The following is a 1153433-nucleotide window of genomic DNA, read 5'->3' on the forward strand; positions in this document are numbered from 1 at the left end:
CTAGTTCAGTAGAAGAGCAATACGGAGAAGTTGTGTCGGATACAGTTTTAACACTTTGCGTGATTAGCGTATACGTTAATTAAAAATATGGCAGATCGTAAAAATTCCAGATAGTGTATAGCTTTATTTTCGGAAAATATAAGGCAATGCTTCACTTGCTTTTATACTTCCACCTGTAGGGCTACGTTTCTCCAGACAAAAGAACTGAAACTATACAATTAGAACTCAACGTAAAATGCTCGTAATTGAAAGAAAAATACAGATACTACTTCTAAAAAGCGGAAAATATATTTCATGTATTTTATCCAGAAATTTTCAACGGTGGTCTGCTAAAACAGGTCTAACGTTTAAAGAAAGTCCAAGTTCACTTTTTCAGATTAGGACACGTCATGGGCTGATAGGTTAATAGGTAATTGCTAGATTGCGAAACGGTAGTTTCAAACGTTATGGGGGCCATACTTACTGTGATGAAATATTTTATATAGGCGACAATGCGATGTGAACGGAACCACGCAACCCAGTATCTAAATTATATTCAGCGATACTTTCGTTAAAACATATCTGTCACTCCATCTCTACTGTGCGCTATGCGCAACGAAAATTCTGGGTATTACATGACTTTTACGAAAATTAAATCTTGGTACTATGTGAAAACAGCCCCGATATTCCTTAGGCTATCGTTCTTATTGGGGGATTAAACTACTTCTACTTGACAAACTGAAAATAGCGAAAAGTAAGTAAGTAGTTCACAAAATATTACGAAGTAGAAGTAGAGAAAAAAAAAAAGATCTACTTGAGTAAGTACCAGTAGTAGAGGAAAACTACTTGAGTACTTCGAAAAAGTAGTACTGACTAGTAGGTACTGACCACCTCTGATATTTACATATCAGTGGTAAACCGGTTAATGCAATAATGCAATAATATTATGGTTGGGACGTTTAGAATAACCCTGGCAACAGAAATATGGACATCGATTTAGAACAGTGGTCGGGAACCTATGGCTCGCGAGCCATATATGGCTCTTTTGCGTATAAGATATGGCTCTTTGACATATTTACAATTTTGTACTTAATTTTATCGATATTGCAGCAATTTGTTAGTAAATTTTCTTAACGGCTAGAATAATTATACTCGTGGCAGCATAAACATGTATTTGAGAGGTCAAGACAGTGGCGTATCCAGGGTTACGGACTAGGACCCCTTTACAAAATCCTCAAATTTAAGTTGCTGTAGCGCATGCGACTAATATCACTCGCAAACTCGATGTACCCGCGCTGCGCGCTGCATCGCGCGATGCGTAATCTTGGACGGCACCACACGTTGGTTGATCAAAGAGAATAGCATGACATGGGGACGCCTATATCTAGTTTTCAAATGCACATTGTCTTCCTGATCTACGCCGAGAAATGAGCTGCCTTGGAAGTGACATTCCAATTATAAATCCAAATTACGAACAACGCTTTGTCATCCACGTTCGTCATTGATAAGTAGCTTTCTAGTAATGCCGTTAAAATGCAGGCGTGTAGTGCAACGTTTCTGTTACCGCCGAATTGAGAACTTGATCAATATTTAGATTTGTGGAATCAGTGCTGCAGTTATATTAGATTAAAATCAATTATTATAAATACTCGGCTATATACGATGAATTGCGCTACCACAGGATGATTAGTAGCCTACCTGTTTTTACAAGAGAAATATGGTGGCCACGATTAATCCCATGTAAGAAGCTGGAATTTGTACTACCATTTTCAATTGTGACGTAACAATTGATTGACATGTATGGCTCTTTTTGAGTTAATAATGGAAAATATAGGGCAAACATGGCTCTTCAGACGAAAAAGGTTCCCGATCACTGATATAGAAGCATGAAAAATCGTTGACCTGAAGTACCGCGACCGTGATTCCACAACAGACTAATATAAAGGTTTCTGGTGAAAAGTCGCCATGAGATATCTTGGGAAGTTTTAGACTCGATAAGATTAATATTCAATATGTTCCCGACGTCAACTGTACTAAAGATATACACTATTTATAAATATATCGCAAGATGAAAACGAAACATTGAACAACCCACATAATTGATATTACACTGGATATCATACACCAACTACATTTATCTTTAACAAAATTTTATCTTTTTTTTCAGTTTTTTTCGTGTATTTGGATTCTATCATAATCCACCATTCGAAATGTAAAGACATTACACACGATACATCTAAGATTAATAATATTTTTTCCCTTTTCCACATTTCGTATTTTGTTTTAAAACTTTTTGTTCTATTCAATTATTATTTATAGCTAAAACCTCATAATCACTAACAAATATTGAGATTTTAGTATACACATAACAACCTTCTACAATAATCGTGAAAGTTTGCAGGAATTGTATATTGATGTCGAGAAAGTAACATCATGAATATTCATGATAGCGTATGTAAAAGCTTAGCGAAATTATTGATCAAAGTTGGACAACCATTGCTGATTTTACAAATCAATTCGAGCAGAATTATTCTGACATGTGGATTTAGAAAGAGAATATCGGTTGCTACAACGAAATATAAAACAATACAACTACTCGTCATATAAGACAAATGATATATATTTTGAAATGATGCTATTCCATTCGAATAGCAAATTATCCTGCATGATGACGGCTTCAACTCTACTACTGTAAAATTTGGCTTTGGTAAAATCCAATACATCAGTAATTTACGCTGTAAATCAGCGAGAATCGAAGTGACGTCTTTGGTATGACCATCATTTTCTTCGAGTTGTTGAAATTAGCGCAATTCGCTTCGGTACGATATCGTAGGGCTCTTCAACCGGGTGTATCATACACCCTGGGCCCTAGGGTATAACAAAATGTTAAAAGAGTGTACCACTCAGATAGGGGTGTACTGGATTGTACCAGATCCCCATTAGAATGGACCAATGACTAGCTATCACAATAAAATATCCAAGTTTATGCTTCAGAACATGTTGACCGGGTGTGCAATATCGTACAATTTTCATATCATCTGTATGCAGCTTGTAAATTGCATTCCAATTGCATTCCATTTGTAATGTAATAAGCAAATGCGTCCGTACGCTATATATATCTAATCCAAATATGGCCGTGAATCGCAAAAAGGTTGAACAATGGACACCCCTGTATTAGGCTTAATACGGAATTAGCGTGTTATGTGATCAGAGGTGTACGAGTTTCGAGTAAACGTGAAAATGGTGTACCAAGAACAAAAAGGTTGACGAGCACTGTCATATCGTATCATGAAATTGATCCCGTTTCAATTGCATCAATCGCACCCGAGATCGTCAGGTTGAATTGTGGAATGCAACGGATTCATTCTCCTCGCAAAATCTCGAATATGTTGCGAATATATTTGCCGCTTTCTCTCCCATTCGCTGAAAAATAAGTGCCTCCGAATAAATCAATATCCTAGCTTATCAAACACGTTTGCTAACAACAATTCAGACTAAGAACTGGAGATGCACCGATTGCGCGTGTACATCATTACACCGTACAAAATGTAATTCGATGCATTGTAGGGATTTAATCTACCTTTGGACTTTGGATTTATATTTTCGCAAGATTTTTTCAAATAACCCCGGATCACAATCCAATATACGGCAAAATGTCGATCCAGTACACGCAATTCATTAAAATTAACTGCTCGGGCAGCAAATAGTATATCAGGCAGCGGCATTGACCAGGACGTTGTAGGCTACATGCGAGGGGACTTTGTTGACACTTTGCCTTTCGCTTAGGGAAATTGCCGTGTAGTTACAATATCGAGCATCAATGACACTTGAAAAAAGGAGCTCAACAATTTGTTTGTTAGAAAGTGCGCTTAAGTGCCACTACAGCAGTGGTCGGGAACCTATGACTCGCGAGTCATATATGGCTCTTTTGGGTATAATATATGGCGCATGCCAAATATTTATTTTTGTTCTGAATTGATCAATATTGCAGCAACTTGTTAGTAAATTTCATGGCGGCCAGAATAATTATTCTCGTGGTAGCATTAACATGTCTTTGAGAAGCAAAGATAATGCCGTCTTCAGGTTTAGGGGCTTGGACCCCCCCCTTTTCAAAATCCTCAAATTAAAGTTACTGTCGCGCCGGTTACCAATATCACTCGTGAATTCGATGTACACGACTCGAAATCTTGGATTGCACGATACGCTGATTCATCAAAGAGAATAGAAGCCATGCTGATGCCCTTATGACAACGCAGTTTTCAAATACACATTGTATTCCTGATCTACGGCACGAAATGAACTGCCGTGGACGTTGCATTCACAATTACAAGCTCGAATTACAAACAACGTCATAGCTATCCACGTTTGTGATTGGTAAGTAGCTCAGTAGTACCGGCGATAAAATGTAGGCGTGAATAGCGCAATGTTACATGATACCGACGAATACTTTGAGAATTGAGAAGTTGATCAGATTTTAGATTTCCACAATCGTTGCAGTTACATTCGTTTAATATCAGTTATAATAAATTATAAAGCTATTTATGATGAATTGCGTTATTGATGCTGAAGCTTGGCCCGCCCGTCTGTGCCTCACTTCTCGTTTAGCGCTATATTTTCAAACAATAAATATGCAAATTGTGTGATTTTTGGAGAAAATTTTTTCAAAATCTGGTCATTTGTGAATATCGATAAAAAATACCACTATAATTGAATAGTATATTTACATTGAAATGAACCCGAATATTTTCGGCTGACACTCGTCAGGGGTAATCGTCAGCAACTAGTAGAGAATTCCAAATAACATCGTATATCAACAATCGTATCACAAAATATGACGGCACCATATGAATATACTATTCAATTGTATATTGAAGTTCTGTACCTCCAAGAAGCTGTTAAAATACCAATAGTAATTAACGGTTTCACAATTTTCGTTCACTCGTCCTGACGACAGGCGAGGTACTGCCTCACTTGCCTCCCCTGACACGACGTCACTGATGTATCACAGCTTGAAGTGGGTAGGCATGTGTACTGCTGTAGTGACCATGTTTTGCTCCATGCACCTACGCGTGTGATCATGGGTTCTCACATTTAAAAGGAGCATCACGACGAACCTACGTTTTCGTAACTCAAGTTTCGCGTGCTTAAAGGAGGCAACGAGCATGATTAGTACGAGTTTTTACAGAGAAAATGTGACGCACACGACGATTCCCATGTAGTGAGTTCGAATTAGTGCTATGACATCACGAATTTCCCATTGTGACGTAACATTTAATTGACATGTATGGCTCTTTATGTGTTAAAATGGAAAGATATGACCAATATGGCTCCCAGGACAAAAAAGTTTCGCGACCGCTGCACTATAGAATGATCTGTATGAGTGTAATCGTCATAAAATAGTGAAGAGCGTTTCTACATCAATGTAACTCGAATTGGTGACGATAAGCTTACTGGTATCAGCCTTAGACAATTAGATTTTTCTAGTTGTCTAATCAGAATAAATAGAGCGAAATGACGCCAATCTAATTGGAATCGAATTTGTGAAATGATTCTTTGCTCTCATACTAATTCTAACCTAATTTGTGAAATGTGTCTATGCTCTCATTATAATTATAATCTAATTGCTGGTTGCCTGCAAATGATACTGATAGAACTGTATAGGGCAGTGGTTCCAACCTTTTTGTCTTCGTTCCCCACTTCATATTTATTCCAAGTCTTCATTTCCCACTACCCAAAACTATCGTTGTATTTTCTTTAACTTTGGTCATTACGGAACAGCTATTTGCTTGTTTGAGTAACCAAGACACACAACTACACCAGTACGCAAGACATTCGCCTATAACTGCAACATAAAACGTATTATGAAACGATACCGTTAACCCTAAAAATTTAGCGGTAGCGTTATTTCACGTCATGCTGGTCGTGCTGGATGCGTTTGTGACGCCATCATTGGTTATCCAGAGTTAAACATGAGTTTTTGTGAACAACACGCAATATAATTTTCGGTACATATACGATACATTCGGATACATTTCGATACATTCCGGAGCAGTTAACTGGTAACGGTAATCGCGCATGTGTCTCCGTGAATATGTAGACCATCCTGTTTAGTGTATATAATGTTTATAAATGCCTCTATTTCCGACCAGAAACCACCGGTTTGGAACCACTGGTGTAGGGCGAATCGAGTAAACCTTGCTTTTCAGACATTTGCTATTATCATGTTCATAAGAATAAATCATGATTTGATATTAACAGAAGTTGATTCAAACTCCAAGTTTTCGCAGATACAATAGTTATAATTTTAATCAAATTTGGAAAAACTGTGAAGCTATCATTCTAATTCATTCTATCTATAATTTTAATACTACTCTAATTTGAAAAGGCTGAAAATTGGTTAGTTGTCCAAGTCTGAATGGTATTATTTCCGAAATTGCGTCTGTTTGCGGTCCGATTCTTGAAAACACGTTGTTGGAAGTGATGCGTACGTAAATTTTCAAGTTGTCATTTGCGATTATCTAATATAAGTATGCGATAACCAGTCCCAGTGAAAATATTTTAAATTCACAAACTTCAGTACTTTTGAAACCTTCAGTCACAATTATTTGCCTCTACCCGGGTAAAAAATGACGAAATCACCCTATCTTCGGTACGAGTTGAATCAATGACTACTTTGAGAGTTTCTACAAATTATGGGACTACATATTCCGACCATCAATTGTATTCTTTTCCAACCCAGTAGCAAAACAATACGGACGGATTATTTATCGACTTTATGCGTATCCACGAATCAATGCTCCGACTATCTCGTCAAATCTCCGTTTTATAATCCAATTTCTCACAAGAAAATGAGATCTACGGCAGCTGAATGCAACAAGTAATCATGAATTGAAGTGACACATTACAGCCGAAGATCTACTTCAGCATTATACACCGGCAAAGGTGTCCAGTAATGATTTACTTCTACCTTTTCAAGTAAAAAGGTACGTTTAGCCCACTTTCTCTAATTAGTGAAGTAGTTATTACTTTAGATAACTTTTACTTGTACTTATCAATTTTCAGTAAGGTGACAAGTATGTCGTGACACGATATAAAATTATGCATGACAGCGCTATTATATTCTTGCAGAATGAACAAAGTCTGTTTTCAATGAAGCTTAAGTTGGTGCACTGTGTGACGTCACTATCTGACACCACAATAATAATATTTATTGGATAATAATTTAATTAATGCATAGATCTCGTCCCAATATATCTATGCTGTTGTTTGAAACTTACTGTATATGACAATGGATCGAACTTGAAATGGAAGCATAGATCTCAACTTTTATTATATGGTCGGACTTCTACTCACCGGTCATAAAATGCTTTGTCGAGTTCCTTCCAGACATCTGTTTCTCGAAAGTCTAAAATGGAGAATAATTTACAAAGTGTAAAATACTTGTCAGTGAAAGATGTACACATTGTGCTCTATCGCAGAACATATTGCATAATATCGGAAACAGTCATCTGGTTCAGAGCGAGTTCAAAGAAGCATACATACGAAGGAACGGTTTAGGCGTATGAGGCCCGCACTTATCTAATAATTTGAAATCCTGTTTCGGATTGGAGACTCCAAATATAAGTCCAATTTCAAATCCATATTAAATTTTGTATCGCCTCAACATCCGCGTCCAATCCGGTAATGGCTGAAACTTCATCCAAAAGTCACATTAATATGGAAAGATGCAAAAATGTTATGTACAACACCAGATCTCGATCCATCATCGAATTAATCATACATCCACCTTCAATCCAGATTCAGCCAAAGTCTTCAAAATCGTTTTTATTTTAAAATTCTAATACAAATTCATATTTACAGTTATCGAACCGCTCACCGCTGTCGCTCTTAGACAAAGTGCCTTCATACTACCCACTGAAAACGATATGAAATTTATTCTCTGCCACGATAGCGTCGAGGAAGTGTAACAATGAAGACGTGTCAACATTGTACAGTGTTTAGAACCGATGACGGGTGACCCTCATAGCATAGACATATATGGATTGTAATTATACAGCTGGTGACAATATTTTATGTAGTTTCGGTTCAAATACGGTGGCTTTCTAAGGGAAATTGCTGCTGCATGAATTTCTTTCACACTCCAACTTCCATTTCAGATAACATCGTATTTTGAGTGTAGTGCCTTATGTGTTATAGTTATGTTGTTGGGCACTGAAATGGGAAATTGAATACAATATGATGCCCCAGGAGTTAGAATGCATATTGCATATATCTAATCCAGTTAGACATGTGAAAGAGTTGAAAATAACTTTGATCCATTTGAATAAAATTTCTACGATATGCTACTAATAATTAACGTATTTTCAAATCGATTTAAATTATTTAAATTTATTTTCGATGAATACTTTCACCCTTTCCACGTTCTGTACGACACTGTGACAAAACGAATAATAACCAGAGGTGGTCAATGTAGTCACCATCGCTACTCAAGTAGAAGTAGGAGTGGTGGTTCACAAGTAAGTAGGTATTCTACGCTTATTTTTGCCTACAAAACTGAAAACTGTCAAGTAGAAGTAGAAGTAGTAGTCTAAAATCATAACTACTTAAAAAGGTAGTGTGAGTAGGAAAAATCTACTTCAAGTACTTAAAAAAGTAGAAGTACTTCGTTACTGACCACCTCTGATAATAACTAGAATATTCGTTTTCACATCAAAAGTAAAACGGACAAAGTAATCCTGGATGCTTTTTCAAGAATAATGGTACTTGATTAGATTGAACAAAACCATTTCTGTATCGTTTCACTGTTGCTGATTATAATTCAGTTATACGTACATCAACTTACATTCTGGTTGTAAAAATTATAAGGACGTCACTACCCGATAATAAAATGATACGTATCACTGCCAATACAATAAGTGGGATGCTGTATGACAGAAAAACACAGATCATTCAGAGATTGTGGTCAGCAACGAGGTACTATATCAGAGTACTCAAGTAGACTACTTCCATTTCTACTTGTTGTATTAGTTGTCAGTAAAACCACTTACTTAATACAATTTGGATTTTAAAAACTATCGAGCAGTTCCGGAATGAGTTTCTGTCATTATTTCGCGAAAGTGTCATGAGCATTGTCAAATAGCCCTTGTATCACGGAAACTGCATAAATATATTTTCGAAGATTCCGCTAAATTGCAGTGACATTAGTCATTTTGCTTTAGCCGCGAAGGTAGGCTAAATCTTGCAATTTCGCAAGTAGATAGCTCATATTAACTGGCAAAAAGGATGCGACCCCTCGATCAAATCCACTTTTGGAAATTATACAATTGAGTACATTACAGAACATTACATTTTCTGCTTCCACTTGAAGTAATTTTGTTATTTTTTGGAAATTGCTACTTCTACTTGTAATTTGTAATGAACTCACGTCACTACTTGTATTTATACTTGAGTATTACCACTGACTCACCATCTTTTTTGGCTCACCGACTACTTATCCAGCTCGATATCTTCATCACATCCCGAATGTGATATTTAATTAGGTTAAAGCGACGCGTTCACTTACTCGAGTATAGTTTTGCTTGTATACTACTTCTATGTCAACAGTTTTTAAATGCTGAAATATTGATTTTTGCATCTGTGATATTGTCAGGTGGGGAGTATATTTTCGACGCACTTGAACGACGTCTTGCTCCGACATTTTAGAATACATGAACAAGTCACAATCAGCAACGTATGAGAAATCATGCTTGAATTTCGAACATCAAATAATCGTATTACTGGTATTAGGTATAGGATATCGAATTAAACTAATACTCACTAATACGGTACGTTATCAGGTAACCGTGGTAACGATGCTACGTCATGCATAGAACTGCAGTCACAAGATTTCTAGTCGCGTTAGTACCGCATTAGGCCCGTTGCGTGAAATCAGCATTTCATGCAATAAAATCGCGCTTCAAAATAGCTTCATCGATATGGTTTAGGACCCGGAGTATTTGGACCATGATGAAACTGGTTTTGATTCTGTGATGTTTCTGTCATTCGATCCAAGTACAGATGCCGTTTAAAAAAAAACGAATATAAATCTCTCTCATACAGGGCCGTGGAGCCGGAGCCCCGGAGCCGTGCAATCTCAGCGGAGCCGGAGCAGGAGCTCTACATACAATTCAAGAGGAGCCGGAGCTGGAACCGGTTCTATGAACAGTAGCTCCAGTTCCAATGTATTGAATAAGATGCTATGCCTTTACTGATGGGTGAATTCCCATAATTTTACGATAATCGTTCAAAAAATTGAGAATTGTTGCCTGGTTGGCACCACCTTTTCTGACTAACCAGAAACCATGTTTAATTGTTTATACACATGCGCCAAACCTGGGTAGGCTGGATTTGCCGCGCAAAATCTGTAATTACTGCATTATAGGTATACCCTCAAATTCGTATTCAGCACTACACCGATGGTCAATTGTGTGGTTCGAAAAATAATGAAAACCAAGCATGTCACAAAACGGAATTGATGCTTATGTGAGATGAGCAATATACCTAATTAGTATTGAGATGAATATATAACCGACTCCATAGAATATAACCAGGGTTATAACCAAGTTATAAGGATTCGAGTCACAAGTCAATCTCACTTTTATAGATTTGACTCAAGTCCAGTCGAGTAATTTTCAATTTACGACCGAGTCAAGTCCGAGTGCAAGTCAGTGAGCAGAGGGTCGAGTCCGAGTCACGGTAATATGACTCGAGTACGAGTCCAAGTCATTGTGTTGACTGCTCAGTTTCCAGTTAAAGTCTTGTTAAACTCACTTTTCATGATATGACTCTGTGTGGTGATATCGAATGGTAACTTTATAATATACTAATTTTCCTCACTTTTAGCATTTTCTGATCGCATTTTCAAGTGTCTGTACCGATGGACGAAATCCCAATACTGTGGTTACTTTACTATTCTTCGAAATTCTATTGAAATTTTGGTATTGGCCGTCTGAGTTTCGAGTCATATGACTATGTTCGAGTCATGCGCAATGACTTGTGTCCAAGTCGAGTCAATACACAGATTGACTCGAGTCTAGTCGAGTATTTTCCGTATTTTGAAAAATTGACTCGAGTCAAGTCGAGTCATCAGGATATCGTGACTCGAGTCGGACTCGAGTCGAGTCATTACAACCCTGGATATAACCATGACATTGCTGCACAGTGCACATGTTGATTTAGAGGCGCGCATGCCGCACGCCGAGAAACATTGTCTCATTTCTGAATTGGACTAGCAAATGGACGTTCTGCGTTGATAGCATTTTAATCGTAGCGCCAAATTGGACAGTGTGTTATCATTCTTGCCTATGAATAGAAAATTCATTAAAGCGCACGATCATTTACTCCAGTAACGATTTGCGAACCTAAAAAGGGAAAGACATCGAAGCAGCCCAGGTCATTATTATATTCCGCATAACCTATAATTGCCGCGATGCGAGCTAGTAAATGCGGTGTCCGAACCCTGCTCTGGTGTTGAATATAAGAGAGCAATTAATGGTTGGATGCGCGCCTTCGAATTTATAATCATCAATTATGTGTATTTATTCTTGTCTGCTTTATACCCTCGTAATTTTGAATTGTCGCGCAATGTCACTTGGGAGCTTACAGTGTAATTGGTTAGAGTTGTACAGTGCACGACGTTAAATTATGTTCTCAATTATTGATGCACTACCAGGTTGTCAGTGACGCTAATTTCGAGTTTATTTGATTCGTTTGAAAGGGAACCATCTATACTCCACTAAACTTAATCGACAACGAACGGACTGGTAACGAGCGCACCAATATTGAATTTGAAGAGATTGGCAAAAAGTGGATTTCTGCTGATAAGGTCGCATCATACGTTAATTTCTGCAGTTACGTCTGAACAAATCGCACCATTTCAAGCTTAAATTGGACCTATGACTTGATATTAACGAGCGCATTACCGGTATCAAAACATCACGTCACTGTATTAATGCTGTATCATGTGTATAATGTAGATTAGTAGTTCCCAAAGTGGGCACCAGCGCCCCCTCGGGGCATTCGCGAGCTTAAAGGGGGCGCTGGCTATGAAATGGTACGATCGGGGGGCGCTGAGAACAGATGGGGCGGTGTAGGTTTAGAAGGCAACTGCTGCGTATATAGTATTGAAACGAATGATTATTAAAGCAGCTAGATTCGCAGTAAAATGCATAATAAATTCAGTAAGGGCAATTTTGAGTCGTCAGTCTATTCATTAAAATGTACCGGAAAAGTCCATTGCTACTTGACAATGGACTAATTGAACAGTCGGCAGAATCCCCGAACAGCGTGGTTCATGGAATTGCTCATTACAAGGTGTGATGGCTTTTTACGAGAACTGTCTTGCGTGATTTTATTCTCTGTCTCAAACGATCGTGGGTTTTCTACAACGCTGCGTTCTGGTTGCGAGAAACGAAATCGCTCCTACTTGACGGGCGTATTTTCCAAAATTTCTGAGTAGAATATATCCGCTCTTAACAATGATGAAACCTGATAAAGGAGAAAATGGCACTGCGCGGATTCAGTGACAAGCCCGTGATATTTTACCGAAATTTTGCGACACGTCAACTGTTCCAATTCTCAAGCTTGCATGAGCTACCGGTCCAGCTTCGATACCCGATTTTTATGAAGTAACATAATTCAATCATCTCACAAAATTACACGAGGATGGTGATTTGGTTCCAGGATATATTCCGATTAGAAATACCTCACCGGATAATCAATCCATTCTGTGAAGTTTCCGGGTATGAAATGATTGAGGAGCTGATTATATTGTAGTGTAGAACAATTTTGAGTTCAACCCAACGTTTAATATCTCCAATCAATCGTTCTGGATACACAATTGAATAAAAAAGAAGCCCTCTCACTGGAGTCGAGTAGCGTTTTCGTCCTTGCCCTTCCCCGCTCATATTTGATAGAATGTGTTTTCAGTGCCGTGACCAAAGCAGAAACCGACTTGGCAGTAGGCCTACATGAAGTGGACACTAGGAGATTTTAGGCTGAGATTGTTCCTATCAAAACTCAATACCCAATATGACGAGGATGATGATAATAATAATACACCAGCTTCATCCGTCTCATTATTAGTTATATTAAATGCGGAACAACTTTCGTTTTATGATTAGGCGTGGTGAGGGGGGTGTCGGGGGCGGTGTCGACAGACGACACGAAGTAATTATTACGTCACATGAATTTGCATACCTCAACAAAATGATGGTTCCTTGCAACGGCTACCACCGACCATAGTTGCCGGAGGAGGAGCCGGAGCAATGGTATCAATGAGCTCTGGAGCATAGAGCCGGAGCTACTGCATCATAGAAGAGAGCTCCGAAGCCGGAGCTGGAGCAGTTTAAAATTTACGACTGCTCTAAAGCACTGCTTTCAGCCCACGTACGACGACGGAATTCAAAATAATTCTGGTAGCTCAGCGACATATACAGACTGGGTCGTACAATATGAGATTGTGTCAGTGTTGGGATCAAGTCACTACCTTCGAGTCACGAGTCATCTCGAGTCATTGCACATTTTGACTCGAGTCAAGTCAAGTCAATCGATTTTCGTAGGTGACTCTTGTCAAGTCAAGTCACTCGTTTTTTCGAGGTGACTCGAGTCAAGTCAAGTCAAGTCACGAGTCAAGTCACAATTCAAGTCAAATTGAATTTTCGCAGTATCAGTGACGATTCAAACTCATTACATTTTGCTAGCTGTGTGATAAACAGAATAATTGGCCATTTATCTTGAATAAAATAACGAATATAAAGTTAAATATGCATGCAAGAAGGCGTTTTATCGCTCACGCACACGTAGAACTGCAAATAAAATGTGTGAGTAACTGTATAGTAGGCCTATAGTTACTGCTACATGCTACAGTATGTTATTATCAACCAAGATGGTTGAATACGAAGCCTCGAGGAGTTGAAACAAATTGATATGGTACAATACACTTCCCATCTACACATCCGTGACACTATAAACGCATAAACTATATTCGCTCGATTTTTAAATCATACGAGAGGGTTGGTTAAGGTGATCACTGTAATCAATGTAAGCACTGGGCCGCCTAAAGAAACACCTGAGATAGTTGCTATAGGATTAATCTACTGCTACTACGACAACGTAAGCTGTGATCATTTCGTTTGTGGTCAATCTATTTGTGATGTAACAATAGAGGATCAGCGAACGTACAATCAGTGAATGTGTGGTTACTAGGGACGGTGTGAACCTCTGAAAGGTTCGGGTTCGTGTGAACGCGAACCTTTTTGAAAGGCTCTGTGTGAACACGAACGTGAACCTCGTGACGTCATATTGCAAATTCCTACCCTATCTTTCAATGGAATGATAGCCCATATTAATGTAGCCTACTTGTACACGATACCCAGCGAAGACTCGGGCCACATAATGTCGCATTGCTGAAGTACATATTGGCGTTTTAAACGTCGCTAAATGTATCAACCGCGGTTATCAAAGGATATAATAATCTCATAAAATCAATACATTCCGTCGCTTTGCCAACAATTGCGACGAGGACTTACCAGGGAATATAAGCATACGCCTTAACGGTCTTAGCCAGACCGGACAATGTGTTCGGAATCTGAGTATTGCTACATTGATATTGAGCAGAGTGTAAAATGGGGTTTTATACTCGCTACCGATAACATAAACAACAAGTTATATAGCAGTAGCCAGCACCTTAATCCCACGGATTTGGTTTTATTGATACAGTAAAGACATGAAGTCGAGATTGACCCGTACGCCCGCTCGATTTTTTACATTAGAAAACGATATCAATGTCATTGATTGGTTGAATAACCATCATTCGCTGACTACGTATATCGCTCGTGATGTTGTGTGATTGCGGGTCAAGCTCACAGCAGAGAGTCACTAAATATTCACAAACGGAAATCTGGATATTTCGAGAAATTTTTGGTAACAAAAAAGCCAGTAAAACTTTTAAGGTTGTCAGGGTGCATGCTCGTTTAGTGTTGATTTTTTATGCTGCCAGCGCCATCCATCGAGTGACCCGCAGTTGAAATGCAATAAATTTGAACCAAAGATCTTATAATGAAGTGCAAATTACAATTTACCAAAAAGGTTCACAGTGCAGAACCTACCAAGGTTCTGTTGTGAACGCGAACCTCTAAATTTCCGAGGTTCACACACAGAACGCGAACGTGAACCTCACGTTCACACCATCCCTAGTGGTTACTCTCACAAATGACACAGGCGTATCGCGAACGATACGAACAAACACAAAATACAGTGATTTAATCGACATCGTTTACTTGATGACTTGAAATTGACTCGTAAATTTTTCTCCGAGTCACGAGTCAATCCACATTTTTGAAGAGCCGAGTCAAGTCAAGTCAAGTCATTTTTGCAAAGTGACCCGAGTCAAGTCAAGTCATAGGAAAAAGTGACTCGAGTCTGACTCCAGTCAAGTCATGACTCGAGTCATCCCAACACTGGATTGTGTATTTTCAACTTGATGTAGCCTATAGCTTGTCTAAATTGAATTTGCTCGTTTCCATAGTATGTCTAATATTGTGTGAGAGTAGATTGCGAGATTATTTATTGACATTGCAAACATTGATATTTGATATACCTTTTGTAACGTATCTAAGATACGCTGCAACGAAGCAATGACTCACAGCATAAAAGTTCGAAATCAGTATCGAGATCATTAGCGATCTGGGGTTTCTTCAATGCGTATCTTCTCCACATATCACTTTCCCAGTATATCCATGTTATTTTCTTCAAATTAGAGTTGTTGACGAGAGACGAAACCTTCTCGAGTGAAATATAACATCCACGCGTGAATATGCATCTAATGTATTCGATCTGTGGTGAGAGATTATTACTATTATTAGTATACTTTGTTGCGCCGATAGCAGACGACATATATAAACGTAAGACCTTGGTAGCTTTCACACTCTATTTAACGTCCACTTGCGAATGAATATAACTAAAAGTTATACTAATAATAAACGTAAGACCTATAGGTAGCTTTCACACTCTATTTAACGTTAGAGTTATACTCATTCGCAAGTGGACGTTAAATAGAGTGTGAAAGCTACCTAGGTCTTACGTTTATTATTAGTATATATCATATTGATATTGTTGGCGTCTCCACTAGAGCAGTGGTTCCCAACCGGTGGATAATTCCCCGCTGTTATGGAATTCAATGGTTTCTGGTGGGAAATAGACGCATTTGTTGAACATTATATACCGGATAGTCTACATATTTACGGAGACACGTGCGCGATTACCGTTACCAATTAACTGCTCTGGAATGAACTTATTAAATGAAAGTGTCCTCGGAGGACGCCTAATGCCTAAATATCATCTTTTGTGGGAATTTTTCCTCTTGTTCTCTGAAAAGGATTTGAATGCCACGAAAAAATGCGACTCCAATCCAGCGAACGTCAGAGTTTCGTAATAAATCGGGAGCCGGGTCAAAGTGATGACATTTTTTGTAATCACCAGTTTTCTTGGAGCTTTCAGACTTTATAAATATTGAAAAATATAGTAACCCCATTTTTAAAGGTATATAGGAGTTTTGGGTAGTGGGAGATGAAGACTCGAAATAAATCTGAAGGGAGGAATGAAAACTAAAAGGTTGAGAACCACTGCACTAGAGGCTACAGTTTGTTTGTCACAAGGTCGTTCACATCAACTTATTACAAGGAATCACGACTCCGCAACTACGTTGGATATCCCAGACGATGACATTAGGTTAATTCATTCGAATGGGACTGCACGGCAGAATTCGATGATAGAAAAGTACGTTTAAAATATGCCAAGGATAACGTATTATAGGTACTACCTTCTTTTGGTGACAAAATTCCACGATTTTTTCGAAGTCATACTCGTTCTCAACAGTGAACATCGCTTGAATATTGCCAAAAACACTCCCGCGCTCCAAAATTCTGTTGTAATCATCGACTAATATCTGACCACTCACAGCAATATCCAAGATGTCGACCTTATATGAGAAAGACAGATGTTAGTCGGCTTCAACGTAAGACTCGTAAATTTTACTGAAACCATCATTCCCGGACATCAGTCGACATTTGCTGCCGAAGCGATTACAGACTAATGCCCAATGAAATGATAGGAAAATATGAAATCATTTACAAACATTTCGTGAATCGAATGAAGAATCTTACCTGATAGCTTTTCAATGAAGTTTCAATTAACGACCAATCGATATCTTCCTCTTGTGTACAATCGAGCAATATCTTGCATATCTGAATAGAACATCGGTTTCATGCGGTAAAATGACGGTAATCATTGTAATCATTCTTTATATAGTTACCGTACAATAGTGATTCGTTAGAATTAGTCGATTCAACATAATGCGTAGGTGTTAGTCGTATTCCTGATATGATTTCTTGTTAAAGTCTACCTATGAATATGTTATATCTTGTACAAACGTATGATATAGTCATAACTGGTCAAACTAGTCTTCGTTGGTACTCGAGTAAAAGTGGAAACAACTCAGACAGTTTCTACTCACGTAGAAGTAAGAGTAGCGTTATACAACTAAATAAAAAAGTATGTATTCCGCGCGTAGTTTTGTCTAAAAATGAAAACTGTCAAATAAAAGTAGAAGTAGTATAAAATCAGAACCACTTGAATGAGTACACTCGAAATCAGCAAGGCCGTATTGAACACTTCAGGACACACTATTTCACGTAAAAAAACACTTTTTGGCTAGCTATTATCGAGCTATTATCGTCGCAACACTTCCGCGTATTTTCCCATTTATATGTAACACCTTCAGATTTTATTCACCCAGTAGTGTTGCAACGGACAAGACATATATAACGGATATGGAAACCATCATATTCAGTGGTGTTGCAAAGTGCGAAAGGGTAACCCTAAATTTGCGATGTATGCTGGTGTCCGTGACGTCGATCATTGCTAATCTCATGCGCCTTTTTAGGCTACGTTTCACGCAATACAGCATATTGGTGACGCGCCCTGTTCGTGAATTATGCTTCTAACTTCAAGCCCCGAATGAGTCACAACAAAGACTTTAAATTAAAGCTGTTCAAAAAAACTTTTTCCTCAGATTTCACTGGTTATGTGATAAAATTGTTAGGTTGCTTGAAACAACGCTGCATTAAATTGGGATCAATACCAACCATGCAGGAGAAGCGAGATTCTTGCAGCAGAAAGTTTTGGATTTATCATTGAAAAATAAAAGATAAAATTTCAAAATTTTTCTCTCAACCCCATAAAATTGTTAGGTTGCCAGTAGAGATGATGCACACCAAATCAAATCAGGTCACGGGCCACGGGCCACTTTTCAAATTTCTTTTAGCAACCGAATTTTAAAACTTTACTTCAGTACAACACTTTGCTCTCCAACATAGGACATGGGCATAGTGACCACAAGAAAGTCATATATGTTATTAAAGGAATCCAAACACAACAAAAATCATGATCATCAATTTCATTTTATTTGGGACTCTGAACTGTGCACGATACCTGGCAACGCTTTCCATCGACTATTGATATCGATATTGGCGCTAGCGAGATGCGTTACTAGTTGAAAGACCATGTCCAAGTAAAGCTGGGTCTTGTGGAGAAGCCATAAGCCGTTTTCTAAGCGTCTCGGTACTGGTAGTGTTTATGCCATTGCATATCAAGGCAATATGCCCAGTGGTCCCAGTGCATGGTCCGTCCATGTCAGCTGATTATCCCTCGATAGAATATGATGTTGCGATCGCCGAAGCCGTTTTGCTATTGACGAATAGCGATGTTGGGCACAGGAGAATAGCTTATTTGAAACAACAACAACAACAATATGTTGAAACTGTAGTAAATTGCAGCATTTTAGTCGTGCCCATTGAAATCTCAAATCAAGTCGCGGGCCGCAAAATATGACCTCGCGGACCGCGTGTTGGTGACCCTTGATCTAATTTGACCCGTGGGTTACTTACAAGATTAAATGCGGTAATTAAATTTATTCAGATAAGGAAGGATTTTAAAAGATTGATAACATACAATTACTGCAATGATGGGAAAGTACTCGACACCTTCGATAAGATGTCACAAAGTTTTAATACTTAAGGATCGATATTTTTCTTTTGTCTGATATATTTGCAGCTACAGAATCTTAGATTAAACTCATATCTGGAATAGTCTATGTAAATTATTATAATAAAAATCTGAACCCATAGCGACAAGGCTTCTTTCTAGCATTGCTCGAGATGCGTATTTCTTTCATCAAATTAACTCAATCTATAGAATTTATTTTACTATATGTGGTCTTGTTTTCAAGTAATTTTATTTTCAGCAACATGAAGTTTTTCAGGTATTCATGGTGTTTGTCGACTACGGTCATTTACGGCAGGCCGATATTCCTCATCTTCATTCCGTAACTGCTCACTTATAGCACTGACTACTTCTATGTTTTTGTAAGACATAGGCTTACGCTGATGATATGGCGAGGAGGTGCCTATAGATAAACCTTTAACACTTGGGTATAGGAATTCTGAAGTCGACCAAGGTCGGACTCGAACCCGTAATCCATTGGTGTTGCAGCCGCGGATTATATCACGCCCCACCGACATGCGAGAACCACTGGCTTAGCCTATATTGTAATTCACAAATTTTTCTGTTGCTACTGAAGTATGAGAAACACTTTAGGATGGCTGAATTATCTAGTTATAACGCGGCACGCATAGAACACCGATGTAAATAGGCTAATTATTACAGGTGGCGACTGTGTACTAAGGCCTTGCAGTCCCTCGTTGTCATCCTGGTCCATACCGGATTTTCATTGGTGTGACGAATAAATGATTGATTGATTGATTATTTTATGTTGTGATTGTCAGGTTTCCATGAAAATGTAATTGAAATTGTAATTGAGCAAAATTTTTATCAAATTACAATTACAATTACAATTACACAAAATGGTAATGCTTCAATTACAATTACAATTACAATTAAATGAAAAAATGTAATTAATTACATGAAAAAATGTAATATATTACATGAAAAAATGTGGGTGCATCTGATTGCAAAGACATTAAAAAATGCTTCATTAGATGGAGTATTCGGAATGATTGTTGACTTTTTGAGCTGTAATGATTTTGATTTGTCATACCCTAAATAAGTAGTTCTCAAGCTGAGGGACGTGAAAGGATCTGAAGGGGGTGGAGCGAAGCCGCAGTCAACTCAATTTTTTTCGCGCACGGCGCGATTTACCTCCAGGGCATAGTTAGTGCTCTGTGCATAGTCCGAATTTCATATTTGAGTATTCTTTCATCAACAGCCATTACCTCCCATGACACCAAACTATATGTTGGGATTTCTAGCATTCAGCTTGCTCAAATTATTTTTTAATATGACGATAAAGCGTGCGCGAATTTTTTACTATCAGAAAGGGGAGCGTATCTAAAAAATATTTCCAGATTTTATTTTTTGCAGCAGTTTGTTGTAAAGTACAACAAAAATATTTTCTACAAATCTGCGAAATTTATATGGACTCGACTTTGTTTTTTAAACCAAAAGTGAATGACATTACCTTGGTATGAATGCTTGTAATGCACTAGAATATTTTTGATGCCTGGTTAGGAGGCCCAATTTAAGTCACAAAATGATAGTTTATTATCACAATCCAAATGCATTCGCTGCCACTTGTGAGTTTGCTCTAAATCATTTGTGATGATCGCGATTTTATGGAATATTGCGGAAGCGGTTTCAAATGCTGATTTGAATTTATAAAACCCCACCACAGCAACTAATGGAAAGTTGAATGTTTGCACGTATTTATTCACCAGATTGGGTATTCTAAGTGTCATCTATTGAGAGAATCAATGAAATCTGATTTTATTTCAGCCCTACGTTCCTATGATAGGTCAACCAGCCAGTTTGTGACTGAACACTTGTTAGGACAACTCTTTAAATTTAAACACTTCGCAACACTTATTGGTGTTCACTGTTCAACTTTTGGTTCACGTTTTGTGTTCAATTCTCCGGGTTGAGAAACACTTCTGATTAGTGCAAACAGTACTACATGTAGAAGTACTTCGTTACTGGCCACGTCTAGATATAAGTTGTACAGAGCGCAGGATATGTAACGATGTCGCTTCTGTTTACGCGAAGACTGAATCTTATCGGAACAGTAAAACATATATAAAACTGCACAAAAACTGGGCACGGACAGAAGCATACCTTATTTTAAATTTTAACTACCTGGTTTCCTAAACTACGATTTGGAGGAGGCATTGTTTCTTTGCCCGTCGTCATAAGAAATCGATATCGTCAACAACCTAACTGCTGAATCTATTTTCCAAGATTGTTCCTACTAGTAACAATAATCCCAATTTAAAAAGTCGCCATGACAGATAAAATGACAAATACTTGCGGTCCTCCACCAAAACTACTTTCGAAACTACTTACTCCTGTACTCTTCAGACCTCTCATTTGCTACTCCCACTCAAAATAGTTTTAAAAACTCTTGGAAACACAATGACTCGGAATTTTCCTTTCTCACCGACGTCATTCTGTCAGATTCAGGCTTAAACGTTTCTTTGTCGCGAGCCGTTTCAAAATATACCGAAAATGGAAGCCACTCATAATTAAATGAGGTAAAGGCAGTGAGCCTCGTTATCAATCAATACATATGTATATACAGACGTTTATTCCGCGACTGAAAGCGGCCGATGGGTGCATGAGTTCGTCACAACAACTTCTTGGGTTCGGCAAATCAATGATTCAATGATAACACTGGTCAACACATATTTTTAGGCAGGCAAAGTAAGAATGGTTTTGGGGGTTCTGAAGGGCACTGATTCCGGAAATGACCTTAGTTTTTTGATGTGTTGTTGTTGTACATGGCATCATTTGTCGAAATAATGAGTTATAGACACCATGCGACAGGACAAATGCAATTCCATCCTAAACGAAGTCGCGATATAAATTTGCAGCTAGCTGACATTTGACGTGCCACAACCATAGGTAGAATATTTTAGAATGTAACAAATATTGATATGACATCAGATCATTTGAGCAGCGTAGCCTAGAGTCCGGGTTTCGGGCATATTTCTTCCGAGTAGGCTATTGATCATGCCATTGCCAAAGACAAATTAAGTCAGCGTTCGAATATTGAAACAGATCAATAACAACTTGAATATAATGATTGTGCGTTTTAACATAAATGTCCAATCGCCCAAAAATGCATTGGTGTTACAGCTGTGAAGCGAGAAGCGTACACCTACTCCCTTTCCACCGCGTGGTAGCTTTTGAACGTGATGTGGTATCGAAGTTTCATGAGTATAGCTTCACGTTTTGAAGTAATTTTATAATGTATTTCAAATTCTCAAATCAGAAATAAAATATGTGACAGTTAAATATTGTCGAATACTTGAAAATTAAAAAATGCCGACGCAGGCCGCACAAAATGTCCTCGCGGGCCGCGTGTTTGAGAGCATTGCTCTAGATCAGTTGTTATTAACCCTTTTTCCTCCAGCGCCCCTTTCAAAAATGATCGTGCTCCAGCGCCCCCACCTCATACTGTAAGAACTGTATTAAAGACAATGAGTAAGAGGGAGGGCCGTAATAGCACTTCGGCAGTCCCCTAAAAAACGGTTGTCTCGCGCACCCATATAGCGTGATAAACCAAACTTCTGAGGGCTTCGCCCCCAAAAACCCCGTTGCGTGATTTCGATGGTCAGCAAAGTTTGTGAGGCCTGGTCGCCCTACTCCTAGGCACCAAAATTTTCTAGAATGCATGAATGAAATAGGTGGTAATTGCATGTATATGTCGCTATAAACTCTTTATCTTCTCAGCTCACGTAATCACATTTACCAGTAGCGCTGATTGAGCTGTTGTATTGAAAAATGAAGGTCACATAATTAATAATTGAACATATTCAGGCGTGTCCGTTAGTACAAGTAATTAGTCACATATTGTTATTTTGTTACCTCTTGTTCGCTATAGTCAAGAATTCTTGATACGCATAAACTTGTTAAACTAAAGTAAGCACACGATTCAAAATTGGTATTTCTTCACTGGCAAATTATTTTCTCTGATGGATGTTATTTGTCCTGTGGGGTGCAGATTGCGACGACATGATACTTTGGCACGAACGATTTAAGCACCTATGGACGATTAGGTTTTTATCCATCTAAGTGTACGCTCGACATAAGGACAATCCTCGTCGGCTGAGGTTTTCTCGCTTACGATCTGTTTGACACACCTCTCGGAGCCCGATATTGACCGGTATACTTCATATGTCTTCGTGCATCGTGGCGTGGTAATGGCCGACGCCGAAATGCCTATTTCCAATTTCTAAAAATATGCTTATTCTTCCGTGGGGGAGTCGTCAAACATGATGTTTAATTTATGTTCAGTCACCGAAACAATTTAGGGCACCCTTCGAGATCACCGATTGTGGGTTTGGGTTGCAGCAGTTTCGGTGCTGGTAAGATGTCAAAGTCCAGTCGGTATTTTTGGGACTTTGGTATTGGAAATATTTCACGCTTTAATCGCGTTCGAGAACCATTCGACCATAACAAACCATATAATCATTGTGTGTGGTAAATTTAGGGTCAACTCAAGGTTGTTATTACAACAATCGGGTACGGTCTCACATCCTGTGGTTCGAACCATCCCGAATTCACATATGCGATTGGCAATACGGGAAATTAAGGGTATTGGATTTTGTCTTAGTGCTTTGTGTAACTATAAATAAGTCAACTGAGAATGGGATGCATATATCTGCTCACATTGAATTGAGTACTGCACCCAGTCAATAATTTTAACATGAATGTATTCCAAAGAAATCAACTCATATTATATAACGTTCATGTGAGGTTGTGAACCACATCACTGGATATCCTCCTTTATGATACGACGAATAAATATTCTGACGATTTAATTTTGTAGCTCTCAGATACAAGTATATTTAGTTATTCATTTCGTACACAAAGCTTCAAAACTTATTTTATGTACAAGGGGCTCTCACTCTCAAAAGTGATCTACAGCAGTGGTTCTCAACCTTTTTCACCTCGCGGTCCGGTGAAATTTCAAAAAATGTCCTGGCGGACCGGTTAACTTTCAAAATTGAAATGAAGCTGAAATTTAGAGTATGCAACCGTTTTTGTTATTATATGGTGCTAGCGAGTGACATTTAGCTGGTTTTGATTGTAATTAATTATCTTCATGATGGCATTTATATGATGTTATGGTGGTCATTCTGTTGAGTCGAGGTGAAATTGCCTTGTCCAGATAAACGTGCTACCGCCAAGAGTCGTCTACAGTCTGTCGCGCCGAATGCCGTGTGTTTAACCGACCACGCCAACTCGAATATTTTTCTCTTTGACAATATCGAGAGAAGAAGCGTTTCGGAGTCGAACCTAGCACCTTGTCGTGCTGCCTTGCTTATGGCCCACTGCCACCGTAGACATAGGCTATTCTGGCAACTACGAATACAATGAGTGCCGCAAGAAAACACCATACAGCAACTATACCGACAATCCGACAATCCGTGCCGAAAAAGCACTTCGTCAGCCCCCCCCCCCCAAAAAAACGTAGGTCTTGGGCCCCAACAGGACGACAAGACAAACTTCAGGGGGCTTCGACCACAGGGTTAGGGGGGATGTTTCACCTTTGCTTGTCAGCACCTTCATTCTGCTCAGTGTAAGCAGAGAGTTTCTGTAGCTTCATCGTGCCAATAGCGAAAATTTTCGATCATTCACGACTGAATCGGTTTTCTCGCTGCCGAATTTTTAGCACACCTTTCAAAGTCCCATGTTAGCCTGAACTTCATTATGTGTTGGTACGTCGTGGCGCGGTAATGGCTGACGCCGAAATGCCTATTTCTATGAATCATGCACATTTCTCGGAGTAGGGCACCTAATAAACAAGACATTTAGTGTCACTAAATCGCGCAAAGCGCGAAAAGAAATTGAAAAATGTCGGAAAAAGTTTCAAAAGAATACGCTATGAATTATGTTAATTTGCAAAATGATCTTGGGCTCTTTTCAAGTTCAGTCTCTCTTCAATTGGGCGGTTTGGGGTGCCTCAGTTACGGTCCTGCCCAAAATGAATGAATCGAAAACGAATGATCGCGCAAACTGCGCCGTTCAGCGATGAGTCAGCTCGTACCTCTTCTGTATTTGTCGTTTTCATGTTGTCAAATGACCTGTCCTGAACTTTAAATGAAGATGAACATGTTACCAGCCTTAATGTTACCTTACGAAGTTCTGCATCAGTTTAAAATTTGATGTTTTATTTATTTTATCAATGGACAAGAAATTAAGGTAGGCTACAGAATTGTAAGATACCTGGCGGACCGGCAGGAATGTCATCGCGGACCGGCACCGGTCCGCGGACCAGCGGTTGAGAACCACTGATCTACAGTGTCTCCTTCTTCGATTTTCACACGCTGTGTGCTGCGGGATATAATACCTAATTCGAAACATTTTGTTGAAAATAACCATAGCAAGCGTGACGGCAGTGTTTTAACAGGAAATTGGCGATCTACAAGTACGCACAATTCGTTTTACATGAATTATAATTACCCACTACATCTATGAAAACATATGTAGCAAACATCGTCGCGCAGCGCGACCAAAAATTTCGGGATTTGACATGTTTTGTAGAATATTAATTTGTTCTCTATACTCATTAAGGATATGTCCTACTACCACGTCATCTACTGCGAAGCCATTTTTCTTCAGCGCATCCCATATCGCCCCCTGAGTCCAGCACCCCCCATATCGCCCCCTGAGCATTTCCGCCCCTTAAAAATCGCCAGCGCCACCTGGGGGGCGCTGGTGGCAAGGTTAAGAACCGCTGCTCTAGATCAGAGGTCTCAAACACGCGGCCCGCGGGCCGCATGCGGCCCCCGAGACCATTTTGTGCGGCCCGCGACGGCATTTTGGTTTTCGCTGTATTCGACAATATTTAACTACCAATCTCTTTTTTAATTTGAGAACTTAAAATTCGCTCTGAAACTACTCCAGAAGCCTGAAACTACTCATCAAACTTCATTATTGCATCACTTTCAAAAGTTACCACGCAGTGGAAGATCAACAATTACGTGACATTACTTGTTCATGATGATAAAACATGACCCGTTGATGATTCGTGACTGAAAATTGTGATTTGGACTTGGCCGCGACCTTCTGTAGAATTACTCGAACTCGTACTCGTCGCGCCAAACGTTACAATCGGAGAAAAACTTTTGTGACTTAGAATGCCGTGACTTGGTATAACCACGGACGCAACAAACTATCAAACTGGTATGAGAAACAGCAAAATATCAAAAGTTTGTAGCTTGCGTTGCGTAGCTTATTTAAATATCTACGCAGGTCGGTATGGCAACCAGGGCTTTGGAGCCGGAGCCGGAGCCCGGAGCCGGAGCCCCGGAGCAGTGCATTTTTGCCGGTTCCGGAGCCGGAGCTCTAAATAAAATTCAGCCGGAGTCGGAGCCGGAGCTGGAGCCAGTTATTTGAGGAGTAGCTTCGGCTCCGACGTATTTCATAAGATGTTATTATATATGCAACAACCACATCTGCTGATTTATCTTAATTGAACAGCAGGCCTGAATTTTAATGCTGTGCACAGCAATGGCATATAGAGTAAGTGCGTTCTAGTGCAACTATGATGTTATTGACAACTGACAAGTATGATGTCACAAGCCAGCACGGCGGCACCTATGTCTTTGTTGCTACATCGGATGTTACTGACGGCTGACAGACTCTAGATTACTATAGATAACTAACTTAGGGGTAGATTAGTAATCTATATAGACTAAGAATGGCGAACCTTTTCGGCTAAAGGGGCACATGCAATTGACGAACGAGTGCGCAGTCCACTAGCCGCGCCAAGCGGGTAAAAGTATTCAAAGTTTATAAATAAACTAGGTCAATAATATTATTACTTGAGTATATTGCGGGTCAACTGTAATCCGCCCGCTAGGCTCAGTTTGCAAGGACACAACTATTCGGCGTCTAGCCACATCGATATCGAAGGTCTCCGATAATATGCGACAATCATTTTGTGCCTATATTTCACCGTCGACGATCTTTATGCGAGCGCAAACGCGAAGACTTTCTCCCGTAATTGCGAATTAAGTTAGACTCAATCGGGTAAATTAGACGTTTTTTGCATTTTCAGTAGGGGTAGGCTACCAAGCAAGAAATCGTAAGACAATTATAAACGCGAAGCGTGAAGAAAAATTTCACCACTATTTTAGTTTATTGTAATGTACAACGATTTACTGAAAATGTGACTGGACCCTGGATCTGCCAATGCCTCGGAACTGATATTTTAGTCATCAACATCCCAAGTGTTGCAGCCAGACTTGTAATTTTGGTTGGCATTGCAAGTTCACAATTTGAGCAATTCATTTTTGATAATATAATAGGAAATTACCTCGCTGGCCACGCAAAACCCTCTCGCGGGCCACATTTGGCTCGCAGGTTGACCACCTCTGATATAGACAGGCCCATTCGATAATTTCAAAGCCGGAGCCGGAGCAGTGGTAATAATGCGGCTCCGGAGCTGGAGCCGGAGCTAATGTATGATAGAATAAAGCTCCGGAGCCGGAGCTGGAGCAGTTTAAATTTACGGCTGCTCCAAAGCCCTGATGGCAACCGCCATTGACATTGTGTTGCCCGTTAGATGTATAGTTGGTTACATTCTGTGTCATATTGGCTATCTTTTATATGTTATTATCGCCAATTAAATGTGGCGAGTATTAAGTAGTCGTAGCCTATGCTTCACAGCTGTAACACCAATGGATTCTTCGGCGCTTGCACATTTCTACTGCTACGGCACAGTATTCATTATGTTCAAGTTGTTATTGATCTGTTCCATTTCGAAGGTAAATCTAACGCTGATTATATTTGACTTTGGTAATATCATGATCAATATAGCCCATCAGGAGTAGGCCTATGCCCGAAACCCGGATTAGGCTGTACTGTTCCGATGCTCTGATATCAGATCAATCTTTGTAAAATTCTTAAATTCTACCTATAATTGTGGCACGTCAAATGTCCACTAGCTGCAAAATTATAACGCGACAGCTTTTACGATGTCCTGATGCATTTGTACTGTCGCATGGGGTCTACAACTAAATATTTTGACAAACTATGCCTAGTACAGCAACAATCTCATTCAAATATTTAAAAATGTGATTTTTGTCGGGCCAGGCGTGTATTCACAATAGTAAATCACATTTTCACGATGCGTGTGGAATGTGCGTCTGCAAGGTCCCGTCAAATATAAGGCCTACTTGAAAATACATTGAATTCCCCTATTATTGGTGCTGCGGCCCGCGGCGCCATCAAAAAGCAGGAAATTGGCCCGCGAGCACATTTGAGTTTGAGACCTTTGCTCTAGATCAATGATAAAACTTTTGCAAAATTCAAGTTATTCTTTAAATCGGAACATGCGTCTTTCTGCGCTGCCCAGTGCCAACCCCTTCTTGGTGAATATACCGAATTTAGCATTTAGCAATATAGAATTATTAAAATTGTTAATCCCAAACATCATATCCACTCTACCTTAATTTCAACAGCTAGAAACCAAGAGAGTCAATGAAGCCCTCAAAACTATAATAGGACACATGCGCACTAGACACCCCCATCCCGATTTATTCGTAATTCGGGCGCGGACAATAATTCGTTGTGTTTCTTATTTCCGTTTTATATTTTGAAATCGATTGTTTACATAGTATCAGATAAAGTATGGATTAAAGTATAGACGAAAATCTAATAGTGGTGGAATCGACCAACCACGATTAATCATTCAAGTTTACAGCAAACTTGAAACTATATGACCATGAAAAGAAATATAGCCGTAACTGACCTTTTCTACTTTATATTCTGGCATCTTCCGCAAATCATCCTGCTTGACAAACAGTTCAATCAATTTGACAAATCTCGCATCAAAAAGTTTCTTGGCAAATTCCACTGTTGCTACTTCTCGGAAATGAACCATCTCGAATGATAGACTGGAATCCTGTGAAGAGAAAATGTCAGTTTCGTTGTAATCTACGAACGACCAACTATCAGAGCTGCGTTCGAGCAAGATAGATTAATGTAGGGTTACCATACGTCCTCCTTTAGGAGGATATTTCCTCTTTTTTCAGATTTTTGAAAATGTCATCCGAGGACGCCTAAATGTCCTCCTTTTTGAGATTTTGTCGACTTTTTTGAGAATTTTGGTCATGTGTGGAGCAAAATTCGACTGAGATACAGTAAACCAGCACTGAAGTAACGCTCCGGTGACTATTTCGGGTACTGAGCCGGAAAGTTGACCGTTTTATGTTAACCAATCGATAATGTGAAAGAAAAACTGTATTTTGGGAGCTGAGCCCGACCACGAAGTGTGAAAAATTTACCATTTTTTCAAGATTTTGCTCCGGTATTCTACCTTTGAAAATTTTGAAATATTGTCATACTTCCCGATTCCAAAATATGGTGGTAACCCCAGATTAATGTCACTATACTCATGGCCACTGCGGTAAAGGTGACTTGATCGCGGAATCTAAATATAGCAAGCTGAACGAGTCTTTCAACAGCACCAGAGGATTCGTCATTTCGTCATAGACAAATAGATGTAAACGTACAAAGATCATAGTATGGAACTTGGTTACACAGGTCATTTTGTTACTCATTTCTTGTAACAGTCGGCGACCGATACAGTGTATTGTGACGTAGTTTGATAAGATATATTGCAAACTTTCTACAACATGGTGACTACTTACCGAATCACAAATACTGTTACAATGTCCAAGTCCATCGCCATTTCAATAATACTGTAATGGCATATATAATTTGATCGAGGAAAGGACGCTTTTCTAGAACCTAACGAGATTGCCATATAACCAGAGGTGTCCAGTAGAGTGGAGTGAAAAAAAATTGAATTTAATAAGAGGTCTTGATATGTGGTGCCAAATAGCAAATAAATGAATCCTATCATAATTTTGGGTTCGTAACCCTCTAGTGCACGTGCATTTTCACCGAGCGAGCCGGAAATAGTGGATTTCGCCATATATTGATAACCGTTTACACCAGAAAGCTAGTTTTGGACTGAAAAGATGCAGAAGCAACATGTTTCTATCTCACGTTCATAGAACTTACTCTTAAAAATAAACAGAAAACAGTTACAAACAAATTACTGATATTTTAGGTACCATTAAAATCTGAAGCAGTCAAAAGCATGTGGTGATTGATCTTATGACTTAGCAACATGCCCCGTCAATTAGAACTACTTTTTAAAACTTGCTAAAGCAAATTAACCCCCCTACAAGTATCGAATAGTGACTTCTAAAACTGTATTTGAAAACGGCGTCCAACGGGTAGTTCGACCTCCCGATATCGATAAGTTTAAAACAGCGACCGTCACTAGAATTCTTACCAACCAGGGCTTTGGAGCCGGAGCCCCGGAGCCGTGCATTTACAGCGGAGCCGAAGCTCAGCATAAAATTCAGGTGGAACCGGAGCCGGAGCTGGAGCGGGTTGTTTGAAATGTAGCTCTGGCTCCGATGTATTCCATAAGATGCTATGCTACTACTTTTGGCTCAATTCACCTAATTTTACGGTAATTGGTCACAAAATTAAGAATTGCTGCTTCGTTGGCAACAGGGCTGTGGAGTCGGTACATTTAACCACTGACTCCGGCGCCGACTCCGACTCCACACATTTTCAATATACCGACTCTGACTCCTGAGTCTACGTACCGACTCCGACTATGAATCCCACTTCTGAGTCGTTAAACGTATCGACTACGACTCCTACTCTAACAGTATTACCGAATTATATGCCACACTGTCGGTTGAATGACTATCATACAACCATTAAACATATGTAAACATATGATTAACGGTGGCATGCAAAATTGTTTCATTGTGGCACAGCTCGAGTTATCCACTTTGCAATTAACATTAAAGAATGATTTGCTAAATATCCTTCATTTATCATATTTTATAGGTTTTTATAACATGGACTTTCTAATATCCTATAATATGTATGAATCATTCAAATATGACATATATCCAATCTTGTATAATTAAATTGTAGATAAAAAATCAAAGTGTAGCTCTTGTACATGTGTATGAGTCAGCAACTATTACAGAGATTGAAATAACTAATTTTCATCTTACGCACCATACTGATTACAAGCACACGCACTCTTACTACTAATAGACATTGGGCATCAATGAAATTTAGTAAGTTGTCAAATGTATTTTTCTGTAGCAGGTTCTCCTTGCTTATGCAGGAATGCTGGAAATCTTTTGCAAGGACTTGACAATAAAATGACTGCGAGAGAAGCAGCATTCAAGGCATTTCGAGATGTAGATGAAAAACAATATGACCAGATATATGAAAAAAGAAATCTGGGTATGTCCTTAAAATCGCATTATCTGACTTGTTTTTATCAGTTCAAATATGGGTAATGTAAGCGAGGAACATAGTGACGTGTTTCAGCAGGATGTATGATTTAGAAAGAAGATACTAAGGATGGTGAAGTTGCATCATGATGGGCGATTATTTGAGGTCGATAATACCAGTAGATTTCTTAGTTTATAGAACCAAATCACGCAAACAAAACGACTTCGGAAATTTTCTGAAATGTTTCCATCATTTATAATCTATGGTAGTCAACATTTGTGCATATTCCTTTTTTGTTTTGTTAGTGTGCTTGTACGTCCAATAAAGAATTATGCGTATTATTATGGGGCAATTCTGAGTAAAACGAGAAATCAGAACAAGTGACATTTCTCAAAGACTAGGGACACGTCAGAAGAAATTTTTGTATTTTATTGATTGGATTGGAAAAGCATAGCAAAACAAAATACTTAAAAATTTTTACTCAACTAAAATCTTGCAAAATTTTGTTACTTGCTGTAATTCAACAAAAATTATAAATGCAACTTTTTACTGCAACTTTTGTCGAAATTAACTGCAACTTTCTCGCGGTTTTAGAGCAACAAAAATTGCCTTACTAATTAGTAATCAGACGAATATATAGGCGAGGCCAGAAAATAAAAACGTGACCTTGCTCCACATGTCGATTTGAAGGCGCACACGCCGCGAAACACCTTCTCCACTCTGAATTAAACGATCAAATGAACGTTCTTTGATGATTATTTTTCAATCGTGGCGCGAAATTCGATTATGTGTTGTTGTATAAGTATATGCCTACGAATTGAAATTCACTCCAGCGTATGATCGTTTAATCCAGTAATAAATTCCAAACTTCAAAAGGGAAATGCATAAAAGCAGGCCACAACGCCACTATAGTCCGTATACAATTCTTGCAATGCGGGCTAATCAATCCGACGTCCGCATCCCTACTGTCGGATATAAGAATTATAACACTGGTCAACACATATTTTTAGGCAGACAAAGTAAGAGTGGTTCTGGGGGTTCTGAAAGGCACTGATTCCGAATATGACCTTGATTTTTTCAAAATGACTCTTGTTGTGGAGATAAAGCATGGGGCTATTTTGACCAAAATCTCCCATTTTCGCGGTAATGACTAGATATAAAATCGGCTCAGTCATACTATAAAGTTTATAAATTCAATCTGCTTGTTATTTTTACACACAGAAGACTCTTTTAAATCAAAATACAGCAACAGCACTATATTTAGGGGTAATTAATTTATCATAGTAAGTTACTATTAGTAACAGACTTTAACGGATATCATGTACATGAATACAATCCAGTCTTAATTCAATCAGTTTTACGTCAGTAGTATATAGGATCGGTCGCGAACTAGCGTGGGGCTCTTATGGGCGGGGTGGCGATTCGCCTGGAAACCCGGGGTGGCGATTCGCCTTTTTAGACCCCCCTCTGGGCCGCGATTCGCCATGTGTTCTTATGGGTGCGGTCGTGATTCGCCTTTTTTGCTATAGGCCGCGGTCGTGATTCGCCGTGAAAACCCGGGGTGGTGACTAGGGCTGGGCACAATGATTCGAGTACTCGAATCTGAATCGAGTATTAATTTTAATGATTCGAGTCGAGTAGTAAATTACGATTTTTTCGAGTAGTTAAATTATACGCTTCTCGCCACTGAAAGTTAATTTATCAACGAGAATTCTAGTTTCGATAATAATTTTCACTGCTGAAGCCTTGAAACCTTGATTGGCGGTATTGTAGCTTACGAAATATAGTACAAACCTACGAAGGTTACAGGACGTAGCGCATTTACGAAGTAATGATAATCCCACAACATTTTCACCAAGTGAAATGAAATCGGTATGGTCGATAAAATACCAAAGTATCTTTTACGAGATGGATAACCGGCATTATATTCTTTGTGGTAGCAAAAACGGTGCAAATTTGAACTTTGACGTAATACATTCTGTTATGACGTCATAATGTGTGATACTCGATTACTCGACTCGACTCGAAGCATATTACGTGATTCAGAATCGAATCACTCAGGTACTCGATTTTGCCCAGCCCTAGTGGTGACTCGCCTTTTTTGCTATAGGTGGTGGCGGCGATTCGCCTGTCGTGTATTCTTACGGGTTCTGTGGTGATTCACCGTGTGTTCTTATGGGCGCGGTCGTGATTCGCACTTTCGGCCATCTCTCGCGTGGTGTTGAATATGTACGAGTCACCAACAATAACCGCACAAACGGAAACGTGGCTTGTTGTGAGGATTAAGCAGTGCGACCTATATTTCGAATGACCTGCGCGCTGAATTGTTGCCCGTGCAGCTGTTTTGTGCTACTATCGTATCGATTATTACACTAATCCAGTCAGTGCGAAATAGTTTGCTAAATCTAGGAATCACTTCCAAGGTAATATTTTGGTAATTAGTTTACCGCAGAGCCGGCGTAGTCGGCGATTCGAATATCAACAATAACCGCGTTCACAAACTAACACTTCAAAAATGTGTGAAATAGTTTGCAAAACCCCGCGATCTCTGACAAGATAATGACTCGGGTGACATGATAACGTTACAGGTATAGGCTGAGGTGGTGATTCGCCATGTGTTCTTATGGGTGCGCTCGCACGTCGTACTTTCAAGTATAGGTATCTCTCGCATGTCGTATTGGAAACTCGTGTTGGCTCGCTCACGCGGTGAAATTGTAGTAATCAGTTTGTCGCAGAACTTGATTTCACTCATAAGATTTAATAAGTAACGAATAACAGACCGCCAGTGTCGGTAACTTGAATAGCGACAAATTGTCACTTATTTCCGCTCTAAGCCTAATCCTTTATGAAGTGAACGCTTATTCAAAAGGTTGTGATATAATTTTAAAATCCAACGACCACTCACCGGATAATGCTGCAGACATATAGCACTCTCTCATGCCCGCTCACAAGGTAATATTTCGGTAATTAGTTTGTCACAGAACCGTCGCAGACGGTGATTCAAAACCAGCAATTTGTCACTTGCCCGCGATCGCTATATGTTTTGACACTTCAGAAGAGTGGTTGACTTTAGTTGCGTGATACAAATCATGAGAATATTCAATCAATGCGTCAATTTGTCAACTCGAAATGAAACTTACTACACAAACCAAGTTGATTCGTATCTGAATGTGTTAATTCGGTACAATTCTAATTATTTTGAGAAATCTTTTCGTGATCTTTTGATTCGACCATAACCCGAATATTACTGACGCCGACTTTCAGCTACATCGAATTATTCGCACATTCCACACCGCTGTTTTCACACTTATAGAATCAATACCAACTATAATTCTACAAGAATCAAGAATCGCAAGTATTATTAACTTGAAATCAAACTCTTAACAAAAACACACATCTTATCACTCATCAACTCTATCATGAAAATCCTCGAGTCCTTATCATCAAAAATGTTATAGCGCGGCGGCGGAATCTATTCGCGGGGTGTACTAAAGTTAAATCCAGATAATCCAAAATGAAATATTTGGACTTTGACATAATCTGAATTGAAATATATTGACAAACATGACTACCAACTTTGATCCAGTCACATTTCAAGATCATACTTTGAAACAATCCTTGAAACTTACAACTCTATTCACGATCCTGCTTTCCGTTTGTCAAAGAGATATTTCAACATCGTACCATACTCAAAAGAATTATTCACAACATTAACAATTGTTAAAAATCTAGTTTTCACTTACTTGATTATATCACTACAACTCATAAATTTGAAATAATTCATCCTGGTTGTACTCGTATGATCGGTCTTTTTTTATTCGATTGTAAAGATCGTTACTATTCTGAAGACAAAGTATTTACTAATCGGTGCATATACGATTTGACTTGAACATATTATATTTTGAGTATACGAGATTTGAATGTCTGAACAATAACTGAGAAATAATTTATCACAATTAAATCCGTATATTACACCGTAAAAGATATTTGAATGTCAGCAACTCGGTAAGGTCATAGTTACTACCACATTACCTAATTTACCCGACCAACTCGTCATGATCATTCCTGAAATCAACACAAACATGACTACTGACTTGAGTTAACCACAAAACAGCATCAATTTTTAAATCCACTTGTAGCTTACGGCTTATTTGAATGCTGGTTATGTTTTGTTGTAATTTAGTGTACGGAAATAGTAGTACGTCTCGACATCTCACCATCTTACCATATTCAAAGAGTCAACCACGAAAACATTGTCAAGTAAATCCGTTTGTAACTTACCCGACCAACTCAAACAGTATCAGTATGAAAAACAGCCAAACATACACGAATCCATACAATCACTAAAACCTAAAATTCATAACAAGCTTGGTTGCATTCATATCCATACACATCTTTTTTTATTCAACTTGAAAAGTCGTTACTATTCTGTAAGATAGAGGAATTACTACGCGGTATATTCTGCAAGACAAACTAATTACTACTCGGTATATTTTGTAAGACAAAAGTAATTACTTCTCAGCGTCGGTGACTTGAGATTAACATAATATGTTTGAGTATACGAGATTTGAAAGTCCGACCAACGTAGTTGAGAATTCATTTCTTACAATCGAACGATGGTGTTATATCCAAAGTTATCATGCTGTGAACATAAGGATTGACACATTGATTTGACATATGAGATTTTGTAATAGTTGATCATTACTTTATTATTAAATTATTTGCGTTAATTGGACCCGGCGTTGTGGTAAATGTTATGACAGCAACAAACTTTTCAGTACCAATGTTATTAACATATTAAGCTGTAAAACTATGTGTCTGAAATGTTCTTGATAGGAAAATTACTCCACCTTGGTAAAAATCACTCTGCGTATCGCGGATATCAGAAAATATTTCCAGTAACCAAGACTAAAGATGAAACGACAATATCGGTATTATTACATTCAACAATCAGCACAATTATTAAAATCTATCGTTTGCGATAAACAGCACTAAAGATGTAATAATTCCAGTATTCATACATTGAACATTCGATACAAAATGCTTTATTATCCCGATTCCCAACGGGTAATTGAAACGACTAAGTGTAGAATCAGTATATCACAATATCGTTACTATTGAATCCAACGATTTATTGTCGGAATTTGTGACAGAGAATTGAAACATATACACTTTACAGAGTGTGAAAATATCACTTTGAGTATCGAGTACCGTTCGAAGCTGGCGATCAATTCTTAATCATTTCAGTAACTCCCCATTGTGCGTGCTAAATGTAAAATATCGCGAGGTTATACACTCTAAGACTTTGATCATTACAAAAGTAAATTGTGATATGTTTGTTAGATGCATCCAATTCAGTTAGAAATGTCTGGTGCACAACAATCGTAATATCAAAAAAGTACTTGCTACACTGTTATTTGCTAAACGTGTTTTGCATTGTTGTTCATTTGTAGTATTGATTGAAATTGTTCTTGAACCCTCAAATAATAATTCCTGACATGAAACCAAGCCGCTGAAAGTCGTTACCATCACGAAGATACAATGTGTACGATGTTTGTCAAATGTGTCCTACCTGGCCAACAGAAAACAATTTTCACTCACTTGAAATGAAACCAATGTGATGGTCTCCATTCGATATTTTGTTTGTGTCAAATACTTTGCGATGAACACATTTGCGTGGTTGAGCTTTACATCATCAAGCTGTTATTTGTAAATCAAGATTTCGGTAAACTTGTAAATGTATCGTTTAACTCAGGGCTGGCCAACCTTTTCAGCCAAAGGGCCACATTCGATCGACGAAATATTGCGCGGGCCACTTACCGCGCCTAGCGCGAAAATTTTTTGAAGTTCATAGGTCAATAATATTGTCACTTGACTATATTGCTGGGCTAAGTTTGCGAGGACTGGGCTATTCGGCGCATGGACATATCGATATCGAAAGCTGCGACCAACATGCGTCAATCATTCCGTGCCTAGGTTTCATAGTCAACGATCTTACTGCGAGCGCAAACGCAAGGTCGCATATGTTGAACGACACTTTGTCTCGTAATCGCGAATATAGTTAGACTCAATCTTATACATTAGGCGTTCTTCCATTTTCACAAAAAGGGCAACAATATTAAAAACAAGGAATCGAGTGACAACACGTTGCGCTAAGCTTGTAGAAAATTTTTACTTTTGATAAATCTATCGCAAATTATTCTGCTTTATTGTAGTGTACGAAGATATACCAATATGTGACTGGTTGATGGATCTGTCAATGCGTCGGAACTGATATTTTAATCATCACGTCTCAAGTGTTGCGGCCAAACCACTCAAATTTTTGGTTGGCCTTGCAAGTTCACAATAATCTGTGCAATCCATTTTTGATATTAGAAATTTCGGAAATTACCTCGCGGGCCACTCAAAACCTTCTCGCGGGCCACATGTGGCCCGCGGGCCACGGGTTGGCCGGCCCTGGTTTAACTAACCGGCATTTAGTGATTGGGGAACATACCAGACGATACACATCCATCTCCGAAATACTGCGTTGATCTTAATTTCCATCATCGTGATAATCGAAGTACATTTCTTTCGAATTCGTAACAACCGACTATGACATGATAAATTTTTGACATGTTATGCTTAGAAGATTGGTTGCATATCGCGAAAAAAAAAATAATATACCACTCATGTTGATACTGTTACTCCATTGATCGATATTTTCAAACGAGTAAAATTTATTACTTGAGTTTCCCCGCTTAATGTAAATGAAAACTCAACCGTCTTTTAACATCACAAAGACATTGATAAAAAGTAGGCAATCAAACACAACACTTTGTACGACACTAATTATTGTTCCACACATCTCATTTCATACTAAGTGTATACGAAAGATATTCATGACACATGAAAATATTCCCATGCTACAAACCTGTACAATGATTGGTGGTGCTTTCAAACTGTTTCGATATCACAAGAACTTTATTGTCGGAATGGGTGTTCATGTATCTTAATAATCAAATAGTTCAACACAGAACTAGTACGAACAGAAACATCAGAGTTGTTTACACAAAAGTTTGTATGTGCACAGTATGCGAATACCATGTGTAAGTCCAGCACAATTGTGGTATCCATCCGATTTAGTTAACACAATTTACGACACCGAGGTCGCCTCATCTTTCGTAAGACAACAAACCAAGGCTTCAGGATATGTCCATGTCATAGCAATAAATCAGCTACTCCAACAACCGAGTACATATGTTTTCTAGTTACGGTGCTTACATCTTACACACAAATCAATCTGCTTTGCTAACGAAAAGTGCTGAGTCATCGCGTGGTTGTCCTCACAATAATACAGCTAAAACATACTAGCAAAAAATTGCCGTTATAGTCACCAACGGTACATCGTACAAGTACCAAGTCTCGAGAATCCAGTTATTCAAAAAAAGTGAAAGTGTTTCTACGCCAAGTTGTTATGTTGACGAAAGCGTATATTGTAATATCATGATCGATTTGTATTCGTTGGTCACAAAATGTCACTACTCTAAATAATTATTTTTCCGTCAATCACGGTACATTGTACAAGTAAAAAGTCTTGAGGATCGAGTTATTGAAAAAAAAAACTTCAAAGTGTGTCTCCTGCATCAAGTCGTTATGTTGACGGAAGCGTATATTGTAATATCATGGTCGATTTACATTCGCTGGTCAGTGGTCACAAACTGTCACTACTCTAAATAATTATTTTTCACTCAAACACAAAAGCATACTTGTGGCCATTCGTTTTCATCAAGCACGAGTTCTAGAAACTTACTGCGACATGAATTGTTATTTTTATGTAGTGTAAATACATAATAATTAATTTTAGTAACACTATATCAACATCATCGAGTTGTGCGAATATATTTACATGTAGTCTTGTGGTTTTAATCGAAGCACACATCGTGTTCTAATGTAGAGTCATCTCTATTGTACAACAACTCGGTAATCGAAATGCATTAAAATTTAAACAGCGATCTTGTTTCGTCACGCGAAAAATATGTTCACTATCGCGATACTCTGCACAGGGAGTGCAAATCCTTTTCACACTCGTAATAGTATACCAACGGCTACTGGCGACAACGTTTAACAATACCAACGACACTAAACATACGATACCTACCCAAGTAAAATTACCATTTTCACCTGGAGGTCAGGCGATACCAGATTAAAAAATATCATTGTCCTTTGGGGATTTATCGTTTACTCAGAGTAGCAATACATTTTCACTTGAGGGTCTATCGTTTCCCAGAGTAACAAACCCCTTTTCCTTTGGAAATATACTTTTTCCCTGGGTTACAAACCTTTTTCACTTGGAAATATATTTTTTCACCGGGTAACAAACTTTTTTCACTTGGTAATATATTTTTTCCCTGAACAACAAACCTTTTTCACTTGGAAATATATTTTTTCTCTGGGTAACAAACCTTTTTAACTTGGAAATATATTTTTTCCCTGAGCAACAAACCATTTTCACTTGGTGATCCACCGTTTACCTGAGTAAAAATATCATTTTCCTTTGGAGATCTGGCGTTTACCCAGTGTAACAATACATTTTCTCTTGGCCATCTAGCTTTTCCTAGAGTAACAAAACCATTTTCATTTTGAAATCTGACAAACACACCTGACAATTTGGTATTTGTTGTATTGACGATAGTTTGAAATAGATTACAACGAACAGTGACGGAAATATACACGGATCACCGGTTTCAGAGTATACCCCCATCAGTCGTATCACATCAATATCATCGGTTAACTACATACAATATGCTCTTGTACACCGAAATGCATGTTTTTGGAAAATTGGACAATAGGCTTCGATAGTTCTGTGATGTCCGGGTTCGTGCTTTGGATTTTCCAGAGTCAAAATGTCTGAATAAAACACCTCCTTGACGATGGTTGGTATGTGGATAACGGTGTTCGGAAAACGGTTGGATTTATGTCACCCATCGCGATAACAATTCCAGGTCGAGATTTCCCCCGCGTGTTTACTATATTGTGTCTTTATTGGTCATGTATGTCTCGACATTCAGTTTGAAATCGGAAACCCTGATAAAGTATGTAACCGGATCCGGATATCAACTCTGAATTGATAAACCAATGAACAATATTCAAAGTAAACATGTTACACCCTGTGTTTCCACGAAAAAATACCACCCAGACATACGTCGCGCTTGTTTGCCCACATCAGTATACGCGTAAATGGAGGTGTGTGACATTGCATGCAATGTGTTGGTATACAAACATCGATCCACAGACATTATCATAGCCGGTAGTTTTGATGTAGATCGAATGTCATCACACCCGATAACAATGTCATACCAATAAGCCACATTGCAATGACTCTGAGTCAATCTGAAGCGTGACATACAGACACACAAACATCGAACCGTAACATGGGTTATTCGCACGACGGTGAAAGTGAACTACACAGCATATACCAATAGAGCGTTCACAGTCGAATATGCGAACCACGCACAATCACATACCCTGGTTTTTGTTGGATATGTACGAAACCAATAAATCGATACATTTCTGTTCCTTCTACGTCAATAATACAAGCGTCATTCCAATGCATCGCTCGAATGTAAGGTTCGTCGGGTGTAAAATCCATGTCAAATAACACCAAAGTGTGCTTTCCGTGTTTTATTATTTCCACCGACGCTTCTTGTCTGTGTCGTAACACTATGGTGCGGGGAGTTGAAAAACGGTGGATTGTGAAACGGATTGACATGACCAACAGAATCGACGTCAATAGACTTGTGACGATGTCGTTTCAAAATGATACCGATCTCTTGTGGCGACGACGGTCTCGAAATGTCACCGGACGAACTGGACCCTTACGATGATGTGTTTTATGATTGCGTGTGAAATCGCGAGGTAGTGTTCTATTGTGGTGTATGATTGCAGTCTTCATTCCACAGAAACACACCTTATTGGATCACAGTATCAGTCCGAGATTTGCAGAATCACTGTTCACGATATTTATCTGGAGTCGTTATGTGGGAGTAGTGACATCCATGCATCGTGATTTAGTGAAAGACTGATCGCAATCATTTCGAGCACCCGTGATTCGATAGTTCACCTTGGTCAAACGCTGCAGTCTCAACAGAAAACTTCGGTGTCGACAACACGATGGATATTGATCGATGTATCCAATTGGTCTGGGTGGTCTGTCCGGAGATAGGGACATGACTATCTTGTAATGTTACAACACGATAACACCATCGAGTAAATCAGTGAACGGTGCCGAAATATCGATGTAATAGCGCGGACTCAGAGTCATTGCAATGTGGCTTATTGGTATGACATTGTTATCGGATGTGATGACATTCGATCTACATCAAAACTACCGGCTATGATAATGTCTGTGGATCGATGTTTGTATACCAACACATTGCATGCAATGTCACACACCTCCATTTACGCGTATACTGATGTGGGCAAACAAGCGCGACGTATGTCTGGGTGGTATTTTTTCGTGGAAACACAGGGTGTAACATGTTTACTTTGAATATTGTTCATTGGTTTATCAATTCAGAGTTGATATCCGGATCCGGTTACATACTTTATCAGGGTTTCCGATTTCAAACTGAATGTCGAGACATACATGACCAATAAAGACACAATATAGTAAACACGCGGGGGAAATCTCGACCTGGAATTGTTATCGCGATGGGTGACATAAATCCAACCGTTTTCCGAACACCGTTATCCACATACCAACCATCGTCAAGGAGGTGTTTTATTCAGACATTTTGACTCTGGAAAATCCAAAGCACGAACCCGGACATCACAGAACTATCGAAGCCTATTGTCCAATTTTCCAAAAACATGCATTTCGGTGTACAAGAGCATATTGTATGTAGTTAACCGATGATATTGATGTGATACGACTGATGGGGGTATACTCTGAAACCGGTGATCCGTGTATATTTCCGTCACTGTTCGTTGTAATCTATTTCAAACTATCGTCAATACAACAAATACCAAATTGTCAGGTGTGTTTGTCAGATTTCAAAATGAAAATGGTTTTGTTACTCTAGGAAAAGCTAGATGGCCAAGAGAAAATGTATTGTTACACTGGGTAAACGCCAGATCTCCAAAGGAAAATGATATTTTTACTCAGGTAAACGGTGGATCACCAAGTGAAAATGGTTTGTTGCTCAGGGAAAAAATATATTTCCAAGTTAAAAAGGTTTGTTACCCAGAGAAAAAATATATTTCCAAGTGAAAAAGGTTTGTTGTTCAGGGAAAAAATATATTACCAAGTGAAAAAAGTTTGTTACCCGGTGAAAAAATATATTTCCAAGTGAAAAAGGTTTGTAACCCAGGGAAAAAGTATATTTCCAAAGGAAAAGGGGTTTGTTACTCTGGGAAACGATAGACCCTCAAGTGAAAATGTATTGCTACTCTGAGTAAACGATAAATCCCCAAAGGACAATGATATTTTTTAATCTGGTATCGCCTGACCTCCAGGTGAAAATGGTAATTTTACTTGGGTAGGTATCGTATGTTTAGTGTCGTTGGTATTGTTAAACGTTGTCGCCAGTAGCCGTTGGTATACTATTACGAGTGTGAAAAGGATTTGCACTCCCTGTGCAGAGTATCGCGATAGTGAACATATTTTTCGCGTGACGAAACAAGATCGCTGTTTAAATTTTAATGCATTTCGATTACCGAGTTGTTGTACAATAGAGATGACTCTACATTAGAACACGATGTGTGCTTCGATTAAAACCACAAGACTACATGTAAATATATTCGCACAACTCGATGATGTTGATATAGTGTTACTAAAATTAATTATTATGTATTTACACTACATAAAAATAACAATTCATGTCGCAGTAAGTTTCTAGAACTCGTGCTTGATGAAAACGAATGGCCACAAGTATGCTTTTGTGTTTGAGTGAAAAATAATTATTTAGAGTAGTGACAGTTTGTGACCACTGACCAGCGAATGTAAATCGACCATGATATTACAATATACGCTTCCGTCAACATAACGACTTGATGCAGGAGACACACTTTGAAGTTTTTTTTTTCAATAACTCGATCCTCAAGACTTTTTACTTGTACAATGTACCGTGATTGACGGAAAAATAATTATTTAGAGTAGTGACATTTTGTGACCAACGAATACAAATCGATCATGATATTACAATATACGCTTTCGTCAACATAACAACTTGGCGTAGAAACACTTTCACTTTTTTTGAATAACTGGATTCTCGAGACTTGGTACTTGTACGATGTACCGTTGGTGACTATAACGGCAATTTTTTGCTAGTATGTTTTAGCTGTATTATTGTGAGGACAACCACGCGATGACTCAGCACTTTTCGTTAGCAAAGCAGATTGATTTGTGTGTAAGATGTAAGCACCGTAACTAGAAAACATATGTACTCGGTTGTTGGAGTAGCTGATTTATTGCTATGACATGGACATATCCTGAAGCCTTGGTTTGTTGTCTTACGAAAGATGAGGCGACCTCGGTGTCGTAAATTGTGTTAACTAAATCGGATGGATACCACAATTGTGCTGGACTTACACATGGTATTCGCATACTGTGCACATACAAACTTTTGTGTAAACAACTCTGATGTTTCTGTTCGTACTAGTTCTGTGTTGAACTATTTGATTATTAAGATACATGAACACCCATTCCGACAATAAAGTTCTTGTGATATCGAAACAGTTTGAAAGCACCACCAATCATTGTACAGGTTTGTAGCATGGGAATATTTTCATGTGTCATGAATATCTTTCGTATACACTTAGTATGAAATGAGATGTGTGGAACAATAATTAGTGTCGTACAAAGTGTTGTGTTTGATTGCCTACTTTTTATCAATGTCTTTGTGATGTTAAAAGACGGTTGAGTTTTCATTTACATTAAGCGGGGAAACTCAAGTAATAAATTTTACTCGTTTGAAAATATCGATCAATGGAGTAACAGTATCAATATGAGTGGTATATTATTTTTTTTTCGCGATATGCAACCAATCTTCTAAGCATAACATGTCAAAAATTTATCATGTCATAGTCGGTTGTTACGAATTCGAAAGAAATGTACTTCGATTATCACGATGATGGAAATTAAGATCAACGCAGTATTTCGGAGATGGATGTGTATCGTCTGGTATGTTCCCCAATCACTAAATGCCGGTTAGTTAAACGATACATTTACAAGTTTACCGAAATCTTGATTTACAAATAACAGCTTGATGATGTAAAGCTCAACCACGCAAATGTGTTCATCGCAAAGTATTTGACACAAACAAAATATCGAATGGAGACCATCACATTGGTTTCATTTCAAGTGAGTGAAAATTGTTTTCTGTTGGCCAGGTAGGACACATTTGACAAACATCGTACACATTGTATCTTCGTGATGGTAACGACTTTCAGCGGCTTGGTTTCATGTCAGGAATTATTATTTGAGGGTTCAAGAACAATTTCAATCAATACTACAAATGAACAACAATGCAAAACACGTTTAGCAAATAACAGTGTAGCAAGTACTTTTTTGATATTACGATTGTTGTGCACCAGACATTTCTAACTGAATTGGATGCATCTAACAAACATATCACAATTTACTTTTGTAATGATCAAAGTCTTAGAGTGTATAACCTCGCGATATTTTACATTTAGCACGCACAATGGGGAGTTACTGAAATGATTAAGAATTGATCGCCAGCTTCGAACGGTACTCGATACTCAAAGTGATATTTTCACACTCTGTAAAGTGTATATGTTTCAATTCTCTGTCACAAATTCCGACAATAAATCGTTGGATTCAATAGTAACGATATTGTGATATACTGATTCTACACTTAGTCGTTTCAATTACCCGTTGGGAATCGTCATAATAAAGCATTTTGTATCGAATGTTCAATGTATGAATACTGGAATTATTACATCTTTAGTGCTGTTTATCGCAAACGATAGATTTTAATAATTGTGCTGATTGTTGAATGTAATAATACCGATATTGTCGTTTCATCTTTAGTCTTGGTTACTGGAAATATTTTCTGATATCCGCGATACGCAGAGTGATTTTTACCAAGGTGGAGTAATTTTCCTATCAAGAACATTTCAGACACATAGTTTTACAGCTTAATATGTTAATAACATTGGTACTGAAAAGTTTGTTGCTGTCATAACATTTACCACAACGCCGGGTCCAATTAACGCAAATAATTTAATAATAAAGTAATGATCAACTATTACAAAATCTCATATGTCAAATCAATGTGTCAATCCTTATGTTCACAGCATGATAACTTTGGATATAACACCATCGTTCGATTGTAAGAAATGAATTCTCAACTACGTTGGTCGGACTTTCAAATCTCGTATACTCAAACATATTATGTTAATCTCAAGTCACCGACGCTGAGAAGTAATTACTTTTGTCTTACAAAATATACCGAGTAGTAATTAGTTTGTCTTGCAGAATATACCGCGTAGTAATTCCTCTATCTTACAGAATAGTAACGACTTTTCAAGTTGAATAAAAAAAGATGTGTATGGATATGAATGCAACCAAGCTTGTTATGAATTTTAGGTTTTAGTGATTGTATGGATTCGTGTATGTTTGGCTGTTTTTCATACTGATACTGTTTGAGTTGGTCGGGTAAGTTACAAACGGATTTACTTGACAATGTTTTCGTGGTTGACTCTTTGAATATGGTAAGATGGTGAGATGTCGAGACGTACTACTATTTCCGTACACTAAATTACAACAAAACATAACCAGCATTCAAATAAGCCGTAAGCTACAAGTGGATTTAAAACTTGATGCTGTTTTGTGGTTAACTCAAGTCAGTAGTCATGTTTGTGTTGATTTCAGGAATGATCATGACGAGTTGGTCGGGTAAATTAGGTAATGTGGTAGTAACTATGACCTTACCGAGTTGCTGACATTCAAATATCTTTTACGGTGTAATATACGGATTTAATTGTGATAAATTATTTCTCAGTTATTGTTCAGACATTCAAATCTCGTATACTCAAAATATAATATGTTCAAGTCAAATCGTATATGCACCGATTAGTAAATACTTTGTCTTCAGAATAGTAACGATCTTTACAATCGAATAAAAAAAGACCGATCATACGAGTACAACCAGGATGAATTATTTCAAATTTATGAGTTGTAGTGATATAATCAAGTAAGTGAAAACTAGATTTTTAACAATTGTTAATGTTGTGAATAATTCTTTTGAGTATGGTACGATGTTGAAATATCTCTTTGACAAACGGAAAGCAGGATCGTGAATAGAGTTGTAAGTTTCAAGGATTGTTTCAAAGTATGATCTTGAAATGTGACTGGATCAAAGTTGGTAGTCATGTTTGTCAATATATTTCAATTCAGATTATGTCAAAGTCCAAATATTTCATTTTGGATTATCTGGATTTAACTTTAGTACACCCCGCGAATAGATTCCGCCGCCGCGCTATAACATTTTTGATGATAAGGACTCGAGGATTTTCATGATAGAGTTGATGAGTGATAAGATGTGTGTTTTTGTTAAGAGTTTGATTTCAAGTTAATAATACTTGCGATTCTTGATTCTTGTAGAATTATAGTTGGTATTGATTCTATAAGTGTGAAAACAGCGGTGTGGAATGTGCGAATAATTCGATGTAGCTGAAAGTCGGCGTCAGTAATATTCGGGTTATGGTCGAATCAAAAGATCACGAAAAGATTTCTCAAAATAATTAGAATTGTACCGAATTAACACATTCAGATACGAATCAACTTGGTTTGTGTAGTAAGTTTCATTTCGAGTTGACAAATTGACGCATTGATTGAATATTCTCATGATTTGTATCACGCAACTAAAGTCAACCACTCTTCTGAAGTGTCAAAACATATAGCGATCGCGGGCAAGTGACAAATTGCTGGTTTTGAATCACCGTCTGCGACGGTTCTGTGACAAACTAATTACCGAAATATTACCTTGTGAGCGGGCATGAGAGAGTGCTATATGTCTGCAGCATTATCCGGTGAGTGGTCGTTGGATTTTAAAATTATATCACAACCTTTTGAATAAGCGTTCACTTCATAAAGGATTAGGCTTAGAGCGGAAATAAGTGACAATTTGTCGCTATTCAAGTTACCGACACTGGCGGTCTGTTATTCGTTACTTATTAAATCTTATGAGTGAAATCAAGTTCTGCGACAAACTGATTACTACAATTTCACCGCGTGAGCGAGCCAACACGAGTTTCCAATACGACATGCGAGAGATACCTATACTTGAAAGTACGACGTGCGAGCGCACCCATAAGAACACATGGCGAATCACCACCTCAGCCTATACCTGTAACGTTATCATGTCACCCGAGTCATTATCTTGTCAGAGATCGCGGGGTTTTGCAAACTATTTCACACATTTTTGAAGTGTTAGTTTGTGAACGCGGTTATTGTTGATATTCGAATCGCCGACTACGCCGGCTCTGCGGTAAACTAATTACCAAAATATTACCTTGGAAGTGATTCCTAGATTTAGCAAACTATTTCGCACTGACTGGATTAGTGTAATAATCGATACGATAGTAGCACAAAACAGCTGCACGGGCAACAATTCAGCGCGCAGGTCATTCGAAATATAGGTCGCACTGCTTAATCCTCACAACAAGCCACGTTTCCGTTTGTGCGGTTATTGTTGGTGACTCGTACATATTCAACACCACGCGAGAGATGGCCGAAAGTGCGAATCACGACCGCGCCCATAAGAACACACGGTGAATCACCACAGAACCCGTAAGAATACACGACAGGCGAATCGCCGCCACCACCTATAGCAAAAAAGGCGAGTCACCACCCCGGGTTTTCACGGCGAATCACGACCGCGGCCTATAGCAAAAAAGGCGAATCACGACCGCACCCATAAGAACACATGGCGAATCGCGGCCCAGAGGGGGGTCTAAAAAGGCGAATCGCCACCCCGGGTTTCCAGGCGAATCGCCACCCCGCCCATAAGAGCCCCACGCTAGTTCGCGACCGATCATATATACTACTTACGTCAACCACCTATTGTAAATTTGAACTAATCAGTAGGAATATAATATTATTGATATATTTTAAATCACAATTGTTTTTTGTTCGATTTTCGCCTGTAAGCTATTTAGTGCAGTTTCTCGAAAAGTACCGGCAATCATCTGGCATAACATGTTCAATTGTTCATCTCATCTCCGGTGATACCTTTCTTTTGTTGTTTTGATGTCTTGGTAGAACCTATCCCCTTGCTAATCAACAAGATGATCAGTAAATATATGAAGATGGCTGAACAGGAAGTGAACTTTTATGGTCATGTTTGTGCTCAAATTTCCGATATGCAGATACGAATTTTCGGACCTACTGATTGTAGTTGGGTGCTTTGTGATCATCTAAAAAGTTTTATTTACTACATCTTAGGGAAAATTACATGCAGAGAACTATTTCCTAATGTGAGATTGGAATCTTCCATCGGTATTCGAATATACCAGATACCAGATTTAAGCTTTTCGTTTCATAGAGTTACTAGGTATACCATATTGTTGACTCAGCGGAAAATGATCCATTTACTAGTCAAAAGAAATGAGACGCATATGAGTATTGTAGTCAGGCCTTTCAAGTACAAATTTTATAGTTTTATACTCCTCTTCAATCTTGGTAGAATGACCAATTGATACAGGAGAATATGTATTTCCTTTGTGCAAAAGTATAATTTTTAGGCTTGACAAACCGCTGTTTTGACAAACAAATATTTCGCAACACGTCTTGTTAATATTGATAGAATGACATGAGTGTTCTTTATAGTCAATTAGCTATTTATGCGCAGTATAAAATGAGAAAAAACGACGTTTTTCTCCCTACCAAGCGAAATATTTAAAGGTAGCTACAGCACAGTGGCGGCTCGTGACAATATCGGGTGGTGGGGCAAGGACCGCAAGTGACTTTTTATAAAGATGACGTCACAATGGCGCTTTCTAACGTAAACAAGTAACTTAATGATGGTACGCTAACATGAATTTCCCGACAACAGTGATTTTAACGTGTGTGCCCCGAGAGGTCTGCCGGTGAGCTGTGGCTTGAAGTGTGGTAACTGCGTAAACGGCGTACGGAACAAAGATTCAACACGGTTCATGTTCGCACTTGACCTTACTAATTATCTTCACTCTGCAGAAATGGAAATTACTATAACTCGAGAGATTGCGTAAGCCTAACTGGAAAGGTCAACGAGTTCGGACACGTACGCAATTGTTATCTCATAGATTGGGCCTGTCATATTGAACCCAAAACATTCTGAAGAACTAAGAATAGCAGCCTCGGAAATTCGGTCTCGGTACAGCATAGGAGATTTTGGCCTTGAAACTGGAGACTGTAACACGATACATAAAGCTTTATTACTGTCTATAGGTCTGCTGCGAAATCGCCTTTGAAAAATATATTACCGAATAAATGCGTGTATGAAAGCCGTAAACTTAGTACACTGTTACATGACATCATCGAGAAGTAGCCTCATGACCCTTTTCGGTATAGTACACTATCAAAATTAATACGAACAGAACAACACCGAATTTTGCGGAAAATTTACTGAGGAATAGGCTGATCAAGTGAGCCATCGAAAACGAAATACCTATCGCGCTTGACAGAGGGTTGTAAGCAAATGGCTTGAAGGCCACAATTTCACGGTGAAATTGACATTGGAGAATATAATATAAAAGTAAATATTTGAATGCAAACCGAGAATGTTAGTAAACTGTTTCATGATATCCATGATATCATCATCTCATCATCATCACCTATCTCAGTATGGAACACAGTTAACGTTTGCACAGATACACCGTCTTTTGCGTGAAATCCGCAATGCGTTGCAGGCTAAAGTGTCAGATCAGCGCACATCTCTACCTTACTCGACCTTGAAAACGAAATTACTGCCCTAATCATTGAGTGTCAACCTTGAGACTTGGCACAGCGTTCGATACTAAAATCAAGACATACCGTACAAAGGCTTATGACGGATCTAGGTAAGGAGCATCGTTAAAATCAATAGAAACCAATACCGGCTTTGCGTAAAATCTGTTGGCGATAAATGACGAGTCAGCTCTCACTCGACTTAGGAAACGAAATTTCCACTAACATAGTTCAGTGACAAACTTAAAACTTGGTACAGCGTTCGATACCGTGCCAAATGTCATGACCGATCTCGGTATGGAACATCGTCAAAATCAATGGATACCAACACCAGCTTTTGAGTAAAATCTGTTTGCGATACATGACGGATCAGCACACAGCCAACTTCGGAAACAGAATTACTACCCTAAACTTCGAGTAGAAACCCTGAAACTTGGGGCAGTGTTAAATACCACCATCACGACATGACATACCACGTTTCAAGAATTATCATGGTGTGAAACACCATCAAAATCGACCTATGCCAGCAAAGGTCGACTGAACGCATATGACGGTAACCGAGTTCAGATATAGATACGATCGTTCATCACACCTTAGGGCAGGGGCGGGCAACATACGGCCCGCGGGCCGGAAGATACGGGCCGCGAAGGGATTTTGTCCGGTCCGCGGACAGTTTTCCGTCTTACATGATAATGTGGCCCGCGGCCCCAAGTCTGTCGAGATTCCCCACTACTTGCTTACTACGTCAAATTTTAGTGACTTTATGTTATTATATACGTGCATGCGTAGCATGCAAGAGTGGAGCTTACGCGAGAAGACTTGCGTTATCGGCATTTACGATGTACCCAGCCCTAATGTCGTTTGTGTTAATCATGGTGTTTGTCGAAAGCAATGTTCATTTACACCAGACTGTTATTTCTTATTTTTGATTCCGTAACCGCCGACTTGTAGGACGACACTCTTCTAGGCTTTTGTAAGACACCCCTTATGCCAGGTGTCGCCAACTCAAAACGGGTCGTGGGCCACTTTTAAAATTTCGTAGAGGACGGAGGCCGCATGAACCCAATATCGAGATTAACTCGGCCACGCACAGTTGAACAACGACGCTATCTCGTCACCTACTCAACCCTAATGAATTGATATCTTGGTAAATTTTGGGTATCGGGCTTATCGAACGCCTTGAAATCCTAATTAAGGATTGGACCGTGTGTTGATTGATCAGACAGAAGCAGACATGGCGACGCCTTTATGACAATGCTACTCTCAAATCCACATTGTCTTCGACACTATCGGCGAGAAATGGCTTTGAAGTGACATTGCTGTCGGTAAAATACATTCGTTAAATACGATATATTCCTTGTATATGTGAATAAATGGGTGAATCATGTATCGATTCAGCAATCCGGCCCGCCAAGTACTTAATTTTCTTATATCCGGCCCGCCGACTAGAGAAGTTGCCCGCCCCTGCCTTAGGGGCACATACCTATTTTCCATACTTGTTCGGTAATTTTATGAATAGGAGAGAGTAAATCACCGTTTCTTTATTGTGCGCGGCTTTGAGAGAATAGACAGTTTAAGCTTGTTATGAGCGCTACCGGGCTGGGGCATGCGATTTTCGCAGAGACTTCGCTATATAACGGCATTTACAAGCGAAAAGAACAAGAAGAATACGATTTTCGCTGTGATTTCGGTATATATAGATTGCTGTGCGTCTATAAATGGTAAACAATTGTTATTGAACAGAATTTTAGGTGGGGCAATGCCCCAGTTGCCCTATAGGACAAGCCGCCACTTCTACCGTAATTTGGGGCTTATTTAGGGGTGTAAATAACTTCTGACAAAGAGCCAATCGGACAAAACTAATGTGATATTCGTAATCAGCAGTCTCAAAAACCCCAGAAACGGCTCTCAGAGGTTCGGCTTAATTTTTTTTTCATTTTGTTGACCAGTGTAATTGGTGATTGGATGCGCGCTTTCCAGTTTTTAATCATAAGTTTTGTGTATTCATTATTGTCTCCTTAATACACTCGTAATATTGAATTGTCACACAATGTCACTTATGAATAACGGGAAACAATAACTTCGTATTGTTAATTTATTCGCTGAAACCTTTTCGACTGACTGTCATCAGTAGCGAATGTCAGTCACTATGTCACTTTTGGGCATGTATAGTTAAATTTTTTACTGACATGGTGCATTGTGCTGTTGTATACTATAATGTACATACAGTGCACGCTGCATGACATTGTTGCCAAATAGTTATGCAACACCAGACTCAGACACTAATTCTGTGTTTATTCGACTCGCTTGAATCGGGAAGCTTCTATATTCTAGTTAACTTGATAGATACTGGACGGACTGAAAACGAGCGCACCAACATCGAATTTCAAACCGTTGACTCTTCAGTAGACAGCGAATGTGTAATGATAAGGCCGCAACATGCGTTCATATTGCTATTGCTGCAGCTACGCTTGAATAATATTTAATCGCACCAGATTAAATTCGAGGGTAGGATTTGATATTGACGAGTGCAGTACCGGTATTAAAATGCTACATCGGTGTTTTACTCACACACATCAATATACCTGCGATAGCATGGAGCAGTGGTTCTCGAACTTTTTCTAGACAGTGAAAAAATTTTGCACATATGCTATAAAGCCCTCCAAGGGATGCGCGCCGCCAGTTTGAGAACCACTGACATGGAGTAAAGTACGTAGCCTATTCTTGACGTCATCGACAGACGACAATGAGAAATTTTCACGTCACAGGACTTCGCATACCCACACAAGAAGACTACGGACTGAACCATGCAATAATTGTCGGAGCGAAGAATTATGGGAGATGATATCTATGTATGTATTTAAAACAAATCAAATAGAAATTCAATGATAACTTACACGCGTCAGAAACATTGGCACGATTTTTATAAGCTGGTCATCATGAATAACCAATCTGGTAAAATTTGGGATGAGAGGCGCCTGTGTCGATTCTTGGAAGTGGATGTAAATTTGAATCTGTGAGGAACGATCTGTTCATAGATTTGCTGATTCTACTTTTGGTTTACCTCGGGACATAGAATGCTGACAGCATCATAACCGTCGTTCGCTTCTGCGATATAAAGTTCATAAAAATATCAAATAATTCTACACACATCGAGGACAAATCTATACCTAACACACGCGCGAATAGGTGTCCCAAATACAGTCACAAAAGTATTATATTTGCCAATTTTAAATCGCATGATCCGCATTATGTTATATCCGTTTTGAATTTCTGTGATGTTTACCAACTGAAACATTTGACAATGCGTGGGCCTTGAGATCAGGCTACTAACGTCAGCAATCGAATGAACATCATATTAAGAATATAACTTATCATTGTCATGGGGAAATATATTACGAAAAAGTATTGCCAAGTCGCTGCAAAATTACATTTTAGTACACATTATATTTTCTTGAGACTTTCGCGGGCCGCACAAAACGGTGTTTCGGGCCGCATGTGGCCCGCGGGCCCTAGTTTGCATTATATTTTCTTGAGACTTTCGCGGGCCGCACAAAACGGTGTTTCGGGCCGCATGTGGCCCGCGGGCCCTAGTTTGCCCAACCCTGCCATAGGTGCTCGCGCTGCAGCCAAAATAATCAAAGCCATCTAAGAATCAAAGAATCAAACAACAAAGAATCAAAGCCAACTACCTACTATACTTCACGCCGTAACTGCCTATTACTACAACTACTTCATGCTCATGCGCCCGACTACTGCAGTTGAAAACACCGTTAAGACCACATACAACGTCAGCTCAGGCTAGGTAAGTAGCTATCACATACCACAATTTAGCTTGTGGATTGAAAATACAAAAGCATCACGTTTTGTTAATTCTCATAGTTACGTCATAAGCTACAGCCTGCCCATACTCCACCACAAAGCCATTGCTACTCTACTTGTCTAGTTTTGTCGAGTCAGTAAATGAGCGAAGGTCGATTCCCATCATTCCAACCTTGATGTTGAAGTGACCTTGAAATTTGCCTTGATTTAGAAGTGGTCCTATCTTGATGCCATCTTTTTCGTTCTCCAATACACCTTCCCACTTTCTCGCATTGTTCAGCATGGCAACCTGTTTCAGAAATTTGAGCCTTATCATTAGGGCTGGGCACAATGATTCGAGTACTCGAATCTGAATCGAGTATTAATTTTAATGATTCGAGTCGAAAATAAAAGACGAATTTTTCGAGTACTGAAATTATACGCTCCTCGCCACTGACAGTTAATTATCAACGAGAATTATAATTTCGATACTAATTTTCACTGTTGAAGCCTTGAAACTTAAATTGGCCGTATAGTAGCATACGAAACATATAGTACAAAGCTACGAACGTTACTGGAAATAACACATTTCCGAAGTCATGATCATCCCACAACATTGTCACGAAGTGCAATGAAATCTGTATGGTCGAAAGAATACCTAAGTATCTTTAATATGATGGATAACATATCTTATGTTTTTTGTTGTCGCATAAAAGGTACATATTTGAACTTTGACATATCACATTCTGTTATGACGTCGTAACCAGTGATACTCGATTACTCGACTCGACTCGAAGCATATTACGTGATTCAGAATCGAATCACTCAGGTTCTCGATTTTGCCCAGCCCTACTTATCATCCAACAAATATCGTGACGTCATATCACACATACACAGGAGACCGCAGCATCAAGTGCTATACGTCATCGGCACGGATCACTGATTTTTGAATGCGTTTTTGCGGCAATGAATTTATACCCGATATGTAGCTACCAGTTGTTATAAGTTGATATAAGTTCGTTAATTAGTCGAGTGGTCATCGGCCGGGCGCGATTCAGGCGCGAAATAGTCCAATAGTCAAGTCCAAACCATGAAACCATGATTTGATCCCGAATATAGTGCACAAAATTAATTACTAGATAGTCGAATGATCATCAGGCGCGATAGTATAACAGTCATCTCCAAACACCCGAAAAAATTGATCTGACTTAGATCTCTGCCCCATCGTCTTGAGTACAGTAAGTGATTGCTGTCGAGCACACCCGCACAGAATTTTAAACAACTGGGTGTTTGCCAGAAAGCTGATTTCTATTGTTGAGGTTGCGCCATGCGCTCAGGGCTAGTAGTGCTTGTAACGATAGCGTACCATCGTTGTTTAGAAGTACCAATCCATGCGTGGGATTATAGATAACTAACCTACGGATAGATGGGCAACACGTGATTCACGGCCGAGAGACCGGAAGCTCGTCAGATTTGTTGTCGCTTCATAGCATGAAGCGGGCAAAGCGGCCGGTTGTCGGCCAGATTGACTGTTAAAAATGCAGGTATGTTTTGTGCGGAAAGGATATAGGGCAATCAGAACAGGTTATTTAGTGATACAGTACATAGCCACTGGCGCGGCTATCAAAGCATTAATATCAGGAGTATATTTAAGGAGCCAAAGAAGTCATGATATTCACTCTTATTATTCAGGTTATCAATTGGTTTCAATATTGAATCCAGCTGCATGAGGTTTCCTTGAAATAGTTTGGTTTGTATAATCATAGATTGGTTTTGGTATGTATTGATAAATAAAGAGAAAAAGTTACTCGATGTGTCTGCTTTACCTGAACATTATTATGTGACAGACTTGTTGGATATCAACAGGAATATTTTTTTCAGTTACAGTATGTCAAAATTAAGGTTTAGTTTGGCTGACTAGAGCCGTCTTATGACTCTTGTAAGTGCAAAGCTGGATGTACTTCGATAAAAGAAATGATGAAGTTCTATCCAAAGGAAAAATGGTGCATGGGAAGATCTTGCCATTCAATACAATTCCTTCCCGGATGCTCGAAAGGTATCATCCAAGCAGCTTGAAAAATGTTAGACTAACATGAAGACGAGGTAAGCTTTTTGATGGAATTCTAGGAATGTGCCAGGCCAGTTCTAATGCGTATGCATTTCATCAGATTGAAAGAAGATATTACAGAGGAACGGGCCCACATGGCGGCAACTGGAGGCCCTCCAACCAAGGCAGTACCATATATGTCACAGATGATCCATAGCATGATACCAGAACAATTCGAGCCACATCTTCATCAACATCTTCGGGTACGGTATGCCATAATAATGGACACTTCATGGATAAAAGCACCATATCAAGCAGTGATCCCCACAAATTAGTATAGTCAACGGTATTCGCTGTTGATATTTGAGCATCTCTGACTCTGGTTATGTAGGTTTTGCTGCGTGTTGGGTTACCGCTCAGCTGTAAAACCTCCAAAATCGCTCCATCTAAATAACTGTAAAACCATATGTTCGCAAACCCGAAAGCTAACACTGACCAGAATTAGCAAAGCACAGTGATTGATAGTCGTGAGGACCATAGCCAGTCAATGGTGATCACGGTCTAGGACATATCCTCGATGTGGTGTGGTCATCGATACTGTTTATTATTAATGAGCGTTAACTAAAATCTGTGTAAATATATACAGATACATGACTAACATGAGCATAGCTTCATAAGCATACCGTATAGAAGTTATTAGAATTTATACACATTTGCTATGCAATGAGGGCTTTCTATATCATATGTCCCTATTTCAGATGTGACTTTCACGACTGCAACTCCGGTGGTAAAAGAAACGGAAAAGACAGGGTTGCCAAGAAAGAAACTAAAAAGAGCTGAAGTTAATTACTTCATATCGGATACCATGTTCTTGGAGCATGAGCTGAAAGTGGAAAAGATTGAATTAGAAATTGACTGCTTGCAACAGCAAAGGCTCTTAGTGGAGGAGCAGCAGTCCCTTGCTGATCCGCAGTTGGTACTTGTGACCGAGCACCTGGTGATAGCAGATGCAAGGCAAAAGCGTGAAGGCTCGCCTTCACCAGATCTAGTAGAAACTAGTCTACCTACTTCATAAAAGCTTTCAATTTAAGATTCATTGCTTCTGCTTGGAGCACCGTGATGTAAACTCTTTTTGTGGTATTCCCATTATTGATAGTTACTATGCCTCTAATTGCAGCACCAAGACATGAATACGTTTCTTTTGCTATGCCCATTTAACTGCATAAGCCTCGACTTGCAACACCGCACCGCGATATTAATGCTTTTTTTTTGCTATGGCCATGGCCATGTAACTGTGCATTATTGATAGGTACTGTTCCACTTCATTTCTTTCTACGCTGTTCCATTTCGCTCGGTTTTATACAAGTTTCACTGCATTTTCTTTATTTATGATAACAAATTGAATTGTATTCCTAAAGTGGGTTTCTACGATCCAGCGTCTCTGAGCTAGGTAGGCCTCTCAGGGATCCTCGTACATCTCTTGGTGCCTCTACAACTTCTTGCGGGATGACAGGGACATCAGTTTCATTGTTGATAATGCACCTAAATTTGAAGGGAGTTAAGCGCTTGATATTAAAAAAATCAAGAAATATATTACCTGTGTTTTCTGGCATAGCTCTCTCATTCGAAATTTCATGCTGGTGACGTCATATTTTGTGATACGATTGTTGATATACAATGTTCTTTCCAATTCACTACTAGTTGCTGACGATTACCCCTGACGAGTGTCAGCCGAAAATATTCGGGTTCATTTCAATATGAATATACTATTTAATTGTATATTGAAGTTCTGTACCTCCAAGAAGCTCTTCTGGCATAGTTGTATAACACTGCTGTTGCAACAATCAAAGCCATTGCTGTGTCGACATTTATCCGTTGACCCAGTGATAAGCAGGGAAACACGCTCTTCCACACTCCGAAAAATCCGTTCTATAGTTATTCTGGAGGATATTTGAACCTTGTTATATCGACGTTCAGCAGCTATTTGTCATAAAATCGTGAGGCCCCATTGGCTGCAACTTCACCTTGTGGGAATTTGATGTATGTTGAGCTTTTATGAGCTATGGCAATACTGTCCAGGTTCATGTTCCAGCTCCCCAGCAACAACTTGAAAGCTTCCTGTGGCGTAAGAGTGCAAAACAACAAGGAACTTCAACAACGGGGGCAGGGGTAGACCTTTGTTGGATGGGTTGGTAAGGTCACACTGTAGGACCTCCATAAATCCACTAACACCGGCTTTCGTTAGGCCTATAGCGATCAGAACACAGTTCCTCAGTGAGGTATTCCAAGGGATTATCAAAATTTGTAAGGTACTTCTGTACTTACTGCAGCCTGTTTCCATCCACTTGCATGTAATATTCTAACATATCTATGTCAATATCCATTTTATCTGAAAGGAATGAAACACGTACCGTATGCCTGTCTGCCGATATGGAATCGGTGCCTCGTGCACACCAAATATATTACGCTAAACATACCGGGATTCCAACCCTGGAGGGTATCTTAACATTTTATATCGAGCGAACGCACAGTAGCGAATAATGCCAGACATGTCGAATATGTCTTTGAATATGAAGCCTCTACTCCAATGGAGTTCAACGAAGCCTTTACTCCGGTGCGCAAGACTTGAGTTTGAGGCGTCTCTGATTACTGGCCTTATAGTCAGTAATTCGAAATCTAATTTTCCCATCTTAATTATGCCTGGTTATGAAAACGTCTTCTCTTCATTTATCAATATATAATAAAACCTATCTATGAATATACAAACCAAACTATTTCAAGGAAACCTCATGCAGCTGGATTCAATATTGAAACCAATTGATAACCTGAATAATAAGAGTGAATATCATGACTTCTTTTGCTCCTTAAATATACTCCTGATATTAATGCTTTGATAGCCGCGCCAGTGGCTATATACTGTATCACTAAATAACCTGTTCTGATTGCCCTATATCCTATTCGCACCAAACATACCTGCATTTTTAACAGTCAATCTGGCCGACAACCGACCGCTTTGCCCGCTTCATGCTATGAAGCAGACTTGGACAACTAGAAAATTTTCAGCTTTTCCAAATTAGATTAGAATTAGATTACCGGCATTTCGATCTAATTTAGTGAAATTAGACAACTAGAATTATCTAGTTGTCCAGGCATATATACTTGGACAACTAGAAAATTGTTGGCTTTTATGAATTAGATTAGAATTAGATTACTGGCATTTCGCTCTAATTTAGTGAAATTAGACAACTAGAATTATCTAGTTGTCCAAGTCTGCTATGAAGCGACAACAAATCTGACGAGCATCCGGTCTCTCGACCGTGAATTACGTGTTGCCCATCTATCCGTAGGTTAGTTATCTATAGTGTGATCCTGATGTAAGCCATGCTCTTGGTCTGCTGTGTTTCTTATTTAATTGGCATATTTAGTAATTGTTTACCTTTTTACAGGCATAATTAGTAATTAAGATCAATGATGTTAGTGTAGGATTGTTGCCGGCATAAATTGGTAAGATTTGCATTGTTAGGTAGGACTCAGTAGACTAGTATTGATTCTGTTTTTGTGTAACATTTAGTTCACCGTATCACTGTTGAAAATGGTGATTTTCATGTTACATGAGACATTGTTAAACTGTTGTATATATTGTACATATTGTGTATTCGTTGTATACTGTACTAGTGTTTGGAATATTCTGGAACTTTGTTAGCTAACCGCTGGTCTCCCTGCAGAAGTGTGAATGACTCATATTGAAAGTGTTCTGGTTTCTCGTGTACGTTCGAGTTAATGTTTTGATACTCGGGTATAATTGGTTTGATTCAAAGTTACCTCGTGGTAGTACGATACGTCGCTCGCTGTATGAACAGGTCCGCTGTAATATACTCTGCTGTGTGTGTTGGACTGATGTTTGTCAAGTGTAAGAAATAGGGAATCTCAAGCCGTAGGTAGAACGGAGTAGATCCTGAATTTCATCAAAGGTTATGCGCCCTTGCTAATCTGCTCAACAGCAACGATGTCATCTGCTATCAATATGGAAAAGTTGAAGTGCGGTAGGATCAGTAATTGGCCTACGTGGAAGATACAAGTTAAAGGTGAATTAATGGCCAACGATTTATGGGAATATGTTGCAGAAGGAGACGTACAGAATGCATCCAGGTCTAAGAAGACTAAGGCCGCTGGTATATTATTGCGTAGCCTTGATGGTTCCGTGTTGCCGGCTGTACCGGAAGACCATCATAGCGATCCGAAGAAAATATGGGAGGATCTGGAAAAGAAGTTTGAGCCGAAGAATTCGATGATGTTTCTATCACTAAAACGGCAGATTGAAATGATGCCGACTTTTACGGATACGAATATTATTGAAAAGATTCAAGAATGTCAATTGCTGTTTCAAAGAATGGCTTGTATGGGTCATGCCGTTAGCGGTAGTGATCAGGTTTTCGAAGTGATAAAGCATTTGCCGTCCAGTTTTGAAGTGACGCGTTCGTATCTTGTGAATGAAATGCAAAGTAAACCGGATTATTCGTTGGAAGATTTGTTGTTGAGAGTGCAAACAGTGATTTCGGTTTCTCCGCCGCAAAGTGTTCAAGCCTACCAGGCGAAGGGGGAGTACGGTAAGCCGAAATTTACTGGTACGTGTGATCATTGTGGTAGAGTTGGTCATAAAAGGTCCATGTGTTGGGATCTGAAAAGAGATGTTAATCCACGTGATCGGGAATTCGAGCCTCGTGGTTACGGGCGTGGAAGTGTTTCTGGTGAAGGCAGAGGACGTTTTGAGCGTCGGACTGCTCATTATGCTGAGTGTGGAAGTGATAATTCTCGAGAAAATAAATCGACTCGTGTAGGAGAGAGACATTCGTTGTTTTATTCGTCTGCTGTGTTACCCGTGGAAAGTAGAAATCTGGGTATGCCGCATCGTGGTAATAGCGATTGTTTTCGTGTGAGTAAGCAATATCTGATGCTTACGTCTGTTTTCCTGTCTCGTCACAGACTGTCTGTTATCTGTGATAGTGGTGCAACCAGTCATATGAGTTGCAATTCTGATATGTTTATTGAAATGAGACCTTTTCGTGCGGAAATCGAATTGGGTGATGGTAAAGTCATATATGCTGAGGGTATTGGGACCCTTCGTATGGTCATGTATGAAAATGGAAAGAGAACTGGTATTGCCGATTTACAAAACGCACTTTATGTTCCCGACTTGTCGACAACACTGTTTTCCGTAACAGCTGCTGTTGCCAATCCGAAATATGCAGTCGCTTTTAATTCGGATGGTATTCGGATTTTTGATAGAGTTGCTGGGCACAATGTTGCTACTGGCAGTATCGTGAACAATGTGTATGTGCTGAATTGTCGTTCTTGTACTGAAAACGACATGTGGGAGCCTTTGTCACGCCCCGTCGAAAGGGAGCGTCGTTCTCTTGAAGATGATAATAATGCGAACGAAGTTGATAAACCATGTGTTATGACATTGAAAAGTGAAGTCGGTGATGCAGGGTCAGCCGATGACTCTCAAATCCCGCGTGGTTCAGAAGGAGTGTCTTCCGAATTGTCAATGGTCGACACGAAGTGTAATAATGTCGATAAAGCGGATGTCTTACCGCTTGATACTGTTGGGGAATTTGTGAATGTTACTGAAAATTGTCTGGCTGGAGACGTTTCAGCTGAGTTGTGGCCTCATCGTATTGGCCACGTTGGACGAGAAGTGATTGTACAACGTGATGTTCGTGTCGATGAAACACGACTTGGTCAGGAAGGAGAAGTGGCTGAATCTCAGCCTGAATTGCCTGCGTCGAGTTTCATCTATCCTGGAATGGATGACGATCAGGAAGTACGTGATGATGAGAGAAGTGGAAACGAAGAAGAAATTGCAGAATTGCGGAGGTCTGCACGTTTGACTGATGGTCAGCCGCCTCCGAGACTTACATGCAATGAAAGTTTGCGACAGACTGTAGAACAAGTTGAAGTTGGAGTTGAAGTTGAACCTTCAGTCTCATTATTGTCGCATGCAGTACCTGCTACTGGTGTGCGCTTGGCAGAGTCAAAAAGTCTTAAAGATGTATTGAACTCCGAGCATTCTGATTTGTTGAGAAAATCTGCATCAAAAGAAATGAAATCAATGTGTGATTTGAAAGTGTGCGAGTTGGTTAAATGTCCTGTCGATGCAGATGGAATTGAAGTTCGTTACGCGACAACTTATGGTGAATTTGCCGACATTTTGACAAAACCGTTACGTCGACAACCTGCTGTTACTTGAGAGTTGAGATTGGTGTAAAATCATTGCCGTTGTGTTGAACGTTTAAAAATGTCTCAAGAGAAGGAGTGTTGAAAATGGTGATTTTCATGTTACATGAGACATTGTTAAACTGTTGTATATATTGTACATATTGTGTATTCGTTGTATACTGTACTAGTGTTTGGAATATTCTGGAACTTTGTTAGCTAACCGCTGGTCTCCCTGCAGGAGTGTGAATGACTCATATTGAAAGTGTTCTGGTTTCTCGTGTACGTTCGAGTTAATGTTTTGATACTCGGGTATAATTGGTTTGATTCAAAGTTACCTCGTGGTAGTACGATACGTCGCTCGCTGTATGAACAGGTCCGCTGTAATATACTCTGCTGTGTGTGTTGGACTGATGTTTGTCAAGTGTAAGAAATAGGGAATCTCAAGCCGTAGGTAGAACGGAGTAGATCCTGAATTTCATCAATCACTTCCGTATTTCCACTGCAAAAGGAAGATTCATGTGCCTTGGCTTTAGTCAACGAATATATTGAAGGATATACAAGTGTGGATTTGGTTGTGGTACGCGTTGACTACCGGGAGCCTTGCTACGTAATTCAAGTTTGATCTTAAAGAGCCATAATAGTGCTGTCGCTACGCTATATAATCCACCATTTCACTAAATTCGCTTGCATATCTCGATATTAATGAGACAGTGCAGATATTAAAACATCAAATCAGACGTCAGGTGACATGTAGTAGCCTAATATGCCTTCTCTCGCGTCAATAACGTCACCTATCACGAGCGACTGTTGTAAGGACACAAGTCTCATAGAATCGAACTCACTCCCCAATCCAAATTTCCTGATAGCGATACAATCCGACGATGTCCAATAAATGAGCGTAGTGCTGTTGCTGATAATTTGTTGCCACGTAAATCCACTTCCTTCGCCTGAAACGATGGAAATGAAGTTATGATATGCTAAACATAACCGAAATCAAATCGTCAGTGCCGAAATACAAAATCGGTGAGCCGTAATCTATTGACGTTACTTTCGAATGATCTTCAATATGGCCTACATTACAAAGCGATATCTCGACAGTGGTGACATCACCGATTGTCAGTGAACAAAATAATACGAAGCGATGTGATGCAAATGTATTAACGTTTTCTATAATAGGCTACTAACAAAATTCATATTCGACGCGCATTTGGTTTCAAGAGTACGAGTCCTATATAGATTTACATAATTGGCCTTATGCGCTCAACGATCCAGGAGAATTCGTCATATTAAAAATAACTTGAGACTTTCTGACAATCGTCCATGCGAAAATGATTCCACAAGAGCAGTGTTATTGTGAGGTAACGATGCACCCTGAAAATGCCGACACGACAATGTGACGATCAAAATCCCATCCTCACCCACATATCGACGCCAGCAAAATAATATAAAATACGTTGAAGGGATGATAATACATATTCGATCCACGTTGCGATTTTAGTCGACGAATACTACGTTTTAGTCAATTTTAGTACCGATGAAATCCTTGTAGTTGACGACCTTGATTATGGTGACCACAGGCCATGTGAGCATGAGCATGCGACACCTTAACGCGTGCATTAAAGATAAGGTTTGGATTGTGTTAGGTTAGGGTTAGGGATTGACCAGTGTTCGCGCTACCGCGTTACGAGTTAAGGGTAAGCATAAAGTCACATGCTCATTGCTCATGCGTCTAATAAAATGTGTTGCATATGCTGGGCGACGTTCATTGCGTAGCTACGATTGTGATATCGCTATGTGTTGCGCACTTGTATAGTTGGCGTATACACTGTAAATGAGATAAAGCGCAATCGCCAAATCTGCCGCTTGTGGCAGCACAATATCGTGCTAAAGCGCCACGACCGGGAGTGACCTTTAGTGCTGTTCTTAAACTTCCTCTTTTTTCGGCCGTTTCTCGCTCTTTTGCGATGTGGTGTGATCGCGATTACAGGTTATCAGCATGCGGATTTTGAAGCTTTCTTGGCGAGTAACGGTGTTGCATGGCAGCACATCCAGAAATTGGAAGGTAAGTATATAAGTAATATAGCTTCAGCAATGTGCCCTGTTAACTAGCTAATCGAGACAGCTTGTGCAGTTGTATTCAGTACATCTTGTGTGGAGTTGGTTGAATGCTGGTGTCAATTGTGATCTATTAGAATGGTTACTATGCAGCTTAGGTTATTATTAGCGTGTACATTTGATAAATGTCTAACGGACAGTCTTGTTATTGGTTGTGCCCCTTTGTTGGGAGTTCAGATCGGCTTACAAAACATTTGCTGAAACGTCAAGTCTGATTTATACATGCAAGCTCTGTCAATTAATGTTATGTTCAAAATTATTTCATATCTCAGAGAATGACGTAGATTCGGATATTTTCACCAAGCTTCGTGATAAAGACCTTTGGCAAATGACGTACCGTCTGGCGTCTGTTGAAACTGCAAGAAGTACCAGCTAATTAACTATGGAAGCTCCGTTCATGCAACTAAATCTTGTTGTTACAGTTATGGGATAAACTAGCAACTAATGGAGGTCCAGACAATACACGCCATGAATCTTTCTCAGTCGCAGACCCAAACAATCTGTGCGGTGAATCAGCGTCACTCGCAGAGTCGGACACCACGTTGCCTGTGGATGAGTCGACTCCGTATTGATGTAGAATCACTCGCGCAGTCAGATACCACCCTACCCATAGAGCCATCAGTCCGGGAGGATATAGGACCTTCAGCCACGCCAATACCGGTAATCATTATTTTGTAATATTTTGCTATGAATTGAGCTAAACTGTCTGTGTCTGCTGCTCATATCTCGGGAAGATGCCGGAGCAACCAATGCAGATCTCCATGTGGATGTTATGGTATTTATCCGCATAATTCTAGTAAGATTTTATCTTATATTTGCATCAATATTGCAGCCGTCGTGCAGTCCCAAAGACCCTGAACTCATTGCTCCGATGCCCTTGCTGGTATTCAGCTTCAAAGTTCGGAAAGCGCTCGAATCACGTACACTCGTACAGCTTATGTAGACCGCAATTGGCACAAAGGCTTGTCTCTATTCAAGCATCAATACGGACTCCGGCGTTCTCAGCTAACGAAGAAAGAGATTTCTTGGAACGTTCCCTACCATGGGCGACATCAGACTAGTGAGTATGCATGCAACTATGACAACTTCTTATTGCTTTGTTATAGAGATTATGTGCCAAGGCTGTTTCTTCACTGTATGTGTATGACAGGGTTGTAACCAAGTCACAAGGCTCCGAGTCGCAAGTCAATGTCACTTTTTTAGTTTTGACTCGAGTCCAGTCGAGTCATTTTCAATTGCCACCACCGAGTCAAAGTCATCAAGCAGAGGTTCGAGTCCGAGTCATGGGAATTATGACTCAAGTTCGAGTCTGAGTCATTGTGTGGACTGCTCAGTTTCCAGATAAAGTCTTGTTAAACCCACTGTTATATCTCTGTTTGGTGATATCGAATGGTTCGCATTTATGATATACTAATTTTCCTCACTTTTAATAGTATCTTGCAGTGTTGGGATGACTAGAGTCATGACTTGCCAAAATGACTTGACTTGACTCGGCGTATCAGAAATGCGGATTGACTCGTGACTCGTGAGCAAAATTCACTAGCCAATTTCAAATCATCAAGTAATCGGTGTCAATATTTATCACTGTATCTTGCATATGCTCGGATGGTTCGCGAAACGCTGGTGTAACCCTTGAAAGTGACCAATCATTCAATGGTCGAGCGTTTCACTTAGCCTCGATTGTTCTCTCACAAATAGATTGACCGCAAACAAAGTGATCGAAGCTTACAGCTACATTGTCGTAAACTCTAGTAGTAAACCAATAAAATAGAAAAATGTCTATTTCTGTTCTCTGTTCATACCTTTACCAAACCTCTTGTTTTATTGAAATAGTTTATATTGTCCTCAACCATTAGCGCATGCTCGAATTGTATCATATCTATTTGTAAATGGGTAATGTATTGCATCTTATCAATTCGTTTCTCTATTTTTGCTGTTAACTTTATAAACTGAGGCTATGCAATTATCTACGTAGTTCAACAGTTCTACGTTTATGCGAGCGATACAGCGCCTTATTGCGTGCATATTTAACTTAATATTCGTTCATCGGTTCAGAATCAATGACCACTCAATCTGTATTTCAGACAGCTAGCAAAATGCAATGATGTAATCATGCATCATACTTCGAAAAGGCGACTTGACTTGAAATGTGACTTGAGTCGAGGCACCGCCAAAAATCGAGTGCCTTGACTTAACTCGAGTCACCTTTGAAAATCGATTGACTTGACTTGACTCGAGTCAAAATCTGCAATGACTCGTGACTTGAAGGTAGTGACTTGATCCCAACACTGGTATCTATCTGGTTACATTTTCATATACCAGTACCAATAGATGAACTCTCAATTGGGTGGTTATACTTTACTACTCTCGAGATTATATGGAAACGTCGCTCTTGGCCGTCGGAGTCTCTAGTAATATGACTTGGTTCGAGTCATGCGTAATGACTCGAGTCCAAGTCAAGTCGATACACATATTGACTCGAGTCAAGTCGAGTCATCAGAAAATCGTGACTTGAGTCCGACTCGAATCGAGTCATTACAACCCCGTTGTATGAATATATTGATAGATCTGATCATATTCTAATCATTCTTTTAGATACATACATTCTCTTACAGGTAAGGGAAGATAACTGGAATTTGATCGCACCAACAACAGTTGAAGAGATCAGAACATACTACGAAAGAATGATGCTCATATTGGATAAGATATTTGAGGTAAATGCGGACTCGCAATTCCATTCTGAATTAAATTTGATTGATAATAACCCCTCAATTATTCAATGTTTTCAGTCCAATACTAATGAAGTGAAGCTGCAACAATTACAATCACAAGTTAACCGATCTGAGAATAAACTCGAAAAAGAAACCGTAATATCTGCGTTATAAGTACAACAGGTACTTGTTTATAAGATTAATATAACTTTCAGTTTATAACGAATGTATGATTGGAAAATCATGGAATAGCTTGATAACTATGATGACCTTAAGAAGGTTTTTTACTGTGAGCATTATTGTTGTAATGTCAATGAGTTTCGTAGCACCTTCTGTTAACACAGTTGATTGTGCAGACCAGGGGCGGTAAACCCGTGGCCCTCGAAATGGTTTGGAGTTGTTACAATAAAAAATTTGCCTACATTTCAGGCCCATGACATTCACATCAACAGCAAAACGTCCGAAGCTCCGCATTTGGTGGTTTCAAAGCATGGAAATGGAAAGATACAGGGATGGATTCTGGCTGATGGCCAAACGAGCAAAGGCCTGAGGCGCAACAAGACGGCTACATTGCCTCTTCCACTCAAGTACCTCAGCTCAAGACCCGCATTTTCCGTGCCACTGTCGAGCAGGCTCTTCTCTACGGAATAGAAGCACTCACGCTGACAGAAAAGCTGGCTAAGACGCTCAACGCCAACTACGATGTACTCCTCCGCTACGCACTCGGCATCCACCACCCGGAGCACATATCCACCAATGCACTGCGCAAACTCACAAAAACGGTCCCATGCCGTTTGCTGGCTGCTGAACGACGCTTCCGCCTAATCGGTCCTCTAGTGCGGCATCAATACGATCAACAAGTTGCCGCCATCATCAACCACATTCCGACGGAGCCATGGCGCAGAGGTGGCTGGAATAGAACCACATGGCGCTCGACAATAGAAAACGAGCTAGCGCAACGTGGGCTATCGCCCGAAGACGCCCACGATCGTCCACGCCGGAGGCGCTTCACAAGGGCCCAAAACTGATTATCTTTATGTTCTTTTGCCCTTTTATTTAATTGAAAGTCGATATATCTATATTGGGACCTGTCTTAGCCCAAAGAATTCCAGCTCCTGGAGTTCGTGCAGTATGTCGTTGTCGGTGACAAGAATAATCAATATGTATCCACCAAACTTTCTGAGTTTTTTCATAAATTCGAACAGTCTGCTGCAGCAGAAGACCTGTGTTAGCATTCCATTAGGTTTTACAATCGTTCGTTGGTCCATTCGCATTTGAAGTTGGCAATTCTACTCATGTCTTGTCATATAATGTTCAAGTAATCTGACATTGCAAATATTCCAGCAGTGTCGCTTATCTTTTCGTTTTGCTAGATTGCTAGTTCCTACTTTTAGCTTGGCATCTAACTGTGAAGGCAGTCAATACTTTTGAATTTGCACCACCTCGTACTTATTGAAGTTCTAGTGCTGGCTTGTACAAGCAATCTAGTATGGAAAGTATCCCAGGAACTTGATCGTTCGGTGTCCCTTATCTTTTGTCTATACTTGTTCCCACTTTGGCCATGACATCTAGATATCAGTAAGTGGCCATGACATCTAGATATCAGTAAGTAGTAAGTACTATCACTTATTTGCACCTCTGAAGTTTAACGTCTGGCATGACTTGACATGACATAATGGAAGTATTGTCAAATAGTTCAGGGCTGCTTAGCCCGTTAATTTACAAGTTTGTTCTTCAATCTTGGCCTCTATGCTATACATTCAGGTATATGTGCAAGATTTGTAAATTTCGTTTAATGTCTACAAGTGCATTTTTTTGATAACATGTTTACTTGAAAGCATGCACATCACTTGTTTCGTTTATAGTAAAATGTTCATATATTGCTGGTTTCGAACAGGATAAGTCGTCGAGTACGCCAGATTATTTAGTAATCCATATCAAGCCGTAGCACAGCTCAGATAGCGCTTGAATCATGAAGCACTATATATATAGCACATAAATCTTAAATCACAATATACACAGCATCAAGCACATTTTATTGTGATATCTTTCTGAACATGAAACGTGCGTCTTTTATGCTTTTAAAGACACTAAAATATTTACAGTGTAGTTGCGTTGACACACTCGAGGTATTATTATGTTAATAATACCAGCTGTCCGCAATGTTAGGCTCGCCAGCTGTTTCGGTCCGGCTGGGTCTTAGCTGAACCTGCAGAAATCTAATCCCATATGTGACGAGATGCGCTACTTGGTGGAACTATAATAATTAATCACTTATTGATTGACAAGTCTCGATGACTTGTTATCCTTTTACTGAACCAATAAGAATCACCAATACTGAAGTAGGCTACTGTATTTTGTCGCTCCTGATTTGTCTCGGTGTACATACTGCACATAACGGGTCATTCCCAACCTGGACAACAAAAGTTGGAAACATCACATTCCCAAATCTTCTGAAATTTGGTACATGCATAGATGAGTTAATTTCGAACCCAATAAAGTTTATTTGAGGAAAATCGATCTTCGTGGTCAAAGTTACGTCGTTTTGAAAAATCGACGATTTTCTGCTCATTGCAGCTCTGCAGCATTCAGGTTTTATCAATGTAAAAATTCCGAAAACGTGTAAACAGATGTTGGATCACAGTTCAGATTTAGCACTGGGTTTTCTGAGTAGCTAGCCTATTGGTCTATATCTCCATGTGGTATTAAATGTTATAGGTTAAATTGAGGCGTCATGTCATTTCCAACAACCTATTTGAAACCAAGAGCTGTTCCTTGGATATATATTGATGAGAATAGCTACTAGGGATGGTGTGAACGTGAGGTTCACGTTCGCGTTCTGTGTGTGAACCTCGGAAATTTAGAGGTTCGCGTTCACAACAGAACCTTGGTAGGTTCTGCACTGTGAACCTTTTTCATATATTACAATTTTCACTTCATTATAACATCTTTGGTTCATATTTATTGCATTTCAACTGCGGGTAACTCTATGCATGGCGCTGGCAGCAATAAAAATTAACACTAAACGAGCATGCACCTTGACACCTGTCAAAAGTATTACTTGCTTTGTTACAAAAGTTTGCTGGAAATATCCAGCTTTCCGTTTGTGAATATTTAGTGACTCTCTGCTATGACTTTGACCCGCAATCACGCAACATCACGAGCGAAATACGTAGTCGGCGAATGATGCTTATTCAATCAATCAATGAGATTGATATCGTTTTCTCGTGCAAAAAGTCTAGCTGGCGTACGGGGTCAATCTAGACTTCATATCTTTACTCAGTTTACTGCATCATTAAAACCAAATCCTTGCGATTGAGATGTTGGCTACTGCTGCATAACTTATAAATGGGGTAATATCGGTAGCAAGTATAGAAACCAGAGACGAGCGGATTTCCAAATTTCGGGATCCCAATCTCTCCGGATCCGGCTGGCAATTGGAAATTCAGAGTCCAGAATAATCCGGCTGGTGAAGGTCCAGTTCGGAATCCGAAAAAAATCCTGGTAGAACAATGCTAATTGATCATATTGCAGCAAAAAAATCCGGCTAAAATCCTACCGTACCGCAAATTCAAAATCCGGATCCAGTCCAGCCAGGTAAAAAATCAATGAAATCCTGCTCCGGCTCCGGCTCCTGAACCGGACTGTGACCATCTCTGATAGAAACCCGCTTCACACTCTGCTCAATATCAATGTAGCGATACTCAAACGCCGAATACATTGTCCGGTCTGGCCTATATTTCCTGGTAAGTCCTCGTTGACATTGTTGGCTAAGCGACGGAAGATATTGATTTGATAGGAGTATTATATCCTTTGATTGCCTCAGTTGATACGTTTAGCGATGTTTAAAACGCCAACATGGAGTTCGATGTGACCTGAGTCGTCGCTAGGTATCGTGTACATTAATACAGACTATCACTTCATTGAAAGATAGGCTTGGAATTAGCAATATGACGTCGCGTGACGTCATGAGGTTCACGTTCGTGTTCACACAGAACTTTTCAAAAATGTTCACGTTCACACGAACCTGAACCTTTCAGAGGTTCACACCATCCCTAATAGCTACCCAATGCTCCCACCGTTTAGCCTTCCGTTGCTAATTTCCCAACTTTGACATTAAGAGGTATATTTTTCAGCAGAAACTCTACCGATCGTGCACTAAATGTCAAAGTAAGGAAATTCAACATCGGTGCGGGTTAACGACGGGAGTAACGGGTAACCCAGCGGGGCCGCCATCTCAAAATGGGTCGCAGGGCACTTTTCAAAATTTGTAGAGGCCGCTTGCTTCAATATCGTGATAAAAATAGGCAACGCAGTTTAACAACCGCGTTTGGATAACTCTATGTCAGCACAACGCTGTGCTAACATGGGAGACGGGCATAGTTACCACAAAAGTAATAATATGTTATTGAAGATATACAAATACAACAAAAAATATGATCATCACTTTCATTCTATTTTGAAGTATGGGCTGCGCACGATACCTGACAAAACTTTTCAGCAACTAAAGCAGGGATGACCAACCTTTTTGCTATTCACGGCTGTATTTCGATGACTTATGTAGGCTGGTAGCATTCACATGCATAGTCGTAACGAACTAACTGGAGGCCCAATACCAGGAAAAATCATCTCGCGTGCCACAAATGCCAAGCGTGCCGGGGTTTGCCGACCCCTGGGCTACGCACTGTCTTGCCTTCTCGAAATTGGGTGTCAATGTCAGCGACCTGCTCCTAATGGTGTCTATGGAAATCACAACACCGCAGTCGGATGGTTATGTGGCCTGTAAACATGCTCGACATGTGCTCTCTTGAGGAAATATTTAATGGAAGTATTTATTACTGAAAATCTCAACATGTGTTAGAAATGCGCTGAATAGCCTAATACACGCATTTTCGAATGTGCTCAGAATTGCCTCGTGGGCCCGATGAAATCATCTGGTGCGCCGGATGCGGCCCGCGGGCCGTATGTTTGACACCCCTGTTATAAACGAAGATAAAAGAGTGTGTAGCATATGCGTTGCTGAATTGTCGGCATTACGCTATAAAATAGGATTAGTGGTGCGCGCGATGGGATACGCGAATCGCAAACATCGACCCAGCCAATATATAATCGTTGAATAAAGTCGCTGATAAACAAGCACTGCGATGCAGGGATGCTGATTCTATCTTCTAGCACGATCAAGAGTTGATCCGGCTTATGAGTCTGATAACGTGAGGTGTCACGCTGGTCACACAGTCTTACAGATGTGACTGCGTCGGTGTGAAGTGAAAGTGAAACCGAAGTTTTCAAAATGTACAAAGCTCGTATATAGGCGATTCAAAATTATTTCGTAAATAAACATAAAATAGAGTCTTTTAGGGCATATTTTTCTTATCTAAATTATTTTCCGCGCTTCGCGCGATTTATTGGAGCGTCATGTCTTGATTATACTGTGGGAACCCCCAATTAATATATATATATATGTGTGTGTGTGTATATAGAAAATGTTTTTAAAAGCTATGCATAACGTACAGAAGTGAGTCGACCGTATTAGCAGTTATGAAAGAACGTCAATCGAATATCGTATGAAACCATTCGGATGTTTTATTCTAGGAGTGTTCACTATGCACGACCTAGACATAAAGTTTCGGACAACATGCGACTCCCGTGCGGTGTATGCGATGCCAAAATGATTGGCGACGATAAAAGCTTGAAACCAAATAACTGCCGCATGCTAGCCAAAACGTTCGGCATTGATATGTCTCCGGTCAAGGCCCCGAAGTGACCAGCACCGAATAGACCAGCACCTGCAGCTTGAGCCGCACGAATCAAATGAGACCTCCCGAGGAAAATAATGAGTCCTGTATCGAGATGTGAATTTGGAATCGTGTTCGTCTCTCGGAAGGAGATATTCTTTTAATTCCGTCTGGTGTGCAAGCGATTCCAATTTATCTGGAGCAACGACAATCTTTACCGCTTTGTCGCGACCTTTGCAGACAAATGTAGTGTCACACCAACCTCAATGTGACACCAAACCGACTTGAATGATACAGAGGTAGGCACATTTTTCATCATTATCAGACCATAGCATCGTAGCAACACTGCTTTGCCTGTCACTTACCCGATATGGTACCGAACACAGTGGACTAGGAAGCGACCAAATCAAGCAAAGAAGCTCGATCATGGCACGACTGAAAATAAATTATGTAAAGATTACGTTCATGTAAGGTCTGGGTGCGGTAGCGACGGAAATTTATTCCCTTCGTGATCAATAATTCAAGAATCACTGGCGTAACGGATGCCGTGCCAGCTGCAGTTTGTGGTATTCCTTGCTTGAAACTTTAGATAGTAATAAATTGAATGTTTGGCACGCAAGCTGGTAACAATTTGACATTTTTGACACTTTGGCACGCTGCACACAAAAGGTTGCCGGCCCTTGGCGTAGCCTATTCTTTCAGTCTTTTATAGAAAAACTGACTAAAAACTATTTATTCACAGAAGCGAAAATGCCAATGCGAAACCGTTACATGCAGTCTACAGAGCCTCGGGAGAAACCCGAATCGCGATATCATAATATGAAGCAAATTTCAACGCCCGCGTTTCCACAGTTAAATCTTTTGCATTCCTCACAACGCATACGTAGGGTTGATGCCAGTATACCACTAAAACAAAGGAAGCATAGACAAATGCCAACTGATGTCACTGTTAGAGCCACTGTTTTATCGGTTTATAACTGAATTTAGCCACCCAATCATCGTATTATTGCCAATTCTACTGTCTGCGAATAAAGGTGCAGCTAAAATAGAACCCCATATGATTCGTAATACATTGTAATATACTACTGTGTATATGGTTATGGGCTGGTTAATGATGTATTCAAATGAAAAACAAAAGCATGAATTTTTAGGTATTTTGGGATTAAGGATTTTCATGAAGTGTTGAATCCGGCCCGCGACGTCAGTTGAGTTTGACACTCTGGTTTACAAACAATGATTAGGAAGAAAACTGATTACCGTGAATTACACTGGGCTCATTCGTCTTTAGTTTACTTTAATATATTTCTAATGCCAAGGAACAACTGTTAGTATGATCTGTCACTGGCATCCTGGTAAACTAATCTTGCGATTTACAGAAACTAATTTGTATTTGCGGAAGAATTGAAGTGCCGCCCACAGAGTTAACATTTGTACTGTATCAATCGCAGAGATTAGAGAATACGATAAAAATATTGAGATGTCTACTAGCTCATATATCATATATGAAAAGGTTGTATTTCCTCGTTCCAATCAACTACGATTTTAAAAATTGCTGTTCTTCATGCAGTAGGTCTACTTGAAATTAGGACATCGATATATATACTACGGGCAGTGCAGCGCGGGGAAAAGTTGCAAATTGTGCACGATATTCTCTTCCAAGTACGCATAGGAATGTTTTTTATTGATTGCAAAACAGTGTAAGAGACAGCCAGTCATATAGGCTATGGTTCAATATCAGTCGGAAAGAAAATCTGTTTCATTCGCGGGTCCTCTGCATCCGAATAGGATCGTATAGTCGAGTCTGGATAGGCCTAACACTGGTCCATAACGCTTTATCTAAATGTCCTATTTGTTTTCTTACGAAAACTACGATTTAATTAGGTGACTCACGTAAATTCGATTTTTCAGACATCTTACAATGATGCCCAATACCTCTTCGTCGATACTGCAGTTGTATAACTTCAAAGAATCGAGGCTCTGATTCCTTGCTGCAAGCGATCCAACGATATGAGCTTGATCGCGACTCAATGAGATGCGAGATACATCGATGACGGAAAGATTTTTCATGAGATTTTCATTGTCCGATTCGTAGATCGCTGTATACAATTCAATGCGAATGGCGCTCTCATTGTATTCAGTCTTCCTCTTGAGTTGCGAACGAATCGATCGAACGAAAACTTGTTGCTTCTTAGTTTGATGTGAGACTGTGACGTAACAAGCAGCAACGTTGTAATTCTATTTGTCTAATTTCACTAAATTAGAGCGAAATGCCAGTAATCTGATTCTAATCTAATTTAAAAAAGCTTAAAATTTTATAGTTATCCAAGTAAGTATATGCTTCGACTACTAGATAATCCTAGTTATCTAATTTCACTAAATTAGATCGAGATGCCAGTAATATAATTCTTATCTAATTCAGAAAATCAAATTTTTTAGTTGTTCAAGTCTGGTTCGTTGCCTTGCGGCAGTGTTGCCCAACGTGGGCCCTCTTTGGACCCCCGCGTACCCCCCATATTTTTGTTCAAATTTAGCTCTATTACCTTGCAACCGTCATATGTCTTGTGCAAATGATAACTGTAGGCTAGTGATAAACACCAATAAAATGACTTTTCTTGAAATTAACATCTTATTATTTATGTAGAAATTGGGAAGACTTATATTTTTCAAGGTAAAATTCTGAGGCGATATTTCTTGGAATACACTGCCGTGACTCGAAAATCCGCGCCGTCGATTTGACATGAATGAGTGCCGAAAATCCATTAATTTCCACAAAGATAGGTGGCAGCGAATGTAATAATAACCTGTAACGCTTCCGACGACACCAGGGCTCTAATCGCAACATACATTGTACCAATAAAACGTCCAGCCTGGTCATTTCTATACAACAGCTCATCTTGAAGTTATTCTTGAATAGTGGTTATGTATATCACGGAAGAAAATGGATATTTTTGCAAGCGAATTTATTACGAAACCCCAACAAAATTCCTCTAAACAGCAATATGATTGTATCAGTAGGCTATTGGCATTTTGACGATTAAAATAAGTTTTCATAGCAGAAGTTAGATACGCACTTTATTAGTCATAGGTAGTCATAGTAATAAATACACATATAGAATATCTGAGGAAAGTGTCAGCTAACGTATATTACGTGAAAACTCGATCTATCACGGAATAGTTACTAGGGATGGTGTGAACCTCTAAAAGGTTCGGGTTCGTGTGAACGCGAACCTTTTTGAAAGGTTCTGTGTGAACACGAACGTGAACCTCGTGACGTCACGGGACGTCATATGGCTAATTCCAACCTAGCGATACCTAGCGATACCTAGCGACGACTCGGGCAACATTACGTCATAATGCGGAAATACATATCGACGTTTTAAACGTCGCCAAATGTATCAACTGGGGCGATCAAATGATATAATAATCTCATAAAATCAATATCTTCCGTCGCTTTGCCAACAATTTTGACGAGGACTTACCAGGGAATATAAGGGAAGCAAGGGACGTAGTTTATTTTTGTCCTTGATGTTCTTGCGGCATATACACCGACTCATGATACATACACACGATCTGCGTATATGCGTACCGTGAGTACATGATGTGCATATGCCGTCGGGCAAGGAAGATGCAGATATAGCCTTGTAGCAGTTTTGGGATGACTCGAGTCATGACTTGACTCAAGTCAGACTCGAGTCACCTTTTTCGTATGACAGGTCGGAAAATCTATTCGACGTCTGAGTATTGCTACATTGATATTGAGCAGAGTGTGAAACGGGTTTCTATACTTGCTACCGATATTACCCCATTAACAAGTTATACAGCAGTAGCCAACACCTCAATCGCACCGATTTGGTTTTAATGATCCAGTAAACATATGAAGTCAAGATTGACCCCATACGCCTGCTAGATTGATTAGTTGAATAAGCATCATTCGCTGACCACGTAGCATATTTCGATCCCGATGTTTTGTGATTGTGGGTCAAGCTCGCAGCAGAGAGTCAATAAATATTTACAAACGGAAAGTTGGATATTTCGAGAAAACTGTTGCAACAGACCAAGTAAAACTTTTAAGATTGTCAAGGTACATGCTCGTTTAGTGTTGATTTTTTTTTATGCCTATAGCGCCATGTATAGAGTGGCCTGCAGTTGAAATGCAATAAATTTGAACCAACGATGTTGTAATGAAGTGAAAATTGTAATATATGAAAAAGGTTCACAGTGCAGAACCTACCAAGGTTCTGTTGTGAACGCGAACCTCTAAATTTCCGAGGTTCACACACAGAACGCGAACGTGAACCTCACGTTCACCCCATCCCTAATAGTTACGTTATGGAAAAATACGGATGATGTGGAAAACGAACCTATAACCTACTGCAAGATAGTCGCCTGAGATAAAGTTCCCTGTCAGCGTAAGACGTCATATACCGTACGTAGTTCAACGTTGAGTATATTATGTAAGAGTTTATATTCTCAAAAGCAGCGGTGATCACTGTGCCATAGTTTAGCGGTGATCACCGTGAAATTATGGTCCGTGGACATATGAGCATGCGACACTTCGACATGCGACTATTTGGCATGGGACACATGAGCATGTGGGTTAAATTTCTGGTTAGGGGTAGGTCAGGGTTGGATTTATGGTTACCTTTAGGTTAGGATATATATAAGGGTTAATTTCAGCGTTATGTTTCGGGTTAGGGCAGTGGTTCCCAACCTTTTTGTCTTCATTCCCCACTTCAGATATATTCCGAGCCTTCATTCCCCACCTCGACCGTAACAGCTCTTTGTCAGCCCCGCCAAAAAAAACGTTGATCTTAGGCCCCCATAAACCCTCAGCCCAGCTGAGCCTGTACGCTTTTTCCCTGCAATTTATCAGCTACATTTGGTCTACTGTTTAGTGCGTCATCTGACTGTGACTAAACGCGCGAGGCGCGAAAAATTTATATAATTCGTTTTTAAATCGGTCAATATGATCAAGAGTTGCATATATTTTGCTATCAATTTTTTTATACCCTCTCTGCTCACGTAATCGGATTTACCAGTAGAGCTGAGTGAGGTGTGTTGGAAAAGGTGGGACCTCTAAATAAGAATTGAACATCTTCGGGTGGACCCGCTGGTATATTGACTTCGTTACATTATGCTATTTCGGACCTCCTATATCTGCTATGTCAAAAGATATGGAAATCGCCAAAACCAAAAGGCACATACGATTTCAAATTGGTATTGCATTACTGGCAACTAATTTGTCCTTGCGGGATGGCATTTATCCTGTGGGGTTCTGATCACTAGGACAGGAACATTCAGCGCAAGCCATTTAGCCAATTAAACGTATATGTATATTGTATATATATCGTAGTTTTGGGTCGCCTCAAGAGTATTCCTTCTCGGCCAAGGTCTTCTCGCTGTTGATCGTTCTGGCACAATTGCCGGAGCTGCATGTTACATGGACTATAACTTCATATGCATTCGTGCGTCGTGGCGCAGTAATGGCCGACGCCAAAGTCTCCATTTCTATAAATGATGCGTATTTTCGTGGGGGAAGCGCGCATCCAATAATCGAATATACGGCAATATTAAATCGCGCACCCAGAGCGAATTTTTTTGAAAAAGTGGTATAAATTTCAAAGAAATACGTTAATATATGTTAATTCACGAAATAATTTTGGGCCCCTTCGAGCTTTTGGGGTGCGGCAGTTATGGTCCTGTTCCCCACTACCCAACACTTTTGTCATCACAGAGCAGATAATTGCTGGTTAGTCTACACAAGACACACAACCACACCAGTACGCAAGACAATCGCCCATAACTGCAACATAAAACGTATTGTGAACCGATTCCAGTAACGCTCAAAATTTCGCGAAAGCGTTATTTGACGTCAAACTAGTTGTGCTAGATGCGTTTGTGATGCCATTATTGGCCCTCCAGAGTTAAAAATGCGGTTTTTTGAACAGCAGGCAATATAATTTTCGATACCAACGTTCCAGAGAAGTTAACTGGTAATGATAATTGCGCATGTGTGTCCGTGAATATGTATAGATTGTCCTGTATATAATTTTTAGTAAATGCGTCTATTCCCCACCAGAAACCATTGAATTCCCCACCAGTGGGGAATTCCCCACCATTTGGGAACCACTGGGTTAGGATAAGTTTTTGGGTTATACAGTCATATGCTGAAGTTAAGCACGCTGATGTGTTCCATGCTGAACTGTCGTTTTCCATTGTGTCGCATGCTCGTATGTCGGGCAACCTGAAATTAAACCCAACCAAAGTTAGTTCTAATCCAACAAAGGTCTCTTTTAGAAAATGTACTATTAAGGTGTGAAAATGGGCGTGGCAATTAGGATGACGTGGCGTTATCAGATTGGTGCGGTAGTGATAGGAGAATCGTTTGGTACCGCCCATTCAGAGAGCGCCACGTTGTCCAAATTGCCACGCCCATATAACGTCTATGATTTCCATAACCAAGATACATTTTCTAAAAGTGACCTTCGTTGGATTTGAACTGACTTTGTTGGGTACAGGGATATCTAGAACTACCACTACTAGACTATCGCGCAAACTTGATATAGCGTGCTTTTTGAGAATATCAACATCGATTCTCTCTAGAATTTCGCGAATGCGACTTCATATTATTAATGCGCACGATTCAGAGAAACTATGTATGTTAGCGCAAGCTGTGATAGCGCTTGGGTAAATGCATCATCGCTAATTAATTACTCAAAAATGTGATTTTGAGCGTTTAAATTCAGCACATGAATCATATACTACTGAGTATTCCACTAACTACGTAACTCTCATTTCAATACTGAGAACGCCCGATAAGTAGTCAAGTACAGCTACACTTTAATCAATCAATATGCTGTCTGACTGGCACCTTTTGAGCGTGCTAGTCAGAGTGGTACGAATGTATCAGAAGGCTAATATTCGAACGGTAACGCGCCAGGAATAAACGTAATACATTTGCTTGGATGTAGTTTTGTAGGTGTATTGTGCAGCTACATGGAGCTGTTTCGAGACTATGAATACGGACCGATTCTCACAACTTCCTCGAATGTAACTAATATTTGTGATTTTCAAGATAGTCACAGCCGAGCAATCGCAAGACGTCAAAACGTAAACATTCAATTTAAATAAAGTTTATTGAGATCTACTCAGTTGCGCAAACAATGAAAGCATAGTAGTATTCGGAATCACATTCGATGGACATTTCGAAAGTAGTTTCCACGAGTTCCATTTTGTATCTAGATAGCAGCAACCATCTCTGAAAATCTGGAGCTTACATAACTGTGACTCTTGTATGCTATTAAAATTATAGACAGTCGTTCGACAATATTCAACTACCATTAAAGCTTTCGATACAGTGTAGTATGTATAACGGCACGCTGATCAACTCAAATTCAACAATGGTGCAAAATGATGCCCAGTTTTAGGAAAGATTGAGGATTTCCAAGGCAATGTGCAACATGAAAATGGTGTCCTGAACTCGGAAAAATATCTACAACAGCTGCTTAAACCATAGCATATTTGGCATGTTAGTAGGCTAGATAAAATCGTGGCACTCAAATTTTAGGGGAATCGACCATTTTCAGCCGATATTCATTCTTCCATCTCAACATGCACACAGATGCAAGGGATGAGTTTCAGAAAAAATAGCTAGAATACCTTTTTAGGGCAGTGGTTCTCAACAGAGTTGGATCAATTGTAATTTGTAATGTAATTGAATGTAATCAATTACATATTTCAATGTAATTGTAATGTAATTGTAATTGAAGCATTTTTATTTTGTGTAATTGTAATTGTAATTGTAATTTGACAAAAATTTTGCTCAATTACAATTTCAATTACATTAAATTGCTATTGAGACCTGACAAGCACAACATAAAATAATTGACTTATAATACATTCTCTTTAAATGTCGACAAGGAATTTGGTGGATCCATTCGCGGAAGCCCTTGACTGCGACCTTGCGGGCGAAGTTTTTTTTATTTTTACCGCTATGCTGGCCTCGGCTGCCATTGTATACAATTATTAGATTACTAACCAACGGATGGATTCGCAACACGTGACTCACGTTTGAATACGCCGAGAAGCGAACTGCTGAGCCGACTAAAAGCAGCAGAATTGATAGTCCCATAGCTGACGATCCAAGCGTCGAAATTTGATATGTATGGTCCTAATCGAAAGCTAGTGTCGCACTGATTCCGCAATAAAAGTATATTTCCAGGCAATGATACCATACCAAAATAGTCGTGAAAGTCTGGGAATCGGCATTGTTCTGAACAATCGCTGGGAGTAATTGGTCATTGCTGTGGTCATGCTGCTGCGGCGCTCTCACTTTTCAGAACAGTCGGCCTTAAACGGCTATTTTGGAGCAGTTACATTGCCCTGACGAGATTTTAATTTGTATTTTCGGAATTAGTGCATCAATAGCTTACGATAAAGACCAGATGCATCAAATTTGGACGCCTGAATCGCCAGCTCTAGGACTACAAAGTTTGCTGCTTTTAGCCGGCTCTGCAATACGTTTGTCGGTGCATTCATCCGTTACTCACATCTTGCGCACCTATCCGTGGGTTGGCAATCTACAATACGATTTCAGATCACGATGCTGCATTGTTACTTCGTCTGGGTAACTAACCAGACCACTGGATATTATATAACGTCTTATCTGACAAAGCACGGTTTTGTTTTCACCCCTCATCCTAATTCCTACGTCCCTCGATAAAAATAATATTATTTCTTTACTATATACGCAAATCCAACCCGTGCATGATTATAATACTTTTTTCAACGACATACTGCATACTGGAATAGTTCGAAAACGTTTTTCTTTTATTAATTACCGGGTATTTGCGTATCATGAATGAAACATGAATACTTGAATTGTTGTTAATTACGACGCCACGGTTGTCAAGGAGCACGGTTGAATTTATCATTATTCAATTACATGTTCAACAGCAGCAATTGTAATTGTAATTGTAATGTAATTGAAGCATGCAAGGAGTAATTGTAATTGTAATTGTAATTTGATATTTTTAGCATGGAGTAATTGGAATTGTAATGTAATTGAAACATGCATGAAAGTAATTGTAATTGTAATTGTAATTGAACTGAAATAATGTAATTGATCCAACTCTGGTTCTCAACCGGGGGTCCGTGAAGCATTTTCGGTAGGTTAGCGAAGCCTCTAAATTTGAAAAATGATATATAACCTGATTTTTAATTATAAGGAGATCACGACCATGATGCAGTTTCGGTTCATACCCGCTAAAACTAAAACCGGACTCATATTACCAGCATGGCCGTCTGAGATGAAATATCCCACAAACGCATAGTCAAAGTCAAAGTCCCAATAGCCTACTGATACAAACATATCGTCGTTGATGGGTGTTTTGATGGAGGTTGTCGAAGAAAATAGCAAGTTGCAGAAGTAAGGTCAATCAGGGTGACTACGAAATGTCTGCAAATCCACATGGATTTGAAGTTGTCATTGTCAGCAAATTAATGAACAGTAGTTTAAAATAGAAATTCCTGAAGTTTATATTCCTAATACAGCCCAGTAACGGGATTGAAACCTCGTTACGGAATCCATTTTCATATGCAGGCTAATATACATTACCACTATTTAGTATAAATTCAAGCTGAGCTGCTACATAACGTAGTGGTAAAATCCACGGCTGCAACACCTGCGGGTTCGAGTCCGACCGAGGTCGACTCCAGAATTCCTACCAACGTGTTGGAGGTTTATCTAGGCTCCTCTTCGCCACGCGACCCGCATAAGCGGTGTCTTACAAAAAGCCTGTTAGAAGTGGGTCGTGCTGAAAGTTGGCAGTTGCGGAGCAAAAATGAAGAATATCGGCCTGGTGTAAATGACCATTGTAGTCGACAAATACCATGAATACTACAAACAAACAAACATTAAATTTCAGTTTCTCATTTTGGTGCTATATATGCTGCGATCATACCCAAAGGTGGCGTCGAAAGCGTTACGCGTTCATATTACATTCGGCACCGCCTATCTTTATGGAACGAGATTTGGGCAATCGTTTATATCAAATCGAAGGCGCGGATTTCCAAGACACGACTGCGTACTTATACCGAGTTTTTACACCTATAGTATGATGTTATTTCCACGAAAAGTAATCTTGTTCCTGTTTATCACTAGCCTGTAGATAATATTTGCACAAGACAGATGACGGTAACATGATAATTGAGCTAAATTTCAACTGAAACTTAAGGGGGTCCGTGACGGTCTAAAAGGGGTCCGCGACGACAAGAAGGTTGAGAACCACTGGCATAGGGCATGGGAAACGGACAGAAAACCACGACTTTTTGAAAGTTGACCAATTCTGAACAACCCTAATGGAGGTGTAGGTGAGAGTACGAATGAGAATTTCGTAAATGAATTAGAAAGAATCGCGGCGTGGATTGAATTCGCAAATTCAGACAAGAGTGGGTCGTGTGTAACAGTCGGACTTGTGCAATTGAAACGTGCAAGTCGCAAGTTAGAGTCGCGGAACATTTTCCCGGTTCATAAACTGGGAAAATAGCCAATTGCATCTTGTATGGAGGACAGTGGTCAGTGACGGTTGTTTGATAGACAGTCTGAGTCACAAAGCGTTTCGTATAATTGTCAGGGTTGGTGTCGGGCTCACTATAGGATACTTCACAAACAATTGTATCGTATATCGTTAATCCGAGTATGAGCCGCAATTTGGAATGGAACGGAAGTGGAGTCGCACGTAAAGTCATGGCTTCTTTTTAGCAGCGTAACTATAGTTGAATGAAAATGGTTGCTGCGTAGCCGCACATCATTTTGGGAAATCGCGTATTGGATTTTCTATGGAGACAAAATTTATACTGAGCCCACATATAGTCGGCTGCTGTTATACCTCAGGGTCTTTTGACGATAAAATATCTATGGTATCTTCGCACAGCACTCAACAAATTTAACGTATCTGTGGCGTCTCTGACAGCCGAAAAATATCTCCATATTCAAGAGGCTGGGTAACAAAAGAAAGAAAATGATGCGATATTCGCATTAATCAAAAACGTCGATGTGGCATGCATCATTTTTATATGTTTGTAGCAAACGCAAAGGAAAATTTTGTGAATGGTGTTGACATACGGGACAACAACGGCTCGCTTCAATCTAAGATAGCTTGTATTCTATTACGAAATGATGCAGGCTTGCAGCATAGTGTCCTATATGGTGTGGACACAAGCAAATCTCACGGTTCAGTGAGATTGGTCCAAGTCACATTTCCCATTTGGTTAAAGGCAATTTGACGGTAATTTTGGACCGGCTTGCCGAGCATTAAATTTATTTTGCATCGTCACATTTTGTCCCATTCCACTTTGAGGTCTGCGTATTTGGATTGTTTTTCTGATTCTTTTTGTAGTATGTTGTGACTGATTCTTTTTGTAGTATGTTTTGATCAGCTGAGACAGTCAGTTCAATGTTCAATGAATAAGCATTCTCTTTTCTTTTATAGTTTGATGATCATATCCGGGCGATTGCTCTTGATTTCGCGGTCAGTTATAACTGGTACATTCCACAGAATTTTTAGTTGGTCGTTTTCTGTCACTGGTGCTGGGCTGTAATCGTACCATTTTTGTCGAAGTGGTGATGTCAAAATGTTTGCATAATTGAAGATGAATGTAGTGCAGAGGTGGTCAGTAACGAAGTACTTCTACTTTTTCGAAGTACTTAATTATTTTTCCTCTACTTCTGGTACTTACTCAGGTAGATCTGATTTTCGCTACTTCTACTTCAACTTGGTAATATTTTGTGATCTACTTACTTAGTTTTCGCTATTTTCATTTTGTCAAGTAGAAGTAGTTCAATCCTTCATTCAGGAAGATAGCCTGAGGATTTTCGGGGCTGTTTTCACGGAGTATAAACATTAAATTTTCATAAAAGTTGAGTAAAGCTCAGAATTTTCGTCGAGCTTCGCGAGCAGTGGATACGGTGATACCAGTATGATTACACGAAAGTATCGTTGAATATAATTTAGGTAGCGGGTTGGCGTGGCTCCGTTCACACCACATTGTCTCTCTTCGCCCATATGAAATATTTCATCACAGTATATATGGATCATCAGAACGTTTGAAACTGATGTTTCGCAAACTAGCATTTACTTATCATATCGTAATCCAGCATGTCCATGGCGTGTCCTAATCTGAAAAAGTGGACTCTGAATCTTTTTTAGTTTTAGAGCAGTTTTACCATACCACGTCACCACGTTTGAAACTTTCTGGACAAAAGACTTTTCTTAGAAGTAGTATTTATAATTCACTTTCAATTCCCAGTATCATATACTTTGAGTTCTAATCAATATCAGTTCTTTTGATTGGATAACATACATGTTGAAGTATAAAAGCAAGTGTTGTAATGCCGTTAATTTCCGGAAATAAAACTACACAATATGGCATTTTTTCGGTTCACCATATTTTTTTTATTAACGTTTACTAATCGCGCAAAGTATTTACACAGTACAACTTAACCGTATTGCTCCACGACTAAACTACGAGCCTTATAATATGGGTGAGGGCGCCTTACCATGATATTTTCTGAAACGTGCTGTTCGAGAAAACAGAGAATTAATATCGCATTTCCATATCAATACTCTCATTTTTATCCCATGATGCGGACGAATGCTTATGTTGTCGAAAATTGGATACCTCTTGGTATGCATCAATATGAATCGACACCTTTCGCATAGTTCAATTTGCACCTGTCCATGTGAACGAATTATAGGAATGTTTTCAAAACTACTTACTTACTTGAGTAGACTTAAAGTCGGTCAATTTTACTTCTACTTCAAGTAGTTTTAGGTTGTTTGTGGATGAAGTACTTCTACTCGTACTTGAGTAAATTTTTTCGTCGTTACTTCTACTTCTACTTGAGTAGCTTTATTGACTACTTTGACCACCTCTGATGTAGTGACCAATTCTATTGTGTCTCCTTGTGTATTCGCTAGCTGCAAGTGCACCACAGCCGGAAATGAGATGTGCTACAGCAGGGGTCGCCAACTCAAAATGGGTCGCGGGCCACTTTTCAAAATTTCTAGAGGCCGCAGGCCGCATGACATCAATATCGAGATTAATGTAGGCAACGCAGTTTAACGACCACGTCTGATAACTCTACGTTAGTGCAATGCTGTGCTCTCTAGCATGGGCGACGGGCATAGTCTCCACAAAAGAAATAATATTTTATTGAACAAACACAAATCCAACAAAAAATATCAAGATCAGCAATTTCATCATATTTTGAACTATGAGCTGTGCACGATACCTGACAACACTCTGCAGCGCAAATAAAACAGGGGTGGGGAACCTATTTCCTATTCACGGCCGCATTTCAATTACTCAAATAGCCTGCGGCCGCATTCCGGTGCATATTCGTAGTGAACTAACAGGGGCCAAATGGAAAAGACCCACGTTAGACTGTTCAGTCCATGTCCATCGCCGGTACACTCCGGACTAATATATTTACGCATATCGACTTACTGTGCGCACCGAAATCGTCATAATAAAAAGAATGACACGGATTAGATATGTAGTCACGCGAAGCGCGAAAAATTTTTCTAGTTCATGAGTAAATTTCGTCATTAAATATTGGTATAGTTTCATATATCACTATCAAATATTTATCCTTTTTCGGCCAATGTGATCTGATTCACCGCTAGAGCTGATGCAGGGGTTGTCTTCGAAAACTTAGGGAAGTTATTAATGCTGTGCTGCATCTTTGGTTGGGTCAATTCTTATTAGTCCCCTTTGTTGCATGCAGGTATTTCTTGACCTCCCATCAGATTTGTCGAGAGTCAATTCGTAAATTCAAGTTGCATATTGACGGCCGCCAACACATCCTAATTGAATTAAATGTCGGCAGCCGCATAATTTTCCTTTTACTGTCACAGATTGGCCACCCCTGGATTAAAGAATCGATATTTGGGTTAGCTAGACACGGTAGTCTACTTGCCGGAAAACGATCTCCTCGTAAAGCATGGTCTTTTGGAGAGCCCGAAGTCGTTTTTCACGGGTCTAGGTCCCGGCAGTGGTGGACCATTGCACGTCAAGGCAATATGCCCATTCATACCAGCTAATTCTTCCTCCATGGAATGATATTATCATGCCGAAGCCGTATATCAGCTAGTGGGGAATAGTGATATTGGCACAGTAGATTGGCTTACTTTGAACAACAACAAAAATATCAATTTCAGCATTTCAAAATGCTTCACTAAGCGTTCTTCGAATTTTTTCCAAATCAGGCCGCGGGCCGCAAAACATGATCTCGCGGGCCGCGTGTTGGTGACCCCTGTGCTACAGTTTCATTTTGGTTGTGGCACATTCTGCATTTTTGCCGTCGGTGTTTTGCTTCAGAATTCTTTTGCGAAAGTATTTTGTAGGAAGCGATTGGTCTTGTGCTGCGAAAATTATCCCTTCGCTTGCCGGTGTCAGGCCAGAGATGGATAGCCAGGTTCACGAAAGCTCGACTACATGGGGCTGTGAAGTTAACAGTGAAGTTATTATTAATATTATTATTAATGACGAGTTTTAAGTGGCGCGTGTCGCCGTTTCCGGCCTTGTGCAACACGGACAAAATATGTTATCAAGGATCGAATATTCGTGCAAGGTTTATAATAACTTTCAAACTATATATACAAGTTACATGCAATGCAATAATAAACTCGGCGACCTGGGTAAATAATTGCGGCAGAGTAAGTAAATTGGTCAAAGTAAGCGGTATATTGAGCGTGGTGCATGCGTCGGCAAAAATGTTCTGTGAAAGTCATATTTTGCGCAATGCAAGAGTATTATGTGCTCAACCGTGTCGGGGACGTAACTTCAGTCATCACGTCACAATTTTTCGCAAAAATCGAATATGATACAAAACACATCCTACAAAGCTCTCAACTTACTTTATTGGATTTTAGGTGTTATTATTTTAAACTAAATAAACCCTCCAAATAATCAGGATCCTTAGTATTTCCAAGAAATTTAGACGCAAATTCAATGAAAGAGAGTCATGTATTTTTTTCTAAATCCGCCTTCCTAACAAGAAATAGGGGGCTTTGGTGAGTGTTCGGATTTGAGGTCCTACAAATACACCCTCTATTTTATTTACTGAAGTTAGGAAACCTTTCGCGAATGCATTTAGAACATGCACTCTCTTTGATCAGAGCTTTTAAAAACTTTTTCATGAGATCCAGTTTAATATATTATGTTGGAAATACAACATTAGATCTGTCGATAAGAGCAGGCTCTGAAACATTTTAAAGCCTGGTGTAAGATACTTCCTCGTCGGCCACTCACGTTTAATTCACACATAAAACAAGGATGTCTTGTAGTTCTAGAGTTCTAGACCAGTGGTTCCCAACCTTTTTCGTCTCATCGCCCCCTTTTGAAGCTCCATGCCGATCATCGCCCCCCCCCCAAATATTGGGAACCGAAAAATGGACATACAATCTGGGATCAACGGCGAGTTGACTAATAGAAAGAGGTCAACATTTCGGCTCTACCTCGAAATCACACTTCTACCCCTAAATGTTCGTGAATTGACTAAAAAAGGTCATTTCCCCGACTTGACTCCCATCAGGACCGTAACAGCACTTCGTCAGCCCCACCCCCCAAAAAAAAACGTTGGTCTTGGGCCCGATAGGGTGATAAACCAAACCCTAGCCCCTCTCCACAAGTGGGCTTTTTGTCGTTAAATATCAGCTATACCCTATTTCATGTACTGTCTGGTGAGTCACCGTACTTCGCCTGAACGCGCGAATCGCGACAAATTTATATAATTCATGTTTGAATCGGTCAATATGGTCGGGAATTGCATATATATTTCCATCAATTTTTTATCCTCTCTCTGCTCAAGTAATCACATTTATCGGTAGAGCTGAGTGTGGTGTGTTGGAAAAGGTAGTAACCCTAAATATTAATTAAGCATCTTCGGGTGGACACTTTGTTATATTGACTTCGTTACATGATGCTATTTTGTGACCTCCTATATCTGCTATATGTCAAGAGATACGGATATCACCAACACGTACCAAACTAAAATACGCATATTGTTTCAAATGGGTTTTTCCTTAGTGGCATATAATTTTCCCTGCGGGGTGGCATTGGTCTTGTAGGGTTCAGATCAGGGTTGTAATGACTCGAGTCACGATTTTTTTGTGACTCGACTTGACTCGAGTCATTTTCTTGAAATGGGAAAATGACTCGACTCGACTCGAGTCAATATTTTGATTGACTCGACTTGTACTCGAGTCATTACGCATGACTCGACTCAAGTCATTGACTCGGCTTATTTTATATGACTTGAAGGTGAAGAAAGTTGCGAATCACAATGGTTAGATCAACGCATGTGACGAATTCTGTCGACATCGCTATTTGTCACCACTGCTTTCGTTGTACTCGTCTGATATCAGATATGCGCCGCCGTAAAAGCAAAAGACAATGGTACATAGTAGCAAAGAGCAATGCATTGTGCAAAATCATCCAGTGATGAAGAGGTAATAGATCCTCCGCCATCAAAGTACTCAAGACATTTCAATTATACAAGCAAACAATCGAAGCAAAGTCACATTAGCGCCAAAGAAATGACTCAGATGGTCAAGTAGCCTACTTGGAAGAGACTGATAAGCTCATGTGTAGATATGAAGGCGATGATTCTTTGCATTTTTGGCCGACTAGAATGGATGAGTTTCTAATGCTCTTCAGTGTGGTTCAAAATTCCTGCATCTAATGCGCCAGAGGAACGTGTATCCAGTGGATGTGGATTATTCTAAGGCAGGCCCGGCCAACCGGTGGCGCGCGGGCCACATGTGGCCCGCGAGAAGGTTTTGAGTGGCCCGCGAGGTAATTTCCAAAATTTCCAATATCATCAAAAAATGGAGTGTTTAGATTTTGAGCTTGCAAGGCCAACCAAAAATTTGATTAGTCTGGCCGCAATACTTGAGATGTGATGACTAAAATATCAGTTCCGACGCATTGACAGATCCATCAGCCATTCACATATTGGTACATCTTCGTACACTACAATAAAGCAGAATAATTTGCGATAGATTTATCAGAGGTAAACATTTTCTCAGGCTTAGCGCAGTATGTTGTCACTCGATTTCTTGTTTTTAATATTGTTGCCCTTTTGTGAAAATGGAAGAACACCTAATTTATCAGATTGAGTCTAACTATATTCGCGATTACGAGACAAAAGTGTCGTTCAACATATGCGACCTTGCGTTTGCGCTCGCAGTAAGACCGTCCACCGTGAAACCTAGGCACGGAATGATTGACGCATGTTGGTCACAGCTTTCGATATCGATATGTCCATGCGCCGCATAGCCCAGTCCTCGCAAACGTAGCCCAGCGAGATACAGCAGGCCCACAATATAGTAAATTGACAATATTATTGACCTATTACCTTCAAGAAATTTGCGCGCTTCGCCCGGATAGTGGCCCGCGCAAAAGCTCGTCAATCGAATGTGGCCCTTTATCCGAAAAGGTTGGCCAGCCCTGTTCTAAGGCCATGCCGCCTCAACATATATGAGAATCTCCTTTCCACTTTTGTATTTTTCAAGTGTAACTCACTGATTTGATCTGCTGTCTGTGAAAACACACAATACCATCCGTCCGTTTGACGTTTTGTTAGGTGTGTGCATTGTGCACGTGATAATAATGAATGGCTAATGTTGTGTGATGTTTGTACAATAGGGCCGATCAAAAATACCTTCTTTTTTATTCTACTTGGTGGCTACTTGATAAAATTGCTACGTTGCATAAAAAGAACACTGAATCAGGCCTAATTTGAAAAAGTGGAATCAATGAAATGAGAGGAGAAAATTTTGGATTTGAAAATACATGGAGTATTTTTAGTAAGAAATGATTTCATATAATATAATTACATACTAGCAGTAAGTCGACTATTTTTTTCATATCCAAAATATTCCACTCTAATAACTCCGCTTCTTCTAGTTGGAATTGAGCCAAATTTTCTATGAATCATATTTTTACACAATCTAACAATATCATGAGGTAGCGTGTATTTTTAGAAAGTCTCTATTTGTAATTAATCCAAAATATTTTCTCTTAGCATTGCTTTCTACTGGTTGGAATTAAGCCAAATTTAAGTTCTTTTAGATAATCTAACAATTTTAAGAAATAGCCTCTTTTTTGAGTTTCTGTCCTCATTTTTGGGAATTTTGTTGGTAAATGTAGGGCAAATTCGACTAAGACAACAGTAAATCAGCACTAAAGTAACGCTCCGGCGACTATTTCGGCAGCTGAGCAGGAAAGTTGACCTTTTTTCTGGTCAACCACCTGATATGATGTGAAAGCAAAACTCAGGGATATCTTGAACTGTACCTCTACATATGCGTTTATCTGTTGATTCTTTACCAGCTTGTATCTGGCTGATGACGTGAATTCGTAGGTTCGCTATCAGATAGTATGTAGACGTGAACTCGTTTATTCTCTATAAGATATTCGTGAGCGGTCGTCGATGTGCTCGTAATAAAAACTGAATGCTTTTATTTGTGAAATATGAGACTGACAAGACAGATATTTGATTTAAAGTTCTAAGATTAGTAACGTTATCTTATTGGCGGCCTGTCTCGTCTATCTGTAGCATCGGTATATGAGGCCAGGAACTGCCTGTTATCTGCCTAACTAAATAAACTTGTGCCAAGACTATGATAGGGACAAAATAAGCATGTTTGGCAAGCAAGGAATTCGATATCACCCAAGCAGGATTGAAAACATAAGTTGAACATGACTTCAATACTGTGACTTGGACTCGACTCGAGTCATAACACTATGACTCGGACTTGACCCTTAAAACGGTGACTTGGACTCGGACTCGAGTCAGTGATGAATTGAAAATGACTCGACTCGACTCGAGTCAAAACCACAAAAGTCAGATTGACTCGTGACTCGGAACCATGTGACTTGGTTACAACCCTGGTTCAGATCAGGGCATTCCTTCTCGTCCAAGGTCTTTTCGCTGCTGATCGTTCTGGCACACTTCTCGGAGTTGCATGTTACATGGCCTATAACTTCATATGCATTGGTGCGTCGCGGCGCAGTAATGGCCGACGCCGAAGTCTCCATTTCCTTAAATCATGCGTATTTTTGTTGGGATAAGGGTACCCCGAAATCAAGATATATGACAATATTAAATCGCGCGCAGTACTAAAATTTTTTAAAATGGTTGCATGAATTTCTAATAAAATACTCTATAATTTATGTTAATTCACGAAATAATTTTGGGCCCCCTTCGAGTTCGGTCCCCCAATTGAGGGTTTTGGGTGCGGCAGTTACGGTCCTGATTCCAATATAGCCGTTTTAACGCGCCATCGCCCCCTATCGCCCCCTCTGTTGTTTTCGCCCCCTATCGCGCCCTTCGTTATTTTCGCCCCCCTAGACCGCCAAATCGCCCCCTGGGGGGCGATATCACCCACGTTGGGAACCACTGTTCTAGGCAGTTGAACCAGTAGCATATTTATGAATTCAAAATCAACTGAAACTTTATACGTTTGGGTAGTTTGAGTACTATATTCCAAATTTGAAATCAAAAGTTTCATATTCTCGTAAGACCCCTTGATGCCAGTTGTACCATCTACCAGTGTTGGGATGACTCGAGTCAACTTTTTCTTATGACTTGACTTGACTTGACTCGGCGCCTCAGAAATGTGGTTTGACTCGTGACTCGGAGCAAAATATACGAGTCAATTTCAAGTCATTAAGTAAACGATGTCGATTAAATCAACCTATCTTGTGTACGTTTGGTTTGTTCGCGATACGCCGGTGTCACTTGTGAGAGCAACCAGTCATTCACTGCTTGTACGTTTCACTGATCCTCCATTGTTACATCACAAATAAATTGACCGCAAACGCAACGATCACAGTTTACGTTGTCGTAGTAGCAGTAGAAATCTAATAGCAACGTATCCTTGTTTCTTATACAGCTCAGTTCTTACATTGCGCAGTGCTTACCTTTATCAACACTCGTGTATGATTTAAATCAGACGAATATAGTTTATGCGTTTATATTCTCATGAATGTTTTGGCGCGATGGTAGTGTATTGTACCACATAAATTTGCTCAACTTCTCGAGGCTTCGTATTCGATCCTCTATATTGGCTGCTCCTCATAATAGCAGACTGTAGCATGAAACTATATAGTCACTCAAGTATTTTATTAGCAGTTCAATACCTTTTTGCGTGTATATTTAACTTTATATTCGTTATTTGATTCAAGATAAAGGCCACTTCGTCTGTCCTTCACCTATTTAGCAAAATGTAATGACTTTGCATCATCCCTCTTACTTCGAAATTTCGATTTGACTTGAATCGTGACTTGACTCGTGACTTCACTTGACTTGACTTGACTTGACTTGACTCGAGTCACCTTTGAAAATCGATTGACTTGACTTGACTCGAGTCAAAATGTGCAATGACTCGAGATGACTCGTGACTCGAAGGTAATAGTGACTTGATTCCAACACTGCCATCTACCTACAGGGATAGAAGCACATTGATTTGTATTATGCGACAAAACAGATTTTAGGCTTGATGCATAAATAAAATGGCGCAATTGACAGATGCCAATGTCTCTATGAGACCTTAAACCTCGACACAATAGACTAAAGAGTGTTCGGAGGCAAAGAAGCGAATGTATTCACTATCACTATCACCCTGGCCAAAAAAAAACAAAAATCATGTCGACCAGTGTAATTGATGTGGAGGTATCCCGCGGTACTTTACCAAAGTGTGATGCAGTCCGCATTCGACATAGTTTGGGCATGCATATCTGAATATATCTGGGCATATATTGATCAGTCAACAAATGGTTGTGCGTTAAAAGCACCATTTTTAGTCAGCGGGCCCCTTTTTCATAGTGGGGAATTTAGACTCAAATATCGGCCAAGGGTCCACGAGACGAAAGAGGTTGGAAACCACTGTACTATACTGTCGCAGTGGTCCAATGGTATGTCATCCGCTGGAGTTGCGTCGGAAGGAGCAGGGTACATGGAGAATGCATCAGATGCAGGAATGAGTTTGCCAGGAACATAGACGACACGGAAGCGCCATGACAATGTGTGCTGCTTCAGACGAAAAATCCGTGCGTTAGTAATTTCATCAAGGGAGCGGTCCCCAAAGATTTTCACTAAAGGTTTGTGGTCAGTGCAGACGATGAGGTCGTCACATAGGGTGAAGAGCTTCGTATCTTCCAATGCTACTGCAAGCGCCTCGCCCTATACAGGAGCATAACGTTGTTCGGTGGACCGAAGGAACCTTGAACCAGCAAGAGTAATTTTCCACCCATGGTCGCAACAGTCAGGAGTTAAGGAGACGCAGTTGCAGTGCTGCTGTAGCAGCCAGTAGCCAATGCCGGACTTCGACCAGTTCGAGGTCAAGCACGTTCTTCTATGGGGGTCAAAGATCCGTAGCCTACCCCGTCTTTGATAGCGTTGATGAGCTCGAACTTTGAGTTGGCGAATGCGTCATCGAGTTCTGAAGTCCAGCAAAATGGAGTTTTGGTGCTTAGTAACGGTGTGAATGGTGCCATAATGGCAGAAAGCCGGCGATAATGCTGTGGAAACCCGAGGTTTCCAGAATGTTCTGTATTTTCCGTTTGGAATATTGTTGCGCGTGGTATGGCTGGAGACCGCGTGTTGAGTGATGTTGAGTAGAGAGTTGGCTGAGAGCGTGGCTGAAGATGGATGCGAGTGAGTATGTCTCTGTGTTTGGTAGCGTGAAGTATTAGTAGTTTGGGGCAGCAGCGTGAAGTAGTGGTGGTATTAGGCAGTTAGGGCGTGAAGTAGGTAGTTGGTCTTGTATTGGCGGGCTTGAGTTGGACGTACCGGTCGGAATCTCTGCGCGGATAGGCTGGGGCACGGCCTAGTCACTGACGGTGCTGCGCGAGCACCTAGGGAGTGATGTTGCCCCGTTGGTAGTTCGTACTCGCTTGTGACAAGGCTGCTGCTTGGCTAGGTAGGCTGATGGGTAGGCTATGTGTGCGTGAGGCTTGTGTGGAGATTTGTTATAGTTTCCTGTGCGTTGGGCAGTGTGTATTGTATAGGAGTTAGCCTATAGATCGTCTTGGTTGCGTTATATGTGTCCGTGAGTATCGTTTATCATGAGTGTCTTGTGTCGTATTAATATAATCTTATACCGCATAGACTTGTGGTGTTTGTGTTGTTGGTTGTGCCGTGATTGCAAGTGTCGTTTGATCAGGCGGCAGTCGCAAAGAGACGAGGTCCCGAGCCCAGTAACACACCCGCGATTCCCGTTATTGCTACCGGTATACGCCGTAACGGGGTCGCTACAAATTTTGGCGAGCACGCCAGGACCTTGTTTATCTTTGTGATTGCCGCTGCTGTGCATGCATATAATATGTCGACTATCGAGTGCCGGTATATCGTATATTCGTATTTGAGAGATGAAGCTTTTTTGGGCGGAACGTTTGGAATAGCTATTTGTTATTGTGTCTGCGGTGGCCGAGTGTTCTGTGGATTCTTTATGACGTGAACAATGGGAACGAGCGTTCGTACTGGTTTGGCTACTACGAAGTACGAAGCGGAGGCCAATTATAGTGAGTGGATTGGCTGTGAAGAAATTGTAACCAGTGCCTGCAGTGCATGTGCGTGCACTTGAACTGAAGATGTTACAGAGCCTGGGGTTATGTGCTGGCGGAGTGCAGTATAGAGGCGGATGGCTGAAGATAACTGGGCGAGTGACGTTGATTGCGGATTGCGGAAGCTTCAATAAATGTGTATGCTGGATTGCTGGTCAAGCGGAGCATCGGGTCGTAACTGATAGCCCTGGCGTGGGCCGTGTCGAAGCGCAGGGTTGGCTCAGGAACTGATGAAGTGACAAGTTCGTCAGTGTGTGTCGGCGGCAGAGAATCAGGCGTCTCCTTCCGGGAACCGTGATTAGTTGATGGTGGATTCGCATTCACCCGAGGGCAGCTTGGACGGTGGCCATGGCAAGCTGTGGAATGCAGTCGGAACTAGTGCGGCGGACTTTGATGTCGAGGAGCAGTCTGTGAGGCCAAGCGTATTCATGTTATTGTAAGCTGTTTGTGGACTTGAGCGTACTGTTTTGGAATTGGGCAATAGTGATTTCGATTTTGTTTGAGAAAATCTCAATCAAAATAGGCCGGGGTAGTGTGGAAACCCGAGGTTTCCAGAATGTTCTGTATTTTCCGTTTGGAATATTGTTGCGCGTGGTATGGCTGGAGACCGCGTGTTGAGTGATGTTGAGTAGAGAGTTGGCTGAGAGCGTGGCTGAAGATGGATGCGAGTGAGTATGTCTCTGTGTTTGGTAGCGTGAAGTATTAGTAGTTTGGGGCAGCAGCGTGAAGTAGTGGTGGTATTAGGCAGTTAGGGCGTGAAGTAGGTAGTTGGTCTTGTATTGGCGGGCTTGAGTTGGACGTACCGGTCGGAATCTCTGCGCGGATAGGCTGGGGCACGGCCTAGTCACTGACGGTGCTGCGCGAGCACCTAGGGAGTGATGTTGCCCCGTTGGTAGTTCGTACTCGCTTGTGACAAGGCTGCTGCTTGGCTAGGTAGGCTGATGGGTAGGCTATGTGTGCGTGAGGCTTGTGTGGAGATTTGTTATAGTTTCCTGTGCGTTGGGCAGTGTGTATTGTATAGGAGTTAGCCTATAGATCGTCTTGGTTGCGTTATATGTGTCCGTGAGTATCGTTTATCATGAGTGTCTTGTGTCGTATTAATATAATCTTATACCGCATAGACTTGTGGTGTTTGTGTTGTTGGTTGTGCCGTGATTGCAAGTGTCGTTTGATCAGGCGGCAGTCGCAAAGAGACGAGGTCCCGAGCCCAGTAACACACCCGCGATTCCCGTTATTGCTACCGGTATACGCCGTAACGGGGTCGCTACAATGCGATAACATGCACGGATATCTGCTATTTTCGTTGGCCGTGGGAAGCACTGCATTGCTTCTAAATATTTGGGCAGAGGGCGAATATTTTCAGCAGTAATTTCGAAATTCGACGTGTTTGCGGCAGAACTGTAAATTCCCGGCGTTTGAGATGATACCTTCACGGCCCATCAATTCTGGATATTCAATCATTCACCACCAGTGTGTGACAAGGTCATCGTCCCAGATGACCGTGTCGTCCACGCACTTGGTTTTGCGTGGTGTGTCGGCAATGATGCTGTCGTAGTGGTAAGCGTACCCGTCGCCACTGGCCAGGTATCCTTGCGGGGTCACTCTATACCAGGGGTGGGCAAACTTTTGAGTTCCGAGCCACATTGAACATCTGAATCCATTCGCGGGCCCGCACTATATATAATTGGGATTATAAACCAAAACGAAATATTGGTATTTGATTACATAGTGAGGACACGGAGATAATATATGTGCTTATTTAAAACAAAACAAACATTGCTTTGATGATATCGCACACGCTTCAGAAACATAGTGGCGAGATTTCATTGGCTGGTCGACCTCGAGCAATTTGTCAAAACTATAGAGATGGACGTCCCGATTCTTAGAACAATAAGCCCATTTACATGGTCAAGTCGTCTTGAAGCCAAGTCGTCTTGGAGCGACGTCATGAGACGGCTTGCCAAAGTGATCGAGTTTACATGGTCATGTTTATCGCAGCTCGAGTGATACACAGCACTGTGGGATTCAGCTCGGGAATATGCTACGGCAGTTGAGATATCCAGAAATACCTTCAATACAATTCTAGAATGACCAAATACGCCGTGTTTATATTCTTTCTGATTGTGAGTTGTGCAAGTTATATTGTTGGCTGTACTCGCTTCATAAGTTGTAACGCTGAACAAATAAGACCACGTGCATATTATAAAAGCAGTATCATGTATTGATAGAGCTTTCATATTCACCCATTTGAAATACGTGCCGGTTTCGTGAAATATGAACATGAAATGTTGGTATGTTGCTGTAGTCTGGATTCGTTTTCAAGTACCGGTACTGTTCAAGTCGTCTCCAAGCGACTCTGCGGAACGGATTGAGCTCAAGACGGATTGAAGCCGTCTGCCTTTTTCTCTTTTTCAAAAACGAGAGAGTCGGATTGACGGGTCAGCTTCGAAGCTGACCCAAACGGCCATGTAAATGGGCTTATTGTCGAAATTTAAATCTGTGAGAAGCGATCTGCTCATAGATTTACTAATTCCAGTTTTGGTTCAGTTCCATGACACACAATGCTCACAGCATCATAACCATATTAGCTTCAAACACGCTTCTGATATAATATATTAATGCCCCAGTTCTACGCATACAGAGAACGAACCTACTTAAAACACTCGCGAATCGTTTTTATAAGCACATCATCGAAATAATTAAAACTGGAGTGGCCAATTTGAAATCTCACTCGTGTTCCGAATTATGTCAATCTCGTTTAGGATTTCTGTGATGTTTAGCAGTTGAAACCTTTCAAACTGCGTGGGTCTTGAGATCGAGCTGTCGCGCCAGAAATTAAACATAGAAGAACATATGAATTATTTACCTTAGAACAGTGGTTCCCCATTTTTAAAGACACGCCCTTCCTCCTTATGATGGTGAAAGATTTCGCGCCCCCTTATCGTCACATCACAATACGCAACCAGGATGCTAGCAGACCTAACGGATAGTTCAATGGGATGGGAGGTTACAACAGTGGATGAGATATTTTGAAATATGAAATTCAGACTAAACACAGAGCAACAATTATGAATTTGATGTAAATCGCGGCGAGCGCGAATTTTTTTTTCAGTTTAGCCCAGCTTTGCGCCCCCCTTCAGATGCTTTCACGCCCCCAAGTAGGGCGTGCCGCCCAGTTTGAGAACCATCATGGTGAAATATACTAAGAAAAAGTTTAATCAAGTCCCTGCATTAATTCGATTTTTGGTACACATTTTATCAATAAAAGTTTCTTTTGACTCTCGCGGGACGCATGCGGCCCGCGGGCCGTAGTTTGCCCACCCCTGCTCTATACCGATATCTCCCGATCTCGGTGATGAATGTCACGATCTCAGTGATGAATGTCAGAAGGTGTCTACCCCGCAAACAGTTAGCGTTTGAGGTTTGACACGGCTTTCAAACGTTTACAAAAGTTTCCAAAAGATGTTAAAAATAACTAGGGTAAATTGGGTTATGTATTTTCATGATCAAGTTAAGCTGCTAGGCATGGGAGTTGAAATAACACGAACTATCCTGCAGAGCGAGTGTTATTTTGTCTTATCATCGCTTATCTTCCGGATGTGGCCAAATATGTGATTCGCTACTGCCCGACTGCGAGGCATGCAGCATAATCATCCTGACGATACACGCATCATCGTGTCATTTTATTGCAATTGTAGCATTCAGACCCAGTTAACTGTTTACCGACAACGAAAATACTACATGCTCATATTGCTCACATATATCCTCTTCACGCACGGGCACGGAGCTATGACCATTCCAGGCGTCTGTGACAGACCTGTAAGTGTTAGGAGGTATCGAGCGTGCTTGTTTGAAAGAAGGCACAACATGGTGTGTGTCCCCAGAGCATAAGCGGTTCAGCGATTGGAAGTCAACAACTCTCCTTGGGCTGCCATCTGCCATGCGGACTCATATGGCCCTATGACACGAGGTCGTTGGCGTGTTCGGCTCCACTTTTTCAATCACCCCTAATTTTACTTCCGCCTCCAACTGCTTCTCAATTTCCTCTTTCCAATGAAGTAGAATGGGATCCAGTGTTGGGATGACTCGAGTCACCTTTTTCGTATGACTTGACTTGACTCAAATGACCTGACTTGTCTTGACTCGGCGTATCAGAAATGTGGATTGACTCGAGACTCGGAGCAAAATTTACTAGTCAATTTCAAGTCAAGTAGCCTAATCGGTGTCGGTAAAATTAACTATATCTTCCATAAGTTCGGATTGTTTGCGAAACGCTGATGAGCGACTACCGGTAATCATTCAATGAAGGTGTGGTTCACTGGGCCCCCTTTGTTCTCTCTCAAATTAATTGACCACAAACGAAGTGATCGAAGCTTACAGCTAACGTTGTCGTAAGCTATAGTAATATAGTAATTTAATAGCAAAATATCCATTTCTGTTCTCTGTTCTTACCTTAGCCAAACCTCTTGTTCTGTTGAAATTACAATGTGTTTGCACTTGTTGAATGTGGTCTAAAGCGTCAAACAGGGGGCGACCCCGTATGTTATTTCTTTGTCTCCAGGAAAAATCGAGGGCATTAAAATCCCCAAAGATTTTATTTAACGATGTGACTGCGATTCCAAGAAGACAGAAGCACTCTCTTCGGAAACTGCGGTAGGGCTCATATAAACGTTGCGTAGGTAGCCAATGGATATACATAACACTTCAATGCAAGATGGGAAGTCAAGTTCGATCCCCGTCGCGGGGAGAGACTCTCGCACAAAAATGGCCAGGCCATCGGAATATAGTGATTTGTCTTTACTTATCGATGACATGAGTCTCTTGCAGCAATATCACGTCAGGGATATTTGGTAGGATGAGGATGAATTGTTTCAGCTCAGATAGTTGACGATAAATACCTCTACAATTCCATTGGACGAAATGAAGGGCGTGATCAGACATTTACTTTTGCAACAGGAACCGAAAACCATGCTTAAGGCATGCTTTGGAAATGATTTCAAGCGCATCGCATTGACCAGATTTGACAGCTTCCATCGTAAAATCAATGATTCCTATAAGTAAGGAAAGTAACTGCGAGAGATCCATTCCGATCCGACCTTCGTCGAGTGAGGACGTCTCAAGGTAGCTCTGATTGATGCACAGGATTTGCGCTCGACTTGAAGAATCAGCGGTGAGATCGTTTCGCTGTACTGTAGGCTAGTTACTAGACTCTAGTACGCAGTGTAGTGTACAACAGTGCTATTCATACAGGTGTTACATAACAAATCGGATTGATAGGTCCATATACATAGTGCGTTCAAGAGGTAGCTCACTCTCTACCACAGCGTGGTAGATGGAGGGCATACAACATACCAAGGCGCCGGTAAAGCGTAACACAACCGATCCGATATCATCGGATAGTGACGAGCCTAGCGATTGCCTTGGTGACCGGCTTCAACAGAGTGGGAACAAAATTTCCGCTTGAAGTTATGCAGTAGCGGATCAGAACTCTGTATTAAAAACTAGTACCACAAATGTAATGCAAATATTGTTTATTCTCCCACGTCTGGAAGTGTCTCCCGACCTCCTACAAACACAGTTTCTCCGCCAGCGGCACAAACCAGAATCGTTTCCGATAACAACGAAAATAACATAGACCGGAAAGCGGTGATTTCCGAAGAACAAAGGCCTATTCTGCGCTATCACCCAAGAGTGGTGAACAGGGCGTTGTCCGCGTTAATCACCAATTATCAAAACATCAAACCACTTCACAAATCCGGTACTTCTCTCATCACTTGTCACAATCACAAGCAGGTTACGCAGTTGTGGTCATGCGGTAGTCCAAGCGACCCAGTGACGCATACCGATATCCCAATAGAAACGTCGAAATTTACACCAAGGCCGTTCGCCAGCAGAGCTGTTATTACGGGTGTTCCATTAGACGCAACGGAAGCCGAGTCTAAAGAAACTAATTAAAAATATTGATAAAATCAGTACTAAAAATCGAATTAATGCAGGGACTTGATTAAACTTTTTCTTAGTAAATTTCACCATGATATTTCTAAGACAATAGTTCTCAAACTCGGGGGCGCATCCCCTTGGGGGCGTGAAAGCATCTGAAGAGGGGCGCGAAGCTGATCTCTACTAAAAAAAATTCGCGCCCGCACGATTTACATCCCGTTCATAATTGTTGCTCTGTACTTAGTCTGAATTTTATATTTTAAAATCACTCACCGACAATCTTAACCTTCCATGCCAACAAACTATCCGTTGCATTTTGTGATATGATGATGAGGGGGGCGCGAAATCTTTTACCATCATAAGAGGGGGGGGTGTCTTAAAAAGTTTGAGAACCACTGCTCTAAGGTAAATACTTTCCATATTATTTTTTATGTTTCATTTCTGAATCGACTGTCCGATTTCAAGGCCACCGCAGTTTAAAAGGTTTCAACTGCTAAACATCACAGAAATCCTAAACGAGATTGACATAATTCAGATCACGAGTGCGATTTCAGATTGGCCACTCCAGTTTTAATTATTCAGTGATGTGCTTATAGAAAACGATCCGCGCGTGTATTCGGTAGATTCGTTCTCTGCATGGAGTTAGTAAATCTGTGAACAGATCGCTGCTCACAGATTTAAATTTCAATTCTGTTAGCAGAATCGGGATAACCGACTTTCATCTCTATAGTTTGACAAATTGGTTATTGAGGTTGACCACTGACCAGCCTATGAAATTTCGCCACTGTTTCTGACGGGTGTACGATATCATCAAAGCATTGTTTGGATTGTTTTAAATAAGCATGTATCCCCATGTCCTCACTGTATATAATCAAATACCAACATTGCGTTTTGGTTTATAATTCCAATCTTATATAGTGTGGCCCGCGAATGGATTCAGGTGTTGAATGCGGCCCGCGAGCTCAAAAGTTTGCCCACCCCTGATATAGAGTATCTCGTGAAGAAATGTAGCAACAGATTGAACGTTTTGCGTCTTCTGACTGGAACCTCGTGGGCGCTTGCAAGAGTTCGCTACTGATAATCTATAGGACAATGATACGATCACTTATCGATCATGGAATGCCAGCATACTTCTTTCGCCCCGAAATCCCACCTGGTGAAGGTGGAGAAAATCCAAAACAAGGCGCCTTGAATTATTTGCGGAGCTATGCATAGTACACCGATTTGCGCACTGCAAGCATCCTGTTGCGAAAGGCATCCGTACATTCGCCATAGGGACCTAAGGCTTCACTACCGATGTCTTCTGCTTAGTCATCCAGCGAGCAGCCACTCATCTCGGCACATTATCGAAGATTCGTGGCATGAAATATATCGTGTTATTAATCCGAGATTCAATACTTTCAACACGCTAACGAAGTCAGCTTGTTTTGAAAACACGGCGATCGAACGATTCGACCCCCCTTGCCCTTCGTGGGATTTACCGATTCCATGCGTCGATATTGGCCTATCTAGGTTAGTCTCGAAACAGGACGTACCCCAGTACATCAAATGTAGGTGTATCGACTTATCTTCGAAAGATACGACGGATACGTCCAGATATTTACTGATGGTTCAAAAACTGAAGACTACATCTCAGAATATTCGTATTGCTGTAGTCGGGTTTGCCCGACTCTATCGTCCTCATTCTCAGCCGAATTGAAAGCTATAGTCTTCGCGCTGATCTGGATATTACAACACCGCATTTCTACGAATCGACGCTATGTGATCTTTTCCGACTGCCTTGCGGCCCGAAGGGCCTTGTCAGCCCCGCATACACGTAAGCCGCATAAGGAAATCTCATACATTTGATATTCTTTCACAGATAAACACCGCGGGTGGCATGGTAACATTTGCCTGCTGGATACAGGTCACACCGGAATAGACGGAAACGAGAAGGCTGACCTACTAGCTCGGGCTGCGTCAAGTCCATCGCTGGGACCCGGTATCGATGTCGCGACCGTAACATTATCAGAGGCAAGAGCGGTCACCCGTCAGCTGTGCACAGACCAGTGGAAGGCTGAGTTCACTGCAGAGGGCTCTGCAGAGACCAGTGGAAGGCTGAGTTCACTGCAGAGGAGGGAGGGCACCACTAAAGTAGGGTTGCCATACGTCCGGAATTTCCCGGACATGTCCGGAATTTCACTGTTCAAACTAGCGTCCGGGAGGAATTTCTAAAATATGCCAAATGTCCGGAATTTTGAAAATTTGACGACGTAGGCTCATAATTTTTTCGTAAATCAACATAAAAACATTATTTTTGGGAATATTTGTGTTGATGCATGATATTTTTCTTCGCGCTGCGCGCGATTTACCATCACATTTGTTGATTTTAGTATGAAGACTACCACACCCTCGCAAAAACTGCAATAAAATATCAATAAAAACAACCTTCATTTACTGGAATAAGCCTAATTGTAGTCGCAATTATGGGAGAACGGTATATTCCTAGAGATGGTTAAGGCCGTTTAAATGCTTTATTCAAAGATAGTGGTTCCAAACGTGGGGGTCGTTTGCCTTCATTCTGGGGTTCGCGAATATGTTTAACGTAATCAGCTTCCAATATAGCCCGTGAGTAAGTCCGGGCAAAGGTGCTAACTTCTTCTAGTAATCAGCTCGTTAAATTTTGATCTGGGCCACGGAACATTTTCAAATTGGAGATGGAGTTGCGACCATAAAAGATTGGAAACCACTGGATGTGGGGTGTTTATAAAGCTCCGTGGTGCGCACTAGTATAAGACTGATAAACGATCTTATCGGACTTAACGATGTACAATTACGCTCCCTGTATTTTCATCATCATCCTCCACCACCAGCTCTACCGCTAACTCATGCGGGCGGGCGGAGAGTATAGTAACTATCTATAGTAATATATGGAACAAGCGAACAACCAATATTATTGACAGAATTCATTCAAAAAATTTACCGACATGATGCACATAGAAACCAGATTCATATAGCAAGCCACCCCCCCTCAGAAGTTGCATCGATTACCCTATGGTGGGCTCAAAATCATTGTTGATTTGGGCGGGAAAGGACTGAAAACATGTGCTTTCGGTCCCGGTTACACAACACACAGCCACATAGGCCTACTCCTGAACCGGATCGTGACCACCTCTGGTCTAACAGCAAAGCTTTGCTACTGTGACGTCATAGCTCATTTTTAAATCCACTAGTGGGCGCTAAAGGGTGTCCGGAATTTGTATCACAGAAATATGGTAACCCTACAATAAAGGATGTTGCGACCATCTATATCAGTGGTTCTTAACCTTGCCTCCAGCGCCCCCCCCCAGGGGCGCTGGCGATTTTGAAGGGGGCGGAAACGCTCAGGGGGCGATATAGGGGCGCTGAAGAAAAATGGCTTCGCAGTGGATGATGTAGTAGTAGGACATATCTTTAATGAGTATTCAGAGCAAATTAACATTCCGCAAAACAGGTCAAATCTTGAAATTTTTGGTCGTGCTACGCGACGATATTTCCTACATATGTTTTCATGAATGTAGTGGGTTATTATAATTCATGTAAAATGAATTGCGCGTACTTTTAGATCGCCAATTTCGCGTTGAAACACTGCCGTCACGCTTGCTATTTCAACAAAACGTTTCGAACTAGGTATTATATCCTGTAGCGCACAGCGTGTGGAAATCGAAGAAGGAGGCACTGTATATCACTTTTGAGAGTGAAAGCTCCTTGTACATAAATATGTTTTGAAGCTTTGTGAACGAAATGAATAACGAAATAAACTTGTATTTGAGAGCTACAAAATTAAATCGTCACAATATTTCTTCATCGTATCATAAAAGGATGATACTATCTAGTGTTGTGGTCCAAAACTTTACATAAATGACATATAATATGAGTTGCTTTGTTTGGACAACATTCATGTTAAAATTAATATCTGGGTACAGTACTAAATCCAATAAGAGCAGATATATGAATTTCATTCTCAGTTGACTGACTTAGTCACATAGAGCATTAAAACAAAATCATATACCAGTAGTGAGGGAAAGCAATTTTGTTACGCACCAATCACAGAAGGCCACGTCACCTTAATTACCACGCCTACATTGCCACATCATCCATCCATTGCTATATCATCGCTGCATTGATTGCCGCATCTTGATACTTTTCTCAGATATTGTATTATGTGTATTTAGGACTAATATCATCCGTCCATATTTTTTAAACTTGATTTTATGTGTACAAGTTACGGTTTCTGCAGTTTCCACATTTTACGACTTATGATTGCTGCGTCAAAACTTACCTTGGCTAGAATCGACAGATTTTCTATTATGTGTATTTAGGACTATGTATTTAAATTCCTATTCAGATTATACATAAATGCGAAAACTATGATGTCTATGTAAGGTTATATTCTCCGGATAATATTATTAATATCAAAATTCTACACATCATCACTAATTACTTAATATAAAATGCGATTTTGAGCGCTGCGACTTGATAATATGAACCCCTACGCTTCTGATGCATGATTTTTTGTGATAAGGACCTAGGTAACATTCAGAGTCTGCAACGATTGTTTGGATATACATTATAGCAATACCCCACTAAACTATAGGCGGTTATATTACTCTATTGGTCAGAGATAACTCATCCGTCCATATTTTTAAACTTGATTTTATGTATACAAGTTACTGTCTCTGCAGCCTCCACATTTTACGACTTATTTTCATTAGACGCAGGCAAGCGATTCTCCAGTTCGGAGCTACGGAAACAAATCACTCGCATGTGCGCGTTCCGAATAGTCTTGTAGAATTTTCTAAAGTCGTAACAGCTTAGTAGCATATACGCGAATCCCAAGGTGAAAATAATCGAACGAACTATAGCCGTAGGCGTGCGATTCGCAGGGCTTTATTTATACAAACTCTATCGATGCCTGTACGCGAACCCCAGCGTTAAAACGATTAGGTCTAATTAACACGTTCTGAAGCCGAAAATTTAGTCAACATCATTGAGATAGCCATGATTTGAAGATGGTGATCGAGTATGACAATAGCACTCGCCAAGGTTAGACAAACATAACCTTAAACTACTCTCTACTTCACAAAATATAAAGTTATAAAAGTAAGCAGATTTCTATGAAAACCCGTGAAATAGAAGTAAAAGTAGCCTAGAAACATAACTACTTAATGAAAAATCGTGATTCTTGAAGTGACCACATTTCATACGATTCAGTCCTTTTCATGTCACTAGAATAAGGTGATTAAACTGACAGTGAAACGCCGCCGGCGTCTTATAACGTAATAATGTAAGCTGCGTCGGGTGCTGCTATAATGTTAGGAGCGAATATAGTAGAAAGTTCACGTCTGGACATCTGTAAGCAGGTGCGCATACTACCGTAGTAAAACGCATAACAGAATTCACGCAAAAGTCGATATTGCTTTGTGATGCTTTTGATGTTGTTCCATACCGATTGGGAAGATAGGACTCCTAATTTCCTAACTAACTACATAATCCCTAGTAACGTAGTCAGACGCATAACGGAATTTACGCAAAATCGGTATTGCTCTGCGATAATTTTGACCACTATGTTTTGATAATAACTTGCTTCCGAGAAATAAATAACATTCATTATACGTTAGATGATACTTTTCCTCGATATTCTATTATGTGTATTTAGGGCTAATGCGACATCACTATATTGGCGACAGGCCTGATTTGAACACACTAATTTTGCGAATTAAACTTATCGCCCAACACGGACACTCAATGAAGAGCACCCCGGAGACCCGCATAAATGCTCCACAATTCTCGACATATAATATACTGAGCATATAATAAGCTAACAAAACCTATACTTGAGTACTCCGAAATGTACAAGTACTTTAACTTTACACGACGTTTTTGTAAAATGAATACTAATTTTAATGGAAAATAAAAATTATGTACTCAAGTAGGTTTTTGTCTACACGCACCAACTACTCAAGTGTTTATGACACAGGAATGATTCATTAAGTATACCGCAAGCAGGCCAAACCTATACTTGAGTACTCCAAAATGTACTTCGCTATGTACTCCCTCCACGTAAAAAGTATCTAGGTTTTAGACTACTTTATCGATTTTCGATGTTGCGCAAATACCACAAACTTTGCTTTCTTTCAGAGCTGGCAACTAAATGCAAGACAGACTTTACGCAAAAGTCTCTATTCTGAAAATTTTATCAAGTTAATACATTAAAAACTTATACTTGAGCACTACGAAATGTACAAGTACTTTATCTTTACACGACGTTTTTTGTAAAATGAATACTAATTTTATTGAAAAAATAAAAAAATAAAAAAAGAGAGAAAAATTACATTTTATCCCGGAACGCAAAAAGAAAAATCGTATGAATTTGTAAACTACTTATCCATGACATAGTAATAATTCTACTTGTACACTTTTTCACATTTTATAACACTTTAAGTAGTACTTAACAGTTTCAGTTTTAAATAAAATACGGAATATAAACTAATCGAAAAATTCGGTAACCAATTGCGCGTAGGCTATGCATACAAATGAGGAAAGTTACATCAACGCGCGTTAACTAGTTGTATCGAGTTATCGAATGATTTTTTCCTTACATCAAAACAACTAGAACGTGAAACTACATTAAAACGTATCTAAATGAGCTCCAGGGCATTGTGATTATGCAGCATACCAAATTTCATCAATCATTTCATGATGGAACAACTTTAAAACTAACGCAGTTCTATAGCAACTTTTGCCTAAATCTGTTTTCGGTAGCGTATACATATACATAGTCAGCTTTAATAACAGAATTACCAAGCTAATATGTGACTCCTCACCTTGCAACTTGGTACGTAGTTGTAGGACATTGTGATTATGTAGCATACCAAATTTCCTCACGCATTTCATAATGGAACAACTTTAAAACTAACGCGGCTCTACATCGACTTTTTGCGTACATCTGTTTTGCTGGAGCGTATAGAACGTACCTATACATAGTTAACTTTAATAACGGAATTACCATGCTTAACATTGAATCCCAACTCTAAACTTGATACGTAGTTGTAGGACATTATGGCAATGCACCATGCTAAATTTCATCACACATCTAATGATGGAACACCTTTGAAACTATCGCAGTCGAATATCGACTTTTACGCATATCTGTTTTTCGTGAACATAGCATATACCGATACATAGTCAATTTTAGTAACAGAATTGGCATGTTAAACATTAAATTCTCACCTTGAACGTTGGTACGCAGTTGTAGGACATAATAACAATGCACCATACCAAATTTCGTCAGGCATTCCATGATGTAACACCTTTAAAACCAACACAGTTCTATACAGACTTTTGGCTAAATCTGTTTTTCCGTAGCGTAGCACGTACCTATGCATACTCAACTTTAATAACGGAATTACCGAGCTAAACATTGAATGCGCAACTTGAAGATTGGTTCACAGGTGTAGGACATTATGACAATGGAACATATCAAATACCGTGTTTCCATGAAAATAACAAGACATTACACATCCAGTATACTTCCAATCGACATCGCGCTGGTTGATGCGGCGCTGTGCACCATATATATGCGGCAATCAATGCGGTGATGATGTGGCAATGGATGATGTGGCACTATAGCCGTGGCACTTGATGATGTGGCGCAGATGATGTGGCAATGGGTGTGCTGTAGGTGCGGCAATGGGTGAATGATGTGGCAAGGGGGCGTCCTATAGGTGCGACAGAAAAACACACATATTTGACCGTAACATGGTCTTAGTATGAACCGACATGCATTCGACTTGTGGAAAAATGTGTCGCACACTATTTCACCGAGATTACAACCCTTTCACGGATATTCGTTGGTGCTATCGATACGGTGAACAGCACGTTATAAATAGCGATATCTCCACAGTCAAATACGCGAACCATGCACAACCATATACCCCGACTTTCGTTGAATATTCACGACACCAACAAATCTGTACATCTCCTTTCCCTCGACATCAATGATAGAATCCTCATCCCAATGCGCAGTACGAATGGTGGGTTCATCGGGTGTAAAATCCAAATCAAATGACACCAAGGTCTGCTTTCTCATTTTCAATATTTTCACCACCGCATCTTGTCTGTGTCTTAGCACTACCGTGTGAGGATGGCGAAATCTGTGGGTGGTAACACGGATGGACATGATATTCTTCGATATGATCAACTGAAACCACGGATGTGGTGGGTTAGAGTCTTGTCGTGATGGTCCGTTTCGAAATGCAAGCGGATGAACCAGACCAAAAGTTTCGAAGATGCGTTTTATAATTGCTCTAGGTGTGAAATAGACATCACACTCTTGCGGGGAAACAACACGAATTCAGTCTTCACACCGCAGAAACACAGCCGCTTGGTTAACATCACAAAACCGCAATTGAACTCAAGATTGCCATACACGGAATCGCTGTTAACGATGTCTGACTGCGGCGTTTCGACGAGTAACGAATTCTCGTATTTAGTATTGATTGTGACACATAGTCAAAACAGCGACAGTTTTCACAACCCGGTACATACATTGAACCAACTGATGTAAGGTGAAACACTACGTTCACACCAAAAAATAAAAAGTTTGCAGGGTATGACCACCACCAACATATAGAGTAGTGAGTGAGTAATTAAACTACATACCCCGATTTTACTATATTCCGAGATCCGGATCACGATTCAAGTCTACCTGAGAATCCGAACTACCCTGTGAAGTTGATATATCAAGTTGTGAACCGTGAAAGGGTTGTAATCTCGGTGAAATAGTGTGCGACACATTTTTCCACAAGTCGAATGCATGTCGGTTCATAATAAGACCATGTTACGGTCAAAGATGTGTGTTTTTCTGTCTCCAAGTCAGCTACCCCCACATTGAATGTACAGAGTCGGTGCATGTATGAGACTTCAGAACATGAATTTGTAATCCATGATGCTTGTAGTGCCGGCCATGATGTTATCCATGATGTATGTAATGTCACACACCTCCTTTACGCGAATACTTGGTATCTATGAACAATCGTGAAGTATACTGGATGTGTAATGTCTTGTTATTTTCATGGAAACACGGGGGTGTAACATGTTTGAATATTGTTCATTGGTTTGTCGATTCAGAGTTGATATCCGGATCCGGTTAATACTTTCTCGGGTTTCCGATTTCAAACTGAACGGTGGGATATGTATTGACCAATAAAGAGTGACACAATATAGTAAACATGTGTGAGAAAACTCACAAGTAACCCGGATTTGTTAGCGCGACGGGGACATAAATTCAACCATTATCCGTGTACCAAGCAGTTACCAAAGTCATGGAGGTTGCTAATTTCAACATATTGACTCTGTGGGAGGCTAAAGCACGAACCGGGACACACAATATCCGTCGATTTCCAAAGCATACATTTCGATATACAAGAGCATATTGTTATTTCATGTGGTTAACCGTTGATATAGATGCGATGCGATCGAGGCGGGTATACTCTGAAACCGGTTGTCCGTTTATATGAGAAAAGATGCTGTGAAGGACTTTAAAAAGCGGCAGTTGAGCATAGTTGTGTCGAGTTACCGAATGATTTTTTTCCTTACATCAAAACAACTAGAATGTGTAACTACATTAAACACGTATCTAAATGAGCTCCAGGGCATTGTGATTATGCAGCATACCAAATTGCATCACACATTTACATTTCATGATGGAATAACTTTAAAACTAACGCAGTTCTATAGCAACTTTTGCCTACATCTGTTTCGCTAGCGTGTACATGTACATATACATAGTCAGCTTTAATACCAGAATTACCATGCTAATATGTGAATCCTCACCTTGAAACTTGGTACGTAGTTGTAGGACATTGTGATTATGCGGCATACGAAATTTCCTCACGCATTTCATAATGGAACAACTTTAAAACTAACGCGGCTCTACATCGACATTTTGCGTACATCTGTTTTGTGGGGGCGTATAGTACGTACCCATACATAGCCAACTTTAATAACGGAATTACCATGCTTAACATTGAATCCCAACTCTAAACTTGATACGTAGTTGTAGGACATTATGGCAATGCACCATGCTAGATTTCATCATCACACATCTAACGATGGAACACCTTTGAAACTGTCGCAGTCGAATACCGACTTTTACGCATATCTGCTTTTCGTGAACACAGCATATACCCATACATAGTCAATTTTAATAACAGAATTAGTATGCTAAACATCAATTTCTCACCTTGAACGTTGGTACGCAGTTGTAGGACATAATAAGAATGAACCATACCAAATTTCGTCACACATTTCATGATGTAACACCTTTAAAACCAACGCAGTTCTATACAGACTTTTGGCTAAGTCTGTTTTTCCGTAGCGTAGCACGTACCTATGCATAGTCAACTTTAATAACGGAATTACCATGTTAATAATCGACTCCCAACCTTGAAACTCGCTACACCGTTGTAAGACATTATGACAATGCACCATGTCAAATTTTGTTACGCATTTCATGATTGAACAACTTTAAAACTAATCCAGTTCCATGCCGACTTTTGCGGGGGCGTAGCACGTACCTATGCATACTCAACTTTAATAACGGAATTACCGAGCTTAACATTGAATGCGCAACTTGAAGATCGGTTCACAGGTGTAGGACATTATGACAATGGAACATACCACTGCGCTAACTTTCAGAATTGTTAAGTATAGTACTCGCACTTTGTGAGAATACCCAAGTAGGTTTTTTGCCTACATGCACCAAATACTCTCAAGTCCTTATGATATTGGAGTACATCAATTTCATGATAGCTAGAGTATTGAACAGAAATGGACCTAGAGTACTAACGTTTTACTTACTCGGAAATGACTACTTCTACCTTATTTTAAAGGATACCTCGTTCGAAGCGAAATTTATGTGGTTTTGGATAATATCCAAGATGTAGGCTCACTTTGAAGGGTACTTCCTAAAACTCAAATATTGCGCAAAAGTACAATTAGGGATCTAAAAGTAACTAATATAGATGGTTATTTCCGTAGATAACTTACCCTCTACTCAAGAGGTTTTTCAGGTGGAACTACCTACTTTTAGGACTGTGTATGTCAAAGTAGTTTGAGCTTACGTTTATATCACCTTGACAAGTGGCATTATCAGACATGAAAATGATATTATCACGTAATACCAGAAGTTAACACACGTCAATGTGTTTCGGAATTCACGAGAAATTGGTTACTAAGAGAAGTATATTCTTGTGTACACAATAGCGGAGAGAATATTTAAAATGTAGTAAGCAGGCCGATGGGTATTCATTGAGTTGTATAAGCATAAAAAACATTCCCGCGCGCTCCTAAACCCTGCCTAACCCTACCACCTAATCCTAAGACGTGCGCGGGAATGTTTTTTATGCTTATACAACTCAATGAATACCCATCGGCCTGCTTACATTTTAAATATTCTCTCCGCTATTGTGTACACAAGAATATACTTCTCTTAGTAACCAATTTCTCGTGAATTCCGAAACACATTGACGTGTGTTAACTTCTGGTATTACGTGATAATATCATTTTCATGTCTGATAATGCCACTTGTCAAGGTGATATAAACGTAAGCTCAAACTACTTTGACATACACAGTCCTAAAAGTAGGTAGTTCCACCTGAAAAACCTCTTGAGTAGAGGGTAAGTTATCTACGGAAATAACCATCTATATTAGTTACTTTTAGATCCCTAATTGTACTTTTGCGCAATATTTGAGTTTTAGGAAGTACCCTTCAAATTGAGCCTACATCTTGGATATTATCCAAAACCACATAAATTTCGCTTCGAACGAGGTATCCTTTAAAATAAGGTAGAAGTAGTCATTTCCGAGTAAGTAAAACGTTAGTACTCTAGGTCCATTTCTGTTCAATACTCTAGCTATCATGAAGTTGATGTACTCCAATATCATAAGGACTTGAGAGTATTTGGTGCATGTAGGCAAAAAACCTACTTGGGTATTCTCACAAAGTGCGAGTACTATACTTAACAATTCTGAAAGTTAGCGCAGTGGTATGTTCCATTGTCATAATGTCCTACACCTGTGAACCGATCTTCAAGTTGCGCATTCAATGTTAAGCTCGGTAATTCCGTTATTAAAGTTGAGTATGCATAGGTACGTGCTACGCCCCCGCAAAAGTCGGCATAGAACTGGATTAGTTTTAAAGTTGTTCAATCATGAAATGCGTAACAAAATTTGACATGGTGCATTGTCATAATGTCTTACAACGGTGTAGCGAGTTTCAAGGTTGGGAGTCGATTATTAACATGGTAATTCCGTTATTAAAGTTGACTATGCATAGGTACGTGCTACGCTACGGAAAAACAGACTTAGCCAAAAGTCTGTATAGAACTGCGTTGGTTTTAAAGGTGTTACATCATGAAATGTGTGACGAAATTTGGTATGGTTCATTCTTATTATGTCCTACAACTGCGTACCAACGTTCAAGGTGAGAAATTGATGTTTAGCATACTAATTCTGTTATTAAAATTGACTATGTATGGGTATATGCTGTGTTCACGAAAAGCAGATATGCGTAAAAGTCGGTATTCGACTGCGACAGTTTCAAAGGTGTTCCATCATTAGATGTGTGATGATGAAATCTAGCATGGTGCATTGCCATAATGTCCTACAACTACGTATCAAGTTTAGAGTTGGGATTCAATGTTAAGCATGGTAATTCCGTTATTAAAGTTGGCTATGTATGGGTACGTACTATACGCCCCCACAAAACAGATGTACGCAAAATGTCGATGTAGAGCCGCGTTAGTTTTAAAGTTGTTCCATTATGAAATGCGTGAGGAAATTTCGTATGCCGCATAATCACAATGTCCTACAACTACGTACCAAGTTTCAAGGTGAGGATTCACATATTAGCATGGTAATTCTGGTATTAAAGCTGACTATGTATATGTACATGTACACGCTAGCGAAACAGATGTAGGCAAAAGTTGCTATAGAACTGCGTTAGTTTTAAAGTTATTCCATCATGAAATGTAAATGTGTGATGCAATTTGGTATGCTGCATAATCACAATGCCCTGGAGCTCATTTAGATACGTGTTTAATGTAGTTACACATTCTAGTTGTTTTGATGTAAGGAAAAAAATCATTCGGTAACTCGACACAACTATGCTCAACTGCCGCTTTTTAAAGTCCTTCACAGCATCTTTTCTCATATAAACGGACAACCGGTTTCAGAGTATACCCGCCTCGATCGCATCGCATCTATATCAACGGTTAACCACATGAAATAACAATATGCTCTTGTATATCGAAATGTATGCTTTGGAAATCGACGGATATTGTGTGTCCTGGTGTGTGTCCCGGTTCGTGCTTTAGCCTCCCACAGAGTCAATATGTTGAAATTAGCAACCTCCATGACTTTGGTAACTGCTTGGTACACGGATAATGGTTGAATTTATGTCCCCGTCGCGCTAACAAATCCGGGTTACTTGTGAGTTTTCTCACACATGTTTACTATATTGTGTCACTCTTTATTGGTCAATACATATCCCACCGTTCAGTTTGAAATCGGAAACCCGAGAAAGTATTAACCGGATCCGGATATCAACTCTGAATCGACAAACCAATGAACAATATTCAAACATGTTACACCCCCGTGTTTCCATGAAAATAACAAGACATTACACATCCAGTATACTTCACGATTGTTCATAGATACCAAGTATTCGCGTAAAGGAGGTGTGTGACATTACATACATCATGGATAACATCATGGCCGGCACTACAAGCATCATGGATTACAAATTCATGTTCTGAAGTCTCATACATGCACCGACTCTGTACATTCAATGTGGGGGTAGCTGACTTGGAGACAGAAAAACACACATCTTTGACCGTAACATGGTCTTATTATGAACCGACATGCATTCGACTTGTGGAAAAATGTGTCGCACACTATTTCACCGAGATTACAACCCTTTCACGGTTCACAACTTGATATATCAACTTCACAGGGTAGTTCGGATTCTCAGGTAGACTTGAATCGTGATCCGGATCTCGGAATATAGTAAAATCGGGGTATGTAGTTTAATTACTCACTCACTACTCTATATGTTGGTGGTGGTCATACCCTGCAAACTTTTTTTTTTGGTGTGAACGTAGTGTTTCACCTTACATCAGTTGGTTCAATGTATGTACCGGGTTGTGAAAACTGTCGCTGTTTTGACTATGTGTCACAATCAATACTAAATACGAGAATTCGTTACTCGTCGAAACGCCGCAGTCAGACATCGTTAACAGCGATTCCGTGTATGGCAATCTTGAGTTCAATTGCGGTTTTGTGATGTTAACCAAGCGGCTGTGTTTCTGCGGTGTGAAGACTGAATTCGTGTTGTTTCCCCGCAAGAGTGCGATGTCTATTTCACACCTAGAGCAATTATAAAACGCATCTTCGAAACTTTTGGTCTGGTTCATCCGCTTGCATTTCGAAACGGACCATCACGACAAGACTCTAACCCACCACATCCGTGGTTTCAGTTGATCATATCGAAGAATATCATGTCCATCCGTGTTACCACCCACAGATTTCGCCATCCTCACACGGTAGTGCTAAGACACAGACAAGATGCGGTGGTGGAAATATTGAAAATGAGAAAGCAGACCTTGGTGTCATTTGATTTGGATTTTACACCCGATGAACCCACCATTCGTACTGCGCATTGGGATGAGGATTCTATCATTGATGTCGAGGGAAAGGAGATGTACAGATTTGTTGGTGTCGTGAATATTCAACGAAAGTCGGGGTATATGGTTGTGCATGGTTCGCGTATTTGACTGTGGAGATATCGCTATACATAACGTGCTGTTCACCGTATCGATAGCACCAACGAATATCCGTGAAAGGGTTGTAATCTCGGTGAAATAGTGTGCGACACATTTTTCCACAAGTCGAATGCATGTCGGTTCATACTAAGACCATGTTACGGTCAAATATGTGTGTTTTTCTGTCGCACCTATAGGACGCCCCCTTGCCACATCATTCACCCATTGCCGCACCTATAGCACACCCATTGCCACATCATCTGCGCCACATCATCAAGTGCCACGGCTATAGTGCCACATCATCCATTGCCACATCATCACCGCATTGATTGCCGCATCTATATGGTGCACAGCGCCGCATCAACCAGCGCGATGTCGATTGGAAGTATACTGGATGTGTAATGTCTTGTTATTTTCATGGAAACACGGTATTTGATATGTTCCATTGTCATAATGTCCTACACCTGTGAACCAATCTTCAAGTTGCGCATTCAATGTTTAGCTCGGTAATTCCGTTATTAAAGTTGAGTATGCATAGGTACGTGCTACGCTACGGAAAAACAGATTTAGCCAAAAGTCTGTATAGAACTGTGTTGGTTTTAAAGGTGTTACATCATGGAATGCCTGACGAAATTTGGTATGGTGCATTGTTATTATGTCCTACAACTGCGTACCAACGTTCAAGGTGAGAATTTAATGTTTAACATGCCAATTCTGTTACTAAAATTGACTATGTATCGGTATATGCTATGTTCACGAAAAACAGATATGCGTAAAAGTCGATATTCGACTGCGATAGTTTCAAAGGTGTTCCATCATTAGATGTGTGATGAAATTTAGCATGGTGCATTGCCATAATGTCCTACAACTACGTATCAAGTTTAGAGTTGGGATTCAATGTTAAGCATGGTAATTCCGTTATTAAAGTTAACTATGTATAGGTACGTTCTATACGCTCCAGCAAAACAGATGTACGCAAAAAGTCGATGTAGAGCCGCGTTAGTTTTAAAGTTGTTCCATTATGAAATGCGTGAGGAAATTTGGTATGCTACATAATCACAATGTCCTACAACTACGTACCAAGTTGCAAGGTGAGGAGTCACATATTAGCTTGGTAATTCTGTTATTAAAGCTGACTATGTATATGTATACGCTACCGAAAACAGATTTAGGCAAAAGTTGCTATAGAACTGCGTTAGTTTTAAAGTTGTTCCATCATGAAATGATTGATGAAATTTGGTATGCTGCATAATCACAATGCCCTGGAGCTCATTTAGATACGTTTTTAATGTAGTTTCACGTTCTAGTTGTTTTGATGTAAGGAAAAAATCATTCGTTAACGCGCGTTGATGTAACTTTCCTCATTTGTATGCATAGCCTACGCGCAATTGGTTACCGAATTTTTCGATTAGTTTATATTCCGTATTTTATTTAAAACTGAAACTGTTAAGTACTACTTAAAGTGTTATAAAATGTGAAAAAGTGTACAAGTAGAATTATTACTATGTCATGAATAAGTAGTTTACAAATTCATACGATTTTTCTTTTTGCGTTCCGGGATAAAATGTAATTTTTCTCTCTTTTTTTATTTTTTTTATTTTTTCAATAAAATTAGTATTCATTTTACAAAAAACGTCGTGTAAAGATAAAGTACTTGTACATTTCGTAGTGCTCAAGTATAAGTTTTTAATGTATTAACTTGATAAAATTTTCAGAATAGAGACTTTTGCGTAAAGTCTGTCTTGCATTTAGTTGCCAGCTCTGAAAGAAAGCAAAGTTTGTGGTATTTGCGCAACATCGAAAATCGATAAAGTAGTCTAAAACCTAGATACTTTTTACGTGGAGGGAGTACATAGCGAAGTACATTTTGGAGTACTCAAGTATAGGTTTGGCCTGCTTGCGGTATACTTAATGAATCATTCCTGTGTCATAAACACTTGAGTAGTTGGTGCGTGTAGACAAAAACCTACTTGAGTACATAATTTTTATTTTCCATTAAAATTAGTATTCATTTTACAAAAACGTCGTGTAAAGTTAAAGTACTTGTACATTTCGGAGTACTCAAGTATAGGTTTTGTTAGCTTATTATATGCTCAGTATATTATATGTCGAGAATTGTGGAGCATTTATGCGGGTCTCCGGGGTGCTCTTCATTGAGTGTCCGTGTTGGGCGATAAGTTTAATTCGCAAAATTAGTGTGTTCAAATCAGGCCTGTCGCCAATATAGTGATGTCGCATTAGCCCTAAATACACATAATAGAATATCAAGGAAAAGTATCATCTAACGTATAATGAATGTTATTTATTTCTCGGAAGCAAGTTATTATCAAAACATAGTGGTCAAAATTATCGCAGAGCAATACCGATTTTGCGTAAATTCCGTTATGCGTCTGACTACGTTACTAGGGATTATGTAGTTAGTTAGGAAATTAGGAGTCCTATCTTCCCAATCGGTATGGAACAACATCAAAAGCATCACAAAGCAATATCGACTTTTGCGTGAATTCTGTTATGCGTTTTACTACGGTAGTATGCGCACCTGCTTACAGATGTCCAGACGTGAACTTTCTACTATATTCGCTCCTAACATTATAGCAGCACCCGACGCAGCTTACATTATTACGTTATAAGACGCCGGCGGCGTTTCACTGTCAGTTTAATCACCTTATTCTAGTGACATGAAAAGGACTGAATCGTATGAAATGTGGTCACTTCAAGAATCACGATTTTTCATTAAGTAGTTATGTTTTCAGGCTACTTTTACTTCTATTTCACGGGTTTTCATAGAAATCTGCTTACTTTTATAACTTTATATTTTGTGAAGTAGAGAGTAGTTTAAGGTTATGTTTGTCTAACCTTGGCGAGTGCTATTGTCATACTCGATCACCATCTTCAAATCATGGCTATCTCAATGATGTTGACTAAATTTTCGGCTTCAGAACGTGTTAATTAGACCTAATCGTTTTAACGCTGGGGTTCGCGTACAGGCATCGATAGAGTTTGTATAAATAAAGCCCTGCGAATCGCACGCCTACGGCTATAGTTCGTTCGATTATTTTCACCTTGGGATTCGCGTATATGCTACTAAGCTGTTACGACTTTAGAAAATTCTACAAGACTATTCGGAACGCGCACATGCGAGTGATTTGTTTCCGTAGCTCCGAACTGGAGAATCGCTTGCCTGCGTCTAATGAAAATAAGTCGTAAAATGTGGAGGCTGCAGAGACAGTAACTTGTATACATAAAATCAAGTTTAAAAATATGGACGGATGAGTTATCTCTGACCAATAGAGTAATATAACCGCCTATAGTTTAGTGGGGTATTGCTATAATGTATATCCAAACAATCGTTGCAGACTCTGAATGTTACCTAGGTCCTTATCACAAAAAATCATGCATCAGAAGCGTAGGGGTTCATATTATCAAGTCGCAGCGCTCAAAATCGCATTTTATATTAAGTAATTAGTGATGATGTGTAGAATTTTGATATTAATAATATTATCCGGAGAATATAACCTTACATAGACATCATAGTTTTCGCATTTATGTATAATCTGAATAGGAATTTAAATACATAGTCCTAAATACACATAATAGAAAATCTGTCGATTCTAGCCAAGGTAAGTTTTGACGCAGCAATCATAAGTCGTAAAATGTGGAAACTGCAGAAACCGTAACTTGTACACATAAAATCAAGTTTAAAAAATATGGACGGATGATATTAGTCCTAAATACACATAATACAATATCTGAGAAAAGTATCAAGATGCGGCAATCAATGCAGCGATGATATAGCAATGGATGGATGATGTGGCACTATAGGCGTGACGCTTGATGATGTGGCACAGATGACGTAGCAGATGAATGTTCCCTTCCGTAGGTGTGGCAATAGGCGGATGATGTGGCAATGTAGGCGTGGTAATTAAGGTGACGTGGCCTTCTGTGATTGGTGCGTAACAAAATTGCTTTCCCTCACTACTAATACCAATAATTCCGCGTATTGCCAATCGCAGATGTGAATTCGGGATGGTTCGAACCACAGGGTATGTGACCGTAAGCGATTGTTGTTATAGCAACCTTGATTTGACCCTGAATATACCACATACAATTATTATATGGTGTATTATAGTCGAGGGATTCTCAACCGCGAATAACGCGCAAAATATAAGTCCCGAAAAGACCGACTGGACTTTGACTTCTTACCTAGGACCGAGACTGCTGCAACCAAAACCTCCAATCGGGGAGGAGGGTGCTCGAAGGGTGCAATTATTTCGGTGAATGAACGTAAATTACATCTCATGTTTTGACGAATCTCCCACGAAAAAATACGCATAACTATAGAAAATAGAAATAGGCATTTGGGCGTCGGCCATTACCACGCCACGATGCACGAAAACACATGATGTTCAGGACAATATGGGACTCAGAGAAGTGTGCTAAAAAGATCGTCAGCGAGGAAACCTTATAGCCGAATAGGATTGCCCTTATATGTTGACCGTAAAATCCGATGTATATAAGTGTGATTGTCCATAGGTGCTTAAATCGCTCGTGCTAGAATTATCATGTCAACGCAATTTGCACCCCTCAGCACAAATAACGTCCATCAGAAAAAAATATTTGCCAGTAAAAAAAAAACAAATATGAATCGTGTGCTACGCGTTTCAATATATTTTGTCTATATAGCGAACAAGATGTAACAAAATAACAACATGTAACGAAGTAATTGTACCAACGAGCACGCCCGAATATATTTAATTATTAATTACGTGGCCTTCATTTACCATGACAACAGCTCACTCAGCGCTACTGGAAAATCTGATTACGTGGCAGAGAGAATAAAAAGTTTATAGCGACATATGTATGCAATTACCACCTTCTCATTCATGCAATATAGAAAATTTTGGCGCCTAGGGTGACCAGGCCACACAAACTTTGCTGACCTTCGAAATCACGCACCGGATTTGGTTTATCACGCTACGGGTGCGCCAGACAATCGTTATTTTAGGGGTCTGACGAAGTGGTAATACGCCCCCCTCTTAACCATTGTCTTTATTATATTCCTTAGAATATGGGGTGGGGGTCGCTAGAGTTCGATAATTTTTGAAAGGGGGCGCTGGAGGAAAAAAGGTCAAGAACCACTGATCTATATATCAACAGTGACTCCAGATTCCTGCCCAAATCGCCCATTTGAAAGAATCCTGTTTCGCCTCCAAACCAGTCACTGTCGCCTGGCGGCACACCTGTTCAAAATCGGTTGCGGCGACTCCCCCTTTGTAATGTGTGTTACGTCCCTAACACGGCTGACCACATACTGTTGCATTGCGAAAAATATGACTTTCACCGAACATTTCTTGCCGACGCATGTCCAGTTGTCCACACTCAATATACCGCTTACTTTAACCAATTTACTGACTACGCCGCAATTGTTTAGCCCGGTCGCCGAGTTTATTATTTCATGTAACTTGTGTTTATAGTTTGAAAGTTATTATAAGTTCGATCCTTGATAACATATTTTGTCCTTGGTGCACAAGGCCGGAAACGGCGACACTCGCCACTTCAAACTCGTCATTAATAATAAAAATAACTGCGAGAGATCTGGGATGTACAGATAAGACGGGGGACACGAACTCATAGCGATATTCTCTTTCAGTTCAGTATGGCTAGCAACATGGCTTACACCATTTTCTTTCGATTAGGTCTGACTGAGATGTCGCAAATCCCCCTGGTTGGGAGCAGAAGCGGAAATGGTATGTTTGCTGCGGACCGAGCTGATTTTGCTGCGACGAGGTTGTGTCCGTCGGGAAGATGTGGAGGAGTCGCTAGCGAAGACTGCACTGAAAGTCCTTTGAATATGGGGTGTACCCAATGAGGTATCGACGGTCGCTGAGTTCAACATAACCTTTGCATCGGAATAACTAATTTTAGTGCGTTCTTTGGTAATTTGCAGTTTAGCTTCGGTTCTATATATGCTACATCCACCGTATGCGGCGCTGTGACGTTTTTTTGCAGTCGACGCCAAATTTGACCGTGGTGCAAGAGATAGATAGACCTACTCGTGATCCCGACTACCGCATTTGCTACAGCATGCAGGACCACTGCGCAAGGCCTGAGCAGTGTTGGGATGACTCAAGTCAACTTTTTCGCATGACTTGACTTGACTCGAGTCACTTTGCAAAATTGAATTGACTTGACTTGACTCGGCGCTTCAGAAATGTGGATTGACTCTTGACTCAGAGCAAAATTTACGAGTCAATTTCAAGTCATCTAGTAAACGGTGTCGATTAAATCACTGCATCTTTTTGATGTTCGGATTGTTCGCGATACGCCGGTGTGACTTGTGAGAGCAATCAGTCATTCACTGATTGTACTTTTCACTGATCATTCATTGTTACATCACAAAAAATGGACCGAAAACGAAATTATCACAGATGACGTTTATGTACTAGCTGTAGAATAATCTAATAGCAACGTATCTCTGTTTGTTAGACGACTCTTGTATGATTTGAATCGAACGAATATAGTTTATGCGTTTGAAATCTCACGGATGTGTGGATGGGTAGTGTATTGCACCATATCAATTGGTTTCAACTTCTCGGCGCTCCGTATTCGAACCTCTATTTTGACTCACGTATTTTATTTGCAGCTCTAAGCGTGCCAGAGCGATACAACGTTTTTTTGCACGTATATTTAACTTAATACTCGTAATTTGATTCAAGGTATATCACCAATCAATCTGTCATTCACACAGCTAGCAAAATGTAATGACTTTGAATCATCACTCATACTTCGAAAATTCAATTTGACTTGAATTGTTACTTGACTCGTGACTTGACTTGACTTGACTCGACTTGACTCGAGTCACCTCCAAAAAACGAGTGACTTGACTTGACTCGAGTCACCTTCGAAAATCGATTGACTTGACTTGACTCGAGTGAAAATGTGCAATGACTCGAGATGAATCGTGACTCGAAGGTAGTGACTTGATCCCAACACTGGGCCTGAGGGTGACCAAACCGGTTACATCGGAAACAGCAAATTATAAAATCTGTCAGTCGAACATATCATCCACAATTTTGTCAATTTAATCCAGCTTCGCCATCTAAGCAACCTAATGTGGTTTATTAAAATTAACCTACTAGTTTTAAGATGTATTGATACATAGCATATTTCCACGCCGGAATAATGCTCAACTCGTGAGCTAATACTAAGGGTCGGTTGCATAGATCGTGATCAGAAACGATCCGCCGATAGACATGATCGTCGATCTTTGGATCCGCGATCGACACTATAGCATGATCACGGCTCACTGATGCGGATCCAGTGGCGAGTCGAATGATCTCCGATCGGTGACGCAAACTGACGCAAATGACGTCAGATAATCCGCGAAATATCAGCTGATGGCGAAGGCGGGAATGGTGTAGGCATCTTTCAAGGGGACGTTGCATGTGTTGTGTAGTGTGTACTTGAGTGCACAGCTGAAAATGGATTTGTACCGATACGTTGACGTGTTAGAGACACTGCGGAGCCTGAGAGAAGAAAGAATACCCAGGAGGATGCTTAAAGACCGTTTGAATCCTCTGGAATACCTTGACGACGCAAAATTCGCGAAACGGTATAGGCTGTCCAAGTCATCAACTTTGGATCTTTTGGACATGGTGAAAGAGGAACTTTCATTCCCTAGTCGCCGCTGCCATGCAATTCCACCTCATTTCAGACTGCTGGCTGCCCTGCGTTTCTTTGCTTCCGGTCACCACCAAATGACTGATGGTGACCTTCTGCATATGAACAAAAGCACTGTGTGCAGAATAGTACATCAAGTTTCCAGGGCTATAGCAGGCAGGAGGAAGGAATTTATGAAATTCCCGACAACGCCTCAAGAAATAGCTGCACAAATGAATGCATTTTATGCGGAGCACCAGTTTCCAGGAGTCATCGGTCTTGTCGATGGCACCCACATACGCATTTCAAATCCCGGAGGGGATGATGGAGAACTTTACCGCAACAGGAAAGGATTCTTCTCCATAAACGCACAGGTTGTGTGCAATGCAGATATGGAATTTACCCATATAGTAGCCAGATGGTCTGGCTCTACGCACGATAGCAGAGTCATGGATAACAGCACTGTACCAATCCTGATGAGCAACAATAATGGTGTGCTACTAGGAGACAGCGGCTACCCTTGTGTTCCATATTTGATGACGCCAATTTTGAACCCCTCATCACCAGCTGAGAAGAGGTATAACAAATCTCACATTGGCACCAGGATCAAAATTGAAAGATCGTTTGGGGTATGGAAACAAAGATATCTTTGCCTCCAACTAGGCCTACGCACCAAGCTTGATAACACCTTGCCCATCATAGTGGCAACTGCCTGCCTGCACAATTACGCCATCAGGCGCGGGGAAGTGGATATGGAGGAGGAGTATGAAACTGGTGAGGCAGATGACATTGTATCACCAGACTTTGATATGCCTCAAAGTTCTAGTTGTGGACTTGTGAAACGCAGAGATATCATCAACAATCATTTTAGTTGAGCGATGTTTTGCAACGAGCTCACTGGTGTGGAATTTACAATAACAAAATAACAAGCCTCTATACACAGCTTGTTTCATTGGTTCTTATTTTGGTTGTCATAGCACTCACCAGAGAATGTATTCTTGATATTTCAATATTTTTTCACAGTACCCACCGTTCATACAAATGCATTACACCCTCATACGAACTGTCGATGTATTGTTACTTTTGCAGAAAAAAATGCAGACAGGTGGATTAGGTTGTTCAAAAATGACTTCAAATTTTACTGGTTACTCGTATCAGGAAAGAACAAGACAGGCGTAGGTTGGAAGTTTTGAAAAATAACTTCAAATTTTACTGGTTACTCATAGCAGAAAGAAAAACAGGGCAGGTTGATCACGTGTTCACAGAAATGTCCTTTCCACTGATACCTGTTACATAATAGGGGAGAGGTGGCAAAGATGAGACACGGGGCAAGATGATCCTACGGATTTGACGTTATGCATCAAAATGCTAAAAAAAATATTTTTGTACTTTGTGTAAGCAGAAGCACACATTATATTATTTATCTAGTAGTTGGCCGACCAGATATGACATTGCATGAAATTTGAGTGAGGATTTTTGAGGGCATAGAAGGATATTGTTCAATATAACTCAAGACGATAGTCATAAATAGCACAGATCACAGGCTTTTCATTGGTACTAAAATTAATCCTCAGAAGGCATTACTCTATAAGTGGCATTAAAATATCAGAAAAGTGTTTGAACTTGGCCTACTCTCCCCTATGCTGCGAATGTGCCAATCAACGTTTGAAGGCTTCCAGAGTTGATAATACTGACCCGTGTAGAGTCACAGAACGGTTGGTCAAATTCAAATAAGAATTAATACTCGACGCAGATTCAAGTACTGCTTCAGATTGCTGCGAATAAACCAATCAAGGGTTGAGGCTCATGAAGTTGAAAATACTGACTGTTTTAGAGCCACAGAACGAATTAGAGTTATAATTAACACTCAATTCAGATTCGAGTACTCGAATCATAGTGTCCCGACCTACTGATGAGCAGTGGCAAGCAATAGAGCTTGAGCAAAACCAGCAAGCAAAAAATGAAGACTGAAGAGTCAGATCAGGCGGTCGTTCAAAACAGTGTGTCATCCGGTGGCAAGTTCTTCTGATGAATGTTCAAAATGGTTTTTTACTGGTACTTCATCATTTTTGCAGCATGTAATTCTTCAGCCATTTCTTGCTTTCTCCTCTTCAAGGCAATCTTCATATTTTTTTGGGCCATTTTGATTTCAAAATATTTCAAATGTAGGTCATGCTTCTCCTTTGCCATTGCCAGCATGTCATCTGGAATAAGTTGGTTGAAAAGAATCAGCTTCAAAGATTCATGGTTTCTTTAATGGTGTACTCATTTATTTATTGGAATATTCTATGCATTAGTCATCAAACCTTGCTTTGTACTGGACCCCTGTCCTGCTGTCTTCTTGACAACCGTAGTGCTGTTTTTATTTGGTGCATGGTTTGAAGATCCTGTTTTTACTTTAGCTGCGACAGGGGTGCTCTGAAGTGTGTTACCTGTAACAGTATCTGTAGATGAATTGTATTATAAGATCTATTTGATAATATAATATAGGTATTATGTATAAACTACTAACCTTTGTTGGCATCAAATGCAGCGAATTCAGAGAGTGATACCGGTATTGCAGTGGATGTCATGCTGATATCCACTAACAGGCTATCATCTGCAATGTAACAGATCAGTTATTTCTCCACAATATAATTCAAGATATTACTAATTTACCATCGTTGATTTCTGTAGTCTCAGTGGGTGGAGAATCTGCAAAGACAATTGAATGACGATATGAGCTTATGTTGTAGACTTGTAGCAATCTATCTATAGCAATGCATTACCGCACTTCAAACTGCTCATTGTTCATATCTCTTTTGCATGCATAATTTGACTCGGAATAAATGCGGTAGCGACTCAATCTGTACTTCAATCATCTTGCAAAAATGCAACTTGAATCATGCCTCGTATTTCAAACTGTGCAATGACTTGCAACTCGAAGATAGTGGAAAAGCATATCGGTGGCTATCCGAAAGTTGTCGAGGATGATCACATTCAAGTTAAATTGTTGAATACATACTAGTCAGCCCTCCAGATTACCGGACCTCTATCTGACATATCAATCTCGCCTATCAACACATGCTTCATTCATTTTCATCACTACTCGTTTCATGTTATCCCATATTTCCTTCCATCTGGTGTGCATATTTACATCGCCTAGGGCCAGGTGGGTATCTGACTTCAAAGACTACTGCCAGACGTTTCGGCATCTTCCTCTCTTGTGTGTTTTGAAATGATGAAATTATTAATAAACTGATACCGACACTGTAAACACCTACATATAATAGAATCTACTCACTGATAGCTGGCTCTTCATAATTGTCTAGTGCAGAATCACAGTCATATTCATTTTGTAACGACTCTATTTGAGACGGGATGAGGCCTGGAAAGTATGCAAACATATTTTAGGTGCCCTGGCACAAGTGTATTGCAAAACAGAACCTTGCTGTTTAGATGTAATTGAAGGTATATCTCACTTCGTGATACCTGCTACTATTCAATAACTTTATCTGATCAATGAAAATACTACTACGGTACTTACTGTGAACTTTCTCAAACAAAGCATCAATCTCTGATGGAGGAGGTCCTCCACCCGTTTTGGCACGTTCTCTCCGCTGATTAGAATAAGCTTTTTTTGTCCTCTGCTTCAGATTTTTCCAGAGGTTTTGAATTTGACCAACCGTTCTGTGGTCACCAGTATTTGTGGCTCTATACTGTTCAAATACTGTCTGCCAAGCTTTTTCTTTTTGTTTTGTGGTGACCCCGTCAGTTTTCTTATTTTCAATGATATTCAGGTTCTCTTCAACAAGTTCAATGACTTTATATTTCTCCAGTTTACTAAAATTCTCTCTCATTTTGTAATCCGTCTCTGTAATTAAAAAAAATGACCACCAATAATAAGAACTTATTCGCATCACATTCAAATGAGACACCGACACTGTACATCTGCAAAACCTTCAAGACATCAAGTAAACTACTGTATAAGTGAGGCATGTGCAGGTATATTGTTATTGCATCATTTTTCAAGTTACTGTGATTATGAGTAAAAAAATCAACGATGCCGGTACTCAAAACCAGAAAACACGGAATGCAAAATCTCAACGTCAATACACGAACAAGGTACCGGTATACCTACACAAGCAACGCATGTTTCTCTTACATTGATTTTTGCTCATGAATGCCTCATTTTACAACAGTTACCTAGGTACCTTGTAGTTATTTTACATGTATTACAGTGTCTCATGCAAAATAGACCAAAACGACATACCAAAAAAATACTTATTGCCACCAGTGATATTGAAACATACGAACTGTATTGGTAATTCCTATTGACAGCACCGGTACACGAACCTTCAGTACTCCAATACGATCTATTTATACGACAAAATCCATTTATAAAACAATCTAAGCTCTCACTACTGATATCTTTTGCGGTAACAACAGCAAAGCACACCGCCGATCAAGTCCTTGAACCACCCATCCAGATGGATCAAATCTCGCCGATCAAATTTCACCGATAATGGCCTGATCGTCATCTATACCACAGAACTCCGACGATCTGTTACGCACGATCGGCGATCATGCTTCGATCGCGATCTATGCAACCGACCCTAAAAATGCACTAACGATTCATAGTTACTGCGTGATTTCCCATCCCGTTGCCAGTGTTTCGACATCTATGGTCAATTGGACAATGATTCACTGGTCAACACATATTTTTGGGCAGACAATGTAAGAGTGGTTTTTGGGGTTCTGATGGGCACTGATTCCGAATACAACCTTGTTTTTTTTTCAAATTGGCTCTATTGTTGGAGATAATCCATGGGGATATTTTTACTAAAATCTCATATTTTCGCTGTATGGACTAGATAAAAAATTGACTAAGTCGTATGTAAGAGTGTTTTTTGGGGTTCTGATGGGCACTGATTCCGAATATAACCTTGGTTTTTCTCAAATTGGCTCTATTGTTGGAGATAATCCATGGGGATATTTTGACTAAAATCTCATATTTTCGCTGTATGGACTGGATAAAAAATTGACTAAGTCGTACTATAAAGTTCAGAAATTCAATTTACTTGTTATTTTGATACGATGAAGACTGTTTTAAATCAAAATAATTCAACTGAATTATATTTTAAGGTTTCAGATTTATCATAATTGGAGACTTTGGCGGATATCACATACATAAAAAAAAACTTCAATCATGTACATAAGTAATTACCTAGATACTCAAATAACGTTGCGTTAATTGAGTCAGTTTTATGCCAACAACCTATTTTAAATTCAAAATATTTGGTTGGAATATAATTTTACTAACTCATCTTAAAGCGAAATTGGTTATTGTGCTATTTTCGGCTGCTAGTAATTTTGTGCAGTTTTTGTGAGGTTTCAGCAATAGTCTCCCATGATATGCTCGTCGCATCTGCACTGATATCTTCCTTTTGTTTTGATAAAATTGGTGGAACCTTTGCCCTTTCTACTCCCTCTAATCAATGCTATCATCGGAAAATATGGCAAGATGACTGAACAGGAAGTGAGATTTAATGTTCATGTTTTCTCCAAGGTTTCCCTATACAGATACCAATTCTCGGACCAACTGTTTGTATAGTTATGTGCTTTGTGATCTTCCAATAAGTTTTATTTACTACATCCTAGAAGGGATTCCATGCAGTGAGCACCTTTCTTAATATGGAATTGTAATCCTTAGTCTGTATTCGAATCTGAGATCCATCGAAGATTCCACATTTGAGCTTCTCGTTTGATATGGATACCAGGTATACCCACTTTGTTGGATTTACAGAAAATTATTTATTTAAAAGTGAAAAGAGATGAAAAGCATATGAGAATTTTCGATAAGCTTTCCAGGAAAAAATTTGATAGCTTCATATCCTCTTTCATCTCGCTAGAATAACCAATAGGTACGGGAGAAAAAATATTTCCATTGTGCATATGTACAATTTTTAGGCTTGACAAACTGCATTCTTAACAAACAAAGTTCTAGCATCAGGTCGTGATAATTATAATGGAATAACTGGGAACGACTTGAGTGTTCATCATAGTCAATTTATCTATTAATGCTCAGTATAAAAGTAGAAAAATCTAAGATTTACTGCCTACCAGTCAAATATTCAAGGGTAAATACAGTGATTTTAAGCTTTTTTACGTTTTTTTTTCTAGAGCCAATCTGTCAAAACTAATGTGATATTTGTAATCAGTAACCTTGAAAACCTCAAAAACGGCTCCTAGATGTTCTGCCAAATTTCTTTCTTTCATTTTGTTGACCATTGTTATTTATGCCTGGACGCTATTCATTTGAATCACTAATTCATTGATTATTGAAATGCCGACTAAAAGCAGGGTCCACCCTAGCCCACTTTCATTAATCACCGCCTTCGTTGACGGGATGGCCTAGCTCCAACACTCAGTGCGGAGTTGTGAAGTCATCATCTTTTTACTGAGTCACATGTATGATATCTGACCTGTGTAAAGATCATTTTGTGATTTTGAGAAGAGAATGCCTGCCACGAATCTTCGTACGACGGACCATCGTTCTCTATAGAGCTGTTCTACGCCGAACCGAGTGAATTCGTTGAACTCCATTTCTGTTACGAAGACCGCTGCCAGATATTCTTGAAGGCTTTGATGGCAGAAGAAGAATGTGAAATCTCCTTGCATCAAATGCCGACTCAGTAGATTGTTACCAGGAACTTTCGTCATTAAATCCTGGACTTCCTCTGCAGAAACTCCAAATAGTTTCAAGTCCGTCTCTTTGAATACCACCCGCCCTTCATTCATGCCTTGAAATGCCAGTGCTTTCAACTTGTTGACTATCGATAAAATTTGTTCCCGGTTTCGAATGTTTTCGACGCTTTGTAGAGCTGATATGATCCTGTTGTATAGTTCTGTGACCGTTGTCGGAGGAGGTCTACTTGGATCTCTACCCATTACAACTGCCGTTAGAATCAGGAAAACGGGTACGGAGACTAAATTTAGCAATCTTGGTGACATTGTTTCAATTTTCTGCCAGAGAACCTGTCCTTCCTCTTTGAGTAGAAAGACGAACAGCCTATGCGCGTCTTCCAAAGTAAGACCATTCAGCGTAACGATGGTTTCGGGTCGTGCCAGTGCTGGTAACTCCGAAACCTTGAACTCACGTGATGCTATATATATTTTGACCTGGCGAAGGATATTACGGGATAGAATATTGTACATGACTGTCCAGGAGTTTGCCTTTTCATGCTTCCTTATTTTTCGGATACTTTCCTGATCAAAATCCCACCTTGCTTGATCAAGCCCGTCAAATATTACAACTGCCTCGGATTGATGTTTGTCCAGCCATTCAAATGCCCGATCTATCTCCTCTTCGGTTTGGTACAGCCCCCCAAATAAAAAATATGACGGTTTTATATCACTCATATCTGCAACATCCTTCAATTCAATATAATGAACCATCTTTTGATTGCAAGAGGGCGAATCTTTAACTTCCTGTTTTGCAGATATACCGAGAGCTTGTCTAGCTATTCGACGTGTAAGTGTGGATTTTCCAGATCCAGCGGATGCGACAATAGCGGTTATACCAAGTGGTTTGGACGAGCTTGCTTCTTCTCTCTGCCATGTGGACGCCACAACGTCGTCAATTGCGATCATTTTCGTTTCACTATTGTCTTGGTCAAAAAAACCGACTTCTTTTGTTAGCTGATTGTAGCTTTGGAAGCTGATTTTGCCATAGTGACCTTTGTAATAATTTTTGACATCAACCTTTCGCATTTGCGGATAAACTTCAAAGTTAGGCTCCCGTAGATCTTCAAGTCTGAAGTCCTCAAGGATGTCAATGGCGGTTAGATCCTCGGTATTTTCATTGCAAATTTGTATGACTTTTCCATAACTGATATCTGAAAAAACAGGCAGTGAAAATAATAAATATACGAATAGATCCTGTTTACAAAGAAATCGTTATTCTAGGTTAATTCGATTTAATTTTTAATTCGAACTTTCGGGGGAACCAGTAGTGATGATTTGGTTATTGTACAATGAATGCTCACTGTGAACACAAAATTATTACGTCACAAGCCTAATTAAAATGAAACCCGTTTCGTTGACACTATAACATACTGTACCATCGTTTTTGAGAAGTTGTATTGGGCCATGCGTATACTCACCAAGTCACTCGATTGGATTGTTTTTATTCTTGGCTAATTGGTATAATTACTATTCATCTACCTTTCTACAGGCATTATGAATAATTGACACTGATATAGCTCGAAATTAGTCAACTTCATTGAAACAGCAACGCTAAAACAATTTTACTAAAATTACTTTTCCCCCTGAAATCATCGAACACGAAAATCTAATCCTCCGCTGCCTCTACTTCTATTTGGTAATATCTTGTAAGATAACGAACTCTAGGCTTACCATATTTTGGAAATCTAAAAAGAGGACACTTTTTTCAGAAATTTAAGACTTGCAAAACCGTAGAAGAATTCTCAAAAATCGGTGAATTTTTCCCACTTTGTGACCGGTTGACCAAAAAAAAGGTCATCTCCCCGCTCAGAGCTCAAATCACCGTTTTTCACTCCGATATACCCGCCGGAGCGTCACTTCTGTGCTAATTTACGGCCAATGATATATATACAATGATTGGAAACTAGAAACTACCGTGAGCTCTGCGTTTCAGCGTGTACCAGGTCACGCTTCATCGCATACACAGTTGTGCTGTAAACAAAAGCTTCCTCAGCAATACTTCTTTAAGGAACTAGCAATGATATATGATACATTGGGTATATTTATCAGTGAAATACAACGTTAACGTGTTGAATAGTTTTAGAAACGCATTTCTTTCTCGCGGCTGGGATTTTTTTCTGATTAAGCTAGCGGACTACTGCCATATAAACGCGGTCAAGTTAGGTTGAATTTCGCGCGTCATGCACGTATTGCAAATCCAATTCACACATTGACGACTAACGGTTATACGCAATCACAACGCTATAGCCTTGTGATGGCCAACGCGGCGTACATTCACACAGCCGCGGACGTTCAACCACTGTTGCAAGTGACACAACCTTCATTCCAAATTGAGGTGTCGCTTTTCCATGATATTGGTACATCAATAATATCATATATGAATAAATATCAAGTGGAGGTGGTTTTTAGAGAAGTAATTCTAGTTTTTCTGAGTACCCGGGTAGGTTTGCCTACTTCCTTGGGTAATTGTTGTGCTTCCATACCACTCACCAAACAACAGCATCACAACTTGGTTTTTGCCAGGGGTATCTAGATATCCCTGGGTTTTGAATGTATTTGAAAATAGCACCCACATATTCATTGGATGGTCATTTTGCGGTAATCATAAAAGCTTCACCCTCCAATTTCAAAAGTGACTATTTCCAACTAACTGCGTACTTCACATATTTCTATTTTCGCTACTTCTATTTGAACCTGAGTAAATCATTGCAGCAATACTTCAGTAGCAACGCTGTATACATCAATCTTCTTTGACAAAACGTTGCCTATCCATGATCATTCCACAAAATCCCGGTCGAATTTTCAGGATCCCATCATGTTATGCAAAGAAATGAGGAATGATAAAACAAAATACATACACTTCACAGATGTAACAGTTACGAATACAGTATTGAATTTTCAAATCCCTAATTCATGCGTATAAAAACGAAATGATGCATGCATTTGAAAAACAAACATTAATATGCAACGGTACGGAAAAAGATCGATGCAAAAGTAACAATGTGGACAACAAAAACAGTTTATGTGTGATCTTTTAAGCAATAACAGTGCTAGATATCAATTTTTGTCATCTTCAACTTGGGAAAATTTCCTTCAAAAATGCAACAGTACACTCGCTTTCGTTAGCTCAAAAGTGGCCAATTACGACCTGAATGATGCCGTATCTACTTGTGATGAAATCTCCTGCCTTGTTTAGATGTTAGCTTGCTCTTGCCCGAATCATTGGTAGGAAGGGGAACATTTTCTGTGACCTTATATGATAAAGGTTAAAAGAGCCAGGAGGAGATAACGATGAATTGAATACTAAAACCTTCAATAAATGTCAGTATGTCCACACACGTTGGGGGAGGAACTGTAAGCATTTCCCCTGAGCAAACATATGATATTCCTTTAGTGCGTGATAATACCAGTATATTTTGAACTATAATTGTCACAGATGTGATTCCCCGGCAAACACAGATATTATTCCAGCAATAGTGGTTTTCCCGCATCAATCGATCCGATGGCAGTTCCAGACTGGGAATGAATTGTACAGTTTTCAATATCCTTCAACTTCTTGTAGTATGCAGCCACTTGCTCCCAGTTGGAGGTGGTATCTGCGTGTTTCATACGAGCACTCTTTTCTGGTAAATTCAAGGTTGGAATTGCTCTAATTTTCAAATTGTTCAATATGCGCCCTGTCAACAAATACATTATAAAACATTAAATACGAAACTCGTTTTGTCAGTTTTGCCAGTCAACCATACCATTGGATCAAAATAAATAGTCACTATATGGTACCAAGTAACTTCTCAACTAACACGTGTGTGCACAATGTATACATTTAGACAAATCTTGCCGGCTTTCCTGGAAGCTTCTTTCAGGCCCAATATCGTTTTTTAACAATAATCTACACAAGAAGTCATGGATACGCAGTATTCCAAACATTTTCCGAATTTTGAACAACCCTAGTGTACATGTAAAATATGTGCAAATATATTCCAGTGAAAGATTTTTGCAGAGGGGTGTTATATTGCTTGAAAAATAACTTACATGAAACGGAACATCATGCTGACTACCGGACACCAGTATTATTGCTGCAATATTTCACTCATGCACTTTGTTCTTCGAAATGCCAATTTTCCTTTTCAATGATGATTTAAGAGAAGCGAAGAGGTTCCATTCCCCTGACCCGGGAAAGAGTTATAAAGTAGCTTGATTGCTTTCTATTAGAATGGGTCTCATCGAATTCTAAAATTGGCCACCCACCAGCAATAAGATCACTCATATAAGTATCTGAATCAGTCATAATTTTTCAAGCTTTTTCCGCTCATATACAAATGCAAAAACATAAACAGCTAGTCAGTACCTGAACATTGTGCATTGGCGGAAGTTTGATTAGACCTTAGTATGTAGTAGGCCTGCGGTCTCACAATGCTCGCAAAACTTATTTACAATCAACCAACAACGAGAAAACAGTGAAATATCTGCCAGCAAAGGTGATAGCAGCAATCCACCACAGTCAACATTACTCAATGAAGTGTAGCCTACACAGTCAACCTTATCCGCGCACACGCTGATTTCGGCGGGAGTAAACCTTACAGCGTTAGGGGGCGTGGCAGTTTCCAATCATTGTATATATATCATTGTTTACGGCATATCACTCGCATTTTGCTCTAAAATTTTCAAAAAAGAGGACAAAAGGTCGTCCTCCGAGGACATTTTTAAAAAAGTCAAAAAAGAGGACAAATCCTCTTAAAAGAGGACGTATGGTAACCCTAACGAACTCCCTTTTCGCTATTTACAGTTAGACGAGTTGAAGTATTAGATCCTTCCTGTGCGTGGTCTTTGCGATCCCTTCGGTTTGATGGAGCTGTATATTTCCGCCGTCCACACATCGTTATTCTTCACGCATGTATCGACTGCCAAAAACTCACAAAGAGAATGTCACAGTGAGACCTATACTTTCCATGATCCGGTCTGCTCAACATCAGCTGGCAAATGACTTATTGACATCTTGGAACCTATTCGTGAATTGTAGTCCTAGGGCACGGAATGTGTTTGCGATTCGTTCACTTTCGCTAGTGAAACACGAAGCCTGGACTTGGCGAATTCAGACGTGTTCCTCAGCTCATTTGATATTTCTAGTGTCTTTACGAACGTTCCGCTACAAGAGACTATTGGTATTTGTGCCAACGCGCTTTACGGTGGCAAGGTACAACCACCACCAATCACGCGCAACGTCATTTTCGTTGAACTCTTACAGACCGCAACCTGTTTCATTGAATTTATCTTTAACGATGTTATGTTTAGAGTAGGGGTGTCAAACTCAACTTGCGCCGCGGGCAGGATTCAAACCTTCAGATCGCTCGCGGGACGGATTCGTCAAATAATTCTAAACTGTTAGCTCAAAATCCATGCCCATTGCCCAAGTCTATACCTATACACATGATATTATATTACTTCAATGAGCTCCATTCTAGCCACACCTTTATTTGCAAACAAGGGAATTGATAGAACTTGGATGATTGGCCGGATGAATACAGTTTTACACCCCTTAAACAGTGACTCTAGCGACTATATAAGTTTGCAAATTTCTATGCCTCCTTTGCTATAGTCGTAATCTGGCATTAACCCTGTGTATGTGTCGTGAGGAATACAAGAGATTCAACTGTAAACGCAGACGTTGGAATTTGGTTCATCAGGATTAAATCACTATTCAGGTTTCTATGCAGCAGTGTGACATCAAATATTTGAATTATATTACGTGACTATTTTATTCTTCATGTAACCGGCGTATAACAGTTTCGAATTGGTGTTTTCGCTTCTGTGAATAATTACTTTTTGGTCCATTTCCCCCCACACTTATAACCTCAGTTTGCACATATTGCCTTGGTGGAATTGGATGCGACTTGGTTCCTAATAGTGACTAGAGTGAAACCATAACACCGCTGTCGGATGATTATAATGTGGCCTATGAATAATGTCCCCTCTAATTTTGGACGAGTCTGCGCACACTCACCAAGTTACTGCGCAGACCCTTGGACAACAGTGCCTAACGACTGAAAAAAGGGTAATCACTTCGGATTTTTTGTGCGCAAGTTGGATTGTCTGTGCTCAGAGACCGTGTCATCACTGCGCATTGGCGCACGTGTGCATATTGGAGGGAACATTGCCTAAGAACATGAACATACTCGACAATTGCTGTCTTGTGAGGGATTAATTGATCAAAGTATTTCTTCCTAAAAATCTAAGCATTTGTTACATATGTGCTGAATAAATACAAGAATATTTCTCATTGACTCAAAATTGCTCCGCGGGCCGGATGAAATCGTCTGGAGCGCCAGATGCGGCCGCGGGCCGTATGTTTGACACCACTGGTTTAGACAAATTGACGGCGAGACCATGTGCTCGCCTCTGGGACCTATTTTGGCTAACATTTTCGTAGGATATGATGAGGGCGAGCTTTTCGCCCAGCGTGAGTCCATCAAGCAATTGTTGTTCCGCCGATATGTAGATGATACCTTTGTCATATTCAGGAATGAGTCGGAGAGTGATCAATTTCACATTCGGTTAAACTCACTTCACCCGGCCCTGCGATTCGCAATCGAAAATGAAATCAATATCTGTTGGACGTTTTAGTCGAAAAGCATAATACCAACCAATTTGAAACATCTTTCTTCAGGAAACCGACATTCACAATACCTTCGTTGGAATTTATTTCGTCTTCGACGCAAAAAAATCAATCTCATAAGCATCCTCGTGCAGAGAGCGTTTATGATATCTTAGATCCATCTACCTTGGATTGGTCCTATTTCCACCCGCTTTGAGAAAACAATTGATTTCTGCGATTTTTAGGACATCGCAACTACTCCCTTCATCACGTAAAGACGGGCTTCCTGCACTTCGACAAAGTAATGTAGTTTACGAAACGAAGATAAGTGCCACTGTGATTGTAGTCACGTAGGAAGAAAGTCGAAGCGATTGCAGAATCGCATAAACCATGTCCCTAGATTTATAAAAACACGTAGCCTACATCACGCTCGATGAAAAGCTCGCCCTTGACTCACCCGCTCAAGCTTGAGACAGAGCGTTTAAAGGCCATAAATTCTGCAATTGGCAAACATCTGTTGGATAATCCTGCTCGTGCGAAAAATTATCAAAACGACAGATTTTGCGCCATCGGGAGGGGCCGCTCACACTTTCATTTGTGTACCTTGGAGTCGACCTTTATCAAAATACATCAGTCCAAGCTTTGTTTACAAAAGGCGTTCGTGTACCATCTTAAAATTGTACATTGGACGCTCTCTTATTTCAGATCTCATTTCATGCTGGTGACGTTATATTTTGTGATACGATGGTTGATACAATGTTTTTCTTTACTAGTTGCGATTACCCCTGACAAGGGTCAGCCGACAATATTCGGATTCATTTCAATATGAATATACTGTTCAATTGTTTACTGAAGTTCCGTACCTTCAAGAAGCTATCTAAACAATAGTCAGGATGAACCACTGTTCCATAAAAAACTATCATATGCATCCCTTGACCCAGTCGAGCTCTTATGCTGTGAAAAATCTCTAAATTGTGTGTGTGTGAGAGAGAGAGAGAGAGAGGGATAGTATTCTTTTTCGCCTGCACCATCGCGATTAGGGTTGCATTTATAACAAACGCTGTTTTGAAAAAAGGTCTTGTAAAAAAATTGTTTTTTTTAAGTTGTAAAATTATGCCATAAATGTCTAAATAGATGTTGTATGAGCCTACGGACAATTACCACCGGATATAGCCGACGTATATCGATATGGGATGGGTGGAACTCTCAAAATAGTTGGTTCAACAGTAATGGTACAGATATTTTACAGATATATTTACTCTATATTTTCAATTGCCAATGTCAATCCACTATGACGTCACAATTGAATATTAGTGACGTTATGGCTTTACAAAAACAATAAAAAAAATGTTTTAAATCAGGGCCTTGTTTCAAACATGATTGTTTTGAATTGATTTATGTTTTTCGAATGCAACCCTAATCGCGATAGTTTGACGACGGGGATGTGATGTAGCAGCACGAACCCGACTCCATCCACCTTTCGCATAGCTCAATGTGCATCTTTGGACTCTCCCCGAGAGCGTATAATTTTCAAAACTACTTACGTACATAGGTATGTTTTAATCCAGCAAAATCTTATTGTATCTGAAATAATTTTGAGTGGCTTAAAAGCCCTATTTCTAGTCGTGCTTGAGTGTATTTCTGCTTCGCTATAGTTCTAATTCTACGTGACTGGCTTTCTTGAATATTGACCACATTGACTGCAATGAGTAGGCTATAACTGATTTCGAAATCTGGATCCGGTGTGTGAATGCGGGGATTCTTTAGCAACGGCATTTAGGTGACCGCGTTTTATGTCCCATGCCAGATCATGACTTATGAACTTTCAGCAATTATGCGACGATATGACTATGTGAGGTACGCTGCCAACTATGAACAGCGATAAAACAATGGACCAAAATGCCCCATTGCAATATTGATATACCCAGATGCCGAAATGGCGGCGCCGAATAATTCTGTCGGTGCAGTCTGAACGTCGCTGTAAAAGTGATACCCTACAAGGAATATGCTGCGCGCTCCCTAAAGAATGGAATTTTGAATTAGAATTTGTGGTCGCGTGCGTCCGAGGAGTTTCTTTTTTTGTGTGGTTGGTGATAGTCATTCCAATACTTTTGAGTAACTACAAAAATTTCATGAGCTCGCGACATAAAAATTCTTCAGCATTGCAAATATTAACAAATGTCCCAGTGAAAGCTAACCAACGAAAAATGCACGGATACTCTTGCAGGGTTGTAACCATGTCACATGGCTCCGAGTCCCAAGTCAATCTCACTTCTATAGGTTTGACTCGAGCCAAGTCGATTCATTTTCACTTCACCACCGAGTCAAGTCCGAGTCCAAGTCATCGAGCAGCGGGTCGAGTCCGAGTCATGGTATTATGACTCGAGTCCGAGTCCAAGTCATTGTGTTGACTGCTCAGTGTCCAGTTAAAGTCTTGTTAAACCCACTTTTTATGATCTGTTTGGTGATATCGAATACTTCGCATTTATAATATGCTAATTTTCCTCACTTTTCGCAGTTTCTGGTCGCATTTTCAAGTACCAGTACCAATAGACGAAATCCGAAGAGTGTGGTTACTTTACTTCATTTCGAAATTACAATGAAAAGTCGGCCTTGGCCGTCTGATTCTCGAGTCTTATGACTTGGTTCGAGTCATGCGCAATGACTCGAGTCTAAGTCGAGTCAATACACGGACTGTCTCGAGTCGAGTCGAGTCATTTCCGTATTTTCGCTAACAGTGTATGTTGCATACACTGTTAGCGAAAAGAATGTGTATTCACCATTCGCATCCGAACGGCAGTACACGAAAACATAACCTAACTCAGAATTATACCACGGTCATCAATCCTACGTGCATACGTGCATATACCTTCCTACGTGCATACGTTTACATGAAAATGATTTAATCGATTTATGTCGAGGTAGAAGTCTGGGTATAGGTTCTGGTTTCGCGTGCTATGAGCGTGTATTCACTATTCGGCACGGTTTATGGGGGTGGTTCATGGGTGGAAATACGCACTCTTTTCGATAAGAGTGATGGCTGATGTGAAATTAGGTGCCATAAATCATTTGAGATACACCCACCATCAGCTGTACCGGTAACTCTGATCACATGGGCCGAGACCACGTCTGTTGATTTAACCATCGACTGTAACTTCGTCATTATACATTCTCAACATACCGATTCTGAACAACTCGCCGACAGCGACTTCAACATTCCAGTAAAGCTACTCGCGGTATACTCTTATATATTAATATATATTTTCATAATATACTCATTGCAGAAATATATTAAAACCCGAAGCTTTTCGAGCTGACACTGTTCAAGGGCAATCGTCAGCAAATGGAGAATTTCAGAAACATGCATCTAGCTACATTGCATACAACCAATCATGACGTCATAGAAACATCCAACATGAAATACAGGCAAACCGCGAGCGCAGCTAGTGGCCAATTTTGAGATTGACTAAAAATTCCTTCTGCTGACACAAGCGCGGTCGGTGTATTTTAATATAAGTTTTTACGTTATCGTGACAGCGATTTACAGCAGAAATCAATTGCTTTTCAAAACGGGAAGAGATGGGCCCCAGCCGCGGTAAATGTATATATACATTCTTCTCAGACCGTGGGTTCGTGTTTTGTGATTTGCTGGGATTGAAATAACTGAGTTTTCTGTCCATAGAACTCTTGATGATGTGTTCGGGGTAGGCCTAACCGTTATCGATTAGAATTTTGCGGATGTATTCTTGCTCCGCATTTAATTTTACATCCGAACATATCATCAAGGCTCTGTGCACCAACGTGCCAATCAAATTTAGTTTACGGCGATTCGGGCTAAACGAATTCCAGCGTATATATTGTCCTGTAAACGTTGGCTTCTGGTAAACCGAAGTGACAAAGCTATTACCCCGTTTTTCCACTAGAACGTCCAAGAATGGTAACGAGTTGGCACGCTCTTTTTCAATTGTGAATTTTAAAGACGAGTGTAGAGAATTCAAGTTATCAAAAAAGCCATCGAACTCCGTCTCATTTTGACAGATAACGAAGGTGCCATCGACATAGCGACGGTACAATGGGTACATGAATGGAGGCTTGGTTGTATCTGCGGCGAAAAGTCAGTCTTCATGGAATCCCATAAATATATATTAGCTAAAATCGGGCCAAGAGGGCTGCCCATAGCTACACCGTCGGTTTGCATGTATATGGTATCGTTAAAACAATAAACTCAACAGAGCAAGTAGCCGTATTAAGATGTTCAACGAACACTTTACGCGAGAAGGAAGATGGTGCTGAATCACCACCACCATATAGTGCGTCCGCACAAATATCAATGGTCTCCTTCAGCGGCACGTTCGTGAAGAGGCTAACGATATCATTAGAACCGAGAAACATATTCGAGTGTGGAAGGTCGGTTGTAAACGAATCAGCGACACAATGCGAACCATACATGGAACGCACGGGTTCCAATATGCCGATAAGCCACTTCGCGAGCTTGTCTTGAGCCGATCCAATCATATAAAACCAACGTTCCCGTCCGACCAATTTTTTTCTGAGTTTTCGGCAGTCCACATTCGTGGCCTCTGTGCCCCGACCGGTGTGATGGACGCGTAGACCTCAGGTGTTATGATGATCGAAGTGAAATAATATATTCGAGAGGGTCTGCCTACGTCAAAACTATTACCTTCTGTAACTGCAACGGCACTGGATAGCAGACATGGGGTAATCGCGATTAGTAATCGTAATCGATTACGACGATTACAGCATTTCCAAGTAATCGTAATCGCAATCGATTACATTCGACAAAATCCCGAAGTAATCGTAATCGTAATCGACTACTTCCCATATTTAATCGATTTCTCTGTGAAAGAACGATTACTTTTCATTTTTGCAAGGACTATGACATAAACTGTACATTCGTGAGCAAGGAAGAGATATTATACCAGGCTCGTGACAGCACAAACGTCTGATTTTCAAACGCCACAGCTCATTATTACGTCAGAAGCAGCCTATTAGCTTTGCGCGTCATTGCGTAAGAAGTATCCACACTAAATAGATATTCGATGTACATAACATACGTCGCACATTATAGTGTCATTTAAGAACAACCGTCGTGCTATATATCTGGTTATCAACACCTTCCACACGCCGCTACCTCGCAGCAGGATAATTTATCTCCGCTCTGCCTAGTTTAAAATAGTAACTTATGGTTGATGTTTGGTTATGCTTATGCTCAGTTAGACGCAATTTGACGGTAGCTGCTTGGCTAGCAGTAGGCCTATCTAGTACGTACGTACATCAAGATTTGAAATTTTGTACTCGTCAAATAAAACATTGCGATTTCCACAACGAAGCAGTAAAAATCAACAGCTGGTGATATATATATATCAAAACCGCGCCGTTTCTCGTAACGGCGGCTTGCAGTACAATATCTGTATTAAGTTGAAGGCAGAATTGTATGTTCGCTTCGTCTTATTCTCATATGACTCTACTTGAAACGGGCGCCAATCTTTACTCAACATTGGGACCTGCCGCCATGGTCATGGGCCTAAATATCATGTTAGCATGGGCTGTAGCTGGAATTAGGACCAAAACAGCAGTTCGTCCCCCATAGGGTGGTAATAGCAGGTTGAAGACTGAATTTCGTCAATAATTGCATTCTATTACTATTGATTTTTAATCCTCTATCAGCTCCCGATGGTCAGATTCACCTGTAAGAGTTGGCTTGTTTGAGGTAATCTTGGTGTTTGTCCACTACAACGGTCAGTTACACCAGGCCGATTTTCTTCATTTTTGATTCCGTATCTGCCGACTTGTAGCACGGCCCACTTCTAGGCTTATTGTAAGACACCGCTTACGCGGATGAGTCGGCGAGGAGGAGCCTAGATAAACCTCCAACACTTAGAAAGGATTTCTGAAGTCGACCTCGGTCGGACTCGAACCGGCATACAATGGCGTTGCAGCCGTGGATTATACCAGTGGTTCTCAACCTTTTTCGCCTCGCGCACCGGTAAAATTTCAAAAAATGTCTGGCGGACCGGTGAACTGTCAAAATTGAAATGAAGCCAAAATGTAAAGTATGCAACCGTTTTTTTGCAATTATATGATGCTAGAGAGTGACATTTGGAGGGTTTTGATCGTATTTAATTATATTCATGATGGCATCCATGTGATTTTATGGTAGTGAGTCTGCCGACTCGAGGTAAAATTGCCTTGTCCAGATAAACGTGCTATCGCCGAGAGTCGTTTACAGTCTTTCGCGCCGAAGGCCGTGGGTTTAAACGGCCACGTCCACTCCAATGATATTCTTCTCTTTGACAATATCAAGAGAAGAAGCGTATCGGAGTCAAACCAAGCACCTTGTCGTGCTACCTTGCTTATTGCCCGCTGCCACCAGACGCAGGCTACTCTGGCAACTACGAATACAATGCGTGCCGCAAGAAAACGCATTACAGCAGCTATACCGGCCATCCGCAAATCCGGGCCGAAAAAGCACTTCGTCAGTCCACCGCCAAAATCGTTGGTCTTGGATCCCCACAGGGCAATAAGCCAAATTTCCGGGGGCTTCGCCCCAAGACCCTACACTTGGGTGGATGTTTTCACCTGTACTGGTGATCACATCCATTCTACTCACCGTAAGCAGAGAGTTTACGTAGCTTATCGCGACAATAGCGAAAATTTTCGATCATTCACGACTGAAGCGGTTTTCTCGCGGTCGAATTTTTGCCCAAAATTTCGGAGTCCCATATGTTAACCTAAACTTCATTATGTGTGGATACGTCGTGGTGCGGTAATGGCTGACGCCGAAATGCCTATAAATCATGCGTATTTCTCGGAGAAGGGCACCTAATAAGCAAGACATTTAGGGACACTAAATCGTGCAAAGCCTGAAAAGAAATTTAAAAATGTTGGAAAAAGTTTCAAATATAACGTTATGATTCATGTTCATTTGCGAAATAATTTTGGGCCCTTTTCAAGCTCGGCCCCTCTCCAATTGAGCGGTTTGGGGTGCCCCAGTTACGGTCCTGCACAAAATAAATGAATCGAAAACCAATGATCAAACTGCGCTGTTTAGCGATGCGAGTGAGCTCGTATCTGTTCTGTATTTGTCGCTCTCATGTCGTCAAATGAAACGTCTTGAACCTTAAGTCAACTCGAACATGTTTTCAGCCCTAATGTTACCTCACGAAGTATTGAATCAGTTTAAAATTAGATGTTTTATTTATTTTATCGAAGGACAAGCCTTCAGCATTGCATCTTGAAATTAAAGTATAAAATTGTAATATACCTCGCGGACCGGCAGGAATGTCGTCGCGGACCGGCAGTTGAGAACCACTGGATTATACCACTGCGCTATCTCGCCACAGAATTAGGCTACCTACATGTAGAGCTGGGACACGTAATTCATAATTATAACCTCTGTTATCTAGGTATAATTACTTTAGTGTATGTTGTTATTTCGTGATTTCCGATTTGTTATATAATCAAACGATATTGTAGTGGCTCAAGCGTAGCAGACTAGAAAAAAAAACTTTCGTGAGACGCACAAACAAATTGTCATGTCTTATCTGACAGCATGTCTAGCAACTCAAGTTGTAAATTAACAGGGTCAGTGGCCACATTAACTACAATAGGACTTGAAAACATTTTCATCACGGGGAAAAAGCATTAATTCCGTCAATGCGGCCGTTGAACTTAACAATCAAGTCAAATGATTCATTGGTTTGATGACACCACCTGCACTTAATTAAGTCTGATGATGAGCAGACTTAAATTTGAGTGACGATCCAAACGCATTTGAGTGTGAGCATACTTTTTGACGTGAGTTGAGTAACGAAATCGTTGCCGAGTAGAGAATCGCTACTCGACAGCAAAGGAATTGGTCTCCACCCTTAATTATAAACTCCAGATTCCAAGCCAAGCAAGTGTAATTTTTGAAAATCAATTTTTTTGTTTGTTCTAAATTGATTTTATAATGTTTTTGTTGGGTTTTCCAACGTCAATGGGAGCCGCAAGTAGGCTAGCTCGAAGCCGCTTGTGGCTCTCAGAGCCGCGGTTTGGAATCACTGATCTAGAGAGGATTTTCAAATTAATTAGATCTCTCAAAATAGAAAATACTCTATAACTTATATTGGTTTACGAAATACTTTGTGAGCCCCCTTCGAGCTCGATCCCCACCATATTGGGATATTTGGGGTGCGGTAATTAGGGCCCTGGCAAGAATGCAAATCATTGAGCGCGATAAATTGACCCCTATAAAAATAGACAATGGGTACATTATGACGTAACAAGCAAATGACGCATCTCTTTTAAAGGGAGTTTGTTATCTCATTAGGCCTCTTCAGCGCAATTCATATATTGTCTTCCAACATAGCTTCTAAGATGCAAAATAAATGTAATCGTGAGTAATCGTGATTACTTTTCCAATGTAATCGTAATCGTAATCGACTACTTCCTGATGTTGCTGTAATCGTAATCGTAATCGTAATCGCGTCATTCATAAGTAATCGTAATCGCAATCGATTACAATCATAAAGTAATCACCCCATGTCTGCTGGATAGTATCATTTGAGAGTATTAGATTCTATTTCAAAGTAGTTGGAGTCACAGTAGGATTCAAAGCATTTTAACAAACTCATATTCCAGCCAGTAGCAAATTCCTTGTCTCCGACTTCATAAAGAGAAAGTTTACCGAAACTAAGACTACTACTCCAGGACTGCGACTACACGGCCCTGCATCTAAGAGGATCAAAACGATATTAGGAATATATTCAAGTAACGTTACCATATTCTGATATCCAAAAAATATGTCCCTTTTTACTAGTATTCAATTGAATAGTATATTCATATTGAAATGAGCCCGAATATATATTCGACTGACAATCGTCAGTAACTATAAGAGAGAATTGGAAATATAATCCCATGGCATTTTGTGTTGTCCGTGTACACTGTACAATCGTCTGATTCTCAAAGTCGGGAGGACGTGTATACGAAATCTATGCAATTACTAATATCATTGACGAAATTCCTTCATGAGCTATAGAAAGAATCTTCACGCTCTGCGCGACTGTGTATAAACATAGTTTCTTTTCATAACATAAATACTCGTAATTCCAATGCGTAATAGGTATATAGCATATATATACCAGTGTTGGGATGACTCGAGTCACCTTTTTCGCATGACTTGACTTGACTCGAGTGACTTTGCTAAAATGACTTGACTTGACTCGGAGTATCAGAAATGTGGATTGACTCGTGACTCGGAGCAAAATTCACTAGTCAATTTCAAGTCATCAAGTAATCGGTGTCGATAACAATCACTGTATCTTGCATATTTTCGGATTGTTCGCGAAACGCTGGTGTAACCCGTGACAGCGACCAATCATTCAATGATCGTGCGTTTCACTGAGCCTGGATTGTTCTCTCACAAATAGATTGACCGCAAACGAAGTGATCGATGCTTACAGCTTACGTTGTCGTAAATCTGGTAGTAAAGTGATAAAATAGCAAAATGTCTATTTCCGTTCTCTGTTCTTACCTTAACCAATAAACCTATTGTTTTATCGAAATTGCTTTCGAATATAATTTATATAGTCATCAACCATTGGCGCAAGCTCGAATTGTATCATATCTATTTGTAAATGGGTAATGTATTGCATATTATCAGTTCGTTTCTCTATTCTATATTTTGGCTGGTAACTATAAACTGTGGCTAGGCAACTACGTGATTTAACAGTTCTACGTATATGTGAGTGATACAGCGCCTTCTTGCGTGTATATTTAACTCTATATTCGTTCATCGGTTCGGAATCAATGACCACTCAAACTGTATTTCAGACAGCTAGCAAATTGCAATGACGTAATCATACCTCATACATACTCCGAAAAGGCAATTTGACTTGAAATGTGACTTGACTCGTGACTTGACTTGACTTGACTCGACTTGACTCGAGTCAACTGCAAAAATCGAGTGACTTGACTTGACTCGAGTCACCTTTGACAATGGATTGACTTGACTTGACTCGAGTCAAAATGTGCAATGACTCTAAATGACTCGTGACTCGAAGGTAGTGACTTGATCCCAACACTGATATATACATATATTGGTAATACAATAAATCATTCATTGGTATATGTGGACTCTGCGTTTTTTCGTTCGATTCGAGTCTCTGGCGGATCGTATTATCGTTAGCTTTAACCCAGATGATTTAGGAATCATATTATGTCGCAGAAAGCCGTCGGCATCGGATTAGGATAACGGTAAGTGTAAGGGTTTGGATTAGGGTACGTATTGGGGTTACGGTTAAATTAAGGGTTAGTTTGGGGTTATGTAGTCCCATGTCGAAATTCCCCATGCTGATGATTCTTCCGCTAAACTATTTCCTTTCTTCGTGCAGCATGCTTTAGTATCGGGCTACTGGTACCACTCACATAACGCTGTGGGTTTCATGGCGCATAAATGATGTATCAACATACTGATACCAGGAAAAAATAAAAAATTCTTGACTAGTAGGCCCATGCAGTATATTTTTTCACATATTTTACTATTCAGCGAAAAGGTGCCTGTAAACAGACCGTTCGCCCCAATTGCGAGACCGCATACGAATGAAAACGAATTGCACTCACCGTGGTTCGTGGAAGTCGCTTCTCTATCAGCAACGGTAATGTTAAAGACGACCTTGTTTGCATTGATCTGATCTCCGGTTACGACATTAACAGTGCTCTTTGCGAACTTTAGATTGACATTATCGCCTTCAGCCAAGATTGCGGATCCTAAGACACACGTGATTATTGTAATGTGCGTGAGGTTCCATACATAGCAATATATCATAAAGTATTATGGATTCCATTATGTTCTTCGAATCCTATCGGTATCTTCTTTACACAACGAGTGAAATGCGCTGCATTTAAATAACTCTACATACGTTTGATATGGATTATAATATGAATTTTAAGTTATCTGAGATCAAATACTACAGGCATTACATACTGCTTGTTCCGGATGATAATGATGTAGGAATGACTTCGGCGACACCAAAATTTCGATCTTGACCGCCTTCTGCCATTGTATCGATAACGTGTTGCTAATTAGCCAGCGTATATCACAATACTGAAAATATATATATCAATTAGATTCCATGTCGCATCTTATCTATAAAACAGGCCGACGCTATCAATCTTGATCACTGAGCTATATGACATAGATCTGATAGTCATATTCGAGCAATATGACTTGTCAGCAGTCAGTCAGTGGGTATGGGGTATTATGTAGGGATGGTGTGAATATGAGGTTCACGTTCGCGTTCTGTAACCTCAGAAATTTAGAGGTTCACAAACGAGCCTTGGTATGTTCTGCGCTGTGAACTTTTTTCATATATTACAATTTTCACGTCATTATAAATAACATCGTTGGTCGAAATTTATAGCATTTCAACTGCGGGCCACTCTATGCAAGGCGCTGGCAGCATAAAAATCAACACTAAGCGGGCGTACAACTTGATTTCATATCTTTATTGTATCATAAAAACCAAATCAGTGCGATTGGGGCTTGGGCTACAGCTCATTAACTTGTTAATGGGGTTATATCGGTCAAAAGTAGGGATGGTGTGAATGTGAGGTTCACGTTCGCGTTCTGTGTGTGAACCTCGGAAATGTAAAGGTTCACGTTCAAGAACGAACCTCGGTACGTTCTGCACTGTGAATCTTTTTCATATATTCCAATTTCCACGTCATTATTACGTTTGGTTGAAATTTATTTCATTTCAACTGTGAGTCACTCTATGCGCTAGCAGCATAAAAATCAACACTAAACGAGCCTGCACCTTGACAATCTCAAAATTTTCCCATGCTTGTTACAAAAGTTTACTCGAAATATCCAACTTTCTGTTTGTGAATATTTGGTGACTCTCTGCTGTGAGCTTGACCCGCAATCAAACAACGTCAAGAGCAAAATACGCTAGATGTAGGTAGTCAGCGAATGATGCTTATTCAACCAATCAAAGAAATTGATATCGTTGTCTGATTTAAAAAATCTCTAGCAAGCGTATGCGGTCCATCTCGATTTCACATGTTTATTGTATCATAAAAACCAAATCCGTGCGATAGGGGTGTTGGCTACTGCTGTACGCTACTGCTGTAGGCTATAACCTGGTAATGGGGAGAATCCGGTTTTACACTCTGCTCAAATCATCGTAGCAAACACTCAGACGCCGGATTGTCCGGCCTGGCCTATAGACACAGTTAAGGCGTAAGCTTGTATTCCCTTGCAAGTCCTCATCGAAATTGTTGGCAAAGCAACGAGAGATTACGATTTTATGGGATTATTATATCATTTTATTGTTCCAGTTGATACATTTGTATGAAGTACATTCAGTATGTACTTCAGCATTGTGGCATTATGGTGCCTGAGTCGTCGCTAGGTATCGTGTACATTAATATCTATCACTTCACCGAAATGTAGGGTTGGAATTAGCAATATGACGTCACGTGACGTCATGAGGTTCACGTTCGTGTGAACGCGAAAGGTTCACACCACCCGTAGTGAAAAGTATAGAAACCCGTTTTACACTTTGCTTAATATCAACGCAGCAACAATCAGACGCTGAATACATTGTCTGGTCTGGCCTAGACCGTTCACGCGTAAAAGCTTATATCCCCTTGCAAATTCTCGTCGAAATTTTTGGCAAAGCGACGGAAGATATTGATTTTATCGGAGTATTTTATCATTTGATTGCCCCAGTTGAAACATATGGCGACATTTGAAAAGTCAGTATGTAATTTAGCATTGTGGCATATGTGACCCGAGTCGGACACTCTCCATCAGATCAAATGTTGTTCAGTGCTTGCAACAGCATACGCATACACGGTGGATGACGATGCTTTGTCATTGCGTGACAGGTTTTATCACTTCCGGGTGCAGCACCCTTTCGCTGACGCACAACCCTCGTTAGTTCCTCCATTGTGAAATGAGAATTAAATTCAATGCTGTGCGTAGTTTCTTGTAGAATCGATGGTAGATTCTCAGATTCGAATGTTGCTCGTCTGGTCTCAAACGACTCTTCCAAATGTCGATTTCCACAGACTGAGGCAAAATGACTAGCAAGCTCGTCGGCTATTTGTTTTCTGTCGGTAGCTACGTCACGACCGCATTTGAGTGACTTGATGTTGTTTCACGTCCGATCTCCTGACATCGCTCGAATAACGTGCGAGATCTTTGATACACTTGCGGTTCGATCGAGTGAGCTGCAAAAGGACTGACAATAGTTTCTTTTGTCGATTTGGATTGTCTTTCTAGTGGCGGCGCGGCGACGTTTCAAGTTGACAACATCGTGCATATCGAATGTACAATTCATTTTAAGGAACACTGCCCGTTTTAGCCTGACTGCTTTATAGCACTCCGAGTTCCACCAGGGGAGTCTTGGTTTTCTGAAGGGTCTGGTTAGCGGGATGCTAGCGCTTGCTGCTGCTATTATGGATCGTGAAAGTTCTTCGATCGAAGTCGGCGACTTTTCTCTTTCGGAGACCAACATTTGTTCACATATTTGACTGAAGTGGCCCCAGTTTGCTCTCAAGGGACCGGGTCCTGTGGTAATCGTCTGTATGGCTGATCGCGTGATCAAGATGACTCAAGATCACGTAATGGTCGCTGCCAAAAAGATTTTCCGTGACTACGGTTGTTACTTTCGCTGCCAGGCATTTTGAGGTCACGACTAGATCCAATGAGGTCCGACCCGGCTTCGGAAGAGATAGGTTTATTCTAGTTGGCGACGTCGTGTTTAACACGACCATATCATATCGTTCATATCGATGTAGTAATGGAGATGTCTTCGACACGTGTTCATAGAGCTGCTTTCCCAGAGAGGATGGTGGGCATTGAAATCCCCGCCCAATATAAATTTGATACCGAGTTAGGTAAAACATCATGCATCAGCGAACGAGAGATGTTTCTATTCGGAGGGATATATACGGTCATGATTGTTAGACCTTGGATGGTCAGCGCTTGTGTCTCCATTCGTCTTATCTATTCTATTGGTAATTCAACGTACGGTAGGCCCTATACCATTTCTAATAAAAAAAAACATTTCCAATAAAAAAGCATATGCCACCGCCGTGTATGTTTCGGTCTTTTTTCGGTCCGTGAATTTTCGGTGAATATTTAGTGATGGGTCTCCTGCAGTGCATTCAGATCTGGTTTTGCAAGTATGTCAAAAACATATTTTTTCAGCTCGTTCAATTTTCGGTAAATCTCGCGGCAGTTCCATTGCAAGATTTTCAACTTTTCGAATTTTGATGGTTACAGTCACATTGTGTTAGGTCCATGCCGATTTCACGTTGTGTCAGATTCATGGGTGATGTATTCTCTACTGCAGTCATGACGGTGACGGTGACGTGACAGTGCGGGTAACTGCGAAGTCAACTTCGTTCGCGTGTTGTCCAGCGACGGCATTGCAAGAATTGAGCATGGAAACGCCCAGTTTTGCTTTGGCAGACTGTGTTACGATTGCTTCGATGTCGATTTCTCTATTTTCCGTGACACACATTAATGCATTTTTTATAACTTCTCCGATAAATAGTAAAAAATCTGAAGTGGTGACTGTGATTTATTCTGGATTGCTGGTAGATTGGAAAGGAGTTTTTGTGACCTGGCTGTGCCCAAGTTGGGGCACGAAAGTGTTGCTGTCCTGCGTTACGTTAGCGATGCGTGTCATTTGCGTATGGATAAATGTCGGCGAAGGTGCTAAGACTGGGAATTCGTTATACCATCTTACATCAGGAGGTGTCGAGTTTTGCATGATATGTTTTCTGGCTTCCCAATAATTGATTCCTTGATTAGCTGTTGGCGAGTTGATCTGACTTTCCTATCTGTATCGCTTACAACCTCCATAGCCTGCAGAATGAGATTCACCACGGTTGACGCCTCTATGTATAGCCTATCAGTACAATCTTTGTAATTTAACGATCTCCGCACTTGGTGCACTGTAAGCACTTCGGCCGGCAAAATTTCGACCTGTGACCATACCGATTACAATTGAAACATCTTGAAGGCGGAGTGTTTTACGTCCTGTTCCGAGAGCATGAACCCGATTTTAACCACGGTAGGAATGATTATTGGCGCGAAACAAATCGAAACGGATCGACTCGGTACCGTATCACCATTTGATTTGTAGGAAAACCGACATACAAATACAACGTTTTGGTTAGACAGCTCCTCTTTAATATCGTTATCGGATAAGTCGGTAGGCTACATCAGTTACGACAGCGCATTATTGCATATCAACCAATGCATGCATGTATTGCATGTCAACCAATATCTATCTGGATTGCTAAAAGAACAGAGTGCGGGCGTGTCATAAACAAATATGACCAAAATGAGTTGAAGCCGCGGTTCTTAAAGTATCGGTAGCGAATGGCGAAGGGTGTAATATGTATTGTATATTTATATGTATATAATACTGCTGAACTTCTTGCAGCAAACACTTTTTTTCGCGGTTCAAGCGATATCCTGTGGATATTTTGTGCATATCCGAGTCCACTATGTAGGCTACTAACCAGCAGACGACATGATGCGCAGAAAAGTTGTCACGACATGATTACAATATGACTCGATCTTGAAAATGTGTCGAGCACTGCATTACAAAAGTCGATTTCACGTTGTACCAGGATTTACCTGAGAATCGGTTTATCTGAAAAGTTCAAACTAACATGAAATGTCTGGATAACCTAGTGAAAGGAGAAAAAACTGAGGCCGTTACTGCCACACCCCGACTCATCGTTGGATGGGAAGCAGGATCGAATTGGGAAGAAATTTATTTCGTAAATCAACACAAAGCAGAATCTTTTAGGGCCTATTTGTCCAACTTCGAATTTTTCGCGGTTCGCGCTATATGTTTGTCGCTCAATTTATCAATTTTAATGTGGGCTTCCATCCCCTCCCCCAAAATTTCAGAAATAAAACTAGTTTACAGCAACGAATCTAATTGCATTCACAATTACGAAATAAGGATATATTTGTAGTACCACTTTACGCTGTCGGATACCGTTGCACTGTAAAAAATCTGGTAGATTTACTGGGAAATCTCTGTAAATTTTACCACGAATTACCGGTCGCAGCCAATTACTGTGCGTAGCTTGTCATTTTACATTTTGATATGTAATATTACCTTAATATAGCTGTAAAGTAAGTTACCAGAATTTCTTCGCAAAATTACTGACAGTTACTCGTTACTGCAGTTTACCGGGCTATTGGCAAAATTGATTAGCTTCAAAATCGCCGCAGCCAATGTATACGTAGAACTGAATGTTACTGATATATCATTCTAGAGGTGATTTGACCTGATTGAACCTCGTTTGCGAGACTGGGGTTTGTCATACCAAAATTGTTGGCCCTAGTATCAATTTAAGCTTAGTAGGGTACAAGAAATAACTGACAATCGTAGCTAATGTGGTACACCGTAGCCATATTATATTATAAGGCAATGGCTGTACGGCCAGTCTCGCTGGTTACATTCGTTGTCGCGGATAAGGCTGAAAAGTTGGAAAATTAGTTCAGGATGTATAGTATAATATTGCTCGGGGAAACTAGAAATATCAGCACTGCATGCTCAGCTGACCATTTGTTAATGGCGGACAAGGCGACCTGTAATAGGTTACATTATGTGACTGCTTTTTCTGAGATTCGTAGTAAACAACCAACGCACAACTGTGACATCACAAGCAGCGTCTGGTTAGGTAAGTACAGTAAGTAGTGAAAAACACGTGGAATATATATCAATTTATGCAAAATTAGATGAAAAAAGGGACTATATGCAATGATAAATGTTTCTGTATGGAAAAAAACGACCCAGATCAAACATTGTAACGTGGCCAGTAAATATTATTGGTGTCATGTGTCAGCGGATGAACACCATTTATTTCGAAATCGTTCGAGTGTCGTCTGGCCAGTGGCCATTAGTGAGATTTGAGCAAAGGGTGGAGCGAAGCTTGTTGTGCTTGAAGAAAGTGGACACGATCGTTGAAGATTCCTAGGAATGCTGAATGGAATACGCATCTTAAAAGGTAATACAGTACTACATAGTATTTGTTACCGTGAATATCTGACTCTGCACACCAGCCCTCGATGACTTGGATTTCATGATTGATATATTTCATTCGCCGCATTCTCTGTTCTATTTTGGGATATTTGTCGACATATATAGTGACCACATACTCCGCTGCGGAGGAGTTGTAACTGTTGGCTTGGTAATGTCATATTCGGGCCATAGCATACATATGTTTTCATCCACTGCTGGAATTGTTTGCCACATATGCCACCTTAAATTAGGAACCTTTTGCTTCAATACAGAGATAAAGTCATGAATCTCTGCTATGCCATGTAAAAGGCGGAGCCGTCATCACACAATGTGCCAGTACCGGTACTTCAAAACATGTTATATTTTTGTTAGCCTATTTGTCTTCGTCTTTATAATGTCATGTCCACTGTCCAGGTTAGGAACTTTGCTTTATATAGCGACTTACGCATGAATTCTTTTTAGTGGAACTGCAAGATACTACTTATACAGAAGGAATGAGAACGAGAAAAAGAAACAATTGGAAGTTTGGCCGGTGGTGGAATTAATTCACGTTTTCTTGAGACCACTCGTGTTACTGCATGTCTCCTACTGAAGAATTAGACCTCCACCAGCAATATTTTTCCATCGATAACCACTTCATCGTGATATCATGAATGAATATACAGTTTGTTCCAATGTCGTTTTTGGGATGTGAAGAAAATGTTGCGATATTTTTGCATCGGGTTGCTTTGCGATAGGTATGGATGTACGTGAATTTACAAGCTGGTATGTAATCCTGATTTACAGGGACAGCATGTAGGTTAGGGTTGTTCAGAATTGACCGACTTTCAAAAAGTCCAGGTTTTCAGTCCGATTCCCATGCCTTATACCTTAAAAACATATTCTGGCTACTTTTTTTTGTAACTCATCCCCTGCATCCGTGTGCACATTGAGCTGGAAGAATAGCAGCTGAAAACAGGGGATTCCCCTAAAATCTGAGTGTCACGATTTTACCTAGCCTAGTTAAAGTGACATATAACATGGATTTATGCACCTGTTGCGGTTTGGAGTGCTACAAAACCCCACTATATAAGGCATTCCTAGTTCAGGATATCATTTCCCTGTCCCACACTGCCTTAGAACTGCTCAAAACTACCTAAAACTGATAGTCATTTTGTCGGATCACATATCCTACACCCCTCAAACCTACCCGGCACTGTTCATCAATTTCCTGGAACCCCATATGCAAGAATACAACTGTAAATGTGACATCCACTCACAGCCACATAATAAACATCACAGGAAACGAAAAAATAAGGCAAAGAAAGAGATCAACTTGGCAAAATATTACATAAATCAGGTGGATGAAATGGTTGCTTTCGAGAAATCTGCATATCTGTTCCGGTGATCTTCCACAGCTTGTAGGAGGCTCGCTCGCTGTTTTTTGTCATCCGTTATGAACGCAGCATAGTCGGTATTCAATTTTACCATACACTCTGCTGCATCATTAACTACTTCAACAGTATTCACAAATTCTTGAGCAGTCACGAAATCCGGATCAGTATGCCATTCCGAAACTGGAAGACTCAACCAATCATGTTCCACATGTATAGCATCAAATAGAAACCACGATTCTGGCCCAATCAAATCGACCATACTCATTGACTCTAGAGACAGAGTCAGAGATCAGACTGAGAGGCATACCTCTGCGAAATTTTTCAGGGATTGACATTTTCAGCAATTTAGCAGCCATCGCTTCCTTCAGTTTGTCAGGAATCTTTGGATTAGCCGAGAACATGGTGAATACCACCATTTCCTCAGTTAGATACCAATGATGTTTTCGCAATTTCTTGTATGCCACATCAGCAACAGTGAGATCGCATAATGAAAAGTTTTTCATGTCATGAAGGAATTTGAGATCATTCCAAGATGCGTCACATGCAATACCAGTTTTCAACCAAGCTGGAACATAAAACAAAGCAATGAATGTATTGATTCGTTCCAACTTTTCAATGAACCCTTCAGAATAGTCCATTTGCTCACTCCACATGAACATTTTTTGACAGTACAGGACTTGACTCATCCATCTAGCGCTATGAGTAGCACCAGGCTTGCGAAAACGATGATCAACATATTTGTCATCCAAAATCGCCAAGGTGCCTGTTGCACATTCTCTGTAGTCATCTCTTATCAAGACTTCTTTCTGCTTTCCATCATTGGGTTTCGTCAGTGGAATTATTTCTTGCTTTGCTTCATCAGCTTTCATCGCCGACCAGCTGCCTTCAATAAACTTCAGCGTTTTATAGCTTCTTGATTTATCAATATATATCCACTTCTTCTTGAAGGTATTAAAATCCGTGTTTTCAGGGCCTGTGGTTGTCGATCCAAACAAACACTTCCAAACCTCTCAAATGACCAGTTCATAAATATGATGGCGCCAGCATTGTAGAAAACTTTCCTGTTAATCAATTCTTCAAGTAACGGAACCGCACCTTTGTTTTTACCAGTGTTTGAGGATGTTGTGTCAAACACAAGAGCTCTAACAGATTTTGTTAAATTCCAAAGTTCCAGCAGTTCAAATAATGCATCAGCCTGTGCTCTTCCTGTAGCACTTTCCAGAGTTTCAATGCCAAGAGGTTTCCCTTTCTTAAATCCGCCGGAATACGCAGACGATGCGAGCACTGCCAAGGCCTCAAATTGATATCCTAGACGATTCTTAGTGAGCTTTCCATCCCAGTGCAATGCAATGTGCCCTGGTGGATTGGTGGATATTTTTTCAAAGATAGATTCGGAAATTTTCAGACGATTTGCAATGCGTCGTCGATAGGTCCCAGATCTTGAAAGATGGAAGTCATTAGGGTTGCCATCGCAAGCTTTAATCAGTGCTGCAGTTATCATGGTAGCGGCATTATCACTGACTTTCAAGCGATCAAAAACCTGGCATAGGTCTTCGTCGCTGAATAGGTTTACAGGAGCTTTTAGAGTCACAAATTTAGCGGAATGACCAGATGTCGACTGTGCAAGTTCAAATTCAGTGCTGTGAGAAGTGTCAGCTACCTGTGAAGATATAGATGAGCTCTCTGTAAATTCACCGTCGCTACTTGATGCTGGTGCAGACTCTCTTGCACTCATGGTCCGTCTCTTTTGTTGCAGGATTTTCGCTTTCAACACTTTATCTTTGCCACCGATCGTTGCTAATCTCGGACCCCTTTGATCCTGATAAAATGCTATGTCTTCACGTTTTTTATCGTCAGAAAGAAGTCTACTTGCTTCAATTGTCGCTATCGCGTCAGGTGCTCCTATATCCCATAGCTTACTCAGTTTGGCTTCAAAGTCTCTTTGTTTTTTTGATACATATTGCCGCCTGCAGTTTTCTTTAGTGACAGCCATTGTTTCCATACTGTTTCCAATCTTTTAGTGGCATTGATAGTCTTTATGCCAGCAAGTAACCAAAAACCGATCACTTCATCTACTGCGATCTGGATGTGTCAAGACTGGTTCATTTAAAAAAAATGAATGCTCTCTCAGGTGTAGCACATATTGCATAACTCGCCTCAGAGTGGGCAACTTCGATCCCGTAATGGCTTCCTCAGATGGCCGAACTAAGAAATGCTGTGTCTGCGATCGTGTTCTTCTAGTTTTCTTCGGTACTGCTGCACTAGATGACGATTTTCTTTTTTTTCAGACATTTCGCACTACAGCTAATCCTAGAAAAACAGATATACATAAACTCAGTCAAGCAACAAAGAATAGTGGAAATCATTTCAGTTCTTTTAGAGTTTTAGGTCGAACACATACTATATAACTTGCACAGGAGTAGCCAGATTAGATCCAGTTATAGATTATCGAAGATAGTTATTCCTAAATTGTAAAAACTCATACTAGTACATTGATATCTTGGGATACAACAAAAAATTTAGAGCAACCGACTGGCGGTTTTCCCCAGTCACTGGAATAGACATTTGCAAGCTTTGTTTCTATCCCAGTAGAAAGGAAAAGAGGATCAGGTCTATTATATCAAATAGTTGTATACTGCTATAATACTATGTTCACTAATCACGCGCTAAACTCGCTAATAGCATGAGTCAAAACGCCGCCTGATAAGTCCTGCACCTCAATCGTAAACAGAGTCCATCAACAACAAAGCAGCAAGGCACCTGACTAATCAATGATCCCCGTTTCACAGCCGTGCTCAGCGCTTCATCAGCGCTAGAACATACGCGTCACGTCAATGAGAACACAAGCTATTCCTGTCGAGTCACTGACAACGGGGGAGTCCCCTAATTCCGGAGAAATCTTTAGGTGCATGAGAAAACGGCAATGTGCACACGGATGCGGGGGATGAATTACAAAAAAAGTTGCCAGAATTTGTTTTTAAGGTATAAGGCATGGGAAACGGACTGAAAACCTAGACTTTTTGAAAGTCGGTCAATTCTGAACAACCCTAATGTAGGTAGGTAGGCGGTAAAATGACAGTCTCGATCGCAAATGTACAGGAGAACATGTAGATTAGATATACCGGAGGTGACTGTAGCATTACAGTCTGGCGTGTAAAGTGAGATTACTGGACGAGTGTAAGTTCAATTTACATTGACTAACGGTAATGTTAGATTACCACGAAATGTCTGGCTACCGTGCTTCCAAACATTTCGCGGTAAATCGAGGTTTTTATTTTTTACAGTGTGGATTTATTTGGTTTAGGCGTGTGCAATCTGTGGGTAAGGGACTATTAGATGAAGGAATTTTGGCACCGACATTTGCCATGCCGGACACGGAAAGATCGGCAGCGATAACACCTCGGATCAAAAAGTCACATGTAATTCGAAGTCTTAGATATTGATATGTCCTGACACCGAATTGGACAGCTCCGGATATTCCTGTCCTTAGTATTCGAGCTTCCCGGTACAAAAGGGAATCTCAAGGATAGCGCAACCCTAATTTGAAATTGCATGTAGGCCTATCCACAAAATTAGTTTTTCTTGTATTTCGATCTGATACGCATAAGCGATTCCAATATATTTCGAGTAGCGACAATTTGAACCGGAGGTCACGACACAACAATAAACAACAATGTAGCCACCCGAATCGAACCCTTTGAAAAGCGGTGCTTCCTTCGGTCCTGGGAAAGGGCGTGAGTGTCCGACTGGCTAATGTTAGACCGCCGATATTACGGTAAAACCTCACCATTTGTTCTCAGTTGGTAACGCCGCTAATAGGAAAAGGACGTAGAACAAAGAAATTTGATAGAATTTTTGATCAAAGTCATATCAACAAAGCGCAAGCCAAGGGCGTCAATTGGGTTTCGCCCATGTCGCCTGATCTCAAGAAGGTTATTGAGATCTTGCAAATTCTTGCAACAGATACGGTCTGTTATCGAAAATATGTATTTAAATTTTGTTCAAATGCCATAAACAAATCATTTATAGGCAGGTTAGAGTGGTGGTAAATTCTATTGATTTAGGCTTTAACTCCTCATAATTATTGTATCATTATCTATAAAACTCGTATACGACTCTCACATTCAATTACCAGCGTGACTTGTAATTCGATTCACTCATGAGACCTAACAACGATGTGACTTTATATTATGAGTTTTTAAAGTGAGTGGCCCAGCCCCCCTCCCTACCCCCCAGTCTATACGCTTTTTACCGCTACTTATCACCTACATTTGATGTACTGTATTGTAAGTTAACTGCTATCGACTAAACGCGACTTGCGCGAAAAAATCTATAATTTATGATTGAATCGGACAATATGACCGGGAATTGCATGTATATATTGCTATCAGTTTTTTTTATCTTTTTTTATCTCCCTGTTCACGTAATCCGATTTACCGGTTATAGAGCTGGGTCAGGTGTTTGGTTTGGTTTGAGGTATGCATGGTGTTTGTCGACTACTATGGTTATTTACATCAAGCCGATATTCTTCATTTTCATTCCGTAGCTGCCGACTTATAGCACGACCCGCACTTCTAGGCTTTTTGTAAGACACCGCTCACGCGGATGAGGGGCGAGGAGGAGGTGAGGGTGGTGTGCGGGTGAGGTGTGTTGGAAAAGGTCGGGCCACTAAATAATAATTAAACATCTTCGGGCGGACCCGTTGGTATAATGACTTCGTCACATGATGCTATTTCGTGACCTTTATGCCATGTCAAAAGATATTGAAATCGCCCGAACTTACTAAACTAAAAGACGCGCACGGTTTCAAGTTGGTATTTCGTTACTGGCAAATAATTTTTCTATGCGGGGTGGCATTTGTCTTGTAAGGTTCAGATCGCCAGGACAGGAACATTCGGCGCCAACCATTTAGGCGCCTATGGACAATTGCATATTTATCGAAGTTTACGGTCAACACAAGAGCAGTCTTTTTAAGTCAAAGTCCTTTCGCTGCTGATCGTTGTGGAACACTTCTCGCAGTCTCATATAACATAGCCTATAACTTCATATGTCTTGGTGCGTTGTGGCGCTGTGATGGCCTACACCTAAGTGCCCATTTCTGTGAATCATGCGTATTTTGTGTTGGGGGAAGGGTATCCAATAATCAATATATGCGGTAACAGTAAATCACGCGCAACGCCCAAAAATTTTGCAAAAGTTGCATAAACTTCCAAAGACATACCTAATAATTTATGTTAATTCACGAGATAATTTGGGGCTCGTTTGAGCCTGTCCCCAATTGGGGGGTTGGGGATGCGGCAGAAAAATATGTTTTCCAATACTTTGTTTACATATCAATATTTCGGAAATTAAATAAATTGTTCCGGGTGAATTTGTTTCACGAATTGCACAATTTTCCTCCAAGCATGACAGTTCGATATACAATTTTGCCGAGAAGAGCCACCATCACCGCTACCAATTTTTGTTATGATGTGGTTAGACTTGTACCTAGCCTAGAAATTCGTCCTGGATCCCGCGCTGTCTCGGCGATTCTAAGTCAGGGCTGTTTGTAAAAAAAGGTTTCACGATCTTGGTGGTAAACTCCACCAAAATCAAACAGATCATACGCAGTCATAAAAATCTAACAAAGGTATTTGTCAGAAACAATACCGTAATAGGTATAAGTAGTGTGGGTTGAATCGTTATACGCAGGCCAATCACAGAGCGCCACGTCATCCTAATTGCCACGCCTATATGACGCCCATTGTCACGCCTACAGGATGCCCATTGCCACGTCACCTGCCACTGCAACATCGTGTGTATTTATGAGCAAATTTCATTGTTTTGTGAATTTCAATACCGATTTTCCATGTATATTTAGCAATATGTATTGAATAACTTGAAATGTATCATCACTAATTAATTAATATAAAATGCGATTTTAAGCGCTGCGACTTGAAAATATTAATCCCTACGCTTCTGATGAATGATTTTATGTGATAAGGACCTTGATAACATTCAGATTCTGCAACGATTGTTCGGATATACATTTTAGCAATACCCCACTAAACTATAGGCCAGGCCCGGCCAATCCGTGGCCCGCGGGCCACATGTGGCCCGCGAGAAGGTTTTGAGTGGCCCGCGAGGTAATTTCCAAAATTTCTAATATCATCAAAAAATGGAGTGTTTAGATTTTGAGCTTGCAAGGCCAACCAAAAATTTGATTAGTCTGGCCGCAATACTTGAGATGTGATGACTAAAATATCAGTTCCGACGCATTGACAGATCCATCAGCCATTCACATATTGGTACATCTTCGTACACTACAATAAAGCAGAATAATTTGCGATAGATTTATCAGAGGTAAAAAATTTCTCAGGCTTAGCGCAGTATGTTGTCACTCGATTTCTTGTTTTTAATATTGTTGCCCTTTTGTGAAAATGGAAGAACACCTAATTTATCAGATTGAGTCTAACTATATTCGCGATTACGAGACAAAAGTGTCGTTCAACATATGCGACCTTGCGTTTGCGCTCGCAGTAAGACCGTCCACCGTGAAACCTAGGCACGGAATGATTGACGCATGTTGGTCACAGCTTTCGATATCGATATGTCCATGCGCCGCATAGCCCAGTCCTCGCAAACGTAGCCCAGCGATATACAGCAGGCCCACAATATAGTAAATTGACAATATTATTGACCTATTACCTTCAAGAAATTTTCGCGCTTCGCCCGGATAGTGGCCCGCGCAAAAGTTCGTCAATCGAATGTGGCCCTTTATCCGAAAAGGTTGGCCAGCCCTGCTATAGGCGGTTATATTACTCTATTGGTTGGAGATAACTCATCCGTCCATATTTTTAAACTTGATTTTATGTGTACAAGGTACGGTTTCTGCGGTCTCCACATTTACGACTTATTTTGATTAGACGCAGGTAAGCGATTCTCAAGTTCGGAGCTATGGAAACAAATCAGTCGCATGTGCTCGTTCCGAAGTCGCAACACCTTACTGAGCTTAGTAGCATATACGCGAATCCCAAGGCGAAAATAATCGAACGAACTATAGCCGCAGGCGCGCGATTCTCAGGGCTGTAATTATACAAACACTTTATCTGCATATACGCGAACCCCAGCGTTATAACGACAGGGACTAATTAACGCGTTCTGAAGCCGTAAATTTAGTCAACTTCAATGAGATAGCCATGACTAAAGATGGTAATATCTCTTAATGACTTTAATACTCTGAATTTTAAATTATCCACACCTATGAGTTGAAATGTTGTTAAGTAACTAATGTTTTCAACATGACCTAAACGCAAAGTGCACGAATTTCCATGTTGATCAAATACCACAAACTTTGCTTGCTTTTTGAGTTAGTAACTAAGCGCATAACAGAATTTACCCAAAATAGTCGGTACTCTGAAAATTTTGTGTAGTAGAACTTTTTAAATTTATTTTACACTCGCGCTTTTATTGTTATATATTAAAATTATACGTACATTTCGCGCAATCAACTACGCATGATTTTATGTGAATTTCATCGATAGTGTCCGAGTTCTATGTGACATAAGTACAATTTCAGCATCGGTATTTGCAATAAAGCCTAAAAATTAGAGTCGCACCTTTTCGCAATTTATGCAGCTATTCGCGCAGATTTGCCGCATTTGCTATATCTGAAGTAGAATTTCATGCAAGGACGTCACATAGAATTGTGGAGTTTTCTGTTAACTATAATCTAGTGATCTATTTTCAATCACTATATTTTTCATTAATCTAAACTAAGTACTGTTAGTCGGCAAACCCTAGGAAAGTATCCTCTGATAAAAGCAGGAGTAAGTTGTTATCCGTGAAATAAATAGATGGTGCGCAATATGAGCGGTGCAGCGATGACTGACAAATACTTTGAATCAATGTATAGAAGTAGCGATTTCGAACTACGTAAAAAGTTAGTTCAGCTCACGCATCTTCCATTTTCAAAAGTCAAAACACGACGTTTATTTGTAAAATGAATACTAATTTTAATTAAAAATAAAAAAAAAGAGCGAAAAATTACATTTTATCCCGGAACGCAACTAGAAAAATCGTATGAATTTGTAAACTACTTATTCATGACGTAATATTAATTCTACTTGTACACTTTTTCACATTTTATAACACTTTTAGTAGTACTTAACAGTTTCAGTTTTAAATAAAATTCAGAATATAAACTAATCGAAAATTTCGGTAACCAATTTCGCGTAGGCTATGCATACAAATGAGGAACGTTACATCAACGCGTGTTAACTAGTTGTATTATGTAGCTTGTAATTCATGCAAGTAAGTCGGACAAATTCGTCGCATGAACACGACTCTAATGAACATAAAGAAATGAAAATTTTGTAAAGTAGATATTTTTCGGTATGCTAAATTCGGCTACGCGGTGCTAGTCTTCTTGGCCGCATGAAATAGGATGTTTTAGCTTCAACCTCAACGCATTAGCACACCGAATTTAAATATAGGCGATAAATAATATACAGTAGCTCCAATTTTAATGAAAAAATAAAAATAAATAAGCGCGAAAAAATTGCATTTATCCTGGAACGCACCAAGAAAAACCGTATGAATTTGTAAAGTAGTTAGAAAACTACACTATTCCGCTACACTAAAGACTTTGACTATCCGGATTTTGTATGGTGTATACTAATTTTACATTGCGGAGTATTCATTATTATGTAGCTTGTATACGGTACTCTACAAAATTTTCTGATAATTCTCCCTATGTTAATTTACCATAAGAAAGAAAATTTGACTCCTAATGTCCGAAATACTTGTTCACTTGAGCTAAGTCGCAGCGCCTGGACTGGAATTTTATAGTTCTTGTAAAAAGTTGTTTGTACACAATATATGTTTAAGGTAAGTCCTACGCATTCATGATTTCGTCCGAGTTTGTATTTTAGTAGTATTCTATATACTAATTTACGATATCGCGTTTGTAACTTATGCAAGTACAGGAATATCATAGTTCTTGAACCGTGCTCAATGCTTAATAGACCATTTTTGCTATTTTTCATCGCCATAAGTCATTCTGGACCGCGTAAACGCATTGTACGATATAGATGAAACTTATGCAAATCCTAGGATCCTCATTTTCAAAGTAGCTTAGATCTCGAAATAAGCTCTGATTCGCTATTCTCCTCAAAGCATGGAATTATCACGAGTATCACCTTCGATCACTGAAGAAAAGGATGAAATACTTTAAGTAGTACTTAACAGTTTCGGAATATAAACTAATCGAAAAATTCGGTAACCAATTTCGCGTAGGCTATGCATACAAATGAGGAAAGTTACATCAACGCGTGTTGACTAGTTGTATCGAGTTATCGAATGATTTTTTCCTTACATCAAAATAACTAGAATGTGTAACTACATTAAAAACGTATCTGAATGAGCTCCAGGGCATTGTGATTATGCAGCATACCAAATTGCATCACACATTTCATGATGGAACAACTTTAAAACTAACGCGGTTCTATAGCAACTTTTGCCTAAATCTGTTTTCGGTAGCGTGTACATATACATAGTCAGCTTTAATAACCGAATTACCATGCTAATATGTGACTCCTCACCTTGAAACTTGGTACGTAGTTGTAGGACATTGTGTTTATGCAGCATACCAAATTTCCTCACGCATTTCATAATGGAACAACTTTAAAACTATCGCGGCTCTACATCGACTTTTTGCGTACATCTTTTTTGCGGTAGCGTATAGCACCTACCTATACATAGTCAACTTTAATAACGGAATTGCCATGCTTAACATTGCATCCCAACTCTAAACTTGATACGTAGTTGTAGGACATTATGGCAATGCACCATGCTAAATTTCATCACACATCTAATGATGGAACACCTTTAAAACTAACGCAGTCGAATACCGACTTTTGCGCATATCTGTTTTGCGTGAACATAGCTTATACCTATACATATTCAATTTTAATAGCAGAATTACCGTGTTAAACATCGAATTCCCACCTTGGAAGTTGGTACGCGGTTATAGGACATTATAACAATGCACCATACCAAATCCCATCACACATTTCATGATGGAACAACTTTAAGACTAACGCGGCTCTACATTGACTTTTTGCGTACATCTGTTTTCCGAGGGCGTATAGCACGTACCCATACATTGCCAACTTTAATAACGGAATTACCATGCTTAACATTGAATCCCAACTCTAAACTTGATACGTAGTTGTAGGACATTATGGCAATGCACCATGCTAAATTTCATCACACATCTAATGATGGAACACCTTTGAAACTATCGCAGTCGAATACCGACTTTTACGCATATCTGTTTTTCGTGAACAAAGCATATACCCATACATAGTCCATTTTAATAACAGAATTAGCATACTAAACATTAATTTCTCACCTTGAACGTTGGTACGCAGTTGTATGACATGATAACAATTCACTATATCAAATTTCGTCAGACATTTCATGATGTAACACCTTTAAAACCAACGCAGTTCTATACAGACTTTTGGCTAAATCTGTTTTTCCGTAGCGTAGCACGTACCTATGCATAGTCAACTTTAATAACGGAATTACCATGTTAATAATCGAGTGATTAACTATTTACACTGCATCTACTTCTATTTCAGAGTATTCGGTTTTCAGGTAAACTATACCTGCAATACTTACTTTTTAACTCACTCGGAAATCATCACTTCTTGTACTTTACTAGATATTTACTGCTACTAAATGTTGAAATGTACTGTTTTCAGCGGTCTTGATGAGTGGTGCTAGTTTCATCTATATCCTACGACGCATTTTCGCGCTGCAGAATGACTTATCGCAATAAAAATAACAAATATACTTCGAGAATTTGCGAACTCTCACTGCGCAATATTTGAGTTTAACGAAGTACCCTTCAAAGTGAGCCTACATCTTCGATATTATCCAAAACCACATAAAATTTCGCTTCGAACGAGGTATCCTTTAAAATAAGGTAGAAGTAGTAATTTCCGAGTAAGTAAAACGTTAGTACTCTAGGTCTATTTCTGTTAGTTACTCTAGCTATCATGAAGTTGATGTACTCCAATGTCATAAGGACTTGAGAGTATTTGGTGCATGTAGGTGAAAAACCTACTTGGGTATTCTCAAGAAGTACGAGTACTATACTTAACAACTCTGAAAGTTAGTGCAGTTTGTGGCATTTGTATGCAATCGAAATTTGCGTGCTTCTCACTTACCTTATGTTAATAGTTTTCCTTTTCTATCTACTTTACAAGATTCAGTGTGGAAGTTTAGTGAAAGTGAAAGAGTTTAGCAAAAGCAGTTTTTGATAATAGCACTTGTCAAGGTGATACAAACGTAACCTCAAACTACTTTAAAATATGAAGTCCTAAAAGTAGGTAGTTTCTCCTGAAAAACCGGTAAGTAGAAGTGTAAATATCCTACAAACATAACCACCTATAACAGTTAATTTTCAATTCCTAATTGTACTTGTATTCCAGCAAAATTACGAATCGTTGAGTATCGAGCGATAGCCTCTATCATACTTGCGTGAAATAGGGATTTGGTACACGAGTATCAAATTAGAGTAAATTGAGTAAACTTGAGAGGTTATTAGTGATTCTGCTTGAGTTTATATGAAGGGAAGTCCTGATAAAACCTTGATTATTTCAGAAAATAATAGAGGGCTTCTTTCGATATTTTGATAGTCTCTATCGTACTGTCGGATGTCATGAAATTGTATACATGCCATCTAGTACTACGGAAAATGTCAAGGCTGGTACTCAATGGTTCTGTTAGTAATTATATGGAATGTGTGGGAATCGAATTGGAGCCTAAAGTATGCTCCTATGGCATAGAGCCCTACGAAATGAGTCCACATACCCCGTAAAATTCCACTCCAAGCGCTGCGGCTTAGCTCAAGCGAACAATTATTTCGTACTCTAGGTGTCAAATGATCTTTCTTATGAAAAATAAGCATATGGAGAATTAATCAGAAAATTTTGTAGAGTACCGTAGGCATCGATACATTGAGTGAAATGGGCTTCCTTATCTTAAATTGAAACGGACAGAATATATCGAAACAATTTGCAGAGTCCCGTAGGCTTCAGGACATAGATCAGGCTGAGATTACAGCCTAATAACGAGGGCATCGCGTGGGATGTTATAAGAAGCAAGACGAATCATTGTAAAAGTGTGGAAACTTAATTATATCTGTAATTCCATCACTAAAGTTGATCACGCATAGGTAGGCCTACATGCTACGCTCCCGCAAACAGATTCGCGCGAAGTTGGTATAGAACTGCGTTAGTTTCAAAAGTGTTCCATCATGAAATGTGTGATGAAATTTGATATGTTCCATTGTCATAATGTCCTACACCTGTGAACCAATCCTCAAGTTGCGCATTCAATGTTTAGCTCGGTAATTCCGTTATTATAGTTGAGTATGCAGGTACGTGCTACGCTCCCGCAAAAGTCGGTATGGAACTGCGTTAGTTTTAAAGTTGTTCAATCATGAAATGCGTAAAAAAAATTTGACATGGTGCATTGTCATAATGTCTTACAACTGCGTAGCGAGTTTCAAGGCGGGGAGTAGATTATTAACATGGTAATTCCGTTATTAAAGTTGACTATGTATAGGTACGTGCTACGCCACGAAAAAAAAACAGATTTAGCCAAAAGTCTGTATAGAACTGCGTTGGTTTTAAAGGTGTTACATCATGAAATGTCTGACGAAATTTGATATAGTGAATTGTTATCATGTCATACAACTGCGTACCAACGTTCAAGGTGAGAAATTAATGTTTAGTATGCTAATTCTGTTATTAAAATGGACTATGTATGGGTATATGCTTTGTTCACGAAAAACAGATATGCGTAAAAGTCGGTATTCGACTGCGATAGTTTCAAAGGTGTTCCATCATTAGATGTGTGATGAAATTTAGCATGGTGCATTGCCATAATGTCCTACAACTACGTATCAAGTTTAGAGTTGGGATTCAATGTTAAGCATGGTAATTCCGTTATTAAAGTTGGCAATGTATGGGTACGTGCTATACGCCCTCGGAAAACAGATGTACGCAAAAAGTCAATGTAGAGCCGCGTTAGTCTTAAAGTTGTTCCATCATGAAATGTGTGATGGGATTTGGTATGGTGCATTGTTATAATGTCCTATAACCGCGTACCAACTTCCAAGGTGGGAATTCGATGTTTAACACGGTAATTCTGCTATTAAAATTGAATATGTATAGGTATAAGCTATGTTCACGCAAAACAGATATGCGCAAAAGTCGGTATTCGACTGCGTTAGTTTTAAAGGTGTTCCATCATTAGATGTGTGTTGAAATTTAGCATGGTGCATTGCCATAATGTCCTACAACTACGTATCAAGTTTAGAGTTGGGATGCAATGTTAAGCATGGCAATTCCGTTATTAAAGTTGACTATGTATAGGTACGTGCTATACGCTACCGCAAAAAAGATGTACGCAAAAAGTCGATGTAGAGCCGCGATAGTTTTAAAGTTGTTCCATTATGAAATGCGTGAGGAAATTTGGTATGCTGCATAAACACAATGTCCTACAACTACGTACCAAGTTTCAAGGTGAGGAGTCACATATTAGCATGGTAATTCGGTTATTAAAGCTGACTATGTATATGTACACGCTACCGAAAACAGATTTAGGCAAAAGTTGCTATAGAACCGCGTTAGTTTTAAAGTTGTTCCATCATGAAATGTGTGATGCAATTTGGTATGCTGCATAATCACAATGCCCTGGAGCTCATTCAGATACGTTTTTAATGTAGTTACACATTCTAGTTATTTTGATGTAAGGAAAAAATCATTCGATAACTCGATACAACTAGTTAACGCGCGTTGATGTAACTTTCCTCATTTGTATGCATAGCCTACGCGAAATTGGTTACCGAATTTTTCGATTAGTTTATATTCTGAATTTTATTTAAAACTGAAACTGTTAAGTACTACTAAAAGTGTTATAAAATGTGAAAAAGTGTACAAGTAGAATTAATATTACGTCATGAATAAGTAGTTTACAAATTCATACGATTTTTCTTGTTGCGTTCCGGGATAAAATGTAATTTTTCGCTCTTTTTTTCTTTTTTTTAATTAAAATTAGTATTCATTTTACAAAAAAGCGTCGTGTTTTGACGTTTGAAAATGGAAGATGCGTGAGCTGGACTAACTTTTTACGTAGTTCGAAATCGCTACTTCCATACATTAATTCAAAGTATTTGTCAGTCATCGCTGCACCGCTCATATTGCGCACCATCTATTTATTTCACGGATAACAACTTACTCCTGCTTTTATCAGAGGATACTTTCCTAGGGTTTGCCGACTAACAGTACTTAGTTTAGATTAATGAAAAATATAGTGATTGAAAATAGATTACTAGATTATAGTTAACAGAAAACTCCACAATTCTATGTGACGTCCTTGCATGAAATTCTACTTCAGATATAGCAAATGCGGCAAATCTGCGCGAATAGCTGCATAAATTGCGAAAAGGTGCGACTCTAATTTTTAGGCTTTATTGCAAATACCGATGCTGAAATTGTACTTATGTCACATAGAACTCGGACACTATCGATGAAATTCACATAAAATCATGCGTAGTTGATCGCGCGAAATGTACGTATAATTTTAATATATAACAATAAAACCGCGAGTGTAAAATAAATTTAAAAAGTTCTACTACACAAAATTTTGGTCATGTTGAAAACATTAGTTACTTAACAACATTTCAACTCATAGGTGTCGATAATTTAAAATTCAGAGTATTAAAGTCATTAAGAGATATTACCATCTTTAAGTCATGGCTATCTCATTGAAGTTGACTAAATTTACGGCTTGAGAACGCGTTAATTAGTCCCTGTCGTTATAACGCTGGGGTTCGCGTATATGCAGATAAAGTGTTTGTATAATTACAGCCCTGAGAATCGCGCGCCTGCGGCTATAGTTCGTTCGATTATTTTCGCCTTGGGATTCGCGTATATGCTACTAAGCTCAGTAAGCTGTTGCGACTTCGGAACGAGCACATGCGACTGATTTGTTTCCATAGCTCTGAACTTGAGAATCGCTTACCTGCGTCTAATCAAAATAAGTCGTAAATGTGGAGACCGCAGAAACCGTAACTTGTACACATAAAATCAAGTTTAAAAATAAGGACGGATGAGTTATCTCCAACCAATAGAGTAATATAACCGCCTATAGTTTAGTGGGGTATTGCTAAAATGTATATCCGAACAATCGTTGCAGAATCTGAATGTTACCAAGGTCCTTATCACATAAAATCATTCATCAGAAGCGTAGGGATTAATATTTTCAAGTCGCAGCGCTTAAAATCGTATTTTATATTAATTAATTAGTGATGATACATTTCAAGTTATTCAATACATATTGCTAAATATACATGGAAAATCGGTATTGAAATTCACAAAACAATGAAATTTGCTCATAAATACACACGATGTGGCAGTGGTAGGTGACGTGGCAATGGGCATCCTGTAGGCGTGACAATGGGCGTCATATAGGCGTGGCAATTAGGATGACGTGGCGCTCTGTGATTGGCCTGCGTATAACGATTCAACCCACACTACTGGTATTCCAACATCAATATATATTGTGCACTTTCTTCGTGAAATACTGTGCTGAAAAAATTTCTCTAGGCTGACAACCAAATCATTTCTTACTCGAAGGAAATCTGATAACCGACCAACCGTCACATTTTTTCTGGTTGACCTCTGCTAACTTGGGGTTACCATATATTAAAATCGGGATAAGGGACCACTTTTGCCAAATCGTGAAGTTATTTGATCGAAACTGCCAACAGCCCATTTCGCAATATTTACTGGAAATTTTGTTAAGTCGACTAAAAAAAGGAAAGAGGTTGTCACTCTCATTCGACTTCCAGAATACCCACTTTTCACATGAATTTAGTGGTGTGGACTAACAAAATTAAGAAAAACACTTTTGTTCAACTCCCAGATGAACCGCTCAAGCTTCTATATTACCTATTTCCCGTCATTTATGCAGATTTGCAGTTGAACCTGGCGATTCTCCTGGATGTAAAAGCAATATAGCATGACGAATTGCCAAAAAGGAGAACATTTAGGCGTCCTCAGAGAACATTTTGGAAAACCTGAAAAGGAGTACAGATCCTCCTAAATGGGGACGTATGGTAACCCTGTACTAATCGACGTTTCGCTGATACATATTGTCAGTCTACCAAAGCGCAACTTAGCTTATGCTCTACAGATGCGATGAATGTTAGATTGCACCGTCATCAGCAATATCGCAATGTGATTGTCAGGTGGTTCATCGGTCGCATTTCAAATCGCAAGTTGACCGTTATTAATTTACTATCTAGCAAACATTCCGTGCTCTAATAAACTATGGGAGAATGACAGTCTGCTGTTATGGCTTGCGAAACAAACCAATCACGTGACACGTATAGCTCATCTCAAAACTATCCAGCGTTTCGTGATATTTCACGTAAACTTTTACAAAATCTCTCACCAATGGGTCGACTACAAAATCTCTCATCAATGGGTTGACTATGTAAAAATATGGCAGTCTATTTTCATGTAGCCTACCTTTAACACCAATTGCAGCTACTATTACGACAACGTGTCAGCTAGCTAACACCTAATTTCATTTCATTTCACGATATTTTCTTGTTACGTCAAAATATATCCATTGCCCAACAATTTAGCTGACATTCTCTCGCTCATCGATCATTCCAGCTACATCCACACAGCCCATGTTTATATTGCGTATATGAGGAAGGCTGTGGCGGCATATTCCAATGTTGAGTAAACAATTTTGAAACGAAGATTGCTAAGCTATCCGTTTTAAATAGGTCTATATGAGAATAAGATCAACTGAACATAAAATCCTGTCATGAAGAATGAGGCTTCTCATAGTTTAACACGTTTATGCCTATTATCTGCAATCCCCCTTATATGGATATTACGAGCTGTCGTTACTCAGAACAGCTTGGCTATGATTTATTTCAGCAGTATATGGTTTTATTGATTTGATGTGGAAATCGAAACGTTTTATTTGATGTGTACACATTCTCCAGTCTATGTCCGGTGCACAACCGTACGATGTAGAATGCTCAGTACATGTAGGCATACTACATACTTACCGGTAACGGTCAAACTGCGTTCAACTAAGCACAGGCAAACACCAATAATTACGTTACAATTTTAAACTGAGCAAAAGGAGTGATTTCAATCCTCTTTCTGTGCCGTAGTGGTCCCTGGTGTTATTTATACCCGGGGATATTGGATGGTGGTGATTATTTAAATCGTACTACTGATACGTGTGGATATAATTCGTTACGCAATGACGAGCAATGAAATTGTTATTCACCCAAACCAGTGGTTCTTAACCTTTCTGTTTTCTCCAGCGCCCCCTTTCAACAATCGCTTGGGTCTGGTGACCTATATTTTAAGGACTGTGGTAGAAAACAATCGGTTAGTGGTCAAAGTCCAGTCTCGGGTTGGGACTTCACTATTAGGCCACTCGACTAATTAACGGTGAAATTGTATGTGCTATTTGGGGATCAAATCCCTGTTGTTATAAACAAGCATCGCATAAGGCCTACGGACTCATAGCATTTGATTTGAGATCGATGTAGGCCTACACATCCCAAATTCTCCTTTGAGATTGGCAATACGGGGAGGTTAATTGTGTTGGATTTTGTTTCATTGCTCTGTGTCACTATACCAAATCAACTGAGAATGTGGTAGAGATTTGCTCACATTAAATTTAGTACTGCACCAAGCTCTTAGCTGTAACATGAATTGGGGTATAACAACACTAAGCAGTTCAGTGTTGGGATGACTCGAGTCAACTTTTTCGTGTGACTTGACTTGACTAGAGTCACTTTGCAAAAATGACTTGACTTGACTTGACTTGACTCGTTGCTTCAGAAATGTGGATTGACTCGTGACTCGGAGCAAAATTTACGAGTCAATTACAAGTCATTAAGTAATAAACAGTGCCGATTAAGTCACCCTATCTTATGTATGTTGATTGATGGGTTTGTTCGCGATACGCCTGTGTCACTTGTGAGAGCAACCAGTCATTCACTGATTGTACGTTTCAGTGATCCTTCATTGTTACATTACAAATAAATTGACCGCAAACGAAACGATCACAGCTTACGTTGTCGTAGTAGCAGTAGCTTAATCTAATAACAACGTATCTCTGTTTCTTAGACGGCTCAGTGCTTACATTGCGCAGTGCTCACCGTTACCAACACTCTTGTACGATTTAAGTCGAACAATTACAGGTTATGTGTTTATATTCTCACGGATGCGTGGATGGGTAGTGTATTGTACCGCATCAATTTGTACAACTTCTCGAGGCTTCGTATTCGATCCTCTATATTGGCTGATAATAACGAACTGTAGTTATGTAGCGATGTATAGTAGTATACGGTTACTCACGTATTTTATTAGCAGTTCTACGTGTTCGTGAGTGATACAGCACCTTTTCTCATGTATATTTAACTTTATATTCGTTATTTGTTTCCAGATGGCCTAAATGGCCAATTAATCTGTCCTTCACCCAGTTAGCAAAATGTGATAATTTTGCATCATCACTCATACTTCGAAAATTCAATTTGATTTGAATCGTGACTTGACTTGACTTGACTTGACTCGAGTCACATTTGAAAATCGATTGTTATCTATCGGACGACTAAAAAAGGTTATCAACATTACAGTTGCCTGCGCAATGGTTCGTAGATCTCATGAGTCCCTTTGGCCCAAAAAGTTGCCCACCCCTGATATAGATAAAATTAGACATTACTTGCAAATTACAAGTGAGTTGCACATGGGAAGAAAATCGCAATGTGCGTTTTCGCGATGCAGTCAAAATTGATGCATTTTTTGGAATTATACCATGATACTGTGACAGAGCAAATGCATCGGCTGGTTTTGTAAAATTGTAAAATGATGTAAATATGACCAAACGATGCTTCCCACTTGACAAAATTAAAAATGATCGTAGTATGGCTTAGCTGTTTGGGTCGAACAAATGATTAAGAAAGACTGCAAGTCCCAATCCTTGAATACTTGATTAAGTAGGCCTACATGTAGACTAGACATAGGCTATGGTCCTTGACTACTTAACTAAATTCCATTTATGACCAATGGCTATCAATAGTAAGAGTGTGAGTGCTTGTAATCAGGATAGTGTGCAATGACAAAATTAGTAAGTTCAATCTCTTTATTAGTTGTTGACTCATACACAAGAGCTACACTTGGATTTTTTATCTACATTTTTATTATACAGGATTGGATATCTGCCATATTTGAATGATTCATACATTCCAAGATATTAGAGAGTCCATGCTATAAAAACTTGAAAAAGGAAGGATATTTAGCAAATCTTTCTTTCATTTTAATAGCATAGTTCGAGCTGTGCCACAATGAAACAATTTAGCATGCCACCGTTAATCATATGTTTGCATATGTTTAATGGTTGTAGGATAATCATTCAACCGACAATGTGGCATATAAATTTCGAAGCAAATTGGTAATATTGCTGGAGTCGGAGTCGGTACGTTTAAAGACTCGGGAGTCGGAGTCGGAGTCGGAGTCGGTATATTGAAAATGTGTGGAGTCGGAGTCGGAGCCGGAGTCGGTGGTAAAATTTACCGACTCCACAGCCCTGGTGACTTGATCCCCACACTGAAGCAGTATCATCCTTTATGATACCATGAAGAAATATTATGACGATTTAATTTTGTAGTAAATATACAAGTGTATATTTAGTTAATCATTTTGACCTAAAAGTTTCAAAATATCTTTAATGTACAGAGCATCACTCTTAAAAGTTGAACAGTAGCCTACAAGGCCTTTTCGATTTCGAAACGTACTGCGCTGCAAAATAAAATACATAATTCAAAACGTTTCGTGGAAAATAACCCGAGTTATCAGTATAAATATCAGTTTATTTTTGTTTTTATCATTTCAAAACACCACGAAACTGTGATACAACGGAAAGATAGGAAGGTGTCGAAACAAATTGAAGTAGCTAGCGTGATGGGAGTGTTTTAACAGGGAATTGACAATACAAAAGTACGCCAAATTCATTTTACGTGAATTAAAATAAACCAGTGCATTCATAGAAACATCGTCGGCGGACATTTTGCAATGAGCGCAACGAAAAACGTGATTTGACACATTTTGTCGAATGTTAGTTTGCAATGGAGATATATAGAACTATTGTACTGCTACACAGTGTTGGGATGACTCGAGTCATGACTCGAGTCACATTTTTCGAATATCTTGACTTGACTCGAGTCACTTTGCTAAAATGACTGACTTGACTCGGCGTATCAGAAATTTGGATTGACTTGTGACTCGGAGCAAAATTCACGAGTCAATTTCAAGTTGTCAAGTAATCGATGTCGATGAAAATCACTGAATCTTGCATATGTTCGGATTGTTCGCGAAACGCTGGTTGAACTGTGAGAGCGACCAATCATTTAATGATCGTGCGTTTTACTGAGCCGCCATTGTTCCCTCACAAATAAATTGACCGCAAACGAAGTGATCGAAGCTTACAGCTCACGTCGTCGTAAACTAGTACAGTAAAGTAATTAATCTCTGTTTTTACCTTAACCAAACTTCTTGTTTTATTGAAATTGAATTCGAATATAGTTTATATTGTACTCAACCATTGGCGCAGGCTCGAATTGTATCATATCGATTTGCAAATGGGTAATGTATTGCTTCCTATCAATTCGTATCTATTCTCTATTTTGGCTGGTAACTATAAACTGTGGTTTAGCAGTTCTACGTATATGTGAGCGATACAGCGCCTTCATACGTGTATATTTAACTGTGTATTCGTTCATCTGTTCTAAATCAATGACCACTCACTCTGTATTTCAGACAGCTAGTAAAATGCAATGACGTTATCAAGCCCCATACTTTGAAAAGGCAACTTGACTTGAATTGTGACTTGACTCGTGACTTGACTTGACTTGACTTGACTTGACTTGACTTGACTTGACTCGACTTGACTCGAATCACCTCCAAAAATGGAGTGACTTGACTTGACTCGCGTCACCTTTGAAAATCGATTGACTTGACTTGACTCGAGTCAAAATGTGAAATGACTCGAAATGACTCGTGACTCGAAGGTAGTGACTTGATCCCAACAGCGCTGCTACATAATCACATGTCCTTACTACATCATCTACTGCGAGGCCATTGTTCTTTATCGCCCCCCCCCATACCGCCCCCTGAGCCCAGTGTCCCCCATTTCGTTCCATTAAAAATCGAAATCATCCCCTGTGGGGCCCTGGAGACAAGGTTAAGAGCCACTGACTTTAACCAACGGTACATATTTGATTTCCATCGATAAGGTGGTAATGGGAGATTCCTTTCGGTCGTATAGTAGACACGCGCGACGAGGATAGCAAAATTAGGTTCTAGCAATGTAGCAAATATGATACAAAATATCAGGTATCGTTAGTATCCCCTTCCCTCGCGACGGAACTGACGTCGTTTCTGTGGATGGAAGTCGGCAAATATTCCAGGAACGACGTGAAAATGCCAAATATCGGTACACACAGGTATAAATTTTTACTGCGATAAGGTGAAACTTCTGCTCGACAGATATTGTACACCAACATCAGTTCACCATATAGCCGATACATTTGGCCAGGTATCTTTAAGCATGAGTCGCTAAACCTACGATTCTGTTTACTGCCACCAAGTTAAAACGAGCCTCTGAATATTTTTGTGATTCTGATTAAAACTGTTGATCCAGTCATGAATTGTGTAACGAACTGATATCGCAGAAATCTCATGAAAGTGGCATTGACTGCCAAATATTACATGTATCGATGTGTGCAAGTAATAAGAATGGCAGTGCTCACTAAGTCAAAATTTGGTCTACAAAAGTGTAGTGTGATCCAGACATTAATTAATTTACTACATATCATTAAATTTGATAGATGCACGTGAATACCAAGGTAGAACTCGTCAACCATCATAAATTGTGGTTATCAAACTTAGATACCAAGTACAGGCTTGATTCAATTCAAGATTCAAGAATGTTACAAGCTGATTGACGAACTTTTTTAAGTGGATATTGTGGATATTGATTATTTGCCAAAATAGAGGATGGAAGACGAAACTTCAGAGAGCTGAAACAAATTGATATATATCACAGCAAATAATCCATCGACACAGCAATAATATAAAATATGACCTGCATCAATGATTGACGTGTACTATACAATATAAAATATGTCCGTTCGAATGAAATATTACAAGGCGTACGTTCCGACATCAATATATAAAATGGATTTCTAAAAGACAACCATGATTTTTGATACTCGAAGGATGTTTGACAATAATTTATCACGACTAAGCCCGTGACCTATCTATACTAAGGGTCAATGTTCAACAAGACCCATATTTTAAACACATTAGTATTATGTTGATCTTCTGTGCTTTAAAGGCAACTCTTCGTGGTTCATCATATGGAGTGACAAATTTAACAAATTAGAACTTTGATCTCTTTCTGTTGCAAACCGATTTTACTCTCTTTTACAAACAATCGTGAAATTTTCACAGAGCCGTAACCCTGACTTTGTCATAGCGAGAAAAAATATCGCTAACTTGGCTGGCCTATTGTCATTATTTAATGAGTCGAAGAATACGTTATTGGTGTTGATGTCAATCTGAATGAGTTGAATCTGTAAATTATAAATTTTTTAAATCGCGAAAGAGATGAAGTTTTCTAAATTTTGTGATGGCACGAGCTTAGTACCCGTAACTTATAGCCCTCGCTCAAACAAACGTAATTTTCTAATAACTAGGACATCGACCTTTAGTTCGCTATAGAGACTACAGTGCAAACAAATGTTATATTTGCACACTGCACCGTTACATTTGATGTTTGCACGATCGCGAGCGAAACGTAATCGACCACAAAGCATGTGGTCAAGGCCATTTCATGACATGTACTAACATTTACAGTGAAAATGGTTCAGACTATCCTTGAATCTGACAGTTAATATCTCAATATTCACAACAAGACGTGCGTAAGAGGATCGGCGTTATAAACGTGGATATCCCCTCGTAAATTATTTGTATGATTCGGTGTCATCTTAGGATGTGGAAACATCGAAGGCAAGCAGACACACTTTCGTAATGTACGAGTTACATATGTAATAGAGCAGGGCCGGCAAACCCGTGGCCCGCGAGAAGGTTTTGAGTGGCCCGCGAGGTAATTTCCGAAAATTCGAATATCATCAAAAATGGATTGCACAGATTGTGAACTTGAAAGGCCGACCAAAAATTTGATTAGTCTGGCCGCAACACTTGAGATGTGATGACTAAAATATCAGTTCCGACGCATGGACAGATCAATCAGCCATTCACATATTGGTATATCTTCGTACACTACAATGAAGCAGAATAATTTGCGATAGATTTATCAAAGGTAAAAAATTTCTACAAACTTGGCGCAACATGTTGTCACTCGATTTCTTGTTTTTAATATTGTTACCCTTATGTGAAAATGGAAAAACACCTGATGTATCAGATTGAGTCTAACTATATTCGCGATTACGAGACAAAATGTCGTTCAACATATGCGTCATCGCGTTTGCGCGCGCAGTAAGACCGTCGACTATGAAACCTTGGCACGAAATGATTGACGCATGTTGGTCGCATCTTTCCATATCGATATGTCCATGCGCCGAATAGCTCAGTCCTCGCAAACTTAGCCCAGTCCTCGCAAACTTGGCCCAGCGATATACAACAGGCCCGCAATATAGTTAAGTGACAATATTATTGACCTATGAACTTCAAAAAATTTACGCGCTTCGCGCGGCTACTGGCCCGCGCAATAATTCGTCAATCGAATGTGGCCCGTTGGCTGAAAAGGTTGGCCAGCCCTGTAATAGAGGAAATAGACGTGGCGAGATAGCGTAGTGGTATAATCCTCAGATGCAACACCAATGGGTTGCGGGTTCGTGTCCGACGGAGGTCGACTCCAGAATTCCCATACCTGAGTGTTTATCTAGGCTCCTGCTCTCCTTCTCGTCAATGTAAACGGTGTCTTCAAAGAGCCTAGATATGGGCCGTGCTACAAGTCGACAGCTAAGCAACTAAAATAAAGAAATTTGGCCAAGTGTAAATTACCATAGTAGTCGTCAAACACTATGAGAACCAGAAACAACAACAACATTTGTAATTGCCTACATATATACATACTAGGGATGGTGTGAACCTCTGAAAGGTTCAGGTTCGTGTGAACGCGAACCTTTTTGAAAGTTTCTGTGTGAACCCGAACGTGAACCTCGTGACGTCACGTGACGTCAGATTGCTAATTCCAACCCTACCTTTCAGTGAAGTGATAGCCTATATTGATGTACACGTGCCCTGCGACGACTCCAGTCACATAATGCGATAATGCTGAAGTACATATTGACGTTTTGATCGTCACCAAATGTATCAACTGGGACAATCAAATGATATAATAATCTCATAAAATCAATATCTTCTATCGCTTTGCCAAAAATTTTGACGAGGACTTGCAAAGGAATACAAGCTTACGCCATAGCGGTCTAGGCAAGACCAGACAATGTATTCATCGTCTGAGTATTGCTACGCTGTTATTGAGCAGAGTGTAAAACGGGTTTGGGGTTTCTATACTTTTACCGATATTACCCCATTAACAAGTTATACAGCAGTAGCAAACACCCCAGTCGCACGGATTTGTTTTGTCATGATACAATTAACATATGAATTCAAGATTGACCCCTTACGCCTGCTGCATTTTCTGCATCAGACAACGATATCAATTTCATCATTCCTCGATTACCTATACACAGGACCGTAACTGCCGCACCCCAAACCCCCCAATTGGGGGGGGCGAGCTCAAAGGGGGCCCAAAATTATTTGGCGAATTAGCATAAATTATAGAGTATTTTTCAAAAGATTATGCAACTTTTTCAAAAAATTTTCGCGCTGCGCGCGATTTAAAGTTGCCGACTTTCTTCATTATTTAGTAGCCTACTCTTCCCCAAGACAAAATACGCAAGATTTATCGAAATGGTCATATCGGCGAGACATTCAAGGTTTTAGGACATGTAACATGCGACTCCAAGAAGTGTGCCAGAACGATCGGCAGTGAGAAAACCTGGGCCAAAAAGGACTGCCGTCTTACGCTGACCGAAAACTTCGTTATATATGCAAAATACATATAGGTTTGATTGTCCATATGCGCCTAATTGACTGGCGCCGAATGTTCATGTCTTGGCAATCTGAACCTCACAAGACAAATACCATTCCGCAGGGAAAAATTATATGCCAGTGAAGAAATACCAATTTGAAATCGTGTGCTTCGTTAGTTTAGTACATTTGGGAGATTCTGTATTTTTTGATATAACAGACAGGAGATCACGAAATGACATCAAGAAACGAAGTCATATCAACGGGTCCGCCCGCCCGAATACGTTTAATTATTATTTACGGGCCCTACAGTTTTCAAGCCACCTCATTCAGCTCTACCGGTAAATCTGATAACGTGAACAGAGAGGACAAGAAATTGATAGCAATATATATGCAATTCCCAATATTATTGACCGATTTTATCATGAATTATCGAAAATTTTCGCGCATAGCGCTGGCTCGCTAAACTGTGACCCTTATTTCGTGACAAAAGTGAACAACGTGATGGGGGGGGGGTCGGTTTATCACCCTATGGGAGCCCAAGACCCAAGCTTTATTGGGGGGCCTGGCCAAGTGCTGTTTCGTTCCTGCGAACGGGTATACGCCCGAAGATGTTTAATTGTTATTGAGGGGTCCTACCATTTCAAACACACCTCACTCAGCTGTACCGGTAAATCTGATTACGTGGACAGAGAGAGGATAAAAATTGATAACAATTTCCCGATCATATTGACCGATTCAATCATGACTTTTGAAATTTTTCGCGTTTATCACCCTATGGGGGGCCAAAGACCAACGTTTTGGGGGTCCTGGCGAAGTGCTGTTAAGGCCCTGCCTATACATGTGGTGTATTTCGTTCTTGATATTGTCTGATTGCGGGTCAAGCTCATAGCAGATAGTCACTAAATATTCTAAAACGGAGAGCTGAATATTTCGAGCAAACGTTTGTAACAAAGCAAGCGACTTTTTGAGATTGGCAAGGTCCATGCTCGTTTAGTGTAGGGTTGCCATACGTCCGGAATTTCCCGGACATGTCCGGAATTTCACTGTTAAAACTGCGTCCGGGAGGAATTTCTAAAATATACCTAAATGTCCGGAATTTTGAAGTAAGCTCATAATTTTTTCCTAAATCAACATGAACATTGTTATTTTTGATCAGATTTATGCTACATGAAATGTTTCTTCGCGCAGGGCGCGATTTAGTATCTCATGTATTGGTTTTAATATGGAGACAACGATCCGCGCAGAAACTGCGATCAAAAATAAATAAAAATAACATTCATTTACAGAAATAAGTCTAATTGTAATCGCAATTCCAGGATAACTGTATATTTGTAGAGTCGGTTTAGGCCGCTTGGATGCTTTATTCAAACATAGTGGTTCTAAACCGGAGGTGGTTTGCCTTTATTCTGGGGTTCGCGAATATGTGGAACGTAATTCAAAAATAGTAAGTATGGGCAAATGTTCCGAACTTTAATTAGTTATCAGCTTATCAAATTTTGAGCTGGGCTACGCAACATTTTCAAATTGGAAATGGAGTCACGACCATAAAAGGTTGGAATCCACCGGATGTGCGGTGTTTATATAGCTCACTGGTGCAGGGCGCACCGGCATTAGGCTGATAAATAATATTATTGGTGTGACATGAACATGACTTAACGATGTATAATTACTAGGGCAAGTTTTTGCAACTTGTGCAACTTTAAGTTACAGCTTCCGACATCTTACTCACAATATATGTACGTACAATGATGTTTTAGGCTGTTTGGAGTGATTTTATAGTGCAACTATATGCAACTTTTGTCTCCTTTTCATTCCGATTTTTACTGCAGCTTTGATCAAATATTTCGTCAAAATGTAAGGAGTGATTTATAACATGCTATAAACTATTTCTAGTATGGTTCTATTCTCTTTGATTTGCATAACATAGAGCTGTATGATAGTTAGCTGCATCTCAATGTCTTGCAAGCAAGAAATTTAACTAACCCTGCCAAGCACAACCGTCTCCGAACAACATGTAAATAGATCGCTTTAATTTCAGATAGTTCCCCATTTCACGAACGCCTTGGCGAGACCGCCGAAAATTACACTTCCACTGCTTCACCTTATTCAGGCTATTGATTTTGTTAAAGTCGCCAAGAGTGAGTTTTTCTACAACGCCATGGGTCAAGGTTGCAGACCTAAGAGGGTTGTGGTGTGTTATTTGACTTGTTTTAGAGGGAGGGTTATCGCTACGCTGTTTGGCTTTTTTTGGGAAGATTATTCTTGCATTGAGTAATTTTCTTGCTGCGTACCTGGATGACATGTAATTTTCGCGGTCTCGCCAGAATTTTCGGCTTGCCAGAATGTCCGTGAAATGGCAAAGTAATACATTTGACAGTTCTGCAGGAGCTAGGTTGTACAAGGGAACCTTTGGTACTAATTCAACAAAAATTATGAATGCAACTTTTTACTGCAAAATTTTTCAAAATTAAGTGCAACTTTCTCGCGATTTCAATTCAACAAGAACTTGCCCTGATAATTACGCTACTTGCATTTTAGAAGTCATACTTCCTCCACCAGCTCTATACCGCTAACTCTAGTCGTGTGGGCAGAGAGAGGATCAAATTATGTAGCAATATTAATGACATAATTCATTCAAGTCATTTAACGACCAGATGCATACAGAAACCAGATGCATATAATAAGCCCCTAGAAGTTGTATCGATGACCCTACGATGGGCCAAAGATCAGTGTTTATTTGGGCGGGAGGGGGGGGGCTGAAAAAAATGTGGTTTCGGCCCTGGTTACAACTTGCACCACACAACCACATACTCCTGAACCGAATCGTGACTACCTCTAGTCAATAGACAAAGCTTTGCTGGTGTGGCGTCATATTGATCGACAATTTGCTCACAACTCATTCTGAAATCCGCTAGTGGGCGCTAAGGAGCGTCCGGAATTTGTGTTACAAAAATATGGTAACCCTAGTTTAGTGTCGATATTTTATGCCGCCAGCGCCATGCATAGAGTGGTCCGAAGTTGAAATGCAAAGAATTTCAATCAAAGATGCTACAATGTCAAGAAAATTGTCATATATATGAAAAGGGTTCACAGTGCAGAACCTACCAAGGTTCGTTTGTGAACGAGAACCTTTAAATTTCCGAGGTTCACACACAGAACGCGAACGTGAACCTAACGTTCACACCATCCCTAATACATACCATGCATATATGATAACAATTTACATCTTGATCTTTAACAATATAGGATTAGTGCGATGGTTCGTCTTTAGCATGCGAAACCCCATCATGTTCGGAAAACAACCTTTGTAAGTTTACCGTGGGAAGATTAATCTAAATTACTCGAATATACAGTAAGCTTAACTATCAATATTGATTGAATTTTAAAATCCCATCACTCGCTGTATCACGGTGACATCACATCCGTGTTCATTCGAACCGGAACCGTAGTGTTCGTCAGTAATCGGTGTTCAAACAAACCCCAGGGGTTTCATGAGCCAATCTCAGAGATTCGACGGAGGACAGATCTAATTCGTGATAACATGACCGTGGCCGTCGCTCATTTGGACCATCATTGGCTGTTGGTGGGCAGCCAGTAAAACTGCAATCGAGCCACTGCAAAAATACAATATAACGTACTCCGTATCATAGCTAGGGCGCCAAAGGGGTCTGGTTGTCCATCCAACAAGTCGCTGCTGAAGAGATCAGAAGTCCTGAACAAGGAATATATGCGGAAACTAGAAATCGCCAAGTTCATGTATCAGTTCCACTGCGGTCATTGCCCCGAATATTTCAATGACTTCTTTAGCTCGGAATCAAAAGCGCACTAGTAGGCCTACACCGCGCGTCCACGTCGTCCAAATATCCTATGATTGACCGAAAAGATCATGGCTCCATCAAATATGCAGGACCTGGCGTGTGGAACGGTATCCCGCCGGCCATCCGACAGCCGACGACCATGTACACATTCAAGTCGAAATACAAACTATTACTACTAAATAAATACTAGTTCGTTCTCAAGATTACCGGACCACGACCTGACCTATCGATCTCGCCTTCCATAACATGCCACTCCAGTTTTTGTCACTTGTTTTTTTTCATACTATCTTCTTTTACTTTTCATTCAGTGTGTCTGCCTCCTGTTTACATCGTCTAGGCCAGTGGCTCCCAACGTGGGCGATTTGGCGTCCTAGGGGGGCGAAAATGACGAAGGGGGCGATAGGGGGGCGAAAATGGACAAAGGGGGCGACGGGGGGCGAAAAGAGCGAAGGGGGCGATGACGCGTCAAAACAGCTGACCTTTTTTTTGGTCAACCCACGGAAATAATTTAGTTACAAAAGTGTCAAATTAGGCTGCGAGCCGGAAAGTTGACTTTTTTTTTAGTCAACCCGCCGGTGATTACAGTTTGCGTGCCCAATTTTCGGTACACAAAATTTGGGGGGCGATGATCGGTGTTGAGCTTGAAAAGGGGGCGATGGGTCGAAAAAGGTTGGGAACCACTGGTCTAGGCCAAGGTGGGTGTAAGATTCCTAAGACTACTCCAAGTCGTTTCGACACCTTCCGATCTTTTCATTGCATCGCATTTTTCGTGCTGTATTGAACTGATAATAATTGTTAATAAACCGAACTGAACTGAGACACGATCAGCCGCTGGAATTATGGCTGTTGTGTAGGTAATCGTGTGCAGTGGCTTACGCGGGCGGAATTGGGGCTCCAAATCAAAATCAAATCTTTATTAGCTCATTTACAATCTCCCAATCTTTTCAGGCTGTTACGAGACAACTGTGAGGGTGTTGCCTCATTTGCCGATAAATTAAAATTCGATGTATGCGATACCTCTTGCGGCTGTACGGAGTACAAGAGCTTAACTAATATGAAGCAAATCATCATTTACAATCAACATTCCCATATATATGTGATTTCCATACGGTAAGGTTGAAAGGGGAAATTGGTTTCGGTGGTAAAGTTGAGGGGAACATACTAGGGAGCAAAAATATATTCTACCAATTAATACATTGAATTTGACTCGAAGTTAGTAAAATATGCCTACGGCAACCGAACAGCCCAGGTTTATGGTGAGCAAAAGACTCTAAGCAAGCCAGGGCTGCGGTAAAATGGTCGAATAACGGTCCTTGTAATTCTAAAAGTCTGCTTCGGAATAGGGAGACTTCCTCTCTATTAATATCGTACGCACATATTTGTTGACCACAGATCAACACATTTCGGCATGTGACTTTTATCATGTGACAGAAAAACTATAGCGCGTCTGTTTACTCTCACCAAGTTGTAACGGACCTCTGGATGTTCTAGTAATTCCAATCGAAACTGTTTATCCAGTCATTAATTATGTAAAGAATTGATATCGCATGATCTACTAGAAAATGGCATTTACAACTGTTTGTCACCGATCAGCGTGTACACTGGCATCTCTGTTTGGCAATTTATAAAAACAGTTTTATCACAAATTGTTGTACACTGGCACCTCTGCCTGACAATTTATAAGTGATATCAAAGGTATAGGTGACCCGTCTAGAGGGCATTGCGTCTTTGCAATCTATACGCTCTCATAGCTATATTTAGGTGCAAACCCTGAGTAGTATCTACATACGACGGAAGAATCGAACACTGAATTATCACTAATTGTTGTACACTGGCATCTCTGCCTGACAATTTACAAATGGTAGCTATACATGCGACGCAAAACTAGGACACTGCATTACCACAAATTGTTGTACACTGGCATCTCTGCTTGACAATTTATAAAGACTCTGTATTATCACAAATTGTTGTACACTGGCACTTCTGCCTGACCATTTACAAGTGATATCAACGGTATAGGTGACCCGCATAGCAGGCATTGCGTCTTCGCAATCTATACGCTGTCATAGCTATATTCAGGTGCCTACCCTGAGTCAGCGTGTTCACATTATGAACAAGGAAGTGCTGTTTTTGTAGTTGCATGACAGGTACATATTTGATCCTCCCGCAACATCCACACTATGTGAGAATGACCGTCTTATATACTTTTGTTTCGTATATATATATATAATTCTAATATTCATTTCGTCACCACGCCTTTCTAGCATTTTCTAATCCCGGATAATCAAGAAGTGGGACGCATCATCATTACACTATATCGTTGGGTTCATTCGCTTGATTGATCATATCATTATTTCGAAACATAACGCTGTCATGCAAAGGTATTACAACAGGCACACACCAACCATTGGCGTGGCGAAGAGGGGGCCATGGCCCAAATTTATCGAACTTTTTCGTAAATTAATATAAGGTGGAGTATTTGTTAGCAGATGTATTCAGCATGAAATTTTCCTTCAAGTAGGCTACTCGTCTCTCCATAAATCAAAATACCAAAAGGCCTAAATAAAAATACGCCGGATGTGCAGAATTGAATCTCTAACTATATGCGTGTGGGCTGCCGGTGGTTGCGGAACTATTCGGCACCAGCTTTTCGGTGCCAAAAGACACCGAAGGCAAATTGGTGTAGCTAACACGAAGTGCAATACCAGAAATTACGCCAGTGATAGAACTTTTGTCGAACATCGCGCGGGATGGCCCTGTCTTTGCAACCTGACTCTTACCGTGCGAATGCGACGAGGCAGATGCAATAAATATTGCGCAACGTGAATAAATGCAAATTGGAAATAGTGCGTATCCCACCAAATACATTTCCCTTTCAAATGGTTGTGGTACGTGTGACGACGACTTTCTCCGGAGGTCACGAAATAACAGCATGCTTCAACGAAGTAAGTAATTACAAGTGACCCGCCGACGCCCACACTCCAGAAACTCGTGAATAGTCTTATTGTGTGGTATGAAAATATAGCTCAATATGAGTCATTGCGTGCCTTATAAATCTTTGAAGTCACCACTTCTATCAGCAGATTACACTATACAGCGTTTTACATCGTTAATTCGAGTATACAAATATGAATTCCTGGCGATGCCAAAACTGCTAAAATTAAATCGGAATAATGCCCGAAATAACACGGCCTCCACAAAGTGGGCAATGTGATCTCCCAGCTCATTCGTTTTTGTTACATCAGTCACATGCAGCAGCTTTTCGCAATCAATTAAAAACTATGGTTCAGAAAATGAATGGCGTCCCATTCGACGATAAGATTTTACTGCAGTTCACAACAGTCGTAATAATTCTCATCATTCAACAATTCCCATATCGTACCGGGTTCTAATACCTACAGATTGATCGTATCCGGCTACTCTGGAAATGTATCCAGCGATTCTTTCTCATATCACAATAATGGACATTCCCAACGGAAAAACGCAGATCACTGTACTTAGCCTATTCGTCATCGAATCGAAGTTCTCAATACGAAGGCAGCCGTTGGTAGCACAACTGTACCCACAGCAGTGTTTGGCTCAAGTCACTATACCTTCGAGTCACGAGTCATCTCGAGTCCTTTCACATTTCGACTCGAGTCAACTCAAGTCAATCGATTTTTGAAGGTGACTGGAGTCAAGTCAAGTCAAGTCAAACCAAGTCAAGTCAAGTCAAGTCACGAGTCAAGTCACAATTCAAGTCAAATTAAATTTTCGAAGTATGAGTGATGATTCAAAGTCATTAAGTATTGGTTCCAAACGTGGGGGTTGTTTGCCTTTATTCTGGCGTTTGCGAAGATGTTGTGCGTAATCAGCTTCCAAAATAACCTGTGAATAAGTCTGGGCAAAGGTGCTGATTTCTTTTAGTAATGAGCTCGTCAAATTTCGATCTGGGGCACGGAGCATTTTAAAATTGGAGATAAAGTCAGTGGGGGTCTCAGCTTTCCCGTGGCCACTTACTGGCCACAGATTTTTTTGTGGCCGACCACGAATATCTCGTGGCCGGCCATGAAAATGCGTTGTCTCGTGGCCGGCCACACTGAATTTCATGGCCGGCCATAGGAATTCATCGTGGCCGGCCACGAGTTCATGGCCAGTTCGTGATTTTCGCACATCTAGTTGGATCAAAATCGGCCCTTTGCATCCAATTTGACAATAGTCAAGTAGATCTTCTTCATTTGCAATGCGAACATGCTGGCGGCAAAGTTTGTATAAACGACTTTCCACTATTATTGCACGTACCTAAGTTACATTACCACTTTAGTGAGTAGTTTAGTGATGGGTTCATAATTTGCACGGCTTTACACGTGTTTACCTTCTGTAGCAATAAATTCAATTCCCACAAACTATTGAAAAAGTACTCTGGGGCGGTGCGTTGTAAACCAACACCGAAACATACGTTCCTTGAACTTCCTAGAATCTAGATAAATATTTGATAGAGTGATGTATAAGCGTACATCTTATTGCTCAGTCAGACAAACGCCTTTACATTAAAACTGGTTTCCACACAGCTTCCACGCCAGGCGATCAACGCAATGGGATTGCGTGGAAAGATAAAACCGTGGTGCAGACTCGATAGCCTTGCAGTTGCTTCGCATCTCTATCGTCCAATCCCATTAGTGTTGCAAACGTAGATAATCTGACTCCCTGCCCCCCCCTTTCCTTTTCTACACAAAGAAACCGTCATACAAAAAGTTTGTTTATTCCGTTACCAATTTCACAAAATCTGAAGCAATTGAAGATATGATTACAATCATTCACAATTCATATATAAGTAGTTGCATGAATGCAATGTGTCCAATGCGTGCTTTTCACAGAAAATACGCAGGGGCACGAGAGATCAGATGCACTTTACACGGCGATAAGTATTCGCACTGCATTCAAATGTCGAATTATAATGAACGATTTGGACTTGTCTGTGTCATCAAGATTGTTCCCTGAACATTGATCGGGGAACATTCCATTGTTCCCTGCATCAACCACAAATATATCATGTCTATTGGCAAATTCGCAGACTTGGCATGGGCATTTTTTCATCGATCGATGGCGCTGCATTTGATGTCGCATCGATCGATGGTGCTGCATTAGATGACGCAAAGTATCTGGAGTTATCTATTATTATAACTAGAGCCCGACCGATTATCGGCTCGCCGATAATATCGAGTCGATATCACGCTTGGAGAGAAATATCGGTATCGGCCATTGAAGGTAAAAAAATATCGGCCATTTTCGTGACGTCACAACATGGTGGCATGGAGTCGGAGAAGTCGATAGAAGACGTCAGGACGGTAAATTATAAAAATAAATGGCCAAGCTGCATATAGTGCATACTGCATACAGGGCAGTAGGCGTGCCAATCTGAAAAATATTATAGATAACGAACCACCGTTATGCCCCACTGACTTCGTGGGAATCCCCCTGCAGTAATCGATCACCAAAGCCAGAGAGCAGCTGGATGGATACTTATCTGCAGAAGATTTCAATCAGTAAGAGAAATGAGAACTTCAATCGTGCTGGACTGACCCTCGTGATGATAGAGAAAAGAGTCGCGTCGAAACATTTCTCTATAGGTTTGGTACCAACAGAGCTAATTATACCAGTGATGTCTGACTGAGGCCTGCGAGGCCACCATGATAGGAAATATGCGAGCATAGAGGGGAAGAAAATCAAGCAAACGTGGAGTAAAGTCAATAATTGATACGAAAATTTCTGATTCCATGATGACATTGGTCAATTCTGACAAAAAAGCGTAAAATATTGATCAATTGGTTGTTGAAATGCTGGTCATGGTCAACTCAATGCCCAAGGGGGATGGGTGAAGCAGTTGCAGACGTGGACAATTTGAGTTGTTTGCACATTCTATTCAGCTATTTTTACCGATGTGCTGAAGGCTCCAGGTGCACTGCCAAAAGAATATCAATATTAATATCAATATTTGGTGAAACCATTTAAGGAAAGATCCCCTGCAAGGGAGCGGTGGAACCGAAATGAAGAAAGATTTCCAATTCTTGCTGTGCCAATAACTATGGTACCAAGTGAAAGACTGCTCACTGTGTTTAGTACTATATACATCATTTATGGAAGACCACGGAAGTTTACTCCATGGAGAAAGGGCCGAAAAATTGTGGTTCGTGAACTGTAATCTGCAACTGCTGGACTGGTGCTTTTGATATATTTTTATAGCCCCTAGATAATTTATTTTATGTTCATGCATATCAATGGCTGTAAAGTTGTTGTAATAAATGCTCTGAGGTGTTAAACATGGGCCTTGAGCTAGATTCCATATCTTTTGAATATCGGCTGAATATATCGGGGTTATCGGTGGAGGCACTGGATATCGGTCTTATCGGTATCGGCTCAGAAATCCAATATCGGTCGAGCTCTAATTATAACAGTAATTTAATTATATGGCAGGCACATTTACGTCCTGTGTCCACCACATCGGCTAGCAGCTTGATCTAACAACGACATGCGATACAAACCGATCCTTGCACCCAAGTAATCAAGTATCCTCTGGCATACGCGGCATCGTTAGTGACTGCAACATGCATCTCATTCGTACATTATTTGTTTGAACCTGGAAGAACGGCACCTAGGTGAATATACATACAAATTATATAGGATCGGAAACGTGACCAAAATCAAATTTGTGGGAACAAAGCCCCACATTTTACCAATATTACCGTTAGGTTAGGCTACATCGTTGCCTTTATTCTACATCTACAGCACATCTGCAGTGTTTCAAGTTCAAGTGCTGCTACAGCATAGAAATATTCATAGATTCATCGACACAATTCTCATCGTGCAAATGAGTGCAAGCTCCATTGATGTTGCGGATCTCGAACGTCATATGTATTGTATAGCAGTACGATAATCAAATATGTATATAACCGTATATCGAGGTCTCATCATAGACCTGATACAGAAAGGAACGATTGTATCAGCTTGGCATTATCCAATTCACAGCTATTCAGCTATACGAAAGATAACAATCTATGGGATTGTTTGCAACTACATGTCCTATACCGTTGAAAAGACATATCAGATCGGGGGAAGCACCGGCCACAGCGAGCTGCGAGCTGTTCTGTGGCCGGCCACAGAATATTATGTGGGTTTCACAGCTTTTCTGGAACTTGAAAGAGTATTTTCCACATATTCTTGGTTCTTTGATTCCCTAATTGTTTCGTTCGGGTACTTTGATTACGGTATTTAGTATTTAAAACAAGAAGACGGGTAAAATGACCGCATATTGACCGATCCAGTATCTCGATGAAACATAGATTATGTATTCCAGGAGGTATATAGTCGAGTCTACTTAAGCGTAAATCGAAAAAATCTGCAGTGAATTAAGATAAATTTCCAGTACAGTATTGTATTATTCATTAACTCATCAGGGCAATCCACGAAATATTTTAAACTGCCCCTACACCCTTAAACTATACATGATCAAAGGCCTATTACTTATTCGCATCGCAGACTCATTACAAACGATAAACATGGTTGAAAATTGAAGGATATTGTTTAATCGTAGGTTTGCATATTTACAAAATAAAACTATATACAATCGATTGCAACTGCACAATGCACATTGCACATCTTACGGTTGAAAATCAATATCAGAACGGGGGAAGCACCGGCCACAGCGAGCTCTGATTTGTTGTGTGGCCGGCCACAGAATGTCATGTGAATCTCACAGCTTTTCGGGAACTTATAGAGATTTTCTGACAGATATCTGGTATACATTGGTTTTTCAAGTCTATGCAGTTGCATACGATTAGCTATGACGAGTGTCAGCCGAATATTTAGGTCTATTTCTATAACAGAAGATACAAATCAACACTTACCAGTTACCAGTTTTGATAATGTCTTCATCGCTTCTAGCTTTCTATACCATTATCTCCTGTTTCATTTAGCGGATATCCCCCTTTATAATGCATTCTTTACATCATTTTGTGTGTTTTTAATTGATATATAGAGACTATTCCAGATCGTTTCATTTTCTTCCTATCGTTTCATTGTATCGCTATTCGCTGGTATTTCGGGTGAAAATGCATATAAACTGAGCTAAACTCTCGCTCTCACCTAGTTCTATTTACTGTACGCCCATAATAGAACATGATCATGCATTTGACCACGATTGGGCCACGTACAGTACTTAATATCAATGCCAACTTGATATATTTCAGCCGGCCATGAAATTTGGCTATGGCCTGCCATGAAATTTAGTCATGGCCGGCCATGAAAATGAGTTTGACATGGCCGGCCACAGAAATTTCATGGTCGGCCATACTGAAATTTCATGGCCGGCCATGAAAATCACCATGGCCGGCCACAGAATAGCACTTTTCATGGCCGGCCACGGAATATCTGTGGCCGGCCACGAAATTATGCGTGGCCAGTAAGTGGCCACGGGAATGCTGAAAGTCCGTCTCGATAAAGTCGCAACCATAAAAGGTTGGAAGCCACGGGATATGGCGTGTATATACAACTCCGCGGTGCGCACCGGCAGAAGGCTGATAAACAATCTTTTCTGTGTGACAGGAACATGACTAAACGATTACAATTACGATCTCTGTATTGTCGAAGTCATCTTCCTCCACCAGCTCTACCGCTAACTCTGATCATGTATAGGCGGAGAGAGTATCAAACTATATATTATTTGGAAGAATCAATATTATTGACAGAATTCATTCAAAATATTGAACGACCAGATGCATAGAGAAATCAGATGCATATAGCAAATCCCCCAGAAGTTGCATAGTTTACCCTATGGTGGGCCCAAAATAATTTTTTATTTGGGCGGGAAGGGGGTGACAAAATGTGGTTTCGGTCCCGGTTACACAACACACAGCCAAATACTCCTGCTGAACCGGATCGTGACCATTTCATGTCTATAAGCAAATCTTTGCTAGTGTGACGTGATATTGACAGACGATGTGCTCATAACTCATTTTGAAATCCACTAGTGGGCGCTAAAAGTGTCCGGAATTCGGGTCACAGAAATATGGTAACCCTATTATAGACATCATGCAAGAGGGTGCATCATGATTCATGATATCGTAAAACTGTCGGGTTATAATATTGAAGCTATAGTGCAATGTTCCCTCGAATTTTTGACTAGTGTTCGCACGATCACCAACTTACTGCGCAGACCCTTGGACAACAGTGCGTACCGACTAAAAAAAAGTCATCACTTCGGTTTTTTTGTGCGCAACGGAGATTTTCTGTGCGCAGAGAACGTTTCAGCACTGCGCATTTGCGCACGTGCGCAGCTTAGAGGGAACATTGCTATAGTGGATCTTTGACGTGTCACAATTTTATGTAGAATATTTTAAAATCTACTCAAGATTGATCTGATATCAGAGCATTTGAGCGGTGTAGCCTAATCCGGGTTTTTATATAGTCGTGATAAGTAGGCTACCGTTACTGTCATTGCCAAAGTCAAATTAAATCAGCGTTGGATTTGGCGTTCGTTTAATAATGGAACATATCAATAACAAATCTAAATATAGTCATTACTGAGCATAATAAAAGCATTGTTTCTTGAGGTTTTTAGCGATCATACCCCTTGTGCTTCTAATAAGATTTCTCGCTCCTGTCCAATTTCAATACAATTTCTGATAGTACCTATATTCAAATCAGAAATCCCATTCCCATAAAATCGCACGTAGCGCGAAGACTATTTCCCGGTAGAATAAATTGGCGAAGAAAATATTCCACATCATAGACCTAATTCCACAATTCATCTCGTACCGCATGATGTGCTGCTTCGTACCATGAAGACAGTGTTGGGATCAAGTCACTACCTTCGAGTCACGAGTCATCTCGAGTCAAGTCAAGTTAATCGATTTTCAAAGGTGACTCGAGTCAAGTCAAGTCACTAATTTTTTGGAGGTGACTCGAGTCAAGTCAAGTCACGAGTCAAGTCACAATTCAAGTCAAATTGAATTTTCGAAGTATGAGTTATGATTCAAAGTCATTACATTTGCTAGCTGTATGAAAGACAGATTATTTAATCAATCATTTATTTTAATCAAATAACGAATATCTATTTAAATATACATGCAAAAAGAAGGTGTATCCCTCACGCACACGTAGAACTGCTAATAAAGTACTTGAGTAACTGTACAGATACATACTACAGTCAGTTCTTATCAGTCAAAATATAGGACCTAATACGAAGCTTCGAGAACTTGAAACAAATTGATATGGTACAATAGCGTACACTACCCATCTATACACCTCCCTGAGAATATAAACGCACGCAATATATTCGTTTGATTTAAATGATACAAGAGGATTGGCAAATGTGAACACTGGGCAATGTAAGCATTGAGCCGCCTAAGAATCAGATACACATTGCTATTTAGATTAATTTTCTACTTTGCGCTCAATTTATTTGTGATCTAACAATTGAGGAACCTTGTAACATACAATCATTGAATGACTCGTTGTTATCACAAGTGACACCGGCGTATCTCGAACAACCCGAACATACACAAGATGCAGTGATATAATCGACACCGCTTACTTAATGACTTGAAATTGACTCGTAAATTTTGCTCCGAGTCACGAGTCAATGCACATTTTTGAAGCTCCGAGTCAAGTCAAGTCAAGTCATTTTTCAAAAGTGACTCGAGTCAAGTCAAGTCATACGAAAAAGTTGACTCGAGTCTGACTCGAGTCAAGTCATGACTCGAGTCATCCCAACACTGTGAAGATGTCTACGGACCCTGGTTAAGAACCCCTGGAATAGAGATCTCCAATCGCCGGAGAATTCATTGGTGTAACAGCTGTGGAGCGTAGCCTACTTCTACCCTACTCACCACCGATAATAACATGGATAAAGAGAACAAACAACACCTAGCATGTAACTAACTATACGTCACGGGGGTCACAGAATGCCAATGGTTGCCATATGACCTGATTAGATAGCTATATAGGCCTACCCTATGCAACACAAGCTATGACTTTTTGATATATTGTTATCCCATGGCAGTTTATTAGATTGTTGCGTCCGTAGGATTACCAACTCACCGTTCCGAGTCGCAAGTCCTTCTCTGATTTCAACGTTTGACTCGCCTCAACTCGAGTGATTTTTATTTAATCCTCCCGTCAATCCGAAATCGACTAATTTTACGAAAGGGCGCACCAAACCAAATCCCAATTTCCAGTCACGAATCATCAATGGGTCATGTTTTATCATCATGAATTAGAAATGTAACGTAATAGCTGATCTTCTACCGCATGGTAGTGAAGTGATAGCGACGTTTGATGAGATTTCAGTGATTTTTATGGTAGTTTTAGGGTGAACTTCAACTTGTTAAATCTAAAAAAGATATAGATCTCCTAAATATACTATCATATTCTTGAAATTCCAAAATGCCGTCTCGGGCCGCACAAAATGCTATCGCGGGCCGCGTGTTTGAGACCTCTGCTATAGAAGTTGATAAAAATCGATATGGTACGACACAGTACCCATTTACACATCCACGAGAATGTAAACGCATAATCTATATTCGCTCGATTCAAACTATATAAGAGGGTTGGTAAAGAGCAGCATTGCCCAATGTATGTAAGCACCGAGCCGTCTAAGAAACAGAAATACGTTGCTAATAGATTAATCTACTAATACCATATACGACAAAGTGCACAGTGATTATTGCGTTGCGGTCAATTTATTTGTGATGTAACAATGGTGGTCCAGTGAAGAGTACTATCACGGAATGGCTGGTTGCTCTCACAAGTGGCACGGCCGTATCGCGAACAATCATATCATACTTAAGATTAAGGGATTTAATCGGCAATGGGTACTTGATAGTGCGGAGCATGGACCGGAGCCGGATTGGATATCCGGCCGGATTTTTTCAATTTTGGCCGGACCGGATCGGAGCCGGATCAGTACTTTTTCTGGAAAAAGTGATGACAAGTAGTATAATATAAATGCGTTTTGATATCACCAAACAGAGTTTTAAAAAAAGTGGATTTAACAAGAATTTAAATGGAAACTGAGCAGTCAACACAGTGACTTGGACTAGGACCCGAGTCATAATACCATGACTCGGACTCGAACCTGTACTAGCTGACTTGGACTCGGACTTGACTCGGCGGTGAATTGAAAATGACTCGACTTGACTCGATTCAAAACTATAAAATGAAATTGCCTTGTGACTCAGAACCATGTGACTAAGTTACAACCCTGCGCAGAACAGTGATGAGCGGATAGTGCTTTTCGTGACTCCGAATCCCTCCGACAACTTTAGTGTCTGAAGAAAACTCCTTCCGACTCCGAAGAGCTCAATCCCACACTCCGGGATACTCCGATTAATCCCGTCAAGTATCCGAAACAGTGGCTAGCATGGTACATGGTACACATGGTACAACATGGCACATCTGATAATATGGTTGGCCTCATAGTATTGTTTACACTCCAGTCGCCAATTGCAGTGCAGATGGCTGATTTTTATGCACTTGGCAATCATTTTTGCATGTTACCCGTCATATTACAACTTTACAAGGTGTCAACTGTCTGTGTTTTGGTTTGTAATCATATACTCAATAATGTATTCTGGTCAGAGCTATCCAAAGATATCGGAGACAAAAGTTACAATACTCCGAAATTCTCCGAAAAAATATCTGTAGTAAACTCCGACTCCGCTCCGACTGTCACAAAATCGACAAAACTCCGCTCCGAATCCACTCCGACTCCGCTCCGATGCTCGTCACTGGCGCAGAAGTTTGTTAAGAGCAATAAACACTTTAAAATGCGTGAAAAGCGGTTTATTTTTAGCGTGTTGTTGGTCAGATACTTATTTGGTTTGACCGAACCTTTCATTATAAATATTTCCTATTATTGTTGCTAGAATGCCTTCCAACAGAGGCTGATCGGCCTAAGCACGTTAATGGCAATGTCTGTACAACGATATTGGCTCGTTTCCCACTATACAGTTCTCCTGTAACATTTTCAGGAAAATATCATTTCGATTAGAATTAAATTGCAAGCGTGGAAACATTTCAAAAGTAGATTATAATAAGATGATTGTCATTTCGTTATAATTGTCGAAATAGGCATCTATAAATCTTTAGTCGTTCAAGTCTGACTACACACGTGTGCGTGATAGAATAATATCCGCTAAGTGACGCTAGCGGATTGAAGTCAGCAAGGCCTCCTTCACGAATCCTTACAAATCCTTTGAGTACATGAATACTTAGACTTGCAAACGGGGCTTTGGACATCCGTAAATTTTAAACTGCTCCTGCTCCAGCTCCGGCTCCGAGCTCTCTTCTATGATGAATTAGCTCCAGCTCCAAACTCCGGAGACCATTGATACCACTGCTCCGGCTCTAGCTCCGGCTCCAGCTCCGGCTCCGGCAACTATGGTTCGGTTGTAGCCGTCGCAAGGAACCGTCATTTTGTGGCGGACATATGCCACTATTGGGTTTTTCCACCCAGATCTGTTTTTTTTTTTCAACATCATGTTCGTCAGGTCAGTTTACGCTCGAAAATTCAATATCAGATTAGTAAAATCACTATATCATAAAATGGACACACTTCTGTTCGTCATTGTCGATGGATTTCGCCGTTATTGTAACGGCATGGTCTTGAGAGAGTGTTTCAGTACTTAAATTAGAGGTCTCATCGTGATGCGACTAAGCTTTACCTGAATGGAATCGGTGTCCTGTGCTCACACTATTCTTTATTTTATTATCTTCATTTTTTTACTTTTTTTTATTTAATTGCTGTAACTAGGAGAATCATCGCTGCTCACCTGTTATGATAGGCAAAACGTACCGAGATTCCAGTAGGGGAGCTTTTTTGAATAGTACCTTACAGGTCGAATAAAGTCATCTTCATAGGGCAACTCACTGGAAACGTTGTCTTTTTTTAAACCGATCTATATGACTTGAATGCTTGTATCACTCCAACAAATTCGTTGTTTATCGATAAATATCCAAGATAATAGCATGTAACTTTATGGTATGCAAATGAACATGGGTAGACAAGGTGATGATCCGACTAATATATCATATTGGTATCTGATTCTATTTAGTTCCAACAGGGACACTCGGAGAGATAGAGATAGTTGGACAGTGGACACACCCAGCAAGCTAGTCAGAGGCTGCGTTGGTTATCAGCACTTTCGAATATACCCTGAATTTCATGAATTGGCAGTTATTTTTTCAACTAAAAATGGGTCTGTGTCATTGAAAATATACGAAAATCACCCTCAGAAATAGGGAATGGATGGCATTCTGACGAACTTTCTGAGCGCAATGATATAATTACCACACTACCGTATTAAGTATTAAAGACGTGCACTAATTGCTTCATAGCAATACGTCGAGAAATAAAATTGTGCTATTTGCAGTGTTAACCGAGCAAAATGTATGGCATGAGCTGTTGGTAATTCAATATCAATGGCGCCTATGACTGTATGGCTGAATTGATGACTCTCAGGTCCCAGTTTCACAGCTACTTTATATCAATTTGAATGAAATATCGGATCTGAGTTTTTCAGTTTATTTTTTACCATCTGAGTTTTTCTGAAATATCCCAATGGCATCTCTGTTTTGTGGGGTATGCAAAGTCTTGTGACGTGATAATGACTTCATGTCGTCTGTCGATGACGTCACATCCGCACGAGAACGCAATTTACTCCATGCCATTGCATGTACTGTACATTGTACACATGATACAGATCTTCTTGGAGGTACAGAACATCAATATACAATTGAATAGTGTATTCATATTGAAAGAAACCCGAATATTTTCGGCTGACACTCGTCAGGGGTAATCGTCAGTATGACACAGCATTAAAACAGTAACGTGGTGTTTTAATACCGGTACTGCGCTCGTTAATATCAAGCAATGCAGTCCAATTTAATCTTGCAATGGTGTGATTTGTTCAGATGTAACTACAGAAATGAGAGCATGTCGCGACCTTATCAGCAGAAATCCACTTTTTACCAAATGTACCTAATAGCTTCAAGTTCGATATTTGTGCGCTCATTGCCAGTCCCTTCGGTCGCCGGTCAAGTTTAGCGGAGTATAGTAGGTTCCCATTTAAACGAGCAACTCTCCAAACGGCGGACCGCGAAACAGGGGAACATGTAATATTAAACGGCAGACCGATCGGAACTGCGGACCGAGCGAACCATAAGAAAATAGCTCAAATCCAAACGGCGTAACGGGCGGACCGCGGAACAGGCGGAACTCGCAATACTAAACGGCGGACCAAGCGGAACTGCGGACCAAGTGGACAATTACAAAGACCACAATGTAAACGGCGGACCGCGGCAGGCGCAACTTGTAAATATCGTAATTTCTCAGAGGATGCCTTTCATGTGGAGAATAAGGAGCATACTGATTACAGATTACAATTTAATGACAATTAAAAGTTTATTGCATAATGATACAAAACAGGGATATCTAGTTCTAGATATCCCTGTAAGTTGCCCGACATGTGACCATGCGATACAATGGAAAACGACAGTTGAGCATGTGACACTCTAGCATGCGTCACTTCAGCGTGTGACTCATAACCCAAAAACTGACCCTAATTCGAAATATAACCTGAAATTAACCTATATATATCCAGGACCATAACAGCACTTCGTCAAAAAGGTCATCACTTCGGATTTTTTGTGCGCAAGTTAGATTTTCTGTGCGCAGAGACCATGTCAGCACTGCACATTTGCGCGCGCACGTGCGCAGCTTAGAGGGAGCGTTGATAACAAGGTATCATACTATAGATAACTAACCTACGGATAGATACGTAACACCCGTCGTCACGCTTGCTTGCCCGGAGGAAATTACTGCTCTGCAATCTGAACGCAGTATAATTGCTAATCCCATAGCCGATGACCTGAGCGCTCAAAATAAATAAAGTTGATCTTATTTGAAAGCTACTGTCGCACTGATTTCGAAAATATACATTAAAATCTGATCAGGGCAGCGGAACCCATTCAAAATACACCTCAAAGTCTGAAAATCTGCATTGTTGTAAACAATTGCAACCATGCAAGGGCCATATACAGTAATTTCCTCCGGGCCAGAGAGCGTGGCGAGGGATGTTGCGTATCTATCCGTAGGTTAGTTATCTATACTATATCTCTGTTCTATAAACTGGTCATTGGCGCGAAATCAGTGGTGGTCCTCAACGTGGGCGATATCGCCCCCTAGTGGACGATATTCAGAAACAAGGGGTTGAAATACCAAAGGGGGCGACTATGGGGGCGAAAATGTTAGAACGTTCAGTGACATATATTTAATTACCACAGTTACAAAATGCACGTGTAGACGGCTTATTCTGAATGTTGACCGAAAAGAAGTTGACTCAACGTGAAGTAGACACGGAAATCGATTTTTCTAGTACCTACTCGGAAAAATGATCTTTCTTTTTTAGTAAATTCACCATTGATCAGATTTTGGCGAATAAATTTCCTGTTTATATTTCCCGTTTTTCGGGTCCGTTAATATGGGGGGTCGAAACTTTGTGTCGAGCTTGAGGGCGATGAGTCGAAATAGGTTGTGAACCACAGCGCTAGATGATCACCTTCACTCAATCTCTTGTATGATCTAACTAAATCGAGTTGGAATATTGTTTACAACTTTATATTACTAGTCAAGCATTGGCAGTTTGCACAGGCTTTAATTGTATCCCATGAATGTGTAGATGGGCAATGTATCATATCAATTCGTTTCCGCTATCTGGTTTAGGTTTCGTGTTCTATTCTCTATTTAGGCGGATAATTAAAGACTGATGGTATAAAACGAACCTATACGTATAGGTTAGTAGTACTACGCCTTCGTGAGCTAAACGCATTTTGCATGCATTAACTCTATATTCATCCCTGGATTTAAAAATATATGGCGACTCAATCTGAATTTTAAACAGCTGACAAAATGCAATGACCCAATAATGCCTCGTACTGCGAAAACACAACTTGACTGGATTGTGATGTGACTCGACTTGAGTCGAGTCACCTCCTACAATCGAGTGACTTGACATGTCTCGAGTCACTTTCAAAAATCGATTGACTTAACTCGAGTCAAAATGTGCAATGACTCAAGATGACTCGTGACTCGAAGGTAGTGACTTGATTCCAACACTGATGTCTATTCATGGGTTTTCCTCGAAAGGTCACGACAATTAAATTCACTAAATCTGAAGATCATGGCTGGTTCTCAGGAAAAGTATATTCGAGTGCCAATACTGAAAATCCTCCCAAGTTCTCAGGATTCCCTGAAGGTCTTCAATCACTGGGAAGAGATGCTCAACGATTTCATCACTGAAGTTGAGACTTCGACTACGCCGGTTCCTAACTCTGGCGAAAACCATTCTGCACTTATCATCGATAAGTTGGCGATCCTTACAGGATATATGTCGCCCGACGTCTATGCATTGCTCGAGGAGCAGGATTCCTTCACGGCAGCAATGGACCTGCTTAGATCCAGTTATCGTCGTGATTCGAAACAATGTTAAACATGATACATTTTAACTCTCTTTAAACCCCTATCCACGTTCTTCTGTTAAGACACTAAACAGTGATTCTCAAACCTTTTTGATAGTGAAAAATTTCGCGCCCAACCCCCCTATCATGATATCACAACATATTGAAAAGAACAACCAGAATGCTAGCAATCCCGACGGATAGTTTGATGGCATGTAAGGTTATGGTTGTTGATGAGAGAATTCTGTAATATCAAAGTCGGGCAATACACAGAGCCATAAACTCTGAGCTGGGGTTAAATCACGCGTAACGCGCAAAAATTTTCCTTTTAACATCGGCTTCGCGCCTCTCTTAAGATGCATTCACGCCCCCCAGTTCGAGAACCAGTGCACTGAAATGTATATGGGATAGTACAAAGCTTGTCTTGGTTGCTGCATTCCGAGCAGTGTGTAGCTCAAATAGCCTTGTTGTTGAGCGAAGTTTGCAGATTTTCTGAAATTCACCCTCCCTTGACCGAGTGTTTCGTTTTTTTGTCATAATTAAAACCTTAACAAATAAATAAATAAATAAATAAATAAAAATAATGAACAATCTCAGCACCATGCAAAGGCAAAAACTAAAAAGACGGATTTAACCCTAACTCCATAGTATGGAAATATTTACTCACTTTACTGCCCTAAACCTTCTTTGAATTTCAGCTTTCGGCTTTCTCTTTTTGACATGTCCGTTCATCCTTTATGGGTGATAGATATGATGAGTCATATAATCACGAGCACTGATAGACATGTTTCTCGAATTAGGGATTTGGAAACGCCTCACGTAACAATTTGAAACACGTACGCGTGGCGAGATAGCGCAGTGGGTATTTCCGCGGCTGCAACACCAATGGGTTGCGGGTTCGAGTCCGACCGAGGTCGACTTCTGAATACTTATACCGAAGTGTTGGAGGTTTATCTAATAGGGTCCTCCTCACCACCTCATTCGTGTAAACGGTGTCTTACAAAAAGCCTAGAAGTGGGCCGTGCTATAAGTCGGCAGCACCGAATAAAATAGAAAATATCGGTTCGGTGTAAACGACCACAGTATAGTCGACAAGCACCATGAATACCTCAAAACCAGCCAACCAACGTACCCTTATAATGCGAAATGGGACAATGGCAACCTCGAAGAAGGTTTGACCTAAACTATATGGAAATAGTAGTGATTTCCTGTGAATTTACTTGTTACTCATAGCCACATTGCCTTTATTTTGAATCTGCATTACGCATGCGAGGTACGTTGACAGCGTAATCGTTGCATATTAATGAACAGGCTTCAACGTAAACGAATTTCCTGTTCAGTTGATACAGCCTGTTCAGTTTATTCAAAAAGCAGGTTTAATGTTATGAATTCCAAGCTCCTTTCGTGGGCCGCACAGAATGGCTTCGCGGGCCGCACTTTGCCCAGGACTGGTCTACACTCATCAGCTATTCGTCCGCGCTTACTCGAACATGACAATTTGACGCTGGAAAAGGCCATCAAAATTGCGGAGTCTCTAGAACAGGTGCATAAATTTTCTAGTTTTTATGAGCCACCAAAGCAACCTGTTCTGAATCTCAATAGCGAGCAATTCTTCGATGATTCCAGTTTAGCAGCTTTCAAGAAAAATGCACCAGCAGCTAATAAATTACCGAAGAGTTGTATATTCTGCGCAGGCATGTTTAAAACAAAGTGTTTTAAACCAGGGCTCTTCAACCTGGTGTATCGTACACGCTAGGGCAGGGGTGGGCAAACTTTTTAGCTCGAGGGCCGCACTCGAAATCTGAATCCATTCGCGGGCCGCACAATATAAAATTGGGTTACTAAGTCAACGTTTAATATTGGTATTTCCAGGGTTGTAACCAAGTCACAAGTCAATCTCACTTATTTAGTTTTGACTCGAGTCATTTTCAATTCATCACCGAGACAAGTTCGAGACCAAGTCAGTGAGTAGAGGGTCGAGTGCGAGTCATAGTGTTGTGAATCGAGTCCGAGTCCAAGTCATTGTGTACACCAGTGGTTCCCAAACTTTTTCGGTGTGAGGGCCAAATTTAGAATTTCAGAGTACGGTCGGGGCCGCACGAATACTACGGCTATATGAAACGGACCCAAACAGTCATCATGGGTATTTCGAAGTAGTTTTATTGCCCTGGCGAGATTTCGAAACCGTACACTGTTTACCGCTACTTATCTGCTGCATTGGGTGTCCGTTGAGTAAATCAGCTTTTCTCGTCTAAACGCGCGAAGCGCGAGAAATTTCTTTAGTTTCATGACTGAATCGGTCAATATGTTCAGGAATTGCATGTTTGGCTATCAATTTTCATCTTGTCTCTGTTCACGTAATCTGATTTATCGGTAGAGCTGAGTGAGGTGTGTTTGTAAAGGTATATGCCCCCTCAATAGGAATTAAACATATCCGGGGGTATACCCGTTGGCAGGAACGTAACGGCACTTCGTCAGGACCCCGGGCTCCCATAGGGTGATTAACTGACCCCGCATGACGTTGTTCGCTTTTGCCACGAAATTAAAATCGTACTGTTTATTGAGACAGCGCGACCCCCGAATATTTAGATAATTCATGATAAAATCGGGGAATCGCGTGGTTCTCCTCTTTGCCCTCGTAATCCAATTTGCTGGTAGAGCTGAGCGAGAGGTGTCTTGAAACTGCAGACCCCGTAAAATTAAACATCTTCGGGCGGGCAGACCCCTAGGTATGACTTCTTCACATGATGTTATTTCGTGACATCCTGATGTCTGCTATATCAAAAAATGTAGAATTGTCCAAACTTACTAAACTGGAAGATAACACGATTTCAGGTTGGTATTTCTTCACAGGCATATAATTTTCATTCCTGCAGGATGGTATTTGTCTTGTGGGGTTCAGATTGCCAAGACAAGAACATTTGGCACCAGTCATTTAGGTGCCTATATGGACAAATAAACCTATATGCAGTTTGTATATATAACGAAGCTTTGGTATTTCGAAGTCTTTGGTCAGCATAAAAGCAGTCCTTTACGGCTAAGGCTTTCTCGCTGCCGATCGTTCACACTTCTTGGAGTCACATGTTACATGGCCTAAAACTTTATATGTCTTGGTGCGTTGCGGTGCGGTCATGGCCAACGCTGATAGGCCCATTTCTATAAATCTTGCGTGTTTTTTCTTGGGGGAGAGTACCCAATAATCAAGATATGCGGCGAATTGAAATCGCGCCCAGCGCGAAAATTTTTTGTAGAAGTTGCATAAATTTTCAAAAAATAGTCTATAATTTATGCCAATTCACGAAATAATTTTGGTCCCCCTTCGAGCTCGGCCCCCTAAATTGTGGGGTTTGGGGGCGGCAGTTACGGCCCTGAATATAGGTCTACCAATTATGCTGCTTTTAGCCGACTAAGCAGTATGCCTCTCGGCGTATTCAACCGTCAGTCACGTGATGCACATCTATAGTTATAGGGTTACCATATGTCCTCTTTTAAGATGATTTGTCCTCTTTTTTGATTGTTTTTAAAGTGTCCTCGGAGGACGCCCAAATGTCTTCTTTTTTGAGATTTTGTGTTCTTTTTTGAGGGTTTTGGTTACATATAGGGCCAAATTCGACTGATATACATTAAGTCAGCACTGTAGGAACGCTACGGCGGCTATTTCATAGCTGGACAGGGAATATTTTTTTTTTCAATGTTAAAGAAAAACTGTATTTTCCGGGAGTTGAGCCTCATTATTTTAGTCAAGCGACCACGAGGGAGAGATTATCCTCCGGTTTTGTAAGTTATCATTACCTATTTATATCTATAGCTACTGCTCGTTCAACTGGAAAGTTAGGTCACATTGCATTGAAACAGCAGTGACATAACGTTAGTAGTCCATACGCACAACTTTCCTGCAATTCTATAATTAAAAACCACAGAGGTCAAGTCAAGTAAGAGTATTTTATAAATATATATTTTATTTATGTCAATAACCGATTTCCTAATATATTTTTGGGGCCGCAAGAAGACTCTCTGGGGGCCGCATGCGGCCCTCAGGGCCGCACTTGGGAATCACTGGTGTACACCGTTAAGTTTTGAGTTCAATCCGGTTCAACCTACTCTTTCCAACTATGCTCGAGTGATATACAATGGCCGGCATTCATAATATCGTGATTTTCCGAATATTAGGACGGATCGATGACATACCAATAATGTTGTGACTTTACAATTCTTCGAAGTTACAATGACATGTCTGTCTTGGCCGTCCTAGTTTCGAGTCATATGACTTGGTCCGAGTCATGCACAATGACACGACTATAAGTCGACTCATCACACAAATTGACTCCAGTCCAGTCATTTTACGGATTTGAAAAAGTAATTCGAGTCAACTCGAGTCATCAAATAATCGTGACTCAAGTCGGAATCGAGACGAGTCATGACCCGAGTCATTACAATCTTGGGTATTTCTTTATTTGCATACATAGAGACCAACGACATGGAAATAATATATTAATGTTTTTGTATATTGAAAACAAACCAAACATTGACTTGATGATAACGTATATATACACACGTCAGAAACATTAGCGAGAATTTATAAGCTGGCCGTGCTCATTGTTAAAATTAGGGATGAAAGTCGGTTGTCCCGATTCTTAGAACTGGATGTAAATTTGAGTCTATGAGCAGCGATCTGTCCATAGATTTGCGGATTGTACCTTTGGCTTAACTCCAGGACACACAATGCCGACAGCATCATAACCTTGTAACCTGTAAATACGTTTCTACAATATATAAATATTATAAATTAATACCTCTACACTATAGAAAGGTGTGGGTCGTCTGATAACCTGCTAGAGTCGTAACCTGAGTCCCACGTAATGTGTGGCTGGGTAGATATACTTAGCTCAGGGTAGTAAGACGCACGTTCCTGCGTTAAGTTCTTGATCTGACAACTTCAACGTGAATGCAACGACAGTATTGCCTCAGATAGATATATTGGTCGAATATGCATGGAATATACAGTAGGATATCGCAGATGAGTCTGGTTATGTAATTGAAATGCACGAGCTGATAAATGGTAAGTCACATGGTAGCGAGAAGAAAGATATAAGTCACGTGATATACAGATATGGGCGATGTACCATAATGATGTTGTATCTTACAAAGTGTATGAACCGTGAGAGGGCGCAGGGCGTTCCACAACACATAGAAAGAACGAATCTATCTAACACACTCCTGAATCAATTTCTCTAAATACAGCACTAAAGTAATAAACAGGCTCGTGTTGCCAATCTAAAATCATACTCGTGGTCCGAAGCAAGTCATTTACGTTTCACTTCCTGTGATGTTTAGCAATTGAAACCTTTCAAAATGCATTGGCCTCGGGGTCGCGCTTTCGCGCCATCAATGGAATAAAAATATACTATAATAAGAATATACCTTATCATCATCATTTTGATATATATTAAGTAAACTTTAATCAAGTATACCTACAGTAGTTTGATTTTTAGTACGCATTTTATCAAAATTTTTATAACGTTTCTTTAGGCTTTTGCGGGCCGCACAATACGGTGTTGAGATGCGCTGGCCGTAGTTTGCCCCCCCCCTCCTGCCCTAGGGTGTAACAAATGGTGTACCACTCAGATGGGGTGTACAGGGGTGTACCAGATCCGCATTAAAATTGAATGATGACTAGCTATCACAATGAACAGGCAAGTTTATGCCTCAGAACATGTTGACCGTGTGTGCAATATCGTACAATTTTCATAACAGCTGTACGTAGCTTGTTACATTCATTTTGTAATATCATAAGCAAATATTTATCCGCATCATTTAAACGTTGGTAATGGACTAATTGACTCTTGTTGGAGCAGAACAGGATGGAGTTGATGTATGATGTATCCGTCCATAATGATTCTTGAGGAAGCCATGCACCACGAGAGCTCAGAAATATTTAATTGGTACTTACTGCAAGATGCTTATAAATAGCGCAGCGTAAATCATTGCCGCGACGTAGACAGGTTGTATCGGGTGGTCGAGTTTGAGCACCACTGTGCTAGAAGGTGGTCCGATAACCTCGAGCCCTGATTAGTATTTGGTATTTTAAAGAAGTTGCAGCCTTAAGGCTTGTTTCAACAGCCAGAGGTAGCCACCAGTAGACGTACGGTCGCAAGTATAGCTGGTAAGCATTAATTATGCGGCGTGTGTTAGCGAATTGGTTCCCAGATTGTTGAGAGATTTTAAACTTGATTTTATTCGGGCTTTGCGCGATTCAGGGTGACTTGGATGTTTTGTTTTTAATATAATAGTTAGGGATGGTGCGAACGTGAGGTTCGCGTTCGCGTTCTGTGTGTGAACCAGTGGTGGCGAGATAGCGTATATAGTGGGTGGTATAAACCAATGCTGCAACATTAATGGGTTGCGGGTTCGAGTACGACCGAGGTCGACTCAAGAATTCCTACCAAAGTGTTGGAGGTTTATCTAGGCTCCTCTTCGCCATCTCATCCGCGCAAGCGGTGTCTTATAAAAAGCCTAGCAATGGCCGTGCTACAAGTCGGCAGCTACGGAATAAAAAATGAAGAATATCGGTCTGGTGTCATTGACCATAGTAGTCGACAAACACCATGAACAACACAAACAAACCTGCGTGTGAACCTCAATAATTTAGAGGTTCACCTTCATAAACGAACAGTGGTAGGTTCTGCACTGTGAACTTGTTCATATATTACAATTTTCACGTCATTAGAACATCTTTGGTTGAAATTTATTTAATTTCAACAGCTGGCCACTCTGCATGGTGCTGGCAGCATGAAAAAATCAATACTAAACAAGCATGAACCTCGATAATCTAAAAAAAAATACTTGCTTTGTTACAAAAGTTTGCTCGAAATATCCAGCTTTCCGTTTGTGAATATCAAGTGAGTCTCTGCATTGAGGTTGACCCGCAACCACACAACATCAAGAGCAAAATACGCTACATGTAGGTGGTCAGTTAATGATGCTTATTCAACCAATCAATGAAAATGATATCGTTGTCTGATGTAAAAAATCTACGAAGGTGGTCAAAGTAGTCAAGAAAGCTACTCAAGTACAAGTAGAAGCAGCCACGAAAAAATCTACTCAAGTACGAGTAGAAGTACTTCTTCAATAAGTCACCCAAAACTACTTGAAGTAGAAGTAGAATTCACTGACTTTAAATCTACTCAAGGAAGTAAGTAGTTTTGAAAGATTTAAATCTACTCAAGTAAGTAAGCAGTTTTGGAAACAGTCTTAATTCGCTCGCATGGACTGTCAAAAGCTGCGAATTGAGCTATGCGGAAGGTGCAGAGAGCTTGATTCGTATTGATATCAATTTACGACAGCATAAGCACTTTTTGGTATCATGGGATGCAAATTATAGTATTGATATGAAAATGTGATACCAATCCTTTGTTTACTGGAAGACCCCGTTTTAGAGAATATCGTGGCATGGCGCCCTATCCCATATTATAAGGCCCCAAGTTTAGGCGAACAGCAATACATAGCAGTTTTATCGGATACGATTTCATCACTTTGCGCGATTAGTACACGTTAATAACAAATATTGTGGGTCATAAAAGTTATATCTAGTGTAGCTTTTATTCTGAAAATAGAGGCATTACTACACTTATGCTTCAACATGTATGTTCTGCAGACAAAAGAACTGCAAGTAATTAGAACTCATGATACTCGCAATTGAAAGTGAAATACAAATACCACTTCTAAAAATCGGAAATTATATTTCATGTCTTTTATCCATAAAGCTTCATAGGTGATCTGCTAAAACAGGTGTAATGTTCGAAAAAGCTGGATTTTCCAGATTAGCAAGACCCGTAATGGGCTACTAGATTACGATATGATTGGTAATTGCTAGATTGCGAAACGGTAGTTTCAAACGTTATGGTGGGCAATATTTACTGTGATGAAATATTTGATATGGGCGACAATGCGGTGTGAGCGGAACCAAGCAATCTGGTACCTAAATTATATTCACTGATACTTTCGTGAAAACATATTTGTCACTCCAAAACTACTGTGCGCGATGCGCAACAAAATTTCTGGGCTTTAGTTCAATTTTTTGAATATTAAATTTTGTACTCCGTGAAAACAGCCCCGAAATTCCTCAGGCTATCTTTCGTATTGAGGGCTTAAACTACTTCTACTTGACAAACTGAAAATAGCCAAAAATAAATATGTAGATCACAAAATATTACGAAGTAGAAGTAGAGAAAATCAGATCCACTTGAGTTTACCAGAAGTAGACGAAAACTACTTGAGTACTTCAAAAAAAAGTAGAAGTACTTCGTTACTGACCACCTCTGAAAATCTAGCAGGCGCCGGCGGTCAATCTTGATTTCATCATATGTTTATTGTATCATAAAAACCAAATCGGTTGGATTGGGGTATTGGCTACCGCTGTATCTCCGTGAGGTCATGACGTTCACGTTCGCGTTCACACAGAACGTTTCAAAAAGGATCTCGTTCACTCGAACCTGAACCTTTCAGAGGTTGACACCATCCCTAATAATAGAGTGTAATCTGAGTCCCACCGTCCAAATGCGAACCGCAGAGGGAAATGATGTACGCCAACAAGAAATACCATGTCGAAATCGTGAACGCCTCACGAATGACGATTTTTCTCGTACGGTTTGCCGATTCCAATGTATATTTCGATTATGCCTACAATCCTGATAGGTCAAAAAACAACAACATTCAACAAAGTGATTAATAAAAACCGAAAGATGCATCACCGTTAGTTTTAAATGCAACCCGAATTATATGTATTGAATCGAATCACGGCCGTGAATAACAAGGGGGTTGAACTCCCCTGAATACGGAATCAGTGCGTTATGTATAGTCATTGGTCTGGTCATGCATGGTCATGGGTGTACGATTTTCGAGTTAACGTTGAAAGGGTGTACCAATACGAAAAAGGTTATGAAAAGCACTGTTTTAAACAACCATTGTTTTAAATGCAACCCTAGACATATCAATCGAGTTGATTTGATTTATCGAAATCAAGTCGTTGCAACCGTACCAGTATTTTCTTTTTCTATTTGTCTTTTAGAATGCGTCTTCAGCGATATCTAAAATAATTATGCACACGAATCGTACCCGAGACCACAATGCAGACTGCATAAAGATGTACGACGATCCACATCTGGGAGTTGTAGTGTTTACCGAATCTCGGTGATTTTACGTACCTCGCTATCTCGCGATTCTCCCGTATGCATGCTTTTATCGGTGGGACGGATGCGCATATAGTGTCAAGCACGAGTAAGGCTTCGACAATCATAAACAAAGTAGGAGAATTTTTTGGTAATGCGCTCTTTGTAAAACAGGTTTGATCGACGAGGCAATCACTTTAGCTGGTGCCGAACCCTGAAAAAAGCATCATTTACCGACTATATGTGTTCTCGCCAACATCAAACTGTTAACGAGCACGGCTTGGTCGTACATCTCGATACACAAATCGCTACTTACGGGGATGAATCGCCTTCAGAACTCATTTGAAGAAACTCCGTTGCGGCCAGCTATTGCGGCTTGAACCAAAATCGTTACTTTCCGATTAGCTCATCTCCGTACGGTATCGTGAAATCTTTTTACGATAACATCTGTCCGCCGGTGACGATATCTGCCGATCTCTGGAGATCACATCTTCAATTAACGATTGGGCTTCTAGATTTCGTAGACTGCCGAGCATAGGGCCAGGGAAAGTACATTGACACCCAAAGACATTGTTTCGATGAGTGCAGAAGCTCCTAGAAGGAGTACTGAAGCCATGCAATTGTACAGGTTAAAACAAACAACGTCATTTCGCTTCGCAATGTAACTCGTATCGAACAGTCTCCATATTTCACAGCGGTCAACAGTAACTCCCGGAATACTCCGATTCGTTTCTACAGGGCAGAATAATAAAGTTTCGCACGCGTCCTACATTTTACTTGAATGTGGTCAATAATTACAACAATGGTGCCATTCAGCTATTCTATACTGGAAAAGAATGTCACATTCCTGGTAACCTGACAATCTTGATGAAAATTACAACTCTTCCTCCACTTCAATAATTGATTTTTAGGGTATATTATCATAATATAGATGATAATTATACCACGCAGTTTGTATGAATCATATACGGTAAAGTAAAACTTTTCAAAATCGTATTGTTCTTGTTCAGTGTTTGCGACTTTAACAAAATCAATAGCCTGAAATAGAGATCATGTAAAAATGTAATTTTCGGCAGTTTCGAGTGATAATACCGTGGTCCCCAGTCGGCTAGCTGCACACGCGTGGGCTATACTGGCCGTATTGTTCATCTCTTTATTCTTAATCAGTATTTCCTAAGCTTTACCAACGGAACACTTACGCTAATCAGCTAGCATTCGAGAAACGCCAAATGTTCGCTGAGTCGTAAAAACAAAAATCCACCATGAATACCATCGAATACATTACTATAGGTTACTCGTGCACAGATGGACGGTGCGTCGAAAGACCGTTAAAAGAACAAAGCCAATAAAATATAATTTCCACGCAAAACAATAACCTTATAATGAAAAATGAATTGCACATCGGTGTGCCTTATGCCATCCCCTTTCACTCTCAGAAATGGAAGACTTTACCTCAGAAAGTGTCATCGTATTGTTCGGTCAAAATGCGACAATGTAACAGCAATTGCCTAATTAAAGATGAGTTTATAAATATTGGCGATAATAGAATTGATATTTAAGAAGGGCGGGGTTTCGCTTTTTGAACCACTGCCCAAGACGTACCACCACAACAGTCCCAATTCGACTACTGGTCGGGCCTAACTACCGAAACCAATGATGGCCAAGACGGGCGAATCATCACAAATCATGTGCGATGTGCATGAGTTGACTGTGTATGTGTTCACCTCCATAGAACCCCTGAGACTGGATCGCGGAAAGCAAAGTCTTCCATGAAACACCGGTTTAGAACCACTGTACAAAATACTATGAATCAAAATATTACCATGCACGTAAGCGATAGGCTATACTCACATGGACAGGTATCGTGATCTATTCAGGTGAGCGCTTTTTCAGCAATTTTCTTTTGATACAAATTATCTAAAATAGCCCGAATCTATGATAGTTTATATATGTTTGCCTCTTTCATTGTTAATAGTTATTCATCCGGCATGGTGTTACGCAGCGGTCGCCGCGTGATTGCGGCATGAAGTAGCTAAGAAGTTTATCCCGATTTAGTAATTAGGATAAGTGTAGGCTCTTTCAACGACCAATTTTCTCGAGATTGGGAAACTACAAATGCCACTCAATATGGTCAAACGGCTTGTATCGCGTGGAGTATGTCTTTGCTTTACATACAAATTAATAGTTGTTGGTCAATTTATTCACTTGATGCGGTCATTTCGTATTTATGCATTTATTCATTTGCATACGGAGTGGCGACCTTTGGGATATCGGACTTCCATTACGTGACATGACTTTCGGATGTGAAGGGTTTCAACAAGTAGCATAGGATATTGTATCGTTGCAATCCACTGATAAATTGATTAATGCGATTAAATTAAACAAGCGATCAATTCATAAAAGTCAAAGCGCTGGTGAAGTGAAAGCCCTGGATTCGAATTCATTTTCTGGGCTAGACAGATCCCCAATAGTAAGGGTGATACATACTTAGAAATCCTACTACATCTGATTAAACATGATAGTCGACAATGTAAACGTCATCTAATGATCCTTGTTAATAAGTAGGTTAGTTAGTAAATCCCAGGGATGTAACCTAAGCACAAATCAATGTTGACTTTTATAATTTTGAATCGTGTCAAGTAGAGTCATTTTTCATTCACCACTAAAAACAAGTCCGAGTGCAAATCATGGCGCAGCGGATCGAGTCCGAATCATACTGTTTACTGTTCATGTCACATAGAATATGTCGAGTCGAGTCATGCGCAATGACTCAAGTCAAGTAACGTCAATAAACAAAGGGACTTGATTCATTTCGAGTCCATTCATGACTCGAGTCATTATAACCCTGCTTGCAGAGGATTATATGAAGTTACAGTCCAAGGAATTTTGATCATAGATGCTCAGATTACTGAAAAACCAGAAATTTCACGAACATGTTCCCTGATACCTACTGAGGTCAGCTATACTGAAGTTATTCTGTGAACGTGCTCCGAACGTGCTCAGAAGACGAACGTGAACTGAACCTTCGCGCCACCTCTAGTACCAAACTTCGGAGGGCTCGAGTTCGCAATAGCCTACGTCCAAAATCAAGCATTTTCAAGACGTTCGCTCTTTGGTAGTTCTAAATATCACATATTCAAAATCTATATACTGAGAGGACAACTTATGGGTCGGTGCATCGTTCGTAAATGATGACGCCATAAGCAGTAATCCGAAACTGCTATAGGCATGAGTAGGCCTACCTTTCGATTTTTATTTCACTTGAAGATACATTGCGTTACTGCCGTTCAAGAGAACGGTTTGCTTCAAAGGTCAACTCATGCAAACTTAATATACGTACGTCACCTGCAGGAAAGAAATATAAAGATGTTGTCGATATTGGGAAGTCACTCACATTTGATCAGCATTTCGACGCCGCGATCTCGATATGAAAGAAACAAGACGGCGGTGATGAGATCGACAGACATCCTCATTATTTGATTATATGTAATGCTCATAGAGTAGAAATATTAATCATATGTGCTTCCAATCCGCGCATGAGCCTATTTAGCTACAATAGCTTGCAAAAATAAAGTACTAGAATAGCAATGTTAGCGGAAATTCATTCAAGTAATTACACATTGTATTTACATATATTGTCTCCGGATTGATCCATTCTATGTCAAAGACATTAGCCCTGAATGCCATGAAGGTTATAGTAGGTAGCTATCCAAAATGTGGAACGAAAACTCTCCACAAGTGCCTCGAAATACTAGGCTATTCTGTTGCAGACTTTGATCATCATTGCACCGACTAGAGAGAGGATTGGAAGAAGATTCTTTTGTATGGAAGTACCAAAGATCAGATACTCAGATTGTACAAAGACATAGATGTTGTATGTGATTTTCCAGTGGGATACTACTGGGAAGAAATAGCGAAAGCATTTCCCGATGCAAAGGTGTGTTGGCCCTTTCACATGCGTCATTTGACAGGTTTACAACTCAATTTGGGTCGCAAGCCGGATTCACTTTTTCAACACTTACGGGCCGAACCAGTCGCATGAATTTAGGGTTGCATTATAAACAGATGGTTGTTTAACACACTTTGTTTAAAACATGTTTTAAACAGCGTTTTTATCAAAGGCGTTTTAAATTTTTTTAGGTTGTATAATTCGACGATTTACACCCGATATAGTCGACATATACGATATGGAATGATGGTTGGAACTCTCGACATCGTCGTTGTTTCAACAGTTCAACAGTTGAACAGTCATTGCTACGAAATGAATGTTATTATGATGATGACCGACCGTAAAAATGCTGCATAACGATGTAGTCCTGGCTATTTTTGTCCGTTTAGGACAGGGATCGGAAGCCTTTTTAGTCAACGGAGCCATATTTAGCCTATATTTTCAATTGTCAATGACAATGACGTCAGATTTAAAGATTCGCGACGTCATGGTTATAAAAAGCCATGTTTTAAAGATGATAGTTCTAAACTGATTTTTAAGTTAAATGCAACCCTAATGCTATATGATTAAGGAAGCAGTCACATGCAATTCAGACTATGTTTACAAAACCCAGATCATTCTAACAACAAGACGGAACGAGAACGAGTGGCTCTGCAGTTTTAGGAATCAAATGAAATTGGTTGACGATTCGTGGCTACTTGGGCTGTGCTATGTTTTCACGCCTACCGGAAGAAAAGTAAGGGAACACTTTCGAAGACTTGGTAAGATATTCCTTAATTTATTGGGTGCGGTGAGGTTTATGTGTGTGGACATTGTATTTGTCTTACTGTACCAGACACCTTTGAGACTCCTGTTTGGTCTATTGCACTGTCATGACGATGGCGGCTTAACCAACTGCGCCACTCGCTTCCCTATCTCAACAGGTAGACGCAGATCTATGATCCAATCGTGACTGTCTTACATTTCCTATATGTATTTCGTACGTGTTGTCAGGTCGAGTCGCGTATGGTTGTCCACAACAAGGAGTATTTACAACCATGCAGCAGCCTAATGCGCAACTCATGAAGAGAAGATATCGAGAGTACAACGCATCAGTGCTTTCGGTGAGACAATTTCGTGCTGCGTGTGGTGATCAGCTTCGGCCTGACTTGGTCTTAACTGTTAACTGTTATCATCATGGCATCGACTGGCAATAAAATTAGAGCCCTATATATCATGACTTCACCGACAATATGGGTATCGATCAACAGAGGTAAAACATACCAGCTATTTTCATGGCGTCACAGCATGGTCGGGTATACTATAGAACAGTGGTTCCCAAACTTTTTCGGTGTGAGGGCCAAATTTAGAATTTCAGACTACGGTCGGGGCCGCACGAATACTACGGCTATGAAACGGACCCAAACAGTCATCATGGGTATTTCGAAGTAGTTTTATTGCACTGGCGAGATTTCGAAACTGTACACTGTTTACCGCTACTTATCTGCTGCATTGGGTGTCCGTTGAGTGAATCAGCTTTTCTCGTCTAAACGCGCGAAGCGCGAGAAATTTCTTTAGTTTCATGACTGAATCGGTCAATATGATCGGGAATTGCATGTTTTGCTATCAATTTTCATCTTGTCTCTGTTCACGTAATCTGATTTACCGGTAGAGCTGAGTGAGGTGTGTTTGTAAAGGTATATGCCCCCTCAATAGGAATTAAACATATCCGGGGGTATACCCGTTGGCAGGAACGTAACGGCACTTCGTCAGGACCCCGGGCTCCCATAGGGTGATAAACTGACCCCGCATGACGTTGTTCGCTTTGCCACGAAATTAAAATCGTACTGTTTATTGAGACAGCGCGACGCCCGAATATTTAGATAATTCATGATAAAATCGGTGAATAAGATCGGGAATCGCGTGGTTCTCCTCTTTGCCCACGTAATCCAATTTGCTGGTAGAGATGAGTGAGAGGTGTCTTGAAACTGCAGACCCCGTAAAATCAAACATCTTCGGGCGGGCAGACCCCTATGTATGACTTCTTCACATGATGTTATTTCATGACATCCTGATGTCTGCTACATCAAAAAATGTAGAATTGTCCAAACTTACTAAACTGGAAGATCACACGATTTCAGGTTGGTATTTCTTCACTGGCATATAATTTTATTTCCTGCAGGATGGTATTTGTCTTGTGGGGTTCAGATTGCCAAGACAGGAACATTCGGCGCCAGTCATTTAGGCGCCTATATGGACAAATAAGCCTATATGTAGTTTGTATATATAGCGAAGCTTTGGTATTTCGAAGTTTTTGGTCAGCATAAAAGCAGTCCTTTACGGCTAAGGCTTTCTCGCTGCCGATCGTTCACACTTCTTGGAGTCACATGTTACATGGCCTAAAACTTTATATGTCTTGGTGCGTTGTGGTGCGGTCATGGCCAACGCTGATAGGCCCATTTCTATAAATCTTGCGTGTTTTTTCTTGGGGGAGAGTACCCAATAATCAAGATATGCGGCGAATTGAAATCGCGCCCAGCGCGAAAATTTTTTGTAGAAGTTGCATAAATTTTCAAAAAATAGTCTATAATTTATGCCAATTCACGTAATAATTTTGGTCCCCCTTCGAGCTCGGCCCCCTAAATTGGGGGGTTTGGGGGGCGGCAGTTACGGCCCTGAATATATGACTACCAATTATGCTGCTTTTAGCCGACTAAGCAGTATGCATCTCGGCGTATTCAACCGTCAGTCACGTGATACACATCTATAGTTATAGGGTTACCATACGTCCTCATGATTTGTCCTCTTTTTTGATTGTTTTTAAAGTGTCCTCGGAGGACGCCCAAATGTCTTCTTTTTTGAGATTTTGTGTTCTTTTTTGAGGGTTTTGGTTACATATAGGGCCAAATTTGACTGATATACATTAAGTCAGCACTGTAGGAACGCTACGGCGGCTATTTCATAGCTGGACCGGTAATATATTTTTTTCAATGTTAAAGAAAAACTGTATTTTCCGGGAGTTGAGCCTCTTTATTTTAGTCAAGCGACCACGAGGGAGAGATTTTCCTCCGGTTTTGTAAGTTATCAATACCTATTTATATCTATAGGTACTGCTCGTTCAACTGGAAAGTTAGGGCACATTGCATTAAAACAGCAGTGACATAACGTTAGCAGTCCATACGCACAACTTTCCTGCAATTTTATAATTAAAAACCACAGAGGTCAAGTCAAGCAAGACTATTTTATAAATATATGTATATTTTTTCAATAACCGATTTCCTAATATATTTTGGGGGCCGCAAGAAGACTCTCTGGGGGCCGCACTTGGGAATCACTGCTATAGAAGCAAGGTATAGAACTGTAATCCGTGATTTCTAAACGGGGAATTCAAACTTTTAAAATCTTAAAAATAAGATATGTGGCACCTAAATATCGTGAAATTATTGAAAATCCAAAATTTCCATGCGGAATCCTTTGTGTTTGAGACCCTTGGTGCATAATGAGATGCCCTAAATTTTCGTAGACACCTCTCCATCAGATCCACCGGCAAGTCGGATCGGGCTATGAGAAGATCGAAAGTTCAAAGTATAAGTTTAGCGAGGTCTAACCAATATCCCAACTCAATGTGCCAGGGTAGAGATCCCGTATCATTCATAGGCAGCAGTATGGAACGATGGGAAGAAAGGATAGCGAAATTGACCTTCCCCAGCAGCAATGATAAATTAATGGCATGACTACGAACAATTAAACTTGTGTTTTATCATTTTAAATTTCAGAGCTGCCACAAACAGAGGCTTCTTCATTTTCATTTTTCTGATGCCTGGGAGCCGCTTTGCAGGTTCTTACAAAAAGAAGTTCCAGAACAAGAGTTTCCGCATGAAAACAAAAAGGGAGCGCTTGCATCTTCTCAGTGGGACTTGTATGTGTTTGCAAAAATGAGAAGAGAGTTATTCATAATAATTGTGGGAATGCTAGTCTTTGTGGGCTACTGTTTGCAATTATTTTTGCATTGGTTATTGACCTTGGATTGTCGTGGGCTCTGATGGACGTTTGAGCTCCTGACAGCTATTTGATTCGATTATTTGATATATTATACGTAGAACACGTTTCGTAATTCAATTTGTTTCGAGTTGACTTTGTATTAGTGACTTGGATCCTGGGGTGGTTAAGTCTGTACCTATATATTTTGTCAAACATCAATCTCTAGATTTCAATCATTGAACTCAATATATCTATGCACCAAGTGATGTTACTCTGACATTGTACCTTCACCTTCCTGCTGCGAATCTTACGTATGATCATAAATCATTTTGGTATGTAAATTCAAAAATTCTAATTCTGTCTTAACGGACATGAGTTTGAGTATAGAAAACGCAAAGGAAAGACTAAGCCGAGCAACGCCCCATGTTCATGATCGAAAAATGAGTTCGCATGTTCCTTACGGTCACCTGACCCATCCTGTTTTCACATTGAGCCCTTCTCCACTTCGACCTTTACAGCTCTCATTTGAATATTTGCTACTGCCACCAATGGCGACTCATCCGGTTTATATGGGCGAGCTGGTGCCCGCGGGCACCGCGTTTATGAATCTTGCAGAACACTGATTGCATCAAATGAATCATACCCATCCAAAAAGTAATCACTGAATATTTCCGGAATATCGCCGTATACGTATATAACCTGAAACAGATAAAATATTGTGCTGAATTCCCTAAACTAATTATATCATTTTAACGCGATTGCCAGCGATTTTATTCACGACAGAAAGGAACAACAGACTTCATCGATGTAGACATTGAATCCTCCCGTAAAAATTAAAAATGAGTGATATGTAATAAGCATGTTCGCTATTACTGTAATTCGCTTGATGATCTATCTTGCTGTTTTATCGACATAACTTACCGCGTCATGAGTCGGACTAACATAACGTCTTTGACACTGACATATACTGCTTGGTTAGAAAAAAAAAGTAATTGGGCAGATTTCTCCTCACGTGGCCTACAAATAGAAGCTTTGAGACATGCCAGAAAACGAAAGATCTGAGAAGGTCTCCTCTTATATATAGTAGGGATGGTGCGAGCACCTACAAGGTGGTTCAGGTTCGCGTGAGTACGAACTTAAATAAACGCATATTCTCGGTGAGCAAGTACGTTAACACGAACCGACTACACCACAGGAAGTAAAAATGGTGGTTCAAAGCAACTGCACTCAATATCCGGATGTATGTTTATTTACAATTTTAGATTGACACATCTTATGATTTCGATCCCCGTTATCGGAATTAGCATGAATTGGAGTGGTCTTGAAAAGCGCGCTGCCTTTTCTTACCGGAGCCGTCTGTATAAGATTTTGCAGAAGTAATAATGTTCACATGGTTTCAAATTAGGCCTATATGCTTTCAAGCCGCGCATGTGTCAATTTAGCTAGAACAAAATACCACAACCCGTCAATAGAGTACTAGAATACCAATGTTAGCGGAAATTCATGCAAGTAATTGCACATTCGACTTCCATATAAAGTCTCCGTATTGATCCAGAATGCTATGGTAAAAATATTAGCCTGGGAGCCATGAAGGTTATAGTAGCTAGCATGCCAAAATGTGGAACGAAAACTCTCCACAAATGTCTCGAAATACTCGGCTATTCTGTTGCTGACTATGATCATCATTGCACTGATTATAGAGAGGAATGGAAGAAGATACTTTTGTATGGAAGTACCAAAAATCAGATGTACAGATTGTACAAAAACATAGACGCTGTATGTAATATTCCAGCAGGATATTACTGGGAAGAAATAGCGGAAGCATTTCCCGATGCAAAGGTATGTTGCCTCCTATGACATGCGTTGTTTGACAGTTTTATAAGCAAAACAGTGTAAAGTGTAATGAAACCTTGATCGCGGGCCGGATTTACATTGTTAACGCAAATAATGCCAAAATGCTAACTCCAAATCAAGTATTTTGTCTTTCAGTGAAATGTTCTATTCTCATGCCTGTACAGCCGACCATTGAAACAGGGGCTCTTATTGTCACGGCGATATAAGTTGGTATATTTTTATGCTCCCTCTGCTTATTCGGGAGGTGGTCTTGGCAATGTGCATGTGCATATGTCGTGGGGATTACAAAATATAACTGCTAACAAGGATTCTTCGAAGTAGGTTCGTTGCGCAAAAAATTATCATCACGTTTCCATGTTTCCACGGTCACGTCAAATACGATATGGAACACTGGAACTAAAGAAAGTGGGCTATGTGAAGAAATTATATTCACTGTACCTCGCATAGCTATTTCTTGTAATGCTGGACTACTGCTATTGAATCAGCAGATGTATTTATATATCAGAGCGACGACAAATATTTGCATTTTAGCCTATTCTTCAGAATGAAACTTACATACAAAGGGGATTAGCCTTAGACTACAAAGTATAGAGTTTTCTCTCCTCCTTTCAGATCATTATTCCTTGAAAAATTTGTCCTCCGTGTTAAGCGCACTTCTGGCCCTTCTTCAAATTTGGGGTTGATGTCATAGACTTGTCACTAATGGTCAACACCCTGCCATACATCTTTAATGTGGCCTATGAATAAGTTTGATGTTATCTCCTGATTTCTTATTAAACTCGTAACATGTGATAGAAATATGCTGAATAATACAATCCTATTCTCATTTACTCAACATTTCTTCATTTATGGCCGAATTAAATCGTCGGGTGGGGCAGATCTGACCCGTGGACCGCATTTGTTTGAGATGCCTGATATAGGTTATGTGATTATATTGAGACAGTAGCGTGCACACTGCACAGTGCACATATTATGTTTTCAACACCCAGATCATTCTAACGACAAGACGGGACGAGAATGAATGGCTATATGTAGTTTTAGGAATCAAATGAAACTGTTTGACGATTCGTGACTTCTTGGGCTGTGCAATATTTTCACGCCTACTGGAAGAAAAATAAGGGAGCACTTTCGAAGAAATGGTAATGGCGCATTGTGGTTTACGTGCACGTGCATGCACGGGAATTGTATTTGCCTTGCGGTATCCGATATCTATGCAACGGTGATTCGAGCTATTGAACTGTAACTCAACGGGCAGAACATATCTATGAACCAATCGTATCAATCGTGAGCGCCATGCGTTTCTTAGATGTAGTTATTCCATATTGTCAGGTCGAGTCTTGTTTGGCTGTCCAGAGCAAGGAGTATTTACTGCCATGCACCAGCCTAATGGACAACTCATGTAGAGAAGATACCGAGAGTACAACGCATCAGTGCTTTCGGTAAGACAACTTTGAGCTGTTGACGTGAGAACTGCATCGTGTGCTGCGCGTGAAGAAAAGTCTCGGTAGGCGTTGGCCAATTTGCATGATATTGTAATTATGTCGACAATGTCAAGAGGATATCACACTTTGAAAAAAATATTGGTTATTAGAGATAAAAACATATCGTCAATTTTCGTGAGCTTGGTAGTAGGAAGTAAGAGAATTATAATCTGCGACTTCTGCAATGGGAATATTGATGTTGGTGTTGTTTGTGGTATTCATGGTGTTCATGGTGTGTGTGTGTGTGTGTTTGTGTGTGTGTGTGTGTTTTTTTTTTTTTTTTTGTGTGTGTGTGTGTGTGTGTGTGTGTGCGTGTGTGTGTATGTGTGTGTGTGTAGCGATGGTGTGCGTCTCAGCAAAAAAGTTTTTACATTGGTTTGGTCTGGTATGCGTGGCGAATTCAAATATCTTTCGAGTTATTATTATGTATTCTTTATTCACACCAAAACTGATAAATACACACATAATGCGGCGATCAACCTGCATGCCCCCTATAAGGAAAATGGCGAGATTGAAGTAAACTTTAAAAATTTCAGTAATCAAGTCAAATTGTTCTTTTATGCAGTACATGAAAAAGTCAGATTACAAAATTGTGGTAGATTAAGAATTGGTTAAATCATTTCACAGGTTTTGTGCGCCACTTCTATAACAGTTATTACAAGGAATTTGCATCACACAAATATTTACAACACATCTCGGTCTTACTGGCACGCCAACATACACATTGCACAACCAATACACGGAATTACCCATAAGATACAAGATACGTAATTAACACAAACGTACTCATTTAGTTATACAAATAATGTATATCAGTGGTTCCCAAAGTGGGCGCCAGCGCCCCCCTGGGGGCGTTCGCGAGCGTGAAGGGGGCGCTGGCCATGAAATGGGCGATTGGGGGGCGCTGGCCAGAAAATTGGGCGGTAAGGGGGCGCTGAGAGCAAATGCGGGCGGTGTAGGTTTAGAAGGCAACTGCTGCGTATAGTGTTGAAACGATTGATTAATAAAGCAGATAGGTTATCAGTAAAAATGCATAATAGATTCAGTAAGGGCAATTCAGGGTCGCCATCTATTTATTCAGCTGTGCCGGAAAAGTCCATTGTTACTTGCCAATGTTATTCCTGCTCATCAATAGACTAATTAGGCAGTCGGCAGCATCTCCAAAAAGTGAGGTTCATTGTGTGCTGCTGTGAGAACTACAAAGTATATTTGAGCAGCTATTGCTCACTGCAAGATGTGATGGCTTTTTAAGAGAAGCTGTCTTGCGTGATTTTATGATCTGTTTCAAACGATCGTTCATTTTCCACAGCGCTGTCACCGTGGCCTTCGACACGGCGTTCTGGTTGCGAGAAACGAGATCACTCATACTTGACGGTTGTATTTCTCAAAATTTAAGGGTAGATTATATCCGTTCTTAGGAAAAATGAAACCTGATAAAGGTGAACATGGAGCTGCTTCAATCATCTCACAAAATTACACGAGGATGGTGATTTGGATCCAGGATATATTCCAATTAGAAATTCCTCACCGGATAATCAATCCATTCCGTGTAGTTTCCAGGCATGAAATGTTTGAGCAGCTCTTTACATTGCAGTTATAGGGTTACCATAGGCTACGTCCTCTTTTACTTTTACTTTTACTTTTACTATATGGCCGATCATCGAATTCGCGATTTCAAGTGGCAGGGATATATAAAGAATTGTAATTCCTTCAGAGAGTACAGGAGTATTTATCGCCAGATATCGTCCTGGGGCAAAAAGCCGAGTAGCTAAGCCCCATTACCCCCCTCATACCTACCTACCTACCTTACCTACGTCCTCTGAGGATTTGTCCTCTTATTTGCCTTTTTTGAAAGTGTCCTCGGAGGACGCTTAAATGTCCTCTTTTTTGAGAATTTGTCCTATTTTTTAAAAATATTGGTTAAATATATGTGGTAATTGGACTGATATAAAGGAAATCAGCGCTCGAGTAACGGTCTGGCAGATTTTTTCGGGACGTGAGCCAGAAAAAATCATTTTTTAGTCAACCAGCCGCTAACTCGGAAAATTACGATTTTTTCCGGATTTTACATCAGTATTGTAAGTCTGAAAGTTTTGAAATATCGTCCTCTTTTCAGATTCCCAAAATATGGTAACCCTAGTTGTAGTAGAGTTCAACCAAAAGTTCAATATGTCCAATCAATCGTTCTGAATACACAATTGAATAAAAAATAAACACTCTCACTGGAGTCGGGTTAGCTTTTTCGTCATTGCCCTTCCCCGCTCATATTTGATAGAACATGTTCTCAGCGCCGTGACCAAGTTCCTGACTACTTACAGCAGAAACCGACTGCCAGTAGGCACCCATGAAGTGAACACGGGAGATTTTAGAGTGATATTGTTTCTATCAAAACTCAAACTCAATATGACGAGAATGATGATGATGATACACCAGCTTCATTCGGCTCATTATTAGCTGTATTAAATGCAGAACAAATTTCGTTTTATGATCAGGCGTGGTGAGGGGGTGTCGGGGGGCGGTGGCACTTCATTCGTTGTCCAGGGGGCGGTAGCTCAAAAAAGTTTGGGAGACACTGATTGTATATGAATGTATTATCTATTATATACTATATAAATCGTCCTGGAGATATTTCGAGCTCTGTAACATTATCCAATATCTTTGGATCTGTTAGAACACCTTTCAAGTTCAAATTAATCCGGTTCAATTGCCAGTATAAAGTACTTGTCTTCTTTGGTGTTGGTATTTTACACAAACAAAGAGTCTTCTACAGGTTCTTCCGCATTGCACTCCTGACATAGTGGAGTGTGACAACAATCAATCTTAGGCCAATGTTGGTTCAGTCTACAATGGCCGCTTCTTAATCTACGGTGAATCACGTCTCTTCGCCGTGTCCCAATTTTGCTATATCGTCGGTAATTGAATCTTTCAAGTTGCGACAACATACTTCAACATAATTAACAAAGGCCGCCTGGAGCTAACGCGCGAGAGCGAGAATGGCACGAACATGGCTTATAATGGCGTGCTCTAAATTTTCAAAGACACCATCTCCATTACATCTGATCGGGCTGTGAGAGGATAGAAATTGATAGTTCCAATATGTTCATCTGAATCTGCATATTAAATCTGATAGTACGCACTGTAAATATTTAATGACTTGAAATTAACTCCAAATTTAAAAATTTGAGTTGGCCTACTTGACTCACGTCACTTCCAAACTTTAGATTACTTGACTTGAAATGGCTTGAGTCGTCCATGCACGGCAGACGATACATGAACAAGAATTGCTTGACTTTCGTGCAATGTCTTCACTCTACACTGGTATCTGTGAACACGTCATCTTGTGTCATGACCGGATTCGCAAAATCAGGCATAATGTTTAGCTTTAGCCATTCACAATGTGACAATGATCATCTTTCTGAGAACGCAACGCAGGTGCATCAGAAATTCGCCGAGGTAAACTACATGCACCGGTATTGGTTGGTTGGTTGGTTTGATTGATAAGGGCCAAACTACATCTGATGACCAACTCAATGTGTCAGGGTAAAGATTTGTTAGCATTCATAGGCAGCTATATTTAACCAGTTGATGTAATGTCTTAAATTTCAGCTTCAAGTAGAATATTACCACTGATGTCGCTAAGATTAGCGAAAGTGACTTGCCCGGCAATGATAAATTGATTACATATCCATCAACAATTTAACTGCATTTTATCATTTCATTTTTCTGTAATTTCAGAGCTGCCACAAACAGAGGGTTCTTCATTTTCATTTATCTGATGGATGGGAGCCGCTTTGCAGCTTTCTACAGAAAGAAGTTCCAGAACAAGAATTTCCGCATGAAAACATAAAGGGAGCGCTTGCATCCTCTCAGTGGGACTTGTATGTGTTTGCGAAAATGAGGAGAGAGTTATTCATAATAGCAGCGGGAATGCTACTCCTCGTGGGCTACTGTTTACAGATATTTTTGCGTTGGTAATTGACCTTGCACTGTCGTGGAAACTGATGGACGTTGGAGTTGCTGATTGTCATTTGATTAAATTAATTGACATATTATTCGAATACACGTTGCAGAATTAGATTAAGGCTGTACCTATATATACATTTGTTCAGACAAGGAAGTCTATATTTCATTCACTGAGCTCCATATAAGTATCCATCAATTGACATGACTTTGATACTATACCTTCACAAATAACAGTAACCAAGCAGATCCCATGCTTGGTAAATTTCATGATTAAATAGATTTTGATGAATTTAATTTGGGTAGAACTACAATTTATTTCCCAGTAACTATCATATCATGTTCATATTAGGCATTCACACCCCTGGCAGACGAATAGGTTTCATTCTTTCAGTTTACGAACCTACGATACGGTCCTACACATTATGTCAGTGATGCACAATCTTTACACTGCCAACGCACCCTCTAAAATGTAAAACAGTTCCCAGCACCCTAGCACTTATACTACCCTGAATGCAATATTTTGTAAGCTGGTAACTAAAAAGAAAAAAAGTTCATTGCCAAGAATCATCTTAATATCACAGTCTCACATGTGCATTACCCCAGTATTCTAGGTTAGAGAATCTTAGGAGTCCGGGAACTATTTTGCACCAAGGATCCAAATCCGCTTCGACACAAATATCGCAATGATTTGATGGCTAAGCCTAAGATGATAGCAATCAATAACATAATACTATGGGAGGATGATGGACAATACACTCAACAAAACGAGATTTTTCAAATATTCAAATACCAAGCTAAGATTGTAAATCCTTACTATGTAAATACAACCTACCACATTCCGCGGACCAAGTCCTACCCTTGCAAGTAAAAGAAAAGATGTTGGTAATGTTTGCTCGCTCCTTCCCGATGACCCGAAAAAAAGTATCGATACCGGCCATCAACAGGACACCGTTTCTCTGCGAAGCGATTGCACTTCGACCACCACACGCGCATTACTCAGTTTGCCGCGCCACCAATTGAGCAACGTCGATGTCGCCACTGCTTACTTCAGGGGTTCTCAGCCCTTTCTTGGCCATGGCCCATTTTCCGATTTAAAAATGTGCTGTGGCCCACCTGATATCTTGGAGTCATAATCCTGTTTAATTCGTCGTCACGGACAGCGCCGATATGCCTATTTCTCTAATATATGCGCATTTTGCTCTAACTGATGATATTTAAATCTCGATCTCTCGGGATATGAAATCGCGCGAAGCGCGAAAAAAAATATCAAGATGAATAAATATCGTTCAACAAACGATCAACGAAATAATCTTGGGCCCCTTCGAGCTCCCCCAATTGGGGATGTGGGTGCCGCAGTTACGGCCCTGGTAGATCATAAGCTAAAACTCCTAAGTATAGATTAATTTCGTCCGCTGCTCCATTCGCGTCGCGAAACACAATGACCAGATCCCCGCACTATGTGATTGTGACTTTAGTGATACTATTGTCGGGAATATTATATTCATTCTGGGCCAGCATCGAACAAGTCATCGGTGAATGGGGTACTACAGAGAAGTGGAGAAAGATTTTTCAATATGCATGATGTACTTTGCATGTCTTGTAGCAAAACAACTGACGTTGCGATGTCAGAATATTCAATCCAATGATGCAATCAGTTCCCGTGACTCTCTCAGTATGTACAATGATTTCCAGGCAGGACATTTTAAACCGACTTCAAATATTAATGCGCTCCGATAAATCCTCAATCCATTAAGATTCGTTGTTGCGGTGGTGCAGTATACCTCCGCCAGAAGTTGCTAATAATTTGCAATTATGGTTATGTTTAGCTTGCAATAATACGGCCTGCCGAAGTACAGTAAATCTATACATCAATTGCACTTCATTGCGAGTTCATTGCATACCCCTTTCAACGGGATACGACATATGACCCTGCCAGAATACTCGGTTACTTCAGCATTATCTTCCAGTTATTATAGGCTTGAAATTATTTTAGTTGCTGTTAGCCGTAGGTTGTCATAGCCGGTAGAAAAAGCCACCGTTTCTCCCTAACGTTGTCGATTTGTACATGCTGACTTCATGCGTGCCACTACGTCTAATCAGAGTCGGATGAAAAGCTTTATGTAGCCTACGTATAATTAGATAATACGAATATAAGCGAATAACATAAGAAATATAACTAAACTTACATTAATTCTAAAATTTTCTAAATGGCTCTGTGGCCCACCTCAAAATGCTCTGTGGCCCACCAGTGGGCCATGGCCCACCCTTTGAGAACCCCTGGCTTACTTGCTGTTGCTCATGAGAATGCTTCGTCATTCTTTCAACTCCGACACAATCCAACATTCGAGGCTGATATTAGGGGGGTTCCCGGGACATGTTCGGAATAACATGTATATTTTCTATAGTACACTATGATATTTTCGGTAATTATAGCAACGCAGCAGGTTTCGATTGATTTCGCGCTTGCCAATGCCAGTCTAAATATTGCCGTAAATTGACTTCGGTCAAATGGAGAAAGTGATGAAAACAATCGCAGTGAGCAGTTCGATTTATTTGTGTCTACACCACTTTAGGACGCTATGGTTCTATATTGCACATATTTAAAACCTATGCAGACAAGATGACATCATGGATTGGCGCATCGCTCGAAAATGAGGCCGACGCAAGTTTGCTCAAATATGTTCAGCATTTCAACCTTGCGATCTCGATAGGAAAGAGTCAAGATAGCGATGAGACGGACATACGCCTACATCTTTAATTCGTGGTTATCTGTAATGTTCATAGAATTATAGTGTCGCAAATTAAGCCTATGCTTTCAACTCGCACACGAGGCTATTTAGCGACAATGGCTTGCAAAAAATAAAGTACTAGAATATCAATGTTAGCGGAAATTCATTCAAGTAATTGCACATTGAACTTTTATATATGTCTCCCTATTGATCCATACTATCCCAAAGATATTTGTATGGAAGCCATGAAGGTTATAGTAGCTAGCTTTCCAAAATGTGGAACGAAAACTCTCCACAAATGCCTTGAAATACTAGGCTATTCTGTTGCGGACTTTGATCACCATTGCACTGACTATAGAGAGGAATGGAAGAAGATACTTTTATATGGAAGTATCAAAGATCAGATACACAGATTGTACAAAGACATAGACGTTGTTTGTGATTTTCCAGCAGGATACTACTGGGAAGAAATAGCGGAAGCATTTCCCGACGCAAAGGTGTGTTGCTCCCATGACATTGTCATTTTACAGGTTTACAAAGAGTCAAACTCAATTTAGGTCGAGTGCCGGATTCACTTCCATAACACTTACGGGTCGAACCTAGGGTTACATTTAAAATAAACGGTGTTTTAAAACACCTTTCTAAAAAAAACGTTTTTTTTTTCAAACGTATAATAATGTCGTAATTGCTTAAATGCTTTCAAAAAACATATAGTATGAGCCTACAGACGATTTGCACCCGATATATTCGACTTATACAGCAACATGGAGTGGCTGCAACCCTCGAAATCGTCGTCGGTTCAGAAGTTATACCAAGTAGATATAGATCATTGGTAAGTTATGGGTGTTCTGATGATAATGACCACCGACCGTAAAAATGCTGCAGAACGATGTAGTCCTTGTTAAAGACATTCTTGGTTTGTTTTTCACAATGGTCGGAAGCCCTTTTCGCAGAAGGAGCCATATTTACCCTATTTCCAATTGTCAATGACAATCCAATATCACGTCAGATTCAAAGATTCGTGACGTCACGGCTACAAAAAAAGCCATGTTTTAAAGATGTTTGTTTTAATTTGATTTTTGATTTAAATGCTACCCTAGGGCTATATGAACATTGACCAAGGAAGCAGCCACATACAATTCAGACTGTGTTTTCAAATCCCAGATCATTCTAACGACAAGACGGAACGAGAACGAATGGCTCTGCAGTTTTAGGAATCAAATGAAATTGTTTGACGATTCCTGGCTTCTTGGGCTGTGCTATGTTTTCACGCCTACCGGAAGAAAAGTAAGGGAACACTTTCGAAGACTTGGTAAGATATTGTCTGATCGCGTCGACGCGTAGTGGTTCACGTGCACGGTAATAGCATTACCCTTACTTTATCTGACATCGATGGGTCTCTGATTTGAGCTATCGCATTGTAACTAACCGGGAACTGTGAAACAATCGTGCCAATAGTGACCTCCATTCCTTTCCTATATGTCTTTTGTACATCATACCAGGTCGAGTCGTGTATGGTTGTCCAGAGCAAGGATTATTTACAACCGTGCAGCAGCCTAATTCGCAACTCATGAAGAGAAGATACCAGCAGTACAACGCATCAGTGCTTTCGGTAAGATATACCGAACTGTTGACTTGATGATGCATGGTGACTGGTGAGCCAAGCATTGTTATTGGTCATTGGCAGGCCGTGTTATTTTTGGCATTTCAGGAGGCAGATGCCAAAACTGCCAAAAATAAAAATTTGAAAATGCCAAAAATAAGCAATTTTTGGCATATGCCAAAAATAACACGGCCTGCAAAATAGTGTATTTCGTTCATGGTGTTGTGTTAACAGGACCGCGTTACAAGCGAGAAGAGCGTTTGTGAAAGGCATGTTTCTTAATCTGGGTCCAGTCCACCCATTAGGGGTGAAAGCATGGTGTCCTAAATGGTGTGGGCACAGCGAGATTGAACGGCTGACTGCATTTGGTTTACGTCATACTTTCCATTTGTCCAAAGGCAATTTTACGACCATTTTTGACCGGCTTGTCGAGCACTAAATTTGATAAAACGGGTATCAATGAGAAGCTGCCGCAGTACTGATTATTAAAATATAAATTATCTTTTGCTCACGGAGCTGGAACCCCCAAAATCAAACACGATTTTTGCATTGTGATCGAGTTGAACATTGTGACGCAACAAACTGTCTGGCTATTTCTGAGCTGCATAGTCTCGTTTTGCCAGAGCGTCTTGTGCGTCAATGTTTTTAAACAAGTTAATCTTCCCAGGACTCTTCCATGCGAGTTGGTAATATTAAAGCCACCTGAAGTGACAGAAGTCCTCCGAAAATATATCGGTAGACTGAAGGAGAAATGATAGTCGGGCTACTAAATAGAATGTGTTGAGAGACAACACAGAAAACTCCTGGAAAAGGATCGAGAAGAAAATTCATTCCGCGATGAGATCGATGGCACTGGCGAAGTGATCTCTTTTCATGATGCATGGAAGCCGGTTCGGCCCTCCAAAGATTTTGAAGCTCTGAAAACCTTTTGTGGATGACTGGCAACATTCTTTCCCTCAACGGCTACTGTTGAAGCCGATATTTCCCAGATTCGCTGGGCGAGAAATGAATTTAGGAGAAGCTTAGCTGACCTGAGTTTGGAAGCACTGTTACAGTGCAAAGTCTATTCAACAGCTGTAAGAATCAGCTGTTGAGCGTGTTTGTTAGGCTTTTCTTTCTTTTTTTTTGCTTATTGGCACCGATTCCGATGGATACTGCACATTTTGAGGTTTTGTTTGATACTATCAACCTATGAAATCGTTAGGTTTTTTCTTTTTCTTATTGTTTGTTGGCACTGATTATACGTGGATGCTGCACATTTTGTGGTGTCTTTTGACAAACTAGTCCAAATAAAGCGTTTTTGTGACTAATTCGAGGCTGAAACTATCTATTTAGATGACGATGCCAAAACTGCCAAAAATAAAAATTGAAAAATGCCAAAAATAAGTTGTTTTTGGCAGTTTTGGCATATGCCAAAAATAACACGGCCTGGTCATTGGTCAGTCAGCAGCTTCGACATGCCTTGAGCCGTCATCAAGGCTTTGACTGGCGTTATATTTACAGCCCGGCCGACCGACTATCGTTTCGCCAAAAATATCGAGTCGATATTACACTTTCAAAGAAATATCGGTATCGGTCATTAGAGATCAAACATATCGAATATTTTCGTGACGTGGCAACATCATAGTATGGAGTGAGAGAACTATTATCCGCGACTTCTAAACTGGGAATATCGATGTATTTTTTATAACTTACAGGTGTCCAGATTAAGTATTTCTAGTATATTTCATGTTTAAGCATAGTCATGTAGGCAGGTACAGGTGTTCAAATAAACGAAGGCTCTGAAGTTCCGGTAATGCGCATATGAAGCTAGATGCCATATCTTTTAAATGTCGGCTGAATATATCGGAGTTATCGATGAAGGTGCTATTAATCGGCTTTATCGGCTTAAACCCGATATCGGTCAGACTCTAATTATTATATAATTATAGCTGGCATATAGGTCTGCACGGGGCCTACGATATTCATATATCGTAGGCCCCGGTCTGCATAATTTCCTTTCGTTGAGTAGCGTTTGGTTGGAGCTAGCTGAGGCTTTTTCAGACAACATGTTTTCCATAACGCACTCGAAGCTCAAAGAGGGCCCAGAATTATTTCATGAATTTTGTCTTCCCGGTTTATGCGATTTACTGTGACTTGTCACTTTTTTAATATAATATGAGTACCAGACATGGGGTGATTACTTCACGAATGTAATCGATTGCGATTACGATTACTTGTGAATCCCGCGATTACGATTACGATTACGATTACAGCAAAATCAGGAAGTAGTCGATTACGATTACGATTACATTTCAAAAGTAATCACGATTACTCACGATTACATTTGTTTGGCTTCTAATATATTGGAGATATTGGAAGACAATATAAGGCTTGCGATGAAGATAAGGTCTAATGAGATACCAACTTTCTTTATAAATGATACGTCATTTGCTTGTTACGTCATAATGCACCCATTGCCCAACTATATGCAGGACTATTCGTCGCAGCCAACGATTTGCATTCTTGTCAGGTCCGTAACTGCCACACCCCGAACTCCCCAATACGACCGGGAGCGAGTTCTAAGGGGACTCAAAAGTATTTCGTAAATCAACATAAATTATAATAGAGTATTTGCAAGAGAGTTAATTAACTTGAAAATTTTCTTCGAGATAATGTCTCTAAATAGCTCGATTTTGAAATGCATACCTCTCAAGCCCCAAGAAAAAAAGCATGCATAATTCATAAGAATATGCATTTAGGTGGCCGTCATTACCCCGGTACGACACACCAAAAGACGTATGCAATTTCGGCCAACATGCGACTCCACAACGTGTGCTACAAAAGAATGACCTTGGCCAAAACTTTGGGTATGTGTCCATTGTCAGTAGCCGCGCTCTGTGGGCGTGACGAATAATCCGGTCTCTCCAATCTGATCCCCAACCATGCAAATGCTAGCAGGGGTACTCACAGAAGAATGATGACATGACAATTTGTGTGTGCATCTCACGAACATTTTCTTACGTTTGGGCGAGTGCAGTATCTTTTGATTACATAAAAGGCGGGAGGTCACGAATTAACAACATACAATAAAGTAATTATAACAACATACCAGATGCTATAATTATGAATTACGTGCCCCCAGCTCTACCGGTAAATCTGAATGTATAGCAATATAATGCAATTACCCATATTAAGACGAAATTCAGTGATCAACTTGAAAACTGACCACCATGGGGCCCCAATACCCAGGGTTGTAATGACTCGAGTCGCGATTTTTTGGTGACTAGACTTGACTCGAGTCAATTTTTGTATTGACTCGACTTGTACTCGAGTCATTTTGCATGACTCAAACCAAGTCATAGGACTCGAGACTAGAACGGCCAAGACGGACATTCCATGTAACTTCGAAGAATAGTAAAGTTACCACATTATTTGTATTTCGTCTATCATCATGCAGTCCTGGTACATGGAAATAGGGCCGCATACTGATAAAACTGATAAAAATTACTATATTATGAATACGATCCATTCGATATCACTCGAGCAGAGTTGAAAAAAGTGGCTAAAACCGGATTGATCTGAAAACTGATCTGTGAACATAACGACTTGTACTCGTAGTCGAGTCAAACACTATGACTCGGACTCGACCCTATACTAGCTGACTTGGACTCGGACTTGACTCGGGGGTGAATTGAAAATGACTCGACCTGACTCGTGTCAAAACTATAAAAGTGAGATCGACTTGTGACTCGTAACATTGTGACTTGGTTACAACCCTGCCAATACCAACGATTGGAGTGGGGGACGAATTGCTGTTTTGATCCTGATTGTACCTAGAACCCACGCTAACATGGTGTATAAGCGGATGGCTATGGCGACAGGTGTAAATGTCGAGTGAAGAATTGTGAAATAACGATTGGCGCCCGTTTTAAGTAGAGTCATATGAGAATAAGATAAAGTGAAGTTAAAATTCTACCTTCCACTTAACACTTTGACTGCCAACAATCCTAAATATAGGATTTTACTCAATCCCATAAACTGCCAGCGATCCTATATTTAGGATATTTTTGAAATGAGTACAGTAAAGTCCGGAATTGGTTCTATCCCCGGATTACGGTTGTATCCGAGGCTACTGAATAGGCTTGTTGTCATAAATCCCCATTTTCGTTGCCGGAAGTATTTTTTTTAAATCACATTTGCATACAATAGGTCAACCTTTTTTTGGTTTGAACACTAGGTGGCTTTTCATAAAATGAGCAGCAAAAAAATATAATTATTTTTATAATTCCTTAATGTTGAAAAAAAAAATTTTTTTCATAAGTTGCGCAAGGTTTGCACTTACCAGCACGCCCGATTCCAGCGAAATATCCAACTAGTCGAAAATTCATTGTTCGCTGGCGTTTACTGGCAATTTCCATAATAGGCCTTGGCAGCTAAAGTGTTAATACAGATACTGCAAGGTGCCGTTACGAGAAACGGCAAAGAACGGCACGGTTATGATATGTATCAGCAGCTGTTGCTTTTAACCATCGTAATGTTTTATTTGACGTACGTAGCCTATATTACATAGATAGGCCTACTGCTCGCCAAGCAGCAACGGTCAAACTGTGTATATCTAAGCATACCCAAACATCAATACATAAGTTACTATTAGAAACTAGGCCGAGTGGTGATTATTATCTTGCTGCGAGGTAGTGCCGTCTGGAGCGTATTGATAACCTGATATACGTCATGGCTTACACCAGTGATTCCCAAGTGCGGCCCCGAGGGCCGCATGCGGCCCTCAGATAGCCTTCTTGCGGCCCTCAAAATATATTAAGAAATCGGTTTATGACAAAAAATAAAATTTATATTTATAAAATACTCTTGCTTGGCTTGGCTTCTGTAGTTTTTAATAATAGAATTGCAGGAAAGTTGTGAGTATAGACTGCTAACGTTACGTCACTGCTGTTTCAATGCAATGTGCCCTAACTTTCCAGTTGAACGAGTAGTAGCTATAGATATAAATAGGTACCGTATTGATAACTTTCAAAACCGGAGGAAAATCTTGAAAAAATGGTAAACTTTTCATACCTCGTGGTCGCTTGACTAAAAATAAAAAAGAGGCTCAACTCCCGGAAAATACAGTTTTTCTTCCACATTAACAGGTGGTTGACTGAAAAAAAGGTAAACTTTCCGGTCCAGCTCTCGAAATAGCCGCCGTGGCGTTCCTACAGTGCTGACTTAATGTGTATCAGTCGAATTTGACCCTATATGTAACCAAAATCCTCAAAAAAGAAGACAAAATCTCAAAAACAAAAAAGAGGACAAATCATCTTAAAAGAGGACGCATGGTAACACTATGGTAACTAGATGTGCAACACGTGACTCACGGTTGAATACGCCGAGATGCATACTGCTTAGCCGGCTAAAAGCAGCATAATTCGTAGTTCTATAGTCAGGGCCATAACTGCCGCACCCCAAACCCCCCAATTGAGGGGGGCCGAGCTCGAAGGGGGCCCAAAATTATTTCGTAAATTAGCATAAATTATAGAGTAATTTTTGAAAATTTATGCAAGTTTTTCAAAAAAGTTTCGCGCTATGCGCGATTTCAATTCGCCACATATTGTGATTATTGGGTACTCTTCCCCAAGAAAAAATACGCAAGATTTATAGGAATGGGCATATCAGCGTTGGCCATGACCGCACCACAACGCACCAAGACATGTGACTCCAAGAAGTGTGTCAGAACGATCAGCAGCGAGAAAGTCTTGGCCGTGAAGGACTGCTTTTATGCTGACCAAAGACTTCAAAATACCAAAAACTTCGTTATATATACAAAACACATATAGGATTAATCGTCCATATAGGCGCCTAAATGACTGGCGCCGAATGTTCTTGTCTTGGCAATCTGAACCTCACAAGACAAAGGCTACCATCCCGCAGGAAAGAAAATTATATGCCAGTGAAGAAATACCAATCTGAAATCGTGTGATCTTTCAGTTTAGTAGGTTTGGGCAATTGTACATTTTTTAATATAGCAGACAGGCGGTCACGAAATAATATCATGTAAAGAAGTCATACCTAGGGGTCCGCCAGCCCGAAGATGTTTAATTTTATGGGGTCTGCAGTTTCAAAGATACGTCTCACTCAGCTCTACCGGTAAATCTGATTACGTGGGCAAAGAGGACAACCATGCAATTCCCGATTTTATTCACCGATTTTATCATGAATTATCGAAATATTCGCGTGTCGCGCTGTCTCACTAAACAGTAGGCTACAGCTTTAATTTCGTGGCAAAAGCGATCAACGTGATGCGGGGTCAGTTCATCACCCTATGGGAGCCCGGGGTCCTGACGAAGTGCTGTTACGTTCCTGCCAACGGGTATACCCCCAGAGATGTTTAATTACTATTGATTACTATCAGATTACTTGAACAGAGACAGGATGAAAATTGATAGCAACGCATGCAATTCCCGATCATATTGACTGATTCAGTCATGAAACTAAAGAAATTTCTCGCTTCGCGCGTTTAGGCTAGAAAAGCTTATTAACTCAACGGACACCCAATGCAGCAGATAAGTAGCGGTAAACAGTGTACAGTTTTGAAATCTCGCCAGGGCAATAAAACTACTCCGAAATAGGCATGGTCACTGTTTGGGTCCGTTCCATAGCCGTAGTATTCGTGCGGCCCCGACCGTACTCTGAAATTCTAAATTTGGCCCTCACACCGAAAAAGTTTGGGAACCACTGGCTTACACTGTTCTAACAATACGGCCGTAAACCAAACTTTACGCTGATTGGTCGAGAGACAATGGCCATGGATACGACGCAGCAACGGAGGACGCTGCATTTACTTCAACATGTAGTCGGCACTACGATGTATTCCTATAGCCGTGTAGACTTATAAAAACGACAAGATTACAGTTAAATGTTTATTTCTTCATCAATAATGAAATTAACATATACTGAAATATAATGCCGAAATACTACTGTGTTTAAGAATGCAGTGCCACCAATGGCAATGAACTGGGGAAGAACAGATTTTCCATTCATTTCCTTCCAACGCAAAGGTCAGGAAGGCTTGGGAATGCAGAGTAAGAAGGCAGGATTTCAAGCCTACTTCCACAAGCTTCATTTACTCCTCATCGCCGACCTCACTGCAGTTGCACTGACTTAAAAAGCCCAGAAATCACAGTGAGGCGAGCTACAAGTCGGCAGCTAAAGAGCCATTGAATCGCGAGCCGATGCATGAAAGAGTGGAAAGAATGTCAAAGACAAGAATAAATGCATTGATCAGTTCGAATACTGTCATGTCGTGGAGCACAAAGCCTTAAACAGGCTAAAAGCACCACAGTTGTGTACAATAATATTAAGAAATTAATAATTAATTAATTACTTTAAATTAACCTAACTTCTGAACTGACGCACCACTGCTGTGGATGCCTGCGAAACGATCTGGATATATTGCACCTGGACGTACCCGCCGTGGGACCAAGCGGATGACCCCAGAGGACTCCTCAACTCCGACCACACAGGAACACCAAAGAGAAGATATTTCTCAACATGGCGCCTGTGCAACACCGAACTGTGGCTCACAAAACAGCTCTGCTGCAGAAGAAAAAAAGAAGAGACACAGATGGAGTAAAGAAGAGTATAAAGAAATAATGAGATGTTACTTCTTAGCCAAACTTGAAAACTCGGCAGGAGTAACCGAAGGAACTTTTCAAAAATGGAAAGAGAGAACAAACAACTCTCCAACCATGACTGCCAATACCCTGGCAACTATGAGACGCTGTGTAATGAAAAAATTATCAGAACAAGAACTCGCAGAAATCGAGAGCGAAATTTGTAACAAAAACACAGAAAACTCTGAGGCACTAGAACTTCAATTCGGCCAAGATGACCTGTATCCGCAACAACCACTTGAAGACCTGAACATACCAGAGGTAGAATCACAAAACACCATCCCAGCAAACACAAAACCGTAAAAGGATCATCCGGGATCATCTCGATTAGGTTCTGATTTTCTAAGTGTCGAGGGAATGTCTAAAATACGTAGTAGGATGGTCTTGTGGTTATATTCAATCAGAATAAATTCATACTCGGTGTTGTTCCATCTAATGCATTAGGCTTCGTTATATCCGGTAGTTAACCTAATAATGCAAATTTTCTATCTCTCGCGGGTACGACTAAAATACGTAGAAAGGATGACTTTTTCGGTACATTCAATAACGATGAATTCTATCCGGTTTTGTTCGATCTCATGCGGTAGCTTCGTTCTATCCATTAGAAAACAATGTTCTTCCTTCGTTTTATTGCGTGAGGATGTCACCGGTGTTGTATGTTCGTGTTGTTGCTCTAAGGTCGAATAGTTTTGTTTTCCTCTGATATATATGATCTTCATTATATATATATTCGCTCTTTCGGTAATCTCGCATGCTCAACGAGTATGGTTAATAGTTTTATTCAGAGAATAACTAAATAAGTGATATGTTGTACGTTTAGGAATATAATTATCGATGCGTGACTTCTAGAATATTTCGGCGATTCAAATTTTACGTCATCGCGCCATACAAAGATTTGAAGCGCAACAGGTCGCAGCCAGGCATAGTTCGCTCTTTCTGTATGGTAAATGCCGTAAATATATAGGAATTGTGACTGACCGAGGTAGCGGGTTAAAGGTATATATGCAGTAGCATATAGCTTATGGGGTATTTCGAATTGCCTGTAGTATATGACGCCTAGAGCTGTTTGACTTTCTGCAAAACAGGTGTAGACAACTATAGAAAAGTTTCAGCTTTTCCAGGTTAGAATTAGAGCTAAACCGTTTTTCCGAATTAGATTACAATTATATTGCTGGCATTTCGCTCTAATTTAGTGAAATTAGACCACTATAATTCGCTTCAAACATCTGAATTACCGGTACCTATACCTACGGTATATCATAATATTTATGCTTGAATTTTCTAGATATATAAGTCATATAGATACATTCCTGTAGAACACTGATTCATGATTTTATAAAAGTTGGTGCAAGAATGGACATTTTCAACTTGATGTTGATTAATGGAGCAAAATTTGATATTTAAGTGCAATTATACCTCGAATCCAGTAACAAGATTATTAATCGTTGAAACCAAACGCAGCTTGATTATGTTGGCCCAGAGAATTTGGCTAGCCAGACCATATTGATGGAATATGGTCACAGTAAGATAATATTTTGGGCTATTTTACATGAACTTTCCAACATTTGATTTGATATGTCCACTAAAACAGTTGTTATTCTGCTTTCGAATAAGACCTTAATTGCTGGTTTCAATGGTAACTGTGTTTGTCAAAGGCTGCAAAGGTAATTTCTTTTCCTTGTTAGATGTTTATTTGTTAGTTTGTGGTGTTCATGGTGGTGGTTCGACTACACTGGTCATTTTACACCAGGCCGGTTCTTCTTCTTATTATTCCATATCTGCCCGATTACCAGTGAACTCGGCACTTAGTGAATTCGGCCGCACAAACTCGGCACTTGGTGAATTCGGCCGTGGTAGATCTCGTAGCGGTACCGGTCACCATGATTGGTTACTGGAATGTTTGCCGGTGAACTTGGCACTTTGAGTGGTTGTCAATGTTGTACGGCGGTCAGGGCATGCGTAGATCACACAGTCACGGCGTGATTAGATCACAGATTGCGTAATTGCGGGAAATAACGCGACGCTCTTCACTTGGTGAACTCGGCCCTTGGAGGAATTGGCACTAGAACACCTTCGCATCAGAAATGCATTAAGTATGAATGAACAGTATCAAAAAGGAAATTTAAACGTGTCGTGGCTCGTGGTAGATCTCGTAATCTTGGGATCCTTCAACCGTGTTATCGAGACACCCTAATCCCAGAGTGGAATCGTCTCTCCAAAGGCGAAAAATAATTTATTTTGACGTGATCATGCGAAACATTTGTTGATGAGGAACACTGGCTTGTCGTGATCGATAAACGAAGAAGCGCCGCTTGATGTTCCACAGTGTTGATCTCACATACAACGCCAAGATCCATCTTCTCAAAACTTACACGACACAGGCCCGTGACTCACGCCATCGATTCCAAGCAGATCGCGCGTGGTCGGCATATGAGCGCTGTGTTATTTCCCGTGGCTACGCAATCCGTGATCTAATCACGCCGTGACTGCGCGATCTACGGATGCCCTGACCTCCTTACAAGATTGACGAATCACTTGATAATACTATTATTAGTTTGATAATTCATATTAATAGCTGTAAATACACTTCATTTCAAAATTTCCCGAGGGCCGAATTCACCAAGTGCCGAGTTTGTGCGGTCGAATTCACCAAGTGCCGGGTGCATCGGCAACCATCTGCCCACTTACAGCACGGCCCACTCCTAGGCTTTTTAAGACATGGCTATGCGAATCAGATGGCGAGGAGGAGCCTAGATAAACGGCGAACACTTCGGTAGGAATTATGGAGTCGACGTGTCACGCTCGAACCCGCAATTCATTAGTGTTTAGCTATAATGGAACGTACCACTACGTTTCCTCGCCATACCTTGTAAAATGAGACCGTAGCATTTGGCATTTCGTGTGGCAATTGACTTTTGTGTGGAAAATTGTGTTCGTTTTAGAACTTATCCGAAACTTTTATTCCGCCATAGATTGTATATGATAAAACAATATCGGAATTGATCCTAGAAGAATTCCAAAGCAACTCACCACAAAGGAGGATTTAAAGAAGTTTGATGGAAAATTGAATGAAAGCAAAAGCCTTTGCAAGAGATGTGGTATGTTGAATCTGTTTTGGTATTTTTAAATAGGCCTACTTTGTTGTGCCGATAGCAGACAGTATATATAAACGTAAGATGTGGAAGCTATCAAGGTGTTTTTAGAAATTCAGTCAGTCAAAGTGGACGATCGTATTGCTTGGATTATATTTAGGCTTATTTTAGCATCTTTGAGATGCAACTCTAAACGTGGACGGTCATGAACAGTAGGGCTCTTCAAAAATGACTTTTTTCCTCAAATCGTACTGGCTACTTGATAAAATTGTTAGGTTTCCTCATTTAAGCCTACAAACAAAATATGGTTCAAATCCAGCCAGTATCCGCTTTGCTACAAGAGAAGAAAGTTCCTATTTATTATATAAAAATGAATAATAAAAAATTTGAAGATTTTCTGTTAACCCCATGAAAGTGTTAGGCTGTCTATAGAAACGATGCTCACCAAATTTGGTTCAATTCCAACCAGTGGAAGCGGAGTTATTGCTGTCGAAAAATTTGGATTTTAATAAAATAGTACTTACGGTGAGCACAACTTTAATAAGTAAACAAAGAATCGGTCACCGTAAATACTATTTTATTCAAATCCAAATTTTTCGACGGCAATATCTCCGCTTCCACTGGTTGGAATTGAACCAAATTTGGTGAGCATCGTTTCTATAGACAGCCTAACACTTTCATGGGGTGAACAGAAAATTCTCAAATTTTTATTACCTATTTATTTTTATATAATAAATAGAAACTTTCTTCTCCTGTAGCAAAGCGGTTACTGGCTGGAATTGAACCAAATTTTGTGTTTAGGCTTAAATTAGGTAACCTAACAATTTTATCAAGTAGCCAGAACGATTTGTGAAAAAAAGTCATATTTTAAGAGCCCTAATGTCCATGTCAGAGAAACGTTTTAGGGTAGGCCTACTCATATGTCTCGCAGCGTTCTCTACATAATTGTCAATTGCGTTACAAACTGTTTGCTTGTATTGGTAAAGCCATCCAACTTCGAATTGTAAAATGTTGGGAGTCTTGATATCAAATTTTTGAAAGGTGCACTTTGAGAAGATTTCGGAATCTGTCAAATTATACAAAAATTTAGCAAATTCTTTGACATATTTCATCTATTTGGGACTCGATCAACGTAAAAGAATTGGTAATCATTTTATACAATATAGGGCCCTATTGTATTTGTAGTTGAAGTATAGTAATAATTCTTATGGTTACCGCACTTGTAACGATTCACGGCCATAACTGGAATAATTAGAATGATGTAACTTTCAAATTGTCATGCATTTTGCAACAACATTGTTCTCAATTTTCAAGGTGCTGACCATTCGAGGAAGAATCACCCACCGGGAATTCACGATCCGTAAACGCGGCCGACTGTTTCTCTCCTCAAGCGGAAGCGACAGAGAAAAGGAACGAAGAGAAAAAAGGAGCAGAAATAGCAAGAGTGTGACAAGTCGCGTCCGTTCGCTTTAATGCGTATTTCCATCCGCGAAGTAGTAGGTGGGAAAACTAATGGGCGTTTGGTTAGGGCTTATATAAGCAGGGTTGCCATCGACATGGACCCAAAAATAAGGACAGTCGAAAAATTAGATTATCATGAAAAAGCGTTTTTGTACATACTTTGTATCTATACGAGCCGTGGCATATCACTTTCCATACTTTTCACCAGAAATAACCTGCTCCAGCAACTCCTTTTTATTAGAAAGTGCTTCATGAATCTCACGACAGCTCAGGTCTAGGTTTACCTTTATTCAGGGCCGAAACAGCACTTCGTCAGCCCCCCCCCCCCCCCCGCAAAAAAAACACCGTTGGTCTTGCCCCCTCCCCCTAGGGTGATAAACCAAATTTCTTCACCTCGCTAGAGGCGTCAACCAAGATGGAAAAAGGCCGTACACTAAGTTTAGACAAAATCATTTTTGTGCGTATGGAGCAAAAACTCCAGTAACAATGCTTGCAGTCTTGGTCCTGGCCGAAGAAAACTTATTTGCAATATTGGCATCGGGGAATATTGCTTTGAACAATTGCGATGTGCAATCGATGGTGATGAATGATTGCTGGTGTTCGACAGTATGGAATGCCAAGGTACGTGAGGTACTCTCAGCAGCAGCTGCCTTGTAGTCTGTGGTCGTTGGTGCTGATCGACTTGTGGAAAAATTATTCATCGACTGTCTCAAATTAATCATCATGACACACTTCTTGTGTTTCGGGGTATCAATGTGAGTTGAAATAGCAGTCTTTCCTATGGCCTCCAGGTTAATGTCACAATTGCAGATATTGCTATGTGCGAAACACTTGTCCTTCAAGTTTCGTTAGAAACCTTTAGATTCTCTCTCATAATCGTCACGAGAAACGTTTTTACACCTGTTCATTCAAACTAATCAGATTTAGCCTTATTTGTAGCAAAAACTATATGCGCAAGTGCAATATAATTTAGAAAAATTGATCAATCATTTATACCGTTACTACTTTTTAACCAATGTGTCGACTGCGCTGCGCCTTTTTTCACCACACAATAAATGCTGCCTTCCCCACAGCTTAAGCTTATTCTGCTGTAGACCAAACAGCAAAAACCTGGTACTGCTGTTTACTGCCAAATTGACGTCTGCTGCGGTAGCTTGGTACAGACAAAACCGCGATACTGCCACTGACTGCCCTAGCTATCTCACCACTTAGAAATCAAGTCTTGTGGTGTGTACTGTGTTCGTCACGAGAGTTCCTTTCATTTATGATGTCATAAATCTCGGCGAAAAAACATAATATTATGCAACACAGATACCAGAGGAAAACGATCGAAGTTCTGTAGCGGTTGAAAATAAGACAAAATAAGGACGCAAGTCGAAAATAAGGACATTTCTTAGAAATAAGGACAGATGAGTTTTCTAAGACGTGGCCCTTCAAAATAAAGACAAATCTTAGAAATAAGGACGGTATGGCAACCCTGTATATAAGGTTGACTCCAGCGCTGTATTTGCTAAATGTTGCTATGAAATAGGTGTGGTGTCATTTGGTATCAATATTGACTATTGAAAGACCATTTGTTAGTGGTCATGGATTTGTTCGGCCAGTATGCAGTAATTTCTGATGGTCACTTCCCGGGCTTCTGTTCTCTAACCCCTCATGATTGTTACTCTGCTTCTAGTAAGACTGTCGATTCTAATGTTTTATCGTATCATTTGTCGGAGGTTTCGCTCGCTTTATTTACAACGTTTTGCTCTCTGCTAGGTCAATTACTGGCTGAGTATCACTACAGCCTAAGAAACTGCACTAATTCTCATTTTAATGTCTTGCTGGTTATCTTGCTGTCAATTCTAATAATTTATTAATGTCTATACCAGTGCCGCCACTCAAATGTTTTGTTCTCTGTACACAATATTGTTAGGTCTTAAGCTTTCCAGGCAGAGTATCATTCCACTTTCTAGACTTGAGTATATATCTCTCCAACTAGCTGCCAAATAACTGATTCATTTGGATTGTTGAATTGATCATTTTGGACAGAATGTGAAGAAATTTTAGTCAAGAATTCTTTTTGTGTTAGTGGCTGTTTTCAAAGAGTGCTGAAGTAGTCATCGTTGATCTTGATAATCAAGTAGAAGTGACGATTGAAGTCAGTTCTCTAGTCATATAATATTAAAAAATATAATAATAAAACTTGAAAACTTGAGTGGAAATAGTTCAGAATCGAATCCATTTTAGTAAGTATGGGCGAAAAAAATGTAGGAGTCATTCGTTAGTCGCTACCTCTGCCATTTTCGCAGTACGAATGTCTTAGCTATTAATCATCATTTTCATTTTATTTCTGCAGGGTGTTGAAAAAAAAAGGCCGCATGCTGGTTATTTAACTGGCTCATCAGAAGATGAAACCTGATGATAAGGACTGTTTTCACTTTCTTTCTAAAGACATTCGTTCGTTTGTTCGTTTTATTTTTTACAACGGCATTATTGCCAATTCGTTTGAAATTAAATTATCACAAATGTGATTAATATGTAGTAAATAATGTGGTGTGTGTACGCAGCCGTGATCAGGTTAAGCCCATAGTGGTAGAAAACAGGTTATTATATCAGGATCTTCTTCTTCTAACGTAGAATCTACATTCTACTCACCATGTTTAAAGGCTGTAGCATCTGCATAATATTTACATTATTGAAGGACATGGAAAAGACGTTGAATTGAGTCGACACAAAATCCCCCTTTCTACGACCTGCCGAGATCTAATATCTACTATATCGGCTCGGCTTTTCTACATCTTTGGTCTGTACTGTGTTTGCTGGGATCGGGCACCCGAATGAACCAACATCACCTAACGTTGATGACATGGACACGGAATTAGAATTGGAGATCAAAAATCAAATTATCGACCGAATGAACTCCACATTGGATATAAATGACAGAGTGAATTTACCTGACCTACAAATTACAAAGAAACTGAAAACTGATATTGCAGTAGCGAACAAAATTTTGACAGAAACCATACTACCTGCAATAAATGACAAAAAAGGAGAAAGACCACAATGTCCCTTAACGACAATCAACAACCTCATTTACAGCACTGCGGCAGTTATCTCGGAAAGGCACTGCAAAATACCAAGACCTGTCAACAAAAAAAGGGGAAGTCACACGCCAGCTTGGCAACGCAGAATTGAAAACAAAATCGCAAAACTAAGGTGTGATGTTGCGATACTCTCAGAACTAAAAAAAGGAAATGTTTCCCGCAAAGTAAAAAATAAAGTAAAAAAAATAGAACTGGAAAGTAAAAAAAATAGAACTGGAGCACCAAACAAAACTGCAGTCAACAGAAAAAGTGACAATGTTGCAAGAGGAATTAAAAATGAGAATATGCGCCAAAGCACAACGATTGAAACGATATAAAAAACGAGAAACACAGTATCGCCAAAACTTGTTATTTACTCGCAAACCTGGCCAATTTTTCCTAATGATGAAACAAAAGTCAAACCACAAAATTACCAGCAGCAGAATTCCAGCCACTGCAGATCTGGAATCATTTTGGAAAGAAATATGGGAAACCGAAAAATTGCACAACTCAAATGCAACTTGGATACAAGACCTCCACACTGACCACCTACAAACACCAGAACAACAATGGTCAGAAATCACAAAACAAGAAATCAAGGAGGCCCTAAAAAGTTCACTGAACTGGAAAGCAGCTGGTCCTGACCAGATCAAAAACTTTTGGCTAAAAAAACTAACTGCAACACATAATCACCTAGCGGCGATCTACAATGAGCTTTTATCCTCAACCAACTCGCACGAGATCCCAGCCTGGTTCACACAAGGGATCACCTATCTTATTCCAAAAAATGAAAACACCAGGGACCCCAAGAACTACAGGCCGATAACATGCCTGACAACCATGTACAAAACACTGACCAAAATCCTGGCAAAACGAAGCTACAAACACCTAGAAAACCCTCTTCCGCCTGAGCAGAAAGGATGCAAGGAAGGTGCCCTTGGCTGTAAGGACCACCTGCTCCTTGACAAAACCATTCTTGAAAACTGCAAGAGGAGACACACTAACCTCAGCATGGCATGGATAGACTACAAAAAAGCTTTCGATTCAGTCCCTCACATATGGATACTGAAAACAATGCGTATTTACAAAATGAATCCGATCATCATCAGATTTATTGAAGATTCAATGAAAAATTGGCATACCAAACTGTTGATCAAACATGACCAAGGCAAAACAGAAACCTGTACAATTCAGACACGGAATGGTATCTTTCAAGGCGACTCATTCTCACCACTTCTATTCTGCCTCAGTTTAGCTCCACTCAGTGAGTTGCTGAGAAAAAATGAAACAGGATACGTGATGAAAAAAGCAGCAAACTCTGAAGGTCAAAAGATTCATCACCTTTTGTTCATGGATGATCTGAAACTGTACGCGAAATCCGATGCAGACCTGAATAACCAAATGAAAATTGTTCATGAGTTTTCGGAAGATATAAAAATGAAATTTGGCTTGGATAAATGCTAAAAACTTACCATACGACGTGGAAGAGTCACCAGCACTGGCGACATGAGCTTCAAACTGGGTGAAACCATAACAGAATTGAATGCCGAAGATCACTATAAATATCTAGGGATCTGTGAAAGCGACAACATTAAACATGCTGCAATGAAATCAAGTCTGAAAAAGGAATACATTAGCAGGCTCAAGTCAATTCTCAAAACTGAACTCAATTCCAAAAACAAAATCAATGCCATAAACAGTCTTGCAGTGCCTGTCTTGAGATATAGCTTTGGTGTGGTGAACTGGCGCAAAGATGAAATTAAAAAATTGGATACAAAGACGAGAAAATTGATGACAATGCACCACATGCATCACCCAAAATCTGATACACAAAGACTGTACATCCCCAGAAAAAAAGGTGGTCGAGGACTACAAGAAATTGAACAAACTTTCAAAACAGAAATCATCGGCTTGTCACAGTACATCAACAACAGCGAAAACATTTACTGCATACTCATTGCACAGGAAGACAAACAGCGCAAAACAAAATCTCTGAGCTATCGTCACGACAAGTACGTCAGAGAAGTCAACATGGAATCAGCTAACCTGTACACTGCTGAAAACACTGTTGCCAAACCCACAACAATAGCAAAAGCAGCACGAGTCCAGTACAAAAATGCAATGCTCAAAATGAGAGAAACGATATGGGAATCGATGCCTCTTCATGGACAGCACAAGAAGTTAACTTCACAGCCCCATGTAGACGAGCTTTCATGGACCTGGCTATCCAGCTCTGGCCTGAAACCGGCAAGCGAAGGATTCATTTTCGCAGCACAAGACCAATCGCTTCCTACAAAATACTATCGCAAAAGAATTCTGAAGCAAAACACGGACGGCAAATGCAGAATGTGCCACAACCAAAATGAAACTGTAGCACATCTCATGTCCGGCTGTGGTGCACTTGCAGCTACCGAATACACATGGAGACACAATAGGATTGGTCACTACATTCATCTTGAATTATGCAAACATTTTAACATCACCACTTCGACAAAAAATTGGTATGATTACAACCCAGCATCAGTGACAGAAAACGAACATATAAAAATTCTGTGGGATGTACCAGTTATAACTGGCCGCGAAATCAGGAGCAACCGCCCGGATATAATCGTCAAACTAAAAAAGAAAAGAGAATGCTTATTCATTGAACTGGCTGTCCCAGCTGATCACAACCTACTGCAAAAAGAATCAGAAAAATACTCCAAATACGCAGACCTCAAAATGGAATGTGAGAAAATGTGGCGATGCAAAATAAACATTGTACCGATAGTCATTGGTGCTACAGGGGTCGTGAGCAAAAAACTCATGAGGCATATCCAACAAATTCCGGGTAACGTTCGATTCGACATGATCCAGAAAATCACATTATTTGGCACTGTGCAGTGTGCACATTCTTCGGAAGGCCTTGAATGCACCACTGGACTAAAATTACACTTGTTAATCACAGCATAATTTCTGTAATTTCGATTCTTCGTCTTCGATCATCTCTACCTCTGCTCTGTAACCCTTGCCAATTCTTCATCTGCTGCAATTCTGTAATCTGACTTCTCCGTGTATTGCATAGGAATAACAATTTGAATGTATTACTGAAATTTTAAAAATTTACTCCAATCTCGCCATTTTCCTTTGGGGGCAGGTTGCTCCCCGGATTATGTGTGTATCTACCAGTTTTACTGTGAATAAAGAATATAATAATAATTTGCTCCTACCAATTTTGCAAGGAAGATTATGCTGCTAGTGCATTATAGATATACCAATACAGTCACGTCTAAAGAGAGGTGCGATTCCCAGTCGCAATCTCCGTGGTGAAGCAGAAGATTATGCGCATTGCAAAGAGGCGGACCCTGAACTCCATGCCGTGTCAACTGTCTTCCTGCAATGTTGTGGATGCTGCACAGTGCACATGCAAATCTTACATTGTCATCTGGTGATCCTGATCTAGAATCGTCATCGTGTAGCCTTGAAATGGAATCTTCAAATCCATCACCTGAATCTTAGGGTGAGAAGCCAACGAAGTCAGTCATATGCAGATTAGCTACCTAAGCCCACAGAACATCAGAACAGAGAGAATGTGCAGAATGGGGTAAATACATAGGGCTCTTCGACTCACAAGTAGCAATTTTGGTAGGGTTTTGGACTGCTTTGAGGGGAACAAGACAGCAGGTACTCCATATGCAACATCTCTTTTCAAATCACTTCAATGACAGTACAGTATGAACAGGTATTCAATATTGTGGGGGTTATTGCATGAAGAAAGCGCCATTCAAGACTACTAAGCATCACGCATGTGAATGTAGCAAAGATTGGTCATGTTCTTTTTCCATATGGAAATCTGGGTGCTTCACATAATAGAGTGATTCTAGCTGAGCAGACCTCATCTGCACTGGTGTGCTTGAGGTATCGTAACAGCACATGCAATGAGTTCATGAAATTTGAACTTGGGCAGAAATCACAGGAAAGGAGTTTTTATTTGACTGCTGCTAGATAATTACAAGTAAATCACTCTTATTGGCATCAAATTCAGGCCAAATTTATGCCACAAATAGTCCCTGCCTTCTTATACTCTGCCTTCCCAAGCCTTTCTGTCCTTTGCGTTGGAAGAAAATGAATGGAAAGATCTGTTCTTCCCCAGTTCATTGCCATTGGTGGCACTGCATTCATAAACACAGTAGTAGGCTATTTCGGCATTATATTTCAGTATATGTTATTAAATATTTTATTTCCATTCCTAATTTCATTATTGATGAAGAAATAAACATTTAACTGTAATCTTGTCGTTTTTATACAGTCTACACGGCTATAGGCTAGGAATACATCGTAGTGCCGACTATATGTTGAAGTAAATGCAGCGTCCTCCGTTGCTGCGTCGTATCCATGGCCATTTTCTCTCAACCAATCAGCGTAAAGTTTGGTTTACGGCCGTATAACACAACAATGTACATCGAATATATATTTACTACGTGTGGATACTTCTTACGCAAGGACGAGCAAAGCTAATGCTTCTGACGTAATAATGAGAAGTGGCGTTTGAAAATCAACCGTTTCAATAACCTGGTAGAATATCTCTTCCTTGTTCACGAATGTTCGGTTATGTCATATTCATTATACAAATAAAAAGTAATCGTCCTTTCACAAAAACATCGATTAGATATGTGAAGTAGTCGATTACGATTACGATTACTTTGGATTTTTTTCGAATGTAATCGATTGCGATTACGATTACTTGAAAATGCTGTAATCGTCGTAATCGATTACGATTACTAATCGCGATTACCCCATGTCTGATGAGTACCCCGCCTCAAATTACTACCTGTTTTTAGAGACATGAGTCGAACTGTATTCGAAATCATGAGACAACGTTATATTTCTAGTATCACATGAGGCCGTTGGGTTTATTTAGTCTCGTGGTGCGAACTGTGCAGTAGGGGTGTCAAAAATTACTTTTTTTTTCTCAAATTGTACTGGCTATACTTGATAAAATTGTTAGGTTGGTTAAAAAACTCTGCAAACCAAATTTGGTTCAATTCCCACCAGTAGCCGCATTGCTACAGGAGAAGAATACCAAGTTGGGTGAGCTTCGTCTCTATAGACAACCTAACAATTTCATTGGGTGAACAGAAAATTTTGAATTTTATTTATTTATCTTACATAATAAATAAATAACTTTTTTGTGTTGTAACAATGCGGCTACTGGTTGGAATTGAACCAAATTTAGTGTGCAGCCTATAAATTAGGTAACCTAACAATTTTATCGAGTAGCCAGTACAATTTGAGAAAAAAGTCATTTTTGAACACCCCTACTGTGCAGCCTGCGGGTACGGCACTTTTAGGCACCGAGATTTTGGCGTCGGCTACCTCCGTGCCAGGACACACCAAGATTCGGCGAACATGCGACCCCGTGCAGTGCCCTGCAAAAATCAGAGGCGATGAAAGCGTTGCCAAATATGAACGCTGCATGTTGACAGAAATGTTTGATATTGGCTTGAGAAATACGGGCCAAACTGCATCTGATGACCATTGACCAATTTATTGTGTCAGGGTAGATGTTCGGTGGCATTCATAGAAAGCTATATTTAACCATTGGTGATCAAATCTCATTTCACTTCTAATATTACCAATGACGTCGCCAGGGCTGGCGAAAATGGCTTGCCCAAGCAATGATCAATCAATCAATCAATCAATCAGGTTTATTAATATTTTCATCGTTTCAAAACATCACAAGACTGCGATACAATGAAAAGATAGGAAGGTGTCGAAACAACTTGGAGTAGCCTTTAAGATCAGACACCCACCTTAGCCTAGGCGAAGTAAATAAGCGGCATGCACACTGAATGAAAAGTAATGCAGAGAATATAAGACGCAAGCGACAAAATGAGGTGGCCCATCCATGAACAATTAATTCGTTGAGTTAGCGTTGAGTAGATGCGTTTAAGCATCTATATTTTTGTTGTGATTTCAGAGCCGTCACAAGCACAGACTTCTTCTTTTTCATTTATCTGATGGATGGGAGCCGCTTTGCAGGTTTCTACAGAAAGAAGTTCCAGAACAAGAATTTCCACATGAGAACATAAAAGGAGCCCTAGCATCCTCTCAGTGGGACATATATGTGTTTGCAAAAATGAAGAGAGAGTTATTCATAATAGTTGCGGGAATGCTCGTCTTGGTGGGCTACTGTTTGCAATTATTTTTGCGTTGGTAATTGAACTTGCTGCACTGTCGTGGAAACTGATGGACGTTCGGATTACTGATAGTTATATGAATAGGCCTACCTGAGCTGATGTGAACATTATGTAACGAATGCACCCTATACGTAAAAATATAGACGAATAACAACTTTCGAAATTCGACATAGGTAGCGAATGGTCTAAATTTGGGTAGTGACCGCACCAGAGCTGTCCGTAACACTATTCTGGCATGACTGCGAGAAGTTGCTTGTAATTCAAAACATAAAACCTACTGTGATATGTTAATGCGTGGGTGAACTATGCCGTTAAAACTGAGCCCGAGATGAATTTACTAGGTATGGCGTGAACCTCTGAAAGGTTCAGGCTCGTGTGAACGCGAACCTTTTCGAAAGGTTCTGTGTGATGTGAACGAGAACATGAAACTTGTGACGTCATATTGCTACTTCCAACCCTACGCTTATATTAATGTACACTGATGGTACACCATAGTGTCCTATATGGTGTCGACACAGGCAAATCTCACACCTCGGTGAAATTGTATCACGTCACAATTTCCATTTGGCTACAGGCAATTTGACGGTCATTTTTTACCGGCTTGCCGAGCATTTAATTTGTTAAAACGGGTATCAATCGAAAGCTGACTCTGCACTGATTACCAAAGTATAAATTTTATTCCGCTCGTGTCCCTGGAACTCCCACAATCAGCCTTGAATTTTTCATTGTTATGGAGATTGGCATTGAGACGCAACGATGGTGTCTGGTTCTTTTTCTCTTGATCTACTCTCTCGTTTCGCCAGACAGCATTGTTACGTCCTGAGCTACTCTCTCGTTTCGCCAGACAGCATTGTTGCGTCCCAATGCCAATCTCCATAACAATGAAATATTCGAGGCTGATTGTGGGAGTTCCAGGGCCACGAGCGGAATAAAATTTCACACACAGAACACCATCCCTAGAATTTACCTTGAAGCCTGTATATTTGTGTGCGGTAATTATGTAGGCGACAAACGCGATAGCGTAATAGCGATGTGTCCGGCTTCCTGATCAGTAGGTCGTGGGTTAATTCCCCTGCCTGTTCAGACCAAAGACTCAAAAACTGATATTCGCCGCTCTCCCGCTATATAGGCGCCCAGCATCCACGACTTGCATGGAAGAGAAAAGAATACTTATGCAGACTAAATAATCTCAAGTCGTATTCATCTCAACTCCATCGTGAAAGCATTGCGATGGGGCAGGCCAAAATAATCCGGATCTTTCTCTCTCTCTCTCTCTCTCTCTCTCTGCCATGCGCAATCCAGGTGCAAAGTAAAACCTATATAGCAAAGTGTGCCGTCACAACACAGTAGTTTATTCCATACACAGTAAATTGGTTCAAACCTCTTTCTTTCCATTCTTACATTAGCCTACTTATTACAAGAGCGATTTTTACCTAAAAACAAATGATTTTGACCAAATTTGACCCAACGTATGCATATTAGGTGTCTTCCCATATAATGTTAGAATTTTACTACGTATCTTCATTTCTGGCTGGGACAGTCTGTCATTACGAAGTAATTTGACCAAAACTTTTCTGCCTCAGAAACTGACAAATTTTTACATGAAAAGACATTATTTTACCGGAATATGGCCTATGAAGAATTCCAGTAATTACATCACGCATTATGGTGGAAATGATTAAAATTTATGTAGTACAACTAAAGATACTTTCCTATATCCTCGGGTAGAACGTGTCTGCCCTTACTAAGTAGCTTGCCAAGAGTGGAGAAAGAACGTTCAACAAAAGCAGTTGTTGGCTGACAGCACTGAAGTTGTGCGTACACTGCTGGCGCCAAACCGTGTTGCTTCTTCCTGGCAATGTTGTCTACATCACAATTTTTCATCATGCGCTTCTTGATATAAGAACCATGCAATGACCACGCAGTCTTGCTTCAGTTGGGATATTGCGGTACGTTGATCATAACACCGCGTGTCAACTTATTTGCTTCATATGAATGTTTATTATTCACAATGAGCAGACAATGGTCCGTCTACAACGGTAGGCCCATAAGGTAGGCTACAAGCTGTAAAATGCCGAATGATGAAAATCTTCAACTTTGTAAACAATTTCGACATTTTTTGACCTAATTTTGACTTTTTTTGACATGTCAAAAAAAAATTCGACCTACTTATTAAACGGTCTCTGCATCAAATAGTTGCATTTACAAATCCCTAATTCGTTAAACAAGTTAGGTCATCGTCATTAGCAGTAACCATCGCCCATAACTGATGAACGGGCATGTCAAAAAGGTGAGGGCCGAATGCCGCACTTTCAAGAAGATTGTGGAGCACTAAATATTTGTTTACTGAAGCCAGACATGAACCTGTCTTTTTAGTTTGTGTCGAGCAGATCGCCGCGTTTAAGGTGTACAATAGAAAACACACTGCGACAGAGACATTCAGACGACTCGGCTGAGGTTGATGGAGGGCGAATTTCGGAAGACCAGCTATAGCGAAGTTACCAAAATAACAAGGCTTTTTCATCAAGCCACACACTGCTCTGGAGACAGCGACCAAGACAAGTTTCTTAATATTCCATGCGTCTGGGGTTAATGTGAATAAAATAGTGTTGAAAATATTACATGATACCATTCTTTTTAACCATTAAACCAAACAAGTATTATTTTGTTGTTAATAACACTTATTTTCTTATACTTAATACAGTGGTCTTCAACCTATTTTGTCGTGGTGCGAGCGTCTAACGTTTACTCAGAACTTGCACACCCCGGATCACATAATACACCGATTCCGTAATAAGCTGCATTTCGATAACATAGCATATACGGCCGCCTCATCCGAGCGGAGAGTCGTAATGACTCATGTGGGCGACAAATAGTTATGTCAAATTGGCTACTGCGAACTTCACACCGCAAAAATACCTTGTGGTGTTCTGTGCCATCACCGACTTCTGGAGATATACCATATGCGTTAAAGTTTCTAATTATAGATCCAGGACATCCCCGCAGGCTTACTATATCTTCACCAAAATCGCGAGTGCAAATGTAAGGAAAAGTCATTGGAATTTGGTTTCTATAGTTGCGCCTTGCGCGAAAAACCTCTTGAATAAATTTCAAATAAATGTTGGTAGTTTCTCATATCACTGTCTCAGCTCTCGTGATCAGATTAACTGATAGAACTGAGAGAGGGGTTATCCTCGAAACATTTGAGTATAAAATTAATGATGATTCATCTTCCGGTTTAGTAATAACTTATTGCATGTTGTTATTTCATGATCTCCCATCAGGATTGTAGGAATAGTGAAACTCTATTAGAATCGCCCAAACATACCAGAAAAACCTTTGTTCGTGAGACGCATCACAGGATTGCAACTTGGTATTTTATGGGGCGCATAATTTTCCTTTGCGATTCGCATTTGTATGGTGGGGCTCGGATTGCAAGGACACTATATAATGATATATTGAAAACGAAAAATCCAAGTCTCCCTGAATCGCACTCTTCGTGAAAAAATTTTTCGGGTGGAATTGAAATCTCTCAGAAATTTGGGAAGCAATTCGTTAATTCAAATTATTGCATATCGACGACGTATCCAAGTGTGACGGTATCCCCTGATGAGTGTCAGCCGAAAAGCTTCGGGAATAAATATGAATATATTATTCAAATGTGTTATGAAGTTGTGTAGTCCAAAGCGTCTCTTTTGTGTCCAAGTGTCTTCACTAGGGATGGTGTGAACCTGTGAAAGGTTCAGGTTCGTGTGAACGCGAACCTTTTTGAAAGGTTCTGTGTGAACGCGAACGTGAACCTCATGACCTCATGTGACGTCATATTGCTATTTCCAACCCTACATTTCAGTGAAGTGATAGCTTATTTATACACGATACCTAGTGACAACTCTGGCCACATAATGCCACAATGCTGAATGAAATATTGACGGTTTAAACGTCGCCAAATGTATCAACTATAGGACAATCAAAAGAAAAAATAATTAATTATATAAAATCAATATCTCCCGTCGGTTTGTCAACAATTTCGACGAGGACTTGCAAGGGAATACATATGCTTACGGTCTAGGCCAGACCGGGCAAGGTATTCGCCGTCTGAGTATTGCTACGTTGATATTGAGCATAGTGTGAAACGGGTTTCTCTAGGCCTACTTGCAACCGATATTAATAAGTTATAGCCTACAGCAGTAGTCAACACTCCAATCACACGGATTTGGTTTTTATGATACAATAAACCTATGAAATCAAGATTGACCCTGTTCGACTGCTAGACAACGATATCAATTTCATTGATTGGTTAAATATAAGCATCATTCGCTGACTACCTACAAGTAGGGCATTTCGTTCTTGATGCTGTATGATTGCGGGTAAAGCTCGCAGCAGAGAGTCAATAAATACTCGAGCAAACTTTTGTAACTAAGCAAGTAAAATTTTTGAGATTGTCAGGGTGCATGCTCGTTTAGTGTTGATTTTTTAAGCTGCCAGCGCCATGCATATAGTGGCCCGCAGTTGAACTGCAATAACTTTCAATCAAAGGTGTTATAATGACGTGAAAAATTGTAATATAAAAAAAGGTTCACAGTGCAGAACTTACCAAGGTTGGTTTGTGAACGTGAACCTCCAAATTTCTGAGGTTCACACACAGAACGCGAACGTGAACCTCACGTTCACACCATCCCTAGTCTTCACCCGAGGCAATATTTTTTCTGCGCGTCGTCAATTGACACGGTATATCCGTACCTTCACCATCAGATAAATATTTCGCTCCTCTTACGTGGAGCATATTATTTACCTGTCGGACTCAATCGCCGCATCCAGTATAGCAGTTCATATACTGGTCAAGTGGTCATATGAGTTGAATTGTTAAAATCACTCGGCGGTATTGTCCCGTAGCTTCTTCTACATAGCACATATTTTAGGAATTGCCATTTTAACACCATAAGCAGTTTTGCGCTGTAGTCTCGGTGATCAACGCTGTGGAACCGCGATATACGTAGGAACTAATTAATCTTAAGTGTAATGGATGGTGATGTATATAATTCTTAGAATCTCGCATTTTGTAATATAGTTCCATGGTTGAAATTCGCATATAAATGCCCCTGTGTTTATGGTCTTTAGCTCTGTCTGTTTCGGTTTTGATGTCACTTGTAACTGATCAAGTGGTCATGTATCTCAGATATCTGATAGCGTATATTGGCTTATTTGAGGTATATGACCTTATCTCATAATATATTTGAATTCTTCACTCTGGAGCGCATACCAGGTTCATATTTAAGAATATGATTGAATATTGTCAGGAGGCAGGCCGTGGTAGCGCTGGTGCTAAAGTGTTGAGTGAACTGAACAATCGCCCTGCTGTTGTCATCAAGTGAAGTCTTGGGGTGCGAGATGGCATTTTGTGATGGTTTCCATATTCATAAAAAAAAACTATTGTAGACATTGACAATATTTACAGCCATCCTAGAACCTTCCTTCATTTATATCAGTGGTCGGCAACCTATAGGTCTCGATTCCATGTCAGGTCGCCTTAGGTTTTTTGGGGGTCGCCACAACTACCAGTCTACAAATTATTACCGTAAAGAAGATGATGGTTTCTAGTTCGGAACATTTAATTATGCTTTTGCGTAATGCTTGCTTCATCATGTCACACCGCGGCGCAAGCACCAAATCCTAATAGTTTTGCGACGAGGCACGAGCCGCGCCTTAACTTTGTAAAAGTTTGTAGCATATGACCTTTCACGATGATGGTTTATAAACAATACACTGTACAGTTTTACTTTTCAAGGCACTGGCGGGCGCTGATGCTCAGGATCGGGAGTCCGATTTCCTGAGCATTACATTCGTAAAGATATAAATTCTAAAATTTGACTGATGCAATTAACGACGTCTTGCTTCCTTAGCACACTCCTCACAGGAAACGTAAGAAAGTAGCCTATACTATACGCATCCAATATTGATTGTAGGTATGCGAAATACATAACAGCTACATCTACAAGAGCTGAAGGAGTTTGCTCTGAACTAGCCTACCTGTTGACCGTCGCAACTTCACTATTCGTACTACATATTCGGTTCTCATAATATCATTCTCGGACAAATGCAGACACCTTCAACAGCAAAAGATTTGCGCACTATCTCTGTATGGGTGGTAGTATGATTATATTGAAAACCAAACATCGCATTGACAGTGCAAATTAGATTGCGACAATCAAGTTCATATATGGAAACAATGGAAATTTATCAATACAGTTATTTTCAAATACTTTTCTCTAGTTACATTTCTCTATAATTGTGACTACGTAACCCTTTCCGCATTTCTTCAAATTCTTTCCTCCATAACGGAAGACAAAGTGTGGTCGCGTGAGTCTATTTTCCTTTAAATTGGAGTCGTGTCCGATACAAAGGTTGCCGGCCACCGATCTAGATGTAGGATTGGGCTCAGTGATTCGAGTACTCGAATCTGAATCGAGTATTAATTTTAATGCTTCGGGTGCAGTAGTAAAAAAAAGATTTTTTCGAGTACTGGAATTATACGCTTCTTACCACTCAGATTTAATTTATCAACGAGAATTATAATTTCTATACTGTACCAATTTTCACTATTGTAGCCTTGAAACCTTGCTTGACGGTATCGTAGCATACGAATCCTACAGTACAAAGCTACGAAGGTTACTGGACGTAGCTCATTTTCGAAGTGACGATTATCCCACAACATTTGTCACCAAGTGGAATGAAATCGGTATGGTCGGAAAAATACCAAAGTATATTTTATGAGATGGATAATAGGCATTATATTCTTTGTGGTGGCATAAACGGTACATATTTGAACTTTGACGTATTACATTCTACTATGACGTCATAATGAGTGATACTCGATCACTCTACTCCACTCGAAGGATATTGCGTGATTCAGAATCGAATCACTCACGATGTTGCCCAGCCCTATTTATATGACCTTCGTTATTATTCATCACCCGGGGCAATGTCACTTCAGCAGCTTGTGACTTGACATGTACCATCAAGTAACTATCTCGATGTTGGAAATATTACCTGTTTGAATCGGTCGTATACCATCAATTTACGCTGCTCAATTGAGTGAAACTGTATAACGCTGACGGGGTATACGTTTTAAATTTCAGCTACATTAAAGGGGCACTGCTCTCTAAAAATGATGTTGTCTCAAATTGCAGCGCAGATTGAAAAATAAATTCTCGACCGTAGTCATTTTATTCAGGCAGCCACCGTAATGGAACTGATATCAAATAAATTTTGTATAAAAGGTACTGACGCGGTTGCGCTCCATCGATTCTTAACCCGTTGGGAAATTTCTGGCGCGATGTTTTCACCGTCGAGTTTGCTCGACGCGACCTTCATATTGTAGCTCAAGCTCTTTATGTATTACTATTATATGATAGATAAAAATATGCTGCGACACTCAGTTTACTTCCGAATGATACAACAGCACAGACTCGCAATGCCACTTGCAACATATGCATAATCTAGGGTTTAAGAGGATTTGTCCTCTTTTTTGACTTTTTTGAAAGCGTCCTCGGAGAAGCCCGTCCTCTTTTTGGAGATTTTGTCCTTTGTTTTGAGAATTATAGTCAAATTTACTGCCAAATTCGACTGAGATGCCGTAAATTAGCACCTAAGTACGCTCCGGCGGGTATTTCGGGGAGCTGAGCCGGAAAGTTGGCCTTTTTTAGTCAACCACTTGACAATGTGAAAGAAAAACCGTAATTCGGGCACTGAGCGAGAAAGTTGACCTTTTTGTTGGTCAACCGACCACGAAGTGTGAAAAATTTAACATTTTTTCAGGATTTTACTCTGGTTTTGCGTGCATGAAATTCTGAAAAAGTGTTCTCTTTTCAAATTTCCAAAATATGGTATCCCTAGCATAATCACCATATTGTCGACGCTCCGTTGTACACTGCCGGTATCCTGCTTTGCCAATGGCCCCCGATCGAATTCATTTGATGCAATTGTAAACTGATACCCTTTTGTAGTGCATACGGTAAAGTAATACGGCAATATCCGTTGGTGAAAAACGTATTCGGTGGCTGTGACTTCATTCGGATGATTCCCTGTAGAGGGCAGCTGCTTCTAATATTTATAGTGATTTTGAACGTGTCCTTGATAATGTTCATTGTTCAATCCTGGCTGGTGTCAGATCAAAAGTCACTAGCATAGCACAGCACAGTATACCTGTAGCGTGCAACCGGGCCTCGACCAGTATGGTGATTATACAAATACATACATAAGTTGCAACTTGCAAGTGCCATTGACAGTCCGTGCTGTTGCGTCATATGAAGTGTGGAAGCAAAGTGAGCGACACATCATATGTTTTCCACGCACTGCGTAAAGAAATGAAGCTATAGTATGGACGTAAGTGCGGCGGTGAAAATATCGCACCAGAAATTTCGCAACGGGTTAAGAAATCGGTCGCTAGTGCGTAACGGCTCTTATGCAAAATTCATTTAATTGCAGCTCCATTACGGTGGCTTTCTGAAGAAAACAGCTGCGGCCAAATTTTATTTTTAGATCTGCGCTTCAATTTGACACCACATCATTTTTAGAGCGCATTGCCCCTTAAAACTATTTTAGTCATCGGCTATAGTCGACTAGGTGTAGTGATCAACCCTGCGGAACTTTTCAGACGTGAGTACGGACTGATCAGCGAAGGTGAGCAGTTTGTATACAACACATGCATACATAATTGCTTGAACTTCATTTTTAAATTGATTTATTGATATCGACTGCATGTTATTGTCTTAGCGTTTACAATTCGATGAGACAAATGATTACTAATATTTTCCAATAGAAGAAATATGCCCGAAACCAGTGTTTCTTAACCGGGGCTTACGATATCGACACCCCGTCAAAGCCTTTTTGACTTTGCGGACCAGCGAACTTTCAATAATCGAAATTAGCCCGAATTGCAACTATACGACAAATGTAGCTATACGACTAAAAAGTAAAAATGGACACTTCATTCAATGCTGCCGTCTTATATTAGACAAGCTCTAAGTGCATGTCTCTATTATTGTTTCTGTAAGTCGTGATGCTGTTAGAAAGACACCAAATTCAGTTTAACTGACAAGATGGCGTAATGGGGAAGCGTCCGTGGGTTCGATCCTAGGGCGGGTCAGCCCAAGGATCTGATTAGTAACACTGGAATCCATGAATTCCCTGCTTGGCGCTCATGCATTATTGGGATAGCATGGGGGAAGGGTGCAAGACTTGAAAGCCTTAAAATGGCTATATCTGCACCTTCCTTGTCCAGTGGCATATGCACATTATACACCCATGCGTATGCATATGCGCAGATCGTGAATATCATGAGTCGGTGTATATGCGGCAAAAACACCAAGGACAAAGATATATTACGCCCTTTCCTTTCCTGTTCAGTTTGCTCGTTTGCTGTTTGTTAGCCTTTATTCTACTGTTAAATGTTGCTAAACTGTGCTTTCGCAATTTAACAAACTTTGTTTAAGAGTCTTCTTGGAGCTTTCACCTATATAAACGTTCCTAAACGAGGTGTAGGCTACTTTTAAGCATTGTGACGTATACGCTAAGTCCAAAGCAGACCGTGAACTCTATATTACGACGCTATACAGAAGAATAGGCTTCGCTGCAAATTTCGCAATCCATTAAAAAAATTATCTTCTATTTCTGTAATTAATGGACAAACGTTCAACTTCTAGCAGTTTGAAATTGAAATATAAAGGTCTGATATATTTGAATGACCGACAGGAAACTCACCACGGGACGATATCGGTTCGCGGACCGGCGACTGAAAACCACTGCCCTGAACTAAAAGTCCTAAAAGTCTATATTTGTTGATTCAAAAAAGATTCTGGACACCTTTGTGTCACACCACTGTTGCACGAATCCAGGTCCAGAAATATCGCTTCCGTTCAAACATCTACGGTCTTCAACAATAGCAATAGCCCAATGACACCTTCTCGAGATATGAATAGACCAGTGTTCTTCAACCTTTTTCGTCGTAGTGCACCCTTTTGACAGTAGTAGAGAAATGGTGGATATAGCCGCATATCGTCTTTTAACTTAAAGAAACTAACTTCTCTAATATAATAAAGAAACAAAGGATAACCGACTTACGCATTTTGCAGAAATGCAGAGGGTAGTTCCCCCCGTGACGGATTGCTGCAGAGGTTTGATCAATAATTTCTGTAGCTGAAGGTGTGATGTCGCTACGGCTAGTGATTTTCGGTTTAAATGAGGGTGATATATGTGTATTCTTGGTATCATTTTCAAGGCTGCTTGCAAAATTACGTCACTCACTATCGGGCGATGAGTGGATTCCTAAACTAGAAGTAGTCCTGCCTGGCGATTTAAAACTCGGCTGACCTATCATGTCGATCAATGATTTCCGGTTCAATTGAGTACGGGTGCCATCTGCGTATAATGAAAAGTCGTTTGTGTTGAATAAAGTTTTATTATTAAACGAGTTTTCTCAAGGTTATTGTAATCTTTGCTGTAATTTTCCGTGTATGACGATCGAATCATTCTGGATCTCTATGGTGTGTAACCCGACGACACGGAAAAGTTCGCCTGGCGTGACTCGGCGTGTAATGGCGGGTTTGATTGACTGATGATGACAACTTATGCTGTGTTTCAAGCGTATGGTCAAGGTCACAGGAATCGGTGTAAAGTCCCGCTTGGTTGAATTGTCGTTCTTCGATGGGGGTCGGGGACAGTTGGTTGTTTTTAAGGGATACATTCAAAACTACTACCGTAACCCGCTGTCAGTCAGGCGCAGAGACGCGCGGACGTAAAGATTTGGTATTATGAAACCATCCTGCTCCTGTTTATATTTTAAAACTCAACTGGCGTATGATTTCTTTTGGATCTCTCGATCGATGATTTCCGGTTCAATCGAGTGTGACTGCAAGCTATCTGTGTGGTGCACGTGTTATCAAATCAAACTCGTTTGTGTCATTGAGTCCATGGTATATCACATTGATATGATTGTAAGCAGACAGTTTTGAATAACCATATGGGGTTCGATTGCTGCTACTTGCTAGCCGTCATGTTCAAGCGGTTGTTGACGACGTCCAAAGCTACTTGCCGCAGCTCAGGACAGTAGATGGCGTATGTGCCAGCAGCGAGCCTCGTATACGGTACAAACGAACGTCAATTTGCATGGAAAAGCAACGCGTTGGAGGATCTTTACTGGATTATTTTTGGATTTACGTTTATCCGGACCCGGATTTGTGGATTTTACATGCTACTCGCCAAATAATTTCGCTGCCAAATGATGTCCATTGTCCATGAATCAGCCGTGGTCGATCAAGCGTGATGCGATGATGTCAGTCGGAGTTCAAAATACTCGTTTGTATCAATTACATCAAAGTAGTCATTTTTCTTCTGACTCGTGACTCTTGCACCGATGTGGTTCCTGTATCGAGAACTACGATACTCGATTCCATTGTACGCCGACGAATCGGGGCTCGTATACTATACATATAAGCGTGAATTCGGATGGGAGTACAGCGTATTGGATGATTTTTACTGGATTACATTTGGATTTACGCATATCCGGACCCAGATGTTTTAAATTTTACATGCTACTGGCGGATTAATTGCGCTAGCAAGTGATGGCCATAAATCAGCCGTGATCGATCTAGCGTGATACGATGATGTCAGTCGGGCTTTAAAATACTTGTTTGGATTAATTATATCAACGTAGTCATTTTCTTCTGACTCGTGACTCTTCCGTCGATGTGGTTCCTGTATTGAGAACTATACGATACTCGATTCCATTGTACGCTGACGTATCGGAAAAGTTCGCCTCGTTTCGTAGGATACTGGTGGAATGGCTTAATTTCGCTGAATATGAGTTTGGGAATATTTGGCGTTATATTCGAGTGATAAAAAAAACTTATCTCTAGGCAAATAGACGTACTTGCTGAGTGATTATAGCCTGCGACCCAAATTCCCATTGTCTCTGTCCACAATCGCTTGTGAAGTGGTGCAATGAATCGGTGATCCGGCTCCTATTTTTCATATAATCCGTGTAAGCGACGCCTTCTAGAAGCTCAGAAGTGGGCAGTGTTACAAGTCGGTAGCTAAGGGACACAAATGACGAAAATCATCCTGGTGTAAATGACCGTATTAGTAGTCTACAAGCCCCATGAATATAACAAACAACGAATCAAACTCTACCCGCCATGCTATCAGCTCCAGTAGGACGTATTTTCAATATATTGAGATATGTAAATTTCATTGCTAATATTTTCAATCTTGCAAGCGAACCATCTTTTAAGGCGGCAATAATACAAGATTTGTCGTTATCGGCTAACGCTCTCAAGGGCGATTTGGTGTATGGAAATGTGAATATTGATTACGACGGTGCGATCTTGGACGGTTCGCCGCGGTAAACAATCCTTCATATCAGGAAACAATCATGCGCAGTCTGAAAATATAGTCGAACATTCGTACCATGCTACAATACCAAGCACAAAGCGTTATTGGAAAAAACATTGCGATGAAGCAGCGATCGACATGCATTGTACAAAGACATAACAATAGTCACGCACACATACACACTAGAATACTAGTCAGATTATCGGACCACGACCTAACATATCGATTTGGCTTTCCGCCCCATGCCACCTCATTTTGTCGCTTGCCTTTCATATTCTTTGCTTTAGTTTTCATTCGGTGTGCATTCCTCTTTTCTACTTTACCTATGCCAAGGTGGGTGTCTGATTTCAATGACTACTCCAAGCTCCAACTCGTTTCGACACCTTATGTCTTTCATTTTATCGCAGTTTTGTATAGTGTTTTGAAACGATGAAAATATTAATAAACTGACAATGATACACTAAATTCTCCCAAGAACAGCTACAATACAGTAACGGTCAGAGGTGGTCAGTAACGAAGTACTTCTACTTTTGGAAGTACTCAAGCAGTTCTGCTCTACTTCTGGTACTTACTCAAGTAGATATTATTTTCTCTACTTCTATTTCTACTTCGTAATATTTTGTGATCTACTTACTTACTTTTTCGCTATTTCCAGTTTATCAAGTAGAAGTAGTTTTATCCCCCAATACGAAAGCTAGCCTGAGGAGTTTCGGGGCTGTTTTCACGGAGGAACAAGATTCAATATTTATAAAAGTCAAGTAAAGCCCAGAAATTTTGTTGCACTTCGCGCATAGTAGTGATGAAGTGACAAATATGTTTTGATGAAAGTATCAGTGAATATAATTTAGATACCGGATTGTTTGGTTCCTATCACACCGCATTGTCGCCATTCAAATATTTCATCACAGTAAATATGACCCACCATAACGTTTAAAACTACCGATTCGCAATCTAGCAATTACCTGTGCTAATCTGGAAAATCCAGCTTTTTTGAACGCTACACCTGATTTAGCAGATCACCTTTGAAGTTTTATGGACAAAAGACATGCAATATATTTTCCGATTTTAAGAAGTGGTATTTGTATTTCACTGCAAGTATCATACTTTAAGTTCGAATTACTTTTAGTTCTTTTGTCTGCAGAAGATACATGTTGAAGCATATAAGCAAGTGTAGTAATGCCTCTATTTTCCGAAAATAAAGCTACACTAAATATAACTTTAACGATCCATAATATTTGTTATTACCGTATACTAATCACGTAAAAGTGATGAAACCGTATCCGATACAACTTCCACGTGTTGCTGTTCGCCTAAACTTGGGGCCTTATAATATAGGGCAGGGCGCCATGCCATGATATTCTCTAAAAACGGGGTCTTCTGGAAAACAAAGTGTTAGTGTCGCCTTTTCATATCAATACTATAAATTGCATGCCCATGATGCGAAACAATGCTTATTCTGTCGGGAATTGATACCTCCCATGATGCATTAATACGAATCAAGCTCTCTGCCCCTGCCGCATAGCTCGATTCGCAGATTTTGACAGTCCATGCGAACAGATTAAGTCTGTTTTCAAAACTACTTACTTACTTGAGTAAATGCAAAGGCAGTCAATTCTACTTCCACTTCAAGTAGTTTTAGGGGATCATTTTCGTTGAGCATTAAAATACGGTCTCTTGCAGAGCGTGACGGTCAAAAAAAAATGTGTGTCTCAAATATTCAGCGGAAACCGCCGTGCATTATTATACGAGACTCTTATATATGGCTTGGAATACATGCAGCACCGATGCCTTGTAATTCAGAGGCTGGTGTATCGAGAGCGTCCATGGCAGTTGATCGAATAACCATATGAGAAGATGGTCAAATATGATTGTTTACCTCTCTATTATAAATATTCTTTTTCGGAGTGTTTCCTTGTATATTCCCGAAAGCGACGACATAGAGCCGATTATTACTGATCTCCCGATGTGAGAATGAAACTCGTGAAAAGAAGCTTGTGATCTATAATGGATTACAGAATATTCCGATGTCAACGCTGACGTTCGTGAAAATGGTGCGATTCGTTATAGTTCTGATCTTGTGTGACTACCCCAAACAGTAGATTCTCGACTATAAAACGTTTGTGTAGCTATAATTCGTAACCAAGTTGTTGAACTAAGACATATGACAGTAGAATCGAATGCCATACATAAAAACTTATTCAAATACCTATACTAAGAGTGAGCATTACAACGTTGAGTCACTTGAAAAGTTGTCGTGGTAGCAGAATATTGTTTATGAATCGATATGGCCAGTAACAGTTGCATTGTTCGCACATTTAATGCTATTTATCGATATCGGGTTTCCTTATGAAATATCAGTGTGATAACCAAGTGCGTGCCAACTGCTCTTTGTCGATGCAAATAAACACCTGTCTCCCATATTGCTGTCTGAAAACAATCTGTTTTCATGCAATACGCATATTTGCACGCCAAGTCCTGCTAATTATGTTGTCCGTTCGATTTTGTATTGACATTAAGTGTCTTGTATCGCTCCTTTGGCGATGGTAATTTGCCGGAAAAAGTCAGCACCTAAGATTAAAAATTACCCAGAGAACGAGCTCTGTCTTCGTGACCTTTCAATATTCACCTATGGTTTTGAATTCACAGCAAATGACATTATTGTTGCCAATATGTGAATTGCTATCGAAGATTCGTAGTAATGGTTTTGTGTGTTTTTAGGATGATATATTTCTCAAATAGTTTCCCAAAATGAGAGACTGTTATGGAAAAACACTTCGATCCGGATCCGCCAGTATAAGGATGTGTATATATCGCGTCGGGCTCTCACCGCTCCGAATTATATAGACTCGCAACGTTCGCCAGGTTTTCGAGATTATCATACCCAAAACGTGCAGATTTAGCATCTGACGGATATTACTGGCTAGGGTTCGAAGACAAAATTAAATGTTTCGGATGCAGTATTTCACTCGAAAAATGGGTTGAAAAGGATTCGAATGTAAGTTGTCATGAAGCGAGTTGTGTTCGACACGTATTCAATATTCCCGTTGAAAGATCGAATTTCAGGAGTCTATTACGGGAGTTTAAATTCCAAATCGAGACACCGCAAGTCAATAACAGCGACATAAAACTTGCGAATATCATTGACCGAGAACACGCGTGTTTGATTAAGAACCTCGACTTGAAAAGGGAATCGAAGCGACGCGAAACCTTCAAGAAATGGCCTAGCTATCCAATACCCCCCACGCAGTAGGCGAGTTGGCGAAACAAGGGTTTTTCTATCTCGGTAACTTAGACAGAACGCAGTGCTTTAGCTGCTTCGGTGTTCTTCGCAATTGGAAACCCATAGACGACGTATCTGAAATACACCTTACACATTTTCCAAAATGTACTTTCGCGCGTGGTAGCTTTTCAGGAAATATCGCACTAGCTGAGCACGACCGCGGCAATTTGGACGACTTGCTTCACGAGAAAATACGACGGCTCACTATGAATGTGAAAGAACCAGATGAGCCCTCCGAGGATGAAAAACACTATCTTGCTGAACTATTCCCTTGCCTAAACCCCGCGAATCCTGTAATGTCGTCCTTGTCACGAAGAATAGCAGCCTTCGACGAAGGTTGGGATCCCGCTAAAATCAATGCTAGCGTTGAGCAACTAGCAAATGCGGGGTTTTATTACATCGATTCGGACAAGACAAAATGTTTTTACTGCAATGGCGGACTTCGGTGGGACCGGACAGACGAGGTTTGGACGGAACATGCTAAATGGTTTCCGCAATGCGAGTACGTACTTCGTATGAAAGGTATCGAATTCGGGCGACGCATCGAAAACACATATCCAAATCTCAATCGTCCGATTATTAGAAACCCCATCACGAAGTTGGAGTTGACTAAACGCCAAAATGTTCTGCGGAGTCGTCAATCAAACGATGGATCACCGTTGAATTGCATCGAAAATGGGAGAGGCCGTGACGTGTAAACGATGTGAAATAAACATAAATGAATATGACTATAGCATGTGGACATCTTTGCATTGTTTCTAGACTTGTGGGACTGACGTAGAACGCAGTGGTGGCAGTCATGAAGTACTTCTATTTTTTCTCAGAATTGTGGTAGGTTTTAATATGTGAGTTGCTATCGAAGATTCGTAGTAATAGTCCTGTAGAATTTGGGTTCAACCTATAGAAAAAATTCTTATGCAGACGTATTATATACCGTTGGAAGGATAATTTTATCAGCTTTTCAATGATGGGTTTTGTCATTTTTTTTACCTTGGGGAAAACGTTATGACCAAAAACGTGCCAGGGGATAAAGCACGATTTTGCCTAACATTATAATACAATTATAAGCTAAAATACGATGAATACGATACCTTAATAACAGAATACAACATTGTAAATTGAAACATTACTATCAGCAAAGCAAACTAACAATCGGACAGCAAAAACAATGAAACATAACTTTATTAGGAAGTATTTATCACACGTTTAAGGGGTAAAAGTTGACCGATACGGAGGTAATAGGCGAGATTTCAGCGAAACAAAGGGTTTTTCTTCTATAAGCAAGGTCATGGTTAAACCAAGTATAAAGATGTAAAAACGATATTTACAAGTTTTACCTAATTACACTACATACTCAAGTGCCTTGTGTTGGACTACTTCTATTTCTATCAGTTGGATTGACGGGACATTCTAACTATGGTAGTAAAACTGATAGAAATAGAAGTAGTCCAACACAAGGCACTTGAGTATGTAGTGTAATTAGGTAAAACTTGTAAATATCGTTTTTACATCTTTATACTTGGTTTAACCATGACCTTGCTTATAGAAGAAAAACCCTTTGTTTCGCTGAAATCTCGCCTATTACCTCCGTATCGGTCAACTTTTACCCCTTAAACGTGTGATAAATACTTCCTAATAAAGTTATGTTTCATTGTTTTTGCTGTCCGATTGTTAGTTTGCTTTGCTGATAGTAATGTTTCAATTTACAATGTTGTATTCTGTTATTAAGGTATCGTATTCATCGTATTTTAGCTTATAATTGTATTATAATGTTAGGCAAAATCGTGCATTATCCCCTGGCACGTTTTTGGTCATAACGTTTTCCCCAAGGTAAAAAAAATGACAAAACCCATCATTGAAAAGCTGATAAAATTATCCTTCCAACGGTATATAATACGTCTGCATAAGAATTTTTTCTATAGGTTGAACCCAAATTCTACAGGACTATTACTACGAATCTTCGATAGCAACTCACATATTAAAACCTACCACAATTCTGAGAAAAAATAGAAGTACTTCATGACTGCCACCACTGCGTTCTACGTCAGTCCCACAAGTCTAGAAACAATGCAAAGATGTCCACATGCTATAGTCATATTCATTTATGTTTATTTCACATCGTTTACACGTCACGGCCTCTCCCATTTTCGATGCAATTCAACGGTGATCCATCGTTTGATTGACGACTCCGCAGAACATTTTGGCGTTTAGTCAACTCCAAATTCGTGATGGGGTTTCTAATAATCGGACGATTGAGATTTGGATATGTGTTTTCGATGCGTCGCCCGAATTCGATACCTTTCATACGAAGTACGTACTCGCATTGCGGAAACCATTTAGCATGTTCCGTCCAAACCTCGTCTGTCCGGTCCCACCGAAGTCCGCCATTGCAGTAAAAACATTTTGTCTTGTCCGAATCGATGTAATAAAACCCCGCATTTGCTAGTTGCTCAACGCTAGCATTGATTTTAGCGGGATCCCAACCTTCGTCGAAGGCTGCTATTCTTCGTGACAAGGACGACATTACAGGATTCGCGGGGTTTAGGCAAGGGAATAGTTCAGCAAGATAGTGTTTTTCATCCTCGGAGGGCTCATCTGGTTCTTTCACATTCATAGTGAGCCGTCGTATTTTCTCGTGAAGCAAGTCGTCCAAATTGCCGCGGTCGTGCTCAGCTAGTGCGATATTTCCTGAAAAGCTACCACGCGCGAAAGTACATTTTGGAAAATGTGTAAGGTGTATTTCAGATACGTCGTCTATGGGTTTCCAATTGCGAAGAACACCGAAGCAGCTAAAGCACTGCGTTCTGTCTAAGTTACCGAGATAGAAAAACCCTTGTTTCGCCAACTCGCCTACTGCGTGGGGGGTATTGGATAGCTAGGCCATTTCTTGAAGGTTTCGCGTCGCTTCGATTCCCTTTTCAAGTCGAGGTTCTTAATCAAACACGCGTGTTCTCGGTCAATGATATTCGCAAGTTTTATGTCGCTGTTATTGACTTGCGGTGTCTCGATTTGGAATTTAAACTCCCGTAATAGACTCCTGAAATTCGATCTTTCAACGGGAATATTGAATACGTGTCGAACACAACTCGCTTCATGACAACTTACATTCGAATCCTTTTCAACCCATTTTTCGAGTGAAATACTGCATCCGAAACATTTAATTTTGTCTTCGAACCCTAGCCAGTAATATCCGTCAGATGCTAAATCTGCACGTTTTGGGTATGATAATCTCGAAAACCTGGCGAACGTTGCGAGTCTATATAATTCGGAGCGGTGAGAGCCCGACGCGATATATACACATCCTTATACTGGCGGATCCGGATCGAAGTGTTTTTCCATAACAGTCTCTCATTTTGGGAAACTATTTGAGAAATATATCATCCTAAAAACACACAAAACCATTACTACGAATCTTCGATAGCAATTCACATATTGGCAACAATAATGTCATTTGCTGTGAATTCAAAACCATAGGTGAATATTGAAAGGTCACGAAGACAGAGCTCGTTCTCTGGGTAATTTTTAATCTTAGGTGCTGACTTTTTCCGGCAAATTACCATCGCCAAAGGAGCGATACAAGACACTTAATGTCAATACAAAATCGAACGGACAACATAATTAGCAGGACTTGGCGTGCAAATATGCGTATTGCATGAAAACAGATTGTTTTCAGACAGCAATATGGGAGACAGGTGTTTATTTGCATCGACAAAGAGCAGTTGGCACGCACTTGGTTATCACACTGATATTTCATAAGGAAACCCGATATCGATAAATAGCATTAAATGTGCGAACAATGCCACTGTTACTGGCCATATCGATTCATAAACAATATTCTGCTACCACGACAACTTTTCAAGTGACTCAACGTTGTAATGCTCACTCTTAGTATAGGTATTTGAATAAGTTTTTATGTATGGCATTCGATTCTACTGTCATATGTCTTAGTTCAACAACTTGGTTACGAATTATAGCTACACAAACGTTTTATAGTCGAGAATCTACTGTTTGGGGTAGTCACACAAGATCAGAACTATAACGAATCGCACCATTTTCACGAACGTCAGCGTTGACATCGGAATATTCTGTAATCCATTATAGATCACAAGCTTCTTTTCACGAGTTTCATTCTCACATCGGGAGATCAGTAATAATCGGCTCTATGTCGTCGCTTTCGGGAATATACAAGGAAACACTCCGAAAAAGAATATTTATAATAGAGAGGTAAACAATCATATTTGACCATCTTCTCATATGGTTATTCGATCAACTGCCATGGACGCTCTCGATACACCAGCCTCTGAATTACAAGGCATCGGTGCTGCATGTATTCCAAGCCATATATAAGAGTCTCGTATAATAATGCACGGCGGTTTCCGCTGAATATTTGAGACACACATTTTTTTTTGACCATCACGCTCTGCAAGAGACCGTATTTTAATGCTCAACGAAAATGATCCCCTAAAACTACTTGAAGTGGAAGTAGAATTGACTGCCTTTGCATTTACTCAAGTAAGTAAGTAGTTTTGAAAACAGACTTAATCTGTTCGCATGGACTGTCAAAATCTGCGAATCGAGCTATGCGGCAGGGGCAGAGAGCTTGATTCGTATTAATGCATCATGGGAGGTATCAATTCCCGACAGAATAAGCATTGTTTCGCATCATGGGCATGCAATTTATAGTATTGATATGAAAAGGCGACACTAACACTTTGTTTTCCAGAAGACCCCGTTTTTAGAGAATATCATGGCATGGCGCCCTGCCCTATATTATAAGGCCCCAAGTTTAGGCGAACAGCAACACGTGGAAGTTGTATCGGATACGGTTTCATCACTTTTACGTGATTAGTATACGGTAATAACAAATATTATGGATCGTTAAAGTTATATTTAGTGTAGCTTTATTTTCGGAAAATAGAGGCATTACTACACTTGCTTATATGCTTCAACATGTATCTTCTGCAGACAAAAGAACTAAAAGTAATTCGAACTTAAAGTATGATACTTGCAGTGAAATACAAATACCACTTCTTAAAATCGGAAAATATATTGCATGTCTTTTGTCCATAAAACTTCAAAGGTGATCTGCTAAATCAGGTGTAGCGTTCAAAAAAGCTGGATTTTCCAGATTAGCACAGGTAATTGCTAGATTGCGAATCGGTAGTTTTAAACGTTATGGTGGGTCATATTTACTGTGATGAAATATTTGAATGGCGACAATGCGGTGTGATAGGAACCAAACAATCCGGTATCTAAATTATATTCACTGATACTTTCATCAAAACATATTTGTCACTTCATCACTACTATGCGCGAAGTGCAACAAAATTTCTGGGCTTTACTTGACTTTTATAAATATTGAATCTTGTTCCTCCGTGAAAACAGCCCCGAAACTCCTCAGGCTAGCTTTCGTATTGGGGGATAAAACTACTTCTACTTGATAAACTGGAAATAGCGAAAAAGTAAGTAAGTAGATCACAAAATATTACGAAGTAGAAATAGAAGTAGAGAAAATAATATCTACTTGAGTAAGTACCAGAAGTAGAGCAGAACTGCTTGAGTACTTCCAAAAGTAGAAGTACTTCGTTACTGACCACCTCTGACCGTTACTGTATTGTAGCTGTTCTTGGGAGAATTTAGTGTATCATTGTCAGTTTATTAATATTTTCATCGTTTCAAAACACTATACAAAACTGCGATAAAATGAAAGACATAAGGTGTCGAAACGAGTTGGAGCTTGGAGTAGTCATTGAAATCAGACACCCACCTTGGCATAGGTAAAGTAGAAAAGAGGAATGCACACCGAATGAAAACTAAAGCAAAGAATATGAAAGGCAAGCGACAAAATGAGGTGGCATGGGGCGGAAAGCCAAATCGATATGTTAGGTCGTGGTCCGATAATCTGACTAGTATTCTAGTGTGTATGTGTGCGTGACTATTGTTATGTCTTTGTACAATGCATGTCGATCGCTGCTTCATCGCAATGTTTTTTCCAATAACGCTTTGTGCTTGGTATTGTAGCATGGTACGAATGTTCGACTATATTTTCAGACTGCGCATGATTGTTTCCTGATATGAAGGATTGTTTACCGCGGCGAACCGTCCAAGATCGCACCGTCGTAATCAATATTCACATTTCCATACACCAAATCGCCCTTGAGAGCGTTAGCCGATAACGACAAATCTTGTATTATTGCCGCCTTAAAAGATGGTTCGCTTGCAAGATTGAAAATATTAGCAATGAAATTTACATATCTCAATATATTGAAAATACGTCCTACTGGAGCTGATAGCATGGCGGGTAGAGTTTGATTCGTTGTTTGTTATATTCATGGGGCTTGTAGACTACTAATACGGTCATTTACACCAGGATGATTTTCGTCATTTGTGTCCCTTAGCTACCGACTTGTAACACTGCCCACTTCTGAGCTTCTAGAAGGCGTCGCTTACACGGATTATATGAAAAATAGGAGCCGGATCACCGATTCATTGCACCACTTCACAAGCGATTGTGGACAGAGACAATGGGAATTTGGGTCGCAGGCTATAATCACTCAGCAAGTACGTCTATTTGCCTAGAGATAAGTTTTTTTTATCACTCGAATATAACGCCAAATATTCCCAAACTCATATTCAGCGAAATTAAGCCATTCCACCAGTATCCTACGAAACGAGGCGAACTTTTCCGATACGTCAGCGTACAATGGAATCGAGTATCGTATAGTTCTCAATACAGGAACCACATCGACGGAAGAGTCACGAGTCAGAAGAAAATGACTACGTTGATATAATTAATCCAAACAAGTATTTTAAAGCCCGACTGACATCATCGTATCACGCTAGATCGATCACGGCTGATTTATGGCCATCACTTGCTAGCGCAATTAATCCGCCAGTAGCATGTAAAATTTAAAACATCTGGGTCCGGATATGCGTAAATCCAAATGTAATCCAGTAAAAATCATCCAATACGCTGTACTCCCATCCGAATTCACGCTTATATGTATAGTATACGAGCCCCGATTCGTCGGCGTACAATGGAATCGAGTATCGTAGTTCTCGATACAGGAACCACATCGGTGCAAGAGTCACGAGTCAGAAGAAAAATGACTACTTTGATGTAATTGATACAAACGAGTATTTTGAACTCCGACTGACATCATCGCATCACGCTTGATCGACCACGGCTGATTCATGGACAATGGACATCATTTGGCAGCGAAATTATTTGGCGAGTAGCATGTAAAATCCACAAATCCGGGTCCGGATAAACGTAAATCCAAAAATAATCCAGTAAAGATCCTCCAACGCGTTGCTTTTCCATGCAAATTGACGTTCGTTTGTACCGTATACGAGGCTCGCTGCTGGCACATACGCCATCTACTGTCCTGAGCTGCGGCAAGTAGCTTTGGACGTCGTCAACAACCGCTTGAACATGACGGCTAGCAAGTAGCAGCAATCGAACCCCATATGGTTATTCAAAACTGTCTGCTTACAATCATATCAATGTGATATACCATGGACTCAATGACACAAACGAGTTTGATTTGATAACACGTGCACCACACAGATAGCTTGCAGTCACACTCGATTGAACCGGAAATCATCGATCGAGAGATCCAAAAGAAATCATACGCCAGTTGAGTTTTAAAATATAAACAGGAGCAGGATGGTTTCATAATACCAAATCTTTACGTCCGCGCGTCTCTGCGCCTGACTGACAGCGGGTTACGGTAGTAGTTTTGAATGTATCCCTTAAAAACAACCAACTGTCCCCGACCCCCATCGAAGAACGACAATTCAACCAAGCGGGACTTTACACCGATTCCTGTGACCTTGACCATACGCTTGAAACACAGCATAAGTTGTCATCATCAGTCAATCAAACCCGCCATTACACGCCGAGTCACGCCAGGCGAACTTTTCCGTGTCGTCGGGTTACACACCATAGAGATCCAGAATGATTCGATCGTCATACACGGAAAATTACAGCAAAGATTACAATAACCTTGAGAAAACTCGTTTAATAATAAAACTTTATTCAACACAAACGACTTTTCATTATACGCAGATGGCACCCGTACTCAATTGAACCGGAAATCATTGATCGACATGATAGGTCAGCCGAGTTTTAAATCGCCAGGCAGGACTACTTCTAGTTTAGGAATCCACTCATCGCCCGATAGTGAGTGACGTAATTTTGCAAGCAGCCTTGAAAATGATACCAAGAATACACATATATCACCCTCATTTAAACCGAAAATCACTAGCCGTAGCGACATCACACCTTCAGCTACAGAAATTATTGATCAAACCTCTGCAGCAATCCGTCACGGGGGGAACTACCCTCTGCATTTCTGCAAAATGCGTAAGTCGGTTATCCTTTGTTTCTTTATTATATTAGAGAAGTTAGTTTCTTTAAGTTAAAAGACGATATGCGGCTATATCCACCATTTCTCTACTACTTTTGACGTCTACTCAAAACCAGAGGTGGTCAGTAACGAAGTACTTCTACTTTTTCGAAGTGCTCAAGTAGTTTTCCCCTACTTCTGGTACTTACTCAAGTAGATCTGAATTTCACTACTTCTACTTCTACTTCATAATATTGTGTGATCTACTTACTTACTTCTCGCTATTTTCAGTTTGTCAAGTAGAAGTAGTTTAACCCTCCAATCAGGAAGATAGCCTGAGAAATTTCGGTGCTGTTTTCACGGAGTATCGACATTTAATTTTCATAAAAGTTGAGTTAAGCCCAGAATTTTCGTCGCGCTTCGCGCTCAGTGAATATGGAGTAACCAGTATGATTTCACGAAAGTATCAGTGAATAAAATTTCGGTAGCGTGTTGGCGCATTTCCGTTAACACCGCATTGTCGCCCTTCGCCATTTCAATATTTTCATCACAGTATATGTGGCTTATCATAACGTTTGAAACTGATGTTTCGCTATCTAGCATTTACTTATCATATTGTAATCAAGCTGTCCATGGCGCGTCCTAATCTGGAAAAGTGGACTCTGACTTTTTTTAGTTTAGAGCTGTTTTAGCATACCAACCTTCGTAACTTTCTGGACTAAAGACATTAAATTCCAGTTCCGTTTTTAGATTTAGATTTCACTTTCAATTCCCAGTACGATATATTTTGATTTCTAATTTATATCAGTTCTTTTGTCTGGATAATATACATGTTGAAGCATAAAAACAAGTGTAGTAAAGTCTTCAATTTCCAGAAATAAAGCTGCACAATATAGCTTACGGTCCACCATATATTTTATTAACGTTTAATAAACGCACAAAGCGTTTACACCGTATCCAACACAACATCTCCGTATTGCTCTTCGATCAAACTAAAGGCCTTATAATATGGGGGAGTGCGCAGTACCATGATATTTTCTAAAACGTGCTGTTTGAGTAAACAGAGAATTAGTATCGCATTTCCATATCAATACTATCATTTTCATCCCATGATATCGACGAATGCCTACATGCTATCGAAAATTGGAGACCTGCTGGTATGCCTCAATATGAATCAAGCTAGGCACCTTTCGCCTTTTGACCTCAATTTGACCTCAATTTGCACCTTTTTACAATTTATGTGAACGAATTAGGATCATTTTCACAACTACTTACTTACTTGAGTACTTTTAAAGTCAGTCAATTCTACTTCTACTTCAAGTAGTTTTAGGTTGCTCATGTAAGAAGTACTTCTACTCCTACTTGAGTAGATTTTGTCGTCGCTACTTCTACTTCTACTTGAGTAGCTTTCTTGACTACTTTGACCACCTCTGCTCAAAACTCGTACAGCCCTGACAACATAATACACCGATTATGCAGTAAGCCTTATACGGGGTGTCCAACCTTTTTGCTATCCACGGCCGCATACCAGCGTAGGGTCGTCATGGCCCATCCGGACTACAAATACTCATGTTGAATTGCTGGCTATCGGGAATTTCGCACCGCGGAGAGATCTAGTGTTGGTCTGTGGTATCACTGTTTTCTTGAGATATGTCTTGCGTTTTTAATTGTAGAAGCAGAACACCTGGACAGGCGTACTATGCAAATCGCCAGTATTATTGTTGGCAAAAAATATTGCCAGTCGTTTTATAGTCAACCTCATGAATGAATTTCGTCGATAATATTGGCATGGTTTCACATATAATCGGGGTTGCAATGTCTCGAATCATGATTTTTCGTGACTCGACTTGAATCGAGTCATTTTTTTGAAAGTGAAAAATGACTCGACTCGATTCGAGTCAATTTTTTTATTGACTCGACTTGTACTCGAGTCATTGCGCATGACTCGGATCAAGCCATATGACTCGGGACTGGGTTTATCAAGACAGACATTTCATTATAATTTCGAAGAATAGTAAAGTTATCACACTATTATTATTATTTTGTCTATCAGCACTGGTACTTGAAAATGTTATCAGAAACTGTTAAAATTGAGGAAAATAAGTAAATTATGAATGCGAAGCATTCGATATCCCCGAGCAGAGTTGTAAAAATTGGGTTTCACATGACAATAACACGGAACTGAACAGTCAACACAATGACTCGGACTCGGACTCTAGTCAAAACACTATGACTCGGACTTGACTCGGTGGTCAATAGAAAATGACTCGACTTGACTCGAGTCAAAACTATAAAAGTGAGATTGGCTTGTGACTCGGAACCTTGTGACTTGATTACAACCCTGCATATAATACTGTCAAATATTTAAGCGGCAGAGCAGATATAGAGGGGGTGCTTTCGAAATTTTGGGTCACGAAATCAATGACGACTGGGGAGTTTTTTTTCACCTAAAAACGAAAGATTTGGACCAGATTTGACCCAACGTATGCAAATTAGGTGTTTTCCCATATAATGTTAGAATTTTACTCCTTATCTTCATTTCTGGCTGGGACTGTCTGTCCTTACGAAGTAGTTTGACCCGAAAAACTTTTATGCCTCGAAAACTGACTCAAAAATTTTTACATGAAAAAACATTATTTTAACGAAATATGGCCTATGGAGAATTACAGTAGTTACATTACGCATTATGGTGGAAATGAATAAAATTTGTTGTAGTACAACTAAAGATATTTTCCTATATTCTCGGGTAGAAAGTGTCTGTCCTTACTAAGTCGCTTGCCAAGAATGGAGAAAGAACGTTCAACAGAAGCAGTTGTTGGCTGACAACACTGAAGTTGTGAGTACACTGCTGGCGCCAAACCGTGTTGCTTCATTCTGGCAATAGTGTCTACATCACAATTTTTCGCGCTTCTTTATTTAAGAACCATGCAATGCTCACGCAGTCTTGCTTCAGTTGGAATATTGCGGTACGTTGAACTCAACACGATGTCAACCTATGTGCTTCATTTGAATGTTTATGATTCACAATGAGCAGCCAATGGGCCGTCTACAACGGTAGGCCCATAAAGTAGGCTACAAGCTGTAAAATGTCAAAAGATAAGTTCACTGACAGTGCAAAATCTACGATACAAACGAAATGCAGGCTAAAAAAAGTTTTAACTTTTTAAACAATTTTGACATTTTTCACCTGACGCTACAATTTTGACCAAATTTTGACTTTTTTGACTTGTCAAAAAAATCGCCCTAATGATAAGGCATCGGATTGGTTGATCACTTTGTTGCATGTGGTTATTTCTTGACCACCCATCAGGATTGTCGGTATAGCGAAAATTTATTCGAATCGCTCGAACGAAGTATAAAGACAATCATTCGTGAGACGCACACGATTCTAACTTAGTATTTATTTATGGAGCGCATCTCGTTCGTATGCGTTTCGCATTTGTACGGTGGGGCTCTGATTGCAAGGACACTATTATAATAAAACCGAAAAATCCAAGTCACCCTGAATCGCACTAAGCGTGAAGAAAATTATCAATTTGATTTAAAATCTCGCAGAGATTTGGGTACAAATTTAAATTGCATATAGACGGCCGTCACACATGCTAATATAAATAGGTGTGGACGGCCCGCGACTGTTTAATTATAATTACTGTTTTACGGCTGCATGCGGCCGTACGTCCGCAGGTTGGCCACCTCTGCCTAAACGAAATAAGAATGAGCAAACTCTACCCCGAGACCCCCTGGCTATGCCTCTGCAATTACGTAGACTGCGCTATTTTATAACCATTTGGAAGGAAGTAGCAATTCAAAATGTATGAGCCATCCCGGTGGATTCCTCGAGAATCATGGTAGACAGTTATCGCGTGCTAAACACATGTTAACTACATCCTGTTCTACTCCAAAAGGAGCCAATAAGTCCATTACCAACGGTTAAATCAGTGGTTTCCAACGTGGGCGATATTGCCCAAGGTGAGCGATTCTCAGAAACAAGGGGGCGAAAATAGCAAATGGGAGCGTAAACAAAATTGACGTGAACGCTGCTTATTTTGCATATGACGCTTAAAAAAAGTCAACTCAACGAGAAGCACGGAAACCGGTTTTCCGAGCACCTACCACCTCCGAAAAATAGCCTCATTGTAGTAAATTCACCAGCGATCACAGTTAGGTGAATAAATTTCCCGATTATGTGTCCTCTTTTTGGGATCCGTAAATATGCAGGGCGAAGATTCATGTCGAGATAGATAAGGGGGCGATGAGTCGAAAAAGGTTGGGAGCTACTGTGTTCAATAACGAGGAGAAACATTTGCTGATGACATCACAAAAGGAATGTAATTTACACGCTGCGTTTAGTAAATATGAACATAGTACGATATTGAACATCCGGTCAACTTGTTCTGAAGCATGAACTTGCTTATTTATTGTGATAGCGAGTTATAGATTGAATCTGGTACACCCCAGTACACCCCATCCGAATGGTACACCTTTAAACAATGTTGTACACCCCAGGGTGTACGAAACACCCGGTTAAAGAGCAGTGGAATATACGAATGTGAATTTCTGCAAGTCTGTCGTCTATTTTTTTCGTCTGATATTATTGACTATATCCACGGTTAGCTCGTGGATAACTTAGAAGGCCACACTTCTAAATAAAAACTTGAATTGCTAACTTTACCATAACGTAGCATCTACATTTTATACATGGCTGGGAACAGGACCAGCGCTGACTGATATCTCTATACGTAAAAATATCGGTACCGGTCCAGTTTGATCAATATTTATCGATATGTTCAATGGCGTCGTCATTTCTACAATGATAAAAGAAAGAGTAAACTGTATGTTGGGGTTTGGGAACCATAGCGAAGTACACTTCTTCCTGAAATATTGAAAAGTTGTGTTTCCTGTTGAACCACAAAAACATCTGATGACGTGGGTATTTCCATGATTCACCCGATCACCGATTTTCGATAAAAATTCTAATAGAATCACAGTGGTGTCGTCGCATCAGTCACACAGACATCAACTCAGATTCAAATGCCAGAAGCACGCGCCGTCGCGCTGCACTGAGCAGGTATCACGTGACGGAGAAGGAAGAAGGCTGTCTGGGCCGCGATTGTAGAGATACCAGACTTGACGTGTTGTGTGCTACGAATGGTCAATTGGTCATGGCGTATCATGCTTACTGAATCACGTTGTGATGCCGCCACATGCATCACAATTTCACCTTGATGCTCACATTTGTTCTTGTATTTCACCATATTGGGATAGTATACATATTCAGAACACGTATTTCGCCATGATGTACATTGTACACTGTGCAGTTGTGCAGGTGCAGGTGCACGCCTGGGTCCTGCTATATGCCTCTTTAGGCCGATAGTTCAGCTTATTAACAATTTCATTAAATCAATACAAAGCAGGATTGCGATATATTGAAAAAAAAAAACAGTACACCAATAAATGGGTATATAGCCTATATGTCTTACGATTTCGTCCGCGAGATGTGCATGTGCATCCCACGTGGGGATGAATAATGATAATATGCCATTTTGAACAGAGAGAGAGAGAGAGTCTTTATTTTGAACAAGCCAGCTGGACTCCATGAAAACGATATCCAAGTACGGGCATCCTGATGAACTCCCATGTACGTGGCATCCAGGTGACTTGACTACGGCCCTTTTCATACCGGGGTTCCGGGAATAACATTTCTCGAAAATGTTTACCGGAACCCCTCTATGTGAACATAACACTGGTGTTTCGGGGCGGTATGAACGCGCTTATTTTCGGAGATTTTTACGGGACCGACTGAGTATGAACACGAATGGCGCAGCTGGGTTCCCGGAACGCTGTCAATCAAACTTTTAGTTACGGTAACGCGCTGTTCATTCAGGCTGCTTGTATTTCGAGGTCAGCTACCTGCGGCATTTTGATGTTCTTGTGTAATGGTGTTGGGAATGCATTATTCTTGGATATATATTCTGTATGCTCACAATACGTAGTCACTGACTACTAGTCAGTTTCTTTTTTCTGTGGTTTTGTAAACAGAGCACAGCTAAAAAGGTACAACACCATCTCCAAATGATGCAGCATTGGGTGAGTTGCTTGAAAACTTTAGGACTTCAACACTAATTTGGTAGGTGATCTCTACCCGTACCAAATTTGTTATATCAAAGGCAAGTTTCTAACCACGGATATGCTGTGTGTAGGTCAGTCACCGTCATATATACGCCTACTGAAAAGGGGATTTAGTAACATCTGCTTTGATAGTGGTAGCACAGCAGAGAATGATGTCCTTAGCTCTGACTCACTAACCAAAATTCAAATTGTACCAACGGGCTGGTAAGCCATCGTACATCATCCAAGCCATAATTTGGTTTTCACCTATGCCTTCATTCAAATCATTCCTTTGTTATGCAATGTTAGGCAAGTGTAACTTAATCTGATCTTTTCGCAGGTCTAGATGGAGGATACTGATGAAAAAGGTGGAACTGTGCAAGTGTGCATAAAGTTATAGTTTCTCTCATGAATAAAATGAAACAGCACAAACACATCTGGTTAAGCAAGAGCATTGTTTATTTAGAAAGTCACACAGGGCATTTCCGAAGTCTGGGCCAGCGATACTTGGATCACCACCAGGTCTTGTCTTCATTGCGTATACCATCCTCAGTATCATTCTGGCCTTAGCGGATTGCAGTTTCTGAGCAAAGCCAAACACCGCGCCTTCAGTCGACCGCTAAGTTTCTGAAAAAGCAATTGTGAATTTTAAGGCCAGCAGAAAGGAAATATATATTACATATTTGAAATTAGCTTTAGCTTATGCTCTGTTTGTGTTTCAGGGAAAAGGCTTCATGAGCCGGGGCTGAAAAGGATAGGCTGCGACATCAGTTATGTAGGCTAGTACGGAACCCTCTGGCTCCCAATCATGACGTCATCCTGAAAAACTTGAATGCAGCAAATGGATGTTTGGTACAAATGTTGCTGTGGTAATTTTTTATCCACAAAGCGCGAAAATGTTTTGAAGTTGATAAATTATTAATATTGTTACTTGACTATATTGCAAGCCTGCTGTATATCGCTGGGCTCAGTTTGCAAGGACTGGACTATTCGGCACCTGGACATATCGATATCGAAAGCTTCGTCCAACATGCGTCAATCATTTTGTGCCTAGGTTTCATAGTCGACGGTCTTTCTGCAAGCGCAAACGGAAGGTCGTAAATATATTATAGTTAGACTCAATCTGATACATTAGGCGTTCTCTCATTTTCACAAAGGGGTAACAAAAAAACAAGAAATCAAGTGACAAGATGTTGCGCTAAGCGTGTAGAAATTTCTACTTTTGATAAATCTATCGCAAATTATTCTGCTTTATTGTAGTGTACGAAGATCTACCAAAATGTGACTGGCTCATAGATCTACCAATGCGTCGGAACTGATATTTCAGTCATCACAACTCAAGTGTTGCGGCCAAACTAATCAAATTTTGATTGGCCTTGCAAGTTCACAATCTGTGCAATCCATTTTTGATAATACTACTAATTTCGGAAATTAACTCGCGGGCCATGGGTTGGCCGGCCCTGGACTAGAACTATCAACTTTTCAAAATCTGCAATTAGAACTAGAACTACTCATTTTCACTTTCAAATATCCGCAACTAGAACCAGAAACTATTCACTTTTTCAAATCCACAACTAGAACTACTTAGTTTTAGTAACTAAAACTAACTAAATGAGTAGGTTGATGTACATTAGGGCTGTTCAAAAATAACTTTTTCTTCTGGATTCCAGCCATTCAGGCATTAAATTGTCAGGTTACCCTAAAAAAATTGTCAGGTTACCCCGGATCCGCGGATTTTCTACGAAAAACTCCAATAACTCCGCTTCTACTAGTTAGAATTGAGTCAAATTTGTTTTGCATCGTCTCTGTAGACAGTTCAACAATTTCATGGGGCTGACGGAAAAATTTGAAATTTGTTTTTTTAATTTTCCATTATAAATTAAAGATTTTCATTGGATCAGCGGAGCCTTATACTTGATAGAATTGAACCAAATTTAGTGCGCAGAGTTTTTTAGGGTAACCTGACAATTTAATGCCTGAATGGCTGGAATCCAGAAGAAAAAGTTATTTTTGAACAGCCCTAATGTACATGTCTGACTACACTACAAAATATATACAAATTTGGTCTCATTTTCAGCAATTTCAGTCTTAATAAGTGAGCAGGGTTGTAACCAAGTCGATCCCACTTTAATAGTTTTGACTAGATTCAAGTCGAGTCATTTTCAATTCACCACAGAGTCAAATCGGAGTCCAACTCATCGAGCAGAGGGTCGAGTCCAAGTCAGTTTAAGTTTAAGTTTATTTTCCATCAATTTGGGTCTTACTTTTGAGACAGAAAGTAGCCTACTTGGCAAGAACAATTGGCATTTCAGACTTCTTTTTCTAACATAATGATTCAAGACCAAATTAGCCTGACCTTTTTGTAGTGGTATGCTACGCAAAAACTGGCTGACATTCCGCCATGACAAATATTACTATGCACTAGGGCAGGGCAAAATCGAGTACCTGAGTGATTCGATTCTGAATCACTTATTACGCTTCGAGTTGAGTCGAGTTCATCATGATGACATCACAACACAATGTAGGCTACTATGCCAAAATTCAAATGTGTAGGCTACCTTTTATGCCACCATAAAGAACATAACGCCTATTGTCCGTCACATTGGAAATACTTTGATGTTTTTTCGACCATATCGTTTTCATTGCAATGCCTAACAGGGTTATGGGCCTGATTGGAATCGCTAGCCTTTTTGCCTGATATATCAGGTGAGCAGCGATGATTTTCCAAGTTAATTTAATAAAAAATAATTAAAAATGAAATATAGTGTGAGCACAGGACACCGATTCATGGGATGATCATGACTTCGGAAATGCGTTATTTCCAGCAACGTTCGTAGCTTTGTACTATGTCTCGTATGTTTCGACACGGCCAATCAAGGTTTCAAGGCTTACTCAGTGGAAAATAGTATCAAAACTACAGTATAATTCTCGTTAGTAAATCAACTTTCAGTATAATTTCAGTACTGGAAAAGTAGTATTTTATTACTCGACTCGATTCGCTAGCGCCCTACTAGACACCAGCAATTATTTTTATTGAAACAAACTTGTGACAGTTGCCTTCTTAAAATACATCTGACATCTGATGTTTACCTGGATCTATAAACGATTGGCTTCATTGGCTAGCCTCCAAAGAGCGACATCAGCTACTCAGCAAGCAAGAGAAATTGAGTTCGTATAATTTGCTGGCTGCTTTTCGTTATGGTCTCGAAGCTCGTCGCAGAGTATACCAAATGTTCCTCCGATCACGGATTTCTCGAATTCCCTGGTTTCCCTGTACAGTGTACATAAGATTAGATTTACCCAAACCATTATACAGCAATCACAAAGATAAACTGACTTTGTCGTACGCAGATGTGATCGGTGGTTCTTTTCATTCCAGGACTCTATCCTTTTTGCTGGCTTTCAGTTTCTGCTCTCAGCTTCGGTTGATAATATACAAGCCAGAAACATGCTCGGGCTCTATTACTGATACTGGTATATTGAGTATAGAGCCCCATACACATCGAGAAGGCATATCTGCAACATCCCATAGCTAAAAGTTGGAGCCAACTTCTCCGCATCTCACGAATATGCCTCTCCCACATCGTTTTCCACAAGCATATTGCAACTGGAACACCCCGCAGACATGGTTTCGTAACTATCAACACTTACGCAGAATCGCGTTCATACTGGCCATAATTTCCCGCGAATTTACCGAAAAAACGACCTGTATGAACAATTGAACATAAGTTCGCGGTAACTCTAAATAGGTATGAACGCGCTCTTGTCCCGGAACTGTTTCGGTAATTTTTTCTCTATGTGAACATCGCCTGTTTCGGAACGTGTTCCCGAAAGAGTTTCGTAATTCCGGTATGAAAAGGGCCTACCATGACATCCTCTGGAATATTCATTGGTGACGGGAAGAGGAAGATTCTAAAAATTTCTTCCACTGGAAGTCACCTGGAGTTACATAACTGGACGTCCAATTTGTGACAAACTGAGCAAGTCCTCAGTAACTAACCTTGGGAGGTAGGACGAGTTGGAACAATTGTGGACATACCAGTAAATCCATGGGATATCGGGTGTTTGCTGGGTTACTTTGAAATCTCTACTTGTACTTGTATTCGAGCGGAATTGCGACCGATGCATTAATGACTTTAATACTCTGTATTTTATATTATCATCGCAAAGTGCACGAATTTCCATGTTGATCAAATACCACAAACTTTGCTTGCTTCCAGAGTTAGTAACTAAGCGCATAACAGAATTTACCCAAAAAATCGATACTCCGAAAATTTTGTAAAGTGGAGCTTTCTGGTGTTGGACTCAAGTTCCAATGAACAAGTGTTCACGTAGCTTCGAGGTCTGAATGAGTCTTTTAAAGTAGATAAAAACGACAAAAACTAACCGAAAAAATTTACGAAGTTCGGATGCGCCATATTTAGGTTTTTAAAAATTATTCATACCCATGATTCGAAATATTGTTAACTAACTTATGTTTTCGACATAAGATAAGCGTGAAGTGTACAAATTTCGATGTTGCGCAAATACCACAAACTTTGCTTGCTTTCAGAGCCGGCAACTATATGCAAGACAGACTTTACGCAAAAAGTTGATATTCTGAAAATTTTATCAAGTTAATAGTTTAAAAACTTATACTTGAGCACTACGAAATGTACAAGTACTTTACCTTTACACGACGTTTTTTGTAAAATAAATAGTAATTTTGTTAAAAAAAAACTATGGGAATGAGGTATTAGAAAATACCAATTCGAGAGGTTCTCTACTAGATAGTGCCTAGCTTTCTCCATCGCCAATACCTGATGCTGTCGGATAAGTTTATGAAACTGACACCTCTCATCCAGAGCAACGAAAAAAGTACATTCCAACCTTTTATTATCACTAAATTTCTACTAAAGTACAGGAAGTGCAGATCTCCAACAAGTGAAAAAGTACGTATTAAAGGTATAGTTTGCCAGATAACTGAAAATAATAAATAAAATTAAAAAATTAAAAAACGCGAAATATTACATTTTATCCCGGAACGCAACAAGAAAAATCGTATGAGTTTTGTAAAGTAGATAGAAAACTATGCCTGATAGCTGAAAATAATAAATAATAAAATTAAAAAGCGCGAAAATTACATTTTATCCCGGAACGCAACACGAAAAATCATATGACTTTTTTAAAGTAGAAAGAAAACTACACTATTCCGATGCACTAAAGACTTTTACACTCCGGATTTTGTATAGTATATAATAATTTTACATTGCGGGGTATTCAGTAAACTTTAATCCAGTGATCGTCCGTCTATTTTCAATCACGCTCCTCTTATTAGTCTAGGTTTCGAACCACGCATCCAGTACGTTTTATGGGGATTAATATTTTTAGACTCAACTACATTTCCAATGTACTAAAGTCTTACAGTACGGATTTTGTAGAGTAGTTAGAAAACAACCTTTTGAGTCGATAGCGAAGTACTTGTTCATTTTAGAGTACTCAAGTATTGGTTTGGCCTTGGTAGCAATATACTCAATCAAGTGATTATCTATTTACAGCGCATCTACTTCTATTTCAGAGTTTTCGGCTTTCAGACAAACTATACCTTCAATACTTACTGATTTACTCGTTCGGAAATCATCACTTCTTGCACTTTACTAAAAATTTACTGATACTAAAATGTTAAACTGTACTTTTTCAATGCCCTCGATGAGCAGCGCCAGTTTCAACTATATCCTATCATGCACTTTCGCGCTGCAGAATGACTTATCGCAACGAAAAATAGCAAAAATACATCGAGAATCTGCAAACTCTCACTGCGAAATATTTGAGTTTTACGAATTATCCTTCAAAGTGAGCTTACATATTGGATATTATCAAAACCCTCTCCATATCGAAATAATTGTACATTTGGAGTACTCAAGTATAAGTTTCGCCTGCTTGCGCTATACTTAATCAAGTGATTATCAATTTAGACTTCATCTACTTTTATTTCTATTTCAGAGTTTTCAGTTATCAGACAAATAATACATTCAATACTTACTTTGTTACTCGTTCGGAAATCAGCACTTCATGTACTTCAGAAGAAATTTACTGGTAATAGAATGTTGAAATGTACTTTTCCATTTGCCTTGATGAGCATGCCCAGTTTCATCTATATTCTACAATGCATTTTCACACTTCAGAATGACTTATCGCAATGAAAAATAGCACAAATACATCGAGAATTCGCGAACCATCACTATACGATAATTGAGTTTTACAAATTACCCTTCAAAGTGAACCTACATGTTGGGTATTATCCAAAACCTCGTAGAATTTTGCTCCGAGCGACAAATCCTTTGAATTAAGGTGGAAGTACCTATTTCCGACTAAGTAAAACGTCAGTATTCTAGGTCTATTTCTGCTTAATTCTGAAACTATAACGGATTTGAAGCAGTACAATATCATAAACACTTGAGAGTATTTGTTGCATGTAGGCAAAAACGTACTTGAGTACTCGGAAGAAGTCAATACTTACTTGTTTAGCCGCTCGGACATCGTCACTTCTTGTACTTTATTAGAAATTTACTGCTGATAAATGAGTAATCGACTTTACTCGATATTCGCGTACTATGAAACTGAAGAATGAATAGACGCGTTTCCAAACTATAGAATGATATAGTCTCTACAAAATGTGTTTGATATCAAGATAACTTTTTACATGAATGGTCACGTATCCTAATATTCAAATAACCCAACACAGAGCTCGTACCTACAGGAATATCGTAGTTCTTGTAACAAAGTTGTATGTGCACAATATATGTTTAAGGTAAAGTCCTACATATTCATGATTTCGCCCGAGTTTGTATTTTAGAAAATATTATACAACAATTTACTTTACTAACGAGAAGTGTCGAGTTATCGAATGATTTTCCCTTCCGTCAAAACAAATAGAATGTGAAACTATATTTCTAACGTTTCTAACCCTTTGCACACGAGTGGTAAATCACACAAGCAACAAGTTTCGAGAATCGAGTTATTGAATAACGTGAAAGCGTTTTTCCAGTGTCAAGTCGTTATGTTGATTAAAGCGTATATTTTAATACCCCGAAGTGAGACTTCGAAACTATCGTCAGTTCTCCAAGAGCAAATATCGTGTTCTACAAGTGTTAAAATGTTGTATTATGTAGCTGGCAATTGGTGCACGTAAGCCAAGGATCGAACCAACTTGTGTTAACTTGCGTTATTATGTACCTAGTGATTGGTGCGAGTAATCCCGCAACTGCTGCTGTTCAATGGCTTTACCGCGTTCTTACCAAGTACCTTAATAAGTATAGACAGCCCCAAGCAGATAATGTAAGTATGTATGTATGAATGATGGGTCTTATGGTGCTTGATGATAGAAGCTGTTCTTCTATTCTATATTCCGAAATAATCAAGCTGGTAGTTTTACCAGCACCGCGCCACACAGAAACTTTAGTAGAATCACTTATTATAACTCCTCACGTTCACTCAAGTAAATCTAATTTGATACTCGAGTACTGAACCTTAATTTTCCAGCAGTGTGATAAACGCCGTCAGATGGTACTCAACATCGCGCAATTCCGCTCAAATACAAGTAAAAGTACAGATTTCAAAGTAAGTAAGTGAGTAACTGGTTATGTTTGTAGACTATATATATCTCCACTTCTATCGTTCAGAGATGTTGAGCAGAGAAGTACATGTATTTCTTCAAAGTACCCAAGTAGTTTTTTTGCCTACATGCACCAACTACTCAAGTGTTTATGATATAGGCCTGTTTCAAATTCAAGACAGTTTCAGTATTAAACAAAAATGGACCTTGAATACTAACTTTTACAATGTGAAATTTTATATGCATAAACTAAGAAACGTCACTTTTACAATGGTTCGGTATGATTTCTATATTATTCCACTCTCGTTATTGGACCGCGGTGTGACGCCGAGCTATATCTCGATGCCTAGGCTTCCGCATTTTTTTTCGATTTATTCTGTCCTATGTAGATTTAACATAAGGAAGGTTATTTCACTCATAAAATTCGGAGTACGTATTTGCTCGAGTTAAAGCCATAACGCTTGCAGTTAAATTTACGTGGTTTTCGTTGATATCCAACTGGGCTATTTTCGAAATGTAAATTGAAAAACTCAAATATCGCATAGTAGGACTTCCCAAATTTTCGGTATATTTTTGCTATTTTTTCACGGTGATGATAACAGCGACAGCGAAATGCATTGTAGGAAATAGATGAAACTGGTACAATTCATCAAGACCCCTGAAAAAAAAGCACATTACATTTCAACATTTTATTAGCAGGTAATCGAAATACCACAAACTGTGCTAACCTTTGGAGTTGTTAAGTAAAGAAGTACTCGTAATATTTCAGAGTATACCAAGTAGGTTTTTTGCCTACATGCACCAAATACTCTGAAGTCCTTATGATATCGGAGTACTTCAACTTCATGATAGTTATAGTATTAAGCAGAAATATATCTGGAGTACTAACGTTTTACTTACTCGGAAATGACTACTTCTATTTTATTTTGAAGGATTCCTCGCTCGACGCGTAATTTTATGAGGTTTTGAATAATATCCAACATATAGGCTCACTTTGAAGGGTACTTCGTAAAACTCAAATATTGCACAGTGAGAGTTCGCAAACTCTCGATGTATTTTTGGTATTTTTATTGCGGTAAGTCATTCTGCGGCGCGATAATGCATCGTAGGATATAGATGAAACTGACACCGCTCATCAAGGCCACTGAAAAGAAGTACATTTCAACATTTTAGTAGCAGTAAATTCCTAGTAAAGGACAAGAAGTGATGATTTCCGAGTGAGTTAAAAAGTAAGTATTGAAGGTATAGTTTGCTCGAAAAACCGACAACTCTGAAATAGAAGTAGATGCAGTGTAAATAGTTAATCACTTGATTAAGTATAGCGCAAGCAGGCCAAACCTATACTTGAGTACTCCAAAATGTGCAAGTACTTCGCTATCGACTCCCTCCACGTAAACAGTGACTAGGTTTTAGAGTACTTTATCAGTTCTTGACAGTTTCAGTTTTAGACTAAATTTGGAATAAAAAACTAGCTCATTCACCCATTCGGAAATCTTTTCTTTAACCTGTACTTGAGTGTAGCAAGTAAATCTCATTTATTATTAATTCTACATGTACTTGTACACTTGACCATGTGTTATGACTTACATAATTACTTTTCGCTATATTTGAAGTCTGTCAAATAGCAGCATATGTTACGGTGAGCTTCTATTCGTTCTGTTTGATCATCTTGACTAACGATATTCATTCGACGAGCTCTTCAGTGATAGTCCTGGGACTTGTAACAGTGTTATATGACATCATATAGCGATACGAAGTTACGACAGTTTAAAATTATCTACCACGACACCAAATTTCGTTAGCTCATCTCCACCTTCAAATATCGTGTAATACAAATATTGTGTATACGGGATAAATACATATATGGCTATGTTGTTGCAATCTTCAAAAAAGTACCTCCCTCAGTAAGCAATTTCTCGTAGGCTATGCATACAAATGAGGACAGTTACATCAACGAGTGGTAACTTGTTGTATTATGTAGCTAGTAATTAGTGCAAGTAAGTCCGCAACTACTGTTCAAGGCCTTTTCCTCGTTTTTACCAAGCATCCTCGTAAGGATAGACAGCCCCAATCAGCTAATGTAAGTGTGTACTGTGTATGTATGTATGAGGGGTCTTATGGCGCTTGACGAATGAAGTTGATCGTCTATTCTATTCCGAAATGATCAAGTTAGTGGTTTTTGACAGGACCTCACCCCGTAGAAACTTCAGTAGAATAACTTATAACTCCTCACGTTTACTCAAGTAAATCTAATTTGATAATCAAGTACGCCTACTGAATCTTATTTTTCCAACGAGCTCAAATTTAGCTCTAACTTATGAGATTAATTATAATAACTTTTCACGTTGCAGTGTAATTTACAGCGTGAGCCAAGTGATTTCATAATTAACACAAGATAAAAAATGAATTACTAGAGTATTATAAGATATTCGTGTCATCCTCCTTCGTATATCATAAAAGAATACCTACTGCAGGCGATTTGTAATTATTTGCGCTGTGTTTGATTAACTCAATCATGTTGCAGTGTTTTTTGATAGCGAAACTCAGCATAATCCAAGTAATTTCATGATAAACACAAGCTAATTGAATGAATTAACATTAAAGTAGCTTGAGCTTACGTTTGTATCACCTTGACAAGTGGCATTATCAGACATGAAAATGATATTATCACCTAATACCAGAAGTTAACACACGTCAATGTGGTTCGGAATTCACGATAAATTGGTTACTAAGAGAAGTATATTCTTGTATACACAATAGCGGAGAGAATCTTTAAAATGTAGTAAGCAGACCGATGGGTATTTGTTGAGTTGTACAAGCATAAAAAACATTCCCGCGCGCTCATAAACCTAATTCTTTCTAACCCTACCACCTAATCCTAAGACGCGCGCGGGAATGTTTTTTATGCTTGTACTGTCATTATTAATATAGCGTTTCAGATTTGCACGTTGCCGTACATACTTCAAACAGTTCATTAGATAATGATCGACGGTTTCGGGCAACGCACATTGTTCACATAGAGGAGAATCATTGCATCCAATCTTATGCAGGTGGTAGTTGAGCCGACAATGGCCTGATCGCAACCGAAACAGAATGATTTGCTCTTTTCTCGATGCTAAACTTGGTAACCTCTTGTAAATCGTTTCTTTGATGAGCTTGTACTGACTTCCGGTGTCGCTTGTCCTGTACAGTTGATCCCAGTTGTTTCTGCACGAGTTCCTAAGGAGCGATACAGAGGCATCTCCCTCATGCAGACCGCGGCCAAGCTGTTCGACCGAGTACTGCTCCTTCGCATACGTGAGCAAGTATCTACCAAGCTCCTGAATGTCCAGAATGGATTTCGACCATCCCGCGGTACAACAGAGCATATCCTGGCACTGCGCACAATCATTGACACCTGCCGCTCACACAAAAAGAATGTTGTGGCTGTCTTTGTTGACTTTGCGAAAGCCTTCGACTCGGTCTCGCGCCCAGCCATGGCGAAGATCCTCAGATTCTATGGAATTCCTGAGGTGATAAGGTACGCCATTATGGCCCTCTACATTGACACACGAGCGCGAGTCCGAACAGACGACGGTCCAAGCGGATATTTTACCACTTCGGCTGGCGTGCTTCAAGGTGACACCTTGGCACCATTCTTGTTCGTGATAATGCTTGACTTCGTGCTACGAACGGCCTTCCCGGACAACTCGGACTTCTTTGAATGGCGGCCACGGCAAGGAACGCGTACGCGTACGACTCGCGAGGCTATCCACGTAGGTATTCTTGCCTACGCGGACGACCTCGCCTTGCTTGCCCCGAATACCGCGTCGGCACAGCGCCTCATCAACCAACTAGAGGCCACCGCCGCTCTTATTGGGCTCCAGATCAATGCCAAGAAGACTGAGGTTCTGGCCATACCAGCTCTGCCGGAGAACGCGACACCAATTCAACTGGGAGAAGTCAGGCTCAAGAATGTCAAGAGTTTTATATACCTCGGTATTGACGTCGCGGACTCTGGAAAAGCACTGACGGCGAGGCGAGCAAAGGCCTGGGGCGCGGCAAGACGGCTACATTGCCTCTTCCACTCAAGTGCCTCACCTCAACTCAAGACCCGCATTTTCCGTGCCACTGTCGAGCAGGTTCTTCTTTACGGAATAGAAGCACTCACGCTGACAGGAAAGCTGGCTAAGACACTCAACGCCAACTACGATGCACTCCTCCGCTACGCACTCGGCATCCACCACCCGGAGCACATATCCACCAATGCTCTGCGCAAACTCACAAAAACAGTCCCATGCCGTTTGCTGGCTGCTGAACGACGCTTACGCTTAATCGGTCATCTAGTGCGGCATCAAGACGATCAACCAGCCGCCGCCATCATCAACCACATTCCGACAGAGCCATGGCGCAGAGGTGGCTGGAATAGAACCACATGGCGCTCAACAATAGAGACCGAGCTAGCTCAACGCGGGCTATCGCTCGAAGACGCCCACGACCGCCCACGCTGGAGGCGCTTGATAAGGGCCCAAAACTGATATCTTGATGTTCCTTTGTTTCCTGTTTTCTTTTGCCCTTTTATTTAATTGAAAGCCGATATATATATATAAGGAGCGAGTACGCATCCCCTACGGAGACGAAGTCCAATTGTTGACGGGGCGGTGTTTCTGATGCTGTAGCGCTTCTTGCAAATTGGTCGGCGATTTCATTGTGCTGAATACCACAGTGTGATGGAATCCACACAAGTGATACTGGTGACCTCGCGTTGTTTCAATTGGTGTATCTTCTCGACTATCTCGGTAATGAGGAGAGGAGCTGCGAAATTGAAATTTGCTATACACGTTAATGCGCTCAAGCAATCACTGAGTATTGCCACTCTACTGTGGGTGTTATTCAGCACCCAAGATAGGGAATCTGAAATAGCGATTAGTTCGGCTGAGAATACTGAAAAATAGGGCGGCAATGAATTTGCAGACGTAGTAATATTTGGAATATGATAAGCGTATCCACACCCTGTCTCAGTCTTGGATCCATCTGTGAAAATCTGAGTGTAGCCATGATATGTAGAGAATATATGATATAATGATACAGATTTTCTGACATCGGGGGGATATATCTTGCGTATTGAGTGGCACAAAGAAAGGTCCACATTTGCTGTTAAAATTGTCCATGGAGGAGTCGTCGGGATTTCGCTTCCACAAATCCGTAGTTGGTCGATATCAGCAACCCTAGATAGGATATTAAAGGTGACGAACCGTCTATTTAGCAGACTGTATGTTTCTTCCCACGAGCTTTCGAGTATATCATTGGCCAGATTGAAAATGCTGTAATCGTCGTAATCGATTACGATTACTAATCGCGATTACCCCATGTCTGCCCCCAAGGTCATATTTTGAGGCCCGCGACTAGATTTTTAGATTTCGGAAGAAAGCTAGGAAAACCAATTTGAAATGCTGAAATTGATTACAGTTTCCACATATCGTTGTTGATGTTTCAAAATAAGCTATTCTCCTGTGCCCAACATCATTATTCGCCACTAGCTAAAATGGCTTTGGTGATGGCAACAGCATTCCATCGAGGAAGAATCAGTTGATATGAATAGGCATTAGGCATATTGCCTTGGTCATTGTGCTGCGTCGTTGCGATTGTTTAGAACAATGCAGATTTTTAGACTTTGAAGACTATTTCCGGGTGGTTCCATTGCCTTGATGAAAATTGAATGTATATTATCAGAATCAGCACGACTGTAGCTTTCGAATAATATCAACGGTAATAAATTCGAGCCTTTGGCTCGTCATCTATGAGATAAACAATTTTTTCATGCTATGACAATTCTGCGACTGTAACATCCTTCGACCATGAATCATGTGATGCCCATCTATTCGTAGGCCAGTTATCTATAGTGAAATCATAGTGTCCTATATGGTGTCGACACGGGCAAATCTCACGCCTCAGTGAAATTGTATCACGTCACTATTTCCATTTGGCTACAGGGAATTTGACGGTCATTTTTGACCGGCTTGCCGAGCATTAAATTTGGTGAAACAGGTGTCAATCGAAAGGTGACTTTGCACTGATTACGAAAATATAAATTTTATTCCGCTCGTGGCCCTGGAACTCCCACAATCAGCCTCGAATTTTTCATTCTTATTGAGATTGGCATTGGGACGCAACAATGCTGCGGGTCAGGCCGTTTAATCCACATCAATGACAAGAATCGGCATTGTACCAAACAATATACAATCGGCAAAACAGTGCACTGATAATCACTCCATTAGTCGGTATTGTTCACATCGACCTGGCGTGATCTGTCGTACTCCTCTCAATATTTGAATCTTTCACACCAGGGTGTCCGAAAACGTCTACCAATGCCCATTTATTCAAAATATACCTGGTAAACGTTTTGGCACTTCTTCGATATAAACTACACGTTGTGAAGTGTTCCCCATGAATTGCCTATAAACCTTGAAAATTAACAAGGAGTACTCGTTAAGATTGATCATCATCATCATTGGTTTATTAGCAATTTTATCAGTTCAATACACCACAAAAATGCGATACAATGAAAAGACAGGAAGATGTCGAAGCGACAAGGAGTAGTCTATAGAATCTGACACCCACCTTGGCCTAGGCGATGTAAAGAGGAGGCAAGCACACTGAATGAAAGTAAAGAAGATAGTATAGAAAAAAGAATGCGACAAGAAATAGGGCGGCATGTCATGGGAAGCGAGATCGATAGGTCAGTCGTGGTCCGGTAATCTTGAGGATGGACTGTATTTATTTAGTAGTAATTGCGTGTATTTCGACTTGAATGTGGACATTGGGGTTGTCCAAAATTTGGAAAATCTCAAAAAGTCTCCGTGATTGTGTCTCATTCTATAGATTATTGATAAAAAACAACAATTAGCCTGAAAGAAACTTACAGGAAAGCCGTTAAGATTTCGGTCAAAGCGTTTGAAAGTAGCTGCTCAAGAATGGGCGTGCCACTGACCATAGAACGGCGAGAAGACTAGTAATCAAATAACCACGGCTCTTGATTGGCTAATCGGCTATGCTTCAACGACCACGGCAGCAGCAGCTTGCTGATCAGGTATTCAAGAAGTCTGCTACCGGCGAGGATTCTGAGTGCGCATTGTTAGTAATTTGGCAGGTGATGATTTAAGATTAATTCGGGACATGTTGAGGTACGAAATACATGATGAACAAACAACACCTGCTTCACAGAAGCTTTTACAGCATGACTGCTTCATTGTGAAGGAAACGGCTGAAGCCTACATGTCGTGTTTTCATCGAGAGAAAGCAAAGGCGCTTATGCAAGTGTTGAGCGAATTCACCGTTTCAGTACGGATCCACCATCAGTGAATACAAATATATAAAGCTTATCAATGACACTATACGTTGTGTGATCTTATTGGGCTGAAGCTGTAGTATATAGGTGACGTTTTGAATGCTCTAGGGATCGGCGGAATCAGCCGGTTATGCTTGGCCCTTATCAGATGCTTACAACAAATTGAATGCACTTGTAGGCGTTAATGTCCTTAATGATAACTCAGAAAAGAGGTGGTAATGTACGCACACTCGCACAGGCTCTGCTGGATATGGTATGTCAAAGTCCTTATTGATCCCGCAGAAAAGAGGTGTAAAGAAAAGCACAGACTATGCTGCATATAGTATCCAGCATAGTTTCGATATCATATCCAGCATAGCCTGTGCTTACCTTAAACCTCTTTTCTGCAGCATCATTAAGGACTTTGACAACTCTTATAAGTGAATTCAATTTGCTGTAAGTATGATTGCCAAGCATAACCGGCCGATTCAGTCGATCCCTAGAACCTTCAATACTTCACTATATACTACAACTTGGATCCAATAAAATCACACAAAGTATAGTGTCATTGTTAAGCTTTATATATTTGTATTCACTGATGGTGGATCCGTATTGAAACGGTGAATTCGCTCAACACTTGCATAAGCGCCTTTGCTTTCTCTCGATGAAAACACGACATGTAGGCTTCAGCCGTTTCCTTCACAATGAAGCAGTCATGCTGTAAAAGCTTCTGTGAAGCAGGTGTTGTTTGTTCATCATGTATTTCGTACCTCAACATGTCCTAAATTAATCTTAAATCATCACCTGCCAAACTACTAACAATGCGCACTCAGAATCCCCGCCGGTAGCAGTCTTCTTGAACACCTGATCAGCAAGCTGCTGCTGCCGTGGTCATTGAAGCATAGCCGATTAGCCAATCAAGAGCCGTGGTTATTTGATTACTAGTCTACTCGCCGTTCTATGGTCGGTGGCACGCCCATTCTTGAGCAGCTACTTTCAAACGCTTTGACCGAAATCTTAACGGCTTTCCTGTAAGCTTCTTTCAGGCTAATTGTTGTTTTTTATCAATAATCTATAGAATGAGACACAATCACGGAGACTTTTTGAGATTTTTCCAAATTTTGGACAACCCTAGTGGACATGCTCGTCGACTGTCGGATGGCCGGCGGGATACTGTTCCACACATCAGGTCCGGCATATTTGATGGAGCGATGATCTTTTCGGTCGATCATATGATATTTGGACGACGTGGACGCGCGTGTGTTGTACTTGTGTCGTACTCTGCTTCAGACATTGAGATATTTCCAAAGATTGTAGTCAAAATGAATAATACTTTGACGATTGGTGCCGGATTGGATTGATACTCATTGGATCGATTGATGCAGAGAAAAATAGTCTTGCTGAAAGACTATGCATATTATTCGAGTGCGAGAGGTGAGGAGATGGACACTACAATGATGCAATCTGTGGATAATTTCGTGTGCCTTGTTAATATGACAACCAAGTTCAGCTACAACTGCCATTTAAAGCCATATTGCATTACAGAAAATATTGCTTCACTTGTACTAGCTGGAAAAAGAGATGCCGCTACTGCTAAACTGAAGATATTCTTATGCCGCAGAAACACCAACGAAATTCGTGAGCAGGGAAGCTTATCAAAGAGACAACAAAACAACAACAATGATAAATTTGATACGGACATTTTTGCCAATCCATCGAGCAGACTACCTCATTATCACCAAGAGATTGAGTCTTGATCAGTTATTGGAATCATTTTAGCCTGATCAGGAAATCTGGCCGCACCTGCGATATGGTAATTTTCAAAGAATAATTGATTTCCAAAGAGGCTTGAAACATCCTAGTGTTCAAATGCCATGGTACTTGATGCTTCAATGCCCTCCGATGCTCAACGTCATGTAAAATCGCTGCTCTACCATCCAACTGCAGTCCTGTTATTGTCATTAAGAAAGAAAAAGAAAGCTCGAAAAAATAACATTTGAGAATATATATTTTTGTTACGTGACAAGAAACATTGACGCTATCAACTAATAGGCACAGTTATTCGATTGTTCATAATAGCACAGCACAGTTTCATAAATTACAACAAAAATAGATGCACACAGTAGATTTATCGAATGGCTTAAACATAGGTATATCTGATATTGTAATTTGCATAAACATGAAAATCCCTTTTTGCTACATATTGACTTGACTTAAATGCTTTCCGTTGCCTAGGATTTTGGTTCTTGTTATTCTGAATTTAGATGACAACAAGTCTGACATAATAACAAAAGTTGTTTATGCAGTTTTCAAGTGTTATAGTAAATGAAATATCTATACCCTGTATAAAATTCTCAATGATATTATGGTGTTGGTATACTCATTGAAATTTAGTCACGACTAGTATCAGTGCATTTAGGAGTCCATGGAGAGGTGAGGTATTTAAGCTGTTCAAAATCCTGCTTCTGTAATACCCATACGATGACACATTGTTATGACGCTCGGATTCGATCAACTTCTTCCATGATCACCTCGACCGTTGAGGGAATAAATGGTGATGTGTAAGTTCGGAAATTTGTTGAGTGAAGGGGATTGTTGGACAGTCTCTATTCCGTCCCATTCTTCGAAGTCACCCTCTTGCAAGTCAACTAAGATTGTAAGAGTTGACAAACTGGACATGGACAATATTACAATTAAATAACCATACAAAGTTTATGCTGCGAACAATCATATTTGTATCATTGGCTGTGCATAAGTCTACATAGCCTGAAATGGACAGTGGCAGGAACTTTCTACCTATTGTACGTCGCTCTTCGGCACACATACACTTGTAAGATATACCATCATATCATGGGAAATTGTACACATGAAGTAGTTTGAAAAAGTAGGGTAAGACCAGATTTTGCAGACGTTTGTTAGTCAATTGGATATTGAAATCGATTTGTTGAAGCAGAAAATGAACGGTCTGAAAAGTACTCGAGTAGTGTGAAGTAATGAGTTAGACTATACATTGTATACATCCGTTATTCAATTGTATACTGTATCTACAAGCTGATAACGATAACTTGCAAGCATATTTTCTGTACCACCATCACTCTCATGTGTTATGTACTTTGGTTGGATGAAAATAAAGACTCTCTGCTCCTGATAACTATCAAACAAAAATATTTCTATTTATTCAATTGTATATAGCAGCATTCGAATCACAAGATGAATCTCTGTAACAAAGGAATAATGACTAATATTACTTCAATAACGTGATGCTTTTTGCGATATCCTCAAGTAGGTTTTGCCTACTTTCACAACTTCAGAGTCAGTTTTAGAACCTGCCTGAATTGACTTGAAAAATTTAGAAATGACTTCGTGACTTGATTAAAACTTTGCAATGACTTGAAGATAGTGACCTGATCCCAACTCTACCTCGTACTATGAAGTATCCACCGTTATTTGATACTGCAAGACCACCCACGATCACAATGTTCATCACGTAGGCACACTTGTACATCAGTTTCGTCTGAATATTAAGCCATGCTACTGGTATTGGCCAAAACCTGTACAGTATGAACACATTTCACCTGCAACAGAGGTCTAGATAAAAAAACTTTTCACGACGTTAACGCCAGTTCCTGAAGAAAGATTGCTGGCGAACCGTTTGTTTAGATCGATTTCATACCGCTGGTGAAGCATGACTCGCGACGCGATCAAACTGTAGATCAGTGCTCTTCAACCTTTTTCGTCGTGGTACACCCTTTTAACATTTTCTCAAAACTCGTACACCCCTGACCGTATAATACACCGATAACGCAGAAAGCCGCATTTTGATTACATATACAATACGTCCGGATTCCAGCGGGGAATCGCCATGGTGCATATGGACGACAAATACTCATATGAAATTTGAGACTGGTAACACACTGGTAACTTAACACCGCGGAGAGCCCTTGTGGTGTTCTGTGCCTATTATTTCTTGAGATATGCAATGCGCAAATTTTCTTATGAAGCAAAACATCCCAGCATGCTTACAATATATAATATCTGTGCCAAAATCGCAAGTATAAATGTCAAGAAAAGACACTAGAATTAATTGTGTAGTCGCGCAGAGCGCAAAAATTTTGCCCCTCGAATAGATTTCATCGAAATCGTTGGTAGTTTCACATATTATTGTCAAAAATTTATTCATTCTCAGCTCACGTGATCAGATTAACCCGTAGAGCTGGTGGAGGGTGTCTTCGTAAATATTGGGTACAATATTAATGATGATGCATCTCCCGGTTCCTATTAATCACATAGTTGCATGTTGTTATTTCTTGACCTTCCACCAGGATTGTTTGTATTGTTATTAATGATATTTTTATTTCACATCAATGACAGTGGCGATAATCGCCTGTTTAGAATTTGAATGAATTTGTGCGCCACGACAGTGCATTTCTTAAAGTTTAGTGTCTTTGCTTTGGGTAATGAGGACGACTTTCGCTTGCACGCGCACTTCCATTCTTCATTCTCTCTCGCTAACGTGCGTCCACTTTCAGGACTCTGCTGCTGACTTTGGATCTCGGCTCACTCTTCTTCTAGGCTTTTCAAGACGTTACGTTAACAGGGGGTCGGCGACGAGGAGCCTAGATAAACCTCCGACACTTAGAAACATGGCAGAGCCGAGACTCGAACCAGCAACAATTGGTTGCATAATGACGGCCGCCAACACACGCCAATTTAAATATGTGTAGAAGGTCGCAAAATTGCGGCTGAATGAGGCCGTATACGTCCGCAGGTCAAGCACCCCTGGCCTAGCCGAAATAAGGATGAACAATGAGCAAGGCTGCAACGTATAGGAAATGCTAAATACGAATCAGGGCTCGACGTTACTGGACCACCATCTTACGCAGTGGTTCGCAAACTCGACCCCCTGGCCGCGCAAGCATGTATTCTGCGCTATTCATAAGCTGGCCGCAGGAAGCACCAATTCAAAATGTCCGAGCTGTAGCGGTGGTTTCCTCGAGAATCATCAGACAGATATCGCAAGCTGAACTGAACACATGCTAACTCAGGGGTCGCCAACTCAAAACGGGTCGCGGGCCACTTTTCAAATTTCGTAGCGGCCGCGGGCCGCATGAATTCAATATAGATATAAAGTAGGCAACCACGTTTAAAAACTCTATGTCAGTACAACACTGTGCTACCTAACATAGGCGATGGGCACAGTGATCACAAAAGAAGTAACATTTTATTAAAGGAATAAAAATAGAACAGAATATCCCCGTCATCAATTTCATTTTATTTTGAACTCTGAGCTGTGCATGATACCTTGAAACGCTTTTTGGGGCTAGCGAGATACGTTACTAGATGAAAGACTCTCCACGTAAAGCTTGATCTTGTGAAGAAGCCCTAAGCCAGTGGTTCTCAAACCTTTTTAGACATGTCCCGCTTTATGATACTGAAAATTGTCGTCCCCCCTTATTGTCACATAACAAAATGCATCCATAAAGCTAGCAATCCGACGGATAGTTTATTGGCATGAATGGTTATGGATGTTGATGAGAGAATTCTGTAATATGAATTCGGGACTGTACACAGAGCAATAACTATAAGTATGAACTGGAGGTAAATCGCGCGGAGCGCGAGAAATTTTTCAGTTGACTGCAGCTCCGCGCCCCCTTCAGATGCTTTCACGCCCCCACAAGGGGACGCGCCCCACAGTTTCAGAACCACTGCCCTAAGCCGTTTTCTAAGCGTCTCGGTCTTGGCAGTATTTCGGCCACTGCAGGTCAATTTCAGCATTTGCAAAATGTGTTCTTAGCTTTCTTCCGAAATCTCAAATCAAGTCGCGGGCAGCAAAATATGACCTCGTGGGCCGCGTGTTGGTGACCCCTGTGCTAACTCCACCCTACGCTACTCGAAAAGGAAGTAATAAGTCCATTACCAAAGGTTAAATGATTAGAAACATTTGCTTATGACATCACATTGTACGATATTACACATACAGTCAATCTGTTTTGAAGCATAAACTGGCGTATTTATTGTGATAGCTATAGTCATCGTATCATCGGTTCATCATAATGTGGATCTAGTACACCCATGTAGACCCAATCCGAGTGGTACACCCTTTACAAATTATGATACACCGTGGGGTGTACGAAACATCCGGTTGAAGAGCACTGCCATATTTCTCATTAACAAGTGCGTCAACTTGTACTGACGCATAAACCTGCCTTTGTGATAGCTAGCCATCGGCTCATTGTAATTCAGATCTGGTACACCCCTGTACACCCCATCCGAGTGGTACACCCTTTGAAAATTCTGATACACCCTAGGCCGTGTACGAAAACCCCGGTTGAAGAGCACTGCTATGGATTACTAACCTACGGATAGATACGCAGGTCCAGCCGTCACGCTTGGGCAAGCAGTTACGCTGAGCACTTCGGCGGGCGTCATGCAGCAGTTTAGTATGTAAATATGGTGATGTTATTAACACTTGTAATTCACTTCAATTTCGTTTCCACAGTTGTATGACAATTTTAGGAAGTAAATAAGTATTCATACTATAGTACTACCGGATTTATTGTTGAATGGTATCGTGAAATGGGGAATATTCAGAACGCAAGTAGCGGCTTCTGAAGATCTTCATGATGATGTAATACTTATCCAAATATATAACATATCCGAAGCAGAGCGCACGCCGTTACATTTTGGGTGTCCTAATTGTCGATTGAAACTGACCGAAAATCAAATTTGACGAAAAGTCGTATTTGACGCAAAATCATGCATTTTGATCTTCAAAAAGTAGGCTACGTAAAACCACGATGAAATACTTTTGCGAATATACAAAATATCTGAAGCAGAAGCAACGCTATTGCATTATTTTGTTTTTATTGTTTATTGAATAACTTATAAATTGCTGCATTACAGTTTACCTATACCAAACATGAACATGACGTTGATCGCAATAATCGTAATCATTTATATTCTGATGTGCTCAAGACACATAGTGTGCAATGCGATGTAGGTAACCGACAAGATGATGTTGCATTTACCTATTATGGTATTTTAATCAAACAACGACTAAAGCCAATTGGCCGATGTAACGGTGTGGGATGATAGGCTGTCTTCGTTAAACGTTATTATTTGGTTTTTTTTTCTGCTCGATATCACATATAATCTTTTGTGGAGTCTTTCTTCGGGCGTCTTGACGCCGTAAGAAATAGTCAAACATGGGGGGAGTAGCACAAATAAACCTCCTATGCTTAGGCAACAGGCGAGAATCGAAGTAGCTTCGCCTGCGCAGATTACGTAATGGTCAGTCAGTCAGGTTTTTTAATATTTTCATCGTTTCAAAACATCACAAGACTGCGATACAATGAAAAGATAGGAGGGTGTGGAAACAACTTGGAGTAGCCATTAAGATCAGACACCCACCTTAGCCTAGGCGAAGTAAATAAGAGGCATGCACACTGAATGAAAAGTAATGCAGAGAATATAAGATGCAAGCGACAAAATGGGGTGGCATGTGGCGGAGGGCGAGGTCGATGTTAGGTCGTGGTCCGGTAATCCTGAATACTGGCTAGTATTGATTTAGAAGAAATTGCTTGTATTTCGACTTGAATGCGGACATGCTCGACGACTAACGTATAGCCGGCGAGATGCTGTTCCACAATTGGTTGAAAATTTAGATGCCATAACTACTACTTGACGGTTGTAAAATGAAGCACTCCTTCAAGTTTCGATAACATATTGTATTGATGATACCTTTTGCGCCATTTATTGATAAAACTCGTGTGTTTCAGTTCGTTTGCACTTCAAATCTGTCGCGAAATTGTTTTTCCGGTAATAATATTTGATGTTAGCGCAAGTGAATCATTGCGACAAGGATGACTCAACAATTTCGGAAATATGACGTAAGCATTTTCTGGCAGAATCACAGTGGTATTGTGAGCTACACTGCTAGGCCTATTACAAGCCTGCACCGCTGCACGGGAAATCATGAAAGACGGCGCTTTCGGCACTTCTTCGATAGTAGGTAGACATCGAAAAATGTTCACCATGATCACCAATGAATGTTTTCCATGAACACGAACAAAAATTTATAAACGTCAAATAAATTGTTTTTGCGTTTGGAGAGGGTTAGGGTCAAAGTTCGGTTTAGGGTATCCCAAGATTAGGGTTGGAGTATTAGGGTGGGAGGGGGATATTACGGTTGAGGTTAGGGGGATATTAGGGTTGTGGGAGGGGGATATTAGGGTTGTGGGAGGGGGGATATTAGGGTTGGGGTTAGGGGGATATTAGGGTTGCGGGAGGGGGATATTAGGGTTGGGGTTAGGGGTATATTAGGGTTGTGGGAGGGGGGATATTAGGGTTGGGGTTAGGGGTATATTAGGGTTGTGGGAGGGGCCAGGGGGGATATTAGGGTTAGGGGGATATTAGGTTTGCGGGAGGGGGATATTAGGGTTGGGGTTAGGGGGATATTAGGGTTGTGGGAGGGGGATATTAGGGTTGTGGGAGGGGGATATTAGGGTTGCGGGAGGGGGGATATTTGGGTTGTGGGAGGGGGATGGTGGGGTTAGGGCTGTGGGAGAGGGGATATTAGGGTTGGGTGAAAGGGAGATTTGAGGTGGCTAGACACCGGTTAGTGGTAATCTAACCCCAACCCTAATATCCCCCTAACTCCAACCTCATATCTCCCTCCCGCAACCCTAATATCCCCCTAACCCCAACCCTAATATCCCCCCTCCCACAACCCTAATATCCTCCCTCCCGCAACCCTAATATCCCCCTTCCTAATCTTGGGATACCTAACCCCAACTTTGACCCTAATCCACCTCCAATCCCCCTTTCCTCAAACCTTAATATCCCTCTTTTCCAAACCCTAATATCCCCCTTCCCATAACCCTAACATCCCCTCTCCCAAGCCTTAATATCCCTCTTTCCCCAATCCTAATACCCCCCAACCCTCTCCAAAGACACAAAAAACAACAATTCATTTTGACGTTTATAAATTTTTATTCGTGTTCATGGGAAACATTTATGGGTGATCATGGTGAACACTTTTCGATGTCTACCTACTATCGAAGAAGTGCCGCGCTTTCTTTGGACTAATTATGAATATTATAGTACAGGGTCAGTCAAAACCAAATTCATTCGTCATAATGCTATTACATTGTTCATTCAGAGTTGTATTACTGCAATTGTTCAAATTTGAATGAAAATGTGTACACCACTCTGTAGTAGACTAGTATCCAAGATTCCTTTTACTGTAAGAGCAAAGCTATCCTGCAAGTTGGCCAATCCAAGAACGGCATTTTCTGCAATTCACACTAGAGTTGCACAGTTCTCTTCATGTATTGATCGTGAGTTCAAAGTTCATATTTAGTTGTAAAAATCGATTAATTTGCTTTTGATGTCTTGTAAATACAGCTTCGATCGGACTTAATGATGAGCAGAAGGAATATCAAAAACTAGCATATGATTTTGCTGAACGGGAATTGAGTCCGAACATGCAGAAATGGGATGAGGAGGTGAATGCGTGATATGATATTGGCAACCTACCTGTATTATCATAATAAGTCATGATTCCAGTGAAGAGCAAGCAATTTTGAGTAGGCCCTACCTATTGCGACATCACCATGCCCAACTTTTAGATCCTAAATTTGTTGCTGTGTTTTCCAAGACTCAAACATATTATCGGTCTTGTCACAACCTGGCAATTTGTGTCCCAGTTTCGGTCATTGTCATTGCTGTCGACTCAACTGAATCGTCGTATTGAAGCACTTTACAATATCATTGCATTATTTGCATCATAAATTATTTTCGAGCAAATTTGTATTGCGTCAAAAAGATAAGTATCCTGACCACAGGTGTCAAATTTAAGGCCACAGCCAGATAATGAATCCAATTTTAGTGTCAAGGAGGGGGGTTATGAACCACCGCTGTGTCACAGTGTAGTGATAGACAAAAAAGTAAAAATGTAGGTCTATATCACGTTATAGGAATCCAATTGTGAAAAGAATTGAGCGCTAAGTTCGTAACGTACACGTCATTCTCATATACACCGCACAGGCCTTGCAGAATGACAGATATCCGATTGTTATGCTGTTGACATGCTCACCAGCTCTTTTCTTTCAGTACCACTTTCCTATCGACGAAATGAAGCGGTCAGCTGCCCTTGGTTTTGGCGGGTTATATTGCTCCCCTGATTATGGCGGGATGGGTCTTTCCAGACTAGATTCTTCTGTAATTTTTGAGGCCCTTGCATCCGGTTGTGTTACGACTACGGCATATATCAGCATTCACAAGTATGTGCAATTAAAAGAGCAGTCTAGTGTCGTAAGCCTCGGTATGCTTTTTGACATCTATATTTTGCAGTATGGTGGCGTGGATGATCGACACTTTTGGAAATGAGGAGCAAAGGGCGAAGTATGTTCCGATGCTGACTTCCATGGAGAAGCTATCATCCTACTGCTTGACTGAGCCTGGTACAAATTAACTTATGCCTTTTGTTCTTGTTGTATACGCAGCATCGATGGTGTTATAGTGATGCTTTATTTTCAAAGGGGAGTATCTAGGGGGGGGGGTATTATTAGCAATGAGATGATTGGAAATAGTGACTCTACAAACGCGATGCCCCAAAGTTACTTTTTATACCTCGACTTTTAGATTGCACAATGCACATGAATCACATTGCTAGTTGTTGTAAGAGCAGTTGTTGTCACATGCTAATAGTAGGAACATTGTCCACCAGTGCTTCTGCCCATGTCCATGTCATGCTAAATTATGAGATGAAGCCAAGTTACCATGAGAATTTCAACGATAAAATAGTTGCAAATCTATCCAAATACTACTTTCTACCTTTGCAATCTAAAAATTGAAAGTTTCTGTCTTCGAAAACTGTGGAAGTGTGAGTAGCCTACAGAGACAACTACTTCATCGCGGCATACTTGGTGCTTGTAGAAATACTTCGTTACTGACCACCTTTGCTCTTGAACCCTGACCTGAAGCACTCTGTATGGAATCAACATTCAAGTATAGCATCAACATTAGCATTATTTTTATAGGTTCCGGAAGTGATGCAGCCGCACTTTCGACAACAGCGAAAAAGAACGGCGACCACTACTTGATATCCGGCTCTAAGGTAGGCTTGCGTGCAACGGAGGGTAACCACCTAATCTCTCAGTCACGTTTTCGCAATCCGCCAGGCTTTTATCAGTGGCGCAGGCTCCACCGATGTGTACTTGGTGATGTGCAGGACGTCTGATGACGGGCCGAAAGGAATTTCCACTTTTATCATCGAAAAGGACACAGAAGGATTTTCGTTCGCGAAAGCAGAAAATAAAGTAGGATTGATCAGTGCAGTAGTATAGTGATAGGCTTTAAACAAAACCGATACGGTATATTTATATACCAGTACTGTGGTCAGTGTCAAAATAATTGTAGTTTTTTAGGTTTTTCCCACTTGCACTACCTGTACTTACTCAAGTGCTAATGTTTTTAGACTAGGCTACTCCTACTTGACAATTATGAGGCAAAATATGTACAAAAACCTTCCCACCAATTACCCACCGAAGTTGTAGTTACGGAGGAATATGCCTAATGAATTGAAATCTTACCTAAAATGCACACCATAATCCCTGAATAATTTCAGCGAGGAAGCTTGCATAACTACTAAAGCCACTTTCATTTTATCATGGAATTTGGCCCGGCCCAAACATAGTTCAGTTTTGATCCACCCTCTCGAAAAAAAGTGCTCCGCATCGCTTGGATGTCATATCAGTCATATAAATTAATGACATTACTTCTACTTGAGTACAATGCTAACTAGTTTGACCAACTCTGAGTGTAGGACAATGTGAAAGTTTGATTGATTGAATTCACGAAGTTGTTGTGAGTCCTTCTTTTCGTTTTGTTGAAATTCCAGAGTTATCTCAACTTGATATAAATGGCACTAAAATAATAGTGATACTGACCGCGATGTCCCTCGTGCAAAAATATGTTTGTTGCCAGATGTCTTGAAGACGATTAAAAGTCCTGTGAATCAGATTATTATAAAATATAGCTCGTATTGAACTTGACTCCTAGTCGGTATATTATCAAAACCCATCGTCATGAATCGAGCTCAATTGGCAACTCCGTATTTTTCAGTTGGGTTGGAACAATCAACCTACCAGAGTGATAACCTTCGATGACTGCGTAGTACCGAAAGAAAACAGGCTGGGAGAAGAGGGTTTCGGTTTTAATATTGCCATGAAGGGTTTGAACGGCGGTCGGATCAATATCGGTAACAAGGAGGATTGTGAAGTTATCAATAGTGGTCGCTATTTTACTCCTTTTTAAAAGCTTCAACTTCATTGGGAGGTGCATACTCATCTCTGACGGCTGCCCGGGAACATCTGACGATAAGGAAGGCATTCGGGAAACCATTGTGCAGCAATCAGGTTTGCTTGTAGTGTCGCTGCATGGAGTGCTACGATTACTCACTAGCAGAGGTGGTTATTAATGAAGTACTGCACTTCTACTTTTTTATAGTACAAGTAGGTTTTTCCTGCTTGCACTACTTACTGAAGCAGTTATGTTATGTTTTACACCACTATGTAATAGTTTCTATGAAAGTTGCTACTCCACGTCATAAGTTTGACCAGCAATACTTCACAGTTCATTCCGACGCATCTGATTATGTAGGTTTCATCTCCAATTCTTGCTCAACTCTCAGTCACAATAATAAACTGCGATATTGTCGTCCCCTTGCAGCAACTGTTCCCTGTCTCACTATGCTATCCTTTTTCAGTACTTGCAATTCATGATGGCAGAAATGGCCACGCAATTAGTCACATCGCGGCTCATCGTTCGTGAGGCAGCCAAAGCCCTAGATGCTAATTTACCAACTGCACCATCTCTCTGTGCCATGGCCAAATTACACGCCACAGATAATTGTTTTGAGGTGAGTTGAGTATCTGTGTTAACCGAGCTGATTCGTTCGAGCAGCATGTCTTGGAGGTAAAGGATGCGTCGTGAAAGTTTGCGAGTTGCTTTAGTTTTACAGCGAAAACGTAATTTGACACCCTTTTCACAAAGCTGCATGGTAGAGTACTTATCTTCGGTAGACATATCCATGTATGACTGCGAACAGCAGTCTGAAGTATGTGCTATTTGTTGAATTTCATTACGTAACCTTTGTGCGTTTGTACAGGTTTGCAACAGAGCGTTGCAAATGTTTGGAGGATATGGCTATTTGAAAGACTATCCAGTGCAACAATTTATGAGAGATGTCCGCGTCAATCAAATTTTGGAGGGGACTAACGAAATAATGCGATTGCTTATTTCGAGAGACCTTTTCAAGGAGATGTGAAAGATTCGCTCAACTTCAAGTCAACTTGAGACATTGCGCAAATTATCAGTGAAGCTCCAACCGCGATTATCATGGAAACACTATTGCACTTATCTGCTAGTTAGCATGCGGCAGTCACTAAGTCTCAATCATTTGGTCTTCGGTTTCATGAATCACTGTATATCTGAACTGTTGTCTTAGATCGGATTTTGTTCCATATTTTTGTTCTCCTGGATTGTAAGTAGAATCAGCCCTTGTATCACACCGTCAAATTATGAGAATTCGGCATGTGTTGCAGGTGGGAGCTTGTCCAAGGGTTTTCAAGTCATCAGGAAAGCATCTATGATAGCTTGATTGTAGTCATTTTCATAACTTATCAATCGAAGAAATAACTTGCTGCGGTGAGTTTCATAGAAATTATGTGCTTGACAAGGATGCTACAAGCATAGTAAAAATGTAGTTATATCAAGTAAGATTGCGTTGGATCTTGAGGTGGTAACCTGCAATATAGCAATTGCGGTGAAGGTTTATTTGCGCGGCGTAGGCTTGGAGTGGGCGGCACAACCCGGCCATTCTGATGGCATTCGTGCTCACTTCGTAACGTCCGTATTTGAAAATTCTCCCACCAAAATTTTTATCATAGCTGCGCCTACCGTCAACACTCTTTCTTTATTGGTCGAGCTGGGATTCCGGTTTATCGCTTGTACTTCTAATCTTGGACTGATGCATGTGGTGAGAAGTTTTCCAGGGGACATTTGGTTGTGGCAGAGGACTAAGCATCAGTGCTGGAGGACTCGGTCACTTTGCAAAAATGCCTCGACGTTTCAGAATTGCAGATTGACTCGTGACTCAGAAAATTTACGAGTCAATTTCAAGTAATCGACGTCGACTATATCGCTGTATCTTGTATAGGTTCGGATTGTTAACGATACACTCGTGTGAGATGTGAGAGCAACAAATCACTTAATGATTATGCGTAGGGTTGCATTTAAAACAAACGGTGTTTTAAAAAAAGGCCTTTTAAGAAAAAACAAAATTGTTTTTTTTTTAAGTTGTAAAATTATACCGTAATTGTGTAAATACTTTACAAAAAACACCCGATTTAGCCGACGTATATCGATATGGGATGGTTGCAACCCTCAAAATATAGTCGGTTAAACAGCAATCAATCAGGTTTATTAATATTTTCATCGTTTCAAAACATCACAAGACTGCGATACAATGAAAAGATAGGAAGGTGTCGAAACAACTTGGAGTAACCATTAAGATCAGACACCCACCTTAGCCTGGGCGAAGTAAATAAGAGGCATGCACATTGCACACTGAATGAAAAGTAATGCGGAGAATATAAGACGCAAGCGACAAAATGAGGTGGCGGAGGGCGAGGTCGATGTTGGTCCGGTAATCCTGAAGACTGGCTGGTATTGATTTAGAAAAAATTGCTTGTATTTCGACTTGAATGCGGACATGCTCGACGACTGTCGGATAGCCGGCGAGATGCTGTTCCACAATTGGGGTCCGGCATACTTGATAGAGCAATGCGTTTTCTTGTATTTAGCAATAGTACATATATTTCGCCTAAGGAGCTATTTTTACCCTATATTTTCATTTGTCAATCCCCTAAGACGTCACAATTGAATATTCGTGACGTCATGGCTTTAAAAAAACAGAAAACATGCATGTTCGATTTAAATTGATTTTTGTTTTAAATGCAACCCTAATTATGCGTTTTACCGAGCCTCCTGTTACATCAAAAATAAATAAATCGCAAACGCGGCAGTGATCGGAGAATACAGCTTACGTCGTGAGCTAGTAATAAAGTGATATACTAGCAATGCATCTCTGCTCACCTTGACTAGGATTACCACACGTCCTCCATTACGAGGATTTTTCCTCCTTTTTCAGGTTTTTGAAGATGTCCTCCGAGGACGCCTAAATGTCCTATTTTTTGGCAATTCGTCCTCCTTTCAGCTTTTAGAGCTAAGACAATGTATGGATCGAGTGAAAATGGGCACAAATGACGCAAATAGGAAATTCGTGGTTCGAACGAAAGCGACGACCTTTTTTTAGTCAACCGACCACAATGTCCTGGGAAATTTCCCATTTTTCCGGATTTGACTCCAGTATTGTGAGTCTGAAAATTTTGAAAAAGTGTCCTCCTTTCCGGATTCCAAAATCTGATAACCCTTACCTTGACCAGACCCTCTTGTATGATTTAAATCGAACGAATATCGTCCATACGTTTATAATTGCTTATCATGGATATGTAGTTGGGTGGGGTATTGCACCATATCATTTTTCAACTTTCTTAGATTTCGCATTCTATCCTGTATTTTGACTGATGAAATTGTAGACTGGAGCTATACCGCTACTTGCGTGAGTTATGCGTATGCGTGAGCGATACAGCGCCTTTTGCGTATATAATATCTACTCTTTTTTCGTTAAGAATTAAGAATAAATGAGGACTCCATCTGTATTTAAATCAGTTATTAGCAAAATGCAATGACTCGTACTTTGAAAATTCAACTTGACTCGACTCGAGTCACCTCCAAAAATCGGGTGACTTGACTTGACTTGAATCGTGAGTCGAAGGTAGTGACTTGATTCCAACACTGATAAGCACTGAGTTAGGTCATCCGTAAAATTTCGGATACTGTAATGAAGGATCTCAATGTGAAGGTGTTCTGCATCGAAAGTACCCATTCCGTTTCAAATAGAAGAGGTGAGGACATCCTTCGTCGGATGAAGATCATATCTGGTGCTTTATACGATGGTCTAGCTTACTGACGCTAAAAGAGAAGGTTCAGAACCTGGGAACAATCTGTTTACCGGTCACTGCATGGGCAGTGGGCTTCTGACAGAGACAGTCCCTCCCTTGTATCATCATCAGATTGGGAATAGCTTGATAATATCATATGATAGTATCTTCTAGTCATTTTACATCATTAGCATAAATCCTCTTGTCTAATCTTCTCTAATTATAATGGTACAATGAATTTTTATGACCGGTAGCAAATACGTCATGAATCACTGCTTTCTTTCCTATCTGTAACAAATATACTTCAGTGGTTATTTGGAGTAGAAAATAAAATAACCAATAAGTTGATCGTCAAGCTTAAGCTTTGGTCCGGGCGAACACGGTATTAGTTAGGATTGGATCATTTATTTTGGAAAATTCAGTGAAGATCTTGGCCATGGGGGAGGAACGAGAAATCAGAAAAATTGATTGGATGTATGAGGGCAAAAATTCCTCTGTCGATCATGAACAGTATCTCCTCGGAAAGCGTATAACAACTCTCGCCAATGACGAAGAAGAAAAGGGTGATTTTTTAGTAAAGACAGAGTCGTCGGTTGCCACGGGCAATGTCACCGTCTTAGAGCGTTTGGATTATGAAAGTAAAGTACGCGAAGATCCCTTATTTCAAATCAGAAAAAATGATTACGAGCACAGAAAAGAGCTGCTGAGCAATCCGTTGAAGAAAAAGAGAATACGGAATATGTTGAAAGAAGCATTGGTTAAAGACTTACGTAAAAGTGGACTGCAAGGAAGTAACTCCACCTCAGATGAAGATACTAGTAGCAGCTCTTCATCAAGTGAAGATGAGCGGTCACGCCGAAAGTCACATAAAAAGAAACACAAAGGCAATTATTCGGATTATAAAAAGTCTTTGAAGCATAAGAAATCTCATTCGTCATCAGATCTAGACCGTAATGAAAAGTCTGAAAAAACTAAACACCGAAGGCAGTCTGATGAAAGTAGCGATGACGATGATTATAGACGGAGAAATCAAGATAAACCTGCGGGATTTGGGTTAATATGTGTACAAGATGGCAAACACGTATCGGTAACGACAAAAAGGCGGCGAAAACGAACCCCCTCACCGGAAAAACCTAAAGAACGTTACCGAAGAGTGAATCGTTCTGGTTTTTCTCAAGGTTTGTCGAAGGAAGAAAAGGAGAAAAAATTACGAGAGATGATGGACAACGCTTCGTGGAGAGATAGCCAACGGAAAGTAAACGTCAAAAAATTCAAAATCGAGGAGCAACGAGAAGACGAAAAAGAGAGGAAACAAGAAATGGATCGGAAAAAAGACAAGTACAGCCAATCCAGAGACTTCCTTCACAACATGAAATTGAAGACTGCGTCGTCGGGATCTGTGGAGGATAGTGTCAAAAGAAAAAGACACACGCTGAACCATAAGTTCTAGCGGTTCTGGATTATACCATTGGCTAACGGGGATTTGGCGAGGCATATCCCGGATGTTGGACCAGGCCGGCTTCCCTCCGTTCGAGCTTCAAGATATTGGATACACAATAGCGCCGTTCGTAGCTTTGAGTATGGCTGGGGTGGGCACGACGATTCGCTCGATTCAAGTAGCAAGAGTTGATTTTTCCGAGTAACAAAAATATACATTTTTCCGAGTAACGAAAATATACATCACATCTTCGATCAAGTGTTATATGTTATCGGTGAAAAATATATTTCTAATGCTTCATGACACCGCTGGAGTCTCGAAACCTCGTTTAACCACGGTGTCCATTGGGGTTGTTAAAAAAAAACTTTTTCCGGATTCCACAAATTCATTGATTATATTGTTAGATTGCCTAAAAACTCACTGTACACCAAATTTGACTCGATTCCAACCAGTAAAAGCCCGCAGAGCCAATTGAAATTTATTATAAAAAATTCAAATTGTACTGTCAACCCCATAAAATTGTTAAGTTGCCTAAAAGAATGATGCATAACAATTTTTCTCAATTCCAACCGGTAACAGCAAAGTTACTGCAGATGAAAGTTTTAAATTTGCAAAAATAGCATCGACGGTGGGAAAACCCAGAATTATTAGTGAGTAACTGAAATAACTTCGCTTCTACGGGTTGGAATTGCGTCAAATTTGTTTTGCATCGTTGTCGTAGACAGCTCAACAATTTCATGAGATTGACAGTTAAAATTTGGTAAAAAAATTCAATTTTTTTAATAATAAATTTCAATTGACTCCGTGTCGGCTTCTCCTGGTAGGAATTGAGCCAAATTTGATGTGCAGCATTTTTTTAGGCAACCTAACGAATTAACCGGTGGATCCGGAAAAAAGTTATTTTTGAAATTATTTTTGCCCATATCTCATTATCTAAAAACATTGCATAAGGCTACGAATAGTCAAGGTAGTGAATGAACCTCGCAATGGCCACAAAACGCTCCAAATAGTCATGGTTCGGGATTTTGAAATTATTTTGGATGGTGTGTAACCAGCAACCTTTTCCTTGTGTCCTGGAAAAAGATATCTATTTTTACTTTTAAAGTCATTATTACTGTTGTGAAAATGATTGGTAATCGAGTCGAGTCGAGTAGAGCTTATTGCTCTACTTGAGATCGTATCACCCAGATGCTCAATTTTTCCCAACCCCGCGTTCGAAACTTTGCGAGAGTGGTTTGCCAACAAAACCAGCTTGTGTCAAATTGCCCCTTCATGAGCTGAATAGCAACCTAGCAAAAGAAAGAATTTTCAATTGTCGATACTATTATTTTTCTTATCCAAAACTTCGCTTCTACAGGTTGGAATTGCGCCAAATTTGTTATCCATTGTATTTTTAGACAGCCTAACAATATCATGGAGTATCCAGTAAAATTTGAAAACTTATTTTTATTTATTATATCCTAAATTTTGTTCACTCATAGCAGTGCTTCTGCCGGTTGGAAGCAAGACCATAACTGCCGCACCCAAACCCCCCAATTGGGGGGGGGGCGAGCTCGAAGGGCCCCACAATTATTTCATAAATTAGCTTCAAGTTTTTTTTATAAATTTATGCAACTTTAAAAATCAATTCAATGTTACCCCCATAAAGATATGCATGATTCATACAAATGGTCGTTTCGACGTTGGCCATTACCGCGCCACGCCGCACCAAGACGTATACAGTTTTAGGCCATGTAACATGCGACTCCCAGAAGTGTGCCAGAACGATCGGCGGCGATAAAGCCTGGGCCGAAAAGGACTGCCCTTGTGCTGATCCGAAAACTTCGATATATATACATTACATTATACATAGGCTTATATGTGTCACTGTCCAATGTCCATACGTGCCTAAATGGCTGGCGCCGAATGTTCCTTTGCGAGCAATCTGAACCCCACGAGACAGATGCCTACCCGTAAGGAAAATTTAATTGCCAGTAAAGAAATACCAATTTGAAATCGTGCGCGTCTTTTGGTTGAGTACGCTTGGGTGATTTCACTATCTTTGGATACAGCAGACTCGAGGTCACGAAACAACATCATGTAATGAGGTTGTTATACCGCCCGAATATGTTTAATTATTATTTACGGGCGCTACAGTTTCCAAGACACCTCATTCAGCTCTGCCAGGAAATCTGATTCTACGTGAGCAGGGAGGATAAAAAATAGATAGCAACACATATGCAATTCCCGATCATATTGAGCGAATCAATCATGAAATGTTGAAAATTTTCGCGCTTGGCGCGTTTAGCCGAAGTAAGGCGTCTCACTAAATAGTACAAACACGACTAGTAGCCAATTCACCCTAGCACAGGCTGGGGGCCACTCCGCAAGAACAGTAATTAGTAGGGCAAATTTCTGTTGCAGTCAAATTCGTGGAAAGTTGCACTTATTTTTCATAAAAGTTGCATTTATTTTTCACAAAAGTTGCATTTATGGACAAGTTACTTGAAAATCTTCTTTTTTCAATAGCCTATGGAAAAATTGACCCAGTGAAAATATTATATTCGGCGGTCTGGCCTGAATGCACGTCAAATCAGAAAGGGCCTCAAATTTAAACGACAGTGAAATAATCAAGCGATCTATTTACACATAGTTCCATATATTTCCAGTAAAAAGTTAGTTGCATAAATTTTCAAAAATGACTATAATTTATGCTAATTCACGAAAAAATGTTGGCCCCGTTCGAGCTCACCCCTCAATTAGGGAGTTTGGGGGTGCGGCAGTTACGGTTCTTGACATCGGATAGGTAATTCCGATAAGGTGAAAAGGTAGTGCATATATGCGAAAGCTAAACCGTTGCATGCAAGTTACGTTTTACTCAACAGATTGTAATGGCTCGAGTCGCGATGTTTCGGTAACTCGACTTGAGTCAATTTGTGTATTATTGGCTCTACTTGTCCTCCAGTCATTGCTCATGACTCTAGGCTCGGACGGCCAAGACACTGCATTTCATTGTAATTTCGAAGAATAATGTAGAACGTATGGTAGCCATACTGAAACTGTTAACACTTTAGCTGCCAAGGCCTATTATGGAAATTACCAGTAAATGCCAGCAAACAATGAATTTTCGACTTGTTGGATATTTAGCTGGAATTGGGAGTGCTGATAAGTGTAAACCTTGTGCATCTTCTGAAAAAAAAAATGTTTTCAATACCAAGGAATATCAAAAATATTGCAATTTTTTGGCTGCTCATTTTATGAAAAGCCACCTAGTGGTCAAACTAAAAAAAGGTTGACCTATTGTATACATATGTGATTTTTTTTAAATACCTTCGGTGATGAAAATGGTTGTTTCTGACAACAAGCCTATTGAGTAGCCTCGAATACACCCGTAATCCGGAGATAGAACCAATTACGGACTTCACTGTACGCATTTGAAAAATATCCTAGATAATATAGGATCGCTGGCACTTTATGGGATTGAGTGAAATCCTAAATTTAGGATTGCTGGCAGTCAAAGTGTTGAGAATGAGGAAGAATAATTTATTATGAATGCGAGACATTTGATATCACCCAAGCAGAGTTGTGAAAAAGTGTATTTTTAAGATTACTTGAACTCGACGCTGAACAGTGAAGCATATTGAATCTGGTTCTAGTCTTAATACTATGACTCGGACTCGACCATCCACACGACCACACCGCTTTTTCTCGGACTTGACTCAGTGATAAATTGAAAATAACTGGACTAACTGACTCAAATCTATAAAAATATAATAGACTTGTGACTTGGTTACAACCATAATGCAAATTTCTGCGGCGATGCTGCCGCAGCAGTAGGCCTATGACTTCTGATGCAAAATCTACTTGGCCGCACAAAAGTCGTTTTGTCGATTCTATCCATCAAATGTCCCTTTCAAGGTAAGTTAATTGCCGTAAAAAATTCTTTATTCGATCACTTCTTTAGATTTGTGAGTTGGTTCAGTATGATGGTTCAATAACCTCCTTTTGTGTCATGACCCTCAACTGTAACTGTTGACACCAGATCAGTTATTTAATAATAATTTAATAGTAATTCGGATTAGCAGTTGAATCTGTTGTATTCCTCACAATGCATACGCAGGGCCAACGCCATATACAATTCAATTTATTGCTAAATATTTCATCATTCCAATACACCACAAGACTGCGATACAATGAAAGATGAGAAGGTGTCAAAAAGACTTGGAGTAGTCTTCGAAATCAGACACCCGCCTGGCCTAGGCGATGTGACAAAGGAGGCATGCACACTGAATGAAAAGTAAAAGAAGATAATATAAAATGACAGGGGACAAAAAGTTGGTATGTTTCGGAAGGCGAGATCGATATGTCAGGTCGTGGTCCGGCCAAAGCAAAGGAGGTATTGAAATACGCCAACTATCGTCGTGACCCATCGGTTACAGTCACTGTTTTAATGGTTTATAGCAGCAGTATACAATCTATATTGCTTGAATATTTCTCAGACCTTTCATTTTCCACTTATTCCTGTAAGTGAGTAGAAATCTATGACATTATATTTACTTTCACATAGGCGTACCAACAATGATGACACCACGGACGCAGCATGCTGGTCTGCTAAAAAGTAGGTCTACCCCCATTCTGACTTCATTGTAGTGGTCAATTTTGTACACAGATTCAAAAAAGGCTTAATTACGGAATGTGCGACCTGCCCATAACAAGTTACCCAACTAATATGTATTTTTTTAGTAATAATCTCGAATGTAGGTGTCTGATTTCGATGGCAAAGCTAGGCCTACTCCAAGTCGTTTCGACACCGTCCTATCTTTTGGTCGTATCGCAATCTTGTGGTGTTTTTGAGGGGATCAAATTTTAAATCAACCGATTATAAATGCACCAAAAACCATATTAAAGCTATCCGTTTATCAACGTAGAATACAACATGCTATATATGTTCTGTAAATGCTGCTATATAATCATACGTGTCGCGTTGTTGCGGTATACGAACCGCAAGACACCCTATCATAGCAGATTAATTTATCGTCTCCCTCTAATGAGCGGTGGAAGCGGAAGGAATTGTAACCTCCAGCACCAGACAGATTTAATTGCTACGTCTTTTCGAGTGATGTTAACCGACCTTGACGCAGGTAAAGCTTAATTCCTGCCAAAATTGTATCGAACTTATTTCGGAGGCATCTAATTAGCGAATGGATATACCTTCTAGCCGACAGGATTTGAGCCATGCTTACACCTTGGCGTCGACTTCACCTCATAGTCTGTCTCTCGCATGACGAATTCAATTCAAGGCAATTGCGACTTCCTATTTAAGACACTCCCTTCCTAGCTGGGTGTAATTGGGTACGCTGTGTCCTGGACTCTTTCGTCCTTTACCGGTGCATGAAATACAGGGAAGGGCAATAGTATGCAAATTTCACCTAGTATAATATAAAATAGAGCTCTTTAACAATTATGACTTTATCGGAGAATTCTCTGCAACGTTGATAACGTACTGTACGGTAAAGTAGAGAGCAACATCACGTGTAGGTGAAGTGCTGCTGCGCAATGCGCGTTCATCCGCAGAAAATGATCTATATTCATAGCTAAGCACTATAATGGACTGGTCTGTCATATACAGATAATAATCGCTAAGGCATCGGCGTCACAATCAAATTACTGCGAGACAATCAGAAAACCTTTTAGGAAATCTCATTTACATGTACGGACTAATATTAGTTTCTAGAGCATCAGATCCATGAGTGCTGTGCATGGATACCAGAGGTGGTCAAAGTAGTCAAGAAAGCTACTCAAGTAGAAGTAGAAGTAGCGAAGAAAAAATCTACTCAAATACGAGTGGAAGTACTTCTTACATAAGCAACATAAAACTACTTGAAGTTAAAGTATAATTTTACTGACTTTAAATCTACTCAAGTACGTAAGTAATTGTGAAAACGGTCGTAATTCGTACGCATGGACTGTCAAAAGCTGCAAATGGAGCTATGCGGAAGGTGTAGTGAACTTGATTCTTATTGATGCATCCCAGGAGGTGTCAATTTTTGACAGAATAAGCAGTCGTCCACGGTTGCCCGACATATGAGCATGCGACACAATGAAAAACGACAGTTGAGCATGCTACGCTATAGCATGAGGACACATTAGCATGGTAACACATGCGCATAGGGACACATGAGCATGGGGACACACGCGCATGGGGACATATCAGCATGGTGAAACATGAGCAAGGGGACACATGGGCATGGAAACATATTTGCATGCGACACTTGAGCATGGTTATTGGTTACACATTAGCATGGGGACTAATCAACATGGTTACAGATGGGCATGGTACCAAGTGAGCATGGGGGCACATAACCATTGGGACATTTCAGCATGTTGACACTTGTGCATGGTGATATATGAGCATGGTGACATATTAGCATGGTGACAAATGAGCATGCGGACACTTGCGCATGCGACACTTGAGCATGCGACACTTGAGCATGCGACAGTTGAGCATGCGACAGTTGAGCATGCGACAGTTGAGCATGCGACAGTTGAGCATGTGACAGTTGCGAATGTGACATTTGAGCATGCGACACTTGAGCATGCGACACTTGAGCATGCGACACTTGAGCATTTGTCATTTATTAGTGTGTATAGTTAACTAGCGTCAAAATCATGGATTTATATCAGTCCGAAAATGATATATCTCCCCTCCTCCAACCCTAATATCCCCCCTCCCAACTTTGATATCCATCACCCAACCCTAATCTTGGGATTCCGTAACCCTAACGCAAAGCCTAACCCTGACCCTAATCTTGGAATACCTTAACCTTAACCCTAACCCTAACCAACCCTAATACCCCCTCCCAACCCTAATACTCATCACCCCCAACCACTAATCTTGGGATACCTTAACTCTAACCCTAACCAACCCTAATATCCATCCCCCCAACCCTAATCTTGGAACCTTAACCCCAACATGGACCCTAACCCACCTCAAACCCCAATGTTTCCCCTACCCACCCACGGCACGTAAAACCAAAATAAAATAACAAGTCCCGTGTCCAAATGCGAATTTGCAATCGCTTTCGTCTCACAAAAGGATATACTCTTTTAGTTCGTCTGATACGTGTAAACGATTCCAATATATGTGGAGCAATGACATCCTTTATCGCTTTACCGCGATATTTGGAGCTTTTCAGACAAATCTATATGGTCACATGCTCAAGTGTCGCATGCTCAAAAGTCGCACACTTACGTGTAACATGCGCAAGTGTCGCATGCGCAAGTGTCGGATGCTCAAATGGCACATGCGCAAGTGTCGCATGCTCAAATGTCGCATGCTCAAGTGTCGCATGCTCAAATGTCGCATGCTCCAGTGTTGCGTGCTCAAGTTTCACATGCTCAAGTGTCGCATGCTCAAGTGTCGCATGCTCAAGCGTCGCGTGCTCAAGTTTCACATGCTCAAATGTCGCATGCGCAAGTGTCTGCATATCCACGTGTCGCATGTTAAAGTGTCTGCATGTAGACCTGTCGCATGCTCAAGTGTCGCATGCGTGTGTGAACCCATGCTCATGTGCACATTTGCTCTTATGTACCCATGCCCATGTGTCCATATGCGCATGTGTGCTCACTGCTCATGCTCTTGTGTACCCATGCTTTTGTGTCGTCAAGGCTCATGTATCGCATGCTCATGTGTCACCATGCTCAAGTGGCACTTACTAAGTTGTCACCATGTTGATGTGTCCCTATGCTCACGTGTATCCATGCTCGTGTGTCCCTATACTCATGTGTCCCCATGCTAATATGTCCTCATGTTAGTTTGTCCCTGTGCTGATGTGTCTACATGCCCACGAGTCGCCATGACCAGAAGTCGCTATGCTCAAGTGTCGCATGCTTAAGTGTCGCTTGCTATTGTGTCGCATGCTAATATGTCCACCACGGACCGTCGTCCACATCATGGTATGTAAAGGATAGTATTGATATGGAAATTCGATACTAATCCTTTGTTTATTCGAACACCCCATTTAGAGAATATCATGGCATGGCGCCCTCTCCCATATTATAAGGCCCCTAGTTCAGTCGAAGAGCAATACAGAGAAGTTGCGTCGGATACGGCTTTAGTATACGGTAATAAAAAATATGGCAGATCGTAAAAATGCCATATAGTGTATAGCTTTATTTTCGGAAAATATAAGGCATTACTACACTTGCTATTATACTTCAACATGTATGTTCTCCAGACAAAAGATCTGAAAATATAATTAGAACTCAAAGTATAATACTCGTAATTGAAAGAAAAATACAAATACTACTTCTACAATGCGGAAAACATATTTCATGTCTTTTGTCCAGAAAATTTCAACGGTGGTCTGCTAAAACAGGTCTAACGTTAAAAAATTCAAAGTCCACTTTTCCAGATTAGGACACGTCGTGGGCTGCTAGGTATAATAGGTAATTGCTGGATTGCGAAACATTAGTTTCAAGCGTTATGGGGGCCATACTTACTGTGATGAAATATTTGATATAGGCAACAATGCTGTGTGAACGGAACCACGCAACCCTGTATCTAAATTATATTTAGCGATACTTTCGTTAAAACAGATTTGTCACTCCATATCTACTGTGCGCGAAGCTCAACAAAAATTCTGGGTATTACATGACTTTTATGAAATTAAATGTTGGTACTACGTGAAAACATCCCCGAAATTCCTTCGGCTGTCTTTCATATTGGGGAATTAAACTACTTCTACTTGACAAACTGAAAATAGCGAGAAGAAAGTAAGTAGTTCACAAAATATTACGAAGTAGAAGTAGCGAAAACAAGATATACTTGAGTAATTACCAAAAGTAGAGGAAAACAACTTGAGTACTTCGAAAAAGTAGAAGTACTTCATTACTGACCATACCTCTGATGGTGACGCCCAGAATTAATCGTGCTTGGTAATGTTTTTTTATTTCAGTCTTGATATTGATATGGATAAGACACACTCTGTACGCTATATTAGTGCGGAGCATGGACCGGAGCCGGATTGGATATCCGGTCGGATTTTTTCAATTTTGGCCCGACCGGATCGGAACCGGATCAGTACTTTTTGATATGGCCAGGACCTTTATGGATAAGCATGACGTTTGTAACTAAATACCTATACCAACCAACAACTCGCAAATAACCGCCAAGCCAGTGCGAAAAGAAACGAGCCATATTTTTAAATTCACGGAACCACCGTATCGTGTTGGGCTGGATTTTCGGCAGGACTTTTTCATTTTTGACCGGAGCCGGATCGGAGCCGGACCAGAGAGTTGGCAAATCGGATCGGAGCCGGACCAGAGAGTTGGCAAATCGGATCGGAGCCGGACCAGAGAATTTGTCGATCCGCTCCGCACTACGCTATATGCGTGTCTCTTAAAGAATTCCGTGTATCACGCTCGAAACCCGGTTGCGGTTATTATGGGGTGACCATCTCTGGCCTTGTCCTTGTGCCCTGCATATCCATAGCAACCCAGTAATACTGGGTGCTGATAACGGATTATTGTGTGGCGAAAACTAACCACGCAGACATTTGCCATTGAGTTGTTATGATCATGATATGACATTTCGCTTGCTATTGCACATGCTATGCTACTAGCACTACGTTGATCGAATAAACTCAATTTTCTTATTTCACTTCAGTTTCATTAAACATTATCTCACCGTTTGTGACACGAGGTATGGACTTTGTCACCTTCACTAATTTGTTCGTCGGATTCGGAGTATTTCAGTTGTGCGGAATCGACACATTTGAGATAGGCTGTTGCGATTATCTGGGTGCGTGACATAGTTCCCCTATACACGATGCATCAGGGATGGTGCGAGTTCAGATTTTCATTGTGCCGCTCTAAAATATGATGGTGTCACCACGACTACGTCCAAAATCTGGATTGAACTCGTTGGAATCATTATATCAGATCTGATGTCGCTTTTATTGGGCTGCAAAAGCCTCTCAATCCACCTGGAGAGAGTCTTCGGAGCCGAGGATCAATGTTGCACAACGGAAAATGAAGTTCATGGAATTTTAGAGTCATTTTAAAACCAAGGAATTTTATTACAGATGTTGACATGACGGGAGCTTGATTTCATTCCACTGAAATGCTCACGAGGTACAACCAATGTTCCGCCTAAGCTGCGAGCGTGCGCGGTGGCGCACTGTTGACAAAGTCGCCGCGCACAGAAAAATATGTGCCGCACACAAGAAAGCCGAAGAGATGACCATTTTTTAGTCGTTACGCACTATTTTCCAAGGGACCGCGCAGTGAGTTGGTGAGTGCGCGCAGACTCGTGAAAATTAGACGAAACATTGGGTACAACCTACCATAGTTCGTTTGCTAACGCCCATTTCTGATTTATAGAGATTCGTATACCGAACGCGAACGTGAAAGGAAAGGAAAGGACGTAGTTTATTTTTGTCCTTGGTGTTTTTGCGGCATATACACCGACTAGTGAACCGAACAATGGGGAATATTTATATTATTAGGTACAGGTATAGGATAGTTGGGAATTAGTAAACTTCTATACCCAAATCTAAGAACACATCAAAATTTTGACAGAGATTACGGGATGTCAGTTATCTTTGATCATGAATTTACATTCACAATGTGTCTGGACTCTGGAGCATTATGCTTCATCTCTTGATTACCGTTATGGTCGGGCTATGTCGCATTTGATATAATATCTATTAGCCATATACAGGCCTATACGTTCGAAAAGTTGACTAATTCAGCGCAGTTACACGGCGCCACTAATGGTTCATTTTTGAACTCATGCTAATTTAAGTATTACCGTGGCAATTATCGGCACCTTATTTCCGTCGAAAATGGAAAATCAGCCAGAGAAAAAATATATAAAAGCAGCGTCAAGTTCAAAATTACAGTCAACTTCATATAAGTAGCGAATGACTGGTTCGTTATGTAGTGTCGTTGCGAGGTTTCACAGCACGGCCTTAACTGATTGCAAGCTATAGCTGTATAATCACGAATCATAGCAGCTAAGAAATTCCGCCTCGTGAAGTGTACCAATCCTATAACTGCCAATTATATTGTTACAGGTGTAGCAGCTCAGTCCACTGAGATACGTGATAAAACCCAGCAAATGTATGCCTTGGTCTGAGGGTCTTGACGTGAACGTTGTGTATAGCGTGGCTTTGTGAATACGGTTATTAGAGTTTTCGGGATACGATGATACTTCGTAACTAAGCACATTTATAACAGGAATTCAATACGATATATGAAGGAACGATTGGTATTGGTATTACTATTTAATCTATATAGTCATACCACATCGCCATGAAAGAAAGGTACAAGAGCTGAGAACACGTCATAGCCGAAGATAAGTCCAGTCCGATGTCTGTCTGTTGACGGCGGGGATGTTAGTATTGTGCAAAGTGACTGTGCTTTTGCAGCCTTGACTAACATGATCGTCGTCTTCTGGTTGATGTTTGGAGATCCCACGGACTGTACAGTACATAGAACATAGTCCCTTATCTTTGACGTGGAAATTGTGTATATTATACACCTTGCGCAACACATACATACAGCTTTCAGTAGTAATGTGATTTTGTGACGAAAACGTGATATAGCACGACTTAAATCAAAGGTATAGATAGATAGAGGATTAATCAACTGCTAGATTTCGCTTGGGAACAATTTTTCCTGCATGTAATAGACTCATGCTAATAATTGCATTTGCAAGGAACAATATTTTCCGTGGCGTTGAGTCACCTCCTACTCAACGCTTCAGTAAGAACACGCCTACAGCGATTTAAACTGATTGGAATCCCGAATACGAACGTCACGTGTAATTATTCAAAGCAGCAGGTAATTCATGTAGCCATAGCCATCCTTCGGCGAAGTAATTATATTGAGAAACGCAAAGTCAGTGCCCAGATGTTGCATATGGACACGCAGCGCAGACAAAATGTGGTATACCGTTACAATGACGATGCCATATCTCAGTCTCGTACGGCGGAATACTCAAGGTACTTATTCGATACTAATTTGTCCGCGCGCTATATCTGAAACTTTTTCATCTCTGCGGAGCAAACGTGCAATTATCTCAAGTTGCGACGCCATCTCGGCGTCAAAATGGAATCACGGAAATGTACCACTCAAGTGTAATTGAGCGCAATTAACCAGTTACAAGGCAAGCGCATGCTGAGCAATGAATCCTCCATATTAACGTCGTATGAAAGTGTGGGCGTTAGACCATGTAGTTTATTCTTGTAGTTTATTCTTGTAAGTGTGCAGTGATTGGTCTGAAAATGGATGAATCACACTTAATCGAGTGAATTCATTACTCCGGCACGCGTCTGTGGCAAGGGATAATCTGAAAATACCCGCGATCGTTTCCTTTTCTTTTGTTCAACATCGAAATACATAATGAGAAAGGTGGAGGGGAAAAATATGGTGTTTCGATATGCTGCATAATAATTCAATTCATACACGTTCCGTCGACTTCAGTTCTGGGCTTTCATATGTCGATTTGCTACTAAGCCATTTTGAGTGGTTTCGGGAACAACAATTCGGCAGGAATGACTGCAAGAAATTAAAACGCGAAAATCTATCCATGAAAATGAAAAAAAATATTAATGCAAAAAAAGTATTCATAACACCGTGCTGCGTTTGAAAATTAATTTTCAAAGACCAAAGATGTTTTAACTGTTTTTGGAACAATTTTTTGCGCTGAATTCAAAAAAATACAACCATTTTTTTTCAATCAGGTCAAGTTTTTTCTTCATGACGTATTCAATTATATGGTAGCTTTTGGTCATTATTGTATGCACAAAGAAACTAATTTTTGTGGTAGCTTAATTGGTCATGCATGTTGTCAATTTTCGCAAGACGGTATTTTTATTTGAATTCACGGTTTTTGCAATGATAGCCGTTTTAAATAATACTAACACATAATAACACAAATAATCATAATTTTGTTCAATAGCGCTCAACCCAACAGAAGAAGGTGGAAGGTAATATGTTACACTATAGATACGTAAACAATACAAAATACAAATGATCTATGCTGACAAAAAATGTCGCTTCAAAGATTCTCTTCCATGTTTGGAGTTATGTGCGGATCTCTCTTTAAGCACCAACGGCAATCTGCAAACATGTTTACGTCCGGGTATCCTTGATACATTTCTTCCATCTGGCGAAGGTCTTGGCGGAATCCAGGGATATCTAGAACTTCTAGATACCCCTGACGGAATCTCTCTCCTTGTTCTTCGCTGCAATGAAAGTTTTCAAGCAGGTCTTTGTCATGTGCTTCGTAATCGGGGCTTCTATGCTTTCCAGGAAAGTTTAAATTACTACTCGAAAAGCTGTCCATGGTATATTTTCTACTGCACCCATGTGTGCAGTGAAACCTTTGTCTTTGATCAGTTCACAGATATGTGGCCTATCAAAGAATCCTCTGTTCGTAGCTTCACTTCAGAGATACGGGTTATCTTTATCAAGTGTCCAGGTATAGTTTTTTTATGGGGCCAAGCTTAATGTGGAGAGGTGGCAAAATAATATTTTGGGGATCAACTAAGTAAGCAAATTTGACATTTTCAAAACCAGGTGTAACACCTGCAGCCGTCGAGTTCCACAGACACAAAAAATGGATGTTTGGTGTAACCAGCTGTGACCCTGTGAAGAAGTATCGAAATAAGTTTTAAGACACCAAATATTTTCTATTTGTGTTGGCTATACTGAAGAGGCTTCAAACGAAATTTCATGTCTTCGTAGCATTCAGTGAGCTTCACTGAATGTCCATTGTCCAATTGTTCAACAGCAACAGAACCATTATATAATTATGTAGCAATACTGCCTTCAAACTCTTCAGAGGTGAGTCCAAAAACAATCGCCGATCTGTAGACTGCCCAAAGCTGACATTAATCCTGAAAAATCTTTACGGTGTACTATGGGGAATGGTCTTCGTCATAATTGCAATATTTTCTACACTTTTAATCAAAACTTCATTGCGAAATCTGTTTTATGACGTCACAAATCTTAATCGCATGACGCTAAAATCTGCAGTTTGCGAAAATTCAAATGCAATTTGCCACAAAATTAGACCTGATTGAAGAAATCGGATAACAGTTTTGGATTCAGCATCAAAAAGTACATCCATAACCATAATAACCATCCATAATTTAGTAACCTCAAAATTAACGCAGCACAGAGTAATTGTTCAAAAGTGGTGAAAGCGACTCGAACATGCGCCTTGGCAGACATACGAAACTGTAATACTGTTATGCGACACGCCCAATTGCTGATTGCACACTGCTGAATCATAAATATTCTCTATTTTGATATTTTGCGTAGCATTATTCCGAACTATAGACTCAAGACTCTGAAATTTCTGTTATTTCTGTTTATTGACAGCAGTATTCGCACTTGACTAACATATAAGGTTTGTGTTTGGGGAGGGATATTCCTTTAGAATCCGATTTGTAACTATATAAGACCTTCAGCTGACTCCGCTGACCACTTGTTCCCTATGACATTAGTACTATTCACAAACGAGCTAAGAAGATATACCGATGTATCTATGAAAGTATATGTGTGGAATATACTACAGAGCAGCTACATCAGTAATCAGAATGCAATTGCTCTGCACTGTGCCACGTTGACCGTCGCAACCACGAAATTCATACTATCAGCGTAACAATAGAATTCGATTGATACCGGTAATTGTGATCAGCTTTGTTCATCGTGAATTACATCATTACTAATAGGTGAGGCGTTGCTTGGCTTGTCTCTGTCGCACCTCTCGTTTAGCCCACTTCCTGAACGATAAACATGCGTATTGCGTAATTTTGAGTGTAAAAATGTTCAGTAGTCCTAGTCATTCATTTGCGCATCATCGGACCAGTAACTCACTGAGGGTTCTCACTATATTTTTCACCAATCCTTTCTACAGTTGAGGCACTGCCTCACTTGCCTGAACTGACCGCACGTCCACGGTGCTTTTTGTCTCAAACCGCTTAGGAATAATGATTAATAAGTTTTCATGCAGTAGGCTTAGATGCCAGTATTTCTTGATTTCGGTCGAAATCAGCGCTTCAATTTCCCAAATAGCCTAGGTAAGAATGGATATGGGATTTCCATAGCATTTGTTCCTTGCCGACCACATTCATGTCGTCATGATTTTGCATTTTGGCGGTATATAAGAGTTGCATATGGGTCTTTCCAACTCGTAAGAAACGGAAGAGAAGCACGCAAGTTTTAATTTCAGCGCTTCGTTTTGCCCGTAACAAACCGATACCAGACCGGCACCGAGAATGACTCGTGGACGATGCGGGTTTTCAGTAGCAATGGTGTTTCGGTATAATTATAGGTAATCTTTTATAATGCCTCTCAATTTTTGCGAGGATAAGATTTCGCAATATAGACCTCACAGTCCCTTATATAGGCACGGTACCTTCCCTAACCTGTGAGAGATACTTTGCGTTTTTGACACACGTGGCTATTAACATTTGCAGTGCGACAGCTCAATTGCCATATTTATTGAAGGGTAGCGAATAGGATATGTATATTGTATATAGTATTGAATACTTATAATGATCAGTATCTTAGGCTTGTCGTATACATAATCGAGGCTCTCGCAGCTGTTACCAAGCAGACATTCAACAATAAAACTGTTTAGCTGGTTTAACTGGATTTTAAAACTGATTAGCCTACACATCGGCCATCTCATTGCCCATTTTTTCCCGAATTATATGAAAACTGCCAGAGTTATCTCGGTTTACAAAGCCGGAGATAGAACTAATGTTACCAATTACCGACCTATATCTGTCCTACCGTGTATTGGAATTGTGTTCGAAAAATTGCTCCTGTCCCGCCTAACTTCGTTCGTCACCAAGATGTCTATCATTTCTCCACGACAATTCGGCTTCCGCAAAAAGCATCAAACCTCGCATGCCCTGCTAACAGTGGCTTAGCAGTACTATGACATCTTGGAGAAACGAAGTGTGGGATGTAGCATTTTTCTTGATCTAAAAAAAGCGTTTGACTGCGTCGATCACAGTATTCTTCTCTCGAAATTGGCGCGCTACGGGTTCCGGGGTCTACAACTAGAGCTCATGAAAAAATACCTGACTGGGACATATCAAATGGTTTCGATATCCAACACTTTGTCCTCCCCCCACCTTGTTACCTGTGGTGTTCCGCAAGGTTCTGTTCTGTATTTCAAGACTATATACGGCGTATTACTATGTTTGAGTACGGATTTCACGTATTAAAAACCCGGAGATGTTGCAGTTCGTGTTTGGAAAGGCACTGAAAACTGGCGCTCCTATGAATTACGGACACGCATCAATTGGTATAAATCGCAAATTTTCATGGGAATTCAGAAGTGGAGCTAGACTCGTTGCTCGCGTATTCATCTCAATTTAGACAAGAAAAAAACCAATGGGCAGACATATCTATCAATTTCATGGTATTGTTTCTATATATTTTTTATAATTACATTTGAAGAGATTCGGCTATCCCTTACTAGCGTCCCCTTGCCGAGCGTTATTGTGGTAACCATGAGTTTCAGGTTTCACGAAATCGCAATTACTAACAGTGACTTTCTGCAGTTTCGATTATACTAAGGAAGTAACCGGCGTTCCGAACTTAGACTTCGTTCTCAAGAAAAGTCGAAACGAGTTTTTAGCTTTTCTTCCGATTGAATTTACCACATTAATATTGCTTCCATCAATCCAAGTTATAATTCTCACTAATTATGACTTGATGACCTAATGGTCGTATCGTATCGCTTGTCACCATTTCACCAGATTATTTTCTGTCATTTTGGAAATACATGCAGATAATCCTATAAGGTGCGCAGTCACGAAAAGTTTGAGAACCCTTATTGCTATATACGGTCATTGACATATGTTATAATATGGGCATAATCGCTACTGTTGAACGTTCTTTCTTCATTCTTGGCAAGCGACTAGTAAGGACAAACACTTTCTACCCGAGAATGTAGGAAAGTATCTGTCGTGGCACTACAACAAATTTTATTTATTTCCACCATAATACGTGATGTAACTACTGGAATTCTTCTAGGGCCAGATTTCGTTAAAAAAAGTTTTTCATGAGAAAATTTGTCAGTTTTTTTTAATTAAAAAAAGTTATTTCGGGCCGAACTACTTCGTAAGGATTGACAGTTCGAACCAGAAATGAAAATAAGTATTACAATTCTAACATTATGTGGGAAACACCCAATTTGCATTTGCATATGGTCAAAATTAAGCTTTTTAAGGTAAAAAAAGTGTTTAAATTTTGATTTTTCAGGTCAAAATCTTCCGTTTTTAGGTCAAAAAAATTGACCTAGGTATAACCTTCTTTAGAACTTAATACGCTATTTCATATCATTATTTGAAATACTGAAACGTTAGTAAGTAGAGCCACTGACGAGGTGCCGCAAGCTATGTATTTCTTTGATAGGGTGACGCAAAGTTGAAAATGTTTAATGCAGGGGTCCCAAACTCATATTTACTAGAGGGCGAATTTTCTAGTTTTGATGACACCGCGGGCCGCATCATTAACAATAGGGGTATAAAATGTATTTCCAAAAAGGCAAGTACGCCGTATTTGACCGGACGTTGTAGAATGACATTCCACCTACACCTACACCCGTGATAAAAATATGATCTATTGTGTAACAATTCACGCCCGGCACGAAAAAATCACAGTTTTATGTATTTGAATGAAATTGTATTTGCACTTGCTTTCGACGCGGGACTCAGAAAATGCTGTCGCGGGCGCGTGTTTGAGACACCATCCGCAGGGTTAGAGCGACCGTATTAGCATATTAGGCACACTTCAAAGATCATAGTTGACACTTGACAGTACGATCTCTTCACATTAACACGAAATGCATGGTATGAAGTTCTCAGAAAATCTATTATGGTCTAACACAGCGTATGTATTTACTGTCCATTTAATGTAACACGTACGTGTGCTGGTATTTAAAATAAAAAGTTAAAGCCTCGCCTAGGATATTGATCAATATGTCGTATAGCTTTCGTTCATGATGCCGCCCTAATTAGACTATCGCTTTATAACAATACTGCCTTCAAATGAATACAGCGACATCCATTGTTGATAAAGCGACATCTGCCAATGACCTTTGTCATGACAAATGGTTGAGTTAAGAATGCTTTCTCAAAGCTAATTAAATGCAACCGCGTTTTCTGTTGATTGTATTTGCTTTGATAACGTGACTCGGTCTGATTCATTTGCTCGACTGCTTTCAGTAAGAGGATCTAGTTTGGATGGGCAGTGGGTCTTCGTAAGCAGAGGCCGTGTTTTCGATGTGTGAGGTAGCGATTTAGAGCCAATGCCTGGAGTGTACATTTTACTGCCTGTGACAGTACTTGGAGTTAGGTTTAGTTAGGAATAAAAACGTAAATCCTAGGACTGCGCGTCGAAATTGTGTACGGTGGGTGATATGGTGAGAACAAATTACGTGCTCTAGTTGGAAGTATATAACATGCGTATGGCATATGGTGTTTGCAGAGGTCTTACTGCGAAGGAAAAGTCTCTCAAACGCTGCATGACAGCATTCTTTTTTTCGGAGAGAAGCCAATAGCTTCGAAAATATCAATGGCGAAGTCATTAGGTGAGTTAGGAAAGGGCATCTTCATTGCAAATGGTAATCTCATGTGGATTTCGTTTTAGCGAATGATCGATCGGAATCGAAGCAGCCATCCCGGTGCGATGATGATACGGGTCTAAATATTACTCGCGAGGTTTTGAGTAAGGCCGATGCACACGGTTTGAACAAGCCAACTTTGAAAGGCAGCCAACGTGTAAGAGTGGAGACCAAAGTTACGTACGCAAATCAGGCTTCTGGGGTCTCGAATGAGTTCTGCGAAAACGCAGAAGGTCCGCTCGCGATGAGTGTATGTACTGTGGTGGAAAATTGGGTCCCTCCTTTTGTTAGAGATGGGTGCTGTCAATGTGGACAACATAACACCCTTAACGAAAGATGGTCCGTGGATGAAGGAGATGGTGATAACAACAACAACAACAACCTCTGCGTGGCAAACTGTTCATCAATGGTGTCAGACGCTACTGTTGAAAGTACCATTGCGTTGGACGAAAGTTGCGACAGTCCGAGTTCGGATAGTGACACTAGCACGAGTGGCAGTAGCGCTAGTAGTGCTGAAGAGGATAGCAGTGATGAAACGATCGAGTACCGTGATCAGAATTCTGCTGGTGTCGAGAGTGAAACTGACAGTGAGTCTTCTGGTCGGTCATCAGAAACGGAGACTTCTGACAGTAGCAAGAGCACGACTTCTAGCAGCCGATCCGATTCCTCCATCGATGAGATACTAGAGGAAGCGATGGTGAAATGTAGTACAGATAACGAAGACAACCGATATCCCTTGGATGGAAAAACATCAAACGTACCCCGCCCTCATCTGGCAACTGACGCTGCTGGTTCCGAACCGCGAGGTTGCGCAAGAAAACTTACAAGAGAAGGTATTTCTGCGCTGGCCCGTGATGACTGTGATCTGTCCCAACGTGAAAGTATCGTTACAGGTGATCCGCGCACAGCTAGGAATGGGGAGTCTGTGGAACACGGTCTTCCGTTTGAACTCCACCCTAATCAGGATTACGACCATGTCGAATACTATCACATAATGCGACGCAAAGAACTGCTGTCGCGACCTGAACGCTGTATGGAGAAACACCCAGAGGTAAATGTGTAAGGGCGGGTCGAGGTAGTTCATCAGTGTGATGCACTGCACAGATGCACAACTGCGTCTAATCACCGTTATAAAAATCAGATATGAATTTCAATGACTTGTCGACCGGTACCGAGGTAAAAGCATGCCCATTGTTCAAGTTTCCTGAGCCACGACCAATGATGTATAAGTTCGCTTTATTCTATGTCAGTCGCTTCTTAGTGATATTTGCATTTACAAAAATCAACACAAGACTTCGATACAATGAAAAAATGGTGTCTAAACGACCTGGAGTAGTGTTTTAATCGGACACCCACCTTGGCCTAGCTAGAGCATGTAAAGAAGAGGCACGCACTCCGAATGAAAAGTAATGGAAAATTACATAAAATGGCAAGCAATGAAAATGAATGTGTATCGAAACTACTATGCATTTTTTACAGCTTTCCGAGGGCATGCGTAAAATCCTGGTAGAATGGCTGAAGAGAGTCGCCCATCACTATAAGCTGGGCTGTCAAAGTCTACATCTGTCGGTTAACATTTTGGACAGGTACCTGGAACGTGAAGAAGGTATATGCAGGCGAAACTACCAACTCGTTGGGGTAACAAGTTTGCTTTTAGCCACAAAGCAGGTGGGTATGAGAAAATCACTCTGATGATCTTAACATCAAGTTCCCAAAATATTTCAGATCGAAGTAGATATACCGACAGTTCACACTTGCGTCATGCTGTGCCGAAGCTTGTACACAAGAACGCATCTGCTGTCTGTTGAGCGGGGTATTTTGCGGAAACTTCGTTTCGAACTGAACGTGCCGACCTCGCATGACTTTCTGGAATACTACATCGTGCACGGAAATATCGCAGGCATTTCAGTGTTTCGGGACGAATCGGGTTGTGTCGCTTCTAATCAATATAGCAATGCGAAGGTTTTAAGGTAAGATGAAGGATAAATGCCCAGTTGTGCGAGAATTCACTTTCAATCTCGAATAAATATGAATATTGATATTTCCTGCTGGCAGATCGATTCCAATCGTACGTATTACCGTTTCGGCGCCAATGCGTATTCGCGAGGAAATGTAATTACATTCGTTCGGTTTGTTTGAATATGATACGGATTTACGAATGCCTTAATACCAGTTGATCGACTTGTATCTAATATATTCTAATAATATATCCAATAATGCCAATAATCTTGAGAGATAAATGAGCCGGATGATGGAACAGATGTGCTTCCTTTGAAGATTATATATGCAATATACATCGACATGAATGATGTCTTACACTGTGATTTATAACTGCATTCATTTCCCTTTATACCTGAAATCGCGGGAGTTCGCCAGTAGGACAATGTTAGTGGCTTCTAAATATTTTGAGGTCGTAAAGTGACGAATTGACAATGAGAACAGTACCACCATCCGCAGGAGAGAGTCCGACTAATCTGCTATGCCTGTATTGAAATAACACTGTAATACTCCGATGCCCAGCTGTAAGACATGAAGGGGTGCATATATATATTCGTGGATAGGACATTCGAAAGTATTATTTGGTGTGTATTCTCACATTTTCTCCTATTATTCGCCCTATTGTCCTCACTTGATATATTTCCATAGTTCCACAGCGCCCCCTATAATGATTCCGTTCTTTCAGCAAAGTACTATGCTTGGCGCGGGAACTTCTCGATATCGGCATCGCAGATTACAACTTCAGTCAATACCTGCCTTCCGTTGCGGCCGAGGCTTCCCTTTGCATCATACAGGATTTGCTGCAGCTAACGTATCTGTCCCGACAGTTGAAACCCGCAATTTCCAGGTAAGATTTTCATTGGTAGTCGAAGCCACCAGCGTTGGTACTCAAGTAGAAGTAGAAGTCGCGCCGTAACGTCCCATTCGATTACAAGTGGAAGTAAAATCTAGAAGGCACGTAAAAACTACTTCAAGTAGAAAATGAAGATCTGGAAAGTACTGGAATAAGTAGTTATTAACTCATTGTTCGCATACTCATAGCAGTGAACGCGGGTGGTGGCTATATACTTCTGTAATTGCGCGGTGCTTCGTTTTGACTAACACAGGGGTGACAAACATGCGACCCACGGGCCGCATCCGGCCCGCCAGACCATTTCATCCGGCTCGCGAAGCTATTTTGTGAAATGACTTTATTATCCAGTACATTTCTTACAAATGTTGAGATTTCTTGTACGAATTATTATCATCAAATAATCCCTAAAGATAGCAAATGTCGAGTATGTTCAATTGTTCATAGGTCACATTATGAGCATCCGACAGTGGTGTTGTGGTTTCACTGTAGTCGCCATCAGCAAGGAAGAGCCGTCATTCACGTCCAATTCCAAGTTTTACGGAAAATGGACCAAAAAGTAGTTATTCACAGCAGTGAAACCGCCATAGTGAGAAACCGGTGTTGGCAGGTTACATGGAAAATATAATTGTTACACGAAAATATAATTCAAATATCTGTGGACGCACTGCCAGTTTCGTTTATGACTTAACAGAACCTCTGCATACGGAGAAACCCGAATCGCAATATAATAGTAATGATCCAGCTTCAATATATCTCTCGTATTCCTCGTAACACATACACATGATGTAGAATTGTAGATCGTCCCCAAAGCTACTCTTTTCGCAGCTTGTATTACCGTATGTAACCAGTCATATTCTTAATTTTGCTGATTCCATTGTTCGCTAACAAAGGTGTTGCTAGAGTATAACCCTATCCGTTATAATGCAATATATTATTGTGTTTGCTTGATAATTGACTATTCAAGCAAAAAACAAGGGTATGGAATTTCAGTCATTTGAACGGTCCGTCCCGCGAGCAATCAGAAGGTTTGAATCCAGCCCGCGACGTAATTTGAGTTTGACACACCTGGACTAACATAACGACCAATCAAACTACAAATAGGTGCAAGTTTTGAAAATACATTCACAGTTACCGTGAAGCAGGGCTCTTTCGGTCAGGTTTCGTAACAATTTCACTCGCATAATCGATGTAAGCATAGCGTAAAACCACCGTCTACTTTTAAAAATCCAAAGTGCCAAAAAGTGTGTTTATGCCCAAAAAGATTGTTTAGTAGAAGTGGAAGTAGCCTAAAACAGGACCGCTTTGATACGAGTAGGCACAACCTACTTGAGTACTCGGACAGCCTTTGAATTTACAGTCATATGATCCATTGTAGATCAACCAGAGCTCGGGAGTTTACTCGCCGACCATACGGTCCTAATCGAAATGAAGATGCGATTCTAGAGCGGTCGAAGGCCGTTTCGAGCTGTTCAACCACACTTCGTGCTGTTGCTGGGGTAATGGTATTGTCGAAAATGCAAGCATCGATTGCTAACGTCGTGGAACCGTGTCCGTTGGGGTAGACACCGTCCCGACGCTTGTTGCCAGTTCCTAGGATTGTCGCCGCCCCAATTAGGTAGGAACCTGATAATGTAATTCGATTCAATCCTGTCAGGTTTTAGATGCTCAAGTTAAATATATATAGGTTCCGTTATTTCGCTCTTTAGTGTGACGCTGTGTATACAGGGTGTTGGGACGTTTTATTTTCATTTGCTCGATCGGCTAATTTTCATATGCGTCGTCTATTTTTGTACATGTCTCGGAAATAATATATTTTGAGTTGCTATTTTTGTCTTGAGCGCGGCCTAGATCTCTGTCATTCAACATGACTGACAGCGAATAGTCCGTGCGCATCAATCGAGTTGACATGTTTGAAATCATGTTGATTGTCAGTGTTCACCATATTTTTCATGTTTTGTGTCGAATAAATTTGTTCATGTACAGTACGGTTGGTGGGTGGTTTGGTCGGATAAAGAACCTGAATGCGCAACACCGGGGTGTAGGGACTGGTCAATTGGTCATGTAAAGTAGTTTGGAGCATATACTGTTATAATAAAGTCATCCGGTGAAATGGTGGCCTCTCGAAATCAAATGAAAATGTGGAAGCGAACCGAATCAATAAAGCTATTTTAGAGCTGTGTACTTTCCAGTAATGTCAAGTGTTCAACGACGCTGGACTGCTCTGACTGAGCTATGGAAAAGTGTCATCTATAACCCTACAAGAACTATGTGGTTATCGTTGACTTATTACCTCTTTCGAATGTTCGCGCTGCGGTATAGCACATGTAATGCTATATGCAACTCGGTCAGCTTTAGCGTTTGGACTCATTGGCGCTACACGCGGCTAAATTTTAATCGTCAGTTCGTGTTTGCCCATGACAACAATTGTAGAAGGATTGTATATACAAGTGACCTACTTCGAAAAAGTATAAATATAATATAGCTGTTTGTTGATCAACTCTGCTGTTCCGATTTAGCCGTGCATTCAGAAAATTTCAAAAACTATGTATCTTTTAATCCGACTTGAAAGAAGACGGAAACTGAGTCGTTTCCTGGTTAAAGTCTTCGAATCGTAGTTCACGGTGCCATCATTTAGCCAGACTCGCTGGGTCTAAAGTCACCTCAGCTTGATTCTCTGAAGTTTGAACGATTGTAATTTTGAAATACCATTTCCATGTGTACTAATATATATCACTGTATTGTTGCTTACATTCGAAATGCGGCCGCTGTAAATTATTTATCCTGTCCCTCGAAGTGACGTGTACCTACGCATTCTAACGCGCTTAGACAAAGTACAAATAATAATTAGTTACATCAGCAATAGTTTTCCTGTACTGCAATGTATATCATTCCGTCTAAGCGTTGGCATAAAAGTGCGTTAATCTTCAATATTTCTCCAAATACAAATTTATAACTGTCGTTTTTATAACCGTACGACGAATGAATGAATCGTCGTAAATGTGGCAAGTCTGCACCAACGGCCATCTCGCTGTGTTTTAAGAAGAGTTTGATCTAGTGAACGACAGCGGATAGTTTATAATCGCCGTAAATTTTACATGGTGTAGACTTCCACATTATATGGACGCAGTGTGGGTCCTTGATAAACATTGGTAGAGTTGATCATATTTCAAGTTCCGCATCAGTCAAACGTAATCCTGATTTGAACAAGACGCGCTTCTCAGATCCGTCGCAGCACTTCCGTTTGGTTACCAAGCCATAATCTGCGCTACACAATGGAGGTAAGGCATTTAATGATCGTGTGTGATTCTCAATAATTCGGACATATGTGGGTCGCGGAGTGGTCTCTCTGATGTAGTTTGAATTTATGAATCATCTGTGATACTCGCGAGGTTATTTATGGGAGCATATTGGATAAGGTTGGGCGTATTTGTGGAATAAAACTGGTGTTTTCGTCTTCGAAACCGCAGACAACGGAAGAGGATTGGTCTGAAGAATATGCTAGGGAGGCGGGAGACGTACTGAAAGCGTTGCGCAGCAGCGAGCTGATAAGGACGCGCTCTATGAGCCCTAATTTCGTTCGTAGGTAGGTTGTTGCAGAATTGCGGTATTCATTCACAAATGCGCAGCATTGTAATCGGTACGCTAACATCTCTAGAAGGATACGACGTGGGGCAGCAGCAATCGAAGATAGTGACACGCAACAAGACTCCCAAAAGGTTCGTAATGCTATTCGCCAGCGTACATGACCGACAATAAAAATTTGCGATACCGTATATATAGATTAGTGAGAGGCAAACTTTCTGTACACGGAGTTTTCTAACAACTCGGAGAAATATTGGCTTGCATCTCGTATCGCTTTGAATTGTCGGACGGTGTTTATATGCAAGTTGCAGGTTGCAGTTTAGTTCAAAGTATGTTAATTACGTTGTCTTGAGCAGCATGGCAGGGTCCGTATAGATGACAATATAACTTACGCGCATGGGCCGGACTTCGTTATAGTGACGACAAAAATCCAGCAAAGTCAGGTATAGTCAGTAAAAAATTACTTCTCAAGTAGATTTTGCCTGCTCGTAGTACTTATACTCAAGTGCTTGTGTTTTTAAATTATATACTTCTATATATACTTAAACAGTGTTCAAGGAAAAATACTTACTTTTTTACAGTTTGGATTATGAAAAGTTAGTTTTGGGGCAAGTTTGCATCACTTTGGCTCGTGGGATTCTCATATAAATCGCATGAAACAGCCTCTGTATCACGGTAACTGATCATATTTCGCAAATTGCACCTATTTCGATTACAATTAGTCATTTTGTGTCAGACGCGAATATGCATCTCGCAACGTCGGATGTAGTTAGTAGTTACCTCCGCAATCTGCTAAACGTATGCGACCCACGATCAAATTGACTTTTTGAAACCACTTAAACGACTAATTTTCTGAGCTTTCGTCCACGCTAAATTGACTCCCGAAGTATTTTTCAACATATAATAATTACAGGCCGTCGTGCACCAGTCTCTTGTATGTGATAAGCGCTACTAAACTTTTATAATGCTATACTTATAATAATAATATCGATCTTTCATCTTCTATTTCCACTCAAAGTAATCGCTTTCTAGATGTGATTGAGTGTACATGTACATGTATGGCCTTACTCTTGGTTCTACTTGAAGATCATCGTTGACTGCTTCGATCCCCTCACTATATCATATACATACAGGACAGTTTTCATAACTTTTTCGATGCTGGCAAAGCGATATAACCCGGATTTCATACGCAGAGCACCGATCCCATACATCTAGAAGATTTACCCGTACAAGAATTGGAAGGCGCGCCGGCCGGATGGGGAAGAAATCGCTCTCGTAACTCCCTATCGACCAGTGTCCAAGAGCCCAATCGAAATCGTCGCAACAGCGCGTTCCCGACCGCGGGACCGAGAACGGAAATGCGCAGGAGTTCAGCCGCCGGCCGCAGGCGCGAGAGTCAGATGACTTTCGACGAATGGTGTCAGCTGAAGAAATTTCAAGAACTTCACGAGTCGGCGTTGAAGGAGCATGAGGAGTCCACGAATGACTTGGAACATGTGAAGAACATGAAAAGAAACATAAGCTTTGACGAATGGAGCAAGGCGACGGAAGTAAGTCTGAGACGAATTGGGTTCCTTCATTTCTACATCTTTAGATCAGCTTAACTAACCTTGCGCACCAATACGCTAATCTATACAAGCCTTGGTCGAACCCCAAATGTTCGCTTCTTATTGTCACAAATAACACATAAAACATATGTTTCACATAAAACTAATATGTTACGATGAAAATTTGCGGTCAATCGGTGTGACTTATGCTGTGTGAGTCGGGTGTGAGTCAGTCTCGAACCACGAGACTAGCTCAACAAGCCCCTGGAATTCGTGTGAATCCCGGTAAATGACCAGTGACCACTGCTTTAGCCATATAGCAGAAGGGGTTATGGTGGCGTTGTACTTTTACTTTTTCTGAGTATTCAAGTAAGTTTAGACTCTTGCATAATGCTTACTCACGTGGTTATGTCTTTTTTTAATATTTCCTCTTCTAGTTGATAATTTGCAGGAAAATAGCCCTTGTATCACGGTAACTGACTATATTTTCGATAATTGCATCGATTTGTATTTGAATTGGTCATTTTGTGTTGGTCGTGAAGATGTGCCCTGTTGTTTCAGAGCTATATAGCCACATTTGATCGATGATATACTAAAGTATGCGACGTCTCAGCTAAATCTACTTTATTTACGAGTACTTTTCAAATATTCATTTGCTACTTTTACTTAAAGGGGTTTTGATAGGTCTTAGAAATCGTTAATTCTACTTCGTAATTGAGTAGAAATTTACCGCGTTACTCCTAGTTCTATTTAAGTACTATAACTGTGACTATATTTCCGTTGGGTATAGACGAGCCGATTTAAATTTTTCAATCTTCCGCTCATTTTTTGATACAATCCTAGTTTTAAATAAATTTTCCATAATAAATACATTGCTTTATCCTCCGTTACTCACTGGATTTTAACAAAATTAACGCGATGCTTCTTGCGACCTCAAGTTAATTATTAGCGGATCTTGTGCATGACTCAATTCAATGTGCTACATTGTGTATTTTTACACAAGCCAAATACATTACAAAAAGGCATAGATCTGTATGGGGGTATATCAGTGACGCAGAGACAGAAAATACCATTACTTTTGCTGAATTGACTCCTGTTTTGAAATATTGCTTCTTCCTATATACGCGACGAAAATTTAGATATGCATGAGTGAGTTTCATAGACCAATAAAATTGAAGCCGTGAGAGAGAGAGAGAGAGAGAATTTGATAATAACAAATCAAATATGGAATGCAGCACAAGAAATGAAGTACATAACAGAATGAGACATGAATGAGAATGCACATTATATAGCTAAAATATTTGCGAGATATGGCGGTAGCGCAGTGATCTGGTGATATTAAGGGTAATCGATTCTCGACCTTATGTAAATTTTAGATATAACGGTGACTAGTGAAAGTAAACAATACAACGTAGGCCTACTATAGGAATAGAATCTAATACTATAAGAAATATAAATGATTAGGTATAAATCACAACATAAATATACCGTGGTCGAAGCCACCTAATAAGTAACGAATATGGAGTATATAAACCTCCACAACATCTTGCTCTGACAGCTTCCAAAAAGCTATGTTTGATGTGGCAATATTATGAGCTATAAACGACAACTGCGTACATACCATTTTTAAGTTTACAATGTTGAAGTAGGCATATGATGCAGCTATATTTATTTAGGGTGAATAACGAATATTGGAACTTTTCGACTAAAAAATTACTACTTGATAAATCCATATCGACTGTTGGATTGTCAGTTCGAATCTGGCGAAGTGAAAGCTTTGCATCATTAAACACGTGGCCTATAGGCCTAACGCGCGTTTGGGCTCTTGCGCAAACAGTTTGGTGACAAGCAAAACTACAAATAATCTGTTTATGATGACAAATATACATACCCTTAAGATACAGCGTCAACATAGATAGATTATAGAATGACCAGTCGAGATGCACCGCCGCTGTGCTTTCGAATTGCATGATTTTCGAGCAGGAATATTAATTCGTGAAGTTCGCTTGGTTATTGATGAGTTAGTTTCCAGGCTCATATTTCATGCAACATTGCCGTAACACGGAAACTAGTACGATCACGACTAAATTGCGGCCGGCTCCGATACCGGTACGTTCAGGATCTATAAGAAACGACTTTGGAATGATATTGTCCGCAACATTGTACACACAGAAACTCTCATACCTAGGGCTGCATTAAAAATAAAAATCAGTTTAAAACAAACACGCTTAAAACAAGGCGCTTGTTTAAAACATGTTTTTTATTGTTGTTGTTTTGTTTTTGTTTTTTGTTTTCAAGCCATGACGCCACGAATATTCAATTGTGATATCATAGGGGATTGACATTGACAATTGAAAATATAGGGTAAATATAGCTCCTTTGAGGAAATATCCAAGTAGTATAGCTGTTGAACCGACTGTTTTGAGGGTTCTAACCATCCCATCTCGTATACGTCAGCTTCATCGGGTGTTAATTTTCCGTAGGCTCATACAACATGTTTTTTGGAAAGTATTTAGACAATTTTGGCATAATTTTGCAACTTGAAAATCACAATTTTTTTAAGGCCTTTGTTTAAAACACTGTTTAAAACATGTTTTAAACAAAGTGTTTTAAATAATCATTTGTTTCAAATGCAACCCTCCCCATACCCATATAGACAGACTAGAATCACTAGATATATGGATAAATTTACGGATATAGGATTTCAGCAGACGTCCGTGACTTTATGTATGAAGTAGTCTTGTGTTGCTTTTTTTCATATTTATAGATGCGATAACCTCGCCGAAATCCATCTATGCATCGCAAACTATCGTTTCAACAAAATATACCTTAAAATTATGTACAATTGCAATTGCAATCTTGTAACTGAGACAAACGGTTTCGCTTGTGAAAAGATCTACGTATCGAATGCTTTTCCTCTCAAGTGAAGGCATTCGCTATTACCGACATATGAATAAGATTAAGAACACGATATTAAATCCGTAAGATTTTATAGCCGCTTCGGCTACACTGGACTTATGTGAATTTAAATGCACAGCAAAGGGACAATATTTAGAGAGACGTTAAGTAACCAACCAAACAGCCTGCATTTTGTTACGGCGTCAGCTGTATAACGTCTCATTCAATTCACGTCACGCTCGAATCAAAATTGATGGACCGTTCAACTGTGATCCATTTCTAATGCCGTAAAAACGGCTACTAACATCGACCCACAACGCGTATAGTATAGTGCCGAATGCATGCGCTCTCCTACTTAATAATCTCAATACTTGCCAGTCCAGAAATGTTAGACCACAATTAAATATATTGGCGCTTTTGCGTCTAGTCCCTTCTATAATGCAATGGTTTTGCTAGACAGGGACGCGATGCCGATGAGATATCTGGAGCGTTTTGAAAATCCTAATTTTGAAATATTTTGTAGATTACAGCCTCATCAGTGATTGACACGATGGCAGCCTGCAAGTTAAGCGTAGCGGCAGAAGTAATCTTACTATGCATTATTGACGCTGTGAAAGTGTTGAAATTGTTTTTCCGTATTTTATGGTCAGTGGTCACTGGTGATTGACTCTTTTCAACCACAGTCCGCACTAGTACAGGAAGGGCTCAAAAACGCTTTCAAATTATTTTTTCGAATCGTGCGACGACACCGCGTTTATGACGTCACTAACCTGGAGAAAAGGCGGCGCTGTAACTACAATCTCTATAACTCTCACATAAAATACGATTCACATAGGCTACATCTAAAACGGTGGTTCTTGACTTTTACTAAAACGGGTAGCGCTTACGCTGATCTACAGGCGTTCGGGAACTTCAAATTCCCCCTCTCTCAGAAAACATATATCTACCACAATAAATACCTTAATACACATCTAATATGTTACTATAGAATAGATTACTGGTGCATAAAATGAACTGTGCATCAACAAAGATAGCCATTAAAATATGATATCCCCCCAAAACGAAAACATAATGCATATTTATTGCAGTATGACTTCTGCTGAACCCGTTCATGATACCATTTCAGAAATGCGTGGATTCACCTTGGAAAGTGTCATCGTATTGTACGGTCGAAACGCAACAACGTGATACCGATTGCTTAATTGCAGTTGGGCTTATAGATATTGTGGAATTGTGTCGATTTCAATTACAAATCAACTTGTCGAACGCATTTCTATTATGCAGCCGTGGCATCGCTGTACTTGAGAACTTCAATTTTCCATCGCATTCCTTTCATCTTGTTACTAACTGAAGCCGAAAATATCTGCTTAAACCAGCCTTTATTCGGTTGAAATCCTTTCAACAGGAAAGGCAGAAACGGACAACAGAAGAGTTGGAGAAACTAAAAATTAAGGAGGAGCGGGAGAAGGAATCCATGGAAATGGCAAAGTTTAGAAGAAAAATCAGCTTCGACCGCTGGGTGGAAGACAAGAGGAAGATAACCGGCGACAGGCAGCGAAAAATTTCCGACATCGGACCGCCGACAGTCCTCATGGAAGAGGACAGGAAGAAGAAATCCGACGAGGCTCACCGGAAATGGCTGCTGAAAAAGGAACTGACTCAATTACAACAAGACCGGAAAGAGATGTTGAGAAAATCGAGTATAAAAACATCCGAGCACCCGAATATCACAAACTGACATTATCGCTATGTGCATGTCCGGTACATTACAATAACATTCCGACGCACCTTCGCCAGAAAAACAAAACATTGGTGCCAATTATGTTTCCGGCATGCTCAAACCAGGGATATGTGGAACTATACCTTCTGTATATCCCTGACTCAAACGCCCTCTTTACATGACGACAAGTTATTGCAATGCTAAATCTCGATTTTGGGGGAATAGCACCTTCCCCGTTCTGATTAAGCATTAAGCCTATGGAAGCACATACGCGGTAGTACAGTAAGAGTAGATGAAGAGATAGTAGATATACAGTTCTGATCGATACTACAGAGATATCTAACTTCGAACCAAGTTGAATGATTGGTCCGAAATGTATCTTATAAATATAAGACTGCAGCTACGCTGCTACAGCGCTTTAGAAGATTCAAAATCACGCAATGCCTTTTTGTTGCCGGTACTAATTGCAAAAAGTGACTTGAAGGGACTTGAGTTCAATAATATTTACTGTTTGCATGATACTGGCGCAGAATCACTCACTGTTTTATCCGTGCACTAGTGGTGATAGGACAAATCTATCAATAAGATAGGTCTACATCGTGAACATATAGGGTTAATAAGACAATCTGTTAAGAATGTTGCCGGATATATCCTTAAATTGAATATTTTAAACCGGACTATATCACTGAAATCCTATGCACATCACATAGTGCCTGCGACGGGCACAATATCAGCATCGCAATGAATCGACAATAAAATTGTTTGTTCGCGTTTTGCGTGCAGATCTGACCCAATAGTTCGCAAGTTTGGTATATGAGTGTTTCATTAAAGTCTATTTTACGATGACATCTTCGAGCGTGTTTGGAGCACAAGAGTGGACGACTGTTAGTATACGATCAATAAACTCGCTTATTTGTGTTCGTCATTTAATGATCTTCCATATTCTATTATTCAAAATCGTGACCAAGTCAGGTGACACTACAATATTAATGAAGTAAATATGTTTATTCCATTTAATAGATTACCGACGACACTAACATATATAATTATATATACTGATTACAATATTGCAGATAACCCAAAGCCACTCGGTCCGTATCACCTATCTGCTGCAATGTTTCATGACTTCATGTTAGTAACTTTATGGTCGGAATAAGCGACTCCCACTCCCAATATTACTTGTGGGGGTGTTACGGAGATCCGTGCTGTGGTTACAAATACCTGTTGACGTACATTTGGACTACTGCAGAAAGAGATGCTGTTCGGAGTAATTACAAGTCAGCAGTCGTATTAGAATTAATGTTCGAGATATAGTATGATATTATTCCTTTTCTTTCATACATTAAATGGATGACAATCGTTTGAAATGTTCATATCTCAAGAAGAAATTGCTCTACCCCTATAATCTCCCGTCAAATCGAGATAACTCAGAACGCCGTGTTGATTTTGAACAAGTGTCACTGATGTACGCTGAAAAACAAAATGCCAGCGTTGGGATTCGAATTTCGAACCCACGCCACGTAAGTGACTGGTGCCTAAAGCCAACGCCTTAGTAAGACCACTCGGCCACACTGCAACGATTAGGCGCCGATTGTACCCTATTATGATAGTAAGACCACTCGGCCACACTGCAACGATTAGGCGCCGATTGTACCCTATTATGATCATAGATAATTACTTGGTCTAGTACAGTGGTTCCCAAACGGTGGGGAATTTCGGGATTTCTGGTGGGGAATGGAATCACTTTTGAAAAAATCTTTACAGTAATATTCTCCTTTATTAAATGTCGTTTTGAAATGCCGGCCGAATATTTCGTAGCCATTTGCAATTCAGCGATTTATATTATCAGTGCCTCCAATTAGCGAGAATCGCCTGGATAGCGACACGTATAGGCCTACTCTCCAGAAATGTATTTATTCATTTGTACACCATCATCGGTCACGAAACGTAGTGATAGAAAAATTCTGATTCGTTGTAATAAGAGCTCATCTTGAAGAACATGCATTTAAGGGAGATCGTGGAATCGCTAATTGATAGCACATACAAATGAAATTACATATTTATGTTATTTCAAGTTATTTTAGTATTGTGCGAAAGTGTAGTTTACGGTGGCTTATATATATATATATCGCACGCATGAGTTCGTCAACATCAGGAAGTTTATCTGACCCGTGTAATATTCGGCACTTACGTATGTAAATTGATGCTATCCCGCAACAGTTGGACAATTTTCAAACCCCTCCTATAATTCTGTTGGCTGCGCGCCGGGGTAGATACATAAATCTACGGAGGTGCGTTTTCGGTTACTAGTTCACCGCTACGTTAATTTTATTGTGTGTTGATCAATTCCGGGGATCTTAACAATCACCAATAGCACGTACTATTTACTAAGCATAGTCTAGCAAAATTTTATTGGAGGTAGCACTTTAAAGGGTAGATATGGATAATTGGATACAGAGATTTTAGGTGGGGAATGAAGGCTCGGAATAAATCGGAAGTGGGGAATTACGATAAAAAGGTTGGGAACCACTGGTCTAGTATGACATTCTTCTGTAAGACAGGATTCTTTTCATAGTGAGAACGAGGTTGCTTCTATGACGATCTTCAGCGTCCTTACATCTGTCATTCCGAGGAGTAGCTAGGCGTTGGCGAGAAACTGCTAGCGCCACCATATGCTCGTAAAGTATAATCGTGACACGGCTACGCCTTTTACTATATTATGATGGATAATGTTCATTCCATCCATGCGTTTTCGAAGTAGTCATTTTTGATAGTCAATTACACATAGAAATGGCGAATTCTGAGACTTTCTGAAACTACTTGGAATAGAAGAACGAAAAGATTTGAAACAAACAAGTTTGAGGAAGTAGATTTGGTCATCGCATTATTGTATAATTGTGTAGGTCAACGGCGGGCGACAGTTTTCAAATTTGTGACATGCATATCACCTTCGCAGCTGGCTACGATTTTTTTTAACACGCCTTGTCATTTTATTGAATCAAATCAGACTCTGCTGCTTACAGAAACAATCCAGTATCAGTTTTATCAATAATTTAAATCATTTCAAAACACCACAACATTACGACCCAACGAAAAGATAGGATGGTGCCGAAACGACTTGGAGTATAGTCTTTGAAATCAGACAACCCACTTTGGCCTAGGCGAAGTAGAGAATAGGCATGCACACTGAATGAAAAGTAAAGTAGAGAATATAAAACGCAAGCGACAAAATGAGATGACATTTGGCGAGATCGATATGTTAGGTCGTGGTCCGGTAATCCTAAAGGCTAACTAGTTTTCATTTAGAAGAAATTGCTTGTATTTCGACTTGAATGCGGGCATGCTCGACGACTGTGCGATAGCCGGCGAGATGCTGTCCCGTCCTAATCATATCGTTGTTTTTCTTTGTTGACGCGCGTGCGAATTTATGAGTCTCTCATTTCAAAGTCACAAATTAGAATAATATTAAATATTGCTATCTGCAGATATGAGTTATGACTTCATGCCATTACATTCATACTTGCGCGCTTTTGACTCCGAGGTGAAGTAGTCGTTGCAATTTGAGGGACAGTGACCGCAATGGAACTGATGCATACACTTGGCAAATTCTAGTGTCCTCATATCTTCTATGTTCAGAATACCAAATCTTTTAAGTAGCAATTTATCAGTAGCACATCCAGGCCCCCGTGGGGCTTTCGCAATGATACGGATGATCCGACGTTGTAGAGACAAGATGGCGTGATGGTTAAGCGTCCGGCGTCTTGATCGGTAGGTCGGTATTCGATTCCCGGCCGGGTCAGACCAAAGACCTGATTAGTAACACTGGTATCCATGGCTTCCCTGCTTGGCGCTCATGCATAACTGGGATAGCATGGAGGGGTGGTGACTTAGAAAGCCGTAAAAGGCTATATCTATACTTCCTTGTCCAGCGGCATATGCACATCATGCACGCATGGTATGCATATGCGCAGATCGTGTGTATGTCTATCATGAGTCGGTGTATATGCCGCAAAAAACATCAAGGACAAAAATAAACTACGTCCTTTCCTTCCTTCCTTCCTTTGCGGTGGGCGAATCGTATTCTTGCAGGCAACACGCCAGCAAAGATTTCCGTGGTGTAACTTTCATAGGAATATAGTGTTGAAGAGTATCAATCAATCCATAATTATAAATTCAAGTGTCAGCGGTATAGAATATATTTCGTAACATGTCAGCGTTATATTCTTAAATACAATCAAACACAGTAAATACAAACAAAATAACGTTGTAAATCACATATCTTCAGTCCACACAACACCGACTGGTGTAGGGTCTTCGCTGTCATCAGACTACACAGATAACGTACGTAGACAGCGGTAGGGCGTATTCATTCATAACCGGATATTAGTGCAGTACTATTGAATTTATCGCAATAACCTAAAGTCCTTAATGAACCAGTCTGGTGGAATTTCAGAAAAGAGCTTTGGAAGGTGAAGTTGTACCGCGTAACAGCATCTTCAGTTCGGACTCGGCAAGCAATTTCTCCTTAGTTGATCGCCTGGATAAGGCTGCGTACTTTAAGCAGAAGCTCCCGCCCTATCGACGACGTGCTTGGCGATTGAGCCTGCTCGTACAAACGTTTGTATAGGATTCGCGATGTCGTACGTAATCGTTCAGGCATACAATGCTTTAAATGATGGCCCTATTCTACATTGAGTTCGCGCAGTTCTGCTTAAACGCATCGAATTTCTAGACAGGTGACAAGGTTTAGTTAGTTATTATAAGTAGCAGTAAGCATACGTGAATGAAGAAATTTATAGCTATGCAAGTTCGTTAAATAAGGGCAACCGAAAGGCTGATTTAACCTGGCGATTCCGGTGACATAGGTCATCTCCGATGGCTTTCTACGGGACGAGAATTCAAAATATTCACTATACTCGCATCACCGATAGTTACGTTATCGTTGAAGCTATCTTTATTATGTTTATGGCAACAAGTGGTAAGCTACCTCTATGACGGTTTATTATCCTCATTTTGTATGGTTGTTTATTTTTTAGTTCATTCACAGGGGGATTCGTCTTTCACATTCCCGAATTTCTCACCAGTTATTGCAGGTAGGTATTAATTATTATCGCTGAGACAGTATAACTGAAACATGTCAGATGTTCAAATGTCTCCAATCCCCATTGATAAGCTATACCGACTCAGATATACTATAAATCCATCGGTAAAAATTGCGATAGCATATGTGATAGTGATTTTCCTTTAGAATACCTCACCCCTGTCGAAAGGTGATTTTCTATCATCTGTCGCGTTGAGCTATTCATTGCTAGTAATATAGTAACTATTCGTCATCCTTGAGTATGTCTGAACCTACTCGATGAGGAATGTGTTGATTTTATTCTAGCACTTGAGTTACGAGTCTTGAACATATGAGTCTCTCGTTCAAATTCACAAATAAGAATAATATTAAATATTGCTATCTACACATATGATTTATGACTTTTAATCCCAATACATTCATAGTCTATGTGACGTTGCGCTTGGTACTAAATCTTGCTGACATGCAGGGTAATATTTGCCGGCTGTTTATAATTAAGCCGCGTGATATCATGCAAAAAATGGTGCGGTATGGTTACATCTCAGCATGATTTACCTTTCTTCCAAAAGGTTCACTGGATAAAATCTTCTCAACGTCACTGGTCGTAGTCACCGCCAATCAAAGTCAGACTTTCAACGAAACCATCTTCACGAATGCGGTTAGCAAAATGAATTATTCATACAGTGTTTCCTCGGCTAACAAGTAGTATTCACATTTGCTTTGTGGAAATTTAGGCCAATTCATTCTACACACAAGCATTCGATGGATTCGAGTCTATCAACATCATCGCACGGGAGCTGAAGACAAACACAACAAATGAGGTGAATGGAATCACTTGAAGCCTATTAACTTGTACACTGTACAGTTTATTTGATCTCCGAGTACCGTAACGCCAACGTTTGCTGCATATTCCCACCGTTATACCTTCAGGTGTCGTACCGTGTGGAATATAATATATCATACAGTTATCCACTACTCAACGTGAGCAGTGATTCAACTGTTTTGACAACTATCGGTACTGTATCGGCCGTGAAGACTGGCCTCGAATCGAATGCACTGTTCAGCGAAGAATATTCCGTATTGGAGGATCAGTCCAACTTTTCCTTAGCAGGTAAGGAACGAAGGACTGCGATGCAAATACAGATAAAGGTAGTCAAAGCAGTCAACTTTGCTTCTCAAGTAGAAGTAGAAGTAACGCCGCAATCTTAAAGATATGTCGAAACATAAGCCAAGTAGAAAAGGAAGATCTAACAAGCCCTGGAGTAAATAGTTTGAAAAAATATATTTTCTCGATCGTTCGCGTTAGAGCGGGGCATGGATCGGGACCGGATTATCTCATTTGGACCAGAGCCTGATCGGTGTCGGATCAGTACTTTTTATGATACGGTCAGAATTGTTATTGGTGAGCATGACTGTTGTAACTAGTAACCACCAACCGCGCGCCAGTAGCCGCCAATCCAGTGCGAAAATAAATTAGCCATATATATCTTGACTACACAAGACACACAACCACACCAGTACGCCGCAAGATAATCGCCTATAACTGCAACATAAAACGTATTGTGAACCGATATTTGTAACGCTCAAAATTTCGCGAAAGCGTAATTTCACGTCGAACTAGTCGTGCTGGATGCGATTGTGACGCCGTGATTGGTCAATGGTCATCCAGAGTTAAAATGAGGTTCTGTGAGCAACACGCAATATAATTTTCGAAACTAGAAATCGCCAAGTTTATGTATCAGTTTCACTGCGGTCGTTGCCCCGAATACTTCAATGACTTCGTTACCTCTGAATCAAAAGCGCACAAGTACAACACACGCGCGTCCACGTCGTCCAAATATCATATGATCGACCGAAAAGATCATCGCTCTATCAAATATGCCGGACCTGATGTGTGGAACAGTATCCCGCCGGCCATCCGACAGTCGACGAGCATGTCCAGTGTCCACATTCAAGTCGAAATACAAGCAATTACTACTAAATAAATACAGTCCATCCTCAAGATTACCGGACCACGACTGACCTACCGATCTCGCTTCCCCTGACATGCCGTCCTATTTCTTGTCGCTTCCTTTTTCTATACTATCTTCTTTACTTTCATTCAGTGTGCATGCCTCCTCTTTACATCGCCTAGGCCAAGGTGGGTGTCCGATTCCATAGACAACTCCTAGTCGCTTCTACATCTTCCTTTCTTTTCATTGTATCGCATTTTTGTGGTGTATTGAACTGATAAAATTGCTAATAAACCAATGATGATCTGCATCACCAATCATCATACATACATTCTAGAGCAGTTAACCGGTAACGGCAATTGCCAATTGCGCATGTGTCTCCGGGAATATGTAGACTGTCCTGTGGGGATGGTGTGAACCTCTGAAAGGTTCAGGTTCGTGTGAACGTGAACCTTTTTGAAAGGTTCTGTGTGAACACGAACGTGAACCTCATGACGTCACGTGACGTCATATTGCTAATTTCAACCCCATATTTCAATTAGGTGATTGCCTACATTAATCTACTGTACACGAAACCGAGCGACGGCTCGGGGCCTCATAATAGCTCAGTACTTAAGTATACATATTGACGTTTTAAACGTCGCCAAATCTATCAACTGAGGCAATCAAATGATATAATAATCCCATAAAATCAGTATCTTGCGTCGCTTTGCCATAAATTTCGACCTGATCGGACAATGTATTCGGCGTCTGAGTATTGCCACACGGATATTGAGCAGAGTGTAAAATGGGTTTCTATACTTGCTACCGATATTACCCCATTAGTTATACAGCAGTATAGCCAACACCCCAGTCGCACGGATCTGGTTTTTATGATACAGTATACATATGTAGTCAAGATTGATCTCGTACGCCTGCTAGATTTTTACATCAGAAGACGATATCAATCTCATTGATTGGTTGAATTAGGATCATTCGCTGACAAAATACAGTGTATTTCGCTCTTGATGTCATGTGATTGCGGGTCAAGCTCTCAGCACAGAGACACTAAATATGCACAAACGGGATATTTCGAGCAAACTTTTGTAACAATATTTTTTGAGATTGTCAAGGGCATGCTCGTTTAGTGTTGAATGTTTATGCTGCCAGCTCCATGCATAGCGAGTGGCCCGCAGTTGAAAGTCAATAAATTTGAACCAAAGATGTTATAATGAAGTGAAAATTGCAATATATGAAAAAGGTTCACGGTGCAGAACCTACCAAGGTTCTGTTGTGAACGCGAACCTCAAATTTTCCGAGGTTCACACACAGAACGCGAACGTGAACCTCACGTTCACACCATCCCTTGTCCTGTATTTAATTTTGAACAAATGCGTCTATTATATTACTGGCATTTCGCTCTAATTAGTTTAATTAGACAACTGGAATTAACAAGTTGTCCAATTCTGCCTCTGATTACAGAAATATTTGGACTTTTTTTGCATTTCAGGAAACGCACTTTGCAACTTGGTCAGTTGCGGTTCTTCCCAAGTGTTCTGTAATGAAACCGAACTTGGGCTGTCGCCAACATGCATCAGTATCTGCTTTAATAAGACTGTTTGTCAGAACGGGGCGTCCTGCGTACACAGCATTCCGGCTCAAGCACCGTCATGCAAGTGAGTATCAATCATGTCTAGGGCTGGGCGAAATCGAGTAGGCCTACTTGAGTGATTAGATTCTTAATCACGCATTATGCTTCGAGTCGAGCATTCGAGTATCACTAATTATGACGTAACAAGAGTATTAAGATGTCCATGTTCAAATATGTTCTTTTCATCCATCCACAAAGAACATAATGCCCGTTCTCCATCACCTTAAAGATACTTTGGTATTTTTTTCGACCATACCGATTTCATCGCGCTTTGTGACAATGTTGAGGGTTGATCATAACTTCAGAAATATGTTATTTCCAGTAACGCTAGTAGCTTGTACTATGTGTTTCGTATGCTGCGATACGGCCAATCACGGTTTCAAGGCTTCCTCAGTGAAAAATAGTACGAAACTATAATTCTCGTTGATAAATTAACTTTCAGTGGCGTGGAGCGTATATTTTCAGTACTCGAAAAAATCGCATTTTAATACTCGACTCGAATCATTAGAATTTTTACTCGATTCAGATTCGAGTACTCGAATCATTGCGCCCAGCCCTACCTAATCATGCCCAACGCGTGTAATTGCAAACCATCGGAAAGTTGAGTTCTATGGAAGAGCGGCTATGTACAGCAGCTATGTTCAGTGACGAAGTATTTCGCCTACATACATTACTTACTCGAGAGATTATATTTTTTCGCTACTACTTCCGCTTCTGCTTAACAATATTTAGGCATAACTTACTTGTCACACTTTTATTTTGCAAAGTGAAAAGTAGCTTGGGGATACGTTTTCATCACTTCGATGTGTGGAATTATCATAAAATCTGATGGATATAGCACCTGTAACACGGTAACAGAATATATTTTCAAAAATTGCAGCTATTGTAGTGAAATTATTCGCGAATATGTACCCTATAACTTCGAAAGTACTTTTCATATCTTCATTTTAGACTTTTGGTTGAAGCAGTTTTGAAATTGCTACTTCTACTTATAAATGAGTAGAAATTCCTGGCGTTACTTCTGCATCCTTGAGTAGCAAAGCTGACTACTTTGTCCACCTTTGTATATAACGGACAGTATATTTTTCAATGAGATCATTTGTGAAACCAGAATATTGTAGATGCGTAGGTACTGCTTGCACGTGTTAGATAGGTCAATGCAGCATCGAATACGAATCGAGCGCACTGTTCCAGCCACCCATATCTGCCGTCCGTCCGATCACCCTTTTGTGATACGAGCCAACTCTTATGCGATCTTCGCTTGGTAGGTTTTTACGTCAATGGTTGATGATTATAATTTTGTCATACGACCACGACTGGAATAAGGCTGGCAATATTTTTCTGATGGGTTGACATCAGTTTTCCTCGATGAAATCTTGAGATCCACTGAGATGCATAGGACATAGTATAAATCATTGTCAATATTATATTAATTTAATTATGCATAGAATTCATGAGCATCATCACCATGTGCTCTGTTGTTGGTATCATAAGTTTCGCATGGCGACTACTATTTCTACGTGCATGCAGACAGCACCATATTGCGTTTAGTATTTGCATGTGACAACTAATAAATGATATAGCTGCATTTAATTAGCAGGTTGTCCGCATGAAAAATGGTTTTAGTGATATAATTGGGGTAATAAGGGGTATCCTGTCCCTTATTTACAAATAAATGTCACACTTATTCATTGTGACGAACATACCGTCACAAAAAGTGCGACGGATTGCTTTTCCGGTGGCTATCAAAGGAAATCGGTCTTCATTTTTTCAGCTGCGTCGGCGCAATGTCAGTCTGGTATATCGGACAATATTGCGAGTATAAAGTCGAAGTATGGATGGTAGCCGTATTTGTGCTTTGTTACCTGCTTGTGATCGCCGTCATTCTGGTTATCGGGTGCTTGTGTTGGCGAAAAGTGGGAAAACCAAAGTGAGACAAGTTGAAAACAGTATTCTCAGTGCTTCGCGCTTCAAGGTGCAGTTTCTCTAGAAAACAAAGTTACCCAGTTATGGTGCCAGCGAAACCGTCAGGACCACGAAATGAAAAGACTCCGGTTGGTAGAGAAGATGCCAGACAGGTAAGAGTCAGCGCAATTTCTGTTTACACCTTTTAGTTAAAGGCCTGCAACAAGTGAAAACATGCACACAGCGCTTCGGGTACTCAACTAATTCCAAGGTCCACGATATTAATTCGAAAACATTACCTATCTGGTATATAGACATATACTAGGGTTACCATACGTCCTCCTTTGCGAGGATTTGTCGTCCTTCTTCAGGTTTTTGAAAATTCCATCCGAGGACAGCTAAATGTCCTCTTTTTTTGGCAATTCGTCCTCCTTTACAGCTTTTACAGCTAGTATAATGGACAGGTTCAACTGAAAATCGACATAAGTGACGGGAAATAGCCAAATAGGTAATACGGACGTTCGAGCGGGTCATCCGAAAGTCGAATGAAAGTGATGACCTTTTTTTATTTTAGTAAATTCAACAAAATTTCCAGTAAATATTGCAATTCGGGTTTTACGATTCGGTAAAAGTGTCCTCCTTTCTCGATTCCAAAATATGGTAACCCTAACATATACGCCACAACCACTACTAGTCAACCTTCGGGATTACCGGACCACGACCTAACATCGATCTCGTCTTCCGCCACATACCACATCATTTTGTCGCTTGCCTTTTTATCATCCTCTGCTTTACTTTTCATTCAGTATGCATGCCTCTTCTCTACTTCGCCTATAGGCCAAAGTTGATGTCTGGTCTCAAAGACTATTCCAAGCCGTTTCGGCACCTTCCTATCTTTTCATTGTATCGCAGTATTGTGATGTTTTGAAATTATGAAAATAATAATAAACTGATACTGATACCGATTCCCCCATCAATCTTACGTTCCAAACAGACTAACTAGGCCAACGATTTCCGTTTCAAAAAAACATGTTCATTGTCGAGTAGTAAACGAAACTTTTGTGTTTCGCCAATTTTCACCATGCGAATCGGCTAAACCAGTGGTTTTTAACCTTTTTTCCTCCAGTGCCCCTTTCAAAAATTATCGTGCTCCAGCGCCCCCCACCTCATATTGTAAGGACTGTAATAAAGACAATGGGTAACAGGGAGCACTTCGTCAGCCCCCCTAAAAAACGATTGTCTTGAGCACCCATAGCGTGATAAACCAAACTCATGAGAGGGCTTGGCCACCAAGAACCCAGTCGCGTGATTTCGATGGTCAGCAAAGTTTATGTGGCCTGGTTGCCCTAGGAGCCAAAATTTTCTATAATGCATGAATGAAATAGGTTGTAATTGCATATATATGTCACTATAAACTTTTTATTCTCTCAGCCGACGTAATCAGATTTAGCAGTAGCGCTGAGTGAGCTGTTGCATTGGAAAATGAAGGCCACGTAATTAATAATTGAACATATTTGGGCGTGCCCGTTGGTACAATTAAATCGTTACATGTTATTTTGTTTCCTCTTGTCCGCTATATAGTCGAAAGTTATTGAAACGCATAAACGTTTTAAACTGAAGTAAGCACGTGATTCAAAATTGGTATTTCGTCACTGGCAAATAATTTTCTCTGACGGATGTTATTTGTCCTGTGGGGAGCAGTTTGCGATGACATGATAAGATAATTCGGCACGAGCGATTTAAGCACCTATGGACAATTAGACTTATATACATCGAAGTTTACGCTCAACATAAGGGCAATCCTCTTCAGTCAAGGTTTTCTCGCTGATGATCTTTTGACACACTTCTCGGAGTCCCATATTCACCGGAACGTCATATGCCTTTGTGCATCGTGGCGTGGTAATGGCCAAAGCCGAAATGTTTATTTCTATTTTCTCTAATTATGCGTTTTCTTCCGTGGGGGAGTCGTAAAAACGTGATGTTCAATTTATGTTCATTCACCGAAATAATTTAGGGTACACTTCGAGCTAACCGATTGGGGGTTTGGGTTGCAGCAGTTTCGGTCTTGGTAAGAGGTCAGAGTTCAGTCGGCCTTTTTGGGACTTTGGTATAGGAAATATTTCGCGCTTCAATCGCGCTCGAGCACCATTCGACTATAGTAAACAATATAATATTTGTGTGTGGTATATTCAGGGTCAAATCCTGGTTGTTAAATCAACAATCAGGAGCAGTCTCATACCCTGTGGTTCGAACCCTCCCGAATTCACATCGGCGATTGGCAATACGGGGAAATTAATGGTATTGGATTTTGTCTTAGTGCTTTGTGTAACTATAAGTAAGTCAACGGAGAATTGAATGCATATATCTGCACACATTGAATTTTGTACTCTACCCAGTTATTAATTTTAACATGAATGTATTCCAGACAAAGCAATTCAGATTATCTAACGTTCATCTGAGGTTGTGAACCACAACACGAGATAGTATCATCCTTTATGATACGATGAAGAAATATTTTGACGATTTAATTGGCGATCTAAAAGTACGCGCAATTCGTTTTATATGAATTATAATAACCCGCTACATTTATGAAAACATATGTAGCAAACACCGTCACGCAGCGCGACCAAAAATTTCGGGATTGGACATGTTTTGTTGGATGTTAATTTGTTCTGAATACTCATTAAGGATATGTCCTACTACCACATAATCTACGGCGAAGCCATTTTTCTTCAGCGCCCCCCTGAGCCCAGCGCCCCCATATCGCCCCCTGAGCGTTTCCACCCCCTTCAAAATCGCCAGCGCCCCTTGGGGGACGCTGGTGGCAAGGTTAAGAACCACTGGGCTAAACCATACTTTTACACTCATTCCAATGAGTGAAAACGAATCAAATGCATCAATTATTATTACGACAGCGATGGGCAAACTACGGCCCGCAACACCGTTCTGTGCGACCCCCAACCTGCAACCTTCTAGTGGTACACAACGGAATGCAATTTGTGCCACAACAGAAGTTAACGACATTCTGTCAAATAAACATCTGGATAAGAAAAAAATCGTCTATAGAGACACAATGCGCATAATTCGCGCCCGTCTCTACTTACTTCACAGCGCGTTTACAACTAATTTCAGCCTGGAGAAAACGCAGCGAACGGCAACAGAACCCAGAGAAAGCCAGAGGCACGCTCGCCGCTATCCAGCATATTAGAAGAACGCTCCGCTGTTCAGATATCAGACGAAGGACTCGACGCTCGCGCACGAAGAGCTTCTAGCGACGAGGAAGGGTCGGACGAAAGGCTTACTTCATCCCTATCGTCGTCGGGTAGCGAAGAACAAGAAGGAAAGCCCTACAACGTGCTACATTACGACACAGATTCACAGGTAAAAGTAAATGGAGGCCGTTATGGTATTAAAAGAAGGTGTCAGCGGTCATATAGTGTATACCACAGCTGGACTGCAGACATGATTTCTGAGTCAATGCCAATGCAGCCATCGTAGTGCGGAGCATGGACCGGAGCCGGATTGGATATCCGGCTGGATTTTTTCAATTTTGGCCGGACCGGATCGGAGCCGGATCAGTACTTTTTTGATAAGGCCAGAATCTTCATGGATAAGCATGCCGTTTGTTACTAAAAAACTACCAACCAAACACACGCAAATACACGCCAAACCAGTGCGAAAATAAACGAGCCATATTTATAAATTCACGAAACCACCGTACCGTGTTGGGCCGGATTTTTGGCCGGACTTTTTCATTTTTGGCCAGAGCCGGATCGGAGCCGGATCAGTACTTTTTCCTGATACGGCCGGAGCCGGACCGGAGAATTGAAAAACCGGATCGGAGTCGGACCAGAGAATTTGTCGATCCGCTCCGCCGGGGCCTACGATACTTGCTACGATACTTACTACGATGCTAAATACTTAAGTATCGTAGGCCCCGGCTCCGCACTATCCATCGCTTGCCTGGCGTTCCGTTATTAAAGCTAGTGCTCACATACAATATAATATTGACCGGCTGTTAATAGTGCTGCCGCATGATAGCATGTAGAATATGATGCGGCATGGTGATAACTCAGAGTGAATTATATTTCTTCCGAAAGGTTCACTGGATAAAACGTTTCAACAACGTTGGTCATAGTCACCGCCAATCATAGTCAGACTTTTAACGAAACCATCTCCACGAATGCGGTTAGCAAAATGAATTATTCGGACAGTGTGTCCTAGGCGAACAAATAGTATTCGCATTTGCTTTGTGGAATTTACTTCATACTTTGAGTGATTCGTTTTCATTAGGATCTCTGTTTATGTGCTTGTTATTGTGTCGTTAACTGTTTCTATATGTTATAAATTGGATTTGATAGTAGTACGACGAGTCAATTTTTCATGTCGGATTCAAATCGAATATTATCGCTGATGAAATAATTCTCACTTGCGAGAGATGAAATTTCAGTACTAAAAACGACTGTCTCTATTGTACTCGAATTATTGCAATCAGCACTTGTTTCGGATTCGAATATGCTTTAATCGTTGTGTCCAGTCATAATCTCAGGGAGCAACACGTTTTGCATCAAGCCTACCTGTCATTTACAGCAGTGATTCTCAACCTTTTTCAGTTCGCGACCCACCAGACGCCCTTTCGCGACTAACGTTCAAACCACTGCTCCTAGGCGCCAGTTTTTATGTTGTCAGTGCTTTACAGTTATCTGGTCGCGCCTATAGCGTGAATATATTCCCGAATTCATGATGGCATTCGGTCAATGATATCGGCAATTACTATAAATTTTTGGCGACAGCAATATTTGGAAACAGCCATTTAGGCGCCTATAGTCAATGGACAATTCGGTATATATATACCGAAGGTCTCGATCCTTTCGGCAGAGCCTGTCGATCTTTTTGGCAGCACATTTCGCAGAGTCGCATGTTGGCCGAAACTTCATATGTATTGGTTCGGGCTCTTCAAAAATGACTTTTTTTCTCAAATCGTACTGGCTACTTGATAAAATTGTTAGGTTACCTAATTCAAGCCTACACACAAAATTTGGTTCAATTTCAGCCAGTAACCGCTTTGCTACAGGAGAAGAAATTGTCTATTTATTATATAAAAATAAATAATGAAAAATTTGAAAATTTTCTGTTCGCCCCATGAAAGTGTTAGGCTGTCTATAGAAACGATCCTCACCAAATTTGGTTCACATCCAACCAGTGGAAGCGGAGTTATTGCCGTCGAAAAATTTTGATTTGAATAAAATAGTATTTACGGTGAGCACAACTATAATAAATAAACAAAGAATCGGTCACCGTAAATACTATTTTATTCAAATGAAAATTTTTTCGACGACAATAACTCCGCTTCCACTGATTGGAATTGAACCAAATTTGATGAGCATCGTTTCTATATACAGCCTAACACTTTCATGGGGTGAACAGAAAATTTTCAATTTTTTCATTATTTATTTTTATATAATAAATAGAAACTTTCTTCTCCTGTAGCAAAGCGGTTACTGGCTGGAATTGGACCAAATTTTGTGTGTAAGCTTAAATAAGGTAACCTAACAATTTTGTCAAGTAGCCAGTACGGTTTGAGAAAAATAGTCATTTTTGAAGAGCCCTAGTGTTGGTATGTCGTGGCGTGGTAATGACCGACACCGAAAGGCCTATTTCAATAAATTATGCGTATTATATTATTAGACCACTATCAACACCAAGACATCTAACGATATCGAATCGCGCATTGCGTGAAGAAAATTTGATAGAATACCCCTTGATTGATGTTGATTCATGAGATAATTTTAGCCCCTCTTCAAGCTCGATGCACCAATTGGGGGTCGGGGTGCGGCAGTTAGGGTCCTGCCTGTAACAGACAATTAAAGACGTGAAAGGCTTATATATAGATAAGCTCCTCGCCATCGTATATGCTTAAGGTTTTTTTTATTAAGTCTGAAATTGGACCGTGCTCAAAGTCGTCAGAGGCGGAATCACAATAAAGAAAATATCGGCCTGGTGTAAATGACCATTGTATAAGACATCATGAATGCCACAAACAACAACAGACGAGAAAGCGCGTATCCAATCACCAATTCATCTATTGCGTTGAACACAAAGGGGTTATGAGTAGCTCGCGTTGCGGCAAATGTTTACAGATTATAACGACTAATCGGGCTGGATTGCTGCATTTCCCGATCAACGTTCGCAAAGCCTTTGGGGGAAAGTATGAATTTGAATACCACGCACACGCAATAAAGCACTGTAGGATTTCACGCTCCAATCAATATGACTGTGACGAAAATCTGGATCACGAACTATTGTGAGCACGGCAACGTGACTTGTGGCGCTTATGGGCGCAAAACAATTTGATTTGGAGGAAGAGACTGTGTATTAACTCTTCCAATCTTGAAAATTTAAAGTATTTGGAATATTTGGACAATTGAATACGAAACTTAGAACTTCTTCGCGGCCCACCTGAAATAGCTTCGTGGCGCACTGATTTACAGCATATAGCAGCAATTAACTCATCCAATAGGATATGCTAATTTGTCGGTGTCATTACGTTACACGCCATTTCAGGTCGCTGAAAGTCGATACGACAATCTGGAAACAACGGGAAGCAAATCTACGCAAACAAAAACTCGAATTGATGTCCATCTCCCAGATTCAATTCTGGCTAGAAATATTACATAATGCGCGCTCGAGAAGCTGACAAGCTATTGCAATTCATCCTGGCAGCAGTATACGTTCGACACCACGTATAACAGAGTCATGTCCGAGACAGAAAGCGGTGGTAATGGAATCCGAAGTCGTTCAACAGCCCAACAATATTGTACGAAGTCGTTTACTATGTTTTTCTACGCCACGATTATACTAAATATGGTATATTTTCCAATCAAAGGATCGGTAGAATTGAAGGAATGCAGACGGGAATACTTGTATAGCATTGCCCTCTTAAGAAATGTTATTGCCTAACAAAAATTTTGGTTCGTAGTTAACGTGGGCGCTCGCTTGCCAATCTAATCATTTTATTTTTGACCTTGCCCGCCTATATACTTGATAGCGTCGAATGATTGATATAAGTTTTATCTTGATTAATTAATATTTTATATGGTACAGAGAGTTTTGCGATGATTCTACAAATTCACTTTTAACTTTAAAATCGATGCTAACTAACGATCGTGGATGTTCCAACTTTATCGCGGCTCCGTTTGCAGATAGTCTTATTTAAAATTACCGTTTTGGGATGCAAAGAAAGGAAATGTATATCGGTGTTGCAATGTACAAAGCTGTAAAAATCTCGATAGCGTTATCCATCTATGACACTGTTACTGGCGAATCAACTTTCATTAGTGTCTTATCAGAGATGGTCAGTTATGAAGTACTGAATTCTGTTTTTTGGAGTACTGAAGCAGATTTTGCCAACTTGCTGGACTTGCATGCACGTACAAATTTCGGAAGTCGCCATACCCCCGTATTAAACTACTAAAAGGATTGACCCAACCTGCGTTTTGAAATTACTTGAGTACTTTTGAGATTCTTCTACTTCAGGAGTTCTCAACCTGTGGGCCACTTCAGGACAATATAAAATCAAAATCCGGAAACGTGATATCTGGATATAGAGTTTTAGATACGCATATCTGATCTTACCAACCAAGCTCTGTCAAACATTCCGACGCCACCAGTTGCAATGATATAGAAATTTAATCCATGAAAGAAGAACAACAAAATTCGCAAATTGCATAATATGATTTCATTAGAAAATGCGTTCGTATACGTTACGTTCTTCACCGCGCGTTCTACCAAAAGACAGCGGTATCTTTCAAGGCCGCGGCATATGCGAGCGCCGTAAGACTCAAGAGTTATGCGTAAACGTGCGCCGACAGCACTTTACAAGCAAGATACAGACAAGGTCTACATTTGATTTTCGACAGTGACATTAGGCAGAAAGGTGTCATGTCTAAATCGAAATGTCGACCTTGGTACGCTTTCGGGTTGTAATTCGCGACAGCGCTGCGTCTCACATACTTGGATATAATAAATAAAGCACAAAACAACTCTTTCACAATAACGCAGACAGGACGGAGTTCAAAATGAGGAACTTATCAAGGCCGTCTACCCCTTTTGAACAGTGCTGGGGATAACAGAGGGTTAAACAAATAATGTTCAAAACATATCTTCCGCATCTAGCAGCTTTAATGTACTTGTGATATTTCAGAAAAGGGGCGAATAAAGTCGTGCATTATCCAAAGCAACACTCATTGTGGAAGTCGCGAAGAAAATTCGATTCGAGAATGTATTGCTCGAGCACACCACCTACCGACGAATTCTATTGTTGCGAAAAACCATAGATGTCCGCAAGCCAAAAGATTCCCACCATCGAATTTGTCTGTTTGCAAGTATTTTGCTAGCCAGCACGATTGCCTTCGTATGGGTAGCAACGGACTCGCGTTCCTCCAGTATACAAGCTACGGGCAACATTTTCCGAAAAGAACACGTCACGAATACGACGTGACGTCACAAAAGTCGAATGCGTTCGATATATGATTGTTTGGAGCTAAAATAAGTCCTATAAAGACGACGCTAATATTAGTCAAACCGCAATAAGACTAAGGGAGTGCAATTCTTATCGTCCGTGCAACAGTACAAATTAATGAAAAGCGGAAGGTCTAGGCTGCAAATATATGTGCGGAAAATAAATGTATTTACGAGATTTCCGACATAGCGTAGGGTGAAAATCAAGCCATTGGCACTTTCTAGTACAAACTTTTCTTTCACGCGCGATATAACGGGGGAAAACTAGTCAAATGCAGCAATACTTCAGTAGATATAAACCTTGGATGGAGTAAGTCTGTTTACGTCTATCAACCTTTTGAGTATTCTTGGGGTCGGACACGAAAACACAACCTACTACAGCCACCCGTGGGATTTATTTATGGAATTGTTTCTTAAACCTATTAGAATGGGCATGAGATAAACGTTTGGTAGACCACCTTTTGCAAATTCTTGTGGTGGTAAACGAGAACAACCACTCCATCCGTACGATAAATATCCATATTATTTGGCGCATTTGACTCGTTTTCACCCATTATACAATGGGTGTGAAAGCGAAATTTTGTACAAGAAAATGCCGACGGCTTGATTTGCACTGTATGGTAGGCTGGAGATCGGCGAAGTACGCGTTTCTCGGTTGCGGCGTAGAGAACAAGTCAGGCTGGGCGTAAGAAAGTATCGGTATTCAGAATACGGTTCTGGCACTGGCTTTACCAGCTGGTAATATCACCCCGTTAGCAAATTGTTGTGATTAATTGTGCCCGGGGCGGTGTCGCAGGAAGCCTTTATCATCATCAACCGGCCCTTTCGGCCGCCTGGCCGCTCTGACCGGCACCCCGTCTACGAAATTCTTCTCCAACCTATTACAAAACTGCGCGGACTTCGAGACTTCATCTGGAGTCGTCGAATCAGGTTTCGATTTAGCCGGAGACGAGGAGGAATCGACCTCGTCGCTACTGCTGGACTGGCTGTACCCGCTGTCCGTGGACTTAACATTCCCGGTTTGATGCGGTGTTTGAGCGCTATCTATACTGCGCCTGCAGTACTCGTTGTCGGATCCGGTATCGGATCCGGATATGCTTGCGTCGTAGTGGAAGGCGTCTTCGGGTTTTCCGGCTTTGTTGTCCGGGGTATTCGCCGAAGCTGTGTCGGCGACTAGGGTGGGGCCTTCCGTGCTGGAATCGCTTGTGGTGCGGGCCCGTTGTCCGGGGAGGGTAAGGTGGGAGTCTTTGGGGTCGGTGGTACTGACAGTGTCGTTGGATTCGTCGCTACCTTCAGCTGGTTCGTCTGCGTGGAGAATAGAGCACACGGTTACTATTACCCATCAGTTTTAACAACGAAGAAAATCGTACAGACGGGATGTCATACGCGCTAACGCAGTGGGATTTTCATATCGAACTTGGTCCTAGTGGAAAATGCGTGGTTGTAAAAACACTTTAGGTAAGCCGCTCCTTAAATAGCCTATATAGTTAGACCTGTGCGCCTACAGTCCGCCTGAGCTCTCAAAGAAAAAGTCAGAGGCGGTCAGTAACGGCGGGCTTGTACTTTTAGAAGTACTGTAATCAAGTAGTTATACATACTTACATTACTTCCAATCTACTTCCACTTGAGGTAGTTTTGTGATATTTGAATGTCGTTATTTGAATTTCTTGAGTACCATCGATGGATACTCGGCAACCCCTACCGACTACATGTTACCAGTGACTGAATATGTATTCTTCACCGCGGGACAACTATATTGCAATAGGATAATCGAATTTATATAGTTACAATACTTGGATTTGGTTCACAAGGCCATAGTTGCTAAGCACCAAAATCCTCCACATACAACTCATACATACGAACAAGCAGACATACATACATACATACATAGTTACTTTGATAACTTGTGGCGTTACCTTTATATTTCCTGTATAGGGTTCGCCGTATCCTGGCACCAGGTTTGAGCAGCGCGACGCGAAGGCTGTTCTCGCCCCTGTTCTGCATGTTGATCTCCCTGCAAGCCTTTTGCGCCTCGTCTTGATCTTCAAACTCGATCACAGCGCACACCTTCGTGCCTAGATCGGCAACCCACTGTACAGGGAAATCGGACGCTCAAATTAATACGCCGGTAATCCGACGAAGGAAGATGAAGAATCATTGGAAGCACATATCAAATTTAAATCGGTAGCTGGAGCTAGTACAGTTACTTCCCAGGAAGGTATACTGCTTGGAGCAGAAGTGGAAATCAGGGCTCGAAAATCATCTCACAGTTAGTGGCCTATCAACGTGGTCAAGGATATTATTCAGCCGTTGTCAATATAGTCAACGACGTTGACTCAACGTAACACCGTAACATCGTAATTTTCTACTCAATTACAAGCACAAGTATAGCAAATTCTAAGGCATGCTATATCACGCGGTTTTTACGAGAATTTCACTCGTAAACGGAGCTAACTTATCCAAAAAGTTTCTTAAGTAATTTTCCATAACAAACTGGTAACTGGAAGTTGTCCAAAAACATAACCACTTAAGTATGTAGTGAAATTAGTCAATACATACTTCAGTAATCCGAAAAGGTCGAAGTACTTCGTTACTGCGTGACCAACTCCGTGAATAATCATACTTGTCAGTAGTTCGAGAGATGAATATCCGTAGCAAGCGAATTAAGTGACTCGCGTCCTATAGACTTGTGTGATTTCAAAACTAAATAATGCGATCGTGATACAGTTCTATAGTGACTACATCGTGTAGATTTCGTTATAATTGAAGTGAACAAAATTGGTCCGTGAACTAAATTTAATTTTTAATTTTTAATGTAAAAAATAGCAATTTCAGCTTTAAAAATTGTTGATTTAGTTGTCAAAGTAAAGTATGGGTTAGAACAGTAAGAGTCAGTCGTGGCGACAAGCTATATGTTTACTAAAATGTAGAAATACAACGCCATCGAACAGCTACGGCAGATCAGCAATCATAGAACGAAATATAAGCGTGGTGTGAATGTATATATATCGAAAATAACAACAACAATAACAGCCCAGTATGGCGTATCAAATACAGCGTTAGGTGCATCCAAAAATTGCCAAACACCATATTTGCTGCCGCAAAACTAAAACGTTCGCTGGATACACGCTGCGAAGCTGAAAAGAGTTAAAATACAGCCGAAACCACTCCGATCCTGGAACTAACACAGCATCAAAACTTGACATTGCAATGGGTAACTTTCATTCTCAATTCAAGCTTAGCATCAAAACACTCACGGCCGTGTAATCTTTCAAGTAGGAAGGTATGGCCTTGCCGGGTCGCAGCACCCGCACTTGAGTCAGCATGCCGTATCTCTGAAACAGTGACGTCACGTTTTCGACAGTGGGCGCGTCAATCGGCAGGTTGATGGCTACCACGCTTCTGATGAACCTCGGAGCTTCGATGTTTTCGGGGAGAGGCCGCTTCCTGCGGATCTGTGGCGTAACAACGCGTCTGATCAGAGTGACATTCGCACTAGTCGTAGTTGTCGCGCGCCAAAGAACACAGTGATGTTCATCGGATAATTTGTGGGGCTTGGCAAATCGAGTTCTTGAGGGATTCCATTCTGAATCGAGTATTTGGTATCACTCATTTTGACGTCATAACTGTATGACTCATGTGACAATTCAAATATATATCCTACGTTTTATGCGACCGCAAAGAATATAATACATGTTTTACATAACGATAAAGATAATTTTGTATTTTTCGGGTAATTTGTTGTGTTGCTCACGGTTTTACAGATATGTCATCTCCACTATCGTGCGTGGCTTTGAATTAAATGTTTCGTATCCCGCGACGTATCCACCACAGATTAAACGCCAAAAGAATGCGTCCCCCTCGACCAAATTCATTTTTTGAGACTATTTATATTTCGGTATTCAGATCATCCATTTTCTACTTCCAGCAATATACGGCGTTACTTCTACTTCTACTCCAGCAGAAAGACGTGGCACTGACTGCTACCGTTTTGCACGCCTGGTGGTAATGAAGCCGATGATCTACGACCAGGATGAAAATGATATCATCCACTTTAGCGTCGTAATATAGCGAAGGCGATCATGCTGTTTGGCGCAAGATGATACGGAGTAGCGATTCCTATGTTAATTCGATCCGACACAATGCGAAAATAGCAGGGATGTGACCGCGTAGATGTAATTTAACTAGCGCCGAAGTAGATGCTTAGACAAAGTGAGATAATAATAAGGGAATTGTCAATCCGTTCTTGTCGCCTGTCACGTATTCAGCACAGGACATAACAAGTAAGCGAATAGTGCCTATACCTCTCCTCTGACACTGGGAAGTCATATATGTCCACATAGTTATTTCATCAACAAGAATAGTAGTTTCGATACTTTTTTCCAATTCTGGAAGCATTGAAACCTCGATTGGTCGTATCACAGTGTCCAAGACGTGTAGTACAAATATATATGCATGCCAAGTGGAACATAATTTTCTGTGGAGTCATTGGTAACCCACAGCATTGATTATTATGCCATATTTAGGTTTGTTCGACAAAATAGGAAATATATTTATTGTGGTGTATAGCTTGCAATATTTCTGTGGTGGCATAAAAGGTACATACTTGAGCTTTCTATGTCATCCAATGGCGCCATAGTGAGTGATACGCGACTATTCGACACAATACGAAGCCTAATACTTCATTCGGGTAAGCCCTACTTGGTTTTCTTTCCAGTTAGCAGTGGTCTTCTTTATATTCCAGGCTATAAGTCTGCGAATCCGAATCTTACCATCATCCCTTCTTTGTCCAACTCCAACTTCGATGACTGGTCGACCGCGTACGCCACCATCCGCAAATCCCTCGTCTGCGCTTTGACTCGCTTCAGCGCAGCCACGCGTCGTATCGAGATGTAACCGTCGCTGTCTCCGTTGTTCAACTGGAGTGAACGCAGTATTTAGCAGGCATACACACATTCTCTAGTAGCCACTAGGCAGAGGTGGTCATTACCCAAATAGTTCTACTTTTTCGGAGTACACAATAAATTTTTACCTATTTGCACTAAATTTAATCAAGTGGTTGTGTTTCTGGATTACTTACGCTTCTCTAGGATAAGTTTGTGCAACTGTACTGACTGAAATTGCCATAAGAACAGCGTTAAATAGCCCCTGTAAATAGATTTTCGAAGATTTTACCAATCTGTAATGGTATTGTGAATATACGTTGGTCGCGACCATAAATCTTTGCGATTTAGAAAATACCCACCTCCGACTAACTGCTAACATTATCGACCAAATATGCTTTTAGAACCTACATCCTTGAAAAAACTTTTCCGACCTTAAAATTTTCTGCATCTACTTGAAGTACTGTTGACATGCCCTTTAAATCGCTACTTCTACTTGTAATTTAGAAAGTCACTGCTCTACTTCTGCTTCTACTGGAGTAGCAACGCTTACTACTTTTTAAAGCTCTGGTATCATTAATTAATTTGAAAACGCCTTTGGACGTAGGCTTTTTTTCCGCGAGAGCACAAATTTCAGCTCCTCACCTGTTTCAACATGTAGCCGTTCTTCGACAGACACTCGTCCGAAAAGTAATACTCGATGATATCGACTAGCTTCCGTAACTGCCTCGGATCGGAGGACCTCAAAAGCGATTTGCAGTTTTCCGCGGTCGCCAACGCCGAGGCAATTCTTTTGTGCGGCAACGGGCTTCCTGTGAGCGTTAAATTCGCGTGATTATATGATTGGGTTTAATGGATATACGGAATCGGTCTGTAACGATTCAAACGTGACTCAACATGGGAGTGTAACGGGCACGGAAGATTGAAAGACTGTAGAATCGTGTGTAAATATACAATTGTCGGTGGTTAGCAAGTAGTCAGTAAGACGGCTAACATCAACAATGCGTGTGATTTGAGACATGGCGATAAACAAAATAGAAAAATTACGACGCGCGTAATATCATTACGAATGGTATTCATCTGCAAAGAAGTCTTGATGAATCCACAGTTGGTGATATCATTTGACAAAAAATAATTCATTCGAATTGTCGATTCGACACGTTTACACGGTAGGATTATAGCTGATACATACACGCCAAGAGTAAAGTATATTGTGTGTGGAACAGAAAAATGTATACACGAATCAAGTGCAAAATGACGATTGCAGCTGTATCACGCAAATACCTCTTTATGCTGCTATAAGTTTAGCACGGATTGAGGACCGCGATTTTTTGCAAATTCTCCGAATTAGGATTTAATTTATTCAGCACTTAATTCAGAATGACACTAATCTCCCACGAGATTCTTGAACAAATTTGAGTCAACGGATTTCCTTTCGGATTTTGAGCCGAATTGATAACATTATATTCGCTTCTCTCCAATTTGCATTGTGCATATCCGGTGAACACAATCAACGAAAAGCGATTAGAATAACAGGGACGTACGTCGTATACGTACGTAGGCCTACATGCACTAGGAAATTATACCATCTGTGACGTGAAAATGTTAGTCATGGCATGCTAAACTTAGTTTAGTAGGCCATGGTTCAGTGTTTTAACAAGTCCGATATTTCGGGAGGTTGATATTGTAAACTCTACTATTTAGTCCTCGCATGGTGCTTTAGAACGGATGTCCGACATTTTAGTTTGCGACACTTTATCATTCGACGTTTGAACATGTGACTTCACAACGCCAAAATTAGCTCTGACCCTAACCAAACCCGAAACCTATCCCAGCGATATATAGAGCTACATAGAACTATAGAATTATACATCCCAGGCCTATCCGTAACCCATTTCTAACTTTAACCCATATGCTAGTTTCGCATGTTTAAGTGTTCTCAGTCCAGTGTCCACAGACCCTTCATCGAACACAGTGCTCAATTCCCTCACCCGAAGATTTTGGATTGGTCGCGGCATTGCTGTCCTCATCCGCAGATTGGCTTCTCCGCCTTTGCGCGGTGTTCATACCGCTTAGCGTCCTATCGTCGTAAGTATTATTCCTCCAGTTCACTGCCGTGTCTAAAATTCAAACACACGTTACCGTTTGCCAGAGGTGGTGAAAATTATCTGCGTTATTACGCAAGTAGTAGACATAACGCCGTAAATTTGTACTCCACTACAAGTAGAAGTAACGGTTCCAAAGACGTTTCAAAACTACATTAAGTGCAAGTAGGAAATGAAGGTGTTAAGGTACTGACGTAATTGATGGGTATAGCATACTTTTGACGGGTTTCTTTGTTTCTTTGATATTCATGGCTTTTTCGACGACATGGGTCATTTTATACCAGGTCAACACTGCTGGAATGGGGTAAAATCGAGTATTTCAGGAGTCGAGTCGGAAGGGTGACCTATTTTTAGTCAACACAATGCTATTGGTATAAAATTCTTCAAAATCACCAGTTTTCTTTTCCGGTACTACATCTTTCAGAATTTTTGAAAGTATCCTATTTACAGATCTCAAAATAGGGTAAGCCTAAGCCCTAATATTATGATTCTGCCGACTTATTCAGGCCTTCTTCAGGCCTTCTTATTCTTACCGCAAGGACTGATAGCACACCCATTTCGTCTCTTCGGGGTCAGCCTCGGCCGCATGTAAGCTTGGCTGTCCTGTACAGACACTGCGTGGCGATAGTCCTGTTGCAGCGATTGTATTTGATGAGCGTGTGGCACGCTATGGTTGACCCCGTTGATGTTTACTAAGTGCACTGCTTCGTGAGATTGCCTGTCGGTGGCGACTTGACAAAACGCAGGCTGTTGTTGCGGTGAGATCTGATGTACGGGCTGGTTCACCACCAGTCTTTGACCATTTACTGTCATAAGTACCGGTACGATGTTGGGCTGAGATTGGTGAAATTGCATCGCGCCGGGCGAATACACTTGGGACAACAGCACTTGGTTAGCGTCTGTATCGTCTTGGGCGATTACATTCGGCTGTTGTATCCACACAATGTTTTGCATTTCTTGCGTTTTCGGCATAGCACCGCCGGGGTACACATGCTGGATGTTTTCGGGACGGTACGACTGTTGCGGGACAACCACAGGATATCCCGCGGACGGTAACATATGTTGCTGTATGTCGTGGGAGTGGATTGGTATTCCGAGCGTTGAAGGTTCCCATACCATGAGCTGCGGTGAGACGGCGTGCATGCTGTTTAGTCAGTTGCAGGCAGTATCCGAAATATTCTGAGGATATGCTCCCCTCTAACGTATGATAAGGTAAGAGCTTGAAACCACACTTTCGCATGGATTCAAGTAATCCTGTTAACGGTAAATAAATATTTCAATTCCATCGCCAAGGTGAAATTAAGTACGTACAAAATAGCTGAATCTCTAGCTGTTGACAAAACAAAGTCGTGAATACGACTTAGGCTGAATATTGCTAATATTCCCGGTTGTCGTTTTGACTGCGTAGCACTTTTCTGAATCTTTCAAGTGGTTAAACGCAAAGTGGTGGGCGCAGTGCTGTATTTTCATTGATTAATAAGTGTGCCAAATTTCATAAACATCCTCATTATAGCTCGGCCCACTTCCGCGGGCGCGTTTAAGAGCGTCTGGCGCAGCCGTAAGGACTATTTAAAGGCTCAATATACGCACTCTGGATGATGGAATATTATCGGTGTGATCTGACTGCATGCGATATAATGGATGGGTAACTCGCGGATTATAGATGTGGCGTATATCTACATTAAAATTTGGTTATGGCTTGTCGGCGGATATTGATCCGACTTATCAGTGCGACATACGATATCAGATATTTACAAAAGGTATTGAAGAGTGAGAAATAATGATCAATTAGTATCCAAATTATGTCACAGTTGCTGAAATAAGCAGGGTTGTAACCAAATCACAATGCTCCGAGTCACAAGTCAATCTCACTTTTATAGTTTTGACTCGAGTCAAGTCGAGTTATTTTCAGTTCACCTCCGAGTCAAGTCCGAGTTCAAGTCAGAGAGCAGAGGGTCGAGTCCAAGTCATGGTATTATGACTCGAGTCCGACTCCAAGTCATTGCATTGACTGCTCAGTTTCCAGTTACATTATTGTTTAACCCACTTTTTATAACTCTGTTCGGTAATATCGAGTGGTTCGCATGTATAATATACTAATTTTGTCACTTTTAACAGTTTCTGGTCACATTTTCAAGTACCGCTACCAATAGACAAATACCAATACCGTGGTTACTTCACTATTCTTCGAAATTACAATGAAATGCCGGCATTGACCGTCTGTGTCTCGAGTCATATGACTTGGCACGAGTCATGCGCAATGATTCGAGTTCACGCCGAGACAATACACAAATTGACTCGAGTCGAGTCGAGTCATTTCTGTATTTTAAGAAAATGACTCGAGTCAAGTCGAGTGATCAGAAAATCGCGACTCGAGTCATTACTACCCTGGAAATAAGTGTGGAAATTGTTCAGAATTCCACAGTACTGTAAAGCTTGCACGATTCAATTACGTTCCAACGTATTCTATGTATGATATATAGATAGTGAATTCACAAATATATTAATTACTGATGGCGCGAGGTCGCGTGAGGAAACATCAGTGGAAAATAATATGCATTTTTAAAATTTAAGATTCTTAACAAAAGATGTCGAAAGATCGGATAGATTCAACTTTTGGCGGTTCGCCGTGCTCTGAAATGGGAGAGCACTAAGCAGCATTGTATTTTCGCGCAGTATCACCAATCACACTACACAGTTATTCTGAGAGCTGAAAGTTGAAATATCCTTCACTCCAGTTAATAGCCCACCTAAAGTTGGTCTCTATTTTTTTTGACGAGAAAGTTTTAGGGCTTACCGAAAAAGTTTGACGGATTTATCTAATCTTTCTCGATCTGTTATTATTGCTACACTTGTCGCTAACGCCTTCGTTTGAAAATCTGCTGGTACGCTACGATCTTGCCTGCAGTGAAATCGGATTACCACTATACGGTAGAGATACGATCCAGATAACGCAAACGGAAGACAAAATCTTCGTTTCGCTTTTATCATGCTGTGGCCCGGCGCAGCGCTGTCTCGAAATTGAAATGAGATCGCTGGCTATTACGCTGAAGTTCATAAAATCATTGACCAAGCTTGGCGTAAAAAACCTTGAAAAAGAAATATCTTTATCAAAACTAACTATAGCTGTAACGTGGGAGAGTATAGTACAAGCTCTGCACTATATTAAAGATGTTGGACTGCAGACATTCGTTCATCGATAAAATCGTTAACTGAAACGACGAGATGCTTTTTCATAGCTACGAAATCACAAGAGAAAAGATGTACCTTTATTACCGAAGGTGGTCTTATACTTCAGAAATGCATCTCTGACTGCACGTCCGGAAGCGTAAATAGTTCTACTAATGGACAACGCCGCCTATATTACGAAGATAACCTCATATTCGCATGTCACGAAAAATCGAACCATAGTACGATTGAGTGCTAACCAATTCGTACCGACATCTCGTAAAATCGTTCCCGTCATTCAACTGTCTATATCGCTTATCTAACCAAAGTCAAGGTATGTGCGTGACACATTACCGATACTGTCTCCGTAATACGGAGCCGGGCAAACTCGCAATTGTAAACCAGAATTAATACGGCAGCAGCGCTCTTGGCGGGCGCACCACACACCTGCAATATTTCGTCGATACAAGCGAAGGATCCGAGATTTTGTTATGTGCGCAGTATCATTTGATTGAATCGCTCATATGCTCATATCAAATCTCACCAATTTTAAGATGTCACTGCGGTAACTTTATATTTCCTGATCTTGAGTCACCGCCTCGGCCATCTGCAAATTAACGCCGACGCTAGAGCCCACAGCGTCGTTCAACACCGAAAACGTTACAGGTACTGTTTTATCTATAGTGAGATTTTAAGCCATTCGGAATGTGTTGATAAATTCATTTGTCGTGTTCGCGTCTCGACCTGATCTGTCGGCAAATCCGATGGCTGAATGAGATAAAGGCACGTGATCGGCTCGCCTGAAGCGCATACTCTGCTAAAAACGAAACGACAACGCATGGAATGCGGATTCAGTAACAATACATATCATGATGAGTGTAAACTTGTTGCTGTCTTTTACTTGGAATACTGTATACGTTACGAAAACGACACAAGGCGGCCGTTGTTGCGGTGAGGAAGTATGTTGATGATGTGAACGCGCAAAGGAATAATAACAGATGAATACGTGTGCGAGGAATTTGGATGTTCATGATCCTGATAGATTCTGATGATTCCAAACTGTAAATACATGGGTGGAAAATAGGTGTATTTATCAAATTTCCGCTGTAGCGTTGAGTGCAACCTAGGTAATCGGATCTTTCTGGCACCAAATCTTACTTTCATGCCCATACCAATGGGTGAAAACGAGTCAACTACTCGTATGGGGCTATATCCTGGGGTAGCAGTGGGTGTGCCACATTCTTTTGCACCTTCCTGGAGCGTTACATGAAAACAGAACCCATACTGTATCCTGGAATATATCTCTATAAGAATAGGCGTATTCGAAAATTATTGTACCAAAAAGTGCCGTTTCCCTGATTTGCATTCTACGCTATCGTGAAAATCGGAGAAATACACGATCTTCGTACACAGTGTACGCGTCAAAAAGACTGAAGACATTCAGGTCAACAACTATCTCTGTAATCCTGAAGCTTGGCAATATAGTTTTAGTCTATAGGCATATTTTGCCGCTATACCTTCTGCCTTCGCGCGTATATCTGGATTAATCTGTCACGTTAGTAGCGTACACCTATGACCCCTATGACTATCTATCGAGTAAAATCCAAGCAACATGTTGACAAGAAAAACAGAAATATATATGTGCTGCCTGTGGCGGTGTGGTCGTAGGTCAGCCGAGATCCTGCAATCGCGAGGGCATATGGATATTTAGATAAGAGCACCCCATCCTATATTTTACATACCGACCCTCTCCACATCAAACTTTTAACGCTACTTCGTGGCTAATAAATTTGCTCGTCAGCTTTTTTGCTTGCATTTCATACTGAAGTATGCATTAATATTAGAGACTACTCTGAAACAATACCTCTGACGTAATCGATAAGCGGAATATGAGAGTTAATTCCGTGGCTTTTCCCACCAAAGTGACCGAGCTTATGACTCAAGGAAGGTAGGACAATAATTCCTTAGCATTTCGAGGTGGATGATACGGCCGCATAAAAACGTAATAAATGACACGCATTAGAACAGAAAACGGCGTGAGGTTTATCGCATTGTAAAATCCGGCTAGGAATGTTATGACCACAATCAAGCTATACATTTATGTTGTGCCATGTCTCCTGCTTAATCCTAGCGTATTGTTTTCGTTCCACCAATTACGTGTTCCGATACGAAATGGATTATTTATATCAGTGCAGCGACTGATGGATGGATATTCCTCGACCAGTGACCACGTGAGTATAAATCCAGTTTGTGTATCTTACGATGGAATATCCTCGATAAAACACCTGTACACGTCGCGCGTCCTTTTAGATGCTGCATTGTGCGAAGTGCGCTCAAAACAACCAATTTTCGCCCGCGGGGTATATCTCTTATATTCGATTCATATTTGGAGACGTAATTAGATCAATGCTATCAATTGCTAATTGGAGCATGATATCATCTGGTGACATATAGTAAAGCGCTATTAAGCAAATCGCGAGCAGATTGCGAACGCCTTTGCAACGCTTACCGGTACTTAGAGATTTGCGTGTTTTCTTAGCGATTTTGGCGACGAGATCAGCCGCGACCTTTCGCGCCAAAATATTAATTAGTTGATTAGTGATGATGTCAAATCAACTCGTGATCCCAGTATAGTTAACAATGGCTTGCTGAATATTCGATCGGCAGGCAGTTCTAAAAATTGTACACCATTACGAGCCACAATAGTCCTTTTTTCGAAGTGGCGGTTAGTGTGGAGCATAAGAGAATGGATTTTGTACACTTTCAAATCGGAAAAAATTTCAAATGTGAACTTCAAATCCGAATTCATACCCGGTATATTCGAATTCATTCATAAACCGCGCGTAAATACAATACGATTCATATGCCGTGTTCAAAACGAATCCTTAATCAAATTACGTCAAATTTTAAATCTCAAACTGATCCAGCCAGAATCTTCAAATACTATTTTTTTACTGAAATTCCGAATAATGCTCATTTCTGGCATGCAGCATGTAGCCATAAGACAATTTTGATCTGAAATTCTCGATTCAGAATGAAACATTAACTGCATTTGTCGAAAGTATAGTATGCTATTCAATTCACATGCATATTCGAACCAGACAACTTAATCGTGTCAGGTTTTGAAAATACGAGTGGCATTTCTTGAGAGGTATTGCCGAAATTAAATTCGACTCGAAGAATATATTTTCTCAATCATCACGTAATTACTCACTGTGCTCTGCACAATAATCTTGGTCGACGACTTCATCGAAATATCAGTTCTGCATAAGTTATGACGCAAGAGTATGTGAATAATCTACACCTTGCAATATATACGCGCAACAATATGCAATATGCATATTCAAATGTTTTCTTTGTCCGTATAGTGAAATTATTGTCAGCATGGACGCGGAGTTAGGATTGTGATACCACAATGCAATTGTGACGAATGTGCGGGAGGAATTCTCCGTAGTTTTTCGAAGACCTACCTTATTAATATTCCGCGTGATACCCTATTAAAGTTATACATCAATCAGTTCATATTCAGAGGTCATGCATTATTTGTGACACATCCGAACGGTTATTGACAGTCAATCATAGAGGGTTATTATTCGAGGATCGCGTCAATTCCCACAGTATCGCGCACTTGCGGCGTTACACTAGATTTTAGAAGTAAAATTTCAATAGACATTGCCTGGAAGAGGCGTCCGTATCAATATTTTAAACGAAATTCACCATGTGTCTGGCACCGACCCTCATCAATAATGACATACGCGCGTCCGCGTTAAGGAAAGATTCTTCTCAAATTGCCGGGCGTAGTCCAAATGGAAACCGCTTGAATTCGTGAATAGCGCACCCCTTCACACGTGTAGGCTACGGGATTATGAGCGCTACTTGGCAACGTGCAATCAAAGACTAACCCATGCATGTTTTTCGTGGACAAGAAAGGACATATCACGAGACGTCACAACCGTGAGTCGCCAAGCTATTTCGGATAACCAGACTATCAAGCTTTAGTCGATTTAAGCATAGTAATCAGGTCCGAATGTATTTTATGTAACATCTGAATTCGAGTCCCCGTACAACTGCGCCTGGGAATATCAAGCATAGGTGGAGTCAAACTTCGAATTCCTGCCTGAATCCATATCCCGAATGTATTGCATAACATCCCAGTTCAACTTCAAATGCAACTATACCTGGATATATGGGTTTAAAAGTGCCACGTCGATACAAAATTGATTTCAAATCCCGAATCTAAATTTCTAATCTGATGTCCGAACTCTCGCATATGCAAAGTGAAAACCTGGTCCGAAATTCAGCCAATATCTGTATGTACGTTTATTTGTTCATTTCCTTACCCAAGTTTATCCCCAATTGGTCCTCCCTGGTACCGATACGCTAAGTAGTGTTTATTTAATTAAAGAAATAAAATTCCTGTGTTAAATATAAAGTAACAGACATAATGCTACATATTACCAAACTTTGGCGCGTCAGCTCATTCGACACTATGCTCAACACGACAACCCGACTACGACACATAATGCTGAGAGTCCTTACCATTTCTATAGGCATTCTAATCGAAAAGGTGGCGAGTTGCAATCTCATGGAACGCGGAAACGTGGGCGGATTATTCTTGCGGAAGCCTCTTATTCGTGAGCATTATGTATAGACGAGAGAGAATCACTCTGCCTGTCCAATCACAGGTTTCGATGAAAAGCCCACGCGGGATGCGTGCATTTGCCTACGTATAGATGCTGTTCCCAAATTACCAGACTTGATGCAGATGCGAACCATGACTGAGTTGGAAGTCCAATTCAGACTCTTCTCCATTAAACCTCATAGATTTCTTTTAGTGTTGATGCAGGACATTTTTCCGATTTAGCGTGACTTTTAGGATTTCTCTGAAATCACACCACGCCTTGTATTTGCGCACGTTGATATGATGTGGCATTGGTGATGTTATGGATCGAACCATGGAACCTCGATTGGTTGTATCGTAGCATCATACAAAACATGCAGTACAAAGTTATCCACGTTTGTGGAATGACATATCTGTGACGTATAGTGCGGATCAACCCATAGCATTGTCACAACGTGCAATGAGATATGTAAGGCGGTAAAAAAGTTAGCTTCAATGTGATGTAAAACTGGCATTGTATTTTTTGTTGCCGCGTAAGAGTTGTACATTTGAACTTTCCGCATCATTCATACTGTTATGACGTCATAATAAGTGACTCTCGAATGCTCGACTCGATACCAATGCGATCTGGTTCAGATAGTTAGAGTTACTTGATACTTACTACGTGCTTAACACTGATTTGTCACAACCCCGTAGCATATGCATGTAGCGTTAAAAATGCCAGCTACCTCGCCGGAAACGTATTTCACATTAGTTTTGTAAATGCCACTTTATAATGCTTGATCGTCCACAAATGGGATATAAGTCATTTTGGATCACATCCATTATTTATCCGATGGTTTACATCTGCCAACCTCGCTCAAACACCGCATCTCGCTCACTGTTTATTAGCGGCACCGCCAAGCAACATGTCCCTACAAATTCATTTAATACGAATGGAAGCCGCGATGCGTAGTCCAAGACTGAATAATGAATATGGCCACGTAACTCCTCGAAATGACTAGCCACCAGTGGTGGCTTTTGGGGTGGGCGAGGTGGGCGGTCGCCCGGGCCCCCCCTGGTCGAAGGCCCCCCCCTCCCAATTTGGATTTTGCGCTTTTTTCAAGGAGAATGACGAATAAACATGGAAATCCATGCACCAAGCAAGAATATGATTCCGTACAGATGTGTCAATCATCATCAAATCACTGCATTTGTTAGAAAAGTCCCGTATCCCGATAATGATCACGTCTCTGCACGCGGTAGAATTACTTAGTTTTGATGTAGTCTATCCTTGCACACATATAAAAAAAGACATGGCCGAATCCAGCACGTGAGCAACCCTTTGCGGTGGTGAAAGATAGATAATAGTAACCGATGCGGAAGGGGGGTCTGGGGGGCGGAGCCCCCCAGAAGTTACGGATAGATACTTATAGGGGGCCCCCCCGGTAAGTCTCGCCCAGGGCCCCCCCGTTCGTAGGGCCACCACTGCTCGCCACGGAGGATCGAGTTCGCATATACCACACGTACACGTATGTTACAATCTGCATCAATGCAGTTCACACAAATGCGCAGAAACTTTTATTCTATAACTGTGCGGAGGAATCGAAAATCCGCTCATGCTAATAAATGTCCGTATGCGAACTGAACGTGGGTATGGGTAACATACAGCGGAATGCGAGAAAATCTATAGAAATAGATATATAGTCTCCAAGGACTTACCATGCAATTATATCCAATCGTCAAGTTCCCTTATGTAGATTCACAAATGGAATGCCCGATCAAAGGTGTAATTAAACAATGCAAATCCGTGACCCTTAAATGATATTCCCGTAACTTGATTTTCCAATTTGCAAAACAAATCGATGTCGACAACAATTGTAAATGGAGGCGTTGCTAAATTCCATCTCTACCCCGTTGACGGTTGCATCAAAATAACTTCGTTCGTGAATAGCCAGCGCGTAACAGACCAATCCAGTGGTTCCCAACCTTTTTCGGTGGCAGGGCCAAATTTAGAATGTCAGAGTACGGTCGGGGCCGCACGAATACCAGGGCAATGAAATGAACCCAAAATAGTCACCAAAATATGAAAATTCGCATTGTTCCGATCATTCGCTTGAAGCCATTGGCAATTGTGTTGCCGCTCTCCCGTTGTTCAGAATAATCAACCTTTGCTGGCTATTCCGGAGTAGTTTTATTGCCCTGGCGAGATTTCAATTCGTATTTATGGAATCAGTGCGACACCTCCTTTCGATAAACACCGTCACATCAAATTATTCGGACGCTTGGTTCGCGAGCTATAGGACTGCTCTTTTTTTGCCGGCTAAGCAGTTCGCATCTCGGCGTATTCAATCGTGAGTCACTTGTTGCACATCTATACGTAAATTAGTTATCAATACCCAGGGCCGTAACAGCACTTCGTCAGCCCCCCCCACACCCCCCCAACGTTGCTCTCGGCCCCCTCAGGCTAGATGGCTGTTTACCGCTATTTATCATATAACTCGGGTGTCCGTTTCAGGCAGCTTCTCCCAACTAATCGCGCGAAGCGCGGCAAATTTCTGAATCGGTCAATATAATCGGGAATTGAAAATATATTGGTATCAATTTTTATCCTCTCTCTCTCCTCACGTAATAAGATTGACCGGTTGAGCCGAGTGAGTTGTGTTTGAAAAGGTAGGACCAATCAATAATAATTACACCTCTTCGGGCGTATACCCGCTGGCAGGAACGAAACAGCACCGGGTCAGGCCCCTCAAAACACTTAGGTCTTGAGCTCCCATAGGGTGGTAAACCGACCCCCCGTCCCGTTGCTCGCTTCTGCCACGAAATCAGGATCACCGTTTAGTGAGCCAGCGTGCAGCGCGAAAATTTTCGATAATTCAAAATAAAATAGGTCAATAAGATCAGGAATTGCATATGTATTACTATCAATTACTTGTCCTCTCTGCTCACGTAATTAGATTTACCGGTAGAGCTGAGAGAGGTGTCTTGGAAACTGTAGGGCGCGTAAATAATAAACAAACAAATCGGACGGGCGGACCCGTTGGTACGACTTCGTTACATGATGTTATTCCGTGACCTCCAGTCTGCTATATCAAAAAATATAGAATCCCCCAAACGTACTAAACTAAAAGATGCACACGATTTCAAATTGGTAGTTCTTCACTGGCATATAATTCATCCCTGCGGGATGGTAGCCTATTTGTCTCGTAAGGTTCAGATTGCCAAGATAGGAATATTCGGCGCCAGTCATTTAGGCGCCTATGGTCGATTATGCCTATATGTATTTTGTATATACATAACGAAGTTTCCGGTCAGCGTAAGGGCAGTCCTTTTCGGCCAAGGTTTTCTCGCTGTCGATCGTTCTGGCACACTTCTTGGAGTCACATGTTATATGGCCTAAAACTTTATATACCTACGTGCGTCGTGACGCGGTAATGGCCAACGCCGATATGCCCAGTTCTATAAATCTTGCGTATTTTATCTTGGTGGAAGAGTATCCAATAATGAAGGTGCTCGGAGACATGAAATCGCGCGCAGCGTGAAAAATTTTTGAAATAGTTGCATAAAATACTCTATAATTCATGCTAATTCACTAAATGATTTTGGGCCCCCTTCGAGCTCGTTCCCGCAATTGGGGGACTTGGGGTGTGGCAGTTACGGTCTTGTCAATACCTATATCTATACCTATATCTATAGGTACTGCTCGTTCAACTGGAAAGTTCGGGCACATTGCATTGAAACAGCAGTGACGTAATCTTAGCAGTCTACTCACAACTTTCCTGCAATCCTAATTGAAAACTCCAGACTCCAAGCCAAGCAAGAGTATTTTTATAAATATAATTTTTTTTCATAAATCGATTTCTCAATATTTTTGTGGGGGCCGCAGAAAGGCTAGCTGGGGGCCGCATGCGGCCCTCGGGGCCGCGGTTGGGAATCACTGGACCAATCTGAATTATGTACCGACTATATCAATAGAGCTTGCGCGGAAATTTGTTATCATTAACTCTTTCTGTACCTGTGCCAGTGTACTGACTTTTACCATCGTTCTATACACTACATTGCTTGAAAGTTGAAACCCCTCGTTCTTGGAAGGTCAAGAACAGTTCATTAAGGGCAGATTTTGACAGTTATACCGAGGGAGTATCAAGTATAAATTGTAAGCTTTCATCGGTGAGACATATCAGCTTATTAGGGATTGTTCCTGTATGTATCTCAAAATTAATCGGGAAACTGCCATTAACGGACACGTCGTCATAACAAAGACACTTTAGAATTATTATAGCAATCACTCTTACATGCGTCTTGGCAGGTACACTTCAAAATGCTATGATCTTGCATTCTTGATACAAACCATTTACAACCCAAATATGAGAATGACTAGTCTCAGGCTAGATGCGTAATTGAGAATAAGGCGCATTCGACATCAAAAATATGCCCCTTTCTCTCGACTATAGTCGGCGGTTTATAGTTAGCATTTTCATATTGATACCCGCTATAAGGAAGCTTTAAATTCATACAGCCATTTAATAATACTAATATACAACAATCATTCGTATTTCTCACCAAGTTATACATACCTGTAACCATAGGCCTATTATAACAATCACTGTGCTAGTGTCCTACTACGAGTACTATACCCCGCTTCTGAGATCGATGTAGCTGTTCCTACAAGACCTAAATGTCAAATCGGCATTCCGCTGCGATATGAGTTAGGGGTCAATAAATCACCTGTCTCTCTGTCTGTCACATTTGCCACAAAACCCCAATCCGGTGCCTTCCAATAACCAATCCCCTTGGTTGAATTAACGCCGCTGTTAATTTGCGAGCCTTGGTCAGTATTGGGGCGTGATACTATAGTAATAAATAGACTTCTGTCAACGTTTAGGTTTTATACCAAGAGAGATATATCATGGTAATTCAAGTAAGATACACTTTTTTACTAGCCTGCTTGCTTAATCTCATGCTCGGCTAATACTGTGTCATACAAAGTATTCATCGCATGTAACTGAAGTGAAGTCAAGGTTGCGAAACGCTCTGAAAGTCGACTTTATCACAGATATAAATTTGTATGCCAGGCTACATTTACTATATGCTGCGGCGTTCGCACAATCCCTTAAAAAGTCTACAGCAGAGAGATTCATATATAGTTTGACTTCTTTTTGGCAATAAAACCTAATTTATTTTAATAAAATAAATTAAACCACCCTTCGTACATTGACGCGCGAGGATAGCAAAATCAATACCAACGGGACACAATATCGCCGTGTCGAAAAGGCGTGATGCACAAAGACCTCTGTATTTCGTTACATCGTCCCAAGGGACGCAAATTGATTTTGCGTTGTACCTAACTTATAATTGAAATCTAAGGTATCTGCTTACCAACAGGTAAAACTATTTATAAATCGGCCGTAACATTAACACTGGTTGGATGATGAACGACATATACGTCATTGTGAGATGCTGTATATTGGAACGAATCGAAAGAAGAGAATTGATTTGAGCTGGACTATGGGTATCAGAATTGAAATCGAAACACAAATAATTCCTTATATCTACTTCGAAATCTCGGGAATAGGAATGTGGCAAAAGATGTTGGATTGTGGGTGAGGGTGAGAGCCAACTGTACCAAACACACGAGACACGTAAGCAGCCTAGATTGAAGACAGATATGTCAACCGCTGCTGATTTGTTTATACAAGACTGATCGCTGGAATCTCAGATGCGGTGACAGCAAAACGATTTATTCTGCCAATAAAATAGTCTGGCGTTCTGAATTACGAGATGTGATAGTGGTTACGAGGCCACGCCGCTAGAATTGCGGCGTCAGTACGCCGTCGCCAAATTTGCCTTTTTCCAGGCTGGAACATTTCAGCGTGTAGTTCTGTTGCTGAAAGTAGTAAGGCGGGCTTGCGGGCTGGCTCGCTTGGTGCTTGGTGCGGAGTGCCGCGCCATCAACACTGGTGAATACGTATTCCAGAAATTACTATTTTCGCTATTTGGAAGTTACCAGGCGTGTCATCAAGATACGCGCCTTGTTCGAGTCGGAATTGAGGCGGACTAGTAACTCTGAGCGCTAAAAATATGATTGGATCTTATTACAATCTCGCCTAGGATCCTGCGGTACGCACTAGCTTTTCCCGGAGAGTATTCCCGGAGTGAATAGCTCGACTCCGTATAAGACTAATACGAGGCTTCTTCGAGGACACGGCATTCTTGAGCTAACTATATCATCAGATAAAAGCGAACATATAGTTAGACAGAATGAAGGAATACCACCATACCGATATGCAATATACATCCGAGGTTTTCGCTTCTTCCGGTCAGAATTCTCAAACTGACTCTGGCTTAAACTCAAATATTATATTGGTTTGGATATCAACTGGTGACTGCGGAAGAAGAACCATAATTACGAACGCTCTCTAACTTCTCAATCATTATATAAATCAAAGACTTCACGATCGCGGTCCAATAGTAATTCTCGAAGAAAATATATAAAGAGATGTGCGTCTTGTGATTGGTTATTGGCATATATTTGCAACAGCAGGCTGAATGTAAAACTAACCCAAACTCACTAACCTTACAACGTATACGTCAACTGTTTGACGCGACGATGCGATGTCCGCACAATTTAAATTTATACACGTACTTTCTCCGCATTGAATTATTCATGCCTCCTCAAGTTCAAGGTATTTACTCCTGTCCATGATTTGTGTTATGAAAACTTTTTAAAATTGGAAATTCGAAGCAGTTTAAATTGGATTCAAAGATTACTACGCGGGTCTACGCGGGTGATCGCGATGAAAAGTATGCTGCCCATGAATTATTTGGATGATCGCCAGCTATAAGTGTCCTAAAATCACGGTGGCTAAGGGCTAATCTGGTTTTATCGTGGCAGCTCAAGAGGATATATATCAGTAGGGTTTACGAGAAAATGCTAATATCCATAATTTTTCAAGTCGCAGAGTTTTAAAACAATTAAGAAACGATTAAATGAACATTACAAACGAAGAATTATCAAATAACAATTAGCAATTTTATTCATGACTCGTAATATCCATCAAGCTGCGTGAATTAACGGGAATAATCAAAATAGTAAATTCTACCTTATTGAGAGTTTGGAACTATCGTTCCAGTAATACATTCATCCAGAACGGTATACGCTCTGAGCAACCGCGACTTTCATAGTTACGCATTGAAAAGGCCCGTAATTTTCGTTACACTTCTCCCCTATATGGTAAATCAATAGATTGACACCTTCTCAGCGCCAATACGGTTTCACACAATACATTTACTCCACACAACGATATGTGTTACACCAATCCAGATGCGCTGCACGATATACCCACAGGTTTATTTCTTTCGGCGTGTCTATCGCTGACATATTTTAACAATATATTTACATTTCGAGGATAATTCGCTCGATTCGGCTTATAGTCGGCCCAGAGCGAGAATATGTGTATGAGAGCCATTGCTAAGACGAGCAATTCTAATCTCCACTGCAACTCTTCACACGGCAATGTAATTTACATGCCATTGCTTATTAGTGAATCACCGATCGGTATCATTTCCAGAATCGCGATCGGTTTAGAAAGGTTTCGGGGCTATGCATTATGACGCAATCATCGCGGATAATCGTAACAAATAATTAACATTAAATCGATTCGGCGATGAAGATCGGACTAATGAAGCGGAAAGAAAGGCGACTAGTAAAGGGCTTGCAAAGATGTTTCTATGAAAGTCGGATGAGAGTTTTAAAGACAACAATAGGGACATTTGCGTATCGAAGCATTTCTAAGAGACTATTAACATTGTTGTTCTGTCTGATAAACATCAACTGTACGAGATAATCGACTAGGATTTCGTATTTGCCAGCATTCCGTTCAAAAATATCCTTTGGTATAGTAATCATACGCCAAATATATATCTTACGAACAATATCTACCACTTCCGTAATATCCAACTTATGCATTTGCGGGATATAAGAGTCGCAACAGACCTTACATAGCTTTGTTTTTGCGCGTAACCTTTCGGATATAATCAACTTGTGACATTTGCGGGTGATTACAATCAAGTATATTTGAAAGTGGGATAGGAATGACATTATATCTGGACGTGGACATAAGAGGCACTGGTTTGTTCAAAATAAAAGGCGCTGCTTTCAGAGATACAAATCAACGATTACAAGCAATATGATGTCATTTTGACGTGACATTAAAATCCTAGTTCATAATTGCCATTGCAAAAGTTAAGCCCTCATCGTTTTCGATAGGCTGATATCATGTTCCGAGTGTACTTCACGTGTTCAGCGGCGGTAATTTTAAATCTCTCGTATCTACACGTTTATCGCGCATCCTTACTCGAGATGAACTGTTGACTTATGCTTGTTAAATAAGTTCAATTGGTGATGTTTCGAGCAAATTATATAGTATTATCCAGTTACACTGCGTTTCAAGTGGATATATTTCAACACAAATCTGCGATGCAGTCAATAGGTGCGCTGGCACACAACGTAATCATAAAGAGGTGCTAAGAGATTTTGGTACCAGTAAGTAAGACAGTAAAGGATTAGATGGGTCCTATATTACAACCTGACGGGGCTGGCTAAGATTCTTGAATTAGCGAAACCGTTACGGCATTGGCGAGAAATAGTAAATTATTCATGGTACCGCGAAGAGGAACTGGAACTTTCGGAGCAGTTAAAAATTATATATCAAGCCGTTTACTGCAAACAGATTGCGGGCCATGTCGGCCGAAGCAAGTTTGCTCTAGACTCCTAATTAGATCTTTTCCCACCAAGGCGCGGTGTTAAGCAATTTACTATTGATCCCTCGACAAGAAGCGGAGCATAGAAAAAGAAATTTCGCTTCTAAAAATCGAGTGCAATCTGTCGCGAAAAGTTGATGAAATCTCCATCGTGAAAAACAACGGAGATACATCTCTAATATAAAAGTTAACAACATTTTCTGATTGAACTTGGTGACAATAGACTGTCAAGTTTGACGGTTTGGAGTATCAAATACCATGGCATGCTATGAACCTTGGCAGTAATGCGAAATTAAATTCGACAACGCTCAGTGCTTGTTTCTTTCTGCGACATACGATTACAGAAAAGATATTTTGTATAGGCCTACTTATGCATATGCATTAGGGCTGTTTAAAAACTTTCTTTCCAAATTTAATTGGAATAGTAAGACTGTTGATTTTGCTCAGTTCCAGCCAATAAAAGCGAAGTTACTAGCAAGTTTTGTCACTTCGCCACGACCATATTATTTCACTTCATTGCGTAAGAACACCATTTCAAATGGCGTTATGATACAACTGTGCAGAGGTAGTCATCATAGTATCCTATTTCTAAATTAAGTGAATACAATGGTCTTTGTTTCGAAAAATCTTCATTATCGCGGAAAAGGCAGCAGGAAAATTATATATCGCATGTCTTGTCGACTGTCATATGAAAGCCGTCACGTCCGTATACACCATACATACATTTGGAGTTACAGGATTGAGATATGCAATCATAGTCCTACAAGGGACTACGCAACTTCCGCTGACAAAATTGCTCAATTATAGTCAACTACAGTCACAGTTCGATGCGAAAGCTACAATGGGAATAAATATAACTATTCACGTTCATATTCCTGTAAAGAAGCTTCCAAGCGTCACTAGGTGCCACCTATTTCGCATGAGTGAAACTTTTCTTCGGATAAAGAGACGCAACGGAGCGGTACTCACTCACGACAAGATAACCGCCTCTGAAGTTTGCAGAGTTTTTCCGCAACAATCTCAAGCATCTTCTACTACCCAGCCGGTGTAAAATTGCGACTTCGCAAACAGTGGCTTGCAACGTCGTTGGAGTTCTCGAAACGTAACTACGGTATCGCGAAACATGAATTGATTCGTCATTGTCGCTGTGTCGTAATTTTCAAGTTGCTAGTTATTCGCCCTTGATAAGATGACAATTACTCTGTAGTAATAGTAATAAACTAGATAGTAAAATGTCGTTGATGTATCTATGGCTATTATTGAGGTGTCATATAGAAATGCCTTATCGAAATTTAGGTCGCGTTGAAGTTTGAGATGCCCTGAATTAAAATATCTGCTGAAGTTTACTATACTGAATTTGGAGCAGCACGAAGTCGCAACTCTATCTTTTGATAAATAGACCCAATTGGTCTATAATCCTAAATTCTAGAATATTCCCTGTCCAAAAACTGGCTTTGCAAACGTCTGCGTATATTGGAGAGAATACTAATATCTAATTTCGGTTGGCATTTATGTAACATTCAGAACTCCCTCGCAGATACTATAAATCATCTTGATTTGGTCGCTCATTGTCCGCATTTCTTTTGCTGCGATACAGCAATGACTCATGACTCTGTGTGACTCCCATTTGTCTCCGCAAGGCATACGAAGTCGGTTACGCTATATTTGTTTGTCAAGTACAGCCGCTATATAGCATACGATCATTGCGATAAAAATAGAAGTCTTAAATTCCGCGAGCAACTCTGTAATAAACATTTATCACTCAGCTAAGGAGCGATTTTGAATTTTTAAACGACAAATCATTGCCGCTTTACAGTCTGACTGTTGACATTTCTTGCTTGCTTATACGAAGCACAATGCGAGGATTTTATCCCCCGTTGAATGTAAAAATGCAGTTACATATAGTATTCTATGTATCTCGTTGAATGACTCCTGTCCACTTAAGACTTAAGTTGAATAATCCTGCTCATAGACTGAAAGCAAACCTCAAGTTCAGTATGACAACATCAGGCTCGATGTGCAAGTGCATACCTTCGTAGCATGATATATTACACTTTGTAACGACGATAGTGCATCTATACACTCTGTAACAACGATAGAGCATCTAGCGCCCACCTGATGCGTTTTCGCAACTATCACCACCATTGCGATGTTCAACTGAATTTATGAGCTTAATAACTCACTGCAACACGCAGAAGAGTTATTATAAATAAATAATGCTCCTGGGCAATATGTTCCCAAGTAACTAATAACGTGTATAAAATTCCTTTTTCCAAGAGATAAAGCTGTTCACACAAAATAGCACTTCTAAAACAGAGATATTCCTAGTTATCTTAATAGTTACATTCGTGTGATTGAGCTGCTTCCGCAATGGAACAACAATTAATTTCGTCATTAATACGTCATAAAGGGGTTTCTAAGACACGGGCGCGTGTCGTGTACGGTGCGATAATGAGCCCGGTGTTTTATGGAATGTTTACTTAGCTTATGAATGCACCCGTTTGATTCGTATCTTGCAAAGTTGCAATAAAACACAGTCAACCTTGATATTAGCCAAATCATATAAAAGCGTGACGCAACACTCCCGGGCCCACGTACGTCACACGTCCGAAACTAAAGTTCATACGTTTTCAAGTTGATATCTGCATTCATATGTAATTGCTACATATTGTTTATTGACAACAAATGCCTCATTCATTGCGGTCATTAATTCGTTTTCATCGGTCCGGCCATATAGTCAATATGATGCGTTACATTCAACTCTAGTGTTCTATCTTTTCATATGGTTAGATAGAGACGAGATGACGTTAAATGGAGCACCTCGATGGCGCATCCGAACACGACTCATCCGTCCTTATGAGCAAAGCAAAGTAAGAACAACTGCGGGTTCCAATGAAACCCTTAACGCTTGTAAACAAGATATATTGGTATAAATAATTTGTCGTTAGAGACACAAAAACACGGTGCTAACATTTGTGTTCATGAACAAAGAGACATTACGTAAACTGTTGCCGTATGAGTCGTCTCTTCATCGTCTTCGCTTCGTGTATTGTATTGTACATTGTACAGTTCAAAATCCGTTGATAAATCAGTAAATCATAATAGGCCTACTGTATATAGATCTGGACTACTAATCAATGCGCTCTAATTAGCATTCATAGATAAAATGCTAGGAAATAACTGCGGTAGCTACCCCACGATCAAAATCTGCTTTCCCTCTTTGCTATAGTGGATAGTATATTTAGCAATAGGAAACGCATGAGTCGTCGACGATACAGGCCAAATCTACTTTCTTTAATGAGGGAAGGGCCATGATAGGCAAGTTGACACGCCTTATTCACCATCAATACATACTTAGCTGAGGATCCTCGCTTGAATGAAACCTAGCCTTTGAAGGGTCGTTTCATCCGTTCGTCATAATATAACGCATACAACATTACCAACTGTTGTGAGTGAAAGTCTAAATGATTACGAAATCGGGTGAATTAGAGTTGCCATGTACAAGTTGTTGTTTTAATTGTCACAGTTAATAATAAGAAATATCAAAAGCAGTTATAGTATACCAAATTGAATTCTATGGTATCTCATGACAAGATACAGCATCCATCCGCTCAAAATCTTATACATATGCGACAAAGCAGGGAGATTGTTATTGATTACGAATAGCTAAGGAAACGATGCACATATATCTAGAATTCCCCGTGCCACAGTATCTAGGTTTCCCCAGTAAAATTTTCAAATGCACGCAAATGTGATTTGAGGATAAAACTTATTGCTGATAGCAACGTGCCTGACGCATGTTCACGGTAAGTGGAACCCCGTTACCCCATCCTCAAATGCTAAATCCACCTCCAATACTTTTATGCTCATTTCTAAATAAGCAATTGTCATCACGCTGCTGCGTTTCCACCTAACAATACTATGACCCGTTTCAAGGTGCAGCCTCGCATTTTTGAACTGGTACCTAAAAGGGCACAGCTGAAGCCACTCTGATTAGCGATAAATATTCATTTTAACGTTTTCGTTATGAATGAAAATTATACTTTGGTAATGTTCTTATAACACCTAGTTGATACACAATTCATTTTCTGCACCACTAATCTACAGTAATGTATGGGATTATTATTTGTCAGATTTGTTGTGCGGTCGATTTTAGTACTTATGACTCGGCGAAAATGTGGGGTTCCGCGAAGCTTGCAGATTAGGGCAAGTGTTCCGCGGCTTGGTGAAGGTTAAAAACCACTGTTCTAATAGATTGAAACCCACATACGCCATTAAGGTTTAGCTCTCGAAGCGTATCCCTTTAATGCACGGCACAAAGATTCCATATGAAGACTGCACAGTTGTGTTTTCCAACCTTTACGGATTTTGGACCGGTAAAATTTGAAAACTGATTTTGAGAACCGGTGAAATTTCCAAAAATCAAAATTAACCCAGGACAGAATTACGACAAAAGCATGCAACTCAAAACAGAGAATAGGAAACTTAATACAAAAAGGATTTTGCCGCTGTCTCTTTCGTACTCTTGAAACCACCAACTCTATTTTGACTGCCCGGTTTTGAAAGAACAGCAACTTTCTGTCTGCAAGTCTGCAACTTTCCTTTGCTAGATTATATTTCAATGTCAAATTTCGCCAAATTGTCATCGCGAATTTGTTTAGAAAATCTTTTCAGCTTTCACATATTGTAGGGTTACCATCCGTCCTTTAGGAGGATTTGTACTCCATTATCGCGTTTTTTAAAATGTCCTCCGAGGTCGCCTAAATGTCCTCCATTTTGAGATTTTATTTCCCTCCGTTAGAATTTTGGGTTAAACACAGGGCAAAATTCGACCGAGATACCATAAAATAGCACTGAACTGACGACGCTCAGGCGGAACTGGCGGGTATGTCGGGAGCTAAGCGAAAGTTGACCTTTTTTTAGTCAACCGACTACGATGTGGGAAAAATTGTTTCAGGATTTTCCACCGGTATTGTAAGTTTGAAAATTTTGACAGTGTCCTCCGCTCCCGATTCCAAAATATGGTGGGATAAGTCGAAAGTTGGCCATGTGTTCTAAATCACGTCGAAAATCGTTCAAAATTACGATTTTATAAATAATCGACAAGCCTCCAACCTCTTACATTTTGCAATTTGGAATAAAATTGCTGCATATTTGGCGGACCGACCGGAAAGTTGACAAGGTCCGGCGTTGCTCAGAACCATTGCTGTGAAGTACAATCTGCAGCGTTCGCTAAATAGCGCCACTATGCGAGTGAAAATTTTCATTCATAAAACTTGAACTGGAACAAGTTTGAAAATCAGTTTCTACAAAACTGATATCATAGTGGCCTATTAAATATTATAGACGATTAGCCATCCTACACTGATCAGTTGTGTGCTCATTGTGCTTAGGACTCAACAATAGGGTAACTATAATTATGTCCTCCTTTAGGAGGATTTGTCCTCCGATTTCAAGAAATCTAAAATGTCCTACGAGGACGCCCAAATGCTCTCCTTTTTCGCAATTCGATCGTACAGAGACAACTAAAAAATGCCATAATGGATGTGAAATCTGGATTTCGACAACAGGGTTTGCTGAAAAAATGGTCAACTCTAACTGAGTACACTGGTCAACACATATTTTTAGGCAGACAAAGTAAGAGTGGTGTTGGGGGTTCTGAAAGGCACTGATTCCGAATATGCATCGACAAGCTACAAAAGATCCAAAACATCGCTGCTCGTTTGGTAACTCGGTCAAGGAAGCGTGATCACATAACACCGATTCTTAGATCCCTTCATTGGTTACCCGTGAAATTTAGGTCTGAATACAAGCTTCTTCTCTACGTCTTAAAATGCATGGAGGGAAGTGCACCAGCGTATCTTCGTGAGCTAGTGACAATGTATAATCCCGGAAGAGCGCTACGTTCTCAGTCGCCCAAGCTCTTGTCCGTTCCAAGAGTCAGAACATCGACCTACGGCGAGAGAACCTTTTCTTCCTCGGCCGCCATTATGTGGAACAATCTTCCAATTTCTATCAGACTATGTGACTCGTTATATGTTTTCAAACGCAAAATCAAGACCGTTTTATTCACACGAGCGTTCGAACTAGAGTAGTGTTCATTCCGCCCTACAACTATGCACTTCGTCTTTTATACATATCATTTACTTTTATATTTTATTGTCTTTTATGTACAGCGCCCTAGTGTAGTAATGATATATTGTTATATTCGGCACTCTATAAATTATTATATCATTATTATTATATGACCATAGTTTTTTTTTCAAATTGGCTCTTGTTCTGGAGATAACCCATGGGGCTATTTTGACCAAAATCTCCCATTTTCGCTGTAATGGCTGGATAGAAAATCGGCTCAGTCGTACTATAAAGCAGTGTTGGGATCAAGTCACTACCTTCGAGTCACGGTCATCTCGAGTCATTGTACGTACATCTTGACTCGAGTCAAGTCAAGTCACTCGATTTTCAAAGGTGACTCGAGTCAAGTCAAGTCACCCGATTTATTTATGTGACTCGAGTCAATTCAAGTCAAGTCAAGTCAAGTCAAGTCAAGTCAAGTCAAGTCAAGTCAAGTCAAGTCAAGTCAAGTCAAGTCAAGTCAAGTCAAGTCAATTCAAGTCAAGTCAAGTCAAGTCAAGTTGAATTTTCAAAGTAGGCCTACGAGACATGATTCAAAGTCATTGCATTTTGCTAACTGTTTTAAATACAGATGGATTCCCCATTAATTCTTAATCGAGGAACGAAAAGAGAGTTGATTATACACGCGAAAAGGCGATGTATCACTCACCCATACGCATTTTAAACTACGCAAATAGCGGTATAGCCCCAGTCTACAATTATCAGCCAAAATACAGGATGACATACGAAACCTCAGAAAGTTCAAAAATGATATGCTGAAATACACTGCCCACCTACATATCCACGATATGCAATTATAAACGTATGGACCATATTCGTTAGATTTAAATAATACAAGAGGGTTGGTGAAAGTGAACCCGAGACACTGTGAGCAGTGTATAGAGCAGAGATGCATTGTTAGTATATTACTTTATTACTAGCTTACAACAGCGTATAAGCTGTAAGCTCCGATCACTGCGTTTGTGATCAATTTATTTTTGATATAACAATGGAGGCTCGGTAAAACGCACAATCATTGAGTGATTGGTTGCTCTCACAGGTCACACCAGCGTATCGTTAACAATCCGAACTTATACAAGATACAGCGATTTAGTCGACACCGATTACTTGAAATTGACTCGTAAATTTTGCTTCGAGTCACGAGTCAATCCGTATTTCTGAAACGTCGAGTCAAGTCAAGTAAAGTCATATTTGCAAAGACGATGAGTCAAGTCAAGTCATACGAATAGGGTGACTCGAGTCATCCCAACACTGCTACATAGTTGATAAATTCTATCTACTTGTTATTTTTACACACGGAAGACCCTTTTAGATCAAAATAAAGCAACAACACTATATTTAGGGGTATTCGTTTTATCATAGGTACAGACTTTCACGGATATCATGTACATAAATAAGTAGGCCTATTTACCTAGATGCTCAAATAACGTGGCATTGATTCAATCAGTTTTACGTCAACCATTTATTGCAAATTTTAAATAATCCGTCGGAATGTGGTATTATTAATTTATTTTAAAGCATGATTGTTTTTTGTACGATTTTCGCCTGTAAGCAGTGTATTGCAGTTTCTCGAAAGGTTCCAGCAGTAGTCTGCCATAATCTGTTCATCTCATCCGCCCTGATATTTTTCTTTTGTTGTTTTCATGTCTTGGTGGAACCTCTCCCCTTGCTAATCGACAAGATGGTTAGGAAATATATCAAGATGACTGAATGTTTGCCCAAATTCTTTTTCATTTTGTTGACCAGTGTTATACTTGGTACGGGTCTTACGAAAATCGAGTCGAAAATGACCTATTTTTAGTCAACCCATCAATATTAGCAATGACATTTCCAAATTTACCATATTACTGAATGCTACTTCATCTTCTGTGACTTGTAAAAAGTGTATTTTTCGGATCTCAGAATATGGTAACCCTATTCAACAATATCTCCATTTCCTTTTACAACGGTTTCCATCGGAAGCTACTGCGCTGTTCGTCCCTTGATAAGTACCTATGTTTGAATAACGTGCGGCTCGGCTCGAGACATTGGTTTTTAATTTATCTGATGGTGATACGTTTGAACCCAAGTTCAAGTCGCGCAATAAAAAGTATTGGGCACCGAAATCGCTGGAGTACGTATATGCCATCAACCACCGCTGCGCACATGACTTATATTTGACATTATATTAACCTGAAAATTATTTCGCGGGATTTACCACCACCTCATTACTTTTGCTATGTGTAGACTCCGAATGTCATATTTGAGAATGCTCTCAACAGTCATAAACTATACCATGTCATAAAAGTATCCGTTGGGATTGCAAGCATTCCGGGTGCTCGTTCTCGTATTTTTCATCATCTTAAGGGGGGAGGAGAAGGTCTAAAAACGTTTGAGAATTCCCGGTCTACACCATGTAATGTAGACCACCCCCAACATCGCCAACACTTCCTCATATCAGAACAAAATCGAAAACGAATTTTGCTCACAAAAATTTTATTCAACGTCGATTGCATATACACACTACCGCGGTATGATCAATGCGTGCAGAGAGACAAAATAATTGTACACCAGGATGTCACCAACGACAAATCACGACCGCTAATACCGCATCTGGACAGCGAATGATACTGAAGGTGCCAGTGCTCATGACGCTATTCGTGTGCTAAGCCTCAGCAGGCTGCAGAGCGCACACTGGTCTATCACTGGCCCCATACACATTCAACAGCAAGATATCTCAACCCAGAAAATATTAATTGAGAACAGCACAGGGGTAATTAGCACCAGCGTGACCAGACGCGGAACAAATAATGCTCTCATTCCAAATTTTCGACTCCATCTGCCAGACGCCAAGATCATCAAACTGGTCAAAGGGAAACCTAAAAACTATCAGATCACGCCTCATTCATTTCCGTACCAATTGAAGATGGCACAAGTTACGACCAACTGAATACAAGCGAGTCGTTTAAAATCTTGCATAGACATAGTTTTATGAATTAGGGACACACAATAATTGGAGAAGACACAGTATCATATCAAACAAAAAGAGAGATAGCACGAAACGACGCACGCAGTACGTCATAGATTAATGACGTGTCTGTGTTTGATTGTATATTGATATCATGATGCCATTGTGTAAGTTATTTGCGTCTAGACCACGTTTTCAAACTCGACCGCGTCAAAATCAAGTGTTGAGTAGTGGAGCTTGCTTGAATTTATCTGTAGAATTAGCGCAAAAATAAACCTGCTACGATACCAGGAAATAGCTGGATGAGCACGTGTTTTGAACAATACATTCCAGTGCAGTTGAAGAATTGAAGGAAACGAGGTAATTTTTAAAAAATCAAACAAACACGCACAATGTAAAGCTACCACGCTTATATCGGTTACCCTGCAGCATATATAGATCAAAACGGCCTATTACATACTGAAAATTTCCAGCGTACCGTTCAGTGCATTGTGATTTGCTTGGGAACTCATTCACGAACGGAAGACAACGGGGCATATATCACTACCGCACGGTTGAGAAACAAACAAGGCAAAAAATGAAGGTTATTGAAATCGCAATTGGATTGAAAAGGAATTACGCTTCAAGAAAATAAATTACCAACGGGAAAGAGCTGTTATCATTCACATAGTCGGTTACGTATTGACGCTCGACAATCAAAAATGCGCTAATTTTCAGATTATGCTCCGTAACAAATAATTGAATTCAAATGAGGATTATACACCTATCTCGGTGGGTACGCGCACTGGACATAAGAGCATGCGACGCATCAGCCTGTGGGTTGAAGTTGGAATACATTTAGGTTAGATTTAGGGTTAGGGTAAGGGTTCATTTTGGGTTCATAAATTCAGATGCTCAAGTGTCGTTTTTCCATGTGTCACATGCTAAATGTCGGTGAACCATCTTGATTATCATAAGCATATCCCATATTTTCACAGAGAAAATCCAGCGTTGCCAGCATCCATTATTCACCCAATTTGAGCTCTGCATTCAGGTCCAGGTTAGTCAGAAAAAAGTAATGACACCAATACACCCCAACTTTAAAATGGACACTACCAAAAACTTATGCTATCAGACTAAAATTTCAGCGCAAACGCTTACTGCGCCGCATCGACAAGGATACAAAAAATACAATCAGCCCAATCAACTCCAAAAGAGCAGCTATTACCTAGCGATGAAAACATGAAAAACACGGGTGAAGAATTAGCCCTGAAATGCTCGTAACATTAACAACTGGCTTACATAAAAAAAATTTGGGCGCCCGCATTCAATAAATACCGCCGTCGGATGATCGGAAACGTTAATACGTGAAGTAAGTGCTGGATAGTGGGAAGGAATTATAACAAATATTTCATACGCTACTAAATCACTGTACCAAATAACCAAAATAAAATCATTCGCTCGAATAGGAAAAGTAAATATATGCTCTCGAAAAGATTAAATGCGACGACAAAGACAGCTGATTCGCGAAGAGACGTCAATCACTGGATATGACATAGATTTTGAGATTGGGAAAAAAAAATTAAAATTTGACGCCTTCCTCAGAATTCTGCCTGGCCACCCCGTTACCGTTGCTCTGCTGGGCGTCTTTCTTTTTGCCGCCGGTGACAATGTTCAAACGGGTCTGGGCCGAGTGCATTCGAAAGTGGAGTTTGGATTCGTGCGAGTAGTGCTTGTAGTCTTGCCTGCAACGTGCGGAAGACGAGATGAAAATTTACGATGAGGTGAATTTCATCATAATGGGTGGTGTGCTATTACAGCTCCCTACTCGGTCAGCTCTCCTGGCCGGGTCAAACCAAAGACCGGATTAGTAACGCTGGTATTCAAGACTTCCCGGCTTGCCGCTCAGCATTATCGGGTTAACATGGAGGGTGGTACGAGTCTCAGAAGTCCTTACAAGGTTATTTCTGCCCCTTCCTTATCCAGAAGTAAATTCGCAACATGCACTGATGGTATGCGTATGCACAGATAGTGTGTATGTATATCATGAGTCGGTGTCTATGCCGCGAAACATCGCGGACAAAAATAAACAAAGTCCTAATCCTACACTGCGAATGCTTTCACGAGTACCAACGATAGCTAAAACAAATTAACAACTGATAACTAGGGCAAGTTTTTGCCAGTGTTGGGATGACTCGAGTCATGACTTGACAGACTCGAGTCAACTTTTCCGTATGACTTGACTTGACTCGAGTCACTTTGCTAAAATGAATTGACTTGACTCGGCCTATCAGAAATGTGGATTGACTCGTGACTAGGAGCAAAATTCACGAGTCAATTTCAAGTCATCAAGTAATCGGTGTCGATCAAAATCACTGTATCTTGCATATATTCGGATTGTTCGCTAAACACTGGTGTAACCCGTGAGAGCGACCAATCATTTAATGATCATGCGTTTTACTGAGACTCCATTGTTCTCTCACAAATAAATTGACCGCAAACGAAGTTATCGAAGCTTACGGCTTACGTTGTCGTTAACTGGTATAGTAAAGTAAATTCTGTTCTCTGTTTTTACCTTAACCAAACCTATTGTTATATTGAAATTGAATTCGAATATAGTTTATATAGTCCTCAACCATTGGCGCAGGCTTGCATTGTATCATATCGATTTGTAAATGTGTAATGTATTGCATCTTATCAATTCGTATCTATTCTCTATCTTGGTTGGTAACTATAAACTGAGGTTTTTCGGTTCTACTTATATGTGAGCGATACAGCGCCTTTTGCGTATATATTTAACTCTATATTCGTTCTGATCGGTTCAAAATCAATGACCACTCCATCTGTATTTCAGACAGCTAGCAAAATGCAATGACCTTATCATGCCTCATACTTCGAAAAGGCAACTTGACTTGAATTGTGACTTGACTCGTGACTTGACTTGACTCGAGTCCCCTCCAAAAGTCGAGTGACTTGACTTGACTCGAGTCACCTTTGAAAATCGACTGACTTGACTTGACTCGAGTTAAAATGTGCAATGACTCGAAATGACTCGTGACTCGAAGGTAGTGACTTGATCCCAACACTGGTTTTTGCTGCAGTTAAATCCGTGGAAAGTTGCATTTATTTTTGACAAAAGTTGCAAAAGACTACATTTTGCTGGGTTGACTAAAAAAACGTCAATTTTCCGGCTGAGCTCCCGAAATACCCGTAAAAGCGTTACTTCGGTGCTAATCGACGGTGTTTCAGTCGAATTTGGCCGTGTATTTCACCAAAATCGAAAATACTTTCATGAAAAATCGAAAAAGTTGCAAAAAGTTGCATGAAAATAAATGGACAAAAGTTGCAAAAAGTTGCACTATATGATTCCTTCAAACACCCTAAAACAGCATTCTAAAAAATTCTGTAAAAAAAGTTGCCCTACTGATAATAGGCTACAGCGCATTCCTCAACGGAACATTTGTAGTGCTAACTAGAGGTGGCCAGTAACTAAGTAATTCTACTTATTTAGAGTACACTAAACCTACTTGCACTACTTTATCTAGGGGTTGTTTACTACTTTCACTTCTCCACTTCTCTTCGGTAACCGAATTTATTTTGATAATTTCACCTATTTGTGGTGCCAATATTCAATTTACGTTGGTGGCTAAGATGCACAATTGCACAACCACTTTGCGATTTCGGAAGTCGAAATCTCCCATTGACTGCTAACAGCAGGGTTGTAACCAAGTCACAAGGTTCCGAGTTACAAGTCAATCTCACTTTTATAGTTTTGACTGGAGTCAAGTCAAGTCACTTTCAATTCACCGAGTCAAGACCGAGTCCAAGTCAGTGAGTAGAGGGTCGAGTCCGAGTCATAGTGTTTTGACTCGAATCCGAGTCCAAGTTATTGTGTTCACTGTTCAGTTTTGAGTTCAATCCAGTTCAACCCACTTTTTTCAACTCTGCTCTAGTGATATAGAATGGCTTGCATTCATAATATCGTTATTTTCCTCCGTCTTAATCGTTTCTGGCCCAATTTTCCAAGAATCAGGACTGATAGACGAAGTACCAATTATGTCGCGACTTTACTATTCTTCAAAGTTACAATGAAATGCCAGTCTTGGCCGTCCTAGTCTTGAGTCATAAAACTTGGTGCGAGTTATGAACAATGCAGTTGTGAACAATGCGAAAACCTTTTTCAAAAAGATTTGAAAAGCCACGCATTAAATCAAGGTCAGAATCTTATGAGGAGAACACAGATTGGCACTGTTACATGTTCAGAGTATCTCAAAGAGTCAGACACAGCATCAATCGAATTGGAATACTAATGGTGATACTGAAAAGTAATAACCCAAACGCGAACACATCTAACCTAACCGAATGTACTTACTTTGCACTCTTCAACGCTGTTCTGGCTTCATCGAACCTTTTTTGGTCCATAAACATCCAGACCAACTCGATACAAGCAAACGGTGTGACATAATGGTCCTTCTTGATGCCTTTATGACTGAAACAAGATGCGTTGAAGCGGTCAGCATTTCTTTAAATCAATCGCTCTTCAATTCTAGCAATCCTTGTATCAGTCTCAGCGGATATAACACGAGGTGTTTCTCTGGAACATAACATTCTACACCACTGGCCCAATTAACACGAAAAGTTGTTTTTCTGCTGTTTGTAAATTTCAATGCACTCACCGATTGTAAAACACTTCCACCATACTGGGAGTTTACAAGTATAATTTAGCTTATGTTAGAGTCTGCATCAGTATACGAGTGAATATGTCACAATTGCCAAACAAAATAGTCAATGTGTCACATGCGGGGAATCGAATTTTCAAACTTCCGCTTCCCATAGACAAGACAATATCTGGACACAATTTGAATAAGTTAGGCAGCGCGGTAACCGGGGACATCTTGCCTCCAGGAATTTTCCGTTTTAAACGACGTGACATAATTTTCCATCGATACTGAACAACGTAATCGAAGAGACACAGAACTTCAATGTACAAGTCGAAGAACATATTCATTTTGAAATAAACCCAAATATTATCTGCTGACACGCGTCAGTGATATCACCAATTATGATGTCACCTGCAAAAGTTTGTATATTCGTGGCGAATAGATGGCGTAAGATCCATGCGTTCTTTTTAGATAATACACACTTCTCCATCAGAGAGAGTTTTTGTATAATCTAAAAATAGTACATAGAGCGTAACCAATGTATTCGCCTCGATTACATCGAATCTTTATGCCGGTGACGTCATATTTGATGATACAACTGTTGATATTCCAGCAAACAGTACGTTCATGTGGCCAAATTTATTCCACTCGAAGGTTTTTGAATTCTTTTCAAGGATATTTGCTTCACTCCAAATTGGTACCATTGTAAACGGGCCTCCACCCCAAACCAAGACAACTTACTTTTCCTTCACGTCGGCGAAACACAGCTCAGCCTGCAAGGGCTGGCCGCCGTACTTCAGACACACGCCCTTCAAGAGTTGCAGCAGGCCGTAATCGTCGAAATAATTGAATTCAGGATCGCAGGAACCTTTTTTCGTATCTAGACAGCAAGCGGAGGAATGCAACAACCTTAAGGCGCCATAAATTATACGTGCAACGATCTTGAAAGACCCTTACCTTTGCCTTTCTCTTGCTCGTTCCTCTTCTCTAACTTCGATTTCTCTCTCTCGATAATTTCAAGATGCTTTTTACGAAATTCCGCCCCGCCGGCGAGCATGGCCATGCCGTTCCAAACGTACAGCATCTCCTGTTGACGGTAATTTTGCTGGCATGAGTATCTACACAAAACTCGCTCACTCGATACAACGCAGACTTATCGTCCGTGGTACAGAACTTGTAGTCGCTCTCATTGCAACAAAACATGCGTAAACCATTTTGCAAAAATAGGTTTATATGACAATTTCACAGCACACACTTAGTAGACAGGTCAGAATTTGAGTGAGAATCTTTCTCGAACACCTAACTATAATGATGACATGGTCACCATCATTGCAAGGGGTACTTCCTGTTCAATTCAAGGGTGTTGGAATCAACAATTATTTAGTTGGCTGATCTCAGTTTATGTAAACAAAAAGAATTCCTACATAACCTACAAATCTCCCATTAGTTTGTTTCGTATATGTCATCTGTGGCTTTTACCTTTATCATGGCTGCTAATATTACACCACATGCTTTGAAGCGTTTTGTTGCCATTGTTACAATCCCCATTTCATTGCCCCTAATTCTGATTCTTACTGCCGCAATGGTTTCCCTTTTGAATCAGTTAAATGCCTTTAGTGTGCCGATAGCTCCTGATAAAAGGCGCCCTGAAAGATCTTGGACTTACAAAAAATGTGTTCTCGCAATGGATGTTGTGATGAATTGAAAATTTTGACAGGAGAATCAGAATTTTCTGCTTACTTTGAAGAATTTGACATATTTCAGTATTTCTCGAGAGTTTAGCTCCGGAAAACTCGAGCTTATCTACGTATCAATGTTTCATCTAGCTGCGAAAACAATCATCAGCTTCAACACCTCGAACTGTGTATGCACACATGCAAATCGACGTCAGCCACGCATATGTTAAATGCGTGTGCTAACATTACATGTGCAAACGATAAACGATTATGAGATCCGTAGTCTATACAGTCGCGAGAAAGCAATACAGGACTACAGCTAGATTGCGTAAAAAATTATTGCTATCGGTTAATTAAACAATACTTTGTGTGGTTGTGCGCAATACGTCATTTGAAATTTAGCCGAGATTAAACATAAATTCACGTTTTGGCCATGCGTATTTTACGAAGTAAACGATATCGATATATTATATAGACAGGGACATTAAACCCTTGTGACATGTATGTAAAGCAAATTGAAAGAAGCCTGATACTCAATTCACAATCGAATCACTTAGTTAGGTACATGATTTTGCCCAGGCCTGCTAATATCATCAAAGAATTCGTATCAACACTTACCAGCGCCGGAACCATAAGAAACTTTCCCTGCTCGAAATACTTCCGCGCTTTCCTGCACACGAATTTCTCCATGGGAATGCTCTTGCCCGCGATTCTCTGCTTCATTTTCGGCACTTCCCTATGATGCAAGGGGATCTTATTTTGTGGAGTTGGCTAGCATTTGGCTGTTACATTTACGAGGAAGCCAAAATTAAACATTCGCGAACACGGAAATGCAATCCTGCGAGCGTCTAAGATGCAATTCGAGGAGCTTTATTTTTATACAGCATTCAGTAATAACGTACTTCTACTTTTCAGAGAGCTCCCGTAGGATCTGTCCGATCTGGTTTCTTAAGGGGTTACGGTTTTGCAATACTCCCACATCTACTTGATAATTTTCAGTTTTTAGGAAAAACTAGACCTAGAATACTTACATTTGCACTTACTTGCAAATTACTACTTTTACTTGGGTAGAAATTCATGAGGTTACTTTACTATCAACACTTGAAATAAATTCAGCTGTCACTATCGGATTGCGAGAACACGGCCACACAGGGCATGAAATAACTCAAATATTGTATCTTACAATTACCTTTTCATCATTTGGCATGTACCGTCAAAGTCTTTCCCAACATACAAATATAACCTAAGGCCATTCCGAGAAACTGTACAGAGTGTACACTGTCTAGCAAGTGCCAACAGGATTTAGGAAGTTTTTCCATATTACCATCAGTTACTATAAGCGCTATATGACAGAGAGAAAGAATTCATATTGCGCATCGCAGATATTTTCATGACGCCTGAAATTCAGATGCAACACACCATGTCTATCCTGCGTTTCGAATGCATACAAAATTTGCAAACACTCGGAAATGCCAATTGTTACCATACGTTACATCGAATACGATAAAGGCACCTACTTCAGAAGCTCGTCGATCTTGGCTAGCGTTTCGTCGTTTTTGTCTTCCTGCATGATTAGAAAAACCGCACACAAATACGCGTAGATACATTTCGACCAGTTGCTTTCCGCCCTGCAATCAGCAGGCAAAACACAGAGTTAACAGCAGAAATGTTTTTCGATTTTGTCACGCGGTAACTCACGCAGTATAGACCTTAGGAAAGAGATTGATTTGTACAACCTGTACACCTTGGAAAATGGCAGATTGTAGTGCACCGTAGTCATAAGGCTAGAGATACCACAGTACCAGCATAGAATGGTATTCGCACCTAATCGTGGTGTCATTGGTCATTGCGTTATCTGCCATGATCCGTCCTGCAATTTTGGACGCTTCTTCGATGTACCCCCGAGATTGAACATATCAAAATTTATAAACAGAAAAATAATTCTTTTTTCGTTTTGGGTACGCAATATTAGGGTTATAAGTGGGTTAGGGTTATGGTTGGGGTATCCCGATATTAGGGTTGTGGGTGAGAGATATTAGGTTTGTGGGTGAGATATATTAGGCTTAGGGGATGACAGATATAAGGGTTGTGTGAATGACGTATATTAGGGTTAGGGGTGATAAAATCCCAGATCTAGCGTCCAAAACCCCCGACCCTAACATCCGCCATAATCCAACCCTAATATCCCCCACTCAAAACCCTAATATCCCTCCCCAACAACCCTAATATCTCACACTCACAACTCTAATATCCCTCCCCAACAACCCTAATATCTCCCACTCACAACTCTAATATCCCTCCCCAACAACCCTAATATCTCCCACCCACAACCCTAATATTAGGATACCCAAACCGAAACCCTAACCCTAATATCCAGCACCCACAACTCCAATTCCATCCCAATCCCAACACGAATAAGAATTTATTTTTCCGTTTATAAATTTTGATCTCGAGGGTATATCGAAGAAGCGCCCAATTTTGAATGTACCCCATCCGATGAATGGCTAAACCCCGTGACCCCTCGACCAAATCTACCGGTCCGGACTGCTCACTTGCATACTTTTCTGATCATCATATTCTACTCCCAATTGAAGAAGTTTTTGAAGTCGCTGCTACTTGTAATTGAGTAGAGATTTTCGGCTTCACTTTCACATCAACTAGAGCAGTGGTTCTCAACCCCCGGTCTGTGACGAGTTTTCAGCTGGTTCCCCAAATATAGGCCTATTCGACATTTATGTCCCAGTTCCAAAATGCATGAAGTTGGACGCTTGCTTGTCATCAATTTGAGAAATGAAACTTAGAATTTTGAATAGATTTTGAAATTTTAGACATATGTTTCCGCATTTTGTAATAATATAGAGTTCAGAGTCTGCTTTAGACTAAACGTGCGCCACAATGCTGCTGCAAGTGTTGTATATCTGTACGACAATGATTAAAAGTAGTCTGCAACTCGTTTAGGAACAGTTAATATGCGAAAGCTAGAAGACGTTTGAACAAAGTTCATTAAATTTCGACGCTCCAATTTAGCAGTAGAATATAGGCTACAAAACAGCAAACTTGTATTCCTTTCAAAATAAACAGAGCAATCCAACTCAAGTTAGTGTTTTTTAACACCGCTTTTCCCAGCAGAAACTTCAACAGAACCAAGTATAACGTGTCTAATATCGAAAGGCAGCATTAAATGAAGTTTCCAACATTTACTTTTTAGTTATTTTTCATTATTGAAGGTGTGCGAGTCCGCAGCATTTATTTTGATGTTTACCATTCCGTGAGATCAAAAAGGTTGAGAATCCCTATACTAGAGTACTACAAGTGACTAATGACCACCAGTGCGAGTACTCCTACAGCTGCACTGAAAAGTCTGCAGAGCTTTGCAAATTACAGAAATCAACCGCATAATGATAGCATGATACATGATACAATCTCAAACTACCACAAGCCAATCAAACCAATCAGTAGTTCGAACATAATACACGAATCAATACATATTATCACAGGGGTATTGCCATTGATTTCATACCGTAGTAATTGCGCACACTCATACGCTTTTTCCCAATCCAGCTTGAAAGCATGACACCACATCAGCTCCCAGTAGCAGATATGAGAGAAGTTTTTCCATTCGGTTTGCGTCTTGCTGGATTTTTCCAGCCACGTCACGGCCTGCGAAACGCAATCATAAAAAATCCTGCCAATAATTTCCAAGAGGCCCGCCGTCATACCTCTGTGAAATTCCCTCTGATTTCCTCTAATTTTCCCTTGAACATGAGAAAATAGACGCCATTCGGATATATTTTGAGCATCCTATCGACGAGAACGGACGCGACCTCGAGGTCTTCGTCGTGAGCAGCTGAAAGAAAAATAAAGCGGCATGACGGCTGACATGCATATCATCATTCTGGACGAGCACAATGAATCCAAATCCCACTATAAATTGTAATGTAATGTAATTCGAGTCAGGTGAAGTCGTGATTAATCAACAGCACCGACGCAAAGTGCAATGAAATAGGTACCGGTATGGTCAAAAAACCAAATCTTTGACTCATCCCCTCAAGTTGGATGTGAAGCAAACTAAGGCCATATATTCCGCCATCGGCAAGCATAAGTGGATAATCCGGCTTGTGCGAAAAATTATCAAGACGACAGATTTCGCGTCGTCGGAAGGGGGCGTTCACGCTTTCATATGTGTGTCATGAAGTCGACTTTTATCAAAATACACCAGCCAAGGCCGTGTCAACAAAAGGAGTTCGTGCACCATCTAAAAATAGTACATTGAACACTCTCTTATTCAAAATTTCATGCTGGTGACGTCATATTTTGTGAGACGATTGTTGATATGCTATGTTCTTTCCAATTCTCTACTAGTTGCTGACAATTACCCCTGACGAGTGTAAGCCGAAAATATTCGAGCTCATTTCAATACGAATATACCATTCAATTGTACATTGAAGTTTTGTACCGCCAAGAAGAGAAGAGAACTGGCATTATTTCCTTTGTGCTCACATAAAAGGTATATATTTGAACTTTCCACATTATCCATACTGTTACAAATCAATAATAAATGATACTCGAATACTCAATGCCTCACACTCGATTCAAAATCGAATCATTAGGGACTTGGGGCGAACCTACTCGATTTTTCTTAGCTCTAATTATGTTTGACACCAATTTATAACAAACTTTGTGAGAAAGTCAATGGCTATCGACTCAAATTGAAGCTGAGGCAAGGTTGTTATAGACCAGGGGTCACCAACCCGGTGCCCGCGGGCACCAGGTAGCCCGCGAGGACTAGATGAGTAGCCCGCGAGCCCATTCTAAAAATAGGTGGAATAGCAGCATTTACCAATATTCGTCAGATTATTACTCGTGAGCTATTAAATCTATAGATTTATTTATTCAGCTCTTCTTGTTTAAAACACACTAACATGTAACTTACATATATAAACACTTGAAAATATTTTCAATTAGAATTAGTAATATATAGATGTATATATGTGATAGAATCACCAGAAACTCAAGATACGGCGCATTGCCTATAAAGGTGACATGACGGAATGCCGTCCACAGTCTTCTTGAATTGGTGGGGGGTTCCGTTATGATAGCTCGACGATCAGGACAATGCCAAATTAGTAAACAATATTACTATTCGAAGTCAGATAACCGTGAAGTAATAGCAGATTTTCAATATCTGTATACCCAATACGTATTGCATCTTTTGGCACAGCTTGTTTCTGTTACACTCAACGCAGTTTAATATACCATGTTTCTAGCGTTCTGTAATCGTTGCTGCTGTCCGGTATAATGATATCTTTTCATTTCTGGATGCTGAACAGTTGGAGATTGAAATTGTAACACTGCAAAATGAGACCCACCTAAGTCTGCAGCAAACGTTTGGTGCATTGTTGATACGGAAAAGTAGAGTGGTGTATGCGCAGCAGCTATGAAGGCTGCAAGCGTCTATGGTTCAACTTATCGTTGTGAATCAGCCTTTTCGGACATGAACTTCATCAAAAACAAACACAAAACACCATTAGGCCTAATTAATGCACATCTGGTACACTCACTCAGAATTCCAGTGTCAAGTTAAATACCAGAGTACAGCGCACTAGTTGATATCATAGAATGCCAGGCTTCCCACTGACTGCTATAGAAACAGATAACATGATGTCCAGTCCTGCCCAGTGCTATGAATATCAAAGCGGAAATTCAGTGTGTTGTGGGTGAACGGCGGGAGTAAATGGTAGCCCGCCGCTTCAATCATTACCCAAAAGTAGCCCTGGTTGGTGACCCCTGTTATAGACTGTCTCCCTCCAGAGATAGGTTATGAGGAGCATTATTTTATTGTGTCAATGTATATTTAATATTATTGTACCGACTCGGAGATTGAGACGTGGCGTGACGCAAATGAAATGCAAGATTCGGTTATGAAAATATTTAATTTGAAAATCCGGGAACGATAATGAAAACATCTAATCTAATCATAAGATTCGCGATCAGCAGCATGGATTTAACCAGAAATAAATTTTACATGAATTCCGATAAAGCAATGCCAATTGAATGACTCAAACGTAGATTAAAATGCCATCGACACAGCAACAGGCGCCACCAAGCCAGAACATTACTTATGCTGTATTGCTGAAGAAAGCTCTGCGCGGTCAGATCAATAATTCAGAAGAAAAGGTGTGACAGTATAGTAGGAAATAGGAATGATGGGACACTTGCACATTTCAACATAACATTCGAAAAGTTAAATTTTAGAAAATATTTTATCATTAAAAGACCAGTGTACATACAATTACCATTGACAGACCTCTAAAATTACTAAGCTTATTAATGGCCAAGTCTCCTGGTGTTGTAGTGGTAGATTGCTATCTCAGCGATTTAGTATATAAATTTCCATAGTCATGTGGGGAAGCTGCTTAATAGTCTCAGACAAACACACCCATTAGCCATGACTTGCATAATATCTAGTCTGCAGGATGTAGCAAACCAAGATAGATGCATATTACGGTATAATGTGAAACTAAAAGGCAGTATCAACGATTGCCACACGATTGTACATTGCCGGTGACACTGTAACACGGTTATCACGTCCAAACATGAAACCAATATCCTATAATTAAACCCTGATATCTAGAGCAAATAGGACAACGCAGCAGATTATGAAGAGACCGTGAAAAAATTCGTAATACCAAAGGAGGGATGATAGTTAAGTGACGCCAAAATGCTAACCACACAAAAGGAAATTGTGTCTTCTTTCAATTACTATTCTGAGTGATAACAATACTGTCAAAGGATATCATGGAAGAAGATAATATAGGTACAGCAACAATACCGCAGTGAAAAGTCAAGCCTAAATGAATGTAGCTCGGTATAAATTAACCTTGCGCCGTTAGCTAACAATCGGAGACCTTACTTGGTGAAACATTAACAAATTGGATCTAAAACAAACTCGTTATTTGCAGCCATTCATAGCATGCTGAAATTTAACGGGCAATTAGAAATTCATTTTGTTGTCAGTGACCGTCATCACACGCTATGTTCAAACCATAAATACAGGTTATTAAAACAGGCAGTACTCCAAGGCAGTGGCTGCCCCCATGCCAACATATTCATGCAACCTAATCCAATCCTGTTTACTTGCCAACGTAATGTTATACATAGAAAATTTGACACAAGGTTCAACAATTCTAACATAAGCAATCAAATCCAGTCCCATCAATCGACAACTAGGTTAAGGGAAGAAAATTTGACATGCCAAACCGTTTTTCAACTTAGATACAGGGTGAAGAAAGAGCACTCTTTAGGCACAACTAGGTATGAAGTTGCAGCTTAGCTCGAAGCAAATAGACCACAGAAACAGTTATGTATCTGGAATGACGCCGGGATGCCCGACGGGATCGAGAAACAAAACAAAATGAATTCCTCGCGTACAGGGCGACAATTTACCGGATACAACAGATGAACACTGTAATAAAAGTAGTTGCCGAAACAACTCCGCAAAGCATTACAAGTCGAGACAACCCTATTTGACTGTTCAGTAAATGACCTTTTCGATAGAAACAACGGCTGCCAGTGAATTCGGCCCTTGATGAATTTGGCATTAAAAATGTAGTAAGTATTGTTATTATGAAAGCGTTGCATCACTATTTTATTAATTAATTCTAATACGAATGCTTCACTGAATGTAAGCGTGAATTGTGATGTACCAGTATGGCACTTGGTGCATCGGCATTCCGTAATTCGTATGTATGTATTCCTATTAGGGGATAGGAGGAAAGGACGTAGTTTATTTTTGTCCTTGATGTTTTTGCGGCATATACACCGACTCATGATACACATACACACGATCTGTGCATATGCATACCATGAGTGCATGATGTGCATATGCCGCTGGACAAGGAAGTGCAGATATAGCCTTTACGGCTTTCTAAGGCATGCACCACCCCTCCATGCTATCCCAGTAATGCATGAGCGCCAAGCAGGGAAGTCATTGATACCAGTGTTACTAATCAGATCTTTGGTCTGATCCGGCCGGGAATCGAACCCACGACCTACCGATCAAGAAGCCGGACGCTTCACCATTACGCTACCTTGTTGGTATAGCCATAGGTTAGCGTTACAGTTCGGCTAGGGTTACGATTAAGGGCCGCCAAGTACCGAATTCATTTCTAACCACGACAACACATTATCCCAGCCAAATAGTGTACTATATCATACCGGTCTGCTGGGCAATAAAAAGATGATAAGCGAGCAGGTACAGCGCTCCCAAATCGCTCCGCAAGTTGTCCAACTGATAAGCCTTGTCCAGCTGCACGAAACCTTCTTTCTTGTTAGTCACGAATCCCACCCATTCCAACAGCGACAGCACCCGCGGCGGTAAGACGGACATATACTGTAACGAGCGGGCGAACATTGGTAACTTCTACAGCGCGCACGCAACACAGAGCACACGTACCACGTTGAACGCCCCGCATCCGAGGTAGATGCCGCCGGCGAAATGAGTCAGCATTTCGTCGGCGCCCCAATCGATTTTCTTCAGTATCTTGTGACAAGAGTTGTAAGTCTGGTAAGACTGTCGTATCTTCATGCCGCCTTTTATAAAATTGATGAGATTTTCGTCCTGAAATGCAAGCGACAGCGGAGTTGGCGACAATCGCATCCATTGCAGTGTTTCCCGGGATGATTAGAGACATCTGCTGTCAGCAACAAAGAGCCATAGTGTAAAATCACCATCGAGCATCTCAAAGATGTGGACGTTGCTCAAGTGTCTGGAAACACGCATTTGTCACATAGGGCTGTGCAGTGTACTTACAATATCGAGTGTCAGACCAATTCGATTCCGAATTTAATATTACGCGTCAAGCCTAGTAGAGTATTCGAGTGCCCATTCATTACGACATCATATATAGTAGGAATAAATCACGATGTTCAAATTCGTACCTATCACACAATCAGATTGAAAACAATGCCAGTTACATGTACCAAAATAAATATTATCATATTTGTACGCTACACCTATGACTTTAGCGCTTCAGTACAATGTCGCTACACAAGAAGGACCATTTTTAGGAACATGGGTGCCACCCAAACTACATGATTTTGATACTGTGATAAAAGTCAATCGTGGTTTCACGTCCTCTGTGATGGTAAGACAGTGTCAAATGGTAATCCCTGGTAATCATCAAATGATTTCTCGTCATGAAGTGAGCTTGGTTTCGGTATTCAACTCTTAAGATTCGACAATGTGAAATTTTACGCATGCGGATAAGTTTTTATGAAGCAAGATACAGCCTACTTTCAATGAAACCAGAATCCACATAAAATCCGTATTTGCTATCATTATTTTCATGCATGCCTGCATTATTCCAACATCAGTGCCATTGATGCCAGTCTAACCGGCACAGTACATTGAAAATTGCTTTCAACTATGCTTTTAAGTCATAAGATGAGTTGAAATCACTTCATAATTCAGCCATAACCATGTCAGTCTTTGATTATTTCGTCATTGAGTTACTTGCATTTGCTAGCAACAAACAACACACTGAGGAAATAGAGCTGGTCATTCGGGTGAGGCATAGTAGAGATTAGAACAACTCTAAAACACACAATGAAAGGATCTTCAATTATTGAAAACTATCATACGAATCAATGTCCACAAAACAGAGGAAAAAATAAGTCAAAATTACAAGTTGAAATTTCAACGGAATTCATAATTTTGGCGGCAATGTTTGGAATCAGAAATTTGACGTGAAAAGATGTACCGCGTCTGAGGATAATTTGGCAAATAGCAAACTCTAAAGTCTAAGCACCGGAAACAGTGGACTAACAAGGGTCAACGAAAAAATTGCCAACAAAACTTCATTCGTTAAAGGATCGATTACCTGGATGACAGTCAACGTAGACCGGAAAAATAGACATTCGGCAAATATAAGCTCTGAGTGAAGCTCCTCTAGAACAACAAGTCGCGCATGAAATGTTGACACTCGTTGGAAAAGTCAAAAGCCTGCTACCTTCGGTCAGTTCAGCAGACTCTGTCAAACCAAGCGCCTTTCCAATGCTGGTGGTAATAGCTTCTTTTCTTCGGTACCTGCAACATATTTACAAATGAAAAACGAACCAGATACAGCAATTGAACAATATATTTTGTGAATGATTGGAGAGTAGATATATGGAAGCATTTAAACTTGCGACTTGCAGGCACCACCACAATACCATACATGGAGTTGTTAATTAAGGCGATTTCCAAAATAGTTTTCTGTAGTTCATAGGAATCATTACGCCCGGTTTATTATCACGGCGGCCCCATAGCCTAATTTGTAGCAGAGTTACCCCTTCCAGGTTGGTAAAGCCCCCAGAGAACCACTGGTTTACACCGATTCACTCACCAAATCGATACATGAGCAAATCAAATGAATTAATTCTCAAAAGGATAATTCAAAAAATATTTTCACGGCCATCATCACACAATCGCACAAAAGGAAATCAATGTACCAGTGACGTTTTCCTGAATTTCACGATTAAGGTCAGACCGGAACTGTTAGGAGCAGCATTAATTCCTAAATTATTCATCGATTCCATGAATATTGACGATGCTGCTCACAAAAGCATTCCGTAGTTTAGAAGAAAAATTTTGACATTACGTCAAAAACAACGACAGCATCAGAATGCACTTGAAAATCATAGACATCGGGCCGTTGCATAATTGGGAAACGAGTCTGATAAGTCGTACTTTTGAAGCAATGATGATGTCTCCTTTAAGCTTTGCATGGCCGCTGCGATGTCATCCTGAAATATAAACTGAATGCTAAGTTTTCATTTTAGAACACTCAATTGCTTACGTCAAGATGTGGAGCGGGAAGTCAGAATACTTCAGTCACGGAATATGATTATATTATTATATTTAAAATTCATTTCAACTGAGATGAGGGTGGGAGATCAGAATAGTTGATCTGGCTGACCTTTTGTCAGTATGTCTACCATAACCAACACTAAGAAAATACTAGTTCAGCTGCAATCTGGTCATGAAATTTATGGGGATCAGACAAATACTGCCTCCAGCTCCGGCTATCACGCAAGCTCATCATCCCAACAATCAAACGGTGGAGAATCGAAAAGTTTTGAAGGTATATGCTGCCACGCAGTATTACACAATTTCGGTGCAATTATAAATATGCTGCATGCTGCAGCTAAACACACTGATGAAATTTGAGAGAACCCTTGTTTGTTTTGTCTACGAGTTTTCAAGCTCAACACAGTGATTGCTTTGTACCAACACGAGGCAAAAAATATCATCCCCACTACATTGACTGCCCAGTTGTTGAAATACTGTCATCATAATTTCTCCTGCATACATAGTGTGATTTGACTACCGTACCATAAACTCATAAATAAATCCATACCAAAAGTAGGCTGCTGTGCCTAATGGGAATATAGGCTAATGATATTTCACAACAATTGGGTCACTCACAGCCTCAAATGTCATCAACGCCTCCAAAAACTTTATTACAGCAGTTCCATGGGTGCTATATAAATTCTTCCCATATCTGAAATATAGAAAAGATGATGGAAACAATTTACTGTTCAAGTGGCGACAGTTCAGCTTGAAATCATATGGTGATCTAGTAAATGGACTGCATCAAGCAGCATTTGAGAGCCAATGCAGTATCCCAGGTTAAAAGTTTAGCTGCACGGTTTAACAAAAACTGATTAGCCAATTGAACTGATTCCAATGAAAAATCTTTTATGATCACAAAAGACACAACATCACACAAAATGTTACAGAAATATAAAATATTTCAACAACCATAGTCTGCCAAAACTCAAGTACTGTTACCTTGTCAATAATACTTTTACTACTTCCACTAATTGCTCAAGTAATTTTACATTGATAGCATCCTTGCTACGACAACTTATTTGGGACAAAGTAAAGTATGAATTCCTATTTCAATGAATTGATCGCCCCTGAAATTATCATAATAAACCATGTCTACATCCCCCTTATAGAATCTAGGTTTGAAATTCGCCGTGCCATATGTACTGTAATCATACACACACACACCCACACACAATACTTTCGAGAATACACATCTATGCAGCACTGTTCGGTCTTCCGCAGAAATTATGACATAAAGAAATCTCAATTTCAAGAGTAAAATATGCAACATGCAGTCTTAAACCGCTGGTTATGTCTGTCTGTCATAACCAGTTCCGTACATTTCAAGGCACCCATTCTTCATTTGTATTGAATTAGTTTCGCAGAGTAGAGAAACTCAATGTTTCTACTTGAACTTGAGTTGAGTCGAATCGAAGTAATTTCAGTGTGAGAGAGTCAGTCGAATAGCTTGGAATATATTTGGTAAGGTAATATGAACATATCCATTATCCATATATGTATATATCTATATTGCTACGATATTGAAGTTTTGTGCTGCACAGATGAATTTTAGATAAGTATGTGTATCCGACCAGCCCTCCACAGTGTTGCTACACTTTTGGCCAATGGATTTTAATCAAAATTTACATATAATTATAGTAGTATTATTAAAGATAAAAATATACATGATATAATTATGGCAATAGTTCTAATAACCATTAGGGCTCAATATATTTTAGTTCACATGAGCCACGCTCATTCCTCATACAGGATATCTGAAGTTTGTATTCAACATTATGCTCACTCCTTAGAAAGTAGCTCTTTTGCTTGACTAAACTCATTGCTCAAGAATAGATGAAGAGCTTTTCTTGCAAGTTCAATGCCTTTTTTAATCTCCGTGTCACCTTCGGCATGACGAATCTTCAGGTCAACCAAGGCATCCTCAAACTGAAAAGAAATAGTTTGAGGTCAAGCTAAAGCCCACTCCCATTTGGATTTGCCATATCAGTATGATTAGCATGCCACCATTAACTGTGTCATTTTGTATCTGAAAGTATCGACTTCCATTTGAACTGTATACCAATGACGTTATCTCATAAACCCACGTTCTCATGATTTTGATTTGTAAGTATTGACAGCTAGCGAGCAGTGACAACATGACAACACTAACACAGAGCAATCCTAGCCCGTACCTTGTTTGTTTGAATACCGGTACCTGTTATCCTGGTAATTTCCTGCACACTGGACATGGACAATGGACATAGACAGTGACCTCAATGACTGCTCAAAAAAGTAGGCACCAGGATCCTATTTGTGAGCGTTGTATCATATGACATTACTACTGCGACGGTGTTGGATTGTGGCGCGGATTCAGAAAATAATTTGGTTCGTGATAAAAAATACATTAACTGCAAAGGATGCAGTGGAATCATACCTCATCATCAGATGTCTTGTCAACTGCGCAATCTGCATCTTCGCTGCTCATTATGTTCAAGAAAGTGCACCCACGGGCTTTGATGAATCTCGAAAGGTTGTATTTATGAATCTCAATCCACGAGACGCGCAAGAGCAAGTTCAACTGCGGTACACTCCACAGACCCCAAGCTATACAGTAACCGGCAAATGACCGGTACGGCGGTACTAAATGTATTGCGTTGACAACCTGTATTCGAGGACAGAATACACTCATCAAAACAAAACACAAAGCCTTGCATGGCATCAAAAGGTGTGAAAAGAAACTACAGCAGATCTACATCCTCTACACAGCCACAGCCGTCAAACAGCGAAATATACACTGCCATTGGGCATTGGCTAGTACTGGAGTACATAATCTTATGTTATATCCCAGCCCTGTGTTCTGTTCTGTGTAGTATACACTGAGCTATAGTATATTTATTTCATTAGAGCCCGTAAAAATTCGATCAAGCGTGACAGAAACAGTGGATTGATGTTTGCAAATCTCTTCTTTGCCTTATTGGTGGTGTCATATTACTTACTTTTCAGAACGGATATCTTCGAGTCGATCGTATCTAAACTGGGCTCGCTGGGATAGTATTAACGTAATCGTTATAAACTTCAGAAAACAGCATCTGATCTGACTCATAACGCGCCAACCGTGACAAAACATGCGCTTTCGCTTCCCTGCCGCCAAGCCCGAGAATTCAATCGAGCAGTGCACAATATGCATCAGACGTCGTGACATGTGAATTTCCGCAATACGGCTAGTAGAAGCGGTAGCAGTAACGGGATCGGAAAGGTCGTTCATACCACGGTTTGGAAACAACAAACGAATATTCTTGTTGCTTGGTGTTATGCTTAATATTGGTATCAGCTGATCGGCAATTCGCACCGCGGAAAGCAGGTTTTATTCGTTTCCAGTCGGTTACATGACTTTAGATAAGCTGACATAAGTGACATTTTGGTGTCGATTGCTCTCGAAAATGACTCGGTAGTTGAATTTGTGGTAGGCGAGGCCACTGGCAATTGTTTTGTTTTTATGTGTGTGTCTGGAGTTTTCGTCACAAACATGGTTAATTGGTTATTGTTAACGGTTATACAAATTTCCTTCCTGACCTCTCTATCTGCAGTGAGTGGGCCAGTCATCGGGTTATATAGTGTCACACACCTTTTTCAACAGTGTAACAATATCAAAACTTGAAGAATGTATAATAACAGCTCCTTCGCCAGAAGAAAGGCAATGTTGTCGTCCAATACGGGATACTACATGCGCGGAAGTATCAGCTCCTGTGGTGCGAGTGTGGACGGGTCAGAAGATGGAGACGCCTCGTCGATTTCCACAAAAAGCACGAGGAGCACGAAAAGTTTCCGTAGTTGGAAAAAAGCGCAAATACAAAGACGGAAATTACAGAAGGCTGAGAGTCTTTGTGAATTCTCAAGCACAGCCGTCGGAGTAAATCGATCAAAGTAGGATATAGTTATTGAAGTTGTCAATTTTTAACCTATTACCCACATCATCCACATAACGCTGGACAGGGTCAAAACTCTGTGAAAATATCTGGTGTTAATTCCATACAGGTCTGTAATTTTCCCAATACTATGTAAATATCATAGGCATGATCGCATTAAGCGCATTTTAGCTATTCGTTAAAGAACTTTCTTCCCGTCACGTTTCGACAACTAATTGCGTCGATCGACTAAATTTCTGGGAATGTTTTTAATTGCTGTAGTCTCCCGTTTGCTATATCCATACGATATTCTGTGCATCCTTACTTGCCAAGGAAGCCGCACTATGCTCTACTGTGGCATTTATGTAGTGTAGCTCAACAATCTTCAGTAACAAAACGAATCACCGTAATTCATGTTTGTAACAGAAGCATCGGTTAGTATGCTAATCGTTTAATGTACAATAGACGCGTCTATTGTTGGCGAAAATCGGAGTATTTGACAACATTTCATTGGAACTAAACTGAATATCAAGCTTATCCATACAGTTGATATAACGACAGAGTGCAAGCTCATGACAATGGTTCCGATACAAAATCTGGTTTCGTGACATCCCGCACATCGCCAGCGTTGATTTCCAAATCCATGGTTATCTTGGTTCATAGGTTTGTGTCATTGAAAGTCTGCTTCGGCAGGCACATTCAAGGATGATAGGAACAGAGGCACACGACGCTTTTCAATCGTCAACGTTCGCGACTTCGTGATAAATTTGTAATAGATATATATATCGTGTTCGGTTTAAATTCCTTTGGAATGATCATGATCATGATAGAAAAAAGCAGACTTGCGGTGATAATTAATCAAAAGATTTCTCGATTCACAATCACGATGACACTGAATGTCGTAACATTGAAAGAGTCTATGCATGAAGTCGTGTGTTCACTTCGCGGCCGTCCAGAATCCAGATTGCAGCAATAGCATGCGCTGCTTCGTCTTGTACTCATTCAGTTTGGCGTTGAACTGCCCGCATCGTGCATATGATTTAATCACCTTCGCTTTTAGATAGTTAACCTAGTATCGTAAACAGATCCTGATAAAGTTGAAGTTGAACCACAGGTCAAGGACTCGCGAGCTAATTTCAAATCGGAAATCAACTTTCCATCACAGTACGGTACGGTTCCGTTGCGTGGTTTAATGCAACTTCGAGGTATCGTAGAATTGCCATTATTATCGATAATCTGCTAAGCAGTGCAGAAAGACGTTACGATTACATTCCTCTGGCCGTTAGAAGTTCCGATGCTGCTAATTAGTAGAGATACAGTGGAATTGTTGATGAATTAATTAGTCCTGAGGAGCGTTGCTGTCTAGCCCAGAGGTTCTCAAACTCCGTTACGTGTCAACTTTCTTGTCTGTCCGCCAGATCGATTACAAGTTTATGTATCAATTGCAAAATACAAGAAGTTTGGCGCTTGTCCATTAATTAGAGAAATGAAATGTTTAATTGATTTAGAAATGTGATGCGTACTTTTCTGCATGGTGTCGTCACAGTGCTGTAAGTGTTGCAGTACTGCAACTCATTTAACTAGGGTTACCATACGTCCTCCTTTTTCAGGTTTTTGAAAATGTCCTCCTTTTTGAGATTTTGTCCTCTTTTTGAGAATTTTGGTCAAATGTACCGTCAGATTGGAGCTACCGTAAATCAGCACCTAAGTAAAGCTCCGGCGGGTATTTCGGGAGCTGAGCCGGAAAAATGACCTTTTTTTAGTCAACCACCCAGGTGAAGGAAAAAACTGTATTTTGAGGGCTGAGTGAGAAAGTTGACATTTTATTTAGTCAACCGACCACAAAGTGAAAAAAATTTGCCATTTTCTCGAGATTTTTCTCCGGAATTCTGGGTTTGAAGATTTTGAAAAATGCCGATTCCAAAATATGGTAACCATATTTCAAGACCACTTGTATGTGAAAGATAAGAAGACTTCGTAAGCAAAATTCGTTAAATGCGGACAGTACAATTTAGCTACATTTATCAGTACAATAGAGGCTAATAAACAACAAAGTCGCAGTTCTTTCATAAGAAACTGAACAATCGAAATGAAGCTATAGAGAAGCTATATTTCTATAGAACACAATTTCTAGGACACTTGTAATATTGAAAAGACAGCAGATATTTTCTGACTGAATTGTTTCCAATATTTGCATTTAAGTTACGCATATTTGTTGTAATTACATGGACAGTTAATTTTTGTTTTTGAGGGTTCACCGGTCCGAAAAATGTGTATTGGAATTCTACCGGTCCCAAAACTTAACAGGTTGGGAAGCACGGATCTAACCTATATCATGTGTTCACACCCCGTTTCATTCGAACTTACAGAAAAATAAGAGGAGTAATTACATGATAGTTTGTACTTTTAGTCTAAAATTGTAACTACCACGGTAATGACTTTATTCCACGACTTATATTAATGATCAAATTTTAATAACATTCATAAAGCGAACGCGATAGGGAAGATGCTCTTATTTCGTGCCCGCGCAAATTCAGGATGCAATGCTGAGGTGGCGTTCTTGTAGCCGTGTTTTGAAGTACAATCCCATTGAGGCGATATCTGATTCGAGTAGATATTGAACACCACACGAACTGCTGGTTCCGCATACATGACCTGTGGTGAATTGGATTTTATGCGCTAGGCCAAACCCGATTTGAATGGAAACCATTTGATTAATACTGCTCCTCGTAACCATAGCCCCGTGAAACACTTCTGGTTGATCATTCTCAACGCTGATTTAATTTGTAGGAGTCACAAGAAGGTCTCCGGGTACGAGTTGAAGAGCCGCATGACAGAACAAGGTTTGATGTTATTTTTATCAGTTGAACGCAGTATTTATGCTCAATGCTGATGTTACTCATTCCTCTAAATTGCGTTTAAAATGATGTCTTACTTTCAACATACAAATGTTTGCCGATATCGAGAACAGCATTTGGTATATCAATACGAGATAAGCCATATTTTTCACGGGTTATGTAGTGAAATTGCATGAATAGCGTGACCCACTCACTAGCATGTCTGTGTTTCGTGAAATTTTCCGAAGACTCGTGAGTGAGAACGATATAATTTTAATAATGCCGCATATAAACATGTCCCGGATATACGCACTAAAATGGGAGGTGCTAAAAATTCTTCTGGCGGGCCAAATACAGATGAATTATGTTAACGCCTTGGCCTCAAACTATATAGGTGAATATTTGTATGCGATTCTTGTGTGTACCACCGTATCCTAACTTTTTCGAATACCATACCAAATTGTGGGTGTCGGGCGGATAAATTCTACAACACCATGACCAATGCTTGCCATTATCCGTTCATGCTGTTCTTTCATTTCTAGTGACAGCAGGAAATCCAATAGAAATTTAGATTTAGGCAAACTTTTTGGCTCGGGGCCGTACTTTCGTAAATAAAGATTATTAGCCAAAACGCAATATTTTATCTAATTATACATAGTGACCGCGGACATATGGAGATAATATAATTGTGTATTTAAAACGAATTAAATATGCGGGTCAGAAACATTGACAAGATCTTATAAGCTGGTCGTCCACAATAACTAATTTGTCAAAATTAGCGATGAAAATCGCTCGTGTAACAGGATGGAAATTTTAGTCTGTGGACAACAACCTGCTCAGTGCTCAGCTGTACTGATTCTACTGTTGCCTTACCTCCACGACACACAATGCTGACAGCATCATACCATGCTACCTTTAAATACGTTTATATTGATAACACTGTGCTGCGCTGGAAAATTATTGTTCAAAGTTCAAACATGTTTCAACTGGTTTCGTATCCATTTTTTTGCGCTGAAGTCAAAAGTCAAAAATGAAACCAGTATTTTTCAATCAGGTCAAGTTTTTCTTCATCACATATTCAATTATGCTAGCTTTGGTCGTTATTGTACACAAAGAAATTTTAAGTTCTGTGGTAGCTTAAATTGGTCATGGTCATTGGTCATACCTGTATATATCTGCAAGATGGTATTTTTATTTGAATTAAAGGTTTTGCAATGACGGCCGTTTTAAATACTACTAAAATATAATAACACCTGTAGTTGAAATAAAAGCACTTACAACCAACCAAGAAAGCATAATTTTGTTCAATGACGCTCAGCCTAACAGAAGAAGGTAAAACTTAATATGTTACACTATAGACACGTAAACACTTAACACAAATGTGTTTTAAATGCGAAATCCTTGCCTATATCAATGTGTGAAGTGTGAAATGAAAACGAAATAACCGTTGTGCGGAGAAACGAAGAAACCGTTGTGCGGAACATGATGATAAATTATACTGATACTGATATTCCGACGATAAATGCAATAACAATATATGATGTAAATGATTTATGCTGACAATAAATGTTGCTTCAAAGATTTCCTTCCATGTGGAGTTATTGGGATCTCTCTTTAAACACCAACGGTAATCTGCAAACATGTTAAAGTTCCTGTATCCTTGATACCTTTCTTCCATCTGGCGAAAGTCTTGGCGGAATCTCTCTCCTTGTTATTCACTGTAATAATCATCACTGGGGCAAGTTTTTGCAACTTTATTTTACAGCTTCCGGCAGCTTCCTAAATACTCGGAACATATGTAGAATGCTGTTTAAGCTGTTTGGAGGAATCTTATAGTGCAACTTTTTGCAACTTTTGTCCATTTTTTTCATGCAACTTTTTGCAACATTTTGCAACTTTTTCGATATCCCATGAAAATATTTCCTATTTCGGTCAAATACACGGCCACATTCGACTGAAATACCGTAAGTCAGTCGTATTGTCATCAGGTATCCTTCTGTTCGCTTTTCTTTATAGTAACGCAGTGTAGCTCGGATGTTGTTGAGGATGTATTCCAGGCGCATGTTGCTGGGTCGGGTTCGGTTCGTATTCTGCTATGTATCCGGCCTGCTGTTCGGTGTTGTCTATCCGGTGGCGCGTCCAGAGCTCTGAGTAAAAGGATTTGACATGGTTAGCGATCTTGGACTTTGTCTGTTGTTATTGTCCCGTCGTCTATTTGTAGCTCCTTCATGTCGGTTTGTTTCGTTCTTTTTCGGAACTGCGCCCACAGCGATCGATGCGAGTTTCTTTCTCCTTCAAGATTATCAGAGCGGGTTAGCATCGTAAGTTTTCCTCTTACTTTTTGGTATTTTAGGCTCGGGTCGGTCTTTTTTCTCTTATCTATTTCATACCTTTTGCTTAGGTTAGCGATCTTTCTTTTTAGTTCGTCCCACCACTCTTGGAGTGATTCACGCTTGTCTAGATTGGCTTCCTCCGTATTGATAAAATTGGCTATGATTTCTCTGTATATCTTGTCTGATAACAGATCTTTATTACATTTCCATTTTTTCTTGTTCCATTTGGTTGCTGGTTGGAGTCTGAGGGTCATGGAGGGGCTTATGTGATCTGCTACGTTGTTATTTTCGTGACCCGAATGTGTGACGTCATCAGCTATTTCTTCTGTTACATAAATTCTGTCAATTCTTCTGGCGCTTTTGGCAGTCACGTGGGTGAATATTTCGACTTTGGGATATTTTAGTCTAAAGATGTCTACCATATTGGATTGGGATACTATTTCTTGGAGTATTCTTGTGTCATTTCTAATTTCGAAGCTCCTTTTTTCTTTCGTATCTTTTTTGTCTAATATGGTATTAAAGTCACCTCCCATAATTATGGAGTCATCGATTTCATTGATATATTCTTTTAGCGCGGTCAGGAAGTCAGTTCTATTTTTTCGGGTTGGGCCTGATTGTCCGGATGGGACATGAACGTTCAGGACAGCTATTGGACATTGGTCTAGTCTGATTAGGAGGCATTGGGCCCTGTTTTCTATGATAATAGTATGTGAAAGGATTTTACCTTGGCAGTCCTTCCTCATCATTGTGGCTGTGCCGTCGAATTGCCTTCTTTTGCTTTTCGAGTTGAGGTGTATAGTGAATCCCAGTTTTTCAGCCCATTCCATCGCGGCTGTTTTGTCGATTCTGTGGGTTTCTTGTATGAGCAGTACATCCGGACTCGATTTGAGTATGTACTGTTCTAAATCGTTCAGTCTATTTGAAAGTCCGTTTACGTTGATCGAGGCTACTTTGATTTTCATTATTTCTTTGAGTTGTCTGGCGATAGCGATAGGTCGGTATCGTAGCCGTCTGTGCTGTCATGTTTTGTTTTCTTCTCTGATATTGTTTCAGCACTGGTGTTGCCGGACGACCCTCGTGCTCTTTTGTTAGATTCTGATACCAGCGAGTCTTGGTCTATAATCGTTTCGTTATGGTCATCAAAAGGTTCGGTTTCTGAGCTGACTCGTGGATTCGAGTCTCCTTGCCTTTCCTGTATGTGTGACGAGGCAGGGCTATCTTCTATGTCCGTTGGTGCTCTTGTTTGGTCTACCTTCGGTTTTGGTAGTTGGTTCCCGGGTTTCGAAGTTATCTCCGTTTTTTTGCTGTTTTTGAGCGCATGAACACGCTTGTTTTCCTTCGCTCTGGCTTTTCCGACTTGTACGAACCAGTCGCATATCGCCCCGTTGTTTTGGCTATCGTTACTAGGTTGCTCAAGTCTGACGTCATTCGTAGTGCCGAGTCTGATTCTGTTTTCTTCTGGTAATTTTTTGGCTTCTGTGTTTTTGCCTGCATCTGTTTCGATGTTTTCTTCGTTTTTGTTTTCCTCGTTTTTTCTCTGACATTCTCTTGCCACGTGGCCTTCCTCGTTACAGAGGTAGCATCTCTTTTTATAGACGTCTTCAGCGGTTCTGATTTGGCATGGGTAACCGTCGATTTAGATAATCGATGGCATTTTATCCTTATCGAAGGATTCGACCCATATGTTGGTTCGCCCATTGTAGATTCGAGTGTTTTTTCTGTATACTCTGGTTAGAGCGACTACTGTGCCGAAGCCTTGGCTGTTTATATCTCGTCTTACGGATGGTGGTTCCGTTTCTGTCGGTTTTCCGCTTGCTATGAGATGGGTGGCTGGTGGTCTTGGAAGTTCCATCCGTATATATCTGAAGCTATGGCCTTCTAGCCCTTGTTTCTCTATTTGTGCGTATAGAGCGTCTCTGGTTTTTGAGCCGTTTTTGTCTTTGAAGAAGGACATGATGTACATTCCCCTTCTCATTTCCCAGAGGGATTCGATTTTGTCGATGTAGCGTTTGGCTATCTCGTTTTCGCAGAGATCGTCCCATATTTCTTCATATTTTGCATCCTCAGGCACTCTAAGAAATAGTGATCTCGGCCTGTGGTGATGTACTGCTGGTCTAGGAGTGTTTCTCCTAGTGATATTACGAAATATTAAAGAGAGAGAGAGAAATCAGATTGCTAGCAATCCCAACGGATAATTTGATGGCATTGAAGGTTATGGCTATTTATAAGAGAATTCCAAAATATTAAATTCGGACAAGAGACAATAGATATACCATGAGCCAGTGTTGGGATGACTCGAGTCACCTTTTTTGTATGACTTGACTTGACTCGACGTTTCAAAAATGCAGATTGACTCGTGACTCGAAAAATAATTTATGAGTCAATTTCAAGTCATCAAGTAATCGATGTCGACTAAATCGCTGTATTTTGTATAAGTTCGGATTGTTAACGATACGCCGGTGTGACCTGTGAGAGCAATCAATTATTTGATGATTGTGCGTTTTACACAATTAAATCACAAATAAATTGATCTCAAGCGCAGTGATCGGAGCTTACTTTCTCGTAAGCTAGTATGATAAAGTAATATACTAGCAATACATCTGTGCTCTATAGACTGCTCACGGTGCCCAGTGCTCACCTCAACCAACCCTCTTGTATGATTTAAATCGAACGAATATCGTCCATACGTATATAATTGCATATCATGGATATGTAGCTGGGTAGGGTATTGCACCATATCATTTTCAACTTCCTGAGGTTTCGTATTGCATCCTATATTTTGGATGATAATTGTAGACGCAATGTCGTTATACTTGCGTAGTTCGGATGTTTTGCTTATTCGTGAGCTATACAGTGTCTTTTTTAAACTATCTTTTCATTCCTCGATTCAGAATATATAGGGACTCCATCTGTATGCAAAACAGCTGGCAAAAGCAATCACTTTGAATAATATCTCGTACTTTCAAAATTCAACTTGACTCGACTAGTGACTTGACTCGTGACTTGACTTGACTTGACTCGACTTGACTCGAGTCACCTCCAAAAATTGGGTGATTGACTTGACTCGAGTCAAAATGTGCAATGACTTGAGATGACTCGTGACTCGAAGGTAATGACTTGATCCCAACACTGCCATGAGCTTGAGGTAAATGGCGCCAAGTGCGAAAATTTTTTCAGGTAACAGCGGCTTCTCGTCCCCCTCAGATGCTTTCGCGCCCCCACTTTGAGAAACACTGCTATAGGGAATGGTCTTCGTCATAATGGAAATATTTTCTAAACTTTTCATCAAAACGTCATTGCTAAATTCTTTTTATGACGTCACAAATCTTGATCGCATAACGCTGAAAGCTGCAGTTTTCGAAAATTCATATGCAATTTCAAAAATCTAGACCTGATTGAAGAAAACGGTTTTGGATTCAGCATCAAAGGGTACACTTAGAACCGCCTATACTTCAGTAACGTCAAAATTAAGGCAGCACAGTGTAATATACTTCTACACATTTCGAGGACGAATCTACCTAACACGCGCGCGAATCGGGTTTTCCAAGCTTAGTACTAAAAGTAATAAACTAGCTGAAGTTTCTAATTCAAAATCGCTCTCTTGAACAGAATGCCATTTCTGTTTTGACTTTCTGTGATGCTTAGCAAGTCAGTCATTTAAAAATACGTGGACCTTGAGGTCAGACTATTGCGGCAGCAACAAAAATAAGAAGTGAGTATCATAGCAATAGTATAACTTATCATTGTCATGGTGAAATAGATTAAGAAAAAGTTTAATCAAGTCGCCGCAACAAATCGGTTTTTAGTACGCATTTTTCTTGAGGGTTTCGGGGGCCGTACAAAACGGTGTTGCGGCCCACGGGCCGTAGTTTGCCCACCCCTGCCATACACTATGATAAACGCCACAAGTATTTTATCGACGAATCTTATATTATTAATTGCCCGATAACGAAGTGACTGATTGATATCAAATTCGTGCGTGTTGACTGCTGATATGTCCCGTCTGTTGACTGCTTTCATTATTGTTATGTAAGACTGCGTGAGAGTGTGTGTCACCTTCGGGCTGGTCGCCATACGAGTTCTAATGCAGTTACCAGCGATCGATAAGTTATTCGTGTCCCGTGAACTAATGACCCGTCTCTTTAATTAAATCATCGTGACAACGCGACAACAGTTAGCGGTTAAGACATCTGACCCGTTCATGTCAATTAACTAGGACCAGGAAAATTCGATTCTGAAGAGTATCAAGTCTCGAGTCGAGCACCTTTCATAATGAAGCCAGAAAAGAACATTCATTCGACCTAAATATAAGTCCACTTACACTATATTCATTCAGATAATCAGACCACGTCTTGCCATATTTCATATCGCATTTATGATAGGGTTACCATCCTATAGCCAAAACGGACGTTCGAGCGGGTCATTCGGGAGTCGAATGAAAGTGATGACCTTTTTTTTAGTCAACTCAACAAAATTTCCAGTAAATATTGCAAAATCGGCTGTTTTCATTTTCGATCAACTAACTTTTATGATTTGGTGAAAGTGCCCTCCTTCCCGATTCTAAAATATGGTGGCCCTAGTTTACGACAATGCTTCGGGTCGAAGCACTTCGTTACTGACTACTTCTGTACGAAAGCGTGCCGGTTCTCAAACTGCACTGTGTACCAACAACAATGTTGAAATACCAAAACCATTTAAATAGTATTTTCACGCAAAACAGAAAGATTGTAATGAATATTCACCGCAAATCAGCGTGAACTCTATGAGTCGGGTGTGTGTCTTGGACTCCGCCGAACCAATTTTTGGTGGCTCGATTTGAATCGATTTCACTCGAGGCAATTTGTGTATTGCCTCGACTTTAGGGTTATCATATGTCTTCTTTTAGGAGGAATTGTTTCCAGAATTTCTTCCCAAGTGTTGGAGGTTTATCTAGGCTCCCCTTCGCCATCCAATCCGCGTAAGCGGTGTCTCGAAAAAGCCTAGAAGTGGGCTGTGCCACAAGTCGGCAGATCAGGAATCAATATAAAGAATATCGGCCTGGTGTAAATGACCATAGTAGTGGAAAAACACCATGAAAACCACAAATTTTGGTTAAATGTATCTGAAAATTAGACTGAGATATAGGAAATCAGCACTCAAGTAACGGTCCGGCGGTCTTTCGGAAGTTAGCCAGAAAGATGACCTTTTTTTAGTCAACCAACGATAAACTAGGAGTAAATCTACCAATTTTCCCGAATTTTTTTCCGATATTGTAAGTCTGAAAATTTTGAAATAGTGTCCTCTTTTCAGACTCCCAAATTATGGTAAAACGACTTGTACTCTAGTCGTTGACTCAACCACGTCATAGAACACGACGCAGGCATTTAATTGTAACTGCGAATAATAGTAAGCTATACTTCATCATAGGTGTTTCGACTATTAGTACTGGTGTTTGGAAAATAGGGTCAAAAACTGTAAACTCAGGAAAATTATTACATGATATATGCGAGGCATTCAACATCACCCAAACAGAGTCGTATAAAAGTGAGTTGAATAGGATTGAACTTGAAAATGAACAGTGGACACAATGACTTGGACTCGGACTCGAACCTTTGAATCCTGGCTTGACTCGGTGGTGAATTGAAATTGACCCGACTATAGACTCGAGTCAAAACTATAAAAGTATGATTGACTTGTGACTCGAGACCATGTGACTTGGTTATAGAACCCTGCTCGTCGCGCTCCTGGGGTTAGCATGAACCAGATTAAGAACCACCGTGTAACATGTTTCTGATGCGGAGATGTTTTTTTATGCTTCCGGTGCTAGAAGCAGGTATGGAAACTATAATTCTCGGTGATGAAATAATTTGGCCTAAAAAGCTAAGTGTAGTCGCACTGTCTGTCACGCATGCAATAAATATCTTGTGATCGCAAATGCATCATACAGCTCGAACATACAAATATCCGTATCATATCCACAAGAAGGCTACCGGTAGAACTGCAGTTAATGAATCCGTAAACGACAAGGAACAATCGTTCGAACTTTTGCATCTGGGCTTTTGGATAGGGTTATAGCATGAGCGCTGAGTAAGCAAACATTGCTTAAGAGCCATGTTAGCTTCGTAACTATAGGAGTGTTCTTGAAAATAAAAACATAAGTATGCAAATATGTTGGATTTCGATAACTCGTCTCACGCCAAAAGGAATCCTAACATGCCTAGTTGCCCGTCATCACTCGAGAATGAAAAAAAATTTGAAAAAATTCGTTGCTCGTAGGTTTTCTGCTCGTAAATATATGACAAGCCGCCGCACAAACCCAAGTCGACAACTTGCAATCCTGCATAGATCGTAAAATCATGTGGATTCCCTATTCTGGAACAAAACCACAAACATTTAGGAATGAGCGATATGATTCGGATCTTAATCGAGTATTAATTCTTATGAGTTAAGTCAAGTAGAGAGAGATGGTTTTATTCAGTGCGGAAATTATACGCTCCATGCAGCTAAGAGTTAAGTTATCAACAAAAATTATATTTATTTTTCACTGTGGAAGTTTCGAAGCCTCGATGGGTCGTAACGCAGCATACGGAAAAATTAGTACAAAGCTAAGCACGTTAGGGAAATACGTGATCAACCCGCAGCATTGTCACAATGTGCAATGAAAATGAAATAGGCCTATAGTCCTATACGGATGGTCGGAAAATACCACATTATTCTTACTGTGACGTGATAGCCAGCCCTGTACAAACAACAATTATGCAATGATGAATATGTGCCGCAGAGAAGGGTTGAAGTGATAATGAACAGCACTTTCTGCATTGACCAACTTTTAATCAATGAGGCAATGAATCAAAACGAATGCTCAAACTCGGTGTGGTTCGGACAGTCATCATACGACGGCCAGTAAATCCGTGACCAGACAAACATGGGCGATAAACGTTCAATCCGAAAGCGTTTTGACAATCAATATTCAACATTACCTCTTTCAGCAACGACACCATTATTCATAATTGGCATCTCGTTCATTGTCAAATGCAACACACGGGAATCATCGATCAACAGTTGATTTAATCACGAACCGTACTGGCGATCGTCAACCGTACCAATGCAATAACAACTGAACCACAGCGCATCTCCAAGTCATAGCCTTCTCTCGGCTCTAATTGACTTCAATATCTCACGAAAATATAATGGACAGTCGACAGTCATAGCCATTTGTTGTTTGTTGGTTTGTTGTTAGTTCTCGTCAATTTATGTATACCAATGCTACCGTAACGGATATTAGTTATGTCTAAGCCTTACAAATGGCCGCAATCCTGCTGATTAGCGTTAAACGTATGGATGAATAGTGAATACACGTCACATAAAGATATATTGAGTGCTACTCGCGATGGAACTCTGTAGATTGTTTTTGTGAAGAGCACATGCCAAAACAATTTTACTAATAAGCTAATGGTCAAGTATAAATCGCATCAAGTCCAATATTACTCAGCGGATATCCCCCCCCCCTCGCCCCCGCCAACATGTGTAATTGTGCTTATTTATGTATGATGAGCTATCACATAACAGCATATAAATTACGTTGTCGTAATGGTGTGCATTTGCAGTGTGTTTCAACGAATAGCACTCGCCAATCTGCGTCTATCAATGCTAAATTAACCGATATAGAATCTACAACAATCTGTGTACTTGTACATGTACTGTACATTATACGTAGAGGGTTGCATTTTAAATAAAAACCAATTTAAAACAAACATGTTTAAAACAAGGCCCTTTTTTGTGTTTTTCAAAGCCATGACGTCACGAAAAACGAATATTCAATACTGACGTCATAATGGATTGACATTGACAATTGAAAATATAGGGTAAATATAGCTCCTTTAACGAAATATGTACGACTGTACAGTGTACGTACTATAACTGTTGAACCGACTATTTTGAGGGTTCCAACCATCTCATATCGTATACGGCGACTATATCGTGTGGTACTTGTCCGTAGGCTCATACAACGTATTTACACAATTATGGGATGATTTTACACAACTTGAAAAAACACAATTTAAAAAAAAAAGACCTGTGTTTAAAACAGTTATTTGTTTTACATGCAACCTATATCTACATGCTTTTGAATTTGCCGGATGGTGGTATCCTGAGGCAGGTTACATACATTCTTTAAATTTTCGTTATGAGCACTTGAGTATTTTTATACGGCTCCAAACGTACTTTTCAAGTTTGAGATGCGGCCCCGACACCAAAAAAGGTTAGGAACCACTGCTTTATCATAATTTGTTGTTCTACGAGTTATACTACTCCGCGTTTCATTAAACGGGACTTGAAAGTGAGATTATCTCGTCCCATTCCCAGGAGACGAGCACGCGATTGCTGACGGTATCAGCGCAGGAAGTGCCGGTAAAGAGATAGGCTCCGTGCACCGCTCGACAACCGAAGAATGTTTGCTGCAGCCTTACTATTCGTCTTCGCCGTTGACAACTTCGGACAGCGACTCTGACGAGGCGGGTTCGCAGGCTAAATCTTTAGCGCGAGCCACTTCTGCCAGCGCGGATTACGCAGGCCGCGTCTTGCCCAAGAATACCGTAAAGGGCGGTGCGGCTAAAGATCCATTGCAGAGGCGGGCTTACCCGTTCGCGTCGAAGAGTCTCGAAAACGCGAGGTAGGCGATTTTGAATCTTCAAAACGATGTCCATTATCAGGCTATGTCTTAAGATACCGTTTCAGATATATAGATAGAGTTCAAAATCATATCACAACTTCAATTTCACGCTGCTGTATGATGTCTTTAGGTCAGACAGACGAGAGATAACTCTTTATTGGAGTATTTGGTTGTAATAAGTGTACCAGGGACAGGGTTATCTAGAACTCTTCTGCATATCCCTGAAGTAGAGGCCTACTAAGGTACTGATATACGATATACAGATTACACATGGAATGAATACGAATATTTCCGGCTGACACTCGTCAGAGGTAATCGTCAGCAACTAGAGATCCCATTACCAAAATATGAATTTACCGACATGAAAGTTTGAGTGATCGTGAGATTCGTGACGATAACCCCTGTCGAGTGACAGCCGAAAATATAGTCAGGTTTATTTCAATATGAATATATTACTCAATTCTATACTGAAGCTCATTACCTGCAAGCTGCAAAAGTCTCTCCAGATATACACATATTGCAATGACCCTCCATCGCGGAGAGTGGTAGTACCTTGGTATACTTGATGTCGCAAACTAATCCAACAAATGGAAATCATGTAGTATTGCGTGCTGGGATTATTTCATCTTATAGCCCAACTTGACTCCGGCGTCATAAATTAGTGTGCATGTAGTGTATATATGCTTCATTTACTAATGTCTGATAATTTCCCTCGCGAATTACAACTGGAATGTTATAGGAAGGTTTTCGTGATGAGGAGCAAAGTATTCCCTGGTGTAATTTCAGCGATCGCCGTGCGTGTGAACTTGAAAGTTACACCAGACAAAATGATCAGTAGGATCTTAGCACCGATTATTCAAGTGACTTGAACATTATTATTCGATATGAACTGTACGCTGCGTCTTGTCTACTTTGTAAAAATGGCGAACAGGATATGTATTTGTTTGAGCGCTTATGCTTGCTTTGGTTTTTATACGCGCTTGCGTACTGTATAATGTTATCATTAGGGATGGTGCGAACAACTGAAAGGTTCGGGTTCGTTTAAACGCGAACCTTTTTGAAAAGTTCTATGTGAACGCGAACCTATGACATCACGTGAAGTCATATTGCTAATTCTAACTCTACGTTTCCATAAAGTAATATATTAATGTACGTACAGTACACCATATACCTGGCGACGCTCCGCGCGATTTGCCTCCAATTCGTAGTATTGCTCTGTGTCTATTTGCGAATGCTCTCATCAAAAATCTAACATTCTATAATCTATGCCATCAAACTATCCGTTGGGACTACTAGCATTCTGGTTGCATTTTGCGATATGACGATAAGGGACGCGCGAAATTTTTCACTTTCATAAAGGGGGTGTGTCTCAAAAAGTTTGAGAACCACCGTACCAGAGCAATCAAATGCTATTTAGATCAATCTTTTCCGTCGCTTTGTCACCTATTTCGACGATGACTTGCAAGGGAATATAAGCTTACGCCTTTAACGGTCTAGGCTCGACCGGACAATGTGTTCTGCGGCGTCAGACTATTGCTGCATTGATATTGATCAGAGTGAAATACCGGTTCTATACTTTCTACAGATATTAGATCAAAATTAAGTTCTACAGCAGCCAACACCCCAATCGGGCGGATTTGGTTTTTATGATACCATAAACATATCAAATTAAGAAAGATCCCGTTAAACATATCAAATTAAGAAAGATCCCGTAAGCCTGATATAGTACTGTATGCACTTTTCGTTGATATCAATCATTGATAATAATTGTTACTGCGGACCAACCTAACAGCAGAGAGTCACTGAATATTCACAAACGGAAAGCTGGATATTTCGAGCAGGCTTTTTCAAACAAACCAAATAAAATAGCCTCACGTTCACATCATCCCTGGTTATCATACAAGATGCTACCGATCATTTACGCCACCAAAGGCTGTAGCGCAGCTAATGATGCCGTATGGGACTTCTAATGATCAATTCAAAATATATTTTCAATATTATAATATAACAGCGATGACGCTTCACGCCTCTCCTAAATTGTTATCTCGACTATAGTTCCTCGCTCCTAGGGATACAAGTGCTGACGTTCTATACTAGTTCAATCCGTTTTCTCTAGATCGGCATCGAGCGAAGACACGCAAGCGGGTCTGAACGACGGGTCACTCTTGCGGGAGATTTCTGCCCCGAAAAGTCGCCGATCGCTTCTCAAACTAGCGAGCACCAGAGTGAGTCGGCACGTGTAATGGTATTGATCGATTGCATAAAACTTGACGTAAGAAACTGATGTAGAGCTGTTGCTCGCAAGCGCCGGACTGTATATGGTCTTTCCTGCCGGTCGGAGAAATACATTACTATTACAAAGTGTTGTACCAAACTGCTCAGAGGTAGGCTAAAACTCGTTTGGACCAGGTATATGCGGAAACTAAAATACTCTCTGAGCAAAATCCGTTAAATTCGTTAAATTTCGACATCACAGAAAAAATGTTCGTGTCGAGTCCAACTATACGTTCAGAGGCTCCTAATTAATCGCCACGCTAGTTTAATTGCGCAGCATCGATTGTGGGCTGGATACTCGTCAAGTATGTGAACGCCTAACTGGTTAATGATAGACAGTAGCCACAGGTGCGATCGCAAAGATACTGTCGCTGGCTTACCGTTTATCCAACCTACATCGTTTGCATCTTACCATGATTATGAGCACGGAACTATATAGGCAATAGGCATGCTAATCCTTCAATATACAATAGGCCACCTGAAAGTGGCGCCTAGTTTCTATCATGTTGTGTGATGTTCTGCTACTAATAGTAATAGTCTATTCATGGCCGGAACTGCCGCACCCCAAATCCCCAATTTGTGGGGAGGGGCGAGCTCGGAGGGGGCTCAAAATTATTTCACAAATCATCATAAATTATAGAGTACTTTGTGAGGGATTTCGTACAACTTCATCAAATTTATTGGAGTGAGATGTCAACTTTTTAATATGGGTACGCGCAGCGCCCCAAGAACAAAATACGCATCATTTGCAAAAGAAAATTGGCATTTCAGCGCCCACCATTACCTCTCCACGACACACCAAGACTTCCGAAGGTTCGGCCAACATGCGAATTCGCGAAGTGTATTACCAAATAAACCTTGGCCAAAAATGACGTCCGTATGTTAGCCGACACCATCAACATATACAGGAATACAGCGCATTGTCAATTGTCCACTGTCCAGTGTCCATATGCGCGGAATAGTCCTGGCCTTGCTATCTGTGCTATCTGAATTTACCACCTCCCTGAGACCTACTAGTTATATCGGATCAGGTTGGCCGGGAGACGATGAAAAATTATCAGCAATATATGCAATTACCAAAATTACAGAGAAAATTCAATTCTTAGTATGAACTTTTGTCGCGCATGGCGCGACTACACACATCATATATAGACATATATCTTATAATGGGAATATGTGCTTTTCTGTTAGTGGTCAAAAGCCCCGTCGCGAAGTTTGGTTTATGATCACATGGAGGCGCAAGACTAATGTTTGGGGGGCTGACGAAGTACTGGTTCGGCCCTGAGTCCATTGTTCTAGCACACTTTGCGATTTTCTGGAATGGTTTGGCAAATTTTATTGTTCATGTTCATCGCATCACGCAATATATGAAATAGATTTTGGATCATAGCGCTATGTGAAAATAACATTTCCCTGCCAATCACCTGTTGAGCCCTTGGTTCGATTTTACATATAATATCATTTGAGACGTTTTTTGTCGAATATACTCTTTTTTTGAGAAATTCACGTTTAGACCCGTTAGTGGAAACAAGTCCAGTCGTTCGCATACTGGTATTTCATTGAAATTCGGCAGCCTACAACGAAAAACTATACTGCTCTGTTGGTGATGAATTGTTCGCTGGCGTATGCGCCTTGGAGCTGTTTCTTATTTAATTTTAAGTCTGAATCCTGCAATCAGTTGGCGTAATGCCAATCATGTCTGGTATTGGCTCCAATTCATCGAAATATAGGAATAGATTTCAAGATTACGTGAAATATTAATGACGTAACCCAACCCCAAACGCAGTGAGCTGTTCGACTTCACTGTTTCCACGCCGTTGTAGGGCACTATGTTGAATCGAATAGCTTCTCTCGGCAATTGCATTGATAAACCCCGACGCCGATTGAGTAAGACCGAGATTTCAGTCCGCAAACACACACCGCGTCCTCTCTTTCCAGTCAGACACGACGATCAGCGATAACATCGAGTCTGAAGAACCTCCGTCACCGGTGTTCCGTTCCGGGACTCGCAGTTTCACAGTCACGGTTCCGATGAGTTCTCCGACAGTGGCTGCGCACGCGGTCGACCCGATAACTGAAGAGGATGATAATGCACACGGCGCCGAACAACAAGACAAAATATATAAAGCGCTTGATAGCAGTAATAAAAGAAAGAAGGAATGGCGCAGACAATACGGCGTCGATAAGCCAAGCCTTGAATCGCAACCGGGTTTATACAGGCAGGCCGCGTCTCAAATCGAGTCTGGGATTAGCTATCTCCCGCCGTTAACGGTGTCGGCTGCCCGAAACGAACAGTCCGCCGTCGAGGGCGGGTTACAGAAACCGAGTTTGAGAGAACTGTACGAAAACGATCGGGCCCGACGCGAAGACGTTGATAAATTTGTCGAACACTGCCGAGAGGAGAATTGGGTTCCTGCCGAGTTGGCCTTGCCCGAATCTGGTGAGTGGTTTGTGGTTGCCCGGCGCTTTTACGCTTTTAAAGCGAGTTGCGATCGTTCAGATACGGGCAGTGCGGGCAGCGGGGAGGTTGGGGAATTGGATACCTCGGATAATCGACGGCTTTCTACGACTGAGGATGATGTCCAGGTACGGTTTTGCCATTTTTTCGATTGTAATATACGCTCGTTGCACTCTTATACACTGTGGAAAATAGGTGTATTCATCAGATTATCCCGTAGCGTAGGGTGAAATCAGGCCAACGACAGTTTCTGGTACCAAATTTTGCTATCTGGCCCATTCCAATTATTCAGATTCACATTACGCATTATATATATTACCTGGGCATGCGCTCTGAATACATAGGTAGGTGCTAACAGGCGACCGACACTTTCTGGTGCCGAATTTTGCTAAAATCCTAATGAAGATATATTTTTACGGCATCTATATCGAGTCGTGATATACACATACATACACACGATCTGTGTATATGCATACCTTGAGTGGATGATGCGAATATGGGGCTGCGGACAAGGAAGGTACAGAAATAGCGTTGTAACGCATTCTAAGTCTTGCACCACCCCTCCATGCTATCCCGGTAATGATGAGAGCCAAACGGGGAAGCCATGGATATCAGTGTTGCTAAGCAGGTTTTTGGTCTGACCCGGCTGGCGATAGCTGACAGGAGATATAGCATTCGGTGGTAAAATTGAAATCGAATATTTATACCGTGCAGACCATGTTTTGTGCTATCGTTTAAGCTCGTTTTAGTCAAAGGATTTTGGGCCCGCCTTCTAAATGATTTGAATGTAAGGTGTCCATTATATGTACTCCACTGGATTTAGGTCGCTGTTGCGGTACCAGAGGAATCGGCCCCGGACGGTCCGGAAGACATTTTTATTCAAAGTCCCACTCCCGACGCGTCGGAAAGTTGCGAGAAAACAACACTAACGCCGGCCGTCGAAAACCAATCGGACACTACGCGCTCCCATAAAGTTACAGAGCATTGCCCCGAGTGCACCTCGAATGGTCGCAAGAATAAGGTTAGCTTGTACGGATTGCGAACGTCGTGCTGGGGCGACGACGACATTACAAAAATGCGGGATGCTTGATAGTCTACATAACATCTCGATACGGATCGAGCTGTCCCTCGTGAATTGAGTTGTATTGAGATGCATTTAGGATATTGATTGTAATATTACGAAAGCGATTCCGGAAAGACCTATAGAACTGTACCCTGGACTGCAGATTCAAAGTAGTTTACTCTACGATACTACATTAATCTGTTATAGAGACTTATTACATCAATTGAATATGGTCAAAGTAGTTCAGATACTCGGGTGTAAGTAGTCCCGTACATTCCTACTCAACCGCAAGTAGATTTCCAAGACATGTCAAAACTACTTCAAGCAGAAATAAAAATATACGTAAGAAAAGAACTTCAAAAAGTAGATTTGTAGAGGGTTCGCATACTTCCAGCACCTCATTGGGGGTGAGCCCACCAAACCTACTTTGGCCTAAAAATCGGAAGTAGAAGTAGTCTAAAAACATAAGCACTTGAGTAAGTAGTGGACGTAAGAAGAAACATACTTGAGTATAACTCCGAAAAACTAGAAGTACTTCGTTACTGACCACTTCTGATGATGATAGCGGTGAGAAATTTGCGGGATAAGTCATACTGTGGTTATTGTTAAACTTTCAAGTCAAATAAATATACCGCGCAATATTCTACTTCATGGTCATAAACCAGACCTGGCCAAATGCGGCCCGCGAAGCTATTCCGTGCGGCCCGCGAAAGGTTGCTTGGAATTCAAACATAAAAACTGCTTTTTGAATGTTGATGCGTGCACTAAAACCATAGGCTGTATCAACTGGACAGGAAATTCGTTTACTTTGAACCCTGTTCATTAATACGCCACGATTACGCTGCCTACTTACCTCCAGGGTTGTAATGACTCAAGTCATGACTCGACTCGAGTCAGACTCGAGCCACGATTTCCTGATGACTCGACTCGACTCGAGTCAATCTGTGTATTGACTCGAATTGGACTCGAGTCATTGCGCATGACTCGAACCAAGTCATATGACTCGCGACTCAGACGGCCAAGACCGACATTTCATTGTAATTTCGAGGAATAGTAAAGTAACCACACTATTGGGATTTCATCTATTGGTACTGGTACTTGAAGATGCGACCAGAAACTGCTAAAAGTGATGGAAATTAGTATATTATAAATGCGAACCATTCGATATCGCCAAACAGAGTTATAAAAATTGGGTATTAAAGACTTTAACTGGAAACTGAGCAGTCGGCACAATGACTTGGACTCGGAGTTGAGACATAATACCATGACTCGGACTCGACCCTCTGCTTACTGACTTGGACTCAAACTTGACTTGGTGGTGAGTTGAAAATGACTCGACTTGACTCAAGTCAAAACGATAAAAGTGAGATTGACTTGTGACTCGGAGCCTTGTGACTGGGTTACAACACTGCGTACTTCGTACGCGTAATCTGAATTCAAAATAAAGTCAATGTAGCAAAGTATGAGTAGCAATTAAAGTCATATGAAATCACTCTTTCCATATAATGTAGTTCAAACCTTCTTTGTGGCCATTGTCACATTATGCATTACGCGGCCTGTGTTTCAATTGTTACGTGACACAGGCATGTCAAAAAAGGAAGCGGTAAACTGAAATTCAAAGAAGGTTTAGAGCACTAAATATTTGTCTACTAGGGTCAAAGGTAAACCTTTTAGTTTGAGCCGAGCACGCTGCCGAGCTTAAGGATTTCAATTAAAGCCGGTCTTATGACAAAAACACGAAGACAGACATGACTATTCAAGCTTCACACTGCTCGGATAGCAGCGACCAAGACAATAAGCTTTTTACTCTTCCAAATACATTTCAGTGTAGTGGTTCTCGAACCGGGGGGGGGGGCGTATAAGCATCTGAAGTGGCGCGAAACCGAGGTCAAATAAAAAAAATTTCGCGCCCGGCGCGATTTACCCCAGCTCATTGTTATTGCTCAGTATTGTCCGACTTTCATATGTCAGAATTCCCTCATCAACAGCCATCACCTTCCACGCCATCAAAAGATCCGTTGGGCTTGCTTGCATTTTGGTTGCTCTTTTTAATATTTTTTGATATCATGATAAGGGGGCGCGAAAATTTTCACTATCATAAATGAACGGGGCGTGCCTAAAAAAGTTTGTGAACCATTTTTTAGTGTCTTAATAGTAGAAAGTGGATACGGGTTTAAAGAGAGTTGAAAATGTATCATGTTTAACATTGTTTCGAATCATAACAGCAAATATATAGCTTTTTGATTAATCGTCACTTTCTCATTACCTAACATCTACACATTCACCGAGCAGCAGATAAAATTAAAATACGCTGCAGAATTTAGCTAAAATAAATTCACTCGGCCCGCCAACGTATTTCCCACTTCTCATTTGGCCCGCGGAGAAAAATAATTGCCCACCCCTGTCATAAACGAAGATCTACGTAAATGTGGCTGGCCCCTGGCTACGCTAATGTGTCGAAACTGATATTTTAGCCATCAACCTTCCAAATTGCACTGTTTGGCTAATCAAATTTTTGGTTGGCCTTGTAAGTTCACAATAATTACATGGGTATAATTATTTCTTTGATAATATAACTAGTTTTGAAAATTACCTCAGCGGCCACTCAAAACCTTCTCGCGGGACACGGGTTGGCCGCCCCTGGTCTATTCATACAATCCGATGCAACTCATATATTTGACATAATCATAATCATCATAATATCTTCCCACATCATCCAAGATGCATCGTACAGTATCCGTTTTGATATTCATGGATGTTTCGACTAAATTGGTCATTTTACACCAGGCTGATATTCCTTGTTTTTGATTCCGTATTTACCGACTTGTAGCACGGCCCACTTCTGGACTTTTTATAAGACAACGATTATGCGGATCATGTATCTATGAGAAGCCCAGCTAAACTACAGCGCTTTGGTAGGAAGTCTGGAGCTCCTTCCTAATAGTTAGAGGTTTATCTAGGCTCCTCCTCGATTACTCAGTGAACATCAATTCAAATCTCTTCGTAGTAAGAGCATGTTCTTGACGGCAATGAAACATAAACGTCTGAGTTTATTGGTTTTCAGCCTACGTCCAAGACGGACGGGCCAAGTGCTGAACAATGGAATGAAGAAACGAAAAATAACGAATGGCTCGCAAACGGGATATACTCGCATAAAGTAACCAAGGATCGAAAATGTCCTGTTTGTAACGAGAATGACGATTCTGAGAAGGTAAGATCATTCCGTGGTATACTGAGCGGGCTATGTTATGGGCAATCGTTAAGGTGTTTGTGTTTTGACCCATTACTGAGTTGTTTGTTGGTGTTAAAATCTGTTCAACGTTTTAACGATGCGTCTGTCAACATGTGTGCTAATTTGGCCTTGAAAGCAGTGAACAGCTCACCAATTGCCGTATGTTTCAGCGTCTATTAATTGTAGGCCCGCGATTGCGGGTTATCCGTGTAGAGCAGGGGCGGGCAACTTCTCCAGTCGGCGGGCCGGATATGGGAAAATGAAGTACTTGGCGGGCCGGAATCCTGAATCGATACATTAAACGTGTATCTATCCACCTATACATGGATTGTTCGTGTTTAGTGTCAACTTTAAGTTTGAAATATAGAGACCAAAACAGTATCCAATGAATTTATTTACGTTATGTACTTCAATAACGGTTGAAGTCAATGAGACATGTGTGGTCGATCACAGTTGTGAACAGGTTCTTTGAAGTCTGGCTGCATACCGGACACGAAGAAAACAAATAACTTAAGAATAACTAACAATCCCTACAGTTGACGTTTAATCGAGTAGTGGAGAATTGCGGCAGACTGTGACAGCTGGCTAGTGGCCATATTATCACGTAAGACTGAAAACTGTCTGCGGGCCACTCAAAATCCCTTGCGCGCCCCTGGTATAATGTATTATATACGAACGAGGGGTTTGGATTTTTTTCAAATTTACCAAGATATCAGTTCATTAGGGTTGAGTACATGCGTAAATGCCAGTAAGGCAAGCCTTCTTGTGCTTTAGTAAGCAAGGGTAGCGAGCCACATTATCATTTACGACCAGAAACTGTCTGCAGTCCGCTCAAAATCACGTCGCGGGTCGGATCCGGCCCGTCCTTGCTGTAGAGAATGTACTTCCCGAGATTGCTTAAGTGTTGGATTATTTACTACTGCTTCCTCTTCAACAGTTTTTGACACCAAATCACCATGTTCAATACTTTTCAAGGTGAACTGTTTAGATACATCTTAATCTTCCGGTGAGTCCAGATCCTTTACCTGTACTTTACCGAGAGGTTGTCTGTCGTAATTATTAACCCGATCGTCACCGGGGATAACAGACAGACGCCCTAGTATTACACCTAACGATGGGTACATGCTTTTTCCCAGAATTTGCATGCCATTTTAAGGGTGCGTATTATACATGGGGGCGTACTATACTTGGAAAATTACGGTACTACTTCTAGCTGTATCAGGTGAAAATTTACAGCTTTACGTCTATTTCTACTTTAGCAGTAATGCTGACTAGTATGACCATTGCTTATGAGCATCATAGTAGGCTACTAATTTACCATTTCATTACAATTTATTCTCGTTTGACATTCCCCGTTTATTCCATCACAGGCGACCAACCCCAACTCGGAAGTTGAAACCGAAACAAAACTCCACGAAGAGACGTCCTCCTTCCTTAGCAACGGGGCGCACTCTCACAGAGTCGGAGACTACAAAGGATGTCCCGAGTGTGCCTCTAAATATGCGAAACAAACCAATGCCGCGTTTTCAGATTTGTGTTGCATCATATTATAAAGCTGATATCTATATACTGTTTATACAGTTCAGTTTGTACTATACGTCCTAGGAGTCTGATTTCCTGAGGGTTTATTGGGTATTTGTTGAACTGGCGAGCTAGGATGTAGGGTAGAGTGGGGCAAAACGCCTATCGTAAGGGAGAAACGCCCTAAAATCCTCCGTGTTATTCGAGTTGGCCTAAATTTCATAGTATCAACGCGAGATGTTGTACCTTATCCAATATGAATGTATGGAAAGCTTATGTATCGTTTATCAGCAGTAAAATCATGATTCATCCATGTTCGTCAAAATGCCGTTTTGCCCCATGGGTGGGGCAAAACGCACACGAAGGCGTTTTGCCCTACTAGGTCTTACAATTTACTCACTGATACTCTGTTAAGGATTTCTTTTTCATTCGTATACATTTATACATGCTTACTAGCCCACTATAAATTGGATCCTGTACAAATGTTGCAACCCAAACATGTATTGAACACAAAACAAGCTAATGAACGAATATCTAAAATCAGACGTGCCAAGGCAAATATTGTGCTGAAGTCAGTCAGAAAGGTCGTTGTCCTCAGAATCACAATTTTGACAAATGAAATGGCGATCTCCAAGCGTACACTCTTGATGTGCCCATAAATGGCAAATCAGACACTGAATCCATTTTTCCCCGGGCCTACTATTACGGAACGGCTCAACGCAAATCAAGCAAGGCCATTCTTCGTCATCTCTTTTGTTTTTGGGTGGACATTTATCCTTAGGCACCTTCTCCTTTTTCGATCTCTTTGTAACCGGCTTCGGTGATTTAATTTTTTTTTTGCAGAGCGTTTTTATAAGGTGATGACGTAAGAACTTCTGAGTTTTCTGCTTTCCTGGATCTTTTTCGTTTTGTGGCAGATTTAACAGGCGAACATAACTCGTCTATAGCTTCCCTTGCCTCTGAATGTTTTGAAGTTGAAGCCATGGTAGTTGATTTAACTACCTCACAATCCGTGTTATTGGTGGTTCCTCCCACTTCAACTATACTTGGGTCGGTAGTGGAGGAATTATCTTGGCAGTTGTCAGCATTTCCGGCATGGGGGTCTGGCTCATCGGTCATTTCGGACGCGATGAAGTCTTCGTCCGAGAATATATCTTTATTGAATGGCCAAAGTCCACAGGCCCTGAAGCCATTGACGGATTTCTCTACCGTGGCACATCTGTTGTAAGCAACAGCAAAAATCTCGGCCATATCGAAAAATTGGACCCTCTTTCCTGGATTTGTTACCATCCAATTGTCCACCGATGAATTATAACTAGATTTTAAAGCTTTAAAAAACGTTTTATCGAGTGGTTGCATTTTGTGGGTGCAGTGAGGTGGTAACGTCAAAAGTTCGATTCCGTTCGAACGGGCATAGTCGATTGCAGAAAGGGTTTTATGGCTATGATGACCATCCAAGATGATTAAATGTTTTTCATCAATTGTGGGTTTTGCAATTGAAACGAAATGTTTTAGCCAAACTAAGAAACTTCCTTCATCGGTCCAGCCGTTTGCTGTGCAGTGGCCAATTGATCCAATGGGTGCATTTCTCATTAGCCCGTCCGCCATTCGTTTTCTTGGAAATATAATCATAGGTGGTATGTATGCTCCCGCCGCATTCGTTGCGCAAATTATCGTGACTGTTTTCCCCCTTTCCCCGCTCGTCATTTTCCCAACTTCCCGTGCACCTTTCGTCGCAATGATGTTGTCAGGCTTTTGGACATTGGTAATTCCGGTTTCGTCCATATTCCAAATACGAGTTGGCACGTAACAGTGTGAGTTTAAAACGCCCCGATAAGCCGTGTAAAACTTTTCCACTTGAGGCTTATTAAATCCCACTGCCCGTGCTATACTGGTAGCTTCCGGCTTTCGAATTGATAATTCTTGATGACGTGATAAGAAACCACGTAGCCAGTCTTTGCCAGCCATTTTAACGTCGTCATTGAACCTATGTTTCATTCCCATCTTTGTGGCAAAGTCATAAGCCAGACGGCGTACGTCCTTCGTAGTCAAGCCAAATAAGGCCTTTTCCATGTCCTTAATCTTCGATACTATTTCAATTTCATATTGAAGATTTATGTCTGGTCTAAACCTCCCCAGTGAAATAGAACCCGGGTTGGATACTTCTTTATTCGTATGTCGACGGAGCGTTCTAGGAGGTATCCCGTAATATATTGCCGTTGTCTTCAACGCCGCGCCGCCTTGCACGGCGTCCATAGCTTTGCGCAAATTTTCTTCAGAGTATGACGCCCTGGATGTTTTCCTTTTATAAGTCCTCACCATGTTTTTGTTCTGCAGGTAAATAATAATTGTATGTTTTGATTAGACTGATCAGTGAACACATTTAGTTGATTCTTGATCAAACTCGCCAGAGTTCCTGTTTGAGATTTCAGTATTTCACACTCATCTCGCGTCTTTGCATGCCATTTAAATAAAGAGTGATTCATTTACAGACCATAACCATTTAAAAAAACACCTTACCGGTACTGTATTGGATATTATTGGAAATTCCTTATCAAATAACATGATTTTGATCTCCTGGGTAATGATACGAATGCGAATCACTTCAAGGGGTAAAACGCCCACTAGCGGCGTTTTACCCCGCGTATGGGGTGGGCGTTTTAGCCATGAGGCCGCCATTACTTTCGAAACACTAACAAGGTGGTTATTTTGTGTATCTGACGATGAAATTACACTAAAATCACATCGAACATAGTAGGATCCTACATAAAATAAGAAATATTCATTCGGCGACCTCAATAGTCACGTTTCATCCAGTTATATTACGGTTATTTTTGTAAGAAACAAGTCAAAAAGTAATAAATTATCGTAAAACTCACCAAGTCCTCTTTCAACTTCAGAAATTGAGGTGACAGCTCCGTCTGACCATTAGGCATACTTTAGTTAGGCTATTGTGACTCATTCAACAATCACTTTGTTTGGCAATAGCGATGGTGGGCGTCTTACCTCACAGGGGCGTTTTACCCCACTCTACCCTACCAACAGTCCGTTTATTCGAGGATAAAATGTAGGAATAATGCCACCAATAATAGTAATATGAGGTATAACCATGTGAGAATTCTAGCAACGTAGTAACCTATGTCGTCCATGTTAACGGCAAGGCATAAACGACGAGATAAATCTAATTTACCGCAGGGTGCGCATCTCGCTCAGAGCTGTATAATTCAGCGAATAACAGGACCCTGAGATTCCAGTTTGGTTAGAAGTAATACAGCACCGGACTGCAGATGAAATGTCCGTGAATGATGATTTCGTTGCGGTATGGATCTTGATCTCCGATTGATATTGAACGGGATTAAAACTTCTGGGCAGGAGATTGGGTAGGTGGAACTTCGAAATTCATCGCTCTACGTTACTAACAAGTTTGATATACATGCAATTATATACATATATATAGGTCCTATGCTATATGTAAAATATTACTGTAGCGGTCGCTGCAACGACTTGTTGTAAGACACGCTGCTATAGTGCTTGATTGGACTCGACGCTACAGCTACAGTTCCCGTTGTACGCGCTAGTCGACTGACTAATGACCGCTCTGAGTACTCTTGCAATTCCTGATCACACACGCACATCCAAGGAGCTTTCTTTAATAGCACAGAACAGCCAAATAGTAGTAATTAGTGGTCAGAAACTTGTAGATTTACCAGGATCAAATCATACTGCAACATATTAACGAATATAGAAAGAACAAAGTTAGATGTATCTAATTGTCTGTATACGAATCTGCGGTTGAAGCGCGAGCACCTCACGCTCGCTATCTCTCAAACCATGTGGCATGTGCTTCGCAGACTACTTCATCAATAAGATTAAGGTCGCGGGATATGAGGTTAGTTGAAGGGGTGCGTGAGAAGATTACTGGCACCCTGCTGCGACAGATGTTACAATTACAGTAGAAAGTCATCTCAAAGTATAAGTAAAAGCTGATCTCACCTTGACACGCGTGCGAGAGAAATGGCTAAGATAAAAACGCGAATAAAATATTCGTTCGCTCTGAAGTTGTTTGATAAATGTTATATTTTACTAGTCTCCTCTATACTTTTGAAGGCGTGTTGAAAACAATGAATTATAAATCCGATTTGGAAGAGTTGCTAACAGACCTCGGCAAGCAATACACCTATCCATAGCAAAAAAAAAGCTATACAACCAACTTGGCGTATAGAAGTATTGTTGCGTCATACAGCATCTATCGGGCACAGCATTTGCTTTCTATCAGAGAGGAAAAATTGCGTTCACCATTATTTCCTCGCGAGCATAAGCACGAAATGGCTGCCAACATCGACGCGACAGCGAAGACACAAGGTTTGGGGTTGCTTTCCGTGCTTCGAAAGACAACCGCAGATTTCAAGAAGTATTTACACTTGACCGAGTTGTTGGAAGAAGAAGTTGACGAACAAGATAACAAAGTATCCGAGCTTTCCGAAAATGAACGTCACCGCCGCGGTGAACGGCCGAATGCCTTCAAGGATATGGAACAAGGGGATTCACCGGATAGCCAGAAAACATTGCAAGGGCGAATTCCGATTCAGCCGATGCGCAGCCGTGCATACAGTACTGCTGGCCGTTCTGAAGATACTGCGTCGTCGGTCACTGATTTTAATTCGGTTTCCTCGTATGGATCTATAGCCGGTACTACATCAATTTCATCGATTTACTTACCGCAGAGGAGAGCGGTGTCGTCGAAATTGAAGGATGAGATAAATCGGTGTAGGGCCGAGGAATCAAGCACCATTTCGGACACAACATACTCCCATTGTTCATCGGAGTCAACAAATGGTTCGGATAACCTCGCATACAAATCACCAAGGAACATGAAAACTCAGATAATGCAGAAACGATATGCTCGCGAGGCAAGTGCTACGATTTCCGATTCCAGCAACGGGAAAGAACCGGATAAAACGGCAAATACAACATGTTTGGAGCAGGTGAAAGAGGACGAGCTGTTGACTTTGCAAGTAGCTCCTCACGTAGACGCTGGAACTATGTATCCTGAAACTGTTGAGGAAAAGGTGGAACCGTCTGAAGCACCAGCGAAATATCTGCCATTTACAAACTTCTTCTTTGCCAATGCGAATGTTGAGGACAACGCTGTCAAGCAATCTGATGGCAGCGATTCGAAGAAACTGCCAAACCCGAGATTGCACGTAGACGTGTCGGCTCAGTGCGTTTCTCCACTTTTGCCGTATAACACTGGGGCCACGGAAGGCAAATGCCAGTATGCGCACCGTCCACGGATCCATACTCAGGAAGCCGAAACCCAGCTGGATGAAGGAAGTTTAACAGATTTAAGAGAAAATGATGTTTCCGACAATTTCTCTTCTGAACGGCTCGAACGTGGGTATTTATGTAACAGTAGGGTTACCATATTTTGTGATTCGAGAAATAGGACAGCAGTTGAACATTAATAGACATTAAAACGAGATATTTTTTCCAATTTACGTTGGGTTGACCTTTTTTGGTCGTCAACTTTCGCATCAATGACATTACAACCCATTTTTCACATGTATTTTTGTGCGATATGACCTTTTTGGGATGACTGTGTGCACTCGCCTAACAATCATCGTAAGGACGAATTGCGAAAAAAGAGAACATTTGGGCTTCCTCGCGCCGGACATTTCGGTTTTCTAGATAAAAGAAGACAAATCCTCCGAAAAGAGGCCATATCGTATCCGTACGTAACAGTCGCTTGCCGTTGTATTTTTATGTAAAGTGAAACGGAAAAGAGCGTTCTTTCCCTATACTCAGATTTTCAATTTCGAATATAATTGTGGTCCTCTACAGTCCACTCCAGTGCTCCTAAACCTTTTCTGGTGGGGTGCACACTTAACATACTGTGACGAGCCCTCGTACCCTTTTCAGTGCGGCCCTAATAAAGGTTACTGTCAAGGTGAGCTGATGACATATCGGTCTAGTTCCCACTTAATTTCCATGTCTACTTAAAAAAAATAGGTCAATTGCGAGTGCTTGACAGCGGCCTATTTCATATGCTGATTACTAAAAAACGTCACTGCAGGATATAAACCGCTGCTTTAGTAGAGTGTCACGCACGTTTGTATACCCTTTCGGACTGGTACACCCATGCAAATGCATGCATATTTTGGCGTCCTACAACGCCAGGCCACTGCCAAATTATTTCGCTCCTCTCATAATTTCACCATGGTTAAGCCTATATACTCCATTACCATAAACGAAATGTCTATTCTTATTTCGATGTGGGTAAAGCCAGCAAGGATGGGCATGAGCAATGCTGATTGCTGGGATATTTTGACAAGATTACGATAGAATTTGAATTCAGGCTTTTTTAATGCTGGATTTCGATTTTATTGATGGATTCTAATCAATCACAATTTTCATGCTAGTTTCGAAACAATTTCATTGCAGGATTTTGAAAACTTGGATTTGGATTTTTCGTTCGCCTCTGTTTATTGGAATATACAATGTATGCGCGTAATGGCTCCGTGACAGTATATTAAGTCGTGGGGTGGGATATTTCGCATCCCGTTTTCAGGTAATTTGTTATCTAGATATTATCGAAGACGAAGATATCATTCGCTCGCAAAAGTGCTACAAAAGAGCTGCGAAGATTCTCATGGCTTTGAATATCATTCTTCTGATTGGAGTTTTGGCTTCGAGTATCTACGCAGGTGCGTTGACATCGTTCAGTTTAACCAAGATCAGTGATTCTTGCCAAGCCTTGCTCTACAACTTAATATCAAGTTTCAAATCACGTCCATCAGACTCACGTACACTTACATTACATGCAGAATTCATATCATATTAAAGTTGCCTGCTCTTGCATCGTGTTGTAATAGGGTTGCCATAAGTCCGGAATTTCCCGGACATGTCCGGAATTTCACTGTTTAAACCGCGCCCGGGAGGAAAAGTTGAAATATGCCTGAATGTCCGGAATTTTGAAGGCTTGAATGGAGCTGAAAATTCTTTGGTCAATCAACATAACCAATTTCTTATTTTGAGAAAGTTTATGCTTCTTGTGATTTTTCTTCGCGCTCGGCGCGATTTCGTGTCACGTATATTGATTTTAATATGGGTACTCCTGTCCTCGCAAAAACTACAATAAAAAAATTAATCAACACAACTATCATTTACTGTAATAAGACTAATTGCAATCGAACTTTTAGAGAACCTTATCTTCCTGGTGTCGATAAGATCGTTTGGATGCTTTAGTCAAAGATAGTGGTTCTAAAGCTATATAGGGGTCGTATGCCCTTTTCTGGGGATCGCTAAGATGTTGAACTTAATCAGCTTCCAACATAGGCCGTGAGTAAGTCTAGGCAAAGGTGCTGACCAGTCCTTTTTAGTTTTTTTTAGTAATCAGCTTGCCAAATTTTGAGGTGGGCCACGGAAAATTTCAAATTGGAATTGGAGTTGCGACGATATAAAAGGTTGGAAACCACAGGATGTGCAACCTGCTGGTGCGCACCGGCATTTCGACTCAATAAATAGTCCTATCAGTCAACATCAAGATGAACATGACTTTGCGATGTACTGTACAATTACGTACCCTGCATTTTCAAAGTCATGATCTCCACCAGCTCTACCGCTAACTATGATCACGTGGCATGAGAGAAGATAAAAATTGTTATAGTGATATATGGAAGAACCAATATTATTGACAGCATTCATTCACAAAATTTAAAACCAGGTGCACGTAGAAAACTGATGCATATAATGAGCCCACCAGAAGTTGCATCGATCACCCTATGATGGGCCCCGGGCCGGTGTTTGTTTGGGCGGGGGTTGGCTTAAGAGTGTTGTTTCGGTCCTGGTTACAACACACAAACACATATCGGCACCGACTCAACAATGAGATAGCCCAATCGTCTATAGTTAATTCACGACCTGTGTTAAAAAACACTCCTGCAGACCTGCATACATCGTCAGTGTGACGACATGGGTGTTCTAACCTCATTTCAAACCCCGCTCGGAGGCGCTAAAGAGTGTCCGGAATCGGGGTCACGAAAATATGGCAACCCTAGTTGTAAGAGTATCGGAACCCAGGAAAATGAAATGAGTTGAGGGAGAATAACGTTCATTTGCTGGATTTGAACCCCGTATGAAGGATTCGGTCACAAGAAAGCAATGTCTCCCATCAGATAAATTGGTTAGGGTCTATAAATGTTTTACGCGAGGCATTGTACACTGTACCTGTACAGTTGTCTCCATCCATTTTGAGGAGAGATGATGGGGGGACGAAAAGTACGGATAGTTAAGGGGGCACCTAGGAGAACGCGTTAAGAGTCACTGTGGCCCACAGAAACCCCGATTACAACATTACTCTCGTTACTCATCATGTACTATGCTTCATTACAGTTCTACAGTATAACGATTTGAAGAATATGCTCGAAGATACTCAAAAGCAAATATCAATATGTGATAACGGAGTGTGAGAAGTCCTGCCTGTCGACAATTGAATAGCTATGATATGCGTTGGTAGCCTATCCATTGACAGGAAAACAGCGTGTGAATAAGACTTCTGGAAACAGGACGGGATCTTGCATGGAACCCAGAGTGACCACAGTTCTATATATAGCATGGATCATTTTACATAGGGTCCGTGAAAGGCCAGTCGAAATTGTATGGAATCGGATAAAATTTACGGCAAATCCGTTCATGGATCAATCCGACGATTAGGTTGTAGATGCGCCAAGAAGTCGCAAAATTTGGATTCCGTGAATTAGAACCTACCGACTCTCGGTGCCACTCTATCGTGTGGCATGAGCATGGCACGATTTGTACAAGTAGGTGCCATATATATTCGAAGTCTCAAAGCCATCAGATCTACGGGTAAATCGGTCCACAAGGATTGGGAGAGGATGAAATTTATAATAATGTATGCCAGTGTTGGGATGACTGGAGAGTCGAGCCACCTTTTTCTGACTTGACTCGAGTCACTTTGCAAAAATGACTTGATTTGACGTATCAGAAATGTGGGTTGACTATCGTGACTCGGAGCATATTTTACGAGTTAATCTCAAGTAATCGGTGTCGATAAAAATCAATGTATCTTGCATATGTTCGGATTGTTCGCGATGCGCTTCGATCAATGTATAGTGTCAGTAGGTTTTTCATTGTTGATTACGCGCCTCCCAGGATTGTAACCAAGTCACAAGTCAATCTCACTTTTTTGTTTTGACTCGAGTCAAGTCGAGTCGTTTTCAATTCACCGCCGAGTCAGGTCGAGTCCAAGTCGGTGAGTAGAGGGTCTTTTTGTCCGAGTCGTTGCGTTCACTGTTCATTTTTGAGATCAATCCGGGACCACTCACTTTTTTCAACTCTGCTCGAGTGATATAGAATGGCTCACATTCATAATATCGTAATTTTTGTCAGTTCTAACAGTTTCTGCTTCTGTTTTCAAAGTATCAGGACTGATAGACGAAATACCGATAATGTGGTAACTTCATTCTTCGAATGCAATGAAATGCCTGTCTTGGTAGTCCCGGTCTCGAGTAATATGATGTGGTTCGAGTCATGCACAATGACTTGAGCACAATGTCGAGTCAATACAGAAATTGACTTGAGTCGAGTCATTTTACGGATTTGAAAAAAAATGACTCTGGTCAAGTCAAAGTCACCGAAAAATCGTGACTCGAGTCATTACAACCTTGGTGCCTCCCGATAAATAAGCATGGAAAATAGGCCTAAATAAAAATACGCATGATGTAAAGCAGTGGTTCTTAACCTTTTTTCCTCCAGCGCCCCCAACCTCATATTGTAAGGAATGTAACAAAGACAATGAGTAAGAGGGAGGGCTGTAACAGCACTTCGTCAACCCCCTTAAAACGATTGCCTTGCGCACCCATAGCGTGATAAACCAAACTTCTGAGGGCTTCGCCCCCAAGGATCCCGTAGCGTGATTGCGATGGTCAGTAAAGTTTGTGTGGCCTGGTCGTCCTAGGTGCCAAACTTTTCTATAATGCATGAATGAATAGGTGGTAATTACATGTATATGTCGCTATAAACTTTTTATCCTCTCAGCCCACGTAATCAGATTTACCAGTAGCGCTGAGCGAGCTGTTGTATTGGAAAATAAAGGGCACGTAAGTAATAATTGGACATATTCGGACGTGCCCATAGGTACAATCAATTCGTTACCAGGGCCGTAGCAGCACTTCGTCAGCTCCCCCGAAAAACGTTGGTCTCGGGCCCTCCGTAGGGTGATAAACCAAACTTCCGGGGGGGGGGTTCGCCTCCAGATCCTCCTTCGGCTATCCACTATTTGCTGATACTGGTCATTTACATTGGGTGTCCATTTATAGAGCCAGCTATTTTCGCCTTGACACGCCAAGCGCGAAAAATTTCAATAGTTATTGATTGAATTGGTCAATATGATCGGGAAATGCATATTGATATAAATTTTAATCCTCTCTCTGCTCACGTAAACAGATTTACCGATAGAGCTGAGTGATGTGTGATTGACAAGGTAGCAGGGCTTTGGAGCCGGAGCCCGGAGCCGGAGCCCCGGAGCCGTGCATTTTCACCGGAGCTGGAGCCGGAGCCGGACCTCTACATAAAATTCAGCCGGAGCCGGAGCTGGAGCCCGTTATTTGAGGAGTAGCTCCGGCTCCGACCTGAATCATAAGATGCTATTATATATGCAACAACCACATCTGCTAAGTCATCATAATTGGCCAGCTGGCCTGAATTTTAATGTTGTGCACAGCAATGGCATAGAGTAAAGTGTGCTCTAGTGCAACGGGTGCAACTATGTTGTCGACAATTGACAAGTATTCAGTATGACGTCACAAGCCGGCACGGCGGCACCTATATGTCTTCGTTGCTACATCGGATGTTACTGACGCCTGACCGTCTCTAGACTACTATAGATAACTAACCTATGGGTAGATTAGTAATCTATATAGACCAGGAATGGCCAACCTTTTCGGCTAAAGAGGCACATGCAATTGACGAACGAGTGCGCGGTTTACTAGCCGCGCCAAGCGGGTAAAATTTTATAAATAAACTAGGTCAATAACATTATTACTTGAGTATTGCGGGTCTATTGTATAGCGCCCGCTAGGCTCAGTTTGCAAGGACCCGACTATTCGGCGTCTGGCCACATCGATTTCGAAGGTCTCCGATAATATGCGACAATCATGTTGTGCCTACATTTCACCGTCGGCGATCTTTATGCGAGCGCAAACGCGAAAAGACTTTCTGCCGTAATTGCGAATACAGTTACACTCAATCGGGTAAATTAGGCGTTTTGTCATTTTCAGTAGGGGGTAGGCTACCAAGCAAGAAATCGTGTGACAATTAAACACGCGTGGAGTGAAGAAAAATTTCGCTACTATTTTAGTTTATTGTAATGTACGACGATTTACTGAAAATGTGACTGGACTGTGGATCCGTCAATTCGTCGAAACTGATATTTTACTCATCAACATCCCAAGTGCCGCAGCCAGAATTGTAATTTTTGGTTGGCATTGCAAGCTCACAATCTGAGCAATTCATTTTCGATAATATAATATGAAATTACCTCGCGGGCCACGCAAAACTATAGGCTTACCATATTTTGGAAATCTAAAAAGAGGACACTTTTTCAGAAATTTGCGACTTGCAAAACTGGAGTAGAATTCTCAAAAACCGGTGAATTTTTTCCACTTTGTGACCGGCTGACTAAAAAAAAAGGTCATCACTCCGCGCTCAGAGCTCAAAATACCGTTTTTTTCTCCGCATTGCTAGGTGGATGACTAGACAAGAAAAAGGTCATCTTTCCGCTAGGAGCTCAATATAGCGTTTTTCGCTCCGAAATACCCTCCGGGGCGTCACTTCTGTACTAATTTACGGCATATCACTCCCAATTTGCTCTAAATCTGGCCTAAATTTTCAAAAAAGAGGACAAAATCTCAAAAAAGAGGACAAAAGGCCGTCCTCTGAGGACACTTTTAAAAAAGTCAAAAAAGAGGACGTATGGTAAGCCTACGCAAAACCCTCTTGCGGGCCAAATGTGGCCCGCGGGTAGCCCCCTTGATATAGACAGGCCCATTCGATAATTTCAGAGCCGGAGCAGCGGTAATAATGCGGCTCCGGAGCTGGAGCCGGAGCTAATGTATGATAGAAGAGAGCTCCGGAGCTGGAGCAGTTAAAATTTACGGCTGCTCCAAAGCCCTGCAAGGTAGGACCCCTCAATAATAATTATACATCGTTGGGCGTATACCCGTTGGCAGGAACGAAACGACACTTCGTCAGGCCCGCCGAAAAAACTTGGGTCTTGGGCTCCCATAGGATGATAAACCGACCGCCCCCCATCACGTTGTTCGCTTTTGCCACGAAATCAGCTGTACTGTTCAGCGAGCCAGTGCGAAGCGCGAACATTTTCGATAATTCATGATAAAATCGGTCAATAAGATTGGGAATTGCATAAATATTGCTATCAATTTCTCGTCCTCTCTGCTCACGTTACCAGATTTACCGGTACAGCTGAGTGAGCTGCAATGTTCCCCCTAAGCTGCGCACGTGCGCAGTGCTCACACGGTCTCTACGCACAGAAAATCTACGTTGCGCACAACAAATCCGAAGTTACGAGTTTTTTTGTAGTCGTTACGCACTATGACCCTTTTTAGTCGTTACGCACTGTTGTCCACGGGTCTGCGCAGTGAGTTTGTGAGTCAAAACGTAGAGGGAACATTGTGAGGTGTCTTGGAAACTGTAGGGCCCGTAACTAATAATTAAACATAGTCGGACGGGCGGACCCGTTGGTATGACTTCGTTGCATGATGTTATTTTGTGACCTCCTGTCTGCTATATCAAAAAATATAGAATCGCCCAACAGGGATATCTAGTTCTATATATCCCTGTCGCCCAGTCGTACTAAGCAAAAAGACTCACACGATTTCAAATTGGTATTTCTTCACTGGCATATAGTTTTCTCCCGTCAGATGGAATATCGTGAACGCGAAGGTAAGTCCGTATGAACATTATGGTAAAACCTATAATTGTGCAAAAAGAACGCCACAACATACAACATAAATATTTGAGGCGATGCGAATTTACATCAAGATATGTAAAACAATGAGGCCACGTGGTCAATGAGGCCACCGTGGTCTTTGTTTGTAATAAGCATTTTCCTTGCAATGCACTCCATTTTCTGTGAGTACCACAGAAAATCGAAGTACAGTTTTTCGATCTTTTTGATGTCTTCTTTGAGTGGTGGTTTTACTCTTGCGTTAAATAATATCTGACTTGATGCGAGGGAATTTAAGATCGTGAGTTTTCCCGTCCATGTTAAGTTTCTGTTCTTGTATGCGTGAAATATGCGTTTTAGCTTAGCTATTCTTTCCTTCCAGGTTTCCGTGTTTTGGTTTTTTCCGTAGTATTGTCCAAGTATCTTTATCGTGTCTTTTTTTTTTGTTTTCTATCTCCGGGGTTCGTGTTCGGTGTTTTTTGGGGTTAATGTGTAAAATCTCAGTTTTTCCAGTGTTTAGTTTTTGCCCCGTTGCGCGTTCGAATTTGCCGAATTCATTTAATATGTGCTTCACGTCTTTTTCGCTGGTCAAGTAACAGGTTACATCGTCAGCGTATTGTTGTATTTTTATTTTCGCTTTGCCGATGGTAAAGGGCTTTATTTTATTATCGTTTTCAATTTTTCTTGACAGGGGGTCACTGCTGATGGCGTAGAGTGCCATACTCAGTGGGCACCCCTGTCTGATTCCGCGCTCTATTTTGATGTTGTGTGTGAGTGCGCCGTTGATCTGGATCTTGCTGGAGGCATTTTTGTAGATCCTCCGTATTATGCGTATTATATTTGTGGGTAGTTCGTATTTTTCCAGGATTTTGAAAAGGTATTCGTGATGTAGCCTGTCGAATGCCTTTTCCTGGTCTAAATTCATAACTAGTAGTTCTTTCTGTTTTTCTTGGGCATAGTCAATCACCGCTTGGGTGTTTCGCAAGACGTCAGTTATTTGCCGATCTTTTATGGCACATTTTTGGGTGTGGAGGATTAGATTTGGTAATATGGGTTTTAGCCTGTTCGAGATAATTCCGGTTAATATTTTGTAGTCTGTATTTAAGAGCGTTATCGGTCGCCAGTTTTTTAGATTCTTCGGTTCTCCTTTTTTATACAATAGTGTTGTTATGCCTATTGTCCAGGATTTGCATAATCCTCCAAACATATATGCGTTATTTATAACTTCAGTCAATTCTTTTTTAAGAATATCCCAGTAGGTCGCATAATATTCTTTTGAAAGCCCGTCGGAGCCGGGCGTCTTTCTGTTCTCCATGTTTTGGATTGCGCATCGAACCTCGGACTCTTCTATCTGGCTCTCTAGTTGCGCTCGTTCTTCTTCGTTTATGTTAAGGCCATTTATATTTTCTAGGTACTCATCTTGGAGTCTAGGATCTTCTTGCGCTGATTTTCCCCATAAGTTTTTGTAGAATTCTTCCACTGCACGCATGGTTTCGATGTTATTTTGCGTTTCTACTCCCGTTTCATTAGCTATAGTTGTAAAGATTTTACTTTCTTTACGTTGCTTTAGTTTGTCGTAGAAGTACTTGGTGGGTTTTTCGTTTTCTTCGATATCCTGCATCTTGTGTAGTATGCATTGATATCTTGTGTTTTCTTCCTCTATTTTTTTAAGTTTTTTTGCTTCTTCATAGGCGTTTTGGTCCCCGCTGGTGTTTTGTAGGGTTTTTGCGATGTTTTCTTGTAATGCCCGTTTTTCTTTATTTGCCGCATTTCTTTGGTGCCTCTCGTTTGTGCTTATCAGTCTCCCCATTTCTTTTTTTATAGTGGTCCCACCATTCATAGACGTCACCAAAGATTGGTTTATCTTGGATACATCTTTCGTGTAATTTTTCTATTTCTTTACGTATACTATCGTTCGCGTATTTTCTAGTGTCATTTTTCCAAGTTCCTTTGCCCCAACTGTTATACCTTACTTTCATTCTTACATGGATCTTTTGCAAGAAGATATGGTCAGAGACGAAGTTTATTTTTTGTTCGCATGACTTTACTCGACTCAAGAATCTTTCCGATATGTAGATATTGTCTACTCGTCTAGATTGTTTGTGTTTTATTACTGTGTACAGCCTTGTTTTCGGATTCCTCCACCTCCAGATGTCTCTGATTTTATAGATATCGGTGAAGAATTTCCAGATCTTAGCGGCCGGGGTCATAGTAAAGTTTGTGTCATTTTTCACATCTATTCTGTCGGTGACGATGTTGTAGTCTCCACATATGATGGCGTCATTCGGTTTCTTTTCAATTTCGTTTATAAGTTCTTGATACAGCTCTGTTTGATACTTTCCTACGTCGGGTGGGCCGTAGATGTTATAGAGGTTTGTTTCCTCTCCGGTCTCTTTCTCTACAAAGGTTAGTAGTTGCATTCTGTCTTCTCTAATTATCTTGTGTGCCAGGTCGTAGTGCTTTTCTAGGTCTTTTTTGACTAGAATCGCAGTTCCTCTGTAGTATAACTTCTTCCCTTCTGTTGTGTCTACCCAGTTTTGTTTCAGGTCTATATGGTTCGCATAGTAGCCTATAGATAGTTGTTTTGGTTTGCCCATTTCTGGACTCTTTGGGTATCTACCCAGTGCGTTTCCGTGAAGCATACGATGTTTGTGCGTTTTTCTGTTCTTATTAGACTTTTAATTTTATGCCAGTGGGTAGACATTCCGTTTACGTTCAAAGATATTATGTCTAGATCAGAATCCATTTTCCTTGTGGTGGGGGGAGACTTGTTCGCTTTGTTACACTAATGTTTTTTTGGGTCCAGGAGTTTCCTCCTGGCCCTCTGTTGATGTGTATCTTGTTCGTCGGGGCTACGGTCTTGCATTGATCGCTTGTTTGGCGACGGAGCGCTGAAAAACTCGGCTGCTGTGAAGTTGCTTATGTTTTGGTTCCTGTTGCTCGCTCTATTCTTATTTTCTCTCCTAGGTTTAGGGGAGTTCTCTGGTCGGTCCACGTTTGGGTTGTTTGATATGTGGTTCTCTTCCTCATCTGTAGTGACTAGCTCTAACGACCCTTCGTTCAGGAGATCGCTTGTCGGTGATTTTTCCACAATGGTGTCGTTTGGAGACTGGCTCTCCGACCCTGTGTCGCTAATGATGCCGAAGAGATCTATTTGTTCTTGTTCTTATTCTTTGTCTTCGTCATTTGTTTTTGTGTGTTTGTGTCATCTCTCGGTTTTTGTGCTAGTGGGAAAGCTAGTTCGCTATCTTCTTTTTCTTCGGCTTCCTGATGTGTTGCTTCTTCAGCCAAGGACGAACTTGGTCTGGGTGGTATCGGTGGCGGCTGCTGCACTGTACAGTTTTCCTTTCTATGGCCTGTTTGCTTGCAAACAAAGCAGACCGTCTCATTAGGGCAGTCTTTTGCGTTGTGGCCTGCATTGAGGCATTTGAAACATTTTTCGTTTTCAGTGTCCGTCGGCAGGTATACCTTGCAGGGGGCTTTGCCCAGGTATACGAACGGCGGAACCTTGCCTTGTACGTAATTTTCTACGAATAGCTGTCTATAACCATTCTGGAAGTTTGTTCCTCTGTGGTAGATGGTTCTTATTTCTATTATTGTACCACAGTTGAACTTTTCGAATTTGCGTCTAATTTCATTTTTTTCCACTTCTGTGGGTACTGCGCGGATGTTAATTTTTGCTGTTGGGTAGCGGGGAGGCTGGAAGAAGGCCTTCCCATGTGGAGTTTCAAGCCCGTCACTCGCCTGGAATAAGAAGCTTTCTTTCAGTCTCTCTACCTGGGCGTCTTTGTCGAATGTTAAATTGAAGGTGTTCCTTCCTATCTGAAAGATGGATGTTATGCTGCCTGTTTGCGTTTTTAGTAGCGGGTGTTCAGTTACTGCCGTGATGATGTCTGTTGTTTCTGTATCAGGCGGCGCTAATATGTCTAGTGAGCGTGGTCTTTCGCCATATGTAATTCGTCTTGTCTGTTCTTCATGTCGCAGCGCATTTGCGTATGCCATCTAGCTGTATGCGCGTGTGTATTTGAAGGTTTCCTCGCTTGGCCCAGTGTATGGGCTTGAAGGATGCTATGTAGGTGAAGGCTTGCTGTTTCTCTCTGTCTTCTACTGCTGTCTACTGTCTACCGCTACGCTGTTATAAACTGCGTTATTTGCAGTGCTATTTGAAGCGCTCTGGAGCGTTTTCAAAGGCGTTTCTAAGCGCTTTGTATTACCGATACTGCAGTTTCGGTTTACGCTGTAGATCGTACGATCACCGTCTAGACCAGTGGTTCCCAACGTGGGCGATATCGCCCCCCAGGGGGCGATTTGTCGGTCCAGGGGGGCGAAAATAGCCAAGGGGGCGATAGGGGGGCGATGGCGCGTTGAAATGGCTATATTGGCGTTAATTACCGTAACTGCCACACCCAAACCCCCAATTGGGATGGGGGGCCCGAGCTCGAAGGGAGCCCACAATTTTTTCGTGATTTAACATTAATTATAGAGTATTATTTTGGAAATTTAGGCAACTTTTTCAAAACAATTTTGCGCTGCGCGCCATTTCGTGGTCACATATTTCTTGCTTATTAGATACCCTTCCTCCAAGAAATAATACGCATGAGTTATAGAAATGGGCATCTCGGCGTCAGCCATTATTACACCATGACGTACCAAGACATATGAAGTTTCAGGCCATGTAACATGCGACTCCGAGAAGTGTGCCAGACCGAGAAAACCTAGGCGGAAAAGGACTGTCTTTATGCTGACCGACTTCTTTATATATACGACATACACATATATTTAATTGTCCATAGGCGCCTAAATGGCTGGCGCCAAATGTTCCTGTCCTGGCAATCAGAACCCCACAAAATAATGCCATCTCGCAAAGAAAAATTAATTGCCAGAGCAGAAATACCAATACGAAATCGTGTGCGTTTTTTAGTTTAGTACGTATTATGGGCGATTTGAATATCTTTTGACATATCAGACAGGCCCCGAAATGTCATTACGTAACGAATTCATTATACCCACGGGTCCGCCCGAATATGTTAAATTATTATTTACGGGCCCTTCATTTTCCAAGACACCTCACTCAGCTTTACCGGTAAATCTGAATACATGAGCAGAGAGAGGATAAAAATTGACAGCAATATATATGCAATTCCCGATCATATTGACCGATTCAATCATGAATGATAAAAAATTGTCGCGCGTGGCGCGAATTAAGCCGACTAACTAAAGAGTCCATTAATTTGTGCTGAGAAGTAGCGGTAAAGAGGTATCAGGGGAGTTTGGTCTGAGGGGTGCAGAAGTTTGCTTCATCGCCCTATGGAGGAGAACTGACGAAGTGCTGTTACGGTCCTTTTGGAATCAAGTCGGAGAAATCACCGTTTTTGTTACTCACCAAAATTTAGCTGGAAAAGTGTAATTTCGAGGTCGAGCCGAAAAGCTGACCTTTTTTCTTAGTCAACTCGCTCAGTCTGTATGCCCATTTTTCGGTTCCCAATATTTGGGGGGCGATTCTCGGTGTGGAGTTGGAAAAGGGGGCGATGAGTCGAAAAAGGTTGGGAACCACTGGTCTAGACAGTGTCGCATCGCGGGACTGCGAAGGACTACGAAGGTTGTGCCAAAAATTCAGCTGCGAGAATACCGATTAAGTCATGAATGATCGGAAATTTTCGCTATTGGCGCGATTAAGCTGCATAGACTTTCTGCTTACACTGAGTAGAATGAATGTGCTCACAAGTACAGGTGAAAACATCCACCCAACTGTAGCGTCTGGGGGCGAAGCCCCCGGAAGTTTGGCTTATCGCCCTGTGTGGGCCCAAGACAAGCGTTTTTGGGGTGAGCTGACGAAGTAATTTTTCGCCCCGGGTTTGCGCATGGCTGGTACAGCTGCTGTAAGGTGTTGTCTTGCGGCACGCATTGTATTCGTACTTGCCAGAGTAGCCTGCGTCTGGTGGCAGTGTGCAATGAGCAAGGTAGCACGACAAGGTGCTTGGTTCTACTCCGAAGCGCTTCTTCTCTCGATATTGTCAAAGAGAAGAATATTATTTGTGTTGGCGTGGTCGGTTAAACCCACGGCCTTCGGCGCGAAAGACTGTAAACGACTCTCGGCGGCAATTTTATTTCGACTCAGCAGACTCACTACCATAAAATCACATGGATGCCATCATGAAGATAATTAATTACGATCAAAACCCTCTAAATGTCACACTCTAGCACTATATAATTGCAAAAAACCATTACATACTTTACATTTTGGTTTCATTTCAATTTTGAAAGTTCGCCGGTCCGCCAGACATTTTTGGAAATTTTACCGGTCCGCGAGGTGAAAAAGGTTGAGAACCACTGATCTAGTGTGCGCCCCCGTCTTTTTTTCTCCTCCATGCTATCCGTGATTGCTGAGCGCCTAGCAGGATAGCTGCGGATACCAATTTTCGAGTCTTAGGTATGACCCGGCCGGGGATCGAACCCACGACCTACCGATCGAGAAGCCGGACGCATAACCATTACACTATCTCACTGGAGTTCAGATTGCCAGGACAGGAACATTCGGCGCCAGCCATTTAGGCGCCTCTGGACAATTAAACATATATGTATGTATATCGATGTGTTCGGTCAGCATAAGGGCAGTCATGTTCGGCCAAGGTTCTCTCGCTGCCGATAGTTCTGGCACACTTGTTTGAGACGCATGTTACATGGCCTAAAACTTTGTCTTGGTTCGTCGTGGCGAGGTAATGGCCGACGCGAAATGTCCATTTCTATAAATCCTGCATATTTTTTCTTGGGGGAAGAGTACCGAATAATAAATAGATATGGCAACTGTAAATCGCCAATAAATTTCCAAAAACGACTCCATAATTTATGCTAATTCACGAAATTAATTTTGGGCCCCCTTCGAGCTCCCCCCACCCCCCCGCTCCCCACAGCAGTTGGATGACATCATTACTTTGTTCACCATACACAATCTTCTTATTATCTTTACGAGTTGCTCCAAATGAACAAGTACCACGTATTCTATCGTACCGCATAGCGACTGTGACGTACTAGCCAAGACACTGTATTGCTGTATGCTTATGTAGGCAGCACCGCCGCAATATTCTTTCAACGCCTCTCACACGTCAAGACATTTTAACGACCAATCGCGATTGCAAATAACCGACAGACCGTGTTTACACAAGAACATTGAATAAAATCTCAGCGAACAGGAAAAATACTTATACTTAATAAAATGAAAATTTAATCGTAGAGTGACTTACTACACACCATTTTTTATAAGATTAGTTCTAGCTAAAATTTTCCTTGACAGCATTTAGCAAAAAATACGGACCAGATCTTTCCGAAAACGAAACTATGTAATCAATGAACATTAACAAATATTGCCTATGCTCATCGACTGAGTAGGGTCACTATTATCAGTAATATCTTTCCAGCATGTGACGCAATGTGACCAGAATTGAAGTTTTCGCAACGCAGTGTAATAAAGTCTACCTATAACTTACAATCAGGTAAACAAATCATAGGGCCCACAATTTCAACGGACATTTAAATAAGCGTACATCCCTTCCCCCTTTGCGCTGCTCTCTCTGCACACGAGGTCCGGCTTGTTGTCTCCGTTAACGTCTTCCACAGCTACCAAGTTACAAGACTCCTTCGGGCTCTTCCAAGTGATATCCCTACCAAAGGTACCGTCGCCTCTGTTAACATTGATCTCCACGTTCCTTCGACAACACAAAATTTCAATCAGGCTTGGGCTAAATCAAATATCTCAGGAGCAGTTCTCAGATTTGCGCGATAGCAAATTACAAATTTCACGGTAGAATTCACACATACTTTGTGAACGGATTGCGGCATATCAGGTCGTCAAGTCCGTCCATCGTGACGTCCCTCACAAAGATCTGAGAGACTCCAGAACCTCTCACAAAGTTACAGTTTCCGGTTTGTCCTTCGTAATCCGGGTAGTTATTTATCCCGATGTTATTGCTATCCTCCCGCACCAAAAATACTTCTCTAAATTAAAATTTATTGCTTCGTTGATCAGACGTACGTAAAATTAGGATTTTGGTAGCGTTCACACCTTATTTAACATCCAATTACAAATCAGTACTACTAATAATAATGTATATAATTCAATAAACTTTGATTACTAACTTGTGAGTCGAATTGAATAAGGCGTGAAATCCGCCGAGATTTTCTCAGAATCGAGTAACACATTTATCTTAAATTACAATAAAAACTGTGTGGGATCCATCGAATGAAAGCTACTGTCAGCATCGTCGTGGTGTGGTCTCGATGAAAACCAATATTTCGGAAAATGTGACGTCATAGCTAAAACAGGTCACACCACGACGTCCGCGTTGCTAAGTTTTTTTTTATTGAGGGTGGGGGTAAAGTTAGAGGTGGTTGAAGCAGGGTTGTAATTGGAAGGAAAATTACTATATTATCAATGCGAGCTTACAAAATCACTCGAGCAGTGTTGAAAAATTGGGTTGAACCGGATTGAACAGAAAACTATACAGTGAGCATAATGACTCGACTTTACTCGAGTCATTTTTTCAAACGCGTATGAGTCGGCTCAAGTAAATTTGTTTATTGACTCGACTTGTACTCGAGTCTATGATGGCCAAGAGAGACATTTCATTGTAACTTCGAAAAATAGTAAAATCCCCACATTCTTGGTATTTCGTGGACAATAGGGTCAGAAACTGTTAGGAATGAGGAAGGGTTGTACTGGAAACTGAACAGAGAACATAATTTTCCGACTTGGACTCGAATCAAAATTATAAAAGTGAGATTGACTTGCGACTCGGAACCTTGTGAATTGGATACAACCCGGTATTAAAGTAGTCAGCTTTGCCATGAATTTTCACCGACGCAAGAGCCTGAGCTCTATTTCATTTTCAAATGGAGCAGATCTGGGGCCAGTTCTTTGAAGAATATCTCCGGCTGTGATGTATTTCAAATGATGCTGTTGGATGAATTCACTGGAGCCGGAGCTAATTCATGACCAGAGAGAGCTCCGGAGCTGGAGCAATTAAACATTTGTCTGCCCCAAAGCCTTGGTTGCTACCCTAGTAAAAGGAGCAATACCATAAATTCAAACTTCATTACTAGTAGTAGCAATTTCCATGACATGCCAATACTTACTTCAAGTGTAAGTTTTGAAAAGTACCCGATTAGTTTAAAAAAATAGATTTGATCGAGGGATCGCATACTAGCGGTTAGTTGAAGGTGGCAAGTTGTATCGCAAGATGTATCTTTCCAATTAAACCAAATCAGATTAATGATAGAAGTGTGAAAATAATTTTGGCTGCAACTATTTTCCTCAGAAAGCCACCGTATTGAAACTGTATATAAAAGATTGATTTACTTTCGACTCCAGCTTATCTCTGTGGTGCCGAGGTAATGCGTTATCGCTTCATGACCCTTGGTAAAATTTCTGGCACTCGGCACTTTCGGCATCACTATTAAATGTCGGCTGACAGCAATCTCATATTCCCTGCTTGACCACGCCGCGTAAACTAAACTGTTGTGGTTTGTAAAACACACTTCCTGCATGGTATCCACAGTCAGTGTCATTTTTATAGTTTTGACTCAAGTCAAGTCCGAGTCCAAGACAGCAAGCAGAGGGTCGAATCCGAGTGCAAGTCATTGTTCACTGTTCAGTTTACAGTTCATCCCACTTTTCCAACTCTGCTCCAGTGATATAGAATTGCTCGCATTCATAATACAGTAATTTTCTCAGTCTCAACAGTTTCTGGCCCGATTTTCCAAGTATGAGGACTGATATCCGAAATATCAATAATGTAGGTAAGTCGAGTCACCAAAAAATCGCGACTCGAGCCATAACAACCCTGAAAGAATGCCCGACAAGAATTTTGCAAAGGCTTAAGAAGCGGTAACGCATGACCCCAATACCACGGTGTCAGCTAGATTAAAATGGAGCCTTTTGTAGAAATATTTTAGCTTTTCGAATATGATGGCTTTCTGAGTAAAATGGCTGCTGGCAAAATATTTGTTTACGCCTTCAACTTTAATTTGAGACCCCGTTTACTCACATGTAGCCATCCGGGTACATGCACAGCATGTCGGGAATGTTATCGTTATTCAACCGCCCCATATACGCAGTCCCGTATATGCAGAAGTGTGGCGAGCGGGCCCGGTTATTCTTAAACAGATTGGAGCTCCTCGTACACACGACCTCGTTACATTTTTCGAGTTGCTGGCCAATTCCGTAGCAAAAACCACCAGGGCAGAGGCGATATCTGAACAAAACACACATAATTGTGTTCTGGGGCGGAATTGACGGCCGGCACCAAAATGCCGGTGTCTGATAGTCCCGCAAGAGCAGGTTTAAAATCCCTGGACTGAAGCACATCAATGGCCTCTCTCATCATTGCAATGAAGGCTCGACTCATTTCTGAAACTTATGTTCTATTTTTAGCCTACTATTATTTTGTCGGAGGATATGGTACCCAGATTGAATTACAATCACTCAAAAATTTGAGAGGTGATTTGTGAATTGAAATTGCACGTTGCCGGCCAGCGACACGCTAAAACATATAATTTGTATACATGAGGTCAAAATTTTGTGAAAATTAAGTTGATTTTTTAGGTCAAAATCTTCCCTTTTTAAGGTACAAAAAATTGCACTAGATATCACTGGAAGACTCGAGCAAATTGACTGTCGTTCCGTTGAACACACAGAACTGGCAAAAATTTATCCAGGTCCACAGGAATACTCTCACCCAAAATGCGAATTGACAGGCTCCTATCTTTTCATTACATCGCAATCTCGCGGCGTTTTAAACTGAAACAAATTTCAATAAACGACTGACTGGCAACGACGGCAAAACACGGCCTTCTTTACTACGAGATTCATCACCTTGCCCTAACACCCCCTCCACACGTTCTGGTGCACCGGCTCCATTGTTCCCACGGGTCATACGGCTTTGCACCACCAAACCGTGCAAGTATGGGGGACGCGGCTGTCACGGGTTGTAGGGCTTGGCTTTCTGAGCAATCGTCGGGCACGCAATATTTCAACTGCAACCGGCCCGTCGTGTCCACCAGCGGAAGGCCGGCAATTAAAACGCAACTTGTTGGCTTGACCCGTGCATGGTTCTGTAATAATTTGGGTGGTTACTTTTGTCAACTGAAAAATCAAAAATGTTGACCTAAAAACTGAATAGTTTTTCTTTTTTTTGACAAATTTAGACGTATCAAGAACTTTACCTACTTAGAGCCAATGTTCCCCCAAGCTGGGCATGTGCGCAATTGTGCAGTGCTGACTTGGTCTCTGCCAGTGCTGTAACCAAGTCACAAGCAATGTTCCCTCTAATTTGTCACGAGTCTGCGCAAATACGCCAACTCACTGCGCAGGCCCTTTGACAACAGTGCGCAACCAGGCCTCCATAGGGTGATAAACCGAACTTCTGGGGGGCCAAGCCCCCCAGACCCCCCTCAGGCTACACGCTTTTCACCGCTACTAATCATCTATGTCTGGTCTTCGTTTAGTGGGCGTTCCGGCTAATTTCTATAATTCATGATCAAATCGGTCAATATCATCGGGAATTGCATATATTGCTATCAATTTTAATCCTGTCTCTGCTCACGTAATCACATTTACAGGTAACGCTGATCGAGTGAGATGTGTTGGAAAAGGTAAGACCCCTAAATATAATTAAACATCTTCGGGCGTACCCGTTGGTGCAATGACTTTCATACATCATGCTATTTCGTGACCTCCTATCTGCTATGCCAAAAGGCATTGAAATCTGGACATAAGTCACTTTGATTCCACTGCAACGATATGGTGACATTCTATGGATTACTAGAAGACAGACGTACACGCACGAGAACGCACTTGAAATCAATACATGCGATCGATGTAGGCCTACCGCGTTAAAACACTGATGTTACGTCTTAATAACGGCAATGCACTCATTACTATCAAGACATACAGTCTGATATAATGATACGAATATTCAAGTCTGATTGAAGCAAGAACAAGATCAGCGTATGACCTTATCGACAGAAGATACCCGTTCAAACGAATCGAATAAAATCACAAATTTGTGCTGCTGAGAAGCTGATCTAATGCAACGCCCTACAGTGCATATAGTTGCTGCATTTCCCGATCAACGTTTGCAAAGGGATGGATTTTTTCAACAATATTGGTGCTTGTACTTGCATATTCTGCATATTATCCTATATCACCATACGTGATCACTAGGGCTGTTTAAAAATAACTTTTTTTCCTGAATCTTGCGGGTTACGTGATTAAATCGTTAGGTTGCCATGAAAAACGACGCACACCAAATTTGAATTCATTCCAACCAATATTCGCGGATTTCGTAGAGTTTGAAAATTTCGAATTTGCCTATGAATGCAAAAAAAAAAATTTTTTCAAATTTTTTTTCCAACCCCATAAAATTGTTGCGCTGTCTTCAAAGATGATGCAAAACAAATTTGACTCAATTCCAAGCCGTAGAAGCGGAGTTATTTGACTTTTTCGATGATAATTCTTGGATTATCCTTGATTGGGGGATAATCCCAGAATTGTCATCGAAAAACTCAAATAACTCCGCTTCTACGGCTTGGAGTTGAGTCAAATTTGTTTTGCATCGTTTTTGAAGACAGCGCAACAATTTTATGGGGTTGGAAGAAAAATTTGAAACAATTTTTTTTTTGCATTCATAGGCAAATTCGAAATTTTCAAACTCTACGAAATCCGCGAATATTGGTTGGAATGAATTCAAATTTGGTGTGCGTCGTTTTTTAAGGCAACCTAACGATTTCATCACGTAACCCGCAAGATTCAGGAAAAAAAGTTATTTTTGAACAGCCCTAGTGATCACTGATCAGATTCGCCTGATGGACGTGATGACTTCGAAAATGCGCGGCATGTAATTTTACAGTAAATCTTACACGATATTCATGCCACGCGGAGAAGACTATTTGTTACTTTCTCGCAGTTAACTTCGAGCTAGCCCATTGTGATTTATAACTTTGTTAAACCATGTTATTTTGCAATTCCCACAAAGGATTGCGCTATTTATATGATATCGGTATCGCTCACGCGTACGATACCATAGTAAAAGAAAAATATCTTTCGTGAGTCGCACACGATTGCATATTCTCATTTGCCTTTTCGGGCCGCACTTGTAGGCCTACCTCGGTTTCAGACTTCAGCGATAGCACTATTTACCCCTAGCAATGTTCCCTCTCATTGTTCTCGAGTCTGAGCGCCTGCGCGGTGCCTTGGACAAGAGTGCGCAACGATTAAAAAAAAATCATCACTTCGGATTTTTTGTGCGCAGCCTAGATTTTCTGTGCGCAGAGACCGTTTCAGCACTGCGCATTTGCGCACGTGCGTAGCTTAGAGGGAACATTGGTCACAAGGCTCCAAATCACAAGTCAATCTCAGTTTTATAGTTTTGACTCGAGTCAAGTCGAGTCATTTTCAACTCACCACCAAGTCAAGTCCGAGTCCAAGTCATCGAGCAGAGGGTCGAGTCCGAGTCATGGTATTATGACTCGAGTCCGAGTCCAAAACAATGTGTCGGCTGCTCAGTTTCCAGTTAAAATCTTGTTAAACTCGCTTTTTATAACTCTGTTTGGTGATATTGAATGATTCACATTTATAATGTACTAATTTTCCTCACTTATAGCAGTTTCTGGTCGCATTTTCAAGTACTAGTACCAATACACGAAATCCCAATAAGGTGGTTACTTTACTATTCTTCGAAATTACAACCAAATATGGGTCTTGGCCGTCTGTGTCTAGAGTCAGATGACTTGGTTCGAGTCTAGCGCAATGACTCGAGTCCAAGTCGAGTCAATACACAGACTAACTCGAGCTGAGTCGAGTCATTTCTGTATTTTGAGAAATTGACTCGAGTCAAGTCGAGTCATCAGAAAATCGTGACTCGAGTCGTTACAATCCTGGTCTCTGCGCACTGAAAATTTAAGCTGCGCACAAAAAATCCGAAGAGATGACCTTTTTTTAGTTGTTACGCACTGTTGGCCAAGGGATCACACAGTGAGTTGGTGAGTGCACGCAGACTCGCATAAAATTTGAGGAAACATTGCTTATAGCTTAGTTAAAATACGTGTATATGTGTATTTATGCATATTAGACCAAACGCCACAAACTGAAGATATTTGGTGACGAGAAATTGATTGGAAGCCGAAAATTTTTAAAATGACTCGGCTGACTCAATTCACTTTGGAAATTTGCGTGAAATATTTTAAATGATGTGATATTATTCTAGAGTGGACGTATGCAGTTACCCGAAAAGACTTGTGACCCGATCCCAACACCGAACCCAGCATTTTATGAAGAAAATAATAAATACACTTGCCAGTTCACACGAGCGAACACGAAACTGTGTTGCTTGTTGGCAATCGCCTGCGCACCGCGACCAGTTGCCCCACAGAGTCCAAGTTCCTAAACTTCCCGTCGTCCCATCTAAAAGGATCCAACTTTAATTAAACACAGGCATAGACATGGCTACCGCACCTACCTCTACTTGAATTGCAGGCAGGCAAATCGCAAGAGGCGTATTCATACGGGTATCCAGTGCAGCTATTTTCAGGGGTGCAGATTCGGTACCTGAATTTTATTATTTAAACATCACATTATTTCAGTTATGTATTTCTATGCTATCTTAAAATATATCATCCCCCTCTCTCTCTCTGAGATTGTTGAAGGTATTGTCTGAGAAACAAATGCCAACATTATTTTGATACATCAGTGTGGCTAGATAGCGTAGTGGTATAATCCACAGCTGCAACACCAATGGGTTGTGGACTTGTGGGTTCGAATCGGACATAGGTCGACTCCAGAATTCCTACCTAAGTGTGGGAGGTTTATCTAGGCTCCTCTTCCAACATATCATCCGCGTAAGCAGTGTCTTATAAAAAGCCTAGAAGTGGCCGTGCTACAAGTCGGCAGCTACACAATAAAAATGAAGAAATTGGCCCTGTGTCAATGACCATTGACCATATTAGTCGACAAACGCCATGAATACGTCCCACCCCGCGAATAAGTTAAGGGGGTCAGCAATACGCGGCCCGCGAAGTCATATTGTGCGCCCCTCGATCCGATTTGAGATTTCGGAAGAACGCTAGGTAAAGCATTTTGAAATGCTGAAATTGAAATGGTTTTAAAATATTGTTGTTCTTTCAAAATAAGCTATTTGCCTGTGCCCAAAATCACTATTCATCCCTAGCTGAAACGGGGACTCGCTGTTGGCATATTGCCTTGACGTACAATGGCCCAGAGATGCTTGGAGAACGTCTTATAGCTTCCTCATAAGATCAGGACTTAAGAGGAGATAGTCGTTTAACAAGTAACATGTCTCGCTAAGCCCAATATCAATTCCTTAGTCGCTGAAAAGCGTTGTCAGGTATCGTGCGAGCTCATAGTTCAAAATAAAATGTTACTTCTTTTGTGATAGCTACACCCATCGTCCATGCTAGAGAGCGCAGCGCTGTAATGATGTCAATTTTTAAAAACGTGGTTGCTCAGCTGTGTGGCCTGTATTGTCTCGATATTGCATTATTGCGGGTCGCAGCCCGTTTTTAGTTGGCGACCCCTGGTCTACAACTTCCCAACACCTACTGTACACATTATCAGCACTCGGGAGCATATAATTATTAGTTTTACAAGGATTGAGTCACTCTTTAACTACTGTAAAAACATCTTGAATATGCTGATGGCATAACATATGCTATATCCGGTATATACCACCCGTTATATTGGCCGTATTAGTTGGTTTAGTTTGATTTTATTGGTGGATATGGATTTCATAAACGCTCAAAGCATTTACGTTCAAACTGAACAAGGAGCCAACATAGTTGCTGCCTTAATAACTTGAATGAGTACCGTAATATATTCAGACCTCTTTAATATTACGAAGGTGTTACATTGAATTCCGATCAGATCTGGCTCTTGCGTTGGTCATCACTCATCATTATGCCGATGTGGCTCTCGGGTAAATCTAGTTTGATGCCAACAACACCCTAGGAGCGTTACGTCACTACGCCCTATTGTCACAAATCACATGAAGCTCCAGGAAATTTCATTACGACCTAATCCACACCTACAAAATGTGAATAACCGAATTATCATTCCTGCTAAAAACCGCTAGATCTTGTACGGTATATCAATGTTATAGAAAAATCGTAAACACGCTGAATGATGAATGCAACAGGTCAATCTATTTTGTTCCCTTGAAATCGTCTTGCCTATGCCATCAATGCCACTATCATTTGTACAATATGAAATAAACTCAGATATATATAATTCCAAAACGGTTTACTTTTGTTTCATGGCAGTTCCGCATGTGCTGGAACAATTCGACCACATACTCCACGGAGACCATATCCCGTCAAGCGAAGGACATTCTTTGATTTGACAGGAATTATACTCCACCGCACGACCTTCACATCTGTGAATAGATATCGTAGCACAGGGTTACATGGACCAGGAAAATATGGGGATAGACTAGTTCCTATACGTATGACGAAATTCATTGCTACTAAATATTTGAAGAACTTTCGGAGGTACAAAACTCCAATGTACAGTTAAATAATATAACCCTATTGAAATTAATCAGAATATTTTCGCCTTAAGGCCGTATCAGACGAGGCGATGCCGGCGATGTCGGCCGATAATTTCTCTACTATCATGTGAGAGATCGTTGCACTTGATTAGTTTCAGAAGGCGTTGACCCGTTGCATTTAAACCTGCTCGGGGATGATTGACATCTGCGAATCGGTTTTTTGTTGTTGTACAGGTCAGGTACACTGTACAGTGTACAAGTACATACTACCGTATTATGATCAGTGATGGGCGGATAGTGATTTCTGAGAATCCGAATCCATCCGACAGCTCAAAGCTCTGAGGAGCAATCCTTCCGAATACGAACAATCTCATCCAAATACCCATGCAAATCCGAAAAATCTTGTCCATAATCCAGGAAATCCGAACAGAATAAATATTCCGAAGAATCCCAATTGTGCAGCGGAGCTAGATGCATTTAGGGCCTAGAGTTGGCTGGTTTATATTTGTTTGGACCTTTGACAGAACAACTTTAGAGTGCTACCAGTCCTATAACAAGGGGTACACTGTCCGTTTTGGTTGTCGAGCTGACGATTTTTTCGTTCAACTTGAAGTCGAAAGTCACGTCTGGTCAAAATTATTCAGAAACAAAGTAACAAACTAGCCGAAAATATTCGTAACTAATTCTGCAATATGGTTATGATGTCTGTCCAATGTGTTCATGCTGCAATGTCTTGTCGAATGAAACCTTCTCGGAACCATGGTAGTATGGTATTTGTAAGGGTAGGTCAAAAAAGTTGAAAGTAGCACGAGTTTCGACTGCCATGATAGCTGTAGAAGAATGTGCGCGTGCTGGTGCTACTCGAAGGTGGTGGGTGCATCCGATTTTGCAACGCCGGCCTATACTGGATAAATGGAGCAGCTCAATAATTTAGTACTACATCGTAGTAATTCGTTTTGCAATGCCTCGCCAGAAGGTCCGTCCGCCAAACAGCTTGAGCAAAAGTGACGCTATTCAAGTCTCGACACTGGTTTATATATGGATACGCATGAGCGCATCTCCCACTTCTCTCATCGCCGGCGATGTCGCCGAGTTAATTGACACTGTCAATTAAAATCGGCGGCGATTAGGCCGATGGCAGCGATGATAAAACAAACACTAACGCTGCGCCGACATCGCCTCGTCTGATACAGCCTTTACACTCAACAGGGTCCATCATCAGCAATTGGAAGAGAATTAAAAAGAACATTGAACCTGACGAGTGTCAGCCGAAAATATTCGGGTTATTTCAATATGAACATTCAACTAGACCAGTGGTTCCCAACCTTTTTCGACTCACCGCCCCTTTTCAAACTCCACACCGGTCATCGCCCCAAAAATATTGGGAACCGAAAAATGGGCATACAGGCTGAAATCATCAACGAGTTGACTAAGAAAAAAGGTCAAATTTTCGGCTTGACCTCGAAATTACACTTTTCCAGCTAAATTTTGGTGAGTTGACTAACAAAGAAGGTGATTTCTCCAACTTGATTCCAAAAGGACCGTAAAAGCACTTTGTCAGCCCCCCCCCCAATACGTTGGTCTTGAACCCTCCTCCATAGGGCAATAAAGCAAACTTCTGCACCCCCCAGACCCAGCTCCCCTAATACCTCTTTACCGCTACTTCTCAGCACAAATTATTGAACACTGTAGTTCGTCGGCTTAATTCGTGCAAAGCGCGAAAAAATTCCATCATTCATGATTGAATCGGTCAATACGATCGGGAATTGCATATATATTGCTGTCAATTTTTTATCCTCTCTCTGCTCATGTATTCAGATTTACCGGTAAAGCTGAGTGAGGTGTCTTGGAAAATGTAGGGCCCGTAAACAATAATTGAACACGGGCGAACCCATGGGTATAATGACTTTGTTACGTAATGGCATTTCGTGGCCTGTCTGCTATGTCAAAAGATATTCAAATCGCCCATACGTACTAAACTAAAAGACTCGTACACAATTTCAAATTGGTATTTCTGCACTGGTAATTAATTTTCTCTGCGAGATGGCAGTTTTTTGTGAGGTTCTGATTGCCAGGACAGGAACATTTGGCGCCAGCGATTTAGGCGCCTATGGACAATTAAATATATATGTATATATATCTAAGTCGGTCAGCATGAAGGCAGTCCTTTTCCGCCAAGGATTTCTCCTTATGGCACACTTCTCGGAGTCGCATGTTGCATGGCCTGGAACTTCATATGTCTTGGTGCGTCATGTAGTGATAAAGGCTGACGCCGAGATGCCCATTTCTATAACTCATGCGTATTATTCCTTGGAGGAAGGTTATCCAATAAGCAATAAATATGTGACCACGAAATAGCGAGCAGCGCGAAATTTTTTTGAAAAAGTTGCCTAAATTTCCAAAATAATACTCTATAATTAATGTTATTTCACAAAAAAATTGTGGGCACCTTTGAGCTCGGGCCTGCCATCCCAATTGGGGGTTTGGGTGCGGCAGTTATGGTCATTGACGCCAATATAGCCATTTCAACGCATCATCACCCCCTTCGTCCGTTTTCGCCCCCCTATCGCCTCCTTGGCTATTTTCGCCCCCCCTGGACCGACAAATCGCCCCCTGGGGGGCGATATAGCCCACGTTGGGAACCACTGAACTAGACACTATATATTCTGATTACTACTAAAAAGAATTTCACACTGATAGTCATGACCGCTATTGCAGTAGTCACAAGAATATTGGGCGAAATTAGAAAGGGCTAATACTAGTGTTGGGATCAGGTAATTTCGAAAATTTTCAAGTCAACTCAAGTCATCCCAAATTTCCGATTTTGAGTCAATTTCATGCCAAAGTTGTTCCTCGTTGCTGGTGAACTAACCATATAAAACTATAACCGGAAATGAAATCCAGTAAATAAATGGATTAGCATTCAACAAGTGCCTTTGTGAAGTAGAATACTTGATGAGGTCAAAAGTAATTTCATATCATATCATTTCATATCATGTCGAGTTCAAGTCAAGTCAAGTCCAGACATGGGGTGATTACTTCACGAATGTAATCGATTGCGATTACGATTGCTTGTGAATCCTGCGATTACGATTACGATTACATTTCAAAAGTAATCACGATTACTCACGATTACATTTGATTTGCTTCCTAGAACTAATTTCAGAAGAGATATTGGAAGACAATATAAGACTTGCGATGAAAAGGTCTAATGAGATAATAACTTTATTCATAAATCATACACCATTTGCTTGTTACGTCATAATGTACCCATTGCCCAACTCTATGCAGGACTATTCGTCGCACCCAACGATTTGCATTCTTGCCAAGTCCATAACTGCCACACCCCAAATTCCCCAATAGGACCGGGAGCGAGCTCTAAGCGGACTCAAAGGTATTTTCAAGAGAGTTAATTAACTTGAAAATTTTCTTCGAGCGTCGGGATTTATTGTCTCTAAATAGCTTGATTTTGAAATGCATACCGCTCCCCCTCAAAAAAAAAACATGCATAATTTATAGGAATAGGCATTTCGGTGGCGGTCATTACCCCGCCATGACACACCAAAAGACGTATGCAATTTCGGCCAACATGCAACTCCACAAAGTGTGCTACCAGAGAATGACCTTGGCCAAAACTTTGGGTGCCAACCGGGGCCCTCACAGAGGAATGAAGACATGACAATTTGTATGTGCGTCTCACGAAAGTTTTTCTTTTAGTCTGCTACGTTTGGGCGACTACAGTATCTTTTGATTATATAAAAGACGGGAGGTCACGAATTAACAACATACAATAAAGTAATTATAACAACATACCAGATGCTATAATTATGAATTACGTGCCCCCAGCTCTACCGGTAAATCTGAATGGATAGAAATATAATGCAATTACCAATATTATTGACGAAATTCAGTCATCAACTTGAAAACTGACCACCCTATGGGTCCGACTCGAGTCGCGATTTTTTGGTGACTAGATCTGACTCGAGTCATTTTTTCAAATGCGTAAATTGACTCGACTCGAGTCAATTTTTGTATTGACTCGACTTGTACTCGAGTCATGCAAGTCATATGACTCAAGACTAGAGCGGCCAAGACAGACATTCCATGTAACTTCGAAGAATAGTAAATTTACCACATTATTTGCGTTTTGTCTATCAGTCCTGATACTTGGAAATGGGGCCGTAAACTGTAAAAACTGATGAAAATTACTATATTATGAACACGAGCCATTCTATATCACTCGAGCAAAGTTGAAAAAGTGGTTTGTACCGGAATGATCTGAAAACTGATCTGAGAACATAACGACTTGGACTCGTACTCGAGTCAAACACTATGAGTCGGACTCGACCCTATACTAGCTGACTTGGACTCGGACTTGACTCGGGAGTGAATTGAAAATGACTCGACTTGACTCGAGTCAAAACTATAAAAGTGAGATTGACTTGTAATTCGGAACATTGGGACTTTGGTTACAACCCTACCAATACCAATGTTTGGAGTGGGGGACGAATTGCTCTTTTGGTCCTGATTGTAGCCTACCTATAACTAGGGCTGGGCAAAATCGAGTACCTGAGTGATTCGATTCTGAATCACGTATTACGCTTCGAGTCGAGTCGAGTATTCGAGTATCACTCATTATGACGTCACAACAGAATGCACTGTGTCAACGTTCAAATATGTACCTTTTATGCCACTACAACCAATATAATGCTTGTTATCCGTCACATTAAAGACACTTTTGTATTTTTTCGACCATACCGATGTCATTGTACTTCTTGGCAATGTTATGGGATGATCATGACTTCGAAAATGTGTTATTTCCAGTAACGTTCGTAGCTTTGTACTATGTCTCGTATGCTGCGACACGGCCAATCCAGGTTTCAAGCCTTCCTTAGTGGAAAATAGTACCAAAACTATAATTCTCGCTAGTAAATTACCTTTCAGTTGCGAGGAGCGTATAATTTCAGTACTCGAAAAAATCCTCTTTTGCTACTCGACTCGAATCATTAAAATTAATGCTCGATTCAGATTCGAGTACACGAATCATTGTGCCCAGCCCTACCTACAACCCACGCAAACATGGTGTACAAGTGGATGGATATGGCGACTGGTATAAATGTCGAGTGAAGAATTGTGAAATAACGATTGGCGCCCGTTCCAAGTAGAGTCATATGAGAATTAGATAAAGTGAACTTAAAATTCTACCTTTCACTTAATACAGATACTGAAAGCTGCCGTTACGAGAAACGGCATAGAACGGCTCGGTTATGATACATATCACCAGCTGTTGATTTTAACCATCGTAATGTTTTATTTGACGAGTACAAAATTTCAAATCTTTGTCCGGTGTCCGTACAATACATACATATACTACAGAGATAGGCCTACTGCTTGCCAAGCAGCAACGGTCAAACTGTGTTTAACTAAGCATGACCAAACATCAATACATAAATTACTATTTGAAACTATAGGCAGAGTGGTGATTACTATCTTACTGCGAGGTAGTAGCGTCTGGAGTGTATTGATAACCTGATATACAGCATGGCTTACACTGTTCTAACAATCACACAACAATGTACATCGAATTTATATTTACTACGTGTGGATACTTCTTACGCAAGAAATAGCAAAGCTAATACTTCTGACGTAATCATGAGCAGTGGCGTTTGAAAATCAATTGTTTGCGCTATCAATAACCTGGTATAATATCTCTTCCTTGTTCACGAATGTTCGGTTATGTCATATTCATTGTACGAATAAAAAGTAATCGTTCTTTCACAAAGAAATCAATTAGATATGTGAAGTAGTCGATTACGATTACTTTGGATTTTTTTCGAATGTAATCGATTGCGATTACGATTACTTGAAAACGCTGTAATCGTCGTAATCAATTACGATTACTAATCGCGATTACCCCATGTCTGGTCAAGTCATTCAAAAACATGACCCGAGTCAAGTCATGATACGACTCATCCCAACACTGGCTAATACTGTTACAAATATTGAAATATATGCTGATTACAATGATTTAGCTTCTAGAACTATCCCAAAGATGCAATGAAGCTACAACCAAATCCAAAATCGAAGCACAAGTCATAATTGAAGTATAATGACTTTAACGGCTAGAGCTGAAAATGGTGCTACTTTGCTACTGACTAACTAGGGATTCAATTACCCCCGAGTCAACTTTTCGTTTGTTGACGGATGAACGCAATCACGATAGCGTATCTGCCGTCCAGCCCCACACGTCTCGCTACAAACACTCCATTTTCGCCATGAACTCCATTCACCTAAACAGACGTAGAGTGGAAATTCATGATTGCTCAAGGTGCCACCAATTCATAACTCGCCTGTACAAGGAGTTGTATTTTTATTTTGAATTAATAAAGGGGCACTGCGCTCTAAATAAGATGTAGTCTCAAATTAAAGATGAAGGTATCAAAAACCCTTTCTGTTTTTAAGCTGTCGCTAAAAGATTTTCACGAAAGGGACCATTCCAGTCAATCTATTTCTTTGGCAGGGTTGTAACCAAGTCACAAGGCTCCGAGTCACAAGTCAATCCCACTTTTGCAGTTTTGACTCAAGTCAAGTCGAGCCATTTTCAATTCACCAATGAGTCAAGTCCAAGTCACTGAGTACAGGGTCGAGTCTGAGTTCAAGTCATTGTGTTCATTGTTCAGCTTTGAGTTCAATCCGGTACAACCCACTTTTTTCAGCTCTGCTCGAGTGATATAGAATGGCTCGTATTCGTAATTTTCCTCAGTCCTAACAGTTTCTGGTCCTATTTTCCAAGCATCAGGACCGATAGACGAAATGCCAATAATTTGGTGACTTTACTATTCTTTGTAGTTACAATGAAATGTCTGTCTGGCCGTCTTATTCTCGAGTCCTATGACTTGGTTTGAGTCATGCAAAATGACTTGAGTACAATTCAAGTGAATATAAAGATTGACTCGAGTCGAGTCATTTTTTTTAAATGCGTAAAATGACTCCAGTCATTACAACCCTGCTCTTTGTTATTCACTGTTACGCTTTGTCGACACGATCAAGGCGGAGGCGAATAAAGGCGAATCGCTATTGCTTTAATAACATCTACACATGACCCCATCAAGCATGTCAATAAATTAAATGAAGATATCACTTCATAATTAAAATCCAAATAAAACGAAACCTGTTTTGTCTGGATCGTCCAGAGTGCCGCATTCGTAATTGATGTTAATTTTCCGCCAATCCGTGTCGGATAGATGAAATCCTGCTTTTTCATGATCAATGATGACACCGTTGAGTCTATAATTCACGAGAACATGCATAGTGCACACGGCTCTCGCGTCGTCATATCCCACTTCTATTACCCGGTGATTGTAGGTTTCGTGTAGTCGACAGCGTACACGTGGCTTGCAAATTGGGTCACCGATTTCAGATCGTATTCCGTTGCTAAATATGTGTATCCACGGACTAGCTTGCCGAAATTTTGACTTCCATCTGATGACAAAAACAGAGTCTTATCAACTGAAAATTATCGGAATACTAAACATTCATTGCAATGTTGAATTTAACACTTATAATCGTAAGATTAAAACACACACGAATAATTGAATGGTATACATCCATATTCAAATAAACTGGAAGATTTTCGGTTGACACTCGTCAGGGGTAATCGTCAGCAACTACCGTAATTTTCCAAATATGGTGCGCCCCCATGACGTGTATATTCTGGGGGAAAAGCCTGTACCCATGTATAGTACGCACCCTACATTGGCAGTGCATGAGTAGGCTACATGAATAGTTGTGGTTTAGCATTCGACATTGTTCTGTTTTGCGATGTCACTGTCGAACAATCATGATATAACCATCGCTAATCATAATACAATTCACGGCATTGTCTCTAAACGAGAGTAGATAGCAGCAAAAGCCTGTGAGGTCGGCGACACACGACACCCTGCGCACGAGGTCTATTACAATTACAGATGCGATTGCTCAGGCCAACGGTTATGTCGGGCGCACCAGTCCTGCTGGAGATGCGACTGATTACGCAAGCGATTATATCTTGCGCACAAGGCCTCTTGTGTATGCGATTGTTAAGGCCTGTTGTTGACGCGATGAATCAACTAGGATTGCTGCGCACGCTTGTAGCAATCAGCGACCTGATTTCGCTCGCGTACAAACTGCAAACCAACTCAGCAAGAGATCGCGTACTTTGCAGACGACTCTCGTTAATTAGAAACACGCTTTTCGTTAATTGGCAACACGTTTCTTTATTTGGCAGCGCGTTACATTCTATAATACGAATTACAGGGCCCAATGGCTAGAGGTTATGCGCGATTTAAACAAACACGAAGAAAGGTGTGATTTCAAGTTTTTGATCCGGAGATTTTTTTTCAAGGCTTGCTGTACCCATGTATAATACGCACCCCCCTTTTTAGGGCAAAAAATCGGTAAAATTTTGCGCATTATACATGTTAAATTACAGTAGTAGAGAATTGGAAAGAACGTTGTATATCAACAATCGTATCACCAAATATGAAGTTACCAGCACAAAATTTTGCATATTCAGGACGGAGTCATTGCTTAAGCTCTATGTACTATTTTTTGATGGCACACGAACTGATTCTGTTGGCACAACTTGGTTGGCGTATTTCGATAGAACTAGACTTCACGGCATACAAATGAAAGTGTGAACGTCCTCTCCTGACGATGTGAAATCTGTCGTCTCGATAATTTATCGCAGATACAGAATTATCCAACAAATATTTACCATCGACAGAATTCATGGTCGTTGCCTGTTCCAAATCAAGCTTCAGGGGATGAGTCAAGGGCAAGCACAATTAGCTACAGCGCACTGAAAATTTGAGTAAGCAGTGAAATCCCACCTGCGCGGATATTGTCCATCCGAATATCAACATAAGCGTCACGGTCTTCCCTGTTATGTTCGTGATAAAATCCAAGCACGTGCATCATCTCTTTTTGTAATGCGGCTTTCGAGTAGCAACCAAGAGGAAGATGCATTTCCTGCTTGCCGCCGACACGACCAACATACGATCTAGAATATTATCCATTTCCCTGATCATCACCAGTTAGCGTTGGGACCCCGGGAAATCCCGATCCCGGGATTTGAAGCAATCCCGATGAAATCCCGGGATTTGTGAACAGCATCTACCAAGGCTTATGTAGCGCCATATCTCTTATTTTGATAATAAAGCAGTGTCTCAAACTCGGCTGATTGTCCAGAACAGTGGCCCGCCAGAACTGTTTTTGCGGCCCACGTCGGCGTTTTGACTTTTCAAGCATTCGACAATATTAAACTAGAAAATTTCAGATTTTGGCAGGGTTGTAACCAAGTCACAAGGCTCCGAGTCCCAAGTCAATCTCAATTTTATAGTTTTGACTCGAGTCAAGTCGAGTTATTTTGAATTGACCTCCGAGTCAAGTCCGAGTCCAAGTCACCGAGCAGAGGGTCGAGTCCGAGTCATGGTATTATGACTCGAGTCCGAGTTCAAGTCATTGTGTTGACTGCTCAATTTCCAGTTAAAGTCTCGTTAAGCTCACTTTTTAAAACTCTGTTTGGTGATATCGAATTGTTTGCATTTATAATTTACTACTTTTCCTCCCTTTTAGTAGTTTGTGGTCGCATTTTCAATTACCGGTACTGATAGACGAAATCCCAGTGTGGTAGCTTTACTATTCTTCGAAATTACAAATAAATGTAGGTCTTGGCCGTCTGAGTTTCGAGTCATATGACTTGGTTCGAGTCATCCGCAATGACTCGAGTCCAAGTCGAGTCAATACACAGATTGACTCGAGTCGAGTCATTTCCGTATTTTGAGAGAATGACTCGAGTCAAGTCGAGTCATCAGAAAATCGTGACACGAGTCTGACTCGAGTCGAGTCATGACTCGAGTCATTACAACCCTGGATTTTGGATTTGAGAACTTGAAATTCATTCTGAAACCACTCCAAAAACCTGAATCGCTATCACACATCAAACGTCCACTAGCTACTAAATTATAATGCGACATCTTTTACGATGACACGATGAATTTGTCGTCTTGCATGGTTTCTAACTGTCTATATAACTCCTTCTGTCGCCAAATTATGCCAAGCACAACAATATTTTTACAAAATATTGAAAAATATGACTTTTTCGTGGCAACCGTGAATATTACAATCAGGGGCGTAGCCAGCCGAGGATAAAGGGGGGTGTTCTAAAGTAGAGGGGGGTGTTGCATCACCAAAGGATGTTCTGAATTCTATCCGATTTATCGGGTTAATTGTATGAACAGATGCTTCTACTACAAGAATCGGATAATCTCGCCCGTGTTAACAACTCCATACGCTTATACATAGCCCTGTTATATTAAAATATAACGCAAATGTCGTACGCTACGATCGATAGCAGCCAGAGTACGCCTCTTCGTAGGCGCGCCTCTAATTACTGAGAGCGAGTTACGAAATCAGCAGCGCGCGCAGATCATATTTCAATCAACGCAGCAGTGGGAGTTCTTATAATTTCGCATTCAGATAAGTAGCGGCCTCGACTTGACATGGTACCATAACCAGATTCACGAATGTTAATATATGCAATGCTGTCGGAATCTGTTACATCGTGATGACTTGTGACATGATTCAGTTCAGTTTGATGTAACGCCTGTCCGACGTTCCGTTCTTTTTTGTATCGGCCCGTAACTCATCCGCATAAAGCAGTTGTATTACTACGATATAGCATCACAACTGGTAAGCCGACATAGCAGCCAAAACAGACATAACTTGCCCTCAATTACTAAAAGTGAGCAGTGTGATCAAGTTGCAGTACAGCCAGAGATATTGCTGTTTCGCGCTCACATAAGAACGCGACCTCAAGTCGGATATCATAACATATTTCAAAAATGATCATGTCGAATGCGGAATCTCTTATTTATTGATGAAATTGGCGATGAATTAGTTCGGTTGTGGGAAAAACGACTGCCCGTCTTGCTAATCGTTACTCAGCCTTTAACACATCTCCTGATTGTCATGGTTTAATATCCGCGCAATCACACCTTCACCTTAGCTATGAATTGTTCACAGATCGTTTCTGCGGATCCTCATTGATTCAAATTATGCACCACGAGTTTAGATTCAACATAATATCGTTCGCTAAATTGATGTAGCATTTTTTCTATGTTAGTATTGTAAAGAGTAAAAACCAATGTGTGTGGAAGTGCGATGCAATCGTTAATATCAGTAGTCCGTCTCAGGCCCAGGCTTACGCTGAGGCTCGTAATCGAAAAACCATTCCTTAATTGGATTACAGTGCATAAGAGACAAATGCGGCTAATCCAGGAGTACATATCGTCTCGTTATTACCACATTACATCGAACACTTATAGTAATACATAGCTAATCGCTAATATCTAGTTTTTCGCGCCTCCGATGCCTCTATGATTATGATTATTTTTATTCTTGGCTGAATGTGTGAAAGCAGGATAAGAGATACCATAGCACTAAAAGGCGGGCAGTCGTTACTCACATAACCGAGTTGTATCAAATTCATTCATGTATCGAACAGATTCCACATTCGGCATTTGATTAAAACATGGCAAGATATCAAGCCGAGTCGCCAATTTATTTGTAACGCGAAATAGCGAGATCTCCCGCTGTGCTGTAATTGTAACATGACACCTGAAGCACTCTCGTTATCACAGACGAGAGAACAATCGGAGAAAAAGGGCACATTGGCATTGATCGTTCAGTGAAAACACTCGCCGTGCATCGATTACGAATGCGTGATTATGCCATGAAATATTACCTCTAGATTTGGGATTTAAAAAAGGGGGATATTTTAGTTTGGCAAGGGGGGTGTTTGGACACCCGAAACACCCCCCTGGCTACGCCCCTGATTACAATAGTGTAATGTTATTTATAACAATAATGTTATTTATGTAACTTGTATGTCTATTTTACTACTTTTCTAATCCCGGGGAATCCCGGGATTGAGGAGCGAAAATCCAAGGAAATCCCGATCCCGGGATTTCAAATTTGATCCCGAAGTCCCAACCCTATCACCAGTGACAACGATATCAATGTTTCATCAACAAATTGTTGCAGTACTTGAGCCTTATCGCGAATTACGACTGGAAGCTTGTTTTGATAACAATAGAATGCATTTGTATAGTATATTCATATTGAAATGAACCGAAATATTTTCGGCTGACACTCGTCAGGGGTAATCGTCAGCAACTAGTAGAGAATCGATAAGAACATAGTATATCAACAATCGTATCACAAAACATGACGTCACCAGCATGAAATTTCGAATACGAGACCGTTCAATGTACTATTTTTTGATGGTACACGAACTCCTTTTGTTGTCACAGCCTTGGCTGGTGTATTTTGATTAGGGCTGGGCAAAATCGAGTACCTGATTGATTCGATTCTGAATCACGGAATATGCTACGAGTCGAACAATCGAGTATCAATCATTATGACGTCATAACATAATGTAATATGTCAAAGTTCAAATTTGTACCTTTAATGCGACCTAAAATAATATAATGCCTGTTATCCATCACATTAAAGATACTTTCGGCCATGTACCGATTTCATTGCACTTGGTGACAATGTTGTGGGATGATCATGACTTCAGAAATGTTCTATTTCAAGTAGGGCTCGTAGCTTGTACTATATGCCTCGTATGGTGCGATACGGCCAATCAAAGTTTGAAAGCTTCAACAGTGAAAATTAGTATCGAAACCATAATACTGGTTGATAAATTAACTTTTAGTGGCGAGGAGCGTATAATTTCAGTACTCGAAAAAATCGTATTTTACTACTCAACTCAAATCATTAAAATTACTACTCGATTCAGATTCCAGTACTCGAATCATTGTGTCCAGCCCTAATTTTGATGAAAGTTGACTCAAAGGTACACAAATGGAAGTGTGAACGGCCCCTCCCAGCGACACAAAATCTGTCTTCTCGAAAAATTGGGATATTTTGTGATACGATTGTTGATATAGGCGTACAATATTCTTTCCAATTCTCTGCTAGTTGCTGACGATTACCACTGACGGAGTATACAAGGGAGTATACAACAATAGGCCTATATGCCAACTTACATCGTGGTTAAAGCCACCGTTTTAGCGGTTCAACAACTTACTAAGTAGACAATCATCGCATTGTTGTCAATTACATTGTTAACGATTTGCTCCTTCAAAAAAAAATGATCCGCATATCATCTATATATGCCTTCAATGTATTCATGTGAAAAGAAAGCACGAAGTAACATTTTGGAATCAGTTGACTGCCAAGTGTCGCGCGATTGCACTGTCTGAATTTAACGAAGATTATTTAAAATTATCAGAAGTTTCATCCTTGTCCTTGTGTCCTTGTCCTTGTTCGAGACGAATTGTTGCTACTTTTAAACAATTTTGAGCGTGAAGTAACATTATAGAATCAATTGACTGGTCTGGCCCGCGAGCGATTTGAAGGCTTGAATCCGGCCCGCGATGCAATTTGAGTTTGACACCCCTGGGCTAAGCAGTTCATATTTACACATTTCTCACAACAATTTACCACAAAAAATTGAAATGAACCCGAATATTTTAAGTTGACAGTCGTCAGGGGTAATCGTCAGCAACTAGTAGATAATTGGGTAGAATATTGTATACCAACAATCGTATCACCAAATATGACGACGCATGAAATTTCAAATAATTGGGGCGGAAAGTGTGCTTAAGCTCAATGTACTATTTTAGATGTTACACAAACTCCTTCTGTAGGCACAGGCCTGGCGTATTTTGATAAAAGCCGACTTTTCTAGGCTAGCCCTCAAGATTACCGGACCTTAACCTGACATACAGATCTCGCCTTCCGTCACATGCCACATTTTGTCGCTTACTTTTATATTATCTGCTTAAACTTTTCATCCAGTGTACATGCCTTCTCTCTACTTCGTCTAGGGATAGGCCCAGGTGGGTGTCTGATTTCAAAGACTACTCCAAGTTGTTTTGACATCTTCCTAGATCTCTTCCACCACCTGCAGTCAGATTTTATGTTCCACGAAACAATAAATGTCTGTCTGTCTGACACGAGATTACGTATGACGAAATCTGCGGTGTATCGCATTCTTATGGTGTATTGAAATGATAAAAATTGTAAATAAACTGAACTGGAAACGTTCAAATCTGATCTTTGTTGCTAATACAAAGAAAATGCTACTTTTAATCACAATGATTTCATATGACGCTTTGTGAGCATGCTGTAAGTTGATCACTACTGCATAGAAGTATTGTTTGAATATTCGTAGCCATTTGCTGCATAAGTTGAATGCTGAGTTGTCAAACCAATCGAGGTTTCGAAACTATTAGTGGAAAAAAGTATCGAAACTATATTTTTCGGTGATAACTTACTCAAAACAAATCAACTCTCACTAAACTAGTCGAATCATTACAAGAGATACCCGAAGCCAAACTTGCAATGTAAATTAGGTGGAAGTATGACTGAAAACATACCGGCACACGGTTCCAGCTTTTGTAATATAAACAAAGTCGTCTTCAGAGGTGCGGGGTATCATATCAATGCAAGTTCTTTGGGAAATATTTTTGATCATATCATCCACCGCATGATATTGCTGCACATCTAGAACCCGAATTATAATCGAAATATTAACCACAATCGAACCGATAAGCGCCGGTATTGCAGGTAGCAAAGTTGTTAATAAAAAGCATCGGCGATAGAGTGTCATAATATTTTGTATATCTTTGAAAAGAACTAGTGTCGTGTATTTAAAATTACAACAAAGCTATTCACAAAAAAGGGTGATTACAGTCTGAGTAGAGATCTAGAAAAAAAACAATGAGCAGAAAATACATGCATATGCCTTTAGCACAGAGATCACCAACACGCGGCCCACGAAGTCATATTTTGCGGTCCGTGATCTGACTTCAGATTCAGCTAATTTAAGATTGTTGAAATGCTGAAATTTTTTCCGTTTCAAAATGTTGTTGCTGCTGTTCAAAATAAGCTATTCTCCTGTGCCCAACATCACTATTCCTCACCAGCTGAAACGGCTTTGGCGATGGCAACAGCCTTCCATCGAGGGAGAATCGGCTGATATGAATGGGCATATTGTGATGACCTACACTGGCCCAGACACTGTCAAGATCGACACGCTTAGAAAACGGCTTAGAGTTTCCCCACAAGATAGCTTTATGACTAGATAGTTATTCAGCTAGTAACGTGTCTCGCTGGCCCCAATATCAATTCATTAGTCTCTAAAAAGCATTGTCAGGTATCGTGCACAGCTCATAGTTGAACATAAAATAAAATTGATGATCATGATAATTTTTGTTGTTTTTGTATTTCTTTAATAAAGTATTACTTCTTTTGCGGTAACTATGCCCGTCGCCCATGTAAGAGAGCACAGCGTTGTGCAGAAGTAATGATTTAAAAACGTGGTAGCCAAAAGTACGGTCTATTTTGCGTCGATATTATATCTCTGCGGACCACATCCTCTACGAGATTTCAAACTTGCCCCTCAAAGCCTGCTTTAGAGCGATTATGACCTCTATGATGATTCAACCTTGAAATATTTCATACCGAGTGTCTGATCCATCAAGTACGGTATTTTGTATCTCCTGTTTGCTTTCATATTTCTCCATAACTTATCATAGTGAGCCAATCTAACAGAAAACTCTTCGCTGTCCTTGTGTCCGAACTCCTGGCGACAGAAAACAGGCAAACAGTAACATGAGGTATGAGTTATTTTGAGTGAGTTACCATGAGCATGTTGTCAATTTGCTTTGGTTTGAACGATATATCGCCCTGAAAACGTCCTTGTAACGCGCACTCGCAACTTGTAGCACAACTCCTTGCATCATCAGTCACGTAGCCAAACGGACATTGATTTTGACATTGGAGGTGATCAAATTTACACTCGGCGGCTGCAATATGAGAATGTTTGGTGAAAATTCACAAATGGTTTTCTCCGTAGTGCAACGTGTCCTCACCCAAACAATCGCTCACTTCGACTGGGTCGAAATTTTTACTCTGTCGTCTCCTGTTCTCCGAGAAATCTCTAAGCATACGCTTGCAATGATCCATACGCGGACCCCCTTTTAAAAGAGAATAAATATGGAGACCTGTGAGATGTCAGCTGATGTCAGTGTTGGGATGACTCGAGTCATGACTTGACTCGAGTTAGACTTGAGTCAACTTTTTCGTATGACTTGACTCGAGTCACTTTGCTAAAATGACTCGACTTGACTTGGAGCAAAATTCACAAGTCAATTTCAAGTCATTAATCAGTCGATGTCGATAAAAATCACTGTAGCTTGCATATGGTTGGATTGTTCGCGAAACGCTGGTGTAACCCGTGAGAGCGACCAATCATTCAATGATCGTGCGTTTTATTGAGTTTCCATTGTTCTCTCACAAATAAATTGAGCGAACACGAAGTGATCGGAGCTTACAGCTTACGCTGTCGTAAACTAGTACAGGAAAGGAGTTTAATAGCCAAATGTATATTTCTGTTCTTTATTCTTACCTTAACCAAACCTCTTGTTTTATTGAAATCGAATATACCGTAATTTTCCATGTATAATGCGCAAAATTTTCCCGATTTTTTGTCCTAAAATCGGGGGTGCGTATCATGCATGGGTACAACAAGCCATGAAAAAATCTCCTTCGAAATAGAACTTGAAATCACACCTTTCTTCATGTTTGTTTTAATCGTGCATCACATTCCTCCATCATGCCCCGTTTTTAGTATTATCACTGTTATGCGCTGCCAATTAGTAAGGAGCATGCTGCCAATTAGCGTCTGAGCTGCACAACAGCAAGTGATCTCCTGCTGAGTTGGTTTGCCATTGGCGCACGCGGCAATCCTCGCTAATTCATCGCGTCAACGACAGGCCTGAACAACCGTATCTACAACACGCCATGTTCGCAAGATGTAATCGCTGTCAGTCGTCTCTCGAACAGGCCTGGTGCGCACGACATAATCATTGGCCTGAGCAATCGCATCTGTAATAGGCCTCGTGCGCAAGATGTCGCTGGCCTGTACTATCGCGACATGGGCCTCGCAGGCTTTGGCTGCTATCTACTGTCGTTTAGAGAGAATGCCGTCAAGTGTATAATGATTAGCGATCGTTGTCATGATTGTTCAACAGTGACATCGCAAAACAGAATGACATTGAATACTAAAACATAACTATTCATGTACTGCGAATGCAGGGTGCGTACTATACATGGGTACAGGCTTTTCCCCAGAATTTATACGCATTTTAATGGTACATGGGGGCGCACTATATTCCGAAAATTACGGTAGTTTATATAGTCCTCGACCGTCGGCGCAGGCTCGAATTGTATCATATCAATTTGTAAATGGGTAAAGTATTACATCTTAACGATTTGTTTCTCTATTCTCTATTATTTTGGCTGGTAACTATAAGCTGAGGCTATGTAATTACTTACGTAGTTCAGCATTTCTACGTATATGTAAGCGATACATCATCTTCTTGTGTGTATATTAACTCTATATTCGTTCATCGGTTCCGAATCAATGACTACTCAATCCGTATTTCAGACAGCTAGCAAAATGCAATGATGTAAGCATGCCTCATACTTCGAAAAGGCAACTTGACTTGACTCGTGACTTGACTTGAGTCAAAATTTGCAATGACTCGAAATGACACGTGACTCGAAGGTAGTGACTTGATCCCAACACTGGCTGATGTGAACTACTTTAAAATTAGATTTTCTTAGTAGTAACGGTAATCAATAAATCGAAAAATGAAATACCTATTCCTACTGATAATGCTGATTCAGTGTGCTCATGAAACAATATTTATTGCTACCCATTTAAACCGAGTAGATCGCCCCTGCTCAGTTAAGTTAATTATTAATTTCATCATTTCAAAAGACCATAAATATTGCGAGAAAATCGAAGAAGTCTTTTAATGAGACACCCACCCTTCTTGCACAAGGTAGGCCCTACTCTACAAAGTGAAAATCACAAATTGTTAGTAGATTTCTTTGAATTCTACTTCAGCAATTACACCAGATCATAGAGAACAGGACGACGACGACAACCAATAACATGGTTGCGTTGGTGAATGGTACATTTGCAGTTACATCGATTTACATCAGTGGTCGGGAACCTATGGCTCGCGAGTCATATATGGCTCTTTGCCAAATATTTATTTTTGTACTGAATTGATCAATACTGCAGCGACTTGTTGGTAAATTTTCATCACGGCCAGAATAATTATTCTCGTGGCATTATATACACATGTCTTTGAGAGGTAAATACAATGACGTCTTCAGGTTTATAGGGTCGGACCCACCTCTTTTCAAAATCATCAAATTTAAGTTACTGTCACGCCGGCGACCAATATCAATCGCGAATTATATGTACCCGACTCGAAATCTTGAATTGGGCGATACGTTGATAAATCAAAGAGCATAGCAGACATGGCAACGCAGTTTTCAAATACACACTGTCTTCCTGATCGCGAAATGAACTGTTGTGGATGTGACATTCACAATTACAAACTCGAATTACAGACAACGCCATAGCTATAATCCACGTTGATTGGTAAGTACAGCTCTGTGTAGTGCCGGCGATAAAATGTAGGCGTGTCGCGCAACGTTATGTTACCGCCGAATACTTCGTTTATAATTGAGAAGTATTTAGATTTTCGGAATCGGTGTGATAGTCACGTTCCATAAATATCAGTTATTATAAATATCAAGCTACTTTCGAATTGCGTTATCAATGGTGAGGCTTGACCCGTCTGCGCTTTACCTCTCGTTTCGAGCTATATTTCGAACAATAAATACCTGTCCTTACAGAGAAAATATGGCGCACATGACACGAGGAATCCCATGTAGTGAGTTCGAATTTGTGCTACGATGACGTCACGAATTTTCAATTGTGACGTAACAGTTGATTGGAATGTATGGCTCTTTGGGAGTTGAGATGGAAAAAATAGGGCCAATATGGCTCTTCGGCCAAAAAAGGTTCCCGACCACTGATTTACATGGTGAATCCTGCAAAATGATGCCCTGTCTTAGGTAGCTTCGAGGATTTCTAAAGCAGGTGCAATATGAAAATGCTGTTTTCCAGCAACCCATACCGTAGCAACACCTGTATTTAATACACTTCCTGGGCTACGTAAAATCGCTGCACTCAAATCTTTTTCAGCTCAAAACGCACACGCACAAATGCAAGGGATGAGTTACGGAAAAAATTTACTAGAAAAGGTTTATACATTGAAATATAAGGCATCGGAAACCTAGTGAAATCCTCGACTGTTTCAATGTCGGTCAATGAACAAATCTAGGTACACATTTGGTAAAAATGCAATCAACCACACTATACTGCACAGTGCTGACTTACCTGTTAATGATATAGCAAAAACCACAAACCCAGCGATGCATAGAGTCGTAGCGACAGCTATTGTTCCCATTCTGACTCCGTAGCGTTTCATGAAACCTTCCAATAGAAATAATATTTCAAGTCAAATCATCACCTCAATGTAACAACACTATTTGCCATGGCACAGTTACCACACCAGACAGAATGGTGTTCACTCCATGCATAGAAATGCATCACAATCACACTCTTGTGAGAATATGTATTAGTACTGAAGAACATGAACAGACCCCGCTTATCGCGATGAAAAGACTCCAGATTTCTTGGCGCCGCTTTTTTGCCATTAGGCTGGGCAACTTGAAACGTACGTACAGGAATAGTGTCGCATTGAGCAGCTGTTAAAGTTAAAAAATAGTACTTTAAGATTCCACACGTGATTTCATAGATGTACATTTGTACAAAAAAAAAACTCACCCCATATTAGGTAGTATAGGGTTACCATATTTGGGAATCGGGAAAAGACAGGGATTTCTGGAAGTTTTAGAAATCCCTGGGAAAAGAGGACACTTTTACCAAATCAGAAAAGTTAGTTGATCAAAACTGAAAACAGCCGATTTCGCAACTATTGCTGTAAAATTTGGTGAGTTGACTTGAAAAAAAAGGTCGTCACTTTCGATCGAGCCCCGAATTTCCTGTTCGAACGTCCATCTTTGCTATTGCATCATTTATGCCGATTGCCACTCGAATCTGTCCATTATCTTGGTTGTAAAAGCTGTAAAGGGAGACGAATTGCCTAAAAGGAGGACATTAAGGCGTCCTCGGAGAACATTTTCAAAAACCCGAGAAAGAAGTTAGATCTTCCTAAAGGTCTGGTAATCCCAGGGATATCTAGACTACGGGATTGATAACTAGTCACGTGACCGAGTTCTCTATTGACGGAATGAGGGAATTCTTGTCAAACAGGAATAGAGGCGGAGGAGTGTCGTTGCGCTCAGAGTTCAAATTGTGTTCATTGTTATTTGTTACTTCGGGGCTATGTACTCTTCTCCAGATATCTACTAGATAAGTTAAAGACGAATGTACAGCGTAAGTTAGCTGGCAAACTGTCTCATAAAGCCCGTGCGAAGCGACGATGACGGTCGCCTTTGAGCAATACCGGTACTAATTCTGATTGTAATTGGGGGTTTGCGTTCATCGTTAATTGCGTCATTACTGTCGATATACGAGATAGACTGACCGTAGATCTTACTGAGGTGAACCAAGGATAAGTTTTGATAGTTTCCATGCCGGAGCGGTACCGGTATTGGCTGCTCAGGTTTTTCAGCTTTTCACGCGCGAGAAGTACCGTACCGGTGAGAACTACTCGAGTCGTTAAGTTTTTCCATGCTGGAGAGGTACCGGTAATGGCTAGTGGCTACCGCTGTCATTATGTTTTACCATGCTAATGCAGTACTGGTAGTGACTGGCGGATTTGTACTCGTTTTCTTTGTCTAGACGTATAGCCACTGATGCTACACCGTATATAGACAGAACTATAACCTAGGTGTGCGGGGCTTTAGCCCTATAGGCTTATATGCCTATAGGCTTATATGCCTATAGGCTTATATGCCTATAGGCTTAGGCTTACATGCCTATAGGCAGGGTTGCCATACCATCCTTATTACTAAGATTTGTTCTTATTTTGAAGGGCCAGGTCTTAGAAAACTCAACTGTCCTTATTTATAAGAAATGTCCTTGTTTTCGACTTTCGACCTTATTTTGTCTTATTTTCAACTACTACAGAACGTCGGTCGTTTTCCTCTGGTATCTGCGTTGCATAATATTCTAAAATTATGCTTTTGCGTCGAGATTTTATGACATCATAAATGAAAGGAACTCCCATGGCGTACACGCCACAGGATTTGACACCCAAGTAGTTAGGGCAGTGAGTGGCAAAGCAGTTTTGACTGTACCAAGCTATCGCGGCGGACGTCATTCTAACAGTAAACAACAGTACTGGGTTTCTGCTGTTTAGTCTGCAGCAGAATAAGCTATGGGAAACGCAGCATTTTATTGCGTAGTGAAAAAGAGCGCAGTGCAGTCGAAACTTGGGTTAAAAAGTAGTAAAGCTATATATCATTGATTAAGTCATCTAAATTATATTGCACATATAGTTTTAGCTGCTAATAAGGCTAAATCTGATTAGTTAAAATAGGCAAGCGTAAAAACGTTTTTCGTGACGATTGTGAGAGAGAATTCAAAGGTATCAAATGAAGCCCGAAGGGCTAGTGTTTCGCACATTTCAATATATGCAATTGTGACATTAATCTAGAGGCCATAGGAAAGACCGCTATTTCAACTCACATTGACACCCCAAAACACAAGAAGTGTGTCATAATGATTAGTTCGAGCCAGTCGATGAATAATTTTTTCAAAGTCGATCAGCACTAATGACCACAGACTACAAGGCAGCTGCTGCTGAGGGTACCTGGGCATTCCATGCTGTCAAACACAAGGAATCATTCCTCAACAACGATTGCACATCGCAATTGTTCAAAGCAATATCTCCCGATTCCAACATCGCAAATAAAAAGTATACTTCGGCCAGGTCCAAGACTACAAGCATTGTTACTGGAGTTCTTGCTCCATACGCTCAAAAAATGATTTTTTCTGAACATGGTGTACAGCCTTTTTCCATCTTGGTTGACGCCTCTAATTACAACGAGGTGAAGAAGTTTGGTATATTATCCTACGGTAGGGTTACTTTCCGGCTCAACTCCCAAAATATAGTTTTTCTTCCACATTATCTGTTGGTTGAATAAAAAAAGGTCAGCTTTCCGGTCAGCTCCCGAAATAGACTCCGGAGCGTTACTTCAATGCTTATTTACTGTATCTGAGTCGGATTTTGCCCTATATTTAACCAAAATTCTCAAAAAAGAGGACAAAATACCAACAAAGAGGACATTTGGGCGTCCTCCGAGGACGCTTTCAAAAGAGTAAAAAAAGTCAAAAAAGAGGACGAATCCTCCTAAAAGAGGACGTATGGTAATCCTATGGTATGGGGGCCCAAGACCGAATTTTTTTACGGGGGGCTGACGATGTGCTGTTTCGGGCCTGAGTAACGGGCCTGAGCTTTCGTGAGATCCATGAAGCACTTTTTACTAACATAACATCGTTGGGTTATTTTTTATCTGAACAAGTCACGCATAATGTACAATGCGATAAGACACAATGCGATGTTATGAACAGATAGGAGGATGTCGAACGACACGCATCAGTAGCATTCCTTATTCTCTAACATCCACCTCGGCCTAGAGTGCCCGATGTCACAGTTCTTTCCGATGTTGATCTGATTTGAAGCCGCGGCTCTTTCTACTAGTTCTTTCCATTCATTGTGAGATGCTTCTTTCGTCGGGTCTTTTACTGGGCTTTTTTGTTGCCGTAATAAGAGGAGCCCAGATAAACCTCCGACGGGAATCGAACCCGGTCCGTCAGATTGGTGGGCGCTTATCGTAACCACTACACTATCTCCCCTACCATTACTAACAAGGAATTGCTGGAGCAGATTGTTTCTGGCGTAAAGTATGGAATGTGATATTCCCAGCTTGTAAGTTGAAAAAGACTAGTTGCATGCTAATCTAATTTTTCGACTGTACTTATTTCTAGGTCCATGTCGATTGCAATCCTGCCTTTAGGATTACAGGCTCATAGGGCTACACGCCAATATAATTTAATTTCCTTCTTTTCTATCATTTCTATCTTAGACTTGAATTTATCTGACGCTGACACTACAATTGACGGATGTGATATACCTGCTGTGCGCCAAATTGCCGTACCGGATACAAACCCAGAAAAAGTACTACAGTAGAGGAAAGCTCAGGTTTACATGGACGCCAGTTTGTTTTTCCACAAGAGCAACATTTACGCCAGAAATGGATATCAGCGATTCCACGCAAAAATTGGATAGTAACAATATACACCAGGGTGTGTGCGAAGCACTTCTCTTCTGATGGCTTCATGGAAGACACCAGAGTTGGATCAATTACATTATTTCAGTTCAATTACAATTACAATTACAATTACTTTCATGAATGTTTCAATGATGATACTCACCTCCTCTCTTCCGCATCTTCGACGGCAGAGCTGGATGCCCTGACTGGTGACCAAATGCCCAAAGTCCATGAGTGGACGGCCCAGAACAACCTTTGCATAAACGCCTCGAAATCGCAATTGCTGACAGTAAATTCAAAAAATAACCTAACCGTTAATATCGCTGGTCAGCCCGTTTCCAACACAGATAATGCCAAATATCTCGGAGTTTTACTGGACTCGAACATGTCCTGGAAGAGTCATATTCAGTCCCTAGAAACTAAATTATCACCGAAGTGCGGCCTGTTCTACAGCCTTAAGCGCTTCATGCCAGCATGGGTTCTTCTGATACTCTTTAAATCCTTAATCCAATCGAAGTTACATTATGGCATCCTCTGTTGGGGGGCTGCCAGTAAAACTGCACTCAAGCCACTGCAGAAACTACAGCACAAAGTACTCCGAATCATAGCTAGGGCCCCAAAGGGACCTGGCTGCCCATCCAATAAGTCGCTGCTGAAGAGATTCGGCGTCCTAAACATAGAAGATATGCGGAAACTAGAAATCGCCAAGTTCATGTATCAGTTTCACTGCGGTCGTTGCCCCGAATATTTCAATGACTTCTTTACCTCTGAATCAAAAGCGCACAAGTACAACACACGCGCGTCCACGTCGTCCAAATATCATATGATCGACCGAAAAGATCATCGCTCCATCAAATATGCCGGACCTGATGTGTGGAACAGTATCCCGCCGGCCATCCGACAGTCGACGAGCATGTCCACATTCAAGTCGAAATACAAGCAATTACTACTAAATAAATACAGTCCATCCTCAAGATTACCGGACCACGACTGACCTATCGATCTCGCTTCCCATGACATGCCGCCCTATTTCTTGTCGCTTTCTTTTTCTATACTGTATTTTTTACTTTCATTCAGTGTGCATGCCTCCTCTTTACTACGCCTAGGCCAAGGTGGGTGTCCGATTCCATTGACAAATCCAAGTCGCTTCGACATCTTCCTGTCTATTCATTGTATCGCATTTTTTGTGGTGTATTGAACTGATAAAATTGCTAATAAACCAATGATGATGATGATGATACATTACAATTACAATTACTCCATACTAAAAATATCAAATTACAATTACAATTACTCCTTGCATGCTTCAATTACATTACAATTACAATTACAATTGCTGCTGTTGAACATGTAATTGAATAATCATAAATTCAACCGTGCTCCTTGACAACCGTAGCGTCGTATTTAACAACAATTCAAGTCTAGTTCAGATTGTATAGTAATAAATGCGTTTATATGCGTACATAGTATGCTATGTAAGATGTGACGTAATATAAGCGTGTTTTGTATGCTCGGTAATTATGGCTCACGTAATTGGAAATGTAAAATGTTATTTACCTAATTTCCTATGGGTTAGGATTAAGGATAGGGTGCAGTATGTCGTTGAAAAAGTATTATAATATATGCACGTGTTGGATTTGCGTATATAGTATTTAATTAAAGAAATAATATTATTTTTATCGAGGGACGTAGGAATTAGGATGAGGAGTAAAAACAAAACCGTGCTTTGTCAGATAAGACGTTATATAATATCCAGTGGTCTGGTTAGTTAGCCAGACGAAATAACGATGCAGCATCGTGATCTGAAATCGTATTGTAGATTGCCAACCCACGGATAGATGCGCAAGATGTGAGTCACGGATGAATGCACCGACAAACGTACTGCAGCGCCGGCTAAAAGCAGCAAACTTTGTAGTCCTAGAGCTGGCGATCCATGCGTCCAAATTTGATGCATCTGGTCTTTATCGTAAGCTATTGATGTACTAATTCCGAAAATACAAAATTAAATCTCGTCAGGGCAATGTAACTGCTTCAAAATAGCCGTTTAAGGCCGACTGTTCTGAAAAGGGAGAGCGCTGCAGCAGCATGACCACAACAATTACCAATTACGCCCAGCGATTGTTCAGAACAATGCCGATTCCCAGACTTTCACGACTATTTTGGGATGGTACCATTGCCTGGAAATATACTTTTATTGTGGAATCAGTGCGACACTAGCTTTCGATTAGGACCATACATATATGAAATTTAGACGCTTGTATTGCCAGCTATGGGAATATCAATTCTGCTGCTTTTAGCTGGCTCAGCAGTTCGCTTCTCGGCGTATTCAATCGTGAGTCACGTGTTGCGAATCCATCCGTTGGTTATTAATCTAAAAATTGTATACAATGGCAGCCGAGGCCAGCATAGCGGTAAAAATTTAAAAAAAAACTTCGTCCGCAAGGGCGCAGTCAAGGGTTTCCGCGAATGGATCCACCAAATTCCCTGTCGACATTTAAAGAGAATATATTATAAGTCAATTATTTTATGTTGTGCTTGTCAGGTCTCAGTAGCAATTTAATGTAATTGAAATTGTAATTGAGCAAAATTTTTGTCAAATTACAATTACAATTACAATTACACAAAATAAAAATGCTTCAATTACAATTACATTACAATTACATTGAAAAATGTAATTAATTACATTCAATTACAATTACAAATTACAATTGATCCAACTCTGGAAGACACCCGTGATACAAACAGCACCCGTCGAAACAAGCATGAATTTCAGAAATTATCAAGATCGCGATTGAAACCGGGTGTTTTCCCGAATCTGTCGGAGTATTTGAGTGTATCGAGCCCCAAATCTCAGAGTGCCAAATCAAGTGCTTCTGCAAGACGTGAAATGCAAAATTCTCTAATTGAGGGCCGTGACAAGCAAATATTTATGCTTGAAAATATCGAAACATTAGCTTCTCTGAAAGAGAAGATTAAGAGTGAGATACTACCATCCAGATATAGTTCTGTGTGCACCAATGATTCGCTGCAATTTCACTGGATAGAGACATCAGAAAATATGATCAATCCACTGAAACTTGCCATATCTGTTGTCATATAGCAGAATTTGGAAGTATTTGCTTTTGTTAATTCCAAACCACTTCCCAGATTGATGTATGAGAACGTGCTTCCAACCGGATTTATACAAAGCACCAGCCAGGTAGCCAACATGCTTGCTGTATGCAGGAAACTTTATGGTGGCAGTGATGACTCGAGCAGCATTAGTCTTGCTGTGTCTATCTTGGAAGATTATCACGTCGCTAAGGCAGAGTCCACAGCTCTACAGGATGACTGTATGACACCTTTGTTGGGATTTATTGTGGAACGGTTGAAGTTGATTCAAATCCACCCAAAAGGTCGCCGGTATTCAGCTTATACCCTTATGTTGGCTTTCCTGTGGAGATTGACTAGTCCTTCGATGAGTCGACTTTGCCAAATATCATCAAAAATGACTGTGGAGCCAAGATAAGTAGACTTGCATTATTTAAAAGAGCGGTCAAAAGACTCAACACCTCGCGATCGTATCGTATGCCTGATGAGTGATGATAGATGAGGTGTATACAGCACAAAGTATTGCGTACACCAATGGCCCATTCGCGGGTCTGTCTGAGGAAGGCAAACCTGCAAAAACTGTACTGGCATTTATGGTCCAGTCTCTGTTCAGCAAGTACGAAGATATCGCTTGCCTGATTCCAGTTGAAAAATTGGACACAAACCGCCTTCGCAAGTGGTTTGAATTTGTCATGCAGGCTTTGGATGAATTCTTCCTGGTGATAGCGGTGTCCACGGATACCCATGTTTGTAACAGGAAACTCTTCATTGAGCTTTGTAGTGGTCAGCTTCGTCCGAGTATCAAGCACCCAGGGAGGAGTGGAGAAGAGCTCTCTCTCATTTTTGATTTTACCCATAATTTTAAAAATATATACAATAACTTTGTAAACAAAAATCGGATGAATCCTCCCACTGCTGGTCACGAGGATATCTTAGGAGAGTCGTGCGATGCCAAGTTCAGCCACATACGAAAATTGTATGAACTTGAAGAAGGCCTTTCAGTCAAAGCTGCTCACAAATTAACTAAAGTATCTTTGAATCCTAGCGGTATTGCTCGAACGTCGCCTATACATGCTCTTGCTGTTTTCAGTGAAAGCACTGTGATTGGGCTTAAGGCATATGGGCAGCCCCTGCATGAAGGAGCCTCCGGCAAATTCTCTGAAGAAGTTTCGCTGCTTGAGCTTACTTCAGCAGCATGGTTTGAAAAGCATTCTTAATTTGAATGAACAAGACCCACCTTTCACCGCAACTGTGTTACAACCTGCAGAAGATTACAAATGGTTGGTGAGCTTTCTTTTGCCTATCTCCGCACCACTGTGGTGATGTTAGTGGATATATTGGTCGATCAATTTCTGTGCAACGAAAGTTGCAAAAAATTGTTGATAACCGAACGTGATGTTTCGGATTTGGATTTCTGCTTCCCGGAAGAATACAAAAGAATATTCAAAATGGCTGATCGAGGTGGACTTGCTGAGCCTACCGAGCTATGCTTTGCAATAACGGCGCTTGCTGTCAAATATTTCACCATCATAAGTGATTCCGTCGACATGAAGCAAAAATTGTTTTGTTGTCAAAACCAAAGATTTGTTTTCAGAGGCAACTCACGAGGTGGTTCATTTGTCCAACCCAATGCGCCCTCTTCTGAATAACTGCTGTCAAGCTGGTCATGCAAACTTCAACTTCATCGTCCAGAAAGCTTTCAATTGATTTGCGAAGAATGAACTTAGGCGATTCAATAGCAAACCGTCTCTTGTTGAGCCGCCAGCAAAAAAAAAGACGTAAAATTAGGAAGCTTACATCAAAGGCTTCAAAGGATTGACACAACCAAAATTGGTGGTATTGCATGTCCTGTAACAGTTTATCTTGCGTTTCTAATCAATTCATTAGTTTATGTTGCGTTTCTAATCAATTAATTGCATGCCATTTCACGAATATTATATTAAAAAGTGTTTGTGACGTCATAGTCGCTATGACGTCATGGCCACTGTGATGTCATCAACGATTTGCTATCAAACTTGAAGGAGTAATAGTGGGTAACAAGGGTCCATAGGTGCAGACAGATAATATGAATTTTGCCCTCATCATGTAACAGGCAAAAACGAGTTATCAATCCCTAGTCTAGATATCCATGGGTAACCCACGGTAAAAGGACTACAGTTTTGAACAAGGTTCCATATAGAATCAATCAATCAATCTGAGATTATATTTTCATCTGCCTCAGACACACACACAGTGTACAATGGGATATACAAGACAATACGATGTAATGAACAGATAGGAGGATGCCCAACGACCAACCAGTTGGAGTCTCTTGAACTGGCATCCACCTCGACTTAGTGCCCGTCAGTCTTCTTCGATGTTACTCTTTCTTCGTAGGTACCTTTATTTTAGAAGCCATTTCTTGCTCTTCTCCTTTCTTTATCGGGTAATTTTCTCCGGGCTTTTTTGTCGCCGTAAGAACAGCAACACGGGGGACGAGGAGCCCAGAATAACCTTCGACGGTGGGAATCAAAACCGGTCCGCCAACTTGGCTGGCCCCGACGCTCACCACTCTCACCACTCTCCCCCAATTCATAAATTCATAAAGTTCCAAGTCACAAGTCAATTCGACTTCTATAGTTTTGACTCAAGTCAAGTCATTTTACATTCACAAACGAGTCAAGTCCGAGTCCAGGCCTGGATAAATTTTTCAAGTATCGGTCCTAATATATGCGTTTACAACAAGTCACATAGAATGTGTCGAGTACAGGTCGAGTCAATACACAATGGACTTGAGTCGAGACATTTTCATAGTTTAACAAAATGACTCGAGTCAAGTAGAGTAAAAAATTTCTAACTTGAGTTGAGTCAATTATACCCGGGTATTGAATTCTATGAATGTTAGCTTGACCTTTATATCTTGACCTTTATGGTATGTCTATACCCCTTCTACAAGTGTGTTTTTTAATATATAGGGGTTACCATATGAGGTAATATTTTCCTTACAATTAAAGGGAGCGTAAGCACATATGAAATACCTTAAGCAGACATCTGGTATTTCTGAACAATTCACCTCAATCAAATGAGATGCATGAAATCAAAAATATTTCTCAACAGACAAATAACATGCTTACTTGTAGGCTGTGTTTCGATATTGGTTGTTTCTATCGGGTCATTAGCCGGTAGGTTTAGCACAACAGCGTTTTCTTCTGCAATTTTTTCGATTGTATTGTCATCTTAAAACAAAATATACCGCGGTATTATAGGCATCGGCGGTCATTACAAAGTTTTTGTACCTTAACATCCAGTCTATTCAAATTGCAATGAAGTATTGCGGTTGTTTTACTAAGTACTTTGACATCATGAACAGTTTTATAGAGCAGATAGCTTCCAATATTCTAACAGTACCAGTAGTCGAAACAAAATTAGCTTCTTAGCTTCGACAATTTTGTAGTAATAATACACAGAGATGGTCAGTAACAAAGTACTTTTACTTCTTGTAGTAATGTTTTAGATTACTTCTACTGGACAGTTTTCAGATTTCCAGGCACAACTAGGCCAAGAATGCTTAGTTTTTTACTTGGAAATTGCTACTTTCATGTCTACTTGAGTAAAAAATGACCATTACTTCTATATTCTACCAGCGGTGATTACTTTCTCCATCTCTGGCATTATCCTGGGTGATATACCGGTAGCTCACAAGCGTTAGCCAGGGCTGGCAGACTTGCACAACTACTTGCGCAACTAGAACTAGAACTACTCACTTGTCAAAATTCGCAACTAGAACTAAAACTAGAACTAACGACATTTAAAAATTGATGCACCGCAGAATACAGTGCAAACTTTTGACTTAGCCCACCAACGTATTTCCTGCTTCTCATTCTCAGAAATATAATTGCCCACCTCTGGCGTAGGGGTTCCCAAGTCTTTAAATGTTAAGAACCACTCTGAACTGGATTTCATTCTCCTAGGCAAAACATTAATCCTTATTTTATCGGAAATACCTGACATAAAATCGACATTTCAAGAGGAAGGGGTTTCGAGTTTGAAATGGGAGAGATTTTGGCCCCAAAAACCCGCCCGCGAGCCAGACTGGAATCGGTGGTTGTTCTCGACATGTTGTGCGTGACAGGCGGATTTCTCGTGCGATTGGAAAATTTCATCCGCGTGACGGAAACATTTTTCACTCTGATTCAATACTGAATTACTTGTTTAACGACACAATGTGCTACAATAGCCCTGGTATACGCCGGGCTAGGGTTACGCCGTATAGTCGCAGTTGCGCAAATGGCACGCAACCAGAACTAGATCTAGAACTACTCAAAAAAACGTTAGTTAGTTGACCGTCAACTTTGAACTGAAAAGTTTGTACAAGTCTGACGACTGGGGAGTCGCACAAATGTCAATGAGGCAATTTTCGCATGATTTCAAATTGTGAATCTGACTTTGGCTCACGGCTCATTTCAAAATGCGGGTCTGGTCTACTTTCCTACCCACAAAGAAAAGTGTTCCCCATGAAAACCACTTATCAGTGTTCCCTATGAATATGTACAAATTTAAAGTGTTTCACCATGTCATCACATGTGCTCCCACTACACTAGATATTAGCCTATATATTTAATAATATTATTATAGAGATATTATATAGATATAGGTAACCAACCTAGGGTGAAAATAGTCACGTATTACACGTTTTTAATTACAGACAATGTAAAGTGGATATTGCACAAGGTCAACGCCAACGTTTCGGTATCAAGCAAAATATCTTACTATTATTGTATCTTTTTTGGTAATACTCATACGGACGAGAACGCCCGTGGATGTATAATCTGTTGTTTATTGAATAAAAAAAATGAATAAACTGTTGGTCTTTTCCACCGCCGTCAGAGATCTCGCCAGGCTCAGCAATGGCAAACGAGTATGAAACCTGTATGGAATTGGTGTCCTGTGCTCACACTATGTTGTATTTTTTAATTATTTTTTTATTAAATTACTTTAACTTGGAAAATCATCGGGATCACCTGATATATCAAGCAAAAAAGCCAACGATTCCAACAGTAGAGAGACAGACAGGCATCCCTAAAAGACGGAGAAGAGGAGGAAGCGGAGAACGGACCCTAAAACGCAGAAACAACGGAGACAGCCAAAAATGCCGATTCCTAAAAGACGGAGATAGCGGAGACCGGAGCTTTCGGTCATTGACCTTTATAGACACGCGTATTAGGGTGGAGTGAAAATGACTTTATTTTTCAAATCAAAAAAAGGGCTTCCTCAATCCTGACAAATGACCTAAAACTTCAATAAAAAGTGACTTCAGGGTGTTGCCCCCATCTTCCAGCCGGCAATCCCCCAATTTCTGCGTGTGGGGGGTAAAATGGCCCATCTCGGCAACCGCTGATCGTAGAGTCATGATATATAGCTCAAAATCTGTGGAAGCATCATGTTTCTATCTGTCTTCAGAAGAAAGTTTTCTCTATTGTGAACACAAAATGAGTTATAGCCAAAAAACAATATATACGCACATTTTTGTTGCTGTTTCAAAATATATTTCGCTATGGCCCGAACTCCGCTTTTAGTATATGATTACCGTCCGATATGTCATCTCATCGATGTGCAATCAGTCACCAAATTGGCCTGAAACTCGCATGGCTGACTTTTCCGTTATTCTCCGCTGTTTCGAAACATATTTTGCTACTCCCCGAACTTCTCTTTCAGTATATTATAACCGTCCGCTATATCATCTCATCGATGGGCAATCATTATTCGACAAATTGGCCTGAAACTCGCATGGCTGACTTTCCGTTATTCTCCGCTGTTTCGAAATATATTTCGCTACGCCCCGAACTCCGCTTTCAGTATATTATAACCGTCCGCTACGTCATCTCTTGAACTCGAATGGCTGACTATTCCGTTATTCTATTCGCATACATAGATTCTGATTTCAGCTTCATATGTTGCATTTTAATTCTTATTTAGCTCGAAAGTTTATATGTCCCGCCGTCTACAAGTTTTAGAGCTGCGTATGCGCGTGTCTATAAAGGTCAATGACCGAAAGCTCCGCTCTCCGCTTCATCTGCTATCTCCGTCTTTTAGGAATCGGCATTTTTGGCTGTCTCCGTTGTTTCCGCGTTTTGGGTCCGTTCTCTGCTTTCTCCGTTGCCTCCGCTTCTCCGTCTTTTAGGGATGCCCGCGACAGACAGACGGACATGCATCGACCAGGTGACGATATCTCTATTTAACCGGCCAACATAAATGGTCCACTTCTGTACCCAGAGTATAAACGATATTCTAATTTAGCCTTTGGACATTACTGGTCTACTTCTGTACCCAGAGTACAAACTATGTTCTAATTTAACTGGCGAACATCGCTGGTCTACGGACATACGTCGACCAGGTGACGATATCTCTATTTAACCGGGCAACATAAATGGTCTACTTCTGTACCCAGAGTATAAACTATATTCTAATTTTGCCTTTGGACATTACTGGTCTAATTCTGTAACCAGAGTACAAACTACGCCGGACTCTGCTCCCGGCTTGGCAATATTGAGATTTGCTACTTTGAGTCAGTTGGCCAACAGCTAACCGCAGTAAATACCGCACTGCTCACGAATTCACTAATCCCCTCCACATGCTTATCACCGAATAGCCTACGATACATGACCGGTAATCAGTAAAGTCCAGCCGGCGTCCATGATTCTAACTACCGGTACCTCAGTCCTCACTTTCAATATCAAATCTACCACCGGGATCACCGGTAGCCATACCTAGTTGGTCGAGGGACAAAAAGAATCGCTAACAAAAGTTGGCATTTCCTATTACCTTCGGGCCCCAAGCTCGCGGAAACCACGGAAATTCCTTCGGCATTTTGATCGGTAGCATCTTCAATGTCAACTTGAGACTCCATCACGAAAATTCGACTACACAAATAAGATTTTCATCAAATGCTCTCAGAGTATAGATAGTTAGTTATCTATACTCAGAGCGAAGCCATTACAATGACTTACCACTTTTGTGACCTCACAAGTGTGAGCACTCGACCGATAAATTTATATGCAATCAAGGGCGGCACTATAGAGACTGTAGATTGCAGGCGGCACTCTGCTGCTCACGATTTTCATTTTTGCTCACGAGCGCCGCCTTTATGGTCAATGGATGGCGGACGGTTAATCGTGCTTCATGCGCGCAGATGGCAGTTTTTGAGTTGGTTTCGTTATTTATCTCCGTGGGTTGTAGATTTGACGCTGTTCAGGGTTTCGATGCTAAATTAAGATGTATAACACGTTCATTATTAGCATGGAATCTTTTTGAGCGAAAATCAGCCTATTTTCAGTCGTTTCACGAAGTCTTTCGGTACTGGTTTGTGTTGTGACAACTCGTTACTGACGAGAACGAGAATCCGAGAACGTGGCATATCAGCTTAACCTCTCCTATAGTGCACATATATTTGTAAATAGTTGGTCGTACCCAAGCCCCGAACTACTGCTATCTCCGGCTATACAAATTTGCGTGATCCCCATGCGCAGATGCATTGTGGGTACTCGGTTAATCGATTTAGTACAGGGGCTTATGGAAAAGCGGTCGGTGTTTGAATATATTTGATTCGTATTGGTTCTGTAGTATTGTATGCGTATAGAGCTTTGAATGACTAATTATTCAAACATTCAGGATTTGTTTCAGCCCAATATCTCGTTTCAGTATATTGATATTCTTTAACGAAATTTCAGTGGCGGCTCGTGACAATATCGGGTGGTGGGGCAAGGGCTGCGAGCGACTTTTATCAACATGACGTCACAATGGCGTTTTCCAACGTAAAAAAGTAACTTTATGATGGTCACATGAATTTCCCGACAACAGTGATTTTAACGTAGGTGCCGCGAGAGGTTTGCCGGTGAGCCGTGACTTGAAGTGTGGTAACAAATGTTTTATTCATTTATTTTTAATCAAAGGATTATTTTACAAAATGTACGTGAACTAAGAATCGTCCCTATGCCACGAATCAAGTATCAGGTCATCCTTAGTAGCATGCGTTTTGATTTCATGGTAGAGTTATAGATTACGCAAATCGATAGACCCTAAAATCCGACCGTCACCCCAAATTCGAAATCCGGATCCAGTCCGGCCAGATAAAAAAACATTGAAATCCTGCTTCTGCTCCTGAACCGGACTGTGGCCATCTCTGGTTACGACCAGGTGATAATAGGCAACCAAAGCGGAGGCACCCGGCGTACGATTGGATCAATAGACTGGACAACTTCTAGACCTCTCATTTTCGCTCTAAAGGCAACTGCGTAAACTACGTACGGAATAAAGATTCAATACGATTCATGTTCGCACTTGACTTGACCTGACTAATTCCAATGACTAGAACTCGAGAGATTGCGTAAGCCTAACTGGAAAGGTCAACGAGTTCGGACACATACGCAATTGTTATCTCATAGATTGGGCCTGTCATATTGAATCCAGAACATCAATTTGAATGGTCTTTGAAGTACTAAGGACAGCAGCCTCGGAACTTCGGTCTCGGAACAACGTAGGACATTTTGGCCTTGAAACTGGAGACTGTGACACAACACATACGGCTCACTGTCTATAAGTCTGCTGCGAAATCGCCGTTGGAAAATATATTAATATATAAATACATGAATAAAAGCCGTAACTTAGTATACTGTTACAAGAAATCATCGAGAAGTAGCATACGTAATCTCATAACCCATTCCGGTATGGTACACTGTCAAAATCAATGCAAACAGACGAACACCGAACTTTGAGTAAAATAGATCGAGGAATAGGCTGATCGAATGATCAGCTGTTAGCCGACATCGAAAATGAAATAGCTATCGCAATTGACAGGGGATTGTAAGCAAATGGTTTGAAGGCCACAATTTCACAGTGAAATGGACATTGGCGAACATAAAATTATGCGAATACTTGAATGCAAACCGAGAATCTTGGTTAGCTGTTTCATGCGATCATCGAGATATACCATTGGAAATATCATCACCGATCTCGTTATGGAACGCAGACTATAGATTAGCACAGACCGACACCGGCTTTTGCGTGAGATCCGCAATGACGTAGGTAGGCTAAGTATCAGATCAGCGCGCATCTCTACCATATTCGACCTCGAAAACGAAATAACTGCCTCAATCATTGAGCGTCAACTTTAAGACTTGGCACCGCGTTCGATACTAAAATCAAGACATACCGTGTGAAAGCTCATGACAGATCTAGGTATGGAACATCGTTAAAATCAATAGAGACCAATAACGGCTTTTGCGTAAATTTGTTGGCGATAAATGAAGAGTCAGCTCTTACTCGACTTTGGAAACGAAATTACCACCCACATAGTTCAGTGACAAACTTAAAACTTGTTACATCGGTCGATACTAACACTTACCGTGCCAAATGTCATGACCGATCTCGGTATAGAACATCGTCAAAATCAATGGAGACCAATACCGGCTTTTGAGTAAAATCCGTTTGCTGTACTATGTACATGATAGATCAGCACACACTGAACTTCGGAAACGGAATTACTACCATTATCTTTAAGTAGCAAGCCTAAAACTTGGAGCAGTGTTAAATACTACCTTCACGACATATCATACCAAGTTTCAAGAATTATCATGGTGCGAAACACCGTCAAAATCGACCTATACCAGCAAAGGTCGACTCAACGCATATTACGGTAACCGAGTTCAGATATAGATAGATACGATTGTTACATCACACCTTAGGGGCGAGTAGGCATATTTGCCCCGGTTGCTCGGCCATTTTACGAATAGGAGAGAGTAAATCACCGTTTCTTTATTGTGCGCGGCTTTGAGAGAATAGAGAGTGAAAGCTTGTTATGAGCGCTACCGGGGCAAGCCCCGGCTAGGCATTCACACAGCGAAAACACAGAAGAGAATTCGATTTTCGCAGAGACTTCGCTATGTATGGGCGTTTGCAAGCGAAAGCACAAGAAGAACGCGGGTTTCGCTGTGATCTCGGTATATATTGATTGCTGTGCGTCTATAAATGGTTAAATTGTTATTGAACAGAATTTTAGGTGGGGCAATGCCCCAGTTGCCCTATAGGACGAGCCGCCACTGCGAAATTTATTGTTCACGCCATTTTAAGATTTGAGCAATAGGGAGTGTTGTGAACCTTACCTAATTCCCTGAACTGAAACCTGATAATACCTTTGTGAGTCGTATAATTTGTCGTGTGAACGTAGATAACGAAATATGAAATCGTACGACGTTGGGTTCATTTCGAGATATACGTGTGTAATACCACGTAGAGACATTGATGTATACATTCATGATTATTAGCTGGTTCGGAAGTTGATATACATACATTCATGATTATTAGCTGGTTCGGAAGTCGATAGACATTCATAAATATTTCGCTGATTGAGAAAGATATATTGCATTTTGAACTGTACGTGACATTCAATAAAGTTACAAGTCGGGGAGACGGAAACAAAATATATTCGTCAGTGTGATCCATCGAATACGTGTGCAATAGACAGGCTTCGTGGTACTTCAGCCAACAAGGTCGTACGGCGTGTACGCCGGTCCGTCGAACGAAAGAAGAAACACGCAGCGAATTGTAAATGCAACCTTTCTGGAGTCAGATATACAATTATACAACTACAAACATTCGCTCTGCGTTAAATATTCTGTGTAATTCGACATGTCGAAGATAGTACGTTTATCTGGTGGTAGTGGTAGCCTTTGCTGTGCCTATATGGGTGTAGTAAAAGGCGGAAGAAGATATCCAGTGAGTCGTATGCAAGAAGTAATAGTAACGGCAGTAGTGATGAAGAGTCGATAGTAAAGCGTCGATACCCCAGAAATTTTCACCGGTAAGTGAATAACAGAATAAGCATATCAGCCAGACATGCCCAGATCAGTCACAGTTGTAATGAACAGGTCATGGTAAAGTGATAGCAGAACATTTCGTTGCAGCTATATGAATGAAATGACCAGACCAGACTATAAGCAGAAATCCGTGTCACCATATCTTCTATGTAATGTTCATCATCAATATCTGTAATAATGTCCATCTCACTGTTCGTATTTTGTCCATGATCGAGTACAAGCAGTTCGGCCAATAATCAGTTTAGTATTCAATTCTTGCTTATGCTATGTAGGCAAGAGTAGGAATACAAGGAAAAGATTCAATTAATGGCCTATGGGTTTTCATCAGCATAGTTAAAACAGGATATCTTTTTCAGATGCTAAACAAATACTGTGGAATTTGCAAATTCCATATATAGTCGAGTTCATCGATATAGTCCTTATAGCTCTGTGCAAAACTGTCAATTTATTCATTCAAAAATATTTTTTAAGGTTTACCTTTGAACTGCTTTAGCTTTAGAAGGCTGCGTCAATCTTGAATACAATAGCCTATGGAGTGAAAAGAGGCAGATGTATACTTTTATCAGACAAGTTATTTTATGTCTCTTCTGCTTTTATCATAGCTCGTAACAAAGAATTGACTATTTAGTGTGATTTGCTTCATACAATGCTCCGTATAATGCAGGTTTCCTACTAATGAATCGCTGAAAGGAAGATGGTTAGAAAAAACTGGGTTCCATCAAGATCGTCAGTTATCTGCTCCGATCATTTTCCGGAAAGTGACATTTACCATGTGGGCCAGTTGATACGTTTGAGAGAGAATGCGGTGCCAACGAGATTTCTGAACTTTCCGAAATATATGAGGTCAAAGGTACAGTAGACATTTATAAATTTACTTCTAAAGTTAAGTTTATATTAGTATACCCTTACCCAGTGGCGGCTCGTCCTATAGGGCAACTGGGGCATTGCCCCACCTAAAATTCTGTTCAATAACAGTTCTTTACCATTTATAGACGCACAGCAATCTATATATACCGAAATCACAGCAAAAATCGTATTCTTCTTGTCCTTTCGCTTGTAAATGCCCATATATATAGCGAAGTCTCTGCGAAAATCGAATTCTCTTCGTGTTTTCGCTTTGCAAATGCCTAGCCGGGGCATGCCCCGGTAGCGCTCATAACAAGCTTTCACTGTCTATTCTCTCAAAGCTGCGCACAATAAAGAAACAGTGATTTACTCTCTCCTATTCATAAAATGACCGAGCAACCGGGGCAACATAGCCTACTCGCCCTTAAGGTGTGATGTAACAATCGTATCTACATCTGAACTCGGTTACCGTCATATGCGTTTAGTCGACCTTTGCTGGTATAGGTCGATTTTGATGGTGTTTCACACCATGATAATTCTTGAAACTTGGTATGTCATGTCGTGATGGTGGTATTTAACATTGTCGCAAGTTTCAGGGTTTCTACTTAAAGTTTAGGGTAGTAATTCCGTTTCCGAAGTTGAGTGTGTGCTGATTCGTCATGTATCGCAAACAGATTTTACTCAAAAGCCGGTATTGGTATCCATTGATTTTGACGATGTTCCATACCGAGATCGGTCATGACATTTGGTACGGTAAGTCTTAATGTTAGTATTCAACGCGGTACCAAGTTTCAAGTTTGTCACTGTACTGCAGTGGTTCTTAACCTTGCCCCCAGCGCCCCCCAGGGGGCGCTGGCGATGTTGAAGGGGGGCGGAAACGCTCAGGGGGCGATATGGGGGGCGCTGGGCTCAGGGGGGCGGTATGGGGGGCGCTGGAGAAAAATGGCTTCGCAGTAGATGATGTGGTGATAGGACATATCCTTAATGAGTATTCAGAGCAAATTAACACCGAAAACTTCGTTACATATAGCCTTCAAAATACATATAGGTTTAATTGTCCATGGGCGCCTAAATGACTGACACCGAATGTTCCTGTCTTGGAAATCTGAACCCCAGAAGACGAATTCCATCTGGCAGGGAAAAATTATATGTCAGTTAAAAAATACCAATCTGAAATCGTGTGCGTCTTTTAGTTTAGTACGATTGGGCGACAAGCTATATTCCTGTTGGGCGATATCCCCGTTGAGCGATTCTATATTTTTTGATATTGCAGACAGGGGGTCACGAAATAACATCATGCAACGAGGTCATACCAACGGGTTCGCCTGCCCGAATATGTTTAATTATTGGTAACGGGCCCTACAGTTTCCAAGAAACCTCACAATGTTCGCTTTAAGTTTTGATGAGTCTGCGCACACTCAACAACTCACTGCGCTGACCCTTGGACAACAGTGCGTAACGACTAAAAAAACTCCGGATTTGTTGTGCGCAACGTAGATTTTTTGTGCGCAGAGACCGTGTCAGCACTGCGCACGTGCGCAGCTTAGAGGGAACTTTGCACCTAACTCAGCTTTACCGGTAAATGTGTTTACGTGAGCAGAGAGAGGATAAAAATTGATCTCAATTTACATGCAATTCCCGATGATATTGACCAATTCAATCATTAATTAGTGAAATTTTTCGCACTTCGCGCGACTAGGCGAGAATAGCTCCCTCAGTAAATGTACACCCAATGTAGATACCTAATATAGGCTATCAGCAAATAGCGGACAGCCTAATAGGGGTCTGGGAGCGAAGTCCCCTGGAAGTTTGGTTTATCACGCGATGGGGGCCCAGGACCAACGTTTTATGTTTGGGGAGGGGGGCTGACAAAGTGCTGTTACGGCCCTGGTAACGAATAATTGTACCTGCGGGAACGCCCGAATATGTTTAATTATTAATTACGTGCCCCTTATTTTCCTATACAACAGCTCACTCAGTGCTACTGGTAAATCTGATTACGTGGGCTGAGAGGATAAAAAGTTTATAGCGACTTATAAATGTAATTACCATGCATTATAGCAAATTTTGGTACCTAGGGCGACCAGGCCACACAAACTTTGCTGACCATCAAAATCACGATATGGGGTTCGTGGGGGCGAAGCCCTCAGAAGTTCGGTTTATCACGCTATGGGTGCGCAAGGCAATCGTTTTTAGGGGGGTTGACGAAGTGCTGTTACGGCCCTCCCTCTTACTCATTGTCTTTATTACATTCCTTACAATATGAAGTTGAGGGGGGGCGCTGGAGCACGATAATTTTTGAAAGGGGGCGCTGGACGAAAAAAGGTTAAGAACCACTGCTGTACTGTGTTAGTGGTAATTTCGTTTCCTAAATCGAGTGAGAGCTGACTCGTCATTTATCGCAAACATATTTTACGCAAAGCCGGTATTGGTCTCCATTGATTTTAACGATGCTCCTTACCTAGATCCGTCATGAGCTTTTGCATGGTATGTCTTGATTTTAGTATCGAACGCTGTGCCAAGTCTTACGGTTGGCACTCAATGATTAGGGCAGCAATTTCGTTATCAAGGTCGAGATGTTAAAGATGTGCGCTGATCTGACACTTAGCCTACCTAACGCATTGCGGATTTCACGCAAAAGTCGGCGTATCTGTGTTAACGCTAACTGTGTTCCATACTGATATAAGTGATGAGATGATGATATCATGAAACAGTTTACTAGCATCCTCGGTTTGCATTCAAATATTTACTTTTATTTTATATTCTCCAATGTCAATTTTGACCGTGAAATTGTGGCCTTCAGGCCATTTGCTTACAATTACAACCCCTGTCAAGCGCGATAGCTGTTTCGTTTTCGATGGCGGCTAACAGCTGATCGCTTGATCAATGATCAGCCTATTCCTCAGTAAATTTTACGCAAAATTCGGTGTTGGTCTGTTTGTATTAATTTTGACAGTGTACCATACCGAAAACGGTCATGAGGCTACTTCTCGTTGATTTCATGTAACAGTGTACCAAGTTTTCGGCTTTCATCCATGTATTTATTCGGTAATATATTTTCCAAAGGCGATTTTGCAGCAGACATATAGACCGTAAGCCGTATGTGTCGTGTGACAGTCTCCAGCACCAAGGCCAAAACATCTCCTATGCTGTATCGGGACCGAATTTCCGAGGCTGCTATCCGTAGTTCTTCAGAATTATGTTTTGGATTCAATATGACATTGTCCAATCTATGAGATAACAATTGCGTATGTGTCCGAACTCGTTGACCTTTCCAGCTAGGCTTACGCAATCTCTCGAGTTATAGTCATTTCCATTTCTGCAGATAATTAGTCAAGTCAGGTATAGTGCGAACATGAGCCGTGTGAAATCTTTGTTCCGTACGCCGTTTACGCAGTTACCACACTTCAAGTCACAGCTCACCGGCAGACCTCTCGCGGCACATACGTTAAATCACTGTTGTCGGGAAGTTCGTGTTACCGTAGTTCGTACCACTAAGTTACTTGTTTACGTTGGAAAACTCCATTGTGACGTCATCTTGATAAAAAGTCGCTTGCAGCCCTTGCCCCACCACCCGATATTGTCACGAGCCGCCACTGCCCTTACCCTAGCCTCTGTTGATGTGAAATTCGTGAATTTCAGGCTTCCAACAAACGGCAAGCGAGACCAGCAACACTTCAAGATAAGAAACGTTATTGTAAAGCACAAACCGGTGAAGCAGTTCTCCACGACCATAGTTACTGTGCACGTAAGTAGTGATATGATCTGGGTTATACGCCGGCCAATCCCAGAAGGCCACGTCGCCTTAATTGTCACGCCTACATTGCCACATCATCCGCCCATTGCCGCACCTATAGGACGCCCCTTGCCACATCATCCTCTCATTGCCACATCATCTGCTACGTCATCAGCCGCGGCCATTGCCACATCATTCGCCTATATAACGCTCATTGCCACATAATCATGATTATGTGTACTAAGCTGTTTTTTGAGAATAAGAATTCTCGCTACACTAATCGTTGAACTAGATTTCATAACGTCATCACAGAGGAATCAGCCAACTATCTTGCTCTAGGTTGTAGGCTCGATCCCTGTAGTCACCGCATTTCATACGACCCTTTTCATATCTTCTAACATTTTAGTCAGTCTCATTGAAATAGCATTGTATAGTGTACGAGTTCATTTTATTTCGAAAAAAGAGCATATCAATGATATCGTTGATCGTTATTGCGTCGATTCGCGTGCTGAAATCCTCCAGATCGGTTGGTGTTTCGAGGTACACCGCTTTGCTGCCACCCAACGCTGCGATCCGAGTTCTTGCGTTCGATCTGACCGTTTTGTTTGATGTAGCGATCACTGGCTTGTAGTATATACGATACGAGCGGAAGGTCGGGATTAGGAACAACTACGCTGGGCGAATAGATGACGAATTCGTCAGCTGGATTCAGAGGTTGATAATGCTCGATCCCATCGCGAGTATACGTAACGACCAGACCTCCTTCATGCTTCAGAGTGGCTCGATATTTCTGAATGGTCCCGTTAGTGGAATGTACAAAGAGTTGATCCGAGGTCAATTCTGCTCCATTCGAAGCTTCGATACGTAATTTTGTGATGTCATTAAAAAGATACAAGTCTTTTCTATAGGGCCCCTGGGCCAGAATAGTATCTCCACGGATTGCTAGACTCATTCTTTGAAAAGAAATATCAAACATAAGTACAACAGTCATCACGCAATTCCACCTCGCCATCAAATTTAGTCGAGCCTCTTCTTATATTAGGTGTCGCATAACAGACATTACGAATATATTGCAACCCCTTGCGCTTTATGAGAAAAGGACACGTAGGATAAAACTTTGCATGCTCGAGCCAGGGGTCATCGCACGGCAACCAATTTTGAAACAGCCCACCACACGAGAAACACTTTAAATGATCCTTATAGCCCAAATAGAACAATCCGCAGTCTGCGAGCTCGGCTCCAGAGGTATTGATATTATCCGGCCACCGCATAAATGTGCTTAGTCTACGAGCATAGCGTACCATGTTATAGAAAACGGGATCATTCAACGGGGAGACAGTTACATCTCTATGCTTCGCATAGCATTCATAAATCTTTTCTCCTCTGTTATTTATCATAGCTTGGTACTGTTCAATGGGACCCATCCGAGTTTCATCTTCGCTTATATCTATGCTACTTGTGGTACCGATGCAAGCGCAGTTGAATGCAGCATAATTTGTAGGATCCACACTACGCTTAGGTAGCGAATCGCTTTGATTAATGTTCGACATTGCTATCTGAATTGATATACTCTCATGATCAGTATGCTTTATATAGATATTGAGCTATGCACCATCGAAAAATGTGCTTGGTACCGATCGAATGATAGGCCCCGAGGTCGTATCATGGAAATTAGAACGTCGACTGCCCACAGAAAAAGACACGTACCTCATATCCGTTCCTGGTACGTATTATCATTAATTAGAATGCTAGTAAGAATGCCACGAGTACAATCACGCGCTCTCCGCGTGCAAAGCGCATGTAGTTCACTATATAAGAGAGGCTCGAATACGAACTAAACTATACTGCAAAAAGGATGTCGACAATGGAGAAAGCAAGCGACGTAGTTAGCGAATCAACAACTATGATTCCTGATAATCAAGCAGATACATTACCGATTGGTGATTTCGATTCCGATGTCGATGCAGAATTGATCGAAGTTACGATTGCAGCTGAGAAGAGTAAAGAGGCGGAAGCTAGTGATGATGACGTAACAATTATTGATGAGGCAGTGGCGCAATCTGATGAGGCTCCCTCAGCTGACGTGATGACACCAATCAATATCGGTATACCACGACCGGAGCCAGTCGGACCTAAATCTAAGCGCAGACTCGACTTCGATAAGAGCATACTACCAGTTGGTGTTCAATTTATGCCTCCACAGAGTACTGATAACTCGACAGCTGTGACCAGTGCTCAAAGCCCGCCTCACTCACCGATCATCGCCCCATGGAGAGTTTATTCGTCCCCTTTTCGCAATAAGCGACGTCGTATCGCTAATAACGTATTGGACGAGGAAAAGTTTGATGGTCTGATTTATAATTTGGATTACCCTCTACTTACGATTGATGATGGTGTATTATTTTTCCGTTCTCTTGAGCAGAATATCGAGGAGGTGTTGTTCGTTGATCGAAAACGGAGCCCTAATTTTCTCCGTGCTGTGTTCATTATCACTCTAATGGAGGGCCATATGCATAGGAAATATTTTGCGCCTCACTTCTTTATAGAAGGCAAAAATCAAACAGGGAAAGAAGTGTTGATCGATTTGTTGCTCTCTGATGATATCGCCAACTTCCTAGATCCTTTTCATTCGAATCTAGAGGCATTCAAATTTCACAGTACCGAGAAATCTATTTCAGTGATGCGCAATTGCGGGTCTCTATTTTTCGATAACAAGATGTTGCAGGAAGCCATTATGTACGTTCATCGCGGTCCTTTGCAGTCTGCTTACGGACAAGTAAAGCCGTCGTCGTTTTGGCTCGTATCTTGAAATTCAGAATGGCAGTGATGTTATGTTACGCAATTTGGGAGGGATGTTTCAGTCTAGCACAGTCATTATTCGCTTTGGTAATCAGTGTTATCCTTGCTACTTGCCTGAGATGAATAAGCATGCTCGCCGTAAAATCATACATGATATATTTGGTCGTACATTCATACCGTCAGATTCCGAATTTGAGAGTGATCCCTCTTATGTTGAAAACGATGTGCATGCACGTGAATTTTATGCGAAATTCGATGAGCTCAAACGGCAGTACAATGACTGGTATATTTGATTTGTTTTCTCAGATTAATATGGAACCTTATAATTGTGGTAAAGATCTAAATATGTTGTTACAACAATATGGTTCGGGAGATACAAGACGTACGCGAGATGCTACGACCGCTACCTTTGAAGGTTTTGTTGACGACGATATCAAGAGAGTTGCTACTTGGCGAAAAATGGTCTCACTGGAAGGATATGCGGAATGGCAAAAAGATTTTCTCGTTATAGCAAAAAATGTGCTCAAAGATATCGATAAATTCGCTCCCAACGCTGATGAACTGCGTAACTTAGAAAATATCAAATTCCTGTTCCTTTATGAAGCTTTCAAGTGTAAATTGCGACTGAAATACGGAATAAATTTATGAATGTGTATTTTTGCAGAATATAGTTAAAAATATATGGCTCGTCGAAGACGCTACGAGGAAGATGCTAGCTTCATCATCGATGAATCGCTCGGTTTTAATATCGACGCAACAGAGGTTTTGCAATCGCACTCCAACTCGATTATCGATTCCGAGTGGGTTAACAGCAGAAGGGTTGCAAGAGGTGCGAGAGAGGTGATCAATGTACGTCTGGTCGCAAGAGGTATGAATGATATTCATGCGCGCATGTCATCGATATACCCGAGAAGATTGCGACAATTCAAAGCTAACTATGCATATGGATTCCTGCTGTTTAATCGAGAGACAGAAAGACATAGCTATTTTCATCCGCAATCGACCCACGCGGTTTTGAATATACCGAGAGTTATACTTTCACGGGAGGACTTTGATCGTTTCATCAATGAAATCGATCTATCAGCTGCTTACGAACAAGCGAGACAAGCCAGACCAGACACTAAGTTTTATTGCGTTGCTATATTACATATTCAATTTTTCTTGTATGAAATGCCCCGAGTTTTACTGGGCTGCCCTAGTGCATCGATATCGAGCGAGGCAACAAAATGTCGTCATATTATGACGTTTGTTCGAAATAGACAAGGTGAACCGATTAACGATTCGCTATGCCTCTTCCGTTGCTTATCCCATTTCATCAAGAAAAAACGAGACGAGAAGCACGTCGCACAATTGGCGTCTCAATTCCGTGAACGATTCCGTATCCCTATTGATGATGGTATACCACTCGATGAATTAAGCAAAGTCGAGGAATGTTTTCACGTAAAGATACTTGTTTATGAAAAACGTGATCATCAAGCATTTATATTGCGGCAGTCCGAAGCGGATGGCCCAGTGGTTCATATACACAAGGAACGTGATCATTCTTGCCTGATCACGAATATCGAACTTTATTCCCAAACATTCTTTTGTGAATCGTGCAAGTCTTTCTTTAAGACTAAGGATAATTTGACGAAGCATGTCAAACGCGAATGCAAAACGTCCCAGACACGGAAATATGCTAGCGGCGTATATCGACCTAAACCCACCGTATTCGAGCAATTGGAATCCGAAGGCATCTTCGTTGAGAACCAAAAGAGGTTCTTCCCCTACCGTATGTGTTTTGACTTTGAATCCATGCTCGTGAAGGATGAGCTCAGAGCTAATTCTGCAAAAGTAGAATACGTTAATAGGCACGTCCCCGTCTCAGTTTCCTTATCGAATAACGTCACGAATGAAACTAAAACTTTCATATCCGATGGTTGCCCGCAGACGTTGATCGATGAAATGATCGGGGAAATTTATCGCGTACAGGAACTCGCCTCAGTCGAAATGCGAGAATCTTTCGCTAATGAAATAATCGAACTTGAGAATTTGATTGAAGAACGGAAATTGATCGATCCTACTAATAGAAGATCCTATTTGGATTATATCTCGCTTCGACTCCATACGTGGCTCGATCAGATACCCATAATCGGTTTCAATTCTTCGCGCTACGATCTGAATTTATGCAAGAAATATCTAATCAAATCCTTGCACAAGGAAAGCGGATTCTTCGTTTTGAAAATCAACAGCGCCTATTTGACAATCGCAACGCACGGATTAAAATTTCTGGATATTTCGCTATTCCTGAGTCCGGGTTATAGTTTGGACGCCTACATGAAGCTATACGGGGATGGGATGAACGCAAAATTTTATTTCCCCTACGAATATCTTGATAGCATCGAACGCCTCGATGAAACGTCGCTACCGAGCCATGAATCGTTTTACAACGCGCATCGCAATTCGAATATAACGGAAGAGAAATACGCAGAATGCGTCGCTGTATGGGAACGCGAGGGTTTGACCACATTCCGTGATTTTCTCCGATATTACAACGAAGGTGACGTCATTGGCTTCCTGACCGCGCTGAATAACAATTCCGAATTTTACAAAACGCTTGGCATCGATATGTTCAAGGGTAACGTGAGCCTTCCGAATATAGCGAGTAGACTGATGTTTCGTGATTGCTATGATATCACTCTTCTGAATAAGGCCAATGCTGACCTTCACGAAACGATTCTGAACAACTTGGTAGGAGGTTTGTCACAGATTACGTCACGGTACGCTATGGCAGATGAAACGAAAATACGCAGTCTTCGCTACGGTGACAGTGCTAAAACCGTCAAGAAAGTAGTAGGATATGACGCAAATGCCCTCTATTTGCAATGCATAAATCAAAATATGCCAACGGATAACCCTATAAGGTGGATTTATGATGAGGAAAAGCAAAAATTCCATAAACAGCGCGTTTGGCCTACTCATGCGGAGCGCGAATGGTTGGAATACGAAAGTCACGTGCGTGACATCAAAATTCAGCACGCGTGGAACGGTAGTCAAGTGAGAATCGGAAATAAACGCCTATTTGTCGACGGGAACGCTGGTAAACTCATCTTTCAGTACGATGGGTGCTATTACCACGCTTGTAGGAGCTGCTTCCCTGATAAAGAGAACACCGAGAGGCGTGAACTCACCAAACAAAACACGGAATATTTGGAAAAATTGGGATATACCGTTATCCGAATGAAGGAGTGCGTTTGGATGAATATGAAACGAGACCCTGAAATTGCGCAATTTGTCTCAAAGTTCGAGCGTAAAGTCACGAAAGCTTATTATCTCACCGAGGCGCAGTTGCTCAAGCGCACGCTAGACGGGTCGTTTTTCGGTGCAATCGAGTGTGACATTCATTGTCCCGACCATTTAAAATCGAAATTCGAAGAGTTACCTCCTTTTTTCAAACATATGGAAGTAAACGAGTGCGATATCGGTGAACATATGCGTGAATACGCCAAGGAAAACAATATTAAGTTTCCAAAAAAATTTCTGGGCTCTAGTTATTTCACGAAAAAACAGTTGTTTAATACGGATTTGCTTCAATGGTACTTGAAAAGCGGCATGATCGTGACTCGCGTATTCCAAGCTGTCGAATATGAACCAAAACAAGTTTTCACACCCTTCGTTGAGCGGGTATCCTCTGAGCGTCGCAAAGGCGATGTCCTCCCCAAAGATCCGGCCCGTGAAATGGAAGCGTTGACCTGGAAGACGATTGGAAATAGTGCTTTTGGGCGCACTATTCAAAACCCTAATAAATATAGGGAACACGAATACGTTACGTTGGAAGAATTACCGTCGCGCGTTGAAAAAAAATTTTTTGTTGATGCTGTTGAAATTGATAAGAGCGATGAAGGCTTGCTCGAAGTGTCTACGCGACCGCTAAACATTTGTCACGAAAACCCAATCATTGTGGGCTTCTTTATATTCTGCTGTGCCAAGCTGAGAATGCTCCAGTTCCTATATGACTGTCTGCATGTGTATTTGGACGATAGCGATTGGGCTTTCCTCGAAACAGATACTGATTCGGCGTATATAAGCTTAAGCTCCGATACGATCTATTCTCTCATCAAGCCTTCCATGAAAAAACAATTTTTTGAAAATCACGACAAATGGTTCGTGTCTCGCGCATGTGCAGAGCATAAATTTGATTTTGAACGAGATCCCGTTGGTTTTAAAACTGATAAAGCTTGCTGCATTGAGGTTCGCAATTACTCGAAACGTATACCTGGTTTATTCAAAGAAGAATGGGTCGGTGACGGGTTTATAGGCTTAAATTCCAAGACCTATTATTGCAAAGGCGACACCGATAAGTACAGCTCGAAAGGGCTTCAAAAAACGGCCAACAAAACCTTCAAAGATTTCAAAGGCATTCTTCAAAATAGATCGATCACGGGTGGCGTCAATAGTGGTTTTCGTTGCTATGGCAGCGATATATTTACGTATAAGCAATATCGAAGTGCTTTGAGTTATGGTTATTATAAAAGGATTGTGCTTAATGATGGAATTCATACATTGCCTTTATCTCTGTAATAAATGGATCGAATACGTACATTGCATGCTCCGTTTCGGATGATCGTAGCTGGTCCGAGCAGTAGCGGGAAGAGTTATTTTACTTATGAGTTGGTGAAGAACGCAGAGAAGATGATTAGACCGGCTCCTGAAAAAATTGTATGGCTGTATAATAATTATCAGGCGTTGTACGATAAAATGAAAGGGGTAGAATTTTCGCAAGGGCTCTCCGAGCTCAAAAAGTTACAGAAAGGAAATAGGCACGTTCTCTTGGTGATCGACGACATGATGACGGAAGCGAAAGAGGCCAGAGATCTATTCACTCGATACAGCCATCACGCAAAGATTAGTGTCGTGTTCATTTGTCAAAATTTATTCTATAGGGGCCAAGGCTTTCGGGATATGACCCTGAGCGCGAGCTATATCGTGATATTTAAAAATCCCCGTGATGCGAGTCAAATCAGTTTTCTTTCGCGTCAAATGTTCCCGGATAAAGCCGGATTCCTTACGGAGGCTTATAAAAAGGCAACTCGAAAACCGTTCTCGTACATACTGGTCGACGTGACGCAAGAGACAGACGAAAATTATCGTCTTCGCAGCAAAATATTCCCACATCAAAAGTTGACGGTATATCAAGAATAAATAAAGCTCGCGCTGCAGATTTTAGGGCATTCAACATGTCGAAGAGGGGAAGTAACATATCTCGAAAACGATTGAGCGACTATCACGTTAAATTAAAACTTTTGAAAAACGCTAAAGGGAAACAGCGAAAAGAACTTTTATCGAACAATCAATTTTTAAGTTGCGTTTGCCAGTGCGTTCATAACTTGGCTTCGGGGACAGTACGTATCTCCCCGTCTAGAAAGTTGAGGCTTGGAAAACACAAATCCGATATCAGACAATTGCTGGCGCAAAAAACTCGCAGAGGTCAACGGAGGGTGCTACAAAAGGGTGGATTCCTCTCAGGTATAAAAATTATGATAAAATAGCAACTTTTTTCTAATCAGTCTCTTTTAGCTATATTAGGCGCTGCAATCCCCGTCATCGGGAGTCTGTTGGGTAAACTTTTCGGGAAGAATGCGTGAACTACAATTCCCCGCATTTCGAAGCAAGGACGAATGGGAAAAGAAATTTGATAAACATATATCGAAAATTAAAAGTTCTCCATTGAATGCTTCCGAGAAACTAGCTCTGTATAGGCATGGTATTGCTCAACTGACAAACTTGAGAAAAGACGTAGACGCAGCGACCGCCCGCCCTCCCGCCGCACACACGGGGCTCGCGAGCCCCGTAGCGAAAGAAAAGCGCCCGCAAAAGAAACGCCCGCGCCGGATTCCACAACCTTCGTTTCCCTGGCTTTATAAGAGACAGCGTAAGCCTAATCCCCGTATATACGGGAAAGAATGGGAGACGTAGACTATTTTGATCCGAAACAGCCCAAATCGTATAGGGGCGCCTATTTGCAAAAGGAAAAAGAATGGCTTAAAGGACAAGATACTTATACTTTTCATTTTCCGTTACGTAAGAAATTTAGGCGTGAACGTGTAGTGGTCTCTGGTATCAATGCTCAGTTTCAGAGCGATTTGATGGATCTGCAATCTATTTCAAAGTACAATAGCGGTTTTCGTTATGTGGTGGTCGTGATTGATATTTTTAGCAAATACCTTTGGATGATAGCGATTAAAAATAAAACTGCTTCAAGTATGATTTCTGCTTTCAAACGTGTGTTTCGTGAACGCGTACCGTTAGTGTTACAAACCGATCAAGGTAGCGAATATACCAATCGCGCTTTCCAGAACTATCTAAAGGAGAACAAAGTTAGATATTTCTATACGAGGAGCGAATTAAAATCCTCTGTCGTCGAAAGAGTGATTCGTACTATGAAGGCGTTATGTATCGATTTTTCACAAAAAATAACACGAGGAATTACGTGAGCGCTCTCGATGACTTTACTTACTCCTACAACAGGACGTACCATCGTAGCATTGCCATGGCCCCAAACCAAGTGAATTCGTCTAATCAGGAATCGGTTTGGAGAAGACTTTACGGGTTTCAAGAAGCTAAACAACCCGACCTCGCTGTAGGAGTACCCATCCGTATATCGAAAATTCGAAATCTTTTTGAGAAAAGAAGCCTACCCAACTGGCAACGGGAAATTTTCTATATCGCAGACGCCCAAAAGGGAGATCCCCCAATGTATCGCTTACGTGATTACGGTGGTGAAGTCATACAGGGTAGATTTTATAGAGAGGAGCTCCAACGCGTAAAAGAACCGCAAACTTGGCGTGTCGAGAAGATTATAAGAAGGCGTAAACGCGCGGGACGAGAACAGTATTTAGTGCGCTGGTTGGGATATGGAAGTGGATTCGACAGCTGGGTCGATAAGAAGGATATCGTCTAGTCGGAACCTTTATCAGTTTTTGGCGCAACTAGTAATCATACTGGTCATCGTATCGTTCTCTCTCTATAATCTTACCATTTCGAATGGGAACAAAGAGCTTTGGATATCACTGCTCTCCTCTTGCGTTGGTTATATGCTTCCGAATCCCAAGCTCAAAATATGAGCTACGTCACGCTATTTTCGAACGCTTCCATGGATAAATTTCCTGATAATACAACAGCGAGTTATTGCGTTGAATTGGACGTCCCGAAAAACGTGGAAGATGCAGAAGTTTCTCTGGCTGAGATCTCCTTCCCTACGGATTATCAAAAACAGTATAGGATCACGAAGAATAGGTATGGGATCAGATCGCAAAAGAGAACAAGAAAATTTCATTTTAAATTGGGAGAATACGACTCGTTATATGACATGTATAGATCGTTGGAAAGAGACAATCCTGATGCAAAAGTAACATGTTTCCCTGAAAATCATAGTATGTCTATCTCTATACCTCATAACGAGGTAACCGACAAATTGCGACCAGAGACGGACATAGGGCATAGTAGCTTGCTACGCCTCGGAGAATTGTACGGTGCTCTTATGTATAAGGAAACGAAGGAGGAGTTATTGGTGTTTCATTTCCCGAATACTAATTGTACATTGTGGAATTATTTTTTCACCGAGGGTATCATTCATTTGAACTTTCGCATGCGACATGATCCGACTATCGATTTCGTTTATGTTCATTGTAATATCATTGAGCCACAAGAAGATAGCGGTAGGCTCTTACCGTTGTTACGCGTCGTACAGGTAAACGATCGTAAATCATTTTCGAAATATTACACGAAGCCTTTTTATTTCCCTGTTAATATAAATAGGCTAGAACGCGTCGAAATATCGCTACTTGATGAGAAGGGACAGAAAATACCCTTTCGAAGTTCTCCTTCGAGTGTTGTATTGCATTTTCGTAGACGGGGAGTTGCATTATGAAATATATTCATATTACGTCACACGAGTCTGATTTTACTATCGATCTCGCGAAACCGATAGATTCTGGTGAATGGGAGATAGGGCTTGCCGAGTTGTCTTTTAAAAATAATTTTCAGCCCACGTTCGAGCCTTACGACGGCTTATTATGGTACGTGAATGATGCGGAAGGCGATAATAATTTTTATTATTTCCCGGCTGGTGATTATCATGATAAAATTAGTTTGATGAAGCGTATCAATCACGATCAGAAAAAAGCACGATTTATTTGGGTAGATGGTTCTGGTCCGGTCTTGATAGCGGGACCCTACAAGAGTTCCAGCGGTCCGACACTTTTCATGGATAATAGAAACCCCGTTCTCAGAGGAGGCGCTCGTTCGGAGGTAGAGCTAGATGGCGGATTACATAGACGAAGAACGATTCACTTTCAAGGGGAACCTGTGTCCGTGACCAACGTTTTAGTTTATACGGATGTCATCACACCTCAAATTGTAGGTGATACGAGTGCGCCTCTACTTCGCAATATCCGCGTTACGACAGGAATAGATGAATATCAGCATATGCTATTCAAAAAAATATATTTCTTTCCTCTGAATACGGAGCGAGTAAGCCAGATTCGCGTTATGCTTCGTGATGATAAAGGCGAAGCTATAAAGTTTGGGAACGCGCCTCTTCATCTCACACTTGCTTTGAGACATCATGAGGAGTCATTATTGCTGTGATCGGGAGGCGTTCAGAAACTATTATCACCAACAGAGCGGTGGTGATATCAATTTTTTTCGGGGTAAAGTGCAGAGAGGTCATGGACTTGGAAACTTATTTCGTTCGTTCGGAAGAAGCGTTATGCCCTTAATTTCGAAAGGTGCAAAATCACTCGGGAAGCGTCTACTACATACCGGTGCGCAAGTAGCCTCTGATGTTCTTAATGGAGAGAATGTCGGTGATAGTCTTAAAATACGCGGCAAAGAAGCCGCTGGGAACGCTCTCGATTCTTTACTGAGAAAAAGAAAAATACCAAGACGGGGCCGTAAGATCACGAAAAAGAGACGTCGCAAAGATATTTTCGATTAAATATATATTACACGGCGATAAGCATCATTTGTTACTTGAGACTTGATAGATGGCGGAGTTAATTCATGTACAGTCCCCAGAGGGGGTACATCCCTCATTGGATTTATTTCACATTCCCGCGACACAGACTAGCGTTGAAAAGAAAAGAATCATCAAGATAGCACCGATTTCGAACAACTCTAGTGTGATAACATTCCGCTTTGAGGGCTCAGAAGACTTTATCGATTTGAGCGAGAGCTATTTCTTATTTCATTCACAATTAAAGAAAGGTGGCGAAGCAATTGGCGCCGACGATGATGTTGGAGTTGTAAATAATATCTTGGATTCCTTGATTTCTCAACTACAAATTAAAGTCGCTAACGAAACTTTGAAACAAGATATAAAAGTACAGTGTTATTCGTCCTATCTGCACAATTTATTCGCTCCGCTTGACGTGCAAAGTACCACACTGAGGGCCTCAGGATGGAGAAAAGATACTTTAGGAGAAATGGATACGATCGGTGGAACTAACGCCTCGGTTAACAAAGGATATTACAACAGGAGTAAAGCCTATAAGGATGATAACGTGGTGGAAATACGTGCAAAAATCCATCACGGACTATGTCTGCAAGACCGCTACATCCTACATGACGTGCCTCTCGAGTTTGAGCTTACCTTGAATCCGAAAAGCTTTTTCATGATGGGAGATGCTACCGGTCAATTCACCTTAACGAAAAAGGAATTACAGTTATGTAGCGTACGAGTCAGCGACGATGTGAAGACAGCGATGATGGTGAATGCCCAGGCGAAATATCCGTATATCGACATGAAATTGATCACCCGAACATTTGCGGCTGCTACGACGCAGATAGATATCGGGAATCTATATAGCGGGACTCTACCTTCTCGCCTAATCATCGGCATGGTAGCTACGAAAGCCTTTCAAGGAGATGTTACGAAAAATCCTTATAATTTCATACACAATAATATGCAACGACTCGAACTGAAACTGAACGGATTTCTGATTCCGGAGGGAGGTTATGAGCTAGATTTCGATAAGGGTCATTACACGGAGCTTTACCATAACCTGATTGAGGGTACGGGTGCAATGGAGAGAAACACAGGACTCCTAACACCTGAAGAGTTCGCTAGTGGTTTCTGTCTACTGGTTTATAATTTGCGCCCTGATGATTTGGATGATTGCTTTGACTTACAAAAGAGTGGTACCTTAAGTTTACGGATCACATTTCCTGCTGGCGGGCTAACAGCGGAAACTACTTTGCTCTGTTTCATGGAATTCCAGAAGCTATTGCAAATCAGTAGCAGTCGTAAAGTGACCGTGCTATGAACGGGGATGAAATAGACCAAATATTGTGGTGCTGCGAGTCAACAAAACATATTTTCCTTGGTACATCAATTATGACGAAGCTCGAAAAATCGGAAGTCACTGGATATGCATTTACGCGGATGAGGATGAGACACATTTTCACGATAGTTTTGGCTTAATGCCACTGAAATACGAGATTGCCTGCTTTATAGAACCAGAAAATTATACCTGCTCTATAAAGCGTCTGCAGCACAAACGTTCCAGAGCGTGCGGTCATCATTGTCTAAGCTTTATCGTCCATAAGGCGCGCGGATGGAGTACGGAACGTTATTTAAATTCCTTTGGTGAAGATCACCGCAAGAATGATTCGATCGTGCGTCGCTTCGTCAAGGAGCTGAAGCAAGAAAATGAAATTGTGTAAATGTATATGCGAATAAAATCAATAGTTTCAAAGTTTGCTTAGTACGTTTAAGGGTGATATTCGCTACGTTCATTATAGCAATCATCTCAATCAGCAGTAGCGACTTGCTTTCGGTTAGGTGATAGTGGCTACATATTACCATTATCTAGCAAGAACCAGGAATTTGTATTGAGTGACTTCACTCCTACAGTAAACGCAGCTTACATTACGGCGGTACTGTACATCGAGTAATAAGCGGGAGTAGGCAGGCTACCCTTAATACGAATTTGCATTTTGCTGGTACAATCTATGCTATAGTTGAGCGACTTTGATACGACCTCGGCACACTTCTTTGATATAGCTGCGCACCGATGTAGGCTTGAACGCTGGCGTCTGGCACAGATGTGATGTTATAGCTTCAACTCATAGCGTTTTAGGAGATAAATTATAGCATAGAGATAGGTTATAGATTTTATTCACTATCGGAAAAGCATCAGTGCACTAACTATTAAAATCACGCATCTAAAAGCAGCTTATGGACTAGTGGCTTCATATTATCATCATCTAGCAGGACCCAGGAATTTGTATTGAGTGACTTCGTTCCTATAGCCCCAGCAAACGCAGCTTACGTTAATACGCCGTTACTGAACATCGAGTAATAAGCGGGACTAGCCAGGCTACACTTAATATGAATTTGCATTTTGCGGGTACAATCTATGCTATAGTTGAGCGACTTGAAATGATAAGACCTTGGCATACTTCTTCGATATAGATGTAGCTGCGCAACGATGTAGGCTTGAACGCCGACGTCTGGAACAGCCGCGATGTCGGTGATCTGAAATCTTAAGATATAGCTTCAACCCGCAGTGGCATAGCGTTTTAAAATAAGAGATAAATTATAGCATATAGACATAGGTTTAGCTATAGATTTTATTCACTATCGGAAATGTTATGATAACGCATCAGTACACTAGCTATTAAAATCACATATCTAAAGCAGCAGCTTATGGACTTGTAAAATCAACATAATATCAGTAGTTAGATGCTTGCTACAACTCGCAATTTACCGCCTTTATGGCATGAGTAAAGCTAGCTAAAGATTTAGCTTCAAGACGCTATGGCGTAGCGAATTTTAGAATAGCTCATAAATTATATTTTTCAGCCCACATTTTGCGACTTTAGTATAGGTATTGGATCTAATATATTCTATAAAACATGTACGTTGCTTTAGAATAGCTCATAAATTATATTTTTCAGCCCACGTTTTGCGACTTTAGTATAGGTATTGGATCTAATATATTCTATAAAACATGTACGTTGCTATATATATATCTTAATCTGAAGTGCGTTGCTGCATTGAAAAAATTATAGCTATACGCGGTACGCTGTCGATTTTTCAATATAGTCAAGAAATGAATTAGCCAACCTTAGTGTTGCGTAATCTGCCTTGTCACTATATGCTTGTTCCGGGCTTGCTTATAGCTGCACAACGATCTAGACTTGAACGCCGGCGTCTGGAACAGCTGCGATGTAGGTGATCTGAAATGTTAAGATATAGCTTCAACCCGCAGTGGCATAGCGTTTTAAAATAAGAGATAAATTATAGCATAGACATAGGTTTAGCTATAGATTTTATTCACTATCGGAAATGTTATGATAACGCATCAGTACACTAGCTATTAAAATCACATATCTAAAAGCAGCAGCTTATGGACTTGTAAAATCGATATAATATCAGTAGTTAGATGCTTGCTACAACTCGCAATTTACCGCCTTTATGGCATGAGTAAAGCTAGCTAAAGATTTAGCTTCAAGACGCTGTGGCGTAGCGAATTTTAGAATAGCTCATAAATTATATTTTTTAGCCCACGTTTTGTGGCTTTAGTATAGGTATTGGATCTAATATATTCTATAAAACATGTACGTTGCTATATATATATATCTTAATCTGAAGTGCGTTGCTGCATTGAAAAAATTATAGCTATACGCGGTACGCTGTCGATTTTTCAATATAGTCAAGAAATGAATTAGCCAACCTTAGTGTTGCGTAATCTGCCTTGTCACTATATGCTTGTTCCGGGCTTGCTTATAGCTGCACAACGATCTAGACTTGAACGCCGGCGTCTGGAACAGCTGCGATGTAGGTGATCTGAAATGTTAAGATATAGCTTCAACCCGCAGTGGCATAGCGTTTTAAAATAAGAGATAAATTATAGCATAGACATAGGTTTAGCTATAGATTTTATTCACTATCGGAAATGTTATGATAACGCATCAGTACACTAGCTATTAAAATCACAGATCTAAAAGCAGCAGCTTATGGACTTGTAAAATCGACATAATATCAGTAGTTAGATGCTTGCTACAACTCGCAATTTACCGCCTTTATGGCATGAGTAAAGCTAGCTAAAGATTTAGCTTCAAGACGCTGTGGCGTAGCGAATTTTAGAATAGCTCATAAATTATATTTTTCAGCCCACGTTTTGCGACTTTAGTAAAACTCAACGCATTAGCATGCCTAATTTATAACCACAGCGAGATTCGAGTATTAAGCGAGGCTAGATAGTCTACCCTTAACAGAGAACTTGCATATACATTCAAATTTATGCGACTTCGGCTATATTGCCGGTTAACATTATAGCCGCGCACAGAACTCATTATTACGTTAGCTATTGGAGAAATCTCAACGTAATTCAATCTGCGTGCACAAGTAAGCTAATGCTGCATCGAGAAATTATAGCTACATTTAGTTTAAATCGACACGAAAATACATTGATCTTACCTTGTCTGCGATGGCTGCCTCGCTGCGCACATGACAATACAGAAATGCGAAGTTTTCAGAATGCGAATTGCTTTACGTCGGAACTAAACATTCTAATTCGGATCGCCAACGCGGCATTTTCTTGGAAACGCAACTTTATTTATAATGTTCTAATTCACTTTGTCGATGTGGCGCAACTTTTTGGAATCGTAAGCAACTGTATTCGTGGCACATTTACACGCGTCAATTTCTTGGAATAGTATTCGGCAATATGTGCGTGAGCTTTCGCGTCATTGTAGACATTTATGGTGGCGATATCTGCATTATCAAGTTGCATTCGCAGAATTCCTCAAAATCATTGACTAATTAATGATGACACAGGTGTTATAGTCTTACATTTATGCGTAATAACTCGAAAAAGGTGTTGTCTCGGAATTTAAGAGAGAATCGGCGGTTATATTCTCAAAACAGCTCAATACGGCTAGTTTGCTCAATAGCCTGGTGGTGAGCGATGTGAAATTATACCCATCCAAACCAGGTTCGATTCTAGCTAAGGTAAGTTTTGACGTGGCAATGAGTGACATAGGTGCAGCAATCGACATCGCGCGGGTTGATGCTGTGCAGCGTATAGATGCGGCAATCAATGCGGTGATGATGTGGCAATGGATGATGTGGCACTATAGACGTGGCAATGGGTGTGCAATAGGTGCGGCAATGGGCGGATGATGTGGCAATGTAGGCGTGGCAATTAAGGCGACGTGGCCTTCTGGGATTGGCCGGCGTATAACCCAGATCATATCACTACTCACGTACCTCTCCTCAAAAGCTCATTCAACAGCAACGCCGTAGAGTGGTACAAATTAAAAAGGGGTTGCATGCTGCCAAAATGAGGACATATGCCGCCTGAGGAAAAAAGTGAAAACTCTGGATGAGGTCATTGCATCTCTGAAACAAAAAATAATTTGATCAGCGATTTGTGTGGAAAAGTGATGTCACACAAATTCAGACGTCTACCAAGTGAGCTGTTACAGCCATGAAGCTACAAGTTGGTGGAAGAGGAGTCAAATACTCTAAAGAACTGCAATATTTTTGCAATGACGCTGCAGTATTATTCTGCTAAGGCATACAATTTTGTGCGTCAAAATTTTCAACTCGCTCTTCCCCATCCGACTGTGATAAGGTGCGGGTATGGAAAACTTCCCGCTGAGCCTGGCTTTACTGGTATTGCGTTTTATGCTATCAGTTGATAAGTAGAGGCATCAACAACTCCTGTAATATGTTCCATAATGATGGATGAAATGTCGATCCGCAAACAGGTTTTTTGGGATGGAAGAAGATATCGAGGATATGTAGACATGGGTACTGACTGCGAGGACGATGATTTTTTGCCACTGGCAAAAGATGTATTAGTTTTTATGGCTGTTTGCGTCAATTCATCCTGGAAGATTCCACTTGGATACTTTTTCATTAATGGTTTGACAGGATCGGAACGAGTAAATATGATTAAAATTTGCATGAACAAGCTTAGCGAAACCGGTGCAACTGTTGCTTCATTGACATGCGACGGGCTTTCCTGCCACTCCGCTATGCTTTCCTCATTGCGGGCAAACATATCGTCCAGGAACATTGAGTCTAGTTTTCCCGGTCCATATTTACCCAATCATCAAATCCAAGTAATTTTAGATACTTGTCAAATGCTCCAACTCATCAGAAACTGCCTAGCAGAATGGGTACTTTGCTGGATGGGCGTGGTCAGCAAATTTGGTCTACTAAATTGCAATTACGATCAGAATTGGTTCGTTTATTGTACCTCGTTTGCAGATATTAAGCCCTTATCCCACATTTTACTTTCAGATCACCCTCAATTACGTCGAGGGTGACGTCAAGTCAATAACAATTGATTAATTTCTGTTTTTATTTTTTTATGTTACTTATTTTAATAGAAAAATCATTCAAAACCTTGCGTTTCTCGTGACTGAAGCTAGTGTTTCTGAAAACGAAAGTTTGGGTACGAGACAGTACAGCGTGGTATTTCATGTGATCCCAGAAATAGTTGATTGAAAGCCAGGTTGTAATGCATCGTCTTGTAGGGAAGAAAGGTAGGCAGCAATTGCGTGATCCCAGAAAAAATGGTTGATCCGAAAACGCACCAGGTAGGAATGCTTCATCTAGCAGGCAAGGAAAGGTGGGTGGGTGTAGATTACCTCAGGTCGTTGCGTTACCTTGCTATCTTTTCATCGATGATTGATCTGATCAAATCAATAATGATAATAAACTCCGAGCGCAGATTGGTGTAACCAACATAGCGTCAATTTCAGTGAGCACTAGGCAATTCTACCCCGATCTAAACAAGGACTCATGCATTCATTTTGTTTCTCTCATTTAATGATATAAATATATTATTTCTCTCATTAGATAACCTCTGCAGAAATCGCTAACCCATATTGCTACACATAACTCACATATCCTCACTTTCACTTTCTACGATTTATTTTGACTACTTTGACACAATGAATAAGTAGAATAACAATTAGATGGTATAAATTTGATTGTAGCTGTGCCTTTGTCATGTCACATGATGCTGAATCTTCCTCCGCCAGTGGTATTCATAGCCCCCACGTAGCTGGCAGCGACAGCATTGACATCAGCGCCATTGTAGTGAGAAGATTTCGAATCGAGGCCAGGGTGATTCTGAGGCAGTCTCCGGTAATAACTTGAAGCTGGTGGTCATAGCCATAGATGCTTTTACTACCTATAGATACAGTACCTGGGAAATAACAACAAAACTGACATTATCCATTGCAATCATTTGATATAGCTTGGTAATTATTTATACTTGAGATGTGCCTGTTTGCTGGTTTTCAAAATTTGAAAGAATAGTAAATTACAGTGTGTGCTTGCAACAACAATAATTCGAGGACGCAGTACATGAAACTGAAGCTATAATGAGTAAAAAGACAACATCAGCAAGCTCCCTCCGGATTAATGGCATCATATCCAAATCAAATTGCCATACACAGCAGAGTTGGATCAATTACATTATTTCAGTTCAATTACAATTACAATTACAATTACTTTCATGAATGTTTCAATTACATTACAATTACAATTACACCATGCTAAAAATATCAAATTACAATTACAATTACAATTACTCCTTGCATGCATCAATTACATTACAATTACAATTACAATTACTCCTTGCATGCATCAATTACATTACAATTACAATTACAATTGCTGCTGTTGAACATGTAATTGAATAGTCATAAATTCAACCGTGGTCCTTGACAACCGTAGCGTCGTATTTAACAACAATTCAAGTCTAGTTCAGATTGTGTAGTCATAATTACGTTGATGTGCGTACATAGTATGCTATGTAAGATGTCACTGTGACGTAATGTAAGCGTGTTTTGTGTGCTAGGTAATTATGGCTCACGTAATTGGAAATGTAAAATGTTATTTACCTAGTTTCCTATGGGTTAGGATTGAGGATAGGGTGCAGTATGTCGTTGAAAAAGTATTATAATATATGCATGTGTTGGATTTGCGTATATAGTATATAATTAAAGAAACAATATTATTTTTATCGAGGGACGTAGGAATTAGGATGAGGAGTAAAAACAAAACCGTGCTTTGTCAGATAAGACGTTATATAATATCCAGTGGTCTGGTTAGTTAGCCAGACGAAATAACGATGCATCATCGTGATCTGAAATCGTATTGTAGATTGCCAACCCACGGATAGATGCGCAATATGTGAGTCACGGATGAATGCACCGACAAACGTACTGAAAAGTCGGCTAAAACCAGCAAACTTTATAGTCCTAGAGCTGGCGATCCATGCGTCCAAATTTGATGCATCTGGTCTTCATCGTAAGCTATTGATGTACTAATTCCGAAAATACAAAATAAAATCTCGTCAGGGCAATGTAACTGCTCCAAAATAGCCGTTTAAGGCCGACTGTTCTGAAAAGTGAGAGCGCTGCAGCAGCATGACTACAACAATTACCAGTTACGCCCATAGCGATTGTTCAGAACAATGCCGATTCCCAGACTTTCACAACTATTTTGGGATGGTACCATTGCCTGGAAATATACTTTTATTGCGGAATCAGTGCGACACTAGCTTTCGATTAGGACCATACATATCAAATTTCGACTCTTGGATCGCCAGCTATGGGACTATCAATTCTGCCGCTTTTAGCCGGCTCAGCAGTTCGCTTCTCGGCGTATTCAATCGTGAGCCACGTGTTGCGAATCCATCGGTTGGTTAGTAATTTAAAAATTGTATGGAATGGCAGCCGAGGCCAGCATAGCGGTGAAAATAAAAATAAACTTCGCCCGCAAGGGCGCGGTCAATGGCCTTCGCGAATGGATCCACCAAATTCCTTGTCGTTCGTAAGAGAATGCATTATAAGTCAATTGTTTTATGTTGTGCTTGTCAGGTCTCAATAGCAATTTAATGTAATTGAAATTGTAATTGAGCAAAATTTTTGTCAAATTACAATTACAATTACAATTACACAAAATAAAAATGCTTTAATTACAATTACATTACAATTACATTGAAAAATGTATTTAATTACATTCAATTACAATTACAAATTACAATTGATCCAACTCTGATACACAGTACCTGAAACTGAAGCTGTAGGTATAGAGAAGACTGCATTACCAAGCTCCCTTAGGATTAATGGCATCTTATCCAAATCAAATTGCCATACACAGTACCTGAAACTGAAGCTGTAGGGATAGAGAAGACAACATTACCAAGCTCCCTTAGGATTAACGGTATCATATCCAAATCGAATTATCAATGCCATGACATTTGACTTATCCCAGCAATTGTGAAAACAGCACTCAAGGCCAGCAGGAATTTTTGAGTAGAAGCATATGTTTATTTACCTGGATACAACAAGTTAAGCAATCTACATCAGGAAGATATTTGCAAATGAATACATACGGTGACACATATATAACCTTATCTTGTCCGAACCATTGAAATCGATATGTCCAGGCCAAAGAGTAATCAAAACAGTCACATCAACCAACCACGTCTGCCTTGACTACCAGCTTAACGCGCAACTATCTACTTAACTCAAAGATGGCGGTCAATCGATCACGGAAATATCGCGAGTAACGCACTCCAGTGTTTATATAGCTCAGTGGTCGTACCAGATATATTTACGTAATATAAATTAGTGAATTTATTCGTGTAATACAGTTTATGTTTCATACCGTTAACATTAACATTAACATTGTTGGGTTATTATTTTTATCTGAACAAGTCACACACGATGTACAATGCGATAAGACACTATGCGATGTCATGAACAGGTAGGAGGATGTCGAACGACACGCATCAGTAGCGATCCTTTACTCTAACATCCACCTCGGCCTAGAGTGCCCGATGTCACAGTTCTTTTCGATGTTGATCTTCTTTGAAGCCGGGACCCTTTCAACTAGTTCTTTCCATTCCTTGTGAGAGCTTTCTTTCGTCGGGTCTTTTACTGGGCTTTTGTGTCGCCGTAAGAGCGGCAACGGCGGGGGAAGAGGAGCCCAGATAAACCTCCGGTCGAATCCGGTCCGTCTGCTTGGTGGGCGCTTATCGTAACCACTACACTATCTCCCCCGTATGGACATTTTGGTTTCTTGCAAAGAAATTTTACAGTAAACAACCTATTATATTGCCTGTGAGATAACAGACATGAATGGAGATGCGGGATCGTGGACTGTGACAGGAAGATCGCACTATCATTGTTGCAATGATATATATATCATTGGATGTAGGCTACTATTATATCGTAGCAATGCCGCATTTCTTTCATGCAGCGCTGCACTGCAGATTGAAACTCTTTATGAAGCGGCGGGCCGTATTCTTGTGATAACTAATTATCATGTCGCGGGCCGGACGATTTCGCTTGGCGGGCCGGATCCGGCCCGCGGGCCGTAGGTTGCCGACCCTTGGCTTAATGTATATTATCAGAATCAGTGCGACTGTAGCTTTCTAATAAGATCAACTTTATTTAATTTGAGCGCTCGGGTCGCCATCTATGGGATTAGCAATTACGCTCCCGTTTCATGCTATGAAGCGACAACAAATCTGCCGTTGTCGCATCACTCGACCGTGAGTCACGTGTTGCCCATCTATCCGTAGGTTAGTTATCTATACCCTGACGAGCGTCAGCCGAAAAGCTTCGGGAATAAATATGAATGTTTTATTCAAATGTGTTATGAAGTTTCCGTTCCATAGTCACATTCGATATTATCAGTTCGATATTATAAGACCATTTACATGGTCGATCCGTCTTGAATGGGGCTGTTCCACTTCATTTTGAACACGCGGTGGCGACAAAGGTAACTCGACCCAAATCTGTTTTGTTGCTATGTACTTTACTATGGGACTGGACTAAACATCGACCTAATTTCGTCTCTTGACGTACAACGAGGATGGTGAAAGTATCCATATCAACTTAAATCATCCACATGGATATCAAATAGCTGTTAAATGACGAAATGAGGCAATTTCTTGGCGTCTTGTCCTCGTGATGGAAGTGCTGAAATTATGATTCTATCCTTATCACCAACTGCAATGGTTCTATCATTATCATTTTCGCCATTTAGCGTCCAATACTACACCAGGTTGAACTGGGTTCAACACAAACCCTTTCTAGATATATTATTACCTTAACCAAATAGCTGTCTGGTTGAAAGACTTAATGTCCTTCCAATACCTTCCTATTCTTCAATCTCATCACTATCTGTTGGTTTTTTAAATGATAAAATACTAATAATACCAACTAGATCTCATCCTTTCTGATGATTGGCAATTAAACAGTGTACCAGTAGTATTGTAGCAGTTATAATACTAATAATACCAACTATAGATCTCATCCTCTCTGATCATTGACAATTAAAGGATGTACCAGTTGTATTGTTACCGTTATTTTGTTGAATAAAATGGAACGGTTATAAACTGTAGTTGCAAAGCGTATATAGTCTATAAAGCAAAGGTTCTCGAATATTTTTTTGCCCGACCCGAAAAGAAATAGTATGGTAAGCACATAAACATTGGATTATAACATTCTAAGCAACGGATTTATGCATGCTCATTATTACACATTAACATAATTCTTAGGAAGAAGAAATGTCAACCTGCTATTTGAGAAACCCATGTATGGGACTGAGACAAAAAGAAAAATATGGTGTAAACCAAATTGATACAAATAGCATTACCATATCCAAGAATTGTAAAACACAAATATGAGCTTGTGAGCCTTGGTCATTTTTGATCATCGAGTTTGTACTTGAAAATCTTGAAGGTTGTAGCAAAGTTCGTTGTGCTACCAACATAATAGGTATCAGATAATCAGATACGTATAATAAGAGTCCATGTAGTGAGCAACCGCGAATAGTCCTGTTTTGTTGAAGTACCGGTAATATGAGATAGTTGTCTTACAACTAAGCCTGATTGCCAAATCTTTCAGTTGGAAGTACACAAATGACGCCATGCTTTCAATATCCGACAGTGCTGAGTGTTCAGGATTTATAATTGGAATGATGGTTGCTTTACACTATCAACTATAGAGTATGCTTCTTTCAATAACGGGTGAATCTCTTTATATTCAGCTATCCCCTTTTCCGAATTGTTGAATTGTCAGAACAAGATGCCGTGACTGATGACTTGTACGGTCTATTCTTTTGCAACAGCTTTTGACACTGACGTCTTTTCTGCAACCTCTTTCATTGAAAACAGAATAGATGAGGCTGCCTTGACTGAAGTTTCATCAGCTTCATTGTAATTCAAACGATTGATTTGTATATGTTGTAGGACCTCACAGCAGCAACTGTACAATGTAGATAGCATAATTTTCCACAACACACAACACTCACGGGGGTACTGATTTACAGCAGCGGAAGCAGGATAAATCATGCTGGTGAAATGATATTCTGCAGACTACTTTTCCAGGAGACGACCAGGCATCCATACCTCTTCTTCGTAAACGGAACCCATCCTCCTGATAACTTTTTGTTTCTAATTGATGCATCTTCTGCGATCAAATGACCGTCATCCTTACACAATGAGGCATATAACACTTGCCATATCAACGACTCTCGGAAAATTTACAGCAATGTACCGGTAAGCTGCAACCTGCCAGGTGCCAATGTCCAGCACGAGGACAAGACGCCAAGAAATAGCCTCATTTTCGTCGGCTAACAGTTATTTGATATCCATATGGATGATTTATATTGATATGGATACTTTCACCATCCTCGTTGTACGCCAAGAGACGAAATTCGGTCCATGTTTAGTCCATTCCCATAGTAAAGCATATAGCAACAAAACAGATTTGGGTCGAGTTACCTTTGTCGCCACCGCGTGTTCAAAATGAAGTGGAACAGCCCCATTGTAATCCGTCTCCGAGTGACGTCACAGCAAGCTTCAATCCGACTCGTTCAACCGTTATGTTTACATGACTCAAAAATAAGACGACCGTCTCCGTAATTCTTACTACCGGTATTGCGTTTGTGCGATCTAGCGACATGGCGGAGGTTAAGAAAATACGTTTTGGGGCATGGAGCCAAGAAGAAACCGACCTTCTTTTGTGTTTAATCGAGAAGATGAAGATTATTCAGAAAATCAATGGCTGCAAAGGCAGGAACCAGCAGTACTGCAGTAGTATTGCCCAGGAACTCTCCAACAGGGGCTACAGCAAAAATTGGTATAGGAATTAGAGATGTACGGATCATGGTTTTTTAGGATCCTGATCCAATCCTGTTTCATGATATCATAATCCTGATCCTGTTGCAATCGCATATTTCAGTAGCCGAGTCCAAAAATAATCCTGTTTTCAAAAATTGCTTCACGATCCATGTTACTATGAGTAGCGGTAAATATTATATTACCATATGTGATTTCTGAAAAAGAAAATATCACCAGAAGCTGAAGGCTGGATGAACTTACAAAATAATGTTAGTTTACATACTGCAAATAGACAATCTATAACTTAAATTGTATTCAAGAGCTGCAACATGGCCTGATTGGAATCGCTGGCCTTTTGCCTGATATATCAGGCGAGCAGCGATGATTTTCCAAGTTAAAGTAATTTAATAAAAAATAATTAAAAAATAAAATATAGTGTGAGCACAGGACAGTAGGACACCGATTCCACACAGGCAACATGGTAATCGTTAAGATGCAGACTGAAAACAAAGAAATGATGGCACAATCAGCCTGACCTCACTTGAAAACATCCTCACCAGCACTTTACAACACAAATAAAGCATCTAAACCGTCAGCTGAGAGGAAGGATCGTTTTTTGTCAATAGTATTCCCACACAAACTGAACACCCTTTCACTGGATGCACACTTGATGCAGGTTCTAATACTGATTCAGATTATTCCAACAGCAAGTCTATATACTGAGATTTGTATACATGGCAATTATACTGATATTTGTCCAATACTTCAGTAAGCCGATGCCATCTCCAAAATATGAGTCACACAAAAGACTCTTAATATAGGATTCGGGCTAAATCTCCTAATCAGTTTAACTTTGACATGATATTGGGAGGACAAAACATATACTCAGCATATTTCTCATCTTGCTTGTGTACCAAGTGTCGGAACTGTCTCCAAACATCACGTTTCGTCTTTGTGACGGTATTTTAGTCAGCGGTTACAACGTCATTCCGAGCAATCAATTCTGAAATCTCTGACAATATGAATTAGGTTGTATTAAGGTAAGCATCGGCTTACTGGACGCTGGCCGATGCGAAACCCTCGTGGTACAACCGATACTTCCAATCACTCTCACACCCAGGAAGAGTATGGCCTTTGCCTTCATATTCCTGAACCGGGATCTGAAACCGCTTGACGGGGCAGTATCCCAGGAACAAGTACGGTGGCGGCGGGACAAGTGGCCGCAGACGCCCCCAGCCAAAGCCTACTTGTGCCAACCGTTTGCACCTAAAAGTGAAGAGAAACTTGAAGGGAAAAAGTAAACGGAAGCAAACCCTTATGGGTGCTTCTGAGTCCTACGACTCTTAAGTGCCCTATTACGGGCGCTTGTGGCGATAGCGACTGGTGTAGTGCCAATACCGCTGTCACAAGCGTCACGGGGGGGGGGGAGGTGTACTGCGGTTCCTCCCGGTTACCCCTAAAAAAAAAAAAAAAAAAAAAACCCAAATGATATCAGGATCCAGAGATGAGCGGATTTGAAATTTCAATGTCCTAATCCAATCCAAATCCGAACCTTCAAATCCAAATCCTAATCCATAACTTTTTCATATTCAAGTCCATGTCCAATCCTAATCCGATTCCAACCGGAAATTCAGAAAAAATACTAATTTATGCAATGGAGGGATTCGAAAATTTTCTTTCACAACCGACGATTCACTTGATTCAAGATAACTTAGTAACCATAAGTACATTAATAACTGATCTGAATAAAGTTTGTCGCCATTCGCCACACGACATTTCAATCTCCCAGAAAATCGGTCAATCCAAATCCTAATCCGTTCCGAAAAAAATGTCTAATCCAAATCCAATCCAAATCCGACAAAATTTCATAAATCCTGTTTTTTCAAAACCTAATCCTAATCCATGCTCATCTCTGTCAGGATCCGACGAATGAGCAACTCAAGACGATTCTGCCGTTGAACTTTCCTAAGCGGAAAATACATATTATCCGACTTTTACATGTAAAAAATATGGTTTATGAATTCCGAGAAGATAAGTTTTACGTTGCCTGAATCTAAACATGTTGGACATGATTCTGATCAGGTTTTCGTCAAAATAAGAATCCTGTCCTGATCCGGCAAAACAGTAAAATTTGGAATCCGGATCCAATCCTGTTGCCAAAAAATCACCAGGATTCCTGACCTGTTAGAATCCAAAATCCTGATCCTGTACATCTCTAATAGGAATATGTGCAGAATTTTATTGTTTGTGAGCAGTATAATATGTTTATGCTTTCTTCAGGAAACAGATATCCATTAAGTGGAAAAACTTAAAAACAGTTTACTATTCTGTCTCAAAGACTTCCTCCAAGTCGGGCGCTGGAGGAGTAACTTGGCCGTATTTTGCAAAAATGCACAGTCTGATGTGCGAAAGGCCAAGGACAAAAGTAATCTTTGATACATTACGTAGAGAATGATGGATTCGTTTGTTTCTACTGTGATTCCTACTTTGTTTGCACAGGCATTTCAAGGCTAGCTTACAGCTGTTGACACCTTGTCGCAGCGATTTGGTAAGGTTTGATGATTAGACAAGGTAAAAATGGCCTATCATGAAACTTCTTGATTATGTATAGATGCGACTGATGATAGCAATAATTCGTCAACACAAGACACCATCAGTTAGTTCTTGATCTTTGTAATTTGAGTCATTCATATTGAGATGCGAGTAAATTTCAGTCAGTAGTGAAGAATCAAATCCTCCCTCCAGCTCAAACCAGGATCTGGAAGATCTTGACGAGCCACAAGAGCCAGAACAAAGTCAAAGTTCGAAAAGGAAACGAGGTAGGTCGTGCTGTTTATGTTAGCAGCATGCGGCACAATCCTCTCTTGATTATTACTAATCAAGATCTTGCTTGGTCCTTCTCAGATCGTATCAGTCAACGTCAGCATAAAAGGAGAAAAGGTATGATGATTGATGACAAGATAAGATGTTGTCAAAGTAGTCTTTGTTGCTAGCCTACCTAAGTTTTGCTTGATGGGGCGCATATTTTGTTTAGATGAAGTTGGATGGGACAAGTATATAGCTGCTTACAAGGAGCAGTGCCAAAAGGACAGAGAGTCACGCGAGATATTGGTTATGTCCCTGAACCAGACCTTGCGAGACTCAATAGAGTACTTGGTAACAAACCAGCGACCTGCTGTAGTTCTGCAGGTACCAACAGCTAGCGAGGCAGAGGAAGGCATTGAGGAGTGATGAGAACATTGGACTCAGTGGTTAGTGAGACAACAGACGGAGCAATGATGAGTGCGTTTGACTACTTCATTTACGTTTTATTTGAATTAAAAACACAAAAGAAATCCGGCTGTTTATTCAGTTAATCCATATGCAGGGAAGCTGCGGTTCGCTACTAAAACGGGCTACTATGGTAGATAGACTCATGTTGAGTGGGGCGGATAGAGAAAATGGGACAGCATGCACTGGAGAAACACATTGTGTGAAACAATTGAAGCAGTAGTTCTCAACCGCGGGTCTGCGAAGCGTCTAAATATACAAAATGATTGTTAACCATATTTTATTTTCAAAATAGAGAAATTACGAGGCAGTTTCGCTTCATTACTGCATCAACCGAATGACCATATGAGATGAAATAGCCTAATGAAACAAACATATTGCTGTTTAGAGATTTTTTTTTGATAAAAAAGAAACAATAGTAAGGTCAATGAGCGTGATTCAATTGTTTTGCAAAATCAATTTACCTGTTGTATCCATAACCGCTATTCCAAAACAACTCCGAGATGAGCTGCTGTTTGTCACTGGCCTACAGGTAGAGAACCATTGATTTAGAGGGACACTAGTTCAGATGCTAACAGTAATTATAGACTAATTTATATGACTAAATGAACACACCAACTAATGTACATGGAGAAAATGTCCAAGCAAAATCATACATAGTCAAGAATTTGCTCTTGTCAATCCAAGGGGACAACCAACATCGCCTATCCTATATGCGAAAAGACCGCCTTAGTGACTGCGTACTGTTCAACTAAAGCTTGTCGCACATTGTGGCCTTCGTGGTGCAGATCGGTTTGTGGTATTGCGTTGGTCGGCGGCTGCTGGTAAGCGCTCACAGGTCCAGTGTGATGAGGAATGGCGATGGTATTCCTTTCACAAAGGTTATGTAATGCACAGCAAGTCGAAACCAATTCCGGTATCGTGTCGACAGAAGTCCCGATCTTGCGGCCGAGAATGCGCCATCTGGCTTTTCATCATCATCATTGGTTTATTAGCAATTTTATCAGTTCAATACACCACAAAAATGCGATACAATGAAAAGACAGGAAGATGTCGAAGCGACAAGGAGCAGTCTATGGAATCTGACACCCACCTTGGCCTAGGCGATGTAAAGAGGAGGCATGCACACTGAATGAAAGTAAAGAAGATAGTATAGAAAAAGAATGCGACAAGAAATAGGGCGGCATGTCATGGGAAGCGAGATCGATAGGTCAGTCGTGGTCCGGTAATCTTGAGGATGGACTGTATTTATTTAGTAGTAATTGCTTGTATTTCGACTTGAATGTGGACATGCTCGTCGACTGTCGGATGGCCGGCGGGATACTGTTCCACACATCAGGTCCGGCATATTTGATGGAGCGATGATCTTTTCGGTCGATCATATGGTATTTGGACGACGTGGACGCGCGCGTGTTGTACTTGTGCGCTTTTGATTCAGAGGTAAAGAAGTCATTGAAATATTCGGGGCAACGACCGCAGTGAAACTGATACATAAACTTGGCGATTTCTAGTTTCCGCATATCTTCTATGTTTAGGACGCCGAATCTCTTCAGCAGCGACTTATTGGATGGGCAGCCAGGCCCCTTCGGGGCCCTAGCTATGATTCGGAGTACTTTATGCTGTAGTTTCTGCAGTGGCTTGAGTGCAGTTTTACTGGCAGCCCCCCAACAGAGGATGCCATAATGTAACTTCGATTGGATTAAGGATTTAAAGAGTATCAGAAGAACCCATGCTGGCATGAAGCGCCTAAGGCTGTAGAACAGGCCGCACTTCGGTGATAATTTAGTTTCTAGGGACTGAATATGACTCTTCCAGGACATGTTCGAGTCCAGTAAAACTCCGAGATATTTGGCATTATCTGTGTTGGAAACGGGCTGACCAGCGATATTAACGGTTAGGTTATTTTTTGAATTTACTGTCAGCAATTGCGATTTCGAGGCGTTTATGCAAAGGTTGTTCTGGGCCGTCCACTCATGGACTTTGGGCATTTGGTCACCAGTCAGGGCATCTAGCTCTGCCGTCGAAGATGCGGAAGAGAGGAGGTGAGTATCATCAGCGAACAGTGTGGTGTTCAATGAGGAGGTTTCAAAAATGTCGTTGACATATAAGGTGAAGAGGACCGGTCCAAGTACTGAGCCCTGGGGCACACCACAGGTCACTGGGTGAGGAGAGGACAAGGTGTCTGAGATCGCAACCATTTGTTGGCGTCCAGTGAGGTAACTTTTCATGAGCTCAAGTTGTGGGCCCCGAAGTCCGTAACGCGCCAATTTCGAGATGAGAATTTTATGATCTACGCAGTCAAACGCTTTTTTCAGGTCGAGAAAAATGCTACATCCCACATTTCGCTTCTCTGAGATATCATAGTACTGTTCGGCCACTGTTAGGAGGGCATGAGCGGTTTGGTGTTTGTTTCGGAAGCCAAATTGTTGAGGGGAAATGACAGACATTTTGGCGAGGAATGAGGACAGGCGGGAGAGGAGCAACTTTTCGAATACAATCCCGATGCATGGGAGAACGGATATCGGACGGTAGTTGGTGACATTAGTTCTGTCCCCAGCTTTGTGTACAGGGACTACTCTGGCTTTTTTTAGATAGCTTGGGTAGACTCCATTTTCTATCATGAAGTTGAAAAAATGGGCCATATATTGACCGATATGCAGGCTTATCATTTTTAGAAACCATGATGGGATTTGGTCATAGCCGTCGGCCTTGTGCGATTTCAGTTTGTGGATGGCTACTTCTACTTCGTATTTGGTCGTAGGTTCAAGCACAATTGACTGGGATATCGATCTCACCTCTGACCTGGCCGACACAGGTTTTGTAATAGAAGAAGCAATATTTGGGCCTACGTTACAAAAATATTCATTGAAGTGATTCGCGATGGCCGCTGGGTCTGAAAGTTTGTTTCCGGTATCCGAATTCACAATTTCCGAAACAGACTTATGGCCTTTTTTTCGATGTAGGAGAGAGTTAAGTCCTGACCATGTTTTTCGAGTGTCCTTTATGTGTCTGTTGAAAAATCTCTCATTGTACTTTGCTTTTGCCTTGGAAATAAGATGCACGGTGCGATTCCTGAAACGTCGAAATCTTTCTCGTTCATGTTCTGGGCAGTTCTTGGTGTCTATTCGGTTATGCCACCGGTTACGTTTACGGATAAGTTGAATCAGCTTTGTGGTCATCCACGGATTTCGCTTCAATTTTCTTTGACTTCTCGAAAGGCGCTGTAGAGGTGCAAATTGTTCCAGCAGTGATTTGATAGCAGACATAAACTCAACAAATTTTTCGTCAAAGTTGTTTACCGAGATGTGGGGGATGGCTGATGTTTTAAATTGATTGAATGCGGCATCATCGAGCGCTTCTTCGTCCACTAACTCTCGTCGTCTGCAGAGGTGATATGTTTCGGGGGGTGTCCTTTGTTGTTCTTGTGATAGAAAACCAATATGGTTGTGGTCACTGATTTTTGCCGAAATGACAAATGGAATGATTTCCATGTCGCGCGAGTTGGTATATATGTGGTCGATCAGAGTCCTTGACTTTTCGGTTATGCGTGTAGGCTCGGTGATCATTTGGTAGAGACCGGCGGATTTGACGGCGTTGGAGTATGCGTTGCCTTTGTGTTTTAGAAGGTTTATGTTAATATCTCCCGCAATGAAACACATCTTTTTGTCGCTGTTGACTTTGTCCAGTGAGCGCTCCAACGCTTTTGCGAATTGGTTCATGTTTTTTGTGGGATGACGGTATAATACGGCCACAAGAAAAGATTTGTGAATTCCAATTGGGTGATCAACTTCCAGCCATAGCTCTTCGCAATCTTTGACCTTCAGATCGTAGTCCTTGCAAATTTCGTAAGGAATTTTTTCTTCAATGTAAAGACCAACACCTCCGTAAGATTTCTTTGACTTCGGTGCCGGAGTATACTCGAAGTTGTAGCCCGATATATCAACGTTTTGCGTGGGTTTGGTTGAAAAGTTTATTTCTGAAATTGCTACGAAGGTAGGTGACTTCAGGTCAACGATAAGGTCTTTTAACTCATCATGGTGGGAATTAGATTGCAATCCTCTGATATTTGTATGAATCAAACTAATTTGTTTACCCTTCGGGGCTTGCAGAATTGATGCCGTCTCGTTGATCGATATTGAGTTACACTTTCTGATCAGTGGGAAACTATTCTTATTCGTCATGATTCCGAGTTGACCCAAATTTCGATGTTAGCTTGTCAGTGAATGGAGATACTTATGCGTTCGCGCAGTTCGATTCGCGTCACGCAACAGTGGCTTAATCCAATTATGCGGGCGAAGAGCGCTACAATAGCGCTACAAATAGCGATTTTACAGTAGCATATATCGAAATATATTAGCACCAAACCTTTGGATGAATAATATCAAGTAGAGTTTCGGTTCGAAATTGCTATGTATTTTGTCCAACGGTTGGCGAAGCTGGGTCCAAATCGGTATTGATTGTCTGACGGTTGGTGAAGTATTGCAGCCAATGGCAAATTTCCCGATGTAGCAACCACAGTTCTGTTCAGTCTTGATATCCTATTTCCAAATGATATATCCAGTTCATCAAACTTTTTGCGTCTTCAACCGATTTCTTGCTGTATCGTTGGTATGTATCAATTTGGTTGGTGAAAATTCTGTCTATCTAACTCGATAAATCGACTTCTTGTCTTCTAGAATCCTGGATTTTCGACATTTATCATAGCTACATTTACGGGAGCGCTGAAAACGCGTCCGCTCACCACGACGCCCAGCCGTCCATTAGTCGTCCAAACGCGTTTTCTACACGATTACCAGTGAACTCGGACCTTCTACACATATAGGCCTACGCACACTACTGTGATACACGTTGAACGACTCTTTTTCCGGCGCAATTCCCTGTCCGATGAAAGGTTGACTAAGCACGGTAGAAGTGGATAAGCTGGGTCCCCTAAGAGCAGCAATGGAAGTTGCTGTCCATTCAAGATGATTGGTGCCTGGATAAAGAGGGTGATGCCGAGAGTGAATCATGTGAGAGAACAGAAATTTCAAACCTTTGGTAACTTGTCAAAATGCTTGAATAAGCCAGACTCCGCAAAGACCGCTGCATCATGGGTGCTGCCAGGCCATTTAACATTTATATCACGAAACCTGTAATGATTAGGTCATTGAAATATCACTAGACCTAGGTAAAATACAAAATATACTAAAATGAACTTATCGTCGACAACTGCCTGAAGTATAATGGAGTCCCAACCTTTAGCCTACGATTTGTGTTATCCTTCTTTCCTTCAGAAGGCGCAGCTATAGGAATATGTGACCCATCAATACATCCAATGACCTATAAGACATGAACATTGAAAAAAAAACTCCAGTAGATTGATTTTTCGGTACAGGTGAAGTAAGGGCCGTAAGCAAGAACGGGCTATAATGGGAACGCTAAGTGTAGATATTGAAGTGTTGCACTATATACTTGAAAATGTTGCACATAAATGGGAAATTAGCGGGTGGATTGAGTAGTACGACCCATATGGAACAGGTGAAAAAAAAGCCCTAGGATGTTAAAACGTGGATTTGCCGTATCCAGAAATTACGACTGGAGTGGGCGCTTGCGAGCAAACTTTCAAACCTAAAAATGTAACATTTTGTGCAGAGGCATGCCGGCAACATTATGCGCTCGGTTAAAAGGGAAATATCATACAAATACGTGTATCTTTGCCGTCTTAATATTACAGAAACATTGGGAGTACCTCGCAACGTTCTACGTCTAGCCCAATCTTGAATTTTACTGGCGTTGTTTTGGGTAAGGTTTGGCGGCGGGAGATATATATAGCGCGCCATGAATTAGATTTTAAAATGGGACAGACCAAGACGACGATTAAACAATGTGGGAGGTTATTCATGCAATAGGTGCCAATCACAACAGAACTGAACTAAAGTGACACGTCTGGAACTGACGGTCAGATATAGCCCTTACGAGAATGTGGTTTTCACATATAGCAATGTAAATTTAAAATGGCGACATGTTTTAATAGGTTTAAGTAGTTCGTTTCAGGAAATCTACACCCGTGGAAATTGTTAGTGACGCAACGGCGGACTTCGGCAAAAGTAATACCAACCGGCACTCCGGTTTTCTCCCCGACCGAGTCAATATCATTTCAAGTGAATTTATCATTAAATCTCCGAATGCAACATCGGTAACGGGTAAGCAAGATAATTTCCATCATGCTACCACACTGGTGTATTTATCAGTCGAATGGCGACGAACGGAGTAGGACGACTCGATGCAGGAGCTGACTACGACAAACCCTCAATCACGCGAATTTTGCACCACGAAATATACGTCAATTGACCTCAGCTTTACCGTTATCGCAAAAGAAAACCAGCTACATGACGAGCATCTCGAAAGTATCACAAATAAAGGGGAACACATACATCGTAAGAAACCTTTCATCGGTGGTGAGCAATTGGGAGTAGTTTCAAAATGTTACCTAAGCTGCCATAATTGTTGTATTAATAATGATAATGTGGATGGTGTCTCGTAAACGCAATAAACGCATTAGCGCGGAATGATTGAAAGGCATAATGGCGGTTACTAGTGACGTATATAGACATTGGACATCTTAGGTCATTACTCGGAAAACGACTAGCATGAAAAGAACAACAACCCGATAGTATGATTGCTTCGAAAATGTGTTCTCGGGAACGTATTGCTAGAATAGAGTCCGTGTTTCTGTAATCCGTCTGTGTGCATGGACTTTAAATTGAACTTATGACCATATGTCTAGTTTTATAGGTAGACATCAGGCTTGATTAGACTGGCCCGGCTCAAACGATCAAGGTTTTGGTCCGGCCCGCGACTCTAAATCGACTTTGACATTCCCGTCTATGGTTGACCGTATACGATAGATCAGAATTAAAGGCGATAGTTACTATCGTCATTTGGGTGCGGTATAAAGCACTCCGTAATGACAAAAGTGATACAAACATCGCGCAATGGCGCACAAGCACATACTGGGTATTCAGTCAGTAAATTGCCTCTACGCGTAAGATCTGTAATTTCTCTAAATTCGGTTTTAACTTCCGGACGCCCGTTTACCAATTAATAAAGGCTCTTAACTTGAATTGACCATTGTGACGCGAGTCCACTTTACCTCGGCATTTTCGTTCATCGGCCTGGTTAAACTATTTGTAAAAGTGTTGCACTCGTTTCTGCGGTCATGGGCTAAATTGATACATGAATGCTTGCTTGCTTGCTATAAATTGGTCGTGAGGATAATTCCCTTGGTCCACTAGTTCTTTTTGGACGCATGGCGAAACTCAATATCACCTCGGTTAAAGTTTAAATCGAACAAGGCATATGGTGCCAGCCATCCGGCCTGGGTAACGATCCTGCATGGTCGAGGCAGTACTTGTTCTGCCCAACATATTTCGATCAAAATGTAAATTTTTAAATAATGATTTCCTCCATGGAAATCACCACGCGGAGTGTGTAAAACATATTAATTTAATACGTCATACTGTATTCGTTGAACGTGATACTGCGATTTTGCTCGGATTGTCGTTGTTGGTAAGTTTGTAACGCCACCATCGTATTCTAGAAAACGGGGCAAAAACTGATATAGTTCGCAGGTTTCGTGCAGTAGACCGGAGTAATATTTATACTGCTATGCGCCAAGTCTGTGTAGTACGGGCAATAAATCTGTGACGGCAATCGTGTCTTGACAAAGTACTGCAAAATCGAGTTTGCACCTAATGTTCTGCCTTATGTCATTCTTATCGCGTGCGCGGCGAAAACGCTCCATCACCAAATATGGGAAACCCACGTTGTAATATTCTTTTTGTGTGTGCGTGTTTTTGGGAGGGTCATAAGTGGAAGGCAGGCGCTCACGGCATGCCGTGAGAGTAGAAACATTCCGGTACTACTGCAACGTGCAATTTCTGGAAAGGAAACACCACTGGCCATCCGGATACTAATCCCTTATGTAGGAATGTAGGAGTTTTCGTGACAGTTTCCTGGGGCGCTGGGTACGGTAATTGACTTCGCAAAATAGCGGAACGATCATCTTGTCATCCACCAAACCCTTTTAACGATGACGCAATTCCTTACTCTGAAGGCATATAAGCATTTGTACGTTAACTTCTTCATCAGTATGTACTCAGGTTGGAGTTAGATAACAACCTAATCGTCTATCTTTGTAGTTATACTCAGATGAAAGCTTCGAGAAACTGAGGTTGACTTATTCACATTCACATATGTGTATGACTGTATGTTCCTGTACTCGTCTTTATGTACGAATGTATACCATTGGTATTATGCGTATTGTCCTATCATTACAAGTAGACGTAGAATAAGGACTTGGAATGGATCAGTCTGGTCTACATATAGCCTACATAGCTACGCGACCGAGATAACTATGGGTTGAAAACTACTTACCTGTTGGAAAATTATTTTGTTTTGCGTATATATATGAGCAAAGATTTGAGGTCAGCTACATCAAATAAAAACATAGAGTGATCAGAATCGCTTCAATATCTAAGTGAGTATCGTAACTCGAGCAAGAAATCCTGTATCAGATGTATGGGCACTAGGCAGTCTGCACTATTGTGAAATTGTCGATTGAACTTGCAAGGCTATTTATTCTTACATCTACGCTTTCAGCTTTCGGAATCAACAAGGTGCGTGTGCAACTGTGCATTAGAGTCGTACACGCGATGAAGTATTTTGTATACGTCTTAATTAATGTTGATAACAGTAAGTGCTATGTTTCCTTCATAATTGGGGAAGCGGTCTTGCGAGTATAATAGTGTTGGGTGGCCTAATTGTTCTGTAATTTAGGACTTTATCATAGTGTGGATCGCCATTCACCTTGACCAGAGTTTCTATGTGAGCCTGTTATAGGATTTGGAACCGTCCCACTATAGTATTTGAATTTAACAAATATACAATTTGAGCATTTCATTGTGCATTATCATTGGAATAAGCTTTAAATTGGTAAACTAACTCGCCAATGGGTCGGCAGTTCATCGTATTGGGTTAATTTAACTGCAAAATCTATTGACCTTGAGTCATGGCTTCTATTTTGGAAATTTATGTTGATTTGACTAAGAAATTGACTTGAGTCACCTCTCTAAAGAGGAGTAAACTGATTTGGCTTGAAACAAGGGTATAGATTGAATGTCGTAACACGGGCAACGAGCAAGATTTAAACTTAACTGTGGAAACAGTGACTAAATTGTAACTTCAATTGTTACGTCATAAATTCATACATGGGCATTACTTTCAATTTTTCTTGGGACGCTCAGAATGGCGTCATGGCCGGGTTTAGATCAAGACTTTGAAATATTTTGGCGAAATCAAGGTTCTCGGTTGCAAGCAAGTCGCTTCAACAAGCCTAAATTTCAGAATTGGGAAATATCTGTATATCAAGGTCTTTAATCCGATTTCTATCCAAGTAACGATGTGGCTATTAAAACTAGATCGTATAATTAAGGAAGGTGGCATCATGTGTCGTGTACTTAGAAATCCAAATGTAATAACGGTATAATAAATAATGGTGCATACGCATGTTTTGATTTGCAGCTAATTTACGGCCTAGGTTTGAATTTGATTTGACGCATATTGAGAGCATCCCCATACTCCCTAAACCAGGGGTGACCAACTTTTCTCTATGTATGGCCATATTCTGTTTATTAATATAGCCTACTGCCGTATTCGAGTGTTCGGTTGTGAAGTAACTGGACGCCAGATATCCCATGTTAAAAGATCCGTGCCCGATGAAGTAAGGACTAATGTGTTTGTTCGTATCGGCTTGGGCGCGCCGAGAGAAGTCATGTCATGAGTAAATACTGCAATTTATCGAATCCATATATGAATTTCGTCATTGATATTTGTAGTTGCAGATATTGCTATATAGTATTTGTCCTTTCCCGACCCCTATGGTGTGATTCATCATTGTTATCAATGAGCGTAAGTCTTCGAAAATTGGTGGCGGATATTAATGATGATGTATCCTTGCGTGGACCAATTGTTATTGCGGTGTGGCGATTATTAAAGAAAAAATGAGAGATTTTACACTTAAAGTGAACATTTTGGTATTTAATTGACATAAACAAAACCTAATTTTGACAAAATTCTGCATTTAAGTATTTGAGTAAGGCCTTGCTGCGCATGGGTTGGTAATAACACACACGCTGTTTCACACCAACAGTATTGACTACATCGTAATTTTTTGACCGCAACCGAACATAAATTTTATGGTGATCTCAAGAATCACACATCCGTTGAGAATCACTGTATTACGAGAAACTGGTCCGTGGACATATGAGCATGCGACATTACAGCATGCGACACTTCGGCATGCGACAATTTGGCATGCGACACATGAGCATGTGGGTTAAATTACGGGTTAGGGGTAGGTTAGGTTAGGTTTATGGTTGGGTTAGGGTTAGGGTTTAGGTTAGGTTAGGCTAGGTTAGGTTAGGTTAGGCTATGTTTCGGGTTAGGGTAAGTTTTTGGGTTATACAGTCACATCCTGAAGTGACGCATGCTGATGTGTTCCATGCTGAACTGTCGTTTTCCATTGTGTCGCATGCTCATATGTCGGGCAACCCGAGAAACTATGTCCCCAACCCGTCAAATTTCAGATTCAGCATTACGTTATGAGCGTAAGTTTGGAAAATCTAAGGCCTTGAAGTAGTCTACAGGGGATGGTCTAAAACGCCCAAGGGTGAAGTCACCGTCGTTGCAATCCGTGCGTGACATACGAAATGCTGTTTACAAAGCAAATTTGAATTAAGTATATAAGTTTGACAAATTATGAACATAACGATATAATTATGACAAAATCTTTAAATTTTTTATGTATATCAAGGAATGGTCGCCCTAATATTGGTCATTTCGTTGCATGCTTCGATTTCTTGGCCTCACATCGGGATTGTCGAAATGTTGGACTCGCCTAGGCATGTCATAAACGACGCTCTTTCGAGAGACGTACCCAATTCCAAGTTGGTATTTTTTATGGATCACCTGATTTTCTTCTGCGGCTCGCATTTGTGCTGTGGGGATCAGATTACACGGCACTGCGGTATTTGAATCGCAAAATCAATTCGCATTAAATCGTGCGTAACGCAAGTGGAATTGCGCTAGATCTCGCCAAAGTGGTTTCTGTATCAGCTGCATAAACTTTTATGAACAACAAGCTCGACACTAGATTTACGGCGTCAGCTAGAGGTAATTATCCAGCCTTTGCACAATTTCAATAAGTTCGCTACCAAATAGATGTCGACCCTCCATAAAAGCAAAGTATTGGTGGCGCACGATCAAACCAAAACATACGTCTTCATTACCCACGAGCTAGTAACCTCTGTTCCGATCAATATATTGCCTAAAATAGTGAGCGGATACGATACGTTTGAAAAGCGCTATAGTCCGTGACATATGTGCAAGGCGCTTAAAACAGTGATAAGTGATCTGAAATTGGTTAAAATACGCGGTTCAAAGACAACCCGTTATTCAGAATTGCTAAATTCTGCTCATGCTTATTACAATGATGTTTGAGTGATCTGGCTTGCGATGTGTAACTCTTTTTCATGGAATGTCTATTATCCACACTCCACAGTGTTTTGTGCTCGCTTGTAGCAAGTTTCGTGCATGGCTGGAATCGAGTCAATAATGCTTAAGCGTTTACGCACTCGTAAGCGTAACGTGTGTTTGTAGAACGGTATCTCATGAATGTGCAATTGTGCATGTGATTCTGGTGCTGCGTCACATCGACTTGTCTTTACAATTTCTAATGCTTCAGGCTCTACTCTATATATGTTAGGGCTTCACTCAATTTAGCAGTTTTGCGCATGCGTGATTATTGACACTACCGATTTCCCAACATTTAAATCTGTGCTCGTTCCCTGTTGAGGATAACCAGGTACTCAGTCTGTATACTGATCACTGATCAGCTAACATAGTGCAACGAATAATTGTGGTTGATAACGCTTTTGTAAACCCGACTCGGCATGCTCAGAACCACCTACTAATTTGGATAAGCACAAGATTTGTCATGACTCAAGATCTATTGTCGCACAAAGATGGTGATATATTTTTGAAACCAATGTGATTCCCTATTATTAGAAATACCCGCCAGCTTGTAACACTATCATGGTGTTCCTTCACTTTGCGTAAGCGATGCTGTATTAGCGCAGGTTAGAAGAAAATAATTGGTCAGTAAATGTGCTAATGTTATTCTTGATTGATCTAGCAAATTGGAGATCCTATACAAAAACACCCCATAATACTAAATACGCCCCGTAGCCAGCGTGGACGATACACCTTTATGTTGGTATATGCCTTACTTTTCGTGTTTAAATTCTGTTAATGATCCCTATTTGTAGCAACGCGATATGGCGTTAGTTACCGGAAACAACGCCGAACTGCCCTGCCTAAATGCTTGAATTTATGTGACACTTCCTCTATTTGAGACGGAATATTTGCTATCAGCACCCGTATGAATTAACCTTTCATATCTATAACTGTGATTTACGGCGCACATATGATATTATTGATTGCCTAATAATAAGTTATGTGCTACTCTAATTGTTTACAGTTGATATCGAGCATTTTGTCATCATGATACTTGTAGTGATCAGCCTATGTTTAGTCCGACTGCACACTAACCTATTTGTTTGTAGAGATCCTATCATTATACTGGATTGAGTGTAATCACAATGCCCTTTATTACCCACACTCATAAAGGGAGGCAGCGCACTTTGATTAACAGACGCTGCGCCTAGTCGCCATCTAAAAAATAAATTATTCTGTTTGAGGAAAAACCATGCTCGCATTCTCTACTGCCACGACACTAGGGATGCATGGCTTCGTGGCATCCTCCGCTAATTAAAAGAAGGGGGAAGGTAACTTCGTTGAACAAATTTTATGGTATCCGTCAGAGAAAAAGAATGATATAGAAATGAAAAAATAAAAATTGATGCATGTATGTAGAACATTAACATTTTAGCGGTTAGAAAAAGATAAAATTTTAACAAAAAAAATAATTATATATATATTCCTAAAAAAATTGAGCCTGTTAGGCCAACAAAAAAAGGATTTGTTTGCAGACAATTATTAAGGCAAGAGAATCATTTATAACCCCTTTTTGAATCTCGTAGTGCAGAGTTTTGCATACGCGTCAACTCGGGGAATAAACCTGGCCTAGACGTGGATATATCACCTTGAAGGTGAATGCTTGGTAGATTGCCGTGATTAAGTTGAAATTCATTTTGTAGATTATTATAGTTATATATGTTTATTTACATAATTTTGCATCATGTATTGTAATTGAAAAAAATGATGCTAGTTTTAAGTGCAAACCTGAAGCTAGCTAACCCTAAAAATAACTACTTGTATATTATTAATTGAGAATTATAATGCATATACCCTTAGTACTGCAAATGTACTACTTAATGCATAGCAATGGTGTAATATATGTACTGTACACGGAATGTTTGGAATTCGCTTGTTTTGTGATATATCAGTGTACTAACAACAGTGAAATAATGATGATATGAGTCAATTATGTAGTTATGTATACATTAATTACATCGACATGGTCTCGTTAGGATTCCGATAAGGTCTACATCCCCCTAAAAGCTAAGAAAATAGCACCATTATAGCTACTAGAGTATGGAGAAGGCTATAGTAACTGAAAAGAATAGCGGTGGTCTATATGAATCACCTAGCTACCCATATGAAGCTGCTAATACGGAATAAGCCATCGCTGAAGCGACAGATATGTAATCACCCTGTCTTGTTTGTATTGATTATTATAATTATAAATCTGTAACCTTACGCATAAAGACAATTCGAAGAAAGTAATGCTGAATAATATCACTAGTAGTGCGCCATATTTGGCCCGATAGCTGTGTTCATTGAGCTACACTGTTAAAAATATTCGATACCAAATTACTGGTCTGGTCCTGGCAGCAGTTTTATGGCTCTGAGACCAGTAAATTTGAAAAAAAAAATCCAGTAAATATTACTGACCGTAATTTAATTTTTCAAAGACTGACTGTTAAATTTTTTACGGAAAATTCCCGTCACCTGATGCACCAGAAAACGGCTGTATTACCAAATTACTGGTCTGGTCCAGTGCAGCAGTTTTACGTTCCTGAGACCAGTAAATTTGAAATATGTTTTCCCGTGTTTTAATTTCAAAAATACTGACCGTAAATTTTTTCACGGGCATTTCCTGTGAATAAAGTTAACAGGAAACAGCTGTAATATCAAATTACTGGTTTGGTCCAGTGCAGCAGTTTTACGTTCCTGAGCCCAGTAAAATAATTTTACGGAAAATTCCCGTCACCCAAGGTAACAGAAAACAGCTGTAATATTTTTATACTGGTCTGGTCCAGTGCAGCAGTTTTACAATCCTGAGACTAGTGAATTTGAGAACGCTTTGCCCGTATTTTCTTCATATTACTGTTTCCACTGACTAACCACATGCTTACTTTCCTGTCGTAAATATACGGCTCCCAATGACCACACTCTTGTAATCTTTTGGCAATTTTATTGGTCACTGCCAAATGCCAATCACAATGGTTCTGCTTAATGCCAATCATATGTGAAAGTCATGATTGTCATCATCATCATCCAGAAAGCAGTCTCACTAGACCAAGCACCTTCGGATGGACTGCTGCTCTCTTTCGTGACATGCTTGATCTTGTTCCCTCCGGATTTATGCCAGCAAAGTACCTAGACAGAAAAAAAATCAAGAGTGAAATTCACATACAATCCTATATGGCCCATTTGAGTGACAATGGTTCGATATCAGTCACGGATACAGGTTGGCTGGAGCAAGACATGTCCCACCAAATTTATTTGGAGCGTACAAATTTATTCGGAGACGTACTAGATAAAAATTACTGAAATAATCTGATACATTAGAATTCAGTCAATACTTTCAAATTACATGGTTGACTATCATTAGAACTTGTGAGAATGTCATATATATGATTAGTTGATAAGCCATATTACACTGTAAATTCTGAAGCGTTGCTCAACCCGGAAAATTGAACACGAAACGTGATCCAAAAATTGAACGCCCATAAGTGTTGCAAAGTGTTTAATTTCAGAGTGTTGACCTAAAAAGTGTTCATCCTAAAAGTGTTCACTGTAACGCCGCTTGACCTAGCACGTAAACACAGGGCTCGAAATAAATTCAGATTTTATTGAATCAGTTAAAAGCAAGGCACTATCAGTTTGCGATCCACAAGTAAGCTTATTAACAATTGTATCACATACACTTAAACAAATTCAGGTTTTTTCCTGACCATATAAAGAAATCCCGCCCGGTAATCAGGCCTGAAAGAAATTTTCGTGGTTACATTCCAAGTATATACATCAGGTCAGACTTGAACAACTAGAAAATACTCATCTTTATCAAGTTAGATTAGAGTTAAAAAAGCAACAAAAATTTTTCCTAATTAGAGTTGAAATGAAAGAATCGCTTCACAGTTTTTATCCAACCTATATTAAAATTAGAAGTATAGCTAGTTTTTTTCCAAATTGCATTAGATATAAAATTACCAATTACACGAAAGCTCGGACAGTAAATCACTCTATAATATCAAATCAGAGTTCATTCTAGTACGGAGTACAGCAAATGTCTGATCACCACGCCTGACTCGTTTTGCACAATACAGTTCTCCTGTATCATTTTCAGGAAACCTAAATTAGATTAGAATTTGAATAAGAGCAATAAAAGATTTCACAGCCATATTGTATTACAGGCATTTCGCTGAATTATATTGAAATTACAACTACAACAACTACCAATATTTTTTCAAATTAGTCTTCAGTTCTTCTTTTCAATTAGTCTTCAAATTAGTTTCAGTCATATCTAGATTGGACCAAAATCAGAATTATGACTAGTGTTTTCCAATTAAATTGGAATTACTGATTTCACATAAACATCGGCCTGGCTCGTTTAGTACTATATAGTTCTACTGTAGCATTCAAATTAGAATTAAATTACTGAAATTTCAACCAATGAGACAAGAATTATCTAGTTGCCCAAGTCTGTTTCTGGGTAATGTTGATCACTTTTAATTGAAACAAAAATCAAGAAAGCGTTTCTCAAAGTCTACAAACTTGGCAGATTTGTAAAAAGGATTTTTGCTATCCTTCACAACGATCTGCTGCAAAAAGCCCAAAATTTGGAAGTCTTTCGGATAGGCCAAGTCCAGGGCATAATAGCAGCCCAAAAGGTCAAGGACCATTCCGAAAACACCGTCTTCTCCCAAGCACTTTATAATCTTTCCATCAGCTACTACCCAGCCTTGGTGACTTCCCGATTCGTGGCGTGCAAAAATAAGGTGTGGTGGTTCCATCTTCTTGCTGCTCAAATTCAGATTGTGTGCCTTGGAAGATTGAGAAGAACTATTACAAATTTGACACTGAACATAATTGAAATAGTTTATAGAATCACATTAGATGCGCTGTCTGGAAAATATGTAAAATCCTACCACTGCCTGCCAGATCTGTAAACTATGGCCATTTGGACATAACTATGTTACAACTAGTAATAATATGGGAGGGAGCAGTAAGTAGTAAAAGTCTCCAAAATCAAACCATAATATGATATCGAGATTGACAAGCATATGTATCTGGCCAAGTGGAAATTGAGGATTTAGCACTCCATCTATGATTATTGCAAAAATACTGCATTAAAATAGCGCACAATGCTAAAGATAATATTACCTGGCTCACTGAGAGGGCATCGACTTGTGAATTGACTTTTATTCTGTTGTCTTTCAACTTCGCTTGGAGCAGAAGCAGACAGTTCACTTCATCAACCTCATCTCCCTAAAAATAACATTCTTCTTCAACTTGATTTAATGCGTTAGGGAACAAACATAGTAATATTAAATTTATACATGGGCGTAATGTGATGCCTTATCTTGACAAATGACTTACGCTAGGGATCTTCATATAACAAGTCGAAATTTGATTGTAAAATTTAAAATTTTGCACTTGTCCTGAATTGGGACGGATAAACAGATGAACGACAGATCTCACCTCTTCATTGGAATTACTTTGTGTCATGTTATCAAATGTCCTGAGCATCTCAATGTAATTTTCCTTCATTGACGTAAATGTAACTGTTGTCATCATTTTAAATTCCTCCCTTATCTGAATAAAGATAATTGAAGCAATTAATCGTGGAGTTAGCAGTTTGTTCCCGACTTCAAAATCAATTCAAAAATCGATGTTTAATTTCTTGAATAATGGACAAGGGTCTAACTTCTAACATTTTTGAATTGATATAAAATTCTAATACAGTGGTTCTCAAGCTTTTTCAGCCATGCGCCCCTTTATGATAGACACAAAGTTCGCAGACTACATATTGTCAAATCACAAAATCCAAACAGGAAGCTAACAATTCCCACGAAAGTCTGATGGCATGAAAGATTATGACTGATGAGCGCTGACGAGCAAATTCTCAGATATGAAAAAAGGACTATACACAGAGCTATAACCATGACTTGGTGAGAATTCGCTCAATGCACGAGGAAATTTTTCAGGCGACCGCAGCTTTGCGCCTCCCTTCAGATTTTTAGGAAGAACTGTCCTAATACATTTCGCTAGCTGACTAGAATCTTGCCACCGTCCAGCACCTGAGAACTACTCATCACTCATCCATACTCAATGTGATAAAAGATACTCACCAGCCTAATGTCACTCAGTATTGGGATCGTCTTCAAGATCAGGCTGACACTCGTTGATGTTATTTCCGACAGCATTCTTCGACGACGGAAGTGCGTACGATTGAATAGCACAATGATCTTTGGCCAATTCCAGTTCGTTTTTTTCAATTCCGATTGAAGAATCTCTTCGGCCTCTTCCTCAGTATAGGTGCTTGTGGAAGCTGCAGTGTTTACATACAATAAATATAAATAAGTGCAAATTAATCAAGCTCATCACCGTCAAGTACACCGGTGTTAACGGATGAACCTCTTTTCCGGCCATGGCGAATCGTCCGAATTCTTTGTGATAGTTTATGCGAAAAGTATGACTGTATAAATAATGCATTACTCAATTTGTGACGATGTATAAAATCAAGTAGCTTGGCTTACATAATCATGTTTCCCCGGATACTTGAGGCAGGAGTAGGTTTTGCATAATCTACTGCAAAAGGCTGCATATTGATCATTAGTACTCATATCGCCGTGGCGTAGGATATGATGAGCACATTCTTGAATAACAGCATGCAAGCAATATGTAATGTCACCATTGCGCAATGCCGATTCTATATTTGGGCTGAATCTCGGTAAAGGCATGATTTTCTTTCTACCAGGTACATGGGGACCAGATGACTCTGTCTCCTAAAAACATGGCAATAATATAAATTCATGCATGCAGCTTTTGTTATTAATAACAACCTGATTGTCTTCGTCGTGGCTGGTACGAGATTCCAAATCATGTTCCATCTGGTCGCCAACAGCAATGCCTTTAGGTGGTATTGACCTTGGCTGGTTAGATATCTGAAGTTGAAATTATCATGACGAGCATGTCTATTATATCAAGGACCAACATACCCCAGCAAAATTTGTAGCTGAAGCGAACTCTTCAGAGATACTGGTGGATTTTGGAAACATTGCATCCTCCCTTCTTAACTCCTGAGAACAGACGAGACATAATTAATTCTTAAAATCTTGTTTTACGATCAAGATGTTCGCACCGGTACAAAATCCTCTGTCAACGACTCCTCTTCATTTGTCATGTCACTCTCTACATTGCTCGATGACACAGGCATAGTAGAACCAGAGACTTCGAACGACTCAGTATCAGACGGGCCAATATTTAGTCTAATCCAAGACTGTCAAGAAAGATTATTGATTTCAAATATTGGCGGTGCAAATTATCTACATGTGCAGGCATTATACTTCCTGAATGGCCATTAATTTTCGTGCAACACCCACTTTGCCAGCAAACATATCAAAAAAATCCTTTTCAAGAAGTAAACTGAATGCAGCAGAATCAACCTCATTTTCTGAAAGAAATTGAGCAATATAAGGGAAATGTATAGTCACAATACAATCAGTTCGATCTGAAGCTACTCTGGGACGTTTCAAATAAATTCCAGTACACAGTAAAATCCATCGAACCAAGGTCAAGGTATCCACGTCTGGCTAAACAAAAGCACGAAATATAAACTGCACAATAATGTAGCAAGCCTAGGTAGTTAACTGGTCATCCAAGTTGCAAGGAATTACAAATCACAAGTCCCAAATATGGTCCACGTGATTCAGCATTACAAAACGCGTATCATTGATCCGGTGAGAGATCTGAGGCCAAGGATACACCAATTCACTTACAATGCACCAGCCAAGGTTACCAGTATTCACAACAGCAAATGCATTAATTGCTGATTCAAAAGATGCAACAGTCAATACATGGCACTTGCAGAACAGAGTTTTATCAACGAGAAGAAGTTCAGTTATCTCAAGAAACTCAGGAAAGTCATATTCTGGGATTTGGCGAACAATAACATCCCCGATTGAGTAGTTAATGTTCTGATGATAAGCTCGCTTGGCTCTTACAACTTCTTTAGGATTATCTGGCAAAGTGAGCATTATCTCAGCAAGAACTTCGGAGTGATCTTCCACTCTAACAATGGATGGCTGGAAAAGTTCAGTCTTACACTGAAGAAAATTGTTTTTTCTACAACCATTTTCATCGATCATTTCCATGCAAATCCAATTTTGATGGTATTTGATTTTTGAAATTAAACCATCTCTTCTGCTTGAAAAATCCATTTTTGGCTTCGAAACGCATGCACCAGTGATGATGTAATGGCCCCCACATCAACAATTGATGAGGAAAGTGGACAAGGAAATGCATCTTTGGAGTGAATGAAAGATCCGGATAGAGACGCTTGAACTCCTCATTATGTATGGAAATTAAGGTTGTTAGATCATTAACTGTCTTCATTGAAGCAATGGCAGAAACAGATAGCTGAACAATTTTAACAAGGCGAATAAGGTTGTTCCAATACTCGTTACTCTGAGACATGAAGGGTCCGAGAATGAATGGAATTACTCGCAGGAGAACAAGCATATTGGTAGCTGTCTGAGGTAGATTGACACCTGGCTGCAAGTGTTTCCTCTCCAATATCTGGGGTTTATCTTTGCGTTCATCACGAGTGTACTCAAAGTTTTGGAGTTGGTGATTTAGCCTGGCAAGAGAGATTTGACCTGCATCGATCTCATGCAATAAAAAAGCCTTCACCTCCATTTTTGCAAGCCCCTCAAGCAGAATGTGCATGGGGTCATGAAGAATGCCTTTGGTGACATCGAAGAATGGAATCGCGTGCAAAAATGATTCGCAATTGATTCCAAATTCTTTCGATAACGCAGATCGTTCACGGGCACTCTGACAGAGTTTAAGTCTGTTCAGCTGTTCTTCATGTTGAGCTTTGGTTCTAAGATGGCAATATTCATGGATGGAATATTTTGGGAGGTTATTTGCATTTATATTACAGGTGCGACAAGGCTTATCGGCACCACCTACACCTTCCTTGAATCCACCAAGTAGTTGTGCAGCGGGCGTATCACCGACACAATACAAAACATACCCATACACGAGTTTATCTTGTCCTTTGACTTTGAGCACAACACCTGCAGAGAGCAATTGCATAGAATCCATGAAATCTTTCAAGATATGAGAGTATCCGTTGTAATCTTTCAAATCATTTGACTTGGCAATGCAGAGCAATTGAATACTGCCTAGCTTGCTGCGACTTTCAGGAGGAAGGTTTAACAATGGCCAGTATAGAACCGTCATTTTGTGCTTCTTACGGTGAGCCCCGATTGGATTTACTATTTCAAATTCATCAAGGTAAATTGAAAACAGTAGACAGTCTGGATGTTGCAGTATCCCATTGTGGTTCTTGATGTACTTGCCATGGAAGTAATCTTTCATTATATCGAAATCTGTCTCAAAGACATACGGTGGAATGGGTTGCAGATCAGTTGCATTCAGTAACGATTCCAATTGCTTCAAAAATGGGATATAATAACCTTTGGCAGCCTGATCCACGAGCATATATTGCCCACCGATTACACTGTTTGCATTGCATGACCCAAGGGTAACACATCTAGGCTGCACATGATTGAAATGCTTTTCAAAAAACATCTTGCGTGCATTTTTGGTTTGCAAAATATCGCTGAAGGTTGAAATATTCTCAAATCTGTTGTTTCATGATGGTGAACTCCAGATTCAATATATTTTTTCATTTCCTCATACATATTTCCCAAAAGTGTCACTGATGATGTTATTATATCATCAAGTCCAGCCTGACTTAATTTATGTTTCGTCTGGAGACGAAGGATTAAAGCTGCTTGAGCATCAGTTGCCTGCTTCATATAGGGTGCATTAGGAGAGGTCATAATTGCGCCTTCATCATAAGAAATTGAATCGTTCTGAAGTGAAAAGGAGTTTTCGGCAGCAGTATTACTTGACATCGTTCGATCGGTCATCGGATGGCGTCTCTTTTTGTGATTGATGAATTGTCCATAATTTGAAAAGATAGTCCTGCAAATCTTGCACGATATGATCAGATAGGGAGAATGTTTATGACGTCTGAGCAAATGTTTGCCGAGATGATCCGATGATGAACACTGAAATGAGCAAAGCTGACAGCTTTCTGACAACCCAGACATTTTCTATAAAGAATCCTTGTGAACTGCATTAAAGTAATATGACAACATAGATACTGTAGTACCAGCTAAAACAGTGCTGTAATTCAATCATAATACTGAAAGAGAATCAAATGGAGTGTTATCAAAGTTTTTCTCGATGTGGCAAGCCGAAGCATATATAGAAATCCCTCCACCCGAATGGCTAGCAGACTGTTGTCTGACTGTTACTGAGTCGAGAAAGATTGGGAACCAATGGTATAGACACTATACAGCAGGGGAGGGGAACTACGGCCCGCCACACCGTTTTGTGCGGCACGCGAAAGGCTCAAGAATTGTATCACAAATCTTGATGAAGTGCGTACTAAAATGTACTACAGTGACTCGATAAAACCTTTTCTTATATAATTAAACCGTCACCACGATAATTATACATTATTCTAACTATACTGTATTATTATTTCATTGCTGACGCGATAGCCTGACGTAAACTGCACTTGAGCCACTGCAAAATCTATAACATGAAGTACTAAGTATAATAGCTAGGACACCAAAGTGGCCTGGTTGTCCATGCAACAACTCAGTGCTGAAGAGATTCGGTGTCCTAAACATAAAGGATACGTGGAAACTAGAAATCACCAAGTTTATGTATCAGTTCCACTGCTGTCATTGCCCCGAATATTCCAATGACTTATTTACCGCGCAATCAAAAGTGCACAAGTACGACATACACGTCCACGTCATCCACTTATCATATGATCGACCAAGAAGATCATCGCTACATCAAATATGCCGGGCCTTACATGTGGAGCAGTATCTAGCAGAAAGTCAAAATGAGAATGACTTTTGGTTCCCAAGTGTAATTTTACATTGGCCACCCCAGCAAACCCGAGCAAGTTAATCACTTTTAGTGCTGTATTTGGAGAAGCGATTCGCGCATGTGATAAAGTGCGCCCCGCAAATGGATGAAGATGTTGAATGCGGCCCGCGAGCTGAAAGGCTTACCCACCCCTGCTATGCATTACAGTGTATCTAGTTTTCATGAATGTTACCCACCTGAATGACACAAAGCCTACAATAAATTGACGTACTCTATCATGATTCCAAGATGAACTGAGAATTATTTGGTTCTAGTACCTTATAGGCCTACTTAGAACAAATATTACAATGTAAAATATTTTGAGATTCGCCCGAAACATAGTACTGTACATCTTCAAATTGTTGCAACACCACCGCTAAACTAGCTACGCGAAGCAATACCGGTAGTCTTTTGTTTACGTTGTTGTCATTGTCTACAATGGACCACAACAATGCTCATTTATATTTTATAAACGAGTGCATTTTCAGCGTTGTTCAAATGCAGGTCACTACTAGTGCTAGAATAATATCGTACGGTACTGGTTTCCCAAACTTTGGGGCTCGAGCATTCACCAAAATGATTGCTCATTCCTGCCATCCTTCTTATAGCAGTACCGGAGGTGCAACGTATAGCATCAGATAATACTAATACATAGGCATGTGTTTTTTCCTATACCACTAGGAAGGATGGAAGGAATATTCTATCTCATTGACGGATGCTCGAGCCTAAAAGTTTCCTAGTAGTAGGCCTATACTAATGAATAAATGCTATCAAAAAGGATAACACAGAGGCACGGCCTATCGAAACATATTATATTGACGCTGACTGTTACGATGCCAATACGTCATAACCAGCTCAGATTATTTAGTATTCTTACACTATATACATTTACAGCTACTGAATAGCATCAGATAACATACAAGCAGTAGATTACCGAAACATTTGAAGCATACCGAAATATGGATAGCATAGCCATGCTGTCACAATATCAAAACCAGCTAACAGTGTTCTAACGCTAGATAGATCTAGCAGTATTTACCGTTACTGAATAGGAGACATCAATAAGGGGTAACATAAGCAATAGCCTGACTACACGTTTATAAAATAACATACGGTATCACGCTGTTGCAATGTCAAAGTGTAAAAACCAGCTCAGTTTATAAGTATTCTCACACTAAGTACATTCGGTGAAATTGACCGCTACTGAATAGCAGATAGCAATATAGTATAACATACATGCATATATTCATGATGCTGCAATGTCAAAACCAGCTCAGTTTACGAGTATTCTCACGCTAAATACATTCAGTAACATTCAAAGTGTTTCCATACCTTCCAGTATATGGATATGATGTTCCTTCACGCTTTTTAATAACAGAAACTGCTTCAAAGGACCGTCCATTACGCCAAGCCTGCTTAATTACCACGTGCACCGACGATCGCCATACGCGAATGCTTAGAAAAGGACTACGAACGCGCTGTACCGTAACGGGAGTGGCTGATTAAAATTAGGGGCGACTGATTAGTGATTAGTGATTACCATTGGGAAGTCTAATCAATTCACCTCAAATACTGCAAATATGCGTAGTGATTAGAACTTTCCAAATAAACTTAGATACACGTGCTACAATCTTATGCATTTCACGAACCTACTGATACTAAAAGTGTTTGTGAAATATAGTGTAGTATTATGTTAAAAGTTAGCAGCAGTAGTTTGGAAAAGGAAAGGACGTAGTTCATTTTTGCGGCACACACACACGATCTGTGCATATGCATACCATGAGTGCATGATGCGCATATGCTGCTCAACAAGGGAGTGCAGATATAGGCCTTACGGCTTTCTAAGTCATCCACCACCACCCCATGCTATCCCAGTAATGCATGAGCGCCAAGCAGGCCGGGGATCGAACGATATATAACTAACCTACGGATAGATACCCAACAACCGTCGTCACGCTTGCTTGCTCGGAGGAAAATACTGCTCAGCAATCTGAACTCAACGTAATTGCCAATCCCACAGCTGACGATTGACGAACCGAGCGCTCAAATTAAAAAAAGTTGATCGTATTAGAAAGCTACTGTCGCACTGATTCCGAAAATATACAATAAACTCTCATCAAGGCTAAATAACCAGCCCGAAATAGCGTCCAAAGTCTGAAAAACGGCATTGTTCCAGACAATCGCATCGATGCACCACAATGACCATAACAATGACCCTGGATGTATTCGATTGTTCAGAACAATGCCAATTTTCAGACATTGAGGTGTATTTCGAGGTGGTTCCATTTCCCCGATCGGATTTTAATGTATATTTTCGGAATCAGTGCGACAGTAGCGTTCAAATAAGATCAACTTTATTCAATTTGAGCGCTCGGGTCGTCAGCTATGGGATTGGCAATTACGTTGCGTTTAGATTGCTGAGCGGTATTTTCCTCCGAGCAAGCAAGCATGACGACGGGTGTTGCGTATCCATCCGTAGGTTAGTTATCTATAATCGAACTAACGACCTGCCGACAAAGAAGCCGGACGCTTAACCATTACGCTATCTGGTCGGCGTAAGGTTGAAAGCTCGAACGGATTGCGCAGAGTCCAGCTCATTCAACTTACTCGCACATAAGACAATTTATAATTTTGCAACAACGAGGTTTCTGGAGAGTATGGTCGAAGGGAACGGTCAACATGACATCAAGACTTTATGAATGACATTACGCTGACCACATTACATAATATATACTCGAATTTCTGTCTTTGTAACCTTTTACATCCTTATTATACAATTTACACGTGTATGTGTGCTTTTACGATCGAATTTGGTGCAAGAGGGCAAAGAACCTTTGACAATGAAGTGACAACGATTGAAGCTATCGAAAATTGGGGTAGGGTACCATTCGACCTTGGTCATACCACCTGGCACGGCGTTTTCCATTTCCCTTGCAAAGTTGTTATGTTACCTGTTCTCGAAGTGTTTCACATAAACGGAAAAATATGGAGAAGTGTTGCGATCGTACTTGCCCAATGTGTTTATATGGCGAGAAAGTGTGTCTGTACGCAGAAAAAAGTGTTATGAAGTGTTCAATACGACCTTGCGGATTTACAGTGTAGGCTACTGGACTAGTGCAGGTATTTCCAATGTGTAAGCAGTCTCTTGTCTCTGTAATAGATTTGGACTACTAGATAATTCTAGTTGTCCAAGACTGTTACAGAGACAAGAGATTTCTTACACATTGGAAATGGATAGATAATTCTGGTTGTCTAGTTTCACTAAATTAGAGCGAAATGCCAGTAATTTAATTTTAACATAATTTGTGAAATGTTTCTATGCTCTAATTCTAATCTAATTTGTGAATTGCTCCTATGCTCTAATTTTAATTCTAATTCTATTTATTTCCTATTAAAAATTTCATTCAATATTGAAGTTGTTGTGAATTCAGTAATTTTAATTCTAATCGAATTCAATTATAATTCTAATGTTATTTGGAAAAACTTGTGTAGCTTTAATCCTAATTCTAATCTAATTTGAAAGCAACTGCGTAGCTCCAATTCTAATTTTAATCTAATTTGGTAAAGCAAAAAAATTTCTAGTTGTCCAAGCCTGTCGTACATACATTTGCCATTCTCCTGCTTACGGGAATAGACTCAAATTTGGTACGAACCGAACTTGAATAAATTTCAAGTTTTCACAAATTCAGTGATTCTAATTCTAATCTAATTTGGGAAAGCTGCAATTTTTTGAATTCTCAGACTTTTCTTTGTAAACACCTATAAAGTCTCATGACAATGTTAATAATGGGTAGGAAATCTCACCTTTGAATGAATTCATATGTGGCCAGACATTTCGATGGATACATAATGTTCAGTACGTAGAATGAACAGAATTGATAGGTCAGTGCTTCAGCAAGAGTAGTCGTTGAATAATGCAGTTGACTCTCGATGAAGACATGAAATTTCGAAGCATTGCAAATGGATGTACCTGAGAGTAACAAAAGTTAAAAATTAATCAGGTTGAAATTAGATGGGCTGCTCTACTTTTGCGAGTCAAAATTCCTAGGGGGTGTGGTGTGCATTTACTGGCGCCGAAACAAGGCCATCAATAGACACTTACGTGACCTTTGACACGAACCAATCAGGTTGCTGCAGGATGTAAACAAACATCAAGCCCGGGCAAGCTTACTATGAGCTCTTATGGAAAAGGGTTGAAAAATGAAGGTTTTTACCAAAATTACATTGAATTGGGGATGGCTGGACCTGATGAATAGTAATAGCGCAGAGCTAGTATGTAGATGCAGCGTTTTAATCTAGAATGAACAATTTGAACATGAATGGTGGCAAGTACGCATCAGCATGGTGTGTCCAAATGCATGGAGTTTTGACAACTTTTAGGATTAAGCAACGATTGATGTATACTATACTATCGGATTGTGGTAATGCATACTTGACGATTTCATAGGCTCAGGGCACGAGTAAAATCTCCAAGCATAATATCTCCTGTTCAGAAATATATGTTAGAAAAATATAGCCGCTGCCACACAGTACAATTTTGGTATATATTGATTGAAAGCTATGGATATTCTATCGGATTTGAGTGGGACAGTATTTTCTTCTAACACCGCGGAGAAAGCTACGAAGCTACGTACACGACTTAGGGATAAAGATTTAGGAGACAATCCACTCTTATTGTGGAAGCAATATTCTAGTGAACAGCCAATGTTATCGCAGAAAAAACTTGCAGAAAAGTGAGATACCACACCTGATGGAAATATCTCGGAAAATCTAATATTGATTCGTCTTGCACTTGTAAGACAGGGTAAGTAAGGAAAAAGGCATTTCTTCAGAGACTCATGCAATAGATATTGTAACCATGGTTTTATTTTCAGATTAGGTTCTGATATGCTCTCATGCATACGCAGTTATGCAAGGATCAAGACAATCCAACACCTGAAGCTACAAGGGCTGAAAGACATACATTGTGATTTGCGTCAGCATCAGTGAGCTCGATCGTGATTGCCAAGCCATCTCTTGACCGTACTCGCAACCCATCAACTCCTGCCTCTAGGTAGATTTTGGTGTGTCTGGTGTCTTCGATTTTATAACATTACACCAAACACAAATAATCCTACAACATCTGTACCTGGAGAACTGTTTATTCAACAAATTGGGCATCTAAATGAGATTCAATGCACACCACACCACTGGAATATAGTATGTATAGACCAGTGTTGGGATGACTCGAGTCATGACTTGACTCGAGTCAGACTCGAGTCACCTTTTTTGCATGACTTGACTTGACTCGAGTCACTTTGCCAAAATGACTTGACTTGACTTGGCGTATCAGAAATGTGGATTGACTCGTGACTCGGAGCAAAATTCACGAGTCAATTTCAAGTCATCAAGTAGCCTAATCGGTGTCGATAAAAATCACTTTATCTTGGATATGTTCGGATTGTTCGCGAAACGCTTGTGTAACCCCTGTGACTGAGAGCGACCAATCATTCAATAAGCGTGCATTTCACCGAGCCTCGATTGTTCTTTCACAAATAGATTGACTGCAAACGAAGTGATCGAAGCTTAAAGCTTACGTTGTCGTAACTCTAGTGGTAAAGTAATAGAATAGCAAAATGTCTGTTTCTGTTCTCATCTTACCTTAACCAAACCGATTGTTTTATTGAAATCGAATATAGTTTATATAGTCCTCAACCATAGGCACAGGCTCGAATGGTATCATATCTATTTGTAAATGGGTAACGTATTGCATCTTATCAATTCGTTTCCCTATTCTCTATTTTGGCTGGTAACTATAAACTGAGGCTATGCAATTACGTAGTTTCACAGTTCTACGTATATGTGAGCGATAAAGTGCCTTCTTGCATGTATATTTAACTCTATATTCGTTCATCGGTTCGAAATCAATGACCAATGACCACTCAAACTGTATTTCAGACAGCTAGCAAATTGCAGTGACGTAATCATTCCTCATACATACATCGAAAAGGCAACTTGACTTGAAATGTGACTTGACTCGTGACTTGACTTGACTTGACTCGACTTGACTCGAGTCACCTCCAAAAATCGAGTGACTTGACCTGACTCGAGTCACCTTTGAAAATCGATTGACTTGACTTGACTCGAGTCAAAATGTGCAATGACTCGAAATGACTCGAAGGTAGTGACTTGATCCCAACACTGGTATAGACATGCACTGTTGGCACACACTGACCATGGCACCATGCAATTAGGATCTGTAGCATGCTATTAGTCATTACGATATTCACAATGGAACTGAATTTGCACAAATGCTGAATATGTTGCGTCATTCATTTCTAATCTTGAATTAGAGTAAGCAATTAGTCCATATTCGGTTAGTTGATAGACAATGCTGCATATTATGACACCGGACAAAATTTCACACTCCTTGATTCTTCCGATCAGTTGTTTAATATGAATATGATGTCTTGTCATCTTTCTTGTTGCGGAACAGTTTGGCCCCGACATTTGACGATGTGCCAAATCATGTGCAGGAATATAAAATCTAGATTTAATTTCTTGATTTCAGGCTCAATTGCGAATCCCTTTTCTGCCATGATAGCATCTCTTAGTGCACCATAGCTCCATGTGAATAGTTCTCGCCAGTGTTGGGATCAAGTCACTACCTTCGAGTCACAAGTCATTTCGAGTCATTGCACATTTTGACTCGAGTCAAGTCGAGCCACGAGTCAAGTCACACACACCAATGAACGAATACAGAGTTATACACACAAGAAGGCGCTGTGTCGCTCACGTATACGTAGAACTGCTAAACTACGTGATTGCATAGCCTCAGTTTATAGTTAACATCCAAAATAGAGAATAGAGAAATGAATTGATAAGATGCAATACATTACCCATTTACAAATTGATATGATACAATTCGAGCCTTCGTCAATGGTTAAGGACTATATAAACTAGCCTATATTCCAATCAATTTCAATAAAACAAGACATTTGGTTACGGTAAAAATGTAGAACAGAAATAGACATTTTGCTATTAAATTACTTTACTACGGTATACTAGTTTACGACAACGTAAGCTGTAAGATTCGTTTGCGATAAAAATATATTTGTGAGAGAACAATGAAGGCTCAGTAAAACGCTCGATCATTGAATGGTTGGTCACTCTCACGGGTTGGTTGGTCACTCTCACCAGCGTTTCGTGAACAGTCCGAACATACAGTGTGCAAGATACAGTGGTTTTTATTGACACCGATTACTTGAGGACTTGAAATTGACTCATGAATTTTGCTCCGAGTCACTAGTCAATCCACATTTCTGACATGCCGAGTCAAGTCAAGTCATTTTAGCAAAGTGTCATGACTCGAGTCATACCAACACTGGTTCTCGCACAAAAGTTAGTACACCACAATCCATCAATCCTTTCAAAGTTGTATGTGATTTATAGACAAAGATATTGTGAGCACGGCGGGGTTTGTCTTCATCAGCTCAGTACAGTCAATAATCATTCTAGATTTGAGAATTCGCGAATGGATGCAAATGCTGCATTTTTACGAACCACATCTCTACATAGCCAAATCGAAATTTAATGAAGCAGTTACATACGATTCACCTAATGGTTTAATACTATGCTTACTACAATAATAGGAATTTGACGTCAGTAGGATAAGTCGGGCAATTCAGAAAGAATTTAATGTAGTCCAGTATAAAATTTCATCAGCTTCTCCACATCTTTTGACACTATGGTGCTCTGAGAGCTGAACTTCACTTGCAATAATTGTCCGTCAATTTGTAATTTTCCTGGAAGAGTTTCCTGTTTTGTGCTTCTATACTTCTTCCAGAAATTTGATTTTCTTGCGTTTTAACCCTCGACTTCCTCTTTCTGCAGCGTCATAAAGGATATCCATCAAGCCTGCATAAAATATATAATATGTTTATTTTACAGAGCAACAACACTGCTGTACAGGCACCCATCAAGGCGTGCTCGTGCGACTCATATCGACCCCTACCAATGTCATCAACTATCCATCTTATCATTGAATATATTGCTTTCAACAATTTCAATCCATTTTACACCATCAAGCAACAACACTGGAGCGGAATAATATGAGACACACACCAAGTCGATTGTGGCATCAACAACGAAAGCGGTGTGACTGCATATCAGTTTGGACTCATTGTTCTATCTACTAAATTATGTGACGATTCAATATTTTTGGTACAATAATACATACATCGTTTTATCAATAAAATGAGAATTCAGATGACTATAAGGAAGTCCACATGCCTTTATCCAGATTTTACATTCTTCCATGCATGTTATTGGCTCTGGGAAAGGTAGAAGCGCACACCAGGAACGTTCTGGGTAGCAATCTCCAAGTTTCACCCGTAGGTAGGCTATTAGCAGTTTAGCTGCTGTGTTTATCCGGCATTTATCCTGATGGATTCAATACATGAGCTAGAACAAAAAATGGCAATTTCAGCTGTGGTCGGATCATGTTGCCTAACACATATATTATAGTAACATGTTGATTATAGAATATGCAGACAAGTGTCCAGTGTAACCAGGGTTGTAACCAAGTCACAAGTCAATCACACGTTTATAGTTTTGACTCGAGTCATTTTCAATTCACCACCGAGTCAAGTCCAAGTCAGCGATCAGAGGGCCGAGTCCACCATGACTCGAGTCGAGTCCAAGTTATTGTGTCGACTGATCAGTTGCTAAATCTTGCTGAATCCACTTTTTATAACTCAGTTTGGTGATATCGAATGGTTCGCATTTATAATACTAATTTTCCTCATTTTTAGCAGTTTCTGGTCGCGTTTTCAAGTATCAGTACCAATAGACGAAATCCCAATAGTGTGGTTACTTTACTATTCTTCGAAATTACAATGAAATGTCGGTCTTGGCCGTCAGAGTCTCGAGTCATGCACAATGACTCGAGTCCAAGTCAAGTCAATACACAGATTGATTCGAGTCGAGTCATTTCCGTATTTTAAGAAAATGAGTCGAGTCATCATAAAATCGTGACTCGAGTCGAGTCATGACTCGAGTCATTACAACCCTGAGTGTAACAGTATAATTTGCTAGATAGTGATACAGACTGTTCCGTATATGATTCCCTAAATAGAACGCATATAACACCGAGCACACATAATGAATACCCCACCTATCCTGACTCAAGATTCCTCTAATACATGCTATTCGGTACGACAATCCTATAGTATTGTTTACGACTAATGATAACACCGCAATAGTTGTTTCATCCGAAAAGTTGTCAGAAATCCATTCATTTGGACATACCGTGCTGATGGTTGCTTGCCACCATTCAGGTTTATTGTAGGTTATAACACTGCAAATACGTACTAGCTCAACGTTATTACCATTCACCAAAGCCAGCTTTCCCCAATTAAACGTCATTTTGCTAAAAACCTTCATTTTTCAACCCTTTTCCATAAGAGCTCATAGTAAGTTTGCCCGGGCTTGATGTTTGTTTACATCCTGCTGCAACCTGATTTGTTCGTGTCAAAGGTCACGTAAGTGTCTATTAGTTCATCAGACATCGATGATAAAATTTCTACTATTTGATAAATATGCTTGTTGTGTACGAGTCAAATAAACTTTGGAAGCAGCACAATGATGTAGTAAAAGTCGATAGTTTTAGAAAAATCTCTTCTGGAAGCAATAATCGCAATGGTAGGTACATGCATAAAGATGGTCCCCTAGTCACTGATTATACCTAACACGAAGCAATATAATAATCTGTATTGGAAGACTTTTGATTCAGAGACCAATTTTTCTAAAATAAAACACTTGGTGATGATTACCTACCGATGGCAACAATGAATGGCTGAGGCGGTGCATCTTTACATAGATCCGAGACCAAGCAGTCCTGAAATGAATAACTGCAGTTAAGTAAAGATTGTTAAAATGAGGTACCGTAAGAATTCTATGACAAAATAAAATGTGAGTAAAAAAATACAGGAAAATTTTACATTAAAAAGTTTATTACAAAAACAGAACACAGCGATTGTATCGATTCCATTACCTGTGGCTGACAATGATACAAGTCAGAGATTGGTTCTTTGAAGTAACAAGATATCAGATCCACGAGTGCATTAGACTTGATATTTCTCTGTCATTCACACATTTGATGTTAATTTCAAGCAGCTTATGAATGACAGCTCCTTTGAGGCTTCTCTGCTTGACGGGATCTTCTAGAGTTCTGAACAAAGATTAGGCAGTTAGCTTTTGAACTTTTAGGCCCGCGAATGTGATCAGATCTGGCACAACTAGGTAATTCAATACTAATATAATTTGAGAAATGTTTCTATGCTCAATCTTCATTCTAATTTCTGGTTTACCCGATAATGCTACGGAGAACTGCATAGTGCAAACCGAGCTAAGCTCTCTGTGCAGACATTTGCCATGCTCCTGCTTATGGATTCTGATTTGATAATAACTGAGCTTGATTAAATTATCAAGTTTTCGCAAATTCGGTAAATCTAATTCTAATCTAATTTGGAAAATGCTCTTTAGCGATAATTCCAATCTAGTTTAGAAAATTCGAAAATCTTCTAGTTGTCTTACTCTGAGTGTGATATATTGCAACTAGAAGTTCTTGTCATATTTCTTAAACGATGGATAGGATTACTTAATGAATCGTCCGTAAATACCTGAACAGTTCTTTACCCCGAACTTCCAAATTTTCCAGAAAATTTGCCTTCGCATCTTTCTTTTCCATCAATAAGGCATAATGTTGAAGCATACACTGGTCATTGAACAAAAATGGCCATTGATTTTTTAGAGATGACACTGATGCATTATCATTGATATATCGCCTCTGCAAGCTGTAAGTCCTTTCCATGCGAGTCAGTACCTGCTTCATGTCAGGCTTACTTTTTGCTGATTCTGTTAGCAACCATACCCTGTCCTCTTCGCCTGTTTCGGGCTCTAGTACTGGCGGTGCCCAGTTAACACAGCCATATTGGTCTAACCTTTCTTCTCCTTTGTTGTTGGGAGCTGACTTCTTCAGTTTTCTTTGCAGATTCTCAATTCGGTAAGTCAGTTGATTCAGCAAGGACAAGTGCCCAGTGCCAATAACTTGCCCATCAACAATATCTTTGAAGCTTCTTGGGTACTGATTAACGATCACGTGGCAAATCCACTCCAACTCTTTCCGCTTGGGTTTTTCACTAATTTGTAATATAGTACTGGAAATGACTCGGATCATCTCTCTTCTGTCACAACTGGTAGGCTGTCGCCCACTTCGGCAGCACTCAATAAGGTCTGGAGGGAACTGATTCCAAGGGACACTGAACTCAGTGTACCAAGCCATATCGCTGTTTGAAGAAAACGAGCAATCAGATTCACTTGTGAAGGATGTGATAATTTTTGAGGGAAGGTTGGTCCAGGCTGCTAGTAATTTTCTAGCAGATATCCGATTTAATACCGAGGCAAGATCATCTTCAGTGACTAACTTGAGATCCTCTTCTTTTTCAACGCCCATATCTTTCACCATGTTTTCCACCTCAGTTACAGTTTCAGCTGATAGATGCGGCAAAACGTCACTAATATAAAGATCCATTATAGTCTTACTAAAAATTAATTATATATTGGATTAGTGTATCGCGTGCGGCATAGTGTACTTGGAAACAAGATAATTCTGACCATCAAGAACATACGAGGAAAGCGGATTATAATCAATGCAATTGGCAACATGCAAATATGACAATGGAGCTAACTTTGGTTGCAAAGTGAAAACACCTAACTCAAAATTGTATCCTCCAATAAACTTTTCGATAACTACAACAGGCCCCAATTTCTTACTGTTCTCAACAATTGCTAGTGCCACAATAAGGCCTAGCTCAAGATCCACATCACAAGCCAACGTTACATATTGACCAGTCCGATATTCAGTACCCTTGAACTCCGCTTTATCCAGAAAGCATGTAACTTCGAAATCTTTGAATATGCCCTGCACTTCCGTTGGTACATCAACATTCTTGTCCGAGTCATATTCTAAGTCGCACGAAATCAATCCAGATTTTGAAAGATAAGCCTGCCTCATTTGATGGCCGATAGATAGCGTCAAGGCGACATTTTTGAAGTTTTTCTTTTGTCGGATCAATTGCTTGAAAAAAGAATGCTTGCTCTCAAATCTCAAAGTTGAGAGATTTATCAATGGCCCGAAGTGTGTAATGAGATAGGGATAATGAGTTAATATATGGTGTTTCGGTAATACAGTAGCATGAGGAAAAAGATTCTGATACATTTCGAAATATTCATCAATCAACCTTGATAGCACAGCAATATCATCTTGATGAATACACCTTGAACAAATCCTACTGATAATTGAGCGAAAAAGCAACATAATTTTCCAGACATCATCATCACTATCAACAACTCTGTTTCTAACTAAAAGTGGAAATAAGCGGACAAAGCACCAATTTTGACTGGCATTTCCAGTCAGTTTACTGCTGCCATGTTTCAATATAGTAGGTTTCGAGAGCATATCTTCTTTTGAATAAGGAAAGCTCGAGATTTGACGGTTCAGGTACTTCATATCAAACCAACCACGTGAAATAAAATAGTTGACAAATATCACCATATCAGATGAAGCAATGCCCTCGAATAGATCATGAGCCAGACATGGTGGAAGTCCTGGATTACACACATGGAAATATTGCAAACAGTTGAAAATTGATGACTTCTTGATACCAAAAGCATTTGTAATGCGATTTGAAGATGAACATTGTTGAGCACAAGTTTCATAGCTTGAAGGATTGCGTAGTAAACATCTCTCAGAGCCAACGGCCAAGAACTTGTCTCGCGGCGCTCTACAAAATCGACATATGTAAGTTGCTGTGCTGAAATTAGTCACAAACCCCCCTAGCCAATTACTTCCAAGATTATCGCCTAGAATACAGAGAATGCTACCTCGAACATGTACTCCAGTTGCAATTTCAATACCAACACTTTCTAAATGTTTCAAATCCCTGATTAGTGGCTCAAAAATATGATCCACAAATTGATTGGATGCATAACTTTCTTTGCAAAGCAAGATCAACTGTATAGAGTCTATCTTTGATCTTTGATGTATTGGCATATTGCCGAGTGAGTAATACACAGCAAGCAATTTATGCTTTTTTCGTGCTGAACCGAGTGGATTTACGATCTCAAATGCATCTTGATACAGGATGATTTGGATAGAATTAGATTGATCAAAAAACGTGTTTTGCTTGTAAACCATTTCATCTTCTATATCACAATAGACGCCTTCTGGAGATGGAGTTCGCCTCTTAAATACATTGTCACGCACAATATGATTCAAAATGATTTGTTTGAGACTTTCAAGCAAAGGTATATAACAATATGTTCCAACCTCTTCATGAAGCGAACCAGCTGGGGCTGATTTCAACTCTACGGGACTCACATAGGGTAAAAATGCTTTCGCGAATTTAGTGCGATAATGAGTGGAAGTTTGACTGAAATTGTCTGATATGCACTGATTGTGAAAGCTCACATCATTAATCTTGTTCGTCAAGGACGTATTTCCAGTCTCATTTATATTCATCAGGTTTGTGACCTGCTGAGAGAACACTTTCAAATGACTTGAAACCAATTCCTTGCACCCAGACATAATTTCAGTAATGAGTGAAGCTGGTATCATATGTTGATATTCCAATTTCATACAAAACATCTGAATTTGTTGGTTGACATCTGCATCGGTACCTTTGGGATCACTTTCCAGGAGCTGAACATGTGGTACATGGTTTTGCTGAATCATCAAATCATTATTTCGTCCTTGTTCAACATCTACATCTGATACACGCGGCGGAGGGGATGAAAACATTGTTGCTTTATGATTTCTTGAAAGGTGCGACGAAAATGAGGAAACGATGTTGTAACTGTTTGCACAGTCTCTAAATGGGCATAATATCCTGTGTCCCGTTCTTAGATGGGACTTCAAATGCTTCAAGAATGTCACGTCATTATGAAATTTACGCCCCATACAAACAGAAATATGACAGGTCATATCTAACTCCATCGGCACCTAAGGAAACTGAAATTTACCACGAATTTCGGACAGGATGTGTAGCAATAGTTTAACCGCAGGTATTATCATCCAAAAAACATCTATTGCATGCTCTTTGGAACAACTTCTGAAAATAATATAATAAACAAGACTCAACATGAACAGTCTGCACCTTACAGCAACCGACGGGATCGCATCCTCGGAAAATGACAAGGGATTCTAGCCTCGCATCGGTTGACCGTTTCTAGGAACCAATACCGGTAATCTTATAGCTGGCGACCACAGCTCAAAATTTATTTAAACCGGTCTCAATCGAAAGATATTTTCACACTGATTCCGAAAATATAAATTAAAATCTGGTCAGGGCACTGGAACCCCCCTAAAATCGACCTCAAAGTCCGAAATTTCCATTGTTCTGAACAATAGGGGCGCCTGAGCTGAATGGTCGATTAACGCCTCGTACTCATTGTGACGCCATTGAGCGTCTCGGCGAAGTCGAGCCGTGTTCTCCGTGACTCTCGGAGTATTTAGCGTCGTATCAATCGCTGTAACGCGAATATGTCCCAATCAGAGTAGTTTTCTCGTAGTGCTTTTATAGATTTCGATAAATGATTGCACTGAAGACTACGCATATCAACTTTACATTTACTGGTAATGCATAATATAACAGGCCATTTTGCGTCGTATCAATCACTGTAAACGAATAGGCTGCCTCTATAATTACGACGCGCATTTACAAATTTAGCCAAATACAAATTAGAGCACACCAGTTCTTATCGTGTTAATTTACAAAACATTTCCAGCCTCATAATCTGGTAAAACTCATTATGAAACAGTTCGTACATTCGGTCGCAATGCTTTTCAACCTTAAGCAGATAAAATTTTGCTCTACGTTTTCTGATGAAGTTTCGTCGTCGCGATCTATTAATAAAAATATGTCGGACTTCGTCACCCCACGAAATTATTTTTTGAGTTTGAATTTTGAGTTGTTCGGAACAATCGGTCTTGACGGCTAGTTCGGAGTGGTTCCATTGTTAAGCTCACATTTTAATTTGTGTTTTCATCATCATCATCATCATCATCATTGGTATATTGGCAATTTTATCAGTTCAATACACCAGTGCGATGCTAACTTCTGATTAACACCAGTTGAATAAATTTGAGCTCTCTGGTCGCCAACTAAAAGACTACCATTTATACGCTGCTTTTAGCACTGTGCAGCCTCATTTTGCCACCACCAAGTCGCTGCTACGCCACTGACCTTCACTATCACGTATTTCACCCAGGGGCGAATACACCATTTCTCCTCCAGAGTTGGGCTACACTACATCCTCTCCTCCTAATTGTCATAGGGCCTACTGACTAAGTCTTGGCACTGACTACGACGTTGGATCTTGAAAAGAAGCTCGATACCTATATGCTTTTCTATTAATCGTCCTTAATGGCCTGTGAAACCCCAATTTAACGTAGGCGAAACCTGACTTTGCTTTAAATTTTATTCGTCAACAATAAAAACATAAGGTTGCAATGCGATAAAATTGAACAAACGTTGCAATCGGTTGCTCTGCTGAGATAGGGTTACCATATTTTGGAAATCTGAAAAGAGGACACTTTTTCAAACAAGGTTAACTTTCCGGCCATCAGCTTCCGAAATAGCCGCCGGATCGTTACTTCAGTGCTTACTTACTATATTTCAGTCGAATTTTACCCTATATTTAACCAAAAAAAAGAGGACATTTGAGCGTCCTTCGAGGACACTTTCAAAAAAGTCAAAAAGTAGTACAAATCCTCTTGGGTAACCCTATGCTGAGAGAGCGCAACAGTGGCGCCACGGGAAGGCTTGCAACTTTGCCACCAAAAATTAGCCCTGAAAAGGGCTGTTAGTGAAAAGGTAGCCCTGAAAAGGGCTGTTTATGAAAATGTAGCCCTGAAAAGGGCTGTTTGTGACAAGGTAGCCCTGAAAAGGGCTGTTTTACGACCGCCGCGCTGGGAGCTTTCGTACCAGTCGGCTATCAGATTACCAACCACTTCACGCTGGATATTCATGGGCGATCCACTCTAGCAATCTATTGTAGACTTCCCAGCGGCCCCCGGTCAGTGAACGAAACCAAATTTCTGCCAAATGCGAGGGAAACAACGCAGGGGAAGTTCCTCGCATAATGCGCAGAAGTTTGTCCTTGACCGGGCGCCACGATGTTTCAATACATTGTGTATGAGCACCTGTATCAGGCGAAACGAAATAATTGGTGTGGTTCACAGTGTAGTGATGGTATCCGATTCTGTTGAGGCCATTGTAGCCTCCCCATTCATCGGTCTGAATGATTGTACCCAGCTCTACCTCGGCAAGAATCAAGTCATGGAGAGTTCGTTTATCCCGCCGTTCCACTGGGAAGAGCCGAAGCTCTTTTGCCTTTCGGATTTCCTCATTACGACTGTTATAGGAAATGGAAATTTGGCGCATTCCCACAACCCATGAAGCCCTCTGGCCCGGCGTTTGTTGGTTGCCAGAACCAACGCCAATGTTGGGATTTCTGCTTGGTCCGGGATCCCTATTTTGATCCGGACCAACTCCAGAACTCCCGTCGCTATAACCATCATCACGTGGGCTGCCAGAACCAACACCAATGTTGGGATTTCTGCTTGGTCCAGGATCACTATCTAGATCCGGACCAACTCCAGAATTCCCGTCACTCTCAACATCGCTCACCCCGGAAGTCCCATCATCTCCATCGTCAGCAACTCCATCGCTACTCTCTGTCTGGTAGTCCCCACGTAAAAACCTACCACGATGAGCTTTCCGCTTCCCTCGAATAAGGGATTCGTCGATTTCCACTACGATCCCGACTCCTCCCAATTTCTCGCGTCGCTGAAAACCTGCTAGGCAGATTTCCCGACAGAAATTGCGCCAGTCGACGATGCTAGCCTCAGTTAGGCCAAGAGATGTTGTAGTGTCGACGCCCAATCTATCCATCGACCAGTGAAAGATAATCTGCATCACCTTCTGGTAGCTGAGCTTTGTGTTGGCACGGTTCTGCTTGTCTCTATATGCAAAAAACGTCCCGGTTCTCGGAAAGACATAAGTTTTGCAAGCATTACAGCGAATGACCATAATGGAATCAGGATTCTCCCCTTGCTCCTCGCGCTCTCTTGCAGACGCGGCGGTCAGACCCCTTGATCGTGTTGCCCATCGCAGTTTGCCTCGCTTTCTGCAGCGGGTGTTCGGACACCTTGAGAAAGATTCCGGCGTTCGTATCAGTCCCTTAGTGATAAGGAACTCTTTCAAAAGGGTGTCGTTGAGTAAAACTTTATAGAGTTTTGGCTCGCTCATCCTTGTAACGCTGTGAAGCAGAAATGGAACTCCACGTGTATTTTTTGTGGAATACATACAAAAATATGAATGGAGGTCATTGTTATGTCACTGCGATTTACGAAGCCGTGGGTGTCCCTGAGTGACCTGGAGTCGAACATTGAGAGTTGTATCAATCTCATTATGACATGTATTCTCATTGGATATCAAGCCGACTATGATGCGACTATGTAACTTCCTATTAACACACACATCCGGTGATCATCAATTCATCAGCCTCGCAACATCAACAAAGTTATTCGTGCGGTATCCAAAATAATACACAAAATATCCTTAAATGCTGACTCTGCATATGACTTTGTTTACAATGGCATGCTGGAAGAATCTTCTCACAAATGCAAAAAACTTCAACCTCCGTGAGTTATTGCATGGGTCTGTGACAAATGATTTACGTTATAGTGGATGTGGAAGAAATTTGGATCGACATATACAATTTTCGGAACTGGTGCACTATACACCAACATTACCCGTTCATGGTGATCATTTTATTGACTAAGTACTTTTACACGTCACCTTTTTTTTCTTTTATAATTCTCTCGAATTGATATTTCATGACTCACCAGATTTCTAGTTACGAGGTTTCAGTTTTTCCCGTTTACGCCCATTACGTACAATACTTCACTTGATACCATGACTCAGCGTATTTCTAGTTACGAGGTTTCAGTTTTTCCCGTTTACGCCCATTACGTACAATACTTCACTTGATACCATGACTCAGCGTATTTCTAGTTACGAGGTTTCAGTTTTTTCCGTTTACGCCCATTACGTAAAATACTTCATTAGATACCTATTACATACGATGCGCCGCCGGTTTATTTTTGTACGCCTTATACCTATCGCAATGTTACTTCTAAAATTACCAAATTTATCACACCACACTTCACTTCTTCCATAAAACAAACTATGAAAATCACGTATTTATCTCCAAATCTCAAACACCCATTCTTACCTTCAGATTTAGTCATTCTCCGTTGTGTTCCGTATTACTCTTATCGCCATCCATTGACTTGTTCCGTTTCGTCTCCTCGTGTTCCTCATACGACTTAAGGTTCTACGTCGACGACACCTTATACAACCTACCCATAACACAATCAACAGAGCAACCAACCCTGTTACCACCATTATTACAACCACTGGTTCCACGATAGGTATCAGATTCGCACCCTCCATAATCATCCTATCGATCAAGGATAATCCTCTTACCTTATTTCCACCTTCCATCATCACCAGTTCGTGCAGCCATCGAGTATAGTTGTAGTCTACGAAATCTGTGGTTGTCTTCCCCACGGGGGTTCTTGATAGTCGGTAATATTCAGGTTCGGGTGTTCCCAACCTTTGGTTTTTCTGCCCAGGCAGAGGTGATGCGCCAGCCATCGTTGACTCCAAGGTAGTATTCATTAGTTCGACACTGCTCGAGGACGAGTCGTCTTTGCCGTCTCCTGTTGAATACAAAACAGTTGTTTCGGTACTTACCTTGTGGTTGTGGTCCGGGTTTTGGTAGTCCGTCCCGATGTCGATTCCGTCATCATCTCTGGAGTCCTGCAGAGCGTCTGCAGTGGTAACCGGATGCACTCGCGTCGTTGTAGGTGTTTCACCAATGATTTTCTTCATTCCGTAGGTTTGGTTTCACGCGCGAAGAGTTTGCAACTGTTGCTTCCCATAAGTCGCATCAGTTGGTTTGACAGTTTTATACTCCCCCTTTTTGTTAGCTATCGATTTCGATCGTCTTCCTTGCACCAGCCTCGCTTTCATCCGCCATTGTTTTGTTAGGGGTGGCAGATGTTTCAGCGCTGTAGTGCTTGGATCATAGTCTTTCGCCGCTGGAGTTACCCACGTCGGACTGTAGTAAGCGATCATGTACACTTCTTGGGATGGGGGTTTACCTCTGACGTCCGTCTTGCTACTATCGAGTGCGACTCGCCTTGTCTTGTAGTAATTCATTCATTTTCTCATGAACAACAAAAATAGCCAATTTTCATTCGGCAAAACCTTGTTCAATAATACCAAGGTAAGGTATTATATCTATTGCTTCCTTTAGTGCCTTCGCCTGACCCTCCCGCGTCGGGTTATAAGGGCCAGAAACGAAAGGCTTAGTCGATGGGTCCTTACGTCCGATGTCGCATTGGTATTTCATGGATTGGGGGGCGCTGAGTTGGCCCCGCAGGCTATCAAGTTCGGAAGCAAATGGATCATAAACAGCTGTCAAGACTCCTTCAGGAATGGCGATATTTTCTAGGCCAGTCAAAAGTCAGGAGGTTTGTATGACAGTTTCGCCAGTGCTACCGATTGTGCACAGAGACTTTCGAGTTCCGTCTTCACGCTGGGACTGGTGTCTTGTTGTAAGGTTAGGCTACATAGTAATTGGGCCCGTTATTGGCCCAATGCGAATCTCGTTATGAACGGGGTTTTGGTGTTGGTGGAGAGAGGGCGAGGTTCTTCGTTGTCAGCGGGGATTCCCAACCTATTTAATCTGACCTCTGATCTCGGCGTGTGCCCACGCCTACCGTCACGCCGGCGGATTCAGTCGCCGCCGGGGGCCCGTTTCTGGGGAGACGTGCATCTTAAAATCCCCAGACTCCTTGCCGGTCATGACCGGACATGTGTCCGGTTAGCCGGTAACAGCTGCTTTGTTTGGGAAATTACTCATAACTGTGGCTGTCGTCATGCATCTATGGGCCGAATTGTTACAGTTATTCGGACAAGTGCATCCACGAGAGCTTTCAGGACCAGTTTTCTCGTGCAGGTCCTTATTTACGTCAGCCGGGATTCCGCGCTCGACGTCTTCATTATTGGTGCCGTCAGGGATTCCTGACTCGACACATCTTTAGTTAGTGCCAGCAGTGCTAACTGACCCGACACTTTCTCGACTAGTGCCAGCAGGGGCTACCTGACCCAACACTAGGGATTTCCCATATTTTTTTGACCTTTTGGGAAAGAAGGTAAGACAGTTGCCGTCGTAAGATCGGCGTATTTATGATTGGTGCCAGCAGGGATTCCTGACTCGACACATTTCGCGCCAGTGGTGATTACCATCTCGACACTTGCGCCAGCGGCAACGGCCTGCGGCGACACAGACAACGTGCCGGCTCGACGCTTATCTGGTTTGCAGCTTCCATCAACCCATCATCGGTTACAGTGTCGCGAAGACTGCTTCCGACTTTGGTTCCGTCCCGTTGATCACACGAGATCCCGTCATGAAGCGTTACTAAAGACAACCCTTCGTTTGCATTAGGCGGAGATTCAAATTCAGTCGCTATGTTTGGTAATTGTTGTACATGATCAATCCATTTTAGACCTACAATATCGAGAGGTCTCCTTTCTCGATCGCAAATGGAGCCGATAGTCCGTTGAAATTGATTATTACTAAGGAGTCAACGTGGGAGGAGTCACCTATATCACGTAGTTTCATGTCTATAGGTTGTCGCTCCTCTCAGCTTGGCGGGTATTAGGTTTCTACGACGTTTTTCAATTTGAGGACGCTTCCCGTGTCGGCGCAGAAAACCCCAGTTGTGATCCTTCGACGATCTTTTCTTTTCATAGATTGGCGTTCGCAGATAGTAAGGAGGTAATCGATGTGTTCGTCTTCAGACTCTCCCCCGTCCACTGAAAGTGCCAAGAAATGACGCTGAGCCCCAGAAGACCAGTTGGTGCCTCCATTTGATTATAGTGTAGCTTCATGGCGCTTGCCATGCAAGTGTTCCACACTTGGTTCGATTTACTTCACAGAGCTCAACCCCATCTCCTGGCTTTTCCACATTTTTCCACACCCCTTATACAACCCGGTTTTGTCGACGTTGATTGAAGCCTTGGTTGTAGATTGATCGAACGAAGCAGTGACCTCGGAAGGTCCAGCGGCTCAAACTATTCATACAATAGACAAGCCCCTTGGCTTAATTCAACCAACATACTCCAATAATTATCATGCCGACAGCAATGAAGTATCTATGTAAAACTCGGTTACGTTGGCACACGGAACATACGTCAATCACAACACGGGTCAAGATTTAACCTATTCATATTTATGCACGATTAATAACAGTTCAATACTCCAAGGTGTGTTTACACCATAAATGTGACGGTATTTCCTGCCGACAATATACATGCATATAATATACAAGAAATATGCCAATCGATGCCACAAAAAAACAATACCACACAGAGTTCAAGTTGACCAATTTGCCGACCACCTTGTTTATAAGAGTTCCCCAATCTTCCAGATGCAGATATCAAACCGCAATTAGTCCAGGAACCGACCCCTTGTTTGAGTCGTTACTACTTAGGGTCATCAAGTAGCCTACTTGCGTGCTGTCGATTCGGAGATCGGGCATTCCAAGTCTAACAGAACGCGGGGTTTGTTGAGGGTTCGTTGTAACGATATTCCGAATGCAATACCTCTATGTTCTTGGCTCTTTCCATCTTTAGCTCATCGGCTTTATGGAGCGATTCCAGCAAATTTAATCGAGCTTCTTCATTTATGTATACATTGCAATTTCGGTTAGCAGTCGCTCCTATTTCATCGCACTGCTTTATTTCTGTATACTTTGCAACTGCGGCAAGCAGCCGACCCAATCAATAGCATGTCAAGATTTTTCAGAGGGACATCGGAACATCACCCTTCAATCTCAAAATACGTCAAACCCTTCCGCAATGCCTCCGTCAATGTCCGGTTTTCTGGATATAGTCTGCTACTGGATGCTTCGTTTGGGGCTCTGTTTCAGACTGGCGGATTTACTTGGCATAGAGTCACAAGTTCGCCGAAACTAGCGGACGCACCGATGTCGTCTTTATATGCAATAATTGGATACTACAACTGAGTGTACAATTCATGTGGACATCATACATGGCATAGATATGCATACATATATCGGTCATACTTCGGCTCACTGTAAAAGCTCGCATACATGAAAAAGAAAATGGTGGCGCCATTTTTGGTTAAGCAAACTGATGGTATAGCTAACACTTAACATGCATACGACACAGTCCCAGATAAGCACAAAATGATACCATCTCACTTATAATAGTCATATGTGAACCAATATCCTAATTGTAATCATGCTATATTCCTTAATTTCCAGTATTGGTGTGCTTAAGCTTTTTTATTCATTCGTATATATCGTTTTTCATAGGCAATAGACTAGGCTTATCGCGAATTTCGAACTCACTTATGCTCCAATGCCTTACCCCAAGAGGTCTTTAAATACCCATGTTTCTATTGTCCTATGGTCCATTACACATCAAATTTTCAAACTTTTGTCCCGTTGGGGTGAAGGGTCCTGACACTAGTATAGGGGCGGGGTCAGTTATGACGCCTTATTAATACCTACAGTTGTAGTACTCGCTATTAAATTACTGCAGTAACAACCAACTATTCTCATATTAAATGTTCATAACTTATACCTATATTTAAGACATGTTAGCGTCATCTTAAAGCAGGGGTCGCCAACTCAAAATAGGTCGCGGGCCACTTTTCCAAATTCCTGGAGGCCGCGGGCCGCATGACATCAATATCGATATAAAAGTAGGCAACGCAGTTCAACAACCACGTCTGATAACTCTACGTTATTACAACGCTGTGCTTTCTAACATAGGCGACGGTTATAGTCACCACAAAAGAACTAATATTTTATTGAACAAACACAAATACAACAAAAAGTATCATGATCATCAATGTTATTATATTTTGGACTATGAGCTGTACACGATACCTGACAATGACAACACTCTTTAGCCGCTAAAACAGGGGTGGCCAACATTTTTGTAATTCACGGCCGCATTTCGCGTACTCATGTAGCCTGCGGCCGCATACCGTTGGTTAGTCGTGATAAACTAGCTGGGGCCAAATACCCACGTTATCATGTCCATGTCCATTGCCGGTACACTCCGAACTAATCTATATGCACAAATCGGCTTACTATGCGCACCAAATCGTTAGTAGTTATGTTGTAAAGAGCCACAGAGAACCAGTCTGCAGTCGCGCGAAGCGCGAAAAATTTTTCATGTTCATGAGTGAATTTCGTCAATAAATATTAGTATAGTTTCACATATTACTATAAAATATTTATCCTTTCTCGGCCAATGTGATCAGATTCCCAGATACAGCTGATGCAGGGGGTATCTGTGAAAACTTAGGGTTGTTATTACAAGTGTCGACAGCCGCATGATTTTCCTTCTACTGCTGCAGATTGGCCACCCATGGATTGAAGAATCAATATTGGGGTTAGCTATACACGGTAGGCCTACTTGCTAGACAACTATCTCCTCGTAAAGCATGGTCTTTTGGAGCGCCCGAAGTCGTTTTGCAGGCGTCTCGGTCTTGGCAGTGGTGGGCCATTGCACGTCAAGGCAATATGCCCATTCGTACCAGCAAATTCTTCATCCATGGAATGATATTACCATGCCGAAGCCGTATCAACTAGTGAGTAATAGTGATAGTGGGCACATAGAATGGCTCACTTTGAAAAACAACAACATTATGTTTCAACTGAAATCAATTTTAGCGTTTCAACATGATTTACTAAGCGTTTTTCTGAATTTTTTTCAAATCAGGTCGCGGGCCGCAAAATAGGACCTAGCGGGCCGCATGCGGCCCACGGGCCGCGTGTTGGAGACCCCTGTCTCAAAGCAATATGATGGTAAATGTCAAAGATTAGGTAAATGCAGTACTTGAACAATATAAGAAAGATAGGCGTCACGTTGCAATAATACGTCATAGTAAACCCTCCCATGAAAATACCCTTTTGCAGATTGATTTTTGCCAATACAGTAAACTTCATAGTTCATACACGTCATGATTGCAATACGACAAAATGGCGCTCGTCAGGCGCATTCACTTCGTAAAGTGAATACGCGGACAAAGCGGGTTTTAGGCTAGTGTCATATTCCACCATCGACACATCAGTTTCGAAAAACGAATGTGTGGATAAGTTCAACCATGGGTTACTTTTCTAAGGTCTTTATATTAGCAGTACTGGCCTGAAGTATTCCTAATGTTATAGGCCTAGTAATTCCGGTTGTATAATATTTCTGTATTTATTGTAGTTGGTGCCTAAAACGTTTTGGAAAGTCTGTCGATATCTTGGTCTAAAGACCAAGGTATCGATCCATTATTTTACTAGCCCTAATCGTTTTGGAAAGTATATCGGTCTTCTCCAGGGTCTACCACCAAGGTACCGATGTAGCAATTTGATTGAGTCAGACCCGGACAACTAGAAAATTTTCAGCTTTTCCTAATTAGATGAGATTTAGAGCTACACAGCTTTTCCAAATTATGTTAAAATTAGAATTAGAGCTGCGCAACTTTATCCAAATTAGATTAGAATTAGAATACTTGCATTTCGTTCTAATTCAGTGAAATTAGACAACTAGAATTATTTAGTTGTCCAAGCCTGGTTCGAGTCGCCTGCTTGCAGTACCAATAATAAATCCAATTTGACTTTGTCCTTGTTATTACTTAATGCGACAAGTGGGTATATTTCTGAAGCTATTCTTGAGTTAGTGCGTTTTATCTTACGTCAGCGAGGTAAATTGTCCTCAAAAACACTAAACAATAATGCTCTAAAATGCTGACAAAACCATGGAATATCTAGGTACAAAGGCACCCGCCTTATTGTCGGCATAAATATGCACAGCGAACGGCACATATTTATTGACGCACTGCGATACCACACATTTACAACGCCGCAACATACCCTACGGAAACTTTATCGCTGCTAGTGATTATTTTTCATCCTCACTAATTCTTGGTCCTAGTTCGGCCCATGTAAGCTTACACGAAATAATAGAGTGTTTTTCGGCAAATTCAAATCTTGACTGGAGTCAGGCTCACTTTCAACTAGACACTTTCATCTCGCCAAATCTGTAGCAGCCAATTACTACACGCGGCAGGATAGTTAGTACGACTGCACTGGATCGCAGTTTCGTGGTGTTTTGAAATGATGAAAATATTATTAAAACTGATTGACTAAACGCGGCATAAGCACTCGTCATTTCCTGCTTTTATATCTCTAGACATTAGTATCTCTGGACTTTAATTAAACTATACTAACTGTCCTACTCAAATTTTCGCGTAAATGAATTACATACTTTTCGTATTGATTATTCGAGCGGGTTTCCGCAGACATGGATCAATACCATTAAGCATGATCCGTTTTGAATACTATCAATAAAATGTGTTAATATGGTGTAGCCTTCTTTGTTTCATCCATGGCAACTAGGACTATATACCGCGCATGTCTGAGAACAAACGGCAATATTTGCAAAGGATTTCATATGTCATCACCCATTCGAATTACAACAGAATATGACTGATATCCAGAGGTGGTCAGTCACGAAGTACTTCTACTTTTTGGAAGTACTCAAGTAGTTCTCCTCTACTTCTGGTATTTATTCAAGTAGATCTGATTTTCTCTACTTCTACTTCTACTTCGTAATATTTTGTGATCTACTTACTTACTTTTCGCTATTTTCAGTTTGTCAAGTAGAAGTAGTCTAATTCCCCAATACGAACGATAACTTGAGGAATTCCGCGACTGTTTTCATGGAGTACCAACATTTAATATTCATAAGAGTCAAGTAAAGCCCAGGAATTTTATTGCGCTTCGCGCATAGTAGTAATGGAGTGACAAATATGTTTTCATGAAAGTATCAGTGAATGTAATTTAGATACCGGATTGCTTGGTTCCTCTCACACCGCATTGTCGTCCTTATCAAATATTTCATCACTGTAAATATGGCCCACCACAACATTTGAAACTACCGTTTCGCAATCTAGCAATTACCTATCATATTGTAATCTAGCAGCCCCTTACGTGTCTTGATAATCTGGAAAATCCAGCCTTTTTGAACGTTACACCTGTTTTAGCAGATGACCTTTTAAGCTTTGTGGACAAAATACAGGAAATATATTATCCGCTTTTTAGAAGTGGTATTTGTATTTCATTTTTATTGCGAGTATCATACTTTTACTTTCATAGATGTTAAAGCATAAACACATGTGTGGTAATGCCTCCATTTTCCGAAAATAAAACTAGCCTACACTAAATATAACTTTTGCGATCCACAATATTTGTTATTAACGTATAATAATCACGCAAGGTGATGTAACCGTATCCGATACATTTTCTACGTATTGCTCTTCGCCTAAACTTGGGGCCTTATAATATGGGGTAGGGCGCCATCCCATGATATTCTCTAAAAACGGGATGCTCTAGTAAACAAAGGATAAGTATCGCATCTTCATATCAATACTATAATTTGCATCCCATGATGCGAAACAATACTTATTATGTCGAAAATTGATACCTCCTGGGATGCATCAATACGAATCAAGCTCCCTGCACGTGCCGCAAAGCTCAATTCGCAGCTTTTGACAGTCCATGCGAACGAATTGAGACTGTTTTCAAAACTACTTACTTACTTGAGTAGATTTAAAGTCAGTTAATTCTACTTCTACTTCAAGTAGTTTTAGGGTGCTTATTGAAGAAGTACTTCTACTTGTACTTGAGTAGATTTTTCCGTCGCTACTCCTACTTCTACTTGAGTAGCTTTCTTGACTACTTTGGCCACCTCTGCTGATATCATCCATAAGTCAGTTTTTCTTTTCTTTAGCAATTGTCATATAATTCGGACCCTCTCTGTCTTTCAGCGTTCCCTTTATTTGAATTCAAAACGACTAGCACTTTTTATACAGTTGTACTGTGTTCCAGAATAGCTATAACCATCACATTCTGTGGGATCCGTTTTTGACCACAATACCTAATTTAAGAAATTACGTCGCGGGCCATTCAAAACCTTCCCGCGGCCACGGGTTGGCTGCCCCTGACCTAGCTCAATCAGGGGTGTGCAAATATTTTCAGGTTAGTCAATTGTGAACTAGCGGGACGAAAACTTGGCCCATATTACAAGTCGTATTATTTTTCCAAATAAAGATCCGAAAATTACATCCTCAATGTAGGCCATTGCAGGTCAACCCTTTTTTTGCCTCCCCCGTCCAGCACAAATTTTGATGGTGGGCTCAACAAATTTTGGTCTAAAAGCGCATAGTCGCAATGCCTCGAATCAAGTCAAATGACCCTTACAGCAGGGGTCGGCAACCTTTTGCTAGCCGTGGGCCAAAATTCAGGCGTACAACTTGGCGGGTCGGAATTTTCCTTAGTACTATATTTTACGCTCACTTCGGTTTGTTAGCCTGTATTGCTGCAATCTCGATCATACGAATCAGAAGACACATGTATTTACACTTCTATAACACAGAATCATTGTGACAATTGACGCAGCTTGCTCTGTGAAAGGTTTTCAACTTCTGGCAACAAGTCAGATGAAACTAGAATCAGTCCCTATTCAAAATGGACGTCAGAAATACGTGATCTTAGCTTGCTCTTCGTGAATTACATTGTTCGCAACTATTGTTCATATGCGTACGTGCTTCCAAAATTTGATACAATTTCTTTTGCATTGTTGGTTAAGCTGGGATAAAGACCAATTTCGAGAACGTACTCTTTGTCAAAATCATGCAGCGATATGCTCTTTGTATAAATTTTGTCATTATTGGCGTCCGCATTAAACAGAGCACTGAATAGTCAGAATTCATTTTGTAGAGAAGGAATGTCGTAAACGCGGGTGAATACTCAGTAGTTAAATTTCGCATCACCGTACAAGTGTAGTGATTAGTACTAGATTTCATCTCCTCCAGTATAGGAAAGTGAACATAATTTTCTCTCAACCTCCCACGCGCCTAGTTGTTTTCCCCCTGGAGTTGCAAATTAAATTTGTTCAGATGTGACGTTAAATGTACCAGGAAAGCAAAGTGAGATACCCATCTTCGATTACAAGATTATGCGTCGGCGATATTTGTGTTTTCGAGGGAAGTTGCCCTTTCAATCCTCAGTTCATACACTCGTGTAGGCATAACGTAATTGATTTTGACGATGTAGGTTACTATTATACCGTAGCAATGCCGCATTTTATTATACAGTGCTGCACTTCAGATTGAATCTCATTATGAAACGGCGGACCGCATTCTAGTGATACTATGTCGCGGGCCAGTTTGAAGGTATGGACCATTCGGCGCCTTGACATATTATTATCGAAAGCTTCGACCAGGCCTAGGTTATAGCCGACGGCCCTTCTGTGAGCGCAAACGGCGGGGAACACTCTATCTCGTAATCGCAAATGCAGTTCGGCTCAATTCGGTACATTAGGCGTTCTTTCATTTTTATAAAGAGGTAACCTTATTAAAAGCAAAAATCGAGCGACAACATGTTGCGCAAAGCGTGTAGTAATAAACATTTCACGTCCTTCTGTTCTAACCAGAGGCTCCAATTCGAACATTCTCGCGGGCCCCTCTACCAAGTCTCGGAGGTGCCGCAGCCGCGGCATCACTAATAGGGATATTCAATATAGCAATTCCAAGTGGGCCCCATTCGACGGGTTTCCATAAACGAGAATCCCACAATCGTCAAAAAAATCCAAATTACTTATGATAGTATCTTACGTTTGACACAAAAAAAAACTCACTACTTCAGACATTCCAACAGGATCGCCTATATGCCAACCGTAATTTGTAATTTCGAGAGCCATATTATGGCGAAACTTGCCGGGATTTCCACAGCAACTTTGGAGCGAACTTCAGCCTTTTTTATTTAAAAAGGTACGTGGCCTTTAAATATTTTGTTCAACACTTGAAATTTCCAAATTCCGCCGCGGCCCGTCCGAAACATAGGCATGGGTGCATACGGCCCACGGGCTGTCCCCGAAACTTTTACCATAAGCCGCTCGCATCTGTGAGCCCAGGGGCTCTGATTCAAACTGAAAGGACCAGCACGATCAAAGACAATCGAATAAGAAAACACAGGCCGGCTTTTTACAATCGGGATCATATTCGGTGTACTAAATTTTCTCTTTACAGGGCGCAAGCACAAGGCGACTTGGTGCGCACTACTTCAAGCGCGTAGAAAACCGAGCAAAACCCCAACCTTCCACGTCTGCAACTTCGTTTAGCTACCGCTACATGGGACACGCAATATTTATAAAGTACTCACTCAGTGCTGTGATCTTTGCCGTAGCCTCGGTGCAAGAATGCCCGCCTTGCTCCTGTGTTCTTTCAGCTTCAATTCCTTCTGCTCCGTGTTGCGAGTCCAGATCAGACTGGATAGATGGTGATTCGAGGCTGCTTATATGCATTTCAGTTTCAAAAACAAACAAAGACTTCCCTGCCAAGAGCTGGCTATAAGTTTCGGGCCCAGTTCGTGATGAGTTATTTTCTTTTTAATCTTTTTATGAATCACAGTTCGTGCTCCAGCCGCGGCCATTAACTAATTGTTTTCGGCTCTATCAGCTACCAAAATGGCACAGCTTCGTGTGCGAGTTAATCTCCCTCATCATTATAAATGACCCATTATAACGACTTCGTGCACGAGCAGAAATGACTAAGTCTCACGATTCGGCCTCGGCTCCTTATTTGGATAGAAACATCGGTCGCCATTTTTGATTTTGCGTCAACACAATACCTTGCAGTAGCCTACCTCGCTCGCTGCAATCACCTTTTCCCCGCTCAGGGAAATACTTTACTTTTTGGTTGCAAAGTAGGTACCCTATTTAGGTTTTCTTTCACCAGCTTACTCAGTAACCCACACGCAACAACGTCTAACCATAAGAATTCTTCAATTCGGATTTCCATGCGAAGCCTAGCCAAAACTCCGAGATCTCAATATTTTTAGGCGTCAGAGGCATAGCCTATACGATTCAAGCCACGTTGACCCATAATTGGCTGAAGCGCCAACTTTGAAAATCACAATTAGCCCCTTTTTTTTATCAAAAAAGACCCCTATCTCTTTAGGTCGCCAGCGGGCGCTGTTGCTTCGGTATGCGCACGCAAAGTGCAACCGAGTTTTCCACAAACTGGATTATGGTACACAAATTTACAGCATACGTCTTAACAATTGGTCTCTTTTAATGTTACATTGAGGCCTAACCAGCTCATGGACCTTTTATCTACAACCGGGTCTTTCCTTACACCTTTTCCAGGATATAACTAAACCGAGCGCCATTCGTAAATCATGTCATTTGAGATTATTCGCTCGCGCCACTAACGGCGCGCAAGGTTCACGTCAGATCAATGTTGCAATGCTAAGATCAGATTACTTGCATTCGTCCCAGTTTTACGAAACACCCCAGTTTTCATGATGAAGAGTATCGCCTTACAGTTGACATTTTCTGGTTACTGGAGCAAGGGGTACATTCCTTTTGATTTGTCTCGAAGGAATGAACTAACACAATATAGTCCATTATAAAATCATTTCGGCCGTACGGGATTATATCCCAGTTACCTTAGGACGACCGTTTTCGAAGCTGTCAGTCAGGAAGCCGCAGCGGGTTCATGCGAGTTTCGTTATACAGTGACCATATGGCGCAAACTCGTTACTGTCACGATCTTATTTCCCCAGAATTGCAAATCCCGATGGTTTGAAATCCGACACGTCATGCCGCCTCGCCCGTAAAAGTCCGCTCAGCTAATCTACTTGAATTCAAACTACTTGAACAGCCGCAGGATTCGCGCCACAGCCAGTCCCACGCCGAGCATTTCGACGATTGGACATATCGATATCGAAGGTTTTAGTCAACCAGCGACGGCCATTTTGGCAGAGGTTTTATCGTCACCGATCTTGTTGGCACCGGACTTTCCCTAGCTGTATGTCGGACAAAAGTTAATGTCTTCATGTGTCCCAGCGTGGAACGGGTTAGTTTCGCAAGACCTTTGTCACATAGGTACGCTCCCGATCGCTGCACACCCCTACGTTAGAACATCTCCCATGTACGGGTGAAATCCGAATACCTATATTCTTGCGCGTTGCTTTAAACACATGCGGCATCAAATACCGACGGCGTTGATCACCTGAATTTAGCGCGAGTCTAGAATCCCGAACAATCGTTGCTTCTCCTGAGGTGAATTTATTGGACTAATTTCAACAGCAATCCTAAAGGTCGTGTATTTTCTTGCTGCCGCAGCGCAATTCCTAGTTCTATGCGCAATTTTTATGGGCCGTAGCTGTTTGATACACCCGTATTGTAATTACCGCGTAACTAAAAGCCTGGATTGTAATCGTCTTAGTGGCGACTCCTGGCCGGCTGTGAATTAACTTTATATATTTTTTTCGCCGAATTTTCGCAAAGATGCGGTGTTCTAAAAAGGTCAACAAGGTACAACTACAGGTCTCATTGCATGAGGTGGGCCTTTACCTTAGATGGATTGTTCCCGAGTTTTCATGGAAAATGATACGGTCACGCGGGTTTCCACTATGCGGCCTATCCATATGGCAATCTCATTAATATGTAGCATCACTAGCCAGCAAGCCAGTGCCGAAAAGGTCCGTTCAGCAAAACTACTTGAATTCATTCAGAACTCGCACCGCCGCGTAAGGCACTTCTGCTCAGTATAAATTACAGAGCAACCACTTACCATACTGACCAATCGATCCAGTGTTCTAGGCAGACCAGAATTAACATCAATCATGTGGTGTATACGGGAGGGCACAGATTATGCTGCGCGGATGATCAGGCTATTATTGTATCTCCCTTATAAAAATGAAATCATAATTCACATTTTCCTACGCGCTATGTTAAACAACCTTGACAACGCACGCTCACAATCGCCAGCACACGGCGTTTTCACCTGCGTGAATGAAGATTCAAATCGAGTGCGAATTTAGAATCTTTCGTACAATTGTCGTTTTTTCTCACGTGAGTTTATCGAACTCATTTCTACAGCAATTCCAAAGTTCATGTATTCCCGTATGTATTGAGATAAAACGCAACTCCAGGTCAGATTACCTCGGTAAATTAAAAGTCGCCCGAACGCCACCATGTGAACTTTGCTGTAACGTTAGTTCGTCGCATCCCATTCAAGTTACCATATGGCCTCTATTATGAAATTTGATCCCTGATATCAGTAGTTATATAGATCGCTCGCGAACGGCTATTGTTTCTTATGGCGGGGTCGCGAGCGGCTGGAAAACCGGGGGTGGCGAGCGGCTCCTTATGCCTTATGGCGGGGTGGCGAGCGGCTATTGCGTCTTATGGCGGGGGTGGTGAGGTGCCATTGTGTCTTATGGCGGGGGTGGTGAGGTGACCCTTATCTCTTATGGGCGGGGTGGTGAGGTGCCTGAAAACGGGGGGTGGTGAGGTGACCCTTATCTCTTATGGTGGGGGTGGTGAGGTGCCATGTGTTCTTATGGGTGCGTCGGCATATCGTACTTTCGGGTGTAGGCATCTCTCGCACATCGTACTTTCGCATGCCGTACTTTCGCGTATAGATTGTGTTGGTGATTCGCCATGTGTTCTTATGGGTGCGGTCGTGATTCGTACTTTCAGGCATCTCTCGCGCGGTGTTGAATAGTCACCAACAATAACCGCGCAAACGGAAACGTGGTTTGTCGTGAGGATTTACGCAGTGCGTGCGACAGACGGCGTTTCGAATATCAACAATAGTCGCGTTCGCAAACTAACACTTCAAAAAGATGTGAAATATTTGTAAAATCCTACGATCGCTCACAAGATACCACTTCCGGCATATCAATCTATCACTCAATACACAACCGAAGTTGAATTGTAATTGAATGCGTAAATTTATCACCTCGACATCAAAATTCGAAAACAACAACTTGATGCTTTATGTTCTCACTCTAATTTCATGATAAGTGTCGAATAACAGATACACCACCGGCGAGACTTGAATACCAACAAATTGTCACTTATTTCTATTCTAGCCGTAATCCTTTGTGAAGTTAACGCTTATTCAAAAAGGTGTGAAATATTTGCAAAACCCCGCGATCACCGACAAGATAATGTCTCGGACATAACCATCTTTCACGACTTGGTGTCATAACCATACCGATCGCTCACGCGGTGAAATTTTAGTAATCAGTTTGTCACAGAACTTGATTTCGCTGGTAAGATTTAACAAGTAACGAATAACTTGAATAGCGACAACTTGTCACTTATTTCCGCTCTAACCCTAATCCTCTGTGAAGTGAACGCTTATTCAAAAGGGTGTGATATAATTTTAAAATCCGACGACCACTCACCGGATAATGCTTCAGACATAGCAATCCCTCATGCCCGCTCACAAGGCAATATTTCGGTAATTAGTTTGTCCCAGAACCATCGCAGACGGTGATTCGAAAACCAACAATTTGTCACTTGCCCGCGATCGCTATATGTTTCACGCCTCTCGAATAGTGGCTGACTTTAGTTGCGTGATAAGATCCATGAAAATATTCAATCAATGTGTTAGTTTGTCAACTTGAAATGTAACTCACTACACAAATCAAGTTGAATCGTATTTGAATGTATTGATTTGACCCAACTCAAATCCTTTGACAAATCCTATTAACGCGATCTGTTGAATCGAACGTAACCTGAATATTACTGACGCCAACATTCACCCGCATCGGATCATTCACACATTCCACGCCGCTGTTTTAACACTTATAGAATCAATACCAACTATCTCTAACCCGATAATATTCAATCATTTTGGTAATTTGCCAACTTTAAATCCATTCGCGGGATGTACTAAAGGTAAATCCAAATAATCCAGAATGAAATATTTGGACTTTGACATTGCGTGAATTGAAATAGGTTTGACAAACATGACTACCAACTTTCACCCAGTCACATTTCAAGATTATACTTTGAAACAATCCTTGAAACTGACAACTCTATTCACGACTCCGTTTCCGTTTGTAAAATAGAGTTTCAGAAATACTATCACTATGACAACTCAACATTTTAACATCTCGCCATGCACAAACGAGTAAAATACAAAAACCTTGGTAAGTCAATCCGTTTGTAGTAACTCACCAAACCAAAACAAAAAGTGTCCGTATGAAAAGTAGACAAGACTACGCGAGTAATCACTACAACCCACAAACATACCAACTCAGTTGTATCCATATCCCATATTTTTTATTCAACTGGAAGATGAAGTAATTACTACTTGGCGCGCGACTTGAGATTAACACATTACATTTGAGTATACGAGATTTGAATGTCTGACCAACGTAGTTGAGAATTCTTACAATCGAACGCAGGTGTTATATTGAAAATTTTCACGAATTGACACATTGATTTTGACATATGAGATTTTGTAATAGTCGATCATGACTTGATTATTAAATTATGACATTATTAGACCAGGTTGTGTTGAAGGTTATTACGATACCAACAAACTTTTCAGAAACATTGTTATTAACATATCGATTTGTAAAACTAGATTAACATGTCTGAAATGTTTTGATTGGGAAGATTAAGCCGTGTTCGTAAAAACCACGCAGCGTATTGTGGAAATCAGGAAATAATTTACAAATGTAATTGTCTCCAGTAACCAAGACTAAAGATGAAACAACAATTTTCTTTGTTGAACAATAACCGGTACAATACTTTATCGTCGCAATCTGCGGTGGGAATTGAAACACTTTCGCACATTTCCCGGTGTCAAGATATCACACTAGGTGAATTGACATATCGCCGCTTGATTAATGCTTAATCCGTTCGCGCCATTTCACACACTTTGATCATTACAAAAAAAACAAATTGGAATATGTTTGCTAGATGCATTCAATTCAGTTAGAAATGTCTGGTACACAACAATCGTAATATCAATGAAGTACTTGCTACACTGTAATTCACTTAACGTGTTTTGCATTGTTGTTCATTTGTAGTATTGATTGTTTTTGAACCCCCAAATAATAATTCCCCGACATGAAACCAAACCGCTGAAAGTCGTTACCATCACAACGAAACAATTTGTACGATGTTTGCCAAATGTATCCTATAGTTAGGTGTACTAGAATTATTTGTCTAACACATACACCGACAATGCAATCGAAAATTTTTCACATCCTTGCGTGCGGGTGAGGGTGAGACGTCACCTCATCAGCGATCACTATACTTACAAGGCACCGGTTGAGCGATAGGGCGTGTTTTTGGGGATTCCCCTTGTCTCACCCTCACCCGCACGCAAGGATGTGAAACTTACTACACAGCTCAAGTTGATTCGTATCTGAATGTGTTAATTCGGTACAATTCTAATTATTTCGAGAAATATTTTTAACGTGATCTTTTGATTCGACTGTAACCTAAATATTACTGACGCCGACTTTCAGCCACATTGAATTATTCGCACATTCCACACCGCTGTTTTCACACCTATAGAATGAATACCAACTATAACTCTACAAGAATCAAGAATCACAAGTATGCGCATTATACAGTTATTGTCTTTATCAACATGAAATCAAACTCTTAACAAAAACACGCGACTAATCATTTGTCAACTCTAACATTATCAAAAAAATTCCAGTATTGTTGATTGAAAATCCTCGAGTCTTTATTTTTAAGAATGTTATAGTACGGTGTCGGAATCCATTCGCGGATGTACTAAAGGTAAATTCAGATAATCCAGAATGAAATATTTTGACTTTGACATAGTGTGAATTGAAATAGGATTGACAAACATGACTAGCAACTTCCCCACAGTCCCGTTTCGATATTATACACACATTGATTTGAAACAAGTAATGCAACATTACAACTCTATTCACAGTTTTCCGTTTGTCAAATAGAGTTTCAGTAAATAATTTCACTATGCTATCGCGATATTTTAATGTGTTACTACACACAATCAAGTCAATCAATGAAATCGCACCTGTTGTAAATATTTCACACTTGACAACCGCTTGCACATAACACGATCGAGTTGCAATGCGATGAGTTGAATCGGAATATTTCAACCTATTTTGTCAAATCGCGATTTGAAGTAGGATCGCCAGACAGACTGGGTAAACTTTCACTCCAATGCGTTTCAGATTAATTTATTCACACGATCACCATCTCGCTGTCTTCACACTTACACAATCGCGTACTGTTTCCACTCGCAACTTCGGTACGATATTTCAACTTGTCACAATAACTGATTATTCACATGTTGATTTGAAACAAAAGAAACCTTGAACAAACTATCGGGTTATTTTTTGTTGCAATCGAGTGAACGGAAATAGTATTACGTCTCGACATCTCACCATCTTACCATATTCAAAGAGTCAACCACGAAAACATTATCAAGTAAATCCGTTTGTAACTCACCCAATCAACTCAAACAGTATCAGTATGAAAACATTCAAGCATACACGAGTAATCGCTACAATCTAAAATCCATAGCAAGTTCGGTTTTAGGCATATACCGTCAACTCGTCTTTTTTGTTCAACTGTAAAAGTCGTTACTATTCTGCGAGACAAAGAAATTACTCTGTGGTATATTTTGTAAGATAAAAGTAATTACTTCTCGGTGCCGGTGACTTGAGATTAACATAATATGTTTGAGTATGCGAGATTTGAAAGTCTGCCCTACATGTTGAGAATTCATTTCTTACAATCGAACACAGGTGTTATATTGAAAATTATCATGATGTAAACATAAGGATTGACACATTGATTTGACATATGTAATAGTTGATCATGACTTGATTATTAAATTATTCGCGTTAATTAGACCCGGCGTTGTGGTAAAGATCATTGTGACAGCAACAAACTTTTCAGTACCATTGTTATTAACATATTGAGTTGTAAACTATGTGTGTCTAAAATGTTCTTGATAGGAAAATTACTCCACCTTGGTACAAACCACGCAGCGTATTGTGGATATCAGGAAATATTTTACAAATGTAATTGTCTCCACTAACCAAGACTAAAGATGAAACACCAATTTCCTTTGTTGAACAATAACCGGTACAATACTTTATCATCGTAATCTGCGGTGAGAATTGAAACACTTTCGCACATTATCCGGTGTCAAGATAGCACACTAGGTGAATTGACATACCGCCGCTTGATTAATGCTTAATCCGTTCGCACCATTTCACATACTTTGATCATTACAAAAGTAAATTGGAATATGTTTGCTAGATGCATTCAGTTAGAAATGTCTGGTACACAACAATCGTAATATCAAGGAAGTAGGGGAGATGTGGTACCGATGGATCAAAATTTGGAAAATGATCTCTGGCCCCGAAATGTTCAGCCGAAAACAGCAGATCTTTTGCTGGCTCAACACTTTAATACAAGCTCTACCTATCGCTCACATATACATGAATATCCGTCTTTTCAAAATATATTAATGGACGTTAAAAATTTGTTGCTCGAACGTGTCATCGGTCCCCACCCGGTGGGTCCAATGGCACACGACCCCGGGACCTATGACACATCTACCCTAAAAAACTCAAATGTGACTACTTTTCTTGCTCAGTATTATAATCTAAGCTACAACAAGCCAAAGAAGAATGTTTGGTCGCAACTGTCCAAAAATAGAATATATATTAACTCAAATGTTGTCATAAAATCACGTTTCGATTTAGGCTGGGATTTATAAATTTGAGGGTACATACATATTGCCCGAAAATCGACAGTGTGACTTCCAAATACCTCGTTATGGCGATAAAACACCATATGCAATTATTACATAAAGATTTTCTGTACGTAGGCATGTTTCATTTGTTTCATAATTAGTATGCTTGATTATTTTGCTTGATTTGGCTATTGTATCATCGGCCCCCACCCTGCGAATTTTATACATGAATCGAAAAAAGTCCACTCAAGGAAAGTACTGAAAAAAAATAATAGGTGTCATTATATAGCCTGATACAAGGCCTACACTTCATAATAAAAATTATTGCTGGCTTGTTCGTGTTGAAGGTTACAAATAAAAATGTATATGTCGATCTAAATTCAGTTTACACCCCCCAAAACAAAAATCATCTGTGAGAGACCCCATAGCTCGCGCACGTCGAATTTTTTTGTATGTGAGGAAACATTTTGCCAGCATGTAATGGTAGACAAATTCACAGAGTGTAATCATGGAATTATCATAGAGAATTTTCAAAGTATTTTCGGTCCCAGTGATCCATCGGTACCACATCTCCCCTACTTGCTACACTGTAATTCACTTAACGTGTTTTGCATTGTTGTTCATTTGTAGTATTGTTTTTGAACCTCCAAATAATAATTCCCGACATGAAACCAAACCGCTGAAAGTCGTTACCATCACAACGAAACAATTTGTACGATGTTTGCCAAATGTATCCTATAGTTAGGTGTACTAGAATCACTGGTCCAACACATACACCGACAATGCAATCGAAATTTTCCCCATTGTCATTCGTCAAAGTAAAGGTCGTCACAATACTCAACCCATAAAAGATCTTACTTGTATGTGATTGAATCGCAGGTAATTAACCCACTAAATCAAACCATAAGGAAATTTCACTCACTCATCGGATATGAAACAGCGTCACTTAATCGGCGTAGATCGTTTTACTAAATGCAAATCATACCTGACCAACAGAAAACAATTTTCACTCACCTTGTAATGAAACCAAGTGGTGGATCTTCGTTCAATATTTTGTCTGTGTCAAATACTTTGTAATAAACACAATGGAGTGGTTGAGCTTTACATCATCAAGCTGTCATTAATAAATCAAGATTTCGGTAAACTTGTAAATGTTTCGTTTAACTAACCGAGTTGTATGCACAGTTTGATATTTTTGCCATTTAGTGATTGCTGAACATACCACTTCGAAATACTGCGTTGATCTCAATTCCCTTTGTCCTGATAATCGAAGTACTTTTGTTTTGAATTCATAACAACCGACTATGACATGATAAATTAGAAGATTTAGAAGATTGGTTGCATATCACTAAAAATAATATACCACACATATTATTACTGTTACTCCATTCATCGGTATTTTTTCCGTTGTCGATTTTCAAACGAGTAAAATTTATTACTTGAGTTGCTCTGCTTACTATATTTAAATGTAAACTCACCCGTCTTTCAACAACAAACAATGTTAAAAAAGTATGCAATCAAACACAACAAGTTTTACGATACTAATTATTATCCCACATAACCCATTTCTTACCGAAGACATATGAAATATATTCATGTTACACGAAAATATTCGCTCATGCTACAAACCTGTACAATGATTGGTGGTGCTTTCAAACTGTTTCGATACCTCAAGAACTTTATTGTCTGAATGGTTGTTCATGTATCGTAATAATCAAGTAGTTCAACACAGAACTAGTATTAACAGAAACACCAGAGTTGTTTACACAAAAGTTTGTATGTGTACAGTATGCGAATACCGTGTGTAAGTCCAGCACAATTGTGGTATCCATACGAGTTTAGTTAACACAATTTACGACACCGAGGTCGCCTCATCTTTCGTAAGACAACAAACCAAGGCTTCAGGATATGTCCATGTCATAACAATAAATCAGCTACTCCAACAATAGAGTACATATGTTTTCTAGTTACGGTGCTTACATCTTACACACAAATCGACCTACTTTGCTAACGAAAAGCGCTGAGTCATCACAACAATACAACTAAAACATAGTATCATACAAATTGGTCGTTATAGTTTGCCCACCAACGATACATCGTACAAGTAGCAAGTCTCGAGAATCCAGTTATTCAAAAAACGTGAAAGTGTTTCTACACCAAGTCGGTATGTTGACGAAAGCATATATTGTAATATCATGATCGATTTACATTCGTTGGTCACAAAATGTCACTACTCTAAATAATTATTTTTCACTCAAAGCCTACTTGTCATCATTCGTTTCATCAAGCACGAGTTCAAGAAACCTGCTACGACATGAATTGTAATTTTTATGTTGTGTAAATAGGTAATAATTAATTTTAGTAACACTATATCAACATCATCGAGTTGTGAGAATAGATTTACATGTGGTCTTGTGGTTTTAATCGAAGTATACAGCACGGTCTAATGTAGAGTCATCTCTATTGTACAACAACTCGGTAATCGAAATGCATTAAAATTTAAACCACGATCTTGGTTCGTCGCACCAAAAATATGTTTACTATCACGATACTCTACACAGGCCGTGTAAATCCTTTTCACACTCGTAATAGTATACCAACAGCTACCGGCGACAACATTTAACAATACCAACGACACTAAACATACGATACCTACCCAAGTAAAATTACCATTTTCACCTGGAGGTTGGTCGTAACCCGAGTAGAAATACCATTATCCTTTGGAGATTTATCGTTTACCCAGTGTAACAAACCCCTTTTCCTTTGGTAATCTATTTTTCTCTGGGTAACAAACCTTTTTCAGTTGGAAATATATTTTTTCTCTGGTTAACAAACCTTTTTCACTTGGAAATATATTTTTTCCCCGGGTAACAAACCTTTTTCCCTGAGCAACAAACCTTTTTCACTTGGAAATATATTTTTTTCCCTGGGTAACAAACCTTTTTCGCTTGGAAATATATTTTTTTCCCTGGGTAACAAACCTTTCTCGCTTGGAAATATATTTTTTCCTTGAGCAACAAACCATTTTCACTTGGCGGGTCGTCGTTTACCTGACTAAAAATATCATTTTCCTTTGGAGATCTGGCGTTTACCCAGTGTAACAATACATTTTCTCTTGGTCATCTAGCTTTTCCTAGAGTAACAAAACCATTTTCATTTTGAAATCTGACAAACACACCTGACAATTTGGTATTTGTTGTATTGACGATAGTTTGAAATAGATTACAACGAACAGTGACGGAAATATACACGGACTACCGGTTTCAGAGTACACCCCCTTCAGTCGTATCACATCAATATCAGCGGTTACCCACATACAATATCCTCTTGTACACCGAAATGCATGTTTTGGAAAATTGGACAATAGACTTCGATAGTTCTGTGATGTCCGGGTTCGTGCTTTGGATTTTCCAGAGTCAAAATGTCTGAATAAAACACCTCCTCGACGATGGTTGGTATGTGGATAACGGGGTTCGGAAGACGGTTGGATTTATGTCACCCATCGCGATAACAATTCCAGGTCGAGTTTTCCCCCCGCATGTTTACTATATTGTGTCTTTATTGGTCAATGTATGTCTCGACATTCAGTTTGAAATCGGAAACCCTGATAAAGTCTGTAACCGGATCCGGATATCAACTCTGAATCGATAAACCAATGAACAATATTCAAAGTAAACATGTTACATTCCACGAAAAAATACCATCCAGACATACGTCGGGCTTGTTTGCCCACAACATATTACGCGTAAATGGGGGTGTGTGACATTGCATGCAATGTGTTGGTATACAAACATCGATCCACAGACATTATCATAGCCGGTAGTTTTGATGTAGATCGAATGTCATCACACCCGATAACAATGTCATACCAATAAGCCACATTGCAATGACTCTGAGTCAATCTGAAGCGTGACATATAGACACACACAAACATGGAACTTGACATGGTTATTCGCACGACGGTGAAAGTAAACTGTACAACATATACCAATAGAGCGTTCACAGTCAAATATGCGAACCATGCACAATCATATACCCAGATTTTTGTTGGATATGTACAAATCCGATAAATCGATATATTTCTTTCCCTTCGACGTCAATAATACAAAGGTCATTCCAATTCGTCGCTCGAATGTGAGGTTCGTCTGGTGTAAAATCCATGTCAAATAACACCAAAGTGTGCCTTCCGTGTTTTATTATTTCCACCGTCGCATCTTGTCTGTGTCGTAACACTATGGTGCAGGGACTTGAAAAACGGTACTTTGTAAAACGGATTGACATGACCAACTGAATCGACGTCAATAGCCTTGTGACGACACCGTTTCAAAATGCTCCGATATGACGAGACCAACCCCGATCTCTTGTGGTGACGACCGTTTCGAAATGTCACCGGACGAGCTAGACCAGGGGTTCTCAGCCCTTTCTTGGCCGTGGCCCATTTTCCGGTTTGAAAATTTGCTGTGGCCCACCTCTTATCTTAGATTCTTAATCCTGTTCAATGCGTGGTAGTCGATGGCGATCATATGCCTATTCGTCTAAAATATGCGCATTTTTCTCTTAATTTACTGATTATATTTAAATCTACACCTCTAGGCACATGAAATATCCTCAACAAACGACCAACGAAATAATCATGGGCCCCTTCGAGCTCCCCCAATTGGGTGCGTGGGTGCGGCAGTTTCTGCCCCGTAGATAATAGGCTTAAACTCCTGTGTATATTATGATCGTCCGCTGCTCCATTCGCGTCGCGAAACACAATGATCAAGTTCCCGCATCCACTTTGTGTTTAGGGTTTTAGTTCCACTATTAGGGGAAAAATATAATCATTCTGGACTAGCTTCAAACAATTCATTAATGAATGTGGTGCTACTACTATACAGAGAAGTGGAAAAAGAGTTTTTAATATGCATGCTGTACAATGCACATTGTATGTCTTGTACCAAACCAACTGAAGTTGCAATGTCAGAATATTCAATCCAACGATACAATCAATTCATGTGACTCTTACATTATGTTCAATGATTTCCAGGCCGGACATTTTAAACCGACTCCAAAGATTAATGCGCCCCTCTAAATCCTCAATCCATTACGATTCGTTGCGGTGGTGCAGTATACCTTCACCAAAAGTTGCTAATAATTGTCAATTATCGCTATGTTTGTTTTACAATAATACGACCTGCCGAAGTACAGTAAATCTATGCATCGATTACACTTCATTCCGAGTTTATTGCACCCCCTTTCCGCGGCATACGACATATGACCCTGCCGGAATACTCGGTTACTTCAGCATTACATTGCAGTCATCATATACTCGAAATTACTTTAGTTGCTGTTAGCTGTAGGTTGTCATAGTCAGTGGAAAAAACTGCCGTTTGTCCCTCCCGTTTTCGACTGGTACATGCTGACTCCATGCGTGCCACTACGTCTCATCAAAGTCGGATGAAAAGTTTATGAATATAGTTCTAGCGATTAACATAACTAATAAAATTAAAGTTGCATTAATTTTAAAATTTTCTAAATAGCCTCGTGGCCCACCTTAAAATGCTCTGTGGCCCACCAGTGGGCCATGGCCCACCCTTTGAGAACCCCTGAGCTAGACCCTTACGAAAGTGTGTTTTATGATTGCGTGTGAAATCACGAGGTAGTGTTCTATTGTGGTGTACGATCGCAGTCTTCATTCCACAGTAACATACCTTATTGGATCACAATATCAGTCCGACATTTGCACGATATTTATCCGGAGTCGTTATGTGGGAGTAGCGACATCCATTGATCGTGACTGAAAGACTGATCGCAATCATTTCGAGCACCGTACTTCGATAGTTCACCTAGATCAAACGCTGTAGTCTCAGCAGAAAACTTCGGTGTCGACAACACGATGGATATTGTCCGATGTATCCAATTGATCTGGGTGGTCCGTCTACAGATAGGGTCATGACTATCTTGCGATAACAGCATCGAATAAATCAGTGAACGGTGTCGAAATATCGATGTAATAGCGCGGACTCAGAGTCATTGCAATGTGGCTTATTGGTATTGTTATCGGGTGTGATGACATTCGATCTACATCAAAACTACCGGCTATGATAATGTCTGTGGATCGATGTTTGTATACCAACACATTGCATGCAATGTCACACACCCCCATTTACGCGTAATATGTTGTGGGCAAACAAGCCCGACGTATGTCTGGATGGTATTTTTTCGTGGAATGTAACATGTTTACTTTGAATATTGTTCATTGGTTTATCGATTCAGAGTTGATATCCGGATCCGGTTACAGACTTTATCAGGGTTTCCGATTTCAAACTGAATGTCGAGACATACATTGACCAATAAAGACACAATATAGTAAACATGCGGGGGGAAAACTCGACCTGGAATTGTTATCGCGATGGGTGACATAAATCCAACCGTCTTCCGAACCCCGTTATCCACATACCAACCATCGTCGAGGAGGTGTTTTATTCAGACATTTTGACTCTGGAAAATCCAAAGCACGAACCCGGACATCACAGAACTATCGAAGTCTATTGTCCAATTTTCCAAAACATGCATTTCGGTGTACAAGAGGATATTGTATGTGGGTAACCGCTGATATTGATGTGATACGACTGAAGGGGGTGTACTCTGAAACCGGTAGTCCGTGTATATTTCCGTCACTGTTCGTTGTAATCTATTTCAAACTATCGTCAATACAACAAATACCAAATTGTCAGGTGTGTTTGTCAGATTTCAAAATGAAAATGGTTTTGTTACTCTAGGAAAAGCTAGATGACCAAGAGAAAATGTATTGTTACACTGGGTAAACGCCAGATCTCCAAAGGAAAATGATATTTTTAGTCAGGTAAACGACGACCCGCCAAGTGAAAATGGTTTGTTGCTCAAGGAAAAAATATATTTCCAAGCGAGAAAGGTTTGTTACCCAGGGAAAAAAATATATTTCCAAGCGAAAAAGGTTTGTTACCCAGGGAAAAAAATATATTTCCAAGTGAAAAAGGTTTGTTGCTCAGGGAAAAAGGTTTGTTACCCGGGGAAAAAATATATTTCCAAGTGAAAAAGGTTTGTTAACCAGAGAAAAAATATATTTCCAACTGAAAAAGGTTTGTTACCCAGAGAAAAATAGATTACCAAAGGAAAAGGGGTTTGTTACACTGGGTAAACGATAAATCTCCAAAGGATAATGGTATTTCTACTCGGGTTACGACCAACCTCCAGGTGAAAATGGTAATTTTACTTGGGTAGGTATCGTATGTTTAGTGTCGTTGGTATTGTTAAATGTTGTCGCCGGTAGCTGTTGGTATACTATTACGAGTGTGAAAAGGATTTACACGGCCTGTGTAGAGTATCGTGATAGTAAACATATTTTTGGTGCGACGAACCAAGATCGTGGTTTAAATTTTAATGCATTTCGATTACCGAGTTGTTGTACAATAGAGATGACTCTACATTAGACCGTGCTGTATACTTCGATTAAAACCACAAGACCACATGTAAATCTATTCTCACAACTCGATGATGTTGATATAGTGTTACTAAAATTAATTATTACCTATTTACACAACATAAAAATAACAATTCATGTCGTAGCAGGTTTCTTGAACTCGTGCTTGATGAAACGAATGATGACAAGTAGGCTTTGAGTGAAAAATAATTATTTAGAGTAGTGACATTTTGTGACCAACGAATGTAAATCGATCATGATATTACAATATACGCTTTCGTCAACATACCGACTTGGTATAGAAACACTTTCACGTTTTTTGAATAACTGGATTCTCGAGACTTGCTACTTGTACGATGTATCGTTGGTGGGCAAACTATAACGACCAATTTGTATGATAGTATGTTTTAGTTGTATTGTTGTGAGGATAACCATGTGATGACTCAGCGCTTTTCGTTTACAAAGTAGGTCGATTTGTGTGTAAGATGTAAGCACCGTAACTAGAAAACGTATGTACTCTGTTGTTGGAGTAGCTGATTTATTGTTATGACATGGACATATCCTGAAGCCTTGGTTTGTTGTCTTAGGAAAGATGAGGCGACCTCGGTGTCGTAAATTGTGTTAACTAAACTCGTATGGATACCACAATTGTGCTGGACTTACACATGGTATTCGCATACTGTACATATACAAACTTTTGTGTAAACAACTCTGGTGTTTCTGTTAATACTAGTTCTGTGTTGAACTACTTGATTATTAGGATACATGAACAACCATTCAGACAATAAAGTTCTTGAGGTATCGAAACAGTTTGAAAGCACCACCAATCATTGTACAGGTTTGTAGCATGAGCGAATATTTTCGTGTAACATGAATATATTTCATATGTCTTCGGTAAGAAATGGGTTATGTGGGATAATAATTAGTATCGTAAAACTTGTTGTGTTTGATTGCATACTTTTTTAACATTGTTTGTTGTTGAAAGACGGGAGAGTTTACATTTAAATATAGTAAGCAGAGCAACTCAAGTAATAAATTTTACTCGTTTGAAAATCGACAACGGAAAAAATACCGATGAATGGAGTAACAGTAATAATATGTGTGGTATATTATTTTTAGTGATATGCAACCAATCTTCTAAATCTTCTAATTTATCATGTCATAGAAAAGCCGATTGTTATGAATTCAAAACAAAAGTACTTCGATTATCAGGACAAAGGGAATTGAGATCAACGCAGTATTTCGAAGTGGTATGTTCAGCAATCACTAAATGACAAAAATATCAAACTGTGCATACAACTCGGTTAGGTAAACAATACAGTTACAAATCGGATGTAAGCTTGATTTACAGATTACAGTCTGATGATGTAAAGCTCAACCACTCCAGTGTGTTTATTGCAAAGTATTTGACACAGACAAAATATTGAACGAAGGCCCGCCACTTGGTTTCATTACCAAGCTAGTGAAAATTGTTTTCTATAGGATGGACATGATTTACCTTTAGAAAAACGATATGGACCGATTAAGCGACACTGTTTCATATCCGGCGAGTGAGTAAAATTACTTTGGAGTTCGGTTTAGTGAGATAATTGTTAGGGATTCAATCACATACAAGTAAGATCTTTTATGGGTTGAGTATTGTGACGACCTTTACTTTGACGAATGACAATGGGGAAAATTTCGATTGCATTGTCGGTGTATGTGTTGGACCAGTGATTCTAGTACACCTAACTATAGGATACATTTGGCAAACATCGTACAAATTGTTTCGTTGTGATGGTAACGACTTTCAGCGGTTTGGTTTCATGTCGGGAATTATTATTTGGAGGTTCAAAAACAATCAATACTGCAAATGAACAACAATGCAAAACACGTTAAGTGAATTACAGTGTAGCAAGTACTTTTTTGATATTACGAGTGTTGGGCACTAGACACTTCTAGTTGAATTGGATGCATCTAACAAACATATCACAATTTACTTTTGTAATAATCAAAGTCTTAGTCTTGGTTACTGGAAATATTTTCTGATATCCGCGATACGCAGAGTGATTTTTACCAAGGTGGAGTAATTTTCCTATCAAGAACATTTCAGACACACATAGTTTACAGCTTAATATGTTAATAACATTGGTACTGAAAAGCTTGTTGCTGTCATAACATTTACCACAACACCGGGTCTAATTAACGCAAACAATTTATTAATAAAGTAACGATCAACTATTACAAAATCTCATATGTCAAATCAATGTGTCAATCCTTATGTTTACATCATGATAATTTTGATATAACACCTGTGCTCGATTGTAAGAAACTACGATGATCAGACTGTCAAATCTCGTTTACTCAAACATATTATGTTAATCTCAAGTCGCCGACACTGAGAAGTAATTACTTTTGGTCTTACAAAATATACCGAGTAGTAATTCCTTTATCTTACAGAATAGTAACGACTTTTCAAGTTGAATAAAAAAAAAAGACGCGTAGGGATATGAATACAACCAATCTTGTTATGGATTTTAGGTTTTAGTGATTGTATGGATTCGTGTATGTTTGGTTGTTTTTCATATTGATACTGTTTGAGTTGGTCGGGTAACGGATTTACTTGACAATGTTTTCGTGGTTGATTCTTTGAATACGGTAAGATGGTAAGATGTCGAGACGTAATACTATTTCCGTTAACTCAATTACAACAAAACATAACCAGCATTCAAATAATCCGTAAGCTACAAGTGGATTTAAAACTTGATGCTGTTTTGTGGTTAACTCAAGTCAGTGGTCATATTTGTGTTGATTTCAGGAATGATCATGACGAGTTGGTCGGGTAAATTAGTGGTAGTAACTATGACCGTACAGAGTTGCTGACATTCAAACATCTTTTATGCTGTAATATACGGATTTTATTGTGATAAATTATTTCTCAGTTATTGTTCAGACATTCAAATCTCGTGTACTCAAAATATAATATGTTTATGTCAAGTCATTTATGTGTCGATTAGTAAATAGCTTACTTTGTCTTCAGAATAGTAACGACCTTTACAATTGAATAAAAAAGACCGATCATACGAATACAACCAGGATGAATTAATTCAAATTTGTGAGTTGCAGTGATATAATCAAGTAAGTGAAAACTAGATTTTTAACAATTGTTAATGTTGTGAATAATTCTTTTGAGTATGGTAAGATGTTAAAATATCTCTTTGACAAACGGAAAGCAGGATCGTGAATAGAGTTGTAATGTTACATTACTTGTTTCAAAGTATAATCTTGAAATGTGGCTGGATCAAAGTTGGTAGTCATGTTTGTCAATCCTATTTCAATTCACACTATGTCAAAGTCCAAATATTTGATTTTGGATTATCTGGATTTATCTTTAGTACATCCCACGAATGGATTCCGACGCCGCGCTATAACATTTTTGATGATAAGGACTCGAGGATTTTCATGATAGAGTTGACGAGTGATAAGATGCGTGTTTTTGTTAAGAGTTTGATTTCATGTTGATCAAGACAATAACTGTATAATGCACATACTTGTGATTCTTGATTCTTGTAGAATTATAGTTGGTATTGATTCTATAAGTGCGAAAACAGCGGCGTGGAATGTGCGAATAATTCGATGTAGCTGAAAGTCGGCGTCATTAATATTCGGGTTATGGTCGAATCAAAAGATCACGAAAAGATTTCTCAAAATAATTAGAATTGTACCGAATTAACACATTCAAATACGAATCAACTCGGTTTGTGTAGTGAATTTTATTTCGAGTTGACAAATTGATACATTGAGTGAATATTCTCATAATTCTTATCGTGCAACTAAAGTCAGCCGCTGTTCGGTGTTAATTTACGAGTGCGGTTATTCGTTGGTCGCTTTTCGTGTCGTTGCTGAATACTGAATACTCCTGTATGTAATAGTACTGACTGGATTAGTGTAATAATCGATTCGATAGTGCGCGCTCGAAATCCTCACATCAGGACGCGTTTCCAAAACGGATGTATTTAGTGGGTCACACAGGTCAAAATACAGCCGCCAACATCTGGTTTTCAAAATCGCACAATGAACTGCGGATTAGTGAATTTCCTGTTAAGCGATGGCCATACCCGAAAGTACGATATGCGAGAGATGTCTATACCTAAAAGTACGATGTGTCAACACGAGTTTTCAATACGATATGCGAGCGATACCTATACTTGAAAGTACGACATGCGAGCGCACCCATAAGAATACATGGCGCATCACCGCCGCAGCCTATAGCAAAAAAGGCGAGTCACGACCACGAGTTTTCACGGCGAATCACCACCGCAGCCTATACCCGAAAGTGCGAATCACGACCGCATCCATAAGAAACAATGGCACATCACCAGAGATCCGTAAGAATACATGACAGACACATTATCGTTGTTAGCATGTCACCGCACGTGTACCTAAAAACATTAGCATGCCACCTCCCGGTTTTCACGTTAGCACGCCGCCGCCGCCTATACCCGAAAGTACGAATCATCGCCGCATCCATAAGACGCAATAGCCGCATGCCGCCCCGCCATAAGACATAAGAACCGCTTGCGACCCCCGCCATAAGAAATAAGAGCTGTCGCCATAAGAAATAAGTGCCGTCGCCATAAGAAATAAGTGTCGCTCGCCACCCCGGGTTTCGTGTTAGCATCAATAGCCGCTCGCCACCCCCGCCATAAGACGCAATAGCCGCTCGCCACCCCCGCCATAAGAAATGTCGCACGCACTGCTTAATCCTCTTGTAAGCCACGTTTCCGTTTGTGCGGTTATTGTTGGTGACTATTCAACACCACGCGAGAGATGGTTGAAAATGCGAATCACGACCGCACCCATTAGAACACATGGCGAATCACCACAGATCCCGTAAGAATACACGACAGGCGAATCACCGCCACCGCCTATAGCAAAAAAGGCGAGTCACGACCACGAGTTTTCAGGCACCTCACCACCCCGCCCATAAGAGATAAGGGTCACCTCACCACCCCCGCCATAAGACACAATGGCACCTCACCACCCCCGCCATAAGAGATAAGGGTCACCTCACCACCCCCGGTTTTCAGGCACCTCACCACCCCGCCCATAAGAACCCCATAGCCGTTCGCGAGCGATCGTATATACTACTGATATCTTCCTGAAGTTGCCTCGCCCGTTAAGCATTTAGACGTTAGTTTGAAATATGTGTTTGCCGTGAATCACTAACAGGCGAGTTCAAACTTTGCTTTAATTAAAATGGCCGACGACTTATTCCCATCGTCATTTTTGTTTGTTTCTGGCAAGTATTATTGGTACACGTATTCTACATTAATAACTTCAAGTTCAGAATACTCCACTCTACAATTACACCAACTTTTTTTCGCTTACACGTCAAATTATATTTGTGTTAAATGCACTTGTTCCTTATGAGATCAAGTGTACTTCCATAAAATTCATGCTTCGTCATCTTTGTCTCATATTCTCTCGAATTACATTCAGTGTTCCCCGTGTAAAGTAGGTATTTACTGCATCTGAACCCAATTTTCTATATCACCTTCCAGACTAGCTAACCCACTAAGCACTGAACAAGGCGTAACCATATGCAACAAAGTGATAAATAAAAACCCGTATAGATGCATCATCACTACGCTCGTAGTACTAGGATTACCACGCGACCCGCAATAAATTCACGATATCGGCAACTTAAGCTTTACAATCCTTTGTCGGGTATTGGTTAATTGGCATTATAACACTGGGTCAATATGATGAAAATATGATTACATAACATCTAGGAGCCATCTCTGGGATTTCCAAGGTTGCTGATTTTTTTTATTGGCTTCGCGCCACCCGTTTGATGCTTTCACGTCTCCCAGCTCGAGAATCACTGCACTGTACGCTAGGGCTGTTCAAAAATAACTTTTTTTTCCTGATTCCAGCCATTCACTGATTAAATTGTCAGGTTACCATAACAAAGCCTGCATACCAAATTTCACTCGATTCCAACCAGTAAAGGCCTCCGCAGATCCAATTTAAATTTTTAATTTATTATGGAAAATTGAAAAAAAAAAATTTCCAAATTTTTCTGCCAACCCCATGAAATTGTTGAGCTGTCTTCAAAGACGTTGCGAAACCAATTTGAGTCAATTCCGACCATTAGAAGCGGAGTTATGTGAGTTTTTCGTTGCTAAATCGGGGATTATCCACCAATCAAGGATAATCCGAGAAATATCAACGAAAAACTACAATAACTCCGCTTCTACTAGTTGGAATTGACTCAAATTTGTTTTGCATGGTCTCTGAAGACAGCTCAACAATTTCATGGGGTTGACAAAAAACCTGTAATATATCCCTGCAAATGTATTTAAAACGACCAAATTTACATATCAGCAACACAATAATAATGACCAAGTTGACGGCATATCTTGATCGAACATCATGACACAGTCGCGAGAATCCCCGGAGTCATTTTCCCATCGTTTCATCATTTTCACCTGTAACTTCTTCGCCTCACAGCAGTCATATTGCGTTCATTCGTCATTTCTCTCTCTGTTAAAATGATCAATAATTATATTTTATGTCCTTATTCCCAATTTTGTTACGTATTCAAGTCAGTCCGGGTGACGGAATCGCCAGAAAAAACGTACTTGTGTGATAATAGCTACATTGACGTTCACAACCCGCAGACCAATTATATCACAGAACACCTTTAATCATATTGTAATTGCTTATATTAATAATCGCTAGATTTACTCGGACCAGAAGTCGCACACCCGCAGTCACGCATCTGGAATTGTGTGGGGTTGATGCCAAGTACGCGTCCATGTCCATTGTCCATCCATCCCGCGGAGCAATTCTGAGCGGCCCGCAAAAATCTACTTACAATTAAATAGTATATTCATATTGAAATGAACCCGAATATTTTCGGCTGACACTCGTCAGGGGTAATCGTCAGCAACTAGTAGAGAATTGGAAAGAACATTGTATATCAACAATCGTATCACAAAATATGACGTCACCAGCATGAAAGAGAGAGCGTTCAATGTACTATTTTTAGGTGGTACACGAACTCCTTTTGTTGACAGAGTTTTGGTTGGTGTATTTTTATAAAAGTTGATTCCAAGGCACACAAATGGAATTGTGAGCGGCCTCGCCCTACGATTCGAAATCGGTCGTCTCGATAATTATTCGCACAAATCGGATTATCCAACAGATGTTTGCCGATGGCAGAATTAATGGCCTTTGATTGATCAGCATCAATTTTAAGTGGATGAGTTAAGGGTGAGCTTTTCACTGAGCGTGTTCTGATAAATCTGGGGACATGTTGGTTTATGCGGTCCTGTAGACGTCTTGACGTTCTTCCCACGTAGCCACAATCACAGTGGCACCTATATTCGTACACTACATTACTTTGTTGAAGTGCAGGAAGCATGTCTTTGCGTGTTGAAGGGAGCAGTTGTGTTGTTGTATAAATCACATTGGTTTTGACCGTGTCGTAACACTTACTGACAGCAGAAATCAATTGTTTTTCAAAGCGGGTGGAAATGGGGCCAATCCACGGTAGATGGATATAAACATCTTTTATTGTTCGTGCGGTGGGCTCTGTTCGTTTTTCTGCGTTGAATTGCGTTAATTTCCTCTCCATGCCGCGGCTGATGACGTGTTCAGGGTAACCGTTATCCAGTAAGATTTTTCGGATGTAGTCAAGTTCTAAACTCAGTTTGTTACCCGAACATATCATCAACGCTCTATGCACGAGTGTGCCTATGAGGTTAATTTTTCTGCGCCGAGGACTAAATGAATTCCAGCGAAGGTATTGGCCTGTGAATGTCGGTTTTCTGAAAACAGACGTTTCAAATTTGTTGGTATTGCGCTTTTCAACTAATACGTCCAGAAATGATAATGAGTTATTGCGTTCTTTTTCTATTGTGAATTGCAAGGCCGGGTGAAGCGAGTTTAAGCGAATGAGAAATTGGTCACACTCCGATTCATTCCTGAAAATCACAAATGTATCATCTACGTATCGGCGGTACAATAGTGGTTTGGCATTTCAATATGAATATACTATTTAATTGTATATTGAAGTTCTGTACCTCCAAGAAGCTCTTCAAAAATCTACTTGGAATCCCAAACATAAAACCTGCTTATGAATGTTGCGGGGTTGGATAAAACCTACGTACCTCGTATACGTAACCTATTGTTTCGAATTGTGATTGCAAATAAATATTTTTTTGGTAATTACCGTAACCGTTACTCACAACGTATTTTCTGCTTCTCATTTGACACGGGAAGTAAAATAATAGCCCACCCGGGTTTACAGTGATTGATACGACGCAAAATGGCCTGTTATATTATGCATTACCAGTAAATGTAAAGTTGATATGCGTAGTCTTCAGTGCAATCATTTATCGAAATCTATAAAAGCACTACGAGAAAACTACTCTGATTGGGACATATTCGCGTTACAGCGATTGATACGACGCTAAATACTCCGAGAGTCACGGAGAACACGGCTCGACTTCGCCGAGACGCTCAATGGCGTCACAATGAGTACGAGGCGTTAATCGACCATTCAGCTCAGGCGCCCCTATTGTTCAGAACAATGGAAATTTCGAACTTTGAGGTCGATTTTAGGGGGGTTCCAGTGCCCTGACCAGATTTTAATTTATATTTTCGGAATCAGTGTGAAAATATCTTTCGATTGAGACCGGTTTAAATAAATTTTGAGCTGTGGTCGCCAGCTATAAGATTACCCCAATACCTTGTCATTTTCCGAGACTGCTATTCCCATTGGTCTCGCAGCAACTCATCCTGTGAATATTCTGCTATCAACACTTGCAATATTCTAAAGCTAAAGCTAAGCCGTGGCTTCTATTCGAAACTCTCAAGACCTTACATAAACGCATCCTGCTAACATCCGCTAATCTGCTAATACGAAATCATCGCGTCGCCATGATATCTATCTCGCGACATTCAGTAATTCAACCGCACGTGCTCACTCTCAGTCTGAGGTCTGACTAGAACTCCTATGATGTCACAATCTAATGTTCGCTCGAGCAACTCGCATTTGTTGATCAAACAATTCATGAGGCCTTTCGCGAGAAAAAGGTAAACTACGTGAAACGCTCATCGCAATGGCCAAAGAGAAAGAACATGGCTACGCCAACGCATGGTTACATCTTGCATGCGTTAAAAAAGTCTGCAATGGGAACAGAACTGGCGTAGCAGATCATTACATAAAGTTCATACCATACCTCATACCTTCATACCCATACGCTTGACATGCTTCCTTGATGTCCCAAAGGATACCATTTATAAAGCGATATAAACGACGTTATCTGTAATATACCTAAATGCTCAGACACCAGCAGTGTTGTTCACTGATTAGCATCCAGCATGGCCATTCGCCATCGATGACGTAATTTGCTTGATGATTGATACATGATGCGATGATGAAAATCAGATATGACAATAATAGAACCGTAAGCGCATAAAATTGTCGAATTATAAATGCAATTGCAATGTTGTAAAAACTGTTAATATCTAATTATCCAGTAAATCAATTTTACGAATGAAAATGTACATCCTAAATACTGATCTTCCAGTATATTTCCGTTACGAATGCAAATGTAAACGTGAAAAACTGGCTATCCCGTAAATTGCTTGTACGATTTGAATCTGTATTTTTTTTACCCTCTAAAAACAAGTAAAATTCTTCTTGTCCTGCCCGTATACTAATTCAACGGGCTTTCACCGTTAATTTAACTGACGGTATAAATTTACTGGTATAATTTGGGTAAATCTACGAATATTTCTAAGAGTGTAAGACGGCGGCATTCACGACACTGGAGTCGAAACTATATGCGTAAATGCAGAATTTAGGCTATAACTACCCGCCTGACATATACAGTGGTAGGATACTGGATTTGCCCGAAAGTAGGTCCATATCACTAACAAAAAATATATATATACGAATAAAATATTGGCCTTTGCCACGCTGTCAAAATTACACTTAAAATATAAAAATTTAAGCTAGTTTGCGACATGCTTAACACTGGTACAGAGCTTGTATGTATAGTTGTAAATTGGGCTATATCCTCCCGCCCCTATATAAGAGTGGATGGACCCTGAAATCGAAAATCAAATATAAAAGTATATAAGTATTATGCCTAGCAGGGAATTGCTTGTCCTGGTCATAATATATAAAAAAAAATCTTAAATACCATCAAAATTTAATGATTGGAAAAGAGTGGGCAGTTTCGGATGGTTGATTGGAATGAGCTCGCCATAACTCGTGGTATATTTGCTTGATTGGATAATTTCATTTGCGTCATTATGTAGTGCGGCGCAGCCATTCCATCACCAGTACGGAACTGAAACCTATGTTTTGCGATACAAATGTGTCGAAAATAGAGTGATGCTTATATGTGATTGTCGTATGCATGCCAGTTTTACCATCATGCTGCCATTAAATGGGGCCACCATTTTTCGTGCATGCGAACTTTGCAGTAAGTGTTGCCGTAATTTTATATGAGTGTATGTATGTTATATCTATGTGTCATGTGGTGCCCACACGAATTGTATATCAGCTGCGGTGAACAATTGTTACCCATGTAGGCAGCATGGATGCCAAATTCAACCACCACCACCGAAGCAGAACATCTAAAGAAGTGTTCAGAGATCCACAAAACATTGACGAAGGCATCGAAAGAGTCTGACGTCATTTGGGCTCGAAAGGTGATGTTCGGATGTCCCCCTAAAGGCTCTCAAGCATACATTGATAGGATCGCCTGCTTGCCACAGTTAACCCAGTAAACACAGTACAGACCAAAGATGTAGAAAGCCGAGCCCGATATAGTAGATATTAGATCTCGGCAGGTCGTAGAAAGGGGGATTTTGTGTCGACTCAATTCAATGTCTTTTCCATGTCCTTCAATAATGTAAATATTATGCAGATGCTACAGCCTTTAAACATGGTGAGTAGAATGTAGATCCTACATTAAAAGAACATCCTGATATAATAACCTGTTTTCTACCACTGGGCATAACCTGATCACGGCTGCGTACAGACAAACACACCACATTATCTACTACATATTAATCACATTTGCGGTACTTTAATTCAAAACGAATTGGCAAGTAAATAATGCCGGTGTAAAAAATGAAACGAACGAAATTACTTGTAGGCCAAGTAGCAATGAATGAAACTATGAGAACAGTCAGTAATCAGAAGGTTTCATCGTCTGATGATGATAATCCCTCTGGCGTTTTCTTTTCAACACCCTGTAGAAATAAAATGAAAATGACGATTATTAGCCAAGATTTTCGTACTGCGAAAATGGCAGAGGTGGCGAGTAACGAATGACTCCTACATTTTTTTCACCCATACTTACTAAAATGGATTTGATTCTGGACTATTTCCACTCAATTTTTCAAGTTTTTATTATTATATTTTTTATTATTATATGACTAGAGAACTGACTTCAATCGCCACTTCTACTTGATTATCAAGATCAACGATGACTACTTCAGCAATCATTGAAAACAGCCACTAACACAAAAAGAATTCTTGACTAAAATTTCTTCACATTCTGTCAAAAATGATCAATTCAACAATCCAAATGAATCAGTTATTTGGCAGCTAGTTGGAGAGATATATACTCAAGTCTAGAAAGTGGAATGATACTCTGCCTGGAAAGCTGAAGACCTAACAATATTGTGTACAGAGAACAAAACTTTTGAGTGGCGGCACTGGTATAGACATTAACAAATTATTAGAATTGACAGCAAGATAACCAGCAAGACATTAAAATGAGAATTAGTGCAGTTTCTTAGGCTGTAGTGATACTCAGCCAGTAATTGACCTAGCAGAGAGCAAAACGTTGTAAAAAAAGCGAGCGAAACCTCCGACAAATGATACGATAAAACATTAGAATCGACAGTCTTACTAGAAGCAGAATAACAATCATGAGGGGTTAGAGAACAGAAGCCCGGGAAGTGACCATCAGAAATTACTGCATACTGGCTGAACAAATCCATGACCACTAACAAATGGTCTTTTAATAGTCAATATTGATACCAAATGACACCACCCCTATTTCACCGCAACATTTAGCAAATACAGCGTTGGAGTCAACCTTATAAAGCGCTAACCAAACGCCCATTAGTTTTCCCACCTACTACTTCGCGCTTCGCGGATGGAAATACGCATTAAAGCGAATGGACGCGACTTGTCACACTCTTGCTATTTCTGCTCCCTTTTTCTCTTCCTTCCTCTTGAGGAGAGAAACAGTCGGCCGCGTTTCCGGATCGTGAATTCCCGGCTTAAGGGTGATTCTTCCTCCAATGGTCAGCACCTTGAAAATTGAGAACAATGTTGTTGCAAAATGCATGACAATTTGAAAGTTACATCATTCTAATTATTTCAGTTATGGCCGTGAATCGTTACAAGTGCGGTAACCATAAGAATTATTACTATACTTCAACTACAAATACAATATATTGTATAAAATAATTACTAATTCTTTTACGTTGATCGAGTCCCAAATGGATGAAATATGCCAAAGAATTTGCTAAATTTTTTTGTATAATTTGACAGATTCCGAAATCTTCTCAAAAGTGCACCTTTCAAAAATTTGATATCAAGACTCCCAACATTTTACACAATTCCAAGTTGGATGGCTTAACCAATACAAGCGAACAGTTTGTATCGCAATTGACAATTATGTAGAGAACGCTGCGAGACATGTGAGTAGGCCTACCCTAAAACGTTTCTCTGACATGGCTCTTAAAAAATGACTTTTTTTCTCAAATCGTTCTGGCTACTTGATAAAATTGTTAGGTTACCTTATTCAAGCCTACACACCAAATTTGGTTCAATTCCAACCAGTAGCTGCATTGCTACAGGAAAATAAAGTTTCTATTTATTATGTAAAAATGAATGAAAAAAATTTGAAAATTTTCTGTTCACCCCATGAAAGTGTTAGGTTATGTATAGAAACAATGTTCATCAAATTTGGTTCGATTCAAACAAGTGGAAGCGGAGTTATTGCCATCGAAAAATTCGGATTTTAATAAAATAGTATTTACGGTGGGCACCACTATAATAAATAATTAAAGAATTGCGTCACGCTGTCATACTGTTTTACGCAACCGTTGTTATGCACTGCATTGTTGCTGTGTTCTGGCTCCATTGATGTTATTTCTAAATTCGACATTAATGCGTCATAATTCTCCATCTGGTTTCGAATTCAACTCTGTTTTGCTTCCTTTATCGTGCCGGTAGCTCTTTAATAGGCACGCGAAAAGTTCTTCGGGTTTCAATAACGTTTATCATGAAGGTACTTTTGAAAGCAGTATTAAAATTTTGTACCACCAACCAGTTATTTAATTACTATTTATCTTCAAAGTAAATGCTCATTGCATGAAGGAGTGTTGTAAGACTCGAGTCAGGATTTTCTGTTGACTCAGGTCATCTTCTCAAAGTACTGAAATGACTCGACTCATTGCGCATGACTTGAGACTCAGACGGCCAAGACCGACATTTCATGATTATTTCAAAGAATAGTACAGCAAATCGCTATTGGGATTTCGTCTATTGATACTGGTATTTGAAAATGCGGCCAGAAACCGCTAAAAGTAAGGAAAATTCGTATATTATAAATGCGACCCACTCGATATCACAAAAAATATATAAAAAGTTGGTTTAACAAGACTTAAATTAGAAACTGAGCAGCTAACACAATGACTCTGGCTCGAGTCATAACACCATAACTCGGACTCGGCCCTCTGCTCGCTGACTTGGACTCAGTGGTGAATTGAAAATGACTCGAGTCAAAACTATAAAAGTGAGATTGACTTGCGACTCGGAGCCTTGTGACTTGGTTACAACCCTGGCATGAAGCCTCAATAGTTACATGAGTGGGGTGACTAGACAAAGAACACAGTGACATTTGCAGCATATCATGAATGTCTCTTACTATATGTGATCTTGTTCAAATGGAGGTTGATGAAAGCGTATTTCCCATTCTTTCCGACTCTGCTATAATTTCACCAGACTGGCAACCTTCTTCATGATGCTTTTTGCTGACTGACCAATATTGTCGCCGCCAACGGTACGAGTGCAAATGTCTGATATGTCAATATAGGAACAGAATTAGTTGACTGTTCATGACCGTCCACGTTCAGAGTTGCATCTCAAAGATGCCAAAATAAGCCTAAATATAATCCAAGCAATACGATCGTCCACTTTGACTGACTGAATTTCTAAAAATAATAAACATAACACCTTGATAGCTTCCACATCTTACGTTTATATATACCGTCTGCTATCGGCAAGCATTTGAAAATAAAAAAACAGATTCAACATACCACATCTCTTGCAAAGGCTTTTGCTTTCATTCAATATGTCATCAAACTTCTTTAAATCCTCCTTTGTGGTGAGTGGCTTCGTTTTATCATATACAATCTATGGCGGAATAAAAGTTTCGGATAATTTCTAAAACGAACACAATTTTCCACACAAAAGTCAATTGCCACACGAAATGCCAAATGCTACGGTCCCATTTTACAAGGTAGGCCTATGGCAAGGTAACGTAGTGGTACCCTCCGTTATAGCTAAACACCAATGAATTGCGGGTTCGAGCCTGACACGTCGACTCCATAATTCCTACCGAAGTGTTGGCCGTTTATCTAGGCTCCTCCTCGCCATCTGATCCGCATAGCCATGTCTTTAAAAGCCTAGGAGTGGGCCGTGCTATAAGTGGGCAGATGGTTGCCGATGAACTCGGCACTTGGTGAATTCGGCCCTCGGAAAATTGTGTAATGAAGTGTATTAACAGCTATTAATATGAATTATTAAACTAATAATAGTATTATCAAGTGATTTGTCAATCTTGTAAGGAGGTCAGGGCATCCGTAGATCACGCAGTCACAGCGTGATTAGATCACGGATTGCGTAGCCGCGGGAAATAACGCAGCGCTCATATACCGACCACGCGCGGTCTGCTTGGAATCGATGGCGTGAGTGACGGGCCTGTGTCGTGTAAGTTTTGAGAAGATGGATCTTGGCGTTGTATGTGAGATCGAAACTGTGGAAGATCAAGCGGCGCTTCTTCGTTTATCGATCACGACAAGCCAGTGTTCCTCATCAACAAATGTTTCGCATGATCAAGTCAAAATAAATTATTTTTTGCCTTTGAAGAGACGATTCCACTCTGGGGTTAGGGTGTCTCGATAACAGGGTTGAAGGATCCCAAGATTACGAGATCTACCGCGAGCCACGACACGTTTAAATTTCCTTTTTGATACTGTTCATTCATATTAAATGCATTTCCAATGCGAAGGTGTTCTAGTGCCAATTCCTCCAAGGGCCGAGTTCACCAAGTGAAGAGCGTCGCGTTATTTCCCGCGATTACGCAATCTGTGATCTAATCACGCTGTGACTGTGTGATCTACGCATGCCCTGACCACCGTACAACATTGACAACCACTCAAAGTGCCAAGTTCACCGGCAAACATTCCAGTAACCAATCATGGTGACCGGTACCGCTACGAGATCTACCACGGCCGAATTCACCAAGTGCCGAGTTTGTGCGGCCGAATTCACTAAGTGCCGAGTTCACTGGTAATCGGGCAGATACGGAATGATAATAATAAGAACCGGCCTGGTGTAAACTGACCAGTGTAGACGAACCACCACCATGAACACCACAAACAAACAAACAAACATCTAACATGGAAAAGAAATTACCTTTACAGCCTTTGACAAACACAGTTACCATTGAAATCAGCAATTTAGGTCTTATTCGAAAGCAGAATATCAACTGTTTTAGCGGACATATCAAATCAAATGTTGGAAAGTTCATGTAAATTAGCCCAACATATTATCTTACTGTGACCATATTCTATCAATATGGTCTGGCTAGCCAAATTCTCTGGGCCAACAAAAACCAGCTGCGTTTGGTTTCAACGATTAATAATCTTGTCACTGGATTCGAGGTATAATTGCACTCAAATATCAAATTTTGCTCCATTAATCAACATCAAGTTGAAAATGTCCATTCTTGCACCAACTTTTATAAAATCACGAATCAGTGTTCTACAGGTATGTATATCTATATCACTTATATACCTAGAAAATTCAAGCATAAATGTTATGATATATCGTAGGTATAGGTACCGGTAATTCAGATGTTTGAAGCGACTTGGACAACTAGAATAATTATAGTGGTCTAATTTCACTAAATTAGAGCGAAATGCCAGCAATATAATTGTAATCTAATTCTGAAAAAACGGTTTAGCTCTAATTCTAGCCTGGAAAAGCTGAAACTTTTTCATAGTTGTCTACACCTGTTTTGCAGAAAGTCAAACAGCTCTAGGCGTCATATACTACAGGCAATTCGAAATACCCCATAAGCTATATGCTACTGCGTATATACCTTTAACCCGCTACCTCAGTCAGTCACAATTCCTATATATTTACGGCATTTACCATACAGAAAGAGCGAACTATGCCTGGCTGCGAACTGTTGCGCGTCAAATCTTTGTCCGGCGCGATGACGTAAAATTTGAACCACTGTGATTCTATTAGAATTTTTGGCGAAAATCGGTGATCGGGAGAATCATGGAAATATACTCGGGTGTCATTACGTTTTGTGCTTTGGAAATTACATCGGCATATTCAGGAACCTCTTGCCATACTATTTCTTGGTGATGTATTCAATGACAAATGCACGTAAACGACTGTTTTCGGGTGTAATTCCAGCTTTTATGACGAAAAAACAATTTTAAGAAGACGAAAAGATACCTACTACACAGCCGTTTGACTGAATATTTTGCAGAGAAATCGTCAGAAATGTGTCGATGATAACGCTCTACAGACCATGTCTATCGACAATCCTTAGGTATAAATATATTTCGAAGAGTGCGGGAATGGTTTCACACAGGCGGTTGCTACGAAGAATCATCATTTACCCGAATATATGATCACGACGAATAGTAGAACACTTATTTAGAGGATTTAGGCTTCGGACTCTACATATATCTCATTAGAATCGAATTGAAATAGGACATTTTCGAAATTTTGATAATCCGGACACACTTATGGCCCCAGTTCGACCCTTGGGACGTCGACTTGAATAATAATTTTAGTCTCGATAGAAGCGGCCAGATTAGTAGAACCCATTTCAAAACGAATTAGGCTTCGGACTCTACATATATCTCATTAGAATCGAATTGAAATCATTCATTTTCAAAATTTCGATAATCCGGACACACTTATGGCCCCAGTTCGACCCTTGGGACGTCGACTTGAATAATAATTTTAGTCTCGATAGAAGCGGCCAGATTAGTAGAACCCATTTCGAAACGAATTAGGCTTCGGACTCTACATATATCTCATTAGAATCGAATTGAAATCGGACATTTTCGAAATTTCGATAATCCGGACACACTTATGGCCGCAGTTCAACCCTTGGGACGTCGACTTGAATAATAATTTTGGTATTGATGAAATCGGCTAGACAAGTAGAATCCATTTCAAAACGAATTAGGCTTCGGACTCTACATATATCTCATTAGAATCGAATTGAAATCGGACATTTTCGAAATTTCGATAATCCGGACACACTTATGGCCCCAGTTCGACCCTTGGGACGTCGACTTGAATAATAATTTTGGTATTGATGAAATCGGCTAGACAAGTAGAACCCATTTCAAAACGAATTAGGCTTCGGACTCTACATATATATCATTAGAATCGAATTGAAATCGGACATTTTCGAAATTTCGATAATCCGGACACACTTATGGCCCCAGTTCGACCCTTGGGACGTCGACTTGAATAATAATTTTGGTATTGATGGAATCGGCTAGACTAGTAGAATCCATTTCAAAACGAATTAGGCTTCGGACTCTACATATATCTCATTAGAATCGAATTGAAATCGGACATTTTCGAAATTTCGATAATCCGGACACACTTATGGCCCCAGTTCGACCCTTGGGACGTCGACTAGAATAATAATTTTGGTATTGATGGAATCGGCTAGACTAGTAGAATCCATTTCAAAACGAATTAGGCTTCGGACTCTACATATATCTCATTAGAATGGAATTGAAATCGGACATTTTCGAAATTTCGATAATCCGGACACACTTATGGCCCCAGTTCGACCCTTGGGACGTCGACTTGAATAATAATTTTAGTCTCGATAGAAGCGGCCAGATTAGTAGAACCCATTTCAAAACGAATTAGGCTTCGGACTCTACATATATCTCATTAGAATCGAATTGAAATCGGACATTTTCGAAATTTCGATAATCCGGACACACTTATGGCCCCAGTTCGACCCTTGGGACGTCGACTTGAATAATAATTTTAGTCTCGATAGAAGCGGCCAGATTAGTAGAACCCATTTCAAAACGAATTAGGCTTCGGACTCTACATATATCTCATTAGAATCGAATTGAAATCGGACATTTTCGAAATTTCGGTAATCCGGACACACTTATGGCCCCAGTTCGACCCTTGGGACGTCGCATTGAATAATAATTTTGGTCTCGATCGAAGCGGCGAGACTGGTAGAATCTATTTCAAAATGAATTAGGCTTTGGACTCTACATATATCTCATTAGAATCGAATTGAAATCGGACATTTTCGAAATTTCGATAATCCGGACACACTTATGGCCCCAGTTCGACCCCTGGGACGTCGACGTGAATAATAATTTTGGTATTGATGGAATCGGCTAGACTAGTAGAACCCATTTCAAAACGAATTAGGCTTCGGACTCTATATATATTTCTTTAGAATCGAATAGAAATTGGACATTTTAGAAATTTTTATAATCCGGACCGGACACACTTATGGCACCAGCTCGACCCTTCGGTTTAGAGCGTGTGAGTTATGGCTCTGCTCTATAACATAACATAACATAACATAACATGGTTGGGTTGGGTGTCCTCTTACCCAGTGTACATAGCTGGGAAGACTGAAATAATGAACAATACCTACACTAATGATACAGCCGGAACAATAAAACAACATTCTAGCAATTCCGATTTTAAATTTTTTTTCGAACTGTAAGAATGTACAAGATAACAACGACGACAACAACAACAACAACAACAACAACAACAACAACAACAAAACAAATACGGGAAAGCTCATTCAAAACTGTAGTTCTTGTATTAATCAACTTATTACCATTGTTGAGTAACATCCTAGGAGATCTTCAGCGTCTTTGTAGCTGAGATTTTTTTTTACCATGGTTAGTTTGATTATAATTTCAATCAAAATTACAAGTCTAAAATATGAATGGACTTTGAAATCTGGTTTCAAAAATTTCATTACATCACAGTTTTCTGCAATGACGCCAGGGTTGATTACTTCGATTGTTAATTCCCCGGGTCGCGGAAGTATTCGGCCGGATGCGTTTGATTTATTCGCAAACGTCCTCCGTAAGCAAAGTTTCGACTTGACGTACTTACACACCGAATCTACGTCATTGTATTCCCAAATTGGATTTGTGTAGCCATGCTTTTTCAACCTGTCATGATTCTTTGATAGCAAAAAAAGCCCGTGGCGACGAAGGTGTTGCTGCTCCTGATTTGATTTGGTTACCGAGCTTATGCAAATGCTCCTAACGTGTTCAAAAATGTCTTCGCTTTGTTCTTCCGATAACATTTCCGGGATCGGTGCTTTAAATGTAGTGAAAATCGGAACTCTCTGATAGGTAACCGTTGATGTAATTTCCGGCATTTTGCGGCGCTTTCCCATAGATTTTTTGAATTCTTCCGTGGTTATATCGTCATCCTCAGAGCTCGATTGGATTAGCATATGCGGTCTTTTACCATCGTTTCTGAAACAACTAAAACGTTTATTGATGTGATATTTAAAAAAATTGTATAACTTTCTGTCTCTGTCGTCTAATTATAACGTAACCTATAACACAGTGAAAACGGCAAATATTGTGAAGAGCTACAGTTCCGGAATTAATTTATTTGAACTTGAACATGAACTTCGCGATTTCGATTAAAATAGGCTACACCAATAGGGATGGTGTGAACATAGCAGGGTAGTAACCAAGTCACAAGGCTCTGGGTCACGAGTCAATCTCACTTTTATAGTTTTGACTCGAGTCAAGTCGAGTCATATTCAATTCACCCCTAAGTCCGAGTACAAGTCAGCGAGCAGTGGGCCGAGTCCGAGTCGTGGTATTCTGACTCAAGTCCGAGTCGAAGTAATTGCGTTTACTGCTCACTGCTCAGTTTCTACTTGAAGTCTTGTCGGAACCAATTTTTATAACTTTGTTTGGTGATATCGAATGGTGCGCACTTAAAATATACTAATTTTCCTCACTTTCAACAGTTTCTTCTCACATTTTCAAGTGCCAGTACCAAGGCGAAATACCAACAGTGTGCTGGTTGCTTTACTATTCATTTGAATTACAATGAAGTGTCGGTCTTGGCCGTTGAGATTCGAGTCATATGACTTGGTGCGAGTCATGCGCAATGACTCGAGTCCAAGTCGATTCAAGCTCGAGTCATTTTCGTATTTTGATAAAAGCCAACATAGCGTGGTGTTGTCACAGCGAGATTGAACGGCTCACTGCATTTAGCTGCATTTGTCCAAAGGCAATTTTACGACCAATTTTGACCTGCTTACCGATCGCTAAATTTGATAAAATGGGCATCAATGGAAAGCTGCTGCTGTGCTGATTACGAAAATATATATTTCATTCTGCTCATGAACACCCCCAAATCAGCCTCGAATTTTGCATCGTGATCGAGCTTGACATTGTGACGCAACTATGCGTCACAATGTCTAACACGATCAACATTACGCTATCTCGCTTGGAACAATGAGCTAATTACAGATTCGAGAGTCGGCAAGCATTCTACTTACCCATTTCGACTTTCGAGTAGAACTTTCTCATCTATATGTAAAAGAAGTAATATGATATTTTACCACTAAATAACAGCTAACATTTATACCAGTTAGTTCGAGCAACATGTTTTCAATGGTCTCGCGATAGCGTTTGCAATCTTCAGTGCTTGCCGGAAAATCGGTGGCCTCACCCAACAAGAACTTTTCCGCAAACTAAGAACACCAACCAAATGTTTTCATACGAGTAATCAGAGGTGACTGTTCTCTAAACTGAAAGAAGCCTCATCGCAGACAATGCAAAATGATAAATCAGTCGCTGGGAGTTTGAATTGAATTGATGTAACTAGGGTTGCATTTAAAACAAACAGTGTTTTAAAACACTTTGATTGAAACATGTTTTAAACCGAGGACTCCAACTCAAACGCGCTTGCGGGTCAATTTCCTAGTTTTTGATGACACCGCGGGCCGCCGCAGCATCATTATATATTAGGGGTATTCAATGTATAATTTTCAAGTAGGCCTTTTTGACGGGACCTTGCAGACCGGTATTCCAAAAAACATCGTGAAAATGTAATATACTATTACTATTCACGTTTTACACGAAAAAAATCATATTTTCATATATTTGAATAAATTTATTTTTGTGCCGGGCACAATTTGTTAAAATAATAAGTTATAGACATCTTGCGAGAGGACGGATCATGACAGGGTAAAAGCTGTCGGGTTATAATATTACAGCTAGCGGATCTTTGACGTGCCATGATTTAATGTAGAATATTTTAAAATTTACTGAAGATTGATATGATACCAGAGCATTTAAGTGGTGTAGCCTAATCCATGTTTCTGAAATGGTCGTGGTAAGTAGGCTATGGTTACTGTCATTGCACATAAAATCGTGCATAGCGCGAAGAATATTTTCCAGTTGAATAAATTGACTCAGAAAATATTCCACATCATACAGGCCTAATTCTACAATTGATCTTGTACCCCGCGTGCCGCCTGTTTGAGACCTCTGTTTTAAACAGTGTTTAAAACAAAGGCCTATTTAAAAAAAATGCGTTTTTTAAAGATGTTAAATTATGCCATACATGTGTAAATACTTTCCAAAACATGTTGTATGAGCCTACGGACAACTACCACCCGTTATAGCCGACGTATGTCGATATGGGATAGTTGGAAGTCTCATAATAGTCGGTTTAACATTAATAGTACATATATATTTCGTCAAAGGAGCTATATTTACCCTATATTTTCAATTGTCAATGTTAATGCAATATGACGTTACAATTGATATTCATGACGTCATGGCTTAAAAGAAAAACAATATCAAACATGGATTAAATTAGGGCCTTGATTTAAACATGTTTGTTTTGAATTGATTTTGTTTTGAATGCAACCCTAGACGTGACCTACAAAATTCATACCTTCAGCACCAGGACTCCACAGTTAAAAGTGTCTGTTTGGGCATCGTGTGGAAAGCATATTACGGTCCAATCCACGGAACTCTCGGGCTCGGGCTTGTGATGACTCCAGTACCCTCTAATTTTCGATAAACCAAGCAATGAAATTATTTCTTTAATTGTACCTTTTCAATAATCTCACTTCCAGTGTTGCAACAAAGTTTTTGCGTAATCTTCTTCATTGCCAAAGGAATCGTAAACATAAAGAAGCTTTGCTTCTATGTCGCTGGCCTTAACAAAAACGACTGACTGGTTTACAGCATCGAGACTAAAATCGAGACTAAAATTATTATTCAAGTCGACGTCCCAAGGGTCGAACTGGGGCCATAAGTGTGTCCGGATTATCGAAATTTCGAAAATGTCCGATTTCAATTCGATTCTAATGAGATATATGTAGAGTCCAAAGCCTAATTCGTTTTGAAATGGATTCTACTAGTCTAGCCGATTCCATCAATACCAAAATTATTATTCAAGTCGACGTCCCAAGGGTCGAACTGGGGCCATAAGTGTGTCCGGATTATCGGAATTTCGAAAATGTCCGATTTCAATTCGATTCTAATGAGATATATGTAGAGTCCGAAGCCTAATTCGTTTTGAAATGGGTTCTACTAATCTGGCCGCTTCTATCGAGACTAAAATTATTATTCAAGTCGACGTCCCAAGGGTCGAACTGGGGCCATAAGTGTGTCCGGATTACCGAAATTTCGAAAATGACCGATTTTAATTCGATTCTAATGATATATATGTAGAGTCCGAAGCCTAATTCGTTTTGAAGTGGATTCTACTAGTGTGGCCGATTCCATCAATACCAAAATTATTATTCACGTCGACGTCCCAAGGGTCGAACTGGGGCCATAAGTGTGTCCGGATTATCGAAATTTCGAAAATGTCCGATTTCAATTCGATTCTAATGAGATATATGTAGAGTCCGAAGCCTAATTCGTTTTGAAATGGATTCTACTAGTCTAGCCGATTCCATCAATACCAAAATTATTATTCAAGTCGACGTCCCAAGGGTCGAACTGGGGCCATAAGTGTGTCCGGATTATCGAAATTTCGAAAATGTCCGATTTCAATTCGATTCTAATGAGATATATGTAGAGTCCGAAGCCTAATTCGTTTTGAAATGGGTTCTACTAATCTGGCCACTTCTATCGAGACTAAAATTATTATTCAAGTCGACGTCCCAGGGGTCGAACTGGGGCCATAAGTGTGTCCGGATTATCGAAATTTTGAAAATGTCCGATTTCAATTCGATTCTAATGATATATATGTAGAGTCCGAAGCCTAATTCGTTTTGAAATGGATTCTACTAGTCTAGCCGATTTCATCAATACCAAAATTATTATTCACGTCGACGTCCCAAGGGTCGAACTGGGGCCATAAGTGTGTCCGGATTACCGAAATTTCGAAAATGACCGATTTCAATTCGATTCTAATGATATATATGTAGAGTCCGAAGCCTGATTCGTTTTGAAGTGGATTCTACTAGAGTGGCCGATTCCATCAATACCAAAATTATTATTCACGTCGACGTCCCAAGGGTCGAACTGGGGCCATAAGTGTGTCCGGATTATCGAAATTTCGAAAATGTCCGATTTCAATTCGATTCTAATGAGATATATGTAGAGTCCGAAGCCTAATTCGTTTTGAAATGGATTCTACTAGTCTAGCCGATTTCATCAATACCAAAATTATTATTCACGTCGACGTCCCAAGGGTCGAACTGGGGCCATAAGTGTGTCCGGATTACCGAAATTTCGAAAATGACCGATTTCAATTCGATTCTAATGATATATATGTAGAGTCCGAAGCCTGATTCGTTTTGAAGTGGATTCTACTAGAGTGGCCGATTCCATCAATACCAAAATTATTATTCACGTCGACGTCCCAAGGGTCGAACTGGGGCCATAAGTGTGTCTGGATTATCGAAATTTCGAAAATGTCCGATTTCAATTCGATTCTAATGAGATATATGTAGAGTCCGAAGCCTAATTCGTTTTGAAATGGATTCTACTAATCTAGCCGATTCCATCAATACCAAAATTATTATTCAAGTCGACGTCCCAAGGGTCGAACTGGGGCCATAAGTGTGTCCGGATTATCGAAATTTCGAAAATGTCCGATTTCAATTAGATTCTAATGAGATATATGTAGAGTCCGAAGCCTAATTCGTTTTGAAATGGATTCTACTAATCTAGCCGATTCCATCAATACCAAAATTATTATTCAAGTCGACGTCCCAAGGGTCGAACTGGGGCCATAAGTGTGTCCGGATTATCGAAATTTCGAAAATGTCCGATTTCAATTAGATTCTAATGAGATATATGTAGAGTCCGAAGCCTAATTCGTTTTGAAATGGGTTCTACTAATCTGGCCGCTTCTATCGAGACTAAAATTATTATTCAAGTCGACGTCCCAAGGGTCGAACTGGGGCCATAAGTGTGTCCGGATTATCGAAATTTTGAAAATGTCCGATTTCAATTCGATTCTAATGAGATATATGTAGAGTCCGAAGCCTAATTCGTTTTGAAATGGGTTCTACTAATCTGGCCGCTTCTATCGAGACTAAAATTATTATTCAAGTCGACGTCCCAAGGGTCGAACTGGGGCCATAAGTGTGTCCGGATTATCAAAATTTCGAAAATGTCCTATTTCAATTCGATTCTAATGAGATATATGTAGAGTCCGAAGCCTAAATCCTTTAAATAAGTGTTCTACTATTCGTCGTGATCATATATTCGGGTAAATGATGATTCTTCGTAGCAACCGCCTGTGTGAAACCATTCCCGCACTCTTCGAAATATATTTATACCTAAGGATTGTCAATGGACATGGTCTGTTGAGCGTTATCATCGACACATTTCTGACGATTTCTCTGCAAAATATTCAGTCAAACGGCTGTGTAGTAGGTATCTCTTCGTCTTCTTAAAATTGTTTTTTCGTCATAAAAGCTTGAATTACACCCGAAAACAGTCGTTTACGTGCATTTGTCATTGAATACATCACCAAGAAATAGTATGGCAAGAGGTTCCTGAATATGCCGATGTAATTTCCAAAGCACAAAACGTAATGACACCCGAGTATATTTCCGTGATTCTCCCGATCACCGATTTTCGCCAAAAATTCTAATAGAATCACAGTGGTAAATTTGAATCGCCGAAATATTCTAGAAGTCACGCATCGATAATCATATTCCTAAACGTACAACATCTCACTTATTTAGTTATTCTCTGAATAAAACTATCAGCCATACTCGTTGAACATGCGAGATTACCGAAAGAGCGAATATATATATAATGAAGATCATATATATAAGAAGAAAACAAAACTGTTCGACCTTAGAGCAACAACACGAATATACAACACCGGTGACATCCTCACGCAATACAACGAAGGGAGAACATTGTTTTCTAACGGATAGAACGAAGCTACCGCATGAGATCGAACAAAATCGGATAGGAATTCATCGTGATTGAATGTACCGACAAAGTCATCCTTTCTACGTATTTTAGTCATACCAGCGAGAGATAGAAAATTTGCATTATTAGGTTAAAGGTCAACTGCATCTTCATGACAACTTTGCGGAATCCTGTTCAGAATTTTTTTTCATAACGAAATTACCGACTTTCCGTGTTTCAACTCAATCGGAAATTGCCGTAATTTTGACTGAAAGTTCCAATATTGGCATGTTTACAGAAAAAGCAGAATGTGCATTGTGACGTCAAGTGAGTGACACATATTATCAACACCGTTCACAGCAGCGGCTGTTTGTGTTCTCGCAGTTTTTATTCTAGTCAGTTATGGCCGAGGTTTCCATTGTAACGGATTTGCCAAGTGATATTGAGACTGAGTCCGAGTACTCGGATGTCGAATGTAAGTATCATTTTTGCACGTACTTACAAAATTACCGTTTAAATGCCGGATTGGTTCAGGTGTTGATGCGCTCTATCCCACGTCAGTGGAACCCCTTGCAGCTTCATATGATGGGTCATGATCAGCCTAGATTGCTCAGCGCAAGCCACTCGTCGATACTACATGAAATACAGTTATATATATAGTCTGTAGTGTAAGAGCTCGTTTCAGTCATGTATCTTGATAAGTTTTTGCTGTAAGGAGGTTCCGAGAGTTACTGACAGAATTAAAGTGTATCACAGAATTGCCAGGATGCAATTCAGTGTGTCTGGACGTTGACTTATTGCAGTTGTCCTACTATGGATATCAACAGGAATATGGCCGCAGAATAATAACATCTAGTTCAATGCATGAATGGGATGAGTCTCTGATTCGGTTGCCAAATACTTTTCTCGCACTAATACACTTGTTTTCACTTTTCAGGAAGTTGAAACATTCTGCCTACAGAAATTGTGTTCGCTGGGAATGGGGATTCTGTGGCAAAAACCAGCGGAAAATCCTGCCTGCATGCGTTGTTACTGCTGTCCGAACAAAATTTACGTCAAATTCTTACAAAGGATTCCAGTTCAGTAACGCCACATTGTGAATGTAGAGTTGTATTCCAAATAATAAACGCATATAACTCATCGACCAAAATAACTACTGTGTCAGGCAGAAAAGCATATCGGGTTTTATGTCGGTCGGGCAATAGCTTCCTCTCTGCTAATTTTGATTATGCTGCTAGTCATAGGAGGTGGAACGGTCTCAGCACAATCGCTCAACTCAACAGTTTCTGGTCCAGTTCTGATGAGTGCTTGAACTTCTTCGACAAGCTCATTGCAGTAATCTAGAACAGGCATAACAATATGACGAAATCTTATGATGCAGTCAGATCGACGGCAGTTACCAAATGTTGAATTTTCAAGTATCTTGTGGACCGTACATTCCCCATTTTTGTACTTCGGGTATTCGACCACGGTGCTCCTTCTTTCGACATTTTCTGAGTTTTCGAGCAATTTTCATTGAAATGCAGGATTGCCAACTGCATCCTACAAAAAATGCATAATTGATGAGGCTAGTAATCATGCCAAAATCTGATATAGGTTGTTTTGAATAGCCGAGACACTGCAAGGTACCTACCTGGCTTATTGACTGAAATATGGTTGTAGTGATATAACTTTGGGCAGAAATGATTGAGGAGGGCATTGAATGATTCACTTCCAGCAGTGTTTCCATTCGGCGATAGATGGCGTATGTCATTTTTCATTCGCGTGGAGTAGAGAACATCGCAAATCCTTTCACGTGCCAATGAATCTGAAAATGGATTGTCATAATGGTAAACAACAGAATCGAAGATGCTATTCATTGTAACTTAAATTTAGGCCTATATGTATCATGTATATATGCTGAATGGAGCAGTTTGTTTCTTTTTGATACAGTCAAGTAGGCTATTTCATCTTTAAAGGATGTAACGGCATCTACCCTATCCGTAAATCAAAATCTGGAGTATGAGCAGTTTGTGCAGTCTTGCATGATTCTCAGTGTGCTACCTAAATAGACTCTTGCACGTCCGACTCTGATTGACACATTGGACAATGTTGAAAAATGCTCACCAGCTTATTTCTGTCCACAATCAAGAACTGGGTCTTCTTGCTATTCTTCAGACATTCCTCTGAATCTGAATGCCTGCAAATCAATATCTTGGTGAAGACTTGGTACAAATATGATTATACTGTTCAAGTACTCACTCTGACTCGCCATCTAACTCTGTTGGGTAGAAGCTAACATCACTTGACAGGGATTGGATATCACTTTCACAGTCTTCATAATCCTCTCCAGCAATAGGGTTTGGACAGCGATGAAAAGACACTTTGGGTACCGAATATCGCGTATTCGAGCAACCATACGCGACACCAGATGTACCTCCGTGCCGCATCTTCTTCATACCTTCCATATTCACAATCAAATCCAGTATCAAAATCAATCCCAACACTAATAACTATCTGTTTACCACACTGAGCTATACCAGGACTTTAGCCGTGTCACTCACATGACGTCATTTCATAGCTGAATGATTTCATATCCGTTTTTCAGCTTTTCGATTTATAATTTAAATTACTTGAAAACTATCATGTAATTTCAATTTTTATTATTTTATTCATATTCCTAACCACATAACGTACGATATAAGGCAAACTCATTTTTAAGATGCAGTTGACCTTTAACTACCGGATATAACGAAGCCTAATGCATGAGATGGAACAACACCGAGTATGAATTTATTCTGATTGAATATAACCACAAGACCATCCTACTACGTATTTTAGACATTCCCTCGACACTTAGAAAATCAGAACCTAATCGAGATGATCCCGGATGATCCTTTTACGGTTTTGTGTTTGCTGGATTGTAAGGTACACAGAAATGAAGCAACGTGATCAAATGCGCCGGTACGGCTCCATGAAGTAGATGAACTAAAGATGGACCGAACCAGAACAGTAATCGAGATATATTACATTTGAAATCTCGCTACGACAGAGCCACGGACGAAATCCCGTATCCTGATGGAATTCCCTGACCCCGAATAGACACGAAAGTATTTGAAGAAACGACTCAACAAGAAATCAATGCCTCAACTGAAAATAGGTATCTACACCTGAGAAGACTGGAGTGAATGAAGTGGTGATCTGCCAATTGGTTGGCTTGGACTCTGAGTGTTGATACTTTTGTGGGCATCTAATGGCATATCACTTGTATATTATATACGATTGTATGACAGGAAAGGCCATCACATCTATTGTGGAAACAAACCTTGGAGAATTATTTTGATTTTAGATCGTGCATGATGATAAATAGGCTAACTTTTGGTTTTATATCAGTATGTGCAATGTGCATAGAGAAGCCCTATTGTTATCTGCATGGCCTGATTGGAGTATTTGGTTGTATTAAGCTTATCTTAATCTTATATTGATTATTATGAGTCCCTGGGCCTGGGAAGGTCATTGCTTACTTCGATCAAGCTGCAGCCAATACTTCAATCCGCGCCACAAAGCACCAACAAGGCGTGTAAAGGGGTGAAGAAAGCGTAACGAGCCGGGATAACGTGCAACGCTGTGAAGCAAATTGAACGAAGTGTAGACTACCCGCAAAGCAATCGTTTTGGGGCTACACTCTAAAAAACTGGAGGTCCCAACCGTTTCTTCCGGTGTTAAACGTCATTTCCCAGCAGTTCCAGAGGACGGGGGAGAGTCTGGAGACGAATAATTGTCGATCAGCACTCTCCTATCTGCAATTGTCAACCGGTACACAAACCCTAACGTTTCCTCGTCTCACCTATGGACTCATAGCGCCAGATTGAGAAGCTCACGGCAGAAGCAAACGGTATCACATCCGACATCTCGTACCAGGACCTTCTACTTGGACGATTAGCCGAATTTCCAATTTTCGGCAGTGTGAGCGCGAGCACTGAGCATCTCAACTACAAAAACACACAGTATACGTTGGAGGCAGCGTCAGGACTGGACGCGGAATGCAGTAGTCCAAAGCAACACATCGCAGCCAAGAATATATCATTGAACAGAAAAAAACGCTCGCCCGAAACGCCACTGATCAGACGAACGTATTCAAGGAGAGACTCAATGAACGCAATGAAAATAACCCCATCCGGCAGTCAAGGGACACGTCAAATCGACGAAAGCCCTGGTACGAAGTATAATTTCCTGGCCGATTCAGGACACATAAAAATTCTAAATACATCATCTTTATTTTATGTACATTCCCTGATATCGCGTATGGCCCGACACCAGATGTGGTCAAAGTGATCAGCATGAGCATTGGTAGTCAAGTAGAAGTATTTATTTCCAGTATAGAATAAATCATTAAATAAAAAGTAAATTTCATTGGAGGTTCCGCTTGTAGCAGTAAATCACAAGTGGTTGCTTTGGAATTTGCAGAATGAATATTCGCGAAAGGTCACAGGACACTACAAAAACAGCAACTTTCAAAAATGTATTTGGCCCCTATCTTACTGTGGCTATTTCAGCAAGTTCCTGCTATGACAGTTCCATTTATAAAACTAAAACAACCCGATTCCAAATCTTCTGTCTACTTCTGAGTAGCTAAAATGTGCATAGTAAAAGTAGAAGCAGTCTAAAAGGATGATCAAGAAGAGGGTAAAGGAAAAAATGCTGACACTATGTCACCCCTACCACCAGTGCATATCTATAATGTGCAACCACCGGGGCTGCCTGCCTGCCGGCTGGCAGGCCTCCCCAATCTTCGCTAGCAACCGGACGTCAGCGATACCCAGCACCAAATCGTAATCCGCCGCCGCGGCGAAATCCTGCCCGAACAGCTGAAACAAATCGTTTTCCTAATGACGTGATGGCCGGTGAAAACCCCTATCGGAGGAGCGCTACACCCGAGGGGCAGACGGGATCGCGGGTCTCAGGAAGGTCGGGAAGACAGCCCGACGCTAGAAGAAACAACAACCCGCATTCGCGAAACTCTCAGAACGTGCGAACGGCTCCGGGAATGCCAGCGTCAGACCAGAGGGGGCGCGGCCTTCCGCAGACTCAAGATTCGGGCGTCGGAGTTGACCATTCGCAGCTGACGCCGTCTAACAGTCAAGAGGCGAGCCAGATTTCGAACACCCAAGATACGGGAAGTGTTCCTAACTTGATAACCCAAGATGCTGTTAAAGCTGCCTACCCTCAAAGCTGGACTGAAAGACAGCCTCTCGAAATGAAATTGCGCGGCATAGAAGGATCATCCTGTGTCAACTTTGTCGTCGTCATCAAGCTGGACGACCTACCAGTACCGTTCGCAACTGGTGAAGGAGTCCCGTTAAACATAATAGGACTGAAATGGATTGAGCAAGTTCAACAGCTACCCTCAGTGGCAACAGAGTTAAAGGACCCCACTACAGTAAATTATGAACTATCATTGTCCGTGTATTCGGACACGGCAAAAATCATAGCTGGAAGCAGTACTTGCAACGCTGCTACTGGTGATGGGTCGGTGGAAGCTGCAATGTTACACAGCGTCGAGACTGGAAGCCCAGCTGACGCCCCTCGGGACCAAAGATGTCCCTGTCTCTCGGAAGGATTTTGCGCCAAGTGTGGAGGAACCACAGATACAAAATTAAGTCGGGTGAGCGCTGTGACCCCGAAATCCTTGCGTGCTGAGCGCGGAAGCCCCGCTAGCACCTCTCAGGAACATTATGTTCAAGAGATTCCTGAAAACAACGGCCACTGCATTCGCCACGATAGAAGAGTGGGAATCGTTTACGACGGCCCCATGGCCGCAGCAGTTGTGCCGCATACCGAGAAGATTACATTGAAAGCAGCTGTCGACATCCACACTGATGTGACAAATTTCGTGGATAAAGAAGAGTCTGGAGGCTATATGCAAGCCTCTCCAGAAAAAGGGCCCCCGGCGGGCGTTTTAACCGCCGGCGTGAAGTTGGATGCGGGCACGCAACCCCTTCAGAGTCAGAAAAAATCGAGTGCGGAAGCCCCACTGATTACTGATACGCTCGCCCTCTCTCCACCGACATCAAAACCGCGCCACGGCCTCTATAGACATGGTCGCGGCCCGACAAAAACGTATGAACTGTATGATGGAACTGATAAGAAAGTAAAGACATAATTGGAACGGTTAAGGCTATGCAACCGAGCAGTTGAACTTGCCAATCTTCGTATAGGCCTCCGGAATACGTGCAACAACTCGCAAAGGACAGGTTGGGCCAGGATATTCCGACTACAACCCTAAAAGAGATCATGCGGGGCTGTACCAGAGCGGCAGTCTCGGATGAGGGGTTGGCGGCCGCACATGTCCATATCGTGGGGGAACCCCCTCATTATGAACAGTAATTAAATTATGACAAGTTGTATCACGTGACTACGCGGACCCGAGCCATACAAATAATGAAGAGCGAACTCATGCGGATAGGCCGGAGGTACGTACACCTCAGCTTACACAAGCCACGCTACGAGCATATGCGGGGAACAGCTTTGGAAATGGACTCGTGCGATCTCCGAAAACTGGGATTAACTCTATTGCAATCGCCCAATTCGGACGTGTTTTTTTGTGAAGGCCCTATCCCTAACTCACATATACGACTCGCGCAAGGGATCGTGAATCGAACACGATCGAACAGCGCATAAAGTCATGGGCAAAAAGTAATTAAATTGAAAAATAAAATTGAAAAATATTTTTAAAAAAAATTTATTTTTTTCTTGTTTAAATCTGCTTTGGAATAAGTGAAGTACAAACCCCAAACTGTATACGTAATTAAAGTGTTCATGGGGAAACATTAGACAATATTTTAAAAAATTATGTGAAACACTAAAATGATAGTGATTCACATGTACGAGTAAAGGACGGCGCCTTGTGCATGAGTTCCGATTTTTCCCTACAGTAAGATACCTGAGGAAAGTGGTGTTCTCTTTCTATACGCGCTGCGATTTCTTTAGCTTCCCCCAAACTTGGCCAACAAATAAATAGGTGCAGCCGCTTTGTAATGACTGTACAAAAACTATAACAGGAATTAAAGTTGCTCTAAGTTGTGATAATCCTATCATTCTTGTGTATGCAGGCTTACCGTTTGACACAATTGCATACAGAGGATTTGCTGACGCCAAAGGTATGGGCAATGGTTCGGTATTCGGCTGACGACGCCAAGGCATAGATACCAATTGCAGTTCTCTTTTCTGCGGAGATTGGCTCACGTACAGTCACATCATCTGATACAAATATAACAGGGTGGTAATAGATTGCTTAGACAGCTTGAAACACCATACACATTGCACGTTTCTCTTTGTTATAGTCAGAGATCACAATAATTGTCTAATATAACTGAACAGGACACATATTTTCTCATTTGGCAACGTTAGTACTCAAATCTGTAACAAAAAATACCAGTACTGAAGCTAGGAAAGAAGTGGCATGTTGAAGTGTGAATGTGCCGAAACAATGCAACGTACCTGGCTTCATATCATCATAAACAAGATGCACAAGGCTAGTGAAAGTTTCTTTTGTCATCCTGAAATTTTCAATCCACTGTGCATAATTGTAAGATATTACGTCAGTTTCCCAATACTTCCCAGCCCTACAAGGTCAGAAATATCTGATAAACCAGTGGTCACCCCGCTGTGGTCGGTCAGCAGCTCATTATTATAGGGACCATGTGCATATGCGTTGACTGAACACTGTTCAGTTCAGATTGTAAATTCTGTGACCGGTACACACCTTGGATGCATCCAAATCCTTCCAAAACGGTTTCCTTGTAGCTCCAAATATGATGAGAATATCCTCAGGTGATCAATATTTGGTGTTGATATGATTTGATGGATGGAATCTATCGCAAATTTGAACGCGAACAAAATTGCGAGTTTCTCATATTCAGTATGCATGCTTTTTTAGTATAAACCTCAATTATCTGTAAGAATAATAAAATTCAGTACGGTAATAACCTGTTCAATAGCAACTAACTCCCTAACCACCTGCAACTGCATGACATAACTAAAAATAGCGATGCGCTCAATATACTTTCACCCGCGTCACCAAGGAATGTTTGTTTACTGGTACTTCCTGGCCTTCAGGCTTCAAGTCGTCCCCAAGCGACTCTGCGGAACGTATTGAGCTTCAAGACGGATTGAAGCTGTTTGCCTTTTTCTCTTTTTCAATAACGAGAGAGTCGGATCGACGAGTCAGCTTCGAAGCCATGTAAATGGGCTTAATGCCCTCCAACAGAAGTTTTGCAAATATTGAAATCTGTGCACAATGGATTCGGTGAATCAAAATTCCATTTACTGGGGAAGCTCATGACGAATCTCTTGGCATTGCCACATTCCACTGCATTCGTGGAATTGGAGTATGCTGCACATGGAAACCTCCCTCTTTTTTTGGTTGAAGATGTGCGGTAGAGAGCAAAGATGCTCCACAAAAAATACTTAATGGATGGTGTACAATCGAAAGAAAACTTTGGAACTTGTGAACTATACACCCGAATTACCCGTTCATGGTGATAACTTTAATGTATACGTATTTTTACGTGTCAAACTTCTTCCCTTTTCGTTCTCTCGTTTTCATATTTCATGACTCAGCATAAAATTAGTTACGAGGTTTCATTTTTTTCCATTTACGCCCATTACGTATTATACTTCACTTGATACCTATTACAAACAATGCTACACCGCTTTTATCTTTGTATTTCCGTCAATCGTCATATCATGATTCAGCATAAAATTAGTTATGAGGTTTCATTTTTTTCCATTTGAGCCCATTACGTATTATACTTCACTTGATATCTATCACGTCTAAAACTAAATCTATTAGTGTTTTCATGACCTATAATCTACCTCTTTTCACTTAACAATTTTACTTACACTATGCCGTCAGTTTTCATTATTTTCTCAAATGCGTTTACTTTTCATCGGCTTAAATTAAAAACACTTGAACTCTTACCATCATATCCTATTGTCTTCCGTTGTGTTTCGCATTACTGTTATCGCCATCCATTGCCTTGCTCCGTTTCGTCGTCTCGCATTTCTCATACGACTCATGATTCTACGTTGATGGTACTTTACGTAGCCCACCCATATTACAATCACCAGAGCTATCAACCCGATTATCACCATTATCACAGCCACTTGTTCCATGGTAGGTATTAGTTTCGGGCCTTCCATAATTATCCTATCGATCCAAGATAATCCTCTTACCCTATATCCACCTTCCATCATCACCAGCTCGTGCAGCCATCGAGTATAGTTGGAATCAGCCAAATCTGCGGTTGTCTTTCCCACGATGGTTCTTGTTAGTCGGGAATATTCAGGTACGGACGTTTTTAGCCCTTGGCTTTTCTGCCCAGTCAATGGCGATGCGTCATCCATCGTTGACGTCAAGGTAGTAGTCATTAGTTCGACACTCCTCGGGGACGAGTCGTCTTTGTCGTCTCCTGATGAATACAAAACGGTTGTTTCGGTACTTACCTTACGGTTGTGGTCCAGGGTTTGGTAGTCCATTCCGATGCCGCTCCCGCCATCATCCGTGGAGTTCTGCAGAGCCTCCGCAGTGGTAACTGGATGAATTCGCGTTGTTGTAGATGTCTCACCACTGATTTTCGTCGTTCCTTCGGTTTGGTTACGTGCGCGAGTTTGCAGCTGTTGCTTCCCATGAGTCACATCAGTTGGTTTGACAGTTTTATACTGCCCCTTTTTTCAGCCAGCGGTTGCGATTGTATAACTTACACAGAGGTGGTCAGTAACGAAGTACATCTACTTTTTCGAAGTACTCAAGTAGTTTTACTCTACTTCAGGTACTTACTCAAGTGGATTTGATTTTCACTACTTCTACTTCTACTTCGTAATATTTTGTGATCTACTTACTTACTTTACGCTATTTTCGGTTTGTCAAGTAGAAGTAGTTTATTGCCCCAATCAGGAAGATAGCCTGAGGAGTTTCGAGGCTGTTTTCACGCAGTATCAACATCTAATTTTCATAAAGGTTGAGTAAAGCCCAGAATTTTCGTCGCGCTTGGCGCACAGTGGATACGGAATAACCAGTATGATTTCACGAAAGTATCGGTGGATATAATTTAGGTAGCGGGTTGGCGTGGTTCCGTTCACACTGCATTGTTGCCATTCACCCATATGAAATATTTCATCACAGTGTATATGGCTCATCATAACGTTTGAAACGGATGTTTCGCAATCTAGCATTTACTTATCATATCGTAATCTACAGCAGTCTATGGCGTGTCCTAATCTGTAAAAGTGGACTGAGACTTTTTTAGTTTCATAGCTGTTTTAGCATACAACCTTTGAAACTTTCTGGACTAAAGACACGAAATACATTTCCGCTTTTAGAAGTAGTATTTATATTTCAGTTTCAATTCCCAGTATCATATACTTTTAGTTCTAATTAATTTAAGTTCTTTTGTCTGGATAACATACATGTTGAAGTATAAAAGCAAGTGTAACAATGCCTTTAATTTCCGGAAATAAAGCTACACAATATGGCATTTTTACGATCCATCATATTTTTCAGTAACGTTTTCTAATGGCGCAAGGTGTTTACACCGTATCCTATACAACTTCTCCGTATTGCTATTTGACAAAACTGCGGGCCTTATAATATGGGGGGGGGTGCGATACCATGATATTTTCTAAAACGTGCTGTTCGAGTATACAGAGGATTAGTATCGCATTTCCATATTAATGCTAGCATTTTCATCCCATGATGAGGACAAATGCTTATGCTGTCGAAGATTGGATACCTTCTGGTATGTATCAATATGAATCAACCTCGGCACCTTTCACATAGCTCAATCTTCACCTTTTGAAAATCAATGTGAACGAATTACGATCGTTTTCACAACTACTTACTTACTTGAGTAGATTTGAAGTCAGTGAATTCTACTTCTACTTCAAGTAGTTTTAGGTTGCTTATGGAAAAAGTACTTCTACTCGTACTTGAGTAGATTTTTTCGTCACTACTTCTACTTCTACTTGAGTAGCTTTATTGACTACTTTGACCACCTCTGAACTTACACCAGCGTCGTTTCCATCCGCCATCCTAGTAGGTTTTTCAGCGTTGTAGTGCATCGATCATAGGCTTTCGCCGCTGGAGTTACCCACGTTCGACTGTAGTAAGCGATCGGGTACACTTCTTGGAAAGGGGGTTTGCCTCTTACATCCATCTTGTTACTTTCGAGTGCGGCACGCCATGTCTTGTAGTCTTGCTTTCATTCATCAGGTAGTATCTATTCCTTTTTTAGTGCCTTCGCCTGACCCTCCCCCGTCAGGGTATAAGGGCCAGAAACGAAAGGCTTAGTCGATGGGTCTTTACGTTCGATGTCGCATTGGTATTTCATGGATTGGGGGCGCTGAGGTGGCCCCGCAGGTCATCAAGTTCGGAAGCAAATGGATCATAAACGGCTGTCAAGACTCCTTCAGGAATAGCGATATTTTCTAGGCTAGTCAAAAGTCAGGAGGTTTGTATGACAGTTTCGCCAGAGCTACCGATTGTGCACAGAGACTTTCGAGTTCCGTCTTCACGCTGGGACTGGTGTCTTGTTGTAAGGTTACATAGTAATTGGGCCAGTTATTGGCCCAATGCGAATCTCATGATGAACGGGGTTTTGGTGTTGGTGGAGAGAGGGCGAGGTTCTTCGTTGTCAGCGGGGATTCCCGACCTATTCAATCTGACCTCTGATCTCGGCGTGTGCCCACGCCTACCGTCACGCCGGCGGACTCGGTCGCCGCCGGGGGCCCGTTTCTGGGGAGACGTGCATCTTAAATTCCCCAGACTCCTTGCCGGTCATGACCGGACATGTGTCCGGTTGGCCGGCAACAGCTGCTATTTCCATCCTTTTTTGGAAAGTAGTCATGACTATAGCGGTCGCTATGCAGCTATGGGCCGAATTGTTAGAGCTATTCGGACAAGTGCATCCACGAGAGCTTTCAGGACCAATTTTCTCGTGTTGGTCCTCTTTTGCGCCAGCGGGCATTCCACGCTCGACGTCTTCTGTTGCTGTCGCATGCAAGCTATGGGCCGAATTGTTACAGTTATTCGGACAAGTGCATCCATGAGAGCTTTCAGGACCAATTTTCTCGTGTTGGTCCTCTTTTGCGCCAGCGGGCATTCCACGCTCGACGTCTTCTGTTGCATGCAAGCTATGGGCCGAATTGTTACAGTTATTCGGACAAGTGCATCCACGAGAGCTTTCAGGACCAATTTTCTCGTGTTGGTTCTCTTTTGCGCCAGCGGGCATTCCACGCTCGACGTCTTCTGTTCCTGTCGCATGCAAGCTATGGGCCGAATTGTTAGTTATTCGGACAAGTGCATCCACGAGAGCTTTCAGGACCAATTTTCTCGTGTTGGTCCTCTTTTGCGGCAGCGGCCATTCCACGCTCGACGTCTTCTGTTGCTGTCGCATGCAAGCTATGGGCCGAATTGTTACAGTTATTCGGACAAGTGCATCCACGAGAGCTTTCAGGACCAATTTTCTCGCGTTGGTCCTCTTTTGCGCCAGCGGGCATTCTACGCTCGACGTATTCTGAATGGTGCCATCAGGGATTCCTGACTCGACACATCTTTGGTTAATGCCAGCAGTGCTAACTGACCCGACACTTTCTCGACTAGTGCCAGCAGGGGCTACCTGACCCAACACTGGGGATTTCCCATATTTTTTGACCTTTTGGGAAAGAAGTTAAGACAGTTGCCGTCGTAAGATCGGCGTATTTATGATTGGTGCCAGCAGGGATTCCTGACTCGACACATTTCGCGCCAGTGGTGATTACCATCTCGACACTTACGCCAGCGGCAACGGCCTGCGGCGACACAGACAACGTGCCGGCTCGACGCTTATCTGATTTGCAGCTTCCATCAACCCATCATCGGTTACAGTGTCGCGAGGACTGCTTCCGACTTTGGTTCCGTCCCGTTGATCACACGAGATCCCGTCATGAAGCGTTACTAAAGACAATTCTTCGTTTGCATTAGGCGGAGATTCAAATTCAGCCGCTATGTTTGGTAATTGTTGTACCTGATCAATCCATTTCAAACCTACAAGATCGAGAGAGACTCCTCTCTCTGTCGCAAATGGAGCCGATAGTCTGTCAAAATCGATTATTACTAAGGAGTGAACGTCGGAGGAGTCACCTATACCACGTAGTTTCATGTCTATAGGTTGCCGCTCCTCCCAGCTTTGTCGGTATTTGGTTTCAACGACGTTTATCAATATGAGTACGCTTCCCGTGTCGGCGCAGAATTCCGAACCCCAGTTGTGACCCTTCGACGATCTTTTCTTTTTATAGAGTGGCGTTTGCAGATAGTAAGGAGGTAATCGATGTGTTCGTTTTCAGACTCTCCCCCGTCCACTGAAATTGCCAAGAAATGACGCTGAGCCCCGGAAGTCCTTCCGTTGGTGCCACCATTTGGTTATAGTGTAGCTTCATGGCGCTTGCCATGCAAGTAACCTACACTTGGTTCGATTTACTTCCCAGAGCTGAACCCCATTTCCTGGCTTTTCCGCATTCTTCCACATCCCTTATACAACCCGGTTTTGTCGACGTTGATTGGAGTATTTGGTTGTAGATTGATCGAACGAAGCAGTGACCTTGGAAGGTCCAGCGGCTCAAACTATTCATACAATAGACAAGCCCCTTAGTTTAATTCAACCAATACTCCAATCAATTATCATGCAGACAGAATTGAGGTATATATGCAAAACTCGGTTAAAAAGGCACACGGAACATACATCAATTATAACACAAGTTAAAACTTAACCTATTCATATTCATGCACGTTTAATAACAGTTCAATACTCCAAGGTGTGTTTACACAATGAATGTGACGGTATTTCCTGCCGACAATATACATGCATATAATATACAAGAAATATGCCAATCGATGCCACAAAAAAACAATACCACACAGAGTTCAAGTTGACCAATTTGCAGACCACCTTGTTTATAAGAGTTCCCCAGTCTTCCAGATGTAGATATCAAACCGCAATTTGTCCAGGAACCGACCCCTTGTTTGAGTCGTTACTACCTAGGATCATCAAGTACTTGCGTGTCGATTCGGAGATCGGGCATTCCAAGTCCAACAGAACGCGGGGTTTGTTGAGGGTTCGTCGTAACGATATTCCGAATGCAATACCTCTATGTTCTTGGCTCTTTCCATCTTTAGCTCATCGGCTTTATGGAGCGATTCCAGCAAATTTAATCGAGCTTCTTCATTTATGTATACATTGCAATTTCGGTTAGCAGTCGCTCCCATTTCATCGCACTGCTTTATTTTTGTATACTTTGCAACTGCGGCAAGCAGCCGATCCAATCAATAGCATGTCAAGGGTTTTCAGAGGGACATCGGAACATCACCCTTCAATGTCAAAAGACGTCAAATCCTTCCGCAATGCCTCCGTCATTGTCCGGTTTTCTGGATATAGTCTGCTACTGGATGCTTCGTTTGGGGCTCTGTTTCCAGACTGGCGGATTTACATTGGCATAGAGTCACAAGTTCGCCGAAAGTAGCGGACGCACCGATGCCGTCTTTATATGCAATAATTGTATACTACAACTGAGTGTACAATTCATGTGGGCATCATACATGGCATAGATATGCGTACACATAAATACATATATCAGACATACTTCGGCTCGCTGTAAAAGTTCGTATACATGAAAAAATGGTGGCGCCATTTTCGGTAAAGCAACTTGATGGTATAGCTAACTACTAACATGCATACGACACAATCCCAGATAAGCACAAAGTGATATCATCTGACTTATAATAGTCATATGTGAACTAATATGCCAATTGTAATCATGCCATACTCCTTAATTTCCAGTATTGGTGTGCTTAAGCTTTTTTTATTCATTCGTATATATCGTGGTTCATAGGCAATAGACTAGGCTTATCACGAATTTCGAACTCACATATGCTCCAATGCGTTACCCCAAAAGGCCTTTAAATACCCATGTTTCTATTGTCCTATGGTCCATTACACATCAAATGTTCAAACGTCTGTCCGTTGGGGTGAAGGGTCCTGACTAGGGCTGAGCACAATGATTCGAGTACTCGAATCTGAATCGAGTATTAATTTTAATGATTCGATTCGAGTAGTAAAAAACGATTTTTTCGAGTACTGAAATTATACGCTCCTCACCACCGAAAGTTGATTTATCAACGAGGAGTTTATCAACGATCAACGAGTTTATGCTAATTTCACTGTTGAAGCCTTGAAACCTTGATTGGCCGTATCGTAGCATACGAAGCATGAAGTACAAAGCTACGAACGTTACTGGAAATAGCACATTTATGAAGTCATGATCATCCCACAACCTTGTCACCAAGTGCAATGAAATCGGTATGGTCGAAAAAAATAACAAAGTATCCTTAAGATGATGGATAACAGGCATTATATTCTTTGTGGTCGCTTAAAAGGTACATATTTGAACTTTCACAAATAATATTCTGCTATGACGTCATAATGAGTGATACTCGATTAGTCGACTCGAAGCATTTTACGTGATTCAGAATCGAATCACTCAGGTACTCGATTTTGCCCAGCCCTAGTCCTGACACTAGTATAGGAGCGGGGTCAGTTATGACGCCTTATTGTTGCCTAGAGATGTAGTACTCGCTATTAAATAAGTGTAGGCCTAGTAACAACCAAATTCACATAATAAATGTTCATTAACCCATACCCATATCTAAGACATAAAATGTTAGCGTCATTTTAAAGCAACCGGGCGGTAGATATCAAATATACGGTGAATGCAGTACTTGAACACAATAGGAAATATTGGCGTCACCATACAATAATACATCATAGTAAACCCTCACATGAAATACCCATTAGTATGTTATGACTTTCGCGTCCTGTCACCATGTCGCAGATTGATTTTTTGCCAACACAGTAAACTTCATAGTTCATACACGTAATGATTGCAATGCAACAAAATGGCGCTCGTCAGGCGCATTCACTTCGTAAAGTGAATACGCGGACAAAGCGGGTTTTAGTAGGGTTACCATACGTCCTCTTTTAAGAGGATTTGTCCTCTTTTTTGACTTTTTTGAAAGTGTCCTCGGAGGACGCCCTTTTGTCCTCTTTTTAAAAATTTTGTACTCTTTTTTGAAAATTTAGGTCAGAATTTGAGCAAATTGCGAGTGATATGCCGTAAATTAGCTCAGAAGTGACGCTCCGGCGGTTATTTCAGAGTGAAAAACGCTGAGCTCTGGGCGGAAAAATGACCTTTTTTTTTAGTCATCCACCTAGCAATGCGGAAAGAAAAACGGTATTTTGAGCCTTTTTTTTAGTCAACCGATCACAAAGTGGGAAAAATTCACCGGTTTTTGAGAATTCTTCTCCGGTTTTGCAAGCCTCAAGTTTCTGAAAAAGTGTCCTCTTTTTAGATTTCCAAAATATGGTAAGCCTAAGTTCAACCATGGGTTACTTTTCTAAGGTCTTTATATTAGCAGTACTGGCCTGAAGTATTCTTAATGTTATAGGCCTAGTAATTCCGGTTACATTATACTTCTTTATTAATCCTAGTTAGTGCCCTAAACGTTTTGGAAAGTCTGTCAGTCTTCTCCAAGGTAAAAGACCAAGGTACCGATGACTATTAATCATAGTAGCCCTAAACTTTTTGAAATATCAGTCGATCTTCTCCAAGGTAAAATACCAAGGTATCGATTTAGCAATTTGAAATCCGTTGACATTGTTGTTTGTGATTAGATAGTCGGCAACTATACTGGCGCTTCAGCGCTACGACGTAAAATCGACACAAGGCCCAGATATACATGACAACACAAAATGGACACAGTGACCAACGAACTGACTCGCTGCTCCGTGACCACTTACAGCGTCTCCACAGGGGCATTGACGTCCTGATCAGAATGGTATCGAGTGTATTGACCTTGCCGGAATAGTAGCGCTTGTGACGTTCAGATATAGGTAAATATATTTCCAGTTCGAGTCAGACCCAGACAACTAGAAAATTTTCAGCTTTTACGAATTAGATGAGAATTAGAGCTACACAGCTTTTCCAAATTATGTTAAAATTAGAATTAGAGCTACGCAGCTTTTTCCAAATTAGATTAGAATTAGATTACTGGCATTTCGCTCTAATTCAGTGAAATTAGACAACTAGAATTATTTAGTTGTCCAAGCCTGGTTCGAGTCGCCTGCTTGCAGCACCAATAATAACTCCAATTTGACTTTGTCCTTGTTATTACTTAATGCGACAAGTTGGTATATTTCTGAAGTTATTTTTGAGTTAGTGCGTTTCATCTTACGTCAGCGAGGTAAATTGTCCTCAAAAACACTAAACAAGAATGCTCTAAAATGCTGACAAAACCATGGGCACCCGCCTTATTGGCGGCATGAAAATGCACAGCGAACGGCACATATTGATTTACGCACTGCGATACTACACATTTACAACGCCGCAACACATCCTACGGAAACTTTTTCGCTGCTAGTAAATATTTGTCAACCTCACTAAGTCTTGGTCCTAGTTCGGCCCATGTAAGCTTACACGAAATAAATGGGTGTTTTGCGTCATATTCAAATCTTGACTAGAGTCAGGCTCACTTTCAACTAGACACTTTCATCTCGCCAAATCTGTCGCAGCCAATTACTGCACGCGACAGGATAGTTAGTACGACTGTCCTGGCTCGCAGTTTCGTGGTGTTTTGAAATGATGAAAATAATATTAAAACTGATTGACTAAACGCGGCATGAGCACTCGTCATTTCCTGCTTTTATATCTCTGGACTTTAATTCAACTATACTAACTGTCCTACTTGAATTTTCGCGTAAATGAATTACATACCTTTCGTATTGATTATTCGAGCGGGTTTCTGCAGATATGGATCAATACCGTTAAGCATGATCCGTTTTGAATACTATCGATAAAACGTATTAATATAGTGTAGCATTCTTTGTTTCATCCATGGCGACTAGGACTATATACCGCGCGTGTTTGAGAACAAACGGGTATATTCGCGAAGGATTTCATGTGTCATCACCCATTCAAATTACAACAGAATATGACTGATATCCAGAGGTGGTCAGTAACGAAGTACTTCTACTTTTTGGAAGTACTCAAGTAGTTTTCCTCTACTTCTGGTACTTATTCAAGTAGATCTGATTTTCTCTACTTCTACTTCGTAATATTTTGTGATCTACTTACTTACTTTTCGCTATTTTCAGTTTGTCAAGTAGAAGTAGTCTAATCCCCCAATACGAACGATAACTTGAGGAATTCCGCGGCTGTTTTCATGGAGTACCAACATTTAATATTCATAAAAGTCAAGTAAAGCCGAGAAATTTTATTGCGCTTCGCGCATAGTAGTGATGGAGTGACAAATATGTTTTCATGAAAGTATCAGTGAATGTAATTTAGGTACTGGATTGCTTGGTTACTCTCACACCGCATTGTCACCCATATCAAATATTTCATCACAGTAAATATGGCCCACCACAACCTTTGGAACTACCGTTTCGAAATCTAGCAATTACCTATCATATTCTAATCTAGCAGCCCCTTACGTGTCTTGATAATCTGAAAAATCCAGTTTTTTTAAACGTTACACCTGTTTTAGCAGATGACCTTTTAAGCTTTGTGGACAAAATACAGGAAATATATTCTCCGCTTTTTAGAAGTGGTATTTGTATTTCATTTTAATTGCGAGTATCATACTTTTACTTTCATAGATGTTAAAGCATAAACACATGTGTAGTAATGCCTCCATTTTCCGAAAATGAAACTAGACTACACTAAATATAACTTTTGCGATCCACAATATTTGTTATTAACGTATAATAATCACGCAAAGTGATGTAACCGTATCCGATACATTTTCTACGTATTGCTCTTCGCCTAAACTTGGGGCCTTATAATATGGGGTAGGGCGCCATCCCATGATATTCTCTAAAAACGGGGTGTTCTAGTAAACAAAGGATAAGTATCGCATTTTCATATCAGTACAATAATTTGCATTCCATGATGCGAAACAAGACTTATTATGTCGAAAATTGATACCTCCTGGGATGCATCAATACGAATGAAGCCCCCTGCACGTGCCGCATAGCTCAATTCGCAGCTTTTGACAGTCCATGCAAACGAATTAAGACTGTTTTCAAAACTACTTACTTACTTGAGTAGATTTTCCGTCGCTGCTTCTACTTGAGTAGCTTTCTTGACTACTTTGACCACCTCTGCTGATATCATCCATAAGTCAGTTATTCTTTTCTTTAGCAATTGTCTTATAATTCGGACCCTCTCTGTCTTTCAGCGTTCCCTTTATTTGAATTCAAAACGACTAGCACTTTTTATACAGTTGCACTGTGTTCCAGAATAGCTATAACCATAAACTCTTGTGACCCCAGAACAGTGTGGAGATCAAACCACTACCTTCGAGTCACGAGTCACCTTGAGACATTACACATTTCGACCCGAGCCCAGCCAAGTACCGTCAAGTCACCATTCAAGCCAAATTGAATTTTCGAAGTATGCATGATGATGCAAAGTCACTACACTTTGCCTACTGGGTGTAGGACAAATTAATTGGCCATTTATCTTAGTCAAATACTGAATATAAACTTAAATATACATATGCTCTGATCTTCGACGTAACCTCGGTGCAAGAATGCCAGCCTCGTTCGCGCGTAGCTGCGGTCTTTCTAAGCTTCAATTCCTCCGCTTCGTGTTGGAGTCCGAATCGGACTGGATAGATGGTGCTGTGAGCCTGCTTATATCCATTTCTGATTCAAAAAACAACCTAAGACTTCCTCCTCCAACAGCTGGTTATCCAGTACAGGCCTAGTTCGTGACAAGTTATATTTTCTTTTACTCTTTTATGAGTAACAGTTAGTAATCTAGCTGTGTCCATTGACTAATTGTTTTTCGGCTTTAGAAGCTACCAAATTGTCACGACTCCGTGCGCAAGCTGGTCTCTTTCGGCTTTATAAATCACTAAATGTCACGACTTCGTGCCATGCCATTCGTTCGTCATCCCTCGGTCCCTTTTTTGGATTGAAAATTCGGCCGCCATTTTGATTTCGCGGCCATACAGTATAGTGCAACAGTATAGTACCTCGCACACGGCAATTTACAGTGGCGGCTCGTGACAATATCGGGTGGTGGGGCAAGGGATGCACGCGATTATAATTGTATAAATGACGCCACAATAGTGTATTCCTACGTGAAAATGTGACTTCGTGGTGGTCACACACGGTTTGTATGGGGTATAGACATTAGGCATGGTTAATATAGCTTACGTATTTCAAATTATTCGAAAGAAAATATTAAGTACAGTAGTTGATACCTGCATATTGTAACATTGTATTAGTAGGCCTATTGCGCGCGGCGTGATTTCATAGTTGTTTGTTTGTTTGTTTTATTACATCATTGGCGCTTATCGCTATTATAGTCATTTGCGCCCAGTACATCAATTTCATAAATGTCAGAAGTCTTTGTGCTTTTTGCTCCTGGAACGCGATCTTTAGCTGCCATCTTTCAAGAGTTCGGCTCTCTCTTCGTCTGGGCTTTTCAATGCGCTGTGTTACAGCGGGATCGGCGATGAGGAGCCCAGATAAACCTCCGACACATAGAAACATGGCAGAGCCGTGACTCGAACCACCAACCATTGGTGTCGTGACTGCAGTGTTTTAACCAACTGCGCCACTCGCTTCATAGTTGCAAAAAGTTTAATGACGCGAGCTCATTGAAATCTGGAATACCCAGAATGAGAGCGTTGAGAATCATGAGCACATCTAACGCATCGAGCCTAATTACTTCAGCAAAGTTGAAAGAAAGCGATTCTTCAACTATAGGAATTGATGAATAAGCTGATCTAGTCATCAGCTGTTAGCCGTCATCGAAAACGAACTAGCGCTATCCCGCTTGACAGGGGGTTGTAAGCAAATGGCTTGAAGGCCACAATTTCACGGTGAAATTGATATTGGAGGATATAAAATAAAGTAAATATTTTAATGTAAACCGAGAATCTTAGTAAACTGTTTCATGAGATCATCATCTCATCCCCTATCTCAGTATGAAACTCAGTTAAAATTAGCACAGACCAACACTCTGGCTTTTGCGTGAAATCCGCAATGCGGTAGTTAGGCCTATCTGTCAGATATCTCTACCATACTCGACCTCGATAACGAAATTACAGCCCTAATCATTGAGTGTCAACCTCGGGACTTGGCACAGCTTCGTTACTAAAATCAAGACATACTGTCCAAAAGCTCATCACCGATCTAGATACGGAGTAGGCCTATCGTTAAAACCAATAAAGACCAATACCGGTTTTGCGTAAAATCTGTTAGCGATAAATGACGAGTCAGCTCTCACTCGACTTAGAAATGAAATTACCACCCCATAGTTCGGTGATAAACTTAAAACTTGGTACAGCGTTCGTTATAATATTAAGACTTACTATGCCAAATGTCATCACCGATATCGGTATGGAACATCGTCAAAATCAATGGAGACCAATACCCGCTTTTGAGTAAAATCTGTTTGCGATACAAGACGGATCAGCACACAGTCAACTTTGGAAACGAAATTACTACCCTAAACTTTAAGTAGCAACCCTGAAACTTGGAGCAGTGTTAAATACCACCATCACGACATAACATACCAAGTTTCAAGAATTATTATGTTGCGAAACACCGTCAAAATCGCCTTATACCAGCAAAGGTCGACCCAACGCATAGGACGGTAACATAGTTCAGGTTTATATACCATTGTTACATCACACTGGCAGGGCGACTTGTCAAGTTGCCCCGGTTGCTCGGTAATTAGATGAATAAGAGAGAGTGGTTCACCGTTTCTTTATTATGAGCGGCTTTGAGAGAACAGACAGTGAAAGCTTATTATGAGCGCTACCGGGGCAAGCCCCGGTTAAGCATTTACAAAGCGAAAACACAGAAGATAATTCGATTTTCGTAGAGACTTCGCTATATATGGGCATTTACAAGCGAAAACACAAAAAGAATGCGATTTTTGCCGTGATTTCGCTATATATTGATTGCTGAGCGTATATAAATAGTAAATCATTGTTATCGAACAGAATTTTAGGTGGGGCAATGCCCCAGTTGCCCTATAGGACGAGCCGCCACTGGCAATTTACGATAGTATTCACCACCTTTTCCCCGTTTAGGGAAATACATTACCCTTTCGTTGTCGATCAGATGCCCCCTTTAATTTTTAATTTACAAGCTTACGAGCAATTAGCAACTACATCGCAACAACGTCTAACAACAAGAATTTTCAATTCGGATTTCCATGCGAAGCCTAGATTTTCTGCGTGCGGAGACGGTGTCAGTTCTGCGAAGTTTCACACGCGCGCCCTTGAGGAATATCGCCCTTCTGCCGCCTTTCACCCGTGGAAATATATCTTTCCACAAGCTGTAGGTCGAGTTGGCTGCTTCAGGCCGCCGTGCAGACTTGTGCACCAAACTTCGGAATCTTAGTATTTTTAGGCGTCAGAAGCATACCCCGTACGACCTAAACCTGGCTGATCCATAATTGGTCGAAGCGACGACTTGGAAAATCACAAATAGCCCCCCTTCTAATCAAAAAGGACGTCTATTGCTCATATATTTACAAGAGGTTTTAGTTTATACTTTAGGCCGCTGGCGGGTGCTGTTGTTTCATTATGCGCACACAAAGTCATTCGAGGTTCTCCCAAACGGGATTATAGTATATAAAATGATGACTTATATCTTACCAGTTGTTCCTTTTACATTATATTGAGGCATACCAAGTTCATGGGTCTTCTATCTACATCTGGGCCTTTCCTTACGCTGCTCTCAGGATATAACTAGGCCGAGCGCTGTTCTTAAATCAGGGCCTTTTAGATTATTTGCACGCACCGCTAATGGCGCACAAGAATCACGTCAGAGGCAATGTCGCAATGCTAAGATCGAATTACTTGCATGTGGTCAAGATTTGTGAAACACTCCTGTCCTTATGACGAAAAGTGTCGCCTAACAGTCCACATTTCTGATTATTGGGGCCCGAATTGAGTGCAAATTTAGGATCACGTACAATTGTTGATTTTCCAACGTGATTGAACTAATTTCAACAGGAATTCCAAAGGTCGTGTATTCCTTGCATTCGTGGCGCATCTCTTAGGCTACGCATAGCTCTCATTTGATATTTCCGTATTATAATTATCGCGTAACTAAAAGCCTGGATTGTAATCGGTGTAGTGGCGAGTCTTGGCCGGCTGGGAATTTAACGTTGAGTTAACTTTCTGCTTGTAATGTATCATGTTAATTTTACTGCAATGATAGGTCTTCGCATCTCTCTGGTATTGAGTTACCGTATGTTAACGGTTATGAAATTTGACTCCCTAACTTCCTGAATTTGCATCGCAACAATAAGCGTTAACCGTTAGTCATTCTATCCGGCTAGATTCAAAGTATGTTGTTGCCGCAGGTTGCTGACTATAGCTGGCGAGTTCATATTTCGTTTCAACTAAAATGGCCGACACTCATTCCTCTCGTCAATTTTTGGTTGTTCCCATCAAATATCCTCGACACGCGTATACTACATTAATAACTTCAAGTTCAGTTTATTCTACCCTACATTTCCACCATTTTCTTACGTTTACACGCCAAATTTTATTGGCATTAAGTTCATTAGTTCCATATAACATCAAGTGCATTATTTACCAAATTTATGCTTCGTCATATCACAAACTCTCCACACATACTTCTCTCCTATTTCATACAGTGTTCTACGTGTAACCGCGGTCAAAAGATATACTTGAACCAAAATTTTTATAATGCCGCACAATTCGAAAGCGACAAATTTGATTTTTTTTCGCTGTTGAATTCGTTTCATTAATTTTCGTTGAATAATCTTGCATATGTATCGAATTCATGGGTGGAACACTTTCTTATCTGTGGATTTGTACCTTGGTCAGGGCCGTAACTGCCGCACCCCAAACCCCCCAATTGGGGGGGGGCGAGCTCGAAAGGGGCCCAAAATTATTTCGTGAATTAGCATAAATTATAGAGTATTTTTTCAAAATTTATGCAACTTTATCAAAAAATTTTCGCGCTGTGCGCGGTTTCAAGTTGCCAAGTATCTTAATTATTGGGTACTCTTCCCCAAAGAAAAAATACGCAAGATTTATAGAAATGGGCATATCGGCGTTGGCCATTACCTCGCCAAGACGTATAAAGTTTTAGGCCGCCATCATCATCATCATTCATCATTGGTTTATTAGCAATTTTATCAGTTCAATACACCACAAAAAGTGCGATACAATGAAAAGAAAGGAAGATGTCGAAGCGACTAGGAGTTGTCTATGGAATCAGACACCCACCTTGGCCTAGGCGATGTAAAGAGGAGGCATGCACACTGAATGAAAGTAAGAAAGATAGTATAGAAAAACGAAGCGACAAGAAATAGGGCGGCATGTCATGGGAAGCGAGATCGATAGGTCAGTCGTGGTCCGGTAATCTTGAGGATGGACTGTATTTATTTAGTAGTAATTGCTTGTATTTCGACTTGAATGTGGACATGCTCGTCGACTGCCGGATGGCCGGCGGGATACTGTTCCACACATCAGGTCCGGCATATTTGATAGAGCGATGATCTTTTCGGTCGATCATATGATATTTGGACGACGTGGACGCGCGTGTGTTGTACTTGTGCGCTTTTGATTCAGAGGTAAAGAAGTCATTGATATATTCGAGACAACGACCGCAGTGAAACTGATACATAAACTTGGCGATTTCTAGTTTCCGCATATCTTCTATGTTTAGCACGCCGAATCTCTTCAGCAGCGACTTATTGGATGGGCAGCCAGGCCCCTTTGGGGCCCTAGCTATGATTCGGAGTACTTTATGCTGTAGTTTCTGCAGTGGCTTGAGTGCAGTTTTACTGGCAGCCCCCCAACAGATAATGCCATAATGTAACTTCGATTGGATTAAGGATTTAAAGAGTATCAGTGTAAGTATCAGAGTATCATGTAACATGCGACTGCAAGAAGTGTGCCAGAACGATCGGTAGCTAGAAAACCTTGGCCGAAAAGGACTGCCCTTATGCTGACCGAAAACTTCGTTATATATACAAAATACATGTAGGTTTAATAGTTCATAGGCGCCTAGATGACTGGCGCCTAAATGTTCCTGTCTTGGCAATCTGAACCTCACGAGACTAATACCACCCCGCAGGGAAAATTATATGCCAGTGAAGAAATACCAATTTGAAATCGTGTGATCTTTTAGTTTAGTACGTTTGGGCGATTCTATATTTTTGATATAGCAGACAGGGGGTCACGAAATAACATCATTTAACGAAGTCATACCAACGGGTCCACCCGCCCGAAGATGTTTAATTATTAATTACGGGCTCTACATTTTCCAAGACAACACCTATTTCAGCGCTACCGGTTAATCTGATTACGTGAGCATAGAGGACAAGAAATTGATAGCAATATATATGCAATTCCGGATCTTATTGACCGATTTTATCATGAATTATCGAACATTTTTACGCTTCGCGCTGGCTTACTAAGCAGTACATCCATAATTTCGTGGCAAAAGTGAACAACGTGATGGCGGGTCGGTTTATCACCCTATGGGAGCTCAAGACTCCAGTTTTTTGGGGCCTGACGAAGTGCTGTTTCGTTCCTGCCAACGGGTATACAATACACCCGGAGATGTTTAATTATTATTGAGGGGTCTTACTCTTTCAAACACACCTCACGCAGCTCTACCGGTAAATCTGATTACGTGAGCAGAGAAAGGATAAAAATATATATGCAATTCCCGATCATATTGCCCGATTCAGTCATGAATTATAGAAATTTCTCGCGCTTCGCGCATTTAGGTGATAAAAACTGACTCACTAAACGCCCCCCCCCCCCCCATATAGATGATAAGCAGCGGTAAACAGCGTACAGCCTGAGGGGGGTCTGGGGGGCTTCGCCCTTCGTTAGGTTTATCACCCTATGGGGGGCCCACGACCAACGTTTTGGGGGGGGCCTGACGAAGTGCAGTTACGGCCCTGACCTTGGTCATCATGATTACTTGGCAAGGGCAAATTTTTCCTGCAATTTACTAATCTAGTGTATTTTTCGCCAATCTAGTGTTTTTTCACGACATAATCTTGTGTTTTTCCGGGAAACTAGAGTGGCAACACTGCTTATTATTGTGCCGTTAGCTCTCGATAAGGGGCACACGAAAAGTCTTCGGGTTAAAAAATTCTTTTAAGCAATGAATGTAGTTGTGAAAGTAATACTCAAGTTTAGTACCGCCAACCATATTTTCAAGCATTTGAAGAAAAGGTACAATGCATCTCAGATAAGAAACTTAATCTGTTACTTAAATGCCGTGGAAGAATAAGAGCATCCCGGATTTTTTATCTACATTTTTAGTATACAGGATTGGGTATCTGCCATATTTGAATGATTCATACATTTCAGGATATTAGAGAGTCCATGTTATAAAAACTTGAAAAAAGAAGGATATTTAGCAAATCTTTCTTTCATGTTAATTGCATAATTCGAGCTGTTCCACAATGAAACAATTTAGCATGCCACCGTTATTCATGTGTTTGCATATGTTTAATGGTTTTATGATAGTCATTCAACCGACAATGTGGCATAGAATTTTCGAAGTAAATTGGTAATAATGCTGGAGTTTAAGGACTCTGCAGTCGGAGTCGGTATATTGAAAATGTGTGGAGTCGGAGCCGAAGTCGGTGGTAAAATTTACCGACTCCACAGCCCTGGTTGCAAAGAGACATGTAATTTCGCGACCTCCTGTCTGCTATGACAAAAGACATTGAAATCCCCCAAACGTACTAAACTAAAATACGCACACGATTTCAAATTGGTATTTCTGCACGGGCAAGTAACTTTTCCCTGCATGCGGGTTTGCATGTGTTTTTGGTTCAGATTGCCAGGACAGGAACATTCGGCGCCAGCCATTTAGGCGCCTATGGACCATTAAACATATATGTATGTATATCAAAGTGTTCGGTCAGCATAAGGGCAGTCCTGTTCGGCCAAGGTTTTCTCGCTGCCAGTCGTTCTGGCACACTTCTTTGAGACGCATGTTATATGGACTAAAACTTTATAATTCTTGGTTCGTGATGGCGAGGTCATGGTCGACGCGAAATGGCCATTTCTATAACTCATGCGTATTTTTTCTTGGGGGAAGAGTACCGAACAATAAATTGATATGGCAACAGTAAATCGGAGCTAAATTTCGAAAAAATACTGAATAATTTATGCTAATTCACGAAATAATTTTGGACCCCCTTCGAGATCGCCACCCCCGCCCCCCACGGTAATTGGATGACCCCATTACTTTGTTCACCGTACATAATCTTCTTATTGTCTTCACAAGTTGCTCCAAATGAACAAATGAGACATATTTCATCGTACCGCTTCGCGACTGTGAGTTACTAGCCAAGACACTGTATTGCTGTACGCGTAGTCAGGCAACACCCCCGCAATATTCCTTCAACGCCACTCACACATCAAGACATTTTAACGACCAATCGCGATTGCAAATAACCGACAGACCGTGTTTACACAAGAACATTGAATAAAATCTCAGCGAACAGGAAAAATACTTACATTTAATATAATGAGAATTTAAAATTTAATTGTAGAGTGACTTACTACACACCATTTCTTATCAGATTAGTTCTAGCTAAAATTTTCCTTGACAGCATTTAGCAAAAACTACAGACCTGATGTTTCCGAAAACGAAACTATGTAATCAATAAACATTGACAAATATCACCTATGCTCATCTGAGTAGGGTCACTATTATCAGTAATATCCTTTCAGCATGTGATGCAACGCTACCTCTACCTATAACTTACAATAAGGTAAACAAATCATAGGACCTACAATTTCAACGGACATTTAAATAAGCGTACATCCCTTCACCCTTTGCACTGCTCTCTATGCACACGAGATCCGGCTTGTTGTCTCCGTTAACGTCTTCGACAGCTACCAAGTTACAAGACTCCTTCGGGCTCTTCCAACTGATATCCCTACCAAAGGTACCGTCGCCTCTGTTGACATTGATCTCCACGTTCCTTCGACAACACAAAGTTTCAATCAGGCTTGGGCGAAATCGAATATCTCGGGAGAAGTTCTCAGATTTGCATGATAGCAAATTACGAGTTTCATGGTAGAATTCACACATACTTTGTGAACGGATTACGGCATATCAGGTCGTCAAGTCCGTCCATCGTGACGTCCCTCACAAAGATCTGAGAGACTCCAGAACCTCTCACAAAGTTACAGTTTCCGGTTTGTCCTTGGTGATCCGGGTAGTTATTTATCCCGATGTTATTGCTATCCTCCCGCACCAAAAATACTTCTCTGAATTAAAATTGATTACTTCGTTGACCAGAAGTATGTGGAATTAGGATCTTGGTAGCTTTCACACCTTATTTAACATCCAATTACAAATCGTACTACTAATAATAATGTACATAATTTAATAAACTTTGATTACTAACTTGTAAGTCGAATTAAATAAGGTGTAAAATCAGCCGAGATTTTCGCAGAATCGAGTAACACATTTATCTTAAATTACAATACAAACTGTCTGGGATCAAAGCTACTGTCAACATCGTCGTGGTGCGGTCTCGATGAAAACCAATACTTCGGACAATGTGACTGACGTCACAGCGTCTGCGTTGCAAAGTTTTTTTTTTATTGGGGGTAAAATCAGAGGTGATTAAAGCAGCGTTGTAAAAATGACTCGAGACATGACTCTACTCGAGTCGCGATTTTCTGACGTCAATTTTTCAAATGTGTACAATTTTTGTATCGATTCGGCTTGTACTCATCACTGGTATTTCCATCCATCAGTCCTGATACTAGGAAAATAGGGCCAGAAACTGTTAAGATAGAGGAAGGGTTGAACCGGATTGAACTGAAAACTGAACAGTGAACATAATGACTTCGACTCGAGTCAAAACAACCCTCTACTAGCTGACTGGGATTCGGTGGTGAATTGAAAATGACTCGAGTCAAAACTAGAAAAGTGAGAGTGACTTGCGACTCGGAACCTTGTGACTTAGATACAACCCGGGATTAATAGTCAGTTCTGCCATGAATTATCACCGACGCTCGAGCCAGAGCTCTATTTCATATTCAAATAGAGCAGAGCTGGGGCCAGCCAGTTGTTTAAAGAATATCTCCGGCTGCGATGTATTTCAAATGATGCTATTCTAATACTATTGGATGAATTCTCTATAGCTAGAGCTAATTTATGACAGGAGAGAGCTCCGGAGCTGGAGCAATTAAACATTCATGCCTGCCCAAAAGCCTTGGTTGCTACCCTAGTAGAAGGAGCAATACCATAAATTTAAACTTCATTACCAGTTGTAGCAATTTCCATGACATGCCAATACTACTTCAAGAGTAAGGTCTGAAAAGTACTCGATTAGTTTCAAAAAGTAGATTTGATCGAGGGATCGCATACTAGCGGTTAGTTGCAGGTGGCAAGTTGTATCGCAAGATGTATCTTTGCAATTAAACCACATCAGATTATTGATAGAAGTGTGAAAATTTTTCGGCTGCCACTATTTTCTTCAGAAAGTCACCGTATTCAAACTGCAGATAAAAGTTTGACTTACTTTCCACTCCAGCTTATCTCTATGGTGCGGAGGTAATGCGCTATCGCTTCATGACCCTTTGTAAAATATCTGGCACGCGACACTTTCGGCATCACTATTAAATATTGGCTGACAAGTGACAGCTATCTCATATTCCCTGCTAGACCACGTCGCGTCGACTAAACTGTTGTGGTTCGTAAGACACAGTTCCTGCATGGTATCGACAGTCATTGTAATTCTTATAGTATTGACTCGAGTCGAGTCAGTTTCAATTAATCACCGAGTCCAAGACAGCTGGTAGATGGTCGAATCCGAGTCCAAGTCATTATGTCCACCGTTTAATTTACAGTTCAATCCGGTTCCACCCACTTTTTCCAACTCCGTTCCATTGATATAGAATGGCTCACATTCATAATAGAGTGAGAGAGAAAGAGATGATATTCTTTTTCGCCTGCACCATCGAGATGCTTTGACGACGGAGTTGCGATACGGCCCCATGAGGTCATCTAGTCTGCGCCCCCGTTTTTTTTTCTCCTCCATGCTATCCGTGATTGCTGAGCGCCTAGCAGGATAGCTGCGGATACCAATTTTCGAGTCTTTGGTATGACCCGGCCGGGGATCGAACCCACGACCTACCCGCTGGAGAAGCCGGACGCATAACCAATTAACCATTTCACCATCTCGCTCATAATACAGTAAGTTTCTCAGTCTTAACAGTTTCTGGCTCTATTTTCCAAGTATCAGGACTGATAGCCGAAATATCAATAATGTAGATCAAGTCGAGTCACCAAAAAATCGTGACTCGAGTCATTACAACCTCGAAAGAATGTCCGTAAAGAATTTTGCAAAGGGTTAAGAAGCGCTAACGTATGACTTTAATGACACGGTGATAGCTAGATTTTTTTTCAAATCTTTCAGCCTTTCGAATATGATGGCTTTCTGAGGAAAATGGCTGCTGGCAAAATATTTTTTTACGCCTTCAACTTCAATTTGAGGCCCCGTTTACTTACATGTAGCCATCCGGGTACATGCACAGCACGTCAGGAATGTTATCGTCGTTCAACCGCCCCATATACGCCATACCGTATATGCAGCTGTGTGCCACGCGGGCTCGGTTATTCTTAAACAGATTGGAGCTCCTCGTACACACGAACTCGTTACATTTTCCGAATTCCACGTGCGTTCCGTAACAAAAACCACCAGGGCAGAGGCGATATCTGAACAAAACACACATAATTGTGTTCTGGGGCGGAATTTACGGCCGGCACCAAAATGCCGGTGTCTGATAGTCCCGCAAGAGCAGGTTTAAAATCCCTGGACTGAAGCAACTCAATGGCCTCTCTCATCATTGCAATGAAGGCTAGAGTCATTTCTGAAACTGATGTTCTATTTTTAGCCTACAATTATTTTGTCGGAGGATATGGTACCCAGATTGTAAGCAACAATTCTTTTGTAATCAAATCGCTCGACGCAGATTTTCGTGTCGAAAAAATTGCCCAATAATATTCAATAATATTGGGCCGTATGCACCAACATGTTTTGAACCCAAACTGGACCTCAAACAGGGGTTCAGGAGATATTTCCAAAGCACCAACACCGAAACGTCAATGATCTAGCGTTCACTCGGCCGAATTTGATCGAAAAGTTAACAACTGTGGGAGGTTGTTTAAACTGTAATTCAGTGCTTTGGCTTGGTTGTCTCTGATTGTGGTCTCCTGTTTCTCGCGACTGGTTGACTGTAAATTGGTTCATGTTGAAGACGTAGGTGCACTATTTGCTATCTTTCCGTAAATTAGCAGACTTTCTAAGCTGTAGGAATAGATTTAGATGTTTCCGAACGCAGTCTCACCAATGTGAGGCCGAATGGCTTACAGTTTACTGTTAGTTGATCGGTATACCGGTATTAGCGAGTATAGTGGTGGACCAGGAAATCCATATGACAGCCTTAAGGTACCGGTACTGAAGATGCGATATTCTTGTCTTGCGCCTTGTAGGTTTGAATGAAAGACCTTCGGGTCAAAAATAAATGAAAATTATGACCAAGTCTGACGACTGTATACAGTGTACACTGTACAGTTTTTGAAGTACCCTGCGGGGTGCAATTGATGAGGCGCTTTCCCTATAAAGTTTGATATATTTCACCATCATTGCAGCTATGCCAGTACAGCCGATATTACAGTAGATTGTCCTCATAGCAAATGACCGCCTGACCGGGTATGAATCCCGGTACGTTTAGCGTAATATATTTGGTGAACCAAGACAGCTTTCAGCGTCACACCTGTGTGTATTAGTAGAATCTTTGATGTGCACGAGATACCGATTCCATATCGGCGAAATTGAAAGCACGTAGCTGCCGGCTGCCAATGTCACGGCATGTCATGAATTGCTGAATCCTCTTTTATGTAGGCCTGTTTCAAGTTTAGTATGAATATGAGTACGGAATTTAGTAAAATGGACCCAAGACAAAACTGAAAGTTGATTTGCTTGCTAATGATGTAGGTCAGTGGTTCTAATACTTTTTAGACCGTGACCCAAATCTGACTTTTAGTGGTATCTCGCGACCCAAGCAACACACACCAAAATGAATGCATTTGGGTGCCGACCAATTATATCAATAACGAAGGGTTTGGCCACCCAGCGACGGTCAATTATCGCCACCGAACTTTTTGGCACCGCACTTTGCCCAGCCGTATGTTGGCCCAACGCCATATATTCATGTGTCCAAGTGTGGACGGGTTTTGGCCTCATAAACCGGCAACCGCTCGTTGTACAACTCTACACTAAAGCGTCCCAGGTCTCCGACGGTGTTTTCCAGAGAAACCAATGTTGAAAAAATCTTATCATGAATTCAAACCAATTTGTTTAATACAAAGGTCGGCACATTTTCATGATCAAGTCATGTTGTGGTGGCGACTTCTCCGCGTGTCTCGCTTATTGGCCGTGGTAGCAAACTCAGTGACCTCTGATATGCTCAAACCAACTACAGTAAATCGCGCGAAAAGCGAACATATTTTGTTGTTGCAATGACCTCAAATAATATTACATACATATTAAAGGACCGCTCTGGTACCGTCGCGACCCAAAATTATACCCTTCGCGACCTATGTTTGGGTCGCGACCCACTGATGTAGGTTGTCGATTGAGTTGTGGGAGCAGAAGTTGTATGGATTTGTACTAGACGTCAGGAATCGTGGTCCTGTGATTTGCGCTCGCGGTCGGCTGTAGATAGGTTGGTTTTGGAGCCGCATGTCTTGCAAATCTCTATATTATAGTAATTTTACAGGTTTTAGGTTACATGAGTGAAATATGTACACGTCCTAACAACGATAAAGCGTTTCACTAATCTGGAGATTCTCGGATTAGGTCACAGTCAATAAGAACCGGCATTATCAAGTGATGTCGGCCAAGAGACCATCCTCAAAAATGTGCATAATATGCAATAATGTTATGTTGGAAGAAGACACATATACAATATACATATACAAAAGAATCACCATGAACCTGAAGGTTATCGATTCCGATTTTGATGTACTTCGCAAAGAAGAGGGGACTAACTATCCTGGGTCGTATGTCAATCACTAGAGATTTTGGCTGAATATCATTACAAAGTTATCTGTCTGAGTCAAATTCCCCAAAAAGTCAATGACTGCAAGAATACTTTAGTGATAGGACCGAGAAATCAAGAAACCAGTCATGGAAATGTGCATAATATGACTGCTTTGGAATTGAATCATGTTGGGGGAAGGTAGCCTACATCAACATGGACCACATTCATCTCGATTTCTACAATATCATCAACATGCAACTGAAGGTCATTCATTCTGATATTGATTTACTGCTCAAAGAGGTGACAAACTGCTCTGGGTCGAACGTCAATTGCTAGAGATTTGGGCTGAATATCATTACAAAGTTTGCTGTCTGTGTCAAATTCCCCAAAAAGTCAATGACTACAAGAACACTCGAGTGGTAGGACCGTGAAATCAAGAAACCAGTCATGGAAATGCGCAAATATGGCCGATTTGGAATTGTACCATGTTGTGGGGAATGTTGCCTACATCAACATGGACCACATTCATCTCAATTTCTACAATTCCCAAGTTTGATGCTTGAGTCAATTCGCCAAAAATATGAATATACCACCAATCGAAATATAGTGAATGATTAGATCGACTCTGAAAAATGCCTCGGTTGGCACTATGATAAGTGATGTACAAATCTCACATATTCCATAACAAATAATTTTTTATCTCTAGCAAGGTGCTTACAATGATGCTTGAAAGAATTCGGTATGTATAGCATGGTATTTTATCATGTCTAGCAGAAAATGTTAGGTCTGCACACTGTGCAGTACTCATGATTGAATGAAAAGGTTTTTACTTGGATGAGTTTGTATTTGTAGACTATTTTCATTTCATGTGTTTGGCTATCATGATAATTTATTGTGTGATGATGAAGACCAGACCCTAGAGATTCCTATTTACTTGACAAAAATGCAAATTGAAGGATTTCAGTTCTTTTCACAAACTGTTCAAGTATACAACATGATCATGAACAATGAAATAAGTCTGTCGATTTGTGTTAGTTTATCAGTTGAGAATGTTGAATATATGCTGTGCAGATAGGGTAGTTGGATTGGATTGTCGGGCTATTGAGAGAACACAGTAATGATGGAATCTCGGCAAGTTTTGCGCAATTGATTAGGGGAGCACTGATGATTCTCGAGGTGACAGTAAGGTACTCCCAAGGAGTTAAGGGAGCACAGGACACTCATTCCGTTCGGGTTAGATTCGAATGTGGGTAAAACAACGAAGGTGATATTCCGCACTGTGAACACACAGAACAAGTTGTGCGGGGTGAGGACAGTGGGTGAAAAGCGCCATTGGCCCTCGATTTTTACAGACAGTGTGGTGGCAAATATATATTGATAAGCCAGGATATTGTAAATTTTAGCCCTGTCCTTCAATTTACCTCCTGGCAGGGCATCGCCAGTAAAGCCATGACTAAATTTTGGAGCTTTAAAAGCATGATGGCAAAGCTAGCAATGGTATTTGATTCGAAAATGGTTACAGAAATATAGCCGGAGTTTTGTGAATGTGCTCAGCTGCTCATCATTGAAATGGACATCGCGCTAGCGACCGCTGAGTTCCACATAAAACTTGTTTTGTTTACTATTCGGTCGGCCTTGAGTAGCTTTTCAGGGTGCAAATTAAGCATCTATTTACTGAACGCTAGCTCGTCTCAATGATCATCAGTTCGTCTGAACGGCGTTTAAATATTGATGATGCATCGCGAGATATTTTGAACTGATGTTTCGTTTGAGTTATGTTCGAGCGAACAGACGATCAGACTTGAACGTGTTCAATGTTGGTGCATACGGCCCATTGATTTTGAAATAGTTTTGGTCCCTAAATGGCGTATAATTCCACACTGCACTTCGTACACCTACTTTGGTGCTTCGTACTCCCAAGGGGTCCATAGACCCGTAGTTAAGAGCCGTTGGCATAGAGATGGGGTTGGTAACCTACGGCTCGCGAGCCATATATGGTACTTTAGATAATGGGGTTCATGGCGCTCCGAAAATTTTTAAATTGAATTAAAATCACTCAAAAATTTGAGAGGTGATTTGTGAATTGAAATTGCACGTTGCCGGCCGGCGACACGCGAAAACATATAATTTGTATACATGAGGTCAAAATTTTGTGAAAATTAGGTTGATTTTTTAGGTCAAAATCTTCCCTTTTTAAGGAAGAAAAAATCGCTCTAGATATCACTGGAAGACTCGAGCAACTTGACAGTCGTTCCGTTGAACACACAGAACCGGCAAAAATTTATCCAGGTCTACAGGAATACCCTCACCCAAAATGCGAATTGACAGGCTCCTATCTTTTCATTATATCGCAATCTCGCGGCGTTTTAAACCAAAACAAATTTCAATAAACGACTGACTGGCAACGACTGCAAAACGCGGCCTTCTTCACTACGAGATTCATCACCTTCTCCTAGTACCCCCTTCACACGTTTTGGTGCACTGGCTCCATTGTTCCCACGGGTCAAACGGCTTCGCACCACCAAACCGAGCAAGTATGGGGGACGCGGCTGTCACGGGTTGTAGGGCTCGGCTTTCTGAGCAATCGTCGGGCACGCAATATTTCAACTGCAACCGGCCCGTCGTGTCCACCAGTGGAAGGCCGGGAATTAAAACGCAGCTTGTTGGCTTGACTCGTGCGTTGTTCTGTAATAATTTGGGTGATTATTTTTGTCAACTGAAAAACCAAAAATGTTGACCTAAAAACTGAATATTTTTTCTTTCTTTTTGACAAATTTAGACGTATCAAGAACTTTACCTACTTATAGCCAATGTTCCCCTAAGCTGGGCATCTGCGCAATTGCGCAGTGCTGACTCGGTCTCTGCCAGTGTTTTAACCAAGTCACAAGGCTCCGAATCACAAGTCAATCTCAGTTTTATAGTTTTGACTCGAGTCAAGTCGAGTCATTTTCAACTCACCACCAAGTCAAGTCTGAGTCCAAGTCATCGAGCAGAGGGTCGAGTCCGAGTCATGGTATTATGACTCGAGTCCGAGTCCAAGACAATGTGTTGACTTCTCAGTTTCCAGTTAAAATCTTGTTAAATTCGCTTTTTATAACTCTGTTTGGTGATATTGAATGATTCGCATTTATAATGTACTAATTTTCCTCACTTATAGCAGTTTCTGGTCGCATTTTCTAGTACTAGTACCAATATACGAAATCCCAATAGGGTGGTTACTTTACTATTCTTCGAAATTACAACAAAATATGGGTCTTGGCCGTCTGTGTCTAGAGTCAGATGACTTGGTTCGAGTCAATACACAGACTAACTCGAGCTGAGTCGAGTCATTTCCGTATTTTTGAGAAAATGACTCGAGTCAAGTCGAGTCATCAGAAAATCGTGACTCGAGTCATCACAATCCTGGTCTCTGCGCACTGAAAATTTAAGCTGCGCACAAAAAATCCGAAGAGATGACCTTTTATTAGTTGTTACGCACTGTTGACCAAGGGATCACACAGTGAGTTGGTGAGTGCACGCAGACTCGCGAAAAATTTGAGGAAACATTGCTTATAGCTTAGTTAAAATACGTGTATATGTGTATTTATGCATATTAAACCAAACGCCACAAACTGAAGATATTTGGTGACGAGAAATTTATTGGAAGCCGAAATTTTTTAAAATGACTCTGCTGACTCAATTCACTTTGGAAATTTGCGTGAAATGTTTTAAATGACGTGATATTATTCTTGAGTGGACGTATGCAGTTGCCCGAAAAGACTTGTGACCCGATCCCAACACTGAACCCAGCATTTTATCAAGAAAATAAAAATACACTTGCCAATTCACACGAGCGAAGGCGAAACTGTGTTGCTTGTTGGCAATCGCCTGCGCAACGCGACCAGTTACCCCACAGAGTCCAAGTTCCTAAACTTCCCGTCGTCCCATCTAACAGGATCCAACGTTAATTAAACAAAGGCGTACACATGGCTACCGCACCTACCTCCACTTGAGTTGCAGGCAGGCAAATCGCAAGAGGCGTATTCATACGGGTATCCGGTGCAGCTATTTTCAGGGGTGCAGATTCGGTACCTGAATTTTATTATTTAAGCGACACATTATTTCATTCATGTATTTCTATGCTATCTTAAAATATATTATCCCCCCCTCTCTCTCTCTCTGAGATTGTTGAAGGTATTGTCTGAGAATCAAATGCTAACATTATTTAGATACATCAGTGTGGCGGGATAGCGTAGTGGTATAATCCACAGCTGCAACACCGATGGGTTGCGGGTTCGAGTACGACATGGGTCGACTCCAGAATTCCTTGTCACCACTATGCTATCTCCCTCCCTAGAAGCTACAGAATAAAAATGAAGAAAATTGGCCAGGTGTCAATGACCATTAGGGTTGTCCAAAATTTCAAAAATCTTACAAATCCTCCGTTGTAATGTCTTATTCTATAGATTATTGATAAAAAACGACACTGGACCTAAAAGAAACTTACAGGAAGGCCGTTAAGATTTCGTGCAAAGCGTTTGAAAGTAGCTGCCGAAGAATGGGCGTGCCACCGACCATAGAACGGCGAGAAGCCTAGTAATCACGAAACCACGGCTCTTGATTGGCTAATCGGCTATGCTTCAATGACCACGACAGCAGCAGCTTGATGATGAGGTGATGAAGGAGTCTGCTACCGGCGGCGATTCTGATACCGCATTGTATGTAGATTGACTGATAATGACTTAGGATTGTTTAGGGTATGTTGAGGTACGAAATACATGATGTACAAACAACTGCTGCTTCACAAAAACGTCCAAAGCATGACTGCTTTATTGTGAAAGAAACCGCCTTAGCCGATATGCCTTGTTTTCAACGAGGGAAAGCATAGGCGCTTATGCAAGTGGCGACGGATTGCTAGTTTCAGAAAGGATCTATCAGAAAGGTCTACAATTTCATATATATATATAGAGCTCCAGGAAATTTCATTACGACCTAATCCACACCTACGAAAATGTAAATAACCAAATTATCATTCCGGCCAGAAACCGCTAGATTATGTACGGTATATCAATGTAATTGATAAATCGTAAACACGCTAAATGATGAGGGCGACAGGTCAATCTATTTTGTTCCCTTGAAATCATCGTGCCTATGCCATTAATGCCACTATCATTTCTACAATATGAAATAAACTCCGATATATACAATTCCGTAACGGTTTACTTTTGTTTGATGGCGGTTCCGCATGTGCTGGAACAATTCGACCACATACTCCACGGAGACCAAATCCCGTCAAGCGAAGGACATTCTTTGATTTGACAGGAATTATACTCCACCGCACGACCTCCACATCTGTGAATAGATATCGTAGCACAGGGCTACATGGCCAGGAAAATATAGGAATAGACTACCGTAATTTTCCAAGTATAGTACGCCCCCATGTATAATACGCACCCCTAAAATAGCATGTAAATTCTGGGAAAAAGCCTGTACCCATGAATAGTACGCACCCTGCATTTCAGTACATGAATAGTTCCGATTTCGTATACGATGTCATTCTGTTTTGCGATGTCACTCGTGAACAATCATTACACAACAATCGCTAATCATTATACAATTAGCGGGATTGTCTTTAAACGATAGTAGATAGCGGCCAAAGCCTGCGAGGCCGGCGGCGAGTTAGTTTAGGCCAACGAACCGACATCTTGCGCACGATGCCTATAGATGCGATTGCGCCTAGGCTAACGGTTATGCCTATGTCATGCGCAACAGGTCTGTTGGAGATGCGACTGATTACGCAAGCGATTATATCTTGCGCACATGGCCTCTTGTGTATGTATAAATTGCGTATGCGATTGTTCGGGCCTGTCGTTGACGCGATGAATTGGCGAGAATCGCCACGCCACGCACGAGTGTCTATTAGTGACCTAATTTCGCTCGCGTACAAACGGCAAACCAACTCAGCAGGAGATCGCGTGCTTTTGCACACGACTCTCGTTAATTGGATACACACTTCCCACTAAGTACTACGCGCGATGGCTGAAAGTGATGCGCGATTGGTAACAAACATGAAGAATGAAGATAGGTGTGATTTCAAGTTTTTTATCGAGGGAAATTTTTTCAAGCGTGTTGTTCCCATGTATAATACGCACCCCCCGATTTAAGGGCAAAAAATCGTGAAAATTTTGCGCATTATACATGGAAAATTACGGTAGTTCCTATATGTATGACGAAATTCATTGATAATAAATATTTGAAGTAACTTTTGGAAGTAAAAAACTTCAATGCACAGTTAAATAATATAACCCTATGGAAATAAATGCAAATATTTTCGGCTAACACTCGACAGGGTTCATCATCAGCAACTGGCAGAGAATTGAAACGAACATTGAACCTCAAGAATGTCAGCCGAAAATATTTGGGTTATTTCAATATGAATATTCAACTAGATACTATTTATATCCTATGATTACAACTAAAAAGAATTTCACACTGAAAGTCATGACCGCTATTGCAGTAGTCACAGGAATAGTGGGCGCAATTTGAAAGGGCTAATACCAGTGTTGGGATCAAGTAATTTCGAAAATTTTCAAGTCAACTAAGTCATCCCGAATTTCCGATTTTGAGTCAATTTCATGCCGATGCTGTTCATCATTGCTGATGGAAGTAACCATATAAAACTATAACCTAAAATGAAATCCAGTAAATAAATGGATTAGTATTCAACAAATGCCTTTGTGAAGTAGAATAGTTGATGAAGTCAAAAGTAATTCCATATTTATGATATGTCGAGGTCAAGTCAAGTCATTCAAAAACATGACCCAAGCCAAGTCGTGATACGACTCGTCCCAACACTGGCTAATACTTCTACAATGCAGATTACAATGATTCAACTTCTAGAACTATCCCAAAGATGCAATGGAGCTACAACCAAATCCAAAATCGCAGCACAAGTCATAATTGAAGTATAATGACTTTAATGGGTAGACCTGAAAATGGTGCTACTTTGCTACTGACTAACTAGGGATTCAATTACCCCCGAGTCAACTTTTCGTTTGTTGACGCATGAACGCAATCACGATAACGTATCTGCCGTCCAGCCCCACAGGTCTCGCTACAAACACTCCATTTTCGCCATGAACTCCATTCACCTAAACAGAGGTAGAGTAGAAAGTCATGATTGTTCAAGGTGCCACCAATTCATAACTCGCCTGTACAATGAGTTGTAATGATTTTATTTTGAATTAATAAGGGGGCACTGCGCTCTAAATAAGATGTAGTCTCAAATTAAAGTTGAAAGTATCAAAAACACTTTCTGTTTTTAAGCTGTCGCTAAAGATTTTCACGAAAGGGACAATTCCAGTCAATCTATTTCTTTGGCAAGTCACAAGTCATTCTCACTTTTGCAGTTTTGACTTAAGTCAAGTCGAGTCATTTTCAATTAACGACCGAGTCAAGTCCAAGTCAGTGAGTAGAGGGTCGAATCCGAGTCATGGTGTTGTGACCCGGGTCCGAGTCCAAGTCATTGTGTTCAATGGTCAGGTTTGAGTTCAATCCGGGCAAAATGACTTGAGTACAAGTCGAGTGAATACACAAACTGACTCGAGTCGAGTCATTTTTTTCAAATGCGTAAAATGACTCGAGTCATTACAACCCTGCTCTTTGTTATTCACTGTTGCGCTTTGTCGACACGATCAGGGCAGAGGCAAATGAAGGCGAATTGCTACTGCTTCAACAACATCTACACATGACCACATCAAGCATGTCAAGAAATTAAATGAAGATACCACTTCACAATTTAAATCCGAGCAATGTTGATTTGGATTCATCCAATTCCCAATAGTTGGTTTGTCAACAATCGTCAATACTCAAAATAAAACGAAACCTGTTTTGTCTGGGTTGTCCAGAGTGTCGCATTCGTAATTGATGTTGATTTCCCGCCAATCCGTGTCGGATAGATGAAATCCTACTTTTTCATGATCAATGATGAGACCGTTGACTCTATCATTCACGAGAACATGCATACGGCTCTCGTGTCAACATATCTCACTTTTATTACCCGGTAATTGTAGGCTTTGTGTAATCGACGGCATACACGTGGCTCGCGAATTGCGTCACCGATTTCAGATCGTATTCCGTTGCTAAATATGTGTATCCATGGACTAGCTTGCCGAAATTTTGACTTCCATCTGATGACAAAAACAGAGTCTTATTAACTGACAATTATCGGACTAGACATTCATTGCAAAGTTGAATTGAACACTGATAATTGTAAGATAAAAACACACACGAATAATTGAATGGTATATATCCATATTGAAATAAACTCGAATATTTTAGGCTGGGGTATCCGTCAGCAACTAGTAGAGAATTGGAAAGAACGTTGTATATCAGCAATCGTATCACCAAATATGAAGTTACCAGCACAAAATTTTGCATATTCAGGACGGAGTGATTGCTTAAAGGGGCACTGCACTCTAAAAATGATGTGGTCTCAAATTTAAGAGCAAAACAAAAAAAAATTTTTGGCCGCAGCCATTTTCTTCAGAACGCCACCGTAGTAGGGCTGCAATATATTGAAATTTCCGCAGCAACTTCACGCTCCAGCAGTCATACAGAGGTTGAACTTGATATCGTTGTCAGCCGATGTTATGAAAGAAATATGTCGTACACGCCAAGGTGGTTTAGAACCGCGTTCAACGGAAGATTTTCAGTCAGGAGATTTACGTCAAAATCGGGCCTAGCGTATTCTATTTCTTTAGGACATAGGGCGTGTACGACATATTTCCTTCATAGCAACGGCTGACAACTATATAAAGTTCGATCTCTGCATGACTGCTGGAGCGTGAAGTTGCTGTGGAGATTTCAATAAATTGCAGCTCTGTTACAGCGGCGTCCTGAAGAAAACGGCTGCGGCCAAACTTTTTATTTCGTTTTGCCCTTCAATTTGAGACAACATCATTTTTAGAGTGCTGTGCCCCTTTAAGCTCAATGTACTATTTCAGAAGGCACACGAACTACTTCTGTTCGCACAACTTGATTGGCGTATTTCGATAAAAGTCGACTCCAAGGCACACAAATGAAAGTGTGAACAGCCTCTCCTGAAGACGTGAATCTGTCGTCTCGATAATTTATCGCAGATACGGAATTATCCAACAAATGTTTGCCATTTACAGAATTCATGGCCGTTGCCTGTTCCGAATCAAGCTTCAGGGGATGAGTCAAGGGCGAGCACAATTAGCTGCAGCGCACTGAAAATTTGAGAAGCAATGAAATCCCACCTGGTCGGATATTGTCCATCCGAATATCAACATAAGCATCACGGTCTTCCCTGTTATGTTCGTGATAAAATCCAAGCAGGTGCATCATCTCTTTTTGTAATGCGGCTTTCGAATAGCAACCGAGAGGAAGATGCATTTCCTGTTTGCCGCCGACACGACCAACATATGATCTAAAATATGATCCGCATCCCTGATCATCACCAGTGACAACGATATCAGTGTTTCAGTAACAAATTGTTGCAGTACTTGAGCCTTATCGTGAATTACGACTGGAAGCTTGTTTTGATAACAATAGAATGCAATTGTATAGTATATTCGTATTGAAATGAAGCCGAATATGTTCGACTGACACTCGTCAGGGGTAATCGTTAGCAACTAGTAGAGACTTGAAAAGAACATTGTATAGTGCAGTGATATAGTCATCCAACCATGAATTTATCACATCCTAGAGCAGCGGTTCTCAACCTTTTTCGACACGCGCCCCCCTTGGCGATGGTCGAAAATTTCGCGCCCCCTTGACCCTGACCATATCCATTCCCATTGAACTCAGCACTATTCTACTTTTCACAACGGCCTATTGTACGCACCGAAATCGCGAGTGGCAATGTTATGAATAGTTGCTGGGAGTGCATATTGTCACGCGCAGCGCGAAAATTTTTCAGAGCCGCGAATGAATTGTTATTTCTTGAGGATCCCCATTTCTGCTCCAATTAAGAAGGGCGCTACTGCATTAAAATCGAAAAATGAAGTCTTGTTGAATTGTGCGGAGCGCGAAGAAAATTTCAAGATTAAATAAAATCTTTCGAAAATTTGGGAGTGAATTCGTAATTGCAATTTGCATGTCTACGGCTGCCAACACATACTAATGGAATTAGGCGTCGACAGCCGCACAAATTCCCTTCTAGGGCCGCATGCGGCCGTACAGGCTGCTCACCTCTGATATAATAGTATACATAAGGTATATCTTACGCCAATTTTGAATCCGCATTAGAGTTGTTTTGTCTTTTACATTGCTGACAAACTTACCCAAACTTGTTTGAAAATAACAAAAAAACATTGAAAAGGACATAAGTTAATTTCAAGGTAGGTTGCACTGAGACTAATCCTGATGCTGGTGGTGACTACAGAGGGCACGGCGTCGTTCTGTCCTGCCATGCTAAATTTGATCAGTTTTGGAAATGAATTAAATTGTGTTGATTTATAGCCAAATTAAGGGCGAAACTGGCAACCTATATTGCATCTAAGTCTGTCTTAGGCAGTGCAGTTCGCCAGCTATCTACAACAGCTACCTAGCGCACAGAGATTTAGGCTACTGCCAAAGCTATAAAGTAAAGAATGACTTGCACGTAGGAATTTCTCTGAATCTTCAAAGAATATCAAAAATTTGCTCAAATGAAGTTGAAGTCAGCCTATACTCCGTTGGGCGCGACTGATGGAGTTTGAGTTTGTCAAGCTTTCCAGAATATGAATTAAGTTTAATCTTCAATAATCGTATCTTCAGAATGGTTGTGAAACACATGTTTAGTCACAATTCATACAGACATTAACAAAATTGACAAAAATTTCTCGCGCCCCCCAGGTTGAGAACCCCTGTCTTAGAGTAATTTGCCTCTAGTATAAAACCCTGGTTCGGGGAATCAGCTAGACTCATTTGCTAAACCTAGTGGTATCAACATCTGAAACATATTCGTATGTATTGTGTAATATCTGCGTTATAAGATCTCACCAGGATACAGGATTCCAGGTTTAGTCAGCCAGCTAAACCTATAATACTTTGGTTGGCATACTTCTACTCCCAGGAACAATAACCATGAATCGTTGCAATAGCAACAATCGTATCACACAGCATGGCGTCACCAGCATGAAATTTCGAATACGAGACCGTTCAATGTACTATTTTAAATGATACACGAACTCCTTTTGTAGACATAGTCTTGGCTTGTGTATTTTAATAACAATCGACTCCGAGGTACACAAATGAAAGCTTAAACGGCCCCTCCCAACGACACAAATCTGTCTTCTCGATAATCGGGATATTTTGTGATACGATTGTTGATATACAATGTTCTATCCAATTCTCTACTCGTTGCTGACGATTACCTCTGACGAGTGTCAGTCGAAAACATTCGGGTTCATTTCAATATGAATATACTATTCAATTGTATATTGACGTTCTCTACCTCCAAAATGCACTTAAAATAATAGAATAGAATAACAGAAAAAACTACGCCCCCACTTAAGACCGAAAGCATCCTTTATCGAATTTGGTTCTCAAACATCATGACTAAACAAATTCCATACGAAGATTCATTTTCAACTTGGGCTTGAAGTAACAGCGCACAAATTTCTACTCAATTCCAAGTTGAAGTAGCGGTTTCCAAGATATGTCAAAACTATTTCAAGGAGAAGTAGAAAATGAATGGTACGGAACGTACTCAAGGGAGCAGGTTTCTAAAATAACATTTGGTCGAGGGTCTGCATACTTTTAGCAGTTAATCAGAGATGGCTACTTTTGAAACTGCAAGATATATCTTCGTGATTAGCTCAAAATGACGAATAACAATATAAATCTTGGAAAATATTAAGTAAAAAATATTATTTCAAACAAATATTCATTTATCGTGACCATGATCCAGGGGCTAAGCAGTTAATATTTACACATTTCTTATGACGATTTACCACAGAGAATTGAATGGCATATTCGTATTGAAATGAACCCGAATATTTTTGGCTGACACTCGTCAGGGGTAATCGTCAGCAACTAGATAATTGAAAAGAACATTGCATATCAACAATCGTATCACAAAATATGACGACACAGGAATGAAATTTCAAATAATTGGGGCGGAGAGAGTGCCTAAGCTCAATGTAATATTTTTGAATGGTACACAAACTCCTTCTGTAGGCACAGGCTTGGCGCACTTTGATAAAAGCCGACTTTTCTAGTCTAGCCCTAAAGATTACAGGACCTCAACATGACATATAGATCTCGCCTTCCATTACATGCCACATCATTTTGTCGCTTGCCTTTCATATCATCTGCTTCAACTTTTCATCCACTGTACATGTACGTGCCTTCTCTCTACATCGTCTAGGGACAAACCCAGGTGGGTGCCTGATTTCAAAGACTACTCCAAGTTGTTTTGACATCTTCCTAGATCTCTTCTACCACCTGCGGTCAGATCTTATGTTTGACAAAACAATAAATGTCTGTCTGTCTGACACGAGATTACGTATGAGGAAATCTGCGGTGTATGGCATTCTTATGGTATATTGAAATGACAAAAATTGTCTGAACTGGAAATGTTCAAATTTGATCTTTGTTGTTAATACAAAGAAAATGCTACTTTTAATCACAATGATTTCATATCACGCTTTGTGATCAGGCTGTAGGTTGATCACTACTGCATAGAAATATTGTTCGAATACTCGGAGCCTTTTGCTACATAAGTTGAATGCTGAGTTATCAAACCAGTCGAGGTTTCAAAGCAATCAGTGGAAAAAAGTATCGAAGCTATATTTTTCGGTGATAACATAAATTACTCAAAACAAATCAACTCTCACTAAACTAGTCGAATCATTACAAGAAATACCCGAAGTCAGACTAGAGTCCTCAAAGCCTTGTGCCAAACCCTACTGGCGATGTAAAGTAGGTGGAAATATGACTGAAAACATACCGGCACACAGTTCCAGCATTTGTAATATAGACAAAGTCTTCTTCGGAGGTGCGGGGTATCATATCAATGCAAGTTCTTTGGGAAATATTTTTGATCATATCGTCCACTGCATGATATTGCTGCACATCTAGAACCCAAATTATAATCGAAATATTAACCGCAATCGAACCGATAAGTGCGGGTATCGTAGGTTACTAGGTTATTAATAAAAAGCATTGCCGATAGAGTGTCATAATATTTTGTATATCTTTAAAAAGAACTTGTGTCGTATAATTAAAATTACAACAAAGCTATTCACAAATAAGGGTGATTACTGATTACAGTCTGAGTACAGATCTAGAAAAAAAAACAATAAGCAGAAAATACATGCATATGCCTTTAGAACAGAGGTCACCAAAACGCGGCCCATGAAGTCATATTTGGCGGTCTGCATTCTGACTTCAGATTTCGGAAGAACGCAAAGTTAAGCTTTTTGAAATGCTGAAATTTAGTCCGTTCCAAAATATTGTTGCTGTTGTTCAAAATAAACTATTTTCCTGTGCCCAACATTACTATTCCTCACCAGCTGACACGGCTTTGGCGATGGCAACAGCCTTGCATCGAGGGAGGATCGGCAGATATGAATGGGCATGCTGTGTTGACCTTCACTGGCCCAGACACTGCCGAGATCGAGACGCTTGGAAAACGGCTTACAGCTTCCCCACAAGATCAAGCTTTATGACAAGGTAGTCATTCAGCTAGTAACGTGTCTCGCTAGCCCCAATATCAATTCATTAGCCGCTAAAAAGCATTGGCAGGTATCGTGCGCAGCTCATAGTTGAATATAAAATGAAATTGATGATCATGATAGATTTTGTTGTTTTTGCATTTCTTTAATAAAATATTAATTCTTTTGCGCTAACTATGCCCGTCGCCCATGTTAGAGAGCACAGCGTTGTGCAGAAGTAATGATTTAAAAAATGTGGTAGCCAAAACTATGGTCTATTTTGTGTCGATATTATATCTCTGCGGACCACAACCTCTACGAGATTTGAAACTTGCCCCTCAAAGCCTGCTTTAGAGCGATTATGACCTCTAAGATGATTCAACCGTGAAATATTTCCTACCAAGTGTCTGATCCAACAAGTACGGTATTTTGTATCTCCGGTTTGCTTTCATATTTCTCCATAACTTATCATAGTGAGCCAATCTAACGGAAAACTCCTCGCTGTCTTTGTGTCCAAACTCCTGACGACAGAAAACAGGCAAACGGTAACACGAGATATGAGTTATTTTGAGTGACTTACCATGAGCATGATGTCAATTTGCTGCGGTTTGAAGGATATATCGCCCTGAAAACGGCCTTGTAACGCGCACTCACAACTTGTAGCACAACTCCTTGCATCATCAGTCACGTAGCCAAACGGACATTGATTGTGACATTGGCGGTGATCAAATTTACACTCGGCGGCTGCAACATGAGAACGTTTGGTAAAAATTCACAAATAGTTTTCTACGTAGTGCAACGTGTCCTCACCCAAACAATCGCTCACTTCGACCGGGTCGAAATTTTTACTCTGTCGTCCCCTGTTCTCCGAGAAATCTCTAAGCATACGCTTGCAATGATCCATACGTGGGCCCCCTTCAAATAGAGAATAAATGTGGAGGCCTGCGAGATGTTAGCTGATGTACTTTAAAATTAGATTTTCTAGTATTAACGGTAATAGAAAAATAAAATAACTATTCCTACTGATAATGCTGATTCAGTGTGCTCATAAAACAATGTTTATTACTACCCATTTAAACTGAGTAGATCGCCCCAGCTCAGTTAAGTTACTTAATAACTTCATCATTTCAAAAGACCATAAATATTGCGAGAAATTCGAAGAAGTCTTTTATTGAGACACCCTCCCTTCTTGCACAAGGTAGGCCCTACTCTACGAAGTGAAAATCACAAATTGTTAGTAGATTACTTTGAATTCTACATCAGCAATTACACCAGATCACAGAGAACAGGTTTTTAATATCCAAACAATACAATGGCCAAGTTGGTGGATGGCACGTTTGCAGTTATAGCCTATCGATTTACATGGTGAATACTGCAAACTGATGCACGGTCTTAGGCAGCTTCGAGGATTTTTAAAGCACGTGCAATATGAAAATGCTGTTTTCTAGCACCCCATACCATAACAAAACCTATATTTAATACACTTCCTGGGCTAAGTAGAATCGCTGCACTCAAATATTTTCAGCTCAAAATGCACACGCACAGATGCAAGAGTTGATTCACAACAAAAATTTACTAGAAAAGGTTTATACATTGAAATATAAGGCATCGGAAACCTACTGAAATCCACAACTGTTTGAATGTCGGTCAATGAACAAATCTAGGTACACATTTGGTAAAAATGCAATCAACCACACTATACCGCACAGTGCTGACTTACCTGTTAATGATATAGCAAAAACCACAAACCCAGCGATGCATAGAGTTGTAGCGACAGCTATTGTTCCCATTCTGACTCCGTAGCGTTTCATGAAACCTTCCAACAGAAATAATATTTCAGGTCAAATCATTAGCTCAATCTAACAACACTATTTGCCATGGCACAGTTACCACACCAGACAGAATTGGTGCTCACTCCATACATAGAAATACATCACACTCTCATAAGAATATGTGTTAGTACTGAAGAACATGAACAGACCCCGCTTATCGCGATGAAAAGACTCCAGGAGTTTTCTCGGCGCCGCTTTCTTGCCAGTAGGCTGGGCAACTTGAAACGTACGTACAGGAATAGTATCGGATTGAGCAGCTGTTAAAGTTGAAAAATAGTTCTTTCAGATTCCACACGTAATTTCATAGGTGTACAAAAAAACGAAAAACTCACCCCGTATTAGGTAATATAGGGTGACCATATTTTGAAATCGGGAAAAGAGGATACTTTTACCAAATCAGAAAAGTTAGTCGATCAAAACTGAAAACAGCAGATTTCGCTATTATTGCTGTAAAATTTGGTTAGTTGACTTGATAAAAAAGGTCGTCACTTTCGATCGAGCCCCGAATTTCCTGTTCGAACGTCCATCCCTGCTATTTAGCATCATTTATGCCGATATCCACTGGATTCTGTCCATTATCCTAGTTGTAAAAGCTGTAAAGGGAGACGAATTGCCAAAAAGGAGGACATTTAGGCGTCCTCCTGAGAATGGAGTTCAAATCCTCCTAGTTCTGGTAACCTTAGGTAAAAAGACTACAGTTTTGAACAGGGTTACAAATAGAATCAATCAATCAATCGTAAGATTATATTTTCATCTGCCCAAGACACACACACAATATACAATGTGATATACAAGACAATGCGATGTAATGAACAGATAGGATGCCAAACGACCAGCCAGTTGAAGTCTATTGAACTGGCATCGCCCTCGACCTAGTGCCCGATGTCACAGTCTTCTTCCATATTACTCTTTCTTCGTAGGTACCTTTCTTTTAGAAGCCATTTCTTGCTCTTCTCTTTTCTTTATCGGGTCATTTTCTCCGGGCTTTTTTGTCGCCATAAGAACAGCAACAAGGGGGACGAGGAGTCCAGAATAACCTCCGACGGCGGGAATCGAACCCGGTCCGCCAGCATGGCTGGCGGCGACGCTCACAACTACACTATCTCCCCAATTCATAAATTCATAAAGTTCCAAGTCACAAGTCAATTTGACTTATATAGGTTTGACTCGAGTCCAGTCAATCCATTTTCAATTCACCGACGGGTCAAGTTCGAGTCGAGGCCTGGATATATTTTTCAAGTATCGGTCCTGATATACGCGATTTCAATAAGTCCCATGGAATGTGTTCAGTACAGGTCGAGTCAATACACAATGGACTTGGGTCGAGACATTTTTGAAGTTTAACAAAATGACTCGAGTCAAAAGTTTCTGCGATTGAAGTCGAGTCACATCAACCTGGGTATTGAATTTTATGAATGTTAGCTAGCACTGTTCAGTGTTCAGGTATGACTGTCAAATCTTGATATATAACGACCTTTGTGGTATGTCTATACCCCTTCTACAAATGCGTTTTCTAATATAAAAGGGTGACCATATGAGGTAATATTTTACTTACAATTAAAGGGAGCTTAAGAATGTATGAAATACCTAAGGTAGACATCTGGTATTTCTGAACAATTCACAACAACCAAATGAGATGCATGATGTCATAAATATTTCTCAACGGACAAATAGCACGCCCACCTGTAGGCCGAGTTTCGATATCGGATGTTTTGATTGGTTCATAAGCCGGTAAGTTTAGCACAACAGCGTTTTCTTCGGCAATATTTTCGATTGTATTGTCATCTTAAAACAAAATATACCACGGTATTATAGGCATTGGTGGTCATTACAAAGTTTTTCTACCTTGAACATCCAGTCTATTCAAATTCAAATGAAGTATTGTGGTTGTTTTACCAAGTACTTTGACATCATGAACAATTTTATAGAGCAAATAGCTTCCAATATTCTAACAGTACCCGTAGTTGAAACAAAAGTAGCTTCTTAGCTTCGACAATTTCGCAGTAATAATATCCAGAGATGGTCAGTAACAAAGTACTTTTACTTCTTGTAGTAATAGTTTGGATTACTTTTACTTGACAGTTTTCAGATTTCCAGGCAACACTAGGCCCAGACTGCTTAGTTTTTTACTTGTAAATTGCTACAGGTAAAAATTTACCATTACTTCTATATTCTACTTGAGTACCAGCTGTGATTATTTTGTCCATCTCTGGCATTATCCTGGGTCATATACCAGTAGCTCACAAGCGTTAGCCAGGACTGGCAGACTTGTACAACGACTGGATTTTCAAAAAGCGCAACTAGAACTAGAACTACTCACTTTTTAAAAACCGCAACTAGAACTAACGACATTTAAAAATTTATGCACCGCGGAATACAGTGCAAACTTTTGACTTAGTCAACTAACGTATTTCCTGCTTATCATTCTCAGAAATATAATTGCCCACCTCTGGCGTAGGGGTTCCCAAGTCTTTAAATGTTAAGAACCACGCTGAACTGGATTTCATTCTCCTGGGCAACACATTAATTCCTATTTTATCAGAAATACCAGACATAGAATCGAGATTTCATGAGAACGGGGTTTTGAGTTTGAAATGGGAGAGATTTCGGCCCCAAAAACCCACCAGCGAGCTGCTCCACTGTTTTAACTATAGGCCTACTGTAGTAATGATGAGTGATGACTCTGAGCTAGTAATGGCTGCAAAAACACCATTCATCAGAATAGCGGTATCTCGATTCATGCAAAACGACGACACATGATTTCTAATTGTTCGGCAACTAATATTTTTTTTAAAATGTGAAACCAAATATGTACTCGTTAACGTTTGTTTTATACCGTTACTACCGTATCTTTCCTGTCAATTAGTTGTTAGTTTTTGTTATTATGACGTCATACAGACAAAATAGTTCTTACATTTCTAAGTTGATTCACCCGATCACTGACGTTCGCTACTGATGTGAGTCAGTCGAAAAGCTTTTAGCGGATAAATTACCAATATGAAGTTATTGTTTCGCGTTATTTTGAAGTCCTGTACCACAAATGGCTTGTTCAAATGTGAAACTAGAACTGTGAAAGTTCTATGAACTATCGAATTTTCAAAATATGCAGCTAGTACTGGAAATAGAGCTACTTACTTTTCAACATCCGCAACTAGAACTAGAAATAGAACTACTCACTTTTCAAAATCCGCAACTAGAACTAGATGTAGAACTACTCAAAAAAACGTTAGTTAGTTGACCGTCAACTATGGTAACTGACAAGTTTGTACAAGTCTGAGGACTGGGGAGCCGCACAAATGTCTATGAGGCAATTTTCGAATGATTTTAAATTGTGAATCTGGTTTTGGCTCACGGCTCATTTCAAAATTCAGCTCCGACTGGCGACTCTGCTCCCTGCTTGGCAATATTGAAATTTGCTACTTTGAGTCAGTTGGCGACCGGTAACAGCTAACCGCAGTAAATACCGCACTGTTCACGAATTCACTAATCACCCCCACATGCTAATCACCGAATAGCCTACGATGCATTTGCAATCTTTACTGCATCACCGGTAATCAGTAAAGTTCAGTGGGTGTCCATGATTCTTTACTATCTCGACCGCACTTTCCATATCGAATCTACTGTCAAGATTACCGGCAGTTGGTCGAGGGACAGAAAGAATCGCTAAAAAAAGTTGACATTTTCTAATACCTTCGGGCCCCAAGCTCGCGGAAACCACGGAAATTCCTTCAGCATTTTGATCGGTAGCATCTTCAATGACAACTTGAGACTCCATGGCGAAGATTCGATTACACAAATAAAATATTTTTCAAATGTAGTGGCTATTCGTCCGCCGTCACTACAATGACTAACCATTCTTGTGACGTCACTAGTGTGAGCACTGGACCGATAAATTTATATGCTATCAAGGGCGGCATTCCGCTGTTAGTGGTCTCACTTATCAGACCACGGCAGGTATTTTTGGAAACTATCTCAGGTGTAATAAAATTATGGCTCGCGAGACGATTTTGCGCGGTCCACGACGACTTCTCTCGAGAATAGTCATTTCGAATCAATAAGGGGCGCTAGTGAAAGAGTTTACCTTTTTAGTCATTTTCTAGCTAGGCAATCTGAACCATAATAATTCAGACGGAAATCGACAACAACACATAACCAAAGTGTAATGCGGTCGGCATTGGAAAGAATTTCGTCATCTCTGTCCTAGGACTATAAAGTCGCGGTGCCCACCGTATTTGTTTAGTCGAGACTCAGGTGCTTGCGCTGGAACAACGACCTTTTTTATTCGCCAGGCTGCTTTTTTTAGCGGGGAATTTCTGCTCAAATATCGACCGAAGGGGTGTAAGAGCTGAAAAGGGTTGGGAACCACTGTCTTGGAACATTAGCTTATTACATTATCGCAATCCTATTAGGTCACAGTGTTGGGATCAAGTCACTACCTTCGAGTCACGAATCATTGCACATTTTGACTCGAGTGAAGTCAAGTCAATCGATTTTCGAAGGTGACTCGAGTCAAGTCAAGTCACTCGATTTTTGGAGGTGACTCGAGTCAAGTCAAGTGACGAGTCACGTCACAATTCAAGTCAATTTGCCTTTTAAAAGTATGAGGCATGCTTACGTCATTGCATTTTGCTACCTGTCTGAAATACAGATTAATTGGTCATTTATTCTGAAGCGATGAACGAATATAGAGTTAAATATACGCAAGAAGGCGCTGTATCGCTCACATATACGTAGTACCCTATACGGGCTGAAACCGGAAGTTTGTAAGGACGCATTCTGTCAAAATAGAGAATAGACAAACGAATTGATAAGATGCAATACATTACCCATTCCCAAATTGATATGATACAATTCGAGCCTGCGGTAATGGTTGATGACTATATCTATACACTATATTCGAATTCAATTTCAATAAAACAAGAGGTTTGGTTAAGGTCTGAACTCTGAACAGAGAACAGCAATAGACATTTTGCTGTTAAATTACTTTACTATGCTAGTTTACGACAGCGTAGGCTGTAAGCTTCGATCACTTCGTTTGCGGTCAATTTATTTGAGAGAACAATGGAGGCTCAGTAAATCGCACGATCATTGAATTATTGGTCGCTTTCACGGGTTACAACAGCGTTTCGCGAACAATCCGACCATATGCAAGATACAGTGATTTTTATCGACAGCGATTGCTGGATGACTCGAAAATTTTGCTCCGAGTCACGAGTCAATCCACATTTCTGATACGCCGAGTCAAGTCATTTTAGCAGAGTGACTCGAGTCAAGTCAAGTCATACGAAAAAGGTGACTCGAGTCATCCCAACACTGTTAGGTCACGAATCGAGAAGCATTTCTTGAACTGATATGACCGTTCAGCAAATCCCTTATTCAATGTAATTGCGCACAAGAACAGGTGTGGCCAACCTTTTTGCTATCCACGACCGTATTCCAGGGCATAGTTGTAATGAACTATGACTCCAAATACCCCTGCTAAACCTTGCTGTTCAAGTGTCCATATCCATCTCCGGACTGATCTATTTATTCATATCGTCTTACTATGCGCAGTACGCACCGAAATCGCGAGTGGTCACCGGTCATGTTATAGGCTTACCATATTTTGAAAATCGAAAAAGAAATTTTTCAGAAATTTGAGACTTGCAAAACCGGAGAAGAATTCTCAAAAATCAGCGAATTTTTCCCACTTTGTGATCGGTTGACTAAAAAAAGGTCAACTCTTCGCTCAGAGCTCAGATCACCGTTTTTCACTCCGAAATACCCGCCGGAGCGTCAATTCTGTGCTAATTTACGGCATATCACTCGCATTTTGCTCTAAATGTGACCTAAATTTTCAAAAAAGAGGACAAAATCTCAAAAAAGAGGACAAAAGGGCGTCCTCCGAGGACACTTTCAAAAAAGAGGACAAATCCTCTTAAAAGAGGACGTATGGTAACCCTATCATGTTATGAACAGTTACTGGGATTCGTTATGGTCACGCAAAGCGCCAACAGGTTGAATTATATGTTCACAGCCGCAGGTTGACCACCCCTGCACAAGACCTTCACATTTTCAGTTATATCCATCAGAGTGCAAAGCAAGCTGTAGCCCTCTGGTCTTTTTATCTACATCCAGCTTCTACCTGCTTGGTTCGCGCCACGCAAGTTTTTTTTTGGTCAGATACTAACATATCCTATACGCCACTTTTATTGATCAATCATCTGTGAGTACCAACGATTTATTACTTTCCAAACTAAATCCATATAATCGCACATTACGAAACGCTTATTTACACTAACAGTAACAGCCTATTAGGGATATATACCGTATATTCCACTTGAGGCTTTACCGACACACTCAAAATCAATGTGCGGCGATAGACATAAAACAGACAGTGAAGAATTCTCTAACTCGCAAAATTACAACCAATAAAAACAACTAGGTCTTTAACGTACACCTAAATATGTGTACATCCCTTCACGCCCTGCGTCGGTCTCCTTGCATACGAGGTCCGGTTTGCCATCTCCATTGACGTCTTGTACAGCAACCAGCTTGCAAGACTCCTTTTTATCTTTCCAATCCACCTTACTTAGGAAGGTGCCACCACCTTGATTAACTGAGACTTCCACGTCCCTGAGATATAAAAAAAAGAATCTTAGTCCGACAACAAATTAGAAAGACTCAACCAACTACCAACGAAAGCTGCAAGGACGTATAGGCCTAATTATGACTATCTAGCTTCTAGCCGTGTTGGGATCGAGTCACAAGTCTTCTCGAGTCATTTCACCCGAGTCCAGACAAGTCAGTTGATTATTTGCAAAGTACGAGGCATAATTCACATTCATTGCATTTTGCTAGCAGCTAGCTGCTTGAAATACAAATTGAGTCATCATTTATTCTGAATCAAGTCGAATATACATGCAAAAAGGCGTTGTGTCACTCAGGCGTACGTAGAACTGCTCAACTACGCAAGTAACGGTATAGCCCCAGTCTGAAATTATCAGCCAAAATACAGAACCTATGAAAGATGAAAAAATTGATACAATTCACTACCCACTTACACATCCATGATATACAATTTCAACCTGCTTCAGTTGTTGATGAGTAATATAAACGTGTATATGATATTCATTCGATTAAATCATACAAGAAGGTTGGTTATTTGAACAGTTGGTCGAAGAGAGATAAATTGAACATTAATATTAAATTGCTTTACTACTAGTTGACGATAGCGTTATCTGCAAGCTCTGGACACTGCGTTTGCTGTCATTTATTTGTGATATAACAATGCAGGCTCGATAAAACGCATAATCATCGAGTATTTGGGTGCGCTCACAGGTCATGCCAGGGTATTGTTAACAATCAGGCCCTACGCGAGATACAGCGATTTAGTTGACACTGATCACTTGATGACTTGAAATTGACTCGTAAATTTTGTCACGAGTCAATACGCATTTTTGAAGCATCGAGTTAAGTCAAGTCAAGTCATTTTTGCAAAGTGACTCGAGTCAAGTCATAGGGAAAAGATGACTCGAGTCATCCTACAACTGGTTTCAAGTTCGTTAGTTCAAAGCTAAAACTATCAATTTCGTAAATACATTGTGCAGAGTAGATGTATGACTGCGCAGACAATAAATTTGGTGACATGGGGAATTTACCACATCAATGTAGTTGATTACGATTTCACCGATAAGTAATCAAGATTATATTTATATTGCTTCCTTGAAATTGGGCTTTGAACACATATTCGAAGATAATATAACGAACAACAAATTTTAATTAGTTCACTACTGTAACTACTGGAATTCTTCATAGGTCCAGATTTCGTAAAAATAAAGTTTTTTCATGTAAAAATTCGTCAGTTTTCAAGGTAAAAAAGTTTGCTCAGGCCTCACCACTTTGTAATGACAGACAGTTACAACCAGAAAAGAGGTAAGTAGTAAAATACAATTATTAGATTTTGTGGGAAAACACTTAATTTATACGTTAGGTCAAAATTTGGTAAAAACTAAGTTTTTTAAGGTAAAAAAAGTCACAATTTTGATTTTTTAGGTAGGAATCTTTCGTTATCGCCCTAGTCATAACATACGGTATCCATTTTTAACATTATCGTGGATTTTTGTATTTTTAATTACAAACCCTGCATTGATTTTCAAATCCCAGTCTTAAATTTGGTAAAGTGACACATATTCGCACAAACATTGGCATGTTTAGAAATCATTAAAAATCTGGTTTCGAATGTGCTTCCTCACTTAAACTTCTTTTTCCGTATTCCGGGGTTTCACTGATCAACTTGTTACGTTCCGGAAAAAACGCTGCACCCCGAATTTGACTCGTTTCCAATTGGTAGACGTGAATGAACAGAAGTTGAAAAATTCTGAATTTATTATGAAATAATTGAAAAAAACAACTTTCAAATTTTACTGTCAACCTCATGAAATTGTTGAGTTGTCTACAAAGACGATGCAAAACAAATCTGACGCAATTCCAACCCGTAGAAGCAAAGTCATTTGAGATTTTCATGAATAATTCTGGAATTACCCACCCTCCAGGCTATTTTGTGAGTCTGAAATTTTCAACTGCAATAACTTCACCTCTACGGGTTGGAAGCGAGCAAAAATTGTAAAGCATTGTTTTTTTAGACAACGTGACAATTTCATGAAGTTGACAGTTAAATTTGAAAAAACTTTTTCAAAATGACTTCAAAATTTTCAGACTCCTGTGCGTTCACATCTAACAGTTGGAATCGAGTGTTTTTAGGCAACCTAACAATACTAGCAGTGAATCCACAGAATCCTTAAAAAACGTTATTGATAAACAACCCCATTGAACATCCAATTATTTTGTAGCGTCATCATTCAATCACTGGCAAGAAGAGTCCCTTTATTGGAGTACCGTACTCTGGCAGGTTTGTATACGTGACGTTGTACACTGTTAAAACAATTATTACTGTTAATACAAACATTTCTCGGGTGGTTTTGTTTTCTAGGCCAGTTTCACTACGTACTCATTAGTTATTGGGATTGCTTTACTTTCAAATGAGTTCCTTGAACACTTTATCAAAGCTTAATAAATTTAACTACTTCAAATATAATTAACACAGCTCGCAATTCGATGCTTCTACTTGAGTAGCATAATTTGCAATAAAGTTCCTTTGAATTCTCTACTAGTTGGTAACGATTATCACTGGGCAACAAAAAAAACTTTTTATTGAGTGCCAACGATATTTTAATGGTTTCCGGGTATGTTTTGGCTGCTGAGTCTGAAAATAAAATCCGTTTCTCTGAATTGGCTCTACTTTTTGAGATATCGATATTTTTTATTTTTTTATTATTTATTATATTTAATCGTCGTGAGTAGAATACTTGGACTTAGAATCTTCTCAGCAATCTGTGCCTCACTCTGGGGAAGTACCCGACTCAAAGACAAAAACTGCCCTCGAAGTGGAGCTTGGATAACATTTTACCGTGCAAGAGAGAAAGAATTACTTCCGTATTCTAGCAATCAAGAAGAACGAGTTTACTGCAAACACATCGAAGGGCTTTTACTGAAAATGGAGGTATCTGATTGATTAGCGTGCTTTGAAAGCTTACTAACTGAACTTTGAGCGTTACTAAACGTAGTGTTTGGGCTTTGACGGCACCTGTTTTTGATTTAAAAACACATGTTGTTTACCTCTATCATCGCCTAATTTTATAATTTTTGCTTGATTTTGACACGAATCAGGACTCGTGTATAGGCTCTCTGTGTCAACGATTGCGTCTTCAACGATATCAATTCAGAAATAGAACAATACTGTAAGCACACACTGAATAGACGAATGTGAACTCATCGAAGTTGTAGTATACAAAGTGAAATTTACCTATGCCAAAATTTGCATATTTTGAGCACTTTCCCAAAAGAAAATGTGGAATATCTCAAAGAATAGGGTCTATTCGGAAAAACTAATGTCATTTTTGGATTCAGCGACATAAGAATGCCCGAAAACTGTAGTATACAAATATCCGCAGTATACAAAGAGAATTTTACCTATGTCATAATTTGCGTATTTTTAGCACTTTTCGAACCAAAAATATGGAATATTTAAAAAACTAATGTCATTTTTGGATTCAGCGACCTAAATATACCCTAAAACCGTTGAAACTTTCTTGGCACCAAAATGTGTGTTGGCCAGTGTTATAGACGAACATTTTCGGGTGCAATATGAATCTATCATTTAATTGAGTAGCATCAATATAATTCATCCGTAATTTTGCATTCTCAAATACAAACATAATGTTTTCACTGACAATATGCGACCAACATATCTTGCCAACTCAAAGAAAATCCAAAACTGTGAATCGGTGAACCCTTGACTGAATGACAAATTAAAATGGCGATCATTTGAGCGACAAACAATTCCAGTGCAGATAGGTCGATTTCATTTGAGTGACAACGCCAATTATGATCATCTGAATTTGAGTTTAGGACTTTTTCGGCTGTTGGCACACCAGAAAAATTATAAACTGATCGCGGCACACGTTTGCACATGTTAATACAATGGCTATGCTTGCTTATACAAACATATATTCGACTGAAACGACGTTTAATTGTTGACAGACATACCCGCATTTCGTTGTTTTCCAATCAGTAGCGCGGTGATGGCTTATAATTTCAGTAGAAACGAGCTAAAAATGCTCACATACCCATCAAGGTGCAAATGACAGTTAAATTTAGTTTGCACTTATCGTGGAATAGTAATTAAAAGGAGATGCTAAAATATTTGTAAAAATAGTGTTTCAAAAATTGAAACGTTTCGTAAATCAAGCTGTTCTTATTCTGCAAACGAATGCTTGATTTATGGACCCACCGAGATCTGTCTACAGCAGTGGTTCCCAACCTTTTTCGACCCATCGCCCCCTTTTCAAGGTCAACACCGATCATCGCCCCCCAAATTTTGTGTACCGAAAATTGGGCATACAAACTGTAATCACCGGCGAGTTGACTAAAAAAAAAAAAAAAAAGTCAAATTTTCGGCTCGATGTCTAATTTGACACACTTTTGTAACTAAATTTCCGTGGGTTGACTAAAAAAAAAAAAAAAAAAAAAGGTCAGCCGTATTGACGCGTCATCGCCCCCTTCGCTATTTTCGCCCCCCTTGTCCATTTTCGCCCCCCTGTCGCCCCCTTGTTCATTTTCGCCCCCCTGGACCGCCAAATCGCCCCCGGGGGCTGATATCGCCCACGTTGGGAACCACTGGCCTACAGCAAATGCTAAGAAGTGTTGTTGAAGTGTAAGTTGAATTCCAGACAATGTACGGATGATTTGCGGCATGATTTCGTGTTTGTAAGTTGATTTGAAACTAAGCTGATTTTACACTATTCACGGGAAATGACATGATTGGTTTCAGGAACATGGTCACAAATGTGCTTATTTGTCAGCCTGTTGAAGAATTTAGACCGAGCAAGTCGAATTATGCTTGTCTGAATGCCTTATCTTTAATATTATACAGTGTTCTTCTAAAATCCCAAAAGGACTCGAGGCATACCTGAGAATCTGCCGCGGCACACAGTTTGGGAATCACTGGGTTAGGGTATGGTTCGGGGTTGTGGTTAGCGGTCGGATTAAGTTAGGGTTAGGTGTCTCATAAAATCACAATTCTGTCACTCAAACTGTTTATTCAGTCCCTTTTGACTGTGTCATCAAGGCAGCTGTCTCCCAGCTGTCACACTATTCAACTTCAACAACGATCAAGGCAACAAACCAAATCGTAAATTCCACAACACCAAACTATACACCTATCTACGTACTTTGTGAGCGCATTGTAGCAGATCAAGTCGTCGAGACCGTCGCCAGTGACATCTTCCACGAAGAACTGCGTGTCGTCAGAGCCTCTGACAAAGCCGCAATTTCCGGTTTGTCCTTCCCAATCCGGGCCGTTGCGTATCTTAAAATTGCCCGCGGTCCCTCGCAAGAAAAACACCTCGCTAGACGAAACAACACAGTTCAGCATTGAAGGCGTAATGAAAGCGGCACGCGTTATTCTCGGATTATACATGAAATCACAAATCACACATACATAAAACCAGGTGGTCAGTAACTAGAACTTTTTCGGAGTATTCCAGTCGATTTTTGCTACTTCTACTCAATAGGTGTATGTTTGTAGATTAATGCCACTTTTTTGTCATTTCAATATGAATGTAGGCCTACTATTCAATTGTATATTGAAGTTCTGTAACTCCAAGAAGCTCTTCAAAACTATTTACTTTTCAGCACTTTTGATTTTGAAAGGTAAAAAGTAGTCTTGGGTGAGTTTTCATCACTTTTCCGAGTGAAATTTTGATGAGAACCGAGTGAAACAACAACCTTACCACACTAATCGAGTCAATTTCAGTGCACTTTGTAATGCTATTATATGCTTGGTGTTTGACGCTAAGATTCATCATGCTTGTTGAAAGTAGCATCCTCCGGGTAACTGCTAAATATGCAACCTGTCGACGAAATCTACTTCTTGGAACTACCCACTTGAGTATTTCTTCAGGCTTTCATTTTCTACGGCTACATGAAGTAGTTTTGTTTTTAGTTGTTCTTTTGCTTGCGATATTTTGAAATGATGGAATTTAAGGTTCTTGAATTGATTCAACCAAAAATATGTCAATACTCTGGTAATATTTCATTAGTGTTGTGATAGGCGGTCAACTTTCGCCAAATTTTTCTTGTTTCTTGTAACCAGCGAGTTGTTATATATTCTGTTTAGAAGTCTGTTCGCTTATCATCATTACATCACAACATCAAAATTCTTCCAATATTTCGAATTTACCCAACCGCATTTACTGGCGCATATATATATATATATACATACTTTCAGCAACTTCTGAGCCAAATCTACTTACGTTTCACGTTTTGAATTCTGTCAAGTGTTGCCTTTTTGACAAACTTTACATAAAAAACGTAGCCACGTAATAGAATATAATAGCATATATAATAACATGGCGAGGTGGTGCAAGACTTAGAAAGCCTCACAAGGCTGTATCTGCACCTTCATTGTTCAGCGGCATATGCACATCATGAGCTCATGGTATGCACATGCACAAATCGTGTGTACGTATATCATGAGTCGATGTATATGCCGCAAAAACATCAAGGACAAAAATAAACTACGTCCTTCCTTCCTCAGAATTGAACCGAATTCGGTGTGCAGCGTTTTTTAGGGTAACCTGACCTGACTGATTCAATCAGTGAATGGCTGGAATCAAGACTTACATATAACCATCCGGATAGGCGCACAGCAAGTCTGGAACCTCGTCCTGATTCATCTTCCCTGAATACACGGTCCCGTAAATGCAGAAGTGCACAGCTTGGGCGTGAGCTTCCGAAAAGATATTGCCGCTATCCACACAATCGCGGTTGTTGCATGCCTTTCGTTCCCATTTCAAACCGGGACAATAAAATCCGGAGCACCTCCGGTACCTGGGTGGGCACGAGATCAACGATGACTTAAAATGGCGGTATTTGTACTCAAGTAGCAGTAATGCCGTAAATGTACAGTCTATTACAAGCAAAAGTTGTGAAACATGTCAAAACTACGTCGGGTAGAAGTAAAATACTTGAATCAGAAAATTCGGACAATTCCTCAATTAAAAAGTTTGAAAGACGTGAACTAGGCACGGAGCAACCGAGACAAGTGCCATAATAGAAATTACATTGTTACCACAATGTGGCGGGTAGGCTACATCCTCCGTTCGTCTCGATCTGTCCGGGACATAAAAGTAATCCCAAGCTATCAGATAATCACATTCTACTTCACATAATCACAAAACAAAAATGTAATAGTTTGTCCAAAAAAACTATTAAAGAACAAGTTTCAATAGTCCTGAAACAAGGATATTAATTAAGTAGAGTAGAAATTCATCATCATCATCCTCATTGTACTAAAAACTTTTCATCAAATCAACACACCACAAGATTGCGATATGATGAAAAGATAGGAGTGTGCCGAAACGACTTGGAGTAGTCTTAATCAGACACCCACCTTGGCCTACAGCAGTGGTTCTTCACCTTGCCTCCAGCGCCCCCCAAGGGGCGTTTTGGATTTTGAAGGGGGCAGAAACGCTCAGGGGCCAAATGGAGGGCGCTGGACTCAGTGGGGCGCTGAAGAAAAATGGCCTCACAGTAGATGGTGTAGTAAGAACAGATGATTATATAGTGGAACAATAGTTCTATAGGCCTATATCCCTGAGTTCTCACTGCAAACTATCTCAACAAAATCGGTCAAATCACAACATTTTTCGTTGCGCTCATCGCAAAATATCCACCGACGATGTTTCCATGGATGCAGTGGTTTATTTCAATTCATGTAAAAGGAAATTGGAGTCCTATTGAATTGCCAATTCGCGATTAAAACACTCCCGTCACGCTAGCTACTACAAGTCCTTCCGACTCCTTCCTATCTTTTCATTATATCGCAGTTTTGTGGTGTTTTGAAATGATGAAAATATTATTAAACTGATACTTATACTGATCTAGTACAGTTATTAACTCAAATATGGCGGCGGCAAAATATCTGTAGCTCTAATAGCTCAGGTTATTTTCCACATGTTTTGAACTATAGGTAGGCCTATCCTATCCTGCAATGCACTGTGGAAATCGAACTTTACTGTACAATTTTTTAGAGTGATGCCCTTTGTACATTAAAGATGTTTTGAAGCTTTTTGGCCAAATTGATCAACTAAATATACTTGTATTTGAGAGCTATAAAATTAAATCGTCATAATATTTCTTCATCGCATCATAAAGAATGATACTGCTCAGTGTTGTTACCTACATTCATGTTGAAGGTAAGCTTGGTGCAGAACTAAATTTAATGTGAACAAATCTCTACCACATTCTCAGTTGATTTAGTAGTCACACAAAGCATTAAAACAAAACCCAATCCAAAATCTTCCCCGTATTGCCAATCGCAAAGGTGAATACGGGCTGTGTAGATCTATCTCAAACCAAATGCTATGAGCCCGTAGGCCTTCCGGAGGGTTGGTATAACAACCTGGATTTGACCCCGAAAATAGCACATACAGTGATACCGTTAATTAGTCGAGTGGTCTAATAGTGAAGTCCCAACACGAAGCTGGATTTCGACCACTTACCCATTGTTTTACTGCAGTCCTTGAAATAGGAGGGCGCAAGACCCAGGGAATTTTTGAAAGGGGGCGCTGGAGAAAAAAAGGTCAAGAACCAATGGCCTGCAGCATGTAAATAAGAGGCTTACACACTGGATTTAAGAAAGGATAATATAAAAGGACGCAACAAAATGATTTCTTCATGTGTCGGTAGGTGAGGTCGATAGGTCAGACTGTGGTCAGGTAATCTTGAGGGCGAACTCGTATTGATTCAGTAGAAATTGCTTGTATTTTGATTTGACACTAAAAACTTTTCAAACATTTTATCTTCCATATCTACTACAAAATCATTAGATTTACTTGTAATCGAGCAGAAATTCATACATTACAAACTTTTTCAAACTTTTTGTTTTCTACTCCTGCAAGTTAATTCCACAGAATCTACATCCCACACGGCTCCGAAATCAATACATTCACTTGTAATCAACTAGAAATTCACAACATTACAAATTTTTTCAAACTTTTCGTTTTGTACCTCGTGTGATATCCAGCGCCGCAAGTCCTATCGCAGGAGCCATAACCTCCCCACTGACCCCATTTCGAGCTCCATTGCCGCGCCAACGCAGACGTCAGGGACCAAGAGGGGGCCGCGGGCTCCGCCGAGCGTGATTGCGGAACCACGCGAGGTTCCGGAACTAGGCAATTTTCGGGTACGCAATATTTCATCTGCAGCTGGCCTGTCTTATCCACTAAAGGCAGCCCGTTAAGGAGCGCGCAGCTTGTTGACGCCACTTTTGCGTTGTTCTGAAATGAAACGACTGTTGACGAGTGGCAATAGAGTACTTGACTGCTTCTACTTGATAGTTTTCCAGGCATAACTACTTACTTTTTTTCCCATTGGGTTTTGTAAAGTCGAAAGTAGTTTTGTGAAATGCTGAATGCACAACTGTGCAGTCCGTTCACCATACCATCAACCAGTATTGTAACCAAGTCATAAGGTTGCAAGTCCATCTTACTTTTATAGTTTTGACTCCAGACATATCGACTCATGTTCAATTCACTACCGACTCCGGTCAGGGAGCATGGGGTCGAGTCTTGAATCATAGTGTTCACTGTCCGTTATTGAGTTAAAGTCAGGTTCAACCAGAGTTGTAATGACTCGACTTGAGTCGCGATTTTTCGATGACTCGAGTCATTTTCTCAAAATACAGAAATTTCTCGAGTCAGTCAATCTGTGTAATGACTCGACTTGGGCTTGAGTCATTGCGCATAACTCGTACCAAGTCATATAATTCGAGACTCTGGCGGTCAAGACCGACGTTTCATTGTAATTTCGAAGAATAGTAATTTAACCACACTATCGGTATTTCATCTGCATTGGTAGTGTAACTTGAAAATGCGACCAGAAACTGTTAAAAGTGAGAAAAATTAGTATATTATAAATGCGAACCGTTCGATATCACCAAAAGTGGGTTAAACAAGACTTGAACGGGAAACTGAGCAGTCAACGCAATGACTTGGACACGGACTCGAGTCATTATACCATGACCCGGACTCGGCCCTCTGCTCGCTGACTTGGACTTGACTCGGTGGTGAATTGAAAATGACTCGACTTGACTCGAGTCAAAACTATAAAAGTGAGATTGACTTGTGACTCGGAGCCTTGTGACTTGGTTACAGCCCCGGTGTCATGCCATTTCAAAACTACTAATATCCTATGAGTCACAGGTTGTATATATATAAGTTGCTGAGAATGCTGCTCACAGAGCATATACGGAATGATGAAGGTCGTTGTGTCTATAATGTGTTACATACATAACTAAGAATTTTGTCACAACAAAAACGTACATGGCATCGAATGAATCAGGTATTGGTCACTTCTTGATTTGGCCGAGAGGTTCCGTATGCTTGGTGAAACAGAACACTTGATAACTTGATGACTACACATTACACAAGTAAAGTCATTTAAAAACAGGGACTCCAGTCAACCCAACACTGACGAAGATGCACACGAAAAGTGTTTGAATAAATAAATTATACTGCAACGAATACATAGCTTTCGAAGTAATATTCAAGTTTACCAGTCACGGATTCGATAAAGGAACGATATACTTACCAGTTTGCACGAGCGAATTCGATGCTTCGTCCCTTTGTCGCAATGGCCCACACAACGAGACCATTCCCCCCACGGTGTCCAAGTTCCCACACTTTTTGTCATCACATCTGAAACAATCCAGACGTTACCAAAACGCACGCTGAGACATGTAGAGCTGGGCAAAATGATTCTAATACGTACTCGAATCTGCATCGAGTATTAATTCCAGTCGAGTAGCGAGAAATGATTTTTCGAGTATTGAAATTATACGCTCATTGCTACTAGGAGCAAATTTATTAACAAGAATTATACCGTCTATAATATTTTCCACTGTGGAAAGCTGTAAACCTTGTTCGGTCGTATTGCAGGATACGAAACATGTGGCAAAAAGCTACGCAGTACGCACGTTAGTGGAAATGACCTATCTGTTACTTCGTTTCCATGCACGGCCGACGGACGGCCGAAAGGCCATGTCGCATGCATTGTACGTGTCGGCCATGTTTCCATGACAAGGCGTAATCCGACTGTGACTTGACCGAACTAGGTGGGCGAAGCGTTCGCGATGACGTTTTTGGCTTACTTAGTAATAATTTCATAATAATCACAAGATTACAATAAATGCCTCGGTAGGAATGAGCCGAGATGACTTGTAGCGCTCATTCAATCAAACAACCCGCTTTGACCTTGAACAAGTAGACCTAAATCCATCCAACATGTAAAATGGTCATGATAAACCACTTGCTTAAAACTGACAGAAGATAAAATAAGATGGAAAAAAGATGAAAAGTAGGTGGCATATCCTACTTTGTGGGAGATATAGATATGAGATATCGTGGTCCGATAATTTCGAGCACAGAATAGTAACTTGTCCATTAGTCTACCCCTACCGGTACTACTGTTTCGTTGTCGTGATTCGGACATGAACTTCGAATGTCCTGTTGATGATTTGCTTACCAGGGGTATGTGAAGAAGTTCACCTAGTTTGTAGTCAAACGGTAGTTTGTATTGTATCCATGCACCAGAACACAAACCCTCGAATTGTGGCAGCAGTGTATGTGAGCAGATCGCGAAGAAGATTTCGGTAGCCTACGGGTAATTCGTAGCCGTACCGGTACTACTAATTTCCGTTGCAATCATAATTAAATTCCTGGTTTCTCAATGCCTCCAAGATCCGTCCGGAGTGCAGCTATGGTTAATTTGATACGAAAAGTGTATTGTAAGTAGCAAATAGCAATTTGCTAATCGAAGACACAGCGCTAGCATGGCCGAACGGCCAAGCCGAAGTATTCACTCGATGGCCGACGGGTCGGCCGACGTGGGTGTGCTTGCGCAACAAAATTCTCTCGTTCGTCGGCCTAGTCTCTCGAAAATGGGCCCATCGGCCGTGCACGGAAACGCAGTATGTGAAATCTTGATCTACCCATTGCATTGCATGTCACCATGTGCAATGAAGTAAGTACGGTTGAAAAAATACCAAATCATCTGTGCTGTGATACAGAACCGGGATTATATTCTTTATGGTGGCATAAAAGATACATTTTTGAACTTCCCACATCATTCATACCGATGTGACATCAGAATGAACGACACTTGAATACTCAAAGCCATACTGACCTTCAGTGGTATTACAGGCAGGCAAATCGCATGAGGCGTACTCGTACGGGTATCCCTCGCAGCTATTTTTACGGGTACACAGTCGTTGCCTGAATTAATTGATATCATTAATAATGGCAGAGTGATAGAACGATTCCTTTCTAAATAGAGCAGCAGGTTGATGGAAATCCACTAATTGTGCATCCTTGCAGCGTTGGGAGTATTGAGTGTGATTGCTGCAGACAGATTACAGTCCAGATCAGTGGTTCTCAACCGGGGGTCCGAAGCATTTTCAGGGGGTCCGCAAAGCCTCAAAAAAGTTGATAACCTAATTTTTATTTTTTTAGTTTGGAAAAGCAAGAGGCAGTTTCGCTTTATTAATAGTAAAAGTAAAAAAAAAAAGCTCACATCTATAGAATGGCCATCTGAGATGAAATATCCTACTGTGCAGACTCATTTTAATTGCTAAATTGCCAATAGCCTACTGATACAAACATTTTGCAGTTTAGAGATGTTTTGTGGGGGATTGTGGAAAAAACTTGGATGAGCAAGGTCAATCACGGAGACTTGGATATGTTTACAAAAATCCATTTTCTCCTGTGATATACTCAACCATTTTTCCATAATAACTTCATGATAATCTGCTAGGTGGACAACCTTTTTGCTAATCACACCCGCATTTCAATTACTTATGTAGCCTGCGGCCAGATTCCAGGGCTTAGCCGTAATGAACTAGCTGGACGCAAAATACCTATGTTAAACTGTCCATTTGTAGTGAGCTCTGGCCTATTCTACTTTCTATATCGACCTATTATACGCAGCAAAATCGCGAGTGTTAATGTTATGAATAGTTACTGAGCTTGTGTATGATCGCATGAAGCGCGAAAATTATTCAGATTCCCAAACGGATTATGTCATTAATAGTGGCAGACTAGCAGTATCACATATGACTGTCAAATATTTATCCTTTCTCAGCCCATGTGATCAGATTCACCGGTAGAGTTGATAGAAAAAGTGTTTTCAAGAAATTAGGGCAAGTTATAAATGGTAAATGCATCTTCGGGTATGCCAATTGTTATTGCCAATTATTTTTATCAATTTTGGTGCCATATTTGTTGCGATCATAACCAAATGTGTCGCCAGATGCGTTACACGTTAATATTACATTCGCCACCACCTATATTTGTGGAAATGGATTTTCGGCACTCGTTCATATCAAATCGAAGGCGCGGATTTTCAAGACAAGACCCCGCATTTCAGGAAATGCAGTTGCAAAATTCGCTTTAAAATAATAGAAGTCTACCCAATTTCTACGTGAAATAGTATGATCTTATTTTCAGGAGAGGTCATTTTTTGCTGTCTAAAATCACTAATCCTGCAGTTGTCATTTGCACAGGACATATGACAATTGCAAGATAATTCAGCTAAATTTGAACGAAAACTTCATGGGGGTACGCGGCAGTCCGAAAAGGGTCCGCGAAGGCAAAAAGGTTGAGAACCACTGGTCTAGATTTCAACATATCACATGGCTAATTCCACCCTGGTCAGATTTCAACTCCCACTGGTAATAAGGTTCTTATGTAGAAAAATGCATGTAGTCCTGAAAGCAATATTAAAATTTCATACCTACATGCACCTATTTCAGATTAATACTATACTATGGTAAACGCGACGCAGAACTACACAATTTAGTAAAGGTAGCTTTACCTTTGTTTGATGCCAGTTCCACAAGTGCTGGAACAATTTGACCACAAACCCCACGCCGACCATAGTCCGTCGAGCGTAGGACACTCTTTGATTTGACAGCAATTATACTCCACCGAGCGACCATTACAACTGCAAGAAAAATCGTATCTGAAAAGTGGCTAGTTCTAAAATAACGAAGTATAGCAACATATAGTGACCAAATCACATTTCTCTGTAAAGTCGTCAATCGAACGAAAGAAATATCAACGGCACAAAAACTGTTTGAAACAGAAGCGATACCAATATGAGTTAAATCAGTTTTCAATTAGAGGAAGCAGACAGTTAGGCTGCTGAATAGCTCTCATATCAAGACTAGGTTTCATATTATTTCATATTACCCTCGAGTCAACTTCTCATCTGTGGCAGCATGAACACAATCACGATAACGAATCTGCTTTCCAGGCCCGCAGGTCTCACTACATTTACTCCATTTTCGCCACTGATTCCATTCGCCTAAACGTCGGGACAGGAAGAAGTTACTATACAGGCAATGGCATGGGTTTGGGTTGTAACATAGCATGGTAGAGCTACAAGCATCATGGAACATTGCAAGTTATGAGTGTTTTTTAACAACCCTTTGGAAGCCATAGTTCGATGATGAGGATATCAAATAGTAATCAAGTTAGGAGACGATTGGCAGGGGAGATAGCGCAGCGGTGACGATAAGCGCCTGCCGCCCGGGCAGCCCCCGTTCGATTCCGCGACGGAGGTTATTCTGGGCTCCTCATCCCCACGCGTCGCTACAGCGACAAAAGAGCCCAGAAAAAAAACCGATGAAATGGAGCTCTTACAAGGAATGGAGAGAGCAACAAAGAGCCGCGGAATAGAGACAAAACATGGTCGTTCGGCATCCTCCTATCTGCTCATTACATCGCACTGTACATTGTGTGTCTTGTTCAAAAATATATATAATCTGACGATTATTGATTTGATTATTGATTATTTCGCATTATAAACAATAATTCATCAGAATTGACGATTTCCTCCACAAATTATGAAAATAGATGTGTTTTTGCTTTATGGTTGCATCGAGATTCGAGAATGGACAATAGAATTGATGGCCAATGAGACTGATACATATAATTCAAATGCAAAACCGGAGGCGTTAAAGTAGTCATAGCCCGTACTCAAGTACAAGTTTTATTCCGATACGTACCATTCCAGTATCAGATTATTTTTGGGTTTCAACATAACCCATTCCATAGTTCCATATGAGGAATTGTCAATTAAATATCGCGGTTAGAATCCAAAAAAGATTATATTTGGTCACGCCAAATCTATAGGTTTACTGGGTCTGTCGACAATCACCAGTAATGTAACAAGCATATCAAATGTAACCTGTTTTATTCTGATTGTCCTGAGTAGCGCATTCGTACATGCTGTTGATTTCCTGCCAATCCGTTTCAGATAGACGGAATCCTTGCTTTCGGTGATTGATGATGAAACCGTTTTTCCTGAAAGGCATGAATACGTGCGAATGCTTCTCATGTCAGCACATGACATATGTATGTATAGTACCCAGTGATGGTGGGTCTTTTGTAGTCGATAGCGAACAAGTGGCTTGTATACTGCGACACTGATTTCAGATCGTATTCCGTAGTCAAGTATCTGTATCCGTGGACTAGCTTTCCGAAATTTTGAATGCCATCTAAATGTAGAAATGGTATCTTAAATAACTGCCGTAGTTATATCTAAGACTAGGATTATAAATATTTCACTACATAACCTCAATATAATATCGTACAAAGTTACCGCCGACTGCAAGAAGTTAGAAACTCACCAGGTCGAATATTGCGTTTATGAATATTGACATAAGCATCACGGTCTTCTCTGTTGTGTTCATGATAAAATCCAAGCAGGTGCATCATTTCTTTTTGTATCGCGGCCTCCGAAAAGCAACCCAAGGGCAGGTGCATTTCCTGCTTACCGCCAACCCGACCAACAAAAGACCTGATAAAGATATATAATCCATACTCATTTATCAGCAGATATGTGTTTACTTTGACTGTTTTAACGACAGTATAATTTGTTGTAGAACATAATTGAATCCAAGACACATTGGCTCCTGACCTTTATCATCACATAGGCCTATATTTTTAATGCTAGCTGTCGTTATTTAGACTCCAAAATCAAGACTGTAAAATGCTTTTTCAAAGACTACAATAAATCATTAGATTAATACAGTACCGAGTGATAAAGCTTATAAATGGAGAATATAATTGTTAGACATTGCTTGGTCCTAGATTTTAAAACCAACGGACAGACATTGCGTGGTATTCGTCAGTGTGAAAGTTTTAATATGAAACAAGTTCAGTGTTTGCCGTCACTTACTGGCACACAGTTCCAGCACTGGAAATATAAACATAGTCTTCCTCGGTGGTGCGGGGTACCATGTCAATGCATGTTCTAAGAGAAATGTTCTTGATTACGTAATCCACCGCTTCATATTCTTTCACATCTAGACGAATAGAATAAAATCGGGACAGCAATAAATATTACACCATGATAGCAGTTCTGCTGATTTACAGGACTGCGTATTTATCTTAATGCATTGTATTCGTGTGATTCTGACACAAATTCTCTTTAGCTATGAAATATATCTTACTAAGCGTCTGGTCCAACAAGTACGGTATTTTGTATCTCCCTTCGACTATGATATTTTTCCATAACTTAGAAACATGAGCCAAACTGGCAGAAAATTCTTCGCCGTCTTTGTGTCCAAACTCCTGACGATAAAGAATGGATCAGAGGTTAGAAAAAGCATAGCTAGCTACAGTTATTTACGTCCGAAACCAGTGATTGCCAACCGCGGCTCCAAGGTAGCATTCTTGTGGCCCGGACCGTAACTGCCGCACCCCAAACCTCCCAATTAGGGGGGGCCCGAGCTCGAAGGGGGCCCAAAACTATTTCGTGAATTAGCATAAATTATAGATTATTTTTTGAAAATTCATGCAGCTTTTCAATAAATTTTCGCGCTAGGCGCGATTTCAGGGTGCCATATATCATGATTATTTGGTACTCTTCCCCGAAGAAAAGAACACGCAAGATTTTTAGAAATGAACATATCGGCGTTGGCCAATACCGCGACACGACGCACCAAGACATATAACGATTTAGGACATATTACATACGACTCCGAGAAGTGTGCCAGAACAATCGGCACCGTAAAAACCTTGGCCGAAAAGGACTGCCCTTACGCTGACCGAAAACTCCGTTATATATACAAAATACATATAGCTTTAATTGTCCATAGCCTAGGCGCCTAAATGACTGGCACCGAATGTTCCTGTCTTGGCAATCTGAACCTCAGAAGAGGAATTCCATCCCGCAGGGAAAAATTATACGCCAGTGAAGAAAAATCAATTTGAAATCGTGTGCGTCTTTTAGTTAAGTACGTTTGCCCGATTCTATATTTTTGATGTAGCAGACAGGTCACAAAATAACATCATGTAACGAAGTCATACCAACGGGTCCGCCCGCCGAAGATGTTTAATTATTATTTACGGGCCCTACAGTTTCTAAGACACCTCACTCAGCTCTACCGGTAAATCTGATAAAGTGAGCAGAGAGGACAAGAAAATGATAGCAATATATATGTAATTCCCGACCTTATTGACCGATTTTATCATTATTATGGAAAATGTTTGCGCTTTGCGCTGGCTCACTAAACAGCACGGCTGATTTCGTGGAAAAAGCGATCAACATGATGGGGGGGAGACGGTTTATCAGCGTATGGGAGCCCAACACCCAAGTTTTTTGGGGACCTGACGAAGTGCTGTTTCGTTCCTGTCAACGGGTATACGCCCGAAGATGTTTAATTATTATTGAAAGGTCATACCTTTTCAAATACATCTCACTCAGCTCTACCGGTAAATCTGATTTATGTCAGCAGATAGGGGATAAAAATTGATAGCAATATATATGCAATCCTCAATGATACTGACCGATTCAATGATGAATTCATGAAATTTTTCGCGCGCAGTGCGTCTAGGCGAATGTGGGAGGCCCACTAAACGGACACTCAATATTGATGACAGGTAGCGGCAAATAGCGGTTGGACAAAGGGTGTCTGGCTTATCACCCTATGGGGGGCCGAATACCAACGTTTTGGGGGGGGCCTGACGAAGTGCTGTTACGGCCCTGCTTGTGGCTCTGATTAACCTCTAAATATGACCCAAAAACAAAATAGTGTACAGTTGCTGTTGGCTTCTATGAAGAGTTATAATCATAATTTCTGTATATGTATGCTAGAACTAGGGATATTAGCTATGTCTAATCTAAAGCCACCCAAGGCAATTGTGAAAACCGGGAAAGAGAATTCTTGCAGGCTAGACTCAAATGATACTCCCAATCGTTTTGGCACCCTCCTGTCTTTATATTATATCGAGATCTTGTGGTATATTGATTTGATAAAAATTTTAATTAAATGATGATGATGAAATGCATGGATGAACACCCGTCAGACAAGGATACATCTTCAATTTTGCTGGTCATGGACCTTTATATATCGTCTCTGTGAAGAGAAAGTTCGACGCAATTTTACTAACATCAAAATAACGGCTCATGGTCAAGTATAAATTGCGATAAGTTTAATATTACTCAGCGTATAATCCCCCGCAAACTTGTGCATAAAGTGCTGGACTGTATAAAGAGCTATCACAAAACGACATAACAGTATATTGTAGTAATGATAAGCATTTTCAGTTTATTTCAATGTATAGCACTCGCCAATCTGCGTCTATCAATGCTAAAATAACCGATGTAGAATCTATAGAAGTCTATGTGCAACGTGCATGCTTTTGAATTAGCTGGATGGTGAGATCCAGAGGCAGGCTAGCTACGTAATGTACTCTGAAGTTTGAAATGAGGCTCAGACATCAAAAAAGGTTGGGAACCACTGTCCTAAACACACATTAAGAAGTGTGTACTCATGAAGAAACTACTATTTCAGAGTAATCAAATAGATATGTTTTTAGACTTCTACATTTTTGGAGAGATTTATTTCGTCAACCGGTTACGCCAAAAAACAGATCACATATCAATATGCGGTATAAAACAAAACAATGCTTTAGCGGTATTGTATGGTATATTCCTAGAGATACACTTAAAATTTAAAAAGGTAGAAATTTTGGGAGAGGTTTTCACCATTTTTATGAGTGAAGTTGTCGTGAGAACCATGGATGTGGAGTTACAGTTTCGTTGAAATTTCTACTGATGGAGTCGGAGTTGAAAAATTTTTTTTAAGACTCCTTGGAGTTTTGAGTTGCGGAAATACTTACTAGTTGGAGTTGGAGTTTGTGAAAATGGTCTGACTCCGACTGCTTTAAAATCGAGCCAACTGTTCTCAAGTGTTACTAAAAGGTACGGTTGCAGCATGAGAAGTTTTCAATTTCATCACATAGGTGGATTTTCACACACTTAATTTTTGCTAAATTCCAAAAAAAATAGGTTGATTCACTTGGTAAAAGTGTCAACTGAAAGGTGTTGAAACTATAATTTTCCGAGTAGATTTACAGGAATGGCGGAGCCGGAGTTGGAGTTGTGGGTTCTGTGAAGAAAATACTAGGAGTGGAGTAAGTGTGCTATACGTTTCTGGAGTCGGAGTAAATATTAGGAGCCGGAGTCAGTGTCTTTCAAGTTTTTGGAGTTGGACTTACAGTTGGAGTCAGTATATTCAAAATGTCTAGAGTCGGAGTTGGGGTCAATGGTAAAATGAGCCGACTCCACAACCCCTGTACAAAAGAAATATATATAATTTTGAAAAATCCATCTATTTGTAATAGCATTCGTCTTTTTGCATTAGTTGGAAAAATGTATCTTGGAATTTTGAATGCAGGAAGGAATCTAGAACATACTGCTAAAAGAATGTAACTTGTCGACCAAATCTAATTTTTGAATGACTTCTCAAAACTTTCATTATATACTTGAATACTTTCGACACCTCCACACACACCATACAATTATTTGTTGCCTGTTACCATGAGCATTCCTTCAATTTGGCTCGATTTGAACGATACATCTCCCTGAAAGCGGCCTTGAATCGCGCACTCGCAACTTGTCGTGCAACTCCTCGCGTCGTCAGAAGTGTAGCCAAACGGACAACGGTTTTGACATTTGCGATGATCAAATTTACACTCGGAGGCTGCATTGTAAGAGTAAGAGCTTTGTAAAAATTTGTATATTATGTGTTGCTAAGGTATGCGTTCTCACCCAAGCAATCGCCCACTTCAACAGGATCGAAGTTTTGACTATGACTTCTCCTGTTCTCGGAAAAATCTTTTAAAATATGCTTGCAATAATCCATAGGTCGACCACCTTTCAATGAAGGAAGAAGGTAACTGGGTCTACGGAATCATTTGTCATTTAACATTGTTTCACATCCACCAAATCATAGTAACATAGGTATAATACAATATTCTGGCAGTAGTGACAACTAAGAACTTCTTCGTGAGCTGGCTACTTGAGTTGAGTAGTGCTTTTTATATTACTTTCAGTTTTCCTTGATAAAATGCTTTTTTCAAACATTACAAGCATCACAATTACACACATTTAAGATACATGTAAATCGTATAGTCACGGATAAAGAGTTGTAATGACTCATTCGGGTACGATTCGAATTGCAATTTTTAGTGACCTAACTTGACTCGAGACATTTTCTGAAACCAGTGTTGGGATGACTCGAGTCGTGACTTGACTCGAGTCAGACTCGAGTCACCTTTTTCGTATGACTTGACTTGACTCGAGTCACTTTGCTAAAATGACTTGACTTGACTTGACTCGGCGTATCAAAAATGTGGATTGACTCGTGACTCGGAGCAAAATTCACGAGTCAATTTCAAGTCATCAAGTAATCGGTGTCGATAAAAATCACTGTATCTTGCATATGTTCGGATTGTACGCGAAACGCTGATGTAACCCGTGAGAGCGACCAATAATTCAATGATCTTAAGTTTTACTGAGTCTCCATTGTTCTCTCACAAATAAATTGGTCGCAAACGAAGTGATGGAAGCTTACAGCTTACGTTGTCGTAAACTAATATAGTAAAGTTATTTAATAGCAAAATGTCTATTTCTGCTCTATGTTCTTACCTTAACCAAACCTCTTGTTTTATTGAAATTGAATTCGAATATAGTTTATATAGCCCTCAATCATTGGCGCAGGCTCGAATTGTATCATATCAATTTGTAAACTGGTAAAGTATTGCATCTTATCAATTCGTTTCTCTATTCTCTATTTTGGCTGGTAACTATAAACTGAGGATATGCAATTACTATGTAGTTTAGCAGTTCTACGTATATGTGAGCGATACAGCGCCTTCTTGTGTGTATATTCAACTCTATATTGGTTCATCGCTTGAAAAGTAATGAACATTTAATCTGTGTTTCAGACAGCTAGTAAAATGCAATGACGTAATCATGCCTCATACTTCGAAGAAGCAACTTGACCTGAATTGTGACTTGACTCATGACTTGACTTGACTTGACTCGACTTGACTCGAGTCACCTCCAGAAATCGAGTGACTTGACTTGACTCGAGTCGCCTTCGAAAATCGATTGACTTGACTTGACTCGAGTCAAAATGTGCAATGACTCGAAATGACTCGTGACTCGAAGGTAGTGACTTGATCCCAACACTGTCTGAAACATGACTCGACTTAGGCAATTTGTGTAGCCTATTGACTGTAGATTCAGACAGCCAAGACAGGCATTTCGTTGCAACTTCGAAGGATAGTAAGCTACCACATTATTGGTATTTCGTCTACCAGTACTGGTGTTTGGTAAATAGTGTAAGAAACTGTGTAGAGTTAGGAAAATTACTATATTATGAATACAACGCAGGTATCTCAATAATAGAGAGAACTCGAAAATGAAGAGTGTACACAATGACTTGGACTCGGAGTCAAGTCTTAACACTGTGCTCGAATCTGACTCGAAACACTGACCTGGACTTCTCTCGGTGGTGAATTGAAAATGACTCGACCTGACTCGAGCCAAAACTACAGAAGTAGATTGGGTTGTGACTCTAGACATTGTGACTTGATTACAACCCGGCACGCATATGAATAGTATGCAAATTTTGACACTAGAATTCGTGATGGGTAGCATTCGAATTTATGTGAACAGACATTAAAAGCTGCAGTGAAAGGAACAAAAAGAACAATTAAAAAGAAGAATGAAGTCCGCAGGTGAAACCTATTCAACTCAATCTCTTGAATAAGACTTATAGACATGAGATGACTACACCATTTTTGAATTGGACCATACAATGTTTGCAAATGATTTTAATGAGATTCTGTTAGTATTAGTTCATGAGCTCTTTCAAGAAAAACTACAATGATAATAACAAGCTAACATTCCTTTGTTGATAAATGGAATGGTTTTATCATTAAACGTCCATGACACCACAATGCGATTTCTTGCAACAGCTTACCTCCGACGGATATAGCCAATACCGTGATTCCGGCAATAAATAAAGTCGCAGCAACAACAGCAGCTACAATTTTGGTTCCATACTTCTTCATGAAACCTTTTGATGCAAATGATATCATGTCAGCAATACTGCCAGGATAATACCCATTAGGGTGGAGTGAAAAAAAGAAAATTTTGAATTTCAAAAAGTGCCTCTGATATTTGGCCCCAAATCAAAAATGAATAACTTCTATCATAATTTCAGGTTCTTACGCCCTCTAGTGGCCAAGCTTATTCACCAAACGAGTCGAAAATAGCTAATTTTGCCATATCCTGATAACCGCTTATGCTAGAAAGCCAGTTTTGGGTTTAAAATCTGTGGAAGCAACATGTTTCTATCTCACTTCCATAGAACTTTGTCCTGAAAATGTACAGAAAAAAAGTTACAAGCAAATTGTCGATTTTTAGACCGCCATTAAAAGTGTTGGATGGTTGTACCAAACTTGCAATGCCGATTAGCATGTTACTGTTTGTTACATTGCTGCTTTAACAACGAAATCTTGTTTGAAGGACTTATCAGTTGATTTTCATATCAACCTAGTATAATTTGGATAGTAGAGAGCATGATTGAACTTTCTTCATAGTTGCAAAGGAGCTACATGACCATTGGATTTGGTGCAATGTATTTTCCATAAATGAGTTTCCTATTGCGCGAAAAGTCAATCAACTGATGTTGAAATTTAGACAACTAACTCGGTATCACAAGAAATCTAGAACATCAAATTCTTATAAAGAAATGGAAACTACGTTCTTGCAAGATATTGATAGGCTTTTTGGCATCTTCTGCTGCGATAGCAAACAGAGAGATAAAATTGCACTCCAATGTGGCTTAAGGATGGCACCGAAAGATTTGAAGATCAGAAAGCAGAGCACAAGGGAAAATGTTTGGTTGTCGCTGTGCCTCTTTCATCAGCTGACGAAAGATTTCGAAGGCAGTCAAGCTCAATCCAACAACCGGTGATTCTAATGCAGGTGCCAGCACTTCTATTGGGCAATTCAGCTTTAATCAAAGTGATTCAGAGTCAATGCAATCTTAATCAACATCTTCTGGTAATGATTCAACTTTTATGGGAGGTGCTCAACCATCAAACCAAAACCATGTGTTGGGGATCAACTTGGCAAGAGTTTGTGAACGGTATAATGCATTGGACCTTACAGGAGCTGCTGCTGCAACTTGTGTATTGCAAGATGTTGGAATAATCAACTAAAAAAGTGATTCGTTTGTGGTAGATCACGGCAAATTGTGAGGAGAGAGAGATAGGTGCAGAAAAGAAATACAAAGAAGAGAAGCAGAAAACTTAAATCTTGTGTATGGACTCTACTTCGATGGAAGAAAAGATGACACTTTGAATATGGTTGAGGCACCAACTGGAGAATGCTCTATGACAACAGAGCTGGAGAAACATATTGTTTTAGTAGGAGAACCAGGTCAGTATTACCTCGGTCACTTGTCACCTCCCAATGGAAAAGGTCGTGTTTTGCCAAGAAATGTATCAGTTTATTTCCAACACCAAACTCTGCAAAAACCCAGCTGTCGTGGGATCAGACAGTACAGCTTCCATGACAGGGAGATTCAAAGGCTGCATTCGTGCAATGAACTTCTACAAAGACCACTACAATGGGCTATCTGCTTGCTTCATGGTAATGAGCTGCCATTAAGATATGTTTTTACAGCAATGCGTAATTCAAACACGCAATACAATATTATAAATGACAACTTTCAAGGCGGATATGTAGAATGGCAGCTCATTATCATGAAGCAAGCAGATAGCCCATTGAAGTGGTCTTTGTAAAATTTCTTCCATTGCACGAATGCAGCCTTTAAATCTCCCTGTCATTGAAGCTGTACCGTCTGATCTCACAACTGCTGGGATTTTGCAGAGGTCGGTGTTGGAAATAAACCGATATATTTCTTGCCAAAATACGACCTTTTCCATTGGGAGGTGACAAGTGACAGAGGTAATACTCAACTGGTTATCCTACTAAAACAATATGTTCCTCCAGGTCTGTTGTCATAGAGCATTTTCCAGTGGGTGCCTCAACCATATTCAAAGTGTCATCTTTTCTTCCATCGAAGTAGAGTCCATACACAAGATTTAAGTTTTCTGCTTCTCTTCTTTGTATTTCTTTTCTGCACCTTTCTCTCTCTCCTCGTAATTTGCCGTGATCTACCACAAACGAATCACTTTTTAGTTGATTATTCCAACATCTTGCAATACACAAGTTGCAGCAGCAGCTCCTGTAAGTGATACCGAGTTAGTTGACTAAATTTCAACATCAGTTTATTGACTTTTCGCGCAATAGGAACTCATTTATGGAAAATACATTGCACCAAATCCAATGGTCATGTAGCTCCTTTGCAACTATGAAGAAAGTTCAATCATGCTCTCTACTATCCAAATTATACTTGGTTGATATAAAAATCAACTGATAAGTCCTTCAAACAAGATTTCGTTGTTAAAGCAGCAATGCAACAAACAGTAACATGCTAATCGGCATTGCAAATTTGGTACAACCATCCAACACTTTTAATGGCGGTCTAAAAATCGACAATTTGCTTGTAACTTTTTTTCTGTACATTTTCAGGACAAAGTTCTATGGAAGTGAGATAGAAACATGTTGCTTCCACAGATTTTAAACCCAAAACTGGCTTTCTAGCATAAGCGGTTATCAGGATATGGCAAAATTAGCTATTTTCGACTCGTTTGGTGAATAAGCTCGGCCACTAGAGGGCGTAAGAACCTGAAATTATGATAGAAGTTATTCATTTTTGATTTGGGGCCAAATATCAGAGGCACTTTTTGAAATTCAAAATTTTCTTTTTTTCACTCCACCCTAATACCCATGACACGGATACACGTTAGATAGGTTTGCATATCAACGTTATAGTGGCTCTAATAAATAAAGCTTGCTTACGTCAGGCTCTGTGGAGCATTAGATGCAATCAGGAAATTCCGTCAGATACATTGGGTCACTTAGACAATTACTTAAATATCTTGGTTCCACTTCCTCCATACATTTAAAACCATGCATACCAGTATCATTGTACTACTGTCCAGTGTCCATCCAACATAATATATATACACATAGCTAGCACTCTAGTAGGTTGGCTTTCAAGTAATACAGATAAGCAAGCTTTTGATTTCTCTTACTATTAATAGCAATCACATTCAAGTGCTGCATTCTGTATCGAAATCATAGACATTCAACTGAACAAGATGAACGCATTTGCCCAGATCCAACCCGAAATTGGATCCGAGTGCGGCATGGATGATAATTGAACAATTCAATGTGGAGATATCTGCTGCTACAAGGAACAAATAATGCCCAAAACAGTATGGCAAGAACTGTAATTTTCCACTAGATATTGTCGGCTGCAGGGTTTCTCTCAACCAACCAGGCAATTGCAATAATCATACTCGCATACCGTCTTGATTAAATTTAGTAATCTATCCTAGGACTAACCTTTCTTGTCGGAATAGAAAGACTGCATGAGATTTCTTAGCTTCCCATTTTTGCTATTAGGCTCGGTAACTTGAAACGAATGTACGGTCTCAGCTTGAACCGTGACAAGAGTTTCAGCAACATTCTTTTCTGGTTCCACGTTCGACTTCATGGAAGTACCTATGCACCGCAACATCTCAATATGCGATTAAATGTTGTTCCTAAAAATATTTTTTGACATCAAGAAACAGCGCAGTGGTGAGCGTCAGCGCCACTTACGCAGGCAACCCGGGTCAAGACCCCCCGTGTCGCTGTTCTTACGACTTCAAAAAAGCCCAGAAAAGAGACCTCACGAAGAATGAAAGAAATACAACAGCAAGAGAGAGCAACTAAGAGGGCCAACGAATTAGGATAACATCGAAAAAGACTTGTGACATCGGGCACTAGGTCGAGGCGGATGCCAGATCAACAGACCGCATCTATTCATTACATCGCATTGTGTCTTGTCTATTGCATTGTACATTTTGTGAGTGTCCTAGCAGATGAAAATATAATCCGGCGATAATCGATTATTTTTCCTGCTATAAGGGTAATTCCAGCCCAAATCAACCGAGGCAGATAACCACGTGTTTCAAAATAAACATCAAATGCAATTCCTAAGCAACATAGATCAATTTCAAACTGAACAAAAGTTATTCCGCGGAAATACATTCAGCGGTTTTGGATTTATGGGGATTTGAAAAAGTGCACTTTTTGTGCTCAGTCAACCGTTAAGAGGTATCATTTTTTAGATCATGAACTTTAGAATTTTACTGTGAATTAGTCTTTCTCTGTGGCTTTAAATGGAGTACATTTTCAGAAAGTACATAGCCTAACACTCATTTTGAATATTTTTATTATGATAATAACCTAGCCGTTTGGGGTTGAAAGGGGGGCTAAAGGTAATGCAGGAGTAAAATCAGTCATGCGTGATGACTTTTTTCAGGTTGAATTGTGAAAAAAGGTATGCTTCAAATTTATTGAGTAAGGTATCATATGAAAGCTAAGAACGAGCACTGTCCAATAAAAACAATGCCAATAGTGATTTCAAGGATCTGAGCTGCGTTATAACAAGAAAACTATATTCATATATTTCCCATATGTCTAAAGGTATTTTGGGTTATATATTTTTTATACACCTTGATATATTATAGATTAATACTTCATAAAGCATATGTAATAGCTTGGGGCAGGGCTTACTTTATATTCCAGCCTTTTATATTTCATATTTTGGTGAGTGGTGCATAGATTATTAATGTTCAAATAGTCGGGCGGTATAGCAGCTGTGCATGGTTGAAAAAGATAATTTTGATAACTGCACTATGCACATATGATATTCTTTTCAAGTGGCAAAGATTCATCTTGAAAGCTCAATGTCATTTGTATGCGTCACCCGTCCAAGTGCATAACTGAAATTGTTTGCAAAATTGAGATTTGGGACTGGCATTGGTAGGGGCATGCGGTCAGAAGAGACAGTGCCTCATCAGTCATTCAAGCAAAACAAAACTTGAAACACGGAGTACATGTTCATGTTCATAGTCACCCACAAAGTTTATGAATTATAATTGATAATTATCAATTGTAGAGACATTTTCCAAGTCGAGAACGTCTAATTTCTATTTTTCGTATTCAAACACAGTAGTAAAATTTGCAGGTTGATCACAAGTATATCGTCTTGCATGAATTCACATTCTCCAACCTCATCATGAACCAGATAGATACTTCAATCAGAAATCAGGCTGTGCCATCTCTGCATGGCATCAATGTAATATACCATGTATGCTGACAAGTTTATAATATATCGTGACTTGTACACTCAGTGTGATTACCATATTTGTTGGACCATTCAAGTTTGATTATTTTCTATTAGTAAGGATTAAAATGACCAAATTAACTACTTACAGATGATTTTTAAACTAATGGAGACAAATGGTCGAGAATTGCGGTTTTAAAGATAATGTATAAGAATGACGAACTGTTCAAAGAGAATGGCCAATATTGTATCACCACCCCGCCCAAACCATATTTTATCCAAAATGACGTATCATTACAAAATTTGGTGTGAAATCCAAATACAATGACCTAGAAGCTTGATTGTATTGATATTAGTTTGCCAATTGAGGCGCTACCTCGTGAGCTAGAATATAAATATATTTCACCAAATTGTGACAAGATGAAGAAGGAGATGGAATTTGGGAGCACATGACTAATCAATCTCACCCTACGTTCAGTTCATTTTGTGACATTACAGCAACAAGTGACGTGCGAAGAAAAGTAACATAAAAGCGCAACAAAGTAGGCCTAATATAATTCTTTTTCTGATATTAACCAGTAGCGGGTAATTTAATCTAAGGATAGACGAGGTGCTCAAAGAAAGAACCGTTAGATACGAATTATGACACGAATTACAAAGCAATATTTGCAACTGATTGTGCTTTGAAAAGCAATCCTATGATATTTTCAATGATTCAAAATTTTGCATTCCGAAAATGCACCACACTCAACTTCATGAATTAAAATCTTGTGTTACGAAACAACAATATTCCGAAAGGCACACTCAAGGGTTCTGGCTATGACTGTTAATGTATTGGTTACTCGGACATGTTAGAGTGAAATGTTATGTATAATATAGAACTAGGCACTTCCTTATATCTTTGACTGAATAATAGCTTGATTAAATGTTTGATATCACTTGCACCATGGAAGGAAATGGACAGTGCTAGCTAATTAATATACTTAATCACGTAACCAAAAACCAAGCATCTGTATAAATTATACCCCCCAAAATACCTTCAGACACGGGGGGGAAATATCATGACCTTAGTTTTCTTGCTACAACACTGCTTAGATCCTTGAAATCACTATTGGGATTCCTATTACTGCATTGTATTTGTTCTTAGCTTTCATTTGATACCTTACTCAATAAATTTGTAGTATACCTTTTTTCACAATTCGGCCCAGAAAATTCTGTCATGCATGACTGATTTCTTTGGGGGCCCAACCGTCTCTGCTCATTTGACCTATAAACTTTCGAAATATCCAGCATATTATTGTTCGCATTCAAAGTTCACGTAACAACGGTCTCAAAAACGTTGATTCACCCACAAAAACTCAAGCCCATCATGTATAAAGATCCATGCAAAATAAGTTGTTCAGAAATGCCATTTCGACATGGTTCAATGAACGCAAAAAGTGGTATTTTTCTCACTGCGATAAAATCTCAACGACTTATCCGATTATGATAAAATCAAGTTTTTTCTGATCAGGGGATCACTGTCTCCCTTTGTGTTCGATTTGAATAAAATCCATGACCATAGGGTTATCTTTTGAAAAAAATTTGGTTGATTTGGCAGGGAATGACCCATAAGAAAATCGTATCAACTCTACTTAAATAGGTGGCATGAATATCTGTGATTTTTATAACCGATCCCACCAAACAAATGAGACGAAACACATGTTTGAGCGATAAAATCAGATATAAGTGAATGTAAAACACACTTACCAACAGGTCCTGTTGCATTACTTGACATCAAGTCCGGGTCCGTAGCTGGCGAGTTTCTTTCCAAATCTGTTGACGGTGTGAGATTTGACAGGTAAATGCAACAATACAAATATCATAGGCATGGGTGACTTCTGCCGGGACTTTAAACGCTGCTTGCAGTACTAAATGAAACCTTCTCAGTTCTGATATTGGAATTGCTTTTGTACATTTTGTTGCAAATACTTCCCACTTGTCATACTTATATCATAGAAGTAAATTTTAATGACAATCAGACAAATAGAGAAAGGATTGACTTTTTGATGTACAAGGTAGCTCACATACCGCTACAACAGAACAGAAAGTATTGTATGCGTTACGGTAGTGTGTATACAAGAGGTTGTTAAAGTAATTAGCGTTGCTACTCGAGTAGAAGTAAAAGTAACACCTTGCGATTCTACTAAATTACAAGTTGTAGGCTGGTAAATTCATGTCAAAACTACTTCAAGTGGATTTGATCATAAATTATTACACATATCGACAATACACGGAATTATGAATAAACCGTGGTTTCTAAAACATTCCCTCCTAAAAATTCGAACAATTTTTCGTATTTTTCTCACCATCTTGCCTCGAGTTAGAAGCCACAGGACGACTTTGATTGCTTAGATGATGGGTAGAATGAGAGTCAACTCGAGATTCCATTTCTAATATACCGGTAGAGCAAATTGCTCCAAAACTTAGTTTGCTTCTGTGCCAAACCAGCTCTTACATTGATCGCTCTTATTACGTCACTAATGAATGCAGTCTACCAAATCATTTATTGCCAATGCTTTTAGCTTGCTACATTTAGCATCGAAGTTGACCTGAGCGACAATGTGTGCTTATATTCAATAAAGTAGATCTTATTTGAAAGCTACTGTCGCATTGATTCCAAAAATATACATTAAAATCTAATCAGGGCAATGGAACCCCTTTGAAATGCACCTCAAAGTTTGAAAATCAGCCCTGATAAGATTTTAATGTATATTTTCGAAATAAGTGCGACAGTAGCTTTCAAATAAGATCAACTTTATTTAATTTGAGCGCTCGGGTCGTCAGCTATGGGATAATGATTTGCTTACCAGGGGAATGTGAATAAGTTCACCTAGTTTGTGGTCAAACGGTAGTTTGTATTGTATCCATGCCGCAGAACACAAACCTTCGAATTGTGGCCGCAGCGTAAGTGAGCAGATCGCGAACAACATTTCGGTAGCCTACGGGTAATTCGTAGCAGTACTGGTACTACTAATTTCCGTTGCAATCATAATTAAATTCCTGATTTCCAGGGGTGGTCAGTAACGAAGTACTTCTACTTTTTCGAAGTACTCAAGTAGTAATCCTCTACTTCTGGTACCTACTCAAGTAGATAAAATCTTCGCTACTTCTACTTCGTAATATTTCGTGATCTACTTACGTACTTTTCGCTATTTTCAGTTTGTCAAGTAGAAGTAGTGTCACCCCCCCCCCCCCCAATTAGAATGAGAAACTGAGGAATTCTCGGGCTCTTTTCACGGAGTTCTAACTTTCCATTTTAAGACATATTAAGTCAAACCCAGAATTTCCGTTGCGCTTCACATCAAGTAGATATGCTGTTTTTTCGTCTTTCTGATGTAGTATTAGTATTTCTTGTTCAATTCGCAGTATCATTACTTGGAGTTCTAACTAGTTTCAGTTCTTTTGTCTAGAGAACATACATGTTCAACCTTGAAAGCAAGTGTAGCATCCCCGTCTATTTCCCTAAAATACAATTACACTATAATAAGGCGTTTTTACGTTACGCCATATTTTTTATCATCGTATACGAATCGCGCAAAGTGATAACATCGTATCCATACAACTTCTCCGTATTGCTCTTCGACTGAACTAAACGCCGTAATTTGCGTGAGGGAACATGCCATGACATTTTCTAAAACGGGATGTTCGAGTAAACAAAAGATTAGCATCTCATTTCCATAGCAAAACTATCATTTGCATCTCATGATACAGTCGAATGCTCATGCTGTCGGAAATTTATACCTTCTGGGATGCATCAATATACATTGTGCATGAAGCTCTCTGCATAGCATAGCTCAATTTGCAGTTTTTGAAAGTCCATGCAAATGTATTATGACCGTTTTCAAAACTACTTACTTACTTGAGTAGATACTTCAAGTAGTTTTAGGTTGCTTATGGAAGAAGTACTTCTACTCGTGCTTGAGTAGATTTTTGCGCCGCTACTTCTAATTCTACTTGAGTAGCTTCCTTGACTACTTTGACCACCTCTGCTGGTTTCTCTATGCGTCCAAGATCCGTCCGGAGTGCAGCCATCGTTAATATGATACGAAAAGTGTATTGTAAGTAGTTGTAAGTAGCAAATAGCAATTAGCTAATCGAAGACACGGCGCAAGCCTGGCCGAACGGCCAAGCCGATGTATTCACTCGGTGGCCGACGTGGGTGTGCTTGCGCAACAAAATTCTCTCGTTCGTCGGCCGAGTCTCTCGAAATGGGCCCATCGACCGTGAATGGAAACGCAGTAAATGTATTATCGCAGAATCAGAGCACGGACGAAGGAGTAGCAAATTTCGTGAGCAAATTTCGTCCAAAATCTTTAAACCGGTCTAGTCCTCCGAATATGAGTCAACGCTATTTAGCCCACGGTGACGTTGAACGACGTTTCTATTTCTAAGTTACTTTAACAACCATATTCACAGAATCCTGTTTCGAATGCATACATAATATGTATATACCGAATCCATGCGGCATGCGGTAACTACGGTGATCCACAATAGATAAATTGATAAATACATGAGCAAATGAATAAGGCACTATCGGTGCCTTCTTAAAATTCGGAATGAAAGGAAGCGTTTGGCTTGCAATTACTTCCTAGAACTGCTTGTTTTCTGTATATACTGGGAAATGCTGGCTACGTGATGGAACGAACGATAGAAATTTTGCATTCACTTTTCGATTAATCTTCGAAAGGAAGGCGTAGGAGGAGCTATACTTCAAACAATTAATATCAGACACACGGAACGTCGTTTCAGTGGAAGGATAAGATTGGTGCCATATAGAAGTGTCATATATATATATAGAGAAAATTGAATAATGTGCCCTAGTCTGTTATCTAGCGATTTTTAGGTCTACAGCCAAGAAGTAAATTCACAAATTACTTGCCTAGAAGATGCGAGGAAGGCCAATCCATTTCATATTTTTAGAGGAGAGTGCTTGGCGGCCAGGTGTAATCTGAAAATGAGTTGCCATTACGGCCAGACGATATTTCTAGCACTAACTGCGCTACGATTGGCGCACACTGGCAGTTACCATACACACCAAGTAAATACGATATGCTTTATTTATACGTCAGGCTACATTTTCAATTAATTGCAGCGAAATGATATAATGGATTTGAGTGACCATTCATACATAAAAGTAGGGTTGCATCTAGTGCTGGGCACAATGATTCGAGTACTCGAATATGAATCGAGTATTAATTTTAATGATTCGAGTCGAGTAGTAAAAGACGAGTTTTTCGAGTACTGAAATTATACGCTCCTCGCAACTGAAAGTTAATTTACTAACGATAGAATTATAGTTTTGATACTATTTTCCGTTGAGGAAGTCTTGAAATCTTAATTGGCCCTGTCGCAGCATACGAGACATAGTACAAAGCTACGAACGTTACTGGAAATAACACATTCCCGAAGTCATCATCATCCCACAACATTGTCAAGAAGTGCAATGAAATCGGTATTGTCGAAAAAATACCAAAGTAGGCTATCTTTAATGTGACGGATAACTGACATTATGTTCTTTGTGGTGGCATAAAAAGTACATATTTGAACTTTGATATATTGCATTCTATTGTGACGTCATAATGAGTGATACTCGAATACTCGACTCGAAGCGTAATACGTGATTCAGTATCGAAGCACTCAGGTACTCGATTTTGCCCAGCCCTATAAAACAAATGGTTGTTTAAAACACTTTTTTAAAAACATGTTTTTAACAGTGTTTCAAACAAAGGCCCTTTAAAAAAACAAAATTGTGTTTTTCATTAAATCGTAAAATCATGCCATAATTGAGTAAACATCTACTATATTTACCCTATATTTTCAATTGCTACTGTCAATCTACTATGACGTCACAAATGAATATTCGTGACGTCATGACTTAAAAAACATGTTTTAAACAAGGGCCTTGTTGTAAACATGTTTGTTTTAAATTGATTTTTGTTTTAAATGCAACCCTATAGGAGATCCAGTTTCGTCACAATTTCCCAGTAAGTAAAAAGTAATTGTTCTAGGACTAGTTATGCATAAGAAACTGAAAACTGTAGTAGAAGTAGCCTAAAATCAAAAGCACTTTAGTAATTAGTACAAGTATAGGCAGGACCTATTTGAGTACTCTGCTTAGGAGTTTTCAGATGCAGCATTTCTAGTTTATTGAATACATGTAATAACGATGACTGAAAAGCTGTCCAAGTAAATGCTCTGAAGATTTGAAAATGAACTTGATATCTAGATGTCATATTCATTTATTATAGGCTGAATATCAAGGTTTTCGGCGGAGGTGATAGTTATCTGTATCGTCTGAAAAATCCAATATCGGTCGGGCTCAAATCTTGATCATGACAATCGTTCTCATAACGACAGTCCAGTGTTCACTGTTCAAGCGTAACATCGTAACAGGTCACTGACGCAATACCCTCCCCCTCATTCTACTGGCCTGGTCTTTGCCGCGGCAGCCAATATGTCATTGTGAAATGTCTTTCTCTTGTAGCTCTCGAGGAGGAGGCGCAGCATATTCCAGTTCGCTAGCCTGATAGAATGCGCTCAAGGTACCAGTAGCATATTTTCGATGGGTGCTTATTACAAATACAATGGATACGGTTGCTGGTGCGGGAGTGGAGGTAAAAATGAACCTTTGGATGCTACTGATCGGTAAGAATAGTTGTACTTCGACTTCCGCTTTCTAAAATAGAAATGTTTATAATTCATGTTTTCCATGTAGGCCTACTGCGATTCATTGAGAGTTTTGACTCTACACCTTTGTCATTTCTCTGGCGGAGATGTTTTCAATCAAATTAGTACCGTGTAGTACTTTTGACGTGGCCTATGTGTGAAGAATGCTTAGGAGATACGAGATAACATAGTCAATTGAATGTGCTACGCTGATTCTTCTATAAATTTGTAAATATGACTCTTGAAGGGAATCAGTGCCTCATCAACCTTAAACCTCACCACACGTGACGAAAGTGACCCGAAATTATTTCGTAATTTAATATATAATATAGGGCCTTTTGGGCAGATTTTAGTAATCTTCAAAGTATTCTCCGTGCTTCGCGCGGTTTAGTGGAACGGTTGGCTATTTGACGGTTTTAATATGGATAGCCCCCTTCATATATATCAACAGAAAATAAAAATGCATAAAATACAGAAATCAGTCCAACCGTAAATTAGCAATCGTGAGAAAACAGCATCATTATAAAGTATCAGGCCGTTGGGATGCTTTATTCTACTGGTTTGGTGTGTACCGTGCAGCTTGTGGGTCCACGACTATTAGGAACCGGCATCTTGGCGCAGGGTGTTTCCACGCTTGGAGACGCCAGAGACATATAACGTGCCGTGTAACACGCGACTTCGTGAAGTACGCTGCCGAAATAATTGGCGGCGATAAAACCTTGAAATAAAAATAACCCCCACATGTTGGTCGAAACATTCGATATTGATATGTCCAGGCGCCGAAATGACCGGCGCTGAATAGTCCCGTGCCCACAACCTGAGCCACTAGGTGCAAATGAGACCCGCATCGGAAAATAATGAGCCCCGTGACTACACGTGAATTCGGAATCGCTTTCGTCTCGCGAAAGGATACTTTCTAGTAGTTTCGTCTGGTACTTGAAAGCCAGGGGTCACCAACCTTTTTGAAACCAAGAGTTACCTATTATTGGGTACTGATTAATGCGACGGGCTACCAGTTACTCTCGCCGTTTATCTGTGCTCAGTTGAATTGCTTCACTTAGACATGCAGGGTTTCCGCCTCTTGCCAAGAACAGATAACTCACTCACCGGGACTTGCACCAGCGTCTCTGGGCTCAGCTGCGTTGCCGTACTGCGCACAGAAGTGCCAATCTCCGCTGCTCATATGAAACCCTTCTCACTTTCAAATCTCTCATTTAAATATTTGCTACTGCGACCGAAGGCGACTCATTTGGTTCTCGCGGGCGGGCTACCGGTCGCCCGCGGACACCGCGTTGGTGACCCCTGATGGTGTATGCGATTACAATATATTTTTGGCAGCAACAATGTTATTCGCGAACTTTATAGAGCTTTGCAGAAAAACCTATCACACCAACCTTGTGTGACATCTAACTGACGGGTATGATACGGGGCGGGTAGGCTAGCCTACATCATTCATTATCAAGCCATGTCCTCGTAATATCCTTTCTGCGCGTTTCACTTATTGGATGTGGTACCGAACAGAGTGGACTTCGAAGCGACCAAAGCAGCCACAGAATATCGATTGTAGGGCGATGAAATCTTTTTGTAGAAAATTGTGCAAATAATAGGCCTAAGTACGTCAAACTAGAGATCTAGAACATAGGAGTGGGCAACCTGCGGCCGTGGAAGGGAATTTGTGCGGTCGTCGACACGTAGCCTAATTCAATTAGTATGTGTTGGCGGCCGTCGACATGCAAATAGAAATTACGAATTCATTCCCGAATTTTTGAGAGATTTTAATTAATCCTGAAATTTTCTTCGCGCTCCGCGCGATTCAATGCGACTTCATTTTTCGATGGCAATTTAGTAGCGCCAATTGTAATCTGAGCTGGAATGGGAATCGTGTCCTCCTCACGAAAGAAATTTGTATCTGGTACGTTTGGGTGATTCCACTATATTCCCACTATATCGACAATCCTGATGGGGGGTTCAAGAAATATCAGCAAGAAACAAAGTGACCAATAACAATTGGCCCACCCGAAGACGCTTTATCATTAAATTTTCGATAGCACCCCCTCAATCAAATCTACCGGCGAATCTGATCACATGGGCTGAGAAACGATAAATATTTGATTGTAATATGTGAAGCTGCTACTAATAATAATGACGGAATCCATTCGTGAATCCCAAAATTTTTCGCACTTCGCGCGATCATAACCAGTCTCTTGAGCTATTCATATCATTACTACTCGCGATTTAGGTGAAAAGTGGAAATGGCCGAAGTTCACTGGAAATCGTCAAGGGCAGTTCAATAGCCATTTAGCGTCTAATTAGTTCATTACGGCTATGACCTGGAGTGCGGCCGTGATTAGCAAAAAGCTTGCCCACCTCTGATCTAGAATCTCGGGCGCTACCGATGCCGCTGCGAGCTTCAGATCAGCGGTTGTTGGGATTCCTTGCTTGAAACGAAAAATTTGACAAAACTAAAAATGTTTGGCACGCCAGTTGGTAATATTTTGATGTTGAGACATATTTTTCCACGCTGTATAAAAGGTTGCCGACGCCCTGATCTTGCCGTTAATCACAGACGAAGCTTCTATAGTATTTCATTCATTCCGCACCTGGCCGAAAGCCTCGTTGGTTCAAAAAATAATGCTTTTCGTCTTGTTTGTGTGCGGCAAGTCTGCGCTGGTTGTTGTTGTTGTTTGTGGCAAGAGCCAGGTGACTGTAGAATGTACAGGCAAAACTGCAAAAGACCGTGCATGACGCGACATCTAGATTTCACTGAAAGAATGGCTAAAATGATCTTAAAGGAGGTCTTCCGGGAGTTGATTTTGGAAAATCACCTTGTTTTAATCAACACAGCAGGATTTAGGTTAGAGCGGGTCTATTCGTAATGATGGTCTTTTTGTAGTCGACACATCCGTATTTCTAGTCAAAAATTTCAATTGGGCTGTATTATCACCCGATTTTAAAACATTTTTGCGATTTGCAATATAAGTGTCCACATTTCCGGATCTAAAAATATGGTAACCCTAATTTACACCAGGCCGATATTCTTCAATATGATGGCGTAGCTGCCGACTTTTACTGGCACGGCCCACTTCCAGGCTTTTTGATAAATCGGTTATACGTGGATCAGAGGGCAATTACGCGCTGGTCGTGCTCGGTGCTAAGAAATAACGAGACATTGTATATAATCAAGACTGATGCTCGCAATACATACATGTACGTACGTACGTACATTTGTACAATGATATGTAAACCGATGATGATACGTGATGCTCAGTGAAATCGTTACATCACTGAAAATTATAGGCCCAAAATCACGATCACGGAAAACACTTTCGAAATTGTATAATAGTCATTGCAGTTGAGAATCTAGATCAATGGTTCTCAACCGGGGGTCGCCCCCTTGAGGGGGGGCGTTAAAGCATCTGAAGGGGACGCAAAGAAGCGGTCAACTGAAAAACTTTTGGTGCCCTGCGCGATTTACCTCCAATACACGCGTGTTTATCTATATATAGACTGAATTTCATATTTTTGAATTATCTCAACAACAGTCATAACCTTGCATACCATCGAAGAATATGTTGGGGTTGCTAGCATCTCGGTTGACTTTTGTGATATGATGATAAGGGGGGGGGGGGGGCGCGAAAGTTTTCACTATCATAAAGGGGGCGTGTCTAAAAAAGGTTGAGAACCACTGATTTAGATAGTTACGAACAATGTTCCCTCTAAGCTGCGCGCGTGCGCAAATGCGCAGTGCTGACCAGACATGGGGTAATCGTGATTAGTAATCGTAATCGATTACGACGATTACAGCATTTTCAAGTAATCGTAATCGCAATCGATTACATTCGGAAAGATTCCGAAGTAATCGTAATCGTAATCGACTACTTCGCATATCTAATCGATTTCTTAGTGAAAGAACGATTACTTTTTATTTGTACAAGGACTATGACATAACTGAACATTCGTGAACAAGGAAAAGATATTATGCCAGGTTCGCGATAGCACACACGTCTGATTTCCAAATGCTATTGCTCATTATTACGTCAGAAGAAGCCTATTAGCTTTGCTCGTCATTGCCAGTGGTGCCACTCCTAGTGTTTTAACACTAGATCTAGTGTTTTTTCGGTCGTCCTAGTGTTCTAATGTTTTTTGTCGCACAATTTTGCTAATCTAGTGTTTTTCTGCAATCGTGCGAAGAAGGAATATTCTAAGAACATACTAACTAAATCATACGCTAAATTTATCGCTAATAGGGCGATTTGGTGTCTCTGGCTGTGTTTGTTTTCAACAATTCCTTGTGGTGGTGCAGTGAGAAGCAATCATTACGTAATAGGGTGCGCTGTGAATCCGTATTTATAAGCGAATGTACCGGAAAAATGAAAAGCGATTTCGGTGAAATCCTTTGTCGTTTCTTGTTGAACTCACTCTGCAGATTCGGGAAAGATTTTCATTTGCCGGCTTGAGTGTATTGAATCCGTTAACAGCCTTGTCAACACAAAGAGAAATAGAATCAATCGTTCCTCTAGCTGTGCAATTTCCCTCTGTGATATTATTTGTTGAATTTAATGATTTGTCAGAAGAATGGTCTGCTTTGGCAAATTCGCAAAATGAGCTGCAGGTTATCAGTCAATGCCATCCAACATAATTTTGGCTGGATTGAAATATGTGCACTATGGATTCGGTGAATCAAAATTCCCTTTACTGGGGAAGCTCATGACGAATCTCTTGGCATTGTCACATTCCTGTGCATGCATGGAAATGAAGTATGCTGCACATGGACACCTCCCCATTGTTTGGTTGAAGATGTACGGTAGTGAGAACGATATGCCACACAAAATATACTTTCTTTGATCGATGGTGTACCATCGAAAGATAAATAATATTTATGATGCCGTACAATTCGAAAGCGACAATATTTGATTTTTTCTTGTGTTGAATTCGTTTCATTAATTTTCGTTGAATGATCATGCAGTATATCATACATATGTATCGAATTCATGTGTGGAACACTTCTTATCTATGGATTCGTACCTTGATCTTCATGGTTACTTGAAAACGGCAAATTTTTCCTGCAATTTATAAATCTAGTGTTTTTTTCGCCGATCTAGTGTTTTTTTACGACACAATCTTGTGTTTTTCCGGAAACGTAGAGTGGCAACACTGGTCATTGCGTAAGAAGTATCCACAGTAAATGGATATTCGATGTATGTAGTAGGGATGATGTGAACGTGAGGTTCACGTTCGCGTTCTGTGTGTGAACCTCAGAAATTAAGTGGTTCACGTTCACAAACGAACCTTGGTAGGTTCTGCACTGTGAACCTTTTTCATATATTACAATTTTCACTTCATATTAACATCTTTGGTTGAAATCTATTGCATTTCAACTGCGAGCCACTCTACGCAAGGCGCTGGCAGCATAAAAAAATCAACACTAAACGAGTATGCACCTTGACAATCTCAAAAATTTACTTACAAATGTTTGTTCGAAATATCCAGCTTTCCGTTTGTGAATATTTAGTGACACTCTGCTGCGAGCTTGACCCACAATCACGCAGCATCGAGAGCGAAATACACTACATGTAGTCAGCGAATGATGCTTATTCAACCAATCAATGAAATGGGGTCAATCTTGACTTCATATGTTTATTGTATCATAAAAGCCAATCCGTGCGATTGGGGTGTTGGCTACTGTTGTATAACTTGGTAATGGGGTAACATCGGCAGCAAGTATAGAAACCCGTTTTACACGCTGATCAATATCAACGTAGCGATACTCAGACGGTGAATACATTTTCCGGTCTGGTCTAGACCGTTCAGGCATAAGCTTTTATTGCTTTGCAAGTCCTCGTCGAAATTGTTGGAAAAGGGACAGAAGATATTGATGTTATGGGATTATTATATCATTTGATTGTCCCAGTTGATACATCTGGTGACCTTTAAAAAGGTAATATGTACTTCAGCATTGTGGCATTATTCGTCCCGAGTCGTCGCTATAGTATGTATCGTGTACTGTACATTGATATCAGCTATCACCTCACTGAAATGTAGGGTTCGAATTAGCAATGTGACGTCAAGTTTTCACGTTCACGTACGCGTTCACACAGAACCTTTCTAAAAGGTTCGCGTTCATACGAACCTGAACCTTTCAGGGGTTCACACGATCCCTAGTACGTACCCTACATTAGTGTGATTGTAAGAACACCCGTCGTGCTGTATATCAGGTTATCAACACGTTCCATACGCCACTCCCTCGCAGCAGGATAATTAATCTCCATTCTGCCCAGTTTAAAATAGTAACTTATGTATTGGATGTTTAGCTATGCTTAGTTAAACGCAGTTTGACCGTTGCTTCTTGGCGAGCAGTAGGCCTATGTACTACGTACTAGGGATGGTGTGAACCTCTAAAAGGTTCAGGTTCGTGTGAACGCGAACCTTATTGAAAGGTTCTGTGTGAACGCGAACGTGAACCTCATGACGTCACGTGACGTCATATTGCTAATTCCAACCCTATATTTCAATGAAGTGATAGCCTATATTAATGTACAGTGTACACGATATACCCAGCGACGACTCGAGCCACATAATGGCACAATGCTGAAGTACATATTGACGTTTTAAACGTCGCTAAATGTATCAACTGAGGCAATCAAATGATATAATAATCCTATAAATCAATATTTTCCGTCGCTTCGCCAACAATTTCGACGAGGACTTGCCAGGCACTGTAAGCTTACGCCTTAACGGTCTAGGCCAGACCCGAAAATGTATTCGGCGTCTGAGTATTGCTACATGGATATTGCGCAGAGTGTAAAACGGGTTTCTATACTTGCTACCACTATTACTCCATTAACAAGTTATACAACAATAGCCAACACCCTAATCGCACGGATTTGGTTTTTATGATACAGCAAACATGTGAAGACAAGATTGACCCCGTACGATACTAGATTTTTACATCAGAAAACGATATCGATTGAATAAGCATCATTCGCTATCTACATGTAGTGTATTTCGCTCTTGATATTGTGTGATTGCCGGTCAAGCTCACAGCAGAGAGTCACTAAATATTCACAAACGGAAAGCTGGATATTTCGAGCAAACTTTTGTTAGAAAGTAAGTAAATTTTTTGAAATTGTCCAGGTGTTGATCGTTTATGCTGCCAGTGCCATGCATAGAGCGGTTCGCAGTTGAAATGCAATAAATGTGAACCAAATAAGTTATAATGAAGTGAAAATTGTAATATATATGAAAAAGGTACACAGTGCAGAACCTACCAAGGTTCTGTTGTGAACGCGAACTTCAAAATTTCTGAGGTTCACACACAGAACGCGAACGTGAACCTCACGTTCACACCATCCCTACTACGTACGTACACCGGACAAAGATTTGAAATTTTGTACTCGCCAAATAAAATATTACGGTTTCCACAAGGAAGCAGTAATAATCAATAGCTAATGATATATATCATAACCGAGCCGTCTTTGCCGTTCCTCGTAACGGCAGCTTGCAGTATGAAGTTGAAGGCAGAATTTTATGTTCGCTTCATCGCGCCCCGGCTTCATCTTATTCTCATATGACTCTACTTGAAACGGGCGTCAATCGTTATTTCAAAATTCTTTACTCAACATTGGGACCTGCCGTCATGGCCATGGGCTTCTATACCATGTTAGCGTGGGTTGTAGCTAGAATCTGGACCTAAACAGCAATTTGTCCCCCAGTCCAAACGTTGGTCTTTGTCCCCATAGGGCGGTATTTTCAAGTTGAAGACCGAATTTCGTCAATATTATCAGTAATTGCATTATATTACTATTAATTTTTAATCCTCTCTTAGCCCCGATGGTCATATTTACCTGTATAGCTGGGAGCACGTAATTCATAATTATAACGTCCGGTATCTTGTTATAATTACTTTAGTTTATGTTGTTAATTCGTGACCTCCAGTCTGTTATATAATAAAAAAATATTGAAGTGGCGCAAGAACTTTGGTGAGACGCACACACAAATTGTCATGTCTTTATAACCCTGTGGGTGCCCCGGGTGGCATTTGCATTATGAGCTCAGATTGGAAGGACCGGACTATTAGTCACGTCCACCCAACGTGGCTATTGACAATGGACACATACCCAAAGTTTCGACCAAGGTCTTTCTTTAGTATAGCACACTTCGTGAAGTCGCATGTTGGTCGAAACTGCGTATATCTTTTGGTGTGTCGTGGCACGGTATTGACTGGCACCTAAATGCCTATTACTATAAATTAGGGTTTAAAACAAAAATCAATTTAAAACAGACATGTTTAAAACATGGCCCTTGTTTAAAAATGTTTTTTTTTTTAAACCACGACGTCACGAATATAAAATTGTGACGTCCTAGTGGATTGAGATTGACAATTGAAAATATAGGGTAAATATAGCTCATTTGATGAAATATCTGGACTATAACTGTTGAACAGACTATTTTGAGGGTTCCAACCATCCCTTATCGATGTACGCAGGGCCGCAACAGCACTTCGTCAGGCCCCCCCCCAAAACTTTGGTCTTGGGCCCCCCATAGGGTTATAGGCCGAACTTCTGGCGGGCTTCGCCCCCAAGACCCCCCTCCGGCGATACCCTGTTTACCGCTATTTGTCATATTGTTGGGAGTTTGTTTAGTGAATCAGCTTTTGTCGCCGAAGCGCGCGAAGCGCGGAAAATTTCTAGAATTCATGATTGAATCGGTCAGTATGATCGGGAACTGCATATATATTGTTATCAATTTTTATCTTCTCTCTGCTCTCTACCGAGCGAGATAGTGTAATGGTTATGCGTCCGGCTTCTCGAGCGGAAGGTCGTGGGTTCGATCCCCGGCCGGGTCATACCAAAGACTCGAAAATTGGTATCTGCAGCTATCCTGCTAGGCGCTCAGCAATCACGGATAGCACGGAGGAGAAAAAAAACGGGGGCGCAGACTAGATGACCTCATGGGGCCGTATCGCAAAGCATCTCGATGGTGCAGGCGAAAAAGAACATCATATCATATCATATCATATCATATGATCGGGAATTGCATATATACTGTTATCAATTTTTATCTTCTCTCTGCTCACGTAATCAGATTTGCCGGTAGAGCTGAGTGAGGTCTGTTAGAAAAGGTAGGACGACTCAATAATAATTAAACGTCTTAGGGCGTATACCTATTGGCAGGAACGAAACAGTACCTCGTCGGGCCCCAAAAAACGTGGGTCTTGGGCTCCCATAGGGTGTAAAACGACCCCCCCATCACGTTGTTCGCGTTTGTCACGAAATCATCTGTACTGTATTGTTAGGCAGCGCGAAGTGCGAAAATTTTCGATAATTTATGATAAAATCGGTCAATCAGATCGACGATTGCATATATATTATGCTATCAATTTATTGTCCTCTCTACTCACGTAATTAGATTCACCGGTAGAGCCGAGTGAAGTGTCTTGAAAACGGGCGGGCCCGTAAATAATAATTAAACATCTTCGGCGGGCGGACCCGTTGATATGATTTCGTTACATAATGTTATTTCGTGACTTCCAGTCTGCTACAACAAAAAATATAGAATCGCCCGAACGTGAGCTTCTAAACTAAGAGACGCACACGATTTCAAATTGGTATTTCTTCACTGGCATAAAATTTTTCCCAGCGGGATGGTATTTGTCTTGTGAGGTTCAGATTGCAAAGACAGCAACATTTGGCGCCAGTCATTTAGGCGCCTATGGACAATTAAACCTATATGTATTTTGTATATATAACGCAGTCTTCGGTCAGCATAAGGTAATAGACCTTTTCGGCCAAGGTTTTCTCGCTGCCGATCGTTCTGGCACACTTCTTGGAGTCGCATGTTATATGGCCCAAAACTTGATTGTATGTCTTGGTGGGTCGTGGAGCGGTAATGGCCCAATACCCAATAATAAAGACAAATGGCTACTGGAATTTGCGCGCAGCGCGAAAAAAAATTGAAAAATTTGCATAAGTTTTCAAAAAATACTCTAGGATTTATGCTAATTCACGAAATAATTTTGGGCCACTTTCGAGCTCGCCCCCCCCCAATTGGGGGGTTTGGGGTGCGGCAGTTACGGTGCTGGATGTACGTCGGCCAAATCGGGTGGTAATTGTCCGTAGGCTCATACAAAATGTTTTTCGGAAAGTGTTTACACAATTATGGCATAATGTTACAACTTTATAAACACAATTTAGTTTTTTAAAGCCTTTGTTTTTAAAACACCGTTTAAAAAATGTTTTAAACACAAAGTGTTTTGAACAACCATTTTTTTTAAATGCAACCCTACTATAAATTATGTATGCTTTTTTAGGAGGAGACGTATGCATTTCAAAATCAAGCTATCAAGAGATAATTTTCAAGTTAATTAAATCTCTCGAAAAGACTGTATAATTTATGTTGGTTTGCGAAATACTTTTGAGTCCCCTTCGATCTCGCTCTCCACCCTATTGGGAAATTTGGGGGGCGGCGGTTATGGACCTGGCAAGAATGCAAATCGTTGGGTGCGATAAATCGACCTCTACAAAAATGGGCAATCGGTACATCATGACGTAACAAGCCAATGACGCATCTTAGGAAGATTGTTATCTCATTAGGCCTTTTCAGCGCAATCCATATATTGTCTTCCTATATAACTTCTAAGATGCAAAATAAATGTAATCGTGAGTAATCGTGATTACTTTTCCAATGTAATCGTAATCGTAATCGATTACTTCCTGATTTTGCTGTAATCGTAATCGTAATCGTAATCGCGTCATTCAGAAGTAATCGTAATCGCAATCGATTACATTCATGAAGTAATCACCCCATGTCTGGTGCTGACACGGTCCCTGCGCACAGAAAATATAAGTTGCGCAAAAGAAATCCGAAGTGATGACTTTTTTTTAGTCATTACGCACTGTTTTCCAAGGGTCACCGAAGTGAGTTGATGAGTGTGCGCAGACTCGGCAAAACTTACAGGGAACATTGGTTACCAATACAACTGAACAATTAACATTGAACACTCACTTCGTCCTTGAGATTCGCCGTGGATTCTTGCTTTTTATATGCAAATATAGCAGCAGTGTTCGGGAACCTGTGGCTCGCGAGCCATATATGGCTTTTTTGGGTATAAGATATTGCTCTTTGCCAAATATTTATTTTTGTACTAAATTGATCAATATTGCAGCAACTTGTTAATAAATTTAATCACAACCAGTATAATTATTCCCGTGGTAGTATAAACATGTCTTGAGAGGCAAAGGCAATGCCGTCTTCAGGTTTAGGGGCTAGAACTCTTGTCAAAATCCTCAAATTTGTCTTGAGAGGCAAAGGCAATGCCGTCTTCAGGTTTAGGGGCTAGAACTCTTGTCAAAATCCTTGAGTGACTGTCGCGCAGGCGACCAATATCACTCGCGTATCCGATGTAGCCTAGCCGATTCGAAATCGTGAATTGCGCGATACGTTGATTGATGATAGAGAATAGCAGACATGACGACACCAATATGGCAATGCAGGTTTCAAATACACATTTTCTTCCTGATCTACGGCGCGAAATGAACTGCCTTGGACGCGACATTCACAATTACAAACTCGAATTACAAACAACGCCATAGCCATCCACTTGCTTGATTGGGAAGTAGCTCTACCGGCGATGAAATAGGCTTGTAGCGCAACATTATTTGTTACCGCCAAATACTTGGGAATTGAGAAGTCGATCAGTATTTAGATGTTCGGAATCACAGTGCGACAGTTACATTGTAATAATAAATTATAATACATAATACTAATTTATAATAATAAAAGAAATATATTAATAAGTTATAACAAATTCTAAGCTGTTTACGATGAATTGCGTTATCAATTTTCGAACAATAAAATGCAGATTGTGTGAATTTGGGAGAAAAATGTTCAAAATCTTGTGATTCATGAACAATGAGCATCAGTAGAAAAAAACAATATAATAATTGAATATTTCAAAATTTTCGTCAACAGCTTAAGAGTGGGTAGGCCTATATATAGATTGCTGTAGTGACCATGTTTCGCTCTACCTATACGCATGTAATCATAGAAGCATCACGGCGAACCTACGTTCTCCTAACTCAGATTAGTTCGAGTTTTTACAGAGAAAATGTGGCGCTCACGACAAAACCCGTGCAGCGAGTTCAAATTAGTGCTACCATGACGCAGTGACGTGCGGTCCAATGAGGCAGGTGAGGCAGTGCCTCACCTGTCGTCTGGTTGAATAAGTGAAAATCGTGAAAACCCTCGATGAGTCGATGATTTATTGATGTTTTCATCGATGTTCATAAATAACTATATTTGAACATTTTTATCACCCAACATCATCAATCTACATAACTATTATTCAAAAATACAGCGCCAAACTTAAGGTGAGGGACAGGTGAGGCACAGGTGAGGCACGGGAGGGTCGTGCCTCACCTGCGACAATGCAATTCATCATAAATAGCTCGGAATTCATAATAACTGGTATCAATCAAGGGCTATCGTCATACTGATTCCGAAAATCCAAATACTAACAGTGTCAGAGCACCAGAACCCCCTCAAAATCGCCAATCAATGTGAAATTCGGCTTTATTACAAACAATGCCATCGCAGAGAAACAATGGCCAGGTGAGGCACAAACGAATCAGCCTCATGCACTATTCGCTAACAATTGGACAATCGAAGCGCAGTGAAACGCGCTATCGATTCCGGAATCCAACAGTCTCGTAGCTATAAATAATATAGTAGCGACGGCCAATACGCAATGCGGAGCCAATACATTCCTATATTTATATAGCTGTTATATATTTTCCATGCATAGCTACGTTAAATTGTGGTATGTAATAGCTCCTTGCAGAAGCTAAATTGTCGTTGTTTGTGTCCTTTATGCTGTGTGCGACTGCAATACCTATAACCCCTAATTGTGGTATGTGATAGCTATACTTACATAGCCTGCGTTGTTGCTGTTTGGTCAGTGGTGCCACTCCTAGTTATTTTGCACTAGATCTAGTGTAGTTTGACTTGGCCTAGTACATTTTCCTTGGAAATTCGGCAAATCTAGTGTTTTTTTACTGAAAATATTTGCAACTGAGGATGCTATTTTCTGTGCTTCGTATAATTTATACCGGTATTTGAAGAGATAGTAATTACTATCCGTCTAAAACTTGCCCATTTAGCACAATAGCGACCAGTCCTACACGTATTGTAAAATATGGAATTGCAACGGCTATTAGTGTGCACAGAAGATGCTCTCTATGGCCGCTGCTATTGTTACGTGCGTACGCGTTTGTGGGATGGGGGGGGGGCGGGCGTGCCTCACCGCACGTCACTGCCATGACGTCAGGAGTTTTCAATTGTAACGTAACAGCTGATTGACATGTATGGCTCTTTGAGAGGTAATGGAAAAATAAGGCCAATATGGCTCTTCGGACAAGAAAGGTTTCCGATCTCTGGAATATAGGGACGCGTCTATTATCTCGTGCTTCGTGTTACCGATTTCCAACCTTGTAGGCTATATTTTACTACATTTGACAGGTGCTGTAAAAATCATGACGATTGTTACTATCACGTTCGCGACTTTTTGATCGGGCGGGGTTTCAAAGAAGTTCAGAGATTTCTGGTCAAGTACGGTTATCATTGCACAAATAAAAAGATATATTGTGGTAAAGACTATTCGTTCACATAGATACAAGATTAGTCTGAGTTGACATGAATTCACTACGCAGATGGCAATGGCGAAGACCGGTGGAAACTCAAAGTTTGCGAGTGTGATAAAATCGCTGCAGAATGTTTTGCGAGAAACAGTCAAACCTACAACGACACCCTAAAAAGGGCTTCAGATGAAGGATGGTGTACATAGCGATTGAAGGACTTTTTGTTGCCTGCCGTAATTTCCCCACGTTAAAGTTTCGAAAATTTACGTAAATGCATGTGAATAAATGATCTACGAGAAAATCATTTCTAGTCAATGTTCACCGTTTGATTATATTATCGTAGAAATGCATACCACGTATGTTGAAACGTGGTCATGAAATATTTCAATAATAGAACAGGCTGACTATATCTTGGCTCCATTCGACAGAATGTTTTCATTTCCAAACTTAACGAAATAATTTATAATTCGGCTATACGTAAATAACCGCGGTATTCCATCTATAGACCCACGTGGTTTTATATTGTCATCCTCATCATATTATAGTAGGCTTATAAGACTTGATGGTTGGCTCTTTAGTCAGTGAGAAACTTTCATCACATGCTCGAAATCAACATATTCATCAGAGCATGATTTGAAAGTTCCGAATCGACTAAGAAAACGTGAGCTTCCTTACCGAACGTTGACACCTAATAGAACCTACCTGCTCAAGTACAATGCTGGGCAATATTAATGATGTATAGTGGACACTATACCGATTGGTAATGACACTTTCCCGTTAACACGACCTACATCTAGCGAGTCCTCAACAGTTGAGACAACCTTAGCGCTAGAACGAGTTTATGTATACCTCACTCACTAGTCACTTTCGTCTCCAAATCTCCATGCGTGATGGTTGATGTCCAAATGTGTCGTGCTGTATCCTCCTCGTTCGTCTCACCATGACTTCATCAGTATAGGCCTCGCCGAATTTCACTGCACTTATATATCTCTCTCTGGCGACGGATACTGATCAATGTGATCATTTCTTCTGACGCCCTAGATAACTATACCAGCTTCCCTTCCCCCGTCGAATCGCCGCAGGCAATATCCCAATTACAAGAATGTAAACGAGTCTGCTCGTCTACAGGCGTTGCCGGAACATCAAGATTGATATGTTAGCAGGCAACAATCATCCAATCAATCCAATGCTATAAATAATTCTCCAGCTATTATTACAGCGATAATCAAATATCGAGTACCTCGATACAAACAATCCACTCATTTACTCCTTGATTAGAATGTCGCACCTCGAGACTCGAGTAGCCTGCATATTGTGCGCAACTATTCCTGAGTAAATTTCGTGGTGCGCATAATCCGATCACTCAATAGTCTCTGTACAGTGTACCGTACCGCGTACCATATACATTGTACAAGTACATACTATGGTTTCGCGCATATCAGAATTGCTTTTGCGTTATCGGTTTTGAAAGGGTTACCCTATTACCGGAACTCCTGCTCCGCGAGAAATGATATTAAGCTCAGCTTCTTGAAACGACAAAAGCATGCGTACTGTGTACGCTATTAGTATCAGTGTCATTTTATTACGATTGTTATCGATTCAAGATACCACAAGAATTGCAGTATGGCGAAACGACTTCGTGACGTGCGAATCAATCACACTCCCACCTTGGCCTACAAAGTAGCGAAAGCAGAAGACCGAGACATGCACATTGCACAATGCACTGCACATTGCACAACCTACGAGAAATAGCGTATAGTGTCCCTGTTGCTGAATGGCCAAGATAAAATGGTGCAAGATGCACTGAATGAGCTTACTGACGATACATTTCTGAATATACAGGTTAATCCATTCTGAATAACGAAATCAAATACTTTTATGCTTTGTCAGCAGTAGGAATTGAATAACAATCATTTCGGTGTGTGTATGTGATATACTGGCTGCGAACAACCGAGAGATTGCACATATGGGAACCGAATCATTATCAGTACAAGGTCACAGTAATCCCATTCATCAAGATATCACGACAAATATTTGGAATATGACAGAACATAGGGAGCAGCTACCGAATATTTGGTTCGTCAGAAGTCTCACAGCATTCGATGAAGAACTAGCAATCTTACCCATCCAAGTGTATGATCTGCATATATTCAGTAATAGTGATATTAATTTGAGCCACTAACAATCAAGTTATGTTGTGGAAATGGGCTCATTGGTGACCTCAGTTAGTGCTCAGTTAGTGCTCGAAGAAGCAAACACGAGTGTCCTCTATCAGCCGTCCTGCTATGAATACGAGGGATTATCCAGGAATTGCCATAATTGTTTAGTCCATGCAAATCGATTTAGTCACCCCTGTGTCATAATAAGAGCAATTTATTGCGCACTCACAGATTGCGCAACTGTGATTTAATATCCAGTGTGATCGAAAAAAATTAAGGTCAAGTAAAGATTAGAAGGTGTCTAATGCCTAATAACGAGTAAAGTAGGAATGGGTACCCGGCAATCACGTTGTAGTGTAACGGATAATTATAGTCACACCCACCAACTCCAATACGGTTCTGTAAACCCGATAGACAAGTGAGTATAGGCCTGAGAAATAGTTTTTCATGATCCGAGTACTATACTGCGTTGTTTCAACCTCTAAGTTCTCGGCCCGAAACCTTGCCCGAAATTTCATGATGTCGTGGGCATTCGTAAAATAGTCCTTGACCCGCCGAGGTGCAGCAAAGCGATGAAGTCAAGCTAATTACCTCCCCTGTCCTAATCCTCCAAACCAGCAAGTTTTTGTATTCATGGTATTTGATTCGACTATACATGGGTCATTTCGCACTCGGATAACATACTGTCGTTGTATGATTCCTGCGCTGTCGACTTTTATTGTACCGCGACTTAGCCTATATATCGTTCTAGCTATAGGCGTTAGGCTTACAAAAAGGTCATCTTTTCCGCTCAGAGCTCAAAATACCGTTTTTCTCTCCACATTGCCAGGTGGATGACTAATAAAGAAGGTCATCTTTTCGCTCAGAGCTAAAATCACCGTTTTTCACTCCGAAATGCCCTTCTGTGCTAATTTGCGGCATATCACTCGCGATTTGCTCTAAATCTGACCTAAATTTTCAAAAAAGAGGACACAATCTCAAAAAAGAGGACAAAAGGGCGTCCTCCGAGGACACTTTCAAAAAAGTCAAAAAAGAGGACAAATCCTCTTAAAAGAGGACGTATGGTAAGCCTATTGTACTACCACTTTCATATGGATCGAATGGCGATGGGTACATGGGAAGATAGCGTTCGCGAACGAAACATCGCAATGTTATAGATAGGGAATAGTGATCGGTGGTTAGTGGGCTCAGTACCTTGTCGGATGTCGGGTCAGATCATAGACTTGATCGTAAAATTGGTATCCGGGGATCCCCGACTTGAAGATCATTACGCCTGGATTGTATGGAGGGGGGTAATGGAAATAGGATAGTGATTAGAGAGCTGAGGTTAGGTAGTATAGCTCCATCGGCCAAAGCACCTCAGTGGTTGAGCTGAGCACTTATGTAGACGAAAATTAACCGCCTTCCTCCCTCAAACCATAGGTGTTGCTGGGGTGGAGTTGGCTATACTCCACTACATATAGCTGGTAATAGTGGTTCGCAACCTGTCTGTCCGTGCGGCACCCTATCAAAGGGATGAATATAGTTGCTGTTGTTGTTTGCGATATTTGTGGTGTTTGTCGACTACTATGGTCATTGGTCATTTACACCAGGCCGATATTTCTTATTCTTTATTCCATAGCTGACGACTAATTATAGCACGGCACACTTCTAGGTTTTTGTAAGACATCGCTTACACGGATGATATGGCGATGATGAGCCTAGATCAGGGGTGTCAAACATACGGCCAGACGATTTCATCCGGCCCGCGAAGTAATTTCGAGTAAATTGAAAAATGATTGTATTGTCCAGCACATTTGCAACAAAGGATTAGATTCTTCATCAGAAAAACTTTCATTAAATAATCCCTCAAGAAACAGAAGTGGAGTAGCCTATGTTCGTATGCCATATTATAACCACGTGACAGCTATGTTATTGTTTCACTCTAATCACCATTAGGAACAAGTCACTTGCAGTGACAGCCAACTCCGGAAAGGCACGTAGATCTTCACAGAAGTGCCAACGCCAATGCGAAACCGTTATATGCAGCTTACACCTAAAATAAAATCGTCCCAAAATTATAATTTAAATAACCTTTCGCATTGCTGCATCCGTTTTGGCTCAAAATATCCCCGGCCTCCACAGAAACCCGAATCGCGATTTAATACTGATGAACCAAATTCCAAAAAACGCGTTTACAGTTAAATCTTTTGGATTCATCACAACGCATACCCATAGGGCTAACGCCAGATTACGACTAAATCAAAGAGAGGATAGAAATATGTCAACTCCTATCGTCGCAAGAGCCACTGTTTTAGCGGTTTATAACTGCATTCAACGGCCCAATCAAAGTACTTTTGCCGACCACATTGTTTGCGACTAAAGGTATTTCTAGAATAAAACCCCTATATGATCCGTATGGGTACAGGCTTAGTAATAACGTACTCAAGTGAAAAAGAAGGGCATGTATTTTGAGGTAACATTTTGGAATCAATTGAATGTTCCGACCCGCGAGCGATCTGAAGTTTTGAATCCGACCCGCGACGCAAGTTGAGTTTTACACCTCTGGCCTGGATAAACCTCCAAAACATAGGAATTCTGGGGATGAATAGAATTGGTGGTACTCAGCACTGGATCGACTTTACGAGGTTTAAGCATTGCAAAGAATGCATATAGGGGTCCGCGAAGCAATTTCAGGGAGTCCGCGAGACCTCTAAAATTTTAAAAACCTAATTTTTATTATATTTTTTAATTTGAGAAAGCATGGGGCAGTTTCGCACTACAGCTGCTAAAACCTCATGACTCATATCATCATAATAATCGTCTGACATGGACTATCGCAGTGTTGAAACTCATTTCCATTGCCAGTTTTCCAATAACCTGCTGATACAAACACATTGCTGTTTATAGACGTTTTATTGGGGTTTGTGGAAAAAATTAAGATATGGGGATAGTAACGTCAATCAGGGTGACTTCGTAATGTCTGCGAAATCTTCTCGATTTGAAGTTGACAGTCTCATCAAATTAGTGAACAGTCGTTTAAAATAAAAATTTCCGAAGTATTTCCATAATTTGTCCCAATTAGGGAACAGCTTTTTGGAGGTACAGAACTCAATTGTACAATTGAATAGTATATTCATATTGAAATGAACCCAAATATTTTCGGCTGACAATCGTCATAAATCGGACAATGATATACCTGCTCGGCTATCAGATTTTGCGCATTCTTATTGCGGATGCCCTATCCACAAGGCTGATTTTTTGATGAACAAGGAGTGTTTCGTTGCTATCAAGGCATTACGCTCCAACCCTGAAATTCATATCACCAGTTATATTGGTATAAAGCCTTGTCTTGTAAATGTTCAATTGTTCATGGTCGAAAATGTTTGCTCGTAAATATATATGTCAACCAGAACAGAACAAGTCGTTTCATGACAGTCTTTTCCTGGTTGGAAAACTTGGATCCGTTCTTAGGAGCATAAAATTTGTCCATACTTTTAGATTTCACTTTGACGGTAGAAACTCTCTGCGGACCGATCAAAATGCCGTCGCGGGCCGAATCCGGCCAGCGGTCCGTATGTTGCCCGTCCCTGCGCTAGATGCTGGACGCGATATGTTCATAAAATATGTGTTTCTTCATTTTGGTGCCATAAATGTTGCGATCACACCAAAAGTATCGTCGGAAGCGTTATGTGTTAATATTGCATTAGCCTCCACCTATCTTTGCTGAAATGGTTTTCGGCACTCCTTGTTCATATCAAAACGAAGACGTCCCCCAGACCCACCTCCGGCGATACACTGTTTACCACGATTCATCATATTAATTGGGAGTTTGTTTAGTGAATAACCTTCTATCGCCTAAGCGCGCGAAGCGCGGAAAATTTCTGGAATTCATGATTGAATCGGTCAGTATGATCGGGAACTGCATATATACTGTTATCAATTTTTATCTTCTCTTTGCTCACGTAATCAGATTTACCGGTAGAGCTGAGTGAGGTGTGTTTGAAAAGGTAGGACGACTCAATAATAATTAAACATCTTCGGGCGTATACCCGTTGGCAGGAACGAAACAGTACCTCGTCAAGCCCCAAAACGTGGGTCTTGGGCTCCCATAGGGTGTAGAACGACCCTCCATCACGTTGTTCGCGTTTGTCACGAAATCATCTGAACTGTATTATGAGGCAGCGCGAAACGCGAAAATTTTCGATAATTTATGATAAAATCGGTCAATCAGATCGGCGATTGCATATATATTATGCTATCAATTTATTGTCCTCTCTACTCACGTAATTAGATTTACCGGTAGAGCTGAGTGAAGTGTCTTGAAAACGGGAGGGCCCGTAAATAATAATTAAACATCATCGGGAGGGCGGACCCGTTGATATGACTTCGTTACATGATGTTATTTCGTGACTTCCAGTTTGCTATATCAAAAAATATAGAATCGCCCAAATGTAGGTTTCTAAACTAAGAGACGCACACGATTTCAAATTGGTATTTCTTCACTGGCATAATTTTTTTCCCAGCGGGATGGTATTTGTCTTGTGAGGTTCAGATTGCACAGACAGGAACATTCGGCGCCAGTCATTTAGGCGCCTATGGACAATTAAACCTATATGTATTTTGTATATATAACGAAGCCTTCGGCCAGCATACGGGCATAGACCTTTTCGGCCAAGGTTTTCTCGCTGCCGATCGTTCTGGCACACTTCTTGGAGTCGCATGTTATATGGCGTTAAACTTGATTGTATGTCTTGGTGGGTCGTGGCGCGTTAATGGCCTAATACCCAATAATAAAGATAAATGGCTACTTGAATTCGCGCGCAGCGCGAAAAAAAAGTTGAAAAAGTTGCATAAATTTTTACAAAATACTCTATGATTTATGCTAAGTCACGAAATAATTTTGGGCCCCCTTCGAGATCGCCCCCCCCCCCAATTGGGGGGTTTGGGGTGCGGCAGTTACGGTGCTGCTGATTAGTAATTGGCGTAAATGGGAGACAAATGAAATACGTTAAAATGAGGTATGGAAAACTATAACCTGCTGATTGAATATATAATACTATCTTTTCCTTATTTGATTTGATATATGTTTTGTAAAATATAACATACAGAAGAAGGCAAATAGTTCTATATGTGGAGGAAACGTAACAATCGAAACTCGAAATTGCAATTAGTGTAGGTTTATCATATTTTTGTGGGTCTAATTCCAGACACTCGATAGCGCCCACTGGCGGATTGCAAAATGAGGTAAGAGCACATTGTCTGTCAATATCACATCACACAAGCAAAGCGTTGCCTATCGACCAGAGGTGGTCACGATCCCGTTCAGAGGTATGTGCTGGAGGTGTGTTGTAAGTTGTAACCACTAACGAGGTCCGAAACCATCTTTTTTTCAGCTCCCTTTTGCTCAAATAAACACTGATCTTGGGCCCACAATAGGGTAATCGATGCATCTTCTAGGCGGCTTGCTATATGCATCTGTTCGTTAAATTTTTAGTGTGAATTCTGTCGATAATATTGGTTTTTCCATATACTACTATTAAGTTTTGATCCTCTCTCCGACAACATGATCATAGTTAGCGGCAGAGCTGGTGAACGATGATGACGTCTAAAATGCAAGGAGCATAATTATACAATGTACATCATTAGTAATGTATTAGTCACACCGATAAGATTATTTAGCAGCATATTGCCGCTACGCGCCACAGAGCTATATAAACACCACACATCCGGTGGTTTCCAACTTTTTATGGTCGCGACATTTCCGATTTGAAAATGCTCCGTGTCCCAGCTCAAAATTTGATGAGCTGATTACTATAAAGAGGCTAGCAGCTTTGCCCAGACTTACGGTCTATTTAGGAAGCTGATTACGTTCAACATCTTTGAGAATCCCTGAATAAAGGCAGACGACCTCTCAGGTTTAGAACCACTATCTTCGAATAAAGCATTTAAACGACCTTAACCGACTCTGGGAATATATCAGTTTCCTATAATTATCTTATACTTATATCAGTAAATGAAGGTTTTATTTTTATCTAATTTTGATTGCAGTTTCTGCGAGGGCGGTATAGTCCCCATATTAAAATTAATACGTGTGATATATACTTAATCGCTCGCAGCGCGAAGAAAAACTTCAAGTATAGCATAAATCGGCCCAAAAATAATGTTGTTTATGTTAATTTACGAGCCCATTTCAAGCCTTCAAAAGTCCGGACATCTAGGCATATTTTAAAATTTCATCCCGGACCGAGTTTTAACGGTGCAATTCCGGACATGTCCGGGAATTCCGGACGTATGGCAACCCTAAATTATAGTGTCATAACATATTGCATAACGCCGAGCCTGCACGGAATTAGGAGAGCCATAATTACGCGATATCTTTTAATTGAATTGGATCAAATTGCAGAAAGTTGATGAACATGACTATGCGGTTGATGAGCTGAACAAAAGCCCGCATATTATAATAGCCATTGAATCACATTACCGGAGATGAAAGGTGAATTATGGTCAAATCCTCTGTATAAAAACAAGGAAACCCGCAGATTTCCGGCATGGGATTACGATATAAAACTCATACAGTATACATAGGTATAGACGAGCCTATGCCTGTGTATCAGATAAAATGACTGTGTATACATTTCCTTGTTAGTGTTGGTGTGCGACTGTGCCTACAATTTGCACTCGTTTACCTCCATTCTTGTCATATATAAATATATTGAGAGAGATAGACCAATATCTGGAACTTATAGTGATGTACTGCTACAGTTGGAAGAGAAGTTTGGTTTCGATGTTTATTCTGAATAGCGTTTGGAACTTGAGTATATATATACCTGACAGATTCGATCGAGTCGAGTATAAAGCTTAAAGGGGCACTGCGCTCTAAAAATGATGTGGTCTCAAATTGAAGGTAAAAACGAACAAAAATTTTTGGCCGCAGCCATTTCCTTCAGAACGCCACCGTAATGGAGCTGCAATTTATTGAAATTTCTACAAGACCAGCTGCCGCGGCTGCTTAACCCGTTACATGGCACGATATCTTCATCGTCGCACTTGCTCGACGCGATAAGGCAGTCACGCAGAGAACGAAACTTAGACACATTTCCTTCATAACATCGGCTGACAACTATCTAAAATTCGTTCTCTGCGTGACTGCCTAATTGCGTCGAGCAAGTACGACGGTGAAGATATCGTGCCATGTAACGGGTTAAGTAGCCGCGGCAGCTGGTCTTGTAGAAATTTCAATAAATTGCAGCTCCATTACGGTGGCGCTCTGACGGAACTGGCTGCGGCCATAAATTTTTGTTCGTTTTTACCTTCAATTTGAGACCACATCATTTTTAGAGCGCAGTGCCCCTTTAATTTTCAACAAGTCGAGTATTTTAATATCATATATTATGCCGCCTATATATTGGCATAGGTATGGTCATGTAGTCAAGAGAGCTACTCAAGTAGATGTAGAAGTAGCGAGGCCAAATATACTCAAGTATGAGTAGAATTAGTGCGTTTAAAAGCAACCTAAAAGTACTTCAAGTAGTAGTAAAATTGGCTGACTTTGAATCTACTCAAGTAAGTTAGTATAGTCGTTAAAAAGCTGCCATACGCATTCATGGACTACCACATGCTGGAAACTGAGATATGCGTAGGCTTACGGTTCAGAGTTCTGGGATGTTCTGCCTCATCGCCGGACGCATAGATTTCCCACAGCATAATAATTCGACGCATCATGGGATGTAATTGGAATGCTTTGCTATGGAGCAACGGTTCTTAACTTTCGTTTATCCTTATACGTCCGCTTCAGAAAATATCATGGAATAGCACCCGCCCCACATTACAAGACCCGTAGTTAAGGCGAAGAACGATACGAAGAAGTTGTATCACTGCAATAAGGATTTGCGCAATTTGTACGTTAACTAAAATTCGTATGAATACCATCATGTTAAAATGATGCAATACTTTACTTAGTTTTAAACTTTGGCTCAAGACGAATAGCTGAAATTATTGAGATTAACTCAAATTATTAATACCGCGTTTAAAAAGAAATACAAACACACGTTTTAAAAGTCGGAAAATATATTTAGTGTATTTTGTCCAGAAAGATACAACGGCATTCTGCTAAAACTGGGTCTAACGTTCAAATGTCACGAGCCAGTTTTTCCAGACCAGGACACACCATTAATAATGATCAATAATCGTCATATTTTCTGTCTGATCAAGATACACACAATGTAGGCTACAATGCGATAAGACAATGCGATGTAGATATATAGGAGGATGCCGAACGACCAGTTGCGGTCTCTGGAACTGGAATCCATCTCAACCTAATGCCCGATACAACAGTTCTTTTTCGATATTAATCTGTATTCCACGGCTCTTTTCTTGCTCTTTCCATTCCCTGTGAGTGCGTTCTTTCATCGTTTTTTTTTTCTGGACTTTTTGTCGCCATAAGAGCAACTACGCGGGTGGCGAGATAGCGTACTGGTGTAATCCACAGCCGCAACACCAATGAGTTAAAGGTTTGAGTCCGACCGAGGTCGACTCCAGAATTCCTATCCAAGTGCAGGAGATTTATCTAGGCTCCTTCTCACCCGCATCTCATTCGTGTAAGCGGTGTGTTATAAAAGCCTAGAAATGGGCCGTACTATACAAGTAGGAAGCTACGGAATAAAAATGAAGAAAATTGGCCTGGGGTAAATGAAAATTGACCATAGTAGTCAAGAAACACTATAATTATCGCAAACAGCAACAACGACAACGACAACAACAACAGCGAAACGGGGCAAGAGTAGCCCGGAAAAACCTACGACGCAGAATCGAACCTGCGCAACCCGTGTGGCACGCGCTTATCGCCACCACTACGTTAACCCCATGTCAGATGTCTCCAATGCTGGGATAGGCCAATATAGGTTTAGGATGGGGAGTAGGGTGTTCAAAAATGACTTTTTCTCTCAAATGCTACTGGCTACTTGATAAAATTGTTAAGTTACCAAGTAGGCTAGCTAGTAGAATTTGAGACAAAAGTCGTTTTTGAGCATCTCTACTGGGGAGCCATCGCGATGAGTGGGTACATCAAATGCTCTCGTTGAGGAAATCACAAGAGGCATGTAAATCCGGTGCCCAATATTGGCAATAACTATACAGTCGGATCGAATCATTTGTGCCCGGTAGGTGCTTATTCGAGTCCGATCAACCGAGGTAGCATATAGTAGACCTTTTAGACTCTGGGGCTGGCTCAGTGACGTGTGGTCAGGGGAGGCATTTGAGTCAGTACAAAGGCTTTTCCAAGTCGTTTCGACACCTTGCTATCTTGTCATTTGTATCGTAATCTTGTGGTGTTTTGCGTTTTTCTTTCAATTTTCGTCTGTACCGTCGATGCGCTTTGCGATGGAGATGCGATAGAACCTTTAGGTAACGTTATCGAAAGGATTAAATTATTATTTAAACTTATAATAATGGTGTTTAATTACTGTGGCGTTCGATCTCAACCAATATATCATATATATATATCATTGATCTGAAACGAACTGAACCGAACTGTTGTCTCTATTGGTGACGATCACTGAAGCATGAAAATAAACATAACGAAGTTTTGTCGGCTGACAATCCGCTCTCTGGTTTTATCAAAGCGATCGGTATCGGCGTACGTGTTTTACCGCCGCAGTAGAAAAATGACTGCTACCGCAGAAGATCCGGATGAAATGGAGTACAACATATCATTTCCGGTGACTGGAGGTAAATTGGAATGACCTGCTTGCTCAATATATATGCACTCATTTATGGGTCAAGTCTGCATCTGCAATGTGTCAATAATCCGATGGTATAGCGATGAATCGATGATCATTTTTATTGAGCTTCTTAGAGTACAGTACTTTAATGTACAATTGAATAATATGTTCATATTGGTGAAACGATTTTTGATGTATAATGTTCATTCCAATTCTCTTCTGGTCGCTGACGATTACCCTTGACAAGTGTCAGCCAAAATATTCGGGTTTATTTCAACATGAATATATTACTATATCATTTTTCATTTACAATTTTTTATGTAGCGAATCAACATGAATTAAAAGATCCAGTCGTGTATCTTCTGGGGTGGACGGGTGCAACTGATAAACATCTCGCGAAATATAGTGAAATTTATGAAAAAGAAGGATTTATCACGTTACGCTATATAACTCCAAGCCATGTGCCATTTTCTTCAGGTAAGCCTTCCTTATACACAACTGTCATTTAATTTATCTGTGACATTATTAGTTACATAAGAATGGGTTATACACGGAATATTATAATACTTTATCAAAAATACACAGTAGATTAAGCACTGTCCTCTTTAATTGTTAAGAGGCGGATCATATTTTGACAAGCACGTCTCACAAACTTCTGCAGCTACTAGAAGATTATGACCTTGGAGGCCACCCGGTATATTTTCACATCTTCAGTAATGGTGGAGCGTTACTTTATCGTTTCACAACTGAAGTATTCCAGGTAAAGAGAACAGATATAAGTTTGGTCTTTGGTTGTGGCACAATACTGAAACCGTATTTTTAGAATGCAAATGTTGATATAATTGGAGTTGTAATGGACAGTGGACCATCAAGGCTTGAATGGGGTGTTGGTTTGAAGGCGTTATACTACTCACAGAAATCGAAAGGACTTCTTCGTGTTGCTTTTATGGGTGTCGGTATCGTTTTGCATTCAATAGTGCAAGGGATTTTAGCTCGGCCAGGTTCCAAGAAGGACTTTTATCAGGTTAGTCAATATTTAATCACTGACATTACTCATCTTAAGTTCACTCAATCTCATAGTTCATGCTTTCTTTTGCCGACTCCAGACCTTGAAAGACTGCAGCGGAAGTATCTATCCACATCTTTTCCTCTACTCGACGGTTGATGCACTGATTCCGTGCAGATATGTTGAAGAGATTGCTGTTGCGCGAAGAAATGCTGGGGCGATTGTAAAAACTGTGAATTTCATCGATTCACCTCACGTAGAGCATTTGCGATATCACAAGGTATGTGAAATCATCTGTATTAGTACAGTGCTATTCAACCTTTTTTTGATTGCTTCACCCTTCAAAGTTCTAGCTCTCTTGCAGTATTCACCCCTCGTCCAGTAAAGCTACATAAATATTGCATCAGTTTTATTTGCCTGCCTGTCGCAGATCGGTGATCATGCCGCTAAATATATCTGTACCGACATAAAAAAAGGTCATCACTAGGGCGACTTTTTTTTACCTAAAAAATCAAAATTTTGACATTTTTTTTACCTTGAAAAACTTGGCTTGACCAAATTTTGACCTAACGTATGCAAATTAGGTGTTTTCCCACATCATGTTAGAATTGTATTATTTATCTTCATTTCTGGTTCATCATCATCATTGGTTTATTATCAATTTTATCGGTTCAATACACCACAAAAATGCGATACAATGATCTGGTTGCAACAACTAACTGTCTGTCCTTACGAAGTAGTTTGTTCTGAAAAAACCTTTTTGACTCCAAAACTGACAAATCTTTACATGAAAAAACTTTATTTTAACGAAATTTGACCCTGTGAAGAATTCCAGCAGTTACATCATGTATTATGGTAGAAATAATTCAATAATCAGCATATTATGTTGTGATTGACAATTTTATATATCCGCCATAAGATGTAATACAAACCCTATATGCTGTGGCAACGACCCAGGTACTCTTGCAATACTCACTTGAATAGATGATTCTAAATTCATGACGATTGAATATTCTTGTCCATTGTTCTGAAGTCAGACTTTGTATTATTGGGGTGAGGATCAAATTTTTCACTATACACAATTACACATACACACCAGGTGCATTTAGTTAGTATGATTGAGCTTGATATCCTTCTTTTAGAAAGAGTACACAGAGCTATCCTTGAAGTTTCTGGATGGATGCCTCAAACGATATGATGGGGGACATAATGATCGTGACGTGATAGACTTTTCCTCCTCTGTGGACCCTGCGGACTACGATTTAAAAAGCTAGATGGTACGTGCGTAATTTCTGCAGTGCATAGTTTTCGGAATGGGATAAATGCGTAGGTGTCGTTTCAGATTAAAGAAACATCACTTCTACTTAATTTATCTTCAATGAATACTTTGACCAAATTGTTCCTAAAACGTATGACCTTTTCAGAGAGCAAGACGTCGATTTATTACGCACCGCATAGGTGTTGAGGTCCGTTTCTTGTCATCGCTGATGAGTCGAGCCGAAGTGGAGAAGCTTAAGATTAGATGAAAAAAGTCGAAAAGAAAGAGCGATCCGAAGAAAAGTCTGAAAATTATATGGGGTAAATGCGCTTACCACTCGAGTACTAGTGGGATGATTTGATATTACCTTGCTTCCGAATTATTGTATATTTTTTGTTCTCAATCATTACTGTGTAATTATGCCGAATCGGAGTCTTGCTGCATTTTATTGAATACATGTATCTCTCTTGGCATCTGTGGTGGATTGGGTATGGACAAATGGACATTTTGGCAGGTATCAGTTGATTATAAAGCGCGTAGGATTCGTCTCTGACCGTATCCTTATCATCTGCGTAGCGAGCACTTTTTGTTTCAATACCATTGTCCGAGAAGGAACTGACTGCTGTTCGAATGACGCTAAGCTTAACATTACGTAATTTTGCCGTTTATTAGGTAGTTATGTAATAGTAGAATATAAGGCGGCTGTTGGCGAAATCGAATGTAACTTCAATAGTAAATGATTCGAGAATGCAGGCTGAGAAAGATCGCTTGGAGATTGACTACAAACTTGATATTCCACCAGGTTAGTTCATTAGACGCTTAATCGTTCATCGTCTTCCTCTGCTCTGAGCCGCCGGCCTTATTATTACATAGGCCTGCAACAGTGGTAAAGTATTTGTCTTAAATTTAAGTATTCTGTAGGTGTGTCGGTCGCTGTGTGATCAACCGATGATACACCAGTGTTGGGATGATTCGAGTCAACTTTTTCGTATGACTTGACTCGAGTCACTTCGCAAAAATGACGTGACTTGACTCGGCGCTTCAGAAATGTGGATTGACTCGTGACTCGGAGCAAAATTTACAACTCAATTTCAAATCATTAAATGAACGGTGTCGATTACATCGTCCTGTCATTCACTGATTGTGCGTTTCACTGATCCTCGATTGTTACATCACAAATAAATTGACCGCCAACGAAACGATCACAGCTTACGTTGTCGTAGTAGCAGAGCAGTAGATTAATCCAATAGCAACGTATCCTTGTTTCTTAGAAGGCTCAGTGCTTACATTGCGCAGTGCTCACCTTTACCAACACTCTTGTATGATTTAAATCGAACGAATATAGTCCATGCGCTTCTATCCTCACGGATGCGTAAGGGTAGTGCTTTGTACCACATCAATTTGTTAACTTCTCGAGGCTTCGTATTCGATCCTCTCTATTGGCTGATAATAACAGACAGTAGCATGTAGCAAAACAGTTACTGGCGTATATTATTAGCAGTTCTGCGTGTGCGTGAGCGATACAATACCCTTTTGCATGAATATTTAACTCCATATTCGTTATTTGATTCAATATAAATGGCCAAGTATTCTGTCCTTCATCCAGTTAGCAAAATGCCACGATTTGCATCATCACTCATACTTCGAAAATTCAATTCGACTTGCATCGTCACTTGACTCGTGACTTGACTTGACCTGACTCGACTTGACTCGAGTCACCTCCGAAAAACGAGTGACTTGACTTGACTCGAGTCACCTTTGAAAATCGATTGACTTGACTTGACTCGAGTCAAAATGTGCAATGAATCGAGATGATTCGTCGTGACTCGAAGGTAGTGACTTGATCCCAACACTGTGATATACGTCGTCGGTTCCATAGGTAACCGTAACGTACATGATATACGTACAGTACAATGTACATTAATAGCAATATATTATAGCGAGGGCCCCAAAGGGACCAGGATGTGTGTCCAACAAATCACTGCTCAAAAATTTCGGTGTCCTAAACATAAAAGATATGCGGAAACTAGAAATTGCAAAGTTTATGTATCAGTTCCACTGCGGCCACTGCCCCGAAAACTTCAATGACTTCTTTACCTCGGTATCAAAAGTGCATAAGTAGTAAGTACCACACATGCGCATCCACGTCGTCCAACTATCTTATGGTTGACAAAAAAGATCATCGCTCTGTCAACTATGCAGGACCTGAGGTGTAGAACAATATATTGCCGGCTATCCGACAGTCGTCGAGCATGTCCACATTCAAGTCGAAATACAAGAAATTTCTGCTGAGTGAATACTATAGTTAGCCCTCACCATTTACCGGACCACGACCTGACATATCGATCTCGCCTTCCGTCACTTGCCACTTTATATTAGCTTCTTTTACTTTCATTCAGTGTGCATTATAGGGCTCTTCAAAAATGACTTTTCTTCTCAAATCGTACTGGCTACTTGATAAAATTGTTAGGTTACCTAATTTAAGCCTACACACAAAATTTGGTTCAATTCCAGCCAGTAACCGCTTTGCTAGAGGAGAAGAAAGTTTCTATTTATTATATAAAAATAAATAATAAAAAATTTGAAATTTTTCTGTTCACCCCATGAAAGTGTTAGGCTGTCTATAGAAACGATGCTCACCAAATTTGGTTCAATTCCAACCAGTGGAAGGGGGGTTATTGCCGTCGAAAAATTTGGATTTGAATAAAATAGTATTTACGGTGAGCACAACTATAATAAATAAACAAAGAATCGGTCACCGTAAATACTATTTTATTCAAATTCAAATTTTCCGACGGCAATAACTACGCTTCCACTGGTTGGAATTGAACCAAATTTGGTGAGCATCGTTTCTATAGACAGCCTAACACTTTCATGGGGTGAACAGAAAATTTTCAAATTTTTTATTATTTATTTTTATATAATAAATAGAAACTTTCTTCTCCTGTAGCAAAGCGGTTACTGGCTGGAATTGAACCAAATTTTGTGTGTAGGCTTAAATTAGGTAACCTAACAATTTTATCAAGTAGCCAGTACGATTTGAGGAAAAAAGTCATTTTTGAAAGAGCCCTAGTGTGCAATTGTGCATGCCTCCTCTTCTCATCGCCTTGAACTTGAATATATACAATACATACATGTGAATGATATATGGCCAATAAAATAAACGTCCATGTGCAATTATATCAATTGTATTTTTCTTAAACAATGAATACATTCAGTGACAAACCAATCTACGAGAAGCCTCTGGAACAGTGATAGTAGCTGACCTTAATTCTTGGCACGTGAAATTGAGCCGACGATCTTTAGGCATAATTAGCCTATAATATTGGAAATGACCAGTCAGGTATTTCAAATATTTATCAGTTCAAAACACCAAAAAAATATGCGGTAGAATGGAAAGGTAGGACCACCCTGACCTAGAACATGAAAATGGGATAGGTATTTAATGCATTGCACACTGAATGAATGAACATCTGAAAAGTAAAACAAGAGAACATAAGCACAAAATGATGAAAATGAGGTGGCATCCGTGTCGGTAGGTGAAGTCGGTATGTCAGATCGTGGTTCGGAAATACCGATCCCGGAAACCGATCTCAATCATAACGGCCTTCTACACTTCCTAAAAACCAAATATATGAGCTTGGACCAAAACACATTGTAAATATAAAAGCGCATTACGGAGCACATAATCGCAATTCGCAATAATAGGCCTATGCGAAAACCGCCTATCGCGTGTCGCGTCCCTCACGAACGAAAGTATGAGAGGAAACAGGTTTTGTGATGTCATGACATCTTTTATATTGTCAATAGTATTACAGACAGTAATAGTCAAGCTATTGTGCCAAGAGGAGACCAAACTTATTTACTGATGCCGTGACATGACACTTTGAGACATGACTGCCTAGAAATCGAATCGCTATAGAGTAAAGACATATTTAAATTGCCCGGTGGAATCAAGTAGTTATAACTTTAATTTTACACAATGTGAAAAAAATTATTTTGTGTAAAGTTTTCATTTTCGTTCGGTCATTTATTGGACATTGTTTACTTTAAAACAATATGACAAACATAAACATGGTCAAGATATGGACGATAAAATATGAAATTTTTACAAAAACTTTTTTCTATCAATATGAAAAGTGGATCTCGAAATTTGAAAAATGGGCATGACATAGGCTACATCTATTGGCAACAGATGATGATGCGTTACTGCACTTCGTGCAATCTTCATGACTTCTTATTCTGTCATCATTAGCGGGAAATGTGACGAAACCAGTAGTATTTATACTTGGCTGGGCTGGATCAAAGCAACATGATTTATCGCAGTACAGCAGTTTCTACGGGGAGAAAGGATACACCACGGTACTATACACTCTTCCAACCGACATGATGTTTTTACTGAGTAAGTATCCTGTATCCAAGTTCCATGACAGACACAGCACAGGTTTCAAAAGCTTATGTTTTGGTTATGGTTGCGCCGCGTAGATTAATTCCGGAGCAATCCAACAACGATACTTCTACCTTTTTTGAGTGCTGAAATATATGTTTTGACTACTTGTGTTACACTTACTTAATACTCAGGTGAATGAAAAGTAATATTTGAATGAATTTTTCCTATCGTGTAAGTAGTTATATAGATCGCTCGTGACGGGCTATGGGCTCTTATGGGCGGGGTGGTGACTCGTATTGAAAACCGGGGGTGGTGACTCGTACTTTCAGACCCCCCTCTCGGCCGTGATTCGTAATGGGTTCTTATGGACGCGGTCATGATTCGTACTTTTGGGTATAGGCTGCGGCGTTGACTCGTATTGAAAACTCGGGGTCGTGATTCGTACTTTTGGGTATAGGCTGTGGCGGTGACTCGTATTGAAAACTCGGGGTCGTGATTCGTACTTTTGGGTATAGGCTGTGGCGGTGACTCGTATTGGAAACTCGGGGTCGTGATTCGTACTTTCGAGTATAGTCAACTCTCGCGCTGTGTTGAAGAAGTATCAGGAATAGTAAATAGTCACGTGATTGATTCTTAGTTAATGTGTATATTACAAATTATTAAATATGACCGATTCGAGTTAATCCCAACGTTTGCGGTGAATGCGACTTTAATATATCGTTATTCTTATGGACGCGGCGATGATTCGTACTTTCGTTGATAGAATGCTAGCGGTATGTCGTACTTTCACCAAAAAGGGTGTGAAATAGTTTGCTAAATCTAGGAATCAGTCGCTTGGTAATTAGTTTACCACGGAGCCGGCGTAGACGGCGATTCCAATACCAACAATAACCGCGTTCACATATTAACACTCCAAATAGGTGTGAAATAGTTTGCAAACCCTGCGATCGCTGACAAGATAATGTCTCAGACATACGCGACTTGATGTTACAGGCATATCGATCACTCACGCGGTGAAATTTTCGTAAGCAGTTTGGGACAGAGCTTGATTTCACTCGTAAGATTTAATAAGTAACGAATAACAGAGCCGTCACAGACGATGATTCGAATACCGACAAATTCTCACTTATTTCTGATCCCACCCTAATCCTTTGCGAAGTTGACGCTTATTCGAAAAGGTGTGAAATAATTGTAAACCCTACGTCGCTGACGGGATAATGCATCAGACATAGCGATCTAGTTATAGCATGGGTCGGAATCCATTCGCGGGATGTACTAGGTAAATTGAGATAATCCAAAACCGAATATTTTGACTTTGGCGTAGTGTGAATTGAAATAGGATTGACAAACATGGCTATCAACTTTCCCACAGTCCCATATTGATATTATACGCACATTGATTCGAAACAAGTAATGGAACATTGCAACTCTATTCGCGATCCGACTTTTCGTTTGTCAAAGCGACATTTTTAACATCTTACCATACTCAAAAGAATTATTTACAACATTAACAAGTGTTCAAAATCTAGTTTTCACTTACTTGATTATACCACTGCAACTCACAAATTTGAATTAATTCATTCTGGTTGTATTCATATGATCGGTCTTTTTTATTCAATTGTAAAGGTCGTTACTATTCTGAAGACAAAGTAAGCTATTTACTAATCGACACATAAATGACTTGACATAAACATATTATATTTTGAGTATACGAGATTTGAATGTCTGAACAATAACTGAGAAATAATTTATCACAATAAAATACGTATATTACAGCGTAAAAGATGTTTGAATGTCAGCAACTCTGTACGGTCATAGTTACTACCACTAATTTACCCGACCAACTCGTCATGATCATTCCTGAAATCAACACAAATATGACCACTGACTTGAGTTAACCACAAAACAGCATCAAGTTTTAAATCCACTTGTAGCTTACGGATTATTTGAATGCTGGTTATGTTTTGTTGTAATTGAGTTCACGGAAATAGTATTACGTCTCGACATCTGACCATCTTACCATATTCAAAGAATCAACCACGAAAACATTGTCAAGTAAATCCGTTAACCGACCAACTCAACAGTATCAATATGAAAAACAGCCAAACATACACGAATTCATACAAGCACTAAAACCTAAAATCTATAACAAGCCTGGTTGTATTCATATCCCTACACGTCTTTTTTATTCAACTTGAAAAGTCGTTACTATTCTGTAAGACAAAGAAATTACTATGCGGTATATTTTGTAAGATAAAAGTAATTACTTCTCGGTGCCCGCGACTTGAGATTAACATAATATGTTTGAGTATGCGAGATTTGAAAGTCTGCCCAACATGTTGAGAATTCATTTCTTACAATCGAACGCAGGTGTTATATTGAAAATTATCATGATGTAAACATAAGGATTGACACATTGATTTGACATATGTAATAGTTGATCATGACTTGACTATTAAATTATTTGTGTTAATTAGACCCGGCGTTGTGGTAAAGATTATTGTGACAGCAACAAACTTTTCAGTACCATTGTTATTAACATATTGAGCTGTAAACTATGTGTGTCTAAAATGTTCTCGATTGGAAAATTATTCAGCCTTGGTACAAACCACGCAGAGTATTGTGGATATCAGGAAATATTTTACAAATGTCTGCATTAAACAAGACTAAAGATGAAACAACAATTTCCTTTGTTGAACAATAACCGGGGCAATACTTTATTGTCGGTGAGAATTGAAACACTTTCGCGCATTACCTGGTGTCAAGATATCACACTAGGTGAATTGACATACCACCATTTGATTAATGCTTAATCCGTTCGCATCATTTCACACTCCCTTTGATCATTACAAAAGTAAATTGGAATATGTTTGCTAGGCACCACCTATTCAACTATACTTGAGTAATACAGAAACCTCTCAGCATTAATAAAATCGAAATGTGCGCTACACTGAAATCTACAAAAATGTGTTTGTATTGCTGTTCGTAGTATAGCGATATCGATTTGAACCTCCATCATCTAACCAAACTACTGAGAGTCGTTGTCAATTTACATGACGTTCACTGATTACATACTAGAACTATTTGTGCAGCGCACACGATCAGAGAAATTGGACATTTTTCCATTGCCATTCGTCAAAGTAAATGTCGTCACAATAATCAGCCACTAAAAGACCATATACTTGTATGTGATTGAATCGCCGACAATTAACTCGGTAAATCAAACCCCTGAGAAATTTCACTCAGTCATTGGATAGGAAACAGCGTCGCTTAATTGGTGTGAGTCGTTTTTTCTAAATACTAATCATATCTGTCGAGCCAAGAACAATTTTCACTCACTTGGGTAACGAAACCAGTGTCCAATATCAATACAAGATATTTTCGTCACACAAAAATAATCAACTTCACTCGATATTCCCGTACTACGAAACTGTACAAAGGTTACATGCTTTTGTATGACATGGAATCAATACCGATCGAAGTAACCGTATTGGAGATAACTTTTAAACAAACACACTCTACGTGGTTAACATTCTCGTCGATTCTATTGTGATTAATGTATACTTCATGTGATCTGGATTCATTTCGATATGGCTAAACATTCAACCTCGACGGATACGAATTGTCACACACTCAAGTAATATCATACCAAATAGTTATTTACAAGACACAGAAATTTGTTTTGGTCGTTTCGACTTTATTACTGGAGATACTCATCACTTCGCTTAATACAATCTAGATTTAAACTCCATCGAACCTTTGGTGTCTATCGTTTTGCTGGATACGAATTATGTTAGTCTAAGAGTACACAATTTTCACTATCTTGGGTTATGAACTCAGTGTGTTAGCGATCATTCAATATTTTGTAGTATCAACTAGCTACTTCGTAGGATACGAATGATCATCCTCACAACTCTTACAAAAGTACGAAGGATATTTACATCACAAAAAGTAATCGACTTTACTCGATATCCTCACACTACGAAACTGAATGGTTATGGTTTGACTCTACAAACTGTTCTGATGTCACAAGAACTTTTTCATACGAATGGTTACGTATCTAAATATTCAAATAATCCAACACACGACTATAGCACTTACAGAAATATCATAGTTCTTGTAACAAAGTTGTATAAGTATAATGTTTATCGTAAGTCCTACATCGCCATGATATCCGTCCGAGTTTGACTTTTAGAAAACATTATACCGACATCGCGACATCTTTCAAAATTAAAACCACGGTGACTGCTTCAGAGACCCACCAATGAAATTGCAGTATTACAGTTACTTCCACAAAAGAGTATGTATTCGACTTACTTGCCACAAATCTAACGCACAAAACAATTTACTTTACTAACGAGAAGCACCGAGCCTCACATCAAAACAACTATAGAAAGAGGAACTATATTAAAAAACGTCGCTAACCTTTGTGCACCAGCTGTAAATCACACAAGCAACATGTTTCAAGATTCTGGTTATTGAAAAACGTTAAAGTGTTTCTCCTGCACCAAGTCGTTATGTTGACGAAAGCGTATATTGTAATACCATGATCGATTTGCATTCGTTGGTCACAAACTGTCACTACTCCAAAAAATTATTTTTCCCTCAAACACAAAAGCATACTTGTCGCCAATCGTTTTCATCAAGCACGAGTTCAAGAAACCTGCTACGACATGAATTGTTATTTTGATGTTGTGTAAATAGGTAATAATTTATTTTAGTAACACTACATCAACATCATCGAGTTGTGCGAATAGATTTACATGTGGTTTTAATCGAAGTACACAGCACGGTCTAATGTAGATTCATCTCTATTGTACAGCAACTCGGTAATCGAAATGCATTAACATTTAAACAACGATCTTGGTTCGTCACGCGAAAAATATCTTTACTGTCGCAACACTCTGATACTCTGCACAAGATGTGTAAATCCTTTTCACACTCATAATAATACACTAACGGGATACCGATGTCAAGCAACAACGTTTAACAACATCACTGACACTGAACATACGATACCTACCCAAGTAAAAATATCATTTTCACCAGGAGGTCAGTCGTTACTTGTGTACAATTACCATTTTCCCTTGGGAGTTTAGCGTTACCCGAGTAACAAAACCATTTTCACTTGGAAATATATGTTTTCCCTCAACAACAAACGTTTTTCACTTGGAAATATATTTTTTCCCTGGGTAACAAACCCCTTTTCACTTGGAAATATATTTTTGCCCTGGATAACAAACCTTTTTCACTTGGAAATATATTTTTTCTCTCGGTAACAAACCTTTTTTCACTTGGAAATATATTTTTTTCTCTGGGTAACAAACCTTTTTCACTTGGGAATATATTTTTTCCCCGATCAACAAACCTTTTTCACTTGGAAATATATTTTTTCCCCGAGCAACAAACCATTTTCACTGAGCAACAAACCCTTTTCTCCCCAGGCAACAAACCCTTTTCGTTTGGAAAACTATCATTTACCTGAGTACCAATACCATTTTCGTTTTGAAAACTGACAACTACACCGGTCAATTTGATATTTTTTGTATATTGTTACAACAGACAGTGACAAAATATACACCAACAACGACTCCGATACATTTGTGTAATCAAATATTCACTTGCTCTGATGCATCCCATCAAAATCGTTGGTTACTCACATACAATAACAATGTGCTGTTGTACATCGACATGTATGTTTTCGGAATTGGCGAATAAAGGGGTTTCTGATATGTCCGTGATGTCCGGGTTCGTGCTTTGGATTTTCCAGAGTCAAAATGTCTGAATAAAACACCTCCTTGACGACGGTTGGTATGTGGATAACGGTGTTCGGAAAACGGTTGGATTTATGTCACCCATCGCGATAACAACTCCAGGTCGAGTTTTCCTCCCACATGTTTACTATATTGTGTCTTTATTGGTCAATGTATGTCTCGACATTCAGTTTGAAATCGGAAACCCTGATAAAGTACGTAACCGGATCCGGATATCAACTGTGAATCGATAAACCAATGAACAATATTCAAAGTAAACATGTTACACCCTGTGTTTCCACGAAAAAATACCATCCAGACATACGTCGCGCTTGTTTGCCCACACCAGTATACGCGCAAATGGAGGTGTGTGACATTGCATGCAATGTGTTGGTATACAAACATCGATCCACAGACATTATCATAGCTGGTAGTTTTGATGTAGATCGAATGTCACCCGATAACAATACCAATAAGCCACATTGCAATGAGTCCGCGCTATTACATCGATATTTCGGCACCGTTCACTGATTTACTCGATGGTGTTATCGTGTTGTAACATTACAAGATAGTCATGGCCCTATCTCCGGACAGATCACCCAGACCAATTGGATACATCGGTCAATGTGTTGTCGACACCGAAGTTTTCTGTTGAGACTGCAGCGTTTGATCTAGGTGAACTATCGAAGTACGGTGCTCGAAATGATTGCGATCAGTTTTTCAGTCACGATCAATGGATGTCGCTACTCCCACATAACGACTCCAGATAAATATCGTGCAAATGTCGGACTGATATTGTGATCCAATAAGGTATGTTTCTGTGGAATGAAGACTGCAATCGTACACCACAATAGAACACTACCTCGCGATTTCACACGCAATCATAAAACACACTTTCGTAAGGGTCTAGCTCGTCCGGTGACATTTCGAAACGGTCGTCACCACAAGAGATCGGGGTTGCTCTCGTCATATCGGAGCATTTTGAAACGGTATCGTCACAAGGCTATTGACGTCGATTCAGTTGGTCATGTCAATCCGTTTTACAAAGTACCGTTTTTCAAGTCCCTGCACCATAGTGTTACGACACAGACAAGATGCGACGGTGGAAATAATAAAACACGGAAGGCACACTTTGGTGTTATTTGACATGGATTTTACACCTGACGAACCTTACATTCGAGCGATGCATTGGAATGACTCTTGTATTATTGATGTTGAAGGAAAAGAAATGTATCTATTTATCGGTTTCGTACATATCCAACAAAAATCTGGGTATATGATTGTGCATGGTTCGCATATTCGACTGTGAACGCCCAATTGGTATATGTTGTACAGTTCACTTTCACCGTCGTGCGAATAACCCATGTTACGGTTCCATGTTTGTGTGTCTGTATGTCATGCTTCAGATTGACTCAGAGTCATTGCAATGTGGCTTATTGGTATTGTTATCGGGTGACATTCGATCTACATCAAAACTACCAGCTATGATAATGTCTGTGGATCGATGTTTGTATACCAACACATTGCATGCAATGTCACAAACCTCCATTTGCGCGTATACTGGTGTGGGCAAACAAGCGCGACGTATGTCTGGATGGTATTTTTTCGTGGAAACACAGGGTGTAACATGTTTACTTTGAATATTGTTCATTGGTTTATCGATTCACAGTTGATATCCGGATCCGGTTACGTACTTTATCAGGGTTTCCGATTTCAAACTGAATGTCGAGACATACATTGACCAATAAAGACACAATATAGTAAACATGTGGGAGGAAAACTCGACCTGGAGTTGTTATCGCGATGGGTGACATAAATCCAACCGTTTTCCGAACACCGTTATCCACATACCAACCGTCGTCAAGGAGGTGTTTTATTCAGACATTTTGACTCTGGAAAATCCAAAGCACGAACCCGGACATCACGGACATATCAGAAACCCCTTTATTCGCCAATTCCGAAAACATACATGTCGATGTACAACAGCACATTGTTATTGTATGTGAGTAACCAACGATTTTGATGGGATGCATCAGAGCAAGTGAATATTTGATTACACAAATGTATCGGAGTCGTTGTTGGTGTATATTTTGTCACTGTCTGTTGTAACAATATACAAAAAATATCAAATTGACCGGTGTAGTTGTCAGTTTTCAAAACGAAAATGGTATTGGTACTCAGGTAAATGATAGTTTTCCAAACGAAAAGGGTTTGTTGCCTGGGGAGAAAAGGGTTTGTTGCTCAGTGAAAATGGTTTGTTGCTCGGGGAAAAAATATATTTCCAAGTGAAAAAGGTTTGTTGATCGGGGAAAAAATATATTCCCAAGTGAAAAAGGTTTGTTACCCAGAGAAAAAAATATATTTCCAAGTGAAAAAAGGTTTGTTACCGAGAGAAAAAATATATTTCCAAGTGAAAAAGGTTTGTTATCCAGGGCAAAAATATATTTCCAAGTGAAAAGGGGTTTGTTACCCAGGGAAAAAATATATTTCCAAGTGAAAAACGTTTGTTGTTGAGGGAAAACATATATTTCCAAGTGAAAATGGTTTTGTTACTCGGGTAACGCTAAACTCCCAAGGGAAAATGGTAATTGTACACAAGTAACGACTGACCTCCTGGTGAAAATGATATTTTTACTTGGGTAGGTATCGTATGTTCAGTGTCAGTGATGTTGTTAAACGTTGTTGCTTGACATCGGTATCCCGTTAGTGTATTATTATGAGTGTGAAAAGGATTTACACATCTTGTGCAGAGTATCAGAGTGTTGCGACAGTAAAGATATTTTTCGCGTGACGAACCAAGATCGTTGTTTAAATGTTAATGCATTTCGATTACCGAGTTGCTGTACAATAGAGATGAATCTACATTAGACCGTGCTGTGTACTTCGATTAAAACCACATGTAAATCTATTCGCACAACTCGATGATGTTGATGTAGTGTTACTAAAATAAATTATTACCTATTTACACAACATCAAAATAACAATTCATGTCGTAGCAGGTTTCTTGAACTCGTGCTTGATGAAAACGATTGGCGACAAGTATGCTTTTGTGTTTGAGGGAAAAATAATTTTTTGGAGTAGTGACAGTTTGTGACCAACGAATGCAAATCGATCATGGTATTACAATATACGCTTTCGTCAACATAACGACTTGGTGCAGGAGAAACACTTTAACGTTTTTCAATAACCAGAATCTTGAAACATGTTGCTTGTGTGATTTACAGCTGGTGCACAAAGGTTAGCGACGTTTTTTAATATAGTTCCTCTTTCTATAGTTGTTTTGATGTGAGGCTCGGTGCTTCTCGTTAGTAAAGTAAATTGTTTTGTGCGTTAGATTTGTGGCAAGTAAGTCGAATACATACTCTTTTGTGGAAGTAACTGTAATACTGCAATTTCATTGGTGGGTCTCTGAAGCAGTCACCGTGGTTTTAATTTTGAAAGATGTCGCGATGTCGGTATAATGTTTTCTAAAAGTCAAACTCGGACGGATATCATGGCGATGTAGGACTTACGATAAACATTATACTTATACAACTTTGTTACAAGAACTATGATATTTCTGTAAGTGCTATAGTCGTGTGTTGGATTATTTGAATATTTAGATACGTAACCATTCGTATGAAAAAGTTCTTGTGACATCAGAACAGTTTGTAGAGTCAAACCATAACCATTCAGTTTCGTAGTGTGAGGATATCGAGTAAAGTCGATTACTTTTTGTGATGTAAATATCCTTCGTACTTTTGTAAGAGTTGTGAGGATGATCATTCGTATCCTACGAAGTAGCTAGTTGATACTACAAAATATTGAATGATCGCTAACACACTGAGTTCATAACCCAAGATAGTGAAAATTGTGTACTCTTAGACTAACATAATTCGTATCCAGCAAAACGATAGACACCAAAGGTTCGATGGAGTTTAAATCTAGATTGTATTAAGCGAAGTGATGAGTATCTCCAGTAATAAAGTCGAAACGACCAAAACAAATTTCTGTGTCTTGTAAATAACTATTTGGTATGATATTACTTGAGTGTGTGACAATTCGTATCCGTCGAGGTTGAATGTTTAGCCATATCGAAATGAATCCAGATCACATGAAGTATACATTAATCACAATAGAATCGACGAGAATGTTAACCACGTAGAGTGTGTTTGTTTAAAAGTTATCTCCAATACGGTTACTTCGATCGGTATTGATTCCATGTCATACAAAAGCATGTAACCTTTGTACAGTTTCGTAGTACGGGAATATCGAGTGAAGTTGATTATTTTTGTGTGACGAAAATATCTTGTATTGATATTGGACACTGGTTTCGTTACCCAAGTGAGTGAAAATTGTTCTTGGCTCGACAGATATGATTAGTATTTAGAAAAAACGACTCACACCAATTAAGCGACGCTGTTTCCTATCCAATGACTGAGTGAAATTTCTCAGGGGTTTGATTTACCGAGTTAATTGTCGGCGATTCAATCACATACAAGTATATGGTCTTTTAGTGGCTGATTATTGTGACGACATTTACTTTGACGAATGGCAATGGAAAAATGTCCAATTTCTCTGATCGTGTGCGCTGCACAAATAGTTCTAGTATGTAATCAGTGAACGTCATGTAAATTGACAACGACTCTCAGTAGTTTGGTTAGATGATGGAGGTTCAAATCGATATCGCTATACTACGAACAGCAATACAAACACATTTTTGTAGATTTCAGTGTAGCGCACATTTCGATTTTATTAATGCTGAGAGGTTTCTGTATTACTCAAGTATAGTTGAATAGGTGGTGCCTAGCAAACATATTCCAATTTACTTTTGTAATGATCAAAGGGAGTGTGAAATGATGCGAACGGATTAAGCATTAATCAAATGGTGGTATGTCAATTCACCTAGTGTGATATCTTGACACCAGGTAATGCGCGAAAGTGTTTCAATTCTCACCGACAATAAAGTATTGCCCCGGTTATTGTTCAACAAAGGAAATTGTTGTTTCATCTTTAGTCTTGTTTAATGCAGACATTTGTAAAATATTTCCTGATATCCACAATACTCTGCGTGGTTTGTACCAAGGCTGAATAATTTTCCAATCGAGAACATTTTAGACACACATAGTTTACAGCTCAATATGTTAATAACAATGGTACTGAAAAGTTTGTTGCTGTCACAATAATCTTTACCACAACGCCGGGTCTAATTAACACAAATAATTTAATAGTCAAGTCATGATCAACTATTACATATGTCAAATCAATGTGTCAATCCTTATGTTTACATCATGATAATTTTCAATATAACACCTGCGTTCGATTGTAAGAAATGAATTCTCAACATGTTGGGCAGACTTTCAAATCTCGCATACTCAAACATATTATGTTAATCTCAAGTCGCGGGCACCGAGAAGTAATTACTTTTATCTTACAAAATATACCGCATAGTAATTTCTTTGTCTTACAGAATAGTAACGACTTTTCAAGTTGAATAAAAAAGACGTGTAGGGATATGAATACAACCAGGCTTGTTATAGATTTTAGGTTTTAGTGCTTGTATGGATTCGTGTATGTTTGGCTGTTTTTCATATTGATACTGTTGAGTTGGTCGGTTAACGGATTTACTTGACAATGTTTTCGTGGTTGATTCTTTGAATATGGTAAGATGGTCAGATGTCGAGACGTAATACTATTTCCGTGAACTCAATTACAACAAAACATAACCAGCATTCAAATAATCCGTAAGCTACAAGTGGATTTAAAACTTGATGCTGTTTTGTGGTTAACTCAAGTCAGTGGTCATATTTGTGTTGATTTCAGGAATGATCATGACGAGTTGGTCGGGTAAATTAGTGGTAGTAACTATGACCGTACAGAGTTGCTGACATTCAAACATCTTTTACGCTGTAATATACGTATTTTATTGTGATAAATTATTTCTCAGTTATTGTTCAGACATTCAAATCTCGTATACTCAAAATATAATATGTTTATGTCAAGTCATTTATGTGTCGATTAGTAAATAGCTTACTTTATCTTCAGAATAGTAACGACCTTTACAATTGAATAAAAAAGACCGATCATATGAATACAACCAGAATGAATTAATTCAAATTTGTGAGTTGCAGTGGTATAATCAAGTAAGTGAAAACTAGATTTTGAACACTTGTTAATGTTGTAAATAATTCTTTTGAGTATGGTAAGATGTTAAAAATGTCGCTTTGACAAACGAAAAGTCGGATCGCGAATAGAGTTGCAATGTTCCATTACTTGTTTCGAATCAATGTGCGTATAATATCAATATGGGACTGTGGGAAAGTTGATAGCCATGTTTGTCAATCCTATTTCAATTCACACTACGCCAAAGTCAAAATATTCGGTTTTGGATTATCTCAATTTACCTAGTACATCCCGCGAATGGATTCCGACCCATGCTATAACTAGATCGCTATGTCTGATGCATTATCCCGTCAGCGACGTAGGGTTTACAATTATTTCACACCTTTTCGAATAAGCGTCAACTTCGCAAAGGATTAGGGTGGGATCAGAAATAAGTGAGAATTTGTCGGTATTCGAATCATCGTCTGTGACGGCTCTGTTATTCGTTACTTATTAAATCTTACGAGTGAAATCAAGCTCTGTCCCAAACTGCTTACGAAAATTTCACCGCGTGAGTGATCGATATGCCTGTAACATCAAGTCGCGTATGTCTGAGACATTATCTTGTCAGCGATCGCAGGGTTTGCAAACTATTTCACACCTATTTGGAGTGTTAATATGTGAACGCGGTTATTGTTGGTATTGGAATCGCCGTCTACGCCGGCTCCGTGGTAAACTAATTACCAAGCGACTGATTCCTAGATTTAGCAAACTATTTCACACCCTTTTTGGTGAAAGTACGACATACCGCTAGCATTCTATCAACGAAAGTACGAATCATCGCCGCGTCCATAAGAATAACGATATATTAAAGTCGCATTCACCGCAAACGTTGGGATTAACTCGAATCGGTCATATTTAATAATTTGTAATATACACATTAACTAAGAATCAATCACGTGACTATTTACTATTCCTGATACTTCTTCAACACAGCGCGAGAGTTGACTATACTCGAAAGTACGAATCACGACCCCGAGTTTCCAATACGAGTCACCGCCACAGCCTATACCCAAAAGTACGAATCACGACCCCGAGTTTTCAATACGAGTCACCGCCACAGCCTATACCCAAAAGTACGAATCACGACCCCGAGTTTTCAATACGAGTCAACGCCGCAGCCTATACCCAAAAGTACGAATCACGGCCGCACCCATAAGAACCCATTACGAGTCACCACCACAAGGGGGGTCTGAAAGTACGAGTCACCACCCCCGGTTTTCAATACGAGTCACCACCCCGCCATAAGACGCAATAGCCCGTCACGACCGATCTATATAACTACTCGTGTAAGAGTTTATTTGATAGGTGTTGTAATAATTTGCCTTTGAAATTCCAAAGGTGCTTCCGTCGTTGGAGACATAAAGGATATATCGAAACGTATCTATGGTATTCTCAAAGACAACAATTTATGTGGCAGACCAGTCATATTTCACGTATTTAGCAACGCCGGCGCAATGCTTTACAGATGGACGTCTGAAGTATTTTTAGTGAGTTCGTAACGCTGTTTCAACGCATCCTAGTACGGTAGTAGGCTACTTATCAAGTCATGATTTTCGAACTTCAAGGAGAAACACGTTAGTATTGTCGGCGTCGTCATGGACAGCTGCCCTTCCAGACTGGAATTGTCTGTTGGATTGAAAGCTATATATTTCGTGAAACGTCAGGAAGGAATAATTCCATACCTCTCGTACCTCGGTAGATTTGTATCAAATGGAGTAAAGAGTCGTATGGATGGGAATTGGAACGAAGAAGTAGACGTGTACCAGGTATAAGCCTGTAATATTGTCATTCTTCGATCGGAAGGCTCCTTGTGGTCTCATAAATTTTCATCTATACTTAGGAACTGAAATCTTCGGCCTCGAGCATCTGGTCGCATTTGTTTTTGTACTCCACTAACGATGGAGTAATTCCTTCGAGTCATATTCTTGAAATTGCGGATAGTAGGAAGGTGGCTGGAGCGAGTATCGTCAAAACGGTGAATTTCGAAGATTCCGTCCACGTTTCGCATTTCAAAAAATACAAGGTATCAGCGTATTTATTCGATTTTTACGATTTAAGATATAGATTAACAATAGCAATACATTGAAAACAAATGAAGTCGAAAGTTCTTGGTGAAGTCATTAAATCAGACTACCACCTTGGGCTACTGATATGTAAACAAAACAGAAGACCGTGTTAGAAGAGCTTAGGCGTGAACACTGCACAGGCACACATTGCAGGTGCTAAACCGTCAGAACGAAGGGACATGGACTGACCAATGGTCAGTGACCAGACCATATATGGTTTTTTCATGGTTACTTGTTCGAGTTTACAACTTTCTAAGAATATGAAGCATTGCGACTTATTGTACATCTTATCGTTTTTGTGTTTAGGAGAAGTACATCGACGAATGTCAGAAGTTCGCCAGTGATTGTTGGAAACAATTCCAGGATAATTCCAAGCAATGAATGGGACGGACTGTGGATATAGGCCTATAGTAAATCGATTTTTTGCGGACCGGGAATCGAATTTATGAAAAACAGCATCCCCATTCTTGTTTGATGTCCTCTCTTTCGCGCTCTGAAAGCGTTTTATCTGGGCGCCTCCTTGTCTGCGTCACTCATGTTCACACGTCGACTTTACGAAAAGAACGAAAAACACCCGACCAAGGACGATTGCAAGGGCAGAGAACGGAAGAACGAGGGAGCATAAAAACACATTAATATATCATCGAATATCGAGCATGAATACTAGATATGCAAATGATCCATTAGGTAGAGGTCAAATTGATTGACCGGTGCACCCTACTACCTGTTCATTACATGTGACTTTGCGTATCGACTTTAACTTTCTGCGTCTTGATCGAATGGAAATTACAGAACCGCCGATCGTATTTGTGGTATTCTTGCCAACGTGAATATATACTCCGAAAACGAAGGAAGTAGGTTACTTGCTTATCTGATCAGCTCTACTAATACGACTTTGTCCTCTACTGAATTCACCACTCATGCACTTCGTATATATGGCCTACTTAAGCACGATGTAGGCCCTACTCTGTTCTGACTATATAGCAGCATGTCGATGAAGACAGCTAACACGCTTGACAGATTTAGAGCAAATTGCGAGTGATATGCCACATATTAGCACAGACGTGAAGCTCCGACGGGTGAAAAACGGTGACTTTAGCTCTGAGCGAAAAGATGACCTTTTTTTTTTTTTTTTTTTTTTTTTTTAGTCATCCACTTGGCGATGCGGAGTAAAAAACGTTATTTTGAGTTCTGAGCGGAGAAGATGACCTTTATTTTTTTTTAGTCAACCGATCACAAAGTGGGGAGAAATTAACCGAATTTTGAGAATTTCACTCCGGTTCTGCAACTTGCAAATTTCTGAAAAGGTGTCCTCTTTTTTGATTTCCAAAATATGGTAAGCCTAATATACTAGGGTTACCATATTTTGGAAATCTAAAAAGAGGACACTTTTTTTAAAAATTTGAGACTTGCAAAACGGGAGAAGAATTCTCAAAAAAGCGGTGAATTTTTCCCACTTTGTGGTCGGTTGACAAAAAAAAAATACAACTTTCACGCTCAGAGCCCAAAATACCGTTTCTTCCTCCACATTGCCGGGTGGTTGACTAAAAAATAAAGGCCCACTTCTCGCCCAGCCGGAGCGTCACTTCTGTGCTAATTTAGGGCATATCACTCGCATTTTGCTCTAAATATGACCTAAATTTTCAAAAAAGAGGACAAAAGGGCGTCCTTCGGGGACCCTTTCAAAAAAGTCAAAAAAGAGGACGTATGATAACCCTAGTATATACTAGGCTTACCATACGTCCTCTTTCAAGAGGATTTGTCCTCTTTTTTGACTTTTTTGAAAGTGTCCTCGGAGGACGCCCTTTTGTCCTCTTTTTTGAAAATTTAGGTCAGATTTAGAGAAAATTGCGAGTGATATGCGGCAAATTAGCGCAGAAGCGAAGCTCCAGCGGGTATTTCGGAGGGAAAAGCGGTGATTTTAGCTCTGAGCGAAAAGAACCTTTTTTTTTTTAGTCAACCGATCACGAAGTGGGAAAAATTTGCCGGTTTTTGAGAATTCTTCTCCAGCTTTGCATGTCTGAAATTTCTGAAAAAGTGTCCTCTTTTTACATTTCGAAAATATGGTAAGCCTAGTATATACTGATTTTCGCTATATCTCGCGCCGACATGCCTTTTCATCGCTTATCTGCATGTGCAAAGCCATCATTTTTGACATGTTCTCCATTCATATTACTATCTGCTGATTTGGCTATATCGCGATCAAGGATATCTCGAATCGATGGAAATATTACTGGTAAACGAGTGCAAAAATCTGTCTCACCTAATCGTGCAATTGTGAACAGCGTCACTAATTTTCTGCGAAAACTTGAAGCAACCAGTCTACCTCAAAATCTATATTCATAGTTATTGGCGACTGGAAAACATCCACAAGAACATTTAAAACAATACGCGAACTTGAGTTGGAGTACAAGAGAAATTGTGGCACACAAGCGAATCCCCTTGAAAGCGACATTAAAACAAAGCGGAAATCCCAGACACTTACGGTCGTATATATTACTATGTGCAAAATGATTGCACTTATTCTGGCTTGACTGAACTTATCGACATTTAAAATGGTGCTGCGAGTCAAGCGATAAATAAATAGATCAAGACGCGTATTCAAATAAAATATGTAATAAAACGTACGTGGGGCATCTCAATCGAGTCACATTAAGAATAAAAAAATTGACTCGTGATTTCGAGTCGTCAAATATCGATCATTTGACCATAGAGACGTGCATTCGTAAGGGTAGAAGGATAGATTTTAAATATACTACAGGGACCTACAAGCGTCTGGGGCAGTCTTCAACAGGTGGGGTAGACAACTCAAAACGATATATACCTCGGTTTTCAGACGGCAGGTTTACCAATAAAATTACCATGACGAACGACTACCTTTGTGGCATGAGCCCGTCTTGGACATATTTTGATATCGCTTGTGGCAATTTTACAACTTCTGGGATATTACGTTCAAATTTATGTTCAAATCGGCACGGGAGTTTAAAATATCGATCGATTAAAAGTCACTTGGTTCAAATACGGATTCATTCTTTCTACCGGTAAGTCAGATTTGTAGCTAAAAACAAATGTTGATAGAAAGTAGAAAGATGTGTAGAGCATCGTGCACTTCTACGATGCCGACGACCTGAAAACGCGTCTTGCTATCTCTCGCTGCAGCATCTTCTGTTCTCTTTGAGCGCCCACCAACATGCCGCGGTTTTCTTGCGCGCGCCGCGACAGATACGGCATGACCTCTCGGACGGGTCCGAACGGCACGTATTTGAAGACGCTGTGGCCGGCTTGACCTGTGAATGGTATGCGACTGAGTGGTTCTACTCGAGTGGAAGCAGAAGTAGGTACAGTTTCCAAAAATATATTCAGTTGCCATCAGATAGGAGTTATTTCACGGGGTTATCATTGTAGGATTGATACAAACTTATTCCAAATCTACCTTTCATTTTTCAAAATTCAAACTGTAAAAAGTCGGTACATATATAAACTACTTCAGTGAGGAATGAAATTTCAATTAGGACTTTTATCAATATCATTCTAAATCGCAAGATGCAAATGCGGCTAGTCAACAGCGCTCAATTTTGAAACTTTTTTCCGTTATCGTTATGGTTTTACCTAGCGACCATGATACTTCCAGTCATTACAGCAATGCAAATCCATTTGTTGATTACTCTGAGATTGTGGAAATATGGAAATAACTATTTGGTCATTGAAAATGTTTTAGTATAAACCTGAGCGAGTGGGGCAAGCAACAACACTTGATAACTCTTATCACTTCAAAATTCGGATGACATTGGGTGGACTATGAATTCACAAATCCAATACAGTTTAAAAATCCAAGATTACCCAAAGAAATTATTGCAGTTTCGTCTGTACTTTGCGGCATTGGAAGATCGCATTTTTCCAAGAGTAATAGGAAAAAATGCAAAATTCAAAAAGTAAAAACTCACCCAGCGGATAGGTTACATGATCACACATTCCCAGCAATTGACCGAAGAAAACACTTTTTGATTCAGCAGAAATTCCTAACTCGTGCATTCTACAATGGAAATTTGGAGTTTGGTATCACACAAATGGTTCAACATGTACCATAACAATTCCTTGAGCTGATTCATACCTCTGCATAGCATATTTGACACTGTCTTCGTTGTGACTGGCGACCATCATGTTAGCTTTGTTCGTTGACTTGATATAGTTCAAAAGTAAATCTTGACATTTCCTGTAGTTTCTAAAAATTTCGATCGCGTACCGTAAGTGCGGAAAGATGAAGTGACTACTGTAAGGGAGGAGATATTAAGTTTAGGTGTACTAGAGGAAAACACCAGGGTTGTAATGACTCGAGTCATGACTCGACTCGAGTCAGACTCGAGTCACGATTTTTTTGTGACTCGACTTGACTCGAGTCATTTTCTTGAAATGGGAAAATGACTCGACTCGACTCGAGTCAATATTTGGATTGACTCGACTTGTACTCGAGTCATTACGCATGACTCGACCCAAGTCAATGACTCGGCTGATTTTATATGACTTGAAGATGGATGAATTTGCGAATCGTAATGCCTAGTTCAACACATCTGACGAATTCTGTCGACATCGCTATTTGTCACCACTGCTTTCGTTGCACTCGTCTGATATCAGATATGCCGTCGCAAAAATAACAGACGATAGTGCATGGTGGCAACGCATTGTGACGATACAAAAGTACCGTGTCTCATTTCTTCCGGTTGGACGCATGTTAGAGAGAAGAGTTAGCTAGGAGATGTTGTTATGAATGGCATCGAGCGTGTGTTAGAGGTTTAGCGGTTTTGGATATGGGATTTTTTCATTGTTTCTGTGGCAATCGCTAATACGCTGAGAGGGTTTCGCAGGTTACTTTAGATTTTAGTTACCGGTACTTCGCTATGTCCAGACCACCTACTGTCATCCAGTTTGCATACAACGGCTATGAAGTGAGAGAAGGTAGCAAGCAGATTGCAAAATGTAAATTTTGCGTGAAGCAGAATATTTTATGCGAGAAAGTTGGCACTACCTCCAACTTCACGAGACACCTCAGGCAAAGTCATCCAGACCAGTATGTATGATTACTCCAGTACTAGTACAGATGTTTTTCATACTGGTTTAGTACTGTGTTATATATATTGAGGATCTCTGTTTAAGCACTGATCGTGATTGCTACATATGTTTCAATGTAAAGTTGTTCTTGATTGCAATGACATATTATTAAATGTGTGATATTTTCAGAAATCAGATATTGAACAGGCTAAATCCAAGTAATGCCCCTATAACCTTTGCGACAAATGTGTCTAAAACTCATTTAAAGTATTGAGTGTAGGCTACTAGATTCAGTCTATTTGTGGAACCTGAATTATGAAAGAATTGTTAATATCTGTGTAAATTGAAATTGACCAATGACCATATATTGATATTCCATATGAGGGTTTGGCATACTAAAATCAAGTTTGACGAAAATATTCCATTGCGGTCTTCTAACTAAATGTTGAGATGGGAATTTGGGTATCAGTGGACAAAGTCCCATCTAAATCATTGAAATCGTTTTTTCTTCTCCATTCATACAGATATCAGTTATATAAAGATTCAAAAAACATGACCACTGACGAATCGCAGCCAACTATAACCGAATATATTTCTGGGAATCGAACCAGCGCAAGACAAGTTGTTCCAGGCAGCAGATTAGCAACCCAAATAAATCAAAGCATTGTGTATGATCTTATCGTTTGCGAAAGCCTGCCTGTCAGAATTGTAGAAACACCTGGATTCAAGAAATTTCTACAAATTGTAGCCCCTGGACATAAGCCATTGTGTCGAGGGTCGGTCAAAAAACAATTACACGTCAAAGCCCAGGAAGTCAAGAGCAGCATTACGAAGAAATTGGAATGCTCCACATCTGTAAGTGCTACCGTTGACATCTGGTCAGATAGAAAAATGAGGTCCTTCCTAGGAGTCACGGCGCACGTTTTGAACCCAGATAAAATAAGTCTTGACTCCTATACGTTGGCCTGTGACCGATTTCGCGGGAGGCATACTGGGGAAAATATTGCAGCAGCCTTTGAGAAGATATTGGTCGAATTCCGCATAAAAGACAAATTAGATTATGTCATTACTGACAATGCTGCCAATATGAAGAAGGCTTTTTCAGTTCATTTTGATTTTGCCCAGGGTGACAATGATTGCGGTTCGGAGGATTCTCTTGAGAATGCAACTATGTGGGAGACTCCGGATGATCATGAACAAATTATTGGTGAAATATCTGAAACGGTAAAGCAGGGCCGCCTTGCTTGTTTCGCGCACACACTCCAACTATGTATAAAAGACGGGTTGGAGCGTGGAACTCCAATCCGACCGGCGTTGTCAAAGCTGTCAGCTTTATCTAATTTGTTGCATTCAAGCACAATATTCAAAGAGGCTTTCGAATTGAAATTTGGAGAAAGAAAGTCCATCGCTACATCAAACAAAACTAGATGGAACTCCATGCTGTTTGAAGTACAAAGTATTTGTGCCTTGGATCATACACAGCTGAGTGAACTATGCGAAAGTGTTGGTCACCCTGAAATGATATTCTCGGCACGTGAGTGGTCACAATTGAAAGAACTTATCAATATTTTGGATCCCTTTGCTATTGCCACAGATCTCACTCAGGGAGAATATACACCCACTATCAGTTGTGTCGTACCAACACTGCTCTCACTCTACAACCATGCAAATAGGCACATCCTCACTGTCAATTACTTGCGTGCATTAGTTGAAGCATTGAAGAATTCTCTTTTGAAGCGTTTTGCAGGAGTGTTTGAAAATGTGAACATGATCACAACTGATGAGTCTTTGGATAGGCCTATCGGTAATCCCGAACCGTTTGGTGAAACCATCTACCTCACATCATGCGTGCTCGATCCGAAATTTGCTTTCCATTGGCTCATGGATCTAAATTGCTCAGAACAATCCCGAATTGCACTGCGTCAGAAAATAATCGAGTTGATAACGACTGAGGCTGACACTCATTCATACAATATGACCAGCCAAGCTACAAAATCATCCAGTGATGAAGAGGTACTAGATCCTCCGCAATCAAAGTACTCAAGACTTTTCAAATATACAAGCAAACAATCGAAGCAAAGTTCAATTAGAGGCAATGCAATGACTCAGATGGTGAAGTACTTGGAAGAGACTGATAAGCTCATGTGTAGATTTGAAAGTGATGATTCATTGCATTTTTGGGCGACTCGCAAGAATGAGTATCCAATGCTCTTCAGTGTGGTTCAAAAATGCTTGTCAATTCCTGCATCTAGTGCACCTGTGGAACGTGTATTCAGTAGAGGTGGATTTATTCTAAGGCCATGCCGCTCTAATATCTCTGAGGATCTCCTTTCCACTTTGGTATTTTTGAAGTGTAACTCATCATTGATTTGATCTGCTGTCTGTTAAAACACACTGTACCCTATGTTCATTTGACGTTTTCATTGATTTGATCTGCTGCCTGTTAAAAGACACATTACCCTCTGTCCATTTGACGTTTTGTTAGGTATGTGCATTGTGCACATGGGTAATAATAAATAGCTATTGCTGCGTGATGTTTGTACAATAGGGCTGTTAAAAATACCTTCTTTTTTATTTTACTGGGTGGCTACTTGATAAAATTGTTCGTTGAATAGAAAGAACATTGAATCTGGCTCAATTCTACAAAGTAGAATCAATGATATGAGAGGAGAAAATTTTTGATTTGAAAATAAGTGGAGTATTTTTAGTGAGAAATTCTTTCACATAATATAATTACATACTAGTAGTAAGCCGACTATTTTTTCATATCCAAAACATTCTACTCTAATATCTTCACTTTTTCTAGTTGGAATTGAGCCAAATTCGCTATGAATCATATTTTCGCCGCACAATGTAACAATATCATGAGATAGCCGGTATAATTCGAAAATCTCTATTTGCAATTATTCCAAAATTTTCTTTCATAGCATTGCTTTCTACTGGCTAGAATTGAGCCCAATTTGATTTTTTTAGGCAATCAAACAATTTTGAAGTAGCCGGAAAATTTTGAAATATGTTTATGAACAGCCCCATTGTACAGTAATTTCTCCAATGCTGTAACTGCGATGTATAGTCTGTAATACGATTGGGAAAACCTTTTTATAGTAATATCAAAAGGAATCTGTTCTTTTGTCACTGCACAATGCACATAGCTGCATGCCCGCTTTTAAAGCATGCTGGCCTGGTGTAAATACCTCTACATAAACATGCATCTGTTGATTCTCTATCAGCTTGTATCTTGACGTGAATTCGTTGGTTCTCTATCAGTTAGTATATAGACGTGAATTCGTTGGTTCTCTATCAGCTATATGTGAGCTGTCGTCGATGTGCTCATAATAAAAACTGAATGCTTGTATTGGTGATGTATCAGGCTGACAAGACAGATATTTGATTTTAAATTCGAAGATTAGTAAAGGTATCTGTAGCATCAGTAAATGAGGCCAGGACCTGTCCGTTACCTGCCTAAATAAACACGAGCCAAGACTCTTGATAGGGACAAAATGGGCATGTTTGGCAAGTATAGGGAATTCGATATCATCCAAACAGGATTGAAAACATGAGTTGGAACATGACTTCAATACTGTGACTTGGACTCGACTCGAGTCATTACTCTATGACTCGGACTTGACCCTTCAAACGGTGACTTGGACTCGGACTCGAGTCATTGATGAATTGAAAATGACTCGACTTGACTCGAGTCAAAACCACAAAAGTAAGATTGACTCGTGACTCGGAACCATGTGACTTGGTTACAACCCTGGAAAACACATGAAATTTTTAGTGTTCCTCGAGTTAGGGTTGCTTGGTACTAAAGATGGACTCATTGCCAATACTCGGGTGCAAGTTGAAGTTAACATATTCGAGACATCTGAAAGATCTGCAAATAACTGCAGGAGCTGGTTTAAAAAAAGAGGTTGGGATCAAGGGTCGCCGATTAATGATAGTCAATCGGTTGTTGACAGTTATGGAAATTGCAAGGTATGTATTCGCCACTAATAAGGAAAGACTGATATATCAAGTAAAATAGATATACATTTTCCAAAAATAGATCCTGTCTCCGTGATAGGACATATGAGGACTACACACCCTCTTTTATCACAATGGCATTCACAAAATGATAAAAATATATCCAAACGCTAATTTTCAAGTCTAAAATGTTGCGGATGGATAAAGTTGCGAATAGACTTCATGATAAGCACTAAACAGAGTGATAGGTGCAACTCACTGGCTAGTTGCTTCGTAAGACGGCTGAATCGGATCCTCATATCCAAGAGTATTCGCTCTTTCCCTCTCCTGCTCCATGTAAGCGCCACGGACAAGCTTGCAGCCAAAATAGAAATTCTCTTTCTTGGCAAGGGCCAGGTCGACGGTGGCGTGATTGAATGATTCCTATGGCAAGAATTCTGTCAGTAGCTTGTCGGGACCAGACATAAAAATCCATGCACCAGAAACCCGAGCGAGGTATCCATTGAAGTCATTCAACTGAAATAGCGCCAAGTCAAGAGAATGCCATTCCGCGAAAAATCATCACACCACTTTGGTATAGCGATTAACACTGAATTAATATTACCACTCAACGCGGCAATTTCTATTTGACAAAGCCTGTGATGCATCGCAACTTGACAGAACTGTCACTATCCCAGCGTAATATGCAACAAAAGATATTGAATATTTTACATGTAAGAGTCTTCTATAAAACCCAGTGGAAATTCGGCAATGAATCACATACTGATCACTTATGATCAAGAGAAATAATGCCAAGTTACCTTCAGGTAGCATTGGTACGTATTGAATATAACAGGTCTTTTCTTGTTGAACCTTCTCATCATCTCAATAACGATTCGGCTTATCGCAGGTTGAAAGTACGTCTGCTCGGCGTCAACCATTAATCTGACACCCTGATTTTGAGCTCTGAATAAAAAATGATCTCGTTATCACAAGTGGGTTTCGGAGTCAATTCGGTAACAGAGATTTAGCATCGAGACACATCAAAAGCCCAAATTTGCAAACCTTAAAGCAAGGGTGTCCATTCTTTTGAGCATCCTGCGCATCTGCGCGTCTTCTTCATCGCTCATGTCGTTCAAAAGTGACTCCATCTCGCCCGTCTTCATAAAGATATCGGGGATTAGAAAACCAATATAATGTCATAAAGAATTTCAAAGCAGCGACATGATATCTCTTCATATTTTCTATTTATTCGACTGATTTTTGAGGATGGAATATCATAAAGTATGTAGCTTCAAAACTTTGAGGAAAATAGTGTGTGTGGCATAATAATAATAATGAATGAAACGAATTCTCGCAATACGCAATGAATAAGCTAACTTCACCTAGTATACATCATACTTTTCCTTATTATACACCGGCAGTTGGGCCAGGGCATTCTCAATACGACAGCCTCATTCAATAATTTTGTAATCTAGTCCAGTTCCGTCAGGTGGATTAAAAATTATTACCAACACATTACGACAGAAAGCATTAACCTTATCAAATTGCCGGAGAGGTATTACAGTGAGTCATCAATCAGTAATTTATGAAGAAATATTGCAGCTTTCCCAAGTAGTTTTGAACTGCCACTCCTAAGTTAGCTCAGGTAAATTGCTCGTGTAAACTTTGAAACATAATGCACAAACACAGCACAGTATCATCAATCATATCAAGTGATATTTTTGTAGAATAAGTATTGGAAATCAATAGCCAGATCATTCCGCACAGTTTAAACGAGGGTAATGGCGTTAAAAACATGTGTAGCTGCAAAGATACGGATGCGACAGTATAACCAGCAAGCCTTCTGGAGAATGCTGACAGTAGGCATCGGTGTGTCGGTTACCTGTGGGTTTGGAACTACGAATATTTCCGAGAACTTCTTGTTGCTCGAAATAAGTTGATCCCAATCCAATAGATCCACGAATCCAGATTCATCAACATCCATCCAAGTGAACCACTCTTGACTCTTGTCGCGACTCATGGGTATCCCTAATTTCTTGGCCTTTTTCTATAATAGGAAAGAGTCTCAATATCACAGGATTATCGATAGAGATGATTGACTCATGGACTCGGGTCTATCACTTTAGCAGGTGATGCAATGCTATATATAATGTGTTCGAATTACATATAGTCAATCAGCTTACCCAAGTAGACACAGTTGTGTAAACTTCTACCAAGCACAAAACTACTTGAAAGAACGAGGAAACATAAGGTTTGCATAGCTTTAAAAAGTAGTTTATCGCATTCAGTATTTTGCGAGAGGATTTGTATGATGAAATGCATCTTCGTTGCTGAGGCAGATTCGTTCATAGTGTGGCTGACAGGTGCAATTTCAACGCTATAGCACAATCTTAAAACGAAAACACTTTGGAGAGCCAGGCTACCTATGAACTGAGAAAAACCAGAATTAATTACAAGTAGTGATGTTGAAAGTAAATTATAACTATTTAAAGTAGGATATGAAGGTCTCAGAGATCATGTTAGGCAGCCGTATGCTGGAACAGGAAATTGTAGAGTAATAGAAACCAAGCATCATCAGACAGGGCAAGACTTGAATCATGCTAACCGTGCAGTTTGTGTCTGCCAACATGACTATTCCCTATGTGAGTAAGCAAGCAAAATAGTAGTGTCTGCGCACTGCGCATACATACGCTTTCCAAAGACACAATGTAGAAAATTAGCCATTAGCTACCAAAAACTACTAGCTACTGATGTGAACTAGCAATGCATGTGACTTGGTAAAGAATAGATATCCAAAAGATGGACAAACTAGGTATAAAACACGATCTTACCCGAAATCTATCGATGTCAAAGCCTTTCTCCAAAATATCGACATCCTTTATGGAGAGCTTGTCAAACAAACTTCTCGCTCTAATCAGAGCATCGGAGAATTGCAACTGAATTTAGAAAGTACATCTTAGTCTTTAATCTACCGTTACTGGTAATTTACAATAGGTAATGTGGAGTATATAAGAATATAAACGTTACCGAGAGTTCAAAAGTACATATACAAGTGTTTACATAAATCAGTTGGGTATCATTGATGCTTACCAAGAATTGTGGGCGTCCTAATGCAGTTAGTTTGATGGCGGCAAATCCCGAAGTTGTTATGCTAGCTGCATCGATGCACCTCAAGGAAACACAATAACTTCAACATTTCCAAATACACAAAGAATGTTAAGGGAATATATTGCGTTATGAACATTTTATGACAAGTAATTGTGAATCGATATACCACAAACATAATTTCACAAACATTCCGCATATGAAGTCAAAGCTTCCGCATCTAAATGCGTGTTATAAGAAATGACATTACTAATATTTGTCTCATGATGATAACGAAAATAGTTTCGCGCCAACTTTGGTTCACTAGTAGTGATGCACCTCTTACATAAGAACATTACATTCAATACTTGAACGGACATATTCTTGATTTGGTTTCAGACACCACAATATCAAGATCCCATATGATGTATATATGTGCACAATTGTACGAGGCCTTTTTCGGTGTGTGACAAACTATCTCAAACATTGATAGCCTACATTCTATCACATCAGATATGAGTAAGTTGTAGTGGCCCATACTTCATAAACATCTTCATATTGTCGTCGCATTTTGCTTCGTCTTTATAAAAATAAGTCCTGGCGCTGACAACTTTACGACGTCGGTCCCCAAATTCTCTGTGAGCCTTGAATTTATGATCGACGGTTCCTACACAAGGAAAGCAACAATCACATGAAACGCAGGAAGATAGCACAGTCCTAGTTGATTCCCGATCACAAATGAATCAAAGTAGGTAAATTACAGTTAGTATCATAGGGAAATAAAGTAAAGTTATTTCAACGAGATAATACTGATAGTAAAAATAGCCATAATGAAGCTAGCATAGGAGCAATAAAGGTGCAAAACAGAGGTGATCAAAGTACTGATTGCTGGTACTTGAGTAGGTCTTCAAGTAAATGTAATGCAGTAAATTTCTTCTTAAGTAAAACTAAAAATAGCAACCGAAGGAAAATCACTAATGCTGTCAAAATGGGTGCAATTCCGAAATTATACTCTATTCTAGTCATACTGGGTCTATATCTCCAAGTTTTCATAATATCACATGGCCAGCGTCACTTCACATACTACCCAAAAGATTGCTCAGTCAAGCTACTCAACTTTACAAACAAATGTTAAAGCGTATCCTAGTTCTTATGTTATTCCACAGTGCATCTCTTGATATAAAAATGATAGACAGCCTAGTCCAACCTGTTTGTGATTGGTTAGATGTTGACACGCATGAGCTCATTTCCAGATCTTTTGCTTCTTCTTCGGAGATATCTTCCTCGACAGCGTAATCTAGAATTGCTCCGACGCCGTATTTGTGTAGCTTGTCAGTCATGGGCTGAATTTGAAAGGGAACACCGCGTCTTAATCCAAGTGGCAAGTGGTACAATATATCCAGTTGCGAAAGTCTCACGGTCATTCCATAAACATATTTCCCAGACCAAAATACTAGAACTATGCGATACAATGAAATTACCGGGCAGAGTCGAAATAACTTCGTAAGTCAAACATCAAATTTGGCCTACAGTGTATGTTAAAGTGACATGAAAAACATGATGGGTAGGCTTACAATAGAGTAGAAGCATGTGATTTAGCGATAGAAATAATGTCTAATACCTTGATTTCATTTTCATTTTCCCCAGCAACGAACTGCCCATAAAATGTTGACTTCATAAGTATTTTGAAGATTTTCTGACCAAAAATCTTCTGCGTACAGGTTGCAAGCTGGAAAATGAATGCAAGTTGTAACTAAACCATCAAGTAATACCAGTAAGTTCATGCACATAAAGTCGGATTTCCTGATCATATGCATATTACACATACATCCACACACATTAACTCATACGATTCAAATTGCAAATATTTGATGACTTGGAATTGATTCAGAAGCAGAAAATCCGAGATTAATTGGCTCAACTTGTGGATTCAATTTGGAAATTTTTCAAATTAATTTACTCGACTCGATTTGAAATTTGCAATGAGTCCAATAAGACTTGGTGACCTGTGAGTCATGACTTGATCCCAACACTGCATTAGTATAATGAATTGATAAAATCATGTTTCATTTGCTTTAACTCTATGCCTTTCCTCCAAAAACATGAATAACTATATTCTGTATATTAGTCATCAGTTTGATCCCACATAGAAGTTGATCACATATTGGTATATTCTAACGTTCAGGTGTCAACAAAGATTTACTATATTTGCGAGCTACTGTTCAATATACTTTTGCATTTTCTTAACATAAAGTAAAATATAATTATTACATTATGAAATCCCACCTCAATATTGTAGTCCACGAGTTTGTTGATACCGCACAGTTTGTAAACGAGCAAAGCTCGAACAAGTTCCGACATCGATTTGCTTTGGTATGCATTTTTTGCATCAGAAAAGTTGATATTCCAGGATTCAAGCCTGTCGTGTTTGATGGACGACCTACGACAAAGGTATGGATTTAAAACGAAAGTGCACTGGCAGAAATTTACTGCATGACTTACTTTTCCTGTAACCTTGATTTTCCTAGGTTCAACTCCGCCTTTATGAAAGCCGGTTCCGAAGCTGTGCCTTTATCTTTTCCTGTGGCAATACTACACAGGGCACTGGTGAAGTACTGTGCTTTTGTCTTCTGTTGATGATTGTAAGATCTTCTCGCAGTGGCACAAGCTAGTTTTCTGCCCTTTTGGATGGATTCCGCAGGAAAAATTCTCCACATCGCAAAGCAGCCGAGAAATATGCGCACACCGGTCGGTCACAAAGCTACCTGGGTTAAGACGCCGAATGCGCAACCCTACCAAGCACTGTAAACAAATACAGCTTGCGGTTACTAGTTACGAGCGCGACGCGATAACACTGTGTTTTGGATGGCGTGATATGGGCGTGGCAGATACTACTTCTGTTGTATTGGTCAGCTGTTGGTGGGATAGGCTGTTACGTAATCGAAATACTGATATTTTCCAGTTAGGACAGGTTTTCTTTGGATTATACCAGGCGTTGAATTGGGGTTAATCTCCGTGATTTGGCGTTCCATTGTCATGCCGTTTCGCCGTTGGGTGTTCGTATGATTTGGTGAACGCCATTTCGATCCTATTTCATATTCACCGTGATCATCGAGTTATTGTAAACGCCCGTTGCCTAGCTCCCAAGGTAAAAAATGACAATGTCGACGAGCATGTCCACATTGTCCACTTTCAAGTCGAAATACAAGCAATTTCTACTAGATTACCGGACCACGACCTGACCTATCGATCTCGCCTTCAGTGACATGTCACCCCAGCATTTTTGTCTCTTTGCTTTTTTACTTTTCATTCAATCTGCATGCCTCCTCGGTTCATTAGCAATTTTATCAGTTCAATACAGCACAAAAATGCGTTACAATGAAAAGACAGGAATGTGTCTGATTCCTAAGACTACTCCATGTCGTTTCCACACGTTCCCTTCTTCTCATTGTATAGCAAATTTTGTGGTGTATTGAACTGATAAAAATTGCTGATAATCCGAACAATGTATTGTAGTGTATATTCATCAAAATGTTAACATATATGCACAAGCACATTGCACATGCAGTCTTCTATTATTATAGGCTAGGTTTACCATACGTCCTGTTTTTTCACTTTTTGAAAGTGTCCTCGGAGGACGCCCTTTTGTCCTCTTTTTTTTTGAGAAATTTGGTCATATTGAAAGCCAAATTCGACTGAGATGCCGTAAATCAGCACCGAAGTGACGCTCCGGCGGGTATTTCTGGAGCTGAGCGGTAAGTTTACCTTTTTTTAGTCAACCGACCACCAAGTGGGAGAAATTTACCATTTTTTCAGAATTTTCCTACGGTTTTGCAAGTATGAAAATTCTGAAATGTGTCCTCTTTTCAGATTTCCAAAATATGGTAACCCTATTATAAGTCTACCTACATCATAATTACCAACGAAAACAAGTCAACATCACCCTCGGAATACGCAGGCTATAAAGAGAACGATATTTCAACAAGTGCATATCATAAGCAATATAATATATCAATGAACGCGAGTCATATAATATACGTTATATTAGCCTGCGTGAAAACGTGTCTATTGTGACCTATATATACTTTATCGATTCATGTTCCTCGCGTAGCCAACTAGAATTGAAGTCGAAGAATAAATCGGCGCTACGGTTATACAACGCGCCGAAAGAAGTGGATGTTACAATCTCCATATTCATCATCAGTGATAGTCGGCGTCAGTCGGTGCCCGCGTCAATATTTCAAAACAGCAACGTAAAATCAACGTGAGTTGGCACAATGCGATGGAGAACAGACATTAGGCCAAAACGACATGTGCTGTGGACTGGTACGCGGTCAGCAGTCAATCAATCAAACAAACATCCACATTGGTCTACTGATAATGTTAGTTAAATCAAGCCAAGTTTGACGAATGTTACTAAACCTTCATAAACTTGATTATTTCCGTGAACACAATTTTTTAATTAAAAATAGGTTGATTTATCTGGTAACGTAGTTTCCTTAGTGAATGATTGCTATCGCGGTGGCATTATTTTAAAATGCATCAACTCGTCACCACAATGTCCCTTGCCATCCAAAGCCCCAAATCGAAAATTGGGGTGCCTTTCAACTTCTTCTGGCTACGCCCTCATCATATTATATTTTATTTTCGACCCAATTCACTAGAAATGGCAATATTTTGCTTTAAAACAGTGCGATATAACTTTTCTAATATTTCTAATATTATTTGAGTTAGATCAATATACGGCATAAAAAAGCGATAAAAAAGAGGTGGCATAGGCGAGGTCGATATTTATCAGGTGGTGGACCTGCTTATCTCGGTGGTTAATATTATAGCGAGAGGCATAATAAAGTCTGACTATAAACAAACATCGTTTGTATCGAGTTGTGCGCCGTATTCCGTCGGATATCGGAGCGCCCTCGACAATGATTAGCTTGCAGCACAAATAGTAGTGTGCGTAAGGAGATTGCTGGATACATTTTAATACATTGGTTGCGCCTCCCCGTGCTACCTCGCGGACTGATTTGAATATCTCTCTCTGTCTATCACTCATCAGCGGTTCTTAACTAGGTATTCATGGACCTCTTGGGGGTACGAAGCACCGTAGGGGGTACGAGATGCAGGGTGAAAGTATACGCTACTTAGTGACCTAAATAACTTTGCGAAATAATATTAAAAGTGGAATATTATTGGACGGATTTCATCAACTCGAAAATAAACTTTACCAATTTTTCTGTTTTCACACCTCTCACCAAATTTATGCAGTTTCAGATTATTTTCACAGCACAGACCGAAGCACGAGAATTTTTCGTTGACATTTGCATCGCGTCATTAATCCGCCAGCAAGTGGCGAGATAGCGCAGTGGTATAATCCGCGGCTGCATCACCAATGGGTGCGGGTTCGAGTACGACCGAGGTCGACTTCCGAATTCCGATACCTAAGTGTTGGAGGTTTACCTAGGCTCCTCCTCGCCACCTCATCCGCGTAAGCGGTGTCTTACAAAAAGCCTAGAGGTGGGCCGTGCTATAAGTCGGCAGTTACGGAAAACATGAAGAATATCGGCCTGGTGTAAATGACCATAGTAGTCGACAAACACCATGAATATCCCAAAACAAACAAAACCGCCAGCAAGTCTAACAGTAAAAACCTATTTCTATATTTTATTCTGAATCGGTATGACTGTATAATTAGTGATTTTTAAGGCGGTGTTTTGCAGCTATGTTGTAGTAAATATGTAAAAAATTCGCTTTTTCTCTGTTTTAGTGAATTCCGTTTTTCAGAATCTAGGTTTTTCAAAATATCCCAGTCGGAACTATGAGTCCTCGCTATTGCCTGTCCATTTTTTGATAACTCTGTGAGCTGCTTCTCATTGAGTGTGCACTGTGCAGTTATCGAATGTGACTATGTCATGTGACATGTGACATCAATAGTGCAGTCAGAGGTGGTCAAAGTAATGAAGTACTCAAGTAGTTCCCCTCTACTTCTGGTACTTACTCAAGTAGATGGAGTTTTCACTATTTCTACTTCTACTTCGTAATATTTTGTGATCTACTTACTTACTTTTCGCTATATTCAGTTTGTCAAGTAGAAGTAGTGTAACCACCCAATTGAAAGAGAAACTGGGGAATTCCCGGGCTATGGTTTCACGGAGTTCTAACTTTCAGTTTTAAGAAAATTTAAGTCAAATCCAGAATTTCTGACGCGCTTCACACAAAGTAGATGTGGAGTTACAAATATGTTTTCACGAAACTGAATATTATTTAGGTAGGAGGTTGCGTTAGGTTCCCTTCGCATCGCATTCTCACCCATATGACATATTTCATCACGGTAAATATGGCCCATTATAACGTTTGAAACTACTGTTTCGCAATCTAGCATTTACCCATCATATCGTAATCTAGCAGTCCATGGGGTGTTCAAATCTGGAAAATTGGGCTTTGACTTTTTTGAGCGTTAGACCTGTTTTAGCAGACCACCGTTAACATTGTCTCGACAAAAGACATGAAATACATTTGTTTCGACGCGCCGCTCCAGTCAATGAGTGCCGATTCTTCCAGGCGTCGAATCCTGTCTGCTCAGCTGAATCTGCTTTTGGACTCTGGAAACCTTGCGTATCAGTCTTTGTATTCAATCAAAATCAAGCAACCCAAATCAAATAATAAACAATGTTAACATAGGTTTTCATTTGAGAATACTAAGATGCTAATGCAAGCGGTATTCGCAAAAATGCTTGCTCGTCCATTGCTCGATGGAATGAAGAGCGAGACAACAGTAACGAGGGAAATTTATAGCAATAACGAATATACAATTTAACAGTAATCAACCAATCAAATCGACTATAAGCGTACAATTATAATGATTAGAAAAAGCGAATACAAAAATTACGAACTGATTCAGTACTTGGACCGGTCTTCTTCACATTGTATGTCAACGACACTTTTGAAACCTCCTCATTGAACACCACACTGTTCGCTGATGATGTTCACCTCCTCTCTTCCGCGTCTTCGAATGCAGAGCTGGATTCCCTGACTAGTGACCAAATGCCCCAAGTGCATGAGTGGACGGCCTAAAATAACCTTTGCATAAACGCCTCGAAGTCCCAACTGCTGACAGTAAATTCAAAAAATGACCTATAACCGTTAACATCGCTGGTCAGCCCGATTCCAACACAGATAATGTCAAATATCTCGGGGTTTTATTGGACTCGGACATGTCCTGGAAGAGTCATATTCAGTCCCTAGACACTAAATTATCACCAAAGTGCGGCCTGTTCTACAGCCTTTAGACCAGTGGTTCTTAACCTTTTTTCTTCCAGCGCCCCCTTTCAAAAATTATCGTGCTCCAGCGCCCCCCCCCCCAACTTCATATTGTAAGGAATGTAATAAAGACAATGAGTAAGAGGGAGGGCCGTAACAGCACTTCGTTAACCCCCCTAAAAACGATTGCTTTGCGCACCCATAGCGTGATAAACCGAACTTCTGAGGGCTTCGCCCCCACGAACCCCACATCGTGATTTTGATGGTCAGCAAAGTTTGTGTGGCCTGGTCGCCCTAAGTACCAAAATTTTCCATAATGCATGAATGAATAGGTGGTAATTACATATATAAGTCGCTATATAAACTTTTCATCCTCTCAGCCCACGTAATCAGATTTACCAGTAGCACTGAGTGAGCTGTTGTATAGGAAAATAAAGGGCACGTAATTATTAATTAAACATATTCGGGCGTGCCCGCAGGTACAATTATTCGTTACCAGGGCCGTAACAGCATTTCGTCAGCCCCCCCCAAACTAAAAACGTTGGTCCTGGGCCCCATCGGGTGATAAACCAAACTTCCGGGGGACTTCACTCCCAGACCCCCATTAGGCTGTCCGCTATTTGCTGATAGCCTATTAGGTATCTACATTGGGTGTCCATTTACTGAGGCAGCTATTCTCGCCTATTCGCGCGAAGCGCGAAAAAATTCACTAATTAATGATTGAATTGCTCAATATCATCGGGGATTGCATGTAAATTGAGATCAATTTTTATCCTCTCTGTGCTCACGTAAACACATTTACCGGTAGCGCTGAGTGAGGTGCAATGTTCCCTCTAAGCTGCGCACGTGCACAGTACTGACACGGTCTCTGCACACAGAAAATCTACGTTGCGCACAACAAATCCGGAGTTATTACCTTTTTTTATTCGTTACGCACTGTTGTCCAAGGGTCAGCGCAGTGAGTTGTTGAGTGTGCGCAGACTAATCAAAATTTAAAGCGAACATTGTGAGGTTTCTTGGAAACTGTAGGGCCCGTTACTAATAATTAAACATATTCGGGCGGGCGAACCCGTTGGTATGACTTCGTTGCATGATGTTATTTCCTGACCCCCTGTCAGCAATATCAAAAAATATAGAATCGCTCAACGGGGATATAGCCCAACAGGAATATCCCTGTCGCCCAATCGTACTAAACTAAAAGACGCACACGATTTCAGATTGATATTTCTTTACTGACATATAATTTTTCCCTGCCAGATGGAATTCGTCTTCTGGGGTTCTGATTGCCAAGACAGGAACATTCGGTGTCAGTCATTTAGGCGCCCATGGACAATTAAACCTATATGTATTTTGAAGGCTATATGTAATGACGTTTTCGGTGTTAATTTGCTCTGAATACTCATTAAGGATATGTCCTATCACCACATCATCTACTGCGAAGCCATTTTTCTCCAGCGCCCCCCATACCGCCCCCCTGAGCCCAGCGCCCCCCATATCGCCCCCTGAGCGTTTCCGCCCTCTTCAAGATCGCCAGCGCCCCCTGGGGGGCGCTGGTGGCAAGGTTAAGAACCACTGCTTTAGACGCTTCATGCCGGCCTGGGTTCTTCTGATACTCTTTAAATCCTTAATCCAATCGAAGTTACAATATGGCATCCAGGACCGTAACAGCACTTCGTCAGCCCCCCCCCCCCCAATGTTGGTCTTGGGCCCCCATAGGGTGATGAACCGCGGAAAATTTATATAACCCCATTCCGTTGTTTGTTTTTGTCGCGACTTATCACCGAGATTTGTTGTACTGTTTAGTGGGTCGGCTTATACCGCCTATATATACGCGCGAAGCGCAAAAGTTTTCACTAATTCATGATTGAATCCGTCAATAGGGTCGGGAATTGCATTTATATTGCTATCAATTTGTTATCCTCTCTGCCCACGTAATCAGATTTACCGGTAGAGCTGAGTGAGTGATTGAGTTTTGGAAACTGTATGGCCCGTAAATAATAATTAGACATCTTCGGGCAAGTGAACCCGTTGGTATAATGACTTCGTTACCAGACATGGGGTAATCGCGATTAGTAATCGTAATCGATTACGACGATTACAGCATTTTGAAGTAATCGTAATCGCAATCGATTACATTCGAAAAAAATCCGAAGTAATCGTAATCGTAATCGACTACTTCCCATATCTAATCGATTTTTTTGTTAAAGAACGATTACTTTTTGTTTTTACAAGGACTATGACATAAACTGAATATTCGTGAACAAGAATGAGATAAAATACAACGTTAGCGATAGCACAAACGTCTGTTTTCAAACGCCACTGACTCATTATTACGTCAGAAGTATTAGCTCCGCTCGTCATTGCGTAAGAAGTATCCACATTCCACACATAGTAAACAGACATGCGATGGACATGGACATAGTAGTGTGATTGTAAGAACACCCCCGTGGTGTATATCAGGTTATCAATACACTACAGAAGCCCCTACCTCGCAGCAGGATTTGATCACCACTCTGCCTATAGTTTCAAATAGTAACTTATGTATTGATGTTTCGTTGTGCTTAGTTAAACGCAGTTTACCGTTGCTGCTTGGCGAGCAGATGGCCTACATACGCACGTGCACCTGACGAAGATTCGGAATTTTGTACTCGTCGAAAATAAAACATTGCAGTTTCCACAACGAACAACAGCTGCTGATATATAACATAGCCGAGCCGTGCTTAGCCGTTTCTCGTAACAGCAGCTCACAGATATGTATTAAAAGTTGAAGGCAGAATTTTTATGTTCACTATATCTTATTCTCATATAACTACTTGAAACGGGCGTCAATCGTTATTTCACAGTTCGTTACTGAGCATTTGGACCTGCTGCCATAACCATCCGCTTATATAGCTTGACATGTTAGCGTGCGTTGTAGCCAGAATCAGCAATTCAGCCAAAACAGCAATTCGTCCCCCTGTCCAACCGTTGGTCAATTTTCGAAACTGAATTTCGTCAATAATATTGGTAATTGCATTATATTACTATTCATTTATAACCTCTCTCAGCTCCGAGTGTCAGATTTACCTGTAGAGCTGGGGCACGTAATTCATAATCATAGCATCTGGTATGTTGTTATAATTACTTTATTGTATGTTGTTAATTCGCGACCTCCAGTCTGTTGTATAATCAAAAGATATTGTACCCGCCCAAACGTAGCAGGCTACAAGAATATCTTTTGTGAGACGCACACACAAATTGTCATGGCTTTATTCGTTTGAGGATGCGCCGGGTGGCATTTTCACGCGCCCCCAGCGCGGCTATTGACAATGGACGAATACCCAAAGTTTCGTCCAAGGTATTTCTTTGGTATCACATCCCGTGGAGTTGCGTGTTGGACGAAACTGCATATGTATTTTGGTGTGTTGTGGGATCGCGGCGCGGTAATGACCGGCTCCGAAATGCCTGTTCCCATGAAATAGCCTATGCATGTTTTTTCTTGAGGGGAAGAGGTATGCATTTCAAACCCAGCTATCTACTGGAGCAGGGGTCACCAACCGTTTTGAAAGAAAAAGCTACTTCTTGTGTAGTGTGTACTGATTATTGCGACGACCGTCGGGTTGCCACTTACTCCTGCCGTTTATCCGTGTTCACTGTTCAGTTAGATTTATTCACTTAGAGTAAGACAATCAGAGCACTCGACCGGGTTTCCGCCCCTTACCAAGAACAAAAAACGCTCACTCGCCGGGACTCACACCAGCTCCTCCGGGCTCAGTTGCGTTGCTGCAGTGCGCGCCGAAGCGCCAATCTCCGCGTCGAGACTCGGTAATATTAACTATAGATTCCCGTTGAGCCGCCGCGTGGGCGTAGACAAGCAATGCCCCTAGCGACTGCGTTCGTGTCATCCTTGGGGTCGGCCGACCCATGTTCAACTGCTGCTTATATGAAACCAGCTTCAACTTTCAAATCTCTCATTTGGATATTTGCTACAGCGACCGCGGGCGACTCATTCGGTCCGCGTTGGTGACCCCTGAACTAGAGATATTTGAATCGCAAAGCTCGAAGAACATTTTCAAGAATTAATTAAATTCTCGAAAATACTCTATAATTTATGTTGGTTTACGAAATACTTTTGAGTCCCCTTCGAGCACGCTCTCCACCCTATTTAGACATTTGGGGTGCGGCAGGTAAATACCTGGCAATAATGCAAATCGTTGGATGCGATAAATCATCCACTATAAAGTTGGGCAATTGGTATATTATGACGTAATAAGCAAATGACGCATGATGTATGAAGAGAGTTGATATCTCATTAGGCCTTTTCATCGCAATCCTTGTATTGTCTTCCAATATATCATTTAAGATTATAGTCCTAAGAAGCAAAACAAATGTAGGCTAATCGTGAGTAATCGTGATTACTTTTCCAATGTAATCGTAATCGTAATCGACTACCCAGGTAACACGCATACTTGGTGCCCACGTGGTATTTAGGTGGTTTGATGGGGTGATAAAATTAAATGGTTTCATAACATGGTACCCACATCGATCCCAAGAGGAATTTAGAGTCAATGATAGGCCCGAAAATACCACACCAAGCCCACATAGATCCCGTCACTAAATGCACTCGCTTATATCTACTAATTTTAACTCATGAAGTCTTTTACGCCATAAATATATGTGAATAAATAATTTATGCCTGTGATTTTCGTCAATGAAGACGTGTCGATATCTCACACCGTTCCCACATTGGACCCACAAGTTTCCCGTCGATAGCTATATTTTTCCCACAGCAGGATTTTTTCGTCCGTTGTAAGGCACACTTGGATTTATTATTTCGCAATGATAGTCGGTGGAACATTGCGACTTGAACTCCGTCACAAAGACACCTTCCTATCTTTTCACTGTATCGCAGTTTTGTGGTGATTTGAAATGATGAGATTTTTTAATAATAAACTCAAGGAGACCATTATCCTTTCTCTACACGAATTGAATAGCACATAAATTTACCGTATGCGACACAAAAGTGAACTAAAACGCACGCCGGGAGTGACTCGAATTGTTCACACAATTGCGATGTTTTACATTTGCGAGTATGTTTGTGAAGTCCCATACTCCCAATGAAAGAAAACTTCTTCTAGTCGCTCCAGGGATCACTCAGTCGTGACAAGTGAGCCAATCATATGCAAGCTCGCGAGTTCTCATGTGAGAAGTGAGAGACACCGCCGCGATTCTAGGCGAGTCGAGTGGCATGTGTAGAAATCAATAATGGCGGCTTCACGCGTGTGGACTGTCTGCAACAACTATTGCAGTGCGGCGAGATATGTCAGATCAGATGATGCGTATGGATAATTATATCAATCGTTCGTTTGGATGATGAAGATTGAGTTTGTCAAGGGATATTAAGTGGCAATTAGTGTAGTCATCAGGAACGTACGGATATTAGGCACCACTCGTCTCTGGCCTCAAAAACAGATTTGTGTGTAGATTTATCTGTAGTAGGTAATACTGTAGCGCGCCATTACGGCTGTTGAACAGCCCTACTCGCAATGCGATCGGTAAAGTTAGTGAAACTGATCTCACCCTAATGCTATATACGATCATATCGGTTTCGAAAATCTAAAATTTAATATTTTATATTTTGTTTTAGCGCTCATTGATAAATTGGGATTCGCACCAATGATAGGCCACGGCAGTCTAAGTGTATGATTGTGGGTATCCCTAAAAGACGGAGAAGCGGGTTGCTCCACACGTAATATTACAATTTGCAAAGTAGGCCTAGTCCGATCACCGATCGGATCTTTGCGTCACGACCAACTAGATAATTTCGGATTCAAGATGCACGATTAGGGTGTATTATCTATTTTTTAAATGTCATAGTGGAATTAATACGCTAGGAGCGTCCATCTTAGATGCGCAAGCGCCACAGTTTTGTTTTGCTTTTCAGCAGCAATGCGTTTTGCCGCTTATTTTTTGTACATTGCACAGCATTCGTTGTATGCCACCGGCGGCGGTGGGCGAATTGTCTTGCTGTTATCATTGTAACTTCTACGAGCTTGTGAGTAATGAAATAAGTAGAGATCGGCTGATCAATTATTTGGATTATTGCATACCAATGTAAGCATACTCAGATACCACAATGACGCCAGTGTGAAACCGCGCAGAAATTTACATCTGATCACGTCAATTATTAAAATAGGATTTGTTTTGAAAGCTTTGAACTTGATGACTTTATCATCTTATAACTTGCATGTGCAAAAAAAATGCGCAACCCACATCCACAGTGGGGGGTGCAGATTTTTTAAAACGATTATTTTGATATCATATTTTTGCAAGCTTGGTGTCAAGCTTCTCCCTCGTTTTGTGTAGGACAATATGTAGGCCGATATTGTATTGATCCTGACTTCATACTTCGTGTTATCATTAACAGTTCCATAATCATAATGACACAACGACTATATTTTGTTGTTGAAATTATTAATTACGATAACTCGGCAGCTTTCGTATTAGAGACATGGGTTGTGGGAAAAAAGTGCTTCTGGCCGCCCGCAAATTTGTCAAGCAAAGTTAACAACCTGCTGAAAAATTTTACGGATCCTAAAGAGACCTGGCCATCATACGTGATCTACATTATAGCCGAAGCTAGTATGTTGTTTTCAAGTTTCGAGTGGGCTAATCTTCAAGTTTTTTGTGTATTTTCTAGCTTCGTTTGAAGAAGCGGTGACTGCACCAGACAGATCCGGAGATTTCAGAATCGTGTGATGGACTGCCTGCTAAACGGATGTAAGTAAATCTTTTGCTAATTGAATCGGAAGGCAATGCTTGCAACCATAGGCGCCGACTTACCAGGTTACGAGGTGGCGGCCACCTCGTACAAAATGCTCAAACGCCCAAGTAAAACTGTAGCCGGGACTGCGTAATACGCGCGCGCACTTAATTGTTCACCAGAGATAGTGACGCGCTGATTGACAGCACTCCCGGAATCTTGGCAAGCTTATCATACGCCTAAAATCGCCGGTACGAAGAGATTATATGATCGCCATTAACACGTGTACTTGACCCTAATTGAATTGATGCTATATTGGTAAATTTGAAAAAAAATTCAAATCCCCCTAATTATTCGACTGGCCACGCGCCTAGCGTGTGCTGAGAAGCACCATCCTAGATCTCCTCTGCTGACCAGGCGCCTAAATATACGTTCTGCTTTTCTGAAATCTAAATTATGTGCACCCATATTCGTTTTTACAAAACCATTCATGGGCTAGCTATAGCTTCATGATAGGTAATCGGAGTGCGAAATTGGAGGGTGGGTTGGTGCACGCCTGCAAATTGGAATTCGTTTCTCTAACAAGGCTTTGCCAGTGACTTTAATCGGAAAATGCAGCAATACAGCTTGAACACCAATATAGTGAGGAAACAATTGTCACGACGAAAGCTACTCAATATGGTGTCACACTCAAAACCGATTCGTGGTGATACTGATTAGATTACACGCTTTCTCATTTGCCATCATCCATATTGCTTGTTATCTACTTGATACATTCGTACAACGAAATTGTCGCACAAAGTCATTTTTCGCACATCTATTTTGTGAATGTCGCCGGTGCCGACAACTATTTTACTAGAAGGATATTATAGTTATTGCTAGACAGTATTTTCAAAATTTGATTCGTAAATTAGTATGAAGTAAAGTATTTTAGGACAGATATATTGGCACCATGGGAAAAATATGAATTTGAAATCGGTCGAAATTGGTGACGATCTATTTATAGTTCATTTTTTCTACAGTCTTGCTGTATTTTAGGTTTCTCATTCTAAAAGCCTACCAGCATAGACGGACAAAGCAATCAATCGCTCCACTCTCTTGACGACGATGAAATAGACGCTGGGGAGGACGTGCCCGACTGCTTGGATGGCGAAGCAGATCTATCTCTCAATGACAGTGAAATTGACATTGGTGAGGATATAGCAACCTCCGTCAAATCCACTCCAAATCACAGTCGCGGTGTGTATGATTTTTATTTCCGCAGTATATAAAAATTAAAACTGTCATTTTTATCTTACAGGCATATCAGCTCAATTGCAAGCCAGCATGGATGTTGCATTGCGAGCCATGGATGCTAGATTGCAAGCTACATTGAAAACCATGGGTCATAAAGTCCTTAACGTTCAACAAGACATCAAGCAAATGTCAAAGAGTGTTTACAAAACAGAAAGAAACATGGACTTGATTCTGCCACACTTCAAAGTGTCTCTGCCTACAGAGCTCCCTGCCGCGTTTCCAATTAAAGATGGCGAGGAACTCAAAGAGATGGATCAGCTTGTAAAAAGTGATTCTGGAGTATTTAAACAAATTGTAAAAAATACCCCTGCCAATTAAGGTGCAGGCGCGTACTAATCTGCGCTTTCTTATAGGTGAAGGCTCTTGTCGGTGTTGGTGGAAATACTATTGACGAATTCATAAGGCGGACAATGCCAAGACTAATGAAAAATGAATTTGCGAAGTGCTGCAGTGTCTTCGGAAAAAAGGATGACAAAATCCGTCTGAAAGATACAGTAATTTTTAATAGTGTTTTTGGTATGTTGCTCGATAGAATTTGAAGTATTTTATTCAGTTATGGACTGATTTATCTTGAACAGCTGCAGTCAAGATGAACTTTGCCACAAAAGAATGCACCGAAAAGGACGTTGAAAGCTCCATGCGAAAATGGCTTCAAACCTCCAGAGATCGTGCCGGCCGTTCAAGGTACGGACAAAAGAAGAGACAAGAGCGCGACAATGCCACAATCTGAAGCATTGGGGTTACCTTCAACCAGAAAAGCGCGGCGTATTCATAATATCAATCGTTTCATTTAACTGTGAGCACGCAAAGAGTGTTCTGATGGTATGATAATCGAAGCTACTTCGCCTGTGTGGCTATTGCACTCTGGTCGTTTCTGTGTCAGGATATACCAAGACATTGAAATATTGCCGGAGGTGCTCAAGTAGTAGTTATGCATTACCAAATTTGAAGTGGAAGGAGCAATTTCCAAGACATGTAAAAACTAGTATCAAAGAGTAGACTTTTTTCAATGGATTCCATACTTGAGCAGTTAATCGGGGAGGCTAATTTCGAAATATGTATCTCTGTGGGCTAATTTAAAATGACTAATTTATGCGTCCACTATAGATAAAGAGGCTTTTTCATGCTGTTTTTCAAACAAACTTATCCTGAAACTACTAGCCACCTTTCAAAATCCTAATTGTAAAGAATAAGTTGTCAGTTTTTCGTAAACTGTTCACAGTGTTCAAGTAGAAGTTGGAGTAGTCTACACATAGTTGCTTGAGTAAGTGGTGCAAGTAGGCAAAACCTATTGAAGAATTCTGAAAGAGTAGGTGAGTGCAGTCGTGTAATTTCCTTGCCGAGTCATATCTTGATGGAAACCTCCCAAATGTACGAATGTTACATTGAATATATTGGATGGTTTTCTGTAGCCGATGTTGATGCTTATTTATTTGCACAGAGAAATTCTGCGTATCTGTTGTGAAACTAATAACATACGTCTATCGTTATGTTGAATCGGGATTTGAAGTTGGCTCGTCTTGTTAGTTTTAATATCTGCCTTGCATAGAACGACATTATCCTTCCATTAGAATGGTCCACGTGTTAAGTTGAAAAATTTGGGAATGTGTGTGTTGCATTCAAAATTATTCGCACCCAGAAATTCCCTAGGCCTAGAACACAAATTGATAATGAACATCTTTGCACTGTTGAGGGTAAAGAGGAATTGCCCACTACCCATTGCAAACTCTTCACATTCCAAAACTGATCTCGTACCTGCTGCCTCTTCAGATTTTTATTAATGTCATGCCTTGACGTAATCAAGTTTGACTTGCATATTGAGTGACTACGGTAACCGATTTCAATTAATCACTGCTTCATATAATAATGATTTCTGTTCATACCCTTTCTATTCCTTGCTGTATGTGATGCCTATTTGCGCATGGTTTTCCAATTTCTTTATCATGCATTACCTTGCTTCATGTGACACTGCCTTTGTACATATTCTTGCCATGTCCTTTAGTATTCTTTTGCTAGATTGCGGTAATTGCTTCTTTTTCAAGTCTTGTCAATTTTGATAATTTTTCATCGCTGCCTCAAATTATTGCCTCGAATTACTTATGTGGATCACTCAAATTTCTCAACCAAACGTGCAACACCACAAGAACAAGGGTTTAACGTTCTGCCGTGACCCATACATCTTTGTTTATTTGTTACTACTCACTATCGCCAACTGTACAGTTTCTTTGCATGTATAAATTTTGCAATATACTGATTTGCCCGATGACTGTGTGAATAGATGTTGTTGTATTAGGTTTTGGGGTATGATATTGGTGGATGAGATAGTACAGAAGTGGGAGACAGGGCTAGTGGTGGATTGCGGCGGCGGGCTGTGGCACCTATCCGGCATCGTGGGGCACCCACGTGGTACCCCACCTAATACCGACAGATATAGCCGCCACAATTTTGTGGTTACCAGGTGGTTTCCCTCGCGGTCACCTGCTATCGACCCACGTTGGTCCCTTGTTGTCCCCAAGTGGCCGTGTTACCTGGGTACTTCCTGATTTTGCTGTAATCGTAATCGTAATCGTAATCGCGTGATTCTGAAGTAATCGTAATCGCAATCGATTACATTCATAAAGTAATCACCCCATGTCTGTTCGTTACATGATGTTATTTCGTGACCTCCTGTCTGCTATATCAAAAGATATTGAAATCGCCCAAACGTACTGAAAAATTGCTATTTCTTCACTGGCAATTAATTTGTCCCTGCGGATGATGACATTTAACTTGTGGGGATCAGATTACCAGAACAGGAGCATTCGGCGCCAGTCATTTAGGCACATATGGTCAATTAAACATATATGTATGTAGGCTACATATATATCGAAGTTTTCGGTCAGCATAAGGGCAGTCTTATTCGGCCAAGGTTCAATCGCTGCCTATCGTTCTGGCACACTTCCTGGAGTCTGTGTTAGATGGTCTTAAACTTCATTTGTTTTGGTGAGTCGTGGCGCTGTAATGGCCGACGCCGAAACGCCCACTTCCATAAATCATTCATATTTTTTCTTGGAGGAAGAGCACCCAATAACCAAAATATTCGGGAATGTTGAATCGCGCGCAGCGCGAAAGAAAATTGAAAAGTTGCATAAATTTCCAAAAAATACTCGATAATTTATGCTAATTCACGAAATAATTTTGGGCCCCCCTTCGACCTCGCCCCCCCCAATTGGGGGGTTTGGGGTGCGGCAGTTACGGTCCTGATGGCATCCCCTGTTGGGGGGCTGCCAGCAAAACCGCACTCGAGCCACTGCAAAAACTACAAGGTACTCCGTATCATAGCTAGGGCCCCACAGGGGCCTGGTTGTCCATCCAACAAGTCGCTGCTGAAGAGATTCGGTGTTCTAAACATAGAAGATATGCGGAAACTAGAAATCGTCAAGTTTATGTATCAGTTCCACTGCGGTCGTTGCCCCGAATATTTCAATGACTTTTTTACCTCGGAATCAAAAGCGCACAAGTAGGCTACAACACACGCGCATCAACGTCGTCCAAATATCATATGATCGACCGAAAAGATCATCGCTCCATCAAATATGCCGGACCTGATTTTTGGGACAGTATCCCACCGGCCATCCGACAGTCGACGAGCATGTCCACATTCTAGTCGAAAAACAAGCAATTATCCACCCTCAAGATTACCGGACCACGACTGACCTATCAATCTCGCCTTCCGTGACATGCGACCCCATTTCTTGCTGCTTCCCTTTTTTATACTATCTTCTTTACTTTTCATTCAGTGTGCATACCTACTCTTTACATCGCCTAGGCCAAGGTGGGTGTCTGATTCAATAGACTACTCCAAGTCGCTTTGACACCTTCCTATCTTTTCATTGTATCGCATTTTTGTGGTGTATTGAACCGATAAAATTGCTAATAAACCAATGACGATGATGATATCTATTCCTTGTAATTTTACCAATATGGCGTGCTCTATGGTATACCGATGGCAATCCGTTCAATAGATGGCGGTAGATTGTCATCATATTCTTCGGTTGATTGATTTCATGAGATGGAGCGCACTTGCTCCATTGAAGTCAAATTTGTATTTGCAAATCCAACTCGTCGCGGTTAGTGCTGGCAAATGGAATTACTTCTTGACTGTCTCTGCATGTTAAAAAAGAAACAGTTGCATAGAAACTGTATTGCAGATACGTAAAAATTACTGCAGGATATTTTGTACTCCTCACTCCTGATGCGTTTAATTAATAGATTTAAGACCTTGTATTTATGTTCTTCAATCTTCAGTTATTTTATTATTTACGTATGGTATACTAACCTACGAGATCTGTTGAACTGCTTAAAATGGCGCAACCACAAAGCGACACGGGTGAAGAAATATACGATTACGGGAAGTTAGTGAAAGGCGCCAACATCAACATCCGAAGAAGTGATGGTAATTGAAACGAATTCGTCCTAATATAGTTGTATCCTCTTGTATAGTGCAGTAGTAATAATGAATTATTTGCACCCGCAGGAAGAGTTCATAAATCCATCATCACAAAGCTAGATCCTCCTGGATTTGTCACTGTGGAATGGTTTGAGAGGGGACAAACTAAAGGCAAAGAGGTAAAATATTAGGTTACTTACAGTTGAATAAACCACACAAAATGTGTTTGCCCACGACCACCTGTGGTTTGGTACAAAACAGTCCTCCCATGAAATTCGGTAGATTCGTGTCGGTAACTCGTGCTATAGAGTTCAGTATTATCAATTATGAGACAGGGCTGACTCAGATCAGTCGTTGTCTCTGCTTCACCCCCTAGACATGTACCTCATCCATTCCTTACCTGAAAAATCTCAACCTCTCATTACCCTGTAACCGGTGTATAAAGTATAGAATATTAACAAGCCCCATTCTCATTCTGACTAGATGCTAAGTGATTACGGTATCCATTCAATCGAGGATCGATATCTGTACTTATAATAGTGTATTATTTAGTCTAGGCATTTTATGTAACTCTCACCTTGGTACCCATCATTTCACAATGATGAACTCATGATTAGGCCTGAATGCTAGTAAAATCTTTAGCTGCTAACTGCTACTATAATGATATAACGGATGTCATTAGTAGATGTTTATTATTGGTGTAAAAATCTTACTACATGATCCAACTAAATGCATATTAATTACTGTAAAATACCACATGCCATTCATTCGGTTTCACATACGTCTATGCTACCCATATCTCACATTCCTTGACAACGAGATATTCTTAGAATGTAAGGCTTGTAAAGCTGTGTTCTGTGGGTTGCAGCCCCAGCCATGTCGAACCTATCCAATCCATGGCTTCTCAGCTAGCCGCTCGGCACTCCATGGTGTCATGGACCGAAGAAATCGTGGTGTTGAATCCATAACCTTCTGGTTCATTTGCCTTACATTGACCAGACACCTCAATAGTGTAGATGAAAATATATTGTATTTCTTCTCTCATCCAACCTCTAATCTCAGAGACATTATTATGGTCCCGTCAAAGATAAATTATCAGCATTTCCATGATATTTCTAACTTCATAGGAACTTGAATGATATCAAAACTTTATATCTAGGAAAACTATAGAATGATGATCAGTAGTCCTCATTTTAGTAAGATATGGGGAAGGTAAGGTTTGGAGCTATTTTTAAAAATCCTACTGCTGAACCAACCTACCTGTTTACCAGTTCTAGTCATAATGGTAAAACATCACACAAGTCGCTGGAAAACTGCATCAAATACAGCTATATTTTAATGCAAAAATATCCGGCACTATGTATCACTTATTCTTGTTTCTTAATTATATTACCAAATCTCGGATGATGAAGAAAATATGTCTGGCAAACTGATGGATATCCTGCTCTATGTCCCATACTCATGATTATTATGGTGTGACGGCTAAAGACGGTTGTGCTCCGTCAGTAGAATTCATGATATTGATCAATGTTGCATCCTGATTTTTATATTACTATAGTGCTGAGATTGATTCACCCAAACCCTACGTTTTCTTTCCAGAGGGTCTGCTTGTTGCCGCATTAGATTTTGAGTCGAATACGTGACATATTACACAGAATAGAGAAACATTCGACGTCAGGCTGTTTCACGTTTTTCTATTTTGATATTCAAATAAGGCTGGTTTTGTTAGTTCTATTTTTAATGGTTTTGTCCCATCTCGGTTGTTCATTTCATCTGCCAAACCCCAACCCAGAGGTTCAGTCTACCCGAGCCTAATTATTCTTTATTGAAGCCCACAGAAACTAATTTCAAGTAGGCTATCTTATCGAAGTGCATTAAATGGGGGTTCATGCCCTGTTGCTTTCATTATGTATCAATCATGGCCTGAAAAGACGTGCGAATTGATTATATTAATGTGGCAAAAATGTATTGATTATTATGAGAATTGGATTGGAGCTGTAGATCTTCTTCAAAGTTCTGTGAATATATCGTTTGAATTTTTCCAGGAAATAAGGATGAGACAATCTGTTGTTTGAAGTCCGGATCATAGCATATAGTACCTTTAGCAACATGACATAGATTTATATAGTTGTGTTCATGTTTACTCTGATGCAGGTCGATCTAGAAATGGTGATGGAATTGAACCGGGAATTCGCACCTGGCCAAGTTGATTCGTCTGATAACAGAGCTAACGTCAAAGTAAGTGCAATAGTCAATATTTTACCGCTGTTGCAGTTAGCACCTCCCTGTATTGGGGCAATGATTTGATTTATATGGATTTCTCATTCAATAATGACTATGAAGGACTATGAAACTATCTCTTGTTTACTTTTTGCAACATGCTTCATCAAGTACGCCGACCAGCATCCGTACATATAATCCCTTTATGTTGAAGTTGATGAATTATGCATTCAACAGACTCACTACACATGCACATTGCACAATGGTCTCCCTGAACTTGATCTGTAGACCTAGTGTTGAAAATATACGAGGTATTATAATATCCTACTTTTATGGATGCATGACACCACAGTTCATTCTGGGTGCCCTCTGTCACCCCAAGGGGCCACAAGCTTGGGTGTTGTGGGGATGCCCTTTTTCCTCTTGTTTGGTTTTAGTGTGTGATGGTCATTACAAGAAAAAATTTTGATCAATTCTACTAGTTGCTGACGATTACCCCTGACGAGTGTCAGCCGAAAATATTCGGGTTCATTTCAATATGAATATACTATTTAATTTATGATTGAAATCGATTGTTTAATAACTAAACCTCATTTTTATCAGTGGAAATTATTTTGCTGTACCCCCACTTTTAGTGATTATATTGGTGCTTCAGTCTTGTGGTGGGGAATGCGTGTAACTCGGTTTATTTATGATTGGGACACTTGAATTGAGTTTACCATTTTGTTTGATCAGTTGTGTTGTAATGTTGGATTCACACGCGATCCTAAATCTACTAAATCCTTTGAACTCGAAATGATGTAATGCCTGCTGTGATCAGCGAGTCTCTTCACGTAATTTTAATTCTGTGCCGGGTGCCTCAACTATGTCTTGATTAGGGTTCGAAATGCGATGCATAATAGATGCTCTTGACAATAAGACGTTTCGTAGGTGCTGTGCTGTGAATACGAATTTATACACTTTACACAAATGTATACATTTATTCACTCTTTGCCAAATGGTTTTTGATATGAATATCTGTTTATGTGCTTGTGCCGTTTGCCCTTCTTAAGGAGCATACGAAAAGTCACCTAGTTGAATAAATTGTACTTCAATAAAAGATGTCCTGGAACCAATTTTCAAGCCTACTACTGCCAGTCAAATATTCAAGAAATTTTACATTGCTGAATTTATGTGCCTGACCAATTGACCATCTTATGTACAAGGAAACTTCATAGTCAATAATAGTACCTCAATCATGCCTGTAATTGACATGGAAGTAGGTTTAATTTTATAATAATTGGAATATTCGGAATTACTGACATGAAACGTTCAAAAATGTATCCTGTTTGCGGACACGACTGTATAATGAAAGTTAAACGTCTAAAATAATTTGTATTTCATGACCATAACTATTTTATAGTGCTTTGTGACAATGCCTCTGGTCAATTGCTAGCTCACGGTAATGTTGTTTCGACAAACATGAGTAGCTTTGGGTAATATACTTTGAGTGCCCATTGCCCGGTTACAAATGTGGAACAACCGAGGTTCACGGGAAGAAAGTATTGAAATTATATTTTTGCTGATTCAAACTACTTGAACACCAACTCTCACTACCGTTAATTTAATACTATGAACGATATTCAATATTTAGTCGCTTTTCGTAACTCGTCAATATGATTTAATTTTTCAATTCGCTGAGGTAATGTATGTTGTCGCGCGTTTAGAACTCAGAACACAGACAAACACTCGGCCAGGCGGCGCAAGGGCCGGGCCGGGTGAAGCGTGAAAGTCGTATTGTTCCGCCGTCGGTTCCGGAAGTCAAGTCGGTGGCGCCAATGGTGGTCGCTGCCCCCGAACAGAACGGACATGCCCCCAAACTGTCTCGGGTGTCGGAAATCCCTCCCACGAAAGCGCGTAAGATTGTTTGTCTTTCTTGGATGGCCTAGGTGAATTTTAAGCCTACGGTGATAGATTGGTCATATCAAAGATCTGGCAGGCCTTGTCAGTCGGCAAAGCATACCATAATAGCCTACTAATGATGCAGACGACTTTTTTTTGGAAACACCCGTGACCAAGCAGCGATGAATTTCAAATCAGTAGTACGACCTTGGACGATGAAGCTTTTTTATTCTCACCAACAGGGTCTAGAAAATCACATGTCGTTGACCAAGTGGAGAGAATCAGCCAGAAGAGAGAAGAACGCAGAGCAGCGCAGGTCAAAGAGCGCGAATTGAAAAAGCAGTACTACGACCCCAACAACCCGATGTGGGAGTTTGCGATAATGGTGAAAGAATTCAAGTAAGTATTTACACTGATTTTGGATTTGGACGTCGAAGGTCGTTTTGAGATTGGTTTACATCGCTTTTATCAGTGAAACCGTCCTAACAACTTGTTGAAATAGCCCCCGCATCACAGTAAGTCAATACATTTTCGAAGATTGAACAAATTCGCAGTGTCATAGTCATTTTGCGTTATTCGGAAAGATGCAACCTTTTCGAAAGTTGCCAGCTGAAAGTGTACCATTCCTTAATCCAATATGCTCTTGAAACTACTCGCCGAACTGCTTTTCATATCTTGACTTTCTACTTCCACTAGTTTTCAAAGTTTCTTTGAAATAGTTGCTTGTACTACATGAAATTGAGTAGACATTTACAGCATTAATCCTACTCGAACACCAACGCACCATCGAAAAGAGTTGTCTCGTTTTTGGCTAAATAGATGAAATCCTACAATTTGAGTCTTTTTTTCATACGACATGTCCCCGTCTCACTTAATCTTCTTAGCGAATTTGGACGCCTAAACATATTGTTTTCACAGGGAAAGCTTGGAAATGCACCCGCTGGTTCCCGGGGACCCCGTGGCCGACCAGAGAATATGCGTTTGCGTTCGTAAGCGACCTTTAAACCGAAAGGAAGCCGCCCGCAAAGAGATCGACGTCATCACCATTCCAAGCAAGGATATTCTGCTGGTACTTGTACTTTACTTGAAATTATGGAGAGCTTTGATACTTTATTTGAAATTATGGAGAGCTTTGGTATCGTTGCCTATGATGACAATCGCTGCACAAATTTGAACGCGAGAAGGTCGCATGGACGAACCTTCTCACAATGTGAACTGATGAGGATGGTCTGAGGCTTCTCCAAATTCGACGCTACGACTCTCTCTCTTTAACATGTGATTTAAGGGGACTAGCAAGTCAAAATTAAGAAAAAACATCAAAATTTTCAATTTTTTTTCTTGGCTTGAAATATCAACATAGTACCTATAGTCTTGCCTTTTGGCCTTACCTCACCCAAAGCATAACTAAAAACATAATTTCGATTTTCATAGGCACCGGTTTGGTATCTTTTATTACTGGTAAAATGTTTATTAACATTTTTCTCCTTTGTGAAATTTTGTTGAACAGCTTCATGATAAATCAAAAATTAGTATGACATGTATGTCGTATAGTATTCACTCAAGAGTTTTTTGAAAAGCTAACATCGAGACCTACGTTATGCTAAGAGTCGTTTGGCCTAGGTCTATCTTGCTCTGAATCACAGAGCTTCACAGCAAACTTGAAAAAATTACCTCAATTTTGAAATTTCAAAATGAAATTTATCCAAGAGGGGTTCCACATATTTCTTCAAATTGTAGCATAACACAGCACTATCCTAGTACTTCCTAAAGAAGGCGTTCGATTGAAAAAAGGGCTTTACAATTTTGAGATTTTGCATGCCCCGTGTCGGTGCATTTTTTCTTCTTCAAATCCACAATCTGCAGGGTAGAATAGAATTCTTCGTTTTTTTGTATATAGCATAGCGACATCTAGCGACTTAAAATTCCATGGTGATGGGGGTAGCCATCTGAAAATTAGGTTTTTGACTTGCTAGTCCCCTCAATAACCTCAAAACTCATCCTGACCCCTGTTTTAACGCAGTTCTAGCGCTTCAGCTCTGAATTGTAACATGTTGAGACGGATATTTACCTTGTCAGGTGAGTGAACCTAAGACAAAAGTAGATCTGACGAAGTATTTGGAGAATCAGAAATTTCGTTTCGACTACGCCTTCGACGAAACCTGCTCCAATCAACTCGTGTACAGGTGATGGTGTCCGATTTGTGACTTTTCGGGTCGAATTAGAATTTTTTTTCGTCTTGCAGATTCACGGCACGCCCACTCGTGCACTGTATATTCGGAGGTGGCATGGCCACGTGCTTCGCGTACGGTCAGACCGGTAGTGGAAAGACGCATGTAAGCAGCACCAGTGTTGGTTGAGCCTAGTTTCGCAGTACTCTTAAATTTTTGACATTGACAATTTCTGATATGCTTGTAGTGTTGTGCTTACTAGCCAAGAAATCCTTGAATTTGGGCCAGTTATTGGCTAGTAATATGTGTGTTTCATCGTAATTCCAGCTGCTTTTGAGTGAAAATGTAAATGCTCTTCCTGAAAACTAGAGCCCTGCCAAAATTTTCTGACATCAGCAATATTGTGTATCGTCGGTTACAGTTTCATTCACAGTATTAAAGGAAGTATATATCACTTAGTTGTATCAGCGTCATAATTGCAAAACTTTACAATCCATTTGACGTTGAATCAGTGGTGTTATCGATCTGTGGTACACAGCCAACAACCAGACATGTCATATGATATTGATTTGAAGATGCACGTGTATTTTATGTCGAAGGTTGATCTTGAGATGCAATTCGTCATAATTTGACAATTGTTCTCGCGAGTTAACCTAAGCAGCTTCCTAATTTCTATTTAGACAATGGGTGGTGACTTCACCTCTGGCAAAATGCAAGATGCCAGTAAGGGAATATACGCTCTCGCAGGTAGGGTTAAATTTGACACGGGACAATTTGACGGGATTACGTTTTGTTGCTTCGTGCTTACAGCTCAGGACGTCTTTCATCTTTTGAAATCTCCGACTTATCAACATCTGAACCTCACTGTGTATTGTGCCTTCTTCGAGATATATTCTGGAAAGGTAAATTTTCGCCTGCCCCTCTGTCTTACCTCAGAGTGTGTTATGTTAACTACTCTCGAGTTTTGTGTTTGTTGTCGTCAGGGACATGCGTGTGTAGTTTTACCTAACCGTGGCTGTTCAAACTCTCTCGTTCAAAAGCAGTGTTTTGGCGTGAAAAAATACCGCCATAACCATTATTTTGGCAATTTTGGTAAACAATAACCTGCGGTTGATAAGCTGGCTCACTTGGCACGCTACCGAGACATTCTCATTTATTTTCCAGTGCCGCCACCAGACTTGAAGGACTTGTAAACACAGTACTTCTGTGCCGCTACCCATTCTCCTGTACATTGTTTTTTCAAGTGGCTTGTGCTTCTAAATGGCCTGCACCCTTGTTCAACTCTGTACGAGACAATGGTTAATGGTTATTGATAGAATATGACTGGATGTCGGGATCTATAAGGGTTTTTTCCGTATCGATAGATATGTAGGAGAGTAGGATATAATTGAGGATGATGATCAACTGCCAAAATTTTGTTTATCGCTGCAAGACTGAGAAGCTTGCTAATTATTTACCAATAAACGGCTTAGTCTCTATGGAAAGTGAAGATAAAAACATTTGGTCCTAACCGTAGGAGTTGCATGGAGTAAAGTTTTTGGCTGGCAGTTTTTCTACTATGACGCGCGATCTCGGAAATGTTATGTGGTGAAAACAGATGATTTCACCAAGTATAAGTTGTAAAATTTTGGGGGGAAATGCACTTTCGCCTTGCGCCTCTGGCCTGACTTACAAGTCGTTGCAATAAAACGAGTTTCATCCAGTTTTATGACAGGCAAAGGTCATAAAAGACTGCTTTTATGTACATTGCTCAGGTCAGCTCGGAAGGCTGCGATCCCATTATATTCGCGAGACTCAAATTCCACTATGCTGCTGGAAATGGCAGCCTGTGAGACAAGTCAGAAACGCAATCGGAAATGAGGTGTTAATATGTCACCTGTAGTGTGCGGCGTAACCCCTACCCTGTTGCTACTGTCTTGCTTTGAATATGATTTTTTTTTACAACAGGTATTCGATCTATTGAAGAAGAAAGCTCGGCTTCGAGTGCTGCAAGACAAAAACCAAGAAGTTCAAGTCGTTGGGCTTACCGAAAAGCAAGTGACCGATATGGACGACATCCTGCAAATCATTTCTGACGCTTCCAAGTGCAGGTAAAACGGACACGTTGGTAACGGGTTTGAAATAAACATAAATGTTTATGTTGCCGTTTTGACAAGCTAGACTTCGTGAACCCGTTAGAAAGAGTTTTCGTACAAACCACACACCGTGACAAACATTCTACTCCTTATTTAATTGCAATGAATTCGTAATACTGGATTATATTTTCGCTTCGACATGATTAAAATTTATCCTCCTTACCATGCTGATAAATTAGTATTTTTTAGCCCTTGTAGTCCAGTGAGCCAGTTGCTTGGTTTTTCATTGACGTGAATTGACCCAATAATATCAAAGCAAAATGGATGCACCGCAGTAATTTTGTTGCTGGTTATCACAAGCGTACGGATATCAATGGCACAAGACAGATGACGATTGCACGATAATTGAGCTGAATTTGAACTAAAACTTTTGGGGGTCCGCGGAGTCCGTGTCGGTCCAAAAGAGGACCCCAATGACAAAAAGGTTGAGAACCACTGTACTGGTTGGAATTGAGCCAAATTTGGCGTGCCGCGTTTTTCGGGCAACCCAACAATTTAATCAGCGATCCGGGAAAAATGTTATTTTTGAACAACCGTGCTGTACAGTGTACACTGTACACTAGGGTTGTTCAAAAAAAACTTTTTTTTCCAAATCTCACTCGCCTAGTGACTAAATCGTCAGGTTGTCCAAGAAAACTATGCACACCAAATTCGACTCAATTCCAACGAGTAAAGGCCGTGCAATCTTGAATTGAAATTTTTAATTTAATAATAAAAATTAAAAAAAAAAATTCCCAAATTTTTCTGTCAACCCCATGAAATTGTTGAGCTGTCTTCAAAGACGATGCAAAACTAATTTGAGTCAATTCCGACTAGTAGAAGCGGAACTATTTGAGTTTTTCGTTGATAATCCCCGGATCAAGGATAATCCGACAATTATCAACAAAAAACGCGAATAACTCCGCTTCTACAAGTCGGGATTGACTCAAATTTGTTTTGCAACGTCTTTGAAGACAGCTCAACTATTTCATGGGGTTGAAAGAAAAATTTGAGAAGTTTTTTTTTAATTTTTAATAATAAATTAAAAATTTCAATTCAAGATTGCACGGCCTTTACTGGTTGGAATTGAGTCAAATTTGGTGTGCATCGTTTTCTTGGACAACCTGACGATTTAGTCACTAGGCGAGTGAGATTCGGAAAAAAAAGTTTTTTTTGAACAACCCTACTGTACACCCACCACAGTCTGAGAACCGCTGCAGTAACTGAATTTACTTTCGAGGGTTGCACCTTGCACGCATTTGTAGTTCTTCGTTAGTCGCGAAGATGCACTCGCAATTTTTTACAGTGGCCACCTCCGATGAACTGCTAGAAACGTGCCACCCATCGACCAAACTGATCGCCTGTGTACTTTTCAACTACTACTTGAAGTCTTTTTTTGTTTGCTACTTGTACATGTAACCGAATGGGGGTGTGCTTCAGTAGCAGTACGCGCGACTCCTTTCTCACCGTAAAGCCTCGTCCTTTAGAACGTCTGGCGTCACGTCGGCCAATCAGCATTCGTCGCGGTCTCATGCCGTATTTCAAATTATTCTCCGTTCCAAGAGGAAAATCCACGGCAAATTTTCTCTCATCGATTTAGCGGGTGAGTTACGACTGTGTCGCTGCTGGGCCGCCGCCCTGTCCAAGTTGATACAAATCTATGTTGATAACCACAAATGCGACTTGGATTCTTCGAGCGTGTCAGTGCGCAGGAATGCGCATTATTACATCACGCAGACAAGATATTCCCTATATTTCTAATTTGGCTCACCATATTACTGACGTTTGGAGTCGGTCAAAAAGACTTAGTGAATAAATTAATATGTGAATTAAGTGACCAAATTAAGCTATCGGCGTGTCCTATTTTCAATACGGCAAGTTTCCTTCGAAAGAGCAGTTTGATGATATGCTTCGTTTTCCTTCTCATACAAACACCAAAAATACTTGTGCGTTTTTCCCAGGTAGGTCTCAGTTGTCTAGCGTTAACCAGCTCATCCCTTTTGTGCAGTGTGATTGGCCGTTACTAAATTTGCTGACGCATCTCGCTTTGAAATTGCAGGTAATGAACGTGGAGCTGACACGATGAGCGCTTCACGTCAAACCAGAATCGAAGGTTCCGAGATTAACAAGAGCTTGCTCGCTTTGAAAGTAAGTCTGCTAGATGTTTTTGCAATCGTTTGGCTAAATGGCTATAGTCAATATAGTTTGACATCCTCTGGTTGTAAGTAACCTAATACATTTGCTTTTCGGAGTAATCATTATTGGTGTGCAAGTAGAAGTAGAAGTGTTTTGCAGGCAAAACCTACTTACAAATAGAAACCAGGAATTTCGCTTTGTGATGCTGGAGGCACGACCGCCGATATATCTATAGGCTAATTTACGTTCCTCACCTTCTCAGGAGTGCATACGGGCGATGAGCACCAACCAGGAGCATTTGCCGTTCCGGGTCAGCACGCTGACGCAAGTGCTGCGCGATTCGTTCATCGGGGAGAACTCCCGCACCTGCATGATCGCGACCGTGTCGCCTGGCATCAGCAGCTGCGAGCACACCCTCAATTCCTTGCGATACGCAAACAGGTGGGAGAGAATGGTTTTTGTTACGCTAATATATCGACGTTTTGATTTACTTTCCTTTGTTGCCTTTTTATTTTCCTGATGCTTCACACGGAATTTGCACCACAACCGGTATTTCGTTTCTATGTTCTTTGTCGTGATCGTAAATTTGCGGCGTGTGTACGGTCATTTCGCTACTACGCATTTGTTACTTTCAATCGGTTTTCTGGTACTTGATGTGGATTTTTCGCTCTCACCGTTATTTCAATTCTATTATCTTTGTGGTGATTGTTAATCCGTGGCGTTTCGACATACGTATCATACGGTTTAAACGCGATAGAGTCAAAGCGTTCTCAGCGTCAAACACGGACTTTGACGACATTAAATTAAACGTCGCCGTCCCTACTACAGCTGTATCCGAATCTGAACGCTTGGATTCGATCTCTTTGAAAAAATCAAATTTGCGGCAGACGAAAGTAATCCCGAAAAACGATAACTCTCGCATACCTAAGAGTGTCAAAAAGAACGAGGCGGTTCCGAGTAGCAAACGAAAAGACGCCGGCCTACGACAGACTCGCGCACGAGCGCTGAAATCTCACGCGTTGGGCTGCGGTCCTAGCCGTAGCGACACGTGCCTGTCTAGCTGCCGAGAGGTTGCCGTCGGCAATCAGACGCCTGTCGATGATAAGAACGGACGCAATAAGTTGCGGGATTACGGTAGCTTGCGGGATGATTTGGATATATTGATTTCGGCGGAGATATCGGACTTGTTTACAAGCGACTCGGTCAGACGTGGTGCAGATGCGATACCTGCGATCGATGATAAGATGACAGATAGTGGCATTACAAAGTATGTGTTTGCGAGCGGTCAAGTCAGTGCAAATGCGATTTGTTTTCGGGAATATGTTAGAAAAACATTCGGATTCTATGTGTTCATGTAAAGCCGATGTGTACATGTGAATCGGCCGGCCTCGATGCCTACCCACTCGTTCATTTGTCTTGGGATTACCCATTTACGACAACAGCTATCTGCCAATGTTCGCGATTGTGAGGCTGGAAATTTGGCATTTGAAATGTGAAATTCGCAGCTCGTGGTGGCCAGAAGATGTGTGTTTATCGTTGCATGTCGTGGGCTCGTGGCGGGTGTCTCGCCAGCGCCTGATAGCAAAAGGCTGGGGTGGGGTCGTAGTAATGTCTCGGTGTTGTTGTGTAGGCCAGTTGTCAGCTTGCCACATGCCGTTCCTTAGGCCTTGACTCTCGATAATTTCATCGATTTGAAACACCACAAGATCAATGCGGTGAAATGTAAAGATTTTTTCCATCAACCACGCACCATGGTCAGGAGCGTATAAATAAGTGGTTCGTATGCCGAATTACAAGCAACAGAGGACAACTTGAAAGGGCAAGCTATCGTTTTGCAACAGAAGTGGTCAGTGACGAAGTGCTTTCACTTTCCGGGGTCATCGAATAATTTTTGTCTACCGTTACCGCTAACTCAAAACCGTGTATTGAAACTTGGAAAAAATTTGAACAGCCCCATTACGATATGCCAAGTTGACTTCGTTTTACCCGTGATTTTATCAGCGCCATTCTTTTGCGTATCGTTTCCAGAGTGAAGGAGCTGAACGTTGACAACGCCGACGAGTCTAAGATGCCGGGCCATCACGGCGAGACAATGCTGTCCGACATACAGGAGGACGAGCAAAGGTCCGCCTCGCCAAATCAAATCGACGCTATTTTTGCCGCTTCCGTTCAGGTACGTGTCACCGGGTATTTAATCAGTAGGGCTAGGCACAATCAGTACTCGAATATGAATCGTATAGGGAGAAACGATTTTTTCGAGTGCTGAAATCGTACACGCCTTGCCACCAACTATGAATTTATCAACGAGAATTATAGTATCGATACTATTTTCCACTGCAGAAGACTGTACCTCGAATGGTCATATCACAGCGTGCGAAACCTAACGTAGAAAGCTACCCACGTTGTGACATCTTTGCAGCAGTAATCGGCCCATAGCATTGTCACAGAATGCAATGAAATATGTAGACCTACTGGAGTACTGGTATGGCCGAAAAAATACCAGATTATGGTTAAAAGCTGTGTAAAACTGACATCGGTTTCTTTGCACTTTCTGAAATGACATGTCCGTGAAGTCATGACCCCACCCACATCATTGTCTGCAGTGAAATAGGTATGGTCGGAAGTAGAGCTGGTGCGAAACCCCGAAAGGTTCAGGTTCGTGCGAACGCTAATGCTATTGCTAATTCCAACCCTACATTTTCGTAAAGTAATAGTGTAATACGTTAATGTACATGATAACTAGCGACGACTCGAGCCTCGAGGCATATTATGCCACGATGCTGAAGCGCATGCTGACATGCATCCCTAATGTATTAAATATAAAAATCAAATGCTATAATCATTCCACCAAATCAATGTCTTCCGTCGCTTTGCCAACAATTTCGATGAGGACTCGGCTAGAACGGACAGATGCATTCTCAAGAGTGAAACAAGTTATACAGTAGCAAACATCCCATTCGGACAGATTCGGTTTTTATGATATAATACGGATATCAAATGAAGATAAATCCAAAATGCCTGATAGTTTTTACATTAGATATCGATGCATTCTTTTTATCAATTTCGTGGACGTAAATAATTGATCGGTTGACTAAACACAATTCGCTGACCTCTACATGCAGCGTGTTTCGTTCTCGTTATTGTGTGATTGCGAGGAAAGCTTACAGCGGTGAGCCACTATAAATATTCACAAACGGAAAGCTGAATATTGCGAGAAAAATTTAAAGCAAGTAATTTTTGAAACTGGCAAGGTGCATTCTCGTTTAGTTCTGTATTCCTTTTCATGCTGCCAGCACCATGCGGAGGGTGGTCCGAAGATGAAATGGCAGAATTTCAACCGAAGATGTTATAATGACGTGAAAAATTGTAATATATGATGAAGGTTCACAGTGCAGAACCTACCGAGGTTTGTTTGTGAACGCAAACCTCCAAATTTCGGAGGTTCACACACAGAAGCGATTGTGAACCTCGCGTTCACACCATCCCTAGTCGAAAGAAACCCAAATAATAAGTGATGTGATTTAGCACGCAAATCGATGCCACGTTAACTGATGCTACTATTGCTGTCGTGTCGCACGCACTCCGAAACATTGCTTCCCTCGTTGACCATTTGAACCTTACGTTAATTCCTCGTCGACAGCAAAACGAGGTCTCACGGGAAATGATGGAGATGACACAAACCGTTACAACCCTACGAGAAAAAGAAGAGGAAATGGTTGATAGCCACCGAAATTTCATAGGCGTGGTGAGTTGGCGAATGATAATTCACGTTCCCGCGAATGATAGCTGCCTTGTGGCGTTCGATGTTTTGCGTTTTTTTCTGTCTTCTTTTTTATCGCTTCCATATTTTTTCGCACTGCATTATCATCGCTGATGTAACAGCCAGGCCCCTGAACTTTTTCGGAGAACTCTGTGGGTTTTACTACTGCGATACTTGTTGAAGATTGATGTTTAGACTATTTTAACATCTACTGAACAGTTTTCTTTGGCAAAACTTATGTTTTTTACACTTTGGATTTCGAGAAGTGAAAAGTAGTCTTGCGATATGTTTGCAGTGACTGAATATATCTGCAAAAATCGCACCTATTCGCAGTGCTGTCAGTCTTAAGTAGCCCGCCTCCAATTAACTTCTAAAAGTATGTGACCCTGTGACAGTGTTGGGATCAAGTCACTACCTTCGAGTCACGAGTCATTTCGAGTCATTGCACATTTTGACTCGAGTCAAGTCAAGTCAATCGATTTTCGAATGTGACTCGAGTCAAGTCAAGTCACCCGATTTTTGAAGGTGACTCGAGTCAAGTCGAGTCAAGTCAAGTCAAGTCACGAGTCAAGTCACGATTTAAGTCAAGTTGCCTTTTCGAAGTATGAGTCATGATTACGTGATTGCATTTAATTAGCTGTCTGATATACAGATGGAGTGGTCATTGATTTTGAACCGATGAACGAATAGAGTTAAATACACGCTGTATCGCTCACATATACGTAGAACTGCTAAACTACCTAAATAATTGCATAACCTCAGTTTATAGTCACCAGCCAAAATAGAGAATAGAGAAACGAATTGATAAGATGCAAATACATTACCCATTTACAAATAGATATGATACAATTCGAGCCTGCGCCAATGGTTGAGAACTATATAAACTATATTTGAATTTAATTTAAATAAAGCAAGAGGTTTGGTTAAGGTCAGAACAGTGAACAGAAATACAAATTTTGCTATTAAATTACTTTACTAGTTTACGACAACGTAAGCTGTAAGCTTCGATCACTTCGTTTTCGGACACGTTACTTGTGAGAAAACAATGCAGGCTCAGTAAAACGCACGATCATTGAATGATTGGTCGCTCTCACGGGTTACACCAGCGCTTCACGAACCATCCGAATATATGTAAGATACAGTGATTTTTATCAACACCGATTACTTGATGACTTGAAATTGACTTGTGAATTTTTCTCCGAGTCACGAGTCAATCCACATTTCTGATACGCCGAGTCAAGTCAAGTCAAGTCATTTTAGCAAAGTGACTCGAGTCAAGTCAAGTCATACGAAAAAGGTGACTCGAGTCATCCCAACACTGCCCTGTGACGATTTAATTTTTGAAACTACTAGTATTTTCATACCCCCATTTTCTACTTCAGTTTTGGTGTGTCTTTAAAGCGCTACTTCTACTTGTAATTTAGTGTAAATTCACGCTGTTACCTCTCCCCGACTACCAACCGGGTTGGACCAAAGGACTGATCAGTAAAGCTGGTATCTGCACAAGACTTAGAAAGCCCTACAAGGCTATTTCTGCACCCTCCTTGTCCAGCGCGGCATATGCACATCATGCACTCATGGTTTGCATATGCACAGATCGTGTGTATCTATATCATGAGTCGGTGTATATGCCGCAAAAATGTCAAGGACAAAAACATAGTACGTCCTTTCAGAATGTACCTCCAGATATATCCATTCTTGACGATTTCCTTGAAAACAGCGGCCTGGCGATAATGCGGTTCTTGCCAAAATGTAATCTGTTTCGCAATGATCTTGACAGGCGGAGACCAACGTTAACGAATTTAAGCGCATTCTGGCACTGACCGAAGAAGTCGATTTCAACGACGAAGATTACGTTGTAAGGATGGAGGACGCGATGGACCGATTTGTCGAATCCATGTCGACTTTGACAGGTGAAACTTTGGTCCTGAACAAACTCCAACCCGCTACGGCTGACGCAGCATAGAAAATCGTACGGTTGGGGAACCGGGTACCGCTAGTAATTTCTGCCTTTTTCATAAACAGATGTGTCAATCTCTTAGCTGGCTGCTCCAGCGCAAATTTTATTATTTGTTTTCTACCACAGTGTGTCCATGGACTAGTTTTAAGGTCCATAAAAGGCCAATGATTAGACTGCAACTATAAAACTACTTTGTCTTTATTTGTTAGGTCCGTTCTGATTTTTGACTTATTAAAACAGGTCTTTAAGGAAATCTGATTCACAACAATAAATTGTAATCCAGACAGAGCACTGGAACCCCACCATCCACTTTAAATCTCCCTCACTTGGAAATCGGCATTGTTTTGAACAATCAAAGGCCTCAGAATCAGTGCAACCGATTATTTTAAAAATAAGTTCTTCTTGCACTTAAGATAGTACAGGCGTGCCCTGTAAATCCCTGTTCCTGCTTGTATGTAATTCAGTAGAAATTTGCGGCGTTGCCTCTGTGGCACCACCAACGATGACTGCTTTGACCACCTCCGCATAAATACGCCAAAGTATCCCTTTGCTCTGCTTTACTCCAACTTCACCAACTGTTACTTGTGTTCCGCTCGAAATTTATGACAATAGTTCAATTCATATTCGACTACTTTCACCACCTCTGTGCGTGTGACCATGCAGTTTCTGTGTTGCGTTTCAGATAAATTCATAGAGTACAAGGCGGCCCGTGCGGATGAAGAAGCGTGCTCGAAAAAAAACCTTTCCAGGAGGCAACATAACGGAAAATAGAACCGATTTGTTTCGGACAGCTTACGTGTCATCAATTCACTATGTGAAGCAAGCACGCTGCTCGAGAGTGGACGGCGACCAATGTTTTTTTTGTTCTGTGAAATCTATTTTTTGTATTGCGTATTCATATAGTATTTCTCCCGTGAGGTGCTGCAAGGTAATCCAAGCCTTTCAGTATTTTTTCGGGGGGATTTCGACGCTCAACTTGTTATAGATTTGTCGCAATACTTACCTTTACTCTCCTGCTGGAAGTGGGAATAGCAAATCTACAGCGAAACTCCGGTACACAGTGATCAATATCTTTCGCGGCCGCATAGCAAATGCAGGCTCCTTATAGCCGTGACCGCTTACAGTACGTTTTTTACACTTTGCTGCTGATGTTGTCTCCTGTGAATTTGTACGCTTAGGCCGGTTCTGACTTACTCTTCACGAACACCCGTCTGTTTTTTTGTGTCACGTAGCTCTTTTTGATATAATTTCCTCAGCAGACTTTCGTGGTTTATGTGTTTGCGATAGCGACGTGGTGCTAGTGTGTGAGGCGTAATGGAGGTCGTGTGCTAGGATTATCGGGGTTTGTGATAGCTCAGAAGTAGGCAAAAGCCGGTTTGAGTACGTCGCTACCTTGTTTGCTAGCATTGAAATCGATGCTACGCTTCTGTTGTACTCACAAGCCGGTTTGAGTTCTCTAGTCCTTACCATTGAACACACGCATATCCTGGGAGCATTCTTTAGTAGGAAGTACTGGTCAAAATTTTTGATTTACCTGGTTCAAAAGGTACATGGTGAAATGATATATAGAAATATTAAAGTGAAATGAGGCCAATTGTCTCTCTTACGACCGAAGCGCGAGTACACTACATGCAAGCTCTCAAAGCATATGCTTCGAAGTGTGTCTTTGCCGCAAAGTTGCGGTTCCGTATTCAACATATGCTTTTGCGCATGTTCGTCCGTGCCTGGGCTATTGACTTGCTGCACTTCAGGTGGTGTCGGCAAGGCGCATGTGGATGTCTATGGCCAGGGACAGGGTCATTCGGCGCCGGAATCTTGTCGAAATTGGAAAAAAGGTTACGGTTATATCAGTCAAAGTGCCCAGTCCTTTTGGCAGCGGATTAAATGGTGTCCCACCATTGGTTTAGCCAGGATAAAAATTGAATGGTGCCAAACACAGTTCCAAGGTCCCCCCCTGAAAAATAAAAGATCTTGGGCTCCCAGTGGTGGTCAGCAACTTAATGCGGAGCCTTCTCCGCCATATGCCCAATCCTACTCGTAATTTCATCGTTATGTACAATTCGCATACATCCTTTGCGTAGCGAAGTGAGTCCGGTAGCCTATTACGCGATTCACAGTTTGGAGGCAATGAGTTGACCATTGTAGTAGGTAAGGGATGACACAAATCTTTACCTGTTTGTGTCTACTGGCTTGTACTTGCCTAGAGTGCAGAGTCAGCTTTCGATTGATACCCGTTTTACCAAATTTAATGCTCGGCAAGCTGGTCAAAAATGACCGTCAAATTGCCTGTAGCCAAATGGAAATTGTGACGTGATACAATTTCACTGAGCCGTGAGATTTCCTTGTGTCGACACCATATAGGACACTATGCTCATAGACCATAGAGGTGATCACGATCCGGTTCAGGAGTATGTGGCTTTGTGTGCTAATGATAAGCTCCCACAAATCGGGCGGCACCGGTTCGATTCCTGACGGAGGCTCATCTGGGCACCTCTTTCCCCGCCGTCACCGTTCTTACGGTGATAAAAAAGACCCGACTAAAGAAAGCATTCACAAGGAATGGAAAGAACTAGAAAGGGCAGCTGCTTTAAAAGATCAACATCGAAAATAACTGTTACATCGGGCACTCTAGGCCGAGATGGATGTCAGTCTATAAAGGATCGCAACTGCGTGTCGTTTGATATCCTTCCTCCTATCTGTTCATTACATCGCATTCTGTCTTATCGCATTGCAAATTGTGTGTGACTTGTTCAGATGAAAATTATAACCCAACGATTAGATACTACTCCCCGCCCACATGATCAGAGTTAGCGGTAGAGCTGGTGGAGGATAATGAGTTCGAAAATATAGGGAGCGTAATTGCAAATCGTTAAGTCATGTTCAATTGTTCATGTCCTACCGATAAGATTGTTTATCAGCCTTATGCCGATGCGCACCACGGAGCTTTATAAACAACCCACATCCAGTGGTTTCCAACCTTTTATTATAGGATGTAAACATTGTTTGCATTCTATACTTTTATGGTCGCCACTCAATCTCCAATTTGAAAATGTTCCGTGGCCCAGATCAAAATTTGACGAGCTTATAACTAAAAGAAGTCAGCTCCTTTGTTCAGACTTACTCAAGGGCTATTTTGGAAGCTGATTACGTTCAACATATTCGCAAACCCCAGAATCAAGGCAAACGACCCCCCGTTTGGAACCACTATCTTTGAATATAGCATTTAAACGGCCTTAACGATCTCTAGGAATATACCGTTCTCCTATAATTGCGATTACAATTAGGTTTATTCCAGTAAATGAAGGTTGTTTTTATTTATATTTTATTGCAGTTTTTGCGCGGGTGGTAGTCTCCATATCAAAATCAATAAATGCGACAGTAAATCGCGCGCAGCGGGAAGAAAAATATCATGCATCAGCATAAATAGTCCCAAAAAATATTGTTTTATGCTAATTTACGAAAAAATGATGAGCCTACGTTAAGTCTTCAAAATTCCGGACATTTGGCATATTTTAGAAATTCCTCCCGGACGCTAGTTTGAACAGTGAAATTCCGTACATGTCCGGGAAATTCCGGACGTATGGCAACCCTATACTAGCCACACTAAAAGCAGTAAATCTAGTTACACTAAATTAGGAGGAAATTTCAAGTTGAGTAAATCTGCCCTAAATTTCTCCACGTGTAAATTCAGAAAAAGTTTCATGAGTGCGTGGCTCCTTTCTCTCCCTAGCTACGCCTGTGCGTATACCGCCGTCATCGAGGGTTGTAGATCAGGGTTGCCAGACATCTTTTGAGAAAAATGGTTAAACAGCGCTGGAAAAGGGGCCAAAAAACGCCAAATTGTTCAATAACGTTAACGTTGCAACATTACCTATAGTTAGACCTTTTGTCAATCATCTGGAAATCCAGATTTATACTGTTGATAGTGCTGTATGACACCAAATCCACTACCTGCAACTACAATGGATCTAACTACAATAACTGCTATTATTTCGAGTTTTTTTCAACTGATTATAAAATCGTAAAATAAAAAATATTGTGCTATATGAGAATGATTAAATTTTATGAATTATAATTAAAAATTGAGAGAATAGTTTCTTTATATTTGAAACTTATCCAACTTATATACTTAATTTTTATGTTTTTCACCAAAAAACTCCCCGGCTATGTTGAAATTTTTTTCCTTGAAATTTCTATCAATCACAATCGTTAAGTACTATAAGGGTACTATTCTTCACACTTTTTCTGCTACTTAGCTTTCAGCCATGTTCGATGCTTTTCCGTCAACCTGTTCACAAATCTGAATTTACAATTCCAACACAGTCTACAATCTACCTTCTAACATAAACAAATCCAAATCTTCATCTTCTACGGCGTTTCCACTCGAATCTTTGACATTGGCATAAACTTTGTCAGCTCAACTTGCGAGCAATGTTCCCTCTAAGCTGCGCACGTGCGCAAATGCGCAGTGCTGACACGGTCTCTGCGCACAGAAAATCTGAGTTGCGCACAAAAAATCCGAAGTGATGACCTTTTTTTAGTCGTTACGCACTGTTTTCCAAGGGTCTGCGCAGTGAGTTGGTTTGTGTGCGCAGACTCGTTCAAAATTAGAGGGAACATTGCTTGCGAGATACATTTATTTGAATAGCTAGTTTGATGATATGTCTCAAACGCTTCCAAATAGGGCCAATATTGACAATAAAAGGCCAAGGGGCCAAATTAATTTTGGGGGGACCAACTACCTCTAAAAAGAGCCAAATTTGTGGAATTTGCCCCCAAAATGACCAATCTGGCAACCCTGTTGTAGATAGGCTGCATTTAAAACAAAAATCAATTAAACAAGGCCCTTATTTAAAACATGTTTTTTATTGTTTTTTAAGCCATGACCACACGAAAATTCCATTGTTACGTCATAGTGGATTGACATTGACAATTGAAAATATAGGGTAAATAAAGCTCCTTTGACGAAATATCTGTACTATTGCTGTTGAATCGACTATTTTGCGGGTTCTAACCATATCCCATATCGATATACGTCGGCGATATCGGGTGGTAATTGTCCGTAGGCTCCTACAACATGCTTTTGGAGTGTATTTACACAATTATGGCCTAATTTTACAACTTGTAAAAAAAAATTAAAAAGGGCTTTGTTTTAAACACGCTGTTTTAAACTTGTTTTAAACAGAGTGTTTTAACCCACCGTTTGTTTTAAATGCAACTCTAGTTGTAGACACATTAGCGCAGAGCTGTGCACTGTGCAGTAGGATCACTTTACCTCCGACTCTAGAGAGTAAGCAATAGGCATATGATCCAGATTTTGAAGTGGCTGTATTTTTGTCAACGAAGTGACGTCACGGATTCGTGGTGATATTTACTGGTATGGCGAGACTGGAGAAGCACAGGATTTTGGATTATAACCGGACAGGAATTCTGCAAGGTTTTCTGAAAGGATTGGATACGGCTATACCTGCATGTCCGAGTCCGGGTATCGTGGGTATTCCGCCATCAAATCACGGTTAAACACGTGGACTCGAGGCGTGAATCAACACCTGACTAGCAGAAATTCATTTTTTCATCCTAATAAAAGAGGACGTATGGTAACCCTACATTTTCATCACTACATCCTCTACACAAACACACGCCCACAAGCTACACACACCATTTCCGTAGCAAACTATAAGTTCGGTGTATCACGCGAGCCGGAATAGGTAACAGCGGACGCAAGACTAATGTATTTATTTCTATCGACTTTTTACGCACTAAAATCGCTAGTATTTTTGCTATGAAAAATGTATTGTGTTTTCGTTGTCCAGTCACGCGAAATGTTTTCAAAATTTGATGAAGTTCTGTATACCTCCCAGAAGCTCTTCAAAATCTGTTGAGTAAATATTGTCAATAATATTGGTGCTTTCATTTATTAATTCTGATGGTTTGTCTGTCAGCCCTCGTAATCAGATTTACCGGTAACGGTGATGGTGTCTTAGAATATTTAGGACACATAATTCTAGATCTGGTTATCAACCATGTTCATTGTTCATGCAATATAGACCAGGGGTTTCAACAGCTGGGCCACATGGCCCACTGGTGAGCCATAGGAGTATTTTGAGGTGGGTAACAGAGCTATTTGGAAAATTGTGGTGTATGTGAAAGTTTAGTTAAATTTATCATGTTATTTCTGCAAAACATATATTCATACTGTCGAACTATAAGTAGGCTACATCCAACTTGTCAGTTAACTCCGATGGATGAGGCATATAGTTACACGTGTGGTGTCACAATGTACAATTGGAAGGCGGACAAGGCGTTTTTTCCTTGCATGAGCCTATCATGACGACCCACGACTAACAGCAACGATAATAATCTCGATTATATAATACCAAGAGTTAATGCTGCAGTAACCAAGTATTCCCGCTTGGGTCACAGTTCAAGTATAATTCGGAATAAAGTGTATTGAATGTAGGATTGTTGGACGAGGTATAGGCTATGTACAGTGTTGCGGTATAGGTAATAATTTCGTGAAAATAGCCGTAATTGCAATTTATGATCAATTATCAACTTCATGTGACAATATACGGCAGACGCCATTACCGCAACAAATCGCAGATTTAGTGCAACGCAACAATCTGTGGAGAAGGCCTAGATCTAAAATTGTCCAGCCTTGAAATCATTTATTCAAAATTATCCTACATAGATGTAAGAGCAGCATTTACCGATTGTATCACTATATTGAATGTTCTGACATAGGAATGTCAGCAGTTTTACGAGGCATATGCACACTGCACATGCACAGCACAGCTTGCTAAACAAAAATGCTTATTTTCCACTTCCAATTTAGGGAAATAATGCTTGAAATTGTTTACAGCAGATTCGTTTCACTATCACTGTCACATCTATGTTTATTCCCCACCTTGGTGAACCTAAAACTCCGGCCAAACGGACAATGTCCATGGATGCAGGGATTAAATTGGTGGGCTTGGGGACTTGAACAGCGGGCGGCCATAACGTACGCGAGTATATATAGTATATCGACTATCATACGCAATACGCATGTAGATTGCAAGCACGCACATGAATGCGTGAACGGTTTATGTGATTTTCATACCATCTTGTTACCTGCTAACAAACGAATCTGGTATCAAAGTATTGCGATGCAAGCATGAACTGGACTGTTCCATTCGTCCGTCATGCGATATGAATGAAGAGTCGGTTCCAAAAGCTCCGGATTGCCAATAAATCGATCATTATCAAATTACACATTGCAATAATTGATTCCCACGTATTGAAGTATAACAAACCCAGGTGACCATATTGACGACGTCCGTTGCAATTATATCCTCGTCCAAGTTTGCTTTCGATTAGTATTAGCCTACATTACAAGTTCAGCCTTACTTGGAGCAGAACTAAGACTTGAAGATGTAAACCACAGAACAATTGCAAACCGGAAAATAGGTCACGGCCGAAAAAATGTTGAAAACCCCCGCGGTACAGACGATACGTTGATAGCGTGAGTCGTTACACCTATACTCTGATCCGTTCGCGGGTCACGGATTGACCTGACCACTTATCGACTTGGTGGAGTTTCAGAAACTTTCGCGGAGCATTAAGCTACCGACTTCCATATCGAACTAAGGTGTTAAGATTGAGATTGCATTGTCAATAATTTCCTTGAGGCTGCGAGTTTCCTTGCGTGCGGAAGTCGTCGAAGGTAATACTCTTGAGTAATTTCCTATGGGAGTATACGAAAGCTTTGAAAGAAGTACACAATAGAATACCGAGTCGTCTTAATTTAGATTTGTTCCACATCGTAGACGTATACCATAGAATAGACGCAACGGAGATCAATGATAGACACATTGGGAGAATCGGCCCTTGGCTCATCTACCTGTTTGTGGTGTCATTATGTAAATGATGTAACACCAGAAAGATAGTAATATTTCATTGCTGGAAATTTTTTACGGCACCCATGAAACAATCAGTAAGTTTTTCTGAGATGCGCTTTTTTGCCTTTTGTGGCCTAGGAACACATGATAGTACGAAGTTGCCGTTTCTATTAGCTAGCTAGCACTAAATATAATCGAAGTCTGCGAATCCCCCAATCTGTTGTTAGCATCGTCATTTGCAGTTTATTCAATTCAATAGCAACAATCATGCACTCAAATAGATTCCACATTTCGTACAGCATCCCACTATCCGTGCTGTAGGTAAAAGATTGAAAATTCAACTTGGTAGTGGAATACACTGTAATACTGCTTTTCGGAGGTACGATGAAATGTCAATCATTGTGATACGTTTGGAAGGGCAGTCGAAAAGCAGGCAGCAGAAATATCACATCGAATAATATCGTAACGCAAACCATAACACATGGATAATCAACAAGTCATATAGAAGGCGATAGTCAATGATAACACCGATTGAGCGGTTAAACCAGAGCGGCATTCAAAATTCCATCATGGATTACACACAAAATATATAATTTCTTCATTCCATTCTTCATATTTGCAAGTAAACGGGAATGTTTGGAAGACCTTAAAAATGACATAACTCAGTTATATAGAAACGGGGAGCGATGTATAATTGTATACCGACTATCGAATCGCTGCTATGCTTCGGTATACACGAGCATGATGGAACATGTTGTAATATAATAGCAACATGCATTCCTGCGGGTGGTTTTGTTCCATTACAATCCACCGAAGAATGTTAATGTTGCGTAAGAATGCGTCTTTACTACACGTATTCAGCAATATTTAGCAAGAATTTGAGATATCTCTGGCCCATACAATTATTACATACAGTCGTACTCATAGCATCAAGTGTTCTGCTACTACTGAAAATATGTATCTTCACTTGCGTGCCAAAGACATGGGCTGTTTCATAAATACATGCGCCTTAAGGCTTACTATGCAATCGCAGCATTGACGTTTCGTTCAACGTGTCTATAACTATCAAGCAGTTCTTCAATACCCACTTGAATGACTCGAAATATTATGTGGGCTACCGCTGCTGCATGCAATGATTCACAATACTACTACGCAATGGCCTTCTAATAATACTGTTTGAATTCCCGCTTATATATTTCGCTCATTGCGGCACTTTGACACAAGGCCATCACAAATCACAATGTACAATTTATGATGAAACAGTTCCAACGCAATTATACGGCCGGAGTTATTGAATAATAGTTGCATACGCAATGCAAGTAGAAATCATTGAGTGGTTGAAAGACAAGTAAAATTTATTATTCATCTGTAAAATTAAGTAACGGTAGGGAATTGGGTCAATAATGTTTGTACTGCGAAATGGGAAAACGCTGTTAATTTTTCGAAAAGCGACAAGTTTTATGAATATATCTGATGCTACACAACAGCTTAATATAATTGCTAGCTCGTAGCCACGGGTTAGGTTTCCGCAAAACTTCGAGCGTATGCATGAGCTGGCAACCTCGCTAACTACCGTTCTGCTGCCAAAGTTGCTATTGATCCATAATTTTCCATTACGACAGAGGGCGTGGTCCTTATAGTCATGTGCCTAATATGGCGCCGTGGCTACATTTACGTAAACTGGATACATCGCATCCATAGCCAATTATTAGATTTGAGATCGGCACATGCAGAATAATCTTATAGAAATATCTTATAGTTTGAAGCTTGTATGCATGCTTTATCTAGGAGTTGGTGTTAGTGTAACGATAGTGATGGACCTGATTACAAACGTTCAAAGTCTAATCGCTACCGGTTAGCAGTATGTGCGGCGTGCCCATAATTCATTTGCGACAGTCTGTGTCTATCGCGTGGCTCGGATAGCATGACTATCAATCATAAGATTCATAACCTATCGCCATCGTGCGAAACATGTAATTATGAAATACTGAAACAATTTTTGAAGAGTGTTTTGTATCATCGCCGTGTTAAATTGACGCGTTGAAAATGTCATCGTAAAACCATTATCTGACATGAGGTATGAACGGTTACATGCAGCGCAATATATAACAGATTGTATGTATAATTTGTATATATCTGTGATTTTCAACTGTCAAGTGATAGCTGATTTGTGTACGAAATCTGCACCGAATACGAGGTGGCATGTGTTGCTGCTGACAATGCGAGGCGGCTGTACTAAGATTGATCTATCCTGTGCGTTTCCTATTAAATAATTCATGAGAGATTACGTCATTTCCAACAGGGCGTTGAAATACACATTCATGCAAAAGTCACTGCATTGTTTGCGCTCATCAACTCTCAGATGACACAATTGCTAGAAAGTCAGTTGCATTTTGACGTAGTGTTTTCACGACCTTGTTGTGACTATGTTGGACTTCGTTGTATTGCGCACGTATAGGCACGTAGACTGGGGATTGATATTAATTCAATTCCGCGGGCTTCGTCGCGCGTATCAATCGGTCCGAAATAACTGTGCGGTTTTTGCTTGAATGCTCTAATTGTCATGTTTATCGCGGAAGCATTTGACTCGAAACACTGTAATTGTCGTTGTAGATGCTGCGATGCATTCGAACGTAACGTTTTTTAAAGGTGACGCGACAGATCGATTGGAATTAAACCTGTTGAGATACCTTTTTAGCATTGGCAATGATCGTGCGACTGTGTAAGATAATGAATTCGTTTCAGGTATCGAAATCACACCATAATACAGGGTTTCGAAACCAGGGGTCCGCGAAGACATATACTAAGTGGACATGAGACGATATATACTTCTTTCAAAAATCCACTCATTTTCACCAGAAAGGAATGGATCCACTCGACCAGGCCACAAATAAAGCCAGACACATACCACGATATGGGCGAGTAATTGTAATAGACCACCTTGGCCGTGAAATATAACACGATGGTTTCACCATGCACTACACCAAATCCAGCTTGCTCGCTGCATATACGTGCGTTCTGCTCTAATGCAGGTTTTCTAAAACTGTCAGCTTTGTTGCGCTGACCTATGTCATTGCCAAAATACAGGGGTGGATTGTATACGTGCTGTGCGTATGTGGGCTGCCAACATGTCACGTCATTATTAAATTGATGATCCTAGGATCCATACATAACTTGGCAATTACCCTGTATTATGCAAACAGACAGACAGACATACGGATATAACGGACTCTGTTCTACCGTAGATCATCAGGCAACGTGCCTCAGCGTACCTCAGACTTATCGAATACAACATTTACATCCAAATTATATGCATCCATGTAGAAACATAGAAAGGTGTGCACTGTGCAGTGCACGTAGAATGTAAGATTTATGACAGCGATATAATTCTGAATTAGGTTAAGTTTTGTGTTCCACCCTTAGCTAAGAGTGCAGGCATTAGGAAGGCAGTGAATTATTTCGTCAGCTCCGGTAAGCCATGGACGTTTTACAAGCAAGTCTTTGGTCTAACCCGGGACAGAACGGCGTACTTGGCCTTTGATTTTTGAAAATCTTCATCTTCCATATGCGATCTTACTATTATCAAATACCGTACGCAAAGATATATGATTTTCGAAACAATTAACACTATAACTTTGTTAAAATCCTTCACATTTCGTGAGGGGGTCCGTAGAATCTTCGAAAGCGTTTTATGATAAACACGTCAAGAGACACTGTCATGGTATACCAAAACAATATCCTGTAAGTGACTGAGACAACCGTAAACATTATATTTTATCACAAACACGGAGACTGGATATTGCAATATCGCAAATTTATACGTGGTGCCAAAACATCATATTTGATGAGCCTTGGCTTTCCACGCTAAGCCTTGTAATGTGACGTTATCCTCATACGCACGCACGCCGCACGCCTTCCTTGTTCGGTAATCTATTTCAGTGAAGCAAACGCCTCGAATTTTCCAAACGAGTGGCAACCCGTAGACGACCAATCTAGATTAAGAAACAGCGATGCTTACCTTGAAAGATGGGCAGGCCTCCGCTACTCCAATATTCCGTCGAATGGTGGTAATGAGTTATCGTCAAGTAAAAAAGGGTAGTAAATAAAGTGTCTTCGTAATCGTCATGGGTAATTGAAAGGGATATCAGTTCTATTTGGTTCGAGTCTATTAGTAGTTTATTCGGCGGTGGGTTCTGGCGGTGGTTCTTGCTGGCTAGCTTGAACTACAGCTTCGTTGACAATTTCAGTTGAAATTTGATTAGCATCGCTTTCGTTGGCGGCGTCCCCTGCATCGGCTTGCTGTTGCTGTTCTTCTTGTTGTTCCTTCTGTGGTGTCTCTTCCGTTTGATTTTGCTGCTCCCCGTTCTCATCGGGCGTCTTGTCCTTGGGCGTGCTTTCCTTTACTTCTTTCTTACCCAGACAACCGCAGACCCCACCCATTTTTCAGTACAGTTCTGTTTCCGGAAAAATGTTCGATTCTCGAAAATGTTACGTTTACTGCGACGCTGCAAGTGTGAATATTCGGTTATCGTTGGGGAAAATAGTCAAGGTATTTACCAAATACCAACGGAGTCAAATGAGAATGCGTAATCATCGTACGTCACCCGCGAGGATTGGCTCAAGTATCCTCAACTCAGACAATATTAATATGGCGATTCGCTATAATCTGTGCACTAAACAGCTATTTACCGAGAAAGCTTTACGTTTTCGACCTTTACATTCGCGAAAAACTAACGAAACACGTTCGCCCGGGGGTGCGATCGACTTTGCAATGCAGGAAAGATAAACAACATTGGAGGCATGCACAGCGCGAATAAAACGACCGTCCTAATATATGCGACGGTTAGCTGCAATATAATGAGATGATGGCAATAGGATGTGATGGTGTGCCGATTCAAACGCGGGTGTTCGGAAATTAGCAGTATAATGAAATACACGACTCTGCGTTTTTCCATTGCACCAACAACTGTATTTTAAACATTCCTCGACTTCATTAAGTCATCTAGAATAAAAATCTATAGGCAAATGAATACTAATATCGCGATCCTCTTCAAACGTAGTAAAGCCGATAGGCCGCATTAAATTAATTGCTGTAAAGATCATCAAGCTCAATCACCAAGCATCGCTCTTAGGACTAACAAACCTCTTCTGTAAAAGCTAAAAAATCGTGTAACACAATAGCATTCGAATCGCATCGCTGTGAGCCTGATGTAAGCACTTCTTTCGCGTTGAGCGCGCCTCTCTCGTATATGCCGCCGAAGAGCCAATTTGCCTGCTTGGTTACGCCCTTGTGATCAGAGTATTGCCAACCTGCCAACGGGACATTGCGATTGCCAGACTCAACATTACTTTTTCATGAATCACCGGAGAACTACGTTAATCAGCCATATGATCAATCACCGGCAGTCATGAATTCGCCTGTGATACTTTCAACGAACAATTATGTGGGTGTTGGCTGTAAAAAGGTCGATAGTCTACATATAGATATACAGAATACCACCGACCGCCTATGCGTGAACGCTGATCTAAATTCGTATTTAATCTGCAGCAGATTTCTCGAAGTGGCTGTAACGATGCTCCCGCATTCAGACAACGCATATTCCCCAGGGCGATCTCAAAACTATCTATCGATTGATACAACGGTTCTCCGTCTGGTTGCTAAATCGTCATGTTGCGTAATTAAATTCATGCTTTGTATTTCGATTCGATACGTATTCCACGCTCAACAACTGGAAAATTATAGTGCATATAAGAGAGAAAGGCGCAATGGTTCCCTACAAACGCGAATTAATGCAGTAAATTGCATGTCATGGTCCCATATTTGTGATGTGTATAGCTGTAGTAGATTAATTTTACATCCCGCATATGTTGTTGCATGGGCGATGCCTTGGAATAATTTTTCTAAGAAATGTCCTTATTTTTAATGTTTATGAAGTTACTATCTCTATCTGAAGTTGACAAACCCCCTGACAGAGCAAAGGGGGTATGCTGGTGTGAATCTCATCATGACGTGACGTGACGTGACGCCTTCGGAGTTCGGACTGTGGCTTAAATCCAACTATGCGCAGTGAAATCACAAAGGGCCGGAAAACTCTATGTAGCATCCGCTAAATACGACATTTCACTTGGTTGTAAAAGGCTCTCTTTTGGTAAGAATATGTGTAAAAGTCATAAATTCTCGAAAAAACGTTACAAATCTTTATCCGGGCCTGGAAATCAAAGTGACAGTTTCGTCTGAACATTAGGCGATATTTGCTATACTACTGTGACGCATTCAACACTCGCTTTGTTCTGTCATCATCATCATCATAATCATTGGCTTATTAGCAATTTTTATCAGTTCAATACACCACAGTAGTCTATAGAGTAGTCTATAGAATCAGGCACCCACCTTGGCCTCCAGGGGTTCTCAACCCGCGGCCCGCACACGTATGCTTTGCGGCCCGCGACATCTTTCATTATATGAAGATGAACGAAATTACTACAGGCACGGCATTGTTACATATTAATTTAGCTGCTTAGCTCTCTTATCGCACGGTATATGCTTCGTTTGAATATTCATTTTTGAAGTTTTCTATGTTTCTTGATACGCTCGAGTTTAGATTGTTGTTTTTTGAATTGGTATTCGTGTGGACTCTGTTTCAAGAGAATCCCGCTGCTTAGTCCACTTTTAAAGGTTTTTGACTCACTGCGAATGGCTTGAACAGAAACAAGAACAAAAGCGGGAAATTAAACGGCGAAAACTCGGTTTGTAACTCTGCGTGTTACAATAAATTTTCTTTCTCAGATATAGATAGAAAACCGATGTGTCATATTTGCCTAAGAACAATTGTTGGAAGCCTAGAAGCTTAAATGATACCACGGAAGTTTCTTCTGGAGTTATACATATCGCCTTATCTGTAAAAAACATCGCTAGCTAGGTGACAAAGCCCAGCAATCCATATTTCGAGGCATTTTTTAATTGCCCACGACTAGGGATGGGCACAATGATTCGAGTACTGGAATCTGAATCGAGCATTAATTTTAATGATTCGAGTCGAGTAGTGAAAGACGATTTTTTCGAGTACTGAAATTATACGTTCCTCGCAACTGAAAGTTAATTTACTAACGAGAATTATAGTTTCCATACTATTTTCCACTGAGGAAGCCTTGAAACCTTGATTGGCCGTGTCGCAGCATACGAGACATAGTACCAAGCTACGAACGTTACTGGAAATAACACATTTCCGAAGTCATGATCATCCCACAACATTGTCAAGAAGTGCAAGACATCGGTAGGGTCGAAAAATAACAAAGTATCTTTAATGTGACGGATAACAGGCGTTATTCTCGTTGTGGTGGCTTGGAGGGCACACATTTGAACTTTGAATATAGTGCAGTATGTTGTGACGTCATAATGAGTGATACTCGAAGCTTAATACGTGATTCAGAATCGAATCAGTCAGGTACTCGATTTTGCCCCGCCCTACCCACGACGTTACATAGGCATTTGTTAATCGCTAAACCCAAGATATCTGCTAGAGGAGGTGTGATTTCAATAAAATATATATAATACTGTGCGAATATTCACTGTTTCCGGAACTTACCAATAAGGACAACAAGGAAAAATTTCTAAGCTACAGTTGTCTGATTCAACCGTGACCAGAAATGTAGCAGCAATGTCAGTCGCTCTTTCATCACATGTTCTTTAATACGTTGCCGCGCAGAATATACTTTAGCCTAGCGTTGGACGAAGTCACCGACTTTGCATACAGTGCATAGCCAATTATCTGGGTGAATTTTATCAGAGTGGACACATTCACAGAGGAAATGCTGGCAAGGCAAACGCGGGAAGGGGACCAGCGAAAAACATCAACTTGAGAGCTGGATTCTGTAACTATTGGTGCAGGGCTCCAGTCATTGAAGGAAAGTAGAAGGGTTGGTTGGTTGTCTCAGAAATGACCGCGAAACGCTAGACTTCTCATATCACTGAGAGCTCAAAGGGATAATGGCCTCTGTAACGAAAAAGTTATCGTAATTTTATACTTGCTCGCTCACGCATTGGAACATAGTGTTCTGTTCTCTGGATGAACGATTGGAAGGTGGGGATATACCGACTTGGCTATGAATGCAGTGCACGCTCCATGAAGGGATTTACTTGCGCCGCTGCAAGATACATATCATCACCAAAAAAACAGCAACTGCAAACTTACGAACGCCCTCCAATATTTCTTTAGAATGCACAAAAATGTACTAAATGCCGGTATACGAGTGTACAGTAGCCTAAATGTAATAATAACCCACAAATACATGACAATAATGTTCTGCGGCCCGCAGCGTCATTTGCTGTTAAAATGCGGCCCGTCATATATGCGAAGTTGAGAACCCCTGGCCTATAGGCGATGTAAATAGGAGGCATAAACACTGAATGAAAAGTAAAAAAGATAGTATAGAAAAAAGCATATTGATGGTGGGCGTCTTAACTCGCCTGGGCGTTATACCCCACTCTACCCTATTAGGATTACCATATTTTGGAAATGTGAAAAATTGACTCTATGTCAAAATTTTTGCGAATTACAATTCTGGAGTAAATTTCGTAAAAAATGGTAAATTTTACTCGACTTTGTGGTTCGTTGACTAAAAAAGGATAGCCATCGGAGCGTTACTTCAGTGCTGATTTACAGTATCTCACTCGAATTTCACCCTATATTTAAACAAAATACTCAAAAAAGAGGACAAAATCTCAAATAAGTGGACTATTGGGCGTCCTCCGAGAACACGTTCAACAAAGTAAAAAAAGAGGGAAAATCCTCTTAAAAGAGTACGTATGGTAATCCTACCCTATATTAATGTAGACCAGTGGTTCCCAAATGGTGGGGAATTCCCCACTGGTGGGGAATTTCGGGATTTCTGGTGGGGAATAGACTCACTGCTGAAAAACGATGTACAGTTGCTGAACAGTGAACATGTATTCAACGGAGATCGTGGACTCGATAATTGACCGGACTCGTTACAAATGCAATTACATATTTATGTTATTTCAAGTTCTTTTAGTAGGGTGCAAAAGTATAGTTTAGGGCGGCTTATATTTATATAGCACGCATGAGTTCGTCAACACCAGGAAGTTTTTTTGACCCATGTATTATTCGGCATTTACGGATGTAAATTGATGCTTATGCCCATTTATGCCCATTCTCACTCGAATCTACCCTCTATCTTACTCCTAAAAGCTGTAAAGGAGGACATTTGGGCCAAAGAGGAGGTATGGTAACCCTACCGTTGTGCTGATTTTATCGTTTGCTGATCAATTCCGGGGATCTTAACAATCTCCAATAGCACGTAGGCATACTACTAACGAAGCAAATTGTTGCAAAATGTTATTGAAGGTAGCTTTTTAAAGGATGGATGTGGATATAGAGATTTTAGGTGGGGAATCAAGGCTCGGAATAATTCGGAAGTGGGGAATTGGGATAAAAAGGTTGGGAACCACTGATGTAGACGATACCTAGCGACGACTAGGGTCACATAATGCCACAATGCTGAAGTATACATACTGACTTTTTGAACGTCTCTAAATGTATCAACTGAGGAAATTAAATGATATAATATTCCCATAAAATCCATATCCTCCGTCGCTTTGCCAACAATTTCGACGAGGACTTGCAAGGAAATGTAAGCTTAGGTCTTACGGTCTAGGCCAGTGGTTCCCAACCTTTTTCGACTCATCGCCCCCTTTTCAAACTCCACACCGATCATCGCCCCCCAAATATTGGGAACCGAAAAATGGGCATACAGACTGAAATCACCGGAGAGTTGACTAAGAAAAAAAGTCAACTTTTCGGCTCGGCCTCGAAATTACACTTTTCCAGCTAAATTTTGGTGAGTTGACTAACAAACATGTCCGACTTGATTCCAAAAGGACCGTGACAGCACTTCGTCAGCCCCCCTCCAATACGTTGGTCTTGACCCCCCCTCCATAGGGCGATAAAGCAAACTTCTGCACCCCTCAGACCAAACTCACCCGATACCTCTTTACCGCTACTTCTCAGCACAAATTGTTGGACTTCTTGGCTAGTCGGCTTAATTCGCGCGAAGCGCGAAAAATTTCGATCATTCATGATTGAATCGGTCAATACGATCGGGAATTGCATATATATTGCTGTCAATTTTTTATCCTCTCTCTGCTCATGTATTCAGATTTACCGGTGAAGCTGAGTGAGGTGTCTTGGAAAATATAGGGCCCGTAAATAATAATTAAACATATTCGGGCAGACCCGTGGGTATAAAGACTTCGTTACGTAATGACATTTCGTGGCCTCTGTCTGCGCTATGTCAAAATATATTCATCGCCCATACGTACTAAACTAAAAGACGCACACGATTCCAAATTGGTATTTCTGCACTGGCAATTAATTTTTCTTTGCGAGATGGCATTTTTTGTGGGTTTCTGATTGTCAGGACAGGAACATTTAGGCGCCTATGGACAATTAAATATATATGGATATCGCATATCGAAGTCGGTCAGCATAAAGGCAGTCCTTTTCCGCCAAGGTTTTCTCGTTCTGGCACACTTCTAGGAGTCACATGTTACATGGCCTGAAACTTATATGTCATGGTGTGATAATGGCTGACGCCGAGATGCCCATTTCTATAACTCATACGTATTATTTCTTGGAGGAAGGGTATCCAATGAGCAAGAAATATGTGACCACGAAATGGCGCGCAGCGCGAAATTTGTTCGAAAAAGTCGCCTAAATTTCCAAAATAATATCTATAATTATTGTTAATTCACGAAAAAATTGTGGGCTCCTTTCGAGCTAGGGCCCCCCATCCCAATTGGGGATTTGGGTGTGGCAGTTACGGTCATGGACGCCAATATAGCAATTTCAACGCCCCATCGCCCCCCTTTCGCCCCCTTCGTCCGTTTTCGCCCCCCTATCGCCCCCTTGGCTATTTTCGCCCCCCTGGACCGACAAATCGCCCTCTGGGGGGCGATATATATATATATATATTGGGAACCACTGGTCTAGGCGAAACCGGACATTGTATTCGGCGTCAGAGTGTTAATTGCTACGTCGATATTGAGCAGAGTGTAAACGGGGTTCTATACTTGCTGCCGATATTACCCCATTAGCAAGTTATACAGCAGTAGCCATCACCCCAATCGAACGGATTTGGTTTTTATGATACAATAAACATATGAAATCAAGATGGACCCATATGCCTGCTAGATTTTCCACATCAGACAACGATATATTAATTTCATTGATTAGTTGAATGAGCATCGTTCGCTGACTACCCATATGTAGCATATTTCGTTCGTGTTGTTGTGTGATTGCGGGTCAAGCTCACATCATATATAGTCACCAGTATTCACAAATGAAAAGCTGGATATTCGAGCAAACTTTTGCAATAAAGCAAGTATAATGTTTGAGATTGTCAAGGTGAATTGCATATGCTCGTTAAGCGTTGATTTTTATTCTGCCAGCGCCATGCACAGAGTGGCCCGCAGTTGAAATGCAATAAATTTCAACCAAAGATGTTATCATGACGTGAAAAATTATAATATATGAAAAAGGTACACATTGCAGAACCTTCCAAGGTTCGTTTGTGAACATGGACCTCTAAATTTCTGAGGTTCACACCAGGGCTGTGGAGTCGGAGTCGGAGTCGGTGGAGTCGGAGTCGGAGTCGGGGTAATTTTCGCTTGATGGAGTCGGAGTCGGAGTCGGAGTCGTGAAAACTGTAATAGCTGGAGTCGGAGTCGGAGTCGGAGTCGGAGTCGGTGGGAAAATACTGACTGGAGTCGGAGTCGGAGTTTGTGAGAATGACTATGACTTCGACTCCGACTCCGACTCCAACTTCTCTATCATGAAAACATTTGCTTTCAAAGAATTTTCAATATAATTTTTATGTACCACCAATCACTGTTATTATTAAGCATACAGATCAGGTGCGGCCAGCCTGTGGCACACAGGCCACATTTGGCACACGAGAAGGTTAGGTGTGGCCTGCGAGGTAATTCTCGAAATTATTTATGACATCAGGTACAATTGCAAGGTCAACCAAAATTTGATTAGCATGACCGCGAAATTAGATGATGACTAAAACAACAGTTCTGACGCATTGACGTATCCAGGGGTCAGCCACATTTATCCCATATCTTCGTATATGACCATGAAGTAGAATATTTCATAGCAGATTTATTTGACTTGAAATTTTTCTCGGTACTTCGCATGATTCATTGTCGCTAGATTTCTTGCATTCAGTATTTGAGTCCCTTCTGAAAATTATAAATACATATAATTCACAGAATTGAGTCTATTTATATTCTCAATTAGGAGATACGGTTTCGCTTGTGCACTCGCAGCGAGATCGTCGACAAAACATTTGCACAAAATGATAGAGGCATGTTCACTGATACCGTCGATTTTGCTATGTCTAAACGTCGAATAATCCTGTCCTTGCCAAATGAGCCCAGTAATATACAGATGCGACCCCCAATGTATGTTAGCGAGATATTTATTGATATAGCTATAGCCTAATTCAGTCGTTATCTTGCAAAAAAATTTCGCGCTTCGCGCGAGCAGGGCCTGATTGCGCACTCCACAGTTGCATGACATCATGACATATTGTTATCAATTTTAGAGCGTATTAATATAAGTCTTGTTTGCAATGTTACCTAATTTGGTTCGCTCCTATCGACGACTAAAAAAAGGTTATCAACATTCCAGTTGCCCGCGAAATGGTTCGCAAATCTCAGGTGTCCCTTTCACCGAAAAAGATGCCCACCCCTGATATAGATAAAATTAGACATTACTTGCAAGTTACAACTCAGTTGCAGAGGGGAAGAAAATGGCAAGATGCGTTTTCGCGATGCAGTCAAAATTGATGCAATTTTTCGAATTATACCATGATACTGTGACAGAGACAATGCATCGGCTGGTTTTGTAAAATTGTAAAAATGATGTAAATTTGACCAAGCAGTGCTTCCCAATTGACAAAATTAAAAATATTTGTGGTGTAGCTTAGCTGTTTGGGTCGAACAAATGATTAAGAAAGACTGCAAGTCCCAATCCTTGAATACTTGATTAAGTACATGTAGACTAGACAAACTAGACATAGGCTATGGTCTTTGACTACGTAACTAAATTCCATTTATGACCAATGTCTATTATTAGTAGTAAGAGTGTTTGTGCTTGTAATCAGGATAGTGTACAATGACAAAATTAGTAAGTTCAATCTCTTCATTAGTTGCTGACTCATACACAAGAGCTACACTTGGATTTTTTATTTACATTTTTAATATACAGGATTGGATATCTGCCATATTTGAATGATTCATACATTTCAGGATATTAGAGAGTCCATGTTATAAAAACTTGAATAAGGAAGGATATTTAACAAATCTTTATTTCATGTTAATTGCATAGTAGATAATTCGAGCTGTGCCACAATGAAACAATTTAGCATGCCACAGTTAATGATATGTTTGAATATGTTTAATGGTTGTATGATAGTCATTCAACCGACAATGTGGCATATAATTTTCGAAGTAAATTGGTAATAGTGCTGGAGTCGGAGTCGGGAGTCGGAGTCGGAGTCGGTACGTGTAAAGACCCAAGAGTCGGAGTCGGAGTCGGAGTCGGTACATTTAAAGACTCAGGAGTCGGAGTCGGAGTCGGAGTCAGTATATTGAAAATGTGTGGAGTCGGAGTCGGAGCCGGAGTCGGTGGTAAAATTTACCGACTCCACAGCCCTGGTTCACACACAGAACAGGAACGTGAGCCTCACATTCACACCACCCCTAGAATAGCGATGTGATTAGGGTAACTCGTAACGATATTCGAGTAGTAGAATCAGAAGAGAGTTGCATGTCACGATCAGAGTTGGTTCCAGTCGCCAGCGTTGAAGTAAAAGTGACGATGTATGCTTCTATTACAAATAGAAGTAGAAATCTCCATGACATGTAAAACTACTTCAAGGGGAAGTAGAAATGAAATTATGAGTAGTACTCAAGAGAAAGTAGATTTGGTCGAGCGGTGATATACTTTTAGCCCGCTAATTTTCAGATTACTATTTTCGGACTTGTATAGGCGTGTATCTTCGCGGGTATACCGTAAAATAATAAATGACACCAAATATATAAATACTTTCACTTTCCCATTACCGCGATTAGGGCTGCATGGGCACAATGATTCGAGTACTCGAATCTGAATCGAGTATTCATTTTAATGATTCGAGTCGAGCAGTAAAAGTCGATATTTTCGAGTACTGAAATGATACGTTTCTCGCCACTGAAAGTTAATCTATTAACGAGAATTATAGTTTCGGAACTAATTTCCACTGTTGGAGCCTTGAAACCTTGATTGCCCGTATCGTACCATACGAAACATGTAGTACAAAGCTACGAAAGTTACTTGGAATAGCAAATTTCCGAAGTCATGATCGTCCCACAACATTGTCACCAAGTGCAATGAAATCGGTATTCTCGAAAAAAATACCAAAGTATCTTTAATGTGATGGATAACAGGCATTATATTCTTTGAGATCGCATAAAAGGTACATATTTGAGCTTTGACATATTACATTTTATTATAACGTCATAACGAGTGATACTCGATTACTCGACTCGACTCGAAGCATATTACGTGATTCAGAATCGAATCACTCAAGTACTCGATTTTGCCCAGCCCTAACCGCGATATAGGGATGTTTCGGCCGGTTGGTATGACAATTTCTCCCATAAAAGTGATGTAAATATATCTCTGAACTACTTTCTACTTTACAAAATCCAACGTTTAAAAATAAGTAAGTTTGACAACTGTGATACTAATTTGTAAACAGTGCTCTCTCTCTCTCCCCCTCTCTCTCTCTCTCTCTCTCTCTCTCTCTGAAATAATGGTAAGCTCGGCCTCATAAACTAATCTGGAGAGGAAGCATGGTTTTCGAACCCCTTCCACAAATTGATGAAATGGCAGATCGCTGGATGTACCGCTGCTGATTAGCCTTCTTCGTGACCACTACAAATATTACAGTTCGATGCTGATGATTCGCTAATCACGGTTAATCCATTGTATCTCGTATGAAATCCCACAATGTTATTGACAACAACCAAAAGCTGTTTGTTCGTCCTCGTTGGAACTTGGAGGGCCTACCTCCATAAACTAGGGTTACCATACGCCCTCCTTTTGGAGGATTTGTCCTACTTTTTCGGGTTCTTGAAAATGGGCTCCGAGGATGCCTAAAAATGTCCTCCTTTTTGGGAATTCGTCCTCCTTTACAGCTTTTAGAGCTAAGATAGTGGACAGATTCGAGTGAAATTGGGCATAAATGACGCTAAATAAGAAATTCGTGGTTCGAACGAAAGTGAAGACTTTTTTTTTGTCATCCAACCACAAAGTCGGGACAAATTTACCAATTTTTTACGGATTTTACTCCAGTATTTCAAGTTTGAAAATTTTAAAAAAGTGGCATCCTTTCCTGATTCCAAATGATGGTAACCCTATACATAAACCCAATTCTTATCTGCTTCATGCGTGGTGATGATCCCATAACGCGCAAGGATTTTTTAAGAATCCGTTTGAAAACATTTGTTTCGCCGGCCTGCTTGATTACTCGAAATCAGCAAACCTCGCATACATTCGGAATATAACAAAATCACCAATAAAGTCATATATATTTGCAAAAAAAATCAGCGGATTGCTAAATCAATGACGGATCCTATGTTTGATTATTTATAGTTAGGTCAGGGTGGTCGGCAACCTGCATCCGTTGAACAATAATTATGCGGCCATCTACACATAATTATATTAGCGTGTGCTATGGCGGCCGAAAACATGCAATTTGAATTTACGAATTGGCTCCCGCTTTCTGAGAATTCAACGACAATGTTGATGGGAGGTCAAGCAATAACAAAATGCAAAAAAGTGACTAAACACAACCCAAAGATGCATTGTCATTCAATATGTGCCCATAATTTTCAAAGACGCTCCATCAGATCTACCTGTAAATCTCATGACGAGGGCTGGAAACGGAAATATATTGGATAGTAATAGGTGCAACTAACAATATATTATTGACGAGATTCATTCATAAAGTAGAAAAAATGTCGCCCCTCACGTGACTTCACAACGAAAGCCAACAACTTTCACAGCACACTCGGGATTTAGGTGCTTAAGCCTGTGAGGACGTCCTGCTTCTACAATTAGAAACTTTCATGCGCAACGATTTCACAAGTAAACAGAGATGGCATAAAACATCGCAAGGACTATATACATATATATATCGACTTTTCAATTAGATCAAATAAAATGAAAAGGGCAAAAGAAAACAGGAAACAAAAAAACATCGAGATAATCAGTTTTAGGGTCGTATTAAGCGTCTCCAACGTAGGCGGTCGTGGGCGTCTTCAAGCGACAGCCCGCGTTGCGCTAGGTCAGTCTCCATTGTCGAGCGCCATGTTTTCCGATTCCAGCCACCTCTGCGCCATGGCTCCGTGGGAACTATCCGCAAGGACTATCCGCGATGCAAAGTCCCCAGTAATATAGCCATGTGGTACATAACGACTGTCGGCTGCCATGCAGCCGTACGCTACATATGTTATCGAATATCGAAATGCGGCCGTTAATTATCGTTACCGTATTTTGGGATCCGGAAAGGAAGACACTTTTTACAAATCACAGAAGTTAGATTACCGGATTTGAAAACTGCTGGTTCTGAAATTTTTACGGGAAATCCTCTTGTGTTGACGAAAAAAGGTCATGTTTCATTTTTCCAACTTGAGTCCCGAATGACCCACTTTATAATACTATAATACTGCTGTATACCAGGAGAGGTTATGATATTTCGAATGTATTGTGTATGCCTGCTCAACTTCACTCCTTGTTTGCTCGCTGTAATTGCACGAAGCCATAGCTTGTTTGATACAATCAAGAATTCATATAGGTTACTGACTGAGCTAGTGATCTCTCCATCCACCCACTTTATAATACTACAGCTGTATGATACTTCGAATGTATTGCGTATGCCTGATCAATAGGACTGTCCAACAAATATTTTTTCCTTCAGATTTCACTGGCTACATGATAAAATTGTTAGGTTGGTTAAAACACGCTGCACACCAACTTCGGCCCCATTCCAACGGGTAGAAGCAAGATTCGTGCAGTAGAAAGTTTTGAATTTATCATTGAAAAACAAAAAATCAAATTTCAAAATTTTTCTGCCGACCCCATGAAATTGTTAGGCTGTCAGTTGAAATGATGTATACCAAATTTGGCTCAATTCCAACCACTAGAAGCGAAGTTATTGCAGTAGAAAATTTTATGATTCCATGATTTTCAATAAATAATCAAAGAGTCTATATGTGGGACGTGTCGGAATGCGAGACCGATATGTCAGGTCGTGGTCCGTAGGACCAGGGGATTAACATTATTAATTAAATATTATTCATTCAATAGAAATTGTGTGTGTTTAGACATGAATGTGAACATGCTCGATGACTGTCGGATAGCTGGCGAGATACTGTTCCACAAATCAGGCCCGGTATATTTGATATAGCGATGAGCTATACCAGTGATTTTCAACCTTTTTCAGCTCCATCCGCACTTTTTTTTGTAACATAAATTTCATTCGCACAAACTAACCGGAAGTTGTTATACAAAAAGAAGATGAAGACTTACCAACATTTTGTTCAGATGCACAAAAAATTGGCTACTATGTAGCTTAAACTAGTAAGTGTCTCATTAAAAAGGCAACTTTTTTCGCTCGTTTTGATTTCAACTATTTTACTGAAACCCTTTTCGGCCAAAAAAGTATAGTTGGATTTTGTACAAGAATGTCTACTAATGCTTGGATGGCGAGGATTTAAAATCTGTTCTGCACTCCTGTCCAAAATACAGTCTCATCCATGAAAAGTAATTCATTTTTAATATTACAGTAGTATATGCCAGTGCTCTTCAACCGGGGTTGTCGTACACCCTAGGGTGTACCAGAATTTGCAAAGGGTGTACCACTCAGATGGGGTGTACAGGGGTGTACCAGATCCGAATTACAATGAGCCGATGGCTAGCTGTCACAAAGGCAGGTTTGTGGGTCAGTAGGCTACAGGTTGACGCACAGGTTAATGAGCAATATGGCACGATGTTTCCTCAAGTGTAATACTATACAGCAGTGGTCGGGAGCCTTTTTCGTTCGAAGAGCCATATTGACCCTATATTTTGCATTTTAACTCCCAAAGAGCCATACATGTCAATCAATTACTACGTCACAATTACAAATTCGTGACGTCATGATAGTGCAAATTCGAAATCACTACATTATATTCGTCGTTTGCACCTATTTTCTCTGTAAAAACCCGTACTAATCATGCTGGTTGCCTTATTTGAGTAAATGAGTATGCGAAACTTGAGTTACATAGATCTTTTGCAAGTTATATATTTTAATTGTATTGCACTGAGAGGCCTGTGATATTTTTGGCAGCTTAAGACAATTACCATTTAGATTTCCAACAGACATAGACAACAGCTTTTTACAGTTAATGTATCTTTGGTGTTGCATGGTATTCCTGATGGCTTTGTTGTCTGGTTGATAATATTGTTTTTCATACAAAATTTGAGACTTTCTTCAGTTATACGCAGGCCGTGTTATTTTTGGCATTTCAGGAGCCAGATGCCAAAAGTGCCAAAAATAAAAATTTGAAAATGCCAAAAATAAGCAATTTTTGGCATATGCCAAAAATAACACGGCCTGTCAAATAGTGTATTTCGTTCATGGTGTTGTGTTAACAGGACCGCGTTACAAGCGAGAAGAGCGTTTGTGAAAGGCAGGTTTCTTAATCTGGGTCCAGCCCACCCATTAGGGGTGAAAGCATGGTGTCCTAAATGATGTTAGCACAGCGAGATTCAACGGCTGTCTGCATTTGGTTTACGTCATATTTTCCATTTGTCCAAAGGCAATTTTACGACCATTTTTGACCGGCTTGTCGAGCGCTAAATTTGATGATTTGAAATCAGAAGCTGCCGCAGTACTGATTATTAAAATATAAATTATATTCTGCTCATGGAACTGGAACCCCAAAATCAAACACGATTTTTGCATTGTGATCGAGTTGATCATTGTGACGCAACAAACTGTCTGGCTATTTCTGAGCTGCATAGTCTCGTCTTGCCAGACAGTCTTGTTGCGTCAATGTTCGTAAACAAGCTAACCTTCCCAGGACTCGTCCATGCGAGTTGGTAATATTAATGCCACCTGATGTGACAAAAGTCCTCCGAAAATATATCGGTAGACTGAAGGAGAAATGATAGTCAGGCTACTAAATAGAATGTGTTGAGAGACAACACAGGAAACTCCTGGAAAAGGATCGGGAAGAAAATTCTTTCCGCGATGAGATCGTTGGCACTAGCGAAGTGATCTCTTTTCATGATGCATGGAAGCCGGTTCGGCCCTCCAAAGATTTTGAAGCTCTGAAAACCTTTTGTGGATGACTGGCAAAATTCTTTCCCTCAACTGTTGGAGCCGATATTTCCCAGATTCGCTGGGCGAGAAATGAATTTAGGAGAAACTTAGCTGACCTAAGTTTGGAAGTACTGTTACAGTGCAAACGATTTAAGTCTATTCAACAGCTGTAACAATCAGCTGTTGAGCGTGTTTGTTAGGCTTTTCTTTCTTTTTTTGCTTATTGGCACCGATTCCGATGGATACTGCACATTTTGTGGTTTCGTTTGATATTAATAACCTATGAAATCGTTTGGTTTTTTCTTGTTCTTATTGTTTGTTGGCACTGATTATACGTGGATGGTGCACATTTTGTGGTGTCTTTTGACAAACTAGCCCAAATAAAGCGTTTTTGTGACTAATTCGAGGCTGAAACTATCTATTTAGAGGACGATGCCAAAACTGCCAAAAATAAAAATCGAAAAATGCCAAAAATAAGTTATTTTTGGCAGTTTTGACATATGCCAAAAATAGCACGGCCTGGTTATACGGGATGCGAGGACCCATGAGGACATACGTAGTAGGGATGGTGTGAACCTCTGAAAGGTTCGGGTTCGTGTGAACGCGAACCTTTTTGAAAGGTTCTGTGTGAACACGAACGTGAACCTCGTGACGTCATATTGCTAATTCCAACCCTATCTTTCAATGAAGTGATAGCCTATATTACTGTACACGATACCTAGCGAAGACTCGGGCCACATAATGTCGCATTGCTGAAGTACATATTGGCGTTTTAAACGTCGCTAAATGTATCAACCGCGGTTATCAAAGGATATAATAATCTCATAAAATCAATACATTCCGTCGTTTTGCCAACAATTTCGACGAGGACTCACCAGGAAATATAAGCTTATACGCCTTAATGGTCTTAGCCAGACCGGACAATGTGTTCGGAATCTGAGTATTGCTACATTGATATTGAGCAGAGTGTAAAACGGGTTTCTATACTCGCTACCGATACCATAAACAACAACACTGTTAGAAAAATCCGTAAATTTACACCTTTTTGAGCAGTAAACGAGTTTACATACGTGGTCGTAACGAAATTTACTGTTATTTACGCCGTAATCAATTACGGACACGAGATCGTAATTAGATTCACCGAATGAATCCGTAAATTTACACCTTTTGAGCAGTAAACGAGTTTACATGCGTCTTCGTAACGAAATGTACTGTTATTGACGCCGTATTCAATTACGGACATGAGATCGTAATTTGATTCACCGAATCAATCCGTAAATTATTTCATTTGTCACACGTATGGGTGGGCATTTCTTGTGGCCAAGAAAGAAAGATTTTGATAAAATTGTAATTCCATATACAATAGGGTTACATAAACGCGTAGAGTATTACGATTTTGCTAGTACGATTTTATCACGGCGTGTCAGAGATTGCTGACAATCAGCATTTTGAAAATAGGCATTTATAGATATAGGAATTCAATATCGCAACAATCAATAGTTTCAAGTTGACATAATTTCAGTAGGCCAGCCGTTCTAATACCAAGTAGGCTTAAGAATAGATTGTATGGTGGTACATCGACTTTAAGGCTTATAATCATCTTTATATTTAATCACAACAGGAGGTAATCAGGGGCAAAGTCACTCAACTCGCAACTGTCATGGTTGAGTGACTTTCATCAGGCGGGAAGCCAGCGATAGTTCTTTTGTTCAATATCCCAGGGGATTAGCGAGGAAGATTGAGGTTAAGAATTGCCAGACTGGAAACAGCGGTTGTTTTCGGCAAACAGTTGCGGGTGTGACAGAAGGGTTTCTTTCATATAATAAGGAAGATCAGTATATGTTGCCACATTATTCCAAGCTTACTGGTAGGGTTGATGGAAAGGAACACAACATTCGCATGATGGACAGTAGCTATGGTGTCTCATTCAAAAGTAAGTATGAATAGCTATCCTTATATTTTGATATAGATAATGCTATGTCACTACATTACTCGGTCGTGATTATATTGTCTGTCGCAGACAAAAGTTCAAAATTCGTTTTATTTCAATATTGAGTTGAGAATGTTTGCAGACAGCTATATTCACTGTTATCTTTTATAAAAGGAGCCCGTTCTCTCTTCAGGGCGTTGAAAAGGTGAAGTCACTGAGGGTTGTCACCACGATGGAAAGAATTTCGACAATATGCAAAATGCTTCAATCGCAATCATATACGGCTTCTATTGGCATGCTCGAGCTACTATGTTCATACTTTGATGAGCCAATCTCACAAATATTCAGGCGAATGGTAAGCAAAAAGCCTTCTTTTATTCATAGTTGTTAGTCTATAATTCTCGTTGATAAATTACCTTTCAGTGGAGAGACGAGTATACTTTCAGTAAACGAAAAAATGTCTACTACTCAACTCAAATAATTACAATAATGATTAATTCAGATTCGCGTAGTCGAATCATTGTAGTCATTTGTTGCCGTTCACCATTGTTTGACAGATGACTCCAACAATCAAACAAGTCCAAATGATGTCAATGAAGGTGTGTTGTAATAATCCATATCTGTTTTCAGGAAAGTTTTCAAGAAGACTTTGTGGAGGCCCTGATTGGAATCGCTGGCCTTTTGGCCTGATATATCAGGTGAGCAGCGATGATTCTCCAAGTTAAAGTAATTTAATAAAAAATAATTAAAAAATAAAATATAGTGTGAGCACAGGACACCGATTCCATACAGGGTGGAGGCGGCTCCAAATCATCCATTCTTGATCGCAATCCGTAAGTTATTGTTTAGATTGCAATGCAATAGTTTTGGAATTGACATTTTATGCTTATGACTACACCAATTCATGTCAGCATGCGTTATATAATTTTAGGAATTAGCGTGGAAAGTTAGCGGGAATGCATCTAATAAAAATCACAATTTGGAAGTGATTCGAGTGGATTCAAGTCAAGTCGCGAGTCAAGTCACATTACCAATTAATACTAACTAATATGACACAATTAAAGTAGGCGCCAATAGTTGAGGAGTATATAAACTATAGTCGAATTCATTTTCAATAAAACAATAGGTTTGGTTAATGGTTAAGGTCAGAACAGAGAACAAAAACAGATATTTTGCTAATAAATTAATTTACTACTTGTTAACCACAATGTAAACCGTAAGCTTCGAACACTTCGTTTGTGGTCAATTCATTTGCGAGAGAACAATGACGGCTCAGTAAAACACACCATAATGGAATGATTGGTAGCTGTCACTGGTTACACCAGCGTTGCGCGAACAATCCGAACATATGCAAGAATGAATTATTTTCATCGACACCGATAACTTTATCACTTGGAATTGACTCCTGAATTTTGCTCCGAGTCACGAGTCAATCCACATTTCTGATACGTCAAGTCAAGTCGTTTTAGCAAATTGACTCGAGTCAAGTCAACTTATACAAAAAGATGACTCGAGTCAAGTCTTGACTGGAGTCATCCCAACACTGGTTTACCATAACCACCTCTAAATTGGTGTGATTTATTAGGGCGCTAATCTGACTACAATACCCGTGCATTTTTAGGCTCGACCGTCCACTGTACAGACAAGTTTCTGATAACCGCCGAAAATCTATCATTTATTCGATGAAATCCTCCTACTCCGCAGTAGCTTATTTCTTCGTCTGCTTCTATGTCTTCAATATGGAGTGCCCAGAAAAAGCAACAGCTACATTGGAGTTCATGCATGCAAAGGTGAGCTATGAGTGAGAGTGAGACCACAATTGAAACAGATTATACTAAATTTAATTGATACTAATTATGCACCTGGACTCCCCGAAACACGTTCTGATCTCGACTATGCCTACCTTTATATGCTTTACAAGACAACAACTTCTATCTTTAATTATTGTCCCAAGCAGTCTCTGATGCTACTCGAGTTAAAGTAATCAATTACATAATTGATGCACCCCATAACCACTAGAGTACTTGTGTAGAAGTGCTTCACAGTGGCCAAATCGCGGGCCTGTGAGAGTGACCCACGGTGTGATTTTCTAAATTGGCCAACCCTGGTCTACGTAAATCAGGGATGACCAAACCGTGGCCCGCGGGAAGGTTTAGACGGGCCTGGTAAGTAATTCTTGAAGTTAGTTATAATTTCAAAAAATTAATTACGCAGGTGATTTATTGTGAACTTGCGAGGCCAAACAAAAAATTGATCAGCCTGGTTGCGAAATGCAGGATGTTGATGACTGAAATAGGAATATAACCCAGTCCTTGCCAAGCCAAATGAGCCTAGCGCTATACAGAGGCGACCCACAATATTTCAAGTGCCCTTATTATTGACCGAATTCATTCATTAACTTCGAATAGTTTTTGCGCTTGGCGCGGCTATGAATTCCGGATTTTAATAACATAATTGTTATCGATTTTGATGCGCTGTAATATAAGTCTCGTTTTCGCCGTTACCTAATCCGGTTCGCTCTAGATTGGACGACTACTAAAAGATTATCAATATTGAAGTGGCCCGCGCAATGGTTTGAAAATCTTATGCGGCCCTTCGGCTGAAAAGATTGGCCATCCCTGACATGAATCGTACTAGAATACACCATTACTATCAGCTGGCAATCGTTTTGATTCTTTGTCCCTATTAGTAATATCTAGCCCAGCGGTTCTCAACCGGGGGTCCGCGGACCCCTGGGGGTCCGCGAAGCAATTTCAGGGGGTCCGCGAGACCTCTAAAGTTTTAGAATGGTTGATAACCTAATTTTTATTCTATTTTTTAATTTGAGAAAGCATGAAGCAGTTTCGCACCACAACTGCTGAAACCTCATGACTCATATCATCAAAATGTTGTTTTGTTGGGGTTTGTGGAAAAAATAAAAATATGGAGATAGTAACGTCAATCAGGGTGACTTCGTAATGTCTGCGGAACCTTTTCGATATGAAGTTAGCAGTCGTTTGAACAGTCGTTTGAAATAAAAATTTCCGAAGTATTTCCATAATTTGTCGCAATGCAGGGAACAGCTTCTTGGAGGTACAGAACTTTAATATACAATTGAATAGCATATTCATATTGATATGGACCCGAATACTTTCGGCTGACACTCGTCATAAATCGGACAATGATATACCTGCTCTTAAAGCTCGGCAATCAGATTTTGAGCATTCTTATTGCGGATTCCCTATCGACAAGGCTGATTTTTTGATGAACAAGGAGTGTTTTGTTGCTATCAAAGCATTACACTCCAACCCAGAAATTCATATCACAAGTTATATTGGTATGCAGCCTTGTCTTGTTAATGTTCAATTGTTCATGGTCGAAAATGTTTGCTCGTAAATATATATGTATACCCGAACAGAACAAATCGTTTCATGACAGTCTTTCTCTGGTAGGAAAACTTGGATCCATTCTTTGGAGCATAAAATTTGTCTATACTTTTAGATTAGGATTTCACTTTGACGGTAGAAACTCTCTGCGGGCCGATGAAAATGCCGTTGCAGGCCGAATTCGGCCAGCGGTCCGTATGTTGCCCGTCCCTGCGCTAGATGCTGGACGTGATGTGTTCATAAAATATGTGTTTCTTCATTTTGGTGCCATAAATGTTGCGATCACACCAAAAGTATCGTCGGAAGCGTTATGCGTTAATATTGCATTAGCCTCCATCTATCTTGGCGGAAATGGTTTTCGGCACTCCTCGTTCATATCAAAACAAAGCCGTGGATTTTCAAGACACGACCACGTACTTCAAGAAATACCGCTGCAATATTAGCTTTGAAATAATAACAGTCCACCAATTTCTACATAAATAGTATGATGTCATCTTCAAGAAAAATCATTATTTTGCTGTTTATCACAAGCCTACAGTTCATATTTTCACAAGACAGATGAAGGTTGCATCATAACAGAGCTAAAATTGTACTAAAACTTGAGGGGGTCCGCGAGGGTCCGTGACGGTCAAAAGGGGTCCGCGAGGCCAAAAAGGTTGAGAACCACTGATCTAGCCTATTTCATTTATAGGTACTTTGCTGGGATCGCAGAGAAGGGCACAAAGACATCTAAAAGAAGAAAAACTGACGTTCACCCTAAAGTGATAAAGTTTGCAAAGTTGCTGAAAAAAGTTCCATGAATACATCAATAAATGCTTCGACGCTGCTGCATCATTAATTGATGATTAGTGTGTGGGCCGTATTTTCATTGACTGTCTGGAAGCAGTTTTCAGTTTTACAATAGGGAGTAAATTTACTAACAAACCAGTAAAAAATCTTACTGGAATCAGTATTTAGTTTTACATTTAGTCAGTTAATTTACTAGCAAACCAGTAATAAATCTTACTGGAATCGGTATTTAGTTTTACATTTAGTCAGTAAATTTACTAGCAAACCAGTAATAAATCTTACTGCTGTAACACCGTAATTTAATTGACTTTCTGGAAGCAGTAATTACATTTACAAATGGCTGTAAAACTGCTGCCTGCTATTTGAGCAGTAAATTTACTGTTTTTTTTTAACAGTGAAGTTATATAGCAGTAGCCAGCACCTTAATCGCACGGATTTGGTTTTAATGATACAGTAAAGATATGAAGTCGAGATTGACCCCATACGCCCGCTCGATTTTTTACATCAGAAAACGATATCAATGTCATTGATTGGTTGAATAAGCATCATTCGCTGACTACGTATATCGCTCGTGATGTTGTGTGATTGCGGGTCAAGCTCACAGCAGAGAGTCACTAAATATTTACAAACGGAAAGCTGGATATTTCGAGAAATTTTTGGTAACAAAAATGCAAGTAAAACTTCTAAGGTTGTCATGGTGCATGTTCGTTTAGTGTTGATTTTTTATGCTGCCAGCGCCATGCACAGAGTGACCCACAGTTGAAATGCAATAAACTTGAACCAAAGATCTTGTAATTAAGTGCAAATTACAATTTACCAAAAAGGTTCACAGTGCAGAACTTACCAAGGTTCTGTTGTGAACGCGAACCTCTAAATTTCCGAGGTTCACACACAGAACACGAACGTGAACCTCACGTTCACACCATCCCTAATACGTAGCTGGAGCCACACATGATCACTACACAGCAGTATACATGCACCCACTGCAATGTGTGATGTGTCAGTGACGTGGGGTCAGGCGAGGCAAGTGAGGCAGTGCCGCACCTATCTACTCGATTTTGAACATTATTACTACCAAAATCATGCAACGTGCCTATTAATTGTTCGAAAATAAAGCGTGAAAGGAGAGGTGAGGCATATGTGAGGCACGGTCGGGCCATGCCTTACCTGTGATAGCGCAATTCATCGTAAATATCATAGAATTTATAATATCTGATAATAATCGAATGTAATTGTCGCTCTGATTCCGATTCGACTTCTCTATTATCAAAGTATTCGGCGGTAACATAACGTTGCGCCACAGGCCTACATTTTAACAGTGACTACAGAGCTACGTTATCAATCAAGAACGTCAATAGCTATGGCGTTGTTTGTAATTTGAATTTGTAATTGTGAATGACAATCTGTATTTGGAAACCGCATAGTGATACAAACGTCGCTATATCTCAATCTCTTTGATCTATCAACGTATCGTCCAATCCACGATTTCGCGGCGGGTACATCGAATTCGGGAGTGCTATTGCTCGCCGGAGCGACAGCAACTTAAATTTGAGGGGGTCGGAGCGAGCACCAAACGCTCAATACACCACTGTATTAACCACTCAAAGACATGTTTGTACTACAACAGAATAATTATACTGGTCGTGCTGAAGATTATTAACAAGTTGCCGCAATTAAATTAAGCACAAAAATACAAATTTTGAAAAGAGCCATATCTTATGCCCAAAAGAGCCATATGTGGCTCGCGAGCCATAGGTTCCCGACCACTGCTATACAGTGTACACCGTTTGATTGTGATGTCATAAGCACAAATTTCTCGTAATCATTTAGCCGTCGGCAATAGACCAATGGTTCCGTTTGGTGTTGGAAAGTAAGCAGTTAACAAACATGTGTTCAACTAGTCATTTGTCTTTTAGTGATTTTTGAGGAAACCGCCGCGATAGCTCAGACTTCTTGAATCGGTACTTCATACCCGACGTTAATAAATACCGCAATGCACATAGTGACGTAGCCAGCCAGGGTCGAAACAGCATCCATGATGAAATCGAAACCCTTTTGTTTTAAGATGCCGATTTTATGTCCAATATTTCGCCATACATTTGCAATTTAATATTTTGTTATTAGTGATGCAAATTAGCGACAATAGACTGTGTATAGCGACATACGATCTGAGGTTACTGACATCTCATGCAGCCCATGTGCTTCTATCGACTGTGTGTGGTGTGGGGCAGGCCTGATACGCAGTAGGCTGGTGCGCCTGCTATCATCGCTGATCTGAATTACCGCTTCTGCAGCAGTAGCTTTACCTACTCTCTCCCCAATACTGTTACATTTAGGTTGATTATCGTTCGTAATGTCATGCTGTTTTTGGGCTGACACGAAATAAATTCCAATTTGCGTGACAGGCGGCCTTCCTAGCGGCGAATAGACTATGTGACCAAATACTATTTTATTCAAATCCAAATTTTTTGACGGCAATAACTCCGCTTCTACTGGTTGGAATTGAACCAAATTTGAAGAATATCGTTTTTATAGACAATACTTTCATCGGGTGAACAGAAAAATTTCAAATTTTTCGTTATTTATTTTTCTCGTAGCAATGCGGCTACTGGTTGGAATCGAACCAAATTTGGTGTGTAGGCTTAAATTAGGTAACCTAACGATTTTATCAAGTAGCCAGTACGATTTGAGAAAAAAGTCATTTTGGAAGACCCCTAATGAACAGGGGTGTACGAGTTTTGAGCAAACGTTAAAAGGGTGTACCACTCCGAAAAAGGTTGAAGAGCACTGGTATAGGCTACGATTTTACGGACATGTAGGCTATGACATACAGAACGCGCACACCACAGTTTTATACCTAACACAGATTTACAAAACATGTCTGACGCACGCGATTTCGAATGATGGTGAATAAAAAAAATTCCTCCGCGTGTCGCAGTTGTAGCCTACTACTGTAACCAGAGGTAGTCAAAGTCACTTTGACTTTGGCTGCCACTACACCAGTTTCCAAACCAGGCTTTTGGTTACGTAAAAATTATAGTGCGAAAATATCAATTTACTACGGCCTGTGAAAGCTACGATTAGTGGTGCGACGTAAGTTAAACAAGTTTTTAAAATTGCGTCTCAACTACAACAGTTACACTGCCCTTAAATTTCCTATTTGGTTTATTTCAATTATTCTACGTCAGAAAAATTAACAATTATTCACGATTTTCATTCGCACTCATCCAGATTTTTCATTCGCATCATTCGCACCACCTACGCCATTCGCACTGCAATTTTTTTCATTCACACCGGTGCGAACCGTCGCACAGGTTGAAAAGCACTGAGCTATACCATATGGTAGTTGGACGGCGACGGAAGTGGACGAGTCGGACGTAGACGCCAGAGTCGAAATTGACTGAATCGCGAGTCGGACCGCAATTTGCAACACCACGATAGTCGCAAACGCAGCGAGTCGCATAAATATTTGTGCGAGTCCTCAACCCTGCGAACATCAGTGTATACCAGTGGTCGGGAACCTTTTTCGAGCAAAGAGCCATATTAGCCCAATATTTTCAATTGTAACTCCGAAAGAGCCATACACGTCAAGCAACTGTTACGTCACAATTGACCATCCATGACATATTCGTAGCACTAATTAACTAATATATGGGATTCGTAGTGTGCGCTATATTTTTCTGCCTGCGTGGGTAGGCGGAGCCAAACATGATCACTACCAATGCGCAATTGCGCAGTGCTGACACGGTCTCCGCGCACAGAAAATCGCAGGTGCACACAAAAAAAAACGAAGTGATGACCTTTTTTTGGTCATTACGCACTGTTGTCAAAGGGACCGCGCAGTGAGCGGGTGAGTGCGCGCAGACTCGTAAAAAACTAGAGGGAGCATTGTTCACTACATCATTACATTCCCACCATGTGATATGTCAGCGAGGGGGGTTAGGGGAGACAAATGAGGCACTACCTCAGATGTCGTCAGGGATGAGTGAAGGAAAATTTTGAATCCTTCGATGGTTATTGTTATCGTCTATTGATGTTTGTGAATGACTAGATCTTAAACATTTTTATTCACGGAGTTTTCATATTTATTGTTAGAAAATAAAGCGCGAAAGGAGAGGTAAGGCTCAGATGAGGCGCAGACGGGCCAAGCCTCACTTGTGACAGCGTAGAATTTATAATCACTGATGTTAATCAGATGTAATTGTCGCGCTGATTTTGAAAATCCAAGTCTTGATCGCCTTCTAAAATATATTGTGATGCGTTACACACCTACATTTTGACGGTAGTGCTAGAAAGCTACTAACTAATCAAGAAAATGTATAGCGTTGTTTTTCATTTGAATTGGTAATTAAGAATGTCACTTCCAAGGCATTTAACTTCTAGGCGTAGATCAGGAAGACAATGTGTATTTGAAAACTGCATTGTCGTAAAAGTGTCGCCACGTCTGCTATTCTCATTCGTTGAACAAGGTATCGTGCAATCCACCATTTCTTGGCGCGCGATGGTGGGTAGATTGAATCTGCGTGTGGTGTTAGTCGCCGGTGCGACAGCAACTTAAATTTAGGGATTTTGAAAAGATGGTGGTCCTACCCCTAACCATGGACCTAGATCCCATACAGCCTTGTCTTCTCAAAGACATGTTCGTGCGGCCACGAGAATAATTATTCTCGCCGCTGTGAAAATTCACTAGCAAGTTGCTGGAATATTGATAAATTCGGTGCAAAATTAAAATTTATCAAAGAGCCATATCTTATACCCAAAAGAGCCATATATGGCTCGCGAGCCACAGGTTCCCGACCACTGGTGTATACTGTATCTGTATTGATTTCTTTGATACGAGCTATAGCGGACAAACGAATGGCAGTTTGGCGTATAGCCTGGGGTCCGAAGATTCATTCCCGCCCATCCGACTCAGATATATTGTGATCACATGTATCCAACACGTCACTGGTGAATCTATGACGTAACATTGAAACTTACGTCCCAGCATAGTGTCCTATATATGGTGTCGACACAAGCAAATCTCACGGCTCAGTGAAATTGTATCACGTCACAATTTCCATTTGGCTACAGGCAATTTGACGGTCATTTTTGACCAGGTTCCCGAGCATTAAATTTGGTAAAACGGGTATCAATCGAAAGCTGACTCTGCACTGATGACGAAAATATAAATTTTATTCCGTTCGTGGTCCTGGAACTCCCACAATCAGCCTCGAATTTTTCATTGTTATGGAGATTGGCATTAGGACGCAACAATGCTGTCTGGCGAAACGAGAGAGTAACAAGAGAGTAACTCTCTCGTTTCGCTAGACAGCATTGTTGCGTCCCAATGCCAATCTCTCGTTTCGCCAGACAGCATTGTTGCGTCTCAATGCCAATCTCCATAACAATGAAAAATTCGAGGCTGATTGTGGGGGTTCCAGGGCCGCGAGCGGAATAAAATTTATATTTTCGTAATCAGTGCAGAGTCAGCTTTCGATTGATACCAGTTTTACCAAATTTAATGCTCGGCAAGCCGGTCAAAAATGACCGTCAAATTGCCTGTAGCCAAATGGAAATTGTGACGTGTTACAATTTCACTGAGGCGTGAGATTTGCTTGTGTCGACACCATATAGGACACTATGGTCCCAGTGTCAGATAACGAGGTGGAAACACTATGGAATTGATCAGGAGCACCAAATTCTCTGAGAATGGCGCTAGTTGTACGTGTTCAACTGTTCATGCAGGTTCATGCTAGCACGTGACAGTTGAATTCCGGACTTCGATTTGAAGGTCAGATGTAATGCAGGATTATAACTTGGAAACAGGAAGACCCCACGCGAGGCTGACATTTGAATAGTAACATTGCGGGCTATGGAATTTAATATGAACACAGGAATTGAAGATTTTAAAACCATAAACTAATAAACCATAAACCATTAATAATATATTTTTATCTGCTGAGAAGACGATACGATAAACTAGCAGAAGCGGTCAAAGTAGTCAGGAAAGCTACTAAGTAGAAGTAGAAGTAGTGACGCAGAATTCCGAGCGAGATAGTGTATAATGGTGATGAGAGAGAGAGAGAGAGAGAGATATGGTATTCTTTTTCGCCTGCACCATCGACATGCTTTGACGACGGAGTTGCGATACGGCCCCATGAGGTCATCTAGTCTGCGCCCCCGTTTTATTCCTCCTCCATGCTATCCGTAATTGCTGAGCGCCTAGCAGGATAGCTGCGGATACCAATTTTTGAGTCTGTTGGATGACCCGGCCGGGATCGAACCCACGACCTACCGCTCGAGAAGCCGGACGCATTACCATTACACTATCTCGGTGCGGCGTTGATGTGTCCGGCTTCTTGCTCGGTAGGTCGTGTGTTCGATCCCCGGCCGGGTCAGACCAAAGACTCGAAATCTGGTATGCGCGGCTATATGCTACTATAGGCGCTCAGCAATGATATATATACAATGATTGGAAACTACCAGAGATGAGCGGATTTGAAATTTCTATGTCCTAATCCAATCCAAATCCGAACCTTCAAATCCAAATCCAAATCCTAATCCATAACTTTTTCATATTCAAGTCCATGTCCAATCCTAATCCGATTCCAACTGGAAATTCAGAAAAAATACCAATTTATGCAATGGAGGGATTCGAAAATTTTCTTTCACAACGAACGATTCACTTGATTCAAGATAACTTAGCAACCATAAGTACATTAATAACTGATCTGAATAAAGTTTGTCGCCATTCGCCACACGACATTTCAATCTCCCAGAAAATAGGTAAATCCAATCCAAATCCTAATCCGTTCTGAAAAAAATGTCTTATCCAAATCCAATCCAAATCCGACAAAATTTCACAAATCCTGTTTTTTCAAAACCTAATCCTAATCCATGCTCATCTCTGGAAACTACCGTGAGCTCAGCGTTTCAGCGTGTTCCTGGTCACGCTTCATCGCATACACAGTTGTGCTGTAAACAAAGGCTTCCTCAGCAATACTTCTTTGAGGAACTAGCGATGATATATAATTCATTGGGTATATTAATCAGTGGCAATTAGCGTTAACGTGTTGAATAGCTTTAAAAGCGCATTCCTTTCTCGCGTCTGGCATTTTTCTTCTGATTATGCTAGCGGACCGCTGCTATATAAACGTTGATTCACGTACACGTACTTCGTACAGTCGTACACCTAGTTCACAAGATAAATTTCGCGCGTCATGCGCGTATCGTAAATCCAATTCACACATTGACGACTCGCAATTATACGCAATCCCCGTGATGTAGCCTTGTGACGACCAACGAGGCTTATGTTCACACAGTCGCGGACGTTCAACCTTTGTTGCAAGTGACACAACCTTCATTCCAACTTGAGGTGTCGCTTTTCCATCATATTCCTACATCAATAACATCATATATAATTAAATATCAAGCAGACGTAGTTTTTAAAGTAGTAATTCTAGTTTTTTTGAGTACTCGAGTAGGTTTGCCTACTTCCGCGGGTGATTGTGTTTTCATACTACTCACCAAACAAAAACATCACAACTTGTTTTTTTCTGGGGATATCTAGATCTCCTGAGTTTTGAAGGTTTTTGAAAATAGCACGCACATATTCAATGGCCATTTTGCGGTAGTCACTAAGCTTAACCCTGCAATTTCAAAAGTGACTATTTCCAACTGACTTCGAGCGAACAACCAAATCTACTTTTAGAACTTTTTAAAAGTACTATACACATTTATATTTTCGCTACTTCTATTTGAACCTGAGTAAATCATTGTAGCAATACTTCCACTACTTCAGTAGCAACGTTGCATACATCACCCACCTCTGAAAAAAGTCACCTATCCATGATCATTCCACAAAATCTCGATGCCTTAGAATAGAGAATTGAATTTTCAGGATTTCATCATGTTATGTAAAGAAATGAGGAAGATACATACACTTCACAGATAGAACATTTACGAATACATAATTTAATCCTCAAATCCCTAATTCATGTGTATATGACCGAAATAATGATGCAGGCATTTGAAAAAAGTAACATTAATATGCAACTGTACAGAACTAGACCAATGCAAAAATAATCATGTGGACAACAAAAACAGTTTATGCGTGATTTGTTAAGCAATAACAGTGCTAGATATCAATTTTTGTCATCTTCAACTTGAGAAAGGTATTTGGATGATGTCCTTAATAATGCAGCAGTACACTCGCTTTCGTTGGCTCAAGAATGGCCAAATACGACCCGAACGATGCCGTATCTACTCTTGATGAAATCTGCCTTGTTTAGCTGTTTGTCCATCTTTGCTTGCTCTTGCCCGAATCATTGGTAGGATGGGGAACATTCTTTTTCCGTAATTTTATATGATATCAAGGTGTCACCAAATTCATTAATATCTGTAGTGCAGAATAAGGATTCGGCTATTTGACCGTACCTGTCCATGGTTATTAAATGCATAAATGGTTATCGAGACCCAAGAATTTTTTGGTTTTCTAAGTTGCTGTTCCTTCAGCACAAGAATCTATCCATTTTCGCATTTTAGGCAAGAAATCATTTTCCAGCCAGTCCAAGCGTGAATCGTCTGGACTGCAATATGGCTTCAAGTCGGCGTTGTAGCTGAACTTGGTTGATGTATTCATAATGTCGAACCACTTGTAAATACCTGCAAACCATGCAGAAGCTTCTCTAGCGTCACCTCTCCTGCTCGCATAATACGCGCAACACTATTAGACAGAAGCTGAGCTGCAAAAATCTCCCGCATCTTTGCCAAGCTTTGCATACGAAAATGTGCATCCGTCAATTTGCCGCATCTCAATTCCGTCAGTTCAAACAGCCGTAAAATGCCGCCATCGAATAAATTTACTATCCTTGTTGAGAAGTTTCGTACCACCAGTGCGGCTGGCGTGGAGGTTGTTGCGTACGCTCTTGGAACATCTTGCGATTTGCACTGAGTCCATCAGCAACAAACGCAGCTACCCGAAATCCACGATCCTCCAAGATGCCGACACATTTCCAGAATATAGGCATACTCGAAAGTCGAAATGAAGCCACCGACTTTGTTGCGCAGTATGCCAAGGGTTTGGAAACAGACGTTACCTGGCCACTGGCATAAACTTGGAGAGCGTGTGTAGCTGGTTCATCATCATCTACAGGTCTCGACTCCCCAAGATCAACGAATCCTACCATTCCGTCTTTCGTTGTACTGAATACAATATTCTGTTTCACTGAAAATGCAAAAAATCAGAAGTAGTTAGACACATGAAACATCACCGTGAACAGCATTGCTGAAATATTCGCGATGAAGTTTTCGACACAGCTATAAAGTCATGACAACACAATCTAGCCAATTTACAGGCAAATTTAAGGTTGGAATTGCTCCAATTTGCAAATTGATCGATTTGTGTCCTATACGCAAGAGCAAATGCATTAGACATTAAAACGAAACTCGTTTCATCAGCTTACCAGTCAACTACCATAGGAATCAAAATATATAGTCAAGGTAGCCCACCACTCTGTAGTGCTTATGCAATGATGAAGAGTAGGCTACAGTATAGAATCATTTCCTCACCTTTCAACAAATCAGATGAGGCGAATGAAGTTCGCAAATCTTTAAATCGTCTTTTTTTGTACAATTGATCCAGCCACGATCTTGACGCATGCTCCTTATAAATTTCTCAAGGTTTTCCGCCCATTCATATTTGGCGCCAGTGCAAAAACGTTTTGCTGGAACTTTAAACAAATGCGCATTGGCAGAGGTTTTAGCACACCCTGGTATGCAACACTATCTCACATCTGACGCAACCAACTATTCATCAATCAACTATTAGTGAGAAAAAAGAGTTATAAATATTATAGTAGCCTTCAATAAAATTGCTTTAGACTGTTAAATGGGTCTCATCGAATTTTCAGGTTGGCCACCCACCAGCAATAAGATTACTCACAAAAGCATCTTAATCAGTTTCGCTTTCAAGATATCAGATGGCGTAATTGATGCTTACAAATGTTCGAATCTCAATCTGTCCTAATTTTCCAAGCTTTTTTACGCTCATCCACAGGTGCAAAAACCTAAGCAGCTAGTCAGTACCTGAATATTGCGCATTGGCGGAAGTTTGAATAGACCTTAGTATGCAGTACTGTCTCACTATGCTCGCAAAACCTGTTAACAATCAACCAACAAACGAAAAACAGTGGAATAACTGCCAGCAAAGGTGATAGCAGTACTCCACCACGGCCAACATTACTCAATGAAGTGTATGCAGTCAACCTTATCCGCGCACACGTTGATTTCGGCGGGAGTAAACCTTACAGCGTTAGGGGGCGTGGCAGTTTCCAATCATTGTATAATGTATATATATCATTGGCGCTCAGCAATCACTGATAGCATGGATGAGAATAAAAAAACGGGGGTGCAGACTAGATGACCTTGCTATAAAGGTCGTATCGCATCTTTGTCGCCAAAGCATCTCGATGCTGCGGGCGAAAAAAGAATTAATATATCTACTATCTCTCTCTCTCCTCTACTTAAGTAGGCCTACGAGCCGGGTGCGAGTAGAAATAGTGCTTTTCGAAGCAGCCGAAAACGATTTCAAGTAGAAGTAGAATTTACTGGCTTTGAAAACTACTCAAGTAAGTATACCGGCAGTCGACGAGCATGTCCAGTGTCCACATTCAAGTCGAAATACAAACAATTACTACTAAATGAATACAGTCCACCTTCAAGATTACCGGACCACGACTGACCTATCGATCTCGCTTCCCATGACATGCCGCCCTATTCTTGTCGCTTTCTTTTTCTATACTATCTTCTTTACTTTCATTCAGTGTGCAATGTGCATGCCTCCTCTTTACATCGCCTAGGCCAAGGTGGGTGTCCGATTCCATAGACTACTCCTAGTCGCTTCGACATCTTCCTGTCATTTCATTGTATCGCATTTTTTGTGGTGTATTGAACTGATCAAATTGCTAACAAACCAATGATGATGATGCAAAGTATTCGTAAATACGCTCTATCATTGACAGTCAAAACGTTTAACTGACAAGCAGACGTTGCAGAGAACTGGGTTCATATTTATCAATTGCATAAGGATTCGACAGCAATATATGATGCGAATGATGGCTTTGTTATAGAGCAGTGGTTCTTAACTTTTGTACGCAACGCCTCTATCAGAAAATAAAACGGTATGCGCACTCCCCCGTATTATAATAAGGCTCGTGGTTAATTTAGCGATGACCATAACAATGACCCGTTGCGAGAGAGAGAGAGAGAGAGTCTTATTGCGACTCTCTGATTGTTCGAACAATGCCGATATTTCGACTTGGAGGACGGATTCTAGGTGGATCAGTGCCTGATCATTATTTTAATTTATATTTTCGAAATCGGTGCAACAGTGGCTTTCGATCAAGACCATATTCAATAATTTCTGTGCTCGTGAAGATAGCTTTTGGATTGCCAGAAATCCTACAGTCGCTTACGCAAATCCACTCTCCACTCCAGCCTCGGCGAAGCGGAACGAAGCTGCAAAATCGGTCGTTGCCGTTCCATGTTTAATTTCTATACTTTAACGCTCAAAAGTGGAGTAGGGGTTAAACCCGCTTAGAGGCCAAACGCCAGACGCCAAACGCCGAGCGGCGGCCAAATGTCTGTACGGCGTTTGGCGTCTGTTATGGTGAGACGCCGAGTAGCTATACGGCGTTTGGCGTCTGTTATGTTCAGACGCCGAGTAGCTATACGGCGTTTGGCGTCTGTGATGTTCAGACGCCGAGTAGCTATACGGCGTTTGGCGTCTGTTATGGTGAGACGCCGAGTAGCTATATGGCGTTTGGCCTCTGTTATGTTCAGACGCCGAGTAGCTATACGGCGTTTGCCCCCGATTGGTGTCTCGATAAACTGAGCAGAGGCCTAATCATTTCATGGTGCGACTATCAAGTTCTCGCAACTATGTGATATCTAAGATTGCAAGTTGTAAAATTTTTGTCATAATAAGCGGTGGCAGAATCCCAAATGATCTATTGCATGTTCAGCTGTATCAAATTATTGTATCACCGCCCACGGTTGCAATGAATCGAGTCATGACTCGACTCACTTTCTTAAAAATGGATTTACTCATTGTATGACTTTTTAAGAATGGTATATCGGGACTGATAAATAGGCTCAAACCTGCCTTTTATCTGTTACAATAACCATGTTTAGAATGGAAAAAATGAAGATAAAAATTATCCGAGACCTTCGATATCACCCCCACGAGTTCCACAGAAGTGATCTGAAGCTGAACTCTATGGGGAACAGTAAACACCATGACTTGGACTCGACCCATTGCTCTCAGGTTTGACTCGTTGGGGATTGCTCGGACTTGACTCGCCGGTGAATTGAAAACGACTCGACTTGACTTCTTGAAACCTAGTGAATCGGTTGCAACCCGGTCACCACCCCATATTTGTACACTCGCAATGAATTTCAGACCCAAGTCTGCAGATACAGCATGTAATGAAACCACAATATGAAATGGGCAACGAAACCACAGCAGAAGGCAATGAAACCACGGTAAAAGTCATCGAGAAATAAGAAGTGGAACCACAGTAAAAATGACTGAGAAATATGCATTGCAACCATAGTAAAAGTCACAACGAAATAAGCAGTGGAAACACAGTAAAAGTCAGAGAAATATGCAATCAAACCACAGTAAACGTCACTGAGGAATCAGCAGTGGAACCACAGTAAAAATGACTGAGAAATATGCATTGCAACCATAGTAAAAGTCACAACGAAATAAGCAGTGGAAACACAGTAAAAATGACTGAGAAATGTGCATTGCAACCATAGTAAAAGTCACAACGAAATAAGCAGTGGAAACACAGTAAAAGTCAGAGAAATATGCAATCAAACCACAGTAAACGTCACTGAGGAATCAGCAGTGGAACCACAGTAAAAATGACTGAGAAATATGCATTGCAACCATAGTAAAAGTCACAACGAAATAAGCAGTGGAAACACAGTAAAAGTCAGAGAAATATGCAATCAAACCACAGTAAACGTCACTGAGGAATCAGCAGTGGAACCACAGTAAAAATGACTGAGAAATATGCATTGCAACCATAGTAAAAGTCACAACGAAATAAGCAGTGGAAACACAGTAAAAGTCAGAGAAATATGCAATCAAACCACAGTAAACGTCAATAAGAAATCAGCAGTGGAACCACAGTAAAATTGACTGAGAAACAGGCAACGAAACCACAGTAAAATATAGAAGCATCAGAATTCACACCACAGTACATAGCATGCAATAAAAATCATCATCAGGATCAGGTATCCGCTGTCCCGGGCAACAGTCCTCGTGTGTCCATCGACCACAGCCGTCACACGCAACCTGGAAACAAGTTAGAATCAATATACCCGACGAATGTAATCTCGTAATTGCATACCCATTTCATGTCTTTTTTTGGGGGGTCTTGACTACCGCATTTAATGCAATAATCTTCCAATTCTTTCTCATCTGCGGGAGAAACATGCAACGTATTTAATATGGTTTTAACCTGACATGGACCAGCATACCCGTTGCATCAAGCAAAATTTGACCAAACTGCTGGCGGTAGCTTTCGCAAGCTTGTTGAGAATGATCAAAATCCAGGTTTGCATCGGGGATTGATAATCCAGTGGTTAAGTAGAGTTTGGCAGCCTATTAAGTGTCAGTTGATTGCAAATTAATTTTCTCAAATCTCAATACATGAACGCATCACAAACCTTCAAAGCAAGGACTCCACAATTAAATCCGTCATTTTGAACACCGGTCCTTATTAATCCTGTATATCTCGCAACTGATTCTCTTCTTGAGTACGTTCGTATAAATTCGCTGGATTAATACAGAAATGAAATATGTCTCTTGAATACGACCTCATCAACTTACTCAAACTGTTGCAAGACATTCCCATAGCGATCCTCGTGGCCCATTGGATCGTATAGTAGAACCATATTTGATTCAACGTCAGATACCTGAAAGAGTATATACATACATTACACTAATACAGAATATACTGACGAGACAGAACATGGGTGGAAGGGGTGAGAAGCAATGAGTTTCACAAACTTACAATATCAAGGTAGAATCTGACAGGTATGGAACATGCTTACCAAAAGAATCCAATGGTTGCCCCTGCCCACACCAGTTCCGCCACAACGAACATTAAGTGGCGCTACAAAAGATTTTGTAGCTGCTTCTTTCTAGAGTGAATCACTAAATTAGAGAATATTCAAAAGTCTTGTTACTATTACACATACTGTTTTCTTTTTGCCAGAGGCAAATTTCCCAGCAACAAACCAATTAGTAGCTAGCAGACAGGAAACAACCATTGTATGACCTTCCGACTGAAATTACAAGCTTTAAATAGCTTTCAGCAACAAAAAACTTGAGCAAGGCAATGACTTACTTTTTCATTGAGGGTCCCAAAAATTGATATACAGTCTTTGTCTTCACACCCAATCAGGCTTCGTAATAAATGCTTCGTAACGTGCAAAGGAGCAGCTTGGCCTGATGATCCTTGCGAGACCATAAACACACCATTTTTCGGATCAATACAAACTGCAGGAAGGGTTGATGGATGGCCGTGGGCATCTCGTTCATGTCTTGTCAAGCCATGAGACCTTGCATATGACTTGTCGCATTTGGTGCATTGCTTTTTACTTTTGCTATCTGCTGGTTGATTTAAACGACGAGTCTTGCTTTCCTTGTTTGGTGGCGGATTGCCACATACTTTCTGTAAATGACTTTGAAATGTACCACGTCGACCAAGAACTTTAGTGCAGGTATGGCAGTGGTAGTGACTCCTGCCTCTGGCCTGACCAATACGTTCCATACACTTCAAACGGCATGGTACGATATAGCCTGGAATATGTGAATACAATTAGATACACAAGGGTAAATCCATGTCAAATCAACCACACTCCTATCCACTCTCCACTCCTATCCAAGTAGTTGAGAGTGGATTATAGTGTATAATGATAGAATATATTGAAGGAAAAATTTCTCCCAATCAAATTGATCATGCATAACATGAACTAGCGCAATTATGTCTACACAAAAATTGGAAATTAACATGTCATAATTATGAGAGCTGGTTCAGAGAGAAACATGGCTGACTCCGCTGACATGTCTTGCTAACTAATATTTGATGGGTATAAGTAGCCTACCTCAAAATTAATCAACTTTACATAAATACTTCTGAATCCATTGGGTAGGCCTACCGGTTACAATGCAATTTGAGATTAACCACAGCAGAGATTGGTTCACTCTCAAGTCTCAGATTTTTCTGAAAATTGCCTCAAAACATGAATTCCAGTTTTCAAGTAATCGCAAGCCATGATAATATTAAGCTTTTTAACACTCAGTCTATTACCCATAAATCACAATCGAGTAGAGATTCTTCACTAAGGAATGCGACATGGCTATATACTCGGGTAAGATATTTACAGACCTTGCACTTCGTTGTCGATATAGTGAGGTACACGATGAGCCCAGTGTACCGCCTCGATATGCTCATTTAGCTTTTCTGACGTTTTGAACGTGTTGATTTCGCAGAGACCGCAATTAAGTTCTTCTGTTATGATTCTAATGAGGTGTGTCAAATCCTCAGTTAGAGCAATCGCTGTCATTGCTGCAAGAAAACTCGATAATCATAAGCATCTAAAGACGTCTACCATAGTGTTCTATGTAGCAGACATCCTTTGTCTGTCGGCGTTAAAGCTCCCAACTTCGACTCTCTAGCAATCCCTGAGAGTGACTACCCTCATATAAGATCCTATACGCTAGACAAATTCAGACGCCAAGTAGCTATACGGCGTCTCACTTTTCGGACGCCAAACGCCGTATAGCTACTCGGCGTCTACGCCATCTAGCGTCTCCGTTCAGCCGCCAAACGCCGTGTAGACATTCGGCCGCCGCCCGGCGTCTGGCGTCTGGCGTTTGGCCTCTGAGCGGGTTTAACCCCTGTTGCAAAAGTGAAGACCCAATTTTCCAGTAGACATCCGCGAATGTCCGGCACCGGTTGATGACATTACTACAACCACAGCGGCAGGTATATCTATAGATCACTAACCATAGGTTAGTAATCATCTATTGTATATCAGTTGATTCCAGGCATAGGAGTCGAGAGCTAACATTCCGTTGTTCGCACTGGATGTTTACTTACCACCCAGTGCAGTTTTAGTGATTTTGCGCGATGGATGGCATTCGCAAGGGCGAAATGGACAGGAAAAGTTATGTTTCTTTCTGTATGTATTTTCTCTCTCAATAAAAAATAACCAAAAACCACTCATTGTTTAATTACTATATAATGTGCCAACGCAAATTCGGCTATAGCCAGGGTTGCCATACCGTCCTTATTTCTAAGATTTGTCCTTATTTTGAAGGGCCACGTCTTAGAAAACTCAACTGTCCTTATTTCTAAGAAATGTCCTTATTTTCGACTTGCGTCCTTATTTTGTCTTATTTTCAACCGCTACAGAACTTCGATCGTTTCCCTCTAGTATCTGTGTTGCATAATATTCTAAAATTATGATTTTTCCTCGAGATTTTATGACATCATAAATGAAAGGAACTCTCGTGACGTACACATCGCAAGATTTGACTTCTAAGTGGTGAGATTGCTAGGGCATTGAGTGGTGGTAGGCATATAGCAGTTTCGTCTGTACCAAGCTACCGCAGCGGACGTAATTTTAGCAGTAAACAGCAGTACCAGGTTCCTGTTGTTTGGTCTACAGTAGAATAAGCTCAAGCTGTGGGGAAGGCAGCATTTATTGCGTTGTGAAAAAGGCGCAGTGCAGTCGACACATTTGTTTAAAAGTAGTAAAGCTATAAATCATTGATATTTTTTTCTAAATTATATTGCACTTGCGCATATAGTTTTAGCTACAAATAAGGCTAAATCTGACTAGTTTAAATGAACAGGCGTAAAAACGTTTTTCGTGGCGATTATGAGCGAGAATTCAAAGGTATCTAACGAAACTTGAAGGGCGAGTGTTTCGCACATAGCAATATCTGCAATTGTGACATTAACCTAGAGGCCATAGGAAAGACCGCTATTTCAAGTCACATTGATACCCCAAAACGCAAGAAGTGTGTCATGATGATTAATTTGAGTCAGTCGATGAATAATTTTTCCGCAAGTCGATCAGCACCAACGACCACAGACTATAAGGCAGCTGCTGCAAATGGTACGTGGGCATTCCATACTGTCAAACACCAACAATCATTCCTCACCAACGATTGCTCATCGCAAATGTTCAAAGCAATACTGCCCGATTCCAACATTGCAAATAAGTTTGCTTAGGTCAGGACCAAGACTACAAGCATTGTTACTGGAGTTCTTGCTCCATACGCTCAAAAATTATTTTGTCTTAACTTGGTGTACGGCCTCTTCCCTCTTGGTTGACGCCTCTAACGAGGTAAAGATGTTTGGTTCATTATCCGAGGGGGTGGATAGGGCAATACCAACAGTTTTTTTGGGGGGCTGACGAAGTGCTGTTTCGGCCCTGAGTAAAGGTAAACAACTTAGACCTGAGCTGTCATGATATACATGAAGCACTTTCTAAAATCAAGGAGCTGCTCAAGCAGATTGTTTCTGGTGTAAAGTATGGAATGTGATATGCCACGGCTCGTATAAATACAAAGTATGTACAAAAACGCTTTTTCATGTTAATCTAATTTTTTTACTGTCCTTATTTTTGGGTCCATGCCGATGGCAACCCTGGCTATAGCTGTAGTAAATGACGGACTGCGTTAAGAGTAGCCTATGATGTCACTTCGCAGTTCAGACTAAGACCACGAATTCAATACTGTTCTGTCTTGTTGGAATGGTTGATAATGATAACAAACATTATGCTTGAATTACACAAGTTCACTTTACTGTGAATGTGAAGTAGTGCCGGCTGTATTAGTATTCATAGAGGAAAGGGCATGTCACCATAAACTGCTATAGTAGTATACCTATTATCCAAGGACATGGATGCTTATGTAATATGTTATTTTATTAACATGCCAAATTGGTATTGATATGTATATTTCAGTATAATGATATCTAAATATCAAATAAGGTACCGTATACACTTAGAATTGTGGTCTTTTACGGCTAGCTTGGTTTTACGCGCGGGTATATAATATGGATAATTTGACATCGTGATATGATGCATAGAATACAAGCTCTGTAATTCTGCTTGGCTCGCAGTAATATTTCAGGTTATGTCTTGATGCTTATTTTAAAATACAGGTGTCATTCAGATATCGTTAAATTTCAACAACTGGAAAAATAAATATTTCACTCGGGATATTTTTTACATGTGATTTACACTTCCGAATCTGTGTTTGAAGCTTTCAAGTCTTTCTTCTTGAATTTCTCAGTTCTCCGATTTGTGACGAGTCGTAGTGAATTATAATTTGCTACAAACACTTGATGGATCTGCGAGTTGCTTCGAATCGAAAAGCGCGCGACAGCTAAAGTGGGTGTCATCTTTTCAAGTTTGATGGATCGCATCGACAGTGAAAGAACGTGCGACGTTTACACAAGACTCTGGTACGATGTGGCCGAAATGCAGGAAGTTAATCAGTTTGAAGAAAGGTGCCAAGTTTCTCGGGGGAGTCGGCATAATTCTGCTCATTTACTTCTATTTTTCACAAGACGGACAGTATATTGAGATTCCCAAGTCATCAAGCGACTCGTTACAAAACGATGACGACTCGTGCGATCGACCTTTTGTCGATAACTCACCGGCGATTCATTCGCGCCTTCAGTCCGGCTCATCACTCAAAACTCGACAACACATACTCCTCTTCCTAGCAGATCAGTATTCGCGGGATGGGAAAGCGATAAGGTACATGCTCGAAGCTGCCAGAATGAAGTACCATCCTCAATATGGCACTGTTAAATCTTTACCTTCGTTAATCGATGACGAAAAAGGCCGCTTCATGGTTATCATATTTGAGACAGCCGAAATCTACTTGAAACTCTCAAAGTGGAATCGTGAAATATTGGATAAATACTGCGTCAAATATGACGTTGGAGTAATACTTTTTATCCCACCGTCGAAAAAGAAGCCTCAAGAGTACGTGGAGATCCAGCGTTTCGGCAATTTTCCGTTATCATATACTGCGAACCTCGACATGAAAGACGCTGTCATCAATCCGGAATCGAAAGTATTGCGGATAACCCGTCCTGGAAAGCAAGTCGATGGCAGCATCGGCAAGGGCTGGTCTGTCTTCAAATCGAACCACAGCACTTATGAAGCTGTCGTGTCCGGGTTTTTGTCTGATCCTACCACCGCCGGTAGAAGTAAGTTTTTCGCGGGGCAACTTATGGACTTGAATTCGGAATCGAATCCATCTGAAAGTAGAAAAGTATTCAAAAAGGCAAAAACAGCTCATCCAATCATGATCGTTGACAATGGGAAGCACGACAAAATCCGTAGGGTGATCTATGGAAATAATCTGGGGTTTTGGCTGTTCAAAATACTATTTATGGACGCTGTCAGTTTTTTATCGAAGGGGAAGTTATCGCACCCGTTAAATCGTTATATACAGGTCGATATCGATGACATTTTCGTGAGCGTCGAAGGCACTCGAATGACAAAGGACGACGTCATGAAACTGGTCGAGTTCCAAAGCGACATGCAAAGCAAAGTCCCCGGTTTTAACTTCTTAATCGGTTACTCGGGCAAATTTTTTTCGCACGGCAACGAAGCCGAGAATCTGGGAGACCGTACTTTCCTGGAGCAAAGCCACCGTTTCCAGTGGTTCCCGCACATGTGGTCGCACATGCAGGCTCACCTGTTCGGCAATTCAAGTTACCTGTGCGATTACATGGAGCCTAACAGGAAATTCGCCGTCAGGCATAAGCTGAACGTGTCGAGCCGTTACGCGGTCGCGCCTCATCACGCCGGAGTTTACCCGGTACACGAGCCTTTGTACGATTGCTGGAAAAAGGTTTGGGACGTCGACGTCACTAGTACGGAGGAATATCCGAATCTTAGACCTGATCAGAATCGCAGGGGATTTATATACAGAGGGATAAAAGTGCTGCCGAGACAAACGTGTGGCTTGTTCACCCACACGAATTACCTTGAAAAGTACCCAGGCGGTCCCGATAAACTTGATTCTCTCATAAACGGCGGTCAGCTGTTTTTGACCGTCCTGTTAAATAAATACAACATTTACATGACTCATTTCTCCAATTACGGCAATGACCGTTTAGCACTGTATGTCTTTGAAAAGCTGATAAAGTTCGTGCAGTGCTGGACGAATTTGAGGCTGTCTCAAATACCGCCCGCTGACATGGCGCGGAAGTATTTCGAAGAATATCCTCAAGAGGAGACTCCGATTTGGACCGACCCTTGCGCGGACCCGCGTCATTTGGAGATCTGGTCGAAAGACAAATCCTGCGAGAGGTTGCCAAAATTTGTTATCGTTGGCCCGCAGAAAACTGGCACTACCGCGTTGCATTGGTTCCTTCAAATGCATCCGGATTTAAAACCGAGCAGGCCGAGCCCGCGAACTTTCGAGGAGATTCAGTTCTTCAACACCCCGAATTACCTAAAAGGCCTGGACTGGTACATGGATTTTTTCCTGTTTCCCGAAACGGGCGGGGACACGTTGCTGTATGAAAAAAGCGCAAACTATTTCAGCAGCCCCGTGGCGCCTCACAGGCTGCACGCACTGCTACCTCATTCTCGCGTCGTAATTTTATTGATAGATCCAGCCAAGAGAGCGTATTCGTGGTACCAACATATGGTGTCTCACGATGACCCTACTGCGCTTAACTTTTCCTTTCATGACATCGTAAAAGCAGGCATTCGATCTTCGCCTGCGGTGCTTGCGCTGCAAGCCCGTTGTCTTTTACCTGGCCGGTATGCGGAGCACATTGAAAAATGGTTGGAATATTTTCCTCCGTCACAAGTCATAATCGAAGACGGGGAGCTGTTAGCGAAAAATCCTATTCCCGTACTCGAGAGGCTTCAGATCTCCTTGGGTGTAAAAAACATTCTCAACTACTCGCAACATGTTCAATACAACGCCAAGAAGGGCTTTTATTGTAAGATCGGAAACTCCAATAAATTGGACTGTCTGGGTAAGGGAAAGGGTCGGGAATACCCCGATATGTCAGAGAGGTCTCGCGTGTATTTGAAGGCGTATTACAAGGAGTCGAACGAAAAACTGGCAAATATTTTGAAACGGATGAAGAGACGGTTCCCAGATTGGCTTCAGGAATCCATAGACGCCTAAATTTCAGCATCCTGTGGCGAATATTGGATACAGAGTACGAATCTGTTAGCCCTCGCGTCAGTATTTCAAGTCCCGTTTATTGCCGCAATTTTATAGTTTTTTAGCATGGTTTATTACCGATAGCGCCGATCCATATTGGATTGAAGGCTACAGTCCGTTCAATTGTATGCTGCGATGTTTTTGCCAGTAACAAACTTGGTCGTTGTTCAATTTAAAAGCTCCAATCGCATGCACGCCTTTGAATTTGTGCTACATCAAAAGCACGATTTCATGTGATACAAGGTCGGAAGTAGTCGGTTCCTAATTACACGGTGACGTTTTCATAGTATCATACTCAAAAAAGGAACTGCTCTCTACTACTTCTATTTCGACCGAATTCAAAGCCAAAATGCACCAGTGTTGCCAAATACAAGTAGTTGATTTATCTATATCATCATTTTCACAAATCATGCCGTCACAACCGCCTATCGGCGATGGAAATGAAATGAATTTGTTAACGTTTTTTTGAGTTGTACACCGTTTTTCATTTTACAATTGTGAAAGCTCCTGTGGAGTAATGGCTAGTACATTGTCTCAACCATTTTCTTTCGCTACTCCACCTATTATCGAGCCGTTTTGTTTTATACTTCTGCTTGGAGTAGAAGCACTCGGCCAGTGGTTCTCAAACTGAGAGGCACGCCCCCCTCGGGAGTGTTAAAAAGCACCCGAGGGGAGGCGCGAAGCTGCCTGAGAGAAAATATTTTTCTTGAACTCGCATTGAGTTTAATTTGTGCTGAAACTTCCAAGTTCCAACAATGGCAATAGTCCTAATTTAAATTTTTCACTATCATCAAGAAGGCGTATTGAAAAAATTTGAGAATCACTGCACTCTAGGCTGACATTCATGTGTATTTGAGTTAACTTTGACAAACGCTTTTAGGCAAGTGGTTTGGTCGTTTTCAATCACTGATAGCGATTGACTTGAGATTAGCATTATGTTCTGCACAATTCTCGAAATCAATTATTTGCCAAATCTATAATCCCTGCCAATTATTACGACGACCTCATAGCGAGTAAGCTCGTGCGCATAAAGTGACGGATATTTCGTCTGCTATTGCATGCCCTTCTGTGAAGGCGGTAATTACTATGCATAACTCTGCGTTTTTGAAGTTGGAGCTGGAAAACTTCGCTTATCCATATTTTATTTACTGCCTTCTTGTTGAACTAGTACATGTATATTGATTTAAACCGGCTGCGGGGTAGATACGTTGTCTGTCTTATACTCATTGGATTCTAGCAAATGTTGGCAATGAAAAATGAGTAGGCACTCCAAGTTCGTTCTCAGTTCTTGTGTCCTAAATTGTTGTATCGTGTACGTGTTGTTTTAGTATTTTTCTTCTATACATCGTCCAAATATGAGCAAATCTTGTAGGAAGTAGCGATTTATCTGAACACGCATTTATCGGCTGATCTTCGGCTGTGGAAGGCCGAGTGATTGTTTAGTGTACACAGCACAATTTGCCATTTTCGTTCGTGGCTGTATCAAAGATTGAGTAATCCATAGAAGCCTAAGTTAACCAATTAAAATCAGTGAATTGTTTCGGCAAGTGGAGTCGAAGGGTCATATTGCGATACAGCATCCGGTGTTTCATCTTCAGTTGGATGTAAAATACAATTTCAGCCCAATCCTTTTGATGTTGCTTGGGTGGGGTAGGTGAGAATTGCTAAGAAACTTGCGCAGCGCATACAGCTCTACTCAGTCAGTAATGTTCTCTCCTGTTGAGTGCTGCAACACCTGACAACGTCTAGTACAGTGGTTCCCAACCTTTTTGTCTTCGTTCCCCACTTCAGATTTATTCCGAGTCTTCTATCGTCGTATCTACTTTCAACTTTTGTCATTACTGAGCAGCTGTTTGCTTGTTTGAGTACACAAGACGCACAACCACACCATTACGCAAGACAACTGCCTATAACTTCAACTTGAACCGATACCGGTAACCCGCAAAAGTTAGTGAAAGCGTTATTCACGTCATACCGGTTGTGCTGGATGCGTTTGTGTCGCAATCATTGGTTCTTCAGAGTTAGAAACGAGATTTTGTGAACAACACGCAATATAGTTACCGCTACATACATTCCTGAGTAATTAAATGGCCACAGTAATCGCACATGTGTCTCCGTAAATATGTAGACTATCCTGCATATAATGTTCAACAAATGCGTCTATTCCCCACCAGCAACCACCCACCGGTTGGGAACCACTGGTCTAGTACATAAGCGTATACTGCTGAGCCCAGTGTTGGGATCAAGTCACTACCTTCGAGTCACGAGTCATTGCACATTTTGACTCGAGTCAAGTCAAGTCACTCGATGTTTGGAGGTGACTCGAGTCAAGTCAAGTCAAGTCACGAGTCAAGTTACCTTTTTGAAGTATGAGACATGATTAGCCTACGTCATTGCATTTTGCTAGCTGTCTGAAATACAGATTGAGTGGTGTAGGACGCCCTGCGCCCTCTCACGGTTCATACACTTTGTAAGATACAACATCATTATGGTACATCGCCCATATCTGTATATCACGTGACTTATATCTTCTCGCTACCACGTGACTTACCATTTATCAGCTCGGGCATTTCAATTACAAACCAGACTCATCTGCGATATCCTACTGCAGGGGTTCTCAACTTCCCTTGCATGACGGGCCGCATTTTAACAGCAAAAGACGCTGCGGGCCGCAGAACAATATTACCATGTATTTGTGGGCTACTATTAAATTTAAGCTACTGTAGCCTATTTACCAGTCGTATACAGGCATTTGGTATATTTTTATGCATTATAAAGTATTAATGGACAGCGTTCGTAAGTTTGCAGCTGCTGCTTGTTGTGAGAATATGTAGGCCTATCTTCTAGCGGCGTAAGTAAATCTTTTCAAGCAGCGTGCTTTGCATTCGTTGCCAAGTCGGTATATGCAACTTCAAACGCTACCACCAGAGAACCGACCTCTCTGTTTCAATGCGTGAGCGAGCAAGTATAAATTACGGTAACTTTTGCGTTACAGAGGCCATTATCGCATTGAGCTCTGAGCGATACGAGAAGTCTGGCGTTCGGGGCAATTTCTGAGCAAACCAATCACCCCTTATCATTTCCTTCCATAGCAGGGGCTCTGCACCAATAGTTACAGAATCCCGCTTTGTCAAGTTGATATTTTTAGCTGGTCCCCTCCCCACGTTTGTCCAACCAGCATTTCCTCTGCATATATTATGCAAAGTTGGTGGATTCGTCCGAGGCTGGGTTAAAGTAGTCTACACGGCAACGTGTTTCAGAACTTGCGATAAAAGATCGACTGGCATTGATGTTACTCGTCTCGTCACGATTGAATCATATGCGACTGTATCTTAGAAATTTGTCAGGTGATGTTGTCCTTGCTGCTAAGTTCAGGAAACAGCAAATATTCGCACACTAAGGTTTTATTGAAATCACACCTTCTATAGCAGATTTCTTGGTTTAGCCATATTCCAAGCAATTTTGAACGATGCGTCTGTAACGTAGTCGGCAATCTCAACAACCGTTCACAGTGAGTCAAACACTCTTTAAAAGTTTAGGCCTACTAAATAGCAGGATTCTCATGAATCCGAGTCCAGCCGAATACCGATTCAAAACAATAACAATCTGAAGTCGAGCATATATCAAGAAACACCCCATTAAAGCAGTGGTTATCAAACTCTTTTAGATACGCCCCTTTTTCATGGGGAAAAATTTCGAGCCCCCTAACGCAGTGGTTCCCAACCTTTTTGTCTTCATTCCCCACTTCAGATATATTCCGAGCCTTCATTCCCCACCTGGACCGTAACATCAGCTCTTTGTCAGCCCCGCCAAAAAATCGGTGGTCTTGGGCCCCCATAACCCCCTCAACCCGGCTGAGCCCTTACGCTTTTTCCGTGCAACTTATCAGCTACATTTGGTCTACTGTTTAGTGCGTCTCCTGGCTCCGAGTAAACGCGCGAAGCGCGAAAAATTTATCTAATTCGTGTTTAAATCGGTCAATATGATCGGGAATTGGCTATATTTTGCTATCAATTTTTTATACCCTCTCTGCTCACGTAATCGGATTTACCGGTAAAGCTGAGTGAGGTGTGTTGGAGAAGGTAGGAGCTCTAAATAAGAATTAAACATATTCGGGCGGACCCGCTGGTATATTGACTTCGTTACATTATGCTATTTCGTGACCTCTATGTCTGCTATGTCAAAAGATATGGAAATCGCAAAAACTAAAAGGCACACACGATTTCAAATTGGTATTGGTTTACTGGCAACTAATTTTTCCCTGCGGGATGGCATTTATCCTGTGGGGTTCTGATCACTAGGACAGGAACATTCGGCGCCAGCCATTTAGCCAATTAAACATGCATATTGTATATATATCGTAGTTTTGGGTCACCACAAGGGCATTCCTTCTCGGCCAAGGTCTTCTCGCTGTTGATCGTTCTGGCACACTTCTCGGAGCTGCATGTTACATGGCCTCCGACTTCATATGCATTTGGTGCGTCGTGGTGCAGTAATGGCCGACGCCAAAGTCTCCATTTCTATAAATTATACGTATTTTCGTGGGGGAAGCGCATCCAATAATCGGATATACGGCAACATTAAATCGCGCACCCAGTGCGATTTTTTTGAAAAAGTGGCATAAATTTCAAAGAAATACTTTAATTTATGTTAATTCACGAAATAATTTTTGTGCCCCTTCGAGCTCGCCCCCTACCCCATTGGGGGGTTTGGGGTGCGGCAGTTACGGTCCTGTTCCCCACTACCAAACACTTTTGTCATCACAGAGCAGCTATATTTGCTGGTTAGACTACACAAGACACACAACCACACCAGTACGCAAGACAATCGCCCGTAACTGCAACATAAAACGTATTGTGAACCGATACCAGTAACGCTCAAAATTTCGCGAAAGCGTTATTTGACGTCAAACTAGTCGTGCCGGATGCGTTTGTGACGCCATGATTGGCCATCGAGAGTTAAAATTGCGTTTTTTTTAACAACAAGCAATATAATTTTCGATACCAACGTTCCAGAGAAGTTAACTGGTAATGGTAATCGCGCATGTGTCTCCGTGAATATGTAGATTGTCTTGTATATAATTTTGAGCAAATGCGTCTATTCCCCACCAGAAACCATTGAATTCCCCACCAGTGGGGAATTCCCCACCATTTGGGAACCACTGCCCTAACGCCATATAACAACCTTATGACAACCTTATAACAACCTTACGTAATATATGCAACCTTATGCTAGCAATACAAACGGCTAGTTTGATGGCATATGGAAGGTTATGGCTGTTGATGAGAGAATTCTCAAATATGAAACCAGACTATACAGTGAAATAACAATTGAATTGGAGATAAATTGCGCGCAGCGCGAACATTTTTTTTGAGACGACCTCAGTTTCGCCCCGCCTTCAGATGCTTTCACGCCCCTACGGGGCGCGCGCCCCAGTTTGAGAAACACTGCATTCAAAAATGAGTAATCAAACGAAACAAAAACGGTGCAATAATAGTGCTAAGTATTTAAATTAATTTGTAACAATACTGTGTCAGTAGTACTTGCGTTTATGATGAAAGACGTCGCGGGCCACAAAATAAACGTCTGCGGGCCGCGGGTTGAGAACCCCTGTCCTACTGCATATTCGACAAATATATCTATCTGAGGCAATACTGTCGTTGCATTCACGTTGAAGTTGTCAGTAGGGCTGGGCAAAATCGAGTACCTGAGTGATTCGATTCTGAATCACGTATAACACTTCGAGTCGAGTCGAGTATCACTCATTGTGACGTCACAACAGAATGTACCATGTCAATCTTCAAATATGTACCTTTTATGCCACCACAAAGAACATAATGCCTGTTATCCGTCACATTAAAGATACTTTGGTATTTTTTCGACCATACCGATTTCATTGCACTTGTTGACAATGTTGTTGGATGACCATGACTTCGGAAATGTGTTATTTCCAGTAACGTTCGTCGTTTTGTACTATGCCTCGTATGCTGCGACACGACCAATCAAGGTTTCAAGGCTTCCTCTTTGGAAAATAGTATCAAAACTATAATATTCGTTAGTAAATTACCTTTCAGTTGCGACGACCGTATAATGTCGGTACTCGAAATAATCGTCTTTTACTACTCGACTAGAATCATTAAAATTAATGCCCGATTCAGATTCGAGTACTCGAATCATTGTGCCCAGCCCTAGTTGTCAGATCAAGGACTAACACAGGGACGTGCGTCTGCTACGAAAAGAGCTAAGTATATCTACCCAGCCACACATTACGTGGGACTCAGGTTGCAACTCTAGTAGGTTATCAGACGTCATGTCTGGTCCGCAGTGGTCATTGATACTGAACCAATGAGCGAATATAGAGTCAAATATACACGCAATAAGGCGCTGTATCGCTCACATATACGTAGAATTGCTAAACTACGTAAGTTATTGCACAGCCTCAGTTTATAGTTACCAGCCAAAACAGAGAATAGAGAAACGAATTGATAAGATGCAATACATCAACTATATTTGAATTCAATTTCAATAAAACAAGAGGTTTGGTTAAGGAAAAACAGAGAACAGAAATAGACATTTTGCTATTAAATTACTTTACTGTACTAGTTTACGACAAGGTAATATGTAAGTTTCGATCACTTCGTTTGCGGTTAATTTATTTGTGATAGAACAATGGAGGTTCAGTAAAGCGCACGATCACTGAAAGACTGGTCGCTCTCACGGGTTACACCAGCATTTAGCGAACAGTCCGACCATATGCAAGATACAGGAATTTTAATCGACGCCGATTACTTGACGACATGAAATTGACTCGTGAATTTTGCCCCTAGTCACGAGTCAATCCACATTTTTGATACGCCGAGTCAAGACATTTTAGCAAAATGACTCGAGTCAAGTCATACGAAAAAAGTGACTCGAGTCATCCCAACACTGGCTGAGTCTTGTACAGACATACTTACCATCGCGACTAGGGCTGGGCACAATGATTCGAGTACTCGAATCTGAATCGAGTATTAATTTTGTTGATTCGAGTCGAGTAGTAAAAGGCGATTTTTTCGAGTACTGAAATTATACGCTCCCCGCCACCAAAAGTTAATTTACTAACGAGAAGTATGGTTTTGATACTATTTTCCACTGAGGGAGCCTTGAAACCTTGATTGGCCGTCTCGCAGCGCAGCATACGAGACATAGTACAAAGATACGAACGTTACTGGAAATAACACATTTCCAAAGTCATGATCATCCCACAACATTGTAAAGAAGTGCAATTAAATCGCCATGGTACAGAAAATACCAAAGTATCTTTAATGTGACGGATAACAGGCATTATATTCTTTGTTGCGGCATAAAATATAAATATTTGAACTATGAAATAGTACATTCTGTTGTGATGTCATAATGAGTGATACTCGAATACTCGACTCGACTCGAAGCGTAATACGTGATTCAGAATCGAATCACTCAGGTACTCGATTTTGCCCAGCCATAATCGCGACCATCCGCAACAATTTTCATTTTAGTCCATAACTTTCTTTTGTGTTAGCAAGGCACGAAACTAGCAATCTCATTTGATTGAAGTCATTACGCATGAACTTTAATCAAGTCATGATTCGAAACTCAGACAGCCAAAACCGACATTCCATTGTGATTTTAGTAAAAGAATAGTAAAGCAACAACACTATTGGGATTTCGTCTATTGGTACTGGAACTTGAAAATGTGACCAGAAACTGCTAAAAGTGAGGAAAATGAATATATTATAACTGCGAACCATTCGATATCACCAAGTAAAGTAAAAAAAAAAAGTGGGTTTAGCAAGACTTTAGCTGGAAACTGAGTGGTCAACGCAATGACTTGGACTCGAGTCATAATATCCCGACTCGGACTCGACCCTCTGCTCACTGACTTGGACTTGACTCTGTGGTGAATTGGAAACGACTCGAGTCAAGACTATAAAAGTGAGATGGACTTGTTTGTGACTTGGTTACAACCCTGCATAGAAGACACCTTCAAGACAACTGCAGTAACACAGTAACAGTCGCCAGTCAAAATTCTAATCTTATCAACATGATAAAAAATATCGCGATTTGCAATCAAAGATATTCTAAAACACGACTTCAGCCTTGCACAAGCAATGACCACAGACAGTTCGTCGCGATGATTGTCAAGCACACATATGACGTACAAATCTGTTTAAAAGCGTGAAATCGATAAACACAACTCAAACAGCAGCCTTTCTGCTCGGAGAAGCAAAACCCGCAGTCGTGACTTGGGGTGAAGCCTGCATGTTAACATTCGGCTCCATGATGGGATGCTGCGATTTCATCTGACAAAAACAAACGAGATATGAAAACACCATCTGAAGAACGAAATTAATTTGCAGAACGTCGACAGGGACTAGTCGAACTCGAGCATTTGGGTTCAAGGATCGCGAGACTTCATTTGTGGTTCGACACATATACATACAAATCTTACAAAAATGTTCGAGTGTCTAAATACATAACCACTAGGGAGGAGTGAAAATGACTTTTTTCAAATCGAAAAAAAGGGGTTCTTAAATCCCGAGAAATGACCTGAAACTTCAATAAAAATTGAATTTAGGGGAATGCCCCCATTTTCCAGCTGGCAACCACTGGTCGTAGAGTCGTGATATATAGCTCAAAAGCTGCAGAACCATCATGTTTATAGAAGTCCTAAGAAGAAAGTTTTCTCTATTGTGAACACAAAACTAGGTAAAGCAACAAAAAAAAACAAACAGTAAAACGCGGGTAAACGACGGGAGTAACTACATACTCAGATGTGTTGGGGCTGCGGGGAGCCCATCCTGGTGACGTGAGGTACCAGTCGTTTGCAACTGAGGTGAATACAAAGTTGTAACAACAAGATCCTTGTCCAACAGGGATACTCGGCAGGTTGCCGTCAGCGGACCGGAGAGTGCCGCTGACGACGCCAAATTGGTTGATCTAGCTAGAATATGGCTGTGGAAGGAGACCCTGAGTGGTCGTCGGACCCCCTTTCAGTGGGGTGGCAGGACCCCGTTGTCACAAAGCAATAAACAAAACCTTAGTCAATTAACTTCCCCGTATTGCCGATCACACAGGTGAAATCGGGATGTGTACACTGTACAACTGTACATCAAGCTCGAACCCTATGGTACGAGCCCTTAGGCCTACCCGATGGTTGTTATAGCAACCTTGATTTGATCACGAAGCACATAAAATTATTATATCGTTAATTAGTCGAGTGGTACTAGGACGCAATTCGAGCACGAAATATTTCTAATAGTTAACTCCCAACCCGAAACTGGACTTCAAGCATTTACCCAGTGTTTTTTACAACAGTCTGAAAAATAGGGGGCGCCAGACCCATGAAATTTTTGAAAGGGGGCGCTGTAGGAAAAAGGTTAAGAACCACTGCCTTTTAGCATCTTGCAAGCGGGACCACGTTTGTTTCCCCTCTCAGGTTTTACTTTAGACCTTTTTCCGTTGCCACCAGGGACTAAATCTTCCTCAGACGAGGCTGGGAGGACATTGCTGGTGCGATATATTCGATACTGAAGCCCATTTTACTGATTTGGCGCACGACACCGCCCACACACAACGTTGCATCTTATGACTAGCACATCTTGATATGATATCTTCTGTGTTTAGGACACCGAATCTCTTCAGCAGCGACTTGTTGGGTGGACAATAGGGAGTATTTTATGCTGTAGTTTTTGAAGTGGCTCCATAACAGTTTTAGTGGCAGCCCCCCAACAGAGGATGCCGTATTGTAACTTCGTTGGATCAAGAATTTAAAGAGTATCAGAAGAACCCAGGCTGGTATGCAGCATCTAAGGCCGTAGATTGTCCATTGACTTGGTTACCAGCGCCCAATTCACAACACAAAATCTTCGAGAATGACTTATCTTACCGGCGACGGAGTAGGACGTCCCGACTGCTTCGCCATATTTGAGTCGGCAGAGACAGAGGACTGAACCTGCAAAGACGATAACTTGGTCTTGAGAAGCATCAGCTGCTCTTTCCTGGAACAAAAAGAACACCAATAGAGCTAAACAATGCTTGGAGCCGGTCAGAGTGGAATGTGGAAGCGAAACTGAAGTTGAACTAAATTTCAGAGCCAGAACAAAATGAAAAGCATGCGAGTAGTAGTTTCAGAAGGGAAGGGAAAAATAGTTTGTGGCACTCTCTAGCACTTCTAGTGGCGAGTAGCCAAGTGGTTTGTTTTGTTGCACCAGTGCACCTATTCAAGCACTCAAGTAGAAGCACTCACTGCCTCTGTCGATTAGGTAAAGTCAAGCAAAAAGATGGATTCTTGCCTGTGGGTCATTGATTCGATGGCGCGCTCCAAAGAGTCGTTGTCTTCTCGAATTTTCTTCAGCGCGACCATTAGCGACGACACTGAAAAGACACAGAATTCCACAAATCAACGCAACAGACAGAAAGTTCTCTCTTTCACGGTCAAATTCGGTGTTTTGCGTCTCATGTCGGGAGGCGTCCCACAGCAAAGTTTATCTCCTGTTCCGCGCATCTGGTCTGGCCAAAGCTAGCAAGCAGATAGTAGATCGCATAATTTCGAATACCTCACAGGCCGAAAGCGGTCAATGCACTCGATAACACTGCTCGCATAAAAGCAGCAAAGTAGAAACGATGCCATAAATCGACACTAGATTACAAGCAGTGGCAGGATTACACCAGTTCTATGCAATTGGTCAACAAAATTTACGAGACGAGCGAGCTGGTTACTGTCAATCCCCTTTTGTGACAGAGCCTGACTGACAAAAATTTGAATTTCACCAGTCCAGTGATAGCAATTATAAGTATTATTTTCAAGACATGTTCTAACTCTTCCAAATGAAAGTAATAACGGAAGGTCAGAAGTACGCGAGTCGGTAGTTTCACAAAGTAGATTTAGTCGAAAGATCGCAAACTTCGTCAGATAATCGTAATCAGAAATAGTTACTTTCGCAGTTGAATCTTGCATTATGACAAATGCAGAAAAAAAACCTACTGCTCTGAAACAACAGAAGCATTGAAGTTACTGACTGACACTTTTTTAATCCAACCAAGCCCACCTTCGGAATCGGTGCCATCTTCGCAAATAAACTTGAAAGCATCCGCTATTTGATCGTTCATCATTTTCTCGAAAGCTGTCAAACCATCTCCGACAATATCGTTTTTGAAAATCCTACGTCAAACAAAACAGTTATCGGTGGAACGCGAAACAGACGCACAGGCCTCGAACCTGTTATTTTCCGCTGTGTCGAGAGGGTCGCAGGCGTCGCTGCGGTCGAGACCCAACATGTCCAAGGTGGCGAAGCTTTGGCGCGGATAAATCGCGGTGCCCGTCTCCTCGGATTGGTCGGGGTCCGTGGGCTGGGGCAGAGTGGGACGGTGAGGTATGAAACCAGACAACGGGGCCTGAAATGGACGAAATCAAGTTAGCATAGTGTCGCATTGAACGTTGCTAGCAGATATGAGAGGATTCAATATTTTTAACGCTAAATCCGGATTTGGGAATCAAATCCTTCATCTCTGGCGACGGCTGAATCTTCATTTGAAATTCCAAGGTTCGAATCTATATCCACAGTTTCAAAAATATCCAATAATAATCTCTCCAAAATTACTGAATCATTTCCAAATCCATGCGTAATTACGCATCCCTGGTTACGAGCCGATGGTGATGATAACACAACACCAAGTCCAATATTTAAGGGGGTAAGATCACGTTTCACATTCCTTACCTACACAGGTGCCATATGCAAACAACAAAGCATTTTTTTTTTTTCATATCCGCAGTGTCACAGTCATAATTCCACCGGCTTCACTGTTGAATCATCAAAACACACTACAATAACTTGCCCATGGATTAAAGTGATGGAAGGTAGAATACCGTGGGCATTATGAGCACCGCAAAAATACGGTACTCGAGCCCAGAGATGGTCAGTAGCGAAGCAGAGCAGGCTACTTTAATTTTTTGGAGTATTCAAGTACGCTTTGGCTACTTGCACTACTTATGTAGTTACAATTTCAATTTCTCAGATTTCAGTATTTTAGGTAAAATTAGGCCTAGATGACTTGCTTTTTATTTACTTGGAAATCGCTAAGTCTACCTGTGTGTGAGTAGCAACTTCCAATACTTCTACTTGAGCACCGATAATGACTACATTGACCACAAAATCGCCGATATCGGTAACTAACAATTTCGGTGTGGCGTGGTGGTTTGATACTGCTCAGTACTGGTTAAAAATCACTGATGTTTACAGACATGAACAAAATCTGACCTTATTCTTCTTAATTTGCTTTCTTTTATCTTTCTTCAAGCCTGCTGAATAAGGCAATTTGAAAAAAACTGTATTGCGGGCGTACAACATTTCACGTTACCCCTGCCGCCATCTTTCAATCTCTTGTTGGAGGCGACAATCTTTCCATCTTTTTTCGGACGCTTCAGAATCGTTTTCGTTGCTTCTGAATTCGAATGGACAATTCAATTTCAAAGTATGGCTCGGCAAGTCTGCCTCCAAACAGACGCCAATCATTTCGACTATGGGTAGCAGGTGGCCTAGTATTCATTGAGGGCACGATTGTATTGTATTTACTTCAATTAAGAGCGTCTCAGTGCTGCGAGAGCTCTTGAAACATATTTACCCTATCATAAGGTACTTCATGGGCGAAGTGCTGTCATTCTCAAAAAAAATTGTAGCAATTACATCGTGGGTTCCACGCAAGAATCAATTGTATTTATTCACCTTAACACACAGTGATAAAGCCAGATAACAGGTAAGGCTAAGACACTGCTACAGTCGAGTGTACCATATTGGCCGGTGATTACATAGAAACAAACCATTTTCAGGTTGACAAAAATGCAGAACTTTGTCGGACAATTTATACGATGACACACACCAGTTAGTGTTGCAGATACGAAATGACGGTGATTGATGGGTATTCCAGTGACAGTGGTGCGTGCCAGCAAATGTGCCATGACCGTAAAATGACGCTAGCGGCTAGGGATGGTGCGACCGTTTGTGTTTCGTATGCGAACGTTGAGAATTCAATGGTTCGTCTGAACTAATTTTGGTATGTTCAACCTGTAATATCTTTGTCAAACACCAGTAGCCTATTTTCCAGTCCTGTCTACATCTACAATAAAAAATTCATCAGATTACAGAAAGGCAAAAGTGATTTACAACGCGACTCTTTAGGGGGTTCACACCATCCCTATTTGAACGTTTGTGGTGATTATAAACAAAGTGACGGTGATATACAATACACGCAAACACACTTGCCGAACGGAGGTCACGTTCATGTCCATTCAATAAAAAGCGAATATTCAAACAGATCGGTCAACTTCGATACCGAGTGACTTTTGATTACATCCCAATCAAATCAACATTCGAATTGAATCAAGGCAGGTTGGCATTGTCGACGAAATAGAATGAGACCCTTGATCGTGCTGGTTAAAGTCAGTGTTGGGTTAGATTCGGGATTTGGGACTATTTGACGGTTAATTCTCCGGTCGGAGGGAGTTCAAGGCAGGAGTGGTCATCAAGTTCAGGGGTTATAAAGTCGCATGCTCGACTGTCGTTATTGATTGTGTCCCATGCTTTGGCACCCAGTCGGAAAGACAACGACTTATCACCGGTCGTGACGAAATTCAGAAGAAAGATCACCACACGTTAAAGACGTCTGAGATTACACCTACGCAGGCCGGGTCGCTAACACAGACTCGGCGATAACTTCACCTTTCGCCATGTCGGGTGCGTCGCTTGATCCTGTCGTCGCCTGCTGAGTCTCGCCAGACCCGGACTCGTCAATCACCATTGGCGAGTCCGACTCGGAAACCACGCCGTCCAAATTCGATTCGCCTGTTTTCGACGTTCCACTGCCGGGAGACAAACCAACATCGCCGTTTGGCTCCGGCTGTATTTCGGCATCCGCGTCTTTTTCAGCGTTTTCCGAATTGCTCTCTGTTTCTTTTTCTGAGGGAGCCGTCTCCTCGGTATGTAGCGATTCCTTGCAAACGTCATCTGAACGCGTTATAGATACCGTGGAGACACAACACTCAAAGTAGACCACAAAAAAGTGTCAAACGTTAAGAAAAAACAGTGCCAATAACCTGTTGAAAGCATACACGAAAAACAGTTTAGTGGTTGTGGAAAAAGGAAATTTTACTTTTTTTCGGCACGGCTTCGGTCTCTTCCATATTCTCATCCTGCAAGAAACGCATTTTACAATCATACAGCGGAAAGAAGCGCAAAATAATCCAATAATCATCGAATGCCATCGAAACATCAACATTATTACAGCAGAGTGAAACGTATCAAGAAGATTTATATTTGATCAGGCACGCGAAGAAATGAGCAATGTCTGAAACTCACACTCTCAGTCTGAGAGCATTCCACGGCCAGACTCTCTTCCAGGCTCTTGCTGCGTTTCTTTCCGGCTTTCGTGTAACGAATATCGCCTGGTTTTGTCAAGCTATGAGCAAAGTTTACAGCGATCATTATATCTCTTGCTCTTGGTCACAGAGCTATACGAGCTACTCGCATCATGTTATGATGCTGTTTTCATTGCAAACACAGTAGCTATATCAAGTATAAATCTCAGAGTACTTTTTACATTCGTGTCATCTCATGAACGAGAAATGGGCAGAATACTCCGAGTGATTGCAGGATATACTGGTGAAACTCTGCTTACGATACTTCCAATGTCAATGCAAGCGCTTACCCAAAATATCCGGGACACACTGTTTTTAACAGCTGTGCTTTTCCAGGACAACTAATACAGGAGTTGTTTGTATGCGATACTTGCTACTTCCACTTGACGTAGAGAGAGAGAGAGAGATTTTGGGAGAATTTGGGAGGACAATAATATTCTCACCTTTCTGCAGTAAAATATTCTTCTTCTTCTGGCGATATGACTTCCTCCGAAGATGAGTTTGCGCGACATTTATAAAGCTGCAAAAATGGACACAACGCCAAGTATTTCATGATCTTCTGAATTTCCGAGCACTTCACTTCAGTTTACAATGGAAATTGCGATTTTATCGGCAGTTTTATACAGTAGGCCTGCATTGATTACACAGTGCTGCGTTAATTTTGAGGTTACTAAAGCATTGACGGTTCTTAGTCTACTTTTTGATGCTGAATCCAAAACTGTTATCCGTTTTTTTCAATCAGGTTTAGATTTTTGGCAAATCAGCTTTCAGCGTTATGCGATTAAAATTTGTGACGTCATGAAAAGGATTTAGCAATGATGTTTTGATGAAATGTTTAGGAAATATTCCAATTATGACGAAGACCATTCCCTATAGAAGTGGTTCTAAAAGTGGGGGCCGCGAAGCCGCTGTTACCTAAAATTGTTTTAGCGCTTCGTGCAATTCATCTCCTGCTCATGTTTGCAGATAACCATTCATACTTAACCCTTTCTAATCGGCCGGCCCACTGGCAAAATTTTACTGCATCCACAAAAAAGACGATAAAATGTCTTACATATGGTTTAAATCGACGCCCCATATATTGCCGTAAACCTGAAGTAGCCGCCTAGCGGTCTGAGATACTCTTACGGCTCAGACGCCAGAGAGAATAGCGGCGTGCGAGAAAATGTTCTCGATTTCTTGAAAATAAAATACAATTTTGTTCTTCTATATCTTCTGACGTCATACTTAGGCCCTCTCTTGGTATATGACCACCTGATTGCGTTTCGCATGAATCTCTACGTTCCAACGAGACATTACACGCTACTATAGCGCTTCATAGCCCACCAGCCCAGCGCTACGATCTTGGAAAGGTAGACATGAAAAGTACGGATCACGCAGCCGCCGCCGATGAGTAATCGATTACGTAATCACGTGATCTCGTGGAAAGCAATTCACTTCCAATTCTACATAACATAGTAACTATTTTATATATCTGCATGCTATTGAAGTGGTATCAACCCCAGTGGCTTGTTATATGTAACTTGCAACTGCATAACGGATTCATAAGTATACTCATATTGGCTTATTCGACACTGCCCAGAGCCAATGTACGCTCGAGAAGTCAGTTCATGTGATACATTATTGCTTTATTCCACATCAATTTGAACTGTATTCTACACGGCTAGTCTTCCATGTATGATCAACAGTAGTCATAGAAACCAACAGTAACTTCGTGTGCCATCTAAACCGATATATAACTGCCTCTATATCAGGGGTGGGCAAACTTTTGAGCTCGCAGGCCGCATTCAACATCTGAATCCATTCGCGGGCCGCACTATATAAAATTGGGATCATAAACCAAAACGCAATATTTGAATATATAGTGAGGACATGGAGATAATATATATGCTTATTTGAAACAAACCAAACATTGCTATGATGATATCGGACACGCGCCAGAAATAATGGCGAGATTTCATAGGCTGGTCGACCTCAGTATCCAATTTGTCAAAACTGTTGTCCCGATTCTTAGAACAGGATTGAAATTTAAATCTGTGAGCATGAGCAGTGATCTGTTCATTGATTTACTGATTCCGCTTTGGGTTCAGTTCCAGGACGCACAATGCTTACAGCATCATAACCACGTTAGCTTCAAACACGCTTCTACTATATGTGTAGATTTCGCGCCCACTTAACGTCATATCACAAAACGCAACCAGGATGCTATAGCAAACCTAACGGATAGGTCAGTGGCATGGGAGGTTACGACTATTGATGAGAGAATTTTAAATATGAAATTCATACTAAATACAGAGCAATGATTATGAAGTGGAAGTGAATCGCGCTAAGCGCGGAAAAAATTTTCAGTTGAGCTCAGCTTCGCGATCTTCTTTAGATGCTTTCATGACCTCAAGGGGCACGCGTCCCCCAGGTTGAGACCCACTGCCTTAGAATTATCATGGTGAAATGTACTAAGAAAAAGATTAATCAAGTCCCTGTATTAATTCGATTTTTAGTACGAATTTTATCAATATTTTTAATAAGTTTCTTTAGACTCTCGCGGGCCGCACAGAACGGTGTTGCGGGCCGCATGCGGCCCGCGGGCCGTAGTTTGCCCACTCCTGCTTTATATGATGTTGTTATTACAGGCTCTGTTACCAAAATAGCCTAACTCTCACGCTTATTTGTGTAGTGTTAGGGCTGGTGTCGACTTTGTTATACAATACTAAACCCCATGATAGGGATATTGATGAATATGCCAGGATAATGGCCAACCATATGTACAATTTGCAATTGCCTGAAGCAATTGTACATCTGTTTGAAGCCGCAACGAGTCGGATGAACTTACGCAGCCATGATTTTCACGTAATAAGGTATTTCTTTCACGTCGATTAGAAACATCTCTATACGTGCTAATCTTCGATATATGGACTTTCATTGAATAGTATGAACAACAACAAGTCATAGAAGATAACTGTAATTGGTTATATGACGTCTAGAACGGAAGATACAATGGTTTATATTCCAGGCGTTCATTCACGCGAACATCATTACAAATTCAATTTTGCGGGAAACGTTTTTGCGTGTTCACTGTTCAATCTGCATTTCAAGCAGGATATACATTGATATAATAGGCTGTACATTAGGGCTGTTCAAAAATAACTTTTTTTCCTGAATCTTGCTGGTTACTTGATTAAATCGTTAGGTTGCCTTAAAAAACGACGCATACCAAATTTTAATTCATTCCGACAAATATTCGCGGGTTACGTAGAGTTTGAAAATTTTGGATTTGCCCAAAAACGCAAAAAATTTTTTTTTCAAATTTTTCTGCCAACCCCATGAAATTGTTGGGCTGTCTTCAAAAACTATGCAAAACAAATTTGACTCAATTCCAAGCAGTAGAAGCGGAGTTATTTCAGTTTTTATTCGCTAATTCTGGGATTATCCTTGATTGGTGGATAATCCAAGAATTATCACCGAAAAACTGGAATAACTCCGCTTCTACGGCTTGGAATTGAGTCAAATTTGTTTTGCATAGTTTTTGAAGACAGCCCAACAATTTCATGGGGTTGGCAAAAAAATTTGAGAAATTTTTTTTTTTGCGTTTATGGGCAAATCCAAAATTTTCAAACTCTACGTAAACCGCGAATATTTGTCGGAATGAATTCAAATTTGGTGTGCGTCGTTTTTTAAGGCAACCTAACGATTTAATCAAGTAACCAGCAAGATTCAGGAAAAAAAGTTATTTTTGAACAGCCCTACTGTACATGGTCTTATGTATGCGTATTCATAATAACTATTCATATAAATCGATTGTTACCGTTTAGAAAGTAATGCAGGTCGAGCTATTTTAGAATAAATAACGACTCCTCCGTGTTAAACAATCGCGGACCAGTATACTGGTCCGCCGGTCGCAAAGGGTTAAAGAGAGATCCGCACACAACGAAAAACATGGAAGAGAATCTTAGAAGCGACATTTATTGTCAGCATAAATCATTTGTATCTTATTGTTATCGTGTTTATCGTCGAAATATCGGTTTCTTACATCGCATCTAGCCTCAGATCCTGGACTTAGTAATCAATACTCAAACTCATACCTCAAGTTGATCATCATCACAGGCCAACATAACTTTCCACTATTACAATTGAATCAACGTACGTAGTAACCCACGCCACAGTTTTCGGATCATTAATCTCATTTCTAAAGCAGGCTATAAAAGTTTACAGTTTCTGCATTGATACTAGTTTATGCACAGAAAATTTTCAAGCTCGCAACTTACCTTGGTACTGGATAGATTTTTGTGACTCCATTCCTTTTTTCTTTTGGGCAGATGAGCTTTACAATAACCACAGTATTTGGTTTGATTTACCCCGGTCGACTCCTCGTACAGTAGACTGGATATCTGGGCGCTGGTGAAATTAGAGATTAGTTAGAACATTTCTAAGTAAACAATAAATGCATAACAACAAATATAGGTTTCCTATGAGAAAGTTGAACGATTCATATTACTTACCACTTGAAGTATTGTGGGAAATATCTTTGTGAGAGCAAAGTTGAATTAGGCAGTTATAAGAATTATAGTGAATCTTATTCGGGTAAAATCGAAGACTGATGAAGTTACCTGATTTGATTTTGGTAAAGTACTTGTACAATTGATCATTAGGGTTGTCCATAATTTGGAAAATCTTACAAATCCTCGGTTGTAATGTCTTATTCGATAGATTATTGATAAAAAACGACACCGAGCCTGAAAGAAGCTCACAGAAAGGCCGTTAAGATTTCGTGCAAAGCGTTTGAAAGTAGCTGCCGAAGAATGGGCGTGCCATCGACCATAGAACGGCGAGAAAGACTAGTAATCAAGAAACCACGGCTCTTGATTGGATAATCGGCTATGCTTCAATGACCACGTCAGCAGCAGCTTGCTGATTAGGTGAACAAGGAGTCTGCTACTGGCGGCGATTCTGAAAGCGCATTGTATGTAGGTTGACAGATAATGATTTAGGATTGATTAAGGGTATGTTGAGGTACGAAATACATGATGAACAAACAACAGATGCTTCACAAAAACGTCTAAAGCATGTCTGCTTTATTGTGAAAGAAACCGCTGTAGCCTATATGCCTTGTTTTCAACGAGGGAAAGCATAGGCGCCTATGCAAGTGGCGACTGATTCCTAGTTTCAGAAATAATATATCATTATTGAATACAAAGAGAAAGCTTAACAATGACACTATAGTTTGTGTGATCTCATTGGGCTCAGGTTGTAGTACATAGTTGAAGTTTTGAAAGCTATAAGGGTCGGCTGAATCAGCGGGTTATGCTTGGCACTTGTCAGATGCTTGCATCAAACTGTATTCACTTGCAAGTGTTGTCAGAGTCCTTGATGATGAAGCAGAAAAGAGGCGTAAAAGTAAGCACATAATATGCTGGATATGACATGTCAAATTCATTAATAATCGCGCAGAAAAGGGATGTAAAGGTAAACACAGACAATGCTGCATAGTGCATAGTATCCAGCATAGTTTGCATATCATATCAAGCAGGGCCTGTGGTTGCATTTAAACCTCGTTTCTGCGACATCATTAGGGACTTTGAAAACATTTACAAGTGAATTCAATTTGCTGTAAACATCTGATGAGTGCTAAGCCTAACCGTCTGATTCAGCCGATCGCTAGAGCATTCAAAACTTCAACTATTGCAACCTGAGCCCAATAAGATCACCTAACTTATAGTGTCATTGTTAAGCTTTATCTTTGTCTTCAATAATGATATATTATTTCTGAAACTAGGAATCCGTCGCCACTTGCATAAGCGCCTATGCTTTCCCTCGTTGAAAACAAGGCATATAGGCTACAGCGGTTTCCTTCACAATGAAGCGGTCATGCTTTAGACGTTTTTGTGAAGCAGCTGTTGTTTGTACATCATGTATTTCGTACCTCAAGATACCTTGAATCAATCATTAATCATTATCTGTCAACCTACATACAATGCGCTTTCTGAATCGCCGCCAGTAGCAGACTCCTTGTTCACCTAATCAGCAAGCTGCTGCTGACGTGGTCATTGAAGCATAGCCGATTATCCAATCAAGAACCGTGGTTTCTTGATTACTAGTCTTCTCGCCGTTCTATGGTCGGTGGCACGCCCATTCTTCGGCAGCTACTTTCAAACGCTTTGCACGAAATCTTAACGGCCTTTCTCTGAGCTTCTTTCAGGCTCAGTGTCGTTTTTTATCAATAATCTATCGAATAAGACATTACAACCGAGGATTTGTAAGATTTTCCAAATTATGGACAACCCTATTGATCATCCATCAAGTATATTCTTGGTAGCTAGCTACCTTCACCAAGTGCTGTAGCCTATTACTGATGACAAAGGCGTGCAGGTCAGTTGGATGAAATAACGTCAAGCAACATGATACTCTTTAGAGAGAAATCATCAACAACTTTGAATTCACACTGCTCCTGAGCACTAGGCTGGTCAGCAAAATAGATAAAGTTTGTATTACATCACTTGAGATTTACAAAGTTATTTGAAATATTTTATCTGTAACAGAAATTTCTTAGCCTCGCGGCTCACACAACACGGGCTACTACTTGAAACCCTCTAAATAGAAGATATTTTAAAACGAGACCAAATTGAATATTACCATGTAACATGGAATGACGCTTTGCATCCCAGCTTTGCACAATTCATGCACGCTCCAGTATTGGCTTTACTAGAACGGTTTTGCTCTTCACAAATAAAACACACCTGTTGAATAAATAAAAAATGCATTTTCAAAAAAATAATAAATATTTAAGATGCGATAACTTGGGCATCCGAATCCATTCGATTAATCTACGACAAACAAAATCTACCTTATTGTAACGATCACTTGGCACTTTGGCTAAGATGATAGGCTCCATTTTCATGACACAGTTGAACGTCACTTCAGGAATATATAGAGCGCACACGACATGAGCCCATCCTGCAAAGAAAGTAAACGGTGCTTCATTCTAAACAGTTGGCGAACGCAAAGCAGATTCCGTTACCGCCGCTATCAGTTTTCTTCAAGGCACCTTCCCGGTGTGGACAGAGTTCGCATTTCTGTTGTAAAAGCATAGGCCATGGAAGCACTATTTATGAAATATAAAAAATTGCTATGTTCTAACCACTTTTGCCGCTCTTTCCTGTGATTCACACTTTCTACAAAACCATGGTCCATCAGGTACCTTTACGATTCCATAGCAAGCTTAATAAAAAGAAAATGCATTACGATACAATTAGGATGTGGCAATTATAATTGTGCGTGATGGGGATTTTCCTCACATGACATAGCTGATTTTGCGGCGAGACAAAACCAAAACTATATATACTGTGAAATGTTTGGAGGGATTAGTGTTTCTTTTCAAATTAATACAATCGAAGCCAATCCCACCAAAATTACAAAACAACATAAGTTACTGAAGGCTATAGCGACTAGGGTAACCGTATTTTGGAATCGGGAAAGGAGAACACTTTTTCAATATTTTCAGACTTACAATACTACGGGAGTAAAATCCAGGAAAAAATGGTAAATTTACTGCGAAATTGTGGTTGGTTAACTAAAAATAAGTTTGAACCATGAATTTCCTGTTTAGAATCATTTATGCCCAATTTCACACGAATCTATCTATCCTCTTAGTACTAAAGCTGTCAAGATGGACAAATCGCCAAAAAGGACTTTTAGGCGTCCTCGGAGGACATTTTCAAAAACCTGAAAAAGGAGGACGTATGGTAACCCTAACAGCGACAACACTGTTGACTAACGCGAGAGTCCAAAGCAATTTACAACATTTATGGTGGGTCAGATCAAGATGACCTTTTTCTGTCGGAATTTCAGTCCATGTTGGTCGCTCATGTAATACAACTTACACAAACACAATCACGATAATGTTGCTACATTAGAAATAAATATACACCCTGATATTGATACAAGTGAAGGGCCAAGAAATACTAATCCCGTCAGGCCGTCAACAGCAAGTGTGAAGTGAATAATAAACAAATAACTATGCATAGCATATAGGATACTATATTGAAACAATTTTTCATTCGCCATCACTAATAGTACTGTTGGTGTACGGGCCGGTAAGCGATTAGACGATATGGTAACGAATAATTGCGAATCTTGAATACCTTGATGAACAGCAACATTACAGGACTCGCCATCACAGTAGACAAGGGGATTTTCTGTCCATCCTCTTTCATCGAGACATACGCAGCAGCCACCCAACATAGGTCTATCTGACATAATTAGAAACTGCGGTATGAGCACAAAGTTTCCAATCATATACCAAATCAATTGCACGGGTGTGACTCGTATGAGCCTGTCTTGTAGTTTGCAAAGTAGAGGCCTACAATCAGATAGGCTACCTAGTGACACAATTCTTGGTGCTATTATTTGCTGCATTTCGTACTGGATACTCATTCTTTGTATATATACTTAATATTAATACAGTGCAAGCCAGAAGCCCAAAACTCACAAGGAACCCGTCAATCGCTTTTGCGGATCCTTTAATAGATAGTTTTATTTTGTATAATGACTGCAGTCAATGGTGCTTCTATAAAACTCGAATTTCTCACTTGGTATGATCGAAGTGTAAAGACTTCCTACACTATTTGACTCACAGCTCGCGTGAAAATAAACAATAAAACATAGTAAAGCCGACCACATAACGGACCGAGTTCGAAGTCGGCGTTCAGAAGTCCGGATTTTTATCGGATCATTGAACCATGAGTGAGAAAGGGCCAATGCCACGGTTGACTTTGGTCAAGACGGCGTGGGCTAGCACTTAGCAGTACGTGCAAAACAAAGTGATGGTGACCTACTTTGGATTCTACTTGCCTAGATATGAGTATATCTGTACCTTTTCTTGCGGCGTTAAAAAATGCCCAGAGAAAGACCCGATGACGGACTAATGCAAAGAATACAATGAAAAGAACGAGGGATCGTCGAACGCCAGACACCAAATCAAGATCGACGGCTGTTATATCAGGCATTAATAATGATAATAGCTGTAGGCAGACTTGAATGTTAAATTGCAAGACCTTACTTCGTCGTTTCGACATCCTCCTATCTGTTCATTACATCGCATTGTATCTCGGGTGGATCAAAATGATAATGGTGATGACAGTGGAATTATTGAGACTCTTTCGTAGGATCATAGCATGGTTGAATACAAGAATATCAAGTACAGCTTACGGCACATAGCGGTTTGTAAAGGCTATGGTTCAAATCACGGTTGAAGTGCGGACTGAGGGTGTTGTTGTCGAGTGTAGCCATTTGTGACGCAACAATACGTGTCTATTTTTTTACTCGCAACATTTTATATCTTCCTTCACTAAAACACCGAAAATGCAAGGGAAGAAGCTAAGCTTATATTCCGAGCCATATTACCCTCCTGGGTACTGTGGGTATACGCCACAGTTTAACTTCCAGTTTGGAGACACATACGGAAAGACTACGTCTCGTCTGCTCAAAGATGGAAGCGTGTCCAAATCGCGAAAATCGGTGCTTGTGGATTTGTTTCCAGATCAAGAAGGCGATAATGACGGCACAACGAGTGTGAACGACTGTACTCGCCTAAAAAGACTGAGTTGGGGAGATCATAAACTAACTCACAAAATGGTACCGGGGTACACCGGATATATTCCAACAGGAGAGCACCACTTCGGAAGCAGGTGATCAATTTTGGGGAATGAAATAGGCCGTGTTTAGCTATTTACCTAACTTAGGGTTACCATACGTCCTCTTTTAAAGAGGATTTGTCCTCTTTTTTGACTTTTTTGAAAGTGTCCTAGGAGGACGCCCATTTGTCCTCTTTTTTGAGATTTTGTCCTCTTATTTGAAAATTTAGGTCAGATTTAGAGCAAATTGCGAGTGATATGCCGTAAATTAGCACAGAAGTGACGCTCCGGCGGGTATTTCGGAGCGAAAAAGGTGATATTAGCCCTGAGCGAAAAGAAGACTTTTTTTTTTAGTCAACCGATCACAAAGTGGGAAAAAATTCACCGGTTTTTGAGAATTCTTCTCTGGTTTTGCAAGTCTCAAATTTTTGAAAAAGCGTCCTCTTTTTAGATTTCCAAAATATGGTAAGACTAACCTAACTAGGATGACCGAAAAGCGTTCTCCGTGGTGAGTCACTTTTTATCCGGTAATATACGCGACAATTTCACAGATACGCACAAATATGTGACAATGCGGTCTCTCAGTTCCACAACAACCAGCGCATCGCGCACCAGGAGAGGTTAAAGAGTTCGGCTTACCGAAAGAAACCGCCTTTAGTACGGAAGCAGAAGGACGCCGCTCCCTACGTATCAATCAATCAGACGCAGCATTCAATATCCCCCTATTTTATGAGCGAACATGACCCCGACAAAACGTTCATGTCCGGATACACGGGTTTTATTCCACGATCGCGACCAAGGCAAGTCATTAATAATGTTCAATGACATTCATTCTTTAGTATTATTTTCATCGATTCACAAGATTACAAAATTGCATGCGATACAACGAATTTTTGATTTGGCGGTCCCTCGTAAACGCTTGCGATTGCCTACACCTCACGTTCGTATACATATAAATGCATAATCAATTAACCATCTATCTAACTTTACAGGTTTGCTTTAGGGTACCCACGTCTCACAAAACGCGCTTTGCAAGAATTCACTCGCGAACAGCAATCATTCAAAGCGAACGCGTTAGTCGATGTTGATGTGAGCGGGCAGCGACCGCCCACTACGAAGGAAAGAGATTCCTGGGCGCAAGCGCATTCGATATACGTAAAGAACGGCCTGTTACCTCAATATACGGGATATCTGCCCGGACATAAATTTAGGTTCGGTGACACGTACGGAACCAGCGCGAGATATTTCCATTCAACAAAGTGTTCCGATTAATGGTGCGAGATGAAATAAAGCGTATGTGTGCACTGTGCATGTCGAGTCTATATATATCCATTTAAATACGGCAGCGCCACTCCGTATGTGCAACTACTAACGGCCCGAAGACTTACCCGCAAAACTGGTACCCACGCCTTCTTTCTTCAGCGCTCGGCGCCCTGACACGTTGATGGTGCGAAAAAAGGCATCTTCCTTCACCATATGCTCCGGCTTATTGAATAAGTCGTTGATCTTTTAGACTTTACAGCCGCTTGATCCACGCACTGTCAGTTTCAAAAAACTATTTTGGGCACTCGGTAGGGTTGGTTTAGTCGCGGTACCTTGTCAGGTGGTGTTAGACGGGTTCTAGTCCATCAAAACGCGCACATATAGTTACGTTCGACAGTCTGCGATGTCTCATCCGAATCTTCTCATGAATTGGGAAATACTCAAGAACAAGTTGAAGCATAGCCTACTCAATTTCTACAAGGTAGTTATTTACAGGCCACGACAAATTTACTAAACACAAGACTTGGAAGTGGGCAATGAGAGCCTCGGGTCTAACGGCCATGCACCTCGCGAAATTACATTCAGCCGCCGGAGCACACAGGCCTAGAAGACTTCGGTCATATCGGGTCTCCCAGTCTATACCGTGTAGAATATAAAAAATGTACTATTAGACGTGAATGTTTGTGGACAATGGATATCGCCTATACTATATTTCATGGTTGACGAATAAAAGAATTCTCTCTCTCTCTGAACTCATCATCAAAAACTACTATTCACTTAACAGTATCTAAAAGCACGAGAGTAAGTGGTGCAAGTAGACGAAACCTATACGAGTGTTCAAGAAGTTTTATCCTACTTCTACATGGGAAACCTTGATGAACTCTGCTTGGAACTGACAGGAACTTCGAAAACTTGAGACATCAGACACAAAAGCAGATGGGTTAGGTAAATTCATACCTCAACAGCTGCGATGCTACCATGTTTCAGTACTTTTTCAATGAAACCCCTTTGGAATCAGAGTGATGATAATATTAAAGAAACGGCGTAAGAAGAAAGGCAGTGAAAAGAATTTGATCACATAGACAGAACAATAATGCAATACATAGGCAGTGATTACAGAATTTGAATTTCGCCACATCCAGCGTTAGCCCCATCATGGGAACACTTTTACACACCATTACTTATGACAAGCGCAAAAACTCGGAATAAACAGGCGTTCGCGGTGACGACGCTCTGCAGCAGTAAATTGGGGCAAAGAACAACAGAGCAAATGAGCGAGAAATTGCAGTGTGTGAACCCAGGTATTGTCTCAACGCATCTATCGGTCTTTGTAAGTTAACGTGGCTTCAGTACAAACATTAGCAAAATGGGTCCTTTCACTGTTGCTTACAATCAGCCGTGTCTATCGTATTCTCAAAACCCCGCCTCTTTTGAGGTTTCCCCGTTTCCTTGCAGTCACTATTCACATTGGCTTCCGTTTTCACGTCTTCCGTGATTTTGTGCTCGATTGTTTTTTCAGCCAGAGGCTGTCGGCCGTGTTTCGTGCTTGTGCCTTCAGACACACATTTCCCTGCCGGAGCTCTGACCTTGGGTGTGTCGCCGGCCGGGGCTTCGTTTTCTTTGTCTGCGTCTTCCAACTCTGTTTTGGACGAGACATCTGAAACTGTGTGATATCAAAGTTGATATAAAAGGAACACGAGCATAAGGTCTTTTGATGGGTGGATAGAAATAAATCGAGAAATCGATCTGACAAATGACTACGTGTCAGAATACCAAATATTTACATGCATTCCTCGTTAGAAAAAAAAGTGTGGTTGGTCATCAAGGTGGTCAAGTAGTAATCAGTGGTACTATAGTGGTAAAGTAATGTCGTAACTTCCTACTCAAGCACAAGTAGATAGCCTAAAAAACAGAAAACGGTAGAGTAAAAGTAGTCAAAAATCACAATCAAAGCTACTTGCGTACTTCGAAAAAGCAGAAGTACGTAGTTACTGACGACATCTGATTGAAACTAAACTGTTTCATAGGGCGCTGCGGACGCACTGAGATGTCAACAGTCACGGCCAGTGGTCTTGAATATATTACAATATATTTATCTGTAGACTGCAACGTCCGATAGGCGCATAAGTACCAGGAAACGCCGCCAAAATATGTGTCACATGATCGCATTCGCAACAATACACAATTGTCTCGGTCAATCTGAACCTGTCAAAATGTCTGATGTGTACGGTAACTTATACTTTGTTCCGGAAGATGAGCAGATGAGCTATACCTTTTTTGAATCCAATAGTAATCTATTTTACACCCATGAAAGATTGTTATGAAACAAGCACCCCACATACGACACCAGAGTGAAATGCACGTACGAAGATATTAGGAGCGGGACACCAGATTGTAACGGTTGAGTCACTTGAAAAGGGTGCCTATCTGAATAACTTTGATACTACTGAAATTTGCTTCTGTTCGCAGAAAAACAGTACAAATAAGTTTACCGTTCTCATTATTTTCGGTACTGTCCGTAGATGGTTCGTTACCGCAAACACGCTCTTCGAAGCGATTGTTATTCATTTCTGTAGGCAAAAGAACATCAATGAAACACAAACAAGCAACGATAACAAGCAGCATGTACCGCGGTCACTTTGTGGATAGGCTTCTCTACAGGGCAGTTTTTCTGAAGCGAACGAGTCCAGGTCCATCTTCTTACCGTCTACAAGACAAGCGAGCGCACTCAAATACATATCACCGAACTCAGGTGAACAACAGAATATTTCAATGCGGACCGAACTTCATGATTCGGCCACAATATTTAAAGATGTACTAAACCCAAGAGAAATTGCACGAAGTCGCGATTTGAAATTCAACGAGGGGGCGCAGAATCGCATAGAAGAGAGACGCAAAAATCCAGAACACCTTCATGGTTCATTTTCCATTTGTCGAATTCCAGCTGGAGTCGGTACCGGGCCGCGTTGGCCGCGTCAAGAAGCTTGCCCTGTTCGAAAATATCTTTCTGCATGGCGGTGACTTTCTTGGCTTCGAGCGTCGAATAGATCTTGTTGAGTCGCAGCTCTTCGCGGACCTTTGCCAGTTCGTCACTGACGCATATTGACAGAGAATTAAACACAACGGAGAACATTTCTTTCATCGCAGCCAAATCAAGCACGCCGTGGCTACGCTACACTGAAATGACGATTTTCCGTTTACTCAAATGTATGTTAATTTTCAGGCAGTTACAACTACTCAAAAATGCTAGCAGAGCATCGAATTGGCACAAAAACCAATAGTGAATAACTCAGCCATACTAGTCTTATTTTCAAAACGACTCAAATCACGCAGGTAAATTGATATGACCAAACAATAGCGTTGGGACCACGGGAAATCCTGATCCCGGGATCCCAGGATTTGCAGCAATCCCGATCCCGGGATTATTCACAATGAAATCCCAGGATTTGTAAATAGCATCTACCAAGGCTTACGTAGCACAATATCTCTTCTTTTTGTAATGAAGCAGTGTCACAAACTCGGCTGATTGTCTAAAACTGTGGTTTCAAACACGCGGCCCGCGAGAACATTTTTTGTGGCCCGCGTCGACATTTTGACTTTTCAAGTATTCGACAATATTTAACTGGAAAATTTCTTATTTCGGAACTTGAAAGTCACTCTAAAACCACTCCAAAAACCTGAATCGCTATCACATGTCAAATGTACGCTAGCTGCGAAATTATAATGCGACAGCTGTTACGATGACATGGCACATTTATCGTCGCGCATGGTGTCTAACTGTCCATAACTCATTGTTTCGCCAAGTTATGCCAAGCACAACAATATTTTTAATAAAATATTTAAAAAAATATGACTTTTTCGTGGCAAACGTGAATATTACAATAGTGAATCAGATTTTCACAATGTGTATGGAATGCCAGTCTGCAAGGTCCGTCAAATAAGGCCTACTTGGAAAGACACATTATACCCCTATTTGATGCAGCGGCCCACCGCGTCATCAGAAACTACGAAATTGACCCGCGAACAAATTGAGTTTGAGACCCCTGGTCTAAACGATGATACTCTTGATGCTCTTATGTTTTTGCATCAATATTACAAGGAATTAGGTGTTGTTTGAGTGACTTGTATGTGTATTTTACTACTTTTCCAATCCCGGAAAATCCCGGGATTGAGAAGTGAAAATCCCGATTTCAAATTTGATCCCGAAGTCCCAACCCTACCAGACAACAATAGTTCAACGACACCAGCCGCTAGACAGTAAAGCCTCACTTTTTCGTTTTCAATTCATTCTCCATCATCTTCGCAACGGGCCCACTGTCTCCCAGGCGACTGTTTTTGGCCTCTTCTAGATTATCGACCTGAGATATAAAAGGAAGACGATATGTAAGCTTAGTGGGTCAATCAACCACAAACCGGCATATAAACTTCTAAATAACGCTGGAAACAAGGACACACGACCAGCTATCTGAAATGGCCACTCGGGACATCATGAAAAGATTTTTCTGGACTGAAGTAGAAGTCGAGCTAATCAAAGTATTAGGATTAGCTGACAGGCTTCGTAACCTGGAAGTGCGGTCATGGGGGTATGAGATCTTCCGGAATCCACAGACACACGAATATATTTCAGACGTTGATGCGAAGTAGATTTAGCGATAAATCTCTTCAAACGCGTGTGTAAGGCGCTTTTATACTCGAGCTAAATTACAACAGGACATAACAATAGTCCATAATCGCGGCACGGTGTGGAGCGATATCCAAACGTAGTATTGACTTCATGGGATACACACTCGCAGCCAGGGTTGTAATGACTCGAGTCACGATTTTCTGAGGACTAGACTTGACTCGAGTCATTTCCTCAAAATACGGAAATGACTCGACTCGAGTCATTGCGCATGACTCGAACCAAGTCATATGACTTGAGATTCAGACAGCCAAGACCGATATTTCATTGAAATTTCGAAGAAAAATAAATTAACCACACTAATGCGACCAGAAACTGCTCAAAGTGAGGAAAATTAGTATGTTATAAATGCGAACCATTACATATCACCAAACAGAGTGATAAAAAGTGGATTTAACATGACTTTAACTGGAAACTGATCAATCAACACAAGGACTTAGACTCGAGTAATAATACCATGACTCGGACTCGACACTCTCTTCGCTGACTTGGACTCGGACCTGCCAAACAGACCCGCGGCCTGTTCCAGAGAGGTCATGTCACAGAACCCCAGCAGACAACATTCAATCCCAAAACAACACAACGTATCACCCACCAGTTCACGCAGCGCTTTCAGTTCCGACAGCAATTTCGTATTCTCTGCCCGGCTGCTAGAGAGAGAGTCATCCAGTGATTTCACCAGACGCTCGTCGGTAGTTTTCGAACTCGTTTGAAGCAACGTCGAAATTTGCATCTGTCAAAGAAAAACGCAAAGGCGTTTGGGGATCGAAAACAGGTCGACGAGGTAACCTAAAAATACCTTCAACTTCAAGACATAATGCCGCAGTCGGTCGTTTTCACGTTGCGTCGATTTGTATTTGGCGGAGAGACTGAAAACGGAACGACTGACAAAATCAGATTCAGCACGCATTCAAATTTCGCATAGAATATTTGAATCCCACAACGTGCACCCAAGGTTGCTCAGGCGTTCAGCACTTGCTGCACACGGTGTACTGAATTTTACGTTGGAAATGGAATGACTGTAATTAACCCTACTCCCGCGGTCGGCCTCCAGGCCAAATTTTAATGCATCAACCAAAAAGTTCATGAAACGCGGACAACGGGACTTGAACCAACGCCCAATATATCGCCGTGATCAGGAAATAGAAGCCTAACCAACTGAGCTACTCAGAAGGCTCAGGCGAGAGAGGTGACGATGATATTGAAACCAGTCTACGCGATTTCTCAAAAGTGAAAGAGAAATTTGTTTTTCGTTTTCCCGTGACGTGATACATAATCCTTCCCATGGTGAATGACCATGTAGTTGTCTTACATATCAATTTCGGCATTCAAACCAGACATTACTGAGCTTGAAATCTTTACGCAGCCGAGCGCACCGCCAGTGGGAAGTTTTCGTTATAAGCGTTACTCACGGCCGCCGCTGATTACGTCATCGCGATAGAGGCAACGCGCGTTGTAATTCGTGTTTGTTTGGCTATGCCTGGTCCAGTTATATAAGTCCAAATCCATGTTACTGATCTTATAGATACTATTGATCGTACATAACTAACAAAATATTCAATTTGCAACTGCACAAGGCCATCGTAAGTAAATATATTGCCTTGATTGACACTTCTCATAGGCGCGCGATTTCTCTTGTTGCTTCATTTCATATCAATTTGAAACGTGTTCTACACATCGAATGTCCGATACAGGTTCGTCAGTATATGGGCATATGATCAACATCAATTCATTGAAGTCTACAGTAACTTCGTATAACATATAAAACGGATGATTCAGCTGTCTGTATGATGTTGTTATTACAGGCGCAAGTACCGTACACTCGCGCCAACTTACACACCCATGTCTGCTGTGTTTAGCACTGGCGTCGTGTAACTTATATAAGACCAACCTTCGTGATACTGATCTTGTTGAAGTGTTATGGACTGCATCTAACTATGTGTGTGACATTCAACTGTATAAGACAATCGTAAGTGAATGTATATGGCCTTATGCGGCAATGCTCATACGTGCATGGCTTTTTTCACGTAACAGAATATTGCTTTATTTCCCACCAATTTGAAGCGTGTTCTATCCAACTAATTCCCGATATTATGGTTGCAATGAGCTCTTGCGATCAACAACTACTCTAAAACGACAACTGTGTCTGCTTACGACCTGTAGAACGGAAGATATAAGGAATTATAAGATTAGCGTTCATTCAGGCGAACTGAGCTTGCGGGAAACGTTTTTCTGTATTCAATCTGCATTTTGAACAGGTTATGCCATAAGGCAATGGGTTATATATAGCTGGTCGTATGCGTATCGACAATCGCTATTTATAGAAGATCATTGTAACCGTTTATGACCCCTACAACGCAAGATGTCGTTAATTGATTGAAGCGTGTTTGTGAAAAACTGTGCATGGATCCTCTAGGATCCACCCGCAGCGAAAGGGTTAAATATGAAAGCCATGCATCAATATTGTAGTGGATGGAAAAATGAACGCTTCACTGAATACGAGCGTGAATTGTAGCACTTGGTGAATTTGAGATTGGAAATGTAATAGCTATTATTATTATTATGAAAGCTGCATCAATATTGTATTAATAGATTCGAAAATTTGTTTCACTGAATCTAAGCATGGATCGTGATATATGGCACTTTGCCAGGGAAGGTTAGGGATAGGATCACTGGTTACAGCAGAGGTCTCAAACTCAAATGTACTCGCGGGCCAATTTCCTAGTTTTTGATGACGCCGTGGGCCGCAGCATGTATAATAGGGATTTTCGATGCATAATTTCCAAGTAGGCCTTATTTGACGGACCTTGTATATATACAGGCATTCCACAAACACCGTGGAAATGTAATTTACTATTGGAAAAATATCACGTTTTAAAATATTTGAATAAAATTGATTTTGTGCTGGACCTAATTTCTTTAATTAATGAGTTAAAGACGTCATACGAGTGGATGCACCATGACATCGTAAAACTGTCGGGTTATTATATTGCAGCTAGTAGGTAACTTTGACGTGCTACAATTTTATGTGGAATATTTTAAAATGTACTGAAGATTGATCTGATATTAGAGCATTTGAGCGGTGTGGCCTAATCCCGGTTTTGATATAGTCGTGATAAGCATAAGCTATTGTTATCGCCAAAGTCAAATTAAATCAACGTTAGATTTTGCCTTCCATTATTATTGGAACATATCAATAACAACTTAAATATAATCATTATTGAGCCATTGTAATGTGTTTCCTAAACTTTTTAGCGATCGTACCCCTTCCTTCCAATGAGATTTCTCGTAGCCCCTGTCTATTTTAAACAAAATTGTTGCGATTTCAGTGATTTTTATAGTAGTTTTTGGATGAACTCCAAGTTCTTATATCTAAAAAGGATATGTCACTTGAATATATGTTGACTACTTGAAATTTCAAAATGCTCTCGCGGGCCGCGTGTTTGAGACCTCTGGGTTACAGCATCAGATACTTACCCGATCGCTATTTTCTCGGCGTGAACTCTCTTATCCTCCACTTCTGCGAAGAGCGAATTCCCTTTGGTGCCGATGCTGCTGGTTTGCCCGGCATTTATCTTCTCTCGGAGTTCCGTGTTCTCTTCCCTACAGCTCTGAAAACCGGCAGCACCACCATATCAACAAATTTCGACCGATCTTCGTATCAAGTCACTACTGCGAAAATATGACGGCTTCGCAGCCGTGATTCCAAAGAGTTTGTTTTCATACACACAGAGGTGGTGGCCATAGTGGTAATTACGACAAGAGGTAGCAGGCAAGACATCCGGGTGCGTGCCTATTCGGTATCTGAACCTATATAATTGATAGATTCTCGTTCGCAAACCAACCGTGTTCTATCCTGCATACATTTTTGTGGAATACCCGTATTTTCCAGTAATCTGAACATCGATGATCAGAATTCCTCAAAAGGTCCTAGCCTTATGAAGTTATTTGGTGTGTTCCATCTGTCAAATGCGCATTATCAAAGCATGTCAGTTGCAGTAAAGAATTTCCTCCCATCTCTCATATCTTTAACGAGATGACGACAGTTTATAAACCTTTTGTACGAATGTCTCAATATTGTATCCATTAAAAATCAAATGGCGATTTAATAATAATATTAGTGATCTCAAACATGTCTTTTACTTCATTAATCGCATCCACGTGAAAATATGAAGGGGTAAAACATACCTCTATCATTTCGTAACAAGATGACAATTCATTTTGTATTCTTTCTTTCTCATATTTCCAATTCTCCTCCTTCATTTTCAACGATTCCATCTTGACAACAAAATAAGAAATGAATAACGGAAGCTTAGCAGTGACGAAATTGATCGAACAGTGGTGTGGGGATGCGGCATATTTTCACGCAAGGCAATAGAAAATACCAATATTTGCCTCTTTAATTTAACACTTGTGGCAAGCGGGTATTTCTTTACATGCGTATAATCATTACAGGCAAGCGGCCAATATGGTTCAACCGTTACACCGATCGTCTCATAGGTCAGATTTTGCAGACGAGATTCCTGCCGGCTGTCTCTCAGAACTTAGCCATTGGCGAGCAAAAACCAGTGCCAGCCCCATGCTCAGGTAAATGGTTGGGCAGGGTTGTGGTAGGAACGGCGTCAGGCATAAAACTTCAGCCAAATCATCATTCAGATCACTGATACGTTATGGCAAACCCACGCACAGGCTAGATTATTGCTCAAGTTTAGATGGGGTCAACTTCACATGCTAATCTCACTACATCTATAGAGAATCTAAGATAGTAAAGATATTTCGTTTGCATGGTTACAAAGGAGATGAGTGTTTGTGCAGTTAAAATGAATTAACACCAATGTTAACCAAGGTAGCTTTCACACCAAAATGATTGGCTGCCACAGTGAGTCAACTTCAGTGCATTTTCATGGTAAAAACTTGTTCATCTCACCTCGCCCTGCAGTTGTTCGACGGACTGAGTCAGTTCATGCTCTCGCATCACGGCCTCCTGTACCTCCAACTTCAGGTTGCAGTTTTCGCTTACGAGTTCTGCGTATTCGCCTTGAAGCGTGTCGTTCAAGCTGGCAAACAAGGCGTAAAGGATCAGACTTGAATAGCTCGAATAGGTCAATGCTTGTACAAGAGTCAAGACGTCATGAAATTTACAAATTAAATATGTGTGGCACTTCGTAAGGCCACGGTGGCTAAACTGAAACACCGCACAGTGTCAGCATAGAATGAAGCATCCTGTAAGTTCTAAATAACCTACTATAGGTATCATGGAATAAAAATGCTTCGATGTCTATCACGACAAGAGAGCATTATTCTGTGAAAATCAGGTGGCATGACAAAGGTCTTGATTTTTGATATATATGACAATCGGTTCCTAAGGTAATGAGGACCAAGACGTTGGTCCTGCATGGTTCTGCGAGTTGATGGGTGGATAGTAGGCTGTGGCGCCATATTTTTAAAATACAGTCTGACTATTATGAAGAGATACCGAGTCTGAAACCAGGCACCAGTTAATGCAAATCTTATACCGGCTAGTATCATAGTACTGCTCTTGCAGCGTATATACACACTCTACAATTTTCAAAGTATCCATCTCCAATCAACTGCTACCCTACGTCCAAATCTACTTTGTGAAACTACTGACCTACATACTTTTCACAATTGATTTTCTCCTTACACTTGAAGCATTTTTGACCTGTCCCGGGAATCACTATTTCTACTTGTAATTGAGTAGAATTTCATGACACCAACTACTTTGACCACTTCTGTATATTACCCAAAAACTATTAAAAGTGCTTACTTACCTGGTTTGCATAGAGAGGACTTCTTTTTTCAACTTAGCGAGTTGTTCACTCTTGATCGCGATAGTGTCTTCACGCTGTGCGCTAGTCAGTTTCTCTTGTTCCAGCAAGCTGTTGGCATCGTGCAGTTGCTGTTGAAGCGCAGCAAGCTCGGCGCCGTGCTGCCTCACCAGGCGTTCCTCGAGCTTGAGACGTTCGCTTTGCCAATTATCACACTCGTCCTGAAGACTGGACTCGTATTGAGACGCCAACTTTTCGTGCACCTGGTAAGGAATTGGGGGAGAAGGTTTGAAACAACACTGGGGTCCAGTTCTACAGAATTCTCTTAGCAGCGGTATTTCAAACGACTTGCTGGCTATTTTTCCAAAACACGAGTACAGTGGTTGCTTAAAGACGAAATGAATCAAATTAAAAATGATTCTGTAGATATGATATCCCTATTTTATTATGTGTATTTTATATGTAAATATTTTGGCTCATGGGCAGGACAAAAAATTCGGGAACTAGCTGGGCCGGATATACAACAACAATATAGAATTCGCAATGATATCGAATTCGCATCCATGGTATAGGTACTACTAAGGTTCAGTAGCCATCAGTTTTTTTATGACAGATTACCTGAAAGAAATTTATTGGTGTAAAATTATGATAATACGATATGCACAAGGATTCAATGTGACGGTTGAGGTTACTTCGATTCGTTCGCATGACCGGAATTAGTTACTAGAAAAGATGCCATTTCTTATGGATCCGTTATCCAGGTTAGAAGTCTTAAAGTAGGCGGACATCCGTATTTATAATTCCTGAGCTGCCTTCATATAGCACGGCTCACGAATTTGTAAAACGACACCGGGCCTGCTTCTGAGCGACCTTGACCAGTATGAAGAGGTGGTTCGAGTAGCCGCCGCCAAAAGTTTTCTGCGCAATTGTACTTACAGAAAGTTTATTCCTCAAGGTATGATTCTCTTGCTCATAATTCTCAACCACCGCCGATTGTTCCTTTCGTAAATTTTCCAACGCCTCCTCCAAATAGATGTTCTCAAGCCGTAGTTTTTCTGCGGTTTTAACGGCCTTATTCAGAGCAACGTCTTTCTGTTGCAGATCCTCCATTAGATTTTCTTTATCTTCTGAAAGTATGTCGCCAGCAGGCACGGTTTCCATCGCTAAGCCAAACTTATACCTATTACAGTACAGTACCACTTTTCCCTTATAACATAAGAGAAAGATAAAATTTTCGTTAAATCATATGGATTGTCACAAATACCGCTGCCGACGAGAAATCAATGAGTAAAAGTGTTTACGGCGCTTTGCAAAATAGATATGCGCTCCTCTCACTGTTTAAAACATCCCAAACAATGCACGAGCGATACATGAATAACAATATCTAATATCATGAATTTCAAAATCTGTATCCGAACCATTAGGATGATTTGATATCATCGTGTCCCTGACCCTATGTAGAACTAAAACTGATGCACACAATCTGGTTCACACAAATGTCAAAGTTCTATACAAATCACAGTAGAGCAAACACGAGTTCCTCATTCTGAAGCAATTTACATTTTCTACTCCTGACACATAGGCACCTAAAGACAGGATTACACGGAAGGTCCAAGAGTATTGCAAAGCACGATAATTCGCAAGGTAAACTCTGGGGCATGTCACATCAAGACACATGCATTCGTTGAGGGTATGGATATGGTTATGAAGATGGATTAAGGCATATATGATTCGAAATCGCAAACGGTATAAGAAGTCATCACATTGCTGACCAGCGAAAACTATCGACTAAAATTGAGGGTTTGTGCCTAACAAAACACGATAAAATGAAATCATGCAGTGCATTCTTAACCCAGTCAGTAGAGCCCCACACCACACTCGATTGTAAGGCACCAGATAAATGTATTCAAAATCTCAACGAATATATAGCAGATGCATCCATTCAAGCATATGAACTCAAGTTTTGGCTTGCTATGATGTTTGCATAGACTTTTTCAAACCATCTACATCCAACAGGTTAACATCATGAAGTGCCAATACGCTATATTTCAATTCACATGTTCTTTGGGACAGAGATATACGATGGTATTCAAGGGTTGCTTTGAGGGCCAATTATTTGCAAGCTTGATTCATACCGCTTTGTATATGAGCAATGTGAATTTCGACATTGTTTTGAAAAGATTCCGTGTTCTCGTTCATAATTTTTTGTTTGATATTGTTCATCGTGTCTGTAATCGCTTTGAACTCGAACGGATTGGCATTGTTCTCTCGTAAAAACCGTATTTGCATCATAATGCCAGTTAATTGTTTCACTAAATTAGTCAGGCTGCTGTTTTTAACGGCGTTTTTTCCGTTGGTCGTTTGATTCTTGGAGTCCACCATACGGTCCGCGGTATCCATGGCCGATTGCCGAATCTGAGAGACTTGGTCGCAGAGTATCGTACTCTCAGGCGATAACTCCTTACAGAACTTCTGTATTCCCAATATCAGAGCATTGAGATCCTTGTTCAACCTTTCGAGATCGATAATAACGGTCGCGTACTTACGCTGGAACTCGATCGGCAAAGTTTCGCCGTAAGACTGACTTTTCTCGGCTTGCGAGTTCATCTCTTTTAAAACCTCCAGATTGTCTTTCTTGATGGCTAAAATTTTCGAGAGACGGGCCACCTGAACCAAAAACGTAACCGGGAATCCGCCTAGAGTGCCACCGGGAAAGGATGCTAATTTACTACGAGCTGGTGACTGACCTAAAACAGGGTCATATTCTATCGGCGGGCTGTTGTAACCATCATGAAATTCAGATTGCATAGGCGAGAACGCGTTATACAAAGGCCGTTTTCTTTCCATTAGAGAATGCAGCTGGATTGTTTCTTGTGGTTCCTCACTTGCGACTTCAATATCAGGCACTTCCCTACTTCCGATATTCCTCCGATCGAACGTAATCCGGTATGATGAGTTTGTGACATCCACAGCGTCGATTGTGCCAGTGAATAGCCCTTCGTGCGCGCCCCGTAACCTGGCCGTGACTTTAGTCCCGAGAATTAAAGACATCGGGATTTCTTTGGGGAGATCGCTGAAGGTAGCATTGTCTTCAAGAACATTTTTCCTCTGTTGCAACATTCGAATTTTTTGACGCTTGCTCTCTAAAGCGTTGCGTTCTTCCGCGAAAAACGCTTCGGAACACCGCCTCGGTTTGCCCATAATTCTTCTGATTTTTGACCAGTGAGCGCGCGTAAGACCTTTTTTACTGAGATTCGGAAACGATTCGTTTAAACACACGATGAAGTCGCTGTCGCCTTCAAAAAGACAACGGTCTATGTTGGAGTAAAACCACTCGAAAATGCACATCTTATGAGCTTTGGGCAGTTTCAAGAGATTTTTCAGTCTCACGCCGATTTTTCTGGCGGTAACGCGGTCAGGGGCAGTGTTTGAGACGTTATGGGAGAGCATGGAGGAAGAAGTGGCTTGATCCGAGTCTATCGGGTGCATTCTATCGACGCTGGTGACACTTTCGACATCCGAAGATTCAGGTTCTTGTTTTTCAGATAAGCTGGCGAGAGGGCTGTCTGTGATTTTCATGACTTTTTTCTTTCTGAACTTCCCCTCCTCTTCGCTGGATACCTCGTCGTCGCCGTAGTAGATCAGTGTATTCCGTTTTCGATTTCTTTGAGGTCTGTTCGGGGACATGTTCAAATTCGACTCCCAATTCATGGCGTATGAGGTCCTCGTCATAAGCCTTGCGAGTATGTGGAGATGAAAACTACAGTAAGTATGCCTTAAAACGAAATCTCAACAATGAAACAAATGCGTAACATATTCATCTTGGATAACTATAGTAATTATAGTTGTCTAATTATAATTGGATTAATTATAGCAAAAAAATGGTATAATTTAATTCTAATTCAACTTGCGAAATGTTTCTATAATAAAATTTCAATTCTATTCTAATTATTTATTTTCCTGAAAAATGCTCCAGGAAAACTGTACACTGTGAACGCGAAATGAGGCATAGGCTTATGCAATGAACTTTGATACGAACTGAACTGTATTTTAGTATGTTAGTATTTCTTTCAATTTAATCCAATTCAATTGACGAAGTTTTGAGAATTCAGTATTTCTAATCTAATTTTATCAAAAGCTGACAATTTTCCAGTCCAACTGTGCCTCTCACTAATTGACGTAACAAAACACGGGTAACGATCTCGAAATATATAGACGTCACTTCTCCCGACCAAATTGCCTACCAAGAGTAAGCGCATCCACACCTGGGTCTCTTTCAACCAACTCAGCTGCTATTGTGTCAAAGAGCGTACAATCTCCTCATCGCAAATTAAACTGCTACCTACTGAATATGTTGTGTTTCCAGGTTCATCGAATACCCTAGATTGCAGAACGGATTTCGCGCGTAACCATTTCCTTTTTCTCTTGACATCTAGTAACCGGACACGCTCCAATGCACACTCCCAACGTAGATTTATTGTGTCTTGCCAGACTTTGTTCTAAATGAAGTCAGGAGGCAAATAGACCAACAGCAGTCGGAGTTCTTGCGGTATTCCAGAGTTTGAATACTGCAATGGTACTAAATACGGATATGTGCATCAGTGAGAATGCGTTTAGTCTTTGGATCCACAACGAGAGTCTCTGAAAACGACACTGTATCTCTCGATAAATATTTAGATACCGTGATCCAAGGGGGATTTCACGCGGTTTTTGTCACAATCTCACTCACGAGAGCGATGACAGCTAGTCCCAAAATCTAAACTGTCGACAATAGTTTAAAGATGTTCAAGTTGAGGTAGTATAAAACACGATCACTTGAGTAAGTAGTGCAAGCGGGCAAAAACCTACTTGAGTAAAAAGTACTTCGTTACTAACGACCTCTGATAAGGACATGTCTGAATTCTAACCTGATTTGCTGTCAGCCTGCTAAACTCAAAACCACAGCTTTCCCACAGTCACACCTCTCACAAATCACTAATATTTCATGCCATTATTGCTGAACACATGCAGCAATACAAATTTTCAGAAGACCGACATGCACAGTAACGCGTCAATAACAAAAATGGCACTTGATTTGTCGTATGTGATACGACTCCGCTTACTTACAAGACAGTGCAAGATTCGAGCACAATGCACTAATCCCAATAAACGTTGGCACAATTTCACTACTAGAGGACAAAGAATGACACTAATATTCATAATTCAATTATACAATCCAGAGTAACAAAGGAATTCAGTTGAATGTCATGCTGCCTCAATATTAACTAGTAATTTAAGAAGATATTCACGGTAAAGGTACACTTTTACAAATCATAGTTTCTGGTGTATACAACATACTGTAGTACCATGTCAAAAATTGTCAGTTACACCCACACACCAACATATGAGAATGCGAAAACAGCAATTTGTTGAAGATTCATCGGCTCATTACGAACATGATATGGTGAACTATTTTAATAAGCCATGGATTGAAGTGAAAAACAATGTAATGCAGGATGACTGAGGCAATGAGTAAGAAAAAACAAATCGTCTAATGCAACTGATCAAACTATAGTTGAAATAATGTCTTCGAACGATTTCCCTTTTTTCAATCTTGCTTCGGCCGCGTCCGCTGTATCATAGTTTCTGGCGACCGATACAAGAAGATAAGTTTGGCATACAGATCTTCCTCCAGTTGAAATTCTCTCTCCTCTCGCACCAGATAGATATCGAGACAGATTTGCAACACCCTTTCAACTCGCGGTAATTCTCTGAAAATGGCAAATTATTGATGAAATACACTGTAAGGCATGTGAATCGATTTCATAAAGCTTTGAACATTAAATTTGTAGATATGTAGATGATATATTTGACCTGAAGGTATCAAGTATAGAGCTAACAGGCAGTGGACAATCCGCTGTTAGTGCATACTTCCGAGTACATGCTATGGCACTGCATGCTATGGCTATGTTATATCTGTAATTCACAGACTCGGACATTGCGGAGTTATTGATATTAATCCAGTGATTAGGGTTGGGCACAATAGGATACGCACGAACGTTCGTGGAAACGATATAACTGGGAATTTTGATGGGATGTACCCAACAGCATTTTTATTGTGGGACATATGCAAACTTCGAAGTCATTCAAATCGTTATGATATCATAATCACTGGTACTTAAATACTCAAAGCCTGACACTTTACTCCATATTGAATCTCCCAGGTATTAGATTTTTCCCATACCTACCAGTGGCTACATAGAACCTCTAGCTGAGTTCATATAGAGAGATGAAGAAGAATACTGCCATTGACTACTTACTGGAACATGATAGTGTTTGTGTTCCCAATCAGTATCGACCTCACAAATCTTCCGACGACAAGAACAATGGAAACGTACAATCCAACGATTCTGCGAACGACATTGAACAATGTCAGTATTATTATGATACATATGTATATTGGAATAGTGGTGGTGCAGTTGCATAATACTTTATATTCAACAAGAGCGGCTAGTTCGATAAGATCTCATGGTATTTTCATTGCAATGTACTTAACGGAGCCGATGAGACTGCTTCATTTGATAAAATTATATCCAGTACAATGATGATGAACTCTTTCCATGATATGAACAACTTTTGTGACGATACACATCTTGGATAAGAAGTGTAGATCTTTACGAGATGTGACACAACAAATTTAATAATTCAAGCCAAAATCCTAGATCGATGCACAGATGGCAGTAATACAAAAGATTTACAACTAGAGATTTTGAGCTCACAATCAAATTTGGCCAAGTTCCCATCTCGAAATTGAACATCATCAACAGACAACAGTGATCAGTATCATCATTATTTAGGCGTTCATATTGGTTTTTATCAAGTTTTAAGACTGACCTATTCATAGAGCGATGGAAGCATTTTGAATTCAGCATTTAACCTACGATGGTATCGAATGGGAGTTGTGTGAACAAATGATTGTGATCCCTTCATGTTTGTCTTCTAATTTGATTAATTATAAAATGACATTCTTTTTCCTTCCCAAACTGCACAAGACGAAGCATAAAGGAACTGTCTGTGATGACATAATGCGGGGAGTAGTATCAGTCCTGTTCACGGCCTTGCCATGCAAGCCGCTCCCAATTTTTTATAGCATCGTATCACAACTTACCCGTAACCAACGAGAAACGTGAGACTCGAAGAGGAAACTTTATCGCTCAATATTACAATCTCCAACGAAGAAGACGCAGTGAGCTGCTCTGATGATTCGTAAATGCGCCACCACGACGTTAAGTTATCCCTCTCGTCGTAACGGATCGTCATGTTTGTATCGACAAAAATGAGAGAGCGATCTAGGAAAGAATCGTCGTTGAAAATAACGCCTGACAAATCCCCAGTACCACAGAGACGGCCAATATAACCGACTAATACTATCTGAAAAGCATCCTCAGTACAACTGCTTCCACTTGACGTATCAGTTTTTTTAAGCGGTCTGGGAGGGTCAGACTGCGTGTTCATCGTGAAATACTTGCTTTTCTCTTGTCTAGCTTCGTATCCTAGTTGGTTAGGCGTTGAAATTCTGAATTCAAGGCTATATTACTTGTTGGTTTCGAATCCCATTAAGGTCGTGTTTTTCAGTTAGCAAAATTTTCGGGAAAAAGCAGCCGGTTAAGTATACAGTTTACAGCATTACTCTTAACTTCTACTCGAGTACCAAAGCTGACTACTTCAAACACGTCTGGCACTATTTGGCAAACATAACGGATGTAAGCTGAGTCAATAAAGTATTGTGTGAACACATAAAGCAAAGTCAAAGCATACTTGTCGAATGAAGCTGATACGCCGGCAGGGACTTCGTCTTTTCGCTGCCGTAGATATATCTCGGGAAAAGCCCAAGTATTTTTCTGCGACAAAACCGTGCCATTAACCGCAAAGTAATATAGCACAAGGTTGACGAGGTCTTACGCGGGCGATTCGACGACGCCAGGAGTTTTCAGAAGGTTGTACAACTGCAGCCGCGACGGATTGCTCTGGTTCAGCTGCACAAGGTTGTTTCCGATGGATTGCACCACCGCGGTTCTTTCTGGATTTCTGCAAGAGATTGGGGATGACAATCACATCATCTCAAAGCCGGAAGGTGATGACTCGACCAATATGACTCAGGACATTCTAATATGACTCGATTCAAGTCTGGTGTATCGAGGCCGATACTTGAAAAATAGGCTCAGAAACGTCTTTTATCTGTTAAACAGAGAGGAACTCAATGAGGAACAGTGAAAACTATGACTTGGACTCTTCGGTTGATATTTACTCAAGTCAAAACTATAAAAGTAAAATTGACTTGTGACTTGGAATCTTGTGACTTTGTTACAACCCTGGTTCTTTAAGAAGAAACTAATATATCTTTTTACGCTTTGCATTTTGCAGTAGAGAGAGCCATTGTATCACGGTAACTGGATATATATTCGAAAATTAAACCTGTTTGAGGTGGGACTGGTCATTAGTTCCGAAGATTCACCCTGAAATCCCAAAAGTGGCGACGCGTGGTCAGATTATTACCTTGACAGAGTCCATTCGAAGTCGATCGACACGGTACTGGAGCTGTTACTGTTGAGTTTCTCCAATAGCGTGTCCCTTTGCGGTGGACTGATGGCCCACACAGTCTTAGACTGTCCGTCAAATCGCACCGATACAACTTGAGATGCCGTAAACGAAGACAGGAAGAGAGCAGCTGTCTGTGACATATACAAATGTAGAGTTCGACCTATATCTGTCTCCCTAGAAATATTAGTACCGGCCATCTCTAGCCGATATTTAGTGGCCCGAATGAAGTCGTCACTCTTATAATTGTTATGAGGGAACAGAATTCAGTAGTGTTGGATTGGATTACATTGACAATAGGAGTAATAGTTTCTCATTCACTGGGAGTTTTATTGCAAATTAATGATAAGTATATCTGGCAGCATTCTCAAAACCTACAGAAAGGGACCTAAATCTGAGTTTTGTTGACATCCCGCGAGTCAAGCATCGCGCATCGAAAATAAATGCATTTCTAATGTTAGTATGCTATGTTTTTATGCACATGCATGAAATAGAGAAGGGTTCATACAACCAGTTGTATGCTACGCAGTTATGATAGTCAATGATTCAGAGAGGTTGATGTCGCTGAAATTGTTCTATCATAGTATTTTAATGCAACACTCTTCGTTTTTCACACTACACTTGAGCCAACATCCCTGATTTCAATCGGTTTTCATTCAAAACAGGTATCCATGATCAACACAGCATCACTCACAATGCTAAAATGATCAATATCAAGAGAATCAAACCTCCTGTTATGCTTACGCACTTACGCAGTGACTGTAACCATTCCTATCACAACGGCTCATAATCACCCAATGAGTACTACTATACAAGATTTACCAAATGATTCAATAGCAAAAGCTATTGCAGTATAGCACAGAAATTACTCCCAAGTACCGTCAGAGGCATATTATATATTATTTACGCACATATCGGAAGCAGTATTGCATTATTACCGGCAAATTTGAGGCGGACTAAGGGCCCCAGTCCAAATCTCAACTAATTGAAATTGCCGATATGAATAAAAAATAATTGAGCATACAGCGTCCTTGGAATACTGCTCCACGAGTGAATCGAAACGCGACTGGCTCCACGGCTGAATACTGTCAGCGTCGGCAACAAGTTGAAACAGCGGCTAAAACACATTTCAATTAGTCGAGGATTGCAATCAACGAGATAAATCGTCGACTAACTTCGAATGTGTTGGCCGTAATTTGAATGGAAAACTGAGTGGGATTGTTGGTGACTCCGCCGATGGTCAGCGCGATATTCATGAAGAGCAGGGGAAACCAGATGATGGCAACCAGGAAAAACACAAGCAAGCCTCCCTCTAAGTACTTGATGAACTTTGATGTGGCGGTCGCCCGCGGCGATGGGTAGTTCTGAACAAGAAAAAAAGAGTCGGTGAATGTGTTTGATGATACATTTCTATCGCAGTGTAAACGCACAATTCATGATCAAGAAATTAGCAAGATGGATTGCAAACATGCTATCAAAAGAAAGATCCAAAGGCGATCAAAAGCCGTTAGAAAGTACTCTACTTTTTCGAAATACCGAAGTATGTTCTGCCTACTTGCCCACAACGACGCAATTGCTGTACTAAACTATTTGAAAATTGCCAACAACTCGCTTCAGATCAGTAATAGTAAAGGCGACTATGACTTTTTGAACAAAATATGACTGAACAATTTAGCGACATTTCACAGTATAATAGAATCTAGCATACAGTGAAATTGCATTTCTTTCAAAAAACAAACTGAACGGTCAAAATCGAGTCAAGGTTGCCTTCCAGAAACCTCAATAGAACCACGCATAACAGGCGTAATATCACTATGACAGAATCATCAACTTTCTCAAGCTCAAAAGCTGATGGTTGAGTTGAAAGCCGCTAGCCTGTATACCTGCTCAAACACGCGCCAGCACTTGAGCTCGAAAACTTCCGCGTAAATCGCGTGGAACTTGAACCATTCTCCCGTGCCCATCGTCGTGTCGACAAACATCCAATCCATAATCGCCGTCAACTCGGCGAGGAAGGGAATCATCCGATACCTGCGTCAAAAGCATACAAATACTGCAGCAGCCCATAAACCGATACTTCAACGACAAGGTCATACCCTTTGAAAAGGAAGAGATTTGCCGTGCCGTAGGCTTTGGTCAGAAAGTTTCCGAGCACACGTTTCGGATATCCGCAGCGTATCTGGTAGGACGACAGCAGGAAGTAGACCGCTTTGAAGAAATACCAAGTCTGCGCGACATGATTCGTGTAGAACGGGCTGAACGACAATGGTAGGTGCAAGACGTGTTTATTTGGTTACCAGGTAAGATTTTTTATTCCACAGTATCGCGAGCACATAAAAACAACTTGACTAATACATTTAAGAACACATTTGCTGACTTTTGGTGTGCCCCTTAGTGGCACAATGTGAAGTAATATATCAATATAATGTATAAATACTTTTCATTGTGCTGTTAACTCTTGTTAAGGGGCACGTACAAAATCTTCACATGAAAAAGTTATGCTGCAATGAATATAGTCATGAAAGCGATGTTCAATTTTAGTACCGCCAGTCACTTATTTGAGTAAAATCCAAATTATATCCTGACTGTAACGATGGTAGAAATCTATCCAAATCTGCTGTCCCCTATTTTGTAGCTTCCATTTCATGATTCAGTCACTGTGAAGAAACCTTCTGGGTGCAACATTCTTGAAGGACCCGATACTGGCAGAAATGCTCGAAAAAGGCGACATACCGTTCGTTGATCGCGGGAAGTATGAAGAACATCCAGACGTGAACGCCGATCACCAGGGCAACGTGGAAAATGAGTTTGCCGACGAGATTTTTGCGGAGATACAGCGCCCGGTCGATGAACATCATCGCAAACTGAAATAACATTGAGGCACTTGACTCGAGTCACTGATCCAAAATGACTTGACTTGGACTATGAAGAATACTAAATGACTCGGACAGAAATTTTTCGAGTCTTTGCAATAAGAAATGAAAAATTTCACCTGAATAATAAGCATCACCAAAAATCCAGTCGGCACCCTGTTCGCGGCAATGTTCGAAACGACATCAGTAGCTTTGGACGCATATTTCTGCGCAGAAAAATGAACCAGGTATAGAACACATACGTGACTTGGAACACAACGTGCAACTCACTCCAAAGGCCCAGTATCCGAAGATGACAATAATGAAATTGATGACGTCGCAAAGGAAGATGTAAATGTACACGTCGGTGACCGCGGCAAACTGCTGATGCAGCAAGCGGTGGAAGAATCGGTAAGGAGATGTCAGAACGCGCTTCATCCTGGAGCAGATAACATGGTTACGTGACTACAACTAACAATTATATTTTCGATCGAGCTATTTTATGCCTAACAAACTATTTTATGGAAACGATGATGCCAGTGAGATTCCAAGTCGTCTCCAGTATTTGGCTTCTGAATCTGCCAAGATATCTGGAATTACGCAAGGATTCCAATCAGCATGTTGGATATCTCATATGCCGCAACAATTCGAATTTGGCTACGTTAGACATCGCCGTAAACTCGGCCCCAAAATGTCGTCAAAGTAGTTATCGTTGGAGCTCAAGTATTGTTAAATTTCTGCTCAAATATAAGTAGAAGTTCAATGATTTCCCAGCAAGTAATCCAGGCCCAGTATTGTCAAAAAAAAACTGAAAACTGTTAATAGGACACAGAAGTAGATAAAATCATAACCACTCATATGTAGTGCAGCCAGCCAATACCTACTAGAGTACCACGTAAAAGTAATAGTACTTTTTTACTGTCCAGTGACCACCTCTGACCATCCCTGGTACAGCATTTACTTGACACAGTGGAAGTGTACTGCGCTCCCAATAAACAAACTAAACTCTACAGTTCTATTATTAATATCGTTCCATCGTAAATCCGACAAATCATTATTATTATTATTTATTATTCATTTTTATTATTGTCGCACATTGGCAGAAACTTAGAATATCTCTCAAACATCTGGGACGATTACATCACCATTTTACCTCCGTAAAATCTTAAAATCTTTTCTGACCTGCTAAAGTCTCCGTTCTCCGACTCGTCGGCGTCCTCCCCGGGCACCTCCTCTCCTTTTGTAGCGACCGCTTCTTTCTTTGTGATGTCTTCGCTTTTCGAGTTGGTGTCAGCGTCAGATTTACTTGTCGTTTCGTTCTCTTCTTCAGTTTTTTCGGCTTTGTCCCACAGTCCGTGAATCTATCCGAACGGAACGTTACTAAAACCATATCACACTCGCACAAGTGGTCAGCAATGAGGCACTTTTACTTTTTCAGAGCGTACGTTCCCCCTACTCATACTACTGACTTCTGGCTATGTTTTTAGACTACTTATACTTCCGCTTGTCAGTATTGTAGGCAAAACTACTTACTTTCTACACATTTTGTAAAGTAGAAAGTTGTTTTGGGGTACGCTTGTTTTGGAATACGCTTGTCATGAAAAATGGGCAAGAGAGCCCCTGCATCACATTAACTGGAGACATTTTCGATGATTGTAGCTATTTGTAGTGTCATTGGTAATTAAACATTAGTAGCGAAGATGTACCACTGATTAACTGCAAAAAGTATGTGACCCATTGACCAAATCTACATTTTGAAACTATTTACTTGGGTAATTTTCACACGACTTGGAAATTGCTACTTCTACTTGAGTAGCAATACTGGCACAGCGACCAAACATACTATTTGGAATTACCTTCATTTTCCAAATAATTATGATATGCCTTGTAACAGAGTAGAATTTTAAGATGTTAACTCTACTTCTACTGAAAAAGCAACACTTTGACTACCTATGCAGGCTCGCAGCCGTAAAACTCACGCTGAGCATTTGCTTGTGGAAGAAGAAGGCAATCAGCTGTGCCAGATCCATTGTGCTCCACTTATCTTTTTGCTCAACGCCGATAATACGCGGGGGCCAGAACGGGTTGTTGGCGTGCAGGTTTTCTTCCGTCGCGGCATTCCACGGGATGAACTCGAATTGGAAAATCAACTTCAACAGGATGACGGCCTGTGAACGAAAAAAGAGGCATGCATCATCGCTTGAATGCGCAATATGCCAACAATCAATACTGAGAAGGTGGTATTGTCAAAATCATGACATTTTGAAAGTTGGCCATCATTCAGTAGCCTAAAAGTTCAGGATGGTAGCCCTACAGTTGAGCATGCGAACTTGGAACGCAACACCGAGCCTCAACGCCAAAAGTAATCCTTACCCTAACTACATCCGAAACATAGCCCAATCCTAACCCTAGATTTAACCCACACTCTGAAGTATTGCCTGCTCATACCAAAAACATACATACAAACATAGTAAGAACGAATTATTACGAAGTTCAAATACATACCATCATACGTTCGCAAATGAAGAATTGCCATTTGCACTTATCAAAATAAATATTTTCTTTTTGTTATAAATAACGCACTCACTATACCATGTGATAATGCTATAGGCTCAACAATACAATGTTGTATCTCCACGGACACGCACAGGCTCATGCTACATGATACGATATTGCCGATCTAAGTTTCAAGGCTTCAAATGTGATGGCTGATTTAGGTGTCAGCTCCAGTCTTCTAGGCCTGAAATTCAGGCAGTTTCATCAGTCTAGTTTGAATTTGCGAGTGAATCTGGAAATTCTGTAGGTATCGAGAGGTCTGCTTGCCGCTATTACGGCGACGTCGGCTGCTATACTAGGTAGCTTCAATCCATAGCTTTATCAACCCTTATAACATCACAGGAGAAAGGAAAACCGTCCTCACCTCCAAATAAAAGATGCAAAAGCTCCAAAATCGTTTTGTTGGACGCGGCGTAGACAGTGTTGACCAGAGAAATATCGCGATCGGAAGCACCAGCGACAAGATAGACGCGCTCAACATCAAGTTGAGTATGACCAGAAAGTAGCACACGATGTCCGTGCGGGAGATGATCGAATACCTAAACGTGCGACGTGAAGCAACATCAAAAGTTCACGGTCAAGACCGCGCGGGCAAACTCACCATAGCGCATAAAACAATCTCACAAGTCGCATTTGATCTTTGTCGAAATCGTGCGGTTTCAAATCGATAATTTGAGAGTCGTCGTCAGATTCGCCGCTGTCACTGTTAAATTGAAGTTGACAGAATGACAATGTTGCAAGTGTAACACTGTCAAAATTAGAAAGAACTTTTGGGATATGGAAGTGTTGCTTTTCAAGAGCAAAATTGGAGTGCAACAGATCATCGCAACCGGATATATCTCCGAAGAATGGGCCTATTAGTGGTGTCGTTTTGCGCCGGTCAGCCTGCAGACCCCGGACCAAATTTTCTTTTTGAAACTTCTTGCTTGTACACTCTTCAGACCGTTCATTTTCCATTTGAATTTAAAGCAAATCTCGAGATATCATGGAAATTACTACGTTTGCTTGAAATCTAGCACAAATTTTCGGTGTTACTGCTAATCCTACTTCAGGAGCATCGCTGACTACTTCCACTATATCAGGTTATGAGTCAAGAATCGGGGAGTTTTGCAGTTACAATTTTCGTTTCGTTGGAGTCGGGAGTGTTGATTACTTTCCAAGGTTGTAGCTCTTGCTCTTTCACAAAGGGCTGCGAGCATAAGGACGCATTCCGAATGGTATCGACTGAAAAAAAAATGAATATTCACCCATCGATTGGCAGCGTTTGTGCTCCGGGCTCTCCAGCATCTATCAGTATTTCCGTGGACGCGGTGTCTCGCGGCTGTGGCTGTTAATCAAATATCATTATAGTAATGTGTCTGCATTGACAGTTGAATCGAAAACAAGAGAAGACTCGACAATTTGATTCAGAACAATACTCCGCACACATTAACGCTCTGCGACCATGAAGGATTCAACCTCCTTATTGGCTGTTACATCATAATCACTTTTAAAACGGGCACAATGATTTATTAATATATTATATATATGTTAGGGTTACCCTAACTGATTGCAAGCCCAGAAATTATTAGCATACTGCATATTTCGAGATTTGTGGTTGCTAGCCACAGTTGTAACAGTCCCTAATTAGGACCAACAACAATAGGTAAAAAACAGCACTACAATTACCTCACGCAGTCGTAATTTCGCTAAGTCGTCCTTTTCGCTAGACAATCGCAGTGCGACATTGCGATAGTCGCAGCTGGCGGTGTTCAGCCACAGAGTGAGCGTGTCGACGCCAGAGAGGCAGAGCTCATAACAGAAAATCATCCCTTTCTTGAATTTTCCTGAGAATTACATCCAACAATAGAACTAGAATCGCACCACGGATGTCGCCGTAAAACAAACCTCTCTCTTTTTGCTCTTCCTGTTCTACTGCAGCAATGAGATTTTCCGTCGATCTACCCGATAAGGTTTCCTTCGGTACAGGAACATGGTCCTCTAAATATCAATATCCAGTGATGGTCAAAGTAGTCACCTAGTTACTCAGTTGGAGTAATGTACCACTAGCAAGTACTTTCAAAAGTAATTTTTTAACCATTTTTGCAGTTATTCTGAGGAGGCTACTTTTGAGAGTGCAAAATACATCTTCAAGACTAACGCAATATGACTTACCTACCCAGACATAGGTACAATTTTCGTAAATACATTCAGTTACGGTGATACGGTAGCATTCACACGGTCATGATGACGATTTCACTCAAAAAAGTGACAGAAACTACCACAAAAACCACCTTCTACCTTAAAAACCGAAAGTATAAAAAGTATGTAGTTTTCAATAAAAACAGTTCAGGTAGAAGTGCAAGTGGGCAAAAGCTACTTGCAAACTTTGAAAAGTAGAACTACCTCATTGATGACCATCTCCGCCAAGAAAATGCAATTCTTTTGGCTGCTCTCCTTTTGTAGATATGAATCTTAAACTCAACTCCGTCAAAAGTGAATGCCATTTTCAAAAAATTGAGAAGAGTAATTATCAAGTCTCTCAACAGGTTTTTCCCTATGTTTTTGCAGCACGGCATGCTAATGGGCAGTTGGGCGCAGCAGTGAAGCTCGGAGTTGTGTCAGACCGCAACACTCCTCCTATCCGTTAGTTGTCAGCAGAGATTAGAGTAAATTTGAATTTGAGAAAGATTTCTGTCGGATTTGGGTGAAATATGGATTTACGAATTTTCTCAGGGATGGATTTAGATTCGGACATTCGAATAAATGTCAGCAGCTATCTGATTTGGAATTTCAAAGCACTAAATCGCTCATGTCTGGTAACCAAACATTAAAAAATTACCATACACATTCTAAAAACTGATGCTACTCGACGTCAAACATTCAAGAACAATGCTAACGCACCTCCTTCATCCAGCAATCTCTTGTCTTCTTCCCTCTCGTCCAATGCTTTATCAATGCCGACAGTGTCGATCGTATGCAGCAACTGCGAACGGTAACATATTTTCAGAAAAATCACACTATACATGATCAGAGTTCACGCTAACCTGAATGGGGTTCATAATATCTGTTTCTTTCTTTTTTTCCTCTTTCTCCTCCTCGTCCTCTTCCGTAAACATGTAATAATCGCCCGATCGCATTGCTGCGTATAAGGTGCTTTATTTACATGAGCAGTATGGACCATGCAACACAATCATTCATTTACAGGATGTAAGCAAAGGGTAGGCTTTCAACACAATTTTAGGATAGTTTGAAATGTTAAAGAAGAGTTATTTTACTAATTGAAGTTCATACAGATGCATGAAGTTAATCATTTCTACATGTGAGATACATCACTTCAAGAAAGAAAATGAAGAATAGGGTCACTCATACACGTGTAAGGTGCCAGAGCGATATTGCCCTGCTGTAACATAGATAGAACACATACCGTCGGTGTGTGTCACCAATTCTCCCCGTCCAATGTTGGCATATTTCTTTCGGATGGCAATCATGCTGTAAAACAAATTGGAGCATATCATAATCTCCATTAGCATCATCATATTGGCATGACGCTGGTTCAAAGTCGATTACCGAGATTATTTTTTTGTTAATCTTAAGACAACACGATTCCAAGCCACCCTGGTCTTGGTATTGAACACAAAATCCTTACCATGCCAAGATGGTAACAGGGAATAGTGTTGTGATGCACATAACTGACTGACTGCATCTCACACTAGGACCAGCGGATAATTTAAGATTCAGTAGTTCTACAGTAGGTTTAAGAGCGATATATAAAAACTTCGCTAATATTTCAATAATGCAACCAGACTATTACTGAACGTGCCCAACTATCAGACCTATATCTCAATCGCCGACCTACGCACTCACTTATCTTTGATCTGACCGATGCTCTGGTCTTCTTCCTGCTCTCGAGACTTGACGTCCTCGATAAGCTTCTCTCGAAACAGTTCGGCCCCTCTGCAACGCAGACTTCGGTTCGAAACAAAACACTTCACATTAAGAAAAACACTACAGCCAAACCTAGACGCCATCTTTATGGAAATACTCATGTCTTCGGAGGTGTGCAGGAAGTAAAACGATTGAAAGATGCGACGTTGAATGATCAGGAACAGGAAACAGACAAAGTCCCAGGTCAGCCCGGCGTTCGAGTACACGGTCGGGGTTGTGCATTCGCCGTACGAAGCGCCTGAATACGATATAATCAATTGGAAGCACAAATTTCATGGTTTCTCTCATCACAACATCCATTGCAGGAATACAATTAATAAATAGTATAATATTGTATCTTATACTTAAAAGTTTGTTGTCATCATTGCTACAATGTAAATTTGAAGTCTGTTTTCTGACTGTTACATCATACTTTGCCATATTGGTTTTACTTTTGCATTTGTGTGAATCCCTTTAGGGTGACGTAACTTTTGATACGAGGCATCGGAAAAGTCTTCAAGTTTGAATTGAATGTATATGTATTCTTGCAGTGGTTGTTGCAAAAGCAATCTTGAACTACTGCACCACGAACCAGTTATTTAAAGTCTCAGCATTGGACAAATCACTATTCCAAGATACATTTTATAACATTTCTGACGTATGCTTCCAACAACACATTGCTACCGCAATAAAATTGCCAAAACGTGCGTCACACAGACCTGTCAGTCCTTCATAATCCGCCGGTCTTGAACACACGAGATTCATGAGTTGAACAAACCAACAAGCGCGCGTCACCAGAACGTCGATATACACACAGGCGGTGATTTGCAGCCATATTTTCGAAATGATCACAGCGACGTTGTAACCTGTCACGAAAATGTCATGCAAACAATTAGGTCCTACGAAATGGTATAATTTCCCGCCTGGTAATTGACTAGTTGCGAATTTGCAGATAATTCTCCGTCGAGCTAAGTATTCGCGTGTAGTCGCGGATTTTCCTAATGATTTGTTGAAACGTATTAGGGCAATTTATAACTTTTGGCATCTTCTTTCAGCTATACGTATTTTGATGTTTTACGCCCTGCACGTGACACAGAAAGGAGTAAAATCTAGGGATGGTGTGAACGTGAGGTTCACGTTCGCGTTCTGTGTGTGAACCTCGGAAATTTAGAGGTTCGCGTTCACAACAGAACCTTGGTAGGTTCTGCACTGTGAACCTTTTGGTAAATTGTAATTTTCACTCCAATATAAGATCTTTGGCTCAAATTTATTGCATTTCAACTGCGGGCCACTCCATGCATGGTGCTGGCAGCATAAAAAATTAACACTAAACGAGCATGCACCATGCACCTCGACAACCTTAAAAGTTTTACTTGCTTTGTTGCAAAAATTTTCTCAGAATATCCAGCTTTCCGTTTGTGAATATTTAGTGACTCTCTGCTGTGAGCCTGACCCGCAATCGATATACGTAGTCAGCGAATGATGCTTAGTCAACCAATCAATGACATTGATATCGTCTTCTGATGTAAAAAATCGAACGGTCGTACTGGGTCAATCTTGACTTCATATCTTAACTGTATCATTAAACCCAAATCCGTGCGATTAAGGTGCGTGCTACTGCTGCATAACTTGTTGTTTGTGGTATCGGTAGCGAGTATAGAAACCCGTTGTACACTCTGCTCAATATCAATGTAGCAATACTCAGACTCCAAACACATTGTCCGGTCTGGCTAAGACCATTTAGGCGTAAGCTTATATTCCTTGGTAAGTCCTCGTCGAAATTGTTGGCAAAGCGACGGAATGTACTGATTTTATGCAATTATTATATCCTTTGATTACCGCGGTTGATACATTTAGCGACGTTTAAAACGCCGATATGTACTTCAGCATTGTGGCATTAAGGTGGGCCGAATCTTCGCTAGGTATCGTGTACATTAATATAGGGCATATTAGGCTATCACTTCATTGAAAGAAAGGGTTGGAATTAGCAATATGACGTCACATGACGTCACGAGGTTCACGTTCGTGTTCACACAGAACCTTTCAAAAAGATTCGCGTTCACACGAACCTGAACCTTTCAGAGGTTCACACCATCCCTAGTAAAATCCAAAATAAAATAGAAGAATAAAATGACTAAAATATAAAGATATACACTACGTAGATCATAGAAAACTCTGGGACATACTTGGAATCAAGAATTTAAATCTATCTATAAGAATAACTTGATCCGTAGATCTACTGGGCAGGACAGCATACTCATAAAATGCACAGCAGAATCCGCTGACAAATTGAACTTACCCAGCACAATATTCCATATTCTGAGCAGCTTGCTCGGTTTATCCACAAAGAGCGACTGGTGATACGTCATCAGATAGAAAAAAGCGACCAGATACCCCATGCAAAACAGTGACACCGTTGCGGTACCGGCAACGAAAATGAAGATGACAGTGACCCAAAACGAATACTGGAAGACCGCGACTTTCAGTTGATCCAAAAGATTTCTCGCTCTGGAAATAAATTCAACACGGTAAATGTGAAAATGAACTGACAAATTTGAGAATACACAGATATGATCGATGCTGCTGATATTTCAATATTTGTAAAACAATGGCATAGTAAGGCTTCAAACAAAAATTTAATCTCAAAATAGCCAGAATAAGTTACTGTCAGATAAATGTAATAATACAGCAAAACTCAACAAAAATAGATCTTAAAACAGTTTGAGAAAATGATATTTCCAATCGTTTATCAAGATATTACTACTTTCTTGTTCCATGTAAATCATTCTGTGTTCATTATCGCAGGAAAAAAAATTGCAGAAGAGTTTGCAGGATTTCGATGCCGCACATTCAATGAATTGCAAAAGGTCTCGAAAATAGGCAAAGTCATTATGAAACCAGAGCAATTAATTGTTCGGTGGACAAGTGTGTAGATATGAAGCCGTAGAATTTACTGAAGTCCACCGCTGATTGATAACTTTTACAATAACAATCATTCTTGAGTTGATATTTAGCCAGGAAGTCTTTTTTATAGATTTTAGAAAATTACATTACCACTATTTCTCAAATCCTGGTATCAGAGTGTGTAATGTGCACGGCAATTCGACCCTTGATCCCCTAATAAGCACATCACATTTTAAATAGTAGTAGTTGCCACTACTTCAAAATCATGTAGTTGCGATCGATTACATCAAACAAATTACGAGACTAAACCTCTCAGATATAATTTTCTAGACTAGGCTAATCAAAGGAACGTACTTCCTTGACATGAAATTTCGTTTCGGATTCAAAGCAGGCGTGACACCGTCCAAATACTTTGGCGAGAGATAAGTGTTGACCCCGCCGTGAACAGTCGCCTCGGCCTTGCTCTCGAAATAGAACACGTTCATCTGGCAGATGACGAATAGCAGCTGAAACACGTCCACTACAAAAACAAAGCAAGGCTATATCGCCTGGTGGGGACGCTTGACAATGAAACTATTACCGATTAAAGTCCTGCTAATGGGCGGGACGATGAAGTCCGGCAGGTACATCCAGCGGACCAGTCTGTTGCGAATTTGTCCCGAAGCGTGATCGAATTGGGTCCAAGGGTATTCGTGGCCTGCAAAACGGCGTTTGATAACACGGAGCACAGTTCTGCAATATCAGCGTCCGCACCCAGAGGTAGTCAGGAACGGGTACTTCAACTTTTTATGAGAACTCAAGGACTCAAATTTGGATTTTGCAAAGTAAAAAGTAGCTTTGGGTTATGCTTGCATAACCTTCTCAATGAATTTATCACGAAAACCGAACGAAAGAACCCCTGAACTATGGTAACTGAATATGTTCTCCAAAATTGTACCTATCTGTAGTGACATCGGTCAATGTGCATTAGTCTCTAAGCCGCGTCCTCCAATGCCAAAGGGGTCACCCTCCAATTCACTGCTAAAAGTATACGACCAATTAAACAAATCTACCTTTTGAAACTGCTTACTTTGAGTACTTTTGAGCTCATTATTTTCTACTTAGTGGTTTAGAAATTGCTACTTTCAACCCGGTACAAATTTGTGGCATTACTTCTACTACATTAACGATGCTGACCAGGTGAGAAAGATGATTTTAAGATTGACTATATTAGATAGTATTATCTGGCCGATATTAGGTACCGTAAACCGGGGTAACTTTGGACTTAAGGGTAACTCTGGACACTAAGCAGTAAAAGATTTAAATGGTTATTGATGGAAAAGGGTTGCCGCTGGATGTCCAATTCTTTTTCATGAGGCAAGAGTACCACAAGTAGTCTTAATAAAAGATGGATTCATTTCACTACCAGTTAAACTTGACTCAACATTGATAAATTAATGGCGGGGGTCAATTTCATCGAAATTGATGGCCATTAAACTTCTTACAACCAAACATAGATAGCATGTGATTCATAGATTCAAAACTTGGCAGCAGATACCTCTAAGTAGTCTTAATCCATGGCAAAAATCTCAGTGGGCTCACCCTTAGATCAATACAAGAAGATGTGATGTCCAAAGTTGCCCCGTCAAATTTTATCAGAACGGGGTAACTTTGGACAGTGGAAAATGTGATATTTAGAGCTCTGGAAAGTGGCTGCTTCATCTGTGTCAAAGTGTATCGTCAACTATATTCCTTATGACCGGCCTGATGGCTTTTTAAAATGGAATGAGAACGTCAACAAATTAAGAGTTTGCCAAAATATGAAAAATGGGTAGGCAATGAGCTGAGAGATTGTAATCGGGTGTAAGCTACTTCAAAAACTTATCAAATACTCCTAAAGATGTGCCTGCTGAATGTGGGATACCGTAAATTATGACAATACATCAATCAGAGGACATAAGAAAGGGAAAGTGTATCTTTTAAAGAACAGTAACATATTTGAAATCGGCAATAAATCACGGTAACATGCTTACTGTTTGCTGTCGATTGCTGACATGGCCAGTGGGATACCCCTCATCACCATATGTTATTTATAAGTCCTAATTGGTGAAGGCATGGGGGAAAATCGAGATAAGGGATGAATTAGGGGGCATTGCCCTTCATAAACTACCTAATTTTTTTTTTTGGGGGGGGGGATTGGATTTGGTAAAAATCATGCAATAGGCCAGACATAAACTATTTGTTTCAGTTTTAGCCACTGCTCTCATCAACTGTTACCAAATAAGCCTCATTTACGAGGTTTCATAAACAATAGAGTGTAAAGGCATACAAAAAAACTACATTGTCCAAAGTTACCCCACATGCAGGGGTAACTTTGGACACGGAAAATTTACGAAAATAAGGCACTTACTTATGACCATGAAGATTTTGGATTAGGTAATTCTAATCTTTGCTCCATGACCCATGAAAAACACAAAACTTGCCTCCCCTACAACCTAGCATTTCCAAGATACAAAGCGGAATTGTTGAAAATTGTCCAAAGTTACCCCGGTTTACGGTACCGGTACTCATGCAAACCTACCTTTGCTGCACCATATTGGAGGCATTCCTAGCGCAAAGCCATATTCCATGATCAACAACGTCATCAGAAGAAACGCGTATGCTTTCCAATACCTGGTAAAAACACGCGCATACCTATTCAAACCAAGCATCCTAATTACTAAACGACATGAAAAACTAACCTGGACAAGGGGTGTCTTTTTCTTATCAGCATGGCGATCACGAATAGTATTGAGTAGATCACACCGAAAGCATCAGCCCTTATCCAAATTGTAACAACAGCCATGACGTAGCAAGCCTGAAATACACAAGTACGTTATATCATGAGAAGAATAATATTGTTTTACAGAGCTACCTACCTCACATTAACATAGCGCATCCAATGATTAGCCAACATGATTGGAGCAATGTTAAATCTAGCAAGCAGGATAGCCTCTACGCTTCAAGACAATGATGAATAAAGAAATAACACAAATTTCAGCGATGGCCAATGCGATTCACGCGCGCCATCTCATTTAAGGCAATTAAGGCTACTTTCCTATGACCGGTAAGGCACTTCCTATTACTCGATTCATATCATACTATATGACTTCAGCGCAAATATACAATTGAGATACACAGATTAGTCAACACATATGACACTGAAGCAGACAAACCTCGACTCCGAATTTGTAGAACCAGTGATTGGCGAGATATTTCCCGCACGATATTATGTCATCATCGGCTTTGGAACGATCGATGCTGGGATAAAGCGCTGTCAAATTCGGATTCATCTTAACTTCTCTCCTGTAGAATCTCCTCCATTCCTGACGCCGCGTCACGATCCTCTCGAAGGCCAACATGATCAAGATGGAAATGTAGCCCTGTACACACGGGAATGGCAATTTTCACAGTATCGTAGCAGAGCGCAGTACAGCACAAATAGAGTAGCAATTTCCAAATTAGTAAAAAGTTAAATGTGGCATCTTTTCGAGAAAAGCGTAGGCAAATCTGCTTGATAGTTTTCTAGGTTCAACAACAAGCAAATAAGACTAGCACATTGCACTTCCAAGCACAGACATGAGCAACTGAGGAACAAGCAGAATCCACAGAAGGCAGTGAACTAATTACAGCAGTGGTTCCCAACCGGTGGGGAATTCAATGGTTTCTGGTGGAGAAAGACGCATTTGTTAAACATTATATACAGGATAGTCTACATATTTACGGCAACACATGCGCAATTACCGTTATCAGTTTACCGCTCTGGAATGTATGTATCCAAAATTGTATTGCGTGTTCTTCACGAAAACTCATTTTTTACTCGAGATAACCAATGATGGCGTCAGAAACACATCCAGCACGACCAGTATGACGTGAAATAATGCTTTTGCTAAATTTTGACTGTTGTCGGTTCACAATACGTTTGATGTTGCAGTTACAGGCGATTGTCTTGCGTACTGGTGCGGTTGAGTGTCTTGTGTGCTCAAACAAGCATATAGCTGCTCCATAAACTTTTGGGTAGTGGGGAATTATGTCTCGGAATAAATCCGAAGTGGGGAATGAAGACAAAAAGGTTGGGAACCACTGAATTACAGTAATCAGCGTCAAGGGTCTTAAGCAATCACCATCGTAAATATTCAAGGCCTAGTTTTACGTAAAAAGCTAATACTGTTAGGTAGAATCGGTGGTAGTGTGAAATTATAACCACTAATGCTTACTTGAAAGGTTATGATTGTAGTAAGTAAGCAAAACCTAAGTAGTTACAGACCTCATCTGTTTAAATTAGACGGAATTGTAGGCATAGACACATTCGCGATGTCAAGCTAGTTGGAGTAGTCAAATCGGAGTCGTAATTCCGAGTCTTACAACATTCAGGAGCGGAGGTGCGACACCCAACCGAGGGTTCGAAGCAAATCAAACCTGAGCGTGATAGAAATACGATCCTCCATTCGACATCTTAGAAAACCCAATCCAAGACATCAGGTCGTGGGTCACGATCTCGTTATCAGGTGGATTCTACAACAAAACATATAGGCTGGATTGATTACATCAACAACGCGAAAATTCGAGCCATCGTTTTACCGTAGACGTGTTAAAGCTGCAAGTGTAGTTTAACTTGTCGTGTTCGCTGCTTCGAAGTACGCTGACAAAGTCAAATTCATAGAACATGGACGCGATAATAAGTAGTCCGACGTATCTGCGTGAGTAAATTATAATCTTGGTTACCATCGACATGAATCAAAAACCGAGGACTGCCAAGTAGCTGAAAAAGGTCGACACTGAAAAGTACCACTGCCAAAGGGCTAAGGATGGTGTGAACGTGAGGTTCACGTTCGCGTTCTGTGTGTGAACCTCCGAAATTTAGAGATTCACATTCACAAACAAACCTTGGTAGGTTCTGCACTGTGAACCTTTTTCATCTATTACAATTTTCACTTCATTATAACATCTTTGGTTGAAATTTATTGCACTTCAACTGCGGGCCACTCTATGCATGGCGCTGGCAGCATAAAAAATCTAAAGTAAGCGACCTTGCACCTTGAAAATCTCAAAAATTCTACTTGCTTTGTTACAAAAGTTTGCTTGAAATATCCAGCTTTCCTTCGTGAATATTTAGTGACTCTCTGATGTGAGCTTGACCCGCAATCACACAAGATCAAGAGCGAAATACGCTACCTGTAGGTTCACAGCGAATGATGCTTATTCAACCAATCAATGAAATTGATATCGTTGTCTGATGTAAAAAAAATCTAGCTGGCGTAGGGGGTCAATCTTGATTTCATGTGTTTATTGTATCATAAAAAACAAATCCTTGTGATTGGGGTGTTGGCTACTGCTGTATAACTTTTTAATGGGGTGATATCTGTAGCAAGTATAGAAACCGGTTTACGTTCTGCGCAATATCAACGTAGCAATACTCAGACGCCGAATGCATTGTCTGGTCTGGCGTATACCGTTAAGTCGTAAGCTTATATTCCCTTGCAAGTCCTCCTCGAATTTGTTGGCAAAGCGACAGAAGATATTGATTTTATGGGATTATTATATGATTTGATTGCCCCAGTTGATACATTTGGCGACACTTGGCGACGTTTACATTGTTATAGGCTATCACATCACTAAAATGTACGGTTGGAACTAGCAATATGACGTCACGTGACGTTACGAGGTTCATGTTCGCGTTCACACAGAACCTTTCGAAAAGGTTTGCGTTCACACGAACCTGAACGTTTCAGAGGTTCACACCATCCCCACTAATGACCCTGCAAATAGGTACAATTTTTGATACTACATTCAGTTACCTAAAAAGTCATAACCTGGGTACTTACGCGCACGTGATCAGGTACAGTACCAACGTTCCAAATCGAGTCACGACAAACACGACCCACGCGGCGAACAGCACGAAGTAAACGGCGGTGGCCTGAAAAAATCAAGCGTTAAAACGTTTGCCAGCGAATTCAACACTTGGCGACTCCGGTAATAAAAACGAAACAAATATTATGATAAGAGCAATGCATCAATATTGAGTTAATAAATTCGAAAACGAATGTTTCACTGAATATGAGCGTGAATTGTGACATACCTGTATGGCATTTTTAATTCGGAAATTCGTGAATTTGCCACTCGACACTAGGTATGTGTGCTTATCTATGAATGTATTCGGGTAAAATCACCTGCTGCAACGCCGACACTAGCACCGTGATGGCCACGAGCTTCCACACATGAAATTCGCACAGTCTCCAAGCCAGACGGACGAGGCCGTACCAGTACTCGAGAAACGCATCCAAAGCTCTTTGCGCAAACGCCGCCGCCTCGCTTTTTTTCGGTTCTTCTTTCCCTGTCGATGCAAGAACGAGAGTTCAGACGCTCGCGACGTAAACCAGACAGAACGTATTACGATTCAATTCCAGCATTTCCATCGAACCTTCGTCGCTGCTTCCGTTTCGGGGGGATCCGGACGCGACGCTACTGCCGTTGGAGTGATTGACGCGTTTTGTGACTAGCTGTGAAAATAGATTTCGACTGGCATGAATACGGTTCAACTAACGCTGCACCCACGGTTGCAATACCGTCCATATTTATAAGATTGCTCCTATTTCGAAGGGTGATGCCTTAAAAAACTATACTGACCCTATTTCGAAAGTTTCTCGTCTTATAAAACGACATTGGCTGGTCAAAAATATGACAGATCTTGGCACTGGTCAACAAAATGAAAAAAAAAAAATTAGGCAGGACATCTGAGAGCCGTTTCTGGGGCTTTCTAGATTGCTGATTACGAATATCACATTAGTTTTGTCAGATTGGCTCTTCGTTAGAAGATATTTATACCCCTAAAAAATCCCAAAATTACCGTATTTACCCTTAAATATTTCACTTGGTTGGAAGAAAATCGTTGTTTTTTTCTAATTTTATTCTGCGCATAAATCGATAATTGACTATAAAGAACCCTCATGTCGTTCTCAGTCATTCTATCAATATTAACATGACATGATGCGAAATATTTGTTTGTCAAAAAGGCAATTTGTGAAGCCTAAGATTGTACTTTTGCACAACGGAAATACATATTCTCCTGTATCAATTGGTCATTATACCAAGATTAAAGAGGAGTATAAAACTATAAAATTTGTCCTTGAAAAGCTTAACTATAACACTCATATGCATCAGCATACAAATTTTGCAGTCAGGCTATTAGGAGCTCTTGGCTGTTCCTAGTTTTTGATCGATGACGATGACAACCCTGGCTACAACGCTTGCGACTGCTAGACTCGGGGAAAATGATTACTGGCCGATATTGTAGTGGAATCACCGTTACATGGGTACATGATAGTGTGCTGTTGGTATGCATCGGTATCGTACGAATCATCAAAACCACGCTATATCCGTCAGAGTTGCAATTTCACCGACTTGACAGCCGCGTTGCTACAATGTGACGGCATTCTCAATGTCTTGCCATAGAAAAGATATCACAGCCAAATTTCAATCGACTGCATCTGGTGAGCAAATTAAAAATATACAATACAGGGCTTTTCACATTGACTACTGCAAATATATGATCTTTTATTGTCGCTAAACTATCTCTAGGTGTGGTGAATAAGCATCAGTAGCATAAATAGGTGGTTCTTCAAGACCTCACTACGGTGCTTTGGCACAAAACCGTGATGAGATCAGTTGGCCCGTATATCAGCAACTGCAAAAGGTGACGTCTCTCCCAGCATGCTATTCCAGTGGAAAGGATTTTCATTTTGATTTCTAGTAGGTACAAGGGCTGGTGTACTCGAAACTGATTCCTACGAGTAAAACTAGGTAGCACACAATACATTCTAAATATTATCAGCCCACCTGTAGAAATAGGTCATGGAAGTAATGTTTTTGAAATATAACGGTGAGCAGAAACAGGGTGGGTATAAAAATACGCAAAAATAGCTGCCCAGCCCCCTGATATTGCACCAATCCCAGGTCTTCAAGCCTGTGGATGAACAAAAAAGAAGTCATTGAAACTGACATAGCACATTGCATTTACAAAACTAAATCAGATATTAAACAGATTGGATTTGAAATTCAGGAAATATATATAATTGTTTAGACTTCCCTGATCTCGCCCAGATTTACATACTGGGTACACTCAATGGCAGCAGATCGGATTGAGATATATTGACATATCTTAACCAAATTCTATATCGAAATCAGTACAACCTGAGTAGCTCATCTTTCATGATTGTTACGCAGTAACGCAAACTTATACTTACTGGCTGTCGTTAAAGTTGGTGAAGCTTCTCCAATAGCTGGGAAATTCGTCAAACTGGTAAGTGTACACCAAGAGAAGCACCACCATCGTGTAAATGATCAAGAAGTAGAGGAAGGCAGATAGAAGCTTCCTCCACATGTTCCAGGACAACTGGAATCAAGAATTTATTGCCAAAATGAATCAATACCAAATAGAGGTCAAGCCTGACATGGAACTGCCGTAAATTGCCTGGATTGCAACTTTGTACAGTGTATCGACCGAAACATTGAGAATTGCTATTTTGATATCAGATTTCTGCAGTCAACGGAAATTTTGTGTACATCTCAAAATTAGAGCAAGGCACAATGATTCTAGTGTGCCTCGGATCCAAATTGAGTGCTTCTTGTCACATTCAAAGTGCAGTAGTGAGAGACAATATTTTTTGAGTACTGATATTTAACACTCCTTGCCAGTATCAGTTATTTTATCATTCAGAATTATAGTTACGATGCAATACGATACAGCATATGGCATTATTCTTTTTCTGGTCGCAAGTCATTCATACTGCTATTACGGCACAATAAGTGGTGCTCAAATGCTTACCCGACTTATAGCCCAATACTCGATTCAGAATCCAATAATTCGGATACTCAATTTTACCCAGTCCAGGGCATATACAGTGGGGGCCCAGACCTCACAATTTTAATACATAAAACAATCTCAATGCATGCACACCTCGAAAACGAATCCACTCAACGTCAAAGCGAAAGCATAAATCAACTTGATTCCAGACGGAACTCCCTCAAAGGCCATCACCAGAAGGAAGCTGTACACGACCAATATCCAGTACTTGCCGAGCTTGTTCCTGATGTACTCGAAGGCGCGCAATATCCACCCATTGTCATCCGAGGCAGCTGCAGCAAAATTTTCAAACATATAACAGGTCACGTCTCTGGGGAATCTGGCTATCGCTGCAAAGCTATGCCATCAGGAGTGCAGGAAATGGATGAAAGGGTTGATGTTTTCTAAGAGAGCATTTGTTGTAATGAGTCTTACATGACAAGTAGCTTGTATATCATATTTTAGAAAGATTAATAGTTACATTTATCTAGCATAGTCTAGCGATCTAGTTTAGTGAAGATTTTGGTATGCCACATCGTTCTGTTTCCCTACGATTCCATAGGTGTAACTGTACTCCAGGTGCTTTGCACATTCTCATTGAACAAATCATGTTTGAACGATAGCTTCCAATAAGAATGTTAATTGACTTGCGGGAAGATGATCACACGCTCTATTATCCCTTAAAAAACTTGAAGCGATGACGCATGGGATCGTGGACTACAACTAAGCAATACAGATACGTGCGAGCAAGTGTAGATTAAATTTGCAGATAGTATGAAGAAATACTGGTATTTTACCTACTTTAAAAAAAATGAAATGATTCAGTGTGGATATTTGAGCTCGATACAGTGTGATTTTGTCGATCCTTAAACAGAAAAGCATCTTTAGATTTCAGTTGGACTGAATAGCTTTATCTCTACTAATTATATCATTCTGAAGCCCAGAAGACTGTGCCGATCCAACGCTATAAGATTCTTTCATGCCGCAACACATATACCAGTATACCACCTCCGGTCAAACATTTCTAGAAGCAGGGCAGACTAGTTACAAAAATGACAGTAAATCCTCTGTTTTATCTATTGTGTAAAAGACACTGACTTATTCTCAGAAATTATTACGTAAAATGTATGTCGAAACATGCGCCTGAAATAATGAAGAATAAGTCGCTGGTCCCCTTCGAAAATCCCCCCTCTCTTGGGCATGCTCGATGTAAGCCGTGAGGATAAACTTGCAGGGGCACATTTCACATGCCTACAGAGACAGGCGTTTCCGTTTGCATTATATGGCACACGTCAAAATCGCGATATAATAATGCAAAACAATTCTAGAATCTCACCTATGTCGCTTTGATGTCTTCTGATATAGATGAACTGATGCAGAACGAGCCAAAATATGCAAGTGTACAAGATCTGAATGGAGACGGTGTGATATTTTTAACAGACATTTGTTTTTTTGGGGCTATGAGTTCGGAGCAGACTGATCTAACAGTATGCTCAAGAATGGAATGGATTGAACCTGGACGTGCAGATTGCGAGACCGGTGCACTCCCCGCTGAGCTACAACAGCAGACAAAAATGTTCACAAAATATTTTCGAAAGAGTTATCTGCTTCTATTGCGGTGTGAGGTTAGCCATGATTGATGTTTTGTGATGAAATAAAGGTTCTCACCTGACCTCCGAGATACAGGCTCGGATAATTCTCATAGTAGTGCCGAATTCCGAATGATGACAAGTTAAAGATTGACCCGTCGGCTTGTACAACTTAGGTCGGCAATTCAGCTTCAGTCAGGTTTAACGAGTATATGAACTACATCGAATGAATATCATTCAAAAAGTGTTTAGTGAAGATATTACAAATCGACGATCTTACCTGTAGCAATATCAACGCACAGGCATATGCTGTGATAGCCGGGGAGCAGTAAAGCACTGCAACTGATTTGTGTTTAACGAGCCATAGGACACACGACCAGATCAGCAGAATAAGTGTCAACCAGCTGTGAAGGGTGACACTCCAAGCCTACGAGATACAAATTGGAATCGAGCTCGCAAAAAGCAATTGTGTAGAATGTAGATTCATAAACGGATTCTAATGATGGTATTGACCTTGTGTTTTTATAATGTATGATGCGATAATGCCATTGAAACCTCGAATATTTAAAGTTTGACTTACTGTTAGCACAAGGCATATTATATTGAAGAACAAATAAGTTACCATAATTCCGGCAGGTTACGCTTTAACAAAATGTGCTCAAGCTTATCGTAAAACACACACAATAGTAAAAGCGTATCACATGCACCTTTGAATTATAACAGGACACAAGCTAAACTAAAAAGTATTTCAAGACTCTTTTGGGTACAGGCATCAACATTTGAGCTGGTTCGAGAAGGTTGGAACAGGGCTGCTTTTATGTTCTCCTTTCTTAAATCCAGTGTGCACACCTCTTATGTACATGCTGTAGGCCAAGGTGGGTGTCTGATTATAAGACTATTACCAAGTCGTTTCGGCACACACTCATCTTTTAATAAAATGATGATGACCACTCCACAATAACCAGAAAAAGGGCCAACACTAAAGGTCACTGCCAAACATAATTATTAACTATCTATTACATTACAGGACTCCCACTCGACTGATATTACCCACAACACTCAGACATTCCCAATAACTCATCAAGGCGTTCTTAGGGAAGACATTTTGTGAATATGTAAGAAATCCAAAGCTTACCAGACGCCAGTGAACTATTTCAACTCAAGTATCTTGTTAACTACAGCAGACAAGATGATGTCATCGCCATAAAATGCAACAGGGTACAGATTCGTAATATATATATATCCCTGAGTCAGAATTTCAGGGATTGAACCCAATTGACTCAAGAAACTAATGAAGCACAATGTTTCAACATCTCGGTGACCAATTCAGTCAATGCAGAGACCGTAACTTGATAAAAGTTCAAAACCAAATTTGATTTTCCCCACTGGTTTGAGAGGTTTTCGACATCAGTGCACACATTAGCGCATGAGTCAAATTTATACAGTGTTTGAACCCAATTGACTCAAGGCACTCACTGGGAACACATCAGACATGGGGTAATCGCGATTAGTAATCGTAATCGATTACGACGATTACAGCATCTTCGAGTAATCGTAATCGCAATCGATTACATTCGAAAAAATCCCGAAGTAATCGTAATCGTAATCGACTACTTTCCATATCTAATCGATTTCTTTGTGAAAGAACGATTACTTTCTATTTGTACAAGGACTATGAAATAAACCTAACAGTCCTGAACAAGGAAGAGATATTATGCCAGGTTCGTGATACCAAACGTCTTATTTTCAAATGCCATTGCTCATTATTACGTCAGAAGTAGCCTATTAGCTTTGCTAGTCATTGCGTAAGAAGTATCCACAGTAAATAGATATTCAATGTACGTCGTACATTACTGTACTGTGATTGTAAGAACACCCGCCGTGCTGTATATCAGGTTATCAACACGTCCCACACGCCAGTACCTCGCAGCAGGATAATTATTCACCACTCTGCCTAGTTCAAAATAGTAACTTGTGTATCGATGTTTGGTTATGCTTATGGTTAAACGCAGTTTGACCGCTGCTGCTTGACGAGCAGTAGGCCTATGTCTTATGTAGCATATTGGTACGTACACCGGGCAAAGATTTGAAATTTTGTACTCGTCAATTCAAACATTACGGTTTCAACAACGAAGCATTAAAAATAAACATCTGCTGATATATAGGCTATCATAACCGAGCCGCTTTTGCCGTTTCTCGTAACGGCAGCTTGCAGTACATTATCTGTAATAAGTTGAAGCCAGAATTTTATGTTCTTTTCATCTTATTCTCACATGACTCAACTTGAAACGGACGCCAATCGTTATTTCACAATTCTTTACTCAACATTGAGACCTGCCGTCATAGCCATGGATTTATATATCATGTTAGCCTAGGTTATAGCTAGAATCACGACCAAAACATCAATTCGTCCCCGAGTCCAACGTTGGTCTTTTCAAGTTGAAGACGGAATTTCGTCAATAATATTGGTAATTGCATTATATTATTATTAATTTTTACTCCCCTCTCTGCCCCCGATGGTCAGCTTTACCTGTGGAGCTGGGGCACGTAATTCATAATTATAACGTCTGGTATCTTGTTATAATTACTATGTTGTAATTCATGACCTCAGGTCTGTTATATAATCAAAAGATATTGTTGTATCCAGGGCCGTAACAGCCCTTCGTCAGCCCCCCCCCAAAAACTATGGTCTTGGGCCCCCCATAGGGTGATAATCCTAACTTATGGGGGGCTTCGCCCCCCAGACCCCCCTCAGGTTGTACGCTGTTTACTGCTACATATCATCTACGTTGGGGGCCTGTTTAATGAGTCAGCTTTTCTCGGCTGAACGCGCGAAGCGCGACGAAATTTCTACAATTCATGACTGAGTCGGTCAATATGATCGGGAATTGCATATATATTGCTATTAATTTAATGATGTTATTTCGTGACCTCTTGTCTGCTATATCAAAAAATATAGATTTCTTCATTGCCATCTAATTTCCTCTGCGGGATGGTATTTGTTTGTGAGGTTCAGGTTGCCAAGACATTCGGCGCCTGTCATTTAGGCGCCTATGGACAATTAAATCTATACGTAATTTGTATATATAACGAAGTTTTCGGTCAGTATAAGGGCAGTCCCTTTCGGCCAAAGTTTTCTAGCTGCCGATAGTTCTGGCACACTTCTTGAAGTCGCATACGCATATTGCATGGTCTAAGACTTTATACGTCTTGGTTCGTCGTGGCGCGGTAATGGCCAACACTGAAATGCCCATTTCTATAAATGTTGCGTATTTTTTCTTGGGGGAAGAGTACCCAATAATAAAGAAAATTGGCAACTTGAAATCTCGCGTACAGCGCGAAAAATTTTTGAAAAAGTTGCACAAATTTTCAGAAAATACCCTATAATTTATGCTAATTCATGAAATAATTTTGGGCCCCCTTCGAGCTCGGCCCCCCCCCCAATTGGGGGGTTTGGGGTGCGGCAGTTACGGTCCTGGTTGTATCCCAAACGTAGTAGACTAAGAGAAAAAGTTTAGTGAGACGCACACACAACTTGCCATGTCTTTAATGCTGTTTGGGGGCCCGGGTGGCATTTGAATGGTGGGCTCAGATTGGAAGGACCGGACTATTAGTCACGCCCACCCAGCGCGCCTATTGACAATGGACACATACCCTAAGTTTTGGCCAAGGTCTTTCTTAAGTGCACATTTCGTGAAGTCGCGTGTTGGTCAAAACTGCATATGTCTTTTGGTTTGTCGTGTCACGGTATTGACTGGAACCTAAATGCCTATTACTATAAATTAGGGTTGCATTTAAAACAAAAATCAAGGCAAACATGTTTAAAACAAGGCCCTTGTTTGAAACATGTTTTTTATTGTTTTTTTAAGCCATGACGTCACGAATGTGAATTGACATTGACGATTGAAAATCTAGGGTAAATTTAGCTCCTTTGACGAAATATCTGTATTATAACTGTTGAACGAACGGACTATTTTGAGGGGTTTCAACCATCCCATATCAATGTACGTCGGCTAAATCGTGAAGTAATTGTCCGTATGGTCATACAACATGTTTTTTTGGGAAATTATGGCATAATTTTTCCTCTTAAGAAAAAAAACAATTTGTTTTTTTTAAGCGTTTGCTCAAAACATTGTTTAAAACAACCATTTGTTTCAAATGCAACCCTACTATAAATTACGCATGCTTTTTTTGTTGAGGAGGAAGTGTATGCATTTCAAAATCAAGCTTATCTAGAGGGAATTTTCAAGGTAATTAAATCTCTCGAAAATACTCTATAATTTATGTTGGTTTACGAAATACTTTTGAGTACCCTTCGAGCTCGCTCCGCACTCTATTGGGAAATTTCGGGTGCGGCGGTCATGGACCTGGCAAGAATGCAAATCATTGGGTGCGATATATCGTCCTCAAGAAAAATGGACATTTGGTACATTATGACGTAACAAGCAAATGACGCATCTTTTCCAAAGTAATCGTAATCGTAATCGACTACTTCCTTATTTTGCTGTAATCGTAATCGTAATCGTAATCACGTCATTCAGAAGTAATCGTAATCGCAATCGATTACATTCATGAAGTAATCACCCCATGTCTGGAACACATATCTTCAGATTTTTGTAGTTTACAAACAGGACACAGGATGTTCAGAACCAGATTCAATTTCTCCCACTGATTTGAAAGGTTTTTGATGCAGCCTGTCATTGCACATGCATCACAGATTATGTCGGCAGCTCACACTAGGAACAAGATCGTTTTTAACTACATCTTGCATTTGTTCACAGGTAGAGATGTCACATTCTGAAGCCACAGTTCCACTTCTGAAGGTTTATTGGCGATATTTGATGTCTCAGAAATAAGTTTTCATACTTATTGCAGATTGTGCATTCATTTCCAATAAATTCCACAGCTTTAGCTTCTTGTTTTAGCTTCATTTAGCCGATGAAGATGAGCAAATTAGTTGCAAATGCAGCAGAGTTATTTCTTTTTCGACGCCATTGAAGATTCTTTAAGTTCAATGCTATTTTGTTTACCCGTTTTAGGCTTGCCGTACAGCTTTCCTTCCTCATTTCATATCAAATAAAATTGGCTGATTCAGGCTGTTTCATTCAACATGGAAGATGCGACTTCGTTAGCAACAGTTGAATACAGATGAAGTCGCCTTCAATGCATACCTTCATGGATGCCATTTCCCTCAATTCATGCCCTGTTTCTCTTTGAATTTGGAAAATTTCATATACAAGGCTGAACACTATTTTGGGCATATTTACTCAGATATCAGATGAAAAGCAGCGCCTGATACCAGATGGATAAGTAGTACCGTTTTCCCACAAAACACAACAGGCCTAAATAATGCGATAATATCCTAGTTTTCAACTGGAAAAATGACAAAATCTTACCATCATCACAACCAGGGCCAGTACATAGAAACTCTGCATCTTCAACTTCGAAATCCAACCCGATATGGTTTGAAGAAATCCTCTTTTTGCATCTGAAATTGGTTGTGAAAGGTAGAGGTGATCGGTGTCATAGTTTGCATAAATTGAAGATAAAATTCAATTGGATGTTGCTAGTCAAAAGTCTGAGTGACCATGAGTAAACATCTTCAGTATGCTATGAAAGTGTGATAATTTGCAAGTTCGCAGTTGTGGATAACGCCGGGTATTTGTAAGATGTAAATATATTTCAGTAGAAATCCAGTGAAGATTGAACCATAAGCATATAACTCAAAAACGGTCAATTTGGCATAGCTGTTGAATTGGCCAGCTGTTTTCGTCTCCTACAAGGATGATGCTCAAATGTTCAAGGGATGGCTAATACTTCTTTGGAATTGATTCCCCTGGTTAAGTGGTTAATAGTTACTGTGTGACAAACTCGTAAAACTCATCCTCCATAGTCATAGGATAGCAAATTGGTTAATGACGACTCTTACCTACTAAGTCAGATGAGGTCAATATCCAAAGACTAGGCTAATTACTCAAGTCTCCATCAAATCTTCAAGCTGCTAGACTACGAGTTTAGAAAACAAAGCAAACACAAGTTCCTTTACCTTCCCTTGGTTCATTAGCAGCAGATGTGCTCGGCTCGTCGATTGCATTGTAGTTGTCAGGTTGAACTTCCTCTTCAACTAACGGCTAGATTGAGATAACAGTGTTAAAAAAGGTTTGATACGACATGAACCAGGTTATTTTCTTGTACTCAAGAAAAAAACTCTTCAAGCAAATCCATGAGTGAAATATATTGCAATATGACAAACAAAAATTACACAAAAAGTGTAAGTACTCGCATGTAAGATGCAAATTTGTTGACCATTGATCAGATGCGGAAACGCAACGTAGCAAGCTACAATCTCGTCCAAGATGAACCTGATTTATGTACTATTTTTAGCGAACTAGATGTCAAACTAAAGTTGTGCCTTACGGAATATATAATCCATATAATCCAGTATATGGTGTGTACAGCTTTACTGATGACACCATCGATGACAGACACCTCTCATGCAATTCCAGTGAATTTCCACTTTCAAGTTGATATATATATTCTTATGCTCATTAATCGGTTTATGACATTGCGTATCTTCAGCTCTGCTTCTCACAACTTCTCGTCATTACATGTCACAGGTTAATATATGGTAATAAGTCATGTATGTTAGTAGGCATGAATTCAGCACAAGAAAAAGCGGTTAAAGAGATCAGCATTTGAAAGCAGGACAGCAATCTGACCTTAGAAGTTTTCCAGATCCGTATCTGGATCAGAATTTGATAAAAATTCATGTTTCATTGGGACAGACTAGTCGCAATTCTCTCGAAAATTTTCATCTTAAATATCCAGAAGAAAGGATGAAATACTTGGGTTTTAATTGTGCGGCATTTACGTACCTCTGTTTTGGAGTAGCTAGATGTATTATTTCGTATTCACACTTCTAATTTTCTATGGAATGAATGTACGTTGTTCCTACAAGACAAAACTTGAAAGCTCACATGTTTTGAACCCATTTCAAGTGCAGTTGTCACAGTCAAGAGGAAACATAACATCAAAGCCAAAAAATAATTTTGAAAAGGCACTTCCATTCAGAGCTATCAGACTACCCCTTTTTTGAAAGACGCTGTGGGCAATTGTCAAATTTAATAATCACAATCGTTTTCAAGGATACTTGAGAAATTTTCGGGTCAAATTAGTCGATACCGTACCTACTATGAAATACACCAAATCTACAAGTACTTGAGTACAATTGTGAATATTTAGGCCCACTTCTAATGGATTAAGACTAGTGACCAATACGTATTATTATGGTAAATTAATCTAACACCGAACCATATGTAATATGTATCAGAAACACACCTAAACAAAAACCAGATAACATTGTTTACAAATACATAGACTCTAACAAGGAATGCTGTGGATATTTACATCACACTTGCATGGCATTGGCAGGTTATATTAGGTACTAAAAACCCCCAAGAACGCCCAGCCATAAAGATGCAATATCCTATTGGCATACACTCACAACACCAGCCACGATTTTGCTAAAGCTACTTTGCTAATTACAGATTAAGAATGCAGATAGTGTAGAACAAGATACCATGCATATCCCTCGAGTTCATGAAGCATAAAATTATATCAGAAACAACACTGGATAACTAGCCAGAAGGTATATCTACAACTACCGTATGCCAATACCGATGATTGGCAGATTATTCTAAACCTACCATAAAAAATTACCACAATTGGGTTAATAGTTACCTAAGAAAGACTACCGGTTTTGGAATTGTGTTAGTATAGCTCATATCTGTAATTGAAGCCACAATCTTGATATCACTGCACATTTGAAAACAAGCTCACTCAAATGCTAGATGCGCTATAGTTTTTAATATCAAATGCTGAAAACCGCAACACAATAATCGCCATGCAACATGCAATCACAGCCAAGCGGGGTGAAGCGCCACCAGGTCATACTTGCAAATTGGCATCAATTTCCACTCGCGGAGCAGTGGTTTGGACCTAAGAACGCAGTGGAGTGCGAAATAATTGACATGGTCGAAACAAGGGTTAAATCAAGTTACCAATGAATCTTGATACCAATACACTAGAAGTAGCCTACTGTCTTAAGCTAAACAATGAAAACCTGGGAAACATTAAACAGATTTCAAAACTGGTAATCCGATGCACATATGTTGCGATGGTTTCCAGAGTACAGGAAGTCGTCTGCATCAAGGAGATAATTAGTTGTCTGCCCTACTGCACATAAAAAAATTTCGAAGTTTATCAACAGTGAATAACAATTCTACTGTTAGGAACAGAGCCCAACAAAACTTCATAGGCCTAACCAGCACCAATTTCGAAATTTTTACAGGATTTCAGACTACAGGTTTCTTGTACAACAATGAGATTTTGAAATTCCCTAAAGTCGGTTATGTCTAAAGTTTCATTTTTGGAAAATTGTAGTAGAGCTTTTTGTGCTACATCACCAGATTCCCAGAGTTGTGTTTTGGCCAAGTGAAGGCAATAAGACTTCCTACCAACGGTAGTCGAATACTGCAACAGCATATGAAATTATATATGCGAGAAATGTTGAGACAGTGTCCCTACTGTCCATAATGCAAGACATTCAGAGAAAAGATATATTGTAAAAGAGAGATGATTGAATAAAGATTTAAATCACAACCACACAAATAAATAAGAAGGGAAGTGTAAACAGGATAAGGCGTCAAAATTCAGAAACCAAACATAGGATGTAATTGATTTGACAGCTCGAGTAGGCAGCAGGTAACGTATCGGAAACACGATTCACGCCCTTTGCGTGATAAATAAAAACCGATTTTCAACTTTTTGAAAGATCATTGCCAGTCGATATAAACAACACAAGTATTTTGCAATGCTTAACGCAACACGCAAGACATAGCCCCTCTCACATCACAATAATTAAGATCTGCGCCCGCCTATGCATAAAATCTACATGCAAAACCTCATGAAATTAATGTATTTGCAGTTAGGAGTCGTGTCAACTAGGGTTGGATTATCCGGATAACGGTTAACCGGTTAACCGGTTAACCGCAGGTATTTTCACTATCTGATATCCGGATATTTTTCCACCGGTTAACCGGATAAAAAAGAATCGTTGCTAATGCATTTTACACGTTTTAGTAAGCTTCAATAAGTCGTATTCAGTGTTGGCGCGGCCGATTAACGAGAAGCGTGCTGCCAAGTAGCGAGATGCGTCTGTACACATTGCACAATGTAATGTGACGCGATCTCCTGCTGAGAAGATCGTTAAATTAGGTCATTGATTGCCGCGCGCTCGGCTATCGTCTCTGGCCTGATTTATCGCGTCTTCAACAAGCCGATAGTTCCACTGGATTGAAGAATCGCATCTGCAATAGGTAGGCTTACCATACGTCCCGTTTTAGGCGGGACAGTCCCGCTTTTTAACGTCTTGTCCCGGCGTCCCGACCAGTCAGCCAAACGTCCCGCTTTTCAAGGCCGTAAGGTATAGGCTTACTTTTTTTAAAATTTAGGTCAGATTTAGAGCAAATTGCGAGTGATATGCCGCAAATTAGCACCGAAGTGACGCTCCGGCGGGAATTTCGGAGCGAAAAACGGTTATTTTAGCTCTGAGCGAAAAGATGACCTTTTTTTTAGTCATCCACCTGGCAATGTGGAGAGAAAAACGGTATTTTGAGATCTGAGCGGAAAAATTGGCCGGTTTTTGAGAATTCTTCTCCGGTTTTGCAAGTCCTAAAATTCTGAAAAAGTGTCCCCCTTTTAGATTTCCAAAATATGGTAAGCCTAGCAATAGGCCATGTGCAGTGTACACACTATTCCATCGCTGGCCTGCACAATCGCATATTCATTGGCTTGGTGCTCACGATATTATCGTTGACCTACACAATCGCATCTGCAATAGGCCTACGAACGATATAATCGCTGGCCTTAGTATCTCGGACCCAGCATGCATTGGCTCCTATCTCTCGATGGCTTGTTGACGATATGCCGTTAAGTGTATTCTAATTAGTAATTCTGAGAGTGACACCGCGAAACTGAATGACATCGAATGTTAGCAAAAATGTGCGTACGTGCAAGCGTAATTGATTTCCGCTGATGATTAATTCGAAAAAAAATCGAAACCCCCAGATTTTAATTCAATCCCCCTACATTTTCGGCTGGCTGCGTGCCTGATCACGTGAATTAGAGCGAGGTATCATGTCGGCATCAATTCCAGTATCAGCTAGTCGTCCTTCTAGTACCCCAAACCTAAACATAAGGATGGTCAAAAGGATGTAGAGCCGTTAAAGTTTCCGGCGTACGACCTGCCAACCTTTTGACTCTCTACGAAGCGCTGCTTTCTATTCAGCGCACTTCTGTGGAAGCTGAAAAAGCATTCGATGAACGTGGACTCTGTGTTACAAAATTCCGGTCCCGGCTACAGGATCCCACAATTGATGCATCTGTGCTTTATAAAGAGGGCATTGCACAAGCAGTGAACATTAAATTTGCCTGGTTTTTCTCGTGTTCGCTCATACTGCGCGCGTAGGTAGGTACTCTACAATAACACTGTGTAATGATTTTGCGATCCATTTTACATGCAGACCTAATGAAATCGATTGTCTCACTTAGCAGTTAATATCCGGTTAACCGGTTAGATAAATTCCAAAATATCCGGATATATCCGTTATCCGGATAGTGAAAATTATTGATATCCGAACTAACCCTAGTGTCAACGTATTGTTTGTTGCGAGATTTCTGTGTAAAATCTGAAGGCTGAATTTTAATCTGTAACTAAATAACATTATTTCATGTGTTCAAACAACCCATTCTGCTATTCCTAGCTATTATTACACCTCAACTATGGCTGGGGACTGCAAATCCGAGTATTGCAAACAGAGCTGATGATTAGTAATGTGAACGAGTAGATCAAGTTCTGCCTATATATTTTTTCAATTCCATTTGGAGCCATCATACCGTCCTCTGTCCAGCTACCGACCACAGGGACATCCATTTTTTCAAAACCACACATACAATCATGACTTATTTGCTGCACAACGACCAAATCTTTATGAAATTTCAAAGCATGTTCAACCATTTGACAGTCCAACGGAAACAAAAATGTCAGACGAGAATCGCGGATGACCACTATCACACCGTTTCGGAGATGCCAATCACACGTGCATACAACACACGCTGAGACATTTACATTGGCTGGTAACTCCTCCAACTCCATATCACTGTAGACTTGCGAGTTTTTTGACTGTAACAAAAGAAGCTGACACTTAGGAGTGTCATCTAGCAACTCAAAATTGCTGTTAACTGCCTAAGGGCTGAATGTACACGGTTTGACACTGTTACCATACAATCAATTACAAGCTCCCATAGGAAATCCAAACCAATTGTATACTACTATGCTGAATGCACATTGCACATAAATATCAAATTTCCCAATTTTCATGTCAGTTGTCTAATTCATCCAAATTATTATCTTGTGTTATGCAACATGCAACAAGAATCACATCACTACAGTTCAGTTAGAAAATGCCACCGGTGCCAGTTGTTCTCAAAGTCTGCAAGTGGCAACAATCGTTACAAAAGGTAAGTAATTTGAAAGTGATTGTTCAGGGAATATGAAATGCCAAGATTTTGATCCCAATTTCTTATGTGTAAAAATGACTCTTTGCGCTGTTCATTGGTACACCGGAGAAAAAAAATGATACATAACTAATTAAAATTCAATTTTGGCAGTATTTATTCAATCCAATAAGCGGCTCTTCGATATTACCAGGTCTGGATTTGAACGTTTGAAAGCCACTGACACTATGCATCCAACACTTCGCTCTACAATGCTCTGGTTAGTTCAAATCACTACAAATTAGCACCAATCAGCAATCGCAAGTACAGAATATGAGGCCTGACACGCTCAATTCTTACCAGTCGTTCTTCCTTCCGACGTTTACGCCTCTCGCCGTTACTCTGCCTGATATGCATCTTCCGCTGTGGTTACGGATTAATCGCATCATTTTCCACGATTTCAAGCCATTCAAAGTGTATCGTAATCACCGAAATTGGACAAACAGTTATCATAGAAGACACACCGTTGAATCAACATCGAAAAACACATGCGTTACTTTCGTTATTACAGCTCAGTTATCGACTTGACATAATCGGACACCATGCGCTCAATTTTGTAGACTAACCTTGTCCGATGACACAAATGCCACCACTCCCCAGCCCAGCATCCAGTGTAGGAGTAAGGTCAAGGGCGGGCTGATGAATTCGGTCCATGTTATGCCGTCCGACAGCACCAACTGCTGAGCGTACGATTGACAGCTTACATTCACAAACGGGGTCAGGCCTATTAGTCTGAAAATAGCAGAAAAATTCATCGTCAGAAGGCTCCTGTTTACGAATACCAGGTTTTAGAATATATATTAAACTAGCACTCCCAAGGAGAACTTCGTTACTGACCAACTCTACGTCACGTCAAAGAAATATTGCTCTACCCGTAAAGGGATCATACCTCGCAGCAATGCCTTCCGACGGTACCGCGTCTCTAAAGAACTCAATCTGGTAGTAGTACAGCAACATCAAATCCACCGCAGTTACTAAAGACACAACCACTCTCACGCCGATTACTCGATTGCTTAGCAAGTTGCCGTGCAGCGCCCAAGCCGTCATCAGAGCCATGAACACCATCAGATAGCATCCCGAGAACAAAGACGGGTTCGCGATGCCTGTGAAGGACAACTGTGAATGCCTCGAAATTTGAATGTACAAAATCTGCGCGTTATCGTACCGGCGAGAGCCATGGCTACGAGAGTAAAAAAAAGCATCGCGGCATTCTTGAGACCGAGCATCGTGACGTGAAACAGCCTGATCTGAGTGCTGTCATGATGAACAGTAGCGTCCTCACTATGTTCTGTGTCAATATTGCCATCCACGGGAACTTGAACAGTTTGTTGCGCCTGTGGCGTTGGTGTGTCTGAAACGAAGCTGGTCGATTGACGTTTGAATCAGACACGAGCGACAGTGGAGCTTACATATCTTCTTGATCAAGACAAAGGATATCAGTGAAATTACAAAGGTGATGATTTCAGGGAGTATGAGTCTGAAGATGTCGGCGACGGACATGGAGTCAAACCTGCAAAGTTGAGTTCAATTGTATCAGCCATGAAAACTAGCTACTTATACACCAATTGTGTATCTATGAATAAATGGAGACGGAGAACTACTATTTTCTGATAAGCAATGACGAATAAGCATTTTTACGAATTGTGATGAATGCAGGTTTCAGATTCATGCACAGTGGACTTAGCAGTTGAGTTGAGAACGAGTTTTTTTACTGTGTCTGATTTGGATTTCAGGACGTCATTGATATCTTAGTGTAGGTTTGATTTATATTCAACTAAAATCCTAGCGGTATATCGGACTGGGGATTTGGCTCGATCTTTGATTTGTCTCATCTTTGGAATATAGTCCGATACACGAGTTGCTTGCAAGTCATTAAATCTCAACTTTACTATGGAGTTGAATTTACCACTGCATGCCAATATCATTTTGATGTAAGATAAATGAAAGCAGAATTCTAAATATTTGAGCATTAGGTTACCATGGCAACAAAAGAGGATTAATGAACAGTCAGTCGTTCTGTGTACAGCTAAATATAAAAACTAACAACTAAAATAGTGTTGACATGGAATAATTAAATTGTATATAGATTTGCAAACATCATGATAGTATCAACCAATCTTTAATCATAGTAAAGCATATGCGAGGAAATATAAACACAAATAAACCCAATTACGAAGTGCTGGGATCATTGATACAATTTGACAGCTTGCCTCTAGTGATTACTGTAATTCTTTAACGTAACGAATCAAAAAATTGTCATAGCAAAAATCAAAAATACAGGCCAATGCACGATAGCCGTAAAGCTACTTTGGAATTTGAAGAATGCAGAAAATGTAGAAAGGAAACAAACATTAAAAAAGCTGGCCCGAGCTAATAATAATATTGCGGATGTAAGCAGTCTTCAGTACTTAGTACAGCAAGCTTTCCAAGGACTTGGCACTAATTTTTTCAATTATAGCGGTTAACAGGAATAATAAAGAAACCACCAACTGGTTGTAGCCAATCAGTTACACAGGCCTCGTGTTGCTAAGTGCATCCTGCAATTAGAGTAGACTGTGCAAATGAAACGCTTCCACGGCGGCAAACAAAAAATGCACATATTAGAACCAACATGGAAGATGCATGGTGTGATTCGATTCAAATAACAAGCATTCACAAATTCGAGTTTACAGTAATAAGATCGTGGCGGAAATGAAAGCATGAGGTAACTGCATCGGGCGTGCCATGCCATCCTGCCGCCGACTTGATTGTTCAATAGCGAAACCCATCACAAATACAGGCACTCGTATGTTGAATATCAATTACAGAATGACAAAATCCAAATAATTCGCATACCTCTCAAGACCGATATAACGTAATAGCTTTTCCTTATTGGAACCTGCAAAGAGGTGGCGAATTATTAGTTAATATTTGAAAGGATGAGGATATGAATTCAATTGACAGGGATTAACGACAAGACAGGATTGACATCAATTGAAAATACATAACTAGATGTCGGACTAAAGACCAAGCAAATGTTGTCAGTTGTCACCGTTGAGTATGTTCCTTATGATATTATTGTTACCACCAGAACTATGTACCCGGGAATTCAAAAACCAATGATATGACAGTAGAAGTTGCATACACATCATCAGATAATATTTAACATGTTCTTTATGCATACAAGAATACGGTTAATATGCATTAACCGCTACAGTAGGGCAACTATCACACACATGTGCAAGAGCATGAGCTCATGAACACGTGTGCTGCAAGATCAACAATGAGGAGATATTGCCGAATCATCCCTTGTGTACACACAAAAAATATATTAACAGCGAATTGACCGATACCTTTTTCTCGATAACCATTTCTCAGGCAAACATATCTCCACACTAGTAGAAACCCAGGGATATGTCCATTTCGTCAATGTCGCCAATGCACTAATTACTCAATTTCATGACTCTGCATTAAACGTATAATTAAATGGATATTATCTAAATCTGCTTGCTGTCAATGCAGTGCTATTGTATTATTAGCAAGTATGTGTTAGTTAAGGAAACGCATTTTGCCACTCATTGTTGTGGTTTATCTGGCACATCACCTCATAAAAACATAGCCATAGATCAAAATCATGACTATACATAAATTACTTCCCTTTCATTTCAAATCCAGGCATCTTTAGTTGAACATATTATAATTAAAACGAGCATTAGTTTTGATTAAAATATTTGATAGTGTTTTCGATTCAGCAAAATTTTTGATAATTACTCCGACAGTCAGCTTCTGAAGACATGAAATTTGACTAGGACAGGTTTACTCAAGCATCTCGGCCCCATACAATATTTAGTTTACATCAATCATCACCGACAGTGTCGTATTTGAAATTAGATGCAAAAGTAAGAGGTGACAGCATCATAATTTGTACGGACTCTGACTACTTCAAATCAAAATCAAAGGATGTCGCTTCAACAACAAAGCAAAGCAACCAGTCGTTAGTATGTGACCATTCTGACAAAATCTGAACATCAGAAACTCACATATATCTCCGACAAGAGATCCATAAGGAGAGGAAGCGACCAACACAATTTGAAAAATGAGCTGTGCGAGAATGAAAATTGTTGAGAACACAAGCGGGGCGATCACATATCCTTTGCACCTTCCTGAAACAAGAATGTATCAATCATATCGACAACCATGTCATAAAAACAAACTAACGCATCTTGTACCAAGTAGCCTGATCACGTAAGGATATAATTACACCAATTCTTCCTTCAAAATGTGCCGAGAGGTAAACACTATGGACTAGAAGAGTTTAACTTTTAAAATGACGATCTCAATTTTCCTATAAAAAGCTTTATTTTTGTTGAGTGAAAATGCGGTTCATTCTTGATCTTGATAACTATACAATACGTGGATGCGCGATTTGATTGAGAATAACTTGTACCAATGAGGGAATGACATAATCTGACATCATCAGCGAGTTTATGCCCTAAGCCCGCAAATTATCAAGTACATTATCTGGAATTATCAGGCTTCATTATGATGCCAGATCAAGAAACTGCGTAGCAATTAGGAAAATTTGAGAGCAAATTTTGACAAGAAATGTATATTACATTATAATTACTATGCTTGATGCTTAGAATAATAGAATAGAATATGTGAATTAGAATAATATCACAAGCTTGAACAGTTGGGTTGCGTAGTGCAATATCTGCTTATGAAAAATATAACACTTTCCACTCAAATACCCATGACAGCTGTTCAGCTGAACCACCGGTTTCTTGTGTGCCTTGAATAAATTGAAGTATTGCAGAAATTAAATAACCTCTTTGCCCATTAGCATTGAATTTTTTAAAGGGATCATTGAGGGACATTTTCATGAACAATGATGAGCTACACAAGATGTGCAATGATCACTAAGTTCAGTGTAATACTTCATTAAATCAATAGTTTGATAGGAGATACGTTCACATTATTTGAGGTCATTACTGGTATTGTATCAACATATTTAATATTGAATATACAATTTGTTAATATTCTGCGAGTAGCATACACAGTAGACACACAGAGGATTATGTTGAATATTGACTCTTAACAGGATATAGACAGGCATTAGTAAGTAACCGGTGATCACAGAGTAATTCGAGCTAGAGATCCTGTCATTGTGAAAATCGGTGCCTGAATTCAACTTCATTTTCTTAATAGAAAAAGAGCCAGGATAGTCACCAACTTTACAAATATGAGATTTGTATACATACGACTTGCTATATCAATATTTGTGAGAATTTACCACTGTTACCACTGGGTAATCGTGCCTGGTACTACAACTGACCTCATAGTGAATATATAGCAATTATCCTCATTTCAAACATGACTATCCTCATTTCTGACATGACTATCCTCATTTTAAACATGAGACTAACCTTATTTCAAACATGACTATCCTTATATCAAACATAACTATCCTTATTTCTAACATGATTATCCTTATTTCAAACACGAGACTGCCCTTATTTCGAACATGACTAACCTTATTAACATCGTGTCTGGGGGGTGTTGGGACTGTGTTGCCAATCGCACATCGTGTCTGGGGCATGTTCCGACATCATATCTGGGTTTTGTTCGGCCTGTGCTGCCATTCATACATTATGTCAGGGGCGTGTCGGCCTGTGTTGACACTCGGACATCATGTCTGGGGTGTGTTCGGCCTGTGCTGCCAATCGGACATCGTGTCTGGGGCGTGTTCGGCCATTCAAACATGGTATCTGGGTTGTGTTCGGACTGAGTTGACACTCCGAAATTGTGTCTGGGGCGTGCTCGGTCTGTCTTGTCATTCAGACCTGGTGTCTTGGGCGGGCTAGCCCTGTATTGAAACTCGGACATCGTGTCTGGCGCGTGTTTGAACATCATGTCAGGGGTTTGTTCGGCCTGTGCTGCCAATCGGACATCGTGTCTGGGGCGTGTTCGGCCATTCAAACATGGTATCTGGGTTGTGTTCGGACTGATTTGACACTCGGACATTGTGTCTGGGGCGTGCTCGGTCTGTGTTGTCATTCAGACATGGTGTCTTGGGCGAGTTAGGCCTGTATTGACACTCGGACATCGTGTCTGGCGCGTGTTTGGACATCATGTCAGGGGTGTGTTCGGCCTGTGCTGCCAATCGGACATCGTGTCTGGGGCGTGCTTGGACATCATGTCTGGGGTGTGTTCGACCTGTGCTGTCAATCGGACATCGTGTCTGGGGCGTGTTCGGCCATTCAAACATGGTGTCTGGGTTGTGTTCGGACTGAGTTGACACTCGGATATCGTGTCTGGGGAGTGTTCGGTCTGTGTTGCCATTCGAGCATGATGTCTTGGGCGTGTTCGGCCTATGTTGATACTAGGACATCGTTTCTGGGGCGTGTTTGGACATCATGTCTGGGGTGTGTTCGGCCTGTGTTGCCACTCGGACATGGTCTCTTGGGCGTGTTCGGCCTGTGTTGATACCCGGACATCGTGTCTGGGGCATGTTCGGCCATTCAAACATATGGTGTCTGGGTTGTTTTCGGATCTGAGTTGACACTAGGACATCGTGTCTGGGGCGTGTTCGGTCTGTGTTGCCATTCAGACATGGTGTCTTGGGCGTGTTAGGCCTGTATTGACACTCGTAGATCGTGTCTGGCGCGTGTTTGAACATCATGTCTGGGGTGTGTTCGGCCTGTGCTGCCAATCGGACATCGTGTCTGGGGCGTGTTTGAACATCATGTCTGGGGCGTGTTCGGCCTGTGCTGCCAATGGGACATCGTGTCTGGGGCGTGTTCTGACATCATGTCTGGGATGTGTTCGGACTGGGTTACCACTGGGAAGTCGTGCCTGGTACTGCAACTGACTTTATAGTGAATATAGCGACTATCCTAAATCCTAATCCTAAATAAATACAGTCCATCCTCAAGATTACCGGACCACGACTGACCTATCGATCTCGCTTCCCATGACATGCCGCCCTACTTCTTTTACGCATTCTTTTTCTATACTATCTTCTATACTTTCATTCAGTGTGCATGCCTCCTCTTTACATCGCCTAGGCCAAGGTGGGTGTCAGATTCCATAGACTACTCCTTGTCGCTTCGACATCTTCCTGTCTTTTCATTGTATCGCATTTTTGTGGTGTATTGAACTGATAAAATTGCTAATAAACCAATGATGATGATGATGATCCTCATTTCAAACATGACTATCCTTATTTCTGACATGACTATCCTCATTTCAAACATGAGACTAACCTCATTTCAAACAAATCTGACCTTATTTCAAACCAATCGAACCAACCTTCCTCCATAATTATACAGGTAAATTGGATAGGTGCATCTTAGAGGGATCAATTGAGCTAGGCTATTGTGGTTATGGTATGAATTCTCAAGGCTCCTGCTATTTCTAATAGATATGTTTCAACCTAAATGGTTTCTGATACAAAATTTTGTTTCCGAAGAAACATGGAATATATCAAGACTAGCCAATATAACAAAGACAAATAAAGATAGATTAATGCATTTCGGGGCATACCTTTTGATAAGTGCGTCAGAGAAGGACTGTAACAAAGAACAAGCAAGAGGACGAGATATATCGACGAGAACACGTTGTATCGGAATATCACACCTGTGGTAATTGCAGCAAACATTTAAATGCTGCTTTGGGTTGGGTCAATCTAATTCACTTACTTGCTAACAGTGTTACAGGCAACAGGAATGTATACGAAAACCACGCAACGGCGATAGACACCATTTTCCTTTTGTCGCGAGATCGTTCAGTAAGTAGCCATCAATCCATTTTAGTAATCACAAAACCCTTGTCAAATCACTGAATAAAGGAACACGAGTATACGGTAAAATCGAATGGGATAGTGTAAAATATACACTACAAAAAATAATTAGACAATTTGGTCTCAAAATTAGACAAATTTGGTCTCAAATTTAAGAAATGAGGTTGATTTGGTCTCATTTTACCACCCACTCACCATAAATGCTATTTTCGACTCAGACAACCATATATATATTGATCTGAATGGTATACGTGAGTAGTAAGTGGCATGTACCTTGATAACTATATCTAGTGAATACCTTGTAAACTTAGTACAGGATCATCTCAACACTGCAATTTCTGGTCTCTCTCATCCTTCCCCTCCTCCGCTCAGACCCCTAACATTGAAAAGGATGCCCCCAAGGCACTGCTACCATTTTCGATCAATTTCTGGCTTACTTTTGAGACATAAAGTACTTGGTAAGACTAATTTGTCTTTAAGACTTTTTCTGCTAAAAAATCGATTTGAGACATTGAGACCAAACTTGTCTAATTTTTTTTTGTAGTGTACAAGCGCGCGAACTTCGGAGTTTTGCCTTCCTGTGAAACTGGTGTCACAACTCTGTCCTATCGTACGATACCGTAGCCTCTCATCTTCAGAAAAGCCAGTCATCACTACGGATAGCTCCGAAGATAGAACCTGCCTTGCCTGCACGACGTATCACGCTTCTCTGCAGCATGGTCGGGACTCATGAAATTAAGCGGCAATCTGCAAGCAAACAAGACGCACGCAGAGCACGGATGCGTAGCGTCAGCTAGCGTTTTCTGGTACATAAGGTTTTGATTCTCACATCCTTCACTCTCGACCATGCCATATCATGTCACGGTTTATAAAACAATCACGCGATGGCAGGGGCATTGGAAAATGGACACGCGTGATAAATCTATCGCAGTGATGAATATATATGCTTATACTCTATTAGATGGAAAACGAATCTAAGACTAAAAGTCTACGACGATGCGCAAGGGGACACGATCGCTCATATTCACGCGTTTGATACGCTCAAATCGATTCAAGGGGATATCAAGTAGAAAAAATCCATCGCCATCGCTTCTTATCGTCGGGTGCACGCACTCCTGTGGACAGGACCGTCACAGCCGCACCCCAAACCCTCGAAGGGGCTAAAAACTATTTCGCTAATTAGCATAAATTATTGAGTTTATTTCGGAAATTGATGCAATGATGGGCATTTTGGCGTCGGCCATTACCGCGCCACGACCCACCAAGATATGCCTACATATAAAGTTTTAGGCCATATTTATAACATGCCACTCCAAGAAATATGTACCAGAACGATCGGTGGCGAGAAAGCCTGGGCCGAAAAGGACTGATGCCCTTTTATGCTGACTGGAATCTTCGATTTATACATATATGTTTAATTGTCCATTGGTGCCTATAAATGGCTGGCGCCGAATGTTCCTGTTTTGGGAATCTGAAGCCCACAAGACAAATCCCCGCAAGGGAAAATTTAATTGCCAGTGAAGAAATACCAATTCTAAATCGTCTGCGTCTTTTGGTTGAGTACGATTGGGAATTTCAAGCAGACAGGAGGTCACGAAATAACATTATGTAACGACGACCAACGGGTCCGTCCGCCCGAAGATGTATAATTATTATTTACGGCAGGGATAGGCTATCTGGAATCTAGTTCAAGACATCCCTGATTTACGAGCGCCTACAGTTTCCAAGACACCTCACTCAGCTCTACCGGTAAATCTGGTAACCTGAGCAGAGAGGATAAAAATTGATATCAATATACATATATATATATATATGCAATTCTCGATATCATATTGACTGATTCAATCATGAATTATTGAAATTTTTCGCGCCTAGCGCGTTTAGGCCGCATAAACTGACTGAATTATTACCAAATAGGGTTACAAAATTAGGATGAATTGATTACCACGCATTTTGTCTACCATCCAGTCTTGCTTTCAAAATCTATGTCGCTGTATAATTCGCTACTGTGACCGAGAAACTTTCCGATCCTATACTGACGTTGCTTTCTAACGAAACTATATTTTCCGTTTATAAAATAGCTCTTGTTAGGAGCGCTCGTTACTCGAAAAAAATGAATAGAAAATTGAAAATTGAAGGAAAACTGATATAGGCGAAAGTGCGTGATTTCAATAGCAGAAGACAACTTCCGAACAATGGACATCACAATTCAATCCGCTTTGTCTCGATAAGCACTATGATTGGGCATGTTCAGTGTTCACGTGTCAAACTAATTGATGAAGGAATGACTTTTAGCTTAAGGCAGTGTAACAGTACTAGGGCTGGGCACAATGATTCGAGTACTCGAATCTGAATCGAGTATTAATTTTGATGATTCGAGTCGAGTAGTAAAAGACGATTTTTTCGAGTACTGAAATTATGCGCTCCTCGTAACTGGAAGTTAATTTACAAATGAGAATTCTGGTTTTGATACAATTTTCCACCGAGGAAGTCTTGAAACCTTGTTGGCCGTGTCGCAGCATACGAGACAGCTACGATCGTTACAGGAAATAACACATTTTCGAAGTCAAGCTCACCCCACAACATTGTCAAGAAGACCAATGAAATCGGTATTGTCGAAAAAATACCAAAGTGCCTTTAATGTGGCGGATAACAGACATTAGCCTATATAGCCTATTCTTTGTAGTGACATGATAGGTACACATTTGAAATTTGACAAACAGGTAGTATATTGTGTTGTGACGCCATAATGAGTGATACTCGAATACTCGACTTGACGCGTAATATACGTGATTCAGAATCGAATCACAAAGGTACTCTGTTTTGCCCAGCCCTAAGCAATACCCATGCAGGGCCGTAACAGCACTTCGTCAGCCCCCCAAAACGTTGGTCTTGGGCCCCCCACATAATAATGATGAACCAAACCTCTGGGGGGCTCCCCAGACCCCCTCAAGATATCCGCTGTTTACCGTTATACTTGTGATCTGGATTAGGCGCCTTTGTCTGGGCCAGCTTTGCTCGCCTAGACGACCGAAGCGCGAATTTTTTTTATAATTCATGATTGAATCGGCCAATATGATCGGGAATTGCATATATATTGCTATTAATTTTTATCCTCGCACTGCTCACGTAATCAGATTTACAGGTGAGGTGTGTTTGAAAAGGTAGGACCCCTCAATAGTAATTAAACACTTTCGGGTGTATACCTAACCGTTGGCAGGACAAAACAGCACTTCGTCGGGCCCCCAAAAAAAACGTGGGTCTTGGGCTAGCATAGGGTGATAAACCTACCCCCAATCGCGTTGTTCGGTTTTGCCCCGAAATTAGCCGCACTGTGCAGCGAGCCAGCGCGAGGCGCGAAAATTTCCGATAAATCATGATAAAATCGGTCAAAAAGATAGGGAATTGCCCAAACGTAGGCTACTAAAGTAAAAGACGCACACGATTTCAAATTGGCATTTCTTCGCTGGCATATAATTTTTCCCTGCGGGGGTGTCTTGTGAGGTTCAGATTGCCAAGACAGGAATATTCGGCGCCAGTCATTTAGGCGCCTATGGACAATTAAACTTCTTTGTATTTTGTATAACGTATATATATAAAGTTTACGGTCAACATAAGGGCGGTCCTTTGCGGCCAAGGTTTTCTCGCTGCCGATCGTCCTGGCCCACGTCTTCTTGGAGTCATATGTTACATGGCCTAAAACTTTGTCTTGGTAAATCGTGGCGCGGTAATCGCTAATGCCGACATGCCTATTTCTATCAATCTTGCGTATTTTTTCTTGGTGGAAGAGTACTCAAAATTCAAGAAATTTGGCAACTTGAAATCGCGCGTAGCGCGAAAAACTTTTGAAAAAGTTGCATGAATTTTGAAAAACGACTCTATAATTTATGCTAATTCACGAAATAATTTCGGGCCCCCTTCGAGCTCGCCCCCCCCCCAATTGGGGGTTTTGGGGTGCGGCAGTTACGGTCCTGTACCCATGCATACAAAATCAGGCGTACATGTAATTAAATTTATTTTATTTATTTATCAAAATGACCCGCAACAACTATAAAAAGAGGGTCGTAATAGTAATGCTATGCGATGCCTCAAGAAACTGACAATTCCCTCATAGGCTCATAGGCCTAATAACTATACTAAATAACATGAAAATGAAAGTATAGCCTACTGCCTGTATATTTTCGACGATTTGGTTCGCGTTGTAGTTCCATGAATGAATAAATAGACATTTCAAATACAGTTGGATATCTAAATTACGTGATTTCAAATTATGAAGTAAATCTTTCTAAACGCAAATCCAGGTCAGATATACACTGGTCAATAATAGCGCAAAGCCGGTACAATGCAGATTGCATTCGAGTATCTTCGACCCATTCAGTAGTCCGCTATTGCAAAGAGAATCGGAGCAGCACTTTGTGCATTCGGTACGATTGTTGCTAGTTCTGCAGTCAAGTTCTCTGTTTTCTTCGGTGCACGTTTCTCCACATTCTCTAGCGTAACTTACGTCGTCGCCATCCTCGTACTTCCATGTCTGAAAGTAAATTGCATTCACATAAGTGATAATACTGATACATTACTCACCGTTGTTCAAATGTTGAGGTCATGGGCAAATTGACTAAAGAAACAGCAATTGAATAATGCCATGCTAACGACGATCGACTTTTATTTCGACTTTGGATTTATTCTCTAGGCCTATGTCTGCTGTTTATCGCATTCCACCGAACTGCATTTTTGTTATAACGTCGCAGTGGTATTAAAGTGATTTATGTCCATTTTTACAGATTTCGAGACCCATTTTGAAAATTGACAGAAAATCAAGTTTTTGTTTCATTTTCATATTTTTTGGCCATATCCTGGTCATATGTTTGTCTCACTGTTTCAAAGTTAATCACGGCCAAGCTATGTCCGAACGAGAATGAAAACGTTACATGATGTTAATTTTCTCAAAATTTCTAAAATGGACATATAATAAGTCAATACCACTGCGACGATATATGATACACTTATTTGCACGATCAACAATTCTTTCTCTCTCTCTCTCTCATGGTCGCGACAGAAGTGGTAAAAGACAATAAACTTACCCAGCAATGGCCGGAAGGACATTCAGCTACAGTGCTGTTTTCTTCATTTTGTTCGCTGCTGCATTGGTCGGTGCCATTGCAATTATAACAAGAAAATGGCTCCTAGATAAGGAGAAGAACACTAATAAGTGATGAATAGGCCTATGGATTGTACAAATTGTATCATTCAATATTTCAACACAGTTGAATGAGGCCCACCTGCGCTGCCGGGGAATCTCCCTCGGCACCACCTTCATCTTCTGTCGCCTCCCCATCTGCCGTTTCAGCTCCGTCGTCACACTGAACTAGCGAAATCTTGATTTGCAGGAGAATGACTGTAAAAAATTGCTGCTATGAGTGTTCTAGTTGCAATTTGTTTTTCCCACTCTAGCTCACCTGCAAGTAGAAGTACTCGTAGCATCGGAGACATGCTTGACTTTTCCTGGGGTGATTCGTATCGCTATAGGCCTACTTCTAATTAAGAAGACGCAGTAGTAGGATGTAGAACGTAATATGGTAGGCTACAAACATAAATATTTTGTTAATGAGGAGACTGGCAATACGGCTATTTCGATATGAGAAAAATGTCATCTTTGGTTTGCCCAATAACTTAATCAAAGAACTAACGCCAAAAATATAACATTTAAGAAAAATGGATGTTCGATTTTGGTTGGGCGTGGGCTATATATTGAAACGCCGCCTCTCATAGAATTCTAACTGAACTGTAAGCTGGCACTCATCGTATTACAATATCGCTATTTGGTATTGTTTTGAAGCGCGGCGGGAAAAAGTGCGACGCACAAGTGTCCTCGACTGCACTTGACTTGTACGGTCCTTACTACACACTGGACCGTAATTTCGTCGACTTTCTCCAATTATACTGGAGCTCTTTGCACATTTCGCCATTCGTGGCAGATTACATAGTCAAGTGTTTTCAGGCTGGGAAGCTTATAATCATTAATCACTCACTTCTCGGGGATATCTGGAAAACCAGTATCTTACACATAAACAATGTTCGCTAGAGCTCACGCTGCCTTACTTTATGAACGACAACAACATCCATTACAAAAACAATATCATATCGGGCTCTTTCACTTCATATGGCTATACCAGGGTCGGCAAACCCCGGCACGCGTGCCAATTGTGGCACACGAGATGATTTTTCATAGTACGCCAAATGATTTCGCGCCAAAGACTGAGACGATGTTTTCGCAAAAATTGAAACAGAAGTTTTCAAAATGTACAAAGCTCGTACGTGATCCAAAATTTTTTCGTAAATCAACATAAAATAGGCTACAGTCTTTTAGGGCTGATTTTACTTATCTTGAAATTATTTTCCACGCTCTGTGCGATTTATTGGAACCCGATGTCTTGATTATGATGTGGGAACCCCCAATAAAATAAATGTATATCTATATCCATATAGAAATAGAAAATGTTTTTAAAAGCTATGCATAATGTACAGAAATGAGCCAACCGTTTTAGCAGTTATGAAAGAATATCAACCGAACATCGTATGAAACCATTCGGATACTTTAGTCGAGGAGTGTTCACTGTCAGTGTGCAGCCTACTGGAGCGCAACTTATGAACCGGCATTCCGGCGCTGGGCATTTTCACGCTATTGAAGGCACGACCTGGACATAAAGTTTCGGACAACATGCGACTCCCGTGCGATGATCGGCGGCGATAAAACCTTGAAACAAAATAACCGCCGCATGCTGGCCAAAACGTTCGACATCGATATGCCCACACTCCACAGTCAAGGCACCGGACTGACCGGAGTGACCAGCGCCCGCAGCTTGAGCCGCACGTATCAAATGAGACCCGCCGAGGACAATAATGAGCCCCGTGTCGAAATGCGAATTTCGAATCGTGTTCGTGGAAGGAGATATTCTTTTAATTTCGCCCGGTGTGCAAGAGATTAATATATCTGGAGCAACGACAATCTTTACCGCTTTACTGCGACTGATGGCACCGTAACGAAGTCATACCAACGGGTCCGCCCGACCTTTGAACCTCACTCAGCTCTGCCGGCAAATCAGATTACGTGAGCAGAGAGAGGATAAAAATTTAGTTTAGAAAAGCTGACGCACCAAATGGACACCCCATGCAGATGATAAGTAGCGGTAAACAGCGTATAGCCTGATGGGGGGTCTGAAGCTCGGTTTATCACCCTATGGGGTCCAACACCAACGTTTTTTTTGGAGAGGGGAGGGAGGGGGGCTGACGAAGTGCTGTTACGGCCCTGAAGAGGACGTATGGTAATCCTAAGCAATAGTGATGTTGGCCACAGGGAAATAGCTTATTTTGAAGCAACAAAAAAATCTTGAAACTGAAATCAATTTCAGCATTCGAAAATGCTTTACTTCGTTCTTTTAAGATCCCATATCAGATCGAGGGCCGCAAAATATGACTGCGCGGGTCGCGTGTTGGTTACCACTGCTCTAGACACTCGCAGTGCACACTGCACAGTACAATCTTACGAATAGATAGGATGCCGAAAAGACCAGTTACGATCTGGCATTCACCTCGGCGCACGATGCCAATTCTTCGATGACATTCTTTATTTAGCTGTCTTTCTCTTCGCATTCGCTTCTTTCGAGTAGCTCATTCTGCGAACTACCTAAAGAAGCAGCCCAGATATACCTCCTACGCTGCTAACTGGAATCACCATTATGCTAATTCCTCCAACATTTTCATCCGGACTACTCCCATGAACGCAGACAATACCTTGGATATCCCAGGACAAGATCTACCAAGCGCTGTCGCTTTCCGGTCACTAAAGTCAACCGGCCAAACCTTCCGGAGCTGAACTTGTATGATAAACACACCAAATACTTGGTTGTTGCGACCGATTTATTTGTGAGTGGTTCCAATCAACATTGCTCGACGATTGAGCACTCACGAAAGCGACAGAAAAAAAAACAGATTATAATCAGTAAGTCACAAGAACAACCTTACAACAGGTTTCACGACTCACACACGCATGGTCACAATACCAGCATCAATCCCCGCGCAAGGCGAGCTAGTGCAAATCAAGCGAAGATGAGGAATGAGCATTGCCATTCACGCTGTACTAGTGCGCGAGTCCATCAATGCCTGTTATAGACCGGACAGTACAACACTCACAAATTGGTCCAAACACATACCATTACTTAACATGCAAGCCTGAAATGCTACCACAGCGACTATTGTAGACCAATAACTGATAGAAAAAGAAGCCCAATATACGTTAGTTAGTATCATGAGACTCTTCGCTGTTCAACGTGATTTCATGGGCAGTATCAAAGACCCATTGCGGGATTGCAAATTCAGAACAAACGAGAAAATAAGCGACAGTCAATCGCGATGGCACGTTAGCCTGGCCGAATTCAACCGATATAACAAGGTACTTGTGTCAATTTACGAAATATTGTCCACAAATCACATGATGCGGCAAAAGGCTTGGACAACGCGAATCACAATCCTAACGATCAAACCCCATTGTTCCAAGGAAATAAATATGAATGCGGAATAGTGCAGTGATTTTCAATATTAATAAGCAAGCTGATCATTTCTCTGTGCACACACTCGTAGAATGGCACGGGTGGTGAACATTTCATGGCAGGAATTGCGTCACGTGTGGCAATGGCCCGTGCCATCCTACGAGCCAGCAGCGCGCAAGCTGCTAGAATATCTATATCCATTATCCACCTTTTCGCATAATAATATTGGAGAAGACACCAGTAACTAGCTGTTGAGACTTGAATGACCAGTCAGCTGTTAGCCAAGTCAACAGCCACGTTGACAAATAGCCGATGAAAGGGGTGCAAAACGACTACTACCCACTTTCAATTTCAATCACAAGCATCATTTGTACACTCTGTAAGTATCTGCTGACATGGTGTAGGAGCAAATCCAATGGCATTCAAGCAAGAGTGAGTTGTAGAACGTCGCTTGATATTTGCAATCACAAAGCGTGTCGCAAAATAGTGTACACTGTACAATTTTGTACATTGTACACGATACAAACGAATGGTTTACATAAAAAAGTCAAAGAAGAACGGATATATAATAAGAACAGAACCAGAGACAAAGCGACATTTCACAAGCACCGTCGTTTCCCGGGTTCACAGTCTTTTGTTGTTTTTCATGTTCTGAAACTTTTGGAATATGTTGGACGCGCTCGTGTCGTTTGGCCTGGGTTCTTTCTTCACTTTCTTTACCTAAACGCGGAGGTAATGTAAGTGGTCATCGTTCGTACTCAAGTAGAAGTATCGACATGAATTTCGCCTAAATTACAAGTAGAAGCAGCGATTCTAAGACATGAAAAAACTACTTCAGGTACTTATGCCTAAAACTACCTAACCACTAAGACTAATCATAATCATACTTGAGTAGTCCAAAAATGTTAAAGTACGCCACTTTATTGCTGATCACCTCTGACCACAAGTGAGCAATGTAGAGGTGCGACTGAGGACTTAGGCGAGATTTTTCATCGGCACAATCAAACTTAAGCGACCGACAGTCTGCCGCAATATCCCACTGTGTGCTTACTGCGCCAAATCATAGTGACTGTAGGCTATTCTTTTGTGACCATGAACATGAACAAGACAAAGCTGCATTCCAATCTAATTGACGTTCACGTGCAGTCTTAACTAAGGGCTTCTACGTCGGATATGTAGCCAGATTTCAAATGACTTGTTGATAACTTTGAGCGAAAACAGATGTCTCATTGACTTCAACAGCTATTTTATTACGTTAATAGGAGGATTAAATACTGTTTTCGGTCTCTATGCTTTAAAGTTTACATTAAATACGATTTGATCCTAGTATAGGTGGATAGAAACGCGATTAATGTATCGATTCAAGAATCTGGTCGGCCAAGTACTTCATTTTCCCATATCGGGCCCACCGACTTGAGAAGTTGCTCGCCCCTGGTTTACAGTGTTGTTCCTCAATCTGTTTTGAAGAAGTCGCTTTCCAGCCTACTTTATATCCCTGATTTCAAACAGGTCGACACAAAATTACGGCAAATTCATCCAGAAATGATAATGATAATAAACTGGTAGCAAAACTGACGTAATAAAAACCTGTGGGAACACGTGACGTCGCCTCCCTATGTCATATCAAAAAATATATTCTGCGCTTTTCTACATTCGAACAGATGCTCACCTTGCCCTTGTCGTACTCCTTATTCCAATTATCTATCAGAGGCGCCTGGAGTTTCGCCCACGTGTTTTTAGCGTCGTTCTCCACCACAGACTCTGCACCGTCCCAAGAATCCACTGCAAAACGACGAAGCAAGTCACCAACAGCAGATTCTCGCAGTAGACTACGAGACTAGAGATATTATCCTGTTGCCGATAATATCAAGATTGTACCACACTTTGAAAGGAATATCGGTATCTCCGCCATTAGACGTAAAAGTTATGTGCAATTTTCTTGAGTGGGTCAGAATGGGAATATCGGTTTATCTTCTTGTAGTAGTTTCCAGGCAGGGTTGGTCAAAGTAGCAATTGCTGCTACTCAAATGGAATTAAAGTCGTGAATTCTTACTCAAACACAATTACAAGTATCAAAAATTAAGTATTCTAGTCCTAGTTTTGCGTAAAAACTGAAAACTGTTATAAGCAGCATTCGTGTGAAATCATAACCACTCGGGCAATCAGTGCAAGCAGGCGGAACCTACATCAGTACGTTGAAGCAGTACTTAGCGACGGACCAATTCTATTTACAAGCGTCCAGATGCAGCCTCCCTACGTCCTACAAGATTTCATGTCCAAGCCTAGCGATGACTGTAAAGCTGTTGAAACCAATGCTCCACCTTTTGAATGTAGGCTGAATAAATCATGGGTTATCGGTTTTATAGGTAGGTTTTATAGGTCTACTTAACTTTCAGTGGCGAGTAGCATATAATTCCCGTACTCGGAAAAATCGTATTTTCCTATTCGACATGCCGCAGTGGTCAGTGATGGAGTGCTCCTACTTTCCCCTAGTGCGACTTGTCAAAACATACCGTGCTTTCAATGTCGCCGTGGCAACTACTACAAAGCATTTCCAATTATTCAGAGTAATCCCAATACGTCACGCCCACTTGCAGTAATTACTCAAGTGGCTACGTTTTCGACTACTTCCCGTTCTATTGGCCAACTGTTTCGCGTTTGAGTAATCGCGATAATGATGGCGACACGTTTCCGAAGACATAACCCTTAATGACAAGATTTTATATAAGATTTTTAACTAGATTCCAAAGCATCATTCCGTACTACACTTTTCGTGGAAATGAAATTCTCAAGTGACCCTCAATCGTTGTGGCCTATAGATATATATCGGATCGCATCAATGGGATAGTACGGCATAGTGATAGCTCAAGTGGCCAAGTTATCTGACGAGAAGTAGTGACGAAACTGGTTTTAAAAATGATTCACCACTCGCATGTAGACATCGCAGGAAAAATAACGCAGCAATCACATTATGAGAAGGCAACGATTTGAGTACCTGAATTCGAGTATTAACGATAGTAATTCGGATCCCCTACAACTGAAATCGTACATATCTTTTCCCTACTTTTATGATCAAGAATCATAGTTTTGGCACTGTGACCATTGATCCGCAGAATCGTCATGAAAGCGGTATGAATTAGATTTGGTCGAATACAATGAAGTTGTAGTATTAGAATTGTGGTCGAATAACCGTTGCTTTGTAACGTACAAATTGGGAAGATCAGGTCTAGACTTGCTTGTCGGAAAATGGAACGAGAATAATTAAAAAAAAAACCTTTGACGCCGTATGCTTTTGCAGAAGACTGTTTCAGAAGCTGCCCCAAAACGTTGGGCCGTTCGGCAGGCGTATCTGGCTCTCTTTTTCGTTCGACTAGCATGGCTGGCTCTTTAGTACGGTCAGCTTGCGTAAATGGCTCTCTTATGCTTTCGGCTCGCGTAACTGGCTCTTTTTTACGTTCAGCTTGTGTTACGGGCTCTTTTTCACGTTTAGATTGCGTAGCCAGCTCTTTCTTTTGTTCAGGTTGCGTGGCTGGCTTTCTCTTCTCTGTAACGGCAAATGCCAATGTCGAAGCATTAGTACCATGTTCTGTCCGATTATTACAAATGCGACAGGTTGCTGTCACAAATATTTCAAGTCGGTTGATTTCAGGCTAAGAACTGCTCAATTGCATTTTGATGGCACTAATCTACGCTTGGTGAAGTAGTAAAAATATTGAATTTGCAAAACCATCGTTTGCAGCAAAGTATGCTATCACACAATGGTGATACAGGTCATTCCGTATGGGCATACCTGATGGTTACAAACCAACGAGATATTGGTGATTGTAATCGATTGCTTTATGAACGATTACTATACTATCTGGTTTTACAAGGACTATGGCTCGTAGGAGAATGATAAGCCCCACCCCGCTCGGATTGAAACTATCTTAAATCTGCGATCAGTCAATATGATGTTTGGTTCCAGGTCAACTCGCGATGCTGTCAGGAGACAGATGTAAAATTGCACACATGTCCCTACTCAACCTATTAGAGATCTGAATAACTTGCATCCTTCACATAAAATATTAACCGTTCCAACTCGGCGGCATGCAAGTTGTAAAGATGAACAAGCTGTTCCATTGCGTTGTCAGTAAGAACCGCAATAAGCGTAATATGTGGCTTGCAGGTGTGCGCGTCAGCCTCGACGATTATGTGCAAATACCAGGGTTGCAACAAAGTCAATCTTTATTTTTGTCGTTTTGACTCGAGTCAAAGTTAGCGACCGGTGTGTCGAGTCCGAGTCATGGTATTAAGACTCGAGTCCGACTCCCAAGTCACCGTGTTGACTGCTCAAGGTTCCTGTTTAAGTCTTGTTAAACCCACTTTTTATAACTATGTTTGGCGATATCGAATGGTTCGCATTGTAATATACTAATTTTCCTCACTTTTAGCAGTTTCTGGTAGCGTTTTCAAGTACCAGTACCAATAGACGAAATCCTTCAACTATTCTTCGAAATTACAACAAAATGTCGGTCTTGGCTGTCTGAGTCTCGAGTCATATCCATATTTTAAGAAAATGACTCGAGTCATCAGAAAATCGTGATTCGAGTCGAGTCATTACATCCCTCGCAGATACTACAACGAGAAACACCGCAGCAGACAACAACTCTTACCCGCTCTCTCAGGAACAGTGTCGTCATCCGAGTCAATACAATTCTGCAAGACTTGCAAATTCTCCATCCTCAGCTTCTTCTCTTTCCTTGCCTTTTTCCTCATCAACATCTCGTATTCTTTCTTGTCGCGATAGAGCTTGTCCACCACGGCGGTTGGGCTGCGGATCCTCTTCCTCTCATTCGGGGCTTTCAGGTCGTCCAGGTCGTCAGAGTGTCTTCTGTATGAGACATCATGGGGTTACATAGAGCGTGGTCGAATTCAGAAGGGGCCACGGTCAGTAACAAGCGTCCGGCTTCTTGATCGGTAGCTCGTGGGTTCAATCCCCTGCTAGGTCAGACCAGAGACCTGATTAGTAGAACTGGTATCTGTGTCTTCCCCACTTTGCGCTCAGCATTTGGGGAAGATAGAATGGAGGGGGTGCAGGACTGGGAAAGCCTCACAAGGCTATTTCGGCACCTTCCTTCTCCAGCAGCATATGCACACCATGCGCTTGTAGTCTGCGTTCGTTGTTTAGACTTTTATTACCTTTTGGAATTACCGAAGTAGGTTTGGCTTAATTACACAACCAAGTACCTACCGAGGTGGTCATGTCTTTGGATTACTTTCACTTCTGCTTCATACTTTGCAGCTAGGCCTAGACTATTAGCTTTTCTATATACTGGCAAATCACTGCCGATTCCTGTACTTGACCACAAGCCGGAAACAACTTATACTTGTGAGTACTGACGATGACTACTTTCATTTCATCTTGTCGAATTACGTGGAGTGCTTTTTTATTAGATCGGAAATTACTACTTTACTCGAGTAGAAATTTACGAAGTTACTTCTACTGCTAACTGAGCACCTACAATGACTACCTTTGGTCCAATTACACGAACCTACGGGCTCGACAAACCTTTTCTTTCCGCACTTCTTCTCCGTTTCCCTGCACGATTTCGATGATTTGCAGAACTTTGGACTCGTCGACATGGACTCGTCAGAGTGGTGACGCTTGCGGGCCTTGCCTTTCGATACGGCCGCATCTCTGTAAAATAGGTAAGCGTTCATGTATCAGACGCACAGGCGGCTTTGTACGGAAGTACTTCAGCTTTATCGAGGTTTTACTCGAGTGGGATCTTTTAGCCTACTTCTGCCTAAATATAATTTTTTGGCAAAAGTACGACTCGAAAGTGGTTTGTGGAATTGCCTTGAAAATCCAGTGGAACAGTCCAGTTCAGATTGCTTCTGAATATTTCTGGCAATTTCAGACCAGTAAGGGAAAACTTCGTACTTCAAAGCCCCCCCTGATTAGACTGTCAAGTGTCTCATCGAGAAGACTGTTCCTTTTTCCCGTTTTGACCACAACTAATGCACTAAAGCACTTTCCGGCCAAATAAGTTCATGGGTTTTGCACAATAAATTCTATTGCTCGGATGGCCAGGGCTTTCCGATCATACTTTTGATTACATAATAATTATAGTAGTGCGCAGATATCAATTCACTTCAGCTGGCGCTAACTTGAAGAAGTCACGATTTGCACTGTGTCGTAAATCAAACAACTTGTTACGTTGGGGAACAACTGTACATATCCCCTTGAAGCAGGGGTCACCAACCTTTTTGCAACCAACGGCTACTTTTGGGTACTGATTGAAGCGACGGGCTACCATATACTCCCGCCGTTTACCCGCATCAAACTGAATTTCCGCTGTGATATTCACAGCACTGGGCAGGAAACACATTGCGCCAATACTTCTAAGAGAGTCTTTCAAATCAAAACATCTCATTTCCAGTAGCTGGCCATTAACATTTTTTAAGAAATCATGAATTACTTCGCACCACGTCTGTATAAATTATACAACAACAGTCAACTCAAATTTTACAATAAACCATGTCACAATTTAGACTGGACTGGACATTATGTTATCTGTTTCAGTATTAGTCAGTGGGAAGCCTGGCATTGCATGCTATCAACTAGTGCGCTGTACTCTGGTATGTAACTTGACACTGCAACTCTGAATGAGTGTTCCAGATGTGCATTAGTTAGGCGTGTTCTGTGTTTGTTTTTGATGTCCGAAAAGGGTGATTCACAACTATAAGTTGAACTTTTCCATGTCAACAAGGCACCAAAAGTTTACTGCAGCCTGGTGGGTTTGGAGGTGAAGGTAATGTTGCAGTGTTAAAATTTCCATCTCCAACTGTTCAGCAACCGGACATGACAGATTTCATTATACCGGACAGTAGCAATGATTACAGAAAGGTAGAAACCCGGTACTAAGCTGCGTTGAGTGTAAGAGAAACAAGCCGTGTCTAAAGATGCAATGCGTAATGGGCATACAGATATTGAAAATCTGCTAGTACTTCACGGCTAACTGCTACCGAATAGTAATGCTGTTTAGTACTTTGGCATCGTCCTTGGCGTCGAGCTACCAGAACGAAACACCTCGCCATTTCAAGAAGACCGTGGATGGCATTCCGTCATGTCTCCTGTATAGTCAGTGCGATGTATCCTACGTCTTCGATATCTTGTGATTCGATTACATGCTGGTATATTACTAATTGTAATTGAGGATATTTGATATCATCAAATCAAGTGTTTATGTATATTTATTTCTAAGTTACATGTTAGTGTGATTCAAACAATAGCTAAATCAATCAATCTATATTTTTAAACGCTCACTGGTTATAATCTGACGAATATTGGTAAATGTTGCTATTCAATAAATTTTTAGAACAAGCTACACGGGCTACTCATCTACTCCTCGGGGGTACCTGGTGACCCCTGCCTTAAAGTTATTAAAGTACGAACAATTTTCATCCTCACTCATTCGCATCGTGTTTGTCAAGTGCACTGGCATTTTTTCATCCGCAAAGTGCGTACCATCCCACAGGTTGAAAGGCACTGATACAGAAAAAATCTAAGGCAAAAAGAAAACGCGTTTGCGCAAGCACCAATACTGTCCGAAGCATAACCCATTGTAATGTCGCAGAATGTAAAGTTATGAAATGTTGAACATCAGTTACTCACCGTTCTTCAACTTTACTGGAATTCTGCTGCGTGTCGCCATTTTCCCCAGAATCGTGCGACGAAGCGATCTCTTTATTCAAGACTTGGAGAATAGGCTCTCGGACACGCTGGTCGCCGCGCACAGGGTCTGATTTGTCGGCGGGGTTTCTACACGATCCATTCGTAGAATTGTCTTCTTTCTGTTTTGACCCGGAACCGGAATTGCTCTTCTTGGCAGACGTGCTCTTACGCAAGGTCGCGAGAGTCGATGTCAGCGTGGAATAACCCGATTTACCGCTCTGCAAAGAAAGGTTCTCATAAAGCTACAAAACTTCAATATACAATTAAATAATATATATTCATATCGAAATGATCCCGAATACTTTAGGCTCACACTAGTTAGCGGCAATCGTCAGCAACTAGTAGAGAATTGGAAGAAACATTGCATACCGACTTTCACATCATCAAATATGAAGACACAGGCATAAAAATTCGAATAATCAAGACGAACAGATGACTCGAGCTCATTAGCTCAATGCGCTACTTTTAGATTATACAATATTTCTGTTGCCTGCAAAGAACGTAAATTTGCACCAGGCCTATTCAACAGTGTTTTCCATAGCACTCTGTCAGCGCTCATCGCCAATGTCAAAAGACCCCCCTTCTACCCACACAAAGACTTATGCATACCACATGCGAGTTAGATTACAATAGTAGCCTAAAGGGCCGAGATTCCGGCCCGTAGTGACACTCGCGTCCACGGTTGACACCAGAGCCCCAACGACGAGCATTGACCAAGTGTCGTGGCCTAAGGGTATCTCTGCTGAATAGCGTGTTCGGCTGTCAAAGGGAACACTTACAGATACACACCGACCCAGGGTTGTAAACAAGTCACAAGGTTCCGAGTCACAAGTCAGTTTTATATTTTTGACTTGAGTCGTTTTCAATTCAATACCGAGTCAAGCCCGAGTCATAGTGTTGAGACTCGAGTCCGGGTGTTCAGTTTAGAGTTCAGATCCTGTCCCACCGCTCTTTTACAACCCTGTTTGGGTGATATCGGTATCGTCGTATTCATAATATACTAATTTTCCCCATTATCAACAGTTTCTGGCCTTATTTTCCAAGTACCGGTACTTACAGATGAAAACCCCTAATGTGGTAGCTTTACGATTCTCGAAGTCACAACGAAATGCCTGTCTTGGCTGTCCTAGACTCGAGTCACGAGACTTGGTCAAGTCATGCAAAAAGTCTCGAGTCGTTACAACCCTGCACTGACCTCTTCTTCAGAATCACTGTCGCTGCTGGAATAAGCGTTTAACGCTTGCAGTGCAGGCGTCGGCTTCATGGAGTGTTTTTTCGTCACAGACGAATCTCGAAGCATCTCGTTCAAAAGCGAAGACCTGTCGCCGACGCCGGGAGATGGTTTCGTAGTTTTCACACCTGGATGTACATTTTGGTGGAAAGCTAATCTTGAAAAATGACTACCAAAAGGTGCTTTTGTCCGCCCACACACACAGAGATAAAGTTTTTTCCAACACACATCATTGTGTCCATTGTGCCGATATACACATTAACACCCGCCCAAAATTTACATTCTGACCAAGTACCGACACAAAACAACCCGTGTAATGTAATACAAAGTGACAAAAACAGTCACAAGTTTCGATCTGGCATTGCAAAATCTACATTGTTGCCCCAAAATATACTTTCAGATATTGACCAGCACTCGGGAAATACTTTCTCAATTCATGTACTCTTCAATCTCAAGGTGGAAATGATTTTATTTGCGAATTATACCATCAACGATTTAACGATGCCATCTCCATGTCCAATTTCCAGCAAATATTTGTCCATTTTTTTCAACAATCAGCAAAGTCTTTAATCAAATTCGATCACAAACCCTTCTTAAAATGAATACGCATGTAAGAAGCATCGCCCTCCCTTCCCGCCATGCCTCAAATGCATTAGGTCACAACGAAATGATCAAATTTACCACTGTAAATATTCAAGAAGTGGTGGGAATTTCAAATGGGAAACGCGCCAAACTTACAATTGAAAAGTATATTCATATCGAAATGAACCCGAATATTTTCGGCTGACACTCGTCAGGGGTAATCGTCAGCAACTAGCAGATAATTGAAGAGAACATTGTATATCAACAATCTTACCACCAAATATTACGTCACGGGCATGAAATTTCCAATAATTATTGCGAAGAGATGGCTTAACCTGAACGCACTATTTTTAGATGGTGCACGAACTCCTTTGTTGTGCGGCGTCTTTTAGGCAATCTAATCAATGTCCGTGTAAATTGGCAAAAACAGATGTATCAGACAGTCATAATGCGGAATAACGAGTGTTTTCCGAATGCGAATGTATAGATAATGTGCCGACGAGACCGCAGATTTACCCGCTAAATTACACAGGGCAGAGGCAAAACTAGGCTCCGCTCAACAACCAGAGTGTCAATTCAGCCAGGGCAATTCACCGTAATAAACCATACACGGCCCCTACCAGTCCCTCAAAAAAAGCTATCCGAAGAACCCACAAACATCCTACCTGCGGTAGAAGTCGATGGCTCGTTTCCTTTGTGAGTCGTACTGGAATTGTTCCCATTTACCTTTACCTGAGAGTATTACAACAGACGTGGTCAAAGTAGTCATTGTGTTTACTCAAGTAGAAGTAGAAGTAATGTCAAAAATTTCCACGAAGGTAGAAGTAGAAATTTACAAGTACATCTTCCAGGCTTAACACTATTTACATTTTTATATTATTAATGACCGAGCGTGTTTTCACCATGGTTGGAGTATTTGGCAGCGTTCAAGATGCTATCCATATAGGAGCATCTATTTACCTTGGTATATTGAACATCTCAATTCTTAAAGGATGAAGTCAGTCAGAGTAACCGTGGTTGGTACTGAAGCAGAAGCAATGTTGGAGTATTTGGTTGTATTAAGGTCCCAGTCACAAACAAGCATCTACGTTCGTGCACTTTTATCAAGCATATTAAAGATGCGTAGGATCAAATATCTACTCAAGTACAAGTTAGCGATTTACAAATAGCAAGTAAAAAAGTATGCATTCTCGGCCTAGTTTTGCCTAAAAAAACTTGAAACTTAGATAAAAGTGGAAGTTGTCTAAAGTTATCAACACTTGGGTAACTAGTGTTAAGCAGGGAAACTTAATTGAGTACCGGTACTCAGAAAACCGGATAAAAGCAATACGACGCACCTTGCTCACTATTTTCGATGGACTGCTGACAATCAATTTCGGCTTTCTGTTGACCACGAAGCTCACAGATTTCGAGCGGTCATGCAATCCGTTTGTGATCGCTTTGGTGGGAGTGTTGCCGTTCACTTGTTTGATTTGCTTCGACGAGGAAGCAACTGGAAAAAGGACACGTCAATAGGAATAAGATAAGACTGAATCAATTTTTGTCATCAATGTTTTTGTGGCATATACACCGACTAATGACGCAGCACCTCTAGATATAACCTCAAGAGGCGTCAATACTCAACTAGAGTAATCAAAGCACCAACGTACTCTATTATATGACAGGCCCTATCGATAACGCCACGTGCTATCAGTACAAAGCTGAAATGTATTAGACTAATTACAGGTTGTAGCACAGTTTGACGCAACGCGTCTCTCTCGATCGAAACGAAAATTTAAAATCTTCGATTGAAAATGGCTGCTACAAAATGATTAAGAAATTTGACTTGGGCGCTCAACTTGAAACATCGCAAGCAGATACAGCGTTAGGAATGCAAAATGTACCGAAACTAGATGAGTGAGAGGAATCCAATCTCTTCATCTTCGGGGGCAATTGTGGCCCTATGATTCTGGTTTCGTCGGATGATTTCGTCCCGTTGGTCATCGGTTCCGATATTTTCGGCTTCCCATTGAGAGAAGAAACACCGTAACCGTTCTTGATAGAAAAAAAGCAATGACTAGGGGCAAAGCAGTAGGTAAACCCGGGGCAGTATGTGGTTCACGCCATGCAGACATGAATAGGAGCAGTGCAAGGTAAGATAGTCTGCCAATACAGGAAGGTAATGAATAATGAAGAACGCTGTCGCTAGGATCGAAGAGTAAAATATTTCTGTCTGCAGCACAATAAACGACACTGTGCTCTACTATCCGGTAAAGAAGTTCAGCATCATGAAGCTATTTGAAGAAACAACAACATACAATAGGGTCGTCTTATCCTGGTAAATTAGAAAACACGACGTTCTTATACTTGAAATGAGACCATACAGATCACAGGTTTCCTAACGTTATTATCAATGCAAAAGCGGTAAAGGGTAATATGCCAGCAAGTGTGAAAATTGGATTAGGATCGGCACATGAAACGCAGCTGTGTGTTAGTTCCAACTTTGATATCTTATGGGAGAATATTAGCAGGCCTGTGACACAAAACACGACAGGCTGCTTCATACTACAAGGACCGGAACCCACGAATTCATAAACATTGACATTCCACAATGATTTTCTCCATCCTCTAAAAATAGACGAGAGCGTCACTCACTTTCACATTTGACAATGATGGTGCCTTCTTGCCTCTGGTATAAAAAAGCAAGTATGCTTGCTGATTGAGAACTTGGTTGATGCTAACTTGATACACCTGCCAACAACGACCAGCATCTTTATAGAGCTCAATGATTGACAACTTATCGTCATCAAAAACTGACTCACCGACGAATCGTTGAAGCAATACCATTGTCCGTTCGAGACTTTTACGTAGGAATAGTAATGTCCGGACTGGCAAGAGAATCCGGAATGTACCAGGACCCCGTACAGTTCGTAGGTGAGCCCACCAGCCTAAAATCAAAATTGTCGGTCGAGTGATAGGTGATAATCAACAGAGCAAGGCATTGAAAAATACAACATTTGAAGGAGGTGCCACTTAATGTAAATATGAGCCATAAGACGACATGATGTGGATGTATTCGGTTATGACTTGACTCCAATCACATGATTCGAATGACTTGACAGCGGACTTGCGTACATAATTTGCATTGTCCGTTTACAGTACATGTGACTTGAGCATATGGGTTCAAGTTAAGGCTAGGACTCGGTTAGGTTAGGGTCGGGATTAGTTTTGAGTTTATAAGTCGGGCTTGGGCAAAATCGAGTCTGAATCGCTTTAAAGGCTAGGCTTTGCGTTCCATTGTCTATTTTGGCGGATAATCAAACACTGAGGGTATACAACAGTTACGTAGTTTAGCAGTCTACTACGCATTCGTGAGCTATACAACGCCTTTATGCATGTATATTCAACTCTATGTTCACCCCTAGATTTAAAATAAATTACGACTCAATCCAAATTTGAAACGGCTAGCAAAATGCAATGACTTAATCATGCCTCGTACTTCGAAAAGACAACTTGACTTGAATTGTGACTAGACTTGACTCGAGTCACCCCCAAAATTCGAGTGACTTGACTCGAGTCAAAATGTGCAAGGACTCGAGATGACCGGCGACTCGAAGGTAGTAACTTGATCCCAACACCGGATGACTCGAGTCATTTTCGCAAAGATATCGGCCACATCACACAAACAAACAAACACAAAGAACACACCAAAGACACGGAATAGGATAGAGACAGAAGTTCCCCACCTGCTTATCGCTCATATAAGGCGCCAGGTTTAATTTCGACGGGTAGGAAATACTCTTGTTGATTTTGTTACCCATGAAGTTGGAAAACCTGGAGAGAATACGTAGAATAGTCAAAGCGCATAAGAAACGTTGTTCCCGACGTCGCCGTACCTTTTCAACTGCAGCATCAGGATGTTCGGCGAGCGGTGGACGGAAAACTTCTTGAATGCGGTCACAGTGTTCTTACATCTCATGCATCTGAAAAGATTAAAACGACAACATGAAACCGATGTATGGAATTCGGCAAGTATGTCATATTTTCATGATACACCGGTTAGAGATATAACTAGTTGAATGGCTCCAAGCAGTAGCAAACTTCCTCTCGACCTCTCAGTGGATGGAAATATCAAATGCCATCTTGTGACACGGGTCGAGGTCGAAATTATATCTGTGCCATTCTCCGGCCCCTGATTCTCCCCTGACTTGGCATTGTTGCCATTCTGTTTACGATTTCAATTAAATCGTTCAAACCGAGGGCGCGATAGTTAAGGCGACTATGCCTCATTAGCCACAGCGGTGGTCAAAAGTTGTAGCATTGCTACACAAGTAGAGTGGAAGTAATGCTACAATGTTCTAATAAAAGCACAAGTAGCTATTTCGAAGACTTGCCAAAACTACTTTGAAATGTACACAAGTAAGTAATTCCAGAAAGAACGTGTGCGCAAGCCACAATGCCTTTAATGTTAAACAGTTCAGACTAACGAGTCAATGAAACCAGGAAAGCTGAAGGTTATATATAAGGGGGATTGGGGCATTGATATATCAAAATTTTTAAACAGTATCATGGCATAAAAAACGTGAACCCCTGTGCTACGGGGCGATCTACCATTTTTTGCCGATACAACATTCACTTCCTCATCAAAACTCACTTGTAAGCATTATCGCCCTGCAGGACTTCGACCCTGACGAACATTTCCAGACACTGCTGCAGGCTGCAGCATCCCTGCTTGTTGATGTCCAGGCTGAGGTCCAGAAACGGGTCTAACGTGTCCGAAAAGGACTTGCAGTGAGAACATTTCACTGAAACGAGAAGACGTCAAACAAAGCTCAAACTCGCGGCTCGAAAAGGTACCAACCTCGACTGCGTAGATAACCTCCGAAGATCTGATGCACGGCGGTCGTGGCTTTTATGTGGACGTCTAGTCTGGAAAAGGAGATCGCGTAGTTTTGATCTGAGGGACTGCGGCTTAATATAGGTACGGTCCAGATAAGGACAATGCGTTGGCAAGCGTTAACAGCGTATACCGATGCCCATCACATCAACTAAAGCAGTCAATATTGATAATCATGAGATGTAACACTGTAATTTTCCACTCAGATATAAGCAGAATATAATAGTGATTCTCAAGACAAGCTTACACTACTTAAATATGAACAGGAACACAATGCGAATTCACCCAGACACTAGCCTACTTTCTGATTTTGAGATCTAAAAAGTATTGATCAAGTAGGTTCTGTTTCACAAACGGTAGACACAGAAGTGGAAACTCTAAAAACAGCAACAGTCGAATAAGCATAGCAAGTATGACTATAATCTATTCGAGTACTGAAAAAGTAGAGGTACTGCACTTGATTACCGACAACCTCTACACATCATTACCATTAGAGAATTAAACACCCGATTGTCACGTAAGCACCTCAGGAAACATGATACACTAGAGAATAAATAGTATATTCATATTGAAATGAACCCGAATATTTACGGCTGACACTCGTCAGGCGTAATCGTCAGCAACTAGTAGGGAATGCAAAAGAACATTGTATATCAACAATCACAATACGCTGTTTTTTTGAATTCTCTACTAGTTGCTGACGATTACGATAACGAGTGTCAGCCGAAAATATTCGGGTTCATTTCAATATGAATATACCATTCAATTGCATATTGAAGTTCTGTACCTCCAAGAAGCTGATAGAGATTGTGAATTTCACTATTCTACATATCGACATACTTGCTCGGATGTCCGACTAAACAGGCCTTTTGCATTGCATCTATGGAGTACCGAATAAACTCATGAGCGTCCTCCTGCCGGCCGAACTGCAAGTGCTTGGCGATCACTAAAAAGTATCGATATTGACAAATTGTCGTTTGATAAAGGCGGTAGCGAAACTTACGCCGTAGATTATGCAGGATATGCGTCGGCTTGACGGACTGCCCGGAGTTTGACCAGCAGTTGCGAACGTGCTTCTGCATGGCGCACAGCATGCAGAACTGTCCGTTGGAGGGACCTGAGTGAAACACCAATTGTTGCCTTTCGTGCCATAAATACTGGCTTCCATTTCTACGGTAGGGGTCGTCAACCCTTTTCGCTATGCGGACAGCTTTCGATATGATTCATTTTGCAGACCAGTCAACTTTGTTGATCAATATTGAAAATTGATCGTAGTTCATACACTATATGGTCACTAAAGGATGCCCATTGCCCAGTAAGGGAACAAGAAATGTTTCGATTACAGAGGTTACCTTATTTTTTCAATTTTTATCAGTGCTCTCGGCCGCTATACAAAAGTTTTCGAACTTTTCGTGGACCAGTAGCAAACTCCTTATGGACCACAGGTTGCCGACCATTGGCCTGTGCTAAGCATTTCTAGAAGTAAATCATCCGGCACTCTGGATAGGCCTATCAGTGATCCTAGCCTACACTGTAAAGATATTCGACATGGAGTTGAAAATTTTACTTTGGAAGTATTACAGTGCAAATTGCTTCTTTGATTATGAATTTCATTACATAGAGTTAAATTAACAGGGATAGTTTACAGCACTATCCGTCACTTTTCATTTGTACATGGGATGCCTTTTGGAATTTCAAAACTTTACCTGGGTTATCGGCAACAAGAAATACAGGACACTTCAATTTTGACTACTTTACAAACTGGTAACGGGTAGCCTACTGGTCTACCGTCTGTTGTCTACACGTAATTGAAACATTTCTGGCCTGCTTCTCAATTATTACTCCACTTTTAATCGGCTAGAGCTGTGTATGCTCAGCACTTGTCGAGGAGTGTCAAAGGAAATTTGGCAGCCATAATGACAATACAAATACGGCTACCTTTAGGTCTAGGATTCAAGTTACAGACAAATAGAAATGAGGTCATCAACATTTAGAAACTATCTGTCGCGATGTAGGTTGTCATTTGCAACTCACTAGAAATTCAGGATTATGTGCCTTGACGAGGGTCATCTACAATGGTGTCCAGCATTGAGGAAATCGTTAACGTCACAGTATCTCATCAATGATCGCCAACTTACAACTTCTCTGATGATCCATGTGAACGAGATAGTTGCCAAGCGGAGCGGTGTATGTCAAGCACTGAAGGGCCGAGTTGAGAAAGCACGTGTTACCCAGGTTGAATAAACCTGCTCCAACGCGCATCGTGTTTCTCCATGAAATCTCAACCTTTCAACAGAGAGAATAATCATTCCTGGCCACAAAGAGAATAAAATGACAGACACCTTTTCTGCTGGAAATATTATCATCTTGGGAGTAGGGATCCCATCGTGAGGAGTTGCGGCTGATGTTGATTCATTTTTCAGTGCTGTTTAAAAGAAGATACCCTGAAAGTTTTAGAAAAACAGAACAGGGACTTTTTCCGCTTCATGAGGAAAGTTGATGTATATCAGAATACACAACCATCCCATTCTATTGTGAGCATAAAGGGTTAGCGTTCGAGGACATATCCTTGGAGACTGTATCTGGCCTGGCAACGTCTCATTTTTGCAAAAAAGGCAAGTCTTCATTCTTAATAGTAAAATCTTCAAATGGAATCAGTTACTTTACGACAAAATACAGTATATGACATCCCATGCAACAATTCTGAGGACGTTGACCATTTTTTTACAAATCTATTCAAACCAATCCTAGCGAATTTGCAAAATCAGCTCTGAAATTTGTCTTATGGCAGTCAGCAACTAAAATATCAGACATTATTTTAAGCAAAATCACTCAATTTTGATGATTTGAAATACAATGCTTTCAGAACTTAAGAAGTAAATATTAAATAAAAATTAATCTCCATAGCATTCTACATGACAACAGCTATAATAGGACACCATTCACAAGAACTTTGAAGTAGACAGAAATGAGAGGTAACCTACCCTCCTGAAATGTTGTTGTGCATGAATTATTTTCAAGTTCAATAACAATTAACTCGATTTAAATGCAGTGATACATTGATTCTCATTGTATCATCACGTACAGGTACAATAATAGATCTATTTATTAAACAGGAAGAAGGTCAAAATAGCCTATTTACAGATTTTACAAAAATCAATCTATTTCACATTCACGTTCAATGCATGTGTATAGTAAAAAGCCTTGTTATTCATCAGGCAATAACATGGCAACTCTCATGTAATATCTCGTTACACATTCATGTGTTCGATTTCAATTGACTGTGTCAGTCACCTTGCAGTTTCTTTAAATACCGATACTATGACAGTGTTTCAAAGGCTATTTAAACGAGGAAAATTGATCAACAAATGAAAGAATTTTTCCTTTGCCATCAAGTTAAGCTAATCAAGAAGGACAAGCTTGTCTGGAGTCACAGACTGGTAATAAGATTTTGGTAGCCTAGGGACTTCTCACAACCACAACGTAAGCTCCCGAATTTCAACGTACCGGGACACATTCCTGAAGAACCGTTGGAAGATGAGTTGCTGGATCGAGGATTCAGATTTATGTATTTTGACTTCAGCGCGTTCAAATTGAAATGATAAGGAAACTTTGCAGCTGAAATATACAAAACAGATATGCGACTGAAATATTTACAATTCCTATTGAGCATTAGAAATACAATTTCACTACCGTAAACCGGGGTAACTTTGGACTTAAGGGTAACTTTGGACACTAAACAGTAAAAGATTTAAATGGTTATTGATAGAAAAGGGTTGCCGCTGGATGTCCAATTCTTTTTCATGTGGAAAAAGCACCACAAGTAGTCTCAATAGAAGGTGGATTCATTTCACTACAAGATAAACTTGACCCAACATTGATAAATTAATGGCGGGGGTCAATTTCATCAAAATTAATGGCCATTAAACTTCTTACAACCAAACACAGATAGCATGTGATTCATAGATTGAAAACTTGGCAGCAGATACCTCTAAGCAGTCTTAATCCATAGCAAAAATCTCAGTACAAGAAAATGTGATGTCCAAAGTTACCCCGTCAAATTTTAACAGAACGGGGTAACTTTGGACACTGGAAAATGTGATATTTAGAGCTCTGGAAAGTGGCTGCTCCATCTGTGTAAAAGTGTATGGTCAACTATATTCCTTATTACCTGCCTGATGGCTTTTTAACATGGAATGAGAAGGTTAATAAATTAGAGTTTGCCAAAATATGAAAAAATGAGTAGGCAATGAGCGGAGAGATTGTAATCGGGTGTAAGTTACTTCGAAAACTTATCACATACTCCTAAAGATGCGCCTGCTGAATACGAGATATCTTAAATTACGACAAATATATCCATCAGAGGAGATAGGAAAGGGAAAGTGTATCTTTTAAAGAACAGTAATATGTTTGAAATCGGCAATAAATCATGTTAACATGTTTAACGTTCGCTGTCGATTGCTGACACTGCCAGTGGGATATCCCTCATCACCAGGCCGTGTTATTTTGGCATTTCAGGAGCCAGATGCCAAAACTGCCAAAAATAAAAATTTGAAAATGCCAAAAATAAGCAATTTTTGGCATATGCCAAAAATAACACGGCCTGCCAAATAGTGTATTTCATTGTTGGTGTTGTGTTAACAGGACCGGGACCGCGTTACAAGCGAGAAGAGCGTTTGTGAAAGGCAGGTTTCTTAATCTGGGTCCAGCCCACCCATTAGGGGTGAAAGCATGGTGTCCTAAATTGTGTGGGCACAGCGAGATTGAACGGCTGACTGCATTTGGTTCACGTCATACTTTCCATTTGTCCAAAGCCAATTTTACGACCATTTTTGACCGGCTTGTCGAGCGCTAAATTTGATAAAACGGGTATCAATAAGAAGCTGCCGCAGTACTGATTATTAAAATATAAACTATATTCTGCTCATGGAACTGGAACCCCCAAAATCAACCACGAATTTTGCATTGTGATCGAGTTGAACATTGTGACGCAACAAACAGTATGGCTATCTCTGAGCTGCATATAGTCTCGTTTTGCCAGACACTCTTGTTGCGTCAATGTTCTTAGACGAGCTAACCTTCCCAGGACTCTTCCGTGCGAGTTGGTAATATTAAAGCCACCTGAAGTGACAAAAGTCCCCCGAAAATATATCGGTAGACTGAAGGAGAAATGATAGTCGGGCTACTAAATAGAATGTGTCGAGAGACAACACAGGAAACTCCTGGAAAAGGATCGGGAAGAAAATTCTTTCCGCGATGAGATCGATGGCACTGGCGACGTGATCGATGGCACTGGCGATGTTTGATGCTGGTGTGATCAGACTAGATGACCTTCACGGTCTTATCGATCATTCCTATCTAATACCGAATACTGTGCACGCATATTTTCTGTACCGCCATCACTGCCGTTTGTTATGTATTTTGGTTGGATGAAAAATAAAGACTCTCTCTCTCGCTTTTCATGATGCATGGATGCCGGTTCGGCCTTCCTAAGATTTTGAAGCTCTGAAAACCTTTTGCGGATGACTGGCAACATTCTTTCCCTCAACGGGTACCGTTGAAGCCGATATTTCCCAGATTCGCTGGGCGAGAAATGAATTTAGGAGAAACTTAGCTGACCTGAGTTTGGAAGCACTGTTACAGTGCAAATGATTTCAGTCTATTCAACAGCTGTAACAATCAGCTGTTGAGCGTGTTTGTAAGGCTTTTCTTTCTTTTTTTGCTTATAGGCACCGATTCCGATGTATACTGCATATTCTGTGGTTTCGTTTGATATTATCAACCTATGAAATCGTTAGGTTTTTTTTTCTTCTATTTTTGGCAGTTTTGGCATATGCCAAAAATAACACGGCCTGCTCATCACCATACGTTATTTATAAGTCCCAATTGGCGAAGGCATGAGGGAAAATTGAGATAAGAGATGAATAAGGGCCCATTAGCCTTCATAAACTACCTATTTATTCTTTTTTTTTTTTTGGGGGGGGGGGGGGGATTAGGTCAAAATCATGCAATACGGTAGGCCAGACATATATACTATTTTGTTTCAGTTTTAGCCACTGCTCTCATCAACTCTTACCAAACAAGCCTCATTTACGAAGTTTCATAAACAATTGAGTGTAAAGGCATACAAAAAACTACATCATTGTCCAAAGTTACCCCACATGCAGGGATAACTTTGGACACGGATGATTTACAAAAATAAGGTACTTATTTATGACCATGAAGATTTTGGATTAGGTAATTCTAATCTATGCTCCATGACCCCTAAAGAACACAAAACTTGCCTCCCCTACACCCCAGCATTTCCGAGATACAGCGCGGAATTGTTGAAAATTGTCCAAAGTTACCCCGGTTTACGGTAACGTTGACAGTATGAGCTCAAAACTCATGATGTTTAGAGAAAACTCGTTAATATATATGTCGTGTATTGAATCTAATTAACTATACTGAATAAACAAAGGTATATATATCCTTACCAACAAAATTAACTCGCTCCAAGAGAATCTTTTGGGATGCAGACTTGAGATGCTTGTCTATGTCAAATATGTCTACATCTTTTTCCTCTTCAGCCGCCTGAGAACCTGTTCTCAAAGACTTGGCAATCTGTTGCGATATTGTCATCTCAATGATATTTTCAGCATCTTATAGAAATGTAGTGTTGCTAAAACGATGATATTTCACTGTGAGAAATGGTACAATATGGTAAAGCAGTCCGAAGCTCAACCGCAACAGCTGGGCAAATGAGCATGACGGTGTCAGTTTCCACGAATACACCTATTCCACCTCCGCCCAGTACATCAATTATTTCTGGCAATTACATCCTATCGAATCTCAGTTCTGATTTTTAAATAAATCCTGCGTGATGAGGGCATTTCTGCATAGAATAATCATGTAAATAAACAGAAAGTTCTGCGTGACGATGCCACCAATTCCACTCTGGGCAATTACCATTGTCCATTATCATTACCGCTATATAAACCTATATACTCTTCATCTCAGTGAAACCAAATCAGAGTTCAATCTTCAAAGGCAGAAAAAACTGCGAATACTTACCAGCCACGAAAGAGAGAGAGAGAGAGAGACAGAAAGAAGGAAGGAGGCTTTTTTAAGTTTTAGCTCCACAAGCACGTATAATGAAGAGGTGACTGCCGCAGAGCAGCACTGTAAAATTGCACTTTTTCAGATTCTATGACGTCACGAAAGCCGTAATGATAAGCTATCAGCTATCAGTGATTATACTTAACGGTCAACTCAACACGTAACATATGAACAACTCGTCCAGTGAGGCACAGGTACGGTATCCTTGTTTACTTTTGAACCATTGCGCTCGTCAACGATTTGTCCTTTCGATAAGACTATCTAAGATGTTAAAATTTCTATTTAACACCGAAGCGACTGAGATACACGGCAACACCGTGTAAAATAAGTTATAACATCGATGACCTGTAACAGCCCGATGGTATTCTTCTTCGCGTAAATGTAAATGCCAGATGCCACACCATGGCATTTTCATGGCGAGGTTTTACAAATATCGCACATATCAGTTTAGGGCCGGCTGACGAATGAAAATTGCACAGACAAAGACACACAGATTCTTAAATTTATACAATACCAGTTGACAGGCAGAATGGTGTATATATATCATTGGTTAAGACGAATGGTTTAAAACCGCAACATAGTTGTGCACGGTCGTATATTAATATCATCGGTCAGTAGCGAAAAACTGCGTTTTTTCGGAGTATTCAATAGGATTGGAGTTCTCATTCATGTAATTATGCCTTCACAGTAATATTTACACTTACTGTTCTATTTGATAATCGTTTTGATCTAAGCGGCATGCTTATCACAGATAGTAAAGTTTCAGTGATTTTGAAAGTTATGACCGGCGACTGACTAACCATAGCGATATACATAGTAGCTGTAAATTGCTATTGACTAACCATAGCCTAACTAAAGTCTGCGACGGCTCGTCCTAATCTGCTTGTTCAAACCACTTACTTGAGCACTTTCAGACCAGAAGTAACTTGGAAAGTTTTTACTGGCAAGTCGAAAATTTAAGGTAATACCTCTACTCTAATACCGTCGATAACTACTTTGACCACTTTCAAATCGCTCTTACGATTCCCGTCTCGTCAAAGTAAGTAGCCCACCAGCCCACATAGCAATTCAACCGTGAGCGCTGGGTTTTTCTGTAGAAGAAAAGGCTTCATTGCCATCACTGACTGTGGAATCCGTGTCGCGAGAATCTTATTTTGTGATGAGGCTCAATCTATGCATGAATAAATGGAAAATTAACTCCCGAACTAATTCATATTACGAATCAACACCCAGCGGGATGATTCCTCACTGGCACCTCTCAATATCCAACATCTGGCGGCCTGGCTCCAACTGACTATTCTTTAGGTAGGGAGTGAGAACGATCTGCTGGCAGGCCTTATAGCAGCCTTTGAATATCTATCAAGCACCCTCCTCACCTGTCTAGCTCGACTGCAGCAACACAAGACAACAGCCCACTCTACATTGTATAACGAACCGCAACATAGGACGCACCATAGGATGTAGACTGTCGATTGGACAGGACACGAAACGAATACAGGTTTTGGATGTCTGATCCGGAATATGCTCACTTTGCTCAGGTGATACAGGGGCTAATTTTCTTGTTTTTTTTGCGGCCTTTCCACTAGTAAAAGTGATGCAAATCTATCCAGAAACTACTTCCTACTTAACAAAATAATGAAATTAAGTAGATTTACATCAAAACTGATTTAGTTGAGGTAGAATTAGTCGAAAGGAAGCATCAATTTGAGAAAAGCACCAAAGACGTAGTACAAACCAGCTAGACATGGCACCCATTCTGAAAATGCACTCGTGCACTGGTCCAGCAGTGTTGCATATTACAGTTTATACCTCTGGTCAGTGTACAAGGTACACCGCTATCCTCCATGAAACGACGGAAACTATACGTGCATTTCTTGGTTCTATATTCAAAACCACTAAACAAGATCTATACATGTTATAATATTGCACCAAACAAGCTATAGTATCGAACAAAATCCTAGATATATTCCAGCAGCTTGAAGTTACATGCGATCAGCATTGCATACACACGGACTTATAGACACTATATATCTCAATTAAGAAATACTCGTGTTAATTCAACCACAAATACACTATATCGCGAAGCAACAATATTCATTTTATTAGCAACAGTCCCAAAAATATGATTTCAACTGTACTTCATGTCAGAACGGGTCTAGTGAGGTTGTGGATCATACACCATCATAGGGGGTCCGCCCACTACAGCACTCGCAGGGGGATGCATGGAAGGAGTTTGGGTAACCAATTGAGAATCTGCCTTCACGTCCATATTATTATATATTTCTTTAATCATGAGCAGAACGGTATCTTCACTGTTCCAATAGCAGAGATGAGATTGGAACGCGAATAAATAGTCATTGAAGCTTTCCAGTGGGCGTTCCTGCAATACGTAATCGATCCTCCGACCTCCGTTGAGTTTGCCTAACATGATTGAAGTCGCCTGACTGGACTCTGATGCCACAGACGACGTATCATCCATATCGTTGGCTTGTCTCTCATGTTCTTTAATCAAATTATCAGTGACTTTCATCATTTCTTCCTCGACTTCTTCCTCCGATTTGGCCCCGGCTTGCCAATGGCTGCTCGCGAATTTCTGCATGCTCTCCATCGCTTTCTTCACCGAGTTGATAATACCGTGTTTCAACTCGGAGCCCATACGCTCCAAGCTATCCCGTAGCTCTAAATGCAGCCTCTTCCGCCCTTTGTAATGTGGGACTTGAACTGGTTTTAGCGTGATCTCCGGATTGATCAAAGGCTCGACCCTGTACGCGACAGGGTCATACGGGTGGAAGACGTTGAAAAATTTTCCGCAGGTAGGCAAGCGGAAGTCTTCTCCCAAATCCGACAAACCTCTAACGGTCAGAAACATACCGATCGGCGAACCGAGAGCAAAAAATATGCTGGGTTCAAAAAGAAGACGTGGGTAGATCACCATCGGCTGACCGGTGCCGCTATCAAATTGCTGAAAGTCAACATGGACATTCATAGCTCCGGATGTCAAGGTTGAAAAAGAATCCATTTCGTGTTGATCAGATACAGTAGACGTGTTGATTTCTTCAGCAACAATGACCGGCTGCACCATTTTCTGTTCCTTTTTTCTATCCTTTTCTTCCTGATAGTTTTTCAGGTATCCGACCAATTTCTTTCTCGGACCCATCGGAAGTCCTAGATCTTTCAAATCGCCTTCCGTGCATAACAGCAAAGATTCCATCTCAATTTGTTCGGCCTCGAATTTCTCTTTGAACGAAGTTAGATTTAGTCTTGCAAGGACATCTTCAAGCGAAAGCTCAGTGTCTTCACTCTGGCTATCTGGGGCGTTAGTAGAGATTTGAAGGGGAGTTTCTACAATTGAATGACTTAGATCGGGAGTAGCGACTGGGGGCTGTTGCTTAACAGAACTTTGTGATTCTCGCAGGCCATGTCTCTGATTACACAAGAGATCAAAAAGCATGAGGGAACCTAGGCTGTGCCCTGCGACTGAAAAGTTTCCTCCAAAATCAGGACGCCTTTCCAAAAACAATCGATACAGTGAGTTGATTTCGGAACCAATGGTTTCAGAGATTGTCTGGCAGTATACCGGACTCGAATAGAAGAGTATATCCAGAAGCGTTTCATTGGTGAAGTGTCGCAGCCGCTGTATACTAGGCAAAGTCAGTCTTTTGATGTCTCTGTCAACGCCAGTCGCATTGCCGTGGAGAGCTCTGTGCCAATGCACGGGTATAAACTCAATCCTTCGAACTTCTTTGGACTCCAAAGCTTTCTTGAAATGCGATTTCAGCAACGATAAGTGAATCGATCTGAAGTCATCGACACATTCAACTATCGTTCGCGAGCGTAAATCGCAAACCGGTCCAATGCCGTGACACACAAATACCACGTGATCAGGGGCGCCTATTTCATTTTCCGGGATTTCTTTCCCAAGGTCGATGTCTGAAATGCCTCTTTTTACAATTCTAGACGCCATCGCTTGTTCGGGCATCGAACCGAATTGGTCACGTTCTTTGCGCGGGACTAAATGAACAATAACTTGCGGATTGTGAATAACTATCATTTCTCCGCCAGCGAGATCGATTTGTTTATGCCATGAATTACTCGCGACGACTGCTCTGTATTCATTTTCGAGCATATTCGCAATATCTTCGTCAAAAGGCGCGTAGTTGTGGTCGTAGTCACCTTTTCCGAACCACGTACAGCGCCGTACGGCCGTGGGCGTTTCTTCCCAATAAATACTGTTTCTAGAGCGGTCTGATACATCAACATCATACCGGCCGCCCTCGGTGGCCACAATTTGACTTGCATCTGGCTTTAATAAAGCCGCGTCTAACTTTTCAGAATCGTAGTATGAAAACGGTTTCCACAACACAGTTCCATCCGATAGCGTTTTGCAATAACACCAATGCGACGACACAGGTAAGTACATGCTTTGAGCTGTCGGTGGAGGTGGAACGGAACTAGCTATTTTGTTAAGCGAAGGGGGTGCGATTGCGAAATTCTGGGGTGGAGGAGTCGGTGGGGGTCCAAAACCAGGTTGAGATACTGGAGGCATTGCAGGTGCCGACGTATAATTGGGTGCTACATATCTTGCATGGGGTAAGGAGCGCACAGGCGTGCTGGTAATTGATGAGTAATTTTGTGCACTAGGGAATCCTTGCGGCGGCCCTGGAATATTTGTTGAGGCGCTTGGTGATGGTGTAAAATGGCTTGACGTTTCTATGTGAGAATGTGATGTGTCCGAAGAAGGGACAAACAGGCTTGGATTTTGCTCAGATGATACAACAGCTGATGTTTGTACATTTCCACCAACCGATGCAAAAGGATCGTTATTGTCAGAACCGGAGAAGAGTGAGAATACGGCCGGATTATCCGTTTCGTTCTGCCCAAGGAAGCTACCCTCTTCCGCGATATTTTCTGATGTCATCAACGCCGAACCAGTGGTATCTTCCACTGGCATCAGTAAAGCGCTAGTCCCGTTGCTACTGAACAGATTGTTTGTTGGAGAAAAGAGCAAATTCACAGACGGATGATCCTTTTGGCCGGACATGCTTGCGCAACGTCACAGGCACAATGGTGGTGTCCAGTTCAACTACAAAAATGTATCTATATTAAAAAATATATATGATGGTAATCAAAGAACAATATAGTTCGGCATATTGCAAAATTTTCATTCTCCATAGCTGCAAACCTGCTGTGATTTTGATTCATTCTCGAAAAAAACAGGCAACAACGTTCAATCCTAATTTGGTTGAAGGTTTAATGCATTCACGAGTCATCGCTGAGTCGGATTGGCTGTGGCTACGACCACTAGAATTATCGATAATTTAATCATTAGTTCATGCAAGTTTTAGCATCATTGCATAATATCAATCTATGATTATAGTCAGTTTATTGCGAATAATCTTATGATTATAGTCAGTTTATTGCGCATAATCTTAAAAACTCATTATATTATTATAAGATATGTACGGTGGCAGTCTTAATCTTAATCAAATCACACAATGTCTGAATTCAATAAAAGTCTATTGCCATTCACCCCACTGGTTTGCAGGATACGGTATCTCACCTATCTGCTATCAACCTGAAATATACAGTGTATCAAATGTATTGCGATACTGATTGCGGAATGATATTATAAATCATCTGACACTGATTACGTGTGACTGTTACCAAATTCCGATGAACTGTGCTAATAGAACGGTGAGAAATACAAAAATACTAATTCTTCTTGCGGCACGTCACAACTTGGCTTAGTTCGCTAGACTTTTCTTGACTTCAGTGAATCATGAAACGTCATTCTTCATAACTATTGAGGTATGACGCGGTACTGATTATTCGGTAATTTTTATCGATTCAAAATAACACAAGAAATGCGATGCAATGAAAAGAAGTCGAAAGTATTTGGTGCCACTATAGAGACTGGAGTCTGCTGATATGTATTAAATCCACCAGCTCCCACCTTCGTCTGAACTTCAGTATGGATGGATCGTATTATCGAATGTTTACTCATATTGAAATTAACCCGAATATTTTTGGCTGACATCTTCGTCACGAGTAATCGGCTGCAACTAGCAACTATATATCCCTCATTCAAAGTCAGCCAATTCTACTTCTACTTGAAGCAGTTTATGGTTGCTTTTAAAAGCACTGCTTCTACTCGTACTAGAGTAGATTCTACTTCTACTTGAGTAGCTTTCTTGACTACTTTGGTCACCTGATTACTTTTCATTCAATGTGCATGCCCCTTCTTTACATCGCCTAAGCCCTGACGGGGTCCTGCTAAAGACACCTCCCTCCAAGTCGTTTCGTCACCCTCCTATACTTTCCTTGTATCGCAATATTGTGGTGTAGTATTGATCTTATGAAACTATTAATAATAAACTGAACTAAACTATTCATGCTATGCAGTATGCAAATCATTTGCTGACATATCTTTATCGTAGTTGTAGCGCATGTGGCTTCCCCATCGAATATAATACTTCCCTTAAATCTTCATCATCGAAGAAACTTGGTAGTGCGGACGAAAATATACCCCTCCTTCCTTCAATTCCCGCAGCAACAATCTGCAAGGCTGGTGCCTGTCCAGACAGAATACTTGCTACGTCAAATTGGACCTAATGTTCCTCCAATCATTTCTTCCCAAGTCTACCGGCATATACTGTTCTAGCATTTGGGTTAATTAACAGTAGACTGACTACATTTGATGGATTACTCATCAGCAACCCGCCTAGCCACAGTATCTTATCCCGAGGGCAATAACCAATAAGACATGTGATAATTCCAGTATTCGAAATCGTTGGAAAGTGTATTAAGCAACGTCAGAACAGGAATTGAATAGTAATATCGTAAAGGCGCAGAACCATGTCTGCTGCTTTTTCCCAGGTTCCTGGTCGAGAACATGATCCAACCCGAAGAGATGAACACAGCGGTTCAAACTGTTCCACTTCGTTGAATATTCAAAATATCATCAAGCGTTGGCAGTACTTCATTTTATATGCATCGTCCCATCCCTGTCAGCAGTCCAAAGAGGAAAACTTCTTTGCTTGATCCCTGACACGTCTTTCATACTCAACCGGATCTTGGCTAAAATAATTTTCAACAAGGCATGAGTAAACAGTAGGGCTGTTCAAAAATAACTTTTTTTCCGGATTCCAGCCATTCCCTGATTAAATTGACAGGTTACCCTAAAAACGCTACACATCAAATTTGGGTTAATTCTAACAAGTATAAGCTGCCGCGGAGCCAATCAAAATTATCAATTTAATACGGAAATTGAAAAAACAAATTTTAAAATTTTCTGTCACCCCATGAAATTGTTGAGTTGTCATCAAAGAGGATGCAAAACAAATTTGACTATTTCCAACTAGGTAATTATCAACGAAAAACTCAAATAACTCCGCTTCTACTAGTTGGAATTGAGTCAAATAATCGACTCTAAATTCATAACGACTCGAGTAGTGCAAGTAGGCAAACCTAATTGAGTGCTCCAAAAAGTAGAAGTACCTTGTTACTGACCACCTCCGCTGTAGCGGTGCCCCAGGCAGACTTACACTGCAGCTAAAACATTCGTCATGGAGATAATATAGGGCAACTATATTTTGCGATTCGAAAAGGAGGACTCTGTTGACAGGATGCAAAAATGACTACAGCGGACGAGAAAATGGGAGAATTTTATATTCATGGACCTAATTTCGTTGCGTTGACTACAAAAATAAACATATTTCCGATTTGGCTCCCGAAATACCCGCTCCCACCTTGTATTATCAGAGTTGACTGATAAAAAAAAGGATGTTTTTGGGGTCCAACTCCCGAAACACCCTTCGTATGTCGATTAGACCAACATTTCGCCCTCTTTCGTGGACTTTTTGAACATTTTAGGCCAAAAAGCATGATAAATTGCCAAAAAGAAGGAAATTTCTTGAAAAAGGTGGACAAAAAAGGAGGGCCTATGGTAGCCCTAGATAATATGACAAGAAAAGTTTAAAACCCAATGCCAATTTACTTCCTTCAAAAACTATCAGTAGCAATACAAGAATCATAGCTGGGAGTCACCTGTAAGTGGAGTATGCATCCGCTTGAGCAGGATCGTTGATATTCGGTTCATTCAATAGATCTTGAATCCCGAGTAAAATCTGTTAACATTACAAAAAGTTACTACACAATCAAGTATCGTGAAGAGCAGTTGATGTCATGAATATTTATGCACTGTTATTATGAAAAATCGACAAATACACAGCTTCACGGCATTATCTTTCAGGGCAGTGGTTCCCGAACTTTTTAGAGCGCAACTTAAATATGAGTTTATAAACGTCTTGCTAGGCCTACCCAAGCCTTGTACATAGGAAAAAATTGCATTTTTAATATTAGCATAGGACATTTTTTCTGGCATGTGTATGAAAGAGAAAAAGTACCATACATACAATCAGTTGTAGTATACCACTGCCACATCCACACACAATGAATGTCTGTTATCTGAGATACGAAAACACAATACATTATGTCGGCCTATGCATTTTTGCTCATTTCAATAACCCAGAGAAGAATATAAATCCATGAGTGAGACAAATCAGGGGTGAAAGATCTCACAAAATATAAAGCACGTACATTTGAATCATGATTCAAATCTAGCAATTTTCATAGTCTATGCAACACACGAATACACACACCCATCACAAATTTTGCAATAACAAACATCAATCAATAACAGGTGTCAATGATGCTGATGGAATTTTCTTAGAATCTCTATGTTGATACCAAAACGTCTGTCAAGCAACATGATCGTGTGTGATCCATACATGAAATATTTGATTATTAAGCTAATATACCATACTCTGGCAGAAATGAGTCAGTTAGATATTTCCTCCGCAAGCCCAGTGCTCAGGTTTATCGATTGAAAAAGTATGCAATACATTCTCTAGCCTTGTATAGTCAAGAGCGGCCAAATCGTCATATCGTAACAGTAATGGATGCATCAATAATTGCTTGATTGGTGAATTTTTTCTAGATACACCATTGATATTAAAATATTATCAGTCTTCAAAGAAGATATCAGTTTCATTTCTGACATACTATGGGAAAATCTGTCTTAGAATATATGAGGGCCCTATACTGCAACACAACCGGATTTAACATCATCAAATCCGAGCATCATGTCATGTCGCGTCATGTACAGAGCCTGAAAATGGCTTACATTGTTCGAAAAGCAGCCTGAAGGTTGAATATTGCAGATTTCATGTCAAAATCCAGTGCTAAAAACCAAAAATCTTAACCCGAGTAGAATCTGGTTCAAACCTTCAATTTGAAGAGGCTTTGAAGTACAGAACTTCAATATACAATCGAATACTTAGCGCGTTATTCAATCGTACAATATACATATTAAATCATATTTTTTCAAGTCCTCGCCGAATAGCTCAATGCTCATCTGTGGCAATACAATATACACAGGAGCACTCGGCAGTGTAGTAAACTGCTCTCGGATTAACCAAGCTCTTCAATACGCCAAACAAGCATAATAGCTTACTTGTTTTATAGTAATTGCAGGGCGCCAGTCCTTTTCTTCGTCCAATATGGACAAACAAACTGTTCCGGACGGATATACGTTCGGATGGAACAGCGGAGGATCAAATCGACATTTCGGCGGAGAAGACGGATAGTCATCTTTGAATATGATCTTCAGTCGATAAAGGCCGCCTTCCCAAGGTGTCTACGGTATTAGTCACAATTATCAATTACCAAGATAATCAAAACAACCATGGAAATTTTTGCTGTTAGCCAGAGACTAGGAGGGGTCACTACTTCCAAACTAACTCGGTCTAGGTCAGAGTAGCAATTCTCAATAACGAGGAGTCGGGAAGCAAAATTTCCTCACTGAGCCTTAGGTATTGACAAGCAGCACGATCACGTTTGGGAGTCACAGCAGGAGCAGGATTTCATAGAAATTGCTTCAAAAGTCAGATTTAACAGGATTTTTCCTCCCGATAATGTAAAAATAGCCAGATTTTGGGAACAAACTTAATTTTTTCGAAGTCTGATTGTCAAATTGCCAGTCGGAGCCGGATGAATTCGGATTCCAAAATTTTAGTGGTGCTGAACCACATCAAGTGCTACATTTTAAAAATTATTAGTGATGACTAGGGCATGCTTTTGCATCTTTTTTTTACAGCTTCCTAGATACTCAGAATATATGAAGGCCTACTATGATGTTTTAAGCTGTTTGGAGGGATTTTATAGTGCAACTTTTCTCTATTTTTCATGTCAATTTTTACTGCAGCTTCATCAAATATTGTGTTAAAATGTATAGGAGTGATTTAAAAACATGCTTTAAACTCTTTCTAGTACGGTTCTAATCTCTATGATTTGCGAAACAAAGAGCTATATGATGGGTTAGCTGCATCTCACTGCTATCTATGACACAATGGCTTGCAAGCAAGAAGTTCAACTACCGCTGCCAAGCACGACCGTGTCTGAAGCAATTCTGTCATTCAAATTTGAGATAGTTTCCCATTTCACGAGCGCCCAGGCGAGACCGCCAAAAATTACATTTTCACTGAGTCACCTTTTTCAGGCTATTGTTTTTGTTGAAGTCATCAAGAGTGAGTTTTTCAGTATTGGCATGGGTCAAGTTTGCAGACCTAGGGGGTTTGGGGTGTGTTATTTGACTTGTTTTAGGGGGAGTGGGTTATCGCTATGCTGTTTGGCTTTGGGGGGGGGAAATTATTCCCGCATTGCGTAATTTTCTTTTTATACGCCGGAGAAAATGTAATTTTTCGCGGTTTCGCCAGACCAGACCGTGCGTTAAATGGCAATAAAGTAACAAATTTGACAGCTCTGCAGGAACTAGGTTAAACAACAGAACCTTTCGAGTATCTCATACGCTAATAACTCGACAAAAATTTGAAATGCAAATTTTGTTAAAATTAAATGCAACTTTCTCGCGATTTTAGTGCAACAAAAACTTCTCCTAGTAATGACTATCTAGGGGTATCTGTGTAGATATGTCAAAGCCAAATGCACTTACTCCGTTTTTCCCGGGAATGGCTGCAAAACAACAGACAATCAAATCAGGAGCACAAGATATTCACCAACCGAGCTTACCGCATTCCCAGGTCATTAAATTGAAGGTTCCGTCTGGATTCTTGATTGGTTTCGCGACAAATCCCTGCAAAGGGAAACTCGATGGATGATTATGAAAATACGCCGAGACCAAAGTAACCTACAAAAGGGTGGTCCTTTCGCCACGCACGTCTTTCTTCAGATAACCGGGCTGGAGCGATTCCAGACATGACAGGTAGTTATTGGAAGATATTATATTTCCCGAAGAAATACTAAAAAATCTACAAAAACATAAATTACCAATATGTTCACAATGTTGAAAATAAACAAAATACTACAGGATGAAATAGCAATAATATAAAAGAATCCTATGTATTATGCAAAATAATTATCTTCACTTCATACATTTGAATGACCAAACTTGGAAATATCAGTCCTTATTTTCTAGGCTACATTATAAGACTAATTGTACCCAAAAGCAGCCGTGTACATTACCGACTGTGTCCTGTCTTGCAAAGCCACAACAATCCAAAAAGTTTTTATTATTTCATATGAACGAATTGAAAGCCAGACAGCTTGTAAGACATGCCCCATGCGGAAAGTACATCACAAGTTTGGCCCGTTATAGCCTACAACAACCGATGTAGATCTCAAACTGATTACCAGGAAAACAATTAACGGTAAGCTCAACGCCCAAGAACAGTTATTGAAGAGACCTGAACCTCTATTCTCTCTAATTTGACACCTTGGGAGCACATATGGGGCTATAGACACATTTGTGGATTGAATCTCTTTTGTGATAAAATTTGTGCAGCATTCGTGGCAGAGGCACATGGCGAGTGAAGCCATGCCGCCAAGTGTATATCAGAGTTGCCCAAGGCTGACACACGTCACTTTCACTTAATCCCCTTTGGCCCTTTCCAACACTATCCAGTTTCAGATTTTGAAGCGCTAGATGTTGAACCCGCAGACTTCTGAGACTTTCGAAATGTCCTCAAATTTGCATCTCTACTACCATCCGAGCGGCTAGACTTTGAGTACTTTCTTCCTGTTGCTTGATTGGCAAGTGCAGACGATTTCTCCTTGTCTTTAGAAGCGGTTTTCTTTTCTGCAGAATACCTGCTGTTCGTCATAACTTTTTCTAGCATGTCCATCACGGCTTTGGGGTGAATATCCATGCGCAAGAGGTCTAAAATTGCTCTAAAAACCTGTGGGTCGACGAGCAGACCGGCGTAGTAGTACATTTCCCAGATTCTGAGTTCTTCGGGATTGAGAACGATTGTACGGTGCGATACTGAAGTGAATTGTTCGACGGCATCATCGCTGTGAGAAGACTTTGATGTCATCTTGGTACAAGTATGAAAGTTGATGAAACTTCTCGATTACCAATATTTCATTATAAATAAATTACTAGAGTTTCCTAAAATAGATGCGGATAAAATTTGAATACTTAGCAACCAAATACACTGTGATTCTGCAATCGGACTTAATTTCAGATGCGGAAGTCACATAAACGTTAATACATTCAGTAAGTTGCCGTACTTCAATTTAAATTTTGTGTCTAGTCTACTTTCTTATCCATAACAACATGACCATCACCAATCAGAGTTCCCCATGAACATATCAAAATTTATCGCATTTTTAATTGAATTAGGGTTAGGGTATTGACGTATCGTGGGAGCATTCTGTACTCTTACTCCCAACCCTAATCCTATGACACCCCAGCCTAATTATAATTACTAACCCCTACTTTAAACCTCATCCCAACCCTAATATCACTATCACGGACTCCAACATACAGTGTAGCCTTCCAATACCCTTACCTACCAGCGTAACTAGCTCCCAACTCTAATTTAAAGATAGAAAGTGGACTTGACCAAACCCAAATTGCCATGAAACGGGCAGGAACCAGTTCTGTCCTATACCAATTACCAATATAGGCTATTGCCAGAGTGAAATTGGTGGCAACGTCACGCAGAACTTTCTGTTCAATTACTTAATTATTCTATGCAGAAAAGCTCTCATCACGCAGGTTTTTAAAAAAAATGAACCGAGATTCCATAGGGGGGCTATTCCTATTGCAATGTACCGTAAATCAATCTGACTAAGCATGTGACCAACAGTCTTATTTGGTGGGTGTTTGATCTCCATTTCCATCCGGCCGTGTCTACTTTTTACTATCCAACTACATGCACTACGATGATATAAACAAACAATTAAACCACTTCAACGCAATACCATGCCATACAATGTACTTTCGCTTAGGCTTTACGGTGAAGGAATTGTAGATTCGGTTCACGTGCACGCGTTACTATTATCCGACATACCGGTACAAGCTCCTCTACATCCGCGCGTGATAGTTGCCATACTTCGTATATTCGTACCGCAGTTGCCGGTCAAACCTACGAACATGGAAGGCCCTCCCGCTCGCGCTACGTCCTTATGGTAAAGCAAGGGTGGCCAACCTTTTCGGCCGAAGGGCCACATACAAGCGATGAACCATTGCGCGGGCCACTATCCGCGCGAAGCGCAAAAATTCTTGAAAACTTATAGGTCAACAATATAGGTCAATAATATTGTTACTTGAGCATATTGCGGGCCTGCTGTATATCGCTGGACTCACTTCGCAAGGACTGGCCTATTCGGCGCCTGGACATCTCGATATCGAAAGCTTTGGCCAACACGCGTCAATCATTTTGTGCCTATAGGTTTCATCGTCGACGGTCTTTCTGCGAGCGCAAACGCAAGGCCGTGTTGGGCGACGATTTCTCTCGTAATTGCGAATATAGAAATATGCACTCAATCTGGTATACATTAGGCGTTCTTTCATTTTCAGGAGGGGGTAACAATATTAATATATATTGCGGGAATCGTGAAGATAATTCCACCGCGGAATATTCTGCTTTATTGTAATGAACGAAGACGAAGATCTACCAAAAATGTCACTGGCCTATGGGTCTGCCAATGCGTCGGAGCTGATATCCTAGTCGAGTCGTCACATCCTAAGTGAAGTGTTGAGGCCACACAATCAAATTTTTGGTTGGCTTTGCAAGTTCACAATCCGGGCAATCCATTTTTGATAACATTACTAACTTCGAAAATAACCTCGCGGGCCACTCAAAACCTTATCGCGGGCCACGGGTTGGCCGGCCCTGTGGTAAAGCCAAAGCTAAAGCGAGCCAATGCCCGCCGCCCTTTGGTTGATGCCAGAAAACGCGAGGTGCACTTCAAAATTTTCCTCAAACCGGCTGGTGGCGATATGGAGATATATCAGCTGCCGGACTTGGTCGGGTTTTGTTGGTCCTTCTGGTCGCGGGACATTTTTAGTATATCGCCACCTGCTGCAGCTCAGTGGGTAGGACCCGTTTTCTGATTCATTCACCCATAGAATTTATTGAAATGATCATAAAACTACTTTCCATATGACGAGAGAGATAGAGAGAGGTATGATATTCATTTTCGTCTGCACCCTGCCAATAGCAATCTATCATCTGGAATTTATTTACCAAAACATATCCGTTAAATGCCTTATGATAGATTACAAAAGAACCTATCATCTGGAATGTATTTGGAAGTGTCTACTCGTCCGGTGCCGGTCGAATAGTCGCAGACCCTATCTCAGGCTATTCGTCCGGCAGATCTGTCAGCCACTCTGACTCAGTATATTCCCGAATCAGACACCTATATATATATATATGTAGCAGCGAAATCCAGATTTATCGAGATACGGTACGGTGTCAGGCATTACGGATGGCACAACGGTGGTTTCGTCCGTCATCCAACTGCCTTACAGCGTTGTAATGACTCGAGTCCCGATTTTTTGCTAATAAAAGCACGAGATTCGATCTCGCTTCCCATGACATGCCGCCCTATTTCTTGCCGCTTCCTTTTTCTATACTATATTTCTTACTTTCATTCAGTGTGCATGCCTCCTCTTTACATCGCGTAGGCCAAGGTGGGTGTCTGATTCCATAGACAACTCCTAGTCGCTTCGACATCTTCCTTTCTTTTCATTGTATCGCATTTTTTGTGGTGTATTGAACTGATAAAATTGCTAATAAACCAATCACGATGATGATGATGATGAGATCTGTCTGCATCCAAAATGGCCAACGATTTCTGAGCTGATTAAGACTTAGTATTGAAGGGGGCGCTATTAGCTATTGCGCGATTGGTGGCTGGCGCGATTGCATGCCAGACACGGCAACAAATTTCAGAGGACATACGCGACAGATCAGTAACCAGACCCGGGTAGCGAAAAAATGACACTCAACCGAAAAAAGCTTCAAATTGCCAAAACAGTACGTGGTCACATGAGCATGACAGCATGTGACACTGCAGAATGTGTGTAAAATTTGGGGTTAGGGTCGGGTAATGTTTAGAATGAGGATCGGGTTAGGGTTAGGTTTGAGGTTAAGATAGGCTAGTATATATAAGGGTTAATGTCGGGATTCGGTAGGATCAAAATAAAGACGCTTTCCCCCCCTCTCTCTCTCTCGTGCCGCATCAATAGAATAACTAACCACGCCAACTCCCCAAAACACTGTTGAACTAGAAGTATAGAACTGTAACTATACTTCACGTAATACACAAGAAGATAAAGCATAGGCTACTTAATTACTCCAGAGAAGTAGTAGGCTAATACTTCGTTACTAATAAAGTCTTGCTTGAGGGCGATAAAGATGAAACTTTGTAGGTTTAGGAACCACAAGTGCAGCGGCCCTTAGCGCGGGTACGAGCGAGCCCCTGGGGTAGGGTGGAGGTCAAGCGTCTGAGATACTCATACCTCTTTTTACAGAATATTTTGGCGACCAGTTCTAACAGTAGATAAGAAAACAAATGTAGCCTACAGCTTTATTGTTGGTAATGACTATATAGATTAGGCTACAATTCCCCTCTTAGGAATCAGCGAGAGATCGCTTAAATTACGATAGATGTCATTATAGTTTCCATTAAGGGTAGCCGGCTATGTGGTTATCGAACAAAGCACATTTTATATCTCAAACTGCAAAGGGTGCGATGAATGCATGTATGGTGATTGTGGATTCGCTGCCTTCCAGGGAGTTGAAAACCGTGGCAGTCTATATAACTATGTTCAAGACAAGCGGCGAGTGTTGATGGTTTTCGTGACCCAAATCTTCGTTCTATTTCTTTTGATGAACCAATGTTGGGACTTGAAGTATCTTGAAAAATATGGGGAATTATGACGATTCCAGGAACTTGAGCGCACAACTACACATTTCCACAAAGGCCCCGCGAGGAAAAACACAAGACAACTTTATTAGAGTATATTCTGTTGATAAGATGATTAAGAAGTACTTTTGTTATTTCTCATTCGTTTATTTAAAACATTTCTTTCGCCATTTCAAAAAGAAGCAATTGACTTGCGATAATGAAAAAGAAATTGATGATATATGGGCGTATAGGCCTATACATGATACAGCGGATAAGTATACTTCTTCACGCATTTTTGAATACAATATCAATTATCCAAGGCACAAAATTTACAACATCAACGTAAAATCCCGGGTATCTTGTGGCGCATCCGACGCCCCAACTTACGACACCAAGTTGGTGCCAGCATTCACCATTCTTCGCTTTCACCTGGAATAAAGATTCACGTTCATTTTACGAGCGGAGTTCAAATATTGACGAAGGCTGACCCATACATTCATAACACAATTCTGATTGTGTGAAAAGATGAATTGAATTATACAAGAAACTGAGTCGGAATTTGAGTATTTTGAATAAATTGAACTCATTAGCAAATATGGACTTAGATATTTACTAAATTTCTAGTTTTAATATTTGGATGTGTTGCGAGGTCCTAGAATACGATTTGGATTCGAAGATACATATGGTACGGTACACATGCCCTGGCCGTGATATAGACAGGGCCGAAATAGTTCTTCGTCAGCCCTCCTTAAAAAATGGTTTGGGGCCCTCCATAGGGTGATTAACCGAACTTCTGGGATGGGGGGCTGGGACATGGGGGCGAGCGAAGTCGAAGGCCAAGATATCGGAATCCTCAAAATGCTGAGTAAGCTAAAAGAAAAACCTCGTTCGCGAGACGACGCACACGATTCCGTGTTGACAATCCTTCGCGGGGTCCATCATTTCCCTATTACGCGTGTCATTCTTGTACTGTGGGGCCCAGATTGCCAGGACAGGAGTATTCCACATTCAAGTCGAAATACAAGCAATTACTACTACAAATACAGTCCATCCTCAAGATTACCGGACCACGACTGACCTATCGATCTCGCTTCCCATGGCATGCCGCCCTATTTCTTGCCGCTTTCTTTTTCTATGCTATCTTCTTTACTTTCATTAAGTGTGTATGCCTCCTCTTTATATCGCCTAGGCCAAGGTGGGTGTCTGATTCCATAGACTACTCCAAGTCGCTGCGACATCTTCCTGTCTTTTCATTGTATCGCATTTTTGTGGTGTATTGAACTGATAAAATTGCTAATAAACCAATGATGATGATATGATGATGATGATGGCGCCGGCAATGAACAATGGACAATTGGATGGATATGTAAAGGGTGTCGGTGGATATGCGGTGGCTCTTCGGATAAGGTTTTATCGCCACCGATGTTTTTGGCAGCACAATTCGCGGTATCGTGTGCTGGTCGGAACTTGACATGTCGTGGAGTGTCGTGGCGCGGTAATGACTGGCGCCGAAATGCCTAATTATAAATTATGGGTATTTGTGGGGGAGAGGTACGCGTATTAAAATCAAGACATGTAGCGACATTAAATAGCGCGAAGAAAATTTCGAGTTTGAATAATTCTCCCAAAATATACTCTATAACAGTGGTTCCCAACCTTTTTTGTCTCGTGGACCCCTTGGCCGATATTTGAGCTAAAATTCCCGCTGTGAAAAAGTTGGCCGTTCTAAAAAGGTGCTTTTTAACGCAAAACCATTTTTTGACTGAGCAATATATGGCCGAACATATTCAGGTAGATCCGAACTATGAGGCATGCGGACCCCACGACCCTGTGGTAAAGTAGCCTACCGTTAAAGTAGACATGTTTTTTTACCGGTCGGACTATCCGCTGACGAAATGTATATTACCAAGTTAGCTTGCTATGGCCTTGAGTTGAATCGATTAATTTGGTATGTTCTTAGCGTTAGCTCATATGTTGGCTTAAAAAGGTAAACATTTTCACCAGCGGCCTTGTGCTGAATTCGGCATGGCTTTGTCCTGCTTAGTAGCAATTTGGTCGAGAGGCTGTCACAGGTACAACGAAATCGTCTCGCGAGTCTCACTTTATTAGGGGGTGTGATATCTACGGAAGATTAGATTTTCGATGAATACACGCTAACGATACCCAATATGACCTTTATATATGTTTCTGTTGTTTCAGTACTCTTGTTGTTTCGACTACTATGGTCATTTACATCGGGCAGATATTTCTTATTACCGTACCTGCGCTGCGTTATATACCCACTATCGTTAAAGGCTTTAATATGCCCACTTGCGCCGATCGCCACCTCACATTGATGTCTGCGATTAATTAGTAATATTGAGATTGTATATAATAGCGATACAAATGAGTGATAGTATATAGTGTAGGTGCTGATACGCTTGCGATCGTCGACACGTATGAAAGATATGCGGAGTTGTTGATTTGTTCTTTCGACGGTCACGGAAGAATATTATGTAAGTGCATTCTTCACTAACCAGTCGTACGAGGGGTCCACCACTGTCGCCTGTACATGCGTCGACTATGCCGCCCCCAGAAACGCATATGGTACCTTCTGCAGTTTTTGGTACTGAGTTATATTCTTCTCCCATCTTCTTCAGCATCCTGCTACAGCTGTATAGGAACGGAAAACTTGTAAATTCATTCCACAAAACTATATGTGGCCTAACTCTACTCGTTTAGGCCTACATACCACGGTGGTTAACGGTCTCTGTGTTAGTGACCGCCACCACCGCTACCACCACCACTACCTAAAGAAAGCCCCGCATTTTTGAACTGGTATCTGAAAGGGAAAAACAGAAGTCACACTGATTTGTAAGAAAGATTCATCATATTGTTTTCGTATCGTATGAAAATTATATTTTAATGGTTTTGTTCATTTACCACTCTTGTTGAGGCAGTTCACTTTGTGCATTAGTAATCGGTAGTAATGCATTTTGTGTAGTAAGATGTGTGTTGTTCACTCTGTTGTAGAGGATTTATGTGTTTTTATGACTCTTCGTAAATTTGGGCTTCCTGCACGAACGCTGGCAGATTAGCGGAAGTGTTTCGCAAGTCAGTAACGGTTCAGAACCACTGCTACATAGACCTTGGTGCTGATCACGTATGACAATTATGCAGAAGCGTCACCAACAGAGACATAATGATTTGTAACTGTAAGTAAAATGAATCACGCCGCTGATTCAGTTGTGACATCACTATGACAAGACGTCTCACTGCCCGAACTTGATGTGGGCGGAAAGTAATCATGAGTATTGCGATATTCTGTTGTATGCTGTTATGCCTTGGTATTGCAGTCGCTGTTGTATGTTGGCAACGCGGGGTATGTATTTCTGTGTACACAGTTTACTCACTACTTTTCACTCTTGAGAGTCATTACGCCTTGCTGTAATCTCTTTGCCGTTTTAACTCTGCCAGCACCAACAGGTGACCTCTTCGTAGTGTGACCATATCCGGTCACGACTGCGCTGCTCAAGGTATTTGTGTTGTCGATTTCGATGCGCTTGAACACTTTTTCTGCGGGACAAAACAACGAGATAAAGCGCTGGCAATGACAGGGAGCAGTTATGAGTAGCCTACTGTCTATAGCTAGACTCTAGAGCAGGGGCGGGCAACTTCTGCAGTCGGCGGACCGGATATACTCATGAAGTAGCCCACTTGGCGGGTCGAGTTGCTAAATCGATACAGTAAACGCCTATTTATCCACTTATATTTACAGGATTAATCGCATTTATTGTAGACTATAAGTTTAAAGGATGGAGACCAAAACAATATTCAATGAATTTATGAACGTAATGTACTTCAATAGCTGTTGAAGTGAGACATCGGAGGTCGGTCAAAGTTGCGAACAGTTTCATTGAACTCTGACTGGATGTAGGACAAATATAACAATTAAAGAACAAGTACCAATCACTATTATTTGTGTCCGAAAAAAGAAAGAATTACGTGCTATAATTTGACGTAGTAAGCAAGTATAGTGAAGAATTATTGCAGCAGACTGTGAATGTAAGACCGAAAACTGTCTGCGCGCCGCTCAAAATCCCTTCGTGGGCCGTATGTTGCACACCTCTGGTAAATGTATTGTATACGAACAAGAGGTTTCGATTTTTTTCAAATTCACTAAATTATCAATTCATTAGGGTTGAGTTCATGCGTAAAGGCCGGTAATGCAAGCCTTCTCGTGTTGACGAACTTACACATATGAGATCCACTCTTGATCGCTATACACACTATCACCAAAATATGGCGTAGTAAGCAAGTGGCGAGGGATTGCGGCAGACTGTGGCCTCTGGCTTCATTATCAAGTACGACCAAAAACTGTCTGCTGGCCGCTCAAAATCACGTTGCGGGCCAGATCCGGCCTACAGGTCGTATGTTGCCCGTTCCTACTCTTAGATAAAAATGCAAAGGTGGTCCAACTAGTCAGCATTGATACTCAAGTATAGAGGTGGAAGTAACGTCGTAAATGTGCACTAAATTGTAACTAGAAGCAGCTTAACAGTTAATCGGAAGACAGTACTTTGGAAATTACAGTGTACATCTTCGCAACTCGCGCAAAATGACTACTACAATTCTCGTTCACTGATATTCAGTCACTGTGATAAACGAGCAAATTCACACGTAGATTGCGATCACTCCATTTATAAAAGTGATGTACAATATTCTAAAAACTTCTTTTCAACATCAAAAGTAGCCTATAACAGGTAAGTATAGGATAACCACTTGAGTAAGTGGTGCAAATACGGAAAGCTTTTGACTACTTCCGAAAAGAATAACTGCAGACTGACGAACTCTGTATGCATGCAACCATGTTAATAACCCACTTGTCATTTCAGCGCATTCTTTTGCGTTGAAGTTCTTCCCCCGAGGAATTATTCCATTGCATGTGTCCATACATGGGAGACACACAGGCCTGATGTATTCATTAAAGACGACTTTTCCAAGACTAGGACCTTCGATAACTCGGTTCGTGGTGATGTTGAAATATTTACCGACCCGCACCTACGACGCAAAGTATATAAATGGGTTGTCTGTGTGTCTTGCTTAAATCAAATGGTTGGAAGTATTTACTAATGCGATGTCGTTCGCGAGTCCCTTATTACTGAAATCTTTATGAATGTAAATATCTGAAGCCAGGTAAAAAACTTCACGCCCATTCAAATCCGCCAAAGAAGAAACGTTGTGCGTACCTGAAAACGCATAAATTAAAATTAAAGTCGTATAATGTTATATGGGATGCTACGGGATTTCCGGAAACACCACAGGGCCGATAAAAGGTGATCAAAGTATAGTGAGCATCCGTGCTTACGGAGAAGTAACACCATAAACTTCCACCAGGGCCGGGGCGAACCCCTGAAAGTTCTAGTTCGTGTGACCGCGAACCCCTATGACGTCACGCCACGTCATGTCATATTGCTAATTCCAACCCTATGATTCAGTAAGGCAATATTAATATGCAGTGTGCGCGATATAGCCTACCTATCGACGACTCAGGCCACATTATGCCACAAGATTGAATAAAAGCCGACTTTTTAAGTATCACCAAATGTATCAAGTGAAACATTCAAAAAGCTATAATCATCCCATAAACTCAGCATTTTCCGTCGCCTTGCCAACAATTTTGACGAGGAATTGCAAGGGACTAAAGTTTACTCCCTAACGGACTTGGCGACACGGGACACTGTATTCTTAAGGCGTCAGATTACTACTATATTATATTTATCGGAGTGAAATACCAATTTCTAAACTTGCTACAAATAATACTTCAAAATTATGTTATACAGTAGCTAACACTCCGATCTGAAGGATTTGTCTTATTACGATACAATAAACATATCAAATCAAGATAGATCCGGTACGTCTGTTATACTTTTGGAATTAGACAACGATGAAATCTTTATATATATTTCGTTGATGTCAATCTGTTATTGCGGTCCGAGCTCACTAATATTCACAAACGGAAAGCTGAATATTTTAAGAAAACTTTTCTGATAAAGCAAATAAAATTAAAAAGGGAAAGGTGCATGCTCGTTTAGAGCTGAATTTCTTTACACGCTGCCAGCGACATGCAGAGAGTGGTCCAAAGTTGAAACAGAAAGAATTTCAACTAAATATGTTATAATGAGGTGAAAACTTGTAATTCCAAGGTTCACACACCGAACGCGAACGCAAACCGTCCCTAATTAGGATGCCAAAATGGCATGGCATGAATTCTGCATATAAATACTCGTGAGTTCCATTGTTGCGTCAAGTCGAAACCCGAGATTTAGTAGGGTGGCTTTTGCATATAGCTGTAGATCAGTGGTTCCCAACCTTTTTCGGTGTCAGGGCCAAATTTAGAATTTCAGAGTACGGTCGGGGCCGCATGAATACCAGGGCAATGAAACGGACCCAAAATAGTCATCGAAATATGAAAATTGGCATGTTTCCGATCAATCGCTTGACGCCGTTGGCCATTGTTATGGTCATTGTGTTGCTGCGCTGCCATTCTTCAGAACAATCGACCTTTGGTGGCTATTTCGGAGTAGTTTTATTGCCCTGGCGAGATTTCAATTTGTATTTTTGGAATCCTTGCGAAACTAGCTTTCGATAAAGACCTACCTATCAAAATATGCGGACGCTTCGGTCGTGAGCTATACGACTACCAATTATATGGTGCTTTCGGGCGATTTAGTGAGTAAGGTGTTATCGCCTGGACGCGCGAAGCGCGAAAATTTTCTGTAATTCATGATTGAATCGGTCAAATGATCGGGAATCGCATATATAATGCCATCAATTTTTATCCTCTCTCTGCTCACGTAATCAGTTTTATAGGTAGAGCCGAGGGAGGTGTGTTTGAAAAGGTAGGGCCCCTCAATAATAATTAAACATCTTCAGGCGTATACCCGTTGGCAGGAACGGAAAAGCACTTCGTCAGCCCCCCCTCCCCCAAATAATAAACTTGGGTCTTGGGCTCCCATCGGGTGATAAACCTACCCCTATCACCATGTTCGCTTTTGCCACAAAACTAGTTGTAGCCTACTGTTAAGTGAGCCAGCGCGAAACGCGAAAATGTTCGATAATTCATGATAAAATCGGTCAACATGATCGGAAATTGCATATATATTGCTATCAATTTCTTGTCCTCGCTGCTCAGGTGATCAGATTTACTGGTAGAGCTGAGTGAGATGTCTTGGAAACTGTAGGTCCCATTAGTAAGATTCCGTAACATTTTATTTCGTGACCTCCTGTCTGCCATATCAAAAAATATAGAATCGCCCAAACGTAGGCTTCTAAACTAAGAGACGCACACGATTTCAAATTGGTATTTCTTCACTGGAATATAATTTTTCCCCGCGGGATTGTATTTGTCTCGTGAGGTTCAGATTGCCAAGACAGTATTTTGTATATATAACGAAGTTTTCGGTCAGCATGGGGGCAGTTCTGTTCGGCCAAGATTTTCTCGCTGCCGATCGTTCTGACACACTTCTTGGAGTCGCATGTTACATGGCCTGAAACTTAATATGTCTTGGTGCGTCGTGGCGAGGTAATGGCCAACGCCGATATGCCAAAAGCTCATTTCCATAAATCTTGCGCATTTTCTTTTGATGGGTGGGGGGGGGGGGGGAGGGATGAGTACCCAAAAATCAAGATATTTGGCAGCATGAAATCACGCCCATAACAAAAAAATGAAAAAGATGCATAAATTGAAAAAAAATACTCTATAATTTATGCTAATTCACGAAATAATTTTGAGCCCCGTTCGATCTTCATTAGGGGTGGGGCGTGCGGCAGTTAGGGTCCTGTCTTCACCTATATCTATAGCTACTGCTCGTTTAACTGGAAGGTCATGGCACATTGCATTGAAAAAACAGTGTCGTATCGATAGCAGTCTACTCACGACTTTCCTGCAATCCTATTTAAAAACTCCAGACTCCAAGCCAAGCAAGTGTATTTTATAAATATAAATTTTATTTTTTGTCATAACTCGATTTCCTAATATTTTTTGGGGGCCACAAGAAGGCTAGCTGGGGGCCGCGGTTGGGAATCACTGCTGTAGATAATTAACCTACGTGTAGGTGCATATAACAATAACTTATTTCGGTGCTCCGTTCGCGACAATGCCGATTTTTACTCCTAACTGTTTTCCCGATCGTGCAGTAACGTGTTACAGAGTTCGCCAACTAGCTAAGCCAAATTTGATTTGAATTAGGATATATCTAGCTACACAGTTAAAAAAAAATAGATTCCAACTTGATAACTGAAATCGGAACAAAATTGGCAATTGAATAGAATCCGAGTCAGAAAAAGCAAAAATCAAGTTCAGTTATCAAATCAAATCAGAGTTCGCCCTGCTAAGCACGACATGGCAAATGTCTTTACACTAAGATTAGATGGTTTCGCACTGTGCAATTCTCCCAGTCAGCATTTTCAGGAAATCCTCAAATTACATTAAAATTAAAATGAGAACATGGAAACATTTCACAAATTAGATTAGAATTACATCAGAAGTATTTCCCTATAATAAGTCTAATTATACTACCATATCTAGGGTTGCATTTAAAACAAAACTCATTTTAAACAAACATGTTTAAATCAAGGCCCTAATTTAAAACATGTTTTTTATTGTTTTTCATGTTTTTTTAAGGTCATGACGTCACAAATATTCAATTATGACGTCGTCATAGTGGATTGACATTGACAATTGAAAATATTGGGTAAAATGGCTCCCTTCACGAAATGTAAGTACTATTTATTGCTGTTGAACCGACTATTTTGAGGGTTGCAACCATCCCATATCGATATACGTCGGCTATATCGGGTGGTAATTGTCCGTAGGATCATACAACATGTGTTTTGTAAAGTATTTACACAATTATGGCATAATTTTACCACTTAACAAACTCAAATTTTTTTCAAAGGCTTGCTTTTAAAACTCTGTTTTAAACAAAGCGTTTTAAAACGCCGTTTCTTTTAAATGCAACCCTAACCATATATATTTGTCCAACTCTGACGTATTGCGCATCTATCCCCAGGTTATTTATCAGTAGTTTAGCCAAACCTAGTCCAAAGACGAAACGCGGCTGCCAACACTTATTCCGCCTTTTTTCATACTCGAAAATGTGAGCGGCCGTCAGAATCCAGTTTTGCGATATCAGTGTGCCGCCACCTTGCACGTTTTTAATCGTCTGATGACAGAGAGAGGGGGAGAGAATTTTTATTATCGACCGTGAAAATCAATATCATACATAACAAAAATGCAATTCGGCAAAATGTGACATACAATTAAACTGATAAGCCTGGTATATACGGGACGTTCGCCTCAAAAGGCTATATCTGCAAATTCCTTGTCCAACGGCATACGCACATCATGCACTCATGATATAGGGGAGATGTGGTACCAATGGATCACTGGGACCGAAAATACTTGAAAAATTCTCCGTGACAATTCCGTGATTACACTCCGTGAATTTGTCTACAATTACATGCTGACAGAATCTTTCCTCACATGCAAAATAATTCGACCTGCGTAAGTTGTGGGGTCTGTGACGAATGATTTACGTTTTAGGGGGTGTAAAGTATATTTGGATCTATATTGCCGTTCAGACCAGGGGTATCTAGAACTATAGTTCTAGATATCCCTGGTTCAGACTAACAAACCCGCCATAATTTTTGATGCGAAGTATATGGGCTTGTATCAGAGTATATAATGGCACACATTTTTTGAATCAATTCCATCCTCGAGTGGACTATTTTCAAGTCAAATACGATATTTATGGGGTGGGGGACCTATGGTACAATAGCCAAATCAAGCAAAATAGATGGACCAAATAATCACTTAACAGAAACTCGCCTACATACATATAGGCTGTAAATCATAGATACATGTGGTGTTTTATCGCTATTACGAGGTATTTGAAAGTCAAAATGTCGATTTTCCGGTAATATGTATGTGGCATTAATTTTGTAAGTTTAGGCATAAATCAAAATATGATTTTAGGCCAACATTTGAGTTGATACAATCTATTTTATTCTTGAAGGTCGCGACGAAACATTCTTCATTGGCCTGCTGTAGCTTAGCTTATAGCACACAACAAAACAAGTTAACAAATTTGAGTTTTTGAGCGCATGTCTCATAGGTCCCATGGTCGTGTGCCTTTGGACCCACCGGGTGGGGACCGATGACACGTTCGAGCAACAATGTTAAACGTTCGTAAATATTTTTTGAAAAGGCGGATATTCATGTAAATTTCCGCGATAGGTAGAGCTTATATCGAAGTGTTGAGACAGCAAAAGATCTGCTATTCTCGGCTGAAGATTTGAGGGCCAGAGATCATTTTGCAATTTTTGATCCATCGGTACCACATCTCCCCTATGCACAGATGGTGAGTATGTATATTGTATATCATGAGTCAGTGTATAGACTATGCCTCAAAACATCAAGTACAATAATATATATCTTCCTATCAGAGTTGGATCAATTACAATATTTTAATCCAATTACAATTACAATTACAATTACTTCCTTGCATGTTTCAATTACATTACAATTACAATTACTCAATGCTAAAAATATCAAATTGCAATTACAATTACTGTTAAACATGTAATTAATTACAATTTTAATTACAATTACAATTACTTTTACACAGGTAATTGATTCTGTAAAGAGGTGTTCTTTGACAACCGTAGCGACGTAATAAGCAACAATCTCAAGCTATTCATGTTTCATTGCTGATATGTAGAACACCCTTTAATTAAAAAAACAAAATCGTATTCGAACTATTCCTAATCCTGTGTACTGAAAACTGCAAGCACAGAAAAATGTTTCAAGCGACTGTTAAGAACCAAAGATTTGAGCGACTAACAGCGACTAGGCTACAGGACAGTCAATGAAATGTAATCAAACAATTAGGCTACTCAGAGCAGAGTCAGGATAATGTAATGTAATTGGTCACGTGTCAGAGATAAGGATGATACCGATAACGTGCGTAAAATTAAAATAAATGTAAAAGGAAAGAACCTCCTGATAACTAAGAATTACAATATTTTGGTTCGCATTTACATTTTCACTTGCTCGGAAACTGTTAGATTGCATTTGATAAACATTAGGGTGCGAAAAGTTTCTAGCCCCAGTAAATTTGGCCAAGATTGGAGGTAATATTGGGATAACATCTCTACAAATGTGTGATCAAGTTTGATGAAGCCTTGGTTGGAAACGTGAATTTTTTTTCTATTGTTGCAACAAGCCTCGGTACTGGTCAGAGATTAAAAAAAAACTTTGACCGTGGTGTAGGAAATGGTTCAGTACAGGTTTCAGAAGAGTTTATTTGCTGTTCATCTATTTTTGAAATATTAAGATTTAGTTTAGCCCACTGGTTCTCTAACTTTTTAGACGCACTCTATTACGGTGAATATTTCGTGCTCCCCTTATCGTCATAGCACACAATGAAACCAGAAAGTTAGCAATCCTTACATGTAGTTTGATGGTATGGAAGGTTATGACTGTTGATGAGAGAATTCTCCAATACGAAATTCAGACTATACACCGAGCAATAACCATAAAACGGAGGTGAATAGGGCCAAGCGCGGAAAATATTTCAGTTCACTGGAGCGTCGCGCCCCGTTTAGATGCTTTCACGCCCCCCAAGGAGGCTCGCCCCCAGTTTGAGAACCACTGGTTTAGCCTATATTGTAATTCACAAAGTTTTCTGTTGCTACTGAAGTATGGGAAACGGTTTAGCGTGACTGAATTATATAGTTATAACGCAGCACGCATAGAACATCGATGTAAACATGCTAATTAATACATGTGGTGACTGTTTACTAAGGCCTTAAGGCTCCTCGTCGTCATCCTGGTTCGTACCGGATTTTCACTGGTGCGACGAATCAATGATTGATTAAATGATTATTTTATGTTGTGATTGTCAGGTTTCCATGAAAATATAATTGAGATTGTAATTGAGTAAAATTTTAATCAAATTACAATTACAATTACACAAAATAGAAATGCTTCAATTACAATTACAATTACATGAAAAAATGTAATTAATTACATTCAGCTCAATTACAAATTACAATTGATCCAACTCTGCTTCCTATAACCCATGTCAATATAGTTGAACCACCCAGGCAATTAAGGAGCATCTTACGCATAAGTAGTTACCCTCTAAACGTTAGATTAACTAATTGATCAATAAAATAAGCATGGAAAAACAAACAAACAGCAACAACAACAACAACAACAACAACAACACACAGGAACATGGAAAAATATAAATAAAATGAATAAAATAGGGAACAGGTAATAGGTGATTCCTAAGCGTCTGGCTCGACGACCTAATTCATAATTCCAGACTTACTTCATCGGCAGTGTCACCTTGAACCACCACAGCGACCTGCCAAGGCCAAGCATGCGGTACTGCCTCGTCGCCACCGACCACTCTGGCCAATATTGTCGAATCCAATATCTCGTCTACGTCGCCGGCAACGCCGCATTGGCAATTGCATTTGGGCCTATTGGAATCGGTTGGTTTCGTGTTCGACATACGATCGTCAGATGGGGTAGGTTTCGGATCCATACACTCGATGAGCCCGTAATCCTCCGACCAACGCGATTTTTCGCCGCACGTGATGTCTTTAATCGGCTTCCCGTTGCAGAATAGCGTTGCCTTAGAAGATATGAGAAAGCTAGAAATTGCCAAGTTTATGAATCAGTTCCATTGCGGTCAATGTCCCTCAAAATTTAACGATTACTTCATCCCGGAGACAAAAGCGCACAAGTACAGCACACGGGCGTCATCGAAGAACAACTACCATATGATCAGGACTGAATACAAGAAAACGCATTGCTCTATCAAGTATGCCGGACCCCAATTGTGGAACAGCATCTCGCCGGCTATGCGACAGTCGTCGAGCATGTCCGCATTCAAGTTGAAATACAAGCAATTTCAATACTAGCCAGTCTTCAGGATTACCGGACCACGACCTTACATCGACCTCGCCCTCCGCCACATGCCACCTCATTTTGTCACTTGCGTGTATATTCTCTGCATTACTTTTCATTCAGCGTGCATGCCTCTTATTTACTTCGCCTAGGCTAAGCTGGGTGTGTATGACCATAATGGCTACTCCAAGTTGTTTCGACACCTTCCTATCTTTTCATTGTATCGCAGTCTTGTGATGTTTTGAAACGATGAAAATATTAATAAACCTGATTGATTGATTGATTGTCGATATTACATTGTGCGTGCTGGGGCTTGTCAAAATCGAGTACCCTGGTGATTGTAATCCCAGTCGAGTTTTAAGCTTCGGGTCGAGCATTAGAGTACCGTCTGGCTATTATAACTAGAAGAGGTTAGTAACGAAGTACTTCTACTTTTTCGTAGTACTCTACTTTTAGTAGGCCTACTTAGTCAATTAGATCTAATGTTTCGCTATTTCTACTTTTACTTATTAATATTTTGTGATTTACTTACTTACTATTTACAGTTTGTGAAGTAGAAATATTGAGCGAGAGAGAGGGAGAGAGGAAGAGAGATACTGGGACGGTGAAATTTAAAACCTGTTTTCTCCGAGTACCAACTATAATTTACCTATCACACAATTTAAAGAAGAGTCCAAAATGTTCATTCCACCATAATTTTGCTCTGCATACAATAATCGCGCAAATCGTTAATGCAGTGTCTGATAGAGCGCTGCATTACTTTTCGCACCAACTGCGGGCCTTATAATACAGTGGGGAGCACCATTACACATGGCATTATCTGAGATGGGGCTCTGGGTTAAACGAAAGTCAAGAACCACTATTCCAAAGCAAAACTATATCATTTGCATCCCATGATGCGGTGGAATTCCTATGCGTGGAGGCTTTGTACCTCGTACCATGTAGCAGCACGGGTCCAGCTCTCCGTGCCGTTCGCAGGGTTCAGTTTCCATGATATCCCATGAAAATGTAGTTATTACTCCTGCTCACAACTACTTACTCACGTAGATTTTAGTGTCACTGCTTCTGAAGTAGTTTTCTTGGCTATACTTTGACCACCTTTGATTATAACGTTGTAACAGCAATAACGACTTGAAACATTCAAATATTGCTCACTGCGTAAAAGCGTATATTCGTTACTCGAAAAAAAATAATCGACTATCACTATTCGAATCGTTGTGCCTAGCCTTATTCGTAAGTTCCAGATATATCAGTATTTTCAGTTCACTTCTGCCTCTGTACCTGATAATCATATTAATTAGGTTATTGTAATTTATGGAGTTAAATGACGACTTATGGACTTTTTTAAATTTCATTAATTATAATATAATTCGATAAATACTCTCCGGTGTATTCCACGGATTTCTTGAGCGAAGCAGACAAGCAATATTAACTTCAAGATTGCACTCACTCATTCATTCACCATATAAGTACGCCAGCATTGTTTTCCACAGAGCGCCGGGTATGCATGACATAAAAGATGTAAAAATCAAGTGCTATAGATCTCATCTGAAAAGTAAGCCATTTCCTCGAATATATTCTATTCAGCGCACTCATCTTCTACTTTCGCTTGAGTTTATATTATCAGAAACAGTGATTGTAAACCAGACAAATCCGCAAATAATCACGAAATTGCAATCACGTACGTAGGGGAGATGTGGTACCGATGAGACACTGTGACCGAAAATACTTGAAAAGTTCTCTATTATAATCCCATGATTACAGTACGCGACTTTTTCTACAATGGCACGCCGACAGAATCTTTCCTCACATGCAAAAAAATTCGACTTGCGTGAGTTATGGGGTCTGTGACAAATGATTTACGTTTTAGGGGGTGCAAAGTAAATTTGGATAGACATATACATTTTCCTATAACACCTTCCAGACTAACAAACCCGCAATATTCTTTGATGTGAATTATAGGGCTTGTATCAGGGTATAATGGCATATATTTTTCGAATCAATACCATCCTCGAGTTTTCAATTGATCTACAGTATTTACAGGGTGGGGGACCTATGGTACCACAGCCAAATCAAGCAAAATAGTTGGACCAACTAATCACTTAGCAACAAAACACGCCTACTGCGGTGTTTTATCGCTATTACGAGGTATTCGAAAGTATAAATGTCGACTTTCCGGTAATATGTATGTGGCAATAATTTTGTAAGTTTCGGCGGAAATCAACTCGTGATTTTATCCCAACATTTGAGTTGATATAATCTATTTTATTCTTGTAGGTGGCGACGAAACATTATTCATTGATATGCTGTAGCTTAGATTATAGTACACAACAAAACAAGTTGAAAACTTTGAGTTTTGAGCGTATGTCTCATAGGTCCCACGGTCATGTGCCATTGGACCCACCGGGTCGGGACCGATGATACGTTGGAGCAACAAATTTTAAACGTTTATAAATATTTTGTGAAAAGTAGGATATCCATGTAAATCTCCGCGACAGTTAGAGCTTGTATCAAAGTGTTGAGACAGCAAAATATCCGCTATTCTCGACTGAAGATATGACGGCCAGAGATCATTTTGCAATTTTTGATCCATCGGTACCACATCTGCCCTACATAGTACTTGAATAACACACGGCATTATTTCAAGATTATTTCTGTCGGGGGGAATATGACCAAATCAGAGTCGTTACTAACCGTCGCCCGTCGAGGAAATTTCCCGACTCCATCGCTAGGTTGATTATTGACCGTTATCCCACTCGATAGTAGGTACGCGTCGATCTCACACCCCCTTTCTGTTAAACAAGGAGATTGCGGAATGCTGCAAAATAGATGTTCGACGAAGAGTCGCAATAGATTCAGGCCTGCCGTACGCGTAAGTCACGATATATATATTTTCCACGGCTGTGGGGTGTTGGCTTCGGCGTCAACTCCAACTCCAGACATTCGTAAGATACCAACTCCGTCTGCTACTATACTCAATAGTGCGGAGCGCATCGACAAATTCTATGGTCCTACTCCGATCCTGTTTTTATAAGCTCTGGTCCGACTCCAAGGCTGGATTCTAGAAATGATCGTGATCCGGCCCAAAAAACGCCGATGATAATTATCTTCACACAGGATGGTATTGAATATTGATTGAAACAATGCAAACAGGACATTTAAAACTCAAAGACCGAACCCAACCCTTATCCGAAGTAATTATGCCAACTTGGACTTAGCATGTGGTTTATTTCCATGAACGTTTCACCTTACCTATTGGATCGAGGGTGGAAGAATGTAAGGCTGTAATATTCTTAGTAAAAGTATTGTGCCGGCTCCGGCCGTATCAGAAAAGTACTCATCCGGCTCTGAACCGGCTCCGGAAAAAATGAGAAAATCCGACCGGCTATCCAATTCGGTTCCGGTCCATGCTCATGCTCCGCCCTACTGTACTCCCGTTAATACTAGAACACCACTGCAAATTTACTCACATAATCTCATTATATTCAGCTATGTGTTTCATATAGTTCCAGGCCTTTCTGAGGCATTTGCGGGTAAGTTGACCAGATTATATTATCGTTTGAATATAGTCAAGTGCATTGTAACGAACCCAGACTCCAACCGACTGTGCTTTCACACCTGCGACGCCAGACATGTGACTCTGAGAGAGAGAGAGAGAGAGAGAGAGAGAGAGAGAGAGAGAGAGGAGAGAGAGAGAGAGGAAGAGAGAAAGAGAGAGAGAGAGAGATGATGATGTTCTTTTTCGCCTGCACCATCGAGTTGCTTTGACGACGGAGATTCAATACTTTCGTAAGGCAGCACCCCCGTTTTTCTCCTCCATGCTACCCGTGGTTGCTGAGCGTGTAACTCCGATTCCACATCCCTTTTACTTTCTGCCAAGCCAGGATTAGTAAGCAAAAAATATTATACCTTGACAAGTAGGTACCGGATTCGACCACTCTCCCGAATCGAGACACTTTAGATAAGAGGATCCGACCATGTCGTGCCATTGGTCGCATCGAAATTGTGCTACGGATCTACCGTTCCGCATTTCTACGCTGAGGTGATCTGGCAAACTGCCAAATTCGGGGCATCCTGCAACGTTGATAGATGTGTTATATTTGCGCCTGCAAGAATTTAGGTGACATAGACGCGTAGGGAATAAAAATTCGATAAAAGCAAGGTTTGAATCATTTTTGAACACATCTCCATGGGTTTTCTAGGCATCCGGGAAAAATAGAGAGTGTCAAAATAGAAAGGCATTTCAATAGCGCTTTTCAACATCGTGAAGCATTTAAAACAGACACTGAAAATAGTGAGTGAAAGTGATTCAAAATAGCGGGATGGGGTTATAGATATAACTTTGGCTAAGTTTACGTTTGTGCTACGGTTAGGGCTATCTTGTATAACTCATTATCACGGCATAACCATTGGTTCCTGTTATTATGTCTTGGAGACAAGAGAAGTAGACTGCTGAGAAGTACATATACATACACGTTTGAGTGCTATATAATGCTTGATCCGAAATTGAGCATACCGCAAGTAGGCAGTTCCTTATCCCACACCCCATCCATACAGGTCGCTTGGCTGTTTCCACGTAGAGACATCTTGGAATTTTTGCACCCAAAGGTTACCGTGACACCGCTCGTGATATCCGAAGATCCGGATGAATCGGTGGCCTGAAGGTGAGGTGCTTCTGACAATGAGCAAGATCCATCTGCGTAAACATGAATTGGCAACGACACTGAATCATGTGAAATTTTGAGAGCGCAGAGTGGATTGTCTGTTTACATCAAAGTTACTTCCTGTTGAGTAACCAAAGTATACAGTAGCATGTATTGGATGTATGGACTCTCCACATGAGAAGATGAAAAAGATCTTTGAAATGTCACCTGTTTGTATGCAGAGGTCATCAGTAACGAACTATACGTTGAAATACACTCTAGTAATTAATATACTGTAGCCACTTACACAAGTGAGCATATGTTTTAATCGTTAACCGTTCTGCGAACAAACTACTTACTTTTTAAATCCTACATTTTGTCAAGTAGAAAGTAGTGCTTCGATAGATCTGCGTCAATTTATGAGTGAAATTCCGACTCAAGTGTTAGAGGCTAGACATAGACATAGCCTTGGATACCGGTACAATAAAGTATAAAGTAAGTTATTTTACTTCTATAATTGTTTTTGTATAGAAGTATAGCGTATGAAGATAATACTCGAGTACGTAGTCTAAGTACATAAAGCAAGCTGAAGTCCCATACTCGAGAAAAGTAGATTCTCTTTGTTACTGATCAACAACTGCATAAAATCGGTAAGAACACGAATGTACCTGCGCAGGTGGGGACAGGCTTGTTCCATTTAGAGCCGGAGAAGCATCGCAGCCACGCCGACGGTTTACGATTTTTACATTGCGCGAAGGCAATGGAGCCTAGCACGCGATCACCAAAATAAGTCACTGTCAATTGATCGTTCTCTTCAATTTCCGGGCATCTGTCTATTCATACAAGTTTGTCATTAATGAATCAGCCGACCCCAACACTACCAAAATTTGAGGTTACTTTCTTCACAGGTCAGCCCAGTGTAGTCCTCCGACCACGCGGAATCTCTGCGACATTCTAGGGTTGCCAAATCCTGGCCGAAACATCTTAGTGTCACCTACAGATAATGACACATATCATTGTTGGAAATATTCCCAGATCCTCCTTTTCGTGATTGTGTCGCAATCGCCCAGAGGAGAACTATCATATCTCAATCGTTACTACGTACGACGGACCAGCAGTGGAATATATCGAACCCACACATATTCATATTATTACCATAGACTAAACCAGTGGCTCTCAACCTTTTTGACGTCGCAGACCATTAAAACAACTTCAAAACAAATATTGCGGACCGGTAATTAACCCTACGTCTAATCACGATAAATATATGCAACTGAAATGCAATATGGGAAACGTCGCTTAATGCTGTATTTTTGATAACATATATATATACATAGCCTATAGCCTATATATACGTTTCTATTGAAGTTTCAGGAAGGCGAAGCTCGCACAATTCTGTTAAAGACCACTAACTTGATTGTGCTGTTCGGTATCCTTTAAAAGAAACGTACGTAACTCTGCTGATTGCTATGCTGATTGATGCTGCTAGCTGACACAGTATGACACTCAAATATAAGTACTAACAATGTTTTAAATTTCTACTCCACTATAGAGATAGGAATTACAAGAAATGTCAAAGCTATATTTTATGGCAATAAAAAACATTAGTTTGGACAGAGGCGTCGCATAATAGTGTCAGAGAATGATATCTAAGTTGCAAGTTGTAACTTCACGATGAACGCACTAAGATTAATGACGCCACAAATAGGTGGAATTTTGGAATTTATACTCTGTAACCATGTTACGGGGCTACATCGCCCAGATATTTTGGCAATATCACTTATGACTATGATGCAAATCTATTCAAACATTAATTTCTACTAAAATCGAATATGTAACATGAGTAGTTAAAATTAAAAGTCCGTGAACATAACCACTGCAGAACAACCAGTGTAAAGTACACAGACAAGACCTACTCGTGTAATACGTTACCGTACCACCTCTGCGGTATTTGGCACCCGCGAATTTGTGATTAGAAGTAAATGGAAAGTCAACCATTCGCTGCAATCCTATATTATTAGTATTTCTTTGACTGAGATGGGAGGACTTGGACATACTGGATTTTGACAGTATAACAATTGGATCTTGACTCGCTAAGGGTCATAAAGTTCCATATTCTTCTTCGTCCGATGCAAGGTGTAACCAGATTTGAACATAATATTAACGGAGCTTAGACTTGAATATGAAGCTCAAATCTGTTGTGATGTGTATGGTTGTACTAATTGAAAGGCCTACGTATAGACCAGTGGTTCCCAACCTTTTTCAACTCATCGCCCCCTTTTGAAGCTCCACACCGATCATCGCCCCCCAAATATTGGGAACCGAAAAACAGCACTTCGTCAGCCCTCCCCCCGAAAAAAACGTTGGTTGGTTGGTTTTTCCTTGCGGGATGGCATTTGTCTTATAGGGTTAAGGTCGCCAGGACAGGAACATTCGACGCCAGCCATTAAGGCGCCTATGGACAATTAAACATATATGCATATATATCGAAGTTTTCGGTCAGCACAAGGGCATTCCTTTTCCGCCAAGGTCTTCTCGCTGCTGATCGTTCTGGCACACTTCTCGGAGTCGCATGTTACATGGCCTCTAACTTCATATGTCTTGGTGCGTCGTGGCGCAGTATTGGCCGACGCCAAAGTCTCCCATTTCCATAAATCATGCGTATTTTTGTTGGGTGACGGGGACCCCAACATCAAGATACATTAAAAATATTAAATCACGCCCAGCGCGAAAATTATTTGAAAAAGTCGCATGAATTTCTAAAAAATTACTCTATCATTCATGTTATTTCACGAAATAATTTTGGGCTTCCTTCGATTTCGGCCCCCGCCCCCAATTGGGGGTTTGGGGTGCGGTAGTTACGGTCCCGAATCCAATATAGCCGTTTTAACGCGCCATCGCCGCCTATCGCCCCCTTTGTTGATTTCGCCCCCTATTGCCCCATTCGTCCGTTTTCGCCCCCTTCGTTATTTTCGCCCCCCTAGACCGCCAAATCGCCCACTGGGGGGCGACATCGCCCACGTTGAGAACCACTGGTATAGACTAAACGTAGACGTAGACTGAGCCAGCATGAATTGAATATAGACGGGTAGGAAAAGACCAACCATGTTGTGACGCGATACATATATAGATCGCCTTACGATACAGCATAGCATACCTTCTCTCCGATAGCAAATGCAAGGTCGCTCCCAACGATTTCAACGTTCCGTCGGAGTAGAGATCTTTCAATCGTGCATCTTTCAACTAGAAAACGAAAGTATATTATAGACAAATCTGTGAATTTCACGCATGAGGCTTCGATAAGTCCCTGTCGTGGAATATCGGGAATACAGCGATTGGTCGTGAGACAATTAGGAATAATACTTAATTGACCCTAATGCTAAGTGCAAGTTTGTACAGTACATTGTATATTGTACGCGGTACGTGACTATATATAATATATATATAGTCAAGCGCATGGCCAAATTGCCGCATCACTATGTGCGAGAATATTGTGTCAGGTCACTTTTCTCGGGGAGTATCCCTGTGGCATGTCATGAAGTGAAGTTAAGACACGCCTTATATCAATGTTGACAGACACAATATTCCGTATTAAAATTCCTCACCTGGACATGATATTAGTTGGATTTCATTCGACCAAACTCCACCGTCTCGGCAATCTAATGTTGCCACTTGCTTCCCATTGCATAGCAGAACCGCCTGAAATTCGATGAAATGTTTTTACAGCACATTGACGGTGAGGCTGCTGAATAATGATCCACGTAGTTACTTGAAAACCATTAAATCAGGGGTGTCAAACTCAACTGACGCCACGGGCCGGATTCAACACTTCAGATCGCTCGCGGGCCGCATCAAAATTCCTTAATCCATAAATACCTCAAAATCCTTGCTCTTAGTTTTCATTTGAATACTTCATTCACCAGTGTATTATACATACATAATAGTGTATTACACTATATTACGGATCACAGGGGTTCTATAGCTGCACCTTTTATTCGCTAACAGGGAAATTGGCAATAATACGATGATTCGGCGGCTGAATACCATTATAAGCCGATAAAACAGCGGGTCGAACGATGATATAGGTTGGCATACTTCCATGCTCCCTTCGTTTTGGTGATATATTGGCATCAACCCTGCGTATGCGTTGTGAGGAATGCAAAAGAATTAACTGTAAACGCGGACGTTGGAATTTGCTTCATATTATTATATCGCGGTTCGGGTTTCTCTCGAGGCCGGAGAGTGGAGAGGAGACCTCTGTTATATTTTCCATGTAACCTGCATATCAGGGTTCTTGGCGTTTTCGCTTCTGTTAATAACTAGTTTTTGGTCAGTGAAATAAATTCACACATTCTTGCCTTCTCGGAATTGGGCGTCAATGTCAGCGACCTGCTCTTAATGATGACTAGAGACCACAACACCGCAGTCGGTTAGTTAGAATGCGGCCTATAAACTAAACATACTCGGCATATGTGCTATCTTGAAGGACTATTTAATAGAAGTATTTCTTATTAAAAATCTCAACTTTTGTTAGAAATGTGTTGGATGATACACGCATTTTTCAATATACTAAGAATTGCTTCGTGGGTCGGATGCGGCCCGCGGGCCGCATGGTTCATACCCCTGCATTATATGATATATAGCATTTATCTGTACGGATCATTCGGATTTTACAATCAGAGCTACTAGTTTGTGCGACAGAATATTCTTTTTATCACTACACATATTATCTAGATCAGACCACTGATAGCGGCCTACCTTCTGCCCCACGGCGTATCTGGTCTGGGGAAATCCGATTGTCTGGATGGAAACGCCCGGTTGAATCTGAGATTCCTCCACCACGCATTGTTCAGCTGCGACAATAGTTTGCAAATTTTTCGTGGCAAGGGCCTCTCAGGAATAGGCCTAGTCAGGATGAATATGTGCGGGAGGCGCGGCAGAAAGTCTGTGAGGGAGGGCGAATTCTTTTAAAACAATGACGTAACGTCGTAGATCCATTGTGACGTGATATGTTCATGAGTCACCCAGACTTGTAAAACTATTCAGAAGTCACCTATTTCAGACTTGTAAAACTAGAGCTATAGGTCATTATATAGTTATCTACATTAATTTGCCGGTAATTTAATTCTAATCAAATTTGTGAAATGTTTCAATTCTCTAATTTTAATTTCAATCTAATTTCTGGTTTTCCTGAAAATGCTACTTTGTCCGCGTCGTTTTCCAGCTAGTTATGCAAGAATATCCCTCGCGCATGGAAAACCAGTGCCAAGCCGCCATCGCATTGCTAGCACCTTACATGACGAATAGTAGCCATATACACTCTTAGCATATAAAGAGTATGTATTTTCACCCGTGCACCAACCCAGATATCCGGGTGTGAATATATGCCCATGTCACACAAAATCAGAACCTGATCCAGACTTATACCGCGGTATAAATCGAGTACAACATCATTTTTATCCAACTTATCCATACACGTAGGAACGAATGGAAGGCAGACTATGCACGAACGATTCATGACCGAGATATAATTTTGAGTTAGGTTCTGTTATCCTCATAAACCATCATAAGCCATCATAAACTATGAGGACAGCAATGGTCAAAAATCACGTGTTGATTATAGAAAAAGACAGAGGTTCACTTTACCTGCACAATACGGTATTATTCCACTCCAGTAACCGTCTTCATGGCATCGCGCAGACCTCCTGCCCACTAAGCGGAGTCCAGCTGTGCACGAAAATCTCGCGCTTTTGCCGTCCCGCGATATTGTGACCAACAGTCCATCGGCATTTTTAATAGCCGGGCATGCGTAGTCTGAACATATTTCATATTCAACCGATTCAGCGCTTGGGAACAGTACAGGGACAAAGTTGATAGCAGCTTTTTTTCGTGTGAAAGGACGGGAAAATTTGATTCAAATGCGGTCGAGGTGGATATCAAAGTCATAATGTTTAAAGCAACATACGCTATATTCGAAACCAAGTGCGTTATGTATGATCGCCTCCTATACAAAGTTGGGTGCATTATAGGGCCAAACAAATGGCAGGGCGGAGATTAATAAATCGAGTATCAATTGCGATGATTGGAGTCAATGTTTACGCCCATTTCCACTGGGACAGTGCTTCCCGACCATTTTCAGTTCGCGATCCGGGTTTCATTGCGCGACTGTTCAGAGTCAATTGTACCTGTTTGATGCTGGTGTGATCAGACTAGATGACCTTCACGGTCTTATCGATCATTCCTATCTAATACCGAATACTGTGAATGCATATTTTCTGTACCACCATCATTGCCGTTTGTTATGTATTTTGGTTGGATGAAAATAAAGACTCTCTCTCTCTCGATACACAATGAGATATGACATGACTAATTCAACGCATTATACTAGCTGCTGGCTGGTGACGCTGCGCCACAATTCGGGAATAAGAGTGCATAAAGCAGGCAGGAATTAATACACGTAGCAGATGATTACAAACGAGAAAGCGCTTATCCAATCAGTAATTCGTCTTGTACATCGAACGCAGGGTGATCGTAGTCCAAGTCCATAGGCGCCGACTTTTATTTTTTAGGAGGTGGCGAAGTCTTGTGACGTCATAATTGTTCCATATCGATGAAATCATCGGCGTACTAAAACGCACTTTACTACATGCCGCTGGCGTACGTGCAGCGTTGAACCATTCGTGTCGCGTTTTAATACCGGCCCTGCACTCATTAATATCAAACCATGCAGTCTAGTTATTAAATGGAATCTTAAAACGGTACGATCATTCGAAAGTGTAACTGCGGCCTGCGCTACCAGTCCGTCCGACGGAATGCATCGATCAAAAATCAGAATTTACGTCACTTAGAATCTGGAATTGCATCAATGTTATTGACGCGCAACGCGCAGTGTGAGTAACGAAATACACTACGCATTGGCCTACCAAGTAATACACGACAACGGTCGAATAAAGCAGACAATAATGATGATTACAAACGCGAAATCGCGCACCGATCAGTAATAGTCTCTGGCGGTTTCCTGGCTTGATTCGCGTTGACCAACTCGTATCGCGGCAATTATTTGCAGATTAAAAGAGCGATTTGGGCGGCATTGGTGCATTTCCGATATACGTTCGCGAAGCATTTCGAGAGTACATCGGTCATTTCGTAAATTCAATTTGCATGTCGACGGCCGCCAACACATACTAATTGAATTACGTGTTGACGGCCGCACAAATTTCCTTCTACGGCGGCAGGTTGGCCACCCCTGGGCTAGAATTAATTCCACTTCCGGGCGCATGCCGCGATCTTATCAATAGAATTCCACTCTCTACCTAATGCCTAATAGTTAAATATTCGATATTGTTGTTCACGATACGGGTACATCCAGTAATCAAGTTTACTGGAATGTAGAAGGGGCCCTGTTCGAACGAATCGAATAAAATCAAAATTTGTGCCACCCAGAATCTTGCAATGCATCAATATTTGACAATGACATGGCATGGCCTACTGCACGTTAATAATGAAAAGAACACTGAAAAATGACTTTGTGCGACAATTTCGGAGTACGAATGTTTCAAGTAGATAACGAGAAGTATGGATACCGTAATGGCAAACGAGAAAGCGTGTATTCTAATCAGTATCGCCACGAATGGGTTTTGAGTCTGACACCGTATTGAGTAGCTTTCGTCGCGACAATTGTTTTCTCATTATATCGGTGTTTAAGTTGTATTGCTGCATTTTCGGAATAATGTCATTGGCAAAGCATTGTTAGAGAAAATAATCTGCGCAGAAATGAATTCCAATTTGCAGGCACACGCCAACACCCCCCCCCCAATTTCGCGCTGCGATTACCAAGACTATCACGAAGCTAGCTAGCTCACGAATGGTTTTGTAAACGAATATGGGCGCACATAATTTAGATTTCAGAAAAGCAGAACGTCTATTTGGGCGCCTGATCGGGAGAAGAGATCCAGGGTTGTGCTTCTCAGCACAGGCTAGGCGCGTAGCCAGTCGAAAAATGAGGGGGATTTGGATTTTTTTTCAAATTTACCAATATAGCATCAATTCAATTACGATCAAGACATGTGCAAATGGCGATCATATAATCTCTTCGTATTGACGATTTTAGGCTTATGATAAGCTTGCCAAAGAGTCGGGGAGTGCTGTCAATTAGCGAGTCCCTGATCTCTGGTGAGCAAGTAAATACGCGCACGTATTACGCAGTCTTGGCGACAGTTTTCGCAAATCAAAATGTCCGAACTTGATGGCAGCGAGTTCAAACCTTTGTCATCTTTCAGAACTCAAGCCATGATACACATCTTCTGATCGTTACGTTCAAGTCTTAGCGGGAATAAATTTCGCACGGAAGTCTGTTTGCAGCGATTTCATGTTATTTAGTTTCGCGATGTCGCTTTTTAATCAATATGACATAAAACAATCACTAATTAGCGTAGACTCGACCGCATTGTCTCCAAACCAGCGAGAGATAGGAGCCAAAGCATGCTATGCCCGAGACGCGATAGTTAGGCCAGCAATGATATCTTTCACACCAGGCCTATTGCAGATACCATTGTGTAGGCCAGGGATGATATCGTGTACACCAGGCCGAAGCCGCCAATGCAGATGCGATTGCGCACTGCGCAGGCAAGCGATGATATAGTGTGAACTGTGCCTATTGCAGATGCGATTGTTCCAGCCTGCGGAACCACGCTTGTTCGAGACGCGATAAATAAGGCTAGCGACGATTGCCACGCGCCAGGGAATGAATGCCCTAATTTTGTGACTATCTCAGCGGGCAATCATTGCAGAATGCAGACTCTTCTCGCTAATTGGCAACACGTTTCTCGCAAATCAGCCGCGCGGAACACTGACAACACAATTATTGAATTGCAACTGAATATTAGAGTTAAAATGATCATTTCAAAATGACGGGGTTTCGCGTTTGAAATAGGGAAGTTCGACCCCCGAAAACACCGTGGCTACGCCTACGCGCCTGGCACACGCGCGTATCGAAATCGAAGACGTCTCTAACGAGGTTGCATCGATTCGCCTGATTCACAATTTCTGGTCACAAATCACTTGGGCGTTTGAGCATTTTGTACGAGGTGGCCGCCACCTCGTAAATATGGTCACGAGGTGGCTGCGCCACCTCGTAACCTCGTAAGTCGGCGCCTATGGATCGTACTATAGCTTGCGTCGCGGCAATTGCTCGATGATTATAACAACAAATGTGGTTGCTGTGACATTTCACGGTCAGTCTTCACATATCCTTTTGGGAGGAAGGAAGGAATTCCGATTCTCAGGCATACACAATAAAACACTGTCCAATTTGTCGCTCCAATCAAAATGAATGAAACGAAAATTTAACTCACTAATTATTGTGAGCACGGAGCGTAGGTTGCGGCGCTTATGGACGTTAAAACAATTTAAAGGGGCACGGCGCTCTAAAAATGATGTAGTCTCAAATTGAAGGGCAAAACGAAAAAAAAAAAATTTGGCCGCAGCCATTTCCTTCCGAACGCCACCGTAATGAAGCTGCAATTTATTAAAATTTCCACAGGACCTTCACGCTCCAGCTGTCGCGGCTGCGCGTCATTCCTTAACCCGTTACATGGCATGATGTCTTCACCATCGCACTTGCTCGACGCGATAACATCGGTTGACAACTCTTTAAAGTTCGTTCTCTGCATGCGTGACTGCCTGATGCACCACATCACTTTTAGAGCGCAGTGCCCCTTTAATTAGAGAATGAGAATGTGTATTTGATCCTATAATCGTGAGGAGATAAGGCGTTGGGCATATTTGACAAATTGGATAGAAAACTGTAACATTAAGAAATTATTGGCGTCGCACATGAAATAGCTTCAGGTTCCATTGGTTTGGAGACCTGATTCAACGACAGTGATTGTTTCGATATTTCTTTGTTGCCGTCCAGGCTTTGAAATTGAGATTACCTTGATAATGTTATTATACCATTTCAACCATGCAACACCAGGCTACAACGAAATTCTGTCAAGGAGTCATCAGTATGCAGTATAGTAGATATATCATAGTCTTTAGTCTCAACTAAAGCCCGACTGGTATCGCATTTTTGGGGCAGATACCATAAAACTGATATAAAAAACCTTCGCCGATAACACCAATATATTCAGCCGATATTCAAATAAGGTGGAATCTACCTCAAATGATGCATTTTCAAAACTTCAGAGCATTTATTTCAACAGATTTAAAGCCATTGTCATACTTGAACGAAGCAAACTAGAAAGACTGCATCTGGACACAGTCTGGCTGCATCTGGACAAAGTGTAAGCTATATGAAATATAGCAATATTTCCAGTCTAGCGGTCAAGGATTCTAGTTTTCTGACTTCCTACCATCATGTTGTGACGTCACGAGAATTGCCGATGTTTTTCACCTCCAATGGCCCATACCGATAATTCCTTCAAAGTGCAATATCGACTCGATATTATCGGCGAAGTGATAATCGGTCGGGTTCTACTCTTAACACAAATTCTTGATTAAGCTTAACTGATATTCTTACTGATTTGTGAGCACAAAAAGGTACATATTTGAACTCAACGAGCGAGTCGCACTGTTACCACGTCATAATGAGACGTACTCGAATCGAATCGAAGTTGAATACTCGATCAATAATCGAATCATTCATGCATGCAAAACATTTCTGTGCAGAATTCGAACCCTGCAAAACCGTGCGATACGGCTGATCTCATCTGTACCTTTACGTACCAAACTATCGCCTTACTACCGTAAGCACCGAATTTTGCAAGTTGACGACCTATATCGCTTCGAAGTATCGAAAGTCATTCACAAATATTTTTCCAATAGTTTGCCTCCTGTGTTTGATGACTTTTTCATGCCTGCTAAAAATGTCCACTCCCATTACACGAGATCCTCGTCTAAAGGAAATATCTACTTACCCCCACCCAATAGCAACTTAACTAAGAGGTCCATCGACTACTCGGGACCTATCATCTGGAATGCATTGCCACCACATATCCGTGAATTGCCCTATAATAGATTCAAAAAAGCCCTACTTGATCACCTCTTATCGTTACACTAACACTGTTGCCCTACCTCGCCCAGACATTGCTTCATTGATCATTTGCTACCATCGTTTAATTTTTCTTCTATTTTATTTTTTTAACTACTGTAACTTTTTTTACAGCCAGACTGTTTAGAGTCAAGTGTACCTGTTTGATGCTGGTGTGATCAGACTAGATGACCCTCACGGTCTTATCGATCATTCCTATCTAATACCGAATACTGTGCATGCATATTTTCTGTACCACCACCACTGCCGTGTGTTCTGTATTTTGGTTTGATGAAAAATAAAGACTCTCTCTCTCTCTCTCTCTACTACATTTTCTCAGTCCTAACAAAATAGTATTGCACGCCGTTGTCAGGTTTTATAGCATGCTGATGCCACAATGAAACACTATTATCACTTCACTGCTGCCGTTATTCTGCGCATGCTTCTAATCTAAAGGGGGTATGTTAGATTATATTGTGACGGCACGCTGTAATAGATATCCACTCACTATCCAGTCACTATATTTTCATCATTTTGGCGCAGTGTCGCGTGGATGTAGTCGAGTGGGCGAGATAACATACAATGTTTATAGTTCGAAGAAGCTGGGACGACAATTTCGACGTCGACATGTCATGAAGAATCTAATGGCTATTTTTCATACCTTGTTCTTTCGTGCAGACCAATGTAAGGGGTGTCCATCTCACTTTGCCTGGGTTACAGAATATATTAGGATTCCCCGCCGACTCCGTATAACCTTAAATAAATTATGTTGCAGCTGAGAATAATGTCAGGCATTGGTTGGTGTGGTCCAAGGCTTTTCAACAGAGGGGAATTGTGAGGTGGGCCACGGAGAGCAATTTGGAAAATTGTGAATTCGATATAATTTATATGTTATTCGCACGACATATATATTCGTATTATTATTTTTAGCTGATTCTGCTGAGACATAGTGATACGTATCGAGTCACAATGTACAATTCGGAAAACCGGGGCAACGGCGTCTTTTGTCACCGGGCTACGAATAGGATGACAACCTACGGTTAACAGCAACGAAAATAATTTGAATTATATAACAACCGGAAGTTAATGTTGAAGGTGACGAGTATAACGGGAGTTTCATATGTCATATGACGTATAAAATGGTATATGCACAAACCTCGGACTAAAGTGTATTTGATGCAGATTTACGGGACTGTGGTAGGTATTATTACTGTTGCATTAATTGCAATTTACTATCAATAATCAACTTCCAGTGGAAGTTTCATGTCACTAGATTTGAATGTGGACAGTAACAAAAAGTCAGAAAATAGATGCACATTTTATAGAAATAGGCGTATCGGTGCCGGCGATTACCACACATTGAGCAGGACTATATGACTCTATAGGTGGGCAACAGAACATTTTCAAACTGGAAAATGGGTCAATGCCAAAAATAGGTTGAAAGCCGCTGATGGTCTGGTCGATATAGGCTATACATACCTTGCAGACAGCGATAACGTGCGACTAAATTCCCGGCTCCGTCCTTGTCCACCATGGGATACTCCGGGGATACATTGGAATCTGTTGAAGCTGGTGGAAGACCGCAAGAGTTTTTCTCGCATCTGAAATTTTGTTTTGACCAGCTACCGTCCGCGTTGCACCGCACCACCGGACTTCCAGTCAATACGAATCCTGGATGTGAATAACATCATCTGAAGATATATAGCCGAACCGGGGATTAGCGAATTAAACATTTTTGATTACAGATCCGGCTCCAGATCGGAGTTGGGAATCCGAGCTCAAATTATAGTCCTGAATTGACTTCGTTAGTATCATGACAAAATACAAGTTTGGGACCGGTAGACTCACTCGAATTCGTCCGAATGACATATATAAAATGAAGGTTGTGCCGGATTTGATGTTTTAATCTGAATCCAAATCTGCATGGACTAATATATATTTTATGACGTCTTGGACTTGGACTTGGGCTTTTGTTCGAATATCAAAACTCCAATTAAATATTTGGGCAAGGGCACGATCAGCTGCCTAGTGCTTTTGCGGAGTATATATCCGAACCGAGGCGTGTATGCTCAAAGGCTGTGACTTCGATTCGACATCGGCGAAATTGTAAAAATACTCTAGTTATAGTTGCGGCATGTCCAACCTCCGGCTGGCGTGATTTGCGTTAATTGTGGAATTAGGGCAAGCAGGAAGGACGACATTTCGTTTTCCTCCGATGACTTTTTCGATTTCTTCGAGGACAAATCCTCCTAGAGGTAAAGGTGGACGTATGGTAAGATTGGTAACCCTATATTATACGCACCATACATTGCACCACAACAGCGGTACACACGTCTGAATCGGGGTGAATCATGGAGTTGTCTCTTCGCTGACTCAATGTTGTATTTACGATGTTTGCATATAGGGGGTGTCAGGCAGCAAGGTAGTCTCACTCTCAATAAGACGCTTTTATATTGCCATATAAGGCCTTTACAGAGTGTAAACAAACAACATTGTTGTAAGCAGAAGGCCCGCGTCGTCTACTAATCTAGGACAGTGGTTCTCAACCCTTTTGTCTTCGCGGGCCCCTTTCGGACCGTCACGGACCCCCACGGACCCCCACGAAGTGTTAGTTCAAATTTATCTCAGTTATCGTGCAATCGTCATCTGTCTTGTGCAAATGATAACTGTTGCCTTAAGTAGTAGTCTAGTGATAAACGTCAACAAAATGACTTTTCTTGAAAATAAGATCATACTATTCATGTAGAAATTGGATTGACTTTTATTATTTTAAAGCGAATTCTGCAACTGCACTTCTCGAAATAAGTGGTCCTGTCTTGAAAATCCGCGTCTTCGATTTGATATGAACGACTGCCGAAAATCCATTTCCACAAATATAGATGGTGACGAATGTAATAATAACGCGGAACGCTTTCGACGACACATTTGGGTATAATCGCAACAAATGTGGCACCAAAATTGACTAACATTTTTTTGAATAAACATATAACGTCAAGCCTGGTCATTTTTATCTAGCAGCTTATCTTGAAGTCATTATGGAAAAATGGTTATGTATCACAGGAGAAGATGGATTTTTGTAAGCATTTCGAAGTCACCGTGATTGACCTTGCTCATCCAACTTTTCTTTCCCACAATCCCCAACAAAGCATCTCTAAACAGCACAATGTATCAAGTGGGCTATTGGCAATTTAGCAATTTAAATGAGTCTGCACGGTAGGATATTTCCCCTCAGACAGCTATTCTGTTGATGTGAGCTCTGTAGTTTTACTAGTAATGAAGCGAAACTGACTCGCGATTTTCTGAAATAAAAAAAAAAACACAAAAATTAGGTTATCAACTATTTTGAGGCTTCGCGGACCCCCTGAAAATGCTTCGCGAACCTCTGGTTGAGAACCGCTGATCGAGGATATTGGCCCTCTTCCACCTTTAAGTTTGAAACCCCCGATCTAGCACAGGTAAGCGACACAATCTCATTAACCAGGGTGCAATTATACCCTTCACATCGTTCGTGACTATCCAATGACGTGAACCGTGTTCGATGAAAACGAACTTGATGCGAAATCGTATCCTTACTAGTCGTTTCCACGTCAAATCAATATATTGCGCAGGTATAATAGGGACATTACATTTATGCTAAAATAACAAAACAAACATTGAGCGTGTCGATATTGACGTTTGATTCCGAACCTAGGTACACTAATCATTCCGTCGCCTTTGCATTACTGCGATCAATGCAGAATGTAAGTAGGCTACATGTAGTTTATGATTACCATATCCGCAGACGAAATGGACTTCCTCTCCCGCTTTGTATCCCTGCTTCGTGGAAAACGCTATGGCGTTGTCCACGACGGGTATCGGTGGAGTACAACCAGCTGAGAAACAAATTTCGAATTTTAATAATTTCATCACTATTGCATCTCTTGAAAGTGTTCGGATATATTAAGTTATCGTACCGTAAAAGCAGCCTTGAAAGGTAACACTATAGGCACTATAATATTATATCAAAGTTAATTAGTATACCTTTGCAAGTCGGTGTCTTGCCGGACCACTTGTGGTCTGACCGACATTGACTGAAAACATCCCCATCAGGAAAATACCCGTTCCTGCACGAGTACTTGGCGACTTGCTTTTTATTTCCCATATACTTCACGTTTAGAGGGTTCGAAACCTGTGGCAACGCGCATTTCCGTTCTGTGAAGAGTTATCGACAGCAACTCTACCTTTTCCACGCCAAAGTCTATTTATTGCCTTACTAGGATTTATGCAAGACATTCCACACCAGTCGTCACATACGCAACGCTTTGTCTTGCCTCGGCATTGGTTTTGTTTGGAGCATGACTTCCGGCACTTTCTGTTTGGCTCGAGAATTTTGACTTTCTCTTCTCTGCGAATGCATATTCGATCTGCGAGAACGTGTGAATGATCGTCTTTGTATTTACGACACCGCTATTGGCAGTGATGTGTATCAGTGCTTTTCAACCCTTTGAGCACCGTCCTCACTTTTTTGCGAATAAAATTTCATCCGCACAAACCAATCGAAAATTGTTAACCTGAAAGTTCATAGCAGTTCAATAACGATACAGCAGTGGTTCTCATACTTTTTAGACCGCGATTTTAATGACATCTCGAGACCTAACCCTCACGTGTCGAAACAATCCCTTTTTAATATTAGTATACTGCGTTTTACTGGCATATGTGACACAGACAACGCGCAGCAGAGCACAGCTGTACTCAACGCATCTCTATCAGGGATATCTAGAAGTTCTAGATATCTAGAAGTTCTAGATATCCCTGATCTCTATGAAGCATGCTTTGACGCACGTGATTTCAAATTGGGGTGCATTATTTTCCTCTGTGGCCGCATTTGTATAGGTTACTGCATTTGTACTACTCTCGACTCAGATTCCAAGTATTGGACTATTTGGTGCCGACCATTTCGACGACGGACATATCAATATCGACGGATTTGCCCAACCAGCAACGGACAATTTTGGCAAACGTTCTGCCGCCGCCGATCTTTTGGGCACCGCACTGTGCTCAGCTGTATGTTGGCCAAAACAGGTATGTTTGTTTGTTTGAGGTATTCATGGTGATTGTCGACTACTATGGTCATTTACACAATGCCAATTTCCTTCATTTTTACTCCGTAGCTGCCGACTTGTAGCACGGCTCGCTTCTATAGGCTTTTTATGAGACACCGCTTTTATACGGATGATATGGCAAGGAGTCTATAGATAAACCTCCAACACTTAGGTAGGAATTCCGGTGTCGACCTCGGTCGGACTCGAACCCGCAACCCATTGGTGTTGCAGCTGTGGATTAGACCACTATACGCTATCTCGCTACTTCTAGGCCAAAACATGTCTTCAGGTGTCCTTAGGGTTGCATTTAAAAACAAACGGTGTTATAAAACACTTTGTTTAAAACAAGTTTTAAACTGTGTTTTAAACAAAGGCCTTTTCAAAAAAAATTTTTTTTTAAAAGTTGTCAAATTATGCCATAATTATGTAAATACTTTCCAAAAACATGTTTTATGAGCCTACGGACAATTACCACCCGATATAAAATAGTCGGTTCAACAGCAATAGTCCAGATATTTCGTCAAAGGAGCTATATTTACTCTATAATTTCAATTGTCAATGTCAACCCACTATGACGTCACAATTGAATATTCGTGACGTCATGGCTTTAAAAAACAAAAACAAAAATCACAATAAAAAACATGTTTTAAACAAGGGCCTTGTTTTAAACATGTTTGTTTTAAATTGATTTTTGTTTTAAATGCAACCCTAGGTGTCCCGTTGCGCAAGGGATAGGCCTCGAAATACCTGTTTATTACATTCCCGCACCCACTCGTTGCACACCCATACATTAAAAAATTCCAACAGTCTCCAACGGCTTTTTCTAGAGAAACTAATGTCGGACATATCTTATCACGAATTCAGACCAATTATTGGCTATTGTACCAAACACATTGACCTCTCTCTGAGAACCAACCATCCGCAGGATATATCGCGCAGATCGCGACGAAGTTTTTTTTGTTGCAGTATATTAAAAAATTTATTACGTACATAATAATTAAAAATCGCTCTGGTGACGTCGCGACCCAACATTTATTGCGGCTGGTGCGAGACAAAGTAGCTGTAAAAAGGGTTGCATTTAAAACAAACGGTGTTTTAAAACACTTTTTTAACACCTTTTTAAAACACAAGTTTTGAACAGTGTGTTAAACAAATGCCTTTTAAAAAATAACAAAATTGTGTCTTTTTCAAGTTGTAAAATTATGCCATAATTGTGTAAATACTTTCCAAAAACATGTTGTATGAGACTACGAACAATTACCACCCGATATAGCCGACGTATACCGATATGGGATTGTTGCAACCCTCAAAATAGTCGGTTCAACAGCAATAGTATATATTTCGTCAAAGGAGCTATATTTACCATATATTTTCAATTGTCAATGTCGATTCACCATGACGCCACAATTGAATATTCGTGACGTCATGGCTTTAAAAAACAAAAAAAGCAATAAAACATGATTTAAACATTAAGGGTCTTGTTTTATACATATTTGTTTTAAATTTATTTTTGTTTTAAATACAACCTTACTTGTAAAGCTACGATTAGTGGAGCACCGTAAGTCAAAGATGCCTTTACAAATGCGTTCCAAGGACAACAGTTACGGAGCCACTGTACTAAAATTTCTTACCAAGTTTATTTGAATTATTCCACGTCAGAAAAATCAACTAATATGCATGATTTTCATCCGCACTCATCCGTACCGTTTGTCATCCGTACTGCAATGTTTTTCATCCGCACAACTGCGTAGTCTACCATCCCGCAGGTTGAAAAAGCACTGATGTATATTATATGATCGGAACATACGCGGATCTGGAAACTTTATCTTCATAGCCTTCCTGCAGTTTGCCTCATCGTAACAGCACCACACTGAGCAAAATTCGGTACCGGTGTTTTTCGTCAAATGCGGAAGTTGCGACGCAATATCATTGCACGTTGGTGTGCGTACTCCTTGACAAACTGCAAGCGGCACGCAAATCCCCGCCACCATGGTCTGACCTTGTAAAACAGGTGGTGTCCGATTTCATAGGCTATAGTCCAAGTCTTTTAGACATCCTCCTATATCAGTGGTCGGGAACCTATGGCTCGCGAGCCATATATGGCTCTTTTGGGCATAAAGTATGGCTCTCTGCTCAGCTTTGTAGTTGCTGTTCAACAGTAGGCGTGCGGCACAACGCGCCGAATACTTTGAGAATTGAGAAGTCGAATCGGAATCGGTGCGGCAATTACATTCAATTATTATTATTCAATTACACTGGTCAGCACAACGAAAAAAAAATTGGGCGGAACATCGAAGAGCCGCTTCTGGGGTTTCGAGGTTGCTGATTACTAATATCACATTAGTGATTAGAGATTGGCTCTTGTACCAATAAAACCAGAATTACTGTATCTACCATTGAATATTTCACTTGGCAAGAAAAAAATCGTAGTATTTTCTAATTATATGCGTCATTTCAGTAAATAATAATTGACTATGAAGAACCCTCATGACGTCCCCATGCGTTATCTCCAAAACAAGAGCCGATTTGAAAAAACGAAGGTCATTTTCGGAATCAATGCCCTTCAGAACCATTAAAACCACTCTTACTTTGTATGCCTAAAAATACGTGTTGACCAGTGTTATCAGTTATTATATATTCTATGATATTTACGATGAATATCCTAATCCCGGCCGTGCCTCACCCATGCCTTACCTCCCCTTTCACGCTATATTTTCGAACAATAAATAGGAAAGTTGCATGATTTTCGTAGTAATAATGTTCAAAATCTAGTAAACAGGTAAGGCAGTACCCCAAGTGCCTCCCCTGAAACCACGTCACTGACGCATCACACATTAAATTGGATATGCATGCTTCTGTGTAGTGACCATCATGTTTGGCTCCGCCTACTTATGTCCCTATGGGTCCTCGCATTTAAGAATATCGCCAAGACGAACCTACGATCTCGTATAACTGACGAAATTCGACGAATCTGCGCTACCATGACGTCACGATTTTTCAATTGTGACGTTTTAGTTAATTAAAATGTATGGCTCTTTGGAAGTTGAAATGGAAAATATGGGGTCAATATGGCTCTTCGTACAAAAAGGTTCCCGACCACTGTCCTATATCTTTTCATTGTATCGCAATATGGTGGTGTATGCCCTATTGATTTGATGAAATCATTAATATTAAACTGAATTGAAATAAAACATACTTCAGGTAGAGTTTATTACGTGACGTTTATAACTCTGCTCGTGGCGTGGGGGAGAAAATATTCGAGAGGACCACCATATGTTGTGTGTTGTTTATGTACGAGAGAACTCGACCATGCAGACTTAGTGGTGGGCGCACAAAATAAATAATCCTGATATACATCTGGGGTGGACAATTGTTTTAGCTTGAAATCCTAATTCAAAATAGAAAGCTCTTGGCGGGCAGCATTATAGTATAATTGGGGTCATACGTCAAAGCTTCAAAATCTCAAAATATTCAAAGCAAAAGTCTTTGTGACCGAAGAAATGTAGATTTTATATATACAACAAATATCAAGATAATTTTTTCTCATGTATTTATTTGACTACAGCCCACACGCATAGAATCGTTCATGACAATGTATGGTCAAGGTCATCATCATTAGCCAAGCGGCCAAAATGCATGTAACGTGAATACAAGCTGGCATTATAGTTATACTGAGACTAACAAAAAATGAAGATTTGTATCTGAGAGTGACGGTCTGTATATAGATTGGCTGATTTGACATTTGATTTGACTCCAAGACACTCAAACGCTGACAGCGCCGACCATGCATTATTTAATACATTCCGCTTCTTCGAATGGTTCTCTGTGTTATGGAATTTCATTGGGTAATAAATAACCTGTATTCGTAACATTCTTTATGTAAACATGAGCTGTTGGTAGACATTGTTCGCTGTGCTCTGCAACATTTATTCAATTCCGAAGATTTTTTAGCAGATCATAATTTAATGAACTGAGGATATGATTGATGTTTGGTTTCAAGTTGCAACCATTCAACGCACAAATCCACATAACAAGTCATACGTATCGCTTTACCCGCGTCGACAGAAACGAACTACATTCAGTCTACATATTTTAATGGATACAATGCGATCATCGTCATCTTTCGGCTGATTCGATTTTAGCGCATAATCGGTCAGGATGTTTACCAAATCACAGAAAACCTTAACGACTATACCAAGCACACGCACGAATCTGTTTCCATTGGAGTGCATATAGAATATAGATTATAGAAAGCAAAATTTGGTAATCTATGGATATAGGCTTTCGCGGGCAGCACGAAATGTCGTCATCACGAGCCGCATGTGGCTTACGAGCCGTAGTTTTCCCACCTCTGGCATATACTCACTGGTTTCTCCCATGGTGAAGTTCTTGAGAATTAAGCAGGCTTCAGTGCCGCTACACATTACTCCGTTTAGATCATCGAATTTGAAGTTTTTTAAAGCGTGATAAGCATGCAATCCGACCGGACACCAAGCTGTGATGAATGCATAAGAGTTTATACATGCCATATATTGCTGTCGCGCACGCCGGATTTAGTTTGTTATCCCGATTTTCTACTGCATATAGGCAAGCACACTGCTAAAAACCGACCGTAGACCATAATCCGATCCGCTAGAGCTTGACGATTTCATCCGCCCCACGAAGCAATGATGATCCAACAAATATGCAGTAATTGTTCAGCGCATTTCTATCAAAAGACAACAAATGACGCGCTTGTTCGGATTCCAAATTATAACCTTCCGACTGCTGCACTGTTTCGTCTTCACTAGTCGTCATTACAACTTACAAGCAAGTCTGTAACATCGACATCAAATTCTGCGAAGGTAGAAAAGTGCACACGCTGTTCAGAGGTTCCAGGAAAAACGGACCAAAAGGCGACGCATCTCCTTCGTCAGCATTTAGAATCGAAGTCCTAGATTTGAGGTTATAAACCGGTATTCCAGGGAACCACATCGGTTCCCTGGGCCAGTTTTAGAGGTTCCACGGAGATCAAGACACACACTCAACCCATACATGTGATTTGTTATAAGACACCCATCTGGGCCATCATTGGTTGCATGCAATTATAGGTCTTATCATGATTGATTGCTGTGGCAGTACGTCGTGTGCAGTGGCTTGCACAAGGAAGTTGGGGTTCCAAATCGAAACCCCACCCTTCTGAAATTTCAATTCATATCTCCAATATTTATAAGCTCAATTGCGATTAAGCAATTAGTATCACGCTGCCGCGTTTCTGAAGCTTCGCATTTTTTAATTGGTAATTGAAAGGGATGCAGCAGAATTTACACTGATTTCTAATGAATATTCATCAGAAAATCAGAGCCCATATGATCCGTGATATATAGGCCTATATTATGCATATAGGCTTGATAATGAGAGTACGGACTTGGAGGTTACATTTCGGTGATTTACGACTATATACGGTCCGTGAGCGAACGGAAGGTTTGAATCTGACCGTCGACCCGAGCTGATTTTGACATACATGCTGTAAAACAGTGGTTCTCAACCGGGGGTCCGCGAATCCTTCTAAATTTACAAAATAGTTGATAATCTAATTTGTATTTTTTTAAATTAGGAAATCACGAGGCAGTTTCTCTTCTTTACTAGTAAAACTCTAGAACTCACATCAACAGAATAACCGTTTGAGATGAAATATCCTATTGTGCAGACTCATTTTAATTCCCAAATTACTATTAGCAAACCGACACATATATTTTGCTGTTTAGAGATTATATGTTGGGGTAGTAAGGTCAATCGAAATGTTTGCAAAGACCCATTTCTCCTGTGATATACATCAACACCATTCCAGAATAACTTTAAGGTGAGCTGCTTGCTAGAAATGATTAGGATTGACGTTATATGTTCATTAAAAAATCTGTTTCTCGAGTTTGGTTCCATATATGTTGCGATCATACCCAAAGCGTCGTCGGAAGCGTTACTCCTTGTTATTACATTCGCCCCCACGCGGAAATGGATTTTCGGCACTCGTTCATATCAAATCGAAGGCGCGGATTTCCAAGACACGACCACGTATTTCAGGAAATATAGTACAGAAATCGCTTTGAAATAATAAAATCCTACCAATTTCTACATAAATAGTATAATAGTATGATGTTATTTTCAAGAAAAGACATTTTGTTTCTAGCGTATTTGTTTTTCAATAGCCTATTTGCATAAGACAAATGACGGTTGCACCATAATTGCGCTAAATTTGAACAAAACTTTTGGGGGGTTCGCGGGGGTCCGCGACGGTTCAAAAGGGGTCCGAGCGAGATAGTGTAATGGTGATGCGTCCGGCTTCTCGAGCGGTAGGTCGTGGGTTCGATCCCCGACCGGGTCATACCAAAGACTTGAAAATTGGTATCCGCAGCTATCCTGCTAGGCGCTCAGCAATAACGGATAGCATGGAGGAGAAAAAAACGGGGGCGCAGACTAGATGATCTCACGGCCGTATCGCAACTCCGTCGTCAAAGTATCTCGATGTTGCAGGCGAAAAAGAATATCTTCTCTCTCTCTCTCTCTCTCTCTCTCTCTCTCTCTCTCTCTCCCTCACTACTCCTCACTAGCTGAAAAGGCTTCGCGGCGATGGCAACAGCATTCCACTTATGGAGGATCAGCTGATATGACTGAGTATATTGCGTTGACATGCAATGGCCCAGACACTTCCAAGACCGAGACGATTGGAAAACGGCTTAGGGCTTCCCCACATATGATCAATCCTTAGTCAGAGATAGTCTTTCAGCTAGTGACGTGTCTTGCTAGCGCCAATATCGATACCTTAGACGCTGAAAAGCGTTGTCAGGTATCGTGCGCAGCTCATAGTTCAAATAAAATGAAGTTTATGATCATGATGTTCCTCGTTGCATTTTTACTGTGCTTTCATGAAGTATTACTTCTTTTGTGGTAATATCCATCGTGCATCGCTCATGATAGTGAGCACTGCGTTGTAGGCTTACTAACTTAAAGTTTTAAAAACGTGGTGGCTCTACTGTGTGGCCGATTTTTTCTGGTTATTGCATTCTTGCGACCCGCGGCCTCTTCGAAATTTGAAAACTGGCCCGCGACCCGTTTTGAGTTGACGACCCCTGGTCTAATACCACTTGGTATCATTCTAATTACAGATGTCCTCTGTCCGATAGAAACTGTATAGCAGACAGAAAGGAGAGGGAGACTCCTGAAATATTGTTATGCTTGAGTGATTGGCGTGAAAGGCCATGACCGTTAACTTTAGATATGTAGGCCTACTGGAGCCACACACCAAAGTTCAAAAATTATCATTTGGATGACAGAAGAGATCAATTTATACAACAAAACGAAAAACTTTTCAATATCAAAATAGTTCACCATTTTAAATGTACTAAACAAAGTCCTTCGATTTCACGGTTGGATGAGTACAAAAAGGATGTTTTTATAATGCGAAAACTTGAAAAATTCTTTTTCAATACATTGGAAGTAAATTAATATTTGCTCAGATAGACTTCGCAATGTTTTGAGACAATTTTCTGCCCAATCTGAAACTTGATATATACCAAATCTATTTTCGGGTTCATTATGAAATCACCCTACATATAGATATAAAATAGTATCAGTAACACGTACCTAAAGTTCTAGTGATAAAACTAAGATTTTTTCATGTTTTTTTACGTCATAAGTAAACATAATACAGTCAATATTTACCAAGGACATTTTTTGCTGTTGTTACATAGCCTATATAGCGATAGGCCATTTACACTGTTACGCCAATCGTGATACGTTTACCAGTAATAACAAATGATTGTAGATTGGGGTGTAGTGACTCCAACCTAGATTGCAGTATTACAGCACAATAATGGGAACAAAATTCACTCACTTTCACACACAGATCCTTGTATAGCAAAGCTTGCTACAAAAAGTATGATCAGCAACACCTTGAATTCATACGAGTTATTCCTCATGGTTGTTATGTAGGATTTCCCAAGAATGACTTTCAAAACAGCTGAATACAAACTTTCCAGAGACAAATAGCGAGCATTCCAAATCTTTATCGATTAAAATAAATACTTTTATTATTCTCGTTTTCCTACAGATACTGTATACCAGCGAGATTCAAACAAAAGGTATCTACGTTTAGTAAACAGATGATTAGAGGCTAATTCCGCGACTCTTACTAATGCAGGTTTTCAGTTCCTTGAGGCTATAATCTACAGTTTCACATTAGGTTTTTACGAACCACAGTCGAAGTATCAAAAGCAGTGTAATTCCCTGCCCCGAGATACAATGCCTTACCGTTTCACAATGGAGCACTGTTCACTGTGCACACTGCAAAGTGTGCAAGTGCCCTATAAGCCATGCTTATTCTGTGCTAATGAAATGGGTATGAACACTTGATATGGTGTCCCATTCATAATACCTGATAATTCCGCAGTAATTATAAGAACATCAAGACGCTCTGCAAAAAATAGTCAGTTTTATAGACGGCAAAAACAAACTGTGTTTCGTGCGCGTAGGTTCCAGATATATTGCTTTGTATCTAGTGAAAAAACATATGGAATACAAAGTTCGGCTCTTATCTGATAGCCCAATAATAAATATATACCTTAATTATTATCATATTTGAACTGGAAACAAAGCTGGATCGCGAACTCTGTAAACCCATCGTCTAGCTATCAGACATGGGGTAATCGCGATTAGTAATCGTAATCGATTACGACGATTACAACATTTTCAAGTAATCGTAATCGCAATCGATTACATTCGAAAAAATTCCGAAGTAATCGTAATCGTAATCGACTACTTTCCATATCTAATCGATTTTTTTGTGAACGAACGATTACTTTTTATTTGTACAAGGACTATGACATAAACTGAACATTCGTGAACAAGGAAGAGATATTATACCAGGTTCGTGATAGCACACACGTTTGATTTCTAAATGCTATTGCGCATTATTACGTCAGAAGTAGCCTATTAGCTTTGCTCGTCATTGCGTAAGAAGTATCCACAGTAAATAGGTATTCGATGTACGTAGCCTACATTAGTGTGATTGTAAGAACACCCGCCGTGCTGTATATCAGGTTATCAACACGTTCCACACGCCACTCTTTCGCAGCAGGATAATTAATCTCCATTCTGCCTAGTTTAAAATAGTATCTCATGTATTGATGTTTGGCTATGCTTCGTTAAACGCAGTTTGACCGTTGCTATTTGGCGAGCAGGAGGCCTATGTAATGCGTACGTAAACCGGAAAAAGATTTGAAATTTTGTACTCGCCAAATAAAACATTTGGGTTTCCACAACAAAGCAGTAAAAATCAACAGCTGGTGATATATATGATAACCGAGCCGTCTTTGCCGTTTCTCGTAACGGCAGCTTGCAGTAGCCTACATTATCTGTATGAAGTTGAAGGCAAAATTTTATTTTCGCTTCAGCGGGCCCCGCCTTCATCTTATTCTCATGACTCTAGTTGAAACGGGCGTCAATCGTTATTTCACAATTCTTTACTCAACATTGTGACTTGCCACCATGGCCATGGGCTTCTATATAGCATGTTAGCGTGGGTTGTAGCTAGAATCTGGACCTAAACAGCAATTCGTCCCCCAGTCCAAACGTTAGTCTTTGGCCCCATAGATTGTTATTTTCAAGTTGAAGACTGAATTTCGTCAATATTATTGGTAATTGCATTATATTACTTTGATTTTTAATCCTCTTTCAGCCCCGATGGTCAGATTTACCTGTCGAGCTGGGAGCACGTAATTCATAATTATAACGTCCGGTATCTTGTTATTATTACTTTAGTTTATGTTGTTAATTTGCGACCTCCGGTCTGTTATATAATCAAAAGATTTTGAAGTGGCGCAAAAACTATGGTGAGACGCACACACAAATTGTCATGCTTTAATACTCTTTGGATGCCCCGGCTGGCATTTGCATTATGGGCTCAGATTGGAAGGACTGGACTATTAGTCACGTCCACCCAGCGTGGCTATTGACAATGGACACATACCCAAAGTTTCGGCCGAGGTCTTTCTTTAGCACACTTCGTGAAGTCGCATGTTGGTCGAACTGCGTATGTATTTTGGTGTGTCTTGGCACGGTATTGACCGGTACCTAAATGCCTATTACTATAATTAGGGTTGCATTTAAAACAAAAATAAATTTAAAACAGACATGTTTAAAACATGGCCCTTGTTTAAAAAATGTTTTTTTTTAAACCACGACGTCACGAATATAGAATTGTGACGTCCTAGTGGATTGAGAGTGGCAATTGAAAATGTAGGGTAAATATAGCTCCTTTGAAGAATTATCTTGACTATAACTGTAGAACAGACTATTTTGAGGGTTCCAACCATCCTATATCGATGTCCGTCGGCCAAATCGGGTGGTAATTGTCCGTAGGCTCATACAACATGTTTTTGGAAAGTGTTCACACAATTATGGCATAATGTTACAACTTAAAATACACAATTTAGTTTTTTTAACGCCTTTGTTTTTAAAACACCCTTTAAAAAATCTTTTAAACAAAGTGTTTCAAACAACCATTTGTTTTAAATGCAACCCTACTATAAATTATGTATGCTTTTTTGTAGGGGGAGACGTATGCATTTCAAAATCAAGCTATCCAGAGAGAATTTTCAAGTTAATTAAATCTCTCGAAAAGACTTTATAATTTATGTTGGCTGACGAAATACTTTTGAGTCCCCTTCGATCTCGCTCCCCACCCTATTGGAAAATTTTTGGGGCGGCGGTTTTGTGCCTGGCAAGAATGCAAATCGTTGGGTGCGACAAATCGACCTCTATAAAAATGGGCAATCGGTACATTATGACGTAACAGGCAAATGACGCATCTTTTATTAAAGCAAGTTTGTTATCTCATTAGGCCTTTTTAGCGCAATCCAAATATTGTCTTCCGACATAACTTCTAAGATGCAAAATAAATGTAATCGTGAGTAATCGTGATTACTTTTCCAATGTAATCGTAATCGTAATCGACTACTTCCTGATTTTGCTGTAATCGTAATCGTAATCGTAATCGCGTCATTCAGAAGTAATCGTAATCGCAATCGATTACATTCATGAAGTAATCACCCCATGTCTGCTAGCTATATGAAAAGCAAATCAGTGAACAATTGGGGGAGTTGGCGCAGTGGCTAATTCCACCGCCATCTATTCCAAGAGTAGGAGGTTTATCTGTGCTCTGTCTCCAAGGCGTAGCTCGTTTCTATGGCGTCTCTACAAAAAATCCCAGACCATGACCGGATGAAGGACCTAAACAAGAAAATGAATGAAAAAGCAAGGAAGTGCGTCTAAACTCTAAAGAACGACAGTCAAAAGATCAAGATCAATTAGCTCACTCTTTTATCGGGTTGGGTGGATGTTAGGTTAAAGTACGCCATAGGATCTTGAAACGTTTTAGCCCGCGACATGGTAGCGTCACAATAACAAACTCCGTTACATTGCAACATTCGCGATAGATTGGGGGGGGGGGGTCCAAGACCACGATAAGAATTTATATTTCGGCAATCAGTAATAGGCTACCACGGTATAGCTTTCGATTGATACCCATTTTATCAAATTTAATGCTCGGCAAGCCGGTCACAAATTACCGTCAATCTGCCTTTGACCAAATGGAAAGTGCGATGTAGACCAATTTCACTGAGCCGTGAGATTTGCTTGTGTCCACACCATATAGGACACTATGGACACAGTGTCTATTGCGATGAGACTTGCAAATTGGGTTTGATAATTACGTTGCTAAATTGTTTTTTTTTTGCGCTGGAATTTGAACCGACAACTCTGTACATTTATTCATCTTCTATTCATCTTTTGTTTTCATTGTATTTCATTTTTTCGTTACTTCTTTATTATTGTTTCCAGTTACACTGATGTTGTTAAAACTCGCCGCTGCTCTACCTGGTTTTAAATTATTCTTGACGCGAAACTCTATTAAAATACATTCGATTTTGTACTCCATCGATGCAGCCGACTGGATGATCCCTAAGGATCGTATCACTGCAACCTGGATTTTATGTTTTCAATGTAATTTTTACTCAATAAAAACTGTCTCTCTCTGCGACTCGAGACCCGCAACTCGCGATGTTGCGCCGCGAGGGCAATGTGCATCTGGCTTAACCCTTTTGCAGGGGGGATGGGGGGGGGGTGATATTTTGCAGAATTTACCATCACTTTTTAAATTCATACCTTGACCTCACCGTGACTCGAATATGGTCTGTTTATAGATAACTAACCTACGGATAGATGGGAAACACGTGACTCACGGTCGAGTGATGCGACAACGGCAGATTTGTTGTCGCTTCATAGCATGAAACGGGAGCGTAATTGCTAAGCCCATAGACGACCCGAGCGCTCAAATTAAAAAAAAGTTGATCTTATTTGAAAGCTACAGTCGCACTGATTCTGATAATATACATTAAATTTTCATCAAGGCAATGGAACCACCCCGAAATAGCCTTCAAAATATGAAAATCGGCATTGTTCTAAACAATCGCAACCACGCACGGACCGTTGTTATGGTCATTGTCCTGCGCCGTTGCAATTGTTTAGAAGAATGCCGATTTTCAGGCTTTGAAGGCTATTTCGGGGTGGTTCCATTGCCTTGATGAAAGCTTAATGTATATCATCAGAATCAGCGCGACTGTAGCTTTCAAATAAGATCAACTTTATTTAATTTGAGCGCTCGGGTCGTCATCTATTGGCTTAGCAATTACGCTCCTGTTTCATGCTACGAAGCGACAACAAATCTGCCGTTGTCGCATCACTCGACCGTGAGTCACGTGTTGCCCATCTATCCGTAGGTTGGTTATCTATAGTCTGTTGCAGTTTAAAAGTGAGCGGAGTATAGCCCTCTACCGTTATACCGCCATCGATCGACACCCAATGACATGTCGAAGTTTTTTTATACGACTGAATAAACAAAATTTTTCTCTAAAAAATCTCTCTCTCTTTCTCATTTCCCAAGGCTGACCCCCAGGATGGCGTCAGAGAGTCAAAAATGATGCTTCATTGCGTAGCCACTTCATTGCGTTCCAGATAAATACCGAATCGGACTCCTACCGCCCAGTTTATTGCATGAAACAACGAAGAATACTTTCTCTTGTCATATCCAGCCATTTTCAGGCATAGTAAACCAGTTTTTGACTCATATTTCGGCATAAACTTGTACTTGAACTTGACCATGTTCTTGAAAATCATCGAAGCGTAACCACAATTAACAAACCCCCTCAGAAACCTCCCCAAAACAAGGTCTGATGTCCGAAACGATGAAAAGTTGCATGGAATAAATACAGTCCATCCTCAAGATTACCGGACCACGACTGACCTATCGATCTCGCTTCCCATGACATGCCGCCCTATTTTCTTGTCGCTTTCTTTTTCTATACTGTATTCTTTACTTTCATTCAGTGTGCATGCCTCCTTTTTTACTACGCCTAGGCCAAGGTGGGTGTCCGATTCCATTGACAAATCCAAGTCGCTTCGACATCTTCCTGTCTATTCATTGTATCGCATTTTTTGTGGTGTATTGAACCGATAAAATTGCTAATAAACCAATGATGATGATGATGATGGAATACCGTACAAATTGACTTCTGATGTTCCGGCAGAATTCTCGACAAAATTTCCCACTCGGAAAATATCTGGGAATTTCAGGTGATAACCAATTTTTTCGGGAATTCGTAATTTTTTTTTCGTTGAGAACTAAAATTTTTGAGTAAGGTACTAAATGAATCGGAAAAATCTCAGCTTTCAAAAAAATCAAGTACCGGATGCCTACGGCGTATCAACACGGAGAAATCGGTCACTGAGACATGCCATATCAGATATGATACACCCCCTTCAAAAGGGTTAACTGTCTCACGCAGATTCTGCGATTACAGCATAGAAATCTGGAATTGGTTCGTTTTGGAAAAGTGTGTGCATATACGACGTCACCTAATATATTGGCAAAACCATGTACCCCTCGAAACATGCATTTTGCGGTGTGTCGGGAGTTGCTGTGTAATATGTATCCATTTCGAGACTACCGTCAGAACGCGCAAGCATTGTAGTCGCCGCTTGTGGGCACTGCCGAGTCCTCACTCGACGGCAGCGTGCATTATTGCGCCGCGTCTTGCGACTAGGGCTGGGCAAAATCGAGTACCTGAGTGATTCGATTCTGAATCACGTATTACGCTTCGAGTCGAGTATCCGCGTATCACTCATTATGACGTCACAACAGAAGGTAATACGTCAAAGTTCAAATATGTACCTTTTAAGCCACCACCAAGAACATAATGCCTGTTATCCGTCACATTAAAGATACTTTTGTATTTTTTCGACCATACCGATTTTATTGCACTTCTTGACAATGTTGTGGGATGATCATGACTTCGGAAATGCGTTATTTCCAGTAACGCTCGTAGCTTCGTACTAAAAAAAATCGTCTTTTACACCTCGACTCGAATTAAGACTCGATTCAGATTCGAGTAATAATCACCGTGCGCAGCCCTACGTACGACTCGCAACTCACAATGTTGCGTCGCGAGGGCAGTGTGCATCGGGATTAAAGGTGAGCACTGAGCAGTCTATACAACAGAGATGCATTGCTACTAAATTACTACTAAGTACGACAACGTTAGCTATAACCATTTCGCTTGCGGTGATCGCTTTATACAATGATCAGTAAAACGGTGGCGGATAATCGGAGAATTATCAATGAAGAACTCAAATAACACCGATTCTACTGGTTGGAATTGAGTCAAACTTATTTTGCATCGTTTTTGAAGACAACTCAACAATTTCATGGGGTTGAGAGAGAGAGAGATATGATATTCTTTTTCGCCTGCACCATCGAGATGCTTTGACGACGGAGTTGCGATACGGCCCCATGAGGTCATCTAGTCTGCGCCCCCGTTTTTTTTTCTCCTCCATGCTATCCGTGATTGCTGAGCGCCTAGCAGGATAGCTGCGGATACCATTTTTCGAGTCTTTGGTATGACCCGGCCGGGAATCGAACCTACGACCTACCGCTCGAGAAGCCGGACGCATAACCATTACACTATCTCGCACGGAAAAATTAGAAAGTTTTTTTTCAATTCTTCGTAATAAATTGAAAATTTAAATTGGCTCTGCGCGGCTAATACTTGAAAGAATTGAACCAAACTTGGTTTGCATCGTTTTTTATGATAACCTGACAATTTAATCAGTGAATGGGTGGGATCCGGAAAAAACGTTATTTTTGAACAGCCCTAATGGACACAGAATGAAAAGTGAAGCAGAGAGTATAAAAGGCAAGCGAAAAAATGACGTGGCATGCGGCGGAAGGCGAGATCGATGTTGGGTCGTGGTCCGGTAATCCCGAAGGCTGACTAGCATTATTTTAGAAGAAATTGATTGTATTTCGACTTGAATGCGGACATGCTCGACGACTTTCGGATAGCCGGCGAGATGCTGTATTGTGAACAATCCGAACCTGCGCACAAGATACAGCGATTTAGTCGACACAGATTACTTGAAATCGACTCGAAAATTTTGCTCCTTATTCAATCCGCATTTCAGAAACGTCGAGTCAGGTCAACACTGCACACGGTGGGACGATGAGAGCGGTAACGTACTTGGTTTCCAAAGAAATTCGACTCATCCGCATCGAGTCTTACAATAATGGAATCTACTGTCACCGAAAAAATGGCGCCGATATCGCATTGGCCTGCACTGTCTACTTTCCTCTATTCGACCCTTTTATCTTCTCTACGCAAACGACCTACAACAGGTAAAGATGCCTCTCGACTGCATCGTAAGAGATAACCAACTCCAACTATCTGCTGCATTAACAATTGTTTATTTACGCGACATTGGATAAGCAATGCATACTAAAAAGTGAAAAATATATGAATAATTTCGTAAATAAGCAAAGCAACAACTTTCTCGCACACAGGCGAACCGCGCTCTGAAAATGAGTTGAAATTAAGCTGAATGATTGTTCCGAGTTGCCTAATTCTAGGTCAGATGATGGTGCTATTATAGGTAGTAGCACATGATAATTCCCAACACGAGACGGAAATGTTCCTCACAAATGTCAAAAACAAGACGACGCAACGTCATAATCTCAGACCCACGAGTTAGTGAGGGGGCTGGTACATTTTCACCACTGGCCTGGTGACCTGCACGACAGATTGAAGGCGAGGTATACAAAAACATATACACAAAATATAGTCATAGCTATGCGTCGAGTGTTCATATTCAGTTATTCATCACGACGAATGCATGAAAAAATATAAACAAAAAGTGCTATTCCGACAAATCATCCTCTCTCTGCCAGCGGGAAATAAAAGGAAGACCTGACCGAAGCAAACTTCGAAGTTAGATTGTTTCAATAGCGGGACATCAGCATGGAAAAGTGACATCGCCAATTTTGGATACATGAAATTAAAGCTTATCAATGATATTAGTATTGATTGGCGTCCGGAATCTATACGTTCAACAGCGGAAACAATCCAGATGGTGGTGTAGTACCAATTCCAGCCTGCTATTTGCGATAGAAGGTTCGCAGTTTCGTGGCGCAGGTTGTCTACGTGTTAAAAATAATTGCGGTGCTTCAGTGGGTTGCCGCCTAAGCCCGACCAACTGTCTCCGTATAAATATTTACCGGCCTGTTCAATGTACAATGTACATGCACAGTAATTTGAAGTGAGATGGTCTTCAGTATTGTTGATTTGTTTTACGAGGACCATAGGGGTTCACACTTCAGCTGAGGAGTTTCCAAAACTGATATATACGCCTGTTGAGTGGAAGTGGTAAGCTTTTTACTCATATTGAGTTTTTTGTAAATAAATAAAAGTTTATATAGGATAATTTATTACTGCTGCAGCCCCTAGTAAGACGTTCTAGTTGTTATATGCAGAGGTAGTAAAATTAGTCATAGTTTTCACTCAAGTAGAAGTAAAAAATATGTATTCTTGGCCTAGTTTTGCCTGAGCAGAAGTGAAAGTGGTTAAAACATAACCACTGGAGAAAGCAGTGCGGAGTAGTCTAAACCTACTCGGGTGCTCTTAAAAAGTAGAAGTACTTCGTTAATGACCAACTCTGAATTTAATGCTTCGACAGTTTGATAACAGAAAATGTGTGTTTTCTACGTTGACGATTACCAAAAAAATCCGATATCGTTCGGCCCTAGGCTGCATATTGTGCGTCAAAGTCACTGCATCAACTTGGGACTGATGAAAACATATACGCATGTGGGCAAGCGATAGCAAACTTTTGCCAAATCCATTTCTTGTAGTTGGTGCCGAATATTACACGATAGCTCGGGGTTCGGCTGACACGTACAAATTCCCAGTGACAATATATAAATTTATAATTTTCTGTCCAACATCAGAATTGTTAATACGAAGATGAGGTTGGTTCTGCGAAGTTATCCCACCAGCGCCGATCATACCGTCCAATTTTGATAAGCGTATCGCCGTGACGAAGTCCTACGCCGTCACTTTGAAATCTTGCGTGCCTCTCATGCTAGCCTTTCGTTTTCGAGCCGCAATCATATCATAGTAAGGATCGTCGCTGACGTTCTTCCTGAAATTCCAATCATTACATAAATTAGGCACTGTGAGAGTGGAACAAAATATTAACAAGGGAAAGCAAATGTTGACACACGACCATAACAAAGTATTCAGAGGCAGTCAAAGTATTTAGCTCTTTTACTACGGTACAAAGAATCTATCCCTACCGAACACACTGCATCCATTGGTCCTTTTCGGGTTCCGACGACGCCGACATTCTGTAGGTGGTGTGCTTCCCTTGCACGAGTTTGCCTTCGGAATCTGCTTTTGCAGCCTTAATCATCTTGGGAGTCCCGGTGTCGGGAATATAGAGCTCGAAGCAATGCTGAAATAGTAATGGGTTGATTAGTGATTACTAGGGCGATTTATTTTGACCTGTCAAAAAGAGCCAAAATTTTGTCAAAATTGTAGTGTTAAGGTCAGAAAATTGTCAAAATTGTTTACGAAGTCAAAATTTTTTTACCGCCTGCATTTCGTTTGTATCGTAAATGTTTGCACTGTCGGTGAACTTATCATTTGACATGTTACAGCTTGTAGCCTACTTTATAGGCCTACCGTTGTATACGGCCCATTATCTGCTCATTGCAAATCATAATCGAGCAAATGAAACAAATAGGTTGACATGGTGTCATGCTGAACGTGCCGCAATGTCCTAGCTGAAGAAAGAATGCGTGGGCTGTTGGTTCTAATATCAAGAAGCGCATGATGAAAAATTGTGATGTGACGACATTGTCAGAATGAAGCAACATGGTGTGTCACCAGCAGTCTACACACAACTTCAGTGTTGCCAGCCAACAACTGCTGCTGTTGATCGTTCTTTCTCAATTCTTGGCAAGCTACTTAGTAAGGACAGACACTTTCTGCCCGAGAATGTAGGAAAGTATCTTACGTTGTACTACAACAAATATTAATTATTTCTACCATAATGCGTGATATAAACTACTGGAATTCTTAATAGGTCCAGATTTCGTTGAAATAAAGTTTTGTCACGTAAAATTTATCAGATTTTAAATCAAAAAAGTTTTTTTTCAGGCCAGACTACTTCATAAGGACAGACAGTTCCAACCACAAATGAAGATAAGTACCGTAGTACAATTTTAACATTATGTGAGAAAACACCTAATCTACACACACGAGGGCAAACTTCTGTCATTAGTAAGTTTTTTAAGGTAAAAAAAATCAAAATTTTGATTTTTTTTTGATTTTTTAGGGCAACATCTTCCGTATTTTAGGTAAAAATATCCCTAGTGACTATACAATATACATTCAATCAACACAGCATGGCAATACCTTCCCAATACCAAAAAATAGCAGTATACAGCATTCCCAGATTCGTTGAGTAATCAGGGCAAGTTTTTGTTGCAGTTAAAACCGTGGAAAGTTGCATTTATTTTTGAAAAAAGTTGCAGTTAAAAGTTGCATTTATTTTTTCACAAAAGTTGCACTCGAAGGCCCCATTTTGCTCGGTTGACTAAAAAAAAAAGGTCAACTTTCTGGCTCAGCTCCTGAAATAACCGTAAGAGCGTTGTTTCAGTGCTGATTTACGGTGTTTCAGTCGAATTTGGCCGTGTATTTCACCAAAATCAAAAATTCTTTCATGAAAAATCGAAAAAGTTGCATGAAAAAAGGACAAAAGTTGCAAAAAGTTGCACTATAAGATTCCTTCTAACAGCTTAAAACAGCATTCTACATATCTTACGAGTATTTAGGAAGCTGCCGGAAGCCGTAAAAAAACGTTGCAAAAACTTGCCCTAGTAATCAAGCATTCAATCCACAATGCTTCAATTCAGAGCAACATTGCAATGCTCCGCCGCTCGTGCAACAGCAGAGCCGTCATAAACAACTATCACTCGGCGAAGTTCAACTAACCGGCTTTCTGGGATCTTCAACTTGTCTGATTTGTAAGTTTTCCAGCGGAATGATTCCTTTCGGTTCTTTGTCCTAAGATATAGCTTTTGTTAGCACCAGATTCGACGTTATTATCATGATGAAAAATAAAAACAGTTACCTGTGGTTTCTCGAAATAATAGAGACAGTTTTCTTCCAGAACAAAATACCGTTTCTTCCACGTCTTGTATCGGCCACCTTACAGAGTGAATCAATGATTAGATGTTTATCGTAGAAACTTGTCAATTTCAGTACGAGCACAGCTTAATACGGATTGTACTGACCAATTCAAGACTCTGGTTTGAAATCATTTCGACAAAATATGCCAACAGTTGCCATTTTTGACGTTCGGTAATCAGTAAATTGGGACGGAGAGAACGTCGGACGGAGGTGAATTATTACAAGGTATGGCATGGGTAAGAATTCATTCACACGTACAATGTTACTGAAATATAGATCATTATTGGGGTTAGGGTTAGCTAGGTTCAGGCTTTGGTTAGCACAAGCTACGGTAAGGGTTGTGACTGTAATATGTTAGAACAGGGTTGGAGGTTGATATAGCTTGTGTAAGCATAAGGATAAGTTCAGGTTACATAGAGTTCGTGGTCAGTTTAACTTGGGTTACGGTTGAGGTTTTGCAATGGCAAATAATAATCATTGATTTGTGACTTCTAAAGACAGCTCCGCGATTGGTAATTCAGTAACATTGCGCGTGTGGGTCGTTACCGCAATCCAAGAGAAGGCCAAGTCACTAAGGTATTGTTGGGAACACTCCAGAAAATAGGGACATAGCCTATTTGTACACAGGCATTCATCAAATTTAGGGAAAATCGGAAATACTCCAAACAAGTGATGGTAAAAGACTACCACTACATCACATCAACAGGTAGCCTATATGTTAAAGCAAAAATGATTGGTCTCGGTCTAAGATCATGCTAAATAAATTCATCGCATCATGCAAATAGTCTATAATGTCTCAAGACTATAACAAAATATAGACATGGTCGGCAATATTCAGAATCGAAATTTGGAATCCTGTAAATGCGGTGTAGAAGCGAGGCTTCTCCACATCAATCAAATAGATGAGTACAAACGATGGAAACATGTAGTCATATATATTTGGCTTGAGTGCTTTTTATGACGCATGCACAGTAGGCGATCACATTTTACATGAGTAAAAATAATGGCAACCAACACCATTCGTTATATCTTCATTGCTGTCGAATTTGTAAGAATGAAATTCGTTTACCCATGTCGATGTATTAGCATCATGTCATCATTACGCTGAACATCCAACGCGTAAGCATGGCACGTTACTTCTAGAAATAGTGATGTGGCAGACATATACATCTGGCGCAGTTCCAAGTAACAAACGTAACATTTTAGGAGACAACGTAAGGAAACATCGTCATCGTTAATCCGACAATATTCACTGGCCATATTTCCCTTGCTCCGAATTCGAGAGAAACTTCCTTCCTACGTATCGAGTCTAGTAGTTCCGCTGCATTGTGACGTGAACCTACGACAACCGCGCATGCACTATAAGGTTGCTTTGTATCCGTGCATTTTCACACGAATCCAAACAAACGCCACGAAATTCGAAAGGAAACGACTACCGCTAATGTGCAGGAAGATGAAGGCAAACAAAACCGGCATGATGTATCGCAACCGTATTGAGTTAGCCGTACATCGAGCAATATCAGACGGCCACCATGAAACTGCACAACCAAAACTTATGCAAGGCAAACGAAAAACGAACGCAAGAAAACCGTGCAAATAACCTGCCGTTTACATACCTCCTGTAACACAGAAATCAGCAGATACGTTAAAACACAGTCAACGAGGCCCGCATTTGCATGGGCTACAGCCAAAACCATATCGCACTTCGCAGAAACACCGCCATTGCGCTATGACTTCATAAATCTATTTAAAGCAGCTATGACGAATGCAATCACAGCAAAGGACAGAGCACGGACATGAAAACATAGAAAAATTGGTGGTAGCAGCGAACAAAAGTCTGGCGAAATCGAAGCTCGATTTCAGGCTAAATTGATAGCCCGATAATAACGTCAGTATCCAAGTTGAAAAAGATTAACAGCATATGCTGATCAATCCGTAGACCTATCAAATATGCCACACTTCATATATCGCAAATATTCATGATACAAAGTATTTACCTTCTTACTTTAATCAGTTATGTGCTTTTCAGATCAGGGATTGTAAACAGTGGTTTTAGCTCGACCGACAATTGGTTCGCAGGTAATATCAAGTTGATATAACAGTTAGTCGTTAAGAGGTTAAAAATATCAGCAAATTAGTCACAAAATGGTAGCAGCGAGTCAGAGAACTATTAAAATATGCTACTGCTACACTAGGAATATTGAAATATATTTCTTACAGTTTAAAGGTGTCCAGGTCCAGCCGTTCTAGTTTATTTCATATTTTGAAATGCGGCTTAAGCTAGACGCCATATCTTTTGAATATATCCGGGTTAAATCCGATATTGGTCAGACTCCAGAGTAACAGTCAGAAATTTGAATGTGGGACAAACACAGATCAAGACCACAAACCAACAACTTTCTAACCTGTGAGAATCTGGGCATACTATACGAATACATATTTTAACCACTATATGTATCTAATTTTGCATTCAAGATGAAGAGTAGAGGCCTTACCTTGCTTCAAAAGCCAGCCTTCCTTTTCCGGGTTAATAAACGTCAACACCATATCACTATCGCCGTCTTCGGGAATTTTGAAGGGTTCTTTCTTTATGCTGTCGTAGAGGTCCTGTCGAATCACATAAGATTCAGTTAATTCGAATAAACAACACGTTGCGACTAAGATTTGAACTCACGATCAGAAGCTGTTCAGGAAGGTCCTTGCCGTCGTTGATGCCGCGATTCATCGAAATAAACCTGTCGATGGTCGGTTTCTCTTTCACGCTCGGATTGTGTAGGGACGTGTTCAGCATGATGATGGCGAAAGACAGAACGTAGCAAGTGTCTGTGATCAAATGCATTTTGAAATATCTTGGCCAGCAAGTGTTTATTCGTAGCGTCAAGAGCAGACCCCAACTGATCAACTGATCCTAAAAACCTTCAGCTCAATATGAAAATTTCACAATATATCCACAACCCACTATTGCAACCAGAATCACAGTTTACGGCATTCTGGCTTAGGTGGTCAATCACGAAATACTTCCTACATTCTCAGAATACGCAGGCAAGCTTTGCCTAGTTGCACTGCGCATTCGGGTGGTTACAGTTTCAGATCACCTCCCCTTCTACTCAAACGGGACAAATTACTCATTTGTCAAGCTATGGATTTTGAAATTGTTTCAAGACCACGTGAAATAGCTCGTGTATTATGGTAACCGAGTCGATATTTGAAAATTATAACAATTCGAAGTGTCATTGGCCATTTAATTTTGGAAGTAGCCACCCATGATTGAATAAAGTTAGTAGTGTACTTTTCAAAGAGTAGTTATGAGACGTCTTGAAAAATTGCTACTTTTAATTGCAATTGGGTGGAAATTACTACGCTTACTACTGCGACCACCGGTGCATTGGGTGCATTCTTGAAGTACAATTCAACTGGTTTTCGAAACTTTGATTTGGGTGGAAAACGAGAAAAAAAACAGGTATTGAACTGGCAAACCCGCTTTAGATATGAAGTCTACGCGCCATTGCCCACAGTAAAATATTGACAGCAGTGGCTAATAGAGTTGAGGACTAGGCTAAGAATTGCACTGTCTTACATATGTAAAGCTGTCATGAGCGATCAAAATTATTTGGCGTTTTTCACTGAAGTCTTGCCATCCAGGTGTACTCGAGTGATTCACTTTCGACAATTTCGACATATGGTCAAACTGTATATTCTACAACACTTTCCCATTGGAGCAATTCTGGTAGCTCAAAAAGTTGATTAAAGTTAGTATAAATATTTATAGAACAAGTATCTCCAAATGACAGGATCCGAGACTCGAGCAATCACTTGTAATAAAAAAAACGCATTGAAAATACTTTGTCGCAGTCTTCCACAGTCTGTCACCACTTCAAAATCCAAATAATATTACCACGGGAGACTTTGCTAAGCGGGATCCACACAACACTCCGGGCCGTCATTAAAATAAAGCTAAATCAATATCCAGTTTTCAGTAGATTAACAACAGAATATAAAACAAGTGTGTTTGGATACGATGCTTTCAAATCCCAGCAACAAATTTCAATATTTTCAGTTATGACCGATATTTTTTTAGTAGCAATTTGAAATCACCGCCGGTTTGTGCCAGACGATTAAAATTATATTCTCTCGCCTCCGATTCCTTACACCAGTAAACCAGAAGCATGCTTAAAATGGCATGTTTTTTCATCACGTGTCTTCAATCAGACGACAGGCAGCAGATTAATTTCCGAAGAATTCACACTACCAATATAAATCTACAAACATTCCTATATGTGGCAGCTTTAAGAAAATAGAAGAAATATAATCGCTTTCTTCATTAAAGAGTCTGCTTTCATTTTAATGTAGGTAATTCATAATAGTGATGCACAACATACCATTCAATTCACATAAACCGCACATCAACATAATTATGACCTCTTTTAGAGTATAGAGACTGGAGAGATTTGTATTACGATCGCACAATATCAATATGCATAAGGGTATTGCCGACACAAAAATGGAAAGTCAAATAAAAATTGATATCAGCTACTCTCTCATGTATCTGATTGTATCAATACTTGTGTCACTTTTGCGAAGTTGAGTACAGTACAAGAGCTTAATCGCTAATCGACTCGTTCCATAAGCCTACAGAGCTAACGAAGCGCCTAGCATGTACCAACCAGTATTGTTAAACACTCCCGGATTACAGGTACAGTATCTAGTGGCAAAGGCCTCCATCATACGATCGATCTTCTGGGCTTCTCCCGGCAGTCGAAAACTCCACAGAAACTGCCTGAAAACCAATTACCCGCCGTTGCGCATTGAAAATCAATACCCGACACGAAATTTGTTTACCTCAAAGCGAGATCAAGTCCCAAATCCGTGAATTTGTGAAGATTGACAAATTCGTTCAATACCGACAAGTTCATTTCGTCTCTGCCAATCGACAAAGTGGGTTGGATTAAATGACGATTGGCAGACTGGGATTACGACTTACTTCTCTCCTAAATAATCTCCGATAGCTGTTTTGTTCAATGCAGGAAACGTGAATAGGAAATCTGCTATTCTTTTCGGGTTGTTTTGAATGATGTCATTTTCGACGAGATATGCAATCCCCTAAAAGTATGGATAGTATTTGCTGAGCTCCAAAATATAATGTTGCAATGACGACTCGTGGGAAAAGCCTTCAGTTCTTCTACAAGTAACGAATACAGCAAATTTAAACCATGTATATCTTCTCAAAAAATTTGGGATGAATATTGAACTGTGTGAACGGGTGGCTCCAGGCAACGTTGATCAAACGGGCAAGGTGCAAAAATCAGAAGCTCATACCTTTTTGGGATCAGAGTTGAACTTCTTTCTTCCAGTAGCCTCTTTCTTTTCCCTTGACATTGCTTTGCTGTGAAAATTATTCATCGGTTACATGGCGTTTCATAATCCGACGAGATTTAGGAACACTGTATCTCGGCTTCACCAATCAACGAAAACTATCATCTCATCTCATCTTTGTACAAGGATATATACATATATAGCTATATAAATAGTCGACTGTGCCTGAGCATTCAACCAATTCACAGTAACGTAAACAACTTCACTACCTATATGAAGTCAATCGTACATTTCGTGCGAAATCATCTTTCCCAACACATTCGATCCTCAACACTGAGCCTTGTTGAAAAGTAGGGCCTATCAGTCTTTGCTTAAAGAATAGGGTCATTTATGACGGTCGCTGGCTTATTAAAATAGTATTAGGCTTCTCAATCGGAGCATGTTCAAGCCAGATCCAGGTCAGACTAATACTTGCTTGTAAACCTGTATCAGTAGTTTCCAGTTAGTCGCTTGGCACTGTGCGATTGAGTGGAAAAGGGAGAATTGGTGATATCACGAAAACCTTTGCATCTACATCATCAAGCACTATTTTACACCTCTGCTACAGGACGTTTCGGTCGAGTATTACCCGGCCAAAAGCATTGTAATATATATATCCACCTTTCAGGTGTTCCTTCGAGGTTGTCCAACTCTCTGTCGACATCTTCGAGTTCCGATTTCAATTTCTGAAAAATAACAGTTGACATTCCACGACAAAGATCTATATGGTCAAATCAAGAAAATTGACCTCAAGATGGGCAAGCAGTTCACTTTTTTTCTTCCAAATCTCACGTAATATCTCTTGATCGCTTGACGAAAGTGTAAGCACTGGAAGATAGAAAGTAGGCCACATTAAATAAGATCCACTTATTGCTTACAATGGTTAGTCGTATCGGAAAATGCCAATCGTTAACAATGGCACATGCGATTAAAGGTCGGAGCTGTTTTGTAAACATTAGCACCTTTTCTGATAGATGTAGCCAACTGCAAGCACACGGACTGTTTTAAGCTTGAACTAGAAACTGGTGTCATGTCATTATGGATATGCGCACTATAATATCATAACATATTTGACTAAGACGTAGCAATTAGTAACTTTATTGTTCCAAAGGCGCCTGTCGTGAGACAGTTTCTATTATGGCACTGTCAGGGATATTTAGGCAGCTAGATAACTCTGTCTGAGATGACCAGATTGTCCATATAATTGAATCTTTGCAGTCTCCGGAATATTAATGAAACATATTGATGCAACCTGGCCCTGGCGGTACGCAACTTGACTATATCCAGGCTCGCGGTCTGTTGTTATAACGTGTTGAGAAGTATCTATTTAAAGAAAGCTGTACTAGAAATTCAAGACACATCGACCCCAGTGGAGATGTCACAATCCACGTCTTTGCCATTCTCAGTCCTGCAGTACCGGTGTAGTATTATAGCCTATATGTTCACAACATTATGCCTCCTGCGCTCCGCCTCCGGGACTGTGATGATGACTATGTCTACGTAATGAATCAGTCACCAATTACTGTCTGTTGATGACCTTCATTAAAATTGGAAGGTAGGCTACTAGCCATCTCTTTTTCACACTTTCACATTATAGCCTCTGTTTACCTACTGGGCCTAGGGCCAAATATTATGATAACGAAACACAATTACAGGACTGGGTTCAATTTTAATGAACCACAAACGGCATTCAAGCTCAATGCCACTTTATATTAGCTTCTTTTACTTTAATTCAGTGTACATCCCTCCTCTTTACATCGCCTGGTGGGCCCAGGTGGGTGTCTGATCTTAAGACTACTCCTAGTCGTTTCGGCATCTTCCTATCATTCATTGTATGCAGTCTTGTGATGTTTTGAAGTGATGAAATTTTATGAATTAACTTGAACTCCTTCCTTTTCATAGTGTACGGTAACAAATAGTCGGATGTTTCAAATTGAGCAAATAGTACCGGGACATATCTGGTCGACGACAATTAGGCTACAAAAAGTAATGTCTAAAAATACAAATAACATAGATATATATATAGACCGTTCACGTATTCTATCTGTGTATCGTCAAATCCCGCAGTTTCATTCACTTGGAGCCTTGGCATTGGCATGAATATCAGGGTTAGTTGGTGTTACACTGTTACTCAGTAAAAGTACGGTACGGAGTAGCTAATGGCGTACCGGTGTACTAATATGATATGGTAGACTAGGCTATAGGCTATAGACGTCGATTAAATAACTTACGTATATCGTCATCGGTCATCTTCATGATAACTATATGACTGTAGTAATCAGTGCCTTAATTGGTGTGGCGAACAGATTTCACGTTAAAATTGCGAGAATTTTACTCGCAGCGTCAGGATAATCCCTTGATTCGCTTTCTTCTGACCCGCGATTCAGACGATAGGGTTCAGTCACTGCCTCCTTATCGACACAACATCAGTCGTTCTTTATTCGTTCTTACCAGCTACGGTATTTATACTTCCTTAGTTTACGTGAGAGCGGTTGCCAGATTACATATTGCAAGGGAAGAGAGAGAGAGAAAGAGAGAGAGAGAGGTTCGTTTTGACGACTATCATAGGGTTGCCATACGTCCGGAATTTCCCGGATATGTCCGGAATATCACTGTTCAAACTAGCGTCCGGGAGGAATTTCTAAAATATGCCAAATGTCCGGAATTTTGAAGACTTGACGTGAGCTCATAATTTTTTCGTAAATCAGCATAAAAATAATATTTTTTGGGAATATTTATGCTGATGCTGTGCGCGATTTGCTATCACGTTTATTGATTTTATTATGGAGACTATACCACCCACGCAAAAACTGCAATAAAATATTAATAAAAACAACCTTCATTTACTGGAATAAGCATAATTGTAACGGATAATTCCTAGAGATCGTTAAAGCCGTTTAAATGCTTTATTCAAAGATAGTGGTTTCAAACGGGGGGGGGGGGGGGTAGGGGGTCTATGTTGAACGTAATCAGCTTCCAAAATAGCCCGTGAGTAGGTCTGGACCAAGGTGCTGACTTCTTTTACTAATCAGCTCGTCAAATTTTGATCTAGGCCACGGAACATTTTCAAATTGGAGATGGAGTCGCAACCATGAAAGGTTTGAAACCACTGGATGTTGGGTGTTTAGTTTATACAGCTCCGTGGTGCGCACCGCCTTAAGGCTGATAAACAATCTTATCGGTATGACATGAACGTGACTTTACGATGTGCAACAATTACGTTCCCTGTATTTTCGAATTCATCATCCTCCACCAGCTCTAACGCTAACTCTGATCATGTGGGCGGAGAGTAGGGTTGCCATACGTCCGGAATTTTCTGGACATGTCCGGAATTTCACTGTTCAAACTAGCGTCCGGGAGGAATTTCTAAAATATGCCAAATATCCGGAATTTTGAAGACTTGACGTAGGCTCATAATTTTTTGTAAATTAACATGAAAACATTATTTTTAGAAATATTTATGCTGATGCGTGATATTTTTCTTCGCGCTGCGCGATTTACTATCACATTTATTGATTTTAATATGGGGACTAGCTCAGGGACTACCACCCTCGCAAAAAGTACAATAAAATATAAATAAAAACAACCTTCATTTACTGGAATAAGCCTAATTGTAATCGCAATTATAGGAGAACGGTATATTCCTAGAGATCGTTAAGGCTGTTTAAATGCTTTATTCAATGAAATAGTGGTTCCAAACTTGGCGGTCGTTTGCCTTTATTCTGGGGTTCGCGAATATGTTGAACGGTATCAGCTTCCAAAATAGCCCGCGAGTAAGTCTGGGCAAAGGTGCTGACTTCTTTTAGTAATCAGCTCCTCTAATTTTGATCGGAACATTTTCAAATTGGAGATGGAGTCGTGACCATAAAAGGTTGGAAACCACTGGACGTGGGGTGTTTGTAACGCTCCGTGGTGCGCACCGGCATAAGGCTGATAAACAATCTTATCGGTAGGACATGAACGTGACTTAACGATGTGCAATAATTACGTTCCCTGTATTTTCGAATTCATCATCCTCCACCAGCTCTAACGCTAACTCTGATCATGTGGGCGGAGAGAGTAACTGTAGTAAAGTAATCATATAGTAATATATGGAACAACCAATATTATTGACAGAATAAATTCAAAAAATTTAACGACCAGAGGCATATAGAAACCAGATTCATATAGCAAGCCCCCCCCCAGAAGTTGCATCGATTTCTCTATGGTGGGCTAAAAATCATTGTTTATTTGGGTGGGAAGAGGCTGAAAAATGTGGTTTCTGTCCCGGTTACACAACACACAGCCACATAAATACTCCTGAACCGGATAGTGACCACCTCTGGTCCATGAGCATGCAACGCTTTGCTAGTGTGATGTCATAACTCATTTTAAAATCCTCTAGTGGGCGCTAAATAGTGTCCGGAATTTGTGTCACAGAAATATGGTAACCCTACGTTACGGGAAACAACGATATGGTAGTTCGTAAAATGCCATTTACATTTTATTTTAATTCGTGAATTCAAACTTCTACGTGCATGTGCTCCGGACAACTCAGGTCTCAGAAAATTGGCATCGTTCTAAACAATCGTAACAACGCAGCACAATCACCATAACAATCGTCCTTGCGTGGTTGCGATTGTTCAGAACAATGCCGATTTTCAGACTTTGAGGGGTATTTCGAGGGGGTTTCATTGCCCTGATCAGATTTTGATGTATATTATCAGAATCAGCGCGACTGTAGCTTTCAAATCATGTCAACTTTATTAAATTTGAGCGCTCGGGTTGTCATCTATGGGATTAGCAATTACGTTGCCGTTTCATGCTATGAAGCGACAACAAATCTGCGACTGTAGCATCACTCGACCGTGAGTCACGTGATGCGCATGTATCCGATCCGTAGGTTAGTTATCTATAGGGCTGGGCAAAATCGAGTACCTGAGTGATTCGATTCTGAATCACGTAAAATGCTTCGAGTCGAGTCGAGTAATCGAGTATCACTCATTATGACGCCATAGCATAATATTATTTGTCAAAGTTCAAATATGTACCTTTTAAGCGACCACAAAGAATATAATGCCTGTTATCCACAATATTAAGGATACTTTGTTATTTTTTCGACCATACCGATTTCATTGCACTTGGTGACAATATTGTGGGATGATCATGACTTCGTAAATGTGCTATTTCCAGTAACGTTCGTAGCTTTGTACTTCCTGTTTCGTATGCTACGATACGGCCAATCAAGGTTTCAAGGCTTCAACAGTGAAATTAGCATAAACTCGTTGATCGTTGATAAACTCCTCGTTGATAAATCAACTTTCAGTGGTGAGGAGCGTATAATTTCAGTACTCGAAAAAATCGTCTTTTACTACTCGACCCGAATCATTAAAATTAATACTCGATTCAGATTCGAGTACTCGAATCATTGTGCCCAGCCCTAAGTAGGCTACGACACGGTGTGACGCGTTCGGTGCCGTGTAGAGAGGCATTTCCTCCTATTTGAACACTCGCTGTGCGGCTAGAAGGCTGGATAACGATTAGATAGCACCAAACATTTATTCTGAGCCATATTGACTGTGATGAAACTTGTCATATGGGCAACAATAAGGTATGAAGGGACCTGCTACCTAAATGATAGTGACGAACAGTTTTGTGAAAACATTCTCGTCACTTAATATCTATTTCGCGCGAAACACACGAAGAAAATTCGGAACTTTCCTCATCTTTTGTGATAGTTAAATTATTGTTAGTACTCCGCGACAAAAATCCCTAAATTTCTCCGTCTCATTCTCTTTCTCATTCTCTGTCTCTCTCCCTCCCTCTCTCTCTCTCTCTCTCTCTCTCTCTCATGGGAAGAATATAATACTTCTACTTTACAAACTGTAAATAGCGAATAGTAATAAGCAAGTAAATCACAAAATATTATGAAGTAGAACTAGCGAAAAATTATTTCTACTAGAGTCAGTACTAGAAGTATGGAGGAAAACTACTTATGTACTTAAAAAAAGTATAAGTATACTTTGTTACTGACCACCTATGAATATAGCCCCACGAACGCAGCTATAACTGCCGAACTGTCAAGGAAGCGTCTTTACTTTTTTGGGTTACTTTCAGTAATCAATTTCACTCCTTCTGTATAACTTTTCTATAACAATCTGTCCTGCAAGATAGACAGTGGACTCATTTGCACCACAGAAAAACGATTATGAAAGCACGGCCTCAAATGAGTTCATTGTCGATTGTTACTGCATGGATAATCACTGTTTCACCATAATGTCGCGGGGACAATATAATCAGTCCTTCACAGAAACTGATGCAGCTCGGAGGCGAGTTGGACTTTAGCAATCGTTGCGAGTAATGAATGACTGAGTATAATTAACCGGGGGAGATAGCGTGGTGGTAACGATAAGCGCCCACCAATCTCACGGACGCGGTTCGATTCCCGCCGTCGGAGGTTTATCTGGGCTCCTCTTCCCCCGCCGTTGCCGATCTTACGGCGACAAAAAGCCCAGAAAAAGACCCGACGAAAGAAAGCACTCACAAGGAATGGAAAGAACTAGTAGAAAGGGCTGCTGCTTCAAAAAAGATAAACATCGAAAAGAACTGTGACATCCTGCACTCTAGGCCGAGGTGAATGTTAGAGTACAGGATCGCTACTAATTCGTGTCGTTCGACGTTCTCCTATCTGTTCATGACATTGCATTGTGTCTTATATCGCACTGTACATTGTGTGTGACTTGTTCAGATGAAAAATATAACCCAACGATATTATAATAACGATATTATAATCACTCATCTTAGCTCAAACGGACTAGATCATTGTGCTATAACCTAACGATAGGTATTGCGAGCCTGTGTTCGAATTAGGTGCAAAATTGTCTGAATTAACCGGAGTATTTTCACCCGCAATTTTTACTTTTGTTCCGTTGTAGAAGATTTTGGCCGAATAAAGCGGTTATGCGTTATCCAGTGTTCGAATTGAGCGAATTAAACTGTATGTTGAACATTTGTGTTATATTCAACACTACCGCGATCAAGCTAAAAAGCGTCATGATCGATAACACGATTTCGAATTATTTTACGGCTTACATGAGCTCGACAAAATTCGAAAACTGTATCGAAAAATGTATATCGTCCAAACTGGCATCTTATCCTTTTATTGTCATGTTTTTATATATCAATTAACTGCCGGTCAGATGCTGTCAAAAGTAGTCATTAATGACGTAAATGTACAAGTAGAAGTAGTAACATAATTTCAAGGACTTTACTTGAAGTAAAATATTCTAAGTCTGATTATTATTCTCTACTTAAAGGCGCACTGTGCTTTATTATGACGTGGTCTTGATTTGAAGATAAAGTCCCGGGAAATTTTTTCGGCCACGGCCATTTTCTTCTGAAAGTCACCGTAATAGAGGAGATAGCGTAGTGGTGAGCGTCCGCGCTATCCAAGCAGGCGGCCCGGTTTCGATTCCCGCCGTCGGAGGTTTCTCTGGGCTCCTCGTCCTCTGTGTCGTTGTTCTTACGGCGACAAAAGAAGCCCAGAAAAAAAGACCCGATAAAGAAAGAAAAAGAGCCAGAAATATCTTATGAAAAGGACCGACGAAGAAAAAATATCATCGAAGGAGACTGTGACTGTTGTGTTAGCTTCAGTTCCTTCACCGAGGCTTTTTGAAGCATAAAATCTGCGGCCAAAAATTATTTCCAGATTTTATCTTCAATTTCAGAAAAGCGTACTAAGTAGTTTAAAGAAATAGATAGGCACGAGGCTTCGCAGGGTTTGGTGACTTAATCTTGACATTAATTCGGAAATTTCGGGATGACCTGTCTTGGCATTTTGGAGGGTTTCATGATATTTGCATTGCCTTAATTCGTACACTGGCATCTACACAATACACATGTTTGTATTTCCAGGAGTAAATGAAGATATGCTACATATACGTTACGATCAACTATCATGCTGATGTATAGTTATTAAATCGACCATAAAACATTTATCAGAATGTGTTTGGCTCACAACCATACAGATATTATGATGGTCATCCATAGTCTAGTTAACAGGGTTCTGTGAGTGAACCAGAGTTGGAGTCAATGTTCCCTCTAATTTTTCACGAGTCTGCGCAAATACGCCAACTCACTGCGCAGGCCCTTGGACAACAGTGCGCAACCAGGCCCCCCATAGGGTGATAAACCGAACTTCTGGGGGGCTTCGCCCCCCAGACCCCCCTCGGGCTGCACGCTTTCCCCCGCTACTAATCATCTGTGTCTGGTCTTCGTTTAGTGGGCGTTCCAACTAAACGCGCGAAGCGCTAAAATTTTCTATAATTCATGATCAAATCGGTCAATATCATCTAGAAATGCATATATTGCTCTCAATTTTAATCCTGTCTCTGCTCACGTAATCACATTTACAGGTAAAGCTGATCGAGTGAGATGTGTAGTAGTATAATTGCTCGCTCGTGAAGCGTAAAATACCGGAAGTGAAGAATGTTGCATTTCGAAGCCAGAAACGCAGCATTTTGAGCTAGCTAGCAGTCGAAAATCAGCCTATGGAGCTTCGGAAAAGCGTCATTGTGGTGCTTCATGGACGTGCATTGTGTATTTCGTGGAACTAATTACACTGTATATCGTGCATATTGTTGATTTTCCACGATCGGTTTTGAAAACAGGTGTTTTTAATGTGTAGTGACCTACATATTCCGCGGGGACAAATGACTATGGTATCCTGTCCACTGAATCACTATAGTGGTTATATCGCGAATTGTTTGCCGTGGAACAGGTTGGTCTAGAAGCAATCCGTGAGCGTACACAATACGAACCAAATACAACCGCTCAGCGCAAAACTGACTCACTGTGTTAAGTATATCACGAATCACAGATGTATACATTTAATGTGTTTATTAGGCACCTGTAATCAAGCTCTTTACAAAAACACGAACAATTTTATCATTCTCACATTTTTTATCACCAAAATAATTTAGATACTGTTCAGTTGAAAAACCTTGACATCTTTTAATTAAATATGAAATACAATGATCAGCGCACATATCAGATTTTTTACTTTGAAGCTGTTGCCTGGTAACGGTGAAGTCCTCTGGACCTAGAAACTCGACTATCTGAGGTTTTAGGGGTGGGATCATAACCGTGTTAGCTTTAAACACGCTTCTACTATATATGTGTAGATTTCGCGCCCCCTTATCGTCATATCACAAAACGCAACCAGCATGCTATAGCCAACCTAACGGATAGTTTGGTGGCATGGGAGGTTACGACTATTGATGAGAGATTTCTAAATATGAAATTCATACTAAAATACAGAGCTATAGTTATGAATTGGAAGTAAATCGCGCAGAGCGCGAGAAAATTTTTCAGTTGAGCTCAGCGTCGCGATCCCCTTCAGATGCTTTCATGACCTCAAGGGGCACGGGTCCCCCAGGTTGAGACCCACTGCCTTAGAATTATCATGGTGAAATATAGCCTACTAAGAATAAGTTTAATCAAGTCCCCGCATTAATTCGATTTTTAGTACGCATTTTATCAATATTTTGGTAAGTTTCTCAGACTCTCGCGGGCCGCACAGTCTAGATATCCCTGAAAGAAGGTTTGGTTACTTCTTGTGACTTTAATTGTAACGGTATAATTTGCTACTTTGACTTTACTTTGAATCTGGATTAGGCATGTGAGGTACGTATAGGCTGCGTAATCGCGGCATGTTAACGAATGGGCTTGATAGTAAACGAATTTCAGCTTCAATTTATACATCCTATGGTTTTAGTCCATACACAGCAACATTAAAAAGTAGGTTTTATATTTTCAATTTCAAGCAACCTTTCGCGGGCCGTACAGAATAGCTCCGCTGGCCGAATTTGGCCCGCTGGTCGCACTTTGCTCAGGCCTGGTATAGGGTATCTTGGGTTTGGAGAGGTGAATAAGACTTTAGATTAGTTCATCATCTCCCATCCACTACTACCATATGCATCGTAGTGCTCCGACAAGCCAAAAGTTCGTTTAATCCTGAAAGTCGTCATTTTGTGGCTATTTCCCTGAAACATTGCGTAAAATAATCCCCAAAGGCAACACGCTTTCAATATCAAATACTGCCCCTCAATATCCTCTCTAATTTTTCACGAGTCTGCGCACACTCAACAACTCACTGGCGCGGTCCCTCGGAAAACAGTGCGTAACGACAGAAAAAAAGGTCATCACTTCGGCTTTCTTGTGCGCGGGATACGTTTTTCTGTGCGCGGAGACTTCGTCAGCAGTGCGCGGCCGCGCACGCGCGCAGCTTAAAGGGAACATTGGTTGGAGTAATTGTAATTTGTAATTGAGCTGAATGTAATTTATTGCATTTTTTCATGTAATTGTAATTGTAATTGAAGCATTTTCATTTTGTGCAATTGTAATTGTAGTTTGATAAAAATTTTGCCGAATTACAGCAATTTCAATTAGAGTACATTGTTATTGAGACCTGACAAGCGCAACACAAAATAATTAACACTTCTTCGTTTTACGATCAACAGCCGACCAGTGTTCACCGTGACATTATTAACTGTTTCCCATCAACATGTCAAAATTTATAAACGGTAGAATTATTGTTCTTCGCGTTGGGATTGGTGTTGTGGGTGCGGGATATTAGGGTTACGGGTGGGGGATATTAGGGTTCCTACACATGCCACTTTCTTTCCATCGCTTGCTTTTATGTTAGCTGCTGTTGATTTTTATTCACTGTGTACATGCCTGTTCTTTACATCGTCTGTAGGTCAGGATTCATCAAACTGGGGTACGCGAGCAAATTCACATAGCACACATTCACTGTGACATTTTCAAGGTTTATGTGTCATGAGAGAAAAAAGCTTAGGCTTGCCAACTGCTGCGTTTAGGGCTTGAGCCACGATGCCGTGTGACTAATAATTGGGCTGTTTGTTGTGCAGGATCGTAACAGCCACACCCCAAACCTCCCAATTGGGGGAAGCTCGAGCTCGAAGAGGGCTCAAAACTAAGTCGTTAATGAACTCGAATTATGGAGTATTTTTTAAAAATTCGAGCCAATTGATGCCGATTTAATGCTGCTAAGTAGGGATGGTGTGAACGTGAGGTTCACGTTCGCGTTCTGTGTGTGAACCTCAGATATTTAGAGGTTCACGTTCACAAACGAACATTGGTAGGTTCTGCACTGTGAACCTTTTTCATATATTACAATTTTCTCTTCATTATAGCATCTTTGGTTGAAATTTATTGCATTTCAACTGCGGGCCTGGTATATGCATGGCGCTGGCAGCATAAAAATCAACACTAAACGAGCATGCACCTTGACAATCTCAAACATTTTACTTGCTTTGTTACAATTGTTTGCTCGAAATATCCAGCTTTCCGTTTGCGAATATTTAGTGACTCATCTCTACTGTGAGCTTGACCCGCAATCACACAACATCAAGAGAGAAACACTACATGTAGGTAGTCAGTGAATGACTCTTATCCAACCAATCAATGAAATTGATATCGTTGTCTGATGTAAAAAATCTAGCAGGCGTACGGGGTCAATCTCGATTTCATATGTTTATTGTATCATAAAAACCAACTCCTTGGATTGGGGTGTCGGCTACTGCTGCATAACTTGTTAAAGGGGTAACATCGGTAGCAAGTAGGGAAACCCGTTTTACACTCTGCTCAATATCAACTTAGCAATACTCGGGACGCTGAATACATTGTCCGGTCTGACCTTGACCGTTAAGGCGTAAGCTTAAATTCCTTTGCAAGTTCTCGTCGAATAAATTGTGGCAAAGCGACGCAAGATATTGATTTTCTGGGATGATTTTATCAATTGATTGCCCCAGTTGATACATCTGTAAAACATCAATATGTATTTCAGCATTGTGGCATTATGTGGCCCGAGTCGTCGCTAGGTATTGCAAGGCTATCACTTCACTGAAATGTAGGGTTGGAATTAGCAATATGACGTCACGAGGTTCACGTTCGCGTTCACACAGAACCTTTCAAAAAGGTTCGCGTTCACACGAACCCGAACCTTTCAGAGGTTCATGCCATCCCTACTGCTAAGTGTATTGATTTTGGGTACTCTTCCCCCAAGAAAATCTATACATGATTTATATAAATAGGCATTCCGGCATCGGCCAATATTGCGCCACGGTGTGCCAAGACATGAGGCTTAGGCAAACATGGGACTCTGAGAAGTGTGCCAAAAAGATCGGCAGCGGGTAAACCTTGGCCATCTGGCAATCTGCACACCACAAGACAAAAACATCCTCCAGAGAAAAGTTCCTCACCAGTAAAAAACAAACACCTATTTGAAATGGTGTGGGTCTTTTAGTTAAATACGTTTGGGCGATTTCAATATTTTATTAACTAAACAGCAGACAGAAAGTAAGAAATAGCAACACGTCAAACAATCAATCAATTGACATATTATATTTTCATTTTCCCAAGACACATACACGATGTACAATGCGATGTAATTAACGGATAAGGGGATGCCAAACGACCAACCGGTCGGGGTCTCTTGAACTGATGGCAGTAAGTAATTATACCAATGGGCCCGCCCAAATATGTTTAATTATTAATTACGTGCCTACATTGTCTTAGACATCATCTCACACAGCTCTAACGGTAAATTTGATTACGTGGGGTCAGAGAGGTTGAAATGTATATGCAATGACCAATATTATCGACCGATCCAATGATGAATTATAGAAAATTTTCGTGCGATGAGGACGTCTAAACACACTGATTACCAATATGAAATCTCGAACACAAGTAGTAGTGAAAACGGTCATTCCAATGGGGATCTGGGGGGCCGTGTCCCAGACGTTTGATCCATCACCCTATGGAGAGGGCCAAGACCAACGTTTTTGGGGGGGCTGACGAAGTACTGTTTCGACCCTGATTCTGCATAACGTTAATCGCTTCGATGAGATTAATAGTTTAGTAATTTTATGTTGCTCATCAGCCGCGGTGATGAGTTTTTCCGTAGACAATTGTCGATTTCGGATTAGTTCTGTCAGCAGTCATTCACTGAATATGATGATTACTTTATTAGCGCTATTTCAATGTTCGGTGTTTTGCTTCTGTACAAATAGTTCTGGTCGTGAAATAACCAAATAACCAAATAAGGTACGAATTACAACTTGAGTAGTCATTCATTAAGCTATGACATTATAACAGCAGGTAGTACTCAAATCCAGAGTAGGACAATTAATTGTAATTGTAATTAATTACATTTTTTCGTATGATTGTAATTGTAATTGTAATTTGATATTTTAGCAAGGAATAATTGTAATTGTAATGTAATTGAAACATGCAAGGAAGTAATTTTAATTTTAATTGTAATTGAGCCAAAATAATTTAATTGATCCAACTCTGGTGTGAATCTCAGAAATTTAGAGGTTCGCATTCACAACAAACGAACCTTGGTAGGTTATGCGCTGTGAACCTTTTTCATACATTACAATTTCCCACGTCATTACTACATCTTTGGTTCAAATTCTTTGCATTTCAACTTCAGACCACTCTATGCAATGCGATGGCAGGATAAGAAAATCAACACCAAACGATCATACCACTTGCCAATCTAGAAAATTTTACTTGCTTCGTTACAAAGGTTTGTTCGAAATATTCAGCTTTCCTATTGTGAATATGTATTGAATCTATGCTGCATGTGAGCATCAAGAACGAAATAGAGTAATTAGTCCAGTACGCATATACGGGATCCATCCTGATTTGATATGTTTATTGTATCATAAAAAACAAATCTGTGCGATTAGGGTGTTGGTCACTGTATAGCTTGTTTATTGGGTAATATCGGTATCAAGTTTACAAACCAGATTTACACTTTGCTCAATATCAATGTCGCAATAGTCAGACGCCGAATACATTGTCCGGTCTGTCCTCGACCGTTAAGGCGTAGGGTTACATTCCCTTGCGAGTCCTCGTTGAAATTGTCGACAAAGCGACGGAAGATATTGATTTTATGGGATTATTATAGCATTTGATTGCTTCAGCTGATACATTTTGTGACTTATAAAAAGTCAGCATGTATTTCAGTATTGTGGCATAATGTGGCCTGGGTCGTCGCCATGTTACGTGTACGTGTACGTACATTTATATATCGCTTCACTGATATGTAGAGTTGAAATTCCAATATGACCTCATATAACGTCATAAGCGTCACGTTCATGTTCACAGAGAACCTTTCAAAAAAGTTGCGGTCACACGAACCTGGACCGTTCATGGGTTCGAATCATCCCTACTTAATAACCCTGATAGAATCACCTTTGACCCGTAAGGCTATATGCTTGGTAGTGGTAGTATATATATATTACAGGCATTGATATTTTCGTGTATGTTGCGTGGAAGCACAATAAAAAATAACAGATATGCTGTCTGTTGTCACTTGCAATCTTCTGTGTCGAAAGTAGTCATGCACGTTGAAACCGATGTTTCCTGCCTAAGTGGCCTATGTAAGCAAAGTTGGTCGGGATTTGCCGTCGTGTAGTCGCCGCTGAGGGCCGTTCCGTTTTCGCTGATCGTCTGCGCTTTTGGTCGCCGTCGTTTTCTGGCAGAATTCAACGACATTGTTTCAAAATATTGAGAACATTGTATTTCCAATTTCCTTGGAACTTACTGATGACAAACGGGTACAAATACCAGTAGACAGCACAACGTCATTCCGCCAATCGTCCCGAGCACGCCGGCGATTATTTCGTGGGACTCGTTCGCCTCCGCTAATTCTTCGACATCTGCTCAGCAGACATAGAGTCAATGTGGGATGGAATGAAAGACAATAGATGTGTAAAAAAACAGATTTCTTCTTCTTAATATGGTATTCGTTATGCCATTGGAATACAGCTTATATGCATAACAAGTCCATACAGTTCGTACGTATGTTATGAATATAGGTGAGTGAAGATCAAACTATATCGCCGACTGCCAACGGCGAAGATGTCTAAACCAACTTCCTATATCTAAACAACTTGTCCTTGGGATGTTAACGGGGCCGAAAGATTCATTTAACCGATTGTATTCCAGTACTTATGCACACCCCAGGATGATGTCTTGTACGTGGGTGAGGAAGTGGAGACCACGATGTTGTTCCAAAGTGAACACCCTATATTAAACCTCTTCGCAAACGAACGAATATATACCTTTCTCAAATTGCAATATACTCTCCCAGCTCCGTTGTTTGTTGCAAATTGTGTAATTGCGATGTAGATCTGCGATGAAACACTACAACATAGGCATTGTGGTCGAATAATATCGAAATAAACAGCCATATACCGATTTTCGTTGAATTTAGCTTGGGCAGCTTTCCGTTACGCCAAAGAAAAGTGCCCACATAATCGTACACGTTCTGAAAATGGCGCAGAAAATAGCAGAAATGTCAATTCGAGGATCGGGCCACGTTTTTTGGAAACGTACCGAAAAGGTCCCCGCTTGGTAATCTGTCATGGCTAAAATGCTGTACTCCCCTCGCTTGTCGCCATGATTTTCCACCAGAACGAGGCCGGCGATGCCTTCGAAAAAATAATATGAAAACGAAACGCGTTTAAACCTAGAACTGCGGCAATGCGGGCGTATTCATTGTCTTCGCTTCAATTTTGCTAAGTGTTTTAGGTTTATTTAGTCTCATCCCCGTCATCTGATGTCCGCGCAAACGGTGTCGGGAATCATAATAAGGAATATCGGCCTGGTGTAAAATGACCTATGTAGCCTAAACACCATGAATAGCAAAACAACAGCATCTCCATTTCTGTACACCCGTAAGATATGTACAAAAAGTCAAAATTTTGTCAAAAATTGTTTACAAAGTCTAATTTTTTTGCAACCTGCATTTCGTTTGTATCGTAGATGTTTGCACTTTCGGTGAACTTATCATTTGACATTTTACATCTTGTAGCCTATTTATACGGCCCATCTCTGTTTATTATGAATCATAAACTGTCAAATGAAACAAATATAGGTTGACATGGTGTTATGCTCAACGTAGGCCTATACCGCAATATCCTAACTGAAGTAAGACTGCGTGGACATTGGTTCTTATATCACAAAGCGCATGATGAAAAATTGTGATGTATAGGCAACATTGTCAGAATGAATTAACACGGTGTGTCAACGTAGTGCGGAACGGATCGGCAAATTCTCTGGTCCGACGAAGTGCTGTTTCGTTCCCGCCAACGGGTATACGCCCGAAGCTGTTTAATTATTACTGAGGGGCCCTACCTTTTCATACACACCTCACTCAGCTCTACCTGTAAATCTGATTACGTGGAGATGACGTCATTGAATTTCATTCAACTTCAATGATGGAAACTGTCAACCCAGGTATTGAAATTCCAAGCTCTTCGAAATATCAATACTTGAAATGAAATTGGTCGTTCTCGGTCAACTTTTTCAATTGACTCAACTACGTACTTATACCTAGTTCTAGTATACGCAGTATAGGCCTGGGCATAGGCGCCGAACATGGGTATGCTAGGTATATGGCTTATTATAATCTGCGAATATTACGGGTATACGGCGTACCTTGAATTTCGTCTGCAGCTCAATTTGCCGCCCCGTCGTACCTTCACTATTAGTAATCAAACGAAGCGACGCAGCAGGATAAAAACGCGACGTCGTTAGAGACGTAGATTTAGGCACGCGCGATGAGAAACACAATCTCCTATAGCTTTTTATAGCAATTTGACGACCAAATATACGTTCTCCATATCTCAATTGTATTTTCATCGATAAGCGCCACAAGTTGCGTTTAAATTGTGCTGTGCGCCATTTTTGTAATACGTTCTTGTTGTTGTTCGTGGTATTCATGGTGCTTGTCGACGACTATGGTCATTTACAAGGGTCAATTTTCTTCACTTTTATTCCGTAGCTGTCGACTTGTAGCATGGCCAACTTCAAGGCTTTTGTTTTTTCCAAGACACCGCTTAAACGGATGAGATGGCTAGGTGAAATTGGTCTGGAAGAATTCATAATTGAGACCGTTTTATCCCCATCTAGGCTCTATGGCATATACAACTTCTGGCATTATAAAATGAATATGATATTCGGGGTGCCGTTACCATTTTTGTACCCATAAGACATCATTTCCTTTCCATTCTACCTTGAAACATAACTCTTCTCATATTTCTCGCAACAGCCATTCCATCTCTGACATCAATTCCCTGTTTCAACGTCGCTTTAATAGCAGTCTGATGCAGAATGACCGCGTCGTGAAAGCCGATCACAAATTCATTCACCTGAAAAAAATTGATTGTCAGGCGTGATATATTTCCGTAATTTAATACAGCCGCTTTATAGTCATTTCCACATAAGTCCCGGACGATTATACACTGTATACAAAAGCGTATTTTCCGGATTTTTACGATAGCGTTGGTGCATACCAAACCAATTTTCTTCATTTTTATTCCGTATAGCTGCCGACTTGTAGCACGGCCCACTTCTATCCTATAGGCCTTTATAAGACACCGCTTACACGGATGAGATGGCGCGAAGAAGCCTAGATAAACAAACCTCCAACACTTAGATAGGAATTCCAGAGTCGACCTTGGCCGGACTCGAACCCGCAAACCATTGGTGTTGCAGCTGTGGATTATACTACTACTCTCCTTCGCCACTCCAAGCCAGCGTGAAGTATTCGTTATCTCAATGCCGACAGAATAGTCAGTCGCATTAAAACCAGCACTGAAATTCGTTTGAGAAAGAACCTAGGATAAATTGCCGGACTCACGTCTTCCTTGATACCACTTTTCCTATAACTCCGCAACATTTGTTCTCTGAAGTGATCGAATCTTCGAAGTCTCCCCGCGAAAAGGGTAATCACCATCAAGGCTTTGAACGCTTCCTTTGCAAGAGAATCTCGTTCGTCACCTTTTTACAAATGTTTTGTCAGTGATGACGATCTAATTTTAAACCTTCGCGTGGTACGCATTAAACGTAGCACCAGTGAAAGTGAGTTGATGTTAATTCAGTAAATATTGGAGTAGTCAAAATCTCCAGTAAGAATGATGATTTTTAATGCGGAACAAAACCGGATGATGTTGAGAATTGACGCATTTAGGATTGCATTTAAAACATAAATCAATGGCCCTTTTCAAAACCTGCTTTTTAATGTTTATTAATGTTTTTTAGTCATGGCGTCACGGATATTTGTGTCGTCACATTGTATTGACATTGGCAATTGAAAATATACGGTTAATATGGCTCCTTTGACGATAAAGTTTTCCTACCCACGTCTTAAACGGTTCAAAACATCTTTGATCAGGACTACATCGTTATGCAGCACGGTCAACGGTAATAAACATAAGAACATCCATTCTGTTGCAATGGTATATAGCGCTAGGGTTACCATACGTCCTCTGTTAAGAGGATTTGTCCTCTTTTTTGACTTTTTAGAAAGTGTCCTCGGAGGACGCCCTTTTGTCCTCTTTTTTGAGATTTTGTCCTCTTTTTTGAGATTTTGTCCTCTTTTTTGAAAATTCAGGTCAGATTTAGAGCAAATTGCGAGTGATATGCCGTAAATTAGCACAGAACTGACGCTCCGGCGGGTATTTCGAAGTGAAAAACGGTTATTTTAGGTCTGGGCGGTAAGATGACTTTTTTTCCTAGCAACGCGGGAAGAAAAACGGTATTATGAGCTCTGGGCATTTTTTTTTAGTCAACCGATCACAAAGTGGGAAAAATTCACCGGTTTTTGGGAATTCTTCTCCGGTTTTGCAAGTCTTAAGTTTCTGAAAAAGTGTCCTCTTTTTAGATTTCCAAAATATGGTAAGCCTATATATAGCTACGTTCTATAACTATATTAAAACCACGACGATTTCGAGGGTTTTAACCCTCCCATATCATATACATGGACTATATCAACTGCAAGTCGTATACGCAGGCTTAAACTGCATGCTTTTTCAAAAGTATTTAAACAGCTGTGTCATAATTATACAACTTTTGAAAAAAACATGCAATTTTGTTATTTTTGAAATGGCATCTGCTTAAAACACCGCTTAAAACAAGTTTTTAAACAAAGTATCGTAAACACCGCTTGTTTTTAATGCAACCTAAGACATTTAAAGTTAGTAATTACTGAAATGTATCATGTATGTGAAAGATTCCGTCTATTCAGTGTTATTGATTGTCCAATGCACTGAATCCTTGCGACTAAAAACATGGCGACAAAGTAAATTAATTAGTTATTCGTACATTCAGGACCTGAGCGCTAGGGCTCGTGATGATTTCACTCACAATTCGATGCAAATGGAAATCTGACAAATAGGCCACTCTATATGCATGGTGCTGACAGCATGAAAAAGTTAAAACTGAACGGGCATGCACCTTGCCAATATCAAAATGTTTGCATGCGTTGTTACAAAAGTTTGCTCGAAATATTCAGCTTCCCGTTTGTGACTATAGTGACTCTCTGCTGCGAGCTTGACCCGCAATCACACAACATCGAGAACGAAATGCACTACAGGTAGTCAGCGAACAATGCTTATTCAAACAATCAATGAGTGCTCCAAATCTTGTTGAAATGTCGTCCTTCTGTCACATCTTTAATTGCTTGTCATAACATCATTTGTGAGTAAGGATGGCCGCTAATCACGTGCACTGATTACATTAGGATTTGGAAACGTATTTCAACTGTTTAAACTAAGCAAAGATCGGACAACAAATAAGATTTAAACTTAGGTTACGGACTCACGGTACATAAATACACTAGACTTTTTCAAAGTAAACGCATTTCCGGATCAGTTTATACACGTAGTTTTTAACAACATTTTAGCATTTATAAATATATATTTGAGGAACTTTTCGCTAGCCGCACAATGCCCAGGTCTGTTCTCAGGTATACCCAGTTGCGCTTGAGTTTATTTGACAGTTACCTATCTTCCAAGCTCCGCTAGCATATTCTGGTCGATGATGCATGTCGATGACGAACCAATGGTTTGCGTCTGGTTCGGCATATCCCTCCTTGTACGCACCGATCATAATTTCACGTATTTTCACCATGGAGGCGCACATGACAACAACTGAAAAATATGGTGTTTGTGAGCAAGCAGACTCGCCTTCCAGTTGACTGCAGGTGGAATATCTGGCCGGACATCCGGGATTTTCCTGCGATCTGCGGCGATGTTTCTGGAGTGTATTTGCCGGCAACGAGGGACTTCCTGAAACGTACCGAGTACGTTCGAAATGGGCGAGTGTGGACGTGACGCGACTCGCTACGGACTGGACATGGTCACGCTCAACGATTGCGCGATATAACGATGAATTTAATATTGATATTCATACCAGTATATTATTTGAGGGCTGGTGTTCCCTTTATTCCGGAATGTGAATATTATTGCAAACAGGGCTGTACCCCTCTCTAATCGCACTGAATTTCGTGAATCGTCATGTTTCCGTATAATCTCAAAACAGAGAAACTATATGCGCTGTTTATTGCGTGTCAGCAATGTAGCCAGGTTTGTGTTGCACATTATTCCTCAGATAACTAACCTACGGTAGTCATCTATTGTAGGCTATTCCGGTTATATGAATGTGATGGTAAGTGGGGGTGGACAGCATTTACTACCTCTCGGTTCCATGAGATGTTTGACCAAATTTTCTCCGCTAAAATTTCCGCTGATCGATTTCGGAGCGAACACATGAAAGCGGCGATCGAAGACTGGGAGGCTAGTCGAGAGAGTTTTGATCACCGAAAGACATTCGCTGCAAGTAAAATACAAACAGTGCGATGAGTGTGATTAGATAAGTGTGAATAGTGGGATTTCGGAGCATTTACTCGGCCGAACACAGGAAATACACAACAATCATACTCAAGACATGGTGTTGTAGGCCCTACAGGCCTACACTGTAGGTCGTAATACACGGAATGAAAATTTTATGACACTATCGAATAATAGAATTACTCTTAATAATCTGGATTGCTGTATAGTGTGGATATGAATAGCCTAAACGTGAGCGATAGGCATTTTTGAATATACCACTTGTAGATATAGACTAGCCTACTGCATCACGAAGGCCAACTTCGAATACATTGCAACTGTTCGGGTGTACAAATCAAAGCACGGGGGACACACTTACTCCTCCGCAGTTCCACTCTCCCATCTGTCCTCATATATAAGATGTATTGGGTACACAAGTCCATGCCCCAAATCATTGAATATTCGCCAAATAAACTGTGCTAGATCGTAGTGATTAGGTCCAATTCTGACCAGAGTTGGTAGCTCAGCCGGATGGACTGCTATCGTTGGAGCTCCGCTGGTGATCATAGGGACGGTCCACATATCCGCAAGATCCAAAACACCCATAGCCGCCGCGTTGCAAGCTGGTCCAAGAAACGCCATTGGCGGGTTTTCGATCCGAAAAAAGTACGACGAAAAGTTTGTCCATACGTATTCATTTCTTGGAACCAGTCTGGAAGAGTTGGAGTTTGCCTTCGTAGCTGGAAGTTGAAAGATTCGTACGTCGGATCTGTAAGGTTTTTTCTGATTTTCGTGATAGAATGCCTTCGCAGCAATGCGCGCTTGCTGTTTGTTGCAAAATGAATCTCTGTAAGAAACTTCATACCGATACCCTAACCTCGCCAACTTTTCTGCAACTGATGATACGGCGTATTCAATAGCAGGCAGTACCATCTGCTTTCGGAACATATACGGAGCTTCTGAAGGTAGAATCACGGCAAGGGTGATGTTTTGAAGAGTTTTGTCATGTGCATGCCTAACAGCAGTCCGGTTATCGGGGAAAACTCCGTAAACACAAGTAATCCACAATAGTAAAGTAAATGGCATTTCCAGGCAGTGAAAATTGACGACTTCTATCATTTGCTTCAATGCGTCACTATTGTAGGCATCTTGCAATTGTTACGTCGCCGCTTAAGTTGTTAGCAGACCACTCTCTGGTTATGATTATGTACGAGTAACTCCACCTAATATAAATCATAAATCGCTTGTATACGTCTTTCCAATCAACTTTTTATTTTTACTCTCGGGGTAAAAGTTGAGTGCCCAACTGTTTTCAGATCCGAATTCCACGAATTTAACAGTAAAAATTTTACCAGATGAGCATTTTGTCGAAAGCGTTAAAAGTAGCCTACTGTGAGGTAATTCAGCATCACAGCGCCATACAGCGATTACACAATCACTTTGCCACAATGCACTCCTTAAGGAAACATTAATATAACATGCTGAGGTAATAAGAGATCCCTGTGGACCTATAGAAAATGGGAATGTAGGCCTACCTGATGAAAAATGAGTTGAATACTGACAAATAGTGATTTTGAAAATGTCTTTCGCCCGTTATAAACCTCCTGCAGTGTTATTGTTATTGAGTTAAGGTGACCTATTGTTGTTGCTGTTGTCTCGCTAGGTAACTTTCCTAAATAAGATTTGTCCCTATTATCTATATAGATTACAACGTTGAATGAAGCAACAGGAGCTGGGGTAAACAAATTAGGGACGTTACGTCATCTTCGTAGGTCAAGGACAGTCACTCGACCAAAGTATGACCTGCAATTAGAAGCTGCATCAATTGCGTGTAATTTATCAAATCTTTCTTTGGTAACCGTATATATAACCTTTTCGTAAAACCGCTTCACCATGTGTATTTGAAGAATGAACGATATCAACAAACGCGAATATTCCCGATCTATACAATTTAATGAAATCTGCGCTGACACAAACATTCTCGGTTTCTGCGATATCCTGTCGCATCAAAAATGAAATACATAAACATTGATGTTTTATGAATACTAGTCTGCGCTCGAGATAACCGGACAACGATATGCGATGTCTAATTTGCGTACCGACAAGTGCGATTTCATTTTCATTGCTTTTCCTTGATGCTATCTTATCATATTTTTAAAATTCAGTGTGCGTGTCTCTTATTTACATGTTATATGCCGAGATGGGTGTTTAAATGAAAGGATACTCCGGGTCCTATCGCCTACTTCCTATCCATTCATTTTATCGCAATCTTGTGGTGTTTCAAAGTGATGAAATTATTAATATGAATTGTACTTATTTGATATGAGATAAGTTGGGTAATTTGATGACGACACAATTCATGAATCTCTTCTGAAAATATTGAAAATCGAAACACATTTTTAAGAGTGGCAAGGTCTAAATAGCGTAGAAGGGGTTCATGCTACAAGTCTGCAGATTACGATATCCGGCCTGGTATAAATGACCACTGTGGTCGAAAACATGAATAGCACAAACAACTATAACATGCTACATAAATTGGGTAATATGACATTTGAAGAGCTACTTGGAGGATACATAACTTCAATATACAATTAAATGAATATATGAATTGAAAATATTTTTCAATTGTAATATGACATTACGACAGACATATATAGATATAAATAGACATGTAGTTCAATATATCCTGTATCTGTAACCTGGCCAACGAACCGGCCAATACTTCTCGCACGCGATTCCAGTAATTCACATGAGTTTAGAGACAAAACCAACCATATCGGGGGGGGGGGGGGGGGGGGGGGCGGGGCAAAAGAACCCATACGAGACACAGTAACACTATCTAACGAATGAATACGAATGTAATCTTCAACTCAGTTTTGTCCGCAAATAAACTGAAATATATTAAGCTTCCGGTATATTTCTGGAGATAAACACAGAATTCTGTCGGGCACCGATCATGTCGTAATTCCACACTCTTGACTGGTTAAATTTGCTGAAATTATTTCAGTATATTTACAGTGACATTATATACAGTTAGTTTTGACACCAAACAAACGTGTTTTTTCTAACCATCTTTACGCGCAACCCAGAACGTTATCGCTTCCTTTTAGCAACTGGCCCACTGTCAATCGTATACCGGTAGGATCCAGATTTTGGTCTGCTGTGCTTTATCGGTAATATTGAGAATTATTACATCAAGGTTGAGACGTACCGTATATATATGTATAATATATATCTTTCGAGTATATACCATTTACAATATCTATGTCAGTATATATCCCTTCTGTTAACAGTGCACAGAGTACGTGACTAATCACAACACCGTTAGATCTTGGCAGGATTTAGCTCGCACCGTTTTCTTGTCTTGAGTTCCTCCGGTTAGGAATTCAGTCAATCTACGCGTAAACACTCTTTTCGGCCTGCGCTTTTTACGCGAGCTGCTACTCTTTCTGTCGAGCTTTCTTTCTTTTGTGCTATTCCCTTCGTTGGCGTCCATTTCTGTTTCCACCAACATTGGCGACGACATAGCTGCCGAGTCGCTGGCTATTCCCGATTTGCGCAGTCGGATTTGTTGAATAAGCCCTTCAAACAACTCCGTTACGTTCTCGTTCAAGGAAGCTGAAGTCTCGATGAATTTGATGTTATGCTTGGTGGCAAGCTTGATAGCGCCTGAAATAGAAAGGTATCTTTCGTTGTACTACAACAAATTTTAAATATTTCTACCATAATGCGTGATATAACTACTGGAATTCTTTGTAGGTCCAGATTTCGTTAAAATGTTTTATTTTTATTTAAAATTTTGTCAGTTTTCAAACCAAAAGAGTTTTTTCAGGCCAAACAACTACTTCGTTCAATGACAGACAGTTCCAACCAGAAATGAAGATAAGTAGTGCAATTCTAACATTGTGTGGGAAAACACCTAATTCACATACATGAGGTCAAAATTTAGTCAAAATTACGTTTATTAAGGTTAAACAAATGTCAAAATTTTGACTTTTTAGGCAAAAATCTTCCCATTTTTAGGTAAAATATCGCCCTAGTCATCCTCATCAGTTTGCAAATTTACAATTATCGCGGTTACGCTAATCAGGATGTTTGACTGTCCTGAGTTTTGATCCATGTTGATGGCAACCCTGACTGTGAGTCCAATAATCTTAACCGCAGTGCGTCCGCTTTTCTGTAATAGCAAATGTTGTTTTTCTTTACTTGATTTGGTGACTTGACGATTTCGAACAAGGTCGCATTTATTGCCCACCAATATGACAGGGAAGGAGCGCAAAGTTTCCGCGTGCTTGTCTGTCATCCGAGAGAGTATCTCCATTACCGTCTGAAAAGTCCCGCGATCTGGAAAACGGCGTAAAATTCACGAATTGAAGTCTCTCTCCGCCCTATTTCCAGATTTAAAACCTGCTATTGAGTATGTCACGGCGTATGCATCACCGACTTCTAAAAATGGTTCAAAATCTCCACATTCCGGTCCGCACTCGTTTCTGTGTTTCTAAAAGATTCAAAAAGAGTTTCATTTGACCGGGTTGGGAAATTGAAACTCACAGCGGCAATATAATACGATGCAAAATATTCCTGCCGACGGTGTGTGCAATCTCAGGTGCTCAACTTCTCACGCACAATCAATGCAGTACGTTTGCCTGCGACAGCACATTGGCATACGCCAATATATAGGCATTATCTTTTGATAAACATACAGAAAAGCAACTTACTTCTGAATTGATATCAAGGATTCTCAGTCTCACGCAGTGATCCTCTACTGTTACAGGCCTTTCGTATACATGATCTGAATGCGTGCAAGTGAAATTGATTGATTCCAGTCATTAAGTTTGGTGCAAAAGATTGGCTTACGGGAATCAGTATTTTTCAATTGATCTGATGTGCTGCTGCCAGAGTAGCCCTGAAAATGAACGTCGTCGTCGTCGTCTGTTATTTCTAGTCGCTTCAAGAAATCCTGATCAGACTTTTCTTTATCACAGTCTCTCCCCGATTTGAAGAATTTCCTGCACAGCGCTGACTTTCCGACGCTGAGCTCTCCCAAGAAAACGACCGTATAGGTCGGAGTGAATGTCTCTCCGCCTTTATTTTCTGTCTTACTGTGCTGTAGACAGTCCGTTGATACACTTTCAACGGTATAAGTCTTATCGACGTGCTTTGACATGAAGTGAGATTTTTCTCCCGAGTTCAAAAACGCATTCGAATGTGCAGATCTTTGATTGGTTAACTGTGACCTTGTTGGGTATTGGAAGTACTTTGTTTCGGATTTCTCTTTTTCTTTATTTCCGTAGAGTATTCTCGGCGATGATATATACAGCTCATTTGAGAACGCAAATGGTAATCGTGTTTCCTTTTCCAATGGATGTACTCCAAGTCTCGGCGTTATCGCTTTTTCTCTGTCTGCACGTGGTATCCCTTTGCAGTGGGACAGAACTTCTTTCAAGGAGTTGCAGTCAGTCTGAGCAGAACGGAAATATCATACCGTTACCCAGAGCAATAAAAATATGAATACGTTACGACCATTCTATAATCACAATCTACAAAGCTTACAAAGTTGTGATCTTATCTAAAGGGATACGCTGTTTCTATTTTTGTTGCGGTTTGGCATGCAGTTCTGGATTGTGTCAAGCCTAACCTCACACTGTGAATCATCTTCACATTATCTATTTACAGATAGGTAGCTCCAGTCACTAAGGTCGCGGCAGCCTATATCCACAAAATGTTATTGATCTTGGTTTCGGTGTGGACAAATGGCGGTATCCTCCATTGCGAGGAGAATAATATATGTAAAATAGCGAAGATGAATCTAATTACTTTTTGACAGTAATTATACAATGTAATATACATGTATATAGTATATAATATACATTCATCTCATCAGTGTGTACTCATGTATAATTGACGCAAATTAATGCCAAACCGGTGTGGAACGATGCTTACGGGGACAATGCGAGATACATATGAAATCCACATAGTGGTGAGCGTCGGCGCCATCCAAGCAGGCGGCGCGGGTTTGATTCCCGCCGCCGCAGGTTATTCTGGGCTCCTCGTCCCCCGTGTCGCTGTTCTTACGGCGATAAAAAAAAAAGCCCAGAAAAAAAAACGATAAAGAAATAAAAATATCAAGAAATAGCTTCTAACAAAGGGCCGGCGAAGAAAGAATAACATCGAAGAAGACTGTGACATCGGCACTGGGTCGAGGTGAATGCCAGCTCAAGAGACCCCAACTGACTGGTCGTTCGGCATCCCCCTATCTGCTCATTACATCGTATTGTGTGTCTTGTATATCGCATTGTACATTGTGTGTGTGTCTTGGGCAGATGAAAAATATAATCTTACAATTGATTGGATTGATTGATTGATTGATTTATCTGACAGTCCAAATGCATTGCTCCGTGGATAGCGGATCGGAGTGGGCCATAGAGTATAAGATAAGATGAGGCCAATTGATTTGGTGATAAAGTATGGCTCTACTTCAAATTGACTAGTAACGAGAACGACTAATGTCTGCATGTTCGTTGCTTCTGCTTGTGGTAGGCGACATATACAGAAGCGCACACCAAATCAAAAGCCTGTGAAACTACAATCAATTACATGCATCCTAAATTCATTATCGTCATATTTCATACGGCCACAAAGTATTCGATGGATGGATTGTCTGTGATGTGGTCAGTGCTTTGATCAAGTCTCAATACCTTCGAGTCAATGCAAACTGTGAATCGAATGAAATAATATTTTAAATTTTCAAATTCCGAGTCACGACATGATTCTCCGCGGGTATTTATGTAAATATGTTGTTACATTCAATCTATAGTATGGGAGTATAATTCAACGTAATCGACGTTTATTATGGACTGAAAGACTATACACGAAGGCTATAAATGCCGCGTCGACCTCATATTTATGTAAAGTAAAAGAGGAAAAATACTGCTTGAGCATGTAGAAGTTTGTTACCGAATTTCATTTCCAAGAAAAGATTGACCGGGGCCTACGATATCGTAGGCCCCGGATTGACCTTATGGTTCTTACACACCTGACTGAATATATTTACGTGGGATTGTAATGAATTGATACTATATTATGGCAATCCAAATCATTCTGGATTCAGATAATAGGACGCCGAAACTGCTTTCTCTGTGATGTCACTGCTGATGGAACCTGAAACCTAAGCGGAAATGGAATCCCGTTTGGTTTTAAAGAAAAAGAAATTCGTATAACTTCAATCAAGCCAACACCATCCAAATTAAATATAGCTCATTGTAATCTCATAGAGCGTTTGATTTATCACAAACCACATATCAAGATTCTTCGGACCGGAAAGTTTCAGAATATAATAGTGAGGTGTCTTACCATTTGAAACGACATCTCATTGATCACAGATCTGGTAGAGCTCTCGTCGTCGCTGGATTTCAGCCAGCTCAGTGGGGGCGCGTCTTTGGCCCGTCGTCTCCTCAATTCAGACGACTTTCTCTCAAGCTCCGATCTCTGTACCATGTTAAAACGCTAAGTTTCTGTCGACATCAATTGTTTATATGAATTATATATAGATTCACTATACTTTTTCATTTCAAAACATCACAATTCTGCGATACAGAGATGAGATCGGATAGAGCCGAAACAGTTGGTAAAGTACAGTCTAAATATCACACAACATGACAAAACTACGATCAGCACGATAATGCAGAAATAGGATACTGACAGACACGAACAAAACAGACGACCGCATTAAAACTGAGGTTGGACAATGTCTAGTTATACATGCCAGGTGCGTGAGCAACCTGCGGTCCGCGGAACAAATTCGTGCAGCTGGAGAAGAAGCACAGTCTGCGCTCTGCGGCCCGCGAAATGGATTTGTAATTTGGCTTGTGGTTTGATACGTCCGAGAAGACGTGGGTTATGAGAACAGAACAAATAACGCGGATTAGCTGATTTGTGCTTGAAGGTTTTGACAATATCCACTGGACAACGTGAAATGTATGTTTAGTTGTTTACTCTTTGTGGGATATGCCTTCCACTGTTGGCGATTGGTTTGAATAGTCTCGCCATCACCGTTATCAATTCTCCGTGAGATGGTAGTCTTTGGAACTAATAAAAAGCCAAGGTGCAGCATGGGATTTCATGGCGTCATTTACATTTGACTCGCTTCCCAAGCAGGTTGCACAGTTCACTCATATCATATTTTAGGGATACTCAACTATTTATAGCAGACGTTCAGTTACAAAGTTTAAAATTTTCTTAACTCTTATGAAATAATTTACAGTCATGCAATGTTATACGGCGTACATATGTACCAATCCGGTAAAGCGGTATTTGCAGAAGCAATAACAGAAATGTATGTATTGTTCTGTTAGTCACAGCTATAGCGAGACAATTGGCATTTTGTATTTCTTGCCAGTTTTTTTAAATCTTGATTCTAAAGCGGTGAGAGCGAGTCGGAGACATGTGCTGGTGAAGGTTTTCACTGGTCACACACATGCGAAATGTATTTTTTATTATGACTAATTAGATCCAAACATAGTGAGAATTCACACTACCAATTATTCAAATCAACGATAATATTTAAAAAACCAAGCAAATACCGAGAGAGATATGATCCGGATTCAACACCGAAAAGGTCCGCATTCGAACCGTCATCCACCAGTTGGGTACCCCTGCTATATGCTACAGGCCATCACTAGGAACCTACTTAGTACTGCGCTCCGCACGAATAGGCACATGGTCGGCACATTATTTCTTATTTCTTAATCCATACAAATACGAAAAGTATGCAGATGTGGTTTTATGTAAGGTTAAAATGTTTCCTGAAGTCGACGGTGTTGCTACTGGCGATTCTGTTACCAGGTTTTCGTCAATCTGTCCAGAACTAGATCGACTCTTTTGCGACATTCTGATTGGAAAAATACTGCTCACAGACCCAAGAGCATCCTTAGAAGCCATACGGGTCTCATGATATATTTTTACAGAAGAATAAGGACCTGTCTGTTCTATTGACAATTACTTATTGACCATTCGCATTCATTATATAATCGGCTACTCTTTCAGGTGAGATTTTCCAAGAATTAATTTCGAATGACACAACAATATCAAAATTTGTAGATAGAGCTACTATTTCTGCAATCAATCTAATCACAAGCACCGCGTGACAACTGGTGTGTTGCTGCCAGGACTTTAGCAATCAAGCTGGTCTTACGCCACAAGTACAACAATCTGTTGAATATGTGGCAAATGTTACTGCAGCCTGACTTCGTAACTTCAAATGTTGTTAATGTCTCTGATGTCGAATTGATACTACGTTGATAATTGTGAATAAATAGTTATTGATGCGATGGTATACTCTAAGAAAATATTGATGTGTTTGTTTGTGTTGGTGTTTCTGTGTGTGTAGCTGTGTAGCCTATGTGTGTTGGTAAACCCCTGCATTGTTGGTAAGCAAAGTGACCACATCTTATCCACGAGTTATTGGTCGGTCCAGAAGATGATATATACGATGATATAAAGCGATGCATTGTATGTCAAATAAAATATATGCCTCCATAAACAGATAGTTGAAAGTTATATTCGGCTAAGAACACCGTATCTAGAATATATAATCCCTCATGCTACTTATCCTGCTATATTTTCTGTTGATAGTATGCGTTGCTGCCACTAAGAACTCATATCGTTTAATATCCACGCACATAATCATAATCCATTGCGCAATCAAGTTGTTATGTCATGTTATGTCGAGTCAAACATTCGACTATACCTGATATAGTTGCTAATGATGTTGTGCAGTAGTCCACTAGTAACATCGTTCACAAGTCCAATTCCTTTGGGAATGGTAGTGTCAAATGTGATTAGTTTACACAACAGCTGCAAAATTCCGACTTTTAATACTCCATTTAAGATAAATGCCAGCAGAAATGTGCCTCTCTCTACCAGTGCGTAGCGTCGCATTCAAAGCCTTTATGGTCTTGCGGATGGCAATCTATACGATCGTTAAGGATGTTATTTAACAAGGCGTGTAATACGCCACAATTATGAGGACCAATACTCACAGACTGATTTAAGATATATCTAATCTTATCATTGAATGTGCTCGATCATGACTTCGTACCGTAACATGTGTTTCGATTGTTCCCACGTAGTGATCAACTGATCATGATTTAATCATATGCAAAGCACGGAAAGTCAATATATGCAACAGGTTCTGGCTCTCGAAGAAGAATAGCATTGGGTCGCGAGTTTGATAGCGCACGGCAATAGTTTCCAGTCTAGCAATATGGCTAGTTAACGCTGGATCGCTTCAAAGGTCAGATGGATACCACTGGGACTTTATTCATGTCCTCAATAACACTACTGACGAAGTGCGTGCCCTCTTTCCAATCATTAATAAGGGATATATTTACAATGATAGAACCCGAGTAGCGAAATATCTCACTAAATTAAAAATGCTTAAAATAGCTTGCGAGTAGGCTTGCACAAATCTGTGTTTTATTGCCAGGCGTTATTCCCGTGGTGAGATTCTGAGTCACCGACTCGAGATTATCGACGCCGTAATTACCCTTACACACGCAGTATGTCATGCTTAGTATGTGCATGGTCGTATAAGAAGAAAAGTCATTGATGTATCAACGAGGGGGTTAAACTGTGTGCAGTTTGACCCGGCAACAATTCCATGTTGAGACGGTTTCCTATTCGAAAGAGATATAAATGTTTAGCAGCTGTTCGGATTATAATCATACTAATACATTTTATAGTGGGGTATTTATCTTTATCGCTGGGTATGAGTTGTATATGCGCTACATTTGTCAAACTGAAAATCAAAACAAGTTAGTGACGTCACACTCCAAGGACGACGGTTTAGATTCAGTTTTTGTCGAAAAAAATCGGCATGATATCGTGGATGGGTGGGGATTTCGGAAGACACGTCTTTTTTCACAAAAGCTAAAAGTGGAATGGATGACCATCAGCGAGTCAATAAGCATATCAATAATCCTCGGATTATATTTTCATCCGATCAAGACATGCGCAATGCACATTGCACAATGCGATACACCAGACGCAATGCGATGTAATGAGCAGATCGGAAGATGCCAAACGACCAGATCTCTTGGTCTGGCATCAAATTCAGCCTATAGTGCCTGATATCACAGTCATGGTGTTGAGCGTTGACTGTTCAGTTCCGAGTTAAAGTCATGTGAAACCCACTTTTTATAACTCTGGACGGTGATATCGAAAGCTTCGCACTCATAATATACTAATTTTCCTCCACTTTTAACAGTTTCTAGTGGCATTTTCAAGTACCAGTACTGAGAGACGAAATCATAATAGTGTGACAACTTCACTATTTTTCGAAATTACAATGAAATGCGTGTCTTGGTAGACCCAGTCTCGAGTCATATGACTTGGTCCGAGTCATGCGTAATGACTCGAGTACAAGTCGAGTCAATACTTAAATTGACTCGAGTCGAGTCGAGTCATTTTTCATTTTTAAGAAAATGACTCGAGTCAAGTCGAGTCACCAAAAAATCGCGACTCGAGTCTGACTCGAGTCGAGTCATGACTCGAGTCATTACAACCCTGCTTCTTAGACGCTCTTTCTTGCTCTTTCCATTCATTTTCTTTTTCGAGCTTCATCTGAACTTTTTTGTCACCGCTAGCGGCGAGACGGAGCCCAGAAAAGCCTCCGCCGAGAAATTGAACCCAGGCCGACCGTGTAGACGGCGCTGGAAGTCACCACTACGCTAACCCTCCCCGCCGCAAGTGGAACGGGGCAATTTCTAGTCGGCTGTAACCAGCCAATATTCAAGAACTCTGACTCCAATCCTGTTTCTTGAAATAGCATCCGGCTTCGATCCGAATCTGGGCGTATCTGGAAAAAATGGGTGAATATACGTATACGGCTCCAACGCGGCCCCAGCCAAAATTAAAACAAACCTGCCAATCAAGATCCACCATGGATCAAGCTAAATACGGCTCACTACTCCCTAATAGTATACGGCCGCCTAACGTTTTTGGTCAGACTCGTGCGATTTCGAATTCGCTATTTTCTACGGAGGCAGTATTTTTATGTGCGAGTCGCATTCCTTGCGCGGGGGTCTGATTTCCAGTACATGACGATATTCGGCGCCAGCCATTTGGCCATCTGGACATCAATGACTAAGGCAGTGGTTCCCAGCCTTTTTCGACTAATCCCCCCCATATTAAAACCTCGACACTAATTTTCGCCCCCATATTTACAGATCCGAAGAAAAGGACATATAATCGGAAAAATTATTCACCCAAGTCTGATCGCTGGCGAAGATACTGAAAAAAGGCCCTTTTTCCGAGGGCGCAGGTGCTCGGAAAACCTGTATCCGCGTCTACTATTTATTGAGTAAACCTTGTTCTAGCGTCATATGCAGAATAAGTCGTCATCACGTGAATTCTTTGACCGTGTTAATTAAATATATCTCACTGGACATTCTAACATTTTCGCCCCCCATCGCCCCCTTTGGTATTTTCACCCCCTCGTTTCTCAAAATCGTCCCCTGGGAGGCGATATCTCTTCGCCGTGAAAGAGTAATGGTATGCGTGCGGATTTTCGATTGGTAGGTCGTGGGTTCAATCCGGTCAGGTCAGACCAAAGACTCGAAAACTGGTATCCGCGGCTATTCAGCTGGGCAACATGGAGGAGAAAAAATCCACGGATATCGTGGAGAGGAAAAATAATGGTGCAGTGCAGACTAGATGACCTTGCACAAAGGTCGTATCGCATCATCATCGTCGAAGCAGGCGAAAATAAAAGTTATTTCTCTCTCTCTCTCTCTCTCTCTCTCACCAAACATGCGTCGATTTTATTGCCGTCAATCAGTCTAGGAGCGCACTTCGCGGAGTCGCATTCTGCACACCCCTAGCAGGGGTGGCTAGGTGGCGTGGTGGTATAGTCCACAGCTGCAACCTATACAACACCAATGGGTTGTGGGTTCGAGTCCGACCGAGGTAGACTCCAGAATTCCTACCTAAGTGTTCGAGGTTTATCTAGGCTCCTCCTCGCCCTCTGATCCGCGTAAGCGGTGTCTTACAAAAAGTTAAAAGTGGGCCGTGCCACAAGTCGGCAGAAACGGAATCAAAAAGAAGTAATATCGACCTGGTGTAAATGACCATAGTAGTCGACAAACACCATGAATACCACAAACAAAAAGAACAACCCCTAGCAGGGATATCTGGACTAGATATGCCTGCTAGGGGTTATTGGTATTGTTGTTGTTGTTGTTGTTGTTGTTGTTGTTGTTGTTGTTGTTGTTACCAAGATCAGTGGTTCTCAACCCTTTTCCCTTCACGGACCGGTAAAATTTCAATAGATATTAGGCGGACCGGTGGATCTAAAAAATTGAATCCAACCCAAAATGTAATGTATGCAGCTTTTTTTCTGCCAGTGTTGTACTAGAGCAGGTGTGCCAACCGTTTTGCTATTCACGGCCGCAATTCGATTACTTATATGACCTACGGCCACATTCCACGATATATAGTAGTAATGATGAGATAACTGGACACGAAATACCCATGTTAGACCGTCCAGTCCATGTCCATTTCTAGTGAACTCCGGACTCATCTACTTTTTCATACCGTCTTACTATACGCACCGAAATCCAGGGTTATAACCAAGTCACAAGGCTCCGAGTCACAAGTCAATCTCCCTTTTATAGTTTTGACTCGAGTCAATTCGAGTTATTTTCAATTCGCCACCGAGTCAAGTGCGAGCCCAAGTCATCGAGCAGAGGTTCAAGTCCGAGTCATGGAATAATGACTCGAGTCCGAGTCCAAGTCATTGTGTTGACTGCTCAGTTTCCAGATAAAGTCTTGTTAAACCCACTGTTATAACTCTGTTTGAAGATATCGAATGGTTCGCATTTATAACATACTAATTTTCCTCACCTTTAAATTTTCTGGTCGCATTTTCAAGTACCAGTACCAATGGACGGAGCTCCAATAGGGTGGTTACTTTACTATTCTTCGAAATTAGAATAAAATGTCGGTCTTGGCCGTCTGATTCTCTAGTCATATGACTTGGTTCGAGTCATGCGCAATGACTCGAGTCCAAGTCGAGTCATTACAACCCTGGTATCGAGTCGAGTCGAGTCATTTCCGTATTTTGAGAAAATGACCCGAGTCAAGTCGAGTCATCAGAGAATCGTGACTCGAGTTTGATTCGAGTCGAGTCATGACTCGATTCATTACAACGCTGCCGAAATTGCTACATAATGGTCATGGTATGAATAAACAATTCCTGGGACAGGACATGGTCACGCGAAGCGCGAAATTTTTTTCCGATTCACGAATGAATTTCGTCATTAATATTCGTAGTTTCACATATTACTATCAAATATTTATCCTTTCTCAGCCAATGCGATCAGATTCATCGGTAAAGTTGATGGAGGGAGTGTTTTCTAAAATTTAGGGCGAATTATAAATGATGATGCATACTTGGGTGGGCCAACTGTTTGTAGTCACTTTGTTGCGTGTTGTTATTTCTTGACCTCTCATCAGCATTGTCGGTATAGTGCAGTGGTTCTCAAACTTTTTTAGACACTCCCCCCTTTATGGTAGTGAAAAATTTCCCACCCCCTGATCTTCATATCCCAAAATGCAACCAGAATGCTGGTAATCTCAAGGCATAGTTTGATGACATGGAAGGCTGTGCCTGTTGATGAGAAAATTCTGATATGTGAAATTCGGAATAAACACAAAGCAATAACCATGGAAAGAAGATCAATCGCGCAAAGCGCAGACTTTTTTTCAGTTGACCGCACTTTCGCGCCCCCCTTCGGATGCTTCCACACCCCCCAGTTTGAGAACCACTGGTATAGTGGAAAGATAATGGAACCTCACAAACGTACAAGAAAATAATTTCTTTCGTGAGGAGCGCACGACTCCAAGTTGCTATTTTTATATGGGGTGCATCATTTTCCTCCGCTGTTCGCATGCAAACGGCGCTACAACTGTATTAAAATCGAATAATGAAGTCGCATTGAATCGCGCCTAGCGCGAAGAAATTTTCAAGGTTAAATAAACTATCTCAAAAACTCCGGAGTCAGTCCGTAAATTCAACTTTCATGTCGACGGCCGCCAATACATACTAATACTACATACACACTAGGGCTCTTCAAAAATGATTTTTTTTCTCAAATCGTACTGGCTACTTGATGAAATTGTCTGGTTACCTAATTTAAGCCTACGCGCAAAATTTGGTTCAATTCCAGTCAGTAACCGCTTTGCTACAGGAGAAGAAAGTTTCTATTTATTATATAAAAATGAATAAAAAATAATTTGAAAATTTTCTGTTCACCCCATGAAAGTGTTAGGCTGTCTATACAAACGATGCTCACCAAATTTGGTTCAATTCCAACCAGTGGAAGCGGAGTTATTGCCGTCGAAAAATTTGGATTTGAATAAAATAGTATTTACGGTGACCGATTCTTGGTTTATTTAATATAGTTGTGCTCACCGTAAATACTATTTTATTCAAATCAAAATTTTTCGACGGTAATAACTCTGCTTCCACTGGTTGGAATTGAACCAAATTTGGTGAGGATCGTTTCTATAGACAGCCTAACCCTTTCATGGGGTGAACAGAAAATTTTCAAATTTTTCATTATTTATTTTTCTGTAATAAATAAAGGCTTTCTTCTCCTGTAGCAAAGCGGTTACTGGCTGGAATTGAACCAAATTTTGTGTGTAGGCTTAAATTAGGTAACCTAACAATTTTATCAAGTAGCCAGTACGATTTGAAAAAAAAAAGTCATTTTTGAAGAGCCCTACTGCGCAGTTATATAAACAGTATATTCGGGCAAGCCGTACACGACGCTATATGTATCGACCAACGACACATCTGCAATAGCCTACAATCCTCCGGCTCGACTGAAGCAGAAAGCAGGGAGATCGACAATTCTCGTTGAGGTTTCGTACAAACAAAGACAGAGTGAATATAGAGTTATAAAATAATGTAAAGTTAATAACCGTGCAACTGATGTATTTCTAATTTATTCGGGGCATCGCACTCCAATAATTTGTTACTCCAAGATAATAATAATTTTATCACCATACTTTTTAAGGCCGATGCCGTTCGATAGTATCCATCTTCTGTTACCAACACTTGTTGTTGAGAAGATACCTTTCGTCCACTAAGTGGCAGGTATAGGAGTCAATTTGCAAAGTAATCAATAGAGACGTTTTATAGGAAAATAAGTTTAGAATCAGAAAATTTTATCACAACAGTGACTCACTCGTGATATGGGAACACAAACGTAAGTTGAAGTCCGTCGTGAGTTGGCGCTATATCTTCAACTGTTACGCATGGGTTATGCGAAGTTAACTTATCCATTGTTTCCGCCGTTTCGTACCAAGTGCCATTGAACTGTCGAATATTGCAACTCGTTAACGCGCCACACTGCAGAGGTTAACTTGTTCCATATTAAAAATTCAATCCATTCCTACCTTTTTCCAATCAATAGGAGCATCTTCTTTAGGCAGTGGTTTTGAAACGTCACATTCGGGGTACGCGGACACCGCTAACGCAATGGTTAAACTGATGACAGAAAATGGTATCATCGCGATCGCTTTGGTGGATCTGGATCTATGTTGGTACTGGAATCAATGTCTGAAGCCTGCCGTTTAAGATATCCCTGGATTTATAAAATATCTGTTACGGCGTTATGAGTACAGCCCTGTTGGCTGGAATAGTATTGACTCCAAGCGGGGCCTACGATAAAAGGCGGATAAGTTACCGTGATTCCCGCTACGTTATTTGGATAGCACTTTGGAATCTACGAAATGCACAAACTCAGTGTGCGTTTTATTGCGGAGACATCGATGAACACACGACAAGTCGAAAGCATCTACCTACATCTACATACTGTCACAGTGACGCACGGTGAGGTTCATGGCTGGTGAGGCACTGATTGAGTTGGCGACCAATTTCTTCTCACATTAGCCGTCTTCACACGCAGGCTATCTAGGCTGCTCCTCGCCATCTGATCCGCGTAAGCGGTGCCTTACAAATGCCTAGAAATGGGCCGTGCCATAAGTCGGCAGATATGAATCCTATTGTAGTTTGTAGGATGTCGGCCAGGTGTAAATGACCATTGCAGTCGAAAAATATCATAAATGCTACAAACAACAACAACAACAACAACAACAACAACAACAACAACGCAGGGTATGTAAGTAGCTATTACATACCACAATTTAAGGTAGGTAGGTATGGAGGGAAAACACATTACAGCCATATCACTAAGGGAGTGTTGTTGCTCCGCATTACGAATTGGCCGTCGCAACTCGACGATTCGTACTAATCGTACACTGTCGGTGTTCGATATCGATAGTGCGTTTCACTGTGCTGCGATTATCTCATTGTTAGCGAATAGCGAGTGAGGCAGATTCGTCAGCGCCTCACTTGGCTATAGTTTCTCTGCACTGTCATTGTATGTAATAAAGTCGAATTTCACATTCCTTGGTGAATTTGAGGTGTCCTGGTGCTCTGAAATTGTTAATATTCGGATTATCGGAATCAGTGAAGCAACAGCATTTGATTGATACCAGATATTATAAGTTCTGAGCTGTTTATGATGAATTGCGTTATCACAGGTGAGGCGCGACTCGCCCGTGCCTCACCTCTGCTTTCGTACTGTATTTTTGAACACTAAATATGTAAATTGGTGATATTGGGTGAAAAATTGTTCAAATTTAGTTATTCAGGAACAGCGACGGAAAATATCAATTATGATTATTGAAGGTTTTGACAATTTTAGCTTACTCCTCCTGACGGCGAGGCATTGCCTCACTTGCCTCCCTGACCGCACGTCACTGTACTGTCGCGTCACCAGAACGGAAAATATGCAGCAAGATTGAACTTAACTCCACACGTTGCATCGGGCTGCGAATATAAATACAGAAATGTTTGAGAAAAAATGAAACGCTTCCCTTTTTTTGTTAAGTAATGTTGAAGCTAAAGTTAATTAAAATATAGATCTGTGTGTTTGAGGCGTGCCAACTGCGTGCCAACTGCATGTGATACGGAAAGAAAGAAAAACATTAGGTAGCACTGTCAACGTTGTACCATTGTTTTGATTTCCTCGAAGCTTGAGTTTCCCCACGTTTGTTTCTTGCATTGAACGGCCGTGGTGTATTTGATACCGCCTAATACACTATTTGCTTGTAAGCTCATAGGTTCATCTTGACATAGGCTACTGACGCAGTAAGTTTTAAGTTATCATCATCACTGAAAACGAGAAAACCGTATCCCTTAATTCTTATCATTTAATTAGTATTATTAGGTCTAAGAAATTGCGGAGTGGCAAGGGTTATCTTCGCCTAACATGCCTTCTGTGGTATCATGTGCCACGTAGTAGCAGCGATTGAATAAAAACCACGTCACTAACTTTCCACGTCTGGACGAGTTAGTAAGTGCGGATTGTGCCAACGTGAGGTTCACGTTCGCGCTCTGTTTACGATCCTCTGAAATTTGGAGGTTCACGTTCGCAAACGAACTCAGGTTCTACATCAATGGTCGGGCTATGGCTCGACCTATGGCTCGCGAGCATTGAGCTATATATACACGAGCCATGTATGGCTCATTTGGGCATGAGACATGGCTCTTTGCGAATTTTTTATTTCCGTGCCCAATTTATCAACATTGCAGCAACTTGTTATTAAATCTTCAATACGACAAGTATAATTTTTCTTGTGACAGTATAAGCGTGTCTTTGAGAGGTTAATACAGTGGCGTATTCTATAGGTTAAGGGCTCGGACCACCTTTACAAAATCCTCAATTTTAAGTTGCTGTCGTGCTGGCGACCAACATCTCTCCCGAGTTCCATGTACCCGTCCCAAAATCTTGGATTGCACGATAGGTTGGTTGATTGATCAAAGAGATCAGGAGACATGACGACGCCTGTATCACGATGCATTTACAAATAACACCTTGTATTCCTGATCAACGGCGAGAAATGAACTACCGTGGAAGTGACATTCACAATTACAAATTCAAATTAGAAACAACGATATAGCTATCCACGTTCTTGATTGATAACGTAGCTTTGTAGTCGCTGTTAAAATGTAGACGTGCGGCGCAACTTTATATTACCGCCGAATTGGAAAATTGAGAAGTCGAATCGGAATCAGTGCGGCAATTACATTCAACCAATATCAGTTCGGGGCCTACCCGATCAGTTATTGTAAATTCTATGATATTTACGATGAATTGAGCTATCACAGGTAAGGCATGGTCAGGCTGTGCCTTACCTATGCCTTGCCTCTCCTTTCACGCTTAATTTTGAACAATAAATAGGCATAGTCACGTTGGGTGATTTAGGTAGTAAAAATGTTCAAAATCTAGTCGACAGGTGAGACACTGCCTCACTTGCCACTTACTGCTGTATAGTGACCATATTTGGCTCCACCTACGTATGTCATCATGGGTCCTCGCATTTAAGAATAGCATCAAGACGAACCCACGATCTCGTATAACTGACGAAACTCTCAAATTTTGTATGAAGCTTAACCTCAACAATAATCAACCAGACAACAGCGCCATCAGGAATACCATGCAACACCACAAGACTATTAACTGTAAAAAGCGTGTAAGAAGTAGATTCATACTTTTGCTGTCGTCCGTTTGAAATTTAAATGTTTATTGTCGTAAGCTTCGAAAAATATCATATGCCTCTCAGTGCAATACAATTAAAAATATATAACTTGCAAAAGATCTCTGTAACTCAAGTTTCACATAGTCAATACTCAGATAAGTCGACCAGCATTATAAGTACGAGTTCTTACAGAGAAAATACGGTGCAAACGACGAGTCCCGTGTAGTGATTTCGAATTGGCGCTACCATGACGTCACGATTTTCCAATGGTGACGTAGTAGTTGATATATATATATGGCTCATTGGGAGTTAAAATGGAAAATATAGGGTCAGTATGGCTCTTCGGACGAAAAAGGTTCCCGACCCCTGTTCTATATGGTGAATCATTTATAGAGATTACAATTTTTCAAGTTATTTCAACATCTTTGGTTTAAATTATTTCAATTTTAATTTCGGATCACTCTCGGAGTCTCGGTATTGTGCATGGCATCATGGAATGGAATTCCCCACTGAAATAAAATGCATTTTGCAAGTTTCCAAAATCATATATGCCGCGTTAAAAAAGTTTGATTGAAATATTCAGCTTTTAGTCAGCGAACTGTGCTGGATCAACCATGTCAATTGGCAATTCAACGAAATTGATGAAGAGAATGGATCGTTGTCTAAGGTCTAAAGTTGTGCTCATGCACGTACATATGCAGATATGTGAGGACTTCAATATCCTTCGGACTGAGGCAAAACGCCATTTACAATGCTTCTCCCTTCGAAAATGACAATTAAAATAACAGAAATTAGAAAGAATCAATTCGGATTGATGCTAACTTCAACGAGCGAGTTCAAGCATGCAGGCTAATATAGGCTTACTATATTTTCAGCACCCGAATAGAGGATATTTTTATTGCGGGCAAGTAAAACGAGAGCGAAATTGTTACGTTTGTGTTTGACGACAGACATAATCTATTCTTCAGATTCAGCCCATGAATACTTTGCGAGCCCTTATCTCAGTGTTTTTAAGCCTATTTGCCTTCGACACCCCCTTTTGAAAACAGTTCATGTCTAGCGCCCCTCACATCCCATATTTTAAGGACTGTAGTAAAGCAATAGTAAGAGGTCGAAGTCTGGTCGGTCTTTTCGGGTTGGGACTACGCTACATTATTGGAAATATTTCTCGCTGTAATCGCCTCCAAGGACCACTCCGATATAAAAATTGTATGTACTATATTTGGGATTAAATCAAGGTTGTTATGACAACCATCGGGTACGGGCTCGTACCATTTGGTCCGAGCCCGATGTACACATCCCGAATGCACCTCTACGATTGGCAATACGGCAAAGTTAATTGTATTGGGTTTTGTTTTATTGCTTTGTCTTACTATAGTAAATCAACTGAGAATGTGGTAGAGATCTTTGCACGTATTGAATATATACTGCACCAGTTATTAACTTCAACGTGAATGTATTCCAAACAACGCAACCCATATTAAATAACGTTCATGAGAGGTTGTGGGTCGCACTTACAACACTAAACAGTATTATCCTTTATGATACGATGAAGAGATATTTTGACGATTTAATTTTGTAGCTCTCAAATATAAGTATATTTAGTTAATAATTTTGGCCAAAAAGCTCCAACGCATCTGTAATGTACACTGGGCTCTCACACTCAAAAGTGGTACAGTGCCTCTCTTTCGATTTCGACACGCTGTGCGCTGCAGGGTACAATACCTATTTCGAACAATTTGTGAAAAATAGCCTGGGCAATCGTGACGGGAGTGTTTCAACGGAGAATTAGCGATCTAAAAGTATGCGCAATTCATTTTATATGAATTTAAACAAACGTCTGCATCCATGGCAACATGTTGCGAACATCGTCGATATATATTTCGCTCCGAGCGCGACGCAAATTTTCTAGATATGACAGAGTTTGTCGAATGGGCAAGTTTTTGTTGCAGTCAAATCCGTGGATAATTGCATTTATTTTTCATAAAAGTTGCAGTAAAAAGTTGCATTTATTTTTCACAAAAGTTACACTAAAAGGGATATATTTCTGGACAAGTTCCTTGAAATTATTAAGGTATGAGATATTAGAATCAATCCGTATCCAAGGCGCTGTTGCAAAACTCAGTGTTGGCGACTTCAACAAAATCAATATCCTGAAAAAATTTACCAAGTGGAAATATAATTTTCGGCGGTCTAGCCTAAATGTACGTCAAATCAGAAAGGACCTCAAATTTAAACGATAGTGAAATTATCAAGCAATCTATATATAGTACCAAATATTTCCTGTAAAAAGGTAGTTGCATGAAAAATCGAAAAATCTTGCAAAAAGTTGTATAAAAGATCGAAAAAACTTGCAAAAAGTTGCATAAAAAATCGAAAAAACTAGCAAAAAGTTGCATAGAAAATAGAAAAAAGCTTGCAAAAAGTTACTTGAAATATCAATAAAGCTGCAAAAAGTTGCTTGAAAAAAATCGATAAAAGTTGCAAAATGTTGCAATATAGGATTCCTCCAAACAGATTAAAACACCATACTAATTAACCTCTAAGTATTTAGAAAGCTTCCGGAAGCTATAAAAAAAGTTGCAAAAGTTGCAAAAACTTGCCCTAGTAATAACTCAGGGATATATATAGAACTATTGTTTTAGTATGTCCCTACTACACATCTACTGCGGCGTTATTTTTCTTCAGCGCCTCCAATACCGCCCCCATGAGCCCAGCGCCCCCATATCGTCCCCTGTGCGTTTCCACCCCCTTCCAAATCCAAATCGCCCCCTATGGGAGGTGCTGGAGCCAGGGCTAAGAACTACTGTCTTAGTGAATAAATGGCCAGTATCACAAGTTATGTTGAAACCCATACTGCACCCAAAATTAGGGTTTGGTGGCGGCCTTACAATGGACAGGGCTTACGAGCGCTAAAAGGTTGAAAAACACTAATCTGAAGTCGGAATTTTGTGCGTGACAATGATGTTGCTTCCTTAATTACGATCAACACGTTTAAGGGTAACAATGCGATGTAATGAACAGACAGGCGGATGTCGAAACGACCACGTACGGGTAACCGTTTCCACGCCCACCTCATCAAGGATACACTGGTATCTCGCAACTCTAGTAATGCCCCATATAAGTAGGTCGCTACAGGGTTCGAACTTGCCCTTTCGTCTGTCTCGCTCGGTATTCGATGAATGCGGACTAATATGCGTAGTGCTCCATTACGCCAGCCATATCTAGAATTCGACACAACTAATCATCTCACACGAGTATAGTCATTTATTTAACACGATTCTTCCATATACTCAAGTTAAAATACATATTTGCGTCATCATATTCAGTACACATCTTTACAGCGACTAAGTCGGAGAGGTGCTGATACGCCGTGCTCTAAGAGATCGTTGAGAATGAATGTGAGATGCTCAACGGATACCACCTTTTTTCTTGTGTATATGTCAACCTCCCAACCTGAAAGGAGTGCGAGCACGTGAAAGCATTACTAGGACAAGATACGAAAATCGTGGCAATATCGCTGATGTATGACGTACTGAATGGTACGAAAGACTCTCATTCACAGCTTGTGAATTCCTTGTTTATATGAACTGGAAATTGGAATTGTATGGAGCGTTAATATGGAGGTCTAAGGGCGGAGATAATAAAGCTGGATTTGCAATAAGGTAGATTATCGTGTTCGTCACGATTTATCAACTCAGGATTAAGGAAACCGGTTGATCTCAGCGCATAAAGTTAGTTTTAATCTCATGATTTACCAATCCGGAACAAACTATAGATAACCAGTTAGCTATAAAAACTGCGTGCACTGCGTACCATTCCTAGGCGCAAATATTTCCGATAATGACCGTGCCGATTGCCTCCTAGGTAATGGCTTCACTAAACAATCAACGAGTTAGGTACCCACCATTGCAGAGCGATATCAATATTCTATAATCCGTTTCTTAGCTGTATCGTACTAGTTGGACACGACTTTCATTTCGCTGTGATGATAATTCTACCTATTACAGTGGCAGTATCGTTATCAGCAGGCTGCTGTTTCATTCAACAAATTGACAAGTGCCAGCCAATGACGCGTTTTCGCATTAGAACGCAACAGATAACGCCACTTGATTGAAAACTCAGGACACCTCGACTAGAACCATCGCGCGTAACCTTTTCCAACTTTATGCGTCGCGATTAGCAGTATTTAATCACACGATTAGCATTCTTCCGGATCAGCTGACTTTATGATCTCCACTTAAAATGCGTCCCGAATGTCAGTTTTTAATCATATGATTAGCATTCTCCCGGATCAGCTAACATACTTTATTATCTCCGCCCTAAGGGTTTCTTGCGACGGACAGCTAACACTATATTTGTCATACATATATACGTGGTACCGTTACATGACATGCCACTACCCTATTTACTGCACTATTTCATATCCCAATAAACTGTAGTCCTGTGATAAATTTACCATGTCGTAAGACATTACTCATTTTTCCAAACTATACAGCATTTTCGAACGTTTGAAATTCCGAAATTTAGTGTACTTGCATACGATTGATCAAAACACCGATAGCGTCACGCCATAATCGAGCTTACCGGCCGATCCGCATCGGACATAAGCAAAGTATGTTGAATCTCCTAGTACGGTGTATTTTGCCCGTACCGCTTCTGCATCTGTCAAATGTATATTTAGCATTGTAATGGATTATAGTCTGCTTTCCACTCCATAACCATAACTTCGACTTACACTCCGCTTTTGCTTCAGGATCGATCTTCCCCGATTGGTCTTCCCATACGGCAATCAATGCATCCTCTAATTATGACAGAATGGAAAACAAATTATGACTGGATGAAATTGATTTACATTGACAGGGTACCGGTCACAACTACTAAGTTATCATGAAACAGTGTTTTTGGGCGTACAGCTGGCTATATCAGGGTTACCATATTTTGGAAATTTGAAAAGAGGACACTTTTTCAGACTTGCAATACCGGAGGACATTCCTGAAAAATTGGGAAATTTTTCCCACTTCGTGATCGATTGACTAAAAAAAAGGTCAACTTTCCAGCTCAGCTGCTGAAATAGCCGCCAGAGCGTTACTTCAATGCTGATTTACTGTAGCTCAGTCGAATTTTGCCCTATATTTAACCAAAATTCTCAAACAAGAGGACAATATCTCAAAAAAGAGGACATTTGGGCGTCCTCCGAGGACACTTTCAAAAAAGTCAAAAAAAGAGGACAAATCCTCTTAAAAGAGGACGTATGGTAACCCTAGGCTATATGCAATAATCGATGAATCGGTCGGCAATAAAACATGTCAGGCCTAGCTGAAGCAGAAGGTAGGGATATCTAACATTCTCATTCCGGTTTCGTAGGAAGAAAAGCAGAGTGACTATGGAGTTAGTAATGAATAGAATTATTGACTGTGTCAGTGATGTCTTTCTAATTTATTTGGTGCAGCACACTCCACCGCTCGATAGCTGCAACACCAATGGGTTGCAGCTTGCCGGTGCGAGTCCGACCGAGGTCGACTCCAACATTCCTACGTAAAAGTGTTAGAGGTTTATCGACGCTTCGCCTCGCCCTCTGATCCGTTGTTGTTGTTTGTGGTATTCATTAGGGATGGTGTGAACCTCTGAAAGGTTCAGGTTCGTGTGAACGCGAACCTTTTTGAAAGGTTCTGTGTGAACGCGAACGTGAACCTCGTGACGTCATATTGCTAATTGCAACCCTATCTTTCAATGAAGTGATAGCCTATATTAATGTACACGATACCTAGCGACGACTCGGCCACGTAATGCCACAATGCTGAAGTACATTTTGGCGTTTTAAACGTCGCTAAATGTATCAACTGAGGCAATCAAATGATATAATACTCCCATAAAATCAATATCATCCGCCGTCTTGCAAATAATTTCGAAGAGGAGTTGCCAGGGAATTGACCAGACCAGGCAATGTATTCGGTGTATCAGTATTGCTTCATTGATATTGGGCAGAGTGTAAAACGGGCTTTTATACTTGCTACCGATATTAGGCTACCCGAAAAGTTATACAGCTGTAGCCAACACCTCAATCGCACGGATTTGGTTTTAATGATACAGTAAACATATAAAGTGAAGATAGACCCCGTACGCTAGCTAGATTTGTTACATCAAAAAACGATATCAATCTCATTGATTGGTTAAATAAGCATCATTCGCTCTCTACATGTTATGTATGTCGCTCGTGATGTTGTGTGATTGATTGCGGGTCAGCTCACAGCAGAGAGTCACTAAATATTCACAAACGGAAACTTGGATATTTTGAGCAAAATTTTTGTAACAAAGCGAGTAAAATCTTTGAGCTTGTCAAAGTGCATGCTCGTTTTGAGTTAGTTTTTTTATGCTGCCGGCGTCATTCATAGAGTGGCCCGCAGTTGAAATGCAATAAATCCGAACCAAAGATGTCATTATGAAGTGAAAATTGTTATATATGAAAAAGGTTCACAGTGCAGAACCTACCAAGGTTCTGTTGTGAACGCGAACCTCCAAATTCTCGAGGTTCACACACAGAACGCGAACGTGAACCTCGCGTTCACACCATCCCTAGTATTCATGGTGTTTGTCGACTACTATGGTCATTTGCAGCAGGCCGAGATTCCATATATTTGATTCCGTATCTGCGGACTTATAGCACGGCCCACTTCTAAGCTTTTTGTACGACACCGATTACGCGGATGAGATGACGAGGAGCCTAGATAAACCTCCAACATTTAGGTAGGAATTCTGGAGTCGGCCTTGGTCGGACTCAAACCCACAACCCATTGGTGCTGTAGCTGTGGATCACTGCGATATCTCACCACGGCCATCTGATCCATGCAAGATGTGTTTTAAAAAGCATAGAAGTGGCCGTGGTACAAGTCGGCAGATACGGAATCGAAATAAGCAAATCGGTCAGGTGTAAATGACCGTTTCAGTCCGCAAACACCATAAACACCACAAATCAATAACAACAACACTCCTATAATCTGTTGCTGAAAACGGTCAACATCGGATTAGATTCGTGTTCAACAGTGACAAAGTGAATTTTAACCATCGAATTCTGAAATATCATATATTATATAAATTATTTGGATCGTTGTGAGACGATAATTGCCCGTATTTCGTCTGTTTGAGCTATAGCCCGACCACATCCGGATAACCGTCCTGGAGTTATTTTAACAAATAACAACCATACTTTTCAAGGTCGATTTCGTTCGGAAATATCCATCTTCTGTTTTCGACGCTTGCCCTTGAGAAGATATCTCTCGTCCACTAAATGGTACAGGGATACGATTAAGTCGATCTGGTATTTATAAATTATTCAAATAAACAAAATTCTCTATACTTTATCACATCACATAAGAAAGCTTCAGTTTTATCGAGAAACCACATCAAAGTAGTTAGGAATTTAGACGCTTTATCACAAAATAAGTTTAAAATCATATAATTTCTCACTCATCAGCGGGGATCCCAAACGAAGCTTGAAATCCATCGGAATTCGACGCTAGGTCTTTAACAGTTACGCATGGATTATCCAAAGATAATGTATCCAGGGTTGTCACCGTTTGGTACCAAGTTCCGTTGAACTGTCAAATATTGTAACCCGTTAACATGCCAATAATTCAAGTCAGATATTTAATTATAATTCTCCAACATTTACAAACCAATCCATTCTTACCATTTTCCAATCGATAGGATTGTCCTCTTTTGGCAAAGGAGCTGAAACGTCACATTCCGGATACGCGGATACCGCCAAAGCAACCGTTAAACTGACGACAGAAAATGATATCATCTCGATCGTTTTGATGGAATCTAGATCTATGCAGGAACTGAAATCTATGAATGAAGACTGTCGTTTCAATTATCACTGAATGATAAAATATCTGTTGTCTAGGTATAGCTATAGTTCAGTCAACGTATAGTATTGACCCCATGAGGATTTAACAAGAAATCCCCGTTCTCCTAATATATCATGTATAAACTGGTTCGCAGACATAATGACACTGATGTTTAATGTTCATACTTTCAGATACACACACTTAACACTTGCATTAATCGGTTGGCCAGTGTGAGGGAAAGAACAGAGAATCTTTTCGTCGGTATCCAGGTTCTTGGACAATGAAGCGACGAAAGGCTATCAACTCAGTACCGTCATGTTTCCTCTCCACACGCTTCGCCGGAGTGCGGATCAACTAGTGGTGAAGCCGTGGGTACCAGTTTCTCCCCGGTCAGGGATTGCACCAACAACCTGCCGATCGAGAAATTGGATTCACTGCCACTACGATATCTCGATGGGTTTATATAGACTATAATGCGTGTACTTGCTACACGATATGTGTAGACATCAAATTGATTAACTGTGCGTTTTATTGCGCATACATCGGTAGACACACGAAACGTCGAAGAATCTACACCCCCATGACACCGGAGTGAAGAACATGCAGATTTTTATCCAACAAAATGATGTCATTTGGTTTCAACTCGATGTGAGGCATCGGTATTCAAATACCAATACATAATGGGACGTGTGTTTTTGATTCACTGTATACAGTGGTGATCGGAATTATCGAAATGTTTGAGAAACACTTAAACAGGTCCCATTAATTTATGATTAGATTTATGACGCACAGGAAGGAAATCATCGTCCCTCGTGAGGAAATAAGTTTTTCACGATCACGAATCGATCTGTCAATTTGTCGCTCTATACATGCGCCCCGAGAAAAGCGTTCTCTCAAAATTACTCATGCACCATCTGTTAACCGACTAACGACCGTATAATCAAGGAGGTGATAAATGTCCAGCAATACGTGACAACAACCAGTCGGTAATGCATTTAACACCAGTACAAATTCGGAAAAATAGAAACACGTAACGTTAATGACTCTACAAACTTGAGTTATGCTCCAAGTGATTCAACGAATTTCCGAAGCCATCGGCACTATCAACGTCTCCCTATAGCAAGGGTGTCAAACACAACTCGGGTCGCGGGTCGGATTCAAAAGTTTTGATCGCTCGCGGGCCGGACCTGTCAAATGAACCAAAATGTTACCTCCAAATCCATACCTTTGTTAATCACTGGAATGCTTCATTATCAACTGCTATACAAAATTGTATTATATATTTTATCACGGATCATATGGGCTCTGTTGTAGCAACACAGTTATTCGCAAATAATCGAATTGACAAAATGCGATGATTGGTCAATGGAATACAGTCAGTTATAAACCACCAAAACAGAGCCCCCAACGACGATATAAGTTGGAATATTTCAATGTTCTCCTCGCTTCAATCGTGATTCGTGGTTGGCCCTGCATATTCGTGGTGAGGAAAATATGAAATTGTAAACGAAGGCCCTGGAATTTTGTTCATCATTTTTATATCACCAATTCACCATTTGATTTCTGGAGACCGGGGCTGGGGCCTTTTAAGTCAGGGTAATATTAACAGCAGTGCGACCGGAGATATTTGAATCCTCTTCATCGTGTAGCTATTATATTCTCCATCAATTCTATATGCAACGGTTTCGAATTGTCGAATGAATACCTGTTTTCGTCTATTTCCCCCGAAAACTCGGAACTGAGTGTGTACTTTTTACCTCCTCATACTGCAGTGTTAATGTCACCGCCGTTTTCCTGATGTTACTTGAGTGAGAACTCAACACTGTTCATAGATGGTTATAATGTGGATGATAAACATGTTCGACATTTACTGACATTAGAAATGTGCTGTATATTACAATAATTATTCAATTTACTCAGAACGACCTCGCGGGCCGGATGAAATGGTCTGGCAGGCCGGATGCGAGCCGCGGGCCGTATGTTTAACACCCCTGCCCAATAGGATCATCCAAAATCTTGAAACTTTTGATACAACCACAAATATCCATAAAAATTTTACTCGGTGCGATAGCGCAGCTTGAAATATATATAGCCCCTTTCTTCTCAGTATCATATTTCACTAACGTCTCTAATTTTGAAGAAAATAAGCCTACTCAGTCTTTTCGAAATAGAAGATACATGACCGAAATTATTTGCACTACGGATCACCAGCAGAAATATCCTTGAATTGCTTCTTGGAGGTACAGAACTTCAATATACGATTGAATAGTATATTCGTATCGAAATAAATCCGAATATTTTCGGCTGACCCACGCCAGGGCCTAGTCGTCAGCAACTAGTAGATAATTGGAGAGAACATTGTTGATGTACAATGTTATTTCCAATCTCTAGGATTATATACCAATATGCTAGATTAAACAGTATCTCAAATCAGAATCTGGCAGATATCATATTTCTATTATATTGCTGCCGCTACCTGGAACGCTCTACCAGAGATTTGCCCGATCATATATTTAAAAAACGTTATCTGGAATATATATTCGAAAAGTATACTGATTGAATGCCGATATTGCAATTACTGTCTTGTGTTGTAAAGTACCGTGAAATCTGCACTCAATCCTGCACTTCGGTCTCCAAACTGTGATGTTTATAGCTCGTTGTATCCTTGCTGAATTTTTTTCTCTGCATTTCCTGTAGTTTTGTATATTTATTTTAATTTGTTATGCGCCATTGATTGGAAAGTGTATGCTCCTACAGGTGGCGACTGTGTACTAAGGCCTTGCGGCCCCTCGTCGTCATCCTGATCCGTACCAGATTTTCGCTGGTGTGACAAATAAAAATGATTGATTGATTGATTGATATCGGCGTGGTGTAAATGGCCATTGTTGTCGAAAAAGACCATGAATACCACAATCAACATTCAACAACACCCCTTCATTTCGCAACGAAAGACGATGATTTGCTGCCTACTCATAAATTGAAGGGTCTTTTTCCAATGTTTCTCTGACGTTTCCATAATCCCGATTGCCGCTGTAAATGTGAATCACAAAGACACTTCCCATTCAGTATCGGTATTTGCATTCCGTGGAGTTCAGCATAAATTATATCATTTTTGCTGAATAAAACTCTGCATGTTCTTCGCTCCAGGATCGTTGGGTGCACACTGCACCTTGCACATGCACAAATGTACATGCACATGCTGCGAGTTGTCGTGCGTCCATCGATGTCTGCGCAATAAGACACAGACTGAGTCGATTTAAAGTGTACCTATACAAGTGCAAATGTACACTTGTACAGTGTACACAAACATCGTGTCGAACCCGCTCGCACTCTATGGTATGTGCGTTGTTGAAACCAGGTATATCTAGAACTTTCTAGATGTCAATGGTTGAAACGCGATCGAGATATCGCAGTTTGGTGCAGATTCGATAGCCTTACGCTTCCTTCGCATTTCCATCGTCCAAGCACCTCGATGATGCCGACGAATATATAGCCTAGCCTACATTATCATCCTTCCTTCTAGTTCAACCCCCTTATTTCTTTACTCCAGGGGCGGACAGCTTCTCCGGTCGGTGGGCCTGATATGGGAAAATGATGTAGCATGCATGGCCCGCCGCATTACATAATCGATACATTAATCGCGTATTTATCCACCTATACAAGGAATAAATCGTATTTAATGTAAACTTCAAGTTTACAGCATAGAGACCAAAAACAGTAGTTAATGAATATATTAACCTAATGTACTTCAATAGCTGTTGAAGTCTATCAGGCATCTGTGGTCGCTCAAAGTTGTCAACAAGTTTATTGAACTCTGCTGGCTGCATGTCGGATGTACCCTTTAGTAAAGACTGCACGTGAAAATCAGCTATATTGGAACGCAGCCTTGTCTTGTTAATGTTCATGGTCGAAAGTGTTTGCTCGCAACTGTATATGTAGACCCGAACAGAGGAAAGTTTCAAGGCCATATTTTTCAGTTTGGCAAATTTGGTTTCATTCTGTGACGCATAAAATTTGTCAATTCTTTCTGATTAGAATTTTACATTCAGGATAGAAACTATCTGCGAGACGCTCAAAATCCCGGATCCGGCCCGGGGGCCGTATGTTGCCCGCCCCTGCTTTACTCCTAACTTTCAGTGACTTGGGTGAGCGTTGCGATATTTACGGACCTGTTTTGAGATCGAACATGATACCAACCAAATTATTATTAATTTATTATAATTCAAGGTGATAGAGTGACGCTTATAGCCGTTTTAGGCCTGGTGCATCACGACATAGATATTCATTATTTATACAGTTCATTGTCATTGACTTTGTACAGAACAGTATCTTTGAGTTTTTCGCATTCGTGTTCATTGGACAACTTTCAATCACGCGCATTCACTCTCCAGATATTTTCTCTTGCACCATGCGTCCGTCTTCGGGCCTTGGCTGCTGACTTTGGAAAGCGTGACTTACTTTGTTTCTGGGCTTTTGAATACACCGTTTGGACAGCGGGATCGGCGATGACCAAATGCTACCAACTGATTGTGAAGCGAAATGCGAAAAATATATTATTACGCGTGACGTGCAGTCTGGGGAGGCAACGAGGCACGTAGTGCCGCACCTGTGGTGAGGATAAGTACCAGAAAATTGTGAAAACCTTCAATCATTATTGGTATTTTCTGTCGATGCTCATCAATGACTAATTTTGAACACTTTTACACAAAATATCAGGCAATTTGCATATATATTGTTAAAAATATAGCCCTAATAGAACATACACTCCTCAGAATTTATAACTACTGGTTTTAATCGAATGCTATTGTCGCACTGATTTCCAAATTCCAATATCTGTAATGTCAGAGCACCAGAACCTCCTCAGAATGACCACGAAATATGAAATTAGGCTTTGCTGCGTACAATGACGGTGCAGAGAAACAATAACCGGGCGAGGCACAGATGAATTTGCCTCACGGATTGTGGGCTAATAATCCGACACTTGCAGTGCAGTGAAACAATGCGCTATCGACTTCTCAAATCGATGGTGTACTGTAGTATGTCTGTGTCGTGGCGTGGGGTTGCGACGGAAAACAGTTACTACACAGCAAATACATTCCGCTACTGAATTAGCTGTTATGTATTTTTCATCTATGCAATTGTAGATATGTAGTAGCTTCTTACGTAGCGTGAGTGTGAACACTGAACAGTGGTAATGTGATCAGAAGCAAGTGGCCAAGTCAATCAGCTAACACCAGTGAATCCCCGAACTGGTATAATATATGTCCTGTCCAGCACCTTAAAGATAAAGACAATTTCTACTGACCGGATATAAGCCTGCGATTAAGATTACCGGATCATGATTTACCATATCGATTGCATCCTTCATTTTTGTTGATTGTCCGTTATATACTTTTTCTTATGTTCAGTTCATTAAGAGCGCACTGTGCAGTATTGCCACCTATATATTAAGCTTGTGGAGTTCGGGGACTCTGATAGGTCCTGAACCACAGCTCTTTCCATTTAATCGTAGATTCTTCTGGAAGTTATTCCGGGTGTTTGGAATCTACTGGCCTGCGAATCAGAAATGATTTCATACCGCGAGTCCGGAATGACGCAGGCTTGCGGGATAGTTATAATTTGCGAATAGTGCAAATAGTCATTAAGCTCATCACAAAAATATGGAACGGGCGTATTGGGATACCCCTCATTATGGATGACGCCTTGGTGAAAAGGTATGATCGAAAGGCAGTTGTACATCTACTCTAGAATATTTCCTATGATCAAGCCCGCCTCTCCAGTCGCGTATAGTCGAAACTTTGTAACTGACAATGATAGTGCTTCCTAATTGCAAAACACGATTAACGAATGACTATATTACTACAGGATGCAATCAATAGCGTAGTCATAACCAGCGCTCCATATATCTGTTTCTACGACAAAGTGCGAACAATAAATTCAATATCAGACCATCGATCGACTGGTGTCGGGCTTCTCCATATCAAGCCCTACGGCCTACATATAACAGCATTCGATCTTGATCTTTCGGCTATCTCTCTCGGTATTCCATTCAACTGCACTGATACGTATCATGCTCCAATACGCTATGTCTTGTATTTCCGCATATCGCTGTAAACACGCCCCAATCATGCATAGCGAGTATATAGTCCTTTATTTAACAAGGTATCTGATGCTTCCATATATAGTCAAGGTAAAATAAATTTTGCGACATCATATTCAGTAAACTTCTTTACAGCGAGTAAGTCGAAGAGGTGCTGATACGCCGTGCTCCAGCAGATCGTTGTGGATGAATACGAGATTCTCAGCAGACACTATCTTTTCTCTTGTGTATATGTCAATCTCCCAGTCTGAAATCAGTGCGAACATGTGGAAGCATTGGCGTGATATTATACCAAAATCGTGGCCATAGCTGATGTATGGAAAACATATGTATATCGGTCTGAATGGTATAACAGTGAGTTCTTAACCAGGGGTCAGTGGGCCCCCTAGGGGTACGAAGCACTAAAGCAGGGGGTACGAGATGCATTGTGGAATTATATCCTATCTATGCCCCAAAATTATTTCGTAAAACCCCCAAAAAGTGAAATATTTTTGGGGCTGATTTATTCTTTCCCTTTCTAAATTTGTGTAGACAGTTATCGAACATTCCTGTATTGGCTTCTTCCATACCATTATGGCAGCTAACAGTATATACGATTATTTCGCGATCCTACGTGATGTCTTTTCATGATATGCCACTATCCTATATGAACTGCACTATTTGATATCCCAATGACCCAATAAAATATATTGTTATGACGTATAATATGATGTATATACATATGATACGAGGCAGCAGGCCTAGGTCTACTCTAGTGCGGAGCATGGACCGGGCCGGATTGGATATCCGGCCGGATTTTTACAATTTTGGCCGGACCGGATCGGAGCCGGATCAGTACTTTTGCTGTTACGGCCGGAGCCGGATCGGGGCCGGATCACTACTTTTTTGATCCGGCCAGAATCTTTATGGATAAGCATGACTTTTATAACTATATAACTACCAACCAACCACACGTAAGTAACCTCCGAGCCAGTGTGTACTTAAACGAGGCATATTTATCAATTCACGGAACCTCCGTACCGAGTAGGGCCGGATTTCTGGCCGGACTTTTTCATTTTTGGCCGGACCGGATTGGAGCCGGATCAGTAGCCTACTTTTCCTGATACGGCCGGAGCCGGATCGGAGCCGGACCAGAGAATTGAACAACCGGATCGGAGCCAGACCAGAGAATTCGTCGATCCGCTCCGCACTAGTCTACTCACACTCCCCATTTATACGCAGTACTTGGTTTCCGAAAGTTTTCTAATTTCGAAATAAACGTATGTTACTTGTATATGACATTTGAAAACACAGACATGAACGCCATTAATGGGCTTACCGGAAGATCTGCATCGAACGTAGGCGAAGTATGTTGCTTGTCCCAGGACTGTGTATTTTGACTGTTCTACCTCTGCATCTGTAAAATGTATATGTGTTGAACTGGTTTGTACTCAGCGTCGATCTATAACCATAACTTACATTCAACCTTTGCTTCTGGGTCGAACTTTCCCGACTTATCTTCCCATATGGCAGTCAATACGTCGTCTTTTCATGAAAAAATGTGAAGTTTTGAAATAAAAACTGTATTGGAAGAAAGGCTCAATTTGAGATTCTCGCAGGCTAAAGCTTCCGTTTCTCTGCAGAGCTCAGAGATTGAGGGGAATTGAATTTCATTGACCTGGTACCGGTCAAAAATACGTATAGGTATTAACAAAACATATGTTTGGCCAGGCTATATTCACAGATGAATGAAACGACCCGCAAACGCAACTGGCAGGCCCAACTGAGTAAATCGCGGATATCCATAATTTTACTACAGGCTTAGTACGTCGAGAAACAGAGTGACCATAGAGTTAAAAATGAGTAAATTTAATAACTGTGTCACTGATGTACTTCCAATTTATTCAAATTTCCTCCAAATCTGTTACTCAAAATTGGAAGTGGGCCTTTCTCTCTTTCTCTCTTTTAGATATCAGCACATAAACAATTTACAGCGTTGTCTGGACCACACCCGGACAACCAGCCTGAAGTTATTGTTTTAACCATACTTGTCAATGCCGATGCCGTTCGAAAATATCCATCTTCTGTTTTCGACACTTGTTGTAGAGAATATACGTTTCGTTCACTAAAAAGGACAGTAGTTTAGAATTACTACTTATGCACATCTTATATGAAAGCTTTAGTTATCGATAAAGTATTGAAATAGGTCTAATATAAGTATGGTAGGCTGGTAGGTACTCAAATAGATATGGTTTATCGTAAAAATAAGTTTAGAATCAGATAATTTCATCGCAACGGTGACTCACTCGTCAAAGGGGATCTCAAACGAAAGCATAACTCCGGCGGAATTTAATGTTATGTCTTTAACAGTGACGCATGGGTTATCGAATGATAATCTATCCATGGTTGTCACCGTCTGGTACCAAGTCCCGTTCAACTGTCAAATATTGTAACTTGTTGACAAACGAATAATTCATTTCAGAAATTAGCTTTTTCCTCACGTTAAAAATCCTATCCATTCTTACCTTTTCCCAGTCGATAGGACCGTCCTCTTTTGGCAAAGGAGCTGAAAGGTCACATTCGGGATACGCGGACACCGCCAACGCAATGGTTAAACTGACGACAAAAAATTGCATCATCGCGGTCGTTTTGATGGGATCTGGATCTATTTTGGAACTGAAATGCACGACTGAAGCCTGTCGTTTTAATTATCTCTGAAATTATTAAATATCTATTACGGCGTTCTGGCTAATTCTGTCAACGGGTAATATTGACTTCGGGCTTTAAAAAGAAATAACTATTTACCGATTATACGAACTTACGAATAAGTTGGGCATAGCATTCAAACGTAATGATACTGATCTTTAAACCCAAAGATACATATCACTTATACTTCTATTATTAGGCTGACCAGCAGGTTAGGGAGAACTTCCAACGCTCATACTCAAAGGAAGTACAGTGTGAAGGAAGGAACAGAGTAAGATTTTATCGGCACAATCGAACAGCTTTGACGATGGAAATGCGAAGGGAGCGAAAGAAAATCGACTCAGCAGCAACATGTTTTCACTCCGCTTATCACTTAACGGGGAAGTCCTGGACACCATCTTCTCACCGGTCGACGATTGCACCAAGAACCGGCCGATCGAGAATTTGGATTTTATGCCCCTACGATATCCCGGTGGTCTTTATATAACCTATATCGTGCGTGTGGAGCACGATCGACTCATTGTGCGTTATATTGTGCAGCATGCGTCGATGGACACACGGAAAAACGGAGAATCTACACACCCAAAACCACGGAGCTAAGATGTAATCATAATCGTGTAAAGACTTAATTAATTACCGACTGACGATGATTTCCTGCCGGTACGTAATAAATTTAATCATAAATTGAAGGGTCGTGAGTCGTGACTCAATATTTCTCAAACATTTCGATAATCCTGATTATCGCTGTAAACTCACGTGAATCACTAAGACCCGTCCCTTTCTGTATTGGTATTTGATAATACGGTGCGTGTAGTTGAGCCTAAATTATGTCAGTCTTGCTGAATAAAATCTGCATATTCTTCGCTCTGGGGTCGCGGGGATGTAAATACGGCCACTTCTCGTGTTTCCACCGATGTCTGCGTAATAAGACGCACATGAGACGATTTAAAGCGTACACATATCGTGTTGAACCAGAGATGGAAGCGGGCCGGGTGAGCCGGACCCGAACCCGGCCCGAACCCGACAAGTTCAGCCCGAACCCGGCCCGAACCCGACGGTAGAGTTTTGAGCCCGTTTCGGCCCGAAACCTAGTTCAAATAGCAATTTTCAACTGTTGCGAGCAAATAAGCTGATATACGATTCAAATTTCGAGCTTTTCAACGCTTTCAATGCTCTCACTTTGTTTTCTTTCGATAGCAATCTTGCATATGGCAAGAGAACTTAATATGTCTGAATGAGAATACGCTGAAAACAGCCCCACTGTTAACTTAGTTCCACCATCCTTTTTGCAAAATATGGACTGTATTAAATGGTTCAATATTAAACTAAATTAAAGCAATAAAGGAATGAAATTGGCCAAGATGAGAAAAAATAGTGTGTTCAAAATACAAGTCAACTGTCATCCATACAAAGGGCGTTGCATTCACACGTTATACGAAGTATTGATTATTTCAATAGCCTCAACAGTTACTGGATACAGTCGGGTTCGTCTCTCAATTTGTAAATGGGTAATGTATTGCATCTTATCAATTCGTTCTCAATCAATTCTCTATTCTCTATTTTGGCTGGTGACTATCAACGTAGTTTACCAGTTATACGTATATGTGAGCGATACAGCGCCTGCTTGCGTGTATATTCAACTCTATATCAGTGATGAGCGGATAGTGCTTTTCGAGACTCCGAATCCCTCCGACAACTTTAGTGTCTGAGGAAAACTCCCCCCGACTCCGAACAGCTCAATCCCAGACTCCGAGATACTCCGACGAATCTCGTCAAGTATCCGAAACAGTGGCAAGCATGGTACACTTGGTAATGTGTTTTACTAAATTAATGTGATAATATGGGTGACCTCATAATATTGTCTACTCTCCAGTCCCTAATTGCAGTGCAGATGGCTGATTTTTATGCACTTGGCAATCATTTTGCATGTTACCTGTCATATTACAACTTTACAAGGTGTCAACTGTCTGTGTTTTGGTTTGTAATCATAATCAAGAGTGTATTCTGGTCAGAGCTATCCAAAGATATCGGAGACAAAAGTTACAATACTCCGAAATTATCCGAAAAAATATCTGTAGTAAACTCCGACTCCGCTCCGACTGTCACAAAATCGGCAAAACTCCGCTCCGAATCCACTCCGACTCCGCTCCGGTGCTCATCACTGCTCTATATTCGTTTAGCGGTTCAGAATCAGGGACCACTCAATATGTATTTCAGACAGCTAGCAAAATGCAATGATGCAATCATGCCTCATACTTCGAAATGGCAACTTGACTTGAATTGTGACTTGACTCGTGACTTGACTTGACTCGACTTGACTCGAGTCACCTTTGAAAATCGATTGACTTGACTTGACTCGAGTCAAAATGCGCAATGACTCGAAATGACTCGTGACTCGAAGGAAGTGACTTGATCCCAACACTGTTATATAACAATACTACCGCTGTCACATAGCCTAATACAATATAAGTTAGTTTCCGTATAGACCTAAAGCAATTCACCATGGACGACAAAATCACTATGGCGCATCTAAAAGCTTTCTTTAATAAATATTAACACCGCCGTAACACATCTATCGATCAATTCTGCTGTGCCACAACGGAAGCCGTCGTCTCATCACCTGCTTCTAGCTGTTCAGTTCAGCATGCCTCATCGAAATTAAAAAACTAAACTGGTAGTAATCCAGGCTCCAGCATGGTAATCCATCCATCCGTAAGTCATGTTTTCGTCACAATGTGGCCTGAACAATGATCAATGTCTGGCGTATTTGGGACACTTGTTTACTATTTAGCTGACATTGTTTCATTATTCAATCATAGTCTTCGGGCCGTCTTATAATGAAGTTTATCTGGGTTCGTACTTCGTATAAAATTTATTCACAGATATTGCCATACTTATACGTGATACGGTATTGGTGTATCTTATATGTAGTTGTGCCACTTTCGAACAAAATTGCAAATCAAATGCTTTTCGTAGTGACTATTCGGCCCGATTCAATCCCGATAATTTTTATAACTTTGGGCCCGAACCCGGCCCGAACCCGAAAAGCCCGGCCCGACTTCCATCTCTGTGTTGAACCCATACGCACTACGACTAGCCTGGTACAGAGCCTTGCGCATCCTTCGCATTTCCGTCGTCCAAGCACCTCTATTATATGACGATTCCTTCTACTTCTACTTCTACTTCCTTACTTTCTTTCTCCCAATTTTCTAGGAGTTTGTGATATTGATAGAGTTGTTTGAGATCCGTTGGAAGGGGTCACGCTCACGAACCTGGTCAGCCCATTAAATCAGCGGTTTCACGCAGCTGAAAAGGGGTTACGGATCACAATTTACTTCTATTGGGTGTCAATGTCATTCTATCCACTTATAATATAACTCTATGATCACTTTGCTCTGCTTTTCTTCGTACGAAGCCTGAGCGGAAATTTTAGATATCCCTGCTGTATGTTGCAACATTTACGAACTGGTATCTGAAAGCAAACAGCAGAAGTCACACTGATTTTCAATAAATATTCCTTATGATGTTGTCGTTTTGTGTGAAAATAATATTTTAATGATTTGTTCTTTTATCACTATGTTGATGCACCGTTGACTCTATGCAAGAGTAATCTATCACAGTCATGTATCAGATGTGTAGTCAGATGTGCATCGTGGTAGATTTTTGTTCTTGTGACTCATCGAAAATTTGTTGTTCGGCGAAAGCTTGTAGATTAGCGTAAGTCAGGGGTCGGCAACCCCCGGCACGCGTGCCATTTGTGGCACGCGAGATGATTTTTCATGGCTCGCCAAACTGTTTAGCGCACTAAACATATTAGAGAGAGAGAGAGAGAGTCTTTATTTTCATCGAACCAAAATACATAACAAACGGCAGTGATGGTGGTACAGAAAATATGCGTGCACAGTATTCGGTATTAGATAGGAATGATCGATAAGACCGTGAAGGTCATCTAGTCTGATCACACCAGCATCAAACAGGTACACTTGACTCAGAACAGTCTGGCTGTAAAAAAATGTTTAGTTAAGAAAGGAAAATAGAAAAAAAAAATTAAACAATGGTAGCAAATGATCAATGACGCAATGTCTAGGCGAGGTAGGGCAACAGTGTTAGTGTAACGACAAGATGTGATCAAGTAGGGCTTTTTTTTAATCTATTATGACCATGTTTGTTGCAAAGCATAAGTTTTCACAATGGAAAAGCTCGTTGACGACATAAAATTATTTCGTAAACCAACATAAAATATAGTCTTTTGGATCAGATTTATTAATCTTGAATTTTTTTTGCGCGATTCGCGCGATTTACCTGAACCTGTTTTCCTCATTATATATTTATATATATATATACGGTAACCGTTTGGATCCTTTAGTCTAGGAATGTGCACTAGGTGCAGCCTGTGGGAGCGCGACTATTTTATGAATCGGCATTTCGGCACTGGCACTGGCACGGTTACGTTTCCGGCAACATGCGACCATGCGACTCCGTGCGCTGCCAAAATGATTTCGGCGATAAAACCTTGAAATAAAATACCCGCCGCATGTTGGCCAAAACGTTCGACGTTGATATGTCCACTGTCCAGGTGCCGAAACGACCGACGCCGAATAGTACAGCGCCCGCAGCTTGAGCTGCACGTGTCAAATGGCATCCACAGAGGAAAAAATCGAGTCCCGTACGGAATGCGACTTTGGAATCGCGTTCGTCTCACGAACGGATTTATTCAAATATTTTCGATTGATACTTGTAAGCGATTCCAATATGTCTGTGGCAACGACAGCCTTTATCGCTTTATCGCGATCTTCGGAGCTTTACAGACAAATCTATAGGGTCAGACCAACCTTGTGATATCAAAACGACTTGTATGATACAGGGGTGGACACAGTTTTCATCATCAGGTCATATCATCGTAACATCCTTGATGGGCCTGTCACTTATTGACCATGGTACCGAGCACAGTGGACTTGGAAACGACCAAAGCAATCACAGAAGATCGATCATTACGCGACTAAAATTGAATGATGCATATATTACGCACATTAGGCGACAGGTCTAGTGCGGTATAGCGACCAAAATGTATACCCTTCGCGACCAATACTGTAAGAATCCCGGACGTAACCGATGCCAGCTGCAGATAGCGATTGGTGGGGTTCCTTGCTTGAAACGCCAAATATGACAAAATTAAAAATGTTTGGCATGCCAGTTGATAATATTTTGACAATTTTTGACATTTTGGCACGCTGCATACGAAAGGTAGCCGGCCTCTTGTGTAAGTGTTTCGGAGGTTAATAAAGGTTCAGAACGACTGATGTAATAGAAGATTGAAAGGACGTGTTTCATTGTTATCAAACATTGCGACAATCACGATTACATGTGCAAACGTGAATTACGAAGACATGCCTCATTCTATATTGGTATTCGCAATCGATGTCTCGCGAGGTGTTGAGCCCAAATGATATCATTTCTGCTGAACGAAAATCTGTATGTACTTCGAACCGAGGTCGTTGGAGTATAGCTACGACGACTTTTCATGTATTCATCGATGCCTGTGCACTCTTCAGTGCAATAAAAGGCACACTGAGTCGATTTAAGGTGCATAGATATCGTGTCGCACCCATGCGCACTATCGGCTATAAAAACCGCATAAAGATATCGCAATGGTAGATTCTACCATTTGTCGATCGGTAGCCTACTAAGTTATGGATTGAAGCCCTGTATAGGAAGCTGGTATCTAGGGCTTTCTCGTTACGCTATCCGCACTCCTACATAAAGTGAAGATGAAAATTGACGTTGCAGAGTCGATAGCCTTGCGTTCCCTTCTCATTTCCATCCTTCAGGATTTTGAGAATATATACTCTCTTCCTTCCTTCGCACTATACTTTTTCGTAAATTTGGTGGCCTTGGCGATCTTGTCACACTTGTTATATGCGTTGGAATTTAACTTCAACAATATCACCCTATTGAATGAAGTGTAAAGCATCTTTATCAGTGGGTTTAAGCTTCATCACAGGTATTACATCGGCAAACGGGTTTATGTATATATTGTCCATTAGCTCTTATTCGTATAGTAGAAACAGCTTTTTAAATCCCGGGGTCAATACTATTCGCTAACAGAGCTATAGTCAGAACGTCGTAATAGATATTTTATAATTTCAGAACTAATAAAACGACAGTCCCAACGTAGATCCAGTTTCCATAGAACGATCGCGATGATACCATTTTTTGTCGTAAGTTTGACCGTCACTTTGGCGGTGTCCGCGTACCCCGAATGTGATGTTACAGCTCCTTTGCCAAAAGAGGATGTTTCTATCGATTGGAAAAAGGTAGGAATTTATTGAAAATTTATGCGGAACAAAAAAATCTCGAGTGAATTATTGGCGTAGTAACAAGTAACAATATTTGACAGTTCAACGGTACTTGGTACGAAACGGTGACAACCATGGACAGATTATCCTTGGACAACCCATGCATAACCGTTAAAGATCTAACGCTAAATTCCGAAGGACTTCAACTTTCATTTGATATCCCACTTTACGGGTGAGTCACCTTTGCGATAAAATTACCTCACTCTATACTGATTTTACTATAAAAACCACTCGGTTCAAAGCCTTTTTTGAATTTATCGGAAACCGAAGCTTTCATATAAGATGGTCAAAATTTGGAATAATTTGTTACTTTTTGAAATTGACTTCTACCTACCATTTAGCGGAGGTAAAGTATCTCTTCAACAGCAAGTGTCGAAAACCGAAGATGGATATTTTCGAAAAACGTCAGCCACGAAAAGTAAGATAGTAAAAATAGAACTGGGCAGTTAATCCGAAAGTGGTAGGGTGGAGCTCATAGAGATGAAATATGGGCTGTTTATTAGGAATGATGTGAAACTCTGAAAGGTTCTGGATCGTGTGAACGCGAACCCCCAGAAGTCCGGTTTATCACCCTATGGGGGCCCGAAGACCAACGTTTTTTTGGGGTGGGTGGGGCTGACGAAGTGCTGTGACGGCCCTGTATAAGCTTACGCCTCAACGGTCTAGGCCAGACCGGACAATGTATTCGGCGTCTGACTATTGATACATTGATATATAACAGAGTGTAAAACGTGTTTCTATACTTTCTGTACTCTATTACCCCATTTATAAGTTATACAGTAGCTAACACTAACACCCCAATCGCACGGATTTGGTTTTTATGATACAATGAACATATCAAGCCAAGATGGAACCCGTGCGCCTGCTAGATTTATTACATTATACAACTGTGTATTCTCTCCAAGGTTCGTTTGTGAACGTGAACCTCTAAATTTCTGAGGTTCACATCACACACGTATCGCGAACCTCACATTCACACAATCCCTATACCCGTTTATCGTCTCACAACGCTCGAAATTCTTTACGTGCCGATTCCGATATATGCAAGAAAATTTGCTGATCAAAATTCAATGTGTCTTGTTGGATATCAATCTTGTATGATCCCGGCCAGTTTCCATATCGGAGCAGCGGATAATTTTGGAGTGCGATGCCCTGAATCGATTAAAATACATCAGTAGCACAGTTATCAATTCTATTCATTTATCATTCTATCATCGCTCTGTTTTTATTCGTCAAACCCTCAACGAAAATTAAAGATATCCCTGCTGCATTTAGTTCGGTGGACAGGTCTTATTGCGGACCGTTTATTGATCCACACATATAGCATACCGTTGTTTTTCTATTAACCGCGTAGTTTTGATCGGTACCCTGTCAAGTGCCAATACAAATCAATCTCTCATATCTTGTGAGATTTGCAGCTTGCAGGGAAACGGGAGCGTAAGCCTCTGAAAATTAAGCATTTCTTTCAAACGTATAATTGTCGATTCTAAACTTTCTATTTTGTCACGAAAAGAAGACGCATTGATGGCCATATGGGAAGATAAATCGGGAAAAATCGATCCAAAAGCAAAAACGGAATGTAAGTCGAAGTTATAGATAGAAGCAGAATACAGCTCATCTCAGTGAATAATATACATTTCACAGCTGCAGAGGCGGAATGGGCGAAATACACCGTTCTTGCAGACTTAACATACTTTGCCTACGTTCGATGCAGATCTTCCGGTAAGTTCGCTAGTGGCGTGCGTGCCGACTATGTTTTGAAATAACGCACGTAAGTTAACTAAATTCCGTGTAGTAGTGCGGAGCATGAACCGGAGCCGGATTGGATATCCGGCCTGATTTTTTCAATTTTGGCCGGACCGGATCGGAGCCGGATCAGTACTTTTTCTGATACGGCCGAAGCCGGGTCGGAGGCGGATCAGTACTTTTTTGATAAGGCCAGAATCTTTATGGATAAGCATGACGTTGTAACTAAATAACTACCAACCAACAACACGCAAGTAACCGCCAAGCCAGTGCGAAAAGAAACGAGCCATATTTTTTAATTCACGCAACCACCGTACCGTGCTGGGCCGGATTTCCGGCAGGACTTTTTCAATTTTGGCCGGAGCAGGATCAGTACTTTTTCCTGATACGGCCGGATCCGGACCAGAGAATTTGTCGATCCGCTCCGCACTACCGTGTAGGCCTATTTCGGAATTCGACATAATCCGTAATCATGAATTCAATGCGAATTGGAGTCTGTCATACCATCAAGTTCTTCATGCATCTGTTTCCCATAGATCAGCTATAGCCACAGGTTTAGTATCACGTTATAACTTTTCCGTGTACGCACATATTTCAGGCTGGGAGGTTGATATATACACCAGAGAAAAGATGGTGTCCGCTGAGCAACTCGTATTCATCCACAACGATCTTTTGGAGCACGGCGTATCAGCCCCTCTCCGACTTAGTCGCTGCGCAGATGTGTACGGAGCATAATGCCGCAAACATAAATATTACCTTCAGTATATGGAAGCATCAGATATGTCGTGTTAAATAAAGGAATGTATACTCGAATGATTCAGGTGTATTAACAACGATATGTCGAAATAACAGACACGGTGTAGTGGAGGCCTACTACGCATATTAGAGCGGCTGTATCGAATATCAAGTTAGACAGTCGATCGCACAGAGTTACACCAGGCATTAATGCTACGGAAGAGAAGCCTAGTCTCTGTTGGTAGAAGAGGATGTTGAATTGATAGCCAGTTTACTTGGTCATTTCAGCATCCAACTAATTTATGATTATGATATTCATAACATCCTATATAAGGGTTTTGCAATTATATTACCCAAGGGGCCTATAAAGAAGCAGAAAATACGTTGTCTGGCAAGGCCAAAAGCTTAAACTACATTTCAGACATGTCAGACATGAAGTTAGCTTCCTCATCAACGCCCCATCCAACGGAGAACGGAGTTAGTAGTTGAGCCTGAGTTTCTTACTGACGCATCCGATATTAAATACCATGCTTGTTTTTCATAGTGAGCAGCTTCCAGCAAATAAGCAGGGTTCCCATAAGCAACACATGCTGCCCATCTGCTGGGTAATCTTTTAGCTTGTTCTTTCTCATGGTCCTTCAAGTTCTCGCCAAGCTCGTAAAAGTCCAGAACCTGCCTGAGATATAAATATCTCTACCTATTCTTAATTGCCGCGATGATTCCCATGTCACATGGCTGTTTCCAACTAGTAGCCTACAGTTTGGTGGGAAGAATTCCACTTTGACGTGATTCCGTTCAAAGATTAGAAAATGTCCCGGAGCGTTATCCAACAACAAGAGAACCGGGCGTCCTGTTCTCTTTTTTACTTGCGGATAAAACACTTCGTTGAACCATTTCCAACATGTGCCGACGTCCATCCATGCTTTACGCTGACTAAGATATTTGACAGGTCATCTCATACTCTTCATACAGGCCGGAGATGTAGGTTTCCAATCAATGTGTATGGAGCTTTGTGTGCTCATGTGGCATTTGCACAAACAATTGGAGACACTCTCTGGCGAGATTTCTTTTACTCGGAATGCACGGCACACACAACTTGGCTATGATTTCCAATATTAACTTTACCTGACATCATGCGAACGCGAAAATTGTACTTGGGCTGTACTGTTCACTCAGCATAGGGTTGCCATACATCCGGAATTTCCCGGACATGTCCGGAATTTCGCTGTTAAAACTGCGTCCGGGAGGAATTTCTAAAATATGCCTTAATGTCCGGAATTTGAAGGCTTGAAGGCTAAAAATTTTTCCTAAATCAAAATAAACAATATTATTTTTGGGCAGATTTATGCTACATGAAATTTTTCTTCGCGCTTAGCGCGATTTAGTATCACATATATATTACTTTTAATTTAGGGACTACTACCCTCGCAAACTTTGCGATCAAAAATAAATAGAAATAACATTCATTTACAGAAATAAGTCTAATTGTAATTGCAATTACAAGATAACGGTATATTCATTGAGTCGGTTAAGGCCGTTTGGATGCTTTATTCAAACATAGTGGTTCTAAACCTGGGGGTAGTTTGCCCTTATTCTGGGGTTCGCGAAGATGTTGAACGTAACCAGCTTTCAAAATAGGCCGTCAATAAGTCTGGGCAAATGTGTCGCCCTTTAATCTGTAATCAGCTGGGCCACGGAGCATTTTCAAATTGGAGATGGATCCGCGACCGTAAAAGGTTGGAAACCAGGGGACGTGCGGTGTTTATATAGCTGAGTGGTGTAGTGCGCATCGACATTACGCTTATAAATAATCTTATCGGTGTGACATGAACACGACTTGACGATGTACAATTACGCTCCTTGCATTTTTGAAGTCATCATCCTCGACCATCTCTATACCACTAACTCTGATCATGTGGGCGAAGCGAGGATCACTAACTCTGATCATGTGGGCGAAGAGAGGATCATATTATATAGTAATGTATGGAAGAACGAATATTATTGACATGATTCATCAAATCATAAAACGACCATAGATGCATATAGTCAGCCCCAAGAAAATGCATCGATTACTCGACGGTGGGCCCAAGATCAGTGTTTATTTGGACGGGATGGGGCTAAAAGATGTGACTTCGGCCCTGGTTATAACTTACAACACATACTCCTGAACTGGATCGTGACCACCTTCAGTCGATAAACAAAGCTTTGCTGGTGTGACGTCATATTGATCGACAATGTGATCACGGTCATACTTCATTTTGAAATCCTCAAGTGGGCGCTAAATAGCGTCCGGAATTTGTGTTACAAAAATATGGTAACCCTAACTTAGCAGAAACAATGGCATACAAAACCACACAACAGAAAATGAACATGGGCAACGCATTGTCAATGACGTAAAAAATGCAAGTATAGCTGCATAAGGCAGTGCAAGCACACCTTCACTAGGTGGCTGTATATCTGCTAAGTACGCACTACCACATAAGTTCGCACAAACTACCAGAGGTGGTCACTGGTCAGTAACGAAGTACTTCTACTTTTTAGAAGTACTTAAGTAGTTTTCCTCTACTTCTGGTACTTACTCAAGTAGATCTGATTTTCTCTACTTCTACTTCGTAATATTTTGTGATCTACTTACTTACTTTTCGCTATTTTCAGTTTGTCAAGTAGAAGTAGTTTGATCCCCCAATACGAAAGATAGCCTGAGGAATTTCGGGACTATCTTCACGGAGTATCAACATTTAATATTCATAAAAGTCAAGTAACGCCCAGAAATTTTGTTGCGCTTTGCGCACTGTATAGTTATGGAGTGACAAATATGTTTTCACGAAAGTATCAGTGAATATCATTTAGGAACCGGATTGCTTGGTTCCGCCCACACCGCATTGTCACTCATATCAAATATTTCATCACAGTAAATAAGGCCCACCTTAACGTTTAAAAGTACAGTTTCGCAATCTGGCAATTACCTATCATATCGTAATCTAGCAGCCCATGACGTGTCCTGCTAATCTGGAAAATCCTGCTTGTTTGAACGTTACACCTGTTTTAGCAGATCACCTTTGAAGTTTTATGAACAAAAGACATGAAATATATTTTCCGCTTTTTAGAAGGAAGGAAGGAAGGACATAGTTTATTTTTGTCCTTGATGTTTTTGCGGCATATACACCGACTCATGATACACACGATCTGCGCATATGCATACCATGAGTGCATGATGTGCATATGCCGCCGGACAAGGAAGTGCAGATATAGCCTTTACGGCTTTCTAAGTCATGCACCACCCCTCCATGCTATCCCAATAATGCATGAGCGCCAGTGGTATTTGTATTTCACTTTCAATTCCGAGTATCATACTTTGAGTTCTAATTACGTTCAGTTCTTTTGTCTGCAGAACATATGTTGAAGCATAAACGCAACTGTAGTAATGCCTCTATTTTCCGAAAATAAAGCTACACTAAATATAAATTTTACGATCCACAATATTTGTTATTAACGTGTACTAATGGCGCAAAGTGTTGAAACCGTATCCGAGACAACTTCTCCGTATTTGCTCTTCGCCTAAACTCGGGGCCTGATAATATGGGGTAGGGCGCCATGCCATGATGTTCTCTAAAACGTGATCTTCTAGTAAACAAAGGGTTAGTATCGCACTTTCATGTAATTTGCATCCCATTATGCGAAAGAATGCTTATTCTGTCGATAATTGATATCTCATGGGATGCATCAATACGAATCAAGCTCTCTGCACGTTCCGCATAGCTCAATTTGCAGCTTTTGGCAGTCCATGCGAACGAATTAAGACAGTTTTCCAAACTACTTACTTACTTGAGTAGATTTAAAGTCGGTCAATTCTACTTCTACTTCAAGTAGTTTTAGGTGACTTATGGAAGTAGTTCTACTCGTACTTGAGTAGATTTATTCGTCACTACTTCTACTTCTACTTGAGTAGCTTTGACTACTTTGACCACCTATGCTAACTACTCAGGATCAAGTTGCGTACTTAACCGTGAGATGACTGTACATTGTACAACACACAAACACATAGCTGCACTGCACCGACATAACAGTATAACAGGGCGGTAAAAAACACACGGCTGGCTGGCCGGACAAGTTCATCCGGCCCATGAAGAAGTCTGTTGCAGACCAAATGAGAATACCAACGCTAGCAATCAACAGAGCTCAATTCAGAGATGGCCCAATAGCCCAGTTATTTCCCGGACAATGTTCAAAAATCCACTCCTGTATGCGATCGACAGTCAAAACATTGTTATTGTGACGGCATATTGACATACCGTGTCCCTACCTAATTTTAAAACCCAGTAGAGGGCGCTAAAGAGTGTCCGGAATTTGAGTCACGAAAATAAGGTAACCCTATCCTAACAGCACTTGCGAGCTTCGGAAACGGTCCGAAAGTCGCCCCAGTTCTGCCGCGAATACCAAATAGAAGCTCTCCATTCAGAGGACAAGATCACCAAGTGTGTATTACAGTAAATTCAAACAGTGTTACAGAGACATCACAGTAGTACGACATGTCGAACATTCACAGTAATATTTCTACATAAATTAATTGTGCAGTACTGGCATACGATAGCATGAGTAAAACGCGGCAGTGATTCAAAATACGAAACAATAAAAACAACACCCGAGCAGGTAAGGTGATTTTTAAAATCACGATGATTTGATCAACACAGTAAGGTCGGACTGTACAAATTCAGATTGACGAGAAGGGGTAGGGACCAATTTGGACAACCTGTCACGCCCATGGAAGCCAAAATCGATTTTATATCGAGCATCATATCCAGACTAATCACAGATATTAATGAAGCGTGCGAGGTCATAGGGAATACCAGGTTTGCGGTTGGGCACAATGATGCAAGTACTCAAATCATAGTTTAGTTTTGTAGTTTCTTGGTGTTGTGCTAAACACTTTCTTGGTGTTGTGTCGCACCGTTGGCGGAAGCAACATTTCTGTGAAATAGTGATCGACAGGCAGCATGGAAGGTATGGCGATATGGCGAACAGACATGGTCGAAAAATACCAAATTATCTTCAATGCAGTGTAACTGGCAGTAATGAGTCAGACACTCGATTAGGCCCAGCCCTATTAAATACCCAATCTAAAAGGTGACTTAGCACTGGTCTCAATTCTTAAGCAAATAGCTAACCAGGCTGGGCGCATTTTTAACAAACTAGTATTCGTTACAGCCCCATCGAATCTCGAAACATCCCCTCAACGGGCTCTACCACTTGCGAATATAATACGTTGACAATAGCATGCGAAGCTGGATACACGAAGGCCAAAAGGCGTGTGATTCAGGTAGGTACAACACGTCTGGCAATGCAACTTGAAGAATATATCAACAATCTACCGCGATAAATAGAGAGGTATCGACAAAGATAGAAACTTCATGGATGCGCTTATATAGTAAGTGTCGTTATGCTTTGGTGAAGAACAGGTAAAATGCGCGGTAAACACGTGCGAGAGACTACGAACGTCCGTTTTGAGCGCAGCTCTTGCTTTGTAATACGACTGCCGAGCACATGTGGGCTTGAAGCAGTTCGAACACTCGCCGGAATCGTCTCGCTGGACCTGAACGCAAGGATTCATTTGCAACCAAAGCCGACAAGAAACCAGCCCTCGGAATCAGAAATTCGGCACGTGACCATGAACAAGTCGGGTTAAGATCGTGGATGGTCGCAAAACACGATCGCACAACTCTCAAAATAGCCGATAGACTGGAAAACCAGCGGTATATTCATGGCGATACCTATCAGCGAGGGCGTCGCCAGAGGTTGTCAAAGTTGTAACGGTTGCTAATCAAGTAGTAGAAGTTTTACGTAAATTTATGCTCTATTAAAAGACGTGTCAAAACTACTTGAAGTAGATGTAGAAAATGAACATGGAAAAGGTGCTCAAATTCAAATACCAAGTTGTAAGCGGTTTTGTCTAAAATACGCATACGAGGTCACTATAGCAACATGCACCAGTGAGAAGTCTGACGATTTACCTCTAATTTTCAACTCGATTGCCGGTTATACAGCGCGTACCGCTCACAAAACTGCTCTTAAGTTCACCTGAAAGATGCGTGAAGACGACTATGTAGTCGGATTTGACTTGCGGGGCATTAGTTTCCTCCGCGCTGCCCTCCTGGCCGACGATATCGACTTGGAATTTGATCCAGCGGTAGTGAAACATCGCCGAGACAGTCCCTCTGAACTCGCACAAAAACCTCATCGGATTCGTCATCTCGTGCGTCAGGCTTGGGATCTGAAAATCGATTCGTCAATCAACGTAGGCTGGTTTTTCATATGTATGTCCCCAAGACAGCCAATAGCTGTCAGAGTATCTTTTAGTTTACAGTGACGCCATACCCGGCTTAGTGGTTATTGTTGGCGTAAGCTAACGCAAAGCACTTGAGACGTATAATTTGACGGCGTATTGGAGCATTTGGTTGTATTAAGATGGAATTCTCATCATCATAGTACCCAAGTGATTCGATTCTGAATAGATTATTAGGCTTCGAGTAGATTGTTCGAGTATTACTCATTATGATGCAATAACACAGTGGTTCTCAACCTTTTCGTCTTCGTGGACCCCTTTGTGTCTTCGCGGACCTCTTTTGGACCGTCACGGACCCCCCTCAAGATTTCATTCAAAATTAGCCCAATTATCGTGCAACCGTTATCTGTCTTGTGCAAATATCAATTGTAGCTTGTAGGTTAGTGATAAACAGCTACAAAATGACTTTTCTTGAAAATAACACCACACTATATGAAGAAATTGGGCAGACTTTTATTACTTCCAAGCTAGTTTTGCTTGTTTTATTGTCTTGGACATACGCATCTTCGATTTGATATGAACGAGTGCGTCATACGCTAGAACAAATTGGTGGTAACTAGAAAATGAGTGTCTGTTATTTGTAAATGCAAAATTATGTGAGCCGTATATATTTTCGGCAAGAACAGTCGTATTGACGCATTCGCTAATGGGTAGACGAATGAATTTTAAAATTCTAAGTCCGCATGGCAGAGATATATAGATAAAAGTATGTGAATCATAATCACGTCTAGGGATTACGAAATTCGCCGTGTTTGAAAAGTGAACTGTCCATCAGTCTTTCAGAAGACCGAATATTTATTTATAATTATACAGTTAAACCGTGCACAGTGGGCCGCGAACCTGCCTGGAATAATCAACAGTCAATGCTCATTGCTCATTAAGGATTGTAGTCAGATCCAACGCAATATTAAGGCGTAACGCTTCCGACGATAGACTTTGGTGTGAGTGTTTAATGAGCATATCATGTCCAGCCTAGTCATTTCTATCTGGCATCTCATCTTGAAGTTATTTAGTGGTTATTTAGTGGTCATATTTTTGGGACAGATTAGGAAAAAAATTCAGGAATTTCTATTTCGAATGAATGTTTACTAATTTGGTGAGACTGACAACTCCAAATCCCAAATGTTTTGCAAACATTTCGAAGTCACCCTGTTAGATCTGGCTATATATCCAGAATTTAATTTTTCCACAAACCCCGAAAAAAACATCTCTAAACAGGAATATGTTTGCATTGACATCAGGCTATTGGCTATTTGACAATTTAAATGAGTTTGTACAGTCGGATATTTCATCTCAAACGATCATTTTAATAATATGAGTTGTAAAGTTTTCGCAATTATGAAGCGAAACTGTCTCATATGCTTTCCCTAATTAAAGAAAATACAAATTAGGTTATCAATCATTTTAGAACTATGGAGGTTTCGCGGACCCCCTGAAAATGCTTCGCGGACTTCCGGTTGAGAACCACTGCCATAACAGAAGGATATGGAGCTATCAGCTATGTACCTTTTATGCGGCTCCACAGAATATATTGCCAGTTCTAGATCCCATTATAGATGTCTGGTAATTTTCAGGCCATGCCTATTCCATTGACAACTAGTGAAAATGCTGGGAGTTGATCACGACTCCACATATATGTCCTTTCCCCGAATGTAGCTTCATACTAAATGACTCATATTATGCGACACCGCCAATCGTGGTTTCAATGCTTCCATACACCATTACTTATTGGTAGGGCCATTATTGTTTCATCGAAAAAACGAAAGATTTTGCACTAAAAATGCAAATTTTGGCATTTTTTGACACTTAATTTTGACAAAATTTTGCACTCATGTATTTAAATTACACATTGCAGTAATTTTCTACATTTTTGATTGGAACTGCCTGTCCTTACGAACAAAACCTTTCAACGGAAGCAGTTGTTTGTTGGCAACATTGATGTTCAGTGCATACCGCTAGTAACACACATGTTGTTTCATACCAACAATGTTGTCAACATCGCTCTCTATAGACCGTGACCGAATGTTGAGTTTTGTTAACATCTCGCCATCCACACAAACCCATAGCGATATAAGACCCAAGGTCCACCATGCAGTCGAGTTTCAGATTCCGATTTTAGATATCGGCGTGACCATGGAAAAACTTTTGTACTACTAAAGATTTTACTCGTTACACGCGTCAACTTACCCGTTTCATTCGATGGTTTATGATTAAAAATGAGTGCACAATGGGCCATCTACAACAGTAAGCCTGTAAAGTAGGCTACAGGGTGTAAAATGTCAAATGATAAGTTCACTGACAGCGCAACCACCACGACACAAACGAACTGCTTTGCAAATAAATTTTGACTTTGAAAACAATTTCCACAATTTTTTGACATATAACGCTACAATTTTGACAAAATTTTGACTTTTATTGCAATGTCAAAAAATAATCTCCCCATTTAGTGATATTAAGCTAGAATCTTGTGACAGATGCAACGCTTTATGACGACACAAACGCTTGAAATTACCGTTAAAAACACGTGTACGAGTTCCCCTTTCAAACTGTTCAACGTTCTGTCCTTGACAAATATGGAATTCGGAAACTCGGCACAATTCTCCGACTGCAGTATGTGGCTTGCGAAGAAACTTCCGAACCAAGATCGCTTCGTAAACCTGCATAATCGCAACAATTGAACGACACGTAGTCTCATCACACACCATTCGACATACTCATTCGATTCCGAAGCGCTGGTCACCTCTTCAGTAGATTGCTCTAAAGATCACAAAGGTTGATAGAAGACCCATGGTGACATCATGGAAATTGAGAGGAAACAGATGTGGAAACGAAGTAGATTACCTTTAATTGCATTACTCGCCAAATACATTTGTTTTCAGATGTAACCCGACTTGTAAAAAATTTCCGTGATATCGTAATGGCTTGTTGCAGCCGCTGGACATGCTAATCGTGGAGTGAATTGTCATAATCTACTTGCATTGGGCAGAATTTTATAGCACTTCTTCTCAATGACAATCTGCGACTGCTTTGATAGACCTCTTCCACTTCGGTGCAGCGCTCGAGCACAGGTGATCGGTAAGGAAGTACTTCTACTTTTTCAGAGTACTCAAGTAGGTTTTGCTTACTTGCGCTACTTACCCGAGTGTTGATATTTTGATACTGCTTCCATTTCTTTTTGACCTACTGGCGTTCTACACCTGAACTTTTGTAACGGAGAAAGTAGTTTTTGTATTGGTTTGCATCACTTTTGTCTGTGTAATTATCACAAGGACCGGGCAAAATAGAACATTGCATCATGGTAAGAGAATACACTTTCGAAAATTGCTCAATTTGTGGTGTCTTGAGTAATTTGCATTAAAAAGATGCGTCTTGATTTACAATTAAAATTATGGGTAACTCGTCCAAAACTACCATTTCAAACTATTCAGTAGAGTAGATTTCAGTTTTCATTTTATGCTTTTTCTTGTAGTTTTCATATGTCTTCGAAATCATAACTGCGAGCCAAGCTGCTCGACTAGCAGTCCTGGTTGAACTTCACCAAAAATTCAGTAATAAAAAAATTCATGTCCTACTGCAGAAAAATCAACCAATACTTGGGCATGGGAACGCTAAAACCTATCACGATCCCGCTGCAGTACAGTGGATAAGAATGCGTAACGCCCACCTTGCATTTTACCACGATGAAACCTTGGTGATGCAATGAAGTTATTCTTCCAGTTGGAGAGACGTTGCCTCCAAGGTACAGGGGGATCGTTTTGCGAGCTTTCCGACATGTCCTGACTCGAGCCTTGACCGGCCTGCCTCTGGACTTCGGACTGCCGAGGAACACAATCAATCTCATCCTGCATCGATACATCGATTACTAACAGATATATATACGTACGTTCGAAGAGAACATCCTTCGTGGCGTACCATCTCCCGTTAAACTTTGCGACCTGAATTCAAACACTACAGATTCACGAAAGCTCTGCTCGCAACAGAATAACTGATTAGGAGCAATATTTAATTTTCAAGTTGTACATCATCATGATTACAGGACTTTGATCTGACATATCGACTTTGCTTACCGTCATATGCTACTTCATTATCTTTGCTTGTACCATTTATATTATCTAATTACCTTTTATTCTGTGTACAGCTTTACATGTCTCTCATGTACATGTCTGATTGAAAGACTACTCCAAGTCGTTTCGACACCTTCCTATCTTTTTCATTTTATTCCAATCTTGTGATGTTTCGAATCGACAAGCCAGTGTTTCTTAACCTTTTTAGCGCTCGTAATAAGTGAGCTCTTACTAAAATTTCTCGAACCCCTATCCATTTCCATATTCTATATTAAAATCAAAACGACCATTGACAAGAAATCGCTCATAGCACGAAGGTAGGTAATTCTTGATCGGAATAATTAGTGTCTGCCAGGAACAATTTTTGTTGGTTTGCCAAATAATTTCGAGCTCTAGATAGCATATAGGCCTAATTCCTCAATGCATCTCGTACCCCCTGATTTGGTGCTTCGTACCCCAAGGGGTCCATGGACCCCTGGTTAAAAACGCATGGACTATACAATTAGCGTTTCTGCGTCAGTCCCACACCTGACATCTGAATTATTCAGGCAACTTTCAAAAGCACAAAGCGTGAAAGAGCAAAATATGATGACACTGCCACATTGTCGGGTAGCGACACAGCAAAATATGACACAAGGTCAGAGAAATTTGCTTTGGAATTCCACCGTACATTTTCAGACAGATACCAGGACACAATAGCCCTTACCTCTGATTCTCCATGCCACGTCTTCTGCTGACCATCGGAGACGGGCGGTCAGTCACGTTCAGGCTTTCGGTGGACAATTTCCGTTTCGATTCGTTCATGCCGCCCCAGGACTCGTCACCGCTCATGTCCAGGGAGGACACGGAGTCTACACGTTTCCTTGGGGCGTCTTGAATTGCAATCGGCGTTACAGGGTATAATTGACATGGAATTTCGGAAATTTTTTACTTTCGGTGATAATTTTAAACCGATGCAAGCAACTAACGGAACTAAAAATCTCAGCACGATTTTGGACACGTCAAACACATCTCGATACTTTCATCAGGTATAAAAACCAGGTTGATTTTTGCACACGACAGACAGAAGCCCTATTTTATTATACTGAGAGTGAATGTTACGTAACAACAGATTACAAAAAATTCAAGTCCATACGCACAAAATGCATCTGATTCAAGGTACTGCAGTTGACATGAAACAGTCATGTCTCAGACACCAATAATCACGGTATTCGAATGTATACTGCGTGGAGAAATAACAGTTGCCATTGCCAGTACCCGAGTAATTATAATAGTAGTAGTAGTATAGTATACCACAAAAGAGACACTATGAGAGAGAGAATTGAATACAGTCATGTATAAGCCAAGCGCTCCTAACCATCACCATCACCACAGCGCCAAAGGGGCCACAGGGAGATTTCGGAGGTTGAGGCGAGGCCACAAGCTATTTGGAGTTGATTATGATCTTCAGCATCAAATAGTGCCTTGGTTTGCGAAGATAGTCTTGACCATTATTGTAAGTGAAAACAGCTTATTTCATGTTTCATAATGCTGGATTTGTGATCATTCACTGACGTGTCATCCCCAGTACCTACCACTTCCCACAACTAGAAATACATAACACCATCTCTCACCAGGATGCCTGTAAGGAAGCGATCCCGCATCATCATCAAAACTAGGACGCCTCTTTTTCCTTCTCAAAAGCATATAGTAAACAACTTTCTCGGTGTTTTGCCTGTAATAGAAAGGTCAATGCTGCTACTACACAAAGCTGACTAACATTCGATCACAAGCCTATCAAGTCAAGCAAGGGGTACGTAACTTCTACCTACGGCCTGTGTGATCACACAAACTGAAATGCCTCGCGGGTTTTGTTCTTTTAAAGCTCTGTCAATGCACAGTTTATTTTGAGCACCAGTAATATATAGGCCTGGTGAGGTAGGCCCTATTAGATGTGTAATGTGATCGATTTTAGTCTTACGATTCAGCAAAATTGGAGGTGGGCCTACATCCCACGCAATGCACAGTATGAGTGTGACTACTGTTTTTATTGCAGGCTAACAGGTAATAACCCCAATCACACTATGATTGGGAAGGACAAAAAATGTAGCAAACAACGCTAAGCTCCCGCGTCAGCGTGAAGTCTGGCGATTACGAGCGAAGCGCGACGTCTGTCAATGTCGATTGGTGTCACTGTCAAATTATAATGAGCCATAATTGAGGAACCGAACATAATACAGCAAAGCGAAAGTTGAGATATATCAGTACCCTGAAGTCTCAAGTGAAGATTTGCGCGAGGGTTCTCAAGTTTAATGTACGTTAAGAACCACCGAAAAACTAGATGTACTTCGTTACTGACCAGTGACCACCTCTGGTCTCGTGAACACAATATTCCCACTCACTCGGTCTTCATTAAATTGGCAACGAGCGCGTCTTTGTCACTGAAACAGCCGAGCGAGGTCATGGACGATAGAACGTCGGGATCGACGGCAGATTCGTCGGAAACCGGCACGCAGTGAAGTATCGAATTTGGCGTCTTCGGGATGCGCGCCGGCCCGTCGGCAGATGCGTTTGGTCTCATCCAGGGATGTTTCAATACCTGTTGGAGCTGCAAAACGACAATGCAATTAGTTGTATAAGTAGTGTTGATGTCAACATGGATCAGAAACCAAGGGCAGCCAAGAACTCTTATTAGTAGGCTATTACAGCGAAATTTGTGAGCCGATGACAAAAATATGTTCATCAATTTTGTCTAGTCCAGGGGTTTTCAACCAGTGGGCCGAGGTAGCACTAAAACTACCAGGGCCGTAACTCAAAGGGGCCCAAAATTAATACGTCAGTCATTTTTGGAGATTTATTCAATTTGAAATGCGCCACTTCATATCGCTAGAGCACTAGATTTTAATACGAATAGTAAAGAAAAAAATGCACATATTTCAGAGGAATAGGCATATCCGCGCCAGCAATTAGCACACATTGAGCAGGACTAAATCTCTCGGTTAAGAGATGGGGCCTTAGAACATTTTCCAACAGGAAATTGAGCCATAGTTAAAAAGAGGTTGAGAACTCCTGATCTAGTTCTATGGCAGCCCTGTTTACAAGCCTCACTAATAGTGACTATGCGCAAAACATGCTTTCCCACCTGCCAGCATCAATAAATGCTAAAATTACACCACGTGTTTCCGCATGTACTATTATTGTTGTCAATCTACTTAAGAATCGGTTAGTGTCAGAAACATTTTAGAGAGTTATGTGATAGCAGTTAATGTTACATGCGAGTAATTGCAGTATGGACATTGGACAATGGACATAGAACAAATACTAATACAAGTGATATCAGAAGTAACAGAATTAGATCAAGACACAGTTTTCGATCTTTGGTCACAACTGTCTGACACTGCCAAGTGTCCACCAATATATCTACAGAGGTTTGGTTTCTATAGTAGGCCTACCGGTACTGAGGCTTACGTGATAGCGGTTTAACTTAGACGCGAGTAATTGCAGTGCATACATAAGATCTAATAATCACACACGGCCAGCCAGAAAGATCGAGGCACAGTTCGCAGTATCTGTCACAATTGTCTAAACATCCAACTCTTAAACATACAGAGATATGATTTCGATAAAGAGCAAGAATTCTCTGTTCATTATGACAGTCAAGATGTACTTTGTACATGTAGGTTGAGCAAGACCCGTAAAAGAATTTAAATATTCCCAAGAACAAAACCACTTCCGCTAGCTATCTTTTACAAGTCATCATGTAATGCAGTCTTACATGCATTACCCCCTTACCGTATATCTCTTGCTTGGCTTCAAATCTATCATCTGCCTCAACAGGCTCTGAGCTTCGGGCGGCACGAAATACGGAATCTCGTAGGATCCTCTCTTGACTTTTTCCAAAAGCTGTCGAAGGTTGTCATCATCAAATGGCAGAGAGCCCTGTACAAAAAAAGATGGTCATCGATGATCAACTCCATTCAAATGTTTCCGGTCTAACTTGTAAACGAGCAGAGTCAGAATTGCAATTGCAGGTGGAAGTATTGTAGTGTCGTAAATTGCAAGTCAACAATACTTGAAATGAATGTAAGTAATGAACAGTAGTTTCAAAAAGTTGATTTTATCAAGATGTCGCTTTAAGCAGTAAATTGGAGGTGGAATACTTTTGAAATTGAAAGATGCAACTTCGCAACAACGCAAACTGACAGATGACTCCACACAAAGAGAACACACTCTGCTACCATGAAAGGATTACGGGGCGATCTCACCTCACTCACAAAAGTAATAGCCTATAAATCAGGGGCGGGCAACATACGGCTCGTGGGCCGGCGGCAGGATTTTGAGCGGCTGGCAGACAGTTTCCAGTCTTACATGATAACGTGTCCCGCGTGTCTACTCCACATACATTTGGGAGCAAACATTTTCGACCATGAGCATTATCAAGTGGAAGCTGCGTTCAATATAACTGACGTCGCAGTCTTTACCAAGGGTTTATACGTCAGACATGCAGCCAGAGTTCATAGAACTTGCTGACAATCACAGAGTTCTCATTGAGTACATAGTACATAACGATGATAAATTCAATCAACACTGTTTTATGTCTATATGCTTTAAACTTCAAGTTAACTTTAAATACGATTCATTCCTTGTATCATGGATAGCCTAAATACGAGATTAATGTATCGATTCAGGAATCCGGCAAGTAGTCTACATAATTTTCCGGTATTCGGCCCGCCGACTCGAGAAGTTTTCCACCCCTGCTATAAACCAATCCGAAAATGACTTTCTACTTTACAAAAGCGAAAGTGTAAAAAGTAAGTATCAAGAATAGTAAAATAGAAGTATTAAATCACTTATTAAAAAGATGATACTTTGTGCATACTCGTCTACTCGACTCACACCTATCATATATGCGAAAACAAAAAATGCTACTACATACGTTAAAATACAAAAAGCACAGTTCTTGACTCCCATTTCGTATAAAGTCACGAGATGAATCATTATTGTGGTTTTGAGTTTGTGTGAACAATAATTACACTAAGTCAGCGGTTCTTAAGGCAGTTTCCGGGAATCTCTGAGCCATCTGGATACCTGAGCCATCCAGACCAAAACTCGACTTGTAGGCTACATAAATGATTTGTGATGACATGGTCATGGTCATCTTGGCCATCATTGGCTGCACGCAACTAGGCACGGTCAGTAGTCCATTGTGGACGGACAAATGACAAAAATACATGATCCCTTACCACAAGCAACGCATAGAGTATGACACCGCAGCTCCAAACATCTGCCGACCTCCCATCGTACTTTTCCCCCTGAAAGTAGCCATTGTCGCAATTCAATATTCGCTAGCGTTAGAAACACGGACGCAAACGCTCACCTTGATAACTTCCGGACATGCGTAATGGGGCGAGCCGCAACTGGTTTCCAGTAAATATCCTTCGGGCTGCAAGGACGCCATGCCAAAGTCGGCGACTTTTATGTTATTCTTTTCGTCGAGAAGTAAATTCTCCGGCTTTAAATCTCTGTGACTGAAAGCAATATTTGCAAGCGTGGCCGAACGGCAGGCCTATACAACAATTTCAAACGCGCGAAGCTTACCAAACGTTGTGACTGTGGCAGTAATCGACTGCACACACGATCTGACGAAAAAATCTCCGGGCCTCGCGGGGGATCAGTCGGCCCTTTTTCACCAAATAGTCGAATAATTCGCCGCCAGACACTAATTCCAGAATCAAGTACCTGAAAAATGATAGTCCTTCACTGAGTATGCCCAAAGGTTGATTACACTTGGGCTGCTACCGGGGGATTAACAGAGGTCATCAAATTGGTTGCTAATGAAAGTAGCCTATACTTAAAAACTGTGTTACAAGACAGGTCAAACTACTTACAATTAAAAAAGGTAGATTGAAAATATCCAATCAGTTCTATCAAGTAGGCTAGATGGCAACGTGGTGTCAGAAGTGTAGGAGCTAATTTTGAATGTTGCACAGATGACAAAATGGGGTTACAACATATAAGATAAAAGAAATAGATGACACAGACGGGTTGCCAGATCGTGCCAAGCCAAACACACAAATTATTACGGTGAAATGGGCTCGAAGATGGCCAAATGCTAATCTTCCAGTGATATACCGTAAGTATTAACATTTTAATTAACCGTAGATATTTCTAAAAATAGTAGTGGTAACCTATAGGCCTACATGTAAACGGTGATTATGAAGATATAAGAAATTCTTTTGGCCCATTTCAAGCTCACACTCGTACGGCGCCTAAATATAGAGACCCTACCATAGACCTAGCGCCAAGCAATCGCACAGGCCCACCACATTTTTGGAGTTGGTGTGTTGTTTTCTTGAACGACCGAAGATGAAGTTTTCACAGAATTAGGAAAAGCAGAGCGTAAACATACGCAGAATTGACGTAATCGTGTTCCAGCTGTTCTAAGCCGTGAAATATTTGGTTCCGATGACTTCGATGATACGAGGACGCATACAGCACGTTCCAACGTTCGCAAAACAATGCAACAAAATGTTTATCTGCAGGCCAAGTCACGGCGAACATCGGATCAGACCAACTTTCAAATGCAGTAATCAATATTCATTATCTGCATTAGTTTGTTGGGATACAGTCAATTCCAATCAGAAAACAAAATGATCCACCATTTCCGATAAAGGTTATAATATATCGACCTGATCATCATGCCCGAGCCAGCACAAATACTTACAAGTATTTTTTATTTTCGTAAACGTCGTACAGTCCCAGAATATGCGGGTGCTCTATGAGTTTCATGATGGCGATTTCCCTTTCGACCTAATCCGAGAATATATACGCGATCAAAGATTGCGAATTCAGATAGATGTTTCAAAGCAGTACTTTTCCAACAACACTTTCGCTCAGCTTTTCTCGATTCACAATTTTGATGGCGACTTTTGCTCGGGTGACACAATGCACTCCAAGCTTCACGAGACCTACCAAAGTGAAGGTAATTTTTAATGAACGGAACACACAAACGAGTCCATGTGCAATCTACTATAGTTGGTGCTTGCCCAGTGGTGTCTTGCAGCTTGAAATGGGGTTAGCAAGAGCAGGGCACAAAGACATCAGTTACCAGTCACATTGTAAACGTTACTCAAATGGCTGCCTTAGCTGGGGTGAGACTTTAAAATGTACCAAAATACTTTATAACCTTGGTTCCTACCCATTTCTCAAACAAACAGCAGCATACTGCTGAAGGGGTAGCATTCTATTAGATGGGTTAGATCAGGGGTGGGCAATTATTTTTCCCACCGGGCCAGATGAAAATCAGAAAATATGTTGGCGGGCTGAGCCAAAATTTTACCTAGATTCTGCAGCGCATCAATTTTATTTCTAAATTGAAAGCAGTGAACTACATTGTTAATACATGCTGCTCGGTCAATGTATTGATATTAGGTTATGATAATGTGACGGTGCAAAAACAATATTTCTTCGATTCAGAACAATGTTGAACATGATATATACATTTTAAACTATATTTAACTCCAGCCTATATGGAAACAGTGACTTCTTGCGACTTCAATTGTTACGGTATACTTTGCTACATTGACTCTATTTTGAATCTGGATTATGCACACAACGTATACAAATGCTACATAATCGCGGCACATAAACGGGCTTCAAAATAAACGAATTTCTGGTTCAGTTTATACAGCTTATGGTTTATTCCACGCGTCAACATTCAAAAGTGGATTTTATATTTTGAATTCCAAGCAACTTTTCGCTCAGAATCGCACCGCGGGCCGTATTTGGCGCTCGGGCCGCACTTTGCCCAGGCCTCGGTTAGATACTAAGTTATTGAGATAGTAGAATCCAGAATCAAGCATATTCGGTATTCCATCATTCATAACACTCAATATAAACCAGCAGCAGTGAAAAAAATATATTGCGATCACATCAATTAGGGATACCATATGTATTCTTATTTGCAAGAAAACGGGAACGTCCTCTTTCATTACGTTGATTGTTGGGCGAGTAGCCTACACAGAGATAATCCAAAAAGGTCATACTACTCAGAAATACACGTGATAAATGGGTTGTACCGTAATGTAATCGATGCGAAAATTGGCTAAAAAAAGGTCAACCGAACCTAAATTGGACGTGGAAACTGGTTTTTAGGAGTCTACTTGGAAGAAATTAAATATTTTTAGTCAAACTACGAGCGATCAACAATTTCCTTAAAGATAAACCTGTTTGAATGTCTGTTAATGTTCCTTGTCAGAGACGACCTCTCTCTCTAATTTCATAACATGGTAAGTTGGTAACCCCAACCCTACATCAATCCATGATAGCCGGCAGTCAATCAGTCAGTCAGATGTGGATCAATACTGTTTTGTGATAGGCAATTGAGTTTATCATTAAATTCTTTGAATGTCAAGCAACAAACAGAATTGGAGTCGAAATGAGCTAAAGACGTCTCCACCAAACGATCATATATTTACACTTGGGAACATTTCTCTAGTAGTCAAAAATGGCATACACACACATGTTGTTTCATAAGAATGCGTCAACAGGAAAACAACATTTTTATGTTCTTATCGTAGCCCTCCTCCATACAAAAAATCACGAGAGAATAACAAGCAAGGACTAGTATGACCTTACTATACATCGCCAACAGTTCGGTCATATTGTGCTTTGTGTGGTTTCATAATTTCATGGGATTGATTTTATTAAGAATATCTGAAAAAAATGTTGTTTATACAGCTAACACAGAGGCAGGACCTGCTTGCTTTTTAAAGCATGCTGTATTGCCATTACAAATGCACAATAAAATTCAAATGAGGTTAGTCTGGACAAAGTTATTCCCTCGGCAGGAACTACCCACAAAGACTTATGTAATATTCATGTGTTTGAGAAGAGATGATCAATCTCCAGCATTGGAGCGAGAGGCATCAGAAGGCTTCAAACGACTTTTTGAATGAAATCATTGATCTAAACCAGGGGTCACCAACACGCGGCCAGGGGGCCACATGCGGCCCGAGAGGTCATATTTTGCGGCCGGCGACTTCCTTTGAGATTTCGGAAGAAAGACAAGAAAACCATTTTGAAATGCTGAAATTGGCTACATTTTCAACATATTGTTGTTGTTTCAAAATAAGCTATTCTCCGGTGCCCAACATCACTATTCGTCACTAACTAAAACGGCTTTGGCGATGGCAACATCACTCCATTGAGGGAGACTAATCAGCTGATATGAATGGGTTGGGCATATTGCCTTGACGTGCAATGGCCCAAACACTGCCAAGACCGGGAAGCTTAGAAAACGGAATAGGGCAGTGGTTTTTAAACTGGGGTGCGTGAAAGCATCTGAAGGGGCGCGGAGTTGCGGTCAACTGAAATTTTTATAGCGCTCCGCACGATTTACATCAAATTCAAATTTTGTGTATAGTCAGGAATTCATATTATACAATTCTCTCATCAACACTCAACAGTCATAACCTTCCATGCCATTAAAATATCAGCTGTGATTGCTAGCATTCTGGTCGCATTTTGTGATATGACGATAAGGGAGGAGCGAATTTTTCAGTATCATCCAAGTTTGAGAACCACTGGCTTAGGGCTTCCCCACAAGATCGAGCTTTACGTGGAGATGGTCTTTCAGCTAGTAACGTATCTCGCTAGCCCAAATATCAATTCCTTGGTTGCTGAAAAGCGTTTACAGGTATCGTGCACAGCTCAGAGTTCAAAAGAAAATGAAATTGATGATAGTGATTTTCTGTTGTATTTGTATTCCTTTAATAAAATATTACTTCTTTTGTGGTTTTACTGTCGTAGAGTTTTAAATGTGGTTGCCTGGTTTATATCGATATAGAATTCATGCGGCCCGCGGCCGCTACGAAATTTGAAAAGTGGCCCGCGACCCATTTTGTGTTGGTGACCCCTGATCTAAACTAATTCATCAGTAACACGAATTACCGGCAAAGGAAGAGTTAAACACTAACAAACGACTTTGCTAATGACAATATGGAACACACACTTGTACTAGAATAGTCAACATGAAAACGATAAAATATCAGTAACCCAGACCATTGAATAGTATATTCACATCGAAACAAACGCAACAATTTTCGGCTGACACTCGCCGGAGGTAGCCTAATCGTCAGCAACTAGTAGAGAGTTGAAAAGAACATTATAAAAATCACAGCAGTATCACCAAATATGTTGTCACCGGGGTGCTAGGTTGTTGATTTCCAATTTCATTTTGAATTCAGCTGAAAATATTCGGGTTCATTTCAATATGAACATATTATTTACAGAGGGGGTCAAAGTAGGCATCTTCAGTACTCAAGCAGATGCCATGAATTTCTACTTGAGTAGAAGTAGACATACCGTAGCGATTTACAAGCAGGCTAAGTAGTGCAAGTAGGTACAATCTACTTGAAGTACTTCAGAAAGTAGAAGTACTTCGTTACTGAGCACTTTTGATTACTCACTTGAAGATCTGCACCTCCAAGAGTCTCTTATAATATCAGTGATCACTGATCACAGTAATGGAAGCAATGATGGGTATAGGCAGGCCGTGTTATTTTTGGCATTTCAGGAGCCAGATGCCAAAACTGCCAAAAATAAAAATTTGAAAATGCCAAAAATAAGCAATTTTTGGCATATGCCAAAAATAACACGGCCTGCCAAATAGTGTTTTTCGTTCGTGGTGTTGTGTTAACAGGACCGCATTACAAGCGAGAATAGCGTTTGTGAAAGGCAGGTTTCTTAATCTCGGTCCAGGCCACCCATTAGGGGTGAAAGCATGGTGTCCTAAATGGTGTGGGCACTGCGAGATTGAACGGCTGACTGCATTTGGTTTACGTCATACTTTCCATTTGTCCAAAGGCAATTTTACGACCATTTTTGACCGGCTTGTCGAGCGCTAAATTTGATAAAACGGGTATCAATGAGAAGCTGCCGCAGTACTGATCAATAAAATATAAACCATATTCTGCTCATGGAACTGGAACCCCCAAAACCAACCATGATTTTTTCATTGTGATCGAGTTGAACATTGTGACGCAA

The 1153433-nt window shown here is 40.5% G+C and overlaps 48 protein-coding genes and 6 long non-coding RNA genes across 82 annotated transcripts in view; 22 read left to right on the forward strand and 32 right to left on the reverse strand.

Annotated features, from left to right (window-relative positions):
* Positions 1–269: 269 nt before the first annotated feature.
* Positions 270–148442, reverse strand: LOC145439778 (uncharacterized). The gene is made up of 12 exons (XM_080317398.1): positions 148323–148442; positions 147959–148105; positions 130482–131894; positions 74830–75143; positions 63221–63325; positions 54306–54422; positions 28850–29002; positions 17181–17261; positions 16838–16996; positions 15663–15852; positions 7333–7384; positions 270–3402 (listed from the first exon to the last, which is right to left on the reverse strand). Exons 1-12 carry the CDS (start codon positions 148396–148398, stop codon positions 3294–3296), a joined length of 2916 nt encoding a protein of 971 aa, XP_080173524.1. The 5' UTR covers positions 148399–148442; the 3' UTR covers positions 270–3293.
* On the forward strand, positions 24056–159188 carry LOC145439795 (uncharacterized). Its single transcript, XR_013915357.1, has 4 exons — positions 24056–24957; positions 144251–154387; positions 154864–155200; positions 158834–159188. It is a non-coding gene; the product is annotated as an uncharacterized LOC145439795 (long non-coding RNA).
* On the forward strand, positions 63969–69266 carry LOC145439793 (uncharacterized). 2 transcript variants are annotated; one of them, XR_013915355.1, is made up of 6 exons: positions 63969–65153; positions 65228–65268; positions 65326–65553; positions 67109–67207; positions 67283–67387; positions 67634–69266. It is a non-coding gene; the product is annotated as an uncharacterized LOC145439793 (long non-coding RNA). The 2 variants fall into 2 exon arrangements; XR_013915354.1 differs by having other exon boundaries at positions 63969–65268.
* LOC145439792 (uncharacterized) lies at positions 118221–127403 on the reverse strand. Of its 2 annotated transcripts, none has more exons than XM_080317421.1 (5): positions 127301–127403; positions 126676–126711; positions 126530–126616; positions 126324–126449; positions 118221–126221 (listed from the first exon to the last, which is right to left on the reverse strand). In XM_080317421.1, the coding sequence occupies exons 1-5, from the start codon at positions 127401–127403 to the stop codon at positions 126067–126069; spliced, it is 507 nt and encodes a 168-aa protein (XP_080173547.1). In that variant the 3' UTR covers positions 118221–126066. The 2 variants fall into 2 exon arrangements, with proteins under 2 accessions (XP_080173547.1, XP_080173546.1); XM_080317420.1 differs by having other exon boundaries at positions 126324–126461.
* A 48654-nt stretch (positions 159189–207842) lies between the features above and the next one.
* Positions 207843–252618, forward strand: LOC145439788 (uncharacterized). Of its 3 annotated transcripts, none has more exons than XM_080317417.1 (11): positions 207843–211584; positions 211650–215412; positions 216038–216185; positions 216260–216347; positions 216418–216527; positions 219180–221223; positions 222568–222677; positions 226455–229908; positions 230576–230723; positions 230914–231023; positions 237979–239254. In XM_080317417.1, the coding sequence occupies exons 8-11, from the start codon at positions 229561–229563 to the stop codon at positions 238153–238155; spliced, it is 783 nt and encodes a 260-aa protein (XP_080173543.1). In that variant the 5' UTR covers positions 207843–211584; positions 211650–215412; positions 216038–216185; positions 216260–216347; positions 216418–216527; positions 219180–221223; positions 222568–222677; positions 226455–229560; the 3' UTR covers positions 238156–239254. The 3 variants fall into 3 exon arrangements, with proteins under 3 accessions (XP_080173543.1, XP_080173541.1, XP_080173542.1); XM_080317415.1 differs by lacking the exon at positions 237979–239254 and adding an exon at positions 252244–252618 and having other exon boundaries at positions 210503–211584; XM_080317416.1 differs by lacking the exons at positions 216260–216347; positions 237979–239254 and adding an exon at positions 252244–252618 and having other exon boundaries at positions 210503–211584.
* On the forward strand, positions 241111–245732 carry LOC145439794 (uncharacterized). The gene is made up of 3 exons (XR_013915356.1): positions 241111–241761; positions 243070–243255; positions 245558–245732. It is a non-coding gene; the product is annotated as an uncharacterized LOC145439794 (long non-coding RNA).
* Positions 252619–306620: 54002 nt separating the features above from the next.
* Positions 306621–311060, forward strand: LOC145439163 (isobutyryl-CoA dehydrogenase, mitochondrial-like). The gene is made up of 10 exons (XM_080316649.1): positions 306621–306827; positions 306895–306995; positions 307603–307772; positions 307843–307952; positions 308532–308608; positions 308673–308810; positions 309616–309751; positions 309811–309908; positions 310259–310411; positions 310661–311060. The coding sequence occupies exons 1-10, from the start codon at positions 306680–306682 to the stop codon at positions 310817–310819; spliced, it is 1290 nt and encodes a 429-aa protein (XP_080172775.1). The 5' UTR covers positions 306621–306679; the 3' UTR covers positions 310820–311060.
* A 2818-nt stretch (positions 311061–313878) lies between these two features.
* Positions 313879–315299, forward strand: LOC145439164 (pre-mRNA-splicing factor CWC25 homolog). Its single transcript, XM_080316650.1, has one exon. The coding sequence runs from the start codon at positions 313993–313995 to the stop codon at positions 315004–315006; it is 1014 nt and encodes a 337-aa protein (XP_080172776.1). The 5' UTR covers positions 313879–313992; the 3' UTR covers positions 315007–315299.
* Positions 315300–333213: 17914 nt separating this feature from the next.
* LOC145439166 (uncharacterized) lies at positions 333214–338467 on the forward strand. The gene is made up of 8 exons (XM_080316653.1): positions 333214–333430; positions 333496–333598; positions 333658–334464; positions 334525–334682; positions 335111–335299; positions 335357–335601; positions 336315–336476; positions 337858–338467. Exons 1-8 carry the CDS (start codon positions 333428–333430, stop codon positions 338042–338044), a joined length of 1854 nt encoding a protein of 617 aa, XP_080172779.1. The 5' UTR covers positions 333214–333427; the 3' UTR covers positions 338045–338467.
* Positions 338468–339600: 1133 nt separating this feature from the next.
* On the forward strand, positions 339601–348366 carry LOC145439168 (uncharacterized). Its single transcript, XM_080316655.1, has 5 exons — positions 339601–339760; positions 339950–340065; positions 340138–340198; positions 341258–341614; positions 345915–348366. The coding sequence occupies exons 1-5, from the start codon at positions 339755–339757 to the stop codon at positions 346245–346247; spliced, it is 873 nt and encodes a 290-aa protein (XP_080172781.1). The 5' UTR covers positions 339601–339754; the 3' UTR covers positions 346248–348366.
* Positions 348367–350777: 2411 nt separating this feature from the next.
* Positions 350778–364284, forward strand: LOC145439167 (uncharacterized). Its single transcript, XM_080316654.1, has 10 exons — positions 350778–351207; positions 351266–351322; positions 351879–351967; positions 352044–352130; positions 352240–352420; positions 354751–354916; positions 356666–356821; positions 356882–356969; positions 359929–360177; positions 363361–364284. The coding sequence occupies exons 1-10, from the start codon at positions 351105–351107 to the stop codon at positions 363472–363474; spliced, it is 1290 nt and encodes a 429-aa protein (XP_080172780.1). The 5' UTR covers positions 350778–351104; the 3' UTR covers positions 363475–364284.
* Positions 364285–364466: 182 nt separating this feature from the next.
* LOC145439165 (uncharacterized) lies at positions 364467–374868 on the reverse strand. The gene is made up of 7 exons (XM_080316652.1): positions 372838–374868; positions 372191–372319; positions 370845–371011; positions 370089–370235; positions 368574–368771; positions 367233–367407; positions 364467–366621 (listed from the first exon to the last, which is right to left on the reverse strand). The coding sequence occupies exons 1-7, from the start codon at positions 373445–373447 to the stop codon at positions 366086–366088; spliced, it is 1962 nt and encodes a 653-aa protein (XP_080172778.1). The 5' UTR covers positions 373448–374868; the 3' UTR covers positions 364467–366085.
* Positions 374869–397431: 22563 nt separating this feature from the next.
* Positions 397432–417953, reverse strand: LOC145439781 (tetratricopeptide repeat protein 39B-like). Its single transcript, XM_080317401.1, has 16 exons — positions 417544–417953; positions 416914–417056; positions 415704–415779; positions 414966–415021; positions 414247–414323; positions 414118–414185; positions 412692–412856; positions 412454–412628; positions 407956–408083; positions 407757–407896; positions 405754–405864; positions 404855–404972; positions 403518–403647; positions 403302–403440; positions 402272–402388; positions 397432–399644 (listed from the first exon to the last, which is right to left on the reverse strand). Exons 1-16 carry the CDS (start codon positions 417826–417828, stop codon positions 399482–399484), a joined length of 2091 nt encoding a protein of 696 aa, XP_080173527.1. The 5' UTR covers positions 417829–417953; the 3' UTR covers positions 397432–399481.
* Positions 417954–418329: 376 nt separating this feature from the next.
* On the forward strand, positions 418330–443428 carry LOC145439782 (uncharacterized). Of its 2 annotated transcripts, none has more exons than XM_080317402.1 (9): positions 418330–419033; positions 421805–421857; positions 432528–432834; positions 434951–435059; positions 437047–437548; positions 437609–437694; positions 438390–438587; positions 441694–441840; positions 443232–443428. In XM_080317402.1, the coding sequence occupies exons 1-9, from the start codon at positions 418771–418773 to the stop codon at positions 443412–443414; spliced, it is 1848 nt and encodes a 615-aa protein (XP_080173528.1). In that variant the 5' UTR covers positions 418330–418770; the 3' UTR covers positions 443415–443428. The 2 variants fall into 2 exon arrangements, with proteins under 2 accessions (XP_080173528.1, XP_080173529.1); XM_080317403.1 differs by lacking the exon at positions 418330–419033 and adding an exon at positions 419861–420183.
* A 4223-nt stretch (positions 443429–447651) lies between these two features.
* Positions 447652–451948, forward strand: LOC145439785 (uncharacterized). 4 transcript variants are annotated; one of them, XM_080317407.1, is made up of 3 exons: positions 447652–448776; positions 449967–450244; positions 451440–451710. In XM_080317407.1, the coding sequence occupies exons 1-2, from the start codon at positions 447708–447710 to the stop codon at positions 450221–450223; spliced, it is 1326 nt and encodes a 441-aa protein (XP_080173533.1). In that variant the 5' UTR covers positions 447652–447707; the 3' UTR covers positions 450224–450244; positions 451440–451710. The 4 variants fall into 4 exon arrangements, with proteins under 4 accessions (XP_080173533.1, XP_080173534.1, XP_080173535.1 ...); XM_080317409.1 differs by lacking the exon at positions 451440–451710 and adding an exon at positions 451774–451948 and having other exon boundaries at positions 447653–448776; positions 449967–450086; XM_080317408.1 differs by lacking the exon at positions 451440–451710 and having other exon boundaries at positions 449967–450381.
* An 11549-nt stretch (positions 451949–463497) lies between these two features.
* LOC145439780 (uncharacterized) lies at positions 463498–506412 on the reverse strand. Of its 2 annotated transcripts, XM_080317399.1 has the most exons (20): positions 506280–506412; positions 506095–506192; positions 502407–502508; positions 492565–492669; positions 492299–492394; positions 488907–489011; positions 488677–488840; positions 488497–488617; positions 487410–487536; positions 481791–481960; positions 480273–480402; positions 480092–480207; positions 479096–479210; positions 472678–472806; positions 470878–470966; positions 470716–470822; positions 467235–467473; positions 466408–466614; positions 464183–464359; positions 463498–464070 (listed from the first exon to the last, which is right to left on the reverse strand). In XM_080317399.1, the coding sequence occupies exons 2-20, from the start codon at positions 506177–506179 to the stop codon at positions 463884–463886; spliced, it is 2571 nt and encodes an 856-aa protein (XP_080173525.1). In that variant the 5' UTR covers positions 506180–506192; positions 506280–506412; the 3' UTR covers positions 463498–463883. The 2 variants fall into 2 exon arrangements, with proteins under 2 accessions (XP_080173525.1, XP_080173526.1); XM_080317400.1 differs by lacking the exon at positions 506280–506412 and having other exon boundaries at positions 470884–470966; positions 506095–506228.
* A 9167-nt stretch (positions 506413–515579) lies between these two features.
* On the reverse strand, positions 515580–528124 carry LOC145439169 (uncharacterized). 7 transcript variants are annotated; one of them, XR_013915108.1, is made up of 9 exons: positions 528036–528123; positions 527156–527206; positions 524540–524669; positions 522105–522211; positions 521174–521255; positions 519221–519349; positions 517387–517529; positions 516660–516716; positions 515580–515678 (listed from the first exon to the last, which is right to left on the reverse strand). XR_013915108.1 is itself a non-coding variant. In XM_080316660.1 (8 exons), exons 4-7 carry the CDS (start codon positions 522109–522111, stop codon positions 517424–517426), a joined length of 324 nt encoding a protein of 107 aa, XP_080172786.1. In that variant the 5' UTR covers positions 522112–522211; positions 524540–524669; positions 527156–527206; positions 528036–528123; the 3' UTR covers positions 515580–516716; positions 517387–517423. The 7 variants fall into 7 exon arrangements, 5 of the variants coding, with proteins under 5 accessions (XP_080172786.1, XP_080172787.1, XP_080172785.1 ...); XR_013915109.1 differs by having other exon boundaries at positions 515580–516716; positions 519231–519349; XM_080316660.1 differs by having other exon boundaries at positions 515580–516716.
* LOC145439171 (uncharacterized) lies at positions 522459–525793 on the forward strand. Its single transcript, XM_080316662.1, has 2 exons — positions 522459–523029; positions 523081–525793. Exons 1-2 carry the CDS (start codon positions 522741–522743, stop codon positions 523146–523148), a joined length of 357 nt encoding a protein of 118 aa, XP_080172788.1. The 5' UTR covers positions 522459–522740; the 3' UTR covers positions 523149–525793.
* Positions 528125–540702: 12578 nt separating the features above from the next.
* LOC145439178 (kinesin-like protein KIF2A) lies at positions 540703–821419 on the forward strand. The gene is made up of 19 exons (XM_080316670.1): positions 540703–540715; positions 803781–803928; positions 804010–804101; positions 806077–806160; positions 807849–808038; positions 808266–808422; positions 808942–809092; positions 810100–810206; positions 810266–810356; positions 810872–810938; positions 811002–811093; positions 812139–812281; positions 813793–813908; positions 814365–814453; positions 814704–814882; positions 816470–816614; positions 818082–818186; positions 819982–820114; positions 820844–821419. Exons 2-19 carry the CDS (start codon positions 803838–803840, stop codon positions 820930–820932), a joined length of 2121 nt encoding a protein of 706 aa, XP_080172796.1. The 5' UTR covers positions 540703–540715; positions 803781–803837; the 3' UTR covers positions 820933–821419.
* On the reverse strand, positions 557462–579748 carry LOC145439181 (uncharacterized). Its single transcript, XM_080316674.1, has 5 exons — positions 576134–579748; positions 575506–575682; positions 575289–575349; positions 569277–569442; positions 557462–557666 (listed from the first exon to the last, which is right to left on the reverse strand). Exons 1-2 carry the CDS (start codon positions 577042–577044, stop codon positions 575559–575561), a joined length of 1035 nt encoding a protein of 344 aa, XP_080172800.1. The 5' UTR covers positions 577045–579748; the 3' UTR covers positions 557462–557666; positions 569277–569442; positions 575289–575349; positions 575506–575558.
* LOC145439180 (uncharacterized) lies at positions 558122–567564 on the reverse strand. Its single transcript, XM_080316673.1, has 11 exons — positions 566805–567564; positions 561860–561966; positions 561655–561792; positions 561512–561592; positions 561356–561457; positions 561050–561298; positions 560898–560988; positions 560642–560841; positions 559992–560105; positions 559674–559778; positions 558122–559333 (listed from the first exon to the last, which is right to left on the reverse strand). Exons 1-11 carry the CDS (start codon positions 566872–566874, stop codon positions 559019–559021), a joined length of 1572 nt encoding a protein of 523 aa, XP_080172799.1. The 5' UTR covers positions 566875–567564; the 3' UTR covers positions 558122–559018.
* Positions 621811–626487, reverse strand: LOC145439172 (uncharacterized). 2 transcript variants are annotated; one of them, XR_013915111.1, is made up of 5 exons: positions 626435–626487; positions 625054–625150; positions 624663–624813; positions 622860–623039; positions 621811–621966 (listed from the first exon to the last, which is right to left on the reverse strand). It is a non-coding gene; the product is annotated as an uncharacterized LOC145439172 (long non-coding RNA). The 2 variants fall into 2 exon arrangements; XR_013915110.1 differs by lacking the exon at positions 626435–626487 and having other exon boundaries at positions 625054–625424.
* LOC145439185 (uncharacterized) lies at positions 637247–639148 on the reverse strand. Of its 2 annotated transcripts, XM_080316679.1 has the most exons (5): positions 638677–639148; positions 638542–638614; positions 638069–638242; positions 637836–637977; positions 637247–637775 (listed from the first exon to the last, which is right to left on the reverse strand). In XM_080316679.1, the coding sequence occupies exons 1-3, from the start codon at positions 638880–638882 to the stop codon at positions 638192–638194; spliced, it is 330 nt and encodes a 109-aa protein (XP_080172805.1). In that variant the 5' UTR covers positions 638883–639148; the 3' UTR covers positions 637247–637775; positions 637836–637977; positions 638069–638191. The 2 variants fall into 2 exon arrangements, with proteins under 2 accessions (XP_080172805.1, XP_080172804.1); XM_080316678.1 differs by lacking the exons at positions 637247–637775; positions 637836–637977 and having other exon boundaries at positions 638232–638334; positions 638479–638614.
* LOC145439173 (uncharacterized) lies at positions 663982–672324 on the reverse strand. The gene is made up of 4 exons (XM_080316663.1): positions 672057–672324; positions 667074–667280; positions 664643–664819; positions 663982–664530 (listed from the first exon to the last, which is right to left on the reverse strand). Exons 2-4 carry the CDS (start codon positions 667142–667144, stop codon positions 664344–664346), a joined length of 435 nt encoding a protein of 144 aa, XP_080172789.1. The 5' UTR covers positions 667145–667280; positions 672057–672324; the 3' UTR covers positions 663982–664343.
* Positions 673358–688934, reverse strand: LOC145439174 (zinc metalloproteinase nas-13-like). Of its 2 annotated transcripts, none has more exons than XM_080316665.1 (15): positions 688776–688934; positions 686769–686870; positions 685235–685342; positions 684974–685069; positions 684064–684168; positions 683834–683997; positions 683654–683774; positions 682548–682674; positions 678871–679040; positions 677649–677778; positions 677475–677590; positions 676626–676740; positions 674813–674941; positions 673599–673681; positions 673358–673537 (listed from the first exon to the last, which is right to left on the reverse strand). In XM_080316665.1, the coding sequence occupies exons 1-15, from the start codon at positions 688858–688860 to the stop codon at positions 673407–673409; spliced, it is 1782 nt and encodes a 593-aa protein (XP_080172791.1). In that variant the 5' UTR covers positions 688861–688934; the 3' UTR covers positions 673358–673406. The 2 variants fall into 2 exon arrangements, with proteins under 2 accessions (XP_080172791.1, XP_080172790.1); XM_080316664.1 differs by having other exon boundaries at positions 673361–673537; positions 673593–673681.
* On the reverse strand, positions 691290–721806 carry LOC145439177 (uncharacterized). The gene is made up of 19 exons (XM_080316669.1): positions 721650–721806; positions 721051–721116; positions 717531–717689; positions 714028–714123; positions 711807–711911; positions 711575–711738; positions 708202–708322; positions 707928–708054; positions 707377–707546; positions 707115–707244; positions 706935–707050; positions 705935–706049; positions 705558–705686; positions 703872–703960; positions 702279–702385; positions 700698–700966; positions 698310–698516; positions 696857–697033; positions 691290–691700 (listed from the first exon to the last, which is right to left on the reverse strand). The coding sequence occupies exons 1-19, from the start codon at positions 721729–721731 to the stop codon at positions 691514–691516; spliced, it is 2616 nt and encodes an 871-aa protein (XP_080172795.1). The 5' UTR covers positions 721732–721806; the 3' UTR covers positions 691290–691513.
* Positions 723386–739947, forward strand: LOC145439175 (basic phospholipase A2-like). Of its 3 annotated transcripts, XM_080316668.1 has the most exons (5): positions 723997–724201; positions 724264–724381; positions 725828–725988; positions 739525–739652; positions 739716–739947. In XM_080316668.1, the coding sequence occupies exons 2-5, from the start codon at positions 724298–724300 to the stop codon at positions 739847–739849; spliced, it is 507 nt and encodes a 168-aa protein (XP_080172794.1). In that variant the 5' UTR covers positions 723997–724201; positions 724264–724297; the 3' UTR covers positions 739850–739947. The 3 variants fall into 3 exon arrangements, with proteins under 3 accessions (XP_080172792.1, XP_080172794.1, XP_080172793.1); XM_080316666.1 differs by lacking the exons at positions 723997–724201; positions 724264–724381 and adding an exon at positions 723386–723632; XM_080316667.1 differs by lacking the exon at positions 723997–724201 and having other exon boundaries at positions 724232–724381.
* Positions 751350–754240, forward strand: LOC145439182 (transmembrane protein 53-like). The gene is made up of 7 exons (XM_080316675.1): positions 751350–751510; positions 751828–751980; positions 752121–752263; positions 752327–752527; positions 752610–752789; positions 753652–753786; positions 753934–754240. The coding sequence occupies exons 1-6, from the start codon at positions 751447–751449 to the stop codon at positions 753781–753783; spliced, it is 873 nt and encodes a 290-aa protein (XP_080172801.1). The 5' UTR covers positions 751350–751446; the 3' UTR covers positions 753784–753786; positions 753934–754240.
* Positions 754372–773041, forward strand: LOC145439183 (transmembrane protein 53-like). Its single transcript, XM_080316676.1, has 6 exons — positions 754372–754569; positions 758023–758169; positions 771393–771541; positions 771620–771820; positions 771895–772077; positions 772427–773041. Exons 1-6 carry the CDS (start codon positions 754515–754517, stop codon positions 772499–772501), a joined length of 810 nt encoding a protein of 269 aa, XP_080172802.1. The 5' UTR covers positions 754372–754514; the 3' UTR covers positions 772502–773041.
* LOC145439179 (proline dehydrogenase 1, mitochondrial-like) lies at positions 774442–787038 on the reverse strand. Its single transcript, XM_080316672.1, has 14 exons — positions 786701–787038; positions 786485–786638; positions 785820–785927; positions 785406–785541; positions 784739–784865; positions 784205–784283; positions 783946–784050; positions 782997–783161; positions 782177–782271; positions 781933–782077; positions 781392–781555; positions 776232–776342; positions 776065–776153; positions 774442–775407 (listed from the first exon to the last, which is right to left on the reverse strand). Exons 1-14 carry the CDS (start codon positions 786913–786915, stop codon positions 775232–775234), a joined length of 1869 nt encoding a protein of 622 aa, XP_080172798.1. The 5' UTR covers positions 786916–787038; the 3' UTR covers positions 774442–775231.
* LOC145439184 (uncharacterized) lies at positions 796580–801756 on the forward strand. The gene is made up of 6 exons (XM_080316677.1): positions 796580–798076; positions 798135–798214; positions 799236–799436; positions 799498–799787; positions 799847–800009; positions 800072–801756. Exons 4-6 carry the CDS (start codon positions 799524–799526, stop codon positions 800221–800223), a joined length of 579 nt encoding a protein of 192 aa, XP_080172803.1. The 5' UTR covers positions 796580–798076; positions 798135–798214; positions 799236–799436; positions 799498–799523; the 3' UTR covers positions 800224–801756.
* A 6840-nt stretch (positions 821420–828259) lies between the features above and the next one.
* On the reverse strand, positions 828260–880052 carry LOC145439196 (uncharacterized). Its single transcript, XR_013915116.1, has 3 exons — positions 880041–880052; positions 832060–832546; positions 828260–828686 (listed from the first exon to the last, which is right to left on the reverse strand). It is a non-coding gene; the product is annotated as an uncharacterized LOC145439196 (long non-coding RNA).
* On the forward strand, positions 848492–853615 carry LOC145439187 (uncharacterized). The gene is made up of 6 exons (XM_080316680.1): positions 848492–849411; positions 849602–849763; positions 850039–850065; positions 850204–850241; positions 851030–851198; positions 853465–853615. The coding sequence occupies exons 1-6, from the start codon at positions 849394–849396 to the stop codon at positions 853504–853506; spliced, it is 456 nt and encodes a 151-aa protein (XP_080172806.1). The 5' UTR covers positions 848492–849393; the 3' UTR covers positions 853507–853615.
* On the reverse strand, positions 861440–863901 carry LOC145439188 (uncharacterized). The gene is made up of 2 exons (XR_013915113.1): positions 863115–863901; positions 861440–862770 (listed from the first exon to the last, which is right to left on the reverse strand). It is a non-coding gene; the product is annotated as an uncharacterized LOC145439188 (long non-coding RNA).
* Positions 865995–867973, reverse strand: LOC145439195 (uncharacterized). Its single transcript, XM_080316686.1, has 7 exons — positions 867819–867973; positions 867672–867761; positions 867448–867533; positions 867285–867393; positions 867096–867219; positions 866966–867036; positions 865995–866910 (listed from the first exon to the last, which is right to left on the reverse strand). The coding sequence occupies exons 1-7, from the start codon at positions 867888–867890 to the stop codon at positions 866803–866805; spliced, it is 660 nt and encodes a 219-aa protein (XP_080172812.1). The 5' UTR covers positions 867891–867973; the 3' UTR covers positions 865995–866802.
* Positions 869554–876471, forward strand: LOC145439194 (bifunctional heparan sulfate N-deacetylase/N-sulfotransferase 1-like). Its single transcript, XM_080316685.1, has one exon. The coding sequence runs from the start codon at positions 872110–872112 to the stop codon at positions 874804–874806; it is 2697 nt and encodes an 898-aa protein (XP_080172811.1). The 5' UTR covers positions 869554–872109; the 3' UTR covers positions 874807–876471.
* A 2820-nt stretch (positions 880053–882872) lies between the features above and the next one.
* Positions 882873–897744, reverse strand: LOC145439203 (uncharacterized). Of its 4 annotated transcripts, none has more exons than XM_080316692.1 (17): positions 897412–897744; positions 896409–896488; positions 896289–896343; positions 896115–896224; positions 895904–896007; positions 893539–893668; positions 889720–889796; positions 889218–889317; positions 889012–889051; positions 888582–888866; positions 887224–887307; positions 887124–887167; positions 886085–886260; positions 885915–886027; positions 885159–885240; positions 884753–884864; positions 882873–883166 (listed from the first exon to the last, which is right to left on the reverse strand). In XM_080316692.1, the coding sequence occupies exons 1-17, from the start codon at positions 897701–897703 to the stop codon at positions 883062–883064; spliced, it is 1989 nt and encodes a 662-aa protein (XP_080172818.1). In that variant the 5' UTR covers positions 897704–897744; the 3' UTR covers positions 882873–883061. The 4 variants fall into 4 exon arrangements, with proteins under 4 accessions (XP_080172818.1, XP_080172819.1, XP_080172821.1 ...); XM_080316693.1 differs by having other exon boundaries at positions 887124–887164; positions 897412–897743; XM_080316695.1 differs by lacking the exon at positions 888582–888866.
* Positions 897745–898454: 710 nt separating this feature from the next.
* Positions 898455–900206, forward strand: LOC145439210 (ciliary microtubule inner protein 2B-like). Its single transcript, XM_080316706.1, has 3 exons — positions 898455–898956; positions 899454–899702; positions 899895–900206. The coding sequence occupies exons 1-3, from the start codon at positions 898631–898633 to the stop codon at positions 900172–900174; spliced, it is 855 nt and encodes a 284-aa protein (XP_080172832.1). The 5' UTR covers positions 898455–898630; the 3' UTR covers positions 900175–900206.
* A 966-nt stretch (positions 900207–901172) lies between these two features.
* LOC145439208 (protein Spindly-like) lies at positions 901173–911796 on the reverse strand. Of its 2 annotated transcripts, XM_080316703.1 has the most exons (12): positions 911572–911796; positions 910639–910898; positions 909774–909903; positions 909035–909124; positions 908324–908457; positions 905646–905715; positions 905442–905579; positions 904435–904523; positions 903076–903257; positions 902795–902872; positions 902658–902735; positions 901173–901828 (listed from the first exon to the last, which is right to left on the reverse strand). In XM_080316703.1, exons 1-12 carry the CDS (start codon positions 911794–911796, stop codon positions 901542–901544), a joined length of 1761 nt encoding a protein of 586 aa, XP_080172829.1. In that variant the 3' UTR covers positions 901173–901541. The 2 variants fall into 2 exon arrangements, with proteins under 2 accessions (XP_080172829.1, XP_080172830.1); XM_080316704.1 differs by lacking the exons at positions 902658–902735; positions 902795–902872.
* Positions 911797–911835: 39 nt separating this feature from the next.
* Positions 911836–915073, reverse strand: LOC145439209 (protein lin-9 homolog). Its single transcript, XM_080316705.1, has one exon. It carries the CDS (start codon positions 914365–914367, stop codon positions 912748–912750), a length of 1620 nt encoding a protein of 539 aa, XP_080172831.1. The 5' UTR covers positions 914368–915073; the 3' UTR covers positions 911836–912747.
* Positions 915074–915593: 520 nt separating this feature from the next.
* Positions 915594–961825, reverse strand: LOC145439197 (piezo-type mechanosensitive ion channel component 1-like). Its single transcript, XM_080316687.1, is given in 56 exon segments — positions 915594–916385; positions 916935–917024; positions 917783–917963; positions 918433–918515; positions 918577–918702; positions 919171–919346; positions 920237–920329; positions 920388–920576; positions 921096–921243; positions 921309–921467; positions 921946–922076; positions 922205–922291; positions 922356–922503; positions 923247–923425; positions 924044–924232; positions 924985–925159; positions 925222–925323; positions 925868–925947; positions 926289–926446; positions 926508–926600; positions 927504–927585; positions 927647–927741; positions 928027–928091; positions 928467–928556; positions 928620–928785; positions 929246–929392; positions 930826–931034; positions 931785–931950; positions 932011–932127; positions 933991–934082; positions 934151–934266; positions 934625–934831; positions 935868–935963; positions 936030–936144; positions 937274–937365; positions 937619–937782; positions 937843–937948; positions 939285–939411; positions 939692–939840; positions 940405–940583; positions 941627–941699; positions 941959–942096; positions 942160–942306; positions 947276–947367; positions 947926–948010; positions 949833–949877; positions 953068–953121; positions 953796–953858; positions 954062–954227; positions 954385–954598; positions 954661–954846; positions 954905–955005; positions 956331–956373; positions 957515–957637; positions 961020–961112; positions 961175–961825. Coding segments are annotated over 56 exon segments (7017 nt in total). The 5' UTR covers positions 961239–961825; the 3' UTR covers positions 915594–916222.
* A 3448-nt stretch (positions 961826–965273) lies between these two features.
* On the reverse strand, positions 965274–966884 carry LOC145439213 (uncharacterized). The gene is made up of 4 exons (XM_080316710.1): positions 966732–966884; positions 966555–966670; positions 966357–966458; positions 965274–965806 (listed from the first exon to the last, which is right to left on the reverse strand). Exons 1-4 carry the CDS (start codon positions 966763–966765, stop codon positions 965561–965563), a joined length of 498 nt encoding a protein of 165 aa, XP_080172836.1. The 5' UTR covers positions 966766–966884; the 3' UTR covers positions 965274–965560.
* A 2289-nt stretch (positions 966885–969173) lies between these two features.
* On the reverse strand, positions 969174–991654 carry LOC145439201 (uncharacterized). Its single transcript, XM_080316690.1, has 22 exons — positions 990704–991654; positions 987735–987845; positions 986570–986652; positions 986366–986513; positions 985231–985344; positions 985068–985173; positions 984192–984259; positions 983985–984135; positions 983227–983313; positions 983077–983164; positions 982153–982278; positions 981986–982081; positions 981235–981385; positions 980689–980843; positions 980017–980083; positions 978734–978897; positions 977479–977756; positions 975370–975498; positions 974474–974691; positions 973096–973365; positions 971491–971603; positions 969174–970541 (listed from the first exon to the last, which is right to left on the reverse strand). The coding sequence occupies exons 1-22, from the start codon at positions 990846–990848 to the stop codon at positions 970446–970448; spliced, it is 2964 nt and encodes a 987-aa protein (XP_080172816.1). The 5' UTR covers positions 990849–991654; the 3' UTR covers positions 969174–970445.
* Positions 980393–1153433, forward strand: part of LOC145439206 (ran-binding protein 9-like) — a 333125-nt gene continuing 160084 nt past the window's right edge. For 2 of the 3 annotated variants that reach the window (XM_080316700.1, XM_080316702.1), the window contains exon 1: positions 980393–980414. The gene's annotated coding sequence lies outside the window, so the exon portion shown is untranslated. The remainder of the gene's footprint in view (positions 980415–1153433) is intronic. The other variant, XM_080316701.1, reaches the window with a different exon arrangement.
* LOC145439202 (triacylglycerol hydrolase DDHD2-like) lies at positions 993192–996441 on the reverse strand. The gene has a single exon (XM_080316691.1). The coding sequence runs from the start codon at positions 996364–996366 to the stop codon at positions 993481–993483; it is 2886 nt and encodes a 961-aa protein (XP_080172817.1). The 5' UTR covers positions 996367–996441; the 3' UTR covers positions 993192–993480.
* On the reverse strand, positions 998098–1002658 carry LOC145439214 (SUMO-conjugating enzyme UBC9-B-like). The gene is made up of 6 exons (XM_080316711.1): positions 1002536–1002658; positions 1002414–1002477; positions 1002337–1002356; positions 1000840–1001022; positions 999372–999451; positions 998098–998402 (listed from the first exon to the last, which is right to left on the reverse strand). Exons 1-6 carry the CDS (start codon positions 1002599–1002601, stop codon positions 998333–998335), a joined length of 483 nt encoding a protein of 160 aa, XP_080172837.1. The 5' UTR covers positions 1002602–1002658; the 3' UTR covers positions 998098–998332.
* Positions 1002671–1004098, reverse strand: LOC145439215 (uncharacterized). Its single transcript, XM_080316712.1, has one exon. It carries the CDS (start codon positions 1003715–1003717, stop codon positions 1003298–1003300), a length of 420 nt encoding a protein of 139 aa, XP_080172838.1. The 5' UTR covers positions 1003718–1004098; the 3' UTR covers positions 1002671–1003297.
* LOC145439199 (sushi, von Willebrand factor type A, EGF and pentraxin domain-containing protein 1-like) lies at positions 1007691–1049398 on the reverse strand. Its single transcript, XM_080316689.1, has 24 exons — positions 1049137–1049398; positions 1045633–1045761; positions 1043074–1043265; positions 1040439–1040588; positions 1040206–1040376; positions 1039956–1040057; positions 1037665–1037856; positions 1036847–1036939; positions 1030800–1030967; positions 1029912–1030006; positions 1028759–1028852; positions 1028311–1028396; positions 1026051–1026147; positions 1025822–1025986; positions 1025027–1025206; positions 1024420–1024584; positions 1023205–1023302; positions 1019927–1020235; positions 1016626–1016752; positions 1012656–1012774; positions 1012409–1012586; positions 1010939–1011101; positions 1010063–1010198; positions 1007691–1007975 (listed from the first exon to the last, which is right to left on the reverse strand). Exons 1-24 carry the CDS (start codon positions 1049219–1049221, stop codon positions 1007832–1007834), a joined length of 3438 nt encoding a protein of 1145 aa, XP_080172815.1. The 5' UTR covers positions 1049222–1049398; the 3' UTR covers positions 1007691–1007831.
* Positions 1057080–1068670, reverse strand: LOC145439189 (cytohesin-1-like). Of its 2 annotated transcripts, XM_080316681.1 has the most exons (14): positions 1068466–1068670; positions 1066983–1067062; positions 1066856–1066920; positions 1066199–1066265; positions 1065864–1065982; positions 1065722–1065802; positions 1065547–1065659; positions 1063557–1063705; positions 1063377–1063489; positions 1060824–1060902; positions 1060685–1060756; positions 1058983–1059140; positions 1058695–1058828; positions 1057080–1057909 (listed from the first exon to the last, which is right to left on the reverse strand). In XM_080316681.1, exons 1-13 carry the CDS (start codon positions 1068488–1068490, stop codon positions 1058732–1058734), a joined length of 1218 nt encoding a protein of 405 aa, XP_080172807.1. In that variant the 5' UTR covers positions 1068491–1068670; the 3' UTR covers positions 1057080–1057909; positions 1058695–1058731. The 2 variants fall into 2 exon arrangements, with proteins under 2 accessions (XP_080172807.1, XP_080172808.1); XM_080316682.1 differs by having other exon boundaries at positions 1057080–1058828; positions 1060824–1060900; positions 1063378–1063489.
* Positions 1080523–1088161, reverse strand: LOC145439205 (atrial natriuretic peptide receptor 3-like). The gene is made up of 10 exons (XM_080316699.1): positions 1087301–1088161; positions 1086789–1086925; positions 1086097–1086243; positions 1083954–1084093; positions 1083327–1083462; positions 1081646–1081740; positions 1081505–1081577; positions 1081372–1081440; positions 1080852–1080966; positions 1080523–1080782 (listed from the first exon to the last, which is right to left on the reverse strand). Exons 1-10 carry the CDS (start codon positions 1088038–1088040, stop codon positions 1080617–1080619), a joined length of 1818 nt encoding a protein of 605 aa, XP_080172825.1. The 5' UTR covers positions 1088041–1088161; the 3' UTR covers positions 1080523–1080616.
* Positions 1109777–1114413, reverse strand: LOC145439190 (uncharacterized). Its single transcript, XM_080316683.1, has 6 exons — positions 1114223–1114413; positions 1114000–1114130; positions 1113740–1113816; positions 1111271–1111336; positions 1111120–1111197; positions 1109777–1109988 (listed from the first exon to the last, which is right to left on the reverse strand). The coding sequence occupies exons 1-6, from the start codon at positions 1114334–1114336 to the stop codon at positions 1109858–1109860; spliced, it is 597 nt and encodes a 198-aa protein (XP_080172809.1). The 5' UTR covers positions 1114337–1114413; the 3' UTR covers positions 1109777–1109857.
* Positions 1120517–1123175, reverse strand: LOC145439212 (uncharacterized). Its single transcript, XM_080316709.1, has 6 exons — positions 1122987–1123175; positions 1122768–1122898; positions 1122510–1122586; positions 1121941–1122006; positions 1121801–1121878; positions 1120517–1120729 (listed from the first exon to the last, which is right to left on the reverse strand). Exons 1-6 carry the CDS (start codon positions 1123098–1123100, stop codon positions 1120599–1120601), a joined length of 597 nt encoding a protein of 198 aa, XP_080172835.1. The 5' UTR covers positions 1123101–1123175; the 3' UTR covers positions 1120517–1120598.
* On the forward strand, positions 1129302–1132125 carry LOC145439211 (uncharacterized). The gene is made up of 6 exons (XM_080316708.1): positions 1129302–1129481; positions 1129565–1129695; positions 1129865–1129941; positions 1131037–1131102; positions 1131168–1131245; positions 1131868–1132125. The coding sequence occupies exons 1-6, from the start codon at positions 1129368–1129370 to the stop codon at positions 1132002–1132004; spliced, it is 603 nt and encodes a 200-aa protein (XP_080172834.1). The 5' UTR covers positions 1129302–1129367; the 3' UTR covers positions 1132005–1132125.
* LOC145439204 (serine/threonine-protein kinase BRSK2-like) overlaps positions 1136459–1153433 on the reverse strand; it is a 98690-nt gene continuing 81715 nt past the window's right edge. For both annotated transcript variants that reach the window (XM_080316698.1, XM_080316697.1), the window contains exons 3-17: positions 1149261–1149355; positions 1149112–1149197; positions 1147986–1148126; positions 1147765–1147915; positions 1147631–1147699; positions 1146180–1146326; positions 1144790–1144995; positions 1144022–1144122; positions 1143115–1143280; positions 1142228–1142279; positions 1142009–1142159; positions 1141059–1141101; positions 1140857–1141001; positions 1138080–1138272; positions 1136459–1137594 (exon numbers count right to left, since the gene is read on the reverse strand). In XM_080316698.1, the coding sequence (XP_080172824.1) occupies positions 1137491–1137594; positions 1138080–1138272; positions 1140857–1141001; positions 1141059–1141101; positions 1142009–1142159; positions 1142228–1142279; positions 1143115–1143280; positions 1144022–1144122; positions 1144790–1144995; positions 1146180–1146326; positions 1147631–1147699; positions 1147765–1147915; positions 1147986–1148126; positions 1149112–1149197; positions 1149261–1149355 (1850 nt within the window). In that variant the 3' untranslated portion in view covers positions 1136459–1137490. The remainder of the gene's footprint in view (positions 1137595–1138079; positions 1138273–1140856; positions 1141002–1141058; positions 1141102–1142008; positions 1142160–1142227; positions 1142280–1143114; positions 1143281–1144021; positions 1144123–1144789; positions 1144996–1146179; positions 1146327–1147630; positions 1147700–1147764; positions 1147916–1147985; positions 1148127–1149111; positions 1149198–1149260; positions 1149356–1153433) is intronic.

This window comes from Botryllus schlosseri, chromosome 5, assembly GCF_051294905.1.
Source record: "Botryllus schlosseri isolate E-star chromosome 5, Bs_hap1, whole genome shotgun sequence".
NCBI classification, from domain to species: Eukaryota; Metazoa; Chordata; class Ascidiacea; order Stolidobranchia; family Styelidae; genus Botryllus; species Botryllus schlosseri.

Coding starts and splice junctions, on each gene's coding strand:
- LOC145439782 (XM_080317402.1), top strand. CDS start 418,771: ATGTATAATAACAGCTCCTTCGCCAGAAGAAAGGCAATGTTGTCGTCC. Junction 421,858..432,527: donor GAGCCGCATGACAGAACAAG/GTTTGATGTTAT, acceptor TCCCATTCCCAG/GAGACGAGCACGCGATTGCT. Junction 432,835..434,950: donor AAGAGTCTCGAAAACGCGAG/GTAGGCGATTTT, acceptor CGTTTTCTCTAG/ATCGGCATCGAGCGAAGACA.
- LOC145439780 (XM_080317399.1), bottom strand. CDS start 506,179: ATGGAGTCTCAAGTTGACATTGAAGATGCTACCGATCAAAATGCCGAA. Junction 470,823..470,877: donor TGCCTGCAATTCAAGTAGAG/GTAGGTGCGGTA, acceptor GGATCCTTTTAG/ATGGGACGACGGGAAGTTTA. Junction 466,615..467,234: donor GGAGGGGGTGTTAGGGCAAG/GTGATGAATCTC, acceptor TGTTTTGTTCAG/ATATCGCCTCTGCCCTGGTG.
- LOC145439168 (XM_080316655.1), top strand. Junction 340,066..340,137: donor AGCCCTAATTTCGTTCGTAG/GTAGGTTGTTGC, acceptor TAACATCTCTAG/AAGGATACGACGTGGGGCAG. Junction 340,199..341,257: donor CGCAACAAGACTCCCAAAAG/GTTCGTAATGCT, acceptor TTTCATACGCAG/AGCACCGATCCCATACATCT.
- LOC145439185 (XM_080316678.1), bottom strand. CDS start 638,882: ATGGAAGGTATGAAGAAGATGCGGCACGGAGGTACATCTGGTGTCGCG. Junction 638,615..638,676: donor GAGTTAGATGGCGAGTCAGA/GTGAGTACTTGA, acceptor ATTGATTTGCAG/GCATTCAGATTCAGAGGAAT.
- LOC145439173 (XM_080316663.1), bottom strand. CDS start 667,144: ATGGCGTATATGGGGCGGTTGAACGACGATAACATTCCTGACGTGCTG. Junction 664,820..667,073: donor ATGTACCCGGATGGCTACAT/GTAAGTAAACGG, acceptor ATTTTAATTCAG/AGAAGTATTTTTGGTGCGGG. Junction 664,531..664,642: donor TGCCGTAATCCGTTCACAAA/GTATGTGTGAAT, acceptor GTGTTGTCGAAG/GAACGTGGAGATCAATGTCA.
- LOC145439179 (XM_080316672.1), bottom strand. CDS start 786,915: ATGTGGAGAATTTTTCCTGCGGAATCCATCCAAAAGGGCAGAAAACTA. Junction 784,866..785,405: donor ATCTAACCAATCACAAACAG/GTTGGACTAGGC, acceptor TTCCTTGTGTAG/GAACCGTCGATCATAAATTC. Junction 784,284..784,738: donor AATATGAAGATGTTTATGAA/GTATGGGCCACT, acceptor TGTTTCCTTGAG/GTGCATCGATGCAGCTAGCA.
- LOC145439199 (XM_080316689.1), bottom strand. CDS start 1,049,221: ATGAGGAATAACTCGTATGAATTCAAGGTGTTGCTGATCATACTTTTT. Junction 1,040,058..1,040,205: donor CAAGACACCGACTTGCAAAG/GTATACTAATTA, acceptor TTTGTTTCTCAG/CTGGTTGTACTCCACCGATA. Junction 1,020,236..1,023,204: donor AATTTCCTCGACGGGCGACG/GTTAGTAACGAC, acceptor ATATCTTCTAAG/GCAACGCTATTCTGCAACGG.
- LOC145439205 (XM_080316699.1), bottom strand. CDS start 1,088,040: ATGATAGAAGTCGTCAATTTTCACTGCCTGGAAATGCCATTTACTTTA. Junction 1,084,094..1,086,096: donor TAGCGGAGCTTGGAAGATAG/GTAACTGTCAAA, acceptor ATTTGTAAAAAG/GTGACGAACGAGATTCTCTT. Junction 1,080,783..1,080,851: donor TTTGTACCCGTTTGTCATCA/GTAAGTTCCAAG, acceptor GAATTCTGCCAG/AAAACGACGGCGACCAAAAG.
- LOC145439175 (XM_080316666.1), top strand. CDS start 723,477: ATGTATTCACTCGGTGGCCGACGTGGGTGTGCTTGCGCAACAAAATTC. Junction 725,989..739,524: donor CCTTTGGATGCTACTGATCG/GTAAGAATAGTT, acceptor TACATTTGACAG/GTGCTGTAAAAATCATGACG. Junction 739,653..739,715: donor AAATAAAAAGATATATTGTG/GTAAAGACTATT, acceptor TTCACTACGCAG/ATGGCAATGGCGAAGACCGG.
- LOC145439781 (XM_080317401.1), bottom strand. CDS start 417,828: ATGCCATGCAAGGCTTTGTGTTTTGTTTTGATGAGTGTATTCTGTCCT. Junction 415,780..416,913: donor AAAGAGCTACTTTCTAAGGA/GTGAGCATAATG, acceptor TCTATATTTCAG/ATATGGGAAGAATTTATATA. Junction 412,629..412,691: donor GATGCGGGGCGTTCAACGTG/GTACGTGTGCTC, acceptor CGCTCGTTACAG/TATATGTCCGTCTTACCGCC.
- LOC145439171 (XM_080316662.1), top strand. CDS start 522,741: ATGTCGAAGAGGGGAAGTAACATATCTCGAAAACGATTGAGCGACTAT. Junction 523,030..523,080: donor AAAGGGTGGATTCCTCTCAG/GTATAAAAATTA, acceptor AGTCTCTTTTAG/CTATATTAGGCGCTGCAATC.
- LOC145439177 (XM_080316669.1), bottom strand. CDS start 721,731: ATGGAATCTCGAGTTGACTCTCATTCTACCCATCATCTAAGCAATCAA. Junction 708,323..711,574: donor AAATTGAAGGAATGCTCATG/GTAACAGGCAAC, acceptor CTTTATCGTCAG/GAGTTTGGACACAAAGACGG. Junction 702,386..703,871: donor TGCCTGTAATACCACTGAAG/GTCAGTATGGCT, acceptor GGATTGTTTCAG/ATGTGATGACAAAAAGTGTG.
- LOC145439788 (XM_080317415.1), top strand. CDS start 229,561: ATGTTAGCGGAAATTCATTCAAGTAATTGCACATTGAACTTTTATATA. Junction 229,909..230,575: donor AAGCATTTCCCGACGCAAAG/GTGTGTTGCTCC, acceptor TTCAAATCCCAG/ATCATTCTAACGACAAGACG. Junction 231,024..252,243: donor ACAACGCATCAGTGCTTTCG/GTAAGATATACC, acceptor TTGTGATTTCAG/AGCCGTCACAAGCACAGACT.
- LOC145439167 (XM_080316654.1), top strand. CDS start 351,105: ATGGCTTTCTACGGGACGAGAATTCAAAATATTCACTATACTCGCATC. Junction 351,208..351,265: donor TATGTTTATGGCAACAAGTG/GTAAGCTACCTC, acceptor TTTATTTTTTAG/TTCATTCACAGGGGGATTCG. Junction 354,917..356,665: donor GCTCAAGCACCGTCATGCAA/GTGAGTATCAAT, acceptor TCATTTTTTCAG/CTGCGTCGGCGCAATGTCAG.
- LOC145439165 (XM_080316652.1), bottom strand. CDS start 373,447: ATGCACGCCGTCTCACCGCAGCTCATGGTATGGGAACCTTCAACGCTC. Junction 370,236..370,844: donor ACGGCTACATGTTGAAACAG/GTGAGGAGCTGA, acceptor CGTTCACTCCAG/TTGAACAACGGAGACAGCGA. Junction 367,408..368,573: donor ACTTGAAAGATTACACGGCC/GTGAGTGTTTTG, acceptor TTCCCTGTACAG/TGGGTTGCCGATCTAGGCAC.
- LOC145439189 (XM_080316681.1), bottom strand. CDS start 1,068,490: ATGAAGATGACCGATGACGATATAC. Junction 1,065,660..1,065,721: donor GGACTTGATCTCGCTTTGAG/GTAAACAAATTT, acceptor ATTGGTTTTCAG/GCAGTTTCTGTGGAGTTTTC. Junction 1,059,141..1,060,684: donor TTGAAGATCCCAGAAAGCCG/GTTAGTTGAACT, acceptor TTACTATTTCAG/CATTGCTTCGAGCTCTATAT.
- LOC145439195 (XM_080316686.1), bottom strand. CDS start 867,890: ATGGTTGTTTCCTGTCTGCTAGCTACTAATTGGTTTGTTGCTGGGAAA. Junction 867,534..867,671: donor GCAACCATTGGATTCTTTTG/GTAAGCATGTTC, acceptor ATACTCTTTCAG/GTATCTGACGTTGAATCAAA. Junction 866,911..866,965: donor CAAAAAAAGACATGAAATGG/GTATGCAATTAC, acceptor ACTTGTTTCCAG/GTTGCGTGTGACGGCTGTGG.
- LOC145439792 (XM_080317420.1), bottom strand. CDS start 127,403: ATGTTTGCATACTTTCCAGGCCTCATCCCGTCTCAAATAGAGTCGTTA. Junction 126,712..127,300: donor TTATGAAGAGCCAGCTATCA/GTGAGTAGATTC, acceptor TTGTCTTTGCAG/ATTCTCCACCCACTGAGACT. Junction 126,617..126,675: donor GACTACAGAAATCAACGATG/GTAAATTAGTAA, acceptor GTTACATTGCAG/ATGATAGCCTGTTAGTGGAT.
- LOC145439203 (XM_080316692.1), bottom strand. CDS start 897,703: ATGAGTATCCAGTACGAAATGCAGCAAATAATAGCACCAAGAATTGTG. Junction 889,318..889,719: donor GAATATTTTACTGCAGAAAG/GTGAGAATATTA, acceptor CTTTGCTCATAG/CTTGACAAAACCAGGCGATA. Junction 887,168..887,223: donor ATTGAAAGATGGCGGCAGGG/GTAACGTGAAAT, acceptor TGCCTTATTCAG/CAGGCTTGAAGAAAGATAAA.
- LOC145439214 (XM_080316711.1), bottom strand. CDS start 1,002,601: ATGTCTGGAATCGCTCCAGCCCGGTTATCTGAAGAAAGACGTGCGTGG. Junction 1,002,478..1,002,535: donor GGCGAAAGGACCACCCTTTT/GTAGGTTACTTT, acceptor TTCCCTTTGCAG/GGATTTGTCGCGAAACCAAT. Junction 1,001,023..1,002,336: donor CCATTCCCGGGAAAAACGGA/GTAAGTGCATTT, acceptor CTAATACCGTAG/ACACCTTGGGAAGGCGGCCT.
- LOC145439212 (XM_080316709.1), bottom strand. CDS start 1,123,100: ATGATGCAATTTTTTGTCGTCAGTTTAACCATTGCGTTGGCGGTGTCC. Junction 1,122,587..1,122,767: donor TTTGAGATCCCCTTTGACGA/GTGAGTCACCGT, acceptor TGTCCTTTTTAG/TGAACGAAACGTATATTCTC. Junction 1,120,730..1,121,800: donor CGTTCGATGCAGATCTTCCG/GTAAGCCCATTA, acceptor CACTGATTTCAG/ACTGGGAGATTGACATATAC.
- LOC145439785 (XM_080317407.1), top strand. CDS start 447,708: ATGGCTGCCAACATCGACGCGACAGCGAAGACACAAGGTTTGGGGTTG. Junction 448,777..449,966: donor CTCTTCTGAACGGCTCGAAC/GTGGGTATTTAT, acceptor TTTGTTATCTAG/ATATTATCGAAGACGAAGAT.
- LOC145439166 (XM_080316653.1), top strand. Junction 333,599..333,657: donor ATCAATGGCGAAGTCATTAG/GTGAGTTAGGAA, acceptor ATTTCGTTTTAG/CGAATGATCGATCGGAATCG. Junction 336,477..337,857: donor TTGAAACCCGCAATTTCCAG/GTAAGATTTTCA, acceptor GATCCATTGTAG/ATCAACCAGAGCTCGGGAGT.
- LOC145439164 (XM_080316650.1), top strand. CDS start 313,993: ATGGGGGAGGAACGAGAAATCAGAAAAATTGATTGGATGTATGAGGGC.
- LOC145439178 (XM_080316670.1), top strand. CDS start 803,838: ATGGCGCAACCACAAAGCGACACGGGTGAAGAAATATACGATTACGGG. Junction 810,207..810,265: donor TCCAATCAACTCGTGTACAG/GTGATGGTGTCC, acceptor TTCGTCTTGCAG/ATTCACGGCACGCCCACTCG. Junction 810,357..810,871: donor CCGGTAGTGGAAAGACGCAT/GTAAGCAGCACC, acceptor ATTTCTATTTAG/ACAATGGGTGGTGACTTCAC.
- LOC145439183 (XM_080316676.1), top strand. CDS start 754,515: ATGCAGGCTGAGAAAGATCGCTTGGAGATTGACTACAAACTTGATATT. Junction 754,570..758,022: donor CAAACTTGATATTCCACCAG/GTTAGTTCATTA, acceptor TGTCATCATTAG/CGGGAAATGTGACGAAACCA. Junction 772,078..772,426: donor CGCATTTCAAAAAATACAAG/GTATCAGCGTAT, acceptor TTTTGTGTTTAG/GAGAAGTACATCGACGAATG.
- LOC145439201 (XM_080316690.1), bottom strand. CDS start 990,848: ATGACAATATCGCAACAGATTGCCAAGTCTTTGAGAACAGGTTCTCAG. Junction 981,386..981,985: donor CATCATTGTCAAATGTGAAA/GTGAGTGACGCT, acceptor TTTTCTATCAAG/AACGGTTACGGTGTTTCTTC. Junction 975,499..977,478: donor TCCAGTAAAGTTGAAGAACG/GTGAGTAACTGA, acceptor CCTATTTTACAG/AGATGCGGCCGTATCGAAAG.
- LOC145439210 (XM_080316706.1), top strand. CDS start 898,631: ATGCAAGGGAAGAAGCTAAGCTTATATTCCGAGCCATATTACCCTCCT. Junction 898,957..899,453: donor GAGCACCACTTCGGAAGCAG/GTGATCAATTTT, acceptor ACAATTTCACAG/ATACGCACAAATATGTGACA. Junction 899,703..899,894: donor ATTCCACGATCGCGACCAAG/GCAAGTCATTAA, acceptor CTAACTTTACAG/GTTTGCTTTAGGGTACCCAC.
- LOC145439181 (XM_080316674.1), bottom strand. CDS start 577,044: ATGGATCTTTATATTAGTGACGTTTTGCCGCATCTATCAGCTGAAACT. Junction 575,683..576,133: donor CGGGGTAAAGAACTGTTCAG/GTATTTACGGAC, acceptor ATCTTTGTTCAG/AACTCTAGAAGATCCCGTCA.
- LOC145439163 (XM_080316649.1), top strand. CDS start 306,680: ATGAAAATGTGTACACCACTCTGTAGTAGACTAGTATCCAAGATTCCT. Junction 306,828..306,894: donor GTTCTCTTCATGTATTGATC/GTGAGTTCAAAG, acceptor TTGTAAATACAG/CTTCGATCGGACTTAATGAT. Junction 308,811..309,615: donor TCGCGAAAGCAGAAAATAAA/GTAGGATTGATC, acceptor CGTATTTTTCAG/TTGGGTTGGAACAATCAACC.
- LOC145439208 (XM_080316703.1), bottom strand. CDS start 911,796: ATGGAAACCGTGCCTGCTGGCGACATACTTTCAGAAGATAAAGAAAAT. Junction 905,580..905,645: donor ATTATGTCTTGAAGTTGAAG/GTATTTTTAGGT, acceptor TTTCTTTGACAG/ATGCAAATTTCGACGTTGCT. Junction 902,873..903,075: donor ATGGAAAATGAACCATGAAG/GTGTTCTGGATT, acceptor CTTGTCTTGTAG/ACGGTAAGAAGATGGACCTG.
- LOC145439180 (XM_080316673.1), bottom strand. CDS start 566,874: ATGGACGGTCCTTTGAAGCAGTTTCTGTTATTAAAAAGCGTGAAGGAA. Junction 561,593..561,654: donor TGACAGAGGATTTTGTACCG/GTGCGAACATCT, acceptor GTCTGTTCTCAG/GAGTTAAGAAGGGAGGATGC. Junction 559,779..559,991: donor AAAGTAATTCCAATGAAGAG/GTGAGATCTGTC, acceptor TGTTATTTTTAG/GGAGATGAGGTTGATGAAGT.
- LOC145439190 (XM_080316683.1), bottom strand. CDS start 1,114,336: ATGATATCATTTTCTGTCGTCAGTTTAACGGTTGCTTTGGCGGTATCC. Junction 1,113,817..1,113,999: donor TTTGGGATCCCCGCTGATGA/GTGAGAAATTAT, acceptor TGTACCATTTAG/TGGACGAGAGATATCTTCTC. Junction 1,111,337..1,113,739: donor AACGAAATCGACCTTGAAAA/GTATGGTTGTTA, acceptor TGTCATAATTAG/AGGATGCATTGATTGCCGTA.
- LOC145439215 (XM_080316712.1), bottom strand. CDS start 1,003,717: ATGACATCAAAGTCTTCTCACAGCGATGATGCCGTCGAACAATTCACT.
- LOC145439209 (XM_080316705.1), bottom strand. CDS start 914,367: ATGACGAGGACCTCATACGCCATGAATTGGGAGTCGAATTTGAACATG.
- LOC145439187 (XM_080316680.1), top strand. Junction 850,066..850,203: donor TTCAAGAAGACTTTGTGGAG/GCCCTGATTGGA, acceptor TCCATACAGGGT/GGAGGCGGCTCCAAATCATC. Junction 851,199..853,464: donor TGGAGTTCATGCATGCAAAG/GTGAGCTATGAG, acceptor TTTCATTTATAG/GTACTTTGCTGGGATCGCAG.
- LOC145439194 (XM_080316685.1), top strand. CDS start 872,110: ATGTGGCCGAAATGCAGGAAGTTAATCAGTTTGAAGAAAGGTGCCAAG.
- LOC145439174 (XM_080316664.1), bottom strand. CDS start 688,860: ATGGAGTCTCAAGTTGTCATTGAAGATGCTACCGATCAAAATGCTGAA. Junction 685,343..686,768: donor TATCGAAACTCGGCCTACAG/GTGGGCGTGCTA, acceptor CAACTTTAACAG/CTGCTCAATCCGATACTATT. Junction 683,998..684,063: donor CGAAGTGAGCGATTGTTTGG/GTGAGGACACGT, acceptor CTCATGTTGCAG/CCGCCGAGTGTAAATTTGAT.
- LOC145439778 (XM_080317398.1), bottom strand. CDS start 148,398: ATGGCAGAAGGCGGTCAAGATCGAAATTTTGGTGTCGCCGAAGTCATT. Junction 75,144..130,481: donor ACAAAATGATCTTTACACAG/GTCAGATATCAT, acceptor GTTACGTCACAG/TCTCACATCAAACTAAGAAG. Junction 16,997..17,180: donor CTTCATTGAAAAGCTATCAG/GTAAGATTCTTC, acceptor TTCTCATATAAG/GTCGACATCTTGGATATTGC.
- LOC145439182 (XM_080316675.1), top strand. CDS start 751,447: ATGACTGCTACCGCAGAAGATCCGGATGAAATGGAGTACAACATATCA. Junction 752,528..752,609: donor CCAAGAAGGACTTTTATCAG/GTTAGTCAATAT, acceptor TGCCGACTCCAG/ACCTTGAAAGACTGCAGCGG. Junction 752,790..753,651: donor AGCATTTGCGATATCACAAG/GTATGTGAAATC, acceptor TCCTTCTTTTAG/AAAGAGTACACAGAGCTATC.
- LOC145439211 (XM_080316708.1), top strand. CDS start 1,129,368: ATGATACCATTTTTTGTCGTAAGTTTGACCGTCACTTTGGCGGTGTCC. Junction 1,129,482..1,129,564: donor TTTCTATCGATTGGAAAAAG/GTAGGAATTTAT, acceptor AATATTTGACAG/TTCAACGGTACTTGGTACGA. Junction 1,131,103..1,131,167: donor TCCAAAAGCAAAAACGGAAT/GTAAGTCGAAGT, acceptor TACATTTCACAG/CTGCAGAGGCGGAATGGGCG.
- LOC145439202 (XM_080316691.1), bottom strand. CDS start 996,366: ATGTCCGGCCAAAAGGATCATCCGTCTGTGAATTTGCTCTTTTCTCCA.
- LOC145439213 (XM_080316710.1), bottom strand. CDS start 966,765: ATGTCTCCGATGCTACGAGTACTTCTACTTGCAG. Junction 966,459..966,554: donor GAGATTCCCCGGCAGCGCAG/GTGGGCCTCATT, acceptor CTCCTTATCTAG/GAGCCATTTTCTTGTTATAA. Junction 965,807..966,356: donor GTCCTTCCGGCCATTGCTGG/GTAAGTTTATTG, acceptor ATTTACTTTCAG/ACATGGAAGTACGAGGATGG.
- LOC145439184 (XM_080316677.1), top strand. CDS start 799,524: ATGGATGTTGCATTGCGAGCCATGGATGCTAGATTGCAAGCTACATTG. Junction 799,788..799,846: donor CTGGAGTATTTAAACAAATT/GTAAAAAATACC, acceptor GCTTTCTTATAG/GTGAAGGCTCTTGTCGGTGT. Junction 800,010..800,071: donor AATTTTTAATAGTGTTTTTG/GTATGTTGCTCG, acceptor TATCTTGAACAG/CTGCAGTCAAGATGAACTTT.
- LOC145439169 (XM_080316658.1), bottom strand. Junction 519,350..521,173: donor GGATACCCGCTCAACGAAGG/GTGTGAAAACTT, acceptor CTACTTTTGCAG/AATTAGCTCTGAGCTCATCC.